General features: G+C 45.7%; 4 protein-coding genes across 7 annotated transcripts; 2 read left to right on the forward strand and 2 right to left on the reverse strand.

The window, feature by feature from the left end:
• Window positions 1-135365: 135365 nt before the first annotated feature.
• On the forward strand, window positions 135366-154157 carry LOC146833501 (3-mercaptopyruvate sulfurtransferase-like). Of its 3 annotated transcripts, none has more exons than XM_085601340.1 (3): window positions 135366-135518; window positions 138642-139298; window positions 153026-154157. In XM_085601340.1, exons 2-3 carry the CDS (start codon window positions 138704-138706, stop codon window positions 153325-153327), a joined length of 897 nt encoding a protein of 298 aa, XP_085457466.1. In that variant the 5' UTR covers window positions 135366-135518; window positions 138642-138703; the 3' UTR covers window positions 153328-154157. The 3 variants fall into 3 exon arrangements, with proteins under 3 accessions (XP_085457466.1, XP_085457469.1, XP_085457468.1); XM_085601343.1 differs by having other exon boundaries at window positions 135507-136060; XM_085601342.1 differs by lacking the exon at window positions 135366-135518 and adding an exon at window positions 135608-135806.
• Window positions 154158-159168: 5011 nt separating this feature from the next.
• Window positions 159169-198454, forward strand: KCTD17 (potassium channel tetramerization domain containing 17). The gene is made up of 6 exons (XM_085601344.1): window positions 159169-159380; window positions 170756-170864; window positions 174452-174543; window positions 177273-177368; window positions 178178-178309; window positions 197611-198454. The coding sequence occupies exons 1-6, from the start codon at window positions 159189-159191 to the stop codon at window positions 197719-197721; spliced, it is 732 nt and encodes a 243-aa protein (XP_085457470.1). The 5' UTR covers window positions 159169-159188; the 3' UTR covers window positions 197722-198454.
• Window positions 198455-221935: 23481 nt separating this feature from the next.
• Window positions 221936-442633, reverse strand: TMPRSS6 (transmembrane serine protease 6). Of its 2 annotated transcripts, XM_085601345.1 has the most exons (18): window positions 442460-442632; window positions 437254-437377; window positions 413078-413217; window positions 403201-403268; window positions 376062-376243; window positions 346637-346678; window positions 344450-344654; window positions 339513-339649; window positions 338523-338635; window positions 312351-312460; window positions 310188-310330; window positions 304357-304455; window positions 262607-262720; window positions 261650-261766; window positions 258449-258617; window positions 255870-256141; window positions 227120-227256; window positions 221936-222732 (listed from the first exon to the last, which is right to left on the reverse strand). In XM_085601345.1, the coding sequence occupies exons 1-18, from the start codon at window positions 442499-442501 to the stop codon at window positions 222574-222576; spliced, it is 2373 nt and encodes a 790-aa protein (XP_085457471.1). In that variant the 5' UTR covers window positions 442502-442632; the 3' UTR covers window positions 221936-222573. The 2 variants fall into 2 exon arrangements, with proteins under 2 accessions (XP_085457471.1, XP_085457472.1); XM_085601346.1 differs by lacking the exon at window positions 437254-437377 and having other exon boundaries at window positions 442460-442633.
• Window positions 442634-456314: 13681 nt separating this feature from the next.
• Window positions 456315-857964, reverse strand: IL2RB (interleukin 2 receptor subunit beta). Its single transcript, XM_085601347.1, has 10 exons — window positions 857639-857964; window positions 788928-789007; window positions 763964-764078; window positions 762848-762929; window positions 712880-712982; window positions 591966-592111; window positions 591409-591568; window positions 476877-476985; window positions 461101-461176; window positions 456315-460919 (listed from the first exon to the last, which is right to left on the reverse strand). The coding sequence occupies exons 2-10, from the start codon at window positions 789004-789006 to the stop codon at window positions 460227-460229; spliced, it is 1563 nt and encodes a 520-aa protein (XP_085457473.1). The 5' UTR covers window position 789007; window positions 857639-857964; the 3' UTR covers window positions 456315-460226.
• Between the last annotated feature and the right edge of the window lie 238340 nt (window positions 857965-1096304).

Consider the following 1096304-nt stretch of genomic DNA (forward strand, 5'->3'; position numbering starts at 1 on the left):
ATACACCCACTTACACACCCACTCACACATCCATACAGGCCCTGACACACCCACAGACCCACAAAACCAGTCACACAGCCACCACACAACCACTCACACATCCATACACCCACTCACACACCCATACAGACACTGACATACCCACACAACTACTCACACACCCACGAGCTACTCACACAGCCACTCACAGACCCAAACAGCCACTCTCACATCCATACACCCACTCACCGACCCATAATCCACTCACACACCAACTCATACAGTCACTCACATGCCCACTCACCCACTCGCACACCCACTCACACACCCATACAGCCACTCTCAGACCCACTCACAGACACATCCACACACCCATATACACATCCACACACCCATGTACACATCCACGCAACCACTCACGCCCACTTACACATGTACAGCCACCCACACAACCAGGTTACAGGGATGTTATAGTCAGGAAATAGCATTTAAACAAGTATTTGCAATGCAATAGGTCTCGCCTTGCTGAAAGTTTCAGCTGTTCGCGTTGCAAATGATAATGTTTGTTAGATTTAATTTTTTTTTTTAATATCTCAGCAGTAACATAAGTAATGAAAGAAAATCCACAAAGCAAGAAATGGATGCAGTACCACGGGCTGTTACTAGGTGTCTTAGTGGAGTTGTAAAGGGACCTCTATTAGCCTTATAAGGTACTGCACCCTTACTTATTCTAGTGCTGGGATATTTTTAAACAAAAAAAGCAATTGGTTGCGCATTAGTTTGAGTTAGAGCTATTGGCATTGTAAATGGCAATGTCTTTTACCGATATGTTATGGAGTGTATGTGGTGTGTAGTGGATTTTTGTAGTGTAATTATGTGGCATGGTGTGCAGTTGTAATATGTGAATAGTAATTTGGTGTTTTTATTGCATTGGAATCTTGTGGATTGTTGTGGAGTTGATTATGTGGTGTGCAGTTGAATTATGTGGTATGATGTTGAATTCTGTGTTCTACATTTAATATATGTGGTGTGTAGTGGAATTGTGGAGTGGAATAATATGGATTGGTGTTGAATTATGTAGTGTGGAATGGATTTGTGTGGAGTTGAATAGTGCGGCATGGAATAGTGTGGTATTGAGGGAAAATATGTTGAATGGAATTATGTGGCGTGGTGTGGAGTTTATTTATGTGGATTGTTATGTGTCAGAGTGGATTTATGTGGAGTGTATTTATGTGGTATTGAGTAGCATGCAATTAGGTGGAGTTGAATTACGTGGTGTTAAGTGGTATTATGTGGATTGTAATTATGTTGTGTGGTGTGGAATTGTGTGGCATTGTTTTGATTTATGTGGCGCTGAATGCTTGTTGTCTTTCTACAGCAGTGCTAACTGAGTACATATAAAAAGCCTTCCCTTTAAAAGCGGACAAAACATCACGCAAAAGCTTCAGAAAAACACTGTTAACATTCAAACAATTTCTAGAAAGAAAGCTGCCCTGTTTATAGTTCCTGAGTGAGCAGATTTTTTTTTTGATTCCAGTAAAGGAGGAGTCCTTTTGTAGAAACCTGTGGGCTATGGTTGTTTGCTTAAAAGGCCCGGATGTATTGGTTATATCTAGTATGGCCTGTTTACAGGTCTTGAGTTCCCTTGGATTTTGAATTATATTGTAGACACTAGAAAATAAAGAGATTTAAAAAAGGAATATTTGTACAAAAGCAGATCACTATCCTATTTAAAGAAAAGCATTCGAAGACATCACAAATATTTTTTATGATAGGCTAGTAGTGTTGGGATTATCGTGTAAATGTTTCTAAAAATATAAAAATAAATGGATGATTTTGACAACCCTGTATCATATTATAGTAACAGAAAACCAGCACATGTTTCTTGACAACAGACATACCCTTTGATTGCTGATCCTAATCTTATCAGGGCTGTATCCTTCCTGGAGCACCCATAAAAAATCTTTCAGTAGCAGCATCTACAAGAATAACAAAAGACTGGCTTTCACAGAGCAGTGACATTTGCATTTTCTAAAGCTCTGTGTTCTAGTAACTGAAATGTGACTAAAGAAAAACACTCCCTTTGCATTAAAGCCAGAAAAAGGCATTAAGTGACAGTACATGAAAGATTCAAAGGGCTGTTACTGCACATATAATACGCATAACAAGATTATTTTTAAAGCGCCCTCCCTTCTCCTATGTCCGCAGAGACAGTGCGTTTTGGACACAATGTGTCTTTAACACATTGCTAAACTGTCTTTGCGGACATAGGAGGAGAGAGGGCGCTTTAAAAATAATCTGGTTCTTCGAAAAATGCCACACTGCGCCTTTATGGAAGTCATTTTTGAGAAAGAAAAAGTGACTGGGGAAAAATACACTTACTGTGGGTTTGCCAAAAAAAGTGTTTTTTCTACGTTTAATCTTTCTCTACCCTCAAGCATTACTAAACCCTCCGTTTACAACTTGCATTTCCGCAGGGCAATTTAAACAAGCAACAGGAGGGAGGAATGTTGGTGCTAATTAAATCTGGGTGGGGTGTCAATGTAAAACTAGCAGCAGACAGCATCGATTAAAGAAGCAGGAGGAGGGAGCCGAGGAGAGAGAAGGAGCTTCTGTCAGTAGTAAATTGTAAACAAGCAGTTGCAGAAAAGCATGTTGTGTATGCAGTAGGAGAAAGCCATTTAAGAAAATAGTGCCCACAGACAGTAAATAAAACACCACAGTAAGAGGGCCAGTCCTCTTGGGCGGGTACACATAGAGATAAGGAGGTACTAAGGAGGGACTACTAAGCCTATTGACGAATCAAAAACCAACATTACAAGATGGCCACCATAGTAACTGCCATAAGAGATACATATGAATCCTCTCTTGATATCACTGATTATTTAATTTTGCATGTTGACAACTTTATTTAAAATGAGACATTTGAGTATTAATGTACCTGACACTGAGGAAGGCGCCTGTGCTGAAACGTGTCTGTCATCCTGGTTCGTTGTGAATTAAAAGAATCTTGAATTGATTTGGCTTCAGAGTGCGCTCTATTTCCAGCGGTGTGAACTGTGACTGCCTGAGTTTGGATTTGTAAACCGTAACCCTCCCTACGGAGAGCGGCACCTGCGGCGTGTGGTGCACCGGCTTGTGGACTAGTGGGAAGAGATATATATTTATATAATTACTTTAATCCTTGTTCTATGAAGTTCCCTTCTACATAGAAGAAGAACTAGTACGGACTCCGAATTTGATGGTGCATATTAATTTATTTACTCATCGTTCCGCCATGACGCGTTTCGGCCTAAACAGGCCTTGGTCACATGGCACACAAAAGCATTTTTTCGTATTTATGGAGGCAAGACCACAAATCAGACCTCTAGTAAAGTAAAGTAAAATGTCTTTGGTTGAACATGTCCACAAAGAATATATTTACATAGAGTAAACAGCAAACTGAAAATCTGTTACCTATGTTGCCGAAACCCATACTGAGAGAGAGACTGGAAATGCTGATGAGAGTTTGGTTGCTTCACACCATCTTCTGAGGCCCTCTTTGAATAACGGCTTATGATTTGGGAGCCGCATGAGAACTCAACTATACTTCCACAATAAACAATTAGGCAATCAGAAAGGGCAAAGCAGCACACCGCTATGTTAGATCAGGCACAAAACTGTTCTCTTAAAGGATGTGCAGAAAAGCAATTTAAGCTTCAGTCTTTGCAATCTACATACGAGCACTGCATGTTAAGCGTTGGGTCTTTTAAATTTCCCTTCAGCTTCAATCTTTGTCTAGAATGTGCATTCCTAATTTGTACACTCCATGGACACTGATGGAAGTCTAAATGTGACATACAAATGTTTAATGGCACCTTCAATCAATAAAGTGCTATTCAAATTATGTATGAATGTCCATTCAGCAACATATATTGCCTTCTCATCTACATAAGCAAAACAATGGTTCTGTCGGGTGCGAACAATTATTTCTTATCCTGTTAAGTTCCTTTCAAAATACAAATATAGAGAGGTTAAATATTCACAGATTTCAATCTTCGGACAATTCAAATGGTAAGGAACACATAAAAGAAAAAACACCAGAGCAGTGCTGCATGACGAGTGATAGGTCGTTTTATATAAATTCCATCATTTATATATACTCATGGGTTGATAAAATTGCTGTCAACAAGAGGTGATACTTACAGTGCTTAGTGAATATGTGACATAATGTGCTCAGTGAAGCAGTGTGGTGAACATTATGTACAAAGTGATAACAATATATACATTGAAGGCCAGAGTGTCTAGCGAAAACAATGGCTCTGCTGCTATATACACATTAATGTCTTTGCCTGCAGGGTCTTGATCTGGGCAAGAGGTGCAGTCGACGTTTCAACCCAATATATGAGTTATTGAGTGGTCAATGCGGGTCTTCATCAGGACTGGGGGGGGAGGCGGAGTTGACAGCCTGTGGGTTACATAGAGTGCATTATGAGTGTTCCGCAAATACACCTAGAATGGTTACTATTCTGGTGTAAGTAGGTGACTCACCTAAGGATAACCAGAATGAATCCTGAATGGTTAATGTTGGCAAGTTGGGTGGCGGTCTGTACAGGTATTACAGCCTAAACAAGTTCAATCTATGGGCAAGGGGAAAGGTAATCATGGGGGTAGTTACTTGTTTTAATCTAGGTTAAAGAGCAGCAGAGTTGGCACAACAACATAGATGGGGCCAGGACTTACCCCAGTATAGCCCAGGCGGACAGTATTTCTGAGCCCGCTTTCCAAGTTTCACGGATGTGGACTGGATACAGGGCGATTAGAGGTGGGGAGGGGTGGCGCCACTTAAAGCGTTAATCCAAAGGATCGCCAATCGGTTGATTCTGTAAGGAGGACGAGACGTGGAGGGAGTTGCAATCAACCCGCTCGTAAAGCCAAGGCAGCTGAACTATGTGGTGGGGTCCGTGAGGGGCTTACCTAAAGCTAATTGCGGTTGTGACGAGTCGGATACTCCGTCGCTGAGAGCACTTGCCGGCGTGCGTCCTGGCAGTGCCAATGAGTTGATTCTGTAAAGGAGGACGAGACGTGGGGGGGGGGAGTCACAGTCAACCCGCTCGTGGAGCCAAGGCAGCTAAACTATGCAGAAGCGGTCCGTGAAGGGCTTACCTAAAGCTGATTGCAGTCATGACGAGTCAGATGCTCCGTCGCTGAGAACACTTGCCGGCGTTAGTCCTGGCAGTGCACTGTCCTTGGTCAGTTACCTACGTGCTCCAAGTGATGCACTGATAATGCTGGCCGAACATGCACTCTTGCATGTCACGTTACGGCGTACAGCCACTGAATGCCAGTCTGCTTGGTTGCTAGGCAACCTTCGCCCTAACGTCCGTGAGTGATGTAAACAAGGCAGGTGGGTAAATCATTTGGATATTGAACCTGGTTCATTGTATGTGCAATTCATAACAACAATTCATGGTACGTGTTATACAATCTATGGCATGCATAGAACACCCAGCGAGTGCCTCGTGATCTATCGCGGGTAGTACATATTTGTCAAATTATTCTTTAAATTATTCAAATTATTCGAAGCATTGTCCCAACTCATTAAACCTTCTGCGTGTACAATTTGTTACAACACTTGGAGATAAAATGTCGAATGATTACCAACATTCCGCGTGCGCAATTGGTTACAATATTCATAGGTTAGTATAGTACAATGTACCTGTATGTCTGTGGACATTTATACTGTTTGGTATGCAACAAGCATAGATTTGCATACGGTGCAATTCCTACACACGATATCTAGTAGAACATTCCATATTAAAAACAAGCGATAATAGTCCCAACTCTTTGACCATTTGCATGTGTAATTTGTTACAATACTTTGGGATAAAAACAGGAGATGATGCCAAATGATTACCAACAATTTGCATGCGTAATTGGTTACAATATTGATTGGTTAGTATAGTACACTGTACCCGTATGCCTGTGGGCATCTATATATTGTTTGATATATAACCAGCATAGATTTGCATATGTCATTAACAATTCCTACACACGATATATAGTAGAACATTACTATCCTCAATGGTGCATGAGTATGAGACAGGTTTATACTGCTGTGGAGTAATACAAATCATACCCGTCATAGTGTCAGTGGACTAGATTGGTGAACCTACGGTGCCAGGAACCCATGGAACAGGGCTGTATCTCAGCACATATGTACGCTTGGTACAGGCTATTCAGTTTATAATAGTTGTCAAACGAACCAATGAGCATGACATGTTAGATGGTCTCTAAATGTGTGTGTGTATCCAGATGTAAGTTTATTCTCATTAATCAGGAATCAATATACAGAATACAGGCCCAAGTTAAGATCCAGTTAAAGCCCAGTTAAGGCCCAGCTTAAAACCCAGTTAAGCCCCACCGGGAGCAGCTGCCCTGCTGCTCAGCCTCAGATCTAACTGGCAGTAGAATAAAAAGATACACAAAAGGAACTCTTAGGTGACATCACAGATGAGGCTGAGGGGCTTAGAACAAACACAGAAGAAGGACAGAGAAGAAGGAAAAGCAGGATGTAACACATCTCCCTCCTTGACAGAAATAAGAGACAGATGTGAAATAGAACATACAGCAGAGATGAAAGTAACACAACTTCACCTTTAAAAGAAATTAGAGACATACGGAAACGACAGAAAGAAGAAAAGTAAATGATAGAACAAACAGCACATAAAAGAAAACCCTCTTCCCCAAGTAAGTGAAAGAGGATAGAGATCAAATGGAAACATTTACAAAATATTCATAAATATAACGACATTTTCAAATTTCATGCCATTTAGATGAAATAATCACCATGGCACAATGGATTAGCATTTTCAAATATAACACCATCTAGATGAAATGATCACCATTCCCCTCCCTTGGGAAAAAATCCACTAAAACATTTCTGACTCAAGTTCCAAAACTTCTTAAAATATTGGAGAACACTGCTCCCAAAACCTCGTCATCAATTGAAAATGAACACCTCTGAAACATTAGAGCACATACGTGGTTCATATATAAACAAAGAAGCACTAAGACTCCTCACATGAAAGCGAGCACAAATATAACTGAGCACACTATGGCTCTTTACCTTTAAACTTGAAAAAATGAAGCCCTAAGACTTCTCAAATGAAAGCGAGCATGAATATAACTGAGCACACTATGGCTCTTTACCTTTAAACTTGAAAGCTTGGAGCGCCTCAAAAAAAAATGAGCACCGAATGTGGCTCCGACAATACTGGAGCAAACAATCTCCAGCTTTACCTTTTTAAAATGGAGCACCTCAAAAATGAGCACCGATGTGGCTCCGCACACAATTATATTAAATTAAATAAAATATCTCAAAACGCATCACCAATACATATCCAAACATTGGAGCAACCAATCTCCATAACCATGAAAACAAATGAGCACCTCAACGAAGGTTGAGCACCATTGTGGCTCAAAAGTACGCAATAATAAAATTCTTCAAACCCATCACACAAAAGTATAAGTAACAGCGCAAACATCACACTGCATAACTTAACAATATGCATAATGAAATACACAACTTTTTAAAACATAACAAACTAAAATAATAAAGGTAGTCACCGTAGTCTGATTCTTTGAAGAGAGCTACCCCACTGATGTGTGGCACCAGGAAGACAAAAAGTAAAGTCAAACTTGAAGAAGTCATAATGGCTTGCACAGCTCTGTCCACTTTGGGAAAATGAATACCTCCATTGTCGGGAGAAAGACACACACACAGGCTGAGCAGCACATCGTTCCAGTTCAATACTTAAAACTAATTCTTCCAACGCAGCGTTTCTGTGAGACGTTAATTTCATTTGAAATGCCACACTTTCTGCATTCCTGTAAGGCACAAACTTAAATTTTGACATGCCGTACTTCTCGCACTCAAAACAGTGACGTAGGTATGAGTGACGAACACACAATCGAGATATTTTAAAGTCAAGAAAGCCCAAGATGGAGGCACGCTGCCTCACGCTGCACCTGGTGGCTCTCGGCATCTACGTGCACCAAACGTCAGGAAGGATCACCGGAGCAGTAGAAGACACATTCGTAACAGTGGCTGAAATGGAACTCAGCACAGCAGGAAGAGCACGAGACGAGGAACCTTTACAAAGGTATGCGCGTGCAAAACTAGTCATGAGCTCCATTTGTTTTCAACCATGTAAATGTCGGTTGAGTAACAATGCAAACAGTGAGGACTCAGAGTTGCTCAACTAATAATAATGTCTCAACTGTTTTAGCTTACCGGTGCTAGAAAAATACCTCCGCTGTGTGAATCAAGCACTGTTCACTTTCTATCAGCTATTCATAGTGAAAACACTGCACAAACATGTCCAAACCAATATCGCACGTCCTGTGTAAAATCAGCAGTTTGTCTTCTCCTTTTCTTTTAATTTAAAGTTGAGATAGGACTGATTTTCCAGCTGCAGGCACAGTTTTCTTTTTTCAGATATGTAAAAGTCTCCAAAAAGTCGATTAAAGTACAAACACTTAAAAGTAGAGTGCACAGACTTCAGGTAACCACACACCCTTTTAAACACGTGGCAGATCCAAGGTTAATCAAATCAAATCTCCTCCTTTTTTACGATGTGTGAGTCTCAAAATCAAGGTGCAAATTCCATGTAAAAGTAGATTTCAAAAAGCAGGTGACATCTAATGTTTAGGCGTACTTTAACATGTCCCCAACCCAACTTACTTCAGGCTGTCAGTTGTTGTAGACACCGGTGGGGCAATCAAGGGGTTGGACATGCAGTTCATTTAATTTCTTGTAGTTTATCTTGTAAAATTCCTTTGATCACGCGTGGTTTCTTCCTTCAAATCGTCGCCACTGTAACAATTCATAAAATAAAAGATGAGTCCTTGGGTTGCTGTATCCAGATGTAAGTTTATTCTCATTAATCAGGAATCAATATACAGAATACAGGCCCCAGTTAAGATCCAGTTAAAGCCCAGTTAAGGCCCAGCTTAAAACCCAGTTAAGCCCCACCGGGAGCAGCTGCCCTGCTGCTCAGCCTCAGATCTAACTGGCAGTAGAATCAAAGACACACAAAAGGAACTCTTAGGTGACATCACAGATGAGGCTGAGGGGCTTAGAACAAACACAGAAGGAGGACAGAGAAGAAGGAAAAGCAGAATGTAACACCTCTGCTAAGTGTAGGGTAGCCAGCCCATAGTGTGCTCACAACATGCAAATCGCTGACCTTCATTCATACACAACGATCCATCCCTGTGACAAATGAGTCGTACTTCAGCGTGCGGTTCTACCAGGACGTAGCAATTTAATCACACATGAATCCTTCAAGGGATAAAAAGCAGTTACCTAGAAGTTAGAAAGGAGAAGCAAGCAGTCAAGCAAGGTAACACGCATATTGTACAGCAAGTGTCTTGAAATATATGAACCAAATACATTTCAGCCATGGTTCCTCAGTCCAGTGATAAACACCTACAGATGCACTGTAGCCCGCAAATTCTTTCGATTTACGTTTACATCCCCTGCAGGGGCAGGCACCTGATGCCAACAATTCGCAAAACCACTAGGGTCAAATAATGTAGTCAACATTTATACAAGCATCATAGTCATACAGAACAGAAAACGCCAGGGAACCACATAACGCACAGTCCCTGCCAGGGTACCTATGGTCTGACTAGCATCCAGCTCTGGGCCCACCCAGATCATTACACCGTCAATGGGACAAAACCTGCCAACAGTCCAATTTCTTTTAGGTAGCCCTGTTATTTATTGCTCACATTTCTGGCGATGAGGTCACTGGCGAACTCCCCCCCCCCCCCCCCCCCCCCCAACTACACTTCCTTGGATATTGCACCTAGGATTGTTTGAATGAAGACGTCTTGGCCACTATGTGATAGGTACCCCCCCATCACTATGGAACAGCTCCCTGCTCTGAAGTTGAAGAATATTTTGCCTTATGGTGCCCATAGATAAGCCTGCAAGTATTTTTTGCACCGAGTGTTCCACCTTCTTCACTGATTAATTCATATCTCCAGGTGGAAAGCCGTTTGGCCACACTGAATGCTGTATGAATTTTGATCAGAATATTGCAGTTCTTGGGAGCTTGCGGTTTACGTTTGAGAGTGCGCGAAAGGCAATTCTCGAACTACAGGTCTCCCTGAGGGGGCATGTCATTACGTCCTGCATGTATGACCAAGACATCTGGAGGATCGATTACGCAAGAATCTAGTGCCTTCTGTAGGTTGCTGAAGTGTTGCTCCAACCCTCGGATACCTACCCACTGTGTCTCACTGTGCGTTCTCTATGCTGGATCCACAGAACTGGTCACCTGCTCTACAAATCAATGAATGGCCACACCAGCAGACGTTTACCAGCCTTCGAACAGAGGCTGCTAGGAAAAAACAAGCATTTGCAATGCAATAGATCTCACATTTGCGAGAGTTGGAGCTTTTGGCATTGTAAATGACAATGCCTTTCATTAATTTGTTTTGAAAACCTGCAAGCGGTGCCTAAACACGCACTTTGTATGTATAGTCCTTGCTTATGAGAAGCAAGACTGGCAGTGAAAGAGATTGCCAGCCTTGCTTCTCATAAGCATGGACTAGAAGTACAAAGGGCTTGTTCACGCACAGCTTGCAGGTTTTCAAACACATAAATAAAAGGCATGTCATTTACAATGCCAATAGCTCAAACTTTCGCGAATGCGAGACCTATTGCATTGCAAATGCTTGTTTTTAATACCATGCAACCTACCTTGCCGGCTACCAGGCTTACACAAGCTGGACTACATTTAAAAGGGCATTTTTACCTGTCAAAGGGTTATGCAAACAGGTTGCCCTGCAGGTTTTCCATTGCAGCAGCCCGGCTACAAAAGGTAGGACTGAAGCCATGTTTCTCCAGCTACTACAGTGGATGGCACAACAGGTGCTGCCCTCCACAAGCAGCATTTAACTTCCAGGTCCTAAATACACTTTCTACACCATATACTGGGGGCTTACAGGAAAGTTAAATGAGCCAATTAGGAATAAGCCAATTTAAGTATGTTTAAAGGGGGAGCAATGAGACTCCATTTCTGGTAAGCAGGGGTAAAGAGCACAGAGTTCTAAAGTCAGCACAAATATTGGGTCCAGCTAAAGACGAAAAATCTAGGGTGACTATATAGAAAAGGCAGATTTCCTACCGGCTTATAACATTGTTCAAGAGTCAACTAAGGCCTAGTTTTGTGCCTAGTTAAGCAACATGACAGAGCAATAACTGGGAAATATTTATAGAATATTGCTAAGCAATGCACTTCATGCTTATTATTGTGCAAGGCCATACAACACACATCAAGCAATGACGGAAATGTAAACATGATATTGCTTAAGTGTAATTTATGCATGCTATGGAATCAAGCCATCTAAATTACCCAAAGCAATGACTGTACTTTTTATCCAGTAGACACAGAGGTTTGCTATAGCAGCATATGCTTCTTATCCGATAAGATGACACTTTAGGCCTAGTAACACCTCGAATAAGTCCAGCTTATACCAGGACTGAAAACCATCAAACGGTACAGCTCATTTCATTTGAAAAGGAAACTTTTGAAAATCTGCGACATGTGTAGATGAGTGGCCTGCTCCCATGCGGATATTACCAAATAATGTAAATAGTATTCCTGTATTTACATTTATACCCTACTACAGTACATCCTATTGTTTATACAAACATCTCTGAGTTCAGCAGAAGCAAAATACATTTGTGCTGAAAACAGGTGGGTGTATTTCTTCTAGGTACTTGTTATACACTAACAATGCCTGAAGAAGAAAAGTATCAAAGACTTAAGGGACGTTCACTAATTTGAAGGATCTACCACTAGAAGCGCTGTGCTCCTCTCGTGGGGGAAATATTATGTGCCAATGAATTTTGCCAACTATTGAGTCATTCATTTTATTCCAATGGTTGATAGTACAAAACATAAATGGATGCAGAATCCGACACTCGCCTCCACGTGATAAATCATAACCTAAGCTACAGCCCCACCTCTGGCTTTCTAAAACTAAGAATTAAGCCACATCAGGGGTATGTTTTTGTGAGGGGTCAAATACTTAAATAAGGTCAATATAAAGCTATAAACACTTTGTTCCGGGACCGCAGAGACTAAACAACGTCTTTCCTGAGAAACAGGAAGATTACTTCCACATACAACGAAGCTTTGCCTTGAAAAGCCCACGGTCAATGGACCACTAGGGCGAAACACGTGTCGGCTATCTTTCACTAGTCTGTTTCTCATTTTCACGAAAAAAACTCTAATAAAAACCAAGCACGAATAACACAAGAAGACGTTTGACAATTTTTCCAGATTCATTTTGACATATCAAGAGGGCACAATCCTCCATCCCTCTATATAAAGCTATAAACACACTGCAAATGTCTATTTGCACAAGTACATTAAAATCAGTGTTAACCGGTTCGTCCACATTTCCTTGCCAAATCGAGACATCATCAGATTCAAAACATTGGAGTTCTAGACCTTCTGTGAATGTTGTTTCAAAAAGGAGGTGCTGGTGTAAAGGGACTATTGGCGTCACATTACATCTCACACCAAGACAGACCGCATCAGCAACGTTTTAGAATGCATGTTGCTGGTGAATGTTAGACGTGCAAGACTGGGTAAAGGAAACGGTTTTTCCCATCGCTGGGAGACCCTTTAAGTTTTTTTGGGAAAGAACAGCAGAGGATCAAAACCACAGAAAAAGCATGTTTGGGGGCAAAAAGCAAAAGCACTAGATTTCGAAACACGAGGAAAACATGACATTTGCTCGATGTTTTTTGCAGATGGCTTTAGCAACAACTAGGGCCAAAAAACACCACAATTCTGAGACATATTCTGCCCACATTGGCGCCTCAGTCCCGTCTACTTAATTTTCATATAAGCTTATTTGCCACTCTCTCTGGCCAGTCTCTAAATCTGGCTTCTCTGGCCTTCGTGTATCCCATACATTCTCTTTTCTTTGAGAACGACCCCTTTCCTCCAATACATTAACCTTAAGAGTCTCCATGAGCCGAATTACAGTTGAAAAACGTTGTGTGCACTGTCGGATTCAACCCACACACCATTCCTCCCGTAACCACACAGGTTGCCCCCTAACTTCTCGACTCGAGTAAAGGGGTCCTAGCCCTGTACCTAGACTAGTGGGTACTGTCACTGTTCAAGGTTGTGCCCATACCTGGGCTGCTGCTCTGCTGGGTACCTCCCCGCACCCACCCCACTTATTGCAGATAATGAACTGGTCCCTGCTGCCAGGGCCACTTGGGGCGTGGACCCTGAAGTTGGTACATCCAAAACTGCGGTCACGCCTTGTGACTGCAAACTACCGTAAACGCCATGGGAGGCACTTGAGCGGTGGGAGGGGCAGCCACCTTAGCTTGGTGCTGAGAAGAACCCTCCATTGCACTGCCATGCAACCCCCACATTGGCCTTATTAATGGAACTCACACAACCCTGCCTGGCGGGAGGGGGCACTGGCACTTGCCTGCTACCAACTTATCAGTCATATGGATGCCCCCGGCAACTGGTTCCCAGTCTCGTTCACTGCCACCAGGAGCACATCCCTGCCCAGGGCCGGGACTTTTCTCTGCCTCTTAAAATGGCTCATGGATGGCTGCTGGTCCTTTCCCAGGCCTTCAAACCTCATCTTCAGTGCCCAGTCGAGACTGTGGGTCTTTGATGTTTGGCCGGGCTGCCAGTGGTAGTGCGTGCTCGCTTTGGTGCCATGCCATAGAAGAAAGAAGAAAATTACACAGAGCACCCTATATTGCATCACGTCTCCATTCTTCCATTGTCTGTCTCCCTGGGGTCAAAATCAGGCTGCAGAAATGGAGGTCTGAACCCTTCACCTCCAATGAAGTTAGCCTGCAGTCACTTCCCTCCGTATTCTCTGGTGCCCCCATTGCTGGTTGTACACACAACCTTGCTCTTACCCCAATTCTTCCATCTGTGGCCACTGAAATAGGCCTAGGTCAAATTTAATCACAGGCGCAGATGTTACTTGCTCCTGTAAACTGAAATCTTAAACATAAGAATCCATTAGTGTTAGAAAAGGGGGTCTCTAGTTGGCAATGGTTGCACCTTTGTCCAAGTAGGGACGCTTCTTCCTAGTCAGGGTAAGGGGGATACACTTCTAAAATAACGTCTGCTCACCCCCTTGGTAGCTTGGCACAAGCAGACAGGCTTATCTCCGAGGCAGTGTGTAAAGCATTTGTGCACATATACAATAATACAGTGAAAACACTACAAATGGACACCACGCCAGTTTAGAAAAATAAGTATTCCTTATCTAAACCAAACAATAGAGTAATAAAACATATGACTTTCAAAATGTAGAAATAGTTCTGTTCAAAGCAAATAGCAGATGCAACACTTTTCACACAAAGTACCTTGGATGCGTCACGTATTCAAACAAAAACTGCCACAGGGAAGGTGATGCATCGGTTCCTTATGCCCAGGGGAGGTGATGTGTCAGTTTCTTACTTCAGGGGAGGTGATGCGTCGGTGCCTTACTGCCACACAGAGGCAGTGATGCGTCGGTTCCTTAATGAAGGAGAGGTGATGCATCGGTTTCTTCAGCCCAGCCCGGACTCATCCTGGAAAGGCAGGACACACCTCACCCCCCCCCCACCCCCCAAGTGTCTGTCTGAACAGAATGCAAATCCCCAGCCCCTGTCACTCCAAAGCCAGACAGTCAATACACAAAGCTAGCAGAGACATACAGGATGGCAAAGCAAAAAAAAAAACTACTTTCTAAAATTGGTATTTTCAAACACAGAATGTAAATATCATCCTTACTAGAAATGCATCTTCATATTCTGAGATCAGTCATACTAAACTTTACCTTCCTATCTTGTCCCAATGGGAAGTTATATTTATAAAAATGGACTTACATCCTGCCTCTTCTCTTTCCTGGCTTCTCATTAGTTCCTGTGCATGCCACTTACCTTTCCTCCATTTCTATTGGCTATTTTCCTGCATTTATCAATGCTTGTTCTCGTCTGCTTCTCTTATCAGTTTCCCGCTGCCAAAATACTGTTAATAACCATTTTGATGGAACTATATTTTCATAAAATTCTGCCTTTTACTCTTGCAGCATATTTATATAACCCTTTATCATCCGGAGAGATTAAGTGATTTGCATAGACTCACAGGATGTTGCGCAGTGCCGCCGAGACTCAAACTGGGATACCCAGCTCTCAAGTCAGCAGCTCTGCCCGCTGCACCACATCCTGTTCACTCCCATGTTATCTGTCAGAGAGCTCGTTCCTTCTCCCGGACGATGATTGATGAAAATAGCTGTTAATTCATTACAAAGGTGAAACCGATGCATTACCATTGCTTGTATCTTTTGCCTCATCTCCTTGGCAATATGCCATGCTATGGCAGATGCAGGGGGCGAGAGTGGGCAAAACCGTGCCAAAAAAGATGGGACTCGAGTTCAGGGGTCCTAGCCCTGTACCTAGACTAGTGGGTACTGTCCCTGTTCAAGGTTGTGCCCATAGTGTCCAAGGTTGGGCTGCTGCTCTGCTGGGTACCTCCACGCACCCACCCCGCTGATTGCAGATAATGAACTGGTCCCTGCTGTCAGGGGCACTTGGGGCGTGGACCCTGAAGTCGGTACATCCAAAACTGCGGTCATGCCTTGTGACTGCAAACTACCGTAAACGCCGTAGGAGGCTCTTGAGCGGTGGGAAGGGCAGCCACCTTAGCTTGGTTGCTCTCCCCCAGAGGTGCTGAGAAGATCCCTCCATTGCACTGCCATGCAACCCCCACATTGGCCTTATTAATGGAACTCAGAAAACCCTGCCTGGCAGGAGGGTGCACTGGCACTTGCGTGCTACCGACTTATCAGTCATATGGATGCCCCCGGCAACTGGTTCCCAGTCTCATTCACTGCAACCAGGAGCCCATCCCTGTACAGGGCCGGGACTTTTCTCTGCCTCTTGAAATGGCTCATGGATGGCTGCTGGTCCTTTCCCAGGCCTTCAAACATCATCTTCAGTGCCCAGTCGAGGCCGTGGGTCTTTGCTGTTTGGCCGGTCTGCCAGTGGTAGTGTGTGCTTGCTTGGGTGCCATAGAAGAAAGAAGAAAATTACATAGAGCACCCTATATTGCATCACGTCTCCATTCTTCCATTGTCTGTCTCCCTGGGGTCAAAATCTGGCTGCAGAAACTGAGGTCTGAACCCTTCACCTCCAATGAATTTAGCCTGCAGTCACTTCCCTCCGTATTCCCTGGTGCCCCCATTGCTCTCTAGTTGGCAATGGTTGCACCTTTGTCCCAGTGGGAACCCTTCTTCCTAGTCAGGGTAAGGGGGATACACTTCTAAAATAACCCCTGCTCACCCCCTTGGTAGCTTGGTACAAGCAGACAGGCTTATCTCCGAGGCAGTGTGTAAAGCATTTGTGCACACATACAGTAATACAGTGAAAACACTAAAAATGGACACCACATCAGTTTAGAAAAATAAGTAATCTTTATCTAAACCAGACCAAAACAGAAATCCACAATAGAGTAATAAAAAATATGACTTTCAAAATGTAGAAACAGTTCTGTTCAAAGCAAATTGCAGATGCAACACTTTTCACACAAAGTACCTTGGATGCGTCACGCACACAAACAAAAACTGTCGCAGGGAAGGTGATGCGTCGGTTCCTTACGCCCAGGGAAGGTGATGTGTCAGTTCCTTACTTCAGGGGAGGTGATGCGTCGGTGCCATACTGCCACACAGAGGCAGTGATGCGTTGGTTCCTTAATGAAGGGGAGGTGATGCATCGGTTTCTTACTGCGCAGGGAGGTGATGTGTCTGTTTCTTACTGCGGCCCTGGTGTTCCTGCAGGTGTGGCATCCATATGCGATGCGTGAGGATTGGGTATGCGTCAGTTTCTTCAGCTGCGACCCCACGATGCGTTGGTTCTTGCAGCCGCACAGCCGAACCTGCATCAGAATCGGTGTGGTGATCTCGGGCTTTGTAGACTGGTACACTTGATGCGGCGTGCGGCGATTTCTCCAGCCGCGGGCAAGAGCTGCGCCAGTTTCTTCAGCGATGCGTTGGAAACCGGTGCAGATGTGTCGCGCTTCTCTGCGTTGTGTTACTTTTCCAGCACCCAACAACAGGAACAACTTCCAGAGGCCCAGAACAGCAACAGGCAACTCTTGGCAGGTCAGAACTCTCAGCAAGAGAGTTCAGGGGAGCTGGGGGTGAAGTCTTTGTATCCCTGAGACTTCAAAGCAGGAGGCAAGCTCTACTTAAAGCCCTTGGAGAGCTTCCTCAAGCAGGGGACACAGCACACAGCAAAGTCCTTGTCCTTTTCTTGGCAGAAACAGCCACTGCAGGCCAACCCCAGACAGTACACAGCAAAGGGGCAGTACTTCTCCTCAGTTTCTCCACCTCGTCTCCTTGGCAAAGGTTTCTCTTGAATTCCAGAAGTAATCTAAAACTGTGGGGCATGGGCTCCACTTTTTTATATCACAAATTCCTCTGTTCTCTGGTGGCAGAGAAGCTATTTCCCCAGCCAAAACCAGTTCTGTCCTCTCCGGGGCAGCTTTCTGGTATGAGGTGGAGACAGCGTTGTCAAAGGCAGACTAGGCCCATTCAGTTGTGAAAGAAATCTCCTCCCCCTCCTCTGAATGCAGCCCAGGTCTATTCGGCCCAGCCCGGACTCACCCTGGAAAGGCAGGACACACCTCACCCCCTTCAAGTGGCTGTCTGAACAGATGGCAAATACCCAGTCCCTCTCTCTCCAAAGCCAGACAGTCAATAAACAAACCTAGCAGAGGCACACAGGATGGCAAAGCAAAAAAATACCTACATTCTAAAATTGGTATTGTCAAACACAAAATGTTAAAATAATCCTTACTAAACGATGCATCTTCATATTCTGAGTTCAGTCATACTAAACTTTATCTTCCTATCTTGTCCCAATGGAAAGTTATATTTATAAGATGTTATAAATAAACTCCCATTCTATCCTATGGGACAGATAGCCTTTCAGTAGTGAAAAACTAAATTGGCAGTATTTCACTATTAGGACATGCCAACACATCAGGGCATGTCCTACCTTTCCCATACACTGCACCCTGCCCGCAGGGGTACCTTGGGCCTACCTTAGGGGTGACTGGCATGTAAGAAAAGGGACGGTTAGGGGCTGGCAAGAGGGAGCACTTGCCAGGTCGACATGGCAGTACCAAACTGAGCAGACACTGCATTGGCAGGTCTGAGTTACATTTACAGACTGCTTATGTGGGTGGCACAATCCATGCTGCAAGCCCACTAGCAGCATTTGATTTACAGGCCCTGGGCACACACAGTGCACTGTACTAGGGACTGACTAGTAAATCAAATATGCCAATCATGGGATCACCAATCCATAAACACAATTTACAGGGAGCACTTGCACTTTGGCAGTGAACAGCAGTGGCAAAGTGCCCAAAGTATCTAGACCAGTAAAAACGAAGTCCAGCACACAGCAAAATAACAGGAGGCAAAGGCAAAAAATATAGAGGAAACCCACGCCAATGATGCCAGGTATAACAAGTAACAATAATCACTACACCTTTGCAGGGGAAAAAGGGGACCCCCAGCCCACATCCTGGAAACCCGCTGACAGACCCACATTCTGAATAGCCCATCTCCATTGCTCACCTGCTTGAACACATTGTAATTGAGCATGCCCCTTGACCCCAGGCCCAACACCCTGCAAGCTTCAGAGTGCGAGTGTAAGACCTTAAGTAGCAGGCCAACATTTTCCCAGCTTCATCACAGAAATTCAGTCATGGCCTTGTAGATCGAGGATTATGCCTCCAAAAACCTTCCCGGGGAGTGAAACAGATTTGAAATGCACGTACATTTATCCTTACTTCGCCGATTGGCCATCCTATCTAATATTGGAAACAGCCTCTCCATGGCATCTGCATAGAATGAAGCTGGGTCTGGTGGCTCAGTGGACTAATGAATCTACTGCAGGGGCCTGTGTTTGACCTCATGGTCACAGGTTCAAATCCTGGCGGGTCCACTCAGCCTTTCATCCATCTGAGGTCGATAAAATGAATACCATTGAGTTGGGTAACAACAAATATCTGTTATTCTGCGCCAAGATACCCGTAGTGGTGAACGTGCGCTCTACACATACATCATCATCATCAGCAGCAGCAGCATTTGTAGAGTGCCTGGTTACACCAACGGTGTGTCCCCGCGCTGAGCAGAATCCCCGAAATGACACAAAGTAGGTAGGTGAGCCCTAGCTGTCATGTTTCAAGGTCTATTCTGGTTTATAGGTGGGACAAAAGCCACGTTTTCAGTCTTTTCCTAAAGGCAGCTTCACATGGCTCTTTCCTCAAATCCATTGGTAATGAATTCCAATGTTTTGCTGCCAAGTATTTAAATGAGCAGCCTCCTAGCCTGGCCTTCCTAAATCTGGGTACTATTACCAATTACTTTCCTTCAGATCTTAGGCTTCTATTAGGGGTGTATGGTGTAATCATGTCTTGTAGATAACTTGGGCCTTTATTTGCTAGGATACGATGGCAGAAGCACAGTGCCTTGAACAGGATCCTCTTGCCCACAGGCAACCAATGCAATTTGGCCAGGCCTTTTGTGTTGGACGATCTTCTAGGTAGATTCACCACTAGCCGGTCAGCGTCGTTTTGGACTGAATGCAGCTTTATCAGCCTTTTTTTTTTAGCTACACCTAGGTATAGAACATTACTGTAGTCAATCTGAGAGGTGACCACTGCATGTATTATAGTTTTTCTGGCTTGAACCGGTAGTAGATCAATGACCTTCCGTAGGGTTTTCAGCGTTCCAAAACATTTGCCTGTTATTTTCCGGATTTGATTTTCATATGTCAGGTTAGGGTCAAGCCATACTCCAAGGTTCTTGACTTCGGTTTTAGAGGTTGGGAACTGGCCAAGTGCTTCCGGCTATCAAGCTGATGTCCAGATAGGAGGCGCTCTTCCCATTACCATCACTTCTGTCTTACTGCCATTAAGTTTTAAGCAGTGGTCTGCCATCCATGCTGTTACTTCCTCCATACATTGGGAAAATTGATGTGCATTATGTTTTGGGTTTTGTGATAGTGTGACGGTAAGCTGAGTGTCGTCAGCGTATGATACAATGGACAATTTGTGGCCTTCCACTATATTAGCAAGGGGACCCATATACAGGTTGAACAATGTGGGGCTCAGTATTGACCCCTGGGAAACTCCTTGTAATAGGGGAGATCTCTTGGAAGTGAATGTGTCTTGTGTAACCTGGAAACCCCTTTCCACCAGGAAGGATTTCATCCAGCTCAAAGCCATGTTACACATTATGTTATTATAATGCCGCATACAGTCCCTACTCCTCTCTCCTAGATACACAATCCCGTGCTGAAAGTTTAGGACCAACCTTACAAAACACAAGTGAGGAACCCCGCCTGCCGTCGTGATGCTTCAAACAGTGGAAGACTCCGCAGATTAATAACATACTCAAATGTATTCATTCCCCCAGAGCCCAGCGTGATGGCTACTCACTTGGTGAAAAATGCATTCCGATCATGGGAAATTAAACAACCCACCCTCTGTTATGTAACAATATGCTGTGTTTTGAGGCACCAGTATAACAGTCTTGCTATCTAGCTCAGCTGCACCTTTTCTGTGCATTGTACCCCAGCCCCCTCTGCTGGACAAAAGTGGTATCACTCTATTCACGTACATTTTCTGCAAAAAGTTAGTGAGAACGTAAATGCAGTTTATTATCACGAATAAACAATGATAAAAAAGTGCTCATGCCATCTCTACGTCCAGTCCCTTAACCACAGCCCAACTACCTCCAGACTCTCCTCGAGATGTCTTCAAAGCGCGTGTGGTTGATGAGCCGATGTTGAGGGTCGCACCTGGCTCCTGTTGATAATATGTGTTCTCTTCAGAAGCGGCCTCGCCAAAGGTCCAAATCCTCGAAGGTGCTCGCAGTCCGGTGGTCAAGTGAAAAGGCCGCACCTCTGGCCCACTGCGCTTTTAAACCCCCTGCCTCGGCGCCTCAGGGTGACTTCACCACCTCGAGGACACACAGCCACGGCGACCCTCCCCCCCTCTCCTGCCCGTGGAGCAAATAATGGCGACCCTCTGCTAAGTGCCGGGTTCCCCATCCCATTCCCCGTATGCTCGGAGTTACTGGCTGAGAGACACGACCTCATTAAAGTCCCCCTACTGCCACTGGATCAGCTGAAAGTTTTTTTGCATCTGCCCCAAAAATGAACAGCCTATACATAACCTATGGTTGTTAATGTCTTAGCCTTGGGTTAAACAATGGTCTGGTTCACCTTGCATGTGTGTAAGCAGACAGAGGGCTGTACACAATTACAGAAGAAAACAATAAATAAACTAACAATCTGAATATCGATTTAATTAATTATTTACCAGATGATCTGGATTTTGTCACCACAGGCATAGTGCCAATATCAGCAACACTCCCTATCCCACATACAGCAATATCATTTGGGAATAAATCACACAACACCTTGTTTGTGGAGAAAATTGCTGCAGGTTTATTTGCATAACAAATATGCCAACATGGTGGGTTATCTTACGGGAGATCCAAGTGCAGGCAACCCCTCCGTCGCCTGCCCGCCTGATGAGCCAAATTACACCGTGGCCGTCGCTAATCGGTGCTTACCAATTTTGTGGGAGGGGCTAACCCCTCCCACCGGTTGACCGCCAGTCCACCCCCTTACTCACGCCCCCGAAGGGGCGGAGCGTTCCAGGCAACCCCCGGTTGACTAATGGGGCGCCGTTGCTCATCCAGGGTCCGACGTGAGGACCTCCCTGGGGATATTTGGCCTTTGCACCCTTGTTGTGCTCCTGCACCCCTCTGTACCTTACAGCCTCTAGATCGCCCTGTAATTCCGCCTGCAACACAAAATAACAAGTTAGAACACTTCTCCCACCCCACCCTTGCACTTCCGCCGGGTAAGCGGTAGGGAGTGAAACGGCGTCAAGGGCAGCGGCAATGAGGCCGCCAGGTGGGTGGGGAGAGGCCCTTATACCTCATCCCTGCCCCCCCCCCTACCGGAAGTGACACTGTGCACGGACCCCTGGGGGGGGTCCCACACACTAGACTGTTTTGTGTGCCCTCATTTGGCACTAAGACGGCCGCCCTCTTATGAGGGTCCCCTTCGTGGACCACGGGCAGCCAACATAGTGCCAACATCAGCAACACTCCCCATCCCACATACAGCAATATTAATTGGAAATAAACCACACAACACCTTGTTTGTGGAGAAAATTGTTGCAGGTTTATTTGCATAACAAATATGCCAACATGGTGGGTTATCTTACGGGCGATCCAAGTGCAGGCAACCCCTCTGCCGCCTGCCCACCTGATGAACCAAATTACACCGTGGCCGTCGCCAATCGGTGCTTACCAATTTCGGAGGAGGGGCTAACCCCTCCCACCGGTGGATCGCCAGTCCACCCCCTTACTCACGCCCCCGAAGGGGCGGAGCGTTCCAGGCAACCCCCGGTTGCTCAGGCCCACAACCGCCCGTAGGACTAATGGGGCGCCGTTGCTCATCCAGGGTCCGATGCGAGGACCTCCCAGGGGATATTTGACCTTTGCACCCTTGTTCTGCTCCTGCAGAGGGTACCCCTCTGTACCTTACAGCCTCTGGAACGCCCTGTAACTCCGCCACAGCTCTGGGTGTGGCCACCGTCACAACCAGGGCCCCCCACCAAGGTAGGCATTCTTACCTACATCCTGATGATTCCAGGGCCTATCCCAGGTCCCGCAAAACAAGTCCAAGCCAATACTGGACCGGAGGCCAGCATGCCCCTTCTGGACAGGTGCCCCCATCCTTTTCAAAACTCACTGTGGACTTAAGCATGCGGCTGGCCATGCCTGATAAAACCAAACCCCTCTGTTCAGGGCCTCTACACCTGGCACTCTTAACTCTCCTGCGTGAGGTTTCACGGCAACCCTTGGTCGGGCCCTTCCCATACTACATTGGGGTATCTCTGACCATCAAACTCACATGCCCACCAATGGTTGCATAACTTACACCTCCTACTCTGTAAAGTCAAATCCTTTCCTCCCAGGTATCAGACCACAGTGATGGGAAGGGAGACACCCCCCCCCCCCACCCCTTCCCCCCGCCAATGCCGCTGCTTATACAGACTGTACAATAAAGGGTTCTGGCCATACTCAGCAAGGCTTGGCCCAATTTGATACCATACAATAAAACAATTGCCAGTGCTGATAAATAGTTGCCCATTCGTCACCCAATCACTCTTGACACACAAAGTGATTGTAAATAAGGTAATTTTTGAGTTCTCAATTTTTTAATACTGTTACTTTTTGGTTTTTTGAGCAGCAAATCAATTCAATGCTCCAGAAATTCATGAAACAAACAACATATAAATGACCACAGACCAACAGTAACACTTATAAATTTTGTTCGTTCTGTCAACCATATGACACCTATTTACAATGCATTTCACAACAAACAAAGAGTACAAAAACGAATGAAAATAGTTTAAGTTCCAGAGAAAAAAAGAGTTGTCAAAGTGAAGCTAAAAGATTAAGAAAAAGAAAAGAAGGAGCCCAAATGGGGAAAAATAATAAAAAGATTAATCCACTAGAAAAAAGTTATTTGTAACTTCGTTATCCCACATTACGCTCTGGTACTTGTGTTTGTTGCCCCTCAACAATAGAGGGATCATTGTTCTAACTAAACAACATCAAATGGAAACATGAGAACTTTTCCACCTGCAAAACTAGGTTTGTAGTATACGGAATCTTATGCCCATGCATGAAACTTTATATAGGTAAAACCAACCAAGAAGTTCGCCAAAGGATCATTCAACATATGTCGAGGATCCGCAAAAAGACAGAAAATGCTCCACTTGGGAACCATTGGACAATGACAAATCACACAATCGATGACCTCAACTGGACAGTCTTGTACAAAATTATAGCAGACCCAAGAGGAGGCGATATGGACAGACAGCTGCTACAGAGGGAAGCGATGTTAATTGTAAAATTTAACACAGCAGTGAATGGCTTAAATGAACTGTCAGAAATCTACAACTTGTAACACAAGGTGCAGTGTTAGGACTCGCAGGATGGCACAAAAACAAAAAGTAACAGTATTAAAAAATTGAGAACTCAAAATAAAAATTACGTTTTTACAATCACTTTGAGTGTCACGAGTGATTGGGTGACGAATTAGCAACTATTTATCAGCACTGGCAATTGTTCTGTTGTATGGCTGCTTCTACAGAAGCTGTTCCAGTGCCTGCCATGGCCCCCCGACCAAATTAACTCGGTGGTGGTAGAAAAAACCCATGCCTCCATTTCTTGAATTCCACCCATCTCGCCACTCAAGACGCACGGAAGGCCCTCCACCCAGACCATTGATCCTGGCACAAGAAAGAAATGCTAGATTGCTACCGAGCATGCCACTCTCAGAACGCATGAATGGCCAATCACCCATACCTTTGACCCTGGAAAATGAAAGAAATGCCAGGAAGCCAAACCCATTAATGGAGCACTGCACACCATTCTATATAACTACTCAAGCTGGCACTTAATTCGGCACCATAACAGCACCACACAAAGCAAAGGGTTCTGGCCATCTGGGGATCTGTGTATAGCGCTTGTGGAGCAAGTTTATCTAATTAAGCCGGTCACCACCTTAGGTGACGTCTTGCCCTCCCAAACTTCTGCTAGTATACCAGGGAGCAGACAAGACCGTGGGAACCGGAGGGCAATCATATGTATAAATACCTGCCCTTTCTCGAATACTGGGAATGCCAAATGTTCTTTAAAACTTTGTAGCCCATTTGTGCTTTAACCCAGAGTTTCCCCAATATTTGAACTGCAGTACACTTGTTGGATGACAACTTCCACAACCTGCCTGGCTGCCAAGGTTATAGGGCGGCAGAATTTTACCGCAAAGTCTTTTGCTTTCTACACTGCTGAGTGAGTCTGGTACCTTCACAAAATTCCTTTACAATTTCTGTTTCTGACTGTAAATGGGAATACGTTCACCCCATGGTATCTTGGCGCTGCATAACATGTTTATTGTTACTCAACCCAATGGTCCTCGTTTTATCGACCTCAGAAGGATGCAATGCTAAGTGGACCTACCAGGATCTGAGCCTGTGACCAAGAGGTCGAATGCCAGCCCCTTTCAATTCTGCCGCTTCACAGACCTGTGAAATTGTATCCCAGGGCCGACCTCTGGTACCTGAACCCTTACTAGGACATGCCCGCGCTAGAAACCCACATCTAGAAGGCCTGCCAACCGGCTGACCACCTCCAACACCGGAGTGTCATGCAGCCACTCCGTAGCCAGGATACTAAACCAGGTATAGATGTATCAGAAGACCCATCTCTGGGCGCATGCCTGCCACAATGATCCCCGCTGAAGGAGTTTGAGCAGGATGTCCTGGTCGACCAAAGAGTGGAGACTGGCCCGAGTCTCCCTTCCCAGAACATACCACAGGTACCATAACCCACAGTTATTGCTCACTGACCTGAGCGCGGGAAGACGCACTGGCCAGTCCTTAGACCAACGGACCTCCAACCCCATACAAGGTGACCTACCACAAACAACTCTGAAATTGCCATTATGGTCACACCGCATTCACCAAACCGGACTGCTGGGAGCACAGGCCACCAACTTCGCTGACCACCGGCAACAGGACAGGCCGTGCTCATGCCCAAACCGAGCAACACAAGCTACCAACCACACGTGGCACAGTTCCCTTGCCAGGTTACTCCCCTTTTACGCACCTACTGCAGGAGCCTGGGAATTAGTTCTTGTGATCTGCATTTTATAAATTAGTGAAAGATGCATGTTTGAACTGGTAGCTGATCATGAAATTAAGCCTGCAAATACTCTGCTCAGAGCAACCCGCTAGACAATGGATTCCATTGAATAGGCGGAGTCAACAGACCTCCAAGCATCAAAGGCGGTACATCTGAGTACAGCTCTAGTCTAACAGATGCCCCTTGCATCAGGTATCAACCATACCTCACCTGGCTGAAAGCTGCTCAGTGCTTCTGATGTATCGGCGCTCCCTGACCCCCAGCCAGCTCACCATGGTAAAATCAGCTCGTGACTGGGACTTAACAGTGCGATGAAAGAAAAAGGCATACTTGCCCGATGTTAGCTCTTCAACCAGGCTCCACCACAAGCCATGTGGCCTAAAACATTCACCCTGTGGGGCGGTTGCAAATGGACTGCAAACAACCGCTATGCCTTCTCTACCAATGTTATAAATGGAGTTTCTGGTTGGGAACGGTATGCACCTAAGCCTGCCTGAACCCACCAAGTCAGGAGAAGGGAGTACACACTTAAGCTAACGCCTGCTCACCCCCAGGTAGTTAGGCAGAGCCTTCGGGCTTATCCCAGAGGCAGTGTAAATTTTATGTGCCAACCGCACACCCACAGTAGCAAACTAGGCACACCACAGAAGAGACTCAAGGTTATTAAAATTATCTTTTGTATCCTCCATAAAAAAAAAAACTTACTTCCCATTGCCTGTATTGCACTGTGCTACCAAATCTCGTCATGACTTCACAGGGATTACATAGATCACTAGGTAGATTGGGTCACTGTCCTACAGATCAGTTAGCACAATCCAGTAGTTACTAGTAGGAACTGTACTTAACATAACACATTATGCATCAACTTAATCAGCTGTGTACCCTACTAACACTTGTAGCCGGGCGCATATCAAAAGTACCTCATGTCCAACTTGGGCATCACAGATCACCATAGCGTTGCATTCAATTGGCTTGACACAGGGACTAGGGTGCAGCTTTTACACCCTCCTGTTGGCCAATCTCTGGTAATATATTCACAACGTGGAGCACAGAAGCCGCTGGGCCAGCCCCATGCAACTCTGCCTTCGGACGCTTCGAGTCAAAGAAATAACAAGCAATGGACAGTCCCACGCAGTCATAAGTAGAGGTAAGTCACGAAGCCCTGGGAGAAAGTTACTGAGAGACAATGCCACCCAGTGGCCCCAACTTGGCTGTACTCTGATATTGTGTCCCAAAATCCTTAACTGATCAACTCTGGTGAAGGGGGCTATGAACACGGTGTTGTACCAATTTGCAACAAATACTCGTTCTCTCTCTCCCACCTGTATGATACTCTATGACCTTAACTTACTCCTGCCCCTCCTGTCTTTACTCGTTCTCTCTCTCCCACCTGTATGATACTCTATGAACTTAACTTACTCCTGCCCCTCCTGTCTTTACTGTGCGCCTAAGCATCCTATCTTCCTAACAGCGGCACCACTGACGGACATTGGGATGATAGACCAGCCACAATCTTTCGCGCACCTCCGAGACATTCACAGAAAACAGCAGAGTGACCGACAACGGACATTTACAACCATTAAAATGCATCTGTCTTTCATGCGCGCCTCATAGCATAATTCCTTTTAAAGACAATAAACCGACATTAAATTACCAGGTCTTGCCCCTGTGAGGAACGGTGAACTGTGGGGGCTCACAACAACTGGCATCAACTTGCACAGTGCGTCATGCTCCAATTGTCCCCACTGCCGCTGGCATGCCTGTCTCTCACCCTGGGTAGGAAGGGTGAAAGGTGGAGTGACTTAGACTGGGGCTCAAACGCCAAGCGGGTATAAGCAGCACTTATGCACGTGGGCCAGCCCGACAATCTGGAAGAAAGCTTGCGGCCTGAATGAGAGTCACTCTCCCTCCTTTGGGGCCTGTGCGTGGCCAGGTCGTGGGCAAACGCCCCGTGAGGCCCCAATCGTGCGTGCCCAATTATAATGGTGAAAGAGTCACCCATGGTCATTGAAACAGCACCTTCTGACCCTGAAATTAGGGGGGGAAAAGATCCCTCCCTGATCTGGAAAACCAGGTATAGGGTCTCTCTTGATATCCATGTATTTATTGTGTGCAGCCCGGGCTTAAGTGCGATGAAAACAAGCGGAGGGGCGGGGGGGGGGGGGGGGATGGTCTCTAGGGGGCGGTCCAAGTACTTGAGGACGTGGCTTGAACACGTAAGCTAAGAATCTGTGCTTAGCTAATGTGCCGCCCGGCTTGTATCTGGCTGTTTCTTTCATTGCATTCCGACGATGCTCTAACAGGAACATCATACCTCCAACAAGAAAGACTGTTGGCTTTTTCAATGTTGATAGATGCATAAGCTAAATAAGCAGCACACGAGCTGGGTCTCAATCCTGGCTACAACCGGCCTGGGCCGGAACAGACAGAAGCAGACCCCGCGAGACCCTCGGATGCCACGTTATCTGCGGCTGCTGGTGAGCCACCGGTGCACGAACTGGACGGGCTGGCTTCCCAGTTTACCGCTCTGACCGCCAATGAAGCCTTTCCTGCTGCTCAAAGTTACTCCGAATGCGCTCTACGCAGTTTTCCCCTGACTGCCTCAGAATCTCCTATAAACCGCCGCCCAAAATCACAAAGCACATGATCACGGATCTATCACCCTACCAAATCGCCCCTCTGGCGGGAGTAGTGCTTGATGCTCACAGGCTAAGATGACTGGCCTATGGCCATCACTGGTCGGCTGTAATTGAGCTAGGCAGGCTGAAGATGCATAAATTACTTGCGACTGAACCCGCGACCTGCACCCTGATCGGCTCGGGTGCTTGATTCAATAAATAATAACAAGACCCGCTGCTCCAAATGTTCTCCCCCTTTCAACCTAGAGCGATGGTTCAGCGTGCCCGGATGGCTCTCTCGCTAGCTCGGACCAGGCCTGTGCAGGGGCCAGATAATCACTGATAAGCAGATCCTACACTGATCTTAGCCAAAGACCGTGCCACGTTGTTCTGGGAGCCCAGATCGTGGGCTTAAATGCTTCTTTGATTTGGTGACCGTAAGCGCACCTACTGGATATCTCTGCTGCATTACCCACGGGTACCCAGGATTGAAATGCACACGTGTTCCGCATAGTACCCCCAGGGGCAACCCGCTGTCCCCCCTCCCCCATAATAGGTTACCCAATTGACACACACAAGACAGTTGGTGTTGGGTAACAATGCTGCAGGTTTATTACATAATTCCAGTATATGTAATGGGTGGGTTATTTTACGGGCGATCCAAGGGCAGGCAACCAACTGGGTCGCCTGCCCGCCTGATGAGCCGGGCAGCGCAGGAGCGATGCCCGCCGTTGCTGCCCCCCAGGTGATTCTTTCTACGATCACGTGCCGTTGGTAATTCTACTCACGCCCCCCTCTCGGGGCGGAGCGTCGCATAGCAAACCCCCAGTTGTTCAGGCCCACAACCGCCCGCAGGACTAGCGGGGCGCCGACACTGCTTCCGGGACCTCCCTTGAGGCTCCTCGGTTTTGGCTCAGGCACCCCCTATGGTGCCGCGCAGAGGTACCCTTTGTACCGGCCTGCTTCCAGATCGCCCTGTAACTCCGCCACAGCCCTGGAGGCGGCTAACCGTCGCAGCCAGGGCCCCCCACCAACCCGCTATAGTCTTACCTGCAACCTCTCCTATCTAGGGCTTCCTGCAACTAGCTGGAAGGGAACCATCCTAGCAGAAAGAAGAGTTTGAAATTCTGCCACCGCATGACAGTGTGACAGCGCTAGGGACTCAAACCCTGTGAGATCCCCTATATCCAAGGTCGCCAGGAGAGTGGGGGAAGGCTAAATAGCCTCCCCCTCACCCCAGGGCCAGGAAGTGACACGCATTGCGCGTCACTTCCGGCCATCCCAAGGAGGGGGGCTCCGGACTGCGTCCCCGCCCCCCCCCCCCCGGTGGGGAGGGGGTGGGGAGGGGTGACCGGTGCCCCGGGGGCACTAAGGCGCCGACCGCCGATTGGCCCCCTGCGGGGGCCGCGGTCAGCGGCATTTCTCTAGCCAACTTCACTGGAGATCTGCCTTGTTTGTTTCACAAATGGTGAGGAAACTAACAAGGTTCCTGAGACCCCTGGAGGGGTTCACGGCCCTCCGTTGGGCTGGAAAGAGGCCCCCTTCTACCGGCAGACAAGCAGAAAGCGCTCTTGTTCGCGGCCATGTCTGGAGTGTAGAAATGGGCTCACAATATGTGTGTGGCGGAGGGAACAACGGGCGATATCTTCATAAGCACCTGACAGCATGCATAGTGTTCCGGGAAAACAGCTAAGGCCGAGGGAGTTACAAGGTGTACTCCATTCTCCTTTTCGCACAAGGGCAGAGGCCCGTCAACCGGAGCACCTCGATAACAGGGAGCCACGTCCTTGCCTTACTCCTGAAGAGCAGCTAGTAAAATTAACAGGGCTCCAGGCAGGCTGCAGCCTGGGGTGTATGGCATATGCACCTGGGCCCCCTTTGTTACCTGGCGCCTGACCCAGCTGTTGGGTGAGCAGACGACAGATTGGCTCACTGCAGTGTAAGGGCCCTGTAGTAGCGACGACCAGTGCAAAGAGTGAGTCTACAGCCGGTAGGTGCACCACATACAGTGCTTTGAAGGGGCCGGGATAATTCACACCAGGGGGAGGCAGTGCTACCTGCGGGACCACGCACGGTCCTCGCTAGCTGCGGTGAAGGAGCCGGAGCGCCCGCTGTCGTCCGCACTCCTGGACCACCCACAACAGGCCCACGCGGGTCGTAACACCATCCTACGGGCGGAGGCCTTGCATCCGGCCCTCCCACATGAGGAAACACACAAGGCAAAATTGTGGGGGGAGCCTGCATACAGACCGCACCACCCAACAGACCAAGGTCTGGCTACGGGCACCATCGGAGGTGAACCCCGTGTGACGGAGCACTAGTGCGCCGCTGTCCCCACCTCCCTCCGGTATAATTATTTCATGTGTCTCGCACAGCGGCTCCAACGGGCAGGGGCCCTGCACCCGGCCCCACGCAGGCGGGAGCAAATACAGACCCCAGCAAGCAGTGGTAGAAGCCTGTACCCGCACAGAGGCGCCAGACCCCCGGCAGGGCCCCCGCAGCCCTGCAGGTGGAGGCTTGTGCCATTACCGTGGAGGATGCCCGCGCAGGCAAAGCCGCCTAGACTGCTCCGGCGAGAAGCCATCAACAGGGAGGAGGGGCACCCACGCCACACCGGCGGGCCACTCTCAAGACAAGTCACCCCCTGGGGGAGGGATGCACAGCGTGCTTGCTGTCCTCCCCACCCTGAGGCATCGGGCTCGCTACGCATCTGCCAACCCGTGGGCCCTAGTCGGGCCGGGTCACGGCACGCGCCGAGCCAAGGGGAATACTGGTACCGTTGTCCTGCCTCAACCTCTAGGCCCTCTCCCCGGTCAGCACCGTGCTGGCTTCGACCATTGGAGGGGAGCCGCTGCCCTAGCCCCTTAGGAGTTGCCTCCCCCCCCCAATAGTGAACCCCTGCCACGGCCGAAGCTGGGCCCAGCTGCCCAGCCTCGGGGCAGGGTGGGGGAGGAGAGACACACTCACCACGACAGTGGCAGCTCCCGGGGGCACGTCCGAAACGGCGTCAAGGGCAGCGGCAAAGAAGCCGCCAGGTGGGTGGGAAGAGGACCTTCTACCTCATCCCCGCCCATCCCCTACCGGAAGTGACGTTGCGCATGGACCACTGGGGGGGGGGTCGCCACACGCTGGACTGTCTTGTTTGCCCTCATGTGGCTCTTATGAGGGTCCCCTTCGTGGACCACAGGCAGCCAACCGTACTCTACCAAAGAAACAAAACATGGCTACCTTACCTACTGACATTTATAAGCTGCTTGTCAGAAACCAGAGGGAGAAAGGGGAAACCCTGGTGGCATTTTGTGTAACGGATTAACGCTCCATTGCCTGCATTGAAGCATAGCTTAAAACTTTGGTTCGTGTTTGTCTTTTGAAGAAAGAGCCTTACACAACTATGCAGTAACCCCCCGCCCCAGGCCCCCCCACAAATACCAGGTTTACATTTTGAGAGGTTTAAATTTCGAAAATCATTGTGGCTTTTATCACACATTTTATTTACTTTTTTATGTGTACAAAGAGCTCTTTTGATTTGATGCCAACCAAACTTGTAGCCTCGACGATAAATAATACGCAACATGAAAAAAAACAAAGCCTGTTGCGATAGCTTGAAACGTACTCATTTTCATGTTGCTTGTGCACTGGTTTCACCTACACCCAGACCCTACTTTGCTTATTGTGACTCACAGTCAACCTGATGGATGCTCTGCTTTTGGAAAGGTCACAGAGAAAGCCTCTGCTTTTAATGCTCAACTTGAGTGGAGGAGTTGGTGGGAGAGGGAAGACGGATGTGGTCAGGGCATGAGTCAGGGGTACATGAAGATGGACAGCATCCCCCCACTATTTTTACAGGGTGGACGCCATCCGCCCTGCTCAAAAACGGAATACTCTAAAAAGGTGCACCAACCAAGCATTTCCAGATAATTGGGGCTGAATCCGGAAATTTCTCGGACTGCCGGTCACCACACCCTGCACTTATTTCTTCGATGGGGTAACGTTGACGTGCCCAACCATCTCCCCACTACAGGGCTGTCGATTTTGTGTAGTGTGCGAATGAGCTATATATCACAGCTCTGCCTTGCCCTTTAAACCTGCCCCCACCGCCTCGTGACCTTGCCGGGCTGCCTACCAGTAGGCGCTGTGATCTGAGACCAATCAGTGATCATAGCAGACACCACTGGATGGGCGTGTGTACAACCCTGCAGTCCCACCCTCGTGTTGCTATTCCCTTTATTTTTCGGGCTCACCTCCTCTGGCTCCTTTCCTTTTTAGGTCTCGGCTCGAAGGCTGCACTTGCGCAGTCTCGCTCCGAGATTTAATGACTTGGAGAAGAGGGGCTTGAACCCGCCCCTCTTCTCCATTGGCTGGCCTCTTGAATGCTGGCCAGCCATTGGAGAAGAGGTTTGTCTCTCCGAACAGGCCCCGTCCTTTTCGGATTCGGGGGCGTGTTTTTTGCTACTTTTCTAATTATCTCCTCCAGCCAATGGCAAGAGGAGAGAAAAAGAAAAACACGCCCCCGAATCTGAAAACGCCGCTGCGTTTCTCCGAGGAATTTCTGCTTCGCCTCGGAGAAAGGCGGCGGTGTTCATGGCTGGACACTCATTTACGGAACAGTAAGGTAGAAAGCCCCCAGGTTGTCTGCTCTCCCTGACACCCCCTGGGTGAAGAACAGAAAGCTCAGACTGCCTTCTCACCACGGGTAGACCTCAGTGAGGTACAAAGATCCCAGGCTGCCTCCTATCTCCCGACACATCTCAGTGAGGTACAAACACCCCAGTGTGCCTGTTCTGCGGGACACCCGCTCGGTAGGGTACAAGGACCTCCGGCCAATCTGTCTGTTCTCCAGGACACCACCTCAGCGAAATACAAGGACCCCAGGCTGCCTGTTCTACCTGCCAGCCTCGGTGAGGCACAGAGACCCCAGACTTCCTGCGCACCCGGACCTCTCCCCGGCGAGATACAAAGACCCCAGGCTGCCTACTCTCTCGGACACCTGCCTCGGTGAGGTACAGAGACCCCAGACAGCCTGCCCCCCGGACACCCCTCACCATGACCTGCATCGCGGATTCTTCACCTACGAGACCACCAAGTCTGTGGTGGTGAAAAGCTGGACCATCGGCGTCATCAACAGGGCCGTGCAGCTCCTCATCATTGCCTACTTCGTCGGGTAGGCGCTATCTGTCCGTTGGTGGATGTGTGGTTCTGTCCTTGTGTGTGCAGATACTGATGTGTGCATGTACCATTGCCGTTACTGTTGTGATTATTAGCACTGTTGGGTCCGTCGCAGACCAGTCCAGGCGCAGCAGGTGAGAGGGAAACAGAACATTGTTAGGGTCACAAGCTCGCCCTCGCGTGAGGGGATGCGCACAGGGCAGTGTGCGAGGGCAGTGTGCGGAGCAGTGAGGAGTGTGACGCACTCATCAGGGGTCAGTGAGGAGTGTGACACACACCAGGAGGGCAGTGAAGAGTGTGACACACACCAGGAGGGCAGTGAGGACTGGGACACACACACCAGGAGGGCAGTGAGGAGTATGACACACACCAGGAGGGCAGTTAGGAGTGTGACTCACATACATCAGGCTGTCATTGACGAGAGTGACAAACACGCCAGGAGGGCAATGGGGAGTGTGACACACACCAGGTGGGCAGTGACGAGTGACGGCCCCGTCCTCTGTCTCAGTAAGAATTATAACCGTGCCAGCCCAGGGAGTTCTGTCTTTTCTCACCGGGGGTGGGTTCATGAAGGCGCTCAGGGGAGGGGGGCCTGGTCACCCAGAGATTTGCAGTCATGCGCCTGTCGTTTCGAGGTCCGTTGGTGGATATAGTGCAGACTGCATCTAAACTTCCTGTTTCCAAATATCTGTAGTACTATCTATATCCACTGAAGGTGGGAGGTTACAGCTGGGCGTAGAAGGGGGCAGTTTGGTGGTTGTTGCAGGATTTGAGGGGAGCGTGCAGTAACTAGAGACAGACTATAAGGTTCTCATGTAATGTAAAGCTCTCCGAGCAACTTCGCGCATATATAGATTAACAAACACATAAAAAGCCAGGTGGGGGCGGCCGGTGGGACATAAATAGCCAGGCGGGGGCGGCCGGTGGGTTGCTAAATGCACGGAAGTGTGAGAAAACTGCGTAAAATGTAAGGCTGCCCGGGGGGGGGGGGTTGCGTAGCGGCCCGCCCCTTAGAGGGCGGCCGCCTTAGTGCCACAGGAAGGCACAGTGGTGGGAGGTCGAGTCCCTGGGCTAGTCCAGGGGAGACCCCAGCAGATAGCTGCTTCCGGCAAGGGCGGGGAGGAGAAAGGGGTACATATACTGTCTCCGCCCCTCCTCGTCCTCTTGTCCGCTCGTTCGCCTTGGGTAGCAGTTCGTCGTCGTCGTAGGATTCGTCGTGTGCGCGCTCATCCCCCTCCATCTTTCGCGGTGATTTCTGCCGGTTACCTTACTCTCGCCCCGGCCTCGTCCCTGGGCAGTACCAGGAGACGGGGCCCTGTGGTCGGTGTACCACGGGCGGGGGGGGGCCGTGCGCGTGAGGGCTGGCTGTGTTGTATTGTTGTGGGCATTCTCTAAGAGTCACTGTGGCCTTATGGTTAAGTTTGTGAAACGTACTCTCCTGGTTACAGTTTCAATCGCATTGTTTCTGTTGCGGTAGATCTCTTTTTGTAGGCCCCGGGCAACCTCGTTATGTAGGCCCTCCATGGTATTCACCTTGGTTGAATGCGGCAACCCAATGCGGCATAACCAATGGTATGCACCTTGACCGCGGACTGGGGACCGGGGTTCGAGGCTGGGCTGGGATCGGGGCGTAGCACTCACGGGTCACGCCGGCCTAGGCGGGTATGCGCTGAGACTCGTAGCCCCGGGGTTATGAGCCATCCCACTTGGACCCCTCCCCCCTTATTGAGAAGATGCGGCTTAATGGCGAGAGCTGCCGACTTTGGAAGCGGATAGTTAGGTTCGGAACCCGGTGCCGTTTCAGAGTCCTGTGCTTCTGGGAAAATCACGTAATCGCCCATGCGCAAAAAACATCGGCACCTGTAAATGTAACCTGGTGCTCAAACAAAGTGCTATAAGGCCTGTGGCCGAGTTCGCGCAACACAAAAAATACATTAGAATGTTGCACATGAAAGGTCTTTCAATTTGAAAGGGAATTGCCCAGGATTATGTGTGTGCATGATTTCACCTCAATTTTCAGTTGCGGAAGTTCTGGTTCGTACCTCGAGTGTGCGCCACTTCCTGCGCCGGGGCATCTCAGTGATCCCCGGTGCCTGAGTACTTAATTAATGGGGAGGTGGGCCGCGCTCATGCCCAGCGCTCCTTTTCCCCAATGCAGAGCCTCCTGGGGTCTGAAACTACACGGGGATGGCGCTCGCAAAAGTCACAGAGGCACAGCGCTCCATCAAGGAGCACAGCGAATGCTTGAGGGTAGATATGGGGAGTTAAGCGCACCTGCCCAGCCTCGACCTAGCTCCCTGCATGCGTCCGAGTTCGAGTCCACATCCTGCTAGCATGGCATGGATAGGACGTGGTGTAACAGCTCGAGCGGTGGACCACGAAGGTGGGAACACCGAGTTCGAGTCTCGGCAACAGCGCTTTACATCCTGTGATTCTGGGCAAATCTCTTTACCTGCCTGTGCCTAACAGACATTGAATGGGTAACGATCTGGTGCTTATGTTAAGCTCTCTGATATCTCTGAGCCGAGTGCGCGCTAAAACTTTCTCGTGCCGGTATATGTATGGAAATGCCGCGCGCAGGCGCAGCACTCCAACCCCCCTTGTCGGCCACGCGCTAATTTAAAAAAAAAAAAAATCAGTGCATCCCCCCCCGGCATTGCCCCCGCCTCGTTAGTTGAGCATGCGTCCGGCGCAAGGTATCTGGTGCTCCTCTTTAGCGCTCCCCTCACTTAGGGCCCGGCCCGGATCGGTGCGCTGGTTCCGGTTCAGGCATCCGCGGGGGAGGGGAGGCATGCCACATGCATTTAGTGAGCCTGCGAATGCGGTCCACGGACCATGCACTTTCTGGTCTGCGGCCTCTCGGTCTCGCGCCTCGGGTCCTGGTAGGGAATTTGCGTTGCTTTCCCACGCATCAGGCTTCAGGAGCTTTGTGGTGCATGCTACCGGTGCTCCTGCGCCCGGGGGCGCATCCCAGGCACCACCTTCGGGCCGTCCGGCCTGCTCTGCTGGCGGGAGCGCGGCGGAGGTGCCATCCCCACGGGAGGGTGCCCCTATGACCTTTTCCCTCTTTCGCCCTCTGGCCTGCTCCCCCCCCCTTCAGCGGCGTGCGGTGGTCGTGCCCCTTCCCTCCCCCCTCCCCCCGGGCCCGCACAGTAGGGCATGGCTTCTGGGTCATTGCGCCCTGGAGTCGCGCCACGAGCTGCACGCAGCCGCGTGCGGGTAGGCGGGGGGAGGGCAGCCCCAACATGCTTGGTGTGCCCCCCCCCCCGGCGTGAGCTAACAGGAGTCTTGCTCAAGGGTAAGTCTTGCACAGGTTGTTGTCCAGGCTCTCACAGGATAAGGTTCCGAGTCCCGCAAACGCGGTCAAGTGTCATAAGTTGGTAACAAGTTCAACTCCTCTTCCACCGCGTCGTGGGGGTAATGGGATAATGCCTGCAGGCCACAGCAGCATGAAAAAAAAAAAAAAAAAAGGTATTAACCTCTCCATTCTCCCCCTTAGATCGAGCCTGGTGTCCGGCTGACCGGTGGAACTCGCTCGCTGCTGGACAGGGGTGTAAGTTCGCTAGGGACGGGGAGGGACACGGAGAGTAAGCTCTCGGCCTGCAAGCACAGGAGCAAGGTCGCCGTTGGGCGCGGGATATAATAGTTGTTGTTCTTTATTTGATACAGGAATATTGAGATATCATAAGTTCGGATCAGACGGCCGCGCGCACGCCACCGTGAGAGTTAGGACCCAGTCGAGGGATGGATAACGAGGGTACCCCAGCGCTCTTCTAGACGCCGTCCCAGGTTGAAGAGACCCAGATGGGCACCTCCCAGGACGCACAGATAGCGGCCATTATTGACCTCGCAAAATCTAAAGGCCTGGCCTGGGCAGCAGACCTCCTGAAGGCCAGCAGCCCCGACGACTCTGGGGTCTTTTCTGGTGGTCCTACTTTGGGACAAGAGCCGACTGACGAGGCGCGCCCGCCCCGGTCCAAACGTATTCGCAGGGCCACCGTCAGAGATTTCCCCGCGGAAGCACCACCACTCAGGATCCGCTCGGTGCCCACCGCCAAGGGTGCAACCGGGCACCCTCCTCTGCCGTCCCCGGCCGTTCCTGCCCCCTCCAGTAGTTCTGTTGCACCTTCTGCTAACTTTGCTTCCACGGAAGACTTGGCCAGGCTCAATGGCACTCTGAAGACTTTTATGGAAGAGGTCAGGGCTGGTTTCTCGAGGGCAGCTACTGTCGGGGGACTGCCTATTGCTGACAGTGCGGGAGGTAACCACTCCACTGCAGCCACCTTCTGGGCACCGCTGGGGACATGGCGGCAAGCCCCTGAGTTGCCTCCGGTGCCGTGCGCCCCACGCAGCACCTTGCCCAGGAGTGCGGAGTCGGCTGCGGCAGGCTCTGAGAAGGCCGTCAGGCAGGAGGCGGCACCCGCTGGGCCGTCCGGGACAGGGCTTCCCACAGCAGGGGGAGAACGTCAACAATTGGTTGGAGGTGAGCCGCCAGCTGGGCAGCCTTTTGCCGTCCTTCCGCCTACCGCCCTATCCCCCGCGCAGGGGGCCAGCACATCCACACAGCTAGTTAGCACAGCATTGTCAGGGGCAGTACAGCAGACCACAGATAAGAAGGCGGTCACTCATGCCCCGCTCTTGTCTGGCCATAGCTCTCTGATCTGGGAAGTTCCCTTGGCAGTAAAGGAGTTCATCTGGAGGCGCGAATTCCTGGACATTTTTTCTCTACTACTGCTGGGCCAGTATGGGCAAGATGCGCGCAGGCTTGGGGGGAAGGAGGACGATAAAAAGGTCAGGTTCCAGCAATGGCCTGAGAAAACCATAGACAACTGGCTGTCCGCTTTCTCCATTTTACATTCTGTCATCCTTGAAAAATTTTCCGAGCAAGGGCAGGCGTTAGTATTGTATCAGCGGCTAATCCACACTGAGGCGCAGAAGTGGGGCGGAGAAGGGTGGCTCAACTATGACCGTGATTTCAGAAAGAAGATGGCCATATGCCCTGAGATGGAATGGGATCAGAAAGAAGTACAGTTGTGGATGGACCACATGGGGTCTCGGGGAGCCCAGAGCTCTGTCTCCCATTCCAAGGGCTCAGGAGGAGGGGGCGGTCAGCCAGGGAGCTCCCAGTCCAACCCTAAACCCCTTAGGCAGTCCTTTCGGGGTGCGCGCAGGGGAGGGGGCAGGGGGGGAAACAAGCGAGTCTCCCCTGGGACATGCAATTTATTCAATGCCGGCGCTTGCTCTTCGGGGGCCAAATGCCGCTTTCAACACGCAGGCAGTAAGTGCGGGGGGCGCCATCCTGCATCCTCTTGCCAAGCCAAACAAGACAAGAAGCCTGACGTCACCTTCAAACCGACCATTTGAGCCGCCACCACCCCCTCTCGCTGCTGCAACCCCCCCCACCCTCTCTCCACGCTCGGGGGTGCCTCTCACACCCAGCACGCTCAGTCATTCAGGTATCCCGGCAGTCTCCTGCGCGCTCGCGCCCCATGCCTGTAAGGGTCCATCCCCAGTCATCCTTGACCGCATGCTCGATCTCCTCAGGCAGTACCCTAACACTTCTGACAGTGCGCTCCTGCTGGAAGGCTTCTCGGTGGGCTTCACCATACCATTTGTAGGTCCCCTGTCCTGCCGCGATGCGGAGAACCTCAGATCGGCCAGGGTCCTCCCACATGTTTTAAAAGAGAAAGTGCAGAAGGAACTGAGGTTGGGACGGGTGGCGGGTCCGTTCAGAGAGCCCCCGCTAGACAACTTTGTAGTCTCCCCTCTTGGCTTGGTCCCTAAAAAAGACCCAGGGTCCTTCAGACTGATTCACCACCTGTCCTACCCGGAGGGGGCCTCGGTAAACCACGGCCTTCAGGAGGGCTCATGCTCAGTGTCATATTGTACATTGGATGTCGCGCTTGATCTGGTCAGGAGGGCTGGCAAAGGAGCATGGTTAGCGAAGGCCGACATTGAGTCTGCTTTTTGTTTACTACCAGTGCACCCGAGCAGTCAACACCTGCTGGGTTTCAAGGTGGACGGCATGTACTACTTTGACAAGTGCATGCCCATGGGGTGCGCGATCTCCTGTGCCTTCTTCGAGGCCTTCAGCTCCTTCCTACAATGGGCCTTTCAGCACTCTTCCGGTGTATCTGGGGTCTCCCATTATTTAGATGATTTTCTATTCATTGAGAGGGACGGCACCCAGGAATGCAGGGCAGCCCTCACGGACTTCCAGGTGCTGATGCGGCAGCTTGGCGTTCCCTTAGCCCCCAAGAAAACGGAGGGTCCAGCTCAGGTCCTCTCTTTCCTAGGTATTGAGTTGGACACAGTGGCAGGGGAGGCCAGGTTGCCAGCGGACAAGGTGCGGGACCTGAGAGAACAGATCAGGCAAGTTGTAGGGAAGGATAAGGTTTCCCTGGCATCCCTCCAGAGCCTCCTGGGGAAACTAAACTTTGCCGCCAGAGTCATCCCCGCAGGCAGGGCATTTGCTAGAAGGATAGCTAGAGCCACGGCCTCTGTAAGTAAAAAACACCACCTGGTTAAGTTGAACAGGGGGATGCGGGAAGACCTGATGATGTGGGCGGACTTCCTAGTTAACTTCAATGGGGCTGTCATCTGCCGCGACCCCTGGGCTAGCAACCCTGAGCTTGCCCTCTTCTCTGACGCGTCAGGCCGGGAAGGGTTCGGAGTGATTTTGGACAGGGAGTGGTGTGCAGAGAGGTGGCCCAATGCCTGGCACAAGAAAAAGTCACGTCCAAGATCACTGTCCTTGAACTCTTCCCAATTGTGGTAGCATTTCATCTGTGGCCCAGGGCCTTGTCCGCGAAACGAGTGCTGTTCTGGTCAGACAATTTAGCGGTGGTGCAGGCCATCAACTCCCAGTCTGCCAGCTGCCCCCTCGTCCTGTGCCTGCTGCGAGAGCTTGTTAGGGCCTGCCTAAAAAACAATGTAGAGGGCAGAGCCAGGCACATCCAAGGGATTTCAAATGTAGCCGCTGACTCTTTGTCTCGATTTCAGTGGCACCGCTTCCGGGAGGCCTGGCCGAGCGCACGACAAGAGGGGACTCCTTTCCTGCCACACTTGTGGCGGCTGCTGAAGTGGGACTACGGATGAGGGGACTGGGGGAACGGTCCTTAGCCCCTAGGACGGCGAAACGCTACAGGAGCTGTGTGACTCTATTCTGTGCGATTACAGGGGCCTGGGAGGAGAATCAGGTGGCCTTGGAGCTTAGAGTCCAACAATTCCTCTTGTGGGCAAAAGATGGGGGTAAATAGCATTCATGGATAACGGGTCACCTTTCTGCCATCAGCCACCACGCCAAGCTGAAGGACAGTCCGACCCCACTAAGGCTTTTGTCATCAAAGCAGCATTGCGAGGGTGGGCCAAGATGTATCCGCGCTCCCCTGATCCCAGGTCTCCCATCGGGTACTCTTTATTGCAAGAGATGTTGGATTGCATGGGAAGGGTCACTCACTCAGGGTACGAAGCCACATTGTTCTCGGCCTGTTTTTCCCTAGCTTTCTTTGGTGCTTTCAGGATCGGGGAACTGGTGGCTCGCTCAAAAACTGACTCCTCGGGGGTGGCCTTGAACGTGAGTGACGTAGAACTGGAGCCGGGTTGTCTGAAGATAGTCATCAGGCAGTCAAAAACTGATCAGCAGGGGCGAGGGAGGTTGATTGTGCTACACGGCCTGGGTGATGTGAGATATTGCCCGGTAGCATGGGTTAGAATTTACCTGCCGCTCCGCCCGCCGGGGGCGGGTTACCTGCTGGTGCATCTGGATGGCCTCCCGGTCACCAGGTTCCAAGTGGATCACATCTTACTGGCCTGCCTACGGCTGTCGGGCCAGGATGTTAGGAACAAAAGATTCAGCAGCCACTCGTTCCGCATAGGGGTGGCTACCACAGCTTTCTTAGCAGGACTGTCCCCAGAAGGTATCATGAAGGTGGGGCGCTGGGAGTCGCAGTGCTTCAAACGATACATTCGGCCCTAGGAATAGCCGCGGGGCTTCGGGGACTATTCTGGGGACTGCTTCAAAGGGTACCTAGAGACTGCTAGCCCCCCCCCCCTCACTTGTTTATGCTTGCCGTAGATTTATGCATGTAGATGTTGTGCTGTGTCCACCGTTTGAAATAAATATACATTCAAACCCTATTTCTCTACTTTATTAGGAACGAAGGTGTGGGTAATTGGTCACTCGATTATTGCGAGACTAGCACAATGGGCGGATGCCAGAGAGTGGCAGAATGGCTTTGTCGCCACGGACATCACGTGGTTGGGATTCCCGGGCTTGCGCTGGAGTGAACTGTCACGGAAATTGAAGCTGAGACTCCGGGGAGGGTGGCCTCCGCCCAACCTCTTGGAGGTTCACTTGGGGGGAAATGATTTAACATCACTAGGAAGGAGAGCTTTGCTCCAAGACATGAGGGACACTTTCTGCCAGTTGAGCGTGATGCTGGGGCTGTGCGAATTGTGGTGGTCTGAGATTACACCACGCGCCAACTGGCGAGGAGCCCGCTCAGGAGACGCCATTGAGGTGTCAAGAAGAAAAGTTAACAGCGCTATGCGCAAGTTCACTGAGCAAAGAGGCTTTGGCTTCATCAAGCATGGCCTTCTACACGCCAAATCAACTGGGTGTCTGGAGGGTGATGGGGTGCACCTCTCCAATTTTGGCATGGATTTATTTTTACTGGACCTTGGGGAAGCCTTGGCCGCTGCGGGTTGCAAATAGTAGTGGTAGTTTGGTGGGGGGCCCAGGTAGTGACGGTGGCCACTCCCTAGGCTGTGGAGGAGTTACAGGGCGATCCAGGGTCTGCACATACCAAGGGGTACATCCTGCAGCAGCACCGCGGGGTGCTAAGCCAGGATACCCAGGGATGTTTTAGCGTTGTCCCCTGGAAGAACGACGGCGCCCCGTTAGCCGACAGGCGGTTGTGGGTCTGAGCAACCGGGGGCTGCCATGTATGCTCCGCCCACCCATCACGGGGGGGCGTGTGAAGCAAGTGGACTGGGGGTCCACGGATGGGAGGGGTGGCCCCTCCCAATATTTGGTATACACCATTTGGCGTTGCCATGGTGACTCTAGGCTTATCAGACGGGCAGGCGGCATAGGGGCTGGCCTGCCCTGGGATCGCCCGTAAGATAACCCACCATGTTTGCATATTAGTTGTGCTAATAAACCTGCAGCAATATTTCTCCACTTACATTACAGTGTTGTGTGTTTTATTTATGTACTTATGTGTTTTGTGATAACTGTTGCCGATATTGGTACTATGTAAGGCTGCCCGGGGGGGGGGGGTTGCGTAGCGGCCCGCCCCTTAGAGGGCGGCCGCCTTAGTGCCACAGGAAGGCACAGGGGTGGGAGGTCGAGTCCCTGGGCTAGTCGAGGGGGGACCCCAGCAGATAGCTGCTTCCGGCGAGGGCGGGGAGGAGAAAGGGGTACATATACTGTCTCCGCCCCCTCCTCGTCCTCTTGTCCGCTCGTTCGTCTTGCCCGCCCCTCCGCTTACCCGGCGTCCGGAGGGACAAAGGGGGGGCCAGGTCTTCTAACAATTTTACTTTGTGTTGCAGGAGGAGTTACAGGGCGATCCAGGGTCTGCACATACCAAGGGGTACATCATGCAGCAGCACCGCGGGGTGCTAAGCCAGGATACCCAGGGATGTTTTAGCGTTGTCCCCTGGAAGAACGACGGCACCCCGTTAGCCGACAGGCGGTTGTGGGTCTGAGCAACCGGGGGCTGCCATGTATGCTCCGCCCACCCATCACGGGGGGGCGTGTGAAGCAAGTGGACTGGGGGTCCACGGATGGGAGGGGTGGCCCCTCCCAATACTTGGTATACACCATTTGGCGTTGCCATGGTGACTCTAGGCTTATCAGACGGGCAGGCGGCATAGGGGCTGGCCTGCCCTGGGATCGCCCGTAAGATAACCCACCATGTTTGCATATTGGTTGTGCTAATAAACCTGCAGCAATATTTCTCCACTTACATTACAGTGTCGTGTGTTTTATTTATGTACTTATGTGTTTTGTGATAACTGTTGCCGATATTGGCACTATGTAATTGGCTTCGGAACACCTTCGCATCCAAGTGTTCTTTCCAAAACAAAACTAAATATTTTGAATGACATACATCAAAACAGTAAAGAGAAAAACGTTATAAATATTCACTGCTGATTATCTTGTGCAGCCCCTCTCATCAAGAGCTGCTTAGGGTGAGAGGGCTTCGTTGCCAGAAACGCCTGTGCTGTGCGTGCTCAAATCCCCTCCCCGCACACCAGGCAAGCACTTCAGTCACATGCAATTTGTGAATGCACTTTTCATGCTGCTCCGTAAGAATTGACATATGTGTTAGTGAGGGGATATGAGAGCTGTGTAGGGAAATGAAACCGGAACTGGCGTGTGCACATTTCCTGTCCGAATGAATCACCGACGCCTGTGAAATGCTGCCGGTATAGGGCATTAAGCACACAATGACCTGTTTCACTGCCTCCCCAGCTCCCAACCACACAACAGTCACAACCGCTAGGGGAATAAGAAAAACTCCTCTAAAGCACACATCTCGCCAAATCTTAACAAGTGATATCTGAAATGTGGCGTCATAATGCTTGGAAGTTAGGTTAGTGGTCAAATGCACACTTAAGTATATGTGTCTGCAGTGGATGAAGTGGCTGTTCGTGTGTTCATCACATTGCAGTTCACCTATGCACATTTTCCCGACTGTAGCAAGGTATTAACATCAGCACCACATCCAGGCGCACAGCAGCCTCAAATGCAGCAATAATTCACCTCGTATTATTTTTTTGCGGAAAAAGAGAATAATTTACTGTAAAGTGTGGGTTGTAGTTGAAGGCAGTGCAAGTTTTTCTCAGTGGGACAGTATGGTGTTCAGTGGGGGAGACGATGTGGCACTATGGCCAGAGCTGCTGAATTTGGAACTGGGGAACCAGGTTCAGCCTTAATAACCAGTCCACCAGACGACTCTCCAGTGAGAGCACAATCCCATGCTAGACCTTAGAAGGCTTCGCAAGACCTTAGAAGCGCTGGTGTCTTAGCACCAGCAGGTGGACCCTAGCGCTGGAAAGTCTGGGTTAACCTTCAAGGTTTGTCCACCACAATCCATACTGTAGTTCACCTCCAGTCTTGCTAGCAGGCCTATGAAGCAGCACAGCCAAGAACAACAGTGACTCTGTCACTGAGGTCACAGGACCCTTGAGAAGGGCCAGCTCTAGGGCAGTGCAACCAGTGTGACCGGGCGCTGACTTTGGGTGGAGACATTATGTTTGCAAGTAAATTAAGGTTTTAAAAGCGCTTGCTGCCTCCTTCCTGGCCTCCAGCAATTTTCGGCAACAATAAAAATGTCATTATGACTCTAGGGTTTAATGTTCTTCCTAGAGAGAGATCGGAGTTTTGTCTAGTGGAAGTTTTGACTCCTGGAAAGGTAGCACATAGGGTTAATGTGCCTGCAGCAAAGAACATGTACTATGCAGATCACAAAGTCCACATAATGTAAATACGTCAGTGGGCTTCTGCGTGTGTGTGTGTGTGTGTAGGTGGCTCTGTGGGTGGCTCTATTTGTGTGTGGGTTGCTCTATGTGAGTGGCTCTGTGGGTGGCTTTGTGTGTGTGGGTGGCTTTGTGTGTGTGGCTCTGTGTGTGGCTGCAAATGCAATAGGTCTCGCATTTGAGAGTGATTAAGCTATTGACATTGTAAATAACAATGCCGTTTCTTTAAATGTTTTAAAAACAAAAACATAAACAAAAATAATGTCATGAGCAATGCCAATAGCTCTAACTTTAACAATGCCGAGACCGTTGCATTGTAAATGCTTGTTGTGACAGGATCCGGATATTGTTGTGTCTCGCCCTCCAACTCAAGACTCCACTTCATTCCTGGCCTTGCCTGCTGCCTGACCTGCCTGGCCACCTATACGAGACGGCTGAAGAACAGCAAAGGATAAGAAGCAGAGTCAGCTCTTCCCTTGCTGCTTCGGCCCGTCCTCTGCCACCAGTCTCCGAGTGTGGTAGTCCCTTTTTACTCCGCCCTTAATTGATCCCATTGGAGGTAAGTAGATGGGAAGGGATTTTTTCAAACAGGCTAGCCACACCTCGTCTGCCTGCTGAGCTCTGCATGTATGCCCACTCACTGCATGCTGGTATTATAGACAGGACCCTGCCGAGTTCCTGCTAAATGCCCTATTGTTCTCTATGTTTGAGGGAAGTTATCCGTGACGCCCTACATTTTCAGGGTAATGGAGAAAGGCATAAATCTGCAGCAGCCGTGAGCTACGAGAACCAAGACTTTCTGCAACGTTTTAAAAACATTTTGCATACAGGCCAGAGGGGAAAGCCATTTTTAAAACGCCTGCTTGCCCTATTGCATGGGAGAAGAAGCTAACTGCGGCGTGTGGGGGGCAGTAGGGTGAGCTCTCTACCACCAGTCTGCCATAGACTGCTGGACCTCGCAGCCCCCTAGTACAAGCCCACTATGAGGGGCCCGGGGAGGGGTTGTGCAGAAATTCAAAAAGACAGCGAAGGCACCCCCCACCTGGTCGCTCCACCCAGATCCCACAAACTTAGACCACGCCAATATTCTGTTATGGCAGAATTGAGGCCGCACTTTATTAGGCAGTTTTAAACTTACAAGCGATCCTTCCACATGCATTACTTCAATTTATTTGGAAGCCTGTGACCACTGTACCATAGCCAGAAGCACTGTGCCCTACATTCAGTGCCGGCCATCCTTCCTTCCACTGTGGGTAATTGTCTGCTTTCAGCCCCAACCAGGTGACCTTTCACTTCCGGTGCATCCACACGTTTCATTCCGGGTAAGCCTCTGCTTCCAACCCGACCGGGTGACTATTCACTTCCGGTGCAACCACACGTTTCGTTCCGGGTAAACGTCTGCTTCCAACCTGACCGGGTGACCTTTCACTTTCGGTGCCCCACACATTTCTTCCGGGTAAGCTTCTGCTTCCAACCTGACCGGGTGACCTTTCACTTCAGGTGCAACCACACCTTTCCTTCCGGGTAAGCATCTGTTTTCAATCGAACCTGGTGAACTTTCACTTCCGGTACCATCATGCCTTTCATTCTAGGTAAGCATCTGCTTCCAACCCGACCGGGTGACCTTGCACTTCCGGTGCCATCACGCCTACCAACTTCTTCCGGGCCACAGGCTCTGCCCTTGACTATTTTCTTCCGGTTCAACCCCCAAGGCCATTGCGGTAGCCTGCCAGTACTCCCTGGGTCCTGACTGTCACCTGTTTGTGGCCTGTTCCCCTTTGGCAAATGCTATGTTTACGTAGGATCGCAATCCTCTGCTATTAACACACTCTCCTGTAAGTCTCCTCTGCCCCTGCGACTGATTTTCCCGAGTGTACCCCGCTCTTAACTTTTTTCTTTTGCAGAGGGTGGGTGGGTCTCCTCTGTAACATTCCCAGGAGAAAGAGGGTGTCGTGACCCGCGCTTGTGTTTAAATACCACACCACCCCCAGCCAAATGCCTTTGCTTAAATTTATGGCTGGGCTGAAACCAGTGTCCTAATCTGCTGCCCAGTAACGCCCCGGCCTACGCTCCCCTTACCCCCACCCTTTCCAGCCCGGGTTCTGCTCCCGGGGGGTGGCCACCACTAAGGCCCCCGGTCCAGCCACATCCCCCTCCCTTTGGGGGGAGAGGGGGGGCGAACCAAGGGGCAATTCCTTGGTCATGGGCCCCGTAACAGTACCTGCACAACCCTGGCTCCAGCAAAGGTGGTGAGAGCTGCAAACCTTCCTCACCCAAGGAAAGGACCAAAGGTACCATCACTTTAAGGTCTTTACTTTGACTACTGCATAACAAAGATGGAGATATCTGGGCATGGAGGCATTGGTTCGCTCTGCCATGTGTAGCTGCTCGCTGGATTGTTTTGAAATATTTGAAGTATTTTTTCATTTGACAGGCCTCCCACTTGTAAAATTGTATTACTATCACATGCATGTTTCATAAGCCTTAAACATTCTAAGTTATCAGGTGTGTTAGTAGCACTACAGATAAAAGCACAAGTTTACCATGGAAGCCTAAACAGCTGGTCGGATTAATGGTTTCCTGTGAAAACTGAACTAGATAACACTGTTTTAACATACTAGTGCACATCAAAGTGCAATTCTTTATTACTTGTTTACGGTTGTGTGAACATTGTTACAAAAAAATCTGACTTTTTGGTCAATAGCGTAAGGTTCTATAAAAGTTACCAAGACACCCAAAAGTATTTAGAAGTCAAAATTCTATATGCTTCCACTGATTCGGGGAATAGACTGGACACAGGAATACTCCGATAGAATTGCGCTCTACGCTGATGACGCTCTTTTCTTTATGTCAGACCTGTGGTTCTCGGGGCCCGTGTCCTTCAAATCCTTTGAATCTTCGGCGAAACCACAGGGTTGAGCACCAATCCTTCCAAATCCACACTTTTCCCTATTTACGGGGAGCAGAGGAGTCAGGCCTGGGCCTCCGAATTATACATTGCTGTTATAGGCTTTAAGTACTTGGGGGTCTTTATATCGCCGTGTCCTACAGTCTCCTGGACGCATAATATCGCCCACCCGCTCCCGGCTGTCCGTAATGAGACAACGGTTTGGTCCCAGCTGCTCCTGTCCTTATATGGACGGTCTGCTATCTTTAAGATGGTGTCCTTGCCGCGCCTTTTATATTGGCTTCAAAATTTTCCATACCCTATCCCTCCATCGTGCTTTACGCAACTCAACGCAATCCTAAATAGATTCCTGTGGCAGGGGGGTGCGATTCGGGTTGTGCTTCCCACGTGTAGGCAATCCACATATTGCAGCGGCAGATCTCCATGCGTCTTATTCCGCCTCACACCGTCTGGTGATTAACGAATAGTGGTATGGGTCCCAGTCAGACCCGGCTTATGCGGTTGAGCGGGAGACCATGGCTGGCACCCCATTGCTGCACCTCCTATATAGCAACGCATCTCTAGACACACTTCCTCCAGCATGCCAGACAGTCATACAGATCTGGAGGCGTATAGTTCGGTCTGTGGGATGGTGGGGCAGCTTAACCGGCTCTACTCCCCTCTGGCAGGGCACATATCTACAGTCTGTTTCTTCTCTGTGCGGGTTCCGTAAATGGGACCTTATTGGGATCTCTACGCTGGGGGACGTCATGCAGGGCACTATTCTTAAGTCCTTTCAGCAGCTGCAAGCCGACTACGACTTACACAAATCTCAGTTCCATCGTTATCTGCAGCTTCGACACTCATTAGATGCCCAGATTTGTCAATTGAAGGCCCGGCCTGAGTCCCACCCGCTAGAAGGTCACTTACTGATGTGGGACATCGGAGATCACAAAATCAGGCAAATCTATCAGACGCTTAATACACACACTAAGATCACCATTCACAAAACTAGAGCAGCATGGGAAGCCGATCTGCCAGCCCTCACGGACGATGACTGGACGGAGGCCTTGGGTAGCCCATGGTATGCGGCGGTGTCCTCCAGATACCGACTCATCCAGTTTAAGTACCTCCACCGGGTGTATTACACTGGTCACAGGCTGTGGAAAATGGGCTCAATCCAGTCTCCTCTGTGCCCCCGCTGCCATGCCAATGATGGTTCCTTTTTGCATATTGTGTGGAGTTGTACGGCGATCCAGCCATTCTGGATCAGTGTTACGTTCTGCCTGGGCCAGGTTCTGGCTTGGACTGTCCTGCTCGACCTCAGATTGGTGCTTATACATAGCACGGACGACATTGGGGGGAACTTTTACAAGCAGCATCTTTTATTTCTGGGTCTCACTCTAGCTAAGAGGGCTATAGCACAGCTTTGGAAGGCTTTGTCCCCGCCCAGCGTGACCTGATGGAAAAAGGTATTGGACAGATGTATGACTGCCGAAACTGTGGTTTTTCAGGCGAGAGGGTGCCCACAAGCACAGGAAGATATGGTCGCAGATGGCCTCCCATGATTCCATTGAACAATTGGTGGTTAGCAATTCGCCTGTTTAGCTCATTGACTGACTATTCGTGGCTTGGAATTTATGTATAATGTGCATGTAACAATCTCTAGTTGTGTTCGGTGTTGTTGGAGGTATGTTTGATCTGTTGTTCTGCAGACTATAGGGTTTTTGTACGATGTAGCTACGAATTATATGTCATACACAGTATTTGTTCGCTCATTTGGTACCATGGAAGAGCAATTAAGATTTGTTGTTTTAAAAAGAAAAAAATCTATATGCTTAGTTTGCTCCTTTTGTATAAGTGCATTTTTTCCCCATCACTTACACTTCTCCAGTGTTCACAGTGGACTAATAACTACCACTCTTGTCTTCCATATATACTGGCCTACATTGCTGTTCTTGGCTGCTTTTTGCATAACTTCTTCAACCGTTTTCTTTTTCTTGAACTTTCTTGCCTCCCATTTCACTGTGGCACTGTAGTTATTCACACCTAACTCGCAGAAATTGTGTAGGGTGTCTTCGGAATATCTATCTCGTCTGCATCTTTTCCATGTGGGCTGTCACCACGACAATGTTATTGAATATCTACTTGTAGTTTATGCAAAACACGTGGCCAAATCTCACTAGAGATTTTGGACTTTATACCAAGGAGCTTTCAAAGGTTCGCAGCGACCTTGTTTGTTAAGGAGATGACTGTGTGGCACAGAGGGACACTACCCATGGCTATTCCTCCTCCCTGTGTGTGGGAGTTACCCGTTTTGTGCATACCCAAAGATGCAAGTGGTATTTGGCAGGGAGAATTTGCCATATTAAACACTTTTTTTTAAAAGAGCAAGATTATTCATGCATGATCCAGTCTGCTTGATCCACCATAATGGGCATTTAACGCTCAGTACCAGATGCCCTGTGTCGGGCTGAATCTCACTGTATTCCAGAGTTGCCCTAAAAGGTCTAGCTTAATGTCTCATTTCCATAAGTAGAGACACACTCTGGCTGCCTGGATTTGTACTCCATGCAGTCCTGGAGTGACTATTTTTTGGACGCCACTGTAGAATACATTGCAGAAGTCCTGCCAGTCATGCCGTGAATCTGAATTTGTCGATGTTTGAGTCTTAAAGGGAAGTAAGGAGTTCGCTTGCAAGCTAACAAGGGCCTCAGTGGAAAGCGCATTGACATAAGTTCTGAACTTTTGAACCTAGGGTCCAGGGCTGGCAACAGATCCTGCAGGAGAAGGTTGGAGCAGGGGGCATGTATATTATAGATATTATACAGTATAGAGGGCTCTTGGTCTTCACCCTTAATCCATAGGTTTGTTGGATTGTTCATATTTTGCTTCTACCCACCACAGCAATGTCAACCTACTTACCCATTACTTTGAGTAACTGCACAGAGCTTGTGCACATCTTCAAACTGTTCCCTCCTCTTCAGTGACAAAGTTCTTTCAAAGTGCGCTTTTTACACTTTATTTTGTACAATATCTTTTACAAAATAACGATTTATTTTGCTTTCAATTTAGGTGACCATTTAAATTGCGATTTGCTTCCAGTTCCTTTTTAGGTCACGCCTGCTAGACAACACATGCAATGTCTCTTGCGAGACATTGTGTGCTTACCAAGAACATACAGTGATTTTGATCCTGCTGATTGCTTACTTTTGGTTGGCTTTACTATCACACTTGTTTGCCTGCTTTTTACTTGTGTCTCGACTTGCCAATCTTGTTCGACCTTCCCATGGAGCATAGGCACCTTACCATTTCTTTTAATTGGCTGGCTTTTAAAAAGTTAAATTTTCCTTGCTTTAAGCTCATGTAGGCTAATTTGCATTTGCTCTCCAATTTCTCCCAACTATAGATTGCATTTGAATGTGTGAACATGGTATGAAACACAACTTTTTATTTCAGGTGTTTTGCAGCAGTTTCGAAATATTGTAGAGCTTCTCATTGCTAACAAGGGTGCAATGTCTGATATCTATTGCTTGCCAAGCACTTTGTAGCTTGGTTTTTACGGACAGGAAAGTGTCACTCTAAGTGTTACACATTTGGTCATTGAATGTCACTCATAAGTACACTGAAACCATGGAAATGTCACATATAAGTATCCTAAAAACTTGGCAGCTATTTGCATGTATTCGAGTAATGCACTATCATCCTATTACTTTGCGACATGGAAGACCATCCTAACTGAAATACACCATACCTACCGTGTATGAGAATCATTTCAACCCATTTTGTGCAGCTGCACTTTATAAGCACGTAACATAACTTGAGAACTGTATCTTTTGATTCGCTGTTGACCAGTTCTCCTCAGCACATCATGCATGCCCCTTCCAATTGACTTTCCTCTTAGTTCCCTAGTGGCATTGTCGTTAGGGCAAGGAAACCGGGATGTTTCTAAGTTTAGGTTTAACAATGATCCCTTTTGAAAGGTCTCAATGCAGTCATTAAAGGCAACCTGCTGTTCCGTCAACATCAAAATCACTTTACCCTCTTCAAATGGTGTTCAAGATTGATGGATATCAATGGAAAGCCTCAGAATTGTTTCTAAGGAATGAATGACCATGGCGGCAGGATGCCATCATTCCTTCAACTATGAAAATGCTTAAATTGCCTAATGTATAGTATTTTATTTGTGCCACAGCTTACAGACGGTATCTTGGGAACCATCCTATTCAACAGAGCTCACTGCCATGCATTTATCCTGCTCACATCTATCATGATCAATCCTTCAACACAGCAGGGCTGTGTCGGGTCCCATGCACACTCAGGAGACAAACACAGATCACCAGAAAGCCGCACAGCCAGCTGTTGCCAGACAGGAAACTTTGACATCTCTACCTAGCGCAGAGGCTGCATTAGTGGTAGCCAAGAGAGGTAAAAAGCACTGGTACTCATTGCCAGAAAATGGTTCATTTAGGACCACAAATCCTTGTAATTTAATGTTCATACATTACATGTAAAACTAAATGAGCAATTTCACAAGGGTACATTTGGAGATCATTAATTGCTAATTGAGGGGAAAAAAAAGTAAAAGGGCATTTTGTGTGTCTCTTTTTTAATTGTAATACAACCACAAACTTGGATGGGTGGCTAATTGGGCAGATTAAGCAATGTCTTTGTGAGCCTCAAACATTTTTCTAAGTGCAAAGTAAGTCACCGGGGCCCAGTAATACTTAAAATATTTTTGCCAAGCAACTTTGCAATTTTTATATGCTCACCAACCATCAGTGAATATGAGAGTGACAAATGCAAAAAAATATAGCTTATCCTATGCTCTCTGATTTCTCTAGAAATAAGCAAACGCAAATCCAGCATCATGGATTTCTTTGCAAATGCGAACATGAGATCACGGTTCGATTCTGAAAGTAGCCTAGTGCAGCCTAGTGAGTGCTTGCAAGATGTACCTACACAAGATTCAGAGAATATGATGTCAAGCCAAGAATCGATTCAACTTTCTCCACTGGAAGACTCAACAACAAATATCCAAGATGCGGGTGACCGTTTTGAAAGGGATACCAGCTTACCATAGTGTTTATACCACAGTAAGTGGACTCAGTTTAAAGAAAGTATCCATGGCTAAGCAGTAAAAATGGCAGCCTTGGCTGCGCCATATGCAGTGAGGTTAAGCTACTTGGAGTTTCAGCATCAAAGGGTGTGAGTATGTCTAGAGAATGGATCACTGAGAGCATTGCTGCATCTGGCCCAACAAAAGCTAGCCAGTTAATCTCACTGCAGAAAAAAATCCATAATCCTAAACTTTCTGAAGCACATTCTAAAGCATGTGATATCCAGGCTGCATCAATCAATCACTGCATTTGTAAAGCGCGCTACATACCCAAGAGGGTCTCGAGGCGCTGGGGAGGGGGTGCTACTGGTCGAAGAGCCAGGTCTTGAGGAGTCTTCTGAAGGCCAGCAGGTCCTGGGTCTGTCGTAGGATGGTGGGGAAGAGTGTTCCAGGTCTTGGCGGCGAGGTAGGAGAAGGATCAGCTGCCGGCGGTGGTTTTTCGGATGCGAGGGAGTGTGGCGAGGGTGAGGATGGCTGAGCGGAGGCTTCGGGTGGGGGTGTGGAAGCTGACTCGGTTGTTGAGGTAGGTGGGTCCGGTGTTGTGCAGTGCTTTGTGTGCGTGGATCAGGAGCTTGAAGGTGATCCTTTTGTTGACGGGGAGCCAGTGCAGGCCTCTCAGGTGGAGTGTGATGTGGCTGCGGCGGGGAACGTCGAGGATGAGTCGGGCTGAGGCGTTCTGGATGCTTTGGAGTCGTCTCAGGAGCTTGTTTGTAGTTCCTGAGTAGAGGGCGTTCCCGTAGTCGAGTCTGTTGGTGACGAGGGCCTGGGTAACGGTTTTTCTCGTGTCGAGAAAGGAGGTACTGCGGTCAACTATCCTGGAGCAGCCGAGGCAATGCCATGCTTCAACAGTTAAGGTTTTACGCATGCTTTACTTTTCAGACTTTCCAGGTCTAGTAGCCTTGCGGGTTGCTAATGAGGCAGATATGGGCTCGATTCTACACAGCGGATACCTCAGCACAGATAACCAATTGCATCGCTAATGAAATGCAGAGAAAGCTTTACATGGGTATCATTGAACAGGCTCCAAAAATCTCGGTTTATATTGATGAGTCAACAACCCATTCTTCCATGACAGTTTTAATTATTTATGTCCATGCTGCAATCAATGGGAAAGAGCCCCTCACCTTTTTCCTTGACTTGGTTGAGTTGACTTGGGGAGATGCCGAGTGTATTGAGTCCTCACTGTTGAAATGTATTGAGAAACATAGGTTTTGCAACAAGCTCCTTGCAGACAATTGGATAGGGATGTGCAGTGATGGTGCCAGTGCAATGCTTGGGATAATCTCTGGTGTTTTGGAGAGGCTATGTTGTAAATACCCTCGCCTTGTAAAATGGCACTGTCTATGCCACCGGCTTGAGCTCAGTGTAGCCGACGCGGTTGATCCAGTACCAGGCCTTAAGCACCCTGCATCATTATTAAAAAAACTGTATGCAGTGTACCACCAGTCTCCCAAAAATCAGCGGGAACTCTCTGCATGTGTGAAAGAGTTAGAAATTGCAATTCTAAAAATTGGCTGAGTATTTTCAGTTAGGTCGATTGCTTCTAGCAAAAGGGCAATACGAGCATTGTGGGAGTTCTACCCAGCCCTTTAACAGCATTTTTTTCAGTACATCTTAATGCACTTCTCGTGATGCCAAACATCGGTCTACTTTCAGCAGGCTGAATAAAATTCTGACATCTTCTAATGTTTTGCTGAATCTAGCTCATGTTGCAGCTGCTGTTCATGGAATTGGAACACTGTCAGAAGCACTGCAAAGGGATGAAGTAACTCTGCCACAAGCTTACCGGCTCTACAGTCGTTCAGTAAGGGAAATTGAAAATCTTAAGGCGTTCCCAGAGACACACAGGAAGGAGGCTGAACAAGCTATTGGGAGTGGCTTATTTAGAGGAGTGCCAATCAACTGTGCAGACTCTTGTGGCCAGGTAAAAATAAACCTTCCCCAGTTGTATCGAGATCAGCTGCGCTCCAGGTTGTATGCACGGTCTGCAAGCGAAAGGTCTGCCACATCATCTCGGACAGATGAATTTGTAGTGCTTATATCAGAGATAGATGTTATCAATCGACACAAGTGGCCAAACGACATTGAAAGCCCATGGTATGAAGGTGAGGGAAAACTGCAAAACCTGTGCAGGAGATTCTCACTTAATTATAAAGTCATATCTGAAGGCTGTAGGGACTATGTTGATAATGGTAGTAATGAGATTCCAGTGCAACTACAACCTGTTTTGAGGACTATAAATACACTTCCTGTGACTTCAAGTGACTGCGAAAGAGGATTCAGCACCATGAACTTGATAATGTCACCCATACGAAACTGCTTTCATATTGGATGCCTTTCCTCATTAATGTTCATAAAGCTTAAGGGTCCTCCTCTGCTGCTTTGAAATCCGGTGCCATATGTCAACAGGTGGTTGACTGCTCACCGCCAATGCGGATGATAGTCTAGAATGTAAGATCCTACAGCCCAGCACAATAAAAGTTATGCAGACGCATGGGTGTTTTTTAATTGATGTTTTTCAATTATATAAGCGGTGTCACTAACTACTAATTTTCCATGGTCAAGCATCCTGTGGCAATATAACATGCCCCATAATGTCTGCAATAACAGATGTGCAGAGTATCTGGTTGAAACTCTACAGTGTGCAACTTGCATTTTTTTAATCATGGTCACAGTGTATTAAACTTGTCAGTATATTTAAAGGTGGTATTCCAGGTAGCATAATAGATTTTATAGTTTTGATAATCACAATTGCAGTTTCTAGGATGTGTTTTTTTCACAATGCATAAACTCTGCTTTTGTTCATGGTGCTAGGTTTTAGTATGCCTAGCTTGCAGCACATAGTGGCTTGACTAATGTAGCTGTACACCAAACTTCATCCACATTTGGGCTGTTAATTCCTCCAGACAGGGATCTTAAGTCAAAGGCTTAAGTACTGAACAGCTTCTATTGTTAAATCTTGCAATATCCGCAAATAATAGACCTACTGCATATGTGATGTCACTTCCTGTGATGTCACGCGACGTGATGTCACTTTCTGTGATACTACCTAACTTGGAGAGTCCTTCCACTTTTTTTTTTTTTTTTTGGACTGGTGCCCTGGATGTAGTGCTACAGCCAGAGCAGCAGACTTCGTAACTGAGGAACAAAGTTTTGGAGTCTTGGCGTTGCCGTAACATCCTGTGATTCGGGGCAAATCACTTTAACCTCTCAGCTTTAAAAAAACAGATGTGAATTTGTGTAAAGTAACTGGTGCGCATGAAAAGCGCCACAATACCTTTGGTGCGGTTAAAAATGCCAAAATAAGAATAAATAGTATCTCCATCACAGCGGACGGACAGCAATTAAGTTAAATAAATGTGTACTTGGTCGATACTCGACACAAGGACCAGAAAGTGATGCATCGCAGCGCTGCCGATTTAAAAGGCAGTAAAGAAGAGTAATAATTATGCCAATAAATAGTAAGTAATGGGCGAGCAAAAATCCCCTTTTTAGAGAGACACTGCATAAAGTAAGCATATCACAAGATGACTGATAAGATGGCCGACAAGAAGTTCCTCTTCGGGGCTCCTGCATCACCCTTAAATAGCATTAAACATCCTGCACTTACAGTGCCTCTGGAACTCCCAGGCACACAGACAAGGATTGAATAGGAGATGGGACACTAGCTGATGTGCCCACAATAAGTGAAATACCATAGAATGCACTGGAGGAGGAGACGGGCCCTCTTAGGACTGGAGTGTATGGCGAGGAGGGCCATGACTAGAAAACGTAGAACAGCGCCGGCTTCAGTCCGGGCGGTGACCAGGGCCGGACTGGGAACCAAAACCAGCCCTGGCAAAGTGTTCGGCCACCCCCCCCCCCCCCCCCCCCCGGGGCTTGGGGGTGCCGCCGAGCTTTTTGCCCGGGGCCGGCTTTGTTACAGGGCCGATTTTGCAGCTATGCTGCAAAAACGGCCCTGTAACAAAAACGGCCTCCAGGGGCCCAAAACCGGCCCCCACCCCTGCGGCGCACCGGGGGATTGCCTGGTGCCCGTAAAGGCCAGTCCGGCCCTGGCGGTGACCTTTAATCCCGGTAAGATTAAAGGGTATAGGAAACCTGAGCTGGTGTCAAAAGGCTTTGGGACAGAAGGATGGTAAAGTAGGAGGTTTCGGAATACGCTTACAACAAGCATTGGCATAGCCACTAGGTCTCACCTCTGGGGCGTTATAAGTGTTTAGACAGAGCTATTGGCTTTGTTAACGTTTTTTATGTGTTGTAGAGCATTGTGAATGCTCTGCAGCATGTTGAAAATGTATAAGTTATAATAAAAAAAGTGTTATAACCATTTCTGGCACCTTATATATAACCTAAAAAACATTATATACAACTGAAGTATCCTATTAAAAACCAGATTTAACACCAAAATTGTGTTCTAGTTTGTCTGTTTATGCAATGCTGTACATTTTTCCTTGCTTGTTTTAATTTTTTTTGTATAGTTTGTATTGTTAAGTGTGGGATATAAACGAAGGGAGGGTGGATGTTGTGAAATAGTACTTTAATACGATAGGAGTAGTGGAGACCAGGCGCTAGGAGACAGTGCCAAAAATGGAATAGGTGCTGATTGGCATAAGCATCGATGAGTCTACAGCGAAGTTTTCTGGTGCACACGTCACACCTGCATCATCCAGCGAAGGCCTATGGAAATAAGCAAGCAGGTGTGTATACTTACGTTGGGGACCGACCTGCTTCGAAGCGGTTGTGCGTTTTCCTGTAAAGACTGGACACCCGAAATAAGACAAAAGCAAATTCCCAACATGGAAATTGGGATGGTTTCCTGGCAGGCCTTTAATTGTGAAAATGCAATAGGGCTGGGGAGAACTGCGACGACAGCACAGTACATCTCAGGGCAGGATATAAACCCCGAACTCTGACTTGCTCTGCCTCAGCTCCATCAGCCTTTCAGAAGCAATGTTCTGTCCTGATTTCTCTAGACCCCCTGTATCCACCGCCAACTTTCACTGTGAAACAAAATGGGTTTTTGTACAGCAGCAGCACGCTAGAGGTCTGATACTGGTGTTCACGCCATCCCTCATTTTAAAACTCAGGATAAAAGTGTAAGCAAGCTGTGGTGCGAAAGAGCGATATTTGGCCTCAGAGGCCCCCAACCTGAGGTATGGGAGCATAGATCTAGAAAACAGGAGAGGACAAGTGAGAACAATACCTGGTATCAACAGAACTATATCTGAGGTCATAAGATCCCGGCTCGATAATAGGTGCAATTTTCTTTCATTCATGGAAATTGAGTTCCATTGATCAATGCGGTCTGCGGAGGCCGGTGCCCCGCGGCATGCTTGGTAATGCATACATGGGAGGCAGATTTAAATACAAAACAAGCATGGGATTCTCATTGAAATACTCGGGAGTAAAGAGCGGGCATGCACTGTTGTGGAAGCGGTAAGGTGGTGTGGCCATGGGCACGGGGAGATCAAGAGCGGCACAGCAGGTGCCGAAAAAGGCAGCGCCTATGAAGGTTTCGTGGCAGGGAAATGAGCAGAGACAGGCAAATGTAAACAAGCGCGGCCACAAGGCCGCAAAAGTGAAAGCAAACATGATCCACAACAGGTGGCACCCTGCGCGCCGCTGCTCGCTCCCGCAAGCTGGATGCCGTAGGAGTAAACAGTTACTGAAAAAGGTGGGACATGCACCCGCCTTTGGCCAATTGTGTGCTTTCATTTTTGAAAGCCACACGCAAAGGCCAATACAATGTGTGGAAAATCTAAAGCCACACGCACAAGTTTTCTGAAAGTCTGGAGTGATTCCAAGAGGCCCTCTCCTAGAGACTCGACCTAAAAAGGGACATATATGGTTGTTACGGGAGTGGGGACAGTAAAGTGCTGGGAAATAAGGCTAATATTTTGACAGATATGGTTTAGAGGCCAACAAAGTACTTTAAAAGCTAGACAAGATTTCAACTGATGGACAGAAAACACAACAAAAAGGCAAAACAGAGGATTTGGGTTTGAGCACGACAGGGTATGAGGTAGAGAAAAAGGGCAAGAGCAGCGAGAAGGCAAAATATGCTTAGGTAGGAAGGGTAAGGAGAGAATGGAAATAAGCAGAGTAAAGAGCTGAAGGTGAAAAAGCTCCATCACATTACAGAGACCCCGGGGCCTCACCTCATGGCCGCAACAAAAGAGAGCACATGGAAAGGTGAGTAAAAAGCGGTGTTCAAGTTCCTTCACAGGGTAGTGTGGGTAAGAGAGGGTTCTATAGAGGAGTACGAGCTGGTCAAGAGGCTTAGAGTACTGGTGACAATAGAGAACTGGACAGTGCCTTTCTTTATTTTTTTCTTTAAACCATCTTTATTGAGTTAATTATGTTCTATGTACTTTTATGGCTATTTTTTAACTAGCCGACTAAAGTTTGAACTGACAGACTGAGTTTTTATTGCATTTACAAAAAACATGGGATACACTGTGATTGCGCAGGTTCTTTAACTGTACATTATGTATTGCGTAAATAATGTATATGTATCTTACATCGGAATTTGAAATGAGGATGGAACAACAATTCGAAAGACAACAAAATCGACAAAAATTGACACTTGCATGTGTGCATTAGAATGCTATATCCCTGATGTGGGTTTGTGAAATTGGGATGTGTAGCATTCTGCGGTACCCCGGGTGAGCGCGCTGCCCTCTTATAAATTACCCAAGGAAAGTTCATGTTCTATGTCCTTGGCCATTCCCAACCACACCAGGGGACGAGGGGGCAGGGGGTGTTGTCCTAATTGGAAGCTAAGGTGGTCGCATACCATCATCAGAAGGGTCAGTCTGTAGTGCATAAGTGAGTTTGTCTCATGCTGTCTGCATTGTTCTGTTCCTGTCGACCCGTTACTCGCAGAAGTGTCATGCAAACGGCGTCCCAAAAAGGCCCTTGCCTGGGGGCAGTACCAAAACATATGAAAAATATCAGCTCATGGAGCTGAACAACGAGGGCAAGCAGATGACGCCCTAGGGCCCTGGGCATATTTGATACCACCCAGACTACACTGTGGAGGATGTTATGCTTAGAGGTGGGTGGTGAACTCCACTCCACCGGTGGAGTTCATGGAATTTTTCCTACTCCGCTTGCAATGCGGAGTTTGGCAAAATCTGCCAACCACCGGAGAAGCAGAGTGGAGTGATCAGAGCTCAACCCTAAATAGAAAACCACCCAGACCGTTCTATGACCCGCGGTTCACAAGTTCAGATCCCAGCACTGCTCTTCTGTTCATCTTCCCCTCAGCGAGAAAATTAGCCGCAAATTGAAACTGGACTGTCATTAAGCAGAGAACGTGTTTGTAAAACACTGCGAGTCCCATTAAGGGCAGGTTGTCCAGTGTCAGTAACATGCTCTCCTCTCCACCGTTCTTTCCGGGACTGGAGAAAGGTGTCATTTGCTTGATAACGCTGGCGCTTTATATTTTTGGCCTTGGAAGGTCCTGTGACTTTCTGCTTGGGGAAGCAGCAGCACTCTCGCAGTTTCCAGTGGGAAATGGAGGAGGGGGAGGGAAAGGAAAAGGTGGGGGAAGGGACAAAGCAGATATAGAGAGAGAGGAGAAAAAAAAGCCTAGTGCTAGTCACGGGCAGGGTGGGGCGCAGGATCATGACAGCAATCGATGGCCTTTCCGTAAGGCATTTATGCCACTCAATGGTTTTTAGGTCTCGCCTACGCAGCGTGCCTGCGCTGCATAGGAAAAAGACCTTTAGCAATTGATTCACTTTTGCAGGCAAAGTTTGGCGATTCCCTTGCGGGAGCGAGCTTTAAAACCATCTGTTTTAATTAACACATGGTTCCTGCTCGCTCCCGCAAAGGAAACAGGCACAGACCCCCTCCTCTCTCCCCTCCCCCTGCTGCCAGCGCGAGGCGCCCGCGCTTGTTTTCTTCTTTCACTACAGCAACTGGCACCATTACTACTGTTAATATGACCGTTAGAACTTCGGCCACTACTATTGTTTTACTACAACTGTCATTAGTGTTACTATTTTTACAATTAGCGCTACTATTTTTCTGTCGCCAATTTCGCTGACACCATTACTACTGTTAATATTACTATTCCTAATTGTATGACTACTACATATGACTACTACTATTACTGCGGTTACTGGTACTTCTGCTGCTCTTTTCGTAGTACAACCACTACCACGCAACTAATATTACACAAGTTGTTAATAATGACAACTTTTGTTTTCTATATAGCGCCTGCTATCACACTCGAGGTTTCACGACGCTGCAGTGAATTGCTTCTACGGCAGTAGCCTGCATTCCACAGCAGGGCGGTGACAGTGGTTCACCTACCTCCAAGGCTCTTGCCCTCCTTGTGCATGGCTCCGTGGAAGACGCCAGTGGTTCTGTTGGAGACAGCCGGGGTGGGGGGGTGCCCCATTAGGATAGACTTGATGGAGTTGTCCTTAGACCTGGTGCTGCCCAGCTGCGAGCCCTCCCCAGGCAGCAGCAGCAGGGTTGACGCCAACCAGAGGAGCGCCCAGCACCCCGAGGACCACCCGCTGCCTTCGAGCCGCAGCATGGTCTTCGCCTCACGGGAGGTCACAGAGCAGAGCGGACCGAGGGAGAAAATAGCTCCTTCGGGACAAGCGCGACGCACACACTGCCCAAGGGGTCTACTCCGCGCGAGAACGGGAGAGCGCTGAAAGTTCTGCGGCCGGGAGCTTAGAACATTCCTACAGCTGCACATGTGCCAGTATGATAGCACAGCGGGTTGAAGGCTAGATGAAGCGATTATGGTGCATTTGCAACTTGCAGGTCTGAATTCTAGCCGTCTGACTCAGCTATTCATCTTTCCAACTTGAATCAAATGCGGGCCTGTTATGATTGTACGTAAGTGTATATGCAAATATTCTATGTGCAGTACTTTCGATGAAACCGCTGTATTAAGTATTGTTTTCACAAATGCTGTTCAGGGTGCTGATAAATCTGGGGGCACAGCGTCAATAAGTGTCTTTAGCCAAAAGGAGCACTGCGACTCCTGTGTTTGTCAAACGGGGAAATTCTCCAGAGGTTGAGGTCAATGAATGGAGTCAGACTCGAGGCGCTTTTCCGCCGAAGTTATCCTGCACATTCATCACAGGTCCAAGGGAGATGGTCCACTTTGGATGTCTGCAGAACATATGTGGACAAGATGCAGACTTGGTCTGGGGTCTTCCTCACTGCTGCTGCCCTGGTTCCATCAGACCCATCTCTTTATTTTCCCACATTGTTTTTGTCTTTCTCTCAATCATTTTATCTCTGTTTCCTTCTCTGATTTATTCTTCCTTTCTTTCCCTCTCTTTCCTCCCCTTCTCATTTTCCCTCCCGCAATCTGTTCATATTCTCTCTGTTTCTTATCCTTCCCTTCTCTTCCTCTCTGCATAATTGTCACTACTTTACTTTTTTCTTTCTTTCATTCTCTCTCGCTCTCTCTCTCGTTTTTCTTTTCCATCCTTCCAATTTATCTTCCTCTTTAACCTTTCGCTGTCCTCTTTTTTTCTCCTTGTTCTCCTCTCTCCTCTTTTTTATCTTTATATCTCTTGCACCCTTCTATTTTATTTCCCCTTCTTCTTTTTCTCTATCTTTCTCTTCTTTTTATCTCCCATTTTCTTTCTCTAGTTCCTCCTCCTTACTACTCCCTCTTTATTTGTCTTTCCTTTTCTCTACTGCACTCTCTGTTCTTTTTCTGTCTTCTCTTCCTCTACCTCTCTTCCTATTAATCCCCCTGCTTCGCTCAGTCTTCTAATCCTTTCCTCTAGCTGGACTGTGAATATTTCAGTCTTCTCTACATCTCTATAGATAGGTGCTGCGTGTGTGTGCGTGTATGGTAATAGTGTGCAGTATATAAATGTTGTCCCGTACTCCTCTCTATTTGAGCGCATGTTTCTGTTTGTGTCTGTGTTAGTAGTATCTATCTATCCATCTATCTATCTATGGTTTTTAGTGCTTAAAAATGGCAGTCAATAACCAAGCATTGGTATAGCCAATAGGTCTCGCCTTTGGGACCTTATAAGTGTTTAGCAATGCAACAGTTGATGTTGTTGCACCAAGGATATTGTGCTGCATAACTAAATACTTATAAGGCCCCAAAGGCGAGACCTATTGGCTAAGCCAGTGCTTGTTCATCTTGGAGAGGTTGGACCTTCCGGTCCTTCTCGGTGATCTTGGGGGCCAGAATATCCCTGACTCTATGATCACCCCTGGGCGCCCTCTGCAGCTCGCCTTCATTAGGTCTCGCGAGCCAAAGGCTCGAAGAGACATTTTATATGTGGGATTTTCAAAGTGCTACCCACAGTCTTTTGGCTGGCCTAAACCTTGAGTGCACGATCACATGCACGTGCACAGCTGCTCCTCTGCTCATTGCATTCCCCCCTCCCTTCTCACCCAGCCCTTTGATGCTCTGCTCCATTACTTTCACTTTCGCCGCTTTGATGTTTGATCGCAAACGCGATCACTTCCGCTTGTTTTTAATTACTTTAGTTTACTTCACTTGCAGGAAATGTTCTAATTTTGTGTTATGTAAAAGCGGGTAACAGGTCTGCCAGCACCGGGCCCTCTACCAGCCGAGTTCTTTGATATGCGTTAAACATACCGACATTAATGTGTGGAATACTTCCGTGTTTACACAACTGCATTTCTCCCCCCCCCCCATGTCCTCTAGCCATTCTCTCCTCCCTTTCCTGCTCGTTCTCCCTCTTGTATGTCCTTTGGTCCTTCTCTCCTCCCTTTCCTGCTGTTTCTCCTTCCCCGCTGTCCTACTGTCTACGCTTTCATACTCTCCTGTGTAGTGTCTTCTGTACAGTTTCCTGACGATTGCCTAGTCCCTTCTAGTCTCTATTCTTTTACCTTTCCCCTATGATCTGTCACCCCCTATGTTCGTTGCTTGCTGCTCTGTTCCTCTCCCGTCACTCCTTTCTCTTTCAGTTGCAGCAACACTCTAGTGCCCGAAGTTACATATTACATAGCATAGCCTAATCCTTACACATGGCACTTTTGCACAGCGTTCTGATTCAGTTCCCTCGACGCCGAATGCCTCCCTGTTCCTCTCAAATCTCATTCTCTGAAAACTGCATCTTATTTCCTCTGTTTTCTCTCCTGACTCGTTCTCATTCACGTATGCACTCAAGAGGATACACAACTTGCCGTCAGCCAGCTTTGCCTTTGACATGTATTGGTTGTGTTAACTCACCCTCCCAGCCCCCGCCATTGTTTTTAACAACTCATCCTGCTTTTAAACCACCACCTCCTCCTCCCGCTCTCTGCTGATTAACCCACCACACTTCTTCAGCCACCTCCTGCGCCCTCATTTGTGTGTCCGAATGTATTGGAGTGCTTCCTGTAAGCTATTTACTTCACACACAAAAATCTGGGGTTTCCACAATTCACAGCTACTTTTCAGTATTAAGACACTAATCCCACTGCTGCGCCGGATAGTGCCCCGTCACCAGGCACCTTAATTCCACATGAAAACACACTTACAAACACAGGGCAAAATGCAAAGTACTGTGGTGGGGGAGGAAGGGGAGCGCGCACAAGCCCAAAGACGTGCAAGCCCGCTCCATTCATCAGCTTTTGGATGTGTTAAAATCCACAGTAGTTTAATACACCATAACATAGCATAACATAACAAAACATAGCCTAGCCTAACATAAAATAACAGCATAACATAACAAAACATACCATTACATAACATAATAAAACATAGCCTAGCGTTGCATACCATTGCATAGCATACCATAACTTAACAAAACATAACAAAACATAGCCTAGCCTAACATAACATAACAAATCATAACATAGCATAACAAAACATAACATAGTATAGCATAACATAGTATAGCATAACAAAGCATAGCATAGCATAACAAAACAAAGCATAGCATAACAAAACACAACAAAACAAAGCATAGCATCACAAAACATAGCATAGCATAACAAAACAAAGCATAGCATAGCAAAACACAACAAAGCATAGCATAACAAAACATAGTATAGCATAACAAAACACAACAAAAAATAGCATAGCAACAAAAAATATCAAAACAAAACATAGCATAGCATAACAAAGCATAACAAAACAAAACATAGCATAGCATAACAAAACATAGCATAGCATAACAAACAATAGCATAACAAAACTCAACAACACATAGCATAACAAAACATAGCCTAACAAAACAAAGCCTAGCATATCAAAACAAAGCATAACATAGCATAGCATAACAAAATAAAACATAGCATAGCATAAGAAAACACAAAACATAGCATAACAAAACATAGTATAGCATAACAAAACACAACAAAACATACCATAGCATAACAAAGCATAGCATAGCAAAACAAAACATAGCATAACAAAACATAGCATACCAAAACACAACAAAACATAGCATAGCATAGCATAACAAAACATAGCATAGCATAACAAAACACAACAAAACATAGCATAACAAAACAAAGCACAGCATAGCATAGCAAAACACAACAAAACAGCATAGCATAAGAAAACATAGCATAGCATAACAAAACACAGCATAGCATAACAAAACATAGCATAGCATAACAAAACAAAACACAACAAAACATAGCATAGCATAACATAACAAAACATAGCATAGCAAAACACAACAAAACATAGCAGAGCATAACAAAACATAGCATAGCATAACAAAACACAACAAAACATAGCATAGCATAACAAAACATAGCATAACAAAACAAAGCATAGCATAGCAAAACATAGCATAGCATAACAAAACGTAGCATAACATGACAAAACACAAAACATAGCATAGCATAACAAAACAAAACATAGCATAACAAAACATAGTATAGCATAACAAAACACAACAAAACATAGCATAACAAAACAAAACATAGCATAGCATAACAAAACACAACAAAGCATAGCATAACAAAACATAGCATAACATAACAAAACACAACAAAACATAGCATAGCATAACTAAACAAAATATAGCATAGCATAACAAAACAAACATAGCATAACAAAGCATAGCATAACAAAACACAAGAAAACATAGCATAACAAAACATATCATAGCATAACATAACAAAACATAGCATAGCAACACACAACAAAACATAGCATAGCATAACAAAACACAACAAAACATAGCATAACAAAACATAGCATAGCATAACAAAACAAAACAGCATAGCAAAACACAACAAAGCATAGCATAGCATAACAAAACATAGCATAGCATAACAAAACATAGCATAGCATAACAAAACAAAACATAGCATAACAAAACATAGCATAGCATACACAAAACATAGCATAGCATAACAAAACATAGCATTGCATAGCATAACATAACATAAGAAAACATAGCATTAAGTTTGATAAACTCATAGTAGCGGGCTAGCTAGCTTTAACGGCCAGTGAGTGTAAGCAACTCCGTCAACCCAGAAGCAGTCACTCGGTCACCTTTTCTCTTGTATTGCAGTGGCTTCGTTTATTAAACAGTGCCCATATTTATACTGTTAGCACTTTACTTGTGCAAATTTCAGAGCTCACAAAACTTTAATGAATCGAAATTCACAACTGAGGCTGTTAAGTTCGTGCTATATAAAACCCTAAGGATAAATAAAAAACATTGCCATTTACAATGTGAATAGCTCCAACAAACACAAGACCTTTTTCAAAGTACAAAACATTGCCATTTACAATACCAATAGATCCAGCTCCAACAAATGCGAGACCTATTGCATTTCCAATGCTTGTTTTTTGCTTGTTTCTGGAGCAGGGGGTTGGCGCTGTTTACGAAGCTGCAGCTGTAGGGGGTTGCCTCACCGCTCTACGTCTGAGCGCTGTCATTGTGCCCTGGAGCACCCTGCATCTGACCGCTGGTTCAATGCCCTTCAGCGGAGACCCGACCCTCGGGCCACGGACACCGGCAGCCATCTGTATGAGCTGTAAGAGGTTTTACTCTTGAGTGCGGTGAATGGGGCTTTACTGGTGAAGAAGGGGTTGGGGATGGCTGCGATGTTGTTCACACTTACTATAGGAAGCTGTCAGGGGCGAAGCTCATTAAAGATGCATTGCTCATGTGAATTTCAGCACTATTACTTTCTTGTATTTGCTGGCGGCCTAAATGGCTTATTCCCATGCATTGTCCCTATATAAGCCAGCGGAATATTACTGACTTCGCCTGGTCGCAGAACTCTGCAGAATCTCGCAGAGTTTTTCAGGAACTTTACGGAATTCGGCAGGGCAAAACTCAGCGAACTACTCCCAGGCCTAGTTATGTTGAATATATTGATATCCGCCATTGCAGCAGGCCTTTTGTGGGTATACGAGTGCCTTTTGACACTTTTTTAGAGGCAGTCGATGTTCCAAGTCCTGCTCTCACTTCCACCGCAAGTCAGAGAGGGGTCAGTGGTCCGATCTGGAACGGATCATGTAATCCAGGATATAAGCCTCCTTCCACTGCCTAATGGGAAAAGTATTTGAGCTAATGGGTGTGTGGGCAGTTCACTTGCTGTGACTTCCCCGAGGTGTTCAAGTTCGAAGACAAGGCACCTGTGTGTCAAAAGCTGCCCTGCCAGGAGGCCTGTCTGCTCCAAAAGTACATACAAGGGGATTAAATTGCCTCTTGGAATAAACCACCCAGTGTGAGAGAGACAATGAATGCCACATCTCTGGCCCTTTCCTGCCCACTGCTACCTGGAACGACAGCAAAGATAGCAAAGGGATCTCCGGCGTATAAGGCATTACCCCCCGGTGAGACCCGCATTGCGCGCTGATAGCTGGCATAGGCTACTCAGAGGAGAGTGCTCAGAGTTGCGGGTTATGCAGGTGGAAGGAAGAGTTCTCGTACTCTGTACAGCGAATCTCGGCCAATCACAGACGATACTTCCATCAGGTTGAGTCCCACTAGTCAACTAACCATCGATTGGAGTTGGGCTGCATGATAGTAATGCTCGAAAATTGGGGCCCCCAGGCCACTTCTGTCTGTGGCTAGTTTCATCTTAGAGAAAGCCACCCTGTGTCTGCTGGCACTCCATTTCAAATCACCCAGCATTCCGTCTAGCAGTCAGAAACCCTGTGAGGGTTAGAATTGGGTAGGTTTTCAAAGTGAAAGCATCATCATCTTGGACAATGCAACACGACCCTGAACCGCAAGAGGGAGCAACTTCCAGAATGTGCTCTGTGGCCGGTGGGCAGAGATAGAGATCATCAAGTTAACCTCGAGGAGATCAGAAGTAAAGAGGTATATATTAATGTTCAGATATCGGAACGGATGGTACTCTCATTTAATCCTGTGGTTTTCTACCATAACTGGGCGAACCGGGCAACCCTGATCTAGTACCAATAAGCAAGTTTTGAACCAGTTAACCCCTAGGCAATTTTAAAGTTGCTCAGCTCTTGCGCTATAGAGTCAACACCAACTGGTATATCCTGAATGTATACAAGTACGTCATTGGCAGACAATGATATCACATGCATTTCATCCCACAAGGGAATATCCCAGATCCTTCCAGAGTGGCGCAGCTGCTGAGCCAGGGGTTCCATGGCCAGGATAAAGAGCAGCGGTGAAAATAGACAGCCCTCGCGTGTTCGCCAGTCCTCCGGAAAAGGGGCAGATATCATTTGACCAATCTTTACCCTGGCCACCGGCTTCATGTAGAGCTACTTGATAGGGCGCATCATCCTATCTCCCATGCCCGCGTGTCAGAAGACTGCGAACATATATTCCCAATCCAGCATATCAAATACTTTCTCGATGTCAATGACCAGGCAGGCGGAGTATGGCCATTGCAATGGGGCCTCCTCGATAATCTAATGCAAGCGCCTCAGTTTAAGGGAAGTAGATCTTCCCGGGATGAACCCATTTTGGTCAGCGTGGATCAGATGCGGCATACTTTCCAGTAATCGGGTTGCAAGCATTTTAATAAGTGTTTTATAATCGCATCCCATCATGACTAGGGGCCGATAGGAGGCTACATCTAAGGGGTCCCAATCCCGGTTTAGGGAGAGAAACTAGTAGGGTTTCGCTCAAAGAATTTGCCAAGGTACCTGCATCCAGTGCCGAAGCATATAATTCAGCCAATTTGGGAATCAGTAAGTCGGCGTATATCTTGTATTACTCGATGGCCAGACCATTATGCCCTGGAGTTTTGCATGTAGGGGAATCTCAGATGGCACATTTAATCTCCTGCTCCAAAATCGGGCGTTCAAGGTCAAACCATCTTCCGCTGTCACAGCTGGGAGTTAGATATTAGACAAATTCCGTTTGGCCCCTGGGCATTGCGGGTCATGCCTTGGACAATAAAGGGATAGGTAATGGGTTACGAACAACTTATGCATATCTGCTTGCAAGTATACCACAGTACAGGAGTCCGTACATATGGCAGTCACTGGCATGTGCTTCTTCTCTCTTTTGAGGAGCCAAGTGAGTAGACAGCCTGGCTTATCACCCTCTGCATGCGTTTTTGCTTGTTATGTTTTATAGTCCAGACATCGTAAGGAGTCGAGAAGGTGAGAGTGGCAGTCTCACCCCTCCTGCAGTTTGGCACAAGCCGTAGCATTTCCAATGGCATTAACTTCTAGACACTGTAGGGTCCTCTCAAATTGGTCTAGATACTGACTCAGTGCTCCTCGTGTACCAATGAATGTATGCAAAACCTCCTAACCACTGTTTTTATTGCATCTCATTCCACTACCCGTGTAGAGACCGTACTTGCATTTTCAGTAAAATAAGTTGTGTGTGTCATGCATGATGGTGCAAAACATATGATCCGCCAGCACTGTGGGCTGAAGATGCCAAGTGGGCTCTGGTGGAGTGTATCCCCCCAACTGAGTCGCAAGAGGTGGGGTTCATGATCAGAGAGGGTATTACCCTAGTATTCAGTATCTGACACAAGTAGTTGTGTAGCCTGGTGGCACAGGAAACGATTGAAGTGAATGTGTAAATCACAAGGAGGGTAATAGAAAGAGTATTCTCCAACGCCTGGGTGCATCACTCTCCGGCTGTCAACTAATGACCCCTGAGCGGCCCACTGTAATAGATCGGCTCTATATGAGCACCCCTCTTGCATAACCAGAGCAGCCAGTGTGTAACACTACCCCCTACAGAGTTTTTGGAGATTTGTGTCTTCTCCCCAGGCAAAATGAGTTGCTTGCAAAAAAGTGACATACGCTCCCTAACGCTCTATGTATTAATATACAGAGTACTGCCTCTGCGCCGTGCTCATCCTGCAAATGTTCCAAGTCAGCAATGTTAATTTACAGATTCAATGTGGTGTCTAAGTGCGGTCGAAAGAAGAGGTCTTAGGGAGAAAAGGTGGGGAGGAAGAACACCGTGCGGCCCAGCCCTCCAGAGGCATCCCAAACAACTCAGTACTTAGCAGGCTCCACAACTTGACCCTCCCAACTCCCAAACCCCAGGGTGGTAGAGCAAGACCTGGCTGAACAAACAAAGAAAATAGACAGATTTGTAAGTAGAAGCATCTTTCTGGGTATAGCCCCACTGGGCCATGGGCCATTGGGATGCAATAGGGGGCCCACCAGTTGGCACACAAGAAGGGAAGGGGAAGGGGCCATTCTGAAGGAGATCGTGTCAAAGGCAGACTATACAATAGCATTCTAATGCACACATGCATAGTGCCAATATCGGCAACAGTTATCACAAAACACATAAGTACATAAATAAAACACACGACACTGTAATGTAAGTGGAGAAATCTTGCTGCAGGTTTATTAGCATAACCAATATGCAAACATGGTGGGTTATCTTACGGGCGATCCCACCGCGTGAAGTCTTACGCCGACACGACCAAACGGACGCAAGGCGAACGAGCGAACAAGAGGACGAGGAGGGGGCGGAGACAGTATATGTACCCCTGTCTCCTCCCCGCCCTCGCCGGAAGCAGCTATCTGCTGGGGTCTCCCCTGGTCTAGTGCTGCAGATCGGAACATATAAATTCTTCCTCCTTCCACGGACAGAGTAAATCCACAGTCGCACGCACATACACTCACCATACGCTAGGGCCCATCACACTGACATTCATTCTATTACTCTATCCACACCGAATATATGAGAGAAACCTAAACCAATCTGCATCTAGAACGAGGTCAATGCGACCTTAAAGAAATTGTCCTGAGTCATGATTTTAAACATAGGAAATACATTTGAAACTCAATAAATGACAAGGAAATAACCACCCGACACTGGAATTCAAACAAAGATCATCTTTTATCTAAATTAGTTCAAAGAAAGTCAATCAAGAGCAAAATCATTATTCTCATAGTTACCTAATCTAGCTAAATGGGTCAGGACAGGTCTCTCAGTAAAGTCTCCCGAGTCGCCGTCCTTTCGATCAGCATCGATCCTCACGAGCATAGGTTCGGGAAGAAGTGGCCTTAGACCCTCTCTAGTCTAACATTATTTATAATAAAACTTGCAAAATAAAAGTAACAAACAAACTCTAAACGTCCGTTGAGCCGCTGAGCAGAGCGAGCAGGAAAGGATGTTGTCTGGCAACATTTAGAAAACCTCCGCTCGGAAAAATCACAAAAATAAAAACACGGAAGAAGGAAACTCAAGCTAGGCAATCGATACATTCATGAATGCTCTTCCTTGGAACCATAGCGAAGCCACCGCATGCTATCAAAGTTCATTGTGGCTTTATTCTTCTCCACGGGCAATTGGCAGCAAGCCCGGTGCTGCTGTCTTCATGGAAACTTTTAATTCAGACAGAGGCTGTGGTCAGGTGACTTCCAACCATGTTCAGCAAGGCCTCTCGTCACATTTTCAATCACTCGAGTGCAGGCTGCAAATAGCAGCCATCTTGGTTTAGGCCAAAACGGACCATCTTAATTAAAAGAAACACAAAACAACGTTACCACATCGTAATGATTATACAGTGTTAATCCCCACTAATACCCTTATGTGTATGTAATTATCTAGCCATCTGCAACACAAAGAAGCATTAGAGCACGTTATTTAAAAGCGCAAACACGAAACAAATAGCACTTTTGCGACACTCATTTAATTAATTTGCTCACCAATTTAGTTCACGTATTAATAAAGCAACATAAATGCATTCCCGCGTGTAATTTCTCTCATTAGTAATGTTGATTAGTCAAGACTTCTAACAAAGTTAGTATTTTTATGATTATAAATCAGTAATTTTAATCATGACATATAACATAAACTGGAGTTTAAATCTCAATAAATTTTCAATAGAAAACCCTGCTCCAGCAATCCCCCCTTTGGTGATATATATCACCACAAAAACCAACCCCAAAAAAATGTAGTCCCAATTTTTAGGAGAAATTGAAAATGTCTTTTGTGACACAACATTAAACGCCAGATTCTCTTTCATCATCCCTCTTCGACTCTAAGTAAACACTCTCCCTCAATTCTTCTAATTCTATTTCTTGTGGGTCTCTCTTTGACCTCTTTTGTTTCTTTGAAGTATTTCCTCTAATTATTCTCTTTTTCCCTCCCCTGTTTTTACTACACAAACACCCTAATCTAAGCATCAATAAAGCAACAATCACACATGTCAAAGGAAATAATATTTTACCAATAATGGTACTACCTATCTTAGCAATAAAACTCTTAACAGCTAGTAGCTTATTAGCTATTTTAGTCCAGACACTTTCAGCTTCCAGTGGTACTAATTCTTCATGCAAATCAGTAATATTTTTGATATAGACCTTTAGATCTCTGCTTTCGTCAGGAATGTAAGTGCAACAATGTTGAACTTTCAGCATTCCACAGACTCCACCCTCCTTGGCCAATAAAATATCAACGGCAAGTCGATTTTGCATAGACATGGCACGTACGGCAATCATCTCCGTATTTACCAAAAGAAACCCTCCAGCGGTACTTGTCGATAAGCGATCCACCACTGTTGACAGTTTCGGAATTCCATATGCATTTAAAGAAATTCCCACTGCTGGAATCAAAGCTCCAAAAATATCACCCACAATTTCTGACCAAGTTTCTCTCTTAAAGCGTGTTAGTAGATTAATGTGTTCTACATCTTCTATCCTATCTATATGAAAAATCTTTTGAAAGACCAGGCCAAAATAACACGTGCCATACCAATAGTCAGGCAACCTGTAATAAGCCTTATTCCCACAAATATAATACACTCCCGGGAAAACTGGATCTTCTCCACCTTTAAAACCCCATCCCATTGCAATAAAGTATGTATCATGACACTCACTAGTCCCAACAAAATGATTATCATATTGGGATCTCCTTCTGGTAATGCATAGTTTACCCTTGTGTGGTGCATCTAAAGCCAAAGTTGGACTGGCCCCATCCTTCAACTCTTTTCCCATCTCAATATCCCATATTGTCTCACTCACCTCATATTTCCCTGCCTTTTCATGCATGCTTACTCTCCTTTTCTCTACCAAGTCTAGGAAAGCCTTTTCCTCCTCCTTCAAACTGCAAGTTAAATTGTTTCTAAAAATGTAATCTAATGTTAATTCTTCTGCCTCAATAAAAATCTCACCAAAAATGTTAGCTTCTTTAGCTGGATTCAGCTTCTTATCCATAGGTAATTGCCCAAAAATGTTATCTTTGTTAGACATCTCATAATCTATTTTCCCTAACAAATAAAAAATACTACTTAGCACACTACATGAAATCCCATACGTAGCTGGTAAATGGTGATAAGTAACACCCTCTGAAACGGACGCAGGTAATTGCATACCAACGTAGCAATCCCTAACTTCCATCGTCTTTACGTATTCGTACAACAACTTTGAAAAAACATTGCTAGAAAAATCATTAATTGACCTATCTTTATGTATGTAAATGTTACTACTTCTAGTTGGAACTACTTTCTGTGAATTCTTCTCTATGTTAGTCCTATTCTCAGCATGTATTCCAAAAGTATCTATTGTAATCCTAAAAGTAACTAGTAAAGCTAGTACACCCCATAACAGCATTAATAATCCAGTACAGCAGCAGCACATTCTACACCATCTTTTCAAGAAGGCACATCTACTTTGATTATTTTCTGTATCAGCCATTTTACTACTTTGGCAGTGTCTTTTGACTTAGCCTCTTCTACTCCACTACTGAAACACTAGATTATTTCAAACAGCTAATTTAGACTTTCTTCTCTTCACTTTTCTCCAAGTGACTCCTTTAGTTCACTCAATTTGGATTTTCATCACTTTTCACTTCTTCCTCAGCAACATCAAATTGTATCAGATCTTCAACAACATCCTGTGCATCCGACTCTTCTCCAATGTCAGTCAGGATAACTTTCAGAATTCCAACAGTTTTCTCCTCAACCACTTCTCGTACGGTCCCCTCTGGATTTCCTTGACTCTCTGCCTCTTCACCTTCAGACAGTGCCACGTACGTCCATTCCGGTGACCTATACTTCTGGTTAGGTTTTCTGATTCTCTTGATCTCCTCTGGTTCCTTTGAGACCTTTTGTTTTTCACCTTTTGCTTGATTCTGACTGGACACCTCGTTCACCTGTTCAGCTTTCGATGAACTTGAACTTGCACTTGCTCGTGTCAGTCTGTACCTTAGCCTCTTTATTCTGTTAGGCCAAAGATCTCCCCTTACACTCCTCTTCGGTCTTACTTCTTTATTATTTCTTTCTCCGATCCAAGTTCTCTTTCTCAGAACTCGACCCTCTGATTTCTCATTCTCACTCTCATCTGATTCTGTCTCATTTGCCTCTTGTCCATGAACAATTCTCTTTTGCTCCACAGTCTTTTCCACCACCGAGTGAGATTTCCCTGCTACTGTCCCTCCTCGGGTCTCCGACACGCAATCTTCTTGCTGTCTACTTGTCCCTTCACCTAGCTTATCAGAAGTGTTCCCTACACCTCCTCGGGGGTCTTCCGCAATCTGTCCCTCTCTATCTTCTTCTGACCCTGCTTCTTCAGGTGTAATCTCAAGTGGATTTTCAACCTCTGATTCAGGTGTAGTCTCTGTGGAATTGCTCTCTTCTCCTCTTTCTTCTCCACTGTTCGTTGGAACTTCAGGCACTCTTACAGAATCTGATCTCTCCTCTGAGACTCTCAATGTTTCTCTTGAAGCCTCTCTTGGAAAGAAAAAAGAATCACCTGACTCTCTTTCTCCTTCCCCCCTTTCAGGATTCTTTTTTCTTCTCACTGGTTCAGTTTCTGCATCATCACTGGAATCTGACTCTTCAAAATACTCCTTACCAGTCCCATTCTTTGGATTTGGAACTCTCAGAGTAGGACTTGCATGAACCCAGTTCTTCACACCAGCACACTTCACTGCAGTTGTCGTAGTCAGAATGACTTGTCTTGGCCTTCCCCACCTCGGAACCAAGCAATTTCTTCTCCTGTGCACCTTAATCCTCACCCAGTCCCCTGGACTCAGATCATGGGCTTGCTTCTTCTCAAGTGTGGTAGCGTCTTCTCCAACCTGGTGAAACACAGAATGAACTGCGTCAGCCAGGCCTTTACAGTAATCCAAAATCATGTCATCAGTTATTGTCATCAACTTGTTGACAGGCACGAATGCATGTCTCATCGCACGTCCCATCAATATTTCATGTGCACTCAACCCTGTGGTTCTATCTGGAGTAGACCTAATAGTCATAAGCACTAGAGGCAAGACATCAGGCCATTTCATTCCAGTGGCTAAACACATCTTACCAATTCGGTTTTTGATTGTGCCATTCATCTGTTCAACAACACCAGAAGCCTCTGGTCTGTATGCACAATGTAGCTTCTGCTGTATGCTCAATGCTTCACAAATTAAACCCATGAGCTCATTGTAGAAGTGTCCACCTCTGTCTGACTCAATTGTCACTGGGAACCCATACCTAGGAATCAACTCTCTTAACAGTAACTTTGCAACTGTTATTCCATCATTCCTCCTAGTCGGATAGGCCTCCACCCATCTTGAGAACAAACAGACGACCACTAGAACATACCTCAATCTGTTTACTTGGGGCATTTCAATGAAATCTATTTGCATTCTGGTAAAAGGACCTCCTTCTCTGCCTATTGTTCCTAGACTCACCACTGTTTTTTCCCAGTATTGAACTGCTGACAAATCAAACATCTTTGACAGATGCTCTCTGCAATTAACCTGAACTTTGCATTGTACCAGGTTTGTTTGAAGGACCTAATCATTGCGTCCCTCCCCAGATGTCCCTGACCATGATACATCCTTGCCATTGTTGACAGCATGCTATTTGGCATGACTGGTCTTCCATCTCTATAGATCCAAACATGATCTGTCTCTCTTGGGGCACAACCTGCCTTAATCCAATCTCTCATTTCCTCATCTCCTGCTTCATCCTGCAACTGTTTCACTTCATCCCACGTTTCTAGGACATTAGTAAACATCACAGAACAAAAAGACATCTCCCTTTCTCGTCCCCGATTAATCGAATTATTGTTCTTTGCACAATACTGTGCTATGTCATTGGCAAAACGATTACCAAGAGTAACAAAATCATCTCCTTGTCCATGAGCAGCACACTTCACAACTGCTAATTCTTTAGGCAGCTGTATCGCCTCAAGCAATTTTCCAATCACCTCAGCATTCTTTATTGGAGTCCCACTCGACGTCAAGAAACCTCTCTGAAGCCAAAGTTGGCCAAAATCATGAACCACTCCAAATCCATACTGACTATCAGTCATCACAGTCACTCTCAGATTCTTCCAAATCTTGCAAGCTTTCGTCAATGCCACCAATTCAGCCACTTGAGCAGATCTTACTCCTTTCAAAGACGAAGCTTCCATAACTTCTGAAACCTTGCACACCGCATATGCTGCACTTAGCACACCATCATCAGTTCTCAGACATGATCCATCCACAAACAGCACATGATCACTCTCAGGTAATGGCAAATCTCTTATGTCGGGTCTTGGTTTTGTGCAGTAGTCAAGCACATCCAAACAATCATGATCAACATCATCTCCCACATTCACATTGTCAGCATCTGGCAACAGAGTTGCTGGATTCACATTCACACATCTCTCAAGAGTCACATTTGATGCTCCCAAAATGATTTTCTCATATTTAGTCAACCGACTATGTGACATATATTGAGTCCTGCTTCTTGTCAAAAGAATTGCCACATCATGAGGTACGAATACCCGTACTGGATATCCCATTATTATACCCTCACTCTGTTCCAAGCTTCTGCATGTAGCAGCTACTGCTTTCAGGCAACCTGGCAAACCCACAGCTACGGGATCAAGTGTTGATGAGAAGTACGCAATTGGCCTTCTCAGTTGTCCATGTTTCTGAATTAACACTGAAAGTGCACATCCATTTCTCTCACTGCAGTACAACTCAAACTCTTTCTCATAGTCTGGCATTCCCAAAGCAGGGGCTTCACACATTCTGCTCTTTAACTCTTCAAATGCTGCCATTTGTTCTGCATCCAATTCCAATGGGTCTTTCACTTCACTTTTGGTCAGTTTAATCAGTGCCTTTGCTATCGGGGAGAAATTACTTATCCACTGACGACAATAACCCACCATCCCCAGAAACATCCTCACTTCTCTCTGGGTCATTGGGGCTCTCATTCCTCTGATAATTTTGATCCTGTCATCGGTCACCTTTCTCAGACCCTTTTCAATATTGTGTCCAAGATAATGCACCTCTTTCTTGCAAAATAGCAATTTGGCTGGAGATACCTTTAACCCCCCATCTGCCAGATGATTCAGTAAAGCTATGGTATCTACTTCACAAGCTTCACGTGTCTTCGATGCCACAAGTAGGTCATCGATGTACTGTACTAGTACTGAGCTTTCAGGCATGATCAAACTCTCCAATGATTTTTTCAACAACTGATTGAATATCGAAGGACTCTCTGTATACCCCTGTGGGATACGACACCATGCCAAAATACGCTGTCCAAACCGAAATGCAAAAATCGGCTGGCTATCATGATCTAATGGAATTGAAAAGAAAGCATGACACAAATCAATCACCGTGTACCATTCAGCATCATGAGGAATCTGATACAAAATCACTGGAGGATTTGGCACAATGGGACAACATGCCACCACAATTTTGTTAACTTTTCTCAAATCTTGTACAATCCTGAACTTTCCATTGGGTTTCTTTAGCCCCATTATCGGTGAATTACACGGGCTACTCAGTAACTCTCTCAAAACACCCTGTTGAATCATTTTATCAATTGTAGGGGTTATTCCCTCAATTATCTCTGGTGTCAATCTGTACTGTGGGATATTAGGATAAACAATCCCCTCTTTCATTGAAATCTTCACTGGATCTACATTATTCATCAATCCCACATCTTCTCCAGTAAAATACCAAACCGCTGTTTTTACTGTGTGTCTCAACTCCTGAGGCAAATCATCTGGATTAAACACAGCATACGCACCAACAATCTCACTCTCTCTATTGTCTAGAGTCATCCTGTACAAGACATCCTCATCTGGTGTCTCAAAAGCTATTCCATCTGGAGTACAAAAAATTGTACAATTCATCTTACACAATAGGTCCCTACCTAACAAGTTCACTGGACTAGTGTCACAGACTACAAACCTGTGCATGTCTGAAAATTTCCCTATTCTTACCCTTACTGGTTCGGTAAGACGAGTCTTAATCTGTGTATTGGCTACACCAACTACTTGGATTGCTTCGTCCGAGAGAGGAAGATTTCTAATATCTGCTGACCTGACAGTTGATCTCGTTGCTCCTGTGTCTACCAAGAAAGTAACACTTTCCCCATTTATTTTCCCATCTACAAATGGTCCTGCCTGGTCTATTTCTAGAGTTGCACCAAGTATGCACTCTTCCTCCTCTCTTCGGCACCGTCAATAGTCCCCTTCAGACTCACTCCCCTCATTCTTTAACCAGTACTGCTGTACCAGGTTAGAACGTCTCGGTTTGTTTACCTGCTCATCATTGTAGAGTCCTGAGTCCTGGTTATACTTTTGGGACCCTCTATTCTGCGGCAAGGGCGGTTTTGGCTCTTGGCTCTGCTGTCTGACAACCTTCTGCTGTTGTTGCTGATGATTACACCCCTCGTTCTGCACCTGTTGATTCAAGGGTTTATTCTCATTACTCACTAATGGTGGATTGGTACACTTGGATCTCCAATGCCCCAATTGTCCACAGTTGTGACAAGGGAACTTTTTCTTTGCTTCTTCTAGATTCCCCTTCCCTTTTCCTGCATATCTGGGTCTATTTCCTGGATTATTTGCTTGTTCCACCATCTGTGCTTCTTGTCTTTCAGCCACCTTCACCTGTGCCCACATTGCTTTCTCTTTCAGCTTTCTCTGTTTTGCCTCAATCTCATCACTGAAGTACTTTGCATGTCTCAAGATTTCATCAATCTTTTTACTCTGCCAATCGACTGTATGCTCTCGTATCCTTTCACTGATTTCAGGTCTCAGGCCATATATAAACCTGTATACAAAATGACTCAAATCCTTGTCACCCAGGTGTTCATCTCCACTAAACTGTTTAAAAGCCAGTATCCGCCTTTCGTAAAAAGCATGAACTGATTCTTTCGCTTCCTGATGTGTTCGATCTATCTTAACCCAGTCTGTCTCTTTCGGGGGTACCTTATTTTTCAGGAACACTATAACCTGGTCATATTTCTTCATGACCTCCGGATCTGGAGCTCCTGTTTTCGGGTCTCTTGGATACTCCTTAGCAGGCCAATCTACAACTATTTTACACTCTGCCCACAAGTCTGCTGGAACAATTATATCAAACAGACTATTCAGGTCAATCCACAGCACTTTTGACAATTTCACAAACCTATCTACCTGCCTTTACCACTCGACGGGCTTTTCTCTCAATCGAGGGAAATCATTCGTAAATGACAAAATATCCTGTCTAGTCCATGGGACATGTACATATCCTCCTCCAGGAATCTCTCTCATAGGATAAGCATCCACTGTCTTTTCCTTTTCTCTCATGGGAAATGCTGAGTAAGTCCTGTCCACTGAATCTTCCCTTTTCTTGTACCACCTATCCTTCCATTTTTCCACATCACCCCATTTTCGCAATAAGGCAATCATTTCCTTAATCTGCCCTGTTCTACCAACACCATTTAGATTCTCAATGTCCTTGTCGGTAAAATCCACCCTGTAAGGCTTCTGCAAAGCTTTTACCTTATCCATGTCAACTCCTTGTTCACTCGCTATTGCTTTTAACCTGTCATGTGTACTTTTAGCCCTCCAGGTGATACTCTTGCACATGAATAACAACTCTCCATCATGATGGTTTTTTAATATTTCTGTAGGAATTGTTCCTGCAATAAGCTCCTCCAATTCTATGCGCAACCTGGCTACATCAATTGCCTGTGAATCTTTATCCTTCTTTTGAAGAACTTTCAACCAATCATTCAAATCTTCAGCTGTTATTTCAGTAGACCTTTTCACTGCACCCACTTGTTCTGCCATCCTCTGTGGTTCCAAAATCGTTCCTCCCAAACAACCAGTATTCAATCCTGAATTAGGCTGCACATCTGATCCTCCACTACATGTGTCATGTCTCAACTGCCTCAAATTATTTTCACCCGTCCTCATTCTTGATTCCTCCAAAGTGCAAGAACCAACCAAACCATTTCCTACATAGGGAACTGTCAAACTATTTTCACCCATTCTTTGTTTATCAAAAATCGGCACAACCGGACCAATTGTTACAGGCACTGTAACAGCTTCTAGATTTTTCGTCAACTCTCTAATTTTCTCAGTCAGCTCAGATGTTGTTCTGGCTAATTCTCTTGTTTTCTCATCACTGATTCGATTCTCTCTCTCTCGCTCTCTCTCTCTCTCCCTTTCCGTGAAAGAGCTACCACTTTTCAAATCAGGTGTCACAACCTCAGTTTTAACAATTCGTAAAGTATCTCTTATTGGAGTAGCAACTGGCGTGCTCTCTTCTGGTTCTGGTCTATATGAAGATGGTCTCTTGTAAATCATGTCATCCAAGACTTCATCTTCATAATCATTAGCCCCATACCTTCTCACTTCTGTATCAGGCACCTTTTCTGCACCTTTCCTCCCTTCCGCTTCTTCAACAGTTCTCATAGGATATAATCCCTCTGACATACTAGCATCTCGCCATCTCCTCATTCGATCATGATGAGTCTCACGATCATATTTCCTCCCGAACATATACCTATAATTGCCTCCACTCCTCTGCTTTTCTCGCTCATGCACCTCATCTTCCCATTCCACCAACGCCTCGAACTGTGTTGGCCTTGGTCTAGGCTCTAGACACATCATTTTTTCCCGTAAATTTCTCAACACGGCCAGATTAAATGAACCATGTTCCGGGAACGCTAAGACACCATCTTCTTTAGTATACTTAGCCCAGTTGTCTAACCATATACAGGTATGATACCCATATTTCGCAACCATGAAGGATGCAGGAGTTCTTGTCGGAGGAAGCAATTCACCTTCTCTAGTTATTATGTTTTTATCCTTGTTGAACCATCTTTTAATTTTACCGAACAAGGATTTCTTTTTCTTTTCCTCCGGTTGATAATACATTTTCGCGTTCACTACAACCCTCTAGTCCTTTCCGCAACTGTACGATCTTTTGTCCAATAACAGCGCGACTCACACCAATGCACCAATCCTGGAGCGTCTACGTCACCCTGTACTCCTTCCAATCCCTGCGCGGCTCACACCAACACACCAATCCCAGCGCGAGCACTATTCCAATCCACTGCCCAATCACAGCGCGGTCTGTATGACGTCAGTAGTCGCTGACTACAGCTTTTACTCCTGTCTCCTGTCACTCGTCTACCCCTCCTTTACAAAGCCTTCTCAGTAGACTTCGTGTCAGATTCTACAAAATCTATTAGTTACAACATATAAACATCTCCATTGTCTGCTTCGCTAACCACAGAATAGTAAAGAAAATTCTTTCTCACAAGAATCCCGCTTCTTTCTAGAACAGCACTTGCCTCTGCTCTACCACGGAATAATTTATTTCGTTGACACAGTAGCACATCCCTCTACTCTGCCCTTCTAACATGCATCCATTAACTGGTTCCTCTAGGACTGCTCCAAAGAGTCTCACAATCAACTAAATGCTCATACATTCACGCACTTTCACACCAGAAAATGTAGCACATGCACACAGAATCCTGCCTTTCCCGAGAACAGCGAACAGTCTGTCCCACTACAGAATTATAACACGCGTTAACCAAGCAGCGCTTACCTCTGCCCAGTCCTTCAGACAAGCTCAGAGAATACCTATTACTACTCCAGCAGTAAGCTTTAACGGCAAACCTTACGGATCCCTGGGACTTAAGACCAGAGTTTCACAGATAACCTTCGCTACCATACACACTCCTTTTATACTGAAAATATGTCCCTAATAGTAACACACGACGATGTCACTGATTCCGAACCCAGACAATGTGACGCGCAACTTCAATTGTCACACGTTTTTCCCCGCATACGTACAGGGCCAACAATCCCATCTTTCCCGAGAGCAGCACTCACTTCCCTCTGCCCTACTACGGAACCGTCACCAGCTCCCCACTTTCCAGAAGCCGTACACACTACATAGAACTCAATACAACGACTTCAACATATAATATTAGTACATATACCAACATCAATCAATAAATCAATGAATCAAAAGCCTATGTACAAGCAATCTATCAGATCAAGACAATAATCTAAAACCATCATACTGCTACCAGGAAACTGCTGCAGATCGGAACATATAAATTCTCCCTACTTCCACGGACAGAGTAAATCCACAGTTGCACGCACATACACTCACCATACGCTAGGGCCCATCACACTGACATTCATTCTATTACTCTATCCACACCGAATATATGAGAGAAACCTAAACCAATCTGCATCTAGAACGAGGTCAATGCGACCTTAAAGAAATTGTCCTGAGTCATGATTTTAAACATAGGAAATACATTTGAAACTCAATAAATGACAAGGAAATAACCACCCGACACTGGAATTCAAACAAAGATCATCTTTTATCTAAATTAGTTCAAAGAAAGTCAATCAATAGCAAAATCATTATTCTCATAGTTACCTAATCTAGCTAAATGGGTCAGGACAGGTCTCTCAGTAAAGTCTCCCGAGTCGCCGTCCTTTCGATCAGCATCGATCCTCACGAGCATAGGTTCTGGAAGAAGTGGCCTTAGACCCTCTCTAGTCTAACATTATTTATAATAAAACTTGCAAAATAAAAGTAACAAACAAACTCTAAACGTCCGTTGAGCCGCTGAGCAGAGCGAGCAGGAAAGGATGTTGTCTGGCAACATTTAGAAAACCTCCGCTCGGAAAAATCACAAAAATAAAAACACGGAAGAAGGAAACTCAAGCTAGGCAATCGATACATTCATGAATGCTCTTCCTTGGAACCATAGCGAAGCCACCGCATGCTATCAAAGTTCATTGTGGCTTTATTCTTCTCCAAGGGCAATTGGCAGCAAGCCCGGTGCTGCTGTCTTCATGGAAACTTTTAATTCAGACAGAGGCTGTGGTCAGGTGACTTCCAACCATGTTCAGCAAGGCCTCTCGTCACATTTTCAATCACTCGAGTGCAGGCTGCAAATAGCGGCCATCTTGGTTTAGGCCAAAACGGACCATCTTAATTAAAAGAAACACAAAACAACGTTACCACATCGTAATGATTATACAGTGTTAATCCCCACTAATACCCTTATGTGTATGTAATTATCTACAATACAAAACAACTGGTCATAGGGTCTGAGGGAATTTTAAAGACCTGCGCAGACAAATCCCCAAATCACTTGAATCAACACAACAAAAAGAGACTGCGGGTCTAAGCCAAACATTCAAAAGGAAAGAAGTGACAGGTCAGCACATTCAAAAATGAAGAGAGTCCTCATAAAGAGGGCCAAGTCCCATCACCCACCGAAGTGGCATGCTTCATCATCTGGGACCTCCCATAACTACACCTGGTGTAGTTATAGAGCTGCTACTCCTTTGTTTACTGTAATAAGGAGGAGCTCCGGGATGTTTTGATTCCTGAAATTGGGAGGGTAGATAAACTCAGACTGAGAAAGCTGTCACAAGTGTGGTGAATCTAGATGCAGTGTGTAGAAAAAAGTGGTTTAAAATTGATCATCATTGGAAAATAAATTTTATTCTGTATCCAATGACACCAAACTAAAAACAGCAGAAATTGTAAGGGGAGCGTGTCCACAAACGTTATAGGGCCGCGCCCTCGTGGGTCAACATGTTTCAGCCAACCTGTGTCTACCCAATGACTGTGGCTTTCGTCAGGACCAAAAGGTAACACTACTGCAAGATCGTGAGTGAGTAAAGAGTGAAATAAAAGGAACGATACAACCTACCAAAGTACCTACTTATCCGTGGATATGTGGCACCGTAGTGATGTGACTTAATCACCTGAAGGTAAAACAGAAACAATAATACATGAATGTGCTGAACAAAACTACTCTTTTTCCTTTAAACTAATACAAATGTCTCGTACATAAACATTTGTCAAGCGTGCAGACTGCGTAGTCTCCTTACCCGCAAAAAGTCGGGGATGCACCTACACTCCTGGTTACAACTCAGGGCGTGAGGCAACGCTCTAGAAGACAAAGAGAAGGGGAGAAAAAACTAGCTAATGCCAAATACAGCAGAGGACGGTATATTCAACTGTATGAGCACTAAGCTGTATAACTCTAAAGACTTAAAAACCCATCTACAGACAAAGATGTATTGACTAACTACAGAATAGAATAAGCCATGCTGCTACTGAAATGGAAAACAGATTAACCAATACCGTTTAGCAGGCATGTCCATGACAGAAATGCTAATAAAGTTACACACATCAATCACGAGTAACTCTAAGCCCAATCTTTATGGCAGAATCAAATGAAAAGACCAAATAAGTATGTACCAAGGTGTAATGAGCTGGCTTACCTGTCCGTCGTTACCCCGGACTTTCTTCCTGGTTGTAACAAGCGTGACGGGGGCCTCGTAAGCCTGCCTTTCAACTGTATGACGCTCCGGACAGCGAGCCAATCGTCGTGCAGAGGCGCGATGACGTGGAACGTGCCCTGAGCGTGCGTGTGTATTACAAAAGTTCATGGGAATTGTAGTTTGGGCAATATTATAGGGCGCTCGTAACCTGAGCGATGTAATGCCTCGGACAAAAAGTATCGCTAGGAGATACCATCTCAGACCCACATTTCCCCGTTCTGAGTAACAGACCCTGATCTTCACCTACTATGTTAACTGACCATGATTGACCAGGGTGAACAAACAAATCAGGTTAGGACAAGGGTGCAGAGCGTGCAAAATGTAGTTTGAGCTATATGCAGCGCGCTCATAGCCTGAGTGGCGTAATACCTCGAACAGAAGTATCCCTAGAAGATGCAATCTCGGCCCCATATGTCCCCGTTTATGGTAATATGACCAGGGGAACAGACTAGTCAGGTTTAACCACGGGTGGACAAGGTAAATGCGTCTTAAGTTTATTGACAATGACAGTCACCAAGCTCTAGTCGTCACGCAAGAGAATATCTTTCTCGCTGTGAAAATGTTGTATACTAGGGATAATGTCACAAAGGGTGGGGTAGAGAAGGGTTAAAGCAATATCCTAGACAACTCTGACTGGAGCGCCAATCGATTCAACTGGAGATGCTTGTCACACTGGTGTGTTGTATCTAGAGACTCGACACAGGACACGACCCAAAGATAATGGGCCCCAGTACCAACAAAATGGGCTTAGACCCTCTAGTATTATAACGAAGTCCAAGGAATTGACTCGTTTAGCCCTGTCGTGTCACTTCTGAGTGTAAAAACCCAGCGTTGCTCCTTTCTGAACAGGAAAGTGGATATATCGGTTATGTGGGACGGAATGAAAGGTTGTTCTAAAATCGTCCACCTAATGTCATCAGGACTATGCTTATATTCCACAAAGTGTCTGGTCATGCGGGTTGCCTGCCTTTGACATCTGATGGTACTTTTGTGTTCCATTATCCTGAGTTTCACCTTCCTGGTGGTCATGCCAACGTACCTCAAGTCGCGGGGACAAGTGATCAAATAGATAACCCTCTCACTGTTACAGTTAGTGTGTTTGATCTGCCTCCAGGGTTTGTTGGTCCCTATGTCTACTTCTGTAGTGTGTCTAGTGTTAGGGCAAGCAGCACAGTTGCCACATGCATGATGTCCTTGAACAGGAGGCAAATTCCACAGGGTGTTGGTCTTGGTGATCGCTCTGTTCTTGGGGCGCGTGTGTACTAATGTGTCCCGCAAGTTAGTACTCCTCTTGAACGAAAAAAGCGGGGGGCTAAGATGTATCTGTCCCACATTCAAAATGCGCCAGTTTTTTCGTATGATTTTTTGTAGTTGATTAGAATGGGTGCTGAACGTCTGCACACATGTCAATCTGTCTAGCGAGGCCTTGGGTACAGATGGTTCTAATAGGGCATCGCGATTGTTATTGCTGGCCCGCTTGTATGATTGTTTGATCAATTTCACAGGGTACTGCCTAGCCCTTAAATTCTTCGCAAGGGCGTCAGCATGCTCTCTGAACTTGTCTGTGTCAGTGCAGTTTCGTCGCAGTCGAAGAAATTGCCCAAATGGTAAACCGGACCTGAGTGATTTGGGGTGGAAACTCTCGTAAGACAAGAGAGAGTTCCTGGCCATAGGTTTGGTATACAGCTCACTCCCTAGTCCGTTGGCTGTTGGAAAGATGAGAAGGTCAAGGAATGGTAGACTCAGTTTGCTTGCTTCCATGGTGAAATTAAGGAAGGAATTCTGTTCATTGAGCCACAGATGAAAGGTCTCTAGAATTTCGGAGTCACCTCGCCATATGACGAAAATATCATCAATATAGCGTTTCCATGTGACTATACAGTCACGGAAAGGGTTGTCAGTACACAGGACACATTGTTGTTCGAACAAGTGTACATATAGATTCGCCAGGCTGGGAGCAAAAACACTGCCCATAGATGTACCAGATGTTTGAAGGTACAACTGGTGTTCGAACTGGAAAAATTTTTCAGTCATGGCCAGCCTGGCACACTCCATAATGAATCCCACTGGCGAACTAAACCCAGTACTGTTTTCTTCAAGGAGCCCTCTGATAGCCTCGAGAGTCTCCATCTGGGGGATGCAGGTATACAGAGATTCTATGTCGAAACTGACGAGAAAATCTGTGTCAGTGTTGAAGTCTAGATCTGGAAGTAGTTGTAAGACTTCTTTGGTATCCTGCAGGTATGTCGGCATGGTTTTAACCAAAGGTCTAAGAAAAACATCCACAAACGTTGAGAGGGGTTCAAGTGAAGAGCCCAACCCGGAGATGATCGGTCTCCCGGGGGGTGGGCGTTGGGTCTTGTGGATTTTGGGCAGAACGTAAAAGTACGGGGTGACCGGATGTTCAGTCACCAAAAATTCTGCTTCTCGTGCCGAAATCCATCCTTCTAGTTTAGCCTCATGGACAAGTTCCGAGATTTCTTTTTTAATACGCAGTGTGGGATCTTGGTTGAGGATTTTGTAAAATCTCTCATTGCTGAGCTGTCTTAAACACTCTGTCTTGTAGTCAAGAGCATCTAAAACCACAATCGCCCCTCCCTTGTCGGCAGGTTTAATGATAATTGTAGAGTTCCTGGACAGAGAGGACAGAGCCTGCTTCTCTAGGTTAGGTAGATTGTGATACTGATGAGTTGGTTTATTCATCATAGCAGAGGTTTCTTTCGTGACGGCTGTCTCGAAAGCAAGAACATGAGGTGGCAAGGCATGTGTAGGTGGATTGAATGTGGATTACTATCCGTCATACCATCTGCCAGAGTTGTGTCTTCGTGGCTCTTGTCATGAAAGAAAAAATGCAGTCTGATTTTTCGAAAAAACTTGGCTAGCTCACATTGGAGAGTGAACGGATCACCCGTATTGGTCGGGACAAAGCCCAAACCTTTGTTGAGGACCTTCTCTTCCATGGCGGTTAAGGTGTAAGAACTGAGATTGACCACTAGCGGCGGGACCCATCATCTCCGGGTTGGGCTCTTTACTTGAACCCCTCTCAACGTTTGTGGATGTTTTTCTTAGACCTTTGGTTAAAACCATGCCGACATACCTGCAGGATACCAAAGAAGTCTTACAACTACTTCCAGATCTAGACTTCAACACTGACACAGATTTTCTCGTCAGTTTCGACGTAGAATCTCTGTATACCTGCATCCCCCAGATGGAGACTCTCGAGGCTATCAGAGGGCTCCTTGAAGAAAACAGTACTGGGTTTAGTTCGCCAGTGGGATTCATTATGGAGTGTGCCAGGCTGGCCATGACTGAAAATTTTTTCCAGTTCGAACACCAGTTGTACCTTCAAACATCTGGTACATCTATGGGCAGTGTTTTTGCTCCCAGCCTGGCGAATCTATATGTACACTTGTTCGAACAACAATGTGTCCTGTGTACTGACAACCCTTTCCGTGACTGTATAGTCACATGGAAACGCTATATTGATGATATTTTCGTCATATGGCGAGGTGACTCCGAAATTCTAGAGACCTTTCATCTGTGGCTCAATGAACAGAATTCCTTCCTTAATTTCACCATGGAAGCAAGCAAACTGAGTCTACCATTCCTTGACCTTCTCATCTTTCCAACAGCCAACGGACTAGGGAGTGAGCTGTATACCAAACCTATGGCCAGGAACTCTCTCTTGTCTTACGAGAGTTTCCACCCCAAATCACTCAGGTCCGGTTTACCATTTGGGCAATTTCTTCGACTGCGACGAAACTGCACTGACACAGACAAGTTCAGAGAGCATGCTGACGCCCTTGCGAAGAATTTAAGGGCTAGGCAGTACCCTGTGAAATTGATCAAACAATCATACAAGCGGGCCAGCAATAACAATCGCGATGCCCTATTAGAACCATCTGTACCCAAGGCCTCGCTAGACAGATTGACATGTGTGCAGACGTTCAGCACCCATTCTAATCAACTACAAAAAATCATACGAAAAAACTGGCGCATTTTGAATGTGGGACAGATACATCTTAGCCCCCCGCTTTTTTCGTTCAAGAAGAGTACTAACTTGCGGGACACATTAGTACACACGCGCCCCAAGAACAGAGCGATCACCAAGACCAACACCCTGTGGAATTTGCCTCCTGTTCAAGGACATCATGCATGTGGCAACTGTGCTGCTTGCCCTAACACTAGACACACTACAGAAGTAGACATAGGGACCAACAAACCCTGGAGGCAGATCAAACACACTAACTGTAACAGTGAGAGGGTTATCTATTTGATCACTTGTCCCTGCGACTTGAGGTACGTTGGCATGACCACCAGGAAGGTGAAACTCAGGATAATGGAACACAAAAGTACCATCAGATGTCAAAGGCAGGCAACCCGCATGACCAGACACTTTGTGGAATATAAGCATAGTCCTGATGACATTAGGTGGACGATTTTAGAACAACCTTTCATTCCGTCCCACATAACCGATATATCCACTTTCCTGTTCAGAAAGGAGCAACGCTGGGTTTTTACACTCAGAAGTGACACGACAGGGCTAAACGAGTCAATTCCTTGGACTTCGTTATAATACTAGAGGGTCTAAGCCCATTTTGTTGGTACTGGGGCCCATTATCTTTGGGTCGTGTCCTGTGTCGAGTCTCTAGATACAACACACCAGTGTGACAAGCATCTCCAGTTGAATCGATTGGCGCTCCAGTCAGAGTTGTCTAGGATATTGCTTTAACCCTTCTCTACCCCACCCTTTGTGACATTATCCCTAGTATACAACATTTTCACAGCGAGAAAGATATTCTCTTGCGTGACGACTAGAGCTTGGTGACTGTCATTGTCAATAAACTTAAGACGCATTTACCTTGTCCACCCGTGGTTAAACCTGACTAGTCTGTTCCCCTGGTCATATTACCATAAACGGGGACATATGGGGCCGAGATTGCATCTTCTAGGGATACTTCTGTTCGAGGTATTACGCCACTCAGGCTATGAGCGCGCTGCATATAGCTCAAACTACATTTTGCACGCTCTGCACCCTTGTCCTAACCTGATTTGTTTGTTCACCCTGGTCAATCATGGTCAGTTAACATAGTAGGTGAAGATCAGGGTCTGTTACTCAGAACGGGGAAATGTGGGTCTGAGATGGTATCTCCTAGCGATACTTTTTGTCCGAGGCATTACATCGCTCAGGTTACGAGCGCCCTATAATATTGCCCAAACTACAATTCCCATGAACTTTTGTAATACACACGCACGCTCAGGGCACGTTCCACGTCATCGCGCCTCTGCACGACGATTGGCTCGCTGTCCGGAGCGTCATACAGTTGAAAGGCAGGCTTACGAGGCCCCCGTCACGCTCGTTACAACCAGGAAGAAAGTCCGGGGTAACGACGGACAGGTAAGCCAGCTCATTACACCTTGGTACATACTTATTTGGTCTTTTCATTTGATTCTGCCATAAAGATTGGGCTTAGAGTTACTCGTGATTGATGTGTGTAACTTTATTAGCATTTCTGTCATGGACATGCCTGCTAAACGGTATTGGTTAATCTGTTTTCCATTTCAGTAGCAGCATGGCTTATTCTATTCTGTAGTTAGTCAATACATCTTTGTCTGTAGATGGGTTTTTAAGTCTTTAGAGTTATACAGCTTAGTGCTCATACAGTTGAATATACCGTCCTCTGCTGTATTTGGCATTAGCTAGTTTTTTCTCCCCTTCTCTTTGTCTTCTAGAGCGTTGCCTCACGCCCTGAGTTGTAACCAGGAGTGTAGGTGCATCCCCGACTTTTTGCGGGTAAGGAGACTACGCAGTCTGCACGCTTGACAAATGTTTATGTACGAGACATTTGTATTAGTTTAAAGGAAAAAGAGTAGTTTTGTTCAGCACATTCATGTATTATTGTTTCTGTTTTACCTTCAGGTGATTAAGTCACATCACTACGGTGCCACATATCCACGGATAAGTAGGTACTTTGGTAGGTTGTATCGTTCCTTTTATTTCACTCTTTACTCACTCACGATCTTGCAGTAGTGTTACCTTTTGGTCCTGACGAAAGCCACAGTCATTGGGTAGACACAGGTTGGCTGAAACATGTTGACCCACGAGGGCGCGGCCCTATAACGTTTGTGGACACGCTCCCCTTACAATTTCTGCTGTTTTTAGTTTGGTGTCATTGGATACAGAATAACATTTATTTTCCAATGATGATCAATTTTAAACCACTTTTTTCTACACACTGCATCTAGATTCACCACACTTGTGACAGCTTTCTCAGTCTGAGTTTATCTACCCTCCCAATTTCAGGAATCAAAACATCCCGGAGCTCCTCCTTATTACAGTAAACAAAGGAGTAGCAGCTCTATAACTACACCAGGTGTAGTTATGGGAGGTCCCAGATGATGAAGCATGCCACTTCGGTGGGTGATGGGACTTGGCCCTCTTTATGAGGACTCTCTTCATTTTTGAATGTGCTGACCTGTCACTTCTTTCCTTTTGAATGTTTGGCTTAGACCCGCAGACTCTTTTTGTTATGTAATTATGTAGCCGTCTGCAACACAAAGAAGCATTAGAGCACGTTATTTAAAAGCGCAAACACGAAACAAATAGCACTTTTGCGACACTCATTTAATTAATTTGCTCACCAATTTAGTTCACGTATTAATAAAGCAACATAAATGCATTCCCGCGTGTAATTTCTCTCATTAGTAATGTTGATTAGTCAAGACTTCTAACAAAGTTAGTATTTTTATGATTATAAATCAGTAATTTTAATCATGACATATAACATAAACTGGAGTTTAAATCTCAATAAATTTTCAATAGAAAACCCTGCTCCAGCACTAGCCCAGGGACTCGACCTCCCACCCCTGTGCCTTCTGTGGCACTAAGGCGGCCGCACTCTAAGGGGCGGGCCGCTACGCAAACCTTCCCCCCGGGCAGCCTTACAATTGTCAATGGCTATGACGTGAGCAGCCACAGCAAGGGGTGACAGGTTATGCAGAGGGGCCGCACTACCTATGGCAAGGACAGGACCCAGTACCGCCAGCAGGAGTGCTTCCTGGGATCTCAGGTGGACAGCCTTGCAGGGAAGAGAGTGGGGTTTCCCCAGTACAGATAGTAGTGAAATTATTTTGTTGGATGTCTGGGGTGTGACAGGAGTGAGCAGTATGAAGGACGTGCTGGCCAGGGAGTCATCAATCCCTCCCCCGCCCCGCATTTTCTGAGTCCTCGCAGAGACGGTTGGAACAAGAGTTCGCAGATGAGCCGATGTAGCAAAGGCCACGTTCCTTTCACAGCGCGCCTGCGCTGGCAATGGAGTGCTTGATGTTCTGAGGCCCAATCCGTGCGGGGGTGATCCATGGTGCATCCCATACCGAGTACATGTGGGCACCGGGCTTCGTCTACAAGCAGCTGGGTCCTTGGTCTCTGCAAATTCCATGTGCATTGTTCGATCCAATCCCAAGTGTCCCCGAGCCCTGTGATTTCTCCTTAACTAGCACTTTTAGCCTCGCGGGGAACGGCTGCAAGCACTGAAGGTCAGCTTCCCGCAATTTACGTTCCACTACCTTAAAATACATCCTCTTACGTTGCACAGAGACAGTGTAATCTGGAAAAAGGAAAATCTGCAGATTTTCAAAAGTAATCCATCTCAATCTTGTGGCAGCTTGTAGTAATTTAGCTGTGTCCCTGTAATTCAGTATTCTGGACACCATTGGTCTTGGGGGCTGCCAGGTAGGGGCCATCTGGTTGGTACTCTGTGGGCTAGTTCCACAATGAAGTGAGAGGAAAGGCCTTCTGGGCTAGTCACACTGTCACTCACTACTCACCCTGTGTGTACTACTTTTTGTGTCTGCGCACGCACTATACTGAGGTCTACTCACTTGCGCAGTGCGCGCATCTGGTTGCGCAGGAACTAGATGGCACTACTCCCACCCTGTGTTACTCTTTGTGTTGAGGCGCGTATTAGGCTGAGGTGACACTCACCTGCCCACGCACACACGTCTGGCAGCGCACTTACTGGATGGCGCTACTCACCCTGTCACTACTCTTTGTGTTCGCGCGCGCATTAGGCTGAGGCGCCACTCACTTGCGCAAGCCCGCGCATCGGGCTGCGCAGGTACACAATGGCGCTACTCACCCTGTACTACTCCTTGTGTCCGCGCACGCACTATACTGAGGCCTACTCGCGCAGCACGTGCATCTGGCTGCGCCGGTATTCAATGGCACTACTCACCCTGTGCTACCCCTTGTGTTGCATGAAGCTAGGTGCTACTCACTTGCGCACGTGAGCATCTGGCTGCGCAGCTACTTACTCTGTCCAATGTCGGCCCCATTTGCGGCCGCGCACGTCTCCATTGCGCTCAATGTGCAGGAAGTATTTGGTTGAGGAGTAGAGCCACCGCCAGTACACGTCCCCCCTCCTGGTGGCTGTAGCTGCGCAGGTGGCGGTGCCCCGCCCAGGGAGGGGCAAGGCGGCACCTGGTTGGCATGGCGGCAGCGCCCACAGTCAAGATATAAAGCAGGTATGAGGGTACCCATGTCGGGGCTGGGGCACGTCCGTGGGCCCCCGAGCCGCTGCACGTGCCCATGGCCGGTGTAGCGCCTAGATGCCAGAGAGAGGGGCCAGGGGGCTAGCGTCACGTGTACTTAGTAGACACCACTAGGGTCGCACCTTGTGGCCACCCAAGGCACCCTTCTTGGCCGGCTCCATGCCCTCCCGTCCTAGTGCCAGGGTGCCCTACAGATCTTGGAGGCCATGCCGCCGTGCCTTGCTCCGTGGGTACCACTGTGATCACGTGCACCTTGGCGAGCAGCGGTCAGTGAATGAATGAAGGTATTCAGTGCCACTGCTGTCCCTCTTCTGCCCGGGAGTCCAGCCTGTCACCCTTGGAGCTGGCTTATAGATGAATGAATGAAAACTCACTCCTCGAAGCCCTTCCGGGCTGTGAAGGCAGTGGGCGCTTCTGAAGGGACGCACCCTCGGGGCCTTCCTCGAGTGCTGCTGGTCAGCCTCAGAGCTAGGCTTACTGAGTGAAGAGAGGACAGAAGGCGCTTCACCGCCATGCGCGCGCATGCACATCTGTTGTCTATACGCATGCACATTTTGTTTGGCACAAGCAAAACAAGATGGCGTCGGACTGTCCACTGTCCATACGTACGCGTGCATGTTTAGCTTTGTCTAAATGGCGAGAGCAGCCATGTTTGTCCATCCGTATGTGTGCATGTTCAGCTTTGGCTGAATTGATCGCAAAAGGCCCTCGCATGGCGAGAGCAGCGGATACGCGCTGCTAATGCCAGGCGAGACCTAAAAAGGGCAGTGGCATTATTGCCCTCCGCACCCTCCAGAAAACTATGAAGCGGACGTTGTTGTGTCGAGATCGGTCGTCAAGATCATCCATCTTCCTCTCCAGTAGTTTAACTGTGCTAGTGAGGTTCTTGACCTGGTTGCTGAGGGCTTTAGTTTGAGGTTGCAAATCGTGAAGTGTGGTTTCAGTATGCTTTACCTTGTCCGATAGCTTGCACTGATCCTCTCCCAGGAGGTACAGTTCAAGGGCCACAGTGTCAAATCTGGCCCCCTAGATCCCGTCTGGTTTCCGTAATGGTTTGCAGAATTGTGTCCAATTTTGTATGAATGGCGTCGGTCACGGTCAGATGTAGAGCCTGGGACTCCAGGGGGGCAGCAGAAGCACTTGCCATCTCAGCACCACTAACTATGGTTTTCCACTCTTTTGGCTCACCATTCCCTGTGATGCCTAGGTTTCCTTTGGTAGTTTGAAGAGTAGACAAAGCAGGCAAAGAAGTACTATCATTCCTAGAGGCCCGCCCTTACCCAGCTCTTTTGTCTCAGTCTATGGGAGCTGGGGAGGCTATCAGCCTCACGGTGTGCACTATGTATTGCAGTCCCCTAGGGAGGGAGGGGGCAGGATGCTTAAGGGAGGCCCTTAAGAGGCAGGGATCTGCGCTTTTGTTGAGTCTGTCTATTGCGATTGTAGTTCCCCGTGTATAAAAGGGGGGGCACAACTCTGCTCTTTCGCAGTGGTGGGGATACCCCTGCAGTCTCCACCCCACAGCATTGCGGACAGTGGTGGCCAATCCGGGGATGTAGTCCAATCAGTGCACCAAGCCTGCCATCCCCCAGTGCTATCTGTCCCATTTAGCAGGGCTGGGGAGGCGCGAGCAGCCCCATGACATGTCCCAGAGGGCACTGCAGAGTATGTGTGCCCCAATGGAGCCCAGGGAGAAATGCAGGGGGGAGGCCCACATAAGCAGTAATGTCCTTATGCTGTGTCCTTTCTCTGGCGGGGGATTAGGGTGCTATAGCCTGGTGGCGCCCACGGCCCAATGGCCCCAAAAAATCTCACCTGTGTCACTTGCGGCTGGAGCGGCACCAATGATCAAGCGGGCAGGCCCAAGCCGCCGCAACCACCTCAAGCCTGAGCCCCAAGCCACCTTCCTGCTGCAGGCAGCACGGCACTCGGCAATCAGCCCTGTGGAGGAGGCGGGGGTTGCGAAAACGTCCCCAGGTCCACTAGGCCTACCACGGATCTCTGGTGGGAAGGTGTGGAAGGGCAGGTCCTCATACCGGTCAACATAATCACCAACACAGGTGCCCGATCCAGTAACCCGCCCTCTTGCTGTGGGAGCCGACCCATCAAGTCCCTAGGGCTGCGCTAGAGGAGCATAGCCCTCCGCAGCTCTCTAAGGAGGGGGGAGGCTGACCCTGCACCAACTGCCACCATCACCGGCACGAGCCAGGCAGCATGCTACTGCAGCTCACTCCCTCACCACAGGAGTTGGTTTGTCGGTTCTCCAGTCCCCTGCTGGCACAACTGTCAGGTGAAGCCACTCCCCGGTCTCCCATGTTCAGATGCTGCCCGTACCTGCATGGTCAAAGCGGATTCCGGCCCCTTGCTCCGGGCCTTAATCAAACGCGTCCGCCATCTTGCGGCATCAGGCCATGCCTCAAGTGACTTTCTTGATATATGTGAGTGTATATTGTGAAAAATATCAAGAGTGGTGTGTAGCACTGTTTAAATACATGGATATGACCAGGAAGGCACACATGTTTGGAGTGTATGCATGGTTTAAATATGACAAGGTATTCAGCACAAGGTTGGCGGAGGACATAGAAGAGAAGTGGGGAGATTTGGACAATGTCTTATGGCTACACAGGCAACAACTAGACAGTTTTTACAGCTTGTGGTTTACTTGTAGTGTGTCAGCCCTTTCAAGGGCATCCCACCCAAAGTGGGTGGAAGCAGCGGGTAGAAGACAGGGGGCACAAGTAGGATCATGCTGGGCATTCAAAGGGATATTTTGGGGCAGTGAATACTATACTGCAAGGTCAGGTACTAGTGCTCCAAGTGCAGGGCACAGCACCTGCCTACACGTGAGGTAGCAATACGGTTAGGGTGCACGGAACGCCAGGTGGTCATGGCGAAAACAGCTTCAGATGCTAGGAAGAAGGGGTTCAAGAACCGATGGGAAAGGGGTCATACTCCAGTTGAACTGGAAAGAATTAGACACTGGCTAAACAACTATGAAAAACATGAAGACGAAGTACAGCTTTTGATAGGCCTCAGAGATGGGTTTAGACTGGAGTGCGACGGCCTGCAGGGAAGGCGCTGGGCAGAGAATTTAATGTCTGTAAAGTAACACTTGGGAGTAGTGAAGGGAAAATTGTAGAAGGAGGTGGACGAGGAGAGAATGGCAGGACTATTTGAAGACTGGCCAATGGTGTCACCCATTGGGATAGTGCCCAAGAAAGAAAAAGGACAATTTTGACTGATAAAACATCCTTCTTGGCCAGGACAGGCGGTGAATGATTATATTCCTGATGACTAGGCAGCAGTGATATATTCTTCAGTAGACACAGCATTTGACCTGGTGCGGCAGGCAGGACAGGGGCGGCCGACATGGCTCGCGGGTTTGGGGGGGGGGGCGAGAGGACAAGTTTTGATCTCTACTGGCTATACGCTGGTGTGCGTAGTGATGGACAGAACAGTATAAGCGTGGTGGGAAGAGCATTCCTTTCCTGCAATTTTTCCCCTTGGTGGTGGCTCTGGCATTGTGGGTTGACAGGTTGGCAAACAAAAAAGTTCTGTTTAACGTGGACAACATAACAGTGGTACTGATAGTGAACAGGCAATCCAAGAGGGACCTGAGAGTGCTGAAGCTGCATGCTTTTGTGCTTGGCTGTTTGTGGCATAACATAGTCTTTAGGGCATGGCATGTTCCAAGAGTTAATAATGACACTGTACATGCCCTATCTCGGTCGCAGTGGCAGAGATTCCATTGGCTTGCCGTGGGAGCGGACATGAGATAGGCATATGAGGATTCTTCAGTTGGTGGTGGGGTCCTTTGCGCAATCTCAGGGGAAGGCATATGAAAATGCGTGGAGAGTTTCTGGAGTCTCGGCGTGAACAAGAGGTTAAAATATCCAGTAAGTTGGTGGTAATAGCTTTTTCTGTAAGTTTTGTTGGGGTTTTGCACCAATGACCGAGGAGGTTGGGTATCAGGTGTTGGAAGGCTAGGCAAGGGAGATGAGCAACAGGGGGGGCAACAGAGGAGACCTTTGGGTTGGCATATGTTAAGAAGGGTCGTAGGCGTTCTTCCGGCAGTGTGCAAGGATGGGACAGAAATGGTATTATTCTCTTTATTAATGGTCTGAAATGTTTTGGAGTGCTTTTGGTATCGTAGCATTTGGGCAGTAAGAACGAGAGCGGATTGTGGAATAAAGATGTTTACCTGAGCATTGACAGTGTGAAAATACTGCTGAGGATAATCGAAGGAGGACCACCAAGAGGTAGGAGTGTGTTGTTGAGACCCTACCCGATACTGCACGTGTGCTCAGTTTATTGGTGGAAGCGCTATTTGCAAAAAGGTTTGGAGGAATTGCGATTTTCATACATCGGGATGAATCCAACATGGTGTTGTTTCAGCTGCTAGCCGGGTTGCCTGGGAAAGAGTATGGAATGCATTCTTTCAGGTGTGAGGCAGCAACAGAAGCGGGGTGCTGGGGATCCCCAGAGGACAGGATAAAGGCCTGCTTAGAGTGCTGGTCGTCAGTCTGCTGTAGGCGTGGTGTGCAGTTGTTGTTCCTTGGTTGTTTTGTTTGTTTTATAGGTTAAGCTCCAGGCCGCACCCAGCCAACATGACCATATGCATTATGTGGTACTCATTTGTTAAATTGGCATAAAAACAGGCATCAACAATACAGCACGGGGTGCATCTTGGTTTTGGAGAACCCAAGTTTAGGGTAAAATGGTTTGGAAAAGGAGGAATGGTGTCGCGCAATTTACTCTCCATGTTGAATACGACCCTAGACAGGGACGATTACCCAGACATCCTGGTAGCTCACTTAGGAGAGAATGTATTGGTGAAGGTAAAGGACTTGGAATTGATAAAGACAATGAAAGTTGATCTGAAAGAGATTTAGGTCCATTGGTCAGGAACCTTTGTGTTATGGACAGAATGGAGTCCACGGCTTCAGTGGGGAGGTGCTGATAAGCCAGCAGCATTAGATAAAGCCATACAGAAGCTGAACAGGGTATTGAGAACATGTTACAGAGTAGAAGGGGTCAATAAGGTGAGGCATCCTGATCTATGTTATGATGATCTGCAGTTTTTTCATGTGGCTGGTGTCCATTTATCCCCTACGGCAATGGATTTGTATATTATGCAATTGCAGGAGGCATTGACAGACGCATTTGGTGTACAGATGTGGAAAGGCACGTAAGGTTACTGAGGGGTAAAAGGGGGTGAATGGAGTAGCCAAAAATACCTTACAGAATGGGATTTTTTTGAGTGATGGTCTGACGAGATGTTTGGAGCTTTATAAGATTTGCATTGTCTTTTGGGCTGGGTGAAGTAGCTTGAACAGGGGAAGGGGTAGATAGTCAGTTTTCAGAAGACAGGAAGTTGAAGATTTAGAGGGGCAGGAAGTTAATCAAGTTCAGGAGGCAGGTTAGCGTTACCGTGACAGGCAATTAACCTCAGGGAGGTTTTGGGTGGTGCTTAGGGCGGGGGGAGGTGGAGGGAAAGATGATTAATAATGTATAGTGAGTTTGCAATCGTCTCTACGGCTTTTTTGCCTGCGGTTATGTTTTTGTAATGTGCACCTGCTTCATTAAAGTGGCCTTTATCATACTATCATGGAGTCTGTGCTGCACCCTCCTGCCCAAAGGTGTATGGCGCAGACAGATGCGTCCTGCGAGGCTGCTCCAGAAGATTGTGCGGGAGACAGGGTACGGGGCAGGGACCAGAAGATGAGCCACGTCGATCTGACTAGGGCTCAATAGGCCTTTTATCACCGGGCACTTCAGCGGTGACCAGAAGCCCTTGGAGGACGGTTTTGAAACCTTAGGGCCCGCTTTTGGTGCTTCTGACGCTTTTCCACGCGCCCAAAGGTTGATTGCAGCAGTCATGGACTTGAGGCTTCAAGAAAGAGAGAGGGGGTTGTTAGAGAGGAAGGAAAGATAGAGAGAAAGGAGAGAGAAAGCAGAGAAAGAGGAGATAGAGAGAGAGAATAGTGGACAGAAGGAAATTGGGTGATGAAATGAAAGGAGTGAGGCAGGCTGGAGCATATTTATCAGAGCTGCTTTTGGTTTCCCAGTCCAGCTCTGGCTCTGACCAGACTCCGGGGAGTGGAGGTGCTGACTAGCAGACAGAGTGCCGTGGTTGACCATGGTGTTCTGAGAGGGGATAAAACAGCAACACTGCACAGGCAGAAAAGTATGTGTGGTCTGCCTAGGCCGGGGTCTGTCCTGAGCCCAGCAGTGATTTACGAGAACAGTGAGGCCAGATATTGACTGGTGATGACACCCAAAAGATGAGAATGGGTAAATGATCAGCCTGGCCTGTGTGAAAATAGGGGCCTAAACACGAAACAGGTGCCATATCAAAAAGGGCACACCTAGAGTGGGAGACTACATCTACCCATTACCCAATAGAATGAATCTTAACAGCCGCAGTTGAGAGGAGCTGTACTTGACACAAAGTAATTACCTGAACCTTAGACTAAACAAGGAAGAGAATACTGCACCACAACACTGGTACTGGGCATAATTTGACAATGAAGAGCTCAACAAGATGTTGCTTGGTGGTAGCGCCGCCCGAAGCGACTTGAAGAGGAAGGAGATATCTTTCTTGCACCAATCTGAGATGGACAAAAAAAACTACAGTTCTAGGCAAAGCAATAAAAATATTAATACACATAGATGATGGGGGAAGACACAGTGAAGATGATGAAAACGATAGTTGGAGGATCCTCACAAACAGAAATACTGCAAGCAATACAGATCAACACTACAAGCAAAGAGACACAATTACAATAGAAATCAGCCTACTTAGGCCTAACCTAAGAAATGTAGCATAAAGAGAGAAAGACATGGATTAAAATGTGGCACACCTACAGGTTGATGTGACAGAATTGTAGAAGAAGCTACTGGAGAATAAAGCTGAGGTTGCGAAAGGTAGGGAATAACCGCAGATTTTTAGCTTTCCCGTAGCATGCAGAAGGCCCTCAACAGAACGGTTTGCTTAAGAGTTTCTTAAATCTGATCAAAGTACATGGTGTAGGAATGAATTGGCTTATTGTAGGTTAATTTTGTTTTGTTTTTTTAATTTACCCTGGAAGAAGAACCAAGCAGGAAATGCACTGGGGATCAGGACTCAAAAAACATATTTGAATACTAGTATTGGACAATAACCAACCAATTTTGTGGATATATAATGATGAAAAACAATTAGTGTCATCACAAGTTATGTGGAGCTTCATAACAAAACAAGTGATGTACAATCGCCAAGAAGAGTATTTAAAAATAAATATAATAATTATAACTTACATCAGCAAAGAGTTTGTGTGCTGTGAGTTTAAAATTGCCTGTATTAGCCTACATAGCCAGTGCATCTGAGAACTGCACTTGTAAAGTACAGCTAGTATTTTTAATATTTGATGTGTCAACAGGTTGGCAGACACACCAAGATTGCACGGCTAACCTGATGAATTTCGATTAATTTGTTCACAGAAGATTGCGTTTTAAGGCAATTATCTCAAAATCGATGATAATGATTTTCCCAGGTTACACTCATAAGGTGCAAAGACTTGCAAATTATTCAAAGGCGTGAAACAAAAACTGAGAGCATTGTTTGTAAAGTACGTGTTTTTACTTGGCAAAGCACAAATTATCCATGAAGGAAAATCACTTTTCTACACTAATAAAGACAAAGTGTGGGAATTGGAAATATGGGAGAGACGTAGGCCACCAATGGTCAAATGGGTTGATCCATTCATGTCACGGGCACTAAGCCCAGCCACACAAGTGGAAAGTGTTTTTATCAGAACAAGTGCGGGAATTCTAGGTGGTAGGAATTTGGTGGAGTCATACAGATTCCAAAAGTCTATATCACAGAAATGCAAGGAAAATGCGTTTTAGGCAAAGTTTGAGGTTGGCAGGCCATTATTAGTAAGAAAATGTCATGGGATCCACAGGAGGCACGCCACACTGGACTCCCCAGGGTGTCTAGTTTTCAGAAATGTCTGGGTTTGGTAGGCTTCTCAAGGTGGAGAACAAACCCAGCCTTATTACAGCAACTACCGTATTTCCAAATCAGGTTATTTTATTTTTTTTACAGGAAATGCTGATGGCTCCATATTGCATTTTTGGGCCTTTCCTGTTACGGTCGGCCCACCATACAAGTGGGGTAGTGTTTTTATTGGGATAAGTGGGGGAATGCTGGCTGGTAGTAATGTTGTGGATCCCTGTGGTTATGTGGTAACATGATGCTTATCTTTGCACTACTTGTGTTATCATGGAACTGAATGTTTTTTTTTAAATCAACTTCAGAAAGAGGAAAGGGTGAGGCTGTATCGGCTCGAGTTAAACCTTTCATGTTCAAGTAAAACTACCAGATGACTAGGTGTGAACAACAGATTACAACTGAATGCCCTACATCACTGAACAGAGAAAACATTTTACGAGGAAGCACTCCACTTCATTTTAATTCATGCAGAAATGTAGAGAGCCTGCCACAGACAGGAGACATTTCACCAAAAGGTGTCCCACATGCACCAAAGAGGATGGGCCTGTTGGAAATGATCAATTAATTCAGATACCCAGAAAAGGTAGTTTAGAACATGGCTTCCTCTATTTTGTCTGTACACAGACAGAGAAGAGTGAACACCTCACTGATGTAGCCAGTCACCTGTGATTTAGATAATCGTGGATGACGATAATGACTATTTACATTGCAAAAGTCCCAAAGTCAACGTTCTACTCTATATGTGTTATAAAAGGTCAGGCGTTCCATTCAGAAGTGCCTCAAGAATTTGGATCCCTCTTGAGTGACCACCTGACATGGAGTCAAATTCTGGACAAAAACTTTAAAAATTCTGGACAAAAGGTCACATTTACAGTCCAATCTGGACAAAAGGTCAAGCAAACATACACACTAAGCAGAAATCAACAGCCGACATCACTGATAAATAGTGGATAGCTGTACTCTAAGTGTCAATGATACTAGGAGCAGTGCTCCAATTTTGAAGGATGACTGAGCTGGCTGACATGGAAACATCTGTCATCAAAGTTCAGAGACCATCATGCAGACTATCGAGTTGGAGATCCGGTTTGTAGTTCAGATAAAGTACTTGATTGGGTCTTAAAGATTTGTCAGAAGCCCTTTCAGAGGGTGACAGGGCAAACGGTCTACTGGGCCCAACCATAGTGGTTGAGGCCTTTTAATCATGTCTTGGGGCCCAACTTACTACGGACTCTGAGCAACTAGGCAGGGCTCGAAAAATCCTAAACATTTTACTAGTCCTGCAGGTCTAGTAACTTGAAAACACTACTTGACCTAACTGTAATGTACTTGACCCGCGAACTGGTCTCATCTGATTGTGGAATAGTTCACTTTACAAAATCCTCTAACTTCAGTCACAGAAAGTCAAACTAACTTTTGACCTCTGTCTAAGAAAGCGGAGAAATGTGACAGATATGAAGGCATCTTTATTACTCATTCACTTTGTGAGCAAGCAGAACACCTGTTGGCAGCTCTCCAGAATGGGCGAGTAATTACAGTTATTGTAAAAAAAGACAATTCTGTGGCCATATATACGAAGACTAATATATGGCCACAGAAGTCTTTTTTTACAATAACTGTAATTTTAATGAAATTATTGTAACAAGTGAATTTACTGTATGTTTGTACTCCACAATTGTGATTTTTTATCTTGTGATATTTAGAAAATCAAAAATAAACATCATTGTATATATTTTTTATTTTTTAACTCTTTTTTGGTCACACTAATTTGACACTTTAATAACACAGAAATGCTCTATAATTAATTGCCTAGGAAGTTATTGTTTCATTGTGTATTACCCTGTCCTAGGAATTTCATTTTCTCAAATTCAGGGGGTCCTAGTTAATCACGCATTAGTGAACATGTGCTGACAACTCAATATTTGCGCAGCAGCAGCAATAATAAATCATTGTCCAGCTAAATACTCACTTTTATGTAAATTTTGCTTCTACTGCTAACCAACACAACACAAAGGAAGAATACAACATTCGTAAAGAAATTACACATCCCCTTCTAAGGTTGGGGGGTCTACTGTTTCTTTGGCAAGTCCCTATCCCACTCCCACCTCGCTCTAGCGATTGTGGTCATTCTCCATTCATCCTTATAAACATCCAAGATATACTCCACTTGTAGCCTGAAGTAGTCCACTTTGACTCTAATTTAAAGTCAATAGTGTTTCAGCACTGCATCAGTAATTTAGCAGCAAGTTCAGCCTTACCTGCACTGGCTGGGTGAAGCATCTGGAGTTCATCAGTGCGCCCCGGATGACAGAGCCTGGCAATTGACCTCTGTCTTTGAATGCAGAGCAATGTGACAAGATAAGAAAACAATTTGAATACCTATTAACAGAAAACGAGCCATGGGAAAATACAGTAAATGGGCTATTCTCCATGGAAGGTACGAACAGAAGATGGGATCCTAAAACAAATAAAGACAGCAAATAGAAATCAAACAAATGTGAGTTAGAAGATATGTGCCAGTAAGGAATCTTCGTCCAAACTCCGCAAGTCATCTGGTAGTCCCTTCCTGTAAACTTTCGTCATGGAGAAGCAGGAGCACAGAGTGTAACTGGAACCTTCTCCCACATGATCTGAAAACTGCACTGTCATTGCTCATGTTCCAAAAGTCTTTAAAAACATGACTGTTTAGTCATTAGAAATGGTAGCTCGTCACTGATTCTAGTCATTTAGTGCAAGACACATTACTTGTGCTTTATAAATCTAAAATTCAAATCAAATCAGTTACAAAACAAAATGCCAATAGTATTCAATGGACGAAATGCATTCCCAGGAAAGCTTTCAGAATAAACCCAAGAAGTCGTTAGCAAAACCAGACAGCTGCACGGTCTGGTAGGCTTCCACCTAATAAGGACCCGTTCACTTCTACTGATTACTACACAATATTCCGCCGCCACCACACTCGCGCTGCCCAGCTCCCGGTGAAGGCAGTAGCCTTCGACCACTATGAGGGTAGCCCTTTGGGCACCCCTACTGGTCCAACAAGACCGCAATTTATGAGACAGGCCTATGTCATGGCATGCACGCATGATCCATGTTTGCCCCTGACAACAAAATTCAGCATTAGGGATGCAGACAAAGGTACAGTTGGGCACTCAGGGCAGGAGTGCATGCCAACTACCATGCATAATTTTTTTCCATACCAACAGAGACCCTCGAACCAGCTCCTAACCTGGAGAGGTTGGGTGGTCAGATCGGTAAAATCGACGGGAACGTCCGTCATCATGCCAGTGGCTTAATCAGCTCTGTGCTCCTCTACAAAATCTAACCCTTGCAAAGAAATAGACCATGTCAACAACTTGGGATTCTCCTTCTTCATAGCCATCAACCATGCCAGTTGCTTATGTTTCATTTGCGACATAAACTTAGTGCCAAAGAAATAAGGGTGAAACTTACACATGGCCCTCACTATGGCAAAGCATTTCTTCTCAATAGCCACCCAGTTCTGCTCTCTGGGCAGTAATCTTTTAATATAGGCGATAAGAAGCCCTCTACCTTTGTCATCCAGTTGAGCAAACACTGCTAAAATTCCCTTGTCAGAGGCATCATTCTGTACAATTAAAGGTTGACTGTAGTCTTGTGCTTTCAGTACCAGTACAGTGCATAGTACCTTCTTCAGTTCCTCCATGATTTCTGACACTCTGCAGTCCATATTACGTTCCTGGGCTGCTTGTTATCTACAGGGTCCCCTTCCTCCACAGGAATATTTTAATAATGGGGCTCTGTGATAGGATTAAAAAAGAAAAATATGCGGATATTATAGAGAACTGACTTGTCTCTTATATCCTGTGGGTGGTCTACATGTTTCAGCCAAAAAGGAATAGTTGAGTTGGCTTTCGTCAGGACCAAACAAGGGTGAATCGAATAAACAATTTGCTCAGCCTACAGTAAGCGAGTACACAGAGGGAGAGAAAAATGATTTCTATCCTAGTGAAAAGCTGACTTATGATTTTCAGCTAACTCGTTTATCTGAAAAGGTAAAACAGGTAAAATTATCCGTGGATGAGACACAAAACAGTTCTGATGCAATACTGATAAAACCGTGCACTGTTATATGCACCATTTAACGAGGCATGCACAGGTCATGTGTTCTCGTGCATGCAAATTAAACCCCATGCTCTGGTTAGTGCCATTAAATGCTAGGCACTTCCTTTTATGAATTTTCAATTGTGCGGTAAAATAACATTGTTTTTATTAAAACACCAATTAAGTTATTGTGAGTGAAATCAATGCTCGTGTTTGAGAGTCAGAAGGCAAAGTAGACGAGAATTAAAGAAAGATAGTAGAGTTGAAGCAATATCTTACTTATGTCGCTTTTCGATTTAGGCAACATGGATCCCGGGAGGGGCAGTGCCTGTAGTCTCAGACTGTAAATTAAGTGACAGCCAGTTGGGAGTACAAGTTTTTTTGTGGCCGTTAATGATCGTTCTTTAAAATCCCTGTAAAACCCACTTCCATCCTCAAGGTCCACTGCCTTCTTGTGGGACCTACTCCGGTCTTCCACATGGGAACCCGAGGATGCCGGTGTTCCCTGGGGTCCCAACAATGGCCACGACAGTGGCAACAGTTAACCCAACCAGTGCCAAATGGGTTTCCCAGTTCACTTTAACCAACCTTCACAACACCCAATTTTCACATGGAATCCCCCATACCATCAAGCCCCACCTCCCTTCTATCTACACAACCAAAGATTTCCTTTTTTAGGGAGGGGGAGAAGGGGAAGAGGCAGGAGAAAAGGTCGACAACAGGTACACTGGGAGGAGGACGAGGGCCCAATAGGAGCTAACACGAGGTGCAAATCAAAAGATGCCCAACCGGGCCTGAGCATGCAACGGACCTAATTCAAAACCAGTCCCATCATACACCAGGACTAGTTTTCAACTTGTCTTCACACACTCTTACACCTGCTGAAGAAGGATAGGATAGGATAGGATAGGATATATGCTTGTAGAGCGCTCGTATGCCGTGGCGTCTTGGCGCTAAGGGAGGTAAGAACCTAGTAAGACCAATAGCCTGTCACATACAACTATGTTCTCGCAAATAGCAGAGTTTTCAAAGCTCTCCTAAACGCCAACCTGTTAGGTTGTAGACGCATGGCTACAGGCAACGAATTCCATAATAGAGCCACACGGTGTGAGAACGCTCTACCACCCCATCTTGCCTTCCTGATCCTATCCAGGAAAAGAAGATTCAGGGTACCCGATCGTAGTGGTCGGGCCGGAATATAGGGTCTAAACAATATACGCATAGCCCTGGCACCTCCTCCATATAAAGCTTTATGGACCAAGCATAAGGCCTTAAATTCAACACGATGCTGCATTGGAAGCCAGTGCAAGGTTCGAATAGCCACAGAGGTGGGTTTGCCTCTGGGTATGTCCAAAAGCAGTCGCGCAGCAGCATTCTGCAATGATTGAAGCCTGTTCATTTGGGTCTTATCAATTCCCAAGATAGGCCATTACAGTAGTCCAACTTTGAGAGCAGGAGAGCCACTACCACTAATTTCTGTTGTTCCTTCCTAATAAAAGGAAAGATCTTCTTCAAGGTTTTAATAAGGAAAAAACAGGAAGAGGTAAGACTGTTCACTTGAGCCGAGAAGGTTAGATTACAGTCAAAGATGACCCCCAGATTTCTGATCTTAGATGCAGGGGTAGGGCATTGCCCAGCTATCGTAGGCCACCAAGAAGCATCCCATCGAGGTTGGCCACGGCCAAATTCGATAACCTCTGTTTTGTCAGTATTTATTTTTAGGAAACAAGAAAGGGTACTTAATAAAGGAATGGGCTTTGTTCCAACGGTTCGCCTCGATAAATTTCGCCTCCACTGTGAGTTGTCAAAGTTTTTCAGGAAACTCAAATTGAAGGCTTTTTTTTTAGACCAATAGCCCTAGCGAGGCTCTGGAAAACAAAGGGGACACAGGGCTCAGATTAAAATCAGCATTCTGCCCACCTCCCACGGCAGTGCCAGTTGAGTTGATTGCTTTTGAACAAGCAGTTTTCAATGAGATTGAAAAAAATGAAGAGAATGAAACCTTCTACAATTTAAACACAGAGGAATGGACAGAACTAAGATCATTACAATCTTGTGACACAGTCATTATCAAACAAGCAGACAAAGGGGGCGGAGTGGTAATCCAAAATAAGGTAGATTACAGAGCTGAATGCAAATGGCTTCTAAATGATAAAAAAAACTACAAAAGAATCCTAGACGATCCTACAAAGGAACTAAAAAGGAAAATCAGTGTTTTGGTTGAGGATGCCGAAACCCAGGGCTTTATCACAATACATGAGGCAGAGTTTTTTTGCACGAAAAATGCAAAAATCCTGCATTTCTACACACTGACCAAAATTCATAAAAATAGGACCCCACCACCGGGCCGTCCTACAGTGTCAGGAATAGTTCCCTTACTTGAACCACTAGCCTACTTTTGTGATTTCTTCCTTAACCCAATAGTACAAAAGGCCACCACCTACCTAAAAGACACTAAACATCTACTCATCCCTTTTGAAGACATACGGTTGGACCCAGAGACAAGTGTCCTGGTGAGTCTGGACACAGAAAGTCTTTATACCAGTCTCCCCCAAGATGATACTTATTAGGGTTATTTAGAGTGCCCTTGAGGGAGTCACTTGGGACTTCCGCACCCCAAACGAATTTGTGATCAGTTGTGCAAAATTGGCTCAGAAGGAAAACTTATTCGAGTTTAAATGGGAACTTTACCTTCAAGTGCATGGGACATCAATGGGCATGACTTTTGCCCCAAGTGTGGTGGGATTGTATGTATAGGAGTTTGAAAAAGTTCATATCCTTGATACCAACAACCGATTTACAAACCACATAAAATTTTGGAGACAGTATATCGACGATATTTTGATGGTCTGGGATGGAAAAGAAGACACGCTTAACCCCTTCCTCACGTGGCTGAGTAGTCACGACAAGAATCTGGGATATACACAGTTGGTTGGGAAAAACACGATCACATTTTTGTACATTACCATTGAACTTGTGGAAGGATGCCTGAAAACTAAAACATATTACAAACCAACAGCAAGAAATACTCTGCTAAAAGTTGATAGTTTCCATCCTAGAACACTTAAGGAGAATTTACCTTATGGTCAATTTCTTCTGTTAAGAGGAAACTGTAGATTCACATAGATCAGGGTTACTCATAGTACGGCCCGCGGGCCGCCAGCGGCCCGGCAAGCCTTCCTTGGCGGCCCGCGGACCTTTCAGACATCGTACCGGTGTACGATCGAGGAAGAATGGAGTTCTGGCAGACAAGAGCCCTATTATGCACTCGAAGACGGAGGGCTGCTCTGGTTGGCTGAAGCTCCCGACCCACGTTCGAAAATAGCCCACGGTGTGCAACGATTGGCTACTCAACCGGAGGCTGCAGGCTGTCTCTCCAATGAGCTGTGGAGAAAAGGGAACCCTCCAGTTGGATGATGTACGTTGGAGCCGAAGCCCGCGCTTCGGTCAGCCTTTGTCTCCGTGTCCATCCGTGTCCCTCCATTCAATTGTAGTCACACGGACCGCTCGCCCCCGAGGATGTTATAAGTGTACCGCCCTTGGTCACCCTGGAACACGCCGCCGTTAACTGCGCTCGATTTCACGTTCACATCGTCTGATTTATGCAGACACCATTTCGAGTCTTTGGGGTATTTCCCTGTTTTGCGAGGGGTGGGCAGGGTGCCGGTGGATTTAGAAGCAAGGCAGGCTTGTAGAAACACAGCATATTCCTCCTAACACTGCTCGAGATAGCTGTCAGTCAGTGCCAGATGCTGCTGTTGCTACTCTGGTTGCGGTGCATGTGTCATGTCACTGAAACCCCAGATGATTATGACTGATTATACAGTTCACTATGTTCCTTAATCATATCACTTACATGTCTGCAGAGCACTACTGACAGGGGTTTGAAAGGAAAAGATCACAGCTGTCTAATAAAAATAAAATCAGATAAGAGAGTCTGTGTTTGCGGACACGAGATTGGGAGAGGGAGGGAGATGGAGAAAGGGAGGGAGAGGGAGGGAGGGAGGAAGATGGAGGGAGGGAGGGAGGGAGATAGAGGGAGTGAGGGAGATGGAAGACGGGAGATGGAGGGAGAGGGAGACAGAGGGAGAGAGACGGGAGGGAGACGGAGGGAGAGGGAGATAGAGGGAGGGAGGGAGACGGAGACAGGGAGGGAGACGGAGGGAGAGGGAGGGAGAGAGACACGGAGGGAGACAGGAAGGGAGACAGAGGGAGGGAGACAGGGAGGGAGACGGAGACAGGGAGGGAGACGGAGACAGGTGGAGAGAGACGGAGGGAGATAGAGGGAGGGAGAGAGACAGGGAGGGAGACAGAGGGAGGAGGCGACAGAGGGAGGGCGACAGAGGGAGGGCGACAGAGGGAGGGCGACAAAGAGGGAGGAGGGAGACAGAGAAGGAGGAGGGAGGAGGGAGACAGAGGGAGGAGGGCGACGGAGGGAGGGCGACAGCAAGAGAGACAGGGGGAGAGAGACAGGGGGAGAGAGACAGGGGGAGAGAGAGAGAGAGGGAGGGGAAGAGAGGGGGGGGAGGGAGGGGGAGGGAGGGAGAGGGAAGGGGAGAGAGGGAGAGAGAGAGAGATGTGTGTATGCCGGTTCTGGTGGCTCAGTGGACGAAGGCGTCTGCTGCAGGGACCTGTGTTCAACCTCGTGGTCACAATTTTTTTTTGCTTTAGCCCCGCCCTTCCCCCTCTGACCCCGCCTCCACCGGTGCGGCCCTCAGCCACAAACCACACTGTAAATTTGGCCCCCGAGAGAAAGTTTGTGAGTACCCCTGACATAGATGATTACCATGACCAATCAAAGGCCCTCTCCAAGAAGCTCAGAGATCGGGTTTACCCAGAGCGTATCATCAGGACTTCCCAAAAACGAGCACGCAATCAGAACAGAGATGCCCTACTCGAAGAAAACCAACAAACAAGTTCACGACACCACTCAATTGTGTTACAACTTATAACACCATCTCCAACAAAATGACAAAAATTATTAATAAACATTGGAGCATATTACAAACTGGAAAACTTAAGTGGGAAAAAACACTTTTTTCTTTCAAAAAAGTCAGCAGCCTGAAAGATTGTCTAGTATCAACTTGCCCAAAAACATCTACTGCTCACTCAAACAAGACCATCCTCAATGCATGGGGCTTACCCAATATAACAGGACACTACTCCTGTGTGAATTGCAGTGTATGTAATTTAACTGCGATTACGAAAACACTTGAACTTGAACCAGATAAAATCTGGTTTCTAAAACGACACACTAGCTGCAATTCTATGAATGGTATATATTAGATCACGTGCCCCTACGGTCTAGAGTATATTGGTATGACCAGCAGGAAAATCAAAGTGAGGATTTGTGAGCACCGCAGCAACATATGATACAAATGTAATACCACCAAATTGACTGATCATTTTTTATAAACTGGGCACACTACCAATGACATGAAATGGGTGATCATTGGACAAATAGACTTTACCCAAGACACTGCTCAGAATCATTTTCTGGAAAAAGAGCAATGCTAAATTTATCGTTTATCCACTCATAAATATGGATTAAACGATAATATCCCATGGAATCTCATTAACAGAAGGGGCCCAAGAATGAGCATAACTCCCTAGACACCTTATGATCAAGGGGTCCCCCCGTCTCTTCTCTACTGTTAACTGTCAGTGACCATGGGTTTACCACCAAGGCACATGCCCTCACAACGTACACAAAGTGGGTTTACCCTTCTTCCTCTTAAGAAACAGCACAGCTGCCGAGAAAGACATATTAAGTCAGACGATCTTTCTCCTAATTTTCTATGATGCCCAATAGTCTTATAAGTATGGGATGTCCATCCTTTATCAAAATACTTGAGGAGTTTGTAAGTACATACCACATGGGATAAAGTTGCCACAAATTACTGATTTATTAATTCATCATTTTTTCCTTTCTGTCATTTCCAAAAAACCCAAGGATAGGATAAATACAGGTGGGTCCCCTCTATTAACAATAAGAGCGGTCCCCAGCTACCATGAATGTAAACTAGGTGCGGCCAGAATGAGGGCACGTGACGTCAGAACATCACGTAAGACGCACGCACCTCGACGCACACGCAAGCGTGTGCGCGTGACATCGGATGTGCGCAACACGTCTGCCAGCTTCACCAGAGACCCACTTACACAAGCATTTACAATGCAATGGTCTCGGCATTGGTAAAGTTAGAGCTATTGGCATTGCTCATGACATTATTTTTGATTAAGTTTTTGCTTTTAAAACATTTAAAGAAACGGCATTGTTATTTACAATGTCAATAGCTTAATCACTCTCAAATGCGAGACCTATTGCATTTGCACCCACACACAGATTAAGCTATTGACATTGTCAATAACAATGCCGTTTCTTTAAATGTTTTAAAAACAAAAACATAAACAAAAATAATGTCATGAGCAATGCCAATAGCTCTAACTTTACCAATGCCGAGACCATTGCATTGTAAATGCTTGTTTATATCTGTAATCAGGGGGCAAAGGGCCTGCTGACACTGCGGCACGAGTGCCAACAAAAGCTTCGGGTCAATGGGTGCCACAGAAAGAAAGGGCGGCTGCATGTTCTGGAGCAGCCTTGTTTCAGATGCTTCAGTCTGCGCCTTAGTACAGTAGGTTTGACCTTTGCACGGAGGGAGGAGCTGCTCAGAGGGTCACATCTCTTAGGTGAATACTTTGTAGGGTGGAGTGGAGTGAACCAGCGGGGCATGGACTTCATAGAAAGCAAACACACCCAGACAAGTTACTTCCTAGACCCAGGGAGAGGAGCGGAGGAGTCTGATGTATTGTTCCCTAATGAGCATGTATGAGGAACACAGGCGCCCACAGTTCACCAGGGTGTGGATACTACAGGTAAACAACAGGTACCTGAGCACGGAGATGGCATCTTCGACAGTTCTCGCTTCCACGGTCCCTTCCTCCAAGACTCTGCGGTTTATGTTCTCTTCCAGCGGGGTTTCAATGTGGCTTTTTGGCTTCTCAGCTGCACGGAAACCAGACAGAAATAACCCAGCTATATTCGCCAAATAGAAAAATTCGTCAACATCTGAAACTTTAGTGCGCGCAAGCGTGGTGTGGTTTGCAGTGAAGGTTCTTCTCCAGAGTTTCCGATGCAGAGTGCGGAGACAACACTGAGGGCAGGAGTCGAGAACAGAGTGCAACTCGAGGGGCTATACCGCACCTGCACTCGCAGGGACTGCCCTACAACTGTCAGCAACGGAGCAGAGGTCCGGGGCACTGCGGACTGGTGGCAGCCAGGACTGACTGACACACACACACACACACCCTACCTACCTACAAATGTATCTACCATAGTACTGCTCCCCGAGGCCCAGGCAGGCACGAGCAGCGGGGAAGGTGCTCACAAGCTTGTGCCCGCCGCCGCCCCATGGGGAAGCCGAAGCCCGTTAGCACGAAGGAGAGAGACAATTCAAGGACATTGTGTTCATACACGCTGCCAATGCTGCTTGTATGCCTGGAGGGGCAGAGTATGGCCCAGGCTATGCACTCGCCAGTCGAGCAGTGGACATGTGCACAGTGCACACGGGGATGGGGCCCTCTTCTCACAGGAGACCGTCTCCTGCCTGGTCTGGGTGGAAACAGCCCCCCCCCTATATATATACCATGAAGGCACTACTAGTCGGATCAGCTACAGCTCCCCCTTGTGACAGGAGGTCGCTTGATGTTTCATGCACCAGGGACGGCGAAAACGTTTATATAGCGCATTAAAGATTTGAAATGTCTCTAGTTGCTGACATTTCCTTGGTCACATCAATAGTAAGAACAAGTCAAAAATAAAACGGCATTTTAATATGTTCCATTATTAAAAGCAGGAAGGCGTGAAAAACAAAACCACCGAGACGGGAATGGAGACAAAAAAAAAAAAGTCGTTAACGCGTGAGCGACCAGCCATGGGTAAAAACAAACTGAAGAAAGAGAAGTCAAACAACTGGCGCCGCAGCCAACAAACGAGATCTAAAATTCAAGAAAGGGCCAGGACATACACAGCACTCGTACAGTGAAAAACAAGTAAAGAGGGCACCGGAAGACACCACCGCCTTTCTCCGAGGCAGAGCAGAAATGCCTCGGAGAAAGGCAGCGTCCTTTTCGGATTCGGGGGCGTGTTTTTCTGTTGTCTCCTCCTTGAGACTTCTTGCAAAAAACACGCCCCCCGATCCGAAAAGGACGGGGCCTAATCTGAATGACTGACCTCTTCTCCAATGGCTGGCCAGCATTCAAGAGGCCAGCCAATGGGGAACAGGGGAGAAGAGGGGCGGGTTCAAGCCCCTCTTCTCCAAGTCATTAAATCTCGGAGCGAGACTGCTCAAGCGCAGCCTTCGCAGCCGAGACCTAAAACGCAGGTAATGTCGGAACACCGGCATCCGCGGGGTCCCGTGTGGAAGACCAAAGTAGGTTCCACAAGCGGGCAGTGGACCTTGACGAATTAAGTTGGTTTTATAGGGATTTTAAAGAACGATCATTAATGGCCACAAAAAACTTGTAATCTCAACTGGCTGTCACTTAATTGTGTGACTACAAGCACTGCCCCTCCCGGGATCCATGTCGCTTAAATCGAAAAGCGACCTAAGTAAGATATTGCTTCAACTCTGCTATCTTGCTTTAATCCGCTTCTCCTTTGCCTCATGACTCTCAAACACGTGCATTGATTTCACTCACAATAATTTAATTGGTGTTTTACTTAAAACAATGTTATCTTACCACACAATTGAAAAATCATAAAAGGAGGTTCAAGTTTAATTTATTTGCATAGTTAATTAAAACCATTGCAATACAAAGTAGTAGCTTCATTTAAAACCAAATATACATATACAATGTCCTACTTCATGTATCTTATGTTTATAATTCTTATTAGGTCTGTGTTGTAATCAATCAAGTTTGGAGACCAGTTATTTCAGGTTTTTCACATATTTATGTTTAAGGTACTTGATTCCAGTCCGTATTCCCTGCCCTGATTGTGCCAGAGTTCTGTAACAGTGCGTAGAAGTGCTTTAGGCTTGAATAAGTGCATTAGTGCCAAACATGAAGCATCCTCCTCAAGTCTCCGTGTTATGCTTGCACCTGTTTATAAACGACTGAAGTTGATAATAAGTATAGTCTTGGCATTTCCTTATTGCATAACCTCAGGAACTTTACTAAACAACAGTTCAGTTGTGGTCCATTAGGAGAAAAGATACTTAAGATCAATCCATACTTACCATCACTAATTATGACCCTGTTTAAGTTTGAAGTGCTTCAGACTCTGATAAAGTGCATTAGTGCCAAGAGAAAAAATATATGGAGGCGTCCTTTGCGTGTCTCCTGGCAGGACTTGCACTTGTTCCAGACGACTATAAGTTTAGTAACTACAGTGCTGCCATTTTCTTTTCGCATAACCTCAGGAACTTTACTAAACAGCCGTTCAATTGTGAGTCGTTGGGTGCAAAACATGCCAACACCACTTGTCTCCTGGTGCATACCCCTCGCTGATTAAATTGGCATTTTAACCGTTGTTTCCGTTCTTGTAAGAGTTCTTTACATGAGCATAGTAGATGCAGCAGATAGAGCCCGCTTTCTCCTTTTGACAGGGTGGAAAATGCTCTATGCAGGGTATCAGACATAAGGGAGGTGCATAGCATTAATGGCACTAACCAGAGCATCAATCAATCAATCAGCGTTTTTTTTAAAGCGCGCTACTCACCCGTGAGGGTCTAATGGGGTTTAATTTGCATGCACGTGAACACATGACCAGTGTACGGTTTTATCAGTATTGCATTAGAACTGGGTTTTTTCTCTTCTCGGGTTAATTTTACCTGTTTTTCCATTTCAGATAAACGAGTTCGCTGAAAAGCGTAAGTTAGCTTGTCACTAGAAGAGAAATAATTGTTCTCACACTGTGCACACCTTAGTGTGTGTGCACTCCCTTACTGTAGACTGAGCAAATTGTTTAGTCGATTCACCTTTGTTTGGTCCTGATGAAAGCCAGCTCCAAGCCAAATTCAAGAAAATACCTGCTCCGCAGTAATCAGGCATTGTAGCACACTCGAGATGCACTCGGCATCCTGGGTGGGAACCCTATTATGAAGCATGCCACCAACTAGGTTGGTGGGTGAGGGTTCTTTTTAAAAAACCTATTGTTTCTTGCACAAACTCTTTTTGATGCATTATTAACTTTTCTAAGAGCCGTTCTTGTCGATTGTGGATATTTACCCAGGGGAAAGGAACGAGCAGCTCCTATTTCCTTGCTCTCTCTTCGATTATTTGCAGTAGGAACAGCTTTGTCCTTGATGGCTGTGTGCTTTATAGGCCCCAGGAGCGACTAATTGGGAGGTAGAAATGTGCAGCAGTATGGGGCTGGGGTCACTTCTAGGCCTGCAGGGCTCACTGACCTTATGGCGGGCCTGAGGTGGAGCCGAGTAGGAGCGTCACGTTGCCATGCATTCTGGTGTACTGGGGGCAGGCTTGGGAGTAGCCGGGAGGCAGGCCGCGCTGGAGGCACTGATGGATGACTCCAATCTGAAGCACCAGAGGCGGGCGGGAGATGCCGGCCGAAAGTCACATGATGAGGCCACGTTCTGGTCAACTGGCACTCAGGATGAGAGACGCAGAGGTCGCTGAAAGCAGTACAGGCGGCTGCGTGAGGCTGAGGAGTGCGCTTCTGTGCAAGGAGTACAGCGGGCCGGGGCCCCCGATTGCACTGCGGGCGAGACGATGGCACACATGGGGGTGAGTGTAAGGCTGCCCGGGGGGGGGGGGGTTGCGCAGCGGCCCGCCCCTTGGAGGGCGGCCGCCTTAGTGCCACAGGAAGGCACAGGGGTGGGAGGTCGAGTCCCTGGGCTAGTCCGGGGGAGACCCCAACAGATAGCTGTTTCCGGCGAGGGCCGGGAGGAGACAGGGGTACATATACTGTCTCCGCCCCCTCCTCGAGGCTGCCCGGGAGGCATCGTCTGCACGTTAGCTCCCCTTTTCCTATGACTCTGGGCAATTCAATACGCTCCTATACCTGTCTGTGTTATAACAGATGACATCGGTGCCACGCTCACTGGGCAATTTGGGGCATGGGCATGCTTACTCCGGAGCAAAGGGTGGTACCTGGTTTGCGCTCGCGGGACGTCCCCTTCGCGTGCCATGACTTCATCTGCAATGTAAGCTTGGCATGCATTGTGCTACCCCCCTCCCTCCCACGGGGGCTTCTTCAGCGAAGGGGGCGGTAGTTCCACTAACTGTTGAACAGGGTTATACATTGTCAGGCGGCGTCTGTCTGTTGGCATTGGGAGAAATTATTTGGGGGCATTGGTGCGTTACACGCTCCAGTTTGCACGGAGTTCAGTAATTTTAAACTCTATAGAGGGCAGTTCTTAATTTGAGCAGGTGCTTTCCGGGGCTCGGCACCAACACTTACAAGTGGGCACCGGCACTTAGAACAGCTGCACACAAATGGAGTAGAATTCAGTTGTTCGATATTTGAAAACATGTGCATAACAACTAATCCTGCCACCCAGACAGTTATTAAGAGGTTGGGGGGGACGTCAGTCCTACTCGTTACAATGGTAGCAGTGTGATGGTTAGTAGAGGGGTACCCTCTGTCATGGGCAGCGCTGACGGTGGCAATGTGGGGTGCATACTGCGGTGGCCTCATCAAATATGCCCGGGCACTTACTCCTTTGCAAATCCTGCATTGGGTGAACAATGGCTAAAGGGGAAAGAAGCAAAAAGAATATCTGCCGGTTTTACACAGCTTTGTGTAAAATTAGTCTTTTCAAACCGCGGAGGGCGCCTGGCTGGCAGACACGGCACAGTGCCGCGGAGCCCCCTAGGCAAAGCAACCACTGCACGGGTGGGCAGTTACGTGTGACAGAGAGTTAATTTCACCAGCTATACAGCTTAGAGACTGAACTGCTGGCTCTGGTTTGGACACAGGCGGAACCAGAGCTCCGACAGTGTATAGGGCCTTCCTTCTCTGCCTGCTGGGGCTTTTCCTCCGCAGCTGCTTGGGGTATCTTCGGCTTTTCTTGGTGCCAGTAGGGCTGTTAGTGGTCCTGGGTTCCGCTGTTAGCATTCTGTTACCCAGAAACCTTTAGATCTTGTTGTTATGCTCGGCAGTTCTTTGAGAGACAGCTCATGTCACTCTGCCGATCCGGGATGCTTCTTTCTGTTTCTGAAATATAACTATAGAGATACACTGGGTTTGGCCACAAGTGTACTAGGGATGAAATATATAGATACACTGGGTCTGGCCACGAGTGTACTAGGGATGAGGGCCACAGTGGAGTGTGGCCGGCAGGACTGGATCTCAGTACCGGGATCTCGTCCCTTGGTGTTGAAAGTATGAATTCCTGCAGTATGTATGCGAACTTATAGGATGCTCTCTAGCTCTATGAGATGCAGGCAAGGCGTCCCATGTTGGCACCGTATACTTCTGATTGTGCAGTTTTAAGTTTAAGAGGACACAGCCCCCCTGATTGACAATTCACCTGATTTTCCCCGTAGGGGAGGTCGATTGTTTGTATTTCACGCCACAACCGGGGACTGGATCTGGTTTTGGGGGCCGTAGTTGCAGGGCCTCAGTAGGGAAGGGCTTTTGATTGTACTTTCGTGCCGCAGCGGGGGACTGGATCGGGTTCTGGAGCTTTAGTTGCAATGTTTTGTTCTTTGGTAACTGAGGCTAGTGGCCTTGGCTTGTTCTTAGTTAGTGGTTTGGGACTCTGGGTGGAACGCAAGAGCAAGGAGTGGGGGCGGCTAGCTCTCGGTTGTCTGCAACTGAGTTATAATGTGGCTTATCTCACTTTATGCAAATAGAAGCACTGATTAGCAATAGACGGGCTTGTTGTAGGTAGTGCCTTTTTTTTTTGTAGTATATATAGGGATGCAATGACACATGCTCAGTATGCCATGTAACTGGAGCTCATGTTTTACGTTTCAACACCTTTACGTTCACATACATTTACATTTGTATAATTGAGATGTATTTCTCAATGCGCTTTAGAGTAACGCTGGGTTTGTTGATCAGCTACGCTTCTCAGTGAGCTGAACGCCTAGTAGCTGCGCGGGTCCTAGTGGCCGGTCTAAACCCTTAGTCATTGCCGGAGCGAAGCTGGGTAGTTGTGAGGTGTCACTTTGCATCCAGCACCTAGGCTAAGCAAAGAGTTACGCCTAGTGTTGAGTGAGTGTTAATTTTACCTGGTCGTTCAGTGGGGCTCCTTAGGGTAGGATGACCTAGCGGCAAGAAACAGCTAGGGTGGTTTACGTGTGCTTCAGTGATCAAAAAGTATGCATCGCTGGCCCTGGTTCACACGGAAGTGGGCAAAATCACGCACACCACAGGTGCAGAGGCCTGCTCTGATGCCTGGCATTGGGGTCCCAGGTTACTTCTGAAGGGCTAGGCCTTCAGATGCTGAAAGGATGTCCGTTGTTAGTTACTCGATTGTTAAACGATTGGTTATTTTCCTGGGTCATCCGCGGGTGTAGAGCGTTAGGCGCTTGTTGTCTTTCCATCAGGTCGGTTTGATGCGGGATGGTGGTTTTTTGAGCACAGCCACGTGGTGGGGCTTTCTGTGTCTGACTGCGGTCAGCCTTCCTTTAATCTCCCTGTTTGTCACACACGGTTGTAAGACGGGGGGCTACTGGCCCTGTGCTGATTGAGTTGTTACTACTGTTATTAGTATTATACACATCAGGTACTCGTTTGCACCCAACAAGTGGTACTCTAGGACGCATGTCCTCCATTACACACATCTCCAAACAGGACTGCCCCTCCTCCCCCCCTCCAATTCTTGGAGCAATAGGGGTCCAAATACTTGTGGGGTTGGCAGGCTTGGACAGAGGTTGGTGGCAAGCCCCCACATCATTCGGTAAGAGGATTTCGTGGAGTCTTGGGGCAGGTCACGGGCCGCTTCCTCTCGCTGTGTTTGTTCTTCTAGGTGTGGTCGGGTCAAGTGACGGAGGAGAGCAACCATCGCATGGTATATCTGGGCATGAAGGAACGCCAGGCAAGATTGTAGCGTAGGCAGATGGTGGCACTTATTGGGGACTGGATTTTGGTCTCAATGGCTTGCCGCCATGCAAGGGGACCATGTACCTAGGTCACGTACATCAGGCAGTGACAAGTGAACTGGGACCATTTGTACTAGAATAGACAGGAGTGGTTCCCACCACGGTTGGTCAGATGGGAAGCTGTCATCTTTATTCTCACTGGAAACCCTTACTCCATCACGCCTATTGTAAGCTGAGGATGCATGTTGACGCTGTTAAACCTGCTATTAGTTATTACACACACCTGTGTGCCTTGGCATGGTTTGTCTCGCACCAGGGCCAGTTTGGGATTACTGGCGAATTGTTTGCGCTAGGGCTGAAGCGGGCGCGTCTAGAGCAGGGCAAGATTGATTAGGCCAGGCAGCATGACAAAGGTCTTTTCGGCACTGGCAGAATGGTGCAGGCTGCGAAGTAGAGCCATTGCAGAACATAGATTTGTTAACTTTCGGCTAGGGAATGATTAACAGCAGGAAGGTATTGAACCATGGTGAGCAATTGGTTTTGGGTTGGTGCTCAACAGGAGCAAGGGAATTGCATTCTGTTCCATCAGGGTACGGGGACCGTCTATAGCACCAGATACTGTAAAGCTGCCAATTTTCGCCCTGGGCTGGGGTGTCAACGTCATCCAACTTTGCAGCCAGACTCTGAGCAGGCAAAGGCATACTTGCGAAGGTGCAACGGGCACTCAGCAGTAGAGTTAGATGTGTCATCATACCCCGATATAACGTCAGTGATGAAACATAGGTTGTGGCTACACACGACCAGGCACCCTAGCCAGCTGGGGCGGGGGTGTGCCAGTGCCAAGAGGGTGCGGGTTGCCTGGGTAGGGCTGCTGGCTTGGAGGGAGCACTACTCGGATCGCCACAAGGGCACGTTTTGTTTCATAGAAGGCTGAATTGATACTTTTATGGCATGGTGCCAGTTGCTTTAGTTATGCGCATGTTTCTTGGCAGTGTCAGAAACATTCAGAACGCAATGCTGGTGGTTAGCCTGTTTGCATGCTGTTCAGAGGTATTTTAGCTCAGGCATGGCCAAGCATGGGGTATAGGCCGGTGGTCTGCCCTGGGATTCGTGTTAACAGGCAGGTGAAGCAGCAGAACTTGGAGGGGCTTGGGTTTGACCTCTGGTTCCTAGGGCGGAGCCTGGTTGCTCACTTAGTAGCCCGCTCTTGAGTTCGACGAAACCGGTACCTTTATTGAGTATCGGTACCGGGTAACTTTCCCCGCCCTCCAGCACTGCCTGGCAGCTATGCAGGTTGTGGAAGCCGGCCATCCAACGGGGGCTTATGGTCCAGATGATTAAGGGAAACACCGGGGTAACACTTTTTGGGCTACAAATCAGCAGGAAAACTATTGGCTTTCCCAGTATTTAAATAGAGAAGAATTTTACACGTTGTTCTCCTCTGTGGTGACTCTGTCCTGTCTCTCCCTGGTATACTAGCAGAATTGTGGGAGGGTAAGGCTTTACATTTGATGGTGACTGATGGAATACGATGGGCGTACTCCAACGGAGTGAAAGAGGAAGTAAGGTGGGCTTGTCGACTCTTACCTCCCGCATTGGCACCGCCAGGCAGGAGTGTCTTGTCAAAGGGATTGTTCTTCAGCCATGCAAAGGCAACATTGGATCAACACCTTGTTTAGGTTTAAGGTCATTTCAGTCAAATCCACTGGGGAGTGAGAAAGGATGGGGGAACCTGTCCTGATTGTGCCCGCTGGCCGCTGGCCCGGTTGGGCGTAGACTTGTTTTGGCTGGACCTGGGAGAAGCCCGGTGTCAGTATGGTGTAGGTATGAAGGCCTATCGGGAGCCATGCGCAGTTGCGCAGAGCAAAGAGGTCTTGGCTTCATCAGGCATGGTCTTATACACGCCAAGTCCACAGGGTGCCTGGAGGGAGATGGGGTGCACCTCTCTAGTTTAGGCATGGACCTTTTCCTACTGGACCTAGGGGAAGCTTGGGCTGCAGCAGGTTGTAAGTAAACAGGTCTACCTTGGTGGGGGGCCCTGGTAGTGACGGTGGCCACTCCCAAGGCTGTGGAGGAGTTACAGGGCGATCCAGGGTCTGCACATACCAAGGGGTACATCATGCAGCAGCACCGCGGGGTGCTAAGCCAGGATACCCAGGGATGTTTTAGCGTGTCCCCTGGAAGAACGACGGCGCCCCGTTAACCGAAATGCGGTTGTGGGTCTGAGCAACCGGGGGCTGCCATGTATGCTCCGCCCACCCATCACGGGGGGGCATGTGAAGCAAGTGGACTGGTGGTCCACGGATGGGAGGGGTGGACCCTCCCAATATTTGGTATACACCAGTTGGCGTTGCCATGGTGACTCTAGGCTTATCAGACGGGCAGGCGGCATAGGGCTGGCCTGCCCTGGGATCGCCCGTAAGATAACCCACCTGGTTTGCATAATGGTTATGCTAATAAACCTGCAGCAATATTTCTCCACTTACATTACAGTGTCGTGTGTTTTATTTATGTACTTATGTACTTATGTGCTTTGTGATAACTGTTGCCGATATTGGCACTATTCTTATGCACACGGGGATTCTTCCCGTTCGCCCTTCCCTCGTGCGTCTCACTTGGTCACAGCATCAATCGAGGCAAGTAAATTTTCATATAGGGCAATTAGACTTCTGATACATTACATCTCTTGGGCAAGTAGGTATTTTACTAAACTGCATACCCCTGCTGGTGCCACAGCTCCTGGGTCGCTGGAGATAATGATGGAGGTAGGCCTTTAAATTTTGACATAAATTCCTCCAGAACTCCACACTGCTCGGTTCGGCCAGTCCAACCAAATGCAGATGACCCCAGTTTATCCTGCAGCATTTGGTGTCAGTCAGGTCGCAGTTTGTGTAAGTATCACCAGAGATAACTGCACAAGCTGCTAGTTATATTTAAAAAATGCACAGGTCATGACTCCAGGGTTCCTGCTTTCGAGGGAGACAAGAGGCTGGCCGTGCAGCATTTCATCTTTTGCATGCCCTCACAGAGGAGGCCATTGACTCAGTGATTGACAGCCTACCAATTCTGGAGGACGAAGAGCATATCTAACACCAAGGACAGCTCAACTTTAACATTATCATGAGTGGGCCACAAATCTTCGAGGGTGGGGGTAACATGAGATCATTGGTTAGATTTATCAACTGAAATCCAGAAAGAGATATCCGTCAGGTCAGCTATAAGCTTATCTGCTTTACAAATTGTTGGCTGTACAGTACTGCGTTATTGTAACAGTAGATGCGTGAAAATTGGTAGGGCTACAAGGGGGCCTGCCAATGGCACATAGCAAATGCAGTGCTTTAAATGAAAAAAAATAAGTGCAGGTACTCACCAAAAGGAGTGGTGGACTGAGGGGCGGAGTGTGGGGAGCGCATAAGGGCGGAGCCAGGTGCAGAGCTAGGTTTTCAACCTCTCCAAGCTTTATATGCAAGAAATCCAAGTGCATTGTAAGAAAGTATGAAGTATCTGTCGAATGGTTATATCTCTAATAACAATTTATTAAGTATTTACTAATAAGGGTATGTTCAAAAGTCTCTGATTTTTGCCATCAAAGCATTGCATGCTGGAATTTTTAGAAACCCTTATTTATAATGAGAAAGGGCAACTACAAGTCCCAGAATGCAAATGCATTGCCAGCTAAAATCCAGAACTGTCTGAAAGTGTAAGACATTCCATGGAGCATCCTATCGAATTTGGGTTATGCATGGTTTCCCATACAAAACAAAGGGTTTAAATGCACCAAATCAAAAAAATAATGTTGCCTGTAAGGTATTTTTTTGTTTGAGGGTAATCATAAAATTGGTGGCAAGGGCAGGGATTTGCATTGAAGTAAAAATGAATAATTTAAATTGCTGATGAACTAACATTGTCAGTCATTTAAAACAACGGGCATGCTAAAAACCTGTACTGTCTGAAAAATGTACCCCACACCCTCGGCCATTAGTTTTATGGTGGACTCTTAACTCCTACAGTTCAAGATCAGAGGGTAAACCAAACATCCTGCAACCACACCGCTGCCGGAAGACTTGCATAGTAGCACGACAAGATTGCTGTATCCTGGTGACAAGAGCTGCTGTTCTGGGGCTCCTGTGCGAGCTCAGCCCAGGATTGCAGAATCAGTGCGGGTCGTGTGAAAATTGCTGTAGAGGCATGAGAGGAGCACCACGTGTATAGTACCAGTACTCTCCTTGTCCGAGGACAAGTTCCGGTACTCAAGGCACGAAAATTAAAAAGTGCCGGAACTCGGTACCGGTGAGTATCGGCCCATTTAAAGCACTGATAATGGAATAGCAGTCCATTACACTGTCTGAGCCTAGGCTCTAATCTTATGACAGCTACCGAACTGGATCCTAGTCCCAGAAAGGTGAGCAACATTACAAAAAACAGTCGATGGGGCTTTTCGGGCCATCAACGGGCCGGTTGTCAACCATGAATTGACCAATCATCTGATCTGCCAATGCAGATACACTGTATACATCATGACCAGGGTCAGACCATCTCTCAATTTCACCGCCCGAATGTAGGGTGACCAACCGTCTGTAAATTTCACGGACCGCCTGTTATTTGGGCCTCTTGTGCATTGTCTGTGAGGAATTCTTTCATGGATGCCTTTTATCCGGGCAAGATGGCGCTAGTGTGAGTTCCTCCTTCCAATCGCCACGCCGTACGCAGGGAACATCGGTAGTCGGCTGATCTACCTGACTCTCTGGTGTCCGAAAACAAGGCGTGTAGAGTATTGGAGCGAGTGCCGTGCAGAAGGGCACCCGGAGTGTGAGTCACGGTCCGGTTGATTTACTGATTTACCGAGATTGCGCCGATCACGGCGGACGGCCTCGGGGACTGTACGCAGGCTAAAGCACCCCAGGAGCTTAGTGTATGCCGGACACTCAGTTTCACCACAGCCTTGGTTGACGTGGAGTTAGTGGAACCAGTGGAATCAGCAGGATTGGTGCCTCGAAAGCAAAGGCATCGGTGTGAGTGGAGCATGTCAACCCGGGGGCAAAAGAATCTTAAAACAAAAACGGATTTGATACAAGGAGATGCGGAAAAGATGGATCCCCTCCTGAAAGGTAAACGGGAACCCGGGGTCGTAAAGAAGATGACGGGGAAGTCTGGGGGAGGCGGCGCATTGAAGGAGGGTGCTGGGGCAGGAGTGGGTCTATCACCCTCCATTAGCAAACATTTCCCCATAGTTAAAGCACCCCAATAATGCCTGAAATTACCTCACTACCAGCGGTCGAATCCGGCAATCCATCAACATTGAGCCAAGTGAAAGGGGCCCCGGGGCAGATGGACGTTTTCCAGATGGATACTTCCACGGATACTCAGGCAGGGGGGGCCACAACATTAGGGGACCCGCTCAATGACCAGGGCAGGTAAACGAAAAATAATAAAGGCACAGGCAACTTGGCAGCCCCTACACTGAGAAAAAGCAATTCTATGGGTGACCTCAGGCCGGCAATTACACTGTCTCCGGCGCCGTCCCCTGTACCTCTTGCCTATGCCTCGGTGGCTGCTGTTGTCATTACTGAAACAGGCCCAGACTCCCAGGCTGGCAGAGGTGAGGTATTTAATTTAGGCCTAGAAGATCCTGGGTCTTTGGCTCCTCAGACTCCGAACCCCGCTGGTGAATACTTCTATTCAGTTTCCAATGGCTCCATGTCTGGTACGGAGAATGAAATACTCAGTTCGAGTGAAGGCAGTGCCTCAAATGGTAATGAACTGATCCTTCTGTTACCACGTGAACCATCCAGCAGAAGAAGAAATCGCGTAATAAGGCTAAAAGACGAAGTCTGCTTAAATAGGACTACTCAGACTCTCTAACTTCTTTTCCCCTTGGCAAGAAGCCTCCAAAACCCCACACTGAGAGAGCCCCAAATTTACATCAGAGCATTCGGCAGAACCCTCTTTAACCTCTATATTGACCACAATAAAGCAATTCCAAGAGAAGGTCCGATCTGATAATCGTATGGCTAAAGGGGCCGCCAAAAAGCTACAAGGGGGTATAAGGAAGCTGAACAAGATCTGTACGGATATCGGCGACCGGGTTACAATGGTCGAAGGACGTACAGAGAATCTAGAGACCGAAGTTGCCACCATAAAAGATCAAGGTGCCTCCCATGTGGCATGCCTAACAGATATAATGACAAAAATGGAGGAGCAAGAAAATCGACAACGATGGAACAATCTTCGTCATCTGGGGATCCCCGAAGGAGTGGAAGGGGACGACCCAAGACGGTACATTGTCAGACTTCTTCAAGATGCTTTTCCTGAACATGCCAACTGGAACTGGGACCATGAGGTTCAAAGGGCACATCATTTCCCCTTCAATCTAAAGCAACAGAGAGATGGTAGTAGCTTTGGCAGTGAGAAACCCAGGGCTTTTTTAGTCTTTTTTGGGAACTTTCTTCTCAGACAGATGATTTATGATCCGGCTCTACCGAATTCCCAGAAAGGAGCTGAGGGAGTAAAGTTTTTTGCCAAGCCTTATTTCTGTCATGCAACTGTGGAGCGGAGGTGTTGACTCCGACAATTAGTATCTCCTTTTCAATAGCAAGGTGCCCATGTGTACCTAATGAACCCAGCTAGACTAAAAGTTATATTGAATGGATCCACTCGGGTCTTTTTGTCAGAAATTAAAGCTGTAGAACATCTGAAGGACGTCACCGTGAAAAAATGGCCGAGCTAAGCTATGTCTATTATCAAGGCTAATGTTCTAAGCTACGTAGCTGTTGTAGTGCTATGAATTGCTTTCTTCTTTTTTTTTTCCTTTTTCTTCTTTTGATTCTTTCACTTATCGTTTCATGTTTTTGCCACAAGGGCATGATTGTAAGGCCTTCTGCTCATCGTACTTAGGCTGGCCATCTCTTTAAAACATGCCGACTGGCTGTAAGGATCTGCGTGGCCTGGCGGTTGGAGTTCACATATGCTCACCATCACTCAGGGTTTCCCTGATTGCTCTAATTATGGGGGGGTGGGGGGGTATGGAGGGAGGGAAGGGGGGAAGGGGGGACAATAGGAGTGCAGTGGGAGGAAATGGTGTTTTTTTATTTTACGGGTGCTGTTCAATTTGGAATGTGGCTTGGGAGACTTAGTACAGATGACACAGAGGGAGCAGGGAATAAGGAGAAAAATGAGACTGGAAGGGGAGGGAAGCCAAAAAACAAACCATTTGCAATGCAATAGGTCTCGCATTTGCGAGAGTTTGAGCTATTGGCATTGTAATTGACAATGCCTTCGATGTATGTGTCGGTTTTCAAAGCAGATAAATAAAAGGCATCATCATTTACAATGCCAATAGCTCAAACTCTCGTAAATGTGAGATCTATTGCATTGCAAATGCTTGTTTGAGGTGTGTAATAAGAGCCAAGTCTAGAATTTGCCAGTAATCCCCTTCGGCGGGAACTGACAAGCACCTGAAGTTTCAGAATTTCCTTTCCTTGTTATGGTGACAAAAGTGAAAGAGGCAGAGGTGTCATTGGCAATATTTTCTTACCTCTTAACTCACTTTAGTTTGGAGGGTCTCCCCCTCCTTGGATCATCTTCAAACCAGTGAAATAACTTCCCAAAGACTTCACTGTGATCACCAGAGCGGAAAGTCCTCTTCACCCGCAAAAAAACATCTTTGCATCGCCACCGATTTTACAAGAACAAACATCCCTCCAAAGCCATTTACGCTTACTCTACTAGGAGAGTCAAAGGTTGAGAGGCACGGCCATTGAACTGTGTAGCTCTCCTCATATGGTTTCTACACACAGCCTTGTGGTTGTTTCTCTGCTTTGCCATACTTCAGAATATACATAGCTGACACCATTGCCCCTCACAACAAAGTTACACGATACCACGCCGCACTAACTTAATGCATCAGGCCTCTGCACATAAAAGAAGGAACAAAACGCTTTCCTAGCCAGATGGAAATGTACTCCTTGCAGGATTGTGCACTATGAAAAACACAGAGGGATTATTCTAGAAACCTGCATGATTGCGCTATTTTGAGATTCTATGACACACTTGTTTTTTTCTATTGAAAACGTAACACTTCAAATACAACTACTACCAAAAAAAAACGCGCTGAAATCTGCATTCTCAGCTGTCAAATGAAAATAGTTTATAAAGCGCACTCATACACTGGGGCCTCTGGGCGCTGGAAACGTTTTCCGTGCAGATCCTGCTTTACGCTGCCTGGGGCGCAGGAAGCTAACTAAACAAAAAATGACGTGCTTCCTTTCTCCAGCCGTGACAGTAGTGCATTACAACAAACAAATGATGGACGGAATGCTGACAATGCATACATTCTCCCCCAGTCAAGAGATCTGGGTTAAATCCATCGTTCTTTTGCCCACTACACCACCCCAGTTTAGACATGGCCATATGCAAATCAGTCTTGACCCTGTGCCTCATGGGAACAGTCCAGCCCGAACTGCCAAGCCATGTCTTCCCTGGACCGGAATCAAGCATCCTAGGACCGGTTTCTGGCTATCAGCCGTCATCAGCCAGGATAGCTTGACTCCAGTGGCGTAGTGAGCACGGGTCCCACGTCTGGGAATACCCATCCCACTTAGGGCGAAAAGCGTTACAACAAACAAATGATGGATGGAATGCTGACAATGCATACATTCTCCCCCAGTCAAGAGATCTGGGTTAAATCCATCGTTCTTTTGCCCACTACACCACCCCAGTTTAGACATGGCCATATGCAAATCAGTCTTGACCCTGTGCCTCATGGGAACAGTCCAGCCCGAACTGCCAAGCCATGTCTTCCCTGGACCGGAATCAAGCATCCTAGGACCGGTTTCTGGCTATCAGCCGTCATCAGCCAGGATAGCTTGACTCCAGTGGCGTAGTGAGCACGGGTCCCACGTCTGGGAATACCCATCCCACTTAGGGCGAAAAGCGTTACAACAAACAAATGATGGACGGAATGCTGACAATGCATACATTCTCCCCCAGTCAAGAGATCTGGGTTAAATCCATCGTTCTTTTGCCCACTACACCACCCCAGTTTAGACATGGCCATATGCAAATCAGTCTTGACCCTGTGCCTCATGGGAACAGTCCAGCCCGAACTGCCAAGCCAGTGCAAAGCAACCTCGGTCGCTCCCAAGTAAAGGAAGACACGGCTGTTAAAAGCCACGAGGCGGTGCTTTAATATATATCTTCTCTAGGCGTGCAGCAACACAGCCGAGCTGCTATGTTACACTTTTTTTGTTTCATTTTCAGATCGACTGTGCACCATTTAACAGTTCCCAGGTTTTGGTTTAGCTGTCAAAACATTTAATTATGTCAGGCCTGGAGGCGTGCAGCTGTCAAATAAATCTAAGTCTAAGCATAAACATTTGATGAGTTTTACCTCTGTTACACTTGTCAACGGGCGAGATAGTGAAAACCCTTTTATTTAGCTCTCCCTCAGCTGGTACAGGCAAAAACGCGGAGTACCAGGCCGCAGACTGCTTGTTAAAACAGCGGGTGGTAATTCCTGCACTCTGTAATTTGTCCCTAGGAGATGCACGGCAGTAGAAACGGGTGGATATAAAACCCACGGCGCACATTTCCAGTCACCTGTGTTGTTCGCCAGTTTGTATTTGCCTACTTGTTTACATCGCTAGTCCAGTGCGTTACCGTCACGCACTGAGAGCTCAAAGTAAGGAAACAAAATAAAGGCGGAAGTGAGGGAAAGTCACTTCAAACAAGCCCGCGAATTGTGCGCGCGAGATGCGGGAGCTGCTGGTGTGTGCATGCGGTTGCGAGCAGCAGCATATGTTTCCAATTATCATGCCCGTGTCTGGGCACGATAATTGGAAACATATGCTGCTGCTGCACGTAACAGACATCAATAGGCCATGGGCGGATTAATGCGCCCGCCTTTGGCCAATTGCGTGCTGTCTTTGTAAAAAAAGACGCACGCAAAGACCAATAGCATGGCCCAAAAGGAAAAGCACAAGCGTGTGCGATTCCTAGGTCAGTTTCCTAACCCCCTACAAGAGGTCTCTCGCTGCGCGAACAGTGCTACGCACTGCAACGTTAGGCGCGAGACCTAAAAAGGGAAAAAATTGGGAAAAGTAAGTTAAAAAATGTGTGGATAATGGAAAATGAATGCTCATTTCTTTATCGGTTGCAAAATAATGATTTTCTCTCTGTTTGGACTGCTGCTGGAATCTATGTTGGGCTATTTAAATTGTCTTTAGGGTTTTCATTTTAATACTCCGAATGGTTTTCAGTCAAGGTCAGTCAACCCACATTATAAATGGAGCACGAAGAATAATCTCAGAATTGTATCTGTAAACATCTGAGGCAAAAAGTAGCAAAGGGGTTACGCTCACTGGAGGCTGATATCATTTGTCTCCAGGAGACGCACATTGAAGGAGCACAGAAACACCTGCTCAACTCACTGGGGTATAAAGTCATCGGGGGAACCTCTCAGGGCGCACGGGTAAAAGGAGTTGGGATTATGGCACAGAAAAAACTTCCCATAAAAATTAATAGAGTAAAATCTGATTCCCTTGGGAGATGGGTGATTGCAGGATGCTCTTTACCCCCTAATCTTGTCTTTACTATATGCTACATTTACGAGAGTAATTTAGACGATCCTGGAATAATCAATTGGGTAAATGGAGAAATAGCAAAGTGACCTCTTCCAATAATTTTGTGCGGCGATTTTAACATCTACTTGCCTAGCATATGGAAAATGAGTGACCAATGGAACTATAGAGGTAGGAAGCCTAAAGTATATCAGGCTATACAAAACTTAATGTATACTTATGGTCTACATGATGTATGGGCTGAAATAAAACTTCAACAATAGGGATTTACTTTTTTGCAGCTCCCCATCTCTCTCTGGTAAGACTTGACTACTTTATGGTTTCTTCCTCTTTGGTGCGGGATTGTTCTATCAACATTTCACCACGATTTATGTCAGACCATAATCCACTCATTTTAAATATCGGGGGTTGAGTTATAGAGGAGAAGGCTCGAATTGGAGTTTTGAAAAGGCGCTCCTTTATGACAATGGATATCAGGCACATATGCAAGGCTAGATTCAATAGTTTCTGAAAATAAATATTGGGACAGCCCTGACTATTGTCGTATGGGATACCTTAAAAGCAGGCATTTATGGAGAGACGCTGCAATTCTCCATCAGGAGAAATAAAAAGGAGAAAATGCAGGTTTCTGTTCTGCAAGATAAAATTTAAAAAAGCAGAAGAGAAACTAATACAGGCAGTCCAGCTAGGGGCAGGAATTGAAGCTGCACAGACTGAGGTAGTTGCTGCTAAAGCTGAGATTAGGGCTATATTTGCGGAGAGAGTGGCCGCAAAATGGGCTTCGGCCCGGGAGAAAATATGAGTGCAGCGAACTTATCAGTCATAAATTAGCCATTTCAACTACAACAGGTTTCTGCCAATGTAATATCCTCAATTCAAACTATTACAGGAGAGATTACTAATGACCCGGATAAGATACAGGGGGCTTTTTGAGAATTTTATTAAAATCTTTACACAGAGGAGAATACTTGGCCCTTTGAGTTTAGAGAAAGAGAAATTTCCGAATATTTTAAGAAAATATCACTGTCCCAACTCCGTACGGAGAATCACGATCAATTGGAACGGGCCGGTTGTCAACCATGAATTGACCAATCATCAGATCTGCCAAAGCAGATGCACTGTATACATAATGACCAGGGTCAGACCATCTCTCAATCCCACCGCCCGAATGTAGGGCGACCAACCATCCGTAAATTTCACGGACCGCCCGTTATTTGGGCCTCTTGTCCATTGTCTGTGAGGACTTCTTTCTCGGATGCCTTTTGTCCGTAATTTCAGCCATCAGAGCGAGCTGTCTCCCTGCAAGCAGCCTGAGAGTTCTTTAACTCTCACTGCAGGGGCAACTTGCGTACCTGCTGTGACCTTAAGGGCCTGCAGCAGCCCCACCCCGAGTCGGTGCAACCAAATCTCTCCCCTCACAGCAGGGTCAGAATCCGGACCCATCACCATAAAGATATTTTTTTTTTTTTAGTCAACACTCACTTAACTATATGTTCTTTAGGTAGTACGGTGCCACATTTCAGATAATGTGGTAGACAATGCATTTTAATGCAAACTGGGACAGCAGAAATGGGGAAAATTGTAAATAATATTTTTAATGACCTTTACATGAATATGCAGGTTTTTCTACCGATTATTTTGGGACATGAGTGGCAAATCGCTCATTTTAAAACACGTTCGGCCAGGGGCATAACACTGGCCCCTGCAGCCCCCGCGTTTGGGGGGGGCTAAGCTCCAGGGGGCCCCCTCAGCATAGCATTCTGGCTGCAGACGTCCTGATTGAGCCAGGAGAGGGGCCCCTCCACGTGCAGTGCGTTCAGCATATATCATTGGTGAATACAAAGGAATGGCAGACAAATTGATATCAGGCAGGAGGGATGGGCGTTCTCCTCAAATACATTTTTAGTAAACATGGTGATAAATAGTGCATTTGAAAGTACACCCGACTGCTAATTAATTGCCTAAACACGATAGGATTTAACAAGACAATTTTACAGAGGGTTGGGGAAGGCTAGGGGGTTCACTTCCTGCTAGAAAAAAGGTAAACGTTTAATGAATAGTCCATTGTATTGGATGCATTTTTGTCCCGAATTGTGACCCTTTGTCCCGAATTTTTACACTCACTGTCCTGAATTTGCATCCAGGCCAGTTGGTCACACTACCCAAATGTAACCCTGTTTCAAAAGGCATGAGTTGCTGCCACGGTTACATTGTCCCACCGCCGCCCTCCCCGAACCTTTTTAGGTCTCGCCTGCGAATGCAGCGCGAAGCGCTGCTTTCGGCGAGATCTATTGTTGCTGACTTGCCTCGGAAGTGGGACAGGAGATGTGCACGCGCAGGCTTTTGGCGGATTTGAGTTGGTGTACGCGCACGTACACCAACTCGCACGTGTGCACATCTCCAGTCCCCCTTCCGTCCACGCAAGCCAGCTGCATGCAGTAACTGCGCCACCAAACAGCCACCCCCAGCCAGTGCACGCGTACTCGATCACTGAACAACAAACACACACACCAGCCCCCACGTTACAACTGAGCCCCACTCACCGGGCTCTTTTGTGGCTGCTACAGGCTCCGTCTCAGGACTCCCCTGGTCTAATCTCCGCCTCACATGACCTGGAACACGCGGGGCTTCCCTCACTCATGGGAGCCCCGCACTTGCATCGGCGGCCTCTGCTGCCATTTCTGACCCAGGGCTTCTCATTACTTCTGCCGCCACCGCGGGGCTCTCCCTCAGGCATGGGAGCCCCGCGTAACCACTTCTCCTCTCGGACAGCCACTCCGTGCGCGCGGGCTTCCCGCGGAAGGCGGAAGTCCCGCCCCACGACAGGCATGACGCTGCCTGACTTCCGGTTTTCGCGCCGAATCGGGCCGGCGGCGGTGATACCTTCACTCCAGATTCAGCCAGCAGGGTTGGAGCACTGGCGCAGAGAAAGCCCTCTGACAGACTGTAGCATACAACTGGTTAACTATTGTAGGGTGATATCGCGAATACAGACGTACTGCTGTGGCAGAGTGATTTGTGTACAGTAAGTTTATTTTTCTTAAATATATTATTGGCAAGAAGTAGCACACTGCGTGTGACGTACCTGCAGGTACGTTCTATATTTCGAATAGAAGACACTCTGTAGTATCGTAAACATTCTGGCAATCTGTCCATTATCCCCGGAGAATTACATTTCGGCTTAACAATGAGTCGACAAAATCCGAGCACAGAACACCACGCATGATGGTTAAGCTCTCTATGAGAGCGTATGTGTTTTTCAGCTGTCTTCTTCATGTACTTTGTGCTCCTCTGCGCACCCGTGTGTTTCTCGCCTTGCTCTCCATCCCCCAGCTGCCATTCTTGCTTATTCCCTCTCACTCACCTACCGTTACCTTTCTTGCTACCCTGCCCCCCTGCGTTGTCCATGTGCTTCCCCATCATCACCTGCCTGCCCTTTTTTGTCTGTCTTTCCCCATTCCCGCATGCCCTCTATCGTACTTGTGCTTACCTATCAACGTTCGCTTTTCGTGTGCTTTCCCCATCCTCAGTTGTCCATGTGCGTCCCCATTATTGTCTCTCACGTGTCCTAGTCTTACTTACACACATCCTTCTCTCCCACCCTCCTGCCTCCTTTTTGCCTTGTTTTTTTTGGCAGTGAAGAGGCCCCGGCGACTGCCACGTTTTATCTGTTTACGCACGCAAGGGCGAACGTTAAAGGGAAGGATAGGAAGTGCTTTTTTGCAGGCTCCGGCCAAGCTCGCGCCAGCGACAGGACCCGTGCAACAGGTGATCTCTCCGCGCTCGAGGGTGGCAGTGCAACGCGCGTCTTGTGGTGTTTGTTAATACAAATAAGCTGCTGAGCCGAACTGTAATGAAGCAGATGTCAATGGGATTCGCGCAATTATGTGTTGTGTGTAGCGCTGTATGGAAGCCGTTTTAAATGCTATTCCGAAAAAATCATCGACCCACCAAGCAATCTAGGCCTTTTGTTTTTTTGCATATTTATATAGCGCGAACTCGACCCAAAGGTATCGGAGCGCTTTGCACGAGCACCGTATTTACACTGGCACAGGGAGATTAAGTGTTTTGCCCAGAATCGCAGGATGTGGACGCAACCCCGAGGCTGGAACCCTTGTTTCCAGCACCAAAGTTGGCAGTCTAGCCGACGGACCACATCCTCTCCCCTGATAGTTTGACTTTGCACCGCTCTGTGAGTCACCTGTAACTGTTGTAATGCAACCCATTGCAATATTACAGACACACTACACATCACAACAGGTGTATATTGTGTTAAAAAAGCTCTCTTTTATTTAAGTCAGTAGTCTTGATATCAGCACTGGAAGAATGAAAGGATGAATAGGCATAACGCTTTGCAGAGAAACAAACTTATTACTAAGGTGCTGATTTACAATTGTGCAGACCGCGTACTCTGTCACAGATGTGGCGGAATACCCTGTCCCCCAAAGCCTTGCCCCTTCCACCTTATTTAGACTTGGGTAGACTATCAGCTTCCGTTGATGGAGCCGCTGTAGGCTCAATCGATGGAAAGCTTCCGCCGACGGCCTGATGGAGAAGGGGCCATTAGAGGAAAGACTTTCTACCCCTCTCCTTATTAAAGGTAAATCCTGCTGGTGAAGGACGAATAAAATAACAAGCATTTGCAATTAAATAGGTCTCGTAATTACGCGAGTTTGAGCTATTGGCATTATAAATGACAATGCCTTTTATTTTTGTGTCTGTTTGTAAAACATAAATAAAAGGCATTGTTATTTACAATGCCAATAGCTCAAACTTGCGTAAATGCGAGACCTATTGCATTGCAAATGCTTGTTTTATATAATTGGTGGGAGTTACAGAGTGACAACAGGCTAACACCCACCACCCAGCTTAAATTGTATTTCCCGGTCCTTGAGTGACTCACTTACTTTATGTCTTCTGTCAGCAAAGTCACGCCCCCTCCAAACTACGTTGTTCCAGCCGACTGACAGGACAGCTACTAGAGCGTGTATACATTTCAGAGGCACGTGCGGATTCCACAGCCAATAAGCGCTTAAGAACTCTGTGCAGTACGCCAGGATTTGTTCTGATGTCGATAAGGCTCCAATCCCAAGCCGCCTTACACAGTTGAGCCCCTGCCACTCCTACAAGACGCCCATATTACGTTGAGCATAGAGCTGGCTGTCATGGAACCCGGAAGTACTTAAATTACGGCCAAGTGTCTTGCGGAAAAGATCAATAAAGGGTAAAGGACGTTGGACTGGATTTACGGACGGTCATGTAAGTAGCGAGCAGGATTTTTGCATGCCACCTTTAGAATTCAGCCCGTTAGAAAGAGCCTTTTCCCCCTATGTCCATGTATTGTTATAATTAATTAGAAATGCTACACAGCGGACGTTCCTCTAAGTACAGCCCATTTGTTTCCGGTACTTCCTTGTTGAAGGTGTTGCATGGTTTCGTAGCCTGTAGGCAACCTGGAACCGTATAAAAGAGCAGATCTTAAATTAAACGGCAGTGGATTTCAGTATCCTTTAGCTGAGCCTTCGTGGCCACCCTAGCGTTTTCACGGTAGGTTGCAGACTCGCCACTGCTTTCAGAGTAGGTTAGGCTGCCTTCACCCAACTGTGTCTTCCATGGTCGTATTTTAGTCCCGGCTTTCCTGCAGTTGGGGGCTGGTGTGAATTTCTGCTAGACGGAATACTCCCTAGAGGACCCCATTCATGATTTGTGTGCGTGCTATTCAACCAGAAGATGGAAGTCCGTGTGCTCCAGAGAGAACATTTAACTAGGACGTGCTCCTCGGATCTTGTTACTCCGGAGCAGTAAGTGCCCTCTACAACAGAGCGGGTGTATTCCATCGGCTCTTTTTTGTGTTGCTTCTCATTCCCAAGACTAGAGATACATTTTTACAGAATGCACGGACATTTCAGTTTGAGGTTTTTCCACGGAATCAAATTGGTACAGGAGACATGTTGACCTGTTTGTCGCACTGAGGCCATACTGCTATGAAATGCAAGTGAATTATGTACTCCACATATTTATTCACACCTTGGAAGAACACACACTGTATTCTGAAAGATGTAGTGGACTGTAACCGTTGCTTTTTATTTCCTTAAAAGTGTGTTTTGTGATAATGCAACATGCACAATCCCTTTTCTTTTTGGTTTCCTTTCAGTTCATACGTTTTGGATTTGCGTGCTTGGGGGTGAAGGGGTGGATGATTGTATGGTTGTACTACTTACCATATTCGGTCATTACATTAATTTTTAAGGTTTCTATATGATTATTTCATAGTCATCTTGAACAACTTAGCAGGTGGTATTAAATCGTATTGAATTCTCCGTAATTGTTTTTTTAAACTTAATTTAAACAGAGCATTGCTAAAGGTTGTATGCAAGCATTCAAACTAAGTTTAGCAAACGTTAAGTTTAACAACTCGATGAATTTTCACGTGAAGACGACGGATTTTTAAGCCCTATGGGGCACGCATTAACCTCAAGTTGCAGGAAGGAATTCTTGCCAGGGCAGAACTCATCCTGTCATCATTGTCCGCTCCATACCAGTAGTACATTTCAGTTTATTGAGAAATTTTGCAGAGTCTGTGCTTTGCCGTGGCGTTGCTTCAGAGTGCTGTAAGTGTAACTTTATGTGATTTGGCAAGAGGTGTTGAGTTGGTGTCTAACCGCTGACAACCAGCCGTGGTGTGCTCTGTTTTACATTGTTCATCTTAGTTCCTAGGTACTAGACGTTCAGTTAAAAGCCATCTGGCCGACTGGCACATGTCTGTTTTGATGTCCTCCTTGAGGTAAAGGTCGTTGGATTTGGCTCGCAGGCTTGGATTCAAGGTTTCCACGAGTCTGACCTTTTATTTATCATTTAGAGTAGACCATTCTCTTTGGAAGGTGTACCGCCCCAATGGGCGGTATGATAATTACTATTTAAATAGCCAGTGACTGGATGTAAAATCCAACTCGAAATGTCTTAGCTGCTTAAATCAGAGGTGTGCAGTTTAGACCCTCAAGGGCTGGTTCCATGTGAGATTAACTGGATAGACAGGCTCTGTAAATCCATTACTTTTGTTATTGGTAAAAACATGACTTCCACGTCCACCCGTTAGTGCATTACATTTATTAAACTTTGAAAATGTACAGTCTAAAACGCATATTCCCATTATACAGGGTATTTCAAATTGAGTTACATTTGAATTATTTGTATGTGAATGTATTGTTTGTGGGTATTCAGAGAATCTAGCATGTATCCAATCTTCCTAACGCTACGTTGGACACACCTTGTTTAAGTCTCATCCAGTTTGAAACTGAGTAATCCAGTTTAGGGTGAAAAGGTATACAAGAGGGTTATTGTTTTGTGCAGCTCCGAATTGTTAGCGAAGTCACCTAGCTTTGCTTATGCGGAGGCAGGCATTGTGAAACGTGAGTGATCAACGTGGACATCGCTCTGTGGTCCTCACCGCAATAATCGTACACGTAAGTAAATCCGAGGCACCCAAACAGTGATGTTTGCTTTGATGCAAAGATCTTAGCGCAGGAAATATAATCTGTAGTGCCAAAAGTTGTACTTTTGTGCTATATAAGGTTAATATAACACAAAAAGCCTATGCTGCTGTTAAGCCAGGCGAAGACAAGTTGCACTATCCAAATTGTTTTCCAAGGTAGATAGATATCTGTTCTAGGATTAGCAGATGGTCAACATTGTTACTGATTTTTCCTTCCAACTCATTCATGTTTCATGACTTTTTTTTAAATGCTTTTCTGAATCTTTGAGGGACGTTTTAGTATGACCTTTATAATTTTGTTGTTGGTAGTTCAAAATCTGTCTTCAAAGTGTAACAGTTGAAGGTTACATATACCTATGATTAATTCCTGTTCGGAGAAGACACAAGCTGCCTCATTAGAGTCCCACACTTAAGGCCCTTGTACCTGAGGACCTACAGTTGTTTGAGCTTTATTCTGTGTTCAAGCCTTTGAGGCCTCAGCAAGAGGTATGGAAGCACTCATGTATGGGGTGATTTTGCATGTGACTGATACATAAGGTCTTCCACCAGATCCCCGCTTGTTTAACTCTCACCTTTTGCTCCCAAAGACTTTTGCCCACTAAAGCAAATAGTCACACCTCTTTACGAATCTCCAGACATGAGAAACCCGAACAGGTGATGGGGTCTTCCTGCATGCTTTGCCCATTCAGTGATGGAGGCGGAGAGCGCTTTATCCTTGTGCCCGTCCCCAAAGTCAACCAGCATTATACATGACCAGCGGCATATCACTTTGTCAGCACTTTTCAACTAGCACTGTAAGGGGCAAATGATATTCCATTTGTCAAATCCATGAAACTATCTTCTTGATGATTCTCTTCTAACTGTGTCTTTCATTTGTCTTTTGCCTTCAGAATCGGATGTGACTTTGCACCCTGATATCCTGTCCCCTTGGCATCTGATCTTTGACTCCACTATGGCCAGCCAGGTACTGCTACGCACCCTCGTATCTGCTAAATGGCTGTCTGAGGCATTACGCTCCACCCAGCTGGGCAGCCCCCTCCGGATCCTTGATGCTTCTTGGTACTTACCTAAGACCAAACGTGATGCTCACAAAGAGTTTAAACAGCGTCACATCCCGGGTGCCCTGTTCTTCGATATAGATGCCTGTGCAGAACGGGCCACTCCCTATGACCACATGCTTCCTACAGCGGACGACTTTGCCGAGTACGTGGGCAACTTGGGTATCAGCAACAACTGCCATGTGGTGGTTTACGATGGCAGTGATCTGGGCTCTTTCTCTGCACCTCGTGTCTGGTGGATGTTCCGCATCTTTGGACATAGAGATGTGTCGCTTCTGAATGGTGGGCTTAAGAACTGGCTACTGGAGGGGTTCCCTGTGACTTCGGGGGTGCGTCGACCCACGCCAACTGAGTTCAGGGCCAAGCTGGACCATTCTCAGGTGAAGACTCATGAGGAGATGATGGACAACATGGAGACACATGCCTTTCAGGTTGTTGATGCTCGTTCTGAGGGGCGTTTCCGGGGTCTGGAACCTGAGCCACGGGAAGGTGAGGCACTCTAATATCACTGGGTTATATATTCTTGGGTAATTATGTTTAAGAAGACTATTTTACTGGTTTAGCAATTGGAGGTGTTGGTATTCTAACTAGTGAAAGCACACCAGATGGATCTTTTGTTTGCTGCATGTGCTGCCTAGTTTATATGAACTGGAACAATAGGAAGTGCATCTGATATATCAAGAGTCTTTACAGCATTTGGAGACATTGCTTGGCGTCTTGCTGTCATGGTAGAGTGCATAGATCTTTGATGGCGGTAGTGGTAAGAAACGCTGTACACTATTTATGGTAGCAGTAGGAAGCACTGCATAACTGTTTTCAGTTGGTAGAACCTTAATGTTGGGAGACTCTGCCAATGGCACCCTAATGGTACCTGGAGTTGGCAACTCTCATGAGCTTTTGGTACTGGTTCCGTCTATCATCACTAGATGCAAGAGTGAGCGGCGATTAGAGGTGAAAGAGTGCAGCTTGTAGGCTCTTCCAGGTAGCAAATTAGGAGGAACTGTTGGGTTACTTGGGCAAGGGCAGTACTTAGCAGGCACTGCTAAAGTTACACTAATAGACAATACTGAGAGATTGTGAAAGGCAGCAATAGTATTATATGCTAATTACTGCTCCCTCTGAGTGGCCGCTGTGAAGCACAACCAGGCAACAGTCCAGCAAGATCCTTTACAATGGTGGAGGGTAGAGTGTGTCTCCTGACGTTCTCATTGCTAAAGGGTACAAGGAGACCTCATGGATAAAACCTACAGAGTGATCGCATTGCTGGGATTCTTGGTCGCTGTACTAGCTACCACGGCTTATAGCTCCATGGTGGTTGCAGCAGCTCTTTAGATTTTTCTTGGAGGTAGCACCAGGGCACATGGCTGATGGGCCTTTACTGGTGACAGCAGTAGGGTATTGTGCTGATATTCTCTGCTGCGGCTGCTTAATGAGGCTGTGCTGAGATTGGTAATGGTGGCAGTACCAACAGAAGCTACCTTCTCACTTGTGACCGTGCTAGGAGAAACTGCTCAGAGATCCTCCGTAATGTTAGTGTTAGGATCACAACTGACCATTTATTGGAGAGGGCATTGTAAGATATTATTCAGAGCTGTTTATGTGCGGCAGCAATGCAAAGCATGGCTAATATTAGTGGCTTTGCAGGGAAACATCTGCTATGGAAGTTTATAAATAGGAGCACTGGTGGAGTTGGGATTACCTGAAGTACTGGAGGGCGTTCCATTGACCGGTGGCAATGCTGATTGCTCTTAAGTGTTGCAGGAGTATGTGGTACTTTTCATATTTTTACTGGCTGCCTATTCATTGGCCTTGTTTAAAAGCCGTAAGGCGTATGATGGAACGCTGAACTTTTTACTTCTGGTATACAATATTTTGATAGTTAGAAATCAAATTTTCTCTCTGGAAATCCTTTCTCATTCTTAACTACTCTTATTCCTGGTATTCCACTCACAACTCAATTATTCAATAACATTTAGAAAAGGCTCTACTCAGAATATTAATAAACCATATCAAAAATAGAATAAAATGTACAATAAAAAACAAATATCATCATGAACACCATTATAATAAATGTTAAAAACATATGAAATAACTCGTTACCCACAATTCATCTGAAAGCAACACCCCGAACAAGAAAAATTACACGAGACAGTACAATTCAAAACTTATTGTAGGCAGCGCCCAGCAGGGGAAGAAAAGCTTCCCTGTCTATTTTAATGGCCGCTGACTCTCCTCAAATTTAACATGGATAGCGTTGACTCGTTTAGATGGAGCAGTGAGTGTAAATAAAACCACCTTCTTCAGGACTAACAGCTTTCCTTTTCTTATCCCAATAGCATTTGATTGTACAAACCGGTGCCTCGGCACTCGGAGAGACGTGGCTCCCATGAATTTTGGAGGGTACACACTTCATTGAATGCTCTGTTAAATTTCGTTTGTGATCGATTTCGATTGTCACCCCCTTTCAACCATGGGATGATTATAAGGACATATCCGTAAATTTATCACATTCCATCATGAGTCCTTTTTGTCAGATTGTAAAAAGAGCATACAGTCTTTTTTTTTTTTTGTCTGTCGCCCGGAGTGCGATATAGGCCGTTCCGTCTTTTAGTGGGCTTTGCGTCCTCCGGGGACTCTACTCTGCTGTGTTTTTTCTGAAAAAACGCGGCCGGGTAGAGTTCCCGGAGAACGCAAAGCACCGGTTTGTACAATCAAATGCTATTGGAATAAGAAACAGAAAATTGTTAGTCCTGAAGAAGGTGGTTTTATTTACACTGCTCCACCGAAGCACGTCAACGCTATCCATGTTAAATTTGAGGAGTCAGCTGCCATTAAATAGACAGGGAAGCTTTTCTTCCCCTGCTGGGCGCTGCCTACAATAAGTCTCGAATTAACAGTCACAAGACAAAATGTACTGTCTTGTGTAATTCTTTTTGTCCGGGGTGTTGCTTTCAGATGAATTGTGGGTTATGAGTTATTTCATGTTTTTAACAATTTTATTATAATGGTGTTCATGATATTTGTTTTTTTATTGTACATTTTATTCTATTTTAGATATGGTTTATTAAATATGCACATAAGTGCTTACACATTCTGAGTAGAGCTTCTATTTCTAAATGTTATTGAATAATTGAGTTGTGAGTGGAATACCAGGTATAGGAGTAGTTAAGAATGAGAAAGAAATCACATTTTCCCTTCGGTAAATACTATCTAATAAAGTTGTTTTGGCGCTCTATCCTTTTGGAGTACTAGAGCCCCTCTCCTTGGTTTCAAAGATACAATAGTTTGAGGCATGCCAGAGTTTGAGATGCCCAGGATTAGTCTTCGAGGATCAGAGCCATGCCAGATTTTTAGGATGTCGGCTAACTAAAAGACGCACATTTCGATTTTTCGTGTATAAAGGTAGAATCTATTTTATCCTGAAAGTGGAGCTAGACTTCAACCTTTTGGACTAACATTGCATAGCTCTACAAGATGGAGTACTGTAGACCAGTCCTTCCAGGGAGCTGGAGTAGAGGGCTGTACTGATAGTGGCAAAGCTTGAGGTTACTGCCTAGAAGTACCAAATGAACGACGCTTGGTAAGGCGGCAGAACCCCAAAGGACTGCAACGTGACAGCAGTTGTGGTCACTCTTGAGCGATTTTTAAGAATCTCCTCTTTTGGTGGCAGTGAAATATCTTGGTTACCAAGCCCAGGAGGTTTAGCTGCAAAATCCTTTATGCTATTAGCAGCATGGACATGGCACATTCTGAGTTTCATACAGGAGGCCGCATTAAGATACAACCATTGGCAAAGTCAATTGGCCTCTCCTATGAGACCTACTGGCTTTGTCAATGTTCTGTACTTTTATTATACAGCTCGGTGGCTGCTGTGCAGTTTGGCTAAAAGTTTTTTTTTTTTTTTTTAAAGTGCTATGAGGAGGCCAGTTCTGGGCGCGTCATTGCGCGTATTGTATTGCTTCCCAAGGCAACACGGAGGGATAGAGGGCAAGAGACCAGGATATGTGGATGGGAGAGCACATGTACTATGGTGCTGGCGGTGAGGCATTTGGGGCAACCACACACAATGGAAGGTGGAAAGGAGGGGCTGTTGGCTAGCAGACTTCTAAAGGAAGTTGGGTCTGGATTTGCAAGCAGATGGACAATTTGGGGATGGTGGGAGGAGTTGAGGCAAACACACGGTGATAAGGAGGGGCTGGGTAAAAACGAACGGGTAATGGTTGGTCAGTGTGTGGGTCTGGTTGAAGAAAACCGAGGGGAGAAGTACACGACAGGGGACCGATTTTAAAAAAATAACGATTTTTTTTTTTTAAAGCGCCCTCTCGCAGAGCGTGCTGGCATTTAATTTCTGGGGTATTATCGTAAGGCCCTACACCTGCCTGTTTCGAGTCCTAGCCACATCCCCTGCTTAAGTTCCTTTAATTCTCCTAACTCATCATACACTCGACAGATCCCGCATATTGTAAAATGAAGAGGCCTTTATGACCAGTCATATTCGAGTGCTCTCATCAGTAAAATAGTAGAAAGTAAACCAGAGAACATAAAGATAATTGACCAGGAGGAGGAAGATCAAAACGGTTAAAAGAAAGATGTTTTAAGATTAGCAAGGTAATCTAAGGATGGAAAGAAACCACAGGACCACCACCTCTAGCAAACAGTCATGGTTTGTAACCGTAATTCTCCATACAAAAAAATGACAAGAATAAAATGAAACTTCACTGAACAGGTAAAAGACATGATTCCGTATACAATACCTTTTAACTTCTAAGTTGAGCCGGACTCTAAACCATAATATCTTGAAAAAGCCTGACCACTATAAACTGTCAACTTGCTCAAACAACGTAAAAACGATTCCCTCAGTGAAATGCTGTCACAAACTCCTCCACTTTGCCCTTGTAGCATTTTGTACCCCAGTTTTATTCCATTACACGCACCACTAGATCTAAATACTTCAGAGGAGGGATAACAATAATGCATAGAAAAACTCTTCATAACACCCTTCTTATTCTAACCCAAAGTAAAAGTTTCAATACAGGGATCAGTGTCACGCTATAGCACAACTTTAACACAAGCATCATTCCCTGCCACGGCCCACCACATCCCGCCTACAAATTCATAAGCAACTCACCCTATTCTTAGAGGAATACTTTAACCTCTTCTGGATTGAGGATGGCATGCTTGGTCAAAAGAATTGGACACGTGCAAGCCTTCAACTGGAAATGCTTTCTACACAACAGTTTCACACCACGACCATTGCATGCATACTCTCCTTCACCGTGGATTGCATATCACCATTACTCCCAACCAGTACGAAGATGTGATTTGTGCATTATTCATTTCAGCTCCCCCCCCCCCCCCCCCCCCCACACACACCGAAGGGAAAGCTACATTTCTGTACCTCATACCTCGCAATGATATTTCCTCTGTTGCAGAGAGCGTAGCCAAAGTGGTCCTAATCTGTTCTACTCTTAGAATATGTAACCAGCCTTGGCAAAGCCAATAGGTCTCGGCAATCCGAGAGCTATCGGCATTGTCAAAGTTAATGTCGTTTACCTTTGTGTGGCGTGGAGTGCATTGGAATTATGCGGCTAGTAATTTATGGTATTGAGTGTAGTAGAATTATGTGGAGTGAAATAGTGTGTTATGGATTGTAATTCTGTGTAGTGCTATTATGTCTCGTGGATGTGCATGTAGAGGAGGGAAATTATGTGGTGTGTTTTGTAGCATAAACATTTGAAAGACACTTAATGCATCGTAAAAATTGTTATTACAGGACAGTGATGCCTAATATCTGTAGTTTCTAAAACAACAAAAATGTTCGAGTAAATATTTGAGCTGTTGGGATCTTGTTACATTGATATGCTCATCACAGAGTGTATGCAAAAATAAACGCTTGTCCAGAACACCGAGCTGGGCTGGAGAGGTTAATCTGTCTGATGGCGCTCACGTTCTGTTCATCTCATGGAAAGATGATTTATGAAGGTAGGTTATAAACATTAAGTAACTCGGCACGCGGGTGGGAGCTGGACAGCAGCTGTGTGTGGAGGAGGGGACAGACATCTGGCACAAACCTGTTGCAGCTTTATATCTCCAATCCCTGTTGTGCTTCACCCCATAATATTAAAATATATCATTGGGTGTGGATGGGGGAAGTCTAACATGAATAGCGGAAGAGGGCAGCAACATGAGGGACAGCGGGCTACGAAGCAAGACCTCGAACTCAAGGGGGTCAAAAACACAAGACAGCACGAGGATGTGGCATCAAGACGAACCACTTGAATATTGTTTTATCTTAATGTGAAGTTCTGTTTACAGACAAATAGAACTGCAATATCAGGTTATTATTTTGTATTTGAATCCTGCTTCCTTATTCTGCTGTTTGTTATAACAGTCCCAGTGCCAAGAAAGACAGGAATGGTATATCCAAACGCCAACTGTCCTGTATGTTTTTTTTTTTTTTTTTTTTTTTTTTTTTTAATATTAGAATTGCTCACCAATTTTATCGATTCCCATCTGTGGGGAGATACATACACACTGTGGCGGGATTGAGAAGCGCATATGGTGATACACTCCCAAGGAAGGAGGGCCACCCATACGGGGATGACATATACAAACATGGGTATGAATAAAGCAACTCTGTGAGAAGCAATTCAACACCGGGCACAGCTGGATAGTCTAAAGCGAGTGATTGCCTCTAGAAAGATCCTCCCTTCTCCTCAGCCTGTCAGAATCTCCAGTAACTTTGTTAATGGGTGAAATATGACTCACTCGTGATTGTGTTGGCAAAGCTTCTGAATTCTTCGAGCGCTGCGTGCCTATGCAATGACACTTGCTACCGGGAGTGTGCTTTATTGCCACTGTTCACATCCCGGGGAGGCACAAACATATGGCATGACGCATGCGTGCCATAGACAAATGGGGAATAAGAATGAGTTCGACAATGGAGCCAGCAAATGGGAAGCCTATGGTCGGGCTGAAGCCCACAAAGTATATACAACATGTCTCGAAGAGACCGCGTGAGCACTGTATAGCTGAGACCTAAAAACTGGTCCCTCACGAGTCAAATGTTCACTGACCATCTAAAATAACTCAAATCGGGTTGTCGTAAACTTGAAACTTTCTGGTGCAAACAAAAAACTGCAGTCTTCTTACTAGCGCTTAAAAAACTATACAAGAAATCCCGCTGAGCCACTTAAACGTAAAAAGTTATTTCTTGAATAAAATAGTGCAGTTGGCAGCTGTGGACAACTTTTCAGACTAAGGAACACTTTTATCCTCCCCCCCCTCCCCCATTCTCCAATTCAAGGTACGTGCAACTCCTTTCCCTCGTTACTCATTGAAGAAAAAAAAAAAATAACAACAAGCTTAGTCTTCAAGATTAATGACTTGTCTGAGCCCAAGCCCTCACTTTCAGAGCAAGCCCAACCAGTCCAGCTTCGTTCCTCTGACAAAAGACAAGGTGCTTCTTCTGCTTAAAACATTCAAACTTGAAATGCATGTGACCCCCCCCCCCTACCCTGCTGCTACTGCACCTTACTATGCACAATCTCTAGCCTACCGAGTAACCAGTTATGTAAATGGCAGCCTCACACACTGAAATGTTCTTTACACTTAAGGATTTATATATGAACACTCCCTCTGCCCCCCCCCCCCCCCCCCCCCAAAAAAAAACCCTAGACACCTCAGATCCCATAGCTCCTTTTGGCAGTTTTCATTTACCTCAAATATCTGAAAAATTGTCTCCAAATGGCCCCAAAATCACATTGAGTCAAAGAACTCTTTAAAACCCAATCTGAGTTTTGTCCCAAACGTTCTGTAAACCATAATGTGTGGGCTGATGTTTTGGAAATCTCAAGTCTGGTCACTCAGAATGCTGGCGCTTTTGGACCAGTGAACTGATTTCTACACACTAGATCACAACACCCTTCTCTGTCACTCTAAGTGACAGTCCACACTTCTGTCAATGCTGAATGCTATCAAAGCACAAGTCTGGGGCAACTCTCAATGCGTCCATACGTGGTCATGTAGAATCCCTCTTCTTCAGTATTTAATGGTTTGACTAGTGGGCCTGGTCAGTTATAGATTCCTCTAGTTGACTCCTAATCAAATGAAGTATTCCTAAGCAATTTGAAACAATGTCTGCCTCTACTGCATTGACATCTTCAAATTGAATGGCTCTAAAACAGGAGTATCTGTGCTAGGCCCAGCACAACCCATCAAAAATATTGACACCCGTGCTCTCTGCCTACATTTAGAGAACACTTACCTATCAAAGTAGGAATCCTGGGAGTGATTTCATTTGCAGATCGCAGCATTAAGTCAAATGTGTGAAACCTCGTTCCACCAAATCAAACTCTTTAGAAAGTCTCTACCGTTCACCCCCATTCAAATCCACCAATGAGACTATGGGCCCAGTTCAACTCTGAACTACATTACTGTGGAGACTTGTACACTGACTACCAGCATACCAAATCAGAAGGATTCAAAAGGTACAAAACACTACAGGGAGACTGCACTTTAGGCAAAAGAAAATAAACTGGTACAAGCACACCTCAAGCCATCAAGCCAACACTGGCTTCCAGTAAGACAGAATCCCATTCATGATTCTCTGCCTTACATAAAAATGCTTGGAAGGCTATGCAGGCAAACTCCAATCCAGTGTGCAGCCTACATTAAGCAGAAGTCATCTTCTGATCGCTAGCTAAATCAGATGTTAATAGAGTGAAGAAAGTTAATTCTCTGTGGCAGAATCTTCCCCCTAGAACAGTCTTCCTTAACAAATTTGCCACGTCCCATTTACTTATGTATTTTAGGTGGTGATTTAAGACCGTTTATTCTAACCATTGTGCTAGCTTATCTGGAAGAGCCCTTAACCTGCATCCTTCCCAGCGCTGCCTATGAATATGCCTACTCCTTGTCTCACTTTCACTGTCTTCTTTCTTTGCAGTCAACCTCTACCAGTCCAGCTCTTATTATTTGTACTTTAATTCATAAAGTAGGCTTCTACCCTCACTATGTATTTGGGGTTTCTTCTGAACCTAAAACTGAGTTTTGCACTTGGTGCTGTGCAAGGAAAATGGAGTAGGGTTAATTCTAGCTAGCCAAAATTGTATGTCTTCATTGGAAACTTGATATAAAAACGGTTATTGCTACTTGGTCCAATATGGTAAACTATTTTAATGCCAGATGACCTCTAATTAAATACATTTAAGTGTGTTTACAGTGATTTATTGGACAACCCATTTTTAATGTACTGGTTTAGTTGAATGTATATTATGTTGAGTTAGTATAAATTGAGTATGAAATGTTATAGGACCTGATTTAGAGTTTGGTGGACTTTGTTAGTACCTTTTCCATGGCAGAATATTTTACTCTCGCCATGGCAAGGTTACTCCACTTGCCTAAGTTAGATGTCCACTGGCCCCACAACGGCAGTTCCTCTAAATGCATTGAAAGTGCGCCATCCAGCTTCCATCAACAAGACAGTGCTGCACAGCACATTTTTATTTATTTTCAAAAACGGAATCCGAAAGTGGGATTTTGTTTTTGGGTCCAAAAAACAATGATCCCTCTTGCCATTGGAGCTTACTTCCATGGCGTGGAGGTCATTGAAGTTTCTACTTTTACGTACTGCCACGTTTTGGGTGGTGGTTCCTAAAATTTAAAATTGGCAATGTGTCTGCCCTCTCTAAATTGGGTGGGCATACACATGACTAGACCTCCGCCAGACCTTACTTTGCCGGGCCGCAAAAGCAGTATGTAGGCGATGGAGAAAGAGTAGTCTCTGCTGTCTACATACTGGAGGTCCACCTGTATGTAAATCAGGTGGGAGGACCTTAGGTTTGGCAGAGAGGGGACTGTGCTTTGCAACAGAGTATCCTCTCTGCCATACTCCAAATCAGATCCATAGTGAAAAAAGTGATAGGTGGCGTTTATAAACTGTCAGTACAATTGATAGAGTACAGCTGACGGAACAGGTCCTTCTCTGACATCACGACCTACCAATTTCAAACAAATTTGCTCGGCCTGTTGGCAATTAAGCATGGATATGGTTAATCACACTGCGCTTTGTTCACTTCTGTCCATTCTGTTTATTTTGTTCATATGTGCCTGTTCCTGACTGCTGTACATGCTGTCCCACCAACGCCTCAGGAGCATATTCTCAAACTAGACACTGGTGGCAGTACTTGGAAGAGACCGAGAGAAAGTGGCAGTGCCAGGGGCACCACTGCGGAGTAGTTAGTGGTGGCCACACTGGAGCACATTGGCGGCTGTCCTTTCAAGGGGATAGCACCAGGAGGCACTGATGATACCTTAAGGAAAATTTCATTAGGAGGCCCTGCAGAGATCCATACTGCAGCAATGTACATGTTTTGATGAGATAGTAGGAACCATGTCATGAGGCACAGATGAAATGCTATAGGTGCTCCTTATTTTGTGACACTAAAAATCTGGCTCTTTCTAAAATGCATTTCAATGGGCTCCATGGTCCAGGGTCTTGTAATGGTTGCCACAACATTTTGTCCATGTTGTGGAAAGCTCTTTGGCATCCCCACATGTCCTCTGGGGTCGGAGTGTGCTCAGCCTGTCCCCCTTATATATTATTTTTTTATTCAGAATCTGGACACAAACACAGGTACCATGACCCTGATCCCTGTACTGGCTCTCACAAAATATTTTGGTTATGACCTACCAATTTGGGTTGAATAGTCCCCTTTAAAGTGGCCAATCGGGGCATATCTGTACATGTCTGCCCAGGTATCTCTATTTTTTAACTTCATTGTTCAAAAAATACTGAACAAATTTACATAACAAAAAAGCACACTTTTTGAATAAAGATGTAGCTTTCTGCCAAATTTAGTGTAATTCTGTTCAGCTGTTTCTTCTGTATCTCTGTAAAAAAAATCCCTATTGAAATTGCATGGGGAAATTGTGTTTTGGGATCCACCCCTTTGCAAAACCACCCCCCAAAAAAAGAAAAAGCTTTCTCAAGGAAGGAGCCAAGTTGGAATACTTTTTTTTTTTTTTTAAGATTTGGCAAACTACACCTTAGTTAATAGGGAAACAGAAACGTTCTTCCTATGGAAATTCGGATCGAACTAGACCGATATTTTACTGAAAAGAGCAAGGGTTAAAGTTGTGTTATAGTTAGGTGCAGAAATAAGAGCTAAAGTTGAAAAAAAAAATAAAAACTGAAATAAGACATTCGCAGTTTACTGAACTGACTAGAACTTGCTCCCCCATCATGCACTGCTTATGACCTCAAATATTCGATCACTCACGACTTGTTAAATGACATCCCTGATTATATGTAGATAACCAAATTGTTGAAATTACTAATGAGACTATCTAATGATTCTGACCGTGTACTACAGGTTTTGTGAACGAGGGGTAATACAAGAACCTGCATTTATGGTTGGACTCGTATATGCTTGACTGTAAGCTTTTGATCGATGCAAAATAATTTGAATGTTTCAGAAGTGAATCACTTTCGATGGATGTGATTGTCTTTTTTCCTGTTTTCACACAAAGAAAGAGTGCACTGGAGTGTAGGTCATTTGCACAGAGCTGGCCACTGAAAATCCTTGAACAAAGACACTTTGGTCAACCTTTGCTGTGAAGAACTGAAGGCTAAGCAAGTAGCGTGTTAGGTGGTCATGGGCGAGTGGTAGCAGAACTTTACCACAAGTGAGGCCCTGCAGCTGACTCCCCACTGCACATTGTATGCGCAGCAGGGGTTGACCACATGTGGAGTGCTTGGCGCAAGGTTTGGCCAAGTTTCACTCTGCTTGTTAGAATGTTTTATTGAAACGGATGAGGAAGATGTTTTGATGAAAGCATATCCCTCCGTTTGTTAATTTACTGCAGTTTTTTTCTAGGAAATTCCTTACAGTTTTACAGCTTTTATTCAGTCAAAATAGCCTTTGTGTGTCATACATTTGTCAAAAATGTAGAATATTACCACTCTAGTTGTTCAATAGAACACTGTGGCGAAGCTGCAATAGGACACAGGGGAATCAGTTTATGCTGCTGCTACTTGTTCTCACATGGCTGAGGAAGATAGTGTGAATTTATGGATAAAGTGCTCTCATTTTAGCTTCTGGAGCATCCACTTTGAACCGCTATGAAACAAAGTGGCAGAAAACTTTCTCAAACATGGTTAATCAGATTCCAGCAAAGGGTCATTATTTTCACTATTCAGGATCACCTAAACTCGACAGAATTCCTAATATTAGTATAACCCCACCAAAAAATGCTTTATATTGTTATTAAAGTTATCACCCTTTATATGTGCTCCTTTTTGTGATCCTCAAAATATGGTATTTATCTCAATGAGGACCAGAGTCCTGTAATGGAGCCACAATATGTTGTCTGTGTTATGGCCAGCTAATCGAGGGGGAGGCCTTGGAGGATCCCGCCCTCCCGCTTTCCATCATCCCCACCCCCTTGCATACCTCCAGGTATCAGGGTGTACTCACCCTTTCCCTTTATATTTTTGTTTAATTAATTTTTTGGATGTAGATACGATATTTCTTAGTACTGAAATCACTACAACAACCTGTTCACGTTGTGGCCAGCCAATCATGATTGACTATGCCACTTGAAATTGGAGTTAAATCAGAACACTTATCTCAACACTGACAGTCCAGATATAGCTAACTTTTTAACTCCTTCAAAGACCAGCTAATTTTTTTAATAGCTGAGCAGATTTACATCACAAGAAGCACACTTTGAGTAAAGTTTGGGATAATTCCATTCAGCCATTTTTTCTGAGTCTGAGAATAAAGTTTTGTATGAGCATTAACATGGGAAACCACACTTTTTGGACCCCACGCTTTTTCTCGACCCCCCCCCCCCCTTCTTCTTAATGGATCAGTGGGATCCTTTCCCTGAAGGACCATAGTTGGTGAACTTCTTTGAAAAGCTTAATGAACATTCGTTAAGCAGCACCAGTAGGATTAATGAATCAAAAATGCTATTCTTATGGAAACTGGCCTAGCCTAACTATAACAACACAGTGGTGACTATTACTATCTTAGTTAGACACTTTGTAGTGTAGAGAATGTTTGAACACGTGCTATTCTTCTGTAATGCCCATGCTAAACAACGCACATGTTGGATAATTCCCTTTTGTAAACTTCTTGGGTTTAGGGAACGCCATACAGCTCTTAAAATATGTAAAACCAACACCAAAGACTGTGTGGTGTATTCAGTTGGTAAATGCCTATCTGCAATATGGTACATTGGTTAGAATGCTTTTTAAAATAGTTGGCAGAATTCATGCATACTTAATGTACTGTTTCAATTGTACTTCTGATTGGTTTTATATCCTTTTATCTAGGAGTTCACTTGTCCTCTTTGTAAATCATTTTAGCTTTAGAATGTTTCATCCGAATTTTTTTTTTTTTACTATGATATTAAGGATCCTGAAAAATGTATGATGAAACTTGTGTTGTTGGTTTGAAATTACCCACATCACTTAGTTTTACCAAGAAATATTTTTTCACAATGAACTTGCACGTTTTATTACATCTCTATTTTAAATGCTTATACTGTACCTTTTGTATGGTTTCCTTCCACCAAAATGAAGGAAATCTGATGACACTTTGTAGTTCTGTTTGAGGCTGTTTTTAAATTTAACAATCCTCTCTTGATATGCCTAGAACGTTTTGAACCCGTGGACGGATTTGCATAAAATTGGCAACATATTACTCAGTCAGCTAAGTTTCTGCAAGCCAATTTTAATGAAGATCCGTGCTCAGGAAAAAAGGTTAATGGGGCGGATGGTAGAAAAGAGCACCGTTTCCCATTTTAGCTCCCATAGGAAATTCACTAAAGTGATTTACACCGAAGCTGGATTTAACGTGCGACTTTAGTCCAGGTGTATATTTTTCTTTAAGCTTTGTTTTGATTTAGTGCAAATGCAAATCTAGGTCAGTAGTGTTTGACAGGTTCGCATTTGAAAACGGTGCCATGCGGGCTCGAAAGTTAACGCATTTGTGGTATATCTTGTTAGTTAAAAAGCCATTTGTGGAAATTTCCTAATTACTTTTGCACCACTTAGTACGTTCTGATTACTGTTGGTATTTTTGAATGTGTGCTTATCTACTTCAATCCTTTATTTTTCTCTGTGTATCTTTCTCTCTCGCTCTCTTATACTCCATATACTTGCTCTTGTTGCCGTATTTTGAACAAGCGGTCTCCTTCTCTTGCAGGTATTGAGCCGGGACACATGCCTGGTGGTGTGGTGAACATGCCCTTCTACAGTTTCTTGACGGAGTCTGGCCATATGAGGGCACCCGACCAGTTGCGCCAGATGTTTGAGGAGAAGAGAATCGACCTCTCTCGGCCCCTAGTGGCATCCTGTGGGTCTGGTGTCACTGCTTGCCATGTGAGCCTTGCTGCCTTCCTGTGCGGGAAGGAAGACGCTGCTGTCTATGATGGCTCCTGGGTGGAGTGGTACATGCGGGCACGACCTGAGGATGTGGTGTCTGAGGGTCGGGGGAAAACTGTGTAGTTTGCAGTTCTCTCTTCTAAACTTGAGGAAATGAGAGCATGCTGAGCCTTTGCAAGACCTCTCCCAACATTGTCAGTCAATGCATTTATCCAACTCCTTCTGAGCGAGCAGACTTCTGTACCTCTGAGCAGATGTGGCCACCACTATGTCAGCAAGTGAGCTTCTCCAGCTTATTTCCAGTGAGGGCGCCACTGCAGCGTAATGCTGGAGAGAAGACCATCCACCTCGGCTTTGACTTACGTGCTTACCCAACTTGGACCCAACAAAGGGAGTAGTACACATCTGGCTCAATGTGGGGCATACTCCTGCTCAGTGCTAGCAAGCGGGCGTGCTCAGCTTTGCCCGAGCATGGGAATTGTTCAGCTCTGCATCAGTAGATGTACATACATACCTTACACCCAGCAAATGGAGTCATTCACCTCTGCCATTGACTAGACACATCCAGCTTTGCTGCTAGAAGTACTGCGAATACTGGTGTGTTGACTCCTTCAACTGCATCCCTTTGGGGGGACTCCTTTGAACTCTGCGCTAGCGAGCCAACTCTGTAACCCCTACAGCAATTGCGCATATTTACACTTTCATACATCGAGTTTGACACTGGGTCTCTCAGTCAATAGCCTCACCCTACCAGCGACAAGTACATTACACGGGACGTGAAGGGAACTTGTGCCAGCCTGTGGTAATCAAAGGCACTCTTCTAGCATAACGGACACAGTGGCACACTGAATTTGCACAGCGAGTATAAAAATGAGATTTAAAATACTGTAATCAAGCTTATTTTTTGTAAATTTGAGAAGTAAGATTCTGCAAATAAAAGCACAGTGAGTTTTTCTGGGAGTTTGCTTAATCAGTTACTCTGAAGTGCAGTATTGGCCCTCTGTGTGTGATATTATTGGTGCACATGTACAGAAGGTGTAGTGGTCCCTGGGAATCCGTTCAGGGATGTTCAGGTGTGTGCCTCTCTGTGAGCAATTTAAATAACGCACAGGTACGGAAAGTGTTGCTGTGTCAGAGGGGTGGGGTCAATGCAGGTATGCATAGGTAGGGAAGCTGTGGTGGTGGGTAATTGCAGTAATGCATGGTCTGCTGGGTATGAGTATGGGTGGCTCAATAAACGCACTCATAGTGGCTTTCTAGGGGACCCCGTAGTCATTTAATTGCGCAAAAGTATGGAAAGTGTGAGTGGATCTAGATCATTTCATTGATAAAGTGTGAATGTGAGCCCCTGGGGGTAACTTCAGTGATGGGTAGAGCAGCTGCGAATGTTCCAGATGCCAGCCTTGATATTGGGGCACATGGGTTCCTGACGGGCTTTGTGGTCAGTGATGCGCAGTGACTAAGTGTGAGGGCCCATGGGATAACTTTAGTAATGCCAGGTAGAGAAGGTCTCAGGGGACCCCATCAAGGATGTCCAGTAGATGTGTGGGTGGCAATGATGTCCTGGGAGACCATTACAAGTGTGATATGTCACTTCAGTGCTGACCTGTATGGAAGGTTTTATGGTCCCAGGTTCAGTTTTGTGCTGTTTAGGATACATGTAGATGTAGTCAGTTATACACATGCAGAGAAGGATATAGCTTGTTGGCTGCCTTGTCAGCATCCATCATTCACTCCAAGCTTGGAACTTCTACTACTGGTGCCAGGGATGACCATGGCAGGCTGGTGAGAAGCTCCATAGTGCACTCTGTTATTGTTAAGACTGGTAATGCAACAATGTGAGCACAAATGCCTTCTGACGATGGTAAGCTGCCACACACCTAGAACCTATAACCACTTCCTTTACAGACGGAAACTCCTGCGCATAAGTGGGAGAAATGATCTCGTTCAAGCAGAGGAAAATAAGAGTTTCACAAGGAAGACTGGATGAGAAAAATGATTCATTTTTAACAGTCATCCTACCCCAAAGTGTACCTGGGGTTGAGGGGGGAGTCTGTAAAGATTGTCTGTGTGGTATGTGTATTGGAGTGTTATCAAGTGCATGCCCGGCTAAAAAGCAGCAAAGTTTTGTACATATTTGTAGTGTCTCTCTCTCTTTTCTCTCTCTTTCCCCCGCCCCCCCCCAAACAAAATATTTTAATTTCGGGAAAGGGTAAAACGCAACAAACAATGACACTTATACTTAACATTTACCGGTGTATATGGAATTAATTCAAGGTGAGGCAAACCAATGAAGTTCATTAATGTTTTTATTTCATTTCGCCATAATTTTTATGAGCTTTTCCGATTTTCTTATAGTACATTTTTATGCGAACTTTTTGCAGAACACAATCTTAACACATTAATTCCACAAACAATACTACATTGATTTACAGGAAAACAATACAGTGCTGAACAATGCACCATAAGATCACCCCACACATCAATCACTACCTCTCACTCCTACATCACACCCATGCATCCTATTTTTACAGTGGTTTTAAAATCCGTCAACTGAATTCTGGACATACCCAGTTCAAGTAACTTTCATGGAAGGCTAAAGAATATTAGTCTTCTTCGTTGTTTGTGCAATTATTTTTGTCATGCAATTTTAAAACCACTGTATATATGGGATTCATGGGTGTGATGTAGGAGTGAGAGGTAGTGATTGATGTGTGGGGTGATCTTATTGTGTATTATTCAGCATTGATGGTTTTTCTTGTAATCACTACTATTTGTTGTGGAATTTATGTATTTTAAAGATTATTCTGCAAAAAAGTTAAGATAAAAATGTACTAAATGAACATCAGAAGAGCTGTTAAAATAAAATTGTGTCGCAATGAAAAATATTAACTTAATTGGGTCTCTTCACATTGGATTAATTAATACAAGAGATGGGTTAAGCAGGAAGTGTCATTATTGATTTTTATAAGAGCGACTCCTGTTCACTGAAAACTATCCTGAGCTTCTGATATGTGTTGTAATAGTGACAATATTGCATTAGTGGCCGCCATATGCAAAATTTCCAGCAGTAAATCATTAATGCATCGGGCATGGTGGTCGGGAGTAATTTAAAACCAGCATTGGCATAGCCAATAGGTCTCGCTTTTGGAACCTTATAAGTGTTTAGCCATGCAACAGTTGATGTTGTTGCACCAAGGATATTGTGCTGCATAACTAAATACTTATAAGGTCCCAAAAGCAAGACTATTGGCTATGCCAATGCTTGTTGAATTTTGTTTTAGCCACAATACATTGCATCCACACTGCTGTCCAGCATGGCTAATAAAAACATTGCCAAAAGCAGTAGCTTTCATAGGAGAGAGCTATTGGCTTCGCCAATGCTTGTGTTTTTTTTATTTTTAGGTTAGCCACAGGGAGATGTGCCTAATTCGTCTAATTGCCCAGAATCACTGGATGTTGAGAAGAGGCCGGGAACTGCACCTGGCTCTCCTGCTCCAAAGTTTGCAAGTCGGGCCTTTAGGCCACATCCCCTACCCTTCTTAAGAACTGCTGCCTGTTAAGGAAAGAATGTGGCCTAAGGGGTAGGGCGGCGGGTCTTGGAGCTGGGGAACCAGGTTCGAGTTTTGGCAGGGACGCTCAACGTTATGTCGTTCTGGGCAAATCAGTTAATGTCCTCGTACCTAACAAAAATGAATGTGTCGGCCTGTAACGTAACTGGTGCTCATGTAAAGCGCTCTGATACCTTCGGGTCTAGTTCGCGCTATATAAAACTCCACAAGATAAAAATCAGTTTCTAGGAATTAAATGCCCAGATGTCGAGTTTACTGGATTTGTAGTACGTCCCATCCTTGCCAGAAGAGGTTGGTAAATGTGTTTCTCTATATCACTTTAAAATATGTGTTTACTTACCAACTCTGTTTTTTTTTTTTACAACGATCACGTTTAATGGATAATAATGGCAAACCTACCAGACAGCAAAGGCAGAGAACAGGATCCCTCTGGAGATAGTAATCAGATGCCCGCCCCATTTGAGTAAACAGGCCCCATTTACAATTCATTAATTGTGCGCTGCATTTTCTGAAAGCATGAAGGGATGTTGCTCAAACAACGATATTTTCTTTACAGCCCCAGAGAGGCAGATGCGTTTGTAAATTGAGCATCGTTTTGTAATTCTTCTTTTTTACAATTTCCATCCTTAAGAAATTCTTACATTTTTTTTAAGACAGGAAAGACTCACGGGGTGTTTTTGTTTGCCTCCCTGAAGCAACCATCATCAAATACAAATGGAACTTCTTGTTTACAGACATTTACTGGAAAGGTTTTTTTTAAAAATAATTCTTGTCCCCAAGTGCTGCTTTGTGTGTGCATGCGTGGTTCAGTGAATGCAGCTTTGTGTGGCTGTGTGTGTTTCGTTTCAATCTGGAATTTAGCACCAGTGTGGAAAGGGCAACAGATTTGATTAGGAAGATGTCTGCCACATGTTAATAGGAAAAATAACAAGCCCGGCGGAGTGTGGCGCGCACGCTTGACGGGGGCGGGGGAGCGCATTTGAGGAGGGTGAGCGGACCCTTTGAAGTAAGAGTACGATGCCAAAAGCGGCTTGCATGGCGGCACGATGCACGTGATTGTGCGCGTGCTCGCCATGCAATCTGCTTTTGGGAGCCCCTTACAATAGTCTCGCTTTGCGATCGCTTACGCTATAGCAAGGCGAGACCTAAAAAGGCAACAATATAACTAATCTGTCTCCCTAACGCTGCCTTGTCACATATCTGCTGAAAATAAAGTTTGAGACCTAAGCCATTTGTCTCCAAACGTCTGCTCATGATTTCTGAAAATACACACATTTTCATCTTGAATATACACTTTTCAATGTTGGTGTGTGTGTGTGTGTATATATATATATATATATATATATATATATATATTCATTCGACCAATCAAAAGCTTCTAATTTAGTAGGTTGGGCTGCATACAGGAGAGCTACTTGTAGCTAACAAACTACATGTTGGAGGAGCCTGGTCCATATAATCCTTCAAGAGGAAATGTAGGAGCAGATGCAAAACAGCAGGAGCTGGTGCCAGATGAGGTGATCCGTGAAAAGGTGAGTGTTTGGCTCCTTTCTCAAGTATAGGGTTGATGGGAAGAGCACAGTCTATTGTACGATTTTCTAGATTATATACGTGCAATTTGAGTAGGATTGTCTTGTGGGCTTTTAATTTTTGCACATCTTGGTGTCGAGTATGCTGCTGTTGTGGCTTCCTGTGTTGCGTTGACCGTTTGAGATGGTTCTTTTTTGGACTACTCTGACAACTATTGCTGAACTCAAGCTTGCCAGCATTGTATCGGCAGCCATCTTACACTCTTGTATCACCTTCTGCTGAATCGGGTATCTGGCAGGGTTTCCAGTGGTCTCGGGACTAGCGCCTATGGCTTTGTCTCTGCCGCTTGGGTGAGTTCTTTCTGTCCTGTGCCCGTTCTTTTCTGTCCGTGGACTGCTGCTTGTGACTTTAACATGTACCTTTTAGTTTAGGTTTTTGTGCCGCCTTGTGATTGAATGTGGTCAGCTAGTGGAAGTCTGCTAACACTCATTTCAGCTCCAAAGGCACAAGGGAACCTACCCCAGGAGTAGGAACCCACGGCCGAATGAGATGCCAGTGTTTTCTGTAATTTTTTGTAAAAGACTAGACTGAGGATACATGCCAAGGCCTGAACACTTTGAAGGTAGAGGGGTTACAGTTGTGCGCTGCTTGGTCCTATATCAGGGGTGTCCTCCTGTGCAGTAGACACACACAGGATGGCTGCTCCTGCCGGTGATTAAGGAGTTAAGTGCTGAGGTTGTTGATGAGCTTTGTGCCCTCTGGGATCAGTGCACCTGTGCGAGGCTGGGCTCGCTTCCAAACTACGACTCCCAGCAGCCCCTGGGGCTGTTGCATCTGCTGCACCTACCTGTTCCCAGAGGTGGATACTGGCGAAGGGAGCAGATGGAAGGAGCGGGAGAGGTGTCTGGTGCCCAGCGGGGCCCCCCTCAGAGGGGAGGCAGCGGTGGGGGCAGCCAGTGGGTACGGCTTAACGTGGGGGGCACAATCTTCCTCAGCACCCGCCAGACCCTGGGCCGTGAGCCCCAGTCCTTCCTGTGGAGGCTGTGCCAGGAGACGGACCTTCAGTCTGAGACGGTGAGTAGGGTGTGGCGGAAAGAAAATGTTATGTACTGCGCCAAGCCACCACCTATTTTCATGTTCTTAACATCTCTGAAGGGTATAGAAGAGAGCGATAGCTCTGCTCTGTCCTCTAAAGTCTTACAACAGTCACCCTAACGCCCTTCCCCTCCCTCGTTTTCCATCTGCTACCCTTGGGGAAAAGCTGTGGAAAAATAGCGCGACGAAGGCAGCTTAGTTTTCTCTGGCCCACAGTCCAACTTCATCCTCTCGTTTGGAGGCACTGGAACCTGCTTAACATCCTCCTAGCTGGAGTGCGCGCATGGCACCAGAGCAGTGTTTTTGTTTCTTCACTCGGCGCGCAACCCCTTTACCCACATCCCTTGTTAACGCCTGTCTGTCCATCACACATGTGGGCGAGCACCTCCAGATGCACTAAACGTGTGCGATTTGTCCCCACCTTGAAACAAAGCTTCTCTTTCCCGATGTCCGATTACCCGTTTACTGTAATCTATTTAAAGCCTTAGCCACTGTTCTAGGGAGATCAGAATTTTAAAGCCAAAAACCGGGACATTTCCCAGAAATAGAATTTTACTTCAACCGAGCGCGTATAATAGTGTTCCTTAGCAGAAAATTACAGAAGAGGAAGTAAGAACATAAATAAAATGCAATTTTTAAAGCCTGTATCTCTCCTATTAATTAAATTACTTTCTTATAACAGCTGCTAATTATCTCTGCTTTGCAAAACTTAAATGTGCCTGCCACCGTTTTCAGTCGACCCTCTCTAAAAACCGGGACATGAGCTACATTTCCTGAAATCTATCGGGACAGCTGGGGAAAATCTGTGACTGTCTGGCCAGATCCAGGACGCCTGGTCACCTTGCACTGTTTAGCACACCACTGACCATATTGGAATCTTTACCCATGGTAAAACACTTATTTAAATTAGAAATTAACAGACCCTCTCCCCTGGGCCTGTAGCCTTGTGGCTTTGAGATTTTCGTACACCGACACTTTGTGGGTTTGCTGCACTCGACTTTCATTGGTGTGGGCGCAGTGTACTGTCTCCCATGCAAAGTTTTGACGACACAGCTCAAAAGATCAGAAACATTTTAAGGCATGGGCAAATGGACTCCGGCTCAGGGCCACAGGCTTTGAGGGGGCCCCTGAATGATTGAGCTCTATTCGCCATGCAGTCCTTCCCTGATAACCTTGAATGATTTTTTAATCCTAGATTGTTTTTAATACGGGTAACGTGTGGGAGTTGTTAGACATTTTCCAGATAAATGTTTGTTTTTCAACACCATGCAGCATCCATAAAAATGTTCCTTTTAGAACAAACAGGAGCTCACATATGAGAAATTGCAGTGGGTCACAGAGGTTATTTGGATTAATATTGCACAGCTGCTATATTACAATATTTAAACCATACATTATCCCTGAATATTAGATGCATTCATGTTTAGAATTTGGACCAGTCTGCCAGTGCAGTGTCAGTGACCTGGTCAAAGAGGGCACAAAAGAGCTGAAATTGGATCAACAATTTAAAGCGGTTAATGACGGGGGGGGGGGGCCCAAACTAGGTTTGGCCCAGGACCCCCAAAATTCTTAAGATGTCCCTGCAAAAATTGGATCCTGTGTTAGATCGGTCCACAAGAAGAGAGACTGTGTATGTCCTTAGAATGAGGAATGCCCTGAAAAGTATGATACGTGATTTCAACTTAGTGGATGTCTGGAGACACTTGAAGGGCAAAACAAGGGGGTATACGTATCACAGTAAAAAACATCACCACTTTTCGAGACTTGACTATTTTGTTTAGCCGATAGATCTTTTGCAGCTAACATAAAGCAGATTAAGCATCTCCCTGCCCATATTTCAGACCACTCGCCTGTAATGGTAACCATACAAGCTCTGGGGCCTCTACCACCTAGGAGATGGACTTTAAGGTGTGCATTGCTTCTAGAAGAGGGGGTAGAGTTGGCTTTGAAGGAATCAACAACTGAATACTTTGTAAATAATCAAGACGCTGCCCCCCCTGGGTATTGTATGGGATGCCTTTAAGGCATATATCCGGGGAATTTTAAAAAGCCTTACCTTATCAGAAAATCGGAAAGCACGATTAGAACTAGAGAATATGGAAAAGGAGATTGGGATTCTAGAGGAGGCGCTATATTCCATGAGTATAGGGGAAGAAAAAGCGAGGATGGAAGAGGTTAAATAAGGCACAAATGTAATTCAAAATAAAGAGGGAACAAAAGTGTAAAGCTAGATGGCAAGCAGCGAACATAAAGGAATTCGAATACGGTGAAAAAGCAGGAGCTCTGCTTGCCTGGAAAGCGAGAGTGGAAAGGTTAAGGAATGATATAAAGGAGCTAAAAATTGAAACAGCAGAAACATTGGATACCTGGGATTCTATGCAGGAGCACATAGTCGCATTGTTTTCACAGCTTTACACGGAAAATATTACGTCTGACACCACAAAGGTCAGATGCTGGCTTAGCTTGCTCGATCTCCCGTTACTGAATGAAGAAGGGAAAGAAATACTGGAAGCTCCAATTACACAAGAAGAGATAAGAGGTGCAATAAAAAAATGTTTGTTTATAAAGCGCTCATCTACCCGTGGGTGTCTCTGCACTGAGGACAGCCAGCTTGTACCCTATACCTAGGGACTTATTGAGTAAACAGCCATGTTTTTGTCATTTTCCTGAAGGTTAATAAAGATTGGCATGCTCTGATCTTTAATGGGAGCGAGTTCCAAAGTTTAGCAGTGGCGACAATGAAACGTTTATCGCCCCATGAAGCAGTTTTAGTGCGTGGCACTCTGAGCAGAGATGCAGTAGATGAGCGAAGAGCCCGAGCTGGAATATAAGTCGCTAGTTTTCTGATCAGAAAATGAGGTCCAGTGTTGCGAGAAGTCTTGTACGCAATGCACAAGGCCCTGAACATTATACGATTCTTCACAGGGAACCAGTGATATTTCTGAATAACATGAGATAGAGGCTTATATTTAGGGGTTCCTGACAGCATCCTGGATGCTGCATTCTGAATAGAATGTAGTTTATGGATGACTTTGTTTTGGACATTCAGAAGAGGCCCATTACAGTAGTCAATGGTAGACATGACTAGTGTACTAACCAGAGTTTTTCCTCCTGTCAGGAAGAAATGGTAAAATCTTTTTTATCATTCGTAGTTTGTAAAATGCAGCTGAAACCACTGAATTTGCATGAGGTAGAAAAGTCAATCTATCGTCAAATATGACGCCTAGATTCCTGACCCTAGTAACTGGGGGTGGAGGAGGACCCAGTGAAGGAGGCCACCAAGATGAAGACCAGACGGGGGATAGTTTACCGAATGTCATAACCTCTGTTTTATCAGAGTTCAATTTAAGGCAATTGCTGGTCATCCAACTACTGATGGTCAACATGCCTCTTTGAAAATTCGTTGCTACCTCTTACCCATCATTATGTATAGTCCACACCAACTGAGTATCGTCGGCGTAGGATGTAAGGCCCATCCCGTGTCCCTTAATAACTCTGGCTAAATCAGACACATAGATGTTAAAAAGTGTCGACTTGGGGATGAATCTTGCGGGACGCCACACGGGAGGGTCAGTTGGGTAGACTGAAAGCTGCCAAAATTTACCGACTGAATACGGTTGGCGAGGAAAGAGGTCCACCGTGCTCGGGCTTTTTGCTGGATACCCAGTTTAGTAACCCGGTCGATCAGGATGGCATGATCGACCGTGTCAAAAGCTGCTGAGAGATCCAGCAACACAAGAACAGCTGTGCCTCCCTGATCCATGTTGATTCTAATATCTTCAGCTTTGAGTGCGGTCTCCGTTCCGTGGCCCCTACGAAAACCAAATTGAGTGTCGTCTAACAACTGGTGATCTTCATTATACTTGCAGAGTTGGGTGTTCATCACCTTTTCAAAACATTTTGCCGGAAAAGGCAGGCTAGCTATTGGCCTATAATTTTTGGTGTCAGTAGGATCCAGGTTTGCTTTTTTTTTTAAGAGTGGTTTTATAATCGTTTTCTTCCAAATCGTGGGGTAAATGCCTGAAGCAAACATAGTATTACAGATACTGGATAAGACGGGTGCCACTTGATCTATGACTGGTAAAAGTGTGGCCGGAGGGCAAGGGTCAGTGGCGGAGCCTGATTTCACGGAGGGGATTGTATTATCAATCTGATCAGATGTAGTGTTATCAAATTGCAATAAGGAGTATTCAGTGGTATCCCTTACTGACAACTCAACAGTGGTGTTGGTCTGAGATGCAAATTTCGAGTAAATATCGTTTACCTTCCCAACAAAGTAATTCGCTAGAGAGTTACATAGTGACTGTGTAGGGGCCAGGTTGCAGGAGGATGTTTGACCTGACAGTTTGGCAACTACTTGAAATAGCTGCTTATTAGAATCTTGCGCAGCTTCAATCTGAGTGGTGTAATATCTACTTTTTTCCTGCGCGATTAAAAGTTTATATTTAGTAAGTGCTGCTTTATAAACCAGTTTCTCCTGACAGTCATAAGATTTACGTCATTTTTCTTTCACAGTTCCTGCACAATTTCTTTTGTTCTCTGGGGAGTTTGGAAAATCAAGGGGCCGACTGCTAGCTCCGTTTTTTTTTTAGATAATTTTGTTTGGCACCAGCCGGTTAAATGCATCATTTAGCCAGTTGGTATAGTTTGCAGAGGCCACGTTGGGATCTGACGGGACTGCTGGTTGGGTTAAGCAGAGGTGTGTTTTTAAAAGCTGGGGGTCTATGCTTTTCCAAGCTTTTAGAAGACCCGGCTTAGTTTTCAAGGTACTAGAAGGAGGCTTGAAGTCGATATGAATATTAAATATAATTGCATGATGATCATACCAAATTAAAGGGAGTGTACGAATGGCTTGGGAGTTTGAAAAAAGGCCGTCGAGTGTGGCCTGCTTGGTGTGTAGCGTTTAAAACTCGCTGTGATAAACCCACTGCTTCCAAGTCTGAAAGTAAAGTGTTGGTGTTATTATCCAGATGGTTTTCTAAGTGAAAATAGAAATCCCCTCAAATTGTGAAGGTGGGTGCGACTGCTAATGGCCCTCTGGGGTAGCATCAGTGAGATCCGGTCCTGATGAAGGATCTGTCCAAGTTTCCGTTGTAAAACGAACATCGAGTTTGTGATCAATTAACAGGTCCGCTATTTCGTGTTTGTGTATAACTAGAGAGCGCACGTTTAGGAGTGCTGCGCTAATGTTTCCACTGTCAAGGTGAGAGGAGTGTACTATAAAGGCCTGCCGATTAAGTCATAAAGAGGGTATGTAGTTACAGTGGGAACAGGCTTTAAAAGGCCCACTTTTGGCATCTAGCACCATACGTGTGCATCCATTAATAGGTGCTGGGCGTAGATTTAAAAGTTCCATGACTGAATAGCTGAGTATCTTGTGGTCTGGAAGCTCACGACCAGGGGGGGGGTGGCCCTGGGCCCGGTCCAGGCGCAGACTGGTGCAGACGGGCTTGCCTCTGGCGCAGACGGGCTTGCCTCTGGCGCGTCCGCTGTGAGTGTGCCTTCAGTGGCCTAAAATACTGGCGGGGGCGCCAAAAACGACTGGTGCGCTAACCCCAGCAGTAAGTGGTATCTGCTCCCAAAAGCCCTCCGCGCAACGGCACTTGTGGCATCGGACCGGGGCCAGGGAAAAAGAACAGGTGAGAGCTTTCACGAGTACAAACAGATTAAAACAATGTGATGTTAAAATCCTGAGCGATCATCTAGCAGCAAAGTAATAGCGATTAAAAACTTTCAGGCAATAATTAAGAACACGGCATACACACAGCACAGCTAGCAGCGTCCCTGGATTATAGGTGACTGCCGCGTCCAAATCTAAAAATGGGAAGGCGGCAGGGCTTGATGCTCTCCCAGCCGAAGTATATAAAATCATAATTGATGAAATATTATCTACCTGGGAGAATTTGTTCAATTTGATATATAGAGGGGGAGTACAGGCCCCAGAATCATGGCGTGAAGCCTCTATAGTTTTAATATTGAAACCTGCTAAGGACCTGGCCAAGGCAGAATCGTACCGGCCAATATCCCTGCCAGATGCTGACTATAAGATCTTTGTCAGCATTTTAGCAGGGAGGTTATCCAGAGTAATAACTCGGCTAATACAAGAGGATCAGAAGGGGTTTATCCCCGGAAGACAAATGTGAGTTGACTCAACAACTAATAGGATGTATCGATGTTGCTATAGAAAGATCTCTCCCATTGGCGGTTGTCACATTGGACGCCGCCGCTAAGGCGTTTGAGTTTTCTGGGAGTATTTATGGGTAGTTTTAGAAGTTATGGGATTTGGGCCTTTTTTTATAAACACATTAAAAACACTATATAATTGTTCTACAGCTAGGATTCTTTTAAATTGAGTCCTTACAAAGAGTTTTAAGATCACGAGAGGGACATGACAGGGCTGTCCAATTTCACCCCCTGCTGTTTAATTTATATATCGAGCCATTTGCTCAGGCGCTTTATTAGGATAACCAGGTGAAGTCTCTTCGTGTAGGTATGTTTGAGAGAGAGAAAAAATCTCCCTATATGCGGATGATTTAATCATTTATATAGCAGACCCGGTTACAACAATTCCAAGGGTAGAGCAATTGGCAGATGAATATGGGGCCCTATCCGCATACCTAGTAAACGGGGGGGGGGGGGGGGGGGGGGGGGGGAGGGAGGGAGAAACGGGATTATGTGCTGGAACGTCCCGGATTGGAGGGGGAATGCACAGAGGGAGATTAGGTACCTAGGAATTAACATTCTTAATACAGTGCAGGATATTCCACAACATAATCTTGAGAGAATTACAAAAGAAATCGAGAGAACATTAACTAGGTGGAAGAATCTCCCGTTAACGGTATTTGGAAGGGTCAATTTGATAAAAATGGTGGTTCTGCCGAAACTTACATTTCTTTTTAATTGTATACCTCTTACGTTCCCGAGCAGTTCAATAGATAAAATACAGGGTACATTGATCAGCTTTGTTTGGGCAGATAGAGGTGCACGTATGTCTTGGAAGAAACTTAGACGTAAATTAGCAGAAGGAGGGATTGCACTACCAGACTTAAAACTATACTGTATGGCATTCCAGTTTAAAAATTGCAGGGTTTTACTATGTACACCAGGACACAGGGTGTGTGGGGGGAGGGTTGTATGAGGAGATGATTAAAGAGTGGGGTGGGAAGGGATTCCTGTTTAAGTTTGGTGCAAAGATTTTTTATTAAAGTAAAGCTAAAGACGTTGAAGGCAGCGCTTATCTTGTGGGTAAAGATCAGGAATATATTGGGAATCTGCTAATACTCAGGAGAGGCTCCAATATGGGACTCACCTGGTACGCCTGAATGGTTGCAAGATCGAATGAGTGTCCCACTCAGGAGGGCAGGAATAGAGGTTTGGGGGGGAAGCAGATAGTGATGAATGAAGTGGTGCCATGGGAAATACAATGGAGTAAGACATGGGGATCTCTGTCTCGGTTTAATTTTTTCCAGCTGAAGTCCTGGGGGGAGGCAAATAGGCACAAGACTAAGGGTTTTTGGGAGTTTGAAAAAAAATTAAAAAAAATTAAAGAACAAAACCATAGTGAAGAAGGAAGTAAGTGAATGGTACCATACATTGACTTCCGAGGAGAAAAAACTCAAAGCCCCCTATGAAATTTGGGATGAGGTGATGCAGATCTCTGAGCCTCAAAAATGATGGCACCTCTCTTTTAAGCTGCTTTATAAAACAGTCAAACCATCGAACCTGAAGAGGAACCACTTCTTTACAGCAAATAGACTTTATTTATTTATTTATTTATACATTTATATAGCGCCTGGTTACACCTACCGGTGTGTCCCCGCGCTTAAAGAGTTCAAAGAGAAGAGAGATGGGTTTCTGCACGCCTGACCGATGAAAGGGATATAACGGAAAAATTATACCAGAGATGGATGAACAAACAGCCATGTTTTAAGTAGCTTACGAAACTTAATTTCGCATAGTTCTCTTCTTAAGTTAACAGGAAGACTGTTCCATAATTTTGCAGCTCGGTACCTGAATGAACGTTCGCCCATTCTGGCTCTAAAGATTCTTGGTATGATCACCAAGTCCTTATCTAATGATCTAAGGCAGCGCCCTGGTATGTATTTCGTGATTAACGGTTGCAGATACCTAGGACCTTTCTTTAGCAGAATTCTATGGCAATGACACATTGCCTTAAATACTACTCCCTTCTCCACCGGAAGCCAGTGGAGAGCTGTCAGTGATTTTTTTGCATTTGTTCTTCGTGGCAGCCCCAGCACCAGCCGAGCTGCTGCATTCTGTACTCTCTGCAGTCTGGCCATGTCCCTCTTGGTGGCTCCAAGATATAAAACATTTCCATAATCCAATTGCGAAGTTACCACAGAGTGAACAATGGTCTTCCTGGTATTAGGTGGTAATAAGTCTAGTATTTTTTGCAAGGTTTTTATTGTGGCATAGCATTTTCCAGCTACCTTCCTGATTTGGCTTTCGAAAGTCAAATCAGAATCGAACCATATTCCAAGATTTTTTACTTCCGCCTTAGGAATAGGTAGTGTGCCCAGAGCGTCAGGCCACCATGCACTTGACCAAATGGATGGTGTTTTCCCTACGACCAAGACCTCGGTTTTGCTGCCATTTAGTTTAAGGCACTGATTTGTCATCCAGAGTGCTATTTCCTTTAGACATTCAGAAAAACGAACAGCTGCTTGGTCCTTGTTTTGAGAGAGCAAGACAATCAACTGCGTATCGTCTGCGTAAGACACTATTGATACCTCATATTTCTCCACTTTTTCTGCCAGAGGTGCCACGTACACATTAAAAAGAGTAGGGCTCAGTGCTGATCCCTGTGGAACTCCCTGCAACAAGGGAAAACTCTTCGAGTAATATGATTGTTGTGAAACTTGAAAACTTCTTGACGAGAGGAACGATTCTAGCCACTTGAGTGCGCTGTGTTTTACACCGCACACCTCTAGCCTATGCAGGAGCAGTTTATGGGAAACGGTATCAAACGCCGCGCTGAGATCCAACAGAATCAGTGCGGCTGTTTGTCCTTCGTCCGCATATTTTCTCAGAGTTTCAGAGGCCATGAGTAACGCAGACTCAGTGGAATGAGCACTCCTAAAGCCTGATTGTGAGGGGTGCAATATATCATTCCTATTTAAGTGTTCTACCAGCTGTTTGTTTGCTATCTTCTCCGCAATTTTCGCCACGAATGGTAAGAGAGAAATCGGGCGAAGATTATCAAAAATATTTATATCTAATGAAGGCTTTTTCTTTAAAGGCTTGACAATGGCCTGCTTCCATTTTGCAGGAACCATACCAGTTTGAAAGGAGCGCTGGATGAGACCTGCTATATACGGCATAATAACACTGGCTCCCTCCATTATTATTCTAGGTTGAGCTGGATCAAGCGGGGAACCGGACTTTATGCCATTGGCTAAGGCGGTAATTTCGTCGATTTCCAAGACATCAAATGTATCCAGAGTCACCCCTGCGAAAAATTCCTGTCTTTCTTGCAATGGGCCTGTACCCTGGCGAGCCTCTGCAGGGAAAGTTTCGTAAATTTTAGTCACCTTATTAGAAAAGAACTCGGCTATCTCATTACAATTGTCAATAGATACGCTCGAGTCGTCTCTATCTATGTGTGTTCTAAGGGACTTAAGTTAAGTAAACATTTCTTTGGATGAGTTACTGGCTCCTTCAATTTTTTCCGTGTAAAAAGTACGTCTGGATTTCTTTATAAGGGCATGATATTGCTTTAGTTCCTTTTTGTACTCCTCCTTCACCTTACTACAGTATTCCTTCCTCCATGCTCGTTCGAGCGATTTACATTTTCCCTTAGCCATTTTCAGTTCGTCAGTGAACCACGGTGCAGTTTTTTTGTGTCTTTTAGGGGTTCTCTTACTCCACGGTGCAGTTATATCTAACGCCTCTGTGATCCATGATTCCAGATTCAAGTTGGTTAGATTGATATCGGTATCTAACAAAGGTATATCTTTCAATAGTGCCTGGGTGAAGGAAGTAGTATTAAAATTATTCCATTTTCTAGTAGTAATCTCCCTATTCTCCTGTATTTGCCTTCTTCTATGGGCTGGTAAGGTAAACCGGACCAAGTAGTGGTCGGACCATGGAATAGGCCATGGTGTATCGACTTTTATCTCCATGTTGTTAGAGAAAATGGGGTCAAGAGTGTGGCCACCTTGATGCGTCGGTGTCTCCACTTTTTGTCTTAGATTAAGAGTTAGAAAATCTTTGCATATATTGTTAGCTTCCTTATTCCGTGGATCTTCAAAATGTATATTTAGGTCACCTAGGACCAGAAAGTTTTTATATCGTAGAGCAGGATGTACTATCAATTCTTCTAAGCTTTTAATGAAATTGGTTACTGGACACGAATAAAAATTTAGTGAAGTTTGTTACTGATACCACCCCCAAATGTCGTAGGTGCGGAGTAATGAGTGCCGATGACAGACCTATGTTTTTTTAATGTTCTCAGCTAGAGGAATACTGGTCTGAAGTGGAAAAGATAGCCAACGAAATTTTAAATACAAACATTAAAGTTAGCCTTTTACTAATGATGTTGGGAGTAGAAGATAAGCCGAGTAGACCCCTTATTGGGGATAAACAGGCCCTGCTCTTTTATATAATTCTTCTCGCTAGGGGTGAAATTTGCAAAAAATGGATCGAACCTGCCCCGCCACAAGAGTCAGACTGGTTACAAGCAGTAAGAAGAACGGCCAAAATGGACATTGATCTGGAGTCCAATATACATTCTAAGATTTGGGTGGCTTTCCGGAATTGGAATGGTTTTATAAGTGTGTAACCCCTACAGTCCAATGATTACACCTGCGTGGATTGTGCAACCCGGGCACGAGCGCAGGAGCTATTGAACTATCGTAAAAGCCTGGGGAGGAATTGATCGGCTGACTGGCTGTTATTTGCATATAATGGTGGTATGAGGTAAAAAAAAAAATGTCCCTGCAAAAGATTTCTATTTGCAAAATACACATTTAGTGCAGTATGGGCGAAGATAGAATAGTTCTATGGGTCCGAACCTACCTAACAACCACATAACCAAAAGATTGTTCCGCATGCAGTGAATACCCTGGTTTGCACGCTCTTTTCCTTAAAAACTCCTTTACCGCGTACTCTTGTTATCTCTGCCCTGTGCTTCTGTTAATTTTTTTTGTCCCTTCTCCCTGCTTTTTTGTAAAGCTTTAGATAAAAATGGGTAGAATATCGAAGTCCTATTGTTTGCACCATCCTTCTGATTTGTCTTCACCCCTCTCCCTTCCTTAAGCTGTTCACTTTCCTTTCTCCATCCCACTGATTCCCTTCCATTTTTATTGGAAATGTCCTTCTCCCTCTTGTTGCAGGATGAATCCGGGGCGTACCTCATTGACCGGGATCCAACCTACTTTGGGCCCATCCTGAACTTTCTGCGCCATGGGAAGTTGGTGCTGGACAAAGACCTGGCGGAGGAGGGTGGGTGCCATTGAAACAAATCTGTGTGGTGCTTGTTATGCCAGTATATCTGTCTGCAGTGTGGGTGGATGCCTGGCAAGACCTGCATGGGTGCCCTTGCCACAAAGACTAGTTTTTATTACAGCCCTCGGACATCAGTCTGGCCAGCCCTTGTGTATACCGAGCGGCGTCCATTCAAAGTACTCCATGGTCCAGTTGTTCGACTGTTGACTAGCTGATATTTCTTGCTCCATTTTCACTCATTCAGCTCTTGCTATAGTCTGAGAAAGGCCAGTTGGGGTAATGTGAAGTTGGCTGCATGATCCTTTGAGTTTATTTAAGGCACATTGTGATTATTTGTGTAGCGCTTTGTGGTGCCCTCTGCTCACCCCAAAGCGCTGATGAGGAGCAGAAGTGAAAGGAAGAGCTTTCAGGCTGATGCACTTTTCCCTTATTCTTTGTGGTGCCCCTAGGGTGGCCCTGGACTGGCCCCTCCGAGTTCAATCCCTCAACCTCGACGGTGTAAATTGCTTTGTAGTCTATCCAACCTCGTGTGCTCTTTGACTTTGGCCTTCATGCTCGACACGGTTTCCATAAGTAAATACTTGTGCATCATTTTATTTTATCAAGGTAGCAAGCAAACTCTTCAGTTTAAGCAACAGTTCTTTTGAGGTGCTTGCATATGACCCTGCAGCTTTGTGTTCCTGGTCATGGCCACCTTGAATGGCTGGTCAGACGGAGGCAGGTTTTCTCTATGGTTTACTGTGGTTCGGCATGTATTCATATTGCGCCTCTTACCACCTTAAGGACAGTTTTTAGTGTAGCTAATTATTTTTCTTCTCAATTGTACCTTGCTTTGTAAAATATGAGAGCTGAGGTACATGAATGTCTTTTTTTTTTTTTTAGGATCAAACATAATTTAGTTGAGAAATTTGAATTCTGGTCTTCTGAGTCCAAGGTTGACATTCGGGCAATCGTGGAATTTTTCAAGATGATCAGATAACAGGACTCGATTACTCTATAGTTTAAAGTACGGTATGCCTGTGAATGAAGAATAAAATGGGGAAACACATTATCATTTGGTGGTTTAGAAGTTTTTGAGAATGCTGCTCTGTCGCAATATTGTCCACAGTAAGAGTCGTTTTTGTTTATTTTTTAGATCTTCTGGCCTAGCAATGATGATCCCTTTCCACTTAGTTGGTGCTCTCATTTGTATTACTACCACCCGTACTTTGGAGACTCATTCTCCGTGTTGAATGTGCCTGTTCTCGGTTTACGAGGACTTGTCCTGAGGTGCAATAGTGACATACGCTCTCCATGGGTCAAACCCAGTCCATGACTCAGGATTATGAGGTTTGCCGGCTGCAGGGCATTTAGTCTTACTTCAGCAGTTAACTTGGCCTGTGCAGCTTATATTCCTCAGTTAAATACTACCTTAAGCTGGGTGCTGTATTGCTTGGTCAAACTCCATAATCCAGGACAGAATTTCTAGGTTTCTATCAATTGCGCTCCATCCAGCTGACGCCGACATTTTGTTCATCTTCAACATTCCTAAAAGCACCAACGCTTACGTGTTGCTATGTAATTTGTTGGCACCAAAATAAATAAGTAGTTATTTTCGTTTGCTCCCAGTTGAACAGGGCTGGACTGCTTGACCCGAGCTATCCTAGTCCAGCTGAGCTATGTTGATGGATTAAAAGTAGCATGTCCTCCTGCACTCAGCCCAGCTTTGGTCACCATGTCCGAGTCATGAGGAGAAAAGGATGGCTTGAATTCTTAGCTTCCGGAATGGTATATATTGGAGTGTGGATAACTAAATTCCTTTATCCTTTCTGAGCACTGACTAACTCTAATAAATGAAGCAAACCTTTGTGCAGGGCATTTCACAGCTCTATTGTTTGTGTGCTAATCCCGGTCAGTCTGGAACACGAGCAGTGTTGGAAAAGCTGGTGGATGATGGCCTCCTGTGCCGCAGGAAGGTGAATGTAGGTGGGGTGATGGAGAGCAAGGATTCAGGAAGGGCTCCTAGCAGGAGTCTGGGCCTGAAGCTAGGTGAGCGAGGGATTGGTAGCCTTCTGTCAATGATGCGATCATGCTACATCTAACAAGGCAAGATGTAGTACCATGACAATGAGAGAGAGAGAAAGATAATATAGTCTGATCCTTTCCTCTTCAGAGGTGGACTAGAGCAAAACTTGGTTGGAATGCAGGGAGGCAGTAATATCGGCTACGATCCAGTTGATGCTGTCAACACTGCCAGGTTTTAGGGCCCTCTTGTCTACCGTGGAATGTGGTTACCTTTCCTGCCTTGTAGGTTACTGCTGGTGCATTCTTGTGCCATAGTGGTGCTCAGTGAGTGCACACCGGTATCCTCTGTGCATGTTTACCTGGCCAAAACTTGCCCAAAGCAGTTGTGGCCTATAAGAGTTCAGACCCCGTGTTTTCTGACAACAGTGCAAATGTGTGCAATGCAAATTATGATGCTGTCTTTTTTGAAAATTTGCCTTGTGAATGTGTTCTGCTGTTCACCTCCTAGGGTGTTAGCTAGCGGTCTGTGACTACGTATGTCTCGGCCTCTCTTTGTTTCTAAATGTTTGTGACTGGTGCTGGTCTGTGTTTTTTTTTTTTGTGTCTTATTCGCATCTGTCTCATTTTGTGTCCCTTATCTTTGCCTGCTCCCCACTCCTTTATTTTGTCCTGTCTCTCACTCGGAGTCTCTTCCCCTCTGTGACTGTTTCTGCCTCAGTCCCTCTTTTAACCCAGAGATGGTTTGTTCATGTTCTCCGCAAGCCATTCCTGAGCGGACTCCAGTGGCTTCTGCAGGACAACAGATCAAACACTTCTCAATTGAACTAATCCAAAAAGTGCATGTTTTATTGACTACATACACAGTATGTAGTACACCGAGGTATTCGTGCACTTTAAATAGTACAAAGATAGCTCACTGAAACCACCGTTGCAATTCGCTTGACAAGTAACGCTGCGGTAAGAGGGAAGGAGAGATGAATCGGAGAGTGGTGATGGAATGAGGCGAGTCTATAATAAGTGTTGAAAGTAGTCTTTAGAATTTTTATGAATTGCATAGAACCAGCCTGAGGAAAATGGGATGGTTGGTGGGATTGGGTGTTTCATCTTTGCCCCTCCTCCCCCAAATGCACATCTCCGCCAAGAGTCCACTCCTGCAGAGACCCGACTTCGCTGTACTAGATACTACAGACCAGAATCCCTGACCCAACTCCCAAAACGACCACAGATCATTTTAATGGATCAGACTTGAGGTGTCCCCTACACAGTGGTCCCATGAACGACAAATCACTAGTGCAGGCTCCTGGGGTTTTGTGTTTGGATAGGTCTTTAGAGCAATTGCTAAGTTTGCAGAGTCTAAGCTGCACCCTGCCAGATGCCATCAACTCCCTTTGTCCCTGTAATTGATACTGGGTTCTGTATAAATCCTAATTATAAAAAATATTCTTGCATATTTAAATCTCTCCTCTTTTGTCCTACAGTTTTTAATGTTGTCTTTCTTAATCTTTTCCACCTATTGTCGCCGTTATGGTTTTCTCATTCGCGCTCCCCTCTTTCTCTGCACTCTTTATTCTACTCCTCAGGTGTTCTGGAAGAGGCGGAGTTTTACAACATCTCGTCGCTGATCAGACTCGTCCGGGATCGCATTGAGGAGAGAGACTCTGATCTAACACAGGTATCTGTAATGAACTTTTCTGCTCCGTCTGTTGTTTTTTTTTTTTTTTTTTTTTTTTTTTTTGTCGTCCGCTGCCTTCCCTCCTTTCACATTTGGCAATTGCACCCAATTTCCTAATCTCCCCTCTCTCCCACACTTCCACCCAGTGCACACAAACTCATATGTTGATCAGATCCTCAGTACACACACATACAACCTCATTATCCGAATCCATTGTACGTTCCCTCAGAACTCCTAAGTACCAAACGCGCACATAGTCTTGTGAAGTTCCCTTGATGGGCATAGTCCTTCAGTCAACTGAGCCCCATGACGAGTGATCCATCAAATGTGAATGTTAGGCTTCATAATTTCACCATGTGATGTGCTTTGAGGGTATTTGCATTCCCCTCGCCACCGCCTCATGACAGTGAAGAGCCATGAGCATTCTAAATTCAAATGGTTTCTTGATTTGATTGACAAGTGTATGACAGCCAAACATTTGAGCTCCTCAACCAGTGCAGACTTTTGTGAGATCCTGGTAAAAAGAAGGGAGAAGATGAAACACTTGAGGAGAAAAAAAAATAATTAGGATATCAGACTGAAAATATTAGAAAATCGTGCACCTCCTGCCCCAGCTAAAAATATCTCAAGAGCAATGGAATTGCACAAAGTGGATGAAGCAAAGTACAGAGATAATGGGATGTTGAACACGTCATCTGAGGAGGGTTGGACGCACTCTGTAGCGAGAGGACGGGAAATGACTTGCATTGTCCTAGTTCTGAGGCATGTGTCAATCAGGAGTCCCTGTAATTGCCTTAACTAAACTTAAAATTATTTCGACAAGCTCTTAGAATTGGAGAGAAAGGAAGCAGTTTTTCACATTTTGGAAACCATTAATATTCCGAGGGTCGAAAATTGTCTTACTGAGTTAGCGTTTTCTAACTATGAGCAAATACAGGGCCCAGGCAGAAAAAATGTAGGGGGATAGGTCAGTGTTAAAAGATTTACACAATAACTGATTTACTGACTTGATGTGCATGCTTGTGTGTGGTTTTTTTTTTTTTCCCGGTCATATCTTTTCTACTCTAGTTTTTTATCAATAGATTTGTATATTTAGTTTTATAGGTGCACACACCTATAGCAGTCTTAATTAGAATGGGTGACGTCTAGTGTGATTTCATTCATTATTCATTTATAGCTACATTTTCTTTGGTTATTCAACTTCTACGATTGAACACCTAGTTTGCGCATTGTGTTTGTATTTGTTTATTAAAGTGCCCCCTTTATTATTTTATTTCAAAAAAGCACATTGGTGAAATGTGTTTTAGTTTTCACAGAAGGTATTGAAAGGCTCCAAATGTTAAAATAAATGAATTGTGAACCTGAAAGATAATGTATCTTTGTACTAATTTTTGTGGGTTCGATTAAAGTTTCGACCACAACCCCTCAAACTAAATTCTTGGTGTAATGCAGCATTGAGCCAACAAAGTTCTCCCAAAAATGCTGTAACCCACCTTAAGATAAGCCATTTGTAGACTTATCGGAGTATCGGCCTTTGTATCGTAATTCGAGGGAAGGGCAAAGATGGTGTAATCCAGAAACTTGGATATCCAGTAAATGAACAGGTACTTAAACTTAAATTTGTTGACGTTTATTGTGGAGATGACAAACTGTGACTAATGGGTTGTGTTGACTTAAGCTGCAGCAGCGATGGACATGGATATATGCAGTTGAGAGGATAAGGACTCCTTTTACTTAGGCACCAGGAGACGACTTGGTTTGTGAGGTGTTTTGTAGATGGCTCCTATTTAATAAGCTATAAATCCATTTCAAAATGAAAGAAAATGTGAAAATAACACAGATCATAACCTTACCTTCCAAGCCACTTTACAACTAACCACAATGCGGTATGCAGATTTATGGGGTACTACAAATTGAGCCAGTTCTCTACAATAATAATATTACAAAAAGTGTATTTTGGAAACTCCAAGACTGTTGCCATTTAGTTTGACTGCCAGCTATGATTGTCATGAATGGAAAAGGAGTGCTTTGTGGCACCATGTCAGCCTTCTTTAGAGCAGCACATCTTTTAATGTGTTAGAGTTTCTATGCTGTTGGAGCTAGGATGCTGGCACTTAATAAATAATCTATCATAGTTTTAATTACTCTTTGTTTGGGTATAAGACCGAGAGTACAGGCTGTGGGCAACTGGATTCTGAGGTGGTAGTGGATAGAACACCGCTTACCTCCTTTGAATGATTTTATTTTTTTAATTGCTATTGTGAGGAGTCTTCACTCACTTTGCCTCCTCAGCGGACCTATGCTATTGATTGTCCTTCGGTTGCAGAGGCTGGCCTGCAGCAGGCTACTTTGATCTCCATTAAAGTCGGTTGGGGCTCTGAGACTTGCCTTCACTACAGAAGCCTCGACTGTCGCCTATAGATTCTTTGAGGCTGTAACTTAAGGCTGAAGTAAATTTCCTCCACTTGCCACTATGGTGGGTTTGCAGAGCTTCCACACTGTTCTGCCCCATGGTCATCTCCAGAAGCCCCATAATGTCCCCTTCCTCATCTAGTAAGGCTCTGGGGTGTCTATACCGTAACCTCCCTTTAGCCTCAACCACATCTTGAGGCTTCTCTGAAGCACCTTACTGCCCCACCATTCCTTACCTTTTGATGCTACTCCTACCACGTTCCTGAGACTCCGCTGGGGCTTGCTTGTCGTAACCTCCTCATTCCTGTCTTCCTCAGGCTCCCCCAAAGCACGTCTACCGGGTGTTGCAGTGCCAGGAGGAAGAGCTCACACAGATGGTCTCCACCATGTCGGACGGGTGGCGGTTTGAACAGGTAACTGGTTGGGAAATGGGGTGGAGGTTATGTAGAAGGACTGGGAGGGAAGCAAATATGCCTGTTGAAGAATGCAAGTGTGGGACAGTTAAAGTTTTTTAAGTTGGATCTCGAGCCCCTGAAAATATCAATTTTTTTTCAGCCCTAGATTGTGTTTTTAATAATTCTACAGAAATGATTAGTGGTTTGACAAAGTAACAATTTGCATCCTCTACTCCTGATATGTTCAGGAGGCCCTGAACTCTTCAAAATTTGCAGTATATCCGGGTAAAATGAAAATACGCGCAACTAATCTAAAAGTAAGTCATTCACATAGATACTGGTTCTCATGTTAATCTAGTATGAATTCTGGCCCTCTTGATCAACATTTGACCACCCTGCTCTATTCCCAGGTATTCAGCGAGAGATTCCCCATTTATATTGCTTATGTCGCAAACTGAATTGTCTCTTGTGCTACATAAAACTTCTCAATCAATCTTCCCCATTTTATCGACCAAGGAAGGAAGAAAGGCGTCGCTGGTCCAAGATGATTTCGACCTGTGATCAGGTTCGATTCTCAGCAGCTAGTTGAACCAACCAGCTAGAACTACCCTACAATCTATGATTATCCTGTAATCTGTGCCGAGTCTAGGGCAGTTGATTGTTCTCCTTCCTAAAGCCTGACTTTAGAGTGCTCCATGGTCTTCATATGGGCATGCGGCACTATGTAAATCCCACCCTCCCTCCTGTTGGAGACCTCAAGCTATCCTTGTAGCGGACTGTCAGCAGCCTGGTGGTAGTTATTTTTAATGCATTTGCTTGTTTTACAGCTGGTGAACATCGGCTCCTCCTATACCTATGGTGGCGAGGACCAGGCTGAATTCCTCTGTGTGGTCTCCAAGGAGGTCCAGGGATCCCCCAATGGTCTCCGCGTTCTGTCGTTCTCCCGTTGCCGGGGCAAGGTAGGGACCAAGTGCAGGTAATGTTTATCACCGATATCTGAAGAGTATGTCTGACTCTCTAAATGGTAGCCCCAGTTCTTACGACTCAGTACGCTGTTTTCCAAGCAGTATCTTTCCATCGTGTGCCTCTACTTTATACTTACGATCACTAGTTTGGCTTCTCTTCAACCACTTTAGAGCAACAACTGTATGCTTCTAATCAAGAATTCTGCACCATACCCGTAATTTTCTCTTATCAATAAGATCGATGCCACCATTTGCATCGTATCGGTAACTCCATCCTGGCTAAGAGTATTGCTGCTCCTTCTTCACCCTCACCACTCATCAGTAATTGCACCCTTGAAGTCGGTAGTCTGCAAGTCCTTAGCCTCTGACTCCTCCTCAATAATCACACCAATCAAACCAATAGGTCTACATCTTCTCAATACCTGCTTCCATATGACCACTGCATCTTTTCAGCTTTCTCCCTCTCTAATCAATCGTTTTAACGTTTGGAATCATCACTGTGCATGTGCATAACTGTTTTGAGGTGGTCGCCTTATGTTGGTTCTCCAACACGCTTCAGGTGTCGCGCACCATAGAGCACTATGCAAACCACGAACAAGCACAGAACATGAATCTTTTCTCACAGAGATTATAACCATTAAATGGAGACCCCCTCTTCCTGTCCACACTGGAGAGCTGAGGGTGAATGGAAAATTGATAACCAATGTAGCCCATACCTATTGAATGTAATATCGTTATAAAGGTTAGCTAGGCGTTTCAGCCCTACAAAATGTAGAAATTCGACATGTATTCAAGTTACAACCAGATAAGAGTGGTAGGCACATCTTCTTTCTCTTTTAAAAAAAAAATCATAATTTTTAAAGAATATTTTCAGAAACCATATAGCCTCCGAACGTTTGTTTTTCTTCGCTAACTTCCTGCTATGGACTGTTACTGCTCCCCTTTCTGCATCAAAGTTCTCCTCTCCTACACTCTCTTGATGATGATTGGTATGGAGCACGGAAGGCTGGAGCATGCAAATTACCTAATCTTTCTCCTATACTTTACCGGAAGTGAGGCGCTCAAGCTTGAAACAAGCTTCAGATTTTGAAAGATGGCTCAGAATTAAGATGCTGTATAGGATTACTTCTCCGATAACCATAGACTTAAAACTCCTCCTTTGGCAGGCCATACATTTACGTTTTCAAACGTATTATTTATGGTAAAGAAGAGGCAACACAGCCTGTTTAACCCCGAAAGGGGCCTTGCCTCCTGGATTTTGAGTTCTCTGAAATCTGCCCACCTTTTCCGCTTAACCACAGATTTATTTTTCATGTCTGTAATTTTTTCCGATTCTCAAAAATAACTTTCTTGTGGTTCACGTGAACCAGTGGCACTCAGAACTGTCTCGATTTTCTACTTTTTCGCAACTTTGACCAAGGATGGTACCTTGGCTGCAGTTTTGTAAATCTGTAATGCAAACACCTAATGCAGTCTGGGTCAGATTTGAGTTCACCCTGAGCCAAGTAGCTTGGCATCAGCAGGTGAATATGAGAAACATTACTAGGACACAGTCAAATAATGGGACAACAAACATTTGCATATCCATTTGCAGTGCATGTTTTTTTTTCCCTATAAAATGAGTCCCCTTGTTAGAAACGGACACAGAAAGTATGAGTGTCGCCTGGAGTGTAGTCTGCTTCTGGAGGTGTAGCTGGTGAACTACTTTAAGCTATGCCACAACCATTGCATACTTGTAATGGCCAAGTACTGTACTGTATCCAGTTCTTAACACCCCAGCTGGAATACTGTTTGAAAATATGGCGGTCATGTCTGGTGTACTGACTGACTCTGGAGGGCACACATGGCGAATGGTCTCAGATGGGGTGTTGTGACCAGGTTTTGAGGCCCAATTTGAGGTATAATCTGATTTCTGGAGGCCTTACGTACAGGAGTTCTAAGTTCTGACGGCCACATATGGGGTACTAGGTCTAGTTCATGAGACCTCACCTAGAGACCCCACGAGCTATCGAGATGTTGAGCTAATGATAATTTTAACACAACAGGCGAATATGTAGAGTGGAGCTGAGGGCGTTTCATGCTGGAAAGAAGAGATTTGATCGGCATGTGTCTCTCCTGGGTTTAAATACAGTTGTGGAGATGTTAATGTTTCCTGGGACACACAGAAGTAATGATCAGTTGAGAACAAAAACTGACATGAGGCCATGTACAGTCACTGGTGTTGCAGTACGGAGGGAACTGCGACACCTTAATTCTACTAGTGGGTCCCATGTACCATCTGTACTTGTTGGATCAAGAGTTTCAAGCTCCCTAAAGTTGAGGTCACAAGATCCCAGGAAGTATCTCTTGCTACGGAGCCCCTGTGTACAACCTGCAGGTCGCATCCTACAATTTGGCAGGACCGGCTTAATGCTTCATCCTTCTGTGGTTGATGAAATTAGAGTTCTGTTACAGTACCGTAAACCCCATCATTGCATCGCTGCAACTAGATCTCCTACCAATACATTGGGGCCTATTATGATGGCGGGTGGATCGCCACCGCCGGCCTGGAGGTGGCGATCCGCCCGCCATATGTACCTGATTGCAGAAATTGCATTGGGGGCCCGTTACGGGGGGTGAGGGGGCTGCTCTCGGGTGAAGGGGGGGGGGGTACCATGCCATACGAAAGGTGGCAGGCACCACGTGGTGCCGGTCACGTTATGCATGGCAGTGCACAACATGCCTCTTTAACATTACAGCACCGCCCGCCGCAATGTTAAAGGCAAGAATGTGACTGAAGGTGTGGCGGGCGCATCCTAATTGACCTCTTGGGACCGCCGCACCTCTGGAGGTAGGTCCCATTTTCCGTCACGTGTCCGCCCGCCATCGTAATGGGGCCCATAGTCTTTATGTATATTTTACCATTACATCGACTCTACCCCTGAAATACTTTTTTATCAACCTTTTAAAAATTATAATTACACCCCATTTCTCTTTTTTGTGTGCATTTTGAATATTTTCTTTTCGTAGTATTGTGCATATTCTAACCGTAACTTGCAAATCTTAATTTAACTTCATCCCAAGTAAGTATATGTAATTTACAATTTATTTTGCTTAATAAAAAAAAAAGCCTGACATTTGTAAGTTGTCCTGTCTATTATTATATTATGAATTAAGGCCATGTGATTAACAATTTTAGCTGCTCTTGAAGAGCAGGAGCTTTTCATTTAGCCGTTTTTAGGTCGAGCCTAGGCAGCGCATGCACTGCTCTGCGAGGCATGCTGTATTCGAGTATGGACTTGAAGCTATACCCACTCTCCACCCATAGTTTCCATTGGCTTGTGTCATTGTCCTTTGTAAATGCTGGCTTCTGATTTGTTAATAGGCTTGTTAGTCCCTCCATACTCCCTCCTTGTCTTCATTTGTAACCTCCCATGAGGACAGGCCCTTTTACCTCTGTTACACGGTATGTCTTATTTAATCTATAAGCACTATTTTCTTTAATGAGTTTCTCCTACTGCAGGCACGACATGCTTTCCTGCAACATTCAGCCCGCCATGCGTGCTTTCACTTTCCAAGCAGCCCGGGACAATGGCGACCACTTCTTTGAAGTGAAATAGGTCTCGTATTTACAAGATTTTGAGCTATTGCCATTGTAAATGACAATGTTTTGTGTTAATTATCAAAATGGATAAATAAAAGGTATTGTCATCTACAATGCCAATAGGTTAAACTCTCACAAATGTGAGACCTATTGCATTGCAAATGCTTGTTAGTGTTTGCAATGGCTTTAATTAAGTACTCTATAAATGTAATTATTTAATTAACCTTTTTGGTTATTTTACAAGACTATTAAATTAAAATTCTTGCATCAAACTTGAAGTGTTTATTCTCTATTTTTATATTCACTTAAACCTTTAATTATTTTATGGCTATTTACATGAACAACATCTTCCTTAACGTTCAGAGTGTTTATGTAGACTAACATTTTATAATATTTTTTTCTTACCCTATTCATCTTTTTTAAGGTATTTTAATTAATAAGAATTAGTTACTCGACCTTTACCTTACTTATATCTGGTTATTGTCAAGATCATTTAAAAAGGTTCACTTGCCATATAAATATTTTTTTGTTGTTTTTTTTTGTTTTGTTTTGTTTTGTTTTGTTTAATATATGTATTTGTAAATACTGTGTTTCAGGGAGAGGACCCTCCCCGAAACACCCTTCTTTATTTATTGCTTTACTTAATTTATTATATTTAAAGGAATACATTTTTGATAATGCCCATAACCCCAAAAATTGTTTCATCAAACTTAAATCAATTTGCAATTTTTTTTTTTTGTCAAACTTCTTTTTATTGAGATTTGGTAGTAAGTCACAGTATAATGTCACATGCCGCTCAACGCAGTGAGCGTCTACAGGAAGGTAATAATTAAAGAACTGAGCCATGATATTTCACAAGGTACATGACCAAGCCAATATCTCATATGGCAATGCAAAAAGGAGATACAGTTTCTAACAGTGGAGTCCTGGATTAGATCCCGTTGCTCAAAAGTTAAAAGTAGACTGGCCCAATCCATCATTCTCTTGTGACGGTATGTATTTGTGTCCTCCCAACGGGAAGGAGCACAGCTATAAGAAGTAAACTCCCCCATCAAAACCCCTAACAAAAGGTAAATTCAAATCCTCCACACCTGCGGGGCAATGGTGGCGGCATAGAGTTCCTAACGTGTTCAGAGTTGGTGAGTCGTGAGTGGGTTATAATTGAAAGAGATGCATGTCTCTAATACACGAGGGGTAGACAGCCAGGGGCAAGCCTCGTGAGAGAAATGTAACCAACGGTCCCCATCTGTACTCCAAATTTTTGTAGTCGTCTCTGAAGTTGTCAGACAGTCTTTCGAGCCTAATCAGTCTCTAAAGCCGAGAATGCCAGAGTGAGACCGCAGGGGCCTCCCTTTTCTTCCAGGCCGCCGCTATAGCTACTTTGGCTGCTCCTATGCACAACCACACAATGGCTTTGTCGGCCCTAGTTTGGCGTTTAAGGGCTGGATCTCTGATACCCAAAAGACATTCTGCCATAGTGGTTGGGATGAGGAAACCTAGCATGTCTTTGATATGCGCTGACATTTCCTCCCAAAATGTAATTATAGTAGGACAGTCCCACCATATGTAATTTGCTATTTTTAACCCGGACCCTAAAATAAATGATTAACGTTACCCTTGGCGATGCAGTTGCTATTTCGATATAGTGCGGACATTGTAATAGTCAGGTGATGTAAAGGGCGTATGCTGAAACAAGGAACTTTAGAGCTGCATTATGAAACGCCTGTTACAGTGGCTATGAAGCTGTACATTATTAATCTCACAGTGGCCACAATGAAGCGGGTGTTCTTCTTAGTTTAGGGCTATTCGGATATTATATTACTACGGGATACACATAGGTCAGTCTTCCTTAAGTGAATGCATCCCCAGGATTATTCTGAGGCGGACTTCGGAGTGGGACTCACATGTGCAGTGTTGGAACATTGTCTGTCAACCTGGTGCCTGTGAAATGGCCATGGGAGGGTCACACACATGGCAAGTCAGTGTCTTTGAAAGGCCATTGGGCTGGGGCAAAGCTTGTTCTCATGTCAAGCCCACGATCTTAGCATTTTCTTTCCTGCCAAGTGGCATCTGACTGTCTAGGTGACAAGTCTTGCTTTCATGAACACACCCCACTTTCTACCAGTCATGCTGTCCATTTGAGGACAAAGTCCTAAGATGTGCATAAACATATAACCTCTGTGTTGCTGACGCTGTGTTTTTACCTACAGTATAATCCCTGCTAGGCTCTGCATGGTGCGCACCTTGCTCCCAATATACGGAAGAGCCTGACCTTTGACACGTGCCTGTGTAATGATCAACTGAGCTCTGGAACAAGTCTCAAAATATTTCTATTCCAGTTCTTCTTTCTCACTGCCTGGATTTGTTTGCAATAGGATTTATGCAGTGGCAAAATGTTTGCAAGTCAGTAATGTCTGCACGCACGCCGCTGCTACCTTTCCTGGCTCTCCAGCCCTCGGATTAATCTGTCGCACAACACCAACCTTTCTGCATCTCCTTCCCTTCCCTTCCCTTCCCCTCCCCTTCAATCAACCACTGACCTCCTCCAGTTTCTTTGGAGCAGTTTCCTTCCTTACTGCCCCTTCACTCTTGCTTCTTCTCGGTCAACCCTCTTGTCCCTATCAGCACCACTTGGCAAACTAATACCCTGCTTCTTCTCTGTAACCTTTTTTGTTTAGAAGTGCACTGCCTAATCAATACCCTTTCTCCTCAGCCACCTCTTGAACATAGCTGCAATGCTTGATCAATACCATCCTTCTCCTTAGCCACCTATTTTGTCCATAGCTGCAACACTTGATCAAAACTCTGCTTCTCCTCTGACACCTCGTGTCCATATCCTCACCACAATTAAAATCTCTGGTTCTCCTCAGTCACCCACTTCTCCCTCCTACGTTTTCAGGTCTGGGTATCTTTATGTTGCCATCATCCCTATTCTCACATAGTTAACTAAAAATTGTACTACCGACTTTGAGACCTGGATCCTATTCCCAAACATGTATAGTGCTCCGTTCCTTTCCAGCAACGTTTTAGCTGAATAAGAATAAATAAATACACAGGAGAAAAACTTATTTTAAAAACCCAACTGATAGAAAGGAGTGGAGGTCGCAAGGATGCAGCTGGGGCAGATCCATCGTGGATGAAATTGGATGGGGAAATTTTGGATGGGGAAATTTTGGACGGAGGACAAAAATCTGAGAGAAGGGTATTCTTTGATCACCTCCTGAAAGTGAACGGTCATCAACACTACGGTTGTTTTCCTTCGGACCTGTGTACTGGCTTGGGTGTGCCGATATTGTGGCTTTCTTTTTTAAGGGGGCACGTGGTTCTCTAAGTTTCCAATACCTTAGCTTCTCCTTCCATTTACATCATCTCATGATGAGTTGCTTCCCACCCTCCATGTTCCTTCAATCAGGTCTTTCAGACCCAGTCCCTTAACTACCTTTTCAGAGGTTCTTCATGCTTCTAGGCACTTGTTCGGAGTACTGTGTACTGGATGTTATTTATTTTTTGGTGCTGGGGAGTGAAAGAGGAGTTAATATTTTTTCCTTCGCTTAATTTTTCATTTTTTAGTATATATGTGACTGAGCACCCTTGTCTGTCAAACCGTTCTCCTTTCCCTTTTTTTTCTTATTGTATTTTAGGCAGCATAGCTTTACTATACATTTTTCCTACAGCTTCTTTCATTTGTATTTTTTCAACTTTTGGCAGAATTATGGCCCCCATCTCTGTACTCTACATATGTAGTTTGACATGAGAAATTAAATGGTGTATCCCCTACCGAAGGACACCTGTTTTTGTGATTTTAATTTGGAGTGTGAGAAACACTTCTTTTGATATTTTACGCTCTGTTTTGAAAGTTGATATCCATGTCATACTGAAGTATCACCAACTTTTGTTTGGAAGATTACCTCCAGCTCCACTGCCATCCCTATTGGTCTGTAGTTTGCAGACACCACAGGATGCTGCTGGTGGCCCCAATGACTCTCATGGTCTGAAAAGGTTTTACTTTTCGCTTTGGAGTTTTTTTTTTTTTTTTGTTGTTTTTTTTTTTTAGGCTGGAAAACATTCAGAAAAAAGACAAGGAAATTACCTAAGGCAATGAAACAATTTAAGTTCCTTGCTTCGATTTTAGTTTTTCCCTTTTTACTGCCGACAAACATCTAGAAGGGATTTTGCCAAATCATTCCTTCCACGGTCACCCTACCAGATCAACTAGTGGCTTCAATTTGCTGGCTAGTATCGTTTTTTTGTCATCTTTTCTTTGATGTTCAGTTTTGTTTACTGTAAGCCCGCTTTGTTTAGCCGACAAAGAGTTCTCACCTGTCCTGGCTAGCAACAGGTAGTTGTCTGCATACAGATTAATTGGTGGGTTCACACCCATGAATGCTGGGCCCTTCGATCTCTTCAAGCACTTCACAAATGGGATAAAACACGAGGAAGCCTCACACCCCCCTGCTTGCTGCTCTGTATGTACCAAACTTCAGGGTTCAGTAGCCGTTTAAGTATGGGCGTTGTCAAGAGTTCAAGGAAGGCTCTCTATGTGAAAGAGCGACCCTTCTTTTCAAGCGCGTGACTGGTACCTTTTTAAGAGCATAACCTGAAGTTGGCTTCCCAGCTTAGTCTCTCAAAAGTCTTGAAAACCACTGAAACTGTTTGGGTGGGGGGGGATCACTGCATTAACTAAGCTCGCCTCAGGAATTTTTTTTCCTGTTGGAGATGCAATGGGAGAGATCCAATCCATCTGCAAGCACCCAAAACCAACCTCTTTTCTAACAAGCCCGCACATTTTAGCAGTGGCGCAACTAGACCCTTTCTCCGGGGTGAGGGGTGGCGGCTAACATGTCAAGCAATGGAGGCAAAGCTATCCCCGGCAGCCAATACGTCCGAAAAGGGTGACCAGCTACACTTTAAACACACTTTTTTTTTTTTTTTTTAAACAATCCGATTAGAACAAACCTATAAATGTCAGGTATCCTCTCGAAGGATGTCTTGAACCTTTATCACAGATAGGCTCTAGCATGGGAAGGCTGCAGGGAAACTGTTATCATTATTGAAGTTAAAAGAAAAAAAGGCAATTTTTTTTATCCAACCGATTCCTCAGTTTAAAAAAACATTAAAGTTGATGGTGTTGATACGTTTCCCCAAGGTCCATGGACTGCAGTATTCTGCTGCCGCACTAGAAAACTACATGTAGGGGTTTACCCTAATTACCCTCCTATACCTGGGTAAAATACTACACTTGGGTAAAGAGAGTGAATGGCAAGGAGGAAAAAATATATCTTTATCTACATAAACATAGGGAACTTCATATTACCTTATTAGCAGTACATAGTCCTTTCATTAGTTCATGTTTCTTATTCCAAACAACAAATCACATACCACACACATTTTTTTACGAAATGTTAGTTATCGTTAAATTGATTTTCTTTAGTCATCGTTATTTTGATTTTGTCTTTTTGAACATACAAACATGTAAGTGTGAGAAGTTGGCCTGGTATATGCTGTCCACTAGTTATAGTGGGCACCCTGTACCAGTCCAAACAACCCCATATTGGTTATAGGTTAAAGACAACCTTTATTGAAAGCTATCCTAGTGGTAGCTATGGAGAGCAGCCTTCAGGCTAAGTCTTGAAGGAATGTAAAGCAGCTTGTTTTACCAGTCTGTAATCTCTTGAGTACCTAAATGAAAGATAACCACACTGTGTGTGTGTGTGTGTGTGTGTGTGTGTGTTCGTGTGTATATATATACGGTTGTGTGTGTGCGTGTGTGTATATATGTGTGTGTATATATATATATATATATATATGTGTGTGTATGTATGTGTATATATATATATATGTATTTATTTCTAAACGCACCCTCCTAGACTCTTTATGAGACTAGAGGTCAAAACACATTAGTTACACTTCAAATATCACAGTAATAAGCACAAATACACGTCGGGCGCTATGGTCGAGCCAAACCATATACTAAAATAGTGGTATAAGAACCACAACTTAACTAGACACAAGGCCTAGAACCTGCAGAATCGCTGGGACCCCAAGGAACCACCCCAGGTAGTGACACAGGGGACCCATGGGGGCCGTGTGCAGTGTGTGAACACAGCCACGAGCTCCCGTTAGCTTCTATGGGGAAAGTCGCTATTAGATTTTTAAAAATTAGGGGCACTTAAAAATGAGTCGGGACCAAACCCTTTGGGACTTAGGAAGTTCTAGGGCCAACACCCACGGGAGCGCCGGAGTACTTGTGTTATCTCACCCAGTGAAGCCGGATGCATAGGGGTCAAATTGTGTTGGGTCGTGGCGTCTATTTCAATGGGAGCTGGCAAAGAAGTGCTGCTGCCAGGAAAATGCGAAGTGTCCGAAGAGATCCAAGCCTGGTTTGAAGTCCAGAAGAACCTGAAAGCAGAGGGGACAGAGTCTGGGTCACTAACCAGTGACCAGGAGGACGATAGCCGGATGCTCACCAATGTCAGGTGATTTCAGGTGAAGAAGGTGAAGCTTGACTCTTCAGCCAAGAGGACCAGGAGGTGCCGAGGATGACCAGGAGCTGGATTCAAGCTGTCCCACGAAGGATGTAGAGTGCTGCAGTGTCTGTGACCGGATTGGACACAACAAGCCTTGGCAACAGCAACCCACGCAGAAAGGAGAAAGAGGCTTCAGTGCAGACCAGCAAGGTCTGAGGGACTCACCACTTGGTTGGGAGTCCGGGCATGTCTGGAGCAACCAGGGAAGCCCAAGGAAAATCAAAGTTACCCCCTCAGGGACCCACCAGTCGACGGACCAGGGACCCTAAGGGACCTTGAGATGAAACACAAAATGGCGGTCCACGGGTCACTCCGGGTGGCTAGGCCGACAATCTTCAGTGGATTCTGCGCTCGAGGCGGGGGCTATAAGTGAGCCCAAGCACGACTTCAAGGGATGTCAAGAAGTCAATGCACTTGCAAAAGTGCACGGAGACCAGGAGTTCCGGTTCCATGCTACTCACGAGGGCTGCGGGTCTTCGCTTCGCTGGGGACTCTGGTCGGCCTCTGAGATGTCTGGAAATCCTCGTCCTAGGCTGCAATTACTTCGGAGTCCGGCGGGATCTTCGGAGATGCAGACCGGCAGATTGCTTTGTTGGTGCCTGCCAAGCAGGAGAGTCACTCCTTGACCCCAAGGGAGATTTCTTCAGTCCTGTAGTCTTTAGTAGAGCGTCGAAGGTCCAGGATTCAGCTTCAGAGTTTCGTCCAGGGATATCTAAAGTTCTGGTTACAGAGGTTCCTTACTTGTACCTAAGGAAGGGGTTGGACTAACTTTGGGAACCCACCTATTGGAGGGTTTGGAAAGAGGGGTGGCTACACCCATTTCCTTTGTCCAGTTTCGCACCAGAGCAGGGTCTGCAAGCCCCTGAACCAGTTTGAGCTGGACTATGCACAGGGACACCAAATGTGCCCCCAGTGCAGGACTTCAAAGCACTCCGAGTGCTCCCACCCAGCCCCAATACAAGTTCAAGTTCAAGTTTATTTTATTATGATAAGGAACTCTTTATGAGGTCCACATAAAACAACATATACATGCAAAACAAAAAATACATAATACATTATTCCATCACAATTACTCGAGACATCTTAATACAGGTCCAAAAAACATTTAAAAAAGTTGTACAGTTTAAAAGCAAACATTTCATTAGGAGGATTAATCAAGGCTGCCTTAAATGAAGAAGCAGATAATATGTTGAGTTGTAAGCAAATTGGTCTTAACCATCTACGCCTGCAAGACATCAGTGCAGAACAAACAAACATGACATGATCTAAGTCCTGATCATACAATTGACAAAGATCACAGCATGCCGAATGACCATACCAGCTGGCATGTAGAGCTTTCAGGGGAAGCAAATTATGTCTTAATAAGAACACAAGGCGCCTGACGCCATGGGAAATGTTCCAAAACATATACGATTGAGCTTTCCGCAGGGTATAAGAATCAATAACAGGCGTACCACCTCTTTTCGCTAAACAGAAGTCTCTATCCTGACAAAACCCCAATTCCCAAGAGGCTGACTTCAGAACAGTTTTTAATGGATGAGAGGATAATAAAAATAAAGTCTCCTCATCCAATTTCAATTGCAACACGGCAAATCTGAAGTTTTTTACAATCAGGGAGAAATCATTAAAAGATCCTAGTAATTCATTTTTTATAAGATCTCTTAAGGTATTAGGTTCACCTTTAGATAAAGCTACTACCCAACGTATTATACTTGCCAGACCTTGAACCCAACTGCTACGTAAACCCAATTCCTGTCTCAGAGAAGCAGTCGAATTTGCTGTACCTACAGACATTAAACTGCGTAAAATTTTCCCTTCCACAGGGTTTAAAAAACTCCACTTTTTTACATCAATTAACTCAATTCCGTATAACAGGGAGGCCGGAACTTTCGCTCTGAAAACATCTAAAAGAATAGAAAAATGCCTTCTACCTGTGGCTTTATACAGGGAAACTAAACTCTTTCCCTGACAAATAGCCTTCCGAGAGTTATTGTCAATGTGTAGTTTGTCACTTAAATTATAAGTGACAATTTTACCTAGGAAGGTGTATGATTTCACACATTCCAGTTTTTTCCCCCCCACAACCCATGGATAATTAAGGCATTTAGACTTCTTTCTACCAGAAAAGCAAATCACTTTGCTTTTTGCCGTATTTATTGATAGGAAATGACTTTCCGCAAATTCAGAGAGTGCTTGCAACCGATTGTTCAGGCCCTTTGGGGTGAGATCCAAAATTAGGATATCGTCTGCATACATAAGGCATGCAATTGGAACACCACCCAAGGACGGGGCAATACCGGCGCAAGCGGAAAGTGTGACGGGTAAATCAACCGTATACAAGGAAAATAGCAATGGAGCCAAAAGGCAACCTTGCTTCAACCCATTGGAAGTGGGAATTAATTTAGATACACCACGTTCACCTCCAAGTAGAACTCTGCACCAGGTGTCAGAGTAAAGGGCGCGAATTAACTTGATCAGGAATGGGGGCATACCTAAGTTAAATAACTTTCTCCACAGCAAAATTCTATCTACTTTATCAAAGGCGGTGGAGAAGTCAATAAAGGCGCCATATACCTGACCACCACGGATTTTCACATATTTTTCATTAATAACTTGCAATGCAGTCAGGTTGTCTAAAGTTCCATGATTTTGTCTAAAACCTGTTTGCTCCATGGGAAGAATTTTATGTTCAGATACCCATTGATTCATTAAAGTAAGCACACATTTTGCGAAAACCTTACCAATGGCATCAAGCAGAGCGATTTGACGGTAATTTTGCGGTAGATCTCTTGCCCCTTTTTTATATAAAGGGACAATAATACTTCCTTTCCAGGAGGGGGGGACTGTTCCATTAGAAAAACAAAATTTAAACACTGGAAAGAGTATTTTACTCCAAAGTTCACTCTGGTGTTTTAATACTGAAATTGGGATTTTATCAGGGCCCATCGCACCAGAGGAACGCATATTCTTAATGGCATATTCAATTTCCTTTTCCGTTGGACAGTTAAGTATACGTGAGACATTATCAGATTCGACATTAAAAACTTGAGAATTATTATTACTGTACAACTTCTCGATATAAAGAACCCACACCTGTTCCTCAATGGCAATAGGCGTAGGACTGGCTCTAGTACCACAGCCTTTGCCAATTAAGGACCAGAATGTCTTGGCTTGGCCATTATAAGAAGCTTCCCTCAGTTGAATCCAGAGGGCATCTTCCTTAGAACGTTTTAAACGGGCCTTAAGTCTAACTCTCCTTCTTTTTAAGATAAACAACTTAGACTTAGCTTCTTGAGTAAAGAATAAAAATTGTCCCCTTACCACTTTGTTTATTTCTCTATTTAAAGCCCGTAGAGGATGAGGGACTACGAGGGATTGTTTCACACCTGGTTTCTTTTTTGCGCTAGCGGTTACAGAATCTAAAAAATTGAAAAAACTTAACAGCACTCTCCCTTCCCAGAGGGGTAAATTCTCAACAGTAAAATACAAAAGAGGCACTACATTTTCAATAGTACAAGGGTTCCAAAAACATTTCCCAGAGCTGGAATCAAAATTCACAAGATCTGTATCCAGACTCCACGGATCCACTTTCTGAAGATTAACAGAGACAGAAAGCATCAATGCATTATGGTCACTAAGAATAGACTCAATGACCTTCATATCCTTTAGTAGGTGAAAACCGGAATAATCTACCATGATAAAATCAATAATAGATTTTCCCTTATTAGATTTACGAGTATAAGCTGCCGGGGTGTCAGACGGAAGCCTCCCGTTTACTATTAAGCATTCAACTTTAAGTAAACCATCTAAGATAAGTTTACCTCTTTTGTTAGTTTTAATTTTAGACGGAAACTGGGCAGGAGGAATATTCAGAGACTCTTCCAATTGAATATTTCTAAACAACTCCAACCCACAGGTAGATATATTACAATTTAGGTCCCCAAACATTAACACATGCGGAGTTGGGGAGACATCTAACGCTTTAGTTAAAAAAGTGAACACATTTTTTAAACCAGTATTAAAACTACAATTGGGGGGAATATAAATATTAACCACAATCAACAATCTATTAGGGCAATCCTCAAATACATCTTTTAGGGTTATTGCTTGAAACAGTTTCCCTGGATCTAAATAGTGTGAATAGTTCCATTGCAATCTGTTAGATAACAAGCATGCTAACCCTCCCTTAGCATGACCTCTTCTAGTGCTGGTTGCATTGTATTCCAAAACAAAATAGTCTTTTTCCAAAGCTAATCTTCCTTCAACCCAGGTTTCTTGCAAACAAATTATATCTGCCTTTTGAGAATGCAAGAAACCCAATTTCTCCTTATAATCCTTGAATCCGGCAGTGTTCCATGAGATAAATTTCAGCTCTCTGTTAAAAATTGGAAGGTTGTTTAGAACAGGGAGCGGATTTACTCGCTAGAACTCCAGGTAACCAACTCCATTTAAATTGGTCATCCTTCCCTGTCTGCTTAAGGGGAGCGTTTTTGTATGAAACTAGCCTTTCATTCCTAGCCACACAAATTTTTAGGTCCTCTGATCTAAGATTAGACCAATCCGGCAACAGCACACCCGTATTAGAGGGAAGTGATAGTGAAGAATTGGCAAGAATCCTTTGAGTACATTTTTCCCCAAAGTGTGGCATGACATCTATCCCTCTAACTTGAAATTCCTCTGCCCACTGTAGAACAAGATTTAACACAACTTTCGAATGGAATTTCACCCTTGTTGATCTTATTGGTTTCCCCACGAAGGAGTTAAGGAGAAATACAACATCTAAGTCAGACGTTTGAATTAATTTCAAACTTTCAATCTCATTAAAACAGATCAATAGGGCAGATCTATTTAAAATTAAATCTGGTTCAAACAAGGGAGAAAAATCAAGATATAAAGTATCCACACTTATTTTTTCTTTTGGGAGAATAACTGACATTGAAGGTGGAACCTGAAAGGGTCTTGCTGAAGGATTTAGGGAATTAGGGGACGGGATGACGGAAGAGGTGTTAACCTTAGAAATAACTTGGCAAGATCCTGCTTTAACATTACAATAAGCTGAAAAAGGATTGGCGGAAGGGTGGGAAACCTTGGGGAAGAAAGAATTGGTAAAGCTTATAGGACCTAAACCAGAGACAGGGGCGTCTTCTTTAGGCGAGACAACCCTAGCTTCTACATGAGAGGTAGGGGACTGCTCCACCTGCGGGGAATCTTCTGAACTTAATTCAGCATTCTTATCAAAAAGAAGTTTCCTCTGTCTTTTTTTAGCGAATCTTCGAATGGGTTTCCTCTTCTTCATTCTAATCTTTTTGTGTTTCAGGGGACTCACTTTTCCCAACAATCCCGTATTTACTTTGGGAATCTCCTCTTCTTTGCTAGATGGCAAGGAGAATATCGGAAAAAGAGATGGAATTACGGATTTGGGAATGAGAGGAGATGTTGCTATTACCTCTATCTTGTCACTCATTGGAGCTATACAATTAGCGCCAGCCGAAACCACTTTGGCAGGATTGGGGACAGCAGGAAGAGCTACAAGCTTCTTTTCCTTATCACCCTCTATCAAAGGAGCAGATTGAGCTGAATCCAAAACTGCCGAAGCGGGAGGAGTGCCTATTTTTGGGGGCACCAATGGAGAAGCCGATGGTATGGGAAGATCTGACACTAACTCATTTTTACTTAGCAAGAGAACTTGCAAAATTTGCGTTACAGTGTCAAAAATACATTCCGAACCTCCCACAAATTTTTCGAGCAAACTCAAAATCGAAGAAAGAATTGATTCCAAAGAGGACAAAGAATTAGAAATTAGCCTCCCATTAATGTTTGGAGAGCCCTCAGCTAAATTGTTCAACACTGGACCAGAACAAGATGTAAAGTTTAATTGAGAAAGGGAAAAATCTAGTTTATTCGAAGGAGTGCTTCTTAGAGGACCGGTACTTGAAATAGTTATTGCTTCCTCTAAAGGCACGCCTTTACGGTTCCCCTGTAATGATCCCACCCGCGCCCTATGAGCTGTTAAATCAATGTCGGGCAGTGTAAAATCGTTCCCTACTACAGGGGATTTAACTAACGCGACTGACAAAGGATCAGTATTCACTGAAACTTTAGGAACATCCATTAGGGCAACTTGGGAGGGGACAATTTTATCATTATTTGACGCCGAAGGCGAGCCCCTTAGTACTTCGGGACTAACTAAAATAGGCAAAGATTGACTGGCAACCATGCTTAAGCTAGAGGAAACATCAATGACCCCATTAACAGGCACCGAATCGTTAGACCCTGGGATTTCATTCGGGGGCTGCAGATCAGTGGGTTTATCTTTCCCTTTGTCCCAAAAATTGAAAAGCTGACATTGACCTTTCAATTGCATGGAAGTTGCAATTTTGTTCCGAAGGGGGTTAGATTTGGTTTTAGACCCTGATCTCCCCACAATCACTCGCCCAGAGCGTAGTTTTTTAGCCGTCATGAGGCTATATTAAACGGGGAGTAAGAATCAATTAAAACAATTGTAGAATAAAACAACTCAAAATCCTAAAAGACAATACAATTTATAAAAGCAGTGTCACACAGGTTTAATACCGGAGAACCAAGGGAGGGGGCCCAGCCCAGCCTTCTGCAGCCTCTGACGGCCTCAGACGGTCCCGCCCTTGTCCCGGGCTTCTCCCGGCGCGCTCCCGCGCGCTCCCGCGTTGCGGTATCACAAGGGAGGGTTATAGCCGCGCTGAGGCGGGGGAGGAGCCAGCAGGGAGAGCGGGTCAGCTGCTGGTGATGCCGAGGGTCAGGCGCTCCTGGGACTTGAAGTCCTCGCCTGACCACGCTCGCAGCCCTGCCCACACCACCGCCACAGAGGCTCTGTCTGAAGTTAGAACTCACAGTCACAGCGCACTTCCAGCAGCGCTAAACAAAGACCCAGAGGCGAAGCGGGACCCGCGAAGCGGGTTCCGCGAGGAGTTGATCGAAGGAAGAGCAGCTCCAGCGTACTCGCAGTCCGAAGCTCCCTCTTCAGTCTACACAGGTGACAGGTAAGGAAACCACCTTCCTCACAGTTCCTGACACACCGTTTGTGTTCCAGTGTCGGGTGTAGCTGGCGTCTGCCTTCCCGGAACTCCAGTGAACCAGCAGATGACGTGCAGCGTCTGAAGCATCTCTCACGGAAAGTCTCACGCGCCCTCCCCCAGGACCAGCAGCCGGGCTTCGAGGCGCTCCCTCACTAGTGAACCTGCAGATGACGTGAAAGCGTCTGAACAAGGATATCTCAAAGACGGTCCCACACACGCTCCCCCAGGACCAGCAGCCGGGCTTCGAGGCGCTACCTCACTAGTCCCAGCCCCAATACACATCATCATGTCTGGGAGGTGGTTACACCTCCCTGTGACAGGAAACCTATTGTCCAGGCCTCCCCTGCCAGAGTTTTGGTCAGCAGCAGGAGGCCAGAATCGTGTCTGTGGCTGCAGCATCCATTTTGTGATGCCAGGGCCCTGTTAGATTTCTACGGGTATACCAGTACATCCATGTCTCTCCCTCTAGAAGGGTGGGATCATATCCTCACATCAAGAACTGATGTGGGAGTATGATTCCAAGGTGTTTGACACCAAACACGACATGTTTCTGTGCAGTCAGTCCAAAGTTAGCATTAACCGTTTAAGATATAATGCACTTAAGAGTATATGGTCAGGCTGCACCACTGACAACCCCGGAGAGGAGATTCTGAAGCCTGCAGAGGGGCTCAGCTCATGTCTGGGCACCCTCCCACATATAACCAAGCACTCTGCCTTCAGGGTTGATAAGGCCTGCTGTTTGGGTTACTGATACGTTACTATGTGCAGTGATAGGTGAGGTATAGTGAACCTATACCTCAGTAAGGGGTGCATGCACCACCTTACCCAGGCTACAGTAGCGGACCTGTGGTGTCATTTTGAATGGCTTTGCAGGGGTGGCACAATACATGCTTCAGCCCCTGGTAGGCCTCTGGGGTACCTATGCCCTGGGTACACAGTATACCATATACTAGGGACTCACAAGGGTACCCCAGAATCCAATCTGAAGTGTACCTAAAGTACATGCAATCAATTTAGAGAGGAAGCAGCTAGGCTGGGTCCCAGCCAGACTAAAGTCGAAAAACAGTGAAACACCAGCAAAAAGTGGGGGTAAACCTCAGCCGGGACTTTGTGAGCGGACCTGGGGCCCTTTGAATATGGAGCCCGTCAGGACATTGGATTGCGGATTTAACCTACCTTGTATTCTGTGTGCCTTCACAACTTATCAAGGTTGTCGTTGCATTATGGATTATTAATATTGGCGATACGTGATGGACTACTTATCCCATGCTGCATTACGAACTATCAGTCGCTCACCTGAGCTGAATTGTAAAATCTTTTTGGGTATTTAGAGAGAGTCCCTGAAATTGATTTCTCCATGTGTCGTCAGCCCGTGAACAAGGATATGGAATATTTGAAACACGTTGGGCAAATGATTAAAACTGAAGGTTCACGCAGATTCTGGTTGGTTGCAAAGTTAATATCCAATGTGAGTGTGCCTTGTTTTGGACAAATGTGGAAGTGTGTGTGTGTATATATATGTGTGTATATATATATATATATATATATATATATATATATATAATCACAACACAATTTATAAGTTCCTTCTACCCACTTAATAGAAAATTGAACAGTGTTCGCATATTAAATAAAGGCAATACACTGTGAGGTAGTCTTGTATATGCACACAAGGTTATCACCCCTCTAAAGACCTTAGTTCAAAATGTGCTTTCAGTCGTAGAAAGTTTTGTCAATTACAGTTGGACTCCTATTGTCAAACTGTCGACGCGTTTCTGCCTTCATTTACATCTTGGCCTCCTCAGGACAATGGTGAGGAAACAAACTTGATGTACAAAGTCCAGATGCCCGGCATTCAGAACCAAGTTCAACCCGTAAATAAATGTACGGGATGTATCACTTCACTGCTTGCTTTAAATCCAAAAATGACTGGTGGTATGCTAATTCCTTTCTAAGTACCCTCTGGAGGGCATACACGGCGTTCCCACTCTTTCTGCCTCCACACGCGTGTAGTCACCAGTCTCTTAGCACTCTACTGGCACTAGAGAACTACACTAGTCTAAGGGCCTGCCCCTCTTCAGTACCTCGTCCGCTAAATACCTGCTAATTATCTCCTTTTTGCTTGTTTCTCAGAATGATGACGTTGACGTAGAGGGAGAACCTGACTTGGAGGTGCACACAGAAGAGGTGATGGTGCATAAGAAGGAGGACGAGTATGCTGCCCATGCCGAAGGACCTCCCTAGACCATGGGTCTGTGCAGAATTCTTGAGGACTGCGTTCCATTGTCAGTGGTCCCATACTCTACATTTTCATGCTGGAGGATCGTCCTACACCGTGGTCCAATGCTGGTGGACTTGCTTTGGCCAGAAATGCCTGTTGTAGGACCCTTTAGAACCCTACAATGCCAGAAATTGCTTGCACAGTTCCATTTGCTGAACTCGCTTAGAAGGCAGTGCTCCCATTTTGTTTGCGTCCCTGTTCTGGTGACATGAGTAATGGACAAGCAACAGATAGATTGTAACTGCATCCAGACTAGTTTGTCTCCAGCCACCCCCCTCTATACCCTGCTTCCTGTTTGAATATCCACTGCATTTACCTTAAATTTGTTCTGCAACTTCCTGCCTCCACTTCCTCCCTGTCACCCTTTTCTTTCTCCCTCATCCCTCACCTTCTGTGTTTCTCTTGTCCACGTTTCAGGTCTGTCCATTTGTTTCTCTGTCCCTTTATTTGATTCCCTCCCGTTGTAGCCCTAGGTATTTCTGTATTCGGTCTAACCCCATTACACTTTTCTTTCAGTTTTCTCATGGTATGATTTCACATATTTCAGCATTAGAACTCTTAAGTTGGCATGCTTTACTAGTTACAAACACCCCTGCCTTAGATGTCAGTGAAGGATGCGTTCAACAGGTACCGGACCCTCTACTTCCCTTTGTGTAATGTCTCTGTTCTATTTATGAATAAAGCTCTTTCTACTCCAAACCTCTTCACTGCTAGTGACTACCTGACATAAATATCTCAGTTCTGCAGATTTGATGTACTTCTCTACTGTGTGCTGTGGGGTACCACGAAAGACCTGAAACGTACAGATCTCACTCCCTTGTTAAATGTTGGTGCAGTGGTGCTTTCAAACCTCTTTCAAGAAACAGACCCTCAGCTAAGAGTAGCTGGATCCATCACACATCCTTGCATCTAAAAAAGATGGCTGCCACTGCTATGCTTGAATGGCTGCTAACAGTACCCACACCATTGTGAGTGCAGCTGCTTTTGACTCTTCCCAACAGGGTGTGCTGCGTTCCCACTTTTTGGAAACCCAGCATGACCACTGCGGAGGGTGTGCTTTGTTTACGGGACGCTTGCCCTGCTTATGACTGTCCTATTCCTTGCTGTGTACCTTGCACTTCTGTTGCGTGCTCCATGCATCTATGGGCATGTGAGAACCCTGCACTGCACCTGTCCAATTGTGTGTGTGTGAGTGTGAAGGAAGCGTGCACTTCTGCTGGCTGCGTTTTGCGTGGCATAGGACTCTTGCACCGTTCCCTGTGTTATGGGCTTTAAGTGGGCCGGGTCTCACCAGTGCTGAGCACCTGCAGTTTTTTAAAGGAGGCCTTGAAACGGGTCTCTATGGGGCTCTGTTTTGTGTCCTGGCACAGGCGGTCCGCTTTTTCGTACTGCAGTGACAGCAGGCACATCCATGTGCGCGTGCTCACACTGCTCACTTCTCACTAGTGTAGAAGTTACGGTATGACATCAATCCTTTGTGAGCGTTGTAGGGGAATGAAATCCTTTAAAGAGTCATTTTCTCTCTGGATTTCCCTTCTCTTTTTTAAACGAAGGAGCAGCAACATTGTCCTGGTGTCACCAGGGCTTTAGGTGGAAGCTTTTTCAATATTATACACAAGTCAGTTGCTGCTTAATTATCTTATGCAACTAACGATTGACAAAGCCAATAGTCCTGACGTGTTGTAGGAATGACGTTACTTGTTGTATCATATGACAAACGGCAAAATACAAGTCGAGCAGGACACTAGGCTAAGCACAGATTTTTGATTATGTGTTTTAAGCCATGCCCTTAATTACATTGGCCACGCCCCTTTGAAAGACCCCCCCCAGTTTTTTCATCCCACTTAAAGCCCTGGTTATACCTATATCTGCATTTTATGGGGCGTAGGACCCTTGCACTTTTCCCCATTGGTATGTCTGTATCTTTTCCGAGGCTTACACTGCTGTTGACCATGCAGTGTGGGAAGATTGCAAGTGACCTCTGTTCCGTGTGTGAGAAGCATGCTAGTTGAGTGGGTTGTACTGTGTATGCATGTACATAAGTGCACGTGATCTTGCACTTCTACAAGGGGAGACGCTTGCACTACTGATGCCTGTGCGTGTCATTTCCTTGTATGCAAGGGACGCTTGTTTTACAGATTCCTTTATGACACCTATTGTGGACGACGCTTGCACTGTTGCTCAGTGCTTCAAATGGACAAAAATAAGTGCAGGTACTCATCAAAAGGAGGGATAAACTGGGGGTGGCGCTTGGGGCGGGCATAAGGGTGGTGCTAAAGGCGGAACAAGGGGCGGGGCTACATTTTTACTTTTCTAAGGGTTGTATGCAAGAAATATGCATGCATTTAGAATATCAGATGTATCTGTCCATTAGCTTTTTTACAGTAACAACCATTTATATAGCACTTACTAATAAGTGTTTATTACTACCCAAAGTAACCCCTTTTTAGCAACCTTAAAAAATGTAAAGATTGAGAAAAAAACAGTAAGGTGTTGTTATTATATATATATATATATATATATATATATATATATATATATATATATATCTATATCCTTGTTGTTGCATGCAGGTCCTTGCTGCAGGGGCATAATTCACTAAGATATATGCCAAGGATGTTAACTTGTGACCTACAGGGAAGACCAGGATCTATGCAACAAAAACAGTATCCAAATGAGCCATCTACATAAAAAAACAAATCTCTGAACTATATGTTGCATGCTATGCTTTCCAGCAGGCACAATGACCCTCTATGCAATTTTATGGTGAGTTGGACCTTAGAATGCACACAGATCTTTCTAGCAAGCGCATTAACCACCAGAGTTATCCACTTTATTACTACTTATGGTGCCCCAATCTTACTTAAGAGAAAGACACTGGCTTCCGGTTTCATACGATTAATAAATGCTTAGCTGAAAAAAAGCTAGCAATTCATCACACTCTTTTTGTTCTCTGCCCACCACAGGCATTAGTAACTGGAAAAAATGATTCTATGTGTTTTGAAGATGCACAATATCAAGTATTTGACCTTTCCATAGTGTTCAACATCTTGTCTTGTGATAGATGTACAGGCGAATTTGTGTTAAAAGGTCTAAAGGCAGCAGTTTACAAATAGCACTTTCTGCTACAGAAGCGTCATTCTAGCACTGTTACCCTGAACACCCTCGCCCATTAGGTTTAGTAGCCACCTCTCTGCCCCGCCGTGTAAAAACAAAGGCTAAACGAACCTCCCTGCGGCCAAACCTCTGCTCTGATGGCTTCCAAAGCAGTACATGCAGATCACTGTGTAATGGTGACAAGAGCAGCTGTTCTCTTGTAGGAGCCCAGGCCAGGCTTCTATTGTGATTAAGAGTGGAAGGTGCTGCCGAGGTACAAGGTGACTTTTTTTTTTTTTTTTTTATAAAACTATTTTTATTGAAGTTGAAAACAGTCATTTCAACACAATATCACTTTGCCATTGCAGCGAAATACAATTTAACAATACTCCTTGATTGTGTACATTCATTACTGTGGGAGGCTATAGTTCTGGTTGTCTCTGCATTGCCATATCTACTGTTGGTGAGGTACAAATTTCCCCTCTATAGGCATTCCAGCCACCCCATTTCTTGGGGCAGCCCCTCAGTTTGTAGACCTCCTTCTCCGCTATCATGCATCCATCAATCTCCGCCACCCAGCCAACTGTTAAGGGCCATCTATTGGATCCCTAAAGCCTCGCTATTGCCAGTTTTACCAGCAGGTACCCCAGTGCGACCCATTGTTGCTCTAGTTCTGTCAGATCTGTGGCCTCCCATATGTTTAGGATCCCCAACCTTGGTGTTAATTGTGTCTGTTTACCCAATGTGTCTTGCATTTTGTTGGTTGCATTATCCCACAGAGGACCTATTTCGGTACAGTCTCACAAGGTATGGTGAAAGGTGCTTTCTTGGCGGCAGCCTCTGAGGCACAATGCATCTGCACTACTGCCTATTTTGACCAGTAGCACCCCAGGAAGGAAGGACCCATGTAGAATTTTTAGTTGTATGAGGTGAAAGCAGTAGTTGATTGCAGTCTCCCTGGGGGACATTAAAGCTGACTGCCAGTCCTCGTCATCTATTGGTCCCATGTTCTCCTGCTAGCGATCACGCAGATTCTGAAAGGAGTCAGGTAGGTTGTTACATAGTTTGCGGTAGGTGCAGGAGGTAGCCTTGGTCAAGAGAGGTTCTGAGAGCAAGCGGTCCTCTAAAGGGGAGGAGTCTGGTAAGGAAGTTAGGTCCAGAATTTGTGAAAAGGGCGTGTCTAATCTGCAAATATCGAAAAACCTCCCCGGGCGCAAGAGAGCTACAAGGTGATTGATGATGGAGTGCCACCTGCATCAAAGCCAGGCCCTCGTGAGTACCGGTACTCTCCTTATTCAAGGAAAAGTGCTGGTACTCCAGTGGTAGAAGTGGGCGGGATCGGAAGGGCACGGCACGCCCCTACTTTTAAAAATTATTTCAGTTCGTTCCCCTACTTCTTTGTTTTAAAAAAGCGTCCCAGGACAGCAGGAATAGTCCTACTTGAAAATTATTACTTTTTCATTCAGCCTGTGGTGCAATTCGTGAAAGGCCTCTGCAGTGCCCACGGCCTCCCCCCACCCCCTTCCTCTCTGTATCTGGGGACAGGGGCCTGCAAGCAACACAACACTGAAAGGGCCATCAGTCTTAGGTTAGCGCGAAACCGGATACCTCTGATGGCCATGCTGCTGCTGTGATTCGCACCTCATTTAGTGAGGACGCTACCTGCCTGCCCCCACTGTAACCATTACAATGGTCACATCAGGATGCTTTGGGGGCCCCACCCTTTACCTCCTCTGTCCTTTATCTTCGGGCTCACACAAACTGACAGACGCCACCTGGAAAAGAAGAAAAGGGCAAAAGTGAAGAATTTGTGGCTTTCTGTAAATCTGCTCTCCACCCAGCCAGAACTGGAAAATAGGAGGACGGCAGCTGCTGTAGAAGAGGCCCTCCACTGGTCGATGTACCCACAGCTGACCCAGCCCCAGCAGCCTCTCCTGGAAATTGTTCTGCGTGCCTGCCAAGTGGCCCCCACCCCTCCTTTAAAGCGCTGCTCTTTTCTCTGCACTGGGGCTTGCAAGAGGAGCCTGGACTGCCTCTGAACTGCATGCTCTTAAAAAACACATCAAGTAAGTTGGGAAAATGAAAGAATACCCAGTGCTTTTTCATTTTTTTAAATAACTGGAAAATGTGGAATGTCATATCAGCTGTTTGTGTACCACTGCTTTGTCTGTGTTCTGTTTTTTAAACAAGTGGCACACCCTACCACAACGGTTGCACAGATACGTAAGAGTGCATTTTTTTTTTTTTTTTACAGAGTTTTATATATAGCGCTAACTTGACCCAAATCGGGTATCTGAGCGCTTTACATAGCACCAGTTGCATTACATAAGAACACATTCAGTTTGTTAAGCACTGGGAGATTAAGTGATTTGCCCAGAATCACAGGATGTTCAGCGTCACTGCCAAGACTCGAACCCAGATTCGAGGTCGACCGCTCTAGCCGTTAGGCCAACTCCACTCCACCTCCTTACTCAGGTAGAGAGGGGCACAGGGGTGTAGCTTTTTTTTTTTTTTCTTTTACTAGTCGGAGGGTCCAAATATTGGTACAAAACATTCCAGCATCCTGACAAAATAACATGCCACTTGTGCAGATCACGAGGCCTGGTCCATAGTGTTTCGCACCTGAGCCTCTGCGCTCAAGACAGCCAGTAAAGTGACTATGCTGTTCTGACTCCGTTCATGATGAAGCCTGCAGCCAGTGCTTAATTTGAGCCGGTGGTTGCAGGTGCCCATATTCAGCAGGGTGGTTCCATGAGTTAAACACTCACCACTGAGATCTACAGGCCATTAGGCGGAATCACAGAAAGGCTAACAGACCTCGATCCTTCAGAAGATGGTAAATTATATATAATTTCACAGAGTAACAGTAACCTATATTGTTTACAATACTTGGAAGCGCAAGTTGAAACTCCACATGAAACGGGTGATTACCCTTAAAATATGGACAATTATAGGACGGGGTGTGAGGAAGGCAGACGAGAGACAAAGCCACCTGCCTAATGTTAGCTTCATTTTAAGAGCCGCTTGTGGCTGAGCACGCTGAGGCGGTCCATTGAGACCCACCCCCAGCCCCTAAAGGAACACTCTTGCACGTTATATTGACTCCCTCTGGCATCCGCTGTTACCCACTCAGTTCTCAGAGGTCTGGATGGCCTCACAGTCTCAATTAAGAGCCTTTCCTATGTGTGAATGGAGCCCTGAATAGTGACGGGTGGCATGCATAGAAGCAGTGTTCCCTTCCGATTCCCCATCACCCCTCTTCGCTTATGTTCTCTGTCACATACCTACAATTAATTCTCCTCCTCTCCATCAGTGCTTAAAAGTGGCGCAGTCCGGCATAAAGCTCATTCCTGCCACCAACTCCATACAGCCCTCTCCTATCCCCGTGCAGTGCCCTGAAGCGGCCAGCAGATGACTTGTACTTCTATGAGCCAGTGCAAATGATGGCTCTTGAACGCCGTGATGTCACGCCAAAGATCAATTTATTGTTTTATAAAACGCAAACTCCGCACAAGCAAGTCTCAGAGTGCTGTGCACAAGAGGGTGTTCGAACACAAGACAACTGTGAATTAACTGGTGACACAACAGAGCAGATATAGTCTACAGTGTAGTTCTGTTGTGTAGCGAATAATTACTTTAGACAAGCAATCATAGTATAATCATTCAGCAAAAAACATGATTTTTTTGTTTTATTTAAACACTACACCACTTTTTGGTAAAAGAAATGTATATATTCTGTGCGTGTGTGTATATATGCATGTATGTTTGTGTGTATATATATATATATATATATATGTGTATGCATATTTATCAAATCCTATTCATAAAGAGTGGGCTGTCATACAATACAAGAAAAAAAGTGGTTGAATGGTGACTGTTGTGACATGAAGTGAATGTGGTGAGACAATGGAAACAGGAAATGAAAACACTAATACATGGATAGCACTGATTGATGGCCAGTAAATCTAGATCTCTGTCCAAGTGAATAAATAGTGGTAACCTGAGCCTTCAACTATCTATGGTTACATAGTTATCGGACATGAGAGATGGCACATCGATGTTTCGACCCAAAATGAAATGTCTGTTTCATGGGCACATCACGGTGGGTCGTCTTGAGGATGAAAAGGGGGGGGGGGGGCGTTTAGACAACCAAGTCGTAAGGAAACTAACTCCTCCATGCCTGGATGGAGTGAGAGTGGGGCATCTTGTCAGGGCATCTATAAAAACTGGTAGGTGCCTTAGTAAATGTGAAGGAGAATGGAAATCCCTTAGAGTTTGGCGTGGGAGTCAACTCCCCATCAAAAGGACCATGAGGGAGTGTTCCTCTCCGAGAGTAAAAAAGTCATTGGTGCTTGTATCTAGATCTGCCTCTAGAGCTGGTTCTTCAAAGAGAGTGCCGAACAGCAGAGGTAGGGAAACCAGGACCGATCAAGATTTCGATCAGGTCATGAGGTGCGCCACCCAGAACGGGGCGTTAGTTACAAATCCTCGGTAAAGCCTTAAATAGTAAATATATTGCCGTGTTTGCAACTTGCGGCAGAATTGAAAGCAAAGCTTACTCCCGGTGTTGTCTCAGCGAGTGACAACAGAGCAGAGCAGATTTTTGACAATGCAATATCGGCCCTTGATTATCAGTGGATTCCAGAACAAGGAGTGTAAGATCCGCTGTGTAGAGGATGCTGTGGTGCAGGGAGGGCACACAAACTAGTTTATTTTAACAAACTGACTACACTGATCGGGGTACCTGTGCACCCTAAACTGGAAGCACGGTGAATAACACGAGATGTGGAATTTGACCAGGCAGGCAACTAGAGCCAAATTTCGGGGGGGGGGGGGGGGGGGCTGAAAAAGATTTCGGGGGGGGGCTAAGTCTTCCAGCCATAGGCAGAAGGGCTGTAAGAAGGGGTGAAAACACAACAAAAGCCTCATTAACGAGTTAATGGTCTTTTAAAGACCCGTGAAGTACTCTGGTGCGACGGACGCCAGCCCGCGAGGCTGTCTCAGCCGGGCTGTCACACACGACGGGGGGGGGGGGCTGAAGCCCGGTGAGCCCAATGGGTGTTGCGCGCCTGAATTTGACAGTGTCGCCGAACCTGGGACTAGTAGAAAGGCCATGAAGAGGCAGGACACACGGCTCCTACCCTGAAGAGCTGGGTGATCCTCTGCCTTGATAAAGCCCCGGCTGTGTCACGCAGCTTCCAATCCACTTATGGCAAGCGTGTATGTGAACCAGCGAGAGGAGAGCTTAGCCTCTGGCACAACACAGGGACCTCTGCCTCAGCAAGGGTTTGACTGAAAGTTACTCCGGCCTGGACCCAAACCCATCTCTGCACAATACAGCTTCTCTTCAACTCAGTCACAGGACTGTAGAACACATGATTGCATTCTGCCTTTACTTCTATTCTGTATGACATGGCCCTAAAAAAATTACAAAATTGTCTAGAACTTTAAAAAAACATGATATTGCTTGTTAGAAAGTTTATGGTAAGGGCGCAAACTTTAAAACATCTGCCAAAAAGTTTACGCATAGTGAAGCACAGGCAGGAATCGTACAGGAAGGTCGAAAAGGTAAGTGGTCCTCTGAGGGTCCTTAATAACATTAATGTGCTTACCTCCGAGGTCTATCCAGAGGCCTTCTTTTGTGTACCAAACTGCTCATGTGTATCATTCAGGCAGGAACCCAATTCAAAGTATATTCAGGAAGAATCCATGTCTTACACTAACAGTGATCCGTGACGTTTATATCAAATAAGCATACATATCTGTAGTATTGCACTGAAAAAGGCTTTACTGGCTGTTCCAGGTATGGGGCATTTCCCAGGGCGCCTGGAATGGTAGGGGGAAAGTTTTGTAGCAGTGCAGGAGTTTTAAAAACACTAGAAAGTTCTTTGTATATTCAGCAGGTTTCGGGCAGCAATAAAAGTGCCAAGATGATGCTGGTGATCAATGTACCTGCTGGAGAGAGATGGAAGGGGAGTTTTGTCTAATGGCTATTTTGACTCATCTAAGGTAGCGCAGAGGGTTAATACGCCTGCTGCAAAGAACGTGTACCATGCATATCACAGAGCAATAGTTAATGTGCATAGCTCAGTGGGTTACTGCTTTTTGTTCACTTTCCGAATGAAAATATAATTTTGCCTTTTACTGTCATTTTATGTTCAGGAATAGTTAGAAAAAGGGAGGAGAAGTGCTGATGAAAGAAACTGCATGGCTCGGAGACAAATGGCTTGTGATTCCACTTATAAGCGTATTTGGGACATTCTGGGATTGGAAACATGTCCCACATTGTAAATGTATTTTAATGTAAACAACTTCTATATTAAACCTCAAACATGTTTTATCCGTTGTTTGATTTAAATAACGTAGTAATTCGTAACTGATCAAAGAAATGCCAAACGTACTAAAAATTGGTATGTTTTGCTATTTCTAGCCACACCCCTGACTCCCCCCACTGATCCAAACCTGGTTATTACCGCCCCCTGATTCTCCACCCACAGTTCCCCCTACTTTTTTCCTCCACTTCGACCACTGCGGTACTCCATGCGAGAAAATGAAAAAGTGCCGGTACTCCAGTGGTCGAAGTGGGAGGGAACGGAGGGGCACGGCGTGCCCCTACTTATTTAATTTAACAAAGTCCGTTTCCCTACTTCTTCTTTCAAAAATGCGTCCCGGGACGGCAGAAATGCTCTGAGTTTAAAAAAAAAAAACCTAAAGGATCATCCAGGCCGGTGTGCTGCATAGCGAGGAAGGCCTCTGCAGTTGCCAGGACCCCTCCCCCTTCCCCACCGTATCTGTGGGCAGGGACCTGCCCAGCAACACTGTAGGAGCCTGGTGCACTGGAGGAGCAATCAAACGGCACAAAAACACGGCTACCTCTGATGGGCCCGGCTGTGCAGTGATTTACACCTGATTTAGTGAGGAGGCCACCCACATGCCCCCACTGTGACCAATACAATGGGCACATTAGGACGCATTGGCGGCCCCGCCCTTGGCCTCATCTGCCCTTTATTTTCCAGCTCACCCAGACTGATAATACCACACGGAAAGGAAGAGGACTTCATGTGGAAATCATCGCAGACTGTGCTCAAACCTTGGTGCGTTTTAAAATAAATGTGGAAAATGTTTAATGTCTTATCTGCTGATTTCCGTATTATATTTTATAAAATGTGTACTGCTTCTCTGTCTATGCAGGGCCGGCTTTAAGGCGGTGCGACCGGTGCCACCGCACCGGGTGCTGGCTTCCTGGGGGCGCCGTGTTTGAAAGTTTATTAAGGTTTTGAAGCACCTGCTGCAGCGTCTGCCAGCAATTACCAGGCCTCACATAAATGTCAAGAAAACTCGTGTGATTAATTATCTTCCTGGAGAGAGATCAGTGTTTTGTAAAGTTGAGGTTTTGATTTAGGTGAAGTTAGTGCAGAGGGTTAATATGCCTGCTGCAAAGAACGTGTAACAAGTAGATTACAGAGTGCATATGATGTAAACAGATCAGCAGATTACTGCCTTCAAAAGAGACAACCTTTTGTTACTTGCAACTTATAACTTAAAGTCCTAATATAGAATAGTGAGCTATTAACTTTCACCCCAGAACTGCATACACACTGCAAAGTATACATTATTAGAACATTGATTAATGTTGCAAAAAGGGTTAATTTGGCTAGAAATCGATTCTTATTATTAAAGAAAACTCCCAACTATGCTGTTTCTTTTTCGACTCTGCGTTTGTGCTTCTCCACACCAACCACTCTTGAACTATACTGCCTACCAGTATGGATGACATGTGACTCCTACACTTTCAGTCCTTTGGCTTATGTAACATTTCCTATACACTGATTTACACACGTATGATTGATTGTCTCTGTGTAATGTGTGTGTGATGCAAAGTGCTCGGACACCCTACACTGGTATGAGTGGCGCTATATAACTAATTCAATGCATCTGAGAGTGTGTGGTTATGGTGACTTGGTCACTGTTAAAAGGTGCTAGTGAGAGAATCCGTGGTGGAGGTGGTCATTGGGGGGGCGCCAACAAACATTGTCGCACAGGGCGCCACCAGCACTAAAGCCGGTTCTGTGTCTATGTTCAGGGATGTGGTCTTTTTGAAAATACTGTTTACCCTTTTCTAAGGATATAACATAAAAGCAGCCCGAGGTGTCCATTTCTGTGACACCCGAGCACCAGAGCCCCTTGTGAACCCCATCCAGGGTCTGACTGTGAAAACAAATAAGCCCTGGCTCCAAGGCCGGTCTGGTGTACTGGGCATCTGGTTTTATTACTGGAGGCTGCAAAATCGACCCCAGTAACAAAACCCGCAGGGCTGTCCAGCACAATGACTCACTTCACACTCTCAAAAACGCAAAAATCACTGCAGGATTCCTTGTAAGCCCAGCAGATTTCAGGCAACAATAAAAGAGTCAAGATTTATATCTCTGGTGGTTGATCTTCCTGTTGGAGAGAGATTGGAGTATTGTCTATTGCCAGTTTTGACCCATCCATTGTAGCGTAGAGGGTTCAAATGCCTGCTGCAAAGAACCTGTACCATAGAAATCACAGAACTGTATTTAATGGGCAAAGCTCAGTGGGTTACTGCTTTTGTCACAGAGAGCTGCATGCAAACTGTATGGTGAGGGTTTGGAAGTTATGTTTTTTCCCCAGTCATTCATTATCCTAATACTGCTAAAATTGGTTTGTTTGGGAAGAAATACATTCTTATTAGAAAATCCAACTACTGTGTTACATTTTGAACCCTCGGGTTGTGTTCCAGATCTTAAAAAAATGCCAACCAGAATTGATGGCATGTGAATCCTAACACCTTGTAGCCCTTTTTGTGTTGTAAACATTTTCTAACCATTGATTTACACACGTATGACTAATTGTCTCTGTATGTGTGCATGATGTAAAGTGCTCCAAGTCCCTCACTGGTATGAGAGGCACTATAAAACAATTTAAAAACATGTGAGCGAGGGGCAGTGGAGAGATGAGGGGCGCTGTTGGAGGGTGATAGTGAGGGAATCCTTGAAGGGCCCCAACAAGATTGTCGTATCCTGGTGCACCGTAAGGTCATCATTTACTGTTCTCTAACAGCTAATACAATGGAATACATAATACAATGTGTTGTAGAATGCACCATTTATGTAATTTTTTCCAAAATTTTCTAGGGGAGAGAACACCCTCTCCCCGTGTCCCTTTTGCAGTCATCAGGCTTGCTTGCTGCGTTCGCATGCATCCCACTGTGCAGGGAATGGACACAAATTTGCCAGGGCTGCTTTGGGTTCCCAGTTTGCCCCTGTCTGGCACCAAATTAAAAGTGCCCCATTTAACAAATGAGATATCTAAACAAGCATTGGCAAAGCCAATAGGTCTTGCCTTTGGGACCTCTTAGGTTTGTGATTTTGTTTTAGCAATGCATTACAGCCTAACTAATGTACGATTGTGTCACCACAAAAAATAAAGTTGGATGTATCCTTCACTTCCCAAATGAAAATATAATTTTGCCTTTTACCCTCAAGAGCTCTTTCAAGTTTTTTGTGGGTAGGAGAGTTAGCAAGCCAGACAGTTCAAAAGGTATAAGTAGCAGGACACTTGAATACATAATGTCGATGTTTGAGCAGCTTGCTGGCTGACATGAATGTGGAGGAGCCCTGTGGGTTTCTGTGAGTCAGATCAGATTTTCCTCAAGAATCCCTTAATCTTCTGAGCCCTGTTTTCATGTCCTCAACGTTTGAGGCAAAAAGCACTCATTGATTTCTAAACAAGGAGTGTAAAAACTAAAGTAGCCATGTCGTTCCTGCTTATTTTGCACGCTTTACATAATCTTCCTGTGCCTATGAGTGTTTGCTTTTTCCAGGATGTTGTTACTTTTTTCAGGCAGTGCGTAATTTGAATTGAGTCACAGCCAGGTGTTTATAATGGGGCAGAATTGGGTTGTAGCTGAAGGCAGTGCAAGTGTCTCTCAGTGGGACAGAAGGGTGCTCAGGGAGGATAGGATGTGGCACTACGACCAGAGCTACCAAATCTGGAACTGGGGAATCGGGCTTCATGACCAGTCCACCAGACCACTCTCCTGAGGGAGCAAATTCCCCTACTAGACCTTAGGCCATACTAGACCATAGAAGCCCTGGTCTCTAAGCACCAGCAAGTGGACCATACCGGTGGCCAGTGTGGGTTAACCTTGAAGGCCTGTCCATCACAATCCATACTGAAGTTCACCTATAGTCTTGCGGGTAGGCCTACGAAGCAGCACACCCTAGAACAGCAGTGACTTTGTCACTAAGGGCACAGGACCCTTGAGGCCAGTCCGCCTCACACATAGGTGCCTCCATTGGCCTTGTTCCAGCAGTATTAATGCAACTCACCAGGGATTGTCAACGCAGGATTTGCATGCACACCAGACTAAGGGGCATGTTTACAAGGGCCTTGCGTCATGCTTGCACCACGGAACGTGGTAAATGCACGTCAAAAATCTGCAAGTCATATTTATGAAGCCACGCAAAGTCACTTTGCATGGCTTTGAATGGTTTCATAAATATGGAGTAATGCAACACAGCGCAAATTGCTGCTTTGACTTACTCTGCACAAGGGAGGCGTTGCAGTGGGTGTTCCCACTCAACTCTCACTTTTTTATGCATTCCCAGATTTACAAGGACTTGTAAACCTGGGACTGATTCAAAATCTTATGCCTCCCCAAGGGTATGCACAACAAGGAGAAAAATCTTTATTTCTCCTTGTTTTCCTCTTTCTATATGTGCAGCACTCATACAAAGAAGAAAAAGCCTCTCAGGTTTGCTTTTGTGCACAAAAACAATGCTGCATGCAATGGAGGTACCCTTGCACCATGGTGGAAGGGTGCCTGCGTTGGCGCTAGGCTGACGAAACGGCACCAGCACACTTGGAAAAGGCGGGAATGCACCGTATTGGATAAAGACAGTGCATTTCTGCCCTTTCCCTGTGACGCAGCACAGCAAAGTAGCTTGATGCGTTGCACCACCATTCCTGTAAATATGTCCCTAAGTTCTCAAACTTCACGGTGTCTCTTTGCTTCAAGCAGCAAGCACTTTTAACATGTGCTGCCTGCTTTTGGGCCGCTGCAATTACGCAGTAATGGAGGGCAAAATTATGTTGCAGTGTTGACTAAATTATGCAGCAATGAAAGACTGCAGCTTAATGTGGTACATTTTCTGATACTTTGTTATTTTGACATTTTTACACATACTAACAGTCTCTGCAAAGCTTTTGCCTCATTAATCGCAGCCCTGAGAACGTGACCAGTCAACCTTTGTAAAGGGCCCTCCACTTCACAGCAACACAAGTCACGTTGTTTTGATCCATTTGAGATACAAAAATTTTTTAGGTAAAACCATCAGCTTATGAAACACGGCAGAGTTATAATTATGTGGAAAACATTTGCAAACTAGGATATTTTGCCATTCATGTTTGAACTTCTCTCATGCAGTCTGGTGCGTGGTATTCCTAGACACCTACAGCGCTCATGGAGAGACAAAGGAGGAAGGTGCCTAATAGTGATTGCAGAGGATAGTAGCCTGTAGGGGAGAACATAACTGATTGAAATAATCTGAGGACCACTACCTATTTTTGACTCTACCAATGTTTGAGTCTCATAATTTCAGAATTGATGCATTTGCAATTCTGATTGCTATCTAACTTGAGTGGTAATTACACAAGCTACTCATAAAATAGTTGTATCTCATTCATCTGATACTGCTAAAAGCATCGGCAAAACCAACAGGTCTGGGTTGTTTTAGAGTGCTAGGTCTAGATACAATAACAGGAAACTAAGAGGCATCTAATGCTTTCTTCATGACATGTTGCGTGAAGCATGTAAAAACACATGAATACAATTTTGCATTGACCGTGGGGCACAGAATGATGTCATCAACAGTGCTCCCCAACACGTGGGGCTTCCTGTCATCGAATCTAAAGCCAAATGTTATGTTCAGAAATGGTTAGAAAAAGGGAGGAGAAGTGCTAATGAAAGAAACTGCATGGCACGGACACAGATGGCTTATGAATCCACCTATATGCGTATTTGGGACATTCTGTGATTGAAGACGTATCCCACATTGTAAATGTATTTTAATGTCAATAACTCATCTATTAAACCTCAAATAAACGTGTGTCTATTGGTTGCATTAAATAACATTATAAGCTGTAACTCATCAGTGAAATGCCAAACATACTAAAAATTGGGATGTTTTGCTCTTTCTAGCTACACCTGACTCCGCCCACTGACCCAATCCTCGGAATATTCCCGCCACCTGAGGCTCCGCCCACAGTTCCCCTACTTTTTTTCCCCCACTTCGACCACTGCGGTACTCAGTACCGGTGAGTACCGGACCATTTAAAGCACTGCTGTTGCTGCTATTGCAGTGTCTGCTCAGTGCGTAAAGAGGCTTGGAGGGCAATTACTGCTGGTTACATTGCACAAGTGCCGCTTCCTGTGCTTTATATTTCTGGGTGAGAGAAGCTTGCATTACTGCTCCCCATGTGATCACCTGTTGTGTGCTTGTGAGTAAGTGAAACATGAACTTCTGCTCTCTCAACGGTGCTTGTTCTGCGTGCAAAGGAAGTTTACATTTTGTGATCCCTCGCAACCTTTACTCCCACCCCGTGCAACCGCTGCCCCTTAACTTAACTTGCGTTACTGTTATCAGTCATAGACCGTTAGAAAATATTGCAATGACGCACTCGACCAAGGGGCACTGGTCCAGCCCCCTCAATTTCTTAACCACAAGTAAATTTACCAATACACCGTTGGAAGGGGGTCGTTGCACCATAGATGAATAAGCCCTGGGCTGCGCATGCGCACCACTACAGTGCCTACACACTTGCATCCTGCAGTACAATCCGGTTACCGCCACGTGTTCATAGTGGCTGAGCAAAAATCCCGCCCTTTACCCCACAAAAACATTTCACACCGAGTACACGTAATGCAGTAGTATGATTCTCCTGTATGCGTAAATAAGAAACCACACCTGGTACTCCAGTGCTAACTCTGTGCGTTATTGACGCTTGGGATCAGCTTTTCAGAGTACAGAAGTCGAACGACTGATATTGTTCAATGTTTGTTTAGACCGCGTTACTGCTGCTTAACCCCTTCGACGCGCGTGGCGCGGAAATCCGCGCCGCGCTGAAGAGGTTAATAAAAATGTATGTTTACTTGTATAGAGTTGTGCGGTGACAGCTGTAGCCTCAATAATGGGCAGTCTTTGACCACTAGATGTCAGTGTCGTGTTGCTTTGCACGGTTTTCTGTTCAACAAACTCTTTCGAGTTCGTGGAAAGTGGAGATTCTACGGACTTTGCCCTTACTGCATGGTGTTATCGTTCCCGGTATGCAGCGTGCTCCTATTTTTGTTTGTTTACTCTTTTGGGGGAGATTCACAAAAATCTGAAAGTTTAAACTCCTAATCTATTTAAAAAAAATCAGTTCCCGTGCGCTTTTCACTTCACGATTTGCTCTACGTGGAAAATATTTACCCCGCAGAGAATACATGGGAGTGTTTGGGAGTCTTAGAGGAAGCACTCCCTAGACCAGGGCTTTAAGTGGGCCGGGTCTCACCGGGTCTGAGCACCGGCAGTTTTCTTAAGGAGTCCTCGAAACGGGTCTCTATCTGGCTCTGTTTTGTGCCCTGGCACAGGCGGTCCGCTTTTTTTCGAGCGTTGTAGGGGAAGGGAAATCCTTTAAGAGTCCTTTTCTCTCTGGATTTCCCTTCTCTTTTTGAAACTCAGGAGCAGCAGCGTTGTCATGGTGTCGCCAGGGCTTTAAGTGGAAGCTTTTTTAATGTTAGATACAAGCTGCTCATTTATCTTCTGCAACTAACAACCATTGACAAAGCTAATAGTCCTGACTTCTTGTAGGTATGATGTTACTTGTTGTATCGTATATCTGGATGCAATGACAGAAACCGCAAAATACCAGTCGGGCGGCACACTATGCTAAGCACAAATTTTTAGCTTATGTGTGTTTAAGCCACGCCCTAATTACATTGGCCACGCCCCTTGATATCCCCCCCCCCCCCGTTTTTTCATCCCACTTAAACCCCTGCCCGCTCTGTTAACACTGTACACTAGCCAGAGTCGGACTGGTAAGGCGGGCACTTGGGCAATGGCTGAGGGGCCGGTATCGAAGTTCCAGCTGTGGGCTGCTTTTTTGGCAGCCTAGGGGGCTGGGTTGGGCTGTCTGGTGTTTTCAGATGTCGCCAGCGGCCCAGTGGGTCCCTGAGTGGCCTTTCTGGAGGCAGATGGGCGTCCATTACCTCCCTTTTATCAAGGGGCAGAGGTGTCACTCCCTTTCTCTCGCTGGGCTGGCAAATTAATGTGAGCATATTGAGAGGGGCAGGGGGCCTGAGCAGAAGTGACCTCACTTGTTTTCAGGTGTTTATAAAACTTTGCCGAAGCAGCGTTTTGAGGAAAGGCAAAATGCAAATATGGGCCTCGCCTCCCTTTTTTTTTTTTTTTTTTTTTTTTAGCGTGTCTGGGCCGATTTCTAATCCCAATCCAACCCTGGCACTAGCTCACTTGGCGATTTCTCCTAATTTCGTGTTTCTTTTTTTTTTTTTTTTTCCTTTCCAACTTTACACTCTACATCCAATCACACAATTTGCATTGCCTCAGAGCCATCCGATAACACATGGCATTACAGTCACTAATGCTTAACTCTTGTAAAGCGGGTGTCCCTCGCTTTCTTTCCACCACCCTGGCATCCCCAATACTAAGTCCATCCTCTTCCTTGAAATTCACCTTATGGACCAGAAACCTTGAGCTTCTCTTCAGCCTTTCAATGAAGTCTGAGTTCTTTATGACAAACACAGCACCTCTAAACCTCACTCACTCATACCATTATTTATTTTAGCTAAAGCACTCAAATTCCTTGGGGTTCAGTAGAGTGGATCACTTCATCAGTCTGCTGGCAAAACCTTCCAAATGCTCCCTACCTGCTAAGACCCCTGCAAATGGAACTCCCTACCACCCAACATTCGGGCGGTTCGCTTCTTCCAAAAGTGGAAAATCAAAGTGAAATATGTCCTGAGACTGGGACGATGCAAATGCAGTGCTTAATTTGCGCCGCTTTTTTCAGGTGCTCAGCACTGGCACCTAATCCTCCGCACCAACGCTTATTGCACCAATTAGAGACACACTCTTTAAAGGCACATGATTCTCCTCAGAATAACAGGATGATGAACCACTCCGAGACTCGAACTCGGTTCCTCAGCACCGAAATCGGCAGTTCTAGTCATTAGGCCAAGTCCTCTCCAGAATAATACGCACTGGGGATCCAGTCAGGAGGTAGTTTGCACCAGCACATCTCTCCTGTTAGCGCTGCCTGCTGTGGAGAGCCCCAGCACTTTTTATATCACAAATTAACCACTGTGCAAATGTTAATCGACAAGTCTAAATATGTGCAATGCATGTCATTATCCTCTGGTACCCAGTAGATATGCCACCTGTCACATAGCTGGTTGATCTGTCTGTCTCCGCGTACCACAAAGTGCAGCCATTTTTTCAGACGAAACAGTTAATCCGTCTAGGTTTAATGCCTTCTCGTGTAACTTCTGTATCTCCTCTGTTGCTATGTAGATCACTCCATGATGGAAATGGTGTTGCTGCCAATAAAAATAACATCTCACTTTCTTCCTTTTGATGTGGATGAAATAGGCGGCATTGATTGTACTGCTAAACGTGGCCTATTATTAAGGCACAAAATGCAATTTTATTTGGGGAGTTCATATAAAATGCCTATTATTTGTGATAATCACCATTGTAATATAAAGTGATGTTTACTAATGCTGTAGCTAGTGTGGAGTGACTATTGTATGTCAAATTGGAAAACACCTAAATGCTAATGTCAGACCCTATTTTGGCATGGCCACATGACGAGCAGGGGCTACTGGGCCTGAGCGCTGGCGGCGGGAGGGGGGGCATCGCCTTTTATGTACCAGGGCCCGGCCTACTATGTCTCTGCGAACTCTGCCATCACAGCCTCTTTAGCACTTGAGACTCGATGACCTCGATTGGGAGCAGCCACCGGCTTCTCGGGGAGGATAGTGAAGGGGTAGAAACGGCCCAGCAATCCACAAACACCCAAAAGCATAATAACTTGATTGTCCGGCCCAGTGCTCCTCTTTCTAGAACGGAATGACTTTAAAAGAGATTAAAACATAAAACTAGACCTCGGGTAATCGGAGTCTCAGGTTTAGGGCCACTGCCCTACAGGCAAGGATACTCCCTCTGCTCCCTCTCTCCATTTTTCGGTAACTCTGCTGTGGGTCACAGGTGCAGTGCTTCACTACCCCCTGGAGACTCGACAGAGTTATGCATTTCTCAGTTTTATGTTTCACACTAAATGGGAGTCTTCGCTGTAAGCCTTGGCCAAGCCCGTATGTACTGCAGTCCATGTTCTCCTCCCTGTGTGGGGAAAATGTGCCCATTGCAGGCGCACCGGCCCTCTACTTCGACACCGAGAGCAGGCGCGGCGGGTCTGGAGGCAGCGGCAGGCAGGAGCGCAGCTGTCTTCAGAACAGCAGCCATCTTATGAGAACTGGTTGGAGTTGGCTGGAGTTTGGGAGCCGCAGGTGTTGGCACAGTGGTCCTACAGTTAGACTGGTTTGTGAGTAAGCAGCTCAGCTGGGCAGACCTCTCAGGGGGTCGAGGTGGTGTTGCAGTCTGCTTCCATTCACCGGTCTGTAAGGCAACAGTTGGACTGCTTCTAGTTGCTTCACAATTCTGCTGCAGGGGTGTAGTCTGATTGGGTGCATTTTCGGACAGTACTTAGGTAAGCCACATAGCCACTCAGGCAAACAGTGGACAAATGCCAAGATTCAGCAGCCTCAATTATAGACGCGCAGCCCAGTAGGGCACAGGTTCGACGAATGACCTGGGCTAACCAATTGAAGTCCATGCTGTCACAAGTGGGCATATATCCCAGGTTTGGCAACAGTCCATTCTTCTGCTGGGCAGGCTGATTGGACACCCTTGGGAGGTGCCACAGGCTGTATAGGCAAGGTGGGCAAGTGCCGCACGGGTGCTTTGGGAAAATGCCACTGACCAGCAGCAGGCAGGTTTTGTTGGGAAGTCTGCTTGGGCACACTTCAGCAGTGTCACAGATCTACTGCTTCAGGTAGGGTGACCAGGGCTGGCTTTAAGACAGTGCGACTGGTGCAGCCACACTGGATGCTGACCTGGGGAGGAGGCGCTGTGTTTATCAATAACTTTAGATGTAAAAACGCCTTCAGCAGAGTTCCTTGTGCTTCCAGTATTCAGACAGAATTAAAAACGGCAAGATAGCTCTTTTGATTAATGTTCCTGCTAGAGAGAGATCGGAGTTTTGTCTAGGGGCTGTTTTGACTCGCCAGAAAGTAGCGCAGAGGGTTAATATGCCTGCTGCAAATAATGTATACTGTGCTGATCACAGATCTGTATTTTATGTGGATAGCTGAGTGGATTACTGCTTTTGTCACAGATCCTTTTGTTACAGCAGTTCATAAGATACAATCCTGACATACAACAGTGACTGTTATGAACTGTCATCAAAGAGCTGTATGCAAACTGCATAAAATAGGTTAGAATGTCCTGTTTCCCCCCCCCCCCCCCCATATGCCCCTCCCGTCTTTCATTATCTATTCCTAATGTTGATTAAAAGTATTGATTTGTTTGGGGAGTACTACATTCTTATTAGTTAAGTCAGCCTTTACCAGCGCTTTAAAACAAATTAAATGTATGCGAGAGAGGGGCTATGGAGAGATGAGGCGCACTTTTATCTGGTGGCAAGAGGGGGACGCCAAAACTTATTGTCGCAGTGGGCGCCAACAGCTCTAAAGCCAGCCCTGAGGGTGACGGCCTCTGAACCAAAAGCATACCAGTATTGATATGGAGAGTCTGGTGGATGAACCCTCAGCTCTGGGGTCAACTGATGTTGACCTCGGTGGCAGTCCAGCCCTACTGCAGGGTTGACTTGCTCTGCCCCTTCAGGTCAGAGAGACCGTTCTTCCTTCAGATCCGACTCTGTTGATGCCCTCTCAACTCTGCAAGAACTCGCTTTCATACTGACACCAGCTCTGGTTGCACAGTAGGCCTATGGGTACTCTGTGGAGACCCTCCTTGGTCAGAATACTTATATCTGGAATAAGAGGTGGGGCAACAGCTCCTACTGTTATATAGATACAGCAGGCTGGAGTTGTGCAGTCTCAGGCTGCACATTCAGAAGTGGTTCGGATTTGTTCTCCTTTTATGTGTCCTTTTCAGCTGTCTTCTAGACTCTGCATTTGTCTAGTGATGATCCTACAGCAGGGTCATCTCCAGACTTGAGCATTCACAACAAAGACACAAAGAGGAGAGGGCATTCCACAGCTGGCTATCTACAGCCCCGCGGACACTGCTCAGGAAGAGAGACAAAATGCCGGCCTTTTGTGAAGGCCCTTTTCACTTTGTCACAGAGGTGACCGCCACTCCCTACACTCGTGCTGTGCTCAGGAAAACGAATCAGCAGTTCTTTGTAGAAAATGGATGCTCCTGAATTGCTAAGGGGAAGACAAACACCTCTTTCCCCACTTTTGTCTCTGTCCCCTCACTCCAGCCTCAGTACTGTCTGCAATACACTTCTTGCAAAAGTAACCTCATGGCCAGCATGTGCACATGAATGGGTCAGGAGTTGCCAAAATGGCCTGCTTCACTATGGCTCAATCCAAAACATACGATGCATGTATCACATGGGCTATCCACATACATACAGGAACAATTGCACCGGGATTTTAGCACAACCTTCTAGGTCTAGCTTGTGGCAGCAGAATTTTACAGGAGTGGGCCAGTAGCCAACCTTCCTGTGACACACAAAAAGCCTGGCTGAGAAAGGTCTGCTTGTGAATTCAGTAAAAGGTTATTTAGCTGCCATTTAAACTTCTTTATTTTCTCCTACTTGGGATTCCTTGTTTTAAATCCCGATTGTTGTTCTCTTTCTGAAAGATTTAGAGAACAAGTATCCTGGTTACCTTTCATGTTTCTGGTTGGGATCTCATTTTGGTACTGCCTCTTTTAATGGGCCAGAACCCTTTTAGCAACTTCATTTGTGTTCTTTGAAATATTTTGAAGACGCATTTCTCCTTAATTTGACAAAAAGGGTTAGTCTGTAGGTTTTGCTGTCCTCTCCTCACTTTACAAGTAATTCAAACGATGAAGTGCTTCCAGGGCGCGGCCCTCTTTGTTACTTAAGGCTGCTGCAGAATTTCATATCCCAGAAGTTATCATTTTGCCTTCATTTGATCCACTTCATTGTTCTAAGCAGGTGCTGAGGCCATACAGAGCGGATGTCAGAGGGTATGAGTGAATTATTGTCATAGGCTGCAGTCCTTTAGGTTCGACGAAAATTTGCTTGGATTTCAATGCCAGTGACTAGGTTGGGAGGAGAGAGTGCAGGCAATATCAAGATGGTCTTTGATGGTAGCACTCTGTTAACAACTGTAAGGGGAACAATGCAGGCATTGTTTCTACTTTGGTCTTTATAAGAGAGGTACCGGTTCATACAATTTGTAAGGTGGTAACTTTGCTCATCTGTACATTCATTGGCTAGTCATTAATGTCTTGCTTTATTGGAGAGAGCGGTTTCAGTTTGGCGGGCTAGTGTTACTCTTTAATCTTGTAGTGACAATTTGAGTTCTTTCTCCTACTGTGTTGGTGCCGTGGGAACAAGTGTCCATTGGAAGGACAAGTTGTTTACCTTCAATAATGTTCTCTGTGAAGAATGTTTGAGTTCCTGCAGATTCCTTTAATCTCTCCCAACTCCTCTCTAGATAAAATGTATTTGTGTTTAGAGTTTGTATTTCCTTTGGGTCTTCCTAGGAGTCCCTAGCCTCGATAGGGTGAAACTGGTATCAACGTACTGGCACCCTTCAATAGGGAGTTAGGCATTTCCGAGAGAAAGTTGCAAAACTCAGACTGTAATATCTTAAAGCGGCATCTGACTCTTAAGCTGTGTAACATTTTATGAAAAAGAAACCCCGAAACTAGTCCTAGGATGCTTGTTTCCAGTCCAGGGAGGTCCTGGCTTGGCAGTTCGGGCTGGACTGTTCCCATGAGGCACAGGGTCAAGGCTGATTTGCATATGGCTGGGTTCAAACTGGAACGGCATGGTGAGCAAAAAAACGATGATTTAGGCCCAGATCTCTGTACTGGGGTGAATGTATGACATTGTTCTGCATTCTGTCCATCAACTATTGTTCTTAACATTTTATGAATCTAGCCTGGTGCCCGGGAAGGTGTTCAAACAAAACAAATATGCTGGAGTTGATGTATTCACCACAACTAACATATCTAATGCTATATAACTAGATTTGCAAGTGTAAATCTCCCTTTTGAGAATGTCAGATGTGGAATGACACTTAAAAATGCAAAAAAATTCCAATCCAATTTGGGGATGCAAATTGCTTCAAAATTGTGCTCATAAGCTCAAGATACTAGACAACAATTCAATTTTACCTTTTAAATATACATCCATAATGGGTCCAATATTGCTGATAAGCTATATGTGTTTATCCAAATTCTCAGCCATAGCAACTCAATTATGGCTTCTGAAAAATTGTATGTATAATATTACAGACTCTGCTAAATATTGACCCACATGTGTATGACCCTCAACTGGAAGTATCCGGCAGGCCTGACCCCAAAAAAACATGTAAAAACCACAGAAAGTCCAAGGTGGTGGTGACGGTGAGAAGTATCTCCTCTTCACAGTTGCCCCTGGTTATCCTAGGTGGGTTCCTGGATGCAACCTGGGTGGTGTGTTGATGGCATCCGCAGTAGATGTCAAAGAAAGGCTGGAAGGGTGGGGCCAAGGTCGCAAAAGGGGCCTGCTTACCAGAGCAGACCACAAAAGAAAGTTGGTCTGGACAGGGGATGGAATGGCAAGAGGTAACGAATGCAGTGGCTACAAAGACTTCTTTTGCGCTTTACAAAAAGTCAAAAATAATTTAAGAAATAAATGGATTTAGAGGATTGTAACATGGCAGCCTACAAGTTTCTAGCATAACAAAGAAGTAAGACACCTTTTTTTTGAGTGGGAACTATGGTATTCGTGTTAAAAAAAAGTCTTGTTTTATTGTGTATATGCGGGCAGATTTGTAGAAAGTTTACAACGCCTTAAAGGTGGTAAGCTACAGTGAATTCATAGCACCATGGATAATGTTAATCTTTATACCTTTAGCCCATTCATTTTCTTTCTATTCCCACTTTTGTTTTGAAGAAAAAGATGTTCCTAAGTTACAGATGAAGCCAAACTAGTATCTCCCACTGAAAAAAGAAGCAGCAGAAAAGGTGAAGAGAAACTGTTGCAGATCAAAAGAGAGTGGATGAAAAGGACGGGGAATGTTGGTGTCTTCAGAGAAATGCAGCTGGTTTAAGACTTCACAGTAGGCAGAGATGCCTCAAACTCTGAAAACAATGTTCTGTTGCCTGTTTTCAACTCTTTGTCTGCCTGGTGAACCCTTTTGTATTCCTTCAGAAGGTATATGATATCAAGTTGTCTTTTAAGTCTAGGATGCAAGGAAAAGCGGTGTCTTGGCTGCTTAACACAGAGCACTAGGGTCTGGAGTTTGAGAGTCTTCAAAAGTTGGGTCACTCTGTGACAAGTAAAGAGTAGTCAGATTTTTAATGATGCTACTTGAAGGATGTCCGTGATTGACAGGAGAAGCCAAACGTTTGAGAGTTGGGGAACACCTATGAGATGACCTGCTTGATCCAGCCGACCATCCGTGTGACCCTGGTGTAGACACCGTAGTATTTGGGCACTCCACAGCTGGCACCCCAGCTCACCACACCAGCCAGGAACCACCTGCCAGATGACTCCTTGCAGACGAGGGGGCCACCAGAGTCACCCTAGAGGACATGAGAAAAAAAACATTAAAAAACAGTTCCAATGCGATGGACAATGAGCCCTAGAGCAGAAAAGTTACGAGGCCTAGAAATCCAGACTGTTGTCCTTCCATCCCTCACTTACAAGGCAGTTTTTTGGGGGGGATTACATTTTATTGATTTTTTAAGGGTTCCAAGTGTTCAAGTGACATGAGACAATCAATGTCTGCAGACATAAGTTCAATATAATGACTACTCATCTTTTCTTGAACCCCTTAGAGTAAACAAAAGAAACATTATACCATAACCCTGGCATTAACCCATAACATACAGTGCCTCGGTTTGAATCACATTTACATTTGTAGTCTACATCAAAGCTATTGTGTCCTGTTAGATTATCAGTTTTGCTGACTTCATACTGTTCTAGTTGCCACGACTGCAAACTAGCCATCTGTGACGTCATGTGTTTTCATGAGGATTCCCCTGAAGGTAGCCCACCTGGGCCAGATCATCATATGTTTTTGGGGGCAAACCCTTGCCACAAAAACTGCAAGAACATTTTAGGTCCATTGCGTATTCCATGCCGGCTTTCCAGAGAGATACTTGGGGTACAAAGCAGTTTTGAGGGCACACATTGGTTCAGTGTCTTTCCTATTCACCCAGACGATTGTCTCTCCCTCAATCAGCTCATTTTCTTACTATCTCTGTTTCGTATGTTACTCAATGTGCCACCTTCATTCAACAGTCTGCTGCAATATTCTCCACCTGCAGCCACAAAATTTCCTGCCCCCATTTTTCCACCCCTATGTCTTGATCCACCAATCTATTTGGGCAATGCATCTTTTAGATTAATCTTATCTAGGCCATCAGTGGACGGCTCACATGTCTGTCAGCCATTGGCTACTGTCATATTACTTCACTTCTTGTGCTCCAGTAAAATGTTAGAAAACCTACTAAGTAACCAATTATCAAACTATCTAGAAGAATATGACAATCTGAACGAATAGACGTAAGGTCTGTTTGTCCACTTGTGATATTCAGCTCACTGTCTGCTTAAACTAAAGCTCTCAATATTCCCGTGCTGAACTCCATGGCAGATTGCAAAGTGTTCAACCGGATGGCTTTAAATTATTTAGAAGATCCAGCAAAATCCGAAATATTGGTATTGGGCATGAAGATAGATCACTGGGGCATCTAGTAGGGCAGGCTATCCGCCACTTCCAGCACTGAAAGCCAAACTGCCTGGTGCTCTGACTGACAAAGACTTGTCCTCATACTTTAACTCAGTCTGTAGATCTAGTCGCCATACACTATAACCGCTGAAAAGAGCGATTTCTTTTCATCTCAATAATATGGATTCTCGAAAGACCACCACCTGTGTGCTGTCTAAATTAGACTGTTATTGGCATCACAACTGAGCTTAGATCAAAATTGCAACGTACACAGAATTCAACATCTTTCTTATCTGCTTTAGCAGAAAATACAAATGGGTCCCTTGCTCATTTTACCACTGGATACAAGCTAGCCTGGCTGATGAGGGGTTTTAGCCTGAAACTGGTCCCAGGATGCTTGTTTCCGGTCCAGGGAAGACCTGGCTTGGCAGTTCGGGCTGGACTGTTCCCATGAGGCACAGGGTCAAGACTGATTTGCATATGGCTGGGTCTGAACTGGGGTGGCGAAGTGAGCTAAAGATCGATGATGGATTCAACACAGATCTGTGACTGGGGGTGAGTGTCTGAAAAGTTTCAGCACTCCGTCCATTATCTTCTTTTGTTAGCAGAAAATACAACCATGTATCTAAGGCTAGGAGGAAACTTCAAAGGCTGTCCATAGATTATAGAATACAGACAGTTTGTGTCTGTGCCTCATTCATAAGCTGATTATTCGCTGGATAAATCACATCTGACTGAATTAATCAAACTATAAGTTCCTTGCTGAACGTGTGGCAAGGACTACTGCGAGTACTAACAATAGAAACAAGTAGGAACAGGTAGGAAGATTGGTGGCTCCTTCAGACTTTTAGGTGTTTACACGCTATGCTCGGGTTATTGGTTGTCTAACACCAGGGCGCCTTTCTGGGACCTTTACATGTACAAATCCTATCAAATTTGAGAACGCAGGGAAAACTTTTCTGAATGTTGCAGTTCAAAACCACACAGAATAATCTCTGCTGCTTTTAGAGGTCCTTACAAAGCAGCTGTGAGCCGGTTTCAACCAGAGTCTGTTTGCTATGGATTGTATTGCATTATATACAGTGCTTAATTTGTAAATAAATAAGTGCCATAGCTCTCGTCAGGAGGCCACTGCTGCTTGCACCACCCATTGCCCCGCTCAGCGCTGCCAATGACAGTACCAGCACAACTAATAACCATCACACTCCTACAAGTGAGACAGTTCGGACTATTTCAGACCTCCAAAGCCATAAGAATGGCGTGGGCGTAGGGTAAAAGTCATTCTTAATGTATATTAAATTAATAATTACCTGTTGTTGTGGTCTTTTCTAAATGAGCCACACTGCGCCACCATGCGGCAGACTGTCACAAGTACCTGTATTGAGAATTATGTGCCGAGCACCGGAAACCACCGGCTCAAATTAAGCACTGAATAGGTTTTTAGATAGCGTTTCCCATCCCCTCTGCTGAAATGCGGAAAAAGTAAAGGATTGTAAAGCTGATTTATTTGACATAACGTTTGTATGTTTCACTAACTAATTCTTTTGAACACTTCATGCTCAAAAGAGCACAGATTGATTGGAAGTATCCAGCTGTGGCGGCCATGTTCAGCTGCGGCCTGACCAAGTAACGAGGCCCGAGGGAGGGAGCCTGGATTTCTGGCCGAGGAACGGCTAACCTCCTGCTGTGCTGCACGAAGGAGGAATCGTTTTAATGATTTTAAACCATAGAGGCGAAGGTGGAAGTGAGCGTGCTGGTACCTATGCTCACTCGACCGTCTTTCCCGAAAAAACCCCCACTAGTAATTAAAATTGTCAGAACAGAAATAACAGAACAGATCTGAAAATTGAGAATGTTCCAGGGTATCCAGGGCGCCTGGAAACCATTCACTTCAACTGTAAGGGCGCAAAGCCTTCTGGGACTGGGAACTGAAGAAGGTACAACTTTCTCTTTTGACTGTTCTGTAAAAAGGTCTGTGGGCGCCATTTTATTAACCCTGTCACTACAAGGATTCGGCTATATGAAATGTGGAGAATGTCTCACCTCTTGGGATGCTGACACTCCCATCCCAGCTCAGGCTGGGCACTCCAATGTGCATCCAAGGGCTGTAGTTGCACAGCTCACCTCCTGTGAATGCTCCAATATCTTATGTTCTGTTTGTGTTCCTTTGAGGATTGTGGTTATCACCACTATTATGGATTCCTGATGCTAAAAGCAGTATCCCTTGTCCACTGCTCAGCCCAAAGGAGCTGGCCAATTATGCCGTTAGGATGAAGAAGGTGTTTAAGCCTTCACGAAATTGTAAATCACCTTAAACTTTCTTCAGAATAAACAACAGGGGTTTCCAGAGCCTGATTGCCTGCACCGAAAGGGTCTGGCACCCAATCTGTGCACTTGTAAAGAAGACATCACGTGAGGAGCTAGTACTGCTCTGGTATGAGGACTTGACTTACGTCACCTCATATGGTGGACACCCTGAGGCCATTTGAACCTTCATAAAACCATGGGTATCTCACACCTAATCAAAAGTATGAGGGGTGACTGCCACTTGTCACCTGAAAATAAGCCTTGTCCTTCCTCAGCTTCTTTCGTGCAGCTGAGTGCGCTTGAAGGCCTCGCATCAGCCGCATCATTCACTATGATGACACCATATTGGTACCATCCCACACCATAGCCATAAGCAGTACTTCACGCGCCTCCAAAGGCGAGAGGTGTCCAATACTTTAGCACCAAGGACACACCTGTACACTGCATAGGATATAAAACCCTCATCAAGTATACGTAGCACCTGAAGTCATACGTGGACGGTCACAGGCTTACATACATGGAGGTCCTTCAGGAAGCCAACTGAGGAGGCAAGAGGCCCAAGCTATAACGTTATCTGTTTCCCCACTTAACCAAACTGGCCTCTTATGTGCTAAACTCCGAGAGAGCTTGGAAAACGGATGACGGTATCAAGTGTAAATAAAAAGAATGGGTGCACATACATGTACTTCCTAATTGAACTGCTATACTACCACAAAACCACAGCTAGATCTTGTATGTCTTAGAAGTTAGAGGGCCTCATTTTTGTCACAAGCTATTTTAAAAATGTATTGTCTCATTGAAGGCATTCATTCTCCTCTTGGACTTCAGCCACTATTATCCATACACGACAAATGGTGTGGATACAAGACTTGTTGGGACGCCTGTCTGTGCTGCCACCATTAAAAACAGCAGAGGAAATGACGCCACCTCACCTGGCAGGCGTCCTTCTTGCCCTCTTGGTATCCAGCGCAGAGCATTCTGGGAGAGATCTGGTAGCGGTATGACTGCATGCAGGCATCATGTGGAACAAGCTGGACATCCACTTTCTGGAGCACATTGGTGACAGGACCTGTGAGGCACAGTAGAGAGTTTTTCTTTTTTAATCTAAAATGTTTACCACCATCTAGAAAGTATTAGAACAAAAGGTACAAATATAATAATTCAAAATAATACAGTAACAGTGCAGCCTTCAATATATTATTTAATACAAAATGAAATCCAAAAGTTGAAGATGTATGCTTTGTTAAACAATTAGTTTTGAAGCAAAACATTTGGGGGACATTGGGAACAATAACATATATTTACAGTAGAATACTTTAGTAATTTGAGTTTTAATTTTAAGGATTAGACTTTTGAGTGCGGTTCGGAGTTAGTAAAAGAGTTCGGGAAATGGGTTAGCTTCATGGTTAGGGGTTGGCCCGGTTTGAGGGTTTGTGTTAGTTGTAGAGTTATTCTTAAGGATAGGAACGGAGTGAGTGATAGAGTTACTATTTGGGTCAGCGGGTGGGAATTAGGGAACCCTACAGCACTAAATAAAAATGAAAACATTTCCAAATTTTGTCTTTCAATAAAATTGAAATAAAAGATGGCTTTATTTTCTCACTTTCTGATTCAAATGTTTAGGTTTTAAAACGTTAAATTTTTAATGTTCAACGCAGATTCTTGTTTAACATTTCTATAGTACCAATAGCAATAATCCCTAATTATGAGCAATAATAATAAGATGACTATGGGCCTGATTATGAATTTGGTGGAGTGGGTTGCCACGCCTTCGCCCCATTCCCATTCCCACACCCCCAAACCTCATCACCAGCCGCTCGCCAGATTACGAGTATCTCGTGGTCTGACAGGCAGTCCTTTGGCGTTCCCACAGCGGTGCCTATTAGAAAAGCTCCGCAATGGGAGCGCCAAAGACCGTCCTGCATGGTATGGACTGTAAAATTCCATGCTGTACAGGACAGGTGGTGCATGTAGACAAGGGGACACACCACATGCCCCCTGCAAGCATCCCGTGGCCCTGAGGGAATAGGCAGCCCTGTAGGGCCCCCTATGTTTCCTCACCGACACCGTTTTCATTGCATGCTCATCACCATGAAAAGGGTGGATGTGAGAACTCTTAATATGCTTGGCAGTGCCGCAGAGTCACCGCCAGCAAATTTTAGCCCTCAGATAGCTGCGCCACCGCCCGCGGATCCCTGGTGGTTGCGGCAGTCCTATTGCAGTCTGACCGCCGGACTTGTAACACGGCAGTCGGATCACTGGTGCAGCGGTTCACGACAGCCACCGCACCTCCACCACAAGTTTGGCAGTCCTATGGACTGCCAAACTCATAATCGGGCGCTATGGTATCTTGCTATATTAGTTTATGAAGCACTGCTTGTATAAGCTCTTCCAAACAAATAAATATGAATACCAATGTGGATCCTCAAATAAGTAGTTCTATAATCCTGCACCCTTCTAAAAATAATTCCACATAAAACTAATTAAGGTAGTAATTCCTCAAAAATGATTACTTACTTGTAGTCTGGGCTCTGCATCATAATTTTCATTGCCATCATAAACCTGAGAATAATTCTCAGCATGTGCAGAGATCCCAGGATTTTTTTTTGTAAAAGGAACACTTTACATACAAATATATCCTCTTCGAAAAATGTGTTCAGAGTCAACTATGCAACCACATAATCAAATATCAACTCCTCGACCTACACCAATCAGGATTCCGTCAAGAACACAGCACCAAATCTGCACTTACTCATATAGTGGATGACATACTAAAAATGCTGGATCAAAATGAATTATGCCTTTTGATATTGCTTGATTTATCGGCTGACTTTGATACCGTCAAACATGATAATCTATTGAACTTACTGGAACAAATGATGAGCCTATCAGGGGTCGTACTTCAATTCTTCGCTTCCTCCCTCCAAAACAGATCCCTAAGAGTCCAAATGAATCAATCGCTGTCTAAGTCCCATGCGATCACGCTTGGCGTTCCTCAAGGCTCTGCTCTTTCTCCCATTCTATTTAACCTATTCCTTGAACCACTGGCTTACCTCCTAAAATCTTCCAATATCCAATACCACATGTATGCTGATGACACTCAGCTGTATCTCAAAATCGCCTCCCCAGAGGACATCATATCCCTCAATTCCATCTTACAAAACACACACCTGTGGCTCATGTTAACCATCTCAAACTCAACGCTGCCAAAACCGAATTTCTTCTCATCTCCCTACTGAAACACAGTCCAAAAATTGATCTTTGGTTGAAACATCTTACAGCCCTCAAATGCTCTCCCTACATCATAGACTCTGCTAGATCACTAGGTATCACATTAGACAAACACCTAAATATGCAGGATCACATCAGTGCAGCCACTAAAGGAGCAAATCATCAACTAAGCATTCTGCGGAAACTTAAACCCTATCTACCACAAGAAGACCTAAAACAAACGGTTCAAGCCCTAGTATTACCCAGACTGGATTATGGTAGTGCCACACTATGTGGCCTACCTCGATACAAACTGGACCCTCTAAGAGCATCCTTCAACGCGGCAGCCAGACTTGTCCTTGGAACAAAAAGAAAGTCACTCATCTCACCGGATCTAAAATCATTAAACTGGCTACCGTATGAGGCAAGGATCCAGCTGAAAATTGCCTGCATGACGCATAAGGCGTTACACTTCAATACCTGTCTCAAAAGCTAGAAAAATCAGGGGGCAGCAGAATCTCACGAAGCGCGCTCATCTTGCTTATGAAACCCCAACGTACTCACAAAAAGAAAACGGGTGCCAGAGCATTCTCGACTATTGCACCCAAGATATGGAACTCTCTAACACCGGATATTCGCCTAATATCCTCTACCTCCTCCTTCAAAAAAGAAGCCAAATCTTTTCTACTGAAGAAGTTTGTACCTTAAGACAATATACCGGTCTCACTGATAATGCATATTCAGCAAACTCCTATGGGGATTATCCCCTCCTATTACTGTCTTTATTTTAGATGAATCAGTGTTATACTATTATACTTTATTTATTTAAGGTTTTGTATAGCGCGAACATGACCCAGGTGGGTATCAGAGTGCTTTACACATGGTTTAGGTAGACAACAAAAACAGCGAGTGGAGAAAAATCAGGGTAACAGTGGGACAATATACAACAGGGGCAAGATGAAATTAAGGTGGACATAGGAGGCAAGTTGGGTGAGAAAGACATGGAGGGCAATATACATCAAGATCAAACAAGACAGTATGACAGGCGACAATGGGTCGCAACAAATGAAATGTACACAGTAGGTTAGAGGCAAGGGGAGCACAGCATCTAGTTCAACGCATTGTTCATTAGTAGAGCTTTAACTTCCCTTTTGAAGGCAAGTGTAGAGGGAATCAGTCGGGGCGATGCCAGAGAATGTACGATTGTAGGTTTTAAGCTTTTTAAATTTCTTTGGCTTGAGCAGCAGTGTGCCGGTGCTCCTTGTGGACCTAGAGCCACTGGAAAGTTCCAGCTTGTTTGTCAGATAGAGTGGGGTGTTGAAGTGTAGTACTCTATGGGTCATACAAGCGATCTTTAGTTGGATCCTTGCTTCAAAGGGAAGCCAATTGAGCGATTTCAGGTCCGGCGAAATGTGGCTGGACCTCTTAGAACCCGTGATGAGTCTAGTAGCAGCATTCAGAGATGCTCTGATGGGGGCTAAACTGAATTTCGGCAGTCCTCAAAGAGTCGCACTGCCATATTCTAGTTTAGAGATGACAAATGCTTGCACCGTCACTTTAAAGTCATCATGGGAAAGGTAAGGTTTGAGTTTTCTTAGGATGCAAAGTTGGAAGTTTCGCTCCTTTGGTCGATGAGCTGATGTGGTCTTGCATGTTAAGGTTTTTGTCTAGCACAACTCCCAGTGATTTAGTGGAGTCAATGATGTGAGGTGTGCAGTTGAGGGTGGTGAGGTTACCGAGAAATTTCACCACAGTGGGGGTTTGCCTAGCGGGTGCAATGAGGAGGAATTCGGTCTTGAGGGCGTTTAATTTGAGATGGTTGGAGGTTAGCCAGTTGAGGGTTTTGAGCAGGGTACCGTTGAGAGATTTGATGTCTTTGGGGTGATGAGATTTTCATGTAGAGTTAGGTGTCGTCCGCATACATGTGATATTGGATGTTGGAGGCTTTAAAGTCAATGGTTCCAGGAAAAGGTTAAAGAGTGTGGGGGAGATGAGGAACTAGGGTTGGAGAGAGACTGGTTGGATTTAACTCTTTGTGTTCTGTTGTTGAGGAAAGAGGAAAACCATTTAAGGACCGTGCCTGAGAGCCCCATCCTGCGTTCCAAGAGGTAGAGTAGATTGTCATGTTTGACAGTGTCAAAAGCAGATGAGAGATCGAGCAGAATTAAAAGACAGGCTTCATTATGGTCAAGTAAAGTTAGAGCGTCGTCCACTATGTGTTTGATGGCTGTTTCGGTGCTGTGGCCAGTGCGGAAGCCCGATTGGAATAGGTCGAGAAGCTGGAATTGCTCATTGTGTTTGTAGTTGTTCATGAACACATTTCTCCAGAAGTTTTGCCAGGGTGGGTATGTTTGTGATTGGGCGGTAGTTGTTCAGGTCAACAGGGTAAGCAAAGGGTTTTTTGAGAATAGGGAGCACTAGGCCCGCCTTCAAGCAGTCCGGGATCTCACCTTGAAGAAGTGAGGCGTTGATGATCATGGACCAGAGTGGTGCTAGTGAACCTCTCATTTCTTTAAAGAAGTTGGGGGAGAGGGTCATTGAAGTGATTTGAGGGTTTAAGGGTCGAGAGAATATTAAGGATGGTTATGTCATTGAGGGGAGTGAATTGACTCCATGAAGCATTGTTTTTGAGGGAGAGACCATGAGGTGAGGGCAGGGGTGTGGAGACAGAGGAGTCAGGAGAGGGCGAGAGAATGAGTGCAGTGGACCTTAGATCTGATTCGATTTTGTTCGTCTTTTCGAGGAAGAATTCAGCAACCGCATTGCAGTTTGGTTGCGGGCGAGAGAGATGCTGAGCTTGGGTAGAGGTGTTGTTGGTTGGATTGTGATTTAATGAGCTCAAAAAGTTGTTTCGGGCGATTTTTGGCTTTGTCAAGTTGGTGTTTGAAGAAGTTGGCTTTCGCCGTTCTAATGAGTTTGGTGTATCTACTTTTTTTAATCTTAGAGTTTTTAGAAGATCAGTGGAGAGAGTGGATCTCCACTTGCGTTCAGCTAGTCTTAGACTGCATCTGTCCGCATTTAGTCTGTCATTGAACCAAGGTTTGGAGTCTTTTATGGGGATTCTTTTTAGTTGAAGGGTGGGCGTATCATTCACGGCAGATAGCATGGCGTTGTTATAGTGATCGGTAAGGTTGTGAACGTTGTTCATGATTGCAGGAGGCGGAAGGGAGAAATTGCATCGCTCTATGATCTCATTAATGCTTGTGTTATGGAGCGATCTTTTCCAGTGTTTTAGTTTCAGTGGTTGTGCACTTTTGTGGTTCCAACTTTCAATTATCAGGAAGTTGGTATAATGATGGTCAGACCAGTCACAGGGGAGAATGGATTTGAGGTGAATGGAGTTGGGGTTGGAGATGATGAGATCCAGAGTCGAGCCTAAGTTGTGTGTGGGGCTGTCACAGAATTGGATCAGAGATAGGTCAGATAGGAAGTTTTTGAGGGTTGTAACCGCTTGATCGTGCGGGTCATTCCAGTGGGGACTGAAGTCACCAAGGAAGATCTGGGGGCAGTGTTGGCCCAGGTTGGAGGAGATGGTTTCCATAATTTGTTCAATTCGATGGAGGTTATCACCTGGGGAGTGGTAGAAGATGTGAAGGCTGCATAAGGGTCTATGTGTGCTAGTGATATCTATGCATAGGTATTCACAGGATGAGAGATTAGCTGAGGGGGACTGTTTTGCTATGAGAGAGTGGCGGAAGATACAGGCTATGCCACCTCCCTTTTTCTTAACTCAGTCGAGTTTGATAATGTTATGATTGGGAGGGACTAATAGGTCAAGGATAGGGCCAGAGGAGTCGTTGAGCCATGTTTCTGTGAGGATAAGGAGGTCCAGATCTTGGGCAAGGATGAGATCAGCAAGATCAGTAGCAGGTTTGACCGCTGATCTGCAGTTAAGTAACATGCTTTTCAGTTGTGATTTGTGCAAGGTGTCTGTAAGCGTGGGTTGTGTAGTGGGGATACGCATGAGGTTATTGATGTTTATGGAATTGGCGTTGAGTCTGGGCGTTCTATGGGGGTTGGGCGTAATGCTTTGGATGGGTTCCGCATTACCATGATGGGGGAATGTCGAGTTAGGGACATTTAGTGGGGCTGTTTGTGAAGATCTAGCAGGGACTGAGATGGCCGAAAGAGGAGAGGTGTACTCAAGGAGGAGGGAGAGAATATTAGGATCTGAATATGGATTTTTGGATCTGGCAGATCTAGATGGGGCGTTAGGGTAGGGAGTGGTATTTGAATTCTTGGTAGGGGGTTTCGGGTGGATCATATGTGGGATCTCATGTGATGTCATAATGGAAGAGAAATGAGGGATCTAACGTGTGAACTTGTTGGAAGAGAGATCAAGGGCTAGCTCTTCGGTGGTCTTAATGAGTTTTTGATCTGTTTGATTCTCACGCATGTATTTCCTGTTCTTTGTGTTTTGTCAGACCAAATGTTACACTAGTCCCTGTCATGTAAAGCGCACTGATACCCACTAGGGTCACATTCACGCTAAACAAAATTTTATAAATAAATATGTAAATACATAAATACTACAAAGGGTGGATAATGCAGCATACCCAATCCAAGATGAATTAAGGCATTTCCCTGCGATGTCAGTTTCTGTTACAACCATTTTACAAGGTGATTCTAAGTGAAGGATGCGTTGGAATATATATTCCTTTATTTTTTATGCATTCATTGTCCTCTTGCTTCTATTTTAGTCCCTTACTTTTTTACTTCACAGCTGGACCTTTGTACTGGATTCTACCTGTCTTGCTTCTTTTCACCTTCCTATTCCTCAGGAGGAGTTAGGTGATTTGTTATTCTCTTCATTCTGAGGCTTCATTTAAATCAAGATGATACGATTGCCAAAGATGTCTTTCTTCCTCATTTGTGGGTTTTTTAAATTTGGATCTCTCTTAAGCATTTACGTAACAGCTTTCACATATACTGTACTGTTCTGTTCTTTGCCTACTGGGAAGAGTTGCTCTTCGTTTAGATAGTCTAGAAGAGTACTAAAGAGACTGTTCAAGCATCCATTTCGTGCATGCTGATTAGAAAGTCTGATGTCTGCGTCCACCAGAGGGAAAGCAGCAACTATGACCTGGTAAAGAAACGTCCCTCTAGCAACAATTTGAAAGGTGGCAACTTGGAAATCTGTCTGCACTTTTACAAAACACTATTAAGTTGATTCTGATACGAGGGTTCGTTTTAGTACAGGCCACTCTTCAGAATCTGTGCTCTTAGACCTCTTTAGAGAACTGTATATGAGTTTATAACATTTTCTGACTTTATCCCTTATGGCTGAAAGAGGGATTTTCTTGCTATTCTACTCTGTTGTTTATGACTATCAATGAAGATCCTACAATGCAGAAGAAATTACCACTGAAGTCATTAAAGGTCTGAAAGACATGAAGTTTATTTCTCAGTCAATTCTACGTATCTTTCAAAAATGAAGAGAGTGGCTCTTTCATGCAATTGACAGTACAAGTCACCATGGGATTGCAAACCTCTGGATTTTTAAAAGTATGCTTTTTAGCTCTCTCAATGGTAAGTATATCAGGCTTTTTATCTTTCTCATTTCTATACTTATTAGGCAGTAGTTTTAATTTTAGGGTCCTGCAATGTAGGTTTGGAAAACAAGTTATTTTGGACAGTCTATAATAAAAAAAAAACCTCTAACAGGCTTTGAAGGGTGTTTCTCTACCGTAGCATGCTGGATTCTTATATATTTAGATTTAAAGTGTCCCGGGGTCCCCACACACAGCTGGAAATGATTCTAACATTTATGACTATCAATGAAGATTCTACAATGAAGGAAAATTATTTTCTCTAGTCATCCTACAGCAGTAACTTTAACAGCGCAATCAGAACACATCGCAATTTAATGGCGAGTAATTTTGGAAAGCTGCCTGGTGTAGAGTGCAACCTCCTCCCTACTCAAACTAGAGACTGATCTACTGTACTGAATTCCAGTGTATGTCACTATTGCCAAAAATTCTGAGAAAAGTTCAGAATGACTTAGCATAACAGTAAATCGGGCAGTCGAAATCAGGAGAAGCACAATCTAATGGGCGTCATTTGAGAAGTGCCTGGAAAAGGTCTTATTCCTTGCAGACCCTGTGCAGATGCCTGTTTTACAAATATGATGAATTACCCCCTAAATTAAGTACAGACAGGTGCTTTTCTGTGCATGTTCTGTTACTGAGACATCTTGAAGACACCTTCCAAAGCAGTGTATACCATTGATTAATGACAAAGGATGTTTAGATAGTGAACAAATATTGTGTATAGGATATTCTTTGCTGTCCTGGTAAGTCATGGTTTCAATATGGTCCTGACATGACCAGTTGCTAGGGTGAATTATAGTGGAGAAATATTTAAGAAAGACTGAAATATGGTCACAAAGGGAAAGAGCTAAATCTACAAATTTTACTTTGTGTAGTTTCAAATTATGTGGTCAAATACTATTTGCAATATAGACATAGGACCTCCATAGACCTTTCTGGTACCCTGCTCAGAAAGACCATACAAAGACAAACTTATAGAGTCTTATCTGAAAAAGTATTCTCCAGATGGGTCATTTACTGTAGGTTCATATGGCCTTAGAATTTGTCCTTGTGTAAGAGGCTAATCCTGGATCTGCAACAGGCCACTGATGGTATGAACTATTATAGCAACTTCATATTTTTCAGAATATCCCCACAGTGTGCAACTATTGATAGTGTTTTATCTAAATATATCGAGAAAAACTTGTGTTACCATAATATTGGTACATTTATATCGTGATTACCAAACTATCATTGGTTTAAATAGTGCAGATGTTTTTGTCAAGAATATTGTTGTATATAATATCAATAGATGTAAGAACAATTCTTCTACATTCTTTGATTTTTTTTCTTATTTTTAATTTTATTTAAAATAGTTAAATGTTTTAGGAAAAGGATGTTTTTTTTTATAATGGAATGGTTAGTTTTATAAAAGTTAACTTTATTTTAATTGAGTAATCTTTTATTTTTCAATTGAAAATTTATTACGTTTATTAAAGTATTGATTCATATTATTTATCTATTTTGTATTGTTTGTTTTTAAGTGTAAATGTAGTGTTTTGCAATTTGTGTTATATTTTATTATTTTAAAGGGTTTGTAGAGGGAAAAGTGGAGAGTTCTTTAGATTATTTATTTAGCAATTACTTTTATTATTTTCAAAAGTTAATATTTTTCTATCATTAAAAAAAGATAAATATTTAATATTTTGCATTTTTGTACTTTTCTATATTATTTACTTTTAGTTGTAAATAGTAAACTATTTAAATAAAAAATGTTAATATAATTTTGTATGATTTTGATAAATGTTGGTGTTTTTATATTTAATTGCAGTTTTTAAAATTATTAAATATTGATTTACATTCCATTAGATATTTTAATTTATACACGCTTTTCAAAGAAATGTGTGTCGTTTTTGAATAATGTATGTTTAATGAACATTGTTGTAAAAATTATTTTAAAAAGTGTCTTTATAACTATACACACACACACACACACACAGACACACACACAGACACACAGACACACATAAAAGCTTATTGTCAAGAAATCTTTGATTTTCCTAAACAAATCAAACTTAAACTACACAAACCTTTCTAAAAATGTTAAAGTTATAGTTATAGATTTCATTTACAGTTTATCCACTACTTTCGACAAGTGTCATACAGTGTAGAGTGGAATTGCATACAGTTCAGTTTCACTGACCGGCTTCTCCAATGAGTAGTTTGTGAGCTACTGGTAGCTCTCCAGCTGCCTTTGAATAGCTCTCCTGTGTGTGGCCCAGTCTACTAAATTTGAAGATTTTGCTTGACATAATTAAATACTTATTCCAAAATTGAAAAGTATGTATTTGAAATGAAAATGTGTTTACTTTCAGAACACATAAGATGGTGTCTGAAGAAAAATGGTTGTATTTCTCAAATAATTTTAGTGATCAATCATGTGGTGTTGAGGAGATTTATTACCAATATGATCTTATTCCACAAGCATTGCTGCTATGGCTGTTAAGTATTAATTATGTAAAGGCATTCTAAATTGACAGCCTCTTTTTAACATTGCTACTGGTAACACTTTGTGTCGCACTTAGGTGATCTCTGCTGGTAATCCTGCATAGGAAGGCCACTAATCTTGCATGATGTTGTCACTATTACCAGTAGCGGCTGCTTCCGATGCGACTAGGTAAGGCGGTAAGGGGGGGAGAAGGACATAAATATATAAAAAATATATATGAACAAAAAATTACGACTTACCCGACGCTGCGTCTGCTCCGTCTTCCGCCTCTCCCGATCCTTAACTGGTGCACACCGTGCAGGCTCCCAGACGCCAATCCCAACGCTTCTCTCATGCTGGGAATATTATTCCCAGCATGAGAGAAGCACTAGGATTGGTCTGAGCGGCCTGGTTTGCTGCTCAGACAGTGCCTTGGAGCCTGTGGCTTTTCTCCACCTGGCTGTACAACATAGCCGGGTGGAGAAATGCTAAGTGCGCATGTCAGTTTGGCATCATGCACGCTTAGTAGTTCCCACACTCCTCCTCCTGAAGCTCAGAAGGATGACCCGGCCCTGCTCCGTGACTCGGCTACCGAGCAGAGGCAACTGTGAAAAAGAAAATGATAATAAAATGACTTTATTATCATTTTCTTTTTCACTGTTGCCTCTGCTGGGTAGCAGCAGTGGGGCGATGCTCCTCCACCATAGTGGAGGAACCGCCCCTGACAATTACAACACTTATAATTTTAGTAGCTCAGAATAATTTTCATTGAACATAAGTAGCTCTTGTTACAGAAAAGGTTGGAGATACCTGAGGCAAACAGTGGAGCAGTGGAGAGCAGAGTATGGCACACTGGTACACAGTGTAGTAGAGTATGTGGAGTGGAGTACACTGGAGCGGGGTAGTGTAGAGTAAAGTGTCGTGGAGTGGCGTGTCATAGGTTAAAGTTGCGTTAAGTGCAGTAGAGTGGAGTGGTGTAGCATACAGTCGAGTACAGTGTCATGAATTGGACTACTGTATTGTACAGTAGAGTGTGGTGTCATGTTGTACAGTATTGGAACCTGTTGTAGACTATAGTAGAGTGGCATACAATCTAGTTGAGTTGTGTAAAGTAAAGTGGTGTATAATGCAGTACAGTGTTGCAGAGTGTGGTAGAGTGGCTTGGCATACTTCGTTATAGAGTACAGTGGCATAGAGTGGAGTGATTGATTTATTTATTTATTTATTTGTTGATTAATTAAAACCATTACAAAAAGGACAAAAATAAATACAAACCAAACACTTTTCCTAATTGAACATTCCAGAGACAATGCATAAAATTAACCACAATCAATTAACTTTTTCCAGTTCGGGATAATCAAAAATTATTAATTCAATTTTTAAAATAGTTTACAGGACTTGACAATTTTCAGGGATAAAGTGCACGCGTGCCATTTTGTAAAAATAATAAACATTATAAATGGAACATCATCTAAGAATAGTACTCTAAAAACAGACAATTAATACATTATCTTAAAGTAGTACTATGAAAGCAAACAATTAAAAAGTGCCATAAAAATAGTTCATCATCACCTTAAAAGCAACAACATCAACAATTCACAGTCTTAACAAATTTAACATATACTCTGGGTGTCAACCTTATATAATTTCTTTTCTACTATAAACATAAATTTTACAAATTGGTGTATAATATAAACATTGACACCACTTAGGCAAAATAATAATGCCGATCTACAAGTCCTAAGTCCCATTTTTTTAAAAATAGGTTTTAAAATTATTTTCCGTTCCTTCATCATTTTTGGGCACAGTGTTACCATATGCAGCAAGGTTTCGTCATACTGCCCACAAAGCCGACAAATATTTGATGCCCATTTGGACTCCCATTTAGGGGTTCCATCTTTGGTTGGATAAATTCCAAACCTTAATAACATACATTTCTTCTTAATTAAGGGTTTTTGATGATAAAAAAGTAAATAAGGTTGGGCCATCATTTTGTCGAAGCAATTGGCAATAGACCAGAAGTGGTTTTTTTTTCTCAACTCATATTTATCCAACAATTCTGACAGCAAGGCGACGGTTGAATTAATTATTTTTTTATAATCCATTTTACTCCTTGTTTCGTCTTCCAATTTGGGACAATCAAATTTTAGGAGACACTGGGCTAAATAATCCTGCCAGCTTCTAGAGTATTCACTGGACGAAATCTCTCTCCAACACATATTGGCCAGCGTGCCCTCCTTGGCTCGAGATAGTGCCAATAGTGTTTTTACAAATGATGCTTTACGCACAAGGAGCTGATTCCGTAAGCCAAATTCCAGTCTTAAATTGGCACGGGAAGTCTGCCTAGGAATCCTAAAGACTGATTTATGTGTCCTGGCAACTACGGCCTCCAATACTTTCACATCTTTACCCTTAAAAATAATAGACCCATAGTCCAGGGAGGGAATAAGTTTTGCTTTCATGACTTTAAGTAGATGATCATAATTGGGGCATACTAATTTATCTCTTAATTTTCGAAATGCAAAGGCAAGTGAAGTACCTTTAGCCTCTAAGTTATTAAAGTGCTGTCTAAATGATAGTCGATCATCAAATGTGATTCCCAAATATTTATAAGTTTTTACACAGTCCACAGACAAACCATTAAAACACAAATCCATTACCCCAAGATTGCCTTTTCCTATTAACATTATTTTAGTTTTTTTAATATTAATTGTTAACCCATTTTGGGTTACATATATATTAAAAGAATGTATTAATCTTTTTAGTCCTATCATAGTTTGGCTAAGTAAAATAGTATCATCAGCATACTGTAAGTATTTAATTTCTTTACCCATTACAGAAGGGGAATGTGAATTTACGTCATTAAAATGGGTTGGGAGATCAGACATAAATAAATTAAAAAGACAAGGAGCGAGCACACATCCTTGTTTTAAGCCAAGATTTGTTTCGAGGCGGCGGGTAGTATGTCTTCCATTGCCTATTTTGACCTGCACCCAAGTATTTGAGTACAATAATTTAATCATTTTTAAAAGAGTTTCTGATATACCCCAGTTCATTAGCTTTTTCCAAAGAATATTTCTGGGTACAGAGTCAAATGCGGCTTTTAAGTCAATAAAACAAATATACAATTTTTGTTTCCTACATATGGCTCTTTCTCCTAGTAAAGACAATAAAATCAAATTGGTAAGAGTCGACTCTCCCTTCCTAAATCCTGTCTGAAAGATTGGAATCAATTCTTCTCTTTCCGCCCAAGACTCCAACTCCTCTAACAGACAACTTGCAAATATTTTAGCATCTACGTCTGTGAGGGTAATTAAACGATAATTTGCAGGATTCTCCTGGGGCCCACTTTTACAGATCGGTTGTATTATACTTCCCCTCCATGAATCCGGATTTCAGCCTGTCTTACGAATTTCATTGAAGAGGACCGTTAATAACTCTGGCCAATACTCAGTTTTGACTTTAAAAATAGCATTCGGCATTCCATTAGGGCCAGGTGCTCCATTTGATCTAATTTTAAGTAAAACTTTTTTAACTTTGTCTACCGACCATAACTTAGTATTAGTAGAGCCCGGTGTATTCCTTACACCAAGAGGGTCACATCCTTCAACTGGCTGCAATTTACATTTGGGGTAGAGACATTCAGACTCCTCTATCAGTTGGCTTCGGGGAATTAATTTATTATTAAAAAAATGTATCCAACTTAATTCATCTATATTGGCACTTGTATTTCTAAAATTTCCATTTTCTAAATTATTAATTATGCTCCAAAACATTCTCGGATCCTTAGATTTACATGCGTAATGGAGTTTAGCCCAGGTCTCTTCATAATACAAATGTTTAGCCCTCCAAATTTCGTTCTTGTAACCCCTCTTTAATTTTCTGATTTTGAGCGATGTTAAAAAGTAGAATGAACCCTTTGCTTTTCTGTACACTGATCTTATTGATTTGTTAAGAGACCGTTTCAGATATAATAAGCGATGGGAAAACCAACCTGGGTTCCTAGGATTCAAAATTCCACCGCCAAATGGTCCCCTATTGGGGAATTTATTCAATAAAGATTCACATATGGTAGGCAAAAGGGCAATCATCGAGGTTCCATCAGAGTATTCGACCCGCGCATCAAGGATTAGGAGAGTGAGAAAGTCAATAATATCTTTCTCTGTTTTCTCATTCCATATTAACCTTTTTAAATTTAAAGCGACCGGGGCCGTTCCCAATATTTTAGTCTCTGGTAAATACTCGAGGGGTAAATTAATCATAATAACTTGCGGATTATGGTCACTCTCAATCCTTGGCACAACCTCATAACTTTGAACTCGTTCTGCGAGTTTATCTGACAATATCGTATAGTCAATTATAGAAAGACAGTCGGCTTTATTAAATGTTGGAAAATGCTTCCTATCATACAACATCGTTAGATTGTATTTAATAAATTCACACTTAGACCATTGGGATAAAAGCTCTGAGTGGGTTTCCCGCTTTTTATACGATAAAAGATGAGTATTAAAATCTCCCGTGATGATCATCTGTGCATCCCTATGATCATAATATAGCACTTTCACCATCTCTCATAACTCAATGAGTTGAAGTGATCACACCTTTTTTTCCGAACTTAAATAAACATTTAAAATGATCAACGATTGACTGGCTATTAATTTAACACATTGAATCCATTTGACTTGAAGGTCTATTTCATAGTGTTCAACATTAAGATTTAAAGAAACATATATTGAGAGTCCCCCACTTGGTCGACCATATGCAGCTTCCCTGCACGCTGTATTCAAATATTCGTAGTAGCCTATCAGCGGCGTGCGGGCCAAATTCCACGTTTCTTGCAGAAGTAACATATCAAACAAATTTAAACAACTTACAGCATTTACATCTTCTACAAGTGTATTAAAACCATTTATACTCCAAGAGCAAATTCTGACTGATGTTGTAGCATTAGACGAAGTACCCCAGCATCAATCAGTCTCTGCTGAATTTTTTCCAGATAGAATAGCCGGGAGCCAACTCCAATCATAAGCTGCCGCATGAACCCCTTTTGATTCCTCACACACTCGTGACCCTGGCTGACAGCTTTTGATTTTAATGCCACGTAGCCTATTTAGGGCTGATGATGGTCCTGAGGCGCCTTTCAATACTCTAAATTGGTTAACAACGGTTTGTTTTGGAGCATCATTCTTCACTATGGGTATTAGTGGGGTAGGGTATTGCAGACCGTGCAGTCTCCATACTTTAATCCCCCAACTTTCAAAATTGTTAGAATTCGCTAATATTTTCTTTACAATATCATCCTTTAGCCAAGTCGTGATGGTTGTCTCCCTATTACCACCATCTATCTTAAATTCTACAGAATCCAGGTCTTCGGTTACTACATCCTTAAGATCAGGAGTTGCTTTTAGTAATTTCAGAATGTTCCCTCTATTCAAAATATCATGTGGACCGCGAGTCGAGTATTGGGGGCAGAACACCACTTTTCGATTTTCAACTTGCAGTGATTCAATATTACTCCTAAGCTTTAGACTGGATTGATCAATATTACTCCTAAGCCCTAAATCCGATCTAACCATATTCCCAGCAGTGGAGTGGAGTGGAATACAATGGAGTAGCATAAAGTAGAGCAGACTAAAGAGGGATGCAGTGGCATACAAACAGTTGCGTATAGTTTTGAACTGTGGACTAGAGTATCGTAGAGTGACATAGAGTAGAGTAGAGTGTTGTACTGTGGTATATACTATAGTAAAGTGTTGTAGAGTGTAGGGGTATAGACAGGAGTAAAGTGTCAGAGAGTGGCATACAGTGTAGTAGTGTTGCAGATTGGAGTTGCATAGAGTACAGTAGTTAGTAAAATAGTGGTGCTGCATATAGTGGATCGTTGTACAGTTGCGTAGAGTGAGGTAAAGTCTTGTACTGCGGAGTAGAGTCGAGAGGGGGTAACGTAGTGTGGAGTAAAGTATAACAGAATGTATTGGCACTGGTTAGAGGCGGCAGATCCGTAAGCAGAGAATCGGCCAGGGACCAGGGTTTAATTCCCGACGCGGCAGGGTCGTGGACCAGGGTCAAAACGGACTCGATAATTCTCGCCTCGGTACCTACTCTAACCAGGAACACACTCTGCAACTCTGGGCATTAAGCTTGCCTCATCTCTACAACGGCCCCCCACAGACGCCCGGTTTCACCTTGGAGATACCCAGAAAGGGACCATCTCACAGGGATAGCCAGGACGGGTTCCCCAGCGGTCTATAGCGCCGGGACACTTCCGAGTAGCTGTGCGCTGAATAAATTAAAATAACATAACATAGAGTACAGTGGCATGGAGAGTAGTGGCGTAGCATGGATAGTAAACTGTAAATTGGAGTGGAGTCACGTAGAGTGGAGTGCTGTGTCATAGAGTATAGAAAGGTGTTGTATTGTGGACTAGAGTGGAGTATAGAGTTGGACAGTGGCAAGTACAGGGATAGAGTGGAATAGAGTGTCATAAAGTGTACTATACTGTTACAGAGTGGAGTTATATAGAGTAGAGGAGAGAGTTGTAGAGTGGGTTACCGTAAAGTGTAGTAGCATACAGTGGTATCATGTATAGCTGAATAATGCACATTGGAGTGCAGAAGAATGGAGTGGCATAGAGTGGCGTAGAGTGGAGTAGTGTACAGTGGAGTGGCGTAGAGTGGCGTAGGGTATAGTGGATTAGCGTAGAGTGGAGTGGTGTACATTAAAGTGGCGTAAGGTAGATTCAGGGAAACTGTTATAAAATGGAGTGGCGTCTCATACAGTAGAGTAGATTGCTGTGTTGTACAGAGTTGGAAACTGTTGTAGAGTGGAGTAGAGTGTTGTTTGATAAAGTGTACAGGTATAGAGTCGAGTACGAATTTGGACAGTGGAGTGTATGTAGATAAAGTGGAGAAGAGCCTAGTAGAGTGGCATAGACTGTAGTAGAGTTTTGTAGAGTTGAGTTATATATAGTGGATGAGAGTACAATGGAGTGGTGTAGAGTGTAGTAGCGTACAATAGAGTGGCATTCAGTGGATTAACATAAAGTTGCATAGCATATAGTCGAGTAGCGTACAGCCGGGTGGAGTAGCGTAGACTGGAGTGGTGAAGAGTGGAGTGTTGTATACTAGAGTGGTGCGGAGTGTTCTAGCATATAGTGTAGTAGTGTACAGTGAAGTGGTGTACAGTCGAGTGGTGTAGAGTGGAGTGGAATAGCATACAATGGAGTGGTGTAGAATAGAGTGGGTCCAATGGACTAGCATACAGTGGAGTGGCGTACAGCAGAGTGGAGTGGCATATAGTGGAGTGGCATACAGTGGAGTGGCGTACAGCAGAGTGGAGTGGCATATAGTGGAGTGGCATACAGTGGAGTGGCGTACACTGAAGTGGCGTAGAATGGAATTGCGTACAGTGTATTAGCGTAGAATAGACTGGCGTAGAGTGGAACTGTTCAGAGTTTAACAGTGTAGAGTTGAGTAGAGTGAAGTACAGTGGAGTGGCATTGAGTGTAATCTCGTATAGTGGATTAGCAAACAGTGGAGTGTGTAGACTGAGATGGCATACACTGGAGTGGGGTAGAGTGTAATGGCAAACAGTGGAGTAGCGTCCAATGGAATAGAAAAATATTTATTGATGTAGAATGGAGTGGCATACACTGGAGTGGTTTAGAGTAGAGTAGTGAACAGAGTAGTAGCATACAGTAAATAGCATATAGCGGAGAGATGTGAAGTGGAGTGGCATATAGTGGAGTAGCATACAGTGGAGTGGTGTACATTGAAGTGACGTAGAGTGGAATTGCGTACAGTCTAATAGCATAGAATGGACTGGCGTAGAGTGGAGCTGTGTACAGTTTAACAACGTAAAGTGGAGTGGTGTACAGTGGAGTGTTGTACAGGGGAGTTGCATAGAGTGTTATAGCGTATAGTGGAGTAGAATACAGTGGAGTGGCGTACAGTGGAGTGGTGTAGACTAAAGTGGCGTACAGTGGAGTGGTGTGTAGTGTAATGGCGTACAGTGGAGTGACGTACGGCTGTATGTGAAATTTAGCAGCAATGTAGATTATGGTGTGCAGAAAAATGCTAAATTGCGCTGCCTTGCGTTTCTCAAGATTTACCAATCATGGCAAGGTCACACATGGTAGCCTTGTTGCTTTGTAAATCTGACTAAGTATAGTGTTGCCCATGCGACACCTTGCGTAACACAAGGGTAGCGCAATACCGTATTACAGCTAGGCCTTAGTTATGTTTTGGCCCATTGTATACCGCAGTTACTTTCTGCTATTCCATGGTATATGGTGACGACAAGCCAGTATATAATTGGGTAATGGCTGTTTTTAGAAAATGGGAGGGCAGACATATTGTTTTTACTACACTTTGGCTGTGTTCGTGTTAGGGTCTTAAATATAGTAAGTAGTTGGGTTTTAGTGGGTTCTATTGTAGTTCCCTACGTATTAGCACTTTATTAACGTGGTAATAGGTAGTGATTTTTGTCTTTTACATGTTTAAATATGTAGTTTATGGAGTACTGCGCTAATACCTAGTAAGTACCGTATTTATAGGAAGCTTTGAAAGTATTTATGCGGTACTCTGTACACTTTTTGTTACCAAATTAAATGTGTTAAAAATTGTAACCACAATGTAATGTACTACATTTGTGTCATTACAGTGTTTTTTCAATTTTTTAAGATATTTATTTATTTATTTTAAGTACCGCAGTACTTCCTAGGTAGTACCCCGGTACTCCATAGCATTTTTAAAAAAATATATAGAAAGTTATAATTATGTTAACCCTACCTATTACCACTTTACTAAAGTGGTAATAGGGCAGGCAAAATATTATAAAATGTAATACTTACCTATATCTAAGACTCAAAGTCATAACACAGGCAAAGTGGCCTTAAAATACCATGGCTGCCTTAAACTTTTGTAAAGACAACAAGGTGATAGATGGAATGCTTAAATTTATCACAGGCACTAGCAATCACTCATGCCGCATCCCAATCCATCGTGTTAGATTGGGATATGGTCCAAGCGATTGCCAGTGGCTGAGATTAATTTAAGCATTCGATACATCACCTTATTATTTTTGCATTTAAAGCCTTAAGCACACTGGGTATGTCCAGATGTGGGTCCTGGGCTCACCATGCCACTGTAACCAATCTATACATGGCTGAAGAGCCCTAACTAGTCCAAACCAGTCTTAGGTTGCTTGTGTTCTGGTTCAGGGAGGACCTGGCCTGGCCCGGCAGATGGGGGTGAACTGTTTTCATGTTCCAATGTTGTTTTTGCATTAAACTTTTGTTAAGGCAGTCATTATCCAATCAGATAACTTATCATCGCCATGTACTGCAGTAGTTTCACGAAATTTCATGAAATTCCGCAGATATACTGTGGTCACAGATATCACTATGCTTAAATGCCTTATTCTTTTATCTTTGCACAGCCCTAACGATTCACCACAAAAATGTACATCATCACAAAATGTAGAAAATGCTACAACTCTGGAAAGTTTGGTGGTGAATCATCAAACTGGTGTAAAGTTAGTAGGAATGAAAAATCAGAGGAATTCCTATCTCTGGAAATCCTAACTATAACTACAGAGTGGCAATCAGATTTAATGTGATTTCTTTCTTTTTATCTATTGCATTTGTTATGGATTTGTTCATTGGTTACCATAATCATGTGAACATAAATGTGTCTTTTAGTTGTTCATATGGTAATTCTGAAATTTCCTTGCCAGTTGTAGTAAGATTGTACATTTAAATCCCAAAGTAAATGAAAGCCAATCATTGTTGTTATAAAAATAGAGATTATTTCTTTAATCCTAGTGGCCAGTTTGTGTAGCTCACTGGTAGGTCACTTTTCCATTTTATTGCACTGGAGGGCATAAGAAAGATGGTTTCTGTTTGGCTTGTTGGGCCCAGTGTTAATTTTGTGATCCAGAAAACATGCAAAGAAAATGTATGTATATTAAGATGTATTCTATTTGTTATGTTATGTATTCGTATTATTTTTTAACTTAGTGCAATGCCCATACAAGCAGGTTTGAATTGTTATATTCCCTATACTTAATATGCAATTCTTGAGCAAATGTCCATTGCAGTTACCAGCGTGTCAAAGTTTAGCTAGCTGGAACACTGAGCATGAAGAGGCTGTGGTGTTAGGCCAGAGCTGATAACTTAGAGCTGGGGAACTAGGTTTGAGTCTCAGCACCGGTTCAACATCCTGTGATTCTCGGCAAATCACTTAATCTCCCTGTGCCTGTAAAAATGAATGTGTCCTGGTGTAATGCAACTGGCGCTCAAGTGAAGCGATCCTAGTTCCTCCGGTCGACTTTGCTCTATATAAAACAAGCTATGCAGGGTGGGGAAAGGGCATGCAGTGACGGGAGTGAGATGGTGGAGGGACAGGCCAGCAACAAACCAAATTTAGATAAGGGAAATCACACAGAAAAACATTGCACATACAAACATTTTAAAATTGTGATTTTCCCTATACTTAATATGTAGTTTATATTCTTGAACGAATGCCCACTGGAGTTACAAGCATGTCAAAGTGTGGCTACCTGGAACGATGAGCATGGAGAGGCTGTGGCGTCATGGCTAGAGCTGCTGACTTTGGAGCTGGGAAACCAGGTTCGCGTCTCTGCACTGCTTCAACATCCTTGACTCTGGTGAAATCACAGAGGGCCCGATTACGATTTGGGGAGGACAGCCTCCGACCAGCTGCCGGAGACTTTCCACCCGACATCGTTGGTTTTACTCCGACCGCCGTATTAGGATGACGGCGGTCGGAGTAAAACCTGCGGAGGGATTCCGCTGCACTTCCAACAAGCTCAAGGAGCTTGCGGAAGGCCACCCTAATCCCATAATGACGGCGGAGCCAGCCTCGGCTCCGCCGTCCGGATTATGATGGCAACATGGAAAGGCTGTTGGAAAGAGACAGTGGGGGCCTCTTCCCCCTTCCTCCACTATGGGGCCTGGGAGACACCTATAGTGCCCCCCTAAACATCACTGCCCCGTGTGGCAGGCCCGCATGGTGTCTACCACAGGGTGCAGGGATGTTTAAAAACATACATTTTGCAATGGCAGCTTATGCTGCTGGCCTTTACTGCCCGCAACATAAGCTGCCATAGAAAAATGGATGTTTCTGACCATCTATAGGGTGGTCGCATCTAAATTGTGCGGTCAGAACCGACGACCTATGGTCGGGCGGTTTCCAATCCGCAACGGTCGGCCCGGCAACGTAATGAGGCCCTTAATCCCCTGTGCATGTAAAAATTAGTGTGTCCTTGTGTAACTAGCTGTCATGTAAAGCACTCTAAGTCCTTCCAGTCATCTCTGTGCTATATAAAACAATCAATGACTAGTAACGGGGTGAGGAAGGGGCATGAAGTGAGAGTAGCGAGGTGGTGGGAGGGGCAGGCCACCAACGAACGGGAAAGGGGCATGCAGTGACAGGAGTGAGGTGGTGGAAGGGACAGGTAAGCAATGAACAGAATGCAGGAGCTGAAAAGTTAAAAAATTAAATAAAGAATGTTACAAGTGTGCGGCTAGTGAATGGACACTGTCCGCCAGAAGCAATATTTGGCCCATGCTCCTCAGCAAGAAAAAAGACGTGAAGCCGAGCAGGAGGCGCTGACCAAGAGGAAGAAAAGGGACTAAAGTGGCATGGGAGCCAACTAATGGTAAGTAATGGGCAGACTCTAAGCCCCTTTTTAGATTTTTTGTTTGTTACAAGAGATTTTGCAAGAATGACGCACGCGCCGTGTAGGCAAAACAAAAAAAGGATCATCTGCATAGGCTAATGTACATTACTGTGAAATGTCATTATAATCCGTTCAGCCATTTTTTCACTATGTTCAATACAAAAAGTCTGTGTAAGAGCATTGGGGTGAAACCAAATGTTGCAAAACGTTCCATCCTCCACCAATTTAACAGGAGCGATAGGTCTGGAAAGTTTTGCAGAGATTTGTCAAATGGGTGCAAAGTTATTAAGGGACTAAAATTCGAGGAATTCCTATATCTTGTAGTCCTAACTATAACTGCAGAGTAGCTACTGTCACTCTGTAATACATATATATATATATATATATATATATATATGTGTGTGTAACATCCCTCAAAGTACAACCTTTTCCCCAATCTTACCTTGATTTGGGTGAGTATGTACACCTGTCAAGGTTTATTTTGGTTACAAAGTTTTAAGTTCAATTTCTCAATTACATTGGTGGTTTTGTTTGCTGTTTCAGTTTATTTTTGGGTTTAATTGGTATTTGGTAGATGCTAATTTGTGTTTATGTTTAATTGTTATATATGTATTGTATTGGTATATTTAAATAAAAGCAATTCACATATTTATGATGTTTAAATACACATTGTTTTATTGTTGTATTTGTTATTATAATTATAGGATTTTATTTTAATAACAGATTAATGTTATTTATTACAAATTTATTTTAATGATCTATTTTTACATTTTGAAATAACATTTAGCAATATTTTATCTAAAGTTTAGCTTTTAAAAGGATTGTTAATATATAATTTCATGTTTATATTGTGCCCTATTTCAAACTATTAATGTTGTGTATTTCAATTAATATTGTTTTTTCCTATTTAATAGTAACAAGATTAAGTAGTCAATAACTTAGGGCCTCATTATGATGTCGAGCGGAAAGCCATCCGACTGCTCGTAACAAATATTAGATTGGAGACGACAATGTCATCTAATGTAAGCCTACTGATTCCACAGAAAATAAATATGCTACTTTTGTATAAATATTTTGCACAATGACTGATAACAATTCTAAGTGATCCTGTGTTAGAATCAATTGAATATGAAAGCACAGGTGGACATTGAGAGGAGACACCTTGGTGGTACATAAGGTGAGAAAGGGGAGGTTGTGTTCTGGGAGGAGAGTATTGTTACTATTAGAAATGAACACAGACCAAATTGTATAATAGTAATAGTATTCCTATCCTTAGGAATGAGGAGATAATACCATTTAGAATTCACGTTTCTATGATGTAGAGAAAACAACATATTTATGGTAACTTTCAGTGCTAGTATTCAATATTTACAGGTAGTCGAGCAGTATCTTAGACAGATGTACATGTTAGATAGAAAAGTCAAGAGACCTTTCTTATGATAACATGCAAATTTAACATGCCGTGTTAACATGCCACTGAAAGATATTTTATGTAAGTATACATATTAATGGTGTATATTAGCAACACTCTTTTTGATAGTTATAGATCTTCTACTCTGAAATGATGTGAATACGCGTTGCTACACTAGTAATTGTTTTGAAAAATAAAGGTCTTCAATTCTGTAGCAATTACAATAATAACAACTTCCTGTTTGGTTTGTCAAATAGGTAGAGGATCCTTGTATGGTCACACAGTAGAAACAAGGTGAGGGTGGCCCAGGGAGAAATAGTATGACTTAGAAAATGGCACTGATGTGAAACCCCTGAATCTCACTTGAGAAATGTATCTCTAATTGACCTAATATCATAACATGATATGATAATATTAAACAGGACGTATGGTGTATTAAGGAACTGTGATAAGTGCTGCTTAGTTAGTGATATGGTGAGAAGGTCCAGTAGTTTTCTTTGCTCTGATGAAGGATTGTGGATGATATCATTATAGCCAACAGTGCATTTCCTTGTTCACGCATTTGCAGATTATGTCCAATCTTAGAACTCATTCACTCTCCTTTGTTGCAGTTTCAGTTCCCAATTTCTCCCTTTGAGAGTAGGGGTATCTGCTCTATTCCAAAGAAGGAAAAAGGTTTTGAGATCTTAGGTAGTCTCTTGGTCACTGGGATCAGCGCCCATGACCTTACTGGAACACTACAATGATATTTCTCCTATTTAGTTATCTTTCCTCATTATTCTCCTCTTGCATACTGTTTGCTTTACGGTGGATCTGAAACAATCAGTGCCTTTATTGACACTAAAACTATGCCTACTAACTAGGCAACAATATACATTTCTACACAGACTGCAGTCTCAATATACTATATTGTGTTTACTATAAATGCAGTAACAACTTGCGACAAGTTGTTAAGTTGTTAAGTAATAATGCCCCTAAACACATAACTAATGTAACTCTGAATATCACAGTTACTATAAGTGTCCCTAGATTATTTAGCCTAATAAAGGTACTAAATTACTTGGTAGCTATCGGTATTTAATTAGACAATTTCTTGTAAATGATGCACAATAGACTGACTCAGTTATTGTCCCTCATTAAATAGTACTGGATATATACAATATCACATGATTGTTTCTATCTTACAAAAGTTGCAATTTTTGCTGACTTGTCTAATATAGCTTTTACTGGCCACTAAAGGCCCGCTCCAGCATTAAAGGCAAGGGCCTTTAACAAGGGAGTGGGCCTTTAAGGGCCTTTATAACCCAGCTACAATGGGCTATAAAGCTATTAGAACATTTCCCCCCATGAAGGCAGAATGTTCTAATTAAAAAACACAAAGGCCTCTGTGAGTCCGAGGGGGTTAAAATCCCCCTTGGGCTCCGAAGTCTTTGTTTCACAGCTCTTGCTGTGAATGTTTTATAGCTAACAGCACGCAAAGGGCAACAGCTGTTAGCAGTTGAACATTCACAACAAAAGATGTGAAATGGGGCTGAAGTCAGCCCCTGGTTCTCCCCGGCAAGACTGAACTGATTTCTGTAGTTCAGCCAAGCCAGGGAGACCCAGGAGCTGAGCAGCAGTCACGCCTCCCTCCTTCTGAAGCCCTGGTGACGCGTGACACTGAGCTTCAGGAGGAGAGAAGGGTGAAGGCTGTGTGTGTCTTCCGGAATGAACAATAGAGTCACTACCAAATAAACTGTTGACTGAATTGTTGTTTAGATGATAATTAAATAAATTTCACTGCGTGATTATCAATATTAAAATACTGATATCAGAATTCTATTCTGAGTCCTATAACTTTTTTGGGCCTGGAGGCCCTCCCATAAGTCTTTAGAAGCAAATAGACACCAACCACATTTATCTTTAAAATAATCAAGTAGTATGATGAGTTATGGTTTTGGGGCCTCAAACCACTAACTCAATCAATTCCAGTTTACGCCAAGATTGTGCTATGATTTCTTGCACTTATTTAGTCCAAAATATTTTTGTAGTTAATCCATGCCCTTAACATCGTTTGGTGTTTTAGTGACTTTCTCTTGCCTCATATTCTGTTTTTTCCATAATCCTGCACAGGTCCATGCCCCTTTACCATTGGATTTAATGGGAGTGCTTCTTCTGCTCTCTGTTTTTGTACAGTATCTCTTTTTGCTATTATCAGTGATAGTCCCATAACTGCTGCTGATATCTATTTGTGTTGCATTCTTCTAGTATGTTTAGTAAAGCAATTTTGGGTGTGAGCGTGCTCAGTGTCTATGATCTCAGATAGCGTTCATTCAATTCCTCTATAGAATTTCTGTACGATAGTGCACTATCACAAAGTTTATATAAATGTACACTCTTCTGATTTGCATCTCAGGAAGTTGGGGAATGAATCTTCCTTTTAATGTCAAAGTTTGTATCAGGATATATTATATACAGTATAAGTAAATGAACTCTACAAGCCTATATCTTGCTGATATGGCCACTTATGGTCCATTAACGCAGTGGTCCAATTCGAGTCTTTGAGTGTCCGTATATCTGCCTCTCTATTTTCTTACAGTTCTAGAAATGGGTCAGGGGAGTGTAATTAGCAGGGTTTTATATAGCTTAGAGATCATTTGGTCTAAGGTAATTGTTTTAGTGCTAACCTGGCCTCCAGTGGGGTGAATTATGGTACTGGTCTTGGCATATTTATATAAAGTTGTAGCAAGTGTGGCAGTTGTAGGTAGCAAAAAAATATGACTGGGACGCAACCCAAATCCTGCATGTATATCTGAAACTGATTTAAAGTATTTGGCACCTGCTACATCTTTCAGTGTGGCTATTCCCCGCATGTCTTGTTCCTGAAATCCGGCTAATATAGTAACCCGTGACCGTGTCTTCCCCACCCACAGCAAGATCACTGTTGTTAATGTCAGTCTTTGATACCATTGTTCGCAGTATTTTGCCAGTATCGCTTTGTTTGACAGGAGAGTCCCGCAGGATGTATGCCTTTATATAAAAAATGTAGGGTAGATTTATTTCCTAACACCCACAACTCACTGCTGTAAGGCTGGGTCAGAACAGTGCTGAATGGCCATACGTTAATCAAGATTAGGTGAGAGGCTTGAGAATAAGTTGGAAAATGGACTAACTGAGTCCACCGTCAAATGTTGACTTATAGCATTTGGCCAGAGGCACCCTAGAGTTCATACTGTTACATGCAAGATCTATAAATATGGATATATGTATATATTTTTTTATTAGTTTGTACAGATAGTTCTGCACTATGTATAGTGGCTAGAGAGTGTCACCATTTTAAAGTGTGAGTCTACCTATCACAAGACGTCCAATGCTTAAAATACCTTTTCACTTTTTTTAAGTACAGGGTCAGTGTATCTTGTCCATGGATAGGAATCAGATTTTGCTATCTGTATCCCAAGGTAATGAAAGCCCTTCCTAGCCACTGATAATCTGAATGTCTTCCTCCACTCCATTACTTCTATTGGTCTTTGGACAGGGAACATACAGGATTTGGTCCAGTTTACTTCAAGTTCGGGCCATTTTCCAAAATCTGTTAGTATTTTTTCCAGGCATAGCCCTTTAAGGAAGGGATGCTGATGTATACCAGTAAGTCATCAGTGTATAACAATATTCTATCATTCTGCTCTGAGCCCCATTCAATGCCTGAGATCTCCTTTAACCCTCTTATGCACTCCACTAACAGCTCCATAGCCTGTGCGAAGAACAGTGACGATATGGGTATCAATGTCTACTGCACTGTGTAATATCAATTGATGTGGATAGGGATCTACCACTTTTTTTTTAAGCGTGCGGTCCAGCTTTAGGTTATTCTAAATATCAGTAAGTCCTGTAATGCACAGACAAAATTATTTGGTAAATAAATCCCTGCATTCAATCATAGAGGAGGTCAAGATTGTTAAATAGTCCTGGGATTTGACCATTCCAAAGGAATATTTCTTTGTCTGTCAAAATTCGTAATTTGCTCTTGAAGACTGTAAAGTCTTACAACTTAGCTCCTTCTACATATGCACAAATATGAACATCAGAAATACTGCAATCACTCTACTACCTCCCAGTAGCCAAACAAGTTGAATTTATAGCTCTTTATGTAATATGTGCAGAGCCTTTCATGAACTCTGCGTTTCTTTAGTAGTTCACAAATTCTCTAAATACTGATCACTTTGTCAACTGTGACCACAAACTCAATTTCTGTTGAATGTGTTTAATTTCGGGAAAGGCAGATCTGGTGGGAGAGTTTTTTTCCATCTGGATGACAGTGCTTGTGAATTTCCGCACAAGCATTCAACCAAAAGATCAGTCAATCCCTGGCTGTTCAGTAACTACGAAAACGCTGTATCTTCTTAGATACTTGATCCTTGCTTAGCTGCTCCCTTCAGCATCAGGAGACTTCAACAATGATATACATGCATCAAGCTAATATATCTGTCAAAATATAGCTAGCTGGCAACAGTAGAACTTTCCAGGATATTATAGGATAATGATGTGTATAGTTCTTTCCAGAAGAAGAGAAACATTTTGAGCGGGGTAGCGACAACTGATCAACCTTGTCTTCGGTGAATTAACAAATTGGTGGGCAGCTCCACTTCAATTCAGGAGACGGCCTGCCCCATATCACCAAGGTAAACCTCACTCTTAACCTAACCCAACAACATAAGCTTAACTGCAACTTGACTCATACCTAATCCTACCCCCCACTTATTTACGCATAACTATACGGTCAATGATAAATCCTTGGCCAAACTCAACCTCTGATCCTTGACCCTGAATTTCTATTTGATCCTACATGCCAATCAGGTGCCTAGGCAGATAATACAAGATGATTCACACTTTCACTCTCACTTGCAGAGTGAAGTACTGGTTCAGCTGGACTAGATCTGAAACAGTGAGCACAAAAGCGTGAGCAACAGAACGGATTGCAAAAAATAAATGTTGGAAATTCGGCACAGTCAGATGCAGTAGCTGGCAATTTCCCGGCTTTCAATCAGCCAGTCATATTTCTTTAGGGTAGCAAAATGCCTCTCTCAGCCATTAAGTGTCGCTACCAGAACTGTATTTGACTATTCCTTTCCCAGGGTGTATCATCAACATCAAAACAGCACATCCTGGACTGTCCAGCAGGTTTCACTGTAAGAGTGGTACTTAATATTCCCTCCCCATAATCTGTTACTTATGTATCCCTCCTAGCCTGGCCAGTCAGTCTCTGTAAAAGTTGTAAATGTGCTTCCCCACCCCAGGACTGTTACTTCAACAGCACTCACAGCCATGGCCAATCGGTGTCACTCTGAGACAATGGTACTCACCGTCCTCTTTATTGGCTCCCCAGCCGGTCACCCAGCACTTAGCACCTGCTGGGAGAAAATGAGTGCTGGGGGGCAGACATATAGGCCTGATAAAGGTTGGGCCAGACACAGGATGATCCAGCTGTAGCAGGGCCATGTCAAAGTCGTGGGAATCCTCGTCGTAGAATGGGTGGGTCACTATGCGTACCACCTTAAAAGAGATTTCATTCCTGCTGCTCGGGTACAGACGGTACTTTCCCAGGTAGACAGTCCAGATAGTGGGTGAGGCCAAGCTGAGATGAGAAAGAAATAATGTACAGTGGGGTGACTCAGATCTGAAGACAGAAAGAAGGAAGATCCTCCCCACTACTACTACCAGACCTAGCTCCACCTTTCTCTCTCTGCCCACCAATGGTTATTTGAACTGGCTAGAGGGTCAATGTGCTGTCAAGGACTCAATAATTCAACAATCATAATCCTCTGCATTTGCACTATATTATCTCCGTTTTAGGACATCATCTCCTCTGCTATACAATGTCCACCATAAAAATCCCAAGATTTGTTTTAGATATATCTTTATTAAATGGGTTAGCATTTCAATGCAATTCACATACAGGCATCATCAAAATTACAACAGACTGCCAAACACAGTAGTTACATAGTTAGCTGCCACTTTCTCTCTTCTTTAACCTCGTATTCAATCAGGAATTTAATGTTAACGTCTACCTGTGGCTATCCATAGCAGTCTAATCTCTTGCTCGAATATATACTCCTTTTCTTAAATCATTGCCTTCCATCAGCTCCAGAGGAGTTGTAGGTACATATGTATATAATAGGTATATCGTATTTTATGTTAGTAAACCATCCCATTTGTCTGCGAAACCAAGTAACTTAACCATATCCAGTAGTACCACCTTAAAAACTCCCTCGTGCATTACATTTAGCCTGTGGGGGGTAAGATAGACCATATGTACATAGTTAAATTGAATAAGGTTGAGCGCATTCATTTCGGACCTCTTAGCACCTGGGACCATTCTGTAACCAGCAAGTCCCTCCCCACCTCCGCAGTCCATCTATCTCAGAGACGCTCCAGAGGCATTTTTACCATAATAATCAAAGCTCTGTAATGCCACTTTACTAGGTGTCTGACTGACCCCACTGTAATCAACACTTGCAGCACCTCATGTGTCTCAAGTTCTAACTGGGCCCCCTCCCCAGAGGTCCTTACATTTTTTAACTACTGTGTGGTAAGTAAGGAATTAGCCTCTAGGTAGCTCATATTTTGCCAGGAAGTCCTCAAGTGGGATCAGTGCTCCGTTCTGTAGCAATCACGTACTGATATTGCTCCAGCCTCTGTCCAACTAGACATTTGCGCCCTCGAGAGGAATGCAGGTGGTTTCCCCCCTGCGAGTCCCACTATGGCAAGCTCGGTGCATACAATGGGACTTCCTTCGTACGTCAACAGCATCTCTTCAAACTATCTAATGCCACTTGTAGTAATACCCAAGGGTTCTGTACAGCCACCCTTGCATGCAGGAGTCCAGCCAATAGTTGCGTCATGTCAGTGGTTGTACTCGAGCTATTTAACAATTCCAAATCCCGACCTTATAGCCACTGGGCCAGCCATTGCAACTGGGCTGCCAGGTAGTATAACTCACATTCTGGGGCCCCTAACCCTCCTTCCTCTGGGGTTCACTGTAGGATCGCCAACGGGACTCTGTTTCTTCCCCCATCTCAAATCAAGTCCCTTAGTAAACTGTTAAGTCCCGCAAACCAACCCAGCTGAATCACGAAGTAGTATAATAAACGAGGGAGCATTACCATTTTTGCAAGTCCAATTCGCGCCATAATGGGGAGTCTAAGCGAGTGCTAGAATGAGACGCACGTCCTAAGGGACCTCATAACTGAGTACAAGTTCTCCTTCCGCAGATCGTCTATTTCATGAAATACCTGTATTCCAAGGTTTTTAAAGGAACGGGGAGTCCAGGCCAGCTCCACAGGCAGATCTCCAGGGCAGTGGACCCCCCTCTGTTATCAGGAATATGTAAGTTTTTGTTTTATTTAGTCACAATACCGCCACGGCAGAATATGTCTCCAGGAGAGTCAGCACCTGCCATACTCCGCGATCTCCGCCCCCCAAATATAACAACAGATCATCTGCGTAAAGCGAAAGAATATGATCCCTGTCTCCCAGTCGCATTCCATGTTGTTGATCTTTTAATCTAAACAATTCTGATAATGGTTCAATGGCCAGGGCAAACAAGAGTGGGAACAGTGGGCACCCCCTTGTCTAGTGCCTCGGAATATATTGTACAAATGAGATATCACTCCCCCTCCTCTCATTTGGGCCTTAGGGCGTGAATATAACAACCTGACCCATCGTACCTACCCACCTTCTCTGGGTGTTTTGCTATTATTGTATATATATTAGAAAGCCTGTTATCATTTGCACATTTCACACTGCTCTACAACTCCTTCGAGTAGGACATCGGCAACTGACATCTCAATTGTTTAGGTTCAGGTTCCTGTATTTTCTTATCCATTACATTTACAGTGCCCTCTGAGCTCTACAGTGCAGTGTGAGCGCACCCCTCACTCACCTGTCCAGTGAGAAGCAGTGAGCAGCTGACACCAGCCACTGGTTGGACACCAAGGTCCCTCCGCACAAGTGCTCGCCATGGGCCTGCAGACTGGCCTGCCAGGGCCATTCTCCTTCCACGCAGGCGGTGCCACCGACAATTCGGCCCGTGGCTGCCTGGAATCCACAATCTGGAAAACAAATAAGGTGAACATTCTCCAGCAGAGCCCTCTCAGTGCTGCACTGCCCTAGTAGTGTAAGCTACCACTGGTGGAGCCTTCTCACTGCTGTACTACCAGAGCCGTGTCAGCTACCTCCAGCACCAAGCTCCCTCCAGCAGTGCCCTGTCAGTGCTACACCACTGCTGCAGTGTGAGCTTCATCCACCAAGCTAGGAAATGTGAGCTTCCTTCTGCAGTGCTCTGTCAAAGCAAACTATTACTGCAGTGCAGGCTTCCTCCAGCAGTACCCTCTCAGTGCTACATCAATGCTGCAGTGTGAGCTTCATCCAGCATGATAGGAAATGTGAGCTTCCTACTGCAGTGCTGTCAAAGCAAACTATCACTGCAGTGCAAGCTTCCTCCAGCAGTACCCTCTCAGTGCTACATCAATGCTGCAGTGCGAGCTTCATCCAGCATGATAGGAAATGTGAGCTTCCTACTGCAGTGCTGTCAAAGCAAACTATTACTGCAGTGCAAGCTTCCTCCAGCAGTACCCTCCCAGTGCTACATCAATGTTGCAGTGCGAGCTTCATCCAGCATGATAGGAAATGTGAATTTCCTGCTGCAGTGCTGTCAAAGCAAACTATTACTGCAGTGCAAGCTTCCTCCAGCAGTACCCTCTCAGTGCTACATCAATGCTGCAGTGCGAGCTTTATCCAGCATGATAGGAAATGTGAGCTTCCTACTGCAGTGCTGTCAAAGCAAACTATTACTGCAGTACAAGCTTCCTCCAGCAGTACCCTCTCAGTGCTACATCAATGCTGCAGTGCGAGCTTCATCCAGCAAGATAGGAAATGTGAGCTTCCTACTGCAGTGCTGTCAAAGTAAACTATTACTGCAGTGCAAGCTTCCTCCAGACAGCAGTACACTCTCAGTGCTACATCAATGCTGCAGTGTGAGCTTCCTCTAGCAGTGGCCTGTCTGTGCTACACAGTCACTGTGGGGTGAGCTTCCTCCAGCAGTGTCCTGTCAGCACTGCACAACCCCAGCAATTTAAGCTAACTCCAGTAGTGCCCTTTCAGCGCTATGTTATCCCAGCAGTGCAACATTCCTCCAACAGTGCCCTTTCAGTGCTACATACTGCACAGCAGTGTGAGCTACTTCCAGCATTGCCTTGTAAGCGCTCCATGACTCCAGAACTGTGCGCGACCTCGTGCAGAGCCCTGTGAGCACTATGCATTACCCCAGCAGCATAAGCTTTATCTAGCAGTGCTTTGAGAGTGATACTCTACTCCTGCAGTGTGAGCTTCATTAAGCAGTGCCATGTCAGTGCTACATGGTCCAGCAGTGTAAACTACCTCCAGCAGAGTTGAGTTTGTGCTAGACAACACAATTAGTGTGAGATGACTTCAGCAGTGCAGGGGCGTTGGAGTGGAGGAGTGTCACCCCACTTAAATGGCACCCAAAGCCCCAGAGATGAAAAATAAAATGGTAATTTATTACCATTTTATTTTTCATCATCCGGTCCTGAGCCGGGTGTCAGGCGGGGCACTGCCTGCAGGGTGGCAGCAGTGGTGGGCTGCTGTGCACCGTTTAAAGTGCGCATGTCTCTTTGGCATTTTAAAACTCTCACCCCAGCTTGTCTTACGACAGCTGGGTTGACATCAAATGCAGGCCTCCAGTGCACTGCGAAGTGCCGAAGAGAGGCCACTCCCACCAACCAGCGTGCTGCTCTCATGCTGCATGTAAACAGTGCAACGATTGGGCAAGGGAGCTAGCTGGTGCCCGCTCTCCAGTCGATGATCTCACGGAAGAAGAGGTCTGAGGTCCGGAGCGTGGAAGACGTGTAAGGTAAGTGTTTTTTATTTTTTTATTTTTTTTATTTTCACGCACACCCACTTGTTCGCCCCCTCCCTCGTAGATGCCAGCCGCCAGTGCAGCAGTGTGATGTTCCTGCAGCAATGCGCTGTCAGCGCTACTCTACACCTGCAGTGTGAGCTATTAGAAGTAGTCTCCTAGTGATGTGCTACCCAGCAGTGTGAGCGTCCTCCAGCAGTGCCCGGTCAGTGCTACAGAAAAGCAATGTCATTGTAACAAGACTGCTGCAATATGAGCTTCCTACAGTAGTAACTTTTTTCTGCTACATGAATCCAAAAGTGTGAATTTCCTCCATCAGAGTCCAGTCAAGTTTAATCACTGCAATGTCCTTTGTACAAGTTTTGTTCAGTGACTTTTCTCTAGCAGAGAATATCTATCAGTGGTACCCTTGGGATGTCTCACTCAGTGTGTCCTCAGTAAGTATCCCCTAACAGTACAGTCAGTGAGTACTCATTGGCCTCAGTTTATCACTCTCAGGAGCAACCTCAGTTAGTATCCCACATAAAAGCCCACAGTGCAGTTCCACCAAAGTGCCCCATGTGAGTATATCCTGGAAGTACTTTGGGCCATATCAGCAACGGCCAACGATAATTATCACTGGCCGTGCTTAGCGATAATTTTCTTATCGCTGGCTATCTCTGCTTTTTATCGCCCTGGTAGCGCGTTATCATCAACGCGCTGCTCCAGGGCGATAAAAGTTCCAGAGATAGCGATGTTATCTGTTTTTCAGGGAACATCGCAGCAGTTTTCTCCAAAAACTAACGTCTGCTAAAATGCAAGGGCATCCTTGCTGATAGTGCAAAGATGCTTTATTGCTCTCCTGACATGTTGTGTATGTCAGGAATGGCCACTTTGCATCTCATTAGAGATACAAAGGTAGGCGTAGTGTAAAAGGGTGCTAACATGCGAATACGCATGTTAGCACCCTCTTGCTGATAGGGCGTTGGTTTTATCTCCGCTTTTCTTGCTTTTAAAGCCAGAAAAGCGGAGATAAAGCCCTTGATATGCCCCTTTGTGTCTCCCTGACAGCTCTCACTGAGTGTCCTCAGTGAGTATGCTCCAGCAGTACTTTGTGTCCCCTCCAGCAGTGGCCTCAGTGTGTGTCCCTCACAGAACTGCCTGATTTGGGTCTCTGCTAAAGTGCCCCGAGTGTGTCTATGTCAGCAGCGTTCCTACTCCTCTCACCGCAGTCCTTCTCATCCGACAGGTCTCCACAGTCTGCCACCGCGTCACATTCAGGGTTCGGCTTCTTGAGACAAGTTCCATCCTGGCACCTGTATGTGAAGGGCCCACATTGTACACCTATGGAGAGGAAAAGAAGAGTCTATCAGCCCCTGGAAGAGAAAGAAGCAGCCCCTTTAACTCTCCGTCTCTGTTAACGCCCATCCATCTCTGTTTATCCCTCTCCATCTATCTCATTCTCCTGCTCCTTTGTTATTCTGCCCTTCTTCTTTCCTCTTTTACAACTTCTCCGCTAATGCCTTTGCATCCTTGCTTTTATTCTTTCAGACCTCCCTATTTCTCCTCCCCGTTCCATCCTTTCTCTGCCCCTGTGTCCCACTCTTTCTCTATCACCCTCCCTGCACCACTCCCCGCTCTAATTTTGAGGCCTCTCATCTTTTACCCACTCCCTTCTCAAGTGGTTTGCTTTTTCTCACTTCTTGATTTGAAGATTTTCTCTACCCAACATTCCTCCCTTTTTGACACATCCCATCAAAGCATTCCTCTTTATTTCTCCTGGCTCCCCTACTCTCTCCATCCATTTATCTTACCTCTACCGGTCCTGTTTTCTTTCCTTCTTTCACTTCTAATGTCTGCCTCATTTCCATTTTCATACAATTTCTCTCTGCCCCTTCTCAATGTGCCACTGAAACGAAGCTACACTCGACAAAAAAGCCCCAATCAGGAAGAAACCTGCCTTGGGCTGTTTGTGTCCCAGTTCAGGGAGGACCCTGCATGGCACTTTGGGCTGGACTGTTCTGGTTGGTGCAGAGTCAAGACTGATTTGCATATGGCTAGGTCCAAACTAAGGTGGAATGGTGACCAAAATAACAATGGAATGGAATGTGGCCCCAAGTAATTACCAGTGGCTGAGATTGATTTATGCATCCTACCCATCACTTTTTGGTATATTCCTCTCACCTTCATGGCAGTGCTCTTCGTCGCTCCCATTGGTGCAGTCCTGCTGTTCATCGCACACTCTACTATAGTCCAGGCAGGTGCTGTCCTCCTGACACTGGAACTGGGCTGGGCAAACTGGTCGGAGAGAAGCAGAAAGCAAGTGCCATCACTTTTTCACACTGAAGGATATCTGCATTGTGCATTTCTAGTCAAGTTATACTCTCAAAGAGGTGAACTTATTTGACAAAGAAGTGAAACAGTAGTAGAAGATTTTTCTGTGGTTTACTAAAAATAAAATCAATAAACCGTTTTTGCAGAAACAAATTGCATGGGTGAAATGTTGCCAGTCTCTAATGAAAGAATGGTAAATACTTCCCAACGTTATGAAGAGTAAAAATTCATGAAATGTGCCTTATTTTGGTAGCAGGGCTCTGCTCACTCCTGTCCTTGGACCATGCGGCCATGTTGTGTCACAAGGGATTACTGATTTTGGACCTTCTGCCCTCCCGTATTTTCTAGCAGTGGCCCAAGACAGCGGGCATCCACCGTGTTCTGGTCTTGCAACTCGGGTGCCACTGTCCGAACTGGTCTTTCTGCAGGAACGCAGCCCAGGGCCGTGGCTGGGACTGCAGGGCGGATTTGAAATTGTTGCCAACTTTTTATTTTACTGACAATTAAACGCACAGAGCATCGTTTTGAATGCAATGGTAATGGAAAAAGAGTTTTTGCTGTAAAAGGTATCTGCCGTGTTCATGAGAAGAAAGTCAAAACCTTTTAACATTAGTTGCAAAAAACATGTATTTCACTAATTCCGTGTCGGATGTCGGAATAAAGACAATTTGACTTACCTGTAACCAACTGTTTGCAGCCTGCCAAGTTGTAGAGTCACTTGCTGTGCCCTATCCTGCCAACTAGTGTCGGGTATGGATTATTAAACCTCGTTCACTTCAAAATGTGAATTTTAGTTTGGAGAATGACTTGTCATCGTTTGTGTTACAGCACCGACAGAGCGAATTCAGCCCAGCGGGCCCTTGTTTCTTGCATGAATGCAACACAGTAACCATTTGTGAATGTATGAGCAGATGGCCATGTTGTTGCCTTGCAAATATCCATTAGTGGGACGCGGCCAAGGAAACCCATGTTATCCCCTTTTTATGTGTTGAATGAGCATGCAGGATATCTGAGGCTTGGATGTGTGTGCATTATGGTCGTCAGTTCACCAAAATGCCTGGGGTAGCGGAAGTGACTTCACATGCCACTTGACCTGCTTCTGTCCCTGCCACTGCTGATGCCAAGGGTCGCGGAAGGCAGTGCCAGGGGTCACAAGGGGCATGTCAGGGGTCGCATCAGCAAGCCCCGGTGACCCCTAAATGACGTCCATGGTCAACCTGAATGCAGCAAACAATCCATCTAGCTAGGCCACCTTTAGAAAGAGGGTTCCTCTGATAAGTGGGCAGAGAAAAGGGAAATAACTCTTTTTCTTACTTATATGCCCGATGGTGTCTATGTAGTTTTTAGGTGCTTGTTTGATGCCTATTGAACGCAGTGCCCTTTCTGCCCGGCTTGAAGGATTTTGAAAGAGTGTTGAAAGTTCGATGATTTGATTGAGGTGAAAAGATGAAATTACCCTTGGAAGGAATTGTGGAAGTGTGCACAAGACTACTCTGTCTTTATCTACTGGAATGAAAGGTTCTTCTACTCATAACGCTTGGCGCTCGCTAATTCTGCGCAAGAAAGGAACTCTTACCGGAAATGCAAGTTCTGTGTTAACTACTGCATTAAACTTGAGTGCAGTATTTCAGAAGGTACACCCTTGGGTCTTATTAAGATAATGTTGAGATCCCAAGTGCGCATATTGAAGGGATATGTCTTCTTAAACCCCTCCTAAAGGCTTTAATGAGAGGGATTTTTCAAAGAGAAATCGATCATCTAATAGGCTGCTACTCAGTGAGAAGTTGAAAGATGACGGGATAGGTAAAATTAAAAAATAATGAATAAAAGCACTCACTTGACGCTCGCCGCACTGCCGATTCGGTGATGCGGCTAGCGTAAGGTAAGTGATTTTATGTATTTATTTAATTTTACCTATCCTGTCGACCCCCCACCACCCCGCCACAATGCTCTTACCTGTGCCATCCGCCACTGCTGCTACTGCTTACAAATGTACACAAACTGAAGTGTGGGCAAGGATCGCTTCCTTAAGAGAATACGGGGCATATTCACAAGGACTTATCTCCGATTTATCTCCACCTTAGCGCAACAAAAGTGGAGATAAATTTAACACCCCAGTCACAAGCAGGTGCAAACTGCAGACATCGCCCGTATTCCCGCGATAACTGCCCCAAAATCTAACACCACGGCGGACACCACCAACTAACTCTAATGAGATGCAGAGTAGGCGTACCCGTGCAAAAACACACGAAAAAACAACAACACCACTTTCACAACGAACTGCCAGAACTGCGAAGCGAACCAAAAACTGGCGATAAGCCGCGGTGGCCGCAGGTATTTAACACCTGCCTAAAACAGGTGTAAAGACGGACGCCTACCTGCAGTAGGCAACGGAACCCCGCACACAGCCATACCTGAAGAACATACGACGCCATGGAGCAACTTATCATGCAGCTCGGAGCCCCAACAGGGCCACAACACCCACCGCCACCACCCTCTGGACCGCCACCACCCCCAGGACCCGGACCGACTCCCCCCCGGACCACCACAGAGGCAGCGTAGAGTAAGACTGCGGACCTACTGAAAATGCACCACTCTCACAGACCTAACGCCCGCAGAAGTCATTGCCCACTACAGGCTCAAAAGGGCAACCATCCTCCGCATCATGACCCACATCGCCCACTGGCTGACGGTCCCAACACAGTGGAGGACCAACATCCCACCTCATACAAAGCTGCTAGCTGTGCTGCACCTGTTGGCCTTCCAACTAACAACTGCCAGAGTCTGAGGAGTCTCACAGCCAGCCCTATCAAAGTTCATCACACCTTTCCTGGATGCCATCCTCAGCTTCATACCTCAGTACCTTCACTTCCCCAACACTGAGCAGGAACAGCTGGAGACAAAGCAAGGCTTCTACACCATAGCCGGATTCCCGGCCGTGTTGGGGGCAATTGACTGCACACATGTCCCACTTGTACCCCCTGCGAATACAGCACACCACTACCGCAACAGAAAATCAGCATTCCATCAATGTGCAGGCAATAGTGGACCACCGGGGACTCTTCACCAATGTTGTCGCCAACTACCCAGGCAGTGTGCACGATTCCTTCATCTTCCGACAGTCCATCATCAACCAGTGCTTCCAGGATGGCACATATGGAACGGGACTGCTCGTTGGTAAGTACCAAATCAACACACCACACATCCCACAGCCACCAACGCACAAAGCACATCAGTGGGGATGCACACGTGACCAAGTCACATTCGACATGTCAGACTACACGACCACCTACCAGACATGACTACACCACCCCATGGTCATCTGGGGCTATTCCCTGAGGGCTGGCTTACACTCTCACCCCACACACATCCAGCACAGGCATCACTGAGTTGGTGGGCCTGCCATCACATCCTGCCGAACCAAGTATTGACTCCTTTCTCCCTGCACTGTCACAGGTGATCAATGATATGCACTCTGCCCTTGGATGATGACACCCCTCCGAGACCCGAACACACCCGCCCGGAGGCAGTTCAATGCGGCCCACATACGCACCAGGGGCATTGTTGAACGCACATTTGGCGTGTTGAAGTCACATTTCAGGTGCCTGGACGGCACATGTGGGAAGCTCCTGTACAGCCCGGACGTCGTGTGCAAGATGATCGTTGCATGTTGTGTGTTGCACATCTGTGTTTGCACCAGGGCCCCATGGATCCCAGTACCAGAGGTACCGAACGATGATGATGGTGATGGGGCAGGTGGGCCACATCTCACTGCAGCTGCGGCAGGAATGGCCTGTAGGAACTACATCATTGACACCTACTTCTCATAAGCACGTCACATTGTGTCGGTCCGTGGCAATCATGGGACTGTAGTAGATGTCCAATTGCACTGCATGTGTGAATAAAACATATTTGCAGGTTACAGGTTGGAATTGTGCATTGTCATGTTACATATCCCACCGGTTACACATGTGATTTGCCTGGTTGTGCACATTTGCCGATCCAGTTGTGTCCTGTGTTCAGTTGTGGAGGGGTTACTGTTTGTACCGGGATGTTGCCAATGTGCGTATGCTGCACGGTGGGTGTGTCGCCCCGCGGCTCAGATTTGTCTGCCACTGGTCTCTTTCATGCGGTGTGCCTGTCGGTTCTGTCCTTCCATGGTGCTTGGATGTTGTGGTTTGCATGTTGTCCTCTGCAGTTGGCCAGGGTGCATCCCTGGTACTCCGCTGTTGCTGTATTTTGTTCAGTGGCATTTTCCGTATGCTGTTCTTGTGCTTGTTCACGCATTGCGCATGAGTATTGCTGCCCTTGCGCTGCTTATCCCTGCTTTCCTCATCGCATAAGGGCTCATATCAGGTTTTCTGGTGTTGTGGTTTGTGCTTTTATCTCCGTCGGGGTGGTTGTATCACAGACATTGTCCACGTTATCTGGTGGCTATCGCATGCTATCGCTTTGTTGTGAATTCCACGTTGACAGAGGGTTATTTTCCCGCGCTAGGCCGCGATATTGAAAGTTGCGTTATTCTACTCTTGCAGTAGTTATCACACGTTCTTGTGAATATGGCCCTAAAAGTATTGCACTTTGTGTGAAGGAGTTGCAGCTATTGAATGTACAGAGGTTTGATCATAGAACTGAACAAAGAACTTGAACTTTCCAGTATAGCAGTGTGCTTCCATAAGAATATACATACACTCGGATGGGAAGTTAAGGCATGCAGACTCCATGACCTCTGGAGCCAAATTGTTAGATTGAGTTGACTGTATTTTGGAATGGTAACTTGCCCGTTTGAATTGTCAACATGTTTGGGGAAACCTTGAGCTCTAGGGACATCTTGAGGGAGTAGGACAACCATATCTGTATTGTCGTGTTGGAGCACCTAAGATTAAGGTCATGGATGCTTGATGCATTTTATGTACCACTTCTGAATGAAGGAGATTAGGTGTAAAGGTTTATGTAAATATCCATGACCAGGTAATTCACAGAGCCTTCCGTAGGAGCTGGGAGAGTGAAAACCTTTTTTATCACAAACAGAGAGTGAGAGAATAAACAACGTGGTTGCGTTCTCCCAAAGTAACTTTTTTTCACAAAAAGCAACCACTATTGAATTGGCGAAATACCAGATTCAGAGTAGTGTAAAGATGTTGTTCAACTATCTACTTGACAGGTGGAATATCAAAGATATTGAAGTAAAAGCCTCACTCACATAATAGTGACATGCTTCATCATAGGCAGTTACTCCACACCCAGAGAAGGTGGTACTCTCTGGGCGGACTCAACCAAAGATATACTGGGAGTTCTTAGATAAATGAACCACTGGTTAGGCAGGGAACCAGATCAAATTAAAAATACCTATGAGTGTACCCTATTTTAAATCCTTTATTACTGGGCACTCATGATATCAATAAAAACTTATTGTTGGGGTTTCTTTGAACTCGATTTGTTCAATTGTACCCTCAACCGTGTGCCAACATGTTTCGGCCCATCTTGTAGCCCAATCGGGTCTGGGGGCCTTCGTCAGGGCGATATCTTTCTTTTCCTTATGCTTTAAGGTCCCTGCGATTTAGTTGTACATGTGCTTGCATGCAACTCATTCGTACGTGAGGCCTAATGCACTCACCTGTCCGTATGTGCCTTCCGACTTCAGTAGAATTTTTCTAATGGTCATGGAACACAAAGTTAGCATGTATTTCTTTGACGACACAACAACATAATCTGTCTATAGCCCGTCTTGTGCTCGTAGTCTTTGATTCTTAGTTGTAGTGATGGTGTACCACCTGACTATGTGCTCTCTATTTTAGGGCTTTGTGTATATACATTAATCATTTCAGTTTGCTCACCGCCACATCACATCCACATCTATACACCACACAACGTGATCATCATACTGCTTGTGTTTGACTATGAGTGAAAAGGATTGTGGCTAGGATATCTTTCTTAGTCACCAATCCTATAGCTCTCTACTTAGGCACCCATTCCCTTGTTGTGTTGTTTATTCGTTTCTTACATATATCACCATGCGTTAGGATCGTGTATATCTCTTTCATTCAGTATTTTGTTAAGAACTCTAGGCGCTCACCTACTGCCCTATGCCTACTGGCATCATGCAGATCTCATGTGTTCAGGTGCTGTCCTGTAGTCAAACACTGCGTCAGAGATAGATAAAGGCAACTATTATCACGTTCTAAACCGATCTAATGATATACATCTCGTTCTCTACAAGATTCTAGTTCACGGAACCTTATTATCGCGTTTCTATCTTTTTTTGTTCGCGTTTAGAAAGAACAATAATATACAGGAAGGTATTCATTCTTATTTCGCTTCCGTGTCAGCGTTTATACTTGGGTCTTCAAATCGTGTATTACAGGGTGAACTTACCCCCTCTTGTATGTGTTTTAATTTTAGGCCCCTTTTGTTATAGCTCGTCTTTTTTTCAAAATTATTTAACCAAAACAATTTGAAATCGTTCAGAGACTCTACGGGTGTCCCTGCTATCATAACAGATCGTGCGGGACAAGAAGCGTCAAAATTACAAAGTGTTCCCTCGCTGTCACTTACTTCATCAAGGACACCGCACCGCCGTTGCACCTAGTCAACCACACCGTCTGCCGTCGGGGATGTGAGTACGGTGGTGTCGGCTTTTAACCGGAGGTGTACGAGCCTAATTGGGGGGCGGTTCTAACTCAAATCTCTAACGTCACGCAACGTAATCACAGCTGTTCGGACTTGTATGAGGCTGAACTACAAGACTTTGGGAAATGTAGTTCATTTATATCTGGTGCGCCGTGTTCGATCCCCCTCACGGCGCAGGATTTGTTTTTTACAATTATGAAGAGTTATTTTGTTAATCCCTCGCGTAACTATTTTAATGATAGTCGCTTGAAGTGTGTAGAGCTACCATTTCGCCGTTTTTTTGGGGAAATAGCATGTCTCACCTCACGATCAGTGTTAGTGGGTATGATGTAGGCAGCCCCACTTGAATTTCGTATATCTACTAACAGCAGGTCATTCTAATCAGTAGATTAATTTATTTTTTGCTTGACTACACGTTTGTTGCCAAATTCCGACTTTCATGGTGTTATTCCCCTATATTACTAAATTCTATATATCGAGGACTGATATTACGCCCCAATCTTTTGTTGTTATATATGCCGGAGGTCTTTTTGTCTGTTCTAGAACTTTGACTCTTGTCTTTTACTCCTGTTTGCCATGTTTTAGGGATATGTATACTTTGTGGCCAAATATAAGTTAAACCATCCCGCGGAATTTTCTCATTATTTCCTGTTGTTGTTTTAAACAGGCAATACATCTGCTTTTGATTACCATATTCAGAGCTATGTATGCTATGTGGCAGAGCTACGTCATAGAGCACCATGGAATTTCCTCGTTGAGGCCTGATGTTGTGCTTGACAAGCGATAGATCCACCTTTGTTCTAGTTTTAGCAATTGTTTTTCGTTGCAGCTGTCTGGTAGTTTCTCAATTACAGTCCAAGTAAAGTCATCTTCACTGTGTCTCTGCGTTTGAAAGTGTCTCATCATTTTCGTGATGGTTTTACCACACCTAAATGTACTGCGGTGCTCATTGATCCTGATCTTGACCTTACGTGTGGTCATCCCGATGTATAACTTATTGCAGATGCACGTCATTAGGTAAACCACATTGTGGCTGTTGCAATTGCTGAAGGACCTTTGTTCCCATGATGTTTTGAGGCCCACATCGATTGTTTTGCTCTGTGTTGTTAATTTGCATACACTACATGATCCGCACGGGTAGTGTCCAGTTACCTCTGGTAGATTCCAGAGTGTGCTTTGTTGGCCTGTTCTGCCTTGTTTCTTTTTTGGTCGGGTATGTACAACAGAGTCCTTGATGGATTTACCTCTCTTAAATGCAAACAATGGTTTCTCTAGTTTAAGTCCCCCAGAGTTCAGTGTTCTCCAATGTCGTAGAACTATGTTTTTTACACTGTTGGAATCTGTTCCGAAGGTGGTCACGCATACCAGTTTTTTGTCATCCAGTTTCCTTTTTGGTTCCAAAAGCCCTTCTCTGTTGCAGTTTTTTGCCCTTTTATATGCTTGTTTGATCAGTTTTGTAGGGTAGCACTTTGTCTTCAATTTCTGTGTTAATTTTTTGGCGTGAATTTCATAATTTGTTTTTTCAGTACAATTTCTCCTTAGTCGTAGGAATTGGCCTACTGGCAAGTTGTCTCGCAGCGCTTTGGGGTGGAAGCTGTCATATCTGAGGAGGTTGTTAGCGTCTGTAGGTTTATAGAACACTTCCGTTTTTAGTGTACCCTCCGCTGGCCAGATTTTCAAATCCAAAAATGTTATGGAATCTTTTGTTAGAGTCATTGTAAACTTTAAAAATTCATCCCTGTTATTTAGCCATGTCAGAAATTCTTTAGCTTTGTCGGCATCTCCTTTCCAGACTATGAAGATATCATCTATGAATCTTCTCCATACTCCCAAGTTGGATTGGTACGGGTTGGAGTCACTATAGATGAAACGTGTTTCGAAGTCATGCACGTACAGGCATGCTACGCTGGGGGCGCAGGTCATCCCCATTGAAGTGCCATGGGTTTGTAGGAAATACTCCCCTTCAAATTCAAAGTAATTTCTTGTTAGGGCTAATCGTACGCATTGAACCACAAATTTTATCGGTGTTATTGATGACCAGTTTTCCAGACCAAGCAGATTTTCGATCACCATAAGTGAGGCCTCTTGTGGAATACTGGTATACAATGCTTCCACGTCTAATGTCATTAGGTAGTCGGTGGTAGGACTGAAGCTCAAAGTTTGGAGTTTCAATAAGATGTCTTGTGTGTCTTTCAGGTATGAGGGCATTCTCTGTACCATTGGTCGCAAGAAATGGTCGGCAAATCTTGACAGTGGTTCGAGAGCCGAACCAATGCCTGACACAATCGGTCTGCCTGGCGGTGGATGTATGTTTTTGTGCACTTTCGGGAGGATGTAAAAATATGGAGTTTTTGGGTCAAGTTCTTGTAAAAAGTTTTCTTCTGCCTTAGTAATCCATCCCTCTTGTGCTGCTTCCGCGACCATCTCTTGTATTTCTCGTTTCAGGCTCCCAGTTGGATCTCTCTGTAATCGTGAATAATTCCGTCGGTCATTGAGTAATCTCATACACTCATTTCTGTACATCTCGATGGGTAGTATCACCGTTGCTCCTCCTTTATCTGCTGGTTTAATTATGACATCCTGCATTTTGTCAAATTCTGCCAGTGTCTGCCGTTCAATCAATGTGAAGTTGTTAAATCTTTGGTTGGTGTTATCTTTCAATTCATCGATATCCAATGTTACTGCCTTCTCAAAGGCTAGTAATGCCGGTGGCATAGTGTGGTTTGGGGGGATGAATTTCGATTTTTTGCGTAGGCCTGTATTTTTGTCTGTCAATTCACTCAGGTCCTCCGGTCCCTTTGTTTCTGCAAAAAACACCGACAGGCGGAGTCTGCGAAAGAATTCGGCAAGTTCAATTCTTAAATCAAAGAAATTTGACCGATTCGTCGGGACAAAGCCTAGTCCTTTTTTTAGGACATTTTCTTGTTGTAGGGAGAGGATTCTCTTGCTCAGGTTCAGTATTCCCGTGCGTTCTTGCTCGTGCTGGGTCCCGGGTCCTGTGCTGTCAGGTCTTCTCTGTTTGTATCCCATTGAACCCGTTGCCCTCTCCGGTTGCCTCCTCCTCGTCTCCGGCCTCGCCCTAAAAAAGGTTGTTGATAGGGTTGCCATGGGTATCCAAACTGTGGTGGTTGGAAGGGTGCTTGCATGAAGGGGTTCCATCCAAAGGGTGGTTGTTGTTGTATTCCTCCTTGCATGTATGGGCCTCTGTTTCTTCTTGGGTGGTTGCCTCTGCGTCTATTAGTGCTTTTTCGGCCTTCAGATGATGTATCGCTGGAATAGTTGCCAGAGCCTGTGCTTCCTGCGTCTGAGAAGTCTGAGTTGTCTTTGTCTGTTGGGGTATAATCCTCTCTCGAGTATAGAAAAACACTCTCAAATTTAAATTTCTTCAAATCTTTCTGAAATTTTGTAATTTTTGCTTGAGTGAGATATTCTTTGTACTCATTAATTACTTTATTATTCTCGTCCAGTTTCTTTTTGAATTGTGCAATTGTGATTTGAGTTTTCAAACCATTTTCCAGTGTTTTTATTTCAATAAGGAGGGCATCTGAGAGTCTTTTAGCAGTCTTAATAATTAAGACCAGCCAGTCCCTGCTGCATTTCCATGCGATCAAGGACCAGCTGCGTCTAAATTCAGGGTCATTCAAGAAAATTCGTGGGGAGTTTGCCACAATCAGACCGTTGGGTGCTATATTACCCCTCAAATATTCAGTCATGATGGCTCCGTGGAGTAAAGTTTTGAGTTGGGTCCTTTTCAATTCCGTTAGAGAATCCCAATCGCCATTATTTTGGTTAACGTGTGTGAGAGTAGTGTCGGAGATCAGTGGTGGCATAGCTAAAATGGATGATATTTCATCTTCGTCATACGCTAATCCCTCGGCCATCTTGGCGGAATGATTGCAAGTCTATGGGGTCAAAGTACCCCTGACTTGTCGGGCGACCTGATCCAAACTATGTCAGGTGTACCACACCTCTTCTAGGGAGGTGTATTTCAGAAACCTCTCAGGGCTATGGAGGCCCCTCTGAACTCTTTTATCACAAACAGAGAGTGAGAGAATAAACAACGTGGTTGCGTTCTCCCAGAGTAACTTTTTTTCACAAAAAGCAACCACTATTGAATTGGCGAAATACCAGATTCAGAGTAGTGTAAAGATGTTGTTCAACTATCTACTTGACAGGTGGAATATCAAAGATATTGAAGTAAAAGCCTCACTCACATAATAGTGACATGCTTCATCATAGGCAGTTACTCCACACCCAGAGAAGGTGGTACTCTCTGGGCGGACTCAACCAAAGATATACTGGGAGTTCTTAGATAAATGAACCACTGGTTAGGCAGGGAACCAGATCAAATTAAAAATACCTATGAGTGTACCCTATTTTAAATCCTTTATTACTGGGCACTCATGATATCAATAAAAACTTATTGTTGGGGTTTCTTTGAACTCGATTTGTTCAATTGTACCCTCAACCGTGTGCCAACATGTTTCGGCCCATCTTGTAGCCCAATCGGGTCTGGGGGCCTTCGTCAGGGCGATATCTTTCTTTTCCTTATGCTTTAAGGTCCCTGCGATTTAGTTGTACATGTGCTTGCATGCAACTCATTCGTACGTGAGGCCTAATGCACTCACCTGTCCGTATGTGCCTTCCGACTTCAGTAGAATTTTTCTAATGGTCATGGAACACAAAGTTAGCATGTATTTCTTTGACGACACAACAACATAATCTGTCTATAGCCCGTCTTGTGCTCGTAGTCTTTGATTCTTAGTTGTAGTGATGGTGTACCACCTGACTATGTGCTCTCTATTTTAGGGCTTTGTGTATATACATTAATCATTTCAGTTTGCTCACCGCCACATCACATCCACATCTATACACCACACAACGTGATCATCATACTGCTTGTGTTTGACTATGAGTGAAAAGGATTGTGGCTAGGATATCTTTCTTAGTCACCAATCCTATAGCTCTCTACTTAGGCACCCATTCCCTTGTTGTGTTGTTTATTCGTTTCTTACATATATCACCATGCGTTAGGATCTTGTATATCTCTTTCATTCAGTATTTTGTTAAGAACTCTAGGCGCTCACCTACTGCCCTATGCCTACTGGCATCATGCAGATCTCATGTGTTCAGGTGCTGTCCTGTAGTCAAACACTGCGTCAGAGATAGATAAAGGCAACTATTATCACGTTCTAAACCGATCTAATGATATACATCTCGTTCTCTACAAGATTCTAGTTCACGGAACCTTATTATCGCGTTTCTATCTTTTTTTGTTCGCGTTTAGAAAGAACAATAATATACAGGAAGGTATTCATTCTTATTTCGCTTCCGTGTCAGCGTTTATACTTGGGTCTTCAAATCGTGTATTACAGGGTGAACTTACCCCCTCTTGTATGTGTTTTAATTTTAGGCCCCTTTTGTTATAGCTCGTCTTTTTTTCAAAATTATTTAACCAAAACAATTTGAAATCGTTCAGAGACTCTACGGGTGTCCCTGCTATCATAACAGATCGTGCGGGACAAGAAGCGTCAAAATTACAAAGTGTTCCCTCGCTGTCACTTACTTCATCAAGGACACCGCACCGCCGTTGCACCTAGTCAACCACACCGTCTGCCGTCGGGGATGTGAGTACGGTGGTGTCGGCTTTTAACCGGAGGTGTACGAGCCTAATTGGGGGGCGGTTCTAACTCAAATCTCTAACGTCACGCAACGTAATCACAGCTGTTCGGACTTGTATGAGGCTGAACTACAAGACTTTGGGAAATGTAGTTCATTTATATCTGGTGCGCCGTGTTCGATCCCCCTCACGGCGCAGGATTTGTTTTTTACAATTATGAAGAGTTATTTTGTTAATCCCTCGCGTAACTATTTTAATGATAGTCGCTTGAAGTGTGTAGAGCTACCATTTCGCCGTTTTTTTGGGGAAATAGCATGTCTCACCTCACGATCAGTGTTAGTGGGTATGATGTAGGCAGCCCCACTTGAATTTCGTATATCTACTAACAGCAGGTCATTCTAATCAGTAGATTAATTTATTTTTTGCTTGACTACACGTTTGTTGCCAAATTCTGACTTTCATGGTGTTATTCCCCTATATTACTAAATTCTATATATCGAGGACTGATATTACGCCCCAATCTTTTGTTGTTATATATGCCGGAGGTCTTTTTGTCTGTTCTAGAACTTTGACTCTTGTCTTTTACTCCTGTTTGCCATGTTTTAGGGATATGTATACTTTGTGGCCAAATATAAGTTAAACCATCCCGCGGAATTTTCTCATTATTTCCTGTTGTTGTTTTAAACAGGCAATACATCTGCTTTTGATTACCATATTCAGAGCTATGTATGCTATGTGGCAGAGCTACGTCATAGAGCACCATGGAATTTCCTCGTTGAGGCCTGATGTTGTGCTTGACAAGCGATAGATCCACCTTTGTTCTAGTTTTAGCAATTGTTTTTCGTTGCAGCTGTCTGGTAGTTTCTCAATTACAGTCCAAGTAAAGTCATCTTCACTGTGTCTCTGCGTTTGAAAGTGTCTCATCATTTTCGTGATGGTTTTACCACACCTAAATGTACTGCGGTGCTCATTGATCCTGATCTTGACCTTACGTGTGGTCATCCCGATGTATATTTTATTGCAGATGCACGTCATTAGGTAAACCACATTGTGGCTGTTGCAATTGCTGAAGGACCTTTGTTCCCATGATGTTTTGAGGCCCACATCGATTGTTTTGCTCTGTGTTGTTAATTTGCATACACTACATGATCCGCACGGGTAGTGTCCAGTTACCTCTGGTAGATTCCAGAGTGTGCTTTGTTGGCCTGTTCTGCCTTGTTTCTTTTTTGGTCGGGTATGTACAACAGAGTCCTTGATGGATTTACCTCTCTTAAATGCAAACAATGGTTTCTCTAGTTTAAGTCCCCCAGAGTTCAGTGTTCTCCAATGTCGTAGAACTATGTTTTTTACACTGTTGGAATCTGTTCCGAAGGTGGTCACGCATACCAGTTTTTTGTCATCCAGTTTCCTTTTTGGTTCCAAAAGCCCTTCTCTGTTGCAGTTTTTTGCCCTTTTATATGCTTGTTTGATCAGTTTTGTAGGGTAGCACTTTGTCTTCAATTTCTGTGTTAATTTTTTGGCGTGAATTTCATAATTTGTTTTTTCAGTACAATTTCTCCTTAGTCGTAGGAATTGGCCTACTGGCAAGTTGTCTCGCAGCGCTTTGGGGTGGAAGCTGTCATATCTGAGGAGGTTGTTAGCGTCTGTAGGTTTATAGAACACTTCCGTTTTTAGTGTACCCTCCGCTGGCCAGATTTTCAAATCCAAAAATGTTACGGAATCTTTTGTTAGAGTCATTGTAAACTTTAAAAATTCATCCCTGTTATTTAGCCATGTCAGAAATTCTTTAGCTTTGTCGGCATCTCCTTTCCAGACTATGAAGATATCATCTATGAATCTTCTCCATACTCCCAAGTTGGATTGGTACGGGTTGGAGTCACTATAGATGAAACGTGTTTCGAAGTCATGCACGTACAGGCATGCTACGCTGGGGGCGCAGGTCATCCCCATTGAAGTGCCATGGGTTTGTAGGAAATACTCCCCTTCAAATTCAAAGTAATTTCTTGTTAGGGCTAATCGTACGCATTGAACCACAAATTTTATCGGTGTTATTGATGACCAGTTTTCCAGACCAAGCAGATTTTCGATCACCATAAGTGAGGCCTCTTGTGGAATACTGGTATACAATGCTTCCACGTCTAATGTCATTAGGTAGTCGGTGGTAGGACTGAAGCTCAAAGTTTGGAGTTTCAATAAGATGTCTTGTGTGTCTTTCAGGTATGAGGGCATTCTCTGTACCATTGGTCGCAAGAAATGGTCGGCAAATCTTGACAGTGGTTCGAGAGCCGAACCAATGCCTGACACAATCGGTCTGCCTGGCGGTGGATGTATGTTTTTGTGCACTTTCGGGAGGATGTAAAAATATGGAGTTTTTGGGTCAAGTTTTTGTAAAAAGTTTTCTTCTGCCTTAGTAATCCATCCCTCTTGTGCTGCTTCCGCGACCATCTCTTGTATTTCTCGTTTCAGGCTCCCAGTTGGATCTCTCTGTAATCGTGAATAATTCCGTCGGTCATTGAGTAATCTCATACACTCATTTCTGTACATCTCGATGGGTAGTATCACCGTTGCTCCTCCTTTATCTGCTGGTTTAATTATGACATCCTGCATTTTGTCAAATTCTGCCAGTGTCTGCCGTTCAATCAATGTGAAGTTGTTAAATCTTTGGTTGGTGTTATCTTTCAATTCATCGATATCCAATGTTACTGCCTTCTCAAAGGCTAGTAATGCCGGTGGCATAGTGTGGTTTGGGGGGATGAATTTCGATTTTTTGCGTAGGCCTGTATTTTTGTCTGTCAATTCACTCAGGTCCTCCGGTCCCTCTGTTTCTGCAAAAAACACCGACAGGCGGAGTCTGCGAAAGAATTCGGCAAGTTCAATTCTTAAATCAAAGAAATTTGACCGATTCGTCGGGACAAAGCCTAGTCCTTTTTTTAGGACATTTTCTTGTTGTAGGGAGAGGATTCTCTTGCTCAGGTTCAGTATTCCCGTGCGTTCTTGCTCGTGCTGGGTCCCGGGTCCTGTGCTGTCAGGTCTTCTCTGTTTGTATCCCATTGAACCCGTTGCCCTCTCCGGTTGCCTCCTCCTCGTCTCCGGCCTCGCCCTAAAAAAGGTTGTTGATAGGGTTGCCATGGGTATCCAAACTGTGGTGGTTGGAAGGGTGCTTGCATGAAGGGGTTCCATCCAAAGGGTGGTTGTTGTTGTATTCCTCCTTGCATGTATGGGCCTCTGTTTCTTCTTGGGTGGTTGCCTCTGCGTCTATTAGTGCTTTTTCGGCCTTCAGATGATGTATCGCTGGAATAGTTGCCAGAGCCTGTGCTTCCTGCGTCTGAGAAGTCTGAGTTGTCTTTGTCTGTTGGGGTATAATCCTCTCTCGAGTATGGAAAAACACTCTCAAATTTAAATTTCTTCAAATCTTTCTGAAATTTTGTAATTTTTGCTTGAGTGAGATATTCTTTGTACTCATTAATTACTTTATTATTCTCGTCCAGTTTCTTTTTGAATTGTGCAATTGTGATTTGAGTTTTCAAACCATTTTCCAGTGTTTTTATTTCAATAAGGAGGGCATCTGAGAGTCTTTTAGCAGTCTTAATAATTAAGACCAGCCAGTCCCTGCTGCATTTCCATGCGATCAAGGACCAGCTGCGTCTAAATTCAGGGTCATTCAAGAAAATTCGTGGGGAGTTTGCCACAATCAGACCGTTGGGTGCTATATTACCCCTCAAATATTCAGTCATGATGGCTCCGTGGAGTAAAGTTTTGAGTTGGGTCCTTTTCAATTCCGTTAGAGAATCCCAATCGCCATTATTTTGGTTAACGTGTGTGAGAGTAGTGTCGGAGATCAGTGGTGGCATAGCTAAAATGGATGATATTTCATCTTCGTCATACGCTAATCCCTCGGCCATCTTGGCGGAATGATTGCAAGTCTATGGGGTCAAAGTACCCCTGACTTGTCGGGCGACCTGATCCAAACTATGTCAGGTGTACCACACCTCTTCTAGGGAGGTGTATTTCAGAAACCTCTCAGGGCTATGGAGGCCCCTCTGAACTCTTTTATCACAAACAGAGAGTGAGAGAATAAACAACGTGGTTGCGTTCTCCCAGAGTAACTTTTTTTCACAAAAAGAAACCACTATTGAATTGGCGAAATACCAGATTCAGAGTAGTGTAAAGATGTTGTTCAACTATCTACTTGACAGGTGGAATATCAAAGATATTGAAGTAAAAGCCTCACTCACATAATAGTGACATGCTTCATCATAGGCAGTTACTCCACACCCAGAGAAGGTGGTACTCTCTGGGCGGACTCAACCAAAGATATACTGGGAGTTCTTAGATAAATGAACCACTGGTTAGGCAGGGAACCAGATCAAATTAAAAATACCTATGAGTGTACCCTATTTTAAATCCTTTATTACTGGGCACTCATGATATCAATAAAAACTTATTGTTGGGGTTTCTTTGAACTCGATTTGTTCAATTGTACCCTCAACCGTGTGCCAACATGTTTCGGCCCATCTTGTAGCCCAATCAGGTCTGGGGGCCTTCGTCAGGGCGATATCTTTCTTTTCCTTATGCTTTAAGGTCCCTGCGATTTAGTTGTACATGTGCTTGCATGCAACTCATTCGTACGTGAGGCCTAATGCACTCACCTGTCCGTATGTGCCTTCCGACTTCAGTAGAATTTTTCTAATGGTCATGGAACACAAAGTTAGCATGTATTTCTTTGACGACACAACAACATAATCTGTCTATAGCCCGTCTTGTGCTCGTAGTCTTTGATTCTTAGTTGTAGTGATGGTGTACCACCTGACTATGTGCTCTCTATTTTAGGGCTTTGTGTATATACATTAATCATTTCAGTTTGCTCACCGCCACATCACATCCACATCTATACACCACACAACGTGATCATCATACTGCTTGTGTTTGACTATGAGTGAAAAGGATTGTGGCTAGGATATCTTTCTTAGTCACCAATCCTATAGCTCTCTACTTAGGCACCCATTCCCTTGTTGTGTTGTTTATTCGTTTCTTACATATATCACCATGCGTTAGGATCGTGTATATCTCTTTCATTCAGTATTTTGTTAAGAACTCTAGGCGCTCACCTACTGCCCTATGCCTACTGGCATCATGCAGATCTCATGTGTTCAGGTGCTGTCCTGTAGTCAAACACTGCGTCAGAGATAGATAAAGGCAACTATTATCACGTTCTAAACCGATCTAATGATATACATCTCGTTCTCTACAAGATTCTAGTTCACGGAACCTTATTATCGCGTTTCTATCTTTTTTTGTTCGCGTTTAGAAAGAACAATAATATACAGGAAGGTATTCATTCTTATTTCGCTTCCGTGTCAGCGTTTATACTTGGGTCTTCAAATCGTGTATTACAGGGTGAACTTACCCCCTCTTGTATGTGTTTTAATTTTAGGCCCCTTTTGTTATAGCTCGTCTTTTTTTCAAAATTATTTAACCAAAACAATTTGAAATCGTTCAGAGACTCTACGGGTGTCCCTGCTATCATAACAGATCGTGCGGGACAAGAAGCGTCAAAATTACAAAGTGTTCCCTCGCTGTCACTTACTTCATCAAGGACACCGCACCGCCGTTGCACCTAGTCAACCACACCGTCTGCCGTCGGGGATGTGAGTACGGTGGTGTCGGCTTTTAACCGGAGGTGTACGAGCCTAATTGGGGGGCGGTTCTAACTCAAATCTCTAACGTCACGCAACGTAATCACAGCTGTTCGGACTTGTATGAGGCTGAACTACAAGACTTTGGGAAATGTAGTTCATTTATATCTGGTGCGCCGTGTTCGATCCCCCTCACGGCGCAGGATTTGTTTTTTACAATTATGAAGAGTTATTTTGTTAATCCCTCGCGTAACTATTTTAATGATAGTCGCTTGAAGTGTGTAGAGCTACCATTTCGCCGTTTTTTTGGGGAAATAGCATGTCTCACCTCACGATCAGTGTTAGTGGGTATGATGTAGGCAGCCCCACTTGAATTTCGTATATCTACTAACAGCAGGTCATTCTAATCAGTAGATTAATTTATTTTTTGCTTGACTACACGTTTGTTGCCAAATTCCGACTTTCATGGTGTTATTCCCCTATATTACTAAATTCTATATATCGAGGACTGATATTACGCCCCAATCTTTTGTTGTTATATATGCCGGAGGTCTTTTTGTCTGTTCTAGAACTTTGACTCTTGTCTTTTACTCCTGTTTGCCATGTTTTAGGGATATGTATACTTTGTGGCCAAATATAAGTTAAACCATCCCGCGGAATTTTCTCATTATTTCCTGTTGTTGTTTTAAACAGGCAATACATCTGCTTTTGATTACCATATTCAGAGCTATGTATGCTATGTGGCAGAGCTACGTCATAGAGCACCATGGAATTTCCTCGTTGAGGCCTGATGTTGTGCTTGACAAGCGATAGATCCACCTTTGTTCTAGTTTTAGCAATTGTTTTTCGTTGCAGCTGTCTGGTAGTTTCTCAATTACAGTCCAAGTAAAGTCATCTTCACTGTGTCTCTGCGTTTGAAAGTGTCTCATCATTTTCGTGATGGTTTTACCACACCTAAATGTACTGCGGTGCTCATTGATCCTGATCTTGACCTTACGTGTGGTCATCCCGATGTATATTTTATTGCAGATGCACGTCATTAGGTAAACCACATTGTGGCTGTTGCAATTGCTGAAGGACCTTTGTTCCCATGATGTTTTGAGGCCCACATCGATTGTTTTGCTCTGTGTTGTTAATTTGCATACACTACATGATCCGCACGGGTAGTGTCCAGTTACCTCTGGTAGATTCCAGAGTGTGCTTTGTTGGCCTGTTCTGCCTTGTTTCTTTTTTGGTCGGGTATGTACAACAGAGTCCTTGATGGATTTACCTCTCTTAAATGCAAACAATGGTTTCTCTAGTTTAAGTCCCCCAGAGTTCAGTGTTCTCCAATGTCGTAGAACTATGTTTTTTACACTGTTGGAATCTGTTCCGAAGGTGGTCACGCATACCAGTTTTTTGTCATCCAGTTTCCTTTTTGGTTCCAAAAGCCCTTCTCTGTTGCAGTTTTTTGCCCTTTTATATGCTTGTTTGATCAGTTTTGTAGGGTAGCACTTTGTCTTCAATTTCTGTGTTAATTTTTTGGCGTGAATTTCATAATTTGTTTTTTCAGTACAATTTCTCCTTAGTCGTAGGAATTGGCCTACTGGCAAGTTGTCTCGCAGCGCTTTGGGGTGGAAGCTGTCATATCTGAGGAGGTTGTTAGCGTCTGTAGGTTTATAGAACACTTCCGTTTTTAGTGTACCCTCCGCTGGCCAGATTTTCAAATCCAAAAATGTTACGGAATCTTTTGTTAGAGTCATTGTAAACTTTAAAAATTCATCCCTGTTATTTAGCCATGTCAGAAATTCTTTAGCTTTGTCGGCATCTCCTTTCCAGACTATGAAGATATCATCTATGAATCTTCTCCATACTCCCAAGTTGGATTGGTACGGGTTGGAGTCACTATAGATGAAACGTGTTTCGAAGTCATGCACGTACAGGCATGCTACGCTGGGGGCGCAGGTCATCCCCATTGAAGTGCCATGGGTTTGTAGGAAATACTCCCCTTCAAATTCAAAGTAATTTCTTGTTAGGGCTAATCGTACGCATTGAACCACAAATTTTATCGGTGTTATTGATGACCAGTTTTCCAGACCAAGCAGATTTTCGATCACCATAAGTGAGGCCTCTTGTGGAATACTGGTATACAATGCTTCCACGTCTAATGTCATTAGGTAGTCGGTGGTAGGACTGAAGCTCAAAGTTTGGAGTTTCAATAAGATGTCTTGTGTGTCTTTCAGGTATGAGGGCATTCTCTGTACCATTGGTCGCAAGAAATGGTTGGCAAATCTTGACAGTGGTTCGAGAGCCGAACCAATGCCTGACACAATCGGTCTGCCTGGCGGTGGATGTATGTTTTTGTGCACTTTCGGGAGGATGTAAAAATATGGAGTTTTTGGGTCAAGTTCTTGTAAAAAGTTTTCTTCTGCCTTAGTAATCCATCCCTCTTGTGCTGCTTCCGCGACCATCTCTTGTATTTCTCGTTTCAGGCTCCCAGTTGGATCTCTCTGTAATCGTGAATAATTCCGTCGGTCATTGAGTAATCTCATACACTCATTTCTGTACATCTCGATGGGTAGTATCACCGTTGCTCCTCCTTTATCTGCTGGTTTAATTATGACATCCTGCATTTTGTCAAATTCTGCCAGTGTCTGCCGTTCAATCAATGTGAAGTTGTTAAATCTTTGGTTGGTGTTATCTTTCAATTCATCGATATCCAATGTTACTGCCTTCTCAAAGGCTAGTAATGCCGGTGGCATAGTGTGGTTTGGGGGGATGAATTTCGATTTTTTGCGTAGGCCTGTATTTTTGTCTGTCAATTCACTCAGGTCCTCCGGTCCCTCTGTTTCTGCAAAAAACACCGACAGGCGGAGTCTGCGAAAGAATTCGGCAAGTTCAATTCTTAAATCAAAGAAATTTGACCGATTCGTCGGGACAAAGCCTAGTCCTTTTTTTAGGACATTTTCTTGTTGTAGGGAGAGGATTCTCTTGCTCAGGTTCAGTATTCCCGTGCGTTCTTGCTCGTGCTGGGTCCCGGGTCCTGTGCTGTCAGGTCTTCTCTGTTTGTATCCCATTGAACCCGTTGCCCTCTCCGGTTGCCTCCTCCTCGTCTACGGCCTCGCCCTAAAAAAGGTTGTTGATAGGGTTGCCATGGGTATCCAAACTGTGGTGGTTGGAAGGGTGCTTGCATGAAGGGGTTCCATCCAAAGGGTGGTTGTTGTTGTATTCCTCCTTGCATGTATGGGCCTCTGTTTCTTCTTGGGTGGTTGCCTCTGCGTCTATTAGTGCTTTTTCGGCCTTCAGATGATGTATCGCTGGAATAGTTGCCAGAGCCTGTGCTTCCTGCGTCTGAGAAGTCTGAGTTGTCTTTGTCTGTTGGGGTATAATCCTCTCTCGAGTATGGAAAAACACTCTCAAATTTAAATTTCTTCAAATCTTTCTGAAATTTTGTAATTTTTGCTTGAGTGAGATATTCTTTGTACTCATTAATTACTTTATTATTCTCGTCCAGTTTCTTTTTGAATTGTGCAATTGTGATTTGAGTTTTCAAACCATTTTCCAGTGTTTTTATTTCAATAAGGAGGGCATCTGAGAGTCTTTTAGCAGTCTTAATAATTAAGACCAGCCAGTCCCTGCTGCATTTCCATGCGATCAAGGACCAGCTGCGTCTAAATTCAGGGTCATTCAAGAAAATTCGTGGGGAGTTTGCCACAATCAGACCGTTGGGTGCTATATTACCCCTCAAATATTCAGTCATGATGGCTCCGTGGAGTAAAGTTTTGAGTTGGGTCCTTTTCAATTCCGTTAGAGAATCCCAATCGCCATTATTTTGGTTAACGTGTGTGAGAGTAGTGTCGGAGATCAGTGGTGGCATAGCTAAAATGGATGATATTTCATCTTCGTCATACGCTAATCCCTCGGCCATCTTGGCGGAATGATTGCAAGTCTATGGGGTCAAAGTACCCCTGACTTGTCGGGCGACCTGATCCAAACTATGTCAGGTGTACCACACCTCTTCTAGGGAGGTGTATTTCAGAAACCTCTCAGGGCTATGGAGGCCCCTCTGAACTCTTTTATCACAAACAGAGAGTGAGAGAATAAACAACGTGGTTGCGTTCTCCCAGAGTAACTTTTTTTCACAAAAAGCAACCACTATTGAATTGGCGAAATACCAGATTCAGAGTAGTGTAAAGATGTTGTTCAACTATCTACTTGACAGGTGGAATATCAAAGATATTGAAGTAAAAGCCTCACTCACATAATAGTGACATGCTTCATCATAGGCAGTTACTCCACACCCAGAGAAGGTGGTACTCTCTGGGCGGACTCAACCAAAGATATACTGGGAGTTCTTAGATAAATGAACCACTGGTTAGGCAGGGAACCAGATCAAATTAAAAATACCTATAAGTGTACCCTATTTTAAATCCTTTATTACTGGGCACTCATGATATCAATAAAAACTTATTGTTGGGGTTTCTTTGAACTCGATTTGTTCAATTGTACCCTCAACCGTGTGCCAACATGTTTCGGCCCATCTTGTAGCCCAATCGGGTCTGGGGGCCTTCGTCAGGGCGATATCTTTCTTTTCCTTATGCTTTAAGGTCCCTGCGATTTAGTTGTACATGTGCTTGCATGCAACTCATTCGTACGTGAGGCCTAATGCACTCACCTGTCCGTATGTGCCTTCCGACTTCAGTAGAATTTTTCTAATGGTCATGGAACACAAAGTTAGCATGTATTTCTTTGACGACACAACAACATAATCTGTCTATAGCCCGTCTTGTGCTCGTAGTCTTTGATTCTTAGTTGTAGTGATGGTGTACCACCTGACTATGTGCTCTCTATTTTAGGGCTTTGTGTATATACATTAATCATTTCAGTTTGCTCACCGCCACATCACATCCACATCTATACACCACACAACGTGATCATCATACTGCTTGTGTTTGACTATGAGTGAAAGGGATTGTGGCTAGGATATCTTTCTTAGTCACCAATCCTATAGCTCTCTACTTAGGCACCCATTCCCTTGTTGTGTTGTTTATTCGTTTCTTACATATATCACCATGCGTTAGGATCGTGTATATCTCTTTCATTCAGTATTTTGTTAAGAACTCTAGGCGCTCACCTACTGCCCTATGCCTACTGGCATCATGCAGATCTCATGTGTTCAGGTGCTGTCCTGTAGTCAAACACTGCGTCAGAGATAGATAAAGGCAACTATTATCACGTTCTAAACCGATCTAATGATATACATCTCGTTCTCTACAAGATTCTAGTTCACGGAACCTTATTATCGCGTTTCTATCTTTTTTTGTTCGCGTTTAGAAAGAACAATAATATACAGGAAGGTATTCATTCTTATTTCGCTTCCGTGTCAGCGTTTATACTTGGGTCTTCAAATCGTGTATTACAGGGTGAACTTACCCCCTCTTGTATGTGTTTTAATTTTAGGCCCCTTTTGTTATAGCTCGTCTTTTTTTCAAAATTATTTAACCAAAACAATTTGAAATCGTTCAGAGACTCTACGGGTGTCCCTGCTATCATAACAGATCGTGCGGGACAAGAAGCGTCAAAATTACAAAGTGTTCCCTCGCTGTCACTTACTTCATCAAGGACACCGCACCGCCGTTGCACCTAGTCAACCACACCGTCTGCCGTCGGGGATGTGAGTACGGTGGTGTCGGCTTTTAACCGGAGGTGTACGAGCCTAATTGGGGGGCGGTTCTAACTCAAATCTCTAACGTCACGCAACGTAATCACAGCTGTTCGGACTTGTATGAGGCTGAACTACAAGACTTTGGGAAATGTAGTTCATTTATATCTGGTGCGCCGTGTTCGATCCCCCTCACGGCGCAGGATTTGTTTTTTACAATTATGAAGAGTTATTTTGTTAATCCCTCGCGTAACTATTTTAATGATAGTCGCTTGAAGTGTGTAGAGCTACCATTTCGCCGTTTTTTTGGGGAAATAGCATGTCTCACCTCACGATCAGTGTTAGTGGGTATGATGTAGGCAGCCCCACTTGAATTTCGTATATCTACTAACAGCAGGTCATTCTAATCAGTAGATTAATTTATTTTTTGCTTGACTACACGTTTGTTGCCAAATTCCGACTTTCATGGTGTTATTCCCCTATATTACTAAATTCTATATATCGAGGACTGATATTACGCCCCAATCTTTTGTTGTTATATATGCCGGAGGTCTTTTTGTCTGTTCTAGAACTTTGACTCTTGTCTTTTACTCCTGTTTGCCATGTTTTAGGGATATGTATACTTTGTGGCCAAATATAAGTTAAACCATCCCGCGGAATTTTCTCATTATTTCCTGTTGTTGTTTTAAACAGGCAATACATCTGCTTTTGATTACCATATTCAGAGCTATGTATGCTATGTGGCAGAGCTACGTCATAGAGCACCATGGAATTTCCTCGTTGAGGCCTGATGTTGTGCTTGACAAGCGATAGATCCACCTTTGTTCTAGTTTTAGCAATTGTTTTTCGTTGCAGCTGTCTGGTAGTTTCTCAATTACAGTCCAAGTAAAGTCATCTTCACTGTGTCTCTGCGTTTGAAAGTGTCTCATCATTTTCGTGATGGTTTTACCACACCTAAATGTACTGCGGTGCTCATTGATCCTGATCTTGACCTTACGTGTGGTCATCCCGATGTATATTTTATTGCAGATGCACGTCATTAGGTAAACCACATTGTGGCTGTTGCAATTGCTGAAGGACCTTTGTTCCCATGATGTTTTGAGGCCCACATCGATTGTTTTGCTCTGTGTTGTTAATTTGCATACACTACATGATCCGCACGGGTAGTGTCCAGTTACCTCTGGTAGATTCCAGAGTGTGCTTTGTTGGCCTGTTCTGCCTTGTTTCTTTTTTGGTCGGGTATGTACAACAGACTCTGTTGTACATACCCGACCAAAAAAGAAACAAGGCAGAACAGGCCAACAAAGCACACTCTGGAATCTACCAGAGGTAACTGGACACTACCCGTGCGGATCATGTAGTGTATGCAAATTAACAACACAGAGCAAAACAATCGATGTGGGCCTCAAAACATCATGGGAACAAAGGTCCTTCAGCAATTGCAACAGCCACAATGTGGTTTACCTAATGACGTGCATCTGCAATAAAATATACATCGGGATGACCACACGTAAGGTCAAGATCAGGATCAATGAGCACCGCAGTACATTTAGGTGTGGTAAAACCATCACGAAAATGATGAGACACTTTCAAACGCAGAGACACAGTGAAGATGACTTTACTTGGACTGTAATTGAGAAACTACCAGACAGCTGCAACGAAAAACAATTGCTAAAACTAGAACAAAGGTGGATCTATCGCTTGTCAAGCACAACATCAGGCCTCAACGAGGAAATTCCATGGTGCTCTATGACGTAGCTCTGCCACATAGCATACATAGCTCTGAATATGGTAATCAAAAGCAGATGTATTGCCTGTTTAAAACAACAACAGGAAATAATGAGAAAATTCCGCGGGATGGTTTAACTTATATTTGGCCACAAAGTATACATATCCCTAAAACATGGCAAACAGGAGTAAAAGACAAGAGTCAAAGTTCTAGAACAGACAAAAAGACCTCCGGCATATATAACAACAAAAGATTGGGGCGTAATATCAGTCCTCGATATATAGAATTTAGTAATATAGGGGAATAACACCATGAAAGTCGGAATTTGGCAACAAACGTGTAGTCAAGCAAAAAATAAATTAATCTACTGATTAGAATGACCTGCTGTTAGTAGATATACGAAATTCAAGTGGGGCTGCCTACATCATACCCACTAACACTGATCGTGAGGTGAGACATGCTATTTCCCCAAAAAAACGGCGAAATGGTAGCTCTACACACTTCAAGCGACTATCATTAAAATAGTTACGCGAGGGATTAACAAAATAACTCTTCATAATTGTAAAAAACAAATCCTGCGCCGTGAGGGGGATCGAACACGGCGCACCAGATATAAATGAACTACATTTCCCAAAGTCTTGTAGTTCAGCCTCATACAAGTCCGAACAGCTGTGATTACGTTGCGTGACGTTAGAGATTTGAGTTAGAACCGCCCCCCAATTAGGCTCGTACACCTCCGGTTAAAAGCCGACACCACCGTACTCACATCCCCGACGGCAGACGGTGTGGTTGACTAGGTGCAACGGCGGTGCGGTGTCCTTGATGAAGTAAGTGACAGCGAGGGAACACTTTGTAATTTTGACGCTTCTTGTCCCGCACGATCTGTTGTGATAGCAGGGACACCCGTAGAGTCTCTGAACGATTTCAAATTGTTTTGGTTAAATAATTTTGAAAAAAAGACGAGCTATAACAAAAGGGGCCTAAAATTAAAACACATACAAGAGGGGGTAAGTTCACCCTGTAATACACGATTTGAAGACCCAAGTATAAACGCTGACACGGAAGCGAAATAAGAATGAATACCTTCCTGTATATTATTGTTCTTTCTAAACGCGAACAAAAAAAGATAGAAACGCGATAATAAGGTTCCGTGAACTAGAATCTTGTAGAGAACGAGATGTATATCATTAGATCGGTTTAGAACGTGATAATAGTTGCCTTTATCTATCTCTGACGCAGTGTTTGACTACAGGACAGCACCTGAACACATGAGATCTGCATGATGCCAGTAGGCATAGGGCAGTAGGTGAGCGCCTAGAGTTCTTAACAAAATACTGCATGAAAGAGATATACACGATCCTAACGCATGGTGATATATGTAAGAAACGAATAAACAACACAACAAGGGAATGGGTGCCTAAGTAGAGAGCTATAGGATTGGTGACTAAGAAAGATATCCTAGCCACAATCCTTTTCACTCATAGTCAAACACAAGCAGTATGATGATCACGTTGTGTGGTGTATAGATATGGATGTGATGTGGCGGTGAGCAAACTGAAATGATTAATGTATATACACAAAGCCCTAAAATAGAGAGCACATAGTCAGGTGGTACACCATCACTACAACTAAGAATCAAAGACTACGAGCACAAGACGGGCTATAGACAGATTATGTTGTTGTGTCGTCAAAGAAATACATGCTAACTTTGTGTTCCATGACCATTAGAAAAATTCTACTGAAGTCGGAAGGCACATACGGACAGGTGAGTGCATTAGGCCTCACGTACGAATGAGTTGCATGCAAGCACATGTACAACTAAATCGCAGGGACCTTAAAGCATAAGGAAAAGAAAGATATCGCCCTGACGAAGGCCCCCAGACCCGATTGGGCTACAAGATGGGCCGAAACATGTTGGCACACGGTTGAGGGTACAATTGAACAAATCGAGTTCAAAGAAACCCCAACAATAAGTTTTTATTGATATCATGAGTGCCCAGTAATAAAGGATTTAAAATAGGGTACACTCATAGGTATTTTTAATTTGATCTGGTTCCCTGCCTAACCAGTGGTTCATTTATCTAAGAACTCCCAGTATATCTTTGGTTGAGTCCGCCCAGAGAGTACCACCTTCTCTGGGTGTGGAGTAACTGCCTATGATGAAGCATGTCACTATTATGTGAGTGAGGCTTTTACTTCAATATCTTTGATATTCCACCTGTCAAGTAGATAGTTGAACAACATCTTTACACTACTCTGAATCTGGTATTTCGCCAATTCAATAGTGGTTGCTTTTTGTGAAAAAAAGTTACTCTGGGAGAACGCAACCACGTTGTTTATTCTCTCACTCTCTGTTTGTGATAAAAGAGTTCAGAGGGGCCTCCATAGCCCTGAGAGGTTTCTGAAATACACCTCCCTAGAAGAGGTGTGGTACACCTGACATAGTTTGGATCAGGTCGCCCGACAAGTCAGGGGTACTTTGACCCCATAGACTTGCAATCATTCCGCCAAGATGGCCGAGGGATTAGCGTATGACGAAGATGAAATATCATCCATTTTAGCTATGCCACCACTGATCTCCGACACTACTCTCACACACGTTAACCAAAATAATGGCGATTGGGATTCTCTAACGGAATTGAAAAGGACCCAACTCAAAACTTTACTCCACGGAGCCATCATGACTGAATATTTGAGGGGTAATATAGCACCCAACGGTCTGATTGTGGCAAACTCCCCACGAATTTTCTTGAATGACCCTGAATTTAGACGCAGCTGGTCCTTGTTAGCATGGAAATGCAGCAGGGACTGGCTGGTCTTAATTATTAAGACTGCTAAAAGACTCTCAGATGCCCTCCTTATTGAAATAAAAACACTGGAAAATGGTTTGAAAACTCAAATCACAATTGCACAATTCAAAAAGAAACTGGACGAGAATAATAAAGTAATTAATGAGTACAAAGAATATCTCACTCAAGCAAAAATCACAAAATTTCAGAAAGATTTGAAGAAATTTAAATTTGAGAGTGTTTTTCCATACTCGAGAGAGGATTATACCCCAACAGACAAAGACAACTCAGACTTCTCAGACGCAGGAAGCACAGGCTCTGGCAACTATTCCAGCGATACATCATCTGAAGGCCGAAAAAGCACTAATAGATGCAGAGGCAACCACCCAAGAAGAAACAGAGGCCCATACATGCAAGGAGGAATACAACAACAACCACCCTTTGGATGGAACCCCTTCATGCAAGCACCCTTCCAACCACCACAGTTTGGATACCCATGGCAACCCTATCAACAACCTTTTTTAGGGCGAGGCCGGAGACGAGGAGGAGGCAACCGGAGAGGGCAACGGGTTCAATGGGATACAAACAGAGAAGACCTGACAGCACAGGACCCGGGACCCAGCACGAGCAAGAACGCACGGGAATACTGAACCTGAGCAAGAGAATCCTCTCCCTACAACAAGAAAATGTCCTAAAAAAAGGACTAGGCTTTGTCCCGACGAATCGGTCAAATTTCTTTGATTTAAGAATTGAACTTGCCGAATTCTTTCGCAGACTCCGCCTGTCGGTGTTTTTTGCAGAAACAGAGGGACCGGAGGACCTGAGTGAATTGACAGACAAAAATACAGGCCTACGCAAAAAATCGAAATTCATCCCCCCAAACCACACTATGCCACCGGCATTACTAGCCTTTGAGAAGGCAGTAACATTGGATATCGATGAATTGAAAGATAACACCAACCAAAGATTTAACAACTTCACATTGATTGAACGGCAGACACTGGCAGAATTTGACAAAATGCAGGATGTCATAATTAAACCAGCAGATAAAGGAGGAGCAACGGTGATACTACCCATCGAGATGTACAGAAATGAGTGTATGAGATTACTCAATGACCGACGGAATTATTCACGATTACAGAGAGATCCAACTGGGAGCCTGAAACGAGAAATACAAGAGATGGTCGCGGAAGCAGCACAAGAGGGATGGATTACTAAGGCAGAAGAAAACTTTTTACAAGAACTTGACCCAAAAACTCCATATTTTTACATCCTCCCGAAAGTGCACAAAAACATACATCCACCGCCAGGCAGACCGATTGTGTCAGGCATTGGTTCGGCTCTCGAACCACTGTCAAGATTTGCCAACCATTTCTTGCGACCAATGGTACAGAGAATGCCCTCATACCTGAAAGACACACAAGACATCTTATTGAAACTCCAAACTTTGAGCTTCAGTCCTACCACCGACTACCTAATGACATTAGACGTGGAAGCATTGTATACCAGTATTCCACAAGAGGCCTCACTTATGGTGATCGAAAATCTGCTTGGTCTGGAAAACTGGTCATCAATAACACCGATAAAATTTGTGGTTCAATGCGTACGATTAGCCCTAACAAGAAATTACTTTGAATTTGAAGGGGAGTATTTCCTACAAACCCATGGCACTTCAATGGGGATGACCTGCGCCCCCAGCGTAGCATGCCTGTACGTGCATGACTTCGAAACACGTTTCATCTATAGTGACTCCAACCCGTACCAATCCAACTTGGGAGTATGGAGAAGATTCATAGATGATATCTTCATAGTCTGGAAAGGAGATGCCGACAAAGCTAAAGAATTTCTGACATGGCTAAATAACAGGGATGAATTTTTAAAGTTTACAATGACTCTAACAAAAGATTCCATAACATTTTTGGATTTGAAAATCTGGCCAGCGGAGGGTACACTAAAAACGGAAGTGTTCTATAAACCTACAGACGCTAACAACCTCCTCAGATATGACAGCTTCCACCCCAAAGCGCTGCGAGACAACTTGCCAGTAGGCCAATTCCTACGACTAAGGAGAAATTGTACTGAAAAAACAAATTATGAAATTCACGCCAAAAAATTAACACAGAAATTGAAGACAAAGTGCTACCCTACAAAACTGATCAAACAAGCATATAAAAGGGCAAAAAACTGCAACAGAGAAGGGCTTTTGGAACCAAAAAGGAAACTGGATGACAAAAAACTGGTATGCGTGACCACCTTCGGAACAGATTCCAACAGTGTAAAAAACATAGTTCTACGACATTGGAGAACACTGAACTCTGGGGGACTTAAACTAGAGAAACCATTGTTTGCATTTAAGAGAGGTAAATCCATCAAGGACTCTGTTGTACATACCCGACCAAAAAAGAAACAAGGCAGAACAGGCCAACAAAGCACACTCTGGAATCTACCAGAGGTAACTGGACACTACCCGTGCGGATCATGTAGTGTATGCAAATTAACAACACAGAGCAAAACAATCGATGTGGGCCTCAAAACATCATGGGAACAAAGGTCCTTCAGCAATTGCAACAGCCACAATGTGGTTTACCTAATGACGTGCATCTGCAATAAAATATACATCGGGATGACCACACGTAAGGTCAAGATCAGGATCAATGAGCACCGCAGTACATTTAGGTGTGGTAAAACCATCACGAAAATGATGAGACACTTTCAAACGCAGAGACACAGTGAAGATGACTTTACTTGGACTGTAATTGAGAAACTACCAGACAGCTGCAACGAAAAACAATTGCTAAAACTAGAACAAAGGTGGATCTATCGCTTGTCAAGCACAACATCAGGCCTCAACGAGGAAATTCCATGGTGCTCTATGACGTAGCTCTGCCACATAGCATACATAGCTCTGAATATGGTAATCAAAAGCAGATGTATTGCCTGTTTAAAACAACAACAGGAAATAATGAGAAAATTCCGCGGGATGGTTTAACTTATATTTGGCCACAAAGTATACATATCCCTAAAACATGGCAAACAGGAGTAAAAGACAAGAGTCAAAGTTCTAGAACAGACAAAAAGACCTCCGGCATATATAACAACAAAAGATTGGGGCGTAATATCAGTCCTCGATATATAGAATTTAGTAATATAGGGGAATAACACCATGAAAGTCGGAATTTGGCAACAAACGTGTAGTCAAGCAAAAAATAAATTAATCTACTGATTAGAATGACCTGCTGTTAGTAGATATACGAAATTCAAGTGGGGCTGCCTACATCATACCCACTAACACTGATCGTGAGGTGAGACATGCTATTTCCCCAAAAAAACGGCGAAATGGTAGCTCTACACACTTCAAGCGACTATCATTAAAATAGTTACGCGAGGGATTAACAAAATAACTCTTCATAATTGTAAAAAACAAATCCTGCGCCGTGAGGGGGATCGAACACGGCGCACCAGATATAAATGAACTACATTTCCCAAAGTCTTGTAGTTCAGCCTCATACAAGTCCGAACAGCTGTGATTACGTTGCGTGACGTTAGAGATTTGAGTTAGAACCGCCCCCCAATTAGGCTCGTACACCTCCGGTTAAAAGCCGACACCACCGTACTCACATCCCCGACGGCAGACGGTGTGGTTGACTAGGTGCAACGGCGGTGCGGTGTCCTTGATGAAGTAAGTGACAGCGAGGGAACACTTTGTAATTTTGACGCTTCTTGTCCCGCACGATCTGTTATGATAGCAGGGACACCCGTAGAGTCTCTGAACGATTTCAAATTGTTTTGGTTAAATAATTTTGAAAAAAAGACGAGCTATAACAAAAGGGGCCTAAAATTAAAACACATACAAGAGGGGGTAAGTTCACCCTGTAATACACGATTTGAAGACCCAAGTATAAACGCTGACACGGAAGCGAAATAAGAATGAATACCTTCCTGTATATTATTGTTCTTTCTAAACGCGAACAAAAAAAGATAGAAACGCGATAATAAGGTTCCGTGAACTAGAATCTTGTAGAGAACGAGATGTATATCATTAGATCGGTTTAGAACGTGATAATAGTTGCCTTTATCTATCTCTGACGCAGTGTTTGACTACAGGACAGCACCTGAACACATGAGATCTGCATGATGCCAGTAGGCATAGGGCAGTAGGTGAGCGCCTAGAGTTCTTAACAAAATACTGAATGAAAGAGATATACACGATCCTAACGCATGGTGATATATGTAAGAAACGAATAAACAACACAACAAGGGAATGGGTGCCTAAGTAGAGAGCTATAGGATTGGTGACTAAGAAAGATATCCTAGCCACAATCCTTTTCACTCATAGTCAAACACAAGCAGTATGATGATCACGTTGTGTGGTGTATAGATGTGGATGTGATGTGGCGGTGAGCAAACTGAAATGATTAATGTATATACACAAAGCCCTAAAATAGAGAGCACATAGTCAGGTGGTACACCATCACTACAACTAAGAATCAAAGACTACGAGCACAAGACGGGCTATAGACAGATTATGTTGTTGTGTCGTCAAAGAAATACATGCTAACTTTGTGTTCCATGACCATTAGAAAAATTCTACTGAAGTCGGAAGGCACATACGGACAGGTGAGTGCATTAGGCCTCACGTACGAATGAGTTGCATGCAAGCACATGTACAACTAAATCGCAGGGACCTTAAAGCATAAGGAAAAGAAAGATATCGCCCTGACGAAGGCCCCCAGACCCGATTGGGCTACAAGATGGGCCGAAACATGTTGGCACACGGTTGAGGGTACAATTGAACAAATCGAGTTCAAAGAAACCCCAACAATAAGTTTTTATTGATATCATGAGTGCCCAGTAATAAAGGATTTAAAATAGGGTACACTCATAGGTATTTTTAATTTGATCTGGTTCCCTGCCTAACCAGTGGTTCATTTATCTAAGAACTCCCAGTATATCTTTGGTTGAGTCCGCCCAGAGAGTACCACCTTCTCTGGGTGTGGAGTAACTGCCTATGATGAAGCATGTCACTATTATGTGAGTGAGGCTTTTACTTCAATATCTTTGATATTCCACCTGTCAAGTAGATAGTTGAACAACATCTTTACACTACTCTGAATCTGGTATTTCGCCAATTCAATAGTGGTTGCTTTTTGTGAAAAAGAGTGAAAACCTTGACACAAAACACAGGCATTTTTGCTTTTCTATAGTGGTAAACAGAGCTATGTCTGGTGTCCCCAACTTTAGAAGTACAAGTTGAGAATCTTGGGACTGAATTCCCACTTATATGTTTCTTGACTGAGCTTGCTGGGCAGACCTGCAAAGTTATTATTAGTACATGGAAAGTGTTCTGTCAGGGGATGGATGCTGCATTTGAGAGCCCCGTGCCCCATCCCCTGAGCAATTTGAGACAAGAGTAGGGAGTGTATCCATCCCACTTTCTGAATAGAATACATGGTTTTTGTATTGACTATGCATCCCAGTACATTTTTGCTCCACAAGCTGCTTGAAAAGCTTTCACTGCTACAAACACTGCTTTACTTCTATCACGCTTATGTAGAGAATTTGCTCTTCATTTGTCCATTGTCCGTTGACTGAGAAGTGTATTATAAGTGCTCCATATTTCTGAAGGGAGGCGTCTGTTGAAAATATTCAATGCGACCGGCTATCTGCAAAGTGTCACACTACTGTGACACTGTGTGTGTTCCTCCATAGCAATCTGGGCTTGATTTGTATGATCTTTCAGTAGACATGTCTGCAGATCTGCACTCACAACTACATATATGCACAAAGCCATCATGCCCAACAACGTTATTGTCATTCTGTCAAAGATTGTGATGTCTGGGAAATTGGTATCAGTCCCCAAAATGTCTCTTCTTTTTCCTGTATTGGGAAGTCGGAGTTAACTGGGCATTCAGTGTCGCTTCCAGATAATTCAGAGTCTGCAGAGTCTGCAGAGGTTGCAGATGGGACTTTGGTCAGCGATGTGAACATTACCTGATGTAATTGGTGCACAGTTTCTGGGTGTGGGACAGGCACTACTCAGCAGTTTTCCCTTTTACCACCTAATTGTGTAGATAATGATAAGCATGGACTTAGAAGTCCCTGGAGGTGGATATGAGCTGCCACCACAGAAAGGCATACGGTAAACACTCTAGGAGCAGATTTTATGCAGTTATTCTGTTAGCTTTGAGGTAGCAGGTCTGGTCACACTTTACAATCCATCTGGCTATGTCCGCTTTTGATGCAGGACGGTCCATGTGAGGTTAGTAAAAGCAACAAAGAGTTGCTGAGCCTTGCGAAAGGGTTTGTTCCTAACAATGTAGTACATGATGGCATATTTAAAATCCAGTGTGTGTGAAGCCGTTTCAGCTATTGAGTCTGGTTTGTGGACGAAGATGGGGAGGTCTATAGTATGACTAAGGTGAGAAGGAGATATTATTTTGGTTAGAAACCTGGGATTAGACCTAAGAACAACCTTGTCATTGTGGACTTGGAAGAAAGGCTTTTCTACTGTGAGGGCCTGTGGTTCACCAATGTGCTTTAAGGAAGGAATAGCGACCATGGGCGCGACCATCCTTTCGGCCTGTTGTGGAAATTCTTGTTGAGGACAACAAGTATCTCAAGGAGTGTTGAGAATCAGGGCTCACTGGCCCATGTGGGAGCCACCAGGATGAGGGTGAGGAATGTATGCCAAAGCTTCATGGTATGAGAGACAAGGGAGTGGAGGAAAAAGTGTAGATAAAGATCCCTGATCAGTTCATCCTTAGAGTAGTGCCCCAAGGACTGAGGGTGTGGATACCTAGAGGTGACGTTTTAGTATCTTGCCTTTTCCAGAGTGTCGTCATGGACACCCCAGATACACCTCATGGACACCCCAACAACGGAAGTCGTTGCCCACTAAGGGGAGGTGCTCCACTAGGAGGTGTATTCAATGGTGATTTATGGTGAAATCCAAGCTATGCAAAAGGGAAATAGGGGTTTGGGTGTAGGCTAGGAACTGCTGCATGCCTGCACTCTTGATCAGCCGATTGTCGAGGTAGGAGAACACATATATGTTTTTAAGCGCTGTAATTCTATGTTTTTAAAATATATTAAACCGAATAAAGGATTTATTGAATTAAATTGATTTGACTTTATAGCACTGGGCATTTACGAAAAAGTGGAGGAAGCAGTAATGAGTTGAATGGATGGGTATGTGGAAGTAGGCATCCTTTAGATCTAATGTGATCATGAAGTCGCCTGGCTGCAGCAGTGGGATGCCATCCTGCAGGGTGGTCATGTGGCTGTGTTCCAACAGGATGTACTTGTTGAGAGGCCTAAGGTCTAGAATTAGCCTTAGACAGCTTTCCCTCCTGGTAAACAACAATTATAGGCAGTAGGCCCTCTTGCCTTTGAGAGTGAGCACCTGAACCTCCTCTTGTAGTAAGAGTAGCCGTTCTGGACATGGGGAGTGTGTGAGGTGAGATGTTTGGTGGGGCTGAGGTGAGATCAAGGCAGTAGCAGTGCTCAATGATGGATAGAACCCACTGATCTGAGATGATTTCCTCCCAGGGGGAAGAAATCCTTGAAGATTCCTCCCTGACAGGTGTTGTGTGTCCGGGGGAGATGTGGGACAAGGCAGTGTTTGGAAGTAAAGCCTCCCTTAGCTGGAGTTCCTCTTCCTTTTCCCTTGGGGTTGCTGCTCCTGAAGGTACCCCACATGTACCCTCTAACCGTGTTGGTGCTAGGCCTATTGCTGCAGATCGTATGACTGACTTTGGTCAGGGGGTTTGTTTTGAACTCACCCCTGCCTCTGAAAGAAATCTCTAGCTGTCAGTATTTGAAGGGGACCCATGGCATTGACCATATACGTGTCTTCTATATTTTTTCCAACATCGCATTAACTTGTGGCCCAAAGAGGTGATCTCTGTCGAAAGGCAGGTCGATGAGGTGTTGTTGAACTGCTGGCTTGAAGTCGGAAACATAAAGCAAGGAGCAGTGGCACAGAATAATGGAGATGTTCACCCCTCTGGCAGCTGTGGCATCTGATTCTTAAGCATATTGTATGGTGCCATTCAAAATCATCTTCCCCTCCTCTGTAATTTCCTCTCCTCTTCTTCTGTACTCATACAAGAGATGCTGCAGTAGGGTTTCCATATCTTCCCACTGTGCTTTTGTCCTAACATGACAGAAGGCCCAGAGAATTGGCGATACACCACATGGTGGCGGCACTGACTGCCGCTCTTTTGTCAGCTGCATCAATGCACTTGCTGTCCTTCTCAGGAGGGGGAGGGTCACCTGTAGACTGGGCCGCAGCTTGCTTACAGGTGGTAGAGTCCACCAGGGAGTCGTGGGGGGAAAGGGGGGCACATATCCTATATACAAGGGGTCAGAGGGAGAAAGTTTAAATTTCACCTATGATTTTACTGGCTACCTAAAGGTGCCTGGGGCAGTCTTAACCATGCCATTTAGCATTGGGAAACATTGGAGGGAATGTTCTGCCCGGGATAGTGTCTCAACTAGGAAGTCATCGTCCTCAGTTGGAACATGCATGACTACCTTATGGTACTCAGCCGCACGCTGAATAACCCTATGGTATGTGGTGGGGTTGTCTGGGGGAGGAAGCCCTAACAGAGACATGCTTGCGTTCAGGGTCCCCAGGGGGTTCTAAACCGTAATCCCCAATGGGTGGTCTGAGGGATGTGGACATAAAACAGCTTCGAACTCCTCTAGTGTGGAATAGCGGATAGAGAAGCTTGTGTACGATAAGGACTTTGGTGACCCTGTGAGGAACCTGGAGGAGGTGAAGGAGGTAGGGGTTCTAAGGTGCGGGTGGTGTTGGAGGTTGTAGGAAGGTGGATATCTGACTATGGTTACCCCCAACTTTTTGCCTAGTGTCTAGCTGGTTTTTCGACTTAGTTGGCCTGAGATCCTGCCATTCAGGGTCTCAGGCTGTCTGCTCTCTCTGTAAAATGGACTCCATGTACCCTAGGTACATACACAATTGGTAAGGATCACCTTATTGGACCCTGTACAGTGTACCCTAGGTACCCAAGGCATAGGTGTACCCTAGGCCTCCCAGGGGCTGCAGCATGTATTATGCCACCCCTGGTCTGGCCTTCCAATCAGACACAACTGGCTGATCACTCAGCTGGGGCAAGGTCGTGTAATCACCCCTTGCTTAGGTATAGTATGCCTATATCTACCCTTATATATAGACACATGTGTACCTATCAGTCACTCCTATGGCAGGCCTTAACAATCCTGGAGGCAGAGTGCTTGGTAACATGTGAGATGGTGCTCTAGCATGAGCTGAGCCTGTCTGCAGCTTTCGGAACCAAGTCCTTATAGCTGTTCTATGATATAGCCTACCATATACTCTTAAAGTGCCTTATAATCTTAAACGGTTATGGTAACTATGGTTTGGCTTTATCAAAACATGTCGTGTAAGGTGTCTAACACTTTGGAATAATACCCCCATACCATTTCTGGTGATGAGGATATTATCCCTCCCTTCTAGAGGGAGAGACATGTTAAAATCCTACTTTGCTGTTTAACTCTAACCAAAGCCTCAGCATCACAAAATGGATGCTGCTGCCACAGACACAAGTCTGACCTCCTGCTGCTGGGAGTGATCCCAGCCAGGGAGGCCTGGACAATAGGTTTCCTGCTTGGGGAGGTGCTAGCACCACCCCAGACAGCCTTTAGTGTATTGGGGCAGGGTGGGCTGAAAGGAATGAGACATGCCTGGGGCACACAAGGTGTTCCTTGCATAGTCCAGTTCAAACCGGCGCTGGGGCACTCCAGCCCCAGCTCTGGCGCGAAACTGGACAAAGGGAAGTGGGTGTAACCACCCCCTCCCAGGTCCCACCCATAAGGCGTGACCTAGCAGATATCCCAGCCCCCCAGATTAGTATAAGAGTGGGAGTTGGGCCTCAAGACTTTAGATTATCCTGAACCTGCAAAACTGAACAGAAACTCTGGACCTTCGACATTCGACGAAAGAAGAAGACTGAAGAATCTCCCTTGTAGCCAAGGAGTGGCTACCCTGTGCAAACAGGCACCATCAAGAGACTACCCTTTGCTTTGCCCACGTTCTACGAGGAACCGACTGCAGAGCCTGACCAGAGCCTTGACTTCCAGACTTCTCCGACCCTGATCCACATCGACAGCAAAGCTGAGATCCGTGGAGGCGACGAGCGACGTGGGACCGGCTACCTGGGAAAAGTGGCTAGTAACTTACAGCGCAGCTTCTGAGGTACCCTCGAAGTTGTGCACCGGGGATTGAGAAGCCCCAACCCCAAGCACCATCTGCACCGAAGATCAGCCCCCCACACTCCGCGAGTCCTGCGTGGGGCCCTTCAGCATTTTCCTGCTTGCCGCGTCTGTCCGGTTGCTTGCCCGCTGGCTAGTGGCCTTTGTGACGACGCACCCTGAAATCTTCTGCGCTGGTTTGGCTCCTCCAGACTGGCTCCGCTTCTCTGCAAAGAAGAAGCACCCCAGACCTTCCTGGTCTGCACCAGAAGCAAGTCCTTCGTTCTTCGTGGGTTCCGCTTGCCAAGGCTTGGTGAGTCCTAGTCCAACTTCGACGCCGCTGACAGCAAGAGCCTTCGTGGGACAGCTCGCCTCCTGGTCCTGGTCGTCTTCGATGCTTCCTGGTCCTCCTGGCTGCAGCGACAAGCTTCACCTTCACCTGCAATCTTCACGACATCACCTGGTTCCTTCCTGGTTCCACGTGGTCACTGGCTAGTGACCTTGACTCTGTCCCTTCTGCTTGCAGGTTTCCTTTCTTCTTGATCCCAGCCTTGGGATCCACCGGACACTCTTCACTGACTGCCTGTCAGCATCTTTCTTCAGGCATCCATAGGAGTCGACGACGAAAACGACGCATCTTCACCCCTATGCACCCGCAGCCTGTGGGCTAGGTAACTTGGGTACTCCGGTGCTCATCAGGATAGTGACTATCCTAGTGTCTAGTTTTCAAGTCTTAACTTCCTAGCTACTCCGGAAGTGTCCTAAATCTACCGTTTTCTAAACTGTACTATTGCTATTGACTTTTACGCATTACGCGTGAGTGTTTCCACTCTGCACACGAATCCCGTGGGCCTCCCACTTCCTAACTAACGCTAGTGTAGTGTAGCCCCAGCGATTCCCTAGGCCTAGGCCTATTCTATTTCCGTGACAGTGGTTCTTATACCACTTACTTAGTATATGGTTTGCGTGGCCCCTAGGGCCTAACTGTATTACTTACCTGTGTGACTTAATGTATGCTTAAATAAGACTGTGTTGTACTTACCTCTAATCTCATAAAGAGTGCTGAGGGTTTGACTAGAATAAATACACTTTATTTTATATATATATCTGTTGTGGTGTCCTTTCATTTGGTATTCAAGGGATTATATATGGTATCACAGCTGGCTTCACATGCCATTCAGAGTTTAGCCTAAGACTGCTCTTGTCCATGCTACCACTAGGATAGCTGGTCTATAAGGTTGACTTTACAACCAATCACCATAAGGGTATTTGGACTGATATAAGGTGTACACTAGAATTAGTGACATCATACATCAGGCCAACTTCTCACAGAGGTCTTATCTCTTGAACCTATTATTAGGCAAATGATGTGGAGGAGCATCCAGTTGTAAGGCGTCCTCGAAGGCGAGCCTTCTCTTTTTGGGCAAAGCATGTCCAGGGTTAGAGGAGATCTTGCCTGTGCAAGGGTGGATAGTTATCCAATTTGCCTTTTATCGAGGTCCTGCTGAAACTTCTCGAGCATTGGCCTCTCGGAGTGTTTGGAGCTGGCCTTGGTTGGCGATGTCAGGGCCGATGCTAGTTCAGTGCTTGATGCCTTGACCCGTAGGTGTCGGTGCACCACCTCAATTTGTAGCCTTTTATGTGTTTTGAGAGTTTGGGTTTCGACTGTAATCATGACTCATGGAGTGGATTTGGTATGAGGGCCGGTGGTGACTGAGGTGGACAGAACACCTTCATCTGCCCCTTCTTCTTCCTCATCCAGCTTGAAAGAGTCAGGGGCTGATGACCTCTAGGTTGGGCTGATGGCTCCTACTAGTCCTGCCAGAAAGTAGTTGACTCTGTGATGGACTTTTTGACTTGGCCATATCTGCGGACCAAAATACATCCTAATAATGTCTTGTGCCACAGTCAATATAAAGATTTTCTTGAGTGGAGCCCTGACTGTCTGCTGTCTCATCATGTGAAGGTGTCGACGAATCATGAATTTTCTTCTCTAACTGTTTTGGGGGTCAAGCATGGTTTCGGTTTTGAGAGTCATGCAGTTCAGAAGCAGCACCTCAAGAGGACACACCTTCGAAAATAGTGTTTCAAGGCAGATCCTCCTTTAGCATCAAAGGTACTTTTCGAGGCTGAACATCCTCACGTTTCAAGGCAGGCTTTCGGGAACATCTCGGGTACCCAATGCTGAGACTCCTAGGGACTGTGCTTGGACCCTTTTAATGTGGCTTGTGTTCCTAATGCTCCGTTTGAGTCGGCGGCGGTCCGTTTGTAACCTGAGCTGAAGTCTGGGTACCTCGTGGTTTTGTTTTCAAGCTTAAGCAATTTCTTGTACCAACACTCCTCTTCTGAAAATTGTGATTCTTCCTCCAGGTTGTTACCCCTGAATGATTATAGGAGGCCTTCTTGGCACAGATGTTATCATACACCCCTAACGCATCTGGATCTTTCCGCTCCATGGCGGTGTAGTAAGCCCATTTTAAATCATGATGGCCGTGGATAGTCCATTTATATTTGGAATATGACACATCGAACAGGTTTCTTCGTCGTGGTCTTGATGACAGCACAAATTTCATACATGATGAAGATCGGATAGTACCAACTTCATGTAAAAGAGAGGATAAAATCAGAAGTACTGTGTTTTCCTTACCCTATCCCTAAGAAGTCATTCTCAAACCATCTGGAAGGCGAGTATAAAGTCTTTAGGAGTTGATGATTATAAATGTGTCAATTCAATGTCTTCTGTCATAGGAGCTAGTGTAATGCACTGCCATAGATGCTCCATTCAACCAGAAGTTACATTTTAAAGTACAATCTGTCGTATTCTGAGCAAAACAATGGATGGCAAGATAAGCATAGCATGGGATCTACAGCAACACTTACTGCAAACAAACATCACCCACTACAAAGTTTGGAACAAACTGCTACCTAAGTACTAGAGCTGGTGCGTTTACTGGAGCGACGAAAGGGGCTCTGGATTAGGAAGATGAAAAAAAGATAGGCCTAGCTACAGATTGGGATAAGATGCTCACCAACCTAATGAGAGGCCTAATAAAGAGGTATGAGACTAAAGACAGTGTAGGCAAGATGGGCAGACAGCTCAAGGCCACCAGGACAGACTCGTATAGCCCTTGTAATAAAAATATAGGAAGCACATCGCTTTTGATCACTAGAATTGTCTGCCCCAGTCTTTACATTAAAGGCAAGGGGATTACAGAACTCGAGGTCACTAGAGCAGCTTGGCTCATCACCAAAATTAAAGGTACAAAGACAGAGAAACCCTGAATATGTCAATAGGGGCAGCTAACAAGGGGGCCAGGCCACTTACTGCAGTTTCTTTCGTCCAGTTCGTTGGGACAGTCTTTCACCCCATCACAAGCTGGGACACAGAGTCCATTCACTGAGCACAGGAACTGCCCAGGGCATGCTGCAAAACAAGATGACAGCAGAGGTGTGTATTAGAGCTGGGCAGGGAGTCAAATTCATCATAAACAACACAGTTTGGCTGAATGAAAATGGCAGGGAGAGGAGGAGAGCGTATGTCATTCTTTGTATAATGGTCATCTGAAGAGCGGAATGGATGGTAAAGAAATAAAGAGCAATAGAGAGGCAAGGAAGGAAGCAGAAAGACCAGGAAAATTCGATGAAAAGAGAGAGAGACAAAACAGTGAGAAAGACACAGAGAAGAGAGGCTTTAAACAAGAAGAAGAGGCAGGATAAGATGAATAATGGATAGCGAGAGCAGTGAAAATATCTTCAAGTAATTCAGTAATCAGCAACTGTTTAAGGAGAGTGAAAGGGGCCAGGGGAGCGATGACAGCGTTTACAAGGGAGTCATCACATCTCAGTTCATTTACAACGCGGTAGTCACAATGACTGCGTTATTAGAACGCTATGCCATTACAACGCAAGTCATTACATCGACTTGCAGTAGATGGCGCTCTAACATAAGGAATAGTATAATTTACTATTCCAACACCTTCCCTACTGTTGCATAGGTTGGAGTGGGAATAGTAAATTATACTATTCCTAATGTTAGAGCGCCATCTACTGCAAGACGATGTAATGACTTGCCTTGTAATGGCATCGTGTTCTAACAAGGTGGTTGTTGTAATGACCACGTTGTAAAAGAACGCGATTTCATAGCATGCGTTGTAGCATGCTATATTCCGGGGGAGAGATGAGATGAGATAATAAGTGTATGTTTCTCCAATCAATGCAGCACCACTGGACACTATTGTCTGACAATAGTATTCAAAATGCTGACATGACCTTTTGAAAGCATCCTCAAAAGGTGAGCTTTTACTGGAACAAGTGGTGTAGGGTGGCTGACATGCTTTGCGCACAGAGAGAGAGGATGGCTTGGAGTGTGCTCAGAGGCAGGACATTTAAGTATGCTTTGGCACACAGAGGTCACATTGTACCAAGAAATACAACAAACAGACAAGAAAGCAGAAAGCAATTAGCCAGGAAGGCTACCCAAAGGCTATTTCGGCGCCAATTTGTTGCCATGCGATTTCAGAAGGCAAATCTCAACTTTCTGCAAAGGCTGGGAGCCACAGAAAGTAAAAATCCTTACTGGATAGTTAAGGGGCTTGAAATCTCCACCAACCAAGGTGCATTGCTAAATGATGGGCCTTTTTTAAGCTGGCTTGTGTGGATGACAGCCGAAGTGATGTCTTCATACACTCAGTCCTTGCTAAACTAAAAATAAGCAGTCCCCCACATCTTAATTATTTTGACACACTTGGGGTATATTTACAAGGTGATTTTGCCACCAGAACGTCACGTTTAGTGACATTCTGGTGGGAATATCCCCTTCTCCTTGTTTACAAAGCAGTGTTAAGCCACTTAATGTGGCATAACAGCGCCTTGTAAATAAGGCCCCTTTTCATGCTTCACTTCGCGCGCAAGGGGCATGTAATGGGTGTTGCAGTGGGCGTTCCGCTGCAGCACCCATTGCTTTTTGACGCAGCCCCATATATACAAGGATGGGTCCGCACCAAAAACTAAGGCCAGGTGTAACCTGGTTTTAGGAATGCGATAAGAGGAAAGATTATTAATTTCTCCTTGTATTTTGCTCTTTCTATGAAACACAGAAACAACAAATTGCCTTTCAAGATTGTTTATGAGCAGGAAGGTGTCCCTTCCTGCACATGAACAATCGCCCCTGCAGCGCAGGCACTCTTGCAACATGGCGCAAGACTGCCTGCATTGGCGCTAGGCTACTTTTTTACTTTTTTAGCGCAAGGGGAAATGCAGGGTTGTACCGTATTTTTGTAAATATGGCGCATCCCATCGTTTAAAAAATGTTGGAGCGTGGCGTTACCAACTTTGGCATAACACCGCACTCCGACATGTTATTGTAAATATCCCTCTTAGAGTCAGGGGAAGACACTTAAACTTCAGATGGCTCTGTCATCAGAAACCCCTTGCAAGAGGTCTGCCACAGGATCTCTGGCTGTAGTGCATTACAAGATCCACCTATTTAGCCCAAGTATTGTGATGCTGATTGTTCATGTTCACAACTCCCATTCAAACATGAAGAAAACAGAAATATCCCCAGCGTGCTGGAAGAAACTCTCAGCACATTGCAGACATGGAAGTCAAATGCTGAGACAAACAAGATAGTCTACCTGAAGCCTGGATTTATGTCTCAAAGTTCTCTGCCAATTATACAGGAGGAGCTAAAGCCTATTACCTATCACTTTGGTACTAGGATCAAAGGTGTGCAAAATCATAATTCTGCAGTCCAAGATTTGCAAAAGCGACAAACTCTCTTAATGTGCAAAGCAACACATTCTTTCACCTGTGCCTGTAGGCACAACTCACTTCAAAAAGGATCTGCTGTGAAAAAGTATTTTTTGCAAGAAAATTTTCCTAAAGAAAAATGTTTTGACTTTTTTTCCTCTGGAAAAAACTGCTTTGTGAGATTTTTCACCAACTATTTTGTTTATAAAAAATGAAATTATTTGTGAAGTTTCAAACTTTTCGAATAGTTACACATGTGCAAAACCTCTCCTCACACATCCCTAAGTAAGACACATGTTGTACTAAGACTGTCATTAGGGGCCAAGTGTAATAAATACCATTGTTGAGAGCCTTAATACTTGGTGCCAGAATTGCATCAGCAGAAATCAGAGAAACAACGTGTAGTAACTTCGTTTTCATAGTTACAAATGCTGAACTGCAAAAGAGGTTTTTTAGCTGACCCTCTTTCTAGTACTGGTCAATGAGGATCCACATAAGCTGGCCTGTTAGAAGACCAGGAAGCACTGTATTTCCTGAAGGAAAGAGAATTTACTTCAACTGATCCTAAACAAATGAATTTGAAGTCCCATCATTTGCTGCTGACAGAACCCTTAACCGTGTTTGCAGACATGTGGACAGATCCCCACTTACAAAGGCTCTCTGGTGGACACTACAACATTTTACAAACCGCTTTTTCTGATCTGATGACTTTTCTTCTTTTTCCTTTCGGCTGTTTGTTGGACATGGGCCTCTCTGCAGGGTAATCCCCAAACATTTTGCCTTTATCCTCCATTTTTGTTGCTTAACTCGTTTTTGTTGGCTTTAGGACTCTGTGCACTTTACCATTGTTAACCAATGCTAAAGTGGCTGTGCTCTCACCCCATAGCATGGTTAAATTGGTTTATACCCAATTGGCATATTTAATTTACTTATAAGTCCCTTGTAGAGTGGTACACCATAAACCCAGGGTCTGTAAATTAAATGCTAACAGTGGGCCTGAAGCACTTGTTGTGCCACCCACTTAAGTAGCTCTCCAGAGCATGTCCCAAACCTGCCAATGCAGTCTGAATGGCAATATGACATGTCGACTTGGCATTTAAACCTCTTTGCTGAGCCTTACATTCCTGCTTTATTACATATAAGTAACCCCTAAGGTAGACCCTAGGTAGCACATAGGGCTGTGTAATTAAAAGGTTGGACATATACTTTTAAGTTTTACATGTCCTAGTAGTGAAAAACTCCTAAATTAATTATTCACTACTGTGAGGCCTACCCCTCCTACAGGATAACATTGGAGCTTCCTTATTACATGTAATACACTGTAATGGGAGCTGGTGGCTGTCACGTTTAGTGTCTATGAAACTGTACTGATAAACCCTCTTTAATTTTAAAGTCAGATTTTTCATTACAATTTTGAGAATACCACTTTTTAAAAGTTGGTATTTTCCTGCCTTAGCCCCTTTGTGCCTGTATCCTTTCATGGGTCAAATGACTGGGTGTAGCTGACAGTTTTACTTTGTGAATTACTCCCAGGCAGTCACACAATATAGGGGAAGGCAGGGAATTCCATGCACTTCTAGAAGCTTCTTCCACCTTCCTGAATCAGGGCACCAGGGTATAAAAGAAGGACCTTAGACATCAACTCTTTCCTTCACTTCTGAACCTGTGGCTACTCTGCTAGGAAGAAAGACTGCAATGCTGCTACTAGGGCTGCCACTTTGCTGGACTGCTCCTCTAAAGGAACTGCTACCCGCTTGCCTGGGGAAGAAGAACAGGATTTTAATCTTGAACCCAAGACCCCAGAGTGACTCAAAGGGCTAGTCTGCTGACCTCCTGATCTGAGACTCAGGGACATAACAGGCTCCCCAACAGCTCCTACATCTAGTGTTTCACTGAGTTCCTGACCCCCAAGTGGTGCCTCTCAGGTCCTGGACCCTTGGTGTGGCTCACGAGCTTGTGAAATCAAGTTTTTGGGATCTTAGCGACCGAGAACGGGCCAGTTCACACTAGTACCACACCCCTCGCACCGAAATCCAGTGCGAGCTGCCAACAGCCCATTTCTTCACACAACAGCATCAACAGCCCGTGGGGGACCGCCAACGTGAAGATCCACACCTGGCCTGCTATTCGCACCACACCAACTGCCACCCATAACACTCTCCTTGCTTCTCGCGCCCCTCTCCAACACGAGCGGGACTCTTTGCACTAAGCTTGAGAAGGTAAACTTCAGCGGGACTCATCTGGGACTGTATCCGACCGGCGCTCCATCGTGGTCAGCCTGAACTTTTGACTTTGACCCGGTCAAGCACAACCAAATAGCCGCGGTTGGCGCTTTCTACTTTTAGTTGCTATTTTTCAGTTTATACTTAAAAAATGTATAACTCCGGTTCTACAGATTGCAGTTTTGTCACTTTGGCGTCAAATCATTTATTAAAATGTACTCTATTTTTCTAAATTGGTTTGGGATTTTTTTTGTTTTGTGGTTTCACTTTATTATTGTTTGTGTGTTTCATAAATACTTTACACATTGCCTCTAAGTTAAGCCTGACTGCTTTTTTTGGCAAGCTACCCAGTGTTAAGCACAGGTTAATTTAGTGACTTTCAGTGGTTGACCCTGCATGGGCTCATACCCCAGTCAACCAACAACCCAATTTCTCACACTGGTTTTACTATTTAGTGAGCTTTTTAAGATATATATACATTTTAAAAATCAAATAGGCTTTGTTTGATGTATTAGGTCTATATCTATTTTGATATATCAGTAACCTTTCCTTTTATATTCGGATTCCTCCCATTTTAATTCCTATCCTCTTGGTAGTTTTATTCGATTCATTTATACTGTTTCCAAAGATATCTTTATTTGGGTCTAAAGGTCTTTACTTCTTAACTGAGCTGAATGTTTGTGTTGATTCTGTGTCTGTAGCAACCTTTGGGAAACTTGGTCTTCTATTTATAAGCATTACCAGAGATATCGCAACATTTCTTGGCCCACCAATGACTCTGGACAGCCGGTTTCAGTTATGTTGAGAGTGTAAAAAATGGCTTTATGTCTCTAGCCACTCTTCCACCTCTATCATGATAGAAGTCCTCAGTGAAAAAGTGACTGGGTGAATATTTGAATGAATCTATATATAAGTGAATAATAATATGAAAATGAATAAGGGAAATTAATGAAGGAGTGTATTACAAGTGAAGAAACGTTATTTGACTAGGTTACAGAATAAACGTGTAAGAGGCAGAGAAACAATAAATGAGAGACTAGATGTTTGAGAGGGAATATCTATAGAATTGGGGTTTGAGTGAGCAAGAAGATGCCAGCAGATTGGCTCTTCCTCCACATCATAGACAGACGAGAGTGGAGTTTAATGCAGGCGGACAAGTGGTCAGCAAGCTTAGCTGGGTACTCACGGTCGGTCTGGTTGTAGAGACTGTAAGACACCTGCAGGCCTGGCCCTGTCAGAGTGATCTGAGAGCTGAATGAGACAGTGGTGCTGTTGGCGGCCATTGCAATGCGTTCAGCATAGGGCAAGAGGACCCGCATGCCACACATTCTGCAGAGAGAAAGAGAGGAGGCAGGGCATGAGAAATGACAACACAGCAGGCCACCATTCTAGCAGTGACGGGGCCCTTCCCCACTGGTACATAGGTCTTTAGGGCAACAAGACACAACACCTAATGATTTAATTCTGACATCCCTTTCATGGCCAGACAACATGAGACTCAATACTGCAAAATACAACACTGTGTTCACTGCTTTCCCTGCAGGGCATCCATGAAGCTCATTACTTTACCGGTGATACCAAATTTCACTTTATCTCACCTCTTACGGAACCTAATCTTGAGGGTTTCTGAAGTCTCTTCCAGGTACTAAATATGATCTACCCCATTAGAAGGAAGTTGGGATGTCTGTCAGTCAAGCTGAACCAACAGATGCAATTCTTCCCATATACAGACTGAGCCCTATTCATAAAGAGAAACTTGGATGTAAACATATTTTTATGACTGAACTTACTTTTTTACGCCTGCCTGGAATTCACAAAGGGAGTCCTCACAGATGTAATCCCATTTACGAGGGTGGAGATTTTCGCTAGACGTGCAGTGGTCTCCGCATTTGTAAATCCCTCTTAAGAGGCGGCATGTAGGCCTCCTAAGGTGTTATTTGCCTTCGGAGTTTGTGAATGCCCATAAACATGCATGTTTGTGGGAATCCACAACCTCCTCTTTGTTCCCTTGGCACCCTGGAAGGGGGTTAGCGATTTACTCCAGAACAAGGCCTGTGTAACTCCCCTTCCAGTGGTGTAGGGGCAACTGATCATCATCAGATTTGCTGGGGCAGGAGGAAAGGTCTTTCTCTCCATGGGGAACAATTGAGAAAAAATGCGCATTTGCACAGGGCATCCTATTTCCCCTGTGCTGAATTCCCTACACAGGGGGATAAGGCCATACAGTGGGAATAGGAGCCTCCTGCAAAGGTTACATAACCTTCCCAGCAGTACGCCTGAAAACCTGCGCATGGCGCATCTTTCTAAGCATAGTCCCGGGAATGTTTGTGAATATGGGAGAGTCAGAAAAGAACGTGCAAGTGGAAGAGGGGTTCTCTTCAAAGCTTTCCAAACTTCCTTTGTTAAAAGGACCCTTTGTCCTGATTTTCAGCAAAATGAGCCTTGAGTGACATCACCTCAGGCCTCCTCCTGCTACTCTCTGTAGATCTGAAATGCCACCTCTGCACATATAGGACGGGTTCCTTCCTGCCGTTACATCCAGTAGGAAATGAGGGAGGCATAGGATTCTGACGCATTCTCAGCTTTACAAAATGTTGTAGATATGGGTATGTATCAGGTTCCATGAATGTTGCGTGGGAACACCCACAGCAACTCCCATAGAACACCCCTTGCACACAGAGTAATGCGTAAAAGGGGTCCATAATTACAGGGCCATGAAAAGTCATGCAGGGTGGCTTTACGTGATCTTGTAAATATTGGCAAGCCCACTGTGCAGCCAGCGCGTCAAAAAAATGATGCACCTGCAGCGCAATGGGCTTCTTAATGAGGCCTTGAATGTGCATCTCTTCAAGCAGCACCATGCCCATCTGTTACACTCACCAATGTTTGATGCCTATCAAACTGACCCCAGACTTACATGCTCGTGAAATCCCCAATTTAGGTAGCATTCCATTGTTTCGCAATTTGGTTCACGCTCTGTAAATCCTCTTGCATACACACATCCACATTGCTTAATTTGTTTAAATATTTGTTTTTCTTAAGAGCCTGTTGCCAGTGCTGCTATATGCTGGGTTTGACAAATATCAAACCTGCCCAGCATTGATTCCACCCCATGCCTCATCTTCCACCACACTCTACTTCCTTTCTATCTATGCAATTCTTGCAGGTTCTTTTTTTTATGAACCTTCTTTCTCTTTTGCCTTTCTCTCTCTTACTCTGGGTCAAAGTCTGATGATGAAAAATAAATCCCAGTACCCAAAAATAGTGCTGGTGCATACCACCTGCAACATAGGCACTGATGCATTAACACACATAAGACAAAGGCGGGAGAGAGTGACAGTGTACTTACCTCCGGTTCTGAATCAGCCACTGGCCCTGGGTGCAAGGCTTGTCATTATTCCGCCGATCCAGCCAGTAGGCATCAAACCACAGGACAACACCATAGTCGAGGGAGGGAACCTGGTAGGGGACAGAGGTAAAGAAGGGAGATTTGAGACACCTCAATTGAGGCCACGCCTCATAGTGATAGAGATGGTGAAAAAGACTGACACCCAGGGTTGAGTTGAGACTGCTCTGAGACCCACATGGACATCTAAATACAGTCCAGCCAAAAATGCTGAGTTGGTTGAGCATCATCACTAGAGACCTTCGCATAGTCTGCGACGCAGGATATGTATGATTGAGGAATGACAGAGGACTCAGCCTGTCATCTTTTGGAGTTAAGCAACATAAGCAGTTTCATAAGAAAGACGCTACTTAAACTTCACGGAATGTCTAAGGGGCATATTAACAAGTGTCAGCGATAATTATTGCTGGCCGCGCCTAGCGCGAGTTTACCTATCGCCGGCTATCGCTGGAATTCATCGCCAAGCTAGCGCTGGATTTACAACGCTTAGCGCATTGGCAATTAAAATTCCAACGATAGCAGGGAAATGTCCCAACATCGCTGGAAAACCAGTGATGTTCCCTGCAAAACAGCGATGACCTTGCTGATACGACCCTGTGGTCGTAACCCCACATTCCACCTCCCATGCAAAGTATGCCTAACACTGGATTTTAGCAGATGCTAAAATCCAGCGTTAATGGCCGGTTAGCCCGATTTTGTTTATCGCTACGCCGGCCGGGGCATTGTTGTAAATATCGCAAAGCTGCCTTCGCGATATTTTCCCATGTAGTCTATTAGGGCACGCCTACTTTGCATATCATCAACGATGCAATACAAAGCGGGTGCTAAATCACGGAAACACTCGCTAGCGTGTCCTTGGTAATATTGCGATAAAATTATTGCCGCTTTTCGGCCGAAAACGGATGCTAAAGCGGCGATAATTTTATCTCCCCCTCTTGTTAATATTCCCCTAAGTCTGTTGTGCTGTGTAAATTGTCACGGGAAATATTATTTTGAGTAAGAACAGATTTGAATTTTGTATGTTGTGTCGTGCGTACTGTCATGTCATTTTCCTTGATGCAAACCTCAGCCTGAAACAAATCAGACATTGTGATAAATGGTGACCGAAATAAACATGAGGATTGCATAGATTTTCCAATACTGCCTGGTAGCAATAGACATCTCGGAATGACTATTAAGTGCCGAAAGACTACCATCGCGAAACTCATGAAGGGATCAGAATTTGACAACCCAGCAAATATTCTGCCATAGTATGTTGTGGCTCTTACTTCAACCTTGGTCACGGCCATGACCTGCCACTGCAAAGGCTGTGCATATTTACTGTTCTAACTCCAGTCCTGACCAACATGGGCAATCAAGCCAAGTCGTGGTAATAATAGTGACAATGGTCAAAGTAAAAAAAGTTCAATCTTTATTAAGAGTTTCAAATTGGAGGGTTTTTGCTAGTGGAGCCCAGCGGTCCATCTGCCACAGGACTGCAATGTCAATATGGAGTAGCCCTTGCCCCATTTAGGCCTTAGAGACTGTCAGGCACGCAACACCCATAGGGCTAAAATGTCTTTGGGGTATGGTGCTGTATTGAGGATCGTGTGACACCTTCAGCCATTTCTGGCTTTCCATTCACCACAATGCTTTGTTCTGAGACATGTTGTTTTCTTTACATTGAAGTTGGGTCTCAAAAACCCAAAGTGTTACTGAATAAAATTCATGGTTGCCAAAGAAGTCAAGCATTTCATAAGATCAGTTGGATGCTGTGATAGTATATGTTAAAAGGTGGATTTGTTCATTTCTTATACAGTATCTGCTTGATCCACACATGAAACCAAATATGGGCCACGTACAGCTATTTATTAATATTTTTGAATAGCGTATAGAGAGATTGTTTTTGTTAAGCTTAACTAAAAGGCAAGGCAGGTATAGCAGAAGCAGCAAGGCAAACATTTCTAATGGAATAAAAGCCGATTGACTAATGGAAGTGTGAGTGGCAGTGTGTTTGTGTGTGAGTGTGACAGAGTACAAATGTACGCAAGAGTGCAAGAGATATAGTGAGAATGTGTGTTTGAGAGAATGTGTGTGTGTGTGAGTGTATTTGTGCTATGCATGCAAGTGTGCAGCTGGTCTGGCATACTGGAGGTTATTTGCCTTATGGACAAGGGCACTAATAGCCTATGGATGGGAGGTGTTACCTAGGGCAAACTGCAGGCCCCGACATGCTCCTATTAAGATACCACCATTGGCTGTGGTTACTCAAGCTGTTTAACTGAGAAAGCTGCCAGCCCAGTCATACCCAGTGGCAAGGACACAGAACATGCGCCACCACACCTGGCCGAAGGCCCTAACATGATTCACTTAATTCTTAGCATATGGGGTGGATCCATAGCAAACGGTTGTACTCATTTTATAGGGGGTGTGATTGGCAAAATGCTGACCCTTGTATACCGGAGGGACTTTTTAGAGGTACTCATGACTGTGACTGAAGTATCAATGGTAAACTTCTGCCACTCTCATATTGAATGTACTCTTTGGCAAAAGGGGCTCACTCATGAAAAAAGGATGACCTTGGTATAGTGTAAGTAATTTCTGACTTAAGATACTTGAACAAAACGAGATCTACTCCTAGGAAAGGGCAGGCTTACCTGGTGCACCATGAAAGTACTGGAATATTTCATGAATGCCCTATAAAGGTCTATGGTGTTTTAGCAAATTGGATCCCAAAGGTTTCAAAAAATTCTTAGGGAAGAAGTATACTCTCCTTTAAATCCTTAACAATAAATCTGTTAACTTGTTTTGTTTGCTGGAATTTAGGGGAGGTATTGCACTCCAACACTTACATAGATCTTTTTCTCTTATAATGGCTATGAGGTCATCTCTGAGCTTATTTCAGGAAATGCTTGTCCTTCCCCATTGCTGGGAGCAGGACTGGCTTCAGGAAGGTGCGATCAGTGCAGCCGCACCTGGCGTTGACATTCGTGGCAGGCGTTGTGTTTAAAAATAATTTTTGGTTTGAAATTTAAAAGCACATGAACTTACTTGTGTATCAGGCAACAATAAAATTGTCAAGATAACTCTGGTGATTATTGTTCCTACTGATAAGAGTTTGGAATGTTGTCTAGTGGCCATTTTGGCTCCTCATAAAGTAGCGTATAGGGCAATGTGCCTGCTGCAAAGAACATGTACCATGCAGATCACAGAAGTGAGTGTGAGTGAACTATGAGTAGTACTATAAAATAATGAAATGTAAATCAGAGAGTGACTATGGATTGATGAGGTGCACTGTTGGAGAGTGGTAGATTGGGAATTCATAGAGAAGGAAGTTATGGGGGAGGAGACTGCCAAAAAAGACTAGGGGCCTCATTTATGAGAAGTGTGGGCACGCTGCGACAAAGCAGCGATGAGGCACTTCTCAGTGCTCCCTCCTTGCGACACGATGGATGCATCATATTTACTGTTTGACACATCATGTTGCAAGGAACGACAGATGCGTCAGTATTACTGACGTATCTGGCGGCGCAAAACTAACACATTGCTGGAGCTGCGTTGGAAGTGTGATGCAACTCCAGCAATTAAGGGAGAGGCTCATGATTATAGCACTGCATCACCCTTATACCTGCTATGAACCAGGTGTAAGGATTTAGGGCAATGGCGTCCTAGAAGTGGCACACTGAAATCTTACAGATTTCAAAGCACCACTTCTACGAGGCTTAGATGCGAGGAAACGCCCACCCTGCATACATTATACCTGACGCAGTAATAATGTAGTGCAGGAGTTTACATAGTGACACATCTGCCTACTTTGTAAATAGGGTGCAATATGGCACATTTTTTACGCTGCCCGTGAGCCACAAAAAGTAATGCACCGGCGGCACAAAAGTGTCGCAGGGGCTCATAAATAAGCCCTTAAGACTATTTTAATGGCCGCCACCAGCGCTCAAGCCGGCCCTGACTGGGAATCTTATCCTGAAGTTCGGGTCTAGTTGCGCCCCTAGTGACTGTCAATTGATTTCTTTGTCTGGGAATGCCATGCGAGGCACAGCAGCATAGGGCTAGGAACAGAGACTATGGCCAGATTCAAAAGGAGAAAGCTCCTTGCATTTCAAAGCTTTGGTCCTATTTTACTTTTCTGACAGAAACTCTCACTTTTGATCTTTTTTTCCAGAAAAACATAAAGAATGTAGAACTGGGCCAAAAAACATGGTGCCTACATGGAATCCTGGTATGTCTCTTTAGTGCATCCGCCACATCAATGGATGCACTGATGGCATAAAGCAGGCGGGGATTTCTCGATATGACGGGCTGACAACTCATTTATAACTCACCTCCTAAATGTTTACACACACATTGTATGGAACTGAAAGTTTCGGGCTACATTTTTTTCAAATGAAATGTTTCAAATGTTTTGCCTTATATGATAGCTATTAAGCTAGCCTTCCTAATCGCAGGCAACATACAATTTTATAAAATATGTTACCTGGAAGAAAATTATTTTACAATTAAGAACATCCAACCGAGCCATTAATTATATGATGTGTGTAGGCTAAAACATAAAAGACCACGATTCTTCATTTTTAAAAAGTCATATTTGAACAAAAAACAATTTACAGGTCATTTTAAACTTCTCCCGCAGGGTATGTACAAGAGCTGAGACACAGTTAGGGTCCATCTGGCGCCATTTCTAAGCCCATTGTGTGTACTTTGTTTTTATTTTTCTTTGCGCCCAGTAAATTATGCCATAATAACACGTTTGAAGAAAAAGTGAAGAGTTATAATTTAGAAAGAAAGAAAGAGATTTTTTTAATCAACCCGTCAAACAGCCTTTTTTCTACAATTAGACTCTCAGTGTCTAAAAAAAGTCCCTTTCTATCAGTAACAGAAGTCCCTGGGAAACTGAACACGATCTGAGAGGAGTGAAAATGAACTATATGTTTATATTTTCATTTACAAAATGGCTGCAAGACATGTAAAATGCCCCCTCTCTACACAGCGAGACTAATGTCTAAGATACGAAAGAAGGAAATTGTTAGGTTTAAAAACCGTGAATGATGCGCTCTAAAAAGAGGGATGCCTAGCTCGCCCTAGCTCATACAGAACCTGACGAGAGAATCGGACCTTGGGGATTGGGTGGGTAAGGGGTGCTTGCTGGGATGGGGTGAAGGTATAATCTCCCTGGAAAGGAAAATTGCAGTATAACAAGGAGATTGTTGTTATTGGAGACCATTACATCATTATGTGAGCTGAAGTCTACAAATCGAGCAAGAACCAAAATGCAATGTGTCAATGTTTGGTAGGTTTATACTCCGAAAAAGGAGTTTAAGAGGGAAAATCAACCAGGCCACCCTCCACTCAATCAATGATACACAATGCAAGACCTGGTGATATCAAAGCACTTCTTCCAATTAAACGGGATTGTTAACAGGGTAATATAAACATCTGTTATACCCTCAACAGTAGTTCATGTCATGAACTATCAGTAACATCCCTAGTGCCACAAAATTTAATATTTCCCAAAGACAAATATTAAAAAAAGGCAACCAAACATGTGCAATTTATTCCACCTAGAACATAAACAAGAAAAAGTGTGGAGAAAGAGAAAGCATCTCACGTGCGCAACACCAGAGGAGCTGCTGGCTGGTTCTCGCCAGTGTGCTCACGAGTTTCTCATCATCGATGTCTTTCTCATGAAAATAATGATGTGAAAAAATCATGTGTAAAATAAACCGGGGAGGATTTGTTTAGGCAGCCCAAAACCAACAAAAGGAGAAAAAAGAAAGGAAGACCCGTGTGGTCTTGCAGGTAAGATTAGGTATGACCCACGTATATAATTCCAACTGTTTTATTCCGCTCTGTGAGTCATCCCAAGGTTAAAAACACGGTCATGTTCTGTAACCACATTTATGAATGGCCAACATGTTTCATTGCCTACTTATCTTTGCGGCAAATTCATCAGGGCGTCATGGAACTGCAATCGCTTCCCTGGATTTAATCTATTTAGAGACAGAAATCACTGCACGTATGCAGGGAACATAAAAACACATGTAAGGTTGACAAATACATGAAGGAGCCAAATTACACCCCACATAAAAACATAGAGACAAACAACCTTCCAGAAAGGACAGTATATGGAGTGTCGATGGAAATTACCTAGTGAAAGCCAAGGGCCCATGTACCAGCTCTCACGTTGTTAATGTTTTAGAAGAGCACTGTCAGTTGCTCTCCTAGTCCTAGTACAAAGCACATCCGTTGTTTATGTGTTGCTTAAACCTTCATCTGTAGAGACAAATATGAGGAACAAACAATTTAGGAAGTCCCTACACCTTGACCCTAATAAAAGCTAACTCTTAGCATTCATAGTCCACAAACAGGGGATAGTCAGCAAAGAGGGGATAGTGTCTCCACTTATATCCTGTCACTAACCCACCAACGTATTCAAACAGGGTACAGGCGGTAATATAATTCACACGGTATATGGGCATCCAACATACATCAGTTTTAAAAAAAAAAAAAAACCTAATTCTCCCACGTACTGTCTGCTAACCCTTCGTGATATTTCTCTATCACCCTGTTTAAAAATGAATGAGGTTACTACATCGAATTTTCTACGTTTCGCTATTTACCAGTGGCACCGCAAATGTTAATCCGGACCTAGCCGGTCTCACCATAAGGTTTAGGAGCTCGCGCCGTAACTCATTCCAGGAACAACCAGACGGGATGCGCGGCCGGGATTTAAGCCGGCAGCGCGTCCCGAGCACTTCCGGGTCGGAACTACTCTTCCGGGTCACTGCAGGGGCGCTAATTCAGAGACCCACAAGGCGGCCATCTTGTAGTGGCCAGGTTTTAACTGAGTAAATGCCCGACGCGCTAATCTATGAACTGATCTGACATGTGTTTATCGTTTGTAAAGACTGATATTCAGAGGAGGATATTGGATATTTTAAATTATTCAGAAGTGAATGAAACAGTACAAATAACAAACGCATAGCACAGTTGATTCCAAATTTGATTAAGATAATCACTTAGAATATGTCCTGCCAAACAAGAGCATGTTACTAAGGAATGGAGCACTGAATTCATCTAATATATGTGTTCCCCAAACATCAGGGCCTCCAATATTGTCTTTCAAACGCTCTCATTGTCTGGAGATCTCATTCCACTCGATCTGATCATTAAGGCCAATCTGATCAACCTTTTCAGAATAAATCCAGCGAGCCTCTTTCACTGCGAGTATGTTCTCGATCTGATTCACATTACCCATCACTTTTTCCAACACCACCCATTTTACAGCTTTGCAGTTGTGCTGATGATCCTTGTAATGTTGAACCAACTTCGTAGTCAATTTGCCATTCTTAATGGTGCTAAGATGCTCTTGTATCCTCACTTTAATTTTTCTTGTGGTGAGGCCAATGTAGTGAAGCCCACATGGGCAGGTTAGCCTGTAAATGGTATTAGATGAGTTGCAATTACTGAACTTGTTTAAGTACCAAGTTCGTCCATCCTGCAACTGTACACTAGTTGTCTTCTCAGTTAATTCACAAACAGAACAACCGCCACACGGGTAGTGCCCAGGGGGAATGGATGTATTGGTCACTTGTGATTGAGGCCTTGTATGGACAAGTCTGTCTTTAAGGTTCTGAGCTCTTCTAAAAGCAAAACGAGGTGCAGGCATTTTGTACTCGCTAGTAGATAACAGCGACCAATGCTTTCTAATGGCCTGGCGAATTTTCGTCGCAAGGGGGTCAAAGGTAAGCACTATAGGTAGACACTCAGCTGTTTCCCTTGAACTCCTTTCCAACAAGGCTTCACGTGGGGTGTTCTGAGCCCTCTTGCGGGCTCTGTTGACAATTTTCCTAGGGTAGACCCTTTGCACCAATTTCTCAGTGAGACCCTCAGACTGTTTCAGAAAATCGGCAGTCGAAGAACAGTTTCTGCGATAACGCAGAAACTGTCCTACCGGGAGATTGTCCCTCAATGCTCTGGGGTGAAAGGATTGGTAATGCAAGAGAGAGTTTTTATTTGTGGGTTTCTGGTGAACAGTCGAGGTTAACTTATCACCACTCACAGTGATATCCAGGTCCAAGTACGTTACTTTCTCGGTGCTCATACTCCATGTGAACTTCAGGCACTCATCACAGTTATTAAGCCATTCCAAGAACTCACACAGATGGCTCCGAGTACCAGTCCATATGCACAGAACATCATCAATATACCGCTTCCAGAGGCTGATGTGCCCCTGGAAGGGGTTAGATGGATGGTATAGATGATGCTCTTCAAACTGGCCCACATAGATGCAGGCCAGACTAGGTGCAAAGGTGGCACCCATAGAAGTCCCGAATGTTTGTAGGAACATGTCATCCTTATAGGCAAAATAATTGCGGGTTAATGCCACCTCTATGCATTGCTAACAAAGGACTGGGGGGTGTCGTAAAACCAATCCTGACCACCAAGAGCGCGTGCTGCTGCCACCAGCGTTGCGTCTTGGGGGATACTTGTATACAACGACTCAATATCGATAGTTACAAGTATCTGTTGCAATGTATCAAATTGTAGATCTTGGATGATATTCAGGATGTCCGTGGTGTCCTGGACATAAGACAGTTGTTTAAGTACCGATTCTCTAAGGAAGAAATCAGCAAATTGGGATAATGGTTCAAGCACCGAGGAGATCCCCGACACTATGGGGCGTCCTGGGGGGGGCCGTTGTGTCTTATGGATTTTCGGCAAGATGTAAAATGCCGGGATCCTGGGTTTTGTGTTGACTAAGAAGTCAGCTTCCTTGCTAGTAATCCAATTTTTTTCTCTGGCTTGTCCTACCATAGTAGTGATAATACCCAACAGTTCAGTTGTGGGATCCCTAGTCAAGGGTTGATAGTTCTTTCTCTCATCAAGAAGCCTACGAACCTCTCTCTCATAGTCCACGGTATTCATAAGGACAATAGCCCCACCCTTATCGGCCGATTTTATTGTGAGGGATAAGTTTTTTTGCAAAGATGTCAAAGCATGCCAATTGTTCTTAGTCATGTTGCTGAATACATTTCTTTGTTCTGTTTCTTCAAGCAACCTAATCTCATCCAGAACCTTTCTTTCGAAAACAATAACTTCAGGACCTACTGCATGACTGGGGGGACAAAAGTGAGAGGGTCGATGTAAGTTAGTAGTAAACAATGATGGGGGGTCTGAGTCTTTCTGTGCAAAAAACTTTTTGAGTTTGATCTTCCTCATTGCCTCCTGCACCTCCATTCTGCACTTAAAAGAATCATGCCGGGGAGTTGGAACATAACCCAGACCCTTATTAAGCACTCTTAGTTCATCAGTTGTTAACTGGTGATCTGACAAATTGACTACGATGTTGTTTATATAGGCATTCTGCCCCTGCTCCTGGTTACACGGGGGGAGAATGATTGCCATGTCTGGGACTGATTCTGACGTCCTCGACCTCGACCCCTCGGTCCTCCCCCTCTGTTTCCTCTCTGGCTTTGGACTAAAAAAGAACGTAATAAACCACCCAGGTCCTGATTGGATTGAACCTGTGGGTTGAATCTTACTCTCCCTGGTTCAGGGGCTGATATCCCCTCTTCCTCCTCACTAGAGGTATTGTCGAATGTCCAATTCTGAGGAGTGCGCCTAGCTTGTACTCGGCCTCCCCTCTGAAACCTATTCTGTGGTGCCTGTTCACTATCCTGCTGATAGTACTTATCTTCCTCCTAGTGAGGAGGAAGAGGGGATATCAGCCCCTGAACCAGGGAGAGTAAGATTCAACCCACAGGTTCAATCCAATCAGGACCTGGGTGGTTTATTACGTTCTTTTTTAGTCCAAAGCCAGAGAGGAAACAGAGGGGGAGGACCGAGGGGTCGAGGTCGAGGACGTCAGAATCAGTCCCAGACATGGCAATCATTCTCCCCCCGTGTAACCAGGAGCAGGGGCAGAATGCCTGTATAAACAACATCGTAGTCAATTTGTCAGATCACCAGTTAACAACTGATGAACTAAGAGTGCTTAATAAGGGTCTGGGTTATGTTCCAACTCCCCGGCATGATTCTTTTAAGTGCAGAATGGAGGTGCAGGAGGCAATGAGGAAGATCAAACTCAAAAAGTTTTTTGCACAGAAAGACTCGGACCCCCCATCATTGTTTACTACTAACTTACATCGACCCTCTCACTTTTGTCCCCCCAGTCATGCAGTAGGTCCTGAAGTTATTGTTTTCGAAAGAAAGGTTCTGGATGAGATTAGGTTGCTTGAAGAAACAGAACAAAGAAATGTATTCAGCAACATGACTAAGAACGATTGGCATGCTTTGACATCTTTGCAAAAAAACTTATCCCTCACAATAAAATCGGCCGATAAGGGTGGGGCTATTGTCCTTATGAATACCGTGGACTATGAGAGAGAGGTTCGTAGGCTTCTTGATGAGAGAAAGAACTATCAACCCTTGACTAGGGATCCCACAACTGAACTGTTGGGTATTATCACTACTATGGTAGGACAAGCCAGAGAAAAAAATTGGATTACTAGCAAGGAAGCTGACTTCTTAGTCAACACAAAACCCAGGATCCCGGCATTTTACATCTTGCCGAAAATCCATAAGACACAACGGCCCCCCCCAGGACGCCCCATAGTGTCGGGGATCTCCTCGGTGCTTGAACCATTATCCCAATTTGCTGATTTCTTCCTTAGAGAATCGGTACTTAAACAACTGTCTTATGTCCAGGACACCACGGACATCCTGAATATCATCCAAGATCTACAATTTGATACATTGCAACAGATACTTGTAACTATCGATATTGAGTCGTTGTATACAAGTATCCCCCAAGACGCAACGCTGGTGGCAGCAGCACGCGCTCTTGGTGGTCAGGATTGGTTTTACGACACCCCCCAGTCCTTTGTTATGCAATGCATAGAGGTGGCATTAACCCGCAATTATTTTGCCTATAAGGATGACATGTTCCTACAAACATCCGGGACTTCTATGGGTGCCACCTTTGCACCTAGTCTGGCCTGCATCTATGTGGGCCAGTTTGAAGAGCATCATCTATACCATCCATCTAACCCCTTCCAGGGGCACATCAGCCTCTGGAAGCGGTATATTGATGATGTTCTGTGCATATGGACTGGTACTCGGAGCCATCTGTGTGAGTTCTTGGAATGGCTTAATAACTGTGATGAGTGCCTGAAGTTCACATGGAGTATGAGCACCGAGAAAGTAACGTACTTGGACCTGGATATCACTGTGAGTGGTGATAAGTTAACCTCGACTGTTCACCAGAAACCCACAAATAAAAACTCTCTCTTGCATTACCAATCCTTTCACCCCAGAGCATTGAGGGACAATCTCCCGGTAGGACAGTTTCCGCGTTATCCCAGAAACTGTTCTTCGACTGCCGATTTTCTGAAACAGTCTGAGGGTCTCACTGAGAAATTGGTGCAAAGGGCCTACCCTAGGAAAATTGTCAACAGAGCCCGCAAGAGGGCTCAGAACACCCCACGTGAAGCCTTGTTGGAAAGGAGTTCAAGGGAAACAGCTGAGTGTCTACCTATAGTGCTTACCTTTGACCCCCTTGCGACGAAAATTCGCCAGGCCATTAGAAAGCATTGGTCGCTGTTATCTACTAGCGAGTACAAAATGCCTGCACCTCGTTTTGCTTTTAGAAGAGCTCAGAACCTTAAAGACAGACTTGTCCATACAAGGCCTCAATCACAAGTGACCAATACATCCATTCCCCCTGGGCACTACCCGTGTGGCGGTTGTTCTGTTTGTGAATTAACTGAGAAGACAACTAGTGTACAGTTGCAGGATGGATGAACTTGGTACTTAAACAAGTTCAGTAATTGCAACTCATCTAATACCATTTACAGGCTAACCTGCCCATGTGGGCTTCACTACATTGGCCTCACCACAAGAAAAATTAAAGTGAGGATACAAGAGCATCTTAGCACCATTAAGAATGGCAAATTGACTACGAAGTTGGTTCAACATTACAAGGATCATCAGCACAACTGCAAAGCTGTAAAATGGGTGGTGTTGGAAAAAGTGATGGGTAATGTGAATCAGATCGAGAACATACTCGCAGTGAAAGAGGCTCGCTGGATTTATTCTGAAAAGGTTGATCAGATTGGCCTTAATGATCAGATCGAGTGGAATGAGATCTCCAGACAATGAGAGCGTTTGAAAGACAATATTGGAGGCCCTGATGTTTGGGGAACACATATATTAGATGAATTCAGTGCTCCATTCCTTAGTAACATGCTCTTGTTTGGCAGGACATATTCTAAGTGATTATCTTAATCAAATTTGGAATCAACTGTGCTATGCGTTTGTTATTTGTACTGTTTCATTCACTTCTGAATAATTTAAAATATCCAATATCCTCCTCTGAATATCAGTCTTTACAAACGATAAACACATGTCAGATCAGTTCATAGATTAGCGCGTCGGGCATTTACTCAGTTAAAACCTGGCCACTACAAGATGGCCGCCTTGTGGGTCTCTGAATTAGCGCCCCTGCAGTGACCCGGAAGAGTAGTTCCGACCCGGAAGTGCTCGGGACGCGCTGCCGGCTTAAATCCCGGCCGCGCATCCCGTCTGGTTGTTCCTGGAATGAGTTACGGCGCGAGCTCCTAAACCTTATGGTGAGACCGGCTAGGTCCGGATTAACATTTGCGGTGCCACTGGTAAATAGCGAAACGTAGAAAATTCGAGGTAGTAACCTCATTCATTTTTAAACAGGGTGATAGAGAAATATCACGAAGGGTTAGCAGACAGTACGTGGGAGAATTAGGTTTGTTTTTTTTAAAAAAACTGATGTATGTTGGATGCCCATATACCGTGTGAATTATATTACCGCCTGTACCCTGTTTGAATACGTTGGTGGGTTAGTGACAGGATATAAGTGGAGACACTATCCCCTCTTTGCTGACTATCCCCTGTTTGTGGACTATGAATGCTAAGAGTTAGCTTTTATTAGGGTCAAGGTGTAGGGACTTCCTAAATTGTTTGTTCCTCATATTTGTCTCTACAGATGAAGGTTTAAGCAACACATAAACAACGGATGTGCTTTGTACTAGGAGTAGGAGAGCAACTGACAGTGCTCTTCTAAAACATTAACAACGTGAGAGCTGGTACATGGGCCCTTGGCTTTCACTAGGTAATTTCCATCGACACTCCATATACTGTCCTTTCTGGAAGGTTGTTTGTCTCTATGTTTTTATGTGGGGTGTAATTTGGCTCCTTCATGTATTTGTCAACCTTACATGTGTTTTTATGTTCCCTGCATACGTGCAGTGATTTCTGTCTCTAAATAGATTAAATCCAGGGAAGCGATTGCAGTTCCATGACGCCCTGATGAATTTGCCGCAAAGATAAGTAGGCAATGAAACATGTTGGCCATTCATAAATGTGGTTACAGAACATGACCGTGTTTTTAACCTTGGGATGACTCACAGAGCGGAATAAAACAGTTGGAATTATATACGTGGGTCATACCTAATCTTACCTGCAAGACCACACGGGTCTTCCTTTCTTTTTTCTCCTTTTGTTGGTTTTGGGCTGCCTAAACAAATCCTCCCCGGTTTATTTTACACATGATTTTTTCACATCATTATTTTCATGAGAAAGACATCGATGATGAGAAACTCGTGAGCACACTGGCGAGAACCAGCCAGCAGCTCCTCTGGTGTTGCGCACGTGAGATGCTTTCTCTTTCTCCACACTTTTTCTTGTTTATGTTCTAGGTGGAATAAATTGCACATGTTTGGTTGCCTTTTTTTAATATTTGTCTTTGGGAAATATTAAATTTTGTGGCACTAGGGATGTTACTGATAGTTCATGACATGAACTACTGTTGAGGGTATAACAGATGTTTATATTACCCTGTTAACAATCCCGTTTAATTGGAAGAAGTGCTTTGATATCACCAGGTCTTGCATTGTGTATCATTGATTGAGTGGAGGGTGGCCTGGTTGATTTTCCCTCTTAAACTCCTTTTTCTGAGTATAAACAGAGTACGGCGGCTCAGCCGTGAGAGTTTTTAAACTATAGAGTTTTTACAGAAGGTACTTTGAAGGTTCCAATTAAAACCCCCCCTTCATAGATTTGAGGCATAATTACTTTGATATAGAGACTTCCAGTGTGCTTTACTTTGCATCTGTTGAGACAAATTATAAGACCTCCTTTTTGACTCTTTGAGATGGACAGAAATTGTCTAGCCTTTACGGACGATCAGATCGCTGCGATTCTTTCAGGCCCCTCACTTCTTCCTGATTCTGGTCTTTCCAATACGGGCTCTGTGCGTGAAGAATGGGAGAAATTGAGCTTCACTAAAAAGAAGCAAGTGAGAGTTGCTCTGCACGGGGCGTTGATGACTGAATATTACCGAGCTGGTGCAGCCCCCTCGAGCTTGTTGGTGAGGATTGAACCCAGGATCTTTCTAGAGGACAAACAATTTAGGATCGACTGGAGTTTCATCGCGAATAAATGCACTAGAGATTGGCTGATTCTGATTATTCAGACAGCCAAACGATTGAGCGAGGAACTCCTAAAAGAGATCCTTGAATTAGAAGAGAATATAAAATCAGACTCTAGTATCACAGACGCTAAGGAACAGCTGCAGAGAATTCAAGAAGATCTCAGCGAATATAAAAACTACATGATCAATCAAAAGATTAAGGGGCTGAAGAGAAATCTAGAAAGATATTCACACGAGTGGGCGTTTCCGTACACGGAAGATAAGTACTATCAGCAGGATAGTGAACAGGCACCACAGAATAGGTTTCAGAGGGGAGGCCGAGTACAAGCTAGGCGCACTCCTCAGAATTGGACATTCGACAATACCTCTAGTGAGGAGGAAGAGGGGATATCAGCCCCTGAACCAGGGAGAGTAAGATTCAACCCACAGGTTCAATCCAATCAGGACCTGGGTGGTTTATTACGTTCTTTTTTAGTCCAAAGCCAGAGAGGAAACAGAGGGGGAGGACCGAGGGGTCGAGGTCGAGGACGTCAGAATCAGTCCCAGACATGGCAATCATTCTCCCCCCGTGTAACCAGGAGCAGGGGCAGAATGCCTATATAAACAACATCGTAGTCAATTTGTCAGATCACCAGTTAACAACTGATGAACTAAGAGTGCTTAATAAGGGTCTGGGTTATGTTCCAACTCCCCGGCATGATTCTTTTAAGTGCAGAATGGAGGTGCAGGAGGCAATGAGGAAGATCAAACTCAAAAAGTTTTTTGCACAGAAAGACTCGGACCCCCCATCATTGTTTACTACTAACTTACATCGAACCTCTCACTTTTGTCCCCCCAGTCATGCAGTAGGTCCTGAAGTTATTGTTTTCGAAAGAAAGGTTCTGGATGAGATTAGGTTGCTTGAAGAAACAGAACAAAGAAATGTATTCAGCAACATGACTAAGAACGATTGGCATGCTTTGACATCTTTGCAAAAAAACGTATCCCTCACAATAAAATCGGCCGATAAGGGTGGGGCTATTGTCCTTATGAATACCGTGGACTATGAGAGAGAGGTTCGTAGGCTTCTTGATGAGAGAAAGAACTATCAACCCTTGACTAGGGATCCCACAACTGAACTGTTGGGTATTATCACTACTATGGTAGGACAAGCCAGAGAAAAAAATTGGATTACTAGCAAGGAAGCTGACTTCTTAGTCAACACAAAACCCAGGATCCCGGCATTTTACATCTTGCCGAAAATCCATAAGACACAACGGCCCCCCCCAGGACGCCCCATAGTGTCGGGGATCTCCTCGGTGCTTGAACCATTATCCCAATTTGCTGATTTCTTCCTTAGAGAATCGGTACTTAAACAACTGTCTTATGTCCAGGACACCACGGACATCCTGAATATCATCCAAGATCTACAATTTGATACATTGCAACAGATACTTGTAACTATCGATATTGAGTCGTTGTATACAAGTATCCCCCAAGACGCAACGCTGGTGGCAGCAGCACGCGCTCTTGGTGGTCAGGATTAGTTTTACGACACCCCCAGTCCTTTGTTATGCAATGCATAGAGGTGGCATTAACCCGCAATTATTTTGCCTATAAGGATGACGTGTTCCTACAAACATCCGGGACTTCTATGGGTGCCACCTTTGCACCTAGTCTGGCCTGCATCTATGTGGGCCAGTTTGAAGAGCATCATCTATACCATCCATCTAACCCCTTCCAGGGGCACATCAGCCTCTGGAAGCGGTATATTGATGATGTTCTGTGCATATGGACTGGTACTCGGAGCCATCTGTGTGAGTTCTTGGAATGGCTTAATAACTGTGATGAGTGCCTAAAGTTCACATGGAGTATGAGCACCGAGAAAGTAACGGACTTGGACCTGGATATCACTGTGAGTGGTGATAAGTTAACCTTGACTGTTCACCAGAAACCCACAAATAAAAACTCTCTCTTGCATTACCAATCCTTTCACCCCAGAGCATTGAGGGACAATCTCCCGGTAGGACAGTTTCTGCGTTATCGCAGAAACTGTTCTTCGACTGCCGATTTTCTGAAACAGTCTGAGGGTCTCACTGAGAAATTGGTGCAAAGGGCCTACCCTAGGAAAATTGTCAACAGAGCCCACAAGAGGGCTCAGAACACCCCACGTGAAGCCTTGTTGGAAAGGAGTTCAAGGGAAACAGCTGAGTGTCTACCTATAGTGCTTACCTTTGACCCCCTTGCGACGAAAATTCGCCAGGCCATTAGAAAGCATTGGTCGCTGTTATCTACTAGCGAGTACAAAATGCCTGCACCTCGTTTTGCTTTTAGAAGAGCTCAGAACCTTAAAGACAGACTTGTCCATACAAGGCCTCAATCACAAGTGACCAATACATCCATTCCCCCTGGGCACTACCCGTGTGGCGGTTGTTTTGTTTGTGAATTAACTGAGAAGACAACTAGTGTACAGTTGCAGGATGGACGAACTTGGTACTTAAACAAGTTCAGTAATTGCAACTCATCTAATACCATTTACAGGCTAACCTGCCCATGTGGGCTTCACTACATTGGCCTCACCACAAGAAAAATTAAAGTGAGGATACAAGAGCATCTTAGCACCATTAAGAATGGCAAATTGACTACGAAGTTGGTTCAACATTACAAGGATCATCAGCACAACTGCAAAGCTGTAAAATGGGTGGTGTTGGAAAAAGTGATGGGTAATGTGAATCAGATCGAGAACATACTCGCAGTGAAAGAGGCTCGCTGGATTTATTCTGAAAAGGTTGATCAGATTGGCCTTAATGATCAGATCGAGTGGAATAAGATCTCCAGACAATGAGAGCGTTTGAAAGACAATATTGGAGGCCCTGATGTTTGGGGAACACATATATTAGATGAATTCAGTGCTCCATTCCTTAGTAACATGCTCTTGTTTGGCAGGACATATTCTAAGTGATTATCTTAATCAAATTTGGAATCAACTGTGCTATGCGTTTGTTATTTGTACTGTTTCATTCACTTATGAATAATTTAAAATATCCAATATCCTCCTCTGAATATCAGTCTTTACAAACGATAAACACATGTCAGATCAGTTCATAGATTAGCGCGTCGGGCATTTACTCAGTTAAAACCTGGCCACTACAAGATGGCCGCCTTGTGGGTCTCTGAATTAGCGCCCCTGCAGTGACCCGGAAGAGTAGTTCCGACCCGGAAGTGCTCGGGACGCGCTGCCGGCTTAAATCCCGGCCGCGCATCCCGTCTGGTTGTTCCTGGAATGAGTTACGGCGCGAGCTCCTAAACCTTATGGTGAGACCGGCTAGGTCCGGATTAACATTTGCGGTGCCACTGGTAAATAGCGAAACGTAGAAAATTCGAGGTAGTAACCTCATTCATTTTTAAACAGGGTGATAGAGAAATATCACGAAGGGTTAGCAGACAGTACGTGGGAGAATTAGTTTTTTTTTTTTTTTTTAAACTGATGTATGTTGGATGCCCATATACCGTGTGAATTATATTACCGCCTGTACCCTGTGTGAATACGTTGGTGGGTTAGTGACAGGATATAAGTGGAGACACTAGCCCCTCTTTGCTGACTATCCCCTGTTTGTGGACTATGAATGCTAAGAGTTAGCTTTTATTAGGGTCAAGGTGTAGGGACTTCCTAAATTGTTTGTTCCTCATATTTGTCTCTACAGATGAAGGTTTAAGCAACACATAAACAACGGATGTGCTTTGTACTAGGACTAGGAGAGCAACTGACAGTGCTCTTCTAAAACATTAACAACGTGAGAGCTGGTACATGGGCCCTTGGCTTTCACTAGGTAATTTCCATCGACACTCCATATACTGTCCTTTCTGGAAGGTTGTTTGTCTCTAGGTTTTTATGTGGGGTGTAATTTGGCTCCTTCATGTATTTGTCAACCTTACATGTGTTTTTATGTTCCCTGCATACGTGCAGTGGTTTCTGTCTCTAAATAGATTAAATCCAGGGAAGCGATTGCAGTTCCATGACGCCCTGATGAATTTGCCGCAAAGATAAGTAGGCAATGAAACATGTTGGCCATTCATAAATGTGGTTACAGAACATGACCGTGTTTTTAACCTTGGGATGACTCACAGAGCGGAATAAAACAGTTGGAATTATATACGTGGGGCATACCTAATCTTACCTGCAAGACCACACGGGTCTTCCTTTCTTTTTTCTCCTTTTGTTGGTTTTGGGCTGCCTAAACAAATGTTCCCCGGTTTATTTTACACATGATTTTTTCACATCATTATTTTCATGAGAAAGACATCGATGATGTGAAACTCGTGAGCACACTGGCGAGAACCAGCCAGCAGCTCCTCTGGTGTTGCGCACGTGAGATGCTTTCTCTTTCTCCACACTTTTTCTTGTTTATGTTCTAGGTGGGATAAATTGCACATGTTTGGTTGCCTTTTTTTAATATTTGTCTTTGGGAAATATTAAATTTTGTGGCACTAGGGATGTTACTGATAGTTCATGACATGAACTACTGTTGAGGGTATAACAGATGTTTATATTACCCTGTTAACAATCCCGTTTAATTGGAAGAAGTGCTTTGATATCACCAGGTCTTGCATTGTGTATCAATGTTTGGTAGGTAACAGAAGGAATGGGGAATGAGGCATGCCCAAGAAGAATATCACAAAACCATATCAAATTCCATACACAAACTACGAGAGGGTACTCTTTACATATGTGTACGTTCCTAACATTAATCAACCACAGACGCAACTCACACTGATATATTCCAGACATAGACTACTAGACGCACATCCACACATGCACTAAAAGAAGTAAATCACAAACTGATATAATCATGAAACCAGACATTAATGGGAGTTAGTCTCACATTTATTTTCTGTTTATCTCCACTTTAATCCTTGTTAAGACCGAGACACATAATGTTATGTATGTCTAATGTTGTTGACATTGTACTGTAATCTACATTACGCTTCCCATACCTCTTGCAAAGCCTAAAACGCTTTCCAGGTATGGAGACTACTCTTTCGGTGTTCTGGGACAATGTCCTGAGACGCGTAGATGAGGATCACAGTGTAATTTTGGTTCTGCTGGACCTTTCTATTGCATTTCACTCAATGGCTTATTCTTTTTTGATCAACGTAGGTCAAGTTTGCAGACAGCTTTTAGCTTTCTGCTGTTGGTTGGAAGACCTTTTGTAGACCTTACCAAAACTTACTGTGGGCTTTATGCTTGTCCATTGCTTACCAGCGTTTTTGTCACTCTCATTTCCTTGCTTCTTATTTGTTGGCGTACTTTTCTTTCTTTGTGTTTGCCCCTCCCGTGGAGCATTGCTTATCTACCCTCCATTTGACTGGATGACTTGTATCTGCTCACTGTTCACATTCAGGAAGCTACTTTTTTTCATTCCATGCATGGGAATAAATGGGGTTTCCTGCTCTCTAACTCATAGGCTGCTTCTCATGGAAATGTCTACCTGCCCTTGCTCAGTGTTGCAGCCTACTCTCCTGCATGTTCATTGCTTTCCCCACCCCAGTCTGTTTTTCATCTTTTTATTCTCTCCTGCCTAAACTCATCCATTGCCCTAATCCCTGTTGCTCTCCCTCGGTTTGTCCCACCAGCTCCCCTGCCCCTCCCATCATTTTCAACAGCTGCAATTCTGCCAAGCCAGTCCTTTTAAAGTATGCCCTTTTGCATACATTTAACTGTTTTACCACTACAAATTTGGCATCCGCTATTTTGGAAGGGTAAGTACAAAAAAGAAAAATGTTGATGACATTATGCTATATGCAAGCACATGTGTTCTGAGCCATGCACGTGTATATGTCATTACGCTGGCATAATGTAGCTTTATGACGCATGCAAACACACACAGCACCCTTCTTTTGCTTTTCTTTTTTTACTGATGCTGCACAGCATCAGCAAAACTGTTTTTTTACCTCTTGTTGCTAAACGACATCAGCAGAAATAATTGGCAAAGTCAACAGGTCTGTTCAAGTGGTGTTCTATTAGCTTTACCATTGCTGTTTCTCAGTAACAAACATAGCTCGACGGAAGGACTCAATACAAGCAAGGCTAGTTTGTCTTTGAGAGTCTCCATCTCATTTGGTATTCCACAGAGGTCTCTTGAATCTCCCACCTTATTAAATATACAACCTCTTTGGCCTCAGCACTGGCTCTAACTTTCCGTGCATCCACCACTGATGCTCTTTGCCTTAACTCCTCCTGTGTAAATATGTAAATATCTGAAACCTTTTTGACTCCAATTTGCCATTACAACTTTAAATTGTTTCTTAAGACGACGTGCTCCTTTTCTTAACTCATCCGTTGCTCTCTCTTCCCCCTCTGCTGGCAGAGGTCGCAGCTTTTAGTGCGGCGTCAGGCTTTAAAATTAATTTGAAAAAGACTCAAGCTTTGAGCCTCACTCTTCCCGAGGCGGATCGGCTCCAGCTATCACTTCACTTCCCATTTTCTTGGGCGGCTACTGATATAACCTATCTGGGGCTACGGGTTTTCTCTACCACCGCGAAGACAGCGCAGGTGAACTACACGGAGGCTCTGAACAAAATGCGGCTCGAACTAAACAGTTGGAAAAAGCAAGCCCTCTCCTAGTTGGGCAAGATTGCCGCAGTCAAAATGACGATTTTACCCCACCTACTTTATATAATGCAGACGCTCCCCCTAAGTCCGCCACCCACAACATTGGCTTGTATGCAGCAACTTATTAACAGCTTTATCTGGGGGGGGGGTAAAAAGCCGCATATGGTTCACCATCTCACTCATCTGAAGCAAGACGAGGGCGGCCTCGGTATCCCGCACCTCAGTCACTATTATGAAGCGGTGCAACTGCGATGGATGGTTGAATGGTACCAGCTGGAGTCGGAAAAACATTGGTGTTTAATGGATGGAGGGGTCACCGGGATCCACATCTGGAAGGTTCCCTGGCTACTCAGACGTCACCGGCCGCTGTGTGTGTATCTCTCCCCGTCCTCCGCGCTACTATGCAAGTATGGGATAGAGTCCAAGAGAAGTGTTGGCTGTCCACCGCCGTTTCGCCCTTGACCCCTTTTATTGGGAACCTGAATTTTCCCCCGGCTCTAGTGGGCACTACCTACCTAAAATGGCAGGAGGCAAACTGTAAACGTATAGGTAACCTCTTTGACGAGCGGGGAATACTGGAATTCCCCAGACTTGTGGCTCATTATGGGATCCCAAAAGACGCACACTGGCAGTATCTAGCGCTGCGCCATTGGGTCACACAGCCCCAGGTTCGTCCGCATGCTGGTCGACTTCTCATAAAATTTGAGATTTGGTATATCACACACACTTCCAATAAACGCCTTCTGTCAGATATTTACGGCTTCCTCAACAAGGCGGGAACTCAGGCTAAATCCCCGGCGCAGCGTAGGTGGGAGGCGGAATTGAACCAGGAGTTCTCCCCTAAGGAGTGGGCGGATATTGTTCACAGAGCCCGGGCCTCCTCATGCAGCACTTCAGGGAAGAAGATGCTCCTCAAAATTGCACACTATTTGTATTACACCCCCATGAGGGTCGCTAAATGGAAGCCCCGTAGCAGCAATCTCTGTTGGCGCAACTGTGGGAAGGAAGGCACGCTGTATCATATCTTATCAAAATAGTACAAACGGTTCTGTCGGGTAAACAATATTACTTCTAGAAAAAACCTTCATTTGTTTGCATATACGAACACACATAGAGACCATAAGTAGTTTTCAAAAAGGCTTTATGAATGGCATCATTCATAAATAACTAATGAAAATGGCTGTCAAATGTAAAACACAGTTGTGACAAAGTGACATAAAGTGCTCAGTGCTGTGGTGAAAAGTGCGTAATATATACAGTGTGATTTTTGGAGGTATTGATAATTTACAGAGGCCAGTTTAAGCGAATATTCGAAACAATCTGCAGATCGATTGAATCAGTCTTTTGTGCAGAGTATTTCCAACTGATCCTTGAACAAATGTCGACGTTTCAACCCAAGGTAGCGTTATTCGCTAGTCAATACGGGTCTTCATCAGGACAGGGAGTGACAGCCAAAAGGAGGAGGCCCAATGTAGCTTGTGGGGCGATATGTGAAGGGAGGCAAACAGGAGCAGTTGTATCCTGTATGCCCTGGTTGGTGGGAGGGTGAATTCTTTTCCAATCGTTTGAACGAACCCGCGTTGGGGAAAATGCGTGAGCATAGACAAAGTTTTGTCCTTCAGAGGGACGAATCACATCCAAGTTGGTCTGGTTTAGAGCAATTACTTCTTAATCAGCAGCGCGCAGGCAAGCGTCCTGTCTTTCGCGAAGTCTGACTTGGATGTGATTCGTCCCTCTGAAGGACAAAACTTTGTCTATGCTCACGCATTTTCCCCAACGCGGGTTCGTTCAAACGATTGGAAAAGAATTCACCCTCCCACCAACCAGGGCATACAGGATACAACTGCTCCTGTTTGCCTCCCTTCACATATCGCCCCACAAGCTACATTGGGCCTCCTCCTTTTGGCTGTCACTCCCTGTCCTGATGAAGACCCGTATTGACTAGCGAATAACGCTACCTTGGGTTGAAACGTCGACATTTGTTCAAGGATCAGTTGGAAATACTCTGCACAAAAGACTGATTCAATCGATCTGCAGATTGTTTCGAATATTCGCTTAAACTGGCCTCTGTAAATTATCAATACCTCCAAAAATCACACTGTATATATTACGCACTTTTCACCACAGCACTGAGCACTTTATGTCACTTTGTCACAACTGTGTTTTACATTTGACAGCCATTTTCATTAGTTATTTATGAATGATGCAATTCATAAAGCCTTTTTGAAAACTACTTATGGTCTCTATGTGTGTTCGTATATGCAAACAAATGAAGGTTTTTTCTAGAAGTAATATTGTTTACCCGACAGAACCGTTTGTACTATTTTGATAATCCGCCCAGGTTCTGAGGGATACTGGGTTACCCCATTTTGATATTATTAAGTATCATATCTTATGGCATTGCCCTAAGATACAGGCATTTTGGGACACTGTTTTGCCTCTAGTCGATCAGATATATCAGACGGATCTCCCCTGCTTCCCTAGTTACATCCTGTTGGGGCTACCTAACCCTCTCACATATCCTCTTCGATCCTGTAGGGGTAGGGTGATCACTTTAGCACTAGGGGCAGCCAAACAAGTCCTCCTGGCAAAGTGGGACACAACTGACATCCCGACCAGGCTAGATTGGCTACACAAAATGTGGGCGGTTGTGGGGATGGAGCAGATTACAGCAGGAATCAACCACACGCTACCTAAATTTGATAAGACCTGGGGGTCCACGGTGGCCTACTTATCATCCCAATTCATAGAACTTACCTGCCCTCACTATCTCCGTGTCCTGCGATTCCCTACAGCCCACTTAACGGACCCGCCGATACCCCCAGAGGTCGTACAGCCCTAGACACTTCTGCGTCACACCATATGCCGTGTGTGGATATCTGTCCTTCAGTCTCTCTAGTTTTCTCAGTCTTTGCTTTACTTTCCTTCACCTTCTTTTCGCTTCTTTATCTTCCTCTTGAATAAAGTTTATCTCTGCACAAATTCGTTCCCCGCCGGCCGGTGGTTGTAGGCGGGTGTATTGTTTATGAATGCAATGTACTAAAAAGATTTAAACCATAAATTGTTTCTTAAAGGTGCCAGATGGTGAATAATGTACCGTATGTCTCAAAACCCAAGCAGAGGTCATCAAACAAACACTGTAGAAAACTTACTGTTGGTGAATGTTAGTGATCTGGAACAGGGTAGCGAGAACTGTGTTTGTTTCTCTTCACTGGATGGCCCCTTTAAGGAAATGCTTCAAAGCTTTCTTTGACCACAAGGCCTGTGTATTCAGGCAGCCACTAATATGCACCTGCATATCCCAATTCCCTGTTTGTGCTGGGCAATCATTATAATGTAAAAGGCTACAGGAAGTGCAAAATACTGCAGTGCGTTTTGTTTATGGCCTGAGAAAACGACATCACGTCTCCTAGGCTTGGAGATATCTCCCTTATGGTCCCCTGAACAACAGTAATATTTCAACAAGAGAGATCCAAGGATCACTGGGGACCTGGGGTAATAACTATAACAAAAACACACTGGTTCCTAGTAACAATACTTTAGATGCAAAGAACCAAATGGCAAATAAAATGTATTCAATGGAGTGTATGGAAAACAATTTCAAGACACATAGTGGTGCAGTGCATTTCAGTGCAAAATAAACGTGCTTGGTGTTCTCTGTAGAATTGATACACCCAAGCAATAAATTGTGATAAAAATCAACAAGTGTATCAACAAACACAAGAACAGCACAGCCCTTTACAGCAAATTCTCAAGTAAAGATTGCTGCCACTCTCTTCAGTACGGATTCTGCTAACAACATCAAATTTACAATGTGTTAAAAGACTGAAAGTGTAATCTGCGTATTTTGAGTAATGGACAAGAATGAATTAATCCCATCTTAATGGACTTAGAAACTTTAACTGTGCTCTTCTTAAGAAAATGTTTCAGAAATATATCATATTCAATACATTCATTTGAAGAATGGGCAGCAATGCCTGAAATATATAGCACCTGAGGATGATGAAAATTAATTTGCATATACCGGCAATAGATATTTGAGTGCTTGAGGCAAATATCAACATAATTTAACATTAACCAGTTAGTGGGTTCCAAAAGGGACCCTGATCCTTGCAGGGGCCGGACGGGCACAGATGGGATGGATGCATCTTAGGCAGTTGGCCGCATTAAAAAGTATTGGACAAGCCGATACATGGCCTTACCCATCACTAAAGCGCCAACCTGCTACTGTCCCATGACCGTCTTCAAAGCGCAGGTGGAGGTGAGAAAAAAAGAGGCTTTTGTTGGCGAGAGGTTCTGGGAACCCAAAGACCAGAGCACTGATTACAACCCCAAGATAACAGCAAGTTAAAAAAAGATGTAGAGAGTCAAGCTAAAAAGGAAAACGTTAAATTGACACATTAAAATGCTATCTTCAGACATGCAACCTACTCCAGACATTACAAACTCTAGACAATAGCTCAAGGCACACCTACTCTTGGCTGCACCAATGGGTCACCAGCACCAAGCGAACACGTCACACTTCTTAGATTGTGTACGGAATACAAGGGTCTTATGTCTGTTAATCAGTCTGACCACATACCTCAGACCAGGAGTGGAGCTCAACACAGGTAATATCATATTTCACCACTAGAGAAAACGCATCACAATTAATACCATATTGTAGCCACTAAGGGAAACTCCACACGCTATAGTTATATTCCAAATACTAGAAAGAGTGACCTCTCCACACACTGAAGATATATTCCAGATATTAGGTGTTCCACACAGACAGATACAATATTTTACCAGTAGAAGGAGCTTTCTACACACTGATGTACCCAGACATTAAAAGAGCCCACTCACATCATAATCCAACCATAATGAAGGCTAGACAATGTTCTAGAGGAGGAACACCCCACATATACTTTTTTCCAAACTTTCAGAAGTAGATGACACTCTTCCACTTGTATTCTAAGACTCACCTTCACCTGCGAGTGCACAGGTAAGGCCTGTGTGATCCCTAGATCACTACAACAAGCTAACATTTGGTGAACAACAGCAAATGATGCGGAGAAAGACTCACTGTTATGTGCCAGCTGCAATTGGTGGTTGGTGAGTAGTAGCTTGGGTAGTAAGGAGTGCTGATGTTACCCTGAAACTCCAGCCCTGGTTTCAGCAGCAGCATCTTGTCACATGCTAAGAGGAAAAGGGAAAACCTATATTAAAATACGGAGGGCACAGTGTTCCCACCAAGGGCACCCACCCTGGAGTATAATGCCAGTTTCTCTTGATTTCCTAAAGGACACCCTTCAAGCACCAGAGTCAACCTCATTCTGCCCATGTTTTATAGTATAGGAATGGTGGTTTCGAACCAACATAATATGGAGCTTTCAGGTTCCAAAAGTATCTGACAATTCAGGACTGCCACTGATGCAGATCTCAGGTTGAGCACGAAAGCGGGACCTGAGGCAGCCGGAGCAGGATCCCATAACTTTATTAATACAAATCTCTGGATATTTCTGCATGATTTTACAGTACAAAAGTCAGGAAGCTAGAGTAGGTCTACTGCAGAGCTCAGGGTGTGGAGTTCTTGCAGGAAGTCATAGTGCACAATACTAAGGGCCAGATGTTGGAACCTTTTTAGCGCACGCAAAAGGGAGATGGGCCCGTTTGCGACTGCAAAAAAGGGTCATGGCATGTACAAATGCAATTTGCGAGTCACTGACTTGCAAAATAGTGTTTGTGACTTTCGCTATTAGGAAGGGGCGTCCCTTCCTAATAGCGAGACTCAATGCCATTTACTATACTTTTGCGACCGCAAAACATTCACAGTTTACCACCTACTACCAGTAGGTGGTAAACCACGTGCAAAGGGGACGGGGTGCCCAGGGGAGCTGGGAGTAAATGGGATGTGAGCATAAGTAGGGCACCAGGCGCTGAACTGGGACACCCATTTTAGTGAGGTGCTTTTGCACAGATCTAGTCTGCTCTGTACAAAATGGCAGTGTTAACTTCTTACTATCTGTGCCGATTTCGATGTCACTGCATATGGCTCTGCCTCCATCTTCCTTACCTTGGAAAGGGACAGCCTGCGCAGAGAGACTGAAGGGGTCATAGTAACTGTACATCGCCTGCTTCCATTGTACCGATAGCACTTCACCAGAGGACAGGACTTCTACCACTGGTTCCTGACGGCTGCATCCATAGTGTCTGCATGAGGAGTAAAAGGTGGTTAGTAAAGTGTGAGAAAGTGAGGAGTGGAACGGCAAAGGCAAACGAAAGAAGGCACTAGACTGGGGAGTAACACAAGCTAGTTATGGAAAGAGAAAGAGGATTAGGCTGTGAAGTTGGAAAGGAATCTGTCTTTTTGCGGACAACCTGGCTAAACTCCCTCCACCCAGTATGGCATTTTATAGAAACACTCAACTAAAGGGGATTCACCTGGACTTTCCTCTTCCTTTCTCAAAAGTCAACAGTGCTCTCTGTACTTATCCAATGTTTCAGAGGTTACTTGGACCTTCTTCTAAGTTTGTTCCCTCGGAGACTTCTCAGGTTCCTTTCCCTGACCTTTCAGAAAGGAGGAACTAGACAGCCTCCGTCATGAAGTGGTGGACCGGATGGAACAAATCTCGGACTTGCAGATGCACCTAGAGGATCTCGAAAACAGGTCTGGCTGATCAAATATTCGCAGCAGAGGAGTGTCACAAGGAACGGATATTGAAGGCTACATGGTGCACCTGTTAAGACAGCTCCAACCTGAACTTGCAGATACAGACGTGAGACTGGACAGAACTCATCACACCGGGAGAGCAGTAGGCACTATGAACTCTTCCCAAGATATCTTGATTTGTGTCCACCACTTCAAGCAAAATGAGGATATCACGTCAGCAGTGAACGTGGCAAGCCTCTTTACATACAATGGAGTAATAATCTGTCCCCTACAACCTTGAAAAAATTTTGCCTTCTGTGGCCAGTTACTTTATCTTTCCACGAAGAAGGAATAAGATATAGATGGGGGCATTCCTTCTGGATCACCTTTCAGGGGAGCAAAGGATCACACTCCATTTGCACTCTGTTGGAAGCTCAAATCATCCTTGGATTGGAAATAACACCAGATAAACGTCCTACAGCATTGATGAGACGTAACACAGCACCTACCAAACTCTTTGGCAGCTGGACCAGAAGCACCTCCAAAAAGTTGTCTCACACACTTATCATAGAAGAAAGTCGACGTAAACGATCAGCTCTGCTCCATGAGCTTCAAAACTATTAATCGGACTCCATTGTTCAGGACGTACCTGTGGAAGTGCCCTAAGGACTACACGAAGCAGCTCCCCACACCCCCTCCGTGACACTGGACGGCCAGTCGAAACCCTCACATTCACCAAAGAAACAGCAGGAGCTGATAGGGCAGGAAATCACAACTGGCTCCTAAGAATGATCCTCCACCTGGCCGGATTGTTGTAAATAAATTGTTTCCCCTGTTTGACGATTTCTTACTCTAAGATTCTAGTGCCATACAGCACCTTTCACCCTTTCGCAGTACAGGCCCACATATCATAACACTCCTAAGACTTCGCTCTGCAGCCACACTTGCCAAGGTGTACCCGAGTCTAGACAATGGCGAAAATCACAAATTTGAATGTCAGAGGTCTCAATACCCCGACTAAATGCATTGAAGTCTTGAAAATGCTAAGGGACTCTGACAGTGACATTTGATACACCTCCTGAAACAAGACTGGACCTGAATAAAATCCAAGGCCTTTCCACACCAATATGTTTCACAGGGACGTTATAAAAAAGTGGGAGTTGCTATATTCTTCATCAGCAAATTCCGAAGGCAAATCCAACAAACTTCAGTTGTAATTCCGGGGAGGTTGCTCACACTCCATATTACCATAGAACAGTACTCCTTTATACTAGCCAATATACATTACTATATACGCTCTCAATTAATCCCAGGAACATTTCATCGACAAGGCCCGTTTCATTGTTGCCTCCACCCATGGCAGGGACATCCTCATCAATAAATAAAACAAATTTCGTTGCGCGCGCAGCATCGCCAAATGCGATGCAGCACACGCAACAAAATTTGTTTTCTTTATTTTTTTCGTAACTTACCTGCAATTGGCCGTATGCCGCATTTTGCAACCCCCCACCCTGCCCCTCCTCTGCCCCACGTCACCACCCGGTCGGTGCAGGGGTGCCCTTTATACCTTCACCTATTCACACTATATATGGAGCCCATTAGGCATTACCCTGAGGAATCAAGAGCACAAAATTGCCCTGTATGTGGAAGACGTCATCTTGACTCTTCCAGACCCTCGTTGATTGATTCCAGCCCTGATAGATGAGATAGCGACATTCAGGGGAGTGTCTGGGTTCGAACTCAATATACAAAAATCTTTGATCTTGAACCTCACTATCCTCTTGGCGGATAGACTGGTTCTGGAGTCCCATTTAGCTCTACCGTGGGCAACCTATTGAGTATACTGCCTGGGTCTCAAAATGCTCCTCCCTCGAAAAAACAGAAGAATGTAAGTGCAAAGATCTCCTTATGGCTGCACAAAAAGGTCTTTATACATGGCAGATGGGAGGACGCTCATGGTTGGGCCATATCCTTTAAGATGACCCTCCTTCCCTAAATAATTAATATCATGCAAACTCTTCCCCTGCAGCCACCCCACCAACTTCTCACTAAACTTCAGCAAACGATGGAGGCCTTTATCTGGGGGATAAGTGGCCACAACTGACACAGCAAAAGCATACCTTTTGCTGGAAGATGGGGTCCTCGGCATCCCAAACCTATCCAACTATTATTCGGCAGTCCAACTTCGCTTTATGGTGGAATTGAATAGGACGGCCACCGAAAAGCACTGGTGCTTTATGGACCAGATCATAATAGGTATTTACATTTGGAAGGTGCCCTGGTTGGCTAACAAACCGCAACCCTGAGGCATTTACTTATCTCCTTTGACCAGGTCAACGATACAGGCCTAGGACAGAACTTCACTAAACAGAGGCTTATCAACCCACCCCTCATTACTTACTCCTATCGTTGTCAACCCAGACTTCCACCGGGCTCAATGTGCAATGACTATCACACATGGCAAAATGCCAACTGTAAAAGGATTGGGGACCTCTATGACCATCGTTGTCTCATGGAACTTTAGCAAACAAATCAACACTTCAGCATGCCAGAGACGAAGTGCTGAAGGTACCGGCACATACGCCACTGGGTCTCCCAACCGGCTGTAAAGACAAATGCTGCCAGGCCTCTTAGATCCTTGGAGAGGTGGTTGTTCATTAAAAAAGATCGATAAGGGGCTATTATCAGACATTTATTGCTTTCTTAATCAACCCCAACAGACATCTAAATCGCCTGCCCAACACCGGTAAGAGACGGAACTAAAGCGCACCTTGTCTACAAGAAAATGGTCTGACATCTATCACAGAACACGATCCTAAGCATTTAGTGCATCCGGCAGGGAGGCAATGCTGAAGCTTACTCAATACTAGTATTACACCCCTGAGCACGTAGTGCAATGGTGGATTTCGGCATCAAACTTTTGCGTGCAGGTTTGTGGTGCACTAAGCACACTGACACCCTTTTTGAGGTTGTTCAAAGCTTAAGCCTTATTGGGACACAGTTCTGCAAGACATTGATGATATCTTTGACACCACTCTTCCCCGATTTCCAAGCTGTATTCTCCTTGGCCTACCCAATAAGGTAGTCTACCCATTAAAACTGCTCAGGAGTAAGTCAATCACCTTGGTCTTGGGTGTGGCCAAACAGGCTATAACGTTAAGGTTCCAGAGCACATGGACAAGCTCTATCGGCTATGGGACATTCTGGGCATGGAAAAGATAACTTAAGTGTTGGAGCATACTCGGCATATATTTGATAAGATGGGGGGCCCTTCGTACCAACCCGCTGCCGGTTACTATGCCGTGTGGGACTTGCACCTTCATGCAGAGAACCTTTATTTCGGGTTCTTGCGACAACTGTTTTTTCTAAATTTGTGGACGACGGTGTGCTCTGGGCTAGACACTTTGGATGCCCTTTTGATCAATTTTAAGACTTTGCTGCTTTGGTTATTTTTCATACTCGTCCTCGTAATTCCAATGGGAGCGGCTGCTCTTACCTTTGTGCTATGATCATCTAAATATATCCTTTGGAAGAATTGTAAATTGTTCAAGAAATATTTGGACTGACTATTTTGGGACTGATTACATTGGGCAATCTAAGTAGGTGACTTCACACCTCCATGGACTAATTGGGATTGTTCCGGTCATATCCATTCATTTAATTTCTGAGTAAGCCCTGATGAAGTTCCCGTGCCACTAGGGAACAAAACGCGTTGGCTGTGTGCCGGTTTTATAAAACAAACAACTTTATTAAAAAGAAGATTTTTTGGAACATGCATGCTTCTTGAGTGACTTCAATCAGAATGCGCCTTCCTTGTTTATGGACTTCCTTAATTGTTTGAGATCCTCCGGCAGCGGATGTCGGGAGTAGCTACACTCATATGGAATATATGAAACTGGTGGAATTTAAGTGCTTGACCTTGGTCAGCTGCTGTGTGCATTTTTGTTGTCTGTAATCCTAGGATGGGGGGGGCCCTGTTAAGATTTCATCTTGCAGGAATTTAGGGAATACACATGCCCAGCGTATACTAAGACTTACTGCCCCTGGCGATTTTCCTGTGCACCTTCACTGACCCAATGAGACTTGGTTATGTGACTGCCTGTCTGGCTGGAGGACGTTGGCAACAACTATATGCTAGTGACATTGGAACTGGATACAAGCTCCTGAGTTTTTGTCTCCATTTCCTCTCTCTTACCTCTGGGACTCTGCCCCCTCTTTCCTTCCTTTATCTCCACACCGACCTGCGGTTGTAGGTGGGTGTATGTGTTCATCCTCTTGAAGTTAATAAAAAGATTTGAACCATAAAGATGGTTCCCCAGAGTTTCATTCCCCAAATTCCTGCCTGAATAGGGGCTACTCACGAGGTGATTAGGTGGCTTTCCAGTGGGGCAGGTGAGTCGTACATCGCCAGACGGTCTCTGCAGTCAGAGCGCTTCCATTCCAGGCGCAGTTTCACCATGTGTCCCTTGGGTGCCTGGATATGCCATAAGCAGCTGGAGAATAGATAGTCGGGGCCCTTCAGAAGAATGAGCTCATCGTCTCTGAGATAGATGTATCTGTAGCACCCTAGATTAAAATGAAGAGAATTGAGGAACTGCACCAGATGGGCATAGGATGGGAGGCAGGGTAAAGATATCAGAACAGGCCAGCATTAAGGGAGACAGAGGAAATGAGGAAGGGAAGAAGGGTAAGATGGTAGGAGAGAGAGGTGAAAGAGGGTATTCTGGGATGGGTGGATGGACGAATGGATAAATGACTGTTTTGAAGGATGGTCTGATGGTTAAATAGCTTGATGTTGGTTTGGGGGATTGATGGGTGTATGGATTTGATGGCTAGACACTTAACATGTTTAAAGTTGTCTCTAGAGTCTGGACCAGATTTTTAATCTGGTGGATGGCTCGTTTCTCCGCCAGGGTGACACACTGGCAGAGGTACGGTCCACCAGATTTAGAAATGACCACTAAGCACGCGGTTATTTTTTAAAGCACTGGTAGGAACCACCGTCACAGCAGTTCCTGTCAATGCTTTTTACCATTTGGTGCAGAGCTTCATCAATATGATGAAGCCCTGCACCATATTGTTTTCTTTTTTATTTTCAAAAAGAAATTCAAGAAGCCAGCTTTTCTTTTTGAAAGTAAAAAATAAAATGCTCCCCTTACTGGCATGAGGAGCATTTAGCAGTTTTCACTGCCCCTTACCACCAGAGTTTTCCTGGCGGTGATTGGCAGTGAAAACTGACTCTAAATTAGGTGGGATGAATAGATGCCTGCCTCACGCAGACCTTACTCCACAGGGGTTTAATCATGGCAGAGATGGAGTAGTCTTCGCTATGATCAAACCAAAGGCCCGCCCACATCATAATTCGGTGGACGGACCATTATGTTGGCAGTAAGCATACTCCATTGCAACGGAGTATGTTTACCGCCAACTAATAATGTGGGCCCTCAGTCTCAAAATCATCTGAGCTAGAATAAATTCATATCCAGTTCTGAGTTGCATATACTTACTTTCATAACATCTACTTCCTCTCCTGTACTTTGTCCTGCCTTTAATTTTCCCACTTATCCATAATATTGAAAGGATCTATATCTTTTCACTGGGCATCATGCCACTATCACTCATTCCCTCTCCCTAACCCTAACCGATTCCATAATGCTAACTGCTTTGCTAATCTTAATTTAAGTACAATTAAGTTTTGCTACATATAAAAATAATCCCTACCCTAACCCCTAATTTAATTTAATGTAGGTAGTGTTAATTAAAATAATTATCTCTTACTCTAACATTAACACTAATCATGTCCCCAAATCAAATGTTTTTTATGACAAATTATTCCTAACTCTTATTCCTAATCCAAATTTTTGTTGTTAAAATAACTTACTTAAATCATATAGTTAACACTCCCCCTATTATAAGCTTTGGTTCTATATCTAGAATTGAAGTTCTTCAAATGTCAATTTAATATACTGATTAAAAAATAAAGATGAAGATTTTTTTAATAATGTAAGTTTGTTTGATATTTAAATTACAATAGATTGTAAATGCTGGATTTTCAAATTACGATAAAGTGGTAGTATTTGACATTTCAAATAAAGTAAAATGTAAGCCGTTAACATTTAAATCACAATACACTGGAAATGTTTGATATTAAAATCCTAACAAAATATAAGTGTTGGATATTCAAATCGAAGTAAATTAGAACTATTCAAACAAAAAAAATAAGGGAATATGGTAGCAAGTTCAGAGGTTGTTTTTAGCTATACCCCAATTTTATGTGCTTGTTTTTTAATCCTATAATCTTTATTGGGCTTTAGGCTGTGCAGGAGGAGATAATAAAAACATGACCTGTAACAGAGTATACTTTCGACATAACGCACCTTTGGAGCTAACAGGAGTAGAGATGCCTTAGCTGAATGCACAATGGTGCAAAGTCTTTCTCTTTTAAATTATCTCTGAACACACTTCAATGTCAAAACTCAAAATCAAATGAACATATAAATTTAAATAATAATATCAAACAAAGGAAATGAAAAAAATGAATTCCATACCCAGTGTCAAAACTAAAACGGAAAGATCTTTCTCGCTCATCTCTGAAAAGTAAAATAAATAAATAAATAATATATCAGATAACAGACAATTTAATTAAACGTTTCAACGAAAACAAATTCAAAAGGGCGACTAAAGTATGAAAGAACGAGTTACTTAACCTCTGGTGGATGCTCTATCTAACCGCAAATTCCTTAAGGTTAGAAATTCCTCAGGCGCTTGACTGGATCTGTAATATTTATGTAGCAGTGATTCTGGGTGCCAGGCAGCTAAGCATTGGCTTCATTCTGACACAGAAATAATGGAGTCGAGCAGCATATAAATGCAGCCGCGGTCCGTGCAGGTAACAGCTGTGGGGCCGTGGGCCCATGTAAGGGGGATTCCGAGGGACGATGCTGAGGGAAAATTAAATAAATAATTAATTTTCCCTCAGCATCGTCCCTCGGAATCCCCCCTTACACGGCCCTACCGTCCCACTGCTGTTACCTGCACGGACCGCGGCTGTATAAATGTCAAGGGTAAGATCCCATGTTAGTTTCTTCCTTGACTCTTTCTGCGCCCTCGGATACGGAGCATGGAGATACCAGTTTTGGTAGAGGAATTGGCCTAATGGCTAGGGCAGTCGACCTCGAATCTGGGGAACTGGGTTCAAAAGTCTCGGCAATGACGCTGAACATCCTGTGATTCTGGGCAAATCACTTAATCTCCCTGTGCCTAACAAAAATGAATGTGTCCTCATGTAACGCAACTGGTGCCATGTAAAGCGTTCTGATACCTGATACCTTCGGGTCAAGTTTGCGCTATATAGAACTCTGTGAAAAAAAAAAGTGTGCAGATCCCTAATTTGGGACATTTTTAAATGATAAAAAGAGACGACTCGGCAGAATCGCAGAATAGGGATGCGGGAAGGCTCTGAGGAATCTGTGGTTAGATAGAGCATCTACCAGAAGAATAACTTACTTATCTTCGGTAATGCTCTTTCTGGTGGATACTCTATCTAGCCTCAGATTCCTCACTTTGTGAATACCCCTAGGCTGGAACCAGAGATTTTTCTCAGAAATTCCCTCACGTGACAGTAGGAGGTGCTGTGTGCCTACGCGCCTGTCCCAGCATGGGTGTGGCATCGGGCCACATATAAACCCCTGCACATCAACATCAGCTTGTTTCAGATATCTGTCCGGGCTGTCGGATGCACAGCCTTGCATTATTCAGATTTCACAGTGTGCAGATCTTTAATTGGGATGTTTTTTAGCAGAAGAAAAGAGTATAAAGTTTCTAGAAGGTGAAAAGAGTGACATCACTGGATTTCCCATCATCAATCTGCACAGGCAGTGACATCTTTGGATTTCCAATCATTCATCTGCACAGGAATTGACATAATTGGATTTACCATCATCCATCTGCTGAGCAGCCAAGCAAGAGGAGTCATTTCTACTTTCCATCTGCACAGAAAGTGACATTGCTGGAGTTCCCAAAATCTATCTGCACAGAAAGTGACAACACTGGATTTATCATCATTCATCTGCACAGGAAGTGACATCACTAGATTTACCATCATCCATCTGGCCAGAAAGTGACATCACTACTCTCCCCTTCCAGAACCTACTTAATGGCTGCCACAGCGTAGACGCACAGCAGACATGCATAGCAGACACGCTGCTGGTGCACCACAGATGCACCAAAGGCAAGCCTGTCTGCGCCTGTCCGTGCCTGGACCGCACCCAGCACCAGGAACCTTGCCACTCCCACCAATACCATGCTGCGGCCCTCCGTGCAGTCAACCCCAGTTGCTCCTCCACATGCTGCTGCCTCGTCGCACCACACAACACAGAGGCAGCATTCCCCTGCACTTTCTGCAAATATTCATGCACTTAGCCACACTCAACACTCAGCGCACTGACAGCACCCAGCACCCCACCCTCTGACATTCACACGGTCCTGAAATCACCCACACAACACTCCATGCTTGCATGCATGCCCCTCAACACCTGCTCACTCACCTAACATGCCACAGAGATTTAGACCTGCTGCACGACAATGCCCCTGACCTGCTTTTTCTCATGAAAACCTTGCTGAATTATGCATCTAATTTTTCCCCAGCGCTCACTAGAACCAACATTTCATCATATTATTGTACATGTATTTCGCAATGTGGGCGGCTATGGGGTATCTCATGTCATTATGTATGACAACTCTCGTGTTCACTGATTCTCATCCGGAGGGTCCTTATTGTGCTGCCCACATATCTTTGTTTGCATTTACTTTCTATTGCATATACCTATTGCATAAATTAATGTTTGAGGTAATCTTAAATGTCTGGTTATGGATCCCCTCATAGTTTTTCTTTTTATCTGAAGCCCATTTACATGTAACACAGTGGCCACATTAAAAAAAACCTTGTGTGTGTTCTAGCATGCAATGTTGTTGTGGAGTACAGGAACGGTAACTGGGACTCAAAATATTCCTAAGAGATGTTCCCTTGCGAAAGGTGAAGTCAGGTCTATGTGAGGGGAACCCCTCTATGCTTTTGTCTGCCTGAAGGATATGCCAACGTTTAACCATGCTTTGTGTAAGTATTTTGGAGAAGTAAGTCACCATGCGTACCTTGTTTTGGGTTGCCTTGTTTCTTCATTCCCCATATGGGATGGCATTAATCTGATGTCTGGTATGTGAGCTGCTGGCATGCAATGATGCATTGCAGGAGCTTGGTTTATGGTAAAGTTTACTCTGTATCCTGTCCTTGTCTATGTACAGTTCCACGTCCAAAAATATTATTCTCTGTGCGCTGTGTTGGTAAGTGAATTTTTTTATATGACTTTCGTTGTTGTTTAGATGGTGACAACATTTGTGTAACATCTATTGTACCAGTCCAAATCATGAGAGAATCATCTATAAATCTGCCCCCAATATAGGATAAATTTGTTCCATTCTGATCCTTTGTGTCCCCATATCCTTTTCTCCTCCAATCGGCCCAAGAACAGGTTAGCGTTTGAGGGGGGAAATCTAGAGCCCATAGACACTCCTTGTCTTTGTTTATACCAATCGTTCTTAAATAGGAACACATTGTGTAGAATTAGTCTCGTCGTTTCCACCAGCATTTCTGTGTGTTCCCATAAGCTCACAGATCTTGTTCTTAACATGTGTTCCATTGCCTGGATCCCCAGGTCATGTTTAATGCTTGTGTAGAAGGCAACTACGTCCAATGTTTCCAGTGTCATGTTTGGTTTCCATATTACATCCGTAAATAGGTTAAAAATGTGTTTTGTGTCCTTTATGTGTGATGGTAAGTTGGACACTAGAGGTTGTGGAAAGATATCTACGTACTCTGAATGTCTCTTGGTTGTTCCCCCTATGTTCAATATTATTGGTCTCCCAGGTGGAAACAGGAGATTTTTGTGTGTTTTCGGAAGGGTGTATGTTGGAAACAGCCCACTCCCACTCCGCAGGGTGGTGGTGGACTCCCCGAACACACTGTGGTAGCTTGGCTCGAGTGGTCAGGAAACAGGCGCAGTGCTAAGCATACAATATACCCATACAATAACCATGCGTGCATCCGTTCCAAAAACGACTCTACACCGTAAAAATTATGAAAATATTCTTTCTTTATCTTTTTCTCTTAGTTGCTGATTGGAAAAATAAATAGGTCAATCACAATATACAAGTTTCAATTAGTGCAGGTCAAATAAATATTGGCTGTTTGATGAAATAAATAGGGGTGATCATAAATAACAGGGCATAAATACAAGTGCAATATATACAGACAATTAAATACTTTGAGGCAATAAATACTGTACCAATAAATATTGTACACCATCAAGTCCTGTGGACCTATAAATATAGTGCAGCAATAAATAGGTAAAAATTCAATAAATACAGTACCCCCAATAAATAATTAAAAGTATACAGCAACACTCATGTAATCAGATGACACTTCAATTCTTAAGGGCAGATTTGGCCCAGGCACAGCTTGTAGGGTTGTGGAAGGCTTGAGGGGGGGCTACTCCCTGGCTGGGACAAGGCTGAGGCCTAAACTGAGGTAGATCAAAGGGGGGAATACCAGTGCCCTGGCTTTCTCTCTCCACACAACCTCTCTAGGTTAGTCCCAGTTCACCCCAGGCACAGTCAGGTGGGTTTCAGCACCTCCCTAGCCCCTTAGAGCAGTCTCTCAGGTCTCCACAGGGCCTTAGGCGCCCTCTACTCCACTTACTGCCCTTTTTCTGATGTTCCGACGCCGCTGGAGTCGTGTCGACGCCGTGAGGCGGTTCCGGTTCGGTCTCGGCGGCCTCGGCACAATGTCAGTTCTTTGACGACGCCGGCAGGCGGTTCCGGTCCGATGTCGGTGGCCTCGGTTCGATCTCGACCTCCGATTCGACGGCGTCGGGCAGTCTCTTCACGATGTCGACTTCGGGCGGCTCCGGTCCGATGGCGCTCTCGGCTCCGATGACGTCAGCCGGCCTGGCCTCGATGTCGACTTCCGGCGACTCCGGGGTGCGATCCTCACCCCCGACCTCCGGTGCTCCTCCTCACAGGCTCCGGGCGACTCCGGAGTGCGATCCTCACTCCCGACCTCCGGTGCTCCTCTACCTCGGTCTCCGACGACTCCGGAGGGCGGACTTCACTCCTCCGATGACGCCGCTCGCTCGACCTCGGTTCACTTCCTCCTCGACCTCTGGTATTCCTCACGACCTCCGTCGGCGCCCTCTCACGACCTCAGGCGGCTCCGGGTACGACGTCTGCTACTTCAGTCAGCGCCGCTTCTCCACCTCGGGCTCCAGGTCTTCAGGCTACTCGACGCCCGACTCCAGGGAAACCAGTTCTCAGGTCAGAATCTTGCTGTTTTCTTGGTTCTAAGGCCTGTTCCTGCTGTCCAGGTCCTTAGGATAAGTTTCCTCTGTCTTCTTCCCACACAGGGCTATAGGCTGGGATCCATCAGTAGGGACAAGTATCAAGGGTGGGTTTATGGACCCCACTCCAGGCACAAGTTTCCACCCCTGCTGCTTCACTCCTTCCTCCTTCACTGTTGTGCTCCTCTCTCTTCACCAGTCAGGTGCCAACTGCCAGCTCCAACTGCCAACTGCCTCTCTTATCCTCCCAACATTCTAAACGGTCTCCAACTGTCACAGAGTTCTGGAATCTCCTGGAATGTTCTGGAAGGTGCTGGTAGGTTCCAGTGGATGCTGGTGATGTCACAGGTGGCCACCATTTTGTGCTTCAGGCCCTCAGACAGAAGTTTCAGGGGTAGCTAAAATGGCTCCCTGAATCTGTAGCAACACGAAAAAGTCTGGTGGTTCCCAAAAAGGAAAAATTCAAACAGGGTTTGAGGCAAAAGTGGGACAAAATAAATAATGATGAGGAGGGACCACCCAAAGGGCTGACAGGTCTAACACGCGTCCCCCCCAGCTGAAAGTGGGGAGAGCTACCCAACCCCTTGGGAGTTCTCATCACTAAGGCGGAAATACCTTGAGAGACCGTCTGCATTGGCGTGGTCCACTCCAGGCCGATGTTCCACCTGAAAGTCCATCCCCTGTAGGGAAATAGACCACCTCAACAACTTGGGATTCTCCCCCTTCATTTGCATCAGCCAACGAAGGGGTCTGTGGTCGGTCTGAACAAGGAAGTGCGAGCCAAACAGGTATGGCCGCAACTTCTTCAGAGCCCATACCACTGCAAAGGCTTCACGCTCTATTGCACTCCACTTCTGTTCCCTGGGAAGTAGTCTCCTGGATAGGAAGACCACGGGTTGATCCAGGCCCTCTTCGTTGAGTTGCGATAACACTGCCCCAATGCCATGTTCTGATGCATCTGTCTGGACAATGAACTTCCTGGAAAAGTCTGGGGCCCTTAAGACCGGGGCCTCGCACATGGCTTTCTTCAATTTCTCAAAGGCTTGCTGACAAGCCTCCGTCCAGACTACCCGTCGAGGTTGTTTCTTGGACGTGAGCTCCGTGAGAGGGGCTACGATGGTACCGTACCCCTTCACGAAGCGGCGGTAATATCCCGTGAGGCCCAAAAATGCTCGGACCTCAGTCTGTGTCTTGGGGGGTTCCCAGGCCATGATGGCCTCGATCTTCGCCTGGAGGGGTTGCACCGCTCCCCTACCCACCAAGTGTCCAAGGTACACTACCGACCCCTGCCCGATCTGGCACTTGCTGGCCTTGATCGTCAATCCAGCTTGTCTCAGGGCCTGGAGAACAGCTTGCAGGTGACGCAAGTGATCCTCCCAGCTGTTACTGAAGACGGCTATGTCATCCAGATAAGCAGCAGAGAAACTCTCCATTCCGGTGAGGATCTGGTTTACCAGGCGCTGAAACGTGGCAGGTGCGTTCTTGAGCCCAAAGGGCATCACACAGAACTGGTAGTGGCCATTGGGCGTGGAGAAGGCTGACCTTTCCCTTGCTCCATCAGTCAAAGAGATCTGCCAGTACCCCGAAGTAAGGTCAAAGGTACTTAGATATTGGGCAGCTCCCAGCCGGTCAATCAATTCATCCGCCCTAGGGATCGGATGAGCATCAGTTTTTGTCACTGAATTCAGTCCCCGGTAGTCCACACAGAACCTCAGTTCTGGTTGGGCACCCGGTGGTGCAGCTTTCGGTACTAACACCACCGGACTGGACCAGGGGCTGCTAGAAGGTTCAATCACTCCTAGCTCCAGCATCTTAGTGACTTCACTATGAATGCTGGCCTTCACCTTGTCTGACATCCGGTAGATCTTGGACTTCACAGGTGGGCTGTCTCCTGTGTCCACGTCATGGACGCACAGGTGAGTCCTACCCGGGACAAGGGAGAACAACGCAGAGTACTGCCCCAGGGCCTGGCGACAGTCCTCCTGCTGTTCAGGAGTTAGAGATGGGGAGAGAATCACTCCCTCCACCGACCCATCCTTTTCTTGAGACGCAAACAGATCAGGGAGAGGCTCGCTTTCCACGTCCTCTCCTCCGTCAGTCACCATCATCAAGATGACTTCGGGCCTCTCGTGGTGGGGTTTGAGGCGGTTGGCATGCAGCACCCGCAGGGGCTGACGAGGGGTCTTCAGGTCCACCAAGTAGGTAGCCTTACCCTTCTTCTCCAACACCTCAAAGGGTCCTGACCAGCGATCCTGAAGGGCACTAAGCTCTCCTGGTTCGATCACCCACACCTTCTGGCCAGGCTCCAACTCCACCGGGTGAGCGTTGTGGTCATACCACGCCTTCATCACTGCTTGGCTGGCTTCCAAGTTGTCAGAAGCTTGCTTCCACAACTTAGCCATTTGGCTCCGGAAGGCCAGCATGTAGCTCACCACATCCTGGGGGAGCTTTCTGGGAGTTCTTTCCCATCCGTCTCTCACCAGGTTAAGAGGTCCACGTACAGGGTGCCCATACAGAAGCTCGAAGGGGCTGAAGCCCACTCCCTTCTGTGGCACCTCCCTGTATGAAAAAAGTAAACAGGGTAGGAGGACGTCCCATTTCCTCCGCAGGCTTTCAGGCAGACTTCTGATCATGCCTTTCAAGGTTTTATTAAACCTCTCCACCAGACCATTGGTCTGGGGGTGGTAAGGAGTCGTGAACCGGTAGGTCACTCCACACTCCTTCCACATTGCCCGCATATACGCTGACATGAAGTTGGTCCCCCTGTCGGACACAACTTCCTTGGGAAAACCCACTCGGGTAAAGATTCCCATCAGGGCCCTTGCCACAACAGGTGCTGTTATGGTCCTCAGAGGTATTGCCTCTGGGTACCGTGTGGCATGATCCACCAGAACCAGGATAAACCTGTGACCAGCTGTAGTTGGCGGATCTAATGGACCCACAATGTCGATGCCCACCCTTTCAAAGGGGGTGCTAACGACAGGAAGTGGTTCCAGGGGAGCTTTCAGCTTCACCCCTGTTTTCCCACTGGCTTGGCAAGACACACATGTCCGGCAGTAGGTATCGGACGACACTTTCATCTGAGGCCAATAAAAGTGTGGGACAAGACGGGCGAAGGTCTTGTCTTGCCCCAGGTGTCCTGCCAATGGTATCTCGTGAGCCAACTCCAAAAGGAAGGCTCGATAACGTTGAGGAACTACCAAGGCTCGTGACGATCCATGTAGGGGTGCCTTGGGTTCACTGTAGAGGAGGCCATCCTCCCAGTAAACACTGTAGTTCCCTTCAACGTTCCCTGCTGCCTGGGCTTCGGCCTGTCGCCTCAGCCCCTCAAGGGTAGGGCACTCCCTCTGGCCCTGGCAGAATTCCTCCCTGGACGGGCCTCCCTCCACGTGCCACTCGGCCGGGATGGGTAGGTCCTCCAGGTTGGTAACGTCCCCCTCCGCAGACTCCTGGTCCACCACCTCCGGTGGCCTATCCGTCCTACGGGGTGGAGACGCCGAGGCAGGCTCCTCCTGTCCTCGGTTCTTCCCTTGACTGGCAGCTGGCTGGGCCTTTGTTCCAGGCTCCAGCCGGAATGAACTCCCTCTTCGGGTAGTCTCGGACCTTGTGCTAACACAGGCCCAGTCAGGTGTACCCAGCATCTCGGTGTGAGTCCGGTATTCCACCTCCTTCCAAGCGTTGTGCTCCATGTCATTGCCCAGCAGACAATCGACTGGCACGGCAGGGCTTACGGCAACTCGAAGTGAACCTGCAACCCCCCCCCATTCAAAGGGAACCTCGGCCACGGGATAGTGACCTGTTCTGCCGTCAGCCATCGCAGCTGGGTGGAGTACATCGGGAATTACCTGCTCTGGAGACACCAGCTGGCTACGCACCATAGTCATACTGGCTCCTGTGTCTCTCAGAGCCTCCCCTCTTTGGCCGTTGATGGTGATCCACTGCCCATACTTTGCGGTATTTGCGGGCACCTGGATCTTGGGAACCATCTCCCATTCTCCCAGGGACACTAAAGTGACACCCGCCCACTCCCTTCCCTTAGTTAAGGGCATCTCCTCCCCGAGCACTACACTAGCTACTCCGGGGGGCTTTCCTCCAGTGGGAGGGGGTGATCGTTTCTGACACTTCGGATCTCCTTTATAGTGTCCAACGCCACCGCACTCGTAGCAATGGACAACCCTTGGCTGCTGACTCTGGCCAGGATTAGGGTTTCTGGGTGGGTTAGCCTTAGAGGTGAATCCTGTTCCCTTCCCTTGGAAGTTATTTTGGGGGCCTTTGGAGAACTCCTTTTTCTTTTCCCCTCCCTCTTTCTTCTGGGGGGCGCCCTGTCCGGCCTTTTGAGTATCCCCTCCAGTCCCCCTTGTGGACACCCGGGTACTGGCCCAAATGTCCGCCTCCTCAGCAAGCTTCCGGGGGCTGGTCAGCTTGCTATCCACCAGGTGTTGCCGCAGTTCAGGGAAACATTTCTCGAGTAGGTGTTCCTTCAGTACTAGGTCAAACAGCTCCTCGTAGTTCCTTACTTCACTGCCCTGAATCCAACCTTCCAGTGCCTTCTTTGCATAGTCCAGGAAGTCCACCCAATTCTGTGTGCCCAGTTTGTGACTACCCCTGAACTTCTGTCTGTACTTTTCAGGTGTTAGTCCAAACTTTCTGAGGAGCGCCAGTTTCATGGCGGGGTAGTGGGTCTGCTCATCCTCTTCGAGGGCCAATAAAGCATCCCTACCAGCTGGAGGCATGTACTTATACAATCCCCCTCCCCAGTACTTCACTGGAACCCCATGGGCCCTCAACGAGACCTCATAGGCTGCTAGCCACTTGGCGATGTCATCACCCACCCCATAGCTAGCTACTATGTCCTTTGGCAGGTAAGGTTTGGGTTCCCTGGTGGACTCTTGGATTTGGCTGCCACCATTAGGAACAGTTGGTGCCCCAATTCTTAGGATCTGAAGCTCTATCTCTTTCAGTCTTATCTCATGAGCCATCCTCTCTTTCTCCGTCTCATGAGCCAACCTCTGTTCCTCCTTCTCCTTCTCCAGCTTTGCTAAATCCCATGTGAGCTGTCTTTTCTCTCTCCGATCTGCTAACTCCACGCTGGATAAGCCCCCGCTAGAGACAGTGCTGCCCTTCCTAGAAAGTGTCCTGGGCCCTGCTGACAGGTTCCCCACCTCAGGTTGGTACATCTCAGCCCCCTCGGGGTCAGGCTCTCCATCCCTGTCTTCCTCCTCAGCCTTGCTTTCTCGGCGTGCCTCCCCCCAAGCCCTTAAGCTGGTTTGGAGTGCACCCTTCTTTGCTCCTGGGGGACAGTACACCCCCTCCCGCTGGCAAAACTCCCTGAGTTGGGCCACAGTGTACGTTTCTAAATCTTCCAGTACAAACTCCATCTTGCCCACTCAGGTTAGAGGACAGGTTTTGTGCAGTAACAATGTAGGGTGGTACCTTTAGTAATACCTCCTCCCACCACCAGAGTAAATTTGGAAAAAACAAAAACCCACAATTAGGAAGGCCGCTCTTGAGAAAACTCCCGGTGTAGGCCTATGGACTACCCACAGTTATTGTTGAGTATACGTAGGCACAGCTCTATCCCACCACTGAACACCAATTTATGTTGGAAACAGCCCACTCCCACTCCGCAGGGTGGTGGTGGACTCCCCGAACACACTGTGGTAGCTTGGCTCGAGTGGTCAGGAAACAGGCGCAGTGCTAAGCATACAATATACCCATACAATAACCATGCGTGCATCCGTTCCAAAAACGACTCTACACCGTAAAAATTATGAAAATATTCTTTCTTTATCTTTTTCTCTTAGTTGCTGATTGGAAAAATAAATAGGTCAATCACAATATACAAGTTTCAATTAGTGCAGGTCAAATAAATATTGGCTGTTTGATGAAATAAATAGGGGTGATCATAAATAACAGGGCATAAATACAAGTGCAATATATACAGACAATTAAATACTTTGAGGCAATAAATACTGTACCAATAAATATTGTACACCATCAAGTCCTGTGGACCTATAAATATAGTGCAGCAATAAATAGGTAAAAATTCAATAAATACAGTACCCCCAATAAATAATTAAAAGTATACAGCAACACTCATGTAATCAGATGACACTTCAATTCTTAAGGGCAGATTTGGCCCAGGCACAGCTTGTAGGGTTGTGGAAGGCTTGAGGGGGGGCTACTCCCTGGCTGGGACAAGGCTGAGGCCTAAACGGAGGTAGATCAAAGGGGGGAATACCAGTGCCCTGGCTTTCTCTCTCCACACAACCTCTCTAGGTTAGTCCCAGTTCACCCCAGGCACAGTCAGGTGGGTTTCAGCACCTCCCTAGCCCCTTAGAGCAGTCTCTCAGGTCTCCACAGGGCCTTAGGCGCCCTCTACTCCACTTACTGCCCTTTTTCTGATGTTCCGACGCCGCTGGAGTCGTGTCGACGCCGTGAGGCGGTTCCGGTTCGGTCTCGGCGGCCTCGGCACAATGTCAGTTCTTTGACGACGCCGGCAGGCGGTTCCGGTCCGATGTCGGTGGCCTCGGTTCGATCTCGACCTCCGATTCGACGGCGTCGGGCAGTCTCTTCACGATGTCGACTTCGGGCGGCTCCGGTCCGATGGCGCTCTCGGCTCCGATGACGTCGGCCGGCCTGGCCTCGATGTCGACTTCCGGCGACTCCGGGGTGCGATCCTCACCCCCGACCTCCGGTGCTCCTCCTCACAGGCTCCGGGCGACTCCGGAGTGGGATCCTCACTCCCGACCTCCGGTGCTCCTCTACCTCGGTCTCCGACGACTCCGGAGGGCGGACTTCACTCCTCCGATGACGCCGCTCGCTCGACCTCGGTTCACTTCCTCCTCGACCTCTGGTATTCCTCACGACCTCCGTCGGCGCCCTCTCACGACCTCAGGCGGCTCCGGGTACGACGTCTGCTACTTCAGTCAGCGCCGCTTCTCCACCTCGGGCTCCAGGTCTTCAGGCTACTCGACGCCCGACTCCAGGGAAACCAGTTCTCAGGTCAGAATCTTGCTGTTTTCTTGGTTCTAAGGCCTGTTCCTGCTGTCCAGGTCCTTAGGATAAGTTTCCTCTGTCTTCTTCCCACACAGGGCTATAGGCTGGGATCCATCAGTAGGGACAAGTATCAAGGGTGGGTTTATGGACCCCACTCCAGGCACAAGTTTCCACCCCTGCTGCTTCACTCCTTCCTCCTTCACTGTTGTGCTCCTCTCTCTTCACCAGTCAGGTGCCAACTGCCAGCTCCAACTGCCAACTGCCTCTCTTATCCTCCCAACATTCTAAACGGTCTCCAACTGTCACAGAGTTCTGGAATCTCCTGGAATGTTCTGGAAGGTGCTGGTAGGTTCCAGTGGATGCTGGTGATGTCACAGGTGGCCACCATTTTGTGCTTCAGGCCCTCAGACAGAAGTTTCAGGGGTAGCTAAAATGGCTCCCTGAATCTGTAGCAACACGAAAAAGTCTGGTGGTTCCCAAAAAGGAAAAATTCAAACAGGGTTTGAGGCAAAAGTGGGACAAAATAAATAATGATGAGGAGGGACCACCCAAAGGGCTGACAGGTCTAACAGTGTATATACATGGATATCTAGGGCGGTCAATTTTCAAGTATATGTATTCATTTTCATCTATAAGGCATGCATCATGCCATTTTTTTACTGAGTGGTTAATTTTATTCATCAAGACCCATATTGGGTTGTTATCCAGTTTTTCATCGCACATTTGATCATTTAGCTGTGAGAGTGTATCCTGTTCATAGTCACTTGTGTTCATTAGAACTATGTTACCCCCTTTGCCAGCCTCTCGAATAGTGATGCTGCCATCCTCCGTAGTGATTCTGTTCTCCTTTAGTCAGGTTGTCTGGTTGTCTGGTCTACCGTGTCGTGTTATTTTTTCGGAATTTACTTTGTCCAGGTTGCTTAAGACTAGTTTTGAAAGGTATCAATGTTATTGTCCAAAGGTAAATTGGGTGTCCATTTTGATTATTTCTCTTGTAACCCACTAGTAATACTGTAGTCCATCTGTATGTTTAAATCCTCAAGAACTCTATTAGTTGTGGTTGGGTCTCCCTCATATTCTGTAATTGAGAGTAATGTTTTTGTGTCATGGATAACCTGTACGGATAAATCACTCAGTACACCTTCATGCTGGGATTCCTTTATTGGTTTCAGTAGCTGTGGGTTGAGTACAAAACATTTCTTAATTTTCAGCCATCTAATATATTTGAAAACATAGATTTTCATTTTGCAAATGTCTCAAACACTGTTGGGGCAAAAGCTCATTACTTTTTGTAGAAGTTAGACCATATCTGGACTGAGAGGTTTGTCTGTTAGATTAACCACTGTAAGGCCATCTAGTTCCTTTTGTTCCAAGAACATGTTTTAATTCCTCTGTACCCTGCCTCCTGCGCTGCTCCCTCTCTTTTCCTTGTTTTCTTATAGTGTCAACTTGTTGTGTTTGTTTGCGATTGCCCTTTTTATATCCTCTGTACTTCCCTTAAAAATCGATTGTTGGTGGAAATGTCATGTGAAATACCATGTTCTCCATCTGATTCACTCTCACTGGTCAGTGGGGTAATGAGTGAGGTAGAGCTTGAACTGATCGATGTGTTGCCCAATGTTTTGTTGGGTGTGTCATTACGTATGAGATAGTCGTATTTTTTAGCGAATGTAAAGACCCTCCCACTTTTGTAATCTATCTCATTCCTCTTTAGTTTCTTTGCCTTGCGTTGTTTGATGTCAGTTTGATGTCTACTTAGGATGTTGTGCAATATTTTGTAATTTTTTTTAGTAGCTTCAGTGAGATTTAGATTTCTTATCTCAAGTTCCAGAGTATCTATTTCTAATTTTCTAACTTTTCTCATTAGGATATTCACAAGATTATTGGAATTAGATGTCAGTTCTTTTTCCCAGGCCGTTAGCAGGTCTACATCTAAGTCATCATACAAGGGGAAGATTTGTGATCTTAAGCCTCTGGGGATTCTTTTAAGTTTGATATATTGTTTTAAAGTGGCCCCATCCCACCATTTTGAAAGTTCTCTTCTTTTGAGTCTCTCAAGTCTTGCAAATATTTTTTTTTAGCCCTAGCCCTGAGGAAGTCGCGGCTTTCTTGCCATTGGCTACGAAACACGTTTTGGCTAAAAGAAAGACCTACAAGAATAAAGGCTGAAAAAAAGAATTACAAGAATAAATCAAACAATACAAGAAAAACAAGAATATGTGACATCTGTAATTTATGTATTGTACAATAATATGATTACATGTTGATACTAGTGAGTGCTGGGGGAGAAATTAGTTGCTAAATTGGTATGACCTTCGTCTTCTAACTGGGGAGTGGGAGATCTCCCCACCTCAAAGCACCGAACAGAAGTAGAATTGCAATAACTTTATGTGCACGTCATTTAGAGCGCTGCAAACCTTCTACAAATTTCACCCTCGCTAGTGTATTGAATTCTGCATCAGCACCTGTCATCACCATAGCCATCTCCCCTGGCTACATAATTGCCAGGCAAGACAGACTTCACAAACCTGAAGGCAGTATCGGCATCATCCACAAGAACACCATCAGCTGCACCACATCTACGGACACGTCATCCTCCGACATGGAACACCTGTTTATCAAGTTTCACGTCACAGCCAACTTCACCTTAAGTGGCACTCTCATCTACAGACCACTCGGACCAAGCACCAACTTCTCCAACACCATCACTGGCTTTGTCACACCACTCACCTTCAATGCTAGCAACTACATTCTACTTGGAGACTTGATCTTCCACATGGAAGACCACACCAACCCCAACTCACGAGCACTCATTGAAGACCTTGGAAGCCGGGGCCTCACCCAACAGGTAAAGGAACCTAACTACCCCGCCGGATCCTCCTGGACCTTATTTTCACCAACTTCTGTAACATCTGAGTCAATGAGCCCACACCAGTTCCCTGGACAGACCACGCCCTCGCCAAGTTCAGCATCCCCATCCCAGTCAAACACACATGCACCACCACAAGACAAGCCTGCCGTAGCTGGAACAGCATCATTGACAAGAACTGGAACACTGCTCTCAACACCCCCTGATCCTAACACAGCAACAGCTTCCCCAAAGCCATCAAGAATTTTAACAATTGGATCACCTCCATTGCTGACTCCCTGCCCCCCTCCCCCTCAAACACAACAATACAATATGTAGACCACAGGCCAGTTGGTACACAGGGGAACTGATGAAACACCACTGCAAACAACTGGAGCACAAATGGAGAATGCGCTAGGACAATGCAAAAAAGAGCTCATTCAAATCCGCCCTGAGATGCTACTATCAAACGATCCGGACTACCAAACACAATGTTATGGCGGACCGCATTAATTCCACCACCAGCAGGAGCAAAGAAATATTCAACATTGTGAAAGATTTCACCTCACCATCGCCTGCCTTTAACTCAATCGCTCCCTTGCAGGATCTCTGCAACAATCTCTCTCAATTCTTCAGTGACAAAATCACCACCATTTACAGCAACTTCAGCCCGCAATCGGACCGACAGACCTCGCCAAACACCTCCCGATCTTATCCAAAGAACCAATGCTAACCACATGACCTGCCATCACCCCAGAAGAAAATGCTGCCACCATGAAGTCCATCCAACTCCTCAACACCACTCAGTCTGATTTCAGACTCAACCACAACCCGTAAACTGCCTCATAGCTGCCACAGATGACACCCGTGTGACTTTGGACAGAGGAGACACCGCGGACCTCATCCTCCTAGACCTCTCTGCAGTATTTGACATGGTCTCCGACTCCACCCCCATCCAATGCCTACACAACATAGGAATCCAAAGACACTACTCCAATTGATCTGTTCCGTCCTCACTAGAAGAACCCAGTCAGTCAGCCTGGCACTGTACAACTCAAACACATGCAAACTCAACTGCGGATTTCCGAAAGGATCCACCTTGAATCCGACACTCTTCAACACATACATGATCCCTGTAGCTAGCATCATCGACTCTCACAATATCAATGTCCTCTGCTACGCCGAGACATGCAACTAATTCTCTCACTCACGAACAAGACGGCAAGTACCCAGATCAAGTTCAATGTCTACCTGACTGAAATCGCCCACTTGATGTAGACCAACTGTCTAAAGCTGAATACCGACATGGCCAAAACCATGATCTTCGGGAAGAGCACATCACTGCTGGACTCCCCCTGGTAGCCAACAGAGCTAGGACATACATCCATGCCAAGAACCTCAAGATGATCCAAGTCAATGCCGTCATGGCTCATGTTCCCATTACTTAAAGATGCTGAGGAAGTGCTGAGGAAGATTTTCGAATGGCTCCCAATCAGCACCTGGACACCATCATGCATGTCCTAGTCACAAGCAAGCTAGACTTCAGGATCACCCTCCATGACGAGATCAACAAAAAACTCACCAGAAGACTGCACGCCATTTAGAACTGGGCAGCCAGAATCACTCTCAACCTCTAACGCCACACTCACATGTCACCACACCTGAAGGAGCTCCACGGGCTCCCCATTCAGAGACTAGCACAATTCAGACTCCTCACCCACACATTCAAGGCACTACATAACACTGGCCCAGTATACCTCAACAATCACAGCTGCTTTCACAAACCTTCCAGACACCTCCGCTCATCTGGACTACTACTTACAAAAATCCCACACATATGGAAAACCAGATCCGATGGTCGAGCCTTCTCATACATCGCTCCTAAAGTATGGAATTACCTGCCATTACACATTAGGGCTTCCTCCTCACTTCTTGAATTCTGCAAGAAGCTGAAGACCTGGCTTTTTTAGTAGTCCCACTAGGCCCTAGGTGTGCCAACCCTCACACCTGTGCAATGCCAGGATACCCTGTTGGTTGATAATATCTCTACAAATTTGCATAACATTACATTCTACAGAAATGGGAAGGAGGGAGGATTGTGAGGCATCTGAGATTAGATAGAATATCCACTAGAAAGAGTGTTACTGAAGGTAAGTAACTTATTCTTCAAATGGATTCTTCAAACCACAGATTCCTCACCTTGTGGATAGATACCAAAGCATTACCTCCCCGGGTGATGGGTTTGTGCAATGGCTCCGTCCAGAAAGTCCTACAGGACTGAATGGGCAAATTTCCCTCCCATCAAACCTGTTCTCAAGGCAATAGTGTTTTCTGAACGTATGAATTGACACCCAATTCACAACCTGGAAAATGTCCAAGACAGGCACTCCACGTGCCAGTGCTGTCATGGCAGTCTTGGCTCTGGTGGAGGGAGCCGTCAAACCCTCTAGGGGCTGCTTCTTAGCAAGTGCATAGCAGATCTTTATGCAGATTACTATCCACCTTGAAACTGTTCTCTTCTGTATTTCCTTATCCTTCTGAGCTCCATTGAACCCTGCAAAGAGTTGAACATCCACTTGATGCTTCTTGGTGCAATTGATATAGAAGTTCAGCGCTCTCTTGGGCTCCAAGCGATGGATCCTATCTTCCTCTTTGGATGGGTTAAGTGGAGCAAAGAACACCGGAAGGATGATAAATTGTCCAATGTGGAAAGGCAGCACAACTTTGGCAGAAATGTTGCCTTAGTCCTGGGCCCTAGTTTTTCTGGGAAATATATAATATAAGGTTGTCAGACAGGGAGTGCCTGTAACGAACTCATGCGATTGGCTTATGTGGTCGCTATGAGAAACACTGTCTTCCGGGTTAGTGGACGTAGAGGGCAGCTGTGTATTGGTTCAAATGGAGTGCACATCAAGAACGTGAGAATCAAAATTAAGAACCCATTGTGGCATCACAAAAGATTTTGGTAAGAACATGTGTGTGAGTCCTATTAAAAAATGAATCACAACAGGTGATTTAAACAATGATAGCTGATCAGGGCAATGGAAGAAAGCCGTTAAGGCATACAAGTCACATTTTTTAGTAGCTACAACAAGTTCTTGCTAGGCTAGAGAGAGAACAAACAGTACAACATCACACAACTAGATCGCTTGGGCACGCAACATTACTCCCCTTCTTGCCGGCCTCCGGGACGAGACAACAATATGGTCATCTCTACCTCTTTCGCTGTATGGGCGATTCATGGTTTTTAAAATAGCCTCTCTCCCCAGAGTGCTTTATCGACTTCAAACTTTCCTGTATCATATACCGCGCTCATGGTTCGCACAAATGAACGCCATACATAATAAATTCCTATGGGGCGGGGGAGCTGTTAGAGTAGCACTACAGAACTGTGTGCAATCTACCTACTGCAGCGGCATTGCTGCGGCAGACGTGTATTCATACTATGTGGCTTCTCACCTTTTGGTCGTTAATGAATGGTGGTACAATACACCTACAGACCCAGCGTTTGCTCTAGAACACACAGCAATGGAGGGGGCTCCCCTTCTCCAGTTACTATACAGCGCACAGAGCCTGGATTCTCTGCCTTATGTTAGCAGAATAACGATTCGGCTCTGGCGATACACCGTTCGGCGGATAGGGTGGCATGGGCGTCTAACTCAGGCAACACCCCTATGGCATGGTACATACTTATGCCAGGTGGCAACATTAAAAGTGTTCCACCAGTGGGACCTGATCGGCATATCAACACTGGGGGATGTCATGCGGGGCACTACCCTAAAGTCCTTCCAACAGTTGCAGGAGAAATTCCACCTCCATAAAACCCAGTTCTACAAATACCTCCAATTGCGTCACGCTCTTACCCCCATGCTTCTTGACATGGACAGCCTTCCAGAGTTCCACCCCCTAGAGGGTTGCCTTCTCATGGGCGATTTGGGTGCCCACAAAATTCGACAGATTTACCAAACACTGACAACACATTCCACCTCAACCCTACATAAGACCAGAAAGGCGCGGCAAGACGATATTCCAGACCTAACAGACAATGAGAGGACCGAGGATATAACTAGTCCCCGGGGCGCTGCGGTGTCCTCTAGATATCGTCTCATTCAATTTAAATATGTCCATCGCGTTTATTACATGCGCCTCCGTCTTTGGAAGATGGGGGTTATTGCATCCCCTCAGTGCCTACGTTGTGAAAGGGAGGAAGGGGTCGTTTTTCCACACAGTATGGAGCTGCACCACAATACAGCCCTTCTGGCGCAGAGTCTCGACCTGTCTAAAAGAGGTGCTGTCCTGGGATCTCCCACACGACCCTAGACTGTTCCTACTCCATAGCACTGACAACATAGGGGGAACCGATACAAATAACACCTGCTCTTCCTTGCCCTCACTATCGACAAGTGCGATATTGCTCAGCTATGGAAGGGGACTTCCCCCCTGACAATAGGGAAATGGCGAAATGAATGAGACAAATGCATGGGTGCGGAGATAGTGGTCTTCCAGGCGCGGGGCTGCCCCCAGAAGCATAGAAAAATGTGGTCTCGATGGGCTACGTACAGGGGTATGGGCTACGTACAGGGGTATAGACCTTCCCCCTCTTCCCTCCCAAACCCCTTGACAAGCAGTTTTCATCAGATGGTCTGGGCCATAACACACTGCGTATTGTATTTTTCATTGTGGCACACGCAGATACTTAAACATACTCTTCAATGTAGGTGGAGTAGAAATGTCTGCGCAAAGTTCTTGTTTTTGTTGTAGTTACATATGCAAACTGTACCCAATGATGTTTCCAAGCTTGGTATTTTGCTAATATCCTGTCTTAAATTGGTTTGTCAGGCAACAGCCCAAGCGGTACCATAAAAACTCAATAAAATATGTATAAAAAAAAAAATCACACAACTGAGCTTGTAAAGTTTGTTACTGCCGAGAGATATAGCAAGCAACAAACTTTTCCCAGCTCCAGCATATACGGTTTTGGTGGATGGACATCTGGCTGCCAGTAAGACATACACTACTTTAAGAGGAAGGTCAAAATGAGATAACTGTTGTCACTCAATCTCCAGGCACGGAAGTGTAGGTTGTGCAGGGACTGATGCAGAACTCTGCCCTAATGCTGCAACAGAAGGTCCTCTCGATGCGGCAGCCAGGTCAGAGGACAGATAGTCATCACAAGAATGTCTGTGTACCATACTCTCCTGGCCTGGTCTGGGGACCATTAAGATGACTTGAGCCTGGTCGTTCCTAATATTCAGACCTCTGGGTAGGAGAGGTAGCGGCTGGAAGGCGTGCTGGAATCCCAAGTTTCATTCTAGGCAAAAGGCATCTCCGAGGGAGAATTGCCTTGGAAAATCTAATGTCCAAAAGTTTGGACACTGGAAATTCCCAGCAGTAGCGAAAAGATCAAGCAACGGTTCTTGCAAATGGTGGAAGACGCCCCGTTCCCCCTCTAAGTGTATTCATTATTTGTGATCGGGTAGGCAGCGCAAATTGAGTTTGTACGCCCGGGCATTTAAAGTTCCTGCTAGTTGTTGTATGACTAGGGAGCTGCTCTTAAGACTCAGCCAGTTCCAGAGATGTGAAACCTCCTGGCATGGGATCCATGCCCCCACCCTACCCTGCTTGTTTAAGTACCACATTGAGGTGGTGTTGTGTGTGAGGGACTGTGTCTCATTCCCCCTTGATGGTCGGGGGTGTAAGGCTTTTAGCGCCAAGTGAATCTCCCACAGCTCCAACAGACTGATGTGAAGACGGGTCTCCACCTCATTAGCACAGCAATGATGCATATGTCAGGACGTTAGATACGGATGAGGTGGGGAGAGGGGCTGCCACTGGTCCAATTGCAGTCGAACAGCCATTACTGCATATTCTTTGAGGTTTCCTCTGACACGCGGATGGAATCTGACAAGTTTCCTTGGTGCTGAGCATACTGAAATGTCAGATCCCACTGCAGAGCACTCATGTGCCTTCAGACGCTCTGCAACCCCTCCCATCACTTTCAGAAACACCCGATGGGGACTGGTGAGACAGAAAGTATGTACAAAGAATTGAAAGTGCTTGTGACTCAACCTAAACCACAGGTAGTGTCTGTGGAACTGCAGAATAGGAATGTGTAAATATAATTCCTGCAAGTCTTGTGCCACCATCCAATCTCCTGGATCCAGGGCACACAAAACTTCAGCCAGGGTGAGCATTATGAATTTGTACTGCTTGAGGAAGAATTTCAGAGAACAGAGGTCTAGTATAGGACAGTGCCCTCCATCCTTCTTCAGCACCAGGAAGAAGCATTCAGTTCCTTATACTTGTGCAACACCATCTTGATTGCCTATTTGTCTAAGAGGGCTTCAATATCTCTTTGGAAGATGGACAAGTAGTCCTTCGATAGTCGCTGAGATGTAGGTGGCAGATGAGGAAAGGTTGAGAGAAGGGGTAGGGCATAGCTGTCCTTAACAATTTAATGCACCCATCTCTCTAGTATACTGCTTTGCCACTCTGGGAAATAATCACTCATTCTGCCTCCAACAGGGTGACAGTATGCCATAGTGTCTAACTAAAGGGGTTCTTAGGTGGCGTGGGGGTTTGAAGAGGGAATGCAGTGGACTTGGTAGTACGTTGCCCCTCAGGACCTGGATGTTTCCACTAGATCCCCGATCTCACCCCCATTGTATGCCCGTTCCAAAGCCTTGAAAAGGATGATAATGTTGAGAGTACTGCCACGTGGGCTTAAAGAGGCCAAGAAAGTGTGTTGTCACGCTGCATTCCTTAAAGTGCACCAGAGCCAAGTTTGCTTTGTCTTTAAAGAGAGGGGTGCCATCGAGCGGCATGTTCATCAGAGATGCCTGGGCGTCACTGGAGAAGTCAGTGGATCTTATATATATGTGGTGCTGAAGCACAATGCTTCCTCTGACTTCCCTACCCAAGTAATCAGTGTTGTTCAGTCCCAACCTGATGACATAACGTGCAGGATCTTGTCTGTATTGTATTATTTGCATTGAATTGGCACATAGGTCATCTGGGACCCATAAAGCTTGTGACTAACGTCTTAAGAAGCAAGTTGAGTAGACTCACCTGAGGGCTCAACTGGAAGGATGAGATCATCTGTTTTCCAAAGGCCTCCATGTATTTTGATACCCTATTCAAAGGCGTAGTAGGAACATAGTTAGGGTTGAGCCTGCTAATTGACTTGTGTACCACAAGACTTTCATTGGTGGGGTGCTGAAGGACGAACGATTGGTTCCCGGGTTAGGTCTATGTTGACTCGCAATTTGCCTGTATACAGGACTGCAAGAACCGGGCTTTGCTTAAGTGCCCATTAAGTATCCATGTAGACTTTGTTGAATGGGACGTAGGTATCTGTGGAGGTATGCTGTAGCTGTAAGATTTACATCAAGATGTTAGTTTTCGCCGCCACTTAAGGCTATTCTCCTACTCAAAAAGTTGGGAGTCACTATCTCCATCATCATAATTGAGAGTTCAGGGTCAGACAACTATAGTAAAAGAAGCTACTCTCCAAATGAGACTAGAGAGGTTGTGCTTGAGGTCGAGGTGGGTGTGACTTTGGCTGAGTTTGCAGCAGATTTGCTTCCAAGTCTGAGAAAGAACAATCAATTTTTCCTCTAGTGGCGGTGCTGGCATAGATGCACGGCAAACAGGCATGATCTCAGTGACAGGTGTGGATTCAGAGCAGGCATCGGACCTGGAAATGGGTTAAGAGACACAGTCGACATTGGGGACCAATCCACCGAAAGCGGCCCGACACAGGAGCTCTTCAGATCCTTTTGGTCTCGAGGCACGACAGATGGAGCCATAAGGGGGCAGAAAATATACAAAGTGACCTGTTTGAAGGTTTCGACCTGTTGTGGAGTCGTCGATGAACCCGGGAACTCGGGCTGAATTGGGATGAGTTGGGAAATCAGGTCTGCTGTCGGGGACAAGGACCAAGATCAAGAGGCACCCTGACATCTGCTCAAATTCTCTTGATGAGAGTGGCGGGAAGAAGGTGAATTGTTTTATGACTTCTTGCATTTCGTTTTTGCTTTGACTTACCCGACGACTTGGAGTGGGATGATAACCTCTTGAGAAAGCAACCTCAAGCATGAGAACCTGTCCACTTTCTTGACTTCAAGTGAGACCCGCCCTTACATGCTTTTCTACTGTGTTCAGCGATGTAGAGCCTGGCTTCGCAGTCTCAGATTGCCTCTAGATTCATCCGAGCATAATTTTAGAATGACTTTGAGTTGTGTAAGGAGACCAGACACCAGAAACAGACCTTGTGCAGGTCCATCACTAGTGTCTGCTTATGGCAATCTCTGCAGGGCTCTGTCATTTTAGAGAAGACATTTCCCCATGCACACTGTGAGAAATTTGATAGAAGAACTTTCCATCAATTGCGTGATAGTGGCATATGTATACGAGACAGTCAACTGTGAAAAAATACTTTTTGAGAGAGAGCAAAGATGGGTTTTTAAACTCAACACCCATTACAAAGACCTAAATGACAATATCCTGCGGGGCCAATTCACGATATAAAACCACAGGCTCATCCCCTTTATAGCGAGCGTCTTTACAAATTAGGTTTATCTCCCTATATTACAGTGTAGGGATCTCTGGGACTATATCAGAGCCCCCCTTTTTTATCAACCACTTTAGTAAAAGGATTTTTGCATAATTTTAATGCGATTTTGGGAAGCGAATATGACAGTGTTAGCCTTTTTCGTACTTATCCCCTATCCTTTCCTCCACAGCCTCTACAACCTTCTGTCTCCCCAACTTCTGGAATACCTCCAATTTTGCAGAAGGAAACCTAATCACAGGTTTCATTAATTTTTTTAGCACTATAAACGGGTGCCAGCACCAGCATGCACTCTAAAAGCACCAGGCGTGCTAGTTTAAACACTTAATGAAGTATCTCTTTCAGCCTGCACTGGCTTTAATCATTTTGAGGTGTTTTTTACGCTAGCATGCATAGCGCTTCTTACCTATCTTTCTGGTGTGAAGCGTTCTGTTACCCTTATATGTGCCATGTATCACGGCAGGCTGATTCTCTCCTTACATATTACAGGTTTGAGAGACTACAGCACCAAGTAGGTGAAATGTTTATTTGAGCAAGCAGAGTGTGAACTTGCTACACTTTGAGATAATTATAAAATCTCATCAGGAGTGGAATCAGGGTTTGAGTTCCTTGGTCCTGAAGATAGCCATGGGGAAGGGTGGCTTGAAACATGTAGACTGTGTTGAAAGAAAGGTCATCAAAACCACACATACTCTCTACATTTCTTCCCTTTTTACCTATACCATCTGGAGGATGGAATAACGATTAGCTTTCCTAGCAGGCAGGTGTTTTAATTCACATAACAAACACCCCTCTAACTACTATTCTATCATCATCTATTGTATACCGTTCAGTACTCCAGCGTATTTCATAGAAAGCAGCACGTCCCATTCAGCAGTGGAACGGGAAAAACCCTATAATGAAGCATGCCACCAAAGGGTAACCCTGGTGGGTGAGGGTTATATAAAAAAAACTGCACTTTTTTCTCCCTGTAGGAGGTGTAGCACACACTATGTAGTAGGGCTCCATATTTTTTGATTAGTGCTTTATGAACCTGTGCACTGATACCAATGTTGCAACCTCTCAAATGTCAAGGACAGGCACCCTTGCATGCCAATGCAGTGGGGGCAGACTTGGCCCTGGGGGTATGGCCCTTTAGTCCTTTGGAGGCTGCTTTATGATACCAGATCTTAATGCAGAGGACTATTCACTTTGTCAGAGTTTTTTTCTGCACCGCCTTTTCTTTCTTTGCCCCAGAGAACCCGCAAAAGAGCTGATTGTCCACCGATGGCCTGTTGCAATCAATGTAAAAATGTACATCTCTTTTGGGGTCCAGTTGACGGGGTGTCTCCCCCTCTTTCAATAGAAGGGCACGGGCAAAGAACAGTTAGAGAGTGATGGATTCCCAATGTGAAAAGGAGTCACAACATTTGTCAAGTTGATCCTCAGCACCAGTTTGCCTGGAACAATTTGTGATGAATAGGACAGTTTTTAGGGTCAGAAGAGGCAACAAGCAGCTCTGTATCAACTTGAAGGGAGTACACATGAGAAATGTCAGGACCAAACTCAGGCATCACAAACAGTCTGGGAGGAAACGTGTGTCAAACCTTTAGGAAAATACATCACAGGAGGCGATTAAAACAAGGACGGTTGGTATGGTAAATACAGAAAGGCCAAACAAATAACCTTTAATAGTGCCTACAGCAAGACTAGCTGGGCCAGAGACAAAACAAATAACAAAATATTTAACCTTTAATGGGGCTGTCTTACGGACTCCACACCAGGCCAAAAATGTGTCCCAGTGCCTGAGGTAAACAGACTTCGTTGAAGGCATGAAGACATCAACGACTTTGGGTGGCAAATCAAATGCAGTCAACTGCCACCGCTCAATCTCCACGCATAGAGGTGCAGATTGTGCAGTTTCGTATGGAAAACCCTGAACTTCTGCTGTGACAGAAGATCCTCTTGGAGTGGTAGCCTGATCAAAGGGAGGATGTTCACACCCAGATGTTCTGAGTACCAAGTTCTCCTGGTCCAATTCGGAGCCACTAGGATGACTTGGACCCAGTTGGCCCTGATCTTCTCCATAATTCTGAGGCAGAAGTGGAAAATCATACAGGAGTCCTCTATTCCACTCTGGCTGAAATGCATTTCCTACTATTAGCCTTTGCGAGAACTCAAACACGCAAATGTTTAGACAACTCGCGTTCTCGCTGGTGGCAAAAAGATCTAGCTAAGTTCTCCATATTGTCCGAATTCACCCTCTGCCACCTCGGGGTGCAGTCACTATTCGTGAACCGCGAGATATCACGAGTTGAGCTTGTCTCCGCTGGCATTCCAAGATCCCACCAAGTAATCTGTGATGAGGGAGATGCACTGACATTCTATCCAGTTCTAAAAGCACAGAGCCTCTTGGCCCAAGGCCCAGGATACCACTGTACTCTGCTTGTTGTGTTACCACAAGACAATGGTGTGGTCCTTGATAACCTGCACCACTTTCCCTTTGATTGATGGCAGGAAGGTCTTCAGGACTAGGCGAACACAGCAGTAATGCATCTGTCACTTTCATCAGCTATGGGTGGGAGGGGGAGGGGCCTGCCCTCAGTCAGATTGTGGTTGAGCAGCCACTACTGCAGATGTTGTGGAGTCTCCTCCGAAACAGGGATGGCATCTCACAGTTTTCCTTGTTGCTGGGCTCACTGACACTTCACTGCAGAGCCTGCATATGCCACATGGTGTAGGTTACAAGATGGATGCATGAGGCCAACAGACCAAAAGAAGATATCAAAAGATCAAGGACAAACTCTGAAACATTGGCATTATAGCCCAAATGTCCTGAACTTGTTGCAATGGGAAAAGGAGCCTGAACCGCACCATGTTCAAGACAGCTCTTACAGAAGGGAGTCTCTGCAAAGGAGTCAGGTGGTGACTACGGTTCGATGTTTGAGAAAAACAACAGTAACAGGATATTTGCCCTCGTCTGGATGGTCCACTGCTGCAAGCCCACCTTCAACAGTGAGTCATCAAGGTAGGGGAAAACTGGTGTCCCCAACCTCCAAAAATGGACAGCGACCCCTTCATCAGTTTTGTGAATACCTGAGAGGTGAATGCAAGACGGCTACATGAAAGTACACCTCCTACAGGTCCAACACTACCAATACAATTCACTCATCAGGGTCCAGGGCAGATAGAACCTGGACCAGTGTCAGCATTTGAATTTGCACTTCCACCGGAAGACATTCAGCAGATGAAGGTCTAAAACTGACCGAATGAAGTAACAACCTGTCCCTATTTCTGAGTTTAGAACCCTCTTGATAGCCCTTTTAGAAATTAGAGCTCACACCTCTTGCAGTAAGATGAATAGGTGCTGCTCTGACAGCCTCTCTGATATGGGAGAAGCCTGCAGTGGGTTGTAGAGAAACGGAAGGACACAGCCATGCTAAATGAATTGGAGAAACCATGGGTCTGATATGATGGATTGACACCCTGGGAGAAAGTATTAGATCCTGTCTTGTACGGGGTAGCCGTGCACCGCAAAGGGCAAACTAAAGCGGCTTGGAGGCTGATGCCGCAGGGAAAAAGGCTTGATGCCCATGGTGACATGGGGTTTGGCTGCTGGATCCCTGTATCTGCCCAGAAAAGGAGTGGGGCCACTGCAGTGGCAGTGGGGGACCTGGCGCTGCCTGTACGCCAAACTTCTGGAGTAGCCTCAGAAAGGCCAAGCCTGATGTGGAAACTGTCTGGCAGGGGTCAAGAGGCCCAAAGAATGTGCAGTGGCCTTAGTTTCCTTAAAGCGCTTTAAGGTGGGAATCAACTATTTCGCTGAAGAGGTGGGATCCATCAAAAGGTATATCCATAAGGAATGTGGGCACATCTCCTGGGAATGAACTCTCACAGGAACTGCGCCTGATTCCGATAGTGACTGCATTCCATAGGGAACTCAAATCCTGAGTTTTCCAATGAGTCAGTAAAGTTTGGCAGTGGTTTTGCGACTTTGGGGGTTTTGCCCCACTGGCGCCAGGACACTCCCCGGAGTAGTTGGGCGCTTTGCAAATCCCCATTCATTCATTCCTAAAAAAACTGTGGATCGCATACACTCATGGCGATGGAGCACTACAACAGTGCCGACTGATCGCTCCACCCAATCAGTACTATCCAAGCCAGCAAATAATCCAATATTTATCTTCATCTTGATCATCTTGAATGGTTTGAGCCAAGGAGACTCTAAATTCTTCTGGGGCCGATGGCAAGATGATGCTGGACATGTCGCAGAGAGCTTAGTAGGCAAACTGCACTGACCGACCTCAAGGCTCGGCTGGCCGAAGAGAACATTAGTTTTTGGAATGCCTCAATCCTGTTCAACTCCCAGGACGGTCGTGGAAATAAATTAGGATTCAACTTGCTGGTGTAAACTTGAACAATCAACTTCTCAGGAGTAGGATGCTGCTTAAGAAAATTAGGGTTTCTGGACAACAATCTGCAGCATCTGGCCACCTGCCTGCTCACCAGTGGGCAAGAGCAAGTCTTAGACCCAGAGTATCAGTGAGGGCTTTGTGGAATGAGAGTAAGAGCTCCAAGGAAGCAGGCCCAATTTGTAGGGCTTCTGTAAGGACATTCGTTTTAACGTCAATCGAGGGCATTGTTGTTCCAGGACCTCAGAAGCACATCGAATTACCACAGCACAGGAAGCACTCTATTCTGATGGATGCCCAAGGGGGACATCAACCCTGTATCAGGGGAAGTATGAAGTATACTGGCCTCCTGTAAGTCCTTGTACACACCTGTCATCATCTTAATGTGGATAAGTCATCCACTTCATCACCATTGTGATCTCTGGGTGATGGTAAACTTTGGTAAGAACCAAAAAGATAATGAAACCTCTATGGTAGTGTAGGTATATTGTCAGACTTCAACAAACTAGGGGGCATATTATGAAGCACGGCGTTAAAATTATCGCCGCTTTAGCGGCAGAAAACTGCCGCTAAAGCGGCGATAATGGGCTTGATAATATGCCGCAGAGAATTCCCATAGAAGCCCATGTTGACACCAGAACATGGGCTTCTATGGGAATTGCCAAGGGCATATTATCATTTTTATCATTATTATTTTAACGCCGTTTCTTGATAATATGCCCCTAGGAAAAGAGATACCTTAAGTCTCATAAAAGCGCATGCATTTAGTGTATCCGAGACCGGTAAGTAACGGCACCAAGGTAAATCGGTGCTCACCTTACATGTGTCTCAGACCTATGTACGTGACTTATCTGTATTTGAATCTAAAAAGAGTTTTTTTGAGTACGTATTCGGATGAATGTATATGTATATATATTATTAGGGTCCTCAACCACAGGTACCACCCATGGCTTGCTTCATCATTGGACCCTCACTCACACATATAAGATGTGTGAGTGGACTCAACATGTTTGTAAGCTGAGTACTATGTAACTGTGAGTGAAGACAGAGAGTGTGGGTGAGTTAAAATAACCCCCGAAACCTAAAACAAATATTTAATGACGTAGGTTTAGGGTCTAGATTAAAAATCAGATTGGTGACACTTTTAGGATTTTAATGATCCCAGGTGTCTATTCGGTCGACATGTTTCAGCCAATAAAACTGCCTCAAAGGTCCTTTGGCTTTTTTCAGGACCTTCGTTTTCACTGCTGATTGTAATAAACTGCCTATTAGCATGTACAATGTATATTATTTTCAAAACGCATGCACATTTATACAGACCATACACTGAAGGACCTTTTCCTCGTATGGTCAATGATGTCTAAGTCAATTTACCGACATCATAGGGAGTTTCAACGTCCCATCTGTACCTTGGAAAAAAAAACTTTCCTCTCAAGAAAGTCTGTTCTCTGAAGTAACCAAAAACGGATATCCAGCACTTTTATAAAACCTCCAAATAAATAAATAAATCATACTCCCGCTACCTCCCTGCAACTCAAAAGTCACACCCACCAGCATGTAAAGTTGATGCTGCATAGCTAATGTGAGCTAGACACAGAAATGAGTGCCATGTAACTATAAAAGACCAAGGTGATAGTGCTTCATACCCTTGTGACTAGATATCAGTGACAAGCATCCGATGTAGGCAAATAGTAGGGATTCTGTGCTACCCCCCCAGCTTCAGCAGAGCTAGATGCCCAAGGTGAACAAGGCATAGGTGTGGGCGTCACGTACCCAGTGTCACCAAGGAGTAGGGATCAATGGTGTACTCCGCTGAGTGAAAGTTCCCGGTTCCATTGGCACTTGCGTGAAGAGCTTCTGACAGGGTGAGGTTCACTGCCTTCGGTGTCAGCTCTGTCAGCTGGTGCTCTGCCACCAGGAGTTGTATCCAGAAGAAAGCATTCAGGCTCCCCTCCCTGGGGGAGGAGACAAAAAGTCAAGTTGTGTTGTTAACAAGAGAATAAAGGGCAGGTGCATAAAGTGCACTGAACGCAAAGACTATATAGATCAAGACATAGGGGTCAGAAAGCAATGATGGGAGCAAGGAGAGACAGCCAGGAGGACAGTCAGTTTAAGTCAGGGGGCATAACAATCAAGAGTGCATGGGATGCAGAGAGCACAGAGACCTGAAACAAAGATACCATGTAGGCACAGAGAGTAAGCCTCATTGAGGCCAGGAAGGGCAAGAGGTGGAGCACAGAGACCCAAGGGACAAGGGGGCAGAGTGACAAAGAAGGGAAGGAACAAAGAGGACAGGAAGTGAAGGAAACACGGGGAGCAGCAGGTGGAGCATAGAGACCATGTGGCAGAGGGAGAACAAAAGTTAGAAAGAGCCAGAAGCTGACAGAACAGGGTACTAGGCGTGAAGATTCAAGGCCATGGGACCAAAGAGACACAGAGGGCAAGGAGCAAAGAAAACAGAAAGAGCAGGAAGCAGAGAAAGGGAACAGTAAAGAGGAAAAGGAGAATAGACACCATGGGGACATAAGATGGCAGTTGGAAGCATATACATTAGGGCGCATAAACAGCACAGCCAGGGATCCTATATGAGGTAATTTTAATCTGCGCAGGAATGAATGAAAGCGCATACAATGTGTTAATATGACCCTCTGGTGGACAAAGTGTGATGCAAAGTATATCATAAATGATGTATACTGAGCAAGTCATAAACCTATTCATCTCTCATTGGATTTTAAAGGTTAGGTGTTCTTACCACCCAACGTAATGATGCTCGCTTTTCTCAATCTCAAAATGGAGAGGGGCTGTTTAGGCCCTACTGTTATACATACCTGTCACAAGACACTTACCTAAACAATTTTTCAGTGGGTGCTCAACTCAATGAGCTATCTTATAGGTATGTGTAGGACTAAGGTAAGCTAAGCTTGTGACCATGGAGGTGGGTGACCCATGGACTTAATTTGGGAAAACACAATGCATCTGACACCAGGGGCCTTATTTTATGCAGGGTGCATGCCCTAATCAGTGCCACAGTGCAATTTTAAATGGATGATCCGGGCACAGACCTGGTCAGTGTGGCCTATTATAGATAATGCACTGCTGCCAGGGCAGTCACAAACTTGCGCCAACCCTGAGGGCAGCTCAATGGTGAAAGGCCGACTGGCTATTTGATGCACCCAATTCGTCTTTTGCAAAGTCGGTGGCAGCCACCCTGCATCTGAAAGGGGGCAGAGAACCCCCAGCAGGTGGGGCAGTAAGTGACTGCACTCGCCTGCAGTGGATTGTCTGGGGGGCTCTTGGAACCCATTTTCCCCTTTGCGCAGCCCATTGGGTGTCATTTCTTTTGTGGTGCACCTCCTGATCGTCTCTTTGCCTCTGCACCTGAATTCATAATAAAGATCGGAGGCACATGCAAAGTGTTTCCATCATTAGCATAGGGCCACCCTCCTATGCTAATGAGGGGACATCACCTTAGAATCGCTATATGTGCACCAGTGGGATCTGTATTCCAGAAGGGGCTGCACAGGCTTCTGTGGCACTTCTTTATTACCAATGCGTCATGTTTTTTTTTGTTGTATAGCCGCAAAAGCAGAAGATTACTCAAAGTGTCCTGAACCTGTCTTCATCTTTTTAATAAAATCATTCAATGTAGAGTTATAAAGTTATCTAACCCAAGAACGGATTCTGAATGAACAGATCCCTGCTATATTTTCATGGTAATCAGTGCTTAGGTTTTAGATTCTGATTCTTTGTGTGTAAATGTATCTGCTGTGGATATCCCGGAAAGCTGGACCGCAACCCTCCTTACCTTGAAGCATGAAGTGGGATTAGATTTTTCATTTGATTGGAGAAGGCCTAGCCTTAACATAAAGCATCATAGCAATAGAGTTGGGTGGAATACTTACAAGTGAAACTGTGTGTTTGGTCATTCTGACCTTGCAGGAAAATAAAAATGTGACTTACCCTGTAAGCTTCTGCTCAGATCGTGTAGTGAAGTAGATTCACATGCTCTGCATCCTCTTGCCATCTAGTGTTGGGCTCGGACATTTCCATTCCAAGTTGTTTTTCTTCTAAGAAAGTCTTTCAGTCACCGACTCCATGATAGATTTGTTTTCGGACAGTGGGTAGGAATACAATGGAGTGGTGATTAAAGAGAGTATGGTGAACATGTGCATTGATTATGGGAATTAATTATTAAAGGACGATAGCTGTGATCATAGCCGCCAACTTTAAGTAAAGAGGGTATGAGCATGTGAATCTATAGTACTACAATCTACAAACAGATACTTACAGGGTAAGTAACATTTTCAGCTCCTAGCATGTGCTGTTGTAGATACACATGCTCTGCATTGAATGTAAGGCAGTACTTCCTTACAATTGGCTAGTGTGGGGATGATGCAGAAGTCTGAAGTAGAGTCCTGAGGACCATTTGGCCTAGTGGCAGTTGTCTGGCTAAGTTATCCATACAATAATGTTTAGTGAAAGTACATTGGGTTGGCAAAGTATCTGCTATACATATGTCAGCGAATGTGATATTCCCTAGAAAAGCCATGGTTGCTGCTTTTTTAAAGCAGAGTGCTCTTCTTGTTCTTGCTGACTATCCATCATGCAATGCCTGCTTTAGATATGGGTTGGCCCTTGTGTGGTTTTGCAAAGGCTATGAACAATTAGTCAGCTTTGTGTAAGGATTGGGTACTGTCATGTGGTAAACAAGAGGTCGTTTGACAATTAGGCTGCGAAGGGCCCTTTCTGCTATAGAGTCTGGTTGAAGGAAAAAGACTGTGAGCTCTATAGTTTGATTAAGTTGGAAAGGAGAAACAACTTTGGGGAGTTATTTGGGTTAGTTCTGAGTACTACCCTATCCTTATGAACCTGAAGAACACGTTACTTACCTTCAGTAATGCCTTATTTGGTAGAGACTCTATCTAGCCGCAGATTCCTTACTTTAGAATTATCCTCAGGTGTCAGACTGGATCTAGAAATTTTTACAGGGCAGAACCCCTGTGCACCAGGTGCACCAGTAGGTGGCGACCTTCAGCTCAGCGTGGTGTTGTCCCTGCTGGAATTGACGATGACACGCAGCTGGCGGTCACACTGAGTGGGGACTCAGACCTGGAGGCTCCCAGGTTCTGTGATGGTCTGCGGGAAGTGGCTAACTGGATGAATTCCAACTGTCTCCAGTTAAACACCAAGAAGACGGAGATTATGGTGGTTGGTAAACAGGTGGCTTTGTGGGATGACAAATGGTGGCCTTCGGAGTTGGGTGTGACTCCCCTCCCAGCGGCAGAGATAAAAAACTTGGGGGTGTGGCTTGATCCTTCTCTGAGTTTCATCTGTCATACCAAGAAGGTGGCGGCTTCTTGCTATGGCATCATCAGAGGACTTCGACCCATCCTCAAATTCTTTGATGCACCCACAAGACAACTGGTGGTCCAAGCATCAGTGCTGTCCAGGCTGGATTATGCCAGCTCCCTACTGGCGGGGATAAACCAGTCAGAATTTCTGCGGCTCCAGCGGGTTCAAAACGCTGCGGCCCGACTGGTGACAGGTCTGCCTAGGCGATGCTCGGTGTCCAATACTCTGCGCTCTCTCCACTGGCTCCCTGTGCAGCAGAGGATTAGATTTAAGGTTCTCTGCTTTGCATTTAAAATCCTAAAGGGTACTCCCCCACAAATCTTGGAGAAATTGCTGATCCCCTATGTCCCCTCTCGCACTCTTAGATCGCTAGGCCAGAACTTAGCAGTGGTCCCGCTTTTAAGTTGAGCAGAATTGGTGGCCGCTCCTTTCGAGTCCTGGCAGCGAGTTGGTGGAATTCTCTTCCTCCACAAATCCGGGCCATCGATGAGCTCCTTCAGTTTAGATGGGCTATCAAGACCTTTTTATTTGTTTAGTTTATCTGTTGTGTTTCGTCTCCTTTTTTCCGCTTTTAGTGCTGTGTTGTGTTCACCTTCTCAAAGCGCCAGGACGCCCCTTTACTGGGGCAGCTGTGCGCGATACAAATAAAAATAACATAACATAACAAAATAACATATACAGGTGCTACCCTAGAGCATCAGTTTTTTTTCACATCTTACCACACCAGGCACGCGGAGCCACAAACAACACTGCCCACTAGTGTGGAAAACTAGGGTCTGCAAAACTATTTCACACCAAAAAGTCCTGCTAGACCAAACAGGCAAAGTGCCGGTCCCGATGGACCTGATGTCCAAGCAATAGTGCTTAGTGAACATGTGCAGAGAGGTTCATATTGCTGCTTGACAGATGTCCAGGTCAGGACTCCACATGCTAATGCAGTGGTCGTAGCCTTTGCTCTGGTGGAATGAACATGCAAACCCTCTGGGGGTGGCTTCTTGGCCAATGAATAACAGATTTTAATAAAGAGCACAGTTCAATCCCTTTCTTGGCTCTGGCATTCCTCACAAAGAGTTGGTCTTCCACCTGGAACTCTTTTGTGCGGTCAAGATAGAACAACAATGCTCTTTCTGGGTCCAGTCAATGGAGTCGCTGCTCTTCCTTAGAGGGATGCGGCAGAGTGAAAAAGGTAGTCAGTGTGATGGATTGGCCTACATGAAAGGGAGTGACAATCTTCGACAGAAGGGAGGATGAGGTTCAAAGAACCAGGTTGTTTGGGAAGATGCTTAGGTATAGAGGTTTAGATGATAAAGCCTGAAGCTCACTAACCCTCTGGGCAAATATTTTTGCCACTAGGAAGGCAGTCTTGATGGTAAGGAGCCTGAGAGGACAGTTGTGCACATCAGAAAGGTGAGTATTAGTTTGAAGTCCCACTGAGGTATGAAGGGTGAAGGTGGAAATATGTGCTGCAGACTGTTGAACATGGCCTACTAAGGGGAAATGACCCCAAAACCTTTCACTTTTTCCTCCTAGTCTTTGCCGACTTTCTCTGCATAATCATAGGAAACTGGCCACCTTCCCCCTGCACTGCAGAGGGAAGGTTCGTGTGCCCGTCTTCCTCGCCAAAATTCGATTGGGGGTGTGGATACGATGGGGTTTTGGTGCTGTACCTCGGTGCGCCCTGTAAACAGGTTCACCACATACCCAGGGTGGGTACGGCATGGCCTAAGTAGTGGCACGTAGCACTGAATGTGCCACCAACGGATAGCCGTCAACCCTATACCAGGTCTGCCATGGCAGGCCTGCAGGGCACCCCTGCCTAAGTTGGCATCACTTACACCTCTACCAATCTGGAGTGGGTTGTCCCATATCATGAGGGCACCCCCCCCCCACGTAAGCCCTGACAGGCACTGGGGTGGGGAGGGGGGTATGCTGAAGACCGGGTGGGCACAAATGGATCTTCCTTCCCCAGGTAGTGAGGAACATCCCAATGAGTCTTCCCCTCCTTAGCATTTGGCTCTCCCCATGGATACTCCTGGGGGGTTACTGAATCTCTAGTGTGGCCTCAGGGCTTTCCACACATCCTCAGTGTCAAAGGTGTAGAGAAGTGTATGCGCCTTCCTACACTGGTTAGGAAGAGGCACTGACACGTTGTTCAGGAACATGGCTAGTCTGCCAATGTATACTGAGGTGTGTGCACCGTTCCTGATGCTCTTTTGGATAGGTGTCCCACCTGTATTGGCAGGCTGAAGGATGTGCCCTGACACCTATGGTATGGTGGATAGGCCTGCCATCGTGGGCTGATGAGCGTACACTGGCAACCTCAGAGTTCTAATCTCCGGATCAGGCCTGCCGGTGCAGACTTGCATCTGAGCGTTTGCATCCATGGTGCTAGCAGCAGGGTGCCTGGTCCACTGTCGTAGCCGGGAGTGTTTAACTATACCGATGAGGGTGTCCACCGGGCCAAGCAGGGTGGTGGTGCACACTAACCTGGGTAAGCTATGTGCCCGGCCTGTCCGTGCCACATAAAACTGCAAATGCCCTTCCTGCCTGTGTTGGGAAATGGCACTGATTCCATGTTCTGAAACATAGGACAAATCTGTCATTGCAGACAGGTGGGTGCACACTAGCATCTGTCGTGGTTAAACACATCAGCAGCTTGCCAGGGTAGACCACTGTGAGTGTGCACCGACACATATGGAGCCTGTGATTGCATGTGCTGCCTCACAACACAGGTTAGTGCATGCGCACAGACACACGTATTGGTTAAACCCATGTTCAGTCTGCTGTGCAGACTCAGGTGGGTGCACTGGCACCACTGGTGCTGGAACTATGTGTCCATCCTTCCATCGCAGGTCGGGGTGCGCATGTGCACCCAGGTAGCAAGGAATAGCTATCGGTGATTTTACTACCTATGAGGCCTTCTCTACCCATAAGTTAATATGGGAAACAGCCATGGGAACGGCAGACCTCTGCCATTAGAGGGCTGAATGGGATAGACGGAAGATAGAGGTTGGGACACATAGCCTCTAGGGGTTGGATCATGGCCCCACTAAAGATTAAGAATTGTATTCCAAGGCCCCACGACAGACAGGCCTACAATTTAGGGGAGACCTCTGTTGTTCAAAGGGAAAATCCCTACACCACCTAGACATCTACGACACACGACAGTATAACTGGTGCCATCCTCCAGAAAAGGGGGAGATATGCTTGTGGTGATGTGGGACAAGAGTACCTGAACTGCGTGGTGCACATTGTCAGAGGACTCTGTTTGGCACATGGAGGATAACGGTCCAAATGGAGACTGACCTGGTCTGAGGACCTGCTGAAGTGTGGCACCCTGAAGTGTGCTCTCCAAGGGCCTGACGCTTGGGCTCCTTTTCTTCCGGAGATCTCAGGAACATCAAAGATCTCCCCTGAGGGACCTATACCATCTACCTGTGACATCTGGAGATGGGTGCCCTCTCAAGTGTCCACCTCTGTTACTAAATCCAAACTGGTAGCATGGTGTGAGCGTGGACTTAAGACATGTGTCTGTAGACTGGATTGCCAAGTGCAGAGCCCCATAAATGTGCCCACATCTGAGGCATGTGGTTCCTGTACTGTGCGACCATGACACTCATAAGTGTCTAGTGACGGTGAGTGGATTCACTGGATGCGAAACCCCTCATGGCCAGTTTCGTCGATCATGCTGCATTTCTCTCCTGCGACAGGCTGACGGCATGCTCATTGCATGCGGTGCCTGATTCACAGCGTGCAACACTCGGAGGTTGGTGCATACCCAGAGTTGTGCCTCATTCTACCTCATGTGGCTCGGCTGAACTTGTGCCTGTTTGTGTGTGACTGGACTGGTCTGGTGCAACCTGTATTATCGTGCACCCAGCATTGTGCCTCATTTCCAGAGAGGTACGGAATTGCAGCTTTTTGCTGTGTGTGTGACTGGAATTGTTTGGTGCAACCCAACTCAACGTGCACCAGTCATTGTGCCTCCTCACTAGGGAGGCGCAGAATTTGCAACTCATCGTGTTTGAAATCTGAAGTGCCTGGTTGCTCTGCCCGGATCCCCTGGTCATGACCCGGATCATTATGTACCAATCAGGTTGCCTCATTCTACAGAGAAGCTCCCTTATGTTACTCCCCATTCATCGGTTGTTCCCTTGTTGACTCTCATCGTGATGTGCCAACTGTCATCTCCACACCTGGCCCCTCCTGAAGACATCTTGGCGGTAGGTAGTAGTGAGAGAAATTGACTTGGTTGAAGAAACGCTTTCGAGACAGTTCGTGAGCGGGTCAAAAACTGTGTGACTCCTTTGTGTTTTGAGACCTGTGGGTGAACTTCCTGAGTGGCTGCTAACCTCTCCCTTGTTTACGTCTACCTCCTAATTAAAACTGTTACATATTCCCACCTGCTTCCCGAGGGCCCAGACTAAGTGTGACTTTGGCTGTGTGTGGCCCAGTGAGAGTCGGGCTGGTTATCTTCCATCTGGGGGTATGAACTTGAAGGTGGAGGGAGGCTTGGGCAATGGAGTCTGCAGAGGGTGAACCATATACCTGCTGGGTACCAGTGGCACCACATTAGGGTGCTGAGTGCATATGTAAGAGTGTGCCTTATGGACTGGCTGATACCCGATGCATGGAGTAGTGGTGCGGAGTGACTGTTCAGTGCTAAGCTATCCAATAGTAAGCACGGCTTATACAGCAAATGGGGGCATGCCTTCAGCCAACCAGATCTTTCAAAAACCTATTTACAACAGGGGATTTGAACAGGGAAGGCTGATCTGGCCACTGCAGAAAGGCTGAGATAGTAGAAAGATAGCCCATTAAGGTGCCCAAAGCAGAGCCCTGCTGGACAAGAGAAAGAATAAACAGAAGGACAGCAGAAAGAAGGTCAATCTGTTTCTCTACCCACCATGCCACAAACTTGCCCCTATGGCAGGTATATACTGTCTTGTAAAGGGAGGCTTGGCTGCCAAGATAACACTGCAGACTTCGGGTGGAAGGTCAAAAACCGTCAACTGTTACCACTCAATTTCCATGCAAGAAGGTGGTGCATCGACAGGTTCGGGTTTGTAACCCTCCCCTGTAGCTGCAACAGAAGATCCTACCGAAGAGGCAGCCTGATTGGAGGACCGATGGTCATGCTCAACAGCTTGGGATACCAGACTCTCTGAGCCCACTCCAAAGCCACAAGGATAACTTGGGCCCGGTCATTCCTGAACTTCCTGAAAACTCTGGATAGGAGTGATATAGGTACAAAGGCTTATAGGAGGCCTCAGCTTCACTCGAGATGAAAAGCATTCCTGAGCTAGAGATGCCTTGGAAACTCCAGCTTGCAAAACTGCTGACAGTGTACTTTCCCATAGGTGGCAAGCAGATCTAACCAAGGTTCTCCTCGCTATTGAAAGTGACCTTGCGCCTCCTCCGAATGGAAATGCCATTTGTGATCTGCTGGGCATCTGTGGCTGAGTTTGTCCAACCTGGCGTTCAGAGAGCCAGCCAGGTGTTGAACCACCAAGGATATGCCCTGTCGTTCCAGCCATGCCCAGAGGTGCACGGCTTCCTGACAGATTGTCCATGACCCCTTCCCACTCTGTTTGTTGCAGTACCACATGGCAGTGGTGGTGTCAATAAACATCTGCACAAGCCTTCCCTTGGAGGGTAGAAAGGCGTTCAATGCCAGCCGGATCACCCGGAGCTCCAGTAGGTTGGTGTGGTGTCTGGATTCCACCAGAGGCCACTGATCTCCACCTCTCCCAGATGGTTGTCCCATTCCAGGAGTGACGCCAGGGGCGTAACACAGGCCCCCGCATCCCCCGCGGTGCGGGTGGCCCCCTCAGAACAGAACTATGGTCTGAGGCCTCTGGATAAAATGCGGAGTGGTGGCCCCTCTGTGTACATTGCAGGGGGGTCCCTTAAACTTTCGTTACGCCACTGAGTGACGCATCTGTCACTATTATCATATCTGGTGTGGGAAAGGAGAGGGGTCTGCCACAGACGCAATCACGGTTTATTAACCAACACCGCACATCTATTTCAGTTCTCGCTGAGATCTGGACCATGTCGGAGAGATTTCCTTGATGCTGCGATCACTGGAACCTCAGGTCCCACAGCAGATCCCACACATACCAGCGTGCTTGTGTCATACGCAGGATGCCATGAGGCAGCAGCCTCAGAGTCAGTTTCATTGAAACCCAGGATAGAGGCTGAAACATCAGTATCATAGCCTGAATATCCTAGACTCTTCGTTCGTGAGCATAAGCCGAACCTGCACCGTGTTCAGAACAGCTCCGATGAAAGGGGGCGTCTAAGAAAGGAGTCAGGGGTGATGTTGGCAAGTTGATAGTGAACCCCAGCGCGTGCAGGAGTTCTGCCATAGTCTTAAGGTGGGAGACAACTGTGAGAAGTTGGCCTGGTATATGATGTTCACTAGTTAAAGTGACCACCTTGTACCATGCCAAGCAACCCTTATGGTGTGGTTGTAAGTCAACCTTTTCGGACTAGCTGCCCTAGTGGTAGCGTAGGCTAAGCAGTCTTTGAGGCTAAACTCGTGAAACGTGTTAAGCAAGCTGTTTTACCAAATACAACCCCCTTTTATACCAATGAAAGGACACCACACAGATATATATTCAAAATATATATGTATTTATTTCTCAAAGTAACCCCTAGTCTCTTTATGAGCACAGGAGCACAAATCGTCAAACAAGATTACAGTAGAATACACAGAAGTTGCACTTTATATGGATAGGCCCTGGTGGCCGCTCAAACCATATACTAAAATAGTGGTATAAGTACCACGGACAGAAAAGGGAAAAGGCCTAGGGCCTCTAGAATCGCTGGGCCTACAAGGAGCTAACTTCAGTTAGTGACCAGGAGGTCCACGGGTGGCGTGTGCAGAGCAAATAGTCACACGCGTGCTCCCATAGGTTTTCAATGGGTGCGTAAAAAGTACAAAGTTACTGCAAAAGGAATCTTCCGGATGGACTATGAACTCAAGATTGGAAAAAAAGACACTAGAGATGATACTCTACACTTGGGCACCGGAGTGCCAGCTTTACCTCACCCACAGGAAGCGGGTGCATAGGCGTCGAAGTGCGTCGGGTTTCTTCTATCTGTTCAATGGAGCCTGAAGACAAAGATGCTGCAGGCGGTCGGTCCGGAAGAGATGCGGTGGATCCAAGAGTGGATCAGAGATGTTGAAGACCTGTAAGCAGAGGGGACAGTGTTCACAGTCACTAGCCAGTGACCAGCGTGGCACCAGGTGGGTACCAGGCGATGTCGGGTGCAAACAGGAAGGAAGGTGTAGCTTGTCTCTGCAGCCACGTGGTCCCTGAAGGTCGACGACGTCCAGGAGTCGGTTCACGAGCTGTCCCACGCAGGCTCTCGCTGTCGGCGGTGTCGGCGACTTGGTCGAAGCAAACAAGCCTTGGCAAAAGCAATTGTTGTGGAAAACGAAATAAGCTGATGGCTCTGACCAGCAAGGTCAGAGGGACTGCTCCTTTGGAGGGGAGCAAGGGCCAGTCTGGAGCAACCAGACCAGCGGTGTATTTCTTGAAGTTCGTCGCCAAGATGGCCACTAGCCAGCGGGCCAGCAACCGGTTAGGCGCGTCGAGTGGCAAAATACAGAAGGGCCCCACGCAGATCGTGGAGATGCTGGAGGGCTCACCTTTGGTGCAGATGCTGCTCGGGTGTTGGGCTTCTCAGATCCCAAAGCACAACTTGGAGGGAGCCTCAGTTGTTGCGCTTGCAGCTTGTCGTGGTCTTTTCAAGATGGCTGGCTCCACGTGTCTCGGTGCCTCCACGGGTCTCCTCTTCTCAGGGACTGTGGATCGGGCGGTGAGAGGTCTGGAGGTCCAGGTCTTGTTGGTCTCTGGGCTCGGGCTCCTGCGGGAGGCGGCGGCAAAGCAGACGTTGATTCGCTGGATGGTGCTTGCGTTAGCAAGGTGGTCACTCCCTGACCACAGGGGAGATAGGCTTCAGTCCTCTGTGCGGCAGAGCGTCGAAGTTCCCGTCTTCTTCTTAGTTTCAAGTTGATTCCAGGATGTCTGAAGTCTTAGGACACAGCTCCTACCTTTAAGCGGATTCTAGGGGCCGGACTACCTGCTAGGTCCCTCCCTAAGGGTGGGACCAGGAAGGGGGGTGGTTACACCCCCAATCCTTTGTCCAGCTCGCCCCAGGCCCGGGACTGGCGTGCCCCAGGACCGGATTGAACTGGCATATGCACCGAGGCTCCTTGTGAGCCTCAGGCATGTCTGGTTTCTTTCAAGCCCTATCTGACCAATACACAAAATCCTGTCTGGGGTGGTGCATGCACCTCCCCTGGCAGGAAACCCTTTGTCCACACCTCCCAAGCTGGAAGGACTCCCAGCAGCAGGAGGGCAGACTTGTGTCTGTGGTGGCAGCATCCATTTTGTGGAGCTGAGGCTATGTCTGATTTTACCCGGGTTTCAGGTACTGCACATGTCGTGTCCCTCTAGAAGGGTGGAATGCTAACCCCGTCGCCAGAATTGGCGAGGGGTTAGTATTCCAATTCGTATGACACCTTACTCGACATGTTTTGATAAAGCCAAACCAAAGTTAGCATTTAACCGCGAGGTTCATAATGCACTTAAGAGTATATGGTATGACGATATCTGGAAACAGTAGAAGGAAGTTGTTCCGACCACTGCAGACAGGCTCAGCTCATGCCAGAGCACCATCTCACATGGAACCAAGCACTCTGCCTTCAGGATTGTTAAGGCCTGCCATAGGAGTGACTTATAGGTTACCAGGTGTCCCATTTAAGGTTAGGTATAGGTATACTACACCTAAGTAAGAGGTGGTTACTCCAACTTACCCCAGCTGAGTGATCAGCCAGTTGTGTCAAATTTGTTAGGCCAAGCCGGGGGTGGCATAATACATGCTTCAGCCCCTGGCAGGCCTTGGATACACCAATGCCCTGGGTACCTAGTGTACACTGGTACAGGGGCTAACAGGGTGATCCACTTCCAATTGGTTATGCACCTAGGGTGCATAGTTTTAATTTAGTAGAGAGAACAGCAGGCTGGGGGTCTGATTGGCAGGCCCACAGCCTCAATATGTCAAAAACCAGTGAAGCAAAAAGCAAAAATTTGGGGTGACCATAGGATAGCAGACCCTACTCTCCTACAACAACTGTCTGGGGCAAGCACACCTTCAACAGTCAATCATCGAGATAGAGGAAGACTGGTAACCCAGACCGTCGCAGATGAGCGGCAACCACCACCATCACTTTGGTCAACACCCGAGGGATGCTGGCAAGGCCAAAAGGGAGCACGGCAAACTGAAGGTGCTCATGGCCTACCTTAAACTGCAGGTAATGCCTGAAAGCAGGCAGGACGGGGATGTGAAAATATGTGTCTTGCAAGTCCAACACTACCATCCAGTCTCAGGGTCCAGAGCAGACAGGCTTGAGCGAGCGTGAGGATTTTTAATTTCTCCTTTTTGAGGAAGAAATTGCGAGGATGAAGTTCTAGAATAGGATGAAGACCTGAGTCCTTTTTGGGCACCAGAAAGTAGCGGGAATAACAACCACGGCATACTTGTGGTCTTGGTACACTCTGTTTGGCTCCCTTGGCCAAGAGAGCCATGACTGCCTAATGGAGTAAGGAGAGATGGTCCTCCGTAAGCCTGTCATAAGTGGGTGACATGGGTGGAGGGGTCATCACAAAGGGGAGGGAATAACCCCTTAGGACAATCTGATGAACCCAGCAATCTGATGTTCTCGACCACCAGAGAGACAGGTGATGGCGTATCCTGCCTCCCACTGAGTGTCTATGATCGCTGGAGGGCGTAATAAAGGTGTTTGCAGGATGCGGCTTCCGAGGGGGTGGTGGACTGTCCCGACCTCTGGATGGGTCTGTGGACACTTCATCCTCAGCCATGCAGAAGATGGTAGGCTTGCTTGCCATTGTGGCTGGGCATGTAAAGACACAGCTGGAAGCCCTTTCCATGGTCACAAAAGGAGTGAAAGGCGGACTGGGGTTGGCGGGGGCACTGAAAGGCCCTAGGAGCTGGCTGTAGTTTTGCTATACTTGAAGCACTCCAGCACTAAGTCCCCCTTGTCTCCAAAGAGATGGGAGCCTATAAAGAGCATTTCCATAAGCAAAGCTTAGACAGCCCCTGAAAAGCCAGTTGTCCACAGCCAGATGCAGTGCCGTAAAGCCACTGACGATGAAACCGCTCTGCCTAGCGAGTCGGTCCTGTTCAGCCCACATTGGATCGTGAACTTCGCTGAATCTCTCCCGTCTGCCATAGTTTGGGAGAGTATAGCGCGGGCCTTCTCCAGGTACATGGGCAGCACCTGCGCAACATAATCTCATGAGTGCATGGGAGTAACGGCACGCAGTGATCAATGACCAGAGTGCCAGGCTGGTGGAAGAAAACATTTTCTTGCCTAAGGTGTCCAGCCTCTTGGATTCCCTATCCAGTGGGGTGTTAGGGAATGCATCAGGATTTACAAGGGAAGTGGATGCTTGGGCCACCAAGCTCTCTGGGGTGGTGTTGCATGAGGAAACTGGGGTCCCATGGGGCAGGACATCGGCGGCGGGGAATTGTCCTGTTCACAGGAGCCCCTATGCAGAGTTTGGACGAGGTCCCAAGCAGGAGGTCCATAAGGACTTCATTAAATGGGAGATGAGGTTCTGATGGGTTCACCCTCAGCTGAAGCACCTCTGTCAAGTTGTTAGTCCTGACTGCCACTGAGGGCAGGCTAAGCTTCAGGACACCGGCCGCACTTCTCACCACCATAGTGAAAGATGCTCCCTCCTCCGTGGCCACAGTAGGAGGAGAGACAATGGCAGTATCTAGAAAGGTGTTCCGTCCACTGTCATCCACCAAATTCCCACACCAGCCCATGCTGGCGTCTAGGGTCTGGTATTCTTCAGGGTCTAGTGGCCCGACCCAATATTCCCCAAGTCTTAGCCCAAAGGAATAGAACTCAGGCTCTGGCCTGGAGGGTATGGCTCCAGTCTGAGCTGGAGTCAGCATCGGATGAACCCCCCTCCAGCTACACTTCAGAGTCGGGGATGAGAATGGGGACAGCGCAGCCGGATGCCCCGGGAGCATTGACATCGGACGAGGAAATCATCTTCCTCATGGAGGACATCCATATCCACTTTGGATGCCCACCCTGTGGTATGCTGTGGTGCCGTTCGGGGAGAAGGCCTCACAGGGTAATGGTCCAGGTCTGGATCCCAGTAGGGAATTAACATTGTGGTCATCCCTTGGGCCATCTGTGGGTACCAGGTCAAATGGTTCCTTGAAAGGGTAGGCAGGGCCGAAGGGGCTGCCTTCCCCATAAGAGGAGTGGGGGGCCCCTCTCGCGAGTGCGGAGGCAATGAAAGTGGTGACCTGGGAGGTGGTGTTGGTGGTGGATGAGGTGGAAGTGTTGATGTTGGTAGAAGAGGAGGAGTAAGTGAAACACAGGGGAGAGGGCTGGTTCCCATGTCCTTGTGTCATCTGAGTTCAGGAGCTCGAGAGGCATCCAAAGCTATCTGCTCCTGGAAAGTTGGTTTCCTCTTTCGAAGCAAAATCTCCAAAGGCGTTGTCAGAGGGATCTTTGTAGAGATTTTTCCCAGCTAGGGATGTAAGAACATTCACTTGTGCTTAGCATCCAACTTCTCCTGCAATATCTGTAAGAACGGTTGCACTGAGTAGTCAGAAACCACTGCCAATGGAATCACTGGTGTCAACGGTTGTTTCAGTGCTGTTGCCAATCTTGGAGTCAAGGATATCTTCGGGATCGAGCTTGGCCTCTTTGCCGGCATCAAGGATGTCTTCAGAATTAATGCTCCTCAAGGCTTTTAGAAGAACTTGGAGCTCGACGGCCGATGACCAGAGCTGGGAGCGGCATGGGCTCCAAAGCCTTTGTTTGGTGCCAACTGGAGGCTAAAGGCTGAGGAAGCCCCGAAGGATGTGTGGTTTATGGCATGGCTTGATACTTCTCCATAAAGCCCCCTCAGAGGCTTGGTGTGGGTGATGGTGCCGACGGTTGATGTGGCTGAATACCCGCGGCCAGGTGTCCTCACATTTTTTGATGTAGAGCCAGGCCGAAGATGTCAGGGGTGTCATCAAAAAAAGGCTTGTCCCTGCATCTTCTGGTAAGCCCACCTTCCTTCTTGTCAATACTGGAGGGTCTTATTCGGATGGAATGTCAGACAGGTCTGGCACGTAGTGCCATTGTGGTTGGGGGAGTATCAGAGGTTGCACAATTTGTGGTGATTAGGACATGGGTATTGCATGTGGCACTGGTGACATTTTAGGAATGGCATCCATTCAATTACCCTAAGTGCATTCTCTGCAGAGAAATCATCGAAGATGATGGGCATGTGGCCCCGAAGAGGGACTGAAGACCAAAGGTCAGGAGTTGATGGTTAAGTTGGTCTCCAGAGGCTGTCGTCAAACAGAACGGGGAGCATTTCCCCCATAATGAGAATCTAATTTCCCCGCGTGGGCCTGAGCGAAAGTTTGAAAAATGTGACAAAACTCAGAGCCCCAGTAATACATGTCAAACCCGATACCGGGAAAAAACACATGTTGTCGGTGCCCACATGCATTGCCAACTAAAAGAAGCGTCATAGTGTATCTTCTGACCTATAAGACTGGCTTTGATGAAAATAAACTTGCAAACATCTGCACCCAACACCCAGGTGGCAGGAGGATGCAGAACATGTGAGTTTGCAACACATGCTATGAACATATATTTTCAACAAAAATGTCACTTCATTCACACGGGATTTTCCTTTTGTAAGTTGAAACCTTTACTTGACAAGCAGCTGACAATGAGGACTAAACAACACACATTTTTTGATTTATTTCTGTAAAATGTAAAAACATGATCATAAATTAAATTCTCTATTTAAAAAAATATTAAAAATAATGTTTAAACTTTTTAACACAGTCTTCAAATGGTGTGAAATGTATGTCTGACAATCTAAAAAGGAATTGTACCTCAAAGCAAAGGTACGGATCAAATGTATGCATTTTTTTTTTAAACTGTCATTGTTTATTAGAGTCATTAATAACATTATGCTTTTAACATGCTGCCACTGTTTGTTAAAAAGATAGCAAAGTTAACAGGTTACAATCCTAACTTTTATAGAAGTTAATAAGGTGCTTTAATAAGTTGTGTTTGCTTACAAAATAATGAGATTATACTTTATGACTGCCTCCACAATGCCCCACAACTAATAACATATGCAAATAGGCTTCATGGAACACACTCACCCATCAGGGCCTCAAAAACAATCTCTCTTCCCTTGAAGTCTTCAACTATGAGAAGGACACTGATCAACAAGACACTAGTCAAGGAAGGCTTTACCCTAGGTTACTATCAACACCACCTTAAATCATAGCGCGTTTCCATTCTCCCCAAATAAACTAATTTCTACCCTCCATCAAAAACTCAACCTCTGCCCTAAACTCAGGAAATAATAGCGTGTTACTCATGGTTACTTTTTCATAAAACCCCTGTCAGGAGAATCCACGCTAAACCCCCTAAGGATCCTCAACTGATGACCTTCTCCCCTCACCATTTTAGAGTTCGCAGCAGCACCCTTTGTACCCACTGTACACAAAGGAAGGACACAAAACAAGCACAGTTTCATTCAAATCAATACACAATGGCTCCTGTAAATGGAACCCTCCAGATCCCTGACCCACCCATGTCGAGTTCCGCTAATCCTGTTCCCCATTGTCTCTAATCTCTACATGCAGGGCTTGGGGGTTTTACTAGGCAGACTATGAATTTATACCAAGCTGTAAGCTGATGATAACCAACTACACCAGAAGCTTCCCTGCAGAGGACACTGTTGCATCCGATGACACGACTCCCTCATACAAACCTAGATGGTGAGCATCTAAACCTTAATACAGCCAATATCAATATATTGGCTGTATTAAGGTCTGTACTATTACCCTCTTGCCCGCCTCACCCTGATTGCAGCACACTGGTAGGTAGTTTGAGGTACTACGACAGCTGTGGAAAAAGTACGATTCCACTTCTTTAGTTCGCCACTTTGAATCCCTAAATCCTCAGAAGCAACAAGAGGTAGGTCTCTCCATAGTATGCACTTTGTGTATGTTTCGCTTAAAAAATGCCTACAAACATTTTTTTAAATATTTTTACATTTTTGAATGCAACTTTCCCTGGCTGTTTGTGATGGCAGTAGAGAAATTGACCGGTGCAATTCACAGAGAATTCTAAAGTTTTCTCCACCTCTTACATCCCCTGCAGCAAGTGATTTGGTTTCCATATTAAGAGCTATCTACCATCAAATAAAACATCACCCAAAAAAACACACTGCCTAGTTCCAGCTCTACCCACTGTGTCAAATGAAACCCTATCTGCACGACACTAATGTTTGGCACCTTATGACTGACTACTCTATGAAGGGAGATCAGTGGAGTTCCACAGCCTGCTCACCATTTGCCCAGTGGCTCAGAGAGACATGACTCCCCAGACACGCCACGGGGCCTGTGGAACCTTCTCTGCCTGCGCCTTCACCATGACAGAGTAAATGGTTCGCTACCTGCCCAAGCTGCATGTCCTTTAATACAGGTGACATGAGCTAAAATTAATAGCCTTAGTATTTGGGGTTTCAGTATTTGCAGACGACTCAACCTGTTTCTGATTGTGTGTATTGTGAAGTTGTCCAGGTCATCCTCCATCTACCTAATTCACTTCCACACCCTTGCTTATATCTATAGTTTGGTGGCAGAAAACGTTTCATTGTAGCATATGGAGCTTATGTGTTTTACTTCTTTCACATTAGGCAGCAGAGTCCTTTGGGGCACATTTACGACCCCCTTGCACCGCCGGTGCATCCCTTTTTTTGGCGCACCGGCGGCGCAGTGTGCTGCTCCATAATTACAAGGCTACGTAAAGCCACCCTGCGTGGCTTTTCGTGGCCTTGTAAATACGGCCCCTTTTCACTCAGCACTTTGCGTGAAATGGGTGTGCCATGGGTGTTGCTGTGGGTGTTCCCAACATCTCGTAAACCTGGGAATGTGTCAGAATCCCATGCCTCCCCAGGGGAGGCGTAAGGGGGCCCAGCGAGGAGAAATACCTATATTTCTCTCCTCGTTTTGTAGGTCTCGCCTGAGCCAGCACATGCGCTGTCTCAAGCGAGACATTTAGTAAACGGGGCTTTTAAAAGTGCGACAGCACGCTTTTGGCTGGCATTTTGCCTGCATTCACGTGCACAGGCACGAGCAGAGGCGCCATATGGCTTTCCTCTCGCTCAGCTAAGCGCGCGCGCCTCACTTCAATGCCCCTCCCCCCACCACAGAGCGCGTCTCGCAGCATTTAAAAAAAATTATTTTTTCAACTTTGAGCGTGAGGCGCGCGCGCGGTCAATGCTTGTTTTAAAACTGATTGAAGAGTCTGTTTTTTAACTTTAGCAATGCCCGACCTTATGGCGCCCTCTTAAGTTGCTGACAAGCGGTAAACGGGAACATCGCTATTGCACTATGAGCAAAGTATGACGGACCTCGTGCTGCTCTGGCGGCCATAGTGTGCAACCACACTGCAGTGAACTACTGTTGAATTTGTACTTATAACGTTTTCATGAAATCGCATGCATGGGTCAACTCGCGCCGGCCAGGCTGCGCTCAGCTGCGCTCACTGACTGCAGCGGCATTCATGTCACGTGACAAACATTGTCCATTCATTTGCAGAGTCAGGACATAAGTCAGTAGTGGGCGGCAGTTCAGTTTCTAAGTTGTTCAGCAGCCCACCACTGTGCCTCTCTCATGATGCCCTGCCACTGGATAGGGCTGCTGGAGACTTGCCATCATGGCCGACAGCTCAGTCACTCAGGTCTGTAATGCGACCGACTTCTTGAAAATATTTTGTTTTACGACATTAGCCTGCAGCTCACTGCTCTTCTCAGGCCGCACTGGTGTGGTGCCGCTGCGGACTGGGCAGCTCAAGCAGTCGGTGACGCTAATAAGGACTCCTAGCAGCTGAGACCGCGGCTGCTACCTCGCAGCCTGGACTGACCGTCAGTTTGTGGGGTGCACCAGCAGTAAGCAAGAATTTATAAACATGGTGGCCCAAGTACCACTTCTAACCGCACTAATTGAAACCAGGGCTTGAGTACACCGTACAGAGGCCATGTACCTGCTTTTGCTGCCTCTCAGCCAGGACAGCAAGGTACAGACTGCTTGAGACATATCAGCACTACCTCAGTGCAAGTACATTTGAGCAAACATTAGCACTAAGCTTCATATAGCACCAATGGGGTAATTTCAAATATTTGTTTTTCTTTTCGTGGCCTTGTAAATACAGCCCCTTTTCACTCAACACTTTGCGTGAAATGGGTGTGCCATAGGTGTTGCTGTGGGTGTTCCCAAAATCTCGTAAACCTGGGAATGTGTCAGAATCCTACGCCTCCCCAGGGGAGGCGTAAGGGGGCCCAGCGAGGAGAAATACCTATATTTCTCTCCTCGAATTTTGCGTCTTGCCTGAGCCAGCGCATGCGCTGTCTCAAGCGAGACATTTAGTAAACGGGGCTTTTAAAAGTGCGACCGCACGCCTTTTGCTGGCATTTTGCCTGCGTTCACGTGCACAGGCACGAGCAGAGGCGCCATGTGGCTTTCCTCTCACTCGGCCAAGCGCGCGCGCCTCACTTCAATGCCCCTCCCCCTCCCCCACCACAGAGCACGTCTCACAGCTTTTTTTAAATTTATTTTTTCAACTTTGAGCGCGAGGCACACGCGCGGTCAAAGCTTGTTTTAAAACAGATTGAAGAGTCTGTTTTTTAACTTTAGCAATGCCCGACCTTATGGCGCCCTCTTAAGTTGCTGACAAGCGGTAAACGGGAACATCGCTATTGCACTATGCGCAAAGTATGACGGACCTCGTGCTGCTCTGGCGGCCATAGTGTGCAACCACACTGCAGTGAACTACTGTTGAATTTGTACTTATAAGGTTTTCATGAAATCGCATGCATGGGTCCACTCGCGCCGGCCAGGCTGCGCTCAGCTGCGCTCACTGACTGCAGCGGCATTCATGTCACGTGGCAAACATTGTCCATTCATTTGCAGAGTCAGGACATAAGTCAGTATTGGGCGGCAGTTTGGTTTCTAAGTTGTTCAGCAGCCCACCACTGTGCCGCTCTCATGATGCCCTGCCACTGCATAGGGCTGCTGGAGACTTGCCATCATGGCCGACAGCTCAGTCACTCAGGTCTGTAATGCGACCGACTTCTTGAAAATATTTTGTTTTAAGACATTAGCCTGCAGCTCACTGCTCTTCTCAGGCTGCACTTGTGTGGTGCCGCTGTGGACTGGGCGGCTCAAGCAGTCAGTGACGCTAATAAGGACTCCTAGCAGCTGAGACCACGGCTGCTACCTTGCTGCCTGGACCGACCGTCAGTTTGTGGGGTGCACCAGCAGTAAGCAAGAATTTATAAACATGGTGGCCCAAGTACCACTTCTAACCGCACTAATTGAAACCAGGGCTTGAATACACCGTACAGAGGCCATATACCTGCTTTTGCTGCCTCTCAGCCAGGAAAGCAAGGTACAGACTGCTTGAGACATATCAGCACTACCTTGGTGGAAGTACATTTGAGCAAACATGAGCACTAAGCTTCATATAACACCAATGGGGTATTTTCAAATCTTTGTTTAGGTCTCGGGACCATCCGGTCGGCAGACCGGAAGTCCGGAGATTTAATGACTTGGAGAAGAGGGGCTTGCACCCGCCCCTCTTCTCCCCTGTTCTCCATTGGCTGGCCTCTTGAATGCTGGCCAGCCACTGGAGAAAAGGTCAGTCACTCCATTGAAGGCCCGTCTTTTTCGGATCGGGGGGCGTGTTTTTTCGTTGCTTTTCGCAGGGCGTGTTTTTCTCTCCTCCAGCCAATGGCAAGAGGAGAGAAAAAGAAACACGCCCCCGAATCCGAAACCGACGCTGCGTTTCTCCGAGGCATTTCTGCTTCGCCTCGGAGAAAGGCAGGGGTGTGCTTGTCAGGTCCATTCACTCTACCAAACCTTCACTTTTCGGCTCTTTCCCAAGGAACTTTCCAGTTTCAAATTCAGACTAATACCCCCACCGGAAACCCTTCCAATACACAGCTCGGACCCCTGCAGCTTCCTCTGAATCCCTGTAATAGGATTATGTCGCTCTTGTGCCGCAGCCAACCCTGGTAATGTTACCGCCAGCAGACTCGAGAATCCTTGTGAGGCCGCGCACACATTTTCACTTGTCTGCTGGACCGTCTTTGTTTTCTTGAGCTCGTTTCTGATGGGTGCTTAACAAGAGTGTAACAGCGTGAGAATCGGAATGAAACTATGCAAAATATGCCGCTATCGGCGGACAGACAGACAGGCAGCTGCCAGGGGCGATTACAGCCGGCGAGGCCTGTTTGCACATATGTGTATGTTGTGGGTCCAGTACTTCGGCGTGTCTTGGGGACAAAACTGAAAGCTGGTATACCGACACGCACATGCGCCCGCCCCCCCCACAGAAAGGGTGGGGGGTGTTTCCCCCGCAGACGCCTCTCCCTCGCTCCATTGTACCATGGCCGCTCCCTAAGTAGTAGGGGATGCGAGTTGCATCCATTAACCATTCACATGCAGGCAGCTTATTTGCTAAGGCGGGGCGTTGTATCTGAAGGAGGAACGTGTGCTTAATATTGCAGTTGGAGGCGTGCTGTTGGGTGTAGAGTGCGAATGATTATCCCTCCGCAAGGCTGAATCGCCGTCACTGGGTGCAGGCGCCTCAATGGTGAGCCGACCAGGAGCGTAAAATAGCGCCAAGTGAGTCAAAGCGGGTGGGAAGGTAGACAGCAGGCTGTATGACAACAACGATGCTCACCGTCAAGTTGGTTGGCACGGGGCCGAGTAGGGCGAGGGCAATGTTGTAGGTAGGCCACAGACCACGCCGCTACTGTAGGAGGGCGCGAGAACCAGCAGCGGCGCCTACTCTAATGCCTTGAAGATATTCCCCGATCCCGTCTAATAGCAATCCTCAGGTAGCAGTCTGTCGTGGGGCAGCAGGGTTCATGGTAACGGCGAGCCAGTATCACAGAAGCCAGGCGCCACGCTCCGGACCAGGCGCTGCAGAGATGGTGGTGCTGGGGTGCCCAATGGGAAGTGCCTCGCTAAGCTGAGTGTTGCCGCGACAGAGTGATGCCTAGAGGGTGCTGAACTGACCAGCGGTAGGCCCCCGGGACCGGTCTATAGCTGCGCAATGGGAATTATAGCAGGCGGGGTCACCGTGTTCAGGAGATGATCCAGATACGGGCTCACCAATACAAATGACGGGGCGGCGGTAACCAAAGTCCGTGCTATCCACCGCCCCGTGCAGGATACGTTTGGGGTCCGTATGTCTCGCAAGGGCTCAGATTTCAGAGAGCCGTCACGGTGTAGCGGACGACGCAGGAGCAGGGCTGTGGGCAGGCGTCCTGCTGCTCGGAACCGCCTAGACACCACGTGGAATCCCCAGCCCTCTCCTGTCCACTGCACGCCATTGTGTAGAATGATGAACTGTTTGCATTCCACAGGTACAAACGTCACGATCGGTTTTGTTTTTAGCCAACCATGAAAGTCGAGAGAGCATGAGGGGCCTGCAGAGAGATGGAGGATGAGGGAGACAGGGCGGCGGAGAACTGTGTGCAGTGCACGGGCGGGTAACTGCACCGGGGTGTCCGCAGGTGTTGACCTGTAGCCAGTAAACTACTCCTTAACTACCCTGTGTGCAGTGCACGGGCAGGTACCTGTACTGGGGTGTCTGTAGGTGTTGACCTGCCGCCAGTGAATGATCCCTGCCGCCAGTGAATGATCCCTGCCGCCAGTGAATGATCCCTGCCGCCAGTGAATAATCCCCCCCCTGACACCCCACTTGTGTGCAGTGCACGGGCAGGTACCTGCACCGGGCTGTCCCCAGATGTTGACCTGTAGGCACTGAATAACCCTACCTGTCACCCCAGTTTGCCCTGTGTGCGGTGCACGGGCAGGTACCTGCCCCGGGATGTCCGTAGGCCTTGAGCAGAAGCCATTAAATGAGCCCATCCCAGTCGTCTCTCTCTGCCCTGTTAAACACTTGTCTTCTATGGGCCTGGTTCTGGAGTCCCAACGTCGTTAAGGTTAGTGAGCTTCGGTTGTTTCAATCAGAGTTTGAGAGCCTTTTAGTACTAGTGTCCTGGGGCGGCTTCTTACTGCGGGATCCCAAACTGAGCCCTTTAGCACTTGGCCCTCAGGTTAGTGAAGCCAAGCAGTTGCAAGCTTAGTCTGGGAGGTGGTGTGAGGTTGGAGAACAAGGTCACCATAAACAACCAATACCGGTTAATAATTCAATATCTAGCCAATGCGCATTCTTTTTAAAATAGTAACTTTATTTTACATGATTCGGGCACAATGAAATACTGTACATAGTGTTCCAGAAGCAAATGATTCTACCCGGTGGTACTAATGCCCCTCAGTAACTATCTATCTCACTACCTCACTATCTCACAACTTCTCTCTCTCAAAACATCACTACCTCACTCTCTAGCTCACAACTTCACTCTCTCTCACTCACTACCTCAATCACTCTCTATCTCACTAACTCACTTTCACTCTCTCTTTCACTACCTCTCTCTCTATCTCACTACATCACAACATCACTCTATGCTTATATATCACTACCTCACAACATCCCTCTCACTACCTCACTCTTTCACTACCTCACTCTCTATCTCACTACCTCACTCTCTATCTACCTCACTCTCTCTCACTACCTCACTCTCTATCTCACTACCTCACTCTCTATCTCACTACCTCACTCTCTCTCTGCTAATGCAATAAGTATCACATATGCAAAAAAAGCTAATGCCAATAGAAATGACAAAATGCCATTTATTTAGGGATACAAAAATAATAAAAAAATAATGAGCAATACCAATAGCTCTACCTATAATATTGCCGAGACCATTGCATTGTAAATGCTTGTTTTCTTGTCTTCATCACTTCATTTAGCTCGCGAGTGTCAATCAGTCATTGAATGTCACTCAATTACACTGAAATTATGAAAATGCCAAACATCTGAAACCTTGGCAGCTATGTGGGTGCCAAAGGTCTAAGCAATAAATAAAGAAGTTTTTAAATTCGGTCTTTATCTTGTCATATTACCTGCACTTCAGAGACAGATCGAATGTAAGGCTAGGTCTTCTGACAAATTGCTGCTTATGTTTTTTAACATGAGGGTTGGTGTTTACAAATTCCTCACTTTGCAGTGAGATAAGTAGCTGATTATGTGACAATCTTGCTGTGGTAGAGAAAGAGTGAAAGGAAAGATGTCTTTTGTAACAACAATGTAAACACCTGTAAAAAGTGAAGTGTACACATTCAACAGTTAGAAAAGCAAAATAAGCTATTTTTTTTGTAATTCTGAAGTGTGTTACGGAAACAAAGATTTTAATAGCATCAAAACGACGATTTATTTGGAGATGCACAAATGATAGATATCCACTGAAACTAGTTCTACAGATTTGTGTGCGATAGTTTTATCAGTAAAACTATGTCTGCACACATTTAGTGTCCATTTCACTGGAGACCGTGCTGCCTGTAAATGAGTGTGCTATCAAAACAACACTGTAGTTACATTAAAAAGTCTCCCACCTCAAGCTCACTAAAGCGAGGTGGGTCGTGAAGGTTTGCGGTTCTAAATAGAATGGGAAGCACTGCTCTATAGGTGATATCTCCTGGCTTATACAGAAACCTAAAAGAACTTCTGGCACGACAGATGATTGTGTTAGCATAACCATCTAATTATTGTGAAAGCCTGAGTGAGGACCGGAGGAAGAGCGCATGAAGCACAGCTGTGACCAAGGAAACAAGCATTGGCATAGCCAATAGGTCTCTCTTTTGGGACCTTATAAGTGTTTAGCCATGCAACAGTTGATGTTGTTGCACAAAGGATATTGTGCTGCATAACTAAATACTTATAAGGTCCCAAAAGCGAGACCTATTGGCTATGCCAATGCTTGTTTTTCTTTTTATGCGTGCTGCATTCTGCAGCACAGATAGAAAGAGGAAAACACCTCATTTGATTGTTTTTGTGCAGGAAGGTGTCCCTTGCTGCTTAAAACAATCTCCCCTAAAACACAGACACCCTTGTACCATGGCGCATGGCAGACAATTGTGCACCAGCACAGGGAAAAGCACAGGGATGCAACATATTGTTGTAAATATGACGCATCCCTGTGCTTTGAAAGTGACGCAGCGTGGCGCAGCCAAATGACTTGCATTGCTGCACTGCGTTACCTTCTTGTAAATAAGGCCCTCGGTCTCTAGGAAGGTATACACGAAAGAATCTGAGCACATGCTTCACGTTCTCTTATAGAACAGTTTGGATTGGCAGAGGTTTTTGCAGAAGACATCCTGAGTCATAAAGTTTTTAAACAGGGAAATACACATTATGTTATTTATATAAACGTGCAACATAGTCTGCCTCTACTTTTGTTGATCTTAGAGCACAGAGGTAAGTAACATCTGTTGAGAAAAAAGCAGTCCTGAATCTTCTTAAGTTTAGATTTATTTTGCATGCAATGTGTCAGCATTGTGAGAACAATAACAAATGTCTTTAATTTACTTTGCTTATATCATGCCATCTCTGCTTATCCGAAAACTGTTTCTTAATTGTTTAGATTATGCCAGATCTCTACCAGGAGAGAGAGCTGGTGTCATTATCTTTCTACACGCAGTATAATTAGAGCTGTGCTGCAACAGTTACCTTTAGTGAGGGCGTTTGCTGCAGTCTGAGAGCCATGGACGCCTATGAACTGTTGCAACTGACCCTGAGAAATCTCAGGTTTTAAATTGTTATCTTTTGTGGAAAGCTGGTGGTTATTAATAACTATATGACATTTAGTTGGACCATCTTTTCTTAATGATCCATTTAACTGAATCTTTAAAAGGGAGTGTTATATATGATGATTTTATTCCAGTGCTTTTTCCTGGGTTTTGTTACACCTTTTTTGTTTCTGTTTTTCCAGACCAATACAAGACTTCACTATATACTTTCTATGTTATTGTTGTGTACATTTATTGTTAATGAATTGCACATTAAGCTAACTTGCGACAGGTGCAGGGTGGTATTTTTGAGCAATTTCAGATGCTAGTGGTGCTACTAATATTTTTAAACAGGAGGATGGGGGCACACTGCCTCACTATTATTTTTAGTTCGTCGTTTAGTCAAGCACATCCGACCAATGTAAGTTGAACTTATGTTGTTCTATTCTGTTGTGCCAGTGATAATTGCTCACTATTGAAACTACCAGAAAACTATCTCAGGTAGAAGCAATTACATGTCAATGAATGATGTTCAACTCGCAGGTATCTTTGTACCCTTTATGCTTCAGTTTTCTCATGATTGTTACATGATATATATATATATATATATATATATATATATATATATATAGTTATTTTTCTGATGTGCTGATCTGTTGTTATCTGTGCTGCCGAGAAATTGGAAAAGGAGACGACTCGTCAGAAGTAGAGGTGTCAGGAGGCACGCGCAAGAGAGCACAAGACACAAGTTGATGCAAGGAATCCTTACCCGAAGGCATAGACAGTGCTGGAGTTGAAGAACGGAGCCAGTTTTGTTGCTCGGACTAAGTCCCCCACCTGCAATCAGAGCAAGAAGGATAGAGCGCATCATTTAGCTAATCGAGTCCACATACTACGCCGTCTGCTGTTGAAGCAGGAGCATGGGCTTAAGAATCAATGAATTAGGGTGAAATCTGTTGTCTTTCTAGCAACTCAAGATCCCTCCTTCTCTCCTTTGATACATGATCTCACTTCCCCCTCCTTCTTCTCTGGTACCATGTTCATCTTCCAAGGTCCTCTACTCTTTTGCATGGTTCCATGTTTCCCTCCCTTTCATCCCCTATGTTTCTATTGTTGACCCTCTTTCCTTGTTTGTCCCTTTCCCCTTCTTTCTCTCCTAGAAAATGAAACCTCAAAAGATGTGAAGGAGAGGAAAATAGGACTACAAAGAATGGCCCTTGTAGTTTTATGTTCCTCAAGGAAGGGTGTTTGTATTTCTATTTCTCTCTCCCTCTCTAGTTTTTGGTACAATGTTCAACTCTCCTTTCCTTTTTTTGTGGTTCCAGATCCTCCTTTTCTGTAATCACATCACACTCCTTCCCTGTCTCTGGTTCAGTGTTCCCTCTAGTCTCCTCTGTGTTCTCCCTTTTGTCACTTTTATAGGCCAATGTACTCCTTTTTATTCTCGTGGTTCCTTGCTCACGTCTTTTTGATATTATGTGTTCCCCTCCAACTCCTCTTGTGGTTCTATGTTCCCATTCCTCTCCTCTCACTTGTGGTTCTATGCTAACTTCCCTTCTCCCTTCTGTGGTTTCAAGGGCGGCTCCTCCACTAGGGCGGAGGAGCGTCGCCCCACTGATTTCTTGCAGTGCGAGAAGTAGAAACATAAAATGGTAATAACTACCATTTTATTTTTCTGCTTCTCGCACTGCGAGAAAGCAGAAGGGTTTGGTTGGGGGTGGGCAGGTCTGCCCTAGGGCAGGGGAGGAGTGGTTTGCCTACTGCTGAGGGCGCTGACTGGTTGGTCGGCCCTCGGGGGCCGCCCAAACCAGTCATGTGCACTCTATACTTCTCCATGCAGGCTGCATTGCTGCCAACAAAGAGAACATGGCCTCCCCGTAAGCCCCCTCCTGGGCGGCAACCCGACCAATAACAACGCTCCACTGGAGCGTTGTGATTGGCTTAGGGGAGGGGAAGGGAGGGAGGCTGCCTACTTCCTGAAGACACGGGACCCGGCCTGCGAAAATGTAGGTTTAATTTTCATTAAAAGTATTAATTAAATTAACCCCTAGCCCCCGCGTGACACCCCTGCCCTCCAGCCACAAGACATGCCAGCCCGACTGGTTTCATCTCTTTCAGCTCATGTGATTCCACGGTTCATTTTTCTCTGATGTGGTTGAGGTATCCCTCCCTCTCCTTTTCTATGGTTTCACATCTTCTTTCTCTTTTGGTTCTATGTTCCCCTCCTTCTGCTGTCTCATATTACAGTAGGCACATTTCTTCTGATGCATCTTTCCATCAATTCGCCCTATACTATCTAGATCGATGTCCCAGGTCCCCTGTGATGGGGCTACATGTTATCATTTCTTTCCACTCTTGTGATCATGTTGCCTTCCCTTTTATCTTGAAGTTCCATTTTCTCTTTTTCTTCACACTTGTGTTCATGTTCCCTTCCTTCTGCTCTCTCACAGGCATATGTACCTCTGAATCCCTCTATTTCATAACTCACCTTCTTCTGGTGTAATGTTCCATGTTTCCCTTCCATCCAGTCCCAGGTTTCTACCCCCTTCTCTCTTGTGGGACCTGCTCCCCTCTCTTTCTTGTGGCCAGAGTTTCCTCTCCTGCTCCTACCTTATGGTTTCCAGTTACCTTCTCTCCCCCTCTGCTCTGTTCCATTCTCCCCACTCCTCTTTTGTATTTCCATACTCTGTTTTCAGCGTGCACATCTATATTCCCTTCCTCTATGCTGTAGATCAAGGTTTCAGATTCTCCCCCTCATCTCTTTTCTGATTTTAAGTTCTGCTCCCCCTCAAGTGGTCAAGACTTCCCTCAATGTGCCCTAGATCACAACCCAAGGACATGGAAGTAAATTCACCAGAATGTTAGGGTTAGTGGAAGTGACATTGTGCACCCTTTGACCTGTGATGACATCACTGGATGTGATATCACATAACATTGTCCCTGCTGGTAATACAGGAAGTGATGTCATGTGAGTGTATGCCCTGATGACATCACAGGAGGAGCCTTTGCTGAAAATAAAAAAACTGAAATAGGACCAAAATAAAACAACACGTTCAAATAAAAAAAAATAACAGAGATGCTAAAGCGAGTATAAGCCTATTTTAGTCCGAACACATAGAATCATTAGTATGCTACCATGAGATGTCAGGCATGCAACTATCACATGCTATGTGATAGACACCATATGCCAGACAGCTCACCTCAAATGCTAACCACAGCCCCCAAATGCTCAGGCACCATTACAACTGGAAGCTTTCATCAGGTACACAGATTAGGGGCAGCATGGGCTGCAGCAGTGGAGGCATCCCTCATACTCACAGAATGGGCACAGCAGAGGCAGCATGAGTGTAAGCACCTAGACCACCACACAAAACGGATGCAGAATGAGCAGCACTACCAGTCCTGGAGCTTAGGCTAAGCAATTGAGCTGTTGAGCCTAATTACTTTTCAGCAGTGCTGTTCTTGCCTCCATACTGTGATACCAGTGTACAGTACACGTCAGGGGAGTCCCAGCTTGCAGGAGCTGAGAGGATGTGCCCATACTAGCATGTCAGTGCGTGATGAAAATCAGGAGAGAGGTGAAATGTGAAAGCTCAGCAGATGTCTGATTAGAAGTATAATAGTGCACATTACAGATTATATGCTATTAGTACTACTTACAGAGGTGCACTGTGAAGGATATGGAGATATCTCAGAGCTAGTAGAGTAGTGCATAATGCTAGAAATGCATAGCGAAAGCTCCATGGAAATCTTAGAACTAGGATAGTGATGCCGGGTGCAAGTGAATATATAGATGCTTTACGAGAGCTTCATGGACATTTTTAGTCCTCATTCCAAGTCTGCTGGAGCAGCATCCACAGGGGGAATCTGCACTGGCTGAGTCTCGGTGGCCTGGTGTTCTTGAATCCTAAAGTACTAGTTTAAGGCCCAATTTTACCCTGTGCAGTTCCACACCTGCTAAATCCACGCGTACGCTGACATTTTATCACCTGGCCACAGCATGTGGAGAATCATAAAAAATTGTAAAGACCCTAGAATTAGGAATCCATGTGTGGTAAAGGACCTACTATTCCCAGGTTCACGTGTTTTTTTTCCCCATTCTGGGGAATTTAACTTGCGATGCACATATTAGGGGTGAAGATACCAGTCGGAGTCAGTACTTTGGAGCTTGTATGGTCAACGTTTGATTACAAGCATCTTGTAATGAACCCCTAAGTAGTGTGATAGCAATACATGGTGCAAGTGAGGATAGAAATGCAATGTGAGTGCTTTGTGAGAGCCCAGAGGAAGTCTTAGTACTGGGCTAGCAGTCATGCTTGGTGCAAGTGAGGATAGAGTTCCATTAAGAGAGCTCTGTGCTAGACTTAGTACTAGGACAGTAGCAGTGCATTGTGCAAGTGAGGATAGCGATGCATTGTGAAAGCTCGGAGGAAGGCAGTGCATGGTACAAATGAGGACAGAGATGCAGTGTGAGCTCTATGCTAGTCTTAGTACTGGGCTAGTGATGCCTGGCGGCAGTGAGGCTAGAGATGCAGTTTGAGCTCCATGCTAGTCTTAGTACTGGGCTAGTGATGCCTGGCGGCAGTGAGGCTAGAGATGCAGTGTGAGCTCCATGCTAGTCTTAGTACTGGGCTAGTGATGCCTGGCGGCAGTGAGGCTAGAGATGCAGCGTGAGCTCCATGTTAGTCTTAGTACTGGGTTAGTGATGCCTGGCGGCAGTGAGGCTAGAGATGCAGCGTGAGCTCCATGCTAGTCTTAGTACTGGGCTAGTGATGCCTGGTGGCAGTGAGGCTAGAGATGCAGCGTGAGCTCCATGCTAGTCTTAGTACTGGGCTAGTGATGCCTGGCGGCAGGGAGGCTAGAGATGCAGCGTGAGCTCCATGCTAGTTTTAGTACTGGGCTAGTGATGCCTGGCGGCAGTGAGGCTAGAGATGCAGCGTGAGCTCCATGCTAGTCTTAGTACTGGGCTAGTGATGCCTGGCGGCAGTGAGGCTAGAGATGCAGCGTGAGCTCCATGCTAGTTTTAGTACTGGGCTAGTGATGCCTGGCGGCAGTGAGGCTAGAGATGCAGCGTGAGCTCCATGCTAGTCTTAGTACTGGGCTAGTGATGCCTGGCGGCAGTGAGGCTAGAGATGCAGCGTGAGCTCCATGCTAGTCTTAGTACTGGGCTAGTGATGCCTGGCGGCAGTGAGGCTAGAGATGCAGCGTGAGCTCCATGCTAGTCTTAGTACTGGGCTAGTGATGCCTGGCGGCAGTGAGGCTAGAGATGCAGTGTGAGCTCCATGCTAGTCTTAGTACTGGGCTAGTGATGCCTGGCGGCAGTGAGGCTAGAGATGCAGCGTGAGCTCCATGCTAGTCTTAGTACTGGGCTAGTGATGCCTGGCGGCAGTGAGGCAAGAGATGCAGTGTGAGCTCCATGCTAGTCTTAGTACTGGGCTAGTGATGCCTGGCGGCAGTGAGGCTAGAGATGCAGTTTGAGCTCCATGCTAGTCTTAGTACTGGGCTAGTGATGCCTGGCGGCAGTGAGGCTAGAGATGCAGTGTGAGCTCCATGCTAGTCTTAGTACTGGGCTAGTGATGCCTGGCGGCAGTGAGGCTAGAGATGCAGTTTGAGCTCCATGCTAGTCTTAGTACTGGGCTAGTGATGCCTGGCGGCAGTGAGGCTAGAGATGCAGTGTGAGCTCCATGCTAGTCTTAGTACTGGGCTAGTGATGCCTGGTGGCAGTGAGGCTAGAGATGCAGTGTGAGCTCTATGCTAGTCTTAGTAGTGGGCTAGTGATGCCTGGCGGCAGTGAGGCTAGAGATGCAGTGTGAGTTCCATTCTAGTCTTAGTACTGGGCTAGTGATGCCTGGCGGCAGTGAGGCTAGAGATGCAGTGTGAGTTCCATGCTAGTCTTAGTACTGGGATAGTGATGCCTGGTGGCAGTGAGGCTAGAGATGCAGCGTGAGCTCCATGCTAGTCTTAGTACTGGGCTAGTGATGCCTGGCGGCAGTGAGGCTAGTGATGCAGCGTGAGCTCCATGCTAGTCTTAGTACTGGGCTAGTGATGCCTGGCGGCAGTGAGGCTAGAGATGCAGTGTGAGTTCCATTCTAGTCTTAGTACTGGGCTAGTGATGCCTGGCGGCAGTGAGGCTAGAGATGCAGCGTGAGCTCCATGCTAGTCTTAGTACTGGGCTAGTGATGCCTGGCGGCAGTGAGGCTAGTGATGCAGCGTGAGCTCCATGCTAGTCTTAGTACTGGGCTAGTGATGCCTGGCGGCAGTGAGGCTAGAGATGCAGCGTGAGCTCCATGCTAGTCTTAGTACTGGGCCAGTGATGCCTGGCGGCAGTGAGGCTAGAGATGCAGCGTGAGCTCCATGCTAGTCTTAGTACTGGGCTAGTGATGCCTGGCGGCAGTGAGGCTAGTGATGCAGCGTGAGCTCCATGCTAGTCTTAGTACTGGGCTAGTGATGCCTGGCTGCAGGGAGGATAGAGATGTACTAAAGGAGCTTTATGGCTGTCAGTACTATGAGTAGTCAATATGTAAACACTTCGAGCTTGAATGCTAGCACAAGTCAAATTTCACAAATGGAAGCTTGTCATTTCCATAAAATGAAATATATTTCACCCTATGCCGGGACACATGGCAGATACAGTTTTGCAAGGTATACTCAAGAATCCCACAGATTGCATGTTCCTCAGTGTCGGGCAGAAAAAGCTCATCCAGTCCAGGAATGATCTATGCATTATTTTGCTTGTAGATTTGATTACCCCACTGTAACTCCAGGACTACAGGTACCAGAATGCAAAGTTAAAACTCACATTAGGTAGGCTACTTGCGAGGCAACATAAGGCCTCCAGAAACAATGTAGAAAAAGTGTAATTCTTCTTTCCCGTTCCTCTGACCTCCTTGTCAGGGTTTAGTGGTCTAGCGCTACAGTGGGATGAGTCAGCCATAGCTCCTCAGGTGCGTGCAATGAAAGGTATCCTGGTCTCTAGGCCATGGTCGTCTGAACCATGAAGGGTCGAGGGTGCCAGCGTTAGACCCTGGTGTCTTGGCTACATTGTAGAACGCTGATTTCGTTTGGTGAGGAGTGCAAAACAGCACAGAGCAGTGACTTATTTTTCTTCATGACCCTAGCTGGTTTAGTTCTAACTTTTCACAGAGGCAGAAAGGTCTTTGCATCCCCATTTCAGACTGGAACAAAAGTACTTATTTATCCACTTACAGGTTAGCCCCATCTCTTTCTGAAGGAAGGCCTCCCCTCTCGAAACAGGCACGTTCAATAACAGTTCCACTTTCGAGACAAGTGCCTGCTGCAGGCTCCTGAAGGTCTAAGCAAGTGGCAAGAGCGTGGGAGCTACAGAATATGAACGTGCATAGCTGGCAAGGATTGAGATTGCCCATACGCGAGACTTTCATTATTTCAGTGTAATTATGAGTGACATTCAACGTCTATGAGTGACACTTCTTGCGAGCAAAATCAAGCAATAAAGACGGGGGAAACATACATATCAGGAATTACATCCATTTGAGCAACAAAAAACTCTATGATCCTAAAACTGCTGCAAAGCACCACTCTTTAATACGTCCCACAAATTCAGATCTTTGTAGGCGCCCCTGGCTCTCCGACTTCCCTGAACCCTAGAGCAAGACGTGCAATGAATGGAAAGAGTAAGTCTGGAATCAGTTCAGATCTGAAACTCAGACACTCTCCTGTAATAGCCATATGTTGCATAATGTGACTGTGACTTTCAAAATGTAAGAAACACGTATAAGTTGTTTTCAAGGTAAAGTAATTACTTGTACGGAAAAACAGTCTAAAAAGAGAAACTCCAATTTTGACCCTCTTCGGTCCCTACCTTCAATACTGTTGTGAATTCGCCATTTATCTAACCCGCATTCTACCAATGCCAAGACATTGCAGCAGTGCTTAGTTTGTAAAATATTAAGTGCCAGGGCTCTGACCAAGAGGCCATTGAGGCTTGCACCCCACATCGCCCTTTTCATAGCTGCCAAAACAACTACTAACCATCTCTCTCGTATATACATTCGACAGTCAGATTATTCCAGGTCCCCAAAGCTAAAGGAATGGCTGAGGAGGCAGGTATTAGCACTATTTTAATGTCTATTGTATTCCTAAACAACCGTTGTTCTGCTCATCTCTAAATTAGATGAGCAGCGCCACCATGTGGTAGACTGTCAACACCATACTTAAAACAGTTAGGTGCCGGTGCCCAGCACCGGAATCCAATTAAGTGCCAGTGCTGAGCACCGGAAAGCACCGGCTCAAATTAAGCACTGCATTGCAGTGAATTCAGCAGTCCGGGAATGACTTTCAAATTGGTCCAGAGGTTTCCATTGCAGGCTTGAGGCTGTTATTGGTCATGTGCCTAAAGACGTAATTTCCTTGGCAGACCCCGGATGACAGAAAAAGCTAAATTGCCACTGTCGCTCCTCAACCAAGCCTTCAAAAGCTGCGCAAATCTAAGATAGTCACTCCCACTTTGGGGCATATTTACAAAGAAGTGACAGAGCGTGGCGTTACCCTTCTTGGTTTACTGTCGCGCTCCGCCACTTCTGAAACGCAGGGCTGCACTGTATTAACAACAATACGGTGCAGCCTTGTGATTCCCCCTGTGCTGACGCTAATTTCAGCTGCCTAGCGCCAATGCAGGCACCACTGTATCATAGTGCAAGGGTGCCTGCGTTGTGGGGAACAACTATGTGTAGGTAAGTGTCCCTTCTGCACATAAACAATCTCAAATGGTGATTAGTAACTTCTATGTGTGCTGCTTGTGCAGAAGTTGCACAATGCAGCACACATAAAAAGAGCTAAAATGCTCAGAAATAAAGCATTTCTCCTCGTTGTGCCTTGTTACGGCCAGGTTTTCCCTGATCTTAATTTTGATGCTGCCCCATATCTACACCACTCTTGTAAATATAATGTAGGGTCAAAATTGATGGGTGTTGCGGCGGAACGCCCACCACACCACCCACTGCCCACCATTTCACGCTAAGTATAGAGTGAAGGGGTGCCTTATTTACAAGGCAGCGTTAAGTCACGTTAAGTGGCTTAACACTGCCTTGTAAATAAAGTGAAGCCCCTATTGCCACCACAACGTAAAAAAAAGTGACGTTCTGGTGGTGATAGGGGCTTGTAAATATGTCCCTTTGTCTCTTGGACGATTGGTGGGAATAATGTTCCATAAACAAATAATAATAAATACGGCAGATAATCTTGTCTTTGGACTCCGCGCCCACCTCTCCCGCATTCAAGCGTATCTACTTGCGTCAAGTGAACAAGCAATACCAACTCAAAAACTGGGGCCAGGGGCAGCTAGTGTCTTCAACCTGGGCCCGTCCCACCTAAAAACACAACATCATGGGGCGTCTTCTCCAAGCTACGCCACCCCTTCTGCCAGAACAAATTCTTCCAGGCAGGTTCAGAAGCCCACCTCCATGGCACACCCTGTATCCAAAATTGGAAACATCCCTAAAATATTGTCTTGCAGAAAGGCCCTGAAAAGGTATCTTTCACCCTTTCCCATCTGGCTTGGGCTGTGACATGTTATGTTCTGCATCATGTAGCAACATAATTGTCATTGCTCTGGTAAGCTGGGCGGAGGCCCGCTGGTGCAATAGTAAAGTGGGTTAATGCTGTGGGTCGCAGTTTTGAAGTTCTAACGTGTCTTGTTCAGCCTTTTATCCTTATATAATCAGTGAAATGAGTACCCTTGGGTTGGACAATAGTGACATCTTTCATTACAGGCTTGCCTGGTTGAAGGACGAAATAAAGCGCATATTTATCATTATTGAGGTGTGAAATCATTGATTGACGTATAATGACCACAAAAATTACGAATATTACGGTGTATAATGATTGGTAGATATTGAGATTTGCTCCCCTCTCCCCCCCCCCCCCCCCCCCCCCCAGCTGCCCTTCGCTTTCTTCCCGATTCTGGCTTTCACAAGCATGCAGCCCCTGACGCACTAGTTCACCACAGCGTGGCTTTATGAAGCCATGTTTGCTTTCTCATCTTTGTGCTGCCCAGTGGCCTCCCATAGCTAGGTGTCGCAAGGAGAGTCCCAGGGGTAGCATAGGGAAATAAAGCTGGGGGTCGCAGCTGCGACCCATGGTGCCTCCCAATTGACGTCCATGCCCAACGATCACTTACTTTACTCGTGTGTGTTTCTGTGATCCTCTTCCTTGCACTCTAGATTACTGCCTCAGGTTCTCCTTCCTCTCTTCTCTTGTGCTTTGATGCCCCCTCACATTCTTTCATGTACTACGATCCTCTGACACATCTCTCCATATTCTCTCCCTATGTTGAAGATCACAGCTCCAGCCTCCAGGTTTCTCTCCTCTTTCTCTTGTGGTGCCAGGTTTCCCTCCCTCTCCTCTTATATGACCCGCATGTATCCCTTGAACTCTGGGACACAACTCTACTTTGACTTCCCTCTCGTCTTGCGGTTACATGTTTCTCTCCCTCTCCTGCATTTCCTACTTTTCTCTGACATATCACTTCACAATCCCCTCTCTGCATTCTAAATACAGTCCTAGGTTCTATTCCATCTCTTGTTTTGTGGTTACAGGTGCCTCTCTTGTAGTGCTGGATCCCCTCTCCCAGGTATAGATCATAACCCTGGTACCCTTCCATCTCTCACCATCTTCTGCACTTTGCTGGCCTCCACTTTGAAGGCTTTTGAGTCCTGTCGGGTAAGGTCCTGGCTTAGCTGCCGGTTCTGGATCCGCAAGCTGCAGGCAAAAGTCTGGCTTACCAGAGGCTCAGATGGAGAGTTGAAGTCTGAAATGAAAAACAACAGAGCCTGGTCAGAGCCTACAAAGATGGAGACAAAATTAGTTCTCCATTCTTACAACCCTTCTCTTCCAAATGCGCTAGTCCATCTTCTAATTTTAAATTCCACCTTCCTTAGTCCATTAGTTTTGTTGTTGCCTTTCTCCATCCTACATCAGTCTGATGTGTGTAGCAAGTGTTCTATAAGTATTTTTCATTTTATACTGAACACAGGCCTGGATTTACGCAAAAATGATAAAGGTGCATTTCAAAATGAATGCAGTTTATGGTGCAAGTCAAGGGTAAAGAAAGCATGCTAATTTACAGTTTGTGCAACCCATAAACCTGTGCTTGGATTGTCATATTGTTCATTATACATGCTAAAGAGATAGAACATGAAAATTTCCATTCTCTGATGTATGCATAGTTCCTAATTAATTTTATATATATTTTTATGTTTAAAACGTTTTTATTGAAACACAACAAACCATGGGGGAGGGGGATAGGGGGTTAGGGTACATATAATACAATCAAAGAAAAAAGGTGCAACTCAAGAGGGTTGGCGATGGATAGCTCGATGGGCCAGGGGAAAAGCACAGTAAATGAAAGGCTAGAAATGCAATCTGTGGAATCCCTGCGTGCATATCCAACACCCCAAATCTGAGCAATGAAAGCCAGCAGCAACTCAACAAAGCACAATCCACCACCCCCCATCCCCCATCCCCCCAGTAAAGAAAGGAAGGAAGAAAAAACAATACCCCACCCCCCCGTCCTATGGTCCCGCGCCAGATTAATCCTTACCAAGAAGCCCCGCACCCCCCCCCCCGAGGCCCCCGTCTCACATGTGATCTAGTCCGCCGGGATCACCGGCGGCGTCAACCTGAGAAGCCTAAGATACCTCGGACAGGTGAGCTCCCGGAATTCGGTGGACAGCAGCGCTAGAAAGGGTTGCCACAGCTCTTCAAATTGGTCTATCTCCCCCGCCACCGTGAGCGACAGCTTCTCCATTCCCAGCACATGCCAAAGCCTATGCAACCAACCCGTGATGGAGGGGACAGTGGTGGTGCGCCAGTGGATAAGGATGTTCTGGACCGCAGACCCCAGCGCAATCGCGATCTGCCTACCCCTGCGGGACTTCAGTGGGTACATTAGGTCATTGGGGAGGCCCAGCAGGACATACGCCGGGAAGCGCGGCAGCTCTATCCCAAAGTGCTTATCCACCTCGTCCAAAACTTCCTTCCAGTAAGCGGTCAGCACGGGGCAATCCCAAAGAATGTGTGATTGGGTACCCTCCTGCCCGCAGCCCTACCAGCACCCCTTGTCAGTGTGTTTATGCATTTCATACAGTCTCTCCGGGGTGTAGTACCAATAAGTGGACACCTTAGTAAAGGTCTCCGTAAGGCCCGTGTGATATGCAGAGTGCCGCGCCCGATACGCAATTTTGTCCCATTCCTTGTGGCTGAGTGTCCTACCCAATTCCCTGTGCCAGCGCTCCCTCCCCGGGTTGTAATAGTGAAACGGCGGGGGTTGTAGGTACTTGTACAGATCGGTAATTAGGTTAGCGTCGGAGGTCCGGGTAGCCAGCCACCTCTCATACGGTGTAATTTGACGAGCAGCGGTGTCACGCACCTGGGGCTGGAGGGCCCAATGCCGAACCTGCATGTAGCGCAATCTGTCCAGCTCCATCAGGCCGAACTCCTGGCGGAGTTGCTGAAACGGAATCACTCCCTCCGGGCCATAGATCTGGAAGAGCGCCCTGCAGCCCGCCTGCACCCAATGGGAGAAAACTCCCGGCTCCATCCCTGGGGAGAAGTCCGGGTTGCCCACTATGGGTGTGAACGGCGAAGGGAAGGTGGTGAGGCCCCGAGCCCCACAGACTGCGTCCCACACCCGCAGGGGGACCCGCGTAACAAAAGAAGCGTAAAGGTTAGGGGGGCGGTGCGCGCGGCGCGAGAATGGAACCTCTTGTAAGGTGCGGCCCGCCACTGCCTGGTCTTGAAAGAGCCAGTGTTTGTCGGACTCCCACCTGCTCCACTCCACCAGATATCGCAGCTGTGCCGCCTGAAAGTACTTACGGAGGTCCGGAATACCGAGACCCCCCGCCTCCGGAGCAAGCGTGGAGAGGACCCTCTTCATTCGTGGCTTGCGGCCCTGCCAGACAAAGCGGGAGATGTCAGCCTGCATTTGTCGTATCCAGCCCACCGGCGGCTGGAGAGGGAGGGCCCGGAAAAGATACAGTATCTGGGGCAAAACCGTCATCTTAACCGCCGCGATTCGCCCCAGCCAGGACAGTAGGCCCTTGCTCCAGCGACCAAGCTCCTCCTTGATCTTCCTGCTGAGGGAGGCATAATTGGCCGTAACCATCTCCGGTAATGTGGGCGCCAGCAGAATCCCAAGGTATGGCACCGTGGACGAGGACCACTGCATGGGAAAGAGTCGCTGAAGGTCCCTCCTGGTGTCCGCAGCCAGGGACACGTCTAACGCCACCGACTTGCTCATATTCATTTTGAAGCCGGCCACACAGGCAAAGGCGTCCAGTTCCTGGAGGCAAGCAGGCAGCGACCTCCTAGGGTCGTCCAAGGTCAACAGGACATCGTCCGCGTAGAGACTGACAGTGTGGACATACTGGCCCATCCGAACCCCAACAGCATCCGGGTTATCGCGGATCCTCTGAGCAAACGGCTCCATGTAGAGGGCAAACAAGAGCGGCGAGAGGGGGCAGCCCTGCCTCGTGCCGCGTTCGATGGCAAATCCACCGGAGCTACACCCGTTGACCCGCACCGACGCTGAAGGATGCTTATAACAGTTGAATACCATGGTGCGGAACTTATCCCCGATTCCCAATTTCTTGAGGACCAGCTCGAGATACGGCCAGTGAACTCTGTCGAAGGCCTTCTCCGCATCAACGGACAGCAACATCCGCTCCCCCGGGATCCGCGAGGCCTTCTCCAGAATATGCGCCACCCGCTTGGTATTGTCAACCGTCTGTCTGCCGGGTACAAAGCCAGCCTGGTCCGCCTCCACCAATCCGGGGAGGTGTGGACCCAGTCTGGACGCCAGAATCCCTGTATACAACTTGAGGTCGACATTTAAGAGCGAGATGGGTCGATACGAACCGCAGAGGGCCCGGTCCTTCCCAGGTTTCGGAATTACCGCGACCGTCGCCCTCAGGAGATCCGGTGGGATGGCTCCCGGTTCGGAAAAGGAATTAAATAGCCGAGTAAGGACAGGGGCCACAGCCGTGCAAAAAGTCTTGTAAAACAAAGACGTGTACCCGTCCGGGCCCGGGGCCTTACCATGCTTCAGCCGCGCGATAGCGGAAATCAGTTCTTCAACATGGATATCCCGCTCCAGGTGGTCCGCCTGAGCCGGATCCAGCACCGGAAGGGTCACCGACTCCAAATAGCCTTCGGCGTCCCGTGGCGAGGAGGGCTCCCCAGCATACAGCGCCTCGTAGAAGCCGCGGAAAGATTCCGCTACCTCTGCGTCCCCGGAGACGACCACCCCGTCCGTGCCCACCAGTTCCCTCACGACGCCACGCTGCTGCGTGACCCGGAGCCGGTGTGCTAGGAGCTTGCCACATTTGTCCCCCCCAGTGTAGAAGGCATGTTTCAAGCGCAAGGCGGCGTACTCCGCCCTATCAAGATCCAGTGCCGACAGGAGCTTCCTCGCAGCCTTCAGCTGCCTCCACACCCTTGGCGCCCCCGTGCGGCGGTGGACCTGCTCAAGCCCCCGGACCTGAACGGTCAGCTCGTCCCTCTTCCGTTGCCGCTCCCTATTTTCGGCTGCGGAGATAGAGATAAATTCCCCCCGGAGGACTGCCTTCAATGCCGCCCACTGTGTCGCCTGCAGAGTGTCGGTGCTGCTATTGTGAGTTAGGTAGTCCTGTATGACCTCCCCAATGCGCTGCACTACAGACTTTTTGTGTAAAAGGGTATCCCGGAGGCGCCACACCCCCCGAGAGGGGAAGGCCGCCGGCCACTGGAAAACGCCGGTGACTGGTGAATGGTCAGACAGGGTCAGGACCCCGATGTCCGCCGCCGTGGCAGCGGCACGCATCGGTCCACTCACCAGAAGGTAGTCCAGCCGTGAGTAGGTTCGGTGTGCGTGTGAAAAGTAAGAGTAGTCTCTATCCGTGGGGTGCATGGAGCGCCAAAGGTCGTGTAAGTCCATTTCCGCAATCCGGGCCTTCACAGCCTGGGACAGTTCCCCCGTCTGCGGGAAGCGCTGCGCCGATCTGTCCATCACAGAATCGAAGACAATATAAAGGTCTCCCCCCAAAATGACGTGGCGGTCGGGAGAAGCAGTGACATCCACCAACACGGAGTCTAGGAAACGCTCTTGGTGGTCGTTTGGGCTATAAACGGAGCCGACCGTAAACGCTAAGCCTCCTAAGCGCATGCGATACGCAAGAAGCCTCCCCTTCTGTTCAGCACACTTATACAAAACCTCCCCCCTAAAGGAGCTCGCTAGAAGAATGGCTACCCCCGCCGTCTTGTTCGCTGCCGAGGAGAAGAACTGGGTAGGGAACTTAGCAGAGCGCAGCCTATGGCAATCCCGGGACAATAAGTGGGTCTCCTGCAAAAGGCAAATGTCCGCCTGCGTCCCCTCCAGCAAAGATAAGATCGCTCTGCGCTTCACGGGGTTATTCAGACCCTGAACATTAAGGGTCACTACCTTTAGGGCCGACATTCCTCTCGGGGATCGGGAGCGCCGTGCAATGGGCAGGGGATCAGCGGGTGGGGCGCGCAGGGCAGCCGCGCAGGACAAGCCAAAACAGACCAAGCGTGGGCATGGACAACATCGGACGGGACCTCCCCAACCCCAGAACAACCCCTACACCCACCCAAAACACAACCCTGGCAACTAGCCAAACGCAAACTCAAACACCCCATTGTCCCAGTCAAGCCCCAAAACGGGCAAGTCCGTAGAAAAGAACGAAGTGGACGTCCAGCCACTCACCTCCAGCCGCTCCCCCCCGACCCCCCCGCCCTGTACCCAGCATTTAAAGAAGCTAAAGGCATCTCCCCCCGGAGTGAGTGTTAGGCCGTCAAGGCCACGCCGGTGGAGCCGGCCGAGTCCCTGGCCGCCGCCCTCAAAGCGTCGGCCATGTCCGCCCTGATGGTAGGGGAATCAGGACGCCCTGCGCTGGCCGCTGATCGTCGCCTCGTCGACCTCCGCCGGCTCCGTCTCTCCGAGGGCCTCCACGATGGTGTAGCTCCTTTCTCCTCCGCCGCCGTAAGCCCCAGGACTCCACAAATGTCCTGCAAGGAGCGTAGCTGGTGTAGCACCCCGTTCCACCGGAAGATCAGGCGGAAGGGATGACCCCAAGAGTACGGCGTCTCGTGTTCGCGCAAAAAGTCAGTGGCAATCCTGAAGGACCTGCGTTTCTGCAGTGTGATGGCGGAGAGGTCCTGGTAAAGCGCCACCGGCCGCTCCCGGAAAGTCAAGGGCTGTTTCCTGCGGGCCTCAGTCATGATGCGTTCCTTCAGCGGGAAGTTGGGCAGGAAGGCCAAAATGTCCGGTGGAGGTGCCGATGACTGGCGCTGCCGGCCAACCCTATGTGCCCTATCAATGCTAATGGGGAAGTCCGCAGCTTCCCCCAGGATCTCTCGGAACAGGTCCCGCAGGTAGCCCCCCAGATCGGACCCCTCGTCTGCAGTCGGCACACCACGCACTGGAATGTTGTTCCTCCGTGATCTGTTCTCAAGGTCCTCAGAGTGGGCCTGGAGCTCAACACACTGCTCCCGGAGGCGGAGAACGTCCTGTTGAAGATGGACCATCTCCTCCTCCCGGCGTTGGGCCTCCGTCTCCACCGTTTCAACGCGCTCGCCAAGGCCCTCCACTTCCCTGCGCACTTCCCGGACCTCGCTGGCCACTTCCCGCTTCAGTGTCTGGAAGTCCTCCCTGAGGGAGCTAAACAGTTCCTCCATAAAGGTCCTCGTGACGGGTGGCTCCCCCCAAGTCACATCCGCCGAGGCCCGGGAGGACCCCGGCGAAGGCTGTGTTCTATCCCGCAGTTGCTGGGCCCTGCCAAGCATGTCCGGCAGGGTGCGGTCCCCCTTCTTCGAGCCGCCTCTTCCAGACATCTCAAGCACTGCGGTCGGGCACAGGTCCAGCCGCCCCAGGGATGCCCAGCTACTGGCAAGCGCTCGACGTGGGTGTCCCCCCACAAGCAGAGTCGCTGCGTCACAGGTGACAAAATGGCGGTCCAGTCCGGTCACCGCCAGCCGCAGGTGCCCATCCGAGACAGCAATGGAAGCTACAGTGGGGGGCTCCTCATCAGCACATCCCCCAATAAGTCAGCCCGGCAGCAGCGGCGGTCACATACATCCACCAGCAAGGGCTCCGGTGAAGGTCAACACCACTGATCCCTCGGGGACAAGATGGCGGCAGGGCGGGGCAGGGCAGAACGACCAGGCGCGGCGACACCACCGGGGCCCCCAAAACGCACAGCAATCAAATAGGTTCCACCGCCGGTTTCAGTCTGTCACACGCAGGGGCCCAGATGGTCCGGCCCCAACAGAGAGTCCGCCGTACTTCGGCCAAGGGACAGGGGCCCCGCAGTGCGAAGTGTCACCGACACAAGTCTGAGTGCCAAAGCACCCGTCCTAAGTCTTCCGCACCGTCGGGTCCCCCCCCCGCAGGGCTCCTTCACCCTCCGTCGAGCGACGGGCCAGATTCCCTCCAGATCGCAACTTTCAGCACCAGGCCCAGCCGAGGCGCCCGGACAGCACTCCGATGCGCTCCGTCTCTCAGGCCCTCCGTCGCTCCTCGAGCTCGATCGGACTTTTTGGGGACTTCCCCCGAGGCGATCCGAACCAAAACGGCAACAACGTGTGCACCAGGTGCTCCGCCACGCTCCTCTCCCACGCTGAGCCTCAGCGGGGGGAGAAAAGCATAAGAAAAGGGCTCAAGCTTGGCCGGGCCGGAGGAGCTACGGGAGGAAACGTCCGCTCACCCCGCCATCTTGGCCACGCCCCTATATATATTTTTAAACTGTCAAAATAAATTAATTTACTATGGGGTTCTGTTTTAAGTCCTTGTCTCCATTACTTTCTATGCAAGGGTGTGGCAGTATCAGTGGTTGGTCATGTTGCTGGATTTATTATTCTCCTTTTCTGGGAGTAGTAATTTACAGGTGTAAACTTGGCTCCTCCACCCTTGCTTCAGCGGGTGGAGACATGTAAGTCTACCCTTTTGAGTATCTTTAGATTCATAAATGGTGAACAGCTCAATGATGTAAGTTTGCTTAAAAGTGTACGGGTAAACTTACATGTGTACCTTACTCACAAGTAGAAGTTACCTTTGTGAATAGCCCAAATACCACCTGCAGATGAGAGATTATTTGACAGGGTTTTCTGAATCCTCACACTTCCAACCTTTTGGAGCATATGTTTGAATTAACAGATTATAATTATTATTATTATTATTATTATGTGTTCTTATATAGCGCTCAACTTACCCTTGGGCATCTTGGCGCTTGCATTGGGAACCCGTCCTGGTTTTTCCCTGTGAGATAACCCGTACTGGGCATCCCCAAGGTGAGAGCCAGGCATCCCGCCGCGGGGGGGCCGTTGTGGAGATTAAGCAAGCTATTGCCCAGAGTTGCAGCGTGGGACCCATGATTAGAATAGGCACTGAGGCGAGAATATCCAGTCCGCGGAATTTATAGCCCGAGACCCTGCCGCGACGGGAATCGAACCCTGGTCCCGGACCAGTGCTCTGCATCGAGGTCTGCCGCGCTAACCATTGAGCCACACTTCTCCACTACTGTTCTATAATAAGAACAGTAGAGTATCCGTAAAGCGCGAACTACTCACCTGTACCGGTCTTAAGGCGTTGGGGGCCATCGTGGAAATTAAGTGAGCTATTGCCCAGAGTCACATGGTGCTGAGCTGAGCTGCCGCCGGAGCCGGGGATCAAACCGTGATCCCTGTGCTCCAAAGTCAGCTGCCCTGGCCGCTGCACCCCACCTCTCCACTAGAGTGGCATGGACTGCAGTGGGGTAGAGTGGAGTCGTGAAAAGTGGAGCAGAATGGCATAGAATTCAGTGGCGTAGAGTAGATTGGTTCAATGTACAGTGAAGTGGCGTAGAATGAAGTGGTGCAGGGTACAGTGCAGTGGCATACAGTAGAGGCGTAGAGTGCAGTGTTGCAGAGTAGAATGGCATAGAGTTGAGCAGTGTAGAGTTGAGTGGTGCAGTGTACAGCGAAGTGGCCGAGATGGGAGTGGTGTACAGCACAGCGGTGAAGAGTGCAGTGGTGCATAGTAAACTGGGGTACAGTGCACTGGCTTAGAGCAGAGTGGTGCAGAGTAGAGTCGAGAGGCATAGAGTGAAATGCAGTAGAGGCCGACACAAATTAAAAGTGGTGGGGCAGGTGGAGGGGGCGCTGGAAGGGAGTGCGGGGGTAGCGCAGGAGAGGGAGTGTGGAGTTAGTAATAAAAAAATGTAAAAACTTACCTGAAGCTGCCAGCTGCCTTGAGTTCTTCTTCTTCCTGGTTCCAGCAGACACTGGTACACATAAGAGATTCCCTGTGCAATCCCCACGCTGCTCTCATCCTATGAGAGTAGCGCTGGGATTGGCCTGAGCGGGCTGCTTTAACGCTCGATCAGGCACAGGGAGTCTGTGCTGTTTCTTTAACCGGGCTGTGCACTACAGCCTGGTTGGAGAAACCTCACTGCAAATTGCTAAGACGGCCGGCCAAACAGACATGTGCACTTAGAAGTGCACATGTACACGATTCCTCCTCCCTCACGTGCCCCACCCCGCCCCTCCCTGCATGTGCTGGTTAAGGCAGCTGCTGAAAACATCACATAACCATCACCCACTGATACATCAGACCGACAAACACACACATGATAGCAAATCCACGAAGAGATCGGTTCTTACTTTAAAAAAAAAAAATGTTTATTAATTTTAATTTTCCACTCTTCTTCTCGTCTTCTTTTTCCTTTGTTCCTCCCGTTCACGTCCATTTTATTGTGCAACTGTGTGAGACTCAATGTAGAAATAGTTTTGAGGAACAATGGCTGGCTCCTTCTTTGATATTCCTGCTTTAATTTGACTGTTTATACCTGTGCAGCGCCGCGGAGTGAAGCAGCAAATCAACCCAACAGAGGATTGTAATGATTTCTAGATGAGTGTCTCCCTATTTCCTACCTAAGCTGCTCAAATTTATGATTGTTGTATAATGTCAATGCCAATTTGAATCAGTATGCAGATGTTCATGATGTAACCCCATTAAAAACCAATAAAAATAATCTGGAAAAAAAAGGCAGCTGCTGAAAAATAAAACGATAAAAAAATATTATTTTATTTTTCAGCTGCTGGCAGTGCCATTGTGGAGGAACTGCCGTTTGTGAAAATGAGTACAGTCTCATAGAGTGCAGTGAAGCACAGTAAATTAAAGTGGCGTAGAGTGGAGTAGAGTGTAGTGGCACAGAATGTAGTGGTGTAGAGTGCAGTGGCGTGGAGTGTACTGGCGTAGAGTACAGTAGAATGGCGTAGCGTGGCATAGAGTAGAGTGGTGCAGAGTAAAGTACAGTGACATACAGTGCAGTGGCGCAAAGTAGAGTGGTGCAGAGTGGAGTGGCGCAGAGTTCAGTGGTGGAGACTGCAATCTTGCACAGTAGAGTGTTTTAGAGTGCAGTGGTGTAGAATAGAGTGGCGTAGAGTGCACTGGTGTAGAGTGCATTGGCGCAGAGTGGTGCAGAGTAAAGTGACAAAGAATGCAATGGTGTAGAGTAGAGAGGCATTGAGTGCAGTTGTGTAGAGTAGTAGAGTGTTGCAGAGTAGAGTATAATGGCGCACAGTGCAGTGGTGCAGAGTAGATTGGTGTAGAGTGCAGTGGCGTAGAGTGTATTGGTTTGGGGTGAAGTGGTGTAGAGTGCATTGCCATTGAATGCAGTGGCATAGAGTGCATTGGCAAAGAATAAAGTGGACTGGAGTGTAACAGGATAGATTGCAGTGCAGTAGAGCGGAATAGCACAGAGTTAAATAGAGTAGAGTCGATTGTTTCAGAGTAAAGTGCAGTGGCGTACAGTGCAGTGGCATAGAGTGCAGTCTCATAGAATGCAGTGCTGCAGAGTAGATTAGAGTGGATTGGGGTAGAGTGGAGTGAAGCAGAGTAGAGTGTCGTAGAGTGTGGTGGCATACAGTGCATTGGTGTCGAGCACAGTACAGTGGTGTAGAGTAGAGTGCAGTGGCATAAAGTGCAGTGGTGAAGAGAAGAGTGGCAGAGAGTGCAGTGTTACAGAGTAGAGTGGTGCAGAGTAAAGTGGCATAAAGTGGAGTGGTGAAGAGTAGAGTGGAGTCTTGCTGGGTAGAGTGCAGTGGCGCGGAGTGCAGATGGCATAGAGTGTAGTGGCATAGAGATCAGTGACAGAGAGTACAAAGTTGCAGATTAGACTGTTGTAGAGTGCAGTGGTCTATAGTATAGTGGCATAGAGTGCATTGGCGTGGAGCGCAGTGGCGTAGAGTGGTGCAGAGAAGAGCACCGTAGAAAGCAGTGACATAGAGTACAGTGCTGTAGTGTATATTGGTGTAGAGTGCAGTGGCGTAGACTGCATTGGTTTTGATTAAAGTGATGTAGAGTGCATTGGCGTAGAGTGCAGAGTACATTGGAGTGGCACAGAGTGGATTGGCACAACGTGCACTGGCATAGAGTGGAGTGGTACAGAGTAGAGTGCATTGGTGTAGAGTGCAGTGGCATAGAGAGCAGTGTTGCAGAGTAGAGTGGCATTGAGTGGAGTGGTGTAGAGTACAGTGGTGCATACTAGAGTAGTGTGGGGTAGAGTGCATTTGCATAGAGTACAGTGTAGTGTAGACTAGAGAAGCATAAAGTGAAGTGGCATAGAGTGAAGTGGAGTGGTGCAGAGCAGAGTGCAGTGACGCAGTGTGGAGTGGCATTCAGTGGAGTGGTATAGTGTGAAATGGTGCAGAGTAGAATGCAGTGACCTGGAGGGGTGCAGAGTGGAGTGGAGTATAGTAAAGTATGCATGGTGTGTGTTGGACTTGGCCCTTTTTGCAGGGTCATCCCTAAACCTTTTGCCTTTCTCCTAGCTTTTTTTCTGACATGGTGTTGGTGGTTTTAGGACTCTCGGCACGTTGGCACTGCTGTCCAGTGTAAAGTGCGTGTGCTCTCTGTGATAAATATGGTAAAATTGATCTACACCTGTCTGGCCTATTTAATTTACCTGTCAGTCTCTTGTAAAGTGGTATCCCATATACCCAGGGCTGGTAAATTAAATGCTACTGGTGGGCTTGCAGCGCTGATTGCGTCACCCACCAAAGTAGCCTTTCAAACCTATCCCAGGCCTCTGCCATTGCAGGGCCTGTGCGCGCAGTGTCACTGCCGCTGTGACGTGGCACCTAAAGTGTGTGCCATGTCCGTGACCCCCCCCCCCCTTTTACTACATGTCAGTCACCCCTAAGGTAGGCCCTTGCTAGCCCTTTGGGCAGGGTGCATTGTAGGTAAAAGATAGGATATGTACCTTAAGTGTGTGACATGTCCTGGTAGTGATAAACAGCCATTTTGGTTTCTCACTACTGTGGGGCTGCCCTCCCATAGGGATGCATTGGGGATTCCCTGAGTGTTTCAGTGGTAATTCCTGATATGAGAGGCGCAGCGTGGTCAAGTTTGGTATATTTGGAATAGTGATAATAAATGCTACGCAATGGTGTGCGCAGATTTATTGTAACTATTTTAGAAATGCCACTTTTAAAAGTTGGCATTTCTGTGGGCTATGTGTCTGCCTGCCTGATGTGAATTGCATGTCTGGCTTTTGAGTGAAAGGGGCGGGTGAGGTGTGTGTGGCTCCAGGAGGGGCAGGGTGAGTCAGCGCTAGGCTGAATGGGACATCTACATTTGGAGTACTCCCTGGTCCCTGAATAGGCCTGTGCCTAGCCTGTACAATGCTGGCTCTGCCCCTCTGTGGTGTGTCTGATGACGAGCCCCCACCTGACAAAGGGGAAGAGGAGCCTTGTAAACAAGGTGCTCCAATTCCCCCCTGAACCAGTTGCATCTGGTTCCCATAAAGCCCTGTACTGCAGACAAAGGAAATGTCAGTATAAATGTAAGGGCTGTGACCCTATGTAGGGGTGCTGTTCCTGGACCTTTGGGGGCTTGCTGCTGTTGGAGCCCAGGAGGAACCGCTGTGGGGGCTTGCCTCCCTGCTGGAGGGCCCTGTGTGCTGGCCTCCCTGGGCCCAGCTATGCCCCCTGAACCTTAAGGACTTGTTATTCCTACCTGCTGGATTGCTTGAGGGACCTGGCGCCTCGTGGAGTGCTTCTGTTTCTAATTTGCAGCACTGGGCTACAACCTAAAGATTCCCCTACCCAGCGTGCGGAGCGGGTGCCCACCCCACGTTGTTGGGGAAGGAGCGGGAGCCCACCCCGCGTTTTGCAGTGAAACCGAGCGGGAGCTCACCCCGCTGGTTGTGCTAAAAACAGCAGGTGCCCACCACGCTGTATGCTGTTAATGATAGCGGGAGCCCACCCTGCGTTTCGCCGTGAAACCGAGCTGGAGCCCACCCCGCTGGTTGTGCTAAAAAGCAGCGGGTGCCCACCCTGCTGTATGCTGTTAATGATAGTGGGTGCCCACCCCGCTTCCCTGATTTATTTGCGAGCGGGTGCCCAACCCGCTTTTTGTTTTTATTTGATGGCGGGTGACCACCCCGCATTTGCCCGATAAGAAAATCACCGCCGTGACCCGGGAAAGCGGAGCACCGAAGAAATCAGGAAGTCCGGCGCCCGTGCCTGACTGTGGGCGGGCTGACCGGAAGTGAGGCGGTGCTGAGAGGTGCGGCTGTTGTTGGTGGGACTCTTGGAAGAAGGAAGAGAGCCTACGTGTGCCAGAAAGCAGGAGAGCCTGGGTCCAGCGGGAGCCCACCCCGCGGTCCTGCCTCACGTAGAAGTTCCGATTGAATTCAGGAGAGCGCGGCCGCTCGAGGCACAGTTTCAGTGCCTTTCTCCCTGCTTTCGGGAGACCGGAGGGCAGCCAGAAGAGTCCCGGTGAGTGGGGGCTGATCTCTTGAGGGAGGCTGCATTTGTTTCACAAAGTCCCCGTGGGGCTTGGGGGCATTTCTTGGCGCCCTCAGTTTGTTAGGGCCAGTCAAGGCACAGTGCCTGAGCGGTCCCGCAAAGGGAGAGGCCGCTCCTTCGATGGGGGTAAATCTTGTTTAAGGAGTCCCAGAGTGGGGCTCCAGAGGCGCTGCCAGGGCCATCTTTATTTTATTTACAGCTGCGCCGCTGCAGCGCAGGCAGCTGCAACGTCTGACCGCACTTTTGGTTTTAAGAGTCCCAGAGTGGGGCTCAGGCCATTTAGCCACAGCTGTCCCACCAGACAGTGGGCAGCTGCAACGCTGGGGGCATGTTTTGCTTGGGAGAGCCCCAGGGGGGGCCCAGAGGGCACAGTGAGTGCCAGTGCCCCCAGTATCTTCACAGCTGCGCCGCACCAGCGCTGGCAGCTGCAACATTGGCCACTTGTGTTGTAGAGCGTCCCAATGGGGGCTCCAGAGGGCACAGTGAGGGCCAGTACCTACAGCTTTCCGCACAGCTGCACCGCAATTAGCGGCAGCTGCCAAGTTTAGGCCTGCGCAATGGCGCACTTTTGGGAGTCTGCTGCACTGGCAGCCAGCCTTGACATTTGGGACATACGGAATTTGAGCCCTCTGAGAAGGGCAGTTGGCCTGGGGGTCAGTTGTAGGTTGGTAGGGCGCAGAGCCCTACTGTGATTTATGTATGATGTGCCAAATGTGATTTATGCACTGTGATTTATGCCTCTAATGATGTTTATGCTCATGAGGTTATTCCATAATGTGTTGATGCTGGTGAGGCCTAATGCGTAATGTGTTTATGCTTAGGAGGGTGTCTAACGCTAATGTGGTTATGCCTAATGTCATGCTATGATATTTTAGGAGGGTGTCTAATGCTAATGTGATAATGCTTAGGTCATTATGGTACCAGTGGTTACTGGTTGTGTTTTGCATTCACTTACCTGATCTGATGGTTCTGACCGTGGTCCGATTGGCCTGGTCCTGTATATAATCCCCTGTGAATATTGCCTAGTGCCAGTTGGCACAGTGGAAATGTGTGATTATGTTTCTAATGTGTTTATGATAATACAAAGGCTATTTTTTATATAACCTTGTGTGGAGTTTCTTTTGTAGTGTGCCTAGTGTGGTGATGCTGTGTGTGTGTGTTGTGCAAATGAATTACACTTTGCCTCTGGGATAAGCCTGCCTGCTCGTGCCAAGCTACCAAAGGGTGAGCAGGGGTTATCTTCAGCGCGTAACTCCCTTGTCCTGACTAGATTGGTGGTTTCTGCCTGGCTTTAGCGCAAGCCTTAGCCAACCAGAAATCCCATTTTTAACAGTGTGGAAGGCCTGTTTACATAGATCCAGTATGGATGGAAGAATACAGTAAATAGGATTTGGGCAATGGAAAGGACAAACTCAAGCTTGACAGCTAAAAACAAACAGAGCCAGCAAATCGAAATCAAGTATATGTGAGTTATAAACCACAAAGCCAATGGTAAGCAATGGGCAGAATGCATTGCCAGGGAAGCTTACCAAATGTTCCAAAGATGTTTGCAGACCAGACAGCTGCCCTATCTCGTAGGGTTCTACCTAAAAAGTAGTACATTTGTACCCATAAATGTACTCCTTGAATGTATGCACATTTACTGCTTTTTGGAGTTCACAAGCATTGGCAGTAGTATGATTGGAAAGCTGAACCAGTCTCAGATTTCCAGACATACTACTACCAATCAAACACCCAAAAGTAAGTTGATGGGATGAATGCTTGTAAATAGTTTAACCAGTGGCAATCACGTGGGTAGCATTCTAAGCCATCATTTGTCGCCCACTGTGCCACTCTAGACAAAGGCCCCCCTATTGCAAATCAATACTGACCAAGTTCCTTATGGAAACAGTCTATCCCGAACCTTGGTAATCTTACCCCTCTTACCTGCAATCCATTGATTTTTTAGTTAGAAATTTTGTGATTCGCATCCCCAAATCTCACTGACTAAGCTACTCCCCTGCCAAGAATGTAAGAAGTAGAATGATACAAGTCATCAATTCAAACAAATGGTAAAGAAGCTATACTCCCGGGGAGGAACAAACACAAAAATAGGAGAAAAAAGTAATTGAATAAGAAGCAAGCAAATGAGACTGAAAAGAATGCCAACCAGTGGAAACCATTGGGCCGACCCAAAGCCCTCTGTAAATATTGGCATTGTCCACAATAGGTCTGTGGCATGTTCTGTTAGTATTTCTTCACTGTTAAGCCTTATATGATGTAATAGTTATTTGTAAGGTCATAGGTTCTCTTCATGTTCTAGTTTGGAATATTGTTGTGTCTATTTGAATGTTACTGGTCTTGGTGTTTCCTGGGCCCTTTGTACCAGCAGCTTATTATTAGCATATTGTTTAACTTACCTCGGAGCTGCTTCGCTCTTCATTCCTCTGTCGTCTTTAGTTCTTGTTGGAGTTTCGGGATATTATTGTCATAGTGCCATCTACTGGACGCACATTGCAGTGATGGCACACTTTTCTGCATTTCATTTCTTTGAAATGGATGTCACCTGCTGGTTTCAGTGATCTGCCCACTTCATTGGTTCCATTTTATGGAAATGCATGTCACCTGCTTCTTTCAGTGATCAGCACAATTTGTCATTTCACAATTGTTAGCATACTTTTCTGGTCTTTCAACGCTATCTGCTGGTATCAGTGATCCGCACACTTGCATGTCATTCCAGTAATTCATTTAATTGTATTTCTATATTATCAAATTCATAATGCAATCTGTGAAACCACCTAGTCCTTTCTTGCAAGATCCCGGTAAACCTCCTTTGAGATAGAGATTGTGGTTCAGGTCTTTCAAGGATTATCTTGGAACCATCAATGGTTTGAAATTTTAATCTGATCGTAAAAGCAATCTCCTGTATTATTACATGGGTGTCGAAGGACAGAACATCTTTTATCATGTTCCAGAACTCGCTGGTGATGGTAGTGAAGATTGTGATGAATTTGAAGCAGCTGTGAAGCAACTAGAAACGAAAGGAAGGTGAACTTGGAGGTGCGGCGTCACACATTTTTTACAGGTGTGCAAGCTCCCAATGAATCTATAGACTCATGTGACAGCTCTAAACTACTTGCGGCATACTGAGAGTTTGAGAGATTTACATCTCCGTTAATACGTTATCAAATTGTGTCAAGGTGTTATTCCAAGAAAATACAACAAAGATTGCTTGCTTGTACAAATCCATCACTTGATGAAACAATGGACATCGCCAAGAGCAAAGAGACTTCTCTCGAAGACTCTAAAGAGTTAGGTAACTGTGACTTGCAAATGTCCGCGGTAAAGTTCAAGTTACAAGGGGAAGATGTTTCTCACAGCAAACAATCTTTGATGCAAAGTTCTTCTAACAATGCTAACAGAGGTAGAGGGTATGTTTGTGGTCCTACGAAACAAATGTGTTTCAGGTGTGGGTCATCTTTACATTTATCTAATTTTAAAAGTTGTCCTGCAATTGCACAGGAATGCTGGAGATGCAAGAAAATCAGCCATTTTGGTAAAATATGAAGGGGGCAGATGTGTTGGTGTGACAAGTGTACGAGAACAAGCCTTGGTTGAGGTTGAGAACATAGAAAAAAAATGGAGGAGTTAGTTTTATCTGTAGATTGTGTAGAGATTGGATGTGTCCACAGGTATAAGAAAGATAGTGATCCACTCATTCCGTTATTTATTGATGGGATACACACTCCGTTGCTCTTGGATTCAGGTGCCAAAATTAAAATTACTTCATGTGAAAAATATATGGAACATTGGATTGACATAGAATTGTTACCAGTGGATGTAATTACTACTGCTTTCAATGGCAGCAGAATAGATTTAGATGGCTACTTTTGGGCAAACATTACGTGTGAAACTGATATTATTCAAATAAAAGTGTATGTTGCTCGTAAGGGCATTAATGTTTTGTGGTGGTGGTACCAGGCCGATTTGTATCTTATGATTAGACCTGACCATGTGCAACCTGTCACAATTGTCAATGCTATTTCAGATCAGAAGCCGTGGAAAAAGTCTTTCAAAAATGTTTTTCTGGATAAGGTAGGCAAAATCAGTAACTTTGTCAACACTATTAAAGTCAAAGAGAACAGTGTACCTGTGAAACACAGGCTACAAAATGTACCTTACAGTGTTAGGAATGAGTTATCTGCAATTTTGAAGAAAATGCAAGATGATGGTATCCTTGAAAGAGAGGATGCCAGTTTGTGGCTTTCTCCCGTTGTACTTGCTAAAAAGAAGTCTGAGGAATTACGCCTTTGTGTTGATTTAAGGTCTCTGAATGATTCCATTTGGGTAGAAAATGTTTCCCTTCACCACATTGAAGATTTGATCTATGCTGTTGGACATGCTAAACGTTTTTCTAAATTGGACATTAGAGCAGCATACCATCAGGTTGTGTTAGATGAACAGTCTCGCCATCTTACTGCGTTTATCACACCTGAAGGTGTGTTTCAATTTTGCCGCATGCCGTTTTGATTGGCTTTGGCAGTATCCGTTTTTCAAAAAGTGATGATAAGGATGTTGGAGAAGATCGCTAATGTGGTTGTATTGCAGGATGATATTCTGTTTTATGCTGACTCGAAATTGGAGCAGGATAATTGTGTCGAAAAAGTGCTGTCTGTGTTAGAAAACAATGGCGTGACTATCAGAGAAGACAAATATGTGTTTGGGGTGAATGAAATAGAATACCTGGGTCATGTTCTGATGTCTGAAGGTGTAAAACCTTAGCCCAGTATAGTTGAGGGTATTGTAAAAGATCCACATCCCACAGACAGCGGACAACTCTGATCATTTTTAGATCTTTGCGTGTTTTATGCTAAATTTATACAAAATTTTGCTGAAATGACCACTTGTTTCAAGGACCTCCTTAAAAGAAATACTATATTAATTTGGTGTCATGTATGTTAACAGAGCTTTGATCGCATCAAGCTGAATATTTTGTCAGCACCTGCTTTACAACCATATGTAGAGGGCCATGATATTTTTGTATCCGTGGATGCTAGACCTTACGAAATGGGGGCTGTGTTCTCACAGATTTGTATGGTACTGAAGTCACTGTGGAATTTGCATCCAGAAGATTAAGAGTTGTGGAATCCAGGTATTCTGTTATAGAAAAAGAGATGTTAGTGTGTGTCTAGGGTGTGGAAATGTTTAAGCCTTATTTGAGCTTAAAACTGATCACAAACCGTTAGTTGACATTTTATCTGGTTCTAAGATAAAAAATAAAAAAATAGAGCTAGATTGGCCATGCTTTCGACAAAGTTGTTGGAATCTAACTTCAGGGTGAGCTATACTGCTGGTGGTAGAAATGTCAGAGTAGATTTGTTATTTTGTTAACCTATGGAAAGTGACTGTATGGAAAATGTACACGATGAAGTTAAGGAGTTTATTATTGCATAAGTTGAAGACTGGCCACTAAACGTAGGATATGGAATGATTTTTGGTGGCCAGGTGTGGACAAAGGGGTTGACAGATTGATAAGACATTGCACTCAATGCTGCTCAAGTGATAAGCACTTGATCACTGCTGTACCTACACCTATTCCTGTAGTCAATCCCAGTAAGGTGAGGCAAATAATTTCTGTGGATTCCCCGGGACCCTTTCATATTCTGCCTCTCAGAATGAGATACTTCATTGTGTTAGTGGATCACCTTTCAAGGTGGGTGGAAGTACGAGGTGTATCTGTACCTGACATTAAAGCGGTGATACATTTTTTTGTGATGTTTTTGCCAGGGAAGGCAATCCAGAGGTGCTACTCACAGATAATAGGGGTTCAGTTCACTTCTTTGACCATGAAAGAATTGTTGGATAAATGTGGTGTGAAACATTTACGCACTCCTCTTTATCATCCTCAAGCAAATGGAAAAGTTGAGAGATTCAACAGAGTGTTGCTGGAGTGTATCCAAAGTGCAATAAGGGCTAAGATGGATTGTGAAACTGCGTTGAGGGAATTGATTTGGGCGCACAGGTACACACCTCATTCGGGTACGGGTGAAGTACTTTTGGAACTTATAAGAGGGAGGAAGGTGGTTATGTCCTTTCTAGAAGACGTAAATGATGGGCAAAAGTTATAATAATAATGAGGGTTGTGAGAAAGCCAAATTTCGAAGTGACAAGGACAGTTTTTTGCAATGGCAGAGAGAAACAAAAGTCAGTGACAAAGTAATTAAGAAAAATGGCGTTAAGATTGAAGACATGGTTAGAATCAAAGACCCTGTCTTGCAGAGGAAAGGTTGTTCTAGGTTTTGAGATCCTGTTTGTGTTACTGGTGTTAGAGGAAATGTGGGGTGTGTGGCAAATGGGCAATAGTGGAATTTGTCTAGAATTGCCAAAGTGGATAATGATGTTAAGGGTGACACAGAGACAATCAATGGTGGGGACAAATGCATGTCAGATATTGGGCATGGTGGTGTTCTAAAGAACTCTAATGGGGCTACGTTGAGAAAGAGTGGCAGGAGAATCCGACCGCCTAAAAGGTTTTATTTTATTATTTGTTTTTGCTTCCTGTTTTTGTTTTTAGTCAAAGGTTGGTTTTATATTTTTCTTCTTTTATTTTTTTTATTTTAGGATTTTTTGACACGCTTTGTTAGTTAAAAAAAGGAAGGAGATGTGTGGCATGCTCTGTTAGTAGTTCTTCTTCACTGTTAAGCCTTATATGATGTAATAGTTGTTTCTATGGTCATTGGTTCTCTTCATGTTCTAGTTTGGAATACTGCTGTGCCTGCTTGAATGCCACTGACCTTGGTGTTTCCTGGGCCCTTTGTACTAGCAGCTTATCATCTATCTCTTCAATAAAGAACGACAAAACTTTTACTGTGAAGCGTCCTCCGTCTTTACAAGGTCTTTGCTAAAAGACAACTAAAAGCTGTATGTATTTGAGGCCTACGGAGGGAACAAGCCAGGGACTGCCCCGTTCGTGGAGTTCATTTTTGGTTCTCAACTGCTAAATGATGTCCTGGTAGATCCACATGAACTACAAGAACTACCCGGAGAACCAAACACAGTGCATGAACTACCTGAAACTCCTAAAATCCGCCTGTTTTTCAGATTCACCTGAGGAGTGAATTAAGCTTGTTTTTTTGCCCAATTTCGCTCTACAGCCATATTAAATTACCACTGGCAAAGCTGATAAATCTAGCCTGGGCAAGCTGGTGTGATGACTACTTTTTTAAACAAAAAGAGAATAAAACAAAAGAAAACATGCTGCCACCTAAACATGGCAGTCACATGCTTTGAAATATACTTTTTATTTTAAATTAAAAAGTGCTTATTTTTTTACAAAATAGTACTGTTGCTTCCTAGCAGGCAGGTGTAGATAGAACAGGCTTAGAACTGCTTTTTAGTTTTACTGCACATCACAGTGAAATATGATTTTTATTGGCACAAAGAAAGGTGCTATGGTTTTGCATTTCTATGACCTGAAAACATAATTTAAACCTACAAGGATGACTAAAAATAATAAATAAAGGATAAGGAATGGGAAAAAAACATTCCCAAAGAAATGTATTACCGCAATCGAGACAGGACTGAACAGCATTTCATCTTTGATGGATATCCATGTGTGATCAGTTAAAAAGCCATCACTCGCAGTGAAGAGAGCCAATGGCTAAAGTGGGCTTACCAATTGCCCCATGCTGTAAGCACTAGTGGTCGGGCCAGCAGAACAGACCAAAGGCTAAAGAGAGCTGACTGAAAGCTACTCTACATTTGTAAATGTGTCGTTTTTTTTAGGTGTGCTTCATGCTCAGCGTCATCTTTTACAAAAATCGTACTAAAATATGCTTATTTATACATTTGTAAAGGGAATGTTGGGCAGTTCTCTTCGTCCATTGGTCTAATTAACCGTCATTCACATTTTGCTCCCGTTTGCTCCCGCCCGTTGCAGCCTGGAATAATGGGTAAGCCAACTTCATCCATTGGCAGTTTTGCTGCTGCCCAAGGCACACGCAGTGTGCCCACTTAAGAGGGCGGCCACCTTAGTGCTGCATTCCAAAACATCCCCGTGCTCCACTCACTGGGACCCTTACGGGAGCACCCCACATCCATCACCTTAGCAGGGTCATTTCCGGCACGCAAGGGGCGGGGTCAGGTATTTATACCTGCCCCCACCCACTGGCTGTCCTCTTGGTTCCCCCGCTGGACACGGAGTCATCCTCCCTGCCGCATACCCAGCATGCCGGTGGGATAGCGGGGCACTGTACTGCACATGTTAATATGTTACTTTGTGTTGCAGGCGGAGTTACAGGGCGATCCGGAGGCTGATTGGTACATAGAGGTACCCTCTTCAGGAGCACAATGTGGGTGCCTTATGCCAAACCCTAGGAGCCTTTACGGAAGGAACCTGGATGAAAACACTGGCGCCCCGCTAGTCCTTCAGGCAGTTGTAAGCCAGAGCAACCGGGGGCTTGCCTTGCAACGCTCCTCACCTAAAAAGGTGTAAGTAAAGTCATGGACTGGTGTTCCATGGTATTTAAGGGGGATAATCCCCACATAAATGGTAGCACCGATTGGGTTGGAAACGCTGTATGGGTGGAAAGTTCTGGACTTACGGCGCTACAGTTGTCAGGGCCCAAATTTACATGTGGCACAGTCCTCGTGAATGGCTACACCCAAGAGCCATTGAAAGGGTAAGGTTGAGAAATGGTGGAGGGTAGTGCCTTCTTAATTGGTCCACGTCAGTGGAGAATCAACGTCAAAAACTTAGTTCCAATTGAAAATGCTTGTGATGTTTTTATTACTAGTAGACAATGCAAATATAAATTGCGAAAGAAAAAGCAAACAAGCCGACACATGTTTCGCCCATGTGGCCCATTGGCCTTGGGCTTTTTCAAGGCTAAAATGATTTAACAGTCACAAAATAAAGATAGGTTAAGTGCAAAATTGGGTGAAAAAAGTGAAGGAGAAAGAAAAAGACAAAGTATGGTGGATTTACCAAAGAAGGTCAAAAATTTCAAAGTGAGGGATAGAGAGAGAGAGATGGAGGGAAGAGGAACACAAGGGGAAAGGGAAGTAAAGAAGGAAAACACGTTGGGAAGGAAAGGAGAGAGACGATCGGGGATAGACGATAGTTCAAAGGAGGAGAGAAGAAATCAAAAGAGCTTATAAGTGGTGACATTTCGTTTTCATATAAAACAGCATATAGCAGGTAAATATGTACATAGATGACATAATATCAATACAAATGCCAGATTGGGTGTATTGACACATTACTCTTATAATAGAATCATAACACTAGTAACACTTTCCTAGGCGCAACAGCATGAACAGGGCAGAACCAACAATACTATTGTAGTTATGTCTAAGATTAGTAGGGTCCTATGCTGAAAAAGAAAAGAGTAAGTCATGAAAAAGAAGAAGTGTGTAATAGTTTCAGAAGGCAATTGGTAAGGTGAGATAAACGTCGATAGGCGCATAGCCTGCAGATTCATCAAGAAAAAATGTATAATATCACCAAGAAAAAATAAAACATTTAGTGCTGACACCAGAGACGAGAGTTAAAGGAAAGGAAGATTTACAGACGAAATGAGGGGAAAATTCATAGGGACAATCAAATAAAACAAGGTATCCCATTAGTTATTGGTTCTGCCCTGTTCATGCTGTTGCGCCTAGGAAAGTGTTACTAGTGTTATGATTCTATTATAAGAGTAATGTGTCAATACACCCAATCTGGCATTTGTATTGATATTATGTCATCTATGTACATATTTACCTGCTATATGCTGTTTTATATGAAAACGAAATGTCACCATTAATAAGCTCTTTTGATTTCTTCTCTCCTCCTTTGAACTATCGTCTCTCCCCGATCGTCTCTCTCCTTTCCTTCCCAACGTGCTTTCCTTCTTTACTTCCCTTTCCCCCTGTGTTCCTCTTCCCTCCATCTCTCTCTCTCTATCCCTCACTTTGAAATGTTTGACCTTCTTTGGTAAATCCACCATACTTTGTCTTTTTCTTTCTCCTTCACTTTTTTCACCCAATTTTGCACTTAACCTATCTTTATTTGGTGACTGTTAAACCATTTTAGCCTTGAAAAAGCCCATGGCCAATGGGCCACATGGGCGAAACACGTGTCGGCTTGTTTGCTTTTTCTTTCGCAATTTATATTTGCATTGTCTACTAGTAATAAAAACATCACAAGCATTTTCAATTTGAACTAAGTTTTTGACGTTGATTCTCCACTGACGTGGACCAATTAAGAAGGCACTACCCTCCACCATTTCTCAACCGATTGGGTTGGTCACGATGCCATTTGGCTCATCAGACAGCAGCTTATGTCAGTCACTGCTTCCTGCCCTTGGATCACCCGTAAGTTAACCTACCACGTTGGCATACTTCATGTATGAAAAAAACGGCAGCAAACTGTTTTCCAGCAAAATTTCTGTGGCGTAATTATTTATTGTAGAGTGTACTAAGTACCTAACTATGCTTCGGGGGAGGGTTGGCGATATCGGCACTATGCACTGTGGCAGTATTTTGTTTGGAGGAATGCATGTCAGAAGCAGAGCTGTTGTGCCTGGGCTGCAGTGTGAGTCCTTTATTTTTATACTGGGCCGCCATTTTTGCATGTTTGCATAAACAAAATAAAAACTACACAATAGACAAGGCTAGAACTATTGGTTTTGACATTTTTTGTTATAATATTGGTAAGACAGTTTAAACTGCTTCTAGTGAGACCTAAAAAACGCAATGCACCTCCCGTTCATCTATTTCTCTGACTCCTCTCACACTCCTCGACAACACGCCACTCCGCCCCCCTCTGTCTGCACTGTCCTCACTACCACCTACCGTTGTCAGTCTGTTGATTCAGCCACCAAATCTTTCACCCACTGAGGTACCACCCCCGTCCCTCCATCCATCCATCCATTAGCCGGTCCATAGGTTGATTCGACCCACACAGTCCCCTTGCCCCCACCTCCCCGCGCACAGTCCTTCCTCCGAACCTCGCCCACACCAGACAGGGAAAACTTACACAGAAAGTACCATGCAAGGGTCCCGGCTCCAGCCAGCAGCAGCGCGACTACGATGGGGGCGAAGCGGAGGAGGTTTTGTACTGCCTTCTTCTTTTCCTTCCCGCCCGGCAAGTGCAGCTCTGTCTGAAGGGTAGAAAAAGGGCGATGAACGTTAACCCAATACCTGTCATTAAAACCTTGCCCTCGAGGACAAGGCCAGCACCCTCCCCGCCCCAGCAGCTCAGCCACTCTGCGCCAGAACAAGAGTCCTCCCACCACCGCCGCTCAGGGTTCGAGCCTGCTGCTCATCAGGTCCCGCTCTGTGCCTGCTCTGTGTCCGTTTTATTTTTCCTTCTCTGCATCCCTGCTGCCCCTGCATTGCCCATATTGTTCATTAGTCTTTGGGCTATTTTTAATTTTAAATCCACTTGGGTCTTGACTCATTCTTGGCCCCTCACCACTGTTCCCTGGTGTTTTTGACCCCCTCTGCCCGCTTTCCTGCTGCTGCTGCCCCTGCGGCCCCACCCCCTACTCAGCCACGCTCCAGCCTCCCGACCTCTGCTCCAGACCCCCTCCCTTTTATATGGCGACCGCTGGGCAGTCGCGCCGCTGGCGCACCAAAAGCGCACCTAAGGCAAGCCCGTCTGCACCCATCCGTGCCTGGACCGCGCCCAGCGCTGGACCCCCTGGCCCCCACAATCACCACATGATCTATCGTCGCTACGACGCAAACACCCTCCACGTACTCAACGCCGGATGGACTTCCACCTACTTCCAGGCCACCCCGAAGCTCACCCACGGACCCTTCACCTGCCAAAACTGCAGCTACACCAGCCAGCGCGCACCTGCACGTCCTGCCCATCCCAACACTGCAGGCCACAACCACCTCAGTTGCGTACTACTCAACACCCGCTCAGTCCACAAGCACGCCGTTGAACTCTTGGACCTGCTCGACTCCTCCGCCCCGGACGTCGCCTTCCTGACAGAGACCTGGATGAACACCTCCTCGGCGCCTGACATAGCCATAGCCACCCCGGACGGCTACAAGATCACCCGCAGGGACCAAAACAACAACAAACCAGGAGGAGGAATAGCCATCGTCCACCGAAACACCATCAGGTTCTCAACCAACACCGAAGACTCCCTCAGCATGGCCGAACACCTACACTTCCAGATTCACGCCGATCACAACACCACCCTCAGAGGAATGCTCGTCTACAGACTCCCGGGACCCCGACCACAATTCAGCGAATCTATCGCCGACCTCATCAGCACGCACGCCCTCGCCTCCACAGACTACATCCTCCTCGGAGAACTGAACTTCCACCTCGAGAACCCCAACTACAGCAACTCCACTCCATTGATCGACAACCTCGGACTCAAACAACTCGTCACGACACCCACCCACTCCGCCGGTCACACGCTCGACCCCATCTTCTCCGCCAGTGACCACGTCACCTTCAGCCACACCACCGAAATCCACTAGACCGACCACCACTGCATCCACTTCTCCTTCGAGAAACACACCGCACACAACCAACCACAACGTATCCCGCACCACAGCTGGAAAAAAGTCACCGAAGACCATCTCACCACCACACTCGCCCGAGACCCTCCACCCGAGCCCTCCGATACCGACGCAGCAGCCAACAACTTCAGACAATGGATCGACGACTGTGCCAACACCCTCACCCCGATCAGGAAACCCTCCACAGGTACACCGACACGAGAGCCATCTGGTTCAACGCCGACCTCCAAAACTCCAAGCACACCTGCAGAAGACTCGAGAAACATTGGCACAATGGCCAGACACCAGACAACCATGCAGCCCTCATGAACGCCAGACGCAAACACCATCAACTCATCCAATCCACTAAAAGAACCTCCTTCAAAGAACGCATCGACAACAACGCACGCAACAGCAAAGAGCTCTTCAACATCGTGAAAGAACTCGCCACCCCCAGCTCCTGCTCCAATTACATACTGCCATCACAAGAACTCTGCGACTCCCTGGCTACCTTCTTCCACCGCAAGATCGCAGACATCCACAACAGCTTCGACACCCAGACACCGACGACAGACGCCATCACCCCCGACTCTACATCCACCAAGCACATCGACCTTCTACTCTCCTGGCACAACGGCAACGACGAAGACACCATCAAAATCATGAACACCATCCACTCCGGCTCACCCTCCGACCCCTGCCCCCAACACATCTTCAACATGGCAAGCTCCATCATCGCACCCCAACTCCGAAAGATCATCAACAGCTCCTTCGAGACCGCCACCTTCCCAGATGGCTGGAAACACGCCGAGATCAACGTCCTTCTCAAGAAACCCAAGGCGGACCCAAAGGACCTCAAGAACTTCCGACCCATCTCCCTGCTCCCGTTCCCGGCGAAAGTCATTGAGAAGACAACTGACCCACTTCCTGGAGGAGAACAACGTCCTGGACTCCTCCCAATCCGGCTTCCACAGCAATCACAGCACCTAAACCACCCTCATCGCCGCCACTGATGACATCAGGACCATACTGGACAATGGCGAAACTGCTGCCCTCATCCTCCTGGACCTCTCGGCCGCCTTCGACACCATCTACCAGCACACCCTGCGCACACGCCTCCAAGACGCAGGGATCCAAGACAAAGCCCTTGACTGGATCACCTCCTTCCTCACCAGCAGAATGCAGAGTCCGCCTCCCCCCTTCAGGTCTGAAGCCACCACAATCACCTGCGGCGTACCCCAAGGATCATCCCTCAGCCCGACCCTTTTTAACATCTACATGGCACCGCTTGCCAACATCGTCCGAGCGCACCTCCTCAACATCATATGCCGACGACACCCAGCTGATCCTCCCCCTCACCAAGGACCCAGCCACCGCCAAATCCAACCTACATGAGGGAATGAAGGCCGTCGCAGAGTATGTGAAGACTAGCCAGCTGAAACTGAACTCGGACAAGACGGAGGTCCTCATCCTTGGCTCCACCCCCTCCGCATGGGACGACTCTGGTGCCCCACCAACCACGCACGCATCCTGGGAGTCATCCTGGACTTAACGCTCTCTATGACCCAGCAAGTCAACACGGTTTCATCCTCCTGCTTCAACACCCTCCGCATGTTCCGCAAGATCTACAGATGGATCCCTACCGAAACCAGAAGAATGGTCACCCAAGCAGCAGGCTGGACTACGGCAACGCCCTCTACGCAGGAACCACGGCCACACTCCAGAAGAGGCTCCCAACGCATACAAAATGCCTCCGCACGCCTCATCCTTGGACTCCCTCGCCACAGCCCCATCACCACCCACCTGAGAGATCTGCATTGGCTCCTGGTCAACAAGAGGATCACCTTCAAGCTCTTCACCCACGCTCACAAAGCACTCCACAACGCCGGACCAGCATACCTCAACGAATGACTGTCCTTCTACACCCGGAACCGCCAGCTTCGCTCTGCCGACCTCGCACTTGCCACCGTCCCACGCATCCGCCGAACGACCGCCGGCGGAAGATCATTCTCCCACCTCGCCGCCAAGACATGGAACACCCTCCCCATCCACCTGCGGCAGACCCAGGACCTGCTGACCTTCAGGACACGTCTCAAGACCTGGCTGTTCGACCAGTAGCTGCTCCCCCCTCCCCTCAGCGCCTTGAGACCCTCCCAGGTGAGTAGTCCGCTCTACAAATGTTTGATTGATTGATTGATCACAGCCTGTCAGAGGCACCGAGCTCCTCGTGCACATAGCACCCTCTTTCTCCCGTCAGGGTCGTATTGGTAATGTGGGCACTCGGGAAATGTCCGAAGGGCCGGTAATCGAGCTCCAGCTGTGGGCTGCCTTTTTGGGCAGCTTGGGGCTGTCTGAGCGGTTAGGATGCCGCCAGCGGCCCAGTGGGTGCCTGAGTGGCCTTTCTAGAGGCAAATGGGCAGAGGTATCACTCCCTTTCTCTCATCAATGTATGCTGATTGAGCGGGGGCAGGGGGCCTGAGCAGAAGTGATCTCATCATCCATGTGTGACTCAGCAGCGTGCACTAATCTGTGCATTTTTTTTCATCGAAGTGAAGTTAATAAAACATTCCCCCAACCCCCTTTCGATTCATAAAACTTTGCTGAAGCAGTGTTTTGCGGAAATGCAATACGCAAACGTGGGCCACTTTTTTTTAATCCCAATCCAACCCTGCTCCCGGGCCCTGGGCACTGAGCTCCCTAGACCCTCCCGTGCTTAGGTTTATCCTGTATGAGACAGTGCCAGCCGATTTAAAGAACTGGTCCCGTGCTCACTCAGTAGCTGGCATTCATCTCCTCAATTTACTTCACCTCACGTCCCCCCCCCTCCCCCCCCCCACCCCCGGTCCTGGTGTCCTCCTGTGCTTGGGACTTGAGATTCTCCTATACTTGGCTTGCACTGGACCTTAACTCTTTGTGTACGTGGGCGCTGGACTCCTCCTATGACTGACACTTCACTGCTCCTGTGCCTGCACGCTGCTTCTCTTGTCCCTGAGAGCTTAGCTCCTCCTGTACTGGGGCCCTGAGCTTCACCTGTACCTGGGCCCTGAGCTCTTTCTGTACCTGGGCCCTGTGCTCCTGTACCGGGGCCCTGAGCTCCACCTGTACTGGGGCCCTGAGCTCCTCCTGTACCTGGGCCCTAAGCTCCTTCTGTACCTGAGCTCTCTGAGCTCCTCCTGTACCTGGGCCCTGTGCTCCTCCTGTACCTGGGCCCTGTGCTCCTCCTGTACCTGGGCCCTGTGCTCCTCCTGTACCTGGGCCCTGAGCAACTCCTGTACCTGGGCCCTGAGCTCCTCCTGTACCTGGGCCCTGAGCTCCTTCTGTACCTGAGCTCTCTGAGCTCCTTCTATACCTGGGCCCTGTGCTCCTCCTGTACTGGGGCCCTGTGCTCCTCCTGTACCTGGGCCCTAAGCTCCTTCTGTACCTGAGCTCTCTGAGCTCCTTCTGTACCTGGGCCCTGTGCTCCTCCTGTACCTGGGCCCTGTGCTCCTCCTGTACCTGGACCCTGTGCTCCTCCTGTACCTGGGCCCTGAGCTCCTCCTGTACCTGGGCCCTGAGCTCCTGTACCGGGGCCTGGCCCTCTCCTGCCTTTGAGCTCCCCCTCTGCCCAGATCCTGTGCTCCTCCTGTGACTGCCACCAGGTGCCCCTTGTCGGATTCCCAGTATTACTGCCCCGTGCGTGGCATTGCTGTGCTCTAAAGTTGCGGTTTTGCGGTACTCACCCTCTTGCCTCCGCGGCCCGGGGGTCTCATTCCGGGATCCATGCTCTGCGGGTGTCGACGGCGTTGCCTCGGATCAGTAAACCGGCCCCATCGTGTTCCGCGCGGCTCGGGGTCGATGCGACCTCTTCCTTCCGGCAGGAGAAGCTACCTTTGTAACTTGGCCTCCCATCGTCTGCCCGGGCATGGCCCCGGTGCAGTCATGTTTGCAGCGGCCCAAGGCCTGCCCTCCCCCACCCGGGTCGATACCTGACCCCGCTCTCTGCCTTTTAGCCGGGCCAGGGGCCAGGAAGCGTCAACGAACTTCAGTCCGGCTACAGTGGGTGTGGGAATACCTACCATAGACACAGGCCCACTCTGTCTGAAGTGTGCACTCAACAATCTCCCTGAAGCGCCTAGAAGCAAATCTGCGTCGCAACACCTGCTTGTACTCGACGCAAACACCTAAACGCAACCCAAAGCCGCCGTACGAGTTTGTATACACACCACACTCTCTGCTCACCCCTAGATCAACGGCAACCCAGTGCTATCTGCAAATGTGTGCACTCAACACAATCACAACCAAGTGCCTAGGCTTAATTGGACATCGTTTTACCCAGCCAGATGCCTTATGAGCACGTTCACTCAGTCCAACTCTGCCCTCACTTTGTGTACTGTACACAACCATTAATTAGCGGATAGACTATCGCCAATGCACCGCTAACGGTGTGTGCTCAATTCCACACTGCTATGAGCTCCAAAGGTGAACCCAATGACATCACCCTGTACGAACCTCAAAGCATTCCTAAAAGTGTACACTTGACCCCAACGCCATTAGGCATGTTAATAGACATCCGATCTCCACGGGAACCCCTTATATCAAACCTAGCTCAGTTATAAACTTCAAAACGTGACCCCAGTTACCAATAGTAAAGGTCTACTTTATAATAAGCTTCAACACTGGACTCAACCACGCCATTGTTACCATCTGACACGCAGCCAGCACCACCTACACATTTATACACTTCCCTCGGAGTCCTTTATACTTAATCTAACCTCATCACAACCCACAGATCTTAACCCAACCCCACTGCCAGCATCTAAACTCACCTGTCTTTTCATTGACAGCTGGTAAAGTCAACCCAATGCTGGGCAAATGTCTATTCAAAACCACGCTTTATCAAAACTGCATATAACAAATACTCAAGCGTACACTTGTACATTCGGGCTATCCTCTCATTCACCAGATTGTAAACTGACCCAGCGCTCCGAGGTAACACAAAGATGAAGTGCTTTATAAAAAAATCATACTTAAACCCAACACCGTTGTAGATGTTTACACATAACCTAACTCCGTTGCAATTGAGAACCCAACTTCCTCACAACCTCATCATAAACTCATAAATTCAAGTAAAACTGGTCAGATAGCACACTGGTCCCAAAGCGGTCATAAACGTCTCTACACAACCACGCCCCACTGGAATTGCTTATAGTAACTCAACTCAGGCATAACCCTTCTAACCTCCTAAAATCAAACTAGGTCACCTTCGTCAGCTTGTAAGTTGAACCTATCGCCATGAAGCAACGAAAGGAGACATACAGCGCTTCTTCTTAACACGCCAACATGAGTAAATACTTAAATAAACCCTTCACTGTCTCAAATGTCTACACACAACCGATAGCGCGCTCTGCAAAACGACATATCAACATAACATCACCATCTGTTGTGGTAAATTCAACTCAATCATAAGCTTCTAAGCTCACGCTGAACTAACTCCATGAGCTAGTTAGTGAACTGTATACAGCGCCCCGAAATAAATGAAAGGAGAAGCGTCGCCCTTCATAAAACACCAAAACCAATACTGTCCACACCACACTGTTAAATGTCAATAAAACGACGTAACTCAGTCAGAATTGCATAGGGTGAAGTCAAACTACATCGTAAGCTTTAAAACGCAAGGTAACCCTTTCATCACCCGCTTCTAATCGAACCCAGCTCTGAGATAAACATCCCTGCATGCATCACAGTTTACCATCGGAAGCGCACTGAACCCAGCCAAACCCTAACTGCGTGTGAATATGGGCAACACACTGCGCATGCGTACAAGACCCAAAGAGGTCGTCGGGCGACGTCCTCAACACCCTGCTCAGTACAAACTACGAACCTACGTTGCCTTGAGTGGGACCCAGTCGTGTCTGCATCCTGCCCAGCGCTACCGGATACGTACTTTCATCCAACCCCAGAGAAGGTAACCAGTTACAGCCGAATGCATGTCTGTAGCAAGAAGATAGCTTTAGTTCAAAGGCTCATGGGATCTGGTCACCAATGACAGCACGTGGGGAGCAGGTGCAGGCAGCCTCGTGCGAGCCTCCAATACCCGGGAGATTTAACCAGCCTTTCTCTGCCTACAAACAAGGGACGGACTGGGCGCTGCTCCAACCACCTCTGCTTCAGAGGAGTCAACCACTGAAGCACAACCACGGATGCAGTCACTTCCGTTCGAAGGACAGGACCACTTATGGTTACCCGGAAGAGGCTGTCTCTTCCGGGTAATACTGTTTCTTCTGGGAGTTCTGCTGTCTTGTAGAGGTAGGGCTGGAGTTGGTGCCTCTGTCAGGGAGGTGATAGCCTCAATCAGGTGAGGCCCAGAGAGGTTGTTTCCTGTGATGAGTGTAGCCTTGTATTGTCTTTCTACAGGTAAGTAATGCCGTGGGTGTCTCTCCTAGGATATGCAATTTCAGTTGTGTTAAGTAGTATTACTCTCTTTTGATGGATGTAGGGTCCTGCAATAGGCAGGGGCTGTGCTGGCTGTCTCTCTTGGATATTGCTGGGATAGGAATTTCCACTGCAAGGTGTACAGTCAGTCCCCTCCACTGAGTGTCCCCTGTGATTATCTGATATCCTGGTTTTGACTTTGGCACCACCTATACTCTAATTTATTGTGTGCATGAAGGCCTAGACCTGCTCATTCACGAGTGAGGGCCTAGACCTGTCCCGTGACCCCGAAGGTCACTTCAATTTATCTTTGTCAGTCGAGTGGAGGCCTACTGGTCCACTCGTGTAAAGTTCAGATTCTATCCATTAACCCAGACCCCAGAGCAAACATCCCCAAGTGCATGTGATGCTTGTGTGTCTATATGGTGCATGTGGTAGATGCATTGAATGTACGACTGAACCAGAGTAATAGAGGCCTGTGGGTTCCATTTTGGGAGCCACTGGCCCAATACTGTGCACAAGATGAAGGCGAGGCTGACTTCCCAGACAATAAAGTGTGTCTGAGCGGACTGTGCTGCTGCATCAACAAAGGGTGCCCAAGGGTACTGTGCTCCTGCATCAGCAATCGGGGACCGTGGAGAGGGTTGAGCTGTGCCAAAGCGGACTGTGACCTTTGACCCTACAGCCCAAAAACCCATATCATCCAAAGCACAGAAACAGACTCATCGGCAGCAGGAGGCCTGTGTCTTCATCAGAGCCCTGCACACCCACACAGAACTCCGGGCAGCGACCTCGGTTGCAGTCGCGGCCTGAGTGCGGGGGAACGTCCAGCCAGCCTGTCTCCTCCCGGAAGAGGAAGCAAGCCAGATGCGCGCTGCGGGTCCACGCTGGCTGCCTAAGAAGGATGTGGTGCCTCTGCTTTGGGGACTGCTGAATGAACTGAGCCCACAAACTAGTTAAAAAAAACTTTGGCATAGCCAATAGGTCTCGCCTTTGGGACCTTATAAGTGTTTAGCCATGCAACAAGTGATGTTGTTGCACCAAGGTGCAGCAACATCAATTGTTGCATGGCTAAACACTTATAAGGTCCCAAAGGTGAGACCTATTGGCTACTCCTATCACACAAGCTGGTATCACACCACAAACATTCTTTAATACTAGGCCTTCCGACTAAGGGGTGGAGGCCCTACTTAGTCCCAATTGTAAAATGTCCAAATCCACGTAGGTGTTACACAAAATCCAATATACATAGATAACGTAGTAAATCAAAGGATGTAACAGACAGATAAAATGGGGAAAAGTATTGGAAGTGTGCTCACGAAAATAATGAAGGGGGTAGGATGTAAGGTGGACGGTTAAGAAATCTCCGAGGCAGGAGCCAAAGAGGATAGAAACAGAGAGAGAGATGAAACTAAGCGATAAATGTGCCCTGGGGCCACTGTGGAGTGGTTAGTAGCGCTTTACAACAATCCCGCATAAAACAAATTAAACTCAAATAAAGGGAGGTGGGATGAATGCTTGAATTGGTGCCCTCTGGAAAGCACTCCATCAATATCTTCTGGACAAAAAACAGGATTAAAGTAAAGAAAACCCATTAAAATATTAAGAGGCGCAGCCAGAGCGCTTGAAAAAATATGTATACAGTCAGGGAAACAAGTATACAGATGTCAGAATGACTGACAGTAAAATGCAGTACATGATGCGTGTAACGACGGGCGAGGAAACCCGTCCAGGAAGGTATGCGTCTACCTCCAGTTACAGGCTTTCTATGCGCTTTATTGCGCCACCAGGAGCAGTGCACGCTGAGTCGAGATTAGATGCAAAAAAAAAAGTTGTTTGTTCGCAGAAGCGACAACGTGTCCTTTGTGCAACCCTTATTATCACAGCTTATGTTTCTAAGCGCTGTGCTGCATTTCACAAGTTTGGAAGTGGTGGTAGGTTTTGATAGAACATTCTGGCATTTAGACCTTGAAGTACCGGCATTTTTTCATTTGATTTTTTTTAAATACGAAAAGTAGTTTTTTTTATTTGAAAGCATGCACCTTTTGTATTTAAAATTGCAGGGGCGTTTGTGTTCCAAATTCCGTTAATTTTTAAATATAAAGTACAGCCGGTGTCAGTGAAAATACATTTATTTTCGAAAGGGAGAATCCTGCATTGTTGGTGTTTTGAAATATTTTTACATTGAAAGTGCAGCTGGTGCTTGTGTTGAAAGGTACGTTTGAGCTTTTTTAATTGTAAACGTTTGGGGCATTTTATTCTTAAAGGTCTGTGCGAGCGGTGTGCGGGTCTGTCGCAGTACAGAGGGCTCAAGATGTTACTATGCTGGTGGCGGGGTGCCCGGAGGGGCCCTTTTAAGATGAATCAGTCAGTACTGTGGTGGCTCCATCTCCCTCTGAACCCGTGTTGCTCTAGACACCAGAGCTGGCATTTATTTGAAAACATCTTATTTAGATAAATGCGCTTTACATAAAAAACACAAGTACCAGGGGCAAAACCCATCTCTCGTAGTGTGAAAGGCACAAAGAGGAGGGTGCGGTGGGCACAATATGTCATCTCTGTCAGTCGCCTTAAACAAATGCTTCATGTGGCGATATTAAACAATAATACTTGCACTAACACCAGCAATTACAGTAGCATAATATAAATAAAGGATGTGATGTGGTTATTACTGACATAAGCACTATGCCGTCAGGATAGCTCAGTGAGTTAAATATTTACTGCACAGAGTTCCATAATACTCCTAGTAAAACAAAGAACGGCTGCTCAAGGAATTTAGAAAACATGAGGGGGAGGTGGAGGGACATCCAGCGACATGTGAGGAGGTGGGTGGGAGCAATTCTGTGGGCCAATTGAGCGCGAAGCGGAGCACCAGCATTTCATGAGCAGCGCAGCCCGCAGCTTGAATAATATTAATAAAGGATGTGATGTGGTTATTACTGACAAAAGCACTATCCCGTCACGATAGCTCAGTAAGACAAATGTTCGCCGCAGAGAGTTCCATAATACTCTTAGTAAAACAAAGAACGGCTGCTCAGGTAATTTAGAAAACATGAGGGGGGAGGTGGAGGGACATCCAGCGACATGTGAGGAGGTGGGTGGGAGCAATTCTGTGGGTCAATTGAGCGCGAAGCGGAGCGCTAGCATTTCATGAGCAGCGTAGCCTTCAGCTTGAGCCGCGCTGCTTAGGAAAAGCATATATTTTGTTTCCACAGAAAGGACTGCTTGTCATGTGTGAGCTATATTTTATGGAGCAACAGATAATCTACAAAGGGACTGTGAGCTGCGTGGCTTAAGACGACCCAATTTTTCGCATTTCAAGAAACGAGTGCAGCCAAGCAACTGAGTAGCATGAAGACACAACAGAAGCGTGCTCCATAAGAATTATTCAAACAGCCCACCAGAAAACATGATACAAGTCAGGCACTAGCAGCGTGGTGCTTGGGTAATGATAATTTGTGATTAACAAACCGCACATGTACACCGAGTGGCTTATCAGTGACGCGGTTCTGATTAACTTAAACATTTGCTCTGCTCTTGTATTTTTTAATATGTCCATGGTTTATAGTAGTAAGATATCGCTATCAAAATGCTTCAAACTTCCATGGCTAGCTTCTTTTGATGAATGACGTGCAACAAGTTCAGGACTGACTGCTTAGTATTACAAATGCAAAAATAAATTAGCCAGCAAACGGAACCGTCTTTGTGGGAGATTTACTCCGCCTTCCTCAACACCAACTCCAGATGGAGAGCTGACTCCGAGCCTGTCCTGAGTCAGCGAGAACAGGCAGAAGCAGCAGAGCACGGACAGAGGAGGATGCCAACAGACCAAAGCGACTGAGTACCTTTCCGACAATGCAGCTGCAAGCGGAATGGAGATTGGGAGAAAGTAGATCCAAGAAGGGCGTGATTAGCATGATGTTTACCTGATGTTAAAATAGCCCACCAATGGCGGAAGCCTTGCTGGTACGCAGTTGTGTATTTCTCTCTTCTGTGATGGGTACTACAAATGCTTAAGTTGAAAACTGAGCGCGGCGCCGCTTCATGGACACCGCGCTCGGTTTCTTGATATATTTCTTAACTTCAACACTGAGCGCGGTGTCCTTGAAGTGGGTGCTGTGCTCAGTGCTGAAGTTAAGAAATATATCAAGAAACCGAGCAGGGTGTCCGTGAAGCGACGCCGCGCGCTCAGTTTCAAAGTTAGAAAAACAAGCATTGGCCGCACGCGAGGAACAGAGCCCGGGAGTTGTGTGTGTGTGCGCGCGCATGCTAAAAGAAACGCGAGTGGTGCGCGCGAAAGAAGGAGATGCATAGCTGTGCACATCGCGCGCGCTTGTGTGCGTAACAGCAAGCTAGTGGCCGGCAAAGGTGTCTGGGTAGCACTTTTGAAACCCAGTTACTAAATGTCTCGCCAGAGCAGCGCATGCGCTGGCTCAGGCGAGACCTAAAAAAGGGGAAATCTCATCTGCACCTATGCCATGATACCTGTCCAGAAGGAACTCGAGCCAGGGGTGAGGGATTGGCGAAGTACCTAGTCTACGCAGGAGGGACTCAGTGGAGGAGGGGAAAGAGAGAGGGGGAACCTGGACCCCAGGCATAGTTGCCCAGCGCCAGTGAAGCATTTTTACTTGTACCTGATCAGTGATGTACTAAGTTGTTTGTGTGTTAAAGTACCCTTCTCTACCAAAGTACAGCACTGGGTAGGACAACTGTTATTGCGCTGCTGTGTGATTGTTGAGTTCTGAGCTTGAGCACCCCCACAATAGCTCCCTGAGAAGCACATGACTGCTCGCCCTCACTACCACTGAGAGTCAAGTGCTGAAGGGGTTGTACATGGCCCAGGTTTTCAGAGCCATAGTAGGGCAGGGACCCTGGGACAGCCTAGGTAAATTACTCCAGCCCCATTGCTGAAGCCCAGTAGTCACCGCATGTCCCGAGCCCCGCCCCCTCGAATGGGGTCGGACAGATGTGGAATCCTCTTACAAATGATGCAGAGGTAATGGTCTTCTTTGAATTTGTGGGCCTCCTACAGGTGAGCGCTTGGTCGATTATCTCCTTTAAACTAAGTGATGTCCTCCTAAAGGTGAAGCCAGGTGTCATGGCTCCCCCTCTAGGTTTGTTAACATAGGAGAGGGCTTGAGTGACTGCCTCGTCTGTGGATGTAGAAACGTTCTGCAGAAGAGGGCTGGAGTGGTTGTCACCTCTAGGATGTGCTAAAACACACGGATGAGGGCTGGAGTTATTGCCTCTGATGGGGTGGTAACTGATTACAGGTGAGTGCTGGGTTGTTTGTATCCTCTGATCAAGGTGCTCTACATTAGCTAGGGCTGGCATAGTTGTTGTTTCTTATGTATGTTAAAAAATACTGCATATGATGGCTGGAGTGGCTGTTACCTGTAATGGGAATAATAACCCATTACAAATGAGGGTTCAAGTGTTTGTCTCCTCTGAATGAGATGCTCTACATATGTGAAGGTTGGAGTGATTGTTGCCTCTTAGGGATGCTGTAACTTCCTGCAAATGAGGGCTGGAGTGGTTGTCGCATCTGATGGGTGTGGTAGCCTAGTGCAGATGAGGGCTGGGGTATTTTTCTCCTCTGACCAAGGAGGTGTTCTACATATGTGAGGGATGGACTGGTTGTCCCTCCTAGGGATGTGATACCTTACTGAATACGAGGAGTGGTGTGGCTGTTGTTTCTGATAGTGTGGTAACCTATTACAGATAAGGGTTGGGGCGTTTAGCTCCTCTGACGGAGAAGGTGTTTTATGTATGTGAGCGATAGAGTGGTTGTCTCCTAATAATGATGTGGTAACTTACTGCATATGAGGGCATAAATAGTCACCTCTGATGGGTGTGGTAAACAACTATAGATGAGGGTTGCAGTGTTTGTCTCTGACTAAGGAAGTATTCTGCATATGTGAGGACTGGAGTGGTTACCATGTTTTAGAGATGTGGTAACTTCATATACATAATGGCTGGAGTGTTTGTCGCATCTAGTGGGTGTGGTAACCTAGTACAGATTAGGTCTGGGGTGTTTGTCTCCTCCGACCAAGGAGATGTTCCACAAATGTGATGGCTAGAGTGGTTGTCACCTGTTAGGGGTGTGGTAATATCCTTAATATGAGGGCTGAAGTGGTTGTCACCACTAATGGGTGTGGTAACCCACTACAGATATAGGTTAGGGTGTTTGTCTCCTCTGACAGAGGAGGTGTTTTACATGTGTAAGGGCTGGAGCCATTGTCTCCTCTTAAGAATGTGTTAACTGAGGGCATGAATAGTTGTCGCCTCTGATGGATGTGGTAAATAACGATAGGGCAGCAACGTTTGTCTCCTCTAACCGAGGAGGTGCTCCACACAAGTGAGGGCTGCAGTAGTTGTCGCCTCTTGGAGATGTGGTAACTGTCTGCACATGAGGGCTAGAATGGTTGTCGCCTTTGATGAGTGTGGTAACCATTGACAGATGAAGGTTGCAGTGTTCATCTCCTCTGTCCAAGGAGGTGTTCTACATATGTGAGTGTCGAAGTGGTGATCTTCTGCACAAGGCGACCTTCTGCAGGCGAGAGCTGAGCACATGGCCTCTCTGATGGATGTGGGGCTCACCTCCAAGTGAAGGCGGGGTGACTGCCTCTGATATACGTGGCCTCCTCCTATAGGTGTGGTTTAGGATGGCTGTTCAACCTAGATGAGTGCAATGCATCGCTACATGCTGTGCTCAGACTGGGGCATTCCTAGCTGTTGGGTTCAACGCATCGTAGCTAGGAGTCAAGTTTCCACCAGGAGCTGCTCGTGTCCGGGAAACGAGGCGGGGCGTAGGAAGTGGTCGGGGAGGTGGGGGTATGGGGGAGGATGGAGACAAATAGAAAAAAAAAGAATTTACCTGCAGCCCTCTAGCAACGCATAGTGCTCTTCTGCTTCTCTCCTCTCAGCTGCAGGCAGGCACAGGCTCCCAGACTGCCCTGCAGCCAATCCTGAAGCTTCTCTCATGCATGAGTGCAGCTTCAGGATTGGCCTGAGCACCGATGATTTGCGCTCCAGGACAGACTGGGAGTCTGCTCCTGCTCTCTCCAACCCCAGCAATGCAGCTGGGGGTTGGAGAGAGCTTCACTGCGCATGTGGGTTTGTTCGACCTCTGACGGCCGGCCAAATCCACATGCGCAGTTAAGGCAGTGCCCACCACTCCCCCTCCAGCCTGTCACGTCACCACTCTGCAGGGCCACAAAAAACATAAAACAATAATAAAACGGGTTTTAAACCCGTTTTATTTTTCACATTTTGGCAAGTGCTGGCAGGGGAAGGTGACGCTCCTTAACCATACGGGAGGAGAAGCAGCTGGTTTCAACTTCCTACACTGACTGCCTGGACAAACTTTGAGTCCACCATCTCACTATTTGACACCTAACAATCAGGATAAAGATTGATTTGCATTATTGGGCTTACTCCTGACCAAAAGACAGATTGCCATTCATTGACTTGCACAGGCCCCCCTCCACCCTCACAGGAGATGGCAGTCAGACCTGAGGGAGTGGGCAGTAGCCGATGAATGAAGATTGCCTAGGGTGCGCCAAGACGAGAATGCAGAAAGAGACTTGGGTCTGTGGACTACTACTACTACTGGATACTAGATAGGGTGACCAGACAAACCGGATTTCCCCAGACAATTCTGTTTTAGGGACGTTTGTTCCAGTGCCCCGACACTTTTAACAATTTTAAATACATGTCCCAGCTTTTAGAACAAACTGGAGTGAATATTGGAAACACTGCACATTTTCACACTTCCACATGCCGCCTCTGTAGTGTGAAATATAGTTTCTAAGTTTTTTTTTAACTCGATTTACTACCTATAAGGTCCCTATAACCTTTGTTTTTTTCAGTGTATCTCTAAGGTTTTTTAATGTTTATTCCTAAATATAATGTCCCTAAAACCATTGCAGTGGGGAAGGAGGCCACGCTGCCCTCCTCCCCGGGCTGATTTCGGCCCCAGGGACCCCATCCCCCAGGGCCCAGCCTTTTTGCAATGGGTGATGTTGGCCGCGCCACCCTTCCTCCCTGGGCCGATTACGACCCCAGGGACCCCATCCCCTGGAGCCTAGCCTTTTAAATAAACTTTATTACTATTAGGGGAGGGAGGCTGCGCAGCCCCCCTCACCGGGCCGATTTCAGCTTCGGGTATCCAGTGACCTGTGTTGGGGACCTTAAGGCCCGCGAGGTCCCTGTCGCTCTCAGCCTCCTAAGGGAGCTGGCATTAATGTGACAGACAGGGGACTGTTTAAAGGCAACACACTGTCTGTCAGAGCAATGTTTTCATCTGTTTCTCTGCACGCATATTTACGTGCAGAGAAACAGATGAAAACTCTACTTTCTGCAACCTGGAGCTGTTTGACAGCTCCGGCTTACAGAGAGCATAGTTATGTTTGCTTTTGCTGTCAGCTCCCCCCAAGTAAAAGCAAACAGCTACCTCCAGAGGATGGGCACCTCAGGAGGTAGCAAGAGCTGGCCCTGGTGGGGGGGGGGAGGGGTGTCAGTCCCCAGGGCCATAAATGGTGCTGCAAGCTGGGTCATGCTCCCCCCTCCATCGTACAAACTATCCCCGGGGAGGTGGTGGACCTCTACATTAATGTTTTTCAGCCCTGGGAAGGTGGCAGTCCCTGGGGCTGGGTGCCCCCTCGAATTTTTGATATATTTTGATATATTGCCCCAGGGAAGTGGCGGTCCCCAGGGTTGCAGTGGGGGCAATGCGGGTTCCCCTCATTCATTTTATGATTAGCCCTGGGGTAGTGTTGGCAGCCAATCAGAGCTCTGCATTTCCTTGCACAAGCTCATTACTTTTTGTGAAGTCGTCGCAGCCACAGATATCACAAACTCTATTTTCTTAAATGTCTCAACGATTACTGATCCAATTTACACCAAATAACAAAAAGCACAATCTGCGTAATCAAATCTACCTTTTTCCTCAATTTGGTGTAATTCTGTAAAGAGGTTTGGGCTGCAGGTATGTCTAAAGGTCCTATGTGAATAAACATGGGAAAAAACACATTTTTTGATGACACGCCTTTGTCTTGCCCCCCTCGCTTGATGGATCACCCCAAAACTCTCCATGCACAACAAGACCTAACTTGACTCTTAAAAATCAAAAAATCGCAAAGTTTCGACATCCGGCGCCAAAGTTACAGGCAAGTCAAAAAATGCTTTACCTAGGGAAACATGGTCCTAACTATAACTACCTACTGGCAACCACCAGTAGGTAATATATCAGTATCCATTTCTTGACAAGAAATACATTGATCCCTGAGTTATACAGATTCCAAGCGATCCAAGAGATGCCCAAGCAGTTTGCAATTCCTCATGTGTTTTTTGGCTTCTCATTTTAAGCCTTGATCACAGGTATGAGTCACACCCACTGTTACACGGATCACATACTTTTATAGCAAAAGACAGACTTTCTTGTTGGTCCATAGTCTGCCAAATAATGTGTACAATTTAAATGCGCATTTTCAAACAGTAAAACAATTTATTTAAAAAAACTGCAGAATTCTATTTTTATCTTTTCAGTGTTCATCCTGCAGTTAAATTATGTCCATCGAGCCTTTCAAAACTGGGCAAAGCATAAACATTAAAGCAAACTTTCTGATTGCCTTTTCATCTCCAGGTTATGCTCGAAACCTTGAAACTTCAGCAAGGAAGAATAACACATTTGCCTCGCATCCCTTGCTCACTTCCTTTTACACGTTCACTTGTGCAAAACCTCGTCTTTTAGGTCTCGCCTAGGCAGCACTTACGCTGTCTCTTCAAGACATGCTGTATTCAGAGTACGGGCATAATGCTCCGCCCACTTTCTGCCCATCTTTTTAATTGTCTCCTGTCACTACCCTTTGTAAATGGTGGCTTTTCATTAGTCAATAGGTTTAGAAGTCCCTCCTCGGTACCACCTTGTCTTTTCTTGTAACCTCGCATGAGCACATCCCCTGTTACATGTGTTGTTACTCCCTAGGTTTTAATTACAGCCTCAAGGCACTATTTTCTTAAAAAGCTTCAGGCAGGACACACACTTGACCCTAGGCTAAGCTGGCAGTGGTTACTTAACTCACTAGAACATCTCACATTTATATGAGACGTCTATAAATTTCCCTTCATCAGCTCCGCACAGAGTACCACCTAATCCGAAATTAATGTAATAATACTTTTGTCACATTTCAAAGCTACTAATTGTATATATGGACATAGCTATTTGAATGTACCTTGTAGTACTCTCTTGCATGCAAAGCATTATGGGTAGGGTGGATTTACCATATCATCTGAGGGTGCAGTACTATATGTGACCAAAAGAGGTCTCCTTTTGGCCACATATGGTGCTGCACCCTGCAACATGACTAGGTAAACAAGCATTTGCAATGCAATAGGTCTCGCATTTACGCGAGTTTTAGCTATTGGCATTGTAAATGACAAAGCCTTTTATTTATGTTTTGGTTTTAGAAAAGGCAGGTCAGGCTCCTGTTTCAAAAAATCCTTACATCTTCCTATGTTTTATGAGCCCCGGACCCTGGCAGGTGTTTTCAAGAAATTTATACTGATTATTAGCAGGATTGTTCATTACTGCATGGTGTAGCCTCCCTGCCTGGGTCAGGGGCTCTTAAAACGATTTTCAAACTCTGGTCACCTTAATGTTAGGCCGACTGGGAGAGACACAACTCTAGAACCGTTGGGATCACAGCCCGTGATGGTCTCCGGTGACACCTACCTTTACCCTGATGCAAGACATTATAGGAGTGACTGAGCCGCAGAACAGAGTGACTGCGAGAGGGACAGGGAGACTTGGTTTCCTGACACCCCTCTTCCCCCAATACTTCTCAGGAAACAGAAGAATACGTGGGTAGCAAGCCCAGAGAGACGGCAAGAGCATACTGCAATAATGGTAATTTTTTTTCCATCCGATCTTACGTAAGACACTGATGAGCTAAACTATTGCCATTTCTTGTTAGTGTCTGTTTTGTTACTGAACAAAAACGATACATGAACGTTTAAAAAATACAATCTGGATAAAAGAAAGAATCAATATTCACATTTACTGAAGAAAACAACTCTGCAAACTGAAGTCTCAAGCTGCAACTACAAGTTGAAAAAATATCTGTTAGATTCAGAAAAAAAGATCACATCAATGAATCCCTCTGGGAAGGAACACTTTATTGTTTTCTATTAACAGTGCAAAGAAACAGCTTGCAAAAACATTTGTACATTTTTTAGACGCTTGTAGAAATATTTGCTGAACTGGCTGTATATTCATAGACTCCACATTAAAAAAAACACTATGAGTAGAGAAAACGGTTGCATCAAATATGATATGTACAAACTAGAAGGACACAGATTTCTTTAGGCCAACCATGACAAGTTGTCCAAAGGTCCTCCAAAAGCTGGTGTTCCTCCAACAGATTGCATAATGCTATTTTGCTTAAAAATTCCTCCATTCTCCCAAAAAAGAAGAGGCCACAAATTAGTGCTCCAAAACAAATATCTTGTAAGAGATCCAATTTTTATGTAAATATCAGAAAATAATATAAAGTATTTAAAACTGCTAAACTCCCATTCCTCCTCTTTGTCCTCCCTAAAGTCCACCCTACTAAAAAAAGTATATTGATTCTTAAGTCATGTACATGTTTAAATAAAAGGTGTGAAGCTTTTATCCATCATAGAAGATAGATTTGGTTGGTTCAATTTGGGAGACTGTGACTAACGTAAAATTTACATCTCTAGAAAAAAACACTCCAGCTCAATGTATTAATCGTTTCCAAACTTGCTACCATTCCTATCAGTTGTTGAATGTATGCTTGTTTTGACCCTGTCCAGCGCGCCACTGCCTTTTGGTTAGGTTCAAACTATAGAAATATCACATACATATACAGAGCTGTAGCAGTTGCAAATAATAAGCATTAGATTTCGAAAAATGGCTAAGCTTTAATCATTTCCTTAAAAAATGTCACCTGTGTGTTGCTTGGCTTGTGAGACCTGCTGTTTCAAGTGAGTCAAGACTGGCTTTAAAATAATAGTATTGTTGGGTTCCCAGACTATGCGCTGAAAATGTTCAGACTAAAATGCGTATCTACAGGGAACCAGAATAAAAGGAAGGGATTATAAACTGCACAATGTGTCCAACATAGGTGCGGGAGGACATTTTAGATGCACCGGCCCTTTAAATATAAAGTACAAAGTTTTATACATTTATTTTGTCTGTGATTCTGGTTTGCGAAACGTCAGCAAGCTTGAACATTTTTGTATGTCTGTCATTACAGAAGCATATAAGAGTGGGGGTCAGGGCACACTCCAGATCTGTAGAAATCACCTTCCTCCTCCCAGTCTTCTAACGCAGGGCTTGCTAACCGAAACAATCGTTTTGTGAACAAGAATGCTCCATAATATGCCAGAATTTGCTAATGGCATCAAGAGTCTTACCAATATCTGGTTTAAAGCTTTAAAGATTTATTTTGAAGGTTCTGACGTTGGAGACTTAACCTAGGGCAGAACCAAAATCCATACCCTGTGAACCTTGAGCACTCGGGAATTGTATGGAATACCTGAAGACTGAACCCTTGGCCCAGACCAAACATGTGCCTTCCATGCCCTGAGGGTGGAGGGACTGATTGCTTAACTAAAGACTTACTCTTTCTCAACTAGCAGAGTCTGGCTTGCTTCAGATTTCCCACCAGAGATTGGCAATTGATATTTCGTAGTTTTCTACACTGTTTTAAATATTTTACAGAAAAAATAGCCCTGTACATCCATCTATGTCGGTATTTTAATAGCACTGTTAAAAAAAATAACTCTGCTTTTTATAATGAGACTGAGACTTCCTAACTTGGGGCCATACTATCAAGGAACGGCGACAATGGGCTTGATAATATGCCCTTGAGAATTCTCATAGAAGCCCAGGTTCGGATGTATGACGTAACAACGCGAGACATTACAACGCGTGCAGTTACATCGCGGTCGTTACAACGACTGCGATGTTACTACGCTATGCCATTACAACGCAAGTCTTTACATCGACTTGCGCTAGATGGCGTGCTAACATTAGAAAAGCGTAATTTACTATTCCAACTCCAGTCCACTTAACAGTAGGGAAGGTGTTGGGATAGTAAACTACACTATTTGTAATGTTAGCACGCCATCTAGCGCAAGTCGATGTAAAGACTTGCGTTGTAATGGCATCGCGTGGTTACATCGCGTTCGTTGTAACGACCGCGATGTAACAGCATCGCGGTGTACTGAATGCGATGTAAACGATGTTTCCCCCCAGGTTCTGGTGTGAACATGGGCTTCTATGGGAATTCACGAGGGCATATTATCAAGCCCATTATCGCCGCTTTAGCGGCAGTTTCCTGCCGCTAAAGCGGCGATAATGTTATCGCCGTTCCTTGGCCCTTGGTGAGAAATTTCCACCAGCATTGCAAGTTCAATTAAAGGTGGACTGTCCAAAGCCACGCCCCCTGGGCTGTGAGTGACAGGGCAGTGAGCAGCAGCTAATCACTCCTCCCAATCTTTCAGAACCCAATTAGAAACGTTACTACTACAGGGCACTACCTAACAAAAGACGGCGTGACTTCAAATAACATATCCACTATATCCTTTGACCGCGGTTGAGAGATGCAAACAAACCAGGTACATAAACCTGTTGGTAATCTTCAGATTCCCTGAGCTGATATTTTAGGTTAAGTGTTTACACACAAGAACACCGACCACGGAATGCTATGCCTAAAGCAAGGAACCCCACTCATCTTTTGGAAATTGTTAAAAAGTAACTCTTCCTCCTTAAACCTTTATGTTCAGATCACCAAATAGCCTTCCTATTTGTAGACTTTATGAGAGCCCGTCCCAGTCTCCACCACTCCCTGCCCCACTCCAAAACACACACTCGGAGGGGCCTCCTGTACACTCATTAAGTTACATTCAGTTATTAATGCTTACAAATACTAAGGGACATGAGAAATCGTGGGACTTCTCTGAATGTTATAAAAGTCTTGAAAAAACACTGCAAATTTCAGGAAATCACTCTTTTTTACAAACGTCTAAGAAAATCGTGGGCCAAAAAAAATCTTTAAAAAATGTATGTGGGGAAAAAACCCCATAAATCATATATTTACAGAATTTGTTTTCAGTGACACATCTTTAGGCATCATTTCCCTTTAACAAAACATCAGCAAGAACAATTTCCATAAAAAACTTGCTAATCTTCCAATTTCATGAAATGCAAAAAAGTGCACTTTGTCCAATTCTGCTGTTAGATTTATAATTTACCTCCCTCCCCGGGAGACAATCCTTTCCCCAGGGATCAGTCACATCGCGCCTTCAAGCTCTAATTTTATCAAAAGATCCCACCTAAGAATCCATACTAAAGCAGAAGGTAGGTCTACCAAATACTATGGTGAAGTGGACACCCTATGCTTCCAAGTGCAACTCCTCCTAAAAATGCTGCAGAGATGTGCCATTTTCAAATATTTATGAAAAATATGACTTTTCTGCTGCATATAAGTCACGCTTATCCCATTTTCTACCCCACAAAAACACTACAATTCTTTGCTAAGGACCAACTTTTTCACTCCCTTCTTCTCAAGCTAACCCACTACACTAAAGCTGATCCCTGCACAGATTGAAAGGAACCTTGTCTGCAAACGCTGACCACCGTTGACAGCGCATTTTAAGCTGACAAAGCCCTATTTTAAGTGGCACCTCCTGTTAGCTTGCACTGTTCATTATGCTTTTGTATTGGAATCAAGAGAGCTAAAAGTAGGTGTTCGTCTGCGGATATTTGCAAGCTCAGGATATCTGTCTGTGCCTTGTTTCTCAAGTGAAATACCATGTGGGATGTCTATAGTCCTACAACATATTTTTTCTCCTGCACACCATACTGGATGTCCTACACTATCATTTAGTTGCATTATATCATACAAGTTACTTATTATGAAAATCTGTAAAATGCCAAGTATCATAAAAGATTCAAAATGGTCGTGCGCGGAGATAGCATCAGGTGGTCGAACTGTAATTATTTCTTTTATCAAAACATTGTAGCCCACCCGCATGTCCAATAATTTACCCATATTGAAGCTCAAAGTCTTTCAGGGACAGGTAAGCTCCTGTGTTCCCTCCTAGTCTCTGGGTAGGTGTGGGACAAATGCCTGATACATGCATGTTGTGTGCTTCCCTTTCTGGCTCTACCAAATTAAGATTTTCGTGCAATGACAGGACCTGCACAGGCGTCTCAAGCTGTGTTGGGAAGTCAGCGGGGATGGAATTATTGACCTTTTGCCTTTCAACTTCATGGTGTATCAGTGGATGTAGTAGATGGGCAGGGTCTCCTGGAGCAACAGGAAGAATGGCCAAATCACGGGAGCCACTGAGGACACTGGCACTGCACTCTGTGATCCTCGACATGTTCTCATAGTCTGAGGTGTACCCAGGTTGGGTGTCTGGGGATGAGATGGCCAGGTAGGATCCTTCCCCAATACTAATAGAATCTTTATTGTTGTTTTCGTTGTCGTCATTCTTTGAGGGTTCATAGGAGAAGTAGACCTTGCAGGGCGCCATGTCAAAGAGGAAGTATCCCTGATTGTGGAAGCTGTGTTGGGACAGCCCACTGTTCTCGCATGGAAAAGGGTCATCGGTACAGCCTATAGGCAAGACCTTAGGAAGATCCTTCATGGGTGTAATCTCCACTGGAGAGATCTTTGGGTCCATATCAACTACGGCGAATGATGATGCAGGGAACGGAGACGACATCCAGGCCTATTGAGGGAGTAAAAGAGGGAATCTTCATCATTCACATCTTTTTTGAGGTCCCAGCGCCCCCACATTGACCCCTCGTAAACACAATATAGTCCATCACATGTTTCTCAAGTTTGGTTAAACAATATTTCTGGAATGAGAAATTACCACAAAATCCAATCCAAGATCCCAGTTTGCTTACCTTAAAATCACCGCCGTAGAGGGCCTCAAAGAACACTGAAGGGTCGGGAACAGTGATCCAGGGATTTTTTTTACTCCTAGGGACCAGATAGGGGACCATTAGGACAAGAGGAAGAAAGAGGTGGAGTGAGCAAGATAACAAGAGAAAACGAAATTTCGGTATTGCGATATAAATGGAAGCAGGTAGGAGAAACGGGAATAAAGAAGACAAAGGATAAATAGGATGGCAGATGAAGGGAGTAAGAGATGGAGCTAGGGAAGGACAGAGCAGTGTCTAGACAGATGGAGTTTATGAGATAGAAGAGAGGACAGTGAGAAAAGGAAAGGATGATGAGACTGGGAAGAGAGTCAGAGGGAAGTAGAGGGAGGACGAGAGCGAGCACATCAGGAAGAGAGAGGTGCCTTGTGCTCCCAGCTAACAATAAAACATAAAGGAGTGCATTGAACATGTGACCATTAACCCCCAAGACCCTCTGTTTCAACTAATAGACCACTTATGTTCACAAGGTCCTCTCTGCATGTGCCTGCACGTCAAACCTCCAGGGATCGGTATCTCCTTCATAGACCATCAACTCCCACAACTCTGACTGCTCTGAACATTTGACAAAATTTACCAGGATTTAACACATCATTGATCACATTAAAAGTTTGCCTGTTCATTCAAATGGCTTGAAAAAGTTGAAAGAAAAGCAAACATAACATTTCTCTTTTTTAATCTGCACAACTGATATAAACCCAAAACTCTGTTACACTTACAATTTAAAAGCAATTTTGTTCAGACATTTTTACTCGTAGAAGCTTCATTTTAGAAAGACGAGCATGGAGGGATTTCACCCACATTTTGCCATCAATTAACATATTTATTGAATTACTTTTCTTTTTTGGAAAAATGCATTTCTCACCTTGTTTTACCAGTCTTAGCTGGCCTACTAGGTCAAGAGCAAAGACTGCTGAGTCCTCTTTGGTATAGTCATTAGCCTTCAGAATCGCCATGAGGCGTCTGATATTAGTCGCCGTGTTACGCCCTGAGATAAATCACGTCTGGTCTGAGTGTATCAAGCGCATCATATGGGAAAGCAGGTGGGTTGCCAAGATCTTACTCAGAATCTTATAGTCAATGTTTAACATCCACAAAGGTCTGTACTCCGAGCGATCATGCAACAGCTTGCCCAGCTTCAGTATAGGGACGATCTCAGCTTAGTTTTGGCCACATTATATAACTACCCTAGCTTAGGCGTCAGCTCCAAGGAGTAGGTGGCGTAAAATTCCACTGGGAAGCCATCAGTCCCCCGGGTCTTATTTTGTGCCATGTGTTTAATGGTGCACAATATTTCTTGCAGGGAGATATCACCCAGGACTCTCGCCTCCTCCACTTCGTGTGCCTGTGCTCTACATAAACGCATTGCCTATTGCAGGCCATTTATATTGGAATCTCGTCCTCGTGTGCGTAATCAGTGAAACATGAACCTTGACCCCTAGATCTCCCCTTTCAGAGCCATGAACCTTAAAGTGATTCCAATATAAATGGGCTGCAATAGGCATTGCGTTTATTTAGAGCACAGGCACACGAAGTGAATAGAGTGCTGTACGCGGCTTTCAAGGTAACATGTTGAGGTTAATATTTTTTGAGATTGGCAATGCTAACTTTGACAACTTATGGGGTCGTTATATTAAAGGAACTCGGGGTAGATCTAAGGTGGTTGAAGGAGTGTTGCGTGACAGTTTGTTCACGAGCTTCATGAGCTAATTTTTCAAGATGCTGGGGATTAAGTCGCTTTCACAATTGGGTGGGCTTTTTTACTGTTGGGAAGGATGGAGTACTGTTTTTGTTTGTACATATGGGTGGTTTCTTGAGTAATAATTGTGACAGAGGTTGAGGGTGGGTTGACGAAAGTAGTGTGAGAAAATGTTGCTTCAAAAACAGTCTAGTGAAACTGGTATTACATAGTTGGTTAAGTTACCTTTCTTATTTTGTTGTAGTAACCCCTGACGAAGAGCGTGTTTAGGTTCGAAATGCATTGGGTGGCTTGAAAAGAACCTGCTATACATAACTGTTTTATGAACACGTGCCGCTGGTCCAAGTCAGGTTGACATCAGAAGGCATTTGAAAATGTCAAATAAAACATTTAAGTATTGGTTTACTAAATGAAATTTGATAAAGTTACGGAGAATGATTCACTGAAAGGGATAATTCCTTCATTCAGCAGTGCGGAGGAGGGGTGCGTTATGTCACGCACCTTTTTTGCATACACTAGGGGGCCCGCCATGTTCTAAGTTGTGGCACCCAGCAGCCAATGGATCCCTCTTCCCGTTTCTGATCTACCTGCCCTGACATGCCTAGCAAAAGAAAACATTGGCAGTAACGTATGACCTCAATAACTCCAACTGTCAAACTTCAGTCACATAACAAATACCCCAACTCCTCCTCCCCAGGACAAGGAGATAAAAATCCCCCATACAAACAATACAAAGAAGTAAGTATAGTCGAGGGAGGGTGCCCATGCAGTGTCTAGCTGAGGTGTTTAATCCTTCAACCCTCCAGGTCTGCCTGCCAGCCATCCAGCCCAGAACATCCTCATAGATAGCATCACCCTCACTCTATATTCATCTCAGTTTGACCTCCACAAGAAAATGCTAAGGAACCTGTATAGTAGTTCCCACCCTTTACCATCTGTTGCTCAGATAAGATCTCGGCGTCACCTTGAGGGTGTCTATACTGAAACTCTCAGAGACACTAGAGCTGGGATCGGAGTCTGAGTCCTGCACTGGCACTCTGCTCTCCGGCGTTGCCCATCCTGTGTCCTTACCACTAATCAGTGCCACCACCTCCATCGCACTCTGGCGCCCCATCTGCACTTCCTCCTGGGTAGGGGCTATTGTCTCCCTCCCCCTCCTTCCACCACGGGTGCCGGTTCGCTGCACCCTCTGTCATCTGGGACCTCTGCGAGAGCCCTGCATCCCGCAGTCACTAGCCAATCCCAAGTCTCCTACGGAGAGCGAAAGACCTTCGTCCCCTCCGGGGTCATCACTTTCAACTGTGCTGGAAATAGCATTGCATATTTGAGATCAAGTTGATGGAGTTCCTTTTTGGCTTTCTGGAAGGAAGTCCTCTGTCTCTGTACTTCTTTAGAAAAGTCAGGGAAAATCTGCACTGCCATGTTATCCACTCAGAGGTTGCCTTTTCTTCTCACTTGTACCAAAATGTGATCTCTATGCCTGTAGTGCAGAAGCTGTGCTATCACAGGCCCCACAGGGGGGCTGCGGGGAACTCAACGGCATCTGCTGCGCTCTTTCTAGCGCATAGAAGGTCGATAGTCCATCTGGAGCCACTTCTGTGTGCAGCCAGTGTTCCAAGTATTCCACCATGCTGGCGCTCTCTACCTTCTTCGGTAGGCCCAGCACTCTAATGTTATTCCTGCGGGAGCGATTTTCAGAATCTTCTGCCTGGAGCTCCGACGGGTGCACCTTTGTTTCAACTACCGTCAGGCGATCCTTCAGGGCGGAAAAAGCAGGGGTGGACTCTGTCAATTGGCGCTCATTTGAATCACCCTTTCAGCTAGGCATTTACGGTCATCCTGCCGGAGCCCCAGATCTTCCTCCGCAATTAGCACACTTGCAGTCAGTCTCCACCTCCTAGACCTCTTAGCTCCTCTCAGGTGAACCCTGGTGCTAACCAAGCTGCCAGTTCCTGCCGTTGTCCTCCTGATGGTCCACTTCCCTTTGGGTGCTAGTCAAAGCAATGCTGACGCTGCTCCCTGCTAGTTACCCCATTAGGCCCTGGCTCTCTCAGCCCTCCGAACAGTGACTCTAGTCAAGGCAGCATGAGTAGTTATGGCCTTCCTCAGCCGGTCACGCAGGCACCACAACACGAGCCAGTGGTTTAGTATCCTGCTTCACGTGACCCTCTGTACAATAAGCATTCATGTTCTCAGTCTTCCGTCACGCACCTGTACAAAGTGTCACTATTGTCTAGTCCCTAATCGCGAGGGCTTATCCCGGAGGGATTGAAACAAAGGCCCCAGGACAGGGCCGGTGACACTGCACTTCTTATGCGGGGCCCAGGCGGGCTACTCCTACGATCTCCAGTGTCCTCTCTTTCGGGCCCCAGCAGATCGGGCCCACATCAGGATGAATCTCACCTTTAGCGCGGGGGCGCCGATGCACTCTCCTTGACTGTACAGCTCTTCGGGTAGAGCCAGGAGCTCTTTCTCCACAGCTGACTGCCCGGTCCTTACAGGCCTATCGCCTCTCTTGGGCTGGTCGCCTCTCGCTCAACTCTCTCGCTTGGCTCCTCGCCCAGTCGCACTCGCCGTCTCACTTGGGGGCAGCAACTGGGATCCTAAGGGTGTTCAGCAGTTATAGGTGTCCAAGCCATGGTATCCTCTCCCAATACTACAGCCATCAACTGCTCACCAGGCAACTGCCATTTTGAGTCGGACCTCCACAGCTGGGAACGGCAACCGAGTTCAGCGTCCTCGCACTCAAATCACAGCTCCTCCACATCGTCGCAGGGTTCCCAGGCCCAGGGCAAGTCAAGGATGTATTTCAGTACTGGTTGAGTGGTTTTACCAGTACAGGATGAAGCTGGAGGACGGCCTGCCGAGCGGAGCTATAGAGCAATGCCGCTCACTCCATCGGTGTTAGGCCACGCCCCAAGGCTATTCCCTGATGTGTTTTCTGCACATGTCAACACAAGATAATCATTAGATGTAATTGGTTAAAGTTGTGAAGCTGAAGTCATCAGAACCATATCGATAAGTATAAGGGTGTTTGAGCAGGACAAGACCTTTACATAACTTCTTCTTGAACTTCTCTACTTTCTGAAGGCGTGGCCAAGCCGCCAACCGTAATGGACGTGCCTAGTTGAAGCTCCGTCGGCATCCCCTTGAATCCGAGCTGATACTAGCTTAATGGCTGCCATCCCTAAGAACTGAGCAGATGCCCCTATGACTGCCACATGTTGCAAGGTCCTGCTGGCCTTGAAGGAGAGAGAATGCTGATTTGGAGCCCCTAGCACCTTAATGGGGGAGCGGGGCCGGTCTGCGGCCTACACTGGTGGTGTGGCAGGAGCCCGCAGTGTCCAAGCTTCGACACAGTTGGGGTGGGTGTGTGGGGCTGATTAATGCCTGACCTGGGGGCCTGTGGATGTCCTCCCCCTCTGCTAAGGTTTGCTGGCTGGCAGATCAGGATTCGAGCTGCGGGTTGGCCCCTCCTCCTTCACCCCATCTTTGCTGTGAGACACCGCAGTGTGACGAGGTGTGCCACTGGGGCCTGCCCGGATGTTGGCAGTAATGAAGACCCATCCATCATTGAGCTGGGCCGGGGGCTGCAACCGGCTACCGGACCCACTGGAAGGTCAGCCCAAGCATTTTTTCCCCAAGGCCCGCTGCGGCCGAGCCTGGGGATTTGGTCGCCAGACCGCACCGTGCCAACCCGCTGCCTGCTTCTCTCCAGTGGCACCCTCCCTGCAAAGGTCCTGTTTGCCTGCTTGAATTCTTATTCGGCAGACTGCCGAGATAGGCTTAGACTGCAATGAAGAAGGGGTATTGAGCAGAAAAGTCACAGGATCTGCCCTCCTCTATACCTTGCTAAATACATAACTTGCACCATATTGATCTGCTGCTGCCCCACGCTGGGGTAAATGAGTGGGCCCTGATGAGAAGGTCACGGGGGCTTAGACTCTTGACATTCTTCCACACCTAAACCGGAAGACTGACTTCCTCAGTGTGTCACCCTCGAATTGCTGTCCACGTCCACTCCTGTGCTGGGCGAGTGGCCCTGTACTGGCAGTCCTACCACTCGCTGCTAAGTGAACTGATACAGTGGGGTATGCCAGCTGCTCTGGGGGCAATATTGACCATTTTAAGTTACCTGAATAGCGCAGCTGTAAATGGACCGGGCTTCACTTCAGTTTGACCCAGTATGCTTGGGAGATGCATCGCACAGCTCACTAGGGATGGCTCGCCGAGACCCTAATCAATGCCAGTTACCCTTTGATGCCTTAAAGAACCCTATCAAGACCCAGAACCAGGAAATGGCTGGGAGTGCTGTGCAGCGCAACGGAAAGGAGGCTCCGTCGATGAGCACTGATGCATTAATAGTGAAATTGTGATCAGGCTTCAAGGCGCTTGATTGCAGATTCAGCACACTTGATAAATGGCTAGACATGATGGGAGAACACATTGCTCGGCATGAACACAGGCTGGACACAGTGGAGGGCAGGGTGTCAATTTAGGGGAAGGCATGTCTCAAGCGGCAAAATAGCTGGACAGACTCGAAAAGCTAATGAAAACGGTGGCCATGAAATATGAGGACTTAGAAATGAGGAGCAGATGAAATAAACTGTGCCTTTTAGGCATACCCGAATGCACAAATACTGGATGCATGGACCAATTTGTGGAATGACTACTGCTAGACCTGTTTGGAATCCTTCACAGCCACATTTGTTGATAAACTGGCCCATTGCTCGCTCGGGCCGCATCCTAATCCTGGATGCCCGCCGAGGCCGCTTATTGCAAGACTGTAAAATTTCAGGGACTGAGGCACTGCCCTGAGACTGGAAAGAGAAAAAGGCCCATTGAACTGGCAGGCATCTGTCAATCAATCAGAGGATTTGTAAGGCGTGCTACTTACCCGTGAGAGTCTCATGGCGCTGGGGGGGGGGGGGGGGGGGGTGGTTGTGCCGTTACTGCACGAAAAGCCAGGTCTTGAGGCGTTTTCTGAAGGTGAGCAGGTCTTCGGTCTGACGTAGGTGGGTAGGTAGAGTGTTCCAGGTTTTGGCGGCGAGGAAGGAGAAGGATCTGCGGCCGGAGGTAGTACGTTGGATGCGGGGGACGGTGGCGAGGCTGGCGGAGCGGTGCTGGCGGGAGGGTGTGTGGAAGTTGAGTCTGCTGTTCAGGTAGGCTGGTCCGGCGTTGTGGAGTGCTTTGTGTGCGTGGGTGAGGAGTTTGAAAGTGATCCTCTTTTCGACGGGGAGCCAGTGGAGGTCTCACAGGTGGGGGGGGGTGATGTGGCAGCGGCGGGATACGTTGACGATCAGTCGGGTGGAGGCGTTTTGGATGCGCTGGATATATCCATATTTCCGGACTTCACTGTACTAGTCCAGGATGCCTGACGCAAGTACACAGGAGTTAAAGCCACCCTTAGAAACCTGGCCCTTCGATATGGCATGACTTGTCCAGGCTGCCTACGAGTGGAAATTAATGGCAAACCATGTGTTTTTGACAACCCAACGTAAGTGCAAACTTTTTGCAGACAATATTAAGAAAAGCAGTCAACAGCACGCCGAGAAACCCCTGGGAGAGCACCACTGAATATTCATTCTAGTGCCAGTGTGGAACACTTTTTTCCCCATCTGGTCAACCCTTAAAATATGCATGCTTATATATATTATTTCTTGCAATTATTGGCAGTGTGATTATATTGAAACCTTTTCTTATCATAAGAGTGTTTTGCTTGGGATACAGCTGTATAAAATAATTCTAACTTTCCTCCTACAGGATGCAGGGACATGACGTAGGGTTGCCACCCCCTTGCGTTGTTCACACGTTTGTCATTTTGCAGCCACTTATGGTTAGAGGGGTTTTGCATTTAGTAACCTTGTTAAGGAGCGATTGTACTTGGCAGACAGCCGCTAGTTATGGGAGGGGGAGGGGGAGGGGGATGGGGACAATAGGAGATGTTTCTTATGTAAATTCTCTTGGTGCTATGCTGTGTCGCTTTTTTATACACCACTACATGATGATTATATTTCATGGCATATCAGGCTAGTGCTAGACCTTTCACGGATGTCACATTCATTACTGGGAACGTTAGGGGGCTAAATAACTTGTATAAATGTAGGCAAGTATTGCAGTAATTATGATGGCACAATACCTATGTTGTGTTTCTGCAAGAGACCCACCTGAACATCTTTATTTTCAGGATTAGCTGGTGCTCAGGCCTCAACTGGGATTGGCCTCCTGACCCATTGATTTAGAAAGAGATCTTTGTATTGTGAGAGCAAGCATTCTTCTGCTGGTATATTGTTTAAGAAATATTTTGGTAACATAATCTTGTAGGAACACTAAAAGAGGGCCTTGGCTAGGAGAAACTACCCACAAATGGATATTACGGTGAATATGATTGATATTTAAACTGTTCATTATTACTACCTATGCAAACTTACATCCATGTGTTATTATACTACAATACATTATATGTCGAAAAACCAACTGGGCATGCTGTGAGCCCAAGTGAAACTCATGCCAACTAATCTTTGTTGCAAAATAATTGCATTCAACCATTAGCTGCCAAGTCAAAGGATCATTTTAATTGAATAAATTCTGAAACTGGGAGGCATGGCTTAGAGCCTGGCAATGGCGGATTCTCTGATCGAGAGCTCCGCCACTCCACCATGCCAAAGTCCAAAGTTTGCTTGCGGCACTGAAGAGTCACCTGCCTGCAGTTGCTGAGAATCGGCGCAGAGGCGGAGCGGGCAGCAGTTGCAGGCCGTGGAAGACATCAACAGGCGGCTGGAGTCTCGCCCTAGGGTCCTAGCTTTGCTGGCTGGAGGCCGGGATACGACTGCTGCCTCATTGCCGATGACGCAATCATCTGGGGCGGTGAGGCACCCATGGGGTCAAAGGCGGTGGGCCCGATACTGCATGTGGGCCTGCACTGTGGGGCGCAAGGCCCATTTTGCCGCAGCCTGAGCTCTGGCGGTTGGGGCTGCAAAGACAACCCATATTGGAGTGGCCCCCACGGCTGCTGGCCCGACTCTTGGCCCAACATCCTGAAGCGCGACACGCCGAAACGCCTGAAGATTGGTGACTACGCCCAAAGAGTTCTGGCCAGCCACCATGCGCTTGAAGGTGGCCCCGGTATCCTTCCTGTGCCTTCGGTGCCCTCTGCTCCATGCCACCTTGGGGTATAGTCGTCCCTGCAGAGCCGGCTGCATTCAACACCACTACCGTGCCATGTGGCTCCCCCAGCCCGACCCTTGCAACGACCAACCCTGTGAGGCATGCTTGGTGGGAATTGAGGGAGCCGTTACTACCTGCCTGGGCACACTTGAAGGACAGTGAGATCCGCTGTCCCTGTGGTGATCCTGGGGGTGCAGGGAGGTCCTAAATAGGCGGATGCTGGTGAGATGATGGCCTTGTGGTGAGGGGTGACCCCCTGTTTCCCTGATAGCTCCCCACCAGGTCCAGCTGGGGACGAAGCCTTGGAGTTGTCAGCTTGCTTCATTGTAGAGAGGGCAGACAGAGCACTAACAGCAAAACCTCAGATGAGCTCCCCACCTTGCCTCTTCTAGCCCGGGTTCTTAGTTATGCGGATCGGATCGGGACACCATCCTCCGGGTGGTACGCAGGACTGAGTCTATGGTGTTCCAATATTCCCCGGTCATGATCTTCCCAGGCTACATCCTAAAAGTTCAACAACTGAGAAATTGAAGCAAAACTTTGAGCCAAATTGAAACAAAACTTTGAGCCATAAGCATTCACTACAAGCTCCTCTTCCCGGGCTGCTTAAAAGTAATATTCCAAGACAAGACCTTGTTTTTTGACATGCTGGAAGTGGTCTGGGACTGGGTAGTGGAGTGACTCACCTACGCAGTGGTGGCTCCATCTTACTTAGGTGGGATGGAAAGGGTGGGACCCTATAAGCGAGTGGTGCACAGTTCCCCAGCGCAGAACTAATTGTCGTGTGCGCAGGGCTCGCTCTCTGTAGCTTGTGGTCCCGTGTGCGGGAAGTGACCGTGACAGCAAATATGATACTCTTCCAGGAGGTCATGGACTCCAGCTCACTGCTGCCCTTGCACAGACCCTCGACCTAATGGGCTCTGCATAGACTTGGTAGGTGCCTGCACACGTTGTTGAGAAGGCGTGGAGTGGCTTGGGGATGGCTGGTAATCCAAGCCTAGGGCAGTTCTATTTTATGGTTTTGCGTTTGTTCGAGTTGGTCAAGGGGGATGGTTGAGGGATGGCTCGGGCGGTGGGTTACACGACAGGGGAGCCACATATATCAGGTTAGCCCAGTTGGCTACTGACCTTAGTTGCATCACAAAAGGAAATTCTAGTTGGCAAAGTATGGGGGGAGTTGGGCAAGAGGAAGGGTGGGTGGTTTGTTTTGACCCAGCGTTGGTAGGCCTTGACACCTTCACAGGACAGTCACACAGTCAGCATGCACCTAAAACATGTGCATCATCACTTAAGCTGCTATTACCTCGGGCAAATGACTGACTTACAGACATATATACTTCCGAAGAGAGTTAGTGTCCTCTTGTGGAATGTTAACGGCATGCTAGACAAGTTTAAGAGAGGGACCGTCTGAAGGCAGCCCACATATTTAACCCTGACATCTTAATGCTCTAGTAGACCCACCTTATAGGCAGTCATTGCTCCTTCCTTGCTCTAAGGGGATATTTGGAGGTGTTCCACTCTGAGTTTCCCCAGGGCTCGAGGGAGTTTGCCATCTTGGTCCGTCGATGTATTCCTCTCTTAGGGGCAGATTTACAAGAAAGTGACGCATCTGTAGAGATGCGTCACTTTCCGTGCGCCAACATGCAAAACCCTTGCGTCACCATGGATGCGCCATATTTACAATACGGCGCACCATTGCGCATGGATTGACAGATGCGTCAGTAATTCTGACGCATCTGTTGACGGAAAAGTCACGCATTGCTGGAGTTGTGTAGCAAGCATGACGCAACTCCAGCAATGCTCAAGGGCGCCCTATGCCTCACATGCTGCGTCACTCCTTACGCCTGCTTCAAGCAGGCGCAGGGTTTTGACGCAGCATGGACGTAAAAGGGACTCAGTGAAATCTTGTAGATTTCACTGCGTCACTTTTACGGGGCTTCCTGCGGCGGAACGCCCACCCTGCATACATTAAACCTGATGCAGGTTTAATGTGGCGCAAGGCTTCACAACGTGACGCATCTCCCTAGATGCATCACATTGTAAATGGGCTGCAACTTTTACGCTGCCGCTGCATCACAAAAGTAACGCAATGACAGTGCAAAAATGACACAAGGGGCTTGTAAATCTGCCCCCTTAGTGTCCTGGGTGTAGCCTGATATCCTGGAATGCTTTGTGGCAGCGACAGGCACCATTCAGGCATTCCTGAATTCCCTTGTTTGTGTCTATGCTCCCCCACCCCTCACTTTTGAATTTGTGGGGATACTGAGCCACCTCCTTACAGCGCTCCCAGCAGCTTCGAGGATTCTGCAGGGAACCTCAATGGGGTTAGTGACCCTGGCCTAGATCGCTCTTTCGCCTTAGACATGATGGGGTCGGCAGACACTCCTCTCCACTTTCCTACATAACATGTCCATTATCAACGTGTGGCGGGCACACCACCCCGAGGAACAGTGCTATACCTTTTACATGGGAGCGCATAGATCCTCATTCGTCTTGACTACTTTCTTCTCCCCAGGCGGGACAGCCACTGTGTACTCGATGTCCACATATCTTGATGAGAGGACAGTGGGACTATTTGCTAATACTGTTGGACCTTGAATGGGGGCCAAGATGGTCTGGGGGCGGTGGTACTTGAGCTGCTGGAGCCTCCAATACAATGAGTTCTGCGAGGCATTCGGACATATGAGTCAGCGATTCCTGAAAGAAAACCGGGGTCAGTGGACTTAACGGGTGTTCTCTGGGATGCTCTCAAGGTTACCCTACATGGTGAAAATATCAGCTATAAGGGGCAACGGGGTCGAGTCCAGCAAATGGTGACAGTCCTCGAGCTTGGACAACGTTACATAGCTATGGGGGAGGTCTCAGTCCTGTGTGACTCCATACACATGCAAATACTGCTACAGCACGAACTCATGCAAGAGGCCTGTAAGGCATGGAGGGCTATGAGCAGCAACATCTATCACTGGGGGAACAAGGCAAGCAAAACGCTGCACTGGCTGTTTACCCTCAGTGCCTCCGATGCTCCTATAGCCTATATTGAGTCCTATGATGGCTCACATGTCTCGAGCAGCAAGGCCATAGCGAAAGCCTTCACTGAGTATTACCAGCCGCTCCATAGTTCTGACCCTGTGGACCCTCAGGCGAACCTGTCCCAGTTTGTGGCAACCCTGCTGATGACTTGGCCTGTCCGTGGTGGACTGTGACTCCTTGGAGGCAGACGTAACCTGCAAGGAGTTGAGGATAGCCATCATGTAGCTTTAGGCGGGTAGGACACTGGGGCCCAATGGCTTCCCATAGGAGTTTTGGAGACTTATATAGCATCAGGCAGGTAAGCTTCTGCTGCAGACCTTTAGCAAAGCCCTGACGAGGAGCAAGCTGCCCAGAGATCTTAAGGAAGCAGATATAGTGGTGATCCCAAAGCCAGACTTCCACGCAGCCCACTGCGAGTATTACAGGACAATATCCCTGCTGACGAAGGTGTTAGCTAATTGACAATTGGGTGTGATCAGTCACCTTGTCCAGCCTGATCAGTCAGGGTTCATGCCCCAACAGGCCACGATACACAACATAAGGAAGGTTAACAACACCATGGAGATGTGCACCATTTTATCCAGTCAACAAGCTCTGCTACTGGTGAACTTTCAGAAGGCGTTAGATTCAGTGAAACGGGCCTCCATGCGAGGGTACAAATCGGCGGGCTGTGTCGAACTGGTTCAATGTAGGGAGGGGCACCCGTCAGGGATACCCCATTTCCCCCCTGCTTTCTGCCTTAGCAATTGAGCCCCTGACTGCCTGGGTGAGTGTGAACGCTCTGTTTCGTAGATTCCAAAGGGCTCTGACAGTCAGAGATAGAATATCCCTATTTGCAGACGATGTCTTACTGTTTCTGGATGATCAGATGGATTAAGCGTCTGGATACCCAATTGGGTGATTAGTCACGCTTTATAAATCCTGATTGATTGATCCTGCCTTGACGGCCCTCGGGCCCTCCATATTTTCCAAATATTTGGGACCTACTCAGCTCCCCGCATGAACTACGCCAAATTGTCCGTTTACCCCATTGCCCAGTGCCTGATGGCTATGCCATGGGCACCAGAGTTACAACTGCTCTTCTCAGGATTCAATACCTGGAGAAATTTGTTACAGAAAGCAGGGCCCACGAGGCCAGCCTCCAATCTCAAATGGTGGGTCTGGCAAAAGACGTGAAATTCTGGTTCTTCCTCTCGCTGTCCCTACCGGGACGCTCAGCCATATTTAGAATGGTTTCCCTCCTGTAGCTTTTCTACAAGCTCCAGAATCACCCCTTCCCAGTTGGGTGTGGCTTCTTCACTAGAGCCAATGCTCTGATAAGAGATCTTTTGTGGGGAGGGGGGGTCCCTCAGATTGCTCCTGAGAAGTGCTGTAGACCTGTCTTCCAAGGAGGTATAGCAACCCCAGATCTACAGTTATGTTACAGCCCACCTTTTAGTTATGAAAGACTGGGTGTTCAGGGGACTTCGAGACCCGATGTACGTGGTAGAGGAATGGGTTTTTGAACCAAAATAACCTCCTGCACTTCCTATACGGTGGAGATGTCCTGTGTTCACTTCTCGCCTCCACGCCTGTGGTGCTTCCTATCTGGGTGGCTGTGCGAAGGCCATGGAATGGGCAGGCAGGCTCACATTGGAGACTCAGCTGTGGAAGGTTGACCAGGCTCTCGCAGGTCGCGGCACTATCAGTATATCGACCCTGGAAGACGTGCTGCATAATGGGTCTCTAAAGTCCTTTCAGGAGCTGCAGACGGAGCACCCCATGCACAGCACCCAGTTTCCCTGCTACTTCCAGATCCAACGTGCACTTACGACATACTTGCAGAATAATATGGTCATTCCTGAATACTCTCCCCTAGAGGCGAAAATCTTGCACACCGACATTAAGGTACACAAACTGTGCATCCTTTAGCAGATTTTAGCCAGGTCCTATGGTTAGGGTGAGGGAGACTTGGACACGGGACTTGGGGCCACTGGAGGCCGAGGACTGGATTGAAGTGGTTGCTGCCCCTAGGGAGGCTGAGATAGCCTCTCAGTTCTTTCTGGTTCAACTCAAACTGCTGTATTGCACATACCCCACCAGGACACGGCTGTTCAGAATGGGGCTGACTGATTCAGGAGGTTACCTGCTGCACGCGTTTTGGCACTGCTCGGCCTTATCACACATTTGGGAGAGCGTATTGGGGACCTTGGAAACAGTACTGGGTTGGAATATCCCTAGGGACCCAAAATTGATCCTTCTACACATCACGGAAGAAATAGGGAGTGACAGATACAAAGAGGGTGCTGCTCTGGTTGGGCTTGCTGATAGCCAAGCGTGACATTGCAAGAACATGGAAAGACACCATGACCCCACTCATAACTGGGTGGGTGATAGGCATGGACTACTGCATGGACCTGGAATGTCCAGTATATATGGAAATTGGTTGCCCTAAGAAACATCATTAAGTCTGGAAAGATTGGGTCGGGCACAGTGGGATACATCAAGAGCCATGTCCATCCCGAACGTGGCTCTTGGAGGGGGAGATGCAATCCTTTGGGGCTGCCTGACTGAGTTTATGGGGTGATGCTTAATGTTTTGTTGCATCCTGTTTGGCCTCGGGAGGGATGATCCTGTGTGGCCCACTTTGTGGCACTACAATGTGAACTGTAGAGATTTTCTTTTATTTTACTGCTGCCTCTGTACCAAGCCTTGGTGTGTTTTCAGGCCAAAACCCAATAAAAATGTTGATTTTTTTTTTAAAAAAAGAAACAATTCTGAAACAATTTATAAACAGCTGAGTGCTTAATCTCATTCTGAAAGCTCTCTCAATAACTATAAGGACCGAGTATGCAAGTTTCAACTGTTTGCACTAAACTCTTGTAGCTGCTGCTCACACTTTCTTCAATAGTGATTTGTTTGTCTGAAGGGTCATTTCTGTTAAAAACCATGCCAAATGTCAAAAAAGCCTGTGGCTAAATATACCATGTTAGAAAGACAAGACAGCAATGCATTCCCTTCAAACAGGCAGGTTGGCATCTTCTGTACCCTCTACAATGCACTTATCAACCAATTTCCGAAAAGTGGTTCCCTGTCTGATAATTGTAATCTCTTGCTAGTCAATGACATCTAATTAATGCTTGTCTCATTCTACACCCAGTTCTTCACTTTATCCAGTGGTCCATATTTTGTTGACAAACGCCCTACTGACAGCTAAGCAGAAAAGCCTTGAGCCCCTACTTTTATAATATCTTGCCCCACAGGCTAAGAAATCAAAAAAGAGAAGATTGACATGTCCTTGTTACCTAAAATCCACAAGGCCTCAGACCCTCATGTATGTTTGATTAATAACAGATGCCTCAATATTTTCTCCTGGAAGAGATACAAGCATTGGTCATGCTTGGCCTGTTAACGTCAGTCATCTAGGAATTCCTGTTTTATGTGTATTGTGTGTAGAGACCTACAGTACCTTTACCATCCTTCTGGAACCCCTTTATTCATCTTTAATATTTTTGTGTTTTCCCACATAGCCCAGATGTCAGATTCGCACCAATTTGCTAGAAGGTGGACATCACAGAAGTGGACTGATGTTTTGGGAACAAGTTGGTGTATATGGAAAACTGATAGGGTTGGGAGAAAGTAAGCCACATGCCTGGCACATCTTAGATCCAGCTATTGCATCTTCATAGCTATTGGTCTGTTTGAAAATCTCCTGTTTACCCCATAAGCCGGGCCCTGTCTGCATAACCAAAAGATTGGAGGGAACACAAAGATTATTTCTTCCTACTGCCAGTGTTCTTAGACAGGTGGAACTTTAAAAACGTGTCAACAAAGTGGGAAAGAGGGAGGGAGTGGACACACTTACCAATTTGTCCGTGTACAACCAATGATGAGCAAGATCCCAGGAATGAATGCGCCTGCCACACATATGCCCCCGATCCAGAGCACAGGAAAAGAGAAGACCTGGGCATGAGCTGTAGAAAAGACAGATGGATATGGTCAGTGTGGTCATGGGAGGCCTCTCGCTCCCCTGGGATGGAAGAGGGAATGTTTCTAGTGACTAAACTCTTTCTCAGGCTTAGAGTGTATAGAATAACATGGAGCTGGGAAAAGGGATACCAATGGCAAGAGAATTGGATTTAAAGTTCTGGAATTATAAGAATGGGTAAAAGAGAGGGATTAATGGGATAGGGAATATGGTACTTGGGTATACCACTAATCACGTGATTTAGTGATCATGGAGTGTGTTGGGGTGATAATGGGGATTGAGGATGATGGGTCAGGAGCTGTAAAGGGGTTTGAGGGTCACTGGATTAGTGGAATAAGGAAACTGAAGTCAGGTATTATGGTCCAAGGGCTAATGTAAAACGGGATTAGGATTGAGGACTGCAAGTTAGAAGGGCAACAAGGACAAGTGGGCAGTTGAACAAGGGGTACAAGTCAGGGCTTTAGGTCTGAGGGATCCAGTGGTCAGGAGTATGCAAGGAAGGTTATTTGATAACCCCATGAAGAAAGCATATTGTGTGGGGTTTACGTATTAGAGGAGGGCACTATGATTATAAGGGCCTGGGCCAACATGTTCCAATCCTGTTTAAGACACTTAAGGCACTCTATGTTCTGATGTTAACCCCTTCAGTGCCCATGACGAGCTGGACTCGTCATGGGCTGCGGTGGCGCTGTGCCCATGACGAGTCCAGCTCGTCATGAACTCCGCCCGCTAATGCAAAGCGCGGCACTGGGCGGGGAAAGGGGCGGGCATGCAAGGGGTTAATATACATTAACAAAACATAAGGCTATGCCATATGGCAACACAAGTTGTGTTTCATTTAACACATTTGCTTTGCTTGTTGGAAAAAGATAGCAGAATAATATAAGATTTACTAGCCAGCATGAACAAATGTTTTTTTCTGTTAAAGAAACGTAGGTGAGGATTACGCTTCCCTTCCTTCGCTTTTACTGAATAGCAGACAAACATCAACATAATATGCTTCATTTCACAGGAACCACAGGGAAAATTGTAGTCAAAACGTCCATAATTTTCCATGAAATGATCCCCTGTTAAGCTTTCTTCCTGCAAGGTTATTCTTCTCTGTTAGTTTGAATTCAATCCTGTTTCTGTTTGGAACATGTTAAAAATAAGATAATTTTAATAGCAATGTTTGCAAATGCAGTCCTATTTACATGTCTTAACATTAAAATCTTTTCACACTTATATAGAAGCAATTTATCTAGTATGACAATAAATGATTCAGGTATTAATACGTACTCCATAAACTTCATTGAGGTGAGTCATCCTTGGAAACATAAGTTTAGAAAATCTGCCAGATGGGATAATCCTCACCCCCTGTCTTTATAAAAATTGAAAACATTGTTTCATGCCAGCTAGGAAATGTTATATTCTATGTCAGGACCAGAGGCGAGGACTATGCTAAAGCTTTGGGATCACTAGAGGATCCACCTTATCTACCATCTGGAAACAAAACAGTTTAAAAGTACAGTAGGATGAAAATCCATTGAATTCATGATATCTTCTGGACAGAGTCCAGAAAAAAAGCTTTGGATGCCATTGCCCTTCTGGCTGAGTGCACACAAATGTTGACATGTCAGTGCCTGCCTCTTGTATCACTCACCTGACTTGCCTAGAGATGGCTGGTGAGGAAACAATCTTGAACAGTTTTTTAATGGCAATAAGCAATTGAATCACCCATTAGGTCTGTATTCCTCTGTCATGAGTTTATGCAATTTAAGGCATTTAACCACACACAATGTAGGTGAGTCCTTGAATTCTAGGGAAGAAATCACCCAAGTATTTGTATTTGTATGCCTAGAGAAGGAGAATGTGACCCTGTGTGGAGTAAATTCTTATACAAGAAAGCAAACAAAGCAGCTTGGCCAACTTGCCAGATCATTCCTTTCAGGATAAATGTTCATTTGGTTGCTGTGAAAGGAACATAGGAACTCGATGGCCATCCCAGAGACATGAACACCTAGGTTGTGGAGACACTGGGAGCCTTGCCCTCTTTAGGACACTGTATACCATAGGTTGTTCCTCAAAGAAGATCCGTTCTATTTACTGTGCCCTGCTGAGATAGGTGACCTACTGGTGTTAACTGACCTGTACAATTGCCAGTCCATTACTGCTTGTTATAATAACATTTAGTATGTGGACAAGGTCAGACCCCACAGGATCCAAACCCCATTAGCGCTTGACAATGCTAACTGCCCATGCCTTTCCCGTGAGGCTTTCCGCTTGCTCTGAAAGGCCAAAGATTGACCATCGTTCCCTATGATCCTCCATGCCATAAACCGGAGCATTCTTTCCTTCACCAGGTGGTGACACTCTCCCTGCGGATTCATCAGAATGTTCTGAAGAAGAGAGAAATGGAATCGGTGCATCCAAATAAAGTTCCATCAAAACCGGAAACCACACCTGCGATCACAAGATTGGGGTGATTAGAATCCGATTTTCTTCTTGTTTTGTTGTCAGCGCTGCCACCCTCGCATTCATAGCTAACTGTTGAACAGCATACTTGACTTCCTCTATCAACACCTATTGGACAGCATCTGTCACAGCTCCTTCTGGTTCCACTTTCCAACTGCAGTACCTTGGTAGTTAGTGATCCAACCTTGGTACAATAAGGTCCTTGTGGCAGGGACCCCATTTGATCATGGGTGCCTGGAACACCTGTTGTGTAGTTCCTATAGACCTATATAGGATCTGCACGTTTAGACAACATAGACTGTGTGATTGGTGTCCAGACTGATTCCAGAAACCCCCATCGGGCATGCTCGCCTGTATACCAACTAGCTCACAGTGCCACTGTGAACTCCTCTTACCAGGAGAGAATAGTTCTTGGCTACTATCGAACATGACAACTCTGTCCCATTATGGATCGTGGAAACAGTACAGTACTTTTCGCTCAGTCACTCGTGCTTACTTTGTCTCAGAGAACTACACAGAATAAACAGTGGGGACGTTTTCCAATAAGCATTTATTGAACCAGAGTCATTCTAGTGTAAAATAGATGTGCTGAAACAACCATAAGACAGAAACAGATGTAAATGACTATAAGCACCAACAGAGTAAAAGGATGGTAGATTCCTACCATAGTGCTAAAACAATGAATACAGTCAGGTATATAAATACAACACAGTAATAATGCATACTCCTACGATGCAACCCTAACTAGATGTACCTACATGTACCTAGCATGTATGTAGGTATAGAGCCAAGAAATTCCTCTAGGATAAAGCCAACCTCATTACCTGAAGTGAGAGACTATGGGACCCCATCTTGGTCCAGAGAAGGACACCCTGCGAGTGTCTGCGGGCAGGAACCTCAGCGTCTTGCATCACTGTGTCAGCATGGAAGTCCTCTTTTTCCTCTTCCTGCCTCAGCAAAGATATGGTGTTTATATACTCAAAGTGGCACCCTCAGGGGATCTACCTTACTGTGTCATGTCGGACTAGGATGACGGAAGAAATGACGCTTATACATAGTTATTATGCAGGAGATGGTAGTCCTGCTGAGATTCCAAGAATCCTCATGCATAATGAATGAGGCTATTTTTCGGAGAAAAACCCACATCATTTAAGCAGTACCATAACTAGGTAAAAGGCCAGTACCAAGAACCGTTACGTAGTGTAATGGCAGGGGAAATATAGGTGAAAGGTCTAGTTACTACCTGAGCCTATATTGAGGTACCTGTATGAAACATAACACCCACTCCTCATCCGACTGGACGACATACTAAAAAGAATAAATGTACTTCTAAGATAAGCAAACTAAAAAATGCTAAAATTCTATTATAAGCCTTAAAAGTTCATTAAAATAAGTTTGTATATATGGTCTGAGCAACTATGAGGGCCTGAAAGCCATTCTGCTCAGCAAGAGATGCATAAAAAAGTGTTTTTGTTTTAAAATTCCAAGTTTGGTTGTTTTTTAAAAAGCCAACATTTTCCCTAGCACACGATGTGCCCAGATGGAGTACCATGCGATCATGGTATGGGCACTCTAAGAGCATTTTTTCCATCTCCTTGGTGACTGGGATGTTCATTGTGTGGCAGAAAAATTACAATCAGGATTCCTGCTATAAGTAACAGGATTAACGGAAGTCCTCCAAAAATGCTTTCAAATAGGGAGTGTATGAAGGCTGGAATCACTCCGAAGACTGTCTGAAAGGTGCTTAACAGTCCAGAACCAATGGTCTTAAATAGGTGTACTATACCCTTCGTATCAGACATGTTAAAGATATGCTGTACCATTTCTGTGAAATGGAAAGAGCAGTTCGTTTGCACAAGCGCCTGTATCTCAGCTGAGGACCTTGCGACCTGAAGATCAAAAGTCTCTCGGATGGAGGTAAGGGCACAGTTTTCTGTAAAAGCATGGCTTTGATTCGGCTCAGAGTATCAAACCGTGTAAAGGAAACATTCAATGAAGGCCATAAAGGCGCCTCCCTGGCTGTGTAGGTCAGTGGAAACAATACTTGCATACAAGTAACCCTGGAGACTACAGTGACCAGAGATGCGATGCCTGGAAGCATCCCAGAACAACCTTGATCATTCAGCATCAAGTAACTCCCATTCGAGAGTAACTTGAACACTGGATTAATCACGGCAGCCGGGGACCCTTTCAAATGACAGGATAAGTTTGCAACTGAACCATTACAGGCCCCGTGAAGCATGATATCCTGGCAGATGAGCGATCTAATTAAAGAGTTCTCGCAGTCTGTACCGCTTAGAAACACTTCCATGACCCAACTCCTGCATCAAATTCTATACGGCAATTCCAAAGATTCCTTGATGAATTCCTTACCCAATTCTTCGTATCTGCCTGCCTGTTCTTGTTCTAGGCAATACTGAAACTAGAAAGTTGTGACAGGTAACGGTATATGGCCATGAATTAACCATTCTGTGGCTGGTGACTCTGCCACAGTGGAAGGTAATTAGTCCAGTTTTTCAATACACATCATTGTATATTTTGCTCCTCGCTGTGCCATTGTTATCTGCTTCTTAGTTAGAAAGTATGCAGAGAAAAGGGACGTACTGTTGATAAATCGCCAAGGCACATAACCAGAACGCCATGATTGTAGCGTCAATCTTAACAACATAATAGAACTTAACTGAGATTGTCCGTGTTGTTGTTTGGGCACATCCTGTTCTAGTATATCAATAGCAGAAGATACAATGTTGCCCAGTAAATAAATCCTGGATGTTAATGTAGTCATACTATTGTCAACCACAACCAAAGCCTTTTCTAAGTTAATTCTGTCAATTTCACGAAGTCTCTCCGCAGCTTCCTGTTGAGAGATTTTCCAAATTTAATTGTAAGAAGTGTTTCTGACGTGGCTTTCGGAGACCCAGCAAAAAGTCCCTTAAATCCATGTTCTGACAGTAAGGACAAGTGTTGTTTCATCTGGGGCAGTGTCAAGTTTTTTAGCTAATCGAGGCAAAACTTACCAACACTGTATGATGTCACCACCCCCGGATGTTCTCGTTGTACATAGCGTTGGTCCGGCCTATGGATACTAAACCCTTCAGCGGTACCTCTGAATCTTGTTCGACACCTATTTGTGTCTGTGGGCCAAACTAACCATCCCTTCCAATCGGGGTCAGATGAATTGTATGACACTGTATGTATGATGTCATCTACTGTATCCCCACCATTTATTTTAAACATAACTTATTGATTTTATATATCATGGGAAGATGTTAATAGGTCATACGATGTTACATTGTATTCATGCAAATCATCATATACGTGTCTATTAGTCCGGCAGTACGTACAGATAATTTAACGTTTCCCATACATATAATTTGAGTAGCTGTTTACAACATCAGAGACGTAATATGGAATGTTTAATTCTGTTAGCCTGTGCTTGCGATATTCTTCCGGTCTCAACCTTTCTAGATCAACTAATATATATGCCAATGTAAAATAAAACAATGTCGGATAAGTACATACCTTTTTTTTGTTACCTAACTCCCTAAAACTATATCCTCCCCCCTCCCCCCCACACATGCTCAGCTGCTGCGTCTCACTGCCAGTATGCTCACATTGTTACCACATGATCATGGAATCCCTAGTCAGTCACACCAACAATAAATCACTTACTATAATAGAGACCAGGGATTTGAGAAGACAGATCCATAATCCATTAATACAATTGTATATCAACCGCAACAAATTCTTCCATTAATGCATTCCAGCCCATAGAAATTGGCTTTTTGCGCAATCCCCTGTGTTCTTCTCTCTGTAGCTCAGCACCTTCCGCCCTACCCCATCTAATCATTTCCGTATGCCATTCCTGTAAGGACGGCGCTTTAGTAGCTTTCCATCGCGATGTAATTTTCCGTTTAGCTAGTAAAAGGGCAAGATGTGCAAATTTATTTATTGGATTTCCCTTTTTCCCTCGTGGCCCCAATCCCAGTAGGCAATATTCCATTGAATCATTATCCCGCACTGGGGCGATATCTTTCAGTATCTTACATACAGACGCCCAGTAGTATCCCTGTTTCGGGCAATCCCACAGCATGGGGCCAATTCACAGAACTAACTTAAGACAATATCCTAAACTTACTACTTTTGGAATTCACAGAAGTTAGGATTTTGTCTTAAGTTTGTCTTAAGACAAACTTAAGACAGACTTAAGACAAACTTAAGACAGACTTAAGACAGACTTAAGACAGACTTAAGACAAACTAAAGACAAAATCCTAACTTAAGTCTGTCTTAAGTCTGTCTTAAAATTTTAAATACATAAGGTATTTTCAAAAGTACAGTGGGACCAAATACATCATATGAAACTCTGTCCCAAACCATACCGTCAGGATTTGGAACAGCTGTAATGTTCATGAAGGACAGGTCTCTTTGTTCACAATGAGATTAAGTATGAGGTTTCAGGACAAAGTTCACATTTGATACTGCAGAGCGTTCTGGGAAATAGTTTCCATTTATGAGTAAGTAAAAGACAGTCACTAGGCTAATCCAAAATAGAAAAAACAATATTCCAGTTATTATGCACAGCTGTAGCCATTACGAGATTAAGTAAGTCTTTTTCAGAAAAATTTAGAAGTCATGAAGTTGTTGTTTACAGGAAACTGGAGCTGGCGTTGATTCAGGTTCACTGGGATCAAGAGAGAACGAATCAAAATCAATGAAGTAGCCAGATGCAGTTCGATCTATCTTTGGTAGCTCAGCAGGTTTTGTTTAACTGGCAGACGTCTCTTGTAGAGCCATATTAATGTAGATATTGGTGGTAGGCCGAATTGATATTTGTCTTTTATTTGTGTTTTGATGTGCAGTTTTAATAGGAACATGTTCCATTTCATTGTTAGTAAGTCCATTACATTGAATTGGTGACTCTTCAAACGTTATGAGTCTTTCTGTCTGAACTTCCTGTATGGTAGCGAGAGGAGAGCGCCGGCTACCTAGGAGCTCATGAGGCCTATTATTCAGTATCGGCCACATAGTGTGGTTTGATCAGATCGATGGAGACAAATGTATTTTCTTTTTTGCCGGCAAGAGGCAGAAGAAGTACTGTTCTTGTTCCTTCTACGGCCAAGACAGGGACAGGCTTTCTGTATGATGGCCCAAATTCTTTCTTGTCTACAATCTTTTCTCTGACCTGACTTTTGAGATCTAGGCCGGTCTTGCCATGTCTGATTGGACTTCCTCAGTAGCGGTGCGTTTTACTTGCACGTTGCTTTGTAGTGCCCTGAACTCATTGAGATCCTCTAAAACAGCCAAACTTTTATTGATGTCAAATGGCTTTTCATCCGCCACTGTGCTTTCATAATTGAGATCAGGTACCCACATTCTCATCCCAAATAGGATTACGTAAGGAGTGACACCTCCAGGGAACTTCTTGGCATATTGTTGAGTGCCCTCTGGACCCCATATAAGTGATTGACCCAACTACCACCCAAACTTAATTCCCTTGCTTTTAAAGATTGTTTTAAGTCCCGGTTTTTCCTCCACATGACCGAATTTCCCTCTGGATGTTACGGAGAGGAGTACCACAGTGCAACACCCAAAATTCCCATGCCTTCCTTGAGAGCCCTAGAGCTAAACGCGGACCGCGGTCAAAAGGTAATGTGCCAACTGCGTATGTCCCTATAAAGACTCACAAATCTTTTATAACAGTTCGAGCGTCAGTTGAGCGCTGAGGCCAAACTCACAGGAATCTAGAGCATGAATCCGCTGCCACCAAGATATACTTGTAATCCCTGTCTGATTTTAAGGGTCCGCAGTGGTCCAAATAGACACAAGTGAGTGGTCTGTCTGATATCAATAATGGTGTCTGAGCTGGACGTGCTACGGTGGAACCCTTCATCTGCTGATAGATGTCACACTTTAGGACAAAATTCTTTGTCTGTTTAATTAATCCTGGCCACAAATATCAATGTTTCAGCAAATAAACTGTCACAGTAACTCCTGCTTGTGCAGAACCCAGATGCTCGTGTGCAGCTAGTATTAAACCTAATCTGCGATCCATGTTTGGTATTACTCTATCCCCCACTCTAGGAATTTGAGCATACGGAATGTTATTTGCATCTAACTTTGAGCAGTACTTGAGATGAGATGTCTTTGGTACAGCGGAGCTGTTTTTGTGTGTAGCAATGACCGCTCCCATTATGTCTCTGTCTATTCTCGTTCTAGAACGAGTGATTGCAGCTACAGAATCAGTTCGTACTGTCCCTTTTTGTGGCTTCATCAGCCGATGAATTCCCTTCAACATGAACGCCATTACGTTGATGACTCAGCGTGTGTATCACATGAGCTCTTTGAAGTTCGTTTTTCAACTCAGCTACCTGTTCCCATAGCAATTGATGCTTGATTGTGCAACCGTTTGAGTCTTTAAACCCATTCTGATCCCAGTAGTGCAGATATTCATTGTATGACTGGACACAGTAAAATGAATCGCACACAATCAGTGTGGGGAATTCTCGATCCGTATTTATCAGTGCCAGTAACAGGGCTTTTAATTCTGCCAGCTGCGCTGTGCAGTCTCCTAAAGACTGTGTCTTCGTACTGCTAGGATGGAACTTGCCTTCCTGCATACAACCCTTCACAATCGCACACACAGTGCTGTACTGTTGTTTACTTCCTATGGCCGGCTGAGCAGATCCATCAGTTTAAATGATATATTCATACTGATCTAGAGGCATTATTTCATTCGGGAGAGGATATTCTTGTTCGTATTACAGGAATGCTTGCATTTTTAGTGTAGAGTCAAATTTGTAATCTACATCTGTTGCAGTGAGAGAGTTAGCCCATTGTATCCATCTTGGATGTAAAACTTTAGCATTTGGAACGCTTGCCTTTGTGACAGCCTCTAAGGCCGGTACTGGAGTTACAACAATTATTTGTTTCTCCTGAGCCAGTGCTCCTTCTCTCACTACAGTAGTCTGTACTGCTGTCAGAATTTTGTCAGTGGAAGCAAAACGCATTCTCGCGTTTGTGTACAAGTGTGATTTATATGCTATAGATACCGTTTCGCCTACATTGAAGGTTAGGTAAGTATGCCCAGATTGACCGGCTATAACACAAATCACCAAATTTTGGGGTTTACACGTGTGTGTAGGTGTTTGGCAGCTATCATGTCAGCTTGTAAGGAACAAAGGATATCTGTATGTTCTTGTGTCAAATGCCTAACTGAAAAATCACGTCTTATTAGGTTGTAGAAAGGTTTTACTTTTTCTGCGTAATCTAAAATGTAAGTTCTGCCAAAATGTAAGAATCCCAATATGGATTGTAAGCTTTTCAACAATTTAGGAGGTTGGAGGAGCGCACACTTTTCTAAAAAGTTAGGTGCCAGGCTTTTCCCTTCATGTGAAAGCTCATATCCCAAAAATAGGACATTGAGGTGGGCTATTTTTGATTTTTTAAAGTTGAATTTGTAGCCCTCAGAGGCGAACCCCAAAATTATGTTGCTCACCCCGGTCAAATGATCCATTAAATCATCACCTGTCAGAGAAATATCATCTACATAGGACAATGCCTCTGCATCCAAATTCTGAAGTAACTCTGTTACCCTAGGTGAGAACAACCCAGGGCTATTCTTATACCCCTGGGGGAGTCAACAGAATTGATGCTAAGAACCGAGCGATGAGAATGCTGTCAAATTTCTGCTTTCAGGCGTTATATTTTGGCAGAAAAATGCATGTGAGATGTCTAATGTTGTTTTGTAATTTTTCCGCACAATGTTCTTCTTTAGTGTGGCACTGTGTGCATTCTGTACTGGAAATGTTTTAATCCTTGTGTTCAGATGTCTATAGTCTAAAACTAGACGGTATGAATTATCGGGTTTCATTACAGGAAACAAAGGATTATTCATTGAAGAGGTGCAAGTTTCTATTACACCCTGGTATTCAAGTTGATCTAATATCTCCCTCATCTGTTTTTTCGCCTCTTGTTTTATTAAGTACTGTCTCTGTGGAGTCGGAGTAGTTTTAACTGGGATTTCAAGGTGAGGTGACTCAGTATCCCATCCAACATGGTTGCGATATAATGCTGGAGCGAGTGCTACTGCCTACTCCTGTGTGTATGAATGTTTTAAGTATACCTGAACGAGGTCGGAAAAAGCAGGTAAAATGACTGTTTCTCCCTTTGGGCACTCCATAAATATTTCAGGCGGGCATTCTTTTTCAGCCAAAAGGATGTCATATTCATAAGTCAGGTTCTCCCAAAAGAGACCTTTAGTTTTTCTGGGTTTGTCCCTCGCCATTTGGAGTGTTATCTCATGTAACCTATGTGGGACACTTACCCTCGCATCAGGTGTCTCCTCTGTGATATGTTCATTCACCTCCGCTGAAATTCCATCAGGTTCTGGCGAGCTATTAATACTTCTGCTGCGCTGTCTAGCATCGTCAGAGCCCATTGCCCGACCAGAAGCTGAGTCCTCAGAATTCTGGACATGTCTAACTTTAAGACCTTCTACCTTATTCTTTTTAAATTGAGGTTTTGATTTTTGTTTCTCTTCTTTTTTGGAAGTATAGTCTGAAGCGTGTTGCGCGTCTCTGGACTTTGTATGCTTTTCTTGTCCATGTTCTGACCGTCCTTCCCTCTCAGAGTTTTTTTAAGATCTCTGAAAGGAACGAGAGGAAAGTGTATCAGTATCCTGATGCCTGTGAGGTGTTTTTAATGTTATGTCTATTCCTAAGGTTGTACCTCCTTTCGGGGGGCTCCTGTTGAGGAGACCCACACCTGGTTTGTGACCTTTTTTCTCTATTCTTTTGTTTTTTATTATTATCCTATTTCTTCTTAGAGGAATGAGGTGCTTGCTTGGTATTATCTTTATCAGGACCACCCATGAGTTGAGGTTTTGATGCTCTAGCTCTCAAACGACCTCTAACTAATTTGGCATAGGTAGTTTCGATAATTTTAGGTTATTCAAGTTCCTGTGGTAAAGGAGTGAAATCCCTCAGGCGTTGGTATTGCCACTGCTGCTGCCTCCCCTTTTATGTTAGCTAACATAACAATTGATACATGGGCAAAATTTCCTAACAATTTAATCCCTAAATTCAGAGCAGGTTCTGCTTCATACCAGTGGCAGCTGGTGACATTTGAAAGTGATGGGGCGTAAAAAATCTGAGTGCCCTGTGGGGAGCGGGCATAGGGAGTGTGGAAATATGGATTTTTCTGATCAGTTATGTCCCCTATCTTGGACCCCAACGGTTCCATGTATGAATCACAAGTACATGTATGTTCCCTCCAGTTCCAGTTATGAAGACGCAAATACATGTGCGTCCACCGTCAACCTGTCCTCTGTCAGATCCGCCATGAATAGGCTGGATATTCCATTCCTAAGTATGAAAGGCCACCGGCTCTATATGGTTCATTTATGCCATTTTACAGTCCAGGCAAGTAGGCCCTGATTCTGTCATCAAACTCTTCTTGCCTTCTGCCTCTGAAAGCTCCAGTCTGAGCCTGCATCTGTGACCATGAACTTTGTCTCATTCTCTGCGCGGCTCACGAAGCCTGACAGCAGCCTATTCTCTGCCAAAAACTGTATTTCACCTTCGAAATTATCTGCTCCGTTCCCTGCCCAATGCATTCCTGTCTAGTAGTTTAAGTAAACATTCTTCCAGCTACCGAGCAAAGGGCCCGGCTTCTCTGTCTTCATGCAAGTAATTCATAGCCCTGTTACCATGGAATATTCCTACCCCCTCGCATTTAGTGTAGACACTTAGACGCTTGTACACGCACTCACAGTCAGTATAGAATAGATTTTGTTCGAGAGACCTTTCTTTTTGGATAACACAGTTCTTTAAACATAGGATATTAGATATGATTTGGGATTAGGTTGACATAACCCCAGACTTTTGTCTCCACATGTAGAGCTAAATGTCAAGTCCCCTTCACCCCCTAGCTGCACGTCAATCACACGTCATGCTGCTGCGCACGCATCTATGCCAAGTATAATCTTATAGATCCACCTATATATGACATCATAACCAATTATGTTCCTTTTTACTCCTCATTACGCCTATTTTCGGTTACGCATGTGAATCGTCATTTTCCTTATCAATTGTTACGCCTACCACATTCGCTTCATTGTAATGTATGTTCTATAAAAGTCATTTCTTGTTAATAATGTACGTACTTCACTTCCTGAACCTTCGTGGTGACGGAACTTGGAGCAACCGATTATAATCGATCATTGGAATAAAGCCCATTCCGAACCTCTAATACCACGGATTCTGCCTCTTATTTACTGAGCTGTTTTATTATGTTTCCGCACCAAATTAAGTCCCGGTAATTCAATTATTTACCACATGAATGGCGCCCGAACAGGGACACTTTCTCATCTCACGCGCCGGCGGTGAGTTGCAGGCCCGGTCTCCTGCCACAGCTGGACGGACAATAACGCGTACCAGCAGGATTTCCTGTATCTCCCTCCGGTCAAGCGGGGGCGACTGAGGCTGCGATCAACACCCAGACGAGGCGGTGAGAAGTGCGAAGTATCCCGACCAGAGCCTAGCTGAGAGAGCAAGATCCGAGGTATGCAGAGGCCCACCAGTTTCCGAAGTCCCAGGTTGAGTCCAGTCTCCGCAGTGTTCGAGTCGAGTCTAGTCCGGTTCAAGTTCAGTTCAGTTTCCGAGGCCTTCCGTTTCCGAGCTACCCGGTGAGTACCATTACTGGGGAGGCTTTCTGACGTGCACATAGTTTGTGCCGGTCAAGACGGGTTTGGGTACACAAATCCGGTCTGCACTGTTTCAGCAGTGTATCTGTACTGTTTAGCAGTATATCAAGTATATAGCAGTATATCAAGTATATAGCAGTATATCAAGTATATAATTCAGAATGAGCCAGTTAATGTCGAGTATTATGTTTAGTGATTTAAGTTTTCCTTAGATCGTCTTCATTATTGAATGTTCAGGTAAATGTTAAATGTTAAAGGTTTTAAGTACGTTCTGCATATTGTGGTGTGAATGACTGTTCATTATCGTGTTTACTGTATTAAGTTTGTCCAAAATCAAGTATCAGATCAGTTCTCAATATGCCGCTCTTTTCGAAACTAAGACAGATCACAACAAGAAAGGGGGTACTCGAAGAAGCCGTTCCTATTCCTCCTAGGGACACTCCAGGGTACTTCATGTATCATAAACATGGCTTAGACGCTATATTATTTCTTGATTTATGGGTAGACTACACCAAGGAATTACCAGAGAGTCAGAGGTGGCCCGCAGCGGGGACCTGGGATGCAGAGTGCATCATGAAAGTCGAGGAAGAGTTATGGAAAAGGAAAGTCAGACAGTCACAGAAAGATGCCGTTGAGTTATGGCGTAAAGAATCTCATAGACGTACAGAAAAAGCACTCCGACAGGAAGAGAAGAATAAAGAGAGTTCAAATAAAGTTCGAGAAAATCTATTAATTGAAGAAGGTATCCGAGTGAAATCAGAACAAGTAGACAGACAAAGAAATGCCCTTATGAATGGTATGTATCCCCTTCTGGCCGAAGGATTACCTAAGGCTACTCCAGAGATACCAAAAGACTTGCCAACCCCATTGTTTCCAATAAAGGTACATCCTAAGGGGCATCCTAGAACCGCAGAAGATGTTTTTCTTTCCTCATATTTAGATGACGCAGCTCCCGAATATGCTAATTCCGCCCCACATAGACCGCCTGCCAGGGAGGTTCAACGCCAAGATCCAGTACCCGTATCTCTACAGCAACAAGTTCCGGCAAGCACATCTGTTTCTACATCTGTTCCTACAGCTACTTCTATAGCTGTGTCCACACCTATAGTTGCTGTATCGCGTTCAACGAATCCTTTCACACCCGACACCCCAGATGGGGCTACGGGAGGTACGAGCAACATTTTTTCTACGCCACCCAGAATAAATAAACTTACTTTTCAAGAGTCAGCACATTCACGTACACCCAAACTCATAAACGCCCGTACGCTTAAGGAACTTCTTGTAGATTGTAGATATGACCCTGTGCCCGGCAAAGAGGACGAAATGATCCTGGCATCATTGCGTATCAGGCGAGCCGCAGTGTATTTAGTGAAGTTACCAGGAATGACTGCGCATCTAGATAATATATATCATTTTGTTCAAACAGGGCGAGATTCAGAATGTATTAACAGAGCTATGGAATATCAGAAAGTGGAGATACAGGGGGAACTGTTACGTTTCCTCATAAATTGTGTGATCAGAAATCAAGACCGACCAGGGGTAGACCCGGAAGCAATGCAAATTCTTACCAGATGGAGTCAGAATATATCAGAAGGAAGACATGATAAGCAAAATTGTATAATAGCCATGTGCCGAAAGATCCGTAAAGAAATAGAACGCCTACACGAAGAAAGATTAGCGGTAGACCAGTTCGAACAAAGCGAGGAAGAAGGATCAGGACTGTCCACAGGACAGTCAGACACCATAGCCTATGTAGGTAGAGGAAGATCTTGTAATAGTAATAGATGTTTTACTGACCCGACACGTCCGATATGTCTAGACAATAACAGGAGTTTCCCAACACCCATAGTCCATATGAGGTCTAACGAGCATTCGTTTCAAGCCGCTGACAAATTACTCCGAGAACAAAGGGGTTATCATTTTCTCGATTCTATGGATGAACAAGAATTAGCCAGGTCAGCTGTCCATTGGGTTGACAGTCCCGGAAAGTATAGTGATGATACAGTAATACGCACATTCCTGAATCTCACCCCAGATGAACAGCGTTTAGCTGGGATTTATATGATTCAACAACTCCTTATACTATATCAGAGTCAGCATTCGGACCCTGGTCTCTTACCTGATATATTGACTGAATTACTCATGAATAGATGGAGAGGTTTAGGTACTAAGTTAATTAAAGAAATACTAGAATCAAGAAAACAGTACATCCTTTTTGTATGTTCAGACCATGTTTCACTACCGATTAAGGAAAGAACCACGTATTACATGGACAGACAGAATCCTTTACGAGAAGTACACCCAATAAAGGGCGAGGATAATGAGTTTAAACGCGTATTTGTATATACGCCCATATCGAAAATAGAATTGTTAGAAATGAAGAAAGTGGTACCCAGTCATGACAAAGATCCAGCGGGTTTTCACCGAGAAATTAAAGACATGTTACTCATGGGAGAGTATACCTATCCCGACATTATGACTATATTAAAGGTATTGATGCCTGCTGGCATTTATGAGAAACTCAGGGAAAAAGAGTGGGAGGTAGGAGACCAAAAGATAGAATGGTCCGTATTAGAAGCAGAAGAAAAGGCCCGAACTGCAGGAGCAGGACTCGGGGATAGAACTAAAGCACTGCCAGGTTTATTAGTACAGGTACTGCCACGTTTATTAACTACGAAAAAAGAAGATTGGGGTACAATTTCAGCCTGTAAACAGAAGCAAGATGAAGACACTAGTGATTACTATGCCCGATTTGAAAAATGTTTTGGTATAAATAGTGGCATAAAAGCAAGTAGCGAATCATACCCACATCTGTTTGTAACAAAATTAGTAGAAAATGCCCTGCCCCAAGTAAAGAATAGAGTATTAAAATTCGAGAGTACCTGGCAAGGTAACACTCCATCACAAATGTTACAAATGTTACAGTACCATCACAATAGAATTAGAGAGGAACAAGAACATGAACACAGACGCATGAAAGACACGAAAATGAAAATGCTAGTTTCTCAGACAGTTCCAGCTGAAGGACATAAAAAGGGTATGACACATTCCGGTGATTCAGCAGGACCTGTAAAAGGGACATGCAATTATTGTAAAAAGCCAGGCCATTACGTACACGATTGTCCAGTTTTGAAACATAATATCGCCATAGGTAATACAAAAAAAAGACCACGGCCACCTAGACAGGATCAGAATGAACAAGGAGCCCCGCAGCACGCACAGTCCATGCCAGCTCCACCTCAGTCTGTACAGTTTGTGCCAGCTGCACCAGCGCTGCCCGTTGCTGCCACACAAACCACGACACGACAACTGTACCAGACCGCACAGTATGACTATCCTGATTATCAACGATACGCATGAACCAGCCTAGAGAGGGAAGTTGACTTACCCCTTATCGAGATCCCTGTAGATCAAGAAGGACCTTATGTACATAGTGAATTATTAGGCCAAGACAGAAAATTTTTACTCGATACAGGGGCAAGTCGAACAACCATAAAACGTAGTGAAGTTCCAGGGGCACCCCTCTCAGGCTCTCAGAATATTTCCCTTGGTTTTTCAGGAAAACCTATTGTTAATGAAGTGTCACAACCTCTTCCACTTACGATAGGACCTTTGACCCGAACTACAGATTTATTGCTTACTAAATCATGTCCAGAAAATTTGTTAGGAATAAAGACACTGAAAGCTCTAGGAGCTATAATATGTTGTTCTCCGGAAGGAGTAAGATTGTTTTTACGTGATTTTAAAGGTCACTATGTATCTAGAGACATGGATCACCGACTGCAGACTTTACCTACACATCTATGGGCACAAGGCCCTACTGATGTTGGTTGCATGAATATTACACCATATCGAGTCACACTAAAGGCAGGAGTGGTACTACCACGAATGCGACAATACAAGTTACCACCAGATGCTGTAGTGGCTTTACTACAAATCATTGACGAGCTCATTGCCCAAGGAGTAGTTGTGGAAACAGACTCCAATGTATGTAATTCACCAATAATTCCGATTCTTAAACGAACAGATCCAAAAGCCCCGCCAGTATACCGATTAGTTATTGATCTGCGCGAATTAAACAAGTGCATTGTGCCACAATTTCCTGTGGTCCCAGATATCTCGTCATTATTGACGGCCATTGATTCCGAAGCAACATTCTTTACTGTAATTGATCTCAAGAATGCTTTTTTCAGCGTCCCAATAGATCCGGAAAGCCAATATTTGTTCGGATTTAGTTTAAATGGACGTAGCTTTAAATTCTCACGCGCACCTCAAGGATTTACAGAAAGCCCCAGCATCTATAGCCAAGCACTGAAACGAGAACTTGACAGTATCCACATGCCAGTTAACACTGCCTTGCTTCAATATGTCGATGATCTGCTGATCACCGCTAGAAGCGAACCCGAATGTGAGAAAGCATCACTGACAGTTTTACAATTCCTAGCTGAAAAGGGACACAAGGTGTCCCCTTCTAAGCTGCAATTCTGTGTCCAGCGAGTTGTTTATCTTGGACACTCGCTGTCCAAGGAGGGAAGGCAGCTTACACCTGACCGCATTCAGTTAATAGCTAACATGCCAATACCCAAAACACAAAAGGAAGTACGGGCTTTCATAGGCCTCACTTCATACTGTAGACAGTGGATCCCTCAGTATGCATTCCTAGCAAAATCGCTCATTCAGTTGACAACACAGGAGGCAGCCACATCGACTGTTCTCCCTTGGACTCAGGAACATACACAAGCTTTTGAAAGCCTAAAGAAAGCTTTATGTCAAGCACCTGTTTTAGCAACGCCATGTTACAGAAAACAGTTTACACTCTTTGTTACAGAACGCGAAGGTACTGCTTTGTCAGTACTCACACAGGAACAAGCAGGAGCACACAAACCATGTGCTTATTTTTCTAGTACATTAGATCCAGTAGCTCAGGCTTTGCCTGCGTGTCTGAAATCAGTGGCAGCAACAGCTTTAGCAATCAGACAAAGCGATGCCATAGTGTTAGGACATCCATTGACAGTTCAAGTACCACATGCAGTAGAGGTTCTTGTAAATAGAACGCAAACACAACACTTGACTATAGCGCGACTTACAGGGTACGAACTTACATTGTTCCAGCCACATATAGAAATCAGACGCTGTAACACATTGAATCCGGCCACACTTTTGCCAGTAATCGGAACAGACCCACTAGCCCATGACTGTATTGAAGTTATTACTATAACGACGAAACCCAGACAAGACTTAACCGATGTCCCATTGTCAGACCCAGACCTGACGTTGTATGTAGATGGTTCATGTATGAGAACAAGTACAGGAGAGTTAGTGGCTGCTTACGCAGTCACAACAGATACTGAAGTCATTGAAACAAATCGTATAAATACTTTGTCAGCTCAAGCCGCAGAGCTCATCGCTCTGACACAAGCCTGTATTCAAGCCACGAATAAAAAAGTCAACATATACACTGATTCACGTTATGCATTCGGAGTTGTACATGACTTCGGCGTGCTGTGGCGAGAGAGAGGTTATTTAACTTCCCACGGTGCCCACATTCAGCACGGATCCCTCATTCATGCCTTATTAGATGCGATACATCTACCGAATACAATATCAATTATGAAATGTAAAGCTCATACGAAAGTCACTGATATCATTTCTCAAGGCAATGATCTAGCCGACAGAACAGCTAAACAGACTGCTCAAACTCAAACATCCGACATGACAAAGACAATAGTCCCGATGCCGACACATTGTATGACAGTTAAAGACCCTACTTTTGACGTAATTGACATCCAGACACATGCTACAACAGAGGAAATAAAGAAATGGACTGAATTAGGAGGGATCCAAACGGATCAAGGATGGATGATGAAGGAAAAATCTGTGTGGTTCCTTCCTGATTCAATGGTCCAAGTTATAATTAACACTATACATAGTCCAGCACATCTAGGAGAAAAAGCTATGCTGGATAGCATTCAACACATTTGGTTCAATAAACATTTACGAGCAGCAGCCAAACAAAAGGTCCGTACCTGTATGATCTGCTGCCAGTTCAACCCAGGAAAAAGCGTTCCCGTAGAACAGGGTGGATTTCATCCTCCTAATCACCCTTTTGAAGTCCTCCAGATGGATTATATCCAGATGGAACGATGTCGAGGATTCAAATATGTTCTTGTAGTTGTTTGTGCTCTTTCCCGGTGGACGGAGGCATACTCGGTTTCAGATTACACTGCCCCAACTACTGCCAAACAGTTGGTTCGAGAATTCTTCCCACGATACGGTTTACCACGTGTTGTTCACTCAGATAACGGCCAGCCGTTCTCATCCGAATTAATGAAACATGTTTCACTTTTGTTAGGTTATCAGTGGAAATTCCACTGTGTCCGACACCCTGAGGCAGCAGGTCTCGTAGAAAGACATAATCAGACCCTGAAAATCAGATTGTCCAAAATATGCAGGGAGAAAGGGGTCGACTGGGTAGTAGCACTACCAGTTGCACTCTTTTATACAAGAATGGTAGCACACTCTCGAACAGGGCTATCCCCGTATGAAGTGATCTTTGGCAGACCACCAAATATGTGGGGGACGCCTATGCCACGAAAAATAACTGATATTGACTGTAATATGCTGACAGATTACTTGGCTTCCTTGATGTCTGCACTACAATCTTGTCGTTCACAGGTAGCTGCAGCCTTTCCCGACAACACTGAGGTGAAACCCCTTGACGTAGTTCCAGGGGACCTCGTTCTTGTGAGGAATTTCGACCGAAAGACTCAGCTGGAGCCCAGGTGGAGGGCACCCAAATTGGTACTGCTCACCACAAGGACAGCCGTGAAGATCGAAGGCAGAAAAGGATGGGTGCATTCAAGTCATATCAAGAAATTTCATGGACTTCTGTCAGATGTAAATAGCCCACCTCGTGCGTCTTCACCCATTGACTCAAAACTACCTTTGGCTGAGGCCAACAGTCAGGAACTCTATAAACTAAAACTCAGGCCTAAACCATCGGACGATTTGATTGTTTAAGTCCTCTCCAAGGTGAAGCGGTTGAATCTGTCTCCGACATGTATCCCTTAGACCTGAATCATGGAAAATCGGAAAAAATGTTGAAACGACATGCGTACTGTAAATCACTGCGTAGCCATTGCATAATGACGCTATTAATTTTGTTTTTCTTAAGTCTTTTAATAATTACTGCAAGTATATTGTTGCACATATATTATCCTATTTCTAGGCATGTTTACAATGTTACTGCTGAACATTCTTTTAGTGAATTACCTCCGCTTGAGTTGTCTTATAGATTTGCGCTGCGAAATAACACGTTTATCAGTATGTTACATCATTCCCATCAGGTTAGCAATGCTACAAATTGTTGGATATGTGGCCGACTCCCTCCCTATCAGAATTATAAAGGAATTTTACCTCTCTTTCCATACCCGTTCACACACAACGGCTCCTGTGGAGCATGGTTTAGTTTGATTAATTCCCTAGATTCGAATTCCGCAGTTTATCAAGACAACTGGGTATGGGGAAACCTGAACTTAGTTTTGCTTAAAGTCTGCTACCCCAACAAGGAGGGACTTCCCCAGAGAACAGGAACTGATCTAGAAAATGAAGTGTATGGATTAGGTAATTTCACGCTTAATCTTATGATCCTAAATGTCGAATCCGAAGCTACTCCAGTTTTGCCCGCTATGTCAATATTTCCAGTAAAGGGTGAACTATGTGTAAGGAAAAATGGTTCCATACATATGGGCCATAGTAAATGCACGACTGTAGTAGAATTCAGTGATCAAGGCAAGTCCACATTTAGAGCTTCCCGCCATTCCTATTTCATATGTGGTCAGACGGCATATGTACGTTTGCCTCTAGACTGGGATGGTACTTGCTACATTGGATTCCTTTTGCCACCTGTTTTTTTAGCTCCTCCTGATTATCACAGAAACACTCATTTGGTAAATAATAGAGTAAGGAGAGATCTCCCAATAGTCGATTACACTGAAACAGCATGGGAAAAATACACAGATTTCAATAAAGGTCTCTTTCCCTACATAGGTACTGTTACTAATAGTAAGCTGATACGTAGATTAACTAGAACCCTTGAAGCAGTAGTGAATGAAACTATTTCCGCTTTAGGCAACTTAACAGAAGAACAAACTGCTATGCGGATTGTTGTGCTTCAAAATCGTCTTGTCCTTGACGTCATCCTGGCTGATAGGGGCGGAGCTTGTAGGGTCATCGGATCAAGCTGTTGCATTTTCATACCAGAAAATTCGCCATCTGTATATAAGGCCATAACTCGCCTTCATAAGATTGTAAGCCAGATACACCAGAACCCAGGCACCTGGACTTGGTCCGGTTGGTTTTGGAGTGTATTATCTACCTTTGGATGGAAGGTCCTATCTTTCCTAGGTATTGGCCTTCTCATACTATTCAGTTGCTGTCTATGTCTACAATGTGGACCAGCGATCTGTGGTCTGTGTGCCACATCGTGTATTCCACCACCAAGATTTCATTCGTCACGGAAGAAGAAAGAAGAACAAATGATGTTATATGAACAGATCAATGGATTGATGAAGATTGATATCTCTTAACGGGCCAGTAGGGGACAAGGAGGGAATGTGGAAATATGGATTTTTCTGATCAGTTATGTCCCCTATCTTGGACCCCAACGGTTCCATGTATGAATCACAAGTACATGTATGTTCCCTCCAGTTCCAGTTATGAAGACGCAAATACATGTGCGTCCACCGTCAACCTGTCCTCTGTCAGATCCGCCATGAATAGGCTGGATATTCCATTCCTAAGTATGAAAGGCCACCGGCTCTATATGGTTCATTTATGCCATTTTACAGTCCAGGCAAGTAGGCCCTGATTCTGTCATCAAACTCTTCTTGCCTTCTGCCTCTGAAAGCTCCAGTCTGAGCCTGCATCTGTGACCATGAACTTTGTCTCATTCTCTGCGCGGCTCACGAAGCCTGACATCAGCCTATTCTCTGCCAAAAACTGTATTTCACCTTCGAAATTATCTGCTCCGTTCCCTGCCCAATGCATTCCTGTCTAGTAGTTTAAGTAAACATTCTTCCAGCTACCGAGCAAAGGGCCCGGCTTCTCTGTCTTCATGCAAGTAATTCATAGCCCTGTTACCATGGAATATTCCTACCCCCTCGCATTTAGTGTAGACACTTAGACGCTTGTACACGCACTCACAGTCAGTATAGAATAGATTTTGTTCGAGAGACCTTTCTTTTTGGATAACACAGTTCTTTAAACATAGGATATTAGATATGATTTGGGATTAGGTTGACATAACCCCAGACTTTTGTCTCCACATGTAGAGCTAAATGTCAAGTCCCCTTCACCCCCTAGCTGCACGTCAATCACACGTCATGCTGCTGCGCACGCATCTATGCCAAGTATAATCTTATAGATCCACCTATATATGACATCATAACCAATTATGTTCCTTTTTACTCCTCATTACGCCTATTTTCGGTTACGCATGTGAATCGTCATTTTCCTTATCAATTGTTACGCCTACCACATTCGCTTCATTGTAATGTATGTTCTATAAAAGTCATTTCTTGTTAATAATGTACGTACTTCACTTCCTGAACCTTCGTGGTGACGGAACTTGGAGCAACCGATTATAATCGATCATTGGAATAAAGCCCATTCCGAACCTCTAATACCACGGATTCTGCCTCTTATTTACTGAGCTGTTTTATTATGTTTCCGCACCAAATTAAGTCCCGGTAATTCAATTATTTACCACAGGAGCAAGGCCAACTGTAACAAGAGGGTACAGGGGTTTCCCCTCCCTTAAGATGTTTTGAAAAAGAGTGGTCAAATTTGGAATTTTCGAGCAAATGTGCAATCTGTCTGTCTTGCAGAAACTTAAACATAAGCATGCATTGCATACATACTAGCAGATCCACCTTCATCTCAACACAACAAACACCAACAAACACTTTTAATTTGATTCCAAGATGTCCCAGTGTTTGATGGCATCTGGATGCTGCTGAGATTCTTGGCACAATTCACTGAATTACCCTTTGGAATGAAGTTTGTTTTCCAGCCAGCTTCACTTTCTTTACTCCCAAACACTTCCTACTCCTGTTTGCCTCTTTCTCCTTCTGTATTCCAGCAGTCCCATGTCTCCTTAGTGTTTGTAGCCAATAATGCCAGCCTATCATCCTTCCTATACCCCCACCAAGTCATAGACCATTGATTGTGAGATTTACCCAGGTCCCTACCTCCCATTTATTCTTTAAGACTAGGGCTGACAATAGCCAATAATACCAGGGTAACTCATGCCTGGTACCCGAGTCATAAAGAGGCACACAGCACAAGGGCTCTTTACACTAGAAGGCCAGGCCTCTTCTCCGCCTCTACTTGGAATACACGTTATTATTTTATCAACACGCAAAATAAGCAATGCATACTAGCAGTGCTTTTAACAAGAAGTTCACTTTTCAAAGTGCTTACTTTAAATTACTGCGGCATGAGTCATTACTAAATTAGGATTCTCTTCTCACTGGAAAAATTAACATGGTGCCCCTCTGGCACTGCTTAACTATTCCTTTTTTACTCTGCAAACATTAAAACACTTGCAGATCATAAGTGCAAAGTAACATTATTTAGCACCATTCAGAATCAAGCTAATGGATTTTCTGAAGGGTTATTATCATTTAACAGAATTAATAGGGTTAGAGGATAAAGAGAACTAAAGATCTCAATATGATAATCAGAGTTGCCACCACTTGGAGCGTTCGTATGCCAGTGAAGCAGTGTTCATCTCACTGATACCAGGAGGGTAAACAAAACGAAGGCGCGCATGCATTTCCTTGGTAGAAATGAGATAACAGCACGACCCACACTGATAATGAACTTATATGTCCGTATACCTAAAAGCATGCACGCGCTTAGGACACTCTTTAGCCATCTGTATGATTTCTATTGTCAACCTCGTTTCGGTTGCAAGTTACTTTCCACGCAGCTGTTACCGGAGCCATCATAAACAGCACCAGGGCTCTTTAAACCAGAAGGCCTCTTTTCCAACAGTGTCTGCTCTGAATATTGCACACAAGTAAGCCCAGCTGCATTACGGTTCAACAACTAACTTAGTATTAAAAATGTGCCATAATGCATTGAAACACAAAAATAAATCTAAACTTGGGGAAGTAAACTCCCGCGGTATTATTATTTTAATTTTTGTTACGAAGTAGTGCTCATTAAGTTTTCTGCGCTGCAAGGTCTGGAGAGAGGTGACATGGCGGGTAGCAAAGGCCTGTGCAGCCCCTGCCCTTCAGCACTAAAACGCTACTCTCACCTCACAGACTGAAACCAAACATAATTTTACTCTCCCATTCAAATTATGTTACCCATTCTTTTTGCCACTGCAGCGTCTCCAAATCGCTCCAAGTGCTGACTTGCGGAGTTGCGGACTGACTTGCAGTTACACTGGTGGCCAGGCAGCCCGGGTGTCGTGTCTTTCCCTACGCAAGGATCACGACACGAAGGTAAGGTTGGGGTATTCTTTATTCCGTTCGTCATGTACAGATCTCATGCAATATATGTCTGCTCGCCTTGCCCACTTCCTGCGTTGTGTCCGCCCCACACCCTGACCGGATGTGGTGTCCGGTGACCTTCTTGTCCATCGCCCCTCCCCAGGTTCTAGTGTCCACTTCCAGGACACTACATCTCCCCCCTTTGTCACAAAGACGTGACGACAAGAATACTAGCCAGAGATCAGACATGCGACAGATTGGTGAGGTATAGTTAGTAGTAAGATAGGGTGATATAGACAGATGTGAAACTTGGAATGATACCCGGAGAGGTGTATCACATTTCTTCTATTAGTCTCTTTGGTCTCGTTGTGTCTCTTCTCGGCCTTGTCTCCAGTTCTTGGTCTTCTTTTGGCCCTGTACTGCCTGCTGCACCTGTTCCACATCGCTCCAGTTTCGTGGTCTCTTCGGTGCCTGATGCTTGCTCTTCGTCCATTGCAATGCTAACCACTTGCGCTGTAGTGAACTTGGCAACACTATCCTGGTGCCTCGCATTATTATTCCATTATTTGTCTCTGACAGTTCCCCGCTTATCTTCTGCAGGGCCAGCATCTCTTCTTTGTTCACTCCTCCCCTCCATGTGCAGTTGTTCTTGACATGTCTCCACCTTTGTTGTCTCATTGTTTCTCTGGCCACTTGTAGAGTGTCATCTTCCTCAGTTCCTCTCTCTATCTCTGCTAGTGTTATTGGTGCAGGTGTGTTTTGCTTTAGCACGAAGTTTAGGGATTCCTCTGCCACTGAGGCCTTTTCCTCTACATGCGGTAGTGGATGCCGCGACATGTAGTCCGCTGGATTATGCTCTTTCCCTGGTTTGTGGACAATCGTGAAATCGTAGTCCATTAGTCTGATGCCCCAGCGCTCAATCCGTGGCGGCATCTTTGCCGCTGGGTTGCCATATATTGTTACCAGCGCTTGGTGGTCCGTGATGATGGTAAACTGCTTCCTGTACACGAACATGTGGTAGTGCTCACATGCCCATACCACCGCAAAGCTTTCTTTCTCTGGCTGTGAGTACGCCTTCTCAATGTCTGTCAGGCTTTTGCTGGCGTAGGCAACAATTTTCCTTGGTGACTCTTTTCCTGGCAGGTGCTGTGCTAGAATCTCTCCTAGCCCTACTGGGCTTGCATCAACTTTCAGCTCAGTGCAGAGCAGAGGGTCGAAGTATGCGAGGTGCTCCACAGTCATCACTGCATTCCTGATTTCCTCGAACGCTTCATTGCATTGTTGAGACCAGATGAACTTCTGGCCTTGTTTTGTTAGTTCTCTTAGCGGCGTGCTCACCGTGGCAAAGTCTTGTATGTATCTAGCACAGTCGGTTGCCAAGCCCATGAATAATCTTATTTCTGCTACATCTGTCGATGGCTTTGTGTTCTTTAATGTCTCTACATTGCTGGGATCTGGCCTCATCCCTTTTTTCGAAAATATGTGTCTGAAGAATACAAGTTCTTTTCTCCCTAGTTCACACTTTTCTCCGTTCAGTGTCAGCCCTGCCTGCTCCAGCTGTTTGCACACTTGCCGTAGGGCACCATCATGTTCTTCGTCCGACTTCCCGAATACTAGGATGTCATCGCTGTAGTTAAAACTGTTGTGTACTGGCCGTATCACCTACCTTATTGTCTCCTGAAATATTTCAGCGGCTGACGAGATACCAAAACTTAGTCTTTTGTACCTGAACAGTCCTAGGTGTGTGGAGAAAGTTGTTATATATCCCGACTGGGGGTCCAGTTCTAGTTGGTGATAGCCTTGACACAGGTCTAGCTTCGAGAACCTGCACGCCCCAGTCAGACAGCGGATCATGTCGTTCAGATGAGGCCCGGGGTGACGTTCTCTCGAGATGGCGGTGTTCGGGATTCTCATGTCCACACAGATCCGTATTTTTGAGGTGTTCTTCTTCGGAACCGCCACTATCGGTGACACCCACGGTGTCGGACCGTCTGTAGGCTCTATTATATCTTGCTGTAGTAAGTTGTTTATCTCTTCCTCCACTTGTGGCTGCAGATGAATTGGCACTCTCCTGTCGTGCTGTGCCACTGGTCTGACTGCTTCATTTATGTGTAGCGTGATCTGCTTGCCTTTTAGTTTTCACAGACCTTTAAGTATTCCCTGATATTCTTGTAGTATGTTGCCTTTTTCCGCCATGTGATAGGTCATAGCCAGTAGCCCCATGACCTGTGCTGTGACGTTGCTCAGCAAGCAAGGTGCTGGAATGTCCCCTTTCGGTACAAAAGGGGGTGGTGATGGACGGAGCATCAGAACCAATCAAACACTCACACCCAGTCAACAGATCTGGGTTTGATCCATCACCGTTCTGTAGCCCACTCTGCCACCCCAGTTCAGACATGGCCATATGCAAATCAGTCTGACCCTGTGCCTCATGGGAACAGTCTAGCCCGAACTGCCAAGCCATGCCTTTCCTGGACCGGAAACAAGCTTCCTAGGACCGGTTTCTGGCATTTCAGCCATCTTCAGCCAGACTTGCTTGAATCTAGCGGCAAAGTGAGCAAGGGAATCACGTCTGAGCATACCCTGCCAACTTATGGCGAACAAAGCGGTACAAAAGGGGGTGGTGATGGACGGAGCATCAGAACCAATCAAACACTCACACCCAGTCAACAGATCTGGGTTTGATCCATCACCGTTCTTTAGCCCACTCTGCCACCCCAGTTCAGACATGGCCATATGCAAATCAGTCTGACCCTGTGCCTCATGGGAACAGTCCAGCCCGAACTGCCAAGCCAGGCCTTTCCTGGACCGGAAACAAGCTTCCTAGGACCGGTTTCTGGCATTTCAGCCATCTTCAGCCAGGCTTGCTTGAATCCAGGGGCACAGTGAGCAAGGGACTCACGTCTGAGCATACCCTGCCAACTTATGGCGAACAAAGCGGTACAAAAGGGGGTTGTGATGGACGGAGCATCAGAACCAATCAAACACTCACACCCAGTCAACAGATCTGGGTTTGATCCATCACCGTTCTTTAGCCCACTCTGCCACCCCAGTTCAGACATGGCCATATGCAAATCAGTCTGACCCTGTGCCTCATGGGAACAGTCCAGCCCGAACTGCCAAGCCATGCCTTTCATGGACCGGAAACAAGCTTCCTAGGACTGGTTTCTGGTATTTCAGCCATCTTCAGCCAGGCTTGCTTGAATACAGCGGCAAAGTGAGCAAGGGACTCACGTCTGAGCATACCCTGCCAACTTATGGCGCACAAAGCGGTACAAAAGGGGGTGGTGATGGACGGAGCATCAGAACCAATCAAACACTCACACCCAGTCAACAGATCTGGGTTTAATCCATCACCGTTCTTTAGCCCACTCTGCCACCCCAGTTCAGACATGGCCATATGCAAATCAGTCTGACCCTGTGTCTCATGGGAACAGTCCAGCCCGAACTGCCAAGCCATGCCTTTCCTGGACCGGAAACAAGCTTCCTAGGACCGGTTTCTGGCATTTCAGCCATCTTCAGCCAGGCTTGCTTGAATCCAGCGGCACAGTGAGCAAGGGACTCACGTCTGAGCATACCCTGCCAACTTATGGCGAACAAAGCGGTACAAAAGGGGGTGGTGATGGACGGAGCATCAGAACCAATCAAACACTCACACCCAGTCAACAGATCTGGGTTTGATCCATCACCGTTCTTTAGCCCACTCTGCCACCCCAGTTCAGACATGGCCATATGCAAATCAGTCTGACCCTGTGCCTCATGGGAACAGTCCAGCCCGAACTGCCAAGCCATGCCTTTCATGGACCGGAAACAAGCTTCCTAGGACTGGTTTCTGGTATTTCAGCCATCTTCAGCCAGGCTTGCTTGAATACAGCGGCAAAGTGAGCAAGGGACTCACGTCTGAGCATACCCTGCCAACTTATGGCGAACAAAGCGGTACAAAAGGGGGTGGTGATGGACGGAGCATCAGAACCAATCAAACACTCACACCCAGTCAACAGATCTGGGTTTAATCCATCACCGTTCTTTAGCCCACTCTGCCACCCCAGTTCAGACATGGCCATATGCAAATCAGTCTGACCCTGTGTCTCATGGGAACAGTCCAGCCCGAACTGCCAAGCCATGCCTTTCCTGGACCGGAAACAAGCCTCCTAGGACCGGTTTCTGGCATTTCAGCCATCTTCAGCCAGGCTTGCTTGAATCCAGCGGCACAGTGAGCAAGGGACTCACGTCTGAGCATACCCTGCCAACTTATGGCGAACAAAGCGGTACAAAAGGGGGTGGTGATGGACGGAGCATCAGAACCAATCAAACACTCACACCCAGTCAACAGATCTGGGTTTGATCCATCACCGTTCTTTAGCCCACTCTGCCACCCCAGTTCAGACATGGCCATATGCAAATCAGTCTGACCCTGTGCCTCATGGGAACAGTCCAGCCCGAACTGCCAAGCCATGCCTATCATGGACCGGAAACAAGCTTCCTAGGACTGGTTTCTGGTATTTCAGCCATCTTCAGCCAGGCTTGCTTGAATACAGCGGCAAAGTGAGCAAGGGACTCACGTCTGAGCATACCCTGCCAACTTATGGCGAACAAAGCGGTACAAAAGGGGGTGGTGATGGACGGAGCATCAGAACCAATCAAACACTCACACCCAGTCAACAGATCTGGGTTTAATCCATCACCGTTCTTTAGCCCACTCTGCCACCCCAGTTCAGACATGGCCATATGCAAATCAGTCTGACCCTGTGTCTCATGGGAACAGTCCAGCCCGAACTGCCAAGCCATGCCTTTCCTGGACCGGAAACAAGCTTCCTAGGACCGGTTTCTGGCATTTCAGCCATCTTCAGCCAGGCTTGCTTGAATCCAGCGGCACAGTGAGCAAGGGACTCACGTCTGAGCATACCCTGCCAACTTATGGCGAACAAAGCGGTACAAAAGGGGGTGGTGATGGACGGAGCATCAGAACCAATCAAACACTCACACCCAGTCAACAGATCTGGGTTTGATCCATCACCGTTCTTTAGCCCACTCTGCCACCCCAGTTCAGACATGGCCATATGCAAATCAGTCTGACCCTGTGCCTCATGGGAGCAGTCCAGCCCGAACTGCCAAGCCATGCCTTTCCTGGACCGGAAACAAGCTTCCTAGGACCGGTTTCTGGCATTTCTGCCATCTTCAGCCAGGTTTGCCTGAATCCAGTGGCGAATGTCCCCTTTCAACACGTGTATCTCTTCTTGGCATGCCGTATCTTGATATGTGAAAGTCTCGGTGAATTTTCCCATGTTTTCAACCGGTTTCTTTGATCCCCACGTGAACACATCTACAGTTGATGGCGATAGTGTTGGCTTGACTCTCATTTTCATGTATTCTGACATGCACATTATGTTGCATGTGGCTCCGCTGTCGAGCACGAACTTCGCTCTGTGGCGTCCGACCTCGATGTCTACTGTGGCTATCTTTTTTATTTGCTGCTTCTCCACCAGCTGCATGTGTTCTTGTTGTCTTCCTTCTTTGGGCGCGTCAGACATGAGGTATAGCCTTCCCTCCCTGACGCTGTCATTCCGTCCAACTTCTCTTTTCGCCGTCTCCATGTGTCAGGCGTGTCTTGTGCTTGTCATCCTCGGTCTGGCTGTTCGTCCCCTCTCACTCCTGAACTGCCGGCTCATGCATGTGCTTGCAAAATGGTTGTCTCTATTGTATTTTCTGCACTTCTGGCCCATTGCTGGGCAGGTACCGACGTGTGGAAACTCAAGGCCACACCTGTAGCATGTGTTGTTAGTTTTCCTGGGAGGTGGCTGCTCACGGTGATCATTTCTTTTGAAGTTTTCCGTGACACGATGCGCCATTGCCATTCCTTTCTCTTTGCCTATCTGTATTTGCTTGGCATGTTCCGTGGCCCGTGCTTCTGTGCGAGCCATCGTCAATATTTTCGCAAGTGTTGTCGGCTCCTTTAGAATGCGTGCTCTGAAATCTACAGACTGACACCCTTCGATGAGGCGTAGACGTACTGCTTCTTCGTTGTCAAACTTTTCGAATTCGCAATACGTCACCAATTTGCGCAGTCTTGTAGCAAAATCATCCATGCTTTCATCTGTTTGTTTATAAAAACAAGAAAAACAGGAGCAAGCCCGTTAACCCAGCTGAGACCGGGTAAATATGGTAACAAAAACAATGTCTCAACAGGGAAAATAAGTCAGGGGACCAATAAATACACGATTTAATCAAAAGACCAAGGAGGGACAAGAGAGACCAAGAGATTGAAAAAAAGAAGGACAAATTCTTCTGTTTGTTGGCACGCCGTGTTGAACGTGTACCTCTCAAAGTCGATATTGCCTTGGGGGTCGAATTTCTCTGTGAGGCATGCTTTTGCGCCTTTGTAGTCTGTCGTCCTGTCACTCGGGAATGTCAGGAGCAGGTCCTCTATTTCGTCCCCCGCAAGGTTTACAAGCAGATCTAGCTTTTTGCTCTCCACGACGTCTGTTGCACGCATGTAGCGTTCCAGTTTCCGTATCCATCTCTCCCATCTGATGCCTGCTTGAGGTTCCAATGTGCTGAATGGTAGCGGCCTGCGGAACACAGCTTGTGTGCTCTTTGTGTCTTCGTCACTCATCTTCTTTTTTTATTCTTTCCTTTTATTTCTTTGCTTATTTCCTTATGTGCCCTTAAATGGTGCTTTATGTGCCGTTTCTTTTATTATTTCCCTTGTTGCACGTTCTTTGACGTTTGTTGCCTCTTTTTCCTTTGTTTTTAGGCTTTTCCCACTATTGCCTCACTTTAAAATGTCCACCGTCTTTCTTGAAAGCCTATTGGTTCTTTTTGCCTGACTCCAAGATGGCCGCCTCTTCTCACGAGAGTTCGTTGAACTCACACGCGCGAGATTCTTATCTCCCTTTGCTCGGCTCGCTCTTCAACAGCCTCTCATTTCGCGTCAGTTTCCTCTCATTTTTTTCACGCGCTGTGCTTACTTCTGTTTGCAGCGTTGGGGTGGGCTCCCGCACCGATGTTTCCTTTCAGCTGGGCACTCCGGACCAGGGTGGGCTCCTGGCTCCGAATTAATCGTCGCGACCGGGTGGGCTCCGTCAGTCGCCGCGATGCAGATCCCGCCTTCGTACGGCAGTTGTCGTGTCTTTCCCTACGCAAGGATCATGACACGAAGGTAAGGGTGGGGTATTCTTTATTCTGTTCGTCATGCACAGATCTCATGCAATATATGTCTGCTCGCCTTGCCCACTTCCTGCGTTGTGTCCACCCCACACCCTGACTGGATGTGGTGTCCGGTGACCTTCTTGGCCATCGCCCCTCCCCAGGTCCTAGTGTCCACTTCCAGGACACTACACCAGGGCCCGAACATATGGGGCTGAGCGAGGTGATAGTCAAATTAGAAGGAGGAATATATTAATAATTCCTCCTCTGGCTCTCGTTTCTCACTACACCCACATCTTTGCTTCCTTCTTCATGCAGTCACAAGTGTCGCACATGCAGCAATGTCTTCCATGCCTACCTCACTGCTGCTGGTAGAGCTGTGGATGCAAGAGAAACTTAGAGCACAGCAACGGCAGAAAGGGCCAATCACTCTCCTACCCTTGCCCGCTACCTCTACAATTTGTTCTTCCCTGTCGATACTCTCCTCTCTGCTCTGAGCCATTACCCCATTTTATTATTTAGATGTCTATAACTTGTGAACCACCCAGAATTTTGCCCCCCTTAAGTTAATGAGAGATGTACTTGCTTGTTTGTTTTGTTTACCCTGAACAATTGCTTTTTTTGATTGCTTCTGCTCCTGTAAAACGCTCTGATACCTACGGGTCTAGCCAGCACTATATAAAACCTTTCAAATAAAATAAAAAATAAAATAAACTGCATGGCTCTATAAGAAAGCCATACAGTATTTGGTCATGAGAGCTCTGTCGATGATGACGGAACCTCCCACCCCCATGCTAAGCGAGGCCTGCTACCACATCTCAGAGCCAATCCAGACACTACACTCTTGCTGTCATGTTATGAGCACAGCATGAGATCAGTACCAGGATTGGCTTGAGCGGGTGAAGTTCGCGCTCATTTGGAGACTGGGGTAATGCAGTTGTGATTCCCCGGCTCACTAATTGAGCATGTAAGAGACACTTCTAGTGAGAATGTCGGACTGGCCGCACAAAGGCTTGCGTCCAACCCGACATACGCACTGCCAGCCTGCCACTTTCTCAAGAGTGATTGTGGTAAAGAAACAACGCAGCGTAAGGTGAGCTTGATCATGTGTGTGATTCTGTCAATTATTTTCAAGCCCCTCCCACGTTCCGCAGCAGAAACCAACTGGCCCGCGGCTGAAAAAAGCTGACTGCCGTGGGCAGAAAATTGTTTTTATTGCAGTTTTTACTGCCGATTGTGGGGCCACAAATATGGGCTGGGGGTGCACAAATATAGTGGGGCAACGCCCCAGTGCTCTCACGGAGGAACCACCGCTGCTCCATACTCCTTCTGTATTTGTCCTAATACATCTGCTATTACTGCTATTGAAGGGATACCATGTGTTCTAGTATATATGACAGCGAAAACTGTACCCCAAGAGGTACAATCCTCTATCTGGGGAGCTATCACCATTGGCAAGCAGATTGTTAGTATTCTTTGTTTTTCTTCCGGGCTTGTGTGTGGAAACACTGCCTCTGTGTTTTTTCTGAGCTATCCAGAATGGCATTTGTTCACGTCTAGAGTTTTTTGTAGTTATTTTAGTTGTAGATCCCTGAATTTGTCCTGTAGGTGTAGCCCTTGTTGGTTTAAGTGTGAGTGTTCTCATCACGAACTGTGTCAGGTTTCTGAAAAGTTTTATTATTTCTTATTTCTTTATGAAGTGGACGTACGTCTGCTACTGGCATTGTGTCAATGTCTGGATTCGGTGTGAAAGCTCCTAGGACTGGCCAAGTTGCTCCATCTCTTCCGAGTGGACCGAGTTTCACTTTCCCTTTTGTGTGTGGGAGGGCGCCTTTAAACCAGTTTATTGGTCCTCGTAGGTGAGCGGAACTTCAATGTCTTCGTATGGACAATATTCCTCTTATATTTCATCTTCAGTGTAAGAATGGAATGTATTTGTGCGTGCATCTGCTGGTGGGAATTTGCCCCATGAATAGAATACCTCTGTTGTGTATGACTCGTGTGCCTCAATCACGAAAGTTACTGTCCCACCCCTAGCTGTAACTCCATATTCTGCTAGTTTCAAAGTAAGGGCAGTTCTGACATTTTTGGAAATGTTTATTTCACCTTCCTGCTCTTCCTCCCGAGCTGCAATTGCACGTTGTGCTGGCACAGGGGCGTCTTTATCAGCCATTATTTGAAAAAAGAGAAGTTTCAAGGAAACTGAGATAAGGTTTTATGCACAACAGGGAACTATTTGTCCTTCAAGCTTGTTAAACCTACAGCCAATACATAGGATATACCTACTCAGCTGTGGCTGATTGTTCCCTTTCCACTCCAGATGTCTCTGAAAAGTGTGGGGAGGGGTCTCTCGCTCGAGAACAGCATGACTGAAATGCTCAGATTTGGCCGTTAAATAAGTATCAAACCAACATTGGCAGTGCCATGTCGTGTAGTTCCTATAAACCTATCTAGGATCTGCGCGTTTAGACAACATAGACTGTGGGACTAGTATCCAGACTGATTCCAGACACCCCCACCGGGTATGTTTGCCTGTATACCAGCTAACTCACAGTGCCACTATAAATTACTGTTACCAACTATCGAACATGACAACTCTGTCCCATCAGGGATCGTGGAAACAGTACAGTACTTTTCACTCAGCCACTTATGCGCACTTTGTCTCAGAGAACTACACAGAATAAACGGTGGGGACATTTTCCAATAAGCATTTATTGAACCAGCGTCATTCTAGTGTAAAATAGATGTGCTGAAACAACCATAAGACAGAAACAGATATAAATGACTATAAGCACCAACAGAGGGAAAGGACGGTAGATTCCTACCATAGTGCTAAAACAATGAATACAAGCCAAGAATTCCGCTTGGATAAAGCCAACCCCATTACCTGAAGTTAGAGACTGTGGGACCCCATCTTGGTCTCGAGATGAAAACCCCATGAGGGATGTCAGACCACTGCAAGGTGGAGTGCCTGCGTGCAGGAACCTCAGCGTCTTGCATCAGTGTGTCGGCATGGAAGTCCTCCTTCTCCTCTTCCTGCCTCAGCAAAGATATGGTGTTTATATACCCAAAATGGTACCTTCGGGGGATCTACCTTGCTGTGTGATGTTGGACTAGGATGATGGAAGGAATGACCCTTATACATAGTTATTATGCAGGAGATGGTAGTCCTGCTGAGATTCCAAGAATTCTCATGCATAATGAATGAGGGCTATATTTCGGAGAAACCCCCACGTCATTTAAGCAGTACCATAACTAGGTAAATGGTCAGTACCAAGAACCGTTATGCAGTGTAATGTCAGGGTAAATATAGGTGAAAGGTATAGCTACTACCTGAGCCTATATCGGGGTACCTATATGAAACATAACAACCATCGGTGTGCCTGGATCGGGTTCCTCCAAGGTGATTTATGTAAGACACTGCTGAAATGTTGGCAATTTTCAGCAACACGCTGCATTTCGCCTGTACTTTGTCCAACAATTTATCACAAAAAGCCCAACCAGAAGTTCCAGGCAGTTTATGTGCACACCTAATTTTCTGACCACCTTCCTCTGGTAGATAACTCACTGCATCTAGCCCCACAGTCCATCCTGATGGCATCTGATTTCACTATCAGATCCAACATGGATCCAAAGATCACCCTGTCATTCCATGCCTCTATTGTAAGGAAATGCGTCTTATTGCTTGCTCACTCCCACATTTTTGGACTGATGCTGCTGTCTTTTTCCGACTCTGAGACTGCACTAAGGCCTGCTAGCCAGACCTCAGTGCCAGTGTTCTAACCTTATACCAAGTTATGTCGAATTGGATACACCCGATTGGCAAGTACTGTCTTACTTAAAAGTCCCTAGTATATGGTACCCCAGGTACCTAGCTCATGTAAGACAGTATTCATCCATGCCAACACCACTGTTTGTGCCACCCTGCATGTAACAGAGACAAAATGGACCCTGGCCTGCCACTGCAGACTCACAGGGTAGTGTGTGACACTGCAAGTTCGACTTTAAGCCACCACTTCCTTTAAGTATTATATGTAAGTCTTCCTGAATGAAGGCCTAGAGAGTCCTATGGCACGGAGCTATATATTACTTAGGAAGACACATGATTTTCTAAATGTCTTAGCAGAAACACTTCCAAATTGATGTTTTGCTTTGAAAGTGTTAAGAGCCCTGTTGGCTAACATAGAGTTACTGGTTGGTACTCCAGCCTGGCTAACTTCTGAATGGGACGACCTAAAACTAAAGTAATGTATCAAATACGTTGTGACATCAAAACTGACCTGATGCTCAGGCCAGATTTAAGGTCCTATTTAAAGTGAAGCATATTTTAGAAAGTTGCCAATCTGCACTCCAGCTAGCCCAGTTGCATCACAAAAGCACTGACACACAGGTTTCTAACTGCCAGGGAGATGTGTGAATGAATCCCAGGCCTGGGAACAAAGGCAGTTCCAGCAGAGCAAGGTGTTACCTCCTCTCCCAGTATCGCAACTCATGGTGTTATCCCAAAAGGCATTCTTCAAAGGTTAAGCCTGATACAAAAAAGCCATTGTTGCACATTACACATTATATCAATATTTCATGGACCCCACAGCTTTCATTCTACTGGGAAAGGTCTAGTATTTACTTATGAACCCTCCCATGTGTGTGCATAAAATCACATCCTATGCTCAAGAGGTGTATCTCACATGTGTTAGGAGATAAGTACAGATAATGTGATTTAAGAAGTGCTTTACATAAGCAGCCACTTTACAGCGATTCTCCACCTGTGATCAAGGCGATCTGCCAAAATATATTGGGTGGCAGCTTCTGCACTTCTACATCAATAAAGGATGGCAGCATCCAGTAGATAGTTATAGTTAGGACCTAGTTTCAACAGGAATAGCGTTTTTTCGTTTTGCTAATAACTTTAGTGCCATTTGACGAATCTTCACGAAATTTTCAAAACTGGTTTCCCACTCACTTTAGCTGCTGTTTCGTAGGTTTCGGGCTGATTTGTTAAGTGGGGCCGAAGAAAAAGGGGCAGTCCCAAGTGTGTTTTCCCCACGCAATTTCCCATAGGGATTTTGAACACGACTACAGCCTGAATCGCTGAGCAGAATTACAACAAATTTGGCAGAAAGCTAGACCTTGAAAGAGTACTTTTTGTAATTTGGTGTAAATCAGTATTTTTTAAGTTATGAAAGAAAAAAGATTTATGTATATATAGGGATGCAGAGCCTTCACAGATCCAACAGATCTCATGATAAGCTTGTATTGGCTGCCACTACTTCAAACAGGAAGTGGTGGCAGCCATCTTGGGACTCATCCTGATTCTCCAAAAAAAGCAAAAAAATCAAAAATAGGCATGGTAGGAATACCCTAACCCTCTAGGCCTGGTGTTTGGGTCCCATAGGCAGCTAAGGCCAAAAACATGTTTTTGTTTAAAGTTTGCCATGAATTTGCATAGAATTCACGTTTAAACATATAAAAAAAAAACACAAGCATGGTTTCCAGCTCTTGTTTGTTTTTAATGCCCCCTACCCCCCCCCCCCGGGTGACACTTCCCGGAGGGATAATAATGTATATAATTGGGGGTCCGGACTTCAAAAATGAATGAAGAGAGGGCATGCAGCCCTCCTCCTGACATGATTTGAGCCTCAGGGTCTGCATCCCCGTATCCCAGCCATCATATACAGTAGGAGGGGGACACACGGACCCCTCCCAGTCCGATTTTGGCCCCAGGGACCCCATCCCTGGTCCCGACCATTGTAGAAAAAAGAGGGGACAGGCAGCCTCCCCTTCCGGAGTCATTAATGGACCTGGGGGGCCCCATCCCCCAGGGCCGGCTCCAGTTATGTCCTGGGGTGTCCACCCCCGAGACATAGAGGTTTCCCTGTCTGCACTGACAGGGGACAGACACCTGTGCTTGTTCTCGCTTGGCGGGAACAATTTCAAAGCTCCCGCAAAGCAAGAGCAAACACAATACCGCTCCCAGCTGGAGGGAGCTTTAAAAATGCTCCCACCAGATGGGAGCAGACTTCAGATCTGTTTCCCTGCCCACAATGATGTGGGCATGGAAACGGATATGAATATTGCACCCGCCCGTAGGGAGCAGCATTTTTATCTACTCCCTATGGGCAGGTGCTATGCCGGCTTCTGTTGGATGCGGGGAGCCATCTGGGGATGCGGGGACCTTGGGACTCCTCCTGCAACCCCCATTAAGAATATGGTGGTGCCCTTAGTTGGACAGGCCTGGGGATAGGATCCCTGGGGCCAAAATCGGCCTTCTGTATTAAATGGCCAGGTCCCATGGGATGGGGAACCCGTGCCGAAATCGGCCCGGTGTGCAGGCTGCGTGGCCCCTGTCTCCTTTACACATTGGCCGGTCCCCAGGAGCTGGGATCCCCTGGGTCAATATCGGGCCTGGGTAGGAGGGGTGCATGCTCCCCTTATTAACTTTGGCCGGGACCTGGGGGATGGGGTCCCCTGGGCTAAAAAGGCCCAGGAGAGGGATCGCTCCCCCTTTCACATTTTAACAAGGCCGGGACCCGGGGAATGGGTCCCCAGGGCTGAAATCAGCCTGGGTGTTGCGAACACCCCTTCCCCATAAATATAATGGTCGGCCCTGGGAAATGGAGTCAAAGAAGCCAGAAATGGCCCGCTCCCCCACAAAATGTGCCAGTCCCCAGATGGGATCCTCATGGCCAAACTCGGCCCAGGGAGAGAGGCCCTGTGCACGCCTAAAAATTGCACAAGACCAAGAAACTTGGAGAGGGTGCCCACGGGTTGGATGCCTTTGGGGGTTGGCTACAGGGCCAGGTAACAGACTAAGCCCTGTAGCCAACTTCCCATTGTGAACGGCCAAAGGCGTGCGCTGGAGGGGGTCAGATGCTTGCGGGGGTTGGCTGCTTGTGGGGGGTTGGCCGCAGGTCAACCCCCACTGTGCACGGCCAAAGGTCATACGAGCAGCAGTTGGATTAACGTATGGTAATTCAAAATTACTTACGTTAAAAAACCCTAGAAATTCAGTGGAAAAAGCAATGGTTCCAGGGAAGTTATAGTTAGGAAATAGCATTAAATAAACGTTGAACTTCACTGAAAAACCAAAGGTTACAGGAATGTAACAGTTAGGTTCAGATTTTACACACACAAACTCATAGAAATTCAGCAGTGATAATTACAGTTATCTCGAAACTATAACTCATGCCCCTGCCATGCACTGCACTGCAAATTGCCTCACATATTACATTACTCGTGACACCTTCTATTGCATCATTGATAATATCAGTGCAACATTTGCTGTGAAATTATTAATGAGAAAACTGTGCAAGATGGGGGCGCGAGTCATAGTTACCTTTGGGTACGAGTTATAGTTACTTGAGATAACTGTAACTATAACTGCTAAATTTCTATGGTTTTGTGTGTGGAAAATCTGAACCTAACTATAACGTCCTGGTAACCTTTGTTTTTTTGTGACTCTATCTATTTATCTATCTATCTGTCTATATATGTTTTATGTGAAATATGTGTTATCATGGTAATTTTCAACAAAAAATATGTTTTATATCATATTTCAGAGTTACATGTTTTTACCTTAAGACAAATACTGCTACCACCTCAACTTGTCCCTGGCAGAGCTAGAAGATGCCAGGCAAGAGTATTCCCTCCCTTTCCAGACCTTGTCACCATGCAAGAGACATAAGAAATGTAGACATTTAGACTGAACTGACTGACCATATTGGATTTTGCAAATCAGCTATCCCCAGTACTAATGCCTCTTAATCAAAATCCCAAGGCTACAACAATACTTTTAAAGACAACGGTAATCCTGCATTTCACTGCAACTGGCACTTTCCAATGACACTTTTTCCTGTGTGTTACAACATTTCTTGAATGTCATGATCAGTCACAGGAATTACTTTTTTCAATTCCCTAATGGCGTGGTTACACTGAACAACATAAAGGCAGACTTCTTTGCAATGGGGGCATACCACAGGTTGTTGGTGCCATTGATGGGACACATATAGCTTTAGTTATATCCCATTACAGAGAACAGGTATTGTATGGAGCATGTCTTCCAGCGCAGAGACCCATTTTCATTTCAATTTGAAGACGTAATTGGACATGTAACAAGTGATAAATTGCTATCTCATCAAATGGAAGGGGGAGTGTAAAAGAAAAGAAGAGACCGTAAGGAAGAGGAATTCCTCTATTCGGAACTAGGGTCCTCACACACCCAGCAAGCTAGGTGTCATGCTTCATCATATGGACCTGCTCCTCGTCGGGCCGGCGCTGCAATGCCCGACGGGCACCCTAAAAGGGGCTCTTTGGCGCAGATCTTCAGTTCCTGGCCGTATGATGCAGTGTGTGTGAGAGGGACCTAGTGGTGTAGATGTGAGTGCAGGTAAGTGAATTAAAACAAGTTAGAGAGTCCAAAAATCTAATTTTATTGGGGATGGCTCTCTACCTGAATAAAAAGCGAAAACAGAATGGCAGCTAGCTGATGTTATGATTCAGCTTGGCTAAGCTCATCAGTATTCCCGGGTCGAGTGGCGCGAGGGTAGGTTGATAGCCCTTTCCGGCAACAACCTTCGAGACACCAGAATCTTGGTGTCCAGGTGGCGCCACGGATAGGAGCAGGGTACTACACCAGAATAGGTTCCCCTAGGCATATGGCGAGACCGTTCCCATATAACAGGTGGTAGGTAACAGCTGTACTTACCGCTTTGTGTAGATTATTGACAGCTCAAATAGGTCCTGAGGAATTGCCACGGATCACTAGGACCATTAGGCAAGAAACATGTCGACCAGTACAGATGAGCTTAGCCAAGCTGAATCATAACATCAGCTAGCTGCCATTCTGTTTTCGCTTTTTATTCAGGTAGAGAGCCATCCCCAATAAAATTAGATTTTTGGACTCTCTAACTTGTTTTAATTCACTTACCTGCACCTGGGTGTGTGAGGACCCTAGTTCCGAATAGAGGAATTCCTCTTCCTTACGGTCTCTTCTTTTCTTTTACACTCCCCCTTCTTTTTGAGGAACTGCATACTTTTTCCTTTCTATATAACTAACTGGGCATGTATGCTGGACCTCCTTAAATAAAAGCCCATCAGTCCCTCCTTTGTCTACATATCTCATCAAATGCACATTTCTCACACGTATTTGTATTTTTTAAATGTAGAAATAATTTGTTTGATAAGCAAGATCGATCAAAAACACACTCAGTGATAATTTAGTGACTATTTAGCTTACAAATGATTCACAAAATGCCATTCTACTATTTTATCTATATTATTCACTTATTCTTAGGATTCATTCTTTTAGTTTTAGATTATAAGCACATACAGGACAGGTTCCATTTTAGTTAGCCTGTCCAGTTTGTTTACCTTTGGCCCCAAATCCATCCTAAGTAATGGAGGCTGTCATCTTTGACAATGGAGGCTGCCATTTGTTTTCAAATTAGCTGAATCATCAATGTGTTTGCCTTTGACTTCGATGTCATCTGTGCCTATCTTTCCAAGAACTGTGAAACTGTCAAGTCATACAGATACAGATATCAACAAACCCCCCAGTGCAACATCAGTCTGGGACAGGTGCCTTTTTCAGTCATATAACATTCATAGCCATAATAGTGTAGTCTGAATGGACCTCCTTTCACCAGATATGTCTATAAGGAAATGTCTGGGACGGACACATTGACGTACATAATCTATGTCGGACATTCCTCAACTTATGACAGAAATCCCAATCTCTGATCAGATTCAATCTATAAAGACTGCCACTTGACCACTTAGTTAGAAGAGAAACTTCACCCAGATTGCAGAACCAGATTAGCATGACACCAGGTAACATATCGACCAAAGAAGCCTCAAGCAAGGCTTTCCAAAGCTCTGTGAAGCATTCCATTCTGCCTTCACAAACTGGTGCCAGGATTGTGTTCTCTCGTAGACACCATCTCCTAGCTCTCGGCCTTGTGCTCGAAATAGCTGACAAGCTATTCTAAACAGACAACAAACCCTGTTGTGCAGTAATACTACAGTCGAAACACAGAGATAGCATAGTGAAGGTGTATTGGCTATAAATTGTGATGTTACCATTTTCCCTGTTTTAATTGTTATTGAAAAGCTTAGCTGCTTTTTATTATCTTCTGTGATGTTACCAATAGTATGTGCACTAGATCCTGCCATTTTAAAATAATTATTTTAAAATAAGTATGTTGAAATACATATTCTGTTTCTAGTGATCTAGTGATTAATAAATGATTGTTCGGAATACCATTGCTCCCTGTTAGTAACCCAAAAGCATTGCAGCCACCTCATTTATATACTGGGTGGGGTTGTGCGGGGCTACAATATTCTGTCTTTCACATTCATCGCTAATGCATTGGTCTAAGTTTACTCATGTCACCCGTGGGTGTGAAAACAAACCTTAAAAAGCTGAGCCAGAGACTCTGTTTACGCAACACAAGTGCACTGCAACAGAAAACATTTCCATTCAATCAATGAGCAGGTTGTACCTGTACAGCACAAGTGTATGTGCTAGATCTCCTGGATTCACCCATGATTCCTTTGTGCTTCACAACAGTAGCATAAAACAGTAGATGGAACAATGTGGAAAAGTCAGGGCCTGACTTTTTGAAAGTGCTATGCTCAAGCATTGTAAACCACAATATTAATTAGTGGCCAGAGCTTAATATTGTAAATACATTGTCATATACTAGTTTTTATTTAAATTTTAGGAGATACTACTTATCTTAAGAGCCCATGGATGTTAACATTTCTGAGGAATCCAACAACACCAGGGCAAGTCTGCTTCAACCAGGCACATGGTCGAACTAGGAGACCTGTGGAGCAGGCTTTTGGACTCCGCAAAGCATGATTTTGTTGCCTACATAGGTCTGATGGAGCCCTCCTCTACTCACCTTACAAGGTGTGCCATATACCTGTTTTATGTTGTATGCTGCACAACATTGCACTGAGGTGGAACATCCCTTGCCTCCCCAATGATGACTACATTGAAGTTTCCCAGGGAGATATTGTAGAAAAGCACCATGAAGATGACAGTGGTGAGGAAGAAGCAAATTACCTTAGGCAAGAAGTAATAGACATCTTCTTATGAGGTTATGTTTTTGAAGTACAAAATAAATATTTTGCAATTTTACCTTTTAGCATCTGACATTGGAATTTGTACCATTAATTCCAAGTTTTTGCCTTCAATAATGCTTAATGCAGGTGGCTGGAAAAGGTTAAGTAACTGTTTTTCCAATTTCCATACATAGAATACTCTCCGAGAATATGCAGGTGGATTTTTACTAATTTTAAATATCAAGGGTATAATTTAAGTACACAATGAGAATAGTTGTGCTATGAGGAAGTCAATATACATCATTTATAAAGTCAAACAATTACAGTCTTTTCCTGATTGATCCTATATGCCACATCTCACTCTCATCTTCTGTAGCTCTATAGAATCATTTGTGACTCTTGGATGTCATAAGTTATTTAACTAGTGATGTACAGATCTAGAAGGTAAGTTACTTGCATAGTATTGGTGAGCATCTTGTTCTCAAACTACATTCACAGACTCATGGATTCCAATGTGTGTGTTGTCATAAATGTCAAGTACTAATGAGGATGTATGTCAAACATTCAAATTATTATTATGATGTCAGGGTGGATTTACATTTCTAAATTGTATGTAGCTATACACATTGTACAAAACAGAAATGGAACTGGGCTCAAAGGGGTTTTAGAAGAAAAAAATATTGGTTTTCACTTATGTATGTTTGTGCTATGTGAAGACACATATACATAATAAATGATCATTTGTTTTATAGAAGAAAAACAAATTAGCCATTATTTGTACAATTTTGTGTAATGTCAGTATTGATGAACTACATTTTAAAACAGCAAAATAAATTAACATACTAAATTTGAAACATAATAGCACCACGTGTTAGATTGAGATTTGTTGTCCAACAATAACTGCTTAAAGTACAGACTCTAAGGGTGTAATTACTATGTTTAATAGATTATCAATCATTTATTTATATTGACAATCTTACTGTTATCATTATAGATGAGGTAACAACACAGTAGAAAGCACAAAACAGATTATAAAATGTGTTCAGGAAATTTTTATTTGTATAACTGTCAAATGTTCTATATCAAAAATTACATTATTTTGAGGATCAAAGAAAAATAATAAAGAAGAAAATGTTTTTTTCAGAGACATAATTAAGTTGTATGTTTCAATGAGATTATGAGGGTGGAGTTATAGTTATTTAAACTCTGTGTCAAGAAAGGAGATATTTGTCAATAGGCAAATGTCACTAACAAATTATTCCAAAAGTGAATGCTGGAGCCTCACAGAAGGAAATTTGTGATTGTGCCTCTTTTTTTTTTTGGGAACAAATCTTTATAAGTTTCTTTTATCTTAGTAACCTGTTACTTTACATGAAGCATGTGGGATGACACTTATTTGAACAAAAGTGCATTAGATACTACTACTCATTACAGAGGTAGACAGAAGACTTCACTGCAAACAATATATACTCATTTTCAGTGTTCTACACCTCCTATAGTAGTTATCACATCTCGGATTGTAAGTCTCTCATCTTCCAGTCCACATCTAAGTCCACAGCCCTTCACGCTTCAGGTTGCTACAAAACTGGGAAACAAACCCACAACAAAATCCCTCCGCCCCTCTCCCTGCAGTCTATTTGTTTACGTTTAGATCTTCCAAGTATACATATTGTTCATAATTTTAACTCTTTTGCATTTGACTTATATGTCAAACCTGTTAGTGGTACACAATCACATACTTGCATGTACATCGTTCGGGGCGTTATTAGAGATTGCGCTTCCATCTGACTTTACTGCGTGCCCTGGGGGGTGGTAGTAGAGTCCAAGTCTTGTGCTTTCAGGGCTTCTAACATAATATCCCAGTCTAATGCTATCGGTTTTCTATGCAGGCCCCTGGCCTCCTCCCTCTGGATTTCAGCACTGCCCCAGTGGATCAGATCATTGTACCACACACGAGCCGAAGGGGGGTTCTTGGACTTCCATCGCATAGTAATTGCCCGCGTTGCCATTAGCAAAAACAGGTTCACAAATTTGTATTGTATTTTGTATTTGGTTTAAGATTTATGGAGCCCCAGAATACACTCTTCCATAGTATTAGATATGTTCCTATGTGTGGCCTCTTGCGTGTAACGTCTAACCACATCCCAAAATTCTCGTAGGCGCGGGCAAGACCATACCATATGGGCCAGGTCAGCTCCCTCGCAATGGCATCTCGGGCAGTGATGTTGGGTCTGCGGGAACATCCTATCCAATCTGTGCGGGGTAAGATATGCCCTATGTAAAATCATTGTTTGAATAAACTTAAATTTGGCATTACGTGAGGTTTTCCAGGGGTGTTCTACGATTCTCTCCCATTCCTTGTCCTCTATGGCCCTTCCTATGTCATCCGACCATGCATTACGTAATGGAAGTAGGGCGATCTCTGTATGTGCCCGAATTCCTACATATAGCCATTTTATCAGGTGTCTCCCACGGCCCATATAATATAGTGCTTTAATCAGTTGGTGGTTAGTGGGTTCCTGCCGTTGTGGAGTCCAATGGGTTTTGACATAATGGGTAATGCCGCATGGACCATATACAAGTGTCCTGGTGCCTCCGTCTCCCGAACAAAGTTGTCATGATCCAGTAGCTGCCCATCATTAAATAAGTCCAATACCGTTCTGATTCCTTCTTCTAACCAAGGCGTTATTGTACGTTTTGTGAGTCTCCCGGCTGTTAGAGGTATACCCAAGATGTTGCTGGCATAGGCAGGGTTTGAGCTTGTGTAATGTAGCGCTGCCCTCCAACATTACAGAGCTGTATGTAGTAAGGGTGGAAGATGGTGAGGGGGCTTGCACCTCGGTAATAGCAGTGTGTGTAGGGCCCCATTACTTATATCCTGCTATGTGAGCCCTATTTCTTGCAGATTGCGCCCTGCCGTCCAATAAGATAACCATTGCAACTGGCAGGCATAATAATATGCTCAAGATCCGGCACTCCTAACCCTCCCCTTCTCGTACCTAGCTTGAGCTTTTTAAGGCTTATCCGTCGCCCGCCTTTCCCCCAGATGAGGTCAATAAGTAAGGTGTTTAAAGGTAGTTTGTGGGACCAATAGAGGCAGATTTGTGAAATAGTAAATCAATCGCGGAAGAACCACCATCTTCGTTATAGCTACTCTGCCCATCACCGACAGTGGTAGCGTGGTCCAAAATGCAACACTAGAACGCATGGCTCTAATTGCTCTGTTAAGGTTACCTTCTAGCATGTCAGCAGGGGTCCTGTATACATGAATGCCCAGATACTTAAACGTATGCGGAGCCACCTTTAGCCTTGTGGATCCAAATGCGATTTCTGTGGGCGAGGCGTGCTCGCAAAAGAAAAAGGCATGGGACTTCACCGGGTTAATGGCCAGTCACGATATATGCTCAAAGGTGGCAAATATCTCCGCCAGGGGGGCCAGATCGGACCAATGGTCTTTGATATAAAGGAAAATGTCATCCGCATATGTGGAGAAAAGGTGTGTTATAGACCCTACCTCTATACCCAATTCCCATGTATCCCTACGTAACCATAGAGCCAGGGGCTCCATTGCCAATATAAACAGTAGTGGTGAAAGTGGGCAGCCTTGCCTCGTCCCTCTAAATATCGGGTATTCTGCCGATATATGACCACCCGTTCGAACACGGGCAGTAGGAGCGTTGTACAACAATCAGAACCAGTTAATGTACCCCTCTGGGAGCCCGAACTTAGTCAGCGCCTTGAACATGTACCCCCATTGCAATGTGTCAAACGCTTGGTGTAGGTCTAACGCTATGCATCCCGCATAAGCATAGCGCTCCGGGGCAGTCGACATAAGGTGGTGCAGTCTCCTAGTGTTCAGAGATGTTCTCCTGGCCGGTAGGAAACCTGTCTGATCTATGTGGATCATCTTATACAGAATGGGCAGAAGCCTATTTGCCAACACTTTACCCAGTATCTTGTATTCCGTCGCTAATAATGACAATGGGCGATAGCTGGCCATGTCCGTAGGGTCCCTACCCGGTTTCAGGAGCGAGACCACCAATGCCTGCGCCGTGGTGAGGGGTAGTGCCCCTTCCTTCAGCGCTGTGTTACATAAGTGCACTAGGTTGGGTAGGAGTGAGTCCGTAAAGGTAGTGCAAAATTCTGCAGGCAACCCGTCTAGACCCGGCGTTTTATTTCGCGGGAGCCCATTGAGTGCTATCTTAATTTCCATCGCAGTGATGGGGCCTGCCAGTCCTTCCGCTGTCATTTGGGGATAGGCTAGTGCCTGCAGAAAGTCGTCTGTACAATCGTCCTCCCTATCCATAGGCTTGCTGTATAATGAGGCATAACACTGGCAGAAAGCTGCATTTATGTCGTTTTGGGTGTGTACCGGATCGCCCGACAGAGTAGTTATCTCATTGATCACAATTGTGGGGGGGGAGGGTCATCCCGCAATATCTTTGCTAACAGTGTCCCCGACTTGTCCGCCTCGGAGTGGCCCAACTGCGTGTACCGCTGATAATCTATGAGGTGGAGGGATACTAGCAATTCAGCGTGCTGGATACCACTTCTTGAAGTGGCACCTGCTTCTCCTTGTCATGTACTGCTTCCTGTTCCAACTTGTCCATCTTGTGTTCTGTTTCCGCAAGGGATTTTTGAACCTCCTGCCTGGTGCCCACTGTCGCACTTTTATGGCCCTACCACGCATGACCGCTTTGATAGCGTCCCACTCTACCAGTCCCTTAGAAGCCGTGTTACAGTTTTCAGCGAAGTAATAGGTAATAGTGTCTGCTATTGTGGCTCGGAATGCCGTGTAAGCACTGGCGTAGGTATCCTGCCCCACGTAATCTCTATCTCAAGTGGGTTATGATCCGAAAAGGTCTTTGCTAGGTATGTGGCGTGTGTGACCTGCATCGCTACCGTGTTTGAGCAGAATGTCCTATCTATCCTTGTGTGGAGCATATGAACCGGGGAGTAAAAAGAGTATTCCCTGTGCGTCGGGTGCCGCATTCTCCATACATCACATAATGCCCATCCCTCCACCCAACCACAGAGAGCCTTCGCCTGCTTAATCACCCCCGTACCGTTCAAAGGGGGATAGGACCTGTCTAGGTCAATGTCCCTTATTGTATTATTGTCCCCACCTATTATCCAGGGATGCATCTCCCAGCCCACTAATGCCAGGTTTAGGGTGGCTAGAAATCGTTCCTGCTCAAAATTCGGTGCATATGTGCTACCCAGTACTACCTGTTGACCATCAAGGGACCCACGCATAAAAATATAGCGTCCCTGCTGATCAATTCTTTGTTCTAGGGGTTGAAACGGCACACCGTGTCTAACCCAGATGGTGACTCCCCGTGCATACCCAGAGTAACTAGTGGAGAAGACCTGCCCCCTCCATTTCTTACGTAGTTTCACTGCCTCCTGCTCCACCATGTGGGATTCCTGCAGATAGACTATGTGTGCTTTGCGCCTCAAAAGTTGAGCATGAATTCTATGACGCTTCTGTACAGAGCCCAGTCCCCGAACATTCCACGTTATCACCTAGTATGTGTTGGGTAAGTGCATTGCAAAAACATGGCGCGCAGTGTAACAGGCGATAACATACATGTGCTGCTAGTCAGCCAACCCAAGGTAAACAAATAAATAGGACTGTTTCCCCCGCTACAGACCCCAAGACTCGGTCCGGTCGGGAAACTGTACCGGTCCAGAAACCAAAACATGTCGAGCAGAACTGTGCCCTGAAGAAAAACGGCATTCGCAAATTGGGGATCATCGCCAACACCGGCCATGGGGTGCAGAACCGCACTCTAGCATAATATCGAGCTCCATCACTGCGGAAACCCGGGCTAATAAATTACAATTACAGTTACACACAGCGTCAGTAGCATAGTTCTACAAAAAAGTCCGTTGTATCAGGTCCATGAGCAGCAACATCCTCTGGCGATTAGCTGAACATGCCATCTGCCGTCTGTGGGGTCACGGTGGGGAAGAGGGCCACACTGCCCTCAGAGTCTTTTTTCCCTGTTCCGTCTGAGGAGGAGGATTCCTCAATCAATGCAGACTGTCTGAAGGCAGCGGCCGTCGTAATCGCTTGTTGCTTGCCCTGTTGCATTTGTTGCGGCATGGGGTTGGTCCGTCGGGAGTTCCTGCGTATCCTCCTGCTGCGCCTGGTACTCGACATGTCCACTCGAGAGGAGCTTTGTTGCATGCTCTGGGAAGCATTGTCCCCATTCCCCACAGGGTCTGTCACCTCCAACCATTCCTCAACGTTTCCCGGACTTTCGAAGAATTGTGTTTTCTGGTCATAAATGATTATCAGTCGGGCCGGGAAGAGCAATGCATATTTCAGATTCAGATCCCTTAGTTCCTTCTTAACCCCCATGAAGGAGGATCACTGTCTTTGCACTAGCAGTGTATAATCCGGGTACAGCGATATCCGGCTATTCTCGAAATGAATCTGAGTTCGCTCCCCGGCTTTCTGCAAAAGCGTATCCTGGTCTCTGTAGTTCAGTAGCCTGACAATGAGGGGTCGGCGGTTTCGGCCAGCCAGTGGGTATTCTGTGTGCACGCTCCACGCAGTATTGGGTAGAGAGGCCTTCTGTAGCAACATGTTCATGGAACCACTGCTCCATATATCTAGCTGGATCATCTCCCTCGCTTTTATTCCGGCAGCCCAATAACCCGTACATTGTTCCTCCTTGCCCTTCCTTACGCATCAACCACCCGATCCATCAGAGTAGCAACCTGTTGCTGCAGCTGTTGTATGTGGGTCGTGTTCTGAGCTTGTTGTGGAGACAGATCTGCCAGCGCCACCGTGTGATCCTTCACCTTATCCGCAAGCTTCTCGTGGTCCGCCTTAAGTAGCGTGAATCCGGTCGTAAGGGTGCCGATTTGCTGCTCGATGGCTTTCTGTGAGTCTCTAATCTCTTGCAGGATAAGATCATATTTATCCATATTTTCCGCCATCTGGGTAGGTGGTATGCAGCTAGGTGCTTGCGAGGCCTCGCCAGAGTCGTCCTATCCAGGAGTGTGGTCCGCAGTCGTGCCAGCGTCCTGCTGTTTTACCCTGTTGCGGCCCATCACAACTTGCCCGAGCCCACCAGTGCAGCAAGCAACCACCCCACCAGGGTATGAGGGACACGGCAATGCCAATGCGTCGCAGCTCCTGGATGCCAGCGGCCAACCAATCAAAAGTTCCCTGCAAAGCTTTTACTCACTTCTACTGCCAAGTATCGTGCAAGAATATGAGGGTGAGCAGCTCTGTGCCCGTGTTCTCCAGCAACAGCGACAGCGACACTTGTCCTATGCGCACTGCCGACCAACTGAATGTCCAGGGCTACCTTGCCAGCAACTATGTTGTAGCACCCCAGTCCTGTCAACTTCACTGCGGGGCTAGAGGTGTAGCAAGTGTCCCCTCTGGCATAGAAGAGACTCCCATTCCCACATGTAGTAGCTTTATAGTATCACCACAGTTCAGAGGCTAGAGCAGAATTACAGGCCCCAGCTCGCGGCCCTGAAATTACAGCGTAGGCCAGCTGGGCGCAGGCGTCCACATCCACTCGCAGATGCCCCCCTATTGTGTGACACCAATCTGCCGTAGCACATCGGCGCCAGCTGCCCTCAATCAGTTCGCGCCGTCACTCACCGTAGCACCTGAAAGGAGACGCCGTAGGCCCCACAGCAACCGCGGCCTCGCGTAGCCTCCAGTCCAAAGGCCCGCTACCGAGGCACAGCTGCACTCGCCGCCGGTGTTCAGGTTTTGCAGCCGGAGTCGTTCCGCAAACAAAGCGGCACACTCCCACAGTCGGGCCGGCTTCTCCGGTCTCACTCCCCGCTGGGCCCCAGCTTAAGCGCGTCCACCAGGTAGCTTCTCCGTCTCGCGGGCTTAGGGTCTCCACACCTCTCTCCGCTCGCGCACGGGGCCAAGTCCTTGTGTCTCACAGCGGTGCCCAACAGCAATCAGAGAAGCGAATCCAGCCGTCCGCTCCGCTTTCCGGCGTCAGGACCTGCCGTTCTGGACCCTTTCACGCTGTGTGCAGCTAGTGAATTCCAGGATCGATGAGCCCGGGTTCGGAGCTCCACTAAGTTGCGGCCGCCATGACCGGCAGTTGGCCACGCCCTCCTCATGCTTGTGCCTCTTGATGGTGGTATTGCTGGAATCCTCTCCCACTGGTCCAGATGAACGACCCGTTTTGAGGGGATCACTGACATAATATCGATCACAACTATATTGTGATACAGAAATATTGTGTCAAAAATATCGATTACAAAAATATTGTTTCCCTATACTTATAATAGTAAGTACAAAAATATTGAAAAAATATATAATTTTATATTAATATTGTTAAAAACGTACAAAAATATTGTTTTTCATATACATAGTCTAAAATAATACATCTTAAATATTGTAATATATAACATTAATATAATGTAAAGAAAATAAATGTAAGTAACATTTAATACTATATATAAATATATACTTATACAGGAGTGTGGAATTTATTAAAATATCTATTTGTCTATGGGCAAAGTTGCTTCAAAAATCTACTTGTCCTGTATCAAAATCAACTTGCCCCTTTTGTGCCATGTAATGCAGTGACAAATTATGGCCGCAATCTCATTATATAAGAAATAGCCTCTGATTATGCCAGGGCTCATCCATAGTAGGGTTTGAATACTAGCAATTCCATTATGTTGCCATGTTTCTGCAGATCTACATACAGGGGCTGAAAGTAATGGTAAGCAATAGTTACAGGGTTGGAAGTCTGTGCAAACCTACTAACGTGCATGTTTTAAGGGTTCTCACCAACTCTTCTCTAATCTTTTCCCATACTGAGAAAGGTTGGATATATACTCCTGACAATGGCAGACATAAAACTTCTTCTAAGACAGGGAAAAAAGTGGTTGGAGGGAAAGTGAACTTGCAAACACTCAAGGGGATATTCATAAGAACGTGTGATAACTACTGCAAGAGTAGCGTAACGCAACTTCCAATATCGCAGCTTCTCGCGGGAAAATAACCCTTTGTCAACGTGGAATTCACAACAAGGCGGTACCATGCGATAGTCCGCTGACACCGTGGACAATGTTCGCGATACAACCACCATGACGGAGATAAAAACACAAACCACAATATCAAAAAACACGCGATGGGCCAAAGCACGATGAGGAAATCAGCGATAAGCAGCATCAGGCCTGCAACACACACCTAGCAGGCCGAAAAAATCACCATAAAAGTAGAAAAAACACCCACACCCAAACTGACCTACACCCAAGCACCATGGAGGCAACCGGAGTGTGGTAAATAAAATTCTTTACCGGGACTTAATTTGATACAGAAACATAATAAAATAGCTCAGTAAAATGAGAGGCAGAATCCGTGGTATTAGAGGTTCGGAATGGGCTTTATTCCAATGATCGATTATAATCGGTTGCTCCAAGTTCCATCACCACGGAGGTTCAGGAAGTGAAGTACATACTTTATTGACAAGAAATGACTTTTATAGTACATACATTACAATGAAGCGAATGCAGTAGGCGTAACAATTGATAAGGAAAATGACGATTCATATGCGTAACCGAAAATGGGTGTAATAAGGAGTAAAAAGGAACATAATTGGTTATGATGTCATATATAGGTGGATCTATAAGATAATACTTGGCATAGATGCGCGCGCAGCAGCATGACGTGTGATTGACGTGCAACTAGGGGGTGAAGGGGACTTGACATTTAGCTCTACATGTGGAGACGAAAAGTCGGGGGGGTCAAGTCAACCTAATCCCAAATCATATCTAACATCCTATGTTTAAAGAACTATGTTATCCACAAAAGAAGGACTCTCGGACAGAATCTATTCTATACTGACTGTGCGTGCGTGTACAAGCGTCTAAGTGTCTACACTAAATGCGAGGGGGTAGGAATATTCCATGGTAACAGGACTATGAATTACTTGCATAAAGACAGAGAAGCCGAGCCATTGCTCGGTAGCTGGAAGAATGTTTATTTAAACTACTAGACAGGAATGCATCGGCTGAGGGGCGAAGCAGATAACTTGAAGGTGAAATACAGTTCTTGGCAGAGAATAGGCTGATGTCAGGCTTCGTGAGCCGCGCAGAGAATGAGACAAAGTTCATGGTCACAGATGCAGGCTCAGACTGGAGTTTTCAGAGGCAGAAGGCAAGAAGAGTTCGATGACAGAATCAGGGCCTACTTGCCTGGACTGTAAAATGGCATAGGTGAACCATATAAAGCCGGTGGCTTTTCATACTTAGGAATGGAATATCCGGCCTAATCATGGCGGATCTGACAGAGGACATGTTGACGGTGGACGCACATGTGTTTGCGTCTTCATAACTGGAACTGGAGGGAACATACATGTACTTGTAACATGCACATAGAACCGTTGGGGTCCAAGATAGGGGACATAACTGACCAGAAAAATCCATATTTCCACATTCCCTCCTTGTCCCCTACTTGCCCGTTTAAGAGATATCAATCTTCATCAATCCATTGATCTGTTCATATAACATCATTTGTTCTTCTTTCTTCTTCCGTGACGAATAAAATCTTGGTGGTGGAATACACGATGTGGCACACAGACCACAGATCGCTGGTCCACATTGTAGACATAGACAGCAACTGAATAGTATGAGTAGGCCAATACCTAGAAAGGATAGAACTCTCCATCCCCAGGCTGATATCACACTCCAAAACCAACCGGACCAAGTCCAGGTGCCTGGGTTCTGGTGTATCTGGCTTACAATCTTATGAAGGCGAGTTATAGCTTTATATACAGATGGCGAATTTTCTGGTATGAATACGCAACAGCTTGATCCGATGACCCTACAAGCTCCGCCCCTATCAGCCAGGATGACGTCAAGGACAAGACGATTTTGAAGCACAACAATCCGCATAGCAGACTGCTCTTCTGTTAAATTGCCTAAGGCGGAAATAGTTTCATTCACTACTGCTTCAAGGGTTCTAGTTAATCTACGTATCAGCTTACTATTAGTAACAGTACCTATATAGGGAAAGATGCCTTTATTGAAATCTGTGTATTTTTCCCATGCTGTTTCAGTGTAATCGACAATTGGGAGATCTCTCCGCTCTCTGTTGTGTACTAAATGAATATTTCTATAATAATCAGGAGGAGCTAGGAAAACAGGTGGCAAAAGGAATGCAATGTAGCAGGTACCATCCCAATCTAGAGGTAGACGCATATATGCAGTCTGACCACATATAAAGTAGGAGTGGCGATAAGCTCTAAATGAAGATTTGCCTTGATCACTGAATTCTACTGTAGTAGTGCATTTGCTATGGCCCATATGTATGGAACCAACTTTTCTTACACACAATTCACCTTTCGCTGGGAATACTGACATGGTTGGTAAAACTAGTTCAACTTCGGATTCGACATTTAGAATCATGAGATTAGGTGTGAAGTTACCTAATCCATATACTTCATTTTCTAGATCAGTTCCTGTTCCTTTGGGGCGACCCTCCTTGTCAGGGTAACAGACTTTGAATAAAACTAGGTTCAGATTTCCCCATACCCACTGGTCTTGGTAAACAGCTGTATCTGAGTCTATGGAATTGATTAAACTAAACCATGCTCCACAGGAGCCATTATGTGTAAACGGATGTGGAAAGAAAGGCAGGACTCCTTCATAATTCTGATAGGGAGGGAGCCGGCCACACACCCAACAATTAGTTGCATTACTAGTCTGATGGGAATGATGTAACATACTAATGAAAGTGTTATTGCGCAGCGCAAGTCTATAAGACAATTCATGCGGGGGTAAGTCACTAAAAGAATGTTCAGCAGTAACATTGTAAACATTTCTGGCAATAGGGTAATATATGTGCAACAATATACTTGCAGTAATTATTAAAAGACTTAAGAAAAACAAGATTAATAATGTCACTATGCAATGGCTACGCAGTGATTTACAATACGCCTGTCGTTTCATCATTTTTCGCGACTGTCCATTATTCAGGTCTAGGCGATACATGTCGGAGACAGATTCAACCGCTTCACCTAGGAGAGGACTTAAACAATCAAATCGTCCGACGGTCTAGGCCTTAATTTTAGTTTATATAGTTCTTTACTGTCGGCCTCAGCCAGAGGTAGTTTTGAGTCAATTGGTGAGGACACACGAGGTGGGCTGTTTACATCTGAAGGAAGTCCATGAAATTTCTTGATATGACTTGAATGAATCCATCCTTTCCTGCCCTCGATCTTTACGGCTGTCCTTGTGGTCAGCAAGACCAACTTGGGTGTCTTCCACCTGGGCTCCAGCTGAGTCTTTCGGTCGAAATTCCTCACAAGGACGAGGTCCCCCGGAATTACGTCATGGGGTTTCACCTCAGTATTGTCGGGAAAAGCTGCAGCTACCTGTGAACGACAAGATTGTAGTGCAGACATCAAGGAAGCCAAGTAATCTGTCAGCATATTACAGTCAATATCAGTTATTTTTCGTGGTATAGGCGTCCCCCACATATTTGGTGGTCTGCCGAAGATCACCTCATACGGGGATAGCCCTGTTCGAGAGTGTGCTACCATTCTCATGTAGAAGAGTGCAACTGGTAACGCTACTACCCAGTCGACACCTTTCTCTCTGCATATTTTGGACAATCTGATTTTCAGTATCTGATTATGTCTTTCTACGAGACCTGCTGCTTCGGGGTGTCGGACACAGTGAAATTTCCACTGATAACCTAACAGAAGTGAAACATGTTTCATTAATTCGGATGAGAACGGCTGGCCGTTATCTGAGTGAACAACACGTGGTAAACCGTATCGTGGGAAGAATTCTCGAACTAACTGTTTGGCAGTAGTCGGGGCAGTGTAATCTGAAACCGGGTATGCCTCCGTCCAGCGGGACAGAGCGCAGACAACTACGAGAACATATTTGAATCCTCGACATCGTTCCATCTGGATATAATCCATCTGGAGGACTTCAAAAGGGTGATCAGGAGGATGAAATCCACCCTGTTCTACGGGAACGCTTTTTCCTGGGTTGAACTGGCAACAGATCATACAGGTACGGACCTTTTGTTTGGCTGCTGCTCGTAAATGTTTATTGAACCAAATGTGTTGAATGCTATCTAGCATAGCTTTTTCTCCTAGATGTGCTGGACTATGTATAGTGTTAATTATAACTTGGACCATTGAATCAGGAAGGAACCACACAGACTTTTCCTTCATCATCCATCCTTGGTCCGTTTGGATCCCTCCTAATTCAGTCCATTTCTTTATTTCGTCTGGTGTAGCATGTGTCTGTATGTCAATTACGTCAAGGGTAGGATCTTTAACTGTCATACAATGTGTCGGCATCGGGACTATTGTCTTTGTCATGTCGGAAGTTTGGGTTTGAGCAGTCTGTTTAGCTGTTCTGTCGGCTAGATCATTGCCTTGAGAAATGATATCAGTAACCTTCGTATGAGCCTTACATTTCATAATTGATATTGCAGTAGGTAGATGTATTGCATCTAATAAGGCATGAATGAGGGGTCCGTGCTGAATGTGGGCACCGTGGGAAGTTAAATAACCTCTCTCTCGCCACAGCACGCCGAAGTCATGTACAACTCCGAATGCATAACGTGAATCAGTGTATATGTTGACTTTTTTACTTGTGGCTTGAATACAGGCTTGTGTCAGAGCGATGAGCTCTGCGGCTTGAGCTGACAAAGTATTTATACGATTAGTTTCAATGACTTCAGTATCTGTTGTGACTGCGTAAGCAGCCACTAACTCTCCTGTATTTGTTCTCATACATGAACCATCTACATACAATGTCAGGTCTGGGTCTGACAATGGGACATCGGTTAAGTCTTGTCTGGGTTTCGTCGTTATAGTAATAACTTCAATACAGTCATGACGTAATTGACATACAGACACATGCTACACCAGACGAAATAAAGACTTGGACATGACTTGTACATGACTCCGTGCTGAATGTGGGCACCGTGGGAAGTTAAATAACCTCTCTCTCGCCACAGCACGCCGAAGTCATGTACAACTCCGAATGCATAACGTGAATCAGTGTATATGTTGACTTTTTTACTTGTGGCTTGAATACAGGCTTGTGTCAGAGCGATGAGCTCTGCGGCTTGAGCTGACAAAGTATTTATACGATTAGTTTCAATGACTTCAGTATCTGTTGTGACTGCGTAAGCAGCCACTAACTCTCCTGTATTTGTTCTCATACATGAACCATCTACATACAATGTCAGGTCTGGGTCTGACAATGGGACATCGGTTAAGTCTTGTCTGGGTTTCGTCGTTATAGTAATAACTTCAATACAGTCATGGGCTAGTGGGTCTGTTCCGGTTACTGGCAAAAGTGTGGCAGGATTCAATGTGTTACAGCGTCTGATTTCTATATGTGGCTGAAACAATGTAAGCTCGTACCCTGTAAGTCGCGCTATAGTCAAGTGTTGTGTTTGCGTTCTATTTACAAGAACCTCTACTGCATGTGGTACTTGAACTGTCAATGGATGTCCTAACACTATGGCATCGCTTTGTCTGATTGCTAAAGCTGTCGCTGCCACTGATTTCAGGCATGCAGGCAAAGCCTGAGCTACGGGATCTAATGTACTAGAAAAATAAGCACATGGTTTGCGTGCTCCTGCTTGTTCCTGTGTGAGTACTGACAAGGCAGTACCTTCGCGTTCTGTAACAAAGAGTGTAAACTGTTTTCTGTAACATGGCGTTGCTAAAACAGGTGCTTGACATAAAGCTTTCTTTAGGCTTTCAAAAGCTTGTGTATGTTCCTGAGTCCAAGGGAGGACAGTCGATGTGGCTGCCTCCTGTGTTGTCAACTGAATGAGCGGTTTTGCTAGAAATGCGTACTGAGGGATCCACTGCCTGCAATATGACGTGAGGCCTATGAAAGCCCGCACCTCCTTTTGTGTCTTGGGTATTGGCATGTTAGCTATTAACTGAATGCGGTCGGGTGTAAGCTGCCTTCCCTCCTTGGACAGCGAGTGTCCAAGATAAATAACTCGCTGGACACAGAATTGCAGCTTAGAAGGGGACACCTTGTGCCCCTTTTCGGCTAGAAATTGTAAAACTGTCAGTGATGCTTTTTCACATTCCGGTTCACTTCTCGCGGTGATCAACAGATCATCGACGTATTGAAGCAGAGCAGTGTTAACTGGCATGTGGATACTGTCGAGTTCTCGTTTCAGTGCTTGGCTATAGATGCTGGGGCTTTCTGTAAATCCTTGAGGTGCGCGTGAGAATTTAAAGCTACGTCCATTTAAACTAAATCCAAACAAATATTGGCTTTCCGGATCTATTGGGACGCTGAAAAAGGCATTCTTGAGATCGATTACAGTAAAGAATGTCGCTTCGGAATCAATAGCTGTCAGTAATGACGAGATATCTGGGACCACAGGAAATTGTGGCACAATGCATTTGTTTAATTCGCGCAGATCAATAACCAATCGATATACTGGCGGGGCCTTTGGATCTGTTCGTTTAAGAATCGGAATTATTGGTGAATTACATACATTGGAGTCTGTTTCTACAACTACTCCTTGGGTAATGAGCTCGTCAATGATTTGTAGTAAAGCCACTACAGCATCTGGTGGTAACTTGTATTGTCGCATTCGTGGTAGCACCACTCCTGCCTTTAATGTGACTCGATATGGTGTAATATTCATGCATCCAACATCAGTAGGGCCTTGTGCCCATAGATGTGTAGGTAAAGTCTGCAGTCGGGGATCCATGTCTCTAGACACATAATGACCTTTAAAATCACGTAAAAACAACCTTACTCCTTCCGGAGAACAACATATTATGGCTCCTAGAGCTTTCAGTGTTTTTATTCCTAACAGATTTTCTGGACATGATTTAGTAAGTAATAAATCTGTAGTTCGGGTCAAAGGTCCTATCGTAAGTGGGAGAGGTTGTGACACTTCATTAACAATAGGTTTTCCTGAAAAACCAAGGGAAATATTCTGAGAGCCTGAGAGGGGTGCCCCTGGAACTTCACTACGTTTTATGGTCGTTCGACTTGCCCCTGTATCGAGTAAAAATTTTCTGTCTTGGCCTAACAATTCACTATGTACATAAGGTCCTTCTTGATCTACAGGGATCTCGATAAGGGGTAAGTCAACTTCCCTCTCTAGGCTTGTTCATGCGTATCGTTGATAATCAGGATAGTCGTACTGTGTGGTCTGGTACAGTTGTCGTGTCGTGGTGTGTGTGGCAGCAACGGGCAGCGCTGGTGCAGCTGGCACAAACTGTACAGACTGTGGTGGAGCTGGCATGGACTGTGCATGCTGCGGGGCTCCTTGTTCATTCTGGTCCTGTCTAGGTGGCCGTGGTCTTTCTTGTGTTTTACCTATGGTGATATTATGTTTCAAAACTGGACAATCGTGTACGTAATGACCTGGCTTTTTACAATAATTGCATGTCCCTTTTACAGGTCCGGCTGAATCGGAATGTGTCATACCCTTTTTATGTCCTTCAGCTGGAACTGTCTGAGAAACTAACATTTTCATTTTCGTGTCTTTCATGCGTCTGTGTTCATGTTCCTCTCTAATTCTATTGTGATGGTACTGTAACATTTGTAACATTTGTGATGGAGTGTTACCTTGCCAGGTACTCTCGAATTTTAATACTCTATTCTTTACTTGGGGCAGGGCATTTTCTACTAATTTTGTTACAAACAGATGTGGGTATGATTCGCTACTCGCTTTTATGCCACTATTTATACCAAAACATTTTTCAAATCGGGCATAGTAATCACTAGTGTCTTCATCTTGCTTCTGTTTACAGGCTCTCGAATTTTAATACTCTATTCTTTACTTGGGGCAGGGCATTTTCTACTAATTTTGTTACAAACAGATGTGGGTATGATTCGCTACTCGCTTTTATGCCACTATTTATACCAAAACATTTTTCAAATCGGGCATAGTAATCACTAGTGTCTTCATCTTGCTTCTGTTTACAGGCTGAAATTGTACCCCAATCTTCCTTTTTCGTAGTTAATAAACGTGGCAGTACCTGTACTAATAAACCTGGTAGTGCTTTAGTTTTATCCCCAAGTCCTGCTCCTGCAGTTCGGGCCTTTTCTTCTGCTTCTAATACTGACCATTCTATCTTTTGGTCTCCTACCTCCCACTCTTTTTCCCTGAGTTTCTCATAAATGCCAGCAGGCATCAATACCTTTAATATTGTCATAATGTCGGGATAGGTATACTCTCCCATGAGTAACATGTCTTTAATTTCTCGGTGAAAACCCGCTGGATCTTTGTCATGACTGGGTACCACTTTCTTCATTTCTAACAACTCTATTTTTGATATGGGCGTATATACAAATACGCGCTTAAACTCGTTGTCCTCGCCCTTTATTGGGTGCACTTCTCGTAAGGGATTCTGTCTATCCATGTAATACGTGGTTCTTTCCTTGATGGGCAGTGAAACATGTTCTGAACATACAAAAAGAATGTATTGCTTTCTTGATTCTAGTATTTCTTTAATTAATTTAGTACCTGAACCTTTCCATCTATTCATAAGCAATTCAGTCAATATGTCAGGTAAGGGACCAGGGTCCGAATGCTGACTCTGATATAGTATAATGAGTTGTTGAATCATATAAATCCCAGCTAACCGCTGTTCATCTGGGGTGAGATTCAAAAATGCGCGTGCTACTGTATCATCACTATATTTTCCGGGACTGTCCACCCAATGGACAGCTGCCCTAGCTAAATCTTGTTCATCCATAGAATCGAGGAAATGATAACCCCTTCGTTCTCGGAGTAGTTTGTCGGCGGCTTGGAACGAATGCTCGTTAGACCTGATGTTAATTATAGGTATTTGGAAATTCCTGTTATTATCTGGACATATCGGACGTATCGGATCAATAGGACATCTATTACTATTACAAGATCTTCCTTTACCTACATAGGCTATGGTGTCTGACTGTCCTGCGGGCAGTCCTGACCCTTCCCCCTCGTTTTGTTCGAACTCGTCTACCGCTAATCTTTCTTCGTGTAGGCGTTCTATTTCTTTACGGATCTTTCGGCACATGGCTATTATACAATTTTGTTTATCATGTCTACCTTCTGATATATTCTGGCTCCATCTGGTAAGAATTTGCATTGCTTCCGGGTCTACCCCCGGTCGGTCTTCATTTCTGATCACACAATTTATGAGGAAACGTAACAGTTCCCCCTGTATCTCTACTTTCTGGTATTCCATAGCTCTGTTAATACATTCTGGATCTCGCCCTGTTTGGACAAAATGGTATATTTTATCTAGATGCGCCGTCATTCCTGGTAAATTCCCTAAATACACTGCGGCTCGTCTAATACGCAATGATGCCAAGATCATTTCGTCCTCTTTGCCGGGCACAGGGTCATATCTGCAATCTATAAGAAGTTCCTTAAGCGTACGGGCATTTATGAGTTTGGGGGTACGTGAATGTGCTGACTCTTGAAAAGTAAGTTTATTTATTCTGGGTGGCGTAGAAAAAATGTTACTAGCACCTCCCGTAGCCCCATCTGGGGTGTCGGGTGTGAAAGGATTCGTTGAACGTGACACAGCAACTATAGGTGTGGACACAGCTATAGAAGCAGCTGTAGGAACAGATGTAGAAACAGATGTGCTTGTCGGAACTTGTGACATGATCTGTTGCTGTAGGGATACGGGTACTGGGTCTTGGCGTTGAACCTCCCTGATAGGCGGTCTATGTGGGGCGGAATTAGCATACTCGGGAGCTGCGTCATCTAAATATGAGGAAAGAAAAACATCTTCTGCGGTTCTAGGATGCCCCTTAGGATGTACCTTTATTGGGAATAATGGGGGCGGCAAGTCTTTCGGTATCTCTGGAGTAGCCTTAGGTAATCCTTCGGCCAGAAGGGGATACATACCATTCATAAGGGCATTTCTTTGTCTGTCTACTTGTTCTGATTTCACTCGGATACCTTCCTCAATTAATAGATTTTCTCGAATTTTATTGGAATTCTCTTTACTCTTCTCCTCCTGTCTACGTGCTTTTTCTGTTCGTCTATGTGATTCTTTACGCCATAACTCAATGGCGTCTTTCTGTGATTGTCTAGCTTTCTTTTTCCATAATTCTTCCTCTACTTTCATGATGCACTCTGCATCCCAGGTTCCCGCTGTGGGCCACCTCTGACTTTCTGGTAATTCCTTGGTGTAGTCTACCCATAAATCAAGAAATAATATAGCGTCTAAGCCATGTTTATGATACATGAAGTACCCTGGAGTGTCCCTAGGAGGAATAGGAACGGCTTCTTCGAGTACCCCTTTTCTTGTAGTGATCTGTCTTAGTTTCGAAAAGAGCGGCATATTGAGAACTGATCTGATACTTAATCTTGAACACACTTAGTACAAAAGCACAATAGTGAACAACCATTCATACCACAATATGCAGGACGTTTAACACATTAAACATTAAACATTAAACATTTTTTTAACCTTTAAAATAACCAACAATGATGATCGTCTGCATAACTAATCACCAAGCATAATTCTTTGACAATAACTAGATACTTCGGAATACTTGATATACTGCTAAACAGTACATATACACTGCTAAAACAGTGCAGACCGGATTTGTGTACCCAAACCCGTCTTGACCGGCACAACCTATGTGCACGTCAGAAATGCCTCCCCAGCAATGGTACTCACCGGGTAGCTTCGGAAACGGAAGGCCTCGGAAACTGAACTTGGACCGGACTGGACTCGACTCGACTCGTCGGAAACTGGACTCGACTTCAAACTGGTGGGCCTCTGTATACCTCGGATCTTGCTCTCTCAGCTAGGCTCTGGTCGGGATACTTCGCACTTCTCACCGCCTCGTCTGGGTGTTGATCGCAGCCTCAGTCGCCCCCGCTTGACCGGAGGGAGATACAGGAAATCCTGCTGGTACGCGTTATTGTCCGTCCAGCTGTGGACAGGAGACCGGGCCTGCAACTCACCGCCGGCGCGTGAGATGAGAAAGTGTCCCTATTCGGGCGCCATTCATGTGGTAAATAAAATTCTTTACCGGGACTTAATTTGATACAGAAACATAATAAAATAGCTCAGTAAAATGAGAGGCAGAATCCGTGGTATTAGAGGTTCGGAATGGGCTTTATTCCAATGATCGATTATAATCGGTTGCTCCAAGTTCCATCACCACGGAGGTTCAGGAAGTGAAGTACATACTTTATTGACAAGAAATGACTTTTATAGTACATACATTACAATGAAGCGAATGCAGTAGGCGTAACAATTGATAAGGAAAATGACGATTCATATGCGTAACCGAAAATGGGTGTAATAAGGAGTAAAAAGGAACATAATTGGTTATGATGTCATATATAGGTGGATCTATAAGATAATACTTGGCATAGATGCGCGCGCAGCAGCATGACGTGTGATTGACGTGCAACTAGGGGGTGAAGGGGACTTGACATTTAGCTCTACATGTGGAGACGAAAAGTCGGGGGGGTCAAGTCAACCTAATCCCAAATCATATCTAACATCCTATGTTTAAAGAACTATGTTATCCACAAAAGAAGGACTCTCGGACAGAATCTATTCTATACTGACTGTGCGTGCGTGTACAAGCGTCTAAGTGTCTACACTAAATGCGAGGGGGTAGGAATATTCCATGGTAACAGGACTATGAATTACTTGCATAAAGACAGAGAAGCCGAGCCATTGCTCGGTAGCTGGAAGAATGTTTATTTAAACTACTAGACAGGAATGCATCGGCTGAGGGGCGAAGCAGATAACTTGAAGGTGAAATACAGTTCTTGGCAGAGAATAGGCTGATGTCAGGCTTCGTGAGCCGCGCAGAGAATGAGACAAAGTTCATGGTCACAGATGCAGGCTCAGACTGGAGTTTTCAGAGGCAGAAGGCAAGAAGAGTTCGATGACAGAATCAGGGCCTACTTGCCTGGACTGTAAAATGGCATAGGTGAACCATATAAAGCCGGTGGCTTTTCATACTTAGGAATGGAATATCCGGCCTAATCATGGCGGATCTGACAGAGGACATGTTGACGGTGGACGCACATGTGTTTGCGTCTTCATAACTGGAACTGGAGGGAACATACATGTACTTGTAACATGCACATAGAACCGTTGGGGTCCAAGATAGGGGACATAACTGACCAGAAAAATCCATATTTCCACAGGAGCAGGCGCAGAGGATGAGTGCAACCCCACAAGCACCCCGGACGACCAACCCGGGACATCGGGAACAGGGAAGGGCAAGGACAAGAAGACGAGGAAGACGAAGTTCAGTCCGCAGGCGAACAGGATCTTAGTAACGGAGGTGATGGAACACCATCAACAACTCTTCGTCACCTCCAACGTGTCATTGGGCACCAAAACTGCAATATGGCGGGCCATCGTCGACAAGGTGAATGCCGTCGGAGAGCACAAGCGGACAATAGACAAGGTCAAGAGGCGTTTGAATGACATCAAGCGGAAGACCAAGGAGAAACTCTCCGCCAACCAGAATGAAGCAATGCAGACTGTAGGTGGGGGCCCAGCGCCACAGCTCGTGCTGGATGACATAGAGGAGCTGGTGTCGACAGTCATCAGTGTGGATACTGTGGCCGGAGTCGGGGGACCTGACACTGCTCGACAGGACACAACTGCAACAGGGTGAGTGACCACCAGGTACTGAGCGGATGGGTGGAGATGGCCACGATGGCACACATGCACAACCAAGCAGGGCACAGTACACACCCACAATGTCCCTGGCACCTCGTCCAGACCCACAGACTGTCACAATGTATAATGCCATGTTGTCAAAATGTCAGCCTGTAGCATGCAGCTACATACATGTGGACACATTGTAATACACCATCTCCCCTTCACATCGCAGGGGCATCGTCAACACCTCCTGCAGAGCAGTCCCAGCCACTTTTCACTGATGACAGGGAGGACAACACCAGCATCGACGCTCAAGCCCTCCTAGACATCATTTACCTCATCCGCGACTCACCTCCAGGATTTGGGCAGCCCAGCTACAACGAGGAGACCCCACCCACCACCCAAACCACCCAGCTGGAGGCACCCACAGCCCCGGCACCCTCCCAAGTCCCCCAGGAGCAACACATGGCCTTCCAACGCCGTGTGCTGGAGGGCCAGAGGGAGACGGCTGAGCAGGTGCGGGTGGGGTTCGAACTCATGGCTGCCAAACTGGACGCCATCCTTGGGTGTCTATGTCGCCCCATCGTCTCCAATGAGCCCTGACACATTGCTGGAGTCATGGCGCGGAGAGTAGAACAGCTGTCCGCTCAGAGTGGCTCCAGCGATACCAGCCGTGAGCTGGCACACATGCGGAGGCTCATGGAGGATATGGTGCGTATGGAGGCGGAAAGGATGGCAGCCACCGCTGCACATCATCGGAATGTAGCTGGGATCTATCATGCCCTGCAGACATCCATCATGGCATTGCTGCCACAAGGCATGGCACTGATGAATGCTGCTGCCCCCACACCATCCACATCCCCGCCCCCTGGTGTGTCTGTGCCTCACAGTGCAGCAGACGTATCTACCCAGGCCCCTGATGTGTTAGTGGCACACAGTGCCACAGCCGGGACTGGAACACCCACAGGGAGGGCAGGGCACACATCCGAGGACATGGATGGGTTTGTGATCAGGAGGCACTAGCATTCATTTCCGCCACCTGGCCTGTTTCTGCTTGGTGCCGCACATGGCCTCATGACCTTCCACTGACCTCCGATACACTCTGATGCACTCACCTTGGACAGCGACATGGATTGCCACATCCTGTTCGGCGACCAATGACACGGCGGACAGACTGCGGACTGTACCCTTCCACTTCCGCAGTACATGTCATCCCCGGATGGACTCTGGCTGGCTCTCCACGGGCCCATATTGTGTAGTGTGCTCGGCATTGCCCTGTACCGCTCCAGCTGCATAACTGCACTGGATGTGCAAATAAACATCCAGTGACGCACTGCTGTGTCATGTCTTACATCATTCAGGTATGGATGTGTGGATGAATGTTGAGACAGTGCCTTCCCTTGCGTCAATGATGTCCATCCTGTGGGATGCGAGTCAGAGGGTGCGACATTGCATTTTGTGTACCTGTTCCCGTAAACACTACAACAGGGACACACGCATCAGTCACTTCCTTGTCCGGACATGGACTGGACCACGCCCCGAGCCCACGAGTCATTGTGGCAAGCCCTGCGCTGGTCCGGCGTATGGAAGGCCAGACCACTCCGATGACGCACCGAGGGGGGGGGCCATCATTGCAACCCATCGCAGGCGTACTCGCAGGTGGTGTGCAGGTCACTGGTCTAGTCGTCAGCATGTCACAGCCACTCCCTGAGGGCAGGTTTGCACACACACCACACCCATCCGGCACAGGCGTCACCGGCCATGTGACTCCGCCAACATAAGGGGCCAATGAAGTCACATTCCCCTCTTCCGGTGGTGACTGGATGACAGCCGCTCCACGCTTCTCATTCATAAAGGGCCCATGAGTTGTTGCGCACAGGATTGGTGGCATCTGAGGCCTGGCGCACGACACGGGCCTACCGCCACGTGGCGCTGACTGGGCTTGCACAGGGTTAATGGCACCCGAGGCCTTGCGGCCAGCACAGGCCTGCCACCACGTGGCGCTGACTGGGGTTGCACAGGGTTAGTGGCACTCGGAGCATTGCGGCCGGCACAGACACCCGGCCACGGGACGGTGACTTTGGGTGCACTGAGTCAGTGGCCCCTTAAGCTGCTGAGTGGGTGTGCAGCCTGCGATGATGCCCTATCCCGGCAGTCCGGACAGATCAGGTTTTGTGTGCCCTGCTGGACCGCAGTGTAGGCCAGAGCCAGCGGGCAGCGCGGGCCTACCGCCACGTGGCGTCCTAGAGTTAGTGGCACCCATTGAGCTGAGAGGGTGTGCAGCCTGTGATTTTGCTGGGTGCACTGGTATGTCCTATGCTATGGAGTAATCAAGACCCAGCACCAAACGTGAGACCTGTTGGCCTGCGGAGCGTGGCTGCATGGTGTGGAGGGTACAATATCTGCAGGCCCCGGACTTGTGGCTTGCATCGGCACATGGTGGGACCTCCCGTCTACGCACCGGTGGCGGAAGGTGAGCAGTGAGGCCTGGGTGTGCATGAGCGGGCATGCTCCGATGGGCGGCGGGAGGGGTTGGGGTGCCTCTGCCTGGGTGTGCATGGGCGGGCAAGCGATGTGTCCTTGTGCAGGTGTGTGTACTGTGCCAGTCATGTATCTGGACTTTGTTTCAGCTGGAGGCTCTGACTCAGATGTGTGACCTGGTGAACTGCGATACATACCTGCATGTGTTTGGAGACACACTGGTGGCAGCAGGTGAGCAGTGTGACCTGGGTGCGCAGGGGCAGCACTGTCTCTCTCTCTCCCCCTCTCTTTCCCTCTCCCCCTCTCTTCTTCTCTTTCTCTCTCCCCCTCTCTTCTTCTCTCTCTCCCCCTCTCTTCTTCTCTCTCTCTCCCCCTCTCTTCCTCTCTCTCCCCTTCGGTCTCTCTCTGTCCTTTGATGTGCGGAGGACACCTTCTCATCATGATTTGTGTCTTGCAGGCTGGGACCTACGGATTGTCCCGAGGGGTGCGGCCATGTGTCTTCATTTCATTTCAGTGTTCATTTTAATAAAGTTTCATTTGTTGCTTTGAAAGTGAATGTGTGCTGCTCTTTTCTGTGTCTACACATGCATGTCACCAGTTGTGATTGTGCGACGTCAGGAGGATTATTTTGTGCATGTTTAGGTGTAGTTGATGTGGCATGTCTTTGGTCGGGGGGGGGGGTACCAGGGAGGGGTTGTCCAGGGGATGGTGTCGGTGGGTTTTGTGGCCCTTTTGGGTGTCCGGGCCGCATGATGGGTGGCTCCATGGATTCTGTTGCCCTTCGGGTGTGGCCCTGGGCTGGTCTCCCTTTTGCGGTGCAGGCTGCCGTCTGACTTTACACCAGGTCAGAGCAGGTGTAGATTTCCTGGTGCTAACGCGCCTTATCGCCTATTTTGTGTTTTTATCGCCGATGTGGCTAGTCGTTGAGACTGTTGTAGTGTGTTGTCGCGTATTTTGGCACAGGAACGCCCACTCTGCATCTCATTTTGCGGCTGCTATCGCGGGTAAACTGGTGCTGTGGGCTGTTAACACCAGCTTCTGAATGGGGCGATGGATTTATCGCAACTTTAGCTGCTATAAAGTGCCATTCACTCGGCGATAGTTTCTTGTGAATATGCCCCTCAGATTTTCGCATGAGCAAATCTGCACTTGCATATATGCTCCTGCTAAAATGCAGTGAACAAATATTTTCTAGGAGTACTTCGGTAAAGTCTTGTGAATTCACGAAAGCCTTATATCTGCACTTAATGCAAGGACTTGGGCGCACTTTCGGGACTTTATTTAATAATTGGGCCCCTAATTAGGTCTGGCGTTAACCATGACCTTTTGTGTTTATTAAAACTCTGTCTCTCTCTTTCTAGCGGCTAGCTTCACTGTGAGTGACAGCATTCTGTTCTTTCACAAGGAGCATATCGACAAAGTCGTTTTGTTCATAGTGTGGCAATGTGTGCTCTTTGAGACCTTAAAGCAATTTTTGCTTTTGCCAATGTTTATTATAATTGTGAGGGCCTGTCAGCTTCAACACCAATAAGATTTTCCAGAAACCATGCCAAAACAAGTCACGTATTGACTAAACTAAAAGGCTGACCAACAATAACCCTGGGCGGACAACTACGCTACGCTCGCGAAGTTTGCGTAGTTTGCCCTACTTCGCGTTACGCGAATTGCATGTAGCACAGTGCAAAATCGCGTAGCGTAGCTGGCATTTTTTGCTCGCTCGCGGTCCTCAACGTCAAGTTGGCGACCGCGAGTGAGCAAAATGATATCCCGGCGAGGCTTTTTCCTCGTTCGTGATCAGCAACATCAAGTTGCCGATCGCGAGCATGGAAAATAAACCTTCCGGTAAGATTCTCAATGCGGGGAGGTCAGGTTTCTCATTGCGAGTGGTCGCGTATGTTCGCGACGAGAAACTACCAGTCCGCGTTGAGAAAGCTGCCGCTCGAGTAAAAATCTACTTGAGCGGCAGAAAACGACCTCTTGCACTGTGCAAGATGCCGTTTGCAATTATTGCACAATGCGGACAAGCATCTGGCACTGTGCAATCATCGCAAACAGCGTACTATGCAGTTCGCGTAGCGCTACGCGTATCTCACGTAGTGCGAAGTGCACTTCGCATAGCTACGCGTAGCGCTACTACGCGAACTACGCTCAGGGTTAACCAACAATTGCAGACCTACTGGCTTTACCAATGTTTGTTTATTTTTATGTTTCCCATAGCGTTATTAAAACTGGTTAAACTGATTTTTCATTATGAATATGTTTTTGAAATACTAGCATACATCAACACATTTTACGAAATGATGCTGCTAGGAAATGGAATCTAAACTTTTTGCATTTTTTCGGGAACATTTTATTTTGAAAGCAAAGAATCAGCAATCTTGCTTTCAAGCTTCTGCAAATATTTGCATCTAATCAGGGAGCATTCTGGCAGCATTAGACATAGCTTCATTGTGCTAAACATTGAAAACGTGTGTATACATTTTTAAACTAGAACAATGTCAGTAGTGCAGTCTGAGCTTACAACCTCTGCTTAGAGCTCTCACCCTAATAATAAAGGCTTTACATTAATGAACCATAAATACAAGTTTGAACAGCATTATAACAGATGGACACAAATATTATCTTAACTGCAGGTAATGCCTTTCTCTGATCCAGCATGTGGTACAGTAAACTGTCAGCCAAAGGGTTTGTGCTGTAGGGGGTTGGGCCTACTTGTCCCAAGAACAAAATACACAGAAAACATGTTGCCCTTGACCCCAATTAATAAGTCCCGGGTGTTGGGCTATAGAAATACCACGTCCCTGCTTTTTTTTTTTAAACAATTCTATTGCCATTTTATTATTTTACATACAGGTAGGCATATAAGCATGGTAATTAATCGAGACATTACAATCATATATTGCGATTAGCCGGTTCAGGCGAGAGCATGGAATTACAAGTTGGAAAGATGCGATTGAACCACGTATATCTTGCAGCAACGTGTGGGGTCTTGATGGATCTTAATGCTGCCCTAGTAGAATGATGTGTCCAGGAATAAGGAGCCGGTTCGTTAAAGTGGAGAACCTACTGGTGTGTGTGCCTAACTAGGGATTGGAACATGGGGGATTCGGCCGGGCGGCCTAAATTGCCTGCTTCATCCTTTGGAGACAAAGGGATATATTTTTCTGTATGCTCTCATAAGCAGGGGGGCTAAGGACACCGCCGGGAGCGCGGAAGTCATTGGGAATGCTGTTCGACCAGAGTATTATGCGTTACATATAGTTCTCCATGTTAAGAGATATCGCCTAATTATGACTCTTGGGGCCTCATGTAGGTAGCCAAATACCGGTCGGTAACGGCCGATTTTCGGTAAACATGCCGTTACCGACCGGTATTCAGACAAGTGAGATGTAGGAGTCCAAAAACCACTTTTCGGTAAATATGAGGCGGTAAATACCGATTCATATTTACCGAATTCCAAAATACCGAATCAGATTTACCGAATACATAATTAACGAATCGGTAAATATGAAGTGGTAAATATGAAGTGGTAAAAATTAAAATGACATGTAGGAGCACTCGGTAATTAAGAAATCCAAGAAAATCGGTAAATAAGAGTCGGTAATTAACACGGATTGAAAGCAGGTGGTAACCATCAACAGTGCAGATAAGCAATCCCAAAATGCAACAGCGTGGACAACATGGCCGCTATGTACGTCATTGCAAGGCGCCTACGTCTACAGGCAGCAGGACTGAGGGTTTGGCGACGGGAGGAACGCATCTACAGACAGCGCATCACACTATTCCAGCTGACTGATGCAGAGATACATGAGAGGTACAGGCTACACCCCGAAACCATCATGGACTTAATCAGGGACCTTCACCCACTCCTGGACCAGCCAATAAGAAGGGCGCACGCCATACCCCCACATGTGCAGGTGCTCTGCAGCCTACATCTGCTGGCATCCGGCAGTTATCAGGTGGTGATAGCTGCGGTGGGTGGGGTAACCCAGAGTTGCCTGTCACGTTTCTTCAGGAAGTTCCTGGATGCCATGATGCAGAGAATGCACCACTACATAAGCTTCCCAAACACACAGGCTGCACTGCAGAAAACAAAAACAGACTTTTATCACATGGCACAGTTCCCCCATGTCATCGGCTGTATTGATGGTACACACATCCCAATCTGTCCACCAGCTGACACAGAGCACATCTACAGGAACAGGAAGTCCACCCACTCCATCAATGTGCAGGTGATCTGTGATGCAGGGAACATCATCACAGATATTGTTGCAAAGTATCCTGGGAGCACCCACGACTCTTACATCTTCCAGAATAGTGGGATCTACACACGACTGAGTGCCGGAGAATTCGGAGAGGGATACCTGCTAGGTAAGTAACAGTGACGCCCCTTGAAACCTGCAAATCATAGTGTATAGAGGCATGTTACTGATGGTTCCCTTTTACTCATCTAGGCGACAGTGCATATGCATGCCGGTCATTCATCCTCACTCCCTACCTACACCCAGCAACCCAGAGTGAGAGACGATACAACGTGGCACACAAAACAACACGCAATGTGGCGGAGCGCACGTTTGGACTACTGAAGAGCAGGTTCCGCTGCCTGCACAAGAGCGGAGGCGCACGCCAGTACAAACCCATCACCTGCTGCAAGATTATTGCCACTTGTGCAATGCTGCACAACCTTGCCACGAAAAAAGGTACAGATGTGGAACTAACATATTTTGAGGACAACGAGGATGAGTCAGGCCAGCCAGAGGGCAACGCAGCTAGAGTGCCAACTGCAATCGATGGGAGAGAGAGACGGGCAGAGATCACATGCAACTATTTCTGAGTAAGTGAGGGGACACAGCGAGTTGTGAGAAGTCATGACGTAGTTTTAATGTGGCACCACGCCATGAACACATGAACAAGCCAATCTGGCAATATCCCATCTATACAAGGAGTAAGTCCAGGGTTACGTCACCCAATGGGAAGTGGCTAAGCAGGGCTACATCAATGTTTGCGCATACGCGCTGCAGTGGTGGATTGCACGGCCTGTGCATCCTCACTAGAGCCAACCCCAAGCCGCCTGCTGCTCCTGCGTGCTTCTGGGACGGGGGGTGTGATGCTGCTCCTGCTGCTGGTGTCGATGCTCTCCGCAGCATCCCCTGCAGCAGTTGTCGACGCCTGACTAGTCAATAGCACCCCTAGTGCACTTGTCACCTGCACCATCCCCCGAGACAGGTCGATGCAGCACTGTGTTAGGCCCTCCTGCATCGTCACAGAGCGCCGGCACAGTAGAGAAGTCGCAGTTGCCAGACGGTTGAGTGCCCTGCTGGTAGTGTCCCTTCTCTGGCGTTCCCGGCGCCGTGCTTCGATGTCAGCATCTAATTTGCTGCACAACTGCTGGATTGACTGGGACATGTCCCGAATGCCCGCAGCCATGCCGCTAATGTTATTGTCCATGTTGACTAATGTTGTTTTCATCACCCGCATGTGCCTCTGGACTGACATGACTGCCTTTGATTGCAGGCGCTGTTGTTTCAACATTTGGCCCTCGAGACCCAAGAAGACACCATGGCCGTCAATGGGTGCTGGTGGACTCTGGACACGCGACCTGCGGCGCCCTCTTGCTCCCGTCTGTGCTGCCTGTGAGGTGTGGGGCACAGTGGCATGGCTCCCTTCCTGGGGCCTGGTGCGGTCTTCTGGGCCCATGCTGTCGTCTGACGAGGTGTCTAAGGCTCGTAGCCTGGCTGCTGGACGCCTCCTCATTCTCACACCTGCAAGCGGAGATGTGGCCGGTGATTCGAACATGAGTGGCGATGCTGGCTCTGGTTGAGGTGATGCTGGCTCTCGGTGAGGTGATGCTGGCTCTGGGTGCGGCGAGGCTGGCTGTGTTGGTGGTGCGGCTGCCAGTGGGCCTGCTCCCTGGTCTGAACTTGTGCTGGCTAGAGGTGATATTTGTGGCCGGTGTGCCGTCTCTCCTGCAGCATGCCCTGTCCTGCATGATGTCACATCTGTGGACAGAAATACAACATTGGCTCAGTGTCCCCGAAGGGCTGCATTGCAAGCGTCACAATAAATCATTTCACATTCCAAAATGTCCTCTGTCTCCTTGTGCCTCGAGTGCGTGACATGCCTTGTTGCCCTGTAACATTTACGTCATGGTTAGTGTTACCCTGACTACATCTCCCGGAATGCATTGCCTGTCTGCACTGACACGTGTGGACTGCAGTGTGATTCTCGTTTCACAATGGGGGATGTGGGATAGGGGTAGGGGGGGCTACATTGCTGTGCTTTCGTCTTACCTTGGTGTGTTGCGGCTCTGGCAGAGCTGTCGGCGTCCCCAAGACCCACGACGCTCTCTTGCTCGATTGTGGCCGCCACCAGCTCCTCCAGTTCGGTGAGGGCAGGTGCCCTGTTGGTTCCACCTCCGGTCTGGCTGGCCTCCTTCTGGATGTCGCCCATCTTCCTCTTGGTTACAATCCTCAGGTCATACCAGCGCTTTTTGAGGACCTCAATGTCCCTGTGGGTCACTCCCACAGCATTGACCTGCGCCTGGATGGCCAGCCATATGTTGCGCTTTTCAGCCTCAGGCACTTGCAGGGATTGCCTTCCAAACAGCTTCTGGTGCTGCTTCACCACCTCCTCCACCAGCACCTGGAGTTCCTTGGGGCTAAATTTCAGCTTCCTCCTCCTTTCCCCTCCGTCTCTCTGTGTTCTCTGGCTGGACATGCTGTTCGTTTTCCCGCTCGCACAGGCAACGGCTCCCTGCCTCTCCTCTGCACTCAAAGCCTCTCCAGGGTCGGCTAATTATGTACACCTGCCTGGGTGTGGCCACTTCCTGGTTGGGTGGGCTGTCGTTGCACAGGATTAGCTGTTTCGTCAAGTCATGTGATTTTATTTACCGAATCCGTACATACCGATTCGGTATTTTCCGATTCGGTAAATACCACCTCGGTATTTTCCGATTCGGTAAATACCACCTCGGTATTTTCCGATTCGGTAAATACCACCTCGGTATTTACCGATTCGGTGAATTCCGATTCGTGATTACCGAATGTTACCGAATCGGTAACTTTTACCGAATTTTTACCTACATATAACTTACCGATTCTAATTTACCGATTCGGTACGGCTCGGTATTTAAGAACCGGTAAAATTTATTTACCTACATGAGGCCCTTGGTGTGGCTGGGGGTCGCTGTCACTCGCGGAAGGGAGGGGCTTGGGCTGTGTAGCATGGTTTGAGCCATTCAAGGGTGACACTGATTGCCTTGTATTAACCTTGTGGTGGTGGAACTGGTGCAGTTAACATGGCCCATTCCATGAAAATGTGCCTTTACGTATCCCTGCACCTCTTCCTCCTAATTGTGTCTTCCTCCGCTGAGCCATATTTCCTAACTGCTCCTACCCAGGCTGCTACGGGGGGTCCGCTCAGGGTTCTCCAGTGCATGGCAATCCCCCTTTTTGCCAATAGAAGAGCCAGGTAGGTAAAGCTCGTTTGGACTTTGAGATTTTTGTGTTTTCGAAAAAGCCCCAACCCACTGGCTTCCCATGTGTCGATGTCCTTGAGTCCTGTTATTTCCTGTAATGTCTTGTGTATAGTTTTCCAGTAGGGCTGCAGCGTGGGGCATGACCAGAACATGTGTGCGCATGTCGCATCCGAGGATTGGCATCTCGGACATACCAACTGCGTGTCTGGGTAGAAGCGCTGGAGTGTTGCTGGGGTGAGGTAGGTGTGGTGTAATGTAGAGAATTGTATATTTTTAAAACAAGCATTTCTAGATATCTTTTTCGGGTACACTAGGGCCTGTTCCCATTCCTTATCATGGAATGGGCGCCCTATCTCCTCTTCCCATTTCGATCGTAATGGGGTTAATGCAGTGGCAGTAAGATCCCGAACTGCTTTATAAAGCCATGTGATTAAGTGTCGCCCTAACCCCATGTGTAGAATTGTATGAAGTACTGGATGTGTCGCTGGCTCCCCTTCGGTGAGATCCCATATGCGGTGGCTGCTAAGTATTAGTTGCCTATGCGATAACAATTGCCCCGGGGGAGACCTGTCTCATCCAAGAGACAATCGAACGGTAGCAATTGTGCCTCTTCGGAACATGGATCCTACTTCTAAAATGTTGTAATCCGTCCAGGGTTGCATTGTGTGAGCAGTATAAAACCTCCTCCTTTTGGGCAATCCAACTAGTGAGTATAAAGGGGTGTATAATGGGTGCTGTTACCGGAGATGGGATGGATTAGCAACATGCATGTTCGTGCCACTTTACCTGAACCAAATGCAACGTTCTGGGTTGTGTGCCCGGAAGCAGTAGGCGACAGAAGGCCTGTATCGACATGGGCCCCTCTTCTGTGGCGGTCTCTGCTAAGTGGAGCCCCGCCGTCCATCGAGATATCCACTGCATTTGCGCTGCGTAAAAGTAGGCCTCAAAAGATGGTGCACCCAACCCTCCTTGATTCAACTGAGTTTTTGGAGAGTGACTCTGACGTTTGTCGCCCCATATGAGGTAGCTCAGTAGAGTGTCTAATTCACAAAAAAAGCATTGTGGGGGAACAACAGGGGTATTGGTGAAGTAGTAGAGAAACTGTGGTACCAGGAACATTTTGGCTTAGGCGATTCTGCAGATGGGTGCCAATGGTAAGTTCTTCCAAACATTTACCTGTATCTTGGCTCCCATCAAGACTTAGGAGTGATTACCTTCAAAAAGGTCAGTCAGAGAGTGATCAAGTCTAATACAGAGGTATCGCGGAGCACCACTGCTCCATGTTATGCGAGAGTTCCCAAATCCTATCTCCGTGGGGAGGTGAGGATTTAGGGGGTATATAATGGACTTCGCCCAGTTGATTTTGAGTCCTGTTGCGGCTGCAAAGTCCGAGAGAATGTTTCCAAAGGGGCTGAGATCGGATTCTATGTCCCTCACATATAGTAATAGGTCGTCCGCATACATTGATACTATATGGGTGCTTCCTGCGATCGGGATGCCCCATGCGTACCCCTCTCGCTGAAATCGAATTGCTAGGTGTTCCATAGCCATGGCAAATAAGAGGGGGGAGAGGGGACACCCCTGCCTGGTGCCCCTCTCCACTGGGAAGGGCAAGGAGATGTATTTACCCAACCGTACTCTGGAGGTGAGTTTCGCATATAAAGATTGATGTATGCTCTAAAAGTGGGGCCTATTCCCATTCGTCCCAGCGTCTCGAAAAGGTACGGCCATGCTAGGGTATCTAACGCCTTCTCAAGGTCCAGGATCAGGTAGGCGGCCCTAGGATAACGCTCTCCGACCTGATCATGAACCTGAAAAAGCCTGCGCATATTCTGGTATGTATTTCTACCAATCCATTCTGGTCTTGGTGTATGAGCGGTGGAAGCAAGGGAGCTTAACCGGTCCGCTAGTATCTTGCCCAAAATTTTGCAATCAGCAGAGAGTAGTGTGATTGGTCTGTATGAAGCCAGGTGTATCAGGTCTCGATCAGGTTTCAAGATCCAGACTATAAGAGATTCCCGTAACGAGCCTGGGACCTTACCCCTTCCAGAGCTGACGCGTACATAGTGGTCAGTTGAGGTGCCAACTGGGTAATGAAAGTGTTACATTATTCTAAGGGCAAGTCGTCCATCCCTAGGGCTTTATTTTGGGCCAATGCACGGATCACATGTTTCACATCAAACTGTGTAATTTCTGCGCCTGAAAGGTCTCCATCCTCGCTCGGTACCTGAGGCATTGTAAGAGGTTCTAAGAATCGGGCGAGTGGTTCCCAACTGTCCTTTGTGGGACATCGATAAAGTATTGCATAGTAATCGCTAAAGAGCTGTAGAATGGCAGATTGGGATGTCGCAATTCCACCTAAAGGGTCCCTAATTTCGTTAACTGGGCAGACATCCTGGTGCTGTTGGGCCAACCAGGCTAGAAGTGTACCTGGTCTATCTCCCTCCCTCTGCCTTTTAGCTGCGTATAGCTTAAAGTTGTACCGTCTTAGGTCCGCCAAGCCTCCTCATATACCGTTTTAGCTTCCGCAACTTGCGTATGGGTCGTTGTATTTGCTTTTTCTGCTTTAGTCAGCGATGTTAATTTGAGTTGTGCTTTTCCGAGATTTTTATCAAGGGCCCTGCGGAATCCAGTTATATGTCTGATACAGGCTCCCCTCATCATGACTATAAAAGCATCCCATTCTAGCATTCTATTGGACACTGTGTTAGTGTTGTCCTTAAAGTATTCTACAATGCTATTCTCATGGTCATAACGGAACACCGGGTCCTCTAATCATTCTCGTTGTAACTTCCAGGTCGGGACTGGCGGATGGGGTGGTCGCAATCTAAGGGTTAACAGATGCGCATCATGGTCTGAGATTACTCTCCCTAAATAATCTGTGTGTTGGACCATGGGCAACATCTCATGCGAGCATAAGAACCGATCAAGTCGCACCCGCAGGTCTTGGGGTACTGAATGGTAGGAGTATAGGGCCATATGTATGAAACCCCCCTTTAGCGAATCTCGATTAGCGATTTTTAGCGAATCGAAAGTTGAGAATCGCAAAACGGGATGTATATAAAAAATCACAATTAAATAGCGATTCCGTAAAAATCGCTATTTAATTGCGATTCCTTATCATAAGAAATCGGAAAATTGCAAAATTCGCAAATTAGAGAATCGGAAACTCAGGTGCAGCATGATGACATCACAACCAGGAAGTGTGACTACCCATGCTGCACCTGAGTTTCTGAAGCACAGTGTGAGAGAAGGAGTGGAGGTGAGGGAACTCTGCTGTGCAAGAACCAATGGCAGACACTGGAGACATGGCCAGCCAGGACAAACAACAGCAGGGGGAAACAGGCAGGAAGAGGAAACATAAGTTCTCAGAACCTGAATTGGAGGTCATGATACAGGAGATGGTGACAAGCCACGAACTGCTCTTTGGGAAGAAGTCCCTGCGGGTGCCGGAGACACGCAAGCGCTGGATCTGGTCGGACATCCAGCGCAAAGTCAATGCAGTAGGTGTCACCCACAGGAGCGTGAAAGAACTAAGAAAGCGCTGGTATGACATGCGCCAGCGCTCCAGGAGAAGGTGGCTGCCAGGTTAGAGCAAGCTAAGAAGACTGGTGCTGGGCCCTCCACCGCCACTGACTGCACACCACTCGAGGAACTGGTTGAGGGGACCCTGCTACCAGAGAGTGTGATAGGCATGTCCGTCCTGGACAGCTCCAACCCCCTGGCACCAAGACAAGGTAAGAAGCATGCCATCCCCCCCGATACCCCCCAACTACCCCCACACACCCAGTAGTGACCCATGGGCAGAATAAAACAAAAACTCCAGTGCAGGTACCCAAGCACACACAGCAATGCATTATGGGAGATTTAGTCACATGAACATTACAGTGGTGCATTTACACCCAGCCAGTCCCTAACAGCATATGCACATCAGGAAAGCCAAAATACAGACAGACAGACAGTACCCATGTAAATCCAAACAGTGAAATTTAATGCATGACAAGTGCTAGTCTGGACAGAAAATGTATGTATGCATTTACGTCCACAGCACCATCAGCAACACAGGAACTAGCCAGGAATCACAACACCCAGAGGCACCAGGGCAAGAGGAGGAAACGGAGGAGGAGGACAGCCCAGTAATCCCTCCACAAGGTCGCAGGTGTACTGTAGTGCCACCACTGCCCCCACTGGAGGATGAAGGCCAGGACACAGATGGCGATGGAGAACCAGTCCCAGCACAGCCAGAGCCACGACACCGTGCTGATCCGATCCCGCCAGTTCCAACAAAGCGCAGGGCACGTCCATCCACCAGTGGAGCAGCCCCAAGAGAGGTCACAGTCTTCGGCGGGCTGAAGGGCCAAATGTTGGCGGCACAGCGCCTGCAGGCAAAAAATATACACTCATTACAGAGGGAGGTCAGGGCTGGGTTCATGGGCATGACGGGTGCCCTGGAGGCACTCTGTGTGAAACTGAGGGAGGATCGTGCTGCTAGGCACAGGGAAATGCAGCGCCTAGACACATACACACGGGCAGTTAACCGGCTGGCCTCAGCAACAAATGTGCTGTCAAGGCGCAGCATATGCATGCAGCGTGAGGTGGCACACAACAACCAGGACGTGGCAAGGGCCCTGGTACAGATAACATCTGCTGTGGATGAGCTGCGGGCAGCTCGCACTACAGGACCAGGAGTCCTCACTCCAACCGATGAGGATGCACAATCAGGCAGGAGCAGCATCACCCCCCACACCCCCCGGAGAGGCGCCGTAGCGGGCGTCACAGCAGGCCTACTGGGACATGTGAGGAGGGCACTGTGCACCCCCTTCCAGGGGCTCCGGCACGACAGCGCTGCACTTGAGGTGCACTTGGATTGGACCATGAGTTGGGTGCCTCAACACAGTTCACATGGACACTTGCTCCGGAGTGTGCAATCGCACTGTGATGATAACCTGTGCCGTGCATTTCACTATACATTGTGGGGAACACAGGCTGTGTGCTGTCATTTTTCCTGACGTTAAGGAAATAAAACACTGCCTCCCAAATTATATTTAGCATTGTGTCATATATTCTTACCTAGAAATAGTGGTGTGTAATCTCATCTCGCCTCTGGCGCCCAGCAGCTGCACCAACAACACCGGCTGGCATGCGTCCTGGCGCTGGCCCCTCCTCATCGGATGAATCCGAGTGACTGAGCTCGACTGGGGTGCCTTTCCTGGTGGCGATGTTGTGCAACATGGCACATGCTACCACTATCTTGCAACAGGTCTGGGGGCTGTATTGTAGTGCTCCTCCACTCTTATGTAAAAACAACAGTTGATGGACAGAATGCAGAACAATGTCATACATTCACCCCAGTACAGAGATCTGGGCCTAAATCCATCGTTTTTTTGCTCACCATGCCATTCCAGTTTGAACCCAGCCATATGCAAATCAGTCGTGACCCTGTGCCTCATGGGAACAGTCCAGCCCGAACTGCCAAGCCAGGTCCTCCCTGGACTGGAAACAAGCATCCTAGGACCGGTTTCGGGGTATCACCCCTCTTCAGCCAGGAAAGCTTGATTCCAGTGGCATGGAGAGCACGGGACTCACGTCTGAGCATACCCGTCCCACGCGGAGTGACAAATGCAAAAAGAACAGTTGATGGACAGAATGCAGAACAATGTCATACATTCACCCCAGTACAGAGATCTGGTCCATCAATTATGTGTCTTTTGCCTCCACTCTTATGTAGGCATCTGACCCTGCTCTTGAGTATCCCGAAGGTCTGCTCAATGGTACTTCTGGTAGCTATGTGGGCACTGTTGTACCTCCGCTCCCCAGCGTTGGCAGGAGTCAGGAAGGGAGTCAGAATGAAGTCACGGACCGCATACGCACTGTCACTTGTGAGGTGGAAGGAATATGGTTAAACACTGTCCTGACAATTCTATCCTTTACTTGTGTGTCCTTTGTACAAATGCATTTACCTAGTAGGTATCCCTCACCAAACTCCCCACTTGCGAGTCGACGGTGTATCCCACTGTGGCGGAAGATGAATGCGTTGTGCGTGCTGTCTGAGTATTTTGATGTGCTTGGCATTACACACCACCTGTATATTCAGGGAATGGTAGGATTTACGATTCCTGAACACATACTCGTTCTGTGACGGGGGGGATATTGCGACATGTGTCCCATCTATGCATCCAATGACGTGGGGAAATTGGGCGATTTGATAGAACTCCTGCTTGGTCTAGTCTAGTGCCTGTGGTGTGCTGGGGAAGTGGATGTGGTGATGCAGCCTCTGCAGCATAGCATCAAGGAACGCGTGGAAAAAGCGCGACAATGCACTCTGTGAGACCCCTCCTGCTGATGCTATCACCCCCTGGAAGCTACCTGATGCCAAGAGATGCAGTGAGCACAGGACCTGGATGTGGGTGGGGATGGTGTGTGTCCTGTGTGTGCCGTGTTCAAGTTTAGGTTTGAGCTCCTCAATTAAATCAAGGATGCTCTCTTCATCCAGCCTGTAGTTTGTATGGGTCTCCTCCGCAGTGCGCAGGAACAGGGTTATGCGCGCACTAAAGATCCTCTCCTGGCGTCTCCTACTCTGTGCAGCAGCTCTGATTCGCAGCCTCCTGGCTATCACATACAGCCCAGCCATTGTGGAAAAATCTGTTGCATTGTGGGCCTCCTTAAATAGTTTGCACCTGGTTACCACCTGCTCAGACTTGGTGGTAATTGCGATTCTCTAATTTGCGAATATGATGAAATCGGAATTTGCGGGTTTTTCATATATTTCATTGCGATTAGCAAAATTGCGATTTTTCCAATTGCGAATTTCGCTAGGAGCTAATCGCAATTTTGGTATTCGCAAGAAAACTCGCAGACTTTCTGTGTGAATAATCCTTATATTTGTGATGCGAGAATGTCTCATACATCGCGTTTAGCGAAATTTTAGTCGCAAACGCTTTTTTTTGCGATTCGCAGCGTTTGCGAGTAAAATTTTGCTTCATACATATGGCCCATATTTTAGTGTTTGGATTTTGGTTCCGCCATGTGTCTGTTAGAGCCCAATGTTGTGTCCATAAGCGAAATCGTTCTGCGTGCGCTTGTGTGAAAGAACCTGAGCCTGGAGGGTGCGATCGATCCAAGGACAGGTCTGGTATACAGTTGTAGTCGCCCCCTAGTGCTCATGGTGTATGTGTAAATTGTGGTAGAATTGTCGATAGTGAGTACCAGAACTGTCCTTGGTCCGTGTTTGGGGTGTAAATGCTGCCTATATCCTTCTAGGAATGCATATCTTCCCCCTCTGTCCACTATTATGCGCATTTCTTTAAATGGAACCCCAGGCCTGAGCTATATTATCGCCACCCGAGGAAACGCAGAGTAGGTAGTGGCACAGAAAATACAGCGCCATCGCTTCTGTATTCGGTCTACCTCTTTTGGAGTGAGGTGTGTTTCTTACAGTAGTATGATCTGCGCCTTTTGCCGCTTTGCATATGAGTATACTGCATACTACTTTTTCACTGTGTGCATTCCCATGACATTTAGAGTCAGGAAGCTAATATCTGTTGTATTTGGCATGGTCTCTTTTAGTTCTAGGGAACCGGGGGAATGGACAGGGGGAATATTGCGTCCAGTCCTCATCCCAGCCCCCCCGCATACTGGTCTGACAGATCGAGGCGCCTGCACCGAATATGGTTGTGTTTATAAGGGTGTAGAGTAACTAGGAGATGTAACAGCTAACCTTGAGGAACCAGGTTCCAACATTACGGACCTATCACAACTGGTGATACGTCCAAACGATACGTATCAACAGTGTTCTAATGTATTGTGGAGGGGTGTACTCTTTTGGATTTCAGGGCTCATAGCCCTATGTGGCCCATTTTGCTATGTGTATTGGTCGTGGGTCTAGTGTGTTCAGGGCTAATTGCTTGTAGCTGTGTTTATGTCATGTTTCCGGTTGACACTACTGGGTATGCAACATGTGCGAGTGACACAAAGGGGGGGAGAAGATTAAGCGTAAGTGATTGGCACTTCATACTTGTGTCCCTGGAATTGTCCTCAGACAAGAAGATATGTGGGCCATCCTCTATGTCTGACCCCGCCACGACCATCTCTAGTTTAGCTGCCACCTGAATAGCCCTCCTGTGTTCTGCTATTTTTTCCTGGAGGTTGGGGGACCTGCGTTCTCTTTGCTCTTGTTTCCGAAGCTCTCGTTTTCCCTGAGTCCCCCGACCCCTCAATCTCCTCGAGTTGTGGACTGTCTCCCATTGCGAGCCACCCAGGACATTGGTCTCTGCCCAGTCAAACAGTGCCATTGGATCTGTGAAACATTTGGTGCCTCCATCGCTAATGATTCTAAGGCGGGCTGGAAACAGCAGCAAATATGGTATTACTTTTTAGAGGAGCATTTTCTTTGCTTCTATAAAAGTGGCCCTTTGTAGTTGCACCGCTTTTGAATAGTCAGGAAAGATCATCACCCATTTATCTTCAACTTGGAGCGGACCGTGTTGCCTGGCCGCCCTCAATACAGCGTCCCTATCCCTGAAGTGAAACAGTTTCAGAAGCAACGGTCATGGAGGCATCCCTGGGGGAAACTGCCGAGCTGGGACCCGGTGGGCCCTCTTCACTGTGAAGAAAGGTGTGAATTCACCATCCGGGGTGAATGACTTAAACCAAGTCTCGATGTATCTTTTGGGGTGGGAACCTTCTACTCCCTCCGGCAGGTTGATCACTCGAATGTTGCTGCAGCAGGATCGCCCCTCCAAGTCGTTCGCCTTTTCCTCTAGCTTAGTTACCTGGGCTTGGAGGTTCCGTATACTGTCCTGGTGTGCTTTTCTTAGTGGATGAAGGTTGGTCAGGGTTTTTCCCCCTCTGCCACTCTATCAGCTAATTTCCAATAATCACCGCGCAGTAGACCAAGGTCGGAGGACAAAGCCCCAAATCTGTCCTCCATTGTGATATGGTAATGCTCTTTTGCTGCCAGCACCCTGTCCAATTTGTCGGATAACACATTTGCGGCGTGGTATTATCCGATGTTTGGGCTTGGTTTTGGTCCATCAGGGCTGTTGATGTGCTGGGACCGTTGCCTGTGGACCGTTAGTTTGGTGCTGCTGCCCCATATTTACGTCTGTCCGAGGCTCCTCTGTATTTATAGACCCTTTCAACTTCTGGCCGGTTGCCTCTTTCTTGGAGGGGCCAAAAACAGATCGTGTACCAGTGTCTGGGCTAAGGCCAGGAATGCCAGTCTTAGAGGATGCTGGCCGATGGAAGGGGGACTTTTGTTCTACTGGGTTAGATGCTATCAGCGCTTCCAATTTTTTGGTCGTTGAGGCCACTCCCCGGGGTCGGGGGCGTCTTTGTGTCTCGACTGAGCCTGTTGTCGGAGAGCGAGGGCAGGGACGGCTTCACGCTTCTTACCTCTTGAGCTGTACGGGCAGTGCTTCCTAATATGTGCGTCGGATATGATAAGGGGTTACATCTTCGTTTTTGCTGCTGCCCTTACAGGATTTACCTGTATTCTGGATAACTATAGCATCTCCCCCTGCGTCTCCGGCACTCTCATGGCTAGCCTTGAGAAGCTAGGTTCCTTTTCCCTGCTACGTAACGAGTTCTGTTGCACTCTTCGACCAAATAGCCGTTGGCACCCTTCTAGGTCAGCGTGTGACAAGCCTCACGTCCCTGCTATCCGGTGGATTGCCTTCCCTGTCTCAGCTTACAAGGGGGGCTCGTGCCAGTTCTCTGATCTTCTGATGGCGCTATCTGTCCTACGGGTCTGCCTACCCCACCCCCACTCCTATGGTCTTGACCTCTGTTAAGCCTTGCAGCACTTTTCTTCCTTCTACTTGGGCTCTATTCTTCACAGCACCACGGTATTCACCCCGCCGGCCGCGCTTGAGCCGTAGCTGATGCTCCCCTCTGGAGCCCACAGGCCTTGGGCTTGGGAGCTTCCGGGTCCTAATGTGAGCACTTCAGGCCGTCATGTCCGTGACAAGGGGCCACTGGCACTTTGTCGCTGCACTCTTCATCTTGGCTGCTTTGGTGGTGCGCATAAGTCAATCCTTCAAGTTTCCGGCTGCAGTGCTGTCCCCAGGGGCCGCCATGTTGCGTTGAGTTCCTGACTCTACCAGTATGGATAGCTCGTCGTCCTCTAACACAGATTTCACCGCTTGTGGTGCCCAGAGACTGCCTTCTTATTCTTTACTGAGTGGGCGGGGGGTGCATCTTCCTTGTGGAGCCCTCGGTCTTTGGTCCCAGTCACATTCTCTGCTTCCCTGCAGACCCGCGTCGACCACACTGCGGTATTGCTGGTTGTCGCAAGTGCAGAACTCGTGCCCCCAAGTTCTCACCTCATTCGGGTGTCGCTTCTGTTGTGGTCCTGGACCAGCGTGCTTTCAACACCTGCTCTTTCTGGGGCTTCTCTCCTCACCTTCTTATTGCTGCGATCGCAGCACAGGGGGCAGCCATTTTGTGCCGCGTCTTCCCGCGTTCCCATGGGTTTCTGTTTCTCTCACTACGGCACTGTTTGGCTGGCCCTCCAGTGCGTCATCCCCGCACAGTTCTCCCTGGTCGAGTCTGGGGTGGCAATCAGCGGTAGTATACCCCTCCAGGTACAGGTTCTGACAAAGTTCTCCACCCCACTATTGTGCCATCCAGGCCCCAGCACAGGCGTTTCAGGCCATCCCAGCTGTAGCGAGAGGCCGCTTCTGGTGCCTATACTCCTCAGGGCCTGCCAGGTAGTAGTCCCGGTCATCCAGCGCCTTATCACCTTCCCTTGTGTATTCCCAGTATTACGGGGTACGCAGACTGACTCCTGCAATCTTCAGGCGTAGTGCTTGCTCAGGAGCCTGCCATACTTGTTCGGCCCTCCCCGCAGTCAGCACTCTTAATTCTCACCGATCCCCCCCGCATAGTCTCCGTCACCTGCAGCTCTTAGCCGCTGCCTCTATGTCCTTCACTGGGCGGTAAGAGGGGGGGCGCTTTTCCTCTGAGCCTTCTGACCTCAGGCGTGGCCGAGATCTCCTTCCTGCTTTAAGGCCCGCTCTGTGTCCGCCACAGGGGCGCTGGACGCTGCCGGCGTGCAGCCTGTATCCCCAGGACCACTCCTCACAGGAGCGCCGCTGTAGGCTCGATCTTGGGACTGCATGCAGCGGGCCCCGGGCCCTCCTAGGTCTCCGCTCCTTACTCTCTTGATGCCACGATCGTGGCGCAGGGGGCTAACATTTTATGTCGGATCGCCTCTAACCTCTTATTGGCGCAGTTTTTCGTCCCTGCGTCTTATTTTCAGGCTTATACCTTTGCGCCTGTTGTCACCATCGTCTGGGCGACTTGTGAGTCCGTCGCCCAGTCCCAACGACCAGATGACTGTCGATATGCTGGGCCGGCCGCCGGAGCTCTACAAGAGCACGTCCGCCATCTTTCCTAGCCCTGCCCTCCACATCCCTGCTTATATAAACATATATTTGCAAAGCGCATGTTCACCCAGAAGGCTATCTTGGGTCTGAATAACAGATGTTTATTGTTACCCAACAGTACTCACTTTATCAACCTCAGAAGGATGAAAGGCTTAGTGGACCCACCAGGATTCGAATCTGTGACCATGAGATCAAAGCTGTGTGGGTCAGACAAACCAGTCCCAGGATGTTTGCACTTTAACTTTAAACAAGATGTTTCTTAACTCAATTCCATCAAATTCTTAAACAAAAACTCCAAAACATGTTCGTTTCACATTATTCCATTAATTTATTCATTCATCTGTTGAAGTACTTAATTAATTCATTCATCATTTCATCTTAATCTTGGCAGAGTGCAGTCCTTTTATTTACAAACACAAATGCATTGCGGGTCGCATATCGACCCTTCTTCAGGGGTGTGAGGGATAAATACAAAAGAAATCAGGTCAGAATAATACTCAGTTACCACCAGTGTCAATTCATGTAAATCAAGTTATACATAGCTGCGCTGAAGAGTTTGCGACCCTCATACAGAAACACTCATAAATCAAACCAGAACAGAAATGTTCCCTCTTAATTTAAACAGCTTAAATCGCCCTATCTTTGCTGTTTTAATGTGCGCGATGCAAAGCAGGATACTTGGGTTCACTCAGTGACGTAACCACAACTATCCACTGTTGTTTAGTGCCACCCACAGATTACTCTAATCTGTCGTATCTGTACTTACTATGAAAGCGTGTATGCCAGCGCTCGTGGATTTTAATGCAATGTTGCTCCTGAAGTCGCCATTATTCAAAACAACCGCTGCCCCCGTGAATTATACTTCCTCATTGTAGGCTTCCGCCCCTCTCACGTGATGAAACTAATCAATGCCTCAGCTGTCTGTTCTCCCTCTGCACGTGATGCGCTATGATTCAAAATGCCTATACTTCCTCATTAGTGACTTACACCCCATTCATGTGACGCACCTAATTAATGCCTAAATGGCTATTTCTCCCTTCGCACATGATGCGCGCACATATCGAGCGCCGTTCTATCGCTACCATTAGATTCTAACTATAGTTGCAGCATGATGTTATGTATATACGTCTGTGATACCTATGGACCTTCTGTGCGCACTATGCACATGTTTAAATGAGAATCCTCCAAATGTTAATCCTGCCATATTTAGAAAAGTGCACGTAGTGCTTAAAATCAAGAAAACAATTCTTAATCTTGCTCTGAACGCAAGGATGCACAAAACAATAAGGCAATATAAACAAAAATACATAAAACATGAGAAATCCCTACATAATCGTCAGTATTAAAGAAAACATGCTAGCTAAATGCGTTCATTCATACCGTATGGTTGAACGGAATTTAATTTCCAGATCCCAAAAAAATTGGGTTCTCAGTAATTGTTTATGTGGATCCATGTCACAACGTTGTTGAAAGGCTTCCAGAATCGTGAACCTTACTTGCGCAATTTGATGACCTGCTTCCAGCCAATGTGTGGCTACTCTAGATTTCATATTCTTCATTCTAATATTACTCTTATGTTCTGTAATTCCGAGCTTTACCTTTCTTTCCATCTGTCCCACATATATTTTGCCACATGGGCATTTGATTGCGTATATCACATCCTTAGTATCGCATGAACTTGAGTGTAACAATGGTATATTCGTGCCTTTAGTAGGGTGTGTAAACTCATTTACTAGAATTACGTTATTACAATGGATGCAATTTTCACATCTCCGCATGCCTTTAAACACCTGTTTCTTTTTCTTATCATTGTTGCTTGACAGATGTTCCTTGAGATTCTTTGATCTTTGGAAGGCGAATGTGATTTTCTTATCAAAAAGTGGTTTCAAATCTGGTTCTTGTTTGATTAGTGCCCACTGTTTCTTAATTATGTTTTTTATTTTACCTGCTTTTGTGGAATATTTGAGAACACAGACCGTTGGTGTTTTTTCATTAGGTGGTTTGGCTGTGAGTAAAGATTCCCTGTTCAAATTCTCTACTTTTGCGATGGATTCATCAAGGATATTCCTCGGGTAACCTCTCTTCGTGTATTTCATAACTTGGTTGCTGATTGTGGTTGATGTATTGTCAGGGTCTGAAGTAATGCGTTTAAGTCTGATGAACTGAGACAGAGGCAAGTGTTTTTTCAAGGATTCTTGGTGGAAGCTTTTAAAGTGCAAACAATTATTGCAATCTGTCGCTTTGACATGCACATTGGTTTTCATGCTGTTATTTGCAATTGTTATCAAAACATCCAAAAATGCTATTTGAGATTTCTCAATGCAGTAAGAGAATTTAATGCGTTTGTGGCACGTGTTCAAGCGTGTGATGTTTTCTTGTAATATGTTCCTCTCTCCTTTCCAGATAATGAATATATCGTCAATGAATCTTCTGAATAATACCAAACCCTCCGTCCAGTCTGGATTCTGAAGAATGTGTTCTGATTCAAATTTAGACATGAAGATATTCGCGTAGGATGGTGCCCCCGCGAATCCCATGGATGTACCTTTACATTGACCAGAAAACATATTTTGCCATTGTAAATAGCTGTGGTATAGTGCGAAGTGCATAAGTTCTAGCAAAAAAACTTTATTCACATCATCCATATAATTTCTTAATAAGCACCATTCCATGGCTTCCAGACCTTCATTATGTGGGATCGAGGTGTACAGGGCGGTAACGTCCACTGTGCATAACCACCACTCACTTATATTTGCAGTGTCACCATACTCAACGTGTTTATAAAGGCTGTAGTGTCTTTGATATATGTGTCCCATTTTTGTACCAAAGGTTGTAAGAACCAAGCTAGATATACAGAACATAAGAGTAATATTAGAATGAAGAATATGAAATCTAGAGTAGCCACACATTGGCTGGAAGCAGGTCATCAAATTGCGCAAGTAAGGTTCACGATTCTGGAAGCCATTCAACAACATTGTGACATGGACCCACATAAACAATTACTGAGAGCCGAATTTTTTGGGATCAGGAAATGAAATTCCATTCAACCATACAAGATGAATGATACCATTGAGCTATCATGTTTTCTTTAATACTGACGATTATGTAGGGATTTCTCATGTTTTATGTATTTTTTTAATATTGCCTTATTGTTTTGTGCATCCTTGTGTTCAGAGCAAGATTAAGAATTGTTTTCTTGATTTTAAGCACTACGCGCACTTTTCTAAATATGGCAGGATTAACATTTGGAGGATTCTCATTTAAACATGTGCATAGTATACAAAGAAGTTCCATAGGTATCAATCAATCAATCAATCATTGGCATTTATAAAGCGCGCTACTCACCCGTAAGGGTCTCAAGGCGCTGGGGGGTAGGGGGTTATTGCTTGTACAGCCAGGTCTTGAGCTGCCTTCTGAAGGAGAGATGGTCCTGTGTTAAGCGGAGATGGCTGGGGAGAGAGTTCCAGGTCTTCGCTGCGAGGTAGGAAAAAGATTTGCCTCCGGCGGTGGCTTTGCGGATGCGGGGGACGGCTGCCAGGGCTTGTCCGGTCGATCACAGGGTGCGGGTGGGTATGTAGAAGGAGACGCGGTGGTTGATGAGTTTGGGTCCTTGGTTGTGAAGGGCTTTGTGTGTGTGGGTGAGGAGTCTGAACGTGATCCTCTTGCTGACTGGGAGCCAGTGAAGCTTTTCCAGGTGTCCGGAGATGTGGTGGTGGCTCGGGACGTCCAGGATGAGGCGTGCGACGGCGTTCTGGATTCGTTGGAGTTTCTTCTGTAGTTTGATCGTGGTGCCGGCGTACAGGGTGTTGCCGTAGTCCAGGCGGCTGGTGACGAGGGCGTGGGTGACGGTCTTCCTTGTGTCGGTGGGGATCCAGTGGAAGATCCTGCGGAGCATGCGAAGGGTGTTGAAGCATGCCGATGTGACAGCGTTGACTTGTCTGGTCATGGAGAGGGAGGAGTCCAGGATGAAGCCCAGGTTGCGGGCGTGGTCGGTGGGTTGGGGAGTGCTGCCTAGGGCGGGGGGCCACCAGGAGTCGTCCCATGCGGTGGGAGTAGGGCCTAGGATGAGGACTTCCGTCTTGTCGGTGTTGAGTTTAAGCCGGCTGTCCGTCATCCAGTCCGCTACTTCCTTCATTGCTTCGTGTAGTCTGGTTCTAGCAGAGGAAGGGTCGTTGGTGAGGGAGAGGATGAGTTGAGTGTCGTCTGCGTAGGAGATGAGGTGGAGTCTGTGTTTGCGTGCGATGTTTGCCAGGGGCGTCATGTAGATGTTGAAGAGGGTAGGGCTGAGGGAGGATCCTTGTGGGACGCTGCAGATGACCTTGGTCGCTGTTGATCTGAAGGGGGGAGGCGGACTCTCTGAGTTCTTCCGGCGAGGAACGTGATGATCCAGTCCAAGGCCTTGTTGAGGCGCTGTATCAGGGTGCGGTGGCATACCGTGTCGAAGGCTGCGGAGAGGTCAAGGAGTATGAGGGCCACGGTCTCTCCCTTGTCGGTCAGGGATCTGATGTCGTCCGTGGCTGCGATGAGGGCGGTCTCGGTACTGTGGTTGGCCCTGAAACCGAACTGCGAGGGGTCGAGTGATTCGTTGGTTTCGAGGAAGGTAGTCAGTTGAGTGTTGACGGTTTTCTCAATAACCTTTGCTGGGAACGGGAGGAGAGAGATGGGTCGGAAGTTCTTGAGGTCTGTGGGGTCTGCTGTCGGCTTCTTGAGGAGGGCGTTGAGTTCGGCGTGTTTCCAGCTCTCGGGGAAGGTGGGGGTGGTGAAGGATGTGTTGATGACGTCTCGGAGATGGGGGGCGATGATGTTGTCGGCTTTGTTGAAGATGTGGTGGAGGCATGGGTCGGCGGGTGATCCTGAGTGGATGGAGTTCATCGTGCGGGTGGTTTCCTCGGTGGTGATCGGGTTCCAGGCGTGGATGGTGGTGCTGTGGGGGGTGGGTTCTGGTGGTGGGTTCGCGTTTGTTGTGGTGAAGCTGTTGTAGATGTCGGTGATTTTGTGGTGGAAGAAGGCTGCAAGAGAGTCGCAGAGGTCTTGTGAGGGGGTGATGGCGTTTTTTTCGGCGTCGGGGTTGGAGAGTTCCCTGACGATGCTGAAAAGTTCTTTGCTGTTGTGGGAGTTGTTGTCAAGTCTGACTTTGAAGGAAGATTTTCTTGCAGCGCGGAGGAGTTGGTGGTGTTTCCGGGTGGCGTTTTTGAGGGCTGACATGTTCTTGTCGGTCTGGTCGAGGCGCCAGGTTTTCTCGAAGGTGCAGCATCGTTTTTTGGAGTCCTTGAGGGTGGAGTTAAACCAGGAGCTTCTTTTGTGGTTGGCTCCGTTCGCTCGGGTCTTCAGGGGAGCCAGGATGTTAGCGCAGTCGGAGATCCAGCTCGTGAGGTTGTTGGCTGCTTCGTTGGGGTCTGAGGTGCTGGTGGGCGGGTTCTGGGAGAGAGCTGATGTGAGTTGGTCGGCGGTGATTCGGTTCCATTGTCTTCTCGGTGGTTGTTGAGCGTGGTGGTGGGTTGTGGTTTTCCTGTAGCTGAAGTGGACGCAGCTGTGGTCCGTCCAGGAGAGTTTGGTGGTGTGGTTGAAGGAGATGTGTTTGCTGGAGGAGAAGATGGGGTCGAGCGTGTGTCCGGCGTAGTGGGTGGGGGTGTTGACTAGTTGCTGAGTCCGAGGTTGGAGAGGTTGTCTAGTAGGGTGGTGGTGTTGTTGTCGTTGTAGTTCTCCAGGTGGAAGTTGAGGTCTCCCAGGAGGATGTAGTCGGCGGAGGGGAGGGCGTGTGGGCTGACGAAGTCTGCGATGTCTTCGCTGAAATTGGTGCGTGGTCCGGGGGGTCTGTAGATGAGGGTTCCTCTGAGGGTGGTTTTGGGGTCGCTGTGGATTTGGAAGTGGAGGTGTTCAGCGTCGGAGAGTGTGTGGTCGGTGTTGGTTGTGATGCGGATGGAGCTCTTGTGGACGATGGCGATGCCGCCTCCGGGGCGGTTGGTGCGGTCTTTCCTGATGATTTTGTATCCGTCCGGGATGGCTATGGCGATGTCGGGTGCCGAGGAGGGGTTCATCCAGGTCTCAGTGAGGAAGGCGATGTCCGGGGCTGTTGAGTCGATGAGGTTCCACAGTTCGATGGCGTGTCTGTGGACGGATCGCGTGTTGATCAGGATGCACTCGAGGTTGTGTCCGGGGGTGTTGTTCTTGTGGGGTGCGTTGGGGGTCCGTAGGCAGGTGAATCGGCAGTTGCGGCAGGTAAAAAGACCGTGGGTGCGTCTCGGGGTGGTGCGGCAGCAGCCCGGCGCTCTGCCGGGGTTGAGTTTGGTCAGGGCGGCGGTGTCGTAGGTCAGGCGTGGGAGCTGTGGGTAGCGGGGGCCAGGGGTCATGGCGCTGGGTGCGGTCCAGGTGCGGACGGGCGCAGACGGGCTTGCCTTAGGCGCGCCTTTGGCGCGCCTGTGGCGCGCCCGCTGCACACGTCCGCTGCGCGGTCTCGCAGCGGCCGCCATATATGGGGTAGCCGGGGAGGAGGGGTCAGCTGGGAGGCGGGCGGCGGGAGGGTAGGCGGGGGAAAAAACGGTGGTAAAAGCGGCGAGGGCAAAAAAGCGAAAAAAGACGAGAAGCGAGAGAAACGAAGCAAAAGGGGAACCGGGCACTAAAAGGGGGGCACAACAACAACTGGGAACTCTGGGGGGCACGCACTCGGGAAACAAGGAAAAAAAGGGGGCAGCACTCACAACAACAGCCGGGCACGCACTTGGGGAACAAGGAAAAAAAGGGGGCAGCACTCACAACAACAGCCGGGCACGCAACAAGGAAAAAAGAGAGCAGCAGTCAGAATCACACAGAATCGCACAAAAGGAGGCAGGCAATCACAGACGGATATACATAACATCATGCTGCAACTATAGTAAGAATATAATGGTAGCGATAGAACGGTGCTCGATATGTGAGCGCATCATGTGCGATGGGAGAAATAGCCATTTAGGCATTAATTAGGTGCGTCACATGAATGGGGTGTGAGTCATTAATGAGGAAGTATAGGCGTTCTGAATCATAGCGCACCACGTGCAGAGGGAGAACAGACAGCCGAGGCATTGGTTAGTTTTGTCACATGAGAGGGGCGGAAGCCTACAATGAGGAAGTATAACTCACGGGGGCAGCGGTTGTTTTGAATAATGGCGACTACAGGAGCAATATCGCATTAAAATCCACGAGTGCTGGCATACACGCTTTCATAGTAAGTACAGATACGACAGATTAGAGTAACCTCTGGGTGGCACTAAACAATGGTGGATAGTTGTGGTTATGTCACTGAGTGAACCTAAGTATCCTGCTTTGCATCGTGCACATTAAAAAAGCAAAGATAGGGCGATTTAAGCTGTTTAAATTAAGAGGGAACATTTCTGGTCTGGTTTGATTTATGAGTTTTTCTGTATGAGGGTCGCAAACTCTTCAGCACAGCTATGTATAACTTGATTTACAGAATTGACACTGTTGGTAATTGAGTATTATTCTGACCTGATTTCTTTTGTATTTATCCCTCAGACCCCTGAAGAAGGGTCGATATGCGACCCGAGATGCATTGGGTTTGTAAATAAAAGAACTGTACTCTGCCAAGATTAAGATGAAATGATGAATGAATTAATTAAGTACTTCAACAGATGAATGAATAAATTCATGGAATAATGTGAAACAAACAAGTTTTGGAGTTTTTGCTTAAGAATTTTATGGAATTGATTTAAGAAACATCTTGTTTTAGGTTAAAGTGCACACATCCTGGGGCTGGTTTGTCTGACCCACACAGCTTTGTATACTACTTGGCACTGTCAGACACAGTGTAATGGATGCAGTAGTACAGAATAAACTGAGTTAACTTTGGATTATTATTGTAAAATTAGAGTGCACTAAAGAAAGAAACTGTAACCATGAGATCAAACACATGTCCCTACAGTGGATGCATTAGTCCACTAAGCCACCAGACCCGGCTTATCCGTGTGCATGTTTATATATTCCTATCACTTAAAAAAACCAAACGTTACAGGGACATTTTAGTTAGGAAATAGAATTTTAAAAAACCTTAAAAATTCACTGAAAAAAAACAAAAGTCACAGGGATGTTATAGTTAGGCGCAGATTTCACTTGTACAAAACCAGTGAAATTCTGCATTTATAGTTACTTGCGCTAACTATAACTTATGCCCCCAATGCACTGTTTATTACCTCACATATTTCATAACTCATGACATGGTCAGTGACATCACTGATGATATCTCAAATGACATCACTGATGACATCATCAAGCAAGTGTAAGTGTCTTTAAGTGTTTATGGGTGTTAAACATATATACTTCCCTACTGCAAAAGTTAAATTACTATAGTAGGTGCACTACTACTGAGTGATACTACTTTTAACATATATCATGTGAGTGGCTGTGTGACTCTATGGGTGTGTGAGTGGCTGTGTGGGTGTGAAGGTGGATGTGTGAGTAGCTGTGTGGTGAGTGAGATGCTGTGTAAGTAGCTGCATTGGTGAGTGAGTCGGTGTGTCATTGGCTGTATGGGTGAGTGAGTGGCAGTGTCAGTGCCTCTATGGGTGTGTAAGTGGGTGTATAGTGACAGTATGGATGAGTGAGTGGGTGTCTGAATGGCTGTATGCGTGAGTGACTGTATGTGTAAGTGGCTGTGTGGGTGGGTGAGTGAGTGGGTGTTTGCTTAAGTGAGTTGGTGTGAGTGGCTGTATTGGAGTATGTCTGTGTGAATGGCTCCTTGAGTGAGGGAGCAGATGTGTGAGTGCTTGTATGTATGTGTGAATGGGTATGTAAGTAGTTGTATGAGTGTGTGAGTGCTTGTATGGGTGAGTGAGTTACTTACTGTGTTCAGAGGCTGTATCGGAGAGTGAGTGGGTGTGTAAGTGACTATGTATGTAAATAAGTGGATATGTGAGTCGCTTTATGGGTGAGTGTGTGGCTGTGTGAATGGCTGTAGAGGTGAGTGCATGGTTGCATGAGTGGCTGTACAAGTGCGTAAGTGGGTTTGTGAGTGACTCTATGGAGGAGTGAATGTGTGTGTGAGTACTGGTATGGGTCCGTGAATGGGTGTGTTACTGGTTGTGTGCGTGAATGGGCGTACAAGAGGTTGTACAGGGGTGTGAGTGGGAGTTGGTCTGTGGATGATGTCATCAGTGATGTCTCTGAGCATTTCATGAGTGATGCAATATGTGAGGCAATAAGGTTTTTTAAATTGTATTTCCTAATTATAATATCCCTGTAGCCTTTGGTTTTTTTAAGTGAATTTCTATTTTTTTTTTAACGAGTAGTTGCGTTTGCAGAGTGGAAGAAAAAGAGAGCAGCGCCTCTGACCAGCTCTCAGGAATCCTGCTATGTCAGACTTACTGGAGGTAACAGGAAGGCTTCTGGCCCCCCCAGAACCCTCAGCATCCAAAAAGACTTGATGCTACAAACGGCAGTGCGCCGGAGGCGCGTTTGCAGAATGGTGGAGAAAAGGGGCGTGGCCTCCGAACACCACTCAGCAATTTCACTCCGTGGAACATAAAGGAGGTAACAGGAGGGCTTGTCGACCCCTAATGACCCTTAGGAGCCAAGGGGACTTCATCCCCCAACCAGATGTGCGCCAGGAGGCGCATTTAGGCGTGGTGGAGAAAATGGACTTCGAAGTCCACCCAGCAATCGTGCTCTATGGTACTTACTGGAGGTAACAGGGGGGCTTGTTGGCCCGCAAGGACCCTCTGGAGCCAAGAGGACTTAAGCCCCCAACCAGATGTGCACAAGGAGGCTCGCTTGCAGAGTAATGGTAAAAGGGGGCAGAGCCTCCGGCGACTTGCCGGTTTCTTTTTTAAAAAAGATTTTATTATTAGGGGAGGGGTTCTGCTTGCCCCTCCCCCCTCCTCTCGGGCCAATTTCGGCTCCGGGGATTCAATCCGCTAGGGCCCAGCTTCTACTGTGGGTGCCCTGGTCTCACACAGGGCACCCACATTTTAATGTTGGGGACCGCGGGGATAGCCTGAAAGGCCCCCATGGTCCCTGCGGGAGCTGGAATTGCTTTGACAGAGAGGGGCTGTGAACAGTCATCTCCCTTTCTGTCAAAGCAATTGTTCTTACTTTCAGCAAGCTCTCACTGAAAGCAAGCACAGTTTGCTATGGATTGGCAGGAGTGGTAAAGCTCCTGCCAAGCTACAGCAAACAGCTATGTCCTAGGGGTGGGCTTCCCGGGACATAGCAGGAGCCAGTCCTGGGAGGGTGGCGGCCCCCATGTCCAACTATGGCTCTCGGAGGGGTCCGCATGGCCTCCCTTCAATGCACGTCACTGCCCCGGGGAGGTTCTGGTCCCCAGGGCTGCAGGGGACCACGCGCCCCCCCACTTTCAATGTTACCATTTACCCTGGGGAGGTGGCTGTCCCCAGAGCTGTGGAGGGGGCCAGAGACCCCGCTTGCATTAATATTACATTTAGCCCTGGGGAGATGCCAGTTCCGGGGCTGCAGAGGGGGCCACACAGGGGGCTGTGCACCCCCCATATCCATGTCATAATTAGCCCTGGGAGGTGACGGTCCCCGGGGCTGCCGAGGGGCTCGTGTGCCCCCCGCAATAATACAACAGTTGCCCTGGTGAGGTGCAGGTCCCCAGGACACTGGGTTGCCCATGGCAACCCATGCATAAATTGTTAAGAATGCCCCGGGTAGGTGGCAGCCCACGTGGCTCGAGCGGCCCCCTCCTACATATTTTGGACATGCCCCTTGAGCCTTCGTGGATCCAGCGCGACTCCCGCCGAAAAGTTTTGACAAAAATGCTTTTTCGGCCCTGCGGGGTCCCTGTGGGTCCTCTGAGAGGCCTAGGGGGGGTCAGGATGTTTCAACCCTGCCCCCTTTTCTTTTTTTACATATTTTTTCTGGGACTCAGTTTAGGCCGAGTCCTCCCAAAATGGCTGCCAACACTTCTTGGTTTGAAGTGTTGGCAGCCAATCAGATCTCAGCACAAGATCAGAAGGGTTCGCAGATTCTCCATGTCCCTAGATATACAACTAGAAATTTCTTCAGCAACTGAATTAATTTACATCATTTAACAAAAAGGTCCCTTTCTGGACCAACAGCTACCTTTCAGACACATTTGGTGTAATTCCATTCAGCAGGTCGGGCTGTAGAACATGTCTAAAGTTCCTTTGGAAATTAACATGAAGGAAAATGCGTTTTGGCACACCCTATTTTTCTCTGCCCCCGCTTGAGAGATCACCCAAAATTTTCAAGACAGCAGCTGAAGTGCCAAATTCATTGGCAAATGAAAAAACGTTCTTCCCATGGAAACTACATCCTAACTATAACTACCTACTAGCGACTGCCAGTAACTAATATATAACACTATTATTTAAAATATATATTTTACATTATATTACATTTTTTTTTTCAATTTACTACTATAAAAAGCAGATTTATATAAAATATAACCTAAATTAACATAACAAATGCAAAACATTAAATAAATTAACAAATTCATTAAATATTTTAAAAAGACATTCACTGAAAAGTTTTTAAAACACTATACCAAAAATATGTGTGTATATATACACACAAATGATCTAAAATTAGAGAATAATCATATTAGATGTATTTAAACAATTTAAAAAAAGTATTGATGTCTGAGAATAATAGATACACTATTCACACTCCAGTCTGTGCAGCAGTAGGGAAAGCGTTGGACTTCAGAGGGGTAAGATTTACAATTCCCACTCCACTGTATGCAACAGTGGGGAAAGCGTTGGACTTTAGAGGGATTAAATGTACTATTCCTACTCCAGTCTGTGCCACAGTAGGGAATGGGTTGAACTTCACAGGGGTTAGATTTATAAGTCTGTGCAACAGTAAGGAAAGTGTTGGACTTTGGAGGGGATACATTTAGTATTTCCACTCCAGTCTGCACAACAATAGGGAAACTTTTGGACTTCGGAGGGGTAACATTCACTATTCCCACTCTAGTCTGTGCAACTGTGCGGAAAGTACTGGACTACCGAGGGGTAACATTTGCTATTCCCACTCCAGTCTGTGCAACAGTATGGAAAGTGTTGGGACTTGGGAGGGATTACATTTACTATTCCCACTCCAATCAATGCAACAATAGAGAAAGTGTTGGACTTGGGAGGGGTTAAATTCAATATTACCACTTCAGTCAGTACCACAGTAGGTAAAGCGTTGGACTTGGGAGGGGTAATATTTACTATTACCACTCCATCTATGCAACAGTTGAGAAAGCGTTGGACTCCGAATGGGAAAAATGTACTTTTCCAACTCTAGTCTGTGCTACACAGGGAAAGTGTTGGACTTCAGACGGGTTACATTTACTATTCCTACTCCAATCAGTGCAACAACATGGAAAGTGTTGGACTTAGGAGGGCTAAAATTTGCTATTCTGACTCAAGTCTGTGGAACGGTAGTGAAAGCGTTGGACTCCAGAGCAGTAACATTTACTAATCCCACTCCAGTCTGTACAATAGTAGGGAAAGCATTGGACTTCAGAGAGATAAATGTACTATTCCCACTCCAGTCTGTACAACAGTCGGGAAAGTGTTGGACTTCAGACGTGTTAAATTTACTATTCCTACTCTGAAAAAGGGTTGGACTCTGGGGGGGTAACATTTACTATTCTGACTCCAGTCTGTGCAATAGCAGGGAAAGTGTTGGACTTCGGACGGGTAAAACTTACTATTCCGACTACAGTCTGTGCAACAGTAGGGAAAGCGTTGGACTTCAGAGCGGTAATAGTTACTATTCCCACTCCAGTCTGTACAACAGTTGGGAAGGCGTTGGTCTTCGAAGGGGTAACAATTACTAGTCCCACTCCAGCCTGTGGAACAGTAGGAAAAATAATTAACTTCAAACACATAACATATATGAAATATAACCCTATTAATTGATAACAAATATAAAACCCTTACTATGAACTTTATTAACTAAAGAAAAATATATACATATATTTTTTTAAAAATTAAAACGATTAAACAATTAACATGATTAGTAAACAATGTAATAATTATAAAGTTAATTTGTTGTATTTATTTATTACTTAATTGACTTACCACACTATACCTCACAAACCTAGCAGCCCACATTTAAAATATAACTAAAATAAATAAATGTAACACAATTAACATCATTAATAATAAAATAAATAAAATAATTGTTAATTGTTCATCAATTATTACTTAATTAATTTCCCACACTATACCCTAGAAACAACAGCCACACATCATAAACAACTTAACAAATATAATTATTACACAATTAACATAATTAATAATCAGTTAAACAATTAATGATAAATTGCTAATTAATTATTAATCATTACTTAATTAACTTCCCACTATATACCCCTACAAACCCAAAAGCTCGCACCCAATATAAAACTTAGAAAATATAATTATCACTCAACTTACATATTTATTAATCAATTACATAATCAATAATAAATTAATAAATAATTATACATTATTACTTAGTTAACTTCCCACCCTATAGCTCTAAAAACCCAACAGCCCGCACCTAATATAAAACTTAGAAAATATAATTATTACTCAACTTACATATTTATTAATCAATTAAATAATGAATACATTAATAATTAATTATCAATTAATTATTACTTCATTAACTTTCCATCCTATTCCCCTACAAACCCAGCTACCACACATACATAATACACAACTCAAAAAATATAATTATGACACAATTAACATAATAAAAAATCTATTAAATAAAAATAAATAGTTAATTAATTGTTACTTGTCTCCACAGTTGCAGATTCAGAAATGATGACTGATGTCGCAAGTGTTTGCAGGTCTCCCTTTCTGAGGAGAAGTCTGGTTGGTTGTTGGCAGTTGAAGTAGGTCCACAGAAAGGGGTGGGTGAGTCCCTAACAAATGTCCTTCATACCTTCCTGCACCATCCCCGAAAGGGAGCACAAGATTGAAGTCTGATGTTTCATGAGGTCATTATGCTCCCTCTGCAACTGATATTGCTCCCCCAGGAAATCATTGTTTTTTCAGAGGAGAACTATAACTGGGGCCATCTGATCTTCATTTCTGGAAGCTGTACCAAGGATGTTTTGGCCCACAGTTGTACGAAAACTATGGGCATCAAATGCCTTACTCACACGTGCCAATTCAGGACTACCTCTACCCTCACTACCCTGTGATATTGAAATGGTGTGCACTGTAGAAGTGAGTCCTGGCTTAACTGCAGATGTTGTTTCTTGAAGGAAATACAGGAACCAGGACTATGGTGCACAGTACTGAGCGGGTGGTGGGTGTGTGGCCAAAGGGATCAGAGGTTAAAACAAACTGTTGACAGGGGCCCGCACTACACTACAGGATGTGGATGGAGTGATTGGCTAAGTGAGGCTCACCCTTGCAGCCTCATCAGACAAACCAGATGAACCAGGCTGGCCGTCCTCGCAATCCAGAAGCGCAGGGGACGTCTGTCTACTGAAGGCTTCTGCTGGAGTTGGACTGGCGGTTGAGAGATTTTCTGTGGGGTGCGGACTTCAACTGTGGACGATAGTCCAGCAATGATATTGGGAATAATAATTAATAAATATGAAACTAAGATATCTAAACATTTGATACATGAGCGTCTGGGTAGAATGCTTTCTACAATGGGTAACTTCATTTAATATAGATATTAGCACACTCCTTTATGCGTGCCTAAGAGACAGATATGGGATAGAATGTTGTTGGAAATATGTTGTCTGTCCAATTCCACATATGACTGGCTCTCAGTCATGCTTGACACGAAGTACAATTCTAAACTTTTCTACATTTTTTGTTGCATATGTTTGGTGAAAATATTTATTTTTAAGACATTCATTTATTTTTAACACAGGTGTTACATGGCAGCTGTATGTTGCCTGACCCTAAAACAGAAACCCACTAGCTGGTAAATATCTGACATAAGTGGTACTACTTACCACTAAAACCTAACTGAGCTGGTAAATGTGACATAAGTGATACTATTTGCCACTAAAAACCTATCTGAGCTGGGAAATATTAGACATAAGTGATACTACTTTCCACTAAAATCTAACTAAATTGAATAATTATTTGTTTTCCGTGTTAGTAAAAGTTTCATTAGATAGATACCACCCTTGGTGATATGTCACAGGAGTGGCTGCAGTTATTTCAACAACACTGATGTCCTCCAGCCTGTTAACACTGAAACAAAATGTACACTTCATAATACAATATCGGCATAGCAAAGTGAAAATGGCTTAGCGTGGGTATGGCAGTACCTAGGACTTGCCAAGTATAGGCACAGTACAAAAAGTCAACAGTAAGTGTAGTAACCTGTTGTGCCTGTGGAGTACATGGTTAAAATACACAGAACAGAGACTGTTAGAAAACAATCTGAAGTGACACACCGTTCTCTACTCACCCCTTTGCTATATGTGAAAATTCTCTTTTTCTACATGTCACACGTCTAAACCTGTTATATGTCGAATGTATACATGATTATGCATAACAGTTTTATTTGTAAAGATGGCTAACCATGGGCTATTATCTGAGATGTTCCACTAACCGTCTCCTCAAAGATGTAGGCCCTAGGGAGGAGTCACAGATGAAATGTAAATAGTTCACTAAAAAATAATTTGTAACTATATTTGAACAAACACAACCTTTCAGAATTTTGTAGAATACTAAAACTAAATAATTTTAGTAGGGGCTATGGCAAGAATAAAGAAGATGCAGAAAATGTTAAAGTTTTGGGCATTTTTTGCAAGGTTATAGATCCCTATGACTACATACCGGCCTGAGTTGTTGGGAACAAATGTTTTGGCTCCTTAGAACATTACTGTACAGCCTGCAACTATTAATATACTCATAGTCCTGCTAAAACAAATTAATTGAGATATAAGGACGAACACCTTACACCATGAGTATAGAGAGATGATCTCTCTAATTACAAACTTTACTGATGAATAATGTAGGACTAAATGTTGAAATGAAAGGTAAATTTAGATTAAGGACCTAAAATAAAATCTTTTGAAATAATAAAATCGAACACATATACGGAGACAAATATTAACAAGATTGAGTACCACATGGATGATGAAATACAGCGATTTACCTAACCTATGCCCACTCGACCAGGGATTCCTGCAAAACCTTCTGAGTACAAGATTCCATACTCCCTCTCCTCCCAGGGAAAAAGGTTCATGGACCTGAGAGGACCTCCACCTGTCTGCTGGGCCTCAGGGTGACCTTTGGAGGTAAGGGAGCTCACTCTCCACCGCAATTCATTCCAGCGCTTCACAATATCATCCTGTGAGTGCCTGATGCTAGAGATTGCATTCAATCTTGTGACATGTCTCTCTCACATCTGCCTTTGCTGGGTAACAGTGTATTTTGAACAAGGACACAACAAACAAATGTGGCTCTACCCTAATAATCTCACCAACCATTACAGTTAATTCTGTCTCTGAAAATCTAGGATTCCTTCTTGGAGCCAAGGTGAGACAAAAAAAAAAAAAACAAGCCAACTTAAGGAAAAAATACAAACTATTTAGAAGCTATAATCCAAACTTGCTGTAGGTCTTGCTGCTTGCGGTTGTTGTTTAGGGAAGGGTGTGTTTGATAGTGTGGTCTGCAGGTGTGAGTAATATGGACATTTAGCTCATGTTTGTTTGATTTAAGCGTCCGTCATTAAGATGTTGAATACGTCTACAAAGTAATTACTCCATCACTACACCTCTGTAGCCCCGCCAACATGATGGACACAATAATTCTGGTGGTTTGTAAATCACCACCTTAAAGCGGATAAAGTACGTTCTGATGAAAGGTGAGTTTACGACAAAGAGAGAGGAGAACCGCTGGCCCGATAGATAAACCTCCATCAATCTGACGGAGATTCTCCCATCAAATATATAAATCAGGCGAGAAAACCTTCTCCAGCATGATAGATAGCATGAAGCATTTGTCACGAAGGATGGATGGCCTGACGCCAAGATATAAAACAGGCCCTAAATCATTGACCAACCAGGCTAACTAAAGCCAAAAGTTTCAGTTCCACCCAAATCGCCATTTTGGCACCAGAAATACCACAAGAATTGCACAACACCAAACGGGCCGAGCCCATTGTCGGTAGAACGAAGTACCGTGCGGGTAACACAAACAGTTTTGGGCTGATTCATAAAAGCATTTATGAGCACAGAAAGTAGTAATATATGAGAACTCTTTTATGTACGCTCACATGCCTTTATGAATTGACCCTGAAATTTCCATTGAGAAGTCTTCTCTACATCTACTAAATGTATATATGTATACTCACTGAATATTCGCCTAATATTCCAACTTTAGATGTTTGGGGCAATTTTTACAAAAGCGTGCAATAGTTTTTTAAAAGGGCAATATAGGAGAGAAAAGGTTACGTACCTGTAGTACCGGTTCTGCATCATAGGAATCTTCATTGAAGTGATTCATGCTTGAATAATTATCCGGCGTTTGTGGGGACTCAAGAGCACCATTATATAGTTCAGTCTCATGGAAAAGAGCGTCAAAGAATTTCTTTGTTCATGAATCTTTAAAGTATATCTGTTGAATGGAAGCCTGCAACACTGGTCTAATTTTTCTTAAATATTCAGATTAAAAACTCCCATTTCAGATTTAAAACGTCATTTTAACCTTGAAACTGAAAAAGGAGCTTATCCATTAAAGAACCTGGGAGGCACCCGACCCAGCATGCCTTGTAATGGCAGTTGCCTCGCTCACCGAGTTTTTTTTTTCAGGGTAAAAGTGGGTATATGCAAACATATGTATAACTAAACAACACTATATTCCAGTAGCCAGGGAGGAGGGTGGGTCATTTATGAATTCAATGACGGTTCCTATGATGCAGAACCAGGACTACAGGTATGTAAGATGTTCTTCTGCATCGTAGGCTCTTCATTAATAGCCATAAATGCCTGTCTAGAGTAGTGACTTCATATATCTAAAATAAGCTGCTGGAAGATATGAAGTCAGTATAGTTTATCCAAAGTTAGATGTTTATGAAGAAAAGATCTACCCTTCATAAAAAAGGACAAACATTGTATACATTCACTTTAAGGGATTTCGGAGAGTCTCTTGTCCAACTCTGGCTTCAGCTAGAGTATCAATATCTAAACAATGATGTCTACTGAATGTGTGAAATGATTTCCAAGTAGCAGCTTTACAAATATCTGCAATAGGAATATTCTTTTTTCGTGCAGTGGTAGCTGATTTTTCTCTGCGGTAATGTGTTTTAGGTTTCCCTGGTAAAGGTTTATGTGAGATCTGATAACATAATGTAATACAACCTGCTATTCATCTAGCACTGGATTGTTTTGAAGTGGCTAACCCTTGCCTGATGGGACGATAATTGCCAAAGAATTGAGTGTTGTTATTATTTCTTTTGCCTTATCTAGATGGAATCACAATACCCTTTTAATGTCTAGAGAGTGTAATGATCTTTGAGCAGGGGTCAAAGGATTAGGGAAAAAAGTTCGAATTATAATTGATTTATTTATGTGAAATTCGGACACCACTTTTTATAAGAAAGAAGGAAGTGTTCTTAGAACCCTATTCGAGTGAAAACTGTAAAAGGGTCCCTGGAAGATAAAGCCTAAAGTTCACTAAATCTCCTTGCTCATGTGGCATCAATCAGGAAAACAGTTTTCCATGAAAAATGCTGTAATGAAGCCTTAGGAATGGGTTCAAAGGGGGATTTGTAAGTCTAGTAAGAGCTAGATTCAGTTCCCATGGGGGAGATGGGTTTCTCAAAGCAAAGAGGGAAAAACCTTTTTGATACCGTCTAGGAAGTGCTTGATAACAGTAATTCTAAAATAAGAGCTATGATGAGGTAATTTCCTGTATGCCATTATGGCCACTAGATGCACCTTTAGTTTCAGTGTTGCCAAATATACTAAATATGGAAAGAGAACTTCTTCTTGACATGAAATCAGGTCTTAACCTTTAGGCTGGCACCATATGCAGGTTTTTTATTGTTTAAGTGCATAAAAACATGTTGTTGATGGGTGCATTGTTTTTCTCAAAATGTCCATGTATTCTTGTGGAAGATGTAAAGTATCCATGTTGTCTGAATTCAGGAGTCATGCAGCCAAATCCAATGATTTAAGGTCAGGTGGTGAATTTGGCGTTGAAGTCTGGAAATAAGATCTGGTCTGCATGGTAATCTCCTTTGTTTGATGAGTAAAAGGTCCAGGAAATCCAGACACTACCAGTGCCTTGGCCAGCATGGTGCTATTAAGATCATCTTGATGTTGGATCTGCATGGTTTGACAATCAGCGTTGTAATGAATGGGATCGAAGGAAAGGTGTGGCCCAATGGTGTTGACCAGTCTCTGTAAAGGGCATTGCCCACTGACTTTTGTTCTGGTGCTCCGGAAGCAAAGTCTTCGCATTTGTGTTTTTTTGTGGTGCTGAAATATAACGCTGGAAAACACAGTTTGTGAAAAACAGACAAAACTAATTTGTCGTTTAAGACCCAGTCGTGATTTTGTTCATGATGCCTGCTGATAAAATCTGCTTCTTGATTAATTTTCCCTGGAATAATGAAACCCTGAAAGATGTATTCCTCTTGCTGAGGTTCAACGCCCCATCACTTCTGCTTGGAGGGATAGGTGTCTGGATTTTGTTCTGCCCAGTTTGTTTATATAATGCGTGGTGGTAGTGTTGTCTTTCTAAATTATTATGTTGTTTGACTTTAGCGATGATAGGAAAGCCATTAGGGCAAGATGTACTGCTTTCAGTTCTAGTAGTTTGATGTAGTATGCTTGTTGTTTTTGAGACCAAAGGCCTTGGATTGGAAGACAGCCTAAATGTGCTCCTCAACCTGTCAGAGATGCATCAGTTACTATCATAGTCTTTGGAATTTTCATTTGGAACAATACTCTTTAGAGGAGATTCATACTGTTGCATCACCATGCTAGAAATTGCTTTGCTTGAATTGCTAGAAGGAAATGGAAAATTCAAATTGTCCATGACGGGAAATAGCGTTTACAACGCAACCGTTACAATGCATGCATTTACCCTGCATGCCGTTGCAACGAAAAAGGTGTGAAGCAGTGGGTAGAAGGCGTTGGATTTACCTCCAACACCTTCCCTACTGTTGCACACACTGGAGTTGGAATAGAAAATTAATCTATTCCAACTTCCAGCGCTTCCCCGACGGCAAGTCGGGGTAAAGTCTGTCATTGCAACGGCATGCAGGGTAATGGCATGCGTTGTAACGTCACATAACCGTCCATGACACTGCTGTAAAGGCTCAATATGAAGTCTCACATTTGGTACTATGTGGATGCAGGATGCCATGGACCCTAGTAGGGAGACAATCTGACGAGTGCTGGTATTACAGGTGTTCTTTAGGAAGATACATTTTTGTTGGATAGATAATATTCTCTCCTGCTAAGGAAACACTTTTTTGTTTTTATCTATGAGTGCTTCTAAGTAAACAAGAGCCTGCACTGGTACTTTAACTGAGTTTTACAAGTCTATATTTAGTGTTAGATGCTTCAGAAGAGATACTGTGAACTGAAAATATTGTATTGCTATTGCTGGAGTATTCGCTTTTATGAACCAATCATACTCTAGATATAGATATACAAATATGTTCCATTTTCATTGATGGGCCGTGACTACTGACATGCATTTTGAGAATGTTCTTGGGGTGGACTCGAAGACAAATGGCAGGACAGTGTATTCATAGTAGAACTTTCTCAACAGAAATCTTTTTTCTGTGCTGAGACTCAATCAGGATTGAAAATATGCATCTAGAAGATCTATTCATCAGAGCCAATTGCTTTTCATGCTGTGAGGAAACTTTTGATGAAGAGACAGCATTCTGATCTTCTCTTTTAGAATGAATGTACTTAATAGATGCACAACTAATATTGGCTGGTTCTGAATTGGATGGTTTTCTACATTGCTAAGAAATGTCTGGTTTATACTCCTTTGTTTTGTTGATGCAATGGAACTCTTTGTATAACTTTTTTGGACAAACAAGAGTTGAGGTACTTTTTGTAGGATGGGAAGTTGAGAATTCAATGTTGGTTTTGGTGAGCGACAAGGTGGAAGTGCCTTGAACCAAAAGTACCCTCTTTGGATGATGTTTCGTATCCATTTGTCAGTTGTTATTGATTTCCACTCTTCTAGATGATTTAGTTCCGCTCCGCTTACAGGAGTGGATAAATGAAGGAAGTGTATTAAGGCATCATTGCTTATTTCCAGAGGAATTTCTTATTGAGTGTGCCATTTTTGGCGGTGTTGATTTTCTTCTTTTATATCGTCAATGATATTGAGGATTTTGGCTTTGTTTTTTGTTGAGGCTAGTAAGGCCATTTTGGATGTTGTACTCTCTGTTGGAAAAAACAGCAGTCTCAGTTTATATTGTAGGTAGAACTTTTTTTGTTCTTCCAGTCCAATAGCCTTAAGAGTTTCTGCTTTATTAATGTAAACAATTTCCTCCTCGGTATATTGACCAAATAAAAAAGTGCCTAAGAATGGCAGATTAGCTATTTTCTTTTTAAAATCTTTAAATTGAAATTCCTTGAAAATAACAACATAGATAATGATACATACCCCAACCAACACCCACAGATTAGCTATTTTCAGGAGAGCTTCTGGGTTTAAACAAGACAGCCTGAACCAAGAGGAGCATCTACAAACCTACAGTGGCAGTGACCTGTCACAGAGATTTCTGCGGAACCTACTGCAGCACAAACTGTTTGGTCTGCTACTAAAGAACCTTCTTTCACCATCTCCATGAAGTCTTGTTGCCAATGTTTTGGCAAATCTTCCAATAACTACTTCATGCTGTCCCAGATCTCCCTGTAGTATCTTCTGAGGAATACTGTGGCACTTGTATTTTTCAGGTGTGTTGATGCTGTTCCATGCATGTTCCTGTCATAAGCATCAATTTGTATGCTCTCTCCTTCTGGGGGAGCATCAGATTCTGGTGCCAAAGCATGTTTACACCTAAGTGCTGTCACTATCACCATATCCGGTTTGGGACCTGATCTGAGAAAGGCCAGATCCTGATCGGGTGGTCTGTACTTCTTTAGTGAGTGAGATGTAACTGCTTTCACAGTGGCAGGAGTTAGAAATTTTTCTTCAGCTATCTCTAGTAAACCTGGGACTAGAAGTAACAAAGGTTTTGGTGTCGATCTCGGTTGTAGAGTTTCCAAAATGACTGACACAGCTGGCTGAGGTGTCTCTATAGGAATATTCAACTTTGCTGCACCCCTTGCCAGAACTTCCTTATGGCCTGTGACGATTGAGTAGGTGAGCATGGAAATTTAGGTATATACGAAGTAACATCAATATCTGTATCTGGAGATCAAGAACGAGTTGTTGATTTCATTCCTCTTGATAATGGAGAACCATCAGTAGACGTTGTCTACTTCTTATTTCGCCTTCAAAACTTGGAGGTGATAAATAAAGTAGAGATAGAGGAGCTTGAACAGAAACCTCAAATGGTGTAATCGGAGTTAAAGGCTTATATGAACGTGGATACAGGTCAGGTGAAGAAGCCAGAGGAAATCTAGATGTGAATAGACGTTGATTCCTCCCTGCATCATTTTTTTTTCTGCATTAGTGTTGGTCCTGTAGAGGAGATTGAGCAGCATGTGAAGCTGATGAATATATGATCCATAGTGTAGATAGTGATAAAGACCATAGGCCTTATTGTGACTTTGGACTACTGTAGGACCGCCAAAGCTGTGGCGCTGTCCCCCGCCAGAATAGTTAAATCCTGGTCTGGCGGGAGGTGCTGTTGCGGTTTAATGTGGTGGTCTGTCAGGCTGACAGAAGAGCCCAACAGGCAGACCGCCGCTCTCAGAACGCTGAATACATCTTCCTGCACGGTGTGGTATACATGGCCACACCGTACAGGAACTGGGGGTGCTAAACCAGGGAGGCACTACATGTCCCCCTGCCCCCACATGGGCGGTAGGGAGCCCTGTTAGGGCCCCCACTGTTGCCGCTCTATTACCCTTATCATGGTGGGTTCACCACCATGAAAAGGGCGGTGAAAGGGCAACTCCTAATATGATTGGCAGTGCCTCAGCAGCACCGTCAGCATATTAGTGCTCCTGACCGCTGCACAACCACCACGGGATCCATGATCGCAGCAGTCCTGTTACGATCCGACCGCCACACTCATAATACTGTGGGCAGGCCCACAGTGTGGCGGTGGTCAAATCGTCACCACGGGTTCGGTGGTTCTATGGACCACCAAACTTGTAATAAGGCCCCATGCCTTAGATAGCTGTGACAGTCAGTCAGACATTTTCTGTTTCTTTGCCATCAAGGTGAAGTCTTTTCACATTGACAGTGATGTGGTTGTCATACAGTGTATTTTCGCCATCACAGGTGTATACATGGCTAAATTGCAATTTTTCAACGTTTAGGATGATGAATGATGGTGTTGATGTTTCAACATCGACTGACCTCAGTGTTGATGGACTGATGGTGTTGAACTTCCTTTGACTGGTGAACAGGTCTACGCCGTTGGCTTCAATGGTGTCGTCGGTAATACTGATGTCGATATTCAGTGTCGTCTGGAATGATCTCGTCTTTTTTCTCTTGACTTTCCTCATGATGATCTTTTCTGGAGGAAATACCTTGAAAAGACAGAGCTTACTAGTTTCTTTTTTTATTTCTCTCCTCTTCTGCACTCATGTTTTCCAGCATACCTCTTATGTGAATGCCTTCTCTGTCTTTTAAGGTTCACTTTGGCATTTTCTGAGAAATATCGCAGTCAGGAACAGAGCGAAATGGAGGTAGACATATGAGCCACACTTTATGTGCATTAGTCACAGCTTTTTTTCTCCCAAAAGACGGGAAATTGGAGAAAAGTAATGTCAATATGATTGAAATCCAGTCAGAAATGTCTTTAAAAAATGGTTCACTCAAGACGTCTAAAAACGTGGACTGAAAGTCAAAGACGACACTATTTTTGATGAAAAAAAGGTTTGTTTTGAAGCTCAATTCTCAGAAGTGTTCCTAGGTTCCTTCTCCCTCAAGCTGGAAAAATTACCTGGGTGAGAGAGACAACTGCCAGTATAAGGCATGCTGGGTTGGGATGCGTCCCAGCAACTTAAAGGGATATGCTGCGTTTTCAGTCTCTGTTAAATGTAAGCCTAAAGGCTGCATTTTTACATTCATATTCTCCACTTCATAGTGGCATGGTGATATTATTTCTATTGAAAGATGACACAATACAGTTTTAAATCTGAAAGTAGACTTTTTATGCTGGGAGTCCTGGGGTCTGCGCAAACGATGGGGAAGTATTAAAGATTTCATGACTATCAATGAAGATCTTACGATGAAGAAATGACTTTACATACTCTAAAAAGACTTTTTGAATAGGTCCCTCCTAGTTTTGTAGTGGCAAAAAGAGCAAGAAAAGTCATGTTTTATGAATATTAGCATGTAGGGGATAAAAAAATAAATAAATACAGGACTGTTTCTTGATATATGTCATGACACTTACAAAATGGCTGATAAGGTTTATCAGCATGTTACCTAAGCATCCAGTGCAAAAATACCCAGCCTTTCCATCATGTCAAGCCTTCTTATATCTGCCATAAATATTTTGTCCAAGTGGGATTCAGATATCCGCTACACTTTTCCTTCTAGGAAATACTTGACCTTGACAGTGATCTTTAACTGTGATACAGACTGCCTCTTTAAGTAGTCCCAGTAAGCCTGCTTCGGGGGAAGCGAATTCTTTGAGTTAGGCACTTCGAAGAGCCTTACATTCAACTAAGGCTTATCTTCTCAAGAACCATTCTCATGTGTTAGAACAGTAAGAAGCAACCTGCCTATTTGATAGCCTGAGCATTTTGCAAATGGATTAGAAATATGCTAGCAGAGGGGTTGGTCCACAGCTATACCAAAAGGAATCTAAAGCCAATGCCAGTAGTTTCTACAGAGTTTAGGGTCTCTATCTTCAAGAGAAATATAGAGTTACCTTGTCAAGTGACAACAACTTACAAACAAACTTTTTCTTACTGGTTGCCAGTGCTTCACAATGAGTCATGCCTCAGACATCAGCCCAATAAAGGGCATCCACTACTAATTTTTCTTGATAAACATCCATCGGGACCATGACTGAGCATATATCTAACTTCTTACTATGGAAGCCGAGGGCTGGATCAACAGTTTGCAGTTCTTAGGAGGCTGAGGGACCAACAGGCCCGATCAGCCAACTCTAATCCACACAGAGTGTAAATGAGTGACCACCTCCAACGTTTTCCCACATAAAGTTGTGTTCTTTTGGATCATATTCTTTGGCTCGATGGTCATAACCTGTTCTTATTCTACTAATATTATGACATTTTCTTAAAGTACCTCACAAAACACAAAAGGTTACAATAAAAGGTTGGAAAGACGTTTGGGTTTGGACCATCAGAAAAGCACTCCTTTCAAAAAGCAGAATTGGGGGGTACTGCTGATACACCTGGCATACATCACTTGCTGGAGGCTCCCATGATCCGGAGAGGTAGTTTAAGAACAGGTTAAAAAAGAAATGGGGCTAGGACACAGTAACAGACTGTCTTGTTCACCGTCCCTGGCCAAAACGACCCTTGGCAAGATTCTATAGATGTAAATATTTAATAAAGTACAACATTTCCCACTCCTCACCACCATCTTGCTGTCTATCTGACAAAACGTCTCTATCTACAAAGTCAAAGGTGGACTCAGTCACCCAGACCAAGTCAGAGGCATTCTTTCTTTACATAAAGAAGAAAAACCAAAAGGTGGCACTTAATGGATCCCAATCACGAACTGAAACCCGCTTGGGCTGAGGAAAGGATGTTACAGTCGTCTTCCTACTGATTACTTTGAATAACATTACCCTGTCAAAGGTCTTGGTACTAACATCAATACAGCGATAATTGCTAGGCACACACCAATCTTATATACTGAGGCTTAACAATATGCTGTTTTGTCTGTCAAGTTACTAGAGACCAAAAACGTTTACAGTCACATTTAATGTATCCACAGTCAGTCTCAGGTCAGACCAGGCCACCTAGCAAATTATCAAGCAAATTACTCTTTCTAGGACATACTCAGGAAGGTACCCAGCTCACACTGCTGATTCTTCTTCGTAATTATTAGTACCCTGTGAAAGTCTCCTCAGTAAAGTAAATATATCTGCTTTTACCTAAGGGCTTCTACCATTCACTGAATGAGTACAAAAACCATTAATAACTTGCAACAGTTTACTAGCTTGCGGCACAATATTATATACATTATATGACAAGTCAAGAATTACATCTGAAAGCAGCAAAATGCTGTTAACCACTGCTGGGAGTTGGAACACTTAATAAATAACCGTATTAATAGGGCCGACTGCCAAAACCACATTCGGCAAGTACTCGGAACAAAATCTATTGACTGAAAGGAACACTGCAATAGGAGCATGCTTGCTTTCAAGGCACGAGTTCAGCATGGGTGTAAAACGCTGCAAAGGTTTTCTTACACAAACTTTGTTAATCTCACAAAAGCTACAAAAAAACATACAAATGTTGCCAACTGCTAGGAAAAGCTATGCAAAGTATGCACTCACCGAAAAACACTGGTGAGTTACAGTTTCACAGTACATGCAATGCTTCTGCGTGAAAGTGAACTTTGATGGGCCTTTCCATTGCGAGCGCCTTGAGCCCCTCGCAAGGAAAAGCTATGCAAGCTATGCCGTAGCACGCACAATACTTGGAAATTAGCGGCACGACATGTTGTTTATGTCCTCGCAAGAAAAAGACTTCCAAGTTCAGGACCAATGAACACTCAGAGGAGAAAAAAATGAGTTAGTCATAAGCAAAGGTAAAGCGGGGACCTCCATAAACCATGTAAAGGGCAATATCCCTAAACTGAGCGAAAACTGGCTTGTGTAATAAACACTTCGGATACCTTTAAATATGACAAGTGACTAACTAGAACTAGAAAGGTTGGTGAGAGCATAACAAATAATTCTTCTAGCTTGTTATTGCAGCAGTTGAAAGCAGTCGTGGTGTTCAAAGGATATCTGTCACTTAGTGGTATTATAACTTCTTTTAAGTATAGTTCCATCCAACATTTCCTGGCCATGTATCTTCCCGCACTTTACAATTGGGGTTAAGGGTTTCTGCATACTGGTGTCGTTTAGATCTTTGGCGGAGCATGAGCATAGCCATAAATTAGCAGCAGTCCCATCTCACTAAAATCTTTGTTCCCTCACCCCATTTAGGGGTGTGGTGTACCACTGGGTTTCCATCTGTGGAGCCTTGCTGTATGGTTTTCACTGCAGGTCACTTTGATGGTTGCTGCCTCACTATTTTTTACTTCTCGTGGCTGGAACGTGAGGCATGAAGTCTCTTGAGAGAAAATATACAAATGTCCCTGTGGTGCGGAAAGAAAACTCCTGTTTTAGGAATTTGTTACTGCAAAGCAAAAAATTAATGCAGAGTGGGTTACTTCAAAACTGATGGCCAGCTTGGCCTTCAACAATGATGAAGGTATATCCACTGCACCGGTGCATGCACTTTCATTACAGATATCCCTGCCAGGCAGTAGGTGAATCTCTAGATATGGCTGGTGGACCTCCAGCAAGACAGCGGAGTAGAGAACATCGGCTCACCAGGTAGCCCGCTCCCATACTCTAAATGATTCCCATTGTGAAACAGTTCACCTGAAGTGCCTTTGTCATAAAAAAAAACAAGGGAGCATTCAGGTCTCCAAAGTCCATAAGGGTACTTATTTTGTGAACTGACTGACTGACAGTAGAGAACCAGAGGAACTACACCCATACATCTCTTTGTTATACACATTATAATGGTTGATGTTAAATGGAGAGGATAAAGAGGCCCCAAAAAGAAGGGCAGATTTACAAGAAAGTGACGCATCTGTACAGATGCGTCACTTTCCCTGCGCCACCCTTAGAAACCCTTGCGCCACCATAGATGCTCCGTATTTACAATATGGCGCACTATGGCGCAAGGATTTACAGATGCGTCAGAAATTCTGACGCACCTAATGGCGGAAAAGTCACGTATTGCTAGAGTCATGTCGCAAGCATGACGCAACTCCAGCAATGCGTGTTGAGGCCTATTCCCACTACACTGCGCCACTACTTACGCCCGCTTGAAGCAGGCATAAGATTTTGACGCAGTGGCGTCCTAAAAGTGGCGCAGTGAAATCTTGTAGATTTCACTAAGTCACTTTTACGAGGCCTTCCGGCGTGGGAACGCCCACCCTGCATACATTATACCTGACGCAGGTATAATGTGACGCAGGGCTTTACAACATGAAGCATCTCCCTAGATGCCGCATTGCGTGCGTCGCTGTTGCATCAAAAAAGTGACGCAACTGCAGCGCAAAAGTCAGGCAAGGGGCTTGTAAATCTGCCCAAGAGTTTTTTTAATACAAGTAAGTGTCTGCCAAACACACTTTATGAGCTGGGACATAATGGTTAGTAAAACGCCTTTAGACCTTTTATCACTGGAATATAATAGGATCGATAGCCATGCTGAAAACATCATCACACAGCCTTTTTGTGGGGCAGTAACTATCCTCTCCTGCTCAGAGTACCCAGAGCCTGTACCTGCGGATGGTGTTTTCCACTCCAGGGATTCGCTCCATTCACTCCACTGGGCACCTTTCTTAAATCTTTTCTGATTCGTCCGGACCTGAACTTCATAGAGTGTATCTGGTTTGAGAACTGGGATTTCAAGCCACTGCTGATCCTGTCCAATGAGCAGAGTCTGTAAAGAGTAAGAGAGGAAAAGGCTGATACACTGATTATGTCTGACAAAAGAAGCCCTCTATCCCCACAGACTCTTAATTTCCTCCATGTCCTCACAAACTCTCTCTGATCATACAAGATTTGAGGCTACGGAATGTTTATAGTCCCTCTCACCTTTGCAATCCAGATAGAATAGTCCTTCTCTGCCCCTCCAACCCCATGAGTTCCCCCATCCCACAAGAGACTGCCTCTACCCTTCTCACTTCAGAGCCCCTTTTTTATCACTAGGTGGGGGGCATTGTCTAATCCTGTAACCCCTGCAGTGGTCCCTTTAGCCCACATCACAGAATGGGATGCTACTGCTTTCTTACCAGGTGTCCCCTTTTCATTTCTTAGAGGATATGATTATTTGGTACCTGCCAGGGTTCTCCGCTTGGCCTGTAACGCACTTCATAGAATCTCGAGCCATCCACATAGGGGTAGTTGTGGGAGACCCAGGTGAGGTTGGTACGTGCATCGCTGAGGTTGACGATTCGCAGGGATTCAGGAGGGTTGAGCTTCACTAAAGAAAAGAAAATAACAAGAAGTTGTGCTGAAGGTACACCACATCAGTGTGGAAATATACGAGTCTTCAAAAGAAGCAGGATTGCTAATGGGCACAAATCGGACATGTGAGATCCGGTGGGTAGACTCATTGGCTTTAAACTTGAAGAGAAGAGTTACCACGGTGAACAGCCTGCACACCACCCTAGTTCAGTAGCCACTATTCCCAAACACACTGCTTGACCCCCCGGCATTCCTCTGTTTTTTATTGACAGCATAAATTTCATGGTGCAGCAGTTATGGGTGAAGCTCCCATCCAGCGAGTGCATAAGCATACAACAGGAATACAAGGTAGTGATGGGGCGTGTGGATTGCTTGCAGCACAGAGCAGTTTGTGGCAGCAATGTTGATAGTTACTGCGTAGTTATTAAACAGAGAGAAAGATTAATAAGAAAAAAGAAAGAAATAACAGTAAACAAATCAACAAGTTAAGAGCTCTGAGGTCCAACATACGCCTGTGAAAGTCCATGGTTCTACATCAATTACATACACAATCTATAGGGGGAGCCGATTCACCATGACTGTGTACCGATAGGGAACCAGGGAGATGGTTGTCCTCTAGGGTTGGTTCCTGTTCTACATGTCATTAGAGGGGGAGGTGGAGGTGAGGAGACAGGGCTGTCTAGGATGACCCAGAGGGCAGTACACGAATGGGCATTGGGTTGGTGTTGACGCAAACAACATGCCAGGGGCCTAAAGTGAAATCACTATGGGGCATATTACCAAGACAGGCGATAAAATTATCGCCGCTTTAGCGACAGAAAACTGCCGCTAAAACGGTGATAATGGGCTTGATAATATACTCTATGGAATTCCAATTGAAGCTCAGGTTAGATGTCCTTCACATCTAACATGGGCTTCAATGGAATTCCATAGAGCACATTATCAAGCCCATTATCGCCGTTTTAGCGGCAGTTTTCTGCCGCTAAACCGGCGATAATTTTAACTCCGTCCTTGCTAATATGCCCCTACATTTGCGGGGATGGTGTGTGGCAGAAAGCAGAGGTGAAGCCGGGCCTTGCCACTTGGTGGCATGCAACAACATAGTAGATATGGAAGTCATGGTGGGCGTTCATCGGATTTGGCTTCCACTTTGAAGAGGAAAGTCTCCCAGCATTCGCCTCCCTTGCAGGTGTCATCCTGCATGTGAAGCAGCCGAGGGTGTGAGCCTCTGCTCTGGTCCATGTCAATAAGACACAGAGCCAGTGTTGGAGGTCCGGGGGGGGGGGGGGGGGTAATTTCCAGGCCATATCTATATTGCGTTTAAACAGGACAAAGCCCAGATCTATGAAGTGATGCAGGTGTTTGTCACCTTTCGCCCGAGGGCGCATCCCTAACAAACAAGATTCAGGAGTGGGGTAAGTGTATGCGCCCTCATTTCAGTCACCGTCACATTGACCTTCTGCCATGTTGGTTGTAGTGATGTACATGCCCACACCTTGTGAGAGAAATCTTTATTCTAAAACTGATATGGGGGCATACTGGGGAAAGTGTTGGGAACATGAGCTGGATGTGCCTTGGCGACTGATAAGTGTGTGTAATTAAACTGCATGAAGTGGAATCTGGTGATACACCCTTTACTAACTAGAGATCACGAGCCCAAGCCGCATGGGAGAGTGGTTGCTGTAATACCGCATTCCAACTGGTACGAGCTGTCGTTGCGAAAACTAGGGGTGGCGAGTTGAGTGCAGTGCATAGTGTTGTGACGGCGTGTATAGTGCATATGGCAGTCAGTATTGGGTCGAATGTCTATGAGGTGTATGGTTCAGCATTTCACAGGTTCCATGTCTCGTGGATGCCCGAGCTCCGTATCAGCTCCAGTAATAGGCCATGTAGTTCATGGAAATAGCTCCTCGGATGTACGATGGCTGCAAAGAACAACATTTTAGAAATCGCCACTCGACCTAGTGGGGACAAAGGGAGCTAGCTCCTTGTAATAGTTACGGGAGGCCCCATTAATGTCCAACTGCGAGGTGAGCAGTCCGACACCAGCCAATCGGATTGCACCTATGGGGGACTCGATGATGGTCCTCATGCGTGAGCCAAGCTAATAGCCTCCCCGAGTGGTCCTTCTCAGCATCCTGAAGGGCGTGCGCCACCTGTAGCTGTGTTTACTCAGGACCCTCTCTGCATCGTTGCGCTGTGTGCTTAGTTGTTGTAATTGCTCGGCCAAAGCCCCATGGTTAGCCGCGCGTGTTTCTAGGGAACGAAGATCGCCCTCGATGCTTCTAAGATCTCCCAGCAAACGCCTACGTATTCCCCAGGAGGCCTGACAGGCAGTGGCCGCGCACCACCACATTATGGGCTTTCCACTCAATAGCTTGCGAAGTCGCAGTGCCAACATTGAGTGCAAAGCACCAATAGATGCATTGAGCTAGTTGGGTGTAGAAAGGGGGGTCAGATAAAGCCTCCACTTGCAGTCACATAGGGGCATATTATCAAGACAGGCGCTAAAGCGGCGATAATGGGCTTGATAATATGCTCTTGAGAATTCCAATAGAAGCCCATGTTGATACCAGAACATGGGCTTCTATTGGAATTCTCAAGAGCATATTATCAAGCCCATTATCACAGTTGTAGCGGCAGTTTTCTGCCACTAAAACGGTGATAATTGTAACGCCGTGTCTTGATAATATGCCCCCAAGTGAGTTTAACTGGGCGTGGAAGTCCCCATCGGAGAGTGAGCAGCAACTGGCTGTGATCCGAGAGTGTGGGTGCTAGGAATTATGCCCTGGATATCTGAGCACCGAGTTGGGCTGTACATAAAAAAGGTAAATTCTGGTGTGCATGTCATGCACCTGAGAGTAATAGGAGTACTTACTGTCTAATGGATGCAGGAGCCGCCATGCTTCTTGGAGACGCATTCGCAATAGCCATTGACTGAGGAGCTGGTAAGCACGCCTGGCAGCGGTCGCCCGGAGGGGTGGGGTTGGAACGATCAAGGTCCACGTCCAGAACTTAGTTAAGGTCCCCACCCCAGAGACCAGGGGAATGTGGGTGCTTGAAGAGCGCTGGTGGGAGAGTGTAAAAAAAAAACACTTGACGTGTATTGGGAGCGTAAATTGCAGCTAATGCGATAGGTATCCTGTCCAGGTGGCCTTCCAGGATCACATATTGACCGGAGGTATCCACCCTCTGTGTGTGTATGACATAAGGTACTCCCAGTGCAATCCATACGAGAACCCTGTGAGCAAAGAAGTCATAGAAGTGCCACACACCTGCCCTCTCCATTTAGTGCGAAGCTTGTGTCGCTCGGTGGAATTGAGGTATGTTTCCTGAAGCATAGCCATGTGTGCGGGATTCCGCTTGGGATAAGCATGGATACAATAGCGTTTTGTCGGGGTGGCCATGCCACGCACATTCCAGGTGATGATATGGTATTGGGGGAAACAGGTGTCAATCAGCCTGTTCGTCGTGGCAGGCACTGTGTAAGGAAAAAGGGGAGGGATACAAGGCCTGTGAGCCCACCTCCCAGCCGGCCCTCAGGGTCCAGGGAATCCCATAGATATAAGTGACATGTAAAAAAACAATAAACACAGTTGGAACACTTTCAGAGCACCTCGATAAACCACAACATCAAGTAAGAACATATTACCCCCCAGGACAGATGCCCTAGTACGGACCGTCCAGAAAACCACCCCCAAAGTTGTACACCAAGTGTGGTGTAAAGAAAAGAGAGAAAAGCTAACAACACAGTCAACAATGGAGTCCACATAGGAACATTGGGGAGGCGCGGCACCAGGTTGCAAGGCCTTGTACGGCCACAGTCTATTTGTGACAGTGTTCTGAAATGCCATGGTATGGGCCCAAAACTTAACAGTACCTCACAGCCCCATGTGTAATGTGTCTTACCTTCGGAATGGTTACCAGACCTTGCGGAATGCCGCCCAATGTAGAGCAGTCAGCCCTCTGTTCGTAGTGTCACACTCACATGTCATCAGCTGATCATGGGGTGATCTTCGGGCCCTGGTGTGCCTCTACAGATGTGGGGACTGAGCCACCAGAGTCCGATCCAGGCACCGATTGGCGTTCATTCCGGAGAGGAGTTAAGGAGTTCGTGCTGTGGAGAGAGGCCTCTGCTACTGCACGGGCCCGCTCCTCTACCGCCTGATCCTTGGACAGTCGCGCCCTGGGAAGGTGCCTGCGACATCTTGGTTTGGGTACGATCCAATCATCATCTGCTTGTTCCAGAGGTGGTGAATGTAGCAAACCCTTTGTGTGGAGCCATGTCCACACTTCCTCTGGTGAGTGGAAAATGTAGGTCCTGTAGCCATCGATAATACGGACCTTGGCAGGAAAAAGAAGACCATAGTTGAAGTCCAGCTCCCAAAAACGTTGCTTGATCCATGAGTATGACCCACCATGGCGTTGCATCTCCATGGTGAAATCGAAGTATGCCGTTATCTGAGCATTTTTGTAGGGCCAGTGGCCCATGATGCAAAATCGTTGGAGGAGCAGGTCGCGTTAGGGTAGTTAAGGAGACATGCTATGATGGAGCGTGGGGGGCTCAGGGAAGATGGGGTCGACCCGGAGTACGATGTGCACGTTCAATGAAGAAGTTCGACACCCTGCCCTCCAAGACATTCTTCACCAGCCAATCTTCTAAGAATACCTCCAAGCTGGGGCCCTTATAGCTCTCTAGGAAGCCCATTAAGCGAATGTTATTGCGTCTCGACCTGCCCTCTGCATCTTCTGCCTTGCAGTGCAGAGTGGGAACCTATGCCTCCACTTGCTTCAAGCACTCCTGTAAGTCTTGCATCGATGGACACATCATTGCCAGCGGAGATTCAGTGTCTCCAACCCTTTCTGACAGTTTGCGGTGGTCAGCCCGCAGCAGATTAACTTCAATGCTTGTTTCCAGGGAGGTCTTGGTGTCCATGATGGCTTGGAGCACCCTGTCGAATTGAGCAGAGTGGGTCTGAAGGGTCTTCTCAAGGTGTTGAAGGGTGCAAAGAGTCTTGTCTGCTGGCACCAGGGCCGGACTGGCCATAGTGGGCACCGGGCGTTTCCCCGGTAGGCCCGAGCCGGTTTTGGGCCTCTGGGGGGCCGTTTTTGTTACCGGGGGTCGGCAATATCGGCACCCTGTAACAAAATAGGCCGAAATCAGCCCTCGCAAACTGCTCGGCTGCACTCCCCTCAACCCAGGGGGGGCCAGCTGAGCAGTTTGCCAGGGCCGGTTTCTGTTCCTAGTCCGGCCCTGGCTGGCACCGGGTCCATCTCAGTCTCACCATTACTTGTGAGCTGTAGTTTGGTGTCTTTGGGTTTCACCATCTTTGTTAACCAGTGCCCACCGATCATAGGCGGAGTGGGGGGAAATCAGTGCAGTAGATGTTTAGCCGCACTCCCAACTTGCAGTCGTCAAACTGTGCCATCAAGCGTGCATCCAGGCATGATAGAGGGTATCATGGTTGTGTAATAGAATCGGATCCGGGGACTCTTCTGCAAGTCAGTAGATCAGATGTTAGGCCACCTTGCGTGTGTCAGGTGGTACAGGGCCAGGGTGGACAGCCACACAGCTGCAGCAGTTCCACTAGAGCTATATATACAGGGGTGAACACCCCATGCTGACGGTGCTATAGCAGGAAACTTGGTGTAAGACCTGAAGGCAAGGGATTCCGTTCAAAAGGTCTAGGAGCGCCCCAATGTGAGGGAAAGACGCAGTACCACTAGTCGTGGCGCAAACTGGCATCAGGTCGACCCTGCCAGGCATCGTGGGAAGGCAGTGGGCGTGCATCAAGTTCCAGGGCAGCAGCGGGGAAAAGCGAGCCCCAGTTACGAGGTCTGAAGCGCCACAGGAATCCCTCGGTCCGGCTAGCAGGCCCCGCTATCCACAGCCAGCCGGTCCATACAACACGCCTTCTATACAGGGAGAGGCCCGGGGACACCAAGGTCTGGGGTCTACAGCAGGGCCAGGGGTCAACCAAATGATGCCGCAGGCAGCACCAGCAGAAGCGGAGCAAAGTTCAGGTGCTCCTGTATGAGGTGGACATTGGGTGCGTGTTGGTCCCCAGAGTCAGTGGAGGGAGGGAGAGGGGCACAGTCAGCAGGTCACCATATGGCAGCAGCGAGGAAAGCAGGCAAGCAGCAAGGAGTGTACAGCACCAGGCCCTGCACTGACCAGGCACGCACTGCTGGGCGAGAACGCAGGACCCCGATCGCCGTTCCTCCTCGGTATGAAACACTGGGGTGGCCTTGAATGAGAAGCCGCGGAAGTCGCAGCCTCTAGTGAGGCACATGAGTGTGGGGCAACCAGGCAGGTCAAATGTGGTTCAGACTCCATTTCAGCCAGATCCTACATAAGAGTTACCATACTGGGCAGCAGCCCAGAGCAGAAGAGTAGCAGTCACTTCACTGTGCACAGGCTGATAGGTCACCTCAAGGCCTGCGAAGGGAGAAGGCAGTCTGGGATGCTTAGCAGGCCCAGGTACAGAGTGCAAGGTGCTAGTGTTGCAAGAGGCGATGAGGAACCCTAGACGACTGTGGCAGAGCCCTCTGCTCATGCACTGCAGCAGCAGTTTCAAGCCCACAAGAAATAGGCAGAGGGCGCTCTCAGGGGCACCATGCCCCCTTCCGTGGGAGTCCGTGGCCACAGCCCATACAGTGTGACTCACGGATGGCTTGCTCTGGATCTTCTGCTCGGTGTCTCCAACAGCGTTCCAGGCCTCAGGGGGTGTTCAGCACGGTACAGGGCTGCTCCGCCCAGCCAGTATTGAGCGGCGACCCTCGCTCGTTTCCCACGTAGTGCAGCGGTTGTGGGTCTGGATGTCCCGGCTCAGCTGGGTTCGCTGCACCAGGTAAACACGAGTGGTGTAGAACTGCCCTAATAGTCTCCAGCAGAGCCACCGCCACTTGTCGGGGCACATGTGGTCAGTGGAGAGCCAGGCAGCCGCCCCCACCCCAACAATGACGGTGTCCAGCAGAATATGTGATGTTACATCGCCACATATTACATCGCGGTAGGTAACAACGCGGTTGTTACAACAACCGCGTTGTTACCACGCGTGCCGTTACAACGCAAGTCGTTTCTAAGACTTGCACTAGATGGCGCGCTGGACTTAGGAATAGTATAAATTAGTATTCTTACTCCAGTTAGCGCAACAGCAGGGAATGTGTTGGATTTAAAATCCAACAAATTCCCTGTTGTTGCACGCCACCTAGCGCAAGTCGTAGAAACAACTTGCGTTGTAAAGGCACACATGGTAACAACGCGGTCTTTGTAACAACCGCGTTGTTACGTACCTGCGGGGTAAGAACAGCGTTGTAAATGCTGTTTCCTGTCCAGCAATGCCCCCAGGTTGGGCACAACAGTCAGGTAGCTGTACAGCCCGATGGCGACAGGGTAGCGTCGGATAAAAGCAGGATGGTTAGAGAGCCCAGCACGGAGCTCCGAATCACACGCCTGTTGCGGTTGACATGTTGGCCACACCTTCCTCAAGGTGTCACACACCCTGGTATCATTTTTTACCCCTTCATCATGACAAATGCTTCTCAATGAGTTCAAATGGGTAGCCAGCTTCGCCAACCTTCTTCACCCTCCAAATCATAATTTACCTTGGTTGATATCAATTAAATTAAGTACCATTTACACCTGATTTCACCCGAAGATTCAGACCAATATGAACTGCTGCAAAAAATAAAGCTGTGGGTGGCTGACCCACTTAAGCCATTTTTAGATTTTCAGGAGCCACTAATGGTTCTTCCTGAACTGGAAACTCTGAATAGTAATAGAAATTTAGAGGTAAGGAGGTGTGCTACAGCCAGGAATGTGAAGGGAGTGGTTGGGGGGGCAAGGGGATTCACATTATTGGCAGCTGGAATCTAACGCGAGTGGCGGCGTGCCACGGTTCACATGTGTGGGTGAACCTCAGAGGACCGGTTGCAACAGGGGCCACTGGACAGCCTGAAGTGGGCCTCACTGCAAACTTGCCAAGCCAGACAGGCACACCTGCCTCTCCAGGTCCACGACTTGACTCTCATAGGCCTCAGCCCCAATTCTGCAGCTGGAGGTCGCCCTATTCTGCGGCCCGAGGTTGCCCCTCCGGGATGTACTGCCTAAAAGTAAGGGAGTGACGTTCTTGCTTCGGGGGCAGGATCCCAGTGCTCTGCCTCAAATTTATTTTGCCTCTGCCGAATGCTGTGGCTCTACACCGAGCGGGGCCTGGCAGATCTCAACCTTGCTCAAGTGGGGAATGTGACTGCAGAATTTGATCTACTGCACCTAGGGAAGCTAGCTCAGACTTCACTGCCTAATATTTTGAATTGTGAAGTGCCTGAGCGAGGATCCAGAGTTCCGGGCCACAATTTGGAGACAGTGGAATACACGGGAAACACCCCCACATGCACACAGAAGATTCATTGTCTTTAGACACTACTTTGGGCTTTGGATACCAAGTGTTGAGTCTAGGTACCCTCACTGACGAGTGATGCTGCAATGGGCAACAGCAATCAGAAACAAAGCAAGGTTGCTTTTGAACAGCGTAGACGTGTAACTGCGACACTCAATCCAGTGAAGGGAGAAGAGGACTCAGACCAGCTGAGTCCCAGAATGGACACTGCTCTTTAATTGGTCCTCAAAGCCAGCTTCAGATCTATCAACAGTAGGGCTGGCATAGTGAGATCTCGCCTGGACCACCTCATGTAGAAGACTGATTGCCAAAATGTCACGCTGGTCGGATATCTGACCTGGAGGACGACTCCACGGCAAACAGGAAGAAATTACTGAAAAAGGAGAGATTAATCAATGCCATAGCAGCTAAAAATGAAGATTTGATACCAAGGCTAGACTCTGGCCATATATCCGTTTTTGAAGTTGGCGTCCAGGAAGAAGTTAAACGTAAATCTGGAGAGGTTGAATGCATTTTTAGATCCAAAGACATCAATATGCCATGCTGTATACTGCCATCTTAAATGTTGAATTCAATTGAAAAACCCACATTTTCATTGATCAAGTAGTGGCGAACAAGTTCTGTAAGAAGTGTGTCAATGCAAGGATATCATTGCAGTCATTGGAACACTTGCTGTCTTTGGAGGGAAGCCAGGAACCCACGACAGGAAAGCGACATGTGGAATGAGCAGCATTATTATAAACTCTGTGAGCAATATTTTTTGAAAACTGTTTTTTCTTGGTTGAGGGAGGGCAAAGTTGACAATTTAGTATTGAATCAACTTAAAGTGTCTTTATCAGTAGTAAGAAATAGTAGGCATTGAGAGGGTGCTTCAGTGACTTGACCTAGAATACAAAGCGAGCACTGTGCTGCTCATAAATTGACATGAACATTTTTTTCATACAGCATGGCCACTGGTGGGCACACCACGCCCTTGAAAAGGTCTAAATGATTGGGTGTATTACCTGTTTGGGGTATCTGGCAGTTATAGTTGGAATGATCAGTGTGGTGGGAAGAGGCTGTGAGATGTGGGAATAGTTGGGTACAGTAGCGGTCCGTGGAAGGAGTTCGGCAAAATGCGATGCAGCGCGCGCCTAGGAAATTCGTTTTATTTATTTAAATGTGTACTTACCTCCATTCATCCATATTCCGGTGTTTACATTTCCCCACTCTGCCCCTCCCCCGCCCCGCCTCACTGCCCCACCGAACTCCCTCCACGGACCGCTACTGGTTGGGTATGACATGATTCACTCACTATTGTTTACACTGGATCATGCATGCGACAACAGAGGCCCAAACTATAAAACTGGCATATTAAATACTCATCTGCACAGTCCCTCCTAACAGAACACTAATGCTACTATACAAGAACCTCAGTGGTATAAATAACCCCCAGAAACCGAGGAAAGTGCGGAGACTAGAAAGATGGTGTTGATTTGGCAGTGCGTCAGAAGTTGCATTTTAACCCACATCGTACTCCTAGCATTGCTAAGAGATGTGATCAACATAGATTGCTCTCGTTTTACAGCACCTATTCCAGGGGAGTGTGCATTTGGATATGAAATTCAATTGATTTCAATATCATCTAGGAATTAAAACACCCATAAGTCTGCCATATTGTCCTAGTGGGGACTTTATACCAAGAAGACAGCACTGATCAATATGTTTGTCCCAAATGTGGACACGCCTGAATTATTTCACACTATTCGTAATATACTTAGACGCATTGAGGTGGAGATGGTGGTGTGCGATGGAGATATTAATTTAATTCTGAAATTCAGGGCTAGACAGGCCGCAGGGAAGAGGTTCTCCCACTACACACTCTGTGGAAGCACTTGAAGACATCATGGGTATACTAGATTTGATTGATATTTGGAGACAGTGCCATAGAGAATTGAGGAAATACTAATTTTACTCCTCCACACGTAAAGTATTGTCACACATAGTTTACTGGCTGAGAGCACAGTAGGCAATGCCTTGGGTCCTGGAAGCTACATATCTGCCTTTCAGACCACTCGCCTAATAAATTGGTACTGTTTGTGCCTTGCTCCAGGTTAGCCGCTCTAGCTATATATTCCCTATGGAGTCTCTTGGAATGGCCCTTTTTAGAAAGCCACGCTTTGAAGATTTAGCGAGGGGGGATATTTTTTTTACAGCTGATAGCATTTCTAGACTCCAAGCCAGTGGCTACGGTCCGCACAAATGGTTTAACGTCGGATATATTTCTGGTGGCCACAGGCATTAAGCGGGCCCCGTCTGCTACAGGAACTTACATAGAGACCTCTACTTTTATTAGGCCACCTGTTTCTCTCTATGTATGCCGATGATATCCTGTTATTTTTCTGAAAACCAGCTAATAACTTCTGCCCCATGAATTTGGAGGTAGTTAAGTTTGGTAGATTCTCCATATATCCATCAATTGTGATAAAAGTTAAAACTGAACAATTTCCCCTCACTGATTCCACAGTTAAAATTGCTCTGGAATACTCGATACGATGGATGGAAGAACCATCAAATACCTAAAGGTGGTGCTTCATAGAGACCCAGAAGAAACAGTAAGAGTGAAGAACAAGTTACTTACCTTCGGTAACGATATATCTGTAAGAAACATTAGTTAGTTAGATTCCTCACCTTAGAATATCCCCAGGCGTCAGGCTGGATCCGGAAAGATTTTTCATCAGCAATACCCTTGCGCATTGCGAGACGTCGTCTGCGGCTCCGCGTCCGTCGTCGTGATCGCCGGGATGACGTTGTCGGAGTACTTAGACACCGCCCTCGCGCGCTGACGTCAGTTCTTGTACATAGCTTTCCGAGCCAGGAACGCAGAGCCATGCAAGAGACCGACACTGGTGCCAAAAAATTCTAGGGCTCTGAAAGGGATGACCTCAACCCTAGATATCGGTTCGCAGAATGGGGAGGATGGGTGGGGCGGTGAAGAATCTAACTAACTAATGTTTTTTACAGATATATCGTTAACGAAGGTAAGTAACTTGTTCATCTGAAAGAAACACGTTAGTTAGATTCCTCACCTTAGAATAGATACTCCAGCAATACCAACCCCGGTGGTGGGCCTGCGAATCCAGATCACACCAGAAAGTCCTTGTGAGAAGTTTGCCTGGTATATGATGTTCACTAGTTAAAGTGACCACCTTGTACCATGCCAAGCAACCCTTATGGTGTGGTTGTAAGTCAACCTTTTCGGACTAGCTGCCCTAGTGGTAGCGTAGGCTAAGCAGTCTTTGAGGCTAAACTCGTTAAAGCGTGTTAAGCAGGCTGTTTTACCAAATGTAACCCCCTTTTATACCAATGAAAGGACACCACACAGATATATATTCAAAATATATATGTATTTATTTCTCAAAGTAAACCCTAGACTCTTTATGAGCACAGGAGCACAAATCGTTAAACAAGACAATGTTATAATACACAGAAGTTGCACTTTATATGGATGGGCCCTGGTGGCCACTCAAACCATATACTAAAATAGTGGTATAAGTACCACGAACAGGAAAGGGAAAAGGCCTAGGGCCTCTAGAATCGCTGGGCCTACAAGGAGCTAACTTCAGTTAGTGACCAGGAGGTCCACGGGTTGCGTGTGCAGTGAGGAAAGTCACACGCGTGCTCCCATAGGTTTTCAATGGGTGCGTAAAAGTTACAAAGTTACTGCAGAAAGGGTCTTCTGGATAGACTACGATCTCAAGATTCGAAACACAGACACTAGAGATGATTCTCTACACTTGGGCACCGGAGTGCCAGCTTTACCTCACCCACAGGAAGCGGGTGCATAAGTCTCGAAGTGCGTCGGGTTTCTTCTATCGATTCAATGGAGCCTGATGACAAAGATGCTGCAGGCGGTCGGTCCAGAAGAGATGCGGTGGATCCAAGGGTGGATCGGAGTTGTAGAAGACCTGAAAGCAGAGGGGACAGTGTTCACAGTCACTAGCCAGTGACCGGCGTGGCACCAGGTAGGTACCAGGCGATGTCGGGCGCAAACAGGTGGTGAAGTGTAGCTTGTCTCCGCAGCCACGTGGTCCCTGAAGGTCGACGACGTCCAGGAGTCGAGTCACGAGCTGTCCCACGCAGGCTCTCGCTGTCGGCGGTGTCGGCGACTCGAAAGAAGCAAACAAGCCTTGGCAAAGGCAGGAGTCGTGGAAGTTCAAGAAAGCTGATTGTTCTGACCAGCAAGGTCAGAGGGGCTGCTCTTTTGGAGAGCAGCTAGGGCCAGTCTGGAGCAACCAGACCAGTGTCGTTGATTTCAAAATAGGTCGCCAAAATGGCCACTAGCCAACGGGCCAGGGACCGGGCAGGCGCGTCGAGATGCAAAGTGCAGAGGGGCCCCACGCAGATCGTGGAGATGCTGGAGGGCTCACCTTTGGTGCAGATGCTGCTCGGGTGTTGGGCTTCTCAGGACCCAAAGCACAACTTGGAGGGAGCCTCTGTTGTTGCGCTTGCAGCTTGTCGTCGGTCTTTCAAGATGGCTGGCTCCACGTGTCTCGGTGCCTCCACGGGTTCCTTCTTTGCAGGGACTGTGGATCGGGCAGTGAGAGGTCTGGAGGTCCAGGTCTTGTCGGGCTCTGGGCTCGGGCAGGAGGCGGCGGCAAAGCAGACGTTCAATAGCTGGTTGGTGCTTGCGTTAGCAAGATGGTCACTCCCTGACCATAGGGGAGATTTCCTTCAGTCCTCTGTGCAGCAGAGCGTCGAAGTTCCCGTCTTCTTCTTGTAGTTAAGTTGATTCCAGGATGTCTGAAGTCTAAGGACACAGCTCCTACCTTTAAGCGGATTCTAGGGGCCGGACTACCTGCTAGGTCCCTCCCTAAGGGTGGGACCAGGAAGGGGGGTGGTTACACCCCCAATCCTTTGTCCAGCTCGCCCCAGGTCCGGGGCTGGTGTGCCCCAGGACCGGATTGAACTGGCATATGCACCGAGGCTCCTTGTGAGCCTCAGGCATGTCTGGTTTCTTTCAAGCCCTACCTGACCAATACACAAAATCCTGTCTGGGGTGGTGCTCGCACCTCCCCTGGCAGGAAGCCCTTTGTCCACGTCTCCCAAGCTGGAAGGACTCCCAGCAGCAGGAGGGCAGACTTGTGTCTGTGGTGGCAGCATCCATTTTGTGGAGCTGAGGCTATGTCTGATTTTACCCGGGTTTCAGGTACTGTACATGTCGTGTCCCTCTAGAAGGGTGGAATGCTAACCCCGTCGCCAGAATTGGCGAGGGGTTAGTATTCCAATTCGTATGACACCTTACTCGACATGTTTTGATAAAGCCAAACCAAAGATAGCATTTAACCGCGAGGTTCATAATGCACTTAAGAGTATATGGTATGACGATATCTGGAAACAGTAGAAGGAAGTTGTTCCGACCACTGCAGACAGGCTCAGCTCATGCCAGAGCACCATCTCACATGGGACCAAGCACTCTGCCTTCAGGATTGTTAAGGCCTGCCATAGGAGTGACTTATAGGTTACCAGGTGTCCCATTTAAGGTTAGGTATAGGTATACTACACCTAAGTAAGAGGTGGTTACACCAACTTACCCCAGCTGAGTGATCAGCCAGTTGTGTCAAATTTGTTAGGCCAGGCCAAGGGTGGCATAATACATGCTTCAGCCCCTGGCAGGCCTTAGATACACCAATGCCCTGGGTACCTAGTGTACACTGGTACAGGGGCTCACAGGGTGATCCATTTCCAATTGGTTATGCACCTAGGGTGCATAGTGTCAATTTAATTAGAGAGAACAGCAGGCTGGGGGTCTGATTAGCTGGCCCACAGCCTCAATAGGTCAAAAACCAGTGAAGCAAAAAGCAAAAATTTGGGGTGACCATAGGATAGCAGACCCTACTCTCCTACACAACCCCCCCCCCCCCCAAACGCAGGGACATTAAACTAGCCTTGACCAGTCTCGTCTTCATGTCCTAAGTGGAAGTACCTGGAGAGACCATCTGCATTCCCATGGTCTGTACCTGGCCGGTGCTCCACTGTAAAGTCCATACCCTGTAGGGAAATGGACCACCTAAGCAGTTTGGGGTTTTCACCCTTCATCTGATTTAGCCACAAGAGGGGCTTATGGTCGGTCGGAATCTTGAAGTGAGTGCCAAACAAGTATGGCCTCAGCTTCTTCAGGGCCCACACCACAGCAAAGGCCTCCCTCTCAATAGCTGACCAATTCTTCTCTCTGGGGGTCAACCTTCTGCTAATAAAAGCAATGGGTTGGTCTTGACCATCTACATTAAGTTGTGACAGCACAGCTTCCACACCCAACTCAGAAGCATCTGTTTGGACAATAAACTCTTTGGAGTAGTCAGGACTTTTCAGGATAGGTGCAGAGCACATGGCCTTCTTCAGGTCATCAAATGCCTTTTGACAGCTTACTGTCCACTGAACCTTTTTGGGCATCTTCTTGGATGTCAGATCATTAAGAGGAGTCACAATGGACCCATAGTTCTTAACAAACTTCCTGTAGTACCCAGTCAAGCCCAAGAAAGCTCGAACTTGAGTCTGGGTGGTTGGAGGGGACCAGTCCTTGATGGATTGTATCTTACTCTCCAGTGGTTGAACTTGGCCTCCACCTACAAGGTGGCCCAAATACACAACCTTTCTCTGCCCTATCTGGCACTTAGTAGCCTTGATAGTGAGGCCTGCCTTTTGCAGAGCCTCAAGTACCTTCTTCAGGTGGATCAGGTGATCCTCCCAGGTGGAGCTAAAGACAGCAATGTCATCAAGATATGCTGCACAAAAGTCATCCAACCCAGTAAGGACTTGATTCACCAACCTTTGGAAGGTGGCAGGTGCATTCTTCAGACCAAAGGGCATCACCAAAAATTGATAATGCCCACCTGGGGTTGAGAAGGCTGTTTTGGCCTTGGACTCCTCAGCTAATCTGATTTGCCAATAGCCAGCTGTTAAGTCAAATGTGCTCAAAAACTTAGCAGAAGCTAGTTTGTCGATGAGCTCATCTGCCCTTGGAATAGGATGTGCATCTGTCCTAGTGACAGCATTGAGTCCTCTGTAATCCACACAGAACCTCATCTCTCTCTTGCCATCTTTGGTGTGAGGTTTGGGGACCAGAACCACTGGGCTAGCCCAGGGGCTCTCTGAGGGTTCAATGACACCCAGTTCCAGCATTTTGTGTACCTCAGCCTTTATACAGTCCCTGACGTGGTCAGGTTGTCTGTAAAGTTTGTTCTTCACAGGCAGACTGTCACCAGTGTCCACCACATGGGTACACCAGTCAGATTGACTAGGTATCAAGGAAAACATGTGTTGAAATGATTGTAGAACCTGTCTACATTGCATCTGCTGATGATCAGTGAGGTTGCCTCCAAGGGTCACTCCTTCAACTGAGCCATCTTCAGGGTTCTGAGACAACAGGTCTGGGAGAGGGTCACTCTCTTCCTCCTGTCCCTCATCTGTAGCCATGAGCAAGCCCATGTCTGCCCTGTCAACATATGCTTTTAACCTGTTAACATGGAGTACCCTATGGGGACTCCTGGGAGTTCCTAGGTCCACCAAGTAGGTGACCTCTCCCTTCTTTTCCAGGATTGTATGGGGTCCAGACCATTTGTCTTGGAGTGCTGCTTTGGCCACTGGCTCCAACACCCATACCTTCTGTCCTGGCTGAAACTCAACCAAGGCAGCCTTTTGGTCATGCCAAGCTTTCTGTAAGGCCTGGCTTGCCTCAAGGTTTTTGGATGCCTTCTCCATATACTCATTACAAGAGACAGTGGTCCCTGAAAGCAAAGGAGTATTTCGAACAGCAATAAATATAGCCACAATTGGTACTATATTATAGCCTATGTCCAGCCGGACAAGGCAACTTTAATAAGAAACGATAATTTGCAATGATCAAAAAAATGTAAGCGTGGTATTGGTGGGACACAAGCCTGTATCCTGTGGCTTACATATCAAGAGGACATAAATTTTCTGAAAAACATACAAGCAATTGAAGCGATGTTTCTGTGTCAGAGAATAACAGGTAGTGAAACATCTTAGTATAAATCTAGTCACCTTCACGACATTTCATACACACAAATTGACAAAGTGTAAGGTGAACAACATAGTCGATGACGTTTCGATCCTTAACGAGGGGATTTTAGGATCATCATCAGGACTAATTAGTATGAATTGCCCATTAAAAATGCCTGAAATAACAACAATCAGTACAAAAACCAACATATACAATAAAGGAAGGAAAAAAATGGGGAAAAAAAAAGAGACAACATATTGATTAAAAGTAAAATAAATTGGAACATAAGACAATAGTGTCAGAACACGTGCCAGTCACAATGGATTTAACGTGGTGGAAATGAAGCAAACAACGAATCAATGAAGACTGAGGATGATTGAGATTAAGTAGCGTTGAACATGCTCCCAAGGAAATGCGTGTCGGAAAACGAAAGTTATAATTACCGCGAGTGAGAGAGGGTTCTCGTCGGTGGAGATGGAGGGTGAGGAATGCTACTATGGCTCGGAAAAAGGCGAAGGTGGGGAGGAACCACATCGTAATAGCGTGGTGCGGAGCCGGCGAGTTAAAAGTGATAATCTTACCTCGATGTGATAAAGGAGATGCGTGCCATGGAAACTGCGGGACAGCGCGTTCGGTCAATGCCCTCACTCACCCAATATGGCGCCCAAATTACCGGCTCTCCTTCACCCGCCCGCATTGCACTACCCGTGATCACCAGCCTAGCATGTGACTGATCACCTGATCTAGCATTTTCACAAGACACCGGCAGTGAACTCCCTCCCCACAGCCTATCCGGCATTGACCGAACGCGCTGTCCCGCAGTTTCCACGGTACGCATCTCCTTTATCACATCGAGGTAAGATTATCACTTTTAACTCGCCGGCTCCGCACCACGCTATTACGATGTGGTTCCTCCCCTTAATTTCCCTTTTTCCTCGACAGATACTTCCTACCGTGTTGACTCATATCAACCCTCGCTGCCCAAGGTAAGCCTCACACCCTTTAGGCATAGCCCCTCTCACCTTCCCGCTTCTTTTATGACTTCTAGATTTTTTCTCGCAGGTCGATTCATTAGAATTCTAACTCGCTCAGGTCAATTTTGACCCAGCCGAAGGACCTTTTTTGCTGTAATTCTACACAGCACGAGGTAATTCCTCCTGTATACGCACTCACCCCTCACCCCCCACCTTCACCTTTTTCCGAGCCATAGTAGCATTCCTCACCCTCCATCTCCACCGACGAGAACCCTCTCTCACTCGCGGTAATTATAACTTTCGTTTTCCGACACGCATTTCCTTGGGAGCATGTTCAACGCTACTTAATCTCAATCATCCTCAGTCTTCATTGATTCGTTGTTTGCTTCATTTCCACCACGTTAAATCCATTGTGACTGGCACGTGTTTTGACACTATTGTCTTATGTTCCAATTTATTTTACTTTTAATCAATATGTTGTCTCTTTTTTTTTTCCCCATTTTTTTCCTTCCTTTATTGTATATGTTGGTTTTTGTACTGATTGTAGTTATTTCAGGCATTTTTAATGGGCAATTCATACTAATTAGTCCTGATGATGATCCTAAAATCCCCTCGTTAAGGATCGAAACGTCGTCGACTATGTTGTTAACCTTACACTTTGTCAATTTGTGTGTATGAAATGTCGTGAAGGTGACTAGATTTATACTAAGATGTTTCACTACCTGTTATTCTCTGACACAGAAACATCGCTTCAATTGCCTGTATGTTTTTCAGAAAATGTATGTCCTCTTGATATGTAAGCCACAGGATACAGGCTTGTGTCCCACCAATACCACGCTTACATTTTTTTGATCATTGCAAATTATCGTTTCTTATTAAAGTTGCCTTGTCCGGCTGGACATAGGCTATAATATAGTACCAATTGGGGCTATATTTATTGCTGTTCGAAATACTCCTTTGCTTTCAGGGACCACTGTCTCTTGTAATACGTAACTTCCCAAGGTCCCTGTCTAATTGCTTTGGGTGCCCTTGTGCCTCCCTTACTTCTCCATATACTCAGCCATCCTGGAGCGGAGACCAAGTACATAGTCCACTATGTCTTGTTTAGGCTTTTTGAGAGGTAACTCCCATCCTTCCTTCACCAAACACAGTGGGCCTCTTACAGGGTGCCCAAACAACAATTCAAAGGGGCTGTAGCCAACTCCTTTTTGTGGGACCTCTCTGTAAGCAAACAGAAGGCAGGGTAGAAGGATGTCCCATCTTCGCCTGAGCTTTTCAGGTAATCCTTTGATCATACCCTTTAGGGTCTTGTTGTATTTCTCAACAAGCCCATTGCATTGTGGGTGATAAGGAGTGGTGAACTTGTAGTTGACACCACATTCCTTCCACATAGCTGTCAAGTATCCTGACATGAAGTTGGTACCTCTGTCAGAAACCACCTCCTTAGGAAACCCCACTCTGGAGAATACTCCCAGCAGGGCCCTGGCCACAACAGGAGCTGTAGTGGTCCTAAGGGGAATTGCCTCTGGATACCTGGTGGCATGATCCACTACCACCAGTATAAATCTGTGCCCAGATGCAGTGGGAGGATCCATGGGACCCACTATATCTATTCCCACTCTTTCAAAGGGGACCCCAACCACAGGTAGTGGTATTAGGGGGGCCTTTGTTGTGCCACCTGATTTGCCACTGGCTTGGCAGGTCACACAGGAGCGACAAAACTCCTTGGTATCTTCATTCATGTGAGGCCAGTGAAAGTGAGGGACAAGCCTGTCCCAAGTCTTGTTCTGGCCTAAGTGTCCTGCTAGAGGAATATCATGGGCCAAGGTAAGAAGGAAGCCCCTAAATTGCAGAGGTATAACCAACCTCCTGGTTGCACCAGGCTTGGGGTCTCTAGCCTCTGAATAAAGGAGCCCTTCATCCCAATACACTTTATGGGTACCTTGAGCATTCCCAGCAGCCTCAGCAGCAGCCAGCTGTCTGAGGGGTTCAAGAGATGGACAGGTTAACTGAGCCTGCCCCAAATCAGCCCTGGAAGGTCCCCCTGTCCCCAGAAACTCAACCTGATCAGGTTCAAGCTCTTCAGGGACAGTTCCTTCAGGGTCCTCTAGATCATCTTCCTGGGAAGGCTGATCATCACTTGGAGGCAGGGGGGAAGGCACAACCTTTACCCTCCTGTTCTTCTTCTTGGTAGGTGCTTGGTCCATTGTTCCAGGATCCAAGACCTGTGGTTCAGTAAGGCACTTTTTGGCCTGTGACCTGGTCACAGGAAGGACATGTGGTGATATACCTAACATCTCTGCATGTGTCCTGTACTCCACTTCTGACCATAGAGAACTCTCTAGGTCATTGCCCAACAAACATTCTACTGGGAGGTCTGCACTAACCACAACCCTTTTGAGGCCAGTTACCCCTCCCCATGAGAAGTTAACAACTGCCACACTATGTGAAGTAGTGGCATTGCTGGCATTGGTCACCAGGTAATTCTCACCTGGTATGTACTGTCCAGGATCCACAAAGCCTGGTATCACCATAGTGACACTGGCACATGTGACCCTGTAGGCTTGAGCCACTTTTTCATTAATTAAAGGAGTCTGTCTGTACTTGCCCAGGTTACTGGGGCTCACAGTCAGGGACAAATCCATGTCCCCATCACAGATCAGGACTGCCTGTGTCAGGGCTCTGTCTAAGTCAGAATCTCCTTCAGTTCCCATAGTGATTCCCACTACACCCTTTGTCTGGGGACCAACACTGCTAACAGTAGTACTGGGAGCAGGTGCCTTAGGGGCAACAGTGTTGGGGGCTCCACCCTTCTTACAATCACTAGTCCAGTGAGTTGTATTCTTGAAAAATTTGCACCAGGGTTTCTTTGGACCTTCTTTCTTCTTCCCTTTAGGTTGGGACCCACCCTCGTTAGTACTAGTTTGGGGCCCTGTTGAAGACTTCTGGTCTTTAGATTTCTGATCTCCACCCTTCTGGTCTGTTTTCTTCTGATCACCCCCTTGGCCCTGGTTCTGGTTCTTTTGCTTAACCCTGGTTCTGACCCATTTGTCTGCCTTCTTTCCCAATTCTTGGGGAGAGGTCAGATCTGAGTCAACCAAGTGTTGATGCAGTTGCTGGTTCTGACAGTTATTTAAAATCTGTTCTCTCATCATCAAATTGTACAATCCTGTATAATCAGATACCTTACTTCCCAGTAACCAACCCTCCAAAGCCTTAGTGGCACATTCAATGTATTCAGACCAGTCCTGAGTCTGTGTCTTCTGGGTGTCTCTGAACATTAACCTGTACTGTTCAGTGGTTAAGCCTAACCCATCAACTAGGACACTCTTCAGGACTCTGTAATTTCTGACATCCTCCTCTCTAACAGTGAGGAGTCTATCTCTGCCTCTTCCTTCAAAGGAGAGCCATAAGATTGCTGCCCACTGGTCTTCAGGAACCTGCTGCACTTTGCAGGCTCTCTCAAGAGCGGTCATCCATTTGTGGATGTCATCCCCACTTTTGTAGGGGGGCACAACCTTGGACAGGTTCCTATTGTCAAAGACCCTATCTTTGTCCTTAGGGACAATGCTGCCACCAGTGGGTATAGACCCACTCTCTCTAGGTTGCCTAGCCTTGTTCAGTTTTTCTTCCATCAGGGCTACCTCTAGCTCCTGCTTCCTGATCCTCAGCTGGGCTTCCTGCATTCTGGCCTCATGCTCCCTCCTCTGAGGGGTGGTCATCCTTCTCCTGGAGTGACCTTGAGAGCCTCTAGAGGCATGAGAAGCATTAGATTCACCCGAGTGATTCCTTTGCCTCCCAAGCCCTGTGTTAAGTCCACTGGGGAGATCCAATGGGATGATCCCATTGTCAGTCCCCAATAGCCTTAGGTTAGCTGGGCCACGTATAACACTTGGCACTGGGCTAGTTCTCCCTTCATCCTCAATACCTTCTGTATCAGTACCCTTCTCACTTTCATCCTCTGTAGTATGATTCTCATCTAAGGGGTGACTATTGGAAAGGGGTACCTCAGTAGCATCTTCAGAAGGGGGGCCACCTGTTCCAGTCCCTAAGGGGCCTAACTGGGAGGCTTTCTTGAGAGCTTTCTGATTTTCATCAGCCTGTAAAAGCTCTCTGAGTTCAGCAGAAGTAGGGTTCTTGGGCTGTTTAAGGCCCCTGATATTTGCCAACTGCCTTAGCTCATTTTGATTTAGGGTAGCAAAGAGAGTTGGTGCCCTCTGGGGGTCACTCTCGACAGAGATGGGTACCTTGGATCCCTCTGCCCCCTCCATTGCTCTTAAGTGTGGGTGGATGTGTTGCAATCTACCTACACTTGGGTTTACCTACTAAACCTATCTAGTAGTTGTAGTCAGGGTGTGCTACTCCCTTTGCTCTACAACAACTAAGTTCAGTAGAACTTAAGTATATCTATCTTGTTTTATATGTACCTACAGGTACCTATGTGATCTTTCAATTGGTAACCAAGAGATTACAATGGTAAAACACAGCAAGCTCAAATCCCACCGCTGCCACCAATGTGAGAAGTTGGCCTGGTATATGATGTTCACTAGTTAAAGTGACCACCTTGTACCATGCCAAGCAACCCTTATGGTGTGGTTGTAAGTCAACCTTTTCGGACTAGCTGCCCTAGTGGTAGCGTAGGCTAAGCAGTCTTTGAGGCTAAACTCGTTAAAGGTGTTCGTGGCAGCCTTACAGCGTTTCCTGGGAGCCCTACCTGATCAGTTCAGCTTCAGAGGGGAACCGGGGGTACGTGACTCCTCCCTGCCGCCATCGCATCCGTTAATCCTTTCAGCGGCCGCAGTGTGCCAGGGGGACCAAACTACACTCCCCAAGCTCCTTTGCGGCGGAAGCCCGCCAACGCTACCACCGTCAACACCTGGGGGCGTATATCTTCACGGACTTCCCCGGCAGAGCGGGTGTTCGTGGCAGCCTACACAGCGTTTCCTGGGAGCCCTACCTGATCAGTTCAGCTTCAGAGGGGAACCGGGGGTACGTGACTCCTCCCTGCCGCCGCCGCATCCGTTAATCCTTTCAGCGGCCGCAGTGTGCCAGGGGGACCAAACTACACTCCCCAAGCTCCTTTGCGGCGGAAGCCCGCCAACGCTACCACCGTCAACGCCTGGGGGCGTATATCTTCACGGACTTCCCCGGCAGAGCGGGTGTTCGTGGCAGCCTTACAGCGTTTCCTGGGAGCCCTACCTGATCAGTTCAGCTTCAGAGGGGAACCGGGGGTACGTGACTCCTCCCTGCCGCCGCCGCATCCGTTAATCCTTTCAGCGGCCGCAGTGTGCCAGGGGGACCAAACTACACTCCCCAAGCTCCTTTGCGGCGGAAGCCCGCCAACGCTACCACCGTCAACGCCTGGGGGCGTATATCTTCACGGACTTCCCCGGCAGAGCGGGTGTTCGTGGCAGCCTTACAGCGTTTCCTGGGAGCCCTACCTAGTCAGTTCAGCTTCAGAGGGGAACCGGGGGTACGTGACTCCTCCCTGCCGCCGCCGCATCCGTTAATCCTTTCAGCGGCCGCAGTGTGCCAGGGGGACCAAACTACACTCCCCAAGCTCCTTTGCGGCGGAAGCCCGCCAACGCTACCACCGTCAACGCCTGGGGGCGTATATCTTGACGGACTTCCCCGGCAGAGCGGGTGTTTGTGGCAGCCTTACAGCGTTTCCTGGGAGCCCTACCTGATCAGTTCAGCTTCAGAGGGGAACCGGGGGTACGTGACTCCTCCCTGCCGCCGCCGCATCCGTTAATCCTTTCAGTGGCCGCAGTGTGCCAGGGGGACCAAACTACACTCCCCAAGCTCCTTTGCGGCGGAAGCCCGCCAACGCTACCACCGTCAACGCCTGGGGGCGTATATCTTCACGGACTTCCCCGGCAGAGCGGGTGTTCGTGGCAGCCTTACAGCGTTTCCTGGGAGCCCTACCTGATCAGTTCAGCTTCAGAGGGGAACCGGGGGTACGTGACTCCTCCCTGCCGCCGCCGCATCCGTTAATCCTTTCAGCGGCCGCAGTGTGCCAGGGGGACCAAACTACACTCCCCAAGCTCCTTTGCGGCAGAAGCCCGCCAACGCTACCACCGTCAACGCCTGGGGGCGTATATCTTCACGGACTTCCCCGGCAGAGCGGGTGTTCGTGGCAGCCTTACAGCGTTTCCTGGGAGCCCTACCTGATCAGTTCAGCTTCAGAGGGGAACCGGGGGTACGTGACTCCTCCCTGCCGCCGCCGCATCCGTTAATCCTTTCAGCGGCCGCAGTGTGCCAGGGGGACCAAACTACACTCCCCAAGCTCCTTTGCGGCGGAAGCCCGCCAACGCTACCACCGTCAACGCCTGGGGGCGTATATCTTCACGGACTTCGCCCGCGACGCGGGACGCGCGCGGGCGACGCCGGGCTAAGCCCGGGCAAAGGGCGGGCCGTCTGAGGCCGTCCGAGGTCGGACTAGGTTGGGTTGGGCCAGGGACTTTGCCTGAAATTTCTTCTCTACCATTTATGTACCCATGAGCAGTGCGATCTACACAGGGTAAATATTACTCCTATCTGTATACTGTGCTCTAAGTGTATTGGATATCGTAGTCACTTCATTGGTCTTACTCATGCCTGGGAAAAAACAAACCCCAGCAAATAACACTTTAGATAATTATTTGATCCAAGTTGTGGCTAAAATCAATAGTGACAGAAGATCCTCATTGGGATTGGATTTATCCAACCAATCCCATATGGCCAATAAAGAGTATGGGGATTCTTTGGCTTTACACAATAGTAGTGCATCCTGCGTGGCTCATGTCCCTCTATTTGATACAGACCCCATCCTGCCTAGTGGTGTAGTTGCTCTTAATGAACCCAATAGCGATAGTGAAGGGGTGTCAGTGACATCCACCAACATCGAGTCCCCTCCTTCTATTATCCCTGTACCAGCTCCGAGGGTTACTCGGGGCAAAAGTAAGGTTATCCAAAAAAGAGGGGGTCTAAGATCAGGCAGAAACAAAATTGCAACCCCTTCGAGAAAAATATCAGAGGAAGAGGAGGAGGAGGTTGATCTGCTTAGTGAAGCCCATGTTACCCTTTCTAACGCTCAATTTACTAAACTATGGAGTATGATGGATACAAAAATCAAAGGTATAGTCAAACCCCTGGTTAGTAAAATTGACAAATTAACCGCAAAGGTCAACAGACTAGGTGGTCTATTAGAGAAAACCTTGGTGAAGGAAGGAAATATTACTGATGTTGTTGTAGAGCCAGTACTGAGCAAAACAACACTTGCTGAGAATAGGGGATCTGTCTCCAATCATGTATCACTGCCTAATGTATCTACTGGTGCCTCTGTTGATCCACCCCCGGTCGCTCCTACTAATAATTCTAATATGGGGAAAGGATCTTCCGAGCTTGTAGTTGAAGCCTCTCCATTAGTTCTTGTTCTTGCAAATGTTCCCCCTTTGGCTTCTGGGGAGGTTGAATCTGCACCTTCTCTATTAAACAAATCTTTATCATGGCTTACTAACAACATGATAATAACACCTTGGGGGAAGCAACAATTAGCTGTTGAACTTGCTAATGCCAGAAGGGTTGAGTGCATTGGTAACAGCGTCAAGAGGTTTAGAGGGGATTGTGTTATTTTAACCTTCACTGACCCTGAGGTTTTATTAAATATCTTACCTAACATCTTGCCTCCACAGCGCAGGTCAACTTCAATTGTACCATTGACCCTGGACTTTTTCTATTCTAGGAAAGGTAGAGGCACGAACCCTAATATTCTAAGAACTAAATGGAATGTTGTGACCAGTAGGAGTAGTAATGATGTTGGATTTCGTGAATGGGGTCTATGTGTGGAAAATAGGTTTTCTGCCCTGTCAAACCTGAATGCTTGCGATTGACAACCATCCCTCAGTTTATCTGAATCACCCTGTACTGATGAGCTCGGCCAACGAGAAGGTTCCCGTCCTGAGACTGTTAACTCGGAGGCCATAGCTGGTTTAATATCTGAAAATCTAATATATAATGGTTTAAATGATAACACGATGAGTGTATCTACTCTTAGCCCTAAACCTGTAATGGCACATGACTCTGGAAACTTATTATCTTGGAATGTGGCCGGGCTAGGCTCAAAGCAGGGTTGCGGTGATTGGTTTAATTTTGTTAGTAATTTTGACGTTTGTATCTTCCAGGAAACATGGGCGTGTGACCCCGTTTTCGCTTTGGGGTACTTAAACTTCTATGTGCCAGCTTCCAAGGGCCCTAAAGGGCGTCCGATGGGGGGCCTTACTATATGGGTCAAACAATCTTTAAAGGCCGTTGTAAAAAACGTAGAGACTGGTCAGAAATATATTCAGCTCATTAGATTCATGAGTGATCTATCCTTGTCCATCGATATTTATAACATCTATGCCAGAGGTGGAAATGTAGGAAAATCTGTGGTTCTTCTTGCTCTGTATAATTTCCTCGTGACACATTCAGGTGGTAATAACATAATAATTGCTGGGGATTTAAACCGTACGTTTGAACCTCTTGATACAGGTGAAGCCTTTTTAGGTGCAGAGGAAGACAAACAATGGGACATCCCCCCATTAGATACCATCCCAGTAACTCGTTGGTCAGAGGACATTTTGGGTTTGAACGCAATGTGCCTTGAACAAGGATTAAGAGCTTTGAATGGAAGGACAAAGTCAGACAGAGTACCAGCTATGACCTTTGACAATGGGAGAAGCAAAAGTCGTATTGACTATATCATTTGTAGCTTTTCCCTTTGGCCTACTGTTAAAGACATGGTTGTAACAGAAATGCCAGAGAGTGACCATAATCCGTTATGTGTCACCCATAAATGGTGGCTGTCTGAATCCAACGCTTCTACTTCTCTGGATGACTGCCTACCCCCGCTCATTGTTCCAACAAACGATATGCGTAGGCTAAGATGGACAAGTGTTAGGACAGACCAGCAAGCTATAGATAATATAGGAGCTGCGACCGACAAGGCCATTATGGCCCTCGACGGCGAAGCAGGGATTAATACAAACCAAGTTAATATTCCTGAAGTACATGAGTCCCTTTTCCATGAAATCAAAAGCTACTTCTTGAAGCCAGTAAACCCTAAGGCGACCCGGGCTGGCAGAGTAGCCAAATGGTATAATCATGCTTGTAAGGTTGCACGAACTTCTTTGGGAGCTGCACTTAAGAGAAAAAACCTGGGGGCTATCCGCTCTGCAAGAAAGTTATATAAAACTTGCATTGCTAAAGCAAAAAAAGATTGGGATGAAGCCCACTGGGGAAAGTTGAAGTGTGCTAGTGATCGAAAAGACTCTAGATTATTTTGGCATATTGTTAAATGGGGGCAAGAAAGGCCTGAAGAGGCTTGCAATAATTATGTCCCGCAGGAAGCCTGGGTAAACTTTTTTAGTGATCAATATGCTAACAGGGTCCAGATTGAAAATAACATCAGCCCTATCTATATAACTTCTGAGGACAATGTCTTTATGACGGGCGAAATTCTGTCGGCCCTCAAAACTGTACACAGTGGACGTGCTCCTGGCATTGATGGAGTCCCAGCGGACGTTTTCTTAAACGACACTGATAGGTGGTGTAAATATATTCACTTACTAATAAACCACATAGCGAGGGGAGCAGCTATCCCGGCATCATGGCGGGGTGCTGTTATCATCCCTGTGTACAAAAAAGGTGACCGTTCCCAGCCTTGTAACTACCGCCCGATTAGCCTAATCGATACAGTGCAAAAAATCGTTGGGCGAGTGATTGTTAATCGATTGCTCGATTGGGCGGAAGAATTCAACATCCTATCTCCATTTCAGGCTGGGTTTCGTAAGGCCACTAGTACTGTGGACCAAGTTTTTCGGTTCCAGCTGATCCAGCGGAGGACTGTGGTGCTAGGCGGGGGCAGTCTTTACGCGGCTTTTGTCGACTTGAGGGCTGCCTTCGACCTGGTACCAAGGGCGAAACTGTGGGAAGTACTTGCGGCCTTGGGGGTCCCAGGACTCCTGTTGACTATGATCATGAGATTACATGAAGGCACCTATGCTAAAATTCAATGGGGAGGATACGGTAAAGACACTGCCGAATTTCCTGTTGAGCGCGGGGTTCGGCAGGGGTGCTCAATGGCACCTACCTTGTTCACCCTTTTTATTAATGGCATAGTTCCCTGTATTCAATCACAGGCAGTTGATGCTCCTTCTCTTGCAGGTGTAAAAGTTCCGATTTTAATGTTTGCCGATGACACGTTAATTTTATCTAAAACTCCAAGTGGATTGCAAAAAGCATTGGATATTTTCGATAAGTTCTGCGGGGATCACGGTCTGGAGGTGAACGCGTCTAAAACAAAACTCATGGTTTTTAATCCGTATCGTAATTTTAAATCTAATATTACCATGAGTGGACGCACTCTTGAGGTCGTATCATCTTTCACATACCTGGGTATCCTTATTTCTAACGATAATAGGTGGAACCAGCATTTAAATATTGCAACTTTGAGGCACAAGCAACTAGCTGGAACCATTATAAAGGAGCACAGGAAATCATTAACAAAACCAATTAAACCACCCCTTATCATATACGAGGCAAAAGCAATTGGGTCGGCATTATACGGGGCCGAGTTATGGGGGCATGATAACCTACAGGAGTTGCAAACCTCAGAGAATAAATTTCTTAGGAAACTAACGGGTACTCCTCAGAGTAGTCCGTTACTGCCTCTGAGATATGAGCTTGGAAGAAAAAAAATCATGGAAATGGCCAAACTCCGACCAATTCTATACTGGCGTAGGTTATGGACCACACCTGAGCTCACTCATAATGCATCCGGGTTTACTGATGTTGTTAGAGCAGATTGCTTTAACAAAATCAGATGGTTCAAATTATTAAAACTAGCACTATTTGAACTAGGCCTGAACGCACTATGGTCTGACCCAGCTGGGGCATCATTCCCGAATAAGGCAACCTTAAAAAATATCTTTTGGGATAATGTTGCTAACAAAAGTCTCCTCAGCATCAATTGTGGGGCCATGACTGCTAGTTTTCTTGAGGTTAAATTGTACCCCATGTATGAACTGTATTGGGATTATATATCCAAACCTTTGGACAGGAAATTGCTTTTTCAATTAAGGGCGGGCTCTCTCCCTCTTCGTTACCTAACATCTAAATGGAGGGAAGGAGACCCTGCTATATGCCCAGCTTGTGGGGAAGGTAATGAAACGCTTGGTCACTTTTTGTTTTCCTGTAAACCATACTCTACTCCAAGGCGTGTATGGTTGGCACCTATGTGTAGGAATCTGGGTACCAAGAGTAGTATGGTGGCTTTGCGCATAGTAAGATCGACTACTTTAACTTGGATTATAATCGCCACCGCCAAGTATCTGGGGTGGGCATGGACAATCAGGCAGAGATTGCTAGTCCGGAGATTACTCTCTGCCTAGATGAACAGAGACTGCTAGAGTATTCTCTATTCTCTGTTTAGTGTAATTTATCGTGTCATCTGGAAAGATAATTATAAATGATTCTTTTTTAGAATAAAGATTTTATAAAATTATATTTAATTGTACTAATTACACTAATGAACTTTACACCTGTGATATGTATGTCTAAATGGTTCTCTCACTAGCACAAAGACTGTATAAATTGTATATAATTGCATTCTCTACAATAATGAATTTTATTATTGTGATTAATTTTACTTTTGAAAATATTTTGTATCTTTTATGAACTGTGCGTTTGTCAATATGACATCTCAAATTTAATTGTTTTTTATTATATGTTTGTATGTCTGCTTTTATGAGTAATTCTCGAATAAAGCACTTTTGAATTGCTTGCTTGTTAAGCAGGCTGTTTTACCAAATGTAACCCCCTTTTATACCAATGAAAGGACACCACACAGATATATATTCAAAATATATATGTATTTATTTCTCAAAGTAAACCCTAGACTCTTTATGAGCACAGGAGCACAAATCTTTAAACAAGACAATGTTATAATACACAGAAGTTGCACTTTATATGGATGGGCCCTGGTGGCCACTCAAACCATATACTAAAATAGTGGTATAAGTACCACGAACAGGAAAGGGAAAAGGCCTAGGGCCTCTAGAATCGCTGGGCCTACAAGGAGCTAACTTCAGTTAGTGACCAGGAGGTCCACGGGTTGCGTGTGCAGTGAGGAAAGTCACACGCGTGCTCCCATAGGTTTTCAAAGGGTGCGTAAAAGTTACAAAGTTACTGCAGAAAGGGTCTTCTGGATAGACTACGATCTCAAGATTCGAAACACAGACACTAGAGATGATTCTCTACACTTGGGCACCGGAGTGCCAGCTTTACCTCACCCACAGGAAGCGGGTGCATAGGTCTCGAAGTGCGTCGGGTTTCTTCTATCGATTCAATGGAGCCTGATGACAAAGATGCTGCAGGCGGTCAGTCCAGAAGAGATGCGGTGGATCCAAGGGCGGATCGGAGTTGTAGAAGACCTGAAAGCAGAGGGGACAGTGTTCACAGTCACTAGCCAGTGACCGGCGTGGCACCAGGTAGGTACCAGGCGATGTCGGGCGCAAACAGGTGGTGAAGTGTAGCTTGTCTCCGCAGCCTCGTGGTCCCTGAAGGTCGACGACGTCCAGGAGTCGAGTCACGAGCTGTCCCACGCAGGCTCTCGCTGTCGGCGGTGTCGGCGACTCGAAAGAAGCAAACAAGCCTTGGCAAAGGCAGGAGTCGTGGAAGTTCAAGAAAGCTGATTGTTCTGACCAGCAAGGTCAGAGGGGCTGCTCTTTTGGAGAGCAGCTAGGGCCAGTCTGGAGCAACCAGACCAGCGTCGTTGATTTCAAAATAGGTCGCCAAAATGGCCACTAGCCAACGGGCCAGGGACCGGGCAGGCGCGTCGAGATGCAAAGTGCAGAGGGGCCCCACGCAGATCGTGGAGATGCTGGAGGGCTCACCTTTGGTGCACATGCTGCTCGGGTGTTGGGCTTCTCAGGACCCAAAGCACAACTTGGAGGGAGCCTCTGTTGTTGCGCTTGCAGCTTGTCGTCGGTCTTTCAAGATGGATGGCTCCACGTGTCTCGGTGCCTCCACGGGTTCCTTCTTTGCAGGGACTGTGGATCGGGCGGTGAGAGGTCTGGAGGTCCAGGTCTTGTCGGGCTCTGGGCTCGGGCTCCGGCAGGAGGCGGCGGCAAAGCAGACGTTCAATAGCTGGTTGGTGCTTGCGTTAGCAAGATGGTCACTCCCTGACCATAGGGGAGATTTCCTTCAGTCCTCTGTGCAGCAGAGCGTCGAAGTTCCCGTCTTCTTCTTGTAGTTAAGTTGATTCCAGGATGTCTGAAGTCTTAGGACACAGCTCCTACCTTTAAGCGGATTCTAGGGGCCGGACTACCTGCTAGGTCCCTCCCTAAGGGTGGGACCAGGAAGGGGGGTGGTTACACCCCCAATCCTTTGTCCAGCTCGCCCCAGGTCCGGGGCTGGTGTGCCCCAGGACTGGTTTGAACTGGCATATGCACCGAGGCTCCTTGTGAGCCTCAGGCATGTCTCATTCCATTCAAGCCCTACCTGACCAATACACAAAATCCTGTCTGGGGTGGTGCTCGCACCTCCCCTAGCAGGAAACCCTTTGTCCACGTCTCCCAAGCTGGAAGGACTCCCAGCAGCAGGAGGGCAGACTTGTGTCTGTGCTGGCAGCATCCATTTTGTGGAGCTGAGGCTATGTCTGATTTTACCCGGGTTTCAGGTACTATTCATGTCGTGTCCCTCTAGAAGGGTGGAATGCTAACCCCGTCGCCAGACTTCAGGAGGCAAGTCAAATGGCATCAACTGCCACCGCTCAATCTCCACGCATGGAGGTGGAGGCTGGACAGGTTCGGGTGGAGGACCATCCCCTGGTGCTGCGACAGAAGGTCCTCCTGAGGAGGCAGTCGTATCGGTGGATCGATCGACAGACTGAGTAGCTCGGGATACCAGTATCTTCGTGCCCAATCCGGAGCCACCAGGAAGACTTGGGCCCAGTCGCGCCTGATCTTCTTCAGCACTCTGGGCAGAAGTGGTATTGGCGGAAAGGCGTACAACAGACCACAACTCCCCTCGTGACGAAAGACGTGCCCGAGCAAGTGCCGCCTTGGAAACTCCAACGCGCAGAACTGCTGACATTGCGCGTTCTCTTCGGAGCGAATAGATCTAACCAAGGCTCTCCCCACTGCCGAAAGAGGCCTTGCGCCACATCCGAGTTTAGACGCCATTCGTGATCCATCATGCACCGGCGGCTGAGTTCGTCCGCTCTGGTGTTCAGAGAGCCCGCCAGATGTTGAACCACCAGGGTTATGCCCTGATGTTCCAGCCATGTCCAGAGGCGCAGAGCCTCCTGACAAAGGGTTTACGACCCCACCCCGCCCTGTTTGTTGCAATACCACATGGCGGTGGTGTTGTCCATGAACACCTGCACTACACTTCCCCGGACAGAGGGAAGGAATGCCTTCAGTGCAAGCCGGATCGCCCGCAGCTCCAGAAGGTTGATATGGAGCCGGGTCTCCGCCGGAGACCAGAGGCCTCTGATCTCTGCCTCTCCCATGTGGCCCCCCATGCCAGGAGGGACGCATCCGTCACCACTACGTGCTCCGGCTGGGGTAGGGAGAGGGATCTGCCACTGACCCAATCGCGATCCGTGAGCCACCACTGCAACTGTCTTGCAGTGCCCTCCGAGATCAGGACGTGGTCGGACAGGTTGCCCCGATGCTGGGCCCACTGAAACTTCAGGTCCCACTGCAGAGCCCGCATTCGCCATCTGGCGTGATGCACCAACAGGATGCAGGAGGCCATCAGACCCAGAAGCCGCAGTTCCAACCTGACCGAAACCCGGGATAGAGGCTGAAAGATGGAATCAGAGCCTGAATATCCCAGACCCGCTGTTCTGGAGGATAGTCCCGGAACTGCGCCGAGTCCAGAACCGTTCTGATAAAGAGGAGCTTCTGGGAGGGACTCAGATGCGACTTCGGCACATTGATGACCCCAGCAAATGCAAGAGGCCGGCCGTAGTCTGGAGGTGGGAGATGACTGCCTGGGGCGAGCCCGCCTTCAACAACCAGTTGTCGAGATAGGGGAATACTGGAACCCCCAATCTGCGCAGATGAGCTGCGACCACCGCCATCACTTTCGTGAACACCCGAGGGGTACTGTTGAGGCCGAAGGGGAGCACTGTAAACTGAAAATGCTCTTGGCCCACCGTGAAGGACGGGGAAGTGGAAATAAGTGTCCTGCAAGTCCAATCTCCAGGGTCTAGGGCAGCCAGAACCTGAGCTAAGGTGAGCATCTTGAACTTCTCCTTCCGGAGGAAGGCGTTGACGCTCCAGAGGTCCAAGATAGGGCGTAGGCCCCCTTTGCCCTTCTTGGGAACCAGAAAGTAGTGAGAATAACAACCACGACCTACTTCTGGACCAGGAACGCGCTCGATGGCCCCCTTGGCCAAGAGGGCCATAACTTCCTCCTGCAGAAGTTGCAAGTGATCCCCCGAAATTCGTTGGCACTGCGGTGGCATGGCTGGAGGGGTCACCTCGAAGGGGAGGGAGTAGCCCCTTCGGACGATTTGCAGCACCCACCTGTCCGATGTGATGGTACGCCAGTGGAGCAGGTGATGGCAAACTCTGCCGCCCACTGGCGTGGAATGGGCCTGAAAGCTTGGACTAGGAGGGCTTTGAGGCGGATGCTGCTGGGGTAGATGTGGACGGACCGGCACGTTGTCCCCCTGTACCGCCTCGGCGGAATCCACGTCCGCGACCGCGTGGAGGTTGCTTCTGCGGCCTGTGGCTATGTGGATGTGAGGGGGCGCCCCTTCCTTGGCCACAAAAGGGGCGAAAAGCGGAAGTTTGCGGGCGAGGGGCCGAAATGCTCAAGGACTTGGCTGTCACCCTGGAATCCTTAAAGCGCTCCAGCGCACTATCCGCTGTGTCGCTAAAAAGGCGACTGCCATCAAAGGGCATGTCCATGAGGGTGCTCTGGACATCCCTGGAAAAACTCGTGGACTGCAGCCAGGCGTGGCAACGAAGCGCCACCGTGGTCGACATTGCCCTGCCCAGCGAGTCCGTTGTGTCCAGTCCACATCGGATTGCATGCCGTGCCGCATCCCGCCCCTCGGCAAGAGCCTGGGCGAGCCATGTCCGGGCCTCCTCCGGACACTGGGGCAGCACGTCCTCCACCGTATCCCACAGGGAGTGGGAGTAACGGTCCAAAAGGCACGCGGTGTTTATAGACCGCAACCCCAAACTAAGGGAGGAGAACAGTTTCTTCCCAAACTGTTCTAGCCTTTTGGGTTACCGTTCCGGGGGAGCGGACAGGAAGGAGGTCTGGTAAGTAGAGGCCTGGATAACCAGGCTCTCAGGCGTGGGGTGGAGGGACAGAAAACTGGGGTCGCGCGGTGCAGGGCGGTGGCGCCGGGCCACGTTCCGGTCCACAGGAGGAACTGTGGTGGGCTTGGACCAGGTGCCCTTCAGAACGTCAATGAGTGCTTCATTGAACTGCAGCAGAGGCTCCAAGGAGCTTGCTGACGGTTGAAGCACTTCGGTGAGGAGGTTCGTCCTCACGACTACAGCACGCAGCTCTAGCCTAAGGGCTTCGGCTGCCTTGCGCAGCACCACAGAAAATGCATCACCTTCCTCCGAAGCCACGGTCGGAGGAGAGATGAAGCCAGTGTCAGAGGAGGTGTCAAGACCACTGGCATCCCCCAGTTCGTCTGCCCAATCCTGAGATAACTGGCCCTGCTGGGCCAGAGGGTCCTCAGACCCCTCCCAGTCGTCACCGTCATCCGATTCCTGATATACAGGTGGAATGATCTGAGCCGGGCGGAAGATGAAATTGCCACCCATCAGCATCGGGTGCGGCGCCGGAAGGCGCCGCTCCGACGCCGGGCTCGGACCGGGACTAAACCGGGGAACGGCATCGTCCGAGGGCAGCGCCGGGGGTGGCACCAGAGGAGTCGGCGCCGGCGGAGGGGTCGTGAGGTCGACCGGCACCGACAGGGATCCAGGCCTGGATCCCTCGGGGACCTGTGGCGTCGGGACCGGAGTCGACTACAGCGCCGGGGCAGAGCCGCCGGCTCGCTAGGCCTCCCAGTCGAGCCTGCGGGGCCCTAAGGCGCGCCGGCAGGTGTCGACGGCAGAGCCAGGTTCCTCATGGCTATGAGGAAGGCACTGACCTCTGCCGGAGTCGCGTCAGTCCCAGGGACCAGAGGGTATGGGGACGGACGGGACCCCTGCGGCTCTGACGGAGCTGCGCGGGTGGTGCCACCCGAACCCTCAGCCGAGTCGTGCGACTGGCGAGGGGAGACAGAAGAGCGATGTCGCTTCTTCGAGTTCTTGCTGTGCTTCGACTTACCGGATCTCGAAGACTTGGACCCCGATGAGCGGTGGTGGCTGCGGCTCCGCGACCGGTCCCTCGACCGGGACCTTGAACAGCGCGGAGCCGACTGCCGGAACTCGAGTAGCTTGCGGGACCATTCCCGCCTAGCTTTCAAAGTCAAGGCCCGGCAGTCGAGGCACGACTCGGCATCGTGGTCGGCCCCAAGGCAATAGAGGCACCAGCGGTGGTGGTCCGTGACCGACATCAGTCGGTGACAGGAGTCACAAGCCTTGAAGCCAGGCATCCCTACCGGCACCAGAGTCGATGTCGACGAGAATAGAACCAAAAGAGTTCAAAAAGTTTTAGTCAAAAAGTGACTAAAAGGGTATGCTCTTCCCGGATCGGCGCTTACTGGCGCGGAAAAAAGAAGAACTGACGACAGCGCGCGAGGACGGCGTCTAAGTACTCCGATGACGTCATCCCGGCGATCATGACGACGGACGCGGAGCCGCAGACGACGCCTAGCGATGCACAAGGGTATTGCTGACGAAAAATCTTTCCGGATCCAGCCTGACGCCTGGGGATATTCTAAGGTGAGGAATCTAACTAACGTGTTTCTTTCAGATATATGGCCCAGTGGAGGATAGACTGGCCCACCAGACTACGGTATGGATAAAGTTGGCTCATATGCTGGCTAGCTGAGTGGCACTTTTAAAGATGGTAGTTGTTTCTAAATTCCAATATCTGTTCAGGAACCTAACCTTTCCTTTAAATAAGAGGTTTTTTCAGACCTCAAAACACTGCTGACCGGATTTGTTTGGGCAGAGAAACAGTCATGGTTCAGCTGGGTGGTATGACACTTCCTTATGAGAAGGGTGGGTTTGAGGTGCAGATCTGGAAATATATATTTTTCAGTTGAAGAGTGCAATGTCGCCAGGAATTGGTATTATCCAGAAGATTATCTTCATTATCTTACATCAGAGAAGGAGGAAATTGGAGATAAAGTCCTTGCTGTCCATCTCTACGTTGAAGGAAAATTCTATATGCTAGGACAATACAAGACTAGATGTGACTCCACTCCTTGACATGTGTTTATCTACTTTAGACTGACAAATACTGCGCTGCAGGTGATCCAGGGGCTCTCTGAGGAACAGCTGGAATTGAGCCACTAACCAGTTCATTAGATCCCCAGATCCACAACATGGGGATCCAGGCTGGACACTATGAATTCTGCTCTCAAAAAGGGTGGATCTGATTGTGGCAAATAATCCTGGGAATTGGATGCCGTGCCAGAACTGACAGATGCAAAATGGGTATATTGTTGTATGAAGATATAGATAGTATACATGAATTATAAGATCAAGCTGCTTTATTTTTAAGTTCCGGCCCCAAGCTTATTTCACTCCCAAAAAAGTATAGGTTGGTCCACACTAAGCCTCACCACTATCTGCGGTGTTGGGCAGCACATGCATGGTTATCCTTCTGGCATGGTCTTATTTCCCTATTTTTGACTATTGACCTTAGATTACAAGTGCTATTTTGAGGATGACTGGAGGTTGGGAGGATGAGCTGTAGACAAAAATGGCTCTGGTTATGTTAAATTGATCCCATCCAGGACTGGACAATTCACTGGAAGTGAGGGTATTCCACCAGAATGCTGACTGCTAAGTATTGTGGCTGAAATACGGAGGAATACAGAGAACCAGAATGTCATAAAGGCAAGTATACACAGACAAATGTAAACATCTATAAGTCTTGATGATATGTCAAGGAACTATGAATCGACACTTACCTGTTTGAATTTACCTTCACCATATTTTGGGCCTCGACATTTAGGCTTGATATTTTGGCCCCACAATATTTTTGGCGTTGACAGCCTGACATAGAACCAAGTGACATCTACAAACTGTAGTAAAACAAATTGACATCCACATATATAAGCTGCACAATCTCAATGAGCCAATGAAAACATGGCTTAGATTTGTATGTGACAGCATGGAGGATGGAGTGTGACCTCTCCTAACCTAGATTTTTGTGCTATAGTTCTTCACATAGGTTGTTCAAATGCCTATATGGAATTTCTACATGCCTATACACCACATAGAGTTACTTAGGATATCTGCTTCACTTTTCTTTGACAGTGATGAATAAACGTGACAGATGGCAGTGGCCCTCTATCACCTCAAACCTTGCTTCAAAGTGACAGACGACATGTATTTTGAGGTCTGCAGGTAAACAAGACATTTTGATTTCATTAAAATTATGTGTGATGTGCTTAGTTACAGTGGATTTCAGCCAGCACTCTTCCTCAATTGGTCTGTTATTGTGTAATTCACCTTTTTCTTCTGCCCACTATACCACACAGTATGGGGTAATGGGTCAGCGCAATTCAGCCACTGGCTAACTTCACCGTAACAGCGTTTTCCTTTTGACAAGGAGCACGTACAAAGTAGTTCCCTCATCGACTACTATGAGCAAAACATATTTTGGCTTTTAGCCAATGTTTTTTTAGGGGGACGAGGGTCCAGCAGCTGTCTCAACAATAACATTTTGCAAAATTCAAGGCACAACAAAACAAGCTTTGAAAAATACAAAACGCTATTGGCCACAGCAAGGCTTTACCAATGAATGTCTCTATATCTTTTCATGGAGGGATTTTCCCATCGCTAAATAATAAAATTCGGTATTTGTAAGGCGTGAACCAATCACCCCTAGGGGTCTCAAGGTGCAGGGGGCCATCGGGGAGATTAGGGGGCATATGTACAAGGAAGTGACAGAGCGCAGCGTTAGCCTTCTTGGCTTAACAGTGTGCTCCGTCACTTCTGAAATGCAGGGCTGCACTGTATTTACAACAATACGGTGCAGCCCTGCCTCACACCAAGCGCTAACGCTAAATTCAGCTGCCTAGCGCCAATGCAGGCATTCTTGCACCATTGTGCAAGGGTGCCTGCGTTGCAGGGTAGGATTGTTTATCTGCAGTAAGGTGTCCATTACGGCACATAAACTATTAGTAATGGCGTTTTGTAACTTCTATGTGTGCCGTAGAATGCAGCACACATAGAAGTTTCAAGTCGTCATTTTTTCAATGATTGTTTATGTGCAGGAAGGGACACTTTCCTGTACATAAACAATAAATGGTGTTTTGCTGTTTTCTATGTGTGCTGCACAATGCAGCACCCATTGGGACATATTTACAAGCCCATATCGCCACCATAACATCACTTTTTTGACATTGTGGTGGCAATACGGGCTTCGCCTTCTATACAAGGCAGTGTTAAGCCACATGGCTTATCGTTGCCTAGTAAATAAGGCCCCCTTTCATACTATATATAGCATGAAAGGGGTGGGCAAAAGGTGATGCGTTGGGCGTTCCGCCGCAAAACCCATTGGTTTTGACGCTGCTCCATATTTACAAGGGTGGTGTAAATATGGGGCAGTGCCAAATTTAAGACCAGGGTAAACCTGGTCTTACCTTGGTGAAATGTGGAGAAATGCTTTATTTTCCATGGTCTTAATTTTGGTGGTGCCCCATATTTACACCACCCTTGTAAGTAGGGGTCAAATCAATGGTGTTGCGGTGGAACGGTCACCACAACACCCATTGCCCTCCCCTTTCGCGCTAAGTATAGCGTGAAAGGGCGCCTCATTTACAAGGCAGCACTAAGCCACGCTCAGTGGCTTAACGCTGCCTTGTAAATAAGGCAAAGACCGTGTCGCCACCACAATGTCAAAAAAAGTGATGTTATGGTGGCGATAGGGGCTTATAAATATGCCCCAGAGTCACAAGATGCTGAGCTAAGCTGCCACCAGCGATCAAACTGCGAGCCCCGCTTTCCGGAGTCAACCCTCTGGCTACTGCGCCACACCTTCCCCTCTTTTCTAAGCACACTAAATGATAGATAGTACTCTTCACCACTTGAAAAGATCTCAATTTAGTGATCTCATGAAGATGGAGGGCTGAATTGGCATTGCGGCAATTCCAACAATGAGAGATTCCGTAAAGGCATGCAAATCAAAACAATGCATTGCTACATTCAAAACCATATATAGGAATTCTTCTGAATGAGTACACTCAACTGTATATATATCTCAATCGAGTAGCCTGCCTGTGATGCGGCCTTTTGTTCCTGCTAGCCTGTAGCTTCTAGTGCTGTTTTGATGGCAGCGCGTTATGTTGCCTCTTATTTGTAATCAAAATGTTCATATGAAGCAATAACTGTAATGAATTGCTATTCACGCTCAGCAAACTGAAGTATTCAAAACAGCTGCAGGGTACGCGGTGCGATTATTAGTTTCAAGTGACATTTTAAATCGCTGATGTGCAGACAATGCGAGCCGTAGCAAGAGCGGCAATATGGAAAAAGGGTATTTTATTAAGCGTCAAAGGACTATTGCATGTCCATACTTCATTTATTTTCACATACGCAGATCTGTTGTCAAACAACAGCTCAAAAGATAATTAAAATCTTTTGGCAACTTTTTTTTCATTACTTCAGCATGTCACGCGCACCGAGTTACCTTTACAAATATGAATCTGACAAGACTATTTCCTCATTTAATGTGCTGACGTGGGGACACATGCATTCTAAGTAATTCGTAACCTGCTTAAAGAAGAATTCAATTCACTGGCTTCCTTTCTATTCTATGCAAAACCCAAGTACAACCTGTTCTTTCTATTAGATGTAATTGTTGTAATTGCAATTGTATTTATATTAGATGCTGTCTTCAGCATGCCATTGAAATGATTTGATTAACTCATATTGTCTCCTATTAGAGAATGTTATAAGTAGGGCACTGTAGTGATGAGTTACAGTGTACCTCTACAAGACGAGCTCCGCTTCCATCTGCTACAACTAACCCCATCTAAAGAGTCAACCTGTGTCTTGCATCATCCCTTGAGGCTTTCTCAAGGCCTAGTTACTGCTTCCTGTGGCATAATTCTTTTTAATAAAATTATATAGTCACATATTATATTATTTACATTATTAAGTAGTGGTGGTCGCCACTAGGTAGTTGTTAGGTTTGCTTTTCCACAGAAAGCACGTTTTTTTGTTTGCTAATAGCTTTGTCCATGTTTGACGAATCTTCACAAGACTTTCCTCCCAAAAAGTTTATCTGCCTCAGCTCCTTCCTGGAAAGTGGTGGGGTGATCCCACAAGAAGGGGCCGAGAAAAAAACGGGGGGGGGGGGGGGGGGGTCCCAAAACGCAAAAATCCCCATGCATTTTACATAGACTTCTTTAGACAAGGATACAACAAAAACTGCTTAACGGAATTACCAAATTTGGGAGGAAGCTAGATCTTGGTCCGGTAGATTATGCTTTAATGCGATTTGGTGTAAATCCGCTCAGTAGTTTTCGAGAAATTTGGGATAAAAAATAATTAATAAATACAAAATAATTGTATATTTAGGCAGTTGGATCAGCAAGAGTCTCAAGAGACTCTTGTTGGAGGCCCCAATCTAAAAATTGAGCGTTCAGATTGGCCCAAAGAGCTTTAGTTCCCTTGGACCATCTCGCTCCCGCAGGAGTCAGGCTCCTTCGAGCGCTCTGACTGGCTGCCAGCAACATAAGAAAAATGTTGCTGGCAGCCATTACAGGACTCTGGGTCTTAGTCCCCTATCCTGAAGTTATAAAACAGGAAAGATATATGGGGGCAGGGTAATGATACCCTGACCCCCTAGGCCCAATGGGAGGGGAGGCAAGATGGGCACCCCCTGGGGCCAAAAAAGAAAAACCTTTAAAGAAATACAGCGATCATGCAAAAATAAAAAATCGCAGGCTGCATTTATTTACTATAAGCCTGAGGGAGCTCAACCCTGGGACTGTATTTATGAAGAGGAGGAGGGCTGCATGACTCCCTCCCCTAGTCTCCAGAATCCACAGGCAGCCCATCACATCAGTGATGTCATAAATGATGTCATAGAAGGTCATGAGTGATGTAATTTGAGAGGTCATAAGAAGTGAACGGCAGGGGGGCAAGTTATAGTTAGTGCTGCTAAAGATAACTGGTGAATTTCTGTCTTTTTTTTAGTGAAAAAAGTTAGTGTTGTCATTGATAAATTCACTTAACTATAACGTTACTTTAACCTTTGTTTTTTTCAGTGAATATCTGGCAGCTGCCACTGTGTAATTATATTTAGGTCAGAGTTTTCATTGGCAAGACATCTTTGCAGGGTTAGCCCCAAACTTTTTGCCTTCCTCCTATTTTTCTGATCCTCTTTTTGTTGGCTTTAGGACTCTGAGCACTTTACCACTGTTAATCTTTGCTAAAGTGCATATACTCTCTCCTTTAAACATGGTATGATTGGTTTACAGCTGTCTGGCATATTTGATTTACATGTAAGCCCCTTGTAAAGTGGTATACCATATACCCAGGGCGTGTAAATTAAATACTACTAGTGGGCCTGCAGCACTGCTTGCTCCACCCACAGAAGTAGACTTTCAAACCTGTCTCAGTCCTGCAACTGCAAGACCTGCGTGCACAGTTTACTGCAACATTGACTTGCCATTTAAAGCTACTTGCCAAGACTTAAACTCCTGTTTTACTAAATATAGGTCACTCCTCAGTTAGGCCCTAGGTAGTCCTATAGGCAGGATGCTGTGTAAGTCAAAGGTAGGACATGTATGTTTATTGTGTGGCATGTCCTGGTAGTGACAAACACCCTATTTTGTCCTCACTACTGTGAGGCCTACTCCTCTCAGACTACCATTGGGAATTCCCTTATATGTGTTTATGTGGTAATTCCTCGCTTGAAAGGAGCAGTGTTGCCATGTTTGGTATGTTTAAAATGTTAATGCAACATCATGTTTACTGGTGTAGGTGGATTTCACAAGACTATTTCGAAAATGCCACTTTTAGGAATTGAGCATTTCTCTGTGCTTATAACGCTATGTGCTTGGCAGTCTGACTTCAATCCACGTCTAGGGCAGAGTGACAGCTACACTTTGTGCCTACTTCTAGACAGCCACAAAACAGGCACGGCTGGGTGTGACAAGAGAAGCATCTGCTCCCATCTGCATACTGATAGTCTTCCTGGGCTGGGAGAGAAGGAGGAGGGGCACACATATACACTTGTACAGGCTGTGTCCTGCCCCATACAAAGGGCTAGTTTACCCCTTACTGTGTGTCGGGAGCCAGGGGCTGAGATTGAAAGGGAGTGTTGTGCACTTGTAAGGTTTCTTTTGAAAAGCCCCCTTGATCAAAGACATTTTGAGCATAAGTAGGGGCTCTGACCCTGTGTTTTTAGATCACTTCTGGACCTGGAAGAACCTTTGTTGGAGTAAAGGCTGCTGCACTGAAAGGATTGCCCCACTGCTGTAACTGACTGTTCTCAGGAACTGCTGCCCTGCTTTGCTGTGCTGCCCTGATGCCTGCTGACCTCTGCCCTGCCACGAAGTCTACAGACTGCACCCACAGTGACTCCAAGGGCTGGTTAACCTGCTTCCGGTTCTCTCGAAGTCCCCGGGACATCAAAGACCTCGCTGATCTGCTCTGCAGGCTTCCAGCTGCCAGAGCGTGTCTTTCTGAACGTAAAAAAATGACTGGACACAGCGTTCCCCCTTTGTCTCAGAGGGTGCAAACTGTGCCCAGCCATTGCTGCTCTGGGAGACATCCCTCCGCCGGGGCACAAGAGGAAAAGCACCAGAGCGGCGCCCCCTCTTCGCTCATGCCGTGATATGGGCTTGTGAAACCTCAAACATTGCAACACTGATCCAGCGCCAGTGTTGCCAGATTTTTAGACCCGTCCCAAGCCCAAAGCCGCTCAAATATAAGCCCAAAATAAGCCCAATCAGACCAGTTCCAGCCCAAAAACCAGCCCAAATTAGCAAGTCTCCAATTAAGCGCAAATCGACATCAGAAACAATTTTAACGACAAATATACATTCTATTCAATATACAGATGGTGGGAGGGTGTTAACTGGGCACCTGCCTTAATGCTACTCATTTTTAAGACCAGTTCTCCCTGTGACTTTGTCATGTGAAACAGGCACTGCTCAGATACAATAGTAGAAAACAAAGAATAAGCAAGGCAGAAATAGTGGTCTGTGCAATTTACTGCTCCCTCTAAATTGGATTTGTAATAAAGTCTGTAAAACTCAGTGTCTTCATTATTCATTACATTACAGCGCAGAACTTTCAAGCAAGTGGAGGAGACCAGGTTACATGTTCTCGCGGTGGGGGTTTAAAGATTATGCACCCTATTTTGAACAAGCATTGGCATAGCCAATAGGTCTCGCTTTTGGGACCTTATAAGTGTTTAGTCATGCAACTGTTGATGTTGCACCAAGGATATTGTGCTGCATAACTAAATACTTATAATGTCCCAAAAGCGAGACCTATTGGCTATGCCAATGCTTGTTTACTTGTGGTATTGTATATCTGGATACAGTGACAAGCAGCAAAATACCAGTCAGGTGGCACACTATGCTATGCATAGATTTTCAGTTTACGTGTTTCTGTGACACAAACAAATACATGATCAAATGTCTTTAAAGTTAAAAGAATGCATTTCTGTAACATGTAGGCGCATTTCAGAGCTTTCCGAACTTGTGCATTGTGTCCAGGCCCGGTTCTAGAGGGTGGGCACCGAGTAACTTTTGCCTACCGTCCTGTGCTGCGTGGATATTGCCATTTCTGTTCAGCATTTGAGAAAAGAAGTTTGTTAATTCTCATTCACCTTTCCTGACTACTGCAACTGCAGTTACAACTTACACATAATACACTATACATGAACCTACATTGATAAGGAATGGGTAGTGAAAAGAATTGGGGCCCACTGTCCTGAAGAAGTTCAAAAACCTAGGGGCGCATTTATGAGCCCCTTGCGCCACTTTTCCCATGTTAAAAGTGACGCAAAAGTGGCGCAAGGGGCTCATAAATCTGCCCCCTAGTCTGTAACCATTTTACAAGCGACTGAAGCATTTCAGCCGGAACATCGATATAGAGGATAATGCCTAGCCCTTGAGTTCAACATTTTAATTTATCCTTACCCTAGAGAGCCAATTACATGTTTTTTCCCCTCTACTACTAGGTAATTTTAACTTATGCATGGGGTCCCCCACGTTTCTTGACAACCAAGAAATTGGGTTTTTGCACACCAGCAAAGGGTTCCATTTTAGGAAAACGCCCTCAGTTGGAGCCACAGGTTCTACAAGTTTCCTACAGAGTTAATGTTTAGGAACCTACCCTGGATAGAAATTTAGTTTATTCAGGGCAAAGAGCAGGGACACTGAGAAAGCATGCCACTTAGATGGTTGAGTACAGTGTCGTTAGATAAGGAAACATGCTTCGTTCTGACTATGGGCTATATCCACAGTATATCAGCAGCATTCCAGGAATCTCTGGTCTTCCCTACATGCTGTTGCACCATGGTGTTCCTGTCTCTTCCAGTTCATAGTTGAATAAACCTGGACTACCAGAGCACTGTATTGATATTCTCCCACCTATATCTGCATCCATAAAACATTAAACATAACACACCCTTGTTTAAATAACATTACATTAAGCACAGTTTGCCGGCATTACTGTACACCTAAGAGCTGTCCAAGACAAGCAGTGGACAACTATGCACCTTAAGAAACAAACAGATGGCTAGGTTGACGCATCCATGCACTACTGTTCACACAAATGTAGTCATGGTCTTGCTTGACGCTATCCACTATAATTTGTTCCTAAACAGTACATTGGCCTACTATCCAATACAACTCGTTTCTAGTGTGAAACACATCCAAATAGAATATCAGCACACCATTCTGACTCTGATCATCGTGAATGCTAGTACTGTTCATTCAAGGACAATTGTTTTAGCTCTGTTTGTTGGTCATGTGGCTGCATAATGGTTGATTGTTGGGTGGGGGCAGAATGAATGGAAGAAATTAAACGCGCAAGAGAAGGACCCTTGTTTGATTGCTCTTCTCCGGGTATGCTTTAAATCCTGAGTTTGTGCTTTCCCAGGCCAAACCCTCTTAAAATATACTGCCCAAGAGTATGGATGACATTTAATTCTTACACCTTGTAATCCTCATTGACTTATGTGACATTCCATATAGACTGACATACTTGTATGATTCATTGTCTCTGTATATAGTGATTACGAGTAAGTGAAAATAAAACAAAACAGTACCTTTATGCCACAGCTTCTCAATATAATGTAGCGAAACGTACACCGGGACGTAGCAGTAATTGAAGGAACTATATGTGTTGGTTGGATCATTTGAAGTCTTCAAACGTACATAAAGGATTAGTTTCCACCTGACCTCACTCACTCTGTGATGATCATGAGGCACAAGCAATCGTTGCCAAATTGATGTGGATAAAATCATGCACACCTCAGATTTGCACTTTTGAGGAGCGTGTGATCCCTCTCTCGCACACTACGTCAGTCTCCTCTCCTGAGCTGCATAAGTACTGTGTCACCCTACACTGTCATAGGAATAGCGCTATACAAGTTACAACAAATGAAATGCATATGATAGGGGGCTACACAGAGACATGAAGGGCACTGTTGGAGGTTGATAGCAATGGTATCTGTGGAGAAAAGAGGTCATTGGTGCGGCGCCAAAAAAGACTTTCGCAGTAGCGTGCTAAACACGGCCCTGTCATTGCCTTTCTGTTTTCATTTAACTAGCGGTCAACTCAGGTCATTAGGGCAACATATTTTAAAGTGCGTGCTAATTTTATATCCCTTTTACTTTCAAATAACTCTCGACATACACACAGAATTGATCCTTTGGATCATGGGGTGACTGATGTCTCACTTACCTGGTCCTGGTCGGAGCGGAGGTCGGTGGTGAGTCACGCGGTCACCGGTGGTGGGTGGCTGGCAGTGGACTAGACTGGAAAGGAAAACTAACGCTGCCTGGCAGCAGGCATGGTGGCGTGGCACTGGCAGTGGCTGGGGCTGGGCGCTGGGGCGGGCCTGGGCGCTGGCGGGCCTGCCCTGGCTGGGCGCTGGAGTGACTAACCCTGGGGGCTGGGGCGAGGTGGGCCTGGGCGGCTGGGGCTGGGTCTGGTGATTGATGAATGATGAGTGCACACACACGTCGGAGTCGGAGGAGTCGAGGTCGAGGACTCGTCGGAGTCGTCTTCAGTCCTCTCACAGCCAGGCACTCAGGCAGCACAGTGACAGACCGTCCGTCGTCTTCTTCTCTTCAGTCAGACAGTAAGCAAGCAACACAGTGAGTAAGTTAACACTGCCTGCTGGCTGCTGCACTGCACTGACTTGACTACACTCCACTCGTCGTCATCAGCAGCAGACAGACACAGTCAGCACTCAGCACAGTGGCAGGCAGCCCCACCAAGCACCAACCAACCATCAGTGATCAGATCACTTCACTGAGTGATGAGATGGATCAATCGTGATTCGCCGCCGCGCCCCGCCGAAAAGACCGTGCTCACGTCAGACTCAGCCTCCACTGCCCTGCATTATATGGGAACCGCGGCCGGGGCTGACCTAAAATTAATTCCCAGGGCCGTCATTGGTAGCGTTTTCGCGCGCTACAGCATGACGGCCCTGGAGACCCCCCACATTGGCTAATTAATTGCCACGACTCACGAGGGGTACGGTAAAGTTAGGTGGTGCCTGCGTGGTCTGGCTCTTCTCTTGTCTGTGTGACGTCACGTCGTGACTCACACAGTAGAGTGTGTGTGCACTGTGCTGCTGTGCAGACTTGGTGGCAGGCAGGTGCTGCCGCGGGCGTCACGTGTGACGCGCGCCACCACCGCTGAGCCTGCCTGACTGTGCGCCTGTGCAGCTGCGCTCTCCTCTGAATGATTTGTGCTCAGTGCAATTGATGCTGCCAGCCAATACCAATGCCAATTGCCACGATGGTGGGCGCCCGCCCCAGGCCAGTAATTCCTGCACAACTACATCAATCCAGCCCAAAAAGTAGCCCCCCGCCAGGCATGGGTTTTTCCCGCACAACTGGGGAAAAAGTCACCCAATTGTGCGGGAAATAGCCCAATCTGGCAAACTTGTCCAGCGCCCCTCTGGCTTTTTGGGTGGTGACAAATCGCTGGGTGTGCACCCACTAAAGCCTCGGGGCCAAGGGCCTGCCCAAATTGCTCCACATCGTCCCAGCCCCACCCACACTGGAGAGAGTCACACCACAGTGTGACCCTCAGTCTTCAAGTGCGTGCCCCCCAGGAGTCCAGCCCGCCGCCACCCCGAGCAGCTGTGCATACAGAGGTACCTTGATTCTTAGCACCCACGTGGTCCCCACATAACTCACGTAGATGGCTTTACTGACTTGAATATACACACCAGCACCCGTGTGGGCACGGAGATTCGCAGCAGTTGTTTCTCGCAGTCAGGTCCCTCCCTTCCTGCAGTGGAGGCAACCAGTGTGCCTGCTAGAGACTACCATAAATATTTTAAAATGTGCCAAGTCCTATAATAGTGCTTGTTGGCCGTTTCCTACCGGTCCCGTGGGAGACGGATTGCACAGGTACTGCGTGCTACATACGTGCTGGGCTTTGCTTCATACTGGTCGGGAGAAAACCGCAACAAAGTCCCCAGTAGTAATATACCATACATAGCTGCCAAGGTTCCAGATTGGCATGTGTGACATTCATCATCTCAGTGTTATTATGAGTGACTTTTCAACGACTATGAGTGACACTTTCTCACAAGCAAAATCAAGCAATGAAGACGAGGGAAACATATCATGTACTATAGCACATAAACAGGTAAGAGCTGTCAGCCAGACCGTCAATCAGAGAGAGAGAATCAAAGAGAGCAGCACTCGAGAGACAGTGAGTTTAGGTACCTGCAGGTCTGTGGACTGATGCTGGGCGATACAATATAATGTGCACTGTTTTAAATAGTTTCTTGTGCATGTATTTAGCAAGAATTACCTTTCAAATTATACTGCTAAACGACTCTAATGCAGGTTCCAATTTTCTGTACTACAGTGCTTCAGGATTGTAAATGTAAAAGCAGAAGAGCTAATAAAATATAATACAGATCTTGGCTTTAAACTAATTTAAGAAACAGTCACTGTACTTGGGACCTCTATTCAGGAAAAACACCAACCTTTCCCTCGCAAAGATCGAGGTTAGCACATCTCACTATCCACGTCACAATATCAACTTAAGAAAAAATTATCTTACCATCATCCAGGTATGCATGTCAAATGCCTGCTCAAGAGTCCCCTGGACACCTTCAGAAGCAGCAGAGTGGTTCCGTGCTCGAATAACTTCTTAAACCAATTCTGGCCTTGCACGCTCTATAATTACAGGTAGACTCTGGTCTACAGCTGGCTGAAGGCAGGCTCAGGCCTGAGCCACCGCGTGCCATGGCAATTCAAGTTGGCCCCCAGGCCCACCTCCAGTGAAAGCCATCCAGGCCGCTGTCTCTGGTCTACAGCAGGCTGAAACGCAGGCTCAGGCCTGAGTCACCGCGGGCCATGGCAATTCAAGTTGGCCCCCAGTGAAAGCCATCCAGGCTGCTGTCTCTGGTCTACAGCAGGCTGAAAGGCAGGCTCAGGCCTGAGCCACCGCAGGCCGTGGCAATTCAGGTTGGCCCCAGGCTCGCCTCCAGTGAAAGCCACCCAGTCCGCTGTCTCTTGTCTACAGCTGGCTGAAAGGCAGGCTCAGGCCTGAATCACCGTGGACCGTGGCAATTCAAGTTAGCCCCCCAGGCCCGCCTCCAGTAAAAGCAGTCTACGCCACTGTATTGTCCTGACTCCTGTGAGTCCCGGGCAGGGCCGTCCAGTCTGCGTCTCCCTTGACTGCTGGGTGTGGGTAAAATAACAGCAGCTGATAGCACACGGCGGCCCGGGTCAGTGCGAGCTGCTGCAGGCAGTGCTGCGAGCGTCACGGACGAGTGCCATGATTATCTGTAGCACTCCGGCCGTGATTATTTGTAGCCGCGCTACGGCCACAGTGAATTGTAGCGTTCCGGCCACGGTAATATGCTGCGCTCCCATCGGCCATGATTATAGGCATCCCTCCCTCCTCCAGCCATGATAAACTAGCCAGCCGCCTTTTAGCTCTCTTAACAAACTCCCCGCACTCCAGTAGCAAGTTGTGACGTCCCCCGCGATGACGTCAGGCTGACAGTGAGAGCCGCGCTGCTGCGAGATTGGAATCACCATAATGATACACAGTAACAGTTGAGTGAGACTGCCAGCAGCCTTAGCTCAGCTGAGAGCCTCAAGCCTGCTGAATAGCACACGCAAGTCATGGGCAAGCCACAGACTCTAAGTTTTATTGAGTGCTTTCTGTGACAGCCGACACACAGCATATGCGTGACAATGCATTTCAGTGCGGTAATGCGGCGTACCACACTGAAATACGTTACTCTAACGCGTGATGCATGATACTTGGCAGGACTGACCATAACTCCCCTAGAGAGAGCATCCGCATCTTTTTGTAATGTAATGTAATGTAATGTAAAAAGCATTTGTATAGCGCACTACGGGTATCCTGGCGCTGCGATTATCAACACTGCACTGATCAGATGGTAGTGGGGAAAGCAGTTCACAAACCTAATCCCTGGGGAACAACCAAGTTTTCAATCTTTTTCTGAAAAGTTGTAAATTCTCAGTCTGTCTGAGATCGAGTGGGAGTTTGTTCCACAGACGCGAGGCTGTGTAGCTGAAGGCCCTACCACCAGTCATCGCTCTCCTAATTTTAGATGTACACACCAGATGCGCTGATGCAGAGCGCAGGCTTCTTGATGGTCTATACCAATTAAATTTGCTCTGCAGTTGACTGGGCCCTTTTCCATGTGCCGCCTTATGAACCATGCAGAGAGGCTTAAATTGTATTCTCTGCAGAACAGGGAGCCAATGGAGATCCCTCAGAGAAAGAGACTTGGAGGACCTACGTTGTCTATTAAGGGCTAGCTTGGCGGCCATGGTCTGGACTCTCTGTAATTTTTTTATTAAAGTGTCTGGAGCTCCGAGCAGCAAGGCATTTCAATAGTCAAGTCTACTCATAATAACGCTCCTCACTGAGACCGATAAAACCGGTAAGATTTTCCATAGGGCTCTAAGTAGTGATAGACAGACACCAACAGTTTTATTAACTTGAGAGTCCAGTTGCAGGGTGTTATCAAACATCACCCCTAACTTGCGCACCGACTGAGGTGGCAATAAGGGTTTAGCAGCCGATAAAGGCCAAAAGTCAACTGGAAGGGGGCGGAAAAGCTTATTAGCTGTAAACTGTAGAATTTCCGTTTTTTCTCCATTGAATTGTAGGGAATTATCCCTGAGCCAGTCAGCAGTTCTTTTCATGCACTCATGAAACTTATCCTTTGTCACTGCCTGATTCCCCTCCATCGTGAAGACAAGCTGAGTGTCATCTGCGTGGTTCACGAGTTCTATCCCATAGGATCTTATAATGGGAATGAGGGGATGCAGATATATATTGAAAAGGATTGGGCTTATTGCAGAGCCCTGACGGACCCCATGTAGGCTGGGGCTAAAATTGGAGATAAATGGTGACATGGCCACTGCCTGCTGCCAGCCAGAGAGGTAGGACTGAACCCATTTCAGAGCTGTACCTCTAATTCCAGATCCATAAGTCTTTCTATCGGGATAGTGTGACTGACAGTGTCAAACGCGGTTGACATGTCCAGTAAAACCAATATCCCTGACTGCCCAGTGTCAGCCCGCATTCTAGTCCATCAAGGACTGTTACTAGTGCCGTTTGTGTCCCGTGTGCTGGGTGAAACCCAAATTAAAACTCATCTACAAGATGATTGTCTTCCAGAAATTATGAGAGTGTTTGGCTAACTAGCCGCTCCAGGATCTTTAATGGATAGGGTTGCAGGGAGATAGGTCTGTAATTTGCCAAACACGTGGGATCGAGTGTGGCCTTTTTTAGCAAGGGCGTCACTATTTCTTGCTTCCAGCACTCGGGAACTATACCATTAGTTAAGGATTGTTCACAAATTAGGGGGAGGGGAGGAGAGAGCTCCTGAGCAAATTCTTTCCATAACTTATGCAGAAGAGGATCTAAAGGTGACCCAGAGGAGACACTCATGGGTAGTTTATTTAAGCCTTCCTCTGTAGGGATCTGAAACTGGTCCAGGATAGCCTGTACTTCTTTATCTACTCTAGCTTCCTGTACCTCCTCCGAAATTAACTCAGGTGGGCTATGTTCACTAACTGTGTTAGTTTCTTTGCTAGGTTTAAGACCACCGATGATTTTGTTGATCTTTTCTTCAAAATGGGCTGCCAAATTATTACAAAGATCTTGTGAAGCTATGGTTTTGTTTTTTACACATTCTGGGTTTGAGAGCTCCCTTACCACCTTAAAGAGAGTCCTTGCACTGTTAGGGGCTTGCAGAATCATTGTAGCGTAATGCGCCGCCTTGGCCTTGGCAATAGCTTCTTTATAGGCACTCAGTGCCACTTTCAGCAGTATTTTGTCCCTTTCTTCATAATGTTTCCTTCATTTTCTCTCTGCTATTTTACAAGCCTTACTTTGACTCCTTAGCTCCTCGTTGTACCACGGGGCTGACGGTTTTTCTCTACACTTAATCTTTTTTGTAGGAACCCTTTGGTCCAGAGTAAGTTTAATCTGCCTACAAAAATTTGAATAATTTTCTCCCACTGAGATACTGGCATCAAAGTTCACTTCGGTGAACATTGGACGATGTTTATTTGGCAGCAAATTATTCCAACCCTGCCGTGTCGGTAGGTAACAGTATGGTTAGTTTTGCTATACTCCCTATTTACTAGAAGGGGATATTATCTGAAACTGAATTAAATAATGATCTGCCCAGCACAAAGGTTGTATCTCTGTAGCCTCCACCATACTATGCTTGGCAAATATAAGGTCCAGAATATGACCTCCCTGATGTATAGATTGCAGTACAAAATGGTGCAGATTAAAATTTTCACAAGCTTGTAGTAACGCTCTCATAGCAGAATCCGAGATTCCGTTTTCCCATAAGTTAAAGTCTCCCAGGATAATCATTCTGGAGTGGGTGATAGAAAAATTATAAAGTATGTCAATTAACATCTGGCATTGGGAGTTAACTCCTCCAGGCAGCCTATAGCAGACCATACCTGAGACTAAATGTCCTTTGGCTTCCTTGAGGGAGAAACCTAGTAGTTCCATGCCCTCTACTTCATCCACAGTTAGGGAGACAAAGTTCCATATGTCTTTATAGATCACACCCACCCCTCCACCTTTTCCAGCTAGGCGTGGTTTATGAAAGACCTTATATCCCGGGGAACATACTAACCCTAGTTCAACATCGGAATCGGATCGCGTCCAAATTGTAGTTCTCCAACAGAATAAAAATCTCATGATTGTGCTTAACCATGGATCGCGCATTAATGAGTCCACATGTTAAGTTCTTATGCCTAGAAGATTTTTTTCCAGTCCCTCCAGTATTTCGTTCTGTGTGTTTAATGCAAGCGCTGCTGTGCTCACCTATAGCAAGGAGTTTTTCCTTTGAATAGCAGATAGTCGCGTCCTTGGCTGGAGAGCGCTTATAACCGGCAGCATGCCTTGTGCTGAGCGCGACCGGAGCACAGACGGGCTTGCCTTAGGCTCGCCCGCTGAGCGCGCTGCCCGCTTACATTTCCTTACCTTAAATAGGGAGGAGCGTGCTAAGTTCAACAGCTACAGTGCTGACCAAGATGGTGTGTGCGTGGTGACCCGCTCTTACAGGCGGCGTACACCTGCTCACCTTGGTCAGTAAAGTGCAAATGCAGGATGAAGCTTGAGCAGCTTAGTAACCGTGGGCTAAACAATTTTAAAAATCACAATAAAAGTTTTAAAAAACACAAACACTTCCTTCCTTTCTACTGTTGAGGACTAGCTCGCTACTTTCACCAACAGCGATACTGACAAGCGCAGTGCAGCAATAATCAGAATTTGGCAGAAAGTGTGAAATATACTCATAAAGCTTGCTTTTTCTTATTTGGAGTAAATCCGTTAAGCTGTTTTAAAGAAATTAGTGTTTAAAAAAGTGCTTGGGCATGATGGGGTTAATGCTGGTAACATTTTTTAGAGACAGCTGGACTGTTGGTGTCCAGCTAAGCTCTGGTTGATCCATTCGAGTGTAAAGGCTGATCCTAATGGGCTGGCCAAATCATGAAGAATGTACTGTAACAGCCTTTACACGAATAAAAAAAAAATTAATAATACTTAAAGGAACATGTAAGGGACAAGGTAGGCTCACGTGACCCCCAGGGATCAGTACCAAGCAAGCAGGGGGCGCATGGGCTTTGTTGCTCTATTTACATTTTCCAAAGAAAATAAATGCTATAGGTGCCACGAGTGAGACTATGGCACACAATTCTTTTTTTTTTAAAAGAAGGGAAAAAAGCAGTTTTTTTTTACCACGGTGGCTGCATCAAAGGGCTTGGAGCACCCCATAAGCTCATGCAAAGGCATTTTAAAAATTGCATATTCTGCTTGTGGTCGTCTAAAGGGAGCAGGGACACCACCAACATGTTCATGCATGTTTGTAGGTCTATCAGGAATGTCGCAGTTTCCACTGGAGTTCCCCACTAAAGTTCATTCTTTAAAAGGCACCCTAAATCTCCTAGGGGCTTAAACTGGTGACCCCAGAAGAGGATCCACAGTTTCAAATATTCCTCAAGTTTGAGTTTTTACTCACAGGCTCTAGTAGTGTGGTGATTTTTGTCTGTGTGTTCTATGTTGTGCTTGCGGTAAGCTGAGAGTAGAAGACGATTGCTTATATTTTTATTGACATTGTAATGCTTTACTGACAATGACAAAATTGATAACAGTACTATGGGAGAGTTGTAGCCCACACTGGGTACCTTGCGGTCCCAGTGTGAAGAGAGGACCCCATGATGAAGCATGTCACCCTAGGGTGATTGAGGATTCTCGTCTTAACACAGTAGTGCTTTTGAGTTCACATATTCCCCTTTTTGTTAACGTCTTTCTTCTTAGTTACCATACTTGTACTTTATGTGAGAGAAATTGTATTTCTTTACCAACCTGGAGGCATGGATGAAATCTATAGGTTCCTAAGATCTTTGTGAAATATTATACCCCTTCCAGGACACAAGGTATTGTAATTGGCCTCGGAATACTCAGCAATTCACAAATCCCACAATCTTGTAGTCAGGTGACCCATCTACCATGAATGGAGGAGACCTGTTGGAAACATCTGTGAAGCATAGGGTGAATGTGCCAGTTAGAGGGAAGTATTAACTATGAGGCTTCCTTTCTAATCTTTCTGCAGACAGGTAAAGATGCTACAAATTGTTGGGTGAACTTAGAGTGGATCCCTGGAGTGGTTAGATTTTTATTCGACAACCAGACCTTGCTTGCAACCTCATTCTTGGGAGCCTGTCTTCAGTGGTAATCTGCAAAATACTTATAATCAGCTGCTGCTTTTGCAAAACGCTGATGGGAGGCTCGCTGTTAGGCATGAAGATTCCACAATAATGAGACTGTGGATAGAGACACCTTATGCGGAGTGGTCTGTGGGTACAATCCATGAGCTGAAGAAAGGAGATCTTCCCAGAGAGCAATGCAAAGTGCTGTTGGGAATTCAGCTATTGCAATCCATTGTAATCCAGCAAGCACTGGAATGGACCATCAACAATCAACACAGGTATTATTCCAAAGACTGATTTAAATGTACAGTCTGACCATCAGTCTGTGGTTGGTAACTCGTGGACTTGAAATGCTTGGTTGCAACCCTTTTCATTGCCTCTGTCCGAAAACTGAATGTTCCAGTCCGTACAATCTTTTTGGAAAGTCCCAGCCAGCATGTTCTCTGAATCTCTCCCTCGCAGCTCATGAACAGCACTCCAGACTTGAGAGAAAATAGCAGGGCCATTCAGCACCAGACAATGAATGGAAGCTATGAATTTGTTTTCTGTAACAATGATTTCTGGCAGACCATGTAGATGAAAGATGTCCACAATGAAGATTACTGCTGGTCCTACATTTGAAGATAATGTCCATCTTAGTAAAACAGTCTACGACTGCTACTACTGTTATGTTCCATTGTGATGGAATCAAGTCCATTTTAAAATCCAAAGAAATATGATCTAGGGTTGATGTGGACTAGGTAGAGGTGGCAGAAATCCTGCAGTGAAAGAGTGGGAAGTTTTAGCACATATGGCACACCTGGTGATATAGATCTGAATGCTCTTCCTTATGCCAGTTCACCAAAAGTCTCCAGTGATGAGTTGTCATTTTCTTCTGATTCTGGTACCCTGCTGTAGGAGAGTCATGATACCATTTAAGACATTTAGACTGCATCATTTTACTGGGAAGTCACAGGAATCCATCTCGATACAGCAAGCCTTTGTGAAGGGATTTTCCTAGGGGTTCTTTTTCAATCCACTGAAGTGCGAGAATGTCCTTTTGAGCCTGTCTGAAGATATCCGCAAAGTTCCTACTATTCAAGGAAGAAAATATTAGAATACAGGTACTCTCTTCTTTGTCTTGGATTCAGAGTCTTTTTTACGAGACAGTGCATCAATAATGACAACATAATTGGAACGAGAAAAGAACAAAGACCACCTGGCATGGCAAGATTTAGCACATTTCATAGTTCTGAGACATACATTGGGGCATATTATCAAGCATGGAGTTAAAATTATCGCCGCTTTAGCGGCAGAAAACTGCCCCTAAAGCGGCGATAATGGGCTTGATAATATGCACTTGAGAATTCCAATAGAAGCCCATATTGTCACCAAAACATGAGCTTCTATTGGAATTCTCTGCGGCATATTACGATAATTTTAACTCTGTTTCTTGATAATATGCCCCTAAGTTCCTATGATCAGGAAATACAGTAATTTTATTTCGAGCTCCTTCCTGATGGTGTCTTCAATGAGAAAACACTTCTTTCATCACTAGGAGCTCTTGGACGTCAATTGTGTAATTCTTTTGTGTCTGTTAAGGTTCAATAGTAGAATGCTACTGGATAAAGTTCATTGTTTTCGGGATACCTTTCTGGTAATATGGCTCCATTGGCAAATGAGGAGGCATCTATCTCTACTAGTAAGATCAGTAAGTCATTGGAATGTTTCAAAACCAGAGCAGAAGTAAATATTGTCTTGAGTAGATTAAAGATGTGTCCCTGTCCTTCACCCCACTTGAACTTTACCCATTTCTAGATTGAAAAGTTCTGCATGAATTGTGTATAAAAGTTGTTGAAGTCAATAAAGCTCTAAACTTCTTTGTTGTTTCTTGGCAAAACTATTCCATTACTGCTTTTACCTCAGCGAAGGTAATTCCTATTCCCTTTTCAGACAGCTCAAATTTGAGAAAGGAGTTAGAAAACATTTTGAAGAGACACTTTTCGGCTTTTGCATGCAGAGAATTCATCCTTATTTTGACAAATCTTCTCAAACCTGACATTGATGTTCTTCTATTGAGGATGAGTATATTAAAATGTCATTGAGGGGTACTACCGTGTACACATCCAAAATGTCTCTGAATATGTCGTTGATGAAGTGCTGGAAGGATGTGGGGGCATTACAGAAGGTGAAAGGCATTACCAGATATTCAAAATGCCCAACGATGGTATTAAATGCCATCTTCCATTCATACCCTTCACATATCTAATCTAGGCTGTATGCGACTTTAACATCCAAATTAGAGAACACGCTGTCAAATTTGACTTGATCCAGAAGTACGGCTATGAAGGGGAGATAATATTGATTTCTTACAGTAGTCACATTCAGTTGTCTATAATCTATGCATTGCTGATATTCTCCATTTGCCTTCACCATGAATCAAAGTGGCAACCTGGCTAGGGAGATGGAGTGTCGAATGAAGCCTTCGTCTAACTTTTCTTTAAGATACTGTTGCAAAATGTCATCTTCTTTCACTGTGAATTGATAACTCTTGCCATGTGGAATGGGCTCTCCAATATATAGATACATTCTGTGGCATACTCTTGAAGGGTTGGAAGAGTGTTGGCTTCTTTCTTGCATCTGTAAATTCATGGTATTGTGGAGGAATAAGCTCCTCATCCTTCTGCACTTGTGGAGGGCTCCCTGAGAAATTCGCTGCAGCACAAAGAATGTCAGCGGTTGTGTTTTTTCAGTGGCAGTCTTGAGAAAGCAATCGGTAACACAATACGGCAGGTTAAACTATTCTCTTTTGTGTTCCAGTCGTTTTCTGGTTATGTTTCCTCAGTCACGTAGTGCCAAAAATAATAGAAAAGGATAGGGTTTTGATTAAATCAAAGTGAATCTCTTCGATGCATGCTGTAAGCATAGCCATAAGTAATGGAAGGGACTCAAAATGTCCTGATCCCGAAGTGAGAGCTGAGCCATAGATTCCTTGTATTACCTGCTTAACAGATTCCTCCTTCACAGGAATCTGGCATGCTGCTTGAAGTTGGTTATCCATTAAGCCTCCGGATGCCCTAGAGTCTACCAAGACCAGAACCATCACGGGTCTTAGAGAAGTAGCCATCATAACATACAAGAAATAATGTGCTGCTCTGTAACAGACACTAGTAATTTGAGAGCCTGTCCCGTGTCTGTTATTCTCATGGACGGCTGAGACACTTCCCTGTAAGTGAGAGGAGGCGCTCATCAAATGTCCAGTCTTTCTATTAAAGAAACACGGTCCTGCCTTTCTACAGCATTTTCTTTCTTCAATTGACAAGGTCTTTTGTGATTCTCCAATCTGAATGGTTTCGTCATCCTGAGGCACAGCAACACTGCCATAGGGACTTTATTAAGCCAGGTTTTTCAATTATAAGTATGCCTTTCACGTCACCAAAGTTGTTGCTGGACATCAATTTCAGCATCAGGTCGATTAAAGTAGCCAATGTGATTAGCCGATTTACTACTAATAACAAGGCCAGATCATCTTCGAGACCCTGATAAAAGGCGGCAGCTTCGTCCATCCATTCTGCCACAGATGCCAGGTGTTGAAAAGAGTACATCATTCACTAAATACTTATTTCCCTTGAGCGTTAATAGCGCAACATAGGCTAATAGGGCGATATGTTACTGATTAAAGATCACTGAGATTTGTGCCATAAATTAGGTCAAGCTGGAGAATAGCGGACTTGTAAGATATAAGTACCAACAGAAATTTAGAAATGTCATTATTAAAGATTTGAGGTTTCACTAAGAATTGCAACTGACACTGGGTCATAATGTTTTGAAACTTCTGAAGATCCCCTCTGCATTTCTCTGGCAGGGATCAAACCATATTAGGGATAACAATTGCTCTTTGGATCACTTCTGGACTGCCACCCACCAAATCATCAGCATTCTGAATCTTATTAATGATTTCAGGCATCATCTGAATGGGCTTTCTAACAGGTCCGTGTTTGGCTTGCCAAACTACAAACTGTCCAGGCTTCGAAATAGGGGACCCGTCGAAACCCTGCTGTCCCCATAACCATTGTACTGGTGAACAGAGTGATAAGAATCACTAGACACAGCAACCGGGAAGGGATTAGGGACAAAGACTAAGAGAGAAATCCCTAACTGGAGCTCGCTGTCCGAGACACTGTACGCTTCAAGGGGAAGCACAGCTCTACTTTCGTGGAGTGAATCTTGGGTAGCTCTGACCAGCTTTATGACACAGTGCAGAAGGTCAATATAGATAACAGCTGGATGTAACATACCAGTATCAACTGAAACAGGGCTTACCAATTCCAGAAGTGGATGATGTTTTAATGAGCCTGAAGCCCACCATGAATCCAGCAAAGGTCAGGGCACTACTGGCACACACAGATAAAACTCAACAAGAAATGGGGTTAACAGACAGGCAACCGGGAGGATAAAACCAAGGATGGCACTAATTAAAGAACTAAGGGAGTTCAAAGTAGGAAAATAAGAAATAGTGATAGATGCCAAAATGGGTAAGAAATATATATAGCAAGGACTGAAAAAGAACACCACCACTTTGTGTTAAAAAAATACAGATCTATTTCTTTAATCAATACATATTGTAAAATATTTGCTAACATTTTGGCACTTGCATTGATGGCTTCTCACTTAAATTGACCATTGTATTAATCTGATTTTGTTCAAAATCTGTTTAATTCAGACAATTCGAGAACGTTCCTAAATATTATCCATGGTGCATCAAGAGCTAAAGAAACAACAGCAGCTATCACACTAGATGCTGAAACACCTCTTGGTCATATTAGTTAGGATTTCATGATGAAGTTCATCAAGTGGCAAGGGGTTAGCCCAGAAATTGAAAATTGATTTCTTTGTTGTATTCTTTTCCAAGAACTTCACTTTTTGTTAAGGGTGTTTAACCCTCCTACTGTTGATATAGAAGAGGTACTAGACAAGGATGTCCACTTTCCATTACTCTTTGTTCTTGTCAAAGAAATGGAATCTACAGTTGGTGCTGCAAAAACTAAATTTCTTCTTAGGCCACCCACCTTTGTTCATACAGATTACAAAATCAAACCTGAAGAAAGTGTGGGCACTAAATCGAAGACCTTGGCACCTGAAGATTTTTTGTTTCTCTCATGATGGGGAATGCATTGGCTGTTTACAAACCTACCATTGGAAGATATATATATACTCTTTCTGTATCGACGCAGCTCTCCGGGAGATGAATCAGAGGTATGGAATCCCTACTGCCCAACATCCAGGTGTCCTGTTTTTTTTGTACATTGGACAAGTAGGCCAAACCACTTGCAGCACTAACTCTTTGGTTGCTAGCTAACTGTACCAAAGTAGGGGATCTTTGAAAGAGGACTGCCTGACACTAAAAGCAGGACATTAATCCATATGTATAAGTTGTTTAAACCTGTATATATGATTCATTAATACTTAAGTCTTTACTATGAAGGGTGGCACTCTAAGGAAATGCAGTGACCTATGAGCACAGCTTGCATCACTGAGAGTGACTCCAGTATAAAAATGTGTAAACGTTTTGTCATGTAGTTCTTATAAACCTATATAGGATCTGCATGTTTAGACAACATACACCGTAGGATTGGTGTCCAGACTGATTCTAGACACCCCCATCGAGTACGTTAGCCTTTATACCAGCTAGCACACAATGCCACTAGAAACCCCTCTTACCAAGGAGAGAATAGTTCTTGGCAACTATTGAACATGACAACTCTGTCCCATCAGAGAATTGTGGAAACAGTACAATACTTTTCACTCAGTCACTCGTGCTCACTTTGTCTCAGAGAGATACACAGAATAAACAGTGGGGACATTTTTCAATAAGCATGAACCAGTGCCATTCTAGTGTAAAATAGGTGTGCTGAAATAACCATTAGACAGAAACAGATATACATTATTATAAGCACCAACAGAGTAAAAGGATGGTAGATTACTACCATGGTACTAAAACGATGAATAGAGGCAGGTATAAAAACACATGACAATAAAATGCGTACTCCTACGATGCGACCCTAACTAGATGTACCTAAGTGTACCTAACATGCATGTGGGTGTAAAGCCAAGAATCCCTCTACGATAAAGTCAACCCCATTACCTGAAGTGAGAGACTGTGGGACCCTGTCTTGGTCTTGAGATGGACACCTCGGGAGGAATGTCAGACGACTGCGAGCTGGAGTGTCTGCATTCAGGAACCTCAGAGTCTCGTGTCAGTGTATCAGCATTGAAGTCCTTTTTCTCCTCTCCCTGCCTCAGAAAAGATATGGTGTATATATACCCAAAGTGGTAGCCTCAGGGGTTCTACCTTCCAGTGTCAAATTGGACTTAGGATGACAGAAGGAATGCCCCTTATATATAGTTTTTATGCAGGAGATGGTAGTCCTGCTGAGTTTCCAAGAATCCTCATACATGATGGATGAAGCTAGTTTTCAGGGAAAACTCCACGTCTTGTAAGCAGTACCGTAACTAGGTAAAATGTCAGTCCCAAGAACCGTTATGTAGTGCAATGGTAGGGGAGAATATAGGTGAAGGGTCATGTGGTTCCCTGAGCCTATATTGGGGTACCTATATGAAACATAACAGTTTCCAAAATTTAACAATTTGAGGATACTTATAATGCCCCCAAAATGCTCTGATTGTATGCAAATACATACGATAGCATGAATGCAAGATTGCTAATTGTCTACTTACAAGATAAAATGTGGAACTTGAAAAAAAATGTTTTGTTAAAGTACTGTCTAACATACCTGTTCTCTAAAGCATGTTTGATAATTGCCATTAAAATAAAAAGATTGTTAATGGAGAAGTAGCATAAAGCCATTATGTACATCATGAAAATAAATTTGGGGCCCATTAAAGAAAGTCACACAAGACCACCTGTAGGTATATATCCTTCTACTAGTGCAGATTTAGACCTTCGGGAATTCTCAATATTAAAAAGAAAATGTATAAAGCACACAGCTACATCAAAGGCATCCTGCTGCTCCAGTTTTTTTTCAATTTTTTAAAACTTTATTTTCATTTATTTAATCTAACAATCAGGCAATATAAAATGACATTTCCATCATGGAAAAGTTACATAAATACATAGCAAATCATGACACGTGCATGACAATTGTGGCTATGGCATAGACTGGAAACACAGTGCAGAGGTGTACATTCAACAGCAAGTATGGGTGCCTCCTTCACTGGCATACATGCTTCCCCACAGGTGCCTGTGGGGCCAGAGTTCGACATTCTGTCGCGTGTTTGCACGGGCCATGTGCAACAGGGGTCTTCTCCCCCTCCCAGCACCATCTAACACTTACAACAGGTGCCACATCACACACCTGCCAAGCTGGCAAGCAAGGCCACTCTGCGAAACCCACTACGCAGCACCACCACCTCCCCATTGGCATCCGCAATGTCCCTCACATGCAGCAAGTATTCTTGGTACGGGCCCCATACATCCTTTGGGTGACTGCGAGGTGGTATTAGATCACGGTAAGCATATGACTGGGTATTGCAATATGTCATATCAGCAAGCCACTCTTTCACAGTGGGAAGAGGATCCTGCATCTAGCTTATCGCTATCCTACGCTGTGCCAATATTAGGTCCAAGGCCATAAGTCACTGGTGCTCCTTCAGGACTTCCCTGATGTAACCGAGGACAGTCACCCTGCTGCTCCAGATTTGACTTCACAGAGAGGAAGATATTATAAATTACCCGGGAATAGACCACTTTGATTTACTTGCTTTACAAATTAAGGTTACTAGTAGCTCGTAGATGCCGCCAAAGCAACTACCATAATTTGGCAACAAGGTAGGAGAACGATCTACTTTCCAATCTGCAGCGTGTGATCTTTGGGCTGGCAAGCTGGTGCAAAGTGGCTGAAAGAAGGTTATGAGTGGGAATATAGATGGAAAAGTTATGTCTGAGGTACAAAAGTCTGATGGGGTGGACTACTTTAAGTGTAAAATAGACAGTCTTAAACATAATGCACATGAGACTAGAAGTCAGTGCAAAGTATTGAGAGAGTTTTTAACTGATGTTTATTGCTTTATTCACGGGCTGGGCTTTCTTTTGAAAATCCACTCACCTACTTTACTATTGTGTCGCTAAACGAGAGACATTAATCCTCCTATCTCCCCCTCAACTAGTCCCCAACACCTCAAAAACATCATGTAGAAGGATAGTTCAGGAGGGGGAATGGAGGAGGGGATATAGAAAGATTACAGGCCTGATTTAGATATTGTCGGCCGGGTTACTCCATCACAATGGTGACGGATATCCTGTCCACCGAAATATAAATCCCTTTATATCCTATTGGATTTATATTTTCGACGGACCAGATATCCGTCACTGCTGTGAGAAGTAACATGTGCACCAAGATCTAAATCAGGCATTTTGCCTCTAAAGTAACCATTTTGTTTTCAAATACTGTTTTCTCCGTTTTTGCAGATGGACAATTGGATCTCTTAAACAAGACAAATGATATAAAAGAGAATACTACACAAAGCATCAAATTAAAGTATCATAATTCACTGCCGACTGTTTAATATAGTGTCTTAACTCACCAACTGATTTTAAGAGAAAAGTCAGTCTTTAAATTAGCAGGGTTGTGCAATGGAATTCAAATCTCTCATTTAGTAAGGATTTAACAAAGGAACTGTTATCAGTCACTTCACTGAGTCCTCTACCATTTCTGAACTTGCTTAAGTCTAGGGTAAAGTGGGTATTTTTAGAACTTCTCTTTTCGTGTTAAACGATTAAGTCCTTGGTACAGATATAAACGATGTTCTTGTCTTTGTCGACAAAAATGTTTTTTCCTAAAATCTCAAAACTTGATATTAATAATCTGTAGAGTCTCAAATTCACTGGTTAGTGCACTAATCTGAATTGTTCTTGGATGAAAGGTTTGCCTTCATGATTCTTTTCTTTGTTCTTTCAGCTATAGGACCATGCAAGGAGCGTCACACTGGGCGGTCTAGAGGGGAGATGGAAGATATTCAGGTAAAAGCAGAACCTGTTGCTGGTCTTCCTCTTCCTTTAGGAGTGGAAAGCCAAGCAGTTTTCGGTTGGGCTGGGATTGGCTTAAATAGTCTGCAACCTTCCAAAATGGCAGCCGTAAAACATGACTTGCCAAAATCTCATGAGATTTTGATTAATGGATTCATCTTGGAAAGGTCTTGATTCCAGAATAGTCATTGCCTTGGGTTACTCTCCGACTTCAGAGAATTAAGTACCAAGTGACTGGTGTCTTCGGGGACACTTAAGAGACATGTCTTTGGGTAATGAGGAATTTTTCACCAGCGCCGACTTTAGAGCGGAGTGACCAGAGCAGCTGCACTTGGCGCAGAGCTCAGGAGGTGGCTTGTTAGACATAACTTATGGGTTAAAAAGGACCTGCTGCAGAGTTCCTTGTGGGTCCAGCAGTTTTCAGGCAACAATAAAAATGTCAAGATAAGTGGTGATTAATGTTCCTGCTGAAGAGAAGTCAGGGTTTTGTCTAGAGGCAGTTTGATTCCTCATAAACGAATGCAGGGGCCTAATATGCCAGCTGCAAAGAATGTGTATCATGCAGATCACAGAACTGTACCCAAATCAAGATGGCCGTCCGGTGAGGAGCTCCGGCCGGGAGCTCTCGGACAGGGATTGCCATTTTGGCTTAAATCCCCCTTTTTCCCCGTAATTTCTCCCATATCCTGACAGCGGACATCGAGAAGACATGGCCGATGCCCGGTGGAGCGGCTTGGTTTGGCTAAAGAGGAGTCTGGTCCAGGTTTATCCCGCGGCCGTCACCTTCCCAGCTGGACAACAGGGAATGGCATCCCTCGTCCCGCTGCTGCTATTTTCCGCCTTGCTGTCTCCCTCAGAGCAAATCGCCGTGGATTGTTGATGATTGACCAGCCTTGGCACAGCTCTGGCACCATCGGGTGGCTCCGGATTGATCGGGGGCGAGATTCCACTCTTCCGGGACATCGAGACAACATGGCCGATGCCCGGTGGAGCCGCTGGGTCTGGCTATGGAGGAGTCCGGCCCGGGTTCTCCCGCGGCCGTCACCTATCCAGCTGGACATCACGGCATGGCATTCCTTGTCCCGCTGCTGCTGTTTTCTCCCTCTGCTACCTCCCTCGGAGCAAGTCACCGCGGATGGCTGATGATTGGACCAGCCTTGACACAGCACTGTCATCATCGGAAGGCTCCAGATGGCGCCTGACTGATCGGGGACGAGATTCCACTCTTCCAGACCGTCCCTTTGCCCTCTAGGTCGCGAGTAACTGCCTGCCCCGACGCTTGATCACCTGCAGCGTTAAGCTGGGTCGAAGGGGAGTGCCACGGCGCTGTTGGTCCGGTGGACCCGATTTCCCACCTGCAGTCTGCCGATCTAGGGGCGGCTTTGCTCTCCCAGTCCTCGCTGCCTCCCCCATGCTGGCCGTCTGCTTGGATGTGCTCTGCCTCAGTCCCGACTTCTGGGACCCAAGAGTCCATTCCAGGTATGGGGGTGTGGGAGCTACGCCCAGCGGATTGCCAACACCGATGCCTCTGTGGTCCTGAGCCTCTGCACGACTCTTCAATCTTCCACCTGCCTTTGGTTTTGTGGCTGCGTCTCCCCTCTGACTCTTCGCACTTAAATCCTGCTCTCTGGTTCTTAGTTATGGATTGACTTTTGCTCATCTTGCCATTTTGTTGTTGGCCGCCATTGATACCCACAACCCGGACCCGCCATCTTGTTTGACATCTGTCCTTTTCCCCTTTCCTCCGGTCTCCCACTGACGATCCTCAAAGGTTTTTCTCCCTCTTTCTGGTCTGCCTTAACTTCATCCCCCCTCTGGTTACCTCCTCTCCCCTCACCCTCTCTCAGAACACTCCTCTTGTCCCCCTCTACCTTCTCTCCCCCCCTATGATTTTTCCACTCACTTTGTTGAAATCGTGCAACTAATGTTTTGAAATTATTGTACCTTGTAACCCGCTATTTCTGTTCCTTATGTTAAGCGCGCTGACACCATGACTTTTGTGTCGAACGTTTTTCTCTTTTTGCTGGACTGCCTTTACTCTATCCCCCCTCAGCTTCCCTTCCCCCTCTTACCTATTCTTAGACTCATATTCTTGTCCCCCCTTTCCTTCTCTGCCTCTTATGATTTGTCATTTACTTTGAAATTTCTGTGAAAAAATGTTTAAATTATTGTACCTGTAACTTGCTGTTGTTCCTTATGTAAAGCGCTCTGATACCTCCGGGTCTAGCCAGTGCTATATAAAACTCAATAAACAAACAAACAACTGTATCTTAAGGGGACAGACAGCGTGTTACTGCTTTTGTCACAGAGATTATTTTGTTACTTGCAGTTCATAAATTACAATCCTAATATAGCATAGTGACTTATGAACTGTCATCAAAGATCTGCATGCAAACTGCATAGTATAGGTTAAGACATTATGTTTTCCCCCATTTTTCTTTATCTATTCCTAATGTTAGTAAAGTTTTAGTTTGAATAGAAATACATTCTTATTAGTAAAGCCAACCCCAACCAGTGCTTTAAAAACAAATAATATGTAAGGAAAACAGGGGCTATGGAGCGATAAGGGGCACTGTTGGAGGGTGGTATTGTGGGAATCCGTGAAGTAGGTCATTGGGGTGGCGCCAAAAAAAGATTGGCACTGGGCGCCACCAGCACTAAAGTCTGCCCTGTTTTGCAGTTCAAACAGCTGAGGTATTTTAGGGCACAAATTGGACAGGTCACCACACCCGGTTAAAGCCAAAGGTTCCTACCTGGGAGGGCAATAGAGACTCACAGATTAAGAGAAAACGGTGCAGATAGAAATGGAAGCAGGAAAACAAACTGCAATCTAAGAGAAATTTCGTAATGATGTTAGTACTTTCTTACTTATTCCACATGTCCACATAAGTCCCATGTAGTGCAATGGCCAATCATTGGGCAGTGTCACCCTACCTATGTACTGCTGTGACGTTACAAACTCACTCCACAGTGACAAGTGAGGCCTGATGTCTCACAGGCATCACAGAGCTTTGGCATGCAGATACCCAGGGTCCCTGTATTGCCACATCGACACTGGCATGACGTATCACGTACACGCCACAAGGCAAGCGTGAGTCCCACAGGTAGTGGCCACTCTTGTCTCTGCAGGCCCTACATGTACGTCTCTTAGACACACACACACCATCAAGGTTGCTGCACATACCACATGGATGTGGAGACTGTCTCCCATTGGGCACATTTGATCATCCACATCTGAGACACAACATGCACACTGACTGTGGGTGCACATCAGAATTGTGGCTACAGGTCTCACTGTGACGTACATGCCATCACCCCCAGGACTCAGGGTGTATGTGACATGTCCTAAACATATCCAACCTGCAACTGTGTTCATGACTCATGCCCATAACTGTACAGTTGCACATCACAGTGGTAATGTGCACAACACACAAAGGATTCTGCCCCCATGAACACATGCACAGCCTGGGAGTGGCTGAACAAAAGTGCCACACAACACACCAAATGTTGCCACCTCCCCCCCCTCCCAACACACAGGGAATGCAGCCTTACATGCCATGGAACACTGTGTGGCCAATGCTGTAGTGTGGTAGGTGTGCACGTGTCCCTGGCAAGTAATTGTGTGTTGAAGCCGTCAAATAGTCACACCAATGAGCTCCGACGCGGGTGACAATGCGTACGCATTGCACAGTTCATGACCGAGCCGTGCGTACGCTTTGCCATTGACTGCAATGAGGTCCGATGCGGGTGACAATGCATACGCATTGCACGGTTCATGACCGAGCCGTGCGTACGCTTTGCCATTGACTGCAATGAGGTCCGACGTGGGTGACAATACGCTTTGTCATTGACTGCAATGAGGTCCGACGCAGCTGACAATGCGTACGCATTGCACGGTTCATGACCGAGCCATGCGTACGCTTTGCCATTGACTGCAATGAGGTCCGACGCGGGTGACTATCATGCATGCGCGTCGGACAGGCATGTTCCGAGACAGGCGTACGCCTTGGCCATTGGATCGTATGGAGACGGGTGCATGTGTATTTTCAAAATATGCGGTGTACAGTCAGTTGACCGAGCCGTGCGCACCCATTGGCTCTGGACTGTCATGGAGACGGATGCAGATTCAAAACTTGTACGAGTTGTGCGCTGGAAATTCAGTTGGATGCCTACAACATTGTTGCAATTCCTAGGGTTTTATGAATGTGAAGATTTGAACAATGCGGAAGACGTGTACGAGTCGTACATTTCCATGGATTGGCCAGATTCATAGAATGCAACCGTGTTGGACCTATCACTGGGGACACATGGCACAGAGTCTGCCTCTGCAGCACAGATATAAGGCTGGCTGGACTCCAGAGCGCTCACTTGCCTGCACTACATGATACTGGACCACATCCCTGCTACCAATGCTGCTGTCCCTGCATCCTCTGGTTACTGCTATGGCACGTACTCTGGAGAGGGCCCCAGCCTTCACTGAGGAGGAGAACCAGGCCCTGCTGGACGGGCTCCTTCCACAGTACAGCAAGCTGTATGGGAAACCAGGGGAGCAGGTGAGTGTGCAGTCCACTGCCTTCCTAATTGTGCATGTTGTCTGACTAGCAGTACTAGCAGTGTGTACACCAGTGGCAAGCATACTCACTGAGTACTTTCATCCCCCAAAGTGTGTAGGTACATGTAATGAACAGGTGTTTTGCAGCTAAAGTGCATTTGTGCAAGCTTAAACTTCCCAGGCATTGTTAACATGTCAGACATGCAGGTCATTTGTCCTTTTCCATGGGTGCACTACCTGTGTCACTCATTTCCTTTTGTGATGATGACATGTATATCCAAATGTGTGCAGCACAAATATGGGGCATGTGTGTTAATGTACTTTTAACTTTGTTATCCTCACAGGTTGATGCCCACCAGAAGCAGGAGATATGGCTGACCATCGCCCGGGCAGTTCGTTCAGTGGGGGTCTACAAGCACCGGATCCGCAACTGCCAGAAGAGGTGGCAGGACCTTCGGGGCTGGACCCGGAGGATCGCAAGGGTCCAGCTGAAGCTGTCGCCTCATCGCAGGAGGGACGGACACCGGACCCTGACCCCCCCCACATGCTCCAGATACTGGCGGTGGTCTTCCTGGACCTGGATAGGCAGCTGAAGGCCAGACAGCAGCAAGGAGTGGGTAAATCCATGCCTAATCTGTGTACTATGTCTGACATGCTAATTGCAGTCTTTTGGGCTGGTCACACTTCCACATTATGTAGGTCTTGTAGTACAATATTCAGGTCCCTCAATTGTGTAATGCACCCTCCTCATCTGATCCACAGGTGTGGCCCCTACAGTCTGTTGCTTGTGTCACTTGGGCACTGTGTCCCTGCAGTCAGCTATGCTTCAGCTTCCGGACAGCATCTGTTCCCGTGACTCTGTTGTGTGTTTCATGGGTGGGTCAATTGTTTACCCAGTGCCTGAGATCTGACATGTGATCTGTGTGTGCCCTTGATATGTGTTCCAATTGCTGGTCTGAGTCTCCACATGTGGCTGGGGTATTTCAAACAAACCCATGCAGCAGGGGACTCCAATTTGTGGGCCTCAGGAGTATGTATATAAAGTATGTCACACTTGCTTAGCCACCTGACACTTGTCCAGTGCCACACACTGTTTCACGTAGACCTGGGCTGCCATGCCTACTCAAGGGCATTTAGAAACACTCTGTAATCCCACTCCTGTGTATCAACTTACAGGTTGTGCTTAGTAACATGTGCCTTCAGGTGTCTGCCTCTGTGTCATTGTGGTGTGGCTTCCTGTTACGTACAACTGGGGTGTTCATGAGTTTGAGGGTCAGTAGGACATCTGAGATGTGACTATGAGAGACAAGATCTGTGGGACATATAGGTGTGTGATCATTTGACAGCGCACAATGGTGTATGCAACTGTGTACTTCAGGCAGTTGGGTTACATGCACAGAAGACTGTGATGTGCTGATGTACAGGGAGTTGTGTTCGCAGAGACTCATATGTCTGATTTGTATGATGAGGGGTCTTATGGGTCCTGGATATGTTGTTTGCAGGGGATGGGCAAGTGCATTTGTCAGCTGCAGAGTTTGCTTTACCCATGAGCTATGATTGTGACACTGTGCATACTGTTGTTGTCTGGATGCCCTGCCCCTGTGACAGGAGACAGTGTTGACTGACTTTCCAGGCATGCCAGTGCCATGGCATTTAACTTGCTATGAGTGATCCTGCATTGTGTTCAAGTGTGCTCCATGCACCCCATTGTAGCACTGACTATCAGGACATAAGAACATCATAGTGTGTGTTGCTGGCATGCATCACAAGCATGTGAAATGAGTCTCTGGCCATCCCTTCATCCGGACACCTGTACTGAGTCAGTGGCAAGAGATGTGCTCTGTGTATAGTGACATACTCCTACATGTTCACTTGCATGTCGAAAAAATGTGTGGGTGGTGCATGTCGGCACATTGGGGTATTAGCATCCAACATGCAACAGACATATGGGTGCAAGTCCAGGAGGGATATCTGTGCCATGGCTGATGGTGAGACTGACAATTGGCTTATTCTAAACAGTGTGAGCACTTTGAGCAGTGTTCAGCTGATGATGCCAGGCCTTGCCCTGTGATGTGATGTACTCACTGTGGAGTGTGCAGTCAGTTCAGGTGACTGATGTTGTTCTTTTTTTTCCTATTTCTATCAGATACATCCACGGCCACAGGAGGGGACAGCTCCACAGACCAGGAGGAGCCACAGAGCCTGATTGGGGCAGAAGGAGAGGAGTCGGGGGGACCCAGTGGCACGGAGGGCGAGTGGAGCCACACCGAGGAGTCCTCAGGACCATCCACCCCAGCTGAGGGCCACAGCAGCTCGGAGGATGACTCCCTTGTGGAGGCGGGTGTCAGCAACCACAAAACCCCAACTAGTGAGGCTGTCCCCGCCACCGCCCCCCCCACCACCATCACCACCCTCCTGAGTGAGGAGTCTGTGGACTTACTTAGACAGATCCATGTAGGGCAGACATCAATACTGAGTGTCCTCCATACACACACCAGTCTGTTGACGCAACTGGTGTTGTTCATGGAGGGCATTTCATCGGGCGTGTCTGCCCTACAGAGGGCCAATCAGTCCGTGGCCTCCTGCCTGACGGCAGCAGTGTCCCTCCTCCAACAGTCCCGCACCCCTCCTACCCCTGCACCACCCACGATTCCTAGCACCCTACATGTCCCAAGCACACACACACACCTGCACATTCACACAAACCCACAGACACGGGCAGCACACAAACACACAAACCAAGGGCTAGACGTGCACACAAGCAAGCGCAGGGGATTGATACCACACTCACAGGGGATGGTTTGCAGACACACACACAGTCATCCACAACCACTCCGCAGTCCTCTGATACCTCTCCCTCCCAGCCCCCTTCCCTTACCTCACCTGCAACACCATCTCCACAGAAGCTCTTCCTCTGTGACCTTGGCCTCTTCCCCACCGACCCAGCAGATCCATCTTACAAGGGGAAGAGGAAGTCCCCACACATAGAGGGGAGTGCTCCTCACACCCGGACACCCCCCCCAGGCGCAGTCAGACTGAGGCCCCCACCCGCAAGTCCCCCTGGAGCCGGAAGAGCAAGACCCAACCCCCGCCCCGCAGCTCCACGGCGAAGTCTCCGCCCTCCATCCCCCAGGCCACCACTCCAGAGGTTCCCCCGCCACACCCTGCACCAGGTTCCCCAACCCATAGATACACCATCCCCAAAATGCTGAGGCACTCCCCCTCCCTACCATTTGCTCTTCCACCCCGGTCAGACGGTTGGTGCCACTGATGTGGGGACTGTGTCCCCCCACTCTGTCCTGCCGACCTCACCTTAACCCCAATCCGCTCACATTGAGTTAGGCACTGCAGTGGAGTCCACGACCACACCGTCTGACTTGGGCACTGCAGTGGGGACCCAATCCACTCCATCTGACCTGCCCATTGAAGTTGTGCTGGCACCCACCCCATCTGACTTGTGCCCCACAGTTGTGACTGCACCTACTACTTCAGTCAGCTCCACTGCAGTTGCCAGTGACTCTCCTGCATCCACCACCCCTTCACTGCCTCCTTCTGCTGCGCCCTGATCCTGTCCCTGCGGTGCCTGGCCTGCCCCCATGTATGCCCCTCCGAGAAGATGTCCCCTGTCCTTAGCAGTGCAGGCAAGCAACGTGTGACAGTTGTCACTCAAGTTCACTTCTTGTCATTTGATAATGGACTGGCCATTGGCCTTTGTTTTGAATGGACGTTTAATTTTTCATCTGCTGAATAAAGCTTTTTCTTTATCCTTATGAATTTGATTTAGCTGTACATCATGTTGATGATGTTTACCATGACCTTGCAGTTGTAATACTGGATTTCAAATGTTGAATACTGAGGTGTTCATGTGAGGTACTCCATGTGGTCCATGAGATATGTATCCTATTCTGGTCGTTATCAATGTCATCCATTGCAGCTAACTGGGTGTGCCATGATCAACAATTTGTGAATATCTCTTTGAACATTTAATTTGCATGGTCACATCTGTGGCTTGCACACAGGCACATATGATGTGCTTCCCATTGTCCAATTTGTCTATTTCCCTGACTTTGGGCGCATCTCTACTGGACCTACAGGTGTGGGCATCATTGGTGTAGGAGCAACTGGGTCCTCTGTGCTACTTACTGGACATATGTGTTGAGTATGTGCAGATGATTTAAGGGAGACTCCCGTACCCAGGCTGTTGTGACCAGAGGCTTCATTGTGTGGTTACTGATGGCTGACTGACCAAGTGTTCTGCTGACGTGACTGAGACCTGCTGGGACTATGTTTGGCACAGCTGAGCTTCCACAGGAGTTGAGTCCCCTCAAGTAAGTGTGTTGTTCCATGACATTGCCTGGGCCCATGGTGTGTGTTGTGTGAGCATGTGTGTGTGTGTCCACATCACTTTTCATACACAGGCAGTGTTCCCTTGATATGTTCCTGTTGTTGATGCTTGCTGAGTGGTACTGTGTTCATCCCACAACTTTGCCATGGGCTACCAGATGTGTGGGTGCATGACACACTACTGTTAATTGGTGTTTCATCATTGGGATTTGTCAGTTCTGAGTGGTGATGATGTTGTCAGACGCAGATGGGACACAGTCAGGGGAACCCAACGGAACTTGTTTGTTAGCAAAATCATGTAGTTGTCCCTAGGTGGTACCTTTCAGTGTTTAAGACATGTGTATGTGTGTGTGACTGCTCCTACTTGTCCGGTTCAGGGCCGCAATGTTTGCAGGTGTCAGCATGTGTGCCTTGTGGTTCTCCTTGGCTTCTGCATTGTCCTGGGAATGTGGCAGGAATTCCGCAGGTTACGTGAGCTTTGACGTCATGGCCATGTACTGCATACTTTGCAGTATGTCTGTCATTCACCAGGGTTGTACACTGTCCTTGTGTGATGATTCTGTGCACCTTAGTTCCTCCCAACATTACTGTGTTTGTCATGGGTGCATGTGCAATGTCACCTGTCCATGTGGGCTTCACAGATGCACATTGGTGCAGTTCAGGGTGTGTGGTGTTGAGGGTGGACTGATGTAAATGTTTGCATGGATGTGCCCCTAGCTCCCGTTTGTCCATGGATGATGGGCCATGCTGAGTGATATGTGTTTGTGTATGTGTGATGTACGTTTGTGGCACAGGACACATGTCTGGGTTGGGGGTGGCAGTAGTGCTGGGCAACAGGTCCCCTATGAGTGGGGGTGGCAGGAGTGATGGGCAACAGGTCCCCTATGGGTGGAGGTGGCAGGAGTGCTGGGCAACAGGTCCCCTATGAGTGGGGGTGGCAGTAGTGATGGGCAACATAAGCCCTATGATTGGGGGTGGCAGTAGTGATGGGCAACATAAGTCCTATGAGTGGGGGTGGCAGGAGTGATGGGCAACAGGTCCCCTATGGGTGGGGGTGGCAGGAGTGCTGAGCAACAGGTTCTCTATGGGTGGGGATGGCAGGAGTGCTGGGCAACAGGTCCCCTATGGGTGGGGGTGGCAGGAATGCTGGGCAACAGGTCCCCTATGAGTGGGGGTGGCAGTAGTGATGGGCAACATAAGCCCTATGAGTGGGGGTGGCAGGCGTGATGGGCAACATAGTCCCTATGAGTGGGGGTGGCAGGCGTGATGGGCAACATAGTCCCTAGGGGTGGGGGTGGCAGTAGTGCTGGTCAACATAGTCCCTAAGGTTGGTGGTGGCAGTAGTGCTGGGCAACAGGTCCCCTATGAGTGGGGGTGGCAGGAGTGATGGGCAACAGGTCCCCTATGGGTGGGGGTGGCAGGAGTGCTGGGCAACAGGTCCCCTATGAGTGGGGGTGGCAGTAGTGATGGGCAACATAAGCCCTATGAGTGGGGGTGACAGTAGTGATGGGCAACATTAGCCCTATGGGTGGGGGTGGCAGTAGTGATGGGCAACATGAGCCCTATGGGTGGGGTTGGTAGTGGTGCTGGCCATACAACCCCTATGGTGGCCTGTTGTTAGTGGCCAGGATATGGATCCCCTGTGTGTGTGTGCCATTTTGCGGGTACGTGTCGTTTGTTTGTGTGGTAGGTGTCTGACTTACCGTCTGCGCCGTCCGCGTCTGTTCCTGATCCGGCCATAGATGTAGAGTACTGGTATGACCTGCGTGATGGGATTCATGATGTGTTTGTCTCGTACACGCTGCTTGTTGCTCCGTCTCGTACCCGTTGCAAGCTGGTCCGTCTCGTAGCCGTGGATTGAGTTCTGGCGCGAATCGATATGCTTCTTTTCCGGATGCTCTGACGTGCCGTACGTGGCGACCCGTCTGGCGCGTAGGAAGTACGCATCGTACTTGTCAGGGCGGAAACTGCTATGGATACTGCTTCCGGGCGACTCGGTTCGGCGTTAGGAGTTACGGCTTGGACGGAGAATGAAGCTTGAATCACAGCCTACGTGTCGGTCGGGTTTTTGGCAGTTATGCGCATCATACTTCATCAACAGGACGGATGGGGATGGGTCGGTCGCAAGGTAAGGCTACGAACAGCTCTGGGAGAGCTGTCCAACCCGGATCGGAATCGACCCCTTAGTGGTAGGGGTTTAACTAAATTTAAGGAAGGGTTTAGGGACCAACGTGCTAATATAAACACATACACAAAAATGAGTAAGACCATTTCTATTCACAAACTACACTTCTGTAGGAGTTTTTGTGCATTAATAGACTGCCAATTATTAACAATGGGCAGAATAGTCATCTAGACTCCATTTTCCATGTATAAACATATATGGTAATGCCTTTGAAACAATGTTGATACGGCCTGATTTATTATTTCTGCTGCACAAATTCATGCAAGTCATTTTTGTTTATTTTTGAATGACATTCTCAAAGAAGACTCTCTAGCATGGGCTTAATAATGCAATTTTCCTTCTAGGTTCTTCCCCCTGCTTGCAGTATGTCATTCATTTAGAGTGGTTCGCTGTTGTTTTGTAGCTAGTTTGTTCTCACATCTCAGGATGACATTAACATAGATGGAGCTGAATTAGTATTTATGTAGAGGGATAGTTCTTATGTGGTAAAGCTGTATGCCACTCTTTACTTCAATGCTCTGATTTGCTGACATTGTAATTCTTTTGCTCACACAATTATGAATCTGCAATTTGAATTTTAGACTATAAGATGATTTACTATATAAACCCTCACATTTGGGGGTAAACGCTGCTGACTTTCTGATGCTACTAGGGATGCTGTCAGATTTCTTACTGATGTTGCTGCCCATTTGGGACTTGTTTGGGATATTTCTGAGTTTGTCTATTATTCTGTATTGCCTTTTTCATGAGAACCTTCATGGCAATGACTTTATGCATCTGCACTTTACAATCATTGTATTGTACTCTTTTGAACTTTTGTAATGAATATTTCCAGATTTTCAGACTCTACCCTAGAACCCACGTATTGAGTGTGTTTTTCCCATTTGACAGAATTTTTAATATGATGATTTGCACCTTATCTTGGGAGACATTGCCTCATGAAACTGAGGTCTAACACTGTCCTAGATCTACCCACCTGTGGGCGTGTTATTCAAGTGTCTTCTGGGGTGTAAGATTCTATGGGCACCCTACGCCCACACTTATAAGGTAGTACAGCCCTAAAGGTGTCAAAACAGGCTCACTTGTACTCCAGCGAGCCCTGGAGTATGTCCTAATGTTAAATGTCCTAATGTTAAATTATTTAAATAATGTCAACATTTAAATTGTGTGTGTGTGTGTGAGCGTATATATTTAAAATGTTAAAAAATAATATAGAGGTATTCATTATTTTATAATCAATTAATAAACTTAATTGAAAAATAATGTATATGTTTGTTAAAAAAGTAAGCATGGCTTGGATGGCAGAGCTAATGGCTGCCTGATCCCGTCTCTCTTCCCGACACGGAGACCCTTAGGATATTACAGCCACAAGCGAACAGGAATTTTGGCATGCCAAAGCCAACTAATGACTCAGCAACCCACTGTACATATCAGACGCTCTCCAGAAGGTAATTTCGGTGGAGTGCCAGCAAGAAAATTATAACCATACCCCCCGGAGCACCTCACCTACAAAATGGCGGAGGAGCCCATCGGGACTCACAGATGAGGAAACAACGGTTCTCTTGGACTCCATCAAACGAGCACCTACCAGCTTGGTAACTATGGATTGTGTTCTGCCATTCAGCTACCCAGACTACGGATTTGTGTTTCCTTAACTCACCAACGCTGACTTGTTTTCAGAACGGCAGTCTCCGTCACATGGGTGTGCCTGTCCCCAAGATGGGAGTGCACTGCATGCAATTATCGTAACTGTGCACAATTCTCTGGTGAAACTTACCGGAACATAACCAGGTTATCTCACCGCATCCCTTGTACTCCAGGCGTCACATAATAGAGTTAACTCCCGCTGGAGGGACCAGGAGTAAGAGCCTTGGAACGACCACTCACTCTCCCACAAAATGGCGGAGGAGCTCACCGCAGGTCTCTTCGGAACCTCCGGCTCGTCTTCTGAACCCCCGCTTCTACTGGAATGCGTCTATCTGTGACTACCAGCAACTAAGGACAACCAAAGTCTGTCATTCAAGGGGCTGGCCCACTATACTGATATACTTCAAGCCTGAATCGATACCGGCGCAGCAACTCTAGCCTGTCCCTAAGATGGCGGCTCACCTCACAGTATGAAGCTTACTCCTCCTATTCTCTGCTTGATGCTATTAAAATTCAGGGCGCAGCCAGCCCTCACCAACGTGATCCACAATTGGCTGAGTCTGCTTTGCCAATGCCCAATCCTGTGTATAGCCGGTCCGTAGAAGATCTTACTGCTTAACAATCCAGCATGTGTGCCTGACCTCAAAATGGTGCCTGTCCGGTCAGCTAAGTCAGCGTGGTAGCCCTAGTCTGACCCACTAGTTCCAGTCTGCTACTCCAGACGTATCCTGGTGCAGCCAGCAAAGTTAGTAAAGATCTGTGCCGCCTCATAGAATACCTGCCAGAACTCCGCAACGGGCAGCAAGACACTGCGCAATAGCTACTAGAACCTCACACAATATCTACCAGATCACCGCATTGGGCAAGTTACTGCGAGCCCTGCGAGGTACTGCGACTCCTTCCAACACTACTCATCTCAATAAGTTTTAGTGGTCCTGGAAAAGAACCAACACCAACCTACCTTTTGACCGCAGTGCTTCTACCGCAGCTTCAGTGTACCCATTGTTCACCAAGTACACGTGCATGCACCTCCACCAACCCGCTGTCTATGGTTTGATCGTCATCACCCGACCTGCCCACAACAAACGAGTAAAGATAGTGCAACGCTTCTTAGCTCAGTTCATCACCTTTATGTGCGGGGGTGTGGCCAAGCAGCAAAATGCCCGCTCTTTGAGAGGGTTCTGCCGGCCGGGTAAACAGCTGAACAAAATCCTGCACAAGGAGAGGAAATTTGCGCCTCACAACGATGGCACGATCCTGAGGACTACTGTTGCCCCGAATGTGCGTAAAATCGTCCGCCACAGAGACGCGCAACACCATTTTGCCAGGAGACTGTGCGAGACTGTGTGGCGTGGCTGCTGCCCTATAACTGATCCGCAACCCTCTGCCAGCACCGCGACAGAAGGTACTGTGCGAGCCGAGACGCCGTAGTACAGATTCCCGGATCCTAGTGGAAGCGAGACCGCTTACTGACTCAACGTACTTCCCGCCGGAAAATATTCTGTGGGGACAAGCCACCCTAGGCCCGTCCTGCTCTGGAGGAAACCGCCGCCCCTCACATAGAGGTACGCTGCGGGCTGTCTTGGGCGGCCCCCTCCTTCAGAAGACATACGCGGCTGCATGCGGAGCTGGCGCTCCTAAAGGACTGGCCTGAGAGATGAGCGGCCATAGCGTAGAGCACATCGGACGAGGCGGTCCCAGTGGGGACACGCCGAGGGCCAAACCAGGAGACGAATAGTTGATCACCGAAAGGTACAGTGCGACTGCGGGGGCTGAAGTGGGGATCCCAAGACCTGCAGAGGGGGAAGGCGCGCAATGCTCCATTGCCTTCCCATCGGTGGCTGGACGGCAGCACTCGGGCCTGGGCCCGTCCCACCCCAGTGGAGACTGCAGCTCCATCCAGTGCATTCTTATACAGGACAGAGCAGTGGGGAGTTGTATCTGCCCCCCCACCTGAAAACATAAACCGCCACATGTGAAGCGGGCGCCTTACAGGCATAAGCTGGGTAACAAGTGATAGAATTGCAACAAGCGTCTGACTGGGCAGAAGGGCAGCACCGTGGACAGGAGCAGGCAGCCCACACCATGGTGACAGGAGAGAACACGGAGGCTCCAGCTAATAAAGTCTATGGAGAGATCCATATAAAGTGACAACCCCTGCTCTGGGTGAGGACGCCTATGCCTGAGTCATAAACTGCTGACACCGGGAAACCAGGGCCTGCCTCCAGGCAGCGTGTAAAAGGCACTAAACACCATGTGCGTTAGCCACACTCGTTGCACCGGGGGAAGCCACCACTATTTCCACAAAGAGAACACTCAAGATTTACAACACCTAGCTAGACATGAGCACACTAGGCGTCCAGAAGAAGCACAAACCGGCACGGATAGGGGGGATTGGACCACCGCGCCACATTCAGTAGACCTGTGCAGCCACACTATACAACATGGGTAAACATGACCCCATACAGCCAAGGTTAACATTTGACAGCAAAAGAGCCACCAGGTAAAAGAAAGTCGACAATGATCTGGAGATAGAGCAAGCATCAGGTGAAGAGGCAGATGGTCAAAATGAGGACCTCAGGTCCCTCCTGATAGAGATGAAGTCCATCCTCAAAACGATCAACACCAAACTGGATAAACTCACCTCACAGCTAGATCTAGTCAAGAAGAAAGTCGATATCCATGAGACCCGCCTGGACCAACTTGAAAACCGCACTTCAGAGGTACACGACTTCCGAATTGAAACAAAAGAACAATTGATACAAATGGACAAAGTGCTCACCATTATCAGGGCCAAAAACAATGACCTTGAGGCCCGCTCACGTTGCAATAACCTCCGCATAAAGGGCATACCGGAGACTACCGCAATATCTAAAATGGAGACGTATGTGGAAGAACTACTAAAAGAACTTTTCGGATCTGACCTATCCTCCATGTTTGTGGTAGAAAGAGCACATCACACTCTGGGCCCTAAACCACCGGTGGGCGCGACGCCCAAACCAATCCTTGCTCATCTGCTAAATTACCAGGATATAATCCTCAGACGAGCCAGAGAACTGATCACCATTATCAACAAAGGCAACACTATATCGTTCTACCCTGATTTCACGCCAGCAGTGCAGGCAGCCAGATGCGAGTTCGCACCAGCCAGGCATCTCCTTCTGAAGGACGATATCCTATATGTGCTGCTATACCCAGCCAAGCTTAAAGAGACGTACAAGGGAACAGCACACCACTTCACTCATTCCAAATCCGCAATGAAGTTCGCCAAGCATCTAGGAAGCAAGAAGCGCTCTCTGAATAAGAACAGAAATCACCCCTCCGAGGCTAGATTAAGTGACAATGGCTGAGGCTGGATGCTAGGGCATCGCTTCAAAACACTCTGCAGAGTCGGAGCTATGCGGCTGACTGCAGAGGGTATGACACCAGGATGAACAACATGGACAGGTGTACAGCAGGTAACAACCAGTAGAATGCCACAGACTGACGTTTTCGAATACTTACTCTGAACTCTCCAATAACTGTATGGCCACCCCGCCTAATGGCAGCCCTGTTAGTGGGCTCATCCATGCCCCCAGGGAGATCACCCATGTTTACGCCACGTGCTAGTTATCGGGCACTGTGCTAAGTTCTAGGAAATGGGAGGGTTATTGGTCACAACCTAATTGGGGGGGTTGGTGTGGGTTGAGGGGGCATGGGCTGTTGTAACTACTGTTGTTATGGTCAGGCACACATGTTGTAAACACACTTCAGGTTCTCGCAGCTCCACAGTTAGCTCCAAGACTAGGCTGTTACCATATATTAGGCTACATACAAAAAGGCGCAAGAATGTACTCTCAAGACTGTTGAAACAACGAGACTCACTAGATCTGGTTCTACAAAGTAACAAACATAACCAGTAACACACTGACCACCTATAAATTCCTAACGTGGAACATCCAAGGATTAAACAACTATACAAAAACCAGGTTAATACCGGCTTATCTAACTAGACACAATATAGATATCTGTTTCTTACAAAAAACACACATGAACAGCTCCTCCAACCTTAAATTTCACCACAAAAGATGGGGTAACATATTATACCATAGTCTCCAACTATGCAAGGAGAGTAGCTATATTGATTCGAAAGGGGCTAGACTGGAAACTGACAGAATCACACACTGACCTGGAGGGTAGATACGTCATTCTAATGGGAGACCTGGGAAACATGCGCATAACTATGGCTGCAACATATGGGCCCAATGTCGACTGCCCAGATTTCTTCCAAAACGTCTGGGTCAAGATTGTGAAGATGGGAGGAGATACAGTAATATGGGGAGGAGACTTTAATGCTATCCTTGACGATGCCATGGACAGAGTGGGGGCCACTCGTAGACTACACCCCCAGGCCAGGGCTGCCCTGAACAGGATCATTACGGAAGGAAAGCTGGTGGACATATGGCAGGCTAGACACCCCGGAAAATTAGAATGGACATGTATCACGGCTCATTACGGGGCCTGGTCTAGAATAGACTATTGGTTGGTCTCAAGCGACCTGGCGACTTGGACGACTGACGTGGAACACCTTCCTAGAACACTGTCAGATCATGCTCCTTGTTGTATACAACTGGACACCCGAGGGGGGGGGGCATCAGCCGATGTATAGTTGGAAACTTCTCCCGCACGCCCTATTAGACGCTGTTTTTCGTGAAGAGATTAGAAAGGATATAGAGGAATACTTTGAAATAAACTTGGGTTCCCTATCTTCAAACGCTTCGCTTTGGGAGGCGTTCAAGGTGCTTATCAGAGGGAAATGTATAGCCAGGCAGGCAGGAGTTTTAATATCAATTAGACAAAACCTCACCAAGCTTGAAACTGAGATTAGGGACCTAGAACTGCAATTGTATGCCACAGAGAGGGAGACCTTACTGGCAGTGCTGAAGGGTAAGATTATTGAGTACGAAGAGGAGGCCCAAAGGGAGGTGAAGTTTCTAGGCAAATACACTCAGTCAAGGAGATATGGGAGGGTGACAGGCCAGTTAAAACATTGACAAATGCTCTTAGAACACCTCGGAACACCACATATATATATTTTTTTATAAACAATTTTATTGGTTTTTAAACAGAAACTACCAGCAGTAGTCAAATACAGTATGTCACAACAATCACTTGATATTACCATTTACATACACGGGGAATTGAGTTTGCATTGCACAGTCCCCCAGATCCTACACAGTGCACACAATTTCAGTAGGAGACACACTTAATGTATCTGCCCCAGCCATTTACCCCAAACCTTACAGTATTTAGCTGGACATCCTCTGGCCTCAAACAACGGTTTCTCCTGTGCTGCGCACTAGTCTACGCCTCTGCGCTATTTCGGTATGCCAGGGGATTTCGGAACTATCCAAATAGCTGCAATGTCTTGCTTGGCCACCATTATGGCAGTGGTAAGAAATTGCTTATCAGCTCGGGAGTCATCTAGGCCATCTGTAATTCCCAGGAGTATATGTAAAGGGTTGTGCAGGACCTCCCAGCCCAGGACCTCTATGAGTTCTTTCTCTATGAAATCCCATTAGCGTGCGATGACAAGGCAGGCCCATACCATGTGGAAGAAGTCTGCTTGGTCATGATCGCATCGTGCACAAGATGCATTTGACTTCATACCTGTGCTACAGAGGCGTTTGGGCGTTAAGTTGGTGGCATGTAAATAGTATAGTTGGACCAGACGGAGCCTGGGGGAGGTGGTGACTGTCTTGGATGCCATTAGAGCATCTCTCCAGTCTTCCTCCTCAAGAGGTCCCACCCATAGGTTTCGGAGCCGGTGTAACGCGTTTGGAGTGTTGTTGGTGGGAGAGCCGTAGATACAAGAGACACCCCCCTTTACCAGGTTGCCTGTCATAATCTGCGCCTCAGGGGGACTATATATTGGAAGGGATGTGCCTTGAGGTACGTGTGTGTAGAGGGCGTGGTGCAGCTGCAGATATCTATAAAACTGCGAGGAGTGCAGGGAATAGCGGGTTTGCAGATCTTGGAAGGTGCGCATATGGTCACTCGTCCACACGTCCCCAAGCTGTGAGATACCAATAAGGTCCCATGGTCGGAAACCCTCCAGGGCACTAATTTCTCAAAGCCGGATCCCCTGCAAAAGTGGTGTGTATTGGGTCAGTTTGTTCGTCCATTGGGTGTGGCGCAAGGAGGCGCGCCAGGCTAAGAGAACCGCTTACATCACCGTTGGCATCATCCTGGGGATAGTGGCACCGTACATCATCGCCTGGATCTTGGGTAAATCCAGATCGCTCAGTTCCAGTCTGAATGCTGGGTACGACCAGCCACCGTTGAACCAGTCATGCAATGTGAGCAAGCGGGTTGTCAAATAGTATAGTGATTAGACATGCCCATCAAAAGACGGAATCCGGCACTGGGATAGGGCTAAGCGAGGTGTCCGCCCGCCCCAAAGGAATTTAATAGTCAGGCTGTCAAGCTCCTTAAACCAGGTTCGTGGGAATTGAAAAGGGGTGTTTTGGATCATATAGAGGAACCGGGGGAGTATCATCGTTTTAAAGAGGGCAACCCTTCCCAGGGGGTTAAGCGGTAGCGCTTGCCATTTATGGAGATCAGCATGAGCTTTCTTCACCAGCAGGGAAATACCAGATATATTACTTAAGTTTTAGATGATAACCACAAGCCGGTCAGAGGGTCACAAAATATATTAGATGCATTCACTCAGTTCTATTCTGGTTTATATTCCCCCCCCCCCCCCCCCCCACAGGTCTTGATGGAAGATCTTCAATCCTACCTAGACTCAATCGAGCTGTTATGGCTGGGCAGAGCCCATAGAACTTACCTAGACGTGCCCTTTACGACAGTCAACATAGTCCAAGTAATAAACAGCCTACCAGCTGATAAGGCGCCCGACTCAGATGGCTTAACCGCTGCTTTCTATAAATGCTACGCAAATATATTGGTCCCTCACCTGCTATCGTTCTACGAGGAAGCTTTAGAAACTGGATCACTACCACCAACCATGAGAGAGGTGATCATATTGTCTTTATTAAAAAACGAATAAGCCCCCTAACGAGCATGACTCCTATAGGCCCCTATCGTTGATAAATTTAGACACCAAAATCTACGCGAAATTATTAGCAAATAAACTATAGCCTCTGCTTCCGCTGATAGCCCGTCCGGATCAGTCGGGATTAATTCCTGGAAGGTCTACTGCACATAATCTTCGAACATTCTTCGCTGTCCTACATTATTTGAATCCACAAACACAGGCTCTGGCGGCGCTACTCGACGCCACTAAGGCCTTCGGTTCTTTGGAATGGTCTTATTTATTTATTGGTTTGACCAGGTTGGGTATAAGCCCAACATTCATCAAACAAATTCAAGTTCTGTACGCGGAGCCAACGGCCAGACTCCGTTTAGACGGACAGATTTCTCCCCCTTTTCGAATCACAAGGGATACATAGCAGGGTTGCCCCCTCTCGCCCCTACTTTTCGCTATTGCCATGGAGCCGCTGGCTGCCCGGATCAGGCAACACCATACATCTATGTGATTGGGATTCTCCTTGAGGGGCTTAATTATCTCACTCTACACTGATGATATCACCCTATACATAAACTACCTGCGAGAAAACTTACACCCAGTGTTACGCGAGGTCCTGAAATTCGGGGGACTATCAGGTGTCCATAATAATTGGGCCAAATCAGTACTATTTCCCCTTACAGACCACACAGCACCGTTTACTACAGAATACCCTCTCAAATGGGCAGATGGCCCAGTGCGCTATTTGGGGATCTGGCTAAGCCGAAATATACAGGCGGTATGGAGGATGATTTACAGATGGGCAGTAGAGTCGTTGGAGGGGAAAATAGGAGTCTGGTCTAAACTCCCGCTGTCCCTTACTGGCAGGATTGCCATAGCAAAAATAATAATGCTACCTAAGTTACTGTATATGTTCATCAACATCCCTCTGCCCCCCACACAATCTTTCTTTAAAAAACATGTGTTCCCTTATTATCTTGCTGGTCTAGGCAGGGAGGCAAGCCCGAGTGACATGGGAACTACTGACGCTCCCGCTGGCTCAGGGAGGTTTGGGGGCTCCAGATATCACACTGTATGCCTACAGCGCTCAAGCTCAGTTTGCACATTAATGGCTGCACCCTACACCGTTTCAGCCACATGTAGTGGTAGAAACGGACGAGTGGCGCCCACCCCCCTCTCAGTAGCCCTGTACCAGCCTTATGGACGCCCCATAGATGAAATAAACACTAATGAAGCAATTCAATGGGCATGGAGAGGGTTGACCCACAGAGCGAAACTGAAGTTATTATATGCCCCCTCGATACCCTTAGCACACAATCCCAAGATGCCCTTCTTGGAAGGCAAAGGCGCAGTGGAGCTGCTGAGACAGATGGGCGCCAACACATTTGTAGATCTTTACCCGGAAGACAGCTTCATGACTTCAGCTACACGACACCTTTCCTAGCCCGCCACCCACATTACAAGCCCTCGAAAACATACTAACAGGACCATCACCATGACAGCTCATTACGAGGCTCTATAACAATGCAATCCTCGGCACCGATAATCATGCCGAAAGCAATACAGGACTGGAATACAGAGCTAAACCCGCAGCTCACAGGCAACAATGGACATTCTGTCGTGGGCAGCTGCAGTCATTAACTCCTAACTATAAGCTGCGGTTAATCCATTTCAAATTTTTACATAGATTCTACAGGACACCAACTCAGCTGCATCGCATGGGTCTCAGATTCGATGACAGGTGCTGGAGTTGCAATGCCAATTCGGCGACATTTCTGCATTAAGCCTGGTACTGCCCTCCAATATCTTCAGTAAGATAAAAACAATGTTAGAGACTCATTTGGCAGCGACACCCCTGGTGGGAATACTGGGATATGTCAAGGAAACCACAGTTTAGACAAGGAAACTGCATGCCATGCAGCTGCTTTTGGCTAAGCGAAGGGTGGCAATAAACTAGGGAGATAAACGCGCACCGTCAATTAAGACATGGACACAAGATATCATTTTTTGTCAAAACCAGTCATCCACATTTTGGGAACTAATGGCAGCACAATCCAGGCCAAGAGACATTTGGGAACCGGTCCTCACATGGCTACACACTCTACAGTCAGATAACATCACTCTTCAAAGAAGTGATGAAGTCAACACATAGTCAAAAGCACCCATGGCAGACATGTTCTACCCTTAACTATACCCAGAGAAGCCCAAATAGATTAGCAGGACAGGCTGAAACGATATGCAATATATCAGTTAATATACAGTCACCCTGCTTAAGATAGGCCCTAACCTGTTAAGTTTGGAGGGCTACGAAATGACTTTGTTGTTGTGTCTTTCCTTTTGTCATTCTCTATTTCTTGAACAGGTACAGTCGTCGGTCACCGGATGACAATATTACAATGTCGCGCCTTGTGCATCCGGAAGTAAATTGAGATATATAATGTTATAATGCTGTGATTCAGACCTAGGCTGATATGGCCCTGCTGTGCTGATCAGTTATGTTCTTTCGTTGTAATTGGGTTGTTAACTGCGATTGATAGATTTACGTCTATAACTCAATTCTTACATTTCAGTATGTGACTATGTATATATTGCTCAATGCCAATAAATAAAAATAAAAAAGAATCACCTTTGTGTGCATAGCTCTACTGGCACTCGAAATATAAAAAAATCAAAAAATCACCTTTGTGTGCATAGCTCTACTGGCACTCGAAATATAATGTCTGAAAAGGAAGCCAAGTCACACTACAAACGCTCAAAGGCTTAATCGCCCCCACCGGACTCCATTCATGGCTAAGGCAGACATAAACAGCATATAGAAACGATACTGAAAAAACTAGCAAAGTCAACTAAACATAATACGAACGCAATGTAGCTGGAAATGACCGCCATCATAACCAGCAGACTGGACTATGGAAACGCCATCTACGCCGGCATCAACAGGACCCTCCACACAAGCTTCAAACCATCCAGAATGCTGCAGCCAGACTCGTCCTTGGGACCCCACGTCACGAACGCATGACGCAACACCTTCGAGACCTACACTGGCTCCCGGTTGAAAAGAGAATAACCTACAAGCTTCTCACCCACGCCTACAAATCCCTCCACAACATCGGTCCCAAATACCTCAACGATAGTCAGTTGCCACGCTCCCAAAAGAACTCTCCGATCCGTCGACCTCGCCCTAGCAGGGACACCCCGCATCCGCAGAAGCAAAACAGGAGGAAGGGCCTTCTCCTACATTGCAGCCAAAACCTGGAACGAGCTCCCGGTCAGCATCAAATGCTCCCCTAACCTGCAAATCTTCAGGAAAGCCATCAAGACCTTTCTCTTTGATTGAGCCGGAGCTGCCTACACCCCCTCCCCCCCAGCGCATTGAGACCCTCACGGGTGAGTAGCGCGCTTTACAAACCCGATTGATTGATTGATTGATACTCTCATGATGACGTCACCTAATCTATCTGAGAATCTTAACATCATCTCCTTTTATGAGAAAGGTCCGAACCACCCAGCCAAACGATGCAAAATCATGGACTACTTAGCAAAAACAAAAGGAGACGTTATTCTCCTCCAAGAAACCTAACACAGCGAGAAAGACGCAGGTTTTATTAAAAACAATTGGCTCTCACATGTGTCCTGCTCTGTACCAAATCATAAGAAAAATGGAGTAATAACCTTAATCTCAAGAAACTCCAATATCACTCTATAGTCAACTACACCTGACGTTGAGGGTAGAATCCTGATTACAGAGGAGATGAACAAATTTGCGTAGTAAATATATACGGCCTAAACACGGACGATACCTCTTTTTGGGAAAATGTATGCAATAAGATTGGCCATCTCCCCGAAGAAGATCTCATCATAGTATGTGGTGATTTCAACCTTCCCCTAGACCGCCAATCTACCTGTAGATGCTGTCCAGCGAAATCTCATAGCCTACTACAAAAGATAAGCTCGAAGTACAACCTTAAATATAGTTGGCTGCTTAGAGCACCCTGACATCAGCGATTACACCTTCTATTTAGCCCCTCACAACTCATACACAAGAATCTATTACATTCTCATCGCTGGAACTTACACCCACCTGATCGACCAGACCAATATTTTCCCGAAACTTGTCTCCGATCATTCCTGCATCAACACCCTCCTTAGTGGTAGCCACGTAAAACCATCTACTAAACTTTGGCGCTTCAATAATGACATTCTAGCTAACCTGGAAGAGAAGGAAAAAATCGAGACTGCGATTACGAACTATCTTAGAGACAATGATCTCCCAGACACTAATATACATAACCAATGGGACGCCGTTAAAGCTACTGTGAGAGGGGTACTTACTGCTATCACTAGAACAAGAAATCAAACAATTCGAACTATCACATGCTAACTCACTAGATAATAAAACTCTTTCCCAACTCACACAGATAAAATATGAATACAATAAGATTCTGAGCGATAGAGCAGGTGTTTGGATAAATAAATTCAAAGGCCTTAAACTATGCGAAGCTAATAAAGCTGGTAAGATGCTAGCCTCCTACCTCAAACACAAACAACACCAAAACAGAATCACATCAATTAAATATTCTAAAAACATAACCCACACTAATCCAGTGAAGATCCTTGATACTTTCAAGAGTTTTTATAAACCTCTATACCGGAATGATCAATCCTTTGAGCCGCTGAAATGTAAATCTTACCTTAAAAAAACGAAACTTCCCCAACTTTCAGATGAAGGCATACAAGCTCTGGATAAACCGATTTCTCACACTGAAGTATCCAAAGAAATGAATAATCTAAAAGACACTAATGCCCCCGGACTAGACGGCTTTACCACAAAATTCTACAAGTCTTTCTCTGATTTGATACAACCAGCACTCCTGTCCCTATTCAACCATATTGCTGGTTCAGGTGTGGTCACAGGCATGTTGGCTGAAGCCAACATCATTAATTCTCAAAGAGAGGAAAGTCCCTTCCCTTCCAAAAATGTTTAGACCAATCTCCTTAATAAACCTAGATTGCAAAATATACGCAAAAATCCTAGAGTTAATGTATGCCTCCCCAGACTAATAAGGAACTCCCAAGTAGGCTTTCTCAAACACTGTATGTCAATCAATCAATCAATCAGGGAATTCTAAGTGCGCTATTCACCCAAGAGGGTCTCAAGGTGCTGGGGGGCGGGGCGCAGTTCCGCTCAGTCAAAGTGCAATGTCTTGTGAGCCTTCATGAAGGTGTTCAGGGAGAGAGCGCGTCTGATGTTGATCAGGAGCTCGTTCCAGGTCTTGGCCGCAATGTAGGAGAAGGCTCTTCCCCCTGTTCTGGCTCTGTGGATGTGTGGGGCTTCGGCAAGGGCGGATCGGAGGTTTCTTTTGTGTACATGGAAGGTGATTCTCTTGTTGAGGAACTGGGGTCCGGTGCTACGGAGGCATTTGTAGGCGTGGGTGAGTATCTTGAAAGTGACTCTGTTCTCGAAGGGGAACCAGCTGAGATTCCGTATGTGTTGGCTGAGTTGCTCGTTTCGAGGGATGCCGAGGACGAGTCTGGCGGCAGTGTTCTGTAATGTCTGGAGCTTGCAGAGTAGAGACTTATTGATGCTGGCGTAGAGGGCATTTCCATAGTCAAGTCTGCTGGTTATAAGTGTGTGGGTTACTGTCTTCCTTGCCTCGGGGGAGATCCATTTGAAAGTCTTACGGAGGATGGAAGGGACGGCGTTAACCTGTCGGTTCATGCAGAGGGAGGAGTCGAGTACAATGCCGAGGTTTCTGGCATGGTCCGTGGGTGTCGGAGGGTTGCCGAGGGCAGTGTACCACCAGATGTTGCTCCATGCTGATGGGGTGGTTCGGAGGACGAGGACTTCTGTCTTCTCCGAGTTGAGCTTCAGGCAGCTGTTGCTCATACAGGATGCGACGTCCTGCATTACTTCCCAGAAGTTGAGTATGGTGGTGGTGGGATCCTTGGTGAGGGAGAGGATGAGTTGGGTGTCATCGGCATAGGATACTATGCTGAGACTATGCTATCTCACTATGGCGGCGAGGGGGGCCATGTAGATGTTGAAGAGGGTGAGGCTGAGCGATGACCCCTGGGATACTCCACAGTTGATTTGCATGCGTTTGGAGAGGAAGGGTGGCAGTCTGATCCTTTTACTTCTGCCGGTGAGGAACGGGTGGATCCAGTCGAGGGCGGTTCCTTGTATGCCAGCGTCATAAGTCTGGCGGCGAGTGTGCGGTGGGAGACGGTGTCGAATGCTGCTGACAGGTCAAGTAGGATCTGGGCCGCGGTGTGGCTTTGGTCGTGGAGGGTGCGGATGTCGTCTGTGGCGGTGAGTAGGGCAGTCACGGTGCTGTGGTTGCTGCGGAATCCAGATTGGGAGTGGTCAAGGATGGAGTTGTCTTCGATAAACCTTGTTAGTTCTGCGTTGACGGTCTTCTCAGCAACTTTTGCCACGAAGGGGAGGAGCGAGATGGGCCGGTAGTTCTTGAGGTCTGTGCAATCTGCTGAGGGCTTCTTGAGCAGGGGTCTGACTTCTGCACATTTCTAGTCCTCGGGGAAAGTGCTGGTCTGGAAGGTGGCGTTGATGGTGAGTCGTAATACTGGCGCGGTGGCGGCTCTGTGGTAGATGTGTGATGGGCAGGGGTCTGTGGTGGCCCCTGAGAGGATCCCTTTCATGGTCAAGGCGGTCTCTTCGGTCGTGACCGGTGTCCATGAGGAGATTGTCAGGAAATTATTGAGGTTGCGCCTACTACACCGATGGAACGGACTACAGCTCCCATGATGCTGGAGTACCAGGAGGGCTACATTATTGAACGATGCAGGCCGGACAGTGTGTGTAATTCCACTTCTGGAGTCTCTCTCTTGGCCGAGAGGGAGTTCGGCGGCTGTCGGAGGCCGTTCTGGGATATTTGGATTGATGTCGGCTGGAGCTCTGTATTTGAGGAGTTTCTCGCCAGGATTCTGAAAACCGTGAGTGCTACTGGTTCCGGTTTGGTGTTAATGGGCCGCTGGAGATTTGAGGACGGTGAACATTCTTCAGGCATGTCGCGGGGAGGATTACCGCAATCACGCTATTCCGTGCAGGTGTGTGGCATCGTTAGCTCGGCGGGAGCCGGAGCTAGTTTCTACGTAATATCAGAGCGGAATGCGGTGGTGAAGTAACCACGCATTGCCGTTTCTGTAATTTTACTTCTCATTTGTAACTTTAGCTCGGCAGAGTCCGGAGCTATTTCCTGCAGAGCACCAGAGCAGAATGCAGTGGTGAAGGAACCACGCATTACAGTTTCTGTAAGTTTACAGGGGGATTGTTTCTTTATCCTTGCTCAGCGGAAGTTATTTAATTTATTGCCAGAGCAGATTGCAGTGTTGTGCAAACATGCCTTACCGTGTCTGGGTGGCATAAGGTACTGTTTTCTCTCAAGGACTTTCCACCATGATTTGGGCATGGTCAGGCCCACAGAACGTTCTCCAAACATTTTATATGGAACAGCGTTTTTTGGTTCTCTTATTATTGAGCTGCTGAACTGGGGAAAATAGATATCCTTCTATATGGACGTAGTCACTCTCTCTTGTACAGAGTATGGAAATACTGGTATGTATGAGGTATGCCTGAAGGACTATGCTGTGACTAAACTGCTGTCTCTAGAAATGTATTAATCTTTGGAACTTCTGTATTATAGATAGTGTTCAGGATGAGAGAGAGAGATTCCCAAGTGCATAGGAATAGAGGAACTGCTGTCCAAGAAGCCAAGTACATTTGGGGGTATAGCGAGAATTTATGAGAGTAGCCTTACCCGTTTTCAATGATTTATGATCCTGCTCTTACAGGTTCCTCTCCCCGCTGTTCCTTCCCTGTCCTTTTGCTTGCCTGTTCGCCCTAATACTCTGTGGTCCTATTCAGAGTTGGGGATATCAGGTGGTGGACCCTTTATTGCTGCACCTGGATTCTGCAGAGTTTCTACTATCACTGGAAAGTGAAACCTGACAGAGATGGTGGGTTGGCTGGCGTTGCCGGAGGGCGGGGTGGTTGCGAAGTCAGGTGTTTGGTTGTTGAAGTTGTCGTAGAGGTTTTTGATCTTCAGGTGGAAGTAGGATCCGAGCTTGTCGCAGAGGTCGTGGGAGGAGGTGATCTCTGTGGCTTCGCTGGGGGGGCTTGGTGATTTCCTGGATAACGCTGAAGAGTTCCTTGGAGTTGCTGGAGTTGGCTAGTATTTTGTTGTGGATGAGGGTTCTTTTGGTGGTTCTGATGCATTGGTGGTATTCCGTCAAGGCATTCTTGTAGGTGTTGTGGTTTTCGAGCGTTTTGTTGCTTCTCCAGTTCTTTGCGAAGTGTCTGCAGGTACGTTTGGCTTCCTGGAGGTCGGTGGAGAACCAGGTGGCTTTCCTGGGGCGATGTCTGTCACAGTTGCGTAGCGAGCGAGCTTGTCTGTGCAGTTGGAGATCCATGTGTGAAATTCCCTGGCTGCGAGGTTGGCGTCAGTTGCGGCGGTGGGGGTGTCGTGGTTGAGAGTGGAGTTGAGCTGCTCCTCTGTGACTCTGCTCCAGTTCCTTCGCAGAGGGTGCGGAGTGGGTTTGCGATGCTTGGGTTTGGTGACAAGGAATTGTACGCAGTGGTGGTCCGTCCATGGGGGTTGCGTAGTGTGGCTTAAGTGGATGCTGTTTCCTCCTGCGAAGATGGGGTCGAGGGTGTGTCCTGCCTTGTGGGACGGCGTAGTGATCGAGTTGTTTCAGTCCGATCTTGGCAAGGTTGTCCATGAGGGTGGTGGAGCTGGGGTAGCTGGGGTTGTCAAGGTGGAAGTTCAGGTCTCCGATGAGTTTGTAGTCCATGGAGGCAATGGCGTGGTGTGCGAAGAGGTCGGTAATGGTGTCGGCGAAGAGGGACGGGTGGGTGGTCTGTAGGGCGAGGGTGCCACGGAGTTTGGAGTTGGGGCTGGTCTGGACCTGCAAGTGCAGGTGCAGGTGTTCGGCGGTAGGGAAGGTGACGCTCGAGGTGGAGAGGCGGAGGGAGTTTTTGTGTGCGATGACGAGTCATCCTTCCGGGTAGTTGAGGCGGTACTTCCTCTGGATGTTGTATCCGTCCGGGATGGCAATGGCGCTGTCAGGGGCAGAGGAGGCATTAATCCAGGTTTCTGTAAAGAAGGCGAGGTAGGGTGAGAGGGTGTCCAGGTTCCAGATCTCTAGTGCGTGTCTGTGCATGGAGCGCACGTTGAGAAGGATGCATCTTGAAGCGCCGGCGGTGTTGGCGGCTGTGGTGAAGGTCTGGCAGCAGTGGAGGCAGGAGAACTGGCCGTGGGTTGTGTTCGGAGTGGACTGCTGGCAGTTGTTGTTTTTTTTTAGGTTGAGTGCGAGGAGGGCGGCTTAATCGTAGTGGTGGATGGTCGGAGATCCAGGATCCCTTGCGCTGGTCGCGGTCGGGTCGCAGAGGGGCTTGCCATTAAATAGGGGAGGGGGAGGGAGGCCGAGCGGGAACGGGGGGGCTGCAGCGGGGGGGGAACGGGACGGAGGACTGGTAAAGCGCAGGACACAGGCACAACCCCAAGAGAAGGGGAGAAACGAAAACAATAAACACACTTTGAGCAGCATGGAGGCAAAACAAAAAACAGTCGCTCAACAGCACAATTTGAAATTAGAAAGCACAATTAACGGATTGACAACTTACAAGAATGCACGGGCAGAGGTTAGGGGCAGTAGCGGCTCCTGGTGGGAGTGTTGTGGGGCGGTGGAGGAGCTGGGTGGGGTTAGTAAACTACGGAATACAGCCGAATGGAGGTAAGTAAACAAATAAATAAATAAAACGAATTTGGCAATGCAGCGCTCGCAATGAAATTCGGCCGTATGCCGTAGTTAGCTATCCCCCACCCTGCTCCTTCCCCGCCCCACCAACCGCAGCACTCCTGGCAGAGATGATACTGGTCAGGGGCACAACACAACGGCAGACAGCAGGCCACGAACACCTGCAGGCGAGGTGTAGGCAGCAGTGGCAGACCAGCGGAGCTGCAGGGGTAGAGAGCAGGGGCCCTGGCCAGGAGGTCGGAGGTCCTGCTCTGGCACCCCTCGCAGCAGCAGCCATCAAATGACAATACATGTCTCTTTTGCTACGGTATAGATAAAGCAAAAAAATACCCCTTCCTTTCGGTCGCCATAACACTTGACACAGAGAAAGGGTTTGACAGAGTAGCTTGGGCTTTCTTAAATCAATGCATGGAATCTTTTGATCTTAGCGGTAACTTCATCAATATGGTCTTGGCTCTCAATAAAAATCCAACTGCTCACATCTCGATTAATGGCTCAATGTCACAACCACTCATGCTTCAACAGGGAACGAGATGAGGTTACCCCCTTTCCCCCTCACTGTTTCTTTTAGCACTAGAACCTCTACTAACAGACATAAAACAAAAAACCCTGCAATCAAGGGAATAGGATTTAAGGAAAAATACATCAAACTGGCTGCATACGCCGATGATATCCTGATAGTCACAAAGAACCCTGGTCCCTCTATACAGGCTCTCATATCTACCATAGAACTCTACTCCTTACACTCTTAACAGATAAATCGGAGGTGAAATCCCTAAATCCTCACTGCATGAAAGAGACGCAAGGCTCATCTGGTCTATCGTGGCAAACTGGTTATTTAAAATATCTGGGCATCAAGTTCGGATTCGATCTGATTCATACCATTAAACACAATGAAACTATTATTCTCGACAAGACTAATAAACTACTAGCCGCATGATACCCCAAATTCATCACTTGGTGGGGCAAAATTGAAACCATAAAAATTATGATCACCCCCCATACTCAATTACCTCATCAGCATGCTTCCCCTACTACTCTCAGAGGACTTTCATCACAAACCAGATAAACAGATCTCTAAATTCATTTATTTGGCAAGACAACAAAGCCAGAATAGCCTTGAAAATACTCAGACTACACAATTCTTTGGGTGGGGGGGTCAACCTAGCCATACATTTTCTGGAACACAAAAAGTTCACTATTAAGAATAAATAATAATCTATCACCAGGAATAAAACTTTCCAACTTCGCCTCACTTTGGAACAACCCTCACATTAAATATAACAACAAGCCGATGTACTACCAAACCTGGATTGACAAGGGCATCTTCTTCCCCCACCAACTAGGCTCTACCGCGCAACCCCTTACCTTTGCCGAACTACAATCAGCAAACTAACTAGAAACAACAGAGTTCTACAACTTCCTTAAAATCTAACCGGCTATTTCGAATTCTAATTTTGATAAAAATACACCATCGCTACCGAATCTTATTCTGAAAATTAACAACTCTGGCCACCAAGTTCCCTACCTTTGCAAACTCCGACGTCCCAAGTCGTCGCAACTAAACAAGGAACTAACAACTTTTTGGGAAAATCACTCTTCCAAGGCCATATTGACCACAGACTGGTCCTGTTTCTGGAAGTCAGTCACTTATCAAAAAATCTCCCCTGTACTTTCGCAAACTAAATTCTGACTCCTTCACAGAGCGTTCTGGACCCAAGCCCACTTACACTCACTGAAAATTCTAGATAACCCTACGTGCTGGAACTGCAAGGAAGAGGTGGGTGATATTGCTCACCACATCCTACACTGCAAGGTCCTCTCACAATTTTGGAATAAGGTTTTCTCCTTCCTTTCAGACCTATTCAAATGCCACCCAAAAAAGGAATTTGCATTCCTCATACAAGGCTTTTTCGACAGTAACTTAGCCAACCCCGCAGATAGCGCTCTATTTGACCTGCTACTTACATCTGCGATCAAAATAGTCCTATCCAACTGGAAAAATACACACAAAGTCTCCTTTAACAGTTGGATCAAATGGGTTTCTGATATTAGAGGTGCAGACAACCTTTCTCTCCAACACTCACCTTAGAAGTCTACCCCCAAACCTATTTGGGTCACCCTAGATAATTACTTTGCCACTAAAAAAACCTCCTTAGACACAATCGTGCATAAAAACTCCTTCAAGCCCAAAATCTTGCGAAGACTTTTCGCTTTCATCTACTGTATGCTACACTATCGCTCTTATCTTCACCATATGCCTACTAGAGCCCACACACCCATGAACCTATACCATTTGCCGGCTCAACTTACCCACATTATAATAGAGCTGCCGGTAACTAATATGTTGCTTCATCCTGTACTGCATTAGTCAATGCCTTTGCCTATTGTATACGTTGCCCTAACAACCAATGTCTTCTTCAAATGCTCTCAGCAGTCCCCCTATTTTTACAAGCGTCCATCAGGTCTCACTGTTAAATCGTCTGTAGAGATTAAGCTTAATACCAATCTCTCGGCTGCTGTTTAATAGGTATGCATAGACAAGCCCCTCCATTCCTTCTTCTTTTATTTGGTTTTTGTTTTATTTTGTAGTGGCCTTTGTCCTCTGTATGCATAATTTGAGTATTTGCCTTATGTTGTCCATTAAGTATGCTTTGTACTTCATTGTAGTATTACTTCATACTTCTTTTGTCTCAAACTCCAGTAAAAGTTTTTGAAATTAAAAAGTAAACATAATTTTAATGAATTTAAAATATATTTGAACAAAATGTACTACATTTATCAAAATTAAAATATTACTGAGGTTGGGACTTTTTTAAATTACTGCTTAAAAAATTACATGTTAATTATATTTATATATTTACATTATTTTTTATGTACAGTTAATTTAATGAGCTAGCATGCTGTGACATTTTATTGTATAATTTCTAGTAAATATTTTACTTTAATTTGCATTTATATTACTAGTAGTATTCAGAAAAAGCATATCCGCTATAGCAAACTGAATAACCTACAATACCTTAAAACTGAATTCTGCAAAATCATAAATCCTAGAGGTCGGCCACTCGTCCATCTGAAAGTGTCGGGTAGTGCCCGGATGAGCTTGCTCCAGCATCCCTCCTACCATTCAGCTGAAATTTAGGTATCATTTTCGACATCGGTCAGCACTTCCATGAACACAGCCCCACAACTACGGCAAACTCTTTCTTTCTCCTGAAGACAGTGAAACATTCCTGCCCTTTAAAACAGCAGTTCATGAGGAAAATATTATACAAGCCACTAGTGTGGCCTGACTGGACTCTGGCAACTGAAACTTTCTCGTCCTTCATAAAAAGAAGATCCATTAGCTGCAGGTGATCCAAAATGGCACAGCCAGACTGCTTCTCAGACTCAAAAAGTATGACTCCATTTCTTTGCTCCACTCTTCCCAGCACATTTACTCTCCATCTTTTGTAAAAAGAAATCCAAGTTCAGTGGCTGATCTTTTGGCTTCCTTGAGGCCACAGTCTCAACTGTGGGGCCACAGTTTAGAGAGGAAGTGGAGAAAGTCCTATGATGAGAGGCAGTCAAGAACAATCATTCCAAAATCAGAATTTCTCAAGCCACATATTGCACTAAAAATGTAACAAATCTTCCATTTTGCCTAAAGAAATCTTTTGGATCTTGAAATCTCCCACAGAACTGAGATCGAACAGTTCTCTTTCGGAAGCAACTGTGGAACACAGCAACAATCTGGCTAATTTCATTATAAAAAATGTATTCATCCTTTTCTGACAGGTCCAAGCTGCCAGATGTTTTGTCAGTGAGGAGGCTGCCAGAAAGCTGTGAACTGGGCCTGTACGCTTTTCCAGACATCAGAATGTGTCGTTTCTTTGAGCTTATCAGCATGGTCAAGTCTGGCACCCTCGACTTTGCATCTTGGAACAAGGGTCCAAGATCACCTTTCACATCATGTTGGATCTGTTAAAAATGTTTTTAACTAGTGTGTTAGTCCACCCTCAATGTAAACATGCCGTGGTGAAGCCACTGGTACAAAAGGCCAGCCTGGACCCACTGTGTCTGGGAAATTACAGAGCTACTTCCCACTTGCCAGGAGTGTCTAAACTCCTGGAGAAACATGTAAAGGAACAACTTTCCATTTTTTTGAAGTCAAGCAATTTTCTCCATACCAAACAAATGTGGTTCAGACCGCAGCACAGTATGGAACGGCTCTGGTAGTTGTGGTAGAGGAAATGAGATGGCTCAGGCTGGCTCTGCAGCAATCATCCTTTTAGACCTCAGTGCAGCTTTTGACACCGTTGACCATGCACTACTTATTCAAAGAATTCCCAACGCAGTCATAAAAGATAGTGCGTTGAAATGGCTTGCATCAATTCTATAGAGCTGGACTTTTCAAGTGTTTGATCAGACATGCTACTTCGATAACTTCACGTGGAATTGTGTGGTGCCGCAGGGCTCGGCTCTGAGCCCTACTTTATTCAATATTTACATGCATCCGCTTGCCAAGATAGTATGTTCTTTAGGGCTGTCAATAGTCTTGTAGGTGGATGACACCCAAATAGTTAAGTCTATCTCCCCAGAACATAGCTCAAATCTCCAACAATTGGCCCCCGGCTTAAAAGAGGTCGCTAGCTGGATGGAAAGCTGTTGCCTTAAACTTAATGGTGACAAGACTGAGGTTATGTTCCTGGGTAATAACATAAAGGGCCAGACACTTACTCTCTGGCCTCCATGTCTTGGGAACTCGCCCAGTCCAAATAGCCCTATAAAGAGTCTGGCTTGGCAGCACTCTCTCTATGGAGTGCCAAGCCAAAAATCTTGCAGCAAGCTGTTATGACGTGCTTAGAATACTGAGGAAAGGAAAGTGTGAGATCTTCTTCCCTTTCCTTCAAGAAGGCTTACTGTGCAGACCTTGATAATTTCCGTTTGGACTGTGGGAACTCTTTATATCTTGGATCTCCTCGCTATGTAATCAAAAGACTGCACATCATTCAAAATGCAGCATCTTGTTTTCTTCTGAACATCCCCAAACACCAGTCAGCTAGAAAGGCTTTGGCCCATCTTCACTGACTTTTAGTGGAGCAACGTGTGCAGTTGAAAGCGCTATGTAGTGCACACAGAGAGTTTTACAAGACGGGCCCCCAACTGCTACAATCTTTGGTTACACCTAACAGATGGAGGTTGAGAAGTATCCGGAGTGCCAGGCTGACGAGAAACGCGAATCCGCGGCCAGTGGGCAAGCAGTCTAGGACTATCCGATGTAACACACACCTACCTATACCAAGGGTTGAGGTACGCTGCAAGTGAGAAACCCTTACGGTGCAGACAGATAGAATACTGGTCCGAACTAGCAATGCAGAGAAGCCAGTCGACCCTAGCCCTGAAGAAGTTGCCGCTAATTTAAACAGGCAACGAAACATGTTGGTTTTATTGGACAGACACACAGCACAGAATAAAGTTTCATATAGCCAGTGTGGTCTTGCCCGGTTTTAATTTGGAGCGACGTGGGTCCTGATCAGACTCAGTCTTCCTTGTTTTGGGGTCGACACTCACATTATTATTTTTGGAACATAGACACAGATTAGATTATTAGTTCCACTAGACACTAGTTATTAGGATTGACATGAGGTTTCTTGATTTACTCCTTTCTTTCATTTTGGGCGGCAGTCGCCTATGATGAGAACGTGAGGTATCAGGCGAGTACCTGTCTGCGCATCCTCGTTGGGGTTACTTCCGTGAGGCACTGCTGGCCCCCTCACTTTTTTGCACTTCTTTCTCTGTGGCATTTGAACAGGTACCACATTATATGGTCCTGTCGACTTTTCCTCTTTATACATATCATTGGGGAAACAGATCACCAGGGAAACACTTTGTAAATACACCTAGACATGTAGGAGTCTTATGAGCTAGTGACACTAGACCCGTTTGGCGAATGGCAAATAGTGCCGTACACATGGTGTTAAACGTAATAGGTTTGAAAGTGCCAGGGCCTTTGATTAGGATGTGTTCACTGTGCTTATAAAAACAACAAGAATTTTTTCAAGGCAGGTCCTGTTGTGTATAGGGCACTGAGATCGGCCAGGGCCCATCGTCTTTCAAAATTGTCAGGGCAAGATGGGTAGGCTACTCATTTGCTTATCTGGCCCCCAAGTTGTGGAATTCCGTGCTGAATAGGCTGTGTCAAATAAACCTAGAATCCACCTACAGAAAGGGTCTGAAAATCTTGCTGCTTGCGGACTAGCCAGTTCCTCGCAGACTTTCTAGCTCCAATTATACATTAAAAGATGTTTGATTGTTTTTTATTTTTAAGGAATAATAAATGCTGGCGGCCGTGGCTTGAGTCCGGATAAGATGGCTGTCTAACCCAGCAGCTCTGCCACGCCGAGGAGAGAAAATCCAGCTACTGGCATGTAATCAGAAGTTTGCTGTGTGATTCTCTCAAATCCTAACTTGGTTAGCAGTGAAGATCAAGCATAAGAGCCTTCCCGGAATTCTAAGGCCTTCTTTATAGTGTAACCAAAGGTATATAACACCTGAACAGTGAAATCAAAATGGCGCCGTACGTGTTGATCACCCATAGGCAGGCTCCCTTAATGTCTGCTTGCTCCTGGTGAAACCTGGTGAATTCTGGAGGTAATCTAATTGATGACCCCAGGAGGCTCGTTCTGACAGTTCGTGGTGACCTGTTACTTGTGGAATCTGGGGTAAGACTGGTGATAAAGCACTCTGGAAGTCTGAGGTAAGACAAGCGTTTCCCAACTCTCCACAGCCCAGTCCAGAAACTCCCTAGCATTACCCCGGTTCACCTCACATAAGAGTTCCAAGACTCCACAACTCAATGGCCTCATGATTTAACTCACACCGGTATCCCTGAAGGAGTATTATTTAAAAAGTGAATACTACTTATCAACAGTCCTGTATCACGCAGCCTGCGCACCTGCCTCACATCACCTACGCGCTTGTTCTATAGCGGACCCACTAAGCACTGCTTGGATCGGGCCTGAGTATACTAACACGAGTACCACATCAAAAGCGCTTGCCGCATCTGTAGGTGGACAGCCTGTGGCCCATGGCCCAGAAACCACGACCTGAGACCGCAGCCTAGAGACTGGTTGGCGGTGCGTTGCACGCTGCAAGAATCACCCTGCAACATCAAAACTCAACATACTCCCATACACCCATCTGCCGTGTCTGTTTTAAGAACTGTCTTCAAAAACTGCTGACAGCCAATGAGTAAAAATACCTATGCATCTTTATAAGAATTCATTCTGATCCCTTAACCAGGAGGTCATGCAGAGTGGTATAAAATCCCTTATCCACCGAATACTACAGACAACGCATATACGTGCAAGTTCAGGCTACTCCCTTAACCAGGATGTCATATATAGACTGCAAGGTGCTCTAACATCGTGCGATTGCCTGAAAGAGACCTGAAAGGGCATAGATGCCACACAGGCTTTTAGGTCCTCTTAGGTCCTTTGACCCTTAAGCCCTTAGGCCTACTCACCTCTTGAGCACTTATAAACTTACTCCACCAGCACAAGACCAGCCCAGCTCGAGCGTACACAGGGAACACCAGCCGCCATTAGATAATCTAGGCCCAACATCCTTGGCCCATAAGCGAAAAACTGAGCAAATCAACAGACTCATCAATAATACAAGATCTACAATGATAATGTGCAGTGTTTAGTGGGTGCAGCACACTACACAGGACAGTTCATCAAAGTACGTAACCCTGTGCCTCAACTAGTCTCAACCTAGCCTTCTGTCATTTCGCTACTCTACGTGTCACATGACTTTCAGCACGATCGCACTCATAATTCTGGGTCCACAGCTTAACGTCAAACAAGCAAGCCCGAATCTGATCACTGATCCGTCCCCCCACTCCTGGTTCCACAGGACTCAAAGTACTCACAGTACTCAATCTAACCACTAGTGCCAACTACGTCCCCAACATGATTGACTCCAGAAGCAAAGACAACGATTCAAAAGACGTTAGAGAGCACAAACCAGGTCAAAAACGAACAAAATCTGATCAACCAACCATGAATTCCCCAGTAAAAGGAAGATCCAAAGCCGGAGCCAACATGGGCATTATCCTGGACAAATTGAATGCCCTTCACAAGCTAACAAGCTTGACCAAAATAAACAAGGACAACCTACAGATATGTATGAACTCAGAAAAGAACAACACTAAGAGTTAACTAGGCTGAGAATAGTCATAGGGCCGAAGACCAATCTAATTCCCTACAAAAAAAGAAATCACAAACCTGGTACACAGAAACAGGAGAAGAAATCTAAGGATCTTTGGATTACCCGAACAAACAGAGAACTAAGATCACTCCTATGTGTCTTTCCTAGAGGCCTGGATACCACAAGTCTTAAAATTGACGTCAAACTGGAATTTGAAATCGAAATGGCTCATAGAGTTCCATCCAGACAATCCCAACACCCTAATTACTTCGTCAGATTGTCAAACCTTTGAGATATGAGAACACCGAGAAAATCCTTAAGAAAATAAGATTTCAGAAAACACTAACATAGAAAAGCCACAAAATTGGCATTTTACAAGACTAGGCCAAAGACACTGTTTTGCACAGGAAGGCCTTCTTGACCCAAAGAAGCAGATTGAAATGAATGAACTTCTTTTCATTCACGGGACCTCCAAAACTAAGAATATCTAAAGACAGGAAAGCTTACTAGTTCAAAGGGCCAAAAGAGCTAGAAACATTCCTGGATGACAAAACGCAACAACAGATGAACATATAAAGTCATAATGTGTATGCCTTTATAGTTCCAGATATCACAATTTCTTCTGTTTGTCCAATTGGTTGGCTTGGGTTGACATCTGGCTTGGAACCTGAGCTTTTGCTCTGTTTCCTGATGAACACATTAACCTACCCTTCCTGCAAGCGCCTGAGCCCCTCAATATGTGTGCAATACGAATGCATGTGAGTATTCAAAATATTATTTCCAAGTTCTTTCAAATGGCAATTGAATAACCAATGTATTCTGCTTACTGGTTCACTAACTTATGCCACCACATATGAAACGTGTATCTACATGGCACTTACTGCCTCATCCCATGTATTCTCTTCACTAATTCTGTTAGGAATGGCCTACACTTAAAACGTGATACTTTGAGACTCTATTTGAATGACTATAACTGCTAGGACTAACATTTAACATAGCCCTACCTTAACTATGGATGCTTAAGTCCATTAGATAGATATTTGCCTTCGAAAGGCTTTTAAGAGAATAGCTGTTCCTGCTTGCCACTGGACAATATTATTTTACTGCGGTTTAAAGACTATTAGAATATTAATAGGTTTGAATGTCTATATGCAATATGTAATTGCGATCTATGTATTTTTTTTGAGACCTAGATATTAACTCCATGTAGATATATCCGTTACATACAAGTCAAGGTCACTGTTTGTTACCTTATTCAATCCGATACAATTATCTAGCGACACTGCTGTCTTGACTATAGCATGTTTAATACTGAACGCTCAAGAATGCATAAGACACAATTTAACGTTATTGTTAATGTTGTTAGATGTTCTCTCCTCATTGCGAATGTTGCTTCAATGTTCTCTCTCTCCTCCTTTTAGCAGCCGGAACCCCAGGGTCTTCCACCTCCTCCCATTTACCGGAAGGTACTCAGTGGGTGGGATATGGGTGGGTAAAAGGGTTTTCCTCTCTTCCTATCTCCTTCTGTTATTCATTTTGCTCTCCCTAGCTCTGTCGTTTCTCCTTTTCTATAAACTTTCTTTCCCTCCTGTAGATATCACAAACACCACACTTCTCCATAAAGACCGCTGGTTCACATGCCACCCAGTTATCTCCTTAGCACTCCACCACTCAACATGGCCACTATAGCACTATGCAACTCTAACAAACCAAGAGACAAACAATATATGCAACTCTAGTGATAGGAGGTGGCCTCCACAATTCACATATATGTGTGCCTACAAGCATTTGAAACCACTACCGTCATTGTCTGACCTTCGACCACACTCACCATGTGCTAACTCGGACCGTCTCAATGCCAACTAGAAACCCTAGCTAATAACACACTAAAAGTTGTCTCTCTCAATACCAAAGGTATCACTCACCCTGTAAAACGCAGGAAAGTCCAACATTACTGTGCTAACCTGAAAGGGTAATATAATACTATTGCAGAAACTAATTTGGGACATACAGAATGCAACCCCCTATGATATCAAGGTATACAGAGAGGCTCTGTCACCCCTGCCAATAAAAAGAACGGGGTAATCACCCTGATAACCACAAAAGCTAATATAGAAGTTGTGGACAGCAACCATGACAATGATGGCACGTTGCTAATCATCCAAGCTAAAAACAATCACTCTTCCTTCTATATTATCAATATATATGCCTCTACCGCAGACAACCCTGATTTCTGGATCACTCTAAACAAACAATTATGTGAACTACTAATTAACTCTAGCATTCTCCTTGCAGGTGACTTTAACCTCCTATGGGATGCTGTATTCGATAGAAACACCACATGCAAATACAGACCAAACAAATCACATAAACAAATGAGGAACCTTTGTAAGATGCATTGCTTGAATGACATTTGGCACCCCCAAAACCCAACTGGAAGCGATTTCATATTCTAATCACACCCACACAACACACTATCAAGAATAGACCATACCCTAATCTCAGACCAGGCGTGCATATCATTGGACTCGCAAATTGGTTACAACCTCCCCAAGCAGAATCAATGGAGATTCACCAATGAAGTTTTCAAAGATCAATCAATCATCGACAAAAAAAAAACAACTCCATAGATAATAACTTCCTTGAGAACGTGAATTACTGAAAGAGATTGCAGATTTAAAACTGCATGTCCATATGTTTCCCTGGCTGTAAATCAAGACGCCAAACTGTTCAGACTCTTTTTTAAATAATCGGAGTTCATCAAACAAGCTCTCATACGTCAATGTGTTTAAACACCAAGATTGATTATTTAAGATCCTAAAAACAACTGCTAAAGTAAAGGCGGCAGTTGTCCACAAATCTGTTTGGATCTTGCTAACAAACGAAACCCAGGGGTCAACTTTTTAATACACTAGTCCTGAAGATGGTCTTACCAACGAAAGTCTAAAGACCGAAACGTCGACTTTTACACTTTTTTCTTGAAAAATAATCAACTGTAATTGTGAAAAAGTGTACAAAATTATTACAGTGAAGGTACAAATAATTGAATGTCTCCTTCCAGTATGACTGTAATTGTTCTATTTGGAGTACCCTTTATGAAGCTTGATGATAAACTTTATTAGTTTTATACACACCCGTGTTTTCTTCTTGTTCTCCTTCTTCTTTGTTGTTTTGGATTGATTTGCTCTAATTGTTTTTTCAGGGACATATACACTTTTGAGATGTATCTTTATGAGATTGGTTCATAATCAAATAGAACTGCATTGTTACAATATAAATTGTCAAAAAGAAATTAATCTGTAAGCAAGTTACAAATCCTTACATCTAACTGAGATTTTGAACTACATAACTAAGTACTTTAATAAATCCCTTGAAGGCACTTCTCATGGCCTTTCCTGAGGGCTGTCATGAGCAAATTTAACCTTGGAGATACCTTTATTCGCCAAACATTTGCTCTATGTGCCCCACCCTCACCCAGTTTCAGAGTGCATGGGATTCTATCCAATAAAATTAACTTGGCACAAGGAACAAGACAAGGTTTCCCCTTTTCCCCTTCTCTATCTTTCAATCATCGAACTCCTCCATGTTTCATTCAGAACAAACACGCATATAAAAGACATTTCTTTTGGGAACACTCCCTACCAAGTCGCTGCCTATGCTGACGAAAAACTCATATTTTCACAAGAAGCCAAAACTGCAGTCTCAGCAATCTTATCTGAAATCAAATTCTACGCTCAAGTCTCAGGCTACTCCTTTACTCTTGAGAAGACTGAAGTTTTCCCTTTCAATAACCTAACTCTCCCGTCCGTTGTGAACATCACCAAACTACACTGGCAATCCTTGCAGATCAAATACCTAGGCCTATACTTTAAAAATAACCTAGAAGATACAAGGAAAACTAATGAGGACTATCTCCTCAAGAGAATCAAAGACACTCTGACAGCCTGGTCACCGACACTGATGACATGGTGGTGGTGCGTGGAATGCACTAAAATGATGATTGCCCTGAAAATAAATGCTATCATGTCCATGCTTCCCTTACAACTATCGAACATCTTCTTTAATAGCATCAACACCGTAATCTTTGAATTTCTCTGGAAAGGGAAAAAGGTAGATTGGCCTTAAGAAACTATAACTAAACAAAGGCTCTGGAGGCCTCAACATTCCCTATTTTTTAACTACCAACTTGCCTTTTTAATCAAACAAGCTTTTTGGTGGTCACACCCTGTAACACTAGACACTCCGCTATGGGTTCACAGCGAGGAATCACCGGCAAAACCATATGCCTTAATCTCACTGTTAACTATGAAAACGGTACCACTTCAACACTCTCATACTATTCTCAAGGATGCTATATCGCCCCTCAAGTTACTGGTTAAAATGCTCCTACATAAAATCCAAAACTCAGACTATACTTCCCTATGGAACAAGGCAACAATGAAAATAGATGGCCATAACCATCTTGGTCATCATATAATATCTTATCCCTCAAAAATCTTGGCCCATCAACTTTTCCTAAAATATTTGCAGGATTACAGAACTCCCACAACCTCGATTACAGTGCATTCTATAACTTCCTTTAATTAAAGTTTGCAATGAAAAAAAACCCTACCCCCACATAATTCCGACCTAATCCCCCTACTTCTCAAATTATCCAAAATGTCCCATGCTGCATCCTAAATTCATAACTCCTTGAAGTCCACCAGCACAAAAATTACATCTGAAATGTAATCTAAATGGACTGAGTCAGTCTCCATCTCCTCTATTTCCACCTTAAATGATAATTCATGGAAGATGATCTGGACATACTTCCTCAAAAATAAAATGTTCCCAGCTGTTCTGCTTTGGTTTTCGGATCAGATAGAACCCGCTCATCAGAGCCTCACTAACCCAGCCAGAACGTTATCCTCTCCCCCTCCCTAGGGCCTATTTACAATAGGTAACCACATATATCTACCACCTAAGGACAGGGAATTCCTACTCATACATACCAAGACCTCTTATAATCGGCGGCCTCGCGATCCCATACGGATCCAGACCTCTCTGCCCATACGACAGTCTCAGCACAAGTGGCGGCCTCGCGATCCCATACGAATCCAGACCTCTCTGCCCATACGACAGTCTCAGCACAAATGGCGGCCTTGCGATCCCATACGAATCCAGACCTCTCTGCCCATACGACAGTCTCAGCACAAGTGGCGGCCTCGCGATCCCATACGAATCCAGACCTCTCTACCCAGACGGCAGTCTTAGCACAAGTGGCGGCCTCGCGATCCCATACGAATCCAGACCTCTCTACCCAGACGGCAGTCTTAGCACAAGTGGCGGCCTCGCGATCCCATACGAATCCAGACCTCTCTACCCAGACGGCAGTCTTAGCACAATCGGCGGCCTCGCGATCCCATACGGATCCAGACCTCTCTACCCAGACGACAGTTCATACGATAGTTCATCCTATGATCACCATAACATACAAAAAGGGAATCAGTCTCACTATGCATCAGATCACACAAGGACTGCCAGTTCGAGCATAGTCTGTTCTCCGGTTCGAGGGGCTCCTCTCTCCCTTATTCAGTTACCACTTACCTGATCAGGGTTAACATCTGTTCATGTAGCCGCAGCTGACTAGAAAAATAGGCTACCCTCTCATACAAGAACACGTAGCACATGTTGGTTCACTACAAACTGGGTACTTTATTACTCGTTACATACGCAATCACATAACATTACAATATAACACATAACCTGCAAAGAAAAGTGAAAGATTAAGTTGTACACTCTAATAAGAAAGGGTCGACATCACCTTAGTAGTGTGTAGCCTGCACTCAGTGGTCAGCTAGGTTCCCGTCTCGTCTGTGCCTCGGCTCGCCTGGAAGTCACACCTCCGCAGTCACGGATACACGTCTGCACCACTATGCGCTGTTCCCTTCACCCTTCTCCGAGTCACTGGGACCTCTTCCTTGTCGGCTACTCTCTCCTCTCTGGCTATTCTGCTAGGAGAGTATCTGTCTCTCGGTTTTTCTCCGCCTTCAAGATGGCGTCTGTCTTCCCTGGAATAAGTAGTAGCTTTATTGCTAACGGCTAGATGCCGCCTACGGACTGACCATGTAACTGCCTCAGACTTTCACTAATATAGAGGTGCGTTTCCTCATGGAAAATTCCGGCCTGTAACCTTCCGCCCACCAAATTCTTGTACCTCCACGTACCAACGACACGTTCCCAGCCGGCCGGCCTGATGTAGTGTCTTCGGCATGAAGAAAAATACAATCCTTCGATAAGGGCCGGCCTGAACCGGTTCTCTCCAAGCGAATAACACCTCATAACTAAAACATTACATTTGACCTAGAAGCATCCCAAGCTGCCGGAGCAGAAAGAAAGATGGAGTCTCTCCCGTTTGAGGCCTACCAGGCCTGAATTCAGCACGGCTCCATGAAATACCCTCACTATAGGACAGGTTATCCCTAATACTAACGAATCTATCCCCTAGGCTATGTGTGCAAGCCCTGATCTATGGGGAAGAACACAGAATCATGTCGAAGTGCCTAGTAAATAGGCTCCATTCACTACTCTAACCCTTAGACTTGAATGGTAAGAGACTGAAGTCACATTCAATCATCTTTTCCTCACAAGAAGGCCGGGAAAATCGAGCAGAACATTTCACCCTTGACTGCAGTCTATTATACATTCATTAAACAGAACTAATATCTGTGGAAGAATAATATGAAACAAAACTAACTGATCTATGTCTAGTACCAGGTGTGCTGAATTGAAGTAGTGAAGGAATACACTGAATAAAGCAACAGATAGAAATCAAAATGCCGATAGTAACCAGAATACCTCCTAATATCGGACGTAACATATGCAAATCAGGTAACCAATTAAAGAGCCAGTCAAACCAGCCCTGGTCAATGTGTTTTCTAACTTCTTCTGTCAAGTCATGTAGTTTATCAATGTGAGCTTGAATGGATTTTGTATGATCAGACAAGTTAAAACAACAAAGAACCTCAAAATCAGAACAATCGTGTCCATGTTTAAGCAAAAGATAATCAATGGCCGCTCGATTTTGCAAGATAGCTCTACGTTCACCCTGAGCGTCTAACAGCATGTCAGACAGGACTGTAGAAGTATGATTAATGGATTTTACCATCCAGCAGGCCATTTTCCCAATAGGTTTGGCATTATAAACTGCCAAAGCAGGAACACCAACAATTGAAATAGCCAGGCTAAGGTATTCAGACTTGGAATATAAATGCAAAGATGAGTCACAATCCTCCTGTAACCTCACTGTATCTCGAATCACACGAGAGTTGGCATTCGGATGTGATGAAAACATTAACAAGCTCAGTCTAGTAATGGCACGAGGGCCTCCAGAAATATTTGCGGGGATATATGGCCAGGAAGTATTACCACATGAGAAAAGCCATCCGGCAGGTAGTAACATCGTGCGATAATGACTGGGGGTAACTACCAAACTCTTGCAAGTCATGTTATTCTGAACAGAGGTACATGTTTTCGGTGTCCTTTGAAGGCACAAAGTTCGTTCATGAGCGGTGAATGAAGTGGCACCTTTCAATCTTAAACGCATACATTCAGAAATCGCACTAGGATCACAAGTAAGGAAAAAACACAAATCACCCCGTGTGATATTATAGGTAACTATTTGGGACTGGATGGGGGGTATCGGGTCTGACAGTACAGTACACAAGGGGCAATACTCATGGGTAGCAAAATCGCCCAGAAGAACATTGGGGCGAGCATTCGATATATTGAAAATATGAGTCAAAGTCTCCAATGAAGCAGGGACAGCAACTAAACAAGTTGCTAGAATGTCAGTTACCGATCTCATCGGTGTCAAGCAGAAATGAGGGGCTTTAGTCACTCGTTTGGCTAACATAGTCCAAAAGTTCGACGACGAATCCCACGCAGCGAAGGAGCGCGACACTCGGGTTCTCAACTCAGCCCGGGTTGATGGGATCCCTCCTCTCTCGTCGTACCAGCCCAAAAGGAGTCCAACGCCGACACATCCTGCAGCAACAGTCCAAAGAATGATCTGAAAGAGAATCGAATACAGGCATTATTCATTCTCGTAAGTAACATTTGTCAGCCGGGACTGCTTCCCAGCTATCTTTCCCTGGTCTCATAACTAAAATGGTGTTGTCTTGACCGGTTGCAATGACCTCTGCTTGTTCAGGGGGATTCTTAGGCGACTGCACCCAAACTCTGGCCCCAGGATTATCTGTGGAGCCAAAACCTTTCTGGCCTCGTACAGTTAGCAACGTTGGGGCAGTGCCTTTTGTGATCTCACCACTGAAAACAGGCATTATTAGCAATTGAGCCACTCGGTCAGTTTGATGTATTAGTAAGTCAACCTCACTGCTATTCAGCAGGAGCACCTTAATCTCTCCCTGATAATCACTGTCAATGATTCCTCCAAGCACCTGAACGCCTTTTACAGCCAGCCCAGATCTAGGGGCGATTAATCCGAAATTCCCAGTTGGTATATGAACACCAACACCAGTTTCAATGATGACTCGATTCTTACTTTCTATAACGGTGTCATCCATGGCATGCAAGTCTAAACCTGCCGACCCTGGGGTCGCTCTACATGGAGCCAAAGCTCCGGGAGTAATTTCCCAGTACATCACAGTCTCTCTGATTTCATTGGGCTTAGCATCGACCTTCGGAGGAAACAAACGCATAAGTGGAGATTCAGCATTTAGAAAAGGACGGTTATTCAAAATCAATAGCGCTTGAGGCAAAAAGTCTCGCCAATTCTTATACTTGTCATCTGTTAATTTACGTAACTGATCTTTCAGCAGGCCATTCAACCTCTCCACAAGGCCCGAGGCCTGTGGATAATATGGTATATGAAACACCCATTCAATATTGTTTTCCACACAGAATTCCTGTACCAATCTTCCACGAAAATGGGATGCATTATCAGATTGAATTTGGAATGGCACACCATAATACATCATAATCAATTCCAATGTTTTAATAGTATTCAATTGGGTAGCTTGCTTACAGGGAAGGGCAATAGTGCAAACATATTGACAATTCCTACTCATAGGAAGTGGACCGATGTAATCAATCTGCCAAATTTGAGCGGGCAATTTCCCGCGATGTAAATGACCTTTAACAATTTGGGGCACTTTGCTCTGCCTGATATGCTGACAAATGGGACAATGTAGAATAACATTTTTGATTAAATCTAGGGGAATATAAATTCCTCGATCAGCAGCCCACCTGCTAGTGGCTTTCTCTCCAAAGTGTCCTGCTTTCTGGTGGGCCCATTTCGCCAATCCCGCAATATCAGAATCTTGCCTGTCCACCACTGCCTCAGCAATTTTAGATTTCTCATCTGCAATGTTATGAAAGAATTTGTCAAGAGAGTCTATCGGGGTATGAGCATCCATATGGAAGACTGTAACAGTACTCTGTGGGAGCATTTCCCAAATCTCCTGCCATAATTCTTTTCCCCACAGTTCTTTTGAATGCAATTTCCAACTATGGGAATGCCAAGTCGGTAACCAAACTGCCAGTCCATTGGCAGTAGACCAAGAATCGGTGAAAATATGACATGTGCCAGGTAATTCTTGTTTCAGAACTTGATAAACAGCATAGAGTTCAGCAAATTGACTGCTCTTACCCTCACCAGTTGTACTCAGCAATTTTTGTGTGATCGGATTATAGGACACCGCCTTCCAATGCCGTTTCGTCCCTATGAACCTTGCTGAACCATGCTGAACCATCCGTAAACCAGACATGGTTTCTGTCCTCCGCGGACAAATCATCAAAAGGTCTACCCCACTTAACAGGAGACTCCTGTACTAAAGGTACGGAACATTCACTCTCAGTCTCAGTCGATGGCGCCACCTGCTCATGCAAAGATGCAACTCCTTTTTGTCCCACACGTGCCCTGTCTTGTATATACCATTTCCATTTAATCACACTCGCCTCTTGAGCGTGTCCAATTCGGTGAGTTTTCGGCGAACTCATAACCCACTGCATGATAGGAATTTCAGGTCGCAGAACTATATCATGTCCCAAAGTCAATTGCTCGGTATCCACCAGAGCCCAATAACATGCAAGTAACTGTTTCTCAAAAGGTGTATAACGCTCACCAGCATCAGGTAACTTTTTGGTCCAGAAACCTAACGGTACTCTACTCTTGCCTTGTTTCTGCCACAAACTCCAATTCGCATAAAGGCCTTGTACAGACACATTCAAATCCACATCACCATCACATACAGGCCATAAATCCAGAGCATGCTGAATTGCTTCTTTTGCCAGACTGAACGCATCTTGCTGTGGTTTATCCCATTCAAATGCATTCTTTTTACGAGTGACACGGTACAAAGGGGCCAATATTTGACTCAAATGAGGAATATGCTGGCGCCAAAAACCAAACAATCCAATGAAGCTTTGGGCTTCTTTCCTATTCCTCGGAACTGCAAAATCAAGAATTTCCTGTTTAACCTGAGGGATCACTTCTCGGTGCCCCTCATGCCAATTAATACCCAAAAATTTCACAGCCTGGGACGGACCTTGTAATTTATCCGGGTTGATTTCCCAACCTTTCTCACGCAGGCACTCAATGACTCTGTCCAATTGGGTCTGAACTTCCTCTTGTGTTTCGCCTTGGATCAAAATATCATCAATATAGTGACATATCTGAATTTGCGGATGAACCGGTACCTCAGCCAAATGCTCTGCCACCAGCCGGTGACAGATCGTAGGACTATGCACATAGCCCTGGGGAAGACTTCTAAACGTCATCTGACGCCCGTTCCACGTAAAACTGAATTGTTCCTGACACTCAGGGGCAATCGGAATCGAAAAGAAAGCATTAGCAATATCAATGGATGCATACCATGTACCTGGATGTTTTTGGATTCTTTCAATTAGGGTAATAACATCCGGTACTGCAACAGTCAAAGAGGGTGTGTGTCTATTCAATTCTCGATAATCAACAGTCATGCGCCAAGAATTATCACTCTTACGTACAGGCCAAACAGGATTACTCCAAGCAGAAGTAACTGGGGTTATAACTCCTGCATCCACCAACTCCTGAATAGTGGTACTAATCTCTTCATGACCACCTGGAATACGATACTGCTTCTGACAAACCACTTTTGTCGCCTGGGGAACTTTTATGGGAGGCATTCTTAAACGACCAACCCGTACAGGCCTGGACGATATATAATGTTTAGTTCCAAATTGGTAACATCCATCATCTAAGTGCAAAGTCATTCCTTTCAAAATATCAATTCCAATTATGAATTCTAAGAGTGGCACCACTAATACAGAGTATTCTTTTCTAGGAATTCTACCTATTCTCATTTCAAGTAAAGTTTGAACTGCGGGAGTTTCCTTTCCACCTAATCCGGTAATTGTAAAAGGCTGACCTTTAAACTTCTTTGATTTTCCATGAATAAGAGTGGCCTCCGCTCCTGTATCTACCAATGCTCGGGCCCTTTGGACATTACGATGTCTCCAATAAATATCAATATCTACATAGGGTCTATTATCTCTATGAGCCCACCTGTGTACTGGAGCTTGACCTATTTCCTAGTCATTTTTACTGTGTTCTGTGTGCCAGGATAAATCAGGATAAAGACTCTCACGTTTCTCAGGTATCGATACCTCCTGTTCATATCCATCTCTATTACGAAATGGATTCCTGTCCTCTGCATTGTACTGCGGGTTTCGATCGGCCAATCTGTGTCGATCCTCTCTCCTTCTCAACTCAGGGGATTGATCCCTATCATCCCTACGTCTGCTGTTAACATAATCATCTCTCCCCCTTTCTCTTTCCCCCTCTCTCTCTCTGTCTCTCTCACGACGGGGGGACAAATCACGTACATAACGTCGATCATCACGACGATCAGAGCGCCCACGGCGGTCGTCATCACCGCTACCGTCAGAAAAACCACGATCACATTCAGTCGTCCGAACACGCCGGGCACCCTCCTTCCGATCCAAGCCACGTTTGCGAAACATTTCCCACAAACGAGGAGTAGTCTCACCGTCAATGTCCTCCTTCCGCACACCATCGGCCACAAGACCAAAAAATATATCACGTCTAGTAAGTTTATTGTCACCAGGAGTACGAGTGTCAGGCCGGGACTGCCGTTCAGGTTTAAACCACTCACCCAACTCACCGAGTTGGCGTACCGATTCCAGCACCATAGATAACATGTTACCAGTCTGATTAATCAATAAAGTCATCATGACCTGCTTATAAGCAACAGGGGAAGAACGAATAATACGATTCCGCACAGAAGATGTCAACAAACCATCAAGCAACCTGTCAGCAGTATTCAGAAAAATTGCCGTTTTCATCACCTCCTCTTTGAGACGTTGTGCAGCATCGCGCAAAGTATACCACGGTTTGTCATTCACAGGCCAGTCAGACTCAGTAGGATATTTTTGATTACAACCCTCAGTCGCCAATTGAAGCAAAGTAATTTGACCACCACCATTAAAATTACGAAAATGATCCTGTACAGTAGAATCCGTACTCAAGGAACAAAATTTCAAACAATCGCCAGCATCCAACATAATGCCAGCAGCGCCCAGTTCATAAAGGCGCACCATCCATGTGAGTAAGGTCTCACCAGCTCGCTGCCGAAATCGCTGCAAAATATCACTAATTTCTTGTTGAGTAAAATCCTCCAAAGAGTCTAAAGCAATACCATTCGGAACACCGGGAGCCTGCTGCAACTTCCGCCGAAAAACTGGATGCACCGAGACCGCGGGACGAGCATCACAAGGAGCTCGATCAGTACACGTAGAGGAACAATCAGTGTAAGAAGCATCGACCCTACTCAAAGGACGAGCGCAATCACGGGGTGCACCATCAGAGGCGCAAGAAGCAGACTTACAATCACGGCCTGAGCGAGAGGACTCGCGCTTGGCAGACTCCTCACCCGAGGAACGAGAATCACTCGAGTTCCAGATATTACCATCCCATTCATCAGGATTCCAATCCAGTCCGGCTTTCGCCACGACCAGACGCACCTTTCGCGTCGAAACCCGACCACGCCGATTCTTGTATTTATAACGAGCAATTCGCACAGCCGCCCTCTCGGCAATAGTTTGGTAAGTCTCAAGTTTGTCAGCAAGCAACGTATTTTGACACCGCAACAAAGTATGAGCATTCTGAATCTCAACAAAGTTCGCTTCCACATCCTTATGCAATTTCTGTAATTTCAACAACCTCTCATGCAGAATCCTGTACGCAGACAGAACAATCCAACCTCTACGCCCCAAAACGGGAAGCTCATCACCCTTAGATACCGGCGCCTTCTGTAAACAAGTAATCACATTAGCCGGCTCCGCCAGGTCCAAAAAAGAATTCCAATTCTCACTCAAACCAGTAGAATCAGCCCACTCACGGGCTAAGGCTTCATAAGGCGTTGAATCCCAGCCGGGAATATCAACGGGCAACTTAAAAGTAGATTTCGACTTTCTAGAAAACATCTCGGAAAAGAAAGAGAAGAAAAAGAGAAAGAGAAAAAAAACTATACACACAATTATATACAAATAATATACAAACGAAACCACGCACGCGCCAAAAGCAAACACGATACAACCACAACGCACACAGGTTTCGTAAACGGTTCGTGACGCCAAATGTTCTGCTTTGGTTTTCGGATCAGATAGAACCCGCTCATCAGAGCCTCACTAACCCAGCCAGAACGTTATCCTCTCCCCCTCCCTAGGGCCTATTTACAATAGGTAACCACATATATCTACCACCTAAGGACAGGGAATTCCTACTCATACATACCAAGACCTCTTATAATCGGCGGCCTCGTGATCCCATACGGATCCAGACCTCTCTGCCCATACGACAGTCTCAGCACAAGTGGCGGCCTCGCGATCCCATACGAATCCAGACCTCTCTGCCCATACGACAGTCTCAGCACAAATGGCGGCCTTGCGATCCCATACGAATCCAGACCTCTCTGCCCATACGACAGTCTCAGCACAAGTGGCGGCCTCGCGATCCCATACGAATCCAGACCTCTCTACCCAGACGGCAGTCTTAGCACAAGTGGCGGCCTCGCGATCCCATACGAATCCAGACCTCTCTACCCAGACGGCAGTCTTAGCACAAGTGGCGGCCTCGCGATCCCATACGAATCCAGACCTCTCTACCCAGACGGCAGTCTTAGCACAATCGGCGGCCTCGCGATCCCATACGGATCCAGACCTCTCTACCCAGACGACAGTTCATACGATAGTTCATCCTATGATCACCATAACATACAAAAAGGGAATCAGTCTCACTATGCATCAGATCACACAAGGACTGCCAGTTCGAGCATAGTCTGTTCTCCGGTTCGAGGGGCTCCTCTCTCCCTTATTCAGTTACCACTTACCTGATCAGGGTTAACATCTGTTCATGTAGCCGCAGCTGACTAGAAAAATAGGCTACCCTCTCATACAAGAACACGTAGCACATGTTGGTTCACTACAAACTGGGTACTTTATTACTCGTTACATACGCAATCACATAACATTACAATATAACACATAACCTGCAAAGAAAAGTGAAAGATTAAGTTGTACACTCTAATAAGAAAGGGTCGACATCACCTTAGTAGTGTGTAGCCTGCACTCAGTGGTCATCTAGGTTCCCGTCTCGTCTGTGCCTCGGCTCGCCTGGAAGTCACACCTCCGCAGTCACGGATACACGTCTGCACCACTATGCGCTGTTCCCTTCACCCTTCTCCGAGTCACTGGGACCTCTTCCTTGTCGGCTACTCTCTCCTCTCTGGCTATTCTGCTAGGAGAGTATCTGTCTCTCGGTTTTTCTCCGCCTTCAAGATGGCGTCTGTCTTCCCTGGAATAAGTAGTAGCTTTATTGCTAACGGCTAGATGCCGCCTACGGACTGACCATGTAACTGCCTCAGACTTTCACTAATATAGAGGTGCGTTTCCTCATGGAAAATTCCGGCCCGTAACCTGCCGCCCACCAAATTCTTGTACCTCCCCGTACCAAGGACACGTTCCCAGCCGGCCGGCCTGATGTAGTGTCTTCGGCATGAAGAAAAATACAATCCTTCGATAAGGGCCGGCCTGAACCGGTTCTCTCCAAGCGAATAACACCTCATAACTAAAACATTACATTTGACCTAGAAGCATCCCAAGCTGCCGGAGCAGAAAGAAAGATGGAGTCTCTCCCGTTTGAGGCCTACCAGGCCTGAATTCAGCACGGCTCCATGAAATACCCTCACTACAGGACAGGTTATCCCTAATACTAACAAATCTATCCCCTAGGCTATGTGTGCAAGCCCTGATCTATGGGGAAGAACACAGAATCATGTCGAAGTGCCTAGTAAATAGGCTCCATTCACTACTCTAACCCTTAGACTTGAATGGTAAGAGACTGAAGTCACATTCAATCATCTTTTCCTCACAAGAAGGCCGGGAAAATCGAGCAGAACACCAGCTCACTCACAATGTAAGTACTGGATACTACATAGAGCAAATTGGACTTCCGAAAAACTCTCCACAGTGAGGCTTCTTGAATCAGACATTTGCTAGAACTGCCAAAACTCCCCAGGTACCCTTACTCATATGCTATTCAATTGCGGTAAGCTCCACCATTTCAGTAACGAGATTCAGAAAACTGTAAATGCAAACCTTAACTTAGACATTGCCTTAAATTTCCATAGTTACCTTACGTCCCTCGCCCCATTCTACCACTTTGAAACTAAAACAATCAGACAAGTGCCTTATGGACTTTCAATTAACGATAGGAATAAAAAATATCCTATGCGAATAGAAATCTTTCCAAAACCTCTCATATCACACATGGTGGGCGTGGGTCTGCTACTAGAAAAGCGAGGATAACACTCTTGCTAACAATGTTTACACTAGCCAAACATCTCGAAAACTATGGAATAGAGTAGACCTATCCATACAAAAATAAAACCTCCTTGAGACCTCAATATTCTTACCCTTAATGTTGGGGCTAACCCAACCCTCCTCTTGCTTTTAGGGATTTAGCAACAATATCTACCACCACATTGTCAATAGTTCCACAACCCAGGCATCTCTCTCTTCCTCTCTTCTACTATCCCCCTCTCTCTCTGGGGCCCCTTATGATATCCCTCTCCCTCTCCTCCCCCCTCCTAATCCCCTACCGCCCCCCCCCCCAGATTAACTTCAATTAACATACCTGAAATTACAAATGTGTTTAGATTCGTAACTGTATGACTATATTTGGTTTTATTCTTGAATGTACTCATGTTCAACAAGCATCTTTCTCACTCTGACTGCCTAATGCCCTGCCCTTTTCCCGCCCCCTTTCCTTCTGTATCCCCTAAAATCAATAAAACACTTTGGAAGAAAAAAAGAATAATAAACGTTTTGAGTACTTTGCCATACTGGGATCTCTGCCACAGTGGACGAGATCTCCACCTATGTGTGCAAAGGTACTAGTAGAAAGAAACATTACACTGATAAATCCTGTTGTAGAGGGCTTCACCCCTTGATTTGAAGGGGTGGGGACATACAAGCATACGAGTAGGTGCAAATATACACTCTGAAATAGTGAATAGCAAAAAAGTGTGTTTTGTTAGACCTAGGTGTAGTAGTAAATACACATGTGAGTAAATATACAAGTGTACATTTTCTTTTGAATAGGCCTCACAGTGATTGTGTATGGTCTGAGAGAATATACATTAGGATCTGTCTGCCGCTGATATTTTCTGGGGAATAGTCTTCCATATCTTGTTATAGAAATAAAGTTTCTTCTTGATTGAAGCTTGCAGGTAGTTGGTTTTAAATTGCTGATGATATTGAACAGATTGTGCTCTCTGTTTGTGCTGTGGTTTTTCATTTTAGGTTTAATTATTCTATATATATACATTTCTTGCTATTTTTTGATGGAAGAATTCTAGGATTTCTTCTCATTTGGAATTGGTTTGTCCTTGGTAGGTTCTGGAACAAGGTTTCAGATTCTTTTTGACTATTTAAAAAAAAAATGTGGTATTGATTAAAGTTGGGTTTGTTTAGGATACAGAGCTTTTCAGTATTTGATGTCATGACTGAAGTGCCAAAGGGACTGTTTAGTTGTAGCAGATATCGATTACATTTCTATTTTGCACGGATCCTTTCTTGTCATAAGTAAATCAATAGAAACGATTTGTTTGAAAGATTTGGGTGGCTTTTTCAGTTTCTGGTTCGTTATTTCGTCAATTAATTTATAACAACTTTATTGTGATGAGAAAAGGAGGAGTTGACATCCCACCTAGTTGGAAGCTAGCTGAGGGAGAGGTGTAAATAATTCATCAAGAGATGTGTTTCAAACAGAGTTTTAACCCTGATTCTGCAGTGGTGTATGTTTCATACAGTGGGCTTCTAGAACATTTTGGTGTGGAAGGCTGCATAGTTTGGATTCCCAAGGAATAATCTGGGCTCTCCTAGGTAGACATCTTTGTTAGATAATGTTTGCTGTTCAGTCACATATTCTGTGACTTATGTTCGTTTGTCAAGGACGTTTTCATTCTTACTTGGCAGGTTTTAGGTTAGTGAACGAGAATTGTCTATGGTGGGGGAAATCACAGAACATGTCAATGGATTCAAATGAACAAAGTGCATGTTTAGATTTTTTGCATGCGAGAAAGGTACTGTTGATTACTGCTGCACCACCTCCTGTGTATTTATCTTGATCTCTTCAAGTTATGGGTTATCCAGAAGGTCTGTGGCTAACTGCTTAGCTATGTTCAAGTGATGAATACAAGATCCAGGATGAATGCTGCGGATTTGTTGACGAGTGCATGAGGTGTATTAGCCAATCTGGATTTGTCTTAATTCAGTCATTTCTCTTGCTGCTATAATGCATGTCTGTGGGTATTCAGCGTGTCTGCCTTCTGGGGCGAGTCCTAGCTTATTATTAGGCCTATCAGTTTTTCAGACATTATATGAGCGCATGCGAGACGGATTTTTATTTATGGTAACTGTTTTTGAGGGATTATATGCACATTTTAAGACAGTGAAGTGGAAGGGCAGTGAAGTCAGATGAAAGCGTGGCACAAGGGAGACAATGGACAACTGACAAACCTACTGTGAGCTTCAGGAGAAGCTGAGGGACAACGCAGGCTACAGGGCAAAGGGTGGTCGAAGAGATACCGATGGTCCCTGCAGAAAGCTATAGCTGAGGACAAAGTCCAGTAAGATTCAAAATATGATATTGCCAGATTGCAAAAATAATATTCCAAGCAACCCTGTGCGCCTCTTGTTAAATGGCTAGGGTGCTATGAGGCTGTTACTATTAGCTTTACAGGGCTCTGTACCAGTGAACTACTTGTGGTCATGTGTGGGATTGAAGTTTGAAGAATTTTTCACACCCTAATTCTCTGTGAATACAGGTTTTGTGACTCTGGCCCTCACACACCGATTTATGACACGGAATGCACTGACATATGTGTCTGCAGAGTATAGCGATGGACTCTTGGCGAGGAAGGCTTTGATGGGGCAGAAGAGAAGAAACTAGTAGCAACATAAAAAAACCTGTGAAAAAAACAAGCTGGCGACCTGCCACGTTTATTAGAAGTTGGGTTTAAAACACTCCTCGAAGAGGTTCTCAACTATCTTAGAGGCTAATACCAATACTGTCTGCACACTGGGTGACCCTGTCACTGCTCCATCGTTAACAGAAAATGTCACAAATCAAAGGGGGAAGAGTGTGATCATTCTCAAAACCAACCACTTGTCTCTTCTGGCAATGACCTATACTTGATGTCTGTATCACGGTGCAATCTGGCACCCTTACTTCCTAATTGTGCCCAAGGTGGCTTCCTGGTAGCATCTTACTGTAGCAGCAGCTCTAATAATACTGGAGGATTTCAAGGGAAGAGTCAGTCAACCAAGAGAAAAGGAGACCAAGTAATGCCCACAGTTAGAAGACACCTACGTGAGGCTTACCAATGCTATCCACACTGAAAAAGCAAGAGCAAGCAAAAAGTTGCAGAAGAGAGTGAAGACAGAAGAAACGTTTGAAGGAGTGTAGGTGCTGCTAAAAGACAGCAGAGAGAAGAAGATTTCATTGTCTTTGGGGAAGATTCCAAACCTGGGGTGGGTCAAATGAAACCAACTAGCAAGGGAAAAGAGATGTCCGTGGCCGTTCAGAAGACATCCTTCAGAATGAAGACTCCACAAAGATGAGAGAAAAAGGGAAAGGAGGACACTGATGATGACTTCCAAGCACAGAAATAACCAGGCTGAGGTGTAATAGTCCAGTTCACGTCTTTCCATGAGATATCTTGTTAGTATGCCGATCAAAGGCAAAGTGACAGTACATTCAGAGAGACGCCGGGATATGAGTAAACTAAAATGTACGACATTGCAGAGCTGAGGAACATCCATGCAGTAGATGACTGTTGTAAGCAAGAGCCGAGTAAAATTCTGATCTCCAGTTCATAAACTACAAACCTGTTTTAAATTCTCTGGGTGTTCAATTTATATAGTGCTGAACCATTCTAAATCATTATGAGTTTTAGAATTGTCAATTTATTTTTGGGAGTATACAAATCACACGGTAAACAGCTGTTTTAAATTCTTCGTCTAATGTGGTTACATTTGTTCTTCAATGAGCTGATGTCAATTCAGAGTGCATGTGCTAAAGTTAACCAAAGTATTAGTGCTGTTAATCCATCACATGCAGAAGTGGGGTGAAATCAGAGACAGTGAAGGAAGGGATGGTACACACTGTTGACTTATGTTTCAACGTAATACATGCGTAGGCTGGCAAGAGTTTAACGCTCACTGCTGTCATTTGATGATTGCACGCATAATGTAAAAGAAGTTATTGCTATTATTTTTAGACTAGTCTATCCTGCCAAAAGTTGTTTTTTTTAAACACCAGTTTTCCTGTTCATTAATAGTTTCTCTAGGAGAGAGCGCTCATATCTCTGCCATACTTAAGCAAGGATGTTTTGTACAATCGTCCCTTTCCCTTTATCCTCCCGACACTTTATCTCTCTCTATCCGATTCCCTTCCTGTCCTCTTCTACCTCTGCACACCCTGGCCCCAACCCCTTGAGTTGTTCCTGCCCTTTTACTCACAGTTATCATATGGTCGGAAAGTGTCCTTTTTAAGGTATGTCTGGTTCTTGTGGTGGCATTTCAGGAGAAGAAGGATCCGAGACCTCACTGTGGCAACTGCGCTCTGCATGAAAGAAAGAAACAAAGAATCAGGGCAAGAGCTGGAAAGAAAGAAAGAAAGTGAAGGAGGAAATGGAAAGAAGAAATTAAATAAGAGAAGGGGGAGTATTTAACAGAAGTGAAGGAAACAAAAAGAGGGAAAGAGCGGGAAAAGAAAGCGGCAAGGAGGAAACGGGGGGGACTGGAAGAACATGAAGCGTGAAAGGGTGAGATGGGAAAGGCAAAAAAAGAGACTAAAGGATTTAAAAAAAATTAAAGGAAAGTGTAGAAGAACATGAGGGAAGGATAGCAAAGAAGTCGGGGGATGGAGGAGAGGGAAAACAGAGAGCAGGGCGCGAATGGGGAGATGAAAGAGATGATAAAGTAAAAAAACAATAAGAAAAAGTATGGGAAGCTGAGGCGAAGGAAGAGAAGGCAAAACGGGAACACAGAATAAATGAATGGCTGGAAGCAGAAGAGCCCCCAAAAACTTTAAGGAAAGAGGAAGGAACACCCGAAGAACGCACTGAAGTAAAAAAAATAGATAACGGTACGCCAAAAGACATCCACACTCGTATAGATCTTTTAAAAGGCCGCGCGCACCGCGCATTCAAACTGGAGCCAGCTAGACGAAGCCAGCACTGAGGCAAAGGGTCAAGTACGCGGAGCGCATGCGTGCTGTCGTCATACCGCCTCCCCCAGAGTGTTTATTCGCAACTAAGCGGCCCCTGAGAGGGCGTTACACCTGCTGAATGGATTCGTGGTTTCTGAGGTGAGGAGTTCGTTCTAATTTTTATTCATATGTACTGAAACTAAACCTCGAAAATGTGGTTGTCACCTTTCTCAGAAAAAATACCGATCATTTGTTCACGCTCTGCTACTTTGGATGGGGCAAGTATAATGAAAGTGAAAATAAAAACATTTGTAAAATTCTCACTTTTTTTGTGACATGACAATCATACCGTTTACTTGAATAATCACTGAGAATTAATTTAGACAGCTCTCACACTTTAAAAGGTATTTCCTCGCGTTTGTCTTTCTAGATTTATATTTCGCGAGGGAATAATACAAGCTTGTCACTGTTAACTGTACATTTTGTACTGGCATGGTCTTAAAAATACAGGCCAGGCCGGTAAAAAAAGGCGCGCAACTAAGTTTCAGCGAGCGTCAATGAACCTCGGTGTTTGTGGTGGGCGATTAATTTGAAGTAGGTTAACTTCATGTTGCATAGAGAACATTGTTAAGGGTACTTTTTAGCTCTTGGACTTTACTATGATCAAAAGTAGCAAAGAGCGATGTGAACATACAGTGTGGCTCATTTAGCGGATAAAGCTCCTCCAGTCAGCACTAGTGTTGCAATCATCTACCCATATCTTCCTGCACCTACCTCTTGGGCAGTACTGCATCTCTTTGGGGCAGAGGCAGTGAAGAGGCTGCTTGGCACCCACACACACTGGGGCCTGAGAGTGTGCATCTTTCATGCTTCTGGCGGGAGAAGAGGAATCAATCTCGGCCTCTGCACCCATTGCTGAGTAACAAACGACGCAGTTGTCAGAGGGAAGGAACATCTGCTTGCAACGGCATAAAGTTACAAAAAACGTTTCAGGAAAAAATTAGCATAGATCACACTGGACAAACATCTGTCTTCTGGTAAAGCCGAGGACTGTTTGTTCTGTCTGATCATGTTTGTTTTAACTTAATGGTGAGTGAAAATGGCGCAGCATGCACGTGACAAACAGAGATCACGCTATGGAAGAGAGCACTTCCACCCTCTGAGCTCCATACTGGCGCATGGACGTCGCACTCATGGCTTCCCTGGGAAGCAAGAGGCTTGCAGCTGATTCCGCTCAGCTGGTCCTCCGTCCCAAGCTGGTCAGCATAACAACATACCAATAAAAAGAACAGGCTGTCATGTTTTAAGACAGTGTATCGGGCCTATCAATTCTTGCCCAATCCATCTGCTAGTACAGGTTGGGCAAGCTCCTGCCAGAAGTGTTGAGGTAAGCCAGATAAGAGCCTACTTGCCTGGCATTCTTGACTTTTTTCTGTTGGCATATGTTTTTGGGCTCATGATTGAAGCTGGGATACATTTTAAAGTCCGTATCCAGCGCGTGGATACAAACAAACAGCTGTAGTTGTCTGATAGCAACGTTAACGAGTTCCATAACCCTAGAGCCACAGCATATAGCAGATGTTTACATTATGTCACAGGTAAAGAGGTTACAGCTCATTTTTGATTCACAATTGCAAATACCCGGGAAAATGGAGCCGTCCTTTGTCTTCTTTATGACAAGCAAGCTGGATACGTTTACTATGCCAATTCTTTTTTTTTTTTTACTACTGGTATTGAACACCAGCAGGACCCAACGCAGTGTTGAGAGGGAACCCACTGTAATCAATCAGAAGCTTTTGGCATGTTGATGAAAATGATTACAGGGCACATCCAAAGGGTAATATATGGTGTTGATTTTCAAAACCAAAATGGCGGTGATATTAGTGCACCACCACAAACTGGTTTGGTCTATTTCACAGCACAGTGGTGCCACACAAGTAATGCTCTAGATCCTCAAACTGATGTGATGCCAACTATGGATTCTGAAATAACAGTCATATCGCCACCGCTGGAAGAACAAAATAAAAAATACTAAGGGTCAGAGGCAATGCCACCAATCTTTGAAAAGTAACAACCATAGCCGTAAAATAGAGAAAAAAGAAGCGCACTCCATCAGCAGCCCAGCAGCCTCACAACCAGCACTCCGTAAATGTGCACAGAATTTAAATCAGGCCACCTCACATGAACAGGGCCTAATTCAATTAAGACCCTTTCCTCGCAGGATGACGTCTGCCAAGTACCATGCCAAACAAGAGGATATACAAACCTCGAGCCGGCAGATCACAAGGCGCCACAAATTATGATTGCCAGCATTACCGGTCAAGACTGGAGAATCGCGCTACAACTTACCAAGTGGTTAAAAAGAATGTCAACCACTCAGACCAAACAGTGTCATGCAGAGCACCAATCATCTTCAGCAAAACCTCAGACAATGCCATCATAGTCGATAACAGTACACCTCGAAGCCACCTCCTCTAAATCTCTTATCAATACGAACACTAGTTCGTATCAAGGGATCTGCTGTAACCAACTAATATTAGAACCGGAATATTCCTCAAAAAGTATGTGTGACATCCTCAACAGAGGAAACATTCTGAGGTTACTAGCAAAGATTCCAGAGCTGAAAGACATAGTTTTGCCAGATTTACAATCGGTGGAATTTTTTGCAAACAACCCCCAGCTACCAGAACTTACGCTAACAACATGGACTTCAGTGGAAATTGCAACATCAGTTTTAGCCTTTGCCAACACTTTGGAATATGGGGAATATCAGTAAGGAGATATAGTGCCCTCAGGCACCCATTCCCCTTGTCACAAAGAAAGGAAATTTAGGCCATGGTAGAAATCACCCATGCCCATGTGAAACCTTAAAATCTGAATCTCTCATTTTCTAATTTAGCTGTGCTTCATTCATGCTCACCTTTGACCTGTTTTCAGCCTGACTCTATCCTTGACACCACACTTGCATAAACATTAGGTCACAAATCTAAGTTGAGACATTGTAGGCTGCGTAAACATGCAAAGTCAGCACAAAAGAACAGCTGATGTCTACACTGTGGGTTTTGTGTGTATTTTAAACTATGATAAAGCCTTAGACAAAGTTTGTTCAGATAAGCCTATCTTGTTATGCAGCTTCAAGACGCGACAGTTCCACAAGGCACCAAGGTTGTTGATTCTTACCGATGGTCTCATTTGTGTGTTCTTCCCAAAGCTCTATTTACCTCTGGTCGTTCCTAGTCTGTGATTTTCCCTATATAAACCCATGTAACCATTGTTCAGTGTGTTCTATCCTTGGGTATCTTGATCGTACTTGTCGGATGGAAACCCATTCAAGAATGATTGAATAAACTATCCATTGTTTGACTTTGCTCTTCTGTCGATTCCTCCTTACTTGATAAGAACCCGTGGCGAAGTGGTGATCCCTGCACCAGCAGGTTATTTATTAATCTGCTCCACAAATTGACGCCCAAATGTGGGGCCCCATCAAGCGCTTGCAGTCAGACCAGGGCAGGAAATCAGGTCGGTAAGACGAACTTCGCTGAGGAAGCGCCCCACCTGATGAGATTAGTGTTGCTCGTGGTCCAAGGTGATTTTTCCGCTCTCCAACTCTGATCTTTCTGACGGCTGCTAGCCTTGAATGAGGCCTTCGGTTGGTGATTTTCTTTGGATCAGGGAGGATCGACAGGTGGGAGGCGAAGACTACGCATGAGGTCAATCTGTATTGAACCGGTTCATTTGTTCATTTGGTTTGGATCTGTTTGATCTTTGCTTGACTTGGTATTCGTCTTGACTTGGTATTTGATTGGTAATCTGTTTGGAATTTGGTAGTCCGTTCGGACTCTGTTTTAAATTTGGAAAGTTAGGTTCTGTTTAGTATTTTGAGATCTAAGTTTTGTTTTGAGACTTGCTATTTGTTTTGACTAACATTTTTTCTTACAGGTAATGTGAGAATATGTTTTATTGCTCTCTGTTTATAAGTTTTTTAAATCTTATGTAACATGCCTGTGTTTAGCACCCTTTGGAAGTTTTGTTGTTGCTGCTGCGATAAGCAGAGCATTTTGGAAGCAAGTCAGCCGGCGCCACCAGAAGGTACATCAAATTTTGAGATGTACATCAAATATGGTATTTGTCCCATCATGTATAATACATTGTGGAACAAATACACAAAAGGGGATCCCCAGCTGAGATGGCCATTAGAGGGAACTATGGACCCTCACAAACTCGAGTATTTATAGAATCAATTGTTTTTAAAGAAAGTTAGGCCAGCTATGTTTGACAGTTTGCGTATGTGGAGGAAAGAAGTGAAGGACCAACAGCGCAAAGCAGAGAAGGTACAAAGGAAACAGGAAAGGAAGACAGAGTATCAGAAGTATAAGGAATTGAAGGATAAGGAAGTTCAGGAGAAAAAGGAATGTTTAGCTAGAGAGCATAGATTATTAATATCTAAAGAATATATAGTTAGACCAACAGTAGCAGTAGAGGTCCACCAAGAAGATGTGGACTCAGATATTGATGGATTGTTAATAGAACGACCCCGCCCCCATATGTACCCTTAACACCTCTTCCTCCTGGACCCCTAAATATTGCTCCCCTTGTACCCCCGGCTCCCCCTCCTTTGCCCGCGGTTGTCCAGCTCCCTATTTTCCAACCAGTATCGGTACATTCTTTACCCCCTCCAACCCAGGCCACTGCACCCCCACCCTCTGTGCCTCCACCTCAGGCCACTGCACTTCAAATGTCTAATGATTCTGTACTTTCTGCATCTGTTCTGAGCCCCTCGAGTTCTTCGATCTACTGTACCTCAGTTTCGTCAGGATGCAGTAAGGTTGATGGTATTAAATTGGTTAAGTGATCTAGAAATGGAAGTAGAAGAAATGATAGATCAGATTCAGAATTTCTCTGAGAGTGAGCTTCTTTGCCTTAGAAGTAAGATTTCTCATCAACTTATGGTTCAATGGGAGATGACTACAGGGCGAAATGGCCCAGATGATGTTAGAGCAATTATTAGACAGTGTCAGATAGGGGCCTTCCCTGTAAAAGGAATTAACACAGCCATAGCAACGATAATTGGATACCGTAATGAGCTCTCTTCCTCTCCCCGAATAAGACATATGAGGGAAGCTGCGCCACAGTTCATTCCTGGAAGAGGGAATGCAGACGATGACCCAAATAGTGCTAATGCTAGAGCCCATTTTTTGTACAATTGGATATATACGCCCTGGAAAAGGACGGATGTACTCACTTTAAAAGCCTCTTTACCTGATATATGGAAATATCCTAGGGGATTTTATGAAGATGTACAGCCATTGATTCTTGTATCATGACCTTAGCAGATATTGATATGTTTTTTTGGTATGATCCTTCCACCTGATATGTGGCGAATTACCCGGAAACAGGATCATGCTGTTGATTTGTGAGGAGATTGGACTGCCATCTTAGCAGCTGATAGGGATAGGAAACCTGGTCAGAAACCTAGTCAACTTATACTGGATCTACCTGGTAACATACTTACTTACATAAAAACGATAGTGCCAGCCAGAAAAATAGATTGGGCACTCCTTACTGCTTGTAAACAAAAACAGGGAGAGGCTGTCCCTGATTTCTTTACTCGTTTTGAGGAAGTGTTCCATGATTTTAGTGGACAAGATACAGCTACACCTACAGGTGCACATTTATTTGTAGATAGATTTGTGGGAAATTTGCTTCCTGAGACATCAGTTCGCTTAAAGAACTCTGAAAGCACATGGGCTTCAGTGACTCCAAAAACTATATTAGATATGGCTCAGTATTATCAGAATCAGGTTAACACTGAACAAGAACGAAAAGAAGGAAAGTTAAAAGAATTGAAAACTAAGGTGATGATGGTTCAGGCCTATGGACCCCAAGCTCGAGGCCGTGGCCAAAATTATGGTCCGAATTATAGACAAATGCCTCCAGTAGGGCCACCGCGTAGACAAACTCCACTGGGACTGGATCAATGTGCTTATTGGGGGATCGCACCACAGCCTAATTCGGCACACAGCGCCACGCCACGCAGCAATTTCCATCTGGCTCCTGGTTTGGGGCAGAGCAACGCTTACCTGTTGGTATTGCCGCCGGTAGTCTCCCTCGCCGCCTCTTGTTATTCCGAGGCCGCTGCAGAGGTGGACTTCAGCCCCCAGCAGGCAATCTTCGACCCGCCCACATCCGGCGGAAAGCGCGCCCGGAGGCGCTACTTCAATCCAGGCTCCCCCGGTGGAGCGGGGGGATCGCACCACAGCCTAATTCGGCACACAGCGCCACGCCACGCAGCAATTTCCATCTGGCTCCTGGTTTGGGGCAGAGCAACGCTTACCTGTTGGTATTGCCGCCGGTAGTCTCCCTCGCCGCCTCTTGTTATTCCGAGGCCGCTGCAGAGGTGGACTTCAGCCCCCAGCAGGCAATCTTCGACCCGCCCACATCCGGCGGAAAGCGCGCCCGGAGGCGCTACTTCAATCCAGGCTCCCCCCGCGTCGCGGGACGCGCGCGGGCGGCGCCGGGCTGAGCCCGGGCAGAGGGCGGGCCGTCTGTGGCCGTCCGGGGCCGGAAGAGGCCGGGCTGGGCTCATACTCTAAATCGTTGGTATCCCGAATAGCCGGCTTCATACAGGTACTGTTGCTGTTCCTTGTGATTTCCTGCTGATTAAAGAGGTTGTGGACTGGGATAATTAGTAGCGGACTAATCTCTAGGGCTACTATCTCCGAATGTTAGCACGATAGAGTGCGGGTTATTCTGTGCCATCCTTCGGACTCTTGAATTTGTTCCAGGGCCTTCTTGTGAATCTAGGTATAGCCCTGTCCAGTAATAGTTATGCCTACTCGCTCTGGGAAAAGTCTGAGGGGGAATGAGGGGGGCATGGTGGGCACCATGGACCAATTTATTACGCGTGTGGCCAACGTCATTGACAAGGAAATCAGTATGGCTGAACGCCGGCTATCCCAAAGCCCGTTTACTGATAGGCGCTCATCGATTGGCCAGCTAGCCCAAATATCCTCCCCGGATCAAACCTTGTTGCCCAACGCCCCCCACTCCTTAGATCACCCTCGAGTTGCGGCCTTGAGGGCCAACATCGAGGGCCTTGAAAGCCTGACGGCCACGACACTCAACACCCAAAATCAAGTGGCTTCTATCCCAGCAGTAACTAAATTATGCACTATTTCCTCCTCCCCACATTTGGTAGACTCCACCATTTCTCTAACTTTGCCTCCTATGGCGGACACCGGGGCTCAGGCTGAAACCTATCCGGTCACTACTAAGAGTGCAAGATCTGCTACACCCCGGATAAGCAGATAGCCAAAGAACTGTAAGAATAAGAGACGGATAGGTGTTAGGAGGGGCGATCTCAATAAAGCAGTGGAAGGAGCACTTAGATCGCTTCAAGAAGAAAATAATGGCGAGGGGTTTGCTGCTTTTCTGTCTAAAAATTCTGCTGCGGATAGTGCGGGTAGTGCAGCGACTTTCCCCCTAGAGTCTCTCCCCACCAAAAAAATGGAGGATATAATAAAATCCTTACTCCTTCCAGTACTAGACAGAATTAAAGGGCTAACTGAGCGTGTGGATAAGTTGGAACAGACAACTCTAGACAATTTCTTTTCCCTAAAATCTTTCATAAAAATGCAGTTAAAGACGAGGGAAGAAGGACTTGGGGGGGGGGGGGGCATGACGGCAACTCGTTGTCAATAGCTCTATCTAGTTCAGTAACCTCCACTGACAGGACACTCGCTGGGTTGGAAACACCCAACTGTAACCTGTACCCTACTGTGTTAGTGGATGATACTGCAAGACACCCGGTTCATGCCTCCCACAAGCATGTGGCTAAACCTAAGATTCCCAAGGTTTCAAGCCATACCTCAGGAAACAAGACAACACGCCCGTTAGTCCCGGTTGGCTCGGGCGACGAAAACACACTTAGCATGTCTACCCCGCCAGTAGCTCGTAGTATAAATGAGACTCCAACTGTTAGTTCAACTGGAACTGCAAAGACAAATACAGCGGAGCCTGATGAGGCCCCTTCCTCAATGCGGGTCCCCACTATAAATCTGCCTCCTGATTGCCAGCCCTATGTGGTTGTGCTGACTGGCGTACCGGTCCTCAGCCCGGGCAAGAATGAGCCCTACACTGACTTGTTTAACAAGACCCTATTCTGGCTCAAAGAGAATAGACCCTTTCCCGAGTCTTGGGAGGGCCGGATAATCCATGTACGCAGAGTGGGCGGGATTGGAAGTAGGAAAAAAACCACCAAAGGGGATTGCATTATAGTGAACTTTGAAGATCCAAAGGTTGTCAGCTACATATGTAGGGGCTTTAGGAAGGGAAATAGCTCAATAAGCAGTGTGGGCTCAATCGATACCCGCGATCTTAGCTATTTTAATCCTCCAAATCCGCTTGTGAGACAAAGTGGACTCCTTACGAAGGAGAGTTGGGTCAGTCATCCCATCCGTGGTCACACTTCCAAATTCAGCTTATTCAACATAAATCTCAGCCAGCCACAGGATTGCCCTTGGCAAGACTATTGACACACAACTTGCCCTAGACATGAGTGCCACATTGAAGTATTTGGTGAATTAGCCATTGGTAACTTTCCTATAGGAGACCAGTTGGGGAGTCCCTCTACTTGTATTTTCCCGTCCCCACCGATCCTGCGCAGACACTCTCAGGTTACACATGATTTTAGTAAGGTTTTGCACACTGAGAGCTTCTCGTCTACTCATGATGTGGCTCCACTTGCTGGTGATGTAAACACCATTACTAACTCTATTCTCACTATAGGCGCATTAGCTCCAAGTCAGGGAAAGGACCCAATTGCGCCTCTGAAGGTAGCCAGTTGGAATATTGCCGGTTTAGCGAGAAACGTAGCCATCCCTGAGTGGAATGCATTTATTGAAACCTTTGGGATTTGCCTGTTCCAGGAAACGTGGTGCCTGGAACCACAGTACAAACTGGGCTTTACTACCTATTTCGTTCCAGCTGTCCGACCCAAGGAAGGTAAGGGCCGCCCCTCCGGTGGGCTCTTAATTTGGGTAAGCATTTCCCTGCGGTGTTCTATTAAATTCATTGCCACTATCTCCCCGGACTTACAGAGACTCTCACTTCGAGGTCCGTGTGGAGGGCCGGAACTTGAAATACTTAATATCTATGTTAGAGGCTCTAGGGGTGGAGGATCTATTCTCTCTTCAACCGGCATTGACGAGGAACTTAAAAACTGTGGCTCAAATTCCCTTGTCCTATTGGCGGGGGATTTTAATTGCACTTTCGAACCTCTTGCAGCTGAGGACGTGTTGGGTTATAGAGATGATGATGCAAGAAGAGGCATTCCGCCCTTGTCCATTGCTCCAATCAAAAGATGGTCTCAAAACGCTATAGACCTCAATGCGCTCTGTCTGGAGTACGGACTGAGAGCTACCAATGGCAGATCCAAGTCTGACCAAAAGGGGGCACACACATTCAATAGAATAGGCCATTCGTCCAGGATCGACTACATTATGTTGAACTTTTGCCTGTGGTCTTTCTTGGTGGATATGGAGGTCCGCCCGTCTATAGATAGTGATCACAACCCCTTGCTCTTGTCCTTGTCTCCCCTGTGGAAGGGCAGCCCTCCTATCCCAATTTCTCACGTGTGGAAATCATCACACGAAGTATGTCCTTCTAACTGTGGCAGGCGCCTGAAATGGAAGACGTTTAATGGCAATGAGACCAAGATGCGGGAGGCACAACTAGTAATGTCTAATATCTCATTGCGCCTAGACTCCCCCTCCATAAGCGCATCAGAGGTATCTGCAGTTTTTTTACAAGCCACCAAGGCTATAGGTGACTTATTCATAGCCAAGAATGCGGGTAAGGGGGCTAAGAGAGATTCACGGAAGGGCCCACCCGGGTGGTTCACAGATTCTTGTCGAGTGGCCAAAAAGGAACTATTAAAAGCTGTAAAAGCTAAGAATAGAACCCTAGTATGTGCAGCCAGGGGCAACTATAAGAGAGCACTATCAAAAGCAAAGGCAAATTGGGAAGACCAGTTTTGGTGCGATCTCAAAGCCGCAAGCGCAAGGAAGGATGCAAAGGGTTTCTGGGACCTTTTGAGATCCAGGGAGAAACCTGTGGACTCAATGATTACGTGTAATGTTCCAGAGAATGCATGGGTTGACCACTTCACCAAACTTTACTCAATGCCTCAGGAAGCGGGGGCGAGCTTGAGTGCCCGTCACCCTTACGAATCTGCCCAATTTAAGGATGAGCTTCAGTTTACACCCAAGGAAGTGGAGGGGGCAATAAACAATCTGGTCCCCAATAAAGCAGCAGGTCTGGACGGCATTCCCGGAGACCTGCTACGCGCCAACCCAGAACATTGGGGAAAACTCATTTCTGCCCTATTAAATTCCAACTTCAAAGGGGCAACTTCTCCGACTTCATGGAAGGGTGCTGAGGTCGTCCCTATTTTTAAGAAAGGCTGTCGGAACGACCCAGCTAATTACCGTCCAATAAGTCTTCTAGATACCTCACAAAAGGTGGCTGGAAAGGTAGTTTTAACCAGGATATTGCAGTGGGTGGAGGACAAGGGCATTCTCTCCGATTTCCAGGCAGGGTTCAGAGCAGGCACGGGGACAATAGAGCAATCCTTTCGACTAATGATGCTCTATTGGAAGGTTGTTCTTCTGGCCAAGGGCAGTCTATACCTCGCCTTTATAGACTTGCGGACTGCCTTTGACCTAGTTCCCCGTAGCCAACTCTGGAGAGTGCTAAACGAACTGGGTATCCCACCCTACCTGTTAAACCTGCTAATAAATCTTCACGCAGACAATTTTGCACAGATCAGGTGGGGTAGCCAGGGGCAAAAAACAGCATGCATCCCTGTAAATAGAGGGGTACGCCAGGGATGTGTTCTTGCTCCTACTTTGTTCTCCTTATACGTTAATGGAGTGGTGGAGCACCTGCTTCAACACCCAGCAGATGCACCATCCCTGGCTGGCAGAAGAATACCTACCCTTCTATTTGCAGATGATAGCCTCCTGATCTCAAAATCCCCGGCAGGTTTGCAGAGTTTGCTAACTAACTTCAAGTCCTTCTGTGATGCAAGAGGGTTGGTTATTAACACTGCAAAGACAAAGTATCTGGTTCTCAATCCCCCTAAAAAACTGGCTAAACCACCGACCTTAGATTCTGTCGCGCTGGAGAGAGTCTCAGAGTTCGATTACCTGGGTGTCCGACTCTGTGACTCTATGAGCTGGAATTGCCACCTTCAAAAGATGTTGTTGACACATAAGAGGGTGGTGGGTGCCTTGCTCAAGGAACACCGCGCTTCATCCTTAAAACCTATCGCTGCTGTTCTGGACATTTATAAGGCAAGGGCTGTTAGCGCCGCTCTATATGGGGCTGAACTTTGGGGGGTCCAAAAGGTAGATCTTCTTTCCCGTTCGGAAAATAAATTCCTTAAAGATCTAATGGGGCTTCCCTATAGTACCCCAAACCTCCCCTTGTTTCTGGATACAGGAATTCGCCCATTGAGTGATCAAGCAAAGCTTCGCCCTCTCCTCCTATGGGCAAGAATATGGAGAACACCAGAATTATCCAGCTACGCAGACGGCCTAACCGACGTGCTGGGTTCATTAGCCTGGGTCAAGATTCCTTGGTTGAGGGAAGTCAAGCATCTTCTCTTCAACCTCGGCCTCGGCGAAAATTGGACCAATAGAACTGCTCCTCCCAAGTTAGAGCTGAAAAAGATTTATTGGGCCTGGGTAGCTGGTACTAGAAATAGTGATGCTAATTTGTGTAGGACATCTATGGATTTTCTCCTGATTAAGGAAGTGTATTTCTGTGAACCCTACCTGGACATTATTTCAAACCGCAAAGATAGGGCTTTGTACTTCCAATTCAGAGTAGGTTTACTCCCTGTCGGTGATCTGACATCTAGGTGGAAGGTTCCAAGGCAGACAACTTCCTCTTGCCCCTTCTGCGAAAATAGGCTTGAGTCTGTATCCCATCTACTGTTTGAATGTCTGGCTTATGCAGCCCCCCGAAGCAGATGGCTCAAGCCCCTTTGCAGAGAACTTGGAACCAGGCTCTACATAGAGGCCATCCGAATATTAAAAAATGACCCCCGTCCCCTTTTTGCTTGTGGGTTAGCCAAGTTCCTAGGTTGGGCTTGGCGTATTAGATCAACTAGGCTTGCCTATCTTGTTTAATTTGGTTTTTATCTAAATATTTTGGTTTTTACTTAAATTATTGACACCAGTAGCGGTTCTGAATTGTTTGGTTATCTTTTAATGCACTGATGTCTTTTAATATTTTAATGTGTATCTTGTACATGTATGATTTTAAGATATATTTATATCGAAATAAAGCCTTCTTGATGATGCTTATTGCAAAGAGAAGGGACATTGGCGTTCTGAATGCCCTGTTTTAGCTGCTGGTGGGAGAGGAAGGGGAGAAGTGACTAGTAATCGAGGTACTTCAGCTCCCCGACAACAGTCACAGCAGGTTCAAGCTCCAGAGAGGAATAGGTCAAGAAATTATTTTGATCAGCGAAATAATTAATATTCTATGAAGGATTGGGAATCAGAGAAAACTGTGGGAACACATTTTGCCTAGGACAGCGTAGGACAAGGAGGACCAGTTGAGATACCTGTAGATCAGTCAGGGCCATATATAACAGCCACCATACTTAAACAGGATCGGAAATTTTTTGTGGATACAGGGGAAACACGTAATGCGATATCTCAGAAACTGGTCCCTGGGACACCCTTGTCTGGCCAAGTGATCACATCTATAGGGTTTGATGGAACACCAACTCCTAGCCCTGTGTCCCAAAAACTACCTTTGCAGGTTGAGAATTTTATCACTACAGCCCCCTTTTTACTTCCCCCACATGCTCCAGATAATCTGATGGGACTTGATCTTTTGAAATATTTCCATGCTACTATACATTGTTCCCCATCTGGAGTACGTGTCATTTTTGGGGAAAAGGCATTACCTAAACAATATAATTTTTCTTTATGTCCGGACCTTGATTCTGTCCCTTCATGTGTTTGGGCTACTACTGATACAGATGTGGGAAGAATGGATATTTCCCCAGTACATATACAGGTTCGGGAGGATGCTTCCTTACCAAGGGTCCCGCCATATGAAATATCAAAAGAAGGTGAAGACGCATTGATGTCTATCATTGATGATATGATACGTACAGGAGTTGTTGAGGAAGTTTCCTCTAATGTATGCAATAGCCCCATTCTCCCCATTCTAAAACGGGGCAATGGAACAGGGGATAAGATTTACAGATTTGTGATTGACTTGAGTGAAGTCAATAAAATAGTTATCCCTCAATATCCTGTTGTCTCAGATATTACAACTTTGTTGACATTAATTCCATCTACTGCGACTGTATTCTCTGTCATTGACCTTAAGAATGCCTTCTTCTCTATTCCTATAAATCAAGAGAGCCAATATCTTTTTGGATTTTCATTACGGGGCCGCTCATTCAGATTTTGTAGGGCTCCACAAAGCTATATAGAAAGCCCTAGCATTTACAGTCAAGCACTTAAGCGACAGTTGGATGAACGTCTTTTACCACCAGGAGTAACACTGGTGCAATATGTGGATGACATTTTGCTAGCCGCAGACACAGTTGAGCATTGTAAAGAAGCCACGCTCTCTCTATTGCACCATCTTGCTGTCATGGGACATAAGGTCTCTAAGAATAAGTTACAAGTTACAATGTTACAATATTGTCAATCTGAGGTCACTTATTTAGGTCACCTCTTGTCTAAGGAAGGTCGCATGCTGACTAAAGACAGGATTCAAACTACCCTAAAAAAAATTCCTATTCCAAGTACCCAAAAAGAAGTCAGGGCACTTATTGTTATTACTTCCTACTGTAGACAGTGGATTCCAAATTTCTCCCTTATTATCAAACCTCTTTTGTCCCCTGTTACCAAAGACACTCCCTCTCCTCTACCATGGACATCTGAATGTCAGGAAGCATATCAGCAGCTCCGTGCATCCCTTTGTTCTGCTCCAGTGTTAGGCACTCCAGATTATGCAAAACCTTTCATACTATATGTACACGAGAGAGAAGGATGTGCATTGTCAGTTTTGGCACGACCATATGGTAAGAAGCATCGTCCCTGTGCTTATTTTTCAGCTGTATTAGACCCAGTGGCCAGAGGACTCCCAGGTTGTCTCAGAGCGGTTGCTGCCACAGCAATTTCTAAACGCCAATCTGAGGGGATTGTGTTGAGCAACGAGCTTATGGTTATGGTACCCCATTCGGTAGATGCACTCCTGAATCAGACTAAAACCCAGCATTTGACTAGCGCTAGACCTACAGGCTACGAACTTACACTTTTGGCACCTCACATCACACTTAAGAGATGTTTAACATTGAACCCAGCTACCTTGCTACCTTTGCCAGCTGAACAGGCGCATGATTTGCATGATTGCATTTTCCTAACAGAAGAACTGACTAAGGGAAGAATAGATTTAAAGGATACACCTTTGTTAGACCCTGAGGGAGAACTATAGGTGGATGGCTCTTGTTTAAGATTACCTGATGGCACCACCTCTGCATCCTATGCCATTACCACTTTACAGACAGTGGTAGAGACAGCCCGTATCCCACAAAAATCTGCCCAAGCAGCTGAACTCATTGCGCTTTTGAGGGCTTGTGAACTCAGTGAAGGATTAAGAGTGAATATTTATACAGACAGTCAGTATGCATTTCGTGTGGAACACAATTTTGGCAAGCTCTGGAAGGAACGGGGATTCCTAACCTCCCATGGCTCTAAAATACAACATGGTGAATTGGTAAACAGTCTTCTTACTGCTTTGACATTGCCGAAGAGTATAGCTATTATCAAATGTAGTGCCCACAAGATAGTTACAGACAGAGTGGGACGAGGAAAAACATTTGTTGACGAAGTTGCACAAGAAACCGCAAGTGCACTCGCAAGTAAGATGTATGTACTACGATCCCAAGCTGTAAGATGGGAAAACATGTATACAGAGATTAAGGACATGCAGCAGTCAGCCACTGAACAGGAAAGGGCAGAATGGCAAAAGGAAGGAGAATTAGATGATGAGGGATGTTGGAGGTCAAAAGACATGTTAAAATGGAAATTACCCTATGCCTATGTATTGCCTTTTGTGACTATGGCTCATGGACCTGCTCACGTTAGTGCCAAAAACATCTTTTTTTAAGAACGCCACCAACTGTTGGGTGTGCGGAATGATGCCAGCTCACCAGAAGAAGGGAGGAACGCCTTTCATTCCCTTGCCATTTTCACATAATGGCTCCTGCAGAGCCTGGTTCGCACTGTTGTGGGCCTCTGACATTGCTAACATTACTGACTATGATGTAGGAGGACTCAATGCAAAACTGAACAGAGTGTGCTACCCCGATGAAGGAGATCCCCAAGCCAAAGGAACTGTATGGGAAATGGGAGAATATAGCAGAGGGAATTCCTCCACCAGATATGTTTTCCCCAACACCCGAACAGCCAAGGGTAATGGACCTCCTATTATCGCTGTAACCAGAGCCCGAGCAGAACTTTGTGTGAGCAGTATTGGCCGTATTCCTGTGGGAAAAAGTGACTATACATCAGTACTAAACATTACTGGAGAAAATAACAGTAGTTTTTTGTCCTCACATAATACCTACTTAGGTGCCGATTCCGATCCTGTAAAACCCGGGTACAAATGGTCGTACGGAGCGTTTTCTCCGTACGACTCGTACCAGGGAATTCCACAGTACAAACCAGCAAGTACGATTCGAACAGAAATACCATTTCCGTACGAATCGTAAAAACCACCGCGCGGCAAAAAAATACATACAATTCCGATCCTGGACAGCACGTACGCGACGTCCGCACGGAGTCAGGCAGCGTTTTACGGACCAGCGTTTTACGGACTTGCTGGTCCGTAAAGCAGCAGCACTCCGCACAGCGATATTTTTACGGGAGCCAAAAAGTGCCGGAAAAGCTAAGTACGCCGCGATGCACGAGGAAAAGGGGGCCCGGTACGCACCGTACCCCCATCCCCCCGTATGTACGCACCGGTGCGTACATACGGGGGCTGGGGGTACGGTGCGGACGTACGCGGGAGGGGTGGGAGGCTGGGGGGGGCGTACGACTCGTACCCCGGGCACAAGTGTACCCGGGGTAGGGGTCGTGCACAGTTCGCTCCGTACGGGACGTTTTCCATACACTTGGGGATTCGGAACGCCGGTACGGATCAGACTTGTGCGCTTGTGCGCTCGGACTTCAGTTTTACGACTCGTACGTAAAACTGTCCGGGGACATCTCGTAGTCTTTTCCCGAGGTCATTCGTATGCATTTTTCACGTACGAATCGTACTTCGCCGTTTGTACGGGACTTGTACGATTCGTACGTTCAAAAAAACGGATACGAGTCGAACGGTAAATTTTTTTAACGGATCGGAATCGGCACCTTTATCTGTGGAAACAAGGGATACTATCATTTGCCAATTGGTAGGTCTGGCAACTGTTTCGTGTCTTTCTTACTTTCCCCTGTGTTTTTAGCACCTGCCTCTTATCACAAAGACTTGAAATTATTTAATGACATCTCTTTAAATAGGTTCAAACGGACCATAAATGGTGATGAAGTAGATCAGACTGATACAGCCATATGTAGATTTTAATTTGGGACTCTTTTTCTTCGTTGGTGCAGCCCTAAACAGTAGAATGATAAGACTCCTAACCCGAGTAGTAGAAGCAGTAACTAATCAGACAGCAATGGCTCTAGGAAACATTACTGAAGAACTCCAGATTACAAGAATTGTAACTCTTCAAAATAGAATGGTGCTCGATGTAGTGCTCGCTGATCGTGGTGGAGCATGCCGCATCATAGAGAGTAGCTGTTACGTGTTCATTCCTGACCACGCCCCTTCTGTCTATGACGCCATTTCTAAATTACACAAAATAGCTGCAGAAATACATCAAGACCAAGGAACATGGATCTGGTCTGACTGGTTACAGGGACTTATCTCCACTTGGGGTTGGAAATTGTTAATGGGATTAGCAATCATAGGGGCCATCTTTTTCACTTGCTGCATTCAATGTGCCCCCACAATATGTACAGCCTGTATAGCCATTTGTAATAGTATTAAACCTTCCCCAGTCAATGTTCATGAATTAAATAGAGAAATGATTATGCACACCGAAATTCATGAACTAATGAATGTTAATGTACATGATTAATATATGTACTTTTTAGAATGTATTCAGCACAGCTGAAAAGGAAGGACTGTGAAACCTTAAAATCTGAATCTCTCGTTTTCTAATTTAGCTGTGCTTCATTCATGCTCACCTTTGACCTGTTTTCAGCCTGACTCTATCCTTGACACCACACTTGCATAAACATTAGGTCACAAATCTAAGTTGAGACATTGTAGGCTGCGTAAACATGCAAAGTCAGCACAAAAGAACAGCTGATGTATACACTGTATGTTTTGTGTATATTTTAAACTATGATAAAGCCTTAGACAAAGTTTGTTCAGATATGCCTATCTTGTTATGCAGCTTCAAGACACGACAGTTACACAAGGCACCAAGGTTGTTGATTCTTACCGATGGTCTCATTTGTGTGTTCTTCCCAAAGCTCTATTTACCTCTGGGTGTTCCTAGTCTGTGATTTTCCCTATATAAACCCATGTAACCATTGTTCAGTGTGTTCTATCCTTGGGTATCTTGATGGTAATTGTCAGATGGAAACCCATTCATGAATGACTGAATAAACTATCCATGGTTTGACTTTGCTCTCCTGTCGATTCCTCCTTACTTGATAAGAACCCGTGGCAGCGAAGTGGTGATCCCTGCACCAGCAGGTTATTAATTAATCTGCTCCACACCCATTCATTTTTTGGGGATGCTAGAAACAACTCAATCAACAGATTAGAGGGACAGAGTCAAGAAGGGGTGCCAAAAAACACCCTATAGCGCAGTGGTATTGGCATCTCTCAGTGCTAAATGCTACAAAGAGCCCATGAATCAGCAACTGGGGCGAATCTAGAGTAGGGCGCATGACCCTGCGCCTAATGTCATGGAATATAGCCAGGGCAAAACCCATACTACAAGATGGCTTCCCATCAGAAATCTGGAACAATTTCGAAATCATAACCTTGCAAGAGACATGGACAATGGTAGCCCTCCCAGTTGCAGGTTTCACAAATTACCAATCCCCATCTACCAAAACACAACAATACAGCAGGCCAAAAGGGTGCCTTGCGGTAAACATCTTTCTCAGATTGAATATCTGCATCGAAGAACTATCTTCCGCCTATACAGATCTCCAAATACAAATGGGCGACAGACAACAGATCACCACTACTCTTATTAAATGTTCATGTTCACCCCAATTCCGCAAGAAAGAAAGAGTTTCTGGAAATAAAATCTTCACGTATAGCCGACTACAAACAAGCAAACCCAAAATGGGACATAATCCTAACAAAGGATTTTAACACAAATGTAATATATTCTCCTGATGAAGACGACATGCTGACTGTGGTGATCTGTTTCTGGCAAGTCCCAGCACAGGCAAAGCATGTCACAAAATGGTGAGACACAAATGGAGAAACATTTGTGACAACCCTGGAATTTTTAGGCATGAGGGTGGTCAATGGAAGGTTCCCAGAAGATAACACCCTGAACTATACTTATTTTGGCCCGAATTCAAGATCAGTCATCAACTATACAATAGTTCATTGCCATTAATCTCATTAAGTCAGCAATGCAAAATTCTACATACAACAGAAAGTGACCATTCATATCAGATGCTATCGCTAGGGCAAAAGTCACAGAGTCACCCATTGGCACCAGTGGAAATGGATCTTCTACACTCGATCAATCTAAAGCATGTGAGATGTAGCAGTAAATTAATAGTAGACCTTGTTAACCAGGTGAGAAGCCTCATGACCAATAGTATAACCACCAGTAGCACCTGAATAGATGCATTGTAAAAGTTTAGCGAGGAACTATTAACACGCACTACACTCGGAAAAGTAGAGCCACCTGGAGCTAGGCTGAGTTCCCTTTGGGAAACAGCAAAGGCCCTAAGGAAACAGTACAAAAAACAAATCTGGGGGGATAGGAGAGCCGCCAGTGAAGAATTCTGGTTGAGACTAATATATATATTTTTTTAATAACTTCATTTTTCAGTTTTGTAAAAATTCACAACTATGAAGCAGCAGACAGCGATATGCAAGGTGAGGAAGTATACACACGCAATGCACGATATTATCACAACAGGTAAAAAATCCAAGGACAATAAATCACTCTCTGTCATTCGTATCAGTGCTATCAATGCACACCATTTCAGAATCAGGATCTAGCAGAGTGGTACAGAGATTTCTCCATTCAGCCAAGTTGTTTGCCACCCTTTCTTCACGTCTACTAGTCAGCATATGCGTCTCTTACGCTAAAGTCCACTCCATGACATCCCTATGCCAGTGCGCAATCTCAGGTGCTCTCTGCCCCATCCATGTAATGGGTATCCTCCGTCTGGCTTAGAGCAATACTAATTGTAAAAAAGAATTTGGGGCACAGACAGAATATCGAGTTTTAAATGTCGACATACACAAATATCGAGTTGGAAATATTGTGATAAAGAAATATCGACAGCAAGAATATCGACATTAAGGTAAGAAATATTGTTTTTGAAAATATCAAAGTCATTAATATAGTTTGCAAAAATATAGTTGTTCAAAATATCGATTTTTAATTAGTGTTATGTATTTTAGTATGTATTTAAAAAGTATGTGATCTTTTTTTTGTATAAGTATTGCTTTTGTTTTTTAATATGTGTTAAATTTTAAGTAGCTATTCATTTAAGTTAATTACATTTTTGCCTCTTTTAGTTCTGTAGCGGGTCGTGGGTTTAAAGTGAAATAGGGTGGGAAGTAATGTAATTATAATGAAACATTTTCTTATTATTTATTAATTATTTATTTATATTTTGTAGTGTTAACTGTGGGATTTAATTATTTATTTATTAATTGGTAGTTAATAATTAATTAATTGGTAATTATTTTAATTGTGTATTATTTTTAGGAGTGGTTCGTGGATTTATAGGGGAATAGGGTGGGTAGTAACCTAATCCTAATACATCTATTAATATTTTGTATTTCTTAATATTATTTAATTTATATTTTATAGTGTTAATTGTGGGAATTAATTTATTATTAATTATTTATTAATTGGTTGTTAATTATCATTAATTAATTGCTAATAATGTTAATTGTGTAATTTATTTAGGAGCGGGTTTTGGGTTTATAGGGGAATAGGGTGGGAAGTAATTTATTTTTAATGAATTAATTATTTGTTAATTAATGCTAATTAATTAATTAAAATCTAAATATGGCGATTGTTCAATTAATTTTAAATGTCAGTTGTAGGGTTTATAGTGGTAAAGGGTGGGATGCAAATTATTTTAAATGAATTTATAAGTTGTTAATTGATATTAATTTATTAATTTAAAATTAGTTATGGAAATTGTGTAATGATTTTTAGGCGTGGGTTGTAGTGTTTATTGTGGTAGAGGGTGGAAAGTAATTTATGTTTAATTAATAATTAATTGATCATTAATATTAAATCATCAATTGATCAATAATTATGGTAATTGTTTATTTTTTATTTTGTGTGTGGGTTTTGGTGTTATGGGGTAACGTTTGGGGAGTAAATACATTTTTATCTGTTAATTTGTTTTTTAATTATTAATATTTCTTTAACTGATAATTATGTTAATTATGGAGGTACTGTAAAAAAAATGTAGATATGTGTTGTACATTGTGTGGTGTTAGGGTAGGAAATAAAAAAGATTACATTTATGTAATAATGTTTTAGTTTATAAATAATTTCTATTTAAAAATAGTTATTTGTTTGTAAATTATTTAGACTTTTATTAATATAATCTTTCTAGGTACTTGTTAGATCTTTTTATCATTATAATCTGTTTCAATCTTTTGTAATTTTAATATTTGTATATATGTTTTCTTTTTTTGTTTTTAAAAAATCTTTTGTGTTGTTGATGTTTTGTTTATTTTAAATTTTGAACTGACTCCAGTGGGAATATACATTTTTACCCCTCGGCTATCCAACGCTTTTCCTATTGTTGCACTCACTGGAGTGGAAATAGTAATTTTTACTCCTCCGCTATCCAACACTTTCCCTACTGTTGCACTCATTGGAGTGGGAATAGTAATTTTTACCCCTCTGCTAGCCATCACTTTCCCTACAGTTGCACTCACTGGAGTGGGAATAGTAAGTTTTACTCCTCCACTATCCAACACTTTCCCTACTGTTGCAGTCACTGGAGTGGGAATATTAAGTTTTACCCCTCCGCAATCCAACACTTTCCCTACGGTTGCAGTCACTGGAGTGGGAATATAAATGTTCACACCTCTTCTATTCAACACTTTCCCTACTGTTGCGCTCACTGGAGTGGGAATAGTCATTTTTACCCCTCCACTATCCAACACTTTCCCTACTGTTGCACTCACTGGAGTGGGATTAGTTATTTTTACTAGTCTGCTATCCAACATTTTCCCTGTTGTTGCACTAATTGTAGTGGGAATATGATTTTTTACCCCTCCGCTATCCAACAGTTTCCCTACTATTGCACTCAATGGAGTGCAAAATGTAAGTTTAAATACTATTAAATAGTTTACCGTTTTAATTTATAATATAATGTTTTTTTATTATATTTAATGTCATAGGTGTATGTATATATATGTATATATATTAATTTCTACATTTGTATATATTTATAAAATAAATTAAAATTAATAGTTTATTAATTGTTTTAAAGTAAATATATATATTACATTTTATATATGTATGTTTAAATTTTTTAAATTACATTTATTTCTTATATTTGTTAAAATGTATATGAAATCGTTATATTTTTTAAGTTACTTTTATTATTTAATATATGTAATATTTTTTATATATATTAAAATCGATATTTTGTACATCGATATTTCCCCCCCCCCCCCCCGATATTTTTATACTTGCCATTATAAATATAGGATGTCGATATTTCCAACTAGATATTTGTGTACGGGGATATTTTGGGGGTCGATATTCTATCAGTGAACCAATTTATTTGGCACCTTCTTACCTTTTGGGGCGCTTTATATTGCCCAGCAGGCAACACTGTGGAGTGAGAGACAGTGACAGATGTGTGACCTTTTGAATGTCTTCCACCGCCTGAATCCAAAAACCAATATCTGCCAGGCTAAATGTAGAAAGTCAGCATTGTCTGCGTTACAACAGGGATAATTGTTAGGTTGAGTCTGGGATATATGAGTGTAAGAAACGTCCTCTGAAAAAATATTGTAATGAATCAATTGAAAGTGGGCGTTACATGAGACAGAGTCTGTGAGCTCATTGACCTGTGTCCAGTCCCTAAGGGAAATCCAGATCCATATCCCAAGCTACAAGGGCCCACGGGGTGACCCCACCACATCAGCACTCATGGTTCTGTACAGCAGCATAATAAAGTGGTGAGCGGAGCCACAAGTAAAAGGATACCTAGGGTTTGTGTGCGTTCAGGCACTACAGGGTAGCATGGTCAGGCCGCTCTGGCAATATTAGCTAGGCAGGCGTGATGCAAGAAGTGTCCAGGCCCAAGAGCGAACTCTTGGAGGGCTAACAAAGGAAATAAATGACTCATCTGAGTATATGTCCCCTAGCTAGGTTCATCCCCCATTTTGCCAGGCTCTGAAGGACATGTTGTCCATCATCTGTCTGACTGGTTTTAATGCCCAGACTCTTAGTCCCCTATGGAATGGTGCTTGCTTCAAGACTACCTGGGCAAATCTTTGCTAAGGGGTTGCTGTCTGTCGGACTATGTACAGAATTTCTGTTGGGAGCCCAGGCCCGTCCATCCAGAGTTCCAGTAGCCAGTCTACTGCTTTGCTGCTGGACGTTAGACGTTTTCCCAATTATCACCCAGGTCTAACCAACGGGCTGCATGCTGAAGATGTGAGGTGTAGTAGTACAAATCAAGGCAAGAGACTTCCATTCCTCCGTCCCATCTGGTCATTGTTGACAAGGCCACCCCCCAGCACCGACCAACCCAGAGTAGCAAGGTAAAAATGGAGTTCAGTTGCTTGAAGACTCGAGAAGGGAGGGGACAAAATGAGTGTTGTAATATGTACAGACAGTGTGGTAGTAGAACCATTTTAGCTATGGCCATCCTTCTCATAAACAAGAGTGGCTGCATGTTCCAAAATGTCACAGATTGTCGTAAGGCATCCAAGACCCTATCCATGTTCAGTTGTAGCTGTGATTTATGTGTGTTAGCAACCCTGATACCAAGATACTGGAACTGCGTCAACTCCCATTGCAAGTCCAGAGCAGGTAGCCGGTGTACCTGAGTACAGACTAAGGAGGCAAGAGGGAACAGCAGAGACTTGTCGCGGTTAAGACGAAGGCCTGAGATCTTGCCAATATCATCCAGCATCCGTAACAGTTTTGGTAGAGAATGACAAAGGGAGGAAAGGTAAAACAGGGTGTGGTCTGTGCAACGTGAAAAAACATGCGAGGTCTCCCCTAGTAGTATACCATTGTCACACAATTCCCTACACATCCATATCGCCAGGGTCTCTATTGCAAGCGCCTGGGCAGCCCTGCCGCGTACCACGGCCGAACTGCCAGGGCTCCGCGCAGCATTGTCCAATGCGCATTCTTGCTGTTGTCCCTGAATAGAGCAGCCATATCCATTCACAATACCCTAGGTCAAACGCCATAAGCCGCAGCTCCTTGAGGCGATATCCCCAGTACACCTTATTGAAGGCTTTCTCTAGATCAATCGTGACCAGTGCCAGATTTACATCGCAATGGTGGACCTCATGTAGGACATGGGTTAATTGTCAAAGATTCATGCCGGTGCTTATGGATCAAGTGTGCTATATGCAGCATCAAGCAATAGGCCAGTGCTTTGCATAGCACTTTCATGTCTGTGTTGATCATTGTGATGGGCCTATAAGCGGTGGGGTTGTCTGTGGCTCCTCCCGACTTGAGTATCATGCACATTTTGCCCTCCCATATGACAAGTGGTAATATCTCTACTTCCATGGCCTCAAGAAAGACCTCTAATAATCCCTGTGCTAAGGTGGCCGAATATGGTAAAATTCAGATGGGAACCCATCGCTCCCAGGTGCCTTAGACCGCAGCAGTGATTTCAAGGCTGTTCTGATATCTTCCAGAACTAATTGCTCATCCGAAGCTTCAGCCGAAGCTAACTCTAGTCTAGGGAGATCCAAGCTTTCTAAAGATAGGATGTACGGGAGGGTATCTGTAGTTGAATCTGTGGTGTAGAATCCATGTAGGTGCATACAAAATGTGTCCACAACACTTGCTCCAGAGGTGACACTAATGCCACCCGGGGTGATCAAGCGAGTTATTAGTGGTGGGGTGTATTCCCTACTGAAAATCCAGGCCAGTAGGCACCCAGATTTGTCTCCCTCTCAGTGTAACCCTTGTCGATATTGTTTTTGGGTAAATTTATCGAGATGATTCTAAATGTCGTTATGCATCCGCAAATTGTGTGTTCCTCCCGGACTGTGGCGAGCATGGGTGGGTCTGACCTCTGTACCTTAGCGAGTTTTAATTCTTCCCCAATTAGTTCAGCCTGGAGTTGGCAGCGAACTCCGCAGGTCAGTCCAATACAGGTGCCCCCGCAGTAACACCTTAAGAGCCTCCCATTCCGTTTCTCTAATAGAGGTGGAGCACCAGTTAGATTCAAAGTAACCCATCAGGTATTGTGACTGTGCATCTCGTCCTACCGGATCATCCAGCGTATCCAAAGGCATCCGCCAGGTGCTTCATCCCGGTGGTGTACCTCCCAATATCACTGTGCAGCAGACGGGGGAATGACTGGACAAAAAACATGCCATCTGTGTTGTTCTAGTACCCTCTGTGTCCGGGAGCCCAGCCACCAACACCCTGTCCAGCCTACTATATGTGTTGTGGGTTGCAGAGTGGCATGTATATATCTTCTGCTTGGGATGCTGTAGACGCCATGCATCTTCTTGTCCAATGTTGATCATGACCTCCCGAAGTGCTGCCGTCATGTGTGGTTTCGTTCCCACTCTGGCAGGGGTCCTGTCTAGGTCCTGGTATAATATACAGTTTGAGTCCCCTAACGAATGAAGGGGCAGATTGACCTCTTGCGTGATCAGATCCTCTATAGTGAAGAAGAACTTACAGTCATCAACATTAGGGGCATAGGATTTTAGGATCTTTAAGTCACAACCATCCAGCGTGCCCTGTATCAGCATATCACATTTTATCAACAGAGGAAAAGAGAAGCCTTGTTTGGTTATGATCCCACTCAGCTTCCAAGTAAGTAGTAACCAAAAATCCAAATTGGAAATGGGATCGTTTTAGATGGAAGGACCTCAATAGAAAAAAATTTGTGGGACCCTCAACAGCTATTTTCCATCAATGGTATACATGCTTTGCCATAGACCAGGGGTCTCCAACCTTTTCGGTAGTAAGAGCTACTTCTGATCAGTGAAAATCGTTGTGAGCTACTAAAGGTGAAGCAACACGCACATTGTTCGAGGGACCCCCCCACACCCAGCTTCATTGACTTTAAGTCTAATTTCTTTGGAGCCCATACTGTAGTTTGAACAAAATACTTAGAGTTCCCTCCTAGAATATATGTTCATGTGGCAAATTTTACTCTAGGGCACATGAAACGCTTAAAAAAAAGTCTACTTTATTTCAATGATTCCACAGTACTCATGCCATCTTCGATTTCTAAAACATCGCAAGTCACCCTCACACTCAAGTGGTACACTCTCCAGTTGATCCACAAACAAAGCAGAGAGTGTTAAAGGGGAAAGAAAAACACCTGGATGCTGTTATAAAGGGACAAAAGCTCCTGCCTGATTAGACTGGTCAGTTGAGTATGGGGTTCTGATCCCTGGCAATAGGAAGATTGAGGCTGGTACTGAAGGTGTCTCAGTATCCCCGTATTGAGTTTAATGTGCTCTTAAAAACAATACATTGGAGCACAACACTTATTGAACAGCAGGAGAAACAGAGTTTTCCATGTACCCCACATGTACAGCCTCGTGTGTGCCTTCTCCCTGCATCTCACATGTGATGTCATGAGTTTGTTCCCCGTATCTTACATGTAGTCGTCTAATTGCTCCCTGCTCCTCACACGCAAAGCATCATGCCAGCTTGTCCTTGTACTTCAAATGCACAGCCTCATGTATGCCTCCCTGCTTTGCACATGGACAGCCTCTGTAGCTGCACCTCACATTCACTGTCATGTAAATGTGTTCCCTGCACCTCACATGCACAGTGTCATCTCTGCTTGTCATCATCATGTGTACCAGCCCCTCAACGGCAGATTCTTAAGTGACCCCCTCCCTGTGCCCCACATTTGCAATATCAGAGTGTTCCCTACACCTCACATAGCCTCATGTTTATCTGACCCTTCATCTCACATACAGAGATCCCGCTCTCTGCTGCACTTCAAATATTCAGCTATCATGTCTGCCTGTTTCAGAAGCCAGCAGCTCATGTGCAGAGTGGCATGTCTGCCTATTCAATGTGTAAATTTGTTTAATTCACACGTGCATCATCAATCTCTTCTCCCCCTCCTCACCCTCTCCACGACACGCACTCTCCTCTTTATTGACAGTGGCTCTGGGAAAGAATATTTTTGGCGCCTGGGATTGAGAAAGACTAAGGCTAGGGCAGGGGTTAACAATTATTCAGCAATTAATTCAGTGGCCAGGGTGCAGGAGGCACACCGCCGGCAAAGCCAAGCATCCGCTCGGTACCTGTTGCCGTCTTTGCCGGCGGTGTGCCTACTAGCCACCATCCCCCTCCCGAGACCCATGGTGTGATTAATAGTTACACCACATATATATGCTGGGTTCCTACAAATAAGAAGGATCCCTCAGTAACAGTAGGTTACTATAAACTTTTGTTTCCTTTTCACACTTTGGACCTCTTGGTTAGGGTGAGCCTTAGCATGCTCATACCGCCGAGGTCCACACTTTGGTCCTGAAGAATGCCTAGCCATTAGCATTATATAGGCAGAAACATGTTGACCACACACATTGAGACGTAGCTGATCAATCTATCCAGCTCATACATCGCTCACTTTGTTTTTACGCATGTCTGGTTGGCCAACGAATAACATTATTTTTGGACACAATGTAGACACTTTCAACTCACCTCACAATCACTTTCACTTGTCACTCAGACAACACTAACCTGCTCCGCAGTAATTCTGGCGTTGAAGCACACCGGGGAGGCACTCGGCCTTCCTGGAGGGGCCTGATGATGAAGCATGTCACCAACTAGGTTGGTGAGTGAGGGCTTTTTAAAGAATCAAGTTTGACTCCCAACACAAAAAGCTGCATATCTTCCTGTAGTGAGTCTAGTGCCAGGGCAGGAAAGGCAGGAACCTTGTGATCTTCAAAGGCCTCTTTAGGTTTAACTCTTTTTTATTGTTATTGATATCATCATTGTGTTTACAAATAATTACAAAAGCAATAAGACACAACCCAGCATGCTTAAAATAAAGAAAAACAAATGGAACAAACCTAACCCCCCCTCTCCCTCCCGAAACTCATCCAATGTACTGCAGCCACCCTGTCCCTCCCACAACCCCAAGGGCAATATGATATAGCATCGTCCTAATCGAGCTAAGGTCTGCCGGTCCCATGGACAGTTGATGTAGATGAAATGGAGTTCTGCGGGGCCTCTAGGAGCCTCAACAGGCGCATATACTTGGGGCACGTGAGATCCATCATCTCTGTTCGAAGTAGTGAAATAAACGGAAGCCAAGGGTTTGAGAATGAGGCTCCATCCCCCTGCAGCGAAAGGGTTATGCGGTCCATTTCCAGGACGTACCACAGCTTATGCAATAAGCCTTGGTGCGTGGGTGTCTTATCAGTGCCCCAGTGTGACAGAACATTTTGTAAAGCCGCCCCTAGGGCTCTTCCCATTTGCCTCCCCTTCCTAGATTTACGGGGAAAGGTGAGCTTGTTAAGCAAACCCAATACAACGTATGGCGGGAAACACAGTATCTGTGTATCAAAATGGGTATCTATATCAGATAGTACTTGTTCCCGTTATGAGGAGAGAGCTGGGCATTCCCATAATATGTGTATCAAGGTGCCCTCCATGCCACAGCTCCTTCAGCAGCACGGGGCTCGGTAGGGGTTATACCTGTGTATCCTGGGGGGTGTAAGGTACCAGTATGAGACTATCTTGGTCGCTGTCTCGATACTTGAGACACTCTTTGCAGTGTGGCGTGCTTGGTAGAAAATGTCACTCCATTCCCCCTGCGTCAATGCCCACCCTAATTCTGTTTCCCAATGCCTTTGTCCTTTCTAATGAGTGGTCAGTGTCCTCTGAGCTCCTGGTCGCACCGAGGGGTGCAAGACCCAGTGTCGAATCTGATGGAAGCAGACCTATCCTCAAAGGTCATGGGGCCCTCCACATCAAAGAGGTGCCCAATAGATCTGCAGCCCTCTCTATCCCAAGATTGAAAAGCCCTCTTATCTAAACCCGGGGTGAACTCCGCGTTCATAACTATGGGCGTAGGGGGCGACGGAAAGGTAGTCAATACATATTTTGTTGCAGTGGAGTCCCAGGCTTTCAAAGTCGTGCTAATGATCGGTGAGCCGTAAAGTCTGGCTGGGCGTTGGGCTTTGTAAAGAAAGTGGATTCCCCAAAGTGCCTGGCCTGCATTCACTCTCTCCATTAAAAGCCAATGTTTTTCTAACTCCCCTGCGACCATTCCAATAAAACACGCAGCTGAGTTGCTTGGAAATATCTGGCTATATTAGGGACCCCCAGTCCTCCCTCCTGGGGAGATCTATAGCTCACCTCCTTGCTCATTCTAGGTTTTTTGTTAGCCCACACAAATCAGCAAAATTCCTGTTGGAGCAATTTAATGACCCCGGGAGGGGGGTTGGGGGGTCCACAGGGAGTGTTTGAAAAAGATATAAGACTTTGGGTAAGGCATTCATCTTGAGTGCTGCTACCCGTCCGAGCAAGTAAAGGCTGAAGGGCCTCCAGCGGTTCAAGTCTTTACAAATCTGAGTGAGGAGAGACTGATAATGTAGCGTGGCTATAGCTGGCATGGAAATTGTCTACTTGATCCCTAGATACGGCATTGACTCCATCTCCCAACCCATGGGACTGAGCGTATGAGAGCCTCTTTGGTATGGGGTTGTAGGGTGACCTCTAGGGCCTACGATTTTGCAATGTTAACTCGGAAACCGGAGGCCTCCCCAAATTAACCAAGTTCAGCGAAAAACGCGGGGACAGAAGTACGAGGGTCCTCCAGCGTGACGGCCACATCGTCCGCGTATAAACTGATGGTGTGAGTATCCCCCCAAGCAGATTCCCAATATCGATAAGCTCTCCCGCACCCTCTGAGCCATGGGCTCCATATAGAGTGCGAACAGTAGTGGGGAGAGTGGACACCCCTGCCGTGTACCCCGAGGTATTGGAAAGGGATCAGAAGAATGGCGTTCACCCGGACAGTGGCCATGGGACGGCTATAGCCACTAAAAATCCATTTACGAAATTGGTCGCCCACCCCGAACTGCGCAAGAGTAGCCTCTAGGTACTTCCAGTGTACTCGGTCAAATGTCTTCTCGGCATCGACCGATATCACTTCAAAGGCCTCTTTGAAGTCCCCCCCACTACAAAGGCACATTTGGGTTTAAGTACTAGACCCCTGACATCACCAATTCAGAACTTTGCTGGAACCAAATACATTCTGCCAGGAAGAAGAGCTGCTGTGCTGTAGGAGGAACTGCCACTCTGCTAACTGCTTTGCTGTGTTGTCCTTCTGCCTGTTGATTGCTGTGCTGTAGGAGGGATTGCCACATCTCTACCTGCTTTTCTGTGTTGGCCTGCTGCATGCTGCTTCTTGCTTAGGAATGAGAAGGACTGGACCTACTCTCTGCATCCTTATACTGAGGTTTCTGCAAGGGCTTGCTGGCTTGCCCCCTGTTCTTGAAGTCTCGGGCCATCAAACACTTCCTTCATCTCTTCTTCAGCTGTTGAACTCTGCCATCTGTGAGTCCTCCCTTGCCCGAGGTGCCCTCCAGTCCTGGACCCAAGAAGTGGGTTCTGCTTCAACGCATTGTCACTTCTGTGGCGATTGGAACTGATGCAATGACCTTCTACGTGACGCAGTGCCAATCCAAGGACATCCTTAGTGCCTCGACAATGATGCAGGACCCAACTGCGAGGCTCGATGACGGCGCAGCACCAATCCGAGGCCCCGACTGTGAGGCTCGATGACAACGCAGCGCCGTTCCGAAGATACCGCTGTGAGGTTTGCAGCGCCTGTATCGTAAGGAGTTCGAAAACATCGCAGGACCCGAGGGCGAGGCTCGACTTCGACGCATCGCCCCGACGGCGTGAATCGGAACTGACCTAATGAGTCTTTGGCGCCAATGCTTGCTCCATCCAAGGTACTTTTTCAGCAGACCTTGCGTGGGTGCTGTAACCAGCCTGCTTTCCATCACTGTCAGCTTAAACTTTGAATTTTCCCCGGCCTAGCACGACTTCAAGTAACATTTTAGCACTATTGACTTTTAAGCAACGTTTTTGGATCTGATCTTTAAAAATTCATTACTCGAGTTCTACTTATTGGGTTTTCGTCATTGTTATCTTATTTTACTCAGATACATATTCTCCATTTTTCATGGAGTCTTTTTGTGGTGTTTTCACTGTGTTTCTGTAATTTAAGTGTTGCACGAATACTTTACACATTGCCTCTTAAGTTAAGCCTGACTGCACTTTGCCAACAGAGGGCGAGTACAGGTTAATTTAGGTTGTGTATCTGACTTACCCTGTCTAGATTGTGGTCCCTACTTGGACAGGGTGCAAACCTCCGCCAACTAGAGACACAATTTCTAACATAGTACTTGGTAAACATCAAGCTGACCCTAATTTCTGGGCTACCTGGATACAATTTAGCTCAGAGTTCAAGGGATATGGTTTTAAAAACTCCCCCTAGTAGTACTGGCTACAAAGAAGCGTAGTGTCTGTGTTACAAGTGACCTGCACAAACTTGGGACATCTTGTCTTGTTCATGAATGAGCTGTGAGAAAAGACAATTTTTTCGAAAAAGTAAAGCACACTTATCTGCACCCTGAGATCTGCATGAAGAGTATTTGTTAAGATCAGGATTCCCAGATGTAGGAAGTTGGCTCTGTATATTCTATACCAAACTAAGGTATAATGCGCACAGAGTCCAGGGAACCCCTAGAGGTATAGCAGAGGCTAAATTAGGTAAGTACTAACAGCTTTCTTTGTGGTAGTGTGGGCAAGCCGTTAGGCCTTTAGGCCTTATCCAGAGGGTGTGTTGAGCATTTATTGTATTCACTCTATCAAGACTGATGACACATACTCCGAGACAGAATCCAGACCAACTGGGTAAGTTAAAAAAATATATACTTCACAAGGAAATGCAGTTGTGGTTGAATTTGCAATCTTTACAAGTTGGTATTGATTAAAAAAAACAGTTTAGAGGAGGAGCCAAGATGGCGACCGGGACGGCAGCGTAGACCCCCGGCTCCGTGAGCCTCCGCATCCCGCACGGATATCCTGCCTGAGATCCTCAACTTGTGCTACGTGGTCGTGTTTCTGAAGGAGAGGGGCTCCCGACTGTGTGACTCCGAGGTTTCCAGCCGTGCTATCGCCGGAGAAAACTGCATCTGAACTTTGCGGCCTGTGCGGCCCTGGAGCCGGGACATCGAGTGGATGCCGTGGCCGGGTGGCAGTGCGACAACAGCGGCCGGTGGTGACTGGGTGGAGTCGGTCCACCGGAGCGGTGCCAAGCTCGGCCTACATTTCGGCGTGGTCACTTCTGCTGCCCAGTGTAGCTGACCGAGTGCATGACCGGGGGTGCAAATCTTAGATCCTCCGGTGGCTGCCCCTGCCTTGCTGGTGAGCTGCCCGGCCGCCGTCCGTATCCTGCCCCGATCATTGCGGGCCGCCCCCGGATTTCTACGGGAGCTGGTCCGTGGTGGGGACGACTGTTGCCCGTGACCACGGATAGTTTTTGCCTGCCCCCGGAACCCGGTCACCCGCGACGTGGACATCGCGACGCTTGTCCTGGGGTCCCGGCCCCGGTGAGGGTCGGGCATACTTGGCGGCCATCTTGGGTCGATGAAGCCTACCATCCTGTCCGCTGGGCCGCAGCGGGCCTGTGAGCGTACGATTTTTGGGAGTGTGGCGGCGAGATCACAGAGAGCTGAGCTGGGGTACGGCGACCTCCTCGAGGCTCTTGGTACTCTTCACTCCTCCTTGGTTCATGGTTTCGTGATCTTGGGGAGTAAGCTCGATGGTGTGGCGTCGGGGTTGGGGCAGTGGCGGCCCGCCTGTCCGCACGAACACAGAGTCTACCCACACTGCGCGCAGGAGGACGCTGTGGCGGCCCCCCCTGAGGTTAGTACACGACTGGACGCCCCGGCCAGTATGCTACAGTGTGTTCGACCTTCTGAGGGCCTGATCTGTCCCGGAGGCGTTGGACCTGAGTGGGATGTGGTGGCCTCATCCCGTGCATGCCCTCCTGCGACCCAGAGACAACTCCAGCAACTAATGTCTCTTTTGGCTGCTTCTGCCTTCCTGAACCTTGCGTGCAGTGCAGATCCTAGGGCAGCACTTGGAAGCCTGTTTCCTCACGCGGCGGACTGTGTTGATGCTCAGAGACTTCCACCCCACCTGTGTGCGTCGCTTCTCTGTCGTTGTTGGACATTCCTCTGCCTAGGAACATTGGGTATGGTGCTGGGTCGAGGGGTTGGCATGGGCAGAATTCCGCTGAGTGGTCAGGGATGAGGCGGGCCCCTCGGGGGTGGTCGCCTAGTGGACGGGCGGGCTTGGGGTGGTGTGCTCTCCTGACATGGCTACTGGCACAATAGACGCATAATGCTCCCCATCGTGGTTTGAGAAGATTGTTTCTGTGCTGTTCCTTGTTCACTTTAGGGGAACCTTACCGTGCGGGAGGGAGAAGCCGGGGGTCTGTTATGAAGGCCCTCCTCCAGTTTATAAATACTTTCTCTACCCCCCCCCCCGTCTGGTGGGGGTTCTTTCCTACTTCTTTTTCCCTATTCTCCTACATTTCGGGTCTGGTTCCAGGGCGACAGGCACACTGCTGGGGGGGGGGGCCGTACTCATCTGCAGAGGTGCAGGGTGGGGGGTTGGGGGAGGGGACTCTGTATTCCTTCATCTTTTTTCCATGGCCTCCTTTTTCTTCTCTGATTCTTTTTGTCTTTCTTTTTCTGGGATCAGCGTGATACACCTCCTTTTGCTATGCCTCGTTGCCGTTCCATGTGTTCACAACTTCCGGGGTGTTCTTGGGGAGTTTTGGCGGGGGACTGCGGGCGCAGCTGTAGACTATGTTTTTCTCCATCCTGATGTTCTCGTGTTTACGCCATTGACCGAATAGATTGCTGTAAATCGCTAACGTTCATTACTCTGCATATCCGTGATTGTTGTTTTAAAATTGCTTGTCACCTGATCCTTCTGCCTTGTTTCATCATAAAATGAAAACCTTTTTCTCCTGGTGCCCTACTTACGCTGTTCACAGTATTAGCAGTACGATTTTGCTCCCTGAAGTGATGCCTGTGTTTATACTTGTCGTTGTTGCTCTGATTGCTTAGCGGCCGGCCCCGGGGGGTTGTAGGCCCATACTTGTTCTTATTGAACTGTCAATAAAGGTTTTAAAAAAAAAAAACAGTTTACATTACACAATAATTACTTGTAGAATACTTTTCAGTTACGTGTAGAGTGCTGGGGATGGTATGCCTAGATACCACACATAAGGATCTCGCAATACTAGGTAAGTAAGATTGTTCTTGGTTTGAGCTAGAGTTACCGTTTTCCCCATACAAAACAGTTCAACACATTTTAGGCCCAAAAACTTATAACATGGATTCCTATGGGGTAAAAACGGTTTACACCACCAGCCCACTGGGGCGGCCGGGTGCAAAGTGCAAGGGCCCAATGTTAGCCAATGGGCCTAAGGAGGCCTTCGGTTAGGGAATGCTTGCGAGCAGACCATTCAGGTGTGGGAGCCAAGCTCCTGGGGTTAAGATCAGCACTGCAGGGGCCAACAATCAGCATAGAATTTGCACCACCAGCGCGACTGGGGCGGCTGGGTGCAGAGTGCCAGGGAGACATTGGGGGTCCTGTGCTTCTCAAGGAAGACCTTCGGTTCAGCAAAGATGCTGCAGGCTCAAGCAGGGAGGCTTCCTGAAGGTGACCCCCAGCTGGAGAGGTGAGTTGGATTCTTGGGGGATGCCTGGACACTGTCGGTTAGGCCACTCAAGGCCATGGGGTGTTGCGTGCAGGGGTGTCTTCTGGCATCGGGTTTTCTTACCAGCTCCGGTCGGGGGGGGGGGGCCTTTAGGTTGAGGCTGCAGGCGTTGTCTTGAGGCTTGAGGGAGGTCAGGGATCACCATATGCCTGGTCAGGATCGCTGGGGAGACCTCCTCATGGTGTTGGGCCACTCGAACTCGGGCCGTGGGCGTCAGGTGCAGAGTGGTGCAGATTCGCCGGAATCCAGATTCTGGTCTTGGAGTCTTTGTTGAGCAAATCCGGTGCTCACGAGAGACAGAGTCTGTAAGGTGAGTGCAGGGCAGGTCCTCCGGACTCTGGGGGACTGCAGGCTGCTAGACACGATGGGTTATTCGCTGTAGGCAGGCTGGAGGTGAACAAGCCGGTGGGGCTGGGGCCAAAGCCGTAGTTGTCCTCTTCTTCCTGGGTCAGCACAGCTCTTCGTTCCTTCTATTTTTTCCTTAAATCTGAGGAGGCAAGGTTCAGGGTGGCCCCTAAATGCTAAATTTAGGAGTGTTAAAAGGGGTGTGCAGGTCAGTACCAATGAGTCCCTTCCTTTGGGTGGTTACACCCCCCATTGTGCTACCATCCAGTGGGAGCGGGCATGAGCCTCCTCCTGATTGGTTGGGTCCCCTCATCTTCAAGATATAGGGGACTGAGATGTGTACTTCACCTCACCTCCCCCATCTAAAGGGTGACGTTAGCAGAGGTGGGCACACCTCTCCTCCTAGATTGGTTTTCCCACCGATTTTCCTGCCCAAAAGTGGGGGACAGAACCAATGGGAGCCAGTTGGTGGGGGCAGCAAAAGGCAGTGTCAGCTCCCAAAGGCGGTAGGCCTTTGACGCTTCCCCTTCGTGGACCCAGCCCATCCTGGGAGAGGAGGCATGACACCTCTGCCCAGGATGGGCATTGTTTCTAGAACCAGAGAGTGGAGGCTCTCTACCCAGAGGTGCAGAAACCTGTCTAGTGGTGGCAAATGGCGGGTAGTCATTCAGAAACCACACCAGGGCTGGTCGTGTTTCAGGTGGCATCTCTAATATGCCCTCTGAGTGCATTTTACATTAAATTCCACACTGGCATCAGTGTGAGTTTAATATGCTGAGAGGTTTGCTACCAAACTTTCCAGGTTTTAGTAAAGCCATTATGGAGCTGTGGAGTTCGTAATGACCAGCTCACAGATCATATACTCTTTATGGCTTTACTACACTTACAGTGTCTAAGAATGGACTTAGACACTGTAGGGGTACAGGGCCCATGCCACTGTACCCTCACCTGAGGCTAGTGCACACTGCTAGAGGGTTGGCTTACCTAGGCCTCAGGCAGTGGGTTAGGGGCATGGCACACATGCCATGTGACTCTTCACTTTTCTCTGCACCAAAACACGCAGCCTGCAATGGTAGTGTGTGGGTGTTAGAGTACAGGGACTGTAAGGGTGGCACAATAGGTGCTGCAGCCCTTAGAGGCCTTCCCTGGTCAGAGTGCCCTTGGTACCGATGGTACTTTTTACATGGGGCTTACCTGTGGCCAGGGATGTGCCAATTGTGTGTACAAAGGTACAGTTTTGGAAAAGAACACAGGCCCTGGCACCCTGATTGGCAGGGACCCAGGGCACATCTAGTCAGGTTGCATCAGATGTCAAGCAAAATGTGGGGGTAACCATGCAAAAAGGGGCACTTGCCTACACCTGATATTTAACATCCCTCTCGATTGATTGAGTTTCACTTTTAGAGTGCTGTTAATCTGCAGTATAAATATAATAATTATAACAACAATAACAATAATAATAGGATTGGCATAAATACTTTTTTAACTGTACCTCTTACCAGACATTGATCTTAATTGATTGTTATTTGATTGTGTCTTAATATATTCGTGTTTCTATCCCCTACCATCTTCCTAATTTCAGACATGAGCTTTCGGCCTTCCTTCCACATGAAAGACTCAAATAGGAGCCTCCGGCACTTAAAAGTAATGTAGGGTACATGGCACTGGTGCAAGAGGGCTAAATACATTTGTTGACATGAAACTTGAGGACTTCCCTGTAAGTACTGACTATTGCAGTATGGAAGAACTATCAATGAGGCTATAGTGTCAACATTGATATTGAGCTGGTTAAATATTGCGAGAACAAATGCACCACAAAATGGTCGATAACAGTGTAATAAAAAAGCCCATGTGTGGCCAATCTGCCTATGTCTAGAAAGGAATTGGCAGGCAATTGCCTCATCATCAGGTAGCTCAGTGTCTCTGTGGTGCTAGTTGATGAATTGCAAAGGTGCATGTAAGCTTTCATACATCATATGAGTCTATGGCTGTGACGAAGCAGAAAGGAAATTAGGCCACGTGTGTGCTTAGAGACCACAACTCTATGCATTTATAGAAAAAAAAACGAGCAGAGGGTAGAAATTCTTAGTCCATGGTTTGAAGTCTAGTAGCAACAGATACCTCTTTTTGTACCTTAACCCCTTGAGTGCCGAGGACGTAATGGTTACGCCCTCCGCTGTGGTGCTGGTGCGCCAAGGACGTAACCGTTACGTCCTCGGCATATCGTTGCCTAATTCCTCTGCTGTAAACAGCAGAGTGACTTCCTTTTTTTTTTCTTAGCCTTGGGAGGTGGGGAAGAGCTTCTCAAACCTCACGAGATATTTTGTTTTCTCAATGTAATGACGATCGCACACATGGCGGGCTGACGTCATTACATTGAAACTGAAACAGCGCTTGTGGGGCTATCTCAGCCCCCTGAGCACCAAAGCACACGGGAGAGGTGTCGTTGGAAAGGGGAGAATCTCCCCTTTCCAATGGTACCCTTCCATAGTAGATCCCTGTTTAGGGATCACCGCAGGAGGGCGATCCCGAAGCAGGAATCCACCACTAGACATCAGGGAGGGGGAAGCGGCCCCTTGGGCAAGGGCCTTTGCTCCCCCAATATTCATTTGGGCATATTCAGTCTTTCTGCCCCCCCCCCCGAGGAGCAGATGGGGCCAGTAGTCCCCAATCTGTCCCCCGGAGGGGTGGGGGTCAGAAAGCCCACCAGACACCAGGGATTTGGGCTGCCCTAAATGTACACTATAATGCCCCCACCCCTCCCAAAAATTGCCACAGTCTTTCTGCCCCCTCGGAATAAAGATGGTGGCAATTGCCCCAATCAGCCACCCCCTACGGGGGCACAAAGCCAACTAGACACCAGGATTCTTTTTTATGTACTAAAAGAGAGGTGGGGGCCACCCATAATGCCCCCCGAAATAAAAATTGCCACAGTCTTGCAGAAAGCCCACTAGGCACCAGAGATATCGAGGTATGTTTATGGGCATGTCAGGGAGTGGCCCCTTTTTTTGTGAACACATTTTGGCTGCTTCTGCCCCCCTTGTGGCAGATGAGCAATATTTTTAGGCACATCTGCTCTCAAGGGGGGCAGAAAACCACTAGACACTAGCGAAAGTTTCTGTGTTCGTATATGTGAACCAGAGTTTGGCTGACGGTCTGTGTTTACTGGCGCTTGGCTGGGTGTGTGTGTCAACCTGCATTTTGCTGGCGGTGTGTGTGGAATTGTGCTTAGCTGACAATGTGTGTGAACTAGTGCTTGGCTGGCAGTGCGTGGACTGTCGCTTGGCTAGCGGTGTGTGTGGATGGCACATGTCTGGCGGTGTGCGTGGACTATTACTTGGCTGGCGATATGCTTGGATGGTGCTTGGCTGGCGGTGTGTGGTTAGCGCTTGGCTGGTGGTGTGCATGGATGGTGCTTGGCTGGAGGTGTGGCTTGCGTGGATCCTCCAGCGTTTTATTACCAGAATCCCCTGCAAACCTCACATTTAGCTAACAATTCACACTTTCCTCACATTTCTGTGCGGAAAAGTTGTTGGATCACTGCACTGGCACAAGTTTCCCACCACCCAGTATTTCCCTCATTCTCCTGAAAACAATGATACCTCACTTGTGTGGGTGTCCAAAGCAGAGGACCTAAAAACCTTTAAAATGAAAAACTGAGGGGGGACCAAAGGGGGTCAAAAGGGCAGGTTTTTTAAATACGTTTTTAGGCTGACACTGCTTTGTGCACCCACTAATGTGAGGTATCATTTTTATTGGGAGACTGAGGGGAACACTGTGTGGTGGGAAATCTGTGCTGGCACGGTGATCGCACAGCCTTCCCACACAGAAATGTGTGTAAAATGTGACTTTTTAACTAAATTTGAGTTTGCAGGGGATTCTGGGTAAGAAAACGTTTGGGGATCCAAGCAAGCCACACCTCCCTGAACTCCCCTGGGTGTCTAGTTTTCAGAAATGTCTGGGTTTGATAGGTTTCCTTAGACGGCGGCCTAGCCCGGGACCAAAAACGCAGGTGCTCCCCTTCCAAAACAAGGTCGTTTTGTGATAGATAATTCTGATGTCTCCACAATATGTTTTGGGCCCTTCCCTGTTGCAGGTACTCGGCGCACCCACACAAGCGAGGTAACATTTTAATCGGGAGACCTAGGGTAATGCTGGATGGTGGGAAATTTGTGTCGCCCCATTGCTCCCACAACTTTCCCGCACAAAAGTGAGGAAAATGTGATTTCTTTAGCTAAATTTGAGGTTTGCAGGTGATTCTGGGTAAGAAAACATTGGGGTATCCACGCAAGCTACACCTCCCTGCGCTCCCCCATGTGTCTAGTTTTCAGAAATGACTGGGTTTGGTAGGTTTTCCTAGATGGCTGTCGAGCCCGGGACCAAAAACGCAGGTGACTCCCTTGCAAAATCAGGTTGTTTTGTCAAAAATTATTTTGATGTCTCCACAATATGTTTTGAGCCATTTCCTGTTGCAGGCACTAGGCCTACCCACACAAGTGAAGTACTATTAGTATTGGCAGACTTTGGGGAATGCTGGGTGAGTGGAAGTTTGTGGCTCCCCGCAGATTCCAGAACTTTCCATCACATATATGTGATGAAAATGTGTTTTTGTTTTAACAAGGTTTGAGGTTTTCAAGGGATTCTGGGTAACAAAACCTGGTGAGAGACACACAAGTCACCCCACCCTGGATTCCTCCGAGTGTCTAGTTTTTAAAAAATGTACAGGTTTGCTAGTTTTTCCTAGGTGCCTGCTGAGCTAGGGCAAAAAAATCACAGCTCGGCACATTGCACAAAAAGGGTCAGTTTTCCCTTGGAAAATGTGATGTGTCCATGTTGCGTTTTGGGCTGTTTTCTGTCATTGGTACTAGGCCTACCCACACAAGTGAGGTACCATTTTTATCATGAGACTAGAGGGAATGCTGGGTGCATTGAAGTTTGTGGCTTCCCACAGATTCCAGAACGCTCCCTCACAGAAATATGAGGACAATGTGTTTTTTGTTTTTACAAAGTTTGAGGTTTGCAAGGTATTCTGGGTAACAGAACCTGGTGAGAGCCACACAAGTCACCCCATCCTGGATTCCTCTGAGTGTCTAGTTTTCAAAAATGTACAGGTTTGCTAGTTCTTCCTAGGTGCCGGCTGAGCTAGGGCTAAAAAATCCACAGCTAGGCACAGTGCTAAAAAAGGGCCAGTTTTCACTGGAAAAATGTGATGTGTCCACGTTGCATTTTGGGCCATTTCCTGTCGTGGCCACTAGGCCTACCCACAAAAGTGAGGTACCATTTGTATCGGCCGACTTCAGGGAATGCTGGGCAGGTGGAAGTTTGTGGCTCCTCGCAGATTCCTGAACTTTCCATCACAGAAATCTGTGGAATATATATTTTTTTTTTTTTACAAAGTTTAAGGTATGAAAGGGAGTAACAGAACTTGGTGGGAGCCACACAAGTGACACCATCCTGGATTCCTCTGGGTGTCTAGTTTTCACAAATGTACAGGTTAGCTAGGATTCCCTAGGTGCCGGCAGAGCTAGGTCCCAAATTCCACAGCTAGGTACACTGCAAAAAGAGGATCAGTTTTCACTGGAAAATGTGACATGTCCACCCTGTTTTGGGACATTTCCTGTCGGGGACACCAGGCTTACCCACACAAGTGAGCTACCATTTTTACTGGCAGATGGGGGAATGCTGTGTGGGTGCAAGTTTGTGGCTCCACGCAGATTCTAGAACTTTCCACCACAGAAATGTGAGGAAAATTTGTTTTATTTGATTTTTTACAAAGTTTGAGGTTTGCAAGGGATTCTGGGTAACAGAACCTGGTGAGAGCCACTGGGTTTCCCTGGTTGTCTAGTTTTAGGAAATGTACAGGTTTGCTATTTTTCCCTAGGTCCTGAGTTAGGGCCCACAATCCATAGCTAGGCACTTTGCAAAAAAAGGGTCAGTTTTCACTGGAAAAATATGATGTGTCCACTGTGCGTTTTGGGCCATTTCATGCCGCCGACACTAGGCCTACTCACACAATTGAGGTATACTTTTTATCAGGAGACGTAGAGGAACACAGAATAGTAGAACAAGTGTTATTACCGTTTGTCTTTCTATGCATTTCTGCCTTCCAAATGTAAGACTGTGTAAAAAAGAAGTCCTTTTGAGCAATACCCTCTAATCACATGCTAATATGGGTAGCCACAAATTCAGAGATGCACAAATAACCACTGCTTCTAAACTCCATATCTAGTTCCCATTTCAGATATACTTAGGTTTTCTTGATACCTATATTTCACTCTTTATACGTTACCAAATTAATTGCTGTATACCCGGTACACAATGAAAAACCATTGCAAGGTGCAACTCAGTTATTGGCTCTGGGTTCTTGATTAATCTACAACACTCATATATCTCCGCAACAAGAAGGGTCCAGTGGATGTAACGGTTTCTAGCTTTTAAAAATTTCTCATAGAAGAAGTTACAGGTGAACATGTAGGCACAAATGACAGTTTTTTTCAACTAAATTTCAATATTCTTTTATTTCAACTGTTATTGTCTATAGGAAAACCTTGAAGGATCTAGGCCTTGGAAGAAATGTTAGGAAACAAATTAATTGAACCGCCAGACGTGGCGACCTTTACATAAATATTGAAGCCAGATTCGCCTGCGAAGATAGTCTCTAGCATATATAAAATAATGCAGGATTACAGGACAATTTTGATATCAAAGCTAGACTGGAGTGCCAGACTGAATTGGGAGAGGTTTTAGACGATTCCATCTGGAAATAATGTTGCGAGAGTATGAAGCGAGTCTCCTTAAATGGGGGCCGCAGACTTGTCCATTTTAAATTCCTTAACAAGGTCTACTATACCCCAGAAAGATTGCATCGATATGGATTGCGTGACACAGCAGAGTGTGAAACGTGTGGAGAGAGCCCAGCTGTTTTTTTTTTATTTAGCTTGATTATGCTCAGGGATTGCTAACTACTAGAAGCTGATATTTAAGGGGCTGGGTGAAATCATTGCCACAACGTTAACTCCAGACCCCTTGCTAACATTGTTGGGCTAATCAAAGCGCCTGCCAAAAGAAGTGAGGCGTTAAGTTGATATGGGGCTACTGCTAGCCAAACGCAGGGTGGCGATGTGCTGGGCCCACAGCCCGGTTCCTACCATAGCTAGCGGGTCTAAAGATATGGTGTACTGCAATACGCAAACAGAGCGTTACAGTGAACTACTTCCTCCCCAGAACCGACCCAAAAACTTTTGGGGACTATACCAAAGCTATGCAGCCACACAAGAGACAATGGAACCGGGCTCCAACTGCCCTAGTGAATAAACACATAAGGCACCTGACAAGTTTCTAGGTAGAAGATACATTGCAGTAGAATGCTGATCAAGTAGTTAACCTAAGTCTAGACCGAAGGCTGTTGGCTAACACTGCTGGTGGACTGGTGTTATACGATGACAGGTATGTCTCCCTTGCCAATAACGCTGTATAAATGTTTACGTTGTGTAACAGGCTGGTAACTTTGACCTCAAAGCCTTAACAACGCAGTGGTTAACCATGTGTAATATTACAGTAATATGCATTATAATGTCATATTCTCGCTGCTTATATTATCTTCTATGTATTTTGCTAAATGGTACACATTGTGTAGAACCTTGAAGGATCTACACAAATTACCCCTTGCTGAATTCAGAGTTTTGTCTACCTTTCAAAAATGTATCCGGGATCCATAATTTGTTTAATATCCATTTCTACCACTAACTGAAAGGATGTTAAAAGCACGAAAAAAGTAAAAATAGGCTATGTAAACAGTAAAATGTCTAAACTGTGTAGAACATTTTGTTTTTCTAAAAGTCTGCCTGTTCCTGAAAACTGGGAAAATTGTGATTTTAACACCACAAACCCTTCATTGATACCATTTGCATAGAAAAAACAGCCACTTTCTTCTGCAGCACTTTTTTCCCATTTTTCCCCAAAAACCCACACTTTTGCTGTATTTTGCCTAATTTCTCGATCAACTCCAGGGGAATCCGCAAACCCTAGGTACCTTTTGAATCCCCAGCATGTTGGGAGAAAAGGAAGCCAATTTGGCGTGGATACCTTATGTGGACAAAAAGTTAGGGGGCCTAAGCGCGATCTACCCCAAATAGCCAAAAAAGGGTGTGGCACAGGGGGGCGAAAAGGCCTGGCAGCAAAGGGGTTAAATAGTCATCACAGACAGTCAGACTTGTCACCCCGTAAGGTTTATCTGCTTTGAACTGCATCAGATTAAGGCTATTGGCTCGACCATGGCACTGTTGTTAGAATATTCAAAGCTGATTGACTTTTTTTAGAGGTCCACTGTAGAGCATACATTGACAGATTATGTATACACGTCATCTGGCAGTAAGGAACATCTCTTAACATACAATGCATAGTCATACGACGGGCTGTAACTTAATGACCATACACATTAATACCTGGGATTTGGAATCATAAACTTGTTTGCAGAATTTTTTTTCGAAGGACCTGGTGTGGTGGTGGAACGTATATTCTACACCAGGCACAAGAGTGTATTGAAGTGTGTGCAGCAACATTGAGGTACTTGACCGTATATCATACAGGTGTAAAAGATTTACTGCCTAACTGATCCAGGTTGTTGGAACACAGGAACCTTCTCTATATTAAAGTTTGTAGCATTAGTAGAACAGGTATGATGAATGTGATGGTGGGTTGTCCTGGAATCAAGGAGAACCCATATTTCCTGGTATAAGTAGATGGTGGTGAGAATGATAAATCTACATATTGTGGAGTGTTGGAAGGTTCATTACATGGCAGTTTTAGGTTTCCCAATCACTAATAATTTCCATAGGAAGATTTGCTGGACCCCGATTATGATGCTGTGGATCATATCACAACAAAAGGTAAGTTGTAGAAGTGCCATCAAATTTATTGGCAGGCACGAGCAAACTTGTATGCAGCGAACGGGGTGAGTATAATTGTTTGGAGACATCGCAGATATTGTGCTTGAAATTTCATATGTGTTTGTCCACAGGTGATGTTGGTGATGGGTTACAGGCTGGTCTGAAGGAATGTAGCTGTGTATTCCATCCTAAGCTGGGTAGGCTGAGGGGTTCCCATCTCCAAGGAAACAAATGGACATTTAGGCCCTGGTTATAGGCCAGATGGATTTAGGTGCTGGTATTATACTACACAGACAGAAATAACATTTCTGGCCAGAATCCTACAGTTAGTATGAGTTAATCCCCAAGGAATAGGGAATAAGCATGTGTACCATTTGGGGAGTGTGAAATTCGGACTATAATTTCCAATTTGATTAGATTGTCGCACCAATTTGACCTTGAAGCAGTGGGTCACAAGGAGGTGGCTGGTCCGGGGGCGGGGGGGATGGAGTGATTGAGGTTGACAGGATAAGGGCGGTGTTGGGAATGGGAAACTTTGATCTGTGAGGGCAGTGTTTAATGCTGTAGAAGGGGATTGGCCAGGGGCAGGGCTGGGATCCGCTTGTATTCCAATTCTTTTGCGATTTTACTGACTCGAATTTCTGTCTGTTAAAATCAGTCCTGGTGTTCCTGCACCAGTGAAATCTGTGTGTTTGAACACTTAGCTATTTGCAATCAGGTGGTGTGGTATTCCATCTAGGGATACTGTTCCACCCAACTCACACACAGACCTCAATGTAGAGGCACCCAAGTTTTTTGTTGCCTTTTCCAGCACATGAGCAGGGACATCTGCAAAATTTAAAGACCAAGGGGATCATTCATAATTTGGAGGAATGTGAAAATCACCATAAATCAGCAGTTCTCCATTCTCCACTGACTTCGTGGTGAACTTCCTCATAGAGAGGTGAGGTTATTGCTCACTAACCACCAGTGAAGCCATCTGTCAAAAATGGTGAGCTTTCTGCCACAGGGATGCTGCCTTTCATGCATCAGGAGGCCCATCCTATTTAGGGTATCCTAACAATGGATATTTCCCTTCCCCAAGTTGGCCGTGCGATGCATCACAAACTTGTACAGGGAAATAAATAATAGGTACCATGTGTAGGGCGAAAATACCATGCATGTCAAGGACAATTTGTTTTGCTTTCCACAAATAAACTGCGCTTTGTGATGTGTTTCTGAAAAGCAAAAATGAATTTCCCAAGCTGATTCAAAATGATGGCTTACTTGGCATTCTTCTATGCTGAAAGTGAATCCCCTGCTCTAGTGATAATCCTTTTGTTATGGTATGATATGTTATGTGAATTTGTAGGGCGTGTCTAATCACCCGTGAGAGTAACCAGGCGCTAATTAGGGCAGGTCTGAGGTGGGAGAAGTGTATATTTAAACAAGGGTGGCCCCACAATTTTAGAGAACCTGTGGTAATAATATGTATCGCAAGAAACATTTGTTCACTAGGAAATTAATCACACAAACGAGAGAAACCGTGGCCATAGTTATTTATAAGATCAGGTAGTTATTAGACCATCATGGCAAACGAGATGCAGGCAGATAAACGATGTTGAATTGCAAGTAATTTATTTATTGCATATTAATCAAGAGTTTCAAAAGACCAGTTCTCACAATTGGGTGAGAGAACATGCAGTGATAAGTGAATGATAAAGAAAAGTGCATCGTATAAAACAAAAAGACATTTGGCTCTTTTAGTTATTTTTATATAGAAAAATAGGAGTCGATATATGTCGATATGTTTCAGGAAGTGGTTCCAGTTCTTGGCTGCAAGGTATGAGAAGGGTAGTCCTCTGCTTCTGGTCTTCTTGATGCGAGGGAGGTGTGCTCTTGCCTAGGACGCAGATCGAAGGTGTCTGGTGGGTTTGTTGAAGTTGAGGCGGTGGTTGAGGTAGGCTGAACTGTTGTTGTGGAGAGCTTTATAAGTGTGGGTGGGTAGATTCATGTTACATCTTTCCTGGACTGGAAGCCAGTGGAGATTGTTGAGGTGTGAAGAGATGTGGCTATTTTATGGGATTTTCAGGACGAGTGTGGCAGCAGCATTCTGGGTGGTTTGGAGTCGGCGTAGGGCTTGGATTCCGACGTAGAGGGCTTTTCCGTAATCAAATCTACTTGTGATAAGATCCTGATAGACCGTTTGTCTGGTATTCAGTGGGATCCACTTGAAAATCTTGCATAGCATTCGCAGGAAGCGGAAGCGTGATGAGGAGATGGTGTTGATCTGCCTGCTCATGGAGAAGTTGGTGCCCTGGATAATTCCAAAGTCTTGGCATGGTCCTCATGGTTGGGTGGGGAACCAAGGTTGGAGGGCCACCTGGGAGCATCTCAGGGGTAGTAGTTGTTGCCAAAGATTAGGACTTTGGTTTTGTCTGTGTTGAACTGGAAGCAGTTATTTTGCAACCAAACAGTGATGTTTCTCATGCAGTTGGAGAAGTTTGCTTTGGCGGTGCAGGTTGAGTCTGTAAATGATAGGATGAGCTATGTGTTGTTGGTTTAGGATACCATGTTGATGCCATGGGCTGTGGAGATGTCAGCTTCATTAACCCCTTCGGTGCTCATGACGGAATGGTTCCATCATGACCCACGGTTGAGCTGTGCTCATGACGGAACCATTCCGTCATGACCACGCCCGCGCAAGATTCCGTCAGCACAGCGGCGGAATCTGCGCAGCATCGAAGGGGTTAAAGAGTGTTGGGCTGAGCATCGATCTTTTAGAACCTCCGCAGATGGGTTTCTTGGGATCTGAGGTGTAGGAGGAAAGTCTAATGCTTGAATTCTGTCCGTGAGGAAGAAGGATATCCACTTGAAGACCAGTCTGCAGATTTACAAGTACTGAAGCTTTCTGAGTGACATGTAGGAGATCGTATAGAAAGCTGTGGAGAAGTTGAGGAGGATAAGTGCAGCTGTTTCTCCTCGGTCAAGGATGCTTCTGATGTTATCAGTGGTCAGAATGAGGGCTGTCTCTGTGCTGTTGTTGGTGCGAAAGACAGATTTAGAGCTGTCTAGGAGTTGATGAATTTCTGGGTGATCTGCAAGTTGGGTATTGATGGCCTTCTCAATGACTTTAGCTGGAAAAGGCAGCAGTGAGATGGGTCTGTAGTTGCTGAGGGCGTTGGGGTCTGCTGTTGGTTTATTCAATAGGGCATTGACTTCTGCATTTTTCCAGCGAGACGGGAAGGTGGTGGTGGTTATGGAGGTGATGCTAGTGGTGAGCGCGGGGGAGATGATGGTTCTTCCTAGGTTGTATGTGAAGTGGGGGCATGGGTCTAAGGGGGCTCCTGAGTGTATGGTATTCATCAGAGAATGGTTTCTCTGTTCGAGAGATGCTTCCAGTTGCTTAGTTGCTCTTTGGTGATGAATGAGGTGTCCGGCTGTTTGGGGTGGTTAGTATCAGTATGCTGTAGGTCAAACATGTTGTAGATCTTGGCAATCTTCTGTTGAAGACTTTTGAGAGGTTGTTGCAGAGTGCATGATATGGGATGATGTTGACAGCTGCAGGACTGAAGAACTCCTTGTCAATGGCTAGGAGTTCTTTGCCGTTTTAGGAGCTGGCTTAGAGTCTGAGAGTTAGGGCCTTTTTATTTGCGTCTCATACTTGTTGGTGGTAGAGGTTGAGGGCGGCTTTGTATGTGGATCTTGTGGTGGTATTTGTGTCCAGTCTTTATTTTCTCTCAAGTTGTTTGGAGTGATGCTTGGACTCCCTGAGGTTGTTTGTGTGTCATTTGTTGTTTTTGTAGGTTTTTTTTTTTTTTGGTGGTAGCGGTGCAGTAGATGCAGTCGGCGAGCCATTTATTGAAGAGCTTGGTGTTGACATCGAGGTTCTCAGTGTCATTGGGTGGGCATTCCTGTAGGATCTTGGTCCTGTTTTCTTCGGATATTTTGCCCCAGTGTCTTGATGGTGCTTTGGGTATTTCTGGTGGGGTGACTTGGTGGGTGGGTATCTTAAATGTATGATGTAGTGGTCGGACCATGTGAGTGGGGTCATGTGCGCAGTAATGATCCTGTTGGAGCAGAAAATAGGGTTGAGGGTGTGGTCTGCTGGACGAGCTGGGTGAGTCCAAGGTTGCTGAGGCTGTCAAAGGCCATGGAATTAGGGTCCAGGAAGTCTTCCAGGTGGAAATTGAGGTCCCCGAAGAGGATGCGACTGGTTGATCTGATGGAGAGGGTAGCAATTAAGTCTGCGATGTGGTTGCATAATTCTTCTCGGGGACGGTAGGCGAGGGTTCCCTTAATGGTGGCATAGTACTCTGTTCGTATTTAGAAGTAGATGTGTTCCATGAGGTTGGTGTCCGAGTCCGTGGAGGTGTTGAGTCAATCCTGTTTTCTTAGATGATCACAAGTCCTCCTCCTGGTTTGTGGGTTCGCTCTTGGTGTATGATTTTATGGGCGGTCGAGCAGGTGGGATGGGTGCGGCGATGTCTGAGTTTAGTCATGTTTTGGTCTGGAAGAGAAGGCCAGTTGTATTGCTTTTGAGGACGTCCCAGATTTTGTCAGAGTGTTTCTTGAGGGATCGGACGTTAAGGAGCATGGAAGACAGTTGGTGAGTGGTGGTGGCATGTGTTGGTTGTTTGGAGGTGGTGGTATCGGCGTCGGAGGTGTTGCAGGCGAATCTCAGTGGGAGCAGGAGAAAGGTCCTACTGTGGTTCTGGGAGATATGCGGCAACGGTTTGTTTACCGGTGTGTGTTGAGGTCAGGGAGGATGCGGAGGAAGTACTTGCGGGGTTCGTTGGCTCCGGTGGCAGCTGTGGTTCTGGTGTTGCATTGGATGGTCATGGGGCCAGGGTTCCTGACGCTGGGTGCGTTCCAGGTATGGATGGGTGCAGACAGGCTTGCTTTTGAACGCCAGGGGTGCACCTGCTGCGTGAAACCACTGCACAGTGTGCTGCGGCCTGCATTAAGTAGGTCCTGGAGTGGGCGGGGCTTCTGTTGGTAGGAAGAACAGTGAGCGGGAAAAAAAGGACAGTGGCGGTGTCACTTGTTCAAAAGGTGGCAATTGGATCAGGCTGGAATAAGCAGGAACTGGCGGCCACTGGCAAATGGCAAGCTAGGTGTCCAGGTGTCTACTGATGTGGTTGCGCTGCAGCCTGCATTAGACCCTGGGGTGGGCAGGATTTCTGTTGGCAGAAAGAAGTGTGGGTCGGAAAAACCCAGGCAGCAGCAACAGAGGTTCCCACAGTCCAGATGAAAATTTCTATACACAGGACATCTTCCGACTGTAAAAACCTTCTGAAAAACCTCTCTAGATTAGGAAACACTCACACTAGACATATACAGATTAGAAGTTTGTGAGGACATTGAAAAGACTGGCAACCACTATCTTCCAACTGTAAACACCTTCTACAGGATATCATTTAAAAATATATGACTCCTGTAGGACATACATTGTCTGGGAACCATTCCCACTGGACATATCCAAGCTGGAAATCATCAAAAAGACTCTCCAGGCTGGGAACCATTGCAACAGAATATTTCTAAACTGGGAATCACTTCTGTACTGCACCAGCCAACTCAACCAATTCTTACAGAGCATTTCCAGGCCGGAAACCACTCCTACAGAACATCTGGTATATGGGAACCATTTCTAGAGCGTAACTCCAGATTAAGAGCACAGTTCTATGTTTATGGCATTGGCTGTCCTGCACCTGTCAACACCCACCATTCTCTTCTCCCCAAAGTAGAGTTTGCATGCCATGGAGTTGGCTCCACTCCTGGTCAGGTTACACATTCCGTAAATGGAACTGCAAAAAAGATGAGAGAAGAATAATGTCAGTTGCAGCGTGTCACATTGTGCATTTTCTAGCCACAGCATTGAGTGGAGAGAGGTGACTCTCTATATGGAAAGATTGTGGGTGTAGCCCCTTGGAGGAGAAGAACTAGAACTGGATTTATGTATCTACAGGAGTGGGCTATTGGCACACTTCAAGGGGAGGAAAATTGAAATTGGATTTCGACCCCAACTGACTCTACTTAGACTCTACTTAAACTCCCTGGATCAATAACTGGTATTGAATGTTTTGTCCTCTCAGTGAATCTGGGTGTTGTCCGTAGATGTGGAAAACCCAAACCAAATTTCTGTGCTACTTGTGTAGATTTTAAGCAAGTTTCCTTAAAGACTGGATATTATTTGACTGCCTTCTGTAGTGGACTCTGTGTACAATCCTTAAACAAGAAACTGGACCTGGAATTATCTGTGCCTTGGAAAGGACTCTGACTGCAGGGCATGGGAAAAGAAAATTGGAATGAGGTTTTTGCACTTAAGACTGGGTGTAGAGCCTAGAAGAAAGGTGGATTTTCATGCCCCTCGGATGACTGTATAACTACTGGAAGGATGATTACAATAGCAACTGGCAGGATGAAAAGGGGCTTGAAATACCTCCATGTGCCTCCTGAAACAATCTCTCATTTAACTCCCTTGAGGACGAGGCATACATGACATTGGGTTTTCTGTATCTTCTGAAATTGCTTCTGTGTGCAGTCCTCTGAGGGACAAAAAATGAAAATTATATTTTATGTTTCTTGCAATTGTATTTTGGCATAGCAGGGAGTGGAATTTATATTGTGTCTTGCCTGCCAACAGTTCTAAAGAGAACCTCTGAGATGTAGTCAGTTGACAGAAAAGGCTGATTTTCTCAATTGGAAAGAAGGATTGTGGTCTCTGCCTCCTTCCCATCAGGTGAACAGCTCATGTAGTGATTGTACTGTCAGAATTAATACACTCATGATAAATACTATTCCCCAAGACATAAAAATGAATACGTGAAAAATAGCTTACTATGTTAGTACTTCGGCTTCTATCAAGCAAGTGGCATCTGTAAAATTCTTGTCATGAATCCAGGTGCAGGAAAGTGTAGAGAAAGTGTCATAATAGCAAGTTAGTCCCAGAGTCCCTGCAGAGGATGACAAAATCATTTGACTAGTGAGTGGGTGAGACATCCCGGGGGGAGGAAATGTCCCACCTTAAGAGAAGCTAGAGGAATATCCCTAATACAAAATTACGAAATAGAGACAGGAATCACACAACCAGGTAAGAGAAGGAACTACCCACCAAAAATAGATCTCTACCCCAATTGAAATCTTTAAATAGCAAATAAGAACTGAGATCATTCATAGAAGCAAATTGATATTAAAAAAACTCCCAACAATTAAAGAAAGCAAGTGATGCTCCCTCGTTCATGAGAAAGTTAGAAAAACATACAGACTAGAAGAAAAGAGACAGATCTAGGAATCTAGCAACACGGAAAACAATGCAATGAAACAGAAGACAAGAGATTAATAAAGATTCTCCCCAAAAAGAGAGGAAATAACAGTATTGCCAATAAAAAAACAAAGTAAACCACCAAAATGAAAAAAAATGTGAATGACTTTCTCTTAGAAAAGGACAGTAGAAAAAATACTACCAATAAGAAAAGTCAAAAATAATCTACAAGTAAGATAGTACAGTAGTGTGTTCTGTTTTATATGAGTTTTTCTGTTGCTTTGGTTTAGCTTGTCTTTTTTTTGTAAATGTTTCATTAATAACATAGGGTACGGTACGCAACAGTAAACAGTGGAGCCCTTACTGTGTAACTTACACATGTGTTAATTTAACATGATACATGTTTGGCATTATAGAGTAAGGTGCATGTACATTGAATTGTCAGGATACATGTTAAGCATTGCTGTACCAGGCACTTTTTGCAGGTTGTAGAGAAGAATGTGGGTGGAGAAAGAGGACTCCTACTGTGCAAGGAGAAAAGGGAAAGAGGAGGGGGAAGAGGGAGGATAGGAGAGTGAAAAGGGATAAGGAGAACAACAATCCAACAACATGAGCGCTCTACAGCGTGCTAAAACCGTTTGTGTTTATATCATATGCGCAGCGATGAACAGTGCCACAGGACAGTGCACAAAAGACACACAGTTGATGAACGGAATGCAGAACAAATCTAAACATTCACCCCCAGTCAAGAGATCTGGGTTAAATCCATCATTCTTTTGCTCATCATGCCACCCCAGTTTAGACCTGGCCATATGCAAATCAGTCTTGACCATGTGCCTCCTGAGAACAGTCCAGCACGAACTGCCAAGCAGGTCCTCCCTGGACCGGAAACAGGCATCCTAGGACCGGTTTCGGGATTTCACCCCTCATCAGCCAGGATAGCTTGAATCCAGTGGCACAGTGAGCCCAGGACCCACGTCTGGGCATACTTGGCGCACTTATGGTGAAAAAGCAAAAGACACACAGTTGATGGATGGAATGCGGAACAAATCAAAACATTCACCCCCAGTCAAGAGATCTGAGTTAAATCCATCATTCTTTTGCTAACCATGCCACCCCTGTTTAGACCTGGCCGTATGCAAAACAGTCTTGACCCTGTGCCTCATGGGAATAGTCCAGCCGGAACTGCCAAGCCAGGTCCTCCCTTGACTAGAAACATGCATCCTAGGACCGGTTTCGGGGTTACACCCCTCAGCAGCCAAGATAGCTTGAATCCAGTGGCACAGTGAACCCGGGACCCACGTCTGGGCATACCCGGCGCACTTAAAACGAGAAAGCAAAAGACACACAGTTGATGGACGGAATGCAGAACAAATCAAAATATTCACCCCAGTTAAGAGATCTGGGTTAAATCCATCATTCCTTTGCTCACCATGCCACCACAGTTTAGACCTGGCCATATGCAAATCAGTCTTGACCCTGTGCCTCATGGGAACAGTCCAGCTCGAACTGCAAAGCCAGGTCCTCCCTGGACCGGAAACAAGCATCCTAGGACCATTTTGGGGGTATCAGCCATGATAGCTTGAATCCCTTAGCACAGTGAGCCCGGGACCCACGTCTGGGCATACCCGGCGCACTTAGGGCAAGAAAGCAAAAGACGCACTGTTGATGGACGGAATGCAGAACAAATCAAAACATTCACCCCCAGTCAAGAGATCTGGGTTAAATACATCATTATTTTGCTCACCGTGCCACCCCAGTTTAGACCTGACCATATGCAAATCTGTCTTGACCCTGTGCCTCATGGGAACAGTCCAGCCCGAACTGCCAAACCAGGTCCTCTCTGGACCGGAAACAAGCATGCTAGGACCGGTTTCGGGGTTTCACCCCTCATCAGCCAGGATAGCTTAAATCCAGTGGCACAGTGAGCCCGGTACCCACGTGTGGGTATGCCCGGAGCACTTAGGGCGAGAAAGCAAAAGACAAACAGTTGATGGACGGAATGCAGAACAAATCAAAAAATGCACCCCCAGTCAGGGGATCTGGGTCAAATCCATCATTATTTTGCTAACCATGCCACCCCGGTTTAGAACTGGCCGTATGCAAAACAGTTTTGACCCTGTGCCTCATGGGAACAGTCCAGCCGGAACTGCCAAGCCAGGTCCTCCCTGGACTGGAAACATGCATCCTAGGACCGGTTTCGGGGTTACACCCCTCAGCAGCCAAGATAGCTTGAATCCAGTGGCACAGTGAGCCCGGGACCCACGTCTGGGCATACCCGGCGCACTTAAGACGAGAAAGCAAAAGACACACAGTTGATGGACGGAATGCAGAACAAATCAAACTATTCACCCCCAGTTAAGAGATCTGGGTTAAATCCATCATTCCTTTGCTCACCATGCCACCCCAGTTTAGACCTGGCCATATGCAAATCAGCCTTGACCCTGTGCCTCTTGGGAACAGTCCAGCTCGAACTGCAAAGCAAGGTCCTCCCTGGACCGGAAACAAGCATCCTAGGACCAGTTTGGGGGTATCGGCCAGGATAGCTTGAATCCCTTGGCACAGTGAGCCCGGGACCCACGTCTAGGCACACCCGGCGCACTTAGGGCGAGAAAGCAAAAGACATACAGCTGATGGACGGAATTCAGAACAAATCAAAACATTCAACCCCAGTCAAGAGATGTGGGTTAAATCCATCGTTCTTTTGCTCACCGTGCCACCCCAGTTTAGACCTGGCCATATGCAAATCAGTCTTGACCCTGTGCCTCATGGGAACACTCCAGCCCGAACTGCCAGGCCAGGATCTCCCTGGACCGGAAACAAGCATCCTAGGAGCGGTTTCGGGGTTTCACCCCTCATAAGCCACGATAGCTTCAATCCAGTAATGCAGTGAGCCCGGGACCCACGTCTGGGCATACCCGGCGCACTTAGGGCGAGAAAGCAAAAGACGCACAGTTGATGGACGGAATGCAGAACAAATCAAAACATTCACCCTCAGTCAAGAGATCTGGGTTAAATACATCATTATTTTGCTCACCGTACCACACTAGTTTAGACCTGGCCATATGCAAATCTGTCTTGACCCTGTGCCTCATGGGAACAGTCCTGCCCAAACTGCCAACCAGGTCCTCTCTGGACCGGAAACAAGCATCCTAGGACCGGTTTCGGGGTTTCACCCCTCATCATCCAGGATAGCTTAAATCCAGTTGCACAGTGAGCCCAGGACCCACGTCTGGGCATGCCCGGAGCACTTAGGGCGAGAAAGCAAAAGACACACAGATGATGGACAGAATGCAGAACAAATCAAAACATTCACCCCTAGTCAGACAGGACAGTGCGCGTCACTACTGATTGAGGGCAAGCATACGCTCCCATTAGTCACCAAGCGTGCCACAGGGAGGAAGGCAGAGGGCTATTGGGGTCTCTGGTGGAGGTGTGCGTGATCAGGCGGTTGCATGTGGGAGGGCCGTTCCAAGGGGGGGTACGTGTTGAATGGTGCTAGGAGTAAGTATCAATAGGTATGAGGAAAAGTCTCGACTTGGTCACCATGGTATCGTACGTTAGTACGGCATTAGTGAGTGCATTTGTTGTTCAGTGTGTTCAAGGTGGGATGTTTTAGCTTGTCTTAATTGTGAAAACTATGCTGAACATGTGTTGCTGCTAAATACTTTAGATACTGCATGAAAGGCAGATAGGCTGAATTTCCTACATTTAGGCTGGAGGAACTTTACTGGGGCATTTGCACATTTGCACTTTAGTCGGAGTGTGAGCAGTGCTTAATTGGAGCCGTAGTTTTCCGTTGCTCAGCCCGGCACTTAATTGGTTTCTGGTGCTCGGCACCTGCACCTAATTGTCAACACCATACTTGGAACAGTCTACCACATGGTGCCGCTGCTCATCTAATTTAGAGATGCGCAGAACAACGGTTGTTTAGGAATACAATAATCTGAACTGTCCCATTTACATGCAAGAGCGATGGTTAGTAGTAGTTTTGGCCGCGATGCCAAGGACGATGGAGGGTGCAAGCTGCAGTGGCCTCCTGGTCAGAGCCCTGGCACTTAATATTTTACAAATTAAGCGCTAAGTGTGAATAAGGCGGGAGTGTGGGACTGGTTTTACTATTGGGCATATTTTGCTGGTCTTTTCGTCGCATCCTCACTTGCTGGCAGCCATTAAGGCTGGATCACCAGCATTGGAAGGCAGCATTCTAGTTGTTCTCATGCTGCTTTCCTGCCTGCAAATTCAGTATTTAAAGAAGGCCGATGCACGGACGTGCTACGGATATGCCAGTGGAATGCCGAAGGCACACCAAAGGCAACCTGTCTGCACCCTTCTGTACCTGGACGGCACAAGGGGCCATGGATTCTGCCCCTCTAAAGAGATCCTCGTTCTCTTATCTGCACTACTTAAGCTGAGGCAAGTTTTCCGTAAAGATTGCCTGCATGCTTGGTGCCCAGGAGAAAATACCTTTAGGCGTGAACAGTGTGGCTTTGTGCCTAACATGAGATCCTTTCCTAGATCTCTCCCAGTGGCCATGCATGCTATCCAGAACACTTACTGCCCTATGCTGAAAATGTGTGTTGTCAATTGCTACTCATTAGTACGTCACCACCCTGAGATATTTTATCTCATTCAACTCACCTGAAGCTATATTTCTTATCAAATTCTGGCTCAGTTCTATAACCACTGTTGTACCCCTTCTAGCTCTTCCCCAGGCTAATGGCATCAAAAGATGTGATAGACTTATTTGCAGAGGGGGTGGTTTAACTATCATCTACGAAATTGTTAGCTTTCAAGCTGGACCCCTGCCCTATTCAAGAATCTGAAAGTGCCATCTTCAAGATATCAGTGAATAAAAACTGTACTTTGTCCAGTCTTCTAATCTATTGACCTCCAAGCACTACCAAAGCCTTAAGTACAGCCCAGGTCAACCAGGTGAATTCTTTGGCCCTTAAATCATCTAACTTTAGTATTTTAGGAGATCCTAACCTTCACTTTGACCAGTCCAATGAGATCGGGGCCTGCACATTTCTGGATGACTTTGCATTGCTTCAGCTGGTTTAATTAGTAAGAGGTCTACACATACTGCTGGCCATCTTTTAGACCCTGTTTTTTCTAACCTTCCTAACTTAAAGGTGGCACCACCTTGGTCCCTTCTTGGCCTATGACTTGGTCAGACCATTTATGATTCCCATGTCTTATCTTTGTTCAACAATATTGATACCGCAACCTGCAACATCACTATGAAGAGGCCCAGGCATAAATTAAATTTGGCTGAATTCAGCAGCTATGTATCTGCCAACACCCCTTTGTTATATGCCAACCCCACGTTGAATCCAAATTAGAAGCATGGCTCACGTCTGCCCTTGACAGATTTCTACCTCATTGTCAAGTTCGGGCCAGAAGTAAGCCTTCCGTCCCTGGTTTAATGGGAGTTGGTGACAGACAAAAAACACTGCAAAGTGCTTGAGCGAGCCTGGAGAAAATCCTATGAGGTAGTGGCAAAAACAACTTACTTGAGCGCTATTAAAGCATACCATAAATCGATAAGGAAAACACGAGCGGAATTCTTTTCTAACAAGAGTTTAATCAGTAAGAATCCCGCAAAATAAATTTCTCAACGGTAAATAGTTTCACGAAACCAATCATTACAGGGCCAGTTGAGGCTTCAACTGAACATTGTAACACTATAGCAGACTTTTCCGTTGAAAAAAATTGACACCATTTATACCCATTTTCCGCCTAAGGCTCCCGCTGACACTGAGGCCTGCCTTGATCGGCCATCTCAGTTAAAGCCTGGGCCAGAATGAAACCCTTTAGCCCTCCTTGATCCTCCTCTTTTTCCCCTCTGCTCTCTAGTGAATTCGGGTTCCCCGGATTATCCTCTCTATCCAGACTTTATTATTAACTTTGCCGAGGTCTTCTTTCCTATTTTTTTGAAGATTGCCAATGTCTCTTTGTTTGCAGCCACTGTTCCACAGGCGTGAAAGCAGGCGAAGGTAATAAGCCTGCTGAATAGTGTTTATTGACCCTACCAAACCCCAAAACTAGTCCCCTATTTCTATGCTCCATTTCTTAGGTAAAGTTGTGGAAAGGCATGTTAATAAACTCCTTACTGAGTTTTTAAAAGACAGTCATATCTTGGATGTGTCCCAAAATGGCTTCTGGTCCAATCACAGTTCTAAATCGGCTTTGCTGAGAGTGAGAGTCCTTTTGAAGAGCAGCAGATGAAGGAAGCTGCTCGGCTCTTATCCTTTTGGACCTGAGTGCCGCCTTTGACACATTATTGCATAGGGTGCTGCTTCAGCGCCTTTGCGATATAGTTGTCAGTGGTAAGGCCCTATCCTGGTTTGCTTCTCTCCTTAGAAACCATTCCTTTCAGGTTATCTCTCATCCTTTTGCATCCTCGCCTATACCTTTGGAGCATGGCTCCTAGTTAAACCCCACTCTTTTTAACATTTAATTCTGGCCTTGGCTGTGATTGTGAAGTCCTTTTAAATCTCCCTAGTATCATATGCAGATGATACTCAACTTATTGTCTCCTTCTGCAATGATTCTTCTCAAGACATCGTTAAATTTCAGGAATGGATGCTGCCGGTGGCCTCCTGGATGGATGACAACTGTCTTAAACTTAACTCCAATAAAACCGACATTTTGCTGTTCAGCAAGCACACCCAGACCTGGGATGATCACTGGTGGCCGGAGGCTTTGGGGCCTCCTCTATCACCTAAATCATCCATAAAAACCTAGGTGTTTGGTTTGATGATTCCTTCTCATTTGAGATCCAAGTACGAACTTTAGAAGGCTTGTGCTTCGGTATCTTATGCAGCCTGAAATCCATCATCTGCTTCTTCCAACCCAGCATTCGACAGGTGATTATTCAAACTCTCATCCTGTCATGCCTTGACTACTGAAACATCTTGTATTTGAGGTGCAAGAAATCGATTGTAACGAGGCTGTAGTCTGTCCGAAATGTTACAGCAAAACTACTGCTCTCCCTTCCTAAGTTCTGTTCTTCCTCTGGGCTTCCTCAGAAGCTTCACTGGCTGCCCATTGAGAAGTGCATTCAGATTAAAGTTCTCAGCACTACTCACAAGATTGTGCATTCCTCAGGGGCCCCTATTCTCTCTGAACTTATGCTGCTCAATCTCCCTACCAGAACCCTTGGCTCTGTTGATCGAAATCTGGCAGTGGTCCCTCAAGTCAAGAGGAAGAAACTATGAGGTTGCTCCTTCTAGGTGCTGACACCTAGCCTCTTGATTAAGGGATCACTCCGAGTCATCTTTGCTTCAGGAAACAAATTAAAACCTGTCTGTTTGCTACCTGGGTCTCTCAGTAGCCCCCCACATTTCTTGTTGCTTTCTGTAGGTTTACTGGATCTTAGCTCTGGGAAGCCCCGTTGCTGGGGCAGCCATGCGCTCTACAAATCATATTAACATAACATTATCATAACAATAGATGATGAAGCTTCCCAAATAAAAAGAAGCAAAGGATCTTACCATAAAAATGGACTTAGTTATATAAAGTGATAATGATCATAATTCTCCATGCTCCACGCAGACGGAAGAATAATTACATTCGGCCATTCAAAGTGAACAAATCAAGTAAACATGTCAAGAGATGGTGATTTTACTGCGTGCAACAAAGTTAACAGGAGACGAAGTCCCTTGATTTCCAACACATGCTAGATCAACTCACGCAGGAAAACGATTAAAAAAAACCACAAAATGCACAAACACCTTATTGCATAATTACATATTGACATTTACAACTGCAATATCTAAACAATACCAAAAGAATGTTTACCACTCCCTCACCCAAAAAATACCTTTTAGTAGGAAATACCATCATTAGGGGTGGTCCCCCTATTTTGTTATGTTATGTGTATTTTTAGAATGCACTAACACCCATGAGGGTATCCTGGTGCTTTGCAGGTGAGTATAGCCTAGCTTACCAGGGACTTACTCAAAGAGCCATGTCTTCAACTTGTTGTATAATTCAAGAATAGATGAGTAGTTTCTTATGTGGTTTGCACGATGTGTGATATTGTTTCACATTTTAAGAGTGATGCAAGGGATGACTCAACCTCCTGACCTGGTTTTGTGCATGCATGTGTGCAAGTGAGAGTTCAGCTGAAGGGAGGTGCCTGGAGCTTTGGTGGAGGCTATTCAGGTACACTGGGCCTGTGTTGTGTAGTGCTTTGTAGTCTGTGGGTGACAAACGTCAACTATGCATGTTTGTGTATTAGGAGCCATTAGAGTTACCTCAGGTGCCGTTTGATGTGAGACCGGAATGGGCGGTTGAGGACCAGTCTGGCTGCTGTGTTCCAGACGGTCTGTCGCTTTTTGTGAGCTTCTTAGTGATTCCTACGAAGAGTGTTCCATAGTCTAGTTTGCTGGTGATTAGCACTTGGGCAGGAATTATGCAGCAGGAGAGGGCCAAATTATGCTGCAGGGTTGAGTTAATAGTGCTGCAAGAAAAGGCAATTTATGTGGCATAATGCGGCACATTTTGTAATAGTATTACTTTATTGTTTTATCATTTTTAAACTTGCTAACACACAGGGGGCATTGGCTGCACCTTATAAGTGGCAGTGTAACATCCAAATATAGCAAGAAGCAACAGAAAGGTGACCAGTCCAGCTTTGAAAAGGGCCTTCCACTGCGTGGCAACATGTGTCATCGCATTTTGAGTAACTTTTAATCCGTTTGAGCTAGAAACAACATTTTTTGTTGTTAAAATCTGTGCATTATACGTAAATGGTGTATTATACGTGAGCCATCTTTTCCTAAGATCACCACTTTGGTCTTGTCCGTGTTCAGTTTGAGGCAGTTGACCTTCATGCTGGGGTAGAAGTTATTTCTTGTGCTGGGTATTTTGTCTGAGAGGGACAGTATCAGTTGCATGTCATTGTTGTAGGTAAGTATGTTCATGTTGTGTGATTGGGAAAACGTCTGCCAGTGGATGTTGAAGAGGGTCGGGCTGAGTAAGGGACCTAGCAGCACTCACAAATGAGATTCTAGGCTCCTGAGTAAGGCAGCATGTTGGTTGGTTGAGTTCTTCCATTGAGAAATGTACAGAGACATTGGATGGCAGGCCCTTGAATGCCAGACGTTTAAAATTGTCTGATCAGGATGGGATGGTAGCCTGTGTTGAAAACTTTAGAGGGTCTAATAGGATGAAGGCTGTGTTTTTTCTTCTGTCAAGGATCATCCAGATGTTGTCTGTTGCTGCAATGAGGGCTGCAACTGTGCTGTTGTTTAGTCTGAATCCAAATTGAGTAGCGTTGCTGAGCTGGTGGTTGGTGAGATGGGCAGCAAGGTGTCACTTGACTACTTTTTCGAGGACTTTGGCTGGGTATGGTAGGAGGGAGATTGGTCGGTTTGCTTGGTGTGCTGAGGGATTCTTCAGGAGAGTGTTGACGGCTGCATGCTTCCAAGCTTCTGGGAAGGTGGCTGTGCCGATAGAGGTGTTGAGGATAAGGGTGAGAGCTTTGCTGATTGGGGTGGAACCTTTGTTGTAGTCATGGTGGGGGCAACGGTCAGACGGGGCCACAGAGTGGTTGGTCTTCCTAATTACTGCAATTTCTTCTGTTGTGATGGGGTTGCATGTGGTCAGGGTGTTTTCTTTGTCTAATTCTGGGAGATTTGTTGCAAGGTTGCCGGGGTCCGGTTGTGGGTCGAAGTTGTCATATATGGATGTAATTTTGCTGCAGAGGTCGTTGCACAGTTCCTAAGTTGAGGTAACGTTGCTGGTGGGTGGAGTGAAGATCTTTATGATTGTGAAGATTTCTATGCTGCTGTTGGAGCTGTCGTTGATGCTTTCAGCTAGGGTCTTCCTCTTGTTTTCCCAGATTTGCTGGTGGTAGCGAATTTGAACATGTCCTTGTCTGATTTTTTCTGGCTCGTTATCAACCTCTATTATAGTTGTTTGCAATACCGCTTTGTCATTCTGATTTCTTCTATGTACCAGTTGGGCTATGTTTGCATTCTTGCTAATTGACTTCATTTGCTTGGGGCCAGGGTATCGGCGCAGGTGGTGATCCAGTTAAGTTTTTGATGTTACTTGATAGGCGGCCTATGTGCTCTGGTTGGAGGGCAGACATCCAGTCCATCTCTGATATATTATTGTTCCAGCACTGGTGAGCTGGGCCTGTTGTGGTAGATCTTCTGTGGTGAGGGATGTTGATTGTGAAACTGATGATGGCATGGTGAGTCCAGGTGATGGATGAGGTATTTGTTGATCCTGATGTCATTGAGTGAGGTAAAGATGGGGCCATGGATGTGTCTGACGGTGTCAGTGGGAGTTGAAACGTGTTGGGTGAGTCTGAGGTTTCTGAGGCTTTCGAAGAGTGCATCTGAGTTGGGATCGGTCAGGTCTTCTAGGCGAAAGTTGAGATCTCCTAGGAGAAAATAGGTGCTGTAGTCGATGGCTAACGGAGCGGCAAAGTCCCCACTGCTGGGGAAGTTGACTCAGGGTCCTGGTGGGTTGGTAGACCAGGGTTCCAATCATGATGAATCTGGCTGTGATGTGCAGGTGGGGGTGTCTGTTGGCTCCAGCGTTCTTGAGTGTATGCGGTGTTTGGGGGGTCATTGTGGATTTTGGGGTAGTGGGTGTACTAGTGCAGTGTGAATCAGCATCAAGCACAGTTGAAAGCTCCTTCTGTGTTGTGTGGATCATTGCGGTAGCAGCGTGGGTATTGGTGGCCAGGGTTGAAGGTGTGGAGGAACGCGGTGGGTAAGGGATGGACCAGGATTCATGATGCTGGGCGTGAGCAGGTTTCCCTTTTAAGCGCCTTTGGCATGCTAGTGGCATGTCCACTGCACATGTTTGTACTGCGTCCAGCATTAACTAGGTATGCGTTAGAAATTGTGCTAGTGGTTAACTGGGATATGAGCCCTGGTCAAGCAGCAACCACAATCCTAATCAGGATATGGCGCAGACAAACCCTAAATTAACCTGTGCTCATCCTCTTGTAGCTTGGTACAGAGCGGTCAGGCTTAACTTAGAGGCAATGTGTAAAGTATTTTACAAGACTTTAAACAATAAAACAGCGAAAACACAACACAAAAAGGATCCCACACCAGGTTAGAAAAATAGATTGCACGTTCATAAATAAAACAAGACCCAATGACAAAAATCCAATTAGCAGAACCAAGGAGCAGAGGAGCGAGGTAAGCAGAAGGTACAATCTTCAGGTGGGACCTGAGGGCGAGGAGAGGGTAAGTCCTCTACCAGGGCTCTGTCTTCAGCCTCAGGAGGGCTTTCAAGCAGAAGAAGGGCTGAAAAACTGTGCGGGTCCCGGTCGATGACGTTGCGAGAAGGTACAGCGATGTCCTGTTTGCTGTCAACCAAGGGCTCAACGTTGAAGAAATTTTTATGTTTCATGTCGAGACGAAGAATACTGACATTGATTGCAACATCAGGCAGCCCACTGCAAACAGCTACACCGCACAGGTTGTCATTGAGGTCTTTATTGGCGTTGACACATCGCTGTGATCACCGTCGACATACCGCCACAGTCGGTCGACGTCGAGACCCCACTGACGATCAACGTCACACCACCACCGCCGATCCCCATCGAGACACCATCGCTGGTGAACGTCGAGACAACACCAATCGACATCAAGATGAGATCCGACGTTGAGGCATTGTCGTTGGTTGTCTTCAAGGAGTAGATCAACGTCGAGGGGGACAGAAAAGTCGTCTTTAGTGACTTTGTCTGCCTCCTCAAGGCTTCAGGAAGCATGTAGAAAGAAAAGGCGGATCTATATATCGGATTCAGATTTATTCTCTGTCACAGAATGTCCCCTCTCCAACACCAACGCTTCCTCCTCAACAGCCTTCTCCACATCTGCCAGATGCTGAGCCAAGACCTCCTACTCTGCCTTCACCTCCTCTGCCTCCACCGCCTCCGCCACCTCCACTGCCTCCACCACTACCAAGACCAAGGTCTAGGTCTCACACTCAAAATCATTCTCACAGACGATGATGCTCCTCCACTCCTTCAGGATGTTCCCATCAACGATGCTATGAAGGAAGGTACCAGAACCTCCTCCTCCTCCTGCACAGGGTGGTACACTCCAGCGCTATCGGACTCCCCTCTCCCATGCATTTCACCAGTGGATGATACCTCTACCTTTCAAGAGGTTCTGGTGCGGGGTGCTTCAAAGTTAAACATCCCCATGTCCACACCTACTCTGACAATGTCTGTAATATTTGAGACTCTGCACCACTGACAAGCTTCATGCCCCTTATTGCCTCTTGTTCCGGTTCTCCTAGAGCCAGCTATGGAGCTCTTCCTTACACCTACTTCTAGTAAGTCAGCTCCGTCCAAACTGTAGAAGAAATACTGTCCCCCAGACCAGGACCCTGCCTTCCTTCAGACAGACCCGACTCCGGAATCTGTCATTGTGGTGGCGGCAAAGAAGCAACATGCCACGGCTCCTATCTCAACAGTGCCACTGGACAAAGAGAGCAGCAGAATAGACTCAGTAGGTAGGGAAAGGTCTGCGACAGAGTAGGAACAATTATGAAAGCAGCCAGTTCCACAGCCTAACTAGGCAGATGTGATAGGGCGCTGTGGGAATAACTCCAACAGTTTGTGGACTGCCTCCTTAGAGACAAAAGAGAAGGCTTTAATGAAATTTTGACAGAAGATCTTATAGTCTCTAATCAAGTGATAAGCACAGCAGCAGACACATCTCTTCTGGCTGCACACAAATATTGTCACGGCATGGCTCTTTGAAGACACTCATGGCTGCGTCAGGCGTCTCTTAAACCTGAATTTCAACAACGCATCCTGAATCTGCCATTCTCGGGGACAAGCCTCTTTGGCACTCATGCCAATGAAGAAATGGCCAGGATGAAGGCAGAAATGGAGACCCTGAAAGCTGTTGGCTTAGAAAGATCTCAGGGGCAGCATAAATCTTTCCCACCTTTCCCACACTGCTATTCCACACAGAGGGTTCAAACCCTTTGGTGGTATCAGAGTTGCCAGACAGGTGTGCAACAACAGTATCAACGATCCTACCAACCGTACCAAAAGTGGCAGGCTAGAGGAAGATCAAGCCAGCAGGGTGCACAAGGAGGCAAACAACCAGCATGGTTGAAACCCTGAAACTTTTCTTCCCCGTCTTCCGTTACCCACTCAGATAGGGGGAAGCATTCAACATTACCTGGCAGAGTGACAAAGCATCACGCAAGACAATTGGGTGCAGAATATTGTTCGCAATGGATATTCTCTCAGATTCATCAGCCCCCCATACCTCAGAAACAATCCAAGTGGACTCAGCGAGAAAGGTCCCGGATGCTGGCATTACACCAAATTTAACCCTCAGTTGCACCAAGAGGATTGGTCGAACTCCAAGATGCATACTTTCAAATAGCAATTACCCAAACGCATTGCAAGTTGCGGCCCATCTAAGGAAACACAAAGTGTACGTCTGTTCATATCTAGATGATTGGCTGCTCAAAGCATCCACGTCTCAGGAGGCTCAGCTTTGCTTCAATTGGACCTCCGATCTTCTCCTTTGGCTGGGTCTACATGTCAACCATGTGAAGTCAACCTCGACCCCAGTACAGTTCCTGCAATATCAGAGAGGCCGCCATTGATACTCTCAAGACAATTTTGTGTCCTTCGGAAGAGAGACACTTATCGATCCTTCGGAAGGCTCAGCCTCTCATCCAACCATGACTAAGGTCTCCTCACTCCTGGGCTCAATGGCCTCCTGCATATTTCTTACACCGAATGAACTGCTCCACATGAGGCCTAGAATATCAATGGGACCAGCGAACAGGAGATTAGGAAGACAGGATTCGATTGTCTTAGCATGCCCTGCGGTCCATCAAATGGTGGTGCTATCCAACCAATCTCCTATGAGGGATTCCTTTTCACAAGGATATACCTGTTCAGACCGTAGTCACTGATGCCTCGCTCCAAGGATGAGGAGCCCACATGGGCCACCTTCATATCCAAGGCACATGGTCACACAGGGAGTCCATATACCACATCAATCTACTGGAGCTATGGACAATTCATCTGGCGTTGAAAGCCTTCCAGCCATCACTCCACTACAACTCCCTGCTTGTTCAGACGGACAATACAATAACAATGTTCTACCTCAACAAGCAGGGAGTCTCGAGGTCCAGGCCCTTGTCTTTAGAAGCCTAGGTGATCTGGAAGTGGCTTCTGGCCAGAAATCTCACGATCACAGCAGTTCACCTCCCAGGTGTTCAGAATACTCAGGCCGATTCACTCAGCAGGCTCCATCAGGAAACCATGAGTGGGTCTTAAACGATGATGTGGTCAACGATATCTTCGAAAATGGGGCATTCCGAAGTTCGAATTGTTCGCCACTGTAGAAATCAGCAAATGCCAAAACTTTGCATTGAGGTACTACCAACCGGGAACGCTGGGCAATGCCCTGTGGATCAGCTGGTCCAGCAGATTTCTCTATGCCTTTCCACCAGTTCCCCTAATCCTAGCAGTATTCATCAAGTTGTTGCATTCACGGGCCCAGATGATACTCAGCCCTAGAGTGGCCACGTCAATCGTGGTTCACGGACCTCCTTCACCGGTCTTTCCGTCCACATCTCAGGCTGCCATGCAGGACAGATCTGTCAATGAAGTTCGGAGGCCAGATTGTACACCCCAAACTCTCCTCTTTGAATTTGGCAGAATGGCTCCTGAGCTAGTACAATATGGACACCTGAACCTACCTCAAGACTGCATGGACATCCTCAGGGAGGCAAAGTTGCCTTCCACACGTTCTGCTTATGCCCTTAAATGCAAGAGGTTCTATATATGGTGTTCATCAAAGAACGAGAACCCTACCTCTTGCCAGGAAGATGTTATCCTTCCATATTTGCTCCATTTCGCACAATCTGGCTTACAATTTCCTTCCAATAAGGTTCACCTGGCAGCACATACTGCCTACAAGAAATGCCCTTCACAAACTTCCTTTTTCAGAATCCCTGTCATTAAAGATTTCCTGGAAGGTTTGAAGAAGGTTTTTCCTACTATTAGATGCCCTGCTCCTCCATAGGAGCTTAATGTGGTTCTCTTTCGCCTTATGCAGGAACCTTTTGAACCCATACATAACGCGTCTCTTCAGCATCTGTCTTGGAAGACAGCTTTTCTTGTGGCTATAACACCTGCCCACAGGGTTAGTGAAATACAGGTTCTTTGCTGTCAAGAGTCATACACAGTTTTTCATGCATCCAAAGTAGCCATGAGGATGCATCCGAAATTCCTCCCTGAGATGGTTTCAAATTTTCATGTTAACCAGGCAGTCTCTTTACCTACTTTTTTCCAACATCCGTCTACTCCAGTGGAGGGATCCCTTCATTCCCTAAATGTTAAAAGGGTTCCTAACTTCTATCTTGATAAAACTAAAGAGATACGGAGATCTGACCAATTATTTGTAAATTATGGTTCTCTCTGTACCGGTGTAGCGACTTCTAAGGCTAAGCCTAAGGCCCATTCTACCAGGGGAAAAGCAGCTACCACTGCTTTGCTCTGTAACATACCCATTCCAGAGATATGCAAAGCTGCAACCTGGAAGTAATTTCTACATTCACTAAACACTACTGCCTGGACTCTGCTAGGGCAGATGCTCACATTGGTCAGCCTTCCCGTAGGAACCTATTTGCTTAATCTGTCTACAATAATCCTCTGTCTCCTCCAACGTGCCCTTTGGGGAGGGGCTTGCTAATCTATTCAAGTGCTTAGGACTATTCATGGAAATCCGCCACGAGAGAAGGAACAGTTTACCTCCAACTCCAGTTCTCTCATAGGGTTATTTCCATGATAAGTCATAAGCAACCCTCCCCCCCCCTCTTCCCCTGGTGGAATAGAGGTATCCAGACATGCTGCATACATTTCACATCACCTTCAAAAAGAATTTAAGTAACTGCCACTAGCTGTGCATGATGGGATACTGGTGGTATCTGGATTCTTAAAGGCACAGCCTCTATTTTTGAGCCATATAATGACAGCCTATGAGGCTACTCTGTCCTACTCTCATTCATCTCTTTCATGAAAAAAAGGGTTTTGTGAAGGGTATTCTTCTGTGTATTAAACACTGCAGAATTGTCTCAAAAATTGTGTACTGGCACCTTTTTCACTTCAAGATGGATATTTGGCCAGTGTAGCCTATGTACTTAGGCTAAATTATTTGTCTCTCTATTGCCTAAGTGTCTTTACAGGCCTTCCTGAAGAAAGGCCAACATATCCACTTGAGAAGATATATCGAGAAGAAATACTCCAGGGTTACCGCACCTGGCCACCTGAGAGAACTGGAGTTACAGGTAAGAAACTGTTCTGTCAGGCTGACCAAGATAGATCGCGGGCCGGCGACAGGGACCTAGTTAGGCCCGCTGAACAGAGTGCCTTAAATTCTGGTTGCGGTGCATTGCGTTGATCGTCTTCGAAGATGCGTCGCGCAGCTGAGGCGATGTGTCGGTTCCAAGATGCGACGAGGTTGCAGTGAGAGGTTCTGTCGTACAGCAGTGGTTCAGAGGAGATGTGTCGGTCCCAAGATGCGGGAGCCAGCGGTGATGCAAGTCTTTTGCGACGGGTCCAATCCATGCTGCAGCAGCAATGCGTCTGTTCTGTTCAGGGATGCGCCGCCCAACTCAGAGATGGGCCTGTTCTGCTTGGGGCTGCATCACTCAACAGGGGAGATACGTCGGTTCTGCTGGCAAGCACCTTAGGCCCACTTCCAAGGGTCCTAGGCTGGGGGAGCACCACTTGTCAGAGTAGACTCACAGCTAGCAGAGTCCAGGTGCAGGAGTTGGAAGCCTGTTGTGTACTTGAGGCTTAAGATCAGGAGACCAGCCAACTAACCCTTGGAGTCACTCTGGGTTTTGGGGTCAGGAGATGCAGGTCCAGTCCTTCTCACCCAGACAAAAGGGGCAGCAGGCAGCAGATCCGTACAGCAAAGCAGGAGTCTAGCAGAGTGCAGTCTAGCAGAGTGGCAGTCCTTCAGCAGCACAGCAGTCATTCTTCCTGGCAAAGTATCCACAGGTCTAGAAATGTACTGAAGTGTCGGGGTCTGAGGTCCAGTACTTACACCCAGTGGTGCCCAGGGGTGTGGAATTCTTTAAATAATCTACTTGTTCAAAGGACAAAATGTGAGAAAAATCTACTTGTCCTACACAGAAACATGCTTACATTTTTATTTTATTTTATTAAAACAAACACATGGTTTTCAACAGACTTGAAGTCGATTTTTTTTTTTGTAATGATCATCATCCTTGTCTGACCAAAAGATCTGAGACACAAAATGATATTTAATAACTAATGCTTGGTTACTTGTCCTCAGTTTCCTCAAAGCAAACTGCAGCCATTTGTTTGGACTGACTGCTCTAAAACTCACTACCATGAGTGTCATTCTACAGTTATGACCAGTAAGACTCCTTATCCTAGTGAAGGAGGAAGGCTTTGGTGGACAGAGGGAGCAAAATGTTCCTCCGGAGGCACTTGCCCAATATAATTGTGCTGGACTCAGTGCACCACTCTTTATGCAAATACAGGTGTGCATAGCAAATTGGAGCATCATAATAATCATGAAAAATGGTTGAGAAAGGACAGAGCACGGGCACAAATGATGAAAAACAAATGGTACAACCAGGGGCACAAACAAATGCAAAGTAATGAAAAAAGCAGCCAAACCAAGGGCAGTTTGAGGACAGCAAAGACAAAACACCGGCACAAAAGAGAAAGAGAGTGGCAGGTGTAAAGGTCACAAGAGAGATACAGTGGAAAATAATTGGTGAGAGAGGAGTGTGAGAGCAAGAGAGGAGCGAGGTGGGAACCAAAGGGCCTTGACCGGTTGGAGGACTTGTCGCAGGTTAAGTCCTGGTGGGGTTGTGGGGGTAGGACAGGTGCTTACCACAAGCACTCCACTTAAAATCTGTATAATTTAGAGGATGTATACAGTGCCTTACAAATCCTAGAAGTAGGAAGCCTTGCGCAACTCACTCCCTGGTATTTTTAACCTTTAAGTAAGGCAACCATGATATAGCAAAACAGATTCATCCTCAGCTTAAAAACTAAGTGTCACATGGACTGCAAGGCAGATTTGACCCAACCACAAGAGTGACTTTAAGAGAAAGGTCATAGCTGTAGACCTTATGCACCTAATAGGTCAAGTCACAGGTAAATCATGATTAACAGTCTGAAAAGCCTGCTTGTTACATTCACTAAAGCACACATAAAGAGTGCATTGGATGTAATGTGACACGTAGCAAAGATGATTTCATTGACATATTTCTCCACCTGCAACTGTGACTAAACCAGCTCGCCTTAGTCCCAATCTGAATTATGTTAAAGGTGAACAACTCATCCGGCCTCTCTGAAGAACTAAAGGGACCAGAGTGCCGGAAGAGCAGAGAGGGAGAGGTCAAATTTGAAGAGTGAGTGGGGAGAAGAGTTGTGCTGTTCGAACACTAGATACCAGCATGACTCTTGGGATGTTTTCTGCCCTAGTCCGGGAGGATTCCTACTCAGGGTGGTCAAAGGGGCACAGAATTAGTACTATGAAGAGGGTGATATCTCATGTAAATAGGCACCATCATACCATCAGAGGAAAGGAAACTTCTGCCACTATAGAAAGACACTACTTGCACAGTTCTCTGGGCTAGAGAACCTTAATGCAGGAAGGAACCTTTGGCAAAGTGGCGGGAGGACTGTGGGAATTCTTTATGGAATGACTGAGGGGTTGTCCCAATTCACAGATTGACTACTACAATTGACTACTACTACAAGAAGGGGATCCACCAGTGTCCTTCAGACGAAACTGGACTTGGAAGACCATAGGGAGAGCGGATCTTTTGTCTGTTTCTTCGTGAGGGAGAAGTCAGAGGCTGGCCTGGTGCCCACTTTAACTTCCACCAATCCTCCAGACACCAGTGCTCCGCCTCCCTCTCCCTCTCCCACACTCCCCGCATCCGCCGAAGCAACAGTAAAGGATGCTCCTTCTACCTCGATGAGAAGGCCTGGAATGACCTCCCCCTTTACCTCTATACCTCGTTTTCTCTGTTGGAATTCAGGAAAGGACTCAATACCTGGCTGTTCAACTGAACCGTTCCTAACAGCAGGGTTCTCAGCGCCTGGATACCCTCACAAGTGAATAGCCGTGCTTTACATGTCCTGCTTTGGTTAACTTGTACCTGAGTTCTGGAAATGGTTCAGAAAGGGTCTGGAAAGCCGGTCCCTCTAGCCTTAGGGACAGAAAAAATAAATCAGGGTTTTTCTGTGGAAGAATCAACTGGCTAGTTGGAAGTGAAACTACACTGGACTCTGGGGCCCTGGAGTGAGAAGTTGAGCCCGTCTCCCACGTTTATCTGCACTTCCCTGTCCTACAATCTCAGCATGAAATGTTGAAGGTTGTAGGTGCCACCAGGGAAAAGATATTGTACAATTGAAAAGGCAGGCACCAGACCTGGCCAGCAGTCTGCCCCGGAATTGGTAGCCCAGGTGTCCCTCTAAATTAAGACAATGAAAACTGCAAGCACTGAACTGTCCCACCCTGCGAGAGAACCTACCATATCCTGAGCCACTGCTAACTGTTTTACACAGGGAGACCGGTGTGCAGGTAAATGTGTTTTGTTTTTGGATGTGAGAGAGGCTTATAGTAACTGCTTGTGGGTACTGCACAGGAACTTCCATTACCTTTAACATCAATATCTGGTTTATTTAGTGAGTTTTTAACATTTTCCTCAAAGTCAGTCTATTATGATTGACTTACCCAATGTTTGTGTTACTTTATTCTTTAAATCTGTTTCTTTTCAATAAACTGGTTTGCTAATGTTTCTGCTTGGTTGCCTGACTTTAATGTTGATTTGATGCTGCATAAATCCTTTACTCACATTTCTCTAAGGAAAAACCTGCCAGTTTGTGCTATCACTATCAAGGTCCACCTAGTTTTTTCAAGTTGGAACTGTTTACCTAACAGGCACTAGATTACTAGTCCCAGCCCCACAAAGTACTAGTCTGTTATCTTATGCCTACAATGCAAGTCATCATGAAAATACATAAACACACACAGACACAACAGACAAACATAGCTTTCAGACAATGACAGAAAACATAAATCATAAAGCCTTTGCAAGTAAGCAGAAGTACAGCCAATGTGTTAGTAGACATCATAAAAGCATGGGCATTAGCATCAACCCCTCAATCAAAAATGCAAAGGTGCACATCATGGACTACAATGACGCAGATAACCCCAGACCAAACTGGTGTGCAGTTGGAGCTCTGCCTGGCATGCATATTAATGCAGCTCGATAATAGGAGTGGAGCACTGTATTCTTCTTGGAACCATCACACTGTGAGTTTGCATTCGTAGTTGGCACGTTTTTGGAATCTGAGTAACAGTAGAAGTAGTCAAGGTACATGCTTCATAGGCACATTGTGTTTTGGATGTTGCACTCTTAACATTTGCCAAAGTTCATATTTGTGAGCTACTGATGGTTTCAGATTCTGTTCCACAGCACCACTCAATCAAACTGAAGAGGAAGGAATCTTATGACAATACCAGTGATCAAGAATTTTCTCAGAAAACAAGAGAGGGCAAATTAATCTTCAAACATAATGGGACATACAGGAATGTACCTATAAGAGAGACAAAGCATTCTCAAACAAGAAAAGTAATACACATCTCACCCAATATAATATCGAAAGGGGAATTTCTCAACAACAAAAGATAAAGTAATCTTCCAACAAAAAGCTGTAGGTTAGCAAGGCAACAGATCTTCCAACATGGAGAGAGAAAATGGAATCTCTACTCAAGATAAAAGGCAAGAGATGTCCCAACAAGAGGAGATAATAATTTTTCCTACCATTAAAAAGGACACATTAATATTCCAATTATAATATATATATAGGATTCACTTTAAGGTAGAATGGGTGTAGATCTTTTGCTAGTAAGAAAAAAGAAATGAATATGCAGATAAAGATAGGGATAAGAATGATTGCAGTATGATATGAGACAATGATTTCTACTCTACTAAAATAAACAAAACTTGTTTTCCAACAATTAAAGGGATTATGCAAACACATTATCATTAAGTGACAAATATTCGTCCAAATCTGAATGAGAAATAGGAGTAACAAAAAAGGAGAACTAAAGTAAAATCCATTAAAACACCTGTATCAAATGCATACAAAAAGCCAAAATAAAAATAATCTCCCAACAAGGAAATACAGAATATATCTCATAAAAAATAAAATAGACAAACTGTCACCATTCAATAATTTACAAAAAGGGGGGTGTTATTTGTTCTGTCAGGTTGTTTCAGGGCGCTCTCTTTATTTACGTTGATACGTATAGTGTTAACTAGAAATATATCTGAAACGGTGCCACAGGAGAGGGATAAAACCCCTAAACCGTCTGGTGGTGGGCCACGGCCCACTGTACGAACAAATCACAAACTGTGCACACGTTAAATTCTGTGTAAAACGCGTAATAGCATTTGTTTCAAGTACAGATGTAACCACACGCGGGGAGAATCAGGCTGTGACTCATAGATGTACTCGTCATGAGATTCACATCGGCTTAACTTGGAGCGACGTACTTTTCTGGATAAAACTTCCTCCTACACTCTCTTCATTGATTACTTCCGGACCGATCGATTGTTAGGACCCACTGGGTCGGAATTACAACCAGGCTTGAGGTCTGATGTATTCAACGTAGAAGGAGAAGCCCTGAAGAAGTCAGGGGTTTTTGTGCCCCATGACGAAACACGTGTTGGCTGGCTGGAATATCTGAACTCGTCATAAACAGAAGGACTGAATATACATCTTTACCTCATTTTCTTCAGATGCTTATTTGTATGGATCTGTCTTGAAATAAATGCTATTACACGTTTTACACAGAATTTAACGTGTGCACAGTTTGTGATTTGTCACCATTCAATATAAGAATTAAAAATAAAATCCAGGCAGTACAGGAAACAATAAATACCCTCAAACAAGAAAAAAAAGATAAAATGCTGCTTAAAAAGGCGAGATAATCATTATCTTATGAAGAAGGCAGAAAATAATATTCCTACTAGAAAACAAGTGAAAGGAATATTCCAAAAAAAGAACATGCAACGGAGAGTTCAAATAAAAGACAAAGGAATACAGATAAGAAACAAAGACATTTACCAGCACAAAATTATTTTATGACTCTTCAATCAAGAAAGAGATGGTAAAAAAAATTAATTTCAAAGCAAGAAACTACACAAGGGTCACTGAATAATAAAAGAAAAAGTCTATGTATGTGCCCAACTCACTTAAAACCCAATGAGTAATCTTCTAGCAAGAAAATTAAAACAGAAGCTTCGAACAAAAAAGGAGACCCATGACATCTCCCAACTAAAATGTCTGAAGGGAATATCCCAACATTAACAGGGATAAAGAAATTCCCACGGACTTTGGAAAATTAACTGTAACTGCCATCAAAAACAGACAAAGCTATTTTTATTAAAACAAAGAAAGGAATTTGCCTAGCAAAACAAACTACAAAAGAGACAAGGAAACTACCAATAAGAAAGAGACAAAGTAACAAGAAAACTGGTGAAGGTATCTTTAAAACAATAGTGTGTAAAGTAATCTCGTGGATAAAAATAGATATCATCTCATAATTCAAAAGATACTAAAGACTGCTCCAAAAATGGAACAGATAAAGGCATCTTCCAACAAGAAAAGAGACAAATGAATCTGGCAACAATGAAAGTAAACATGTCAGCGAAATTATGCCTTACCTACTCAGACAAGATTAATTTAGCTCTTCAGGAAAACCACCCATTTCCCATGAGTAAGATGGGTATATTCAGAACCAGCAATGGCAATTCTTCATTTGCAAACATAGAGCTCTTATGCCAACTGAATGTCAGTTAATGGGCTCCAAAACACAAAATCGACATTGCAGAGGTGTGATGGTATACTTTTGCCTCAGAATCATGATAACTGCTTGCATTACTGATCTCTGGGCCACTAGTTGAAAACTTCATCAACTTCTCTTTTAAAGACGGTGTTGGAAAGTGGGTTATTGGTAGGGGCAAATGTAGGTCTGCCACTGGCAATAAGGCCACTAAAACATGATAGGACCCAGCATAGGTCTTAGAAAATTATTCCTATGCTCAACCCTTGCTAACGTGGCTGCGAGCAGACAGGCTTAACTTCCAGGCCTCTCCTCTGCCTTTGAAGAGCATAGTTTACGACTCCACCTCCGGGCCTGGCATTCCTATAGACCAGCACACTGCCCTCTCAGCAGAGTGGTTCTTTATCACCTCTTCAAAGCAGCCTGGCTTATCCACTTAACTCTGACCAATCAGGGCAGACCACTGGAAGGCTGAATTTAGACTTACAAACAAGAAAGTCTTATGACTTCTTGTATGTACACTTTAGGAGAAATTCAACAATATAATATTGTTGGATTTACTACTACCATTCTGGGAAGTCTTTGAATGGTCCGGCTAGTCCTCGCCTATCAATATTTATCAATCAATAACTTCCTACCATGTTAACCTATGGGCCATGGGGTTTGCAATGGGGAAAATGACTTGGGTCAATTTTCTAGCACCAGGGCTTATAAAAACATATTTTATAAGTATTTCCCTAATCTCTACAGGATCCCCACCCCCTGTGCAACTAAGGGAGACTTTAGGGGTTCTGAATCTGCAGAAATATTGCAGATCCCCTTACCCAGTTCTTCTAGAATCAAAGACGAATTTGAGCACAATTTAAGGTTTAAAAGCAGTCCTGGTACCCAGTGCTGCTTTTAAACTGACCTCAGGCTTCAGCACTGCACACATGCTAGTGCAGAAAAAGCTGCTGGCCTCTAAACTGCCATGCCCCAGGGTACTGGGGACTTCTAGGTAGTTTCAATCCCCTGCCCTATTATATACTAGGGGCCTATGGGGTAGGTCATGCCAATTACAGGGGTACCCCACCATACCATGGTGTACCCTAGTTTATGTTGGGTGTCTTAACTGTATTCTAATGTGTTCCTTTTAGCTTGGCACTGGCCCTGGGCCTGGTTATGCAGAGCCCAGGGTATGTCAGAGTCAGTTACCACCAGTTCCAGTCAGCAAAAAGTTGGGGGGTGCCCAGGGCACAGGATGACTTTGCAACAGACGGGGATGAGATTTTGCCTTACACCCAGAGCTGCTAACTATAGAACTAGGGAACCACAGTCGAGTCCCGGCATCGGCTCAACATCCTGTGATTCTGGGCAAAATCACATACTCTCCCTGTGCCTAAAACAATTAAATGAATCTGACCTTGTGTAACGTTATCTTATGCTCATGTAAAGTGTTCCAAAATCCTTGGGCCAAGCTAACGCTACATGAAATAGCAAAAAGGTCAGGTTTTGCAAGCCAAAGGGATATTGGCACTAGTGGTCCTTGAGCTGCCACCAATGGATTTGAAGCCACCCATTAACACAGACCAACCTACCACAGCTGTCTCTACTACCCATTATCATCATCCTATCCACGTTTCAGTAGGGATGCCCCAAATGACTACCCACACAGCATACCTCCTTACCTTCAGAGGAGATTGATGCAGCCAAAAGGAGTAGGAGAGAGACACAGTAGCAATGAGAGTTGCAGTAGAGATTTGTCATCCTATAGAAAAAAACAGGTATGAAAAAGGAATTGGTGTTTTGACTTCTTAATAAGCTTCAGAAACACGGGGGTTGGCAAATGTTCTGTCTCTCTCACCTTACTCACACACTCTCACTCTTCTCTATGTGTCTCTCATAGATATACACACGTGTTCAATTCATGGATGTCCACCAATTCTTCAAGAGATTTTGCCTCCCAAGTTCATTTACTACTGGTTCCCTTTTTGAAACACACGCTCACCTGCTAATGAGAAGGGCAGTTTATGTTCTCTTGATGTAAGGAGGAACATGGTCTTTGTTTACTTGTGAACTTTTTTTCTTCACACCTACTACTACATCACCACTACCTGTATGAATTAATTATTCTTCAGGACAGCAGTGGAATAAATGAAGAACAACTCAGCCTTGGACTACAGAATGGACATCCACACCTTGGAGTAGATACATTGCAACCTAATCATGGAACATATAGAGGACTACCCAGCATCTGTGTTTATCAAGGACGAACCAAGCCAATGCTATATTATGTGCTACATAACTTATTTATGGAGCCTGAAAGGAAAGCCCAAAGCATGGCAACCCAACCAGCAGCTGTTTCAAGGAGCACCTTTCTGAACGTGGACAGTATCCAGTAAATCCAACTAACGAATATATCCAGAAAAACTCAACCATTTTGTATTATATCTTGGACAATCTATCCCAAGATTGGAACATGTCTATCAAACCTTTTACGGTAATTCCTATTGGGTTACTCAGCTCAAATTATAACAAGAGCCTTTTATCTCTGGTGCCGTGGGGCTTACCATACTGTTGGACCCAAAACTGAGAACCATGTATACCCCTTTAGCAGACCACCCTTGAGTAGCTAGGTAAAGTGTTTCAAGGCTATCTCAGGGAGGTGGTGTGTATAGAGATCCAGAACTCAGTCAGTCATATAATAACAATAAATGTCCAGCAAATGCTTGTACTTAAAAAGAACATTTGTCTTTAATCATGAGGCACTATTAAATTCTGTGCTTAAAAATATAGAGGGCCTCCCACGATAAGTGAGGTCGTAATCATCATCATACCGAAAACGGGAAAAGATCTACTACGACTTTGTGGCTCCTACCGTCCCATAGCACTCCTCTAGCTCAGCGCAAAATTGTATTCTAAAATCCTAGCCTCGCGGCTGGAGGACCTGATGCTGGACCTGATCCACCCAGATCAATCGGGGTTCATTAAAAGCAGACAGACTAACGATAATGTTTGGAGGGTGTTTCATTTGACTGAGAAGGTTACCAAAAAACAATTCCCAGCGGTATGCCAAGAAGGCGCTTGACCGGATGAACTGGACTTTTTTATTTAACACCCTGAAACAATTTGGCTTCTGCGAGGCTTTTATATCCATGGTCCAACCAATTATGCAATGCCATGCTCCAGAGTAATTGTTAACAGGGTTGGTTCTGAACTTTTACAGCTGGGGAGAGAACAAGACAGGGATGCCTGCTTTCCCACCTCCTCTCCACACTTAGCATAGAGCCCCTCGCTGCGACGATTAGGGCAAACCAGGCAGTCAGGGGTATCAGTTTTGGGTTGGTGGAACATAAGATTTCACTGTTTGACAATGACATTCTATTAACCCTCACTGACTTGCAACGCTCCCTGACCACCCTGCAAGGAGAGCTCCGGCTCTTTGAAGAGGTGGCAGGCTTGTGCATTAACTTATCTAAGTCTTTCCTGCTTAACTTAACGCTACCAGACACAGAGATGGGGAGGCTGGTGTCTGTGACACCTTTCCAATGGGTGAAGGAGATCACCTACCTTGGCATTAAACTAACCCTTAAGATCTCATATCTGTATCAGACCAACTACCCACCACTCCTCCGATAATTGAAAGGAGACCTAAAGAGGTGGGCCCCTATCTATTTATCATGGCTTGGTAGAATACATGCAATTAAAAGGGTGGTGTTACTGAAGTTCTTTCACCTGTTCCAAAGTTTGCCAATTGAGCTTGAGAGCGATTACTTGACTATGCTCCGAACGCTGCTAACTAACTTCATCTGGCAAAATAAAAGAGCCCGTTCCTCCCTTTAAGTTACTTAGACGTCAAAAAACTGAAGGGGTCTTCTAAATTATTTTAATCTCTATTATAGGGCTGTCCAACTTGGAGTCATTACTGAATGGTCCCAGAGGGAGTCAGACAAACATTGGCTCCATATGGACCGGGCAATAGGAGGAAGAGTCATGGGATATACTATGGAAACCAAAAACTGACCGCGCCCTCAACGCTTATATAAGCATGCCCACAGAACAACCTTAAAAGCCTGAGATAAAGTGGTCAAGAGAGCCACATGGACGACATTTCCCTCCCCTTTCACCCCAATTCACTACAACCGGACGTTTCCTCCAGCTGCACAACCAGGCCCATTTGATGCGTGGAGGGAGGGGGGATGTCACGTTATCCGATCTATTTCATAATTTGGACATTCTCACCTTTGAGCACTGTCAACAAGACTTTCACCTCTCAGTGGCTGAACACTAACACTATCTGCAACAACGTCACTGGGCGCTGCATCCATATACTCAGGAAGTGGGGACGAGGAAGCTCACTCCAATTGAGCACTTTGTGAAGGGAGCTAAGGCTGCTAAGGACACTATTTCCTTCCTTCTACTCCACACGTTATCCTCTCATCCACGATGCCACATTTCCTTTTGGGACCGCACTCTGGGACATGACATATCAGAGGGGCATTGGAGAGCGCTTTGGAAGGACATAGCCCAATACAATCGCTCCATAGGCATTTGGGAAGCTCACTACAAGGTACTTTACGATTGGTACCTATACCCGACTATATTGAAAAGGTTTTTCCCCAACACATACGATCTCTGCTGGAGGGGCTGTGGACTCTTAGGCGAGTTTCGTCACATATAGTGGGACTGACCAACAATCTTCCCCTTCTGGTCCAAAATCCTGGCCCAAATTAAAGACATGCTGGGCTACCCGATCCCAGACACCCAGGCGTTTGCTCTCCTGGGCCTCAGAGACCCCTCACTGAAATACCAACCAAAGGCGGACAGAGATGAAGTATGGTTATGTCTGGGCGCGGCGAAGAATGCGATAGCTGCAACCCGGAAAAAGGAAGTTCCAGCCCTAAAGCAGTGGCATGCCCACTTGCGGCAGGCAGTTACCATGGATAGAATGAGCGACATCTTCAGGGATGACTTTAAAATGATTGAATATGCCCGGGGCTCCCTAATCAGCTACCTCTCCAGAGGGATCCCTCTCGTGGCCTGCCCTTCAAGGGTACAAGCATTACAACTTTTCCAGTTCTGAATAGTGATCCTACGAACAGAGAACAATTCCTATACAACATAAGCTCCTCTTGGCTTCACCTGACTGTCCTGCAATATTTACTTTTGTTTATCTTTTTTATTAGTTTACGGGGAGGGGAGGGAAGCAGAAGAAGTGGAGGGTAATGTTGAGGGAGTGTCTGGAAGATATATTAGTTTCTTAGTCTTGATAGTACATTGTTATGAATCTATGAAGTGGAATACCATGAGACACAGAGGAATGCTGAATACTGATATGGCTACTGGAAAGCTTCTCATGGTCTGTTGGGTTAACTTATTTTTCTCTATTATGCTATAGATATGCTATAGAACTCAATAAAAAAGAAAGATGTTTGACAAAAAAAAGAATGTAGAGAGCAAAATGCATACACTGATACTTGTACACACATGAGGGTACGGAGTTCGCCAGTTCCAACTTCAGGCTTTCCCCGGTTCGTACAGGTAGTACTACAAGATCAGTGCAAAACTGCTTTATTCTACCACAATGCTTGTGTGGTGCAATCTCCCTTCACTCACTAGACTGTTTAGTCCTGCACTCCACCTGTAGAGTGGTAGATGTGGCCTCACCCACTGCACTCAGTCGGCCAGAGGTAAAGACAATGCTCCTGCTAGTGTGCCTGCTTGCTCACCGTCCTCTGGCAGTAGTACTCTTGGGTCTGTCCCTCCATCTCCCATGACGTTTTCTGACTGCGTGCAAGCATGTTCATCGGGTCCAAAAGCGGAGGGGCTACTTTGGCACAAGCAGCTAAGAGGCACTTGGTCACCCCTGTTGAAGGACGGCAAATATTTTTATTTTGGATCTTCCTCGATCCCAAAGCTCAAGCTCACCTCCCAAACAAATGAAGAGCCCTATCCAAGTCGGGAAACATCCTTTACAACGACTGCGTTACAACGCAGTCCATTACCCCGCATTTTTACTCTGCAACTTTTTTTACAATGCAGGGCTTTACAATGCAAACCATTACAACGCATTCCCCATTACAATGCCCCGGTGGAGTTAGAATAGTAAATTGTGTTGTAATGGATTGCGTTGTAAAGCCGTGCGCTGTAAAATAATTTGTGGAGTAAAAAATGCAGGGTAATGGCTTGCGTTGTAAATGCGTGCAGATTGAAGTGTCATATTCATCCAAGTCAAAGCAATGATCTTGCCAGGGGGCTGAATTTTCATACCACAATTCTGACTGTGATTCTTCTTGGTGCTAAACCGTCACAGTTGCTTTTTCTCTTGAGATTAAACCACCAAACATTGCTATGATTTTCTCTAGTGCCAAGCCATTATGGGTGTTATCACTTTGCGTTAGCCCTTTGTAGTTGTTCTCATCGTCACTAGACACTTTCCGCTGCTCTTTTCAGACCAATCAGTGCAGATCGCAGTGCTCACATGCAAGCACGGTTTCGGGGAGGCAAGATGTTTTAATCCAGAGGGCAGTGCAGGGAGACTAAACTCACAGAACATGGTTTGGCAAAGGAGGGCAGTTCCTTCTCTGAGTTACAGAGTGCTGGTGCTGTTCTTTAGGCGCAACTCTTCATGGCCCGCTTCTTCTATACAGCTCTCATGTAGGATTACTTCTAAGTATCTCTCCTCAGCTGTCTTGTCTTGTTCACTCAAGTTGGTTCAAGGCAGCCCCTTCAGGAGGATGCAGAAATTTTAGGTTCCTGTTCCCAAATCTACCAAGGGGATTTGGCGGTCAAAGACCCGAATCCTGAAACCCAGAAATATTTCTTGGTCTCCACTGGTGTAAGAACCTTAGCACTGGTGGATGAGACATCTTGGTACACTGTCTGGAGATGTGTCTTTAGTATTAATACTATTTTGTCCAGACGCACCTCTGTCTCAAAGTCCAGTTCTGCTTTTGGTCAGGTGTGGTATTAGGGGGTTGAACCCCTTTCACACAGCCACCTTTAGAACAGCAGATTAGGCATGAAGGCGGGTAGAGCTGGGTGTACTGTTAGTACCTGCAAAACAGTGGCTCAAAAGGAGGGTGGTCTTCTCTCCTTCGCTACTACACACAGCTGTCTGCAGTACACCTCTGGGGACAAATGAAACAGGAAAGGGGCAGGGGATGTCCCTGAACTTCAAAATTGAGTTTCATCACTCCATCCTGCATACAAAATTAGCCTAGCTCCCTTCAAAAGATCCTAGGAATATTCACTTGGTTTCTATCAATTCACATCCCTGTGTTTCAAGCTAATTTGTTACCTCTTTTTGCCAGACATCCACATAGAGGAGTCCCTAAATGGATTCCTGCGTGCACAAATTAAGCAGCATATACATATTCTACACACACTAGGTCTCATCGGTTCAGAGCACATACACCTGTGCCAACCATATTATACTTGGAAACTGCAAAGAATCCAGCTGAGAGGAACTGGTAGACCTTTTAAAACAGGGGAGGCTAGTAAGCAACTGCCCTACTAAAGGCAACAGGTAAAATACCTGCTCTTCTGCTGCAGCCGGTTACAGCCAGCTCTTCCCAGCCCTCGGAGATGACAGTAGTCCCTTTCATAAAAGAAGGTTAATTTCGGTGTCTCCCTCTAGACTGCAGAGCCCGACTGGTTGCACATGATTTCACAGAGGACCTTGGCACACACATGTGATTGTTGTGTGGGCTGAGGTGAAAAATCAACAACTTACTGAGACATGCTGCAAGGGGAACTCAGGGTAGGGATGCTTGCTCGACCGCGTCATACAGTGGGGCATTTCCAATTCAACAATATCCCTGGCAAATGAAGCATGGGATTTGTAGATAAAGCCCAACCACTAACATATCCAGAACAAATAAAACCATAAAATGCATTTAACCCAACACTAAAATACAGTGTAATCATGACAACACAGCCATGAACTATGTGAGAATAGTTCAACTCCTGAGCATATAAAGGACACACTATTCATAAGTTGTTGCTAAGATATCCAGATCCAATAATGGACTATACTACATCATAAACCTGCTATCTGGACTATACACAGGACAACCTAACTAGGAAGTATATTCTGGACAACTTAACCATAGGTTACAACCTGACTTAACACTCAAGTATATTTTGGAGAGCAAAACCATTGAGTAAGTGAATAACCCATAGCAATCATGGAGTAGATGCATGAGAGGACAGCCATGGAGTATACCCATGACAACTCAACCATAGAATATAGAAAGGAAAACCCTGAACATTTCCAAGACACACTAAACAAAGCAGAAATAATATCTAGGAACACCCAAACCCAATGTTGGAACATATGAAGAACATCCCATAGCGTTGTGGACTTTCCTCCGGACATTCGAACTGTGCACTATATAAGAACAACCCTGTTACTATAGATATCCAGAGCACTCACATTCAGCCAGCCTAGACAATATCCCAGCCAATCCAACCATGGTTTAAATCTAGGGCAATCCTAGCCACAATTGGGTCTATCCAAGACCACAAAATCAATGGAAATGTAAGGTGTAATTGAACCACTGAGAATATCCAAGACAGACCAACTATAAATGACATCTAGGACATCATAACCTAACGAAGGGGTTGAAAAGGACAACCTAAACAAAGACTACAGGATATTTAGGATACCCCCTCTCCTTGAATATGTCAAGCGCATCCTAACCTCATCTGAGCTATAGCCAGGATAACCCAATTATGAAGGGCATTCGAACCATGGTTTATTTCAAGAGAATCTAGCACAACAATTGAGAAAATCTGGGCTAGCCCAGCCATGGTTATACTGGCGAAGATCCAATTGAAGTATGACATATACACAGGACAACCAAACCATGCAGCATATCCGTAGCAATCCAATCCTACAATGTATTCAGTGGATCCCAGTGAAACAAGTATATCAGCTATGAAGTGTAGGCCAAAACAACCCTACCATGGAGTAGAGCCACTCGTACCTAGCCAAACAATGGAGCATATCAAGGGCAACTTAAACCATGTTGTTCATCTATGATCATCTACAGTAAACCACCCACGTTGCAGTGTATCCAAGACAACCCAACCACTCAGCAAATCCAGAATTACCCAACCAGTGTATGTTTAGGATAACTCAACCATCAAATATATTCATGACAACCTAAACTGATAATGGATTGTGATCAGCCAAACCACAACCTATCAAATACGTTGTCATCCTATTCCGTGAACTGAACACTGCTGTTGTGCGTTATTTATAGGATTGGTGCTCATCGTGCAACAGGAGCAGTTACATGACCCCTTACTGATTGTTGGAGAGGAGTGACTTGTGATCTTTGTAATTATGTATGATATTTTAGTGCATTAAGTGAAAGGGGAGTGTGACTGGTCACCCCAGATTCTACCCGGTAAGTACTATTTTTTTTGCAGTGCCTGGATTATTGCATTATTTCTTACAAATGTTTGTCAAGAACTCTAAACTGTGTGACTCTTCTCTCCTAATAGGATTTTGAATAACATTTCCCATCCTGTTATAAGAGTAGAAGGGTTTGCTAACTTGGTCTCTTTTTCCCACCAGCCCGGTACTTAAATGAGAGTGTTGGGCACCTGTAAACAGCCTTCGTATTTTTGCCAGGATTCTGTATCTTAAAGTGCGTCATTGACTGCTGACACCTCACAGATGGTTTCATGTGCTTAATTCTTCAATCGGTCACGCCGTGAGGACAAGGTGTATTAGTATAATTGAAAGCGCTGAAGTAAGCCCTGTTTCTGCGGCAGCCCTCTGACTCGCTTCTTATGGTGGAGATTCTCAAATGCCGATTTTCAACTCCCAAGGAATCTCCTGTCTTATCCTCTTGTATCAACAATCAGTATAACCAACCGGTTATCATTATCTCACACATCAGGCCCATTAATAGCTTGGGTGTTGCAAAGAAATAAAAAAAAACACAGACTAGCTGAATTACTTTATACTTCACAACTAATGAACAGTGAGCCTTCATCCTGCAGTATGTGCACGCTCCATTGGGAATCCAAACTACTGGTTGTGCAATTCCTCCAGATCCAAAAGAAAACTGTCCATCGGTTGCGTAGATACTCCTGTGTAAAGCTTCACTTTGTGGAGCCTTTGTTAGAGCTTGCCATTGCTCTGCTGGTAGCACAGGTACAGCAAAACCTGACTGTGCTTAGAAGGGTCAGAGATCCTCCATCCTTCCCAAGTGTGCAGTTTCAAAAAGCTAACCATGATTGCAGAGTTAAAAGTTTTACTTCTTATGTCTTTTAAATCTTCCACCAACTTCAGCAGTTTCAAACATATTGTGCTGATTTAACTTTCGCTCACTCTTCACCTCTTGACCTATGGAATCTGGTGCATGGGCAACATAGAACATCTTTAGTCCCGCATCGAGGACTCCAGCTCTGTGGTCCAAACTCTGTCAGTCTGTGCGAAGGTGGGCCATTGATTTTGTTGAGTGGGGCTCTATGGTGATGGAAACAGCATAACTTGAGAGAGTCTTACAGGTCTGGCAGGCAGGCAGGCAGGAAAAGCTGCAACAAGCATGCAAACTCACTACTCACTGTATCACTTCCAGGACGCCTCCCCGCTGGCAGCTGCGACCACCTGCCCTCTCGCTTGCCCGTATCTGGTGCGTTAGGGAGCACTCAGAAGGGTACAGCAAATGAAGCTCTCGAAAATCACAAAGGGATTCTAAGAGGATTGTTGTGCTCACAAAAATCATCCGTTTCCAAAAATGAAACATAGCGATTAAGAGAGCAGCATCAAAGTATATGACACTCAGTGGGGCACCATTTCAAAAACACAGTTGGCAGGAGGACCATACTGATAGAAACAAAACTCATTTGTGAATGTACTAGCATGATTTATTGTGACACACCACCTGCTAAAGCCAGTTGTGTGGTTAAAGGCCCTTGCATTGTTTCTTCATTTGCATTGATGGTTCTATGTGCAACAAAGCACCGGCTAGGCGTGGATTTATTAATTGTCTGCAGCAGTGTGCTGGGGTTTGACTCTCTGGCCCTCACTCTCTCCCTGTGTAAGCATTGGATTGGTTTAGTTTGCTACCATTAGGGTCAGGTGCTAAATGGGTGTACTTAGTGCCCAGTGTTGGGGGCAGAAATAAGGTGGCACCAGGACATCAGAGGTAATAAAAAGGACAATTGCCACAACTAGAACCTGGCCACAACTGGAACTGGGAAAGTGCTGGCACCTCCCTAACCCAACCAGTTCCCAAAATTGCTGACAAGCAGTAACTAATCACTAGACTAAAGTTCAAGTAAGCGCTAACTTCAGTTAATAAATCCACCTTTTTAATACACAGTGTGCACATAAAAATGGCAATGGCTGTTGGGAAGCAGCAAAGCTACAGAACCTGATCTTGGAACGGAGGACCCCAGGGACAAAGAAGCAGGCCCTCACAGGATACTGGGAAAATTATGTAGACAACTCAGGGAAGGGATGCATTGAAGAGAGAACTCTGTGGTAACAAACTCTCAAAGCCCCTTTGCTCAGGTTTCTTGTAGACTTTCACACAGGCTACCCTCTTCTCTGTTACCCCGATTTTACCTGACACCCCCCCCCTCCACCCCCCATATTTAAGGCTCCACTGCCCTCGGATTAGCCCTCTAGGGAGGATTGGAACTAGCTTAGACACTGACCCTCTAGCTGGCCCTTTAGAATGCAATGGCAGAGGAAGAAGAGAGGGACCTTATTTTCACAATTTAGCCTGAGTAACCCTGGGACCAACCCTACCCTAAAAAGTAGCTCCCAAACATAGGTTTTCAGGGTATTCTAAGAATGCTGTCAGATTAGAATCAGAAGGCTCCCCAGGTCAAGTTGCCAAGAGTTCTGCAGTTGTGCTTCTCTCACCTTTACAGATCTTTCTTCTCTCAAATAAATCTGAATAGAGCTGCCTTTGGCACAGTCGACCACAAGCAATACTCCTCATTGTGGATAAATGCATGTGTTTCACTAAAATAGTCCTACGGTGGTGGTTCACATACTACTTTTCCAAACATCAACAGCGTGCTCAGGTATAAACCTCAAGATCACAGAAACTCTGCATCTCCTGTGAAGTTTCCCAGTGTTCCATTCTGTTCCCCATCAACTTCAGTCGCTATGTGGGACTCCTCAGCTTGTTACTCAGCAATCACTGTGTCAGTATTTACCAATGCACCCACAACAAAGAAATCGACCTCAAAATCTTCTCGGTCATCACCATTAGACACCCAAAACCTGCCACAAGCTAATTCAAAACTGAATTTCAGTTGCTTACCTAAAGCACAACCTAAAACAAAATGTGTCCTGTGCTCCAATAGAAGCTGACAACCGCTGATTCAGCCTAACTATCCAACATGAACAAAAATAGCTTCATACCCCAAATGACAGAGAAAGGCAAATCACTTAGATTCATCCTTGATACAGACTTTGTCTTCCTCAGACGAATCGCCTCATTGTTTTTGGCAACAGCCATACTTGCTTTAAAATACCAGAATGCACAACAAAAACTTATGATATCTCCGACCATATGTAGCTCATATGTTCTGGTAAAAACGCTTGAAAATGTTACAATTAATTTTAGATCATTGATACAACTCATAACAAATAGTTTTTACCAGTCAGTTTTCTTCTAAGTGGAGCACTACGAAGGAATATCCCTTCTAAAAATGCTAATTACAGCCCCACTAACCCCTCCGACGTGAGCCACGCAGACGAGATATAACTTGCTACAGAGAAATGTATCAAGAGGTCATCGACTCCATAACAAAGGTTTAAAGCTTCAGTGCAAGATGTGATAGGCAACACATTTTACAAAATATTAAACTGCAATTTGCGACAGATATTGTTTTTGGACAAAATTTCATAATGTGCAGTGTTGCCTCCTGACCTCCAAAATCACAGTCGGAAACCTTATTCTGGAACAAGCTATTCCACTTATCACATAGACTTTAGATGAAAGGGTGCTAATTATACATTTTATATATAAAATGTGTTGTTGCTCTGGGGATAAACAGACAAGATATTGCTGAAATATGGTTGTTACTTTGATGGAAAGATAGTTCAGGGTCAGTGAAGAAGCCCAGACACTTTAGGGATGAATACTCTTCTTCAACTTTCTTGTGTCCAGGCCAGTATTAATAGGATCGTACCATACACAGGTACTACTCAACAGTTGATAGGACACCGCTGCCCTCCCTCCCCCTGAAGTTGAAAACTTTTAAAATAGTTCTTAGATATGACTCTCTGGAGTGGTTAGTACGCAATTGGAGCCAATACAACACACTGTGAATTGAAACTGGTTTGACACCAAGCTCCATGTACAGTAGTGCTAAGAACTTTAATCAAGATCTTAAAAACATATTTTAATTATTTGTAGGTTACTTATATCCCCAGAGCGAAGGTCCATATATGTCTGCAGCAACTTCCTTTTACTTCTGCACCTCAAGAATTATTGTGCTGAGGGGTGGCTATCGATCTTGTGTTTGAACCAAAGGACAGCACTGGTAATCTGTTTAACACAACAGTAGCCTTTCTGCGTGAGCGTGTCAGTCTAGTTTTCCGGCTAAAGCATTTACCTAGGTAGTCAAAGGTATTTCTGCATTCTACTTGTTGCACATTGATGATAAGGTGTCTTCTTAAAATAAGAGCCAGCTTCATCATCATTACTTTAGTCTTTACAACATTATCAGATCTTTCTCTTTGCAGTAATAAATAAATGTATCCCTCTGCTTATGCATAGCATTTTCAGTTAATGATAGCAAAACAGCGTCATCCTCGAAAAGTAATATTGGTATTTTCATGTTGCATAGATTGGGTACACCATGATAAGATTTACACATTGTTCAAGGCCATTTAAAAACAGCCGAAATGATAGTATGGCTAGTCCACAGCCTTGACAGACAACTGCCTGAATACCAATGCTTGATCACTGACAGAATATCAAAAACACAAATATTGTGTGAACAGAATAGCATATCAAAAATATCTAGGACCAAAATATCGAGAAGGTAAGTGCAAACAGGTAAGTATAGATTTACTATTCTCAACTCCAGATCTACATACCTTGAAGAGATATATATATATATATATATATATATATATATATATATATATATATATATATATATATATATATATATATACATATATCATCGAGGTACATATATGAGGAGTTATATATAGTAAAACTTTACTTACCTATAGAAATTGACCTTCACAATATTTTTTTGATATTTTTGACACAATATTTTGCCCCACGATATTTGTGTTTTCGATATTCTTAAATTCCATCAAAGTTACTACTACATTCTCCAGCAGGGCCGTAGCACACTCAGGCATTTGGTTCTGTACGCAATCCTTTCACTGCCTGTAGTAGTGCTACGCTACTTGCCATGAGATTTAATGTTTTCCATAACTTTCATCTGTTGACTATATCAAAGGCAGCTTTTAGATCTATAAAAGTTAAATACAGTGAGACTTTTTTATTTTGGTGTATTTTTTGCAAGCCATGTAATGTCTAGTTCTCTACGAAACCCTGAGGTCTATAAATGCAAAAAATTAAATAATAAAGTGAGGTGTGGAAACAGACTAAGCCCTGTAGATTATTACTCATCAATAGTCATGAGTATTTAATAGTTCTGCCTACTTGCGTGGACCCTGTAGCACATGTTAAATTATATATGTGTGTGTGTGTGAACAAATAGTGTTCATAGTGCTTTTAACAGAATATATATATTATCGCTATTTTATCAGTATGAACATATATTTCTGGAGCCTAAACAAAGGCTAAAAATGTACACCTAACATTGATTTTTCAGTTTTTTTCATTTTTGTTTTTTGTTCAAAGTATTTTACTGAGTGTGTAGACATATAGCAATATGACATGCGATACAAGTATAACGTTTGCTGTAATATAAACATTACAAGTAGATGTAACCCATTCCATATAAACGTTACAAAGAATCCTTCTCACATACATTAAAGTATATAGGGAAAAAGGACTTAAAAGTAGGATCCACCATAATACGAAAAACATAGGTGGGAGTAGATAAAATAAGGGTTATGCAGAACAAAGTGTTTCCACATCATAGGACGTTCGTTATTGAGAACAAGACAAAATATCGTGTGGATCAGAAGAACACTCGTAGGAAGGAATTATAAACCATTAAGGAGACGAGGGGAGTGTGGGGGGGAGCTATTTAAAATCAAGTGAGTGGGTTTGGGTAGACCTAAGGTCAGTAGTATGTGAAAGTTATCCAACTTGAATGTTCTCCTCAGTGAAGCTATCTAGAGAGCGCCAAACAGCACGGGATTGTGAATGGGGATGCAGAGTGTGCCCCTCTAAGGTATGAGACCCATCGCATACCAAGTGTGGTGAGAAATATGATTGAATGATTTCCACTCGGAAAGAATAACTTTCACTGCAATAGTAAGGAGGAGATCAAAAAGAGCCATATCGTTAGCGTGGAGTCCTAAAGCATTATTGGAAGCCCAGGGACCTAAAGCTATCACAGAAAAAGCATACAGTTATGGGTAACTGAAATATCTCTGAAAGTCTGTCCTGGATTGCACGCAAATATTGGACTAAAAGTGGATAATCAAAGAACATGGGTTGTTGTGTGCCAGAATGCTGGTTGCAGTTCCAACATTTATTAGAATCTCGTAATCACAGTTTATGAAGTCTGGCAGGGGTCCAATGGAGTAGGTGCATTGTAAAGAGTTTGGATTGTATGAGAGAGGGGGCGATTTTATTATGTAAAGCAAGAGTACCAATATTTCGCCATTGCTCATCAGAATTTTAGGGAGAGCATAGAAGATACAAAATTGACTATTGGAGTGACCATCATCCTGAGCGCTTTGAGCCTCCCCCACCAAGTGATGAACTTCGGGGACCATGAGGATAAAAAATCCTTAACTTTGGTAATAGTTTGTGATTCATTGTATTGTACGGTCTCCGTTAGGTCTCCACAAATCCAGATACCTAAGTATTTAAGACGTTTAGGCTGCCATTTGAGACCCGTGTTGCCCAAGTGTGAAGGAAAACATTGAATTTAAGGGGCAAACCTGTGCCTTGTCTCGATTTAATGTGTACCCAGAAACATCAGAGAAAGAATGAATGATATTGGTAATGCTTGGAATTGCAGATTCGAAATCTTCAGTGAAGATCAGTATATCATCAGCGTAGGCTGCAGTTTTATAGCTTTTGGGGCCAAATTGAATACCTTTAATCTCCGGGGCAGCATTGAGAGAAGAAAGGGATCGATAGCAAGCAAGAAAAGTGAAGGAGAAAGAGGGCTACCCTGTTGTGTGCCTTGGTGTAGGTCAAAATACGAGGATGTAGATCCTTTTATTCTAATGTTTGCTTTGGGGCTGGTATATAAGGCCATCACCATACTAATGAAAGAGTTTCGAAGCTTATGAGATTTCAAAACAGCATGCAGAAAAGGCCATGAAACTTTATCAAATGCCTTTTCAGCATCAAGAACAATCACCGCTGAGGGGAGTGAGGACATATGGGACTTTTCGAGTACGTGATAAAATGTGCGGATATTATCCCGGGCCAGACGATTCTTAACAAAACCGGTTTGTGAATTATGTATTAAATCGGGTATAGAACTTTCTAGTCTATTGGCTAAAATATTTGCGAATATTTTTGCTTCCATATTTAGGAGAGAGATGGGCCAAAAGTTTTTAGGATCAGAATGATCCTTTCGCTCTTTAGGAATAACCACTTTTGCTGCCTCAGATGCTGAACCTGACACTGTGCCCTGGAGAACAGAATGGTCTAACATATTTTTAAGGTGGGAGATGAGTGAGGGAAAAAGACCTTATAAAAGGCGATGGGAAAGCAATGCAGCCCTGGTGCTTTACCCATCCGCATAGATTTTATAGCTTTTATGATTTCCTCTGTGTCTAATGGTTGATTCAGTCGTGCCCTATCTGAATCAGAGACTGAGGCTATGGGCTGGGTATTCGGAAATTCTGAACATTTGGACTTTTCGCATAGTGTGTCAGGGGTATAGAGTTTACTATAAAAATCATTAAAGACAGAGAGTATCTCCTCAGTTTTGAATTTCTGTGAGCCATCACAGGCCATGATGTGAGAAATTTGGTTGCTGTGGTTATCAAATTTAAGAGTGGCAGCGAGTATTTTACCAGCTTTGTTACGAAACAAGAGTTGCATCGATATTTGGGCGTGAACACTGAGATATGCCCTTTTACTGACAATGGTGTTATAGGAGTATTTCAAGTTTTTGATTTAATCTAGTATGGATTTATCATTCAAGCATCTAAATGACTCTTCTTTGGTCTTAATTTCGGATTCCAGCCCGTGCAGTGATTTCATAATTTCAATGTTTTTGGCAGCCATCCGTTTTATAATGTGCCCCCTAATAACACATTTAAAAGCATCCCAGAGAATTACAGGGGACTGAACTGAATGCTAATTTTCTTTAAAAAAAAGTGAGCTATTGCAAGCTGAAGATCTTCAATATCATGTTGGTTCTCAAGAACTTCTGTATTCAGGCACCAGATTTTGGCATTGTTTGTAATGGACACAGATCTAATAGTTATGGAATCTGCAGCATGGTCTGAGATAAGGATGGAATGGATTTTGACACTGGAAGTTTCTTAAAGAAGTGAATCATCCACCAAGAGATAATCTATGCATGAAAAGCTGGAATGAGTAGGGGAGAAAAAGCTGATATCATTACCTTTAGGATGGTGAAGTCTCCAAACATCGAAAAGATGGTGTGAAGTGCAGTGACTGAGCATTTGTTTGTGAGCCCTAAATGATTTTTCATATTAAATCACTCAACAACCACCAAGGTATTTCTGTCATAAACAGAAAAAGAGATCATCAGGTGATTCAAAACCTTTATTTAAAAGGAAAATAAAAAGGAATCTGAGACATTCTTAACCCATAAGCAGCATTCAAAATACAACAGAACAGAAAACTGGCACCGTGCCTTTAAGACGTCACAGAACCCCCTGTATCACATTGTGCCTCACAGGTGACAGTTAGGTCAGTTATTTTTTCCGGCTTTTACTGTTAGGATCTTGGAGCACTGAGCTCTGCTACTTTTTGACATTTTTGTCAGAAAAAATGTCTTCAAAAACTCCTGTTTTCAACTTTTTCCGAAAGAACTCAGTACCTAAAGTACACTTTACTCTTTTTCTGACAGGAGTTATATATTTGTTCTGTCAGTCACACCTTCACTTTTTGTGCAGCGCCCCTCTTGTGGAAAGAAGGCGGCACAGACTGATCCCCACACAGCCGGTATTGTGTCTTCCAGAGTCCCATTGTCCAGACTTTTGTCCTTCTTGCCAGGAGCTCTCCAGGTGAAACCTGAAGGACAGAGAGAAAATAAGGCTGCATGGACTCCAGGAGAGAGGACTTACAGGATCTACAAGAGATCTTGGGACGTCTCAATCCTCCTCCAAAGAGCCCTCCTCTCTTCCAGAAACAGCCCCCAGAGGAAGATATCATGAAAGACATGAGAAACAGCAAACTCGTTCGATGTCAAGAGGTAGGAGCCAAAATCGGAACAAATACCTGGTTGTTCTCTGTCGACGTCGAAAGTGGCATCGGTTCAGACTTACCACTCGACGTTGAGGCACACATCCCTCTAGAGGGTTCCTTTGACATCCAAGCCTCATTGTTACTCGATGTTGAGATTTTCACTGCTGTCGAAGCAGCCGTACGGGACAAGATCGCTGCTGAGTCACTCACCGGCTGCAACTGCGCCGTCGACCCCCATACACGTCGAGACACCTAACGACCTCAATGGATAGATACACTGTCAAAAAATACACGGTGCTCGTCAATGTCGAAGTCGACATCGAAGGGTATACCATCAAAACATACACACCGTTCGTCAAGGATGCATTGTTCGATGCCAAAGCAGCCAGCAAAGTCATGGTCGACATCAAAGAGGGTGTCTAAAAGAGTACTGACGTCAAGAAGTTGTTGCAGTCTGCCATCTGAGTCAGCGGAACCAAAGACTTCTTCACCAGCTATGCCTGCTCCTGGGGCACCTGTGAATCTCTCCCCAAATTGGCTGGAAAGTGTGCCCAAGTGGCGAGATCCTATACCTTAGAGGCCCTATTTAGATTTTTTGCGGGCCTACTCCATCACCAAAATGCATTCTTCCGTCTGCATTCTCCCAGAACTCTCCATCCACGCTTCCAGAGTGATGTGTGACTGCACCGAAGTCCACGCGACAATCCAGAACTCTGCAGGGGTGTAGATCAAGGTTTAAGTCTCCTAGAACCAGGTCTTTCTCCAGATTTAGACGATCTCATCATTCCAGGTCACTCCATAGGAGGTGTAAAAACCCTCCTAGTCCACCACTTCTTGATCCTCAGTGGGGGATTACTCTCCCACCTTAACGGACAGGCCACCACTAAGAGTGTCCCTGGTGGATGACATCATAACTTTCAATGAGGTTCTCATAAGAGGCGCATAAAAACTGAACATTGACATTCCTGCGCCTGCCTCCTCGTCATCGGTTATTTTTTAAACACTGCATCACAGAGCTGTGTCAAGGCCACTATTAACTTTGGTTCCAGGTCTTTTGGAAACAGTAGTGCCACTTTTCTTGACTCTGGCATCCCTAAGAGCAGCACCATCGAGAATCCTAAAAATATATAAGGCTCCAAACCAGAACCCTTTGTTCCTGAGGGCTGGTACTCCACTGGATATAGTCATAATAGCTGCTGCACACCAAACATATTCTATGGCCTCTGCTTCATCAGTCCCTCCAGATAAGGACAGCAAGCAAATAGACTCTACTGGAAAGAAGATGTATGGAACATCTGCTTCTTTCATGAAAGTAGTGAGCGCATCTGCCTTACTGGGATGATACGATAGTTCATTGTGGGACTCTCTCAGCAGGTTCACTAAAAAGTTGCCTAAGGAAGACAGACAAGATTTTCTGGAAGTCCTGCATGAAGGTGGATTGGTATCCAAGCAAATAAACAGTGCAGCTATGAACTCCTCAGACCTCGCATGGATACTCGCATGGCATCTGTGCGAGGCCTCAAACTGGAGACTCAACACAGGATAATTAATCTTCTGTTCACAACGAATTCCCTGTTTAGGACCCATGCAGATGAAAAAATGTCCAAAATGAAATCTGAACTTGACACTCTCAAAGGCCTGGAGAAGAATAAAGAATTCAAGAGGAGGTACAGTCCTTATGATAGGCGGTGGTATCAGCACAGGGTTCAAGCCCCCCCCCCACTAGTCCCAACAATAATAACCACAAGCCAGGTCTCATTGCAATTCTCGCAGACCAGCCAGGGGAAGAAAATATCAACGACAACCTGCATCCTCTGCCAAACCAGCTGCCAAGCAGTGAGTCCTTACTTCCCCCTTCTCTTTTACCGGCTCCGGTGGGAGGGAGTATTATCAAGCACCTGAAAGAGTGGTGTGATATCACAAAAGACAAATGGGTGTTCAACATTGTGTAAAATGGTTATTCTCCTTTAGGCACATGCATCAGCCATTTTTGCGAGCGCAAAAAGGGCATTTGCGATGCATTAAGGTTCAAGGCACTCACAATTTGAGGATTAGCAATTATTTGCGATTTCTCAAATTGCGATTGCATTTAAGGAATTGCAATTTGTGATTCCTTAAATGCAATGCAAGAACCACTTTAGAATAGCGATTTCGCTAATAGGGGGCGCAAATTACCATGAAGTTGAAGATGAGACCTCATCGCTCTCAAACCAGGACGAACCCCCACCTGCTGCGGTGCCACCCCGAAGCGCACCCACGGTCCTTTCGCCTGCCAGAACTGCAGCTTCTCCTGTATCGAAGGTGCAGAGACACCCGCCACGACAAAACACAACCAGCTCCGATGCATCCTGATCAATACCCGCTCTGCACGCAAACACGCAGTCGAGCTCTGGGACCTACTCGACAACGCATCTCCAGACATCGCCTTCCTAACCGAGACCTGGATGAACGAAGCCTCCTCTCCAGCCATCGCCATAGCCATCCCCGACAGATACAAGATCGCCCGCAGAGACCGCACCAACGGAGTCGGAGGAGGAATCGCCATCGTCCACAAGAAGACAATCAGGGTCTCAACAAACACCACCAACACTCTCAGCACCGCTGAACACATGCACTTCCAGATCCACACGGACCCCAAGACCACCCTAAGAGGCACCCTTGTCTACAGACCACCCGGACCCCAACCACAATTCTGCGACGCCATCGCCGACTTCATCAGCACGCACACACTGACCTCCACCGACTACATCCTCCTCGGAGACCTGAACTTCCATCTGGAGAACAACAACGACAGGAACTCCTCCACCCTGATAGACAACCTCGCCAACCTCGGACTGGAACAGCTCGTCACGACGCCGACCCACATCGCCAGACACACGCTCAACGCCATCTTCTCCTCAAGCCCACACGTCTCCTTCAGCCACGTCTCCGAACCCACCTGGACCGACCACCACTGCATCCACTTCACCTTCTGGAAACCCGTCGCACATCACCGCACCCTACAGATCCCCCGTCGCTGCTGGGGCAAAATCACCGAAGTACAACTACAGACAAACCTCGCACTCAACCCACCGACCAACCCCTCCAACCCCGACGATGGTGCGCGCACCCTCAGACGATGGATGGACGACTGCGCCAACACCTTAGCCCCGCTGAAAAAACAAACCCTCAAAAACACCAGCAAGAGAGCCAACTGGTTCACCCCAGAACTCCTAGCATCAAAGCGCACCTTCCGGAAGTTCGAGAACATATGGCAAAGCGAGAAGTCGCCGGGCAGCCGCGCAACCCACAAAGACGCCATCCGCAACCACCACCACCTCATCAGGACCGCCAAGAGGAACTCCTTCAAAGACCGCCTCGACAACAATGCACACAACAGAAAGGAGCTCTTCAACGACGTGAAGGAACAATCCAACCCCAGCTCCAATGCCAATGACATCCTGCGGTCGGAAGCCCTGTGCGACTCCCTCGCCACCTTCTTCCACCGCAAGATCGCCGACATCCACGATAGCTTCAACCCCCGGACGACCCTAACAGGCCCCAACACACCGGAACCACCATGCCCCACTGACCACGACCCCTGACAACCTGGGCCTACGTGAGCATCGAGGACACAATCAAGACCATGGGCACAATCCACTCCGGCTCGCTGTCTGACCCTTTTCCACACCACATCTTCAACAAAGCCGGCAGCTCCATCGCACCCCACCTATGCAACATCATCAACCTCTCCTTCGAGACCGCAACCTTCCCTGAAAGCTGGAAACACGCAGAGATCAACGCCCTACTGAAGAAACCCAAGGCGGACCCGAGCGAACTGAAAAACTTCCGACCCATCTCCCTGCTTCCGTTCCCAGCTAAGGTCATCGAGAAGATAGTCAACATCCAGCTCACCCGCTACCTCGAAGACAACAGCATCCTGGACCCCTCCCAGTCAGGATTCCGCAGCAACCACAGCACCGAAACCGCCCTCATCGCCACCACAGACAACATCAGGATCCTACTGGACAACGGCGAGACGACGGCCCTCATCCTTCTGGACCTCTCCACCACCTTCGACACCGTCTGCCACCGCACACTACGCACACGACTCCACGACGCAGGGATCTGAGACAAGGCCCTGGACTGGACCTCCTCCTTCCTCTCTGGCAGAACCCAGAGAGTCCGCCTCCCCCCGTTCCGACCTGAAGCCTCCGAGATCATCTGCGGCTTCCCGCAGGGATCCTCCCTCAGCCCGACGCTGTTCAACGTCTACATGGCGCCTCTCGCACGCATCGCCCGACATCACGACCTCAACATAATCTCCTACGCCGACGACACGCAACTGATCCTCTCCCTCACCAAGGACCCCCTCACCGCCAAATCCAACCTCCACCAGGGAATGAAGGCCGTCGCTGACTGGATGGAGGATAGCCGCCTTAAGCTGAACACAGACAAGACGGAGATCCTCATCCTCTGGCCCAACACCTCAGCATGGAACGACTCCTGGTGGCCCGCGCCGCTGGGGACACCCCCCACACCCACTAACCACGCACGCAACCTGGGAGTCATCCTCGACTCGAAATCCACCATGACCAAACAAGTCAACGCTTTTGTACTCCACCTGCTTCAACACCCTCCGTATGCGCCGCAAGATCTACAGATGGATCCCGACAGACACAAGGAAAACAGTCACCCAGGTCCTAGTCAGCAGCAGACTCGACTACGGAAACGCCCTCTACGCCGGAGCCCCGACCAAGCTCATCAACAGACTGCAAAGAATCCAGAATGCCTCTGCACGCCTGATCCTCGACGTCCCGCGCCATGGCCACATCACCCCCCCACCTGAGGAACCTGCTCTGGCTCCCTGTCGACAAAAGAATCTCCTTCAAGCTCCTGATCCAGGCACACAAGGCACTCCACAAGACCAGCCCAGCCTATCTCAAAAGTCAACTCTCCTTCTACGTACCCAACAGGAAACTCCGCACCGCAGACCTCTCCCTGGCTACCGTCCCACGCATCCGTAGAACCACAGCCGGAGGCAAATCCTTCTCCCACCGCGCCACCAAGACCTGGAACACCCTCCACCTCATCCTATGACAAACCGAAGACCATCTAACCTTCAGGAGACAGCTCAAGACCTGGCTGTTCGACCAGTAGCAATAGCACCCCCCCTCTCCCCACTCTCAGCACCTTGAAACCCTTGCGGGTATGTAGTGCGCTTTACAAATTATTTGATTGATTGATTGACGGTAATTTGCAAAAACTTTGAAAAATGCATTTTTCAAAGTTTCAGGTTGCGCACACACATGCCCTTGGGGCATGTGTGTGTGTGCAACATGGGTGCACATCACTATTTCAGGGGTGCAACAGGGTGACATTTTGACACCCTTGCACCCTTGAAATTGCATGCACAATTTGCAAGCACCTATTGGTACTCGCAAATTGCGCATGCAATCTCCCATTCATACCTTAATTGCGAGTCACAATTTGCGAGTCACAATTTAGGAATTGCTATTTTCTCAGCGATTCCTACATGCATAGGCATTTGCGGTTCCTTATTAGTGAATCCTTATTTTTCGCTAATAAAGAATCGTAAATGGCATGTTTGATGCATGTGCCTGTTTGTTTCAGATCTCTCTTCCGGCTGTTCCAACTTGGAAAAAAGTATGTTATCAGCAAGACCTCTTGTAAAACAGAAGCCACCAGTCTGCTCCAAAAAGAGCCCATCAAGGAAGTCCCTCACACCCAAAGAGGGTTTGGAATCTAATCTGCTATTTCCTAGTGAGGAAAAAGGGCCGAAGCAAGAGTTCAGACTCATTCTGGACTTGAAAGTACTGAACAAATTTATACGAAAGGAAAAGTTCAGGATGCTTTCTCTCCATAAGATCTACCTACATCTATATCAGGGAGACTGGATGTGCTCAGTTAATCTACAGGATGCATATTTCCACATCCCGATTGCCACAAAACACCGGACGTTCCTATGCTTCAAAGTAGCAGAGAAGCACTATCAATACAAAGTGCTGTGGTTCAGCCTAAAATCGGCTCCCTGAACATTCTCAAAATGTATTACCGTCTTCGCAGCATCCTTAAGGAGAAAGAGAATATTTGTCTACGCATACCTAGACGATAGGCTCATAAAAAGTTCCTCTCCGTCACAAGCAAAAGAGCATTATTGAACTTGTGTTGAGACGCAGCAAAAACTAGGTCTCTGAATTAATTAAAAATAAATCTATACAACGCCCAGTCCAGATCATTCATTACTTGGGGTTTACTCTGGACACAATCGCCGCAAGAGTGTATCCTTCGGAGGCGAGACTATCCTCAGTCAGTCTGAAGTATTGCAGTCTTCTGCACACTCCTTATCCATCTACCAGATAGATACCGTTACTTCTAGGAAGCATGGCCTTTTGCATTTTCATAGTCCCCTATGCAAGACTGCACATGAAACCTCTGTGTCAATGTCTAGAGGATCAGTGGAGTCCGTTTTCGGATCACTGCAAAGACGAACTGATCCTGTCACAACCTGCGATCCAGTTGCTATCATGGTGGTCTCAGAAACAGAACCTACTGGTAGGAGTTCCATTCTACCAGGAACCTCCCACACAGACACTGATCACAGATGCCTCTCTCCAGGGATGGGGCATTTACATGGGTTTCCTTCAAACTAAGGGAGTGTGGTCGGACAAGGGGCAGAAGTAGCATATCCACCTGCTAGAGCTGGGAGCAGGTAATCTAGCCCTGAAGTCCTTCTATCCATCGATAACAACACACTCTCTCTTTGTCCAAAGCGACATGCCCACCATGTACTACTTAAACAAGCAGGGAGGAATTCATTCGTGTCCCATGTTCGTGGAAGCGCAGGCCATCTGGAAGTGGCTCATAGCCAGGAACATGAGAATCTCAGCCATTCACCTGCCAGGAGTTCAGAACATCCAAGCAGATTCACACAGTTGCAATTTCCATTAAAACCATGACTGGATTCTGGACGACAATGTTGTGCAAGATATTTTCAAGAATAGGGGCATCCACACATCGATCTGTTTGCAGATGCAAGCAACAAAAAATGCCCTGACTATGCGTCCAGGTTTTCCCCACCAGAATAATTTCCATCCAATTTTGGGTCAAGAAGATGTCATTCTGCCTTTTCTTCTCCATTTAGCTAAATCTGGTCTGCAGTTTTCCTCCATAAAGGTACATCTTGCAGCCATTACAGTTTACAGAAAGTCCACTACACAAGCTTTTTTCTTTCAAATGCCAGTGGTGAAGGATTTTTTAGAAGGGCTGAAAAGGTATTCCCTTCGATTAGGTTACCTTCTCCCCCATGGGAACCTAATGTAGTCCTCTCAAAATTAATTAGCCCCCTTTTCGAACCAATACACAAAGCCTTGTTACCACAACTCTTGTAGAAGGCACCTTTTCCAGTGGCCATTACTTTATCACATAGTCAGTGAGGTTCAGTCTTTCTGTGCTAAAGAACCTTATACAGTTTTCCTCTCATGAGGGCCCATCCTAGTTTTCTCTCCAAGTTACAGTCTGATTTTCATATCAACCAGACCATCTTACTGTCAACTTTCTTTCCTAACCCCCCCACCCCGGCGGAGAGAGCTTTGCATTATTTAGACACTAAAAGGGTCCTACTGTTTTACTTATATAAGACAAAAGACATCAGACAGTCTGACCACCTCTTTGTCAACTATGGCCCAATGAAAACAGGCATAGCTTCCTTCGAACAAAAAATCTCCAGGTGGATAGTTTCCGGTATAGCGTTTCCCTACCAGTTAGCCAATAGACACTTACCTGCCAGGCCCATTCTACCAGGAGTAAGGCGGCAATGGCTGCTCTATTGAGAAATGTACCCATTTTCAAGATATATAAAGCTGCACCATGAAAATCAGTACATACTTTTACCAGGCTTTACTGTCTAGACTCAGACACTCAAGTAGGGCATGCCTCGTTAAGGAATCTTTCTGGATTATTGTGACAGCTGCTATTAAAGATTTCCTTGCCCGCATGTTGTGGAATTGGCTAGCTAGTCTATTCAATGCGTATGACTATTGGTGAGGATCCCATGGATTCCAGGAGACTCCTTACCATAGTTATAAACAATCCTTCCACCTCTCCGGACACATTTTTAGTACAGTCTCTTACATATCCTTTGTGCTCTGGATTCCATATCGCCATAAAAGACACCTGACCTAAGTGTCACCTGTGGGACATGACTGTGCCAGTTTTTTGTTCTGTTTTATTTTGAATGCAGCCTATGGGATAAGAATGTCTTAAGATTCCCTTTCATTTTCCTTTTAAAGAAAGATTTTGAATCATCTGATGGTCTCTTTTTTTTTGTTTATGACAGAAATACCTTGGTAATTGTTGGGTGATTTAATATGAAAATTCAATATACTTTGAAAATCTTTAGCCTTTGTTTAGGCTGCACATATATGTGTGTGTGTGTGTGTATATATATATATATATATATATATATATATATATATATTACCTACTGGCGGTCGCCAGTAGGTAGTTATAGTTAGGACCACGTTTCCATAGGAAATCCGCAACATTCTATTTTGAATAACTTTGGCGCCGGTCGACAAATCCTCGCGAATTTTTCAAAATAGGTGGGGCGCTACGCTCCGCTCCTACCCTGAAAGTCTCGGGGGGATTCGTCAAGCGGGGGCTGAGATAAAAGGGGGGTCCCAAAACGCGTTTTTCCCATGCATTTTTCCATAGGACCTTTAGACAGGGCTACAGCCCGAACGGCTGAACAGAATTACTAGAAATTTGGCAGAGAGGTAGTCCTCAGGTCAAGGAAGTGCCTTTTGTAGGTTTGGTGTAAATCTGTTCAGTAGATTCTGAGAAAATAGCCTTTAAATCAATATATATATCTGTGGCAGCTTACGGTACGCTTACGGTGCGCTTACCGTACGCGTACGGTGGCGTGCGCGAGCGCGATTCTGATTGGCTCTTAGATCTTAGTAAACATTCGAATCGGCCGAAACCAGGAAGCGGCGGCCGCCATTTTCTCTCTCGCACTGAGAGTGATGTTTAAAATATAAAGCCCAAAAACATGTAAAGGGGCTGTTTAGACAGCTCCCACACACATAGCCATGTTGAGGTAGTCCCCAAAGATCCCCCAAGGCCAAAAACGGAATTTTTATTTTTTCGCTAATTTTGCCGATTACGCTTACCGTACGCGTACGGTACAAAATTCTAAAAAAAAAAAATTATCCACACTCTTCCCACCCCGTGTGCAATTGGTGGCCGAAGGACACCAATTGTGCATGGCTTATTACAGCTGAGATAAACTATAATATTTTTTAAAAAAATAATAAAAAAAAAAATTATTCACACTCTCTCCACCCCGTGTGCAAATGCTGCCCGAAGGGCACCATTTGTGCATGGCTTATAAAAATTACGAAAAATTAAAATATTACCTTTCAAAACGAAGTGCATCATATGTCCCCCATGTGCGCACGGTGCGCGAAGCGCATCGTGTGTACATGGCCCATCTAGCGTAAAGTGGGCACGCGGTGCGCGTAGCGTGCACGGCACTAACTGCGTAAAGTGGGCGCGCGGTGCGCGAAGCGCACCGTGCGCGCACGGAACGAACTGCGTTAAGTGGGCGCGCACGCCACAAATGGCGTAAAGTAACTTAGCATTTAAAAAACCGTACAAATTCACTGAAAAAACCATAGGTTTCACACACGTTATAGTTAGGAATTAGCATTTAAAAAACCTTGCTAATTCACTGAAAAAACCATAGGTTTCACACATGTTATAGTTAGCTGGACATTTTACTGATAAAAAAACAATGAAATTCCCCCGTTATAGTTACTGTAGGCAACTATAACTCACGCGACCGTAATCCTCTGCTGCTGACATATGTGTCTTTATGAAAAAAAATATTTGTAATATATGTATAGCTAAAATTTAATGGAAGAAGACATGGGCAAATAAGTGTCTACATACAGTATTAGCATCAGCAGAGGATTGCGGTCGCGTGAGTTATAGTTGCCTACAGTAACTATAACGGGGGAATTTCATTGTTTTTTTATCAGTAAAATGTCCAGCTAACTATAACATGTGTGAAACCTATGGTTTTTTCAGTGAATATATATATATATATATATATTTTTTTTTTTTCACTGAAAAAACCATAGGTTTCACACACGTTATAGTTAAGAATTAGCATTTAAAAAACCTTGCAAATTCACTTAAAAAACCATAGGTTTCACACATGTTATAGTTAGGTGGATATTTCACTCGTAAAAAAACAATGAAATTCCCCCGTTATAGTTAGTTCAGATAACTATAACTCGCGCGCCCGCAATCCACTGCTCATGACGTCACATATTACATCACTCATGACATGGTCAGTGGCATCACTCATGACATCACTGATGACATCATCCTTGTGATAGAGTGGCGGTCGCGCGAGTTATAGTTATCTGAACTAACTATAACGGGAGAATTTCATTGGTTTTTTACGAGTGAAATATCCACCTAACTATAACATGTGTGAAACCTATGGTTTTTTAAGTGAATTTGCAAGGTTTTTTAAATGCTAATTCCTAACTATAACGTGTGTGAAACCTATGGTTTTTTCAGTGAATTTGTACGGTTTTTTAAACACAAATTTATTTATGTATTATTATTTTTTTATATATTTATTTTACAATAAACTACGTATTAAAAATGTTTTTGTTTTTTTTTTCACCGTGCGCACACGGTGCGCGCACCCCCGCGATTGAAAAAAAAAAAAAATAAATGTTCTGCCTTCGGGGTCCTTCAGGGACCCCCTGACAAAGGCTAGGGGGTCAAGAACTCTCTACCCTGCCCCCTTTTCACGTTCGCCACCTTCCTTTTTCACTCTCGCACTGAAAACAAACAAAATGGCGGCCGACACTTCCTGATTTCGACCGATTCGAACGTTGACTAACATGTAACCACCAATCAGAATTACGCTCGCGCACGTTAGGGTGCTCGCACGGTGCGCGCACCCTGCGCGCGTATAGATATTGATATGCTTTTAAATGCTATTTTCTCAGGAAATACTGAACAGATTTACACCAGACCTGCAAAAGGCACTTCCTTGACCTTATGGCTACCTTTCTGCCAAATTTCAAGTAATTCTGTTCAGCCGTTCGGGCTGTAGCTGTGTCTAAAGGTCCTATGGAAAAATGCATGGGGAAAACGCGTTTTGGGACCCCCCTTTTTTCTCGGCCCCCGCTTGACGATTCACCCCGAGACTTTCAGGGTAGGAGCTGAACGGAGCGCCCCATTAGTTTTTAAAATTTCGCGAGGATTCGTCAACCGGCGCCAAAGTTATTCAAAATAGAATTTTGAGATTTCCTATGGAAACACGGTCCTAACTATAACTATCTACTGGCGACCGCCAGTAGATAATATATATATATATATATATATATATATATATATATTTATATATATATGTAGAAAGCAGGTTCCCCAAAGGTCCAACAGGTAGTGGAGACGGGTACAGACCACAGCACGCAGTAGATAAATAGTAGTGCAAATTTATTCCGAGTCAAATGGCATGACGCGTTTCGGCCGCGTTACCACGGCCTTGATATATACATATATATTCCTCCAAACGTTAGAGTGATTAGCAAAAACGTGGCGACCACACTTCAAAGATGTTTATGTTTTTTTATTCCGCTCCAACGGCAGAAAAAAAATTACATATATATATATATATATTCTGCTCCACTTTCACCACTGCTGCAGAACTCGCGGCGAGTACTTCCAGCTATTGTGATGGTGAAATTCATGTGATTCTATCCAAGCTCCAAAGATAGAATCAGGTGAATTTCACCATCACTATAGCTGTAGGCACCTGCCGCGAATTCGGCAGCAGTGTTGAAAGTGAAGCAGAATGAATATGGGAAGCTGCCAGAACTGCTGCTGATGGCAATCACCAACGACCAAAGCAAGGTCGTGAATTATACAAATTCAGGGTAACCAGTAATTTGACTGATGCCTGCGGCGACTTCCTGGTTTTACATCCAGCGGCAGGCGAGGGGTTTCAAACACGCTGCGCTATGGGAATCTGGATACAGCTTAAAGAATAACATCTAAACAACTTGGCAGTTCGAACCTTACGAAGGCTTTGAAACTTACCTATGGAGGTGAGAGCAATGTGGGATGAACTGTAACAACAGCATAATGTATGCATCGAATTTTCGATAAGATGAGAACTGCAGCGATGCAGAGAAAATCATTGGTCTCTTTCAAAGCCATGTGACCTTTAATTTACTAATGAGGATGAGGTCCCCCATATTTAAATAATTCAACGCACTGTGTGTTCAGAACTATATATTTTAACATTGAGAAAGGCGATCCTTTGTCGAAACGCGTCTGTTAAATAAATGTATGGATTTCAACAAACCCCGTGAGTGCCCTGCTGTGTTTTTGGAGCTCCGTGGCGCTTACTGGAGGTCCCTGGTGGGCTAGTTGGCCCCCAGGGACCCTCCGGATTGAAGAGGAATTAATTCCTGAACTTTAAACGCGCCACAGGGCGTGTTTGCACACATATCACCTCAGGCCCCGCCCCCTCCCTTCACCACTGTGCAAACGCGCCTCGTGGCGTGTCTTAAGTTGGGGGATTACCCCCCTTGAATCCTGAGGGTCTCTGGGGTGCAACTAGCCCACCAGCTACCTCAATTAAGCGCCACAGAGCTGCGTTGCAGAGAGGTGTAAAAAGGGGCATGGCCTCAGAACACCTGTCTGCAACGCACCCCCCTGGCGCATACTGGAGGTTCCTGGTGAGGTAGTTGCCCCCCAGGGACCCCCAGTATTCAAGGGGAATTCGTTCCCCATCCGCAAACGCGCCAGGGGGCACGTTTGCAGAGTGCTGAAAGGAGGGGGCGTGGCCTCCGGCACAATGCCGGTATTTCTTTTTTTTTTTTTAAGAAGGGGGGCTGTGTAGCCCCCCCTTCTTTTTCTAATTTTTTGGCCCTGGGGACCCCATCCCCCAGGGCCTGCCCACTAATTTGCTTTTAAAAAATTAAAAATTTGGGAATGGGGCCCCGTGGCCCAACTCCCGAGGCCTTTATCAGCGCCCGGGACCCCATCCCCCGGGGCATGGCCATTTTTTTTTTTTTTGGGCGGGGGGCTGCGTTGCCCCCCTTCTCTGGCCACTTAAGGCCCCGGGGACCCCATCCCCCGGGGCTGGACCTCTCCGTTTGGGGCCATGGGGGGGTCCCCAATCCCCCCACGGTCACGCTGGCTCTCCGCCTCCTGCGGGAACCGGTATTGCTTTTCCACATGGGGAGCTGCTAACATGCAGCTCCCCGTGTGGAAAAGCAATTTGGTTTGAATTTTGAAAGAGAGAGCAGGTTCCCTGCTCTCTCTTTCAAAATTCAAACCAAGTTTGCTATGGCAGGGCAGGAGCTGCGAGGCAAACAGCAAACAGCAGTGTGGGCACCCCGGGACACTGCAGGAGCCGGCCCTGGGGGGTGGTGGTCCCAGGACCATCATTGGCTCCGGGGGGGGGGGGGGGGCGCGAGGCCCCTCTCCCACCAATTTCCAAAGCCCTGGGTGGTGGTGGTCCCCGGGGCTGGGGGGTCTGTCACAGACCCCCAATTTACATATTTAGAGCCCTGGGGAGGTGGCGGTCCCTGGGGCATGTGGGGGGGCTTGAGCCCCCCCACCACAGGATATTTCTTTTTTTATTTTTAAATAAACAAGCCCCGGGGGATGACGGGCCCCGGGGCTGTTGGGGGGGCCGTGAGCCCCCCGCAAATATTTTCACAAAGCCCCGGGGAGTGATGGTCCCCGGGGCTTGGGGGGCCTTTGAGCCCCCCACCCATTCATTTTTGAAGCCCCGGGGGGTGGCGATCCCAGGGGCTATCATTGCCCCTGGGATTTGGGCAAATTAGCAACGAAGCGCTGGAGGCTACGCTTCGTTTTTTTTTTTATCAGCAGGATCCGAGCACCCAGCGCAGATTTTGCTGATTTAAAAAAAAAAAAAATTGGGGGGCCCTGGGGGTCCTTGTGGGACCCCATAAGCTGGCCTAGGGGGTCAGGATGTTTCTACCCTGCCCCATTTTTGCGTTCTGCGCGTTTTTTCTTCTGTTTTCTCGTGCCTCGGCTCTACCGAGGCACAAGATGGCTGCCAACACTTCCTGGTTTGGAGTGTTGACAGCTAATTAGCATACAGCTCGTGCTTGGCAGGGTGCGCGGATCCAGCGCGGCCATAGATATATATGTGATTTTGATTTTGATTTTCTCAGGAACTACTGAACGGATTTACCCCATTTAAGCAAAAGGCACGGCTCTGAACCAAGGTCTACCTTTCTGCCAAATTTGGTGTAATTCCGTACAGCAGTTCAAGCTGTAGCTGCAACTAACGGTCCTTATGGAAAATTGCCTGGAGAAAACACGTTTTGGGACCCCCCTTTTTTCTTGGCCCCCGCTTGACGAATCACCCTGAGACTTTCAGGATAGGAGCGGACCAGAGCGGGCCATGAGTTTTGAAAATTTCGCAAAGATTCGTCACCCGGCACCAAAGTTATTCCAAATAGAATGTTGCGGATTTCCTATGGATAATATATATATATATATATATATATATATATATATATATTCTCAAAGAAATGTACGCTGAACGCCGCAAGCCTGCACAAGATGCCGGTGCCTGCCGTGGTAGCGGTAACCACAATATTAAAAAACAGTTCAGTCCCACAGGAATGAGGCGGCACACTGTCCTGGTGCTATAGGTGTTTTTTTAATCGCTCACCAACAACAACGCGTTTCAGCCGTGAAACGGCCTTTGTCAAGTTGCCAAAGCATTTCCAAGCGGACATTTTCAAACAATAAACGTCATAATAGACATAGAGAAGTTACTCTGCATAAAACGTGCAAGGATCCATAGCGAAGCAGAAAGAAAGAAAGAATATACATTTTTCAATTTCATTTTGCATGATTACCATTTTTTAAAAGGGGTTGAAAACAAATCAGAATTAAAAGAAAAATAATTAAATTCCTTCTAAACTGACCGCGACACAATTGACGCTACCAACATTGTGGCGTACCTAGTCATGGAAATAGAAATAGACCATACTACGGATAAATGCAAACAATTAATATAGGGAATGCAACAATATGTCTCACGCCACATTGGAATACCTATTTCCCATAGCACTAATGGTACCACCAAAATCGCTAGGATCATTCTATTATCTGGCACAGTATGCATTGCGATTAAATAATCCCAAAATTACAAATTGAATACGTAACATACTCATGTACATGTAATCAATGTCAGTGAAGGTACGCTTTGTAAAAAATATATAAATGAAGTGCTGAATCATAGAGAAGTGAAAATAGAGTGTAATACAAATGAAAGGAAAAAACATATGAAAAGGAGGTGTCGGTTTCATATAGCCCTTTTGTAATATCTTCGCTATCCTGCAGATATTGGGAGGACTTATATAGATCTCCAGGAAATGTTAACTGAAATATTTAAATCCCCAATGGGATATGATGAGGAGATCCTGAATTATATAATATAATATATCCAATGACAATATCGCCTCTAATATAGGACAAATGCCCAAATGTACACTGCTTCAGTAACAGAACCATACTGCAACAATCGATATCACAATACCTGGCATAACAATCAAGGATTAATATCCATTATTGCAACCTAACCTTGATTCTAGTCTAAACCTATGTGAATGTGTACCTCATATTAAAATAATAGTGCATATAAATCAGATTTATCGACACAAGAAAGGATACAAAAAAGCTCATGATAGAAAATTAAAAAGGATACAATCCTCTATGAACGTACAGTTGGGTTGCGGAAACATTTTAGCCTAGTCTCAATGCCCAATATGAGTATTCAGTTCTTCCTCTCTGTTCAATCCATAAGGTGTCCTGGTATTTAAATCAATTATGTACCTTGATTCCAGGATACGCGGCTGTTTTTCTCTCTCCCTACCACGTATGTGTTTCATTACTCTGTCTATTCCACAGAACGTGAGTAATTTGTTATTGCTGTTGTGTACATTATAGAAATGTCGTGCTATGGGATAGTTGAAATCTACATTGGTTATAGCCCTTTGGTGTTCCAGGATGCGTTTCTTTAATGGATGTTTTGTACTCCCAATATAACGCATATTGCATGGCCATTCCAAAATGTATATTACATGATCCGTGGTACATGTGATGAATTTTCTAATGGGGTTGTCCCTGCCATCATGTGTTTTATAACTCTTGCAGCTGACAGAGTATTTGCAGGCTTTGCAAGAATTACACCTGTGGACGCCATCATTTACGTGTAGCCAGGTTGTAACCGGTTCAATTTGTTGGTAACTTTTTACTAATTTGTCTTTCAGGGATACAGGTCGTCTATAAGTTATTGATGGAGCTTCCCCCACTTTGTCACCAATCACTGGATCAGCCTTGATAAGGCCCCAGTGTTTTTTCATCAGAGCTTTCAAATTGCCAGATTTCACATTATATGTTGTGATCATGTGAGGACCACTGGTGGTCCTATCATTGTCCGTATTAGCTTCCTTTTTACGGAATAAGACCTCACTTTGTTCGACATTACCCAATTTGTCAGTAGCTTGTCTCAGAATTTTGTCACTGTATCCACGTTGTTCAAATCTCATAACCATGGTACTTTTCTAGGTATTAAAACCCCTATCGGTACTGCAATTTCTGCGAGCTCTCAATATCTCCCCATAGGGAATACTATTGATCAAAGAAGGGGATGATGGCTACGAGCATGTAGCAAAGCATTCCCTGATGTTTCTTTTCTGAAGAGAGCGGTAGTGAGTTTATTATTGATATTATCAACAGTGACTTTTATGTCAAGGAAATCACATGAGGTCTTGCTAATCGAATGAGTGAAACTTAAATTCAAATCATTAACAGATAATGCATCAATGAACTCCGTGGCCAAGTCTACACCTCCGTCCCAAATAATAAAAAGATCATCAATGTATCTTAGCCATAAGGGGACATGTTCAGTATATTTTTCAAAGGTATCGCTCCAGACCACCTGCTTCTCTCACCAGCCCAGGAAACAATTCACAAGACTGGGGGCGAAGCAGGTGCCCATCGCAGTACCAGTTCTTTGTCTGTACAGTGTGGTGTCAAATAGAAAAATGTTTTCCTGTTGACAAAAAAGTATCATCTCTTTAAGCATTAGTGTATGATTCAACATATCCGGAGGTTGACGTTGTAAGTAATACATACAGGATTCCACCCCCTTCTGTTGGTCAATGCATGTATACAAAGAACATACATCCAGGGAGATCATGACAAAACCTTCTTCCCATCTTATATCATGAATACGTTTAAAAAAGGCAGTGGTGTCTTTACAATAAGATCTAAGATCTGCAACGTATGGAGCTAAAAAATAGTCCAAAAATATTGATGTATTCTCAAGTAGGCCATCATTGGAAGACACAATAGGCCTGCCAGGCGGTTTCTTAGGATGTTTATGTACTTTAGGCAATAGGTACAGACATGGTACCTTCGGATTTTCATTCCTTAAGAATTTGTATTCATCATCATCAAGGAGACCTTGCTTCCACCAATTGATAAGAAGATTGTGATATCTTATTATCGTTTCATCATAGCATTTCCAACTGATGACTTCATAAAAGTCTTTATCATTCAGCTGTCGCAAAGCCTCGTTCTTATAATCCTCAGTATTCATTAAAACAATGTTCCCACCTTTGTCAGAAGGTTTGATGGTTAAAGTTAAATCTTCTAACAATTTTTTTAATGCTTCTCTTTGTCCCTTTGTGAGGTTGTCCCGGATACGATAATCCTGATTATCCCTCATCTTGATAAGTTTGTGCATCAGCACTGAGTGGAATGATTCAATATTGTCATGTGCTGTGATTGAATTTTGATTTCATTTTAAATCCGCTTTTGTGTTTTGTATCAACTGAGAATCCCAAAAATTGTAGTTGGGCTCCTTCCGTTTCATCACTATTTTGTGAATGATTCCTCTCTAGTTTATGTAACTCTAAGATACTTCCAATGTCATCCATAGTGAAATTCACAGATAGAGGGGGCAGTGCTTGTGTGCCAACCATATTTGTTACACGTTGCTCTCCTCGTTTAGATAAAAGGTGCAACTTCATTAGTTTTAATTTTCGAATGTACAGAAAGAGGTCGCTTCTTGTATCCACATAATTCCAATCACTCGTGGGGCAGAAGGAAAAGCCTAATCTGAGAAGTGTCTTCTCATCTGTAGTCAGAGTTCATGTCGATAAATTGATGATGGTTTTTTCACAGGTATGGATATGTGCTGTGTTTTTATACCAGAAATTCCTACGGCCACCCCTTCTTGTTATTCTTGATCTTACTTTTTGTTTTTTGGCCTTCCTCTTGGTCTCCCACGGCCTCTTCCTCTTCCTCTTCTCTCCCCCTCAGAGGGACTCACTTATTCCTTCTGTTGTTTGAGGATTTGGAATTTGTGTAAAAAAGTTAGCGGTCGTATTCCCAAAGGGGCAGGGATTATTTGACGTTCAATGTCGGAACTTAAATCCGAGCTGGAATCTGTTGAGACTAAATCTGGCTTTTCCCGGTGGAGAAACTGTCGGTCCTTTTGCACCCAGTCAAAACGCTTTACATAAGCTAAAATTCTGCCCTCAGCATAATCTTTTTTGTCTCAAAGAAATTTTCGATGTTTCTTTACTTTGATTGTTTCCTCATAGACTTTCAACCGTCCCTCCAGTGCGTTTAAGAATTCTACCACAATTTTTTCTTCGTTTTTGTCAATTTCAGTCCTTAATACTGCTAATTCCTGTCTTGTTTTGTCTAAATGAATTTTGGCATACTTGATAAGCATCTCTAACATGCCTCTGCATGTCTTTGCCATGAAAGCAGCCCATTCCTCCAACAGTTCTTGATTTGGAATTTCATAGGTGGGTATAATCGAAATGCGTAGACCTCTGGGTACTCGCCCAACTTCCACATAATTGGTGAGGGAGGTGACTTCCCACCATTTATTCAACTCCCGTTTACACAACTTCTCAAGAAGATTTAGGTTTTGTTTCAAGGTGGGTTCAGTAATATTAGCAGTGATTCCAATGTTCAATGTGGTAGTGTTGGAATCCACATTTTCATCAAATAGGGAAAGTGCTACAGCTAAACGTTCCGTTTCCCAACTGTCCATGCTTCAGAGCGATATTTTCACCTATATCGGTAGGACAACGTAACAGCCTTAATATCGGCCGTGGCGTGACAAAGCTCCAGGATAATCCACAGGAAGAGTAATAACTGGGGCAGGCATTCGAGAGCAATGCGGTGAACATAGGAGGAGTAAACGAAAGCCCACAAGCCCTCCGACCGGTGTGAAAACGTTCCACCCCCTCCCAAACGCCGCTGCTACTCACCGCCACGACCCGATATCTTCCAAGATGGCATCAATTCAAGGAAATTTTCACTTCTCTATGATTCAGCACTTCATTTATATATTTTTTACAAAGCGTACCTTCAATGACATTGATTACATGTACATGAGTATGTTACGTATTCAATTTGTAATTTTGGGATTATTTAATCGCAATGCATACTGTGCCAAATAATAGAATGATCCTAGCGATTTTGGTGGTATCCTTAGTGCTATGGGAAATAGGTATTCCAATGTGGTGTGAGACATATTGTTGCATTCTTTGTATTAATTGTTGGCATTTATCCGTATTATGGTCTATTTCTATTTCCATGACTAGGTACGCCACAATGTGGGTAGCGTTAATTGTGTCGTGGTCGGTTTAGAATGAATTTAATTCTTTTTCTTTTGATTCTAATTTGTTTTCAACCCCTTTTAAAAAATGGTAATCATGCAAAAATTAAATTGAAAAATGTATATTCTTTCTTTTTTTCTGCTTCCCTATGGATCCTTGCACGTTTTATGCAGAGTAACTTCTCTATGTCTATTATGACGTTTATTGTTTAAAAATGTCCGCTTGGTAACGCTTTGGCAACTTGACAAAGGCTGTTTCACGGCTGAAACGCGTTGTACTTGGTGAGCGATTAAAAAAACACCTTTAGCACCAGGACAGTGTGCCGCCTCATTCCTGTGGGACTGAACTGATACTGGATCAGACGATCAGTTTCGTGTTTATTATATTTTTTTTTTGTTTTTTTTTAAAACCCTTTATTTGTGCATATTAAAAGAACAGATACGGGCCTACAACCATCAGGCCGGCCACAAAACGGTTAAGCACCGAGACAAACATTACATCCCCTGTGCATCAATGGTCAAGATTAGCAACGATTCAGGAGTTATACACTGGAGAGATCCTAGACACCAGGGGAAGGAGAAGTGAAGGTTAATTTTAAGGTTTTCAAAATAATTTTATCGAGGAAAAAGTCAGTAGAGGATAGAACCAAGGAGATTCGAGTCCGCAGGATGGCTTCATCACACGGGAGAGCAGCAGCATCATTAAAAACGGCCATAGAAAATCTCAGACAGTGAGGCGATGCAGTTATATAACAGGATAGTCACATGAGTAAATACGCACCCCTCCAAAGCCGCCCCCACTCAATCCACCCCACACCCGGACCCCGAATCGGAAACAAGGAGAGCGCAGAGACATAGAAGAAAAAGGCCCATAGAACTAAAAAGAAACAGTAAATTACCCCCCCACCCTACACCAATGCGGAGGCTACGGCCTGCCCCCCCCCCCCCAGCATAGTGCCTGTCGCCCAATGAACCCGAAATATAGACAAGAGAGAAAGTAGGAATAAAGGAAAGAAAATAAGAAAACAAAGAAGAAAGCGGGGAGGAGCCCACGTAACCTCGGAGCGCCCGAAGCCACCGGCCAACTACGTCTCACACACTGAGAACCCACTACACACAAAGGCGGTCGTGTGAAGATAACGTGTCACAACAATATAATGAAGGCAGACAATTCGCGACGAGTGCGCACAACATATGCAGACAGTTCCAGTCCCAGTCCAGCCCATCCGTGAAACCATGGTGATAGAAATCAATCTAGCCCTGGCCCGATCGCGGGCGTAAGATTAGACTAGCCCCCACATGAAGGCCCCGCAGCCCGTGCAGACAAAGACAATATGGCCGCTGGGGAGAAGATGGAGAAGTAGAGTCACAAAATGGCCGCCGATCATCTATTGAGGTCCCCTTGTGCACCGTATAAAATCCAGACCTGGCCTGTAAAGTACAGGAGTTCCACATAAAAGAAGCCGTAGGCCACCGTGAACGGTTCCTCGAGGACGTCAGGTGTCGCTCAGCTGGATACTCTTGCGGGCGCGGTGAGGCAGGCAACAACAAAGCAGGCAGCAATGAACGGGGAAACAAAGTGTCCACAATTGAGCAGGAGATCGATTGATCCTGGGTGCTGGGAAAGCCAGATGCAGACACCAGTGTAGCACGGTTATACCCAGTCGTTGCGTCCCCGCAAGAGGACAGAAGCACTGGCAGACCCACGTCTTGTTGAGAACAAACGGGGCGCTCACGACCCGCAGCCGACAGTATGGAGTCGAACCGCTCACTCAGCGTTTGCAAGCCAACACACAATTGCAGACGAAAGTCCCGCAGGGCAGCTAGAACGGAGCCGCATGTCAGCGGAAGCTGCGCCCCCACATCGGCAGCAATCCGGGACGGCACTGTGGAGCTGGAGTCTGGTAGAGGGAGGGCGAAGCGGGCAGCGGGCGAGACCGGAGCATCACCCCCCAGCAGCGAGCAGGCAATCAACGCCATGTTTTACCGCTGAACGGTACAGTGGCCAGGGGGGGGATCGTAACAAGGAGGCAATTCCCCGCAGGTCTGCGCCGCAACAGGTGAAAGCCAACAGTCGCTTCCCCTCCCTCGGACTCTCTTTGCAGCCGACTAGTCAATAGAAGAAGGGGGTCTGCAGCCTTCCACAGCGCGGGCCACAGAGCGGGGCAGGAGACCCGCCACACCGGGGCTTACCCTATAGCTCCAGCCCGTCAGGTGAAAGGTGAAGGAGGTGTCCGGGCGTCTCTCCCCCGGCTCGTCTGGCGACAGTCCGTGGTGTGAGGCGGGATCGGGGCCGCGGGGCTCAGATTTGCGCCGGGGGTCCAGTGACTGCGGAGCTTCCAGGGGGCCGGCCAAGGCCACAATGGAGCAGGGGTCCAGCGCGGAGAACAAAGGCACCAAGAGCTCCGGCATCCGGGCGGGCTCAGACTCCGGGAAAGCGGCGGCGCGGTCAGCGCGTCGTCGCGCACGTTGCACCTCGAAAATCGGCGAGGATAGGAATCAGGATGATAGTCCGAGGCCAAGGGCCGGCGGAGCCGGGCGCTCAAGCGTCTGCTCCGGTCGCCATCTTGGCTCCTCCCCGTTTATTATATTTTTAGCTGTTTTTCGTTTTGGCCCTTCCTGCCTTGCTCACACAACATATATATGGTGCACAGACAGAATATTGATTTAAAAATATCGAGTTGCAAATATCGTGGGTCAGAAATATCGACATACAGATTCTCGTGGTCAAGAATATCGATTTTATGTAAGTAATATCGCAATTAAAAATATCGAAGTGTTTAATATTGTTTGCAAAAATATCGTTTGTTTATTAATGTTATGTATTTTAGTATATATTTTATATGCATATGTTGTATGTTTTTTGTAAAAGAATTGTTTGTATTTGTAATATATGTGTTAAATATTTAGTATTTATTCATTGTTTTTTATTTGAATTTTGCGTTTTTAGTTCCGTAGCGGGTTGTGGGTTTATAGGGGAATAGGGTGGGAAGTAATTATTTATATTAAATGTATTGATTATTTTTTATTTATTAATACTTGTTTAATTGAGATGTTATAGTGTTAAATGTGTAATGTAATTTATTATTAATTAAATAATAATTGTTGTTCATTAATTTACATTAATTATTTGGTAATTAATTATGGTAATTGTGTAATTAATTTTAGGTGTGTGTTGTGGTGTTTATAGGTGTTAAGGGTGGGAAGTAATTTATATTTAATTAATTAATATATAGTTGTTAATTAATGTTAATTATTTGATAGGTATTTTGGGTAATTGTTTAATTTTTTGTCCGTTGTTTTTACTTTTAAAAGGTAAAGGGTGGATAAAGGGTGGGTATTAAATACATTTTAATTATTTTATTATTATTTGTTAATGGTAATAGTTTTTAATTTTTAAATAAGTTTTAGTTTTGTTTTATTAGTTTAGAGTTTAATTTAGGTGTGTGTTGATGATATCATAGTGTTGAAGTGTGTGTAGTCAATTAATGTTTATTAGTTATTTCTTTAATAATATTTTTTGAATTGATGATTAATTATGTTACTTTTGGGGGGAAAATAATTAAAAATGTTGAAATGTTTTGTTATTGGTGTGGTGTTATAGGGTAGGAAATACAATAAATACATCTATGTATTAATTCATTTATTTGTCTGTATATATTTTCTAGTTTAAAAGAATGTTATTTTATAAATGTATTTATTAGTTTATATTATATTTGTAGGTTTTTTTCATATGTAATTAATAATATAATATTTTAGATTTTTAGATATTCAACATATTTGATTTTTCATTTCTAAATACTGTTTATTTATTTTTTATGATTTTTTATGTTTTTTATTTTTGTTTTACCTGTTTGAGTGTGAATAGTAATTTTTGTCTCTTCGCTATCTAACACTTTCCCTACTGTTGCATTCACTGGAGTGGGAATAGTAATTTTTACCCCTCCGATAACCAACACTTACCCTACTGTTGCACTGATTGGAGTGTAAATTGTATTTTTACCCCTCCGCTATCCAAAACTTTCCCTACTGTTGCATTCACTGGAGTTGGAATAGTATTTTCTACACCGCCGCTATTCAACACTTTTCCTACTGCTGCACTCACTGGAGTGGGAGTAGTCATTTTTACCCCTTCGCTGTCCAACACTTTCCCTACTTTTGCACTCACTGGAGTGGGAGTAGTACATTTTTTTCCCTCTGCTATCCAACACTTTGCCTATTGTTGCCTTTACTGCAGTGGAAATAACAAATTGACCCCTCCTCTATCCAACAGTTATTCTACTGTTGCATTCAGTGGAGTAGGAATAGTAATTTATATCCCTCCATTATCCAACACTTTCCATACTGTTGCACTTATTGCATTGGGGATAGGAATTTGTACCCCTCCGCTATCCAACACTTTTCCTACTGTTGCACTCTCTGGAGTTGGAATAGTAATTTTTACCCCTCCGCTGTCCAACACTTTCCCTACTGTTGCACTCACTGGAGTAGGTATAGTCATTTTTACCTCTCTGCGATCCAACACTTTCCCTACTGTTGCATTCACTGGAGTGAGAATAAAATGTTTTACCCCTCTGCTATCCAATAGTTATTCTACTATTGCATTCAGTGGGTTGGAAATAGCAATATTTACCCCTCCGTTCTCCAACACTTTCCCTATTGTTGCACTCTTTGGAGTGGGAATAGTATTTTTTTCCACTCCTCTATCCAACACTTTCCCTACTGTTGCTCTCACTGGAGTAGGAATAGTGATTTCTACCCCTCCGCTATCCAACACTTTCCCTACTGTTGCACTCTTTGGAGTGGGAATAGTAATTTGTACCCTTCCGCTATCCAACACTTCCCTACTGTTGCACTCTTTGGAGTGGGAATACTCATGTTTACTCCTCCGCTATCCAACACTAGATACCAGGGATTATTTTGAAAATTATAATTAGGGGTAGGGGCTGCCCAATATGGGCATGCCAATGCCCCCAACCCTTCCCCCACAAACTTTTCTTCAGGATATGCCTACCTGTGGATTGTGGGCCCTATCGCAGCCAGCACATAGGGAAACCTAGTAAACCTGTATATTTTTGAAAACTAGACACCAGTGGGAATCCAGGTTTGGGTGGCTTGTGTGCCTCTCACCAGGTTCTGTTACCCAGAATCCCATGCAAACCTCAAACTTTGTCAAAAAAAAAAAAATTCCTCACATTTTTGTGGTGGAAAGTTCTGGAATCTGCGTTGATCCACAAAATTCCACCCACTCCGCTTTCCCCAAAGCCTTCCGAGAAAAATGGTAAGTCACTTCTGTGGGTAGGCCTAGTGCCCGCGACAGGAAAGGGCCCAAAACGCAACGTGGACACAGCACATTTTCTCAGTGAAAACTGACCCTTTTTTTGCAGAGTGCCTAGCTGTAGATTTTGAACCCTAGCTCTGACGGCACCTAGGGAAACCCAGAAAACCTATACATTTTTTTAAACTAGACACCCATGGGAATCCAGGATGGGGTGACTTGTCTGGCCCCACCAGGTTCTGTTACCCAGAATCCCTTGCAAACCTCATAATTTGTATAAAAAACAAATTTTCCTCACATTTCTGTGGTGGAAAGGTCTGAAATCTGTGTGGATCCACAAAATTCCACTCACCCCGCATTCCCCAAAGTCCACCGAGAAAAATGGTACCTCACTTGTGTGGGTGGGTCAAGTACCCGCGACAGGCAAGGGCCCAAAACCTAGTGAGGAGACATCAAAAGTACCTATCACAAACCAACCTGGTTTTCAAGGGGGGTCCCATGAGTTTTTGGCCCCGGGCTCACCTGCCATCTAGGGAAACCTACCAAACCCACACATTTCTGAAAAGTAGACACCCGAGGGATTCCAGGGAGGTATGGCTTGCATGGATCCCCCAACGATTTCTTACCCAGAATCCCCTGCAAACCAAAAATTTAGCTGAAAAAAAATCACTTTTCCCACACATTTTTGTGTGGGAAAGTTGTGGCATCACCGAGCTGACACAAATTTTCTACCACCCAGCATTCCCCCAGGCCTCCCAATAAAAATTGTGCCTTACTCGTGTGGGAGGCCCAAGTAGCCGCGACAGGCAAGGGCCCAAAACGTGTTGAGGCAACATCAAAATTGACTATCACAAAATGACCTGGTTTTGCAAGGGGGGTCACCTGGGTTTTTGGCCCCGTGCTTGGCAGCCAGCTAGGGAAACCTACCAAACCCACACATTTCTGAAAACTAGACACCCGGGGGATTCCAGGGAGGTATGGCTTGTGCGGATCCTCTAACGTTTTCTTAACCAGAATCTCCTGCAAAACTCAAATTTTGCTGAACAAATCCCTTTTTCCACACATTTTTGTGTGCGAAAGTTGTGGCATCACCGGGCTGACACAAATTTCCTACCACCCAGCGTTCCCCCAGGTTTCCCGCTAAAAATTGTGCCTCACTCGTGTGGGAGGCCCAAGTACCCGCGACAGACAAGGGACCAAAACGTATTGAGGCGACATCAAAATTGCCTATCACAAAACAGCCTGGTTTTGCAAGGGGGTCACCTGGGTTTTTGGCCCCGTGGTCGGCGGTCAGCTAGGGAAACCTACCAAACCCACACATGTCTGAAAACTAGACACCTGGGGGATTCCAGGGAGGTATGGCTTGCATGGATCACCCCAACGTTTTCTTGCCCAGAATCCCCTGCAAACCTCAAATTTAGCTGAAACAATCACTTTTTCCACAGTTTTTTGTGTGGGAAAGTTGTGGCATCACCGGGCTGACACAAATTTCCTACCACCCAGCGTTCTCCTAGGTCTTCCGATAAAAATGGTGCCTAACTTGTGTGGGAGGCCCAGGTACCCGCGACAGGCAAAGGCCCAAAACGTATTGCGGCGACACCAAAATTGCCTATCACAAAATAACCTGTTTTTGCAAGGGGGGTCACCTGGGTTTTTGGCCCCGTGCTCGGCAGCCAGTTAGGGAAACCTACCAAACCCACACATTTCTGAAAACTAGACACCCGGGGCATTCCAGGGAGGTATGGCTTGTGTGGATCCCCCAACGTTTTCTTGCCCAGAATCCCCTGAAAACCTCACATTTAGCGAAAAAAAATCAATTTTTCCACACATTTTTGTGTGGGAAAGTTGTGGCATCACAGGGCTGACACAAATGTCCTACCACCCAGCATTCCCCCAGGTCTCTCAATAAAAATGGTGCCTCACTCGTGTGGGAGGCCCAAGTACCCGCGACAGGCAAGGGTCCAAAACCTATTTAGGCGACATCAAAATTGCCTATCACAAAACGACCTGGTTTTGCAAGGGGGTCACCTGGGTTTTTGGCCCCGTGCTCGGCGGCCAGCTAGGGACACCTACCAAACCCACACATTTCTGAACTCTAGACACCCAGGGGATTATAGGGAGGTATGGCTTGCGTGGATCCCCCAACTTTTCATTACCCACAATCCTCTGCAAACCTCAAATTTAGCTGAAAGAAATCACTTTTTCCACACATTTTTGTGTGGGAAAGTTGTGGCATCACTGGGCTGTCACAAATTTCTTACCACCCAGCATTCCCCCAGGCCTCCCGATAAAAATGGTGCCTCACTCGTGTGGGAGGCCCAAGTACCCGCGACAGTCAAGGGCCCAAAACATATTGAGGCAACATCAAAATTGCCTACCACAAAACAACCTGGTTTTGCAAGGGGGGTCACCTGGGTTTTTGGCCCCGTGCTCGGCGGCCAGCTAGGGAAACCTACCAAACCCACACATTTCTGAAAACTAGACACCTGGGGAATTCCAGGGAGGTATGGCTTGCGTGGATCCCCCAACATTTTCTTACCCAGAATCCCATGCAAACATCAAATGTAGCTGAAAAAATCACTTTTTCCACAGTTTGCCAACACTGTATAAAAAAATTGGTTTTCTGACAAAAGTCTGATTGTCGCTGATACCATTTGCAGGGAAAAAAACAAACGCTTTCATCTGTAGCCCTTTTTTCCCATCTTTCCAAAAAAAGACCAACATTTAGCTGTATTTTGGCTACTTTCTGGGTCCCCTCCAGGGGAATTCACAATACCTGGGTACCTTTAGAATCCCCATGATGTTGGAAAAAAAGGACACAAATTTGCCTAGCAGCGAAGTGGTTAGAATGTATGTTTAATTAATTTTGATGAGATTCATATTCATGTTTGATATATATTATTTTGGGCTTTATAGTGTGACTATATTTAATGTTCTTGTACCCTGTTTAATTTACATCACATTGATAATTAAGTGTGTAATCTAGCTAGAAATAAGCAGGAGAGAACAAAAAGTATAATACAGTCTGTCTTCTGATTATATATCTGGGTAAAGACTATATTTCTATGTCTATTGTTTACCGTTGCCATGACGATTGTCCAAGATACCAGGTATTTAATGGCCGCTGATGGTGTTGCCTGTTGTAGTGACAAAGGTGGCTTGCCGTCGAAACGCGTCGTGGCCTTCTTGGTGAAATAAAACCACCCCTTGCTTTACTCTCATGGAGTCTACGCCTGTCTTCATTTTCCGCGGCAGGAATGGTTGTATATACAAGATTATCCGGAATCTTCACGTAGACCCTCCTCGATTTGGAGCACCGCGTAACCGGGACCCAGTGGTTACAATTGTGCAGATAACGCGGCGCCCCCCGCAGCAGAAATTGATCCCACCACAACCTACGCCTCGCATTGGATTTTCCCTACGGGTTCTCGAGACAGCCGGAGGGCGGTCTGACTGTCAGGTAGGAACTCCGTAGCGTGCTTGGTTGTGAATGTGGCATTATAGTGGCTGATGGGAGAGGTAGTCCAGAGATTTCTGTACGGGCAGTGAGAAGCAAGAAGTGAGATTCTTTTCAAAAGATGGCCGAGGAGTGGGTCCGTGAACGAGAAGAGGCAGCATTGGATATTTTTAATGACGAGACATCTGACATTCGGATACAGACAACGAATAGCACTGAGGCTAAAAATAAAAACAAGGACATCAAACAGACTATGTATGAATTGGAGAAACTACGCAAGTCAGAAATATCAAAATGGTGGGAGTGCAAATCATTACAAAGGTATCTGGATGTAGGACGCATTCCGAGAGGACTGCGAATCCTCGTAGCACCGACTTACGAGAATACAGACCCTAGCATGCTTAAAGAATGGGCGGAGAATAGCGCTGACTCATCTCGGCATATGTTGGAAATTTTGATAAAATATGCCATCAGCGATCGAGAAAAAATTCTGCTGAGAATTGATGAGGTCTATAAAGAACTAGAGAAATTCTCCGATAAAGAGGAACTAACTAAAGCCCAAACCGAAATGAAAAAAAGATTACTAAAGCACGAGCAATCGATCAAAGAGCGGAAAGCAACTAAATTCCAGAGAGACAAATGAGATTACCTAAACGACAGAATCTATACATTTTCAAAAAAATTTGACAACATTCGAAGACAACAACTATCCTCAGCTACTATTTCTCAAAAGAAACTAACAGAACCAAGTGGCTCAGAACTCAGTTCAGAGGTAGAATCAGACATTGAAGATGTTACATCAGGCGCCGCTCCATCTGTAATTCAAGAACTTGATTTTTTATGGTTAGAGCGTTCAATACACCTGAGACCCCGCCCCCCTCGACAAGAGCAAGCAAACAGAGGAAGAAGTAAAAAACGAGAAGGCGGAAGGACCGAAGATGGGGTGGAAGAAACAAGTTCTTCAATAAAAGCATCAAACAGATGAACGAAAAAGAAGTAATACCAAGCACTACTATGGACAATACAGTTATAAACCTCACTAATATGATGCTGACTGAAAAAGAAAAAGAAATATTAGCATTAGGTTTGTCTTGGTGCGCACCTACCAATTTTGACTATGTCCAAACCCGAGTAGATCTCTTTCAATTTACAAGAAAGCTTAAACTGCAAAAATACTTTATGACGACTCCGAAACCAGATGTTCAACCGATGACCCAAACAGATGTAAATGAGCGATTAGGAAATCTAGAAGTGGGAGACATGTCGCTCTTACAGGATATGGCAGTATTGGAATCCGGAGAAGACACTCAGACTAATCCCTTTAAGCAAGTGGCAGATTCTATGGGATTAGATAGCTATGGGAGGAAACCCACTCCATATAGACCCAAATCAGTTTTTCTTCCAAATATGCCGAGAGACAATATTGACATCTTCTCAGAAAACATGGTTAAAGATCTAAAAGAACTTTCCATTACATCCAGTACAGGCTTTATCCGTACCAACTGTAATCGTAGATCTGATTACGAAAATCTCATAGTTAAAATCAAAAAACACCAGGATATCGTTGTGAGATGGTCGGATAAAGGTGGGAATGTTGTTCTCTGGCCTTTAGAACAATACAATCTGGAAGCCCATAAACAACTTCAAGATCCAGAATGCTACTGTAGGATAAGCCCAACATCTATTGTTAGTGTTAAAGAGAAATACCACACAGCTCTATACAAATGGAGATGTTCGAATTTGATATCCAAACAGGAATTTGAATTCCTTAAAACAGACTACCCCATCACACCTCAGCTATATTTGATACCAAAAATTCATAAGAACGCTACAAACCCTCCCGGAAGACCCATTATAGCTGCGATAGGAGGTCTTTTTGAAAATACTTCCAAATTCATGACTTTTTTCTACAACAATATGTCCAGGCACTTCCGTCTTTTATCAAAGACACGGGGGACTTTTTAATGAAGATTTTTGATCTACAATGGAAGGATGATTTTGTTCTGATGACGCTTGATGTCAATACTTTATACACGAGCATCAGACACAAAGATGGACTGAATGCCCTAAAACACTTCTTAGGCAAAAGATCGATTGATCTTTACACACATACCCTCATGTTGCTAGAAATGTCTGAATGGTGTCTTGATAACAATGTTTTTGTATTTGATAAGTTGTTCTACAAACAGTTGCGCGGGATGGCCATGGGTACCTGCTTCGCCCCCAGTTATGCTAATTTGCATATGGGCTGGTGGGAGGAGCAGGTACTCATGGTTGAATTTAAGCAGGTGATGACAGAAAATGTGGTGATATATGCAAGATACATAGATGACCTGTTTATTCTTTGGCAAGGTTCAGAGGAATCTGCTCTTGCATTTGCTGATGTGATTAATGAAAATTCTTTAAATCTAACTTTTACGTGTCACACCAGCAGATCATCTATTCAATTCTTAGATCTAGAGGTTTTTGTGGAAAATTCCAAGATAGAAACTAGAACCTATAGGAAACCTACCTCTGGGAATTCTATTCTTCACTATAGTAGCTTCCACCCTACCTCATTAAAAGAAAGCATCCCATTTGCAGAATGTCTTCGCATGAAGCGAAATTGCAGTACTGAGAACAGTCTTATCAATGCTACTAATACCCTATTTGACAGATTGGAATCAAGGGGCTACAGTGCCAACACTTTAGGCAAAGCAAATGCCAAAGTTAAAAATGTCACCAGAAAAGAACTTTTGTTCCCCAATCCTGAAAAAATCAAAGAGAAAGAAGTAGCGAAAAAGAGATATTATGCATCAGGAACCCCGAGACTTATAACAGGTTTCAATATATATCATGGCCTTTTTCGCAAAATGCTGTACAAACATTGGCAGATAGTACGCAATGACCCAGTTTTGGGTCAGAAAATGCCTAAGACACCATCCATCTCATTCAGGCGAGCTAAATTAATGAGACAGGAACTAGTATGCAACGCGCCTAGTGTAAACAGAGGCTCTGATTGGCTTAAAACTAATAAAGGTTTTACCAAATGCGCCAAATGTAAGGCTTGCCGTTATGGCATTAACATCAAAGAAATCCGCTCCCCACTTAGACACTCTCCCTTTATCATAAGGGGAAGTTTCACTTGCAAAAGTGAGTTTGCTGTGTATATGTTACAATGTACGTGCAGTAAACGGTATATAGGGAGTACTATCCATCCTGTCCATGTTCGCATACTTCAACATCTACGGGCCATCAACAATGATGACCCTAATTACCCTGTGGCTAGACACATTAATCAATACCACAGTGGAAGAGCCAGTGATCTCTCCTACTGTGTTATTGACACTGTACCTAAGAATCCAAGAGGAGGTAACAGACAACAAGTACTTCGTAGACTCAAATCTAAATACATAATTCTGTTCAACATCAGAATACTTATTGGTATGAATGCTGATGAAGCTTTATCCGTACATTTATGATCCTATCCTGCCTGTCTCAAAACGTACCCAGCTTCCTTATTTTCTATTTCAGGCTCACCTAACCTTCTTTTTTCTCTTATTCACTGAGTGTCTTGATTTTGTTCTATACCCAGATTTTCTAAGATAGGCATTATTCCCACTATGGGTTTACACCATGATATTAAGTTTTTCTCCTTTAAATTGTTTTTTCAAATTGAACGTATTCAGAGTTATTCAGCTACTATGTTACTCTGTGTTCATTTAATAACAAGGCAGGAGATTGTCCAGTGGTATGGTAATCTAGGCCCACTTGGGCTTTATAGTGTGACTATATTTAATGTTCTTGTACCCTGTTTAATTTACATCACATTGATAATTAAGTGTGTAATCTAGCTAGAAATAAGCAGGAGAGAACAAAAAGTATAATACAGTCTGTCTTCTGATTATATATCTGGGTAAAGACTATATTTCTATGTCTATTGTTTACCGTTGCCATGACGATTGTCCAAGATACCAGGTATTTAATGGCCGCTGATGGTGTTGCCTGTTGTAGTGACAAAGGCCGCTTGCCGTCGAAACGTGTCGTGGCCTTCTTGGTGAAATAAAACCACCCCTTGCTTTACTCTCACGGAGTCTACGCCTGTGTTCATTTTCCGCGGCAGGAATGGTTGTATATATGTATATATATATATATATGTATATATATATATATATATATATATATATATATATATATATATATATATATATATATATATATATGTATATATATATATGTATATATATACATATATAATATATATATATATAATATATATATATATTCACTGAAAAAACCATAGGTTTCACACATGTTATAGTTAGCGGAAATTTTACTGATAAAAAACCAATGAAATTGCCCCGTTATAGTTAGTGCTGGCAACTATAACTCACGCGACCGCAATCCTCTGCTGATGCTAATACTGTATTTAGACACTTATTTGCCCATGTCTTCTTCCATACATTTTTAGCTATACATATATTACAAATATTTTTTTTTATAAAGACACATATGTCATCAGCAGAAGATTGCGGTCGCGTGAGTTATAGTTGCCAGCACTAACTATAACGGGGCAATTTCATTGGTTTTTTATCAGTAAAATTTCCGCTAACTATAACATGTGTGAAACCTATGGTTTTTTCAGTGAATTTGCAAGGTTTTTTAAATGCTAATTCCTAACTATAACGTGTGTGAAACCTATGGTTTTTTCAGTGAATTTGTACGGTTTTTTAAATGCTAAGTTACTTTACGCCATTCGAGGCGTTCGCGCCCACTTAACGCAGTGCGTTCCGTGCACGGTTTTTATCAACTTTATTAAGCCCTGTACATTTGGTGGCCTTCGGCCACCAAAAGCACAGGGGGTGGGGTCAATGTGGATAGTGTTTTTTTTATTTCGATTTTATAATTTCATGTTGCCAAAATATAGTTTTTTTACTGATGTAATAAGCCCTGTACATTTGGTGGCATACGGCCACCAAAAGCACAGGGGGTGGGGTAAGTGTGGATAGTGTTTTTTTTATTTCTATTTTTTACCGTACGCTTACGGTAAGCGTATGGTAAGCGTACTCGGCGAAATTGCCGAAAAAAAAATAAAACCGTTTTTGCTCTTGGGGGATGTTTGGGGACTCCCTCAACATGACTATGTGGGAGGGAGTTGTCAAAACAGCCCCGTAACATGTTTTTGGGCATCATGTTTGATAAATAACACTCAGTGCGAGAGACAAAATGGCGGACGCCGCTTCCTGGTTTCGGCCGATTCGAATGTTTACTAAGATCTAAGAGCCAATCAGAATCGCGCTCGCGCACGCCACCGTACGCGTACGGTAAGCGTACGGTAAGCGTACCGTAAGCGGGCTCAGATATATATATTGATTTAAAGGCTATTTTCTCAGAATCTACTGAACAGATTTACACCAAACCTACAAAAGGCACTTCCTTGACATAGGGACTACCTCTCTGCCAAATTTCTAGTAATTCTGTTCAGCCGTTCGGGCTGTAGCTCTGTCTAAAGGTCCTATGGAAAAATGCATGGGAAAAACGCGTTTTGGGACCCCCCTTTTATCTCAGCCCCCGCTTGACGAATCCCCCCGAGACTTTCAGGGTAGGAGCGGAGCGTAGCGCCCCACCTATTTTGAGAAATTCGCGAGGATTCATCGACCGGCGCCAAAGTTATTCAAAATAGAATGTTGCGGATTTCCTATGGAAAAGGGGTCCTAACTATAACTACCTACTGGCGACCGCCAGTAGGTAATATATATATATATATATATATATATACTTAAATCAATATTTTGAACAGCTATATTTTTTCCATCAATATTTATGATTCGATATTGTTGTAGTTACCTGTGTAGGTATGGGAGTCGATATTTCTGTATGCTATATATTTTTTTAGATATTTTTAACATCGATGTTTTTGTCATTGATATTCTATCAGTGAACCATATATTATCTACTGGTGGTCACCAGTAGATAGTTATAGTTACAACCTAGTTTCCATAGGAAATCTCAAAATTCGATTTTGAATAACTTTGGCGCCGGTTGACGAATCCTCGCGAAATTTTCAAAACAAATGGGGCGCTCCGTTCAGCTCCTACCCTGAAAGTCTCGGGGTGATTCGTCAAGCGGGGGCCGAGAAAAAGGGGGGGTCCCAAAACGCGTTTTCCCCATGCATTTTTCCATAGGACCTTTAGTCGAAGGTACAGCCCGAACGGCTGAACAGAATTACGTGAAATTTGGCAAAGAGGTAGCCATAAGGTCACGGAAGTGCCTTTTGAAGGTCTCGTGTAAATCTCTTCAGTATTTCCTGAGAAAATAGCATTTAAAACCATATCCATATCTATATGCGCGCACCGTGCGTGCACAGTGCGCGCACCCTGCCGTGCGCGAGCGCAATTCTAATTGGTTGTTAAATGTCGGTAAACATTCGAATCGTTCGAAACCAGGAAGTGTCGGACGCCATTTTGTCTCTCGCAGTCTGAGAGGGTGAAAAACAAAGGTGGAGAACGTGAAAAGGGGGCAGAGTGGACAGTTCCTGACCCCCTAGCCTTGGTCAGGGGGTCACAGAAGGACCCCCAAGGGAGAAAAAAAAAATGTAAAAAAAAAAAAATTGCGGGGTGCGCGCATCGTGCGCGCTCGGAACGCACTGCGCTCCGTGGGTGCTCGGTGCGCAAAGCGCACCGAGCGCCCATAGCGTGCACGGTGAAAAACCTGAAAAAAAAAAACATTAATAAATACATAACTTAGCATTTAAAAAAACGTACAAATTCACTGAAAAAATCATAGGGTTCACACACGTTATAGTTATGAATTAGCATTTAAAAAACCCTGCAAATTCACTTAAAAAACCATAGGTTTCACACATGTTATAGTTAGCTGGACATTTCACTCGTAAAAAACCAATGAAATTCCCCCGTTATAGTTTAGTGCAGGCAACTATAACTCACGCGACCGCAATCCTCTGCTGATGACGTCAGATATTACATCACTGATGACATATGTGTCTTTCTGAAAAATAAATATTTGTAATATATGTATAGCTAAAGATTAATGGAAGAAGACATGGGTAAATAAGTGTCTAAATACAGTGGTGTAATATCTGACGTCATCAGCAGAGGATTGCGGTCGCGTGAGTTATAGTTGCCTGCACTAACTATAACGGGGGAATTTAATTGGTTTTTTACGAGTGAAATGTCCAGCTAACTATAACATGTGTGAAACCTATGGTTTTTTAAGTGAATATATATATATATATATATATATATATTTTTTTTTTTTCCAAAGAGTTGCTCAGAGATGGAGCTGCACTCCGTGTTCAGGTAGGTTAACAACCTTTATTTGAAAAAACAAACTGCTTCCCGTTCCCTGATTACCCCTTGGCCTTACGCGTTTCAGGGAAAACATTCCCTTCCTCACAGGCCAAACACGAGCAGCTCCATTACGTGCGCCTGCACTGTTCCCTGCATTTTGCTTTAGTGATGATTATTAGCCTCCGGTGTGCCACTTAATTTATTCACTCTCCCGTTGCATGCCGGTACCTGCAGTTCAAATCAGCACTTTGTTACCCTCCAGTGGGTTAGTTGCTCGTGTTTCAATGAAGGGACCGATAGCGCAGCTCTATATTGAGTCCCGAATGAGACTCAGTTTGCTTGAAATTAATTTCCTGTACACGCCGATCGCAAGGGAAATTTTATCCCCCACGCAAACCCAGATCAGTCCAGGGGCGGTGCGTCGCTCCCATGGCCTGGAGCCGTCGTGTGTCCATTTTGCAAAGAGTTGCTCAGAGATGGAGCCGCATTCCGTGTACAGGTAGGTAACAACCTTTATTTGAAAAAAAAAAGTGCTTCCATTCCGTGATTAACCCTTGGCCTTACGCGTTTCTGGGAAACCATACCCTTTCCTCAGAGGCCAAACACGAGCAGCTCCATTACGTGCGCCTGCACTGTTCCTTGCATGTTGCTTCAGTGATGATTATTAGCCTCTGGTGTGCCACTTAATTTATTCACTCTCCCATTGCAAGCCGGAACCTGCAGTTCAAATCAACACTTTGCTACCCTCCAGTGGGTTAGTTGCTCGTGTTTCAATGAAGGGACCGATAGCGCCGACCGATAACAACCCTTTTTTTGAAAAAACAAACGGATTCCCATTCCGTGATTATCCTTTGGCCTTACGCGTTTCAGGGAGACCATTCCCTTTCCTCAGAGGCCCCTGGGGTCCCACATCCAGGAGAGAAATGGACTTAAAGTTTGCTAGATTCTCAAGGCTTCCACTTTTATGTTGCAGAACGATAATTGCTGAATCCCATGAGGCTGGTATTGAATGGTTTCCCAATGCTGCATTGAAGACTTTTATAATATCTGACCACACAATTTGGGATCAGTACAGAACAAGTCCACAGAGACAGCAGCAGGACTGGGGAGCTAATTCCTTTTCTGGCAAGTGATGGTGCTCTCTGTCTTGGGACACAGAATTACAAGTGGAGAGTCAATGGTTGTATCAATAGTCCCCTTTAACACGAAGTGTAATATTTTGAACAGGCAAGCTGTGTTGCACCTTTCGCCATAAAGTTTCTTAAAGTGGCCGATCCACATAGTTGCACTAATATGATGTTTCGGTTTGTTTCCCTCCCCATCAGTAATCGTGGGATACAAGCTCCCAAAGTCTTTTTACCTTTTTTTCTTTGGCAGCAACATTTGGTTCATTTTATAACTGTTCTTCACCTTCAAATGTTTTCTATTTATCAATTCTCTATTCATTCTACGTACCATGAAATTGCAAGCGTTGGTGGAGGAGGACTATCCCATGCTTAGAACTACAGACAGATCTTGTTTCCAGTTTCTGCATCCTTGTCAAACCAGAGGTATTTTTTTCTGCACTTCTGTTGGTGGATTGGACACTGAACAAAAGGAAGGCATCATTGCCATTGCTAGTCCGAAAGAAACTAAAATAATTTTTCTCTTCTAGCTTTGCTGCATAGATTGTCTTTAGTGATTGCCCCAAGGTATTCATTAGTAGTGGTCCATAGTTCTGATATTTCTCCCAATTCCACTTCAAATGACCTATTGCTGGCCAGGGTAAGTAGGGGGAGTTGACAGTGGGGATTCAAAGTTTAAGAATGTTCCAGACAAGGTAGTCACCAGAGGATCATAATCACTTTCAAAAGGTCATATGACTTCCATGTGACTCTGCATTAATCAGACTATAGTAAATTATGCTTGTTCTATTTCCAAACTTATAGGTGGTAGAGGCTGTGCTATCTGAAATAGTATGTCCATTATGGAAACGTAGGTTGACAATTCTGGGACATGTTGGAATAACATTTCTCTCTCCTGTTGTTTTTTACCAGTTGCAATATTGGCTCCTGTGTACCCCACTCCGTCTCTTCCACACAGATAGTCAATCATTGTGGCGGGACATTGAAATCACTGCATATTATTATTGTATGGTTTTCTGTGGAGCTTGTTAAGCATTTAATTTCAATTATCACATCTTTAAGTGATCAAATGATCTGGTCTCCCTGTTGAGGGCGGCTCAGTGGAATGCACAGACTCAAAGATCATGACAGTCATGTAATATGTTTGTTGGATGACCTACGACAGTGAGTTGCTCAATCTTGGAGTGTAATTTTGTGGAGACCCATGTTTCTAGGCTCCCCACAGGTCTAAATTTGGGATGTTTAATTACCACCATTAGAAATTCTACGTAGCCATCTTAGAACTCTTTTGTATTCAGAAATGTGTCAAGAAGAAGAGCTGGAGAAGCTGTGAGGAGGAACTACCACTTTACTGTGTGATTTGCTGTGTTGGCCTGCAGTGGCTGCTTCTGTCTTGGGCAGACAAAGGACTGGACTGAACTTTCTGCAACTTCTTTGTTTGAGTTTCTCCAAGGGCTTGAGGTAGAGCTTGCCCCCTGTTCAATAAGTCTCAGGAACACTAAAGACCTCACCTTCCTCTGGGTACTGCCTCTGGGACCGCATGTCTGAGTTGCCACAGAGGAAAACGGCAACCTGATGCCATCACCAAGACCGCCGGCTGTTCTGTTACCTGAAGGCACCGCAGAGGGCACTGCCGCACTTTGCACCGCAACCCTGGTCTCACCGACGACGATGATCACCGCTGCCACCGAGCAGCTGCTTGCACTGCAACCTGTGGGCACCGCACTCTGCACCGCTTCGCTTCACTCTGCTTCCCTGGTCTCATGACGATGCCATTGCCAGCTGACATCGCCGCCGTGGTCTGCACTGTAGTCTTGGGGCACCGCTTGTAAGCTACATGAAGCACCGCCCATCCCACACTGCAGCTGCAGCCTACTGACATAAGCCCCATCGACGGCCGATCTTCAATGGACGCCGCAGCTTGCACCGTGACGATCAGCACCGCAATGAGCACTGCCCTACGTCGCATGGCAGCCCTGCTCTCACTGGTGCCGCTGGGCGACCTGAGGGCAGTGCACGCCGCACCGTTCGACGCCGTAGCCTCGATGACTGCAGCTGCTGGCCAACACCGCTTCGGTCGGCCGGAACAAAAGGTTCTGTTTACAAGTCTTCTGACACCAAAGCCGGTCCACACCGACGTGGTCGACCAAAACTGTTGGCTTTGGTTGTTTTCAGCACCACGGTTGCACCAGACGGAGCTACCGACTTCAAGGAACTTCATTGTTATGGTTATTCTTGCAAAGTGCATGTTTTGATTATTGTATGTTGGATTTTTATCGTTTTGGTTGTTTTCCACAGATTAATATTGAATACTTTTCAAAACTGGTGTGATGTCCTTCTATAGTGTTTTCATTGTGTTACTGTGTATTAGTTGCAAATGCTTTACACACTGCCTCTGAGATAAGCCTTTTGCTCGTGCCAAGCTACCGAGCAGGAGTTATTTCAGTAGTGTATCCTCCTTATCCTGACTAGGAAGAAGGGTCCCCACTTTCACAGGGTAACAAACTGCCAACTAAAGGCACCCATTTCTAACATTGGTTGTCAGCTTTGAGGATAGGACTTGTGTTTGCATTTCACCTACTGTGATTGGTGTACACTACTATCATATTGCAGACCATTATGTACCAATTACTGTTTCTTTTTTGGTCTATTTTTGATCTTGTCATTTGTTGGAAACTTGAACTTTCTATTGCATCATGCCTGAGAGAATAGCGTCATCATTTGCATCCCCAGAAGTAGCCTTTGAGGAGGGAAAGGTTGGAAACCTACAACGTAAAGGAATTGAAGGCTATTTATAAAAACCTTAAAGTCCAAATCAGAGGCCTCACCAGAAAAGAGGAGCTAAAAAAGGCCTGTGTAGCAGCCAGACATGCAAGTGAGTAATCTGGAGATCTTGGTATGGAGGAGCCTTTTTCAAGAATTGATGTGCTTTTGGGAGGGGTGCACCCACTAGGTCAGGCAGCAGTGGCTTGTCCCCAGAGGAGCTGGATGACAGACGGCAAGCAAGGAGAAATGCAATGGAGCTGGAGAGGCTCAAGTTGGCAATGGAAGAGAAAAGCAGCTGGATTAGAGGAGTAGATCCAGCACAGGTGGTGGTAGCAATTCCTCAGTGCACTCAGAGAGGATAGTACACTTTCATAAAAATGTAGGCAAGGAGTACAAGAAGGGTGATGATATCCGAAGGTGGTTTCAGGGTTATGAGGCAGCTGTACACATGAATGGGGTTCCTGAAAAGAATTGGGGAGCTGGATTGTGGCCTCTTTTCCCAGAAGAGGGGAGGGACACTTAAGTGGCTTTGGGAAGGGGCAAACCTTTGCCTACGCTGACATGAAGGAGGCCCTTCTCACCAGGTATGGCCTCACTCCTGACAAGTACAGGGATCAGTTTAGGTCCAGTCGGAAAACTGATTCACACACTTGGTTGGAATGTTTAGATTCTTTTTGTAGGTCACTGGATGGCTGGGTGAAGGACAGTAATGTGACAGATTTTCAGGGGCTCTACAATTTGATTGTGTGGGAGCACTTGTCTAGTCTATGTTTTGCAGACCTGCGCCAGCACTTGACTGATAGTAAACTGACTGACCCCAGGAAGCTTGCTATAGAGTCGGACTGCTGGGTGAGTCCCAGGGTCCCCAAGAAGGTGTATGGGGGAGACTCCGCCAAAGGTGGGCAGGGTCCCCAGCAGAAAGGTGGGGAGGACAAGGGTAAAGAACAGGAGTTCTCTAAAGGGCCCCAAACAAATACCTAAGGTAAAGATTCCCATCCCCCAGGAGATAAGAAACCTGGGGTCTCTTCAGGGAAGCCTGCAGAGACCGGTCCCTGCAAGTGCTATGCCTGTGAGCAGGTGAGTCACTTGAAGGGGGTTCCCAAGTGCCCCAAAAAGGCACAGCCAGCCACCGGTGAGCAGGCCAAGGTGTTGGCTAGTGTAGCGCTTGGGGAGGAGGGGTACCCAGAGGAGGGTGGGGATCCCGTAGAAATGACCCTTGTCTCACAAGGAGACAGTGCGTTGTTCCCAGGAATCCAGGTGTCTGCAGACACTAAGAAGTACAGCGCCTGGGTGACCATCAATGGGAAAAGGGTGGAGGCTCACAGAGATACTAGAGCCAGTGTGACCTCAGTCCGGTGTCACCTGGTCTCTGAGGAGTAAGCAGTCCCCGGGGCATTCCACCAAGTAGTTGCTGTGGACAATTCAGAGCGCCAGTGTAAAGTGGTGCAGGTTCCCTTTGAATGGGGGGGTCTCAGGTGTCTTAAGCGTGGTTGTGAGCCCTACCATGCCTGTAGATTGTCTGCTAGGTAACAACTACAGCAGACCTTGTGGAAGGATGTGAAGCTCCAGTCTCACTTGGAGATGCTTTTGTTGCCAGAGTGGGCATGCATGACCGCCAGTAAGGGTGATCAGAAGGACCTGGAGCCTGAAACAGTGGCCCAGGTGCCTGCCAGGAGAACGGGCAAAGGGCACGGGAAACCAGCCCCTGAGGTGCCCATGGTCAGGGAGGAGGCTGACCTTGAGGGGGACGCCCCGGTACCTACAGGGGAGCAAGTGGCTCAACGGGGGGACTTATCTGAGCTGACCTATTAGCAGCAAGAAGGTAGTCCCCCCCAGGGAAGAATTTTGTAGGGAGCAGAAGGAATGCCCTTCTCTAAAGGGTTTGCGGCAGCAGGCTGCACACTAGGCAGCTGGTGATCAGTCCGGATCACACTGGATCTACTGGGAGAATGGTCTCCTGTACAGTGAGCCTAAGGTCGCTGAGCCTGGGTCAGCCTGTGTGCTGGTGGTACCCCTGCGCTTCAGGACCTTCCTACTGGGTCTGGCTCATTACATGCCTTTGGCAGGAAGTTTGGGGTAGGACAAGACATTTGACAGGATTATCACCCACTTCTTTTGGCCCCAAATGTAAAGTCAGTCAGATGAACATTGCAGGTCTTGTCAGACTTTCCAGGCAAGTCGTAAGAGTGGGAGGAAGTGTAAGGCTCCTCTCCAACCATTTCCGGTTGTCGGCACCCCTTTTGAAAGTGTAGGGATGGACATTGTGGGGCCACTGGACCCCAAGATAGCCATGGGCAACAGGTATATCCTGGTCTTGGTGGGCCTTGCCACTCGGTACACAGAGGCTATGACTCTCAGGACAACAACGGTGGACTGGGCTTTAATGGGGATCTTTTTCCGCATGGGGTTCCGCAGACAGGTGGTATCTGACCGGGGTACCAATTTCATATCGAAGTTTTTGACATCCCTGTGGGAGGAGTGTGGTGTAACTTACAAGTTCACCACTCCTTACCACCCCAAGGTAATGGGTTGGTAGAAAGGTTCAACCAAACCCTAAAAGGCATGATCAGGGGTATAACAGGACCCATGAGGCATAAGTGGGATGTCTTCTTACCATGCCTTCTCTATGCATACAGGGAGGTACCACAGAAGTCTTTAGGGTTCAGTCCCTTTGTGCTTATGTGTGGGCACCATGTGAGAGGACCTCTCAGTTTGGTCAAGGAAGACTGGGAGACAGCTCACAGAAAAGCTACCCAGGATGTATTTAGCTACATGCTGGCCTTGAGGGACCAAACTTCCCGCTTCTGGAAACTCACTCAGACAGACCTGGAAGCAAGCCAGGGGAGATGAAATGCTGGTATGACCAGAATGGCACTCTGGTAGAGTTTCAGGCTGGTCTGAAAGTGTGGGTTATGGCCCCAGTAGAGCCTTGTGCTCTACAGGAAAAGTGGACTGGGACTTTTGAGGTGGTGGAGCGCAAAAGTAACTTCACTTACTTGGTTAATTTGCACACTCCTAGGGTCCCTTTGAGGGTCCTCCGAGTAAACCACCTCAAACCGCACGAGAGGTCCGAAGTGAGCATGATCTTGGCGACAGATGATGGGGCCGAGCAGGAGAGTGAGCCTTTTCCTGACCTCCTGTCTACCAAGGAGCATGATGGGTCAGTGGAAGGTGTAATCCTCTCCCCTACACTGACCCCAGAACAGCAGAGTGACTGTCACCAGTTGTTGGGGTAGTTTGCGACTCTGTTCTCCCTGACCCCAGCTGTCACCCATTGGTGCACCCATGACGTGGACACTGGGTACAGTCCTCCAGTGAAGCATGAGATTTACAGACTGACTGTCAGGGTCAGAGCTGGCATCAAAGAGGAGGTCTCTAAGATGCTGGCGTTAAGGTGATAGAGCCCTCTAACACACAGAAGTGGACGGTAGTCCACTTCTTTGTGGACTACCGTGTGCTCAATGACGTCACCAGGACTGACGCGCACCCCATCCCCAGAGCTGATAAGCTCATAGATCGGTTGTGAGCTGCCAAGTACCTCAGCACGTTTGATCTAATGTTTGGGCACTGGCAGATTGCCTTAACTGATGGGGCCAAGGAGAGGTCAGCATTCTCAACCCCAGAGGGGCACTACTAGTTCGGGGTGATGCCCTTTGGATTGAAGAATGCCCCTGCAACATTTTAGAGATTGGTCAACCAGGTGTTGGCTGGACTGGAGGATTTCAGTGCTGACTACCTGGACGACATTACCGTGTTCAGTTCCAGCTAAGAAGATCACTTACAACATCTCTGGGAAGTGTTGAAGGCTCTGCAGAAGGCAGGCCTCACGATCAAGGCCAGTACGTGCCAGATCTGGCCAGGCTCCGTGGTGTACTTAGGGCACCAGGCCAGAAGCGGCCAGGTGGTGCCCCTACAGCCTAAGATTGACATCATTCTGGCCTGGGAGACCCCCAAGACCCAGACAGAGGTGAGAGCCTTTTTAGATCTCATAGGCTACTGTAGGAGATTTGTCAAGGGCTATGGCACAATTGTTGCCCCCTTGACTGAGCTGACTTCCAGGAAACAGCCCAAGAAGGTGATCTGGACTGATGCCTGCCAGACAGCTTTTGATTCCCTGAAAGCAGCAATGTGCACTGCTCCCGTGCTCAGGCACCCGATTTCTCCAAGGAATCCGTAGTGTATACTGACGCTTCAGAGCATGGTGTGGGTGCGGTGTGCTCACACGTGAACGAAGAAGGCCTAAGACCAGCTGGTAGTCTTCCCAGCAGGAGACTACTCCCCAAGGAACAGAGGTGGAGTGCCATAGAGAGAGGAGATTTTGCTGTGGTCTGGGAACTGAAGAAGCTAAGACCCTACCTGTTTGGTACTCACTTCCGAGTTCAGACAGACCAAAGGCACCACAGATGAGGGGTGAGAACCCAAAACTGTTGAGGTGGTCTATCTCTCTACAAGGAATGGACTTTTTGTGGAACACCGCCATGGCACCGGACATGCCAACGCTGATGGTCTGTCCAGGTTCTTCCGTCTTAGTGAAGAGAACTCCCAGGTGGTCAAGTAGTTCTCCCTACTTTCAGCTGGAGGGGACATGTGTTAGTCCTGGCATCTTTTGCTGTGTTTCCACTGTCTTTGTGCTTTCTGACCTTCTGGTTTTGACTCTGTTTTTGCTGGTTTAGTGTCTCTGAGGACTTTCTCACTCCTGTTCAGTGTTAAAGTGCAAGTTCTCTACTGTATATTATGTTATGGATTGGTGTTTCCATGACTGACATGTTTGATTTACTGGTAAGTCCGTAGTAACATTGAGAGTGCCAGGGCCTGTAAATCAAATGCTACTAGTGGGCTGGCAGCACTGATTGTGCCACCGACAGAAGTAGTCCTGTAAAGGTATCTCAGACCTACCACTGAAGTGTCTGCGCGCAGTTTTTACTGCCATATCGACTTGGCAAGTGCACCCACTTTTCAAGCCCTAATCTTCCCTTTTATTACATGTAAGTCACCCCTAAGATAGGCCCAAGGAACCCCTATGGGCAGGGTGCAGTGTATGTGAAAGGTAGGACATGCACTGGTGTGTGTGACATGTACTGATAGTGAAATAAAGGGCATTTCGTTTTTTACTATTGAAAGGACATGATAGAGAAATGGAGTTTAGTATGCCTGAACTCAGAATGTAAAAATGTACCTTTTTAGTAACTGTGATTTTTATGTTGTGTGTTTGAAAATACCACTTTTAGAACTTGGGGTTTTCTTGCCTAACCATCCTGTGTGCCTCTGTTGGGTTGTGGATTGACTGTCTGGCTTTAGAGTGACAGGGGCTGGGGATGTGCATTCACTGTGACAGCCACTTGGGGGGGGGGGGGGAGGGGAGGGTTGAGGTGTGTCCTGCCTTTCCTGGATGAGTCAGGATTTGGCTGAATAGTCCTGGGCTGCATTTAGAGTAGTCGGAGGAGATTTCCTTGTACCTGAATAGGCCTGGTCTGCCGTACACAATGCTGTCTCCACCTCCTGTCAGGGAAGCTAGGCCAGAGAGGACAGAATTTGTTCGGACTAAGCACAGAGACTCTTTGCCACAAGAGAACAAAGGGAAATGTGTCATAAATATTGGGGCCCAGACCCCAGTATTTTAGAACTCTTTTGGACTCAGAAACCTGCCAATAAGAAGAGCTGGAGAAGCTGTGAGGAGGAACTACCATTTTGCTGTGTGCTTTGCTGTGTTGGCCTGCAGTGGCTGCTTCGGTCTTGGCCAGAGAAAGGACAGGACTGAACTTTCTGCAGCTTCTTTGTTTGAGTTTCTCCAAGGGCTTGAGGTAGAGCTTGCCCCCTGTTCAAGAAGTCTAAGGAACAGCAAAGACTTCAACTTCCTCTGGGTGCGGCCTCTGGTGCTGCGTGTCTCAGTTGCCACAGAGGGAAACTGCCACCCAATGCTTCCACGAAGACCACCGACGGTTCCGTGACCTGAAGGCACCACAGAGGGCACTGCTGCACTTTGCAACGAAACCTAGGTCTGACGGATGACTGCCGCCGAGCCGTTGCTTGCACCGCGATCTGTGGTCACTGCACTCGCCCCGCCTCGCTTCACTCCGCTGTCCTGGCCTCACTGACGACGCTGTTGGCAGCTGACATCGCCACCGTGGTCTGCACCGTGGTCTGGGGGCACTTCTCGTAAGCTACACGATACACCGCCCAGTCCCAAACCGCAGCCGTGGCCCATTGACGTCAGCCCCATTGACCGCCGATCTTTGATGGATGCCGCCACTTGCACTGTGACCGTCAGCATTGCGACAAACACCGCCCCGCTTTGCATTGCAGCCCAGGACTCACTGGCAGCACTGGATGACTGCTACCGAGTCGCTGCCTGCACCGCGACCTGAGGGCATCGCACGCCACACTGCTCCGCTACACACCGCAATCTCGACGACCCCCACTGCCGGCCCACACCATTGAGGTCGGCTGGAACAAAAGGTACTGCTTACAAGTCTTCTGACACCAATGCCGGTCCACACCGACATGCTCGGATAGCACTAGACGGAGCTACCAACTTCAAAGAACTGCATTTTTAAGGTTATTCTTGCAAAGTGCATATTTTGATTATTATATGTTGGATTTTTATTGTTTTGCACAGATAAATATTGGATATTTTTCTAAACTGGTGGGGTGTCCTTTTGTAGTGTTTTCACTATGTTACTTTGTGTTATGTGCAAATGCTTTACACACCATCTCTGAGATAAGGGGCTATCTCAGCCCCCTGAGCACGTAGAAAGTCAGGAGAGGTATCATTGGAAAGGGGAGAATCTCCCCTCCCTAGTGGATCCCTGCTTGGGGATCCACCCACTAGACACCAGAGAGAGGGGAGTGGCCCCTTGGGCAAGGGCCTTTGCTCCCCCTATAAAGAATTGGGTAAATTCCGTTTTTCTGCCCCTCCCGGGAGTAGAAAGCCCACTAGATACTAGGGATTTTTTTCCTCATTATAATTAGTGGTGGGAGCTGCCTAATATGGGCATGCTTATGCACCCGACTCACCCCACTAAATTATCATCTTCCTGCCCCCCTCGGGTGGATGAAAGCCCACTAGACTAGAAAAATTTGATTTTTTCAGCTAAATTTGAGGTTTGCAGAGGATTATGGGTAGGGAAACGTTGGGGGTTCCACGCAAGCCATACCTCGCTGGACTCCCCCGGGAGACTAGTTTTCAGAAAGGTGTGGGTTTGGGAGCTTTCCAAAATGGCCACCGAGCCGAGGCCAAAAACCCAGGTGACCCCCCCCCCTTGCAAAACCAGGTTGTTTTGTGATAGGTAATTTTGATGTCTCCTCAATACGTTTTGGGCCCTTACCTGTCGCGGGTACTTGACCCACCCACACGGGTGGGGTACCATTTGTATCAGGAGACCTGAGGGAATACTGGGTGGTAGGAGATTTGTGGATCCACGCAGATCCCAGAACTTTCAACCACAGAAATGCGAGGAAAATTTGTTGTTTTTTTACAAAGTTTGATGTTTGCAAGGGATTCTGGGTAACAGAACCTGGTGAGAGGCAGACAAGTCACCCCATCCTGTATTCCCCTGGGTGTCCAGTTTAAAAAAATGTACAGGTTCGCTAGGTTTCCCTAGGTGACGGCAGAGCTAGGATTCAAAATCTACAGCTAGGCACTTTTCAAATAATGGGTCAGTTTTCATTGTGAAAATGCGGTGTGTCCACGTTGCGTTTTGGGCTGTTTCCTGTCACGTGCACTAGGCCTACCCGCTCAAATGATGTACCATTTTTTTCGGAAGACTTTGGGGAATGCGATGTTGGTTGAACTGTGTCGATCCAAGCATATTCCAGAACTTTCCACCACAGAAATGTGAGGACATTTTTTTTTTGTTTTTTTTACAAAGTTTGAGGTTTTCTAGGGATTCTGGGTAACAGAACCTGGTGAGAGCAGACAAGTCACTCCATCCTGGATTCCCCTGGGTGTCTAGTTTTAAAAAATGTATAGGTTTGTTAGGTTTCCCTAGGTGCTGGCAGAGCTAGGGTTCAAAATCTACAGCTAGGCAGTTTGCAAAAAAAGGGTCAGTTTTCACTGTGAAAATGTGGTGTGTCCACGTTGCCTTTTGGGCCGTTTCCTGTCGCGGGCCCTAGACCTACCCACACAAGTGAAGTACTATGTTTCTCAGAAGGCTTTGGGCAATGCGGGGTGGGTGGAATTTTGTGGATCCATGCAGATTCCAGAACTTTCCACCACAGAAATGTGAGGAAAATGTGTTTTTTTTAGTTTTTACAAAGTTTGAGGTTTTCAGGGATTCTGGGTAACAGAACCTAGTGAGAGCCAGACAAATCACCCCATCCAAAATTCACCTGGGTTTCTAGTTTTCAAAAATGTACAGGTTTGATAGGTTTCTCCAGGTGTCGGCAGAGCTAGTGTTCAAAATCTACAGCTAGGCACTTTGCAAATAAAGGGTCCGTTTTCACTGTGAAAATGTGGTGTGTCCTCGTTGCGTTTTGGGCCGTTTCCTGTCGCGGGCACGAGGCCTACCCACACAAGTGATGTACCATGTTTTTCGGAAGACTTTGGGGAATGCAAGGTGGGTGGAATTTTGTCGATCCAAGCAGTTCCCAGAGCTTTCCACCACAGAAATGTCAGAAAAATGTGGGTTTTTCTTTTTACATAGTTTGAGGTTTTCAAGGGATTTTGGGTAACAGAACCTAGTGAGGGCCAGACAAGTCACCCCATCCTAAATTCCCCTGGGTGTCTAGTTTTCAAAAATGTACAGGTTTGATAGGTTTCCCTAGGTGCCGGCAGAGCTACGGTTCAAAATCTACATTTAGGCACTTTGCAAACAAAGGGTCCGTTTTCACTGTAAAAATGAAGTGTGTCCACGTTGCGTTTTGAGCCGTTTCCTGTCGCGGCCACTAGGCCTACCCACACAAGTGAGGTACCATTTTTATCCGGAGACTTAGGGTAACACAGAATTGTAGAGCAACTGTTATTACCCATTGACTTTCTGTGCATTTCGTTCTTTCAAATGAAAGACAATGTATAAAAAAGAAGTTACTTTGAAAAATTTCCTATAATTCTCATGCTAGTATGGGTACTCACAATGATGGAAATGTGCAAAAAGCTACTGTTTCTAAACTCTATATTTTGTTCCAATTTCAGAAATACATAGGTGTCTTTCTTCCTTATTTTACACTGTATATATTTTACCAAATAAATTGCTATATACCCGGTACATATTAAAAAAACATTGCAAGACGCTGCTCAGTTATTGGCTCTGGGTTCGTCGGGTTCTTGGTGAACCTACAAGTCCTATATATCCCCACAGCCAGAAAGGTCCAGCAAATGTAACGATATATTGCTTTCAAACATCTGTCGTAATTAGAAGGTGGAAACGTTGTCACAAATGTCTGTTTTTTCAACTCCTTTTCAATTTTCCCTATTTTTGAACTGTTAGTTTCTATAAAGAAACCTTGAAGGATCTACACAAAGTATCCCTTGTTGAATTCAGAATTGTGTTTACTTTTCTAAAATGTATAGCTTTCCAGGATCCATTATTGCTTTCAGACCCATTTCTACCATTAACTGGAAGAAGGTTGAAAGCCCAAAAAATAGCGAAAATAAGCTATGTCCCACTAAAATGCCAAAACTGTGTAAAAAATGTTGGTTTTCTGACAAAAGTCTATCAGTCCCTGAAAGCTAGGAAAATGGTGATTTCAGCTCCACAGACCCTTTGTTGAAATCATTTGCAGGGGAAAAAACAGATGCTTTCATTTGCAGCACTTTTTTCCCATTTTTCCACAAAAAAATATCTTTTGCTGTATTTTGGCAAATTTCTGGGTCCCCTCCAGGGGAATCCACAAACCCTGGATACCTTTAGAATCCCCATGATGTTGTAAGAAAAGGACGCAAATTTGGCGTGGATACCTTATGTGGTCAAAAATTTACAGGGGCCTAAGCGCGAACTATCCCAAATAGCCCAAAAAAGGCTTAGCAGAGGGGGGAAAAGGCCTAGCAGCGAAAGGGTTAAACCAATACGCCTCTACGACAATGGCATCAGGGGCTCCACCAATACTCAGAATTACATCACGTGGGTCAGTTGCTCAATTGAAGTCATGCATCACCTGTTTTGTATACAAGCACTAATGGCCCAAATACCTTGATGATGCATATTACTACAGGAGTAAACAAAAAGTGGCCGAAAATTCTAGAAGCATCAAAGGAAAAGCAACAGCTAGTCTTTCCATTTCAAAGCTATACAAACCCAACAAAACGAGACCATACATTCCTTGTTAGATGGAGAATCTCCCTTCATACTAAAGATGTAATGAAGACTTTGCAAAAAAAGAATAGAAACTTGGGAATACACAATATGAGGCTGATAGTGATATTAACAAAACAAATCAGAGCGCACTGGGAAACTAAGTTCAGCCACAAATCAAAATTAAATGTTATAAATAGACAAATTAGAATGACTTTCATGTATAGTATCTACTTACAGGGAAAAATCAGAAAGACAGACAATAACTAAATTGACACTCAGCGATCACTGTATTGCATTTGACAAGGACTGGCATACATGTAAAGCAGGGCACAACTTGATATATAACTAGTGTTTGTAGGATTATTTGTGAACAAGATACAGTTCCTCATACACAAGCTCACATTTGAAAAAACACAGATCTAATATACTATGGGAAAGTCACCCACAGGATCACTGGCGACAAGACCCTAGAAGAAGAACACAAGATGTTATTATGCTGGGATGAAAGGCAGCCCCATACCTATAAACATGTGACAACATCATTATGCAAACCTATGAGCGACAATGCAATACCTGTGAACCTACAAAGTTTTGGAAACAAACACCTGCAATCTCATTTCATGCTAATAAAGAATTACTCATGTTTGGTTAAAATGGAAGAGAATGAGACATAGAAAATGTGAAGGGGGAAACTGTAAGGTGAGTGGGAGAACGGTTAGTCAAAAGTAGGACATAAGAGATGAGAGAGGGAGAGAGAGATGGAAAGAGGAAACAGAGAGCTAGAGATAAAAAAGAGTCTTCTCGCTGACTGATGTGGTAAACTGGGGAAATCCCAGAATTGAAACTAAAGACAGGGGCACACTTGCCAGCTTTTGACAGAATAAGACACCTTTATACTTACATGCAGTTTAAAAATATGCAGTCTTTCAATTAGTGTTACAAAGTTGCACCGTAAACTCTAAAAATGGTTGTCTCTTTCATTGTATGATTGAAACAGCCTTCACTAACGTCTTGATTACGGAATCGAGAAACAAAGAAATACAACAGCCAGTCTGGACACATACTATTGAACAAATGAAAGCGTTTTTATACCTAGCTCCAGGGCAGAAATTCCCTGGGGTTAATACAGTCCATAAACAAAAATATACCCGGGGGTTCTGTTTGACTCTCAACTATCATTTAACCCATAAATCAGTGGGCTGGTGAGAGGCATTTAACTACCAGTTAATCATTGTTTAGATCCCCGAACCCAGCCTCCTCCGGGCAAACCACTGTGTAGGGTCCACATTTTAGAGTTCAGGCTACTGCCTCGCTTTCTACGCGCCCTTTGCAACAAGCAGAACACAGAGCTCTCCAGCAGTGGTTCTATGGTCCGGGAATCCCTGGGGGTCCGCAAGGCCCACTCAAGGGGCCTGGGACTGCTTCGAAAATTAAATATTAATAACAGATTCATAGAGAGTATATAAATGAAGAAGCAATATGTACAATTGAACATTTTAAAATGTTCTTTAAATGTGAAGGAATTTTCAATTGGAGGCTAAATCATGGAAATACTTAGCCGGGGTCCCCGGCTTACAGTAATGATTAGCCGGTGGGGATCAACAGAACACAAAAGGCGAAGAACCACTGCTGACTACATATTAGAAAACAGGGCAGCAAAATCACCGAAACCACGCAACACTTACGCTGGAAACCCCCGTGGCTGCCAGCAGAACACAGAATCAAATGCACGCTCCTATGACACACGCACAAAGTCTTCGGGGTGGGCTTCTGAAGTGTGGGGATGTGCCTGGGTACCATGGCATAACCTGACACGAAATTAGTTTCACATGACTGCTTCTAGTTACCAGTTCGATACAGCCAAAATATAAACGGTTATAAGAAGGCGAGGAGTGGAAACCTGAAATAGGAGGGTTCAGGACACGTGCTAGTAAAGTGCACATCTCTAGCTGCGTTGCGCACGTGCGCCAGTCGCTGCTCACCTCACTGCTGATTCCAATGAATTGCTGCTCCCTGGAGCATCCTAGCGCGAGCGGTCTGGACGAGGTGATGGGCTCTCTGCTGCGCCAGAGAAGTTCAGCGTTCTCAAATCGCACATCGCACAGGAAACTTGCCTCTGACTCACCCTCCCGTAGCAGAAAAATTAGAACAGAGGTGTGGGAAACGAGGCAATGCTCTTTGCTCTCTGCTGCAGGCCATGCGGTTTTGCGGGTGGGAACGGCTGTGTGGGGTCAACAACCAGGGTCCACTCAGAACCGAGTATCTCTACGAGGAAGGCTGAGAGAGGTTCGGCGTGAAAAAATGGTTTGTCAGGCACAGGCGACGAGGACACCGCACTGAGTGGGTGTTAGGGGCGGCTGCCTTGCCTTTTCCTCCCCGGACCCCACCTCACCCTACAATCTTCGAGAAAGATCTAAAGAGAGAGGAAAACCGCACAGGGCTTCCTGCCCACAAGTAGGACCCACCTCGGGCCTGTCTACCTCAGCTCGTGAGGTCTCTGCAAGCGCAGTCCGGAGCCCCGGCACGGGGACAACAATATTAATTTTTGTTAAAGGAACCACCACCCCATCAACTGAAACCAGTACATAAACTCTGAGGATTGTCGAACGCCTGCCAGGGGTTAGGTGGGGGCGGTGTCACTGCGAGACAGTTGGCTTCCTTGTTCTTCCAAGTCTCCCCATGCAGGACATGAAATGGAAAAAGGGAAGAGCTGGTACTCAGTGCCGAAGAGTACCTCTGCTACCGAACATTACAGCACTAGCACATTAAAAGTCTTGCACTCCTGCTGAGAAGCGCGTTTATACTCCCTTTCAAATTCATGAAATGTGGATACCCTGTCTGTAGCTGATAATGCCTGCCCATTGAAAGCACTTTCCCCATAAAGTGCCAACTCATTCGTAGTTGTCTCAGCAGCACCGTGTTACTCTGGTACTTCCAATTCCTAACTCAATATAATTCACCTCAATTATATGATCTGCACAACCTGTACCACCCAAAGACATTATCTTGACTTTCTATTACTTTTGCAGGGCTAAAAGCTCGTCTTATGCAATGGAACGAAGAATATTTTGACTTGAGAAAGGTGCGATAAATGTGTAATTATGTTTTCCTTCCCTTTTAAGCAAGCGGGAATTTAAAATGTATTTGAATTTCGTGTTTGGTACAAATACAAAAAACCTGGTTTGAGTAGCAACGTAAGGAGATTTACTGTCTGTTAATGTAAAGGATTTTTTAAACAAAAAAGATGGCTTGTTAGAGGTTTGCCTAATGTGTTTCTGGTGAGGAAAAAATGTAGAGCAATAAAATATTGCACTTGTAAAATTGTGAGACAAAATTGCTTTTTTTAAGCTAGACGATGTTTTTTCGGATGATTATAATCAGAGCCACTGGAATTATGCTGCAATTGAGAACTAAATTAAGCCAGGTTGATTATATTATATGACTGGAAAATCGAATTCTTTCAGGCAATGCAGCTCATTCTATGGTAGCGTTCTTTAACTGATTCGTCAGTTTAATGCACATTTATGCTTTCTTGGCAAAAGTTTCACAACATTAGTTCCAGTTTAATAAGTGACTACAACAATCAGTCACGAAAAGTTGACTAGTTAATCTTTGGAAAGGTGCCACAGGGGTCTGTGTCTTTTAGGGTCTTTGGATCCATTTAGGCTAGTATAAGATGCTTTTCTTGTTCAAAATCGTCAAATGATGCCACAGATGGTGGATTATGTTTAATGTGTGGAATAGCCATTATATGGAAAATGCTTGTGCAACAGAAACACTTAATTAATGGCCTTGATTGTCATTCAAACTTTGAACTGTTGATTCATGTTGTTCTTCACAATACCTGCTGTTTTCATAAGAAACAATAGTAATAGATGAAGGAAGGAATGGTTATCAGTCATCCCTTAACTAAATTGTCAATACCAGGAAGTAATTTTAGGGTAAAGTTATGCAATACAGTTTCTGGTGGTTATAAAAGTAAGTGTAGGAAATCATAGTTTTGGTAGTTCAAGATTAAAGATTGAAGTTGTGGTAGGTCACAGCTGAGGCACTCAAACTGACTTTTGCCTCAGTAAATATAATTTCATTTTCTATATGCTGGAAAGGCTTATTAGGAGTTTTCGAGTTTTCCCCCAAGAGAACAGTATTGAAATTCTTTGCCAAGTGTGTGAATAGAGACGATTTCTAAGTCTTATAGTAAAAGATGGTAAAATCATCCTTCCCAGTAGCCCTGTCAGACGTCATCAGGTTAGTGGCCTTTAAAATTTCAATCAGGTAATCCAATATTTTTTATTTTTTGCAGAGTTTTATATAGCGCGAACTTGAGCCAAATCCAATCAGGTATCAGAGCGCCTTACATAGCACCAGTTACATTACACAAGGACACACAGTCATTTTTTGTTAGGTATGGGGAGATTAAGTGATTGGCCCAGAATCACAGGATGTTTAGTGTCATTACCGAGACTCGAACCCAGTTTCCCCAGGTCTGAGGTCAAGCGCCTTAACCGTTAGGCCAACTCCTCTCCAATTGACCTCTCCAATTCAGAGATCAAGGGATGTGTAGTTTGAGGTAGGCAAGCCCTTTCATGAAAGACGTTCTGACCTTTTGGGAAATATGGTGAGCGGTTTAATAAGGTTAAGCAGGATGCCTAAGCCAGTTCAGCGCTTTATCTATCCCTCTTCCTGTAAGTATAACTTCGTGTGAAATGGAGCTGGCCTCTAAAATGGAGTTTTGTTTGAACCTCTTTGAGCGCATCAAAGGGGCTTGGTCCCAGGCTGGAAGGGCTGATTTTTCATGGAAGGTATCAGACACAGAAGCCTCCCCTTCCTAATGGAGAACCAGAAGTAAAATCTGCAAGACGTGCCAAAGCTCTTTCAATATGGTTATTTTGGTCTGATTAGGTGCAGAAATTGTAGCTGTTGTAAGCTGAGAACCTTTTGCAATGCCTTTACGAAGTCAGCCTTACCATTGGGTTTCATCCCAATACTTTAACTCCTGCCGTACTATCTCTGTGGCTGAAGAAATTTCAGCAAAGGAATCTCCACAGACAGAGTCCTCCAGTGGAGGATTTACAATTTCCGCTACATTGTGGATGATTTTCAATTAACTCGAAACAATCAATAACAAAAAGCACAAAACATAGGCAACACAATGTGACATCGCACAGCATGTAAAAAAAGTTATGGGGAATGTGTCAAAACCCTTGTTCCCTGTTCTGTTACCTAATTATTAATTAGTTTGGTTTCAAATGATTGTAACCACCTCTGCACATCCATGGTGCTGGTAACAACACAGAAATGCCTGCCAAAATTAGTCCGTCACTACAATCCGTCTTGCAGTCTGAGATTACTATTCAATAATAGCCTTCCCCACTTATTCAACATTAGGGGATTTGGTGGAAATACCCTGGGAACTTGTTGGAAAAGCCCAGAGTAGCCTGTACTTAGCCTTCATTCAACATCAATACAATGTGAACATCAGAAGAGAATTGGCGACCTTTATGTTCCATTATGCCACTCTCAAAGTCGACTGGCAATCCGATTACAAATCAAACCCATACTACATACAAATCTGAGATAAGCCAGACTGACAACGTCAGAATACAGCATGTAGCAATCAATTTAACTACTCTGGGCATTTTAGAGGAAAGCTTCTTTTGTTAACACAAGTTGGAATGCTTCTTTTCAAGGCACTGGGAATCTTACATGCTTGTTATCCTTCATTAATTACTATTCTCCACTCTTTTCTCTTTCTCCTCCACTTTTATTACCTCCTCGTCCATCTTCCTGTTCCGTTCCTTACCAAGGAGCAGCCTGTCTTCTCTACAGAAACCTATTTCCTAGCAAAGTCAAATTCGTCCCCCAATATGGCTGGCATGCATATAAGGGGAAGTGCGTCACCCACAATTCCTGAGAATACGAAAGAAAACTCAAGAATAAAGAAATCCACAAATCAATCTCTATAAACGGAAACAGGGAGGGAGGGACAGGCTCAGGAGTGGAACAGGAAGACCAGGACTCAGAGTAATGAAGATTACCGGTGAGTAACAGGGCATTCACAGTTGTTCTGAAGCTGCTGCTAGCAGCACATCACCCAACAAATAACCAAAGATAGTTAAAGCTAGTTATTAGGTACATTTGACTGAAAACAGCACTGTATGAGCATGTTTTGAGTACTGAAAAACAAGAAGGAAATGTAGCCTCAGACACAAGCTGTGAAGAGAGTAAAAACTGTTACTTCTCTTTTAGGAACTTCAGAAGTTACACTATCCCATCATGACTTGCAGAATCAATCACACTGTTAATTTTTAAATAAAAAATGGGGTAAGGCTCTAAAAAGACCCAATTCTTCACAATGTTTCTAGTCCACCCACTGAGAGCTGAGTGGGATATTTATGGTTTCAGAGAATGCCTATGATGTGAATAAAGAATTGCAACTAAGTAACTTTCTTTTTCATGATAGTATTCTCTATGACATCCGTGAAAGTACATTTCTTATTAGAAAACAGTGCTTAACATAGGTTTGGTTTAGTTAGCATAACTAGGCCGCATTAACAAGAGTGCTCGTCTCATTGCAGAAAAGTGCGTTTATGTTTTGTGCACAAGCTGCACTTGTGGTTCATGTGTTTTATTTGTTTTAGGAAAATCATACAAGTTCAGCTGCAAACCATGGTCTCTGTTCATGTGTACAAATGTAACATCTCTACTTTCCTCAGGGAGGGATGTACTTATGTTGTAAAATTAATATGACCTAAATACCTATTACCATGTCGATATTATAACTGTACAAAAGCAAATATTTGTTTTCTGGTGTTTTTACATTATTAAAACCTATTTATTTTGTGCAACAAATTATGTATTTAACAGCCAATGAAAATAATTTGCAAATGCGTGTTGGTTTGAAATTAATATTGTAATCGGTTCTGTACACGTAGTATTTTAGTGTCACTCATTTACGTAAAATCATGCTATGGAATTTTTGTGTTTTCTTTGTCTAGTACATTATAAAAGACATGCTATTTGGGGAATAGACAATTATCTTCTTCAGACTTTTCTGCTGGTTGTTTAGAGAGGGCTAGATGAATATGGCTTATTCTGTATTTCGGCATTTTTACTATTAATTTGATTAAGTCCCAAATGTGTTGTGGCTATTTAATTTCTTAAAGGCACATACTGCATTATTAGGATTTGGTTTTATGCTAATTCTCTTGACTCTAATGAATTTTGCTTTCTGTAGTTATGCTATTATTTGAATACATCTACTAATACTGAGAACTGGAAAAGCCTTACCTGCCCACCATCCCTTGTTAACTAATTAGGGATGGAGCATCAACATATCAATAACTAGTAGAAAAGAATGACACTTTCATAACAAGAAACCAGGTGGTGGATAAAGGTAGACTCTTATGTTAACATTTATTTATTAAGAGCACAGTTCACAGGAGCGTCTTGACACTACAGGATAAAAACAACATTTCCATTAAAGAGGGAAAACTGCACCTAAAATAGGTAGGGTTGAGACAGTAGTCTAAAGAGAAAACAGCATTTTCTATAAGAGTTTTCTGAACTTAGCAAGACAGCTCTTGGAGTGTAGATGAAAAGTAAGAGAATTTCAGGTTTTGCACCGGCCACAGAGCAGGCCATATCCCTCAGACCGAGGGACTGTTACAAAACAGGCAGGATGATATAATTTGAGCTTGGAAGCAACAAACTCAAATGGGTTCTGGTATTTGTGTTGATGATGGTAATTGTGTTAAACATGAACCGCTTACACACAGGAAGATAATGTATTGAATGGAGGTTTATGGAATAGAGGTTTTGTGACATTAGATTCCTCCTTTTGAACTCGGCTATGAGTCTTTGTACAGCAGCATTTTGGGCTGATTAAAGATGATATTGTTTTTTACAGTGTTGAAAGGTACATTGAGTTGCAATACACCAGGAGAGATCGCATGATGCACTGATAACCAGGACATGTAGGTGGTGTCCAATAAAGGGCAAGATTCTTTTTATGATTTTAAGATGGTGAAAACAATACTTGGCAGTTTTTTTATGGTTTGAAGTTCAAGGATAAAATTGCGATCTATATGAATGCCTAGTTTATATACAGATGTAGCTAGGGCAAGGCAGTGCTAGATCTAAAATCTCTGTTTTAGTTTCGTAAATATAGGAAATTATTGGATATTCACCATCCTATTTAAACCAAGATTAGTGTTATTTAATACAACTAAATGTGTGTCACAATATTTCCCCAAGAATACAAACAAATTTGCTTATTAGCCCTCATAGGAGCCTGATGAGACAATTGTAACATTCTGTACCTGGGTATGAAGAAGTTGTTTTTTTCCAGGAACTATTTAGAATCCGATGGCTAGGATGGTGACAGAGGCCCCACCCCATTGCCACGCCACTTTATTTTTCAAAAATTATATTGGCTTCCTGTCTACTATTGGGTGATGTTTGAATCTCTTTGTATAGTACAGCGCTCTTTACACTGGAAAGTTCCTCTCTCCATCATTGAGGGCCTGTCTTTGAAAAAATAAATTTTTTATGTGGTCACCCCCATTTTTTGATGAATTTTATTGCTGGTGTTAAGACTCCACACTGGGGTGCTGCCGCCCAGTGCCTAGTGTATATGCTCTGACCTCTAAAACATGTCAAAATTGGCAGATCACTGGTTGGCATATTTAAGTCTCCTGCAAGGGCATGGTATATGGTGTAGAAACTATACCCATGGCATGGAAAGTTAAAATATCACCTATGGACTGCAGCACTTATTGTGCCATCACTAGTGTGACAAAGGAAACGCCTTAAGGCCTTCCATTAGAACCTGACTACTGCAGTATAAACCTGCAGTCTGAACTGTCAAAAGAACCCTTTTTGGCAGGAAAAAGCATCCCCTAGAAATATGAATAACTCACCCCTTTGTATGTCTTGTAGCCCACAAAGGAGGGTGCATGGTATTTAAAAGTGGGGCATGTGGAAATTTATTGTTACCTTTTCGCCATGGGGGCAAGCGCCTATCAGCTATTTTCAATGTGGAAAGCTCTGGCTGTCCTATGCAAAAAGCTACATACATATTAAAACATTAATTCTGCTATCTTGGGGTTGGGATAAGCTGGAGAAATTATCCAACCACTATTTTTAATGTTTATTAAAAATCTAATTCAATTGTGAAGCTGGATTTTAATGAAATATTTAGGAAAAGTAACATTTAGAAAGATACCTTTTCCTTGTCTGAAGCACTGGAGACTAATTTGCCTTTTTGCAGCTGCCCTGTCAGTGCATGACCTTAATGAAGTGTAAAAACTGCTTCCAAAGCAGGATAGTGGTGTAGACCTAATGACAGGATATGCGAGCTGTGTGTGGGGCAGGTGATTCCTATCAGCTCAGGTAAGGCAGCAGGGTAGGATCCAGGAACTTTATTAACGGAACAGTGGTGAAGCCTGCACGTTCATTATCTAGTGTAAAGGAGAAGCATGGGAGAGGGGGTACTCTGATCCCAGGATACATGGTGGTCCGCTTAGCTCTGTACCAGTGGGAAGGGGAGCTTGTCCCAGAACCTAAGTGTAAGTTAAGAGGAGGGGACTGCTTATTTCCCAAACTACACCTCTGACTTATATGCAAGCTTCCTCCCAGGGCAGAAGACCTGAGCCAGCTTGGAGTTCCCATAGAATAGTGCTCTCTGGGATAGTTTGCAGTAAGGCAAACTGAATGTGCTCTAAAAGTGGGTAGAGTTGCCCCAGAGAACTTTGTCCCTAACGGTTATCTGTTTTTCTCAAACTCTGTTTATTGAGGTTTTTTCGTTCTAGTTACATTACATTGTAATATATTAGTATCACAATGACACAGTTACTTCCCTAACAGTTAATGAGTGTCCAGGAATCACACCCGCACCTTGGCTACTGACTGTACAGAAATGGATCTCACCACCAGCTCCTCATAAAACTTTCTGGACCTATGAAAAATAATATGAAGGATTGTACATGCTGTTTCAAACCTTTGAGGAGACCCCAAGTACTGTATTTGCTCCAACATGAACCCAGGACATTGAAGAGGACTCCAAAGATCAGTTGGCTGACTTCCTGTGTGGCTAAAGAGAGATCAAAAGCTGCAAGAGGTATTATTGCTGGAGGGACCATTTGTAACTGGAAGAGGACTGGCCCCCACTGGGGGCTTCGCCTGGATTGAGTCCTGATCCCTAAGTGCTGTCCCTCAGGTCCTGGGAGCCTTATTGGTGTGTAGAAATACTTATTTCGAAATCTCTGAAAAGTTTGGTCTTTGAAAAATGTTGGAATTCCAAACCTGTGGAAGACCAGGACCGATCACCCAATTCAATTCGCCGAAGGCATGATTTCGCTGGGCAACAAAATCAGGTTAGTTTCTCGCCAAGCTTTTTGCTGCCTCAAAATTCAGTGCAGCAGAGCCTCATGGCAAGCCTGTTCTACTTTGGTGCACACTGCCCTGATGGAGCATGCAACCTTGCCCCGCTGGGGAAATCCTAGCTGAAAAACATAGACTCAGTTCGAAGTAAGAACTCTTGCCTGGGCGAAGACACCAAAAGTTTATGGCTGACGAAAGGACTTCCCTGGGATTCAAATTGGATTTTTCCCACTCTCAGCTATTCCTGCCAAAACCAACGGCTTCAGTAGGACCTCAGTCAAGGGACTTTGTTAGTATCATTCTGCTGCCTTGCCCTGATGAGGGACTTTGAGTTGCATTTCAGAGAATAAGTCAGAAGATAAAAACTTTGACTGGGTCAAACCTGCTTGGCGTATCTAACCCGCACTCTATCATGATCGGCTTGAAATTGTGCCTTGGTCCTCTTCACTCACAAACATCGCTTTCTGTTGGCGCTTTACTTTTTTCTTGCTTTTTTTTCTTTATCATAAAAAGTGCATATATTCAATTCCCCATATTGGATTTTTGTTGTTTTAGTGTAATTTTTTCTCTATCAATTGGATTGGGTTTTTTATTACCAGGGCCGGCTTTAGCACTCGTGGCGCCCGGTGCGTCAATTATTTTTGGCACCACCCCAGACCCCATGACCGCCTCCTTGGATTCTCTCACTACCATTGTGAATAAGTGCCCCTCATCTCTCCAATCATAGGTTACGGCTAAACACAGTGCCTTCACCTGAGATCTAGTAAAGTAAAAAGGTGCCTTCAAGGGATTTTTTTCGATGTTTAATTTTTATAATTTCAAAAAATGAATTGAAAATAGGTTAATTATATACCTATAGGTTTAATTATGATTACTTCTTCTTTTTATTCAAGCAACTTAATTTTCAAACTGGAAATCAGAGTGATGTAGATGAATCACCACATTTTAGCATTAGCCAGATGAGATGGAGAACCAGAAGGAAAAAAGAGAAGGAGAACGAGCGGGTGTATATATAAAAAAGTAAGTTTATATTCAAAGTTCAAAAAGGGTACTGAAAATCACAACATTTGTTGATACAGTGAAAGGAAAACACTTAGTTATTTATGCCTTCACATTCAAGTCAATCGAACACTTTTTCCAAAGAGATTAAATTAATTTGCCGGAAAACAGTGTGACAGTCGACGTTTTGGTCTTTTATAGATTTCTTAGCAAGACCATCTTCAGGACAATAAGATTTAAAAATTCGACCCCTAGTGAAAATAAAAAACATTATTTTACGTCATGAAAAATATACACCCATCGCAAAAATACAAAACTTTTTTTCTCCAGACAAAATGTGTGTCTGTTTATTCTGAGCATACATGTCTAATTAATCTGAACTTATTTAACACTTGTTTATGCAAAAGTAATGTAAAGGACTATTTTCTTAATATACATGACTAATATGTACAGAGTTACAGATTTAAGCAATTTCTTTGTTTTAGTCTAAAAAATTGGGATAAGGACATGTATTGGTGTAAACTGTATATTGTTATCTCGTATATGTTTATCGAAAATGGTAGTAATTAGAAATATATGTTATTCTATTTTAGTCGAACTACATTCTAGCCCTTGTGTTGTAAGAGTCTGTGAACTACAAGCCAACGGTATCAACAAAAACGGGTTGTAGTTGATTTGTATTTGGCCAGCCTCGTCTGAGTTTAACGATAGTACTAGTACTTAATTATAGCTCTGATGTATAGAACTGATCTAGGGCTAATAACAAAGTTATCTTACAGGAGTCTGTACAGGGTTTGAGTAGATACCTTAAAATTCTTCGTATGGGTCCAGCTGGACCAATGAGGTAATGGTCTTTACCGGTCCACAATTTTATACGTATAATTCAAGTCTAGAGCAAAGAGACACGGGTAAAACCAAATGTCATCACATAGATACGTATTGATAAGGAACAACGTATTGATGTGTGGTTTGTACCTATGACAACATTTGTGTAGGCCAATATAGGGGGATAAAAACCTTAATTGGTAAATCTTGGTCTAATAAAACTTCAATGATGTAAGGTGAAACAAACTGGGTATTTTTTGAATTAAGTCAACCGTTACGTTATCTTTTTAAACTTGGTAAATCGCGGTGGTTTTAAGGAGGTTTAGAGAGAGGTGGATAGAGCGTCATTAATTAAATAGAGACATACCTTAGGTGGCTTTATCTTTCTCAAGCCTGCATCCTCTATTTTGGATCCGAGAATATCTTAATGTGCCCAGCAATCAGTCTAGGGACATCTGAATCAATTAGCCTCTAGGACTTAGCTCTGTAAGATAAAAACGAACATTTTGGCTAACGGTTGTATACTCGGAGGACTTGGTTATGAGCTAGTAGAAGTCTGGGCTCAAGTCGGGGCGGGAATTACCACGCGTATCAAACATACCTGAGGTTTGTGGACAAATGAGCAGCGTGCTGTCATGTAGATCGCAAGCGGACCCATACGTTCGTTTGTCGGTGTTATTTAAGCTCATTAGAAAGTAAGAATGGACTTTGAGAAATATAACTCAAACTGGATGGATTTATTTGGCGGCCATCTTTGAAAGGAGTGTAACTTATATCGAAAAGGTTAGAAGTTAGTGCCTTTAGTTGATAGAACTGGTTGTTTGTTTAGATAATTCTAGATTTGCAGTATATAGCCGTTTTATATAATCACATATATTTAGATTTGTTGAATAGTAAGTGAGAATGGACTTCGAGACAAATATCTCCAACTAGATGACGACCATCTTTGAAAGGAGTGTAACTTATATCGAAGATGTTGGAAGTTGGAAATAATTCTAGATTTGCTGTCTATAGTCGTTTTATATAATTACATATATTGGATTTATTAGATAGTGAAGATCTGATTCCTAGCGGTAATTTCAGAGATGAACCAGTGATACTATAATCAAAGAAAGAAGAAGTAAATGCGTCTTCCATCAGAAAGAGAGTAAATAATTGTTCCATTCACCATTAAAAAGGCGATTACCATATTATGTCATATGGATGTGTACATGATGGCTGTGTAAATACATATTCCAGGGTAAAAAGTAAATGGTAGTGGCCATCTTGGAGGGGAGTAATATATATGCGTCTTATCTACCTTGCTTATGAATGGGCTATTCAATTGTGACTAGGAAATGGTATAGATCCATGGCAGTCTGCTTCAAATGTGATGCTTATTATGGTAATTCGACATCCTGCCTATACAAATCTAAATTGCATTGCACCTGAGATCGGCGCCCCCTCCACAGGTCAGCGCCCAGTGCGGCCGCACTAGTCGCACTGCCCTAAAGTCGCCCCTGTTTATTATTGTGTGTTTTTTATTGACTCTTTATCTATTTTGGTACTCCTAAATGCTTTACACATTTTCTCTAAGTTAAGCCTAACTGCTCTATGCCATAGCTACCAGGGGTTGATCTCAGGTTCAATTATTGAAACCTTGTGTTGGATCTAACAAGTTGGTTTCTTTACTACTAGTGGGAGACTGCCATCCACTCTACTTAATAATTCTTACACTGTCTAAATACACTTCTGTCTGACACTTTTGCATTGTTTGCTTGGTTATTTTAAGCATTATGTTGAAGACGCTTTAGTGCCAGGGCATTTTCTGTCCATGCCTTTCACATTTGATATCATCTCCCACATAATGTTTACAAAAGATCTGCAGTTTAGGAAGACTCTTAAAACATGGCTCTGTCCACCTTTATATTCTTTACTTTGTTATTGAGTCCAAACTGCCTCATCCTGCTGCAGTTGAGCACCATGAGATTCTATGGTTGATAAGGTGCTTTAGAAATATAAATAACCTAATAGAAATGGCTTAACCAGTCAGGCGATGAACTTGGAGTGAGAATCTATGCATTGATGCTTACCAGTGGTTTAAGCCAATGTACAAGACGCCGGTTCACATAGTTTAAGGATTGAAAAGTTTTGCATTAGAACAACTGTGACTGATTTTTCTCTTGCAAACTGAGACTTAGGTTTACCATGATATAGCCTTTTTAGGTCGAGCATAGGGCAGTGCGCATGCGCTGCTCGCTCTGCGAGACTTCTGTAGTAGAGTATGGGAGATAAATCGTGCCCACTCTCCTCCCATATTTTTCATTGGCTTGTATCATTGTCTTTTTGTAAATGCTGCCTTTGGATTCGTTAATAGGCTTGTTAGTCCCTCCTTAGTACGGCCTCGTCTTCATTTGTAACCTCCCATGGCTACTGGCCCCTTTACTTCGGTTGTTACACGGGACCTGTTATTTAGTCTATAAGCACTATTTACTTTATTGAATTTCTCTTACTTCAGGCCGGACATGCGCTGCTTCAGCTGAAACCGCTTGTGTTTTTTTAAGCAGCACGACCACCCCCATAACACGGGCGCCTGCTTTCAATCACTTTAACACAGCATTTTCCCGTGTCTGTTTCAACCCCCCTCCCAAGTAAAATGGATTTAGAAATGATTAGCAAATTAAGTCATGTGAATTACAGGTAGCACATAAGCCTATGCTAATGAGCTGAAGCTGACAACAGCACATCTGTGTTACATGTCATCTACACTCAGCCACCTGACGGGTTGTTTTCAAAAGCCTGTTTTATTAACAACAACACCACCACCAATACCACCACCACCAATACCACCACCACCATCAATACCACCACCTCCACCACCAATCCCACCACCTTCAACACCACCAATACCACCACCACCAATACAACCATCAATACCCCCACCACCAATACCACCAGCACCACTACCACCAATACCACCAGCACCAATACTATCACCACCAATACCACCACCACTACCACCAATACCACCAGCGCCACCAATACCACAACCACAAATACCACCAATACCATCACCATACCACCATCACCAATACCAATACCACCACCAATGCGACTAATACCACCAATACCAACACCACCAATACCACTACCACCACCACTGATACCAATACCACCACCACCAATACCACCACCACCACCAATACCACCACCAATCCAATATCACCACCACTAATTCCAATACCACCACCAATACCACCAATATTACCACTTTCAGTACCACTACCAGAATACCACCACCACCATCAATACCACCACCACCATTACCAATACCACCACCACCAATACAACCACCACCAATACAACCACCACCAATACCATCACCACCAATACCACCATGAACACAAATACAATCACCACCACCAATACCACCACCACCACCACCAATGCCACCACCAATACCACCACCACCAATACCACCATCACCAATACCATCACCAATACCACCACCACCAATACCACCACCACCAATACCATCAGCAATACCTCCAATACCACCACGAATACCACCACCACCAATACCCCACCACCAATACCACCACCACAATACCACCACAATACCACCACTACCAATACCAGTACCACCACCACCAATACCAGCACCATCAATACCACCACCACCAATACCACAACCACCAATACCACCACCACCACTGCCAATACCAACACCAATACCACCCCCAATATCACCCCCACCTATACCACCACCACCAACCCACCAATACCACCAACAATACCATCACCAATACCACCACAATCAATACCAGCACCAATACCATCACCAATACCTCCATTCTCACCACCACCAATACCACCACCAATACCACCAACAATACCCCACCACTAATACCACCATCAATACCACCACCACCAATACCAGTACCACCACCACCAATACCAGCACCACCAATACCAATTCCATCACAATACCACCACCACCAATGCCAACACCAATACCAGCACCACCAATACCACCACCACCACCACCAATGCCACCACCACCAATACCACCACCTCAGCGCCTATTGCTCACTAGTAATAGCAGGGGCACTGTATGAGGCCGGAGCTGCAGCCAAGACCATCCCTCCCTCCCTCCCTCCATACCTGCCATAAAGCACAGCCCGCCCTGCACCAGGAGGTGAAGCCAGGGCCCTACTACAGCTGGAGTGTTTCTTATTAGGCCAAATATAGCAATGACATTACACAATGCCACACTGCATACTCAAATAATGGAGAGGGCAGGAAATGGCCCACTCCTGCTCTTCCTCCTGAGCTGTGTTGGAGCACTTTGTTAGTGTTTATAGCTCAGATCATATGTAACTCTTACTTTACACTTTGTGTCTGTGTAATTTACAACACTTACACATCTTCACTGCACTATTTATCACTACTTTGAAAACGTTGCAGGCCGGTCTCTTCCTCTGATATTTGCAATCTAAAAAGCGGTTGAGCAGGCCCTTTATTGCAATGCAATAGTTCTCCCATTTGAGAGAGTTTAACCCCTTCGCTTCTAGGTCTCTGCCCCCCATGCAAAGCCTTTTTTTGGCTATTTGAGGTAGTTTGCGCTTAGGCCCCTGTAACTTTTTGACCACATAAAGTATCCACGCCAGATTTGCGTCCTTTTCTAACATCATGGAGATTTTAAAGGTACCCAGGGTTTGTGGATTCCCCTGGAGGGGCCCCAGAAATTAGTCAAAATCCAGCTACATTTTGGTTATTTTTTGGAAAAATGGGAAAAAGGGGCTACAGATGACAGCATCTGTTTTTTTCCTTGCAAATGGTATCAACAAAGGGGTTGTGGTGCTAAAATCACCATCTTCCAGGAACAAGCAGTCTTTTGTCAGAAAACCAAAAACCTTTCCACAGTTTTTGCATTTTACTGGGACATAGCCTGTTTTTGCTATTTTTTGTTCTTTCAACATCCTTCCAGTTAACGGTAAAAATGGGCATGAAAGCAAAGATGGATCCTGGAAAGCTATACATTTCTGAAACTTAGACAAAATTCTGATTTCAGCAAGGGGTTATTTGTGTAGATCCTTCAAGGTTTTCTTATAGAAACTAACAGCTGAAAATAGGAAAAATTGAAATTGAGTTAAAAAAACACCCATTTTTGCCAACTTTTTCCCCCGTAACTTTTTCTAAGTATGACAGATTTCACCAAGAACCCAGGTAACCCAGAGCCAATAACTGAGCAGCGTCTTGCAATGTTTTTTTATTGTGTACTGGGTATATAGCAATTAATTTGGGAAAATGTAAACAGGGAAAAATCGATATGAAAGACACCTATGTATTTATGAAATGGTAACTAAATATAGAGTTTAAGAACAGTAGCTATTTGCACATCTCTGAAATTGTGGGTACCCATACCAGCATTTGAATTATAGGACATTTTTCAAACTCACTTCTTTTTTACACATTGTCTTACATTTGGAAGGCAGAAATGCATTGAAAGTTGATAGGTAATAACAGTTGCTCTACAATTCTCTGTTCCCCTAAGTCTTCTGATCAAAAAAGTATCTCACTTGTGTGGGTAGGTATAGTGCCCGCAACAGGACACGGCCCAAAACGCAACGTGGACACCACATTTTCACAGTGAAAACTGACCCTTTTTTTACGAAGTGCCTATCTGTAGATTTTGAACCCTACCTCTGCCGGCACCTATGGAAACCTATCAAACCTATACATTTTTGAAAACTAGACACCTAGGGGAATGCAGGATGGGGTGACTTGTCTGTCTCGCGCCAGGTTCTGTTACCCAGAATCTCTTGCAAACCTTATGTTTTGTAAAACAAAAACACATTTCCCTCATATTTCTTTGGTGGAAAGTTCTGGATCCACAAAATTCCATCCCCCCACCTCTTATTACCCAAAGTCTTCTGAGAAAAATGGTACCTCACTTGTGTGGGCAGGCCTAGTGCCCGCAACAGGAAATGGCCCAAAACACAACGTGGACACACCACATTTTCAAAGTAAAAACTGACCCTTATTTTGCAAAGTGCCTGCCTAGCTGTAGATTTTGAACCCTAGCTGTGCTGGCACCAAGGGAAACCTAGAGAACCTATACATTTTTTAAATCTAGACACCTAGGGGAATACAGGATGGGGTGACTTGTCTGGCTGTCACCAGGGGGAGTCCAGCTAGGTATGGCTTGCATGAACCCCCCAACGTTTCCGTACCTAGAATCCCCTGTAAATCACTTTTTTATCAAATTTCTGAGTGGAAAAGTTCTGGAATCTGCATGGATCCACAAATTTCCTATCACCCAGCGCTCCCCAGGTCTCCCGATAAAAATGGTACCTCATTCTAAGCGCAAATCTTTTAAAAAAATACGTTTTTAGCCAATGCTGCATTGGACACCCACACAAGTGAGGTATCATTTTACTCAGGAGACTGAGGGGAACGCTGTGGGGTAAGCCGGCACGGTGATTCCACGCAAAAATATGTGAAAAATTTGTTTTTTCAGCTAAATTTGAGGTTTACAGGGGATTCTGGGTAGGAAAACATTGGGGGCCCACGCAAGCCATACCTTGCTGGACTCCCCCGGGTGCAGGCGCGGATCGTCCATTGGGGCGTTGTGGCGTAGCCCCCCCGCCCCGCGCACCCGCCCGCGCCTGCAGCTCCCTCGGTGTCTCTGAACTTAGTTTACTTAAGTTCAGAGACGCTGAGGGTGGGGAGAACTAACTGACAATACATGTCAGTCAGCATGACGTCGGACCGTGGGCGGTCCGGCGTCATGTTGACTGACATGCATTGTCACAAGCCAGGGAAAGGCAGCACAAGTGCGCATGAGTGGGCATGGATATTAATTTTTACTCCGTGCCCAGTCATGCGTACTTGTGTTTTTACTGCCTTGCGCATGCCCATTAGGAGCTCCTCGGTCTCCTAATGGGCAGGCGGCGGGCGTAGCGTAAGCTGTGCCCTCAGCCAATCCTGGCGCTGCTGGCAGCGCCAGGATTGGCAGGCCCCTCCTCCAGTACCGTTAGTGAAGGCGCCAGGGGATCAGAGGTCTGAGAGCGAGGTGGCGTGGACCCGTGGACCGGCTGTGAGGTAAGTTTAAAAAAAAATATATTTCATCCCCCCCCGTGAGCCGCGACTGCATACATTTGTGTCGACTTGTTCCTTGCTGGGTCTATCTCTGCATTCATTATTATAGAAGTATTTCAATTCCTTGCCCACGTCGTTTTGGGGACAGAGGGTTTGCGTCTGTTAAACAGTACACACGTCGCAAGGTTGTTCGTGATAAAATACCGATGGATTGCTTTGTTTCTTGGTCATAATCCCGTCCAAATGTGTCACGCTTCAGTAACCCTTCTCACCTTTCTGTCGTTATAAACATGTTTTGTCATTTCGTTTCTAAATGATGGGAAAGTAGAAGATACCAAATATTCCGTGTTACCACCACAGATCCCTGAATTCCTCTTTAAGACATGAGAAACGCTTTAATGTGCAGACCCTCAGAGCCACTCGTTAAAATATATATTAATTTGTATTTATTTGCCTAGGCGTTTTGTTGCTATGCAACATATCATGTTGAGCAGCAGACACATTTGAATCGTATTTAGGCATTGGTGGAATTCGAGTATCCCTTGCTTTACAGCCACATACTGGCCAGGCTCCTGGGGGCGGTGTTTGGGTTCGGGCTCTTTACACATTCCAGTGCTGCTGATCTTTCAAAGAAGCCCCTCGGGAGTATTTTAAGAGAGGTTAAATATTAAACCTGCGTCGTTTCATGTCCGAAAGGAGCACCCCTTTCCTCACCACAGAGGGATGGAATTCGCCATGAAAGTGCTGCAGCTGCTCTGTCTGCTCCTCGGCCTGTCCCTGGGCGTCCACGCACTGGCGGTGACCACTTTCGTTGTTCTTTGCAGCGCCAAAACTGTACTGCATTTAGCATCTAAATAGCGCTTCATAACTTGTATTCTAAAAGTGCTGCTAACTTAATTTGGGGGCGCTGGTATAGTGCTAAGTGTAACGCTGAAAGTTTCCGGGCTCTTGTTGAGGATTATTACTCTCGAAACATGGAAACGCTGTTCAAATTACAAAACTAGGTAGTGTACATTCCCGTTCTCGAGAGGGTGCGTACTTCAGTCCACGTCGATCGGTTTCTATTCTTGCACGAATTACAAATACGTCAAGCATAATTCTTGAAACATTTGCTTCTGCAGGCCAGGGGGCAGAGGAATGGGGATTAAATGGTCCGCGCGGATGGCATCACAGTCAAGCATTACAAATGTAATATTGTCCAACTTTTCCGCCTCACCTCTTTCAAATGTCACCAGCCGCCACTGCCCAGGTGTCTAGTTTTCAGAAATGTGTATGTTTGGTAGTTTTCCCAAGATGGCCGTGGAGCCGGGGCCAAAAACCCAGGTGGCCCTTCTTGCAAAACCAGGTTGTTTTGTGATAGGTAATTTTGATGTCTCCTCAATACGTTTTGGGCTCCTGCCTGTCGCAGGTACTTAGCTCACCCATACAAGTGAGGTACCATTTTATCGGGAGACTTGTGGAAATCTGGGTGGTGGGAAATTTGCTGTTTCTTTCTGAAGCGTAAATATTTTGGCACAGTAATGCAAGGAAAATGTGACAGTCACATTTTGAGCTTTGCAGGACATTGTGGGTAAGATAACTTGGGATCCACAAGAAAGACAGCACCATGTACTCCCATGGGTGTTTAGTTTATGAGAATATCTAGAGTTTGTAGGTTTTTCTTAGATGGAATGTACACCTTGGCAGAGAGACAAAAAAGAAAAATATTACTGCACAAACATCTATTCCTCGGATACACACACATACTGGTTGGAATTGGCACGAGGGCAAGTGATGGTTCAGTATATAAACCTTTAATAACAAGAAATTTCACAAAATGAAATTCCCTGCCAATAAGTGAAAGGAAAAAAACTGAACCAGTGATTCCCAGCTCGTGAGTTATAAAGCCGCGTCAAGGCCCCATCCGCTTTACAAGCTATTCACACACATTTCATATGTGGTACACACAATACCATTCACACCACCAGGCACAGAAGCAACACATTTCAACATTCACAAAAAGGGACAAGGGACACCCTGCTAGAGAATGACAAAAAAGACAAATATTACTGCACAACCATCTATTCCTCAAGCATACATACATACCGGTTGGATTTGGCACAAGTGTGAGTAATGGTTCATTATATACAATTGTATTAAGAAGAGATTTCATAAAAATAAAATGCACTTTTAATAATTGAAAGGACAAAAAACGGAACCATTGACTCACAGCTTGTGAGCTGTGAAGCCACAACAAGACACCAGCCTCTTTACAGGCCATTCATACACCTATCATACGTGTGACACATACAAAACCATTCTCACCGTCATCCGCGGGCCCATCACATTACAACACTCACATCAGCAGACACCGCCATTCAAAGGCCCATCACTTTCACATGCCCACATGCCTGACACAGCAACCACACGAGCTGATGGATTGCGTGGACTGGCGTTTGGCTACCAGTGTGTGTAGTGACCAGCAACAAGTCACTACTCACACACTGCCAGCCAAGGGCCAGTCCACGCACACCGCCAGCCAAGCGCCTGTTCACACACACTGCCAGCCAAGCACCAGTCTACTCACACCACTAGCCAAGCGCCAGTCCACGCACACCGCCAGCCAAGCACCAGTCTATGCACACCGCCAGCCAAGCACCAGTCCACTCACACACCAGCCAAGCACCAGCCTACACACACCGCCATCACATTTAGAGTTTTTTTAATACAAAAAAGTAAACACAAAGAAATTGTAAATAGATAAAAATCTACTTACACAAAATCTGAAACTAAATACATTGCACAAATGCCAACATTGAAACTGAACTAAAAATATAAAACAATACAGACCAAGCAGCTCACTTTATCACTCATGGATGCTCCCAAAAATTATTTTCCGTGTGGTACATTCTAAAACAAGCAGGCACACACAGCACAGGGTTAGAAGGACACTCAGAGCAGTACATACGAGTCTCCTTCAGCATACCTCTTCGCCAACAGACTCTACATCTCCTACTGGGAAAAGCTTTCGAGGGTGTGGGAGGAATGTGATCAGGAAAGTGGTGATCTGTCAATCTAGCCACATCCTCCACCACTCCATCTCTAGGAACACTTGCCTGTTCCACTACAACAAGGCTGCCTATTACAGACTCCTGAAACTTAGCAAAAGTCATCTTTGACTCAGGACACCAATCTTTGAATACAACAAAAGCATTAAAGATTGCCAAGTAGAAAAGATGGATAGCCAACTTCTTATAACAAATGTGAGCCTCACGAAGAGCAGTGTAAGGTTCCAACCTCTGATCTACTCTGTCAACACCACCCATGTGCCTATTATAGTCTAAAATGCACACAGGTTTGCACACTTCAGTAACCTGACCCCAAACAGTCACAGGTGAAGTTCTTTCATCAAGAATGGTAGTCAGCATGTAGACATCTCTCCTGTCTGAAAACTTTACAACTAGAAGTTCCTCGCTACGCAACGTACTGCACTGTCCCCGCACAAGCTTTTGACAAACAAGTTCTTTTGGGAAACCTTTACGGTTAGAGCGGATTGTGCCACAAGCAACAGTATCCACTTTGACCAATTCCCTGAGCAACTGCACACCAGTGTAGAAGTTATCTACATAGAAATGGTGACTTTTGTTAAAAAGTCCTTTACCAAGTTCCCACACAATTTTCTCATTCAGTCCAAAAGTGGACGGACAACCAGAGGGTGTCAATGCTGGAATCCTTACCAGTGTACATCCTGAAATTAGAGACATATCCAGTCCAACTGTCACACAGCTTATGCATCTTAATTCCATAGCGTGCCCTCTTGCTAGGAATGTATTGCCTTAAAAACATACGGCCCTTGAACAAGACCAAAGACTCATCCACTGCTATTTCTTTCCCTGGAACATAGAACTCAGAAAATGAATCTACAAAGTGATCAATGACAGGCCAAATCTTAAAAAGACGGTCCCAATCAGGGTGATCTCGTGGCAACGCTAAACCATTATCGACAAAATGCAGCATCTGAAGCAGAAGCAAATACCTATCACGACTCATGACTGCTCGAAATATAGCCGTTGCCATCACGGGACTAGTAGACCAATATGAATACAGTTATGGCTTCCTCATCAAGCCCATCAAAATAGTTAACCCCAAGAACTTCTTCTACTCATCCAGATTTGTGGGAATCCACCGGGTAGCTCTAGAGTGGGGCCTAAGGCTGGCACTGTTGTTTCTCAAATACTGTTCAGCATACAAATTAGTCTGCTCAACAATCTCTGCCAAAAATATATCGTCCATGAGGGGATAGCTGTGGAGATCCCCGTCTCCGGATAGCTTCAGGTGACCAATGCTCCTCTCCCCGGTAATGGAGCACACCGAACACTGAACGCCGAGACTAGGAACGTGGAACGCACACCTGGCAAGTGCGGAGCAGAACGGCTGAGTCGGGTGCTGAAAGTGGAATGCGGCCAGCTGGCGGCAGGGAAGTTTTCTTCCTCGAGTAAATAAAATCTTGGGAGCTCGCCGAATCAGGATTTGGTTTCGGCGCTGGGCAAGGGGGATGGCGAAAGGCGAGACCCAGTGGAGACTTAGACGCTGATTTCGGTCGCCAGCAAGAGATTAGGCGGAGTGGAGTGGATCAGCTGCTGTTGTGAGGTGAGGCGGCATTTGATACTCAGAGGAAATGTAGTGGGCTGAGCTGAGTGGAGTTGAGAAAGTGGAAAACTGGCACTGGGAGCAGTGGTAGAACCTGAGTCTTGGAGTTCGATAGATAATTAGTGCATAACCAACTTAACCGCTGACAGTAACGAAGACTTGGGCCACATAGGTTCCTGGTTTGAAGGAGAGATGGGGAAACACTTAAAACAAGAGAATGTGGTAGCCAAAGTAGATGCTGCAGCTGGGCTGAAAACCAAAACACGTTTAGTCCAAGCAAGAGTGACTCAGTCTTCGAATAGAGCAGGGAATAAAACAACCCGGTCGGGTTTGAACTCAAGCCTCGAGAGCTCCGAGGAGGATTTGTCTGAGCCATAGCAAGGGGGGGGAGGACCCCTCTGGTTCGATTTTAATCGAGGGTTCTATAATCTACGAGAAGGAGCAGGTGAGTGAATCGATAGTGCCAGTGAAGAAAAAAGCTGAGTTAAAAAACTCCAGAGACTTTCCACTATTCGTGAAAAGAAATACCCAGCCCACTACTGCTCAAGCTTCACCCCAACTAAATGCGGCTTCATTGGTAGTGCCAGAAGAAGTGACAGTTGATTCAATACAGACGTTCTATATACCATCACCTCTACGGGTTCCGGCCCCGGCACCTTTGGCCGCCACATGGACTTTACCAGAGGAGGGTCGTCTGGTGCTCTGCCAAGCAAGTCCACTAGCTCCATCAGCCCGGCTTTCGTTCCTTGATCAGTCTCCCACTGTTGAAACCTCCCTAAAACAGCAGCTGGAGGGTGGGCCTTTGGCACAGATACCACCGCGGACACCGAATAAGGGCAGCCTAGAACCATCAGGGCAAATGGCTAGAGTTGGATAGTCAATCGCAAGAAGAAGAGCCCGAATCACTAATTTGAGGAGCTAATACACAACAGATTGAGATAAAGACTATGCTTAATCTCATATTGGACGAGATCCGAGACATGAAGAAATCTCAAGAAACTGAGATAGCTGCCCTACATTTCGGCTTGGAAAAATCGAAGAGGCAGTGGCTGGCTTCCCTATATGAATTCAAGAAGTCATGCTTCAGAAAGTTAACTCCGCAGCGGAAGATAAAATAGCTTTCGAGAATAACCTTTAAGAATTGGAAAACCATTCGCACCATTCAAATCTTCGGATTGGTGGGGTACTTGAGGGGAGTGAGAGAGTAAACACATTGCAATGGGTTGAATCATTTATTAAGCAAAAGGTGCTCCCAGAATTTTCTGAAGATTTAACATTGACCTGGGCACATCGGGTTCCAGCTCACCTCCCACCTAATTCCAAGTTCCCTCACACTATTTTGACTAACTTTGTTGATTACCGCGTGAAAGAGAACATTCTGGCTAAGGCAGTTCAGCAGAGACAGTTTGCTATTAATGACGGGACTAAATGTCGGATTTTTGCAGATATGTCTGTGGTGGCTGCAAAGCGTAGGGTGCTGGTAAAAGGGAAATTCCATATATACTCACGCATTGAGGAAGCCCAGGAATTATTGAAAGAGATTTCTATTTTAAAATTAAGTTGTGGGTTCTCTTTGACTTTCAGGAAGTTTAGGGTTTTCACTGTTTTGTGGGGGGGCGGTAGGTCACCCATGGTGCAGGTCCAGGGCATCTCATAGTGAAACAGGGGGCAGAGATGTGGATTGCGGGGATGACCACATTTCTGGGGGGGTGGGGGTTCACGGGGTTTGGGGTGGGGGATTATGGCAGTAAAAAGAGCAGATGCAAACAGGACTTAGATGATTGGAATAGGAGTCTGATCCACAATATTTACTGTAGATATTGGAAACATGAATACAGCTTGAAGGTGTTGCATTTTATCGTTAAATGCGAATGGCATGTTGAATAGACAAAAATACACGGAACTTATAAAATTGCTCACCACGTTAAGGCCTCAAGTCCTCTTCATCCAAGAAATCCACTTAAAAACAAATCTACCAAGGCTTTTCATCCCGGGGGTGTTTTCTAGAGACTTTTTTGCCTCAGCCAGGGTGGGGATGAGAGAGGTAGCCATTTATTTTTGTAGAGATATGGCCTGGGAATTTGTCCAAGTAAAGAGAGATCCCCAGGGAATATGGATATGGGTCATGGTAAGGATTAACAGGAGCATATTGATTTTTTTTTTAATTACTATGGTCCAGTTATGGAAGATCCATCTGAATTATCAACATTACATGAACTTTATATTGGGGTCCCCGGTCAGATTGTCTTGGGTGGGGATTTTAACTACATTCAAGATCTAAGAGAAGACACCTCAAACAAAAATAAGAAACAGCTGAAGCCAAAGACTAAAAAAGTCTTTGAGGCTTTAATTAAAGATCTTCAGCTAATTGACTCATGGTGAAAAGTTAATCATGGTATTCGTGATTATACCTGCTTCTCTCGCCAATTTCAGACAGCTTCACAAATAGATTCTTTTTTAACATCTCGTTCGCTAGATCTCGTAGAAGCAGAAATTGGTGTGAATGCATTCTCGGACCACTTATATTAGAGTGGAACTAGAAATGGATGAAGTGAGGGGGAGGAGGTCCAGGTGGCAGATGGACTGCCTCTTTCTCCAAGATCTTCAATGTGTAGAAGGATTTAGAGAGTGGATACTTGATTTATTTAAAAGGAACGAGGAGTCAGCTGAACTTTTCTCAGTATGGGGTGGATTCAAGGCGGTAGCTTGTGGACAAATGATTGCCGTTTCAGCAGCGCAGGCAAAAAGTCGTCATATGAAAATTGTGGAATTGCAGCTAGTCCTTTAAAATGCCTCAAGTTTGCGAAATTCCCCCTTACGGGGTCAGTGGGAAAAAGCGAAGCGGGCGCTGAGGGACTATTTTATTGTGGAGGAAATTAACAATTCACTGACCTATCAACAATGGGTTTATGAGGAAAGCCAGATGGTTGGAAAACTTCTAGCGTGGTCCACTAAGACACGACAAGAAACGGCCCTTATCATGGAGGTAATAGATCCTAAGACCAGTTTAATAGTGACTGATAGGGAAGGGATCGCTGGTGTTTTTATTGAACACCATCAACATCTTTATACCACTAAATATATGGTCAGCCAGGAAGCGTTACATGAATATTTTGCAGGGGTAGAACTTCCGAGGCTATCCAAAAGCTTAGTTGATCAGGTGCAACGGGATATACTACCAGCAGAGATTTTGGCAGTCTTAAAGTCTATTGCTGGAGCCAAAGCTTGTGGTGAAGACGGATTGCCTATTGAATTGTATAAAGTATTCGCTAACAAGCTGATCCCCTTTTTGATGAAACTGTTTAACTATGTAAATGTTGGAGATATTGTCCCCCCTGAGTTTAAGAGGGCGATTGTGGTTAGTTTTGTGAAAAAGGGCAAGAGCCCCAACAATGTTAATTCATATAGACCAATCAGTCTGTTAAATGCCGATTACAAGATTTTGATGACGATCTGGGCACAGCGATTCACCCCACTAGCCCAGGAAGTGATTCATGGTGACCAGTCGGGGTTTGTTGCTGGGAGGACTATCTATGTCATCCAATACACGGTTTTTGATTCAAGCGCTTGATTATTTTAGTATCAACAAGACGCCGGCTTGTATTATGATGGTTGACGCTGAAAAAACGTTTGATGCAACCCAAGTAGGGTCAGTAGATATCAATCAAGGGACCAGACAAGGGTGTCCGCTTTCGCCCCTATTATTTACGTTCTTTATAGAACCTCCGGCTATTAAAATTCGAGCTAACACGGGTATCCAAACCCTGATTCAGGGTATGGCAAAATTAAAGCTGTTTGCTGATAACGTTATTTTATATCTCAGCCCGGAAAGGCAGAATTTAAACCAGACCCTAGCCGAATTTAGCCAATTTGAACTTATTGGGGGCTATAAAATCAACCAAAACAAAACTGAGATTTTAACGTTGAACACCGGTATGGATTTTCTTCCGGCAAATTTAAAACAGCAGGCTCTTAGATCAGATCCTATATGGTATATGGGGATCCTTGTTACAGGTCAATATGGGAAGCTTTTTAAATTGAACTACGAGGCAACAAGTAGAAAAATTCAGAAATTATTGGAAAATTGGTCACGCCTTCCGTTAACCTTGATAGGTCGTGTTGCACCTATTAAGATGTCTATACTTCCTCTTTTAATTATTTTGTTTACTAACATGCCTATTAAGATTAATATCAGCTACTTTAAAGGGCTTGAATCCATGATCAGGTCGTTTGTATGGAATAAGAAGACTTCCAGAGTCAGACTCCCAGTGTTACAACTTGACATAAATTTAGGCGGGTTGCCATTACCGCATATTCGAACATACTATGAGTCAGCGATTTTGGATCTAACAGCATGTTTATTTTCCAGTACAGGGCGATTAGATAGTTTCTTTTTTGACAGGATGATACAAGAACCTGGCACGCAGACCTCAACATTTCTTAAAACTTCAAAACTCCCCAAGAAAACTAGTGGCTTTTTTGGGCTATACGTATTAAAGTTGAGCAAGTGTAAAAGTTTGGGCCTTCATATTCATTCCAGTCATCTTAAGATTTGGAAGGATTGTGGTTTGGAAGTATTGGGGCGTTTTATTATTCAGGAAAGAGTGATCACTTGGCAAGAAGTACAGATTAGATGTCGTGATCGCAATAAGCCGGTCTTTTATCAATATTTACAAATTGTACATTTTCTTTATCTTGTGGTGTTCCAACTAAATTGGCGATTGCGTTATTTACTGTAAATGTTAGGGGGGTGGGCAACTGGTACCGGCTGCTGCGCTCCAAAAACGAATCACCATTGGTTATGAAGTTTTTGGAGATAGTAACCCAGGAGACCCAATGTTCCTTTTCTAGTCGGGAGTGGCAGGCCTTATCCCTAACAGGTAGTAAGGCTTTAAGAGCCGCCTATTTTAAAAGAATGGCGTTCTTGTCCCGTTGGATGGCTTACTTTACCCCCAAGGCGTTGAATAAAATCTATCCTGGTGTGGAGAATAGATGTTTTCGTTGTTTGGCTGAAGGTGAAGGGGCATGGAGACATACATTCTTCACCTGTCCAAAACTAGGGATCTTTGCAGCCATAAGTCAGGCATTCCAGAAACCGTTTGATCCAACAGCAGAGGCAGCCCTCTTTGGTATAACGAGCCGGGTGGCTAATCTGTCAAAATCAGAGGTGCCATTTTTAGCTATCTCGACTCTTGTCTCCTTAGTTTTACAAAATTGGAGATTGGCAGAAGCGCCTTCATATGACAAATGGTTAAACAAGATTGAGCGCACCAGGATCTTTGAAGAAGCTTATGCAATGCACGTGGGGGCAACTAAAAAGTTTACTGCGACCTGGAAATATTTAGCTGCTCTCGAAACATAAGCCAGGTCGTTTGTTGCACTTTAGAAACCCAGAAGATTTTATTCTAAGATAGCTATTCGTAAGATGGGGAGAGAACAAAAATCTCAAATTGAATGTAAATGTATATGGGGAGAGCACTGCTGGCCGGCTTGCAACAAGAATTTGCTTTTAATTGGTATTCAGATCTTTTTAAGGCTGTATAGATCAATTGAAGAATTCGCCATTGTCTATTTATGCTTTGTTATCATGTATTTATTGAGATTGTCAGGCACAGTTTTATTGTAATTCATATGTTTTTGATTATTTGATTATTATTCTTGTTGCTCTGCTCAATAAAAACTTTTTTTTAAAAATACATCATCCATAAACAACTGAAAAAATGTATCTGCAAAAGGTTTTCAGTATCCACTCTACACCCTGGAACACCAGTAAACTCTGGCAAGGCCAGCTGCACCATGCCTGGGGCAACCCAGAGGTCACCACTTCCAACAGGATGCCTTGCAGCCCCAGGCTACAGCCCATATGTCTCATGCTGCACTATCAGCACATCAATGTCCTCCTCTAAAACAGGTACTTCATCCGCACTAAGAGTAGCTTCATCCGCACTGTGAGTAGCTTCATCATCCGATGATTCCTCTTGGACAGAAAACTCACTGGCTGAATCTTCCACTCCCTCCGCTGCCTCCGATGCAGAGTCAGTCTCTGAACCATGGTCAGAGGAAGACTCAAAAAGCATACCAACAACCTGCTGAGCATTAATCCAGTGGCTAGCCATAATCCATACTAAGGATGGAGACTTCACAAACAAGTCAACTACAACCAACACTGTGCAAAATAAGTAATAAACAAAGTGTGGCTTTAGCACAAAGATCTATATACCCAAAAACAATAGGACTCACTTGCCAAAGATAGCTACACTCACCTGCACCTACTCTGCAGAGACACAGCAAATACTAATGATATCCCACTAGAAAGAAGAAACAAAACCAATTACTCACAAGACAACAAAATACACATCGAGCACAAATGCAAAAAGATTTTGAGATTCAAAAAACAGAAGCCAAACATACTGCTATTATTACACCATTTGCAAAAAACACATTCATGCAGGGAAATGAAACTCATTTAGAGTAAATAGTTCCAAAACAAAGTCTCTTACCAAACACATGCAATTACACAAACTGCAGAACCATCAGTAACGAAACCGCAACCTGGAACATCAGTCTAAAGAGCAAAAGCCTTGAACTAGAATAGAAAAGGAAAAATAAAACGTTACAATTGCAATTCAGAAGAAATAAAACAATTAACATTAAAACACGCTATGTCACTACTTAAATTGTCAATCTGCCAGATGGGCCTTCAAATAGGGCCGAGAAAAATGGGGGTGATCTTGTCCAATGGATCTGGTGGGGTTTTCTGTCAGGCCGATCCCTCCCCAGGTGGGGCATAAAACAGCAGGCAGAAATTTGCCCCCTTGCAAAACAAATATATCCCTGGTGCATAGTAGACTTTTCTGCCCCCCTCCCGCCTGGGGGCAGAAAAAACATCAAGCCAATTTGTCCCCCCTAGAGGTGACCCTTGTCCAAGGCATCACTGCCTTACAATAAAAACACAATCCCTGGTGCCTAATGGAGTTTTCTGTCCCCCCTGGGCCGAAAGGACAGAAAAAACATACCCCCTTTGGATGCGACCCTTGCCCAAGGGCTCGCTTCCATAAAACTTCAAACAAAATCCCTGATGCTTAGGGGAGTTTTCTGCCCCCCGGGGGCAGAAAGGCCAAACAAATGGTCCGGGGGAGGGCAGAAAAAACATAAAGCAAACATGTTCCCCCTTGGAAGTGACCCCTGCCCAAGGGGTCGCTTCCATGCAATAAGGAATATGCTACTTACCAGTATGCATCTGTTCTTGGCATGTAGAGCTGCAGATCTATACACTGTGCATAGCTCGCCATCTGGTGTTGGGCCCGGATGTTTGCAGTTTGTTTTTCCTCTTGGAAAGTCTTTGGAAGTCACGAGTTCGGTGACTCCTCCTCTGGTTCGTATTGCGCATGGGCTTCGGCTCCATCCTCAGATTGTTTTTCGCCAGCAGGGAAAGGTGGAGCGTAGTAGTAACAGTAAAGAAACCCATGTGTATTGTATCTAAATAAGATAAGACTGGAACGGATACAGGTAGCCGGGGAGGCGGGTGGGCGTGTATAGATCTGCAGCTCTACATGCCAAGAACAGATGCATACTGGTAAGTAGCATATTCCGTTCGAGGCATATGAGCTGCAGATTATACACTGTGCATAGATTATATAGCAGTACCCAACCCTAGCGGCGACCACCGGCATCCGTTGCAGTTGTTTGAAACAGTGTTTTTAGTACAGCTTGGCCCACACTAGCTTGTTGCTTGGTTTGCACATCTACACAGTAATGTTTTGTGAAGGTGTGCGGTGTTGACCATGTCGCTGCTTTGCAGATGTCATCTTGTGGTATGTTCCCTAGGAAAGCCATAGAAGCCCCTATCTTCCTTGTGGAGTGGGCTTTAGGGGGAACAGATAGTGTTCTTTTTGCTTTGTGGTAGCAAATCTGTATGCATTTTACAATCCACCAGCTATCCCTGATTTAGAAATAGGGTTGCCTTTGTGTGGTGGGGAGAAGGAAACAAATAGCTGTTTGGTTTTCCTGAAAGGTTGTGTCCTTTGGATGTAGTAAAGTAAAGCCCTTTTAACATCCAGTGTGTGTAAGGCCCTTTCCGCAACTGTTTGGGGTTGCGAGAAAAAGACTGGTAATTCTACCGACTGGTTTAGATGGAATGGAGAAATGACTTTGGGTAGACATTTGGGGTTGGTGCGGAGTACAACCTTGTTCTGATGCATCTGAAGAAAAGGATCCTGTATAGTGAGTGCTTGTATTTCACTAACCCTTCTGAGGGAAGTGATGGCCACTAGAAAAGCTGTTTTCCATGTGAGAAATTGCAGCTCACATTTATGTAATGGTTCGAAAGGGGGTCCCATTAACCGTGTGAGGACTATATTCAAGTTCCAGACAGGTGAGGGTGGTACTCTGGGTGGAATTACTCTTTTGAGGCCTTCCATAAAGGCTTTGATGGCAGGCACTTTGAAAAGTGAGAGGTGCTGCCTGTTCTGTAAATAAGCAGCAATTGCAGCGAGGTGTAACCGAATGGAAGTATATGCTAGGTTACACCTTTGTAAATGGAGTAAATAACATATAATGTGCTGTATGGATACATTTAAAGGATTGATTGTGTTGTTGTGGCAGTAAACAACAAATATTTTCCACTTTACTGCATAGCACGCTCTAGTAGTAGGACGTCTAGCTTCCCTGATAATGTTCATGCAATCAGGGGGAAGGTTAAGGTATCCGAATTCTAGGACCTCAGGAGCCAGATCGCAAGGTTGAGCTGAGCTGGGTCTGGGTGCCTGATCTCTCCATGGTTCTGGGTTAGGAGGCATGGTGAGAGGTGTAGCTTTTGGTGTGGTACTACTGAGAGTTCCAGCAGTGTGGTGTACCACGGTTGTCTGGCCCATGTTGGAGCTACTAGGATCAGAGTTAGGGAATGCTGTTGTAGCTTTCGCTCCACTAATGGAATTAGTGGGAGAGGTGGAAAAGCGTATGCAAATTTGTTTGACCAGTTCATCCATATTGCATTGCCTTTGGACAATGGGTGTGGATATCTGGCGGCGAAGCTTGGGCATTTTTTGTTTTCGTAGGTGGCGAATAGGTCTATGTGTGGATGCCCCCACTCCTGAAAGAACGGGTGAAGAACTTGTGGGTGAAGTTCCCACTCGTGGATCTGCTGTGTCTGCCTGCTAAGCAGATCTGCCACGGTGTTTTGGACTCCTGGGACGTGTTGGGCTAGGAGAAAAATCTTTTGTGGAATTGCCCATCTCCATATGCTCTGTGCTAACTGAGAGAGCTGTGGAGAGTGTGTGCCCCCCTGTTTTTGAATGTAGTACATGGCAGTCATGTTGTCTGTGCGAATGAGGACTGCCTTGCCTGAAACCTGCGTCTGGAAGGATTTTAGGGCGAGGAAGATCGCCAGTAACTCCAGATGGTTGATGTGGAGTAACTTCTGTTGCGGCGTCCATGTGCCTTGTGCTGTGAGATGTAACAGATGAGCTCCCCAGCCAGAGAGCGATGCATCTGCTGTTAGGATTATTTGTGGGACCGGGTCCAGGAAAGGTCGACCTCTGGAAAGGTTTGTGGTGTTCCACCACTGCAGAGAGCGATGGGTGCGACCGTCTACCAACACCAGATCTGTCAGTTGTCCCTGGGCCTGGTTCCACTGGCGCGCTAAGCACTCTTGGAGTGGCCGCATTTGGAGTCTTGCATGGGGCACTATAAAGATGCAAGAGGCCATCATCCCTTTGAGCTGCATAAACACTCTTGCTGGGAGAGTGTTGACATAGGAATTTTTGACGCAGAGCCTGTATTTTTGCAATCCTGGCAGGATTGGGATAGGCTATGGCTTTTGAGGTGTCTATGGTGGCTCCGAGATATTGTTTTGTGTGTGATGGTACCAGGTGGGATTTTTGATGGTTCACCGTGAAACCTAGGTGGTGAAGTAGTTGGACCGTAGCGGCGGTATGGTGCACACACTGTTGGTAGGACGTGGCTTTTATCAGCCAATCGTCCAGATACGGGAAGACGTGAATGTGCTGTCTTCTGAGGTGTGCAGCCACTACTGCCAGGCACTTGGTGAAAACCCTTGGTGCTGTTGTTACCCCGAACGGGAGCACCTTGAACTGGTAGTGTTGTCCGTCCACCACAAATCTGAGGTACTTTCTGTGAGACTGGTGTACTGGGATGTGAAAGTATGCGTCTTTCAAATCCAGAGTGGTGAGAAAATCGTTCTGGGAGAGGAGTGGAAGAACCTGTTGAAGGGTTACCATGTGAAAATGGTCTGAATGTATGTAGGTGTTTAGAGGTCTGAGATCTAGGATAGGTTGTAGAGTCTCGTCTGTCTTTGGAATCAGAAAGTACAGGGAGTAGACCCCTAAATTTTGTTGATTTATGGGGACCTGCTCTATTGCTCCTTTTTGCATGGGGGGAGATCACCTCTTGTGTTAGTAGCGCAGTATGTTCTTGAGACATAGGGCGGTGCCTGGGTGGAATGTTTGGGGGGGTAGATGTTAATTCTAGGCAATACCCTGACTGAATAATTTGTGTCACCCATCTGTCTGAGGTGATTGTCTCCCAGACGTGAAGGAAATGTTGTATTCTGCCTCCGACCGGAGTGGAATGGTCTGGAGGGAGCGGGGGAAAGTCATTGGGCAGGAGGTGTGGCAGAGCGGGCGGTATTTGTTTTGCCTCTGCCCTTATTATTATTGCCTCTGTATCCACCTCTTTGATAACCCTTTGTGAAGGTAGATTGAGGAGGGATTTGTAGGATGGGGATGCACTATCCGAGGAGTAGCCTCTGCCCGTGCCCCGAAAGGAAGAGCGGCGAAAGGAGCGCCTGGGAGTATGTGACTGCAGGGCTCCCATGGATTTCGCCGTGTCTGTATCTTTTTTCATCTTTTCGAGGGCTTCGTCTACTTTGGGGCCAAATAGATGATCTTGGTCGAATGGGTGGTTTAATATAGAGGCTTGTACCTCCGGTTTAAACCCTGAAACTCTGAGCCAGGATTGGCGACGGAGAAGGACACTGGTGTTTATGGTCCTGGAGGCTGTATCTGCTGCATCTAGGGCACAGCGTATCGAGGTATTAGTTATTGTTTTTCCCTCTTGAATCAGTTCATTAGCCCTAGTCTTGTACTTTTCAGGGAGATGGTGCATGATGGACTCTAGCTCATCATAATGCGCCCTGTCGTATCGGGCCAACAGTGCTTGCGTATTGGCGATACGCCATATATTGGCAGCTTGTGACGCAGTGCGCTTCCCTGACGTATCTAGGAGCTTGGACTCTTTGTCAGGTGGGGGTGCTTCGCCTGACGCCTGAGAATTTGAGCGCTTCCTAGCTGTAGATACCACTAGGGAATCCAATGGTGCAGGGACTTTAATGTAAGAAGGGTCTGTGGGGGCGGCTTTGTATTTCTTCTCTATACGAGGGTTTAGGACCCTGGCCCTGACTGGGTCTTTAAAAACCTCAGGGGCATGTTTAATTACGCCCTTTAACATAGGTAGAATGGCAGTAGACCTATGTGCATCGTCAAAGGTGTCTAGGAGAAAATCCTCCTCCACTGGGTCAGTATGTAACTCCACCCCGTGGTAGTGTGCCGCCCGTTGTAACAAATGGTGAAAACCCAAGGAATCTTCAGGTGGGGATGGCCTAGATGGGTAAAGGTCATCCTGTGGGACATCTGGGATGTCCGGATTGTTATAATCATCCCATGGGTCTGGAGATCCAGTAGGGGTGGGGTCTTGTGGCACATCTGCTGGATCATAATAAGGGTCTCCCAAATCGTCTGGGACAGGAGACAAGGTGGGGGAACGATGAGGTGGAGGGGGTGGAGTTGGAGAGGGTGGAGGAGGTGGAGGAGGTGGGAAAGGCACCCTGAAAGGAGAGGTAGCAATGTCCTTTCTCTTTGGAGGTGGAGGTGGAGGTGGAGCTGGTTTGTCCAAGTGTCTCTTTTTTGAAGACAATATCAAGTGTCCAGTTTTTGGATCCTTGGTGAGTGTTTTTTGCAGAGGATCCGGTGTGAAAAGTTCCTGCGACACTAGTTGTTCGGTCGGCACAGAAGGTTACGGGGCCGACGGCTTTTTAGGCTTATCGAAGCCGTGCTTCTTTGGAACCTCCGATTTTTTGGTCGGTGCCGAAGAAGGCCTCGGCACGGGAGTGTCGGTGCCGAGGGCCTTGTGATGTTTGGTCTGCGCCGGAGGAGCAGGTTTCGACACCGAAGACTTCGGTGCCGGGTTCGGTGTGGAAGTGGAGGCCGATTTTTTCTTTGGTGCCGAAGGGTGTTTCTCGGCACCGGTGGTCGGCTGGCTCGAGCCCGAGCTGCCGGAAGGTTTAATAGGCTTCTTTACCGGGCCCGAAGGTGGGGTGTGAGAAGCAGTGTCCTTGGTCTTGCCTAGGCCCGGAGGCGAAGGTGTGACCGAAGCCTTTTTCGGTATCGGCGTGGGAGGGGGTATTGTACTCACGACACGCTGCGCCAGGGTGATGACCTCCACATCTGAGTCGTCGGCCTCGGAAGCGCTGACGAGGTCGTCGTCCTCCTGTTCGACGTCCTGCTGTCCCGGAGCTTCGACGTCGTCCCCGAAGATGTCGACTGGAGCGGAGGTCGAGGAGTGCGCCATGTTGCGTCTAGCCCGTCGATCTCGAATGGTCTTTTTTGAGCAAAAAGACTTGCAGGCGGGACAGTCTCGGGCCTCGTGTTCTGGGGAGAGGCAGAGGTTGCACACCTCATGAAGATCGGTGTGGGGAAACTTGGACCCACATCGAGGGCACTTCTTGAAGGGAGTTCTTTCCATCAGCCGAGACCGGAGCCGGAATAGGCCCGAAGGCCGCCGTCGACGACCGGAATCGAAGAAGTGCCAAAGAGAAGATGAGTAAGATGATTTATTATCTGAAGAAGCTCGATGAGCGAGGATTTTTGCGTCGATCGTTGAACTGGGAAGTTCGGAACCGGAGCGCGAAGTATTACATCCGAGCCCGATGGCGGAAAAAAACAATCTGAGGATGGAGCCGAAGCCCATGCGCAATACGAACCAGAGGAGGAGTCACCGAACTCGTGACTTCCAAAGACTTTCCAAGAGGAAAAACAAACTGCAAACATCCGGGCCCAACACCAGATGGCGAGCTATGCACAGTGTATAATCTGCAGCTCATATGCCTCGAACATACCTTATCCCTGGTGCCTAGTGGGGGTTTCTGCCTAAAAGGACAAAAAATGGACGATCTGCCCTCAGGGGGCAGAAAAAACATCCAATATTTATTACCCCCTTCGGAAGCGACCCTTGCCCACGGGGCTGCTTCCATACAACTTCATACAAAATTCCTGGTGCCTAGTGGGGTTTTCTGCCTCTCCAGGGGGCAGAAAGGTAAAAAACTGGCCGATCTGTCCCCAAGGGGAGCAGAAAAACATTAAGCAAAATAGTGCCCCTGTGGAAGCTACCCTTGCCCAAGGGGTCACTTCCATACAATGCACACATAATCCCTGGTGCCTAGTGGGGATTTATGCCCGCCTGGGGGCAGAAAGGCCAAAAAAACAGGCCGATCTGCCATGGGGGGAGGGGGCAGAAAAACATCCAAAATGTAAATGCCCCCTTTGTAAGCAACCCTTGCCCAAGGGGTAACTTTCATGCCAAAAAAAGATATCCCTGGTGCCTAGTGGGGGGCATTTCTGCTGGAAGATTGTGACGCTGTGCGCGATCGTGCAGCACAAATGCCCTTCAAAGAGACACCAGGGGAGTGAAAAACTATTTTCTCTCCCCTGATGCCTCGATGGACAAACAAACGCCCCCCCCCCACCCACGGAGTAGAAACACCTACCTACTCCTGTGGATGCCTGGAAGCACATGGCTTCCAGCGCGTCCAGGGCTTACTGATGAAGTTAGCACGCGCTGTGCGCGCTGACGTCATGGGATTGGGTGGGTCGGGGCAGGCAGAGGAAACTCTTCCACTGCCATCCCCCATTGTGGGGGCTAGATGGGCTGCCCATGGGGGGAAGGAGCACCAGCGCTTCCCTCATGGGTGGGTGCCATGATGGAGCGGTTCCGTCATGAGCACACGCCCACCATGGTTCATGACAGAACCGCTCCTTCATGAGCATAGAAAGGATTAAGCTATTAGTATAGTAAATGACAATACCTTTTATTTATGATTTAAAATCCAAAACATAAATAAAAGGCATTGTCATTTACAATGCCAATAGCTCAAACTCGTGTGAATGCGAGACCTATTGCATTGCAAATGCTTGTTGATTTTTTGTAACAAGTTATGATACATAATACTATTTATTTAGCAAAAGTATCCAACAAAGCTGAAGAGAACTCACCCATAATTAACAAAAACATGTTCTGACATATGTAAATCTATTGTTTTTTCTAAGCAATTATGTAAACCCCTTTTTACATTTAGGATTGAAAGACTCCTCTCTGCTGCAGTTATAGGCTCAAGGCTGACAGATGAAAGTGAACCTGTTTGATTTAGATAAGAATCCAAAATAACTTTAAACTGAAAAGAGGAATATGCCAGGACAGCCCTGAACACCCCTGTCCTACCTATCCCATTGTGAGTATCTGATGGTTTTAGATTTTTTCTGCCTTAGCACCCAAAACTCCCATGCTTATGCACTGAACATCTAAGTGACACTGAATGGAACTAGAGTGGCGCTCTTTTCTTCAAGGGCACAGTATATCCCAGTACTGAGCGTATCTGTTGACTTATCACTGGGCTGTGGATGACTGACAATGGTGACAGCAACAAATTATAATTACAGAACAGGCCTTATTTTTGCCTGCCATGGAGAGTTGCCTACCGGCCATCCCTGTTTTAAATTGGCCTTTCATTCCCCAGCAACCGTGTCCTTATTTCCTTCCATGTGGGACATGGAAGGCACAGATATGATTTCAAATGAATGTGGTGTGCCTGACTGTGGCAGCCCAGGAATCCATGTTGGTTTCCTCCACATGAGTCGTACCTAAAATGGAGTTTGGAGAGAGCCTACCAACAGCAGTGTGAATTGCGGCACTTCTCCGTCATTCCTTAAATCCCTTGTAGTGTATCAGACTCTAGGGTTTGATGGACAGAAAGTTCCTTTGTAGTTTAGGGACAGTCATTTGCCCTTTTTTGATCCATTCTTCCCCAACAATATTTCCCCCATTGGGTTCAGATGTAGCTGAGTGAGGAAGTCCCTCCCTCTGTTGTGCCTTTGTTTTGGGCCTTCCCTGACAGGTGACTCACAAACTTTGCCCCAGGTTTCTGCTGATACCTTGAGACATAGTTTATGGCTGGACTAGAATACATAAAAGTCTTAAACTGCTTGAAGCAGACCCAGAGGTTTGATTACACAAACTGTGCAAACTTGGTATATGCTGCATATGGGGGGAAACCTACCAACCAATGTCCCAATATTTCTGTACTAGAAAATGAGAAACTCTGCAGCACTCCAGGATTGCAGTTGCTTACCGCCAACTCCCCTCCATCAGGTTCAGGAACCTGGAAGTTCTGTAACCTGCCAAGAGAGCCATGGGTCTTTCCTGAAAAAAAGAAGTTGATTGCTGAGGAGGCGTGCTGGGGGTGCCTTTGCACGAACAAAACACTACTTAGAAGAGGAAGGCTGTTAGCATCTAAGGGTGGAGGAGAACAGAGCTCGATTCAACCCAGGGAAAAATCTGCATTACCAAGACATGAGGCCTTGTGTCCCAGCGCCACGTGCAGCATGCCTAGAAGCTAAAGCACCGTTGATGTCTTGGCAGACACAGAAATGGCCATTGCAACCCTTGGTTTCTTGTACTGACACAAATTTCCTGTGTCACTGTATGGCGCCTGAAGAACCAAGACCACATTTAGGCAGTTGCATCAATAGAATCAAAAGTAGCTAGAGAAGGTGGATGCTATAAGAAGAAAGCATATCACAAACTGTGGTTTTCATTGACCTCTGGAAGAACAAGCACTCCATCAACCTGGGGTGGACTCTTCATGTTCTTTGGCTGCTGGGTTTGTGTTTCAGCATGAGAAAGAACTATCTCTGAAGACCCATCAGACCCTGAGCGTCATCGGCTGAACAAGCCCTTCATCTCGCCTGTGCACAGGCTGCCCCACCGCTTCCGCTACAGTGGGCACCTGTAAACTAGATGCAAGGCTGGAGACACAACCTACATCTCTCAGACTGGGGCTGAATCAGTGTGACTGCTTCCATGACTAACTCACTTAGCCCACATCAGTGGTCATACCTAACTCCTGTTAATTTAATACACCCCAAAGAAACTGACGTAAATGGAAGGAATGATTTCCTCGGGAGGAGGCTAGTCCCAATAGCCAAAGTAATCGATAACCACTGGATTAACCACTAACCTTGGGTTCTAGACAGTGCTTAATTTGAGCTGGCAGCTTCCAGTGCTCACCACGAGAACGTAATATTCTTCACTGGCACTTATGACAGTCTGGCTCATGGTGGTGCTGTCTGCATAAATTAGGGATGAACACAACAAAAGCTGTATTAATTCAATATACATTAACAATAAATAATACCTGCCACCCAAGCCATTCATATATTTTTGGGGGCCTGGGATAGTATGTATTGTCACACTTGTAAGAGTGTGATGGTTAGTAAGTGTGTTGGTATTGGGCAATGGATGGTGCAAGCTGCAGTGGCCTCCTGACCCTGACACTTGTTTTTATTTTGACAAATTAAGCACTGCTTCCAGTGTATCGCAGCGCCCTTCAATATCTAGTCTGGGGTAGAAATGCTATATAAATCCAATTCAAATAGAATACAAAACTGTCCCTCCTCATCAGATCATCAGGTTCTAATTGGTGAGCCAGTCTTACTAATAGATGCATGGATGTTTTGCTGGTTGTAGCAAACATCTTGCATGGCTGCAATGTGAAAGATGAGCTCCCTTGTGTATTTAAAACGGACGGGGGGGGGGGGGGGGAGTAACAATCTCTAGGTTTAGAATGGTATACTTTATTCAACAGGTAAAACTCGAATTGTCTTTGAATAGCCGTTGCAAAGCACATCATCAGAGGTGTAACAGACCACAGTGTGAGGAAGTGCTTGGTTGGAAGGATGTGATGTGTGGCCTAGTTGGTTAGCATTGTTTTGTCATGAGTAAGTTACCAGAATGGCGCCTTATTCTGTTTGGCCCGAGGTGTGTAAGTGTTGTGGCGGAAAAAGGGTACGAAATAGAGCGGGGACAGTTTACATTAACGAGCTTCTATGAGTTATTCGGCAGGTCCCCTCTTGAGGTATTTTTTTGTGCGACTGCTAAACTTACTGTGCTTGTTGCTGCAGTTATAGGCAGTTGTTTTGTATAATCATGGTGGGGACTAGTAGAACAAGCATTTGCAATGCAATAGGTCTCGCATTTGCGAGAGTTTAAGCTATTGACATTGTAAATGACAATTACTTTTATTTAGGTTTTAAAAACCAACAAATAAATAAAAGGCATTGTCATTTAAAATGCCAATAGCGCAAACTCTTGCGAATGCAAGACTCATTGCACTGCCACAATGAAAGCGTGTATGGCGCGCTGGTAATACATAGAAGCGGCTGCTATTGCCAGCGTACCGAGAGTGCTGGGGGGTGGGAGTGAGTTTTGACAGCTGCAGTGAAAGCACGCATGGCGCTGAAACTACATAGAAGCACCTGCCATTGGTAAAGAGTTCTCCAAACCTCTAATGAAAGCTCCTGAGTTAGGACACATGTAAAAAGGACAGTCATAATTGGAGGTAACAGCAAAAGACAGGGAGGTACTAAGGAGGGACTCAGAAGCCTATCAAAAAATCAGAAGCCAACATTTACAAAGGACAATGACACAAGCCAATGAAAAATATGGGCTGCGAGTGGGCAGAGCTGCAAGTCCATAGTTGAATACAGCATGCCCCGCAGAGCAACTAATGCGCTGCCCAGGCTCGACCTAAAAATGTAAGTGACATGCGTACTCTGAAAACAAAATTTCTGAACTATGGTGTTGTATGTTTGAAGCAGTAACAAAGGCAGAGATGCATGAAAGGGATCAAAAGCCACAAGGACGGAGGGTGGGAAGAAGAGAGGCAAAGGCAACATGGACAAGAGTGAAAGAGTGTGGGAGGGAGGGTGCAAAGCCAAAACGGATAGACATGCCTGTCATACAACAAACAACATTCAGAAAAATATTATGAACACGCACAGTGACAGCGAAAACAGCCCTTTTGTTTTGCGCCACGGATGGACATACACACTAGGAGGAAATAAAACCAGCATGCGCTAATCACAAAAGCATGGAAATAAGAAATAAGCGATGATTGAGGCAACCAATTGTAAGCAATGGATAGGCTCTAAGCCACCTTTAAGCTAACAAAATGTCTTGCGAGCAACAGCACATGCGCTGTCTCAGGCGAGACCTAAACAGAGGAGAATAAAAGAAAAACAAAGCAAATAGAGGACAGGCCAACAAACCATTTAAAAAGCATTGAGCCTGGGAGTATGGGGTGGTGGTTTGACATCCCATTCACTCCCATGCCTCAACATTCAAAGAGCATATGGAAGAAATAGGTGCCCGGAGGAACTGAGCATTTAGGAAAAACACACAGCATAGAGGACTTGAACAAGGGCCAGATGAAAGTGAAGTTGAATGAAAAGCAGCAAGGTAGGAGAAATAAAAAGGCTGCAGAGAATCTGTACAGGAAAGTGTGATAGAGACATGCGTCCTGAAGGGAAAAATTAGCAGGACTGAATAGGGTTCCGTTTTAAGAGTCAATATCAGCCACCACTAGCAAATTTGAAGTATGTGTCCCGTAGAAATCAATTAAATTTAGAATACAAATTGCTAAACTGCTCTGTGCACTTCGAATGTATGAAGTTACTACCCATACATTCTCAACGCGGTATATTAAATCGTGTTCCTTACAACGCAAGTCGTTACAACGACTTGCGCTGGAGGGCGCTGGATTTAGGATTAGTATGATTTACTATTCTAACTCCAGCATACGTTACAGTAGGGAAGGTGTTGGAAGAGTAAATAATAGTATTCCTTAGCTTAGAGCGCCATCCAGCGCAAGTCGTTGTAACGACTTCGTTGTAATGCCAGCAATGTAAACATACCGCGGTGTAGTGACCGCGTTGTGAAGGTCGTTCTCCGTGCACGACTGCTCACTCTATCTATAGAGAACTATAGACTGACAACATTGAAGTATATGCTTAACCTTGATGTCAATACATCTACATATGACATTTAAATGTGTTTATTCCCTTAGCTATTATATCTAGGACGCTTTTAACTCACTGAACCCTCATGCCGGCTCTGTGAATATATGCTTGCTTCTTTTATTAGTGGCCAGTGCTCATGGTGGGTGAGATAGAAACTGAGAGGTTAGTTTCTCACATGAGCCAGGAACAATATGTTTCCCACAGCCATCACCCCTCTCGAGTCGACTCTATAAATCCAATTCAGACCCATGTGTTACTGTGGGTTTCAGGCAGCAAGGAGGCGGTTAGTGTTTGTGAAAGGCCGATTCAGTATGCACTTGGTTGAGAAGGGAAAGCTCCACAAGTGGGTGATGGAAGGAAAGTGGAGGTTGTAAGGAGCTTCATGCTCCGTCACTCGAAGAGTCTGCCCGTTTTCAGGCAACCAGGCTACAATAAGGCGCTGCCGGCACCTGACACCAAAGACAGACACAGCCCACTGAACGGGACAAAAGCAACTACATGCAGGCCGGGGTGCCTGAACACCGCGCGCGACTCCCACTGGGCCCTGTGCAAGAATGTGCTATGCAAGTGTTAGAAAGCACTACTGTTAGAAAGCACCATGCTTTGAACGCGTTGTCTGTGGAAGTTCAAAACAAAACAAGCCTTTGCAATACAATAGATCTCGCATTTACGAGAGTTTAAGCTATTGCCACTTACAATGGCAATTGCTCAAACTCTTCTAAATGCGAGACCTCGGCCGCCATTGTCCCGGGCTGCTTGAAAGTGAAAGCAGGCATGGCGGGGAAAGCACACTGTGCCCGCAGTAGGAGAAACCCATTAAAGAAAAGAGTGCTTACAGACTAGGGGGCATATTATCAAGACAGGCGATAAAATTATCGCCGCTTTAGCGTCAGAAAACTGCCACGGCGATAATGGCCTTGATAATATGCTCTATGCAATTCCAATTGAAGCCCATGTTAGATGTGAAGGACATCTAACCTGAGCTTCAATTGCAATTCCATAGAGCATATTATCAAGCCCATTATCGCCGTTTTAGCGGCAGTTTTCTGCCGCTAAAGTGGCGATAATTTTATTACCTGTCTTGATAATATGCCCCTAAATGAGGCATGCCGTTTCGGATCCGAAGTAAAGGGGCCAGTTGCCGTGGGTGTTTACAAATGCAGACAAGGCGGTACCAACGAGGCACTAACAACCCTAACAACAACTCGCAAGCCAGCATTTACGAAGGACAATGATACAAGCCAATGAAAAATATGTGTTGAGAGTGGGCGGGGCTTCTCTAACATACTACACTACAACAAGTCTCGCAGAGCAGCGCATGGGTGCTGACTCAGGCTCAACTTAAAAAAGTAGAGTGAACTGCATAAAAGGAATGGGTTAGAAACAGTCTCTGATGCAGGCTTTTATTGTCCAATTGTTAAACTGTGGGTGCCGGCAGCGGTAGAGGGGTGCAGATTGAGATGAACTGTTTTGAAGTCATCCAAGACGCCATTTGGTTGGATTATAATATTGATTTATGATTTTTTTGATTTGCAGCATCAGTTGTAGTGACGAGTGGCAGATAGCTTTTCGTAGAGGAAGCATGATCTCTCAGTATTGTGTGGATTGTTTGGAGAGTTGATGGTGGTTGAATGGATGTATAGGCATGTCCTATAGAGTTCCTGACTACAGGCTTTTCCGGTATTTTTTTTACTAGTCCAATATGGAGCAAGAGATATGCCTGATCAACTGGGACAGCTGTGATATTTGGACTGGCCGGAAAAGTAGATGCCCAGTTCAAAATCTGCACTTATCACATCAGGTCACAGTAGCCTACAGTTATGGTATTTTATGTAGCTTTTCTAGTAAGTGGCCTCCTTGTTGTGTCTGTCTTGCAGCACTCATACACATTGCTTTGTTCTGGTGTTGAAGTTGCTTCGTTTTGTGGACCCGAGGGGCAAGGCGGTTCGTGAACTCTTCTTAACAACAAATAAAACCATAGCCTACGGTTTTATTTATTGTGAAGAAGAGTTCACAAATAAAGAATATTGAAAAAAACACCTGCTGAATTAATGACGTGCATAATCATGTGATGTACTTTGAGAAGTTTCAACAAGGAGTGCTGGACCAAATTGTTGTTTTATGAGTGAAGATGTGTGGAGGTGTCCACGTAGCATGGAATCCAGTTGTTTTCACTTCACTTACAGAACTATGTCAAAGTCTATGTTCATTCTGACACATTTACCTTCCTTGATGTCACTGGCGGAGCCTCTAGTTCCTGGGGCCAGATTGTTGTAGGTTGGTAATTGCTCTATTGTCCACGTGTTTCGATCCCAGATTTGTAAGAATTGAATTTAAGATGGCTGATCATTATCCATTTATTTACAGCACAGGGGCACTGGATAAATCTGAATATATCTTTGACTAAGAGTTTTCTAGTTTTAAAACAATCCATGCATCTTCTGTATAGTTGTTGCATGTAAGTTTATCAAGTCTGATAATGGGGTAAGAGAGAGGTTGAAGAGAAATGGAAAAATGGTTGAGCCATGGGGGACTCCACAGTGGGCTACTTGGGGGGGGGGGGGATGAGGTGAACAGTGGTATCGGTACATGACTTTTTGTATCTTTCAGGGAAAGAGAAACCAGTGGGAGTGTGTTCTGGGTTGCAGAACTCGAAAAAACACCATGTAGCTCTTTCTAGGGCTTACTACATTGATCTGCGTGAAATAATGCTTTGTCTTTGAAATTCTTGATTTGTATGCTCTGTCTTGTAGTATGGTAATTTTTTAGCACTTGTTGTTTGACGTTCTCCATTTGTTCTGTAATGTACCGAGTTCTGTATTCAGTGTCCAGGTCTTTTCATTGATCCAAGGATTTCTTGTTCTGCTTTGAGGTACATTGTGTGTTATAGCCGGAATTTGTGATCCAAGCCATTAATGAAACACTTGCAAATCTGCACCCTTTAGTTACTTGTTGAAAGAGGTCTTGGTGAGCTTTGTATCAAGTTCTGAGAGGTTAAGTTTCTTCCGGTGTCTGCAATTACTATTGCGTTGAGTGTTTTCTGTTGATGCTCTTCTGCTTGGAAGTTTGAACTGGAGGGAGATGATGTGAAAGTCTGAGGTTTAAGCCTAATTACACCAGCCGGCCACAACATAGTTAATACAAATGAAGTTATATTCCTCATGACAATACTTTTTACAGGACTTCCCATAGTTTGTTCAAAAGTCTTTTCTGATGCAGCTTTTCTTTTCTTTTAGGTTTGGATCTCGTTTCTCTTTTGAGTTGGTGTCTCTCAGAGAGAAAACAGAAGGTTCAAGGTAATTTCCTCATGCTATTTCTGTGCTTCTTCCCTTCTATCTTTCTTATCAAAAGGAAGTGAATTTATTTAGGATTTATCAACTTCTTAACTTAGTCTTGAATTGATTTTCCTTTTTGTATTCCGCGTAGTAAAAACAAAAAGGCAAAAGAAAAACGGAATGTACATAATTGTAGAATTCACCAAAACCTGTTTTCCTTTTTGTATATCGCCACCTATATATATAAAAAACAACTTATATCTGTTAGGAATATTAGATGTGTAGTAATGGAGCTATCACCCTCTCCCGCTTCGTATTCCTATGTTAACAGGGTGGAATTCCCCTTTCCACTGCCCTGTCTCCTATTAATTTCCAGGTTGTCCTTTTTTATATTGGATGGGTTAGACTTTCCCTCGCTGACACCCACCCTCTATATGACGTTACAACGCAAACAATTACAATGCATGCTTTTACCATGCAGTTTTTACATCGCAACTACCATTCATTGCATGATTTTACAACACATTTTTTAAAAATACCATTACAACGCATTCCATTGCAACACATACCATTACAACGCATAATACTTTTAGGGCAACAGTAGGGGTAAAAATGACTATTCTCACTCCAGTGAGTGCAACAGTAGGGCAAGTGTTGGATAGTGTAGGGTTAAAAATTACTATTCCCACTCCAGTGAGTGCAACAGTAGGGAAAGTGTTGGATATTGTAGGGGTAAAAATTACTATTCCCATGTACCCCAAAACCCATACCCACCCTAAAACTAAAAAATCTCCATTACTTACCTTATAATGTGTTGTAATGGCATGCGTTGTAATGTTATGCATTGTAATGGCATGCGTTGTAGTGACATGCGTTGTAATGGCATTCGTTGTAATGACATGCGATGTAAAGGCATTTGCGTTGTTACAGTTGCATTGTAAAGGTAGTGCGTTGTAATGACTGCGTTGTAATCTATGTTTCCTCCCTCTATGCCATTTCCCTCCTGGCTGTGGTGCAAAATTCACAGGTGCTAAATGGTGACCACTTGTCTTCGGATCAAAGGTCTAGTTCCTCAGCCCTCTCTTCACCTATGTCGTCTTTCTCCTTCAAGGTTGGGAAATGCTTCTCCTTCTCTGGATTATTCGTCCACATCTCTCACTTTTCTTCCTGCTCCTACGTTGTCTGGATGTGATTGTTCACCTGGGCATCTCCTAACTCCATCGCATTATGCGTTCTCTGTCCTTTTGGCATCTTCCTACTGAAGTACCAGAGTAACCAATCCTTCCTCTCTCCTGTCTTTTCTATCACCCTGTCCCCTCCCTCTCTATCTGCTTTCACTTTCTATACTTTCCTCACACTGTTGAATCTTTTTAGTGCTTTCCCTGGTCCATGGGAAAAGCTGCTTCGTCAACGGAGCCGTGTTTCAGGTATAAGAACCCTTTTACATGGTCACTCCAGACTACTGGCGACTTTCCTATTATTATGGCATGTCCTGACACTGCAACATTTACTTTCAATGTGTCTCCTATATATTGATGGAAGCTGAGTGCCTCTAGTTAAGTTATGACAGAGTGTGTTTGTGACAGCTGAGGATGATGAAAATTGATGTTCATGGCCTCAAGGAACCATACATTGGTGTGGTTTATTGTGGTCTCCAAATTGGTGCCGGTTAAGGCATTTGTGAAAGCTCAGTTATCCTGGGGTGGACTTTATATCAGAAGGAATGAGTAGGCAAAATGTAGGTAACCTCTTGCCAGTATAGATTTGCTTTCGGTCTTAGTAAGGGCTTCACTATGTGCTGTCTTTGTGTGTTTTTTAAAACGACGGCAAAACCACCTTGTTAGGGCTGTTTTGGTATACAAATATGTATTCTGGAACAATCGCCTTATGGCAGGTTGGTGAAGTATCATCACTTACCCAGGTTTTTTATAATGAGTAAGAGATCTGGTACCTTCTTTTTAAGAACATTGTAAAGGAATATAAACTTAACAACATCTATCCAAGTTCCTCATATATGTTTGAAACTATTTTATTAAAGCCACCATTACATATTTATTATTAACATGATATCAATTGTCAGTCCTCCTAAAGCATCAGAGTCAAGTTAAAGATAATTGTCTCAACATAACGCTATACTGACAATTACTTGCATTCCAACCCCCAATACTAGTGTATTCGCTTGATAGTTTTTTTGATAATCGAATCAATCTATAACAGCTTTTCAGATACTTTTTAGGAACATGTTCAGGTAGCACTTGACTGGTTGATGATATTATGTAATTGGAACACATTTGGCATTGTTTCTTACCTCAATAAACACTTTTCCATGTGAGATAAAGCCCTTAATTCTTCTCTTTGCGTTCTTGGAAAAATCAAGAGTGATTATTGCGGTACACCTCAACGCGCCCTGTGACGAGTTATTTGTTGTAACCTAGTGCTCTGTAGCACTCATAAAAGTCAATATTTTTCCTCATTAAAGCAAGGTGCAATCTATAGAAAACAAGCATTGGCATAGCCAATAGGTCTCGCCTTTGGGACCTTATAAGTGTTTAGCCATGCAACACTTGATGTTGTTGCACCAAAAATATTGTACTGGATAACTAAACACTTATGAGGTCCCAAAAGGGAGACCTATTGGCTATGCCAATGCTTGTTTTGTTTTTTAAAGGACAAGCAGTGCTATCAGGCACCGGCTGCCAGTTAGTCCACCGCATCCCACGTAGACGCTGCAGCCATCTTTGAGAGAGGTAGAGAGGTAAAGAGAGGTAGAGAGAGAGGTAGAGAGGTAGAGAGAGGTAGAGATGTAGAGAGAGGTAGAGGTAGAGAGGTCGAGAGAGAGGTGGAGAGGTAGAGGTAGAGAGAAGTAAAGAGATGTAGAGAGAGGTAGAGAGAGGTAGAGAGAAGTAGAGACGTAAAGAGAGGTAGAGAGGTAGAGAGCGCTGGCATAGCCAATAGGTCTCGCCTTTGGGACCTTTTAAGTGTTTAGCCATGCAACAGTTGATGTTTTTGCACCAAGGATATTGTGCGGCATAACTAAATACTTAAGGCCCCAAAGGTGAGACGTAATGGCTATGCCAATGCTTGTTAAATTAGATGGCAATTTACTTACAGCAGAGATGGGTGTTTGAGGTCCCACTAATACATAAGAGTGCAAAGCCATACGTAGTGAATGTTTTAGACAGGGCTGAGATAGAAGTGATTGTTGGATGCTAAGTAAGTGAAATTGAGGTGGAAGCACAAAATACAGGAATTGGTGAGGACAGGAGGAATTGGGGCATGAAATTGTGGGCAGGAAATGCCATTGTGACTCTGAGCAACTCCTGCATCACACGCATGAGCGTACATGGATACTGAGGCATGCATTATTACCCATTGGCTATTTAGTATTTAACTTTTATTCACTGTTTTAATATGCTAGATGCCCTTTTTGGAACAGTAAATAAAGAACCATGGAAAGTGATCTGTAGTGTTTTTTAGTACAGATGAGTGGTCCAGCAGCAATCTGCTGCTATTTTGCCTTTAACATTTTTGTTTTGTTTTATTAAATGAGATGAGGTGGGTGAGAGAAAGTAATGGGTAGGGTAATGGAGAGAACGGAGACAGGAGTGGTATTCCCACTGTACGCTGCTTTTGCTGAGATGCCAGCTGTTGGTGTTTTGTGGGAGCAGATGGGATTTCCGGATGGTGCTCAGCGGGAGTGCTGGCTCCACATTTGTGGCTGCTGCGAGCCAGGCAGAACCGAAGAAAGGTGCGCTGCCAGCATTATTAAAGTTAAAGTGGTGTTATAAAGGGCATCTCGCGAACCAAGCCGCACAGAACAAAAGCAAGGTGCTTGGCGATAATAAAGTTAAAGCGCAGCATTGGGTGCTGCCAAAAATGATATTTTTTTAAATAAGTTGAGTTGGGCGCGCCGCACAAATGAGACCAAAAGCACTGCCGTAAAGTTAAAGATGAAGCACGGTGAGCCGCAATGTAAATATAAAACATAGATTGGTTTAATCAAGGCACTCATACTGAGCAGAACACGCTAAGGAGGAAGCGTGTAGCTGTCGTCAGATACCGGTTGTTGCTATTGGGTGGAAGTGAATAAGATTTCCGGCCGGTGCTCATAGGGAGTTCTGGCTCCACGTTTGTGGCTTCTGCTATAAGGGGCATCTCCTGACGCGAGCTGTGCAGAATTGAAAGAAAGGCGTTGCCACTATTATTGAAGTTAAAGCAGTGCTGTAAGTTGGTGAGCTAACGGAGCTCTCTGCTGCTTGTCTGCCTCTGGAGTTTGCCGGTCGGTGAGCTAACGTAACTCTCTGCTGCTTGTCTGCCTGTGGAGTTTGCCGGTCGTGCACTGCAAAGGTCCACTGCAATCGTGTGTTTGCTGGCCCGGGAGTGGTTCATGCGTGTATACGTGCGCACGCAGTCTGCTCTTTTTCGTAGCACATAGTCGTGTGTGTGGTGCGCCCCTGCTCGCTCCTGCAAGGTGAATGCCGCCACAAGCACAAGTATGTGCTTCGAAAAAGAGCAGAACGACAGCTAAAGGTCCTCCAACGCAACGCATGTGCGCTGCGTAGGCGAGACCTAAAAATGAAGGGGTCCAATATGATGTCGGCAGTGGAGACCCGCCAGACATCTAGCCCCACCCGCCCTCCATTTACCCCCGCCACATTACAATGGCGGGGGTTACAGCAGCGGACGGAAAGACCGTCCGACGCTTACCGTGCCTGCCGGGGGGGACTCGGGCCTCATACGTTGGCTGTGTCTGGAAGACACCACCATCCATATCAGGATGTCTGGCGGTGAATGCCTTTCCATGGTGGCAATGCCGCCATGGACAGGCATGCGGTCTTTTGCATTGGGGGCCTGTCGGGGTGTTGGGGGGGTGTACTTTGGGGGTACTCATGGGTACTCATGGTACCCCCCTACATTGGCATGCACAAGGTGGCAGGCACCGCGCGGTGCCTGTCACGTTGTGTATGTCAATGCACGACATGCCACTTTTACATTGCAGCGGGTGCTGCTCACAGCACCGCCCGCCGCAATGCAAAGGATGCGGGATGCGACCTCTGTCGGTCGGTCTCGTTTTCCGTGACGGTGTCTGCCTGTGGAAAACGTGTAATATTTTACTTGGCATAAGCAACAGCTATTTTGGCTGTATTGTCCATTTTGTTTCCTTCATAATTCTCCCGTCCTCTGCTGCTCGTCTTTTTCTGCCTGTGCTATCTATTTTAGTTGCCTTCCTGACCCAACTAAAAGCAATGTACGTGCTGAGAGTTTGTAGCTGCCAGAGCACCTAGTCTCAGATGTTAACTGTCAACCATTTACTGCTGCCATAAGCATTCCTGCTCCCCCTCCCACTTGCTGACCATGTGGAATGTCATCTGTCCTTGTTTGCTGATAACTATTTCTAAATCTTGTTCTTCCTATTTCGGTTCACATGCTTACACTGCACAAAACCTGTATATAAGACCTGTGTTCTGTGAATTCAGTGTACTACCTGAGGCAGCACTTGAGAGTGCTGTGTGGATGTGGTCCCACTCATGAGTGATTAATAAACTTGTTATTTATTTCCAACTCCAGTGTTGATCTCTATTTTGTTGGTCTTTGAACCCGTGGACAAAAGGGTGACCCTGCACCAGTCTACCCCCAAAAAGGTACATTTCCACAGTTGGCGCCCGAGTTGTGGGGCCCCATCGGAGACGCGGCTGTCCGAAGGAGTGGTCTTGACGGAGGTCCGAAATCTTACCGAGGAAGCACACTGCACAAGGAGACCTTTTTCTTTGCAGGCCGACATTACTTTCCCTGTTTTCCCGATTTGACCCTCCAGGTGGCGCCCGGTCTCAACTGGGGTTTCTTTGGCGCATTCTGTAGTGACCATTAGGTCGACCAGAGATTGGCAGGTGGGAGTTGGAGTTTTCTGTTTGGTAAGGTCGCTAAAGCGGCACTCTTGATTTGTTAAGCCTGGGCTTTTTATTGAATTTGTTATTCAATCTTTGCAAAGTTTGAAGGCAGGTAATGTGGAGATTTTTCTCCGTTTGAAATATTTGTTTGACATAGTAATATTTTACTAATATTTGTAGAACATGCCTGCTCTCAGCACTGTCCATAGGTTGTGTTGCTGCTCTGGAGGTACCAAAGAAAGTCAGCCGGCTCCCCCAGAGGGGATGCCAAATCGAGACATGTATGTCAAATATGGTATTTCTTCCATAATGTATGGTCCACTGAGGAACAAGTACACAAAGAAAGATTCCGATCTACAATGGCCTGGGAATGGGTCGTTTGATCTTAAAAAGGTTTAATATGTAGAGCAGTGTTTATTTAAAAGAAAAAGTAGACAGGATATGTTTGATTGTGTGCGTCTTTGGGAGAAAGAAGTGCAAGAGAGAGCGAAAAGAGCAGAAGCTATAGCAGAAAAAGAACAACGAAAAACAATATGTCAAAAAGCGCTAGATTTAAAAAATAAAGAAAAGAAGAAAAAAACAGAAAAAGAAGATGGAGAGCGTTGATTAGAGATAAATGGCCAGTATCCTATTAGGCACCCTCTCTATTTCCTACTTGATACATCTAAGGATGATTACATCCTATTAGAACGTCCCCCACCCCCGTATAAATTTCTCACTCCAAGTGCCCCTAATGAAGCTCCTGACGACGAGCACTTGTCCTCTGACGACAAAGAACAAGATGGGCGACAAACTCGCTCTACTTTGACTAAAGCAGAAAAGGATACCTTAAAAGCTGCTGCTAGGGAGGAGGCTCGTTGGGCTCACACGGCATCTCTCATTGTAACTATGGTTCAATAGTGGAACAATGCAGACCAATTTTATTTTGTAGAAAAAATTTGTTTGGGAGGTAATATTTGATTATAGACAAATTTCTCAGGAACTAGAGCCAGCTGATATAAATACTGATTACAAACGATTAACAGAGGGGACTTTTTCTTTTTCAAACCTATCTGACATGATTAGACGAGTGGTTAAAATACGAGATGTAACATTGCATTTACGAAAGGAGCAGGAGTTAGCTAGAACACTGAGAGGGATAGAAGCAGTTCAATCTCAAGCACAGAATGTAGACGCTCTGGTGGAAGAAGCTGCACCCAGTAGTACTACAGTTACTGTAAAACTTATGCGTGAAGCTGCACCCCTGTATGTTCCTCGGAAGGGTGCGGGAACTAATGATGATAAAACTTCAGATGATGCAAAGGAATATTTTATATATAATTCGGTTTATACTCCTTGGAGTAGAGCTAATGTGATGGCTCTTAAAGCTGCTTTGCCCGACCCCCGGCAAAATCCAGCCGCCTTCTATGAGGAGGTGGAATTAGACATCAGCTCCTGCACTATGACCTTGCCAGATATTGATATGTTCTTTGGGCTTATTTTGCCCCCTGATATGTTGAGAACAATACGTAAAATAGATGACAATGCGGCATTTGGTGACACCTGGGTGGAATTAGAAAGAATAGATGCGGAAAGGGAGCCTGCGCAGAAACCTCAGAAGAAGATATTAGATCTTCCTAAAGCTATTGTTACTAAGTTAAAAACTCTCATACCCCCTAAGGAAATAGATTGGACTATGTTAGCGTCCTATAAAATGAAAACGGAAGAGTCCGTTTCTGATTTCTTTTCAAGGTTTGGGGAAACATTCCATGATTTTAGTGGTCAGTCATTGGCCGATGATACGCGTAAGCATTTGTTTGTTGATAAATTCGTTGCAAATATGTTACCGAAATAGCTAGTCATTTAAAGGCCAGTGAGAGTTCTTGGACTACGTCTTCCCCAGTTTCTCTTTTGACTATGGCCCAATATTATGAGTGACAGGAACAGGAAGTGAAAGGCAGGGAGGATAAGAAGGATAAAGCTTTAAAGCCAAAAGTTATGTTGGCTCAAATATATGGTCCACCATTTAGGGGAGGTGGAAGAGGCAGATGTGCAATGTATACACCTGGAGTACCCCCTCTACCTCAAGCAAATTTGTCCCCTGATCAGTGTGCTTATGGTAAAGAGACTGGGCATTGGAGTTCTGAGTGCCCCCTTTTGCGAGTTCAGCAGTATCAGCGGGGAAGGGACAGTATAAGAGGACACCCAGGGAATTCAGGAAAGAGGGAAGGTACAGGAGTTGGACAGGGACCAAATTACTCTAATACTTTTGATAGACAAAATCAATATCAAATGTCTGATTATTCTGAGGATGTCCTTGCAGATTCTAATTACACATAGGGATGCCTAGGACGGGGTAAGGAACCGGTTGAGGTGCCAGTATATTTAATGCGTCCTTATGTTGACGCAAACGTTTTGGGATCTACTGATAAGTTTCTGGTTGATATAGGGGCTACCCGTAGTGCTCGGTCTAAAAAACTGGTTCCTAGGGCTCCCTTGTCTGGCACAATGATAACATCGATAGAATTCGATGGGACACCTACACCTAGCCCACTTTCACAGCCACTTGAAATCAGACTTGATAAATTCACTGCAGCATGTCCATTTTTGCTTTCCCCTACTACACTGGACAACATTGTGGGTATCGATATGCTTACATATTTTTGTGTCACAATACGTTGTTCTCCGGAAGGTGTGCGTGTTATTTTGAATGACAATCATCCAATGGTCTTATCAATGAGGATGTTTCTCTGGCATCCGTACCCAGTACTTTGTGGGCTAAATCAGATACTGATGTGGGTCAAATGGTTATTCCACCTGTACATATTCAAGTAAAGGAGGGTGTTTAATTGCCTCGACTGACCCAAAACAAAATATCGGGAGAAGGTGAAGAAGCATTAGCACACATTGTTCAAGATTTGATTAAAGTGGGGGTAGTGGAAGAGGTCACCTATAACACTTGCAATAACCCTATCCTTCCTATTTCAAAAAAAGACAATGACACTAAAATTTACAGATTCATTATTGATTTGCGAGAAAATAAAAATTGTAGTGCCCCAATATGCAGTGGTTGCTGACATCACTACACTTCTCACTATGGTCCCTCCTACTGCGACTACATTTTCGGTGATCGATTTGAAGAATGCTTTCTTCTCGATGCCCATTCACCCCGACAGCTGTTATTCGTTCGGGTTCACCCTGGAAAATAGAGCATATCGGTTCTGTGGAGCCCCACAGGGCTACACAGAGAGTCCCAGTATTTACAGTCAGGCATTGAAAAGGCAGCTTGATTCTTTTCCTGTACCCAAAGGGGTGGCCCTTATCCAATACGTCGATGAGATCTTGTTAGCTGCAGATACCCCTGAGCAGTGTGAAGAAGGAACACTTTTATTGTTATCATTTCCTGCCTCTCACAATCACAAATTCTCGTGAAAGAAATTGCAATTTTGTAGACCGCAGGTTACCTATTTAGGTCGGAGGAGGGACGTGCACTTACACCAGACAGCATTCAGACTATTTTAGATACTCCTGTGCCCCATACTCAGAAGGATGTTCATGCACTGATTGGCCTCTCTTCTTTCTGTAGCAATGGATCCCTAGTTTTTCACTCTTTATTAAACCTTTTTTGGCCCTTTTGACTAAAGACACTCCGATGCCCCTCCCATGGACTATTGAATGTCAGAATGCCTTCCAACAGTTATGCCATGCTCTTTGCTCTGCACCAATAATAGGAACTCCAGACTACACTAAGACCTTCACACTCTATGTCCATGAGAGGGAAGGTTGTGCCCTCTCAGTCTTAACACAAACACACGGTGATAAGAAACGTCCTTGTGCCTATTTCTCAGCTGTTCTTGACCCAGTCGCCCGTGCGCTGCCTGGATGTTTCCGAGTGGTGGCAGCAACGGCTGTATCAATACGTCAGAGTGAAGGAATCGTTTTGTCACATAAACTGCTTGTGTTAGTACCTCATTTTGTTGATGCTTTGCTAAATCAAACAAAAACACAGCATTTGACTAGTGCCCGCTTGACAGGATATAAATTGACACTTTTGGCCTCTCATATTACACTGAAAAGATGTCTGACCCTAAACCCTGCTACACTATTGCCATTTCCAGCTACTCAGTCTCAATCACAAGAGTTACATGATTTTGTATTCCTTACTGAAGAGCAAATAAAGGGCTGTGTTGACCCACAAAATACACCTCTCTCTAGTGTTGATGGGGAGTTATGGGTTTACGCTTGTGTCTAAAATTGCCTGATGGTACTACATCTGCTGCCCATGCGATTACAACACTTCAGACAATAGTGGAAACAGCTCTCATCCCACAGAAATCGGCCCAAGCGTCCGAATTGATTGCACTAACGAGAGCGTGCGCGCTTAGTACAGATTTCCTTGTTAATATTTTTACTGACAGCCAGTACGCTTTTGAGGTGGCACATAATTTTGGCCACTTACAGAAAGAAAGGGTTTTTCTCCCCTCACTTGGGACACAGATAGTGCATGGAGAATTAGTACATAATCTCCTTACTGCTCTAAACTATCCTAAGAAAGTGGCAATTGTTAAGTGTAGTGCACACAAGAAAGTGACTGATAAAATAGGAGCAGGCAATGCCTTTGCAGATCACACAGCACGTCAAACCGCAATGCAGCGAAGTACCACATCTATGTATGTAGTGAAGTTACAAGCTGAACGTTGGCATGATGCCAGGCAAGAGGTGCTAGACATGCAACAATCTGCCTCCACTGATGAACTAGACCAATGGTCTAAGGAGGTAGCACTGGATGATGAGAGCTGTTGGAGGAATAAAGATATGACCAAATGGAAGTTACCCACAGCCTACTTATACCCCATGATTCACATGGCACATGGGCTGGCACATGTTGGTGCATACTCAATGACAAAACAACTTATGCAAGTTTGGGATCATCCTGATATTGCCGGCACTGCTAAAAAGATAGTCCAGTCTTGTCTGGTCTGTCTTCAGTATAATCCTGGAAAGGGAACGCGAACTCCAACAGGAAGGTTTGCACACCAACTGCACCTTTTGAGGTCCTGCAAATGGACTACATTCGGTTTGAGCGCTGTAATAACTTGAAATATGTCCTGGTAGTGGTTTGTGCCTTTAGTAAATGGGTGGAGGCGACAGCGAAAGTACTCCTAAAGGAGTTCTTTCTCCGATTCAGCATTTGTCGGGTCTTATGGAATGACAACGGACCTCATTTCATTGGGCAAGTTGTCGAATATGTCATGAAAGGGTTAAGGATTATGCAGAAAATTCATGCCGTTTTTCACCCACAATCAGCAGGCTTGGTGGAGCGTTACAATTCCACCCTAAAACTGAAATACAGGCTTCCACGTCTTTGAAATGGCCTGATGCCTTGCCCCTAGCACTAATTTCTATCAGATCAATACCCTATAAACGATCTGGCCTTACGCCATTTGAGGTTGTGTTTGGCAGGCCCATGAATATTTGGGGAATCCCTAAGCCTCACCCTATACATGATGTACCCCATGTGTTGATGAGTGACTATTTGTCCCAGTTAACTGACAGCTTGTCTTCTATTTATCAGCAGGTACGGGAAGCCCTTCCAGACAGGTCGCAGGTTGATGGCCATAATCTGCGGCCTGGCGACTTTGTCTTGACAAAGTAGTTTCAACGGACCAGTTCCCTGGCACCCCGTTGGAGTGGACCAGAGCAAGTCCTCTTGGCTACCTGAACTGCGGTACGTGTGACCAACGGGAAGAATTCGGTGCATGCCACCCACTGTCGTAAAGCTCTGCATGCCCTCGTGAGCCCAGCTGCGTTGACAGACCACCGCGGCATCCTGGTCACCGAGAAAGGACGAGCTGTGTCACCTGAAAGATCTGAGGAAGTCTTCCTGGACCACACGATCCCAGGTAAATCTAGATATCTGCTTCGATCCAGGCAGAAAGACATTTCATCGCAGAAAGAGACTGTTTGAGCCACTGTCCTGGGTGGTTAAAGACTGACTACAAAGGGGGGTAGCCTATTAGTGACTTCTTGTTACAACGTTAGTGAGGAAACCAATGCCTGCCCAGGACCTTAGGGCACCATCTATTTTGTTGTTTACCGACAAAATGAACATGCCTGAGGAGAAGAAATCGAATGCTGTAAAAATCTGTAGTAAAAGCACAATGTTCATCACTGGACTAACTTTGACTGCTGTTATAATTGCTGTAATAGTGTGGGTTGTAGAGGAAGTATCTCTGGCTCGAAACTTATTGACTGCTACTACTCCTGCCCCCACAGAACATTATTATTTTACTCTTCCCTATCATGAACAAAAGCACCGAATGTCGTACCTCAATAACACTTTCATACAAATCTTGCATCATACTCATAATGCTACGAACATTACCAACTGCTGGGTATGTGGAATGATGCCAGCTCATCAGAATAAGAGAGGAACTCCTTCATTCCCTTGCCATTCTCGCATAATGGCTCCTGTAGAGCCTGGTTCACACTGTTGTGGGCCTCTTAAATTGCTAACGTTACTCTAGCTGATGTAGGAGGACTTAATGCAAAGCTTAATGAAGTTTGTTACCCCGATTGAGGAAGGGGATCCACAAGCAAAAGGAACTGTATGGGAAATGGAGGAGTATCACTAAGGAAATTCCCCCACATATTATGTTTTCCCCAACCCTCGAACAGCCAAGGGTAACGGGCCTTTTGTCTTCCCCGTTACTAGAGCCCGAGCAAATCTTTGTGTGAGCAGTTTTGGTAATATCCCAGTGGGAAAAATGATTGTACCACAGTATTGAACATTACTGGAACGAACAATAGCAGTTTTCTATCCTCACACAACACTTATTTCATTTGAGGGAGTAAAGGCTACTATCATCTGCCAATTGGGTGGTCTGGGGTATTTTTCGTGTCCTTCTTACTTCCTCCTGTGCTCCTAGCACCTGCATCTTATCATAAAGATCAGAAACTGTTTAATGACATTTCCTTGAACCGATTCAAAAGAACTATAAATAATGATGAAGTGGATCAAACTGACACTGCATTACAGCAATATGTTGACTTTAATTTGGGACTCTTTTTCTTTGTTGGTGCGGCTTTGAATAGCAGGAAAATCAGACGCTTAACCTGTGTAGTAGAGGCTGTGACTAATCAGACAGCAATGGCGCTTGGAAATATTACAGAAGAACTCCAAATTACGAGAATTGGGACTTTGCAAAACCGGATGGTGCTAGATGTAATTCTAGCTGATCGTGGTGGAGCATGTCGCATTATCGGTAGTAGTTATTGCGTGTTCATCCCTGATCACGCCCCATCTGTTTATGATGCATTTACAAAATGCATAAAATAGCCACTGAGATACATCAAGATTCGGGATCATGGACTTGGGCTGGATGGTTCTGGAACGTATTTTCTGTATGGGGTTTAAAAATACTTTCGGCCTTGTTCATAATTATTGCAATTCTTTTCTCTTGTTGTTTATGTATCCAATGTGGGCCAATGCTTTGTTCCCTCTGTATTTCCACTTGTACTACTTGTCTACCATCTAAAACGAATGTCCAAAATGTAAATGCCCGTTTAGCAATAGACCGGGAAGTCAGCGATATGAGGCTGATTAATATGCATGACATTTATCGTACCCCTTTAGAAGCATAAGAAAATGTCTTAGCTTATGCCAAAAGGGCCGTCTGTGGAAAACGTGTAATATTTTACTTGGCATAAGCAACAGCCATTTTGGCTGTGGTGTCCATTTAGTTTCCTTCATATTTCTCCCGTCCTCTGCTGCTCGTCTTTTTCTGCCTGTGCTGTCTATTTTAGTTGACTTCCTAACTCAGCTAAAAGCAATGGACGTGCTGAGAGTTTGTAGCTACCAGAGCACCTGGTCTCAGATGTTAACTGTCAATCATTTACTGCTGCCATAAGCATTCCTGCTCACCCTCCCACTTTGCTGACCATGTGGTTTTTCATCTGTCCTTGTTTGCTGATAATTATTTCTAAAACGTGTTCTTCCTATTTCGGTTCACATGCTTACACTGCACAAATCCTGTATATAAGGCCTGTGCTCTGTGAATTCAGTGTACTACCTCAGGCAGCACTTGAGAGTGCTGTGTAGATGTGGTCCCACTCATGAGTGATCAATAAACTTGTTATTTATTTCCAACTCCAGTGCTGATCTCTATTTTGTTGGTCTTTGAACCCGTGGACAAAAGGGTGACCCTGCACCAGTGTACCCCTCAAAAGGTACATTTCCACATGCCCACCATCGTAATGGGGCCCTAAATTCTCATATTCAGAATTTTCCTTTCCACTCTAAGGCACTCATTCCTTGTGGGCCCTTTAGTTGTGATGGGGCTAGTAAGCACAGTCCTTTGTCCCATTGGGATTGATTACAAGTCTTGCGAGGACAACGCAGGTCCGCTGTTAACCCTGACACTTTGCCTGCAGGCAAAGTGTTTATCTAAAATACTAGACAAAAACTTGATTGGTGCAGAAAACCAAACATTAGCATTTGTAATTGAGAATATTTCTCCCCCAAAATTACTGATGCCCGCAGTATCGGTATTTTAGTTGACTGCGCTGTTTTGTGGTCCACTCCTAATGAGCCCCTAAATCCAAGCAAAATACACTATCACATCATTCAAGGCAGAAGGGTTTTTCATCTAACTGGATCAATGGGTGTACTGCTACACCTCCTCGGGATTGAAGTAGACATCCAGTTTTGGTATTGAGATATGTGAAAATTGATTTACAGTTGCCTGTAAAGTTAGATTAAGCCCCTTTGAGCAATACCCTTTTGTACAGCTGTGGAGTATTCTGTTTCATGAATAGTAAGCCAACATGACTTCAGAAGAAATAAGACAGCTTGATACATAAAAGTATTGTAACCTATAAATGTATTGCTGTAAACTTAGCTTTGGAACCCTCCTTCAAGGACACTGAAAGGTTGTATAAAATCTTATGATGGTCAAAATGTTTTGTTTGTTCCCCTCACATGCCTTCAAGATACAATGGGGGGATGCAGTCACTCCCCATTTGCCTCCTCCCTCTTTTCGGGTTTCTACTCCCTAGCAAGCAAAACACTCTTTTGCCTTGTTTCACAGGTAGTGGTCAGACCCCTGTTGCATGCACAACATGACTATCAGTCAGAATATCGTATGTTTTAGGTTTCAGAGCATGTAGATCCTCAGACACACATTCTCTTACTTCGTACTTAAAGGATCTGAAAAAGGAGCCCATATGAGCTTAACTTTACATATCTATTACTGTTAAGCTTATATCTGCAAGTAAGATGTGCTCCAAAATCCCACTGATGTTATTTTCTTATTTCTGTTGATACTTTCCTAGAACTGAGAAGAGATTACTTATCTGTATTTCCCATATTTATCCTTATTATTCAGTTAAAGGCTATTAGCTTTCAGCAGCATACTAGCCCAACCCAAGGCAAGAGTCCTTCCTTATATTCTGTACTGAATTGAAGACTTATGTATTTTATTCACATTCATATGTAGGTGTGTATATATGTATATTGACTGAGAAAACACAGTTGCAGTGCAATTATGGTTACATAAGACAACCTAAATAACACTGAAGCTCGTCACTTTTGGTTCACTAACCTAACCATATTTACACCCCATCATGCACTGCTTATGACCTCACATCATCCATCACACATGACATCTACAATTACATCATTGATGACATCACTGATGATATCTAAAATGGCATAACCGATGACATCATTCATGTTACTGTTGTTCACATTACTCTATGAACCCTAACATAGTTTAAAAAAAGAAAATAGGAAAAAAGCTCTATGATCATACAAAGTTTAGGATTACTTTCTGTACAGGGATGGGTGTATGGAATGGATATAGACTAGCCCATCGAAGCAATTCCTTCTCCGTATGAAGACCATACGTGCCATGATTGGCTGCCTGGAAAAGTTTAGCACAGGCAGTATTCTCTGCTGCACATGGGATTGCAGCTTGTGTGGGCTGCTGAGAGATGTTTCAATGCAGGTTCTGACTTAAAGCCAAAGCCTGCGGCCAACAACCTCTGAGTAAATCTATAGGCTGTGTGCACCAGGGACAACCCGCCTCTGGAGAGCTGGGTGTATGGCCATGTTATGCAGTAAAAGCTCAGCACTATAGACAAAGGCTCTGTAAAATGAGGTTTTATTAGTCATGGACGGTATAGTGCAGGACTTCGTTGAAGATTATGCTTCACTGATCAGGGCCCATGGATGTACACTGTAAGGGTGAGCCACACAGTGAAGGTTTGGCTCAGGGTGTATTTGTAAGTGTGGCCCTAAAGCTTAACTCCGTTGTACACAGCTGAAGACAGTCTGTAGTGTGTGTTAAACAACTTCAGAAAATTACCACTAGGGTCTTGGCCGGAAAAGCAAACAGTGGCCAATCTTTGCTGAACTTTGCTAAAAGGTATGTGCATTGTGGGTTGGTTGCACACAAAAGACAGGGAAAAGGACTAGCCTAATGCATAACTCCCACTGCACATAGCCAATGGTGGAGTATTAGTATAATTGTGTGATGACATCAATTATGTCGTCAGTGATGTTCATTTGAGACATCATCAGTGATGAGGGATGCAATATGTGGTCGAAAGCAGTGCATGAAGGGCGTGCACGTTATGGCTAGTTTACTGAACCATGACTAGCAAATTTAAGTGGTTTTTAGGTTTTGTTTCGTAACCATAACTTCACTGTAACTATGCATTTTTATTTTTTTGAGTTCTTGAAGTCTGCACCCTTTGGTGGTATACCGGACAGTTGATTCTAGCAGCTGGGCACCTTGAGTCCATGAAGCTGGCACCCGATGGTAGGGTACTGGACGGGAAGTACTAGCCCTTTCAAACCTGGACCCCTTGAGTCCTTGAATCTTGTGTGGAGATTGGTGCAGGGCTTGGCCAGAGACCATGCCCTAAAGTAAAGCCAACCCTCCCCCCCCACCAACCCATGCATAGCCAAAGGCCATGCGCAGCATATGGTTGGCAGCAGGCTGCTCATGGGTGGTGGAAATATGCTAAACTTTGAATAGGATTAAAAAAACACAGAAATTCACTGAAAAAACACAAGGTGTTACAGTGACTTTATAGTTAGGTGTTGAAATGAAATAAGAATGAACGTGTAAAAAACAAAAAAATCACTGAAGTTCTCCAGATATAGTTTAGTGAACTAAATAAAACGTGTGCCCTGTCATGCACTACTTTGACCTCACTTATTATGTCACTAATGACATATTAAATCACATAATTGATGGCACCACTGGTCACATTTAAAAGGACATAATTGATGGCTTCACTGATGACATCATGTAGTAAGTGTGAAAGAAGTTTATTGGGCATTATTTTAAAAAAATGCCCAAAGAATAAAAAAAATAAGAAAACAAATAAAATACTCAACTTTGTTATGAAGATAATAAGGCCTGCTGAATTCCCCCTCTCTGACCCCTCACATTATGTGCAAAAATTCCTTTGCCTGTATTTCTGAGTTGAAAAACTTAATCTGACCCTTATAGATCACTTTTAATTTTGCGGGGTTCAGCAAAAATGCCTGTGCCCCTTTATCAAGAAATAAAGGCATTAATTGGCGAAGCTGCCACCTCCGCTACACTGTCGCATGGCAAAAATCTGGCCTCACAAAAAATCAAACCCTTTAGCCAACCTTTTTCTATTAGGCCTGGCCAGATTGTAAACAGCTTCACGAGCTAAAAAATTATTCATCGAGATCAGAATCGCCCGGGGTAATACATTAACTTGGCCAGGATGCGGTTTCTGTTGAAAAGGAAATCGGTGAGCTCTCTGGAGTTCAACTTTCCAATCCCAATTTTTCAATTCCGGGAACGCTTCTGTAAACAATTCAATCACAAATTGTCTAGTATCTTCACCTTCTGAGCCCTCTGGGATACCTAGTACCTGTAGGTTATTTCTTCTCATCCGATTCTCTAAATCGGAGAGCTTCCATATCACATCCTCTTTTTGATTTTTTAGCGCCTCAGTGACCTCCTTCTGTGCAACCAGTTCGTCTTCGAGTGTAGAAATTCGGCTCTCCGCTTCCCCCACTCGAAGACTGACATCGGCACAAGACTTAGCCATCCTCCTGATGGCATTCTGAAGTTTACGGCAGGCCCCCTGGGTCCTAGCACTCTCCAACCTCGTCTCAGCACGATGGGCCATGATCGTTTGATAAATCAAATCAAGAGTAGTCTCGCTCGTAGGCTCTTGACCTGGTTTAGTGACTGACGTCGCATTTCTCTCATCTATCACAGATGGATTCCCGAATGCGTTTGAAAAAGAATAATCCCAGTCCATTGTAGCTCCAGCTCCACGGTTAGTCCCTGTATCCCCCTGTGCCTTAGATCTCCGAATTGTTCCTGTTTGGGACATCAACAGCTTTTCTTGACCAGTGCTATCTGTGTCATAGTTCGCCCAGTCTTTACTTAAATCACCTTCTTCAGATGAAGATGAGGGATCAGATAAGGAAAAAAAGTTATCCATTAAATCATTATCGCATACACCTTCATTCTGCAAAATGTTCTGTTTAGTCGCCTTCTCTTTACCCATTCCACTGGGAGATCTGTCTCCGGGTTTTAAAGGAACTACATTACCCATAATGCCTCTGGCTGCAAGAATCGTATTGCGGTCGGATTTCTCTCCCAAAGGCACTCCTAAATTTACTAATGGCATCAGAGTGGTAGTCTCCTCCATGTCCACCTTGGACCTCCCCTCCAGCACCCCCGCAGTGACAGATAACGCAGTGTCCACGGGTCCTGCCATGAAATCTATACCCGGAGAGCAAGCAGCCGCCATTCCCCCATCAGGGAGAGCAGGGGACGACACATCAAGTACATTCTCAGTTGTAGGTGCTGCCTTAAATTTCACATTAACTGTGTCCTGAGACGCCTTTTGGCTTTACTCTGCTGGGGCTTAAAAAAAGACGGAATCGCTGGTTTACCTTGGAGCAGCGCTGGTTTATCTCTGGTTTCAGCATGATTACAGCCATTCTTGTCGTCACTGAGCTTATCTACAGGACCCAGCTTCGATCCTTCGCTAGCCGGAGTAGAAAGACCTGCTGCCGCTGTTACTGCAGTCAATGTTGCCGTACCTCGTCCCCTCCCAGTCTTCGGAGCCTGCTTCGGAGCCATCCCGCTGTTCCAGGCAGAGTACTGAGATGAGAAGTCGACCGCCGCAAGGTAATGGCAGCTTACACAGAACGAGTATAGCGCCCGAATCCGAATATTCCATGGTGTGTGCAGAAGCCACCGAATCATCCCCAATGCGTCTCCGTCTCCTTTCAAATCCCAGCTTTCACAACATAATTACTGTTTGGGGTTACATCACTGCACGGGAGGCATACTTCAGCGAGGGTTCACACCGGCTCACTCGGCCGAAGCATAGACCGCCATCTTTGCCGCCTCTCCACAGAAAGCTGCATGGGAAGGGTGTATTTTCAGTGGGGGCACTCTGGCTCTCCATCGCTAGGGACCCACGGTCTGTGTGCCGCGTAAGCAGGGTAGGGGGGGAGGGGGCTCAGGGGCTGGGTTTGGAGAGGGGATTGGGGGGGAGAGGGGGAAAAGGGGGAAAAATATTCCATGGTTATTGGTACACATGTAAGATGATTGTTGTTACTAATTTTTTGATTTTTTTGAATATGATATTTCAAATGCAAAAATGGAAGATTGATGTATGGCTTATTTAGGTTTACAAATATGCTCTTTTAATGTATGTGGGCTTAATGGCTACCAAAAAAGGAAGAGAATTCAGTCTGAACTTAGGGTTCTCAATCCAGATATAGTATGTATACAGGAGACACATCTCCCTTGGCTCAAGCGACAGAGTTTAACAGAACTGGGGTTCAACCTGTTGGTCACTTCTAGCCAATCCAATACAGTCAGAGGAGTTGCAATATTAGCCAGACCCTCTGTAGTGGTTCCAGGGCGGCAAAAGGTAGATAATCATGGGATGTGGGCTATTCTGGAGTGTTTTGTGGGGGGTGCTAGATTTACTTTATGTACTGTTTATGGTTCTAATTTTGATGAGGATACAGTTTTGGAATATTTAAATGGTGAGTTAGCACTTTGTCCAGTTCCATTAGTTATATGTGGAGACATGAATATTAACCTTTCTGGTAATATTCTTCAACTTGACAGAAAGGATTATAAAGGTCGTAAACCTAAGGTGTTTAGGGCATTGAAAGCCTTGCTTATGGATCATGGATTGGTGGATGTGTGGGCCACTCATCATTTGCAGGATCCAGGTTATACTTTCTTTTCGTGCCCCCACAAGAAGTTAGTGCGGTTGGACTACTTTTTTGTAAATAGCGCTTGGGCAGCTGAAGCCTCAATGCTAGTTTATCCCAGGGTTCCATCAGGCCACGCTCCGGTTGTTATTAAAGTTCCTAATATGTCAATATATAGACCTCCTAAATCTTTTTCGTTCGACAGGAAGCTCCTTCTGGATCCTGCCTTCGTTATTTATATGAAGAGCTGGATAAAGGAGTATTTCCTAATAAATAGAAACTCTGCAACTTGCAATATTGTATGGGATGCGTTCAAAGCCTGTTTTAGAGGGGAGGTGCTGAGCTATGGGCTCTTTATACAGAAAGAGGCAAAATCGACTATTGTGGAACTTTATGATCAACTTAAGAAAGCAGAAGACAGACTGTCCGGAGGTCTGGGGACTGGTCAGGATGTAACGGATTTATTGGATAATCTGGCACATTGTAAGGCAAACATAAATCAAATATGGTCTCAGGAAATTGCACGTAAACACCAGTGTATAAAGAACAAATGTATGAATACGGGGAAACTGCTGGGAGGTGCCTTGCTCAGAAAATTTGTGCAAAGGAGGCCCATCAAAGAATACAAGTCATTAAAGACTCGGGGGGTACCTCGGTTTATGATCCACAGGAGATTTTAAAAGTTTTCCATACATATTATACAAATTTATATACAGAGCAGGCTTCTGGTGAACTTTCTCCAGATTTGGGACTCCCGTCGTTATTATGGGAACACCTGGATCGGGCAGATTTTGAAATGCTGGAGAGTCCCTTTACTAGAGAGGAACTGCCTCAAGCTGTGAATAATGTGGTGGGGGGGAGGCTGCAGGGCCTGTTAGGCTGCCCGTGGAGATATACAAGGTCTTCTTTCAAGAACTGAAGGAGGATATGTTTACTGTATGCCAGAGTGCCCTACTTGGCAATGCCCCAAGATCATGGCAAGAAGCAAATATAGCGATTTTTAGAAAAAAGGACAAACCTGCTGACCTCCCAGGTTCTTATCGTCCAATTTCTTTGCTGAACTGCGATGGCAAGCTATATGCAAAGATGTTGGCTAACAGGCTATCTGTGGTAGTCCCTTATTTAGTTTCGAAAAGACAACATGGCTTTATATCAGGACGGAGCACGGTTAATCATGTTAATAGGGTTGTGGCCCTTCTCGACATCGCACAGGCCGAGTCCAGGATGCTGGGCCTCGTCCTGCTCGATGCTGAGAAGGCGTTTGACCGAGTGGCGTGGGGATTTCTTTGGGGGGTCTTATAACGTATGAGATTTGGTCCTGGGTTTATTCAGGCTTTGCAGGTCCTCTATCGGTCTCCCACTGCTAAGATATGTGCAATGGGATTCACCTCTGAGGATGTGTTGATAGCTAGGGGTACGAGACAGGGTTGTCAGTGCTCTCCGCTCTTGTTCGCATTGTATATTAATCCTTTTTTAAATATGCTGGAACGAAGCAACTATATTCCTCCATTTATGGTAAACAATGAGCATCATTCTGTATTGGCATACGCAGACGATATTGCTGTTATAACAACTGATCCCGACTTAGCAATTCCAGAGATTGAACAGCTAGCTGGTAAATTTGGGGCGGTGTCTGGATATAAGCTAAACATTACGAAAACCCAGCTGGTTTGTACATATTGTTCATTTGTCAAAACAGAGAGAGCGGTTGAGGAAGCCATGTATTTGGGTATCAAAATTAGACCCTGCTTAGAAGATTTAGTACAGGTGAATTGGGACTCTATAATGTATAAAACCAAAACAGCTTTGACAAATTGGGAAAGTCTGCATCTGTCATTAGTGGGAAGAACTAATCTATTGAAAATGGTTATTCTTCCAAGAGTCATGTACTTTTTTACAGCAGTACCCCTTTTGATTTCCAAAGTTAAAATACAAGATCTTCAATCACTAGGTGCCAGATATCTTTGGGCACCAGGGAGACCGCGGAGGGCCATTCGATATATGACCTTACCAGTCGAGCGGGGGGGCTGGGCAGTCCCAGACTTCTTCTTTTATCATATTTCTTGTTTGCTGGCCAATATGCGCATATTATTGACTGGGGAGGAGGTGAGCAACCTCGCAGAAGCACCTTCTATCTATCAGATGGTATTGGGCCCTGTGACATATAACTGTCTTTTTTCTAGACCTGATGGAAGTTATTACAAAAGGACTCGATTTAAGATTTTGAGGGCTGCCTTTGGGGTCTGGGACATTGTTAGGAAAGCATTTCAGATTCCTAGACTTTCTGTATATACTCCTCTATTAGCAGACCCATTATTACCTTCATTTTTTTTGATCATATAATGAGGGACTGGAAGATAAAAGGTATCACTTGTTTAGGTGACTTCTATGCTTCTGATGGGGTCTGCCTCTCCTTTGCTGAATTGAGGGACAAATATAACCTCTCCAACATACAATTCTTTAAGTTTCTGCAGATTCGGGATTTTTTAATGAAACATGTCTCGGTGGTTAGGTCTTATGAAATATTGGAGGTTATCAGGCATAAGGCAAAGATATGAGTAATTTATCAAATATTGTTAACATCTAGAAAGGATGATATGTTGAAAGTCAATCTTAAATGGAGAGAAACTTTGGTAGACAATGGGATTTTGGTTGAAAATTCTATAAGTGTGGCTCGAAAGGTATGTCTCACAGCCTCACTAAGGGCACAGCATTATAAAACGGTTTTTAATTTGTATCGGACTCCTGCTGTTATGATGAAATGGGGTGGGGTGAGAAATTTTGTAAATAATGGAAAATGTTTTCGCTGTAAGGGAGATAATGCAGATATGCTAGGTTTTCGTGCCAATTACTTTATTCTCAATATTCTGGTTCCCCATGTACTTCATCTTTCATCCTCCTGTTAACCACAGTTTCCTGCTGCTACAACTTCTCACAAACCTAGAAGCACTTATTTTTTTTAAACGTGAGTAATATTCTTAATCCTTAAAATAGTTATCGCACCCCTAACTAATAGCTTAGCACTTCTCAGCACAAAACATTTTCTCCTTCAGCGGCTTTGTCAAGGTCACAGTACGAGTGGCAGATAGCTACTTGTTAGTTCTGCAGCAATTGCGTGCTGCACGAAAACACTCCTTAACTTGTGTGTATGCTTGGGTGCAGGATGCACACATAACACATGACTTGCAGTACATATAATTATGCCCTTAATTGCTGGGCTTTTTCCCCAACTGCTGAGCCCTTTTTTGGCTTATTTGGGGTAGTTTTGCGCTTAGCGTTCGGTCACTTTTTTCCACATAAGGTATCCAAGCCAGATTTTTTCCAACATCCTGGGGAATTTAAAAGTACTCAGGGTTTGTGAATTCCACTAGAGGGGACCAAGAAATAGGCAAACTATAGCACTTTTTGAGTTTTTTTGAGAAATAGGAAAAAAGTGCTCTGGATAAAAGTGTTTGTTTTCCTAAAAATGGTGTCAACGAACAGTTTGCTGTTCTAAAGTCACTATCGTCCCAGTTTTGAAGAACCTGCAAAGCAGAATCAAAAAACTTATACCTATATTTTTATCACAGTTTTGGCATATTTCAGAGAGGTAGTGCATTTTTCCTATTTTAGATTTCTGAAAAATTGACAAAATTCTGTAATTTGTGGGTTATCCAAGAACCTAAGGTAAACAGAGGCAACAGCTGAGCTGTACTGTACACTGGGTTTTCATTGTGTACAAAGAATACACCAATTCATATGGTGAAATAAGTAGAGTGAAAAATAGGTATCAAGGAAACCTATTTATTTTTTAAATGGGCACACGATATGGAGTTTAGGAGCAGTGCTTTTATGTACATCTCTGAAATTTGGGGTACCCATACTAGCATATGATTTAGAGGGTATTTTTCAAAATGTTTTAAACTAAATCAGAACCGCACAACCCCTTCTTATAACATCTCTTAAATGTCCATAACATTCTTGTCAAAAAGTAGTTGATGCAAGAGAGGCCACTTAATCCAATTGATAGTTGACAATTTTCTTTTATTTTCCAAAAAATCTCCAGCCAACGCGTTTCGTCCTATACTGCTAGGACTTCTTCAGGGCGAATACAAAATCTAAGCAGCCGGTATCAGCAATATTAATGCCTATCCAATATGATGTGGTCAAAAATCTCCAAACAGGTAGTAATTCTCCACTGCTCCACTTGTCACCATGTAGAAAATGATCAGTGATGACAATATCAATTATATATGGGTTTTTTCCTTCCAATCCCAAACAATGATGTCAGGGTCATCCAGTATGATAGCCAGACGAACGATGAGGTGAATCAGAAAGTCATATTTAAACTGGTCTTTTGGTGGACATATTAGTGGGTATTCCCCACCCCACGAGAGGATCCTATTGTAAGAGCTCCTCTCACCCTCTGCTGGTACTCTCGAAAAACAAATGGTATTTTTCAAAATGTCTTCTTTCCTATACACTGGCTTACATTTGGAAGGCATAAATTCATCCAAATCCAGTTGGTATTACCAAATCTTATGCTATTCTATTCTCCCATATCTCTTGCGATATCCATGGGGGGTGACTTGCATGGCTCTCACCAGGCAGGTATTATTGCACAGAATCCCCTGCAAAGCTCAAACTTTGCCTAAAGAACACATTTCCTTGAATGTCTGTGAGGAAAAGTCCTGGAGTCGGCAAGCAGCCACAACCAATTACAGTGTCTGACCACAGCCTCATCTCCATATGTCTGACGTGGGGTAGCGCAATGCCAGGTCCTTCAAGATGGTTCTTCCCTGTCTCTTTAACTAGCTACAGAGTGTTCAGAGATGAACTGAGGGTGGCATTTAAAGACTACTTCCAGATGAATCAGCCACATGTAACCTCCCCCCAAATAATTGGGATGCATTCAAGGTAGTCCTGAGAGGTAAGTGCATTGAATTAAATGCCACTCTAAATAAACAAAGGGCAAAGGAGCGTTTAGCACTAGAAAAGCAACTAGAGCTCATAGAAAGGGAACACAAACAAACCCCCACTCGGACCCTACAGCACAATTTAACTGCACTGAAAGGGGAAATTAATTAAGTATACACTAACAGAGCAGAATACACCATTCTGAGGTTACGTCAAATATCGTATGCACAAGGGAATAAGGTGGGACCACATCTGGCAAGACAACTCAGGGAGAAAAGGGAGAAAGAATACATAGGTGGGATCAAATGGTGACGTCGGGATCTTAGAACATTCCAACATAGGCAAAAGAAATCTGACACCAACTTATAAAAATAGAGCTTATTGTTATATAAATTTAGACACCACAACAAACGTTGTATCATACATATAACCAGAATTATGATTTTTCATAGCATTAGAAAATGCATTAAATACTGCAGACATTCAATATTGCGATCAATGGGAAATTCTGCTAGTGACGAATGGTCACTTAGGGGTTGAGTTCCTTTCCACCCTCGCAGGGTAGAGATCTTTGGGGGCCCAGGACCAAGCTTCAACAGTCAGAGTAGTTTTAACATGCTCGGGGGATCCGGGTGCAGAGGTAACTTCTGAGTTATCAGTGGGCTTTAAAACAGGGCCTTTAACATTGCGGTTAATGGGAAAAGCTGCTTAGTGACAAACGGTCACTTTGGGGTCAAGTTACTTTCTATGCTCGCAGGGTAGAGCTATTTGGGGTTCCTGGACCAAGGTTCAACAGCCAGTTCACTTTTACCTTGCTCGCTGAGTCTGGGTGCAGAGGTAACTTTGGGCTGTGAATCAACTTGAATCTGGTCACCCAAGGCTGCTTTTTCCATAGGGATGCCAACGCCAAGAAGAAGAGGCATGTACACCAGAGTGAGGTTTTTGCTGATGCCGATCGATGTTCCTGGGAGGTGCTGTCTTAATACAGATCGACTTAACTAGACTGGTGACCAAAAATCCTTGGTTGCGGTAACAGTAATCCAAAGGAACTTTGGCTGCTGGAAGTCCACGCGAGTGAGGTAACGGCTCGAGACTTGCGGGGAAGCTGGACTACAACTTTCATAGTGCACTTCACCACTTTTCTTTGGGTGATCTTTCGGCGGGCCCAGTGGCTAGCACTTCTTTGGTTTCAACATGTCAGTTTGCCTGCAGTTTGAAGAGGACTGCTGCCACCAGTCCAGGTGAGTCTGAGGCTGCTTCTGACGAGGTCCCACTGCCAGGGAGTGCTGAGTTTTGGCCATGGACAACAGTCGCTCATGCAGTTCCAAGCAGTAGTGTCACAGGGATACGTTATCCCTTTCTTCCTTTGTGGCAAGGCAACATCTTGTTGTCGGTGAATACTGTCTTTGTGCGGTCCTTACTTGAAGTATGTTTATCAGATATGAAGCTCTGGTGTCAGAGATATTCCTTAAATCCTGGAATTAGGGGAGTTAGGTGTGTGGGAGCTAGTAGCCAATGGGCAGCTACTCCCTACAGCTAATTCATCCTGAGACGACCACATCCGGTGGCGTGGGTCACTTTTCCTACTCAGAATGCACCATTTCTGCCCTCCTAAAGATGGTAGAAGTTCAATTTAGGTGTGCCGATCCACTGCCCACCCTAAAGGGTGTAGCCAGCCTTCTTTGAGGTGCACAGCTCCTGCATACTTAATTTCCCTCATTGCCTGGGTCCAGAAGGCCTGGGGGCAAGGGGGAGGAGGCTTTGTCTTCCACGGGGAGACAGCCTTCTTGCATATCAGAGGTGGTAAGAGCCTTTGAAGCTCACCACTCTGATGTCTCACTTCACTAGTCCAGTCAGGGAGCGTGAGGTGTGACTTCCTTCCTGCCTAAGCCTTTGTTCTACCTCCTGTGAGCATGCATACTTCCTTGGTGGGAGGTCAGAACTTTATCTTGGCGGCAGCTGGAGTGGGAAAACCCAGGCATGCCAGCCAAAGTACGTCAGCTGGGGTCACCAGGTGGGTGTATGCCAGCTTTCACTTGACATGAGACTTGTGCCAGGGGAGGGAAGGCAAGTTGTTTAACACCAAACTCTACATATTTAGGTGGTACCTTAAGGGAGCTAGCTATGCGGGTATGCTCGGGTACTAGCCCTATGATATCCTATAGACCGCCTATCACTTGTAGTGCACATTAATGGCAAAGTCACTATAGAGACAATGAAGCTTGCACTCACATGTCTGCACTCTTAATATACTGCACCCTGCCTCCTGGGCTCAAGAGTCACTCACCAGGGGTGATTGTCATATACTAAAAGCAGTACTGGGACTTTGTCACACATGGTTAGGATAAAGTTAAATTGGAGTAGTGAACTCTGTTCCTGCAGTCTGCAATTGCAGGCCTGCTGGCAATAGTTTACTTGGGTCACTCAGGGTGGCACAACCAGTGCTGCAAGTCCTGAGTACCTGTTTACCAACCATGCCCTGGGTACCACAGGTACCACTTATCAGGGACTTTTAAGGGAGGCAAGCTGTTGTCAATTGGGGATGCAAATTGCACATTCCACTTTAGGCGAAAGAACACTGGCACTGGAATCCAGTTTGCATGCTTCAGTACACTGTCAGAGTCAAAAACCAGTATCTATCAGTTCAAATGGGGACAAAAATGGGGGGATTTCTGCATTTTAAATTAGCCTTTCTTCCCTCCCTGGGGGGTAGATAGTGGCAAAAGCCCTTGCCCAAGGGGCCACTCACACCTCCCAGCTGTCTAGTGGTTGAGTTGTGCTTGGGGATCGCCCTCCTGCGGCGATCCCCAAGCACTGATCCACTAGGGAAAGGTACCATTGAAAAGGGGAGATTCCCCCCCTTTTCCAATGATACCTCTCCTGTCTGCATTGGTGCTTGGGGGAGCTGATATAGCCCATGAGCACCAATGAAGTGAAAGTGAAATGAGCTGATCGGCTAATTTCACTTTCATTTTTATTTAAATGACTTCAGTGCGCCATGCTCGCCCATCATCATTTCAAGGAAAAAAATAAAAGAACCTTGTGTGCTGGGAAAGCTCATTTCAGCAAAATGAAATCCCTCTGGGGCCTGCCCCAGAGGGATTTCCTGTCACGTGTGCGAGGATGGAACAGTTCCGTCCTCAGCACATGACCACTGTGACTGAGGATAGAACTGTTCGATCCTAAGCATGCAAGGGGTTAAAAAAAACAAAAAATCCTCACATTTGTGTAATGGGAAGTTCTGGAATCTGCAGCAGGCAGCAAACTTCCTTCCATCCAGCATTCTGCAAAGTCTCACAATAAAAATGGTACCGCATACATGTGGGTAGGTCTAGTGCCTGTAACAGGAAATGACTCAAAACGCGACATGGATACATCACATTTTCTCACTCAAAACTGACCTTTTTTTCAAAGTGGGTAGCTGTGGATTTTAGGCCCTCGATCAGCCAGCACCTGGGGAAACCTAGTAAACTTGCATATTTTTAAAACTAGACAGCTGGTGGGATCCAGGGTGGGGTGACTTGTGTGGCTCTCCCCAGGTTTTTTTTTATCCAGAATCTCTTGCAAGCCTCAAACTTTGACTTAAAAAAACACATTTTACTCACATTTCTGTGATGGAAAGTTCTGAAATTTGCGGGGAGCAACAAACTTCTTTAAACTCAGCATTCCCCCAAGTCCCGCGATAAAAATAGTACCTGACTTGTGTTGGTAGGCCTAGTGCCCATGACAGATACATCACATTTTCCTACTCAAGACTGTTCCTTTTTTTTTTTTTTACAAAGTAGGTAGTTGTAGATATCAGGCCCTAGCTTAGCCGGCACCTAGAGAAACCCAGCAAACTTGCTAATTTTTTTCAACTGGCCACCTGGGGAAATCCATGATGGAATTACTTATGTGGCTCTCACCAGGTTTCTTACCCAGAATCCCTTGCAAACCTCAAACTTTGACTAAAAAAACCCATTTTCCTCACATTTCTGTGATAGAAAGTTCTGCAATCTGCGGGGAGCAAGCTGCCTTCCACAAAGCATTCCCCTACATCTTCCAATAACAAGCATTTACAATGCAATGGTCTCGGCATTGTTAAAGTTAAAGGTATTGGCATTGCTCATGACATTATTTTTGTTTATGTTTTTGTTTTTAAAATATTTAAAGAAACAGCATTTTTATTTACAATGTCAATAGCTTAATCACTCTCAAATGCGAGACCTATTGCATTTGCACCCACACACAGAGCCACACACCCAAAGCCACCCACACACACAGAGCCACCCACACAGAGCCACTCACATAGAGCAACCCACACACAAATAGAGCCACCCACAGAGCCACCCACAGAGCCACCTACACACACACAGAGTTACCCACACACAGACATACCCACCACGCATAGAGCCACCTACAAAAAAAGCTACCCACACACACAGAGCCATACACACACACACACAGAGCCACCCACACACACACACACACAGAGCCACCCACACAAACAGAGCCAGCCTCACACACACACACAGAGCCACCCCCACACAGAGCCACCCCCACACACACACAGAGCCACACAGTTGAAGTTAATGTTTTACTCAATGTTTATATGTTGCAGACATGCCGCTCTGCTTCTAGTTAGCCTTTCAGTTCAGGTGACGAAATGTAAGTGCACGCCCCAAGTGAGAGGAGTTGAAAATAATAAACATCAAGCAAAATGTAGAGATAAAGAGAAGCCAAGAAATATGCACCTTGACCTCTTTACCACAAGTGTACTACTCGGAGATAGAAGAGACTCCAGAAAGAGCACTCCGTTTACCTGCAGTACAAGGCTGAGCACAGCAGGCTTCAACACAGACAGCAGCTGCACACCTAAAAGCTCACTCATCAATTGTTGGAAGGGCACCAGCATGCCTGACGGGAGGTGTGGCCAAAGCAAGCTCAGATTCTCTCACGACATGTAAGTTTAGAGGTCCAGGAGTGCTGTTAGCAACCTTCGAAGAGCCTCCGGGAAACCGGTCATTCAAATTTCAGGATCCAATCTTAACCCTCTTGGACCGAGTAACAAAGATTATGCTGTGGCTTACTCTCGTAGTACTCTTGAATTTTGGAGGCGAGCCTGAAGTAAGCCAAGAGCGCTCCTAGTTCACTCTTGAAACCAGTACTACAAGAGAAGGGCACACTTACTCCTACACAAAATCTTCCATGATAGTACGCATTTCTACTGAGGTCCCAAATGACAGATTTATACCTGAAATTCATGAGTAAACCAGGACTACTGTAAGAGTAAAACACATTTACACGAATCATGATAATTAGGCCCTTAATATCGCTAATTGTGGCGTTTTCCACTAGGATCGCTCGTTTCCTGCCAGTTGACTGTTGAGATTACGACTATTCCTCTCCAGTGAGTTTTAACGAGGGGGATGTGGCATTGCACTCGAAGTTAGGCCATGCAGCTGTCGAGCTAGGCGCAGTTATCCCTCGACTCCAGCTTGCAGTATTTACTCGGTCTGCTCGATTCGCCGTGGCTCAGGGGATTCAGCTCGTTGCTCCAGCTTTATGGACTGCATGCTCTCTAAAAAAAAAACACAGAGCCGCCTGACGTCCATCTAGTGACAGCCATCCAGCTACATTTTCTATAGGGCATAGAAACTACAGCCATTATAGTCCTTGGGCCACAAACTACTTTCGGAAGAGCTCGCATGAAAGTAACCGGACACAAAGCACAACTCTCGGCCGGAGAGAGGTGAATGAGCAAAAGAGCTGTGAATGGGCAGGAGAGTGGTGATGGGCAGGAGAAGTGGTGAATCGGCAGGATTGCGGTGAATGGGCAGAAGGTGGTGAATGGGCAAGAGAGCAGAGAATGGGCAGGAGGGGGGTGAATGGGCAGGAGGGCGCTGAATGGGCAAGAGAGGGGTGAATGGGCATGTGAGCGGTGAATGGGCAGGAGAGGGGTGAATGGGCAGGAGAGGGGTGAATGGCAGGAGAGAGGTGACTGGGCAGGAGAGCGGTGAATGGGCAGGGGAGCGGTGAATGGGCAGGAGAGGGATGAATGGGCAGGAGAGGGATGAATGGGCAGGGGAGGGGTGAATGGGCAAGAGAGTTTGTGAATGGGCAGGAGAGGATTTACTGGCAGGAGAGGGTTGAATGGACAGGAGAGCAGTGAATGGGCAGGAGAGCGGTGATGGCCAGGAGAGCGGTGAATGGGCAGGAGGGGGTGAATGGGCAAGAGAGCAGAGAATGGGCAGAAGAGGGTGATAGTTAGGAAAGGGGTGAATGGCGGGAGAGGGATGACTGGGCAGGAGAGTGGTGAATGGGCAGGAGAGGGGTGAATGGGCAGGAGAGGGGTGGATGGGCAGGAGAGCCGTGAATGGGCAGGAGGGTGGTGAATGGGCAGGACAGGGTTTACTGTTTGGAGAGGGGTCAATGGGCAGGAGAGCGGTGGTGGGTAGGAGAGCGGTGAATGGGCAGGAGGGGGTGAATGGGCAGGAGAGGGTTTACTGGTTGGAGAGGGGGGAATGGGCATGAGAGGGGTCAATGGGCAGGAGAGCGGTGATGGGCAGGAGAGTGGTGAATGGGCAGGAGAGCGGTGAATGAGCAGGAGAGTGTTTACTGGCAGGAGAGTGGTGAAAGGGCCGGAGAGAGGTGAATGAGCAAAAGAGCTGTGAATGGGCAGGAGAGTGGTGATGGGCAGGAGAAGTGGTGAATCGGCAGGATTGCGGTGAATGGGCAGAAGGTGGTGAATGGGCAAGAGAGCAGAGAATGGGCAGGAGGGGGGTGAATGGGCAGGAGGGCGCTGAATGGGCAAGAGAGGGGTGAATGGGCATGTGAGCGGTGAATGGGCAGGAGAGGGGTGAATGGGCAGGAGAGGGGTGAATGGCAGGAGAGAGGTGACTGGGCAGGAGAGCGGTGAATGGGCAGGAGAGCGGTGAATGGGCAGGAGAGGGATGAATGGGCAGGAGAGGGATGAATGGGCAGGGGAGGGGTGAATGGGCAAGAGAGTTTGTGAATGGGCAGGAGAGGATTTACTGGCAGGAGAGGGTTGAATGGACAGGAGAGCAGTGAATGGGCAGGAGAGCGGTGATGGCCAGGAGAGCGGTGAATGGGCAGGAGGGGGTGAATGGGCAAGAGAGCAGAGAATGGGCAGAAGAGGGTGATAGTTAGGAAAGGGGTGAATGGCGGGAGAGGGATGACTGGGCAGGAGAGTGGTGAATGGGCAGGAGAGGGGTGAATGGGCAGGAGAGGGGTGGATGGGCAGGAGAGCGGTGAATGGGCAGGAGGGTGGTGAATGGGCAGGACAGGGTTTACTGTTTGGAGAGGGGTCAATGGGCAGGAGAGCGGTGGTGGGTAGGAGAGCGGTGAATGGGCAGGAGGGGGTGAATGGGCAGGAGAGGGTTTACTGGTTGGAGAGGGGGGAATGGGCATGAGAGGGGTCAATGGGCAGGAGAGCGGTGATGGGCAGGAGAGTGGTGAATGGGCAGGAGAGCGGTGAATGAGCAGGAGAGTGTTTACTGGCAGGAGAGTGGTGAAAGGGCCGGAGAGAGGTGAATGAGCAAAAGAGCTGTGAATGGGCAGGAGAGTGGTGATGGGCAGGAGAAGTGGTGAATCGGCAGGATTGCGGTGAATGGGCAGAAGGTGGTGAATGGGCAAGAGAGCAGAGAATGGGCAGGAGGTGGGTGAATGGGCAGGAGGGTGCTGAATAGGCAAGAGAGGGGTGAATGGGCAGGTGAATGAGGAGTTCCTGGAATATGGGCGAAGGTAGAACTAAGTTTGTTGAACGTGGACCCGGGTTGTGCAGCGCCCTCTGCCGAGAGGGAAGGCGTGGAGGTGGGGAAGGGACACCTGAACTCGAGGAGACAGCCGAGGCGCTGCAGGTAGGAGAGGGTGTTATGCTGGAGTGGGGGCAGCGGCAGGTGTGAAGGTCGGCAGAGGGGGGAGAGTTCGAGAAGAGGTGAGAGTGGAGATGGGGCTGTGAACAGACTAGTGACCAGGGGCAGGGGTGTGTGGGGGCTGAGAGAGCATAGGGGCGAATAAAGCAGAGGGCGGACAGACGGGAGCCGCACCCCATGGCCGGTGAGGGACAGCCACGGCTGAACGGGGCCTGGTGCTGCCAGAAAGGGGGCAGTAGGGGACACGACGGGTGAACTTGCTGACCTGGGACCGGTGGCCCCAGGGGCCATGCCATCTCCTGGCCGCTTCAGACCAGCCCTGACCTCGGTGGGGGCCACCTGGGACTCCCCTGGGCACTGATTGGGGCACAGCTCCCTGTAACTGGAGGGCCCCGTCAGAGCCCTCTGAGAGAGCCGGGGGGAGCGCGCCGCATCCAAGGGACGGTGTAAAGTGCAGCGACTGCCAAGGCCTCGGCCTCTCGGCGCTGCACCTCGCCTCAAGCCTCTCCGTCCTGAATGCTTGCATCTGGGGCACAAGAATAAACACATGGACATCACCGGGCGAGTCACTGGATAAATGGATACACGAATGGATACGTTTATGGATGACTGGACAGCGAGCTGTGCAGGAGACACAATCGACGCGAAGAAGGAGGCCACGATTCATCAATTATCCCCACGACCTGTGGATCTTCGATATAAAGAGCGGAAACCGCTTTTTTTTTTTTTATCTGGAAAGATGAAGTGAACGAACCCTGGAACGCAAGAGCTTCGAGGCGCACCGTACAGGGTCAGGAATTAACAAACACTAGTGCAAGCCGTGCCCGCAGCTGCCCCTGTGACCTCCTCAGCACAGCCCTGTGTCATATGCTTGATAACGTGTGTGGTGGTGCGAGGAGCTGTGAAGTACAAATAGAGGGGCAGATTTATGAGCCCCTTGCGCCACTTTTGCGTCACTTTTCCCATGTTAAAAGTGACGCAAAAGTGGCGCAAGGGGCTCATAAATCTGCCCCAAAGTATTTTTCACTCACACCCACAGGGTACAAACGGAGCGAAAACTGCCCCTTTGTCGAGGTTTAAGGCACGTGCGCTTCGTCAGGGCCAAGCTTCAGACGTGTATTTCATGTTATGAATGAAAATGCATACTTTCAAGAAGGGGGCAGCATGGTACATGCCACGCGGACTGGCATTGCACGTGCATTTGTTGCGCCCAGGTGAGGATGCGTTTGCACGTGTAGGCACGTGCGCTGTATGTTCCCGCAGTGTACTGCCAAAGTCTGTGCAAGACGATATCTTGGCGATGCTATTAATAGCGCTTCGTGCAGTCCTGCCGTTTCCAAGCGCTTTAAAACAACAGTCGTGCCAGTCATAGTACGTTCATGGCAATTGTGATGTGCTCCCGACCCTTACCCAATGACATCTAACTTAACTTATTGGCAACACATATATATATATATATAATGGGGCAGATTTATGAGCCCCTTGCGCCACTTTTGCGTCACTTTTAACATGGGAAAAGTGACGCAAAAGTGGCGCAAGGGGCTCATAAATCTGCCCCAATGTTCTTAGCTTCCAGCTTTTTGAAATGGGACAGAACCGGAAAAAGCGCGTGTTCTGTGCAGAAATTGAAAATGATGACGGCGATGACAATATGTGCTTGGTCCGGTTCAACAAAGAGCACACGAGTGAGGGTTTGTTGTGGGTAGCGCTGTGATATGAGCATGATGCATACAGCCCCCCTGAACCCCTATCGAAAATAAAAGCGGTGACCGGCCTTTGAGCGTCAAAACCGCGACCTGAAGAAGGCGTGAAGGATGAGTGGGTAACTTAATGAGCCGTTTCTTTTTAAATATGATGAATGGGGCTGTGCTCGCCCACGTTCCCTGCATGTATCATGTCACGACAGCGCAGAGACTGGCTTTTCACTGCAGTTCGCGATAACGAGGCAGGGGGTTAGGGAAGGGGCAGTTTTCTGGATGCATAGTACTATTTTGTAGATGAGTAGTTGAGGTAGGCGCTGTGCGAAATAAATAATTTCGAGATTCAACCTATGCAGCGCCTAGAAGCATGCTACAGCCTGAAGGTTTCATTAGTTCCACGTCACTAATACAAGATAGACATCTTTTTTTTTTTTTTTAATGTTTTGATGCAATCACATAAATGTGAGGCATTCCCCTGTGCATTTGAGAGGCACATTTGCTTTTCAGTCCCCCCAGGGAGCAGAGAGTATACATATATATATATATATATATATATATATATATATATATATATATATATATATATATATATATATATATATATATATATATATATATATATATATACATACATATCACATCAAGAGTTGCCTCTGATCTTAAGGACGCTACTCCACACTGGAACGGTCATCAAAACCTTTTAATTCAAGCAGCTGTACATCAAGGCTGGTAAGTTTTTCAACCCAACGCGTTTCGAAGCAAACATGCTTCTTCTTCTTGGGGCAGGCAGCAAGTGACGAAAAAACTGCAACCGTCGCTTTCCATTATGTATGCTCTCTCCAGTGAGGCATACTGGTAGTTGCAGTCCAATTGTTACCCTTGGTGGGGTCCGTACAAATGCCACAATCCATTCTCTGCTTTTAATTTCCTGTGATTCAACAGCCCTCCAGTGGGCCCCAGATATTGATTTAGGCTGTCATTTGAAATGTCCTGTGCGCTGTTCTAGGCTGAAAGTTCACAGCCCAGCAGACCCGTTTCATTAAGCCGGACGGTGCATCCTCCGCAGCTGAGGCCGCCGCGTAAAACATCACATCAAGAGTTGCCTCTGATCTTAAGGACGCTACTCCACACTGGAACGGTCATCAAAACCTTTTAATTCAAGCAGCTGTACATCAAGGCTGGTAAGTTTTTCAACCCAACGCGTTTCGAAGCAAACATGCTTCTTCTTCTTGGGGCAGGCAGCAAGTGACGAAAAAACTGCAACCGTCGCTTTCCATTATGTATGCTCTCTCCAGTGAGGCATACTGGTAGTTGCAGTCCAATTGTTACCCTTGGTGGGGTCCGTACAAATGCCACAATTCATTCTCTGCTTTTAATTTCCTGTGATTCAACAGCCCTCCAGTGGGCCCCAGATATTGATTTAGGCTGCCATTTGAAATGTCCTGTGCGCTGTTCTAGGCTGAAAGTTCACAGCCCAGCAGACCCGTTTCATTAAGCCGGACGGTGCATCCTCCGCAGCTGAGGCCGCCGCGTAAAACATCACATCAAGAGTTGCCTCTGATCTTAAGGACGCTACTCCACACTGGAACGGTCATCAAAACCTTTTAATTCAAGCAGCTGTACATCAAGGCTGGTAAGTTTTTCAACCCAACGCGTTTCGAAGCAAACATGCTTCTTCTTCTTGGGGCAGGCAGCAAGTGACGAAAAAACTGCAACCGTCGCTTTCCATTATGTATGCTCTCTCCAGTGAGTCATACTGGTAGTTGCAGTCCAATTGTTACCCTCGGTGGGGTCCGTACAAATGCCACAATTCATTCTCTGCTTTTAATTTCCTGTGATTCAACAGCCCTCCAGTGGGCCCCAGATATTGATTTAGGCTGCCATTTGAAATGTCCTGTGCGCTGTTCTAGGCTGAAAGTTCACAGCCCAGCAGACCTGTTTCATTAAGCCGGACGGTGCATCCTTCGCAGCTGAGGCCGCCGCCTAAAACATCACATCAAGAGTTGCCTCTGATCTTAAGGACGCTACTCCACACTGGAACGGTCATCAAAACCTTTTAATTCAAGCAGCTGTACATCAAGGCTGGTAAGTTTTTCAACCCAACCCGTTTCGAAGCAAACATGCTTCTTCTTCTTGGGGCAGGCAGCAAGTGACGAAAAAACTGCAACCGTCGCTTTCCATTATGTATGCTCTCTCCAATGAGGCATACTGGTAGTTGCAGTCCAATTGTTACCCTCGGTGGGGTCCGTACAAATGCCACAATTCATTCTCTGCTTTTAATTTCCTGTGATTCAACAGCCCTCCAGTGGGCCCCAGATATTGATTTAGGCTGCCATTTGAAATGTCCTGTGCGCTGTTCTAGGCTGAAAGTTCACAGCCCAGCAGACCCGTTTCATTAAGCCCGACGGTGCATCCTCCGCAGCTGAGGCCGCCACGTAAAACACCACATCAAGAGTTGCCTCTGATCTTAAGGACGCTACTCCACACTGGAACGGTCATCAAAACCTTTTAATTCAAGCAGCTGTACATCAAGGTTGGTAAGTTTTTCAACCCAACCCGTTTCGAAGCAAACATGCTTCTTCTTCTTGGGGCAGGCAGCAAGAAGATGAGTAGTTGAGGTAGGCGCTGTGCGAAATAAATAATTTCGAGATTCAACCCATGCAGCGCCTAGAAGCACGCTACAGCCTGAAGGTTTCATTAGTTTCACGTCACTAATACAAGATACACATCTTTTTTTTGTTTTTTTGTTTAATGTTTTGATGAATTCACATAAATGTGAGGCATTCCCCTGTGCATTTGAGGCACATTTGCTTTTCAGTCCCCCCAGGGAGCAGAGAGTATATATATATATATATATATATATATATATATATATATTACCTACTGGCGGTCGCCAGTAGGTAGTTATAGTTAGGACCACGTTTCCATAGGAAATCTGCAACATTCTATTTTGAATACCTTTGGCGCCGGTTGACGAATCCTCGCGAATTTTTCAAAATAGGTGGGGCGCTACGCTCCGCTCCTACCCTGAAAGTCTCGGGGGGATTCGTCAAGCGGGGGCTGAGATAAAAGGGGGGTCCCAAAACGCGTTTTTCCCATGCATTTTTCCATAGGACCTTTAGACACAGCTACAGCCCGAACGGCTGAACAGAATTACTTGAAATTTGGCAGAGAGGTAGTCCTCAGGTCAAGGAAGTGCCTTTTGTAGGTTTGGTGTAAATCTGTTCAGTAGATTCTGAGAAAATAGCCTTTAAATCAATATATATATCTGAGCCAGCTCACGGTGCGCTTACGGTACGCTTACCGTACGCGTACGGTGGCGTGCGCGAGCGCGATTCTGATTGTTTTTTAGATCTTAGTAAACATTCGAATCGGTCGAAACCAGGAAGCGGCGGCCGCCATTTTCTCTCTCGCACTCTGAGGGGGGAGCTGATAAACAAATGCCAAAAACATATAAAGGGGCTGTTTAGACAGCGCCCATGCACATAACCATGTTAGTTGAGTCTTCAAAGATCCCCCAAGGCAAAAAACGGTAATTTTTTATTTTTCGAAAATTTTGCCGATTACGCTTACCGTACGCTTACCGTACGCGTACGGTAAAAAACTTATTAAAAAAAAAAAAACCCACTCTCTCCACCCCGTGTGCAAATGGTGGCCGAAGTGCACCATTTGTGCATGGCATATAAGAGCACAGCATTTCCCCAAAAAATTTCAACAGATTACCTATCACAAGGAAGCGCATAATATGTCCTCCATGTGCGCACGGTGCGCGAAGCGCATCGTGTGTACATGGCCCATCTAGCGTAACGTGGGCACGCGGTGCGCGTAGCGCACCGCGTGCCCACCGTGCGTGCACGGCACTAACTGCGTAAAGTGGGCGCGCACGCCACGAATGGCGTAAAGTAACTTAGCATTTAAAAAAACGTACAAATTCACTGAAAAAACCATAGGTTTCACACACGTTATAGTTAGGAATTAGCATTTAAAAAACCTTGCAAATTCACTGAAAAAACCATAGGTTTCACACATGTTATAGTTAGCTGAAATTTTACTGATAAAAAACCAATGAAATTCCCCCGTTATAGTTAGTGCAGGAAACTATAACTCACGCGACCGCAATCTTCTGCTGATGACATATGTGTCTTTATGAAAAAAAAATATTTGTAATATATGTATAGCTAAAAATTTATGGAAGAAGACATGGGCAAATAAGTGTCTAAATACAGTATTAGCATCAGCAGAGGATTGCGGTCGCGTGAGTTATAGTTTCCTGCACTAACTATAACGGGGGAATTTCATTGGTTTTTTATCAGTAAAATTTCAGCTAACTATAACATGTGTGAAACCTATGGTTTTTTCAGTGAATATATATATATATATATATATATCACATCAAGAGTTGCCTCTGATCTTAAGGACGCTACTCCACACTGGAACGGTCATCAAAACCAGCAGATCTAGAGTGTCGCTGGTGTTGAGAGTGCTCCATACAGGAGCTGCTTTCCACCTAAACTTGAGAACTACCCAGAGTTCTCTGCTTCCTTTTTGCATAATTTATTCGTCACTCTATGCCTGAAAGGGTATTTCTTTGACTTATACTGGGTGCTCCCTTGTGTCTGGACAAATCTATACCTCTCTGAAGAGCTCTAATTAGAGCGAAACACTGTGTCAGGGGTTGCTTTTACTCATTTCAGGTTGGCTTGATTGGTATTTTACCAATTCAAAGCTGTAATACTGTGCCTGGAGTGGTAAGTGGCTTTTGTAATTTTACATCTCGGCAAGGACAGCACTGTGCTAGTCCTATGCTTAAAGACTTTGCTGTACAAATGGCAAAAGACTTTGTCCTTTTCTATCTCGGCGTGGATGGCACTGAGCTAATCCTATGCTTAAAGATTTTGATAGAAAAACAGACATTTGAGGTCAGCAGATCTAGAGTGTCGCTGGTGTTGAGAGTGCTCCATACAGGAGCTGCTTTCCACCTAAACTTGAGAACTACCCAGAGTTCTCTGCTTCCTTTTTGCCTATATATATATATATATATATATATATATATATATATATATATATATATATATATATATATATATATGTATATATATATATTATCTACTGGAGGTCGCCAGAAGATAGTTAGAGTTACAACCTAGTTTCCATAGGTAATCTCTAAATTCTATTTTGAATAACTTTGGCGCCGGTTGACGAATCCTCACAAAAGTTTCAAAACTAATGGGGCGCTCCGTTCAGCTCCTACCCTGAAAGTCTCGGGGTGATTCGTCAAGCGGGGGCCGAGAAAAAAGGGGGGTCCCAAAACACGTTTTCCCCATGCATTTTTCCATAGGACCTTTAGACGCAGCTACAGCCCGAACGGCTGAACAGAATTACTTGAAATTTGGCAGAGAGGTAGCCATAAGGTCAAGGAAGTGCCTTTTGCAGGTCTGGTGTAAATCTGTTCAGTATTTCCTGAGAAAATAGCATTTAAAAGCATATCAATATCTATACGCGTGCACCGTGCGCGCACTGTGCGCGCACCCTGCCGTGCGCGAGCGCAATTCTGATTGGTTGTTAGATGTCGGTAAACATTCGAATCGGTCGAAACCAGGAAGTGTCGGCTGCCATTTTGTCTCTCGCAGTTTGAGGGGGTGAAAAACAAAGGTGGAGAACGTGAAAAGGGGGCAGAGTGGACAGTTCCTGACCCCCTTGCCTTGGTCAGGGGGTCACAGAAGGACCCCCAAGGGAAAAAAAAAATGTTTATTTTTTTTTTAAATCGCGAGGTGCGCGCACCCTGCGCGCACTGCGAACCGTGGGCGCTCGGTGCGCAAAGCGCACCGAGTGCCCACAGAGCGCGCACGGTGCGCGCACGGTGCGCGCACGGCGTAAAACCTGAAAAAAAATAAATAAATAAAAACATAACTTAGCATTTAAAAAACCGTACAAATTCACTGAAAAAACCATAGGTTTCACACACGTTATAGTTACGAATTAGCATTTAAAAAACCTTGCAAATTCACTTAAAAAACCATAGGTTTCACACATGTTATAGTTAGCTGGACATTTCACTCGTAAAAAACCAATGAAATTCCCCCGTTATGATTAGTGCAGGCAACTATAACTCACGCGACCGCAATCCTCTGCTGATGACGTCAGATATTACATCACTGATGACATATGTGTCTTTCTGAAAAACAAATATTTGTAATATATGTATAGCTAAAGATTAATGGAAGAAGACATGGGTAAATAAGTGTCTAAATACAGTGATGTAATATCTGACGTCATCAGCAGAGGATTGCGGTCGCGTGAGTTATAGTTGCCTGCACTAACTATAACGGGGGAATTTCATTGGTTTTTTACGAGTGAAATGTCCAGCTAACTATAACATGTGTGAAACCTATGGTTTTTTAAGTGAATATATATATATATATATATATATATATATATATATATATATATATATATATATATTCAGTGAAAAAACCATAGGTTTCACACATGTTATAGTTAGCTGGACATTTTACTCGTAAAAAACCAATGAAATTGCCCTGTTATTGTTAGTTCAGCTGACTATAACTCGTGCCCCCGCAATGCACTGCTGATGACGTCACATATTACATCACTCATGACATGGTCAGTGACATCACTCATGACATCACTGATGACATCTCAAATGACATCACTGATGACATCACTGATGACATCATCCATGTGATAAATTACTGCATCTTCTCACACCCTAATTTAACCTTTGATACACGAACTCAAAATTTCAGATGTCCATTCTCAAAACCATAGATACTCCAATACCAATAGCTACATACCCACTCAATAACTCTTAGGTCTACATACACCTCCACTCACTCACCTGTACAGTCACTCATACTTACAGTCACTCCACACAAGACTATCATATGCAGTTATACACCTATATAGACACTCACAGACCGCCAATCATCCATTGAGGTACTGACACACCTAGTCAGTCGTGCAAGTAATTAAACACAGTCCAATTTACTCACCTATACAGTTAAACACACTCAAGTTTACTTACTCCTAAAAATAGTACCACATTCTTACGCTCTTATACAATCATTGATACAAGCACACACTCATCCATACAGCCACTCTCACAATTACATACTCTTACATATACCCACTTATATACTCTTACATGCATATATACTGCCTATACTGAGATATGCATTCAATCCCTAACACAACCATACATACACTCACCCAACCATATAGTTGATCACAGATGCACTCTTAAAACCATGCACCCATAGAATCACCAACTCACACATCAATGCATAGAGTCACACACACCCTACCCACACAAACACTCAGGCACCCATACAGATACTCAGACAACCAATCAGTAACCCATATAGACACTCATATAGCTATTCACAAAACCATGCAGCCACTTATACACCTACACACAGACACATACAGACATTCACACAGTTTAGTCACTAGTCCGCAGAAAGATACATTTAATGACTCACTTATAGAGTCAGTTACACACCTAGAAAATCATCCATTCACACACTTGTACACCCACTCATTCTTCCACAGGCCTTTCACTATAAATATATAAAATATATTTAAACTTTACAGAAACACACAGTCACTGGATGACGTCATCAGTGATGTCATTTGAGATGTCATCAGTAATGTCATGAGTGATGTCACTGACCATGTCATGAGTGATGTAATATGTGACGTCATCAGCAGTGCATTGCGGGGGCACGAGTTATAGTTAGCTGAACTAGTTAGGTCAGAAGTTCGCCAAACAATGTTTCAATTCCACAGAGCAAGAGTGCTTGACTTTTCAAACCTAACAGCAAATCCATAGTACTGTTCTTTGGTTACACATTTTTTTTTACCAATACAAAACATGCTTCTATTAATTTACACATACAGCCTAGTTTTTATTCTAGAATGGTATGAAACAGCCAATCAGTTCTTTTTGTTTTGAAAAAAATATGTATGCCTCCATTTCCAAACTGTCTTTCTTTTCATATTGCCATTCTACTGAAAGACACCTCCTGAGTGCATCCAGTTCTCCTTTGAAGATGTTCACAGTGTGGATTGTAGGGCACAGCTATGTCTTCTGGAGTGAAAAGTTTGCAGAGAAAACAGGTATGGTGAGAGACCTTGCTTTGCCAAATGTAGACATTAAATGGATTGGTCAGAGAGGGTTAAAGTGGCACCAATTGATGCCATTGGTGAAATCCTTCATTCAAATCCAACACCCTGACCTCATAATAGTGCACTGTGGTGGCAATGACCTAGGCACTTTGACTGGGGTAGGTCTGGAAATGCTTATGAAGGACACCTTTGCACAACTGTTTACACTTTTCCCTAAAACTGCCTTTGTGTTTTCCAACATATGCCAAAGGCAAAAATGGAACTGGTCCAATCATTTCTGTCCACAGATTGACAAAGCAAGAAAGCACGTCAACAAATCTGTTTCTGCTTTCCTCCGTGACTATGGTATGGGTGCCATTTACCACAACAACTTGCGTTATGACATGCAAGACATTTATAGAGGAGATGGTGTGCACTTCAATGATGAAGGGAACAGAGTCTTCCTCTTGAACCTTAGACTCTGCATCGGTACTTACTTGTAGGTACCACTAAAAAAATGACTTCATAAACACAACAGCTCTTTTTAGAGCTCCCTAATTTCTAAACTCTTAAATCTGCTTTTCATTTATTTTTTTTTATTTTTTTTACCGTACGCTTACCGTAAGCTTACCGTACGCGTACCCCGTGATTTTTTTTAAAATCAATAAATGTTTTTTTTGTACTTTTCTGTCCTTCTTTGACCCCCTTACAAATGTTAGGGGGTCTGTAACTCTCCTCATTGCCCCCTTTCCTTGTTTTCACTCTTTTTTTTCAGAGTGAAATACACAAAATGGCGGCCGCCGCTTCCTGGTTTCGGCCGATTCGAATGTTTACTAAGATCTAAGAGCCAATCAGAATCGCGCTCGCGCACGCCACCGTACGCTTACCGTAAGCGTACGGTAAGCGTACCGTAAGCGGGCTCAGATATATATATTGATTTAAAGGCTATTTTCTCAGAATCTACTGAACAGATTTACACCAAACCTACAAAAGGCACTTCCTTGACCTAGGGACTACCTCTCTGCCAAATTTTGAGTAATTCTGTTCAGCCGTTCGGGCTGTAGCTCGTTCTAAAGGTCCTATGGAAAAATGCATGGGAAAAACGCGTTTTGGGACCCCCCTTTTATCTCAGCCCCCGCTTGACGTATCCCCCCGAGACTTTCAGGGTAGGAGCGGAGCGTAGCGCCCCACCTATTTTGAGAAATTCGCGAGGATTCGTCGACCGGCGCCAAAGTTATTCAAAATAGAATGTTGAGGTTTTCCTATGGAAACGTGGTCCTAACTATAACTACCTACTGGCGACCGCCAGTAGGTAATATATATATATATATATATATATATACACTTCGGTTCCCTTTTATACATTTGACATGCTATAATCCAATTGGACGTGTATCGTAAATACATTCATGCCCGGGCGAGGTGCCGTGTGTGGACGGAGCGATACTTGCGAAATGTCCCCCTGCACCAGGGTCCGTACAGGACTCGGGTGCATCGTGTCTCCACAGCAGGGATTCAGGTCTCCGCATAAAATATTGCGTTTGATATACCGGGTCTGCTTGAAGCGGCTGGAAGAAGCCCACAACTTAGGGGTTTCATTGGTTCCACGTGACCATTGCAGGAGTCTTTGACATCTTCAAATTAATGTAATTTTTCCGATGAATTCTAAAAATCGTGAGGCATTCCCCCGTGACTTCGTGAGCAGATTTGACTTTCATCCCTCCCATGATCAGAGTATTTATAATTCCCACGTACCCATTAATGTGTTTATTAATTGGCTCCTTTTTTATCCATTTGACATTCTATAATATCATTGGGCGCAAATGCATTCATCCAAGTGTCGCGCGCTGGCCACTCTTCTCACAAATCTAGCGCTTTGTGCGGCCACACCGCATGTCAGCTGCCTCCTGTATGGAGTTCACTGCCTGGGGTGTATATTTCGACCAGACACGTTACTCGAAGACTACAGAGACAGACATACAGCCTTTCATTCGTAGATCGATTCATACATTCATCCTAGTACTTGCTTCTCTGGTGACTCTCTTTTAATGGCACTTTGCTTTACAAAGCGCTTGTTAGAGCGGTGTGCCTTCGAATCACTTTAAACCACAGGTGCTACATTTGAACAATTTATTGTTACTTATTATGTCCGCCTTTGGAACACGAAATGCTAAATCGGCCTTGCAGGAAGTGAATACATAATCGTTGATTTGAGAGAAGCGCTTAGAAACACTTTTACCATAAACGAACCGACAGTCGAGTCGTAACAGTGCTTTTCGCAGTGCACCCGCCTGGGCTAGTGATTTACAAAGCTATACTACACTCCCTGCCACCTGACCCCGCAGCCTGATCTTCCCTTTGTCCGAGTGGTTTATTGTCCTAGAAACTGCTTTAAAGCGCTATATTAGGTATGGCCCTATATGCAACTGGCACGAAAATATCTGCAGGGGAAATATCTCCATGGCTCCTTTTAGCACGCGACCATCACCTGATGCATATAGACAAGGACGCCATTAACACCGCCGCCTTTCTCCGAGGCGAAGCAGAAATGCCTCGGAGAAAGGCAGCGGCGTTTTCGGATTCGGGGGCGTGTTTTTCTTTTCTCTCCTCTTGCCATTGGCTGGAGGAGAAAATGAGAAAAGTAGCAAAAAACACGCCCCCGAATCCGAAAAGGACGGGCCTGTTCGGAGAGACGATCCTCTTCTCCAATGGCTGGCCAGCATTCAAGAGGCCAGCCAATGGAGAAGAGGAGAGAAGAGGGGCGGGTTCAAGCCCCTCTTCTCCAAAACATTAAATCTCCAGACTTCCGGTTCTGCCTTCGGCAGACCGGATGGTCCCTCGACCTAAAAACGGTACCTCATTTTTGTGGGTAGGCCTATTGCCCGGAACAGGAAATGGCCCAAAACTCAATATGGATACATCACATTTTCCCTCTGAAAACAGACCCTTTTTTTGGAGAGTGGGTAGCTATAGGTTTTGGGTCGTAGCTCAGCCGGCAGCTTGATTTACGTAGCAAACTTGCACAGTATTGAAAGCTAGACACTTTGTGGAATGCAGGGTGGGGTGACTTGCGTGGCTCTCACCAGGTTGTTTTACCCAGAATCCCTTGCAAACCTCAAACTTTGACTAAAAATGGTACCTCAACTGCGTGGATAGGCCTAGTGCTTGTGACAGGAACATGGATACAGCAGATTTTCCCACTCAAAACTATTCCTTTTTAGGTCTTGCGCCTAGCGTTGTAGTGCGTAGCACTGCTCGCGCAGCGCAAGACTTCTTGTAGGGGCTTCTGAAAGCTGACCACACGCTTGTGCGTGTGGTCAGCTTTCGTTACAGGGTTACTGGGCTTTGCGTGCGTCTTTCTGAGTAAGACAGCACGCAATTGGGCAAAGGCGGGTGCATGTCCCGCCTTTGCTCCCCCCGCGGCCTATTGGTGGCGGTTACCCGCACAGGCCACATCTGTTTTCAATTATAGTGCCCAGACACGGGCGCGATAATTGAAAACAGATTGCTCGCTGTGGCGTGCGCGCACACGCACCACTCATTAATTATACAGTGCTGCTGGAGTCTCCAGCAGAGGAAGTAATGTGCTGCGTTTATGTACTGACTGGCCTGATTATGGTCTCCACGGGATGCACGTCGACTCCGATGGCTTGGGTGTAAAATCTAGTTCCACTTATGATGGCATGCTCTGAACATATGCTGAAACTGTTTGCGCATGTGGAGGTACATTTATGAGAAATGGCAACAGTTTTTGGGAATATGACGCCACTTCCTACAGCGGCTCTTTTGGGACATTAGTTTACATATTTGGGTCACATGATGGCAATTTGGGGCATTAATGTCAGTTTAAGGTCACACCTTACAATTCCTTGATGTAGCATCGATTTCTGTTTCTATTACTCTTTATGCATAATACATGCTGCAGCCCCTGGTAGGCCTAGGGTACACCTATGCCCTGGGTACCTAGGGTACACTGTACAGGGTCCAATAAGGTGATCCTTACCATTTGGGTATGTACCTAGGGTACATGGAGTCCATTTTAAAGAGGGAGCAGACAGCCTGAGACCCTGAATGGCAGGATCTCAGGCCAACTAAGTCGAAAAACCAGCTAGACACTAGGCACAAAGTTGGGGGTAACCATAGTCAGATATCCACCTTCCTACACAACCCCCCCCCCCCCCAAACGAAAGGAGATAAGGCTGTCCTTGACAAGGTAAGCCTATATTGCCTAAGTGGCCATATAAGGAAGAACCAGCACTGGCATGGTTACCCCCTGTCTCATGGTCCACCAAGCAATCCCTCACCCTAAAGGTATCATAGGGTCTCCACCATAGGGAATCTCTACCTTTGGTGTGTCTTTGCAAAGTAAAAGGCGGGTGTTGAGATGGAGTACTGAAGTGAGTGTCCTCAAAGTGAGGCCTCAGCTTCCTCCAATCATCCTCCACCATGGATGCCTTTCTTTCTTTAACTGAGTTGCACTGTGCTCTCAGGGTCAGCCTCTGGCTACCTAAAGCTGGAGGCTGGGTCCCTTTTGTGGGCTTACTGGAGGGACAGGTCAGGTTTGGGGCCCTAAGGTCCCATGTTTGCCTGTGCCCAACAGAATCCCTCTGGGGGAGGTCCCTAACTACCTGTAAAGGAGATCCCTCAGCAATGTTTTTAACCATCACCTGTCTAGGGCTACTAGCCAGGCAATCCTTATTCTTTTGATGGGGGGGTTCTTGTGGAGAGGGGCCCTCTTGGGGTCTACTGGCCTCCCTGACCTCTGCAGCCCTGGGCTGACTGAGGCAGGGTAGAGAGAGGCAGGCTACCTGCACCAGACTGGGTCCCACCTTGGAAGGGTCCACTGACATCAGAGGCTCTGCCAGGCTAGGCCTGGCTACCTCTGGGGCAGTTCTTTCACAAGGGGTGAGGTCAGATCCCTGAGGAGGCTGTCCTTTTCCTAATGTCTGGGGAGAGGGAGACTTTTCTTCCTCCCCACTACTCTCTGTTTGTGTGGAGTGATCCATAGTTTCAGGCTTCACTACACCTATGTCACCTATGGACTGAGACCATTACAGTCCTGCCAACCTTTTCAGGGAGGCACTCATTTTGGGTTTGAGCTGTGACTGTCACAGCTCTGCCAATCTCTACAGGGAAGTCTGTCTTTGCCTGGGCTGTGGCTACCACTGCCCTTCCAACCTTTTCAGGGAGGAAATCTACTTGGACAGGGGTTGTGGCTGGCACAACCCCACTACCCTTTGGTGAAAGGCCTACCATTTTAGAATGGGTGTCTTGTTCAACTCCAGCCCAAGCTGAGAGTTCTAAGTCATTCCCCAGTAAGCAGTCTACAGGCAAGGTTGGGGACACTGCCACCCTTTTAGGGCCAGTGACACCTCCCCAGCTGAGACATACCTCTGCCATGGGATGACTGTTCTGTTTGCCATCAATGTTAGTTACCTGGTATGATAAACCAGGCAAAAGCTGCTCAGAGGGAACTAGCCTATGGGCCACCATAGTGATGCTAGCTCCAGTGTCTCTGTAGGCCTCAGCTTTTCTACCATTGATGTAGGGCTCCTGTCTGTACCTACCCAAAGTGTTGGGACAGGCAGTGAAGTTGGCAAACCCCATGCCACCATCACAGACAAGAGTAGCTGCTGTAGGGGAATTGGCTAAGCCAGGGTCCCCCTGTGTTCCCCAAGAAAACCCAACCAAATGTTTGGGGGCACTCCCACCACCTGGGGGATTACTGCTGACAGTAATAGGTGGTGTGACAGGAGTAATTGGAGGAACAGTTTTGTTTTTAGCCTTTGGGCAACTGCTGTCAGTTTTCCAATGCCCAGGAATTTTACATTCATGGCAGTAAGGCTTTTTGACTGTGGTAGAGGAAGGAGCTTGGGACCCACCACCCTGTGTGGAGTTTTGGGGCCCTGAGGAAGATTTCTCTTTTGTTTTATCCCCACCCTTCTCTTGAGGCTTGGTGGTATCTTTCTTTTGGTCACCACCCTGATTTTTAGGCCTAATCCTGGTCCTGACCCATTTATCTGCCCTCTTTCCCAATTCTTGGGGAGAGGTCAAATCTGAGTCTACCAGGTGTTGATGGAGAAGCTGGTTCTGACAATTACTAAGGATCTGCTCCCTCATAATCAAGTTGTACAATCCTGTATAGTCCTGCACCTTCCTGCCAGTTAACCAACCCTCCAAAGCCTTAGTGGCACAATCCACAAAATCAGATCAGTCCTGTGTCTGTGTCTTCTGGGTGTCTCTAAACAACAACCTATATTGCTCAGTGGTTAAGCCAAATCAGAGCACTCTTCAGGACTTTGTAATTGTTAGCATCCTCATCACTAACTGTGAGGAGCTTGTCTCTGCCTTTGTCAGAAAAGGAGAGCCACAAGATAGCTGCCCACTGACTCTGGGGTACCTGCTGTACTTTGCAGGCCCTCTCCAAAGCAGTCATCCACTTGTGGATGTCATCCCCATTTTGATATGGGGGGACTATCTTGCTTAGGTTTCTATGGTCATAAGACCTATCCCTATCTCTAGGAATGTTGCTGCCACCAGTGGGTTCTGACCCACACAATTTTTGCTCTCTGGCCAGAGCAAGCTTCTCTTTGGCAAGGGCAAGTTCTTCCCTTTCAATCCTCAGTTTGGCTTCCTTCATTCTGGCCTCATGCTCTCTCCTCTGGGGGGAAGTCATCCCCCTGTGAGATGAAGCATTGGAGCTTCTTGAGTGATAGGAGTGGAGAGAGTCCCCTGAGGGAGATCTACCCCTTCTATCTCTCTTTTTAAGATTACTTGGGGGCCTGTAAGGGAAGCTCCCATGCAAGCTCCCATGCAAGCTTAAGTTAGCCTGACTAAGTCTTCTGACTGGGGTCTTGCTACCTCCCTCTTCCTCTGAGGTCTCTTCTGACTCATCTGTATCAGTTAAGTCAGGGGTCTCTTCTGTGGAGGGGAGGCCCTTATCTACAGCTATGGCACCATACTTGGCAGCTCTTTCAGCATCATAGGCCTCCAGAAGCTCCACTAGCTGTCTAAGGGTAGGGTTGAAACCCTGTTTTAATCTCCTGGAGGTACACAGTTGTCTCGTCTCCTGGAAAGTGAATGCATCATATCTAGAGGGAATCTGTCTAGGATTCTCCTCTCCTGAGGGAGTATCAATGTGATCTCCATTCAGGGACATGATTCTAGTGAGGGTGTGGTGTGTGCACCTACCTACACTAGTTGTATCTACTAAACCTCTCTAGTAGTTGTAGTCAGGGTGTACTAGGCCCTTCAACCTACAACAACTAAGTCCAGTAGGGCTTAAGTATTTATAATCTATGTTATATGTACCTAAACAATATCTGTGTGATCTTTCAATTTAGTTTCTCAAGATTACAATGGTATTACCACAGCAAGCTCAGATCCCAACCGCTGCTCACCAATGTGAGAAGTTGGCCTGATATATGATGTCACTAATTCTAGTGTACACCCTGTATCAGTCCAAACAACCCTTATGGTGATTGGTTGTAAAGTCAACCTTATAGACCAGCTATCCTAGTGGTAGCATGGGCAAGAGCAGTCTTAGGCTAAACTCTGAATGGCATGTGAAGCCAGCTGTTATACCATATATAATCCCTTGAATACCAAATGAAAGGACACCACAACAGATATATATAAAAATAGAATGTATTTATTCTAGTCAAACCCTCAGCACTCTTTATGAGATTCGAGGTAAGTACAACACAGTCTTATTTAAGCATACATTAAGTCACACAGATAAGTAATACAGTTAGGCCCTAGGGGCCACGCAAACCATATACTAAGTAAGTGGTATAAGAACCACTGTCACGAACACAGGATAGGCCTAGGCCTAGGGAATCGCTGGGGCTACACTATACTACCAACAGTTAGGAAGTTGGAGGCCCACGGGATTCAGGTGCAGAGTGGAAACACTCACGCGTAATGCGTAAAAGTCGATAGAATTACCAGCAGTTAGAAATTAACAGTTTTAGGACACTTCTGGTATAGCTAGAAAGTCGAGACTCGGAAACTAGACCCTAGGATAGTCACTACCCTTGTGAGCATCGAAGTACCCAAGTTACCTAGCCCACGGGCTAGCACCTCCCCAAGCAGGAAACCTATTGTCCAGGCCTCCCTGGCTGAGAGGGCTCCCAGCTGCAGGAGGTCAGACTCGTGTCTGTGGCAGCAGCATCCATTTTGTGATGCTGAGGCTTTAAACAGCAAAGTAGGATTTTAACATGTCTCTCCCTCTAGAAGGGAGGAATAATATCATCATCACCAGAAATGGTATGGGGGTATTACTCCAAAGTGTTGGACACCTTACACGACATGTTTTGATAAAGCCAAGCCATAGTTACCATAACCGTTTAAGATTATAAGGTACTTTAAGAGTATATGGTAGGCTATATCATAGAACAGCTATAAGGACATGGTTCCGAAAGCTGCAGACAGGCTCAGCTCATGCTAGAGCACCATCTCACATGTTACCAAGCACTCTGCCTCCAGGATTGTTAAGGCCTGCCATAGGAGTGGCTGATAGGTACACATGTGTCTATATATAAGGTAGGTATAGGAATACTACACCTAAGCAAGGGGTGATTACACGACCTTGCCCCAGCTGAGTGATCAGCCAGTTGTGTCATAGTGGAAGGCTAGGCCAGGGGTGGCATAATACATGCTGCAGCCCCTGGTAGGCCTAGGGTACACCTATGCCCTGGGTACCTAGGGTACACTGTACAGGGTCCAATAAGGTGATCCTTACCAATTGGGTATGTACCTAGGGTACATGGAGTCCATTTTAAAGAGGGAGTAGACAGCCTGAGACCCTGAATGGCAGGATCTCAGGCCAACTAAGTCGAAAAACCAGCTAGACACTAGGCAAAAAGTTGGGGGTAACCATAGTCAGATATCCACCTTCCTACACTAACCCTGCCGTGAGTAGCCAGAGACTACTTAAAATTCAGTGCGCCCATCCAATGCCCCTCCCCACCACCACCCATAAAGTCGTAAATGGACAGAGTGGCTGGGCCTTTTGTGCAGGCAAAGGTCAAGACAGTTTTTTGCTTGATGGTGTGTTGCTCTGCTTTAACTTCCTCCCCATCAACCTGTTCCCCATCCTCGCTTTTTCACAGGGTCGGATTGGGACAAAAAATAGGCCTGGGCACCAAAATCAAAGTGGCCTCCATTAGCGAAGCAGATAGCTAAAAAAAAAAGTGGACATTTCAGGGAAATCAACAGTAAAAACTGGCCCACCGGGCCATAAAACCAGCCCACAACTGCTGACAAACCGACCCACGCACTTATGTGTCAGACCAGCCCAATCAGCACTGCCTGATTGCTCTATAGGCCAACCGACCTTGCTTGGTTCCCATCAGCGCCAGTGGCTAGAGATGTGTAGAAAAACGTTTGGCTTATTATCAGATCTTTTTTCAAAGCTGTCATATGACACAATTTCATGAGCAAGGCCACTGGAATTACACGTCGCAAGAGGACAGAAAGATAATTGGCGTTCACTAAATTATGTGGCCATATAGGGCCCATTTTTTGCAGTATTGCTTAAGTATCATGACATTTTTCACATGTTAACGCTGTTTGGTAAAGATTTCACTTCATTTTAGTCAGTTTAACACACTAAAATGTGACCTGCCACTACACAGCAAAGGGTCAGCTACTGCACAGCAACACCGTGACATTGGTTTTAGTCATTTTTGATCCGGTTCAACTAGAAACCTGTTTTATGCAGAAGACGATGGATTATGTGTCAAGTGCTGCAAATCCAAACTTATGTGGAAAACGCTGCCTCATCGTATAATTCCATTGCCCGTGGCCATGAGGCACTGCATTAATGCGGCGGTGGGCACTTGGAAAATCACCACTAGAGTCCACTAGAAGATTGCAACAGATGCCTTAACAATGGCCTTATGCCTGAGGGGACCAGGAAGTGGCCAAAGTGCAAAAAGTTATTTTTTTTTGGAGCTCTGTAAATCCTAGCAGCAGAACTGCTCTGAAGTCCATAGTTATACAGGGAAAAGTTGTTACTGACCAACATTTCTTGGAATAATGACCCAAGAACCAGAACTGGTTGAAAGTCATGCTTGTGATGCGGGGTTATTTGACATCAATGGGAGTGATATTAGATGGCATCAGGGGCGTACCACCGCCCCGTGGTGCAGGGGGGCCACCATGCCTTTCATGGGGATACCATTCTGTCTAAGGCCAATGCATATGTGTGTGATATGGGAGACTCAGGGGCGCCACAGTGCATTATGCAGCAGGGTCGTATCTGTAAACTCAACACCTGTCTGTACTGTGGCACTGAGTAGATAAACAACTTATTTCCATGATTCATTAATTCACAGCAACATCCCCACGTAGTTAACGGGGCAGCTGTTAGGAGGATTGCCACCAGATCTCCCTCAGTTTTTAGCCAACAGCACGAAGTGATCTTAAGCTTGTAGTTTTGCCTTTTTGGTTATAAGCAGAAGCCTAAGTTCTGAAATTTCACATGCCCATTTTGAAAGGTCATACTGGCTGTAGATTGGCCACCTGGAAGGGCAGCGAGATTAAGCATAGGTGCTCAAGGTTGCATGCCATGGAGGACACACACTACTTTATGCTTGCCCCATGGCTTTTGATTGTTCCCTGTTTTGTGCAAAGGACATATTGTGCTCACATCACTCCTTAAACACATACCCTCTCATGCAATCTTATGGTCTTGTTTTCTGCACACTGTGGGCCTCGTTTACAATATTTGACGCACTGCAGCGCAGCAACACGTCCTGCTGCACAGCAGTGCAACAAAAGACAAGCATTGAAAATGCAATAGGTCTCGCCTTTGATTAAGTTAAAGCTATTTGCTTTGCTAATGGTATTGTATAGCAAAGCAAATGGCTTTAACTTAATGAAAGGAGAGACCTATTGCATTTTTAATGCTTGTTTTATAAAGTGGGTAACTGTGGCTTTCAGTTCCTAGCTTAGTTGGCACCACAGAAACCCAGCAAACGTGCACATTTTTAAAATCTGAACACCGGGGGAAATCGATGGTGGGATGACTTGCATGGCTTTTACCAGGTTGTTTCACCCAGAATCACTTACAAACCTCAAGCTTTTCCTAAAAAAACACATTTTCCTTTCATTTCTGTGATGGAAAGTTCTGAAATCTGCAGGAGCCACAAACTTCTTTCCATCCAGCATTCACCCAAGTATCCCAATAAAAATGGTATCTCATTTGTGTGGGTAGGCCTATGCCTATGACAGGGAAACGCAACATGGATACATCACATGTTCACACTCATAAATGACACTTTTTTTGTAAAGTGAGTAGCTGCAAATTTTGGTCCTACCTCAGTCAGCACCTAGGCAAACCTAGCAACCTGAACATTTTTGAAAACTAAAAAACCAGGGTAGTCCAGGGGTGTATGACTTGCATGGCTCTCATCAGGTTATTTTCACCAGAATCCTTTGCAGACGTCAAACTTTGTTAAAAACCACATATTTTCCTCACATTGCTGTGACAGAAAGTTCTGAAATCAGTTGGGAGCAACATATTTCCTACCACTCTGAGTTCCCACACGTCTCCCAATAAGAACGGTACCCCACTTGTGAGTGTGAGCCAAGAGATAACAATATAAAGGCCCCCAAATCGCTACATTGAGAGATAAGCAATAGGGGTAGCTGCTGTACTTCGGGTCGTGCTGTCGTGCCACTCTTGCAAACCTAGGATCCACAGACATTTTTGAAGACTAGACAACCAGGGGTGTGCCTTGCAAGGATCCCATTTTTTTAGGTCTCGCCTGACCCAGCGCATGCGCTGGCCTGGCGAGACTTTTTGTGAGGGCTCAAAAAATGCTACCATGGCCAGCCTAGAGCTACAGTGCATGTGCGCGGGCGCACGCTTAGGAGCAGAGGCTGGCAAACCTCATCATGTTCATTAAGGGCCCGCGATCACTTTCGCGGCGCCCCTTTGATGTTCTCGTTCAAAGAACATCAAACATCAAAGAACATGTTGTTGTGTTAATGCTTTGCTGCGCCCGTTTGACTTACAATGTGCTTTCTCTTTCCACAAACTCGATGTTTGTGTTCCTTTATTTTGAGATGCTTTTAGTATTACTGTTTTGTGACTTAAAGAACATGAAGGAAATGTTACCGTGAAACAGGACAACGTTCACAGTGTTTATTTCTGATCGCAGCGGCTGCTTCATGTCCGTTGCACCATTCAGGGAGTCCTTTCGTTGGCGCTTTCATAAGGACATGATGAGGAAGCTGGAAACTTTTGGCACATTCTCTTAAAAAGCACAGCATGGTAATCGATGAGACCTATGTAGCACTTTAGATCTCAAAGCGCTATGGTGGGTGTAGCAGTTACAACTCATGTAATATGGGCTGCAACTCACAAGGAGGGGGCAGGTTTGAGTGCACATTGGCTGCAATCGAACTCTTAAGATGATGGGCTATGTGTATCCATTATCAGCACTTAGTCTTCGCTAAGTGATCTTGTTTGTTTTGATGTTGTGTTAATGCTTTGCTGCGCCCGTTTGACTTACAACGTGCTTTCTCTTTCTACAAATTCGATGTTTGTGTTCCTTTATTTTGAGATGCTTTTAGTATTACTGTCACACACACAACCACAACCACACACACAACCACACACACAACCACAACCACACAACCACACGCACAACCACACACACAACCACACAACCACACACACACAACTACAAATACAACTACACACACATACAACCACACACACACAACCACACCCACAACCACACACACACAATGACCACACACCCAACCACACACACAACCACACACACAACCCCTACACACAACCACACACACAACCACACACACACCCACAACCACACACACAACCACAACCACACACACAACCACACCCACAACCACACACACAACCACACACATACACACAATCACACACACACACACAACCACAACCACACACACACAACCACACACACAACCACACACAACCACACACACAAACACACTCAACCACACACACACACACCACACACAACCACACACACAACCACACACCCACAACCACACCCACAACCACACACACACACAACCACAACAACATCCAACCACACCCACAACCACACCCACAATCACAACTACACTCACACACACAACCACACAACCACAACCACACACACAACCACACACAACCACACACAAAACCACACACACAACCACACACACAACACACACACACAACACACACAACCACACAGACAACCAAACACACACAACCACACACACACACACAACCACAACCAAACACACAACCACACACACACACACACACACACACAACCACACACACACACACAACCACACACAACAGCACACAACCACACACACAACCACACATACAACCACACACATACAACCACACACACAACCACACACACAACCACACACACAACCACACATACAACCACACACACAACCACACACACACAACCACACACACACAACCACACACACACAAGTACACACACAACCACACACACAACCACACCAAGCATTGGCATAGCCAATAGGTCTCGCTTTTGGGACCTTCTAAGTATTTAATTATTCAGCACAATATCCTTGGTGCAACCACATCAACTGGTGTTAGATACCCGAATTGAAGGCAATAATCTGGAAATGTCTTGTAGATATCCGTTTATGGCGCATGCATAGATCATACAAGTGGTTGGTATCTGAGCATGGTTTGAGCTTCTGCATGAGGCCACGTTAAACATAAATATTGGCAAATCCAATGTGTCCCTTTTTGGGGGCTGTAGTCTTTACCAAAGCCTTTTGGTAATGAGCAAGATGCTGTGCAGAATAGCCAAAAGTACAATCTAAAACAAGCATTGGCATAGCCAATAGGTCTCGCCTTTGGGACCTTATAAGTGTTTAGTCATGCAACAGTTGATGTTGCTGCACAAAGGATATTGTGCTGCATAACTAAATACTTAGAAGGTCCCAAAAGCGAGACCTATTGGCTATGCCAATGCTTGTTTTATTACCCACCATGTTCTGCAAACTTAAACCTTTTCCTGAAACAAAACATTTTCCTTACATTTCTGCAATGGAAACTTCCGGAACCCCCAGGAATCCACAAAATTCCTACCAGCATGCATTACTCCTCTTGTGCCTATAAAAACGCTGCCCTACTTGTGTGGCTGGGTCTAGTGCCTGCGACCAAGGTAAATGGGATTCCCGTGGCGAGGGCCCACAGGGGTCGGCCAGTAAACAAAGAGGGCCAACGCCCTGTCAATGTAATTTCTTTTTAAAGTTGATTTACATACTTCCTGGGACATGATTAAAAATACTTTTTTTTAATTACCCCTCAAACAAACATCACAGATGGGTGGGGTGGGGGGTGGGGGCTGATATGGAAGCGATTCCGCATCTCCCTAGCCCTTTTTAAAAAATGAAATAAAGGAATCCTCCTGTGCTTGAATGGGAGGATCCCTTGTAGCCCTCCCTAGTGTCAGCCAATGGCTGACACCTGCACTGGGGATGGAGTACTGTCATTGGAAAATGGCCGACGGCTGCACCAAAAGAGTTAACTTTCGTAATACCAAAACACTAAACAAAATTAACCGAATCGCAACATATAAAATAAGGTACGCCACACACTGAAAACTAGATAAAATGTAACTAACTATACTTGTAAAAATGTAGGTTACTCTGTGTTTGGAGTCACACAAACTGTACTAATTTTCAGAATGCTTATTTATTTACTAAAATGCTAACTCTCTGAGTTTCGATTTTGTAAGCCTGGCATTAGCCTATCGCTTTTGATTGCACTAAAATATATAAATGCTCACTCACTGCTCTAAACAGACATATGGAAGTGCTGGTAATCTCCCATTTAATTTAATTTGCAGTAGTGCTGAGAAGTGCATGTACTCCCCCTTTCAAATTAAAGAAGTGTAGCTACTCAGTACCTGGCAGTTCTTGTCCATTTAAAGCACTTTTACTTATAGTAGGGGCTTTCAGCCAGCCCTCTTCATCCCTGGGGTAATAATTCCGTCCACGTCAGCCATTATCTAACTTTACTGTGAGTCATAGCATTGTGGTCGTATAAAAGGAGCACATCCTCAGGCAACGTAGTCCCCTTTAGAGCTGGTGAGTACTATGGCAATTTGTGGTTTTTGAGACCCCAAAATATTTTTCTTTTTAGCCAATGTGGTTTTTTTCATATTGCAAGGACCCAACAGCAGCACCAACGTTCAAGTTTTTAAAATGTATGGCACAACAAGCATTGACAAAGTCAAAAGGCTAGCAGCCAATGCCAGATCTGTTGGCTTATTTGAACCAGACAGTTTTCCCTTACTCTGGCATGTAGATTTCTGAGGCACCCTTGTTTGCAATATGCAATGCAAATGTATTTATACATTCTGAAAAGCTAATTGGAAAGGGTTACAAAGTAACGCGCGGGTGTATCAATAGCACACACTATTAACGAAGAAGCAGTTAAGAGTCAATGGAATGTAATTCCACAAATACTTGACAAAGAATATTTGTTAGCTAAAACTGCATACATTATCAAGTCATACTTAAATAAACTATTCAAGGTTAACTACTTAATTGAATGCAGAAACATATAGAGCATAAAATAGTATGCCTCCGATTTCTTCCAATATCATTAGGTGAAAATACAAGGCACTGGAATTTCTTTGGGAACTAAGCGGGTCTTTAAGCCTGTGTTTATATAAGAAATAATATATACGTGCATGGGAACAGCCAAATGAATTGTACCATTGAACAGGGGTAGCTATCAATGTATCATTGGCATGGTGAGCAAAAAAATGATGGATTTAGGCCCAGATCTCTGTACTGGGGTGAATGTATGACAGTATTCTGCATTCTGTCCATCAACTGTTGTTTTTGCATTCATTGAAGATTGGAGCACATCTTGTTTAAAATGTACACGTCTGTCAACATCTTGGTATGTCCAGGGAGGGGATTGGCCAGGTGTGATTGCAAGAAAGAAGAGGAGCTTCCAGCTGGTTTTGTGTCTCTGGTTAAGATACCCCTCTAAGTATGGTTTCACCCCGACCCCTATCTGAAGCTCACAATAAGGGACTAACTATAATTTCCTGTTGCCTACAGATGGGCAGCACCCACATTCTTAATGTATACTTCCTCAAATCAGCAAAGACATGGGCAACCTGCACTGGCAGTAGTTTTGTCAATCAATAAGATGTGCCTTGTGGGCTTTATTTGGTGCCAGCAGAGCTAGTGTATTTGGCTACATGGCATCTTGAGACAGAGGGCCTGTTTGTCAGAATCCAGGTGCTTTTTATTGCACCAGAGAAGTAAGGATACCCTGAGGTATAATATTTATCGGGTGTGATAAATAGCACCTATTATAAGTTTCTTGGGCAGGTGTCTCCAACCTTTTCTGTAGTGAGAGCTACTTCTGATCAGTGAAAACCATCATGAGGTACTGAAGGCTAAGCAAATCGCGCATTGTTACCAGATGCTCCCACACCCAGCTTAATTGGCATTAAGCCTAATGTCCATAGAGCCAAATGCTATGGTTTAAACATAATACTTAGGCTTGGGGCACTATGACAGGGCAGGCATGTGTGTTAGTGAGAGCGTAGTCTTTGGGGATTTATGGAAATGTGTCCATATGAATCGGATATATGTGTACGGGTGACTGAGAGTGTGTCATATGTACTTGTGTCACAGTACATAACTTTCACCATATGTGGCACCGTAACATGCATAACACACATAAAATAATAGCTGTATTGGTCACTTATAACTATGGCACTGTATTGAGAAAAAGAAACTGAAAAGTTAATTTTGTTAATGTGAATTCCAAAAAACTCATCATTTAAATTTTCTCCCATTTGTAAGTGTCACATTGACAAACACCAAACATCTTGCAACCAGTGGCCTGGCGACATAGCGCCTGCCATATTTATAATAGAAAAATACATTTGTTTACATAGGAGGAATTTTAAGTAAATAAACATGCTGCATAAAACATTAAGAGGTATTTATTTAGCTTGATTGAAAGTGGAGAATGACACAAATACTTAATGTTTCATAGAAAAAGTTTTCTTTCACTTTACATTTTTCCCATTTGAAAAAATTACTATTTTTTGTTATAAATATGGCACAGTTCTACTTGTCACTGTGAGCAAAAGGCAAGCTGCATGTAAAAAGCAACACTTTGAAATGGGAGAAAATTAAAATGAAGTGTTAATCATTAAGCTAACTTCTCATTTTCTCCCATTTAAAAGCATTCAAAACATCATTTTGCTCACACGCTCCAATATTAAATCGACAAAGCCTTTTGTTTAAGAGTTAAATACTTCAGTTCTTCACCGCTGTGACCCAGCCTGATCCATAAATCTGAATGGGCACTGCTCCTCATCAGGCTCTTCTATCTGCAGCTGGCTGACTGACTGGTTGGAGACACGCATCTAGGGAATAACATATGGATTTTGATGCTTAACGCACCAATATCCACATGGCACTGTAAATACCATACACTTTGCCGCTGTTAAATTTGGGCAGGTTGGACCTGCCAAAACTTTACAAAGGTTGAGTTACTTAATTTACCTTGATGAGGTAAATACCACCCAACTCTTAATTCTGACCCCTAAGGAAACATGGTTTTACACAGGGGTTGGAAAACTCCAACCCACTTATAATTAGGGCCTGAGTATTCTGGGGACATTGTCCTCCAATTTCTGCTTCAAGAGTGCTAGCCACTTATTATTCCTTGACACCCCTGTCTGGAATGGTAAGAATCTGCTCACTAAAGCGTTAGAATCCATCTGGAGTCAGAAGATTTAATTATATCGAGGGGAGGCATTAGTTTCTTTCTAATGCGGGAATGGGCTGGAAGTATTTCCAAAGTTGTTAGGGGTGTAGTTGAGGTTTCTCCACTGATGTAAAAAGTGAGCAAGTGCATGCTGGGAGATTTTGCATGAGCAGATGTAGATGTGCATATTTGCTGATGAATGTATACTATTTGCTAGATAATTATAATTAATAGTTTTTACGGGAACATCTATCCGTTATTTGAAGTGTTGCATGGTTGTTACCTTATACCATGAATGTTAACATCCTCCTGTATAAATGCCGGCATAGATGCGACCTTTTTCAAAAGTGTGTTAGGACCTTGACCAGTCCTCACAAAAGCATTGGTTCAGCCACCGCCAACAAGACCGTCAAAATAAAAACACAACAGTCAGCATGATACAATCCACAAACTAAATCACGAAAAATAGAACACATATAAAAAAATCAAACATTAAACATTTGTCCTAGCACACACGCCATAAAATCGCACATACAACACATAATAACAAGCATTGGCAAAGACAACAGGTATTACCTTTATATGGAAATGCTAAGCTATTCGCTTTGCCAATGCTTGTTTGTAAAGCATTGTTTAACAAAGTGAAAGAAAACTATTTGAAAATACTGAAGGAAATGCAAACACATATGTTAAGGCATGGCCACCACCAGTTTAGTAAGGTCCAGAGATCCCAGTCCCAGATAGTATTGCCCAATATCGATGTAGATCAGTGTGAAGGGGTTCACTTGAGGCACTCGACCTTTCCAGCCTCAAAAATATAACTGCGGGGGATGATTTTGAGTGTAGACCCCTCCCTCTCTTATTGTTTGTTGAAAAACACAAGGAGATCTCGAATCCTTGTTGGTGGACTGTTTTTTATTTTCATTTTTCAGTACTTGTTTAAAAAAGCCCTTTATGGAATTCAATACAGTGATAGCATCCTTGTTTATCAGGAAACCTTAACAGCGTTTTACTAAAGCTTCACCAGCCCAAGGCCGCAAAGGGTTCTGAAATTAGGCGGACAAGCGGGCGGCATGGTTTGACTTAAGTGTGACTAGAGCCAGTGCCCTAACCCTGGCTTCCATGAGGCACGACCAAATCGAGTCTCTAGTTTTTCCTTTCAGTAACTGATGAGAGGTCGCCATACTGTGAGTACACGGTGTGGTTTCACAAGTGACCAAGGGTTGGGTACACCTTAGCGCGTGTATACCGCCCGGGTCACATAGCTAGGTCCTGAAGAAAATCTGGTAATATCGCCGAGAGGTTGAAACATGTAGACCACTATCACACTTTACTATCACAAAGATACCAGAGGTCAATTTAACCAAACACGGTATCCTACACTGCTTTTTAATATTGTTCTGTTGCTCCATATTAAAGTATTCTAGGGAGTTAAATTAGGACAATTTTTAATTCACTTGTTTTCAGTCACCTGCACCACTGTTGAGATCAAAACCTGCTCCACTGTAATCAGGTGTTGAAGCACACCCGGATAGCATTCGGCTAGTCGGGTGGGACCCCAACGATGAAGCATGTCACCAACTAGGTTGGGGAGTGAGGGGTCTTCTTAAAAAGGAGAAACTTTTTTCTTTTTGTGTATCTTCCCTCATACCACTTGGACAGTTTCTGTCCTCAGGGTTTACTCCTTCTTTTGTTTGTTACATATATGATATAGGGGACCGGGAGCATTCCCTTCTATACCCTTCCTCTCTTATTTGTTAAATCACTTTAAATGACCAGACCCTTACAAAATGCCTTGTTAAATCAATAAGTCGATTAATAAAAAAATAATAACTTAAGTAAATAACTAAATTAACAAATAAACCAAATCAATAAATAAAAGTAATACAATAAAATAAAATAAAAACTACACCTTAATAAAATAAATAACACAACCCAATAGACTGATGAAGGAAAATAATCAATTAGAAAGATAAATAGCTACAGCAATATATACATTAATTAATAAATTCATAGTGTAAATAAATGAATGCATACATACACAATAATTCAAATATAAATAACACAAACATTTATGAATTATGAATCAACAGTCAATAAATAACATTAAATAACATAAATGAATAACTATGTATGTTAATAAATGATGAAAATAGTGCATAAGGCAAAGAATATTTAAAACACATAAAATAAGTAAATATTAAGCAAATTAAATGCGTTGATAAATAAAATTTAGTACTGATGAATGCAATGAATAAATTAAAGGACAAATATATTTATAAGTTAAACAAATTAATCTGTAAAATAAAATGAACTGATTAATTTATTAATGCAAACCTTCTGTTTGGCTTCTTCGAAACATGAAAATACCTCTAACTGATCCACCACCTCTAATCCTGATCCCCATCACACCTTCTCTTAAACGAAACCCTAAACCGTACTGCAAACTGAGTCCCAACCATAAGCGTATCCTAAACCTAAATTCTTCCTCATCATACTAACTCAACCCCCAAACTTCAACTTCATCACTAAACCCAAAATAACCCTCAGCCTCTAATCATAACTCATATTGATATCCATTGAAGGCATAATGCCAATCCTGAGTTGTGTAATATCTAATCCTAATGCCCTACTGCTAAAATGTTCTCTCTATCTCCAAACTCTAACCCTAAATGTATCTTTATCATGACCTTCTTATTGACCGCTTGCAAAATTGGAAACACCTAACACTCAAACATCCCAGATAATCAATACAACTTGATAGCTTTAGCTTTTCTCAGGTGAAGACAGACCTTAGCCTTTATCAGACAGATAAAATCTGCACTACCAATGTGCATTTAATGTAGGTGATGGCTTCAGCACAAACTATGTCCAAACATTTGAGACTCTCAAACTGGAAAGTTCTACAAGACGCACCTCAGTAAGAACATTTAACTTGCTGCCTAGGGTATTGATTAAACTGCAATTCCTCTAGTACTACCTCCCCAGTTGTCGCTGCACAGTTAGTGATTTAATTATCCAAAACACCTTTGATTGTAAAATACAATTGATTTTGGCCCCGGGGACCCCACCCTCTGGCAAGAAATAATTTTCATGGGGTTTGGAGATGCACGTCCTCCTCCCCAAGCCATTAGAGGCTTGTGGCATATCGCATTATTTATGGGGAGAAGGGCTGCGTGGCCCCTCCTTGTGCCTCAAGAGGCCCCTGGGAGCCAAGCCCTGGGCCAAAATTGATTTTTATGGGGAGGGGTCCCACTCCCCAAGCCTCTAAAGTGATGTGATCATTGATGTAATTTGAGATGTCATCAGTGATGTCTTAAATTATGTCATAGAACATGGCATGAATGAGGTAATACGTGAGGTCATAAAGCAGGAAGTGGTGTACTGCCTATGGGATCCTGAATGTCGGTGGTGCCAAAGATGCAGCGCTACACTGAACACTGCATGAATACGAAGAAACGGCTTTCCTCCAAATCAAGAAAAGTCACAGCACTCCACAGGAAGTTTTGTAATGCAGTTTTTAAACCATAGGCGAAAAAGCAAACATCAGTGCATTTGCCTGTCTTGTCTCCCACTATCTCAGTTGTTTTGCAGGCTTCATGCTCTTCAGGCTTGCATTAAATTTGTCCTGATGATGATCCTAATATTGTTGTAAAAGGATCGAAACGTCGTCGACTTGCTTGAACACCGTGCACACAATCTTAATTGATATTTTAGTGTAACGGTTGTCATTTTCATTTTGCTTGTTAAATTGTTCACATTGCAAACAAGCCTTTCTTGCTCTGCCTGAACAGCCGCGGTCCGTGGAGGGAATTCCGTGGAGCGGAAAGGCGGGGCGGGGGAGGGGCAGGGTGGGGGGTACTAAACTCCGGAATATGGATAATTGGAGGTAAGTAAACAATTAAATAAATAAAACGAATTTCGTAACGCGCGCTGCATCACAAAATGCGAAGTATGCCTACATAAAATATAATTTTACATGCATTATAATGTGAAATTAGCCCCTGTAAGATGACGCTGATATGTGTCTGACTTGGCTTTTTCCATTTTCTTTGTTTATCATTACGTATGCACTGTGTTTAGTTTATATTGCACAGTAATTCTGACGATCAGCGTTGTGACAAAGGAGTGTAAATGCCAAAGCGCATTTGATATTTGCTTTTCCGCCTATGGATTAATAACTGTATCAGAAAACTTCCGGAGGAGTGCCCTGGCTTTTCTTGATTTGGAGGAAAGCCGTTTTATATATATATATATATATATATATATATGTGTTTGTGTGTGTGTGTGTTCTGTATGGCTCTATCATTTATTTCAGTTTCTAAATCTGATAACTCACTGCTACAGTTGATAACAAAACTGGTTACCCACTGTTGCTCTGTCATAAAGTCCTTCTAGGTCAGGATGACAGGACTCTCTGACATCCTGTAAGTGCAGAGCTGTTTGTTTCTCTTGACTGGAAGCAGAAAGCACAGCTGCAGGAGGGGAGGGAAGGCAGGAAAGGTTGTGGGGGTTTGTTAAGGATGGCAGATAAGGTATTATTTTTCATACTTGGGTGAGTGGGAAGAGGTCATGTTATGTGTGACTCCCTCATTACTGCTCTGCCCCTGTATAACAGTTGAAAGCAGGGTAAGATAATTTGGGGGGGCATACATAGCATAACATTATAATTGGTTAAAAGTGAATTAGGGGCATATTTTTCACCTAAGGGCTTTGCTCTCATTGTGAATTTGATGTCACTCAGACCTCTTGGTGAAGAACATCTCCGTAACTCACTCTTACCAATCTCTAATTCTGTATGTTATGTACAGAGATCCTCCATCCTTTATTTTAGTTTCTGAATCTCATAAACCACTGCTATGATATAGCAACAGTTGATAACAAAACTGTATAGCCACACTTTTGATTTCATAAAGGCCTTCCAGGTCAGGCTGACATGGCTCCTTGAGAGCCTGTCTGCGCAGCACTTCTTGTCTGTTTTGACTGAAAACAGAATGCACACCTTCAGGAGGAGGAAGGAAGACAGGGAATGTGTCGAGGGTTGGTCAAGAACGGCAGATACGTTTTTGTTTAAACTTTAAGACAAGGATACATAACAGAGGCCACGCTGTGTATGACTCCCCATTACTTCTCTTCCACTATGTAGAAGTTGGAAGCAGGGGCGGATGGTTTTGGGGGCCTTACATAAAATAAAATTATAGATGGGTATAAGGTTAAATATTGGTATCTTTTTCACCTCGAGGTTCTGAGTTACATCATAGACAACTCGAGCTTCACTCTAGTAATCTATTTGATGTTATTCAGAACGCCTCAGTGAATAACAGGCCCTTGATTCACTGTTACCGAGCTATAATTATTATGTTATGTACGGCTCTGGTAGAGAGCCACTACTAGCATGAATAATTTGATTCAAATCCAGTAGCTTACTTCTATAACTAGCAACAGTTGATAACGAAAGCTGTTATACCCTCTGTTAGTATGTTATAAAGGACTTCCAGCCTGCTTTGACTGGTGGGCTGTCACTGGCCCTATCAGAGCAGCACTGGAAACCAGGGAGCACTGTTTCTGGAGGAGAGGGCACAAAACGTGGTGGGAGCGGATGGCAGGAGACCAGGCATTTTTCTTTTCATTTGCGGCAGGGTAGATGAAAGGAATGAAGTCAATGATAATGCAGAGGCGGTGATCCATTTAAGGACGTGAGTTTACTTCTAAGCTATAAGGTACAACCGGCAGGGCAGCCAGGGGCTAAGCAACTGTCTACAATTCAAAACACAGCCCCACACATTCATACAACAGAAGAGAAACAAACACTACACATTCCTCCTAACATTCCAGCACCGTCCCAAGCCACCAAGCAAAACCCAACACATCTTCCCCTTATACACAATAAAAAACTAAATAACAATTAAACTTTGTTTATAAATTTAATATGTCTAGTTCCTGTATACTACATCATGACACATAATTACGTAACCGCACCGATGGTCTTCTCTCCTCCTGTGTGTGGACAATTCCTATCACTGGACCCGAAGGACCAGACGTAGATGACCATAAAATACCACGACTGATACCAGCAGTGCCCAAACCAAGATTTCCCTTACTGCTTGGTGGCACCATTTGTACTGCCAGTGTTTCCTTATTCCACCATTTCCCATCATCAACCCTGACCACACACCCTTCTGCACACACAACTTTCTTTGGGATCAGAAAACTTTTTTTAAAAGTCTTTTTATTAACAAAGCTCAAGGGAATTGTAGACACAGTATGCATAGTCAAGATTGCAAAATCAAGCAGACACAATTTTGCAAGAATGATACATTCACTGAAAGATAGACGGTACACCTTCTGCATGGGTCAGTTTCTCAAGTTCACCGTTTCTTCAGCGCGTTGGAACCAGTCAAGGTCCCGTTTCCATTCCTCCAGTGTCGGAGGTAGAGGCGCCACCCACTTTCTGGCAATGTTCCTTTTTGCAACCCCTGCTGCAAGAGCCAGCCACAGGCCCTCGTATCTGGACCAGTCAGCGTCTGTTGTAATCATCAACAGTAGCCACTTTGCGTCAAGGAGGACTGTCATTCCCATTACCCTAGACATAATATCTGTGACCCCGCGCCAGTACCGTGCAATCTCAGGACATTCCCATAGGATGTGCAGGAAGGTTCCCTCCTCCTGACATCCCCTAACACACTTCGCATCAGTGATCTTGCCCCATGTGTAAAAGTGAGTGCACAGGTAGTAGGTGTGGTGCAATATCTTAAGTTGAACCAGTCTAAAGCGGGGGCGCATCGCTATTCCTCTGGGGCTCTGAATCGACTCCTGCCACTCCTCCTCGTCAATCTGCCCCAGGTCCTTTACCCATGCGTTTTGGAGAATCGTCAGATGATCTGGCACGTTGTTTATCAGCTTGCGATAAATCGTGGATGTTGGTTTCTCAGAAATGGGGTCGAAGAGCACTCTGTCTTCTAATGGGGAGTATTCTGGGACCAAAGTGCCACTGTGAATGTGTGTGCGCAGCGCGTGGACCACTCTCAGGTATTGGTAATTCTGAGTCTGGTTTAGATTATAGTCCTGCTGAAGGACCTCGAAGGGAAGGGGAGAGTCGCCCTTCCATACATCCCCCAGGTACTCGATACCTATCAGCTTCCACCCTCTGAATCCCGTAAGGGCTGCTACTTTGCCTAGGGGGTTCCCGAGCCATAGTGGGGTTTTATCTGTCAGCGTCCCCGCCCAACCAAGTAACTTATTGGCCTCACTCCAGCACTGTATCACCACCCTGGTGTGATCCGGCCACTCTGGTCTGGACTTTCGGGAGTAAAGGAGGTGCTCATAGTTTCCTCCAAGCATGGCAGCTCTGTCTGCTCATCCGTGTCCGAGTACACCCAGTCATTGATGACCCGCAGCCATGAGGCCCAATAGTAGAGTCTGATATCGGGGATAGCCAGGCTACCGTCGTAGACCCCCTGCTGCAGTTTATGCAACGCTATTCTTGGCGAACCCCCCTGCCACAACAGTGTTCTAACTTCCTGCGCTATCTTTTTAAAGACCGTCGGGGGACCGGATATGGGGTGTTCTGGAGCACATATAGAAGGCGCGGCAGTGTCATCATTTTGTATAGGGCCGCCCTGCCCATAAGTGAGAGTGGAAGGGAGCGCCAGTGGCCAACATCCGCGCCAAGGCGTCTCATCTGGGACCCCAAGTTCCTGTCGAGGAACACCTTCTGGCCCCGAGTTACATAGATGCCCAGATATTTGAAACCCTCCAGCGGATCAGAAAACTTTGAGTGTTCTTTGGCAATTATACCTGGAAATTTGACTCTGACCCAATTTTCCTCCTTGACTTTTAACCACCTTTTCTTGTTCTCACCTACATATTTTCCTTGTGCAACTCCTCGTTTCTCTCCAGCATACAACCTTTTCTCCTCTGACACATCCAGACAATTCATCCTTGGATCCACCAATTTAGTAGCAGCCACTCTGCCTTTCAGTAATGCAAATAGTGACAAACTCATGACCGCGTTGGGTGAAGTACGTATTCCTCATATTAGGTTATTCCAATGCTCTGACCAATCCAACCCATTCGCCAAAGACAATTGCACATTGTCCATAATCCCCCGGTTGCACCTCTCCACCAGATCATTACTCCTGGGGTGGTACAGGGAGGTTGTCACATGCTTCAACCCCCGACTTGACCATTAACGTGCCAAACTTCTGTGACGTAAATTGTACACCATTATCTGTCACCAACTCGGTCGGAGCACCTTCCCTTGAAAACAGAGCATGCAAAAATGTCACTATTTCCAATGTGTTTATAGTCCTGACAAATTTTACCTTGGGCCATTGAGAATAATAATCTACTATACGATTCCATAGCACTCACTAAGCATGTTCATGGGCCCAATTGTGTTCATGCCCAGTTTGATCCATGGCCTCTCTGGTCCTGGCACACTCTCAACCGAACTAGGCACCGTTACTTGAGACTTGTAACGTAAGGCACACGTTACACACTCTCTAACCCAGTGTTTCATTTGTCTGTCCAATCCTGGCCACTAAAAATTATCCCTGATTCTCCTTTTCTTTGCCCTCATTCCTACATGCCCTCCATGTGCCAGCTGCAGTATCTTCGCTTGGCAACACCAACAAATTGTCGGCCTCATTATACCATCAGACATTCTTAACTCCTGGAACACCTCTTTATACACTTTAAGGGAGTCATCAACTCTCCCTCTGGGCCACCCTTTTTCTAAGTACACTTTTAACCCATGTAACACTTCATACAGTCTCAACGCCTCTTTCCACTCCTCTACTTTTATCCATAAGTTGGCAGGGTATGCTCAGACGTGAGTCCCTTGCTCACTTTGCCACTGGATTCAAGCAAGCCTGGCTGAAGACGGCTGAAATGCCAGAAACCGGTCCTAGGAAGCTTGTTTCCGGTCCAGGGAAGACATGGCTTGGCAGTTCGGGCTGGACTGTTCCCATGAGGCACAGGGTCAGACTGATTTGCATATGGCCATGTCTGAACTGGGGTGGCAGAGTGGGCTAAAGAACGGTGATGGATTAAACCCAGATCAGTTGACTGGGGGTGAGTGCTTGCAATGTTCAACACTCCGTCCATCATTTCCTTTGGTTTTTGCTTTGTTCGCCATAAGTTGGCAGGGTATGCTCAGACGTGAGTCCCTTGCTCACTTTGCCACTGGATTCAAGCAAGCCTGGCTGAAGACGGCTGAAATGCCAGAAACCGGTCCTAGGAAGCTTGTTTCCGGTCCAGGGAAGACATGGCTTGGCAGTTCGGGCTGGACTGTTCCCATGAGGCACAGGGTCAGACTGATTTGCATATGGCCATGTCTGAACTGGGGTGGCAGAGTGGGCTAACGAACGGTGATGGATTAAACCCAGTTCAGTTGACCGGGGGTGAGTGCTTGCAATGTTCAACACTCCGTCCATCATTTCCTTTGGTTTTTACTTAGCTATCCTAGGCGTTACTCTGCCAACTTTTCCTTATTAGAAGATTTCCCATCATCATGCTGCATAGGTGAGACTCACCATTTAATATGTCACTGTGCAGCATACTGCAGAACATCCCTTTCCAGCAGCACTGCGTTAACTCAAGGTTTACATCCACTTAAAATATGTGCTTGAATCAATCTCCCGGACATGCCGCCAATACCTTGATGTTACACTAGTTTTATTTCTTGATACTGATTCATCCCTCGGGCGTAGTAAATACCTGATGCTTAGTAAGGAGAGAGGATGCCAGGAACATGCCTAAGATGTCGGCACGTTTCTACTTCTGATGTCGCATACATACATCCTAGCGTGCCTTGGGCTTCTCCAAAATGGCTGATGCTATTGTCACTGAAACGCTTTTCATGTGACGTGCAGGCCTGCAGCAGTCACTGGCTTCCCAAACTTCTTGGCATAGTGTCAATATTGGCAACACTCCCCATCCCCCATACAGCAATCTCCTTGAGAAATAAACAGACAAGACACCTTCTTTGTGGAGAAAATTGCTGCAGGTTTATTTGCATAACAAATATGCCAACATAGTGGGTTATCTTATGGGCAATCCCAGGGCAGGCAGCCCCTCGCCTCCTGCCCACCTGATGAGCCAAATTACACCGTGGCCATAGCCAATCGGTGTTTGCCAGATTTGGGGGAGGGGATAACCCCTCCCACTGATGGACCGCCAGTCCACCCCATTACTCACGCCCCCAAAAGGAGGCGGAGCATTCCAGGCAATTCCCGGTTGCTCAGGTCCACAACCACCCGTAGGACTAACAGGGCACCGTCGCTCCTCCAGGGTCCAATGCGAGGACCTCCCTGGGGATATTTGACCTTTGCACTCTTGTTGTGCTTCTGTAGAGGGTACCCCTCTGTACCTTACAGCCACTGGATTGCCCTGTAACTCCGCCACAGCTCTGGGTGTGGCCCCCTTCATAACAAGAGCCCCCCACCAAGATAGTCATCATTACCTACACCCTGCTGATTACAAGGCCTCCCCAAGAACAAGCTAGAACAGGTCCCTTCCCACTGGACAGGTGTAACCCATCTTCATCAAAACACCCTATGGACTTTGCATGCAACAAACCATGCCTCATCAAGCCAAATCCCCTTTGCTCTGTAAATTTACGCATGGCACTGTTAAGTCTTCTGCGAGAGGCTTCTACGGCCTCCTCTGACCAGGCCCCTCGCCACTCTAAACGTGGGGTTATCTCCGACCACCATAACTCACATGCTCCCAATCTGTTGTATAACTTACACATGGAGAATTCATTTTTAGCAGCAGTGCCGTCCTACCCATGAAAATCAAATCATTGCCTCCCAGGTGTATGACCAGAATGTAGGGAGAGGAGACAACCCCCCCTAGTCTATGCCGCAGCCTATTACATTAAAGCAATGCAAGGTTGCTAAACAATTGTACAGCACTGCACACCCTTCTATACAACTTAACCAAGCTAGCACGTAAACCACCATAACACTGCACCCCACCAAACATCTGGTGCCATACCAGGGTGCCTTCGGTATACTCACAATTCGCCTGTACCTAATACGCTTAACCTGTCTTCCGGCCACTCCCCTGGGTGGCTTACGGTCGAATGTACCTCTTAAAACCGTGGGATTCCCATCGTCCCACCTGCAAGCTGTGATCCGCTGACAAGCCAGCCCTGACCACTGTGGTTGCTGTCCCTATCCTAACAGAGTGACTACACCAGCGCTTGCCTAGACCCGCATTGCCTGACATATTTAAGCATGCCTACATTACCTATACAACCTGAAAATCAGAAAGGAACATGCCAAGTATTCTTAATACATTGTAGCCTCTTTGTGCTTTACCCCTTGTTACCAGAGTGCCGGGGGAGGGGGGTAAGTAAATGCTGTGGATTTGAGGATGGAGAACATAAGAGCAAATTTACTCGCCCCATCTAAATATGACTGCAAATGTTTTCTGGTAGTAGTCAGCCTTGGTGCTCCAAACCCATATTTCAACACTCTTGCAGCAACAGCACCTATCTTTGGCGTGACAATCTTAAGCAACCCCCCTGGCTGACATGGTGGATCTAACAAATGTAGCCCATAAGCCAGTGTTAGCTAGAGGTATACAAGTGTGTCACACAGGGCCAGTGCTCTTGGCTAGTGGAGCCCTGGAGTAAATCATGTGCATAACTTGCCTGCCCTTTATTTTTCGATTGCCTGCAAGTCCATCACCGTCTGAAAGCGATCTATAGATGCTAAATCACCTTGCTACTGTCCCCACCCTAGCGTGAGTAACCCTGTGCCAAACTTCTGGTAATGTACCAGGAAGCAGACAAGAGGATGGTGAGAACGGGAGGACATTCTGCACAGAATCCAAACCCAGTCTGACTGCGGACTTTGACGGATGTTGTGTAGCCGAACCAGTGCACCCTGCCTGATGTGGATTACCCAGCACTCAGATTGGAAGATTGCCGGGATGCAGGAGAGGGAATGTAGGAGCTTTAATACACTTTATTAGCCAGAGTCCTCCAACAAGTGTACCCCACACCTTGAGGACCCTGTCCCCTTCTAAGGGGAACCACTCCTACACCACCTGGCTGGGCCAGTTATGGGGCAGGCAGTCTCATAACCAAGTGAAGCGTCCTGAGGTACCTACTGATATGCTGAGGGACATCCACGTTAACTGGCCTTTAAGTTTGCACCTCCCCCAAATTATTGATACAACTGTCTTGAACCAATGTTCTGTCATAGTCCAGTACCCTTGGGGGATTGTCTTAATGTGCTTCACCGAGTCGGTCAGCCCCCTGCTCGTTTACCATATTAAAATTCTTGCAGTAAATACATTCTTTTGGATGATAGGTTGGTAGACCCAACAGGGTTTGATCCTGTGACCATGAGGTTGAGCCCTTGCTAACTTCCTTGCAAATACCCTTCCAGCTGGTATCACTCTAGCAGCTCAATCCAACTACCCCAGCAAGCTCTGTATGAAACCCGGTGAGGCCTTGTCCTGTCCCCTGGCTATCTGGATGTGAAGAGCTAAATCCTGATCCTTGTCTGACGGCAGCCTGGCCTCGCCCGCAATGGTGTCCAGTTCTATCCTGGAGCCCCCTGTACTACCTCCTTTTACTGGTTGGTCCCAAATTTAGCCTGACCCATATCCCTCTCTATCAACGATCTATCAGATACATCTGACCTACATCCTGCCCTGCCCGGTGCCTAAAGCAATTAATAGTAGGAGCATACCCGCAAAGGGGTGATAACTCACACAGCATCCAGAACACATCTAAGTCAGATGGAATTCCTGTAAAAATGCTGTTCTTGGAACTAGTTAATGGTAGCACTATCAAATTACTGGTTACTAGCGTACTGCCAGCGTTTGCCGGGGCACTGCAGGTGGACGGCTACCATTGGGAATCCCGAACCCTCTACACAATCCCTTCGCTTAGCCTTGGGATGAATACGCATGAGATACAGACTACCTAGGAGTCAAAATTGGCTTCGATTGCGCCTTACCGAAAGCTAAGAGCCAATGTAGCTGCACTAAATAATAGCTTATGGTGCCGTAACGTGGTAGACGGCCAATCATGGAAAATTACAGAGGGGGGCGGGGGGCGGCCTAGAAAGGGTGTCCCCTGAGATCTATCATAGGCGTTGCCAACAACTGGGGAACTGTGCCCCCTTCCCCTATTTGGAGGGGGTGGGGCAGCTAGCGAAGATTACAATGGTAGGTTCTGTGTCGCCTTCTGACTGTGTCTACCCACTTGCTTCCAGATTTCCCAACCGCGGGAGAACCCATTCCCCTGAGCAACCCCATGTCTGTGCAGCTTCCCTGCGATGGCAACTGCTTGTACTAAGGATGCCAGATACAGCTGCCTAACAACCAACAGTTTAAAAGGCCGCCAGGCGCCGTAGCTGTGTGCGGCCCCCATGCTTATGGGTCATGAGTGCGAGACAAGTATCCTCGAGTGCGGGGCTTAATGAATACCTTTCCGCTAACATGCAAGTTCCGTCTGCCTTACCCATACCAACCAAAAGGCAATGCATGACCCGATAGCCTTTCCCCCTTGTATGCTGGCACCTCAGTCTTCCTCCTAGCGCTCACACCATACTTGGCGCAGCTGATGGCCAAATTCCCTTCTGGATTCTCTGGTCCAACTTTCTGTGACAATATGCCACCATCGTAGCACGGTTCACTCCTCGTTGTCGGCGACATGGATACCATGCAAAATAAAGACAAAGATGATTAGTGCACACTCCAATTGCTATAAAGAACGAGCTCGCGCCAACTTAATAAAGTCTTGTGCTATACCGTTCCTTCATAAAACACGCATTGGATTAACCCCCTGCTTGCAGAAAAGAATACTGCCCATCTAACTGCCCACCTATTTGATACCCGAGCAGGAAAGGACATGCGACATGCCCAAATATCGTTGACCTAACAGCGGCCCAGCTGTGCCGTTATCATGACCTCACAGAGGCCCAACTGTTCAACTGGTGCTAAATTATCCTACCTCATTGTATAGAGACCACCCAGATGTGAGTACCTTGCCACCCACGAGTTAATGTAGGATTTCCGCACCCCTTAGTGGTAAACCTTATTGAACCATTCTGAAACTGAATTTCCAACTAATGATTATGTGCCACCCACTACTGGAGTCATCTATCCAATAGTCCCCCCTTAAGGATGCAAACCTGTCTCCATTGCTGTAGACTTTACCTTGTGCTGCATGGGCATCATCGGGTTAAGCCTTCATGGAATCTACCGTATGCTTTCTCTCTGTCATCGTGTGCCTCTGGAGAAGATGGTATTTATTGTATCTGAAAGAAACACGTTAGTTAGATTCCTCACCTTAGAATATCCCCAGGCGTCATGCTGGATCCGGAAAGATTTTTTCGTCAGCAATACCCTTGCGCGTCGCTAGGCGTCGTCTGTGGCTCCGCGTCCGTTGTCGGCGTCGTGATCGCCGGGATGATGTCGTCGGAGTACTTAGACGCCGCCCTCGCGCGCTGACGTCAGTTCTTCTTTTTTCCGCGCGAGTAAGCGCCGATCCGGGAAGAGCATACCCTTTTAGTCACTTTTTGACTTAACTTTTTGAACTTTTTTGGTCCCATTTCCAGTCGACCTCGACTCTGGTGCCAGTAGAATTGTCTGGATTCAAATTGTGCGATGCCTGTCACCGCCTGATGTCGGTCACGGATCACCACCGTCGGTGTCTCTACTGCCTTGGGGCCGGCCATGATGCCGAATTTTGCCTCGACTGCCAGGCCTTGACCTCGAAGGCTAAGCTGCTCGAGATCCGGAAGTCGGCTCCGCGCCGCTCATGGTCGAGGGACCGGTCGCAGAGCCGCATCCATCACCGCTCGTCGGGGTCGAAGTCCTCGCATTCCGGTATGCCGAGGCACAGTAAGAAGAAGTCGAAGAGGCGACATCGCTCTTCTGACTCCCCTCGCACGACTCGGCTGAGGGTTCGGGTGGCACCACCCGTGCGGCTCCGTCGGTCCCTGGGTCTGACGCAACTCCAGATCAGAGACTTCCTCATGGCCATGAGGAGTCTGGCTCCGCCTTCGATGCCTGCCGGCGCGCCTTCGGGCCCCACGGGCTCTACTGGGAGGCCTAGCGAGCCGGCGGCTCCGGCCCCGGCGCCGTCGTCGACTTCGGTCCCGACGCCGCAGGCCCCCATGGGATCCAGGCCTGGATCCCGGTCGACGCCGGTCGACCTTACGACCCCTCCGCCGGTGTCGACACCTTCGGTGCCGCCCTAGGTTTAGTTCCGGGCCCGGCGTCGGAGCGGCGCTGCCCGGCGGCGTATCCGGCGCCGATGGATGACAGGTTCATCTTTCGCCCGGCTCCGATCATTCCACCTGTCTACCGGGAGTCGGATGATGGGGACGACTGGGAGGGGTCTGTGGATCCTCTGGCACAGCAGTGCCAGTTATTTCAGGACTGGGCAGAAGAGCTGGGGGATGCCAGTGGTCTTGACACCTCCTCTGACACTTGCTTCATCTCTCCTCCCTCCGTGGCTACGGAGGAGGGTGCTACCTATTCTGTGGTGCTGCGCAAGGCGGCCGAAGCTCTCGGGCTGGAGTTCCCTGCTGTGGCCGTGAGGACTAATCTCCTCACTGAAGTGCTTCAACCGCCAGTAAGCTCCTCGGAGCCTCTGCTGCAGTTCAATGAAGCACTGACGGACGTTCTGATGGGCATCTGGTCCAAGCCCTCCACTGTCCCTCCTGTGGACCGGAACGTGGCCCGGCGCCACCACCCCACACCGTATCCGGCGCCGATGGATGACAGGTTCATCTTTCGCCCGGCTCCGACCATTCCACCTGTCTACCAGGAGTTGGATGACGGGGACGACTGGGAGGGGTCTGAGGACCCTCTGGCACAGCAGTGCCAGTTATCTCAGGACGGGGCAGAAGAGCTGGGGGATGCCAGTGGTCTTGACACCTCCCCTGACACTCGCTTCATCTCTCCTCCCTCTGTAGCTACGGAGGAGGGTGCTACCTATTCTGTGGTGCTGCGCAATGCGGCCGAAGCCCTCGGGCTGGAGTTCCCTGCTGTGGCCTTGAGGACTAATCTCCTCACTGAAGTGCTTCAACTGCCAGTAAGCTCCTCGGAGCCTCTGCTTCAGTTCAATGAAGCACTGACGGACGTTCTGATGGACACCTGGTCCAAGCCCTCCACAGTCCCTCCTGTGGACCGGAACGTGGCCCGGCGCCACCACCCCACACCGGGCGACCCCAGCTTTCTGTCGGTGCACCCCATGCCAGAGAGCCTGGTTATCCAGGCCTCTACCTCCCAAACCGCCTTCCCGTCCGCTCCCCCGGATCGGGAATCCAAAAGGTTGGAACAGTTTGGGAAGAAACTGTTCTCCTCCCTTAGTCTGGGGTTCCGGTCTATCAACACTGCGTGTCTTTTGGACCGTTACACCCACTCCTTGTGGGATACAGTGGCGGACGTGCTGCCCCAAGGTCCGGAGGAGGCCCGGACGCGGCTCACCCAGGCTCTTGCCGAGGGGCGGGATGCGGCATGGTATTCAATCCGATGTGGGCTGGACACAACGGACTCGCTAGGCAGGGCAATTGCGACCATGGTGGCGATTCGTCGCCATGCCTGGCTGAGATCCACGAATTTCTCCGGGGATGTCCAGAGCACCCTCATGGACATGTCCTTCGATGGCCGTCGCCTTTTTGCCGACAAAGCGGATATTGCGCTGGAGTGCTTTAAGGACTCCAGGGTTACGGCCAAGTCCTTGGGCCTCTCGGCCCGTGCCCACAAACTTCCGCTTTTTGCCCCTTTCATGCCCAAAGAAGGGGCGCCCCTTCACGTCCGTCTAGCAACAGGCCACAGAACCAGCCTCAACGCGGTCGCGGACGTGGATTCCGCCAAGGCGGAGCAGGGGGACAGAGAGCCGGTCCGCCCACATCTGCCCCAGCAGCATCCGCCTCAAAGCCCTCCTAGTCCGAGCTTTCAGGCCCATTCCACGCCAGTGGGAGGCAGAGTTCGCCATCACCTGCTCCACTGGCGTACCATCACATCGGACAGGTGGGTGCTGCAAATCGTCCGAAGGGGCTACTCCCTCCCCTTCGAGGCGACCCCTCCAGCCATGCCACCGCAGTGCCACCGCATGTCGGGGGATCACTTGCAACTTCTGCAGGAGGAAGTTACGTCCCTCTTGGCCAAGGGGGCCATCGAACGCGTTCCTGGCCCAGAAGTAGGTCGGGGTTGTTACTCCCACTACTTTATGGTTCCCAAGAAGGGCAAAGGGGTCCTACGCCCTATCTTGGACCTCAGGAGCGTCAACGCCTTCCTCCAGAAGGAGAAGTTCAAGAACCTTAGCTCAGGTTCTGGCTGCCCTAGACCCTGGAGACTGAATGGTAGCGTTGGACTTGCGGGACACTTATTTCCACATCCCCGTCCTGCCGGCAAACCGGCGTTACCTGCGGTTCACGGTAGGCCACGAGCACTTTCAGTTTACCGTGCTCCCCTTCGGCCTGACCAGTGCCCCTCGGGTGTTCACGAAAGTGAGGGCAGTGGTCGCAGCTCATCTGCGCAGATTAGGGGTTTCAGTCTTCCCCTATCTCGACGACTGGTTGTTGAAGGCGGGCTCGCCCCAGGCAGTCGTCTCCCACCTCCAGACTACGGCCGACCTCCGGCATTTGCTGGGGTTTTCCATCAATGTGCCGAAGTCGCATCTGAGTCCCTCCCAGAAGCTCCTTTTCATCGGAGTGGTTCTGGACTCAGTGCAGTTCTGGGTCTATCCTCCGGAACAGCGGGTTCGGGATATTCAGGCTCTGATTCCGATCTTTCGCCCTTTATCCGGGTTTCGGCCAGGTTGGTGCTGCGGCTCCTGGGTCTGATGGCCTCCTGCATCCTGCTGGTACATCACGCCAGGTGGCGGATGCGGGCTCTGCAGTGGGACCTGAAGTTTCAGTGGGCCCAGCATCGGGGCAACCTGTCCGACCATGTCTTGATCTCAGAGGGCACTGCAAGAAAGTTGCAGTGGTGGCTCGTGGACCGCGATTGGATCAGTGGCAGATACCCCTCCCTACCCCAACTGGAGCACGTAGTGGTGATGGATGCGTCCCTCCTGGGATGGGGGGGCCACATGGGAGAGGCGGATATCAGAGGCCTCTGGTCTCCGGCGGAGTCCCGGCTCCATATCAACCTATTGGAGCTGCGGGCAATCCGACTTGCACTGAAGGCATTCCTTCCCTCTGTTCGGGAGAGTGTAGTGCAGGTGTTCACGGACAACACCACTGCCATGTGGTATTGCAACAAACAGGGCGGGGTGGGGTCATGGAACCTTTGTCAGGAGGCTCTGTGCCTCTGGACATGGCTGGAACATCAGGGCATCACCCTGGTGGTTCAACACCTGGCGGGCTCTCTGAACGCCAGAGCGGACGAACTCAGCCGCTGGTGCATGATGGATCACGAATGGCATCTGAACTCGGACGTGGCGCATGGACTCTTTCGGCAGTGGGGAGAGCCTTGGTTAGATCTATTCGCCACCGAAGAGAACGCGCAATGTCATCAGTTCTGCGCGTTGGAATTTCCAAGGCGGCACTCGCTCGGAGACGCTTTTCGTTGCGAGTGGAGTTGCGGTCTGTTGTACGCCTTTCCACCTATACCACTTTTGCCCAGAGTGCTGAAGAAGATCAGGCGCGACCGGGCCCAAGACATCCTTGTGTCTCCGGATTGGGCGCGAAGATACTGGTATCCCGAGCTACTCAGTCTATCGATCGATCCCCCGATTCAACTGCCTCTTCAGGAGGACCTTCTGTCGCAGCAGCAGGGAACGGTCCTCCACCCGAACCTGTCCAGCCTCCACCTCCATGCGTGGAGATTGAGCGGCGACAGTTGATGCCATTTGACTTGCCTCCTGAAGTCTGTAATGTCATTCTTGCAGCCAGGCGTCCCTGAACAAAATCGGTATAGACCTGCAGGTGGAACAAATTTGTGGCATGGTGCACAGCAAAGGCTGTGGATCCCCTCTCCGCCCTTCTTTCTGAGGTTCTCCTCTTTCTTCTTTCCCTGGCCCAGCAGGGCTCTTCTCTGGGCACCCTCAAGGGATACCTTTCGGCTATTTCTGCTTTCTTACGGCTTCCTGATCAACCTTCTCTTTTTAAATCCCCTCTTGTTTCTCGATTCTTTAAGGGAATTACTCACATGTTTCCTCCTGTCCCTTTCGTAATGCCTCAGTGGGATTTGAACCTAGTGTTGACCTATCTGATGTGCGCTCCCTTTGAGCCACTTCATAATTGTCCCCTTCGTCTTCTGACTCTTAAGACTGCTTTCCTGGTCACCATCACCTCTGCTAGAAGGGTGAGTGAGCTCCAGGCTCTCTCTTCTAAGCCTCCTTTCCTTTCCGTCCATCTGGACAAGGTTGTTCTCAGGACTCGTCCTTCCTTTCTCCCTAAGGTGGTAACTGCTTTTCACATCGGCCAATCTGTTACACTGCCCACCTTCTTTCCGCCTCTGCATCCCTCGAAAGAAGAAGAGAGGCTCCACGGTCTGGACCCAAAACGGGCGCTGTCCTTCTATCTGGACCGCACGAACCAGTTCCGGGTGGACGACCAACTCTTTGTTGGCTACGTGGGCGCCAAGAAAGGGCGGGCGGTGCACAAGCGAACCATCTCTCGGTGAGTCGTTTTATGCATCAAGGCCCGTTATTCCTTAGCTAAGAAGGAACCTCCTGTGGGGCTGAGGGCCCATTCCACTCGGGCCACAGCGGCGACTACTGCCCTGGGACAGGAAGTCCCTTTGCGGGACATTTGTCAGGCAGCAACGTGGGCCTCGCTGCACACGTTTGCCAAACATTATTGCCTGGACAGCCAAGTCCGGAGAGACGGCTTCTTTGGTCGTTCCGTTCTCCAGGACTTCCTGGTGTGATCTTGGTTCGCAGACCCACCACCGGGGTTGGTATTGCTGGGGTATCTATTCTAAGGTGAGGAATCTAACTAATGTGTTTCTTTCAGATGAACAAGTTACTTACCTTCGGTAACAATATATCTGTAAGAAACATTAGTTAGTTAGATTCCTCACCGCCCCACCCATCCTCCCCGTTCTGCGAACCGATATCTAGGGTTAAGGTCATCCCTTTCAGGGCCCTAGATTCTTGGCACCAGTGTCGGTCTCTTGCATGACTCTGCGTTCCTGGCACGGAAAGCTATGTACAAGAACTGACGTCAGCACGCGAGGGCGGCGTCTAAGTACTCCGACGACGTCATCCCAGCGATCACGACGCCGACGACGGACGCAGAGCCGCAGACTACGCCTAGCGACGTGCAAGGGTATTGCTGACGAAAAACCTTTCCGGGATCCAGCCTGACGCCCTGGGGATATTCTAAGGTGAGGAATCTAACTAACTAATGTTTCTTACAGATATATCGTTACCAAAGGTAAGTAATTTGTTCAATAGGTAGAGAGGCTGAGCTGTATTCTGCCGGTCTCGTGTAGTGTTTATGCTTTCACTAAACATGCCTCTAATTTATATGCTGATTACAGCAGTGGGTCCTGCCAATGAATGTTTACCTTTTTAGAAGGTAAAAGGACATAAGATAAGGCCCAGAGTATCTGTGACCTTCAAACTTGCTAGACGCTGACTATCAATGACAAACCAAATCCTTTCAAAGGTAAACTCCCGTTTAATGCGATTGTCAGATTCTGCCAGCCCCTACTAGTCTGTCAGTGTTCAAGTTGAAAAGAATGGTGTGCCCCTCTGCTCTCTATACATCTAGAATCATGCTGCGTATTAGCGGAACCCGGGACCACTCACAGCCCCACAGGCACAAAAGAAAACAGCAGATTCCGCAAGCAGCGGAGTTCGGCAGAGCCTCAGCAGACAGAGAAGGAATGGCTTTTAAAACTGCAAGTAGTGCTTAATTTGTCCATGCTCGGTCCGGAGCAAGCGGAAAACAGGGAAATTCTGATCCCCTATTTCTGGATCTAGAATTGTTCTGCACTCCGTTTCATTTGACCGTACCAGGTCTTCCTATCTCTCTACTCCAAAGCAATAACATGCCCTAAAGAGCGCGTGTACACCCGTAGGTATCTCGGCGCTAAATAACAGATGGTTCTTGTTACCCAACTCACTGGTACTTAATTTATCGACCTCAGTAAGATGAAAGGCTGAGTGTACCCACCAGGAATTTGACCTGTGATTGTGAGGTCGAACACCGGCCCCTGCAGTGGAGAGTTTAGTCAACTGAGCCACCCGACGCGGTCATTGCCTCATGCAGTAATATGTTGCCTATCCTATAAATAATGTAAATTAAAAGATAAACATTTCTTTACCCTATGTAATCAACCAATGTTTAAACAGGAGCAAGACTCTCATGCATGTTCTCCCCTGTTTATCCTCTGTGGGCTGTAGTCTGTCAGATGGTGAGCCCAACTGACCCCCATGCTTAGACCCCCTCCTCCTGCTTAGTTTTAGAAGTTGATGCTCTTCAGCTTGACCGGAGGAATATTCTAACTTGAAAGACTGCAACTCCTGAGTGGAAATCGGAACTATCCCCGCTGTACCAAACTTGAGATACCTACTCCTGACTTGGCCGTACCTCGCTGCCGGCCGGTCTTGGAGGCTAGGAGCAGGCAAAGGCATCAGTAACTGTTTCCGTCGTGAATACAGTAAAGGTGGAGATAGGCACATTTGGGTAGTATAATAGTACCTGAACCGTCTGGTATGTCATGGCACTGGACCATGCTGACACTAGTAATATACGATATCCCCTGTGCTTCAAATGGCGGCCCAATAACTGCTGGTTGGGTACTGGCAACCTTTATGCCAGACCTGGACCATGTGTTTGTGTAGTCCTCTCTCCACTAAAACCTTGAACCCGGCTTACAAAGGGTTAAACCGCACAGACCACCCCTTTTGAGTGCATGGGTACTATTAATGTAACAGACACAAGGTATTCACAATGCTAGCAAGGCTTTCATGTGTAGTGGCATTTCATACACATACAAGCTATAGGCGGTGTCTGCTCAGGGGTTAACATCTTTACTCATTAACAGTGCTCTGACCGGGCTGCTTGCCTCCTTTCATGGCAGGAAAATTTGCCTCCGGTCACAGGTTACAGGGTACGAGTCTAGTTTGGTTCACAAATAACGACTGTTTATGGTAACAGCTTCCAATATGACGCCTAAACACCGGCGCTGCCTGCCGTCTGCATAATATATATAAGCAGCACTCGAGATACCAGTCAGGACTGAGGCTTTGACAATGGTTGCTAGTTGTCTAAGATAACTAAACTGCACTCGAGCTAGACCGCACTCCTTACTCCCGCAGCGCAGACCAGGGCTGGGACACGAGCTGGAGCCCACAGGCAGGCCGGATGGGGGGCGAGGCACCGTACGACCGCCCCGCTCTGGGACCCACAGCACCCTCGCTTCAGTCAGGCCCCCATTCCTTCAAATCAAAACACCCTAAGCTACTACAAGTAGCGAGGGGCCGGTGCCATTGGGCTGTGGCAGCAGATGTTTGATGCTGGTTGGGCCACCCCGCGACATGCCCAGTGCTTCAAAGTGCCATGATTTCCACACAGGCTGTCCCCGGGACCTGAACCCGGCGCCACTGCTGCACAGCCAGCAGCTCTGGCTGCAAAGACGCACCTCCAACAACACGGGAAGCATGACTCAGGGGGCCCCCCTCATGCTGCCCGACTGTACCCCCGCTCCTAAAAGAACCCAGGGATAGTTCCCCCCGCTCCCAAAATAACCCGGTGCAAGCTGTGGGCGGAACCAGCATTCGCCCTGGGCAAGACGCCGCGGACCAGCCGAGTAGGACAAGGGGCTGGGGGAGGGCGCATCGCTCGATATCCTCCCCCCCCTCGGCAACAGCAGGCCTGCGCAGGACGAAACCGCGAGGACAGCTCCACTGGGGGTCCAGCAGGGAGGAGGGGTGCCTAGAAAGGCCCGGTTTGCTCTGTCTGCCCCGCCGGGTGGGAGCAGCCGTGCATGAAAACTGGTGAGCCACCCCTCCTCCCCCGCACAACCCGCACCAGTCCTTCAGTTGTGCTCCCTCCACTCCCACGTAGGGAAACCCTGTGCCTCTACCCCCCAGTGAGAGGTAGGCGGAAGCTAGGCGTGGGGGGTCAGGGCCCAGTAAGTGGCCTGCTGGTGGGGGGCCACATCCCGCCGGCATGGAGCCAGAGGAATCTACCATCAGGCAATTCAAGGGGGGAGGAGGGAGGCGCCACGAGGCTCGCTATTTACCCCCACCCCCACCCCACGTGGGCACAAGCCCCCACGACCAACAGCAGCGGGGACCTTTGGGCCCAAGTCGGGCCGGGTCCAGGCCGGCGCCGTCAAGTTACTCTGGGCCTGCCTCCACCTAAAGGCCCACTCCACCGGTAAACAAGGAGCTGTCTCCCCCCTCCATGGCGGACCACAACCACGGCAGGGCCCGGGCACAGCCACCCAGCCTCGGGGGAGGGTGGGAGGCACGCACTCACCGCAAATAGGAGTGGATCCCGGGGACACGTCAGAAACGGCGTCAGGGTTGTGGCAAAGAGGACGCCAAGTGGACGGGAGAGGTATTTGTACCTCGCCCCCTGCCCACTCCTGCCCGTATGTGACACGGGCGCACGCTCACCTAGGGGGTCCCCAACACTTTGCAGCTGCCTTGTGTGCCCTCATGTAAAAACAACAATTGATGGACAGAATGCAGAACAATGTCATACATTCACGCCAGTGCAGAGATCTGGGCCTAAATCCATCGTTTTTTTGCTCACCATGCCATTCCACTTTGAACCCAGCCACATGCAAACCAGTCTTGACCCTGTGCCTCATGGGAACAGTCCTGCCCAAACTGCCAAGCCAGGTCCTCCCTGGACTGGAACAAGCATCCTAGGACCGGTTTTGGGGTTTCACCCCTCTTCAGCCAGGATAGCTTGATTCCAGTGGCATGGAGAGCACTTGACTCACGTCTGAGCATACCCGCCCCACTCAGGGTGACAAATGCAAAAACAGCAATTGATGGACAGAATGCAAAACAATGTCATACATTCACCCCAGTACAGAGATCTGGGCCTAAATCCATCATTTTTTTGCTCACCATGCCATTCCAGTTTGAACCCAGACATATGTAAATCAGTCTTGACCCTGTGCCTCATGGGAACAGTCCAGCCCGAACTGCCAGGCCAGGTCCTCCCTGGACTGGAACAAGCATCCTAGGACCTCATGTGGCACTAAGGCGGCCGCCCTATTAGGAGGGTCCCCTTTGTGGACCCCGGGCAGCCTGCAGACACAGTAGTACACCAGGCACACAGCCACACCTCCAAGTAAGCTGTGCCTCTGACAGTCGCTGGCCGAAAGTTGCTAGCTCCATCCTTCAGCACAACACTTGGAATTGCCGAACAGCCACAACTGCTACCCTATCGGTCTGGGCACTCGTGGTACACTTCACCACTCATCACCAGTAAAAAGAACAAAGCCAATGATAACGTAGAGGCAGTAATCCATCTAAGGATGTGAGTTTACTTCTGAGCTATAAGTTACAACCGGCAGGGCAGCCAGGTGCTAAGCAACTGCCTAAAATCCAAAACACAGCCCCACACATTCCAACTACAGAAGAGACGTGAACACTCCACGTTAATTCTAACATCCCACCACCATCCCGAACCATCCAGCTAAACCCAGCAGTAGAGAGGTTGTGTTATGTATGGTTCCCCTGTACTCCTCTGCTTCTGCGCAGCAGTTGAAAGGAAGGGCAGGTGATTTGGGGGGGCCATACATAACTTAAAATTATAGATGGGCAAAAAGTAAATGACAGGATTGTTTTTCACCTTTGGGTTTTGAGTGACATAGTCAACTCGAACTTCACTCTCCTTATCTATTTGCTGCCACTCAGAAACCCTTGGTAGTGGCTTCTGGCATGTGGAATAAACTCCCTCTGAATCTGAGGCAGTGTAATTCCCTGCTCGAATTTTGCAAGGGGCTTAAAACCTGGCTGTACCCCAAAGTCTAAACCTGCGCAGCTCCTCTGACGCTCCCACTGTCCCCTTGGTATGTTTCTTCAGTCTAAAGCGCCAGGATGCCCGTAGGGTGATAGCTGCGCTATATAAGTTTCACATCAAGCAATCAATCAATCAATCAATCAAAAATAAATCCTATTTCACCGTTACCCATCCATAATTCAAAAGATGTATCTCTTGGTCCTTGCGTAGCCTTTTTGCAGTACAGAATTAATATTTAATGCACCTCAGTGTGGAGCCAATATTCTGAACAGTCACCACTGAGGTACACCGCATGCCAGAGAGAAGGCCTCTGTTAGAATTTGGGAGCTCTGCAAGTTGCAAAGTTGTATCAATCGCATGCCGTTGTAGTGCCCCCTTGCCAAACAAGCAGTAAACCAGAGGCGCTGAAGAATGGCCGACCACTAGAGAAGGCCTTGAAATTCGAAGTTGCGTGGGAGGCAGAGTGTCACTATCACGTTTTTCAGACGTCAGTGGCTCGTTATTTTTCTTGTGGTTCAGATAAAGCCGGTTGAAACAAGAGAAAGCTTGGGTCTTGTGGGTGTTATAAAAAAGAGACCTATAAAGTAAAATAGGAAATGTGGCGCAAGAGTGACGTATTTTGAGACTTCATTACGGTCTCAGCAAACGAGGAAACTGACTGAATCGGCCTTTCTCAAAGTTATCGTCATGGAGCTCTCCTTCCTTCATGGCTCGTACCCCTCTTCTGCCTACGATCCCTTAATATGAAAGTATGCTATCTGGTTATCACATGGGATTCATCTCTGTAGGGCAGGATGAGACCCCCAATAAAGGGGCCTGCACCACCGACTTGTAGCAGCTCTCCTTCCGAATACAAACAGAACCATTACCCACATCCTGCCAACGAGAAACATGCCCACCACAGCGGAAGTCACAGAAAGAATGAGAGACCGAAATGCCACCTAGTGCCGCCAGCATTGGCAGGACAGACTGGCTGGTAGAGAGTGATATATTCTTAGAAGGCTATAAATGTTTTTTTGTGCCGGCTGAACCGTCACGTAGCGGCAGAGCAAAAGGGGGTTTGGCCCTGTACATTGACCTAGCCTTGTTCTGTGTTGTTAAAATAATAACTACCAACAACACTGACATTCAAGCAGTGACAATAAAAAGAGGGAATAAAACGGTGACCCTGATTAACTTTTACAATGCTGTAAGTCCAAGAGGGGAATAAAGGATTGTTGAACTGGGTGATTTCATTCGGAATCACTGTGAAAGTCTGTTCCACCAGATCCTCATTATGGGGGACTTCAATGTGCACCCTTGTGGGAACCCCATGAATACTGCAATGGGAACTTTAGGTTGCCATAGGATGGGGGGTCTTCCCTTTGAACACTCTGGCTGGGGAGACATGCTGAACCAATTATTAAATGAATTTGATTTAATTTCAGCTATGTCTTTGGTTGATGTTTGTAGTTACCAGCCTGTTCCCACATTTAAAGGACTTTCGGGGGGGGGGGGGTTTATTGATCATATCCTTCTCTCCAACGGCCTACAATCAATTATTTCAGGCTTTAAAATCCAGGAAAACGCATATAGTGATCATAACCCTGTATGTATCTCAATGGTTGGCAAACTCTTAAATTTACGGGGAAAGACGCCAACCTGTGGTGTCCTGAAATGCACGGATGGAAGGCGTCGCCTAAAATGGTCTAAGGTGAATTCAGATCAACTATATGATAAGATCCATAAAACCTGTGCCCCCGAGTTATCATTATGTGTCTCTTCTGTATCCCTTCCCCCAGATATTCTCTTAGCATTTGACGGGATTGTTTTAAAAGTAGGTGAAATGTTAACTGTACCAACGTCGGGCCCTCCTTGCAGGGACCCCAAATGGTTTGACCATTCCTGTTCAAAAGTTGGTCAGAGCTAAAGGCGGCATTGAAGATTAGCCCTAGGGATCCCACATTGATCAGGTCGTTACGCCTGTCCTATAAAAAGGCCGTGGCAAAGCGCAAGGCAGAAATAAAGGACAAAATTTGGTAAGATCTGTTAGACCCCAATACCCTTTGTAACAGCGAAAGATTCTGGGGTATTATCAACAAACCCGTGTTTGATATGGTAGGGGACAACTCAGTTGGCACCAATATCACTGAAGATGAGTGGGTATCCCACTTTAGTTTCATCTTCAATAGCAATATTCCTCAGATAGAGGTAGACAGAGGTGATCAAAGTGTAACTCTACCACTTTTTACAATTAGCGAGGTTGCGAAGGGTATCATGGGGTTAACAAGTAACAAAGCACCTGGCCCAGACGGTATGCCCCCGGATTTATTTAAATCCAAAGTATCTCTTTGGGCGCCAGTTCTTACTGCTGTGTTTAACGCAGCTGCAGAACATGGCTGCCCCGGGTCTTGGGGGACATCTACGATAGTGCCAGTATTTAAGAAAGGTGACCGTAATAGAACTACCTGTTACAGGCCGATCTCGCTTATCGACTCTGTGGTCAAGGTAGTGGGTGGAGTAATCCTGAACAGGTTAACAGCCTGGGCCAATGAGCACGGGTTTATCTCCAGAATCCAATATGGGTTTCGGCCTGGCCACTCAACAATAGCGCAATGCCTTAACCTGTACATGGTCCTAGGGAAATATACCATGGCTCGGCAAGGCACCATCCACATGGCGTTCATGGACCTTTCCTCCGCGTTCGACTGTGTCAACCGGGGGAAGCTCTGAGAGGCCATGGGCGCCATGGGGGTGGAGCCTAATTTGGTTAACCTTCTGAGGGACCTGCATCAGGATACCAAGGCCAACGTAAGGTATTCACAGGATCTAAGGGTGTCGAGGGATTTTAGCGTTCATAGGGGTGTTAGGCAGGGCTGCATTTTGGCCCCCTTTCTCTTTAATTTATATATTAATAATTTGGAGGAGTTTTTATTAAATACTGGTACCGATTACCCCTATGTCGGCCGCAAGGGTTTGCCTGTATTATTATATGCGGACGACGCCGTCCTCTTGGCTAGGACCGCAAGAGGTCTCCAAACCCTATTAAACGCTTTTCATAGTTTCATGGAAGCTCGTGACCTATCGATTAACAATACTAAATCCTTTATAATGCAGGTGGGGCAGCGCCCTAAGAAACCGTATTTATTTAGGGTTAATGAGGAGAAGGTCCCCACAACGAGAACATTCTCTTATTTGGGAGTGTTGTTCGATGACCAGTTGAAATGGGGTCCACTACTCCAAAGGAAAAGGGGGGAGATAACTCGGGTTAACGCTGCAATATTTAATTTTGCCAGGAAAATGGGTAATCGACCTATTGCTGCACTATTAAAGATCTACCAGGCAAAGAGTGTGGCAATAGGGAGTTAAGGCAGTGAACTTTGGGGGTATGCGGCAGTTAATGACATCGTGGTGGCAGAAAATATCTTCCTGAAACAACTGTTGGGGGTTCCAAAGGGGACTCCCAACCAAATAGTGCATGAAGAAACTGGTACACCTTTTATTAGTGACATTCTAGCACTACGGCCACTAACTTTTTGGTTAAAATGTTGGCTAAATAAAGATCTGATTTTAAATCACCTACTCCTAAGGGAAGCAATATCTATGGATAATATGCTTAAAATCCCTTGGCTAAAATATCTGAAAGACTGCTTTTCTGTTATGGGGCGCTCAGAACTTTTTTTTAATCCTGAGTCGATTAAACTTGCTGATGTAGAGTTTGTGAAGAAAACCTTTTTCTTATCACGACAAATGAATCGTGAAGAGGTGGAATTAAACAAACCGAGTGTTCGAAAACATGCCATGTTGAAAACTACACTTTTAATGGAGCCTTATTTATCATGGCCCTTGTCGGGCTTTGAGCGATACATGTTAATTAGGTTCCGGCTGGACTATTTTCATCTTCTTTTAACTGTTCCAAGGGGTTGTCATCATGGTCAAGTGTTACCAAACTGCGGCTGCGACAATGAGTCTCCGCAGGATTTGGTGCACTTTTTATTTATTTGTCCCTTTTACGATTTACCCCGGAGGTTCTATCTAAAGCCCCTTTTAAAAAAACAGAATTTTACCCAGGTTAGACCAGCCTTTTGTTATTTACAAATGTTAAACCCCGAAAGTACATTATTTTTGACTGGTTTTCTAAAAACTGCCTCAAAACTCAGAAACAGCAGGGCGAGTTAATTGTCTAGAATTGCTGCTATTATGATATATGCTTAATTGTGTCTGTTGTTTTTAATACATATTTTAACACTTGGATATTTTATCTCTGTACATCAAGTTTTTCTTTTGTGCATTATCTTTTATCTGTCATTGTGCTTTTATGGTTCTTTCTGTCTGAAAAACCGAATAAAGATTTCTAAGACTAAGACTGGCAGCGGCAGAAGTAACACCACCTTCGCTATGTCTGTCTGGTGATCCAAAATTAGGACAGCGCTGCTTTCCCTACCCTACAGTGACCCATTAGGACAGCACCCCTTTCCCTACCCTACAGTGACCCATTAGGACAGCACCTCTTCTAATCCTGCCCACGAGGAGTCAGCATCAGGGCAGAACCCCTTTGCCCTGCCTTCCAGTGTCGGAATCTGGATAGAACTGCAACTAGCTTACCCATGCACTGTCCGCTTTAGGAAAGCACCATCCCTAGCCTTGCTCTGCAGTGTCAGAATTAGGATAACACCACCCCTACCAGTTTCAGTTTTAGGACTGTACCTGCTATCTCTGTCCTGCAGTTCCAGAATAAGGACAGCTCTTCTTCTAGTCCTGTCATGATATGTCAGTATTGGGACAGTACCTTCTCCAACCATTCGGTGTCACGCTTAGACGCACATCTCCCTCATGATTAGGCCCTCCTCCCCCTACTCTTGCCCTGCAGCATTTTAGTGTTGACAGCAGAGCCCCATAACTAGGCCCTGCGATCCCAGATCAGGGACAGCACCTCCTCCTGGCCCCACAGTGACAGTGTTAGGGCAACCCGCATCCCTCCCTCTTCAATGTCAGCTTTAAGGCATCAGCTAGACCTCAGTTCCTCGCCCCATCCTTGCAATATTAGCATATTACATCACCACGTCACTTTCCCTGCAATATAATTAGTGGAATTCCCCGTTCCATTTCTGCCAGTATCATGGTGGCACTCCATTCCCTTCTCTGCATAGTCCACATTAGGGCAGCACGCCATTTGTTCCCTGAGGGATCAGCATTTTAGTAGAAGCTCCCCTATCCCTCAGTAGTGCCCTGGAGTGTCAGCACTTGCAAAAGTTATTCTCTCTCTTAGGCGTGCCTTTTCAATATCTTTAGCTTTTAGGATCAGATATTATTACACTTTTGAATCTTTGGATGATAACTGATAGTCATAAACACTTGAATAGTCCAACCTACCTGCGGGATCCAAGAACACTTTTTATAAAATTCATGCCTTGTTATTATAATTTTTTTTCTGTATTTTTAAATGCAGAATAAATGTAACTCTTCCACTGCCTGAGTGTTTGCGCAACACTCTGCTGGATCTTTCTAAAATAGTTTTCATTAAGTTCAAACACGTGCCTTTTTAGTGTCTTTGAGCACCCATACAAACTATATTTCTAGGTTTTGCCTACAGCGCAAATGCGCTGTCAGCAAAAGCTATTGTTCTAAAAAACAAATGCTTAAAAACTGGCTTAGCACCCGCCTATTACTTATCAATACTTACTATTGGTTGCCTTCCACTTCACTCTTGTTTCCTTTCTTCTCATTGGTCACACCCCCTGCTTCCTGCGGCTGCTTACCTCCTATTGCAGTCTTCTCCGGGCTTCTGTCCATGCCGTGGAGCATGGACCCTAGCACAGCTTCCTGTTTGTGGCTAATGTTCTTCCACTGGACTTGCTCTCCTAAAGGTACTTTTTTCATAGGTTTGGGCATGCACTCTATAAAAGAGTGCATGGCACTGTACGATACCACCACTCCCAACCAGTTTACCCCACCTCCCCAGCTGTCCATTTACCCTCTTCTTTCTCCTCCTGGTAGCCATTTAGCTCCGCTGTCTGTTTTCCCTCACCCCTTGCCATCTGTTTTCACCCCACCCCAGTCGGCTTGTACCCCTGCCATTGGTTTTGTTCCCTCATTCCCTACCGTCATGTTGCTTAAACAAGCCCTCCCCATGTATCTAAATTAAAGGGTGCCTGTAACCAATGTTGTAGCTGCTTTTAGTGTTTTTGTAATAGACTAGTAATAGTTTTATGGGCAAAGTGAAGTGTAGAGAATGTTCATAAGCCATTTCTGTTTGTGTTTGAAGTTTTGCAATATTTAGGTTCACTTTATTTTGCAGTAGCCCTCAAAGAACGATGAGGAGACCAGTGTAAACTTCTTCAGCTGCTCTTTGAGCCGCTTTGTACAACCCCACATTTAGTACTATAAGTCTAGGAGGCTGTAAGTTACCTGGAAGAGATTGAAATACAACAAGCATTGGTAAAGCCAATAGGTTTCTCCTCTGCAAAAATCTATTGGCTCTGTTAATGTTTTATTGACATGTTGCACAGCAGCATGAGCTGCTGTGCAGCATTGCGTAAAGGAAAAAAAAATGCTAGGACATTGCCAGTGTTGACCACGTTGTTGCAGGGATTCTGCGGAGTCACAGAACTATCTTTGGAATCATAAAACCTTAATAGGCAGGGACTAAGGCATCCTCCCACCTGAGTACTAATGTGCCCAAGACTGACTAGCTGTAGTGTCTCACTTGCCCTCCTACTCACTCATAGAGGAACAAGTGATTAGGCACCCCAGAACACAACTCTCCCGACCCTCAGGAATCGCGATTGCAGGACACACCCTTTAGCTCTCACACTCGTAGTAGTCCACAATACCTTCTGACACAGACATAAGGAAAGTTTAAAATGTTTATTTTAACTATCGTACTTTTGTATACAGCATACGTGCCACAATAAGTAAGACAATGCCTAACACAAATACAGTCAGCACAATAAGTAGTCCATAAATCATAAAAGGAGCTGTCATTCTATAAGACAGGGTAGCCTAACCTCCCTCCCCTTATACCATGGCAAAATGATTATATATCAGAAGATCTCTGGGTGTTAGCAGCAGACCCCGTACCTTAGCATACACAGATGAAGGTTCTGCATCTCAGATGCTGTCATTATTTTTTTCCCGTAAAGGTCCCTCTCCAAGTGTGTGTTACCTATCTGTACATACCTATATGACAAAAGTATGTGTTCCCAAACAACATATGCATTTGCATGATGTGTCGGGATGCTAGGGCTTGACCAGAACAGAATAACAAGGGGCATTGCTGTTCGACCTTGCTACAGTGTTCAGACTAAATCCCAGGAAAGAACAGAATGTGAAAACAACAGCAGGGACTGTGTGAAAGTACAGTGTGGAACAAAGCAAAATATGTTTGTAGAGTAAAGTGCGCAAAGCAGAGGACAGTCTGCAATGTGCTCATGCTAACATACGGAAAATGACAATGGGCCTGCACGGGACATATGACAGCGTCATAGCACTTTTATTCTTTTTAAAACATGTTGCTGCTGTGCAGCATGTGTAAAAACAGCACGGGGAAAAAGCAATGTGACGCGGCCACCCTTTAATTGAACTTAGAGCCAAGTTGCTCTCATGTTGCTTAACCACCCCTCTCCCATGTCTGTTTTTACACATAATGCACAACAGCATGAGCTGCTGTGCAACATGTTTTAAAAGAAAAAAAGCGCTATAATGCGGTCAAATTTTAGCCATGGTGCACAGCAGCTTGTGCTGTTGTTCAACATGTCTAAAACAGATTGACAAAGCCAACAGGTTTAGCAGAGGCAGGCAAAACCTATTGGATTTGCCAATGCTTGTTAATTTTGGCACAATCGAAGCTCTGTATTAGTAGAAATCCACAGTACTATCTCATTGCAACCTGAAGCTGTATTGAAAACTGTGGAAATTGTTTAATTTTAATAATTTTGCTCAATATTTTTTGCATTTCTCAAATGGACAAACATAAATCCCAGAACGTTAATCAAGGATTTGATGCCCAGACTGTTTGAAGTCTGTCAATATCAAATGTACGTGGGTTTTCCTAGGGAATATAATCCGTAAAATCAATTAAGTTGTATTTGGGGAGATCATTAAATTGTCGCAGAGTCACTGTTTAAGGTGCACAATTCATTTGATGACTGATATCAAACTCAGGATTACCTGTAAAGTATAACAGCTATAGGGTTTCTAATTCTGCACCAGATTGTGATGGTGCAAGTAAAGGCATATATTTATATATATATACACATCTCAAGGTTTCTAGTGCTGGATGCCAGACCTCCGTCTGAAAATTTGGTAACTAACTTAAAGCGAAAAGCCTGTTTAGGATAACTGCACTTGTATGTATTGAAACATACACCCATCCATATATATTCAGCATCTACACATACAAACTTAACTATCTCTGGGTGCCAGACCCCCACACCATTATAATACACTAAACATGAAGTATGTCAGATTTTTAGCATTTTTCCCCAAAACCCAGTAATTAGTTTCCGTCTCCGTTGTGCTGCATATAAACCTGCCAATCAGCTAACAGTTATCCTTTGAAGAGGTGTGTGCGCTTCCTGTCCCTTTTTAGGTCTCGGCTAGCGAAGGCTGCGCTTAAGCAGTCTCGCTTGGCGAGATTTAATGTTTTCTAGTATGGGGCTTGAACCCGCCCCTCTTCTCCATTGGCTGGCTTCCTAAACGGAGGCCAGCCATTGCAGGAGAGGGGCGTCTGTCCATTTAAGCCCCGTCTTTTTCGGATTCGGGCGTGTTTTTTAGTTTCTTTCTCTCCTCTGGAATGTAAACATTCCAGCCAATGGGAAGAGGAGAGAAAGAAAAACACGCCCCCGAATCCGAAAATGACGCTGCGTTTCTCCGAGGCATTTCTGCTTGACCTCGGAGAAACATGGTGGTGTTCATGGCGATTCCCTCAACGACTGGCAGCTGGGCTCACTCGCCACGGCAGCACCAACTTGGCGACCTACACTCTATTTCCCATCAACTTTCCGGTGACGTACTTCCCTTGACCCTGAGCTGCACGCAACCCGAGGATCTTGAATGAGGTAGGGTGCACAGAGACACGCGATGTGGGGGTGTTCATTCCCATTAATCACCCTGGAGTGGGAGGTATTCCAGATTCACTGGAGAACATCTTAATCCACTACCAGCTTGGTTTGGTTTCTGAGAGGAGCGGGTGAATGCCAACGGTAACGCACAGGAGTAAAGTCACCCTGAACGTCTCTCACCCTTTACTGTGGGGTTTACCACTGCATAAGCATGCACGCGCGCGGCTTGAAAGTTCTCCGGAGCTGCAGCGGTCAGGGGGTGGCGGGAGCTCGCCCCGCCTCCCTTGGCAGCGGGCACCTCAGCGGCGGGCAGGAGATGTTCCCTTGGATGATGGCACGACGCCTGCCCCCATGGGAACGTCCTGTTCCGTTCCCGGCTCTGCCTCCGACGCTGCGCTCCAGTAAAGGCCGAGAGCCGCCCGGCTTTATTAATAGCGATCATCAGGGCAGCCACTGTCCCGGCGAGGGGGTTCTCGGGCGCCGGCGCAGCGCCTGCAGGTGTTGGCAGCTGGAATAGTACTAATCTCTAAACGTGCTTTTATGTAGCGCCGGCTGGCGCAGTCGTGTTTTTGCAGCACTATGACGGGCGCACATTGCTTTGTTACGTTTGTGTCTTACATAGCGCTTTTCTCATCATATTCTGCCTCGTGGTGCTTGGTGGGGAGGCCTTGAGGGACGCGGGGAGTGGAAAGGAGGTAACAAGAAAGTAAATTAGGAGAGTAAGGAAAGATTATCTATCTATCTATTTTATAAAGCCCAAAACCATCTGTATTAAAATACACATACCACTGAATTTACCACTAATGTGTTAAAATGCTTCAGCGCCTTTTCTGGGTAGTGAGCGTTATATGAAACCAAGTACAATACAGTGTGTTTTAATTTAAGGCCCTCTGGTGAGATGGCTGTTGAGATTAGTAGTGTGCACATGGACGTGGGAGCACTCCCGTTTTGCCCCTCTCTGGTGCATGTAAATGCTTCAACACACATGTCTATCCTACTTCTGTAGTAATCCTGTGAGCTATCCCTGGGGCGCTGGGGAGGGAACACCTGTGTATTAGCCCTGGCTGCTGAAACCCCGAGGAATCGGATTTCTGGATGCTTGAATCGGGAGGCGGGAGACTAGCCTTGAAATCGGTAGTCTCCCGCCTGAATCGGGAGGGTTGGCATGTCTGCGTTTCTCGCATCTTCTGTAGAGATCTCTGTATCACTGGTATCAGTCAAAGTAGAACAGCTCAGTTGTTCTTGTGCTCAATGCACTTGTTCCAAAGATTTGTGAATATCTGCGGGCTACGGATTTCAATCCTGTAACGCAAATTATGTTGTTGATGCTCCTGCTTATCAAATATTTTATAACTTGCATGGGTAAGCTTTCTGTCCCCGTACACGTTACCAGATTTTGAAAGCCAAAAACCGACACACACCACTGATATAGAAGAAGGACTACTGAATAAGTAATGTATGCCACTGATTCCACCTGAGCTAAAGAGATTTGTTCTGCACAGAACACTCACGACTGAAAGGTACTAAGTTGCCATGACTGGTCATTTGTGGTAATAACATGGAGTATGAAATGCAACTTTGCCAGTCAGTCTTCGCGTGACTTAAATTGCTTCTTGGTCAGTGCAGCTAGCTAATCCTGCACAGGTGCAGATGAAAACTAGTTTCGGGTTGTGCTTCATAAATTTTCTTTAAAAACCAGGACGTTAGGCAACTTTGCTAAAATTTGCCGGTTAGAAATTGAAAAACTGGAACGGCCCCGGCAGATCTCAGATATCTGGTCACAGTATAATTTCTCAGGAATTAATCCACTGACTAGAAAAATGAAAACGTTATTTGCGTGTAACTGCAGTTCTCTCTGTGTGTGTAGGTGGCTCTGTGTGGGTGGCTCTATTTGTGTGTGGGTTGCTCTATGTGAATAGCTCTGTGTAGGTGGCTCTGTGTGGGTGGCTCTGTGTGTGTGGGTGGCTTTGTGTGTGTGGCTCTGTGTGTGGGTGCAAATGCAATAGGTCTCGCATTTGAGAGAGATTAAGGTATTGGCATTGTAAATAACAATGCCGTTTCTTTAAATGTTTTAAAAACAGAAACATAAACCAAAATAATGTCATGAGCAATGCCAATAGCTCTAACTTTAACAATGCCGAGACCATTGCATTGTAAATGCTTGTTTTCTTTGCTGCTCCAGCATCAGATATGTGCCTTCATTCTCTTTCTGCAATTTATTATGTACACTGGTAATTTGTGCTGTGACAAGTGGATTTTTTCCTTTCTAGACAAACTGCCACATCTCTCTGCTGTCTTCCACAGCAAATTTTTTGATTACCATCTGTTTAACACTGTCTTTAAGACATGCAGTATTTACTTTCTGGGCTTTGAACACGCTAAGCGCTTTCCATTGGTTCTTTCATCTGCCTTTAGAAATTCCTTTGTTTTCGTTGGTGATAGTATACATTTGATGGTGATAGTATACATTTGACCCGCCTGGGGACTCTGGAGACTGCCCCTTGCTACATGGATCCTTTCACTATCGGCCATGTATTGCTGTTTTGGTGCACTACTTCTTTCCGCTCTCTCGTTTTTATTGTTGTGGGCTTGTGTCTTTGGCGCTTGTTCAGCTTCAACGTCGTCTCTGCTCCCAGCTGCTTGTGTCTTCATTAGGGGTTCAGCTTGGCACACATCTCTCTTCCCTTTTCACTTAATCTCACCGCTGCTTGTTGCCGCTGTCCCTCACCCCTCCCGCCACATTACTTGTTTAAAAAAGGTAGCAACCCTAACAGGCTAAACGGTTTTGTTGCCATGTATTGTATGGAATACAGATTTCCTGCACATTAAGGACCCTGCGCATGCAAAGTGTTTTGCGACACATGCAGAGTGTCTCAGCAACAGCAAAAGTATGCCACAAATTGATTATTTGGAAAGTAGGCACCTATAAAGTAGAAAAAAGGAGAGTGGCTGAACTATTGTGAATTAAGCAGACCACTTTCCAGTTTTAAGAAGGATGCCATACCATGACCATTAGCTCTAATCAAGCACACGCCATACGAGGGGCATTGTTTGCGTACCTGGGCTGTTAGGTGCTACACTACCCTGTCTCCGAAGGTTTTGGTGGAGAGGCCTTGCTGTCGCAGTGTCTACACCAAGTGAGCTACCAGTGCCTCTGGGTGCTGCGTAACTGCGAGCATTAGATAATATACCCCTCCTTGTAGAAACCGCTCTGACCGCCAAAGCCCTTAATCATTTTACGACAGAATGGGAATTACAATGGCTTTCAGTTAAGGTAATGTTTCCAATAAATGTTCACAACTCTCTGGGCTCTTCTCAGACCAGTGCTTGAAATGGAAATACAGGAGTGCAGGTACTCATCTAGAGTACCTGTTTGCTCCCGAGGAGTGAATGCACTCTCCCTTTAAATGTATTAGACAGTGCTGAGAAGTGCTAGTTCTCCTCATCCATTAAATGAATTGCGGCAGTGCCAGTACTCACCTGTTAAATGTATTGCAGCAGCACTGAAATGTGCTTTTTCTTATTGGGTGTCTGCAGTTCCTGTTAAGTGATCAGTAACATTCAATCCAGGTCCTGTCCTTGTGTTCTCGCAGCAGTGTCACTGTTTATTCCCTGCGTGTTACATTTTTAACGCAAGTGATACCAAGATGCAGTTTTATGGGTTTTTAACGTTATGTATTCACAGCTTTAATTTTCATGCCTGCTGTCACTACCTGAAACGTCTGTATGTTTAATCCACCTGTGTTTCAGTGCCCCGTCACCTCTACTGAGCATGCAGACTTGTTGGCACCAGCACTGGCTATCAACAGAAAGAAGTCTTTGTGAAATATAGTGCATACCTGCCTTGCCAGCTTAGTTCACCTGGCGAAAAGTTGCTGTCAGCATTGCCTCACAAGGTGCTCCACCTAAGGATTCCGAAGTGCACCTGTGGACGATTAAAAAGCCTAAAAAAGGGGCTCGACCAGTGGTCTGGATTCCCTGAAAGTGGGCTATAAACATCAAGATCATTCAAAAGCAGGCATGATCTGAAAGAGAAAATTAGTTACAGATTCCTTACCTTAGAATTACCCCCAGGCGTCAGGCTGGATCCGGAGAAATTTTTACTGAGCAGTAGCCCTGCGTCGGTCGGTCGATCGACTCCTCATCCATCATCGGCATCGTGGTTGCCGGGATGACGTCGCGGTATCTACTTAGACGGGTAATTTTGTACCCACGTTCTTCCCTGGTGTACCCTTTTGCCCTGACTGGCGGCCATTAGATGATGATGAGGAGGAATAGAAGGGATCTAGGGACCGTTTAACTGACAAGTTGGATGAACTGGACTGAAGAGAGGAACTGGGTGATGCCAGTGGCCTGGACACATCACCAGACCTTGGCATGCTTTCCCCTCCACTGTGGCTACGGAGGAGAAAGCGTCATACGCAGTGGTGTTGCGTAGGGCGGCTGAGGCCTTGGGCCTTGAGCTTCTTATGGTGGCAGTCAGGACTAACCTCCTGACTGAGGTGCTTCAACCAGCGACATCCTCTTCAGAGCCCTTGCTGCCATTTAATGAAGCCCTCACTGATTTCCTTTTGGGCTCATGGTCCAAGCCCAACACAGGGTCTCATGTGGATAGGAACATCGCCCGACGCCCCCGCCGGCTGGCTCCGGGGCGACCCACTTTTCTTTTCACAACACCCTACCCCCGAGAGCTTCGTCGTCTAAGCCTCTACATCCAAAGGTAGCTTGTTCCCTGCTGCTCCACCAGATAGGGATTCCAAGAAGCTGGACCACCTTGGAAAGAAAATGTTTTCTTCCACGAGCTTAGGACTGCGGTCGGTGAACACTGCATGTCTCTTGGGCCGGTTCCAGCACTCGGTGTGGGACTTGGTTGTGCAAGTGCTGCCACAATGCCCAGAGAAGGCCCGAGCTGTACTCACCCGTGCCGTTGCAGAGGGTCGAGATGCAACAAAGTACACCATTAGGTGTGGTTTGGACACCCCCGACTCACTAGGCAGGACGGTTTCCACGTCAGTAGCACTCAGACGCTACACCTTGTTGAGGACGTCTGGCTTTTCGGGGGATGTCCAATCAACACTTTTGGAAATGCCTTTTGATGGCCTTCGCCTTTTTGGCAACAAGGCAGACAACATGCTTGAGAGCTTTAAGGAATCTAAGGCTACGGCCAGGTCCTTGGGTCTCGCAGTGTCGTCATGCCTTTTCCAGCCTGCTTTTCACCCTTTTCATGGCCACGGACGGGGTGCTCCACCACGTGCCAACCAGAGCCACAGGCCGGCGCAAGCTACAATGGACGTGGGATCCAGCGACGTCGGTCAGGGGGCCAGAGCGCAGGCCAGTCCAACACCACCCCCTCAGCATCAGCCTCCAAACCCTCCTAGTTCGACCCTACAGGGCCACCAAAGACCAGTGGGCAGCAGGATTCGCCATCACCTCCCCCACTGGTCCACCATCACATCGGAAAGGTGGGTTTTGCAAATTGTCCGGAGGGGCTACTCCCTCCTCTTCCAGACTGCCCCTCCATCCATGCCACCGGCATTCCGCTGCATGTCGGAGGATCAGTAGACCCTTCTCCGCCAGGAAGTTGCAGCTCTCTTGGCCAAGGGAGGCATCAAACAAGTCCCTCTGCCAGAAGTAGGTCGTGGCTGTTACTCCCACTACTTTCTGGTTCCCCAGAAGGACAAAGCCTGCGTCCTATCTTGGACCTCAGGGACGTCAAGCGCTTCTTCCAGGAGGAGAAGTTCAAGATGTTGACTCTGGCTCAGGTCCTGTCTGCCTTTGACCCTGTAGACTAGGTGGCAGCGTTGAGCTTGCAGGTCACTTACTTTCACATCCCCGTCCTGCCTGCCCACTGGTGCTACCTGCGGTTCACGGTAGGCCACAAGCACTTTCAGTTTACCATGCTCCCCTTTGGCCTTACCAGCGCCCCTCGGGTGTTCACGAAAGTGATGGTGGTGATCGCAGCTCATCTGCGCACATCAGGGGTTCCAGTCTTCCCCTATCTAGACGACTGGCTGTTGAAGGCGGGCTCACTCCAGGCTGTCGTCTCCCACCTCCAGACTACGGCGGACCTCCTGCACTTTCTGGGGTTCTTAGTCAATGTGTCGAAGGAACACCTGATTCCCTCTCAGAAGCTCCTTTTCATCGGAGCGGTTCTGGGTTTATCCTCCCAAACATCGAGTCCGGAATATTCGAGCTATGATACCGATGTTTCAGCCCTTTTCCCGGGTTTCAGTGAGAATGACCCTGAGGCTGTTGGGCTTCATGGCCTCCTGCATCCTGCTGGTGGATCATGCCAGGTGGCATATGCGGGCTCTGCAGTGGGACCTCAAGTTCCAGTGGGAGCAGCATCAGGGCAATGTTTCCGATTGCATCTAGATCTCGGAGGGTACTGCGCACCAACTGCAGTGGTGGCTTTTGAACCAGGTTTGGGTCGATGGCAGATCCCGCTCCCTTCCCGAACCAGAGTTCACAGTAGTGACGGATGCGTCACTTCTGGGATGGGGCGGCCACATAGGAGAGGCGGGGATCAGAGGCCTCTGGTCTCTGGCAGAGTGCCAGTTCCACATCAACCTTCTGGAGCTACGGGCGATCCGTCTCGCTCTGAAAGCATTCCTTCCTTCGGTCCGAGGAAGAGTAGTGCATGTGTTCACAGACAACACCACTGCCATGTGGTACTGCAACAAACAGGGCGGGGTGGGGTTGTGGACAGTATGTCAAGATGCCCTTCACCTCTGGACATGGCTGGAACATCAGGGCATGTCCCTGGTGGTTGAACACCTGGCAGGTTCTCTGAACGCCTGCGTGGACAAACTCAGTTGCAGATGCGTGATGGATTATGAATGGCGTATTCACTCGGAGGTGGTGCAAGGTCTTTTTCGACAGTGGGGAGAGCCTTGGTTAGATCTATTCACCACCAAAGAGAACGCGCAATGTCAGCAGTTCTGCGCGTTGGAATTTCCAAGGCGGCACTTGCTCTGCGCCGCTTTTCATCACGAGTGGAGTTGCGGTATTCTATACGCCTTTCCGTCTATACCACTTCTGCCCAGAGTGCTGAAGAAGATCAAGCGCGACCGGGCCCAAGTCATTCTTGCCGGACTGGGCACGGAGAGTCTGGTATCTTGAGCTCTTACACATTGTCATCAATCCTCCAATACCACTGCCTCTTCGGGAGGATTTTCTGTTGCAGCAGCTGGTGAGGGCCCTCCACCCGAACCTGTCCAGCCTCCACCTCCTTGCATGGAGATTGAGTGGCGACAGTTGACAGCTTTCGACCTTCCTCCCGAAGTATCTAATGTATTCTTGGCCGCCAGGCATCTCTCCACTAAAACGGTATACGCCTGTAGATGGAACAAATTTGTGGCAAAGGCTGTAGATCCCCTTTCTGCCCCTCTTTCTGAGGTTCTCCTCGTCCTTCTTTCCTTGGCCCAGCAGGTCTCTGCTCTGGGCACTCTGAAAGGCTATCTCTTGGCCATTTCGGCCTTTCTTCGGCTGCCTGACCAGCCTTCTCTTTTCAAGTCCTCGATTGTAAAGAGGTTTCTTAAGGGCATCACTCATCTCTTTCCTCCTGTTCCTTTCGTGATGCCCCAGTGGGACTTGAACCTGGTCTTAACCTACCTTAAGTGCGCTCCCTTCGAGCCACTACATAATTACCCTCTCAGGCTCTTAACTCTCAATACTGCCTTTCTGGTTGCTCTCACCTCTGCTCGCAGGGTGAGTGAGCTCTAAGCTCTTTCATCTAAGCCTCCTTTCCTTGCAGTTCATCCGGACAAGGATGTCCTTAGAACTCGACCTTCTTTCTTCCCAAAGTGGTTACTTCTTTCCACATATGACAGACCATCACTGGTCTTGGTATTGCTGGGGTATCTATTCTAAGGTGAGGGATCCATAACTAATGTCTCTTTCAGATGAACAAGTTACTTACCTTTGTTAACGATATACCTGTGAGAGACATATATTAGTTATAGATTCCTTACCGCCCCACCCATCCTCCCCGTCCTGTGAACTGACTTCTAGTGTGAGGGACTCCTTTTCAGGGCCCTAGGTTTGTGCACCAGTTGTCAGTGTCTTGCATGGCTCTGCGCTTCTGGCGTGTAAAGTTGTGTACAAAGAATGGACGTCAGTGTGCAGGGGCGGCGTCTAAGTAGAAGCCGCTATGTAATTCCGGCGACCACGATGTCGATGATGGACGTGGAGTCGACCGACGCCACCTACCGATGTACAGGGGTACTGCTAAGAAAAAATTTCCACGGATCCAGTCTGACGCCTAGGGGTATTTCTAAGGTAAGGAATCTATATCTAATCTAAGTATCTTACAAATATGTAGTTACCGAAGGTAAGTAACTTGTTCCTTATGACAAAGAATAAGAAACCACCAGCCGGTGTCAGGGCACCAGGTTCACCACAACTTGAAAGCAGCAATGGTCATGGAAATAATTGTAATGACAATTACAAAGGCCATAAAATCAGCCAGGTACTTGGGTAGCGCACAAGGTCAGACCCCGGTGGGAGCAGCGATCACCCTATCGTTACATCTGTTACGCAAGTAATACCAAGAAGCATTTTTGTGAATTTTTATCGTTATGTATTCACAGCTTTAATTTTCAGGCCCGCTGTTCCTTCCTCTTAGATAATACCTGAAACGTCTGTATGTTGAATCTACCCGTGTTTCAGAGCCCTGTCACCTCCATTGAGCACGCAGACTTGTGGGCACCAGCACTGGATATCAATAAAAAGGCGTCCTGTAAGATGGAAACAGTCATTGGTGTACAGGGTGCAGTACTAGGTACTAGGCCGTTAGGTCACTGTAGAGTCAGGCTTCAGTGCTGGGTAAACCAGGGTGCAGTATGGCAGTCCGTGACTAGATGTCCCTGTTGAGCCAGGCTGTAACACTTGGTGAACCAGGGTTAAGCCTCACAGTTGACTCCTAGAGGCAAAATATTGCAGACTATTACAATGCTTTGTAGTTGAGTATCTGCACAAACATTTCTAAATACGTAACATCGTTGTTAGGTGAAACTTATTTTCGTTTGTTACCCTATGTCCTTTAAAACACGCAATGTTGTTGTTGTCTGATGACCCCATAGCGTTGTTGTATGCACAGTACTTGCACATTTGTCACACTTTAAAATGACACTAGTATATAGCACAATGTATCCTGGCTTAATTGCTGGCTTTAAAACATGCGCAGGAGACAGCACCAGCTGTTTTCAAAGAAGCACTCGTAACAGCGCTTAATCAAACCTAAGCCATGATAATATAGACACGATAGCCATTTGTGTGTTCAGCTGGTTGGTGGTAATTCCCAGCGCTTGAGTGTACATATATATCTTTACAGAGGCAGGAATGTGTGGTGTCTGAACCCACACACCTCAGATTTGGGGAGCTGCCTTTCACTACTCAGGGTATGGCATTACAGTAAGAGCTGCTAACTGGGAAACTGGGTTCGAGTTTTGGCTCGACATCCTGTGATTCTGGGCAAATCACATAGGGCCTGATTTAGATCTGGGCGGTGGGAATACTCCATCAGAATTATGATAGCCCATCCGCAGTATTACTATACCCATAGAAGATGATGGGATCACAATAGCAGACTGGATATCCGCGGTGTTTGGGACGGAGTATTCACCTCCGCCCAGATTTAAATCAGGCCCTTAATGTCCCCATCCCTAATAACAATTGCGTGTGACCTTGTGTAATGGAACTGGTGCTCGCTCATGTAAAGTGCTCCAATAACCTTCCGGCCGTGTTTGCGCTACATTTTAAAAAGTGCAGTAACATAAAAACAAACTTTAGCATAAGGAAAGACACATAAATACCCATTTTTAGGCTAATTTGTACAGAGTGAAACCAGGAACCCTGGACACATTGTGGCTTCCTCGCTTAAATTGTGTTGTCAGGCGAATTATTTTTTTCATTAAAACTCTTTTTTTCTTCATAATCGCACATAAAAGCACTTCCAGATATGTTAGTTCAGGCTACCAGTTGTACAAAAATAACACTTTATATAAATACTTCTCAATGCAATATTAGGAAAAAACAGCCATTTGTGACAACATTTTCATCTGTAACTTCTTGTCGTGGTGGCCTGTGTACCAAAGCAGGATGCTGTTATGTGCGACAGACCCTTCTGGTCGGAGTGATAATTGGGTTTGTAGGGTCTCCAAAAACACACTGTACCCTTAGCCAATTGAGCTGCACATTACAATGATTTTTCATTGTGTACCAACTATACAGCAATTCACATGATACAATAAAAAGAATGAAAAGTAGGTTTGAAAGAAACTTATGTATATCTGAAATGTATACAAGATACTAAATTTAGTAACAGTGGTTATTTGCACACCTCTGAATTGTGGGTTACCCACACTATCGTATTTTGGGAAATGTTTTTTTTCTTGAACACTTACTTACATTTGGAAGTCACAAATGCAGAGGAATCCAATTAGTAATAACAAGTGTTCTACTATTCTGTGTTCCCACACATCTCCCGATAAAAACAGTACCTTACTTGTGTGGCTGGGCCTAATGCCTGCTGCTCAAAATGCCACAAAACATGATCTGGAGACGTCATGTTTCACCCAGAAGAAACGATGCTTTTTTTACAATGTTGGTTGCTGCCGAATTTGGGCCCTAGTTAATCGGCACCTAAGGAAACATACCAAAGCTGCACATTTCTGAAAACTAGAAACTCAGGAAAGTCAAGGGAGGCATGCCTTGTGTGGCTCTTAACAGGTGTTCTTACCCAGAAGCCCTTGCAAGCCTCAAACCTTGGATAAAACTCATTTTCCTTATATTTCTATGAGGGAAACTTCTAGAATCTATGGAGAGCTACAAATTTCCTACCACCCAGCAATCCTTCACGTCTTCTGATAAAGATGGTACCTCACTTGCATGTCTAGACCTAGTGCCTCTGACAGGAACGGATCGAACCTGGCTGAATGGGAGTCCCGTTGCAACAAAATCAAAAGCTTTACCCTAAATAAATAGGAAAAAAGCACTAAGTTCACAAATGCAAATGATGATAAGAAATAAAACATTATATAACACACTAAAGTCTGCCCTAGTGGCAGATCGACATAAAAAACAGCCGATCTGCACACCAAGGGGGAACACACAGAGAAGGCAAAAAATTGGCACCCTGGAAAAAAGCGACCCTTACCCCAGGGGCAGCTCCCCCCATACAGAAATATATTCCCTGGTGTCGAGTGGTTTTCCACCTCCCTCCAACACTGGGCAGATCTGCCAAGCAAATGGCTGATCTGCCCCCGGGAGCAGAACACATAGGAACTTTATTGGCCTCTAGGGGAGTTATATATGCCTAAGGGACTGTTACCCCCCCCATATATATATACATATTAAGAATCCTTGGAGTCTAGTGGTTTTCTCCCCCCCCCTTGGGGGCAGATTGGCCTACAAAACGGGCTGATCTGCCCTCAGAGTGCAGAAACAAAGAACATGTATGACCCATTTGAGGGGAGTGTTCCTTGTCCGAGGAAGCACTCCCCAACATACAGCTTTGTATTTGTCATTTATAAAGCACTGCTTTTGCTCTGGAAGGAGCATCATGACGCTGAGTGGGGGATTAGCCAGCTTCAAGAAACTTGATTAACCAGGTCACAATGTTTGATGAGTAAGGAGCACAATGAGTCCGGGGATGCAAAGATGGATTAGTTACTTACCTGTAATCCTAGTTCTCATCCAGGGGTATACTCATCAAAGTCATAATCTATGAATAATCCCCGCCCATGTGCGGGATCCCGGAGCATATAGAAAATACATATATATACATATATATATACATATGTGAAAACATATAAATGCAGCCTAATAATGTTCAAAACATGGCAATGCTGTAAATTACATATTTTTGCATAGTAGTGCCCCCGTAACCCGTAAGGAAAAAAGGAAGCATCAGGCAAATTATAACACAGCACTGCTTTATTGCCATAAAGCAACATGTAATTGTAGGCATTCGCCAGTAGGCTGCAGCAGAGTATCAAGAAACCAAGAAAACTGACACCCTGCCTTTAAGGCATTAGAGTAGGGGGACCGTGCCTTTAAGGCCTGCCTGTGACCCCCTGCTCCCATGATGCACTACAGGTGGCAGTTGGGCCAGTTCTTTTTGGCGGTGCCTCCGCAAGTGAGTAGATCTGCCTTCCATACATCACTTATTTAAAGAGAAAACATTGCTCGTCCGGGGAGGTGGGTGGGTTGCTTATGACTTTGATGAGTATACCCCTGGATGAGAACTAGGATTACAGGTAAGTAACTAATCCTTCTCATCCAGGGGATACTCATCAATAGTCATAATCTATGAATAGAGTAGCAAGCCCATACCCAAAGTCTCGCGGACGAGCAAAAAACAGTTAAAAAACAAACAGCAAAACACATTTTGCATTACAGTTATGCAAACAGGTTCCTCAGAGAAGCCTGCCCCACCTGGGCGTCGGCCTGCGCGTCTGAATCTAGGCAGTAATGGCACGTAAAAGTATGGACTGAGCACCATGTAGCCGCTTTACAGATCTCAGACATGGGAACGTTGCGAAGGAGTGCTACCGTAGAAGCCTTCCCTCGAGTAGAGTGTGCTCTAGGTTTACCCTGTAGAACTTTGTGGGATAGTTGGTAAGCCAAAGCTATACAAGAGACAATCCATCTTGAAATAGATGTCTTGGATGCAGCCAGCCCGGTATTCGTGGGCCCATAGTTCACAAAGAGCCTGTCTGACTTTCTAAGAGTAAGGGTCTTAGCCAGATAGAATTTCAAAACCCTCCGGAGGTCAAGAGAGTGTAGGGCTCTCTCCGGGGGAGTGGTCGGTTGAGGAAAGAAGGTGGGCAACGTGATCACCTGGTTAATGTGGAAGTCCGAGACCACCTTGGGTAGGAAGCTCGGATGGGTACGGAGCACCACCCTATTAGCATGAAACACAGTGTAAGGTTCCTTGCAGCAGAGGGCCTGAATTTCACTAACCCTACGGGCCGAAGTGATGGCTACTAAGAAGGCAGCCTTTCAGGTCAGATGTTGCAAGGAGGCCTTATGAATCGGTTCAAAAGGGGCTCCCATCAGCTTAGAGAGAACGATGTTCAGTTCCCAGGAAGGGGAAGGAGACCTCACAGGTGGGTAAACTTTCTTAAGCCCTTCTAAGAAATCCTTTACCACTGGCATCTGAAAGAATGAGGTCTGGGTAGGAGACTTCCTATAGGCTGTAATAGCAGCTAAGTGTACTCTGATGGAAGAGTACTTTAACCCAGACTTCGCCAAGTACAGTAAGTAGGGGAGAATAACCTGTTCTTGACCCCGGATCGGATCAAGGGTGTTATCTCTACACCAGAAGCAGAATCTTTTCCATTTAAAGCCATACGACTTCCTCGTGGAGGGCCTCTTTGCCTCCCGAAGAATGCTCATACAGTCTGGTGGAAGATCTAGATGTCCGTACTGGATGAATTCAGGAGCCATGCCGTCAAGCGGAGGGAGGGGAGATTGGGGTGGAACACTCTCCCCTTGTCCTTGGTCAGCAAGTTCGGCAGGCATGGCAACCTCCTCTGTGGTACCTCCGACAGCTGGAGTAGATCTGGGTACCACCACTGCCGGGGCCACTCCGGTGCTATTAGGATCATCCGAGTTCTGGCCCTGTAGAACTTCTGAATCACAGCCGGGATGAGAGGGAGAGGAGGAAAAGCGTAAAGCAATGTCCTCGACCAGCTGATCAAAAGCGCGTTCCCCTGCGACCCCCGTTGAGGGAACCTGGAGGCGAAGACGGGGCATTTTTTGTTGTCCGCGTCTGCGAACAGATCGATGTCTGGTATGCCCCACAAGCGGAAGATGTCTTGAGCGACGTCTTCGTTGAGCACCCAGTCGTGCGCTTCGACGAAGTCTCTGCTGAGGCCGTCCGCCTGCACGTTCAGGGTCCCTGGCAGGTGAACAGCGACGATCGTCAGGTTTCTCGCCAGAAGCCATTTCCAGATTGACTGGGCCTCCAGAAGCAGGACCCGTGATCTGGTCCCTCCTTGCTTGTTCAGATAGAACATAGTTATGGTGTTGTCCGTCTGAACCTGAACATAGTCGGTCTGCAGGGATGGGTACCGTGACCTGAGAGCGAGATGGACTGCTCGTAGCTCCAAGAAGTTGATGTGATAGCTCTGTTCGGTAGTGGACCAGAGACCTTGTACTTGAAGCCGGCCCATATGAGCCCCCCAGCCCTGCATGGAGGCGTCTGTGACCACTGTCTGTGTCGGAGGCGCCTGATGGAAAGGGACGCCGTGAAGCAGATGGGAGCGCTTCATCCACCACCGGATGGAATCTTTGGCGGCTTGATGAAGGGTAATGTGATCTTCCCAGCGGCCGGACCTCTGCGACCACTGATCCTCTAGGTCTTGTTGCAGAGGACGCATGTGCAGACGTGCGTTGGGCACGATGTAGATGCACGAGGCCATGGATCCCAGGAGAGATGACACTTGTCTGGCTGTGGGATATTCCGTGCTGAGAAGCGTGCGGCTTTTTTGCAGCATGGAGGATAACCTCTCCTCCGAAGGACACACGCTTGCGCTTGAGGAGTCTAGAGAGGCGCCCAGGTAGTGGATTCGCTGAGTTGGATTGAGGATCGACTTCCTGTAGTTGACCTGAAGGCCCAACGAGTGTAGAAGGTTTAGGCAGAACGAGAGATGACTCTGGAGTCGAGCCGGAGTGGAACTTTTTAAGAGCCAGTCGCCTAGATAGGGGTAGACGAATATCTTCCGTTTGCGGAGAAATGCAGCCACCACCGCCATGCACTTTGAGAACGTTCGTGGCGCGGACTTGAGGCCGAATGGCAGAACCTTGTATTGATAATGTTGGCGAGAGATGTGAAATCTGAGAAACGCAGACCGGCGTCTTGTGGATTGTCGAGCGGTGGGGCTGTGTGTTCCGGACTTTTTAGTCGGATTACTGCCGAAGTAGCTATTCCATTGAAAAATAAAACAAGTTGTCGACATATAGTGTCATCAGGAAGGACTTCCTGCTGGAGGAAGGTTCGTCATCTTTTGGGTATCCGGGGACCCGGATGACCCGTACGCACGAGCGTCCTTTGGGCCACCTTATTCCCTGTGTGTACATTCTGTGTATTAACCCTGTCCTGAGGAGGCCGAGGAAAGTGTATGGCCGAAACGCAATTGCGTAGACCCGGTTGTGAAGGAGGAGTCCTTGAAAATAAGCACAGTGTGGTTACTCACCGTTTAGTGTGCTGAGAAAGTCCGACAATAATTTGTTGAGTCGCAGCGCACTCTGTGGACTACCTCCCAGTGGTTCGTCCTGAAATTATTGGGAGGACACTAATAGAAAATTAAGTGTTTGTTTAAGGGTTAACTTATTTGTGTGTACAAGTCTTTTCATGTATGTGATGTTCTGCACATGTTCAATTTATGTGTATATTTGTATTGTTGTATTTTTGCCCTGTTGCTCTCTTCAAGGTCCGTTGTCATTTTTGATGCAGGAATGTCCAAATATTTAGATAAAATCTGTCTAGATTAATAAACTAGATGTAGAGTTAATTAGTGTGCTCTTGACCAAAGTTATTTCCTTATCTTTCCCTTTTGTACCATTTTTTGTTTGCACTTTATTGTTCCTTACCCAGGTATTAAAGGGTCAATTGGGTATAACCCTGTTGTTTGCCAGATGAGGAGTCTAGAGAGGCGCCCAGGTAGAGGATTCGCTGAGTTGGATTGAGGATCGACTTCCTGTAGTTGACCTGAAGGCCCAACGAGTGTAGAAGGTTTAGGCAGAACGAGAGATGACTCTGGAGTCGAGCCGGAGTGGAACTTCTTAAGAGCCAGTCGTCTAGATAGGGGTAGACGAATATCTTCCGTTTGCGGAGAAATGTAGCCACCACCGCCATGCACTTTGAGAACGTTTGTGGCGCGGACTTGAGGCCGAATGGCAGAACCTTGTATTGATAATGTTGGCGAAAGATGTGAAATCTGAGAAACTTCCGATGTTTCGCTGAGACAGGAATGTGGAAGTATGCATCCTGTAAGTCGATGGCACACATCCAGTCCCCCTGGTGTAGATGTGGGAAGATCTGGTGCAGTGCTAGCATCCTGAATTTTTCTCTTCTGAGAAATCTGTTGAGTAGGCGGAGATCGAGGATGGGTCTGTAGTCTCCGATCGCTCCTCTTTTCTGAACAAGAAAGTACCGGGAATACACTCCCTGATTTCTCTGCCTGTTTGGAACTTCCTCTATGGCGTTTTTGAAGAGGAGAGTGGCAACTTCGTCCTTTAAAAGCTTGTTTTGGCTGGGAGGGAGTGGCTGTTTCCGTGGAGGTACCTGCGGAGGGGGAGATTTGAACCTCAGCAAGTAGCCACGCTCTACAATACTCAGCACCCATCTGTCGTTTGTAATTGCATTCCACTCTGCCAGGTGAACGGTGATACTTCCTCCTACCGGAGTGGCGAACGAGCGCGGAGGAGGTAAGTTTTCACTGTTTGGGAGGGTGCTTGTTAGAGGACTGCTGCTGTTTAGCATTTCCTCTTCCTCTGCCCCGGCCCCTTTGCTGAAACTGGGACCTCTGTTGGTTTTGGGAGGACCATTGGGGCGTTTGAACGCGCTGGTGAAAGGCACGTTTGTCGCCCTGGCGAAAGCGCTTGCGGAACTCTTTGTGCTTTTCCAGTCCCACAGCCTTTACGGTGTCCAATTCCGTTTTCATCTTGCTCATTTGGTCGTCCGCATGAGCTCCAAATAGCGATGATCCATTAAACGGCAGATTAAGAATTCTTTTCCGCGCATCTGGTTTGAGGCCCGTTAATCTGAGCCAGGCCGAACGGCGGGAGCAGATGCCATGGGAGTAGCCATGCGCGGCTAGGTCTGATGCATCCGCCGCTGCGCTTATTACTTGGTTGGCCACCAGTCCGCCTTCTTGGAGGATCTCCGTGAAGTCCTGCCTGTCCTCCCTAGGCAATTTATCCACGAATCTGGCCAGGGAATCCCATAGGGAGCGATCATACCTCCCCAGCAGGGCTGAAGCGCTAGCGACCTTCTTGTGCGAGGCAGAGGTGTTGCACATTCTCCTGCCGTAGGAGTCCATCAGCTTGCTGTCCTTCTCAGGGGGGACAGAAGCAGATACTGAGGCTGAGTGAGACTTCATGGCCGCCGCCACGATCACCGAATCCGCTGGCGGGTCCGCCCTCAAGAATAAAGGGTCCTCGGTCGGAGCCTTGTACTTCTTTGCTATTCTCGAGGGAACCGAGCCCGCTGTAGCCGGTGTAAGGAACGTGGCCATCGCTGGTTCTAACAATCCTGGCACCAACGGGAGCAGAGGTCTGGGAGCTGACCGATGGTGTAAAGTGTCAAAGATTACAGAAGTGGGTGCCTGAGGGACGTGCAGTGCGATGTTCAACTTCTGCGCCCCTCTACCCAGGACGTCCGAGAAAGTTACAATGTCATCCACCGGGGACACTCGCGATGGAGGCGTGGATGAAAAAGTAGGAGAGTAGTCCCGGACTGAGGATCTTGTGGATGAAGTCCCAGTGGACGACCTGGTGCGTCGCCTCTTGTGGGAGCATTCGCTATGGTGAGCCCTTGATCCTGATCTGCGCTTGGACGGAGATCTTGGACGTTTTGGCGTGGTGCGACGGTCCCTGGAACGAGACCGGCGTGGTGAAATTGGCCTTGGATCCCTCGGAGGCGATTTACTCCTGCGCGGTGGGGAATACGTGCGGGAGTAGTCCGATCCCGGACTCCGACATGCGCCAGCGCCCACATCTCGTAACCAGCGCGGTGACAGTCCGAACCGCTCTGGAGCCTCGGGTGATCCTTCCGGAGATATTTGCACGATGTGCAGTCCCGGAGATGATGACTGTTCTCCTGGGGACCTCTCCGCGGGCGCTCCAGTTTTCTCCCTCGACGTCGAATCCCTTGACGTCGACGACGTCTGCGTCACCATCGGCAACTGTGAGGTATGCCGTTCTGGTCTCGACGGCGGTCTCGACACCGATCGCGGAGACCTCGACGTCGATCTCCTCTTCTCTGGCACCTGACGTCGGCTAGATGACCTTGACGTCGGCCGTGTCTTCGACGTCGACCTCTCTCGACGTCGATTGGGCGACTTCGACCTCTCTCGACGTCGACTGGGCGACTTCGCCGTCGACCTCTCTCGACGTCGGGTGGGCGACTTCGACGTTGACCTCTCTCGACGTCGACGTGGTGATCTTGACGTCGATCTTCCTCTCGACGTCGACCTTCTATGTCGCCGAGTGGGGGTAAACATCGACGGCGACCGGCCCACTCGCGGCGGAATGTACGTCGCCGCATCTCTCGACGTCGACCCCCTCGAGGGTGGCGGAGAGTGTCTCGACGTCGACGGAAGCCTCGACGTCGACGGAGACAGTCCAGATGTCACCGGACTAGCAGCCTTCGAGCCCGAAGGGCCGCCTCTCGACGCCGACTTACTTTTGCGCGGCGGAGACTCTTGATGGTGGGATGAATCCCTCGACGCCGAAGTTCTCTGCCTTTTCGCCGGCATCCTCGACGGCGAACCTCTTGGACTCCTGGTCTTTTTGGAGCCCGGGGAGCTGGTATGTCGCCGTTTCTGTACTTGCGTAGCTGAAGAAGGTGGTCTTGATGAGGAATGCTCGCCTTCACGACGGCTTCGTTCCTTCTCCAGTCTTGCATGCAGTTTAATGCGCTCTCTGTCCCTCAGAGTGCGCTTTGAGAACTTCTGGCAGTGGGGACACTGGTCAGGATCGTGTTTTGATGGTAAACACACAATACACACCGAGTGTGGATCCGCCAGTGCCATTTTATTGCCACAAGAAGGGCATTTCCTAAATAAAGGAGACATTCTGACTGGAAAAAATTGTAAATTCACTGGAAACCAGCAGAATTAGCCCTTAAAAACCAGAAAACGTCGAAAAAAGCTTGAAAAAGCTGTAATTCAAAATTTCAGTCAAAAAACTGAAGAGCTCAAGCTCCAGGATCCTCACAGAAGGAGCCGGAAAAAAGAACTGGCCCAACTGCCACCTGTAGTGCATCATGGGAGCAGGGGGTCACAGGCAGGCCTTAAAGGCACGGTCCCCCTACTCTAATGCCTTAAAGGCAGGGTGTCAGTTTTCTTGGTTTCTTGATACTCTGCTGCAGCCTACTGGCGAATGCCTACAATTACATGTTGCTTTATGGCAATAAAGCAGTGCTGTGTTATAATTTGCCTGATGCTTCCTTTTTTCCTTACGGGTTACGGGGGCACTACTATGCAAAAATATGTAATTTACAGCATTGCCATGTTTTGAACATTATTAGGCAGCATTTATATGTTTTCACATATGTATATATATATGTATATATATGTATTTTCTATATGCTCCGGGATCCCGCACATGGGCGGGGATTATTCATAGATTATGACTATTGATGAGTATCCCCTGGATGAGAACCAAGTTTTTAAAATTTCCTAAAGAGGGGCTCTGATGCAGTGGCTCTCAAATGACTGGGTAGAAGATTCCAGGTTTTGGACCCAAGAGCAGCCAGGGACTTACCACCTTTTGTCTTGCACCTAAAGGAGGGAGTTTTAAGTAGGCTGATGAGGATCTGAGCAGGGGGGGTAGTAACATAAGGCGTGAATCTGGATGTTAAATATTTTGGCCCTAAAGATCTGAAAGCTCTAAAGGTGATTAACAGGATCTTATATAGTACTCTATTAAAGATAGGTAGCCAGTGAAGGGTTTTTAAGGCTGCTGAGGCCGAGAAGCAGCCAGTTTCAGTACCAGTCGTGCAGCTGTATATTCTACTGTTTGCAGTTTCCTCAGCACAATCTTATTTGTGCCTGCACACATGCTGTTACAATAATCTAATTTGACATTATCAGTGCTACTGCAACGGTTTTTCTTGCAGAGCTAGCCATGAAATCAAAGAACTTTTTTTGAGATTTTATCAAATTAAAACACCTCCATGCCACAGCCAGTGCTTGTGGCTGCAAAGAAAGGGAGATATCAAATTTTACGCAGAGGTTTGTTACTACCTCTACAGTGTTAGGTGGGGGGTGAGGGGGGTATCATTAGGCCACCTTATGCTTGGGTCAAAGGGATTTGATTTTGTTAGTAGCATTATCTCTGTTGTTGTGGTGGTACATTTCAAATGGTTATGTTGCATTTATCAAATTACTTCGGTAAGGCATAACTTGAAATTGTGTTCTGAGTCAGTAGAGTCTTTGTCTAGGATTAAGACCAGCTGAGTATCGTCAGCATAAGAGGTGGTTTCAATATTAAATGATGATATCAGCGATATGAGAGAGGTCAGTATATGTTAAATAACACTGGACATGGGGAAGATCCCTGAGGGACACCTGAGGAGATTGCTTTTAAGTTGACCGATAAGGTCCTAGTGTAACTACTTGCCTGCGATCTGAAATGCAGGACTTAAACCAAGCTAGGGTGAGAAGGGAGTTGCCAATGCTTTTCATCCCATGCAGTAATATATCGTGGGATATGGTATCAAATATTGCTGAGAGATCCAATAGGATCAGCACTGCATTCTTTCCAGTATCTAAAGTTAGTTTTAGAGTATCAGCGTATTCCAGTAGGGCAGATTCTGTTGAATGTTTAGGCCGAAAGCCAGACTGGTGAGGGTGCAAGATATTGGCCTCTTCTGGGAAGGTAGTCAGCTGCCTATTAACCAGTTTGTCTGTAATGTTACTCAGGATAGGAAGCAGGGAGATAGGCCGAAGAATGGAGAGTGTGGAGGGATCTGGCACTTGTTTTTTCTGAAGAGGTTTAACTGCGACAAGTTTCCAGTCTCTGGGAACTTCCTCTGATACAAGTGAGGAGTTGATTATATTATTGATGACTTGATTGATGATGTCCACGATGGCATAGAGTACCTCAGATGGACACAAATCAAAGGGGGACCCATATTTACGTGAAATAATTGCTTGGCGTGACTGTTCTGGGCTGATGCTGTGAAAGACCTGGAGAGAAGGACCAGTATAGGAGGGATCAGGCTCTAGGTCAATGAGGGAGGTAGGTCTCGTGTTAAAATCCTTTTGTAGGTTTTGAATTTTTTTTCTTGAAAAAGGATGTGATTTGATTGTGTAGAATCTGAGAGGGCATTGGGGATCTTTCTCCAAGACCTTCAGGTGAGTAAAGGATTTGGCAATTTTGTAGATAGTTTTTTGGTCTTGTCCTGCTCTTGTCAATTGCTTAGCATAACAGTGCTTTTTTGCTAGTTTAATTTGTTGATGATATACTTTGAGGGCTGCTTTAAAATTGGTTAGCTCGTCTGTTTTATAGGCTCTTCTTCTCCGTTCTAGCTGTCTACAATTAAGATGTAGGTCTGCTAATATCTGCGTATACCAGGGGGCTGAGACTTTGGGTGTTTGTTTTTATTTTCAATTGGACTAGGGGGGTCTAGTTTGTCACTGACATTGGTCATCCAGAAATTAAAGAGATGAGTATCTTTCATGGTGTTCCCTGATATCGAGAATCTGGATTCTAAAGCACATTTAGTTAGGTCAGGGTTGGTTAGCATTTTACACCATTTACGAATTACCATGGTGAGGTGCATTGGGGGTACGGTGGAGGGACTGGAGCTTGAATATTTTAATGTTAAATGGAATGAGCATATGATCTGTTCAAGCTAGAGGAAACACGTTTTAACTGTCAGAGTGGTGAAGTTTGAATATACCCCGTCCAGGGTATGTTCTGCGTGATGTGCAGGGGAAAGCGCCAGCTGTTGGAGCCCCAGTGTTTCTAAGGTATCGAGGAGGTTTTTCACTCCGGTTCATTTTTACCCTCTAATTGGAGGTTAAAATCTCCCAGAAGGATAACATTTGAAAACCGAAGGATTAAGGGGCCTAATGTGTCGACAAGGGTATAGAACAACCCCTGGTGTCTAGTGGTTTTGTGCTCTCCCTGGAAGCACATCTGTCTCTAAAACGGTTGATCAGCTCGCAAAGGAGCTCAAGACAAAGGACATGGCCAAGGGGCCTCTCCCCTAACATATGGGGCCTCCCCCCAACATATCTATATGTATGTACGTGTGTGTGTGTGTGTATATATATATATATATCAACCCGTCCTCTGCCAGCAGCCAAAGGTTGACGACGCCGTGTCTGGGCTCGATAAAATTTTATTAAATCAGCCGATTTGTACGCGTTTCGCCACCAGGGGTGATCAAGCCTGCTGGGCAGGCGAAACGCGTACAAATCGGCTGATTTAATAAAATTTTATCGAGCCCAGACACGGCGTCGTCATCCTTTGGCTGCTGGCAGAGGACGGGTTGATAGTATGCGGACTTTGCTGGAGTAGTTCGCTAAAGACGACGCACCCTCTGGTTTGGCGTGCGGCGGCAGTTACTCGAGTGAGGAGGAGCAATATATATATATATATATATATATATATATATATATATATATATATATATATATATTCACTGAAAAAACCATAGGTTTCACACATGTTATAGTTAGCTGGACATTTCACTCGTAAAAAACCAATGAAATTCCCCCGTTATAGTTAGTGCAGGCAACTATAACTCACGCGACCGCAATCCTCTGCTGATGATGTCAGATATTACATCACTGATGACATATGTGTCTTTATGAAAAATAAATATTTGTAATATATGTATAGCTAAAGATACAGTATTAGCATCAACAGAGGATTGCGGTCGCGTGAGTTATAGTTGCCTGCACTAACTATAACGGGGGAATTTCATTGGTTTTTTACGAGTGAAATGTCCAGCTAACTATAACATGTGTGAAACCTATGGTTTTTTCAGTGAATTTGCAAGGTTTTTTAAATGCTAATTCCTAACTATAACGTGTGTGAAACCTATGGTTTTTTCAGTGAATTTGTACGGTTTTTTAAATGCAAATTGTTTTTTGAGATTTTTGGTAAACCTATGTATAAAATAATATATGTACTATATCCTGCATTATGGAATGGTTAATTTTTTTTTTAATGCATTTTTTTCCGTGCGCGTACGGTAAGCTGACGCTACGCGCTCCGTACATCATAAGTACGGTGCACTTACGTGATACGATGCGCGTACGGTAAGCTGACGCTACGCGCTCCGTACGTCATAAGTACAGCGCGCTTACGTGATACGTACGTGACGTACGCGTACACGCATGCGCGTTGCGCGGAAGCAACGTCGCGGTTACGCAGGGGCGTGTAATGCGCATGCGCGAGTGCGTCTTAGGAGAAGGAGCTGAATTGACATTGAGATACAATGGCAGAGCAGCAGACCTCTTCTGAGAGTGAGCCTAGCAGCACCATCATCAGACAGAGAAGGAGGAAACAAAAGGATTCTTTTGTGTGGGAGTATTTTACTTTTCCAGAGGGGCAGAAAAAAGTCAATGCTCCATTGGTCACTTGCACACTTTGTGACCGTGTTTTATCTAGAGGAGATCCAAGGAAGAAGTATTCCTTTGGAAATCACTCTATGAAGAGACACCTTGGGGATAGACATCCCAGGACCTTTGCTCGACATACTGGAGAAAACTCTTCAGTAAGTCACCTGAGCCCAACCTCAGAAGCTCAGCCGAGTACATCATCGGCAGCTCAGCTGAGCCCTTCCTCTGAGGTGGGAGCATCACCTTCTTCTGCTCCTCTGGACGTTAACCCTCGATTTGGGAGGGTTGCAATGAGGTGTACAACGTGTTGTGGTCTTATTGTTTTTGGGGAGACCAGTGTTTCCCTTATTAACAATAAGATAGACCAGCACGTTTGTAGACGCTCATAATATTCCCATTCTTTCTTTCCTCCATCCCTGTATTAACCCAATGGCTCTTTTAAGAGGCATCCTTACCTCACAATTTTTTAATTTTTTTTTTAAGCTTTCCTTTTTGAAAATTTTTTTTTGCCGTGCGCGCACGGTAGTCGTAATAGTTACGCGAAGTTCGCGGAATTTCTCCGTTTACGCCGTGCGCGTACGCTGCGCGCATTCGGCGATTTTTTGAAAAAAGATTAAAATTAATTTTTGCCCTTGGGGGTCCTTCTGGGACCCCCTGACAAAGGCTAGGGGGTCAGGAACTGTCCAGCCTGCCCCCTTTTCACGTTATCCACCTTTGTTTTTCACCCCCTCAGACTGCGAGAGACAAAATGGCGGCCGACACTTCCTGGTTTCGACCGATTCGAATGTTTACTGAGATCTAACAACCAATCAGAATCGCGCTCGCGCACGGCAGCGTGCGCGTACGGTAAGCTTACGGTACGCGCTCGGAGCGCGTCCATAGATATATATATTGATTTAAATGCTATTTTCTCAGGAAATACTGAACAGATTTACACGAGACCTTCAAAAGGCACATCCCTGACCTGAGGGCTACCTCTCTGCCAAATTTCAAGTAATTCTGTTCAGCTGTTCGGGCTGTAGCTCGGACTAAAGGTCCTATGGAAAAATGCATGGGGAAAACGCGTTTTGGGACCCCCCCTTTTTCTCAGCCCCCGCTTGACGAATCCCCCCGAGACTTTCAGGGTAGGAGCGGAGCGGAGCGCCCCACCCATTTTGAGAATTTCGCGAGGATTCGTCAATCGGCGCCAAAGTTATTCCAAATAGAATGTTGCGGATTTCCTTTGGAAACACGGTCCTAACTATAACTATCTACTGGCGACCGCCAGTAGATAATATATATATATATATATATATATATAGCAGCAAAAAACCCCTGAGCCCAGAGGTTATGAAGAACACGCACTCACTCGGAATTCAAATTGCAGTTTGTGTATTTAATCCAAAGCCAAATTCATCAGCAACAAGCCAAACAACACTGGCCCAACGCGTTTCGGTTCTCCCTCGAACCTTGATCACGGGTTACCAACAAAATGACCAGACATTATTTATTTCTATTTTGTCCTATCACTTCCTGTTTCACAGTTTGCAAAGCATTCTGGTCCTTGTAGTGTTTAAATTTACACATATTGCTGGTGAAGTTGAAAAAACCATATCAATTTGGATAAAATAAATTAAAAATAGTGCTGTAAAATATGGAGAAAAGAGATAAATTTGGATGGGTTTGTCATTAATACAATTCTTAACAACACCCTAGTTTTAAAGTCGGTAATAATACTCGACAGTTGATGTAATTTAGGAACTCCACTATAGTAACTAACAGTAATCACAATTTGCCATTCAAAATGATAAGTACCCTCTGGTGGGTATTCTCAAGGTTGCAGTGTGCACAATTAAATTGATAGCTGTGAGACCCTGCGATTTTGAATTTACACAGAGTACTGGGTTCAACAGATAGTGCGCATCCCTCCGGTGGGTGTGTGGAGATTATACTATCTATGTGTACCACGCTTTGCTGCTTGAACCCAATTAGTCACAGAACTAAAATTAATAACATTAAACTATTGTGGCCTCATACTGTTATACTGTTCTGTCATTTTAATTTACATGTTTAACTGGTGGACAGTTCACAAATGTACAAAAAGTTCCTCGTCCTGGTTTAGGCCAAAAGGAGTCAGAGTTCTGAAGGAAACAATGTGCTTAGACTCCTTTTGACGGAGAAGTTTTTCTCGGTTGCCTCCACGTTCCAGAAATGGTACTTGTTCAATGGCGTAGTACCTTAGCAGTTCCCATTTGCTTTCATGCATACTTTCCATGTGTTTGGCAATAGCATTGGAGCGATCTAGGTTCACAGTTGCTCTGATATGTTCCAGGATTCTTTTTTTGATTTCACAGATTGTACTGCCTATGTACTTGAGCTTACATGGACATTCGACCACATACACCACATATTTGCTCTTGCAGGTAATATGTTGCTGAATTTTCCATTTAACACCTTTTCTGCCTGCGACCTCTTTTTTCGGAACACCAATTTTACAAAAATTGAATATTCCCTATGGTGAATTTTTAAGACTTCGTAGGAACTGTTCCGCCGACAACGAATTTGCAAACCACAGCAAGGCAATGCAAGCAAGATTTGAAAAAAGAAAATACCCTGGCCGGATCATTCAAACTAGTCTTAAAAAGGCAAAACTAAGAAATCGCACAGAGCTACTCAAGAACCAACAACAGTTCAACCAGGAAGATTTCACAAAAATACGCCTTATCACAAGTTATTCCACCGAAACCAGCGATCTGGTTCACATCTTGAAAAAACACTGGGGCATCCTAAAACTCGACACCACCATTGCCAGCCTCATAGGGGATCACCCTAACGTTACATACAGGAGAGCGCCTAATTTAGGTGACAAGTTGACTCGCAGCCATTTTAAATCTAAACCACAGAAACCATGGACTAACATTGAAGGTTTCTGGCCATGCAAGAATTGCAAAGCGTGTAAAATTGGTGTTCCGAAAAAAGAGGTCGCAGGCAGAAAAGGTGTTAAATGGAAAATTCAGCAACATATTACCTGCAAGAGCAAATATGTGGTGTATGTGGTCGAATGTCCATGTAAGCTCAAGTACATAGGCAGTACAATCTGTGAAATCAAAACAAGAATCCTGGAACATATCAGAGCAACTGTGAACCTAGATCGCTCCAATGCTATTGCCAAACACATGGAAAGTATGCATGAAAGCAAATGGGAACTGCTAAGGTACTACGCCATTGAACAAGTACCATTTCTGGAACGTGGAGGCAACCGAGAAAAACTTCTCCGTCAAAAGGAGTCTAAGCACATTGTTTCCTTCAGAACTCTGACTCCTTTTGGCCTAAACCAGGACGAGGAACTTTTTGTACATTTGTGAACTGTCCACCAGTTAAACATGTAAATTAAAATGACAGAACAGTATAACAGTATGAGGCCACAATAGTTTAATGTTATTAATTTTAGTTCTGTGACTAATTGGGTTCAAGCAGCAAAGCGTGGTACACATAGATAGTATAATCTCCACACACCCACCGGAGGGATGCGCACTATCTGTTGAACCCAGTACTCTGTGTAAATTCAAAATCGCAGGGTCTCACAGCTATCAATTTAATTGTGCACACTGCAACCTTGAGAATACCCACCAGAGGGTACTTATCATTTTGAATGGCAAATTGTGATTACTGTTAGTTACTATAGTGGAGTTCCTAAATTACATCAACTGTCGAGTATTATTACCGACTTTAAAACTAGGGTGTTGTTAAGAATTGTATTAATGACAAACCCATCCAAATTTATCTCTTTTCTCCATATGTTACAGCACTATTTTTAATTTATTTTATCCAAATTGATATGGTTTTTTCAACTTCACCAGCAATATGTGTAAATTTAAACACTACAAGGACCAGAATGCTTTGCAAACTGTGAAACAGGAAGTGATAGGACAAAATAGAAATAAATAATGTCTGGTCATTTTGTTGGTAACCCGTGATCAAGGTTCGAGGGAGAACCGAAACGCGTTGGGCCAGTGTTGTTTGGCTTGTTGCTGATGAATTTGGCTTTGGATTAAATACACAAACTGCAATTTGAATTCCGAGTGAGTGCGTGTTCTTCATAACCTCTGGGCTCAGGGGTTTTTTGCTGCTAATTATACCGGCCGCCCTGCCGGGCGAACTACGCACCGCCCTGAGAAAAGAGCGCCGACCCTCAACCAAGGGCACCATTGGTTCTATATATATATATAGAATTTCAATTGTCTTAAATATTGCGTTCTGGACTGCATACCCAATCTAAAAAGAGGAGGGAATCGCGAAAAGCAATTGCGCCAATTGGAGTCTCGCTACATCATCGAGCTTGACACCAAAAGCCCTCATGGTCTCAATATTGGGGAGGACATGCACCATTTTTTGTAAGCTATGCCAGGCCAATCCATGAGATTTGGACACCAGTCAGTAGTTGGGCCATTCCATCTTAACTGTTCCATCCAGGTCCCAGAGTGTCTATCACTGTTAATCACTGACATATTCCTTCTACATGCCCATGGTGAATCTGTCACTATCATACAAGCCTATAACCTCTGACGATGTGTTTGAGTATTAACATATGACTGTTTAATCCTCTACTTTGACATTGTAAAATTATGCAAACAGTCGTCCAATTCCTTCGGGAGTTGGAATTGACTAACACCACATTCTGGGTTGTTTTTTAAGGGGGATCCCTTGTTCAGCATTAGGTATTTTTACCTTCTGTGTGGACACAATGTTCGTTAATCCCTCTCCATTATGGAGTAGGTGATTTTTCGGCTGTACTGTACTCAATTTTTTAACCACTAGCACTTAACACTTTACTATATTGGCACCTTAGCACTGAGCACTGTTTATTACTTCAGCATACTAATTGTGGCACTTTCGTGCACATAACTTACAATTTGGATTTAACCACTTATATGAAATGTTCCAAGGATGTTGTCTTGGTTGACCATCTTCAGATTATCAGCATACCTACTTACAGCTGCTAAAAGGTTATTCTACAAGTGGAGTTACTAGACCTGTTTTCATTTGAGTATTTGTACCCAGTAACTACTACTGCCAGTTTTATTTAACAAATACCTTTGAATTGTTGTGTATATATATTTTGTGCATTTGTGCCAATTTGGCAGTTTTTCAGGCCAATAGACTAACTGCATACAATAATAACTCCCTATCTTGACAGATTGAATATTCACGCGCAGCTGACTATGCTAGTAATGCACATGGTCCGCACAGATAACGTGTCAGCAGAAACTCTTTCCCATTTTGTTGACAATTTTTAAGTTCATATTTATAATGTTGCAGAAGTATTTATTGTGATTTTTTCAACAATGTGACATCGAGTGGGTAATTTCATGAATTTACACGCAATAGTGTTTCTTCTATTTCCTTAGTTATGCTTTCAGATTGTTTTCAGGTGCTAGTGGGTGATTTCACTTTAAATGTATTGCAATACACGTAACGCGATCATGTGAGCAAGGGCCGAGTGGCTCGAAACGCGTCATGGACTAGGCACGTAACTGTTTGATTAAACACCTTTTCAAAGCACTGGCGAGTGAAGTTGTCCGTTCCTTTCGTTGTGCGTGACTGCACATAAGGGAAGTTTCTTTGATATATATATATATATATATATATATATATATATATATACATATATAAACAAATTCACTGAAAAAAAACACAGCAGCCCAGTTCGTCATGATAAACGTCATGCCATATAAATGTTCCAGGTTTTAATGGGAGTGTTTTTTAGATATTCAAAATAACGCTTTGCAATCAGAATGGATATGTTGTTAATTTCGCACAAGATTCTTTAGTGGAAACGCGTAAGTTGTTGATGTGCCATGTTGCAGAGGGGCACGGAATAAACTGATTTGCTAATAACTCCATGAGTGCGGCGTGGAATCTTTTGGTGAATAATAGATGCAGGACATGGTTCCGTCCTGAACGCCGGCACCTTCAAATGAGCGCTCTGTAATGGGAACCAATTTGGTTTGGGAATAATTATATATATGTATATATATCTATATATATATATATCTATATATATATATATATATATATATATATATATATATATATATTACCTACTGGCGGTTGCCAGTAGGTAGCTATAGTTAGGACCTATTATCCATGGGAAATCCGCAACATTCTACTTGGAATAACTTTGGCGCCAGTTGACGAATCTTCGAGAAATTTTCAAAACTGGTGGGGCGCTCCAGTCCGCTCCTATCCTGAAAGTCTCGGGGTGATTCGTCAAGTGGGGGCCGAGAAAAAAGGGGGGTCCCAAAGCGTGTTTTCCCCATGCAATTTCCCATAGAAACCTTTCATCGCAGCTACAGCCCGAACTGCTAAACGGAATTACACCCAATTTGGTAGAAAGGTAGACCTTGGTTCAGAGTCGTGCCTTTCGGTTAAATGGTGTAAATCCGTTCAGTAGTTCCTGAGAAAATCAAAATCAAAATCACATATATATATCTATGGCCGCAGTGGATCCCCGCACCCTAAGCGCACCCTGCCGAGCACGAGCTGTATGTTAATTGGCTGTCAACACTCCAAACCAGGAAGTGTTGGCAGCCATCTTGTGCCTCGGTAGAACCGAGGCACAGGAAAAAATTAAAACAAACGCGCCAAACGCAAAAAGGAGGCAGGGTAGAAACACCCTGACCCCTTAGGCCTGCTCAGGGGGTCCCACAAGGACTCCCAGGGCCAAAAAAAGCATTTTAAAAAAAATTGGCAAGCTTCGCACACCCAGTGCGAATTTCGGCAGAAAAAAAAAAAAACGAAGCGCGGGCTCCCGCGCTTCGTTGTTAATTAGTCCCGGGGCAATTTGCATAATGTAATGGGGGGCCATAGGGGCCCCCGAGGCCCGGGGGCCGCCACCCCCCGGGGCTTTATAAAATTATGTGGGGGGCTCTCAGCCCCCCCAGCCCCGGGGGCCGCCACCCCGGGGCTTTTTGTCAATATATGCAGGGAGCTCACGGCCTCACCGCAGCCCTGGGGACCGCCACCCTCCGGGGCTTTAAAAAAAAATAATAATAATAGAAAACCTGTGTGGGGGGCTCAAGACCCCGACACGCCCCGGGGACCGCCAACTTCCCCGGGGCTCTAAATCTTCAAATTGGGACCCCCCCAGCCCCCGGGACCACCACCCCCCGGGGCTTTGTAAATTGTGGGGAGAGGTGCCGCGTGGCCCCCCTCCTGGAGCCTTGTCGTGGCCTTGGGGACCGCCAACCCCAGGGCCGGCTCCTGCAGTGTCCCGGAGTGCCCATCCCCGGGACACTGCTGTTTGCTATGGCAGGGTGGGAGCCTCGCGGCTCCCGCCCTGCCATAGAAAACTGCTTTGGTATTTGGAAGAGAAAGCAGGAAACCTGCTCTCTCTTCCAAATACCAAAAACGATTGCTTTTCCACATGGGGAGCTGCATCTTCGCAGCTCCCCACGTGGAAAAGCAATGCCGGCTCCCGCAGGAGGAGGGGAGCCGGCGGGACCGTGGGGGGATTGGAGACCCCCCCACGGCCCCCAACAGAGACGGCCAGCCCCAGGGATGGGGGCAAAGCAGCCCCCCAAATAACATTAAAAGAATAAAAAAAACAAAAAGGCCAGGACCCGGGGGATGGGGTCCCCGGGGCCAATTATGGCCTCGGGAGGGGGACCACGCGGCCCCCTTCAAAAATAAGATTTTAAAAAAAAAAGGTGTCAGGCCCTGGGGGATGGGGTCCCCAGGGCCAAAATATTAGGAAAAGAAGGGGGGCACACAGCCCCCCTTCTTAAAACAAAAAAAAAAAGAAAAAGACCGGTATCATGCCGGAGGCCACGCCCCCTTCTTGCAGCACTCTGCAAACACGCCTCCTGGTGCGTTTTGTGGAAATATGGATTTTCCTGGTCAGTTATGTCCCCTATCTTGGACCCCAACGGTTCTATGTGCATGTCACAAGTACATGTATGTTCCCTCCAGTTCCAGTTATGAAGACGCAAATACATGTGCGTCCACCGTCAACATGTCCTCTGACAGATCCGCCATGAATAGGCCGGATATTCCATTCCTAAATATGAAAGGCCACCGGCTTTATATGGTTCACTTATGCCACTTTACAGTCCAGGCAAGTAGGCCCTGATTCTGTCATCAAAACTCCTTTTGCCTTCTGCCTCTGAAAGCTCCGGTCCGAGCCTGCATCTATGACCATGAACTTTGTCTCATTCTCTGCGCGGCTCACGAAGCCTGACATCAGCCTATTCTCTGCCAAGAACTGTATTTCACCTTCGAATTATCTGCCTCTCCCTCAGCCGATGCATTCCTGCCTAGTAGTTTAAGTAAACATTCTTCCAGTTACCAAGCAAAAAGGCCCATCTTCTCTGTCCTCATGCAAGTAATTCATAGCCCTGTTACTAGGGAATATTCCTACCCCCTCGCATTCAGTGTAGACACTTAGACGCTTGTACGCGCACGCACAGTCAGTATAGAATAGATTCTGTCCGAGAGTCCTTCTTTTGTGGATAACATAGTTCTTTAAACATAGGATGTTAGATATGATTTGAGATTAGGTTGACTTGACCCCCCAGACTTCTCGTCTCCACATATAGAGCTAAATGTCAAATCCTCGTCACCCCCTAGTTACACGTCAATTACACGTCATACTGCTGCGCGCGCATCTATGCCAAGTATTATCTTATAGATCCACCTATACATGACATCATAACCAATCATGTTCCTTTTTACTCATTATTACACCCATTTTCGGTTACGCAGACAAACGTCAATGTCCTTATCAATTGTCACGCCTACTGTATTCACTTCATTATAATGTATGTACTATAAAAGTTACTTCTCTGTCAATAAAGTATGTACTTCACTTCCTGAACCCCCGTGGTGATGGAACTTGAAGCATCCGATTATAATCGATTATTGGAATAAAGCCCATTCCGAAACTCTAATATCACGGATTCTGCCTCTCATTTTTTCTGAGCTATTTTATAATGTTTCTGTATCAAATTCAGTCCCGGTAAAGGAATTTTTATTTACCACATGATGGCGCCCGAACAGGGACACTTTCTCATCTCACGCGCCGGCGGTGAGTAGCAGGCCCGGTCTCCTGCCACAGCTGGACGGACAATTACGCGTACCAACAGGATTTCCTGTATCTCCCTCCGGTCAAGCGGGGGCGACTGAGACTGCGATCAACACCCAGACGAGGCGGTGAGAAGTGCGAAGTATCCCGACCAGAGCCTAGCTGAGAGAGCAAGATCCGAGGTATACAGAGACCCACCAGTTCGAAGTCAAGCCCAGTTCCCGACGAGGCGAGTCGAGTCCAGTCCGGTTCAAGTTCAAGTTACCGAGGCCTTCCGTTTCCGAAGCTACCCGGTGAGTACCATTACTGGGGAGGCATTTTCTGACGTGCACATAGGTTGTGCCGGTCAAGACGGGTTTGGGTACACAAATCCGGTCTGTACTGTTTAGCAGTATATCAAGTATTCCGAAGTATCTAGTAAGTGTCAAGAATTAAGCATGGTGATTTAGTTATGCAGACGATCATCATTGTTGTTTCAGTTAAAGGTTTAATGTTTTAAATGTTTAAGGTGTTAAACGTCCTGCATATTGTGGTATGAATGGTTGTTCATTATTGTGCTTTTGTATTAAGCGTGTTCAAGATTAAGTATCAGATCAGTTGTCAATATGCCGCTCTTTTCGAAATTAAGACAGATCACTACTAGAAAAGGGGTACTTGAAGAAGCCGTCCCTATTCCTCCTAGGGATACTCCAGGGCACTTCATGTATCACAAACATGGCTTAGACGCTATATTGTTTCTTGATTTATGGGTAGATTACACCAAGGGATTACCAGAAAGTCAGAGATGGCCCGCAGCGGGAACCTGGGATGCAGAGTGCATCATGAAAGTCGAGGAAGAGTTATGGAAAAGGAAAGTCAGACAGTCACAGAAAAACGCCGTTGAGTTATGGCGTAAAGAATCTCATAGACGTACAGAAAAAGCACGTAGACAGGAAGAGAAGAGTAAAGAAAGTTCAAGCAAGGTTCAAGAAAATCTATTAATTGAGGAAGGTATCCGAGTGAAATCAGAACAAGTAGACAGACAAAGAAATGCCCTTATGAATGGTATGTATCCCCTTCTGGCCGAAGGATTACCTAAGGCTACTCCAGAGATACCGAAAGACCTGCCACCCCCATTATTTCCAATCAAGGTACATCCTAAGGGGCATCCTAGAACCGCAGAAGATGTTTTTCTTTCCTCATATCTAGATGACGCAGCTCCCGAGTATGCTAATTCCGCCCCACGTAGACCGCGTACCAGGGAGGTCCAACGCCAAGATCCAGCACCCGTATCCCTACAGCAACAAATCGAGTCGCAAGTTCAGGCAAGCACATCTGTTTCTGCATCTGTTCCTACAGGTGCTTCCATAGCTGAGTCCACACCTATAGTTGCTGTGTCACGTTCGACGAATCCTTTCACACCCGACGCCCCAGATGGGGCCACGGGAGGTGCTACCAATATTTTTTCTACGCCACCTAGAATAAATAAACTTATTTTTCAAGAGTCAGCGCACTCACGTACACCCAAAATCGTAAGTGATCGTACGCTTAAGGAACTTCTTATAGATTGTAGATATGACCCGGTGCTCGGTAAAGAGGACGAAATGATCCTGGCATCATTACGTATCAGACGAGCCGCAGGGTATTTAGCGAAGCTACCAGGAATGACTACGCATCTAGATAAAATATATCATTTTGTTCAAACAGGGCGAGATCCAGAATGTATTAACAGAGCTATGGAATACCAGAAAGTAGAGATACAGGGGGAACTGTTACGTTTCCTCATAAACTGTGTGATCAGAAATCAAGACCGACCGGGGGTAGATCCGGAAGCAATGAAAATTCTTACAAAATGGAGTCAGAATATATCAGAAGGGAGACACGATAAGCAAAATTGTATAATAGCCATGTGCCGAAAGATCCGTAAAGAAATAGAGCGCCTACACGAGGAGAGATTAGAGACAGACGAGTTCGAACAAAGCGAGGAGGAAGGGTCAGGACTGCCCGCAGGACAGCCGGACACCATAGCCTATGTAGGTAGAGGAAGATCTTGTAATAGGAATCAGACTAGATGTCATACTGACTCAATGCGTCCAATATGTCTAGATAATGACAGGAATTTCCAAATACCTATAATTAACATAAGGTCTAACGAGCATTCGTTCCAAACCGCCGACAAGCTACTCCGAGAACGAAGGGGTTATCATTTTCTCGATTCTATGGATGAACAAGATTTAGCAAGGGCAGCTGTCCATTGGGTGGACAGTCCCGGAAAATATAGTGATGAGGCAGTAGTACGCACATTTTTGAATCTCACCCCAGATGAGCAGAGGTTAGCTGGGATTTATATGATTCAACAACTCATTATACTATATCAGAGTCAGCATTCGGACCCTGGTCCTTTACCTGACATATTAACTGAATTGCTTATGAATAAATGGAGAGGTCCAGGTACTAAGTTAATTAAAGAAATTCTAGTGTCAAGAAAGCAGTATATTTTTTTTGTATGCTCAGAGCATGTCTCATTGCCTGTCAAGGAAAGAACAACGTATCACATGGATAGACAGAATCCCTTACGAGAAGTGCACCCAATAAAAGGCGAGGACGATCAGTTTAAACGTGTATTTGTATATACGCCCATATCGAAAATAGAATTGTTAGAAATGAAGAAAGTGGTACCCAGTCATGACAAAGACCCAGCGGGTTTTCACCGAGAAATTAAAGACATGTTACTCATGGGAGAGTATACCTACCCCGACATTATGACAATATTAAAGGTGTTGATGCCTGCTGGCATTTATGAGAAACTCAAGGAAAAAGAGTGGGAGGTAGGAGATCAAAAGATAGAATGGTCAGCATTAGAAGCAGAAGAAAGGGCCCGAGGTCCAGGTTCGGGGCTTGGGGATAAAACTAAAGCACTACCAGGTCTACTAGTACAGGTACTGCCACGTTTATTATCTACGAAAAAGGAAGATTGGGGTACAATTTCAGCCTGTAAACAGAAGCAAGATGAAGACACTAGCGATTACTATGCCCGATTCGAGAAATGTTTTGGTATAAATAGTGGCATAAAAGCAAGTAGCGAATCATACCCGCATCTGTTTGTAACAAAATTAGTGGAAAATGCCCTGCCCCCAGTAAAGAATAGAGTATTAAAATTCGAGAGTACCTGGCAAGGTAACACTCCAACACAAATGTTACAAATGTTACAGTACCACCACAATAGAATTAAAGAGGAACAGGAACATGAACACAGACGCATGAAAGACACGAAAATGAAAATGCTAGTTTCCCAAACAGTTCCAGCTGAAGGACATAAAAAGGGTATGACACATTCCGATTCAACCGGACCTGTAAAAGGGACATGCAATTATTGTAAAAAGCCAGGTCATTACGTACACGATTGTCCAGTCTTAAAACATAATATCGCCATAGGTAAAACACAAGAAAGATCACGGCCACTAAGACAAGATCAGAATGAACAAGGAGCTATGCAGCATGCCCAGGCCATGCCAGCCGCACAACAGCCAATACAGTTTGTGCCAGCTGCACCACCGTTGCCCGCTGCTGCCACACAGACAACAACACGACAAATGTATCAGACTGCACAGTATGAATATCCTGAGTATCAACGTTACGCATGAACTAGCCTAGAGAGGGAAGTTGACTTACCCCTTATCGAGATTCCTGTAGATCAGGAAGGACCTTATGTACATAGTGAATTATTAGGTCAAGATAGAAAATTTTTACTCGATACAGGGGCAAGTCGAACAACTATAAAACGTAGTGAAGTTCCAGGGGCACCCCTCTCAGGCTCTCAGAATATTTCCCTTGGTTTTTCAGGAAAACCTATTGTTAATGAAGTATCACAGCCTCTTCCACTTACGTTAGGACCTCTGACCCGAACTACAGATTTATTGCTTACTAAATCATGCCCAGAAAACTTGTTAGGAATAAAAACGTTGAAAGCTCTAGGAGCCATAATATGTTGTTCTCCGGAAGGAGTAAGGTTGTTTTTACGTGATTTTAAAGGTCACTATGTATCTAGAGATATGGATCCCCGACTGCAGATTTTACCTACACATCTATGGGCACAAGGCCCTACTGATGTTGGTTGCATGAATATTACACCATATCGAGTCACACTAAAGGCAGGAGTGGTGCTACCACGAATGCGACAATACAAGTTACCACCAGATGCTGTAGTGGCTTTGCTACAAATCATTGACGAGCTTATAGTCCAAGGAGTAGTTGTAGAAACAGACTCCAATGTATGTAATTCACCGATAATTCCGATTCTTAAACGAACAGATCCTACAGCCCCGCCGGTATATCGATTGGTTATTGATCTGCGCGAGTTAAACAAATGCATTGTGCCACAATTTCCTGTGGTCCCAGATATCTCGTCATTATTGACAGCTATTGATTCCGAAGCAACATTCTTTACTGTAATTGACCTCAAGAACGCCTTTTTCAGTGTCCCAATAGATCCAGAAAGCCAATATTTGTTCGGATTTAGTTTAAATGGGCGTAGCTTTAAATTCTCCCGCGCACCTCAAGGATTTACAGAAAGCCCCAGCATCTATAGCCAAGCACTGAAACGGGAACTTGACAGTATCCACATGCCAGTTAACACTGCTCTGCTCCAATACGTCGATGATCTGCTGATCACCGCGAGAAGCGAACCGGAATGTGAAAAGGCATCACTGACAGTTTTACAATTTCTAGCCGAAAAGGGGCACAAGGTATCCCCTTCTAAGCTGCAATTCTGTGTCCAGCGAGTTATTTATCTTGGACACTCGCTGTCCAAGGAGGGAAGGCAGCTTACACCAGACCGCATTCAGTTAATAGCTAACATGCCAATACCCAAGACACAAAAGGAAGTACGAGCTTTCATAGGCCTCACTTCATATTGTAGGCAGTGGATCCCTCAATATGCATTTCTAGCAAAACCACTCATTCAGTTAACCACACAGGAGGCAGCCACATCGACTGTTCTCCCTTGGACTCAGGAACACACACAAGCTTTTGAAAGCTTAAAGAAAGCTTTATGTCAAGCACCCGTTTTAGCAACGCCATGTTACAGAAAACAGTTTACACTCTTTGTTACAGAACGCAAAGGTACTGCCTTGTCAGTACTCACACAGGAACAAGCAGGAGCACACAAACCATGTGCTTATTTTTCTAGTACATTAGATCCCGTAGCTCAGGCTTTGCCTGCGTGCCTAAAATCAGTAGCAGCAACAGCTTTAGCAATCAGACAAAGCGATGCCATAGTGTTAGGACATCCATTGACAGTTCAAGTACCACACGCAGTAGAGGTTCTTGTAAATAGAACGCAAACACAACACTTGACTATAGCGCGACTTACAGGATACGAGCTTACATTGTTTCAGCCACATATAGAAATCAGACGCTGTAACACATTGAATCCTGCCACACTTTTACCTGTAATCGGAACAGACCCACTAGCTCACGACTGTATTGAAGTTATTACAATAACAACAAAACCCAGACAAGACTTAACCGATGTCCCATTGTCAGATCCAGACCTGACCTTGTATGTAGATGGTTCATGCATGAGAACAAGTACAGGAGAGTTAGTAGCTGCTTACGCAGTTACAACAGATACTGAAGTCATTGAAACTAATCGTATAAATACTTTGTCAGCTCAAGCCGCAGAACTTATCGCTCTGACACAAGCCTGTATTCAAGCCACGAATAAAAAAGTCAACATATACACTGACTCACGTTATGCATTCGGAGTTGTACATGACTTCGGCGTACTGTGGCGAGAGAGAGGTTATTTAACCTCCCACGGTGCCCACATTCAGCACGGACCCCTCATTCATGCATTATTAGATGCAATACATCTACCCACTGAAATATCAATTATGAAATGTAAGGCCCATACGAAGGTTACTGATATCATTTCCCAAGGCAATGATCTAGCCGACAGAACAGCTAAACTGACCGCTCAAACTCAAACCCCCGACATGACAAAGACAATAGTCCTGACACCGACACATTGTATGACAGTTAAAGATCCTACTCTTGACGTAATTGACATACAGACACATGCTACACCAGACGAAATAAAGAAATGGACTGAATTAGGAGGGATCCAAACGGACCAAGGATGGATGATGAAGGAAAAGTCTGTATGGTTCCTTCCTGATTCAATGGTCCAAGTTATAATTAACACTATACATAGTCCAGCACATCTAGGAGAAAAAGCTATGCTAGACAGCATTCAACACATTTGGTTCAATAAACATTTACGAGCAGCAGCAAAACAAAAGGTCCGTACCTGTATGATCTGTTGTCAGTTCAACCCAGGAAAAGGTGTCCCCGTAGAACAGGGTGGATTTCATACTCCTAATCATCCTTTTGAAGTACTCCAGATGGACTATATCCAGATGGAACGATGTCGAGGATTCAAATATGTTCTCGTAGTTGTTTGCGCTCTGTCCCGTTGGACGGAGGCATACCCGGTTTCAGATTACACTGCTCCGACTACTGCCAAACAGTTGGTTCGAGAATTTTTCCCACGATACGGTTTACCACGTGCTGTTTACTCAGATAACGGCCAGCCGTTCTCATCAGAATTAATGAAACATGTTTCACTTCTGTTAGGATATCAGTGGAAATTCCACTGTGTCCGACACCCCGAGGCAGCAGGTCTCGTAGAAAGACATAACCAGATACTGAAAATCAGAATGTCCAAAATATGCAGAGAGAAAGGTGTCGACTGGGTAGTAGCGTTACCAGTTGCACTATTTTACATGAGAATGGTAGCACACTCTCGAACAGGGCTATCCCCGTATGAGGTGATCTTCGGTAGACCACCAAATATGTGGGGGACGCCTATACCACGCAAAATAACTGATATTGACTGTAATATGCTGACAGATTACTTGGCTTCCTTGATGTCTGCACTACAATCTTCTCGTTCACAGGTAGCTGCAGCCTTTCCCGACAACACTGAGGTGAAACCCCATGACGTTGTTCCGGGTAATCTTGTCTTTGTGAGGAATTTCGACCGAAAGACTCAGCTGGAGCCCAGGTGGAAAGCACCCAAGTTGGTCCTGTTGACCACAAGAACAGCCGTGAAGATCGAGGGCCGCAAGGGCTGGATTCATTCAAGCCATATTAAGAAATTTCATGGACTATCCTCGGATATAGACACTGTGCCCTGCACTACCTCACAGACTGATTCAAAACTCCCTTTTGTTGAACCGAACAAATCTGAAAGTTATAAACTAAAGCTTAGGCCCAACCAGTCGAGCAATTTGATTGTTTAAGTCCTCTCCAAGGTGAAGCGGTTGAGTTGTCTCTGACATGTATCCCTTGGACCTGAGTAGAGGAAATACCCGTAAAATGTTGAAACAACAGGCGTATTGTAAATCACTGCGTAGCCACTGTATAGTGACATTATTAATTTTGTTTTTATTGAGTCTTTTAATAATTATTACAAGTATGTTGTTGCACATATATTACCCTATTTCTAGACATGTTTATAATGTTACTGCTGAACATTCTTTTAGTGACTTACCTCCGCATGAATTGTCTTATAGACTTGCGCTGCGCAATAACACTTTCATCAGTATGTTACATCATTCCCATCAGACTAGTAATGCCACCAATTGTTGGGTGTGTGGCCGACTCCCTCCCTATCAGAATTATGAAGGAGTCCTGCCTTTCTTTCCACACCCATTTACACATAATGGCTCCTGTGGAGCATGGTTTAGTTTAATCAATTCCATAGACTCAGACACAGCAGTTTACCAAGATCATTGGGTATGGGGAAACCTGAACCTAGCTTTACTCAAGGTCTGCTATCCTGACAAGGAGGGTCGCCCCAGAAGAACAGGAACTGATCTAGAAAATGAAGTATATGGATTAGGTAACTTTACACCTAATCTCATGATTCTAAATGTCGTATCCGAAGTTGAACTAGTCTTACCCACCATGTCAGTATTCCCAGCGAAGGGTGAATTGTGTGTAAGAAAGGTTGGTTCCATACATATGGGCCATAGTAAATGCACTACTATAGTAGAATTCAGTGATCAAGGAAAATCTTCATTTAGAGCTTCTCGCCACTCCTACTTCATATGTGGTCAGACTGCATATATGCGTCTACCCCTAGATTGGGATGGTACCTGCTACATTGCATTCCTTTTGCCACCTGTTTTCCTAGCTCCTCCTGATTATTACAGAAATATTCATTTAGTACACAACAGAGAACGGAGAGATCTCCCCATTGTCGATTACACTGAAACGGCATGGGACAAGTATGTAGATTTTAATAAAGGCATCTTTCCCTATATAGGTACTGTTACTAATAGTAAGCTGATACGTAGATTAACTAGAACCCTTGAAGCAGTAGTGAATGAGACTATTTCCGCCTTAGGCAATTTAACGGAAGAGCAGTCTGCTATGCGGATTGTTGTGCTTCAAAATCGTCTTGTCCTTGACGTCATCCTGGCTGATAGGGGCGGAGCTTGTAGGGTCATCGGATCAAGCTGCTGCGTATTCATACCAGAAAATTCGCCATCTGTATATAAAGCCATCACTCGCCTTCATAAGATTGTAAGCCAGATACACCAGAACCCAGGCACTTGGACTTGGTCCAGTTGGTTTTGGAATGCGGTATCAGCCTGGGGATGGAGAGTTTTATCCTTCCTAGGTATTGGCCTTCTCATACTATTCAGTTGCTGTCTATGTCTACAATGTGGACCAGCGATTTGTGGTCTGTGTGCCACATCGTGCATTCCACATCAAGATTTACGTTCAAGATCCCGGAAGAAGAAAGAAGAACAAATGATGCTATATGAACAGATCAATGGATTGATGAAGATTGATATCTCTTGAAGGGCAAGTAGGGGACAAGGAGGGAATGTGGAAATATGGATTTTCCTGGTCAGTTATGTCCCCTATCTTGGACCCCAACGGTTCTATGTGCATGTCACAAGTACATGTATGTTCCCTCCAGTTCCAGTTATGAAGACGCAAATACATGTGCGTCCACCGTCAACATGTCCTCTGACAGATCCGCCATGAATAGGCCGGATATTCCATTCCTAAATATGAAAGGCCACCGGCTTTATATGGTTCACTTATGCCACTTTACAGTCCAGGCAAGTAGGCCGTGATTCTGTCATCAAAACTCCTTTTGCCTTCTGCCTCTGAAAGCTCCGGTCCGAGCCTGCATCTATGACCATGAACTTTGTCTCATTCTCTGCGCGGCTCACGAAGCCTGACATCAGCCTATTCTCTGCCAAGAACTGTATTTCACCTTCGAATTATCTGCCTCTCCCTCAGCCGATGCATTCCTGCCTAGTAGTTTAAGTAAACATTCTTCCAGTTACCAAGCAAAAAGGCCCATCTTCTCTGTCCTCATGCAAGTAATTCATAGCCCTGTTACTAGGGAATATTCCTACCCCCTCGCATTCAGTGTAGACACTTAGACGCTTGTACGCGCACGCACAGTCAGTATAGAATAGATTCTGTCCGAGAGTCCTTCTTTTGTGGATAACATAGTTCTTTAAACATAGGATGTTAGATATGATTTGAGATTAGGTTGACTTGACCCCCCAGACTTCTCGTCTCCACATATAGAGCTAAATGTCAAGTCCTCGTCACCCCCTAGTTACACGTCAATTACACGTCATACTGCTGCGCGCGCATCTATGCCAAGTATTATCTTATAGATCCACCTATACATGACATCATAACCAATCATGTTCCTTTTTACTCATTATTACACCCATTTTCGGTTACGCAGACAAACGTCAATGTCCTTATCAATTGTCACGCCTACTGTATTCACTTCATTATAATGTATGTACTATAAAAGTTACTTCTCTGTCAATAAAGTATGTACTTCACTTCCTGAACCCCCGTGGTGATGGAACTTGAAGCATCCGATTATAATCGATTATTGGAATAAAGCCCATTCCGAAACTCTAATATCACGGATTCTGCCTCTCATTTTTTCTGAGCTATTTTATAATGTTTCTGTATCAAATTCAGTCCCGGTAAAGGAATTTTTATTTACCACAGTTTGCAGAGGGGGAGCGAATTCCCCTTGAATACTGGGGGTCCCTGGGGGCCAACTAGCCCACCAGGAACCTCCAGTATGCGCCAGGGGGCTGCGTTGCAGAGAGGTGTTCTGAGGCCATGCCCCTTTTTACACCTCTCTGCAACGCAGCTCTGTGGCCCTTAATGGAGGTAGCTGGTGGGCTAGTTGCACCCTAGGGACCCTCAGGATTCAAGGGGAGGTAATCCCCCAACTTAAAACGCGCCACGGGGTGCGTTTGCACAGTGGTAAAGGGAGGGGCGGGCCTGAGGTGATATGTGTGCAAACACGCCCTGTGGCGCGTTTTAAGTTCAGGAATTAATTCCTCTTCAATCCTGAGGGTCCCTGGGGGCCAACTAGCCCACCAGGTACCTCGAGTCAGAGCCAGGGAGCTGCGTTGCAGAGAGGTGTTCAGAGGCCACGCCCATTTTTACACCTCTCTGCAACGCAGCTCTATGGTGCTTACTGGAGGTACCTAGTGGGCTAGTTTGACCCCAGGGACCCTCAGGATTCAAGGGGACTTAATCTCCCAACTTAAAATGGACACAGGGCGCGTTTACACAGGGGCGAAGGGAGGGGACGGGGCCTGAGGTGACGTGTGCAAACACCCCCTGTGGTGTGTTTTAAGTTGGGGAAATAATTCCCCTTCAATCCTGAGAGCCCCTGGGGGCCAACTAGTCCACCATGTGCTTCCAATAAGTGCCATTGTGCTGCGTTGCAGAGAGGTGGTCCGGGCCGTACCCTTTTTTACACCTCTCTGCAACGGCGCTTACTGGAGGTACCGAGTGGGTTACTTTGACCCTATGGACCTTCAGGATTCAAGGGGACTTAATCTCCCAACTTAAAATGGACACATGGCATGTTTACACAGTGGGGAAGGGAGGGGACGGGGCCTGAGGTGATGTGTGCAAACACGCCCTGTGGCGTGTTTTAAGTTGGGGGAAATAATTCCCCTTCAATCCTGAGAGCCCCAGGGGGCCAACTAGCCCACCAGGTGCTTCCAGTAAGCGCCACTGCGCTGTGTTTCAGAGAGGTAGCCCAGGCCATGCCCTCTTTTTACACCTCTCTTAACGTTATTAGTTAACCAAAAAATGCTTTTCCTATAGAAACTAGATCCTAACTATAACTACATACTGATGACCGCCAGTTGGTATTAAAAATATATATATATTCACTGAAAAAACCATAGGTTTCAGGGGTGTTATAGTTAGCTGGACATTTCACTCGTACAAAACCATTGAAATTCCTCCGTTATAGTTAGTTCTAGTAACTATAACTCACGCGTCCACAATCCACTGCTGATGACGTCACATATTACATCTACTGGATGATGTCATCAGTGATGTAATTTGAGATGTCATCAGTGATGTCACTGACCATGTCATGAATGATGTAATATGTGACATCATCAGCCGTGGATTGCAGGCGTGCGAGTTATAGTTAGCAGAACTAACTATAACGGAGGAATTTCAATGGTTTGTACGAGTGAAATGTCAAGCTAACTATAACAGCCCTGAAGCCTATGTTTTTTTCAGTGAATATATATATATATATATATATATATACATATATATATAACATCCCTGCTGTCTAGTGCCCCCCCCCCCCGGAAAATAAGCTTAAAATAGGCTGATCTGCCACTGGAGAGATGGAGAACAAAGTACATGTGTAGCCCGTTTATGAGGAGAGACCCTTGCCTAACATACAAATATAATAGTCTCTGAACGTTTAGTTGCCCCCTGCCCCCCCCCCACCCTCTATGACAAATCGGCCTTAAAAATAGCAGATCTTCCCCCAGGAGGGTTGGAAAATAACGGACATATATGGCCAAATGGTGAGGCGCGACACTTGCCCAAGGGAGTCGCTCCCCCAACAGATAAATACGAAAATTTCTGGTGTCTAGTGGTTTTCCCCCTGCCCCAACCCCCGGGGCAAATTGGCTTAAGACGGTCGAGCTGCCACCAAGGGAACAGAAAATAAAGAACATATGCCACCCATTTACTGGCCATAGGGCCGCTCCCTGACATACATATATAACAATCCTTGGTGTCTAGTGATATCTGCCCCTGCTCCACCCCCCCACCCCAGTGGGCAGATCAGACTAAAAAATGGCCCAAGGGTCCTTTCCCTCAACAAGAAAACATCACTTATATTCTAGTAGGTGCATTCTTGCTGCATGAACTCAATCTCACCTGCGATTCCACAGAAGGAATGCACTTGGGAGGCTCAGGGGTAATGAGAAACTCTTTACTTTTCCTCCTGTCTCTCATGCCTCCCAACAACCCCCCAAAAGTGGAGGACTTACCAAATATGTGTCCTCTCACTGACTGCCCTTCCATTGTGTCCCTGACGACTTATTATGATGTTGGCGTGTCATGCAAGGGCTGACGTCATGATCTCGCTGCATGAGGGGTCGGAGGTGACAGCAGAAGTTCTCCTGCTGTCATATCCGGTGAAGGCTTTTGGCGGGAGGGCTTGTGGGGGAGCATCTGTTCTTCCCCAGCCAGTGGGTACTAGAACATGCTAGTGTAATTTTTGTCACCTGAGAAGCAGTGCTAAAGTTGTGTCTAGCTACTCTGCCTCATAAGTGATGACTGGACCCACATGGAGGCGCCTCCCATGTGTACTTAACTCAGCTTCTTTCTTTTCTTCTTAAAATGTCTTTCCATAAGGTAAAGGAACATGCCCTGCCTAAAACTACAGGATTTCAACCTTGTAGAGACTTTTGCAATCACATATCATTGAAAGATTACCACAAAGTGTATCTCTAGTGTTTGAGGATGGGCCACAGTTCCAAGTCATGAAAGGAGTGTGGCTTGAGGCACCTGATGGGGATCTGGGAATGCCAAGCTGTACATTGCCTAGCACCACAGGAAGTCTTGTAAGGGCCACTTCCACTCAATTTCAAGGAAACAGATTTGTTCCCGCTCTCAGGGCTGGATTTGCGACAGTTCGCCCTTGCTGCCCAAGTCTTCTGGTAAGTCAAAATCCAAAAGGAAACACAAGAAGTCCAAGGGGGGCTTATCCCAGTCTCGCCACTCTCCGTGTGAGAAGTTGCAAGTACAACAAGGTGTCTCACGGTCTAGTTCCCAGTCCCCGACCTAAGAGCCTATTCTGCAGCTGATTACGATACACCATGAATTCTTGGGTCTCTCGGCAAAGCCACAACAGATTGAGGCGTTTAAAGAGGCCTCTCTCCTAATCTTCAGCACAGTACTGGTCCCCTCCAGTGTACCTTCGAGTCCCATGGAACCATGGAGGCTTCCTGTTGGTTTATTGTTAGTGCTGATTGTGCCCCCTTTACACACTTTGGGTTCAGCTCTGGCTCCAGAGGCAACTCCATGTCCAGCACCATGATACCTGGCTGTTCCTGCCATGTGGACGCAGGCACCAATTCCCGCATAGTCGTAGGAAGATGTTCCTCCCATTATTTTGTCCACTCCGAACCAAAACCATCTGGACCTCGTCCAAAGCCACACTTGAGCTCAGGGCCTACTTGCCCAGCCCCCATACACTCTTGCCTAGAAGCTGCTGCCCAATGCTTTAACAGCTGTTCAGATCGGTCTCCGACCAAAGCCAACCTGCCTTTGGTGGTGATGGTGATGATGATGTCAACCTTTATATGGACCTAAGAAAGGTCTCTGGGCTGAACACTTCCCCTGACATGGGGTTGGTCTCCGTCCCGTCTCGTACATTTGCCATGATCATTAAACAGACGACTGAAGTCTTAGATCTGCAATTCCCTTCCACTGAGGTAAAAGCCATTGTCTTCAAGGTGGTGCTACAACCCAAACAATCCTCATCTGAACCCCTGCTGCTGTTCAAAGAGGCCCTGACTGACACCCTCATGGGCACTTGGACCAAAACCTGCTCTTGCCCACCTGTAAACATATAAGTGGAATGTCGTCACTGACAAGTCCAGGCGACCCTTCTTTCCTAACGCAGAACCCAACTCCTGGAAGCCTGTTAGTGCAGGCCTGCACCAGCAGAGTTAATCCCCCTTTGTATTTTACTACCCCCCCAGACAGGGTTGAAAACAGTTGAGGCATTTGCGAAGAGGATGTTTCCTTCTGCTATCATTGTTCTGAGGTCAGTTAGCACCAGCTGTCTACTGTGAAGGTACGCCCATGAGTTATGGGACATGTTCGTTGAAATCTTACCAGCAGTCCCAGAATAATTTGCCACCAATTTGGCACAGACCATTCAAGATGGCCAGTATGAGGCCAAGTTCGTCATCCGTTTAGGCCCGGACACAACTGACTGTTTAGTCCGAGTGATCAGTGCTAGCATCTTGTTGCGGTCCCACATGTGAATGAGATACAAGCACTTCTCGGGTGACGATCAGACATCAATCATGGATATGCCTTTTGATGGGTCTCTCCTCTTTGGTGAGAACGCTGTTTCTGCTTTCAAGTGCTTCAAAGAGAGTAGAGTTACTGCACACTCCCCAGGGGTTTCCACATCTGCAGCACAGTATCCCAAACAGTCTTACCAAACATTGCTAGGGGTTTTTTCGTTCAAATAAAGTCAAGGCCCCCCACTTGACCAACATGCATCCCAGTCATTTCGGGGTAGGGAATCCGGCAGAGAGCGTCCAGGCCAGCAGGGGCACCAAACTTCTTACTCCCCAGCATCAGCCTCCAAGCCACTTTAGTTTGCAGTTAGTGGAACACAACCACCATTTTGGAGGTAGGATTACTCATTTTCTCCACGGGTGTCACACTAGCAGCTGACATGTGGGTCCTACAGATAGTCCTCCGGATCTTTACCAGGCTATTCTTTCCTCTCCTCCGCCTATTCCATCCATGTCAGAGCCATTTTCGGAGGAACATTTTTCCATGTTGCTGCAGTATGTTCAAGATATTCTGATGATAGGAGCCATAGAGAGGATTCCAGCCTCAGAGATTAGAGCTGGGTATTATTCCCGTTACTTCCTAGTGCCAAGAAGGGGCAGAGCCCTTCGCCCTCTTTTAGATCTTTGAGTTCTCAATGTGTGATGGTGGTGTTGGACCTGCATGATGTCTATTTCCAGTTGATTGACATAAATATCGGATTACAAATATTGTGTGACATGAATATTGTGTCACAAATATTGTGACTTTAAATCAATGTGGAGGGAGATAGAAGGACCTGTGATCCATTCGGCTTCCAGCTAATCGTTCATAATCAAGGGGAATGGATCACTTGTACCTGTCACCAGGGTTCGGGTGGTTGTTTCTGATATTTGGTAAAAAACCCTCATTCACGTAAAGCGGTTCAGGGGCGGTATATCTTGATTCTCCGCCTTGATTTTAACTACGTGACAGCATCATCATAGGGTTTTCTCTCATGCTTCCTCCGCCCGGAGGGAACCACTGGATGTTACAGTAGTGATCAGAGAAAGAAAGTAAAAATACAAAAATTGTGAAGTGCTCATGTGGTGTGAAAAATTATTATGTTAAAAATTCCTCTTGCTGCCTGGACTCAATTTTATTCCGTTCGGTGCAAGGGATAGGAGTAAAATACAGAGATGTGCAGATAGGACATGTAATGAGTCCACTGCACTTTTAGTCTGAGTATTTTACTCCTATCCCTTGCACCGAACGGAATAAAATTGAGTCCAGGCAGCAAGAGGAATCTTTAACATAATAATTTTTCACACCACATGAGCACTTCACAACTTTTGTATTTTTACTTTCTTTCTCTGATCACTACTGTAACATCCAGTGGTTCCCTCCGGGCGGAGGAAGCATGAGAGAAAACCCTATGATGATGCTGTCACGTAGTTAAAATCAAGGCGGAGAATCAAGATATACCGCCCCTGAACCGCTTTACGTGAATGAGGGTTTTTTACCAAATATCGGAAACAACCACCCGATCCCTGGTGACAGGTACAAGTGATCCATTCCCCTTGAATGCTGGTTACTTTCATATAGTTGTAATAAATATAGTCTTTTGATTATTGGACTATGTTTTACTTAATGCACTAGTTTTAGGTTAGCGCTATTACTATAATTATTATTCAGATTTTAAAATTACAAATTGGAACTCGTTATATTTGCTTTTAAATAGTAATGTATCGTGTAGTAGCTGGTTGTTGAGTTTATAGAGGAACAGGGTAGGCAGTTAATTATATTATAATTAATTTAAATGGAATATTTATTTGATATTATAAATTAAACATTTAATTGATTATTAATTATGTAAATTATTTAATTCTCATTTTAAGCTTTTAACTTTTAATTTCTTAATTTTAATGTGTATTTTGATTTTGCCATTTTTGTCAATTATTATATTTTAGTTGCAGATTATTTCACTGGTTGGGGAATAAAATGAGAAAATATTAAAGTTATAACATTTCTTAATTATTTCTTCATAATATTTCATTGAGCAATTGAAAATGATGTAAATCTTTAATGGTTTACTTATTAGGTTATTATTATTTGGAATTGTTGTAATATATTGGTGAGTGTTTTAATAATAATGATTGTAAATTATTATTTTTTTTACATTTTATTTGTAGTGTTTAAGTAATGTTTTAAATTAAGTATTGTTCTATTTATTTTTGTGGGTGTTTTTTCATAAGTTAAATATTATTTATTTTTTGTATAATCGGATTTAATAATTTTCTGTTACTATGTTTTTAGTTTTTTTGTTAAAAAAAATGATAAGTAAGTGCAATGTTATGTGTAATTCCTCCAAACTCCAATATTTTCCCTACTATTGCTGAGACTGGAGTTGGAATAGTAAATCTAACCCCTCCTCAGTCCAGTACTTTACCAATCATGCTTAGACTGGAGTAGGAATAGTAAATCTAACCTTTCTGAAGTTCAACACTTTCCCTATTGTTGCTTAGACTGGAGTGGAAATAGTAAATCTAGATCCTGCAACAGGATTTGTGTAAGGAAGATGGCGGACTGACGCCGCCACTGCTCCCAGAAACCGGGAGCGGCTCCCATCATCTCCACGTCGATAGGATGAGAATGGTATAGCGGCAAGAGAGGGAAAGGAGAGAAAGAAGCACAGGGGGGGAAAACAAGAAATTGAGACAAAAGGGATTCATGAGCAAATGTTTGCTTCAGCGGCGAGAACTGTCAGGCGCCTCTGGTTCTCGACCCGACTTGCTTACTGGACTGCAGGGTCCCGCCCATCAGGAATCTACTGGTCTGGTTTGGCAGTAGCCCCGGCTCTCTGCTGGGAAAAGGAGATGGCTCCTCCGAAAGCCGCTGCAAGGGGAGGCCGAGCAGCCAGAGCCTCGGTAACTCCAGGAGGAGCGGCATTGCTGGCTGGAGCGGAGGATTCAGGATCAGGCGTGCTGCAGGGGACTACAGCGAAAGGAGGCTCCTCTTGTGTGGGTAAGCCGGTAATGAAGCGGCTGCAGTCGGAAAAGGCAGCAGACCTGTTTTCCTTCAGTGATGTCACAAAGTTGATGGTGGGCTCCAAAATTATAGACACATTACTGGGGGCAAAACAATCCAAAACAGTAATGAACACATTACTTTTATATTAATGAACACATTACTTATTACTGTTTTGGACCGAACACGGGGTGAATATGTGAATACACAGGGATACCTTTTATAGACTCTTTGGAAACGCCGGAGACTAGGAGGACTATTGAGGCCTCAGTGACATACCGAACACGTTAAGGCCTTTGGGATACTGGAAATATCTGACTGAACGAGTGACGTTTAATGACGCTTCTCTTCGTTTGTGTTTCTTAATCTGGACAGGTGAACCTTACCTACTCATGAATAGAATTATTTTTTGCCCTGAAGAAGCCCTTTTGAAGGGTGAAACACGTTGGCTGTCTCTTAAATATTTGAAGGATATATGTAATGAAGGATTTACATCACACAACCAACAGCATCTGCGAAAGAACTCTTTTTACTCATTAACTCATTATTGCTTTTGTCTGTATTGCCTTTCACCAACCCTTAAGCAATTGCAATGTCCGTCACCCTGAGGCCAGAGTCTTAACAGGGGGGCAGGTATCAACACCAGGGCTCATCAGGACAGTCAGCCCCGACTTAGGAGGCCTGAGGGAGGCATCGCTAACAGCCCAGTGCGTCCAGGAGAGAGGTAACGCTGGGTTGGATCTGTCTAGTAATAACCCTGACTCTCTAACAAAAATAACCATCCAGAAATTGCCTCAGGCGAACAAAGGTGGACATGAAGTGTTCACGTCACATGAGGCAGAAGAGGCCACCAATTGTTCATTGTCAGCCATGGAGATAGCATCTGAAATGACCCCCTCGCTGGGCCCGGTTAAATCAAAGGGGAGGACATTCTCGGGGTAAAGCTCACCCTCAGGGAGAAAGAAGGGTAAGCCTAAGCCATGCAAACCCTGGAAAGAAGGTACGGAGATGCATGGTATCAATCAACATAACTGCTCCAGCGCTCGAACAAAGGTCACCACAGTTGGCAGCCCCCTGCGCAAATGGGTTCAGTCAAAGAGAGAAGTGAAGTCCCTAATCGAACGGTTATCGAGCTCAGGCTTGGGATTAGGGTCAGACCTTAAGGCTTTAGTCGGTGCTCCGAGGGACTTATCTGGCTTACTCCCTGCCCCCGTCCATACACACCTGCCCTGCCCGCTTCCCGGGCACAAACCCTCGACACACCGGAGCCTCCAGGGAAACTCAGTCTTGCCTGGGAGGGGGACAGGGAGGTTCCTGGGGTGAACCAACTGCCAAAGGATACTTCTAGCAGTAAAGAGCCATCACTCTATTTAATTCTGCAGGCACTACAGGATCAAAGGCTGGAGGCACAACAACACTATGCGCAGGCTAGAGCTGATAACCTCAGTATCAGCAATCTCTAACCGAGATGACAAGCAAGGTGGGGGCACTAACAAGAGATATCGAGGAGCTGCAACACCAGGTCGCGGATACAGAAGAGACTACTACTACAACAATCGGAACTATACACAACCACGACAAACAGATATTAGATATGCAAACTAAAATAGAGGATCTGGAAAACCGGCAATGCCGTAATAACTAAAGTCTGTTTGGGGTCCATGAAGGCAAGGAGGGCTCAGACCCGCATACCTATGTTGTCCAACTATTTCAAAAGGCATTCCCAGACTTGGTAGACTGGAAATGGGACTGCCAAATCAGTGAGCGCATAGACTGCCTATATTCCTGCATAAGCCAAACCTTTACTATCCTAGACCTCTTCTGATCTGTTTTGGTAACTTCTTATTAAGGCAGGAAATATCTATCAAAGCTCGTCCCAGCACCCCTGTAGCGGTCGATTCCCTTTGTATTTTTGTTAGATCAGATCTGTGCAGAGCCACCATGGATAGACGGTGGAAACTGAGGCAGCTTATCGACCCATTAAAAGCAGAAGGAGCTCAGGTGTTCTTGCAAGAGCCCACCCGTTTAAAGGTCATAAAAGGTGGACAATCACAGTTCTTCCTCATGAATCAAGAGGCCAAGCAAGTTTTAAGTCAATGGCAGCTGGAGGGGGCCCCTAAAAAGTCTTAGAAGCTTTAGATAATAGCATTTGTTTCTCTTTTTTTTTGCTTTGTAATATGACACACTGATATTTGGAGTTGCTTTTTCCTTTTTCTCACTTTGATTTTGATCTTGGATGGTTTTTCCTCTCTTACCTATTGTGCATTTGGGTGGTGGGTGGACGGAGGGCTGCCCTGGGTGTGCTGTGGGCTAATAGCTGCCAATCCAATGGCAGCCTATAGGGAGGATGATTCCTTCTTCACAACAGTGGGGGGAAGAGACGAGGGGGGCCAGGGAGATGAGGGGGGAGCATAGAGTAAAAGGTTAAAAAGGGCACATATAAGGGGACAAGGAGTATGGCAGGAAGTAAGATTAGGGAACATATTGACGGTTTGAGGATAGATAGGGGGTCCATTCTCAAAGCACACAGTAGCGGCAGCGGTTTAGGCTATCAACAACTATGGCTTTGATTAAATGTATGACCTGAAATATGTCAGGCCTAAATAATGGAGTCAAGCGCCAATTAGTCCGGGAGGAGCCAAAAGCGTACAGTCCCCCTATTCTCCTTACAGAAACACATTTAGCTTATAAAGATTGCAACCCATTTAAACATCTTGGGCACCAAACAATCATCTGTACTTCCCAGAGCACTTCTGTAAGGGGACATGCTATATTGGTGAGCAAGTCATTTGATCACAGAGTCCTTAAGACTCTGACCGACCAGTGGGGGAGATGGGTGCTGGCACAGCTGGAAGTTAAGGGGGTGAAGTATGTTTTCTGTTCAATTCACGGATCCAATGTTAACGACCCTGCGGTCCTTGACGTTGTTAACTTAGAATTACTAGACTGGCAGGGTGAGCGCCTAATTATGGGGGATTTTAGCTGTGTTATGAATTATGCCATCGATCCTACAAACCGAGCGGCCACTCCTAGAATGGGGAAGGTGAGAGCTTCGATCTTTAAATTGGGGCGGATTCACTCCTTAAATGATGCTTGGCGTTCACTCGCACCTGGGTATACTTACTATTCTGCCCCGCACAGACTGTGCTCTAGAATAGACATGGCTTGGGTTTCTGACAATATACTATCTTTTTTTTTTTTTAAGTACTTTAGTGACATTACAAACATCACTAAACAGCAGTACACAAAACCAAATTCAACATAAACAAATTCAACCTAAAATACAGTCGAATATTACAGTTGATCATCCTCAACCAAATAGAAATCAATCAAAGTAAGGTCCCCACATTTTATCAAATTTTCTTACCCCTCCCACCCGCAGGGCATAGATTTGTTCACTTTTCCTGACTCTCCTCATTTTCTGTATCCACTCTAGCTTCGATGGAATCTGTTCTGACCCCCAGTTCTGTAATAGCAAGGATCTGGCCACTGCCATTGCGATATTCAGTAATTTGACAAACTAGACAGGGATTTTAAGATCCGGATCAAAACCATAAAGCATCAATTTTTCATTTAAAGGGATCATAATTTTAAAATAGGTTTGAAAGAAAACAAATATTTCGTCCCAAAAAACCCTAATTTTAGAACAATGGACCATTACATGAGACCAGTTGGCAGAGGTGTAATATAAGCATCTAAAACAATTAGATGAATAATTTGTATACATTTTGGAAATAACCGCGGGAGAACGATACAACAGCCATTTCCCAAAAAATAACATTCTACGCCAATTGACACCTCGAAGTGTATTGAAATAAAAATTGTTAATGGTCCACTAAGTATTCAAAGATAATACATGATTTTACTGTTCCTGCCATTTTTTTATTGCTTTTTGACACAAATCTGCTTCCCTACTATAAGCTAAGCAACGCTTCCACTCCCCAGGTTTCCTTACACATTCATTCATAAAGAGGTCTTTGGCCAATTGAGTTGGTTGATTAAGCTGTGCGGCATCAAGTTGTCCCAAAAATCTGTAGATCGTATTATAGGACCCTGCCAACATAAAATTCCTCTGAATAAAGCCTGCCATCTCTATTCGAGTTATCCATACTCCATTTTTTTTAAAATCAACTACTTTAATAAATCCTGCCCTAGCCCAGTTACCCGCTATCTCAGATCCACTTTTAATACCTATTAACGAGAAAATACTGGACAGCAGGGTTTTTGAAGTAATCAATGGGAGTGAATATCTTTTAAACATAGCAGCACGTTTTTTAAGAAACCATAGCAAAATCTTATAATGGACTAATTTGGGAGATTTAATAATCTGCGGGGGGCGGTATCTGATTTTTTTGGCAGATTAAGTCGAAAAAATTATTTATAAATAAGGTCTGACCTTGGGTTTGATTTCTGAACCTCGACAAATACTGTATAAAGTATGCGTTGTAGTAATCCCTAATATTTGGCAAAGAGAGTCCTCCTTGATCTAAATCCTCATAAAGAGTACTAATTGCAATACAAGGTGGTTTTGTTGCCCGGACAAAAGCGGAAAACAAAGATTCTACCCTGGAAAAAAAAGTTCCTGGCAAAAAACAAGGTATGGTAGAAAACAAAAAATTAAATAAGGGGAGAATGGACATTTTTATCAGGGCGACCCGACCCAGAATCGATAATGGCAAAGAATTCCACTGTGTAAACATTGAACGGATCTTTAGAAGAAGGGGATCAAAGTTAAGCGTATATAGATCCCTGACTGTATGAGAGAAAAAGACCCTGAGATATCTTTTCGGTTTAGTATTGAAACAACCCCTTAAATCGGGGTGCATTTCTGGATTACTGCTCCCACACGTCAAAATCTCTGTTTTCTTTTTATTGATCCGATAGCCCCTTAAGGCTTCGAATTCCTCAAAAATCTGGAGAGCCCTTACTTGCGAATGTAATTCGGGTTTAATTAGTAACATAATGTCATCCGCATATAGTTTGATCTTCGCCATTGAGGGAACTGGGGAGAGAATACTGACACAGTTCCGTATTGCGGCGGCCAAAGGCTCAATAAAAAACGCAAAAAGAACTGGAGATAGAGGGCAACCCTGCCTCGTGCCACGCTTGACTAAAACTGTCCCAACCATTACCGTATTTACGATAATATTAGCTTTGGCCGTAGTGTAGAGATTCCGAATTAAATTTACAATTTTATCGGGAATACCAAAATGCTTCAAAATAATAGTGTCTCCCATACCACCAAATCAAAAGCTTTTTCTGCGTCCAGTAACAAAATCAATGCTGGGATCCCTCGTGTCTCAAAATAATCTAGAGCTTCAATTAAATAATGTGTGTTCGTGAACAGTTGCCTTCCTGGAATAAAGCCATTCTGATCCAGATGGATCAACTCTGTTGATATTCGATTGAAACGCATTGAAAGTAATTTTGTGACGATTTTATAGTCTGTATTTAATAGGGTAATAGGTCGATACAAGTTCGAGTCTTTGGCTTCTTTCCCCTTCTTCAAAAAACTGACCACAGTTCCTTCCCAGAAAGAGTCCGGGATCGGGCCTCCTTCCAACATCGATTTCACTAATTGCAAAAAAATATCGGAAAAAGCACAGAAGAAAATTTTAAAAAATTCAGCGGGCAGTCCGTCTGGGCCACAAGCCTTACCATTTGGGAGATCTTTAACTACCAATTCTATTTCTTCCAAAGAAAATGGGCTCAGCATTATTGATTGATCAGTTTGGGAGAGAGTAGGCAATGCACATTTTTCTAGAAAATCTGCTAGCATTTGCTGATCAGTATTATGTTGCTGACTGTAAATATTATTATAATGAGAAAGCATTATCTTCCCTATCCCCACCGAATCTACTGTGTCTATCTGGGTCACTGGGCATTTTAAGCCTCTGATCAAATTGGCCGTGGCTTGCTCTCTCAGGCTAAGAACTTCCCAGAACTTACTCTCTTCGTATATTTTTTGGGGTTGCTTATAAAAAATCTCCTTGCTTCGGGCATGGTAATGAGCGCTGAATTCCCGTTTTGCTTCATTTAGTTGATGTTGGATGGTGCGGGAGGGGTTCAACTGCCTTAATTCATTTAAAACATATATTCTTTGTTCCAAAGCAGTCTTCTTACATTTGGCTGCTTTAAGTAAAGCTGCATCTTTGCCTATAATAATTCCGCGAACAAAGGCCTTCATGGCATCCCAAATGATATTAAGTGAAGCTGTTTCAATGTTACGGGATACGGGATACAAAATCTCTAACCTCTAAATTTAAGGATGTTACCCATGCTTCGTCATTCAAATACGTTTTGTTACATACCCAGCGCTTGGGAGTTTTTAAGTTTTGTACTAAAGCAAACCCAATAACTAGCATTGTGTAATCTGAGAACCCATTATGAATGGTCCTCTGATAATACAAATTAAGTTGTCTAGACGCGAGAAAAAAATCAATCCGGGATGAGGACTTAAATCTCCCTGACCAACACGTATATTCTCTTTTTGACGGGTATCGTATGCGCCATGGGTCGCAAAGGTTTAAAATTGTTTTATAGCTAAGAATGATTTTCAGCGATTTAGGTTTACTTTGCTTCCTTGGTTGCGTAGTTGAATCCAAATTTACATTCATAAACAGATTAAAATCCCCTCCGATAATAATGTCTCCTACCACCATCAGTAAAGATTGAAACAAATCTTCGTAGGCTGAGAAACTATCCTCTACTGGGGCATAGAAACTAACAAACGTAATAGGTCTCAATCTATTTTTAACTTTACAAGTGACCCAGCACCAACGCCCTAAACCATCCTGTTCTGTGTGTACGATCTCAGCATAAATGTTCTTATTTAGGAAAATCGCAACCCCTTGCTGAGATTTAGAAAACGAGGAAAAGCCTTGGTATGAGGCCCATGTTTTGAACATTGAAAACTCATCTAGTTTTTAAAGATGAGATATGAGTCTCCTGCAACAATATTACAGAAGGATTTTCAGACTTGATCCATATTTCTATAGCCCGCAATTTATTTTTGTTATTTAAGCCATTAACATTGAAAGAAATAATTTTCAAACACTCACCACTAAGCATTTAAAATAATTTGCAAATCTTCCGCAAATGTCTCTCTTTTTACATTTTATGAGCAAAAAACCCTCTATTCAAAGCAAAATACTTAATATGCGTAACACTAAAGACTTCATTTTTTCCATTTTTCCATCCTCCGCCCCCACCCTGTGTACCCCCATCACCCCTACCCCCCCACGTGACTCCCACCCCCCAACCTGCGGCCCGACTTTCCTCCCCCACACCGGCCACAGAGCTGACCCCCTAAACCTTGGGTGTCCTGGTATTACACCCCTCGGGTCCTGGAGTCCTCCTCCTCCACAAAACATTTTGCTAGGTTCAACCGTCACTTTTACCCCTTATGCCCCTGGGCGATTACCTTCAGTAAGTCTTGTGCTTCATCCAAGTCTGACAGCATATAATGCTTGCCCTGTGCTAGAACTTTCAGTTTGGATTGTTGAGCGATCATGGCCTGGGCGCCGTTAGCTTTAAACAAGTGGAGCATTTTCACAAATTCCTTCCTCCAGTGTGCGGCAGTTGCAGACATATCGGAGAAAATCCGGCACTTAGTTGTCTCGTTTACTGAAAATTGTCTTAACTGATATGCTTTAGTCAAGATAGCTTCCTTTATCCGAGTATCTGAGAAATTTAACAGAATTGTACGAGGTAGGGGGGAGTGGGGAAAAGGTTGAGCAGGCACCCGGTGTGCTCTGGTTATTGTTAAATCCCCTTCATAATCTGGTATTACTTTCTGTTTTAAAAAGGAGGTCGCCCAATGCACCATATTGGATCCCTCTGCCCCCTCAGGGACTCCTACAATACGGAGGTTTGATCTTCTAGTAAAATTTTCCAAGTTATCGAGTTTATTTTCCAATGCACGTCTACTTATTATTTTGAAATCTTTTTTAACTGCCGTCATTTGATCTTCCAAGGTAGAAATTCGCATCTCAGCTTCTTGAAGACGGAGTGGAAAACTAGGTCCTCGATCTTCTCCAATCGCTGATGTATTGAAGCTAGTTAAACTTTTTGGGATGTTTTGATTTCCCGAACTTCATCCAAAATTAAGTTCAGCATGTCTTTAACTGTCATCTGGATTTCACCTGTGGACTCCGTATTCATGTCTAAAACAGGACTGAGAAGATCAGCTGACCTTGTGGAAGGAGTGTCCATGATTAATGGTGAAGACAGCTTCGTTGGTATTGATTGGCCAGTATTGGGATCCATAACGGTCGAAGAACCAACTCGGATAGAATTTTGTGATACTATTTCTGATATCATTGTTCGATCATCTTGCTTTTGTGCAGTCAACAGGGATGTATGCTCATCTTGATAAGAAATCTGAGGACGTCATGAGCGAATCGGTGAGATCAGAATTGATAGCGCCTGCAGTTTCTGAAAACTGAATATCTGCCAAAGAAGTTACTAATTGAGATCCCTCTGCGCAAGCCGGACTACTTAACAAGAGCATGCTGGATTTCTTCTCAAACAGGGGGAACTGCTTACCAACTTTTAGCCTATCAGCCAATTTAGTTTCGGTTTTAACTTCACCATCAGAGTTAACTTGAGTGGGAGACAGAAAATGAGGTGGATGAGCTGCTTGATAAACACCCGGATTAATGTTGAGCTTCCTTGTTCCACCCAGTACCGGACTCTCAACTATACTGGTTTGGTCTATTTGAACCATAGAGGTTTCTTCAAGCTCATCTGAACTCTCAAAGGACGCCTTGTCAATTAACTTGCTAGCGTGCTTTGTTTCCTTAGGCAACTGACAGCGAGCTTTTGCTTACGCATTAATACGCGCATTTAATAATTTGCCCATGACTCCAAAAATTATTTTTTTTAAATTCACCAATAGTTATTGAGTCTATTAAGTCTTTCTCCCGCCTCACCTCCTTCTCCTTTTTCTGAGCAAGGACCGATATCAGGTCACCGATTTTCGTCCCCCTATATGCAGAATATAGTTTCCAACTCAGAACACCTCATTCACCAGCTCTGCATAATCCTGGCGGCCGAGGGACTTGGATTTATCAAGCGCGGGTGATTCCAGCAACAGTAGCGGCATCGCCCTTCCCAAGCAGCTTCAGCGCCGCAGAGCGTCAAAAAGGAACGAACTCAGAGGGTAGATATCAGCTCCCTGTTCCACTCCCCGCATCCGCATCTGAGCAGGCAAGGTTCAAAGCCTCAGCCCGGCGGAATTGCCTGGGAGTGCCAGGAAACGCCAGTAACAGCAGCCGCGGCCAGCCTCCATGACCGTTGGGATCTGAGAAGAAAGGTGATCGTGCGGAGGTGTGGACTCCGCCGCTCAACCCATTCTCTCCTGACAATATACTATCAACAGCTAGTATGGAAGTATGCCCTAGCATAGCCTCCGATCATAATCCCATCTTTTTATCTTTCCAGGTCAAGACCGAGATTAAAAAACCTTTCTCAGTCCCTCGCTATTTACGCTCCGATAAAAAACTAGCGGATTTGCTTGAGGACAATATGGGGACAGCTTCCCCCTGTGTAGTGTGGGACGCAATGAAGGCGTATATTTGGGGGGCTACCCAGCAGCACAAATGGCGGCACAATAGGGAGCGGGAGTCCGTGGATATAGCTGCGTTCCAAATATTTTTAGCCAGCGAACTCTGCCATGCAGATGCAATCCGGCGAGGCGCTCTTGATCAGAATTTGCTGTACACCTCCTTAATAAAGGAGCGACTGGCTATAAGTAGGTCTTTTAGGGAGAAAGTTGCGGTGAGCTATAACAAGCACTGGACGCTACAATATGAATATGGGGATTGAACTGGGAAGGTGCTCTCCCATCGGTTAGCGGATAACCGAGCTAAAACACTGATAAAGGCTATTAAGGGGGAGAATAGCATACAACACACGCATCCAAAAGCAATACATGAGCAATTCTCAGTTTTTTATCAGAAACGTTATACACAAAGCCTTTTGAATCCTGAAAAACAAGATTTTTGGCATCGACTGGTTTTAGGACATGACAGCAAAATGTTTCTATATAGAGTTAGTGACCCTAACTATTTTAAACAGGTTCGGTTTAAGACCATTAGAGATAGCGTTCATATATTGTAGGGAATCGTAGCCAAGTGCCCTATCTCTCTTCTCCATGACAATCTCCCCCTATGGGGTAACCCAATGCTTCCGGAGGTATTTCAGGTCCCGGCAGGGAGACGGTGGGCAAGCTACAGCATTGACCAACTGGGTTATCAGTATGACCATAACGGCTTTCGATCATTTGAAAGTCTGCAGCTCGCATTTGACATTCCGTGTCTGATGTTCATTAAATACCTTCCGATCCGGGATTACTTTATGAGAGGCCAGGCACTATTAACAGTCTCAAGCTCTGCAGTATAAGAATGTTTGTATCGGCAGAGTACAAGATCGGCAATCAGCATAATGTATCAATGTCTGTGTCAGTTTAGAACGAATGGGTGTGAAAAGTTGGCAGCAAGATGGAGCGAGACACTGGGGATAAATTTTACCTCTGAAGTAATCGAGACAGCGCTGGGTACTATAGACAGATCGATACATTCTGTCAGTCTAAGACTGCAGCAGTTCTGTACGATCTGCACACTTTATTATACTCCAGAGAGAATTGCTAGGTGGGCTCAAAGAGGGGGGAGGACAAGGAGGGGATCACGGAAAATGTCCCAAATGCTGATTATACGCAGCCAACATTGTGCATATGTTCGTTACTTGCCCTGTTTTAGGCATATTCTGGCAGAAGATATTCCACGCTATGAAGTTATGACTAGGTATCGACTATGCTTTAACAGAGGCTTAAATCATGTTGGGCTGCAAGGAGGATAGTCTTGGACACAGAAGTATAATCTCAATTATGTCAGTGGCGGCTCGGCTTGCTATAGCCAGGGCTTGGATCTCACCTAAACCTCCCTCAGTAACGGAATGGTGGTCAATTGTGAGAGAAATTTTTGAAAGGGAGAAGGCCTTGGCTAGAGCAAGGGGAATTCGTTCCCTGAAACAATTTGACTCCATATGGGGTTGTATTGAAGGTGCTTAAAGCACCAGAGTAATCTGGGTTACTCTTCTAGAACAGAGAAGGGCAGTTACGAAGATTTAATGACTAACCCAGGGTTGGGTCGGAAATGATTAGGAATGTATTTTTATTACTGTTCTTAGCGATGACACGCTACAATATAGACTGTGTGGCTGCCCTTCATCCGTAGAAAGGATACATATTTTCATTAATTTTTAGGTCTTGCCTTCTGATGCATTTCATGCGCTGCTCGCTCCTGGCGAGATCTATTGTTGTCGCTTTAGCTTGCGAAGCGAGGGTGGAAGCTCCACCCAATCTTCTTATTGGCGCGCCTGTCAAATCCGTGCTTTCTATTGGCAGGGAAGCATGTTTGGTTCCCTCACTGCCTTTGTTCGGCGTGCCTGCCCGGACAGGGCATGTGCGCCTGCCCGGACAGGGCATGTGCACGTGCCCGGACAGAAGATATGCACACGTACGCTGTGCGAGCACAGCGCTCTTTCACTTTCTTTCCTCCCCGCGTAAGCTTAGTTTACTCTTCGCTTCTCCTTAGTTTTCCTTTGTCTGCTCCTACTTATATTTTCCCCTCCACTCTCTTTATGCTGCCTCTTCGATGTTACGGGTTTTACGTTTGGTGCTATATATTATGTTATTGTCATCGATACACAGCATGCGATGATGGGTGGGATTAGCTTTGCTGAGACTGTTAACATTATACTTTATTAGGTATCATCAACAAACACCCACACTAGTCACACTGTAGGAGTAAACGTCACCCAGAGCTCACCTTGCGTAAGAAGAGGCTGCTTAGATAAATACTTGTATTACGTCATTTCACAAGCACGCGCTCTTCTGCTTTCTCTGCCTATCACGGTGTAGGGTAAAACAAAAATGCTCACAAACATATAGTTTTACAACAATTGTTACGCGTTTTGAGTAAGGTAAATACAAATTCACATGTGTGTTTGTTAGTAAGCTAACAAGATCAAGTATCAGTCACTAATGGAGCCTAGTTGGAGAGTATTTGCTCTCACCAGTGGCGGGCTGGAGGCTCGGGCGCTGGAGACGTCTATGAGTGTGTTTGTAGTTGGGGACATGGGGGTGCCTGGGAGTGGTGGAGATCTGTGTGAATGTGGCGCGCAGACATGTGTGTCGGCGCCACAGGCGCTGCATTATGGTGGGGGCAGGGGAGCGATGGAGACACGTGCATCATGGTGGGGAATGGAGATACATGTGCATTATGGCTGGGGTGTGCGTCTGCAGGGTGATGGGGACACATGCATCTACAGTTGATGGAGAGGCGTGACTGAGGGCGCAGGGTGGAAGTGATAGAGAGATAAGGGGCTACTGAAGAGAGGGGGGGCACATTTAAAGTCATGAACTGATGAAAAGAGAAGGCTGCCGTTTCATGGGGCCATAGAAGAACAGAGGGGAGCAAAGGGTGATGGGGTGTTGGGAATAAGACTTGACTACGCCAATAGAAGGTCAGATACAGAAGCAGGCCCTGTGCACTCTTCCTTCTACCCCACCACATGGTACAGGCCATCTCTTCATTAGAACAACAGTTTAAACGTTCCCAGATATGCGAAGTACACCGCGAAACAAGAATGTGGCAGGCAGCTACTCTGTAATGTAGGCAAGAGTTAGGGGTACAACAAGCGGAAAAATAGAGAGGAATGCAGCACTGGTGATGAAGGTAATAAGCTGGATCCGGGAATTACAGACCTTAAGCGGTACCCCCTGCTGACACACCAAGTGACCTTCGGCAGATTGCCAACTGGCTCCCAATTTCACTCGTCATTTTAGGTGCTCTTGGAAGCTGCTGGATTTTGACTCTCTCTGTGTCTTTCCTTTCCATCTTTAGGTGTCCTGCACTTGCCGGACCCAAGACCATTAAGTCCCTAATGAGGGCTGCGCCCCAGATGGCCATGCGGAAGCAGGGCTGCCCACTGCGCACAAAGAGTAGTCAAGCAGCGTAACTAACACGCTTTGTGGCCGAGCACACTTCTGTTATCAGGGGATAAATGCTCGCCGGCCAGGGACGGTGTGGGAACCTCGGAGCTCGGCAGTCGCCCACAAAACACTATGCTAATGCGCCTCCCTTACTTAAAGGGAAAACGGATGCTGAGGTCGACCAATGGGCATAGAGGTAAAGGTGGGCTGGCACTTGTTCAAGAAGCTGTAGCTATAGAGAGACCAAGTACAGACAGGTAAATGTACTCTCACAAAATCCAAAGTGTCGGGGGCTACAGGTTTGTACTACAGAAACTAGAGAAAGAAACGTTGATAATAAAACCTATCGTAATATTTCAAAAATTTCGTTGCACTGGAAATTGGCGTTTCTGTAACCCATCTCAATGGTACTTAATTTGCTGACCTGTTAACTTAGTTTTATTACACACAGAATTTTGAGACAGGGGAGGACCAAATTATGCGGCAGGCTTCACTAAAATGTGGGGTTAACAAAATTATGCTTAAAAAAGAGGCACATTATGCGACAGTATTACTGCATTATTTTGTCGTTTTTACGTCTCGGCTAGCGAAGGCTGCGCTTGCGCAGTCTCGCTTGCGAGAGATAATGACTTGGAGAAGAGGGGCTTGAACCCGCCCCTCTTCTCCCCTGTTCTCCATTGGCTGGCCTCTTGAATGCTGGCCAGCCATTGGAGAAGAGGTCCGTCATTCCGATTAGGCCCGTCCTTTTCGGATCGGGGGCGTGTTTTTTTCAAGAAGTCTAATTATCTCCTCCAGCCAATGGCAAGAGGAGAACACGCCCCCGAATCCGAAATGGCCGCTGCCTTTCTCCGAGGCATTTCTGCTTCGCCTCGGAGAAAGGCAGTGGTGTGCTTAGGCAGTGGTGTGCTTGTTTTTTTATCCACCTTAAAGCCCTGGATAGGCTGCAGCATGGAGTGCACGGATTTAATGTCATTAACTGATAACCGTCCATTTCTAGGGTTTTGCAGCATTTTCAAGATATATTAGCGGTTCACTTTGCTTAAAAGAGTGCAATTTCTGATATTTATTTGCTTCTATCCACTTAATTGCTTGCGAAATGAGCAGCGAGATGAGCAGCACAGGATCAAGGTTTAGGGACTAGCGCGGGGACAAACCGCCACTCCCGTACAGCGGGGCCGTGACGGAATAAACTCGTGACACAGGCGCCCGCGCGCTGCACCGCGCCTCGCGGCACTCTGACCCTGCTTCCGCTCCCCCTCCCCTCACGCCGCTCCTCTGATGATGCTATCGCCGGTGGGAGCGTGGGGGTGATGCTGCCAGTTCCTGGTTCGCTGGCAGCTTCGGCACTGCGACCAATCAAAGCCCGCATTATAGTGCGAATTGGAGGACAAGGGGGAAAGTCTAGCAAAGCAGTCCGCGCCGACCCTCCTCCTCCCGGCCAGGCTCAGCCATCGGGACTCCATGGGAGGGGGAGAAGCCGCGCCTCCTCCCGGGCTCCTCCAGCAGCATTGGCGGCGGCTCGGGGTGCGTGCTTGAGTTGCTGCTGCCAGCCGAGAACAGAGGAGGGAAGCCCGACTCACCCAGCATGAGCCACGAGCCCTGTAGGAGGCACTAGGACCCAGGGCCGTATGAAGGACAACAGGTAACCATTATTTTTCAGGGCATTCCCAATCGCTGTCACCCATCCAGGTTATGCATACCCCTCCTGCAGCGCATTGTGCAGACGGGTGGAGGCCAGCGACGGTCCCAGAGGTGGGGGTGGGTGCGGAGGGTCGACTATTAGCTAATGGGCGGTCGAGGGTGCCCTCGGACAGGTCTCTGCCGCGGGGTCGTGATGGAAGGGGCAGTGCAGGTGCTGACGGTAATGACTGAAGTGCATTGGCAATGATAACCAGCACATTCGTGCTTTACCCAGGAGCTCTTTGGGTCACTGCGTGTGTGAGCTTCGCCTGGGGTCGGAAGGAGCAGAATGTGTACACCCCTGCTGAGAGGGTGGCAGGCTCGCTGTAAGGATGGCGTAACTTCTCCCCAGCTTAGTTCACAAGCGCATAATAAAGATCCCTGTGGAACTTCGTCATTGTAATGTGCCTTCGGTCTCTTCGCGCCATTAGATTTCTGGTTCAGCTCCCACATTGTAGCTGTCATTTGTAGGTCTGAAGGACTGTAGAGACAATCCCTTTCACCCACCGGGGTCTATAAAATGGTGGCTTTCAGTTTCACAATACCACCTACAGTAAGTGCCAAGATACCGTTTGTGGTTCGAGGTGCTAAAAGGTGACTTGTTTCACTAATTACTTTGGAGGGTGCTATTCAGTCTGACCGTATTTGTAGAGGACAGTGCACAAACATACTGCCCCAAGCTCAGCCAGCTTCTCCATCCACGAAAAACAGCTCACCAAGCAGGGCCAGAGGAACTCTGCTCCTCCTGAGGCACTGGTGCTTTGTTTCCGCCTGGCGCAAAGTGCACTGAATGCTTGTTTTTTTGCATCTCAGCAATGTACCTCTAACTCTGCCAGCTGGTGCTTTCGTTCTACTGCTGCCTACATCGGGAGAATAAAGGGGGTTAAGAGTGCTGGTTAAGTGTTGTGTTGAAGATTTGTGGTGGGGGTTATGAACAATGCCAATAGCTCTAACTTTAACAATGCCGAGACCATTGCATTGTAAATGCTTGTTTACATATGTTACCACTGTCTGGGCAGAGGTACAACTACATTAGTAACAGTTTAACACTCAGCTACAGCACTAAGCAATTGATATTTAGTCAGTAAACTATTGAGAAGACCCCTCCACTACGCGTTGCTTTATTTCTAGCAATTAATTTTTGATCCGTTTAAGCTAAAAAAAAAAAAAAAAACGTTGCGGCCTCGGAATCAAATGATTCCAATCACCCTTTCTATAAAATATTCACCCTCCCATCAGCCTCCAGAACGCCCTCAACATTCCAGCATCTAGCAAACTTGATAGCCTCCTAGACTGCCTACTGACACAAAGGTGCGACATGGCTAAAAAAAACTTTTACATAGCTACCTTCGTCATTCGTTCTTCTTAAATTACTGGGTAAGCACTTTTTTTTTTATTATTCACAATGTGACTGCTGGTTTAACATTGCGGTAGCCTCAGCTGTAATTTTTTTTTTTCATTAATGCTGTTTTATTATGCTTTGTAACTTGCAATGTACTTTATATCTGTGTTATTTCTCGACTTTTTTTGTATTTATTATTGTACCGCCTAACTTGCGATCGGCCTTTGTAACCTTAGATCGTGTTTATGCTGTTTTATTTTGCTTAAAAGCAAAATAAAACAGCATAATCGGCTTTTGTAACCTTCGATCATGTGTAAGCTGTTTTATTTTGCCTAGTATTTCGCATCGTGTGTATGCTGTTTTATTTTGCTTATTATTTCGCAATATACTTTATTGTTGTGTTATCTCGCCATGTTATTTTTTATTTATTATTGTGCCGCCTAACTTGCGATTGGCCTTTTTAACCTTAGATCGTGTTGATGGTATGAAGATTACAAAAGCCAATAGCAAGTTAGGGGGCACAATAATAAATAAAAGAAAACTCGTTTTTGTATTGCTGTGCTATCTCGCCACGTTATTTTTTTATTTATTATTGTGCCGCCTAACTTGCTATTGGCTTTTGTAACCTTCATAGCATAAACACGGTCACTTTCTTTTACTGCAGGTAAGACGTGCTTTGGTGCCTTCTTTAACCCCCATCCCTCCTGTTGTTGGGCCTTCTCCCTCCCCGTACCCCCCGTCCCCGCAGCCCGCCCGCTGTCTGTATCTTCTCCCTCCATGTCGATATTTGAATATATTATGCCTTTGCAAGTCTGTTTCGCCTGCATGGGCTTTATGCTTCCTTTAAGGCGAAAGTGTGCCATGTGTTTGTTATGTCATAAGGTTTGGACGGTTGCAGCCATCAGGAAACGTTTTGCCTGATTTTAAGATGGCACCTTGAGAAGCAACGTACGCACGCCCAGCTGTGTGTAAACCATAGACACAAGCGTTTGCAATGCAATAGGTCTCGCATTTACACGAGTTTAAGTTATTGGCATTGTAAAGGATAATGCGTTTTATTTATGTTTTAAAAAACAAAACATAAATAAGAGGCATTGTCATTTACAATGCCAATAGCTCGGACTCGCGTAAATGCAAGACCTATTGCATTTCAAATGCTTGTTTTGTAAGGACCCGCATATGAATTGGGATATGAACTGGAATGTATTATTATCTTTCTATATTATGTCATGTTATGTAATAATGAAGAATGTATAGGTGTTTCCCTTTTTTACAGTAAAAAAAGAAGAAAAATAAGGAATCCTGCAACAGAAGAACCAAACAAAGAACATTTAAAGAATCAGCTCTTATGTTAGAGGCAGTAACAAGCTTTTGAGCTTCTGTTATTTTCAGTATAGTAACATACTTATCTGATTGACAAAAAAAAGGAAATAGTCAATCTAACCACTCTGGGGTCCAGCACTTTTCCTAATGTTGGTAAAACTGGATTTATAATAATTATTTTGTGTATTGCACTTTATATTTTGGAATGATTATATTATTTTCAGAAAAACTTTGTTTTATTATTTGCCCAGTGACAGGTTCTGTACTGACAGTGTCACTTATACTGTACTGACAGTGTCACTTATAACTAATTACTGTGGCTCGAGTGTTATGCTGTTTCTTATACACACTGTATTCTCTGCTTTATAGATCACTGCATGAGGACCTGTGAGCACCAAGCACTTAAGATGAAACAGTAAGAGGTCCATTAGGATGTAGGGCGGAAAAACACCCCGACCGCCATGGAAGCAGAAAACAACCTTCCGCCGGCCCCGTGGGAAAACCGGCAGCCAAATTAGCATTAACTGACAAAAAAATCCGACCGCGGCGGTACGAGGCCCAGAATAACCGCCCGTAGCGGGCAGAGATGGCCAAAATCCGTCCGTGGCGGTCGGTATCGCGGCGGAAAAACAACAACCCGCCGCAAGTATAGCGGAGACACCGCCCTGGAAATTAGTATATCCCCTGACGGTCCCGCGGTATGTACTGCCGTCTCCGACCGCCGCGGTCGCACAATGGGATTAATGGGAGAGCCAGCGGAAGAGCTGAAGCACAGCCACCGCGGCGGACAAACCGTCAAAAATATGGCGGACGAAGCCAAAACCCCACAAGAAGGCCAAAAAGTGCACACAGAAAACTAGACATGCCTCCCAAATACACAAAACACACCCCAATGACACAACCACATGGCAAAACTAAAAATACAGATCCCAGGTCTACACACCTGTCAGCAACACCCCAATTGGACACACCCACATAGCTGTGTATAAAACCAGCCCCTTCACTGACCACAATCCCTTGCAAAACTCCAGGAGAGAAGGGACACATACCCCAGCTGACAGGAGAGGCAAAGGACACAACATCACCAGCCACACCACACACAGCACCACCGCCACCTGCAAACCAGCACAACTAACCCCCTGCACAACACACACCATACACAGCACAACCACAACCACCACTCACACCCCTGCACCCACAATCACTTTGCACACCACACACCATGGCCACATAGAAAATGCCCAAATTCACTGAGAGTGAGTTGAAGGTCATTGTAGATGAGATAGTTAGAGTGGAACCACAGATTTTGATACCCTGGTCCAACAGACACCATTAGCCACAAGGACCCAAATGTGAGCTAGGATAGTCCAAAGGGTCAATACAGTAGGGACCACCCCAAGATCAAAAAAGGAGATCATGAAGCGGTGGCATGATCTGAAGAGGGTGGTCAAGGAGAGGAGGAGCAAGAACCGTGAGCTGGCTCAGAGGACTGGCGGTGGCCCTCCCATTCCACAAAAAACATTCACACAATGGGAGGAGAAGGTGCTTGCCATACTGCATCCAGAGAGTCTCATAGGAGTAGCCGGGGGAGTGGAGGCTGGTAAGTACAAACAAATGACTACTGCCACACTGCTATGTACTGCCTTGCACAGCTACAAAGCTACACCACCTAGGATACACACCATGCATCTGCACCACACACTCACAAAAACATGGCTCACAGATCCAACATTCACCCACTCCCATTCACCACAAACATAGCTAACAACATAACCATGGGGGCATGTGTACAGGCAGACAGCACTACAACAACCACCAGGCCCCCTGGCCCACACCTGAGCAGGATGGATCCCTCCCCCACCCCACCCAGGAGCAGTTGGAAGCCATTGCAGTACACCAAACAAACTTACAGGTAGGTAGCCATCTTCACAATGGGGGTGTTTGTGTCAGGGATGGCTGCACTGCTACTCCCACCATGCCCCCTGTCCCACACCTGAGCAAGATGGAGCCCTCCCCCACCCCACCCAGTAGCAGTTGGAAGCCATTGCAGTACAACAAACAAACTTAAAGATAGGTAGCCATCTTCACAATTAGGGTGTCTGGGGGTGGGGGGCCTGCACCATTACTCCCACCATGGCCCCTGTCCCACAGCCTAGCAAGATGGAGTCCTCCCCCACCCCACCCAGGAGCAGTTGGAAGCCATTACAGTACAACAAGTAAACTTACAGGTAGGTAGCCATCTTCACAATGAGGGTGTCTGGGGGTGGGGGGCCTGCACCACTACTCCCACCATGCCCCCTGTCCCACAGCCTATCAAGATGGAGCCCTCCCCCACCCCACCCAGGCAGGAGCAGTTGGAAGCCATTGCAGTACAACAAACAAACTTACAGGTAGGTAGCCATCTTCACAATGAGGGTGTCTGGGGGTGGGGGGCCTGCACGACTACTCCCACCATGCCCCCTGTCCCACACCTGAGCAGGATGGATCCCTCCCACCACCCCACTCAGAAGCATGTGTCAGCCATTACACAACCCTCATCAAACTTACAGGTAGGTAGCCATCTTCACAATGAGGGTGTCTGGGGGTGGGGGGCCTGCACCACTACTCCCACCATGCCCGCTTTCCCACAGCCTAGCAAGATGGATACCTCCCCCACCCCACCCAGGAGCAGTTGGAAGCCATTGCAGTACACCAAACAAACTTACAGGTAGGTAGCCAGTACGTGCACCCACCCATTTGTCCCAAATGAAATGGTGCCATATGACAACACCAGCCCTCACATTGCTCAAAGAGCCATACCTACCCCATTGCCAAGCACAGTGTGCACACAGGTAAGCCAAGGAAACTGTCACAACCACCAAAGTGTGACACACTAATGCACCTAATGCACAAGTAGAAGAAAGCCTGGGCACATTCATGCACAGCAACTAGTTACATGTGCATCACCATGGGGCAAGTGCAACAAGGACTATTCACAAAAATATGAAAGCATGTGTGGTGGCACAAATCAAGATCTGCACATGACAGGACAAAGGGATGCAGGAGATGACAATGGCCAGTCCATGGCCAGATTTGACGTCTGCTAGGTCAGACAACTAAACCATGAGTCCACAATTAAACACATGTTGTGCCAGGCCCTAGATGGCAATAAGTCCCAGTAAACCTCAATTGGACACGGTTCGCATGGTATGCCCTGACACCTCGCACCATGGACAAGTAATGCTTGTACCACTGTATCATGTCAGGGAGCACAGTACTGCACACAGTCAACAATATGTCAATTGTACAGCGTACAAAACATGAATGACACACAGCTAACCCAAAGCTTGCCGGGTGCACTGCAATGACCATTTCCCATCTGACCCACAGGTGACCAAGAACTCACTGCAGAGGACGACACCAGCAACCTGCAGAGCCAGTCTCCACCCCCGCTACAAGGACTCTCGGATGTTGACTCCCAGGATTCCGTGGACGATGAGCTAGAGGCCGGCCCATCTGGTGTGCCAGGGAGCAACTGGTCCCAGGACCCCAGCGTCCCCCCCACCACATCTGTGGCAACAACAACTCCACAACAGACCCCTGCTGTCACGGCCTGTCGGCCACCACCAACACCACCACCACCAGTGCTGCCGGCAACACCCTCCCTGTCCCAGAGGATGCCCCGCACACACCACCCATGGAGGAGGGCAGGGAGAGGATGCGGGTGCCCACAGTGGTGAGGCAACAGGTCTGTGGCAGCAGGGCAGGTGGGAGGGGCAGGGTCCCCCAGGGACACCAGGAGGCTGGGACCCACTCCCTGGAACACATCACCAGAGTCCTGGGTGCATACGAACTGGCCCAGGGACGAACGGGCCGGTGAGACGATCTGTTGCCCGAGCTCATCCTGCTGATAAGGTACATCGACAGACGCATGGGACAAATCGTGGACCTCTTGGGCCAGCAAGTGGCGGTACTGAGGGACAGGCATGCGCCCCAGACAACACCTCCGCCTCCCTCTGGTGGGCTGCACAATGACAGTTCACCATCCTCCCCTTCGCGCACAGAGAGGGGTGAGTCCTCAGACCCCACTGGCCCTGCAGCAGGCCCCCCCCCCTGCCAAACAACAAAGGGGCCGTCCCAAGAAGACCCTGGGAGTATCTGGTGGCAAAGCACTTGCCAGACGCAAGTCACGGAGCCAGCCATGATGGCAACCCTCTCCACCACTGCATTGACTCTTTGGACTGTCCTATTCCACACTGCCTTGTGAATGGCATCTACCTGTTGGACTGGGTCACCACAGCAATGTGGTGACTACTCGACCATCTCATCTACCATGACTGTCAACTCACTCCCCCCCCATGGAAATGTACACCCCCCCCTTGCATCTCACCATAGTAAATAAAATATCCTCACACACATGTTGTTGTGTCTGCTCCGTCTTTATTGCAGGGTGTATAGTCTTTAACATGATCACAATGTACCAGGACCATGGGCTGTATGTAGGCAAGGAGAAGTCGAAGGCACCTAGGGAAACACAACAGAACTGTCAGTGGTCTGGGTGTGGCATCACAGACATCACACTGAGTCTACAACTGGCAGATGCTACAATTCTCACATGCCCCTTCACGACAACAGCAATCTCATCAGACAATGGGTATGTTGCATATTGCCACCCACCGTCAAGTAAAGTAGCGGGTGATGAGCTGTTCACGCAGGTCAACTCCTTCCTCCTCTCCACTGTCCTCATCACTGTACATGGCTTGGTTTGCAGGCTGGGGCCTTGGGTCCTCATCATCACCCAAGATCAGGGGAATCTCCCTGCGAATGGCTAGGTTGTGGAGCATGCAGCATGCAACAACAATCTGACACACCTTCCTGGGCGAGTATGCCAGTGCACCTCCGGTCTTGTCCAGGCACCGGAAACGTGACTTGAGTAGGCCAAAAGTGCGCTCCACCACACAACGTGTCCTCCCATGGGCCTTATTGTAGCGGACTTCAGCCGGGGACCTGGGATTCCGCAATGGGCTCAGCAACCAGGTACGGTTGGGATATGTAGAGTCACCTAGGTATGACAAACACAAATAGACATTGCAATGTCGCAAAGTCTCAAGGAAGCAGGTCACACACACAGCACGCCACACGACTAGGCATACTCACCCACAATCCATGCACGCTCTGGAAGAAGATTAGCCATCAGCTGGGGCACTATGGTGTTCCTCAGGATGTAGGAATCGTGGGCCGAGCCTGGGAATTTGGCACACACCTGCGAGATGGTCATATCTGCCAGGCACACCACCTGCACATTGATGGAGTGGTAATGCTTGTGATTGTGGTAAATGTGCTCACTTGCCTGTGGTGTCACAAGAGCGACATGGGTGCAATCAATGTCCCCAACAACATTGGGGATGTGTCCAAGGGGATAGAAGTCTCCCTTCACAGCTGGCAATTCAGCACCCCTGGAGAAATGGATGTATCTGTCCTTGTATAGTATCATGGCGGACAGTACATCACGCAGCACCATGATGAACATCGGTTGTGACATCCCACCAGCGCTGGCCACAGTCTCCTGGAACGATCCTGTGGCAAAAAAATGCAGGGCTGCCATCACCTTATAAGTAGGGGTGAAAGCTGTTGGATATGTCCTGCGTGGCAGCAGGTGGGGCTCCAACAGATCACAAAGGGTCTTCAGAGTGTCTCTGTCCAGGTGGCATTTGCGTATGATCGCAACATCCTCCATGTCCTCCAGCACCGTCAAGTGACAAATCAAATTTGACCTTCTCCTATTGAAATTGATAGTGGACAAATGTCAATACAATACACCAAGAGATGTGCACAGCATACCACGTTCAGGATGACACAGCGACAACAATGACTGACATCTAGAGTGACTAACAGACCAGCTTACATGGAGGGACACCTTCAGCTACACAAAGGGCACACCTGTCAACTTACACAAGACAAGTACCTCAAATACCACCTTTGGCTATGTGAATGCACATAGGGATATGGCCACAGTACACATGTGCACGCCTGGGAGTCTAGCATCCAGCATATGTGTAATTAATCAAAACCACTGTCTCCTACCTAGCTGCTGTACCGGTCACACCTTGATGCGTCATTACAACCTGGCACACATCCACCACACAATGACCACAGTCAGCGCAGGAATGATGAATGTGTTCATGAGCAGACATGAGAGGCAATGCTAATTAGATCAACATTCATCAAAACAAGCATTGGTGTGATTGTCACTGGGCCTCAACACATTGACATGTGTACACATTGTACAGTCCAGGACTACACTGTCCTGCCTACACCAACATCAAATCCTCAAGTGACATGTGAGTGGGTACAGACAAATGTACGTTACACACACACAAACATGGCATGTGTAGCCATCAGTGGAGTAAATTGAACATTGGCATCGTGTGCACAATGATGTGCCATTAAACATGTTGGCACTATGCACTGTTGATGTGTTACAGATGGCCATCACCATTGCATGGCACCCATATCGCGGCAGCTACCGCCTGGCACCGACAGTGTGTCCCCAGCACCCCCATTCACACCAGTGCAGTAGTCATAGGCATGGAGACATGTGGAAGTGGCGGTTGGCAAGTCCGCCGCCAGAATGGTGGCGCCTCGTGTAAATGCATGGCACTCATATCGCGGTAGCTACCGCCTGGCACTGGCGGTGTGTCACCAGCACCCCCATTCACACCAGTGCAGTAGTCATAGGCATGGAGACATGTGGAAATGGCGGTTGTCATGCTCCGCCGCCAGAATGGCGGTGCCTCGTGTCAATGCATGACACCCATATCGCGGTAGCTACCGCCTGACACCGGCGGTGTGTCACCAGCACTCCCATTCACACCAGTGCAGTAGTCATAGGCATGGAGACATGTGGAAATGGCGGTTGGCATGCTCCGCCGCCAGAATGGCGGTGCCTCGTGTCAATGCATGGCACCCATATCGCGGTAGCTACTGCCTGGCACTGGCGGTGTGTCACCAGCACCCCCATTCACACCAGTGCAGTAGTCATAGGCATGGAGACATGTGGAAATGGCGGTTGTCATGCTCCGCCGCCAGAATGGCGGTGCCTCGTGTCAATGCATGACACCCATATCGCGGTAGCTACCGCCTGACACCGGCGGTGTGTCACCAGCACTCCCATTCACACCAGTGCAGTAGTCATAGGCATGGAAACATGTGGAAATGGCGGTTGGCATGCTCCGCCGCCAGAATGGCGGTGCCTCGTGTCAATGCATGGCACCCATATCGCGGTAGCTACTGCCTGGCACCGGCGGTGTGTCACCAGCACCCCCATTCACACCAGTGCAGTAGTCATAGGCATGGAGACATGTGGAAATGGCGGTTGGCATGCTCTGCCACCAGAATGGCGGTGCCTCGTGTCAATGCATGGCACCCATATCACGGTAGCTACCGCCTGGCACCGGCGGTGTGTCACCAGCACCCCCATTCACACCAGTGCAGTAGTCATAGGCATGGAGACATGTGGAAATGGCGGTTGGCATTCTCAGCCGTCAGAATAGTGGTGCCTCGTGTCAATGAATGGCACCCATTTCGCTGTAGCTACTGCCTGGCACCAGCTGTGTGTCACCAGCACCCCCATTCACACCAGTGCAGTAGTCATAGGCATGGAGACATGTGGAAATGGCGGTTGGCATGCTCCGCCGCCAGAATGGCGGTGCCTCGTGTCAATGCATGGCACCCATATCGCGGTAGCTACCGCCTGGCACCGGCGGTGTGTCACCAGCAACCCCATTCAGACCAGTTCAGTAGTCACAGGTATGGAGACATGTGGAAATGGCGGTTGGCATGCTCCGCCACCAGAATGGCGGTGCCTCGTGTCAATGCATGGCACCCATATCGTGGTAGCTACCGGCTGGCACCGGTGGTGTGTCACCAGCACCCCCATTCACACCAGTGCAGTGGTCACAGGCATGGAGACATGTTTAAATGGTGGTTGGCATGCTCTGCCGCCAGAATGGCGGTGCCTCGTGTCAATGCATGGCACCCATATCACGGTAGCTACCGCCTGGCACCAGCGGTGTGTCACCAGCACCCCCATTCACACTAGTGCAGTAGTCATAGGCATGGAGACATGTGGAAATGGCGGTTGGCATGCTCCGCCACCAGAATGGCGGTGCCTCGTGTCTATGCATGGCACCCCTATTGCGGTAGCTACCACCTGGCACCAGCGGTGTGTCACCAGCAACCCCATTCACACCAGTGCAGTAGTCACAGGCATGGAGACATGTGGAAATGGCGGTTGGCATGCTCCGCCACTAAACTCGCGGTAGCGCACACCGGGCCCCAGCGGTGTTACACCGCCGTGGAGCTTGCCTTAGAGCCAATGGGAAGCTCGATAGTGGTGGCATGATGCAATTTTGAAGGTCGCGGTAGGCGTGCTCCGCCACCGCAGATGCGGTCATTGGCTGCATTTGAAAGCTGCACCATCGCGGTAGCGCACCCCGGGCCCCAGCGTTGGTACACCACCATGGAGCTCGCCCTAGAGCCAATACGAAGCTCGATAGCGGTGGCATGATGCAATTTTGAAGGTCGCGGTAGGCGTGCTCCGCCACCGCGGAGGCGGTCCTCGCATGCATTTTAAAGAGGCAGACATGGACCACCAATTGCTGCAGCTTGGCACCTTTGAAACGACCCCAGCGGGCTATATATGTGGGAGTGAGCCTCACATTGCCACTGCTCACAGAGCCTGCTGCCTGAGACCCATCACCTGCTGCTGCCTCCAGGGACTGCTGCCTGACACCCCTCACCTGCTGCTGCCTCCAGGGACGGCTGCCTGACACCCCTCACCTGCTGCTGCCTCCAGGGACTTCTGCCTGGGGATTCTTGCCACCAAAATCCCCTGCTGTTGTCTCACGTCCACAGTGATGGCAAGGACAGAGAAGATCCGTGCCAGTCCCTTCACGAGCGAGGAGCTGGAGGTCCTGGTGGACGAGGTGCTCACACAGTACCCAAGGCTATATGGTGCCCCAAATGTCGTGGTGAGTCTTAAACATTGTTGTGGTAGGACAGGGGGGCCACACTTGTAGTGGACTGATGCAGTATGTGCCTGGGAGTGTGGGGTAGTGTAATGTACTGCCTGACATGCTGTCTCCAGTGGGAGGGTGTGTGAACCCAATGCCACAGCTTTCCCTCCCTGCACATGTAAGTAGGAGTGACCTGTGTTGTGTTGTCAGCCATACAGTGACACAGAAGGTTGTTCGTGCTGTAAACAGGACAGTGATTGCTTGGCTGGATGGCTGTGTGTGCCCATGTAGTCCATCTCAGTGTGAGCCCAGCTGGACAGCACAGTCCCCGTCCACAAAGACAAGGACACATCACTTCACTTACAGAGTATGACATCAGTCTTTTCACATTGCACTCCAGCTGTGGCCCATCTCAGCACTGTAGATTGCACACAACTGCCCCTGTGAAGGGCATTTTGTATTTTGAGATCATGTCCCTCAATGTGACATCTATGACACAGTTATCTATTCACAGGGCAGGGACATTGAGGGCTGCGCATTCTTGGACACAGTGGGTCACCCCCCAAGCACAGGTTGATATGTGATGTATGTGTTGCTCAACCCAACAATTGACTGGAGATATGGGCAGGCAGGTTTCAGTGCTGGCATCCTGCATGTGTGTGAGATGTGCAGGGACTGTGTTACCCCTCACACCTGCATGCTTTAACATCAGCTTTTCCCATGCAGGAGTCACATGTGGGCTGTACTATAGTCTCTGATTAATCTATCATTGGATATGTGATTTGGTTGTATCTTGCTGCTATACTGATAGATGTCATTACAAGGCACTTTGTACCTGATAATTTCTCCCTCTTGTCTCCCATACCTGCAGCTCAAGGTACACCAGTCTGACTTTGGATGGGAGTGGCTGCATGTGTACAGAGCCTGTGCCAGCGCTGGCCTCTGTGATGTTGGTAGTGTGATGCTGTGGCATGTAAGTGGCTGCTGGCCTGGGTGCTGTGGCATGCATTTGCACTACCTGTACTTACAAAGTTGATTTGGAAGCTGTGCCTTCACATTACATTCTGAGTTGTGCTCTTCAGGTTTCTTCTGCATTGGTGTAGTCTTGGGAATCCCATGGGAGGGAACGGCAGTGTGCCCAATCTGACTGTGCGTACATCAATGCGTTCATTGCATGCACCCATATTGGGGAGGGCTAGATATCTTACAGCAATGTGCAGCATTCTATTGTCCCCAAGATACGACATGGTGGGTGGCATGGGCTAATGTCCATTGTGGACTGGCATGTTGTAGTCTGGGTCTGTGTTGTCCCCTCCTGTTACATCCAGTTCTGTCATTGGCAACAAGTTGTGTGCCCCCATCATGTCCCTAGGTGTGCTCAGAACTAGTTGTGTGTCTGTTTGAACAGAGCCACAAGCAGGGTGTTGTGCTGTGTGGTCATCACATGGCTCACTCATGCCTGAGTTTCCAGTTCCCATGCACTGCTTGAGTACTGTCTGTCGATGGAAGTTCTTATTGACCCTTTCCCATGGGATGGGCATGTCGCAGGGTAAAACATGAGAGTCATGTGAATAAAAGTAAGACATATCCAGAGTAGATATTCCAGTGGCACTCAGGTTGTTGGGATAGGAACAGATATGGCTCGCCACCCTTGGGTCCCGGAAGTTAATGATCACACAGTCTCCCTCCACTTTCTTGGCTCTATTTCCCAACCAGCATACCCTGCGAACGGTCATAACCTCAGCACTTAATCTAGGAGGTAGTGGCCTGTTGCTATTTAGCCAATGTATGACTTTATTCTTCAACTCTTTATGGGTCTCGGGTTTAACCTGTGTGAGCCGTGGCACACCTACCATTATAACAGTATACGGCTTTGACTCAGGGGGGAGATTTATACATGGGAGTTTGTTAATTTGGTCAACACTCTCTGTACTAGGCTTGCCAACAATAGAATCACTCCTAGTAATGGCTGTACTATTGTTAGTATTACATCCTGGAGCAATCGGCACATCTACACTAACAAGAGGGCCGGATGCTTCTACAACAGGGTCATTGCGAACAAGAGGGTTCGAGGAAACTCTACCACTGTGAGTATTACCATTAGAATCAGACCTAGTTCTGTCAACAATTACAGGAATAGATGGTAACTTAGGACCAGTAGGTGTCAATGTGAGTTTCTCCAACATAGGCGAGTTCACGAGCACCATGCCTTCAATTTTCTCCAGCGAAGTGTAGAGTCGATTAACTCTCTCATATAAAGGTAAGAGAAGAGATTTAAACAGTTTCTCTATATGCTGGAGAAAATCAGGAGGCAAAGGATAAGCACTCGATTCAATAGTAACAAGTGGTGACCTATGGCTTCCTGAAATAGGAGCAGTACAACGAGATATTTTGGAATCGAGAGCTTCACGATTCTTAGCAGTATCATGCAATTTGGGCGTTTTAGACATTTTTACACGTTTACCTTTAAAGATAACTCCCTTACGTTTTCTTTTACCAAGAATAGGCTTGGGATTGTTACTCACAGTCGGAGCAGCAGTGTACAATGTCTCAGAAGTGGACTGCAAATAAGAAGGGCTAATAATTGGGGGTGAAGCACTTAGTCCAGGGGTATATATTGGCTCTTGTACAATATCCAATGAGTCCTGGGCAGTTAAATTCAACGACGCAGTGGTGGAGCTAGATGATGAATCGAAAACAGTTTGCGGCGGTCTACTTTCTGGGGACTTAACTGTCATAATATTGCCCAAGGAAGATCTTTTAGCTAAAATTTCTAAGGACAGTCTCTTTTCAGTTAAGATAATTTCTTGTTCAAGAACGCGAGTCGCTCTTGTAATGAAATTTTCAAGGGTCCCTGAAATTTTACCCCCTTGGCTAGCCTGGACAACCTTCCTACCAGACCTTAGGGAAGTCATACTTATAATTGGGGCTGAAGCTATGGGAAAATAACCAAATTGTAAAGTAGAGGGCCCAAAATATAATATATTACACCTAAGAGAGCAACTAAAATAATTGCTGGGATGCTATATTTGCACGGAAATAACTAAAAGGCACAATCCACCTAACAACAGCTTTACAAATACTCACACGAACTCAGATGCGTATGAACGGTAACAATATCACACAACAGGAGAGTGGCCTGTCCCGTCCCCGGCCGTCCACGAACGGCCACAAACGGCCCGCTCTTTGCCCGGTCTTCGCCCCGAGCGTCGTCCCGCGCGCGTACCGCTAGCGCGCTGGCACGTAAGCTATTATAAGCTCGGGGCGAGAGCAAGGGCGTGACCGGGAAGAGTAACCAGGTGAGCTGAGTCAAGGGAGCGCAATGCTCCGTGGTCCTCGCAGTCCCGTGGGTGTAGATGTCTGCAGCCTGCCTCCAAAGTACAGCGTAGCGTCCTGCAAAATATGGGAGCACCAGAGGGTCACTGCTTGAGTCTATGTAGCGAGTTGGCACGATGTGATTGCACAGGGTGGTGTGCAACATGTAGATTTGCTCCACTTTTGTCATGCATTGCTTGGATATGTTTTTTCTGTTTTTGCCACTGACCTGACCCTACATCTCTCTCTCCCATGCAGCATCACCTGTGGTTACGGAGGGACAGGAGACGGACACCAGTGGGGGTGAAATTAGCACCAGAGCTGCCCAGGAGCCCAGTGACACAGATGTCACCAGCGCATCAGAGGGGGACAGGAATCTGCTGGAGGAGTCCCATGCCTGAGACGCAAAGCACCACATCATCCGATGCCAGCGGGGATGCATCCACTTTTGAGGGCACAGGGAACGGGGACTCTGCATCGACTTCCACCACCCAGCGGCCAATGCCCACCCTCCCAGCCACTTCCTCTAGTGCTGCCCGTGTCCGCCTCAGTAAGAGGGGAAGAGTGTCCTTCACCCCTAGCACTGCTGCCCCTGCCCTTGTCCCCCCTGCTGCCATCAGTGCTGAGTCTGTGGACCTTTTGCACCAGCTGTGTGTAGGCCAGACAACTCTCCTAAATGCCTTCATTGACCACAACAAGAAATTGGCCCAGGTGGTTGCTGTCATGGAGGGCATACATTCCGACGTGGGTGGGCTGCACCGGACAGTCCAGGCTTTGTCATCAACAGTGACGTCTGCCCTGCAACAGGCACATTCTCACAGTCCAGCTCCAGTCCCTTTGTCCACCACCCAGGCAGTGGCCACGTCTGACGATAGTGACCACGGTCCACATACATCAAAGTCACAATACAGCACATGGAGCACACAGCAGCAACAAACCAAGCGGTCCCGTGCGTGGACACCATCCCCACAGAAGACCAAAGGCACCCCAGAGCGCAGGGAGAAAAACCTGTCTGCTGACACCAGGGTACAATTAGCAAAGCAGCAGACCTCAGGCACACATGCCTCAGTGGCATCCCCATCCAAGGACTCTCCTGCCCATAAGGCATCACGCAACGATAATCGTACAGTGTCTGTGCCCACCAAGGAGGTGGTGCATGCCAAGGGTACACCTGGGAATGGCTCAAAGGCAGTATCACCAACCACCTCGACTCCCATTCCAAGCCCAGTGAAGCAGGGGCTTGAGGGGACTGTAGGGGTGACACCTAGTAAACAGGGGAAGGGGAGGCAGAGGCGAAGCAAGGCAAAGCGTTCAGCTGGGTCCAGCACATCACCAGAGGGGCTGCCAGCGCCTGCACCTGCTGCAGCAGTGGTGGTGAGTGTGCCTGTTGTGCCCACACCACTTCCCATTGATCCACAGTCAGTCAAACCATTTAGGATCCCCAAGAAGTGGAAGGGCACCCCTCCACAATCTCCCAGCCACACTGTGACTCCCGCCTGCATGACTCCACCTCCACGTGCCACTACACCACCTAGTCCAAGCAGCCCTCCAGCCTGCCAAGACACTGATAGCTCTACCTCAGCTGTTCCGCTCTTTCCCCTTCAAGTGCCCCGACAGTCCCCGAGACACAGCCAGCTCCCAGTCTGCCTGAAAGCCAAGTCTGAGTGGTAGTCACCCTCACACACCTGTGTCTCACACAGGAGGGTCTGTACTGCACATTGTTGCCCCCTGACTGTGTTGCTAGCCATGGAAAGGTACAGTCGCACACATTCACTGTGCAGCTTCTCATGGACATACTCTGCACTCTGCCCTGGCCACTGGCCTTGTTGTTCACTGCTGTGTTGGACCATTGCCTGTGCAGCTTCTCATGGACATACTCTGCACTCTGCCCTGGCCACTGGCCTTGCTGTTTTGCCCTTGCCTGTGCAGCTTCTCATGGACATACTCTGCACTCTGCCCTGGCCACTGGCCTTGTTGTTCACTGCTGTTTTGCCCTTGCCTGTGCAGCTTCTTATGGACATGTTATGTTATGTTATGTTATGTTATGTTATACATTTATTTTTATAGCGCACGGCTACTCCAAAGGAGTGTCCCGGCGCTTTATCGAGGCAGCTCAGAATAAAAAACATAACACCATACAGCGAACAACAGAAATACTAAAGGTTAAAAAGCCAGGTCTTGAGGCTCTTCCTAAAGTGAAGCAAATTAGTAGAGGACCGTAGGGCCAGAGGGAGGGTGTTCCACAACTGAGGGGCCCTCAGACTAAAGGAGCGCCCTCCAAAGCGTGCCTTCCTAATTCGAGGAACCACAGCCAAGAACAGAGATTCGGATCGCAAAGATCTGGCAGGGCGGTAGAAGGCGAGCCTGCGTTGGAGGTATTTCGCGCCCACGCCAAAAAGCGCTTTATGCGCCAGCGTCAGAACTTTAAACATGATCCGCTTCCGGATGGGCAGCCAATGAAGCGACTGCAACAAACCGGAGGCTCCAACTCGCCTATGGAGGCCAAAAATAGCGCGAGCTGCAGCGTTCTGCACAACCTGCAGCCGCTGAACAAGAAAGTCCGGGAGACCACTGTACAGGACATTAGCGTAGTCCAATCTGGAACCAACCAAGGCCTGCACAGTGATCTTTCTGTGCTCTTCCGAGAGCAGAGGCAAAAACTTCTGGAGCATCTTGAGTAGCCCGAAGCAAGTGCCCGTTAGACCACGAACATGTGGCACCAGTGTCAGGCTATTATCCATCTTTACACCCAGATTCTTTGCCACCAGCGAAGCCAGGGCAGGGGGACACATATCCGCCGGCCACCAGGCACGCCAATCAGGGTCGAGGGAGCAGCCAAAAAACAACACCTCCGATTTATCTGAATTGGCCTTAAGGCCATTCGACTGGAACCAGCTAAAGACCGACTCCAAGCAGCCCCGGATGTTCTCCCCATCAAAAGCCTGATCCTTCCCACACGTGAAAAGCAACTGCGTGTCATCGGCGTAGGAAGCGATCTGGACCCCAGAAGACTCCACCAGTGCCGCCAGAGGTGTCATAAAGATGTTAAAGAGAGTCGGGCTCAACACAGATACCTGCGGAACACCGACTCCCAATGGCGGCATCTCGGCGGAGCTCGGAGAGGCCCAGACCGTTTGTCGGCGGCCCTCCTAGAAAGATGAAAACCAATCCAACACCGTCCCCCTCAGACCGATGTCATAAAGTCTGGCGAGAAGCATCTCGTGGGGGACGGTATCAAGTTCTATCAAGTTTTCTGCGTATCTTGTGCCTTTTCCACGGGAGCCGATGCTTGATCTCCACTCCCCCACTCCGCTACCACGAGCTCGAAGGCTCGCGAGCAGCAGTGAGGGGGAAAGGGGAATTGGACAGAAAAGAGAGACAACACTGCGTCTTCTTCCTGGACTGGACTCGGGATTTCTTCTTCCGAATTCCTGAAACAAGAATTACTCAACAACAATTCTAATACTCTCTACGCTCATAAGACCCTTGTTTTACCCAACTATACCTGTCCTGACACAGTGGATGCCGCTCTCTGTTTTCACTTAGTAGATACCTTCTAATGGGTGTGATGTGGAGTTGAAGGTGCGTTCGCTCCTGCAAATAGAAACACATGTAATCCTATTCTTTCGGGAATCCCTCTACCACCCCAATAGTTCCTTCGTTACCTGGATTCCACCCAGAAGATTATAGATTTTCATTAAGTTCACCAGAACATATGCTGACAATTCTTTCTTCAACCTTCAGAGCTGTACTGAGGAATGTTGTTGGGTAGTTCTAACATATATGTATATATATATATATTATATATGCACAGCTGCATCTGTCGCGAAGTCTCATGTAATCTATTCTGATGTCTTCTCTCTCTCAAGTTCTTCTTCTGCCATAAATGGTACTCTAGGTATAGTCTGGCAATAGCGAGTCACTCTTTCTTTCGCTATTACCTCACCACTGAAGTTTAACTCATTCTTCTTTTTCTTTATTTCTTTCTAGCAATTGTCTCTGAATGCCTACAGCGGAAATTCTGACTTTAACGAGATTACTGGGAAGGATTTGCAGCACTTACTTCTCTGTGGAGCAAGTTCCAAATCGGTTTCTACCTATTCCTTTTCGCTGAGGCGCTGAGGAAACGAGAGGGGTTGACTTTCCTCACCACCTGATGTCTCTGGTACTGGAACGGACTACTGAGGAGAGTGGCGAGGAAAATATGAATGTTGGACCCCAAAAGTACAAGGACTGGAACGGAGCCAAGGTGGGGAGAGAGGCTCTCTTCCGTAATGACTAACCCAAACTAAACAAAGATTTTCCTGAGGAAATACGGAGCACTAGAAAACTCCGTCTCGTCACCTCAAAATTTGACGGTTGAAGTGCGCCGAGCTGAGGACGCGCTCGCGCACTTCAACTCGGGAAAAGACTACACCGCTGCACGTCACTGCAATAGTAGAGGTCAGAGGAACCTACCAGCGGCCATCTTGGGAGGGGGAAGGGAACCTAATACCTAAGCGCTAAGGGATCGTATGAAGGCAGTGAGCGATCTAACTGAAACCTGTCTTCGCTTACCTGCCTGAACCCTCGGGTGTATGTTGAATCTCGGAAAACCAGCTTCACCTGCAACAGTCCTGACAGTACCTCCCACCAAAACCCCCTCCCTAACCCCCTTGGGCTTAGTGGGGTGTGCACGGTGAAAATCTCTCAGCAAACGTGGAGCATGGATATGGGATTGGGGCTCCCAAGATCTCTCTTCAGGACCGCAACCCTTCCAGTCAACTAGGTAGTAAATTTTCCCTCTTTGAAATTTAGAATCTAGTATTCTCTTCACCTCAAATTCCTCCTGCCCCTGCACCAAGACTGGGGAAGGTGAATTTCTGGACCTGAACCCTCTTGGACTACGCTGGAGCAGGGAAACATGAAAAACTGGATGTAACCTCAACCGAGGAGGAAGACATACCTTCACACTGACTGGATTCACCATTCTGTCTACCTGAAAGGGACCTATGTACCTCGGTTGAAACTTTCTGTTCCCCTTCAAACGTAAATTTCTAGTAGACAACCAGACTAGATCTCCCTTTTCATAAACTGGGTTGGGACGCCTCCTCTTGTCGGCCTGCTTCTTGTAGGAAATTTTAGCCTTAGACATATTTCTGGAAGCTAATTGATAAGCCTTATGTAAATCCTGAACCACTGTCTCCACTGCAGGAACATCGCTGGTCTCTTTCTCTACCCAAGCGTTAGGATGACGACCAGAATTTAAATAGAACGGGGAGTAGCCTGTGGAAGCATGCTGAGCATTGTTATAAGCGAACTCTGCCGCCCAAATCAAATCTGGCCAATCTCCTTCCTGATCCATCAGGAACAAGCGCAGGAACTGCTCCAGCTCCTGATTCACCCTCTCCGTCTGTCCATCCGTCTCTGGATGGAAACTGGTAGACAGACGGGAGTCAACACCCAATCTTTTCAAAAAAGATCTCCAAAAGCGAGAGACAAACTGGGGACCCCTATCTGAGATTACGACCTTTGGAATACCATGGGCTTTTACAATGTGCTGTGTGAATAGTTTAGACAGCTGTGTAGCATTTGGAAGAGCCTTTAAAGGAATAAAATGACTCATCTTGGAAAAATGGTCCACCACCACCCAAATGACAGAAAGACCCTCACTGGACGGAAGATCCACTATGAAATCCATTGAAATGGTATGCCACGGATACGGGGCTGGGGGCAAAGGCTGCAACAACCCCTGAGGAGCCCTTCTAAGTGTCTTCCCCTTGATACATGACTCGCAAGTGGTTACATACTGCCGCACCTGAGCTTCCATTGCAGGCCACCAAAACTCTCTTCGGATCAGTTCTGTAGTCTTCTTCACACCCTTGTGTCCGGCCAGCAAATTGTCATGAAAGTGTTCTATGATTTGTTCTTGCAGCTTCTGACTTGGCACGAACCATTTGTCTTGGTAGACGGGTCTTCCATCCTTGACTTGATAGTCTTCCCCCTTTGCCGTCCAACCTCTAACTTCTTCTTGAGACCGCAAGTTGGGTAACTCCTTTTCTAAGTCGGAGTAGGAGAGTGTTCCGATTATCCGATCTACTGGAATTATGACCCCTTTTTCAGAAGTCTTGATGTCGGAGCTCACATTGAGGCGAGATAGGGCATCTGCCTTCCCATTTGCTGATCCAGGTTTGTAAGTTAAAACAAAGTCGTAATCTGCAAAAAATAAGGACCATCTCAATTGGCGTGGGGTAAGAGTGCGGGCGGATTTCAAAAACTGAAGATTCCGATGGTCGGTAAATACCGTCACCACATGTCTTGCTCCCAGCAAATAATGTCTCCATTCAGAGAAGGCATCCTTTACTGCCAACAGTTCCTTATCCGCAATGGAATAATTAATATCTGCAGCAGATAACTTCCTTGAGCGAAAAGCTACGGGATGTAGCTGACCAGTCCGCTTATGGCGCTGGGACAAAACCCCTCCGATGGCCAAATCGGAGGCATCGGCCTCCACAAAAAACGGTTCTCCCGGATCCGGATGGAGCAAGACTGGTGAAGATACAAAAATTCTCTTGAGCTCGTTGAATGCAAGTTCCGTTTCCGCATTCCACTCAAATTTGGTCTTCTTCCTCAATAATCTCGTGAGTGGACAAACTCGCTCAGAAAAGTTGATGATAAATCGCCTATAGAAATTGGCGAAGCCAAGGAAACTCTGTACTTCCTTTACTGAACGCGGAGAGGGCCACTCCTTAATTGCTCGCACCTTGGATTCATCCATAGAGACTCCATCTGATGACAAAACGAATCCCAGAAACTCCACTCGTGTCGCATGAAAAACACACTTCTCCAGTTTGACAAAAAGTTGATTTTCAAGCAATTTCTTCAAAATGGATCTAACATGCTGGACATGTTCTTCCTCGCTGGCAGAGAATATGAGGATGTCATCTATGTAAACCACTGCGAAACGATCTAAAAATTCACGCAGGACGTCATTTACAAAGTGCTGGAAAGCTGCCGGAGCATTGCATAAGCCAAATGGCATGACTTGGTACTCGAACAAACCAAAACGGGTACGAAAAGCAGTCTTCCATTCTTCGCCTTCAGCCATGCGTACCAAATGGTAAGCTCCTCTCAAATCCAACTTGGAATAAATCTTCGCTCCCTTTACCTGGTCCAGCAGCTCCGAAATCAAAGGAAGAGGATAACGATTCTTCTTGGTGACCAAGTTAAGGGCGCGGTAGTCGATGCAAGTTCTTAATTGACCATCTTTCTTGGGAATAAAAAAGAGTGGAGACGAGACAGGTGACTGAGAGGGGCGAATAAACCCGTTAGCCAAGTATCTGTTCAGATTTTCCTTGAGATGGACATTTTCCGCTTCAGACAGCGCGTAAATTCGACTACAAGGGAGGGAGGCTCCAGGCTCCAACTCAATTCGACAGTCATACTCTCGATGAGGAGGTAAACGTTCTGCTTCTCCCTCATCGAACACCGAGGCAAGATCTTCGTATTCTCGAGGAATTTCTTGAGTGTCTAAAGCACAAATTGTCTTAGGGAAGCTTGCTAAGTATTGGGACTGTGTAGCTTCTGGTGGATCAGGATCCTCACGAAAACAATGATGTAGACAATACTCAGAGTTCATGCAAATCGAACGTCTGGCCCAGTTAATTAACGGATTATGCTCGGTGAGCCAAGGCAGACCTAAGATCAGCTGAAATTGTGGTGCGTCGATCAAACTAAATTGCAATGAACTACGATGTTGACCTGGTCCGAACAATTGGATTTCCTCAGAATCGAAAACTATTGGTCCCGAGGACAGGCTCGTCCCGTCCACTGCGCGGACCGGCTCTGGCCTTTCCTTCTTCACAAAGGCAATTCCCAGTGTCTTGGCAAATCCAATGTCGCAAAAATTTCCTGTAGCCCCAGAGTCAATCATGACAGAAATTCCATCCTTGATCCGACCTCCAAATCTTATTTGAACAGATAGAATCAAATGTGGCGCCGACGATTGCAGAGTATTCGCCACGAGTTTTGGTTCTGGAGTTGACTGTTCCTTCGCTTCCACCAGGGCAACCCCTTCTACTGGTGGAGCCGATCTTTTACCCCAAAGTTGCTCTTGGGCTTCTTAGTACATTCCCGCACAAAGTGACCAGAGTTCCCACAGTACATACACAGCTTGCCCAAACGTCTCTTCTCCCGTTCTTCCTTCGTCAGAGGCCCTCTTACAGAACCAATTTGCATTGGCTCATCCTCTGACGCTGCTTCCTTTTGCCTAGATCCTTCCGATTTTATTCTGTCAAATCGAGGCTGAATGCTCCTAAACTCCTTGCGTCTCTCATTCTTTCTTTCACTTTGTCGCTGGTCAATCTGTAGTACTAAGTCAATTAATTCAGATACCTCCGTGGGACGCCTTGGGATCTGTGATAGGCCATCCTTAAGTTCATCCTTCAGACCACGATAGAAAATTGCAGCTCGTTTTGCCTCTGGCCAACTTGTCTCCACGATCAGTTTGTTGAATTGGGCTAAATATGCCACTAATTCGCGATTCCCCTGCTTTAGGTCTAACAACTCATTGTCCGTGGACTGGGAGATGGATCTTCTGTCAAAAATCCGCAAAAATTCTCTCTTGAATCCTTCAAAATCATACAGAATGGGATCGTTATTGTTCACCAAAGGCATGGACCAGGCAGCTGCATCTCCACTCAGGTACGACAGCATGAAAGCCACCTTAGACTGATCTTCCTTGAAAATGATGGGCCTACATAGGTAGTGTAATGAACATTGTGTGAGAAACATTTGGGCCTTATGTGGATCCCCACTAAATCTTTCAGGAGCTGCCAATGGAATAGTTGGGGAGATTGCATGAATGACCTGTGTAGTGAGTTCTGCAGCTGACGGGGCAGGAGCAAAAGAGGAAGGCTTATCTTCCTTAACTGAGGAATGAGGACCCCCAGAAAACTCATCAAAACGCTGGCGCAAATAGCTAGCTTCTTGGGCAGACTTCCTAACCTCTTCACTAAGGGACTTGTTATCTTCCAAGGTATCACTGAGCTGTTTCTGGATGCTATCTAACACCGTAGCTAGGGCCTTTACATCAATTCCCTCAGCCATCGTGCTCGGGTGGAAATAATTAGCGGGCACTTCAATCTATCAAGTTCTATTAAGTTTTCTGCGTATCTTGTGCCTTTTCCACAGGAGCCGATGCTTGATCTCCACTCCCCCACTCCGCTACCACGAGCTCGAAGGCTCGCGAGCAGTAGTGAGGGGGAAAGGGGAATTGGACAGAAAAGAGAGACAACACTGCGTCTTCTTCCTGGACTGGACTCGGGATTTCTTCTTCCGAATTCCTGAAACAAGAATTACTCAACAACAATTCTAATACTCTCTACGCTCATAAGACCCTTGTTTTACCCAACTATACCTGTCCTGACACAGTGGATGCCGCTCTCTGTTTTCACTTAGTAGATACCTTCTAATGGGTGTGATGTGGAGTTGAAGGTGCGTTCGCTCCTGCAAATAGAAACACATATAATCCTATTCTTTCGGGAATCCCTCTACCACCCCAATAGTTCCTTCGTTACCTGGATTCCACCCAGAAGATTATAGATTTTCATTAAGTTCACCAGAACATATGCTGACAATTCTTTCTTCAACCTTCAGAGCTGTACTGAGGAATGTTGTTGGGTAGTTCTAACATATATGTATATATATATATATTATATATGCACAGCTGCATCTGTCGCGAAGTCTCATGTAATCTATTCTGATGTCTTCTCTCTCTCAAGTTCTTCTTCTGCCATAAATGGTACTCTAGGTATAGTCTGGCAATAGCGAGTCACTCTTTCTTTCGCTATTACCTCACCACTGAAGTTTAACTCATTCTTCTTTTTCTTTATTTCTTTCTAGCAATTGTCTCTGAATGCCTACAGCGGAAATTCTGACTTTAACGAGATTACTGGGAAGGATTTGCAGCACTTACTTCTCTGTGGAGCAAGTTCCAAATCGGTTTCTACCTATTCCTTTTCGCTGAGGCGCTGAGGAAACGAGAGGGGTTGACTTTCCTCACCACCTGATGTCTCTGGTACTGGAACGGACTACTGAGGAGAGTGGCGAGGAAAATATGAATGTTGGACCCCAAAAGTACAAGGACTGGAACGGAGCCAAGGTGGGGAGAGAGGCTCTCTTCCGTAATGACTAACCCAAACTAAACAAAGATTTTCCTGAGGAAATACGGAGCACTAGAAAACTCCGTCTCGTCACCTCAAAATTTGACGGTTGAAGTGCGCCGAGCTGAGGACGCGCTCGCGCACTTCAACTCGGGAAAAGACTACACCGCTGCACGTCACTGCAATAGTAGAGGTCAGAGGAACCTACCAGCGGCCATCTTGGGAGGGGGAAGGGAACCTAATACCTAAGCGCTAAGGGATCGTATGAAGGCAGTGAGCGATCTAACTGAAACCTGTCTTCGCTTACCTGCCTGAACCCTCGGGTGTATGTTGAATCTCGGAAAACCAGCTTCACCTGCAACAGTCCTGACAGTCGGTGTCAAAGGCCGCCGAGAGATCGAGCATGACAAGCATCGCGCGACCTCCAGAGTCCAGCGTCTCCCTAATGATCTCAGACACCTCCAACAGTGCCGTCTCCGTACTTAAATTAGGACGGAAACCGGACTGTGAAGGGTGTAGCAGATCACTGGACTCAAGAAAGCTGGAAAGAACGCCGTGCACATGCTTCTCCGTGATCTTGGCCAGCGCCGGAAGGAGGGAAATCGGCCTGTAATTGGCCAAAACCTCCGAGTCCAGCCCAGGCTTCTTGAGGAGGGAGATCACCATCGCCCTTTTCCAGGGCGATGGAACCTGCCCCTCCCTCAGAGACAAATTCACAAGTGGGTTAACCACAGGGTTGACCACAGTCGCCATCTTAGCCAAAAATTTGGCCGGGCAAGGATCTAATGGCGAACCCGACTTAAGATTGGCCAGAAGCGCCAAGGAAGCATTGGTGGAAATAGGTGGAAACTCTGCGAGGACCACAGCCTGTGAAGGCCGCCACACCGGTCCCACCACCACGCTCGCATGCACCACGGCTGAGCCCACTGCGAAAGAGTCCTGAATGGACTTAATCTTATCCGTGAAAAATCTGGCCAGGTTACAGACCCACAACTCAGATGGAACCCCTTGGGGCAGGTTGGATTTTGGCATTTTGTGCCTTACTCTTCTCTTCTCATGGTGCCTATCTGTGCAATTTGTGAATAAAGACAGTTGTCTATTTTGTCAGTGTCCTTACTGAATAAAGTTATTTTGCTGTGTGTAAATGGTTTACTGTGCCACATGGTCTGTGTGGCACTTCAACATGTTCAATGTTTGGGCTCACTTGCTCTCTTTTTTTCAGGGGTGACAGGGTCTTCAGTTCTTGGCCCAGATACTTGTGGTGGTAATAGTGTAAATTTCAAATGTTTAGCAGTAGTCATTTACTTGATTAGTTCATGTTGGCTCTATTGTACATGTCAGATTGGGGGGCACTGCCAGCACAGGGTGGGTTTCTGCACACAGTATTGCAGGCAGGCTGTCCAGGGTCATCATGTGTGTGTTCTTCCTATATGTGTGCCCAGTGGTGTATGTGTGTGGTCATCTTGTGATGGCCAGTCATCCTAGTCCCATGGCTTACTTTCCATGTGTGCTCTTGGATGGCCAGGTATTGTGCAGTGTGAAGGGGGTGAGTTTGTGGGGAGTGTTGATGTGTGCATGCCTCTGCAATGTCAACTACTCATGTGTCACCCAGGAGTTGTGTGCCTGTTGTTTTGATTGTTCATCCCTGTAGATGTGGTTGTATGCCCATGTGTGAGTTGTATGTTGTGCACTGTGCAGTGTGTTGGTGTGTCCTTGCAGTTCTGTCTGACTCCTACTTGTTGTTTTTTCTCACTTGTAAGTATGCAGAGGGTGTTACTGGCAATTCAGTGTTGTGTTTTGTTGCACATCCCTGTGTCTGGTGGCTGTTTGTGGGGTCTGTGCAGACCTGCTGCTCCGCTCTGCCATTGTGGTTGTGTTTTCTCATGCCTTGCTGTCCCATGGTGCCTTCTTGCCTCCAGTGTGGCATGTTGTGTGTGTTGTCATGCCATCCCCTATTTGTGCTTTAGCTGCCTACCCATTGTGGGTCTGCACTCCCTCTCTTTGTGTATGGTACACTCCTGCCATGTCCCCTACTGACATGCAATTCACTTCACTTTGGTGTGAACTGTCCCCTTGGTTTGTATGTGTGTGTGCCTCCCCATGACTTCATTTGTGCCACTGTGCTTTGTGGTGCAGTTCTTTGTCCAGGGTCAATGTGTCACTCAGTGCATTTCCCCAATGGGTCATGTGTGATGTTCTGGTGCTGTTTGTCAGTCATGGTTGCTGCTATGCAGTTCAACTGTGTGTGCTGCCCAGTCCTGTGGTCAAGTTGTTTCCACCTTTGTGTCCCAGACTTGTGCATCTATTGGATGTTGTGTTGGATGTATGTGTGTTGTTTGTGTTATTGCTTCACTTCCTGGGTGTGCTGTTGTCTTTGTGCTGTGCTGTATGGTGTTGTGGGGTTGCTGTTCTTGTCACTGATGTCTGTGTGTGTCTGGTATGCTTTGTGTGCACTCACAGCTTGTTGTGCTTGCTGTGCTGTGTGTATGTTGCCTTGTGATTGTCTGTTGTGCATCCCCTGATGTTGTGCTATGTTTGCTATGTGATTGTTATGCCTGTGCATCTGTTGTTTGTTTGCTGTGGCTGTGTTGTTCTGTGATGGTGCACTTCTTGTGTGTGTTGTGGAATGTTGTCTGTGCATTGTTCCTGAGTGATGAGGTTGTGCACTCCTGTTGTGTCTGTGCTCCCATTGCCTTTCCCCAGTTTAGCTACACAGGGCATGTCTGTTGTTGTTGGTGTGGCTCTGTGTGTGTTTCAGTTGGGTTATGTGTTTGTCTGTTGTATTTGTTTCCACATTTGTGGTGGCATCCCTGTATGTGTGTGTGTGTGTGTGATGTTTGTGGCTGAGCCCAGGGTGTGTGGTTGTTTGTGTGTGTATTACCTGTCAAGTATTGCCATCCTTCAGTGTGTTTGGCACTGGTGTTGTGTGCTGCTGGTGTGAGGGGGGTATGTGTGTAGATTCTTACTGGTGTTTGTCAGTCCTGAGGTGTGTAGATGGTCCCTGTGTGTAGTGCTGCTTGTGTACTCATGTGAAGTAGTTGTATGTGTTGCTGTTCCCAGTTTGACTTCAGGGCCTTACTTTCATCCTTTCCTCCTTGTGCCTATACATGGTTTGCCTTGCTGTCTCCCTGTGTGGTTGCACTGAGCTGTCTGTGGTTTGATTTCACTGACTGTGCCAGCCATGTGTGCTTTGATGGTGTGAGGGTGTTGTGCTCTGTTCCTTGTATTGATGTGATGTACACATGCGTGTTGTGTGTCTCCATGGCCTTCCATTTGTGTGCAGCCCATTTTGGTTTCCCTATTTGTTGTGCTCCATTGCGGTTGGCATGTGGGGTGTGTATGTGTGTGTGTGTCAGTATGTGATATGTATGTGTGACTGTGCAGGCTGTGTGTCCATTTGGATGTTGATTCCTTGTGTGTGTTCATTTGTTGCTTGTCCTCATTGCTTTTTCCCTCAGTGTGGTGTAGTGTGTATTTCCCTGGACCTGTGCTACTGTGCTGTGTGTTGTGTGTTCCTGTGCAGCCACTCCTGCATTGTGTGTCTCCATGATTGTTTGTTGTGTGGTGCAGGGTACGTATTGCCCTGGCTTGTTGTTGTGCATGGGGGGCACATGGCATGTGTCTTCATGGGGCGTGCTAGTGTGTGGGTGTGTCCCTGTGGTCTTTGTGCCCTGCCCATGCCTGGCACTGGCCTTGCTTTCTGCATTGCGCATGTATTTGCTTGTGTTCACCGCTGCGGTGACGTGACCGGGACATTGCTGCATGGTGGCGGTAGCTGTGTGTCCGGGATGCAGCTGGGTGCATTTATGGCAGGTGGGTGATGTGTGGGTGCCTTTGGGGATGTGTCCCTATCCCCCCTAGGGTGTCTGATATTGATTTGGACCCTGTGTCAGGCCGTGGGTTGTGTGTTGTGTTATTGCGTACCTGTGGCGTCGTCCGCGGCGGTCCATGAGTTCCTGGTGATGTAGCAGGTACAGCACCGGAAAGACGTGTAGAGCTGGGTCCATTGCGGTCGTGTCAGGGTGGTGTGGACCGGGACTCTGGTTTCACGCTCCGCTGTCGATTTTCCACTGTCTCTGGTTGGGCTTTGTCTCCGCTGCAGTGCGTCTGCTTGCTTGAGTCATCCTAATTTGTGGACCGGGGTGGACGTCATTCCGCACGGCGGAGGGTCTCCATTGGCTCCCACCGCCGCGGTGGCGGGCGCACTTTGATGGCGGTTCGCGTCGCACCGTGGCGGTCGGGAATTGGCCTATGTTTGACCATACTAATATGGCGGGTGTGATGTCCGCTGCTAGCGGGCGAAAAAAGGCATTTTTCCACACCGCCAGCGCGACGGTGGTCCCACCGCCCTACATCCTAATGGACCCCTAAGTGTCTTGTATAACTGCAATGTATGTTGTTTTTCTCTTGTCCACTTGTTCTCAATTTCTGTGATACAGAATTGTTGTGATTCAGTCACTGTGTCTTGATTTTTTGTTAAAAAAAATTTAGGACTAGAAATTGCAGATTTAATTGCCGAATATTTGTATTAACAATTATAAACCGCTTAACTGGAATTTGTTTTTAATTTTTTTTTCTTATTGTTAAACTGTTTTTATTGATAAGAAAAAGCATCAGTGCAAATTACATACAGTCGTATTAATATGTCCACAGTTGAGAATAAGACATTGGCATAATCTCCGTACATACATTGTATAGAGTATTACATATGTCCGCTACCTCCGGGGGGTCCCCACGTACACTAATTACACATATATGACCCGAAACTATTCATACTCTACCATAATGCTATGTTGGGGTCACGCATATACCTATGTGTCACACCGCTGGTGGATGGGGACAAATGTCAGTCATAAGGCGGGCCATTAGCTCTTGCCTCTCACGCCTCATTTCCACTGTTGGGGAGATGCAGATTTTCCCTCGGTATTTGTTCCATTTCCTCCATATATGATACGTGTCTTGATTTTTTTGATCGTTTTCCATTTTTTTGTCAAAATGTTTTCATTGACATTTTTTATAAGAGTAGCAGCCCAATGCATTACATTGCCATTGATTTGTCAAGCCAACATCCACAATATGCTAAAGGCAGTTTCAGTATATAAAAAGAAACTTGGCAGAACTCAGATAAATCATACATGACAGAGGCAAAATTGCAGATCGACAATATTACAATCCTTAAGTTGAAAAGCAACCTGATTAAGAAGGAAACATCTAAACCAAACCATATATAAAAATTCAGGATAGCGAATAAACCATACAACACATCATGCATGGCAGGAGTTAGCAATTGCCAGTGAGTCCTAAAAGAAAGAGAGTAGGAGTACACTTGTGGGGAGGGACACAACCAGGGAGCACCCTGTCAACTCTCCAGGAGAGGAGAGGGGTTCAAGACCGGACTATATCTGGAAAAGATGAAGTGCCGTTATTTTGGTTTGGGAGGAGAAATGGGAGAGCTCCCTCAAGAGAAACTATACCCAGGGCCCCCATACATAGTCAGAGCCCTTCCTTGTTTCCGCCATTATATCAGTCATATGTTTCATTGCAGGGGCCTGCCAAATCTGGGAGTGCCATTGAGGAAGAGAAGGGGCCTCCTGTTTCTTCCACACTGCGGCCACAGCCATCTTAGCCGCTCGCAAACAGAGCCATAAGATAGAGCGATCCCCCAATGTCTGGCGTTTTAATAAAGAGACTCAAAATCCAACAGGACAAACTTCGAGCCATCAGCTATCAGGTAGCCCAATATTTCTCTAATCTGTGACAGGATTTCTTTCCAAAAGGGTTGAATAGAGGTGCAGTTTCACCAGATATGGCGAAAATCACCCAACATCCCACATCCTATCCAGCATCTATCCGAGGTTTTCGGAAAAACTGTGTGTAGTTTCTCAGTGTAAAGATACCAGTCATATAGAGTCTTATAATGTGCCTCCCTCAATCCCATGGAGTGATTATACTTGGAGATATCCCTATAAAGTTTATGCCACTATTTTTCCTCTATGGTAATGCCCAGCATAGTTTCCCAAAAGGACAAGTGACGGGGCAAGAATGTGCCTCGTTGAAAGTAAAAGGCCATAGAGAAAGGATATGCAGCTATGGGAAGTTCCACCCCATCGTACAAAGTTCTCGATAGGGAGCAGGTCCCTGGTGGCTGCAATTCTCATGTGTGGCTGTAGTACCCAATGGTTTAACTGGGTATAGTGGAATCTCTCTGAGGGCAGCAGATTATAATTACGGCAACAGTTTTCAAATGTTAAAATATCTCACCCATGAAATCAATCAGAGATTGTGATGCATCTCATCATCTGTCAAAAGTGCCTGCAGAAAGTGCTGGAGGAAATGCAGCATTATAGTGGATGGGTGTATATGGAGACAGAAACTTTGTTAGCTCTAGCAGTTTAGCGACAGTGCCCCACACTTTAAGTGCAGTAGCCGTAGGGGTACCTAGGTAAGCATTATGTGGCCTGTCTTGCTTGGGCTTCCACAGGATATCCCAAATTGTCCATCCCACTACCATCTTATCCATGTGGAGCCAGTGTTTATCTGAGGCCCTAAGGGACCATCCGGAGATGACTCTAAGCTGGGCCGCTCTATAAAAGATTGACAGATTGAAGCCTGTTAATAATCTATGGTAAATTCTGGCCCTGCCAGATAAATTTAGTGATCATTGTTCGAATCTCAGAAAAAAACTTCCTACGCAACTCAATCGGAAGCCCTTGCAACAAATAAAGAATACGAGGAAGAACCGTTTTCTTGATAACGTTTATATGACCTATCCAGGTATGGTACATTGGTGCCCACCTTTTAAAAGCCGATTTAGGTCGCTGTATTAAAGGAGGGAAATTAGGTTTGTATAGGTCTGCCGTGTTAGGCATAATCTCGATACCCAAATAAGAGATCTCTGTTTTAACCCATTGAAACAGAGAGGTGGCTGCAATCTCTTCTATCTCATTGAAGGGGATCGTCAATTTGAGAAGAAAAGATTTCGAAAGGTTGACCCTAAAACCTGCAACTAATTAAAAAGAAATTGGAGATCTGCCTGTAAAGCTGGTATGGAGCTACATGGAGAAGTAACAGGCAACAGAATATCATCTGCAAACATTGATATTTTATGTTCATCCAGGCCAAATTAGATTCCCTGAATTTCGCAATTGGCCATTATCCGCACCGCCAGGTGTTCTATATAGAGGGCAAAAAGCATGGGAGAAAGGGGGCAACCCTGTCTCGCCCCGTCGTCAGCTCGAAGAAGGCTGTGACTGTGCCGTTAACTAATACCTGGGATCGAGGTCTATTATAATTAGCCTTTATCGAATTAAGAAACTTAATTGGTCCCCAATCTAAATTTACAAAGTGTGTTCCGTCAAAAATGACCAACTCACCTGGTCAAAGGCCTTCTCGGCATCCAGCCCCAACAAGACCGATGGAATTTGTTTGTTTTATTGCTTTTTCTATCAGGTGGATCGCCCGACACAAATAATCATGGGTCTGGCGACACCTGATGAACCCAGGCTCATCAGGGTGCATCAATTCTGGCCGCTCTTCCTCCATCCTTTTGGCCAGTATCATAGTATAGATTTTGGCATCTAAATTAAGTAAAGCTATTGGTCTATAGGATGCACACAGTTGAGAGTTCTTCCCTGGTTTAGGAATGACTGTGATTAATTCCTCACTCATCGATGGGGACACCTCTTGGAAGGCGGCTATAGAGTTAAAGAGGTCAGTCAGATGGGGAGTAAGGTCAGAACTAAAGGTCCTGTAGAATTGGGCATAGAATCCGTTGGGGCCAGGAGCTTTATGGAGCTTAAGCGAGTCAATGGCACTTTGTACTTCTTCTCTCTCTATAGGGCTGTTAAGTTTATCATTGCTTTCTGGGGGATTTACTGTAAATTGAGCGAGTCTAAGTACATGGATTGTGCATCTGGGTAAAAAGAATCAGCAGTGTACAAATGTTTGTAAAAAAAAATCACAAAATGTACGGGCCTTCCCCTCCTAAGAGTGGTGAGTCGTTCCCATCTCATCCCTGATCTATCCAGTATATTCCCTTTCCTGTTTAGCTCTTAATTGTTTCCTAAGTAAGGAGCCAGTTTTATTACTGGGTTAAGAACTGATTGTTTTTAGGTGTAAAGGCATATTCTCTGCTCTTTTAATATATATCGCCTGAGACTTCCCTTTCAACGCCACAACTTTCCTCTGTAGGGCATGTGAGGGAGCAGACTTATAGGCCTTCTCAGCCAGTAAGAGGTTTTTTTCAAATGCTTGCCCATCTCTGTCCTTTTATTGTTGAAGTGTGGAGATCAGCGAGATGCATTTACTGTGTAGAACTGCCTTGACCACGTCCCAGGTAGTCGAATACAAAGTCTCTTTGGGATCGTTCATCTGAAAAAATTCTCTTTTCGCTTTCTGGAGTTCATCCAGGAAGAGCCTGTCTCGTACGAGTGCATTAGGAAAATTACATCTTTGAAACCCAGAACGCGTTGCAGGCCAACTAAAATGATCTCTAGTGGGGAATGGCCTGAACTGACAATTGGGTGAATCTTCGCCACCTGGACAGTGTGGCGCAGTTGTGAACTGAGGAATATGTGATCTATTCTAGAATAAGTTCTATGAGAGTGAGAGAAAAAAGTATAATCACGCATGGTAGGGTTGAGGAACTCCATATATCGATCAACCCTAATTGATGGAGAGCAGATTTTACAGATTTAGTGAACACACCAATTTGCGATCTATGAGACTGGGTGGTATCTCAGGAGGGATCCCAAGTCAAGCTAAAATCTCTCATTAAAATGATATCCCTTCAGCGAAACCACACAATATGGAAAGAAAAGAGAGGAATAACTTGGATTGATTGGTGTTGGGAGCATAAACGTAGCAATAGTACAAACACGACCTTTAAGGAGTCCCTTAACTAACAGAAACCTTCCCTCTCTATCTATATTTTGGTGTCCTGTAGTTGGAAGTGGACTGAGGAGCGAAAAATCAAGGCCACCCGTTGTGCTTAGTGGTAGCGCCCCATTTCTAAATAAGGGAATAGAGCTTATGTCGAAGGCGTTGATCGTTGCCCCGCCTCAGATGTGCCTTCTGAAGGGCAACAAGATCAATATGGTGATCTCCCAAATATTTCCAAAGTTGGTGCCTCTTATTAGGGGAGTTCAATCCCTTAGTAATCCATGTGAGGTATTTAAGTGTCATAGATCGAGACTAAAAGAATTCTCTAAAGGCCCAATTTCCCCCTTCTGTCCAAGAATAAATCTGGTAGGAGCCTGCATCCCTTTCCACTTTGGGTCCCCGCCCGTATGTCTCCCCCCCCCCTTGTTAATAATACTCGCAACTCCCCCATGCAAAAAACCTGGAAAAGAAACATATCATCAAACCATATCACCAGGAAATTGTAGATTTCCTAACAACTTGTTGATTCATCAACACAAAGATCAATGGGAGGTGGACACAAACCCGCCCTACTTCCCCGCAAGTGTAGTTAAATGGTTGCCTTCCACTGCAATAAATAATATACCTTTTAGGGGAAGGAGCACAATGAAAAGTCCAAACCATCAATTCAAGCGAAAGGCCCGCTACGAGCCACATAGATCTTTCTCTTTGTAAACTATGCCATAATATCTCTGGTAAGAGTAGGTTTTATCGAATATGCTATGGATAGACTATGCAAGTCTGACTAACCCACATGCAATTGACTCAGGATTCAAGAAAAGGTGGTCCTTTTCCTCCTCATTGCCAATGAGCTTTGCCATCTTTCTGCTAAGTATGACAGGTTCTCAGTGGGCGCTGCTCACTGGGTTCCGCCGCCGTCACCTCCTTGTGTTTAGCCAAGCTTAGTGGGGCTACTGCATCAACTCCCAGAAGAGCAACAGCCTCAGAAATTTCAGTGAAGTCACATTGTTTATTGTGATATGAAAGGCTATGCCGAAAGGATAAATCCATCTATATCTAATTTGACTAGCTTTCAAGGCTTCAGTGATAGGACGGAGCTACAATCGGTGAGCAAGGGAAGTCGGGGCAACATTGGTGAGCATGTGGCTCCCTGAAATTGCGTTAGTGGCACACTTCCTAGCCCACTGGAGGATCAATTCTTTGTTCTTGAAATAAATTAATTTTGCAACAATATCTATGGGTCGCTTCCCTTCTCCATGAACTCGAGGACCAACTCTGTGAACACGTTCCTTTGGTAGCACCAGAGAGTTCACCACCCACAGGGTCAATAGCTCTTTTCAAGACCTGTTCCACCAGAAAGTTTAAACCAGGTCTAGGTAGTATGGATGTCTGTT

This window comes from Triturus cristatus, chromosome 4_2, assembly GCF_964204655.1.
Source record: "Triturus cristatus chromosome 4_2, aTriCri1.1, whole genome shotgun sequence".
NCBI lineage: Eukaryota > Metazoa > Chordata > Amphibia > Caudata > Salamandridae > Triturus > Triturus cristatus.

What these genes read in the sequence shown, in the direction of transcription:
- LOC146833501 (XM_085601340.1), top strand. Translation starts at nt 138,704, where the DNA reads ATGGCCAGCCAGGTACTGCTACGCACCCTCGTATCTGCTAAATGGCTG. An exon ending in GGAACCTGAGCCACGGGAAG is followed by an intron (nt 139,299 to 153,025) that starts GTGAGGCACTCT and finishes CTTCTCTTGCAG; the next exon opens with GTATTGAGCCGGGACACATG.
- KCTD17 (XM_085601344.1), top strand. Translation starts at nt 159,189, where the DNA reads ATGGAAGGAGCGGGAGAGGTGTCTGGTGCCCAGCGGGGCCCCCCTCAG. An exon ending in CGGACCTTCAGTCTGAGACG is followed by an intron (nt 159,381 to 170,755) that starts GTGAGTAGGGTG and finishes CTCTTGTTGCAG; the next exon opens with GATGAATCCGGGGCGTACCT. An exon ending in ACGGGTGGCGGTTTGAACAG is followed by an intron (nt 177,369 to 178,177) that starts GTAACTGGTTGG and finishes CTTGTTTTACAG; the next exon opens with CTGGTGAACATCGGCTCCTC.
- TMPRSS6 (XM_085601345.1), bottom strand. Translation starts at nt 442,501, where the DNA reads ATGGATCCCGGAATGAGACCCCCGGGCCGCGGAGGCAAGAGG. An exon ending in CCTTGCATGGTACTTTCTGT is followed by an intron (nt 413,218 to 437,253) that starts GTAAGTTTTCCC and finishes TTTTCATTTCAG; the next exon opens with ACTTCAACTCTCCATCTGAG. An exon ending in ACTGGACGAAAGAAACTGCA is followed by an intron (nt 262,721 to 304,356) that starts GTAAGTGGCCTG and finishes CTCTCCGACCAG; the next exon opens with TTTGCCCAGCCCAGTTCCAG.
- IL2RB (XM_085601347.1), bottom strand. Translation starts at nt 789,006, where the DNA reads ATGACAAATCTCTACTGCAACTCTCATTGCTACTGTGTCTCTCTCCTA. An exon ending in ACTTTGGGGAGAAGAGAATG is followed by an intron (nt 712,983 to 762,847) that starts GTGGGTGTTGAC and finishes TCTTTCATGCAG; the next exon opens with AGCGCAGTTGCCACAGTGAG. An exon ending in GGTTGTACACGGACAAATTG is followed by an intron (nt 461,177 to 476,876) that starts GTAAGTGTGTCC and finishes TCTGGTCCCTAG; the next exon opens with GAGTAAAAAAAATCCCTGGA.